Source organism: Mauremys reevesii, linkage group 1, assembly GCF_016161935.1.
Source record: "Mauremys reevesii isolate NIE-2019 linkage group 1, ASM1616193v1, whole genome shotgun sequence".
Lineage (NCBI taxonomy): Eukaryota > Metazoa > Chordata > Testudines > Geoemydidae > Mauremys > Mauremys reevesii.
In genome coordinates, this window is record NC_052623.1 from 332082897 (window position 1) to 333236329 (window position 1153433).

General features: G+C 43.7%; 12 protein-coding genes, 4 long non-coding RNA genes and 1 pseudogene across 43 annotated transcripts; 6 read left to right on the top strand and 11 right to left on the bottom strand.

Moving 5' to 3' along the window:
* The first annotated feature begins 53152 nt into the window (after nt 1-53152).
* SLC26A3 (solute carrier family 26 member 3) lies at nt 53153-72579 on the top strand. The gene is made up of 20 exons (XM_039496965.1): nt 53153-53283; nt 53797-53936; nt 54074-54184; nt 54416-54573; nt 55785-55949; nt 56566-56718; nt 58598-58680; nt 60753-60900; nt 61034-61147; nt 61251-61328; nt 62429-62524; nt 63619-63725; nt 64339-64408; nt 64498-64590; nt 66128-66223; nt 66927-67160; nt 68182-68236; nt 69756-69901; nt 70967-71029; nt 72242-72579. The coding sequence occupies exons 1-20, from the start codon at nt 53153-53155 to the stop codon at nt 72263-72265; spliced, it is 2265 nt and encodes a 754-aa protein (XP_039352899.1). The 3' UTR covers nt 72266-72579.
* Nucleotides 72580-88163: 15584 nt separating this feature from the next.
* On the bottom strand, nt 88164-100598 carry CBLL1 (Cbl proto-oncogene like 1). 13 transcript variants are annotated; one of them, XM_039516621.1, is made up of 8 exons: nt 99881-100060; nt 95410-95460; nt 95254-95285; nt 93978-94145; nt 93473-93573; nt 93099-93182; nt 91036-91109; nt 88164-89664 (listed from the first exon to the last, which is right to left on the bottom strand). In XM_039516621.1, the coding sequence occupies exons 4-8, from the start codon at nt 94015-94017 to the stop codon at nt 88623-88625; spliced, it is 1341 nt and encodes a 446-aa protein (XP_039372555.1). In that variant the 5' UTR covers nt 94018-94145; nt 95254-95285; nt 95410-95460; nt 99881-100060; the 3' UTR covers nt 88164-88622. The 13 variants fall into 13 exon arrangements, with proteins under 13 accessions (XP_039372555.1, XP_039372526.1, XP_039372564.1 ...); XM_039516592.1 differs by lacking the exon at nt 99881-100060 and adding an exon at nt 100450-100497 and having other exon boundaries at nt 95254-95460; XM_039516630.1 differs by lacking the exons at nt 95410-95460; nt 99881-100060 and adding an exon at nt 100450-100478.
* A 9101-nt stretch (nt 100599-109699) lies between these two features.
* On the bottom strand, nt 109700-146733 carry LOC120396106 (pendrin-like). The gene is made up of 19 exons (XM_039521032.1): nt 146568-146733; nt 144308-144447; nt 141751-141861; nt 141110-141294; nt 139766-139930; nt 135564-135716; nt 135380-135462; nt 134450-134597; nt 130903-131016; nt 130188-130265; nt 129862-129957; nt 127586-127692; nt 126333-126402; nt 125877-125969; nt 125665-125760; nt 117335-117565; nt 111447-111501; nt 110959-111003; nt 109700-109783 (listed from the first exon to the last, which is right to left on the bottom strand). The coding sequence occupies exons 1-18, from the start codon at nt 146720-146722 to the stop codon at nt 110999-111001; spliced, it is 2085 nt and encodes a 694-aa protein (XP_039376966.1). The 5' UTR covers nt 146723-146733; the 3' UTR covers nt 109700-109783; nt 110959-110998.
* Nucleotides 146734-152334: 5601 nt separating this feature from the next.
* Nucleotides 152335-202919, bottom strand: BCAP29 (B cell receptor associated protein 29). 2 transcript variants are annotated; one of them, XM_039516695.1, is made up of 8 exons: nt 202784-202919; nt 202002-202109; nt 188370-188470; nt 185504-185654; nt 177659-177794; nt 169415-169526; nt 159164-159264; nt 152335-153214 (listed from the first exon to the last, which is right to left on the bottom strand). In XM_039516695.1, exons 2-8 carry the CDS (start codon nt 202091-202093, stop codon nt 153176-153178), a joined length of 732 nt encoding a protein of 243 aa, XP_039372629.1. In that variant the 5' UTR covers nt 202094-202109; nt 202784-202919; the 3' UTR covers nt 152335-153175. The 2 variants fall into 2 exon arrangements, with proteins under 2 accessions (XP_039372629.1, XP_039372637.1); XM_039516703.1 differs by having other exon boundaries at nt 202732-202884.
* A 13617-nt stretch (nt 202920-216536) lies between these two features.
* Nucleotides 216537-227792, bottom strand: DUS4L (dihydrouridine synthase 4 like). 5 transcript variants are annotated; one of them, XM_039516742.1, is made up of 8 exons: nt 227708-227792; nt 226766-226935; nt 226507-226642; nt 226094-226215; nt 223589-223706; nt 222904-223026; nt 221470-221696; nt 216537-218323 (listed from the first exon to the last, which is right to left on the bottom strand). In XM_039516742.1, the coding sequence occupies exons 3-8, from the start codon at nt 226614-226616 to the stop codon at nt 218076-218078; spliced, it is 948 nt and encodes a 315-aa protein (XP_039372676.1). In that variant the 5' UTR covers nt 226617-226642; nt 226766-226935; nt 227708-227792; the 3' UTR covers nt 216537-218075. The 5 variants fall into 5 exon arrangements, with proteins under 5 accessions (XP_039372676.1, XP_039372684.1, XP_039372656.1 ...); XM_039516750.1 differs by lacking the exon at nt 227708-227792 and adding an exon at nt 227364-227644; XM_039516722.1 differs by lacking the exon at nt 227708-227792 and adding an exon at nt 227364-227644 and having other exon boundaries at nt 226766-227186.
* Nucleotides 227761-232862, top strand: LOC120392179. The gene is made up of 3 exons (XR_005591615.1): nt 227761-227940; nt 229298-229436; nt 232362-232862. It is a non-coding gene; the product is annotated as an uncharacterized LOC120392179 (long non-coding RNA).
* A 39777-nt stretch (nt 232863-272639) lies between these two features.
* Nucleotides 272640-310424, bottom strand: SLC26A4 (solute carrier family 26 member 4). The gene is made up of 21 exons (XM_039516683.1): nt 310383-310424; nt 309524-309686; nt 307238-307377; nt 304755-304865; nt 304114-304298; nt 302764-302928; nt 297499-297651; nt 297318-297400; nt 296379-296526; nt 292942-293055; nt 292227-292304; nt 291900-291995; nt 291073-291179; nt 289958-290027; nt 289503-289595; nt 289291-289386; nt 278643-278873; nt 277004-277058; nt 276522-276667; nt 275260-275343; nt 272640-273795 (listed from the first exon to the last, which is right to left on the bottom strand). The coding sequence occupies exons 2-21, from the start codon at nt 309676-309678 to the stop codon at nt 273772-273774; spliced, it is 2334 nt and encodes a 777-aa protein (XP_039372617.1). The 5' UTR covers nt 309679-309686; nt 310383-310424; the 3' UTR covers nt 272640-273771.
* Nucleotides 310425-316992: 6568 nt separating this feature from the next.
* On the bottom strand, nt 316993-367207 carry LOC120378723 (annotated as a pseudogene).
* A 5802-nt stretch (nt 367208-373009) lies between these two features.
* COG5 (component of oligomeric golgi complex 5) lies at nt 373010-697680 on the top strand. Of its 4 annotated transcripts, XM_039516800.1 has the most exons (23): nt 373048-373138; nt 373488-373601; nt 378631-378770; nt 380762-380819; nt 393507-393561; nt 393653-393722; nt 401984-402104; nt 501702-501832; nt 588133-588298; nt 589921-590033; nt 590131-590208; nt 616359-616440; nt 619094-619298; nt 623067-623228; nt 624920-625019; nt 650191-650301; nt 652723-652785; nt 653595-653698; nt 656503-656740; nt 671839-671915; nt 672459-672585; nt 673229-673308; nt 696915-697680. In XM_039516800.1, the coding sequence occupies exons 5-23, from the start codon at nt 393518-393520 to the stop codon at nt 697027-697029; spliced, it is 2187 nt and encodes a 728-aa protein (XP_039372734.1). In that variant the 5' UTR covers nt 373048-373138; nt 373488-373601; nt 378631-378770; nt 380762-380819; nt 393507-393517; the 3' UTR covers nt 697030-697680. The 4 variants fall into 4 exon arrangements, with proteins under 4 accessions (XP_039372705.1, XP_039372714.1, XP_039372724.1 ...); XM_039516771.1 differs by lacking the exon at nt 373488-373601 and having other exon boundaries at nt 373010-373138; XM_039516780.1 differs by lacking the exons at nt 373488-373601; nt 696915-697680 and adding an exon at nt 674034-674123 and having other exon boundaries at nt 373010-373138.
* On the bottom strand, nt 425628-430988 carry GPR22 (G protein-coupled receptor 22). The gene is made up of 3 exons (XM_039516857.1): nt 430973-430988; nt 428869-429949; nt 425628-426994 (listed from the first exon to the last, which is right to left on the bottom strand). Exon 3 carries the CDS (start codon nt 426968-426970, stop codon nt 425669-425671), a length of 1302 nt encoding a protein of 433 aa, XP_039372791.1. The 5' UTR covers nt 426971-426994; nt 428869-429949; nt 430973-430988; the 3' UTR covers nt 425628-425668.
* Nucleotides 697681-697898: 218 nt separating the features above from the next.
* HBP1 (HMG-box transcription factor 1) lies at nt 697899-731161 on the bottom strand. Of its 4 annotated transcripts, none has more exons than XM_039516823.1 (12): nt 731118-731142; nt 726246-726521; nt 724244-724436; nt 722727-722961; nt 721337-721469; nt 719598-719709; nt 719398-719507; nt 712382-712538; nt 710692-710836; nt 707255-707581; nt 700364-700505; nt 697899-699019 (listed from the first exon to the last, which is right to left on the bottom strand). In XM_039516823.1, exons 2-12 carry the CDS (start codon nt 726246-726248, stop codon nt 699002-699004), a joined length of 1575 nt encoding a protein of 524 aa, XP_039372757.1. In that variant the 5' UTR covers nt 726249-726521; nt 731118-731142; the 3' UTR covers nt 697899-699001. The 4 variants fall into 4 exon arrangements, with proteins under 4 accessions (XP_039372757.1, XP_039372768.1, XP_039372748.1 ...); XM_039516834.1 differs by lacking the exon at nt 731118-731142 and adding an exon at nt 730284-730302; XM_039516814.1 differs by lacking the exon at nt 726246-726521 and having other exon boundaries at nt 731118-731161.
* Nucleotides 730506-739683, top strand: LOC120392231. The gene is made up of 3 exons (XR_005591621.1): nt 730506-732148; nt 738982-739089; nt 739616-739683. It is a non-coding gene; the product is annotated as an uncharacterized LOC120392231 (long non-coding RNA).
* Nucleotides 739684-740471: 788 nt separating this feature from the next.
* Nucleotides 740472-914148, bottom strand: PRKAR2B (protein kinase cAMP-dependent type II regulatory subunit beta). Of its 3 annotated transcripts, XM_039516878.1 has the most exons (12): nt 913612-914148; nt 847140-847175; nt 781658-781710; nt 780247-780330; nt 754854-754960; nt 752067-752220; nt 748891-748992; nt 747945-748019; nt 746663-746728; nt 746333-746471; nt 742511-742650; nt 740472-740682 (listed from the first exon to the last, which is right to left on the bottom strand). In XM_039516878.1, exons 1-11 carry the CDS (start codon nt 913952-913954, stop codon nt 742517-742519), a joined length of 1293 nt encoding a protein of 430 aa, XP_039372812.1. In that variant the 5' UTR covers nt 913955-914148; the 3' UTR covers nt 740472-740682; nt 742511-742516. The 3 variants fall into 3 exon arrangements, with proteins under 3 accessions (XP_039372812.1, XP_039372803.1, XP_039372821.1); XM_039516869.1 differs by lacking the exon at nt 740472-740682 and having other exon boundaries at nt 740710-742650; XM_039516887.1 differs by lacking the exon at nt 740472-740682 and having other exon boundaries at nt 740710-742650; nt 913675-914147.
* Nucleotides 914149-953794: 39646 nt separating this feature from the next.
* PIK3CG (phosphatidylinositol-4,5-bisphosphate 3-kinase catalytic subunit gamma) lies at nt 953795-1010468 on the bottom strand. 3 transcript variants are annotated; one of them, XM_039516919.1, is made up of 12 exons: nt 1009850-1010468; nt 992106-992258; nt 989807-991816; nt 987436-987501; nt 987102-987327; nt 981560-981663; nt 970404-970550; nt 969469-969559; nt 967558-967688; nt 965841-965952; nt 963497-963654; nt 953795-955826 (listed from the first exon to the last, which is right to left on the bottom strand). In XM_039516919.1, the coding sequence occupies exons 3-12, from the start codon at nt 991802-991804 to the stop codon at nt 955545-955547; spliced, it is 3315 nt and encodes a 1104-aa protein (XP_039372853.1). In that variant the 5' UTR covers nt 991805-991816; nt 992106-992258; nt 1009850-1010468; the 3' UTR covers nt 953795-955544. The 3 variants fall into 3 exon arrangements, with proteins under 3 accessions (XP_039372853.1, XP_039372861.1, XP_039372872.1); XM_039516927.1 differs by lacking the exon at nt 992106-992258; XM_039516938.1 differs by lacking the exons at nt 992106-992258; nt 1009850-1010468 and adding an exon at nt 993021-993575.
* Nucleotides 1010469-1020559: 10091 nt separating this feature from the next.
* On the bottom strand, nt 1020560-1027587 carry LOC120392276. Its single transcript, XR_005591643.1, has 3 exons — nt 1027497-1027587; nt 1021744-1021835; nt 1020560-1020832 (listed from the first exon to the last, which is right to left on the bottom strand). It is a non-coding gene; the product is annotated as an uncharacterized LOC120392276 (long non-coding RNA).
* Nucleotides 1027588-1074671: 47084 nt separating this feature from the next.
* CCDC71L (coiled-coil domain containing 71 like) lies at nt 1074672-1075782 on the top strand. The gene has a single exon (XM_039516949.1). The coding sequence runs from the start codon at nt 1074951-1074953 to the stop codon at nt 1075641-1075643; it is 693 nt and encodes a 230-aa protein (XP_039372883.1). The 5' UTR covers nt 1074672-1074950; the 3' UTR covers nt 1075644-1075782.
* Nucleotides 1075783-1075818: 36 nt separating this feature from the next.
* LOC120392280 lies at nt 1075819-1085490 on the top strand. Its single transcript, XR_005591650.1, has 3 exons — nt 1075819-1076461; nt 1083544-1083707; nt 1085347-1085490. It is a non-coding gene; the product is annotated as an uncharacterized LOC120392280 (long non-coding RNA).
* Nucleotides 1085491-1153433: the final 67943 nt, after the last annotated feature.

The window sequence follows — 1153433 nt, forward strand, 5'->3', positions numbered from 1 at the left end:
CTCTAGGCTTGCCAAACCACATGAGAACAAACAGAACCAGAGCAGTTAACATTGCCTCAAAGTGTTAAAGGAAAAGTATACTGAAATCTTGATTAATTACAAATTCAAACAGTCATACAGAATAAAAAAAGGATGGAAAAGCAAAAAGTTGAAGTATCAGAGAAGGGATGGTTACACATTGCAAGTATGTCTTGCAGAATACTTACACTGTCCAATTTAAAAAAGACCCAGTAGCAAACCCTCTTTAGGTGGCACCTCATATAATATATGGAGATATAGCTATCTCATAGAACTGGAAGGGACCCTAAAAGGTCATTGAGTCCAGCCCCCTGCCTTCACTAGCAGGGCCAAGTACTGATTTTGTCCTAGACCCTTAAGTGGCCCCCTTGAGGGCTGAACTCACAAACCACTGAGCTAGCCCTCCCCTCCAGATAAATGTTGGGAGAGGTATATTTTGGGCTCCTGATTTGGGGTTTTTACTGATAAACACTGATAAAACACCCCTGTTTTTAAAAAAATGAAATATACACCTCTACTTTGATATAACACTGTCCTTGGGAGCCAAAAAATCTTACCGCATTATAGGTGAAACCATGTTCTATTGAACTTGCTTTGACCCACCAGAGTGCGCAGCCCCGCCACCCCAGAGCACTGCCTTACCGCATTATATCCAAATTAGTGTTATATCGGGTGGCATTATATCAAGGTAGTGGTGTATATGTTTATAAAAATGTTTATCCAGGTATTTCACCAGAAAAATACTAGAAATGTTTACTTGTATCTATGGATTTATGTACATGGAGCAGTAGTGCAAACTATGGGGATATGATTTCTGAAGCATACTAACATGTCGTGCATGAATTGGCCCATGTAGACACACAGGCACACATGAAAGGTTCCCTGGTGCACTTTAATATACCACCATTTGAAATAGTACTATATTAAAGCACACTAGGCAATGTTACAAAGAGATTACTCATTATAGTGTTGCCGGCCCAAAGGGCCCGAGGAGGAGCAACAGCGGGGTTCGTTGCCCGGTGTGCATCGCACTAATTAACACACCAGGGTGGAGAAGCAAACCAAGTTTATTTGAGCTCAAAAAAGGTGCAAGGAAGAAATTACAATCTCAAATCCTGCACACCCGCACGCAGGCGGGGTCCCAGCATTTATACCCCCCTTGTTTTTCCCCCTTTCTCCCTCCCCCTTGCAACAGTTACACTTAACACTATAATGTAGCTTGTTAGAACTGTTCTCATTCGCATGTTTATCTATGGCCTTCACAGCACAGACGCATGCAGACTTTCCTCCCCCTTCTCCCTCGTCTTACTGCCGCTTTTTGCTGTTTTGAGCTATACTGCAGCTGCAAGCTAAGAAAGCTGACAGTTACACATTTTGCTTGCTGTTTATTAGCATCTTAGGCTGGTTAAAGTTCACAGTATGGAAGAACTTTGGTTCACTTAGGCCTAGGGACACCAACAATAATGTATAGTACTTCATGAGTAATGTCTATAATATATAATACTCATTACAGCAACATACAGAGAGAAAGCCCTGAAAATCCCTGATTTTTGGAAATCTATGTAAAACTCAAAAATTGCTAGAATAAACCCATAAAAATTAAATACCCCCCTCAAAAAACAAAACAAAACAAAAAAACAGAATTCTGTATTCATGGAGGATATGTGTATCAATGGCTATTAGCCAGGATGGGCAGGGACAGTGTCCCTAGCCTCTGTTTGCCAGACGCTGGAAATGGGCAACAGAGGATGGATCGCTTGATGATTACCCGTTGTGTTCATTCCCTCTGGGGCACCTGCATTGGCCACCATTGGAAGACAGGATACTGGGCTAAATGGACCTTTGGTCTCTGGTATGACCCAGTGTGGCCGTTCTTATGTTCTTATTTAGGAAGGCCTGCAGGACAATAATTTCATTCTGCCCTGTTAGAACTAACTTTTGGAGAAAAGATGGGTATGATTTTGGGTTCATTTTAAGAGAAGATCTGAATATTGGAAAAGTTCCAGCTCATTTTGGTACATTACCAAACACATTTTCTCTGGCATCAAGGATATATTACAGGGGCGAGCAAGCTTTTTGGCCCAAGGCCCACATCTGGGTGGGGAAAGTGTATGCAGGGCCATGAATGTAGGGCTGGGGCAAGGGGTTGGGGTGCAGGAGGGAGTGTGGGGTGTGGGACAGGGTGTGGGGTACAGCAGGGCAGAGGTGAAAGTAAGCTGGTCCGGTACGGTACGGCGTACCGGCAAGAGCCAGTACGCCGTGCTAGACCGCACCGGCTTTCACAGCTGGGATTTAAAGGGCTCCGAGCTCCCTGCTGCAGCGGGGAGCCCGGAGCCCTTTAAATCCTGGCCCCAGCCCGGCCGCCAGAGCCGCAGCCAGGATTTAAAGGGCTCTGGGCTACCCTTGGGAGGCCGGGCTAGGGCCAGGATTTAAAGGGCTCCGGGCTCCCCGCGGCTAGGGCCAGGATTTAAAGGCTGCGGGCAGCCCAGAGCCCTTTGAATCCCGGCCACAGCTCAGGGCTCCCCTCAGCGGCAGGAGCTCCGGGCCCTTTAAATCCTTGCCCCAGCCCCGCAAAGCTCGGGATTCCCCCCGGCGGCTGGAGCCCTGGGCCCTTTAATTTGCCCCTGAGCCCCGGGGGGCTCCCAGCCACCTCTTCAGCTGGGAGCCCTTGGTTGATTTAAAGGCCCTGGGGCTCCCAGCCACAGCTGGTGCCCCAGGGCCTTTAAATCTTGAGAGGCCACACCTCTTCTGGATGAGGCCACGCCCCCTCAGGATTTCGGCAGTACTGGTAAGTCCTGTAAGTTACTTTCACCCCTGCAGCAGAGGGCTCAGGGCAGGGGGTTGGGGTGCAGGGTGCAGGAGGAGTTTGGGGTGCAGGCTCTGGCCCGGCACTGCTTACCTTGAGTGGCTCTGGGGTGGCAGAGGCATGCAGCAGGGCTAAGGCAGGCTTCCTGCCTGCCCTGGCCCCACACCACTCCCGGAAGTGGCTAGCATGTCCGGCAGTAGCTCCTAGGGGTGGGGTGGGGCAGGCAGCTCTGCCATGCACTGCCCTTGCCTGTGGGTACCACCCCCTAAACTCCCATTGTCCACGGTTCCCCATTCCTGGCCAGTGGGAGCTGTGGGGAGCAGTGCCTGTAGGCAAGGGCAGCGCACAGAGCCCTCTGCTTCCCCTCCCCCAGGGGCCACGTGGTGCTGGCCACTTCCGGGAGCAGCACGGGGCCAGGGCAGGCAGGGAGCCTGCTTTAGCCCCACTGCACCATGGAATTGGGAATCCCATGGGCCGGATTGAAAGCCCTAACAAGCTGGGGCCAGCCAGTGGGCTGTAGTTTGCCCTCCCCTGATATATTATTTAGTGCTTTGATACTTGAATCATGTGGCCACATCGTTTGAAAATGTAAATCACCCCATTACCTATGGAGGAAGAGTGGTAGAAGCAAGATTAGGTTGTTTCCAGATTCTACCTCACCTCTACTAAAATGTGTGAACTAAATTATTATGTTCACATTATGTCATGGACATCTAAATGTAACTCTGTATGAGGAATATGCAGTTGCCTAATATGTCACTTGCCCTAAAAAAGTGAGAATATTTTCTGTGAAGAACTTTAATTAAAATAATTGTTTTATTTTTAAGGAGCACTTAGGACTTCTTTCAATCATTCATTCTTTGCCAGTTCTCATTTCCTGCATACCACAAAGGCTCCTGTAAGGTGGCAGTGCTTTCAGCCTGGCCAGGGGGCGGGGCCCCAGGGTTAAGAGGCGGAGCAGGGGCGGGGTCATAGTTCCAGCACCAGTGGAATACCCACTTCTACACAGGTTCCAGCACTACTGTAGGGCCCCCAAATTGGCTGGGGCCTGTAGGCATGGGCCACATGGGCCTGTGTGTTAATCTGCCACTCTCTGGGTTGTACAATGGATTGTTACATGAGTCTGATCTGTGTAAACACCTGGCTTGGGAGGTGCCCCTCTCTTTCTGGTCACTCACTGTCCTGCTGTGAGGTGGAGCTGAAGCTTATGATCACAGTTCACTATATACACAAACACATACATTTATAACAAGAGCCTGGTTACATACCTCATAATGTTTAGTAACATTACAAGCTTTCATAGAAGACCTTACTCAACATATGTTTTATAGCACAATACCACCGTATACAATCAGCTGATTCAATTGCTTATTCTTTGAGGTTCAAACCCCCTGTTCTCCCCTTGGGATGCTGGTTGTCACAGCTGTATTATTTTTTCCACAAAACCCTCTCATTCCAAATTCTGGGAGCAACCACAGCCAAGAGAAATCCTTGGCAGGGAAGTTCCATGGCTGGTGTCTGCCCTGCAAAGAAGGGGGTGCCCTAGAGGCCGCAGTAGCTCCAGAGGTTCAGAGATGGCCACAGACACCTGTAGATCCCCTATAGAACCTGGGGATATACCAGACTGTGGAAAGGCCCTTCTGCATCTTCTGTGAGGAGGCAAAACTCACCATGCTGACGGAATGATGTAGGGGAATTTTCATGAAATTTCCTCCCCCAGAGCCTTCCATGCAGGTTTTTCCACATGAGAAGAGTAGTCCCACCCATTGTAACTGGTACTGTCTCTGCAAAGAGTGCAATGATGAAAGGATGCAGTGAATGTATTAGATACAAAATAATGAAACACAAAAACAAAAACAAACAAAAAAGCTAAATCTTTATATGTCCATTAACTGATGGATGTGATATTAGGCCAAAAGAGCTGAGAGCCCAAAGTTAATGCCCCATTCTTATTCTTTATTTAAATGTTACCCCAACATAGCTTCACTTGTGATGCCCATGCATTTCCTCAGAACAGTCATATACTGGTTCTCTTGGTCAAGTTTTCCCATGAATTTAAGAACTGTCATCCTTATCCTACCCTTTACATTTTCCCAGCAGAAATTAAGCAATATTTCCACATCCATTGACCTGGCAACTGCATATGATTTCAAAACGTAGTTAGTTATCTGGTTCGCTCTTGTTTTAATCACACAATCTGAACCTACTGATAGGGTTTACCAGCGTTTGGGTCTGGTAAAAATGTTCTCCAAAGAGTTTATAGCCATGAGTCATTGTCACCAGACCATAAAGATCCCATTCCCAACACAATTATTTCATGACTCTTGTGCAATAATTAGCCATTTTAATCTGAGTACTTTCAATTCTGTTGCTTCTAAATCTAACTTTAAGAGCTGATCTTTATTCAGCTTTTTCCGGCTGCTGTCCCTCCTTTCACCAATAAAATTAGAACTGGAGCTGGCTGGTATAATTTCACTCTTATACCACTTGCAGCTGCTTTTTTTAAAATGTAATTTTTAGTGCTCATGCAAGGTGTCAGACTAATGGTCCTGGAGAATGAAACCATCTGGATAATGACAGGACAGAGCAAGCAGAGCAGCAGCAGTGTGGACTTCCCATGCTACCCTACCAATGTGATTTAGATTTGGAGCTTAGGGAAGAATGATAATGCAGCTATAAATTTTAGCCAATAGAGGGCAACATGATTACACACAATAGTCCATAGCACATCTGACAAGGATGTTCTTGAGGAACACAAGCACACATCCAACTGTGCTGAAGGAATGCTATTGGTTACACAGTCTGCCACACTACAAAAACTGTTCAGATGTGTCTGATAATCACACCAGTAGGAAGCATCAGTGCAAAAGCTGAAATTCCATCCTTCTGCCACCCCATTGTGCTCAGGTAGTGAAGTATATATATGACATGGAATCAGCAATTCTAATTCTCTTCACTTTTGCTGATTTGAATCACATTCTTAACCCTGTATAAGCCATCAAAGTATTGTAAGCTATTGATTTGGACAAAGAGAGATATAGAATTTGCCACACTGCATCAGACCATTGCTTTATCTAGTCCAGTGGCAGTCAACTTTGTCCATATTGTAATGCCATGTTAAAAAAGAAAAAAGGTTCCAGGCCCTTCTCCCAGGTAGCCATGAAGAAAGTGAGAGTGGTCACAACTCCCTTGGACATGTTCTTGGCCCCCAGGTTGAGTACCTATGATGGAGTCCGGCATTCTGCTTCTGGCAGCGCTTAGTATCTGAAACTTTAGAGGGAGGCATCAGTTGTTCTGTGTCATAAAAGGGGAGCAGGGGACGCTTCTCTTCTGAAGCACAGGTTCAATTTATCATCTTGAATCTGTGAGGTGGAAGGGAGGAAGGCACTCTACCGCCAATGACTCAGTCCTTCCCACCTAGGAATATTCACCACTGCCAATCAGTTTGTAATAATAATAGTGGCTAGCTCTGCATGCCAGAATATCATTTACTGTATATAGTGTATCATTAATTAAAATAATAATTGTTTGCAGTGTTGTAGCCGTGTTGGTCCCAGGATATGAGAGGTAATATCTTTTATTGAACCCCATTTTGTATTATGTGTCGAACACATGTTGTCTAATGTTGCCTTAGTGCAGGTTATTGTACTGCATTCCAGACAGTTCCCCTATCTGGGAAAGTTGCTTGACACCTTGTCGAAGGACTGTCATGGAGAAGTCATCCAGACTGCAATCTAGGACCATTGACTGTCTCTCAACTGCTGACCTATGCTGGAAGAATGTTTTTTCTACACAGGGACTCACAGGTGAGGCAAGCGTGACAAAGTGGGAGGGAGCTGGAGAATCTCTGGAGAGCACATGGCAAAAGAGACAGAGACTCTACTTAAGAGTGGGGTGCTGCTCTGAGTGGGGAGCCAGCCATCACCAAACACATGAAGGCCTTGCAGGACAGAAGAGGCAGGATGGACTCTGCTCATCCTGAAACATTGGCAAGCCTTGGACTCACAGAAGAGGTGAGATCAGAGTAGGGGAGGATGCATCTCAGGACTTCTGTTGTTTTCAAAGATCTGTAACTTGAGTGCTTAAGCGTAAAGTCTCTGATTAAGACATTCCTTTGCTAAGCCTAACAAATTTATTTGGGCATAAGCTTTTGTGAGCTAAAACCCACTTCATCAGATTCTGATGAAGTGGGTATTAGCCCACAAAAGCTTATGTCCAAATAACTTTGTTAGTCTCTAAGGTGCCACAAGTACTCCTCATTGTTTTTGCTGATACAGACTAACATGGCTACCACTCTGAAAGCTTGTGTTCCTTGCTTTCCTGCCATGTTGTCCCTGAAAGGATTAAACTAGAAGCCCAGAGGGTCCACAGCGTAGGTGGGGCTCTGGGGAACCACATGTAAATAAGTGGACTGGCTTAAAGGTCTCAGACATTGATTTGGGGAGCCGCTGGGCAGCAGCACTCCACATCCAAAGGTATAAAGTAACGAGTCACTTCTGTGCTAGGCTCCAGCCAATCCGCAAGCCAGGAACTGGTCTGGCGACTCTTAGGGCAGGTACATAAACCCCACAGGTAGGAACAGCAGCTCAATCTGCTAAATGTCACTCAAGAACTTGGAACTCTCTCTTGCCTGACGGTGGCAACAGACTCCCTAAGCCTTAGTCTGCTCCAGCCCTGCTCTTGTCTTGCTCTAACTCCAGCTGTAGCCCTGTTCCTAGTTCTACTTCAGTCTTGCTCTTGCTCTCACTCTGTTCCTGTTCCTGGTCCTGCTCCAGCCTTGCTTTCACTCCAGCCTCACCCAAACCCCACTCTGGACACCTGATTACAGCTCTGACACCTGACTCCGACTACTAGGCCCAATGGCCATGGCTTCAACCACTAGGCCTGACCATCCCCATCACAGTTTCTGACACCAGGAAGGGCATCAGAAAAAAAGTCTGTGCCTAAGACTATGCCCTAGGGCAGAGGTGGGCAAACTACAGTCCAGGGGCCACATCTGGTCCTCCAGACATTTTTATCTGGCCCTCAAGCTCCCGCCAGGAAGCGGGGTCTGGGTCTTGCCCTACTCCGGTGCTCCAGCCGAGGAGCGGGGTCAGGGTCTTGCCCCACTCCACACAGCTCCCAGAAGCAGCAGCACATCCCCCTCTGGCTCCTATGCATAGGGGCAGCCAGGGGGCTCTGCACGCTGCCCCCTCCCCAAGTGTCAGCCCCACAGCTCCCATCGGCCAGGAACTGCAGCCAATGGGAGCATCAGGAGCGGCGCCTGCGCATAGGGCAGTGCGCAGAGCCGCCTGGCCGCACTTCCGTGTAGGAGCCGGAGGAGGGACATGACACTGTTTCTGGGAGCTGCTTGAGGTAAGCACTGTCTGGAACCTGCCCTCCTGCACCCCAACTCCCTGCCTCAGCCCTAATCTCCTACCACCCTCCAAGCCCCTCGGTCCCAGCCCAGAGTACCCTCTTGCACCCCCAACTCCTCATCTCCAGCCCCCCCAGAACCTGCACCCCCAGCCGGAGCCCTCACGGCCTCCTGCACCCCAACCCTCAATTTTGTGAGCATTCATGGCCCACTATACAATTTCCATACCCAGATGTGGCCCTCAGGCCAAAAAGTTTGTCCATCCGTGCCCTAGGGACTCAAAGCTAGAAAGAGTGATTAGACTTTACCCGGACCAGTGGGCTTAGAAGCACATGGGACCCAACAACTGAGTCCATTCACAGAGGACTGGTGACCACACAGTCAGGTTGTGACAAGGAAACTGAAGATCACATTGGCTGGAAAATGGGGAAACTTGATTTAAGCAATGCTGTGCATCCTCACCTCATCTCCTCTCTACCTGAATCAGAAGAGAAGAAAGCTGACCCAACATGGAACACATTTTTGTAGTTGTTATAATTTGAATAATTATATTAAATACACAGAGGGTTGGATTAAATACAACTGAAATTTTATTTTATTTACTCATGTTTCTCATAGTCCACTTAAAAATGCTTAATGTGCATATATGATATACCAGAGCTGGTCCAAAAAATGCCAAGTATTTTTGACAGTAAATTTTGAAAAAAAAATGTGTTTTAAATTTCCCATTAATGTTTTGTTTCTCAATTTTATACCTAAACCAAAATTGAAATATTTTTGGTTTTCAAAAAAACACTGATAGAAAAAGCTTTGGTTTTAGTACAAAATTTGTGTTGAAAACCAAAAAAATGTATTCAGAAGTTTTTATTTTCAGGTTGTTGTGGTGGTTTTTGTTTTTATTTTTTGTCAAAAATTCTGGAAAATCTCCACCAAAATGAAAATTTCCTACACAAATTTTCACTTTGGTCAAAAAAGCCAATTTTTGGTCCAAAAAATGTTTAGATGAAAAAATGTCAGCAAGCTCTCACCTATGCATTACTTGATCTGTGCTTCCAAAGCCTGGTTGTCAGTTCAGAGAAGGTGGCATCCTCTCTGCTCATGGAAAGGTAACACCGAGCTTCAGGTCATATGCTGTGATAATCGTCTTTCCACAACCTTAGCTAGAAATTCTGTGATGAAAAAAGAAGAGAGAAAGAACGTTTAGACCCAGAATCTGTCTCATTGTAAGTGCTGAGATAGACATGCTTTGCAGTCACAACTCCCAGTGTTAGACCATCCATTTTTTATGATGTTCAAAGTTCTCACTAGCAGATAATATTATCATCCAGCTTTGAGTTTTCTCAATGATAATGGTTATAATAAATAAAGTATGTTGTCTTTGTCTTAGGTCACCTTTTAATACTGTAATATTAACAATGTGGAGGCTCCAGCATGGCAGTGGGGAGCATAGGCCACTGGCTGCATGGAGCTGGGAGATCACCCTGCCCTCCCCTCCCCGGGACAAGGACTTGGTGAAGAGGATGCACCCGACCCTGACACAGCACAAGGGCTGGGTCGGCCCCAGACACACCATGGGGTGCACCAATGCCAGGTGCACCAATACAGTAAGCAAAAGGGACAGAGTCTCACACACATGTCCACTCCTGGCCCCCAGTCCAGGTGTGGGGCAAGCAGGCTCAGCCTAGCAGGATCCAAGTGTGGACGGGCTTAGTGTGGGGGATCCAGGTGTGGAGTGAGAGGGTTCTCTGTGGGGCAATCTGGGTGTGGGCAGCTCAGCGGGGCGGGGGCAGGTGCATGGGAGATCTGGATGCACAGAGGCTCATTGGGAGGTTCCAGGTGCGGGGGGGATAGTACTCTGCAGAGGGGTCCAGGTGAAGGTTGTTGGGGCTCAGCAGGGGAAGTCTGGGAGATGGGGCTCAGCAGGGGCAGTCTGGGTGCAGGGGGGGTTCTGGATGCAGGGGGTGAGACTTGATGGGGTGGGGTTTAGGTGCAGGGGGGTATGAGTTCCGGTTAGGGGGTCTGGGTCTGGGGTGGTCTGGGTGCATTGAGGTTGGGCATAGAGGGGAGCAGCTTCTCGTATAGTGACCCTTCCCTCCATGGCTGAGGAGCGATGAGTGCAGAAAGCAGCAGGGTGTGTGTGTGCACAGCAGAGGTGGTTTCTGGGGGGGTGTCCGACTCAGCCCTGGCTGCTCCTTGCAGGGAAAGAGCAGGTCTCGTCCTCCCCAGCTGAACCTAGTGCAGGGCAGAAGCCACTGGCCAGGACATCCCCAGCCCACTCCCCACTCCCCCGCCAGACAATTTACCTCTCCACTAGCTGTTCCGGGTGCCTGAAATAACATGCCCACGCTGCTGGAGAGGAGTGCATGACTGCTCTTGCAGCTTCCCTTTGCTTCTTGGTCATTTTCTGCAGGAAAGCAACGAAATCTGTGGGGGTGATGAATTTTGTATGCATGCAGTGGTGGTGAAGTCTGCGTCCATGCAATGGAATTTCCCCAGGAGCAATTATTATGGTACTGTGGAAAACAAGGTAATTAAGGTGAAGTTTCCTCTCAAAAACTAAGGCCTGGTCCACATTAAAAGTTAGTTTAACCAAATTGTGCATTTGTCTACATCAAAGTTTGTCTCCTGCGGACATAAGTGACCCATTATAGCAACACAATACACCAGCCCCCTGAGCGATCAAGAGCCAGGGTCACCCTACTGAGGTTGATGCAGTGCAAGTGTAGACACTGTATTATGTGTGTTGACCCTAACCGTCCTACAGCAGCTGTCCCACAACGTTCCCTTTGGGTGCATTTATTCCATCTCCAAACCTGAATTACAGGCATTTTAGAGCAGCAGCTTTCAACCTTTCCAGACTACTGTACCCTTTTCAGGAGCCTGATTTGTCCTGCATACCCCCAAGTTTCACCTCACTTAAAATGCCCATTTTGCTTCTGTCTTCACTAAAATGGTTAATAGTGACAAGATACTCAACACAATCAATATTAACAACAAGTGGGAAGGAACACAAGCCAAAATAAGGAAATAACAGATTAAAGAATATTTAGAAAAGCTAGATATATTCAAGTCACTAGGGCCTGATGAAATTCACCCTAGGGCACTTAAGGAATTAAATGAAGCAATCTCAGAACTGTTAGCAATTATCTCCAATAACTCATGGAGGACTGGTGAGGAACTAGAGAACTGGAGAATGGCAAACATAGTATCTGTCTTTAGAAAGAAGAACAAAGAGGACCCAGTGAATTATAGACCAATCAGCTTAACTTTGATACCTGGAAAGATAGTGGAACAAAGTAAACAATCAATTAAGCATCTGTAGGATAATAGGGTTATAAGGAATATGCAGCATGGATTTGTCAAGAACAAATCATGCCAAACCAGCCTAATTTTCTTCTTTGACAGGGTTACTGGCCTCATGGATAGGGAGGAAGCAGTAGATGTGATATATCTTGATTTTAATAAGGCTTTTGACACAGTTCCACATGACATTCTCATAAGCAAACAAAGGAAATCCAGCCTAGATGAAATGACTATAAGGTGGGTGCACAACTGGTGGACAGGCCATACTCAAAGAGTAGTTATCAATGTTTCACTTCAAACTGTGAGGGCGTATTTAGTGGGGGCCCACAGGAGTCACTCCTGTGTTTGGTACTAGTCAATATTTTCATTAATGAGTTGGAAAATGGAGTGAAGAATATGCATATAAAATCTGAAGATGACACTAAGCTTGGAGGGGTTGCTAACACTTTAGAGGACAGGATTCAAATTAAAAATGACCTTGACAAATTGGAAAACTGGTCTGAATTCAACAAGATAAAATTCAATATAGATAAGTGCAAAGTACTTCACTTAGGAAAGAAAAATCAAATGCACAACTACAAAATGGGAAATAAATTTCTTGTTGGTAGTACTGCTGAAAAGGATTGGGGGGTTCTAGTGGATCACAAACTGAAAATGATTCAATAGTGTGATACAATAAGCTAATATCTTCCTGGGGTATATTAGCAGGTGTTGTATTTAAGACACAGGAGGTAATTGTCTCATCCTACTCTGCATTGGTGAGGCCTCAGCTGGGCACCACAATTTAAAAGAGATGTGAACAAATTGGAGAGAGTCCAGAGGAGAGAACAAAATGATAAAAGATTTAGGAAACCTGACCTATGAGGAAAAGTTAAAAAAACTGGCCATGTTTAGTCTTGAGAAAAGAAGGGTGGACCTGATATTAGTCTTCAAATATGTTAAGTGATGTTATAAAGAGGATGGTGATCAATTATTCTCCATATCCACTGAAGTAATGGGCATCATAAAATGCCAAGTACAGTTCTACTGTCCTTGATTCACATAACCAGGTTAACAATGCTTTATTACTCCTGCCCCAATAACGAAGAGATTGGGGATCCCACAGCAGCCAAAGTAAACATTTGGGCAAGCAGTCCATCATGCTAGGCAGGGTGGGTGCGCCCATGCAAATGAGATCAGCCCCTGAAGTCCTTATCCACAGCTCACCACCAGATGTCAGGGAAGAGCTCATTCTGATTCTGCTTACACCTTAAACTGAGCCACAAATCTGCCAAACTAAACTACCAGTACCTGGGCCCTTTCAAATTAATAGAACATGTGAACCCCGTGGCCTTCAGGTTACAGGTGCCCAAGTCCTTGTAAATCCATTCCATTTTTCACATCTCACTTTTAAAGCCTACACCAAGACCCTATGCCCAAGCCTCTCCAACCTGCCACTCCCACCCATAACAGTCCACAGACCAGAGGAGCACTTGGTCCACCAATTCTGAGACTGTTAGCGAATTAGGGGAAGGCTCCAGTACCTAGTGGACTAGGAAGGCTACTGTCTAGACGAGTAGTCTTGGGAACTGGTAGAGCTCATCCACACCCTGGACCTATTATGAGAGTTCCATTAGAAATACCCTGAGAAGGTCCCTTGGAGGTGCCCTCGGGGGGGTGCGGGGGCAGTAGTACTGTTAGGAATAAGGGCTTGCAGCAGAGCTAGTCAGTCTCCGGGCAAACTAACAAGTGCACCTGGCCAGTAGTGGTCTATCTGACTGGCTACGCTACCTGACTGGTTGGAAGAGTCAGCAAACCCGCTCTTAAGCCCAGTAGCAGCAGCAGTTCAGGGGTTGTTCAAAGAATTTGCCTCTGGCTGTGATAGCCCCTGCTCCTGCCTTATTCCCAAGCCTGCTTCTGTCTTGGACCCAATACCACTTCTGCCTTCACCCCAGGCTTGCCCCTGCCTTGCCTTACTCCAGGTAACCCAGTTCTGACTTCCGGCTCCAATTCCTGACCTCTGACCATTGGCTCTGGCATCTGACTCTGGTTCTGACACTGGGCTCTGACTCCTGGTTCTGGTATTTAGCCTATGGCTCCAGTTCTGACCCTAAGCTCTGATTCTAGGCCTGCCACTGCATGGGGCTGCAACCCAGGGCCCTCAGCCCCACCATCTGGCACTGAAGCCAAAGCCTGAGCAATGTAACTTTGTGGGGGCTCCTGTGGCATGGGGCCACAGGCAATTGCTCCATTTGTTCTCTCTAACACCGGCCCTGGCTTTTGCATGCAGAAAATCAGTTATTGTGGCACAGGTGGGCCATGGAGTTTTTAATAGCATGTTGGGGTATCCTCAGAAAGAAAAGGTTGAGAACTCCTGGTGTAAATCATTACTGGTACCACTCCATGCCGGACAGCAAGGAGAACAATAGCTACACGTACTCTGACCTGTGAAAACCACAGGTCAGTGTATATGTAGCCATATCCTACATTATTGTAGGTTTTAGATATACGGACATAAATGTTTACTGGTTATTTCCATTTGTACTTGGCATTATAAAACACGGCTTGCCCTGTTACAGTGTCGATAAAAGTTTTCTAACCTTGTGTGTTTGTTTGCACTTTAATGTAGTTGCCTGTTTCTGTGCACACAATAAAGTTCTACTTCTGGAAAATGAGACCATCTTTTATTAGTTTGCACCAAGCACCACAAAATATATAGTGAGAGAGAGGCACGGAGCCACCCATATTTAATCTCAGTAAGTACACATGTGAGACCCTATTTCATATAAGCACGAGACAACGCTCCTTTGGCTGACTGTTAAGATGTTCTTTTAACGCCTCCATCAGCCACACAGCTCCACGGTTGGCTCTTCTAATAACCTTTGTGTCTTGCTATTCAAAGACAGCAAACTGTCAGTCCACCTGGCTCCCTGGGTGGGAAATTTTTCTCCTTTTCCTCACAGATATTCACAGTACACAAGCAGCTATAACCCGTGGAGTATTTTTCTTGAGGAGATCCAATCTAGAGAGTAAACACCACCAGTGTCCCTTCAATCTACCAAAAGCATATTCAACAATCATTCTGCACCTTCTGAGCTAGTAGTTGAATCTTTCCTTGATGATACCAGTGTATGGCTACCTGAGCTAGGGAAGTAAGGGGTAGTATGGATCCCCTAGGATCACTATTGGCATTTCAATATTGCCAGTGATAATCTGCTAGTTGGGGAAGAATGTCCCTGCTTTTTGAATAGTCTTCTGTTCTGGAAGGTGTGAGCACCAAGCACCTTCCCTGACAAGCCCACATTGATATCAGTGAAGCATCCTTGGTGATCCACTAGCACTTGCACAGCCATAGAAAAGTATCCCTTCCTGTTGATGCACTCAGCAACAAGAGGGACTGGTTCCAGAATAGGGATCTGAGTGCCACCTATTGCCTCAACTCAGCTTGGGAACCCCATTGCTGCCAAGCCATCCATGATGTCCTGTACATAAGAGAGAGTTGGAGTTCTATGTAGCAGGAGACACTTGGATGACAATGGCCCCTACTGTGGATTTTCCACCTCCAAAATATTTGCCCACTAACCAATAGCAATCCAGCACTGCACGCTCCCAGTTATAAATCCATCAAAGTCAATGGATTTACTCTGGATTTACAACTGTGTAATATTAACACTGAAGTCAGTAGATTTACTCCAGAATTAAACCTATTTAACTGGAGACAGATTTGAGGCTTCCTGGGAACAGTAATGCTTATTGTGCCAGAGCCTATACCTCTAATCAGGCAAGCCACAAAGCACCTCCCTGAAGAATTGTAATCACCCTTAATTCCCATTGACTTCAACAGGAGTTGAGGCCACTCAAACACTTGTAGGATCAAGCCTTAAGTAAGTACCTATAGCCTTATGGCACTCATAGGGGTATAAATCTAAGGTATTTATATTTATAATGAATACTAAGGGCATTAACACATGTACTAATAAGGCTATTTTTGTTTATCGAATATCCAGAATGATCTATAGCTAACACTTAATTAAGGTCAGGGTATCATCAAAGTGTCCTTGTGCATGTAATAAGACTGAAGGGACAAAGAAAGAGAAGGAAGAAACAGGGGTTAAAACAAATAAAAATAATGAGATTAGCATTACATAGTGAGAGGGTGACCAGACATCCTATTTTTAAAGGGACAGTCCCGTATCTTAGCCCTCCTGCAGGTGTTCTGACTTTTTCTTTAAAATGGGCAAATTGTCCTATATTTTCTGTCTCCACCCTACCCCTCCATCAGGACTGGTGGGTCCTGCTGCTGGCCGGATCCCTGTTCGGCCACCAGTGGTGTGGGGTCCAGTAGCTGATGATGGGGTGGGTGTGCAAGGCTGGTGGAGGGGCAGAGCTGCAGCACGCAGGGCCGGCTACTCTCCTTGCTGGTTCATAAGCGCAGCCTCTGCTGTGTGCTGGCTCTTGGCCAGCAGGACTCTGCCCCCTCCCATCCCATTTCTGGATGGTGCTGGCTGCCCGCTGCTGCGAGCTGCAGTAACTGGTGAGTCCGGGCAGATGCCAGGTGGTGGCTGGTTATGTGTCACCTCTGCAGCTCTCCCATTAGCCCTTTACATGCTTCCCATCTCGCTGTCCTCTCCCTGATTTGCCCCTTCACACACACACCCAGCCCCACTGCTCCTCTATATCCCACCTGGCAGGGCGCATCCCACTCTCAGTGCTGTGTGGAAAACCAGCCCCAGTTGGAGTGCTCAGTTCACCAACAGCCTGGCCAGCAGGCTCCTTCCTTCCCCCACTGCCTCTGACTGAGCCGGCACCCCAGGAAAGCCCAAGACCCTCCAGCTCAGGGAGCTGGCCAGGAGGAGCCGAGCCTGCATGTGCCAAAGCTCTCGCTGGCATGGGGAAGCCTCTCCGCCCCTCAGCTAAGCTCTGGAGTGGCAGGGAGGAAGTGATTTGCAGCCTGTTTGGGCCCTGACCCTGTAGGCTCCACAGCAGCCCTCTCTGCCCCACAAAACCCTAATCTGCCCCTGCATGGAGGGAGGAGAGAGTCAGGCAGGGAGGTCGGGTGGGTCACTCATCCCTTCTCTGTGAGCGAGGTGTAGGGGAGTATGTGTGTGTCACCTCTCCCCATGTGAACCTAAAGCCTTAAAGATAAGAAGGTAAATAAAAAGAATCCAACTATGCAGTATTTCTTTTTAACAGAGGCTTAGTCAACTTGATGTGAATTTGAACGTTTGTAGTGCATAGTTCTGATTGATTGCAGTTGAACTTGCTTGAATACGAGTAATTTTACCAAGCATCCTGTATTCAGCATAGGGAAATATGGTCACCCTACATAGTGAACAAATATGGTAAGTTCTGATACTTCAAGACAGTCTTAGGTAGGACAAGAGGGAAGAGTAGGAAGCACCGGAAGGGAAGTCTATGTGAGAAAGAGGGGTCTGAGCAGGGATGGAAGTGGGAGTGAGGATGCTTGGCACCCAGGAAAAGAGATGCACTTCCAGGTGTAAGGAGGAGAATGAAAAAGTCATGAAAGCGAAAGCAAGAAGAGGAGACAAAGGGGGCAACACAGCAGTCAAAGTGCAGGGACCAGGTGATGAGGGAGGAGATGTGGGCAGGAGCAGAGCTGTGAGGAGCCTTAAAAGTAAGGACAGAGAGTTTGAAATTTGTGTGGAACAGAGAGTTGAGGAGAGCAGAGTGATGTGTCCGAGGAGAAACAGGGGAAGCTTGTTTTAGGTGCTATGTTGAATGGGCTGAAGAAAGGGGAGTAAGGTTGCCCAAGCAGGAGGAGGTCATAGTAGATCAAGCAAGAGAAATCCATAGAATGAAGCAGGGTCTGGGTTTAGAAATGTCATAGAGAAAGAAATGGAAAAATTTGTGTGTGAGCAGGGAAGAGAGGGAAGAGAGGAATCAGAAAGAAATCTAAGGTTGTGAGCTAAGCTTATTCCTGGTTTTAAAATACAGACATAATTTAGCCAATGGATATCACCCCACATGCCATTCCCATCCAATGTACCTTTTTGGTTGTTTTTCTTTCTCCAGAACTTCAAGATGATCCTGACATCGATACCAGACATTCTGTTCCTACTGGCAATAAACAGGAAGGGCTGCAAAAGTAATGACTATTGCAGCTCTTCCAAGCTGGGCTATAGTGATACTTCCTTGGGTTTACTAGAGAACTAACGTTAATTATTCTCTCTCCTCAAGCAGGATCAATAAACATAAAACTCTAAAATGTGAACTTCACCTTCATTGTGTTACACGCCTACATAAACCCATGCAAAAGCTAATTATAGTTAACATATTAACACAGAGATGAGGTAGCGGCTGCATGGAAAGTTTTCCTCTGATTTTCAGTCACTCTTGATCTTAGTGAGTGAGCAGCATTAGTGAGTCACAAGTGTGGGAGTTACTAGGAGGGGTTGTCTAGCCCCTGGGAATTGGTGAGGCTATAGAGAAGGTAAAGCCACCTCACCTATATCCCTGGGCTGGAAGGATACTGAGATAATACACTGATGGTCTAATTCTCCTTTCACATCAATTTTAAACTGACTTCAGTGGGTGAACTTTTGATTTACACCAGTGCAAGTGAGAGGAGAATTAGAATCCAGCTGGAAGCCACATAGTCCACTACTTTGTAATACAGTATTGAGTGATCACAGAGATACACAATCTCCCTTAGATATACCCATGCAGCTTCTCTTGAAGGCAATGGGACACATGCGTGCATATCTACCGGCAGAGCTGGGCCCATCAGTTCCTACACATGGCAAAGCTGAAGTAGTAGGAGGATTCTGTACCTCAGAGATGGACCCAACCCCTAGCATAAAGAAAGGGCTCAAACCTAGAATTCAGGTTTGGATGCAGAATTCCTCCAAAGTGCCGGAATGTTCAGATCCAGCTGTTGGGTTTGTCCCCCTCCAACACAATATAATGTTATGGTGCATTGTGTCTTTCATTCTAACTGTGTTCCATAACACTGTACAGGAGGATATAAGACAGGATGGCATTAAGCCACCTTCATGCCACTTCTGATCATGGAAATGAACTGGAGTTCCGCCAAACGGAACAGTGCCGCAGCCCAGCCCTGCCCTTTTGGCATGGGAAATACATGGGTCTTGCACTGGCAGCTGGGATGGGGGCTATGTAGGGGCCAGTATTGCAGCTTTATGCCATCCCAGTTTTCCCTTTCAATAGAGAAGTTCCCAGATCTGCCACCTTTAGAACAGCTTTGCCCTGCTGGAGTGGGACAAAGCTGCCCTGAAGTGGGGAAGGGTCTGGGCCAGAGAGCCGATGAGGTGGAAAAGTACACAAAGGCTGTTCTAGGTATCAGAACCTGCAAAGCAGAAAGGAAAGGATAGAGAGAACGCCAGTGTTAGATTAGTGGAGGGAAGGGGCAGGCTTCTACTTTTTGACAAACATCGCAATGAATTTAAATGTAAGAAATCCACTCTGGGCTCCCCATTTGACTGGTGGTCCCTTCTCTCCTTGTCACTGCCTTAGGGAAATGACAGCAAGTGGACCTAGCACAGCAAGGAGAGGATTTGTTGGAAAGAGGATGGTCCTGGATCCTCTGGACCAGCTTCTACAAGAATTAAAAAGAGCCATAAAGACAAATGTGATGCTGAGTGATGGGGCAGTCCTGCTGTGCAAATTCTCCAGCCTACCTCTGAACACATTAATCCTTTGATGTAAATGGTCAGGATTTTCCAAACACAAGGCATCAACATCTATGAAAACTCATGGTGATCGGGGGAGGTCCCAGATGACTGGGAAAAGGCTAATGCCCATCTTTAAAAAAGGGAAGAAGGAGGATCCGGGGGACTACAGGCCAGTCAGCCTCACTTCAGTCCCTGGAAAAATCATGGAGCAGGTCCTCAAGGAATCAATTTTGAAGCACTTAGAGGAGAGGAAAGTGATCAGGAACAGTCAGCCTGGATTCACTAAGGGCAAGTCATGCCTGACTAACCTAATTGCCTTCTATGATGAGATAACTGGCTCTGTTGATGAAGGGAAAGCAGTGGACGTGTTATTCCTTGACCTTAGTAAAGCTTTTGATACTGTCTCCCACAGTATTCTTGCCGGCAAGTTAAAGAAGTATGGGCTGGATGAATGGACTATAAGGTGGATAGAAAGCTGGCTAGATCATTGGGCTCTACAGGTAGTGATCAATGGCTCCATGTCTAGTTGACAGCCGGTATCAAGTGGAGTGCCCCAAGGGTTGGTCCTGGGGCCAGTTTTGTTCAATATCTTCATTAATGATCTGGAGGATGGCGTGGATTGCACCCTCAGCAAGTTTGCAGAGGACATTAAACTGGGAGGAGTGGTAGATACACTGTAGGGTAGGGATAGGATACAGAGGGACCTAGACAAATTAGAGGATTGGACCAAAAGAAATCTGATGAGGTTCAACAAGGACAAGTGCAGAGTCCTGCACTTAGGATGGAAGAATCCAATGCATTGCTACAAATTAAGGACCAAGTGGGTAGGCAGCAGTTCTGCAGAAAAGGACCTAGGGGTTACAGTGGACTAGAAGCTGGATATGAGTCAACAGCGTGCCCTTGTTGCCAAGAAGGCTAATGGCATTTTGGGCTGTATAAGTAGGAGCATTGCCAGCAGATTGAGGGACGTGATCATTCCCCTCTATTTGACATTGGTGAGGCTTCATCTGGAGTACTGTGTCCACTTTTGGGCCCCACACTACAAGAAGGATGTGGAAAAATTGGAAAGAGTCCAGCAAAGGGCAACAAAAATTATTAGGGGGCTAGAGAACAATATTTATGACAAGAGGCTGAGGGAACTGAGATTATTTAGTCTACAGAAGAGAAGAATGAGAGGGGATTTGATAGCTGCTTTCAACTACCTGAAAGGGGTTTCCAAAGAGGATGGATCTAAACTGTTCTCAGTGGTAGCAGATGACAGAACAAGGAGTAATGGTCTCAAGTTGCAGTGGGGGAGATTTAGGTTGGCTATTAGGCAAAACTTTTTCATTAGGAGGGTGGTGAAGCACTAGAATGGGTTACCTAGGGAGGTGGTGGAATCTCCTTCCTTAGAGGTTTTTATGGTCAGGCTTGACAAAGCCCTGGCTGGGATGATTTAGTTGGGGATTGGTCCTGTTTTGAGCGGGGGGTTGGACTAGATGACCTCCTGAGGTCCCTTCCAACCTTGATATTCTATGATTCTATGAACATAAAATGCATAGTTGATGCCTGCAAAGGCTCTGGATCTGCTCACTCCAAAATGCTAAGGAAACCCAAACTTTTTATTTTCCAGTTTCAGTCCTTTTGAGAAACTCATTGCTTTGAACTGTAAGTCTAAGGGCCAAGTTCTGCCATCTTTACTCAGAGTGAATATTACCTTACTCTGCAATTAATTCCATGGGTTCAGGGACAATTTACAGAATAAAATACTATTCAGTGTGAGTAAGGGAGGCAGAATCAGGCCCTAAATGAGTGAATAGAATCAATGTATCTGTAAGTAAATTAGGAAACTGCACCCGTGGTGTAATGGAACATTTCGTTTATACAATAATCTGATGATACTTTTAGCTGATTTTTTGGCAATAGTCATTTATGTTATTGCACTTTGCCCATATTCAGACCTGATTCAGCAAGGAACTTAAACATGGACTTAAGTCCATCTCTATCCAGCAAAGCATGTAAGCACATACCTCAGTCCCATTGACTACACTGAATATGACTAATAATAATCGCTGCAGGTTTCAGTCCTTTAGGATCAGTTTCCAGTGCAGCCAAATCAGCTGAGCAAATCTGACTGCCCTCTTGCAGGGCTCACAACTCTAGAAATTAAGGGAGATTTTATCAAATGCACAACATTCTTTTTTGCCACTTTGCCTTATATGGATATTTTTGAGGATTACCAGGTGTGTTATCTGCTCATTTGACTCTCTTGTTTCATAATGGCAGCCAACAGAGATGTCCAAGAGGTGAATATAGCTGGACCGCTTGGTAATAGTGACCATAATATAATTATCTTTAAGATCCCCATGGCAGGAAAAACACCACAGTGGCCCAACACTATAGCATTTAATTTCAGAAAGGGGAATTACACAAAAATGAGGAGGTTAAGTAAACAGAAATTAAAAGGTACAGCACCAAAAGTAAAATTCCTCCAAGCTGTATTTAAATGTTTTAAAGACACCATAATAGAGGCTCAATTTAAATGTATACCGCAAATTAAAAAACATAGTAAGAGAACCATAGAAGTGCCATCGTGGCTAAACAACAAAATAAGAGAAGCAGTGAGACACAAAAAGGAATCCTTTAAAAGGTGGAAGTTAAATCCTAGTGAGGAAAACAGAAAGGAGCATAAACTCTGGCAAATGAAGTGCAAAAATATAATTAGGAAGGCCAAAAAAGAATTTGAAGAACAGCTAGCCAAAGACTCAAAAAGTAATAGCAAAAATTTTTTTATGTACATCAGAAGCAGAAAGTCTGCTAAACAACCAGTGGGGCCACTGGATGGTTGAAATGCTAAAGGAGCACTCAGGTACGATAAGGCCATTGTAGAGAAACTAAATGAATTCTTTGCATCAGTCTTCACGGCTGAGGGTGTGAGGGAGATTCCCAAACCTGAGCCATTCCTTTTAGGTGACAAATCTGAGGAACGGTCCCAGATTGAGGTGTCAGAGGAGGTTTTGGAACAAATTGATAGACTAAACAGTAATAAGTCACCAGGACCAGATGGTATTCACCAAAGAGTTCTGAGGGAACTCAAATGTAAATTGCAAAACTACTAACTGTAGTTTGTAACCTATCATTTAAATCAGCTTCTGTACCAAATGACTGGAGGATAGCTAATGTGATGCTAATGTGATGCCAATTTTTAAAAAGGGCTCCAGAGGTGAACCCCAGCTTGGGAAAGAGATGACTAAGTGGAGGATATGATAGAGGTCTATTAAAATCATGACTGGTGTGGAGAAAGTAAATGAGAAAGTGTTGTTTACTTCTCAGAACACAAGAACTAGGGGTCACCAAATGAAATTAATAGGCAGCAGGGTTAAAACAAACAAAAGGAAGTAGTTTTTCACACAACGCACAGTCAACTTGTGGAACTCCTTGCCAGAGGATGTTGTGAAGGCCAACATTATAACAAGGTTCAATAAAGAACTGGATAAATTCAGGGAGGATAGGTCCATCAATGGCTATTAGCCAGGATGGGCAGGGATGGTGTCACTAGCCTCTGTTTGCCAGAAGCTGGGAATGGGCAACAAGGAATGGATCACTTGATGATTACCTGTTCATTCCCTCTGGGGCACCTGGCATAGGGCACTGTTGGAAGACAGGATACTGGGCTAGATGGACTTTTGGTCTGACCCAATATGGCCGTTCTTATGTTCTTATGATTTAACTCTGGGTGCACTTTGCCATTGTCAAAGTTAGACTCAGGACTCACAGTTTGTCAGACCACTCTGTTTTATTAGCACAGCGCTCTGCTAATAACACCCAGATAATGTGAGCACCATGCAAGACACAAACTATCTTATTTATACAGATAAAAGGGTGAGAACTTAACAAGGTAACAAAGGAAGCAGAATCAGATAAGTTTACCTGGGCTAGGCATGCATATCTTATTTCCTTACTAACTATTACCCATCTTCTGTTAATGTTTCGCCATTAGCACCATTGTTTATGCCTAATGTTTCTTTTCCTGGCACCTGTATTTCAACATTTCTTATTTCTGCTTAAAGGTACATACAACATTTCTTTAATCCATTCTTATTTTTACAATATAATTCATTCTACTTTCACACCATATATTTGTAAATGACCATGCTGTAACTCTGCACCCATTTTCTATGATCAGAGCATGTTTATGCCTATACAATTTTAAAATATTTTTTCTCACTCCTACTGAGGGGAGAGGAGGGAGCTCTGCACCTCCAGAAGAGGCCCAGCCCCTAGCAGGATTGCGGCCATGCACTGGGCACTCTGCTACAACCAAAAATCTCATTCACTTTGCTGTCCTGAAAGAGAAGTTATGAAGGCTTATTTCAAAGCTCATGATAATCACTTTTGATTTGAACCTAATTTCTGCTGCTGAGCTGGGAATTCACAATACATAAGGGAAATCTGGCAAGTGGGCTTGGATATTCATGTATTAATACACATTGGAACTAATATTACAGCCCAGATAGATAAAGTTCTCTTGACTTTATCTTTGATTACCAGGGTTTCATTCATCTTTCCACAAGTCTCCTTACTACTAGAGACTCCTTTCTACCTGCTACCTAATTAATACTCCATTAAACTATATACCACAGTGGTTTTAATGTCAGACTACAGCACTGCAGTCATTAAATCTCTACAGTTTATGCTACTGAACAAAGTACAATTGATATTTTCAGAGTATCAGCTTGGGAGGTTATAACCTCAAAAAGTAAACATAGGAATAGCCATACAGGATCAGACCTGGCATCCATCTACTCCAGCAGCCAATCTCCAATAGTAGCCAGATGCTTTGGAGGAAAGTGCATAGTGGGCAGATGTGGGATATTCTGCCCCTTTGGAGATCTTATCCTAACGCCTAATAGTAAGAGATTGGCTTAAGCCCTGAAGCATGAGGTTTTATATCCCTCTCAAAACTCTTTCTGTAGCATTAACTATTATTACACACCAAAACACTTCATCAAAAGAACACCACTAAGGTTACAAAGTCAAGCACTTAAATGCTAAGAAATACCTGTTGAACTTTAATTCAACCTCTTCATGAATATAGCATTGTGATATGGTCTTGAATTATTTGACCACATACGATATTTTCCACAGGACCGTCGCCTCGTTCAGTGAACAGGACAGAAATGTAATTAAAGGCTGTGTCAGAATGCACACACACAAGGGAGGCCAGTTCTAAAGTAACCTGAATTTCTGGCATTTCCTAATTTTTGAGGGCTTGATTTTGCAACTTTTGCATCAGCTGGAACCTTTAGATCTACTTCATAGACCTCTGAGCTAACAGAGTAACTGATAGCAGTAGTCGGTTGTCATCCTCTGTGTGGAGCAGCATGAGAGGGGTGGGACACTTTGCCAGTGGGTTTCACAGATTTGTGCTGACAGCAGAGGAATGGGGAGACTCAAGAATCTTGGGTTCCATTCCAGGCTCTGGGGGGGAGTGTGCTCTACCGTGCATAGACTCTTCTGCCTGTTCCATCACCAAACTTGATCCCTTCTGCCACATCTGCTCCAACGTATCCCCAACCTAGTCCTATCTCTTCGCCCAGTCCCATTCACCTAGCCAGTCCCAGTCTCCACTCCTCAGGCTTTTCATCCCACTCCTAATCTCCTCGCCCAGCCAGTCCTCGTCTCCCACTCCTGATCTGTCTCCTCACCCTATCAGCCTCCAGTCATTACCCCCTTCCTCCAATTCTGGTCTTCCTACTACTGACTCCCAGTCTCAGTCTTCCTCCCTAGGCTCCTGATCTAATCTCAGTCTCCACCCATCACCTCCTCCCAGGCTCCTTGTCCCAATCTTCACCCTCACTGGTTCCTTGTCCCAGTCCCCTTGCCAGGTCAGTCCCTCCACCCTGGCTCCCAGCCATAATTGCTCTCTCCCCCTTCCCTCTCCCCCATGCTCCTTGTCCCAATCTATTTCTTCTTCCCCTTCCTTCGTTTGGCTCTTGCCCTGCTCCCCGCCCCCTGCCCTGCATTTGAGCCAGATGGTGGCATTGTCCACAGTGACTGAGAAAGGAGGTAAAGGGAGATCTTTGGGAGAAGATTAAGAGCTCCGTTGTAGCCATGTTGAGCTTGACCTGATGGCTAGACATCCACAAGGGGATATCAGAGACAAAGGCGCTGACTTTCCCTCTGCCCAGTGGCTGCTCGACCCCTCACACCGCTGGCCCCAACCCTGCCCTGCCTCTTCCTGCCACTGCGCCACCCTTGCCCCACCCCCATTCCACCCCTTCCCCAAAGTCCCCGCCCCTGCCCCACCTCTTCTCCGCCTCCTCCCCTGAGCACACCACGTCGTTCCTCCCCCTTCCTCCCAGAAAGTCCTAAGCACTGCCAAACAGCTGTTAGGTGGGGGGGGAGAAAGCGCTGGGAGGGAGGGGGAGGAGTGGGGACGTGGCGCACTTGGGGGAGAAGGAGGTGAGTAGGGGGGACCTTGGCTGCCGGTGGGTACAGAGCACCTGCTAATTTTTCCCCCGGGTGCTCCAGCCCCAGAGCACCCATGGAGTTGGCGCCTATGATCAGAGAGACAATCTGATATTTTAGTTTGGACAAAAGGAGACAGGTCTGGAGTCAAGAGGTAAATCTGTGAGTTGTCACCATAGAAGACATATTTTTCCCTAGCCTTGTTCTCAGGAATGTCTGAACTGTTTTAGCTGAAACTTTAAAATAAACATATATCAGCCTTAGGCAGATACCTGGCATGGAAAATTTCAGCACAAACAGTTAAGTTTGGCAAAGTTATAGGCAACTAAAAGCAGGGTCTTACAATGGGAAGTGCTGGGCAATCTTCATAACAGGCAATGCTGCCTATTACAATTCTGCAGGACTTAAATTCAGCCGGAGCCGTCTGGAGCAGAGCTCTGGTAAATATTTTCAAGTTGGCAGGGCTGAAGCCCAGAGCCCTGCACCTTCTGCAAGTCAGAAGCTTTGAGCTCCGGTGCCTCCTGCAACGCAGAAGCCTTGAGCCCCAGTGCCTCCAGGGCTGAAGCCCTGAGCTCCAGTGACCTCCTGTGAGGCTGAAGCCCCAAGCCCCAGCACCTCCCATGGTGCAGAAGCCCTGAGCCCTGGCACCGCCTGTGGGGCTGGAGCCCTGAACTTTGGGGCTCTGGGAAATAGTCTGTGAGATTTTAAGCCCAGCTACCCTGGATATTCTTATCCATATCCTTTGAACCTTACTAGTTCTTGACCTCAGCAACAGCCTGTGGCAATAAGTCCCACAGTTTCCCACAGTTTCATTATGCATTGGGAGAAAAAGTATCTCCTTGTATCAGCCTTGAATATGCCACCTTTCCATTTCGTTGAATGTCCCTTTGCTGTTGTATTATGAGACGGGCAGAATCCACACTCAGGGTATCTTCAACAAACACATATCATTAATTCATCTGCATTCATTATATATGTTCTATACCCATTACAGCGAGCAGACATATTGATCAGACATTAGCATTTCTTGCTTTGCCCACTACAACCATCACAGATAACTCTGCCAGGGGGTCAAGGTAAGTGCACGTCTAGAACCCTTGCTGGTGGCCCAATTTTACAAGAAGAGAGAATGGACACAAAAAGACACCTCTGTGGAAAAGTGGAGGGACATCTGCTTGGATGACAGCTCACACAATCAATCATCAGGTCATTCAGTTCATACAGCCAACGCAGAATGTCCTGATCAAAGCTATAAATCCCTGCTGACCTGTCTAACTAGTCAGTCATTGAGCAAATTAGTGCAGACTACCAGAGAACATACTGACAGTTCTGCAGGCCATCATCACCCAGTTGCAAGTGAGATGAAAACAGTGTCAGAGACAGACTTCAGCTATGGTTGTGACACAAGAGAAATAGTTACCTTTTCCCCAAAAATCTCCATTCTGTCTTTCACGATCATCTCACATTCTTTTAAAAAGCAGATCTGGAAGTAGGGAGGAGTTTTCTAGAGTGGTGTTTCTTAACCCCTGGAGTACGAGACCCAGAAGTCCATGAGCAGCTGCCAGTGGCAATCCTCAATGATATACTAGGAGAAAAAAAAAATACCGGGCCTACTCCCGCAATCCTTACTCAAGCAAAACTTGCACTGACTTCCGGGTAAGCAAGATTGGGCCCCAGGTCCAGAGCATTTCCAGAAAGAAAATAAATCATTAAACATTCATATCTGGTTTTCACAAAGCTTGTGTATGTCAAGGATATTTTATTTATGGAACAATGGAAAATATTGATTACTAACGGCCAAACTCTGCCTCCGGCAGGAATTGTACTTGACTGTCTTGGCACAACAAGGGAAAAGGTCCTTGCAGGAAAGGTTTCAAAACTTTTGTTTAGTAATAAGACTTAATCAGGGACAGACTTCCGATGTTACACAGACTACATCATTTTATGAATCTCTGGCTCAGCTTCAGTACTTAGGGGTAATTATGTTTACCTACTACAAAGGAATGTTGTAAGATTACATTAATTAATTATTGGAAAGTCCTTTGAGATCCTTGGATGGAAGGTGCTATAGAAGTACAAAGTGTTATTGTATTATTAATATATTATCACAGAGATACCTCTGGTAATGTTTAACTATGGAATGAAGCTATAGCAGGAATACTGACACTCCAGCATACTCCAAATATAACTAGAGGGACATTGATCCTCTAATCAAACTACTATCACTTAATAAGCTACGGTGGGTCTATAAACTATAATTAGAAAAGACAATATAAGTATAGATATTTACAGAAAGGTATAGCACATTGATAAATTGGACATTAGACTGAGGCCTGGTCTACACTAAAAAATGAGGTTGGCATAACTACATCACTTAGGGTGTAAAAAATCCACACCTCTGAGCAGGGTATTTAAGCCAACCAGTCCCCATCTAGACAGCGCTGAGCTGACAGAAGAATTCCATCACTGATCTAGCTACCATCTCTCAGGTAGGTGAACTACCTACACTGATGGGAGAACTCCTTCTGTTAGCATAGGCAGTGTCTACACTGAAGCGCTACAGTGGCGCAGCTGTGCCTCTGTAGCATTTTATGTGTCAACAAGCCCTTAAAGTTGATTGTACACGTGCTCAAGCACATTATTGTGCCATAACCCCTCTATTGCCCACATCTAACCCCCAGAATCATGTGTCTGAAGGCGAGTACGGGGTGATTAAACTAGCACACCTAGGATGTGTGAGTAAGTACCTGTCTCAGGCATGGCTCCCTACCCATGGCGATGTGCAGTGTGGATGGGAGTAAGGGCAAGGGCTCAAGTTTCAATAGTCCTCCATCCCCATTCCCAAAGTGCAATGAACCCTTTTCTGCCTGAGCCTTACCCAGTCTATAAAGGTGCCTGTTCCCCCATTCTCATCACTAGTAGCAAGTGGCACTAAGCACTTCAGAACAGTTTTCTGCTGCACTCCTTTGATCAGTACAGGTGAACACAGCTCGTGCTCCGAAAGCAGCCACCTGGCACGCTGACCACACCCGGGTGCTGATCAGTGTGTGGTTGGAGTACACTGCCCTCTACAGCTGTGCCTGAAGCAGCAGGATTAGTCCCCTGTACCAGGAAGACTGGAGCTGGTGGGTATTGAGCAGACTCCAACCCAGTGCCGGGAATGCATCAAGCACCTGAGGTTCCTGTACAGGAGGGCAAAACACTCAAACAGTCATTCTGGGAGGACTCATCATACATGCCCCTTCTGTGACAAGCTGGTCTGGGTGCTGTCAAGGGCTCCCAGTACAGAGCCTGAAGTGACTCACAACCCCCTCCTCACAACCCCACTGGCTTTATTGTCCAATGGGATGCTTATGAGGGCCAGGGCAAGGAGGCAGCAGGGGCCAGGAAGGATGCCCCAGAAGACCCTGACGGTGAAGGGCATGTAATTCTGCACCTCTGCCCGGAGGAATAGGTTGAGGACGCCCCCTGGAGGAGGACCATAACAGGAACCAGAATCCAAGGCTGGTAAGTTGCAATGGATTCCTACCATCCTCACCAATATCCCCTCTTTCTTTGTTGTTACATTCCTGGTTTTAAACCCTGTCCCCACTAGCTCCACCCCGAAATGGTCCCTGGGCAAAACACACCTATAAATCAATGATTTTATTGATTTCCCATGGACCACTGTTATGTATTTGGCAGAAGCTATAAAACAGATTATTAAGGGACAATCATTGTGCCCCTGTGTCTGTGCACTTCTTTGCCAGAACACAGGCAGAAAAGGTCTAAGGGCAGCACAGACTGGAGGAAGAGAAGGAGATGGTTTAGAAAGATCCTAGTTGTGAATGGGACAGGTATAGAAAATATAGTTGATTGTCTAAAGTTAGTAACAGCGATCTTTTGTTCCCTGGAAGATTACACAGTTGCAGTGTTTCTCATGTTAGCATTAGAAATGGTAGTAACATCATCAATCATCATCATCTTCACTACTGTAGTAACTAGGAGCCCTAGTCATGGACCAAGCACCCCATTGTGCTAGCTGCTGTACAACCATGGAACAAAGACCATTCCTTCTCCAAAGAGAGTACAGTCTAAGTACAAGTCAAGAGACAATAGATTAATACACTCAGGCCAATGGGGAAGTACAACAAAACAACAAGACAATATTGGTCAGCATGATAGTCTGTGGTCTCAGTGCACCATCAGCCTAGCCACTTTCAAGTTTTTTGTAGGCATCAAGGCAAAGGAGAGTTTTAAGTAGGGTGACCAGACAGCAAGTGTGAAAAATTGGGATGGAAGGTGCGGGGTAATAGGAGCCTATATAAGAAAAAGACCCTAAAATCAGGACTGTCCCTATAAAATCGGGACATCTGGTCACCCTAGTTTTAAGGAGGGATTTGAAGGAGGATAATAAGATAGTTTTGCAGATGTTTACAGGGAGCTACTCCCAGTTGTGAAGGGCAGCATGGGAGAAAGCATGAAGGTGCCCACTTGAAAATTTAACATAGCCTGGGAAAGGTCTTGAAGGTGAGGACAAGTAACTTATGTTTGATATGATAGAGAAGGGGGAGTAGAGCAGGGATACAAAAAGAGGGCTGGGATGGTCAGCACGATGGAGAAGGAAAAGGATCGTTGCAGCAGCACTCTGAATGGATATGAGCAGGGCAAGTTTGCTTTCAGCAAGGCCAGAGAGAGAAGAATATAGCAACAATCAAAATGAGAGATGATGAGAACCCGGACAAAGTTGTAGCTGTGTGGATGGACAGTAAAGGCCTTATCTTAGAGATGCTATGCAGAAAGACTCTGCAAGGCTTAGACGTAGCCTGGATGTGAGGACCTAGAGAGAGCTCTGAATCAAAGATATTGCCCAAATTACAGGCTGAGTGACAGGCAGGATGGTGGTACTGTCCACAGTGATTGAGAAAGGAGGACTGGGGAGAACTAGGGGAAAAGATTAAGAGCTCTGTTTTAGCCATGTTGAGCTTGACCTGATGGCTAGACACCCACAAGGAGATATCAGAGACACAATCTGATATTTTAGTTTGGACAGAAGGAGATAGATCTGGAATCAAGAGGTAAATCTGTGAGTTGTCAGCATAGGGGTGGTAGTTGAATTTTTGTTTGCTGATGAGATTACCTAGAGATAAAGTGTAGAAGCAAAATTGAAGAGGACCAAGGCTAGTCACCTCAGGAACCCACACAGAAAGTTGGAGGGGAAAGGAGCAGGAACCTCTGAAGGACAGGCAGAGGGAGCAATTAGAGGAGAATTAGGAGAGGACAGAGTCCTAAAAGTCAATGGAGGACAAGATTTCAAGAAGAGCTGAAGGAGGATGAGCATAGAATACTAGTTCTGAGGTCATTAGAGACTTTGGTGCAAGCAGTTCAGTGGAGTGCAAGGACAAGAAGCTGGATTGAAGCCAGTTTAGGATGGAACTGGAGGAGAGGTACTCCAAACAGTATGTTCAATGAGATTAGACATGAAATGGGGGGTGGAGGCGGGTGTATATGTGAAGGTCTGTGTTTCTGTGTGACAGAGAATATGTTCTGTCCCCTCATCCTGAATATGACAGAGTGGTTTGTCCATGTATAAAAATTTTATCTGAACTAGAGCTCCTCTAACTTTCCAGAGAAAGGCCTGTGTTTTTCATGTCAAAGATCTCAACTCCCAATCCAACTGCATCTCCTTGGTACAATACGTTTATAGGTGGCATATCTGAACTATGAATTCACCATGAATTCAGACCAGGCAAACATTATATCACTTACATAACACAGGTAAAACAAACAGTTATACTGTTATGTACCACAAGAGTCAAAAGTTCAGGTTTAAATATTAACATGGCAATTTTCAGCAGTAATGCACAGTCACTGCAAAGCAAAGTGCTCTCTAACTTCAAATAGCCTGCAGCACTTTAGGGCCATCTTAAAATGTCAGCTTTCTCATGCAACCATTATGAAGTTTTATTTTCTGTTTGTGAGCAAAGTATAGTTTTGGAAAGAAACAGGGTATTTAGGAATTGGCAAGCAGAAAATCTAACCTCAGATGGTCCCCACTAAGGAATGTACATTTGTTTGTGTGGTTTTGCATTATTGAATTGTTTTTATTAGTGGACTGTATCATACACACCCTATTTCTCCATTTGGATCTCCTCTCCTGTTTACAGAGGGAACACTCAGGTGCTTCTTCGTCCATTCCTAGTCTTTAAGGAGCCCTCCTCTGTGGCCAGGGGTCTGCTCAAAGATGGGGGAGAAGAGAGAGTTTGCATAGGCTGGGGGTGAAACAGATGATCTGGAGGCGGGACCAAAGGGGATATATATCATCCCTCTTCCAGCCCTGTGGGTCTGTAATAGCTTTGCCTCTGATCCCTCAGGGAGACTGAGAATGGGTGCCAGAGATGGGGGGACTGAAGGGCCATTTCCCCACCACCATTTTTTAAATGGGGAGGCCATGGCCTCCACTTTTCAGAACCTGAACTTGGCAGGGATGCAACAAGGGCAGGGGGAAACAAGAGCCTCAAGCTTCTCCCGCCTTTGCTTCTGAGCAGAGTTGGGTGGCATGAGGGCAGATCCCCCTCCTGCTGGCACCTGATGCTTGGGTTCACAATGCCACTCAAATATGGCCAGTTTTGGTTGCTTCACACACACACACACACACACCTTTTGCAGTTCTTCCAGCACCCATGAGACAGGGAGGCAGAAGAGCTGCCTGGCATTTTGGTTTCAATGGCTCTCTGCAGGCAGGAAGCTAAGGTGGTTGGAGGAATGCCAGAGGACAGAGCCAAAGTGTGAGTACAGGGCAGCCGCTTAGATTGCCCTGGCTTTCCATGGCTCCCACCCCTATAAACACCAACAGTTAGAACCCTTCCAGCTAAGTGGGGAAATTATGATACCCTGTATGCTGGCCTCCATTGGTTGTGGGGGAGGAACTCCACCCTATCCCTATCCCTCCACACCCATCCCCTCCAATAGCAAGAGAGTTCTGGGCCCCCAGTGTCCATTTCCATTGCATGCCCAGACCCAAGCTACAGGTAGCCTGCACAGGGTTGCTAAGTTGCTAAGCACAGAGCCCAAGCTGCAATGTAGCCTTGTATGTTTATATTTATTGTCTCATCTCACACCATCCTCATAAGGGTATCATTTCTACTTATTTCTACAAGTTCCTTCCCCATAATCCCCCAATACCTCTAACTGCTTTCTGCGTGTATCACCCATTCTTTTGTGTCTCTCAGCTCAGCTGCTTCTTCATGTTAGTGAACCAGTTTTACCTTTGCTTTCCTTTTAAATATGTCCTGGCATTCTTCTTTGCATCATCCCAACAATCTCCATCCATTCTTGGTGTCAAGTATCTCTCAGTACAGTGGGACGTCTCTTAAGCAACCATCCAAAGAACAAGCTAAAATCAGTTGCCTGAGAGAATTTCACCTTTCACAAAAAATGACAGGAAATTGTTCCAGAAACCTTGGGGTTACTTTAAAGAAATCACCTAAATCAGGGGAGTACCTGTTGAAAGTGATCCTTTGAGCAGGTCAATCCACAAAATGGCAGGACCCAGACCATCTGGAAGAGTAATCAGTTTCAAGGGAGGCTTTCTGTAATATTAGGTCCAACACATTTAAAAGCACATCTATTATTTATTTATTTATTATGCCTGTTCATTAGGAACCTGATCCTGAGATGTGCTGCAGTCAATGGGAGCTCCAGGGACTCAGCATCCCTCAGGATCAGGCCTTCAGGTGATTCTCTGTGTCTATGCCTCCATGGCAGAGAAAGCATGCTACACACCTCATCCAATGCCCATTGAAGTCAACAGAAAGACTCTTCTTGTCCTTAGTGGGCCCTGGATCAGTCCCTAGTAAATAAAGGGCTGAATTTGCTAGAAAAGTGGGATGATTTAACAGGATAAAGGACCACAGATGTGCTGCTCCTCCAGGCATATCACAGGACACTCAGTCAGGATTTCTACTGACAGTGACACGTGACTGTATCCAGCTGATGTTTTACAAGGGTGCTTGAAGCTGTGATTTTGCTTTGGGTCCATCCCTAGAAATAAACAACAACGCCCTTTCAGGGACTCTTGGAACATGTTACTTAGCACCAAAGTTTAGTCAATAGTTCAAAGTTAATTACCTTTTGGCCACAAAAGCAGTTAATATAAAGAACACGTAATTGGAAGGCATGAACTATCTGACAAAGCCACTGTAGCTTAGAAAGCTATAAATGCTTTTATAATCATGAATAAAAAAGAGAACGTGGAAACAATGACTCTTAACAATGCACAACTGTAATTGGCTAACACTTCTATAGGAGATTTCACTGACAAATCATACAAAGGACAGGAAATCCATTTATATCTCTGTCTCACATGTAGCATGCCATCCAGACTCTTTCACTTTATAATATTGTTTCAGAATTTCATGCTGTATCTTTAAACATCAAAAGTGAACAATTTTATAGTTACATACCATAGACATTGGTTTTCCATATCAAGCTTGATTTTGGACATGTGTTCTTCTAACTTCCTCCAAGCAAACACTTTCTGCAGCTACATTTTTCTTGTGTGGTCTCCTGACAGAAAATGAATGTTTATTCTATTTTCTAACCTTTATTTGGAACATAATATTATAAAAATGCCTCCATCCATAGACTTCACATTAGTTGAATTAGGTTTTTCCACAGTGAGGCCTAGAGCCTTTGGGATGTATTTTAAAAGCTAGATAATTCCATTTGGAGATATTATGTACAAATATTTGAGGAGCCCACAGGGTCACTTGCAGAGCATTTAAATTCCACAGGCTCCCTGATGGGACTGTCTCAGGCCTTAGCAATTCTAAAGGAGCAGATCAACCCACCAGGTCTAAGTTGCCGGTGGAGTTTAGATGTTCCACAGGAACAGAAAGAGCTTCTCATGATACAAGCCTTCTGGTCCTACAGAATCTATAAATTCCACATGATCACATAGTGGCTCTCTGGACACTGGGCACAAGGATATGAGATACTTCTGAGTACTTTCCAGTACCTGGCCTCCAGAAGCACAATCAGAATCTGAACTGTGCTGTCCTTGGCTCTTGACTACAGCTGCACGCTCTTATTCTCTTCATTTGGAGGTTGGAATGGCAGCATTGGAGTTTAACTGCCTTTCTCAGGGGATCATGGTGTATACACCAACTGCTCCCTAGTTCCACAGCCTCCTCTGCCCTGATGTTCCCTCACAATATCTGGGGATAACACATAAAGAGTGTGTATACAAGTATCATTGGTTACATGAGCAGGAAGCTTAGCTGTACTCCCCTTCTTTTGCCTCTCCAGTCCCCAGGCCTCTTTGGAGAGACCTCCCCTCAAGTCTTTTCCTAGCCTTGGTCTCTGGGCTTAAACTGCTCTTGCCTTTCAAGCCAGGTATACACAGCCCTCCCTGCTGCGGCAGTGCTTGACTCCAGGTAGGTTTCCTCAGCCCACCATCATGCTGGTTCTAACATAGGAAAGCCTACCCTGCAGGCCTCTCCTTACTCTAGGCTGCCCCTGACTGAGCTAAGTGCTTTTCTTTATAACCCTCAGCAGGTGGGGGCTCTGGGCTGGGGCAAGGGGTTGGGGTGCGGCGGGGAGTGCTCCGGCTTGGGGGGAGGGCTCTGGGGTGGAGCTGGGGATGAGGGGTTGGGGATGCAGCAGGGTGCTCTGGGCTGGGACTGAGGGGTTTGGAGGGTGGGATGAGGATCAGGGTAGCAGCAGGGAGTTGGGGTGCAGGAGGGGGTCAGGGGTGCAGGCTCCAGGCGGCACCTACCTCAAGTGGCTCCCAGAAGTAGCGGCATGTCCCCCCTCTGGCTCCTACATGGAGGCGCAGCAAGGCAGCTCTGCGTGCTGCCCTGTCCACAGGCGCTGCCCCTGTAGCTCCCATTGGTCATGGTTTCCGGCCAATGGGAACTTTGGGGGCAACGCTTGGGGCAGGGGCAGCATGCAGAACCCCATGGCTGCCCCCATGCATAGGAGCCGGAAGGGGGACATGTCTCTGCTTCTGGGAGCCGAACAGAGCGGGGCAAGCCCCCAACTCCATTCAGCGGAAGCTTGAGGGACGGATCAAACATCTGGAGGGCCAGATGCAGCCGCCAGGCCGTAGTTTGCCCACCTCTGCTCTAAGTCCCATTGTTGATTCAGTAGGAAGTATGTCAGCTATTGAGAAATAACAACATTTTCCACAGCAGCTGATTTTACTTGGGTGTCTTTCATCCCATACCTGATTAGATCTTATCTTGTTTTGCTAGTGATATCAGACACAATTACAATCTAAGGTGGTTTGGCCGAGAACATGGGAATTGAAATGTCAGATCTGATCAGTGGTACATCTGGTGCAGTATAAAATCCCTGGCAGTGGCCAGTACTTTAGAGAGGGTGCAACAAACCCCCAGATTGGACAATTTTGCAATAGCATCAGAGAAGTTTTTCCCTAACCTCAAGTGATTATCAACTGGCTTATGTCCTGCAGCATGAGGGTTTATCTCCTTATACATTTTTATTTTCACTAGTATAATTGCAGACATTTTTATCATTCATGTTTTTGTACCGAAAGGTGCTATTGGCTGCCAGCCTGTGACTCTTGAATCCAAAGACAATCACAGACCCATTAAAGCCAATGGCCATGCCAGCTGCCCTCTTTCAAGCTCAAAAGAAGGAGCAATCAAGCTCCATCATATAGTAAAAAACAGCTAGAGGATGTGGGGTGAGCATCCAAAGCACTAGCCTACAGGGCAGGGTAGAGCTAAGCTGTGTGGAGTAAGGGGTGTCCTGGTTGCAATGACAGGAATATCAGTAGCATGCTGTATGATTTGGAGGCAGAAAGACAAGAGGAGTTGTGAATGTGACCCAAAGGGGAAGCAGAGAGACAGAGCTTCTTGGGCACAGAGCTTGCTGGAGTAGCAGACTTGGGGATTTCTGAGCAACGAAGCTGCCTGCTGCTGTTTGTTTCTACTGTGTTCAGAGAGACAGGACATTGGGAACTTTCTTTGCAAGTAAACAAGAGTATGCTAAGACTATATATGACTTGTGTCATTAATTTGTTGTTGTAACAGAAACAATCCTAGCCCCAAATTCTGGCTAGCCCCAAATTCCGTAAGCCAAATGTCCAAAAATATAATTGTCTAATCTATTTTAGTATCCTCCTGAGTTCTCTGCCTGCATACCTTGTGGAACTGAATTTTATGTTTAAAAAAAACCTATTTCTTTTCATCAAATTTAAATTTGTTACTTTTTAATTTCATTGGATGTCACTTAGCTCTTTTATTACTGGAAAGGGTACATAGGGCCAATGAAATGAACTGCCTTGTACTATTCATTATGTCTCTCTCATATTCCCTTATTGATCTCCTAAACCAATTCTAATCATTTCTATCTGTCCTCCAATGGAAGCGTTTCCACATCTCTAGTCATTTTCATAGCTCTGAACTGGAACTTTTTTATTTCTGCTTTCTTTATTAGTTGGGAGTGATCAGAACTGATTACAACCCTAGTGAAGTTGTACTACCGATTTATATAACGGTATTATAAAATTTTCTATATTATTCTGAAAACAATCAGACAAAATGAATGGCTGAGTGACTCCATCAGTATACAGTAGAATTTTTCAGCATCATGAGATGTCTCTAATTCTGTGCATTTCTAATGACCAAGACTAGCATATTAACTTCCATTAATCACCAACTCAGCCCTTGGACTTTTCCGTTATCTTCCTCTATTCACATTTATGGTGAAAGACATTTTATCAGAAAGATAAAACAACACAATACAGGTTCTCACCTGTTTTTTTCTGATACTATCTTGAGAAACTGGTCTTAGACTGATATCTGACTGTTACAATGAAATTCAGGATTATGCAGAAATATTAACCACTGAAATGGTTCATGTCACAGGCAGAATATTCTGCATTATTTCTATTTCACCTTTAAGTGAGATAACAAATAAAAATAGATCAATCAATATAAACATTCAAGGAATTTCTTCCGGTAGTTACTGAAATGTAGAGAAACCCTAGTTAGTGTTTCTGGCTTTGAACAGTGCCAAATATAATATACATTGAAATGTACACTTCTGAGTACAAATTTACTGTTACCTTAGTATCTTAATAAAAAATCAAAGCAATATGATGATCTTTCTTTATAGTTTTATAAAAATGTATGTTTTTAAGTGAAAACGGAGCTTGTGAGAAGTGAGATTATCAGCCACGGAGAAATCCTGATAATCCACTGAAAAAATATATTGGTGGTTTCTGTGAAGTGGATTTCTGCCCAGTGGGACTGGGAGCTCATTTCACCACAGCTGCAAAAATGTTTAAGATGGGAAGGTTTAGCTGCTAGCAAACAATATAAATATTCTTGGAAGCAGAGATCAAAAGATGAAATACTCCATATCCCATTACAGTGTGGTGTGCACAAATCCCAGGAGAAGAGTTGGCTATTAGTAGAGATTAATCCAGGTCAAATATGCAAATCCATAGCTGATTTCAAACACTCCAAAGTTTGGGAATGGAGCGTGTTTAGATCCAGAGTTTGGTTTGAGCCATTATAAAGATAAGGGACATTTGCAATTGATTTGCCCTTTCATTAGCACTTAGTAAATAATCTGCTGATGATACACAAGAAAGCATAGAATCCACCTCCTTCTTAGATATGTTGGCTCTGCAGTGCTAAGGGGTAAAGGTAATACAGTAATACTTTGGCCATGTCTACACTATAAACTTTGCTCCATGAAGGTTACATCAAAATACAGCCTCTGAAATTCGTATTGCTCAGGCGCATACATACTAGGCTGCTTACGTTGGTGCTGCATGTACTTACCAGGAGTGTTTATGCTGATGCAAACTGTGTGGTGCACTGCAGGCAGGTATCCCAATGGGCCACGTGCCACCATCTGGTGCAATGCCTTTTGGGAAATTTCCCACAACATGTTGGGGGACAGAAATGACTCACCCAAGGGCCTATGGGAGTTAGGGGTCAAGTTCCCAGCATGCAACTTTCTCCATCCCATAATGTCATCCCTATCCTATAATTTTTATGCCATTTTTTAAAAAATCCCACAAATCTGCACAGGACTTTTTGGTGTCTGCCCTCTCTGAAAGAAGCATAAAGCCCACACAGCTCTTCACTATTCTCATGAATGATGCAAATGCAGGATGCACAACTCTCCAGTATATGCAGAGCTGCAGGAAGAACCACAACAGTGGGGGAACATAAGGATTTCTTGGAGGACCCTTTGTTAAGGTATGTAGCAAAAAACAATTCTAGCTTGTTGGTGGCTTTCATGAAGCAGCTGCAAATGGTGGAGCACTGCTTTTGTGCCTAAGATATAAGCACTGGTTGGTGGGATCGCGTAGTAATACAGGTTTGGGACAATGAGCCACGGCTGCAGAACTTTTGGGTGTGAAAGGCCACATTCCTGGGTCTGTGTACCAAGCCCACCCCAGAGCTCCGGCACAGGAACACCAGAATGAGAGCTGCATTGGCAGAGAAGAAGAAAGTGGTGATCGCACTTTGGAAAGTTGCAACACTGGATTGCTACCGGTCAGTGAGAAATCATTTTGGAGTTGGAAAATCCATATTGGGGGCAGTTATCATGCAAGTGTGTAGGGCCATTAATCATCTCCTGCTATGCAGGACTATGACGCTCAGCAATATGCGGGACATAGTGGATGGATTTGCACAATGGGGTTCCCAAACTGTGTGGGGCAATAGGCAGCACACAAATACCTATTTTGGCATCATCCCACACCAGGGTTGCTTCACTATTATTAGTGTGGGCTGCTCAGGGAAGGTGCATGATGCTTGCATCTTTAAGAACAGGATTGTTCAGAAAGCTGAAAGCAGGGACATTCATTCTTGACCAGTGGATTACCATTGGCGATGTTGAAATGCCAGTAGTGATTCTGGAGGATCCCGCCTATCCCTTGCCTCCTTGCTGTTTATGGCAGGGATCTGTGCCTTGGCCTACTCCAAAGAATCTGTGGAACGGATGGGTTGGGGGGCTTCATGCAGCTCTTTGTAAAAGTGGCAGGTCTGCAGCTCAGCCCAGATCTGTTGTTGGCCTCCCTGGCCTTGCAGTATCCCTGGGAAGTTCCTTCATTTTCACACAGCACTGGTGCTGATCCCTGTTGTACCCCTTTGCCTGAATCCCCTGTGCAATCTGTTTGTAGATGTTTAGTGTCTATGGCAGGTCCATAGCTGTGCTTGCTCCTCCCCCATAGGTTCAGGAGAGCCAATAGCTCCTGTCTATTCCAGGCAGGAGGTTGTCTAGTGAGTGGAGCCTGCATGGTCGGTTGGACAGCTGGTCACAAGAGTGAGCTTCCAGGTGTGCTCGCCTAGCTGGGCAATCAGGAAAAGGCATTTCAAAAACACATGTGGGGGGGTCCTTAACAGGGCCGCCTGGGGGGGGCAAGTGGGGCAATTTGCCCCGGGCCCTGCAGGGGCCCCCACAAGGTCCGTCAGTGCCGTCAAACACACCCGGATTGAGTGAAGGACCCACTGCTGAAGACACGGAGCTTTTTCCACTCCGGGTCTTTGGCAGCAATTCAGCGGCAGGGGCTCCTTCCGCTCCGGGTCTTCGGCGGCAGTTCGCCAGTGGATCCTTCACTCGCTCCGGGACCCACCGCTGAAGTGCCCCGAAGACCCGGAGCGGAGGACCCCCGCTGCCAAAGACTCCAGGCCCCCTGAATCCTCTGGGCGGCCCTGGTGGTTAAAGGGTAGGGGTGGCTTCTGGTCTCCATGACCCCTGAGCAATGTAGCTAAAAATGGGATCAGGGTCACTATTGCAGGGAATAAGCCATTGTGGGACAGCTGCTGGAGGACTATTAGTGTTGACATAGGTCATGCAGTGGCTACCCTGGCATTGCGCCAACCTCAGTAAGTCGACCAAGACTCTACACTGTTTGGGGAGGTGGTTTTATTGCATTGTTGTAACGGGGCACTGACCTCAACCAGAGACACATTTGAGTGTAGAAATATGCACACATAGGTAGACACCAAGCAACTTACATGGACCTACCTCTGTAGGGTAGACCAGGCCTTACTTTAGTCACCAAAGTGAATAGTTACCAGACTGAAAACTGATCTGCTGAGTAAGGAAGTGCCATTTTTACATAGTCACTTTTCAAAATAAAATTATACTTAAAGCTATACGCCTTGTCTAATATGAATCTTTTGCCCATAAATTGCACAGTTTGAGAGTCAGTGGCTTACACCTGAAACTGTTCTGAAGGGCAGTAGATTCAGTATGTGTAACCCAAACAAGGGATCAAAGGTCACTAGGCACGTTAGAGAAGAGTTTACAATCTGGTTTCTTTGAGAGCTTAGCTGGGTGAACCAATTCTACCAGACAGACAGTAACATTGTTCTGTGAAGTAAAAAAACAGCTGGTTTCATTTTGCACATTCTGCAAAATGAGCAGAAACTGATAGAAAGCCAAGAGCTGAGAAGAGTCCTAGTGAAATATTGGGAAATACGTTCATAGAATATAAAAGTTAGTTAAGGGCCATCTTTGATATAATTCACTTGGCTTAAGGAACAACATGAGCTAAAGTAGCTGTACATATGCAGTATTATACAGCCCCACTGTTTGTGGATAGTGCACCATAGGTAGGCCATGGGCACATGAAAGTGTGATTATTAGGAGCATGATGGCAAGTCTATACTCAGACAAGGTACACGTGAGTCTGTTATATATTTACTATATGGTATTTTTGTAGTGGCTTTAAAGATATTTGAATAAGCAAACATCATTGTACCTGATTGCATCAGAGTGCCTTTAAAGACCGGATCAATAAGGAGCTGCTAAGAGCGTGCTAAGCAAATAAACAGAATTTGCATCTGCTTTGGAGAAGTTGCTTCCCACACTCCCTTCTGCAGCACGACAGTCAGATGCTTTTCATCTGTCTATTGCTGACTATTTACGATTATTGCTTATTTTGTGGCATCCCCTTTATTTTCTAGACTACGCCAAATAAATGTTGCTTTTATTTAACATACATGAAATTAGACCTAGGGCCAGATTTTTAAAGGTATTTAGGCACCTAAAGCTACAGATCGACACCTAGTGTGATTTTCAAAAAACGCCCAGGAAACCCAACTCCCATTTATTTCAGTGGGAATTAGGCACCTAATGACTTTTGAAAATCCCATTTGGTGCCTATCTGTATCTTTAAGTGTCTAGATACCTTTACAAATCTGGCACATAGTGACTTAAATTGTTGGAAGCCTCAGAGAGAAAGGAAACTGAGGTGCAAACAGGGATTAGGTAATGGTGTGAGAATTCAGTCAAGGTGAAAAGGGCTTGTGATTCCCTTCCTCAGTAGTGCTGCAAGGAATCTGGCATGGCCCAAAGTGGATGGAGGAGAGCCAAATAACAGGAGCGTGCTAGGCTCAAGTTCCAGGTGCCTGTTACAAATAGCTAACAAGGATGCTAGTATAGATACCAAAGATCAGGTTCAAAAGAGAGTAAATTATGTCTTTTTCTGCCATCCTTGCCAGAAGGGTGATTCGCACTGAGGGAGTGCATGCAGTGGCACCACTATCACTGTCTCTGGAAGTTTCAGTCAGGTGGGAGCAGTATTTTGGGATAATACAGAAGCCCTGCCAATGAAAGAAGCTGCTAAGGAAAAATGCAAATCTGTGTGTAACCCACACACTTCCTGGGGGTGGTGTTCTGTGCCATCTAGTGGCACCGAGACCACTTAGAAAGAGATTATGAGTCTGCTCTACAGCCTTAGCTAACAGCCAGTTGGCTTTTAGCTCCTGCAGTAGAGGCTCATGCACTAAACTCCAAAAGTCCTAGGTTCAATCTTACCCAACAATGACTGTCAGGGTCTGTCAGTGTTACAAGTGGGGGCTCATCCGGGATTTCAACTGGGAAGTATCTGAAGCTTGGACACACTTCCTCAGCTAGGAGAAGTATGTAACCCACACACCTCCTGGGGGTCCCATCTAGTGGCACCAAGACCACTTGGAGAGAGAGAGATTGAGTCAGCTCTACAGCCTGAGCTAACAGCCAATTGGCTTTTGGCTCATGCAATAGAGGCTCATGCACTAAACACCAGAGGACCCAGGTTTGATCCCACCCACCAATGAGCAGGGTCTGTCGGTGCTACATGTGCATTCCGTAGTCACGTTGGCCACACGGCCTTCAGGGGCTATGATAATCTCTCTCGATCCCTCCCCCAAAGAGGGTGATTGCAGCAAGTTTCGCTGCCCATCTCTCACCCTATCTATCGGCAGGCCCTCAGTTGGTAACTACGCCTGCTGGAGCCAACACATCCTCATGTGGCTGAAGTCTTTTTTTTTTTTTTTTTTTGCTTTGGCTTTATTGTACATGTGAGATGTGCGAGAGATGATGGGTTTCTTTGTTCTTCCAGGAGAGTGATCAGAAGCCATGAGAAAAGTTAATAGAATTATCAACAAAATCACAATGTCAACAAAAATTATTGACTGAAAGCAGCCAACTCCAGGAACACAATGAAAATATTCCTGCTAACAACTGAAGACATTCATATTTTCTACACAATATGAGCAAGCTGCTGTTTCCAAGTATGTGTGTTGTGACAGGTCGGAGCCTTTGCTGGAGGTTGTGCAGCATCTCCCTCCAGCCCTGCTTATATCTAGAAGTGCATTATCTCTCCCCAGGGGCGGCTCTAGACCCCAGCGCGCCAAGCAGGCGCTTGGGGCGGCCGTTTCCCGGGGGGGCGGCATTTGGCTCCGGTTGAGCTCCCGCCGGCTTGCCTGCGGCAGGTCCACGGGCCGGGCAGCGGACCCGCCGCAGTCATGCCTGCGGCAGGTCCCGTGTTCCCGCGGCTCCGGTTGAGCTCCCGCAGGCATGACTGCGGCAGGTCCGCTGGTCCCGGGCTCCGGTGGACCTGCCGCAGGCATGCCGGCAGGAGCTCAACCGGAGCCGCGGGAAGAGGGGACCCGCCGCGGGACCGGGGAAGGGCGGCGCAGCGCTCCGCGCTGCTTGGGGCAGCCTACTCTCTAGAGCCGCCCCTGTCTCTCCCACACCCCACTCCATGCTAGACAAACCCATCATTAAAGGGATATCCTTGGAGAAGCTGTTGGAGGAGTTTCCCTGACAGTGTGACTTATAAGGAGCAGTGCTGCGAGGGAGCTAGAGGGATGCTGCAGCAGGCGCTGGGATACAGGGCCCAAGGGTGGATAGCTCTATCCTCTTGCAGATCCCACAGAGTCTGACTAGATTCTGGGCTATCTGTGGGTGTTGGGACCAAAGCCACTGGCTATTCCTCGGGGTGCAAACCCTGCCCCTTAGATGAACCAATCCAAGGAAAGCTCTGCCAGGGGAATGCTGTGAAGGTTTACACCCCAGAGCCCTCCCTTCCAACCATTTCTAGGGGTGAGGCAAATCCAGGCCTATTTTTTCTGTATTGGAGCTATTTATTCCTCCCAGGACTTCGCCTGTATTAAAATGACATGGAGAGGAAGTGTTATTACCATTGTACAAGGCACTGGTGATAGCACATCTGGAGTCGTCTGCGCAGTGCTAGTCTCCCATGTTTAAGAAAGATGAATTCAAACTGGAACATGTTCAGAGAGGGGCTATTGGGATGATCAGTGGAGTGGAGAACCTGCTTTACGAGGAGACTTAAGGAGCTTAGCTCGTTTAGCCTAACAAAACTAAGGCTGAGGGGAGATCTGACTGCTCTGTATGAATACATCAGTGGGATAAACACCAAGGGAGGGAGAGGAGTTATTTAAGTTAAGGGCCAATGTTGGTACAAGAATAAATGGATATAAACTGGCCATCAACAAGTTTAGGCTTGAAATTAGATGAAGGCTTCTAACCATCAGAGGAGTGATGTTCTGGAACAGCCTTCCAAGGGGAGCAGTGGGAGCAAAAAACAAACTTAATTCATGACTGAGCTTGGTAAGTTTATAGAGGGAAGGGGATGATGCAGTTGCCTACAATGGCATACGGCCCATCCGCAACTGCTTTTAGCAAATATCCCCGGCAGCCGGAAATGAGACGCTAGATGGGGAGGGCTCTGAGCTACTACAGAGAATTCTTTTCTAGGTGCCTGGCTGGTGAGTCTTGCCCACATGCTCAGGGTCTAACTGATCACCATATCTGGGGTTGGGGAGGAATTTTCCCTCAGGTCAGATTGTCAGAGACCTTGGGGGTTTCCGCCTTCCTCTGCAATGTGGGACACGAGTTGCTGGTTTGAACTAGAGTAAATAGTGGAGTCTCTGTAACTTGAAGTCTTTAAATCAAGGTTTGAGAACTTCAATAACTCAGCCAGAGGTTATCGGTCTATTGTAGGAGTGGGTGGGTAAAGTTCTGTGGCCCACAATGTGCAGGAGGTCAAACTAGATGATTGTGATGGACCCTTCAGCCTCAGAGTCTATGAGTTTTTATACAGCATTAGAGTGACCAGTTCCATACCAAAGCACAGAGCAAGCCAAGCCCCAATGTTTTGCCCTCCCTGATTCCCCATGGACCATCAAAACCAGACGTAGGGTACTTTATAACTTGGCTTCCACTCACTGCTATGATTCTCAGTTCATTGTGATCTCACATGCCGCTAGCCCCTGTTGTAGTGCAGATTGTGCATGTTGCTGTAGCTAGACTCATACAAATATGCTTAAAATGATGCCACGACTCAACAATTCTAGTACATTTTTTGAACGTTGTTACAGACCTTTTATTGCTGAGAAACTCACACTGTGAAGTTGGCAAGAAGCAAGCTTCAAATGAAAACGAAGAAACTTCACATTTTAAGAAAAATGTGGTCAATTTTTAAAAAGTCAATTAATTGAATTATTTTATTAAAAATTCTGCTGTTTGTACTCAGAATAACCAGGCATCATTTGTAATACTGGCAGTGAAGGATTGCAAAACTCTGCATTATGAAAGACAACGTGCTGCACGTTGCTTTGGTGGCACTAGTGGTATAATGTAAACATATACATTTTAATCATCAGCCCAAAATTGCTGCGTTTCTAAATTTTACAACCCTCAGCATGCCATAAAAATGACTTGAAATGCCAGGGTACAATAAAAAAATCTGAATTAAAAATTACCTGGCCTGGAATGGCTCTGAGTACTAGTTAGTTACTGGAAATTTCCACTTCCTCCTTATTGTGAACCAACAAAACTGCACGGGACATAGATTCTGCTTTGTCATGCTTTCTTTAGGCGGCGGAAAGAGCCCTTCTTTAACCCATCACCCAATTGTGCATGTACGCCGTCTTGCTTGAGACACTGGGCCAAATTTGGAGGTTATTGTATTGGAGCAGGGGACCGGGCCATGGCTCTTCCACCTCCCAGGTGGGTTGCCTGACTACAGAGTCACTTTCTCTCTCTGTTGCCCAATGACTTTTTAAGTAATTACACAGTGGAACAGCATCAACAGGAGAAATGGAAGGAGCCCGCCATCAGAATGTCCCACAGCTCAGTTGTTACTTCGCTCTTCTGCAAAATGTGAGACCCCTGTTCAAATTCTTTCTCCCTGCCAGCCAGAGGGGGGAATTGAACCTGGGGCTCCCACATCCCAGGTGAGTGCTCTAACCATTGGGCTAAAAGTTATAAGGTGGGCACTACCTTCTCTTCCAGCAGCCGTCTAACTAATTTTCACAAGAAACAGCTAAAGCGCCTAAGCCACCTAACTCCAGGAGAGGGGTTCCAAGGTATGGATCGCAAGTAGAGAGAGGCACCTCCCTGCAGCCTGGACTTAGGCACCTCTCATACCTCTCATCGGCATCTTCTATTGGCTAGCTTAGGCAGCTCCCCACCTAGACTGCTGGCTTTTTCTGGGCATGTCTACACTCATAGGCACCGACTCCGTGCGTGCTTTGGGGCTGGAGCACCCACGGGGAAAAATTAGTGGGTGCTCTGCACCCACCAGCAGCCAAGCTCCCACATTATGGACTTGAATGGCCCAATGGAAGGGGGGGACCTTTATGAATGTGCTTGTTGTGGGGGGTGGTATTGGGGCTCACTGATTGTGAGGAAGGGTGGGGTGCTTGGGGAGGGGTGTGGAATTTTAGTGTCATGCAATGTACTTATGAATGACGTGACCACTTATGAAATGGTAGGAGGTGGGTAATTCACAGTATGGATTGATGTAAGGAAGTGATTGAAGTATGAATTGCTATAGATAAATGTATTGAGGGATAGTGTTTGCCTATTAATTCCTAATTGCCCTTGATCGTGTGTTTACCATTATTATTTTGAATGTGCATTGTGTGATGTGAAGCAGTGATAGAAATAAACTTTCTTGATTAAATAACAAATGCCTGCTCACATGCTGAAACCCTGTCCTCAAGCTGTGTGCAGGCAGCCTGATTCTTGCCTCTTGCCATGCCTTTCCTCTAGCTCTGTTTTTGGTACTGGGCCTGCTTGTTGGCTCTGTTCAGAACTTCATCCAAAAGTTCATCAGGGAAAAACTTCCTCTTGGAATGATCCGTGAAGATGCAGCGACCCAGGTTCTGCGGCAGTGTGGGCCGGCTGTGGAAGTACAGCAGCCCACCAAGGTTGAGGGGCCCAGAACAGGACAAGAAACAGAGGGTTACTGTATCAATAGCTCAGTGCAGGAAATCCTTGTGGAATTTCAAGGACATAAAATGTTACGTTTACAAGCTGAACTTCAATAGGTAGTGAGAGGGATGCTTCAGACCACAGAAGCTCCCTGGACACAGCCTGATAAATCGTAGTGAAAGAATTGCAGGCACAGTGCTGAGGTACAAATGCAAAGCTGCTTTTTTGATTTTAGAAAATTGCAAAGCTACTTGGGTTGCAGGGGTGTGGGAGAGCAGGCTGCCATCAGTGGCTGTGCTACAAAAACTTTTTCTATCATTTCAGGCCTTTCACGTTTTGGAGGACATAACAGTTCTAATGGTGCCCAATTGGCAAAGGGAGATGTTATTCTAAGCTGCTGATGGGAAACATGTCGTGTATTTAACCAAAGTATTCAAACATACAGTGACTGAACAGCAAATCAAAGAGTGGAGTGGGCTGGTCAGCTTCCGAGGTGGCCCTGGAAAATATGCCCTTCCCTGAGATGTGACTACCTATCTGGTATTCTTCTTCCGGAAAAGTTTGCAGCTATCAGCACCCATGATTGGATCAGAATTCATGAGGAAATCAATAGGATGCTGCGTTAGCTTCCACATGTCTTACCCTGTTATGGCTGCATGCAAACGCGCAGAACTCCACAGCCTTCCTCTTTCCTATTCCCTCCACCGGCATATTTCTGGACAAAATTTCAAACTCCAGTCGAATATGGTACAAACGATTTTGTCACCTATGGGCTGCCTGGACTACCCTGAACTGAAATGGACTAGATTTGTAAATGGAACATATTTCCACCTCCCTCACCCCTACACAGTTCACTGTCTCCAGGTGGCTTCATAGACCATTGAAAGGTTACAGAGCAGCGTACTTACAGGCATGGCAATGTAAGGTTATTATTTTTAAGAAATAGGAATGGCCCTAGCAAAAATCTGTGCCTTTCCACTAAAACCTCACCTTAAAGGTTTACTATTTGCTTTTCCCAGTTACCATTTTGAACTCCACATGGTGGGAGGGAGAGGGAGGGTGGAACACCAAGCCACTGGCATACAATCTGCAATTAGCAGATACACGCTGCTAACCGGGGCCTCTCATAACTTTTGCATTGGTTCACAGAACAGAAATTCCTCTCATTACTGTACTAATAAACACGAATATGGTGACAGAAACTCAGGGCAGCTTCTGTGTCTGCTACAGGTTCTGCTAGGGGCTGTTCCTCAGGGGGTGCATCAAACAGCTCCTCTGAGTATGGACCCAGAATTTGCTGCTGCTGATGATCCTGTTCCAAAGCCTGCTCTGGGACCAGTTTCTGCAACACAGTGACCTCATAGTCCTCACTCGTTACTGACTGCTGGCTCCCATCAGTCCCAATACCGTACTTTGGGGCCAACAAGGCACCATCCCACCTGATCAGGTCATCATGCATCACAGTTGGCTCTGTGCTGGGTGCAGTGCTCAGTGCCCAGTCAAACTCCTCATAAAATGGGCCGGTGAGTTGCCCAAGGTGCGGTTCTGATTCCCGATTTTCTGGTACTCACTCTTGAGCCACTCAATCCACTCCTTGCACAGGTCACCAAGCTGATAAATTTGCACAGCTGCCAGCTTCTTCGCCATTTGCTGGAATTTGTGGTCATTACTAAAGTCCACAGTTTTGCTGGCCTCGCACCAGAGATTTACCAAAATCAGGCTGAGTTCCCATGAAGCAGCCCACTGTGCAAAAGGTTTGTTCTATTCAGTCTCCAAATCTGGCACCACTGCATCCTACAACACTCAGGGCTTGTCTACGCTACACATGCTACACTAGCAGAGCTATGGCACTGCAGCTGGGCCACCGTAGCACCATAGTGTAGACATTTGCTGCAGCAGTGGCAGGGGTTTTTACATCACTATAGTTAACCCACCCCTCAAGAGGTGGTAGCTAGGGTGACAAGAATTCAAGAATTCTGTTGTCCTAGCAGTGTCTACACCAGGACTTAGGTCAACTTAACTATGTTTCTCAGGGGGTGTGAATTTTTCACAAACCCAGAGCTACCTAAAACATATGTTTCAGAAGTAGACCAGGCCTCAGACGTTTCCTTGAAATCTCCCATCCAAGAACTGACCTGGCTTGTCTCTCTTTAGGAGATGTGGCAGGACAAGAGCACAAGATTGCAACAAGCGATTTCTCTGGGCTTTTATTCATGTGTATGTGTCTATATTAAACTCTGCAAACCACTAAAAACAATTCCCCAAATAGCATTACGCAATCTCACAGAGAACTTAAGGAAACCACTCTTATCATCCTGATTGAGTATAGGCTCAATGGTCAAGGCTACAGTGAAATCTTCATATTCTTGTAAAAGTTAATGGAGGTTAGTTATTAAAGCTCCCCATATGACTACATCTTCCACCAGTATATAGGGAAATTTTGAAATGAACAACAGCATTAGCTGCTTGCACTGACTCAGAGAAACTTTGGGGTTCCTTTCTGCCTTGAATTTCTTGGATACCTTCTCCCAAAGGGCTTCATAGAAAACACATCAGGTAGGATTCAGAACTACCAATGTGTGTGCATGATGCATAAATTAGTTCTAAGAGCATGACATATAAACAAAATGTTTTACATTATATAATTTCTTGAGAAAGATAAAAGCTTTCTTTACAGAATGTATTTGTTTGTGTTTTTTGTACTATATACATTTGTATTATATTTGTAATACCGTGAGGGGAAAAAATCAAACAGCTATGTATTTAACAGTTTCAAATAACAGCATGCATACAATAAGATGTGCTTTATCAAAGACTTCTTAGACATTTTAGGGGATTAGTACTGGGATAGAGGCTTGTATAGGTGACAGATGTTAGCCATATTGCTTAAAGCACTATTAGAAAGTGTTCAGACACCAGAGTGATGTGAGCAATACAAGAACCTATGTAGAATAGACTATTATCTCTAGGTTGTCAGTTCAAATCCAACCTTAACTAATAATGAGCGGAAGTTGTTATCATTTGATGGCTGTTCTGTGACTGGTGTAAATCTCAGTCTAGTTCCCAGTGGACAGGCTTCCACGTTACAAAAGCCACTACCAGAACTGGAACTAGATGGCAGTCTCAGTGGGAAGATTAAAAGGCAGAAACACTTTGGCAAGGTGGTTTAGGAAACTGATATTAGGCTAATTCTTGATGCTGCATCTTTTCTGTGGCTATGTAGAGGACATCAGTCTCCAGGACTATCCGGCATTACATTTTCTTTCAAATATTTAAAGTAATTAATGATAAAGAGGGTTGGAAAATGAAGCTTAAAATAATTAATTACTAAGCAAAATGCAAGTGATTCTGGGATTTTATCTTCTTGAACATACACAGGGATAAAATCAGAGGAAGCAGTAGAAGGACAGTACTGTGTGTGGTACTGGATAGATTCCTGATACAACATATAGGAGAAGGAAGCACAGATGTAGTAATGTAGAACTCAGTGTTATTCAGTGACATTCACCTTTAGGAGCAAGAAATCCCCTTCAGGATGGAAGAATTTTAAGGCACCGGAAGTGTAGCTGAAAACCTAAGGGACACTGTTCAAAATCTAATAAGAATGAGGCTAAACATATTTGGGTTTCTATGAGGGAGAGCCTCTTATCTTGAACAAGACAAACTTTAAGAAAACAAACTGTGCTCTTGTAAAGAGTCAACTGGAATAGTGAAGTGGAACTGAGCACAGGAGAATCCTGAAGAAACATACTCAATGTACTCTGAGCTCAGTAAATTAATTTAGCACTCTGGAAGATAAAAGAAGGGCAATAAAACCAACATGCTGACTAAGTAATTCATAAATGTTGCAGCATCAGGGGAAAATGTCTGAGAGATGTATAAGTACAGCCAATGTTTTAATATTTATTTTCTGTGAGTGTTTCAAAGAATTAATATGGTGCATCAGGTGTGACATACAAAGAACAGAACTATTGAAGAAGAAATTCCAACAGCATTAGACCTTGCAATATGAAGCTTAAAAGGTTCATATGCAGATTCTCATATATTAGGAAATATAACAACGCTAAAATCTCCGATGAGGAAAATTCTGATCTGGAAACATGTCTAGGACATGCAGATTAAGGATCAATGAAGAAAGAATAAAATAAAACACCACATCTATTTAAACACCATCAGCCGCAGGTCTGGGGCTCTGATCCAACTGCTCAGATACTACGGTGATGGGCAGAAGTATAAAACTAAAGATAGATAGGCACTGAAGTCAATGGAAACACTCCTGTTGACTTCAGTGGAATTTAGGACAGGATCTGGAAGAATAAACCAGGTATGGCTGGACCTAGGTTTTAACTATTTTTGTCTGGTGGAGTGTGCAATGCCTTAGTTTCAACTTTAGAGAACCTTTTAGGTCTGATTTTTTTTGTAGTAAAAAGTTTTTTCAACTGTTATATCATCTATGAAAATATTTTCTTAAGCCATTGCCAAAGGCGAAAAACAGCATATCAACAAGAGTGGTTTTAGGAGAATCGGTTGACATAATTTATTTGGACACTATATAGCCATTGCCAAAGTCTCCCTCAAGAGGCTATTAAGAAACTAAATAGTCATGGGGTAACATGTAGAGTTCTGTCATGGATGAGAAAGGGGCTAAACAAACTTTTCAAACTTTTTCATGGTGGGAACCAGCTTTTGATGCAGAGATTGTTTCATGACTAAGCACCTGTCCTCGCAGTCACAATCATGCAGACCACTTCTTCCCATTTGCAAATATATAACATACCTCTGACAATGTCAACAATTGCATACATGGAAGCAAAATGTTAGATATTTATTTAATGTACTGTAATGCAGCTTAGCAGTTGGAAACAAGCGGGAACTAGCACTAAGTGGCCAGCCACCTCTCCTCTGACCACCATGATCCACACAACACAGTTTGGAAAATTCTGTGTCCAGAGACAGAAAACAAAGTTGTAGGAATAAACAGTCTGTTTTTAAGATTGTGAACGATTATACAGCTGGTGCTCCAGGGTTCTGTTCTAGGACTGATGCTGTCTAATAGATTTACTAATGATTGGAACAGGGGATGAACAGTGAGGTGGAAACATTTTTCAGACAACACAAAATTATTTAGGCTAATCAGAATTAGGAAGACTTTGACGAATTTCAGAGGAGCCTACCCAAGCTTGGTGAATGGGCAGCCCAATGGCAGATTAAATTAATTGTTGAAAAGATTGAGGTAATGCCCACTAGGAAGAATGATAATAATCTACTCATTCACAATGCTGCATTCTAAATTCCCTGTAGCCACTGAGGAGAAAGACCAGGGATTATAGTGGACAGCTCAGTAAAAACTTCTGCTCAGTGCAGACAAATAAAATGTTAGTATGCATGAGGAGCAGGATAGAAAATAACACTGAGGGGATGACTGTGATGAAGACTTGTGCAAGTGCATGGGGCAGAAGCATGCAAGAAGCTGTAAAGGAACCATCTGCTTAAAAGTAAATAATCTAGGAAGTTATCCTTATTGGGTACAGCCATCCATTAGTCCTTATAGATCCAAGCCAAAAAGTTTGACTCCAGTTCCAAGCTTTCACAAAGTCCAAGGGCTTGGACACATCTTTACTCCTTAGGTTTCTAGGTCAGAGTCAGTGAGCTTCCAAACTTCCTGGCAGCCCATAGTGTTCCTCACGCTCAGTGTCACAACAGGAAATTGTATTAAAAACAATCAGTTTTCCTTGATTAAGGTAGATTTTATTGGTAAACACTTGACTAGGAGATAAGTTAACCCTGACCCAATCTCAACATTCTGACTGTCTCTTTTGGAAAAATAGTTTTCTTGCCTAGTGAAGTGCTCCCTAGCAATGTGAGGGGGAGGGAAGGAGGTCACTCTGACAAAACAAAATTTCTTTTTCTTAATCCTGTTTCTTTTGATCTTCAAAGGTAGTAATGCTCAGTTTGGAATCCACTCATCTGTGCACTTCATAATGCTCCTCCTGAGTTGTTTAAGAAGCATGTTCTGTTATTTATTTTCAGATTTTTAAGTGACTAGTGTCAAAGAGATATACATAAGAATCTTCCATCCTAACCCAGCACTTCAGGAAAATGGTTGAACCTGTAGGCAACCAGTATGTTGTGGCCAGACCGGTATACTCGGAGAACTCATTTGGCGAAGAACATAAGAAAGTGCACAGATACCATAAAACCTTTTTGGATCATCTGAGGGTATGTTTTAGGTAAGAAACATTTTTTCTAAATATTGATGTTAGAAATAGATCACCTGAGCTACCTCCTAACTCTCAAATATTCTGAACTACATCCTTAAAATCTTCCTTCCAGCTAGTCTCATAAAGACTTTCACCCAGCTTTTGCTGTTGGTTTCTTCAACGTCCACCTCTGCCATTCTGAAGAAAACAAACATTAACTCTCAACACTGAGGGACAAATCCATCCCTTAACTCCATTCAGTTCAGTTCATCACTGAGGTAACTCCATCTATTCAACTCAGATGACCCCTAATGTAACTCCTGTCAATGGAGTCCCACCACGGAGGAATGTGTCACCCTTTTGCCTAAAAATATTCCTGAAACAGTGGGGCTATGGCCCAGGGAGATTGTTCCACGTTGGATACCGCTGACAGGCTGAAATCTAAATTCTTATCCTTTAGTTTCAGATATCAAGATTAGGTTTCACTATTGACTGACTCAAAAATGTTAGCTGACTGAACTGTGGCTTGTCACATATTTTCAGATGTTCCCCACAAAAGGCCAAGAATATTGCCACTGGTTTGTTACCTATAACTTCCTGGTTGCCGGCATATCGCATCAAGGAATGGCTCCTGAGTGACTTTGTCTCTGGGATCAGCACAGGGCTGGTGGCTGTCCTGCAAGGTAATCTTTAGGAAATGCTTTTGCTTTGTTTTTGTTTTTTCTAAGATCAAAATACCATGTAAGTCCATGTGGAGAGATTCTGTAGACTTCCACCTCTAATATGTGCTTAACATTCCCTATGTTTTCTATCATTACAGGTCTAGCATTTGCTTTACTGGTGAATGTTCGCCCAGGGTACGGACTCTATGCAGCATTTTTCCCGGTCATTGGCTATTTTCTCTTTGGCACTTCCAGACATATCTCTGTTGGTAAGTTAAGTCATACTGAACATTATTTACTCTGCTCTCTTTCATAGCTTATGTTTTATTAACTCCATGCGGAAAATAAATAAAGAAATTAAAATCCTCAGACATAATTTGTTACACACTGTTCCATTTCAGAAAGCTTTGTAACTTTTTTCAAATGTGAAATAAAATTGTGGTTGATGGAAACTTATATTTTGTCCATCCAGCTTTACTGCATTATTTTGTGTCAATTAGGTCCGTTCCCTCTTCTGAGCATAATGGTGGGAGAAGTAGTTACGAAGTTAGTCGATGAGGAGAGTGTTGGAAACAGCACTTTAATAACTTCTATGGCACTAGATGAAGAGAAGATACAGGTGGCAGCAACTGTATCACTCCTGGCTGGAATTTTTCAGGTTGGTACCTCATAATGATATCTGTTTCTACCTATCTATCTATCCTTCCTCCGTGCTGCCAGCCCCAAGGGACTATAAATTAAACCATCACCACCATCATCCTCCCGACTGGGTGAATCTGTCCCATTGACCAGGAGCCATCTGGGTGAGCTATTTGGAAGCTTCTATGGATATTGATGTGCAGGCTATTGACAAGGGCATTAAGGATGGCCCTACCTTTCATATGCTGCTACATTTCTGTTAAAAACAATTATTGTGCCTGGGCCCGATCCCACAGGCTATCCACGCACAGATTCTCCCACTTATTGCAAAATAATTAACCAGATTTTTCCTAGAGGGGCGCTGATACATATCCATAGGTCTGAGAACCGAATGGAATGATGATATTGGTGAGGTAAACAGTCATATTGAAGGAAGCTCTATATTACAGTAATACAGTATATGGATGAAGTCAGAGAGGAAGACAAATATATTTAGTTCCATTTTGTTCTGGAAATAATACTATAGAACATATTCCTGTGTAGTGAATGCATATATATGTTTCCACATCATGAAAGATTTATAATGTGTAAAAAATATGGATACACTGAAAATCTTAACAGCAGAGACATTTAGGATATGTCTACAGAACAAAGAAAACCCACATGGCTGACCCATGCCCACTGACTTGGTGTGAGGTGGGCAGGTCCCAGAGCTGGGGCTGCAGCCTGAGCCCAGAATTCTACAAAGTGATGAAACAGTCCCGCAAGCCCAAATCCGCTGTCTCAGGCCAGCCGCAGGCTTTTCTTTGCTGTGTAGCTATACCCTTACTTTGGATCAAAAGTATAACTCAGAGGTTTAGGAATTCGGTAGCAATGACTGTTGTTACTTATGCTTCCAGTGTTGCCCACTGTCATGCAAATCTCACAATATTTGGGTGTTTCTTAAAGCCCCAGCTCTTGGAGTCATGAGATTAGGTGACAATCTCAGCTTTCATTTTAAAAAAAAAGTAAATTCCTAATCCTCTTGGTTGCAGAGAAAAGCTTCAAAACATGAAGCAAGTGAACCCTAAATGCTCAGAATCCAGAATGCAAAATTTAAAAAAAAATGTATTTTAAAAAAATCTCACGATTCATAAACCAATCTCAATCTTGATTTTTGAATGTTTGGGGTCAGCAATATTGTGCTTCTCTAACTACATCTAACAAATGATTGGTTGTTTTGTGTTACAGTTGCTTTTGGGAGCACTACAGGTTGGATTCGTAATTATTTATCTATCTCATTCATTAATCAGTGGTTTCACTACTGGTGCAGCTATTCAGGTTGTGGTGTCTCAGCTGAAATTCATATTCCAGCTACCAGTTACTGGATGTAAGGAACCATTTGCAATTTTCTGTGTAAGTATTCCTCCTTTACTAACAACATGATGTAACACTGACAGACCCTTGTCGTCACCAGACGGGATTGAACCTAGGACCTCTGGAGCTAAATGCATGAGCCAAAAGCTGCTTGGCCTTTAGCTAGGGCTGTAAAGCAATGTCATTAATCTCTCTCTAAGTGGTCTCAGTACCACTAGATGAGACAGAGCCCTACACCCAAGAGGTGTGTGGGTTACATAGATAAGTAGAGTACATCAGACTCTATCTCACCAAGTAGTTATACCAACCGAACCTTCAGAGTAAAAAAGAAAAGAAGCAATTTGCAAAAAGATGTATTATTCTCACAAAATAATGATATTTAGATATTGTACCATCTCACCCCTAGATATGAGACCCAGAAGTCAGGTTTAAGGGTCATTGTGGAGAAGTTAGCATTGCTGTTGTCTATCTGTGGATAAATATCATTCTTTACTCGCCAGGAGTCTCAGTCCAAACCATTCCACCAAAACTAAATTCTGACTAAAATAATAATTAAAGAATTATAAATATTTTCTTTTTTTTTTAAAGGTGATGCCCACTCCATCAAGCCAAGGCAGCCTATTTCAAAGCACTCTCTTTCTTTTTAATTCTGCAGACTCTGGGAAAGATTGGCGGGCAGATCACGAACACAAACATTGCAGATCTTGTCACAGCACTCATTATCTTGGTCATTGTGTTTGTGGTGAAAGAAATTAATGAGCGATACAAAACCAAACTACCAGTGCCCATCCCAATTGAACTCTTTGTGGTAAGGATTATTCCACTTCCTTATTTCAAGTGTATATTGACAATAGTGTCACCCAAAGCAGGGTTTTAAGCCTGTTTCTATGTACTATAGTCTTCTTCTCAACTACTGTCTCCTCTCTGTCTTTGACAAAAACCACTGTGGGTTTTATATATCCTGACAGAGCATTATGTGCTTTACATTTCTTTCACTGTTTTATAATTTAACATATCTTTAGAGAGAAAAGTATTATTTGTGAAATGCTTTATGCCTGATTTATCTGTAAAATCAGACACTCCCCTTAAAACCAGGCACTACAGCATTCTACTGGAGCTCTACCGCAGAGCAATATTTCTCAATGGTGGGTCGCGACTGGCAGGGGGTCACAAGGCTTGAAAATGTTATTACAATCTAAAGCAAAATCAATAAATCAGATTTCCAGAATAACTTTGGGGTGGCCAAAACTTTAGTGTTTTTGAGATCAAACTATTTATAACCCTTTGATCTATTACGTGCAGTACCTCAGCCTCTCTCATGTCCATGCAGTTCACCCTCTACCACTGTCTCACTCCCCCTCTCCTATATTCTTCAAGGTCCATTATTCTCTGTCAGCTTCTTAAAACACACACACAAATAAAGTATATAGCCTGTATCATGGCTACAGTGTTTACTCTTGCTTTCATAGTAAATGTAATGAGGTCACAAAACGTTGAATAAGGGGTCCCCAATCAGAAAGGGTTGAGACACACTGCTGTTGTACTGTAGACTATCGTAGTACTTTTTTTTAACTTAAGGAGACAGAAAACGTCCATTTTGTAGGGCTGTATTCCACCACTAATGAGAACGTTTGCTGGAATCTCAGGATGGGTTACGAACACAGACACACCTATAACACCTAACATTTACCTCTGAATCAGGGGCATAGCCCTGGGTGGGCCTGAGTGGACCATGGCCAGGGCCGGCTCCAGACCCCAGTGCGCCAAGCGCGCGCTTGGGGCGGCGTCCCGCGGGAGGGCGGCAGGCGGCTCCGGTGGACCTCCCACAGGCGTGCCTGTGGAGGGTCCGCTGGTCCCGCAGCTGCAGTGGACCTCCCGCAGATGTGCCTGCGGAGGGTCCGCTGGAGCATCTGCAGGCATGCCTGTGGGAGGTCCACGGGAGCCGCGGGACCAGCGGACCCTCCGCAGGCACGTTTGCGGGAACCGCGGGACCGGCGACCGCCAGAGCGCCCCCCCCCCCGCGGCGTGCCGCCGTGCTTGGGGCAGCGGAAATCCTAGAGCCGCACCTGACCATAGCCCACCCACTTAGCATCCAGACCCACCCCCAACCCTGGCTCTGGTCTGGCCCCAGCGCTAGCCCTTCCCAGACCTGGAGGATGCCACACACTGGGTGCCCCTGGCCCAACTGGAAGGGGAGGGACAGCAGTGGAGCACCAGATGAGGAAGGTGGGCAGAGTGGGGCACTGGGACAGAGATGGGTGCTGGGAGCTGTGTGCGCCGGAGAGCAGAGTCTCCTCCTGGAGTTGGGTGCACACAGAGGGTCCCAAGGAACCCCTGGCCAGAGTGTCTATAGCCCCCCCAAGGCCAGCTGGAGAGATAGAGGGGAGCCAGGCCCCCCCAATTCCTCCTGCTGCCCTAATCCCTCCTACCCCCTCCTCCACCCCCTGTCATTGCTCACCCACCCAAAGTCGAGGCCCACCCAAATGTCCCATGCTGGCTACGCCTCGGCTCTGAATAGCAGGAAAATGTCTAGTTTTGGAGGCCTACTCTACCACTAGTAAGGACATCAGAAAGCACATCAAAGAGGCAATGTTTGCTAGGAAGAAGCGAAAGGATGGTTTGAAATAGTGACTTTTTTGTGGTCTTATTTGCAAATTCTTAATGTAGGTAATTTTGCTACCTTACAGACAGTCATAGCAACAGGTATATCCTATGCCTGTAATTTCAAAGAGAAGTTTCAAGTTGATGTCATTGGACAACTAGAAAAAGGGTAAGCGTATAATTCTGAAACTTTCCAGTGAAGCACAATATGCTTTCTAAACAAGTTCTTAGAAACAGAATTCACCCATCTCTGCCTTCTAATTAAATATGCTGCATTAATAAAACTTACTTCTGCCAAGCAGTTAAGTAAACTTTTTGCATTCAACAACATCACAGCTTTCAACAGACTAATTTTCAGTAGATAAGAGCTATTCGGTAATGAAAAGCATTTTTTTCCCAAGAAACTGAGAATTCATTCATTCCTTGTTGTGTGAAATGACCAGTTGAATACTAGGAGAAGGGGTGTCAGAATTACCGGCCTAACTGCTTTTCTGCCCCATCCTGGTCTTTGAGCACACCCCGACTCAGGTCTCAGGCCATCAGCTATCTCAGAGTGGAATCGTGCAATTCTGGTACTCGGACCAGTCCTTGAGCTGCAGTCCCCTATGGATCAACCATGATTATCTCAATGGGCCTGATCTGTCTTCAGTGCCTGTGGTTCTGTTCCTTCCAGCCAGGGCCGGTGCTTCCATTAGGCGACCCTAGGCGGTCGCCTAGGGCGCCAGGATTCGGGGGGCAGCATTTTGTGCGCTCCCCACAGGGCGTGCGGAAGCTTCCGGTTCTGCTCCCGTCACGCCGCCGAAGAAGAACCTCCTGCCAACGTGCCGCGGAAAATAGCGGCCGGCAATTGAGCAGCTCAATGACTGCCACTGTCGCCTGCGGCATTTCGGCGGAGGGTCCTTCTTCGGCGACGCGACGGGACTGGAAGCAGAAGCTCCCGCGCGCCCCGTGGGGAGCCCACAAAATGCCGCCCCCGGAATTCTACCTAGGGCGCCAGAAACCCTGGCGCCGCTCCTGCTTCCAGCAGCAGTAACAGTGGTATCCAGTAGCCAAATAGTCTGCTTAAAGCAAGCCTGTCCCCCTCAATAGTTCCTGACAGTTGAGCTGCCTCAAAGAAAGCTTGTTACCTATTTATAACCCTTGGATTTATTAGTTTTCAGCCTGGCAAAACAGTCTAGAAGTAGCCCATTGTCTTGTAGTTATCTAATGTGTTTCTTGAGAGGTTGCCTAGCTGTAATTATTGTGTTGCTCTCCTGCTTGATTTTCCCACAGTCTCTTATTAAACTAGAACAATACATTCATGTAAAAAAGTCTTATAACTCAATAGATAATGACTTCACCCCACTGACCAGGTCACATACAGCAATCATTACATTATTACGACTCAGTTTGCTTAGATTACTATAACATCTCTAAATCCCCCATGATGAGTAGGGCATAAATACCTACATTTAGAAGTGTGTAACAAGAAAGAAACATAGCATGATAATACACTGCTGCAACACAAATGTTACTGACTGCCCAGACAGGGAAGTGCTCACAGTCACTGGTACTTCCATGGATGAAGCCAGCAGAGGAACAGCTACTTGTGCGCAACAGGTTCCGACCCTCAGATTTCAGACTGATCAATTTAAGGGCACTGAAAATCTAACTCACTGAAGAATGTCTTTTTATTGCCCTTGGACTGCAAAAGCTTCAGCCCAAAAAGCCAGGGAGCAGGAAATAAGGAAAAGAGCTAAACTTGGTGATTGACCTTCCTTAGCAAATATTTATTTAACTATCTAAAGAACCAGAACAAATCACAGCAGTTTTTTTCCTATAGAGCAAAATCCACTCCAGTGCAGAGCACCTGTGCAAGGCCTCAGCAACAAGTCAGCCCTTGACTTAGGAAGGGCCTTATGTGTATCTTACAAATAATAATGCTTATCGCAGGTGCTTGACACCTTACAGGATTTGACTTCCAGTAAAGAGAGCCTGATAATTGAATTGCAAACTGAGCTGATTGCAGAGTAGTAGGGAATGGACTCAATCTGAAAAGTCCCAATCCTGATCCAAACATCCCTGAAGTTCATTGGTGTTTAGAGCCAAGATTACGTTTTGGTCTCACCTCTACAGAAAAGTGTACAGTTAAAATAGCACAATAGATGGACTGTCACCAAGCTCACTGAATGCTTTGCTTGTCATACTGTTTTCTTAAGCACCCCATTAAGGCACAGTTCTCTCTTTTGGGTTCTCTTACAGATTTAAGCCTCCTGTTCAACTTGATATGAGGGTTTTCCAAAGCTGTGTGGGTGAGGCTTTTTCCATAGCGATTGTTGGATTTGCAATAGCTTTTTCAGTCGCTAAAGTATATTCCATCAAGTATGATTACCCCATAAATGGTAACCAGGTAAACAAGATACATTTAAATCGATATGACCATAATACATTGCAAATGAACATAGCTTTAGAAATGCTTTGGCTTATGAACTATTTTTTCAGAACTATTTCTTAAAAAAACCTCATGTTCATTATTCTATTAGGAATTAATTGCTTTTGGCCTGAGTAACATATTTTGTGGAGCATTCAGCGGATTTGCCGCAAGTACATCGCTGTCAAGATCAGGTGTGCAGGAAAGCACAGGCGGCAAAACACAGGTATTGCAAATACAAGATGTTGACAGAGCTGAATGCCACATGGCACTGGCTGCACAAAGTGCTCTAGGATACAGACTTATGGTGAAATCCTTTTCTTCAACAGGTTGCTGGTCTTCTCTCGGCTGTCATTGTCATGATTGTCATCCTGGCCATTGGATTTCTCCTGGAATCATTACAGAAGGTATTCTCTACTTTTGCATAGGATGTATCCCTACTCATCAAGGACCTGACACTGCTCCAGCTAGAGTCAGTAGGAGTTTTGCTATTGACTTCAGGGAGAGCAGGACAAGATTATGTCAGGGCCTGATTGTTTTCCCCAGCTCAATGCACAGAGGGGACTTTTCCAAGTGAGACTTTGTCCCTGCCTGCATGAATGGATGGGAAGGGTCAGCTGCTCCTTCCCTAAACCCCTCCCCTCTCATGTATGGGGAGGAAGTGATCTATAGTCAATAGAGTTTAATAGAAATGGTAACACTTCTAGACGTGTTTTGAGCCTTCTGATAATTACATAGGGAATTATGTCCATGATATAGAAATTTATTTGTGCAACTGACAAAAGAAGGTTACAACACAAGTTTTCACGCAGGGCTACCCCACAATCCCCTGGCAGTAGTGGCTCCTGTCCCACAGGGCTGGACCAGGCTCCCTGTTCCATATGTTGTGACATAGCACACAGGGTCAACATGGAGCCGTGACCCTGTATGCAATGTCATAACGCCATTCAGTCCACCTTGGCCCAGCCAGCTCTCTGTCATGACAGAGGAATGGCTGGGCCAAACCTGAATGGCACTGTAACCTTGTGTGCCAGGTCACAATACCCACAGTGGGGACCCAGGTCCAGTCCTGCGGGACAGGAGTTGCTACTGCTGGGTGAGTACAAGGTGGGCTCACTCTCTATCTTCCAGCCCACCCCCAGGGCCTCCCCTCTGCACCAGGCCAGAATGGAGAGTGCTGTTGTGTGTGGTCAGTGCCACCAATGACCCATCACTGCCCTGCTCACAAAGATTGGCACCTCCACTGGTGTGGCCCCACCCTCTTCTACACTGGCCAGTGCAGCAGGCCAGCCACAAATAGAAGCACATGCTCCACTATCTTAAAGGGATGTGCAGAAGGCATCTTCACCACACCTAATACAGTGCTCTAGCTTAATGGCACATCCTGGCCCATAGCATCAATGTAGCAGGAAGGACTCGTTATCCTCTGGCCCATGCTCTGGGTGTCTGTTACTAGAATCTTGTAATTATAACATTTGGCATTTGCTCTGTTTTGTGTTTTTAACAGTCAGTCCTTGCAGCTTTGGCTCTCGGCAATTTAAAGGGGATGCTTATGCAGTTCAGAGAAATAGGTGTTTTATGGAAAAAGGACAAATATGACTGTGTAAGTAGCAGCCAATTTACATTTAAGAATAAAATCCAATTGCACAGGCATTTATTTTGCAAATTCTCTTAAAGATTCAGTTTATTTTGAATAGCTTGCCCTGCTTTCCTGCACTGAACATATTTCTGACCTGCATTTTTATACAAGATTTTTTAAAAATGTTTTTTCACTCAGTCTCCTCTCTTTTAGCTCAGTTCTCTCTCTTTAATCTTCACATTCACCCATTTCATCAGTCTTCTTCATTAAAAAAAATCCCACCATTCAAAATCAATTATATAAAGAAGTGACAGAAAAATTGGTAAATATTTGGCCTGTTGGCTACACATTTACGGACCTATTTTCACTTCAATACATGTATGTAGCTCCTATTACTGCCAATGAGAGCTATGTAAATGAATCATTGCTTACAGTGTAGCTTGGCAATTACTGCTAATGATAAAGCCATAGAAATGACTGAAAGGCAGCATTGCCAGTAGACAAGGCACACCTCTAACAATCAGAAGATCTGGGTTTGGTGCCCAACAGTGCCACTCACTTTTTGTGTTACTTAACTACTGTGGGCCTCAGTGTTTTCCAGCTCGAAAATGAGGATGTGGATCTTTACCCCCAATGATGAAATACTTTGAGGCCTGTGATAAAAAAATGTGAAGTGTTGTTATAATTATTATTTAAATACTTCCAGTTTTCAATTAAATACATTCACAGTAGCTAAACTTTCCTGTCTCGACACGAGATTATATTCACAAATATTACCTTTCCCGATATCATGATTTACATTCTACCTTGTCCTTTTGCCAGATATTTTTGAGCGCATTCAACTAGTTTTGTATACAACATCATGCTTTTTAATACATCAGCACTTCTCATCTATTATACAGAATCCAGCTTCAAAAAGACATTCCAGCATTAACTAACTAAGTTATCCTTTCAGCACACCCATGAGATTGGTAAATCTCACTCTCTCAGTTCTGTTAACTAAGAAAGATTTTTACCCAAGAGTATAGGCACAGTCCAGATCAGACCCAGAGTTTCTGGGTTTATACTCTTGCTTCCTAGTGTAATTTAACATCTAAAATTGTGTCTATTTTTTACAGATGATATGGGTTGTGACGTTCCTATGTACTGTAATACTGGGGCTTGCTATTGGACTAGGAGTCTCAATAGGATTTGAACTCCTGACCATAGTGTTCCGCACACAGTTGTAAGTAAATGTTGACTATAACATAAACCCTATCAAGACTGCATGTTGAAAATAAACTCATTTAAGACATAGAGGACCAAATTTTCCAGGCCTCAGTGTGGCCTGCAACTTTGCACTCAAAATTAATCCTGGATACTAAATATTATGAGTCAAGGGGAAGCAATGAGAAAGTTGTGTTCTGCTCCCTGTTAATAAGAAAAGGCATGTGAATCACACTTTAATGGGACTATATAATTTAGATAATAGTAATTATACCTAGCTCTTATATAGCTAAGTATTATTCTAATTATTACTCATGTGCGTAACGCTTGCGAGTAAGAGTACGGGGTTCACAGTCTGGCCCATAATAAGCTACAGCACTTTGTCAATATAGATACTCTTCTCCCATTTGAATTTACTTTTCATAGTTAATTTTCTTTCTTAGAGTGAAAGGCTCTTAGATTGATTCCATGACTAATACAATTATCATAATGCTGAGATCATTTTACTTTATCAGCCACTAAGGCAGTACAGCTTTCCAACAGCAAGATAAGACTTTTAAGACAACAGCAATTGTTCATTCCATTATGTTCCAGCATGGTGTATAACTAACTTGATTTGTATTTGTTTGCAGTCCAAAGTTCACGCTTTTGGCTAATATTGGAAGAAGCAACATCTACAAAAACAGAAAGGATTATGTAGATGTAAGAGCCTGTATATTATTTACATCATCTGTTGCATGCATTTCTGTGCAATAGACACTTGTAAGTAATGCCCTCACTTTGTTGTGTAGATATATGAGCCAGAAGGAGTGAAGATTTTCAGCTGCCCGGCCCCGATCTTCTTTGCTAATATTGACTTCTTTCAGGACAAACTTATCACCGCTGTAAGTTTTTTCTTGGCAATCACTTTAAATTAATTACTTTGAGTTCAAATGAATGAATTACATAATTAATTAAAGATAAATAAAACTTAATAATAATAAACAATAATAATTAACTTGCATGTTCAGCATGTTTGTGATTTAATTAGCCTCGAACTGAGCCCAAAAAGAGTAGAAACACACAACTACAATTACCATTATTATTAATTACCTCTATAGACAAAAATGTTTAGGCTAGTTTCCATTCTAAACTCTGGTTGGCATCCTGGTCTTCAGCGTTCACTTCAATACTGACTGTGTGTGTCTGTGTCTGTGTCTGTGTGTGTGTGTGTGTGTAAGAAAATGGCAGCGTATCTTACAGTTGTGCTGAATTTCTACTGTAATTATATATTTTCTTAAAAGTCCCTCTGAAAAAAAAGACCACAAACACACAAGAGGATACTATTATTATTACTATTCAAATTGCAGTAGAACCAAAAAATTCTAGGCTCGCCCCAGGTACAGAGTAAGACACAGTTTTCCCCGCAAAGATCTTACAGTCTAAAAAGACAGGCAGAAGAAGGGGGCAAGTGACAGCACACGAGCTAAGTGATAAGGGATGATAGGCCACATCTTACTGATTGCCTGTTTGGTGGCTGGTGCGTTGTTTAAAAACAATAGACATCCCCCTTTCATCATTCAGCATTACTGTTTAGCCCTCCACAGCAACCCAGTTTCCTTCTCTCTCTCACTTGGCACTCCCAACAGTCAGCCTCTTCCCTCTACATTGATAGAAGTATTATATGAGAACAGGGTAATTTATTTATTATTATTAATGAGTAGTTCAGTCCTAAAATAAATAGTTGACAGACTGAGTGGACAATCTAGCCTTGCAGAGAGAATAATTCCCTGAACAAGCTCAGGGTCAGTGATGCCATTATCAATGACGTAATCCCAGTCCTGTGAGAATACTGGAGATACTGAAGCCCAAGGCCTGCTCACCCTGAACATGGAATCATAGAAACGTAGAGGTGGCTTTCATGGGCTAGAACCCACTTCATCAGATGCATGGAGTGAAAAATACAGTAGGCAGGTTTAAATATACAGCACATGAAAAGATGGAGTTGCCTTTCCAAATTGGGGGCCAGTGCTAACGAGGCCAATTCAATCAGGGGGGATGTGGCCCATTCCCAACACTAATCTCAGTTGCACCATGTTAATCCATTTTAAAAAATGGAACCACTGTGTCCAAAAGAATAACTTCAGATTTACCCCAGTGTAAGTGAGATGGGAATCTGGTTCAGAGATTCATATCATTTGCTTAAACACAACAAACTATCTTTATCAAGACAGTTCTGTACTTGATTTTAATTCACAATAGTGAATTCATCTAAGGTTTGTTTGGAGTTTTTTTGTTTTTTAACTTGGTCACTCTCTAATTTACTAGTACTAATCACTTTTTAGAATATCAAGTTCTCTCTCAGATCCAAGGGCACTGGGATTTGTTTTTTTGTTTGTATAAAAAGAAACCTGGAATGTTAATCAAGATGTTATTTTGCAGGTTGGTTTTAATCCATTGCGGGTGTTGCGCAAACGCAATAAAGCTCTGAGGAAAATCAGAAAGATGCTGAAGAAAGGAGAGCTGCAAATGACACCTGTAAGTGTTATATTATGTAGCTTATTATCTAGCAGAGATGAAAGGTATACATTAGGGGAAAGATTTTCAAAGGCACATGGGAGACTAAGGGCATCTTATTTTCATGGACTTTCAGTGGGAGCTGAGGCCCAAATCCTCAAAGGGTGAAATTAGGCACCTAAATAGCTTTGAGGATCTGGGTTTGGATACCTAACTGCCCATTGTGCCTTTGAAACTCTCTCCCATGTTAATATAATGTAAGGCTGACAGCCTTAATGTTAGGCAAAGTTCTCGTGTCTTCAGAACGAGCTTTGTTTGTCCTCAGACTGTAGAACCAGATCCCAAAGAGAAAAGGTTTTGACCTATAGTTAATGTTGGCTCACAGCTGGTACTTGGTTTTCTCTGAGGAAAAACCCTTCACACTTTCTATGGGCCAAAGCCCACTGGTCAGAGGAGTCTTACCCTTTGGTGGGCTATGAAGCATGTGCTAAATCCTTGATTAATTGGAACAAAATAGAAATTTCAAAATGGCTCCTAACTACAGGAAGGTAGAATTCCTTCCAGTGTGAAGCACAAGTAGTGAATGATGATGCATTCAATCAGTGCTTCAGCTCTCCAGTGCCTGAGTCTACTATTCAAGTGTACACATCAATGTGTACTCTTATCGCTGGACAACACCTGAGGCTGTAATGTTTACTGTGGCCATTTTTTCTCTTTAATACAGAAATCTTTTATTTGCACTGTTAATGGTCTGAATGATTCTGATGAAGAACTGGACAACAATCAAATAGAGGAGCTGGATCAGCCCACTAACACGGCAGACTTACCATTTCAAATTGACTGGAATGCAGAACTTCCTCCCAACATCGTCGTGCCCAGAATTGATGTCCATAGCCTCATTCTTGATTTCACAGCAGTATCATTTGTTGATGTTTCTGCCTTGAGAGTCCTCAAAGCGGTAAATTACCTTTCATGAAACAACTAGCCAGGGCTTACAAGTAGAAAAAATGTAAATGTATTATGTTTCTTAAAGGTACACCTGTATGTGCATAGGAGATCAGTAATAGATTGCATAAAGACTCAATGGTTGGAGCTAGTTGGAAATTTTCCATCAAAAAGATTTTTCCACTGAAAATTGGGTTTGCAACTATCTGAAATTTTTCACAAAAAGTGTCTGATTTCCATAGAAAATGTTGAGTTTTCATCAAAAACTCATCAATGTTCATTTTTTTGACAAAAAGTTTAAATTTTCCATGGAAAACTTTGATGAAAACTATTTTTTTCCATTTTCATCTAAATTTTCCAATCAGTTATATCAATGGCTATACACTCCTTTCTTGAACGGATAACAGTTCTGGAAGTTTTACAGTAATAAGGTATGAATCATGGTCTAAACATAGGGTGGGGAATCAGAACATCTAGGTTCTGTTCCTGTTTTTGCCATCAACTTCCACAGTTGCCTTGGACAAGTCACTTTGGCACCTATATAGTAGCCTTATTTTCATGTGAACTGAGCACCCACAGCTTCCATTAACTTGAGTAGGAATTGCAGTTCTGTTTGAAAATTCTGTCCTTTAACTCTTGAAATCTCAGTTTCTTCTTCTATAAAACAGGAGCAATGATGCTTTATCACACTGGGGCATTGTCTTTCAATCAAAGATTTTCATTTTCAGCTCTTCATATTATTTAATACTGATCCTTTTCTTAAAATATATTATAAATTTTTTTAATTTATCTTACAAAAGAAGGTTGGCTTCAAAGTCCGGCATCAATCTAAAGAACCTATTCTGCACTCATTAAAGTTAATGAAAATTTTGTCACTAACTCAAATGGCAGCCTAAATCCATTTATTTGTGCTCAAAATACAAATGCTATCTTACAACTGTACTGTACGCCTGCTGTAGACAATCACTGTCATTGCTGTTGAGTTCATGGCAAAAGAGTTAGTCTCTAAGCAATGCCTGCTTTCTGTTTAACAGACTTTAAAAGACTTCATCCGGGTTGATGTGGATGTGTATATTGTGGGAGCACAAGGTACGTTCTTCCATTTCTGTTAATCTTGGTTTTAAGCAACCAATTGCTCGTTGATGTGTATAGTTATGCCTCTTCTATCAACACACTGCTTTCCCCACACAATTAGAAGGGGCAAACCAAATTTTTATATTAAAAGAAACTTTAAAAGCATCTAATCAGACTCAAATTAGAACAGTCTTGCAGGAATCAGCAATACTGATTTTAATTGATTAAAACCAACAAGCCAAACTAAACAGACTTGAAATGAGATAAAGCTTTTACTGGCTAAAGTCAGCTTTTCATGCAACTGTGACCAAAGGTGGATAAGAGGAAATGGGACCCAGATGTGTAAAAATATCTGCACCCACCCTAAATACACGTGGGTCCATTTTTCCCCTCTCAGGGTTTGGTACTCTCATGGTTTCCTCCATCTTAGATCTCCCTATCTTTCCATTTCCCTCATCCCACCAGAGTGAGATTCAGTCCACTTGTGAATATTCAGACTTGGAGGAATAAAAAATATCACCTCTGTCTATGCTCTCTCTGCCTTCCCCCCTGAAAGCTAGTGTGCCCCCAGTCCTCGGACAGCAAAGGGAGCCTGCATAAACACGTGCTGTACGGGTAGCTGGGGAACTCAAACTAAGAGTGAAGCTTCAGGAACCCACACAGACTAACCATGTCCCAATATTGCAGGCCATAGGGGACACTGGCTATGCAGAATTACAGCCATACGGAGCCAGACTGTACATGGACACACTGTCCATGCTCCATCCGCAGTGTGCTGTGGAGACCTGCCATGAAGGTCTCATGCATGATGCAGAGGATACATAGAGCCCGTAGGTGGGGTTTCTCCAACCCCCTCTCCACCCACACACACACTGCTTGTAAACTTTTTGGCCCTTACAAATTAGCATAAGGCACCACAGGATGGGGCCTAAATAAGGAGACAAAACACCAAGGGGCAGTTCTCCTCTCCTGTGCACCTTGTATCATCACTTCTGTGCAAAGTGCACAAAAGATGGATGTGAAATGCTACCAGCTGAGAATGTACTGTCTGGTGCTCACTTAGCACAGCGAATGCCTAAGGGGCGAGGCAGTGGAGAATCAGGCCTTGCAGCAGCCAGGGGCAATTCTAGCTTTTTTGCCGCCCCAAGCATGGCAGCTTTCCTGCAGGAGGTCCGCGGTCCCATGGATTCGGTGGCACACCTGCGAGAGGTCCGCCGGTCCCAAAGCTTCGACGTACCCACCGCCAAATTGCCGCCGAAGCCGCAGGACAGGTGGACCTCCTGCAGGCATGCTGCTGAAGGCTGCCTGACTGCTGCCCTCACGGTGACCGGCAGGGCGCCCCCCGGAGCTTGCCGCCCCAGGCACGTGCTTGGAGTGCTGGTGCCTGGAGCCACCGCTGGTGGCAGCTAAACTAATCCACTTAGATAAAAAATGTTGTGTGCTCATTCAAAGGATATGCTGAGGATTCATTTTTGTCTTAACGACTGCAGGCCTGTCAGTCACTGGTTTGTGGTTTGATTCTGTTTCTCTGCAGATGGCTTCCTGGACAAGCTGGAAAGATGTGCATTTTTTGATGAGGAGATTAAGACCTCCATGTTTTTCCTCAGCATTCATGATGCTGTTTTACACATATTGGTAAAAAAGAACGGAGACTGCTCACCAAAGTTCAAACCCATGAAGGTAACCACTGTACTATGTGTTCATTCTTCTCTGGAGTAACACCTTAAATTGCTCACAGTCCAGTTGTTTACATAACCCAGCCCCTTGAGACTATCTTCTCCTACCAGGACACCCAACGGAGGATGCAGGAAGCCCAGGAAATTGCATGCAATGGAGTTCCCCTGAAACTATCACCTTGAGGGGACAGGGCTCAGAGGCCTGTAATAAAGGCAGGGGTGTGGCCTTTCACTCTGATGGAGCCATAGTAAAGGGAATTCCCAGGTCCTTGGAAAACCAGCATATCTGCAGTGTTCTGCCATCTCCCCACCCTGCTGGCAATTTGGCTCCTCCAGGGTTGCAGAGAACCCTAACTCCATGGTTGCCCTACCACAGCAATTGCAGGAGGGACTCGGGGAGGAGATGATGCTTGGATTTGGATTCTCAGGCCCTGTCTACACTCAAGAGTTGCATTGATTAAATCGGTTTAGAAACTGATGTAATTAAATTGGTGCAAGCCCCATATGAGGCCTCTTTTACATCAGTTTAAAAGTAGCTGATATAAATTTAGCTTCATTCAGTAAGGGTTCATTCAATCAGCTCAAATTAAATCCATATGAGGCACTCAAACCAACTGAAGGGTGTTCACACCAATGGTACCAATTTAAATAGCTTCTAAATTGAGTCAGTTAAATTGGTGCAACTTTTGTGTGTTTAGACAAGATCTCATTTCCACTTAGATTTCTGCATGGGATGCTGCAGGGCAAGTAAGGGATGAGGCCATAGAGAGCAGCGCCACCCCTCATCCCAATCCTACTCCCACAGGGCGGTAGAGCACAGCAAGCTCCAGCAGAGTAGGCTGGAAAGAGGGGCAGGAAGAGTGTCGCAGAGAATGCACTTCCATCACACCAACCCCTGCTCCAGCAGGACTCTGTCCCCTCCAGTGGCACAGACGGAGGGAACACTATGGCCAAGATTCTCAAGAGTTACATTTTCTGCGTCTTTAAAGCAATATTACCTTTGAAATTAGCTAAAAAGAGAGGGAAATAGAAAATACCCTCTAACCCTGAGTCCCTCTGTTCACTACAGGAGATGGGAAGCAGTGATTATATTATCAATACAAATGGTGAATTACGCAACCGGGCATACACGGTAAGGCCACCCCTCTCCCTTTCCCCCTGCATGTCGGCAGCAACAGAAGATCACCAGCACTTCCACTTTCTAAACACATTTAGGCTGAAGTCAAGCACTTGTGAAAGGTGCTGTGTCACCAGCTCCCGGGACTCAGAGAGAAGCAAAAGCACAGGCACTGGCCTCACAGTGTTGCACATTGTGTCCTGTACCCACCTCTAGGGGTCTGTGTGTTGCTCAGACTCCAAGCCCACTCACTCTTCAGGCTCACTGAGCTCCAAGGTGCCAGTTCTGGCTATGTGCTATGGTTTCAGCACTGCCATAGGGACTGAGATAGTCAATTTGCTTCCCATGAGTCACCAACAGAGGACAATAATGTCCAATCACAGATCACCTGGGTCAGACTCAAAAAGTGACCGCTCGGCCTAAAAGGCTCTATCCCCATGAGCTATCGAGTTTGTTTAACTTTGTCACTGATTGGTAGCTGGCACTTTAAGGCAAACCACAGCCATAGTGGGAGGTTTGTGACCCAGCCAGGACAAATTATCCATGGCCATCTGGGCTGGCAACAGGTGGATGCACTTCCACATTGGGAGATAGGGAGAGGTCAGCTGATGTGATAAGCACTGCTTATCAATGCTGAATCTGTCCCCCTCCCTCCTCACCACAACACTCCTCCCAAGGGTTCAGAGCCCTTGAATATTCCTACAACCTTAGGGCTGGAGCAGTTCCACTCTTGGAGCCTGTATAGGAAGGGGATGGAGCTCAAACCTGCTGCTACACCTTTGCTGACAGCTCCACACTCAGGCTCAGCTAAGGACAGATGATTTCAGGTTGCACCTGCCCTTAAAAATTTTCAGTGACTGAGCCTCAAACAAAGATGTCAGGAGTTGTGCTTAGTGAGCTCCTCCTCTTCTGCACAGTATTATTCTCACTTACCCAAATGCCAGATACAGCTGCTGGATTTGACGGCCAGGGGTCTGACTGTAATTGTGGTTGGAGGGACGGCATCAGGGAAGATAGTCGGTAAAGGAGTGAGAGGGAAATATTCCCAAAATAGTGGGCTGCAGAATTGCCACTAAGGGTAACATGATTGAGATTGGAAATGTTAAACCCTATCTTCCCATGCACGCTTTTAGATTGGAAAATCCTCCTGTATAGCTTAGGGAAAGGTAGATACATAAAAACATCTTTATCCAGAAGTGATATTTATTTCTTTGTTTCTTTCCACAGATTCCAACAGAAACAAAATTCTAATTCTCCCCAAATTACATCATCCAACAACCAGATTTTCAGCTACAGAAGATGAATGCAGACGTACAGCATACAAAGACAGTTGTAGATATGCCGATACATTGTATAGGGGACTTTATTACATGTGATTATGTTTCAAGTTTTGGAACAAGCTTGTTATACACTACATATATTTTTATATAGAGGCTAAAATTATGTAGTTTTTCTGATTTTATACTTTGTTGACTTTTCTTCCAAAGGAGAAACAGTGGTTTAAGCAATGTTAACACCATTTGTACATGTGTGTACATATATGTGTATATTATTCAAAGTTTATAGACAACCAGTATAGTAACAAGAGTATATACACTCTGTTCTTATTACTGTTTGAAATCTTGTAATGTATATAGTATAGTCTAATAGTTGACTGTCACATTGTATCTTCAACCTGTACATAATTTATTTAAAGTTCTTTTGGGGTCCTATGAGGTATCCTTCTAGACTGAATTATCTTTAAACTGACCAACCCAATATTTTATTCCACAAATGTGTGTAAAGCGATTCACATGGTTATTATGAAATATTTATATAGTGCAGCAAACGTACACAGCAATTTACAAACAGAGAAGATACCTGTAATTGGGTCAAACTGATATAAAATGCACAAAACAAAACACAGGATGAGAGAACATTTATAGTGAATGGTTAAATAATTATTTTAATAGCTCAGTGTGTACACTTATCTGTGTAGACACAAACAAGGTGGCACCCTGGTTTACTCTTGTTATCCTAAAGTTTACAGAGGATTGAAAATAGTAAACTGCTGCTGTACTTTGCTAGAGCTACATCCTAGGATTGTGAAAATCCCACTTTATTTGGCTCCACGAGATGCCAAAAATAGCTCCACCCAGCCAGGTGCTAGATAGTCGTCTTACCTATATATAGGCTTGGCAGAATTAGATTTCTATTTTTTTTTATAATTTCAACAGATAATACTGGTGTTTATTTTAAGCATCTTTTTAGATTTTTATCAAATAAAATTTTCCCAGTTGCACAAAGTTATGGGGTTCAGTCTTTTTTACCTATTTATATTTTTCAGAGTTGAGGGAAATTATGAGGAGACAATTATTTAATGACAGCAGACTTTGGCATTCAAAAAGTTAAACCTTTATAAAACTGTTGAAACACAAATTGTCAGCATCTCATGTCAAAATATACAAAGTAAATCTTGTTACATCAACTCTAAAAAGTTCGTAAGCAGAATTTTTCTTACTTTGCCTATCTGTACATTTCAGTCATCAATGGAAATATTTTTTCTGTGGTTTGGATCTATATGGTGAAATCTACATTTACCAACAAAAATCTAATCCTTCCAAGCCTAATGCTGTTATCTAAGTACAGTTCCATTGCATTACATTAGCTGACAGTGAAGCAAAGACTGAGACACACATATCTACTGATAACTACAAAAGCTAGAGCCCAAATACAGGCCAACAGGGAGCACTAGTTGGTTTCTTGATGATAGCTTTTCACTTCCCTGCTAACCTGACATTGTTCTGCACTGTAGCCGTAAGAACATAAGAACAGCCAGACTGGGTCAGATCAATTGTCCATCTAGCCTAGTATCCTGTCTTCTGACAGTGGCCAATCCCAGGTGCTTCAGAGGGAATGAACAGAACAGGCAATGATCAAGTGATCCATCCCCTCTTGTCCACACCCAGCTTCTGGCAGTCAGAGGCTAGAGACTCCTAGAGTATGGGGTTGCATCCCTGGTCATCTTGGCTAACATTGATGGACCTTTCCTCCATTAACTTATTAATTTTTTTGAGACCCATTATAGTTTTGGCCTTCACAACATCCCCTGGCAATGAGTTCCACAGGTTGATTACGCATCATGTGAAGAAGTACTTCCTTTTGGGCATAAGCTTTCATGGGTAAAAAACCACATGCATCTGAAGAAGTGAGGGTTTTTTATTCATGAAAGCTTATGCCCAAATAAATCTGTTAGTCTTTAAGGTGCCACCGGATTCCTTGTTTTTTTGTGGATACAGACTAACACAGCTACCCCGATATTTCCTTGTGTTTGTTTTAAACCTGCTGCCTGTTCATTTCATTGGGTGACCTCTGGTTCTTGTGTTATGTTAAGGGGTAACTAACACTTCCTTATTCACTTTCTCCACTCCGTTCATGATTGTATAGCTCTCTATCATATCCTCCCCCTTTTAGTCGTCTCTTTTCCAAGCTGAAAAATCTCAGTCTTTTTAATCTCTCTCCTCATACAGAAGCTGCTCCATACTCAATCATTTTTGTTCCTCTCCTTTATACATTTTCCAGTTCTAATTGGATGTATGCCAATGGATGTATCACTCTCCTGCCAAAAGCCATATTGGCCCCAGGACCCAGCTCAAAGAGCTGCTGCTGCAGAGCTGCTAGAAAGCCAAACTGCATTTCCCATGCCATGTGGACTTATATAGTCAGATTTTAAGGCCAGAAGGGGCAATTGGGAGCCTCTAGTCAGACCTCCTCTAACCCACACAGACCATAGAACTTCCTTGAATTAATTCTTGCTTCTGGTCCAATAGCTGTGACTGAACAGCAGCAGAGCCATAGAATCTTAATTTAAAGACTTCCAGTGATGGAAAAAATCCACCACCATCCTTGGTCAATTGTTCCAATAGCAGTTACTCTCTCTATTAAAAATGGGCATTTATTTTGAGTCTGAATTGGTCTAGCTTCAACTTCCAGCCAGTGGAAAAGCCCTCTATTGTCAGATATCTGTTCACCAGGTAGGTACAGTACTTATAGACAGTGATCAAGTCACTAGTTTGTCTAGTTTGGTAAAACCATTCTCACGCACACACTCACCAAACAAACCCTCAGCTATCTAAGTGATGAGGAGAGAAAAGCAGGAAAGACACAGGCTCTTGTGCTTGTGACAGGAGCAACAGCCAAAAAGAGCCAAGGAGTGGAATAGAAGAAAGAAATTATGCACCCATCCCCCCCAAGGAGCCAAGACCTTGTGGAGATGCAGGTTTGCATTGCGCTGCTCCAACTCCACCATTGGAAGGCAAATTCACTCATGGATGTCAAGCACGACTGACTCATTGCATGGTAAAACTTTTCAACAGGCACAAGGGAGGTGTGGGGAAGCAGACATTGCAAATCCTGACCAACTGACCCCAGCTTTCTTATGCATCCCCCTGACACAGACCACCACCAGGCATCTGAATTATCTGGAAGAATATGGAATGACTCATGCGTGAACAGACTTAGCATAAGTTTGGACAAGGACCAATCACAGCAGCACTGCAATTATTTGTAAAACTGCAATTACACTTTCATGGCCCTCCTCTTTCTTTCACAGATCTTAAATCTTAAAAAAAAAAAGTAAGTTTTTTATATTTAGCCTTAACAGGGTAAACAAAATTAGTATCATCCAGCTGTGTTTAGTGAACTGAATAAGGCTAGTATACATAGTTCCAATATTTTGCAACATACTGTTGAAATGGGGTTATGTCTGCATATTAACACCTATTTCAGGACTCATCCTGGGTTTTGTTCTAGCCACACCTACTATCTTCAGAGGGCCAGCCTAAATGAAATCCAAGGGAGGCATTTGCCATCTACCTAGGTTGTTCTCTTTATGATCTTTATTTGTACTATTGAAGGTACCACAACACACCAGCAAGTAGCAGTTAAACTATGTAACTGGACCCCCCACACACACACACACACAGTTACATTAATGTATTTCTTGCAAATCCTGTAGCAGCGAGCTCATTGCAGCTGCCCAGAATTCACTGCTAAAAAACTCTTCTCTTGCTTTAATTGTCTTAAGTATGGCATTTTTAAAATTCACTCCAGATTTCTTGCTGTTGGAGTCAACTCAGGGAACTATGAGCTAGGGGTGGGATGCACAAAGGGACCTAGGTGTTGCAACACTAAGCACCAAGGCGCCTAACTTTTAGGTGCCTAGACTAGGGGTCAGCAACCTTTCAGAAGCTCTGTGCTGAGTCTTTATTTATTCGCTCTAATTTAAGGTTTCACGTGCCGGTAATACATTTTAACATTTTTAGAAGGTCTCTTTGTAAAGTCTATACTATATAACTAAACTATTGTTGTATGTAAAGTAAATAAGGTTTTTAAAATGTTTAAGCAGCTTCATTTAAAATTAAATTAAAATGCGGAGCCCCCCGGATCGGTGGCCAGGATGCGGGCAGTGTGAGTGCCACTGAAAATCAGCTCACGTGCCGCCTTCAGCACACGTGCCATAGGTTGCCTACCCCTGGCCTAGACAATCAAAGGAACAGCACTACAATCCACAAAGCCTGAGTTAGGCAAGTAGGTTCCTATATAATGAATAGGGAGAGAGAGGTGCCATAGACAGCAAGCCACTAAGTGAGCATGCTAGGTGGGGAGCCACCTAAGCTAGCTAATGGGGGTATGTCGACAAGAGTCATGAGTGCAAAAGCCCCACCCCTCTCACAAAGACAGGCCTTTAAGTCTGGGCTGCAAGGAAGTGCCTATCTCTGCTCATGCTTCACAAGCCAGGAGAGAGGCATTGAGTCACCTGAAGTCACATGCAGTGCTTAGGTGGGAGATAGGTGTCTGGGCACCTGCAGTGAGGCAGCGCGGGGCATGCGCCGAGGCAAAAACTTAGGCACTGAGTGAGTTTAGGCACCCCCGGGGTTAGGTGGCAGCCAAGCAGGAGTTTTGTGGGTTGCAGTGGTATCTACGTCCTGGTTTTAGATGCTTAAGTACCTTCAGAGGTCTCACCCTAAAGCTCTCACTTTTGGCCTGAGCCCTGCTCTGCCTTGCCCCTTGTGTAAGCATTTACACAGTGGGTATAAAATACTGACAAGTCAAGGTGGCAGCATTATCCAAGCACAGTGCACAGATGTGACTGACAAGGTGTCAGATACTGAAGAAACAGGCACTTTGGACTTAGTTTTCCTTTCATTTACCTCAAAGTCACGAGTAACACTAATGAAGTACTTGGAGTTACACTAGTGTAGCTGACGAGAGAAGCAGGTCCTAATTCTTTCCTTTCAAAAAGGTCTGAACACCTAACGTTGGCTGGTTTTAGTCATGTAAAGAAGCTTTTTCAGAGCTTGAGCCCAGACAGAATCAGCTTTAGTGCTCATCTCACTATAACCAATAACTCTAACATGCCATGAATGAAACACAATTAGAAGAAGCAGAGCTTCACATCATGACCCTCCTGCCTCCACCCACCCAAGGAACCAAGCAGTGTTATTTCAACCCTTTTCCTTTCCGTCCACGTAGAACATGTTCACTGGAAATAAACAGAGCATAAAGCTCCCTCCTAAAACTGTTCACCATTGTCCAACTTGGCACAAGTCCATTTAAATCACACAGCCTTGTGTTTCAGTGTCATGTTTCCCTGCTTCTCCATTCTGACTCCTTATCACTTTACTCCCAGTTCTGGCATTGACAATCGAAACATCATGTACCTTTACCTTTTATAGGACTTCCCAGTTCCAGGCTTCTTGCTATTTCTCTATTCATCCTTTGATTACCCATTTCATTCTATTGTTTCCTTTGGTAGGTCTCCCACTTCTTGGCTGTGACCACACACAACATGTTTTATTGCCGTTTACATGGTTCTCTTAAGGAAACAGAGTTGTGGCTTATTTCTTCAAAGAGGGGCCTCCTGGAAACTAAAATATTGAGCTGCCTCTGAAGTCAGCATTGCTTGGACACAATGTAATGTTCTGCTCTTTTTTTCTTCATTTAATGATAAGCTACAAAGTAAACCTTGCATCCGAAGAAGTGGGTATTCACCCACGAAAGCTCATGCTGCAAAACGTCTGTTAGTCTTTAAGGTGCCACAGGATTCTTTGCTGCTTCAAGTAAACCTAGTGGCTTTTTACCTTCTTGGAGAGCTGTCAGATCTTTATAAAGGAAATTCCTTTTCAAAGCGTTTAAATGTCTGTGCATCACTCATGTCTGGTAGGCAGCCCTCTGGTTCATTTACAATTCCACTTTCAACCTTAATTGATTGTATCCTTTAACAGAAGACAGTCACATAAAGACCAATGCAATGTACAGCAGTGAAAGAGCAAAAACCGTTTTTCATTTTCAAGCCATAAATTGCTACACTTTTTTTGGTTTTGGGTGGAGGAGAGAGAGAGGGAGTCAGGCAGATTATCTATGTGCATCAAATACTGTGACAGACATCTCAAATCATGAGACCACTACAGGGCCGCCCAGAGGATTCCGGGGGCCCAGGGTCTTTGGCGGCGGGGGGCCCTTCCGTTCCGGGACCCGCCGCCGAAGTGCCCCGAAGACCCGCGGCGGGGACCCCCCCCCGCCGCCAAAGCCGGACCTGCCGCCGAATTCAGCCCGGTCTTCGGCGGAGGGGGGCCCCCGCCACGGGTCTGCGGGGCACTTCGGCGGTGGGTCCCGGAAGGGAAGGGCCCCCCCGCCGCCGAATTACCGCCGAAGACCGGGCTGAACTTCGGCGGCAGGTCCCACTCCGTCTTCGGTGGTAATTCGCCGGCGGGGGGTCCTCCCGCCCCGGAGCGGAAGGACCCCCCGCCGGCGAAGACCGGGAGCAGAAGAGGCTCCTGCGCCCGGCCCCGCAAGAGTTTTCCGGGCCCCCCGGAGGGAGTGAAGGACCCCCGCTCTGGGGGCCCCGAAAAACTCTGGTGGGAGCCCCTGTGGGGCTCGGGGCCTGGGGCAAATTGCCCCTCTTGCCCCCCCCCCCCCGGGCGGCCCTGGACCACTAAAAACACCATGGGTTCCCTCACAAACTGGAGACAGTTACTGTAGGTTTGTCTTTAGTATAGACTATGTACATAGTCCACGAACTGAGCATTTGAGCTCATTCCAGATTATGGGATGAGGCTATGTTGTGAAAACTGAAATGCTCAAAATAGCACATGCATGTGAATGGACACAGGGTGCTAAAATTAAATTAACCCAGGGGTTCTTAAACTGGGGGTCGGGACCCCTCAAGGGGTCATGAGGTTATTACTGGGGGTCGCGAGCTGTCAGCCTCCACCTCAAAGCCCACTTTGCCTCTAGCATTTATTATATAGTGTTAAATATATTTAAAAAGTGTTTTTAATTTATAAGGGGGGGTCACACTCAGAGGTTTGCTATGTGAAAGGGGTCACCAGTACAAAAGTTTGAGAACCACTGAATTAACTCCTCTGGAGCCTCAGGGAATGCAGGGGAGGGGGGTCTTCCTTGGTAGGGTTGGGAAGCAGGTAGGTGGTGTAAGATATTGCTCTTCTCATGTGATCCCTTGGCTCTATCACTGTTAATCTAAAGTGGCTAATTTTAAATGAAGCTACCTCCCCTGACATGAATCTCCCTATGGCACTGAAATTAAATGTAGACTATAATTTGACATTTGAGAAGTGAAAGGGATGGTAGCCCTAAGGGAAAAGATAACAGCTTGGCTCGTTGTGTTAAATAGCTGTCTGCAAGCCTCCAACTGCTGAATGAGCTTTAGGATAGGGAAGGCTGTGCCACCCCAAACAGCCTGGCCCTGCCCCCCATCTGATCCCCAACCACTTCCTTCCCCACCCCGACTGCTCCCCCTCAGAATCCCCAACCCATCCTGCTCCTTGTCCTCTCACCGCCCCCCCCAACCACCACCCCGGGACCCCACCCCCTTACTGCCCCGACCCCTATCCACCCCCCTGCCGAGTCCTGACAGACCCCCAGTATGCCCATGATCCAACCCCCCATTCCCCGTCCCCTGACCGCCCCCAGCAGCGCTGTCCAGGGCTGCTCCTGGGTTACCGCCACCTCTTCCCTCTCTCGGAGCCTCAGCGCGCCGCGTCCAGGAGCTGCCCTGGCCCCTGGACAGCACTGCAGTGGTGTGGTTCTGGTGGGACCAGAGCTCGCAGCCCCACCCTCTTACCATGCAGCTCTGACTCAGTGGGAGGAGCTCAGGTCCTGCTGCTGCAGTGCTGTCCAGGGCCACTCCTGATGCGGCGCACTCAGGTGCCAGGGGATGGGGAAAGATGGAGGCGGGGCCAGAGGCAGTAGGAAGGAAGCTAATGTACTAATATTTTAAAAGGGTGAACAGGACAACACAGTCAATTATATACCTGTCAGCATGACATTGATCACAGACAAAATAATGGAGCACCTGATACAGGACTCTATTAATAAAGAATAAAAGGAGTGTAACATAATTAATACTAATCAAGATAGGTTAATGGAAAATAAATCCTGTCAAACTAACTTGATTTCTTGTTTTAATGAGATTACAAGTGTATCTGATAACAGTAATAGTGTTGATGTAATATACTTACACTTCTATGCAACTGACACGGTAAGACATTTTGATTAAAAATAGAATGATACCAAATTAACATGGTACACAAAAACCGTTTTACTGACAGGTCTCAATGTAATTGTAAGTGGGGAATCATCATCAAGCAGGTGTGTTTTAGTGGGGTCCTCAGGGATTGGTTCTTGGCCCTACCCTATTTAACATGTTTATCAGTGATCTGGAAAAAAACATTTAATCATCACTGATAAAGTTTGCTAATGATTCAAAGGTTGCCGGAGTGGTAAACAATTAAGAGGATAGGTCACTGATACAGAGCAATATGGATCACTTGGTAAGCTTACAGTGCTGTGGACAAAAGAGCTAACACATTCCTTGAATGTATAAACCAGGAAATCTCAAGCAGAAGTAGGGATGTTATATTACCTTTGTGTCTTGCACTGGTGTGACCACTACTGAAGTCTGTGTCCAATCTAGTGTCATCATCTGAAGAAGGATGTTGATAAATTTGAAGTGGTTCAGATTAGAGCCACAAGAATGACTAAAGGACTAGAAAGCATGCCTTATAGTACAGACTCCAGGAACAAACATCTATCTAGCTTAAAGAGAAAGTTAAGGAGTGACTTGATCATAGTCTAGCTTTACCTACAAATGAGGAACAAAAATTTTATACTAGAAGGCCCAATAGTCTATCAGACAGAAGTCTAACAAGATCCAGTGGCTGGAAGTTGAAGCTAGACAAATTCAGACTGGAAATAAGGCACACATTTTTAACAGTGAGATTACCACCTAGAGTTTACCAAGAGTTGAGATGAATTCTCCATCACTGGCAATTTTTAAATCAAGACTGGATGTTTTTCTAAGAGACCTGCTCTAGTTCAAATAGGAAATAATTCAGGGAAGTTCTATGGCCTGTGTTATGCAGGTGGTCATACCAGATGGTCTCAATGATTCCTTCTGGCTTTAGAATCTATGAATATATAGCCTGTTCCCTATCCTCATCTTAAATCTAGATAGGAGTTTTCCTTTCCCACACAGAGCACACTTCACCACAAGTCTTATCGCTCCCCTCCCTACTCTTGTGGCCTCCAAAATGGGCTCTCTGATAACAGCATTTAAAGGCAGCGTGAGCAAGAAATGGGTAAGTGTATGCATACATGGAGTCACTAGAATTGGTTAAAGTGATTTTATTATTAGTTTGGTGAGTGCATTGCCTTGGGACTCGCCCAGCTCTAAGATGAAGGCTAGTTAATTCTATGATAGAGTGCAGATATAGATAGGTAGAAGCAGCCCCATCAAGAGGCTCCAAAACACATTTAGAAACGTTTAAATAAACTACTAAATCACACTTCCCCCACCTAAGTTATGGAGTTGTGGTTCTACTCTGAAGAGTGACTACGTAAAAATATAAACTTTTTACTCAAACCCTCCTACTGCCTCACTGCCTTTGTGTATTCAGTCATTGCTGCTGTCCTGATCAAAATAAAATGTGTGTTACCAATCATTCTCACTAGCACTGCAGGGTTAACATGGGTAAGAGAAAGTCAACTGCATTCCATTACAGTTCATATCAAATTGTTTTGTAAGCCCCCACAGCTGAAAATGTTGATGTTTATGCCTGAAGAGACCCAGCTTGACTTTCAAGTTCCAGGCTAAATTTGCAGGGCAAGCAGAAAGGGAGAAAACATCTTCCTATTTGTAAACTGAGCAGATTGGACTTGGGAGTCTGAGAGAGACAAACTTTAAACTACACGAGAGCTACGATAGTGATGGAGATTAGGAACCTAAAGAGAATGTTTACACTTTTCAGAACAGAACTGCACTTTAAATTGAAAATTTTAATTATGCAACCTGTTGCTGATGATGATTATTTTGAGTTATTACACTAGTGCCTAGAGGCCTCCAAGATCAGGCCTGCTTTGCAGTTGCCACTGTACACACACACACACACACACACTAACAGATCCTTGCCCAAAGAGTTTGCAATCTAAGGATCTGATTCAGAAAAGCATCCCTATTCAGGAAAACACTTAAGCACACATAACTAAGAATATCTGAATTTTCTGAATTTCAGCCTAAACAGACCAAGGAATTATTATCCCCATTTAACAGATAGAGAGCTGAGTCACGGAGAAATTAAGCGACTTGCCCAAGGTCACTCTAGAAGATCACAATGGTCCCTTCTGGCTTTGTAATCAATAGTATAACTAAAGGTCACACAATAAGTTAGTGGCAGAGCCAGGAATTGAGCCCAGATCTTTAGAGTCTCACTCCAGCCATTAACCACAAGACCACTCAACCCTTAAAGCCATCTTGACTGATCTTACATCCCAAAGAGTGACATGCAGTAATGTGGTGTGAAAGTGACATGCCAAAGAATATTTTTAGATTGTAGTCTTCTGGTGAAGGACTGCCTGATACTGAGATTGACAGAGTGAGACAGGTACCCAGAAGTCACCTACTACAGGGCAGGCCCAACAAGGAAAATAACAGCACACCACTGGCCATCATGTACAGCCTCCAGTTAAAACCTCTCCAGCACATCATCAACGATCTACAACCAATCCCTATAACAAATGCCATTGCCTACTCTGTCCCCATATCTACTCTAGCGACACCATCAGATGACCCAACCACATCAGCCACACCATCAGGGACTCATTCACCTGCACATTTACTAATGTGATATATGCCATCATGTACCAACAATGCCCCTCTGCCATGTACATTGGCCAAACCGGACAGTCTCTCTGCAAAAGAATAAATGGACAAGTCAGACATCAGGAATGGTAACATACAAAAGCCAGTAGGAGAACACTTCAATCTCCCTGGACAGTCTATAACAAACTTAAAAGTAGCCACCCTTCAACAACAAAATGGTCTGTTTTTGAAAAGAGAAACTGCAGAACTCAAATTCATTTGCAAATTTAACACCATTAATTTGGGCTTGAATAGGGACTGGGAGTGGCTGGCTCACTACAAAAGCAACTTTCCTTCTCTTGGTATTGACACCTCCTCCTCAATTATTGGGAGTGGACCACATCCAACCTGATTGAATTGGCCCTGTCAACACTGGTTCTCCACTTGTAAGGTAGCTCCCTTCTCTTCATGTGTCAGTATAATAATGCCTGCATCTGTAATTTTTACTCCATGAATCTGAAAAAGTGGGGTTTTTACCCTCGAAAGCTTATACCCAAATAAATTTGTTAGTCTTTAAGGTGCCACCTGACTCCTCGTTGTTTTTGCTGATACTGAGAGTATGAAAGTGCTTAGCAAAACTGGGCTCCAATCCATGTTGATGCTATTAGCATAAAACCAAACAAATAAAACTACATTCAAAATGGAATTAATACCCATGAGTTTTGGGGAGGTAGTAAGAGACAATTCACAATTTCCAAAGCTGTGTTTTTGGTGACTAACTTATTATTTTAAGAATAAAATTGGAGCACTAAGCCCCAAGATTTTCATTTATTGTTCCCAAATAATCAAAGCTAATGCATTATTTCAACACCAATTTTGCTATAAACAAAATAGCCTAAAAGCACAAAATGTATATAATTTACCTGCAAAATCAGTTGTCAGTGTAACATTACTAGACAGATGATTAATATCAACTGAGCAAGAATTGTTTTAACCCCTAGAATAACTAAATCTGCCAAAATGGAAACGCAATTCATATAACCCTTTAATTTCCTAATCTGACAGAGAGCAAATAAAAATGAACACAAGTCTTGCACAGTACAATGTACATTGCATTTTTCCTGACAATGTAATACATTTAGAAACTTGGAAGTTTAAATCATATTTCCCATGCATTAGATACTCATTTGAAATTATACTCTATTGCTCTTCTTCTGATGGGACATTGTACCTATTCTGCCACCAAGATGTGTCCAAACTGAAAAAGACAGGAAACAACTTACTTGAGAATTAGCACAAAACCAGACACAATCCATGAATTTAGAATTTACCCATGGATATAAGTAAATATAGAAAGTTGACTGGATACAAATGTTGCTGAATTTGCACTTTGGAAGGACCGGATGTATGCACCAGAGAACAGAAACACAGTTTCCCGTATTGCTACATTTGTAAATAATCAAGTAATGCAAAACAATCACTAGTACTTCCTCTTCAGCATTTGTCAGAATGAACTTGTCACCCCTAAAAGCAATATAATGAAAGATGCAGAAATACTGTGTATTGGATTGGTCTCTGCCATAGTTCAAAAAAAATTCCTGAGTCAGTTATAACAGTGGCAATCTTTTTGTTTTTTTTAAAGAAAACAAACTTTATAACATACATGCACAGAGTGAGCTTTAGAGCATACACCTCAACTAAGAGAGAAGAACTCACTCATACATTCAGCCTGATTCTGTGCTATTGCCACCAATTCTTCAGGCAAATAGAACACAATATTATAAAAAGGGGTTAAGATTTTCAAAGCTGACTAAAGGAAGTGGGTCTATATTCCTCAGACAGTTTTCAAAATATCATCCCAAGCCTTTTACCAATTAAAAGGATTTATCTGAGCCATTTAACAGTTTGGAAGTCTCAATCTAAATGATTGACACACTAGCACTTCTATTTGTCTATATGTAATTATAGAATCTCAGAATGGCTAATAAATGTATAATATAGTCAAAGAGTTTTGTTGAAAACATGAAAGCTATTTTTGAATGGCAGCAACATATTGTGAATGAATGGAGCACATACGATCTTATGGGCCATTTATTATTCAGAATCACTCTAAACCATTAATCACCTTGATAATGGTATCTTTACAAGGAAACAGTACTTATTTTATTCAAGCCAAGAATCTCAAGAATTCACAGGGTAAGAAGCACTTGTCACTATGACTTTGACTGTGAAGTGTACCATGTACACAAGTTTTTATTGACAACTGGCACTTCTGAGTTTAGTATTGGAAGCAACAGTTTTTCTGAAAAGTTCCTTTGAGTAACCCTGGGCTCCCACCACTGCAATTAAACTGCAAATCTGTTTCTTCTGGAAACATGTAAAAATGATGGTCTCAATTCTTCTCTGTTACATTGGTGTACTCATGATTTACAGGGGCGTAAATACATGAGCAGATTTTGGCCAAGCACTCATTTGAGGAACACACAAGGGGTGTTGTGTAAGAATGATTTCTGCTTACGTAAGGGCCATTTACTGAAAAATGCAACCTCCAGCATAAAGACCTAGATTCCATTTCCATTAGTCAATGGAAAGACTCCTTGATGTAACCCTAAGCTCTGAAATGCCAATTTTCTTGACTTTTAAAAGAAAGCATCATATTTTATTCAAGGTGATGTGCTTGTGAGCTGCCCTTAAATATTCACTAAAACAGCCTGACCACTGCAATAGCAAACAAGAGGATTTTACCAGTGATTTAAAGGAAAATCCGTCAGTATGGTACGAATCCATGGTCTTAAGGCTAAAGCGTTTGTGACCCAAATCTTCTATCTCCTTCAACGAGCATTGAAAAGGGCCCCAAAATAAATGCAATCTAGACCATTCCTAAAACTAGGCCCATAATGGAAATATCAGCAAATTTTTCATATCACAAAGAATGCAGATGGCTGCTGAACATTTCTGAAGCCACTAAATTACGAGTTTGCCACAATTTCAATAGACAGCACATTACCTATGTTTAGTCTGTCAAAGAGAAGCAAGTTCTGAGTAAAACTGGGCTCTCTACTGAATACAAACCTTTTTTAATAGTAACGTACTCATTAGATTTGTTATTCTTATGCATCTAGAATTATAAACGTCAGTCTATATATAATGAACCCTGCACTTAGAACCACCTAAGCCAATAAAAATATTAAATAGTTGTCTAGTATAGGCTGGTCTTTAATAAGAGGCCAAATAAAATTCTTTAAGAAACCTTAGAAAGACGAGTGCTCCCCTAAGACAGGGGAATTACCCTGTTGGATAGGTTCCTCTGTGTATATAATAAAATCTGCTTGAAGATATTAGCTTGTAAGTGACTTGATAATGAACAAAATATTCTGTAACACAAAAGGGGGTACCTTTAAATTACCTTACATATTTATTAACCACGAAACAAAACACCCCTTATTGAGTCATTCTTCCCTCTCTCCCCTCACACTCAAATGGTAAAGTTTCAACTAACCCTATATTATAATAACTTGCATCTTTCTTCCTAGGATGTCAAAGCATTTAACAATGGTGGGTATTGTTCCTATTTTGCAGATAGGGAAACTGAGGCAAAGAAGCCTGATTTTTTTGAAGTTAGTCACATTACAACTGCATAGGCAACTGGACAATTAGACACATAATAGCTATTTGTGCAAAATAAGTATTTGATTTTCACACCCATTTATGGAGTTTGCATGCACCTAAACTCAAAACTCAGGTCCTAAGTGATTTGCCCAACATCACCCAGCAAATCAATGGCAGATTCAGGAACAGAACACAAACCTAACAGAGTCCTCGCCCTGACTGTCAGACGCTCATTTTATATGCAAAATTATAAAGTTTGGAATGTTCTGCCATCAGATGCTCTGACAGGCGCAATGCTAACAACTCATATTAGGTGAGAGGCAAAAACAGAACTTACGGAAGTAAATAAAATAAGCCTTTGAGTAAATTCCAGTAAACAGATGGTTTCCTACATTGTTTTAGAGGCACAACGTGAGACTAGATACCTAGTCAAAAATAGATTGTTACCGCTAAACTCCCTTAATTTTTAAAAGTTTTTTTTTTTAAATGTTTATTTTTCAAACACTAATGTGGCTGCAATGTAAAAAGTAAGCACTCTGCTTGGACAATGAGAGCAGTGTAAACAGTTTCATTCTCTGGCTCTCCTGCACTAACACAACTAGTGTTAAATAGGATATTTATTTCTTACGCCTGTTTCCAAAGGATTAAAAATTAAAAAAAAGTTTTACAAAACCTAAATTTTGGGCCTAAAGGGACCTGACAGTGTGTCAAATCTATTTAAGACCATGGTTAAAACATATTATTAAATCCTGTAAACCATTAGCCACTTCATCAAATCTGGCAATAAAATTTGACATGATTTATACATATGTATTTTTAATCTGCATAAGAGATGTTAGATCCCTAACTCCAGGTTATCAAAGTGGAATACTTTCCTACTCTACATTACCCTTTATATAGAAAAAGAAAAAACCAAGTCCCAAAAAATCAGATTCCTTCATATCATGTGGTGAGTCAGTAAATGGCACCTTTTATGTGAAACTATCCATTGAGTAAATGCACAAGACATGAATTCAGCACCAGTAGGGAGTGTATGAGATCTCAAGTTAAACCAGAATTTTCCAAACAAGAAGGGAGCTAAGATTTTAAAATGTTAAGACAACACGGCTTCATGTCATCACCAAAACTGTGTCTTTCACGTACCATTCACTCTGTGCTCCCAAAGTTGCCTCAAAATTTAAAAATCTGTATGAAATGCAAGATTCTGCACTTCAGATTTACAGCTCCTTAAACTTGGATCATCAGACTTTACTACAAACAATGTTACTGCAAAAGGTAAACTTGAATGTCTCTTACACCGCACATTTTATTATGATGCCAGATGGGAAAGTATTAGTGTCAAAACATTAAATGTTTTTTCAGTAATTGTGTCTGTGCTCAAATTCACATAAAAACCCAGCATTTTTACAACCATATTTAAATTTAATTATTGTACACAGGTTAACAAAAAAGTATCACAAGTAAAACTAAACATTGGACTTAACAAAAACAATAGAGTGGTACAACGGGTGTTCAATTTTTCAGGAAATAATATTACAAATGACCATCTCTCAGAGAGTTTAACCTCACTAGGGACACAAAGTGTGTTAAAAATGTAGCTGTTATCTACTGAGCCACTTATCTTAGCACTACAGTATATCTGAAGTCAGAGTCCTAAGGTCAAGGTATATATATAAAAAAAAAGTCAAGAGTCAAGTCCCCAGAGTGTGTTAGTCACAACCATCGTATTTCTTTGAAAGGGGGGGGGGGAGGAGGAGGGAAAAAAAAAAAAAAAAGAGACCCCCAAAACAGATTCATTAAAAGGCTGCTGTATATAGTTTATCCTTCCCATAGCATACTCAGTTCAAATTACTGTTAATATCATTGGTAGTATGGTCTATATCTGGTTTGATCTGGGTGATGTGGTCCAGGAAGTGGGGCTTGAGAAGGTGGGCCTTGCATTCTTGGGGGTGGAGGAGGCCCTCTTGGAGCTGGCCACATCCCTGGACTCATTCCCCCAGGCTGTGTAAAAGGAGGGCTGAGAGTTCCTTGATCTTCACTGAACTGCGGCAAAGAGTTAGGATTATAGTGATGGGGAGGGGGTGCATTTACATTTACTGGTGGGCCACCATGTTGAGGAGGGGGAGGTCCTGGAGGAGGGTGATTCATATATGGTGGCATTTGGGCAATTATGTGTCCAGGGGGAGGGGTTATTGGTGGTGGAGCAGAGGTCATCGGTGGTGGTGGAGCTTGGCTATAAACCATATGAGGAGTACCTGCTCCCTGGGGAGGATGTTGCATTGGATGGCTTATTGGTGGTGGTGGTGGCGGGGGTGGTGCATAATGTTGCTGTGGAGGCATAATATGATGAGGATGGGATACCACTGGTTGACCCTGATATTCAGGATGATGATGAGCAGGTGCTGGGGCTGGCGGAGGTGGTTCTCGAGCACCTGAATTTGAATCATCCTGAATAGGGACAGTTATTAAATTGCTGTGTTTTCTTGTGGAAATACGAAACGTATCCTGACTGACCGAGCGTGGTGGTGGTGGAGCCATTGACATCTCTGCTGGGGGTGCACGAATGTCCTCGTGCGGTTGGTTGTAATGCTCGTGTTGCACATGCTGTAAAGGAGGTGGTGGCATCATGAGGTGCTGCTTTGGTGGAATATGGCTCATATGATGCTTATCAGGTGGCATTATGAAACGCTCAGGAATTTCAGCAGGAGGCGGGGCAATAGGAGGATGAACAGGTTCAAGTGGAGGACGGGTAACAGGTTTTCCAGCTCTCATATGACGATGGTTGATGTGAGCCTGTAAGTCTCTCTGAGACAAATATGTTCTCTTGCACCCTTGAACAATGCTACACATGAAGAGAGACCCTCGCACACATTGCTCAATTCGCTGCACAGGATCATTACAGCTAAATTAGAAAAAAAGATTGGTTTATTATCATCACCAACATCTCTGAATCTAGAAATATTTACACTAAACGATCATTCCACAATTCTACATATTAGAAATGGCATTTCTTAGTGCCAACGCAACATGAAAGGCTTGTATTTCCTTAATTCAAATTAAATTGCAATATTTCAAAATTAGACAGTCTCCTATAGAAGCACAGTTACAAAGTACATCAACATTTCCTGAGGAGAAGTTTAGAAATTACATCCCATAATCTGTATCATAATCGAAGATGTGTCAAACAGCACAAAAGAGAAGGGGTTCTTGAGGTTAGGGACACAATTAGGTTACACAATTAGTAAGTGGAGTCTTAATTACTAGTGAACTGTCATTTGCTTTATTGCAGGTAATAAGGGGAAGACTGAACACGTCAACTACTTATTTAAAATATCTTCTATTTACCATTTAAATTAGAGCTGTCACTTAATCAGTTAATTTACACGATTAACAAAAAAAATTGCAATTAATTGCAGTTTTAACTGCACTGTTAAACAATAGAATACCAATTGAAAGTTATCAAATATTTTTAAATATATTGATTTCAATTACAACAGTATACAAAATTGACGGTGCTCACTTTATATTATTTTTATTGCCATTTTTATAGTGCTAATATTTGTAAACAAAAGAAATGGTATTTTTCAATTCACCTCATACAAGTGCTGTAGTGCAATCTCTTTATTGTGTAAGTGCAACTTACAAATGTTGATTTTTTTTGTTACATAACTGCACTCAAAACCAAAACAATGTAAAACTTTAGCACCTACAAGAAGTAGGACTGAGTGGACTTGTAGTTTTACATTTTTTTTTTTAAATGCAGTTATTTTTTGTATATAATTCTACATTTGTAAGTTCAACTTTCATAATAAAGAGACTGCACTACAGTACTTGTATTAAGTGAATGAAAAATACCATTTCTTTTGTTTCTTTTTTACAGTGCTAATATTTGTAATAAAAAAAATATAAAATGAGCATTGTACACTTTGTATTCTGTGTTTTAATTGAGAACAGTATTTTGTGTTTTCTACATTTTCAAATATTTAAATAAATGGTATTCTATTTTTTTTTTAATTGTGAGATTAATCGTGATTTTTTTTTTTTAACTGCTTGACAGCCCTAATTTAAACATCAACAGTTAAATTGAATCTCTCAGTATCTGGATGAACTACAACCCCTCTAGTGCAGCAAAAGCATTCTTTGCTTCTTCCTATTGAGCTGTTTTTCCACCAACAAAAATTATGTACACTAAGACATATGTGAGAATAAGCAGTTTAAGTTATTCCAGTATATTCTCCCTTTTTAATAAACAAACAATCACTAGTGAACTTACCCTGGGCACATCTTGTCACCCTTCTTCTCATGTAATATAGCACAGTCATAGCAGAAAACATGCTTGCAAGGTATCTAGAGACATACAAACAATCACTTCATTAAACCATTATGTGTAAACCAGTATGTCATTTATAGAATGTATTTTTAAATAAGTTTTGATACATTCCTCCCTCATGAGCATGCTCTCTCATTCTGTATCTTCCTGAAAATAAAATTCTTACATTTAAGTTGTCTGTGAAATGCATGCTGGGAAATGGACAAGATACAGCTACATGTAACAAAATATGCAGTACCTTTGATGGGACGCTTTCAAAAATGGCTTGAAAAAGGTAAATTCCATTAAAAACAAAAATGCAAAACATACAGGCAAAACTTTAAATAAAAGAATGCACATGCACCACAAGCTCTTCCTATAGCAGCGAGGCAAGGCCCTTTATGGAAACTACAGCCGTATATTTCAGCTGTCCCTGTTACTGGGACTTAGTAACACCAGTACTTCATGCTTTAGCAACTGGCATTCTAGGCTTCCCCTCGCTAATCAGTCCTTTTAGCAGGACTCAGTGCACTGCTTCTGCCAATCTCCCATGTAACTGTGCACACATTAACTTGGATGGAGCTTGCACTTCTCCAAATCAAGTTGAAAATTTCCATCCTGGCAGTTGGAATAGTTCAAGTTCTGTGACAGGTCAGCGAAGGCACAACTGAACAGGACACAGTGGCTTTAACAGCTAGTGCCCAAGGTCCATGTCTCGCTAACTGGTACAATTCTCCAAATAGACTGGTACTCACCCATGTTTTAAAATAAAGAAGAGACTACACACCAGAGTTTGATTCACAAGGCAGCCTGTAAAGTTCTTAACTGGCAGATCTGAGCCTTGGCATTAAAACTGAGACTTCATCTGTACTACAACTATAAATGACTCAAGGAATCAAGTTACCACATTGTTCTTCCCAAGCTAGTAAAAACATGGTTCAAAGATGTAGCATAGGTGTGTTTTTAATTGTTCCCACAGTCAAATTAAAAACTGGACAATCCAATTACATTACAGAGACATAGTTAGGGCTAGTCTGCACAACTTTGAAATGGTCAAAGACCAAAGTGGTGTAACAATTCCTCCTGACTTGGTCATAACCATAGTATTGGCAAGACCTAATGAATCAAACTACATTCCTGAAATGCTTTTCAACACGCCACAGATGCTACAGGAAGCAGGTGAGTAAGAGGAAAGATTACAACTTAACGCAACACAAATGATTCACTGTCTATAAAATTTAAAAAATAAAATTTAAAAAAAATGCACCCATGAGCATCTTAATAATAAAGGTTGGTTGTCCTGTATTAAAACGATAAAGGTTAGTGACTCAAAATGCAATGCTACTTTTTAAAAAATTAAGCCACTATATTTTAAATTTTATACTTTGCATTCTGTTATTTCACTGTTTTAAAGGGGCATAGAAATTATTAATGTCTAGTATTTACTAAATCAGTTAAAGTCTTCAAGTAAGATACAATGCTTAGCTTAAAAAAAAGAAGTTGCTTTAAAGCTAAATGGGCCTATTCTGCTTCCCCTGAAGTCAATAGGTATTTTTAAATTGACTACAATGGCAGCAGGATCAAGCACCATGTCAGCCACTTTTCCAAAGCTATTCTATCCCTTAATTAAGCAAGGAGACATCAGCAGAAGATATCTGCAACAAGAACAGTTGGGAGTTCTTGTACAAATTGAGGCCTTGGTTTTATACTGAGATGCACTGGGATATACCCTTTTGCTCATGCAGAGCCCCCTTGAAGTCAATGAGCTCTGCATGGGACAGATATACATCGGTGTGCATCTCAATGCAGGATCAGGGCCTAACTTTATAATAATTCTACTTTGTGGGAAGCTGACACTCCTATTTAAAAAAAAAAAAAAGTTAAGTAGCTGTCATGCATGATGTTACACTTTCACCAGCTAACTACCCATATGCAAATGGGAGCACTGAGAACTTTTCCAAAAACAGGTATAGACTTCATGTTAGTTCACAGTAGGGTAGCTTTTCCATCAGTACAGCTCTACTCACCATACGCCCATACAATTTGATAGGCAATCCACACTTGTCACAGAAATGGACTGGGGTATCATCCTTTTCTCCGAGCAAGTTTATCTGTCAAAATAGCATTCATTAGGGCTCTCTATTTCATTAGGTTATTACCAATATGCTTGAAAGTTCGCAAATATTTAATAAGGAACAGAGAACTACATACAATCTGAGAAACACAGCACAGAATATATTTTCAGGAAGTCAAAAAGCAGTGGTAGTGCTTATTTTTTATTGGATTTCTCTAAAGATAAGTAGGATGCTCTGCGCTCTAAGAATAGTAAGAATTAGCTGACACCCTATGATATCAAATGTAATGTATAGTATCATCAGAACTATTGCATTCATGAGTGTACCTTAAAGTCCCAAAATATGTGTCCAGGGAATCTTCTTGGATTCCCAAACATGTCAGCTCCTTTGCACTCATACCGCTCCTCTTCATTATAATCAAATTCTTCTGGGGAGAAATGGGAGGGGAGAAAGAAAAAACAAAACACACTTCTAGTACATATCATAATTTTTCTAATTGACCCAAGTTGCTATTAAACACACATGTAATTCTACATTACAATCATCAAGAAATGCTACAGCATTTCCAATGTCTGCAGCCTGGCTTAAATCCATTCTGCAAGGAAACGTAACAGAAATAGTGCTATGCTCTGAAGACAGAGACCATTTATTTTTTTATATTGCAGCAGCACCTAGAGGCCTCTATCAGGTATTCTTCTAAGTTTGGACAGCATCTAACATGCTAGTTCTACAATACTGAATAACCCCCCTCTCTCCCCAGCACCACTGCAGTATAAATAATAATAAATAACCCTTTCCTTCTATGGCATTAAACTATTTAAATTAGTTTACCTTCATCACCAGCCTGTGCCTTTGAAGGCATCCTGTTCATAATTCTTGGAGCACGTGGTGCAGGTTTGGTTTTGTTGGGCTGTTTGGAGATGAGCTTTATAGGGATTCGTCTGCGAACATCAAGACCACCCAATGATCCAGAACTATTAGTGCCTTGCAAATCATTGTCTATACAAGAGAAAAATATGTTTACTGTCATTTTCCACTTATTTTATACATTAGTTTCTGAAAGGGTTAGATATTAGCAGAGACATTTTAAGGAAAACACTGATTTTATTAAAGCTAGTTTCAGACTTCATTTACTCTACCAGAATTTACTTGTTTGAAAAAAAAATCTTAATCTACTGCTCACATGGTGCCTTCAAACTGTCAGGTCATGCCAACAGTATTGGTCATAAATGCAATTATGCAGTAATATGACATTTATAATGAAGTCAATTTAGGAGTGAATCAGTCTCTCTCTCTCAAACTGTAACTTCTTTGTGGCAGAGACTGTCTTTTTATTGTGTGTTTGTACAGCATCTTGCACAGTAGAACCCTAATTCATGATTAGGGCTCCTTGGAATAACCACTGTACAACTAATGAACAACAAGGATCTTCCCTCAGGAATGGTTTGGTATATGCTGTTTGCAAGGGAAATCAAAAGAGAAACACATTCTGTTTATGATCTTGGGCAAGATAATAGAACAGCTGAGATGGGGCTCGATTAATAAAGAATTAAAGAAGGGTACTATTATTAACGCAAATCAACCACCATCTACAGAAAACAGACCTTATCAAACTAATTTGGTATCTTTTATTTATGAGATTACAAATTTGGTTAATAAAGGTAATGGCGTTGATGCAATATACTTAGACTTCTGTAAAGCGTTTCACTTGGTATCGCATGACATTTTGATTAAAATCTAGACCAATATAAAATTAACATGGTACATATTAAATGGATTAAAACGGATAGGCCTCAAAATGTAACTGTAAATGGGGAACTCGCCATTGAGCATGTGTGTTTCTAGTAGGGTCCCACAGAGACTGGCTCTTGGCCCTATGATATTTAACATTTTTATCAATGACCTGAAAGAAAATAAAATCATCACTGATAAAGTTTGCAGATGACACAAAAATTGGGGGAATGGTAAATAATAAAGAGGGTAGGTCACTGATTCAGAGCAATGTGGATCGCTTGGTAAGGTGGGCACAAGCAAGCAATATGTGTTTTAATACGGCTAAAGGTAAATGTATACACCTAGGAACAAAAAAAATGTAGGTCATACTTACAGAATGGGGAACTCTATCCTGGGAAGTAGTGACTGAAAAAGATTTGGAGGTTATAGTGGATAATCAGCTGAATGTGAACTCCCAATGTGGCCAAAAGAACTAATGTGATCCTGGGATGCATAAACAGGGGAAATCTTGAGTAGGAGGCTGTTTTACCTCACTGTACTTGGTGCTGGTTAAACTGCTCCTGGAATACTGTGTCCATTTCTGGTGCCCACAATTCAAGAAGGATGTTGATAAATTGGAGAGGGTTTCAGGGAAGAGGCATGAGAACGATTACAGGATTAGAACAAATGCCTTATAGTGACAGACACAAAGAGCTCATCTATTTAGTATAACAAAAAGAGGGTTAAGGGGTGACAATTACAGTATCTACATAGAAAAAAATATTTAATAAGGGGCTCTTCATTCTAGCAGGAATGGTATAATACGATCCAATAGGTAGAAGATGAAGCTAGACCAGTGGTCACCAACTGGTCAATCCTAGAAGATCTCTGGTGGTGCGGCGGGGCTGCTGCTAAGACAGGCTCCATGCCTGCCCCGGCCCCACGCCACTCCCAGAGGTGGCCAGTGTGGTTCTGGGGGGAAGGGTCACTCTCCACATGCTGCTCCTGCCTGCAAGCACCGCTCCTGCAGCTCCCATTAGCCGGGAACAGGGACCTGTAACTAATGGGTGCTGCAGGGGCAGTGCTTGCAGAGAGGGGCAGCGCATTGAGCCATGTGCCATCCCCCTCTCCCAGGGGCTGCAGGGGCACATTGGCCCCTCCCGGGAGCAGCGTGGGGCCGAGGCAGGCACGGAGCCTGTCTTAGCATAACTTGCTACCTGGTGAGAGGCTGCACCTCAACCCCCAGCCCTGAGCCACCACCCTGAACTCCTTCCTGCACCCCGAACCCAAGCCCTGAGCCCCCTCCCAGAGCCAGCACCCTTTACCCCCTCCTCCACCCCAACACTCTTCCCCAGCCCAGAGCCCCCTCCTGCACCCAAACTCACTCCCAGAGCCCACACGCCGCACTCCCTCCTACACCCCAACCTCCTGCCCCAGGCTCAGCCCAGAGCCCCAACCCACACTGCGAACTCCTCAGCCCCAGCTTAGAGCCTGCATCCCCTCCCAAACCCCTACCCCAGCCTGGTGACAGTGAGTGAGGGTGGGGGAGAGTGAGTGTGGCAGGGCCTTGGGGGAAGGGGCCAGCAGATCCTAGGTTGCCCTTAAATTCAAAAAGTGATGTTGGGCATAAAAAGGTTGGAGACCACCGAGCTAGACAAATCCAGACTGGAAATAAGGCATACATTTTTTGAGTGAGGGTAATTAACCATGGGAATAATTCACTACAGTCATGGTGTATTCTCCATCAGACAATTTCTAAATGAAGATGGGATGTTTTACTAAAAGATACGATCTGAGAATTATTTTGGGGAAGTTCTCTGGCCTGTGCTATAAAGGAGGTCAGACTTGAGGACCAGAGTGATCCTTTTTGGCCTTGGAATCTATAACATCTTATTTAACACATCACTGGAACAGCAGTGACCAAATACAGCAAACAGAGAACTACCAAGGCTTTACCAGCACATCTGATAACATATATATGTAAAATTAAAAATTAAAGGCTAATCCTCCTACACACATAGGAACGGCCATACTGGGTCAGACCAAAGGCCCATCTAGCCCAGTATCTTGTCTTCCGATAGTGGCCAATGCCAGGTTCCCCAGAGGGAATGAACAGAACACGTAATCATCCAGTTTTCCATCCCCTGTTGCCCATTCCCATCTTCTGGCAAACAGAGGCTAGGGACACCATCCCTACCCATCCTGGCTCATAGCCACTGATAGACCTATCCTCCATGAACTTATCTAGTTCTTTTTTGAACCCTGTTATACTCTTGGCCTTCACACACACACAGCTCTTAAGAGCTGTTTTAAACCTTAAATCTCTGGTTCAAGGGAGGCAAGAAACACCTTGACACATGCCAATTCCCAAAACAATGGGCAACGACAATGTGTAGGCAATAAACAGGGTCCTCATTACATGAAAATATTATGCATCTGTATTGCTGTAGCACCTACAAACCCTAGTGATGGATCTGAACCCCACTGTGCTAGGTGCTGTACAAACACAGAAAGACAGTCCCTGCCCCCCAGCAGTTTACAATCTAAGTAGAATACTTAAGTATAAGACAAGAGAAAAATATGGAGGAGTACAAAGTAGTAATGAGAGACACAGAGGCAGTTTGGACTAGTGCATCACATAGGCAATATAATCAAGCTTGTGGATGTTCCTCATATTAGGAAATCGTGAATCCTTTTATAATAAAGCATATGATGCTGCTCATATGCATTCCTGGGCACTGCAAAAAAGCTGATAGTCCCTGTCTGCAGAAAACTGATGTGTCTGCACACATGGAATATAGAGATTAGATATACATTTTAGGCCATCCAGTCCATCTCATTGCTAGTGCAGATACATACAAGAAAAAGTTACATTCTGGTATTTCAAGATCAAAACCTTCTGAGAAAAGTAACAAAGATGATTATGGGGCTTAATTTGGCATTGAGTAATTGAATGACGTATTATTTTTCGAGAGAAGAATAAAAGAATCAAGTATGTATCAGTATGGCTAAACAGGAGAAAAAGTAAGAACTGTTTAGAATGGTAGAGAATGTATTTATAATCAAGAGTAATAGGATGATACTGCAAGTTAAGTCCCCTCCATCTGAAAACCTAGCTAGTGTATGAAATACAGTATTCCAGATAAAAAGAGCATATGTACCTCCTCTCTTTACTTGCACGTGCTTTTACACAGGAAACTCTTCTGGGCAAAATAACTCTTCTGATTATTTACTGGGCAATTTACCCCAGGTGCACTAACTGTGCTAACTACACAGATAATATTGCAAAGAAAGAAAGAACTGTAGATCAAATATTAGAAAAACTTCCTAACAGGGAGATTACTGGGGCTGTAACCTTTTCCCAAACACTTGGAGGATTTAAAACTAGTCCGGATAAAACACTGAAAAAGTTATAGAAAGGAAAAAACCTATAGTGACTTCCAGGAAGTAGACCAGGGGTCGGCAACCTTTCAGCAGTGGTGTGCCGAGTCTTCATTTATTCACTCTAATTTAAGGTTTTGCGTGCCAGTAATACATTTTAACGTTTTTAGGTCTCTTTCTATACGTCTATAATATATAACTAAACTATTGTTGTATGTAAAGTAAATAAGGTTTTTAAAATGTTTAAGAAGCTTCATTTAAAATTAAATTAAAATGCAGAGCCCCCCGGACTGCTGGCCAGGACCCGGGCAGTGTGAGTGCCATTGAAAATCAGCTCACGTGCCACCTTTGCCATGCATGCCATAGGTTGCCTACCCCTGAAGTAGACCGACGGATCTAATATGTCTTTTCTAGCTGTTAAATTCTATGGGCCACGTTTGTCTGGTGTAATTCCACTGACTTCTGAAGTCAGTGGAGTCACACCACAAATTAACACATCTCTATGAATCTCTGAGTCTCTTGTCACAGTTCTGACCCAAATAAAAACTACCAGAGCCCACTCAAATTCATGTAAGAGGAATCTTATGCTTATGAGTTTTTATAAATTTCAATTTTCAGTTGTGTCCCAACACATTTTAATTAACTGTCAGTTAGCAAACAACTGTAGCTTCTTATTTAGTCACTTGTTTCTGTACATGATGAATAAGGCTGCGAATCTTTCAGGGAGATCACAGATTCCGTGACTTTCCAGGACTTCCGCACCAGCAGCGGCTGACCCGCACCAGCCTCTACTGCAGCAGCCCCAGGCAACTGATCCCAAGTGCTGCGCAAAAGCAGCAGTCCAGGAGGGGTGGCAGTGGAGCCATGGGCCATCCTGTGGCCTGTAGGGGCAGGGCCATAGGCCATCCCATAACAGCGGGCTGCCTGGCCCCCCACTTTTACTCAGGAGTGGCAGCGGGGCCCCAGGTCACCTGCCCTCCCTAGGAGCATCAGCAGGGCTTTGGGCTGCCACCCACCCCCAGATGCACCGCCCCTCCACTCCAGCAGGTTGGAGTCAATTAGCGGTATTTTTAGTAAAAGTTACTGACAGGTCACTTGCCATGACTTTTTGGTTATTGCCTGTGACCTGTCCATGACTTTTACTAAAAATACCCGTGATTAAATCTTAGCCTTAGTGATGAACTCTAGGCTACATTCAAAGTAATCTCCAAACCCAAGCTATATATACACAGCAGTTACAAAAGGTGTGCATCCAAGAAGGATTTGCAGCAACCAGGTAAAGAACAGTGTTCAATTCAGGTATTTCTATGCCAGAAACTTTGAGGACATCAACATAGAATGCTGCAAGCAGAATAAGAAAATAAAGTTTTAACCAATGCCACTATGATAAATATCAAATTTTAGAAAAATCTTGATATTTTACTACTCAGGCAAAACCTTGATTTTTAAATGCTCCTCTCAGGCCCACACATCCAGTAAAATGCATGGAATATACCGCCAAAGGAGCAGCATAGTACACTGCAAATTTGAACCTGCAACCTTTATATTAGTCTGCAATCCCTACTGACTTGCCTGCTTCTTAGACCAATAGATGAGAACCAGCTACAAGAAGTGCAGCGCATTATACAAACAGTACATACTCATAGCATAGCAGATACAGCCAGGTTTCCCATCCTCTGCTAACGACACACCAAGAGCCAGAGTCCCTTGCTAAGTTAGTACAAGGTGGACCGATCCTTCAGTCCCGAATGAAGGACCTCGGCCACTGCTCTGGCAGTGACGTCTGGGCGAGTTCTGCTGCGGGACCCCCCGCGGCCCCACCCCTACCCCAGCGCATGGCTACGCGGGCGGCGGAGGGGGCCGCACAAACCACACGGCACCTAGTCTCAGCCTACGGCTGCTCCCACGTCACTGCCCCCCCCGGGCGGACAGTCACAGCGTCCTTGGGATCGGCGCCTGCTCCGCGGCGGGGCCCGGTGAGACTAGGGCCCGCTGTCGGGGTGGGGGTTGGGGGGCGCGAGGGCTGCGAGGCCCGGCCAAGTCCCCTCCACCCCACACTGCGGGCCGGCGGCGCTGGGGTCCAGGACGTGCCCCGGGCCCCCTCCCCATGGGGGTCTCCCCGTGGCCGGCTCCCCCGGCCGCACCGCGCAGTGCCCCGGGGCGGGCCCGCCCGGGTATAAATGCGGCTCCCTCCCTCTCCCCTCCTCACCATTGTGGTCCATGATTCGGCGCGGGGCACTGTGGGAGCGGAAGCCACCGCGCCGGAAGGGCGGGGCCGGAAGCACCTGGACAACGGAAGCGGAAGTTGAGCTGTCAAGGGGGGAGGGGTCTGGTCATAGGAGAACCGCACTGAGCCGCGCGTGCCCGGGCAAAACGAATAGGTCCCGTGCAAGCTACAGCTCCCAGTGTGCACTGCGGCCGGCCCGGGGACTATAGTTACCAGCATGCTTTGCGGGCGCCACCGGCCCATGGTGGGACATTTACTCTTCATTGAAGGCCTGTCTTGGCCCGTGGCATGCCGGGAGTTGGAGTCCCACCGTGAATTGCTCTCCGCTGCAGGAGGCGCTCTAGTGGGGCCGCGCGCGGGGCGGGGCGGGGCGCGCTGCTGTGGGAGCCCGCGGCGCGTCCCAGAAGGGCCCCGCCCGGCCGGGTACGAGCCCTTCGGGCTCCCTCCAGTGGCTCTTTCGGGCTTTTGGCCGCAGCTGCGTGATCTAGACGCGGACTCTGGGCTCTGAGTGAGTGAGGAGAGTCTCCCCGTGTCGCGCGGCTCCGGCAGCTGGTGCATGATGGGAAACACCCCAGGTTGCAGGCCTGGCAATGAGTGAGCAACATGCCCCCAAGGCTCACAGGCAGCGCTTCCCCAGGCTCCAACTCTGCTGTCTGAACCAAGCCCGGCCGGAGGGGTCCTGTAGCCCTTCTCTGACCTTACGGGGGTTTGTCAGGATCTTTCTGGTGCGCACACACACAACGGTATTTCCTTGCAGGAGTCACCTAAGGGAATGTCACTGGCTACCTTAGGTATGTACAAAAAGAACAGGAGTACTTGTGGCACCTTAGACACTAACAAATTTATTTCAGCATGAGCTTTCGTGGGCTACAGCTCACTTCTTCGGATGCATAGAATGGAACACACAGACAGAAGATATTTATACATACAGAGAATATGAAAAGGTGGAAGTAGCCATGCCAACTGTAAGAGGCTAATCAATTGAGATGAGCTATCATCAGCAGAGAAAAAAAGGAGAACTTTACATGGACGGTTTGTTTACCTGCAGTTTCCGCAGGTTCGGCCGATCACAACTCCCACTGGCTGTGGTTCGCTGTTCCAGGCCAATGGGGTCTGCGGGAAGCGGCACAGATCGGCCGAACCTGCAGATGCTGCAGGTAAACAAACTGTCCCGGGCTGCCAGCGGATTTCCCTGACGGGCCGTGGGCCAAAGGTTGCTGATCCCTGCCCTAGAACCTCTTGTAATTTTTCTCTGACCCTAACTTATATTTGCAATGTCTGATTTTGAATTTCTATACAGTAGGATACAGTCATTTGTCCAGGCTTTAGCCTTATGGGTAGTAGGCAGGATGTGGAGTTTTCAAAAGGCCTCTGCAGACATAACAGGAGCAATGAGTTCTGGCAAGTGCAGGGGAGGACAAAGAAGGGAGCACTTATTTCTCTCTCAAGCGCCATGGGAACCATGGGCGGCAGATGAACTGCGGGCTCAGGGAGGCTAGCCCCTGGCCGGGTCCTTCTGCCTGAGACCCTGCCCCCCCTTCCTCTGCCAGAGCCCAGAGGATCCCCTCCCCCCACAGCTGCCCAAGCACTCCCAGCTCCGGGTGGGTGGCACAGCGCCCAGCACTGGGTGGACAGGCAGTGCAAGCACCGGCTTCAGCTGCCTGGAGTCCCACATTGAAGGCCAGCCCCCCACTAGCCCCAGCCATGGGGAAAGAGCCACAGGGCCTGGCAGGAAGCAGGAGGAGGTCTGGGGGTGGGTGGGGCCATGCTGTTTGGGGAGGCTCAGCGTTCCCTGGCCTTTGATACCCACTGCCGATGATGGGACTCTTGCCTGCAGCCAGGCCTTGGAGGAGTTTCAGTGTGTGGAGACATTTCCTGCACAAGATTGTTGAGAAATCACCTTAGGGTCTACGGATGGTGCTAAAGAGAGTGGCCACAACTGCAGAGCCACGAATCCAGAGCAGCTGTTCTGCCGCTTTTAGGAGGCTCATGGCTGATGCTGTTTCCAGTCATCTGCTCATGAGCGGCCTGTGTCTATCTAGGGGGCAACTAACAGTAGGGGAAACTGTTAGTTGAATTTACAGTACACTGACATGAGAAACTAAGGTCAAAATAGTAACAATTCCCACTAAATTCAATTCAGTGGGAGTCTTTCCAGTGACTGTTGCCCAATCCGATCGCCATTGAAGACCCTGCAATGAGGGAAGCTGGTATGAAAGTGATAACATTTCTGAGAACATTAAAAAGGTAAAATATGGGGGAAAATAAGAACCCTATTTCCACATTGTGCATTTATTTCTTCCAGGCAACATATGACAAGAAGTAACAAAAGAGCAATACAGAGAAAAATAAATGCAACACTAAGGGGTGTTTTTCAGTATGCACAATGTTTATTCCTTAGGTCACTGACAACATTCCTGTAAAATACAGCACCTTTTCTAGATGGTAAAAAGATTAATAAAATATCTCTCTCTTTCAAGGTAAACCTTTGACATACAGAGATCTAACAGTATTAATAGTCACAAAATGCTTAGAAAAATACCATTCCTGTATTATGCTTGAAAAACAAGTATATCCAGCGGTGCTTCTGAGGGGTTTATGCATGAGTGCAAAGTTCTGCAGGGTTTTAGCTATATTGTAAAGGACATTACTTTGGTATCCTTCATATAAAAATAAGTACATCTCCCTTGCATCCCACCCCACCCCCATTGAACAGAGAGATTTGAAATTTTCTTCATGATGTCTATTGTTGTTCTTAGAGCTTGGATGGGTGTATTAAATTAAGAATGTAATGGAAACCCATGAGAACAGTCTTGTCTGAACAACTGTAAATATACTCAAAAAGAACAGGAGTACTTGTGGCACCTTAGAGACTAACAAATTTATTTCAGCATGAGCTTTCATGAGCTACAGCTCACTTCTTTGGATGCATAGAATGGAACACACAGACAGGAGATATTTATACATACAGAGAACATGAAAAGGTGGAAGTATGCATACCAACAGGAAGAGTCTAATCAATTGAGATGAGCTATCATCAGCAGGAGAAAAAAAACTTTTGAAGTGATAATTAAGATGACCCATAGAAGGTGTGAGGAGAACTTAACATAGGGAAATAGATTCAATTAGTGTAATGACCCAACCATTCCCAGTCTCTGTTTAAGCCTGAGTTAATTGTATCTAATTTGCATATTAATTCGAGTTCAGCAGTCTCTCTTTAGAGTCTGTTTTTGAAGTTTTTTTGTTGCAAAATTGCCACCTTCAAGTCTGTCACTGAGTGGTTAGAGAGGTTGAAGTGTTCTCCCACTGGTTTTTGAATGTTATGATTCCTGATGTCAGATTTGTGTCCATTTATTCTTTTGCATAGAGACTGTCCAGTTTGGCCAATGTACATGACAGAGGGGCATTTGCAACAAAAAAAACTTCAAAAAACAGACTCCAAAGAGAGACTGCTGAACTCAAATTAATATGCAAATTAGATACAATTAACTCAGGCTTAAACAGAGACTGGGAATGGTTGGGTCATAACATAGGGAAATAGATTCAATTAGTGTAAAGTTCTCCTCACACCTTCTATGGGTCATCTTAATTATCACTTCAAAAGTTTTTTTTTCCTCCTGCTGATGATAGCTCATCTCAATTGATTAGACTCTTCCTGTTGGTATGCATACTTCCACCTTTTCATGTTCTCTGTATGTATAAATATCTCCTGTCTGTGTGTTCCATTCTATGCACCCAAAGAAGTGAGCTGTAGCTCACGAAAGCTCATGCTGAAATAAATTTGTTAGTCTCTAAGGTGCCACAAGTACTCCTGTTCTTTTTGCGGATACAGACTAACACGGCTGCTACTCTGAAACCTGTAAATATACTGTACCAGTAAACTCAAAACACATACAAACATGACTCAGATAATAAGTGTATATGCAGCCCATGAGTGTGAATAATTGTCCTATACCCCCATTCTGCATTAATTCATCCTGGATAAAAAAAAAATATTTAAAAGGAAAATGTATTTTTCAATATCCTTGTATTTTATTATTACTCTTCTTAAATGCTCAGGCAGCAAAAGTGAGAGACAGAGCCAAACCAAAATACCGGATCCAAAGCCATTTACATTTGAGGAAAGTTTGAATCAGGATTCAAACTTCAGAGTGACGGCCCATCTCTAGCAAGACAAAAATGTTCTGCCAGTACCACTCTATTATTTCGTGATATTCCTTACTACATGTTCCTCAGAAAAATAAAAGCCCAAATAGTTTCTAACAATTTAAGTTAATCAAAATATTCAGTATTTTGTAAGTGTTTACAGTTTCTTTTATATAAAGGTATATAAAATGGGCAACAGTTGATGAGAAGTAATGTTTCTGAGGGAAATTGGCCTGATCCTTCATTGCTGCACACACAGGACTTCCACTGACATCAGTGGCAGTTTATTTGAAACTCAATTCTGCCACCATTTTCAGATCAACATACATAAGAATAGCAGAGGCAAGCTCTGAGCAAGTTTGTGAATGTGGAGATCAGTCCTGCAAGGTGCAGAGCACTCTAGCCTGACCCAGTGAAGCACTAAGTACTTGAATAGTCCCTGTCATACCCATAAAGGGAAGGGTAACAACCCTCCTGTATACAATATTATAAAATCCCTCCCGGCCAGAGGCACCAAAATCCTTTTACCTGGAAAGGGTTAAGAAGCTCGTAACCTGGCTGACACCTGCCCCAAAGGACCAATAAGGAGACAAGATACTTTCAAATCTTGGAGAGGGAGTGGGGTTGTTTGTGCTCTTTGTTTGTGTGGTGTTCGCTTTTGGGACTTGTAGAAGGGCTTGGCCGAGGCTCGTCCCTCTGCGGCGCGGTGGGGGATTCCACCACCTCACGATAGTTCACTATGGGCCCCTGCCCTGGGTCAGGGCTGGCCAGTAAACAAACAGTCAGGAGCTCAGGCCCTTAGGCAGGGGCTGAGCCAATAGTTTAGTATGAGCCCAGGCCCTAGGTCAGGGCGGGGCAGCAAACACACAGTCAGGAGCTCAGGCTTCTGAGCATCTGGTGTGAGGGGGAGACGGCCACCTGTGAGGGGGGACGCAGGAGATGCGCTGCTGTGTCAGTGGGGATCCTGACCGCAACACACTGACATGGGTTCTGGCTGGGCTGCAGCCAGACCAGGGTCAAGTGCCCCCAGACTCCCCCTCATAGGGTACCTGGGTTAGGACAGTGTTCTCTGTTTCCAGCACCATCGGTTCCTCCGGGTAGTGGGCGAGGGGTAGGCTCAGCTGCTCCTCAGGGTAGGTGGCCGGGGGTAGGCTGGGCTGCTCCTCAGGGTAGGTGGCCGGGGGGAGGCTGGGCTGGCCTGGCCAGTCCTCGTGTTGGCCATAGCCTGCCGGTGTGTCCCAACCCACAGGCATTTGGCCTCTCCTGCAGCTGGCTTTCAAGTGAGCTCTGCAATTGCTCTTTTCTACTTCCTGTCCTGCGCCCTGCCCTGCCCTCTGGGGGGGCGGGTGCAGGACACGCTGGCTGTGCCCACGTTGGAGCTAGGGAGGCTCATCCCTCCGCGGGGCGGTGGAGGATCCCACCACCTTGCTACAGGACTAAGAGGGACCAGACATCAATCCATGTTCTCCAAATCTTTGTTGAACAAGTCTCTCATAATTCAAACTTGTAAGTAACAGCCAGGCAAGGCGTATTAAGTTATCTTTGTTTTCTCAACTTGTGAATTTTACCTTTGCTAGAGGGGAGGTATCCCTGTTTTGTTGTAATTTTGAAACTAAGGTTAGAGGGGGTTCCTCTGGGCTCTTTGAATCTGATTACCCTGTAAAGTTATTTTCCATCCTGATTTTACAGAGATGATTTTTCCATTTTCTTTGTAATAAAATCCTTCTTTGAAGAACCAGACTGATTTTTCCATTGTCCAAAGACCCAGGGGTTTGGGTCTTTGATCACTTTGTAACCAATTGGTTAGGATCTTATTTTCAAGGCTCCCCAGGAAAGGGGGTGTAAGGGCTTGGGGGGATATTTTGGGGGAAGAGGAACTCCAAGTGCTCCTTTCCCTGTTTCTTGTTAAATCACTTGGTGTTGGCAGCATACCAGGTTTTAACCTAAGCTGATAAAAATAAGTTTAGGGGTCTTTCATGCGGGTCCCCACATCTGTACCCTAGAGTTCAGAGTGGGGAAGGACCCCTGACAGACCCATTGATTCTACTCATGCTTAAATTTAAGTATGTGCTTGTGTTTTGCTGGATTGGATGAGAACGCTCAACACCTTGCAGGACTGAGCCCTTTGTGCTTTTGAAAGTAGTAGCCTATTAGACTGTCCTCGAAACCCCTTGTTTATCCATAGGCTAAGTACAGCATCACACTGTTATGCCAGTGTTTCAGCTCTGCCAGAAAAAGGACCATCTCTGGGTAAAGGCCCAATCCAGCTCTCGGTGAATTCACTGGGGGGTCTATCAGCTGACTTTAATGGAGGTTCAGCAAGGTTCTCAGAGATATAATCTGTGCTACATAGTGCTTGGCTTCCCAGTTGAGACTGCCAATTAATGCCAGTTGTGATGGTGGTAATTTTCTGTGTGCAGTGTGTGAGTGGTTGGTCCCAGTGGAAATTTTGTGTGATGATTTAATTACAAATTTTATTTCACTGTAATTTTAATATGTGAAGATATCAAAATGATCACAAAGTTTAGACCATCAATGTGATGTAATCTAGAAATTTATGTATTGTAAGGACTACGTATGGTTTTTATGTCATGTTTTTTCAACATTATATATTGGTAGATGCCACAAGGAATTTCAGTTTTAAAAACGAATTTATTTACAATTTAAGTTAATTTTTAATATAACAATTTGCGTAATTTTTCATCTAAACATATAATCATTACATGGGAACAATCATTTCTTACAGAGCCAATATAAAGCCTTAAAAACAGACGTTAAAAGTGTTTTCTTGTAATCCTAAATTTTGTGTAAATTATTGCACTAGGGGATTGTAAACTTTTAAAAGTCCACATTTTTTAGAAGAATAGAAGCAGTTTGTAGAGTATTACAAGAATGAAACAGTTTATGCAGATAATTCTTCATTAAACCATTGATACTGTTATATCACATTTCAAAAACCAAACTAGATATTAAGTCAGATCTTTACTCCAGGTTTATAGCAGCCTGTTCCACAAATTCCATTAACTTCAATGGGACTATTTGTAGAGTAAGGTACTGTTCAGTCTAGATATGTTTAATTTCAGTAATGATTATTAACCAGGAGTGCATGAGTTACTAACAATAGCACTAATGAACCAAGACTCTTAAGTAATAGTCCCTCTTATTGAGCCTTATCCATATATATGATTAACATCTTATAGCAATATAGTAAACAGTTTTGAGTGAATAAATTTTACCTGTACTCCATTTCTGTTACATAAGGGATTTTTTATATTGAGACTGTAATACTGCAACAAACGCAGGAATTATTTTGAAGGACTAATAGATAAAATTTAAAGACTTGTGTTGTTGAATGCAGCAGTGTTAACGTCTTGCAAAACTAATTACATGGGATTGCAGATCCTTTTGCGGGTCAGGGCCTAGGGCTGCTACTGCCTATTGCTTCCCTTTTGTGAGGAATTTATTATTTGTATTACAGTAGCACCTTGAGGCCTCCCATCAGGGTTGGAGCTCCATTGTGCTAGGCACAATACAAATACATAAGAGACAGTTCCAAGAAGAGCTTACAATCTCCTCAACCTCTGGGGCTGAGTTACCATGAAGAAGCTATTTTTTCCTATATGCATTGATATACCTGTGGGTTATATACACAGCCCGACAAACCCTAAAACTAGTTGCAATTTCTGTAATGGTTCTGATGATCTGCCTCCCATATCTTGCCAACACTGATTCTGTGAACAAATTTTTCTGATCAGACTTGACTGTTTCAAGGATTACATGTCAATAGACAAAATTTGGAGATTTATCGAGATCTGCAGAGTTCAGACAAAGAAATTAGTGTTTTCTTCAAGTGCAAAGACAAGTCCCAGTGCAGAAGACGCTTATATGGTATTGGTGCCTGAATATTGCCATGGAGTCCAAGATATCCATAATAGTTTTCCTTCATGAAGCAAGTCTGTGCATGGCCTAATGAAATAAGTTTTAAAAGATGGGGGATGGTGAGAGGGAAATGGGTGATTAGTTCAGTGTACACACCATATTAAAAAAACAAACAACTTTTGCACATATATTACTATACAACCAAGGAGTTCAGTGCTGGCTGACTGAGTCCAGGGCCGGCTTCAGGCACCAGCTAAGGAAGCAGGTGCTTGTGACGGCCAATAGAAAAGAGCAGCACTCTGTTTCGGATTGGGGCAGCACGTCTGGGTCTTCGGCGGCGGGTCCCTTAGTCTTTCTCCTCCTCTTTGAGCTGCCGGTGTAGTACCGCTGAAGAGGAAGAGAGAGAGTGAAGGATCCGTTGCCAAATTGCCACAGAAGACTGAAGTGGGCCGATTCAGCTGCCGCCGAAGTGCTGCCAATCGGCATTTCCCCCCCCCCCCCCCCCCCGCTTGAAGCGGCAAAAAAGCTGGAGCTGGCCCTGACTGAGTCTGCCAGGAAATAATTTTAAAAGAGGCTGTAACCTGAAGCCGTATCTCTGGTTGGCAGCTTCATCTCAGTAGTCAATCAGGGAGATGACCTACACCCAGTAAACACTGGTTGTCAAGTAGCAGGTTGAACCCTCACAAAACAGTCAATCTGGAGTCAGGCTGTTTCTTCTTCAGTCCCTGAGGTAACTTGAAAATGTTAGGGGTAAATTATGGCTTTTAGACCTGGCTGGTGCTTGGTGGATGGGGAGAGCAGTTTCAGGTGAAAGCATTAAGCCTTTGTAGGGTAGAAGCCAGCATAAAACCTTGTGGGTGCTGGAGGTGGAGAAGCGTGAATACATGTGGCACCTGTTTCACCTTAAAAAAGGATTCATTGTGAATTCCCTCACTAGCATTGACTGCTAGGTGAATAGGGAGGGCAGACTTTGGGCATCCCACAACCTATTCTTTGGGTGTGTCATGGTCAATATTTTCCCTGGATCAGCCAGTCAGCTGCCAGAGTCTGTAAAGCCCACAAGGCTATGGTGTTTTGTTTTTATTTATTTATTTTATTTTTTCTTGGTTGGCCCCATATATCAGCACCACTCATGCTGCTACAGTTAAGATAAATATGCATACATCATGGACACATGTTTTATTTAATTAAAAGGATAGCTCCATACCTCCTCCTGAACATCAAGTTCATCATCAAGCTTGCCTGTTTCTGAGAAATCTATTGGTTCCTTAGATTCCTGCATCAGTGAAATCTTAACAGAAAAGGTTAACAAGTATTGTGAACAAAATGAATGTTGCAACCGTACCAATAAAGTTATGTTGCCATGAAAAGCCTTGGTGTTACTGCCTCTGCTTATAAAAACCTGCTGCTTACTCATAATTCACAAAATTATTCCTTTAGCTGTTGGGGTAGAGACTTGTGCTTTTGATGCTGAAGGCCATGGTTATAATCCTGGTGATGACTCAGTGTCTGTGTATATGCAGCCATAGGTTAGTTAAAATGGTATGCAACCTTTTTTAAATACATAAATACTGCAGAGTAACTCCTCCAGAGTCTGATATGACAAGCAAACATGACCAAAAATTCATGGCCCCGTACTGCTGTATTTGTGAGGACAGTCACAAAATTTGAAGGCCCCTGGTGAGTGTATGGCCTTAATCAAGGCTGCATATTTAAGATGGGTGTAGGCAGAGCCAGTGCTCAGCATAAGCAGACTAAACAATTGCTTGGGGCCCTGAGCAGTTCAAAGGGGCCCCCCCCCTATTATTAGTGTGTTGTAGGGGGCCCAAAAATATTCCTGCTTAGGGCCCCCAATGCGCTGGCACTGGATGGAGGCAGAGTTAGAACTTTAGGGCCTCTTTGTAATGTGTGGAGTATTTGAATCAATCTGCTCAGTGTTCTAAAGTTCGTTAGGAATTGCAGGGAGCACTGGTTCACTACATGTTTGTGTTATTGAAGAGGCAATGTGGGGGATGGGGCATGGGCATGTGGGGTCAGATACCCCTCCTCCCCCAGATTTATTGCTTGGTTGGACTGAGCATGTTCACATGGACTGAGCATGCTCAGTAATGCTGCTGAAGCCAGTTGCCCTCACTCTGCACGCACATACCCATTGGTAGGCATGGGTATCTCTGGCTGTGCCTAGCACAATGGGACCTCAACCTGCACTACTGCAATATAAATGATACATAGTAATTAATGGTTTCAGAGTAGCAACCGTTCTTTTTACAGTAATTAATAATCCTCTAAACAGTTAGAAAAGATCTGCAGGCCATCAAATATACAACACAAGCTGTCTGGTTTATAAGCACCTTGTATGAAAATCTTTTGCTTTTTTTAAACAACTCTTCATGTAGTTCCTAAAGCTTTTTCCCTTTACCACAGCTAGTGTATGATGCAGAAAAATAAATGATATATGGGCCTCACCTTTTCAAAAATAGGATCCTGGATGTCTCTGTGCATCATTTCATGCTGTATGTAAAGAACAGCATCATGGACAGTCAGGAAGAACATGTCTTTTCTGATGTTATCATCAAAGAAGCCACATTGTTCCAGCTTTGTTATAATGTTGTCTGAACAAAAAACAAAGTTATAAAAGAGTGATAAATTTGAAAATAATTGAAGAAATAAGTGTCAAAATAGAGATTAACAATTACCAACAATAAAATGTATAGACCTATAATTCTATCATAGTGGGTTCTCTCTAAGTTAAATTCAATTCTCCCCAAGACTTATTTGTACCCTGCAGACACAGCCAGACACAGTTTAACTATTTATTTGTTTAAAAGAGCAGTTCTGTTCACTTTTAACTATATTTACTAAAAAAGTACTTCCACAGATACAATCCACAGATCCTTTATTACTTTTATTCTATCTTTCATGCGGTGCATTAGCGTTAATACATATATGTTTACCTTGATGTGATGTGATGTATACAGTCACATCAATTCTCTCGAACTCTTTAACTATCTGGAAAAAAAGGAGTAGTTTGCAAAAAAACATTTTCTTATACACACACATTTAAGAAACACTATTTGTATTAAAAAAGATGAATTACATTTTTCATTTTCCTGTGAGTATTTGCACCACAATCTCAAATCATGTGTTCTTTTATTCATAGGAATATAGGAATTGCCAGACCCAAAGTCCATCTACTCCAGTATGCTGTTTCTGTCAGTGGCCAGACTTTGATTATTAAAGGCAAAGCTGACAGTGCCATCTATGATTATGGTTGCATGACACTATGGACATGCTCTGGGAATGAACTGGGGTTGTGCAGTACAGAAGGTTGTCTGTGGAAGTGGTTCTCAACCAGAGGTCTGGGGCCCCCTAGGGGGCCGTGAGCAGGCTTCAGGGAGTCCACCAAGCAGGGTCGCATTAGAATTGCTGGGGCCCAGAGTGGAAAGCAGAAGCCCCACTGCATGGGTCTGAAGCCTGGAGCCCTGAGTCCTGTCATCTGGGGTTGAAGTTGAAACCTGAGCAATGCAGCTTTGTGGGGGGCCCCCCTTTGGTGTGGGCCCCAGGCAATTGCTCTGTTTGCTACCCCCTAATGCCGGTCCAGGCTTTTATATGCAGAAAAAGCAGTTGTGGCACACATGGAGTTTTTATAGCATATTAAGGGGGGCCTCAGAAAGAAAAAGGTGGAGAACCTATGGTCTGTGGGACCCCTGCCTCATTTGTTGAAGAAGTTGGAAGATGCATAGTGAATAAGGCAGAGGATTACAGGAACAGAAAAGAATATTTTGCAGGTAGTTACTAACTGTTTGTTCCTCATTTTCTGGATGTCCAACTTAATAGCCTGGAGTCTGAATTGCAGAAGTGCTGACCACCCAGGAACTGCAGTTGAAGTCAATGCTTTGAACATACCAAGTGCTATATAATGCTAAATTCTCTGAAAAATCAGGTCTTTTGTGTCACATATTGGGCACCCACAATTAGTGGATACTTTTCATTTTAATCTCTCTGTGCCTCAGCTCCCCATCTGTAAAATGGGGATAATACCTCTCACCTTGCAGGGGTGTTGTGAACATACATTGATTAATATTAGTGTAGTCAGATACTATAGTGCTGAGTGCTAAAGAAAAGTCCATGAGGAAGTTAATAGTTTTCTCTTCATGGCAGGGTCTGACTAGTGTGTGGTAAATAAGGCATGGGGCCACACATTGAGCAATGAGAATAAAACAAAATATTGAATAGCTTCTCTTTACGTGAGCGCTGGCCATCCTGTGCACTGACTGAAGCAGGGGTCCCATGGAAAAAATATTCGATCATGTAAATTAAAGATAGTAGCAATGCATAGGCACAAGGAGGCCAAATTAAGGTTGCACAGGCATCCTAATTCTGGCATTTTCTAATGCTTAAGTGCTTGCCTTTACAACCTTAATAACACCGTCTGACTACCAAAAGGAGGCCGCCAGACAGCTCTCCAATACCAAATTTTACAGGCTACTTCCCTCAGATCCCACTGAGGAATACACTGAGGCCTGGTCTACACTAGGCGTTTAAATCGGTTTTAGGAGCGTAAAACCGATTTAACGCCAAAACCGTCCACACTAGGAGGCACCTTATATCGATTTTAATGGCTCTTTAAACCGGTTTCTGTACTCCTCCCTAACGAGAGGAGTAACGCTAGTATCGGTATTAACATATCGGATTAGGGTTAGTGTGGACGCTGATCGACGGTATTGGCGTCCGGGAGCTATCCCACAGTGCACCAGTGACCGCTCTGGACCGCAATCTGAACTCGGATGCAGTGGTCAGGTAAACAGGAAAAGCCCCGCGAACTTTTGAATATTTCCTGTTTGCCCAGCGTGGAGCTCCGATCAGCACGGGTGGCGATGCAGTCCGAAATCAAAATAAAAAAAGAGCTCCCGCATGGACCATGCGGATGTGATCGCTGTAAGGGCAGGCAAATCCATTCTATCAGTGCTCCGTTACAGAAGATGAAATTCAGAATCCTTTTTTAAAAATCTCCAGACAGACGCCATAGCAGGGACTCAGCGCACTGCAGCGTGACAAGCGTAACGGAAAGCCAAAGAATCAAATGGATGCGCATGGACTGGAGGACTGAAGCTATCCCACAGTTCCTGCAGCCTCCGAAAATTATTTGCATTCTTGGCTGAGCTCCAAATGCTTCTAGGGTCAAACACAGTGTCCGCGGGTCAGGGCATAGCTTGGCAATCTACTCACCCACCCCCAGAAGCGAAAGGTAAAACAATCCTCTGACTCTTTTACATGTCACCCTATCTTTACTGAATGCTGCAGATAGACGCGATAGTGCAGCACTCAACACCAACATCCTTGCTCCCCCCCCGCCATGGGCGGCTGATGGTACAATACGATGGCAATCCATCCTCATCATCAGCATAAGCTGATCGTACAAAAAGATGGAAATCCATCCTCATCATCAGCCTCAGCTGATGGTACAAAAGGACTGGTAACCGTCCTCGTCATCAGCCTATTGGCCCTAATTTTTTCTGGTGGATGGATGGTGCAATATGGCTGGTAACCATCCTCATCATAGCAACAGGGGGCTGAGCTCCATCAGCCCCCACCCTTCATGTGTAAAGAAAAGATTCAGTTGCCCCTGGACTAGCAGTGGGATGCTGGGCTTCTCTCCTACACACTGCTTAATGTCCTGTCTGGACTATCATAGCAGCTGGAGGCTGCCTTCCACTCATTTCTCACTAACAAGTCAGTGTGTCTTATTCCTGCATTCTTTATTAATTCATCACACAAGTGGGGGGACAATGCTACGGTAGCCAAGAAAGGCTGGAATCAACAGATGGGGTTGTTACAGGAGCACCCCCTGTGAATAGCATACAGATAATAATTTCTGCAGGCTCTGACACAGAGCAGCTGTGCTCTCTGGTTCTATGATACGGTGGTTCTCTAGCACACTTGCCTATATTAGGCAGCACTGATTCTATTTTTAGATACCAAAAAGGAGGGATTGACTCAGGGAGTCATTCCCAATTTTGCTTGTGCGCCCCTGGCTGATCGGCCAGGGGCACTTATGACAGCAGCTAATGGTACAAGACGATGGAAGGTGCAATATGGCTAATAACCAATCTTGGCTTTTGCGCCCCTGGCTGATTGGCCAGGGGCACTAGCAGCAAATGGTACAAAAGGACTGGTAGCCATGATCATCCTCAGTTCCAATTTATGGAAGGGTTTGGATGGTGCAATATGGCTAGTAACCATCTCTGCTGTCATGCAAAAGCAAAAGCATGCTTCTGTGTAGCGCTGCTGAATCGCCTCTGTGAGCGGCATCTAGTACACATACGGTGAGAGTCACAAACTGCAAAACAAGCTCCATGATTGCCATGCTATGGCATCTGCCAGGGCAATCCAGGGGAAAAAGTCGCGAAATGCTTGTCTGCCGTTGCTTTCACAGACGAAGGAGTGACTGACGACATTTACCCAGAACCACCCGCGACAATGATTTTTGCCCCATCAGGCACTGGGATCTCAACCCGGAAGTTCCAAGGGGCGGGGGAGGCTGCGGGAACTATGGGATAGCTAGGGAATAGCTACCCACAGTGCAACACTCCAGAAATCGACGCTAGCCACGGACCATGGACGCACACCACCGATTTAATGTGTTTAGTGTGGCCGCGCGCACTCGATTTTATAAAATCTGTTTTACAAAACCGGTTTATGCAAATTCGGAATAGTCCCGTAGTGTAGACGTACCCTAAGAAACTGCACCATCTACTCAGGACACTCCCTACACTAACACCGGAACAAATCAACATACCCTTAGAACCCCGACCAGGGTTATTCTATCTACTACCCAAGATCCACAAACCCAGAAATCCTGGACGCCCCATCATCTCTGGCATTGGAACTCTCACTGAAGGACTGTCTGGATATGTGGACTCTCTACTCAGACCCTATGTTACCAGCACTCCCAGCTATCTCCGTGACACCACTGATTTCCTGAGGAAACTACAATGCATTGGTGACCTTCCAGAAAACACCATCCTAGCCACCATGGATGTAGAGGCTCTCTGCACAAACATCCCACACACTGATGGAATACAAGCTGTCAGGAACAGTATCCCTGATGATGCCACAGCACAACTGGTTGCTGAGCTCTGTGCCTTTATCCTCACACACAACTATTTCAAATTTAATGACAATATATATCTCCAGATCAGTGGCACCGCTATGGGCACCCGCATGGCCCCACAATATGCCAATATTTTTATGGCCGACCTGGAACAAAAATTCCACCATGATTTCAACAGCTTCCACCCCTCCATCAACCTCAGCCTGGACCTTCATCATCTGGACCCATGGGAAGGAGACTCTGGAAAAATTCCACCATGATTTCAACAGCTTCCACCCCTCCATCAACCTCAGCCTGGACCTATCTACACGGGAGGTCCACTTCCTAGACACCACGGTGCAAATAAGTGGTGGTCACATTAACACCACCCTATACCGAAAACCTACCGACCGCTATGCCTACCTTCATGCCTCCAGCTTCCATCCCGGGCACACCACAAGATCCATTGTCTACAGCCAAGCACTGAGGTACAACCATATCTGCTCTAACCCCGCAGACAGAGACCAACACCTAGAAAATCTCCACCAAGCATTCTCAAGACTACAGTACCCACACGAGGAAATAAGGAAACAGATCAACAGAGCCAGATGTGTACCCAGAAGCCTCCTACTGCAAGACAAACCCAAGAAAGAAACCAACAGGACTCCACTGGCCATCACATACAGTCCCCAGCTCAAACCCCTCCAACGCATCATCAGGGATCTACAACCCATCCTGGACAATGATCCCACACTTTCACAGGCCTTGGGTGGCAGGCCAGTCCTCGCCCACAGACAACCTGCCAACCTGAAACATATTCTCACCAGCAACTGCACACCGCACCATAGTAACTCTAGCTCAGGAACCAACCCATGCAACAAACCTCGATGCCAACTCTGCCCACATATCTACACCAGCAACACCATCACAGGACCTAACCAGATCAGCCACACCATCACCGGTTCATTCACCTGCACATCCACCAATGTAATATATGCCATCATATGCCAGCAATGCCCCTCTGCTATGTACATCGGCCAAACTGGACAGTCTCTAAGGAAAAGGATAAATGGACACAAATCAGACATTAGGAATGGCAATATACAAAAACCTGTAGGAGAACACTTCAACCTCCCTGGCCGCACAATAGCAGATTTTAAGGTGGCCATCCTACAGCAAAAAAACTTTAGGACCAGACTTCAAAGAGAAACTGCTGAGCTCCGGTTCATCTGCAAATTTAACACCATCAGCTCAGGACTAAACAAAGACTGTGAATGGCTTGCCAATTACAGAACCAGTTTCTCCTCCCTTGGTTTTCACACCTCAGCTGCTGGAACAGGGCCTCATCCTCCCTGATTGATCTAACCTCGTTATCTCTAGCTTGCTTCTTGCTTGCTTATATATACACCTGCCCCTGGAAATTTCCACTGCTTGCATCCGAAGAAGTGGGTATTCACCCACGAAAGCTCATGCTGCAAAACATCTGTTAGTCTATAAGGTGCCACAGGATTCTTTGTTGCTTCTACAGAACCAGACTAACACAGCTACCCCTCTGAACCTTAATAATGTTTTTATTATACTTTTTTTGTATCTAATTTATAAATAGACCAAAATCTACCTGTTGTTACAGAAATATGAAAGATGTGTCACAAACCAACATACACTGAGAAACTCAAAATTAATTTCAGCCAAACTGTCCCTAACTAACATACCAATGACTAATACTGCACAGGAAAAAAAAAGACTTACCATTCTCATTGTCCTCACGGCTACAACATCCAAGAATGATACACCTCCAAAGTCAAAAATTAAACTGTGGATAGGCACTCTGGGAACATTCACTTTGACTGGGAGTTCTGAATTCCAGTCCACTTGGATCTCTACTTCTTTGGTTGGAATTTTAAGATCTTCAGGATCATCGAGATCTTCATCAGACTTAAAAGCTTCATTGGTAGTCCCAGAATCACTGACGATGCCATTCTAATCAGAACAGATAATATAAGAAATATATCACTTAATCAGGGACAAAGATTTTGGAATTTTTCCATATTAGCTTATTTAAGCAATAATGGCGGAAGTATGTTTTTCCATATTAGCTTATTTAAGCAATAATGGCGGAAGCATCAGTACATATGACTGATCCTGCACTAAATGACTTAAATGGAAACTATTTTGAGCCAATAATTAGCACTTCTCCCTGCATACAGTGTATTTTCTTTCCTGTTTTTTTGTTCATTAAGGGTGGAGAGCCATATGGGAAAACCACTGTCCAGAAAACAACTAACAAGCTTCCACTTGAGAACCTCACCCTATAGAATCTTTAGGGTTGATGTTTTTATTTTTGAATTATATGTATTACATTTGTTGCAATAACAATCCAAGGGTCAAGAGTTGTTGTCACTTAACTGAACATTTCATCATATAAACTTGAAAGAAAACAAAAATCTAGCATCCTGCAGTATAATATCTGGCAAAAATTGACACTTATAAATAATTGGAGATATACCAGTCTCCTAGAGAGGGAAGGGACCTTGAAAGGTCATCAAGTCCAGCCCCCTGCCTTCACTAGCAGGACCAATTTTTGCCCCAGATCCCTAAGCAGCCCCCTCAAGGATTGAGCTCACAGCCCTAGGTTTAGCAGGCCAATGCTCAAACCACTGAGCTATCCCTCCACTCTAACTTTCAACTGTGGGGACTTCAATAGGACATGTACATTCCACACTTGGACACTTATATAAGCACTTAGTATAAATGGCCATTTTACAACTAGCACAATAAATGTTGCCCCATTTAAGCAGCTGTGTAATGCCCTGTTGGCAGGAAAACCTATGCAATTCTTCTGCATATAGGAGGCAAGATATAAGGAGCCTGTGTAAGGGATTTGAACTCTCTGTGCACCAGAATGCAGCTCTGAAGGGACTCCCAGTCTATAACTTCGTAAAACAGATGTAGGGATGAGGAGGAGTAAAGAAAAGACCAGGTAATCCACTGCGTCCAGATCCACTGGCCTTTCTCTCCCCTCCCCAACATACTGTGGGCACAGCTGCCAATGGTCACTCCAATCTCAACCCCAAGGCTATAGTAGCAGCCATGGAGGAGTTCTACTGCTGCCTGCATGCTGGAGGGGAAGGATTTCTTTTCCCCAGGCCCTGAAAATACTCTAGGGTAGAGTTCACTAGATGGGTCAAGTTCTGAAGATGAGGTTCAAACTGATACCTCATATTTGCGATTTGATTATCCTCTTCAGGTGCCCATGTTTGAACATATTGCCCTTCATCAGGAGAATTGTCCAGTTAGTTAAACATGTTATCAGCAGTTAATGGCTCCCCTCCCTAACGAGTACTGACCAGATGCATTTTGACTCTGAAGCAGCCACAATGTTCTATAAAGCTTCCATGTTGCAGTGGTTTATGATGGAGCATTGATCTTTACTGCACCTTGATACACCTCAAAGCATTTAGATGCAGCACCGGATGGTTACAGCTCTCTGTGGGCCAAGATGACTTCCTCTCCCTAGTGATCGTAGGTGTACGGCCACTTACCAGACTTGACACTGTGTGTACATTGCCCTTTCTGTGTAATCCTGGGTGTCTCACAGTCACATCCCAGTGCCAGGGACTTCCCTTCCCAGCATATCACCAAAAAGAGAGGTGTGAGTGATCAATACAGTCATATCACAGTGAATGATATGAGAGTGCACTGTGCTACACAACTGTGCACCTTGGGCTTCTCAGTGATCATCAGAGGCTGGTGAATGGATACATAGTCACAGGCCCTTTCCTACATCCACCTATATTTCACCCAAACATAGAGATTTCCAACTCTGTGGCATGTGGTGCCTGGTACACGGCTCAGATAGTTTCTCTGAATGTGGAAGTGTCTGGGCAACATCGGCTGGAAAAAGAATCTCCACTCTCCATTTCAGTACGTATCACAAAATAAACAATTACATCAAAACAAAGGGTCGAGCTTCCTGCCACTCGCATTATAATAAGAACATAAGCATGGCCATACTGGATCAGACCAATGGTCCATCCAGCCCAGTATCCTGTCTTCCAACAGTGGCCAATGCCAGGTGCTTCAGAGGGAATGAACAGAACAGGCAATCATCAAGCGATCCATCCCCTCTCGTCCACACCCAGCTTCTGACAAACAGAGGCTAGGGACACTTCAGAGCAAGGTTTTGCATCCCTGCCCATCTGGGCTAATAGCCATTGATGGACCTATCCTCCATGAACGTATCTAGTTCTTATTTTAATCCTGCTATAAGTCTTGGCCTTCACAAACATCCTCTGGCAAAGAGTTCCATGGGTTGACTGTGCGTTGTGAGAAGAAATACTTCTTTTTCTTTCTTTTAAACCTGCTGCCTATTAATTTCATTTGCTGACCGCTAGCTCTCGTGTTATAAGAAGGAGTAAATAACACTTCCTTATCTACTTTCTCCATACCAGTCATGATTTCTATCCTCTATCATATCCCCCCTTAGTTGTCTCTTTTTGAGGGTGAAAAGTCCCACTCTTAGTCATCTCTTCTCATATGTAAGTTGTTCCATACCCCTAATCAGTTTTGTTGCTCTTTTCCATACCTTTTCTAATTCCAATATACCATTTTTGAGATGGGGCAACCAGATCTACATGTAGTATTCAAGATGTGGGCATACCATGGATTTATATAGAGGCAATATGATATTTTCTGTTTTATCATCTATTCGTTTCCTATTGATTCCCACCATTCTGCAGAATTATTTTGTTTTGGACTGCTATTACGGCCAGAAGGAAGGGGGAGCTGCCTCCCTATGACTCACAGCCAGAGGGCTGCACCCCATGCTCCAAATCAGCAATACAGCAATGCCAGCCAAAGAAGGATGTCTGGACAAGAGAGGTGCCCACCCTTACCCCAAGGGTGCATCTTAGAAGTACAGTCTATGACATGGTGGAGAATGTGGGCATTCGCTTCCTAAATCTGACACAAGGGTAAATTGGGGAAGATTGAAAGCCCATGCATGTTAGCTTTTATGACTACCACTGCACATTGAGTCAATGTTTTCATAAAACTATCCACAATGACTCCAAGATCTGTTTCTTGAGTGGTAACAGCTAATTTAGACCCCATCGTTCGATATGTATAGTTGGGATTATGTTTTCCAATGTGCATTACTTTGCATTTATCAACATTGAATTTCATCTGCCATTTTTTTGCCCAGTCACCCAGTTTTGTGAGATCCCTTTGTAACTCTTTACAGTCCACTTTGGACTTAACTATCTTGAGTAGTTTTGTATCATCTGCAAATTTTATCACCTTACTGTTTACCCCTTTTTCCAGATCATTTATGAATTTGTTGAATAGGACTCGTCCCAGTATAGACCCCTGGGGGATACTACTTATCTCTTGCCATTCTGAAAACTGACCATTTATTCCTACCCTTTATTTCCTATCGTTTAACCAGTTATTGATCCATGAGAGGATCTTCCCTCTTATCCCATGACAGCTTACCTTGCTTAAGAGCCTTTCATAAGGGACCTTTTCAAAGGTTTTCTGAAAATCTAAGTACACTATATCCACTGGATACCCTTTGTCCACATGATTGTTGACCTCCTCAAAGAATTCTAATAGATTGGCGAGGCATGATTTCCCTTTACAAAAACCATGTTGACTCTTCCCCAACAAATTCTGTTCATTTGACAATTTTGTTCTTTACTATAGTTTCAACCAGTTTACCTTGTACTGAAGTCAGGCTAACCAGCCTGTAATTGCCAGGATCACCTCTGAAGCCCTTTTTAAAAATTAATGTCACATTAGCTATCCTCCAGTCATTTCGTACAGAAGCTGATTTAAATGATAGGTTACAAACTACAATTAGTAATTTTGCAATTTCACATTTGAGTTCCTTCAGCACTTTTGGGTGAATACCATCTGGTCCTGGTGACTTATTACTGTTTAATTTATCAATTTGTTCTAAAACCTCCTCTAATGACACCTCAATCTGGGACAGTTCCTCGGATTTGTCACCTAAAAAGAATGGCTCGGGTTTGGGAATCTCCCTCACATCCTCAGCTATTCTCCACAATGGCCTTCAGTGCTCCTTTTGCATCTCAATCATCCAGTGGCCCCACTGGTTGTTTAGCAGGCTTCTTGCTTCTGATGTACTTAAAAAAATTGCTGTTACTTTTTTAGTCTTTTTTTGACCTTCCTAATTATATTTTTATGCTACAGAGAGTCCATTAAGAAATATACCCATCTAGCCTTCTTGAACATCTAAGGCCTGGTCTACACTAGGACTTTAATTCAAATTTAGCAGCATTAATTCGAATTAACCGTGCACCCGTCCACACCAGGAAGCCATTTAATTCGACATAGAGGGCTCTTTAGTTCGAATTCTGTACTTCTCCCCGACGAGGGGAGTAGCGCTAAATTCGACATGGCTATGTCGAATTAGGCTATGTGTGGACGGAAATCGACCTTAGTAGCTCCGGGAGCTATCCCACAGTGCATCACTCTGTTGACACTCTGGACAGCAGTCTGAGCTTGGATGTTCTGACCAGCCACACAGGAAATGCCCAGGGAAAATTTGACACGCTCTGGCACCTTGTGGATGTTCTGCAGGACCGCAGGCAGGAGGACAGAACCCCCCTGCATTGTATCTGCAACCGCCCTCCCCCGCCACAAAGTCCCAACCCCCCCTCACCCAAAGTAACAAGAAGGAGGGGCGACAGGGGCCGTGAAAACTGTCACTGCACCCCTGCAGAGTGCACAAATACAAGAAGGCTCTCATTCCCTAAATGTTGAGAAGTCCTTCCCTTCCTGGGCTCACTGAAGCCCCAATCCCAGTTTCAGCCCCTAACTGTGTAGTTGATTATTAAAAGTAGTTTGCTGTTAATTACTATTTCCGTCAAGTTTTTCTACAGAAAACTGTCTGTGAAGGGGGGGGGAGGGGGTTGTTAATTGCATAGGACAGTCACCTTTACCAGGGTACAGACACAGGGGCAGGATCAACAGCAGGTCACACACACAGTGCAGTCAGTAGGCACCCTGGTCGGTCTGGGAGGTGTTTTCCATGTTCTGTGTGGGTGGGGAGTACGTGACTTTGTGGCATGGGAGGGTGGTTACAGAACTTATGCAGTGGTCCTTGTCCCGGACCACAGAGCCACGCAGCAGGGGAATCTGTAACCGTCCTCCCCTGCAACAAGGTCACGTAGTCCCCACACACAGAGTCCCGACAAGGAGGGATGGCAGGCTCCGTTGAAACAACCAGTCCGGCACTGCAGACCGCTCTAGGAGCAGGAGCCTGTCATTCCTCGAGTGTAGAAGCGGTGTTAACATCACTGCACACCCTACCCACCACAGTTTGCGTCCCTGTTTCAACCCTTTAACGCGAATTCATTAATAAAGAAAACGTTAATTAACAATGTTCCATTAACTTTATTTTTAAACGTGTGTTGGAAGGGGGGAAACGTGGTGAACGGGGTATGTAACTGCAGAAGAACGTCAACAGTAACTGAAGCAGGGGCAGGTTCAGCTTCTCTGTAAAGAAACTGAACAGTCAGAGGTCTCGCTGCTCGCTGAGGAACCTAGCTTTCAAAGCCTCCCGGATGCACAGCACTTCCCGCTGGGCTCTTCTAATTGCACGGCTGTCTGGCTGAGCGTAATCAGCAGCCAGGCGATTTGCCTCAACCTCCCATCCCGCCATAAAGGTCTCCCCCTTGCTCTCACAGAGATTGTGGAGCACACAGCAAGCTGCAATAACAATGGGGATATTGGTTTCGCTGAGATCCGAGCGAGTCAGTAAGCTTCTCCATCTCCCCTTGAGACGTCTGAAAGCACCTTGAATGATGACAGTTACCCAAGACCACCCTCGAAACATTTTTCCCCCCAGCATGCATTGTGGGGAAATCCCAGAATTCAAATGGGCAGCGGGGACTGTGGGAACTGTGGGATAGCTTCCCACAGTGCACCGCTTCCAATGTCGACGCTTGCCCCGTTAGTGTGGACTCACAAAGTCGAATTAGTGTCCTTAGTGTGGACACACAAATTCGACTTTGTAAGGTCGATTCCACAAATTTGAATTAAGTTAAATCGAACTAATCTGGTAGTGTAGACATACCCTAACACAGCCTAGTCTGCTGTCTTTTGGGTGAATGCTGCCACCTTCTGGGAACACAGCTAAACATGGTCTTTGCTACACCACAGAGATTACCACTAAGTGTAGTTGCCTCCAGTGGCCTGATGCATGGTTTTCACCCCTAGCTTCCCAAGTCCCATGTAGGGTCCATACTTCCTATAACAATGATCTGTCAAAACTATCTCTTCTTTATTTAAAAAATAAAATACATGGAAGCTTACATCACATCAATGTGAACCAAAACAAAGCCAGCTTGCCTCATATAGAGCTATTAGCCATGACAGTAACCCTTTAACAAAGAGCAGAAAAAAATTAAACTTTCATAGAATCATAGAATCATAGACTTTAAGGTCAGAAGGGACCATTATGATCATCTAGTCTGACCTCCTGCACAATGCAGGCCACAGAATCTCACCCACCCACTCCTGTATCAGATCTGTGTCTGAGCCATTGAAGACCTCAAATCATGGTTTAAAGACTTCAAGGTGCAGAGAACCTTCCAGCAAGTGACCCATGCCCCACACTGCAGAGGAAGGCGAAACCCCCCTGGGATTCTGCCAATCTGCCCTGGAGGAAAATTCCGTCCCGACCCCAAATATGGCGATCAGCTAACCCTGAGCACATGGGCAAGATTCACCAGCCAGACACCCAGGAAAGAATTCTCTGTAGTAACTCAGATCCCACCCCATTTAACATCCCATCGGGCATATTTACCGCTAGTAGTCAAAGACGAACTAATTGCCAAAAATTAGGCTATCCCATTATACCATCCCCTCCATAAACTTATCAAGCTTAGTCTTGAAGCCAGATATGTCTTTTGCCCCCGCTAATCCCCTTGGAAGGCTGTTCCAGAACTTCACTCCTCTGATGGTTAGAAACCTTTGTCTAATTTCAAGTCTAAAACTTCCTGATAGCCAGTTTATATCCATTTGTTCTTGTATCCACATTGGTACTGAGCTTAAATAATTCCTCTCCTTCCCTGGTATTTATTCTTCTGTTATATTTATAGAGAGCAATCAGATCTCCCCTCAGCCTTCTTTTGGTTAGGCTAAACAAGCCAATCTCTTTGAGTCTCCTTTCATATGACAGGTTTTCCATTCCTCGGATCATCCTAGTAGTCCTTCTCTGAACCTGTTCCAGTTTGAATTCATCCTTCTTAAACATGGGAGACCAGAACTGCACACAGTATTCCAGATGAGGTCTCACCAGTGCCTTGTAGAACAATACTAACACCTCCTTATCTCCACTGGAAATACCTCGCCTGATGCATCCCAAGACCGCATTGGCTTTTTTCAAAGCCATATATCACATTGGCGGCTCATAGTCATCCTGTGATCAACCAATACTCCGAGGTCCTTCAACTCCTCTGTTACTTCCAACTGATGCCTCCCCAGCTTATAACAATAGTTCTTGTTATTAATTCCTAAATGCATCACCTTGCACTTTTCACTATTAAATTTCATCCTATTACTATTACTCCAGTTTACAAGGTCATCCAGATCTTCCAGTCCTTCTCTGTATTGGCAATACCTCCCAGCTTTGTGTCATCCGCAAACTTTATTAGCACGTTCCCACTTTTTGTGCCAAGGTCAGTAATAAAAAGATTAAATAAGATTGGTCCCAAAACCGATCCCTGGGGAACTCCACTAGCAACCTCCCTCCAGCCTGACAATTTACCTTTCAGTATGACCCGTTGTCTCCCCTTTAACCAGTTCCTTATCCACCTTTCAATTTTCATACTGATCCCCATCTTTTCCAAATTAGCTAATAATTCCCCATGTGAAACTGTATCAAATGCCTTACTGAAATCGAGATAAATTAGATCCACTGCATTTCCTTTGTCTAAAAAATGTTACCTTCTCAAAGAAGGAGATCAGGTTGGTTTGGCACGATCTAACTTTTGTAAAACCATGTTGTATTTTGTCCCAATTACAATTGACCTCAATGTCCTTGTCTTTACCTTAGTTGCTTTTAATTTTCCCTTCTTGATCAGTTTCTGTATCATCCTCAGTGCTTTGAGCCTCTTGTTATGCACACGAATTGCATCAAATCCCACCTATAGAAACCAGGACCAAGTTATCAAAATGATTTTTGTTTTATGTAGGCAAACAGCTGTAGAAATTCCAAAGCCAATTAAATAGCAAACCTTCAAAATCATCACAGACTACTTACGGTGGATTTCAGGCTGCTTTTCAATCCATCTATATTAGCATAAAAAATAGGACTGGAAAATCTGAGAATCTTCACTCCTTCTGGTTCAACAACCTGTTGTCAAAATAATTTCAAGGTCAAGCATGGATATTACATTTACCTAATTAGCAGCAGCACCCAGATTTAGCCTAATAGAGCATCAGTTTGATTACTTGCCAAGAATCCAAGCTGGCACCTAATTTATATAAAAAGGAGCTGATTGCTAGCTACCTTCACTTTTAATATAAAGATTTAGTTCCCAGAAACTATTGCTCCCAGCATGCAATGTGGTCTGACCACTTGGCTCCAGATGGACATTTTTACATTGAGATCCATTATCTTCAGGAGCTGTGCTCCATAGAGCTGCAAGGTAGAACTCCATACCTCACCTTAGCTTGCAGGCTGCCATTAGGAAAATAACCAGTCAGAAACACTTACAGTTTTGTAGTCCTTGACATTCTTGTAGAGGTCTGTGCCAGGAACGTTCCCAAGGCCACCCCACGAGGGACTAACAGAAACAAAAAGAAAACATGGTGTAAAGTTAACATTCACTTGAGGAACGTATAACATGGGATGACTTGTTACACGTAACCTTGTACAGAATAGTGAGAATCAGCAAACGGAATAGCCCCAGCAGGAGGCTGCGCAGGGGATTCCCTTGGATATAGCAGGCCCTTGCTTGGATGTGATGCACTTTGGTGCATGGCGGCTCAAGCATACTGACTGCACCACTTTTAAGCACCTTCTGACAGCAAAGCTATGGACTGGCTTTGATGTCAGCTTTGCTTTCTGGATTCCAGGAGGAAGGAAAGTTGTTATCTTCTATATTCAGCAAGAGAGAGTTATGAGGTGGCTGAGCAGTGGAGCAACATCCTGTGAAGTCACCCATCACCTCCATTCAGTCTCACTTATTCTTCCACATGTTTGCTCTCATCCATGCTAGGCAGTGCGGGGAACACCAGAGCCATAGTCAACAGCTAAAATGTGAACCTTGGAATGGAATCTTAAAGCAGCAATAAAGTGTGGGTGGGGTGAAGGTGGAGGAATGGTCACACAGCACACATATAGGGTGACCAGATGTCCCGATTTTATAGGGATAGTCCCGATTTTTGGGTCTTTTTCTTACATAGGCTCCTATTACCCCCCACTCCCTGTCCCGATTTTTCACACATTTGCTGTCTGGTCACCCTACACACATATGACTGCACATGTCTTCTACTCTACAGGAACCTTATAATGACATCCACAATAAGTAGCTGCTGAGAATGTTACTTGCCAGAATGTTATCTGTCTCAACATGTGTCTTCCCCCTCCCCCCGGTGGTACTGTTCTATACTGAGTGAATAGTAATTGATAAAGTATGGCTACTCGTATATCTTCTTATACTTTATTTTGAATGCTTCCATCCCTTTTAAGATCTCTTATGGGTATCTAAATGACAGGTGGCCAGGTAAAAAATAGAGTAGATCAATCACAAAAATAATGCATGCATCCTTTACATCAATGTGACTACAACACAGTACATTCTGGCTTTGGAATCTATGAACACTCTTTCAGAAACAGAAGGGTAGATTTTCTTTCACTTCAAAATCATGGTCAGTATGACTGATTTTCAGACATAAATTCTCTCCTTTTCCCTAAATTCCCTTACTTATAGCACTGACTGGCTTTTCTGTTTCTGTGTTACTTACAACTGAACTCTCACCACAACTGTCAGTAATCCGAACACAAGGCCAGCAAGTAATCCCAAATCAAGACCAAGAATGATGGATGCCACAAATGTGAAAATCCAGATCATCTAGAGAGGAAAAAACGAACACAGTGTCTCTGAATTAAAAAAGAAAATAGCTTCTGCTCACAGCAGAAAATCACTACACCAAATCATAATAGCAACAAAAGAATTTAAGCTTTAAGATGGTCAAAATACCCAAACTATGTGCTGACTTCTATATTAAACTCTTCCTTTATTTCCAAGCCAGTTTTGCCCATCTTTGTTTTGTTTATTATTCATATTTGTTTTTCAGGCAATAAATTATCAAGCTATTCTAAGGTAATGAAGTCTAGCAGGGACTCAGTTATCCCTTGTACAGTTAAAGAGGATACAATTTTTCATTGTCTTTACTTCTCTCAAGCAGCAGCTACTTTTGTTATTTTCACTCCAGTAATTTGAAGCAATATATTTCCCCAAGAACCTAATTTATTGTAGGGTGACAGTCTGCCCTCAGATATGTAGTGGCAAAGGAGGGCTTCCACTTATTTCTGGGAGAAGGATCTGCAGGGCCGCCCAGAGGATTCTGGGGACCCGGGGTCTTCGGCAGCAGGGGGCCCTTCCGTTCCGGGACCCGCCGCCAAAGTGCCCCGAAGACCCGCGGTGGGGACCCCCCGCCGCCGAATTACCGCCAAAGCGGGACCCGCCGCCGAAGCGCAGCCCGGTCTTCGGCGGTAATTCGGCGGAGGAGCCCGCGCGGGTCTTCGGGCACGCCGGCGGCGGTCCCGAACGGAAAACTCCCGCGCCGCGAATTACCGCCAAAGACCGGGCTGCACTTCGGCGGCGGGTCCCGCTCCGTCTTCGGAGGTAATTCGCCAGCGGGGGGTCCTTCTGCCCCGGAGCGGAAGGACCCCCCGCCGGCGAAGACCGGGAACGGCAGAAGCTCCTGTGCCCGGCCCTGCAAGAGTTTGCCGGGCACCCCGGAGTGAGTGAGGGACCCCGCTCCAGGGGCCCCGAAAAACTCTGGTGGGGGCCCCCGTGGGGCTCGGGGCCTGGGGTAAATTGCCCCTCTTGCCCCCCCCTCTGGGCGGCCCTGCCTCTTCCCCCCCCCCCCCCCGGGCGTCCCTGAGGATCTGTACCACAAATGGGTAGTATTTCAAATAAACCGGGTGGGGAAGGTGGGGGGACACACATTTTGAAGTCTGTGCTGCCTACTTGGGCTAATTCCTGAACTCCTTACTCCTTACTGAGTCATAGCTCAGAAACTCCCATTGGGCCCAACCCTGTAAGGTGCTGAGCACCATCTGCTCCCACTGAAGTCAATGAGATTTTTACCCAAGAAAAGGACTGAGTAAAAATTGAGTAAGGAATTTGGGATTTGGCTACAGGCAGGGCACTGTTCATAGGCATTCATGAGAAAATATTTGCATATCAGGGATTATGTGGAGATGATACTTTCCATGCAATACTTGATTCCCACAAGCATGCTACACAAAAACTCCAATAAGAGATATGAGGGTGCCTTGGGATGAGATTAGATGGGTCTGAGGGCACAGTCTAGATGTAATTGTGTATACAATCCTTGACACAGCAAGGGCCCCTATGCACACATTCCAGCACAGATTATTACTGCTCCAAGTAAGAAAAAAACATTTATTTGGTGAGGACTGTGATGATATTGGTCCAGGCATGGTCCACACTAATGTTGTTGTTGCAGGCTATATGGGAACATTTGGGGATTGGTTATGCATTGGTTCAGAATTTGAATATAAGGGGCCAGATTCTCTTATTCTGCCAAACTGTGCTCAGCAAAAGACCAGAGGGGGGGGGTGGTAAAAGTGACTTCAGGCTGTCTTTACATTAATCTGCAGCTCAGCTGATTGAACTAGAAGGCAACTCTAAACTTTGCTGGTTGTTAACAGCAAGGGATGGCACCTGATCAACCCCCTTTCCTCTAGACACACCCCTTCTGATGGGAGACTAGGAATGAATGTGATATAGAAGCTGCCACAGGTGCCTCCTACACAGGGGGAGATTTTCACTGGCTGGATCTGCTGGCTTTAGGGGAGTTTTGTGTTGGCAGACTAACACAAAACTGCGTTAATGGACCAGATAATCTGTTTTAAAGTCTTTTGGTGTTAACAATACAAAATTCTGTTTCTGTTAACAAAGTGTGGAAGTTATGAGTAAATTGGGTGGGGTTAAAACACAAAAAGAGAACTAGAACCAAAACATTTAGGAAAAAAGTAAATGACTTACAGCATCCACCTTATTCTGCCTCCACAAACGAGGAACTTCAAACACCTCCATGAACATCCCTTTCAAGTTGGCAATGACAACAGCTGCCAATACAGACTGCCAAGAGAGATTGTGAAAACTGAGTTATGCAGAAGAGAGAACACTCTGTATGTTTTGGGCCAGTTTTCTGGTTATTAAGTAAATTAAAATTGTACACTATGAGGCAGATAGTCTTCTGGTATAAATCTGCACAGTTCCAAATGGAGCTGCTACTCCAATTTACATCAGCTGAGCATATGGCCAAAATGGTGAAGGGGTAAGAGTGCTAGACAGGAGAAGCATCGTACCTTCTGTACGGGCTCTAGCAGTTTCCCCAGAGCCACAATGGCAATCAGTACAATCCCTGCTGAGATTATGCTGGCAACCTGCAAAGACAATAGTAGTGTTGATATGAAACAAGTATTTTTAGACTCTCTGCTATGTTTTCAAACTTACTACGAATAATGCATATGTTGGTATATTTTATATTTCTTTGTAAACAAGGAGACCTGTTAAAATATTTAGTATGTTTAAGTATACACAGCCAAATCCAGAAACAATTCAACTGTACAAGGTGATAAAGTCTCATCAGTCCATGTAAATCATCAGAAATTAGTACCTTGGGAAAGGGTGACTTTGTGTAAGGGAAGAGGAGAAATCCACACCAGCTCCATATTCTACCTGCTACTTATCTTCTGAATAGCCCTACTATTAAATAAATAGTGTACAGTTGTTATTATGTAACGTATAACCCACACTAGGAAAGTCTTTGTGTCCCTCTAGTAGCTGGTCCACATAAGAAGTTTGTGAGTGTTACAGGCTCCATTTGCATTATGCTGGCCTTTAGCTTTAGCAGTGGTGTTTCATGCATTTACCACTACATGACCTAGGTTCAAATCCCACTGTCAGCCCAACCAGCATCATACATACAAACATATTGGAGTTAACCGTCTGTGAAGTCTTTGCCCTATGCAATATTAAACTGAAATATCTTTAAAATTAATAGTAAAATAAACCCATTACCTGGGTTTTCCCACCAGTGCTTTCCTGGACAGCAGTACGTGACAGAGTAGTGGTAGCAACAAAACAAGAGAAAGTTCCTGCAAACACATTGCTGATCCCATAGGCAATAAATTCCTAGAAAAAGATTAGATGATGATGTAAATGTAGATTTTTTAAGATGTCATTTACATGCATAGGTGCTGAAACTAGAGGTGCTGGGGAAGCAGCACCCCCCGGTTTGAAAAGGTTTCCATCTTATACAGTAACTCCTCACTTAACGTTGTAGTTATGTTCCTGAAAAATGTGACTTTAAGTGAAACTATGCTAAGCAGATCCAATTTCCCCATAAGATTTAATGTAAATGAGGAGGTTTGGTTCCAGGGAAATTTTTTCACCAGACAAAAGACTATATATATATATATATATATACACACACACACACACACACACAGAGAGTATAAATTTTAAACAAACAATTTAATACTGGTACACAGCAATGATGATTGTGAAGCTTGGTTGAGGTGGTGGAGTCAGAGGGTGGGATATTTCCCAGGGAATGCATTAGTGCTAAATGATGAACTAGCATTTGGCTGAGCCCTCAAGGGTTAACTGGTTGTTAATGTAGCCTCACTCTACAAGGCAGCAGGCATGGAGAAAGGGGAGAGAGCATAGCAGACCGAGACACACACCATGTGTCTGAGAGCGAGAGATGCACATTTCCCCTTTAAGTAGCTGACCCCAGTCTTAAGTATCGGCAATTGCTAGCCTGCTGGGCAGCTGCAGCACAGGGAACTTAGGGGAGCGAGGAGCTGACAGGGGGGCTGCCGGTCCACTCTGATTACAAGCCCCCACCAGCTAGCTCCAACGGGCTGCTCTTCCTGCAAGCAGTGGACAAAGCAGGTGGCTGCCAAACAACTTAGAAAGGAGCATTATACAACTTTAAATGAGCATATTCCCTAATTGATCAGCAAGGTAACAAGGAAACAATGTTAACCGGAAGTACTTTAAGTGAGGAGTTACTGTACAGGGTTTAGAGTTTGGTTCAATGGTTCTCAGCACCCCTACTATAAAAATTGTTCCAGCCCCCTGTTTGCACAGCAAAGATAACATTTCCTTATAGGAGCCTGTAAAGTGATAAGTACAGTAGGCTTACACAAAATACTGGATTCATTACAACAGCTGCTGTTAAGTATTTCAGAGGTGATCTGCACATAGTTTTTTTTACTGATTTAACTACATCATCTTAGAAACCAATATAGTTAAATTGGTGCAATCCCCTAGTGTGGACACAGTTGTACCAGAATAAAGATGCCTATGTTGGTAATGGTATAGCTTAATTCCATAAATTTACCAAAATAAGCTATCTAAATAAATATAAGCATTTTTATACCAGTATAACAGCATCATACATGGGGGGTTTCAATATATCAGTTTCTAAACCAATATAGTTACATTGGTACAAAAACTGTTTAGACGAGCCCTTAGTTTATGTAAAAGGTTTTACTACCAGGGTAGGATCTTGAAGCCAGATCCTTAAACAGAACAGACTTAGATGATCCACACAGATTTCAACACAACTTTGCTCTGGAAGAAGATGCTAGAGATAGATCAGTGACTGTTACTATCGTTAAGTTTGAAAATCTATGAGTCTACCAAATTCACAGTCCATTTTGGTCAATTTCACGGACATATGATTTAAAAAGTCATAAATTTCATGAGTTCAGCTATTTAAATATGAAATTTCAGTGTTGTAATTGTAGGGGTCATGACCCAAAAAGGAGTTGTGGAGGAGGTCATAAGGTTATTGTAGGGGGGGGGGGTTGTGGTACCACTACCCTTACTTCTGTGCTGCTGCTGGCAGTGGCACTGCTTTCAGAGCTGGGCAGTTGGAGGGCAGTGGCAGCTGGTCAGGAGCCCAGCTCTGACGGCAGAACTGCTGCCAGAACCAGCGCAGAAGTAAGGATGACATGGTATGGTATTGCCACCCTTACTTCTGTGCTGCTGACTGCAGAGTCGGGCCCTCAGTCAGCAGCTGCCACTCTCCAGCCGCCCAGCTCTGAAGGCAGCAGCACAGAAGTAAAGGGTGGTGTAGTATAGTATTGCCACCCTTACTTCTGCACTGCTGCTGGTGGGGCGCTGCCTTCAGAACTGGGCACCTGGCCAACAAACTGCCACTCTCCAGCCACCCAGCTCTGAAGGCACCGCAGAAGTAAGGTTGGCAATACTGCAACCCCTGTAAAATAACTTTGTGACCCCCCTACAACTCCCTTTTGGGTCAGGACCCCCAATTTGAGAAACACTCGTCTCCCCCATGAAATCTGTATAGTATGGGTAAAAGCACACAAAAGACCAAATTTCATGGGGGGAGACCAGATTTCACGGTCTATGATGTGTTTTTCATGGCCGTGAATTTGGTAGGGCCCTAATTATCACTGATGAAAGAAGGTAACTGATCCTCCCTCAAACCTTCTTTCATTGCCTGTTTTTATGCTGTTATTATTTTTCACTCATCTAGTTTAAGTAGACTAGTAATCAATCTTTCTTTCTAGGACTTTTTGTTGTTGAATGTTTGCTAGGCATAGTATTAGTACTAGAAGGAACATAATTTTGTTTGATTACCAATCATTCAGCTACTGTAATCACTACGTAATGTCTTCTGGAACAGGGCAGTGTAGGTAGAATGTTGAAAACAGTACATGCAGCTGTACTACCCACTTAGCCTTATTCAACTACAAGTGAAGACATGTTAGGCAACCTTAATTTAAAGTGTTTCCCAATGTTAACATTGTGTATTATAGTTTGATGATACACAATGGCCAACATAGAGGAGTTTAGAAATGGCTATAGTTAAAGCAATACAACCCCAACGCCTCAGTATGGATGCAGTGATAGTGGTATAAAGGTTCCGATACTGGCACAGCTTACACCCATACATTTACAGGAGTAAGCTGTACAGACATACACACATTAATATCAGTATAACTGTGTCTACACTAAGGGGATGTGCCAATTTAATAATATAGGCATAAAATCATACTCCCAATTGAAAGAGTTAAACTGATACAAAAACTAACTGTAGGTCAGGCCTAACTTAAGCTGACTGGAGTGGTCTTCCAGGTACTGGTTCACCAGCCCAGCATTGCCCCTCCCTACCACCAGCCACCTCAGAACACTCTCTATGGAGAGAAGTGGAAGCAGGCCACATTAAGTCAATTATTCCAGGTTTACATCACCACAGAATTCCCCTACATAATGGTTATCCTCATTGCCTCTTGAGAGCATCTTTCAGTGCCTTGATGTCACTGGAACAACACAGGAGATTAACTAGGACTGAGGCTCTGGTTCAGTATCCTGGGTAGCTCACACCAGTCTCATCTCTATGTATCACTGACTGTATCACAGGACCATATCTTATCTGCTTTTTCAAATAGTTTAATTAATTTCACATATGAGAGTTTCACTTGTGTCTGATAAATCTGTATAATTTCTTTTCCAGTTTGGACATATAAGCATCCTTCATGCCCAAATTACATTTAATTTGTTTTTAAATTAATTGGGTTTCATATACCTGATTTCCATCAATAGGATAGTCATGTTTCTTTGCATAGATTTTTGCCACAGACACAGCGATAGCATAAGCGACCACAGCAATGGAAAATGCGGCTGCTATCATTTCTGAAAACATACTGACAGCTGGAGGCTCAGGAGGCAAAAACCTAATATTTAAGAAAATATATTTACATTATCAATTTTAATCAAATTCTGTGTTTACTAGATTTGTCAAGAAGCTTCAAGGCAGCAGGACATACATACTACTGATAACGTGAACAATAATATTTCAAATTAACAAAAAGATGGGAACACTTGCAGACCATACAACAAGATTACCTTGTTCAATATGGCCCAAATCCTGGTCCTATTGACAGGGCCGGCCTTAGGGAAAATGGCACGCTGGACGAACTTGTATTTTGGCGCCATTTTCCCTTAGGCATGGGGGTTGGTCAGATGGCGGGGCAGCTCCCCATACAGTGACCTCTCCTCCGTGACTGGGGAGCTATGGGGGCAGGAAGCAGGGGGCAGAGGTCTCGTCCCTCCACAGCCTGGCCAGGACTAGCAACTGGAGTCCGGCACACAGTAAGAGGCCCCAACCGGAGCACCCCCAGCCCTGCCCCTCCCCAGATCCAGCCCCATCACTGGGTTTAAAGGGGCCTTGGGCTAGCTGGGGTATGTGGGGGGTACCTAGCTCTTATATAGCATTTTCATCCATAGATCTCAAAATGCTTTACAAAGGAAATATTATTATTCCCATTGTACAGCTAGGGGGATGCTTACCAAAGGCCATGGAGACAATTAGTGACAGAGCCAGGACTAGAATTCAGGAAATGTTTGGCTGTGAACCAGACTGTGTCTCTCTCTGATTCTCATGAGTATTCTTTTACTAGTCTCATTAATAGCCATTTAAAATATTAGCTGTGTCTCAGAAGATAAGTGCACTCACCCTCTAGGAATGGTTTTAACAATGCCTGCATTGTACTTTTTTTCCAGGTCAGCAGCATATGAGATCCCTGTGGCTACTATTATCTGGAATCAAATAAAACAATGGTTTTAATACTGGAACATTGCTCTGATATTCCTGCAATCAGCCCAGTCTGCTATGTTTCTTATTAGGGTACTTTGCTTACCACAATTACTTCTATAGGAATAGGAACAGGGATTTTGTGTTTGAATCGATCATTTATTTCTTTAACTACCATACAAATAAAAATGGTGAGTAGCCCAGCAATGAGATCTGCAATGTTGGTGGTACCAATTCTTTGAAATATTTCAATGAGGGTCTGAAAAAAAAAAAAAGAAAATTCAAAATACTTTGAAGCCACTTACATAGAATGATAAAATAGCCCATATAGAGAAGCAGACACAAAATCTCAGAGAAGGACAGGGACTACCTGTCCCATATGCTCATTTTTACTGGCCTGAGGAATTTGATTATGAATGTGAGTTTCTTTTGTGCACTATCAAACTCTCTGTGAATCAGTGGGTTGATCTCATGGTGAATTTAACTGAAGGAGCACAGCTATGAGAATGACTGATCTCTTATTTATCAGATGCTTTTTAACTTCTGTATAATTAATACTACATAACAAGGGTTAAATCCTGCCTGTGTTTTGTTGAAGCACAGGGCAAGAAAGAGGACATATGGAGCCTCTTCCTCCTTGCCCATATAGGAGGCAAGATCCTTCCGTGGTGCTCAAGAAGGAGCTAGCAGATGCATGGCTAAAACACTGGCTCACTCACCATATGCCCAAGGAGCATGGTATCTAGTGTGTGGATTAAATATTTGCTCAGCCTCCCTGTCTCCATTGTCCATAGCCAGAGAGTATGATTCTGCCATCATGGATCCTGCTCTGGGGAAAACAAAGGTCACCTCACTTCATGGTGCCCAAACTCTCCACTGGAAGTCAGCCCTGGCCAGGAGGATTCCTACAGCAAGTGTGTAATGGGCAGGATCTCTCTCCATCCATGCAGCACTAGGCAAAGGAGGATGTGACCTTATTGTTTTACTGCACACAGCAATTTGTGCAGCTGATTTTAAAAAAAATTTAAACTGCTGACAAAATGGTAAAAATAATATGCGTTCAATACTAAGTGTATGGAGGCTGATCCAGAGAGAGGACTACTAATTATTCTCACCCTTTTTACTAATTCCATCCCAACACCCATGTGAAGGAGGTGAGCACATATTATTACTATTCCTACTTTACACGTGGGGAAACACTGACACACCGATGTTAAAATACTTGCTCAAGACCACACAAGTCACTATCAGAGGTGGGATTAGAACTCATTCATCCCTGTGCTCTGCACACAGTGGCTCTGCTTGACCCACTTGTTACACTACAAGGACACTGAGTTTTAACCAAGAGCAGCAGCTCTTCATTTTTAGGCTCACCAGAGTTGAGAGCACCATCTAATTCCTTTTCAAAATATATCTTTCCTAGTTGCCCTTCCCTTTGCCTATCATAAAAGACACAGATGGAAAAACCTGAAAGATCGTCTGGTACATCTCCATGACAGTACAGCATTGCTCCCTGTAGTGCACGGGCAGCCAAAACTCACCTTCCAAGCCGCATACAACAATCTTCAGAAGTTCAAGAGCTGGGGCGCTCCTGCCAAGGCTCGGGGCTTCAGCTCTGCACGGAGGAGGAGCTTGGGGCTTCAGCCCCATGGCAGGCGCCTGCTTGGGCTCAGGGCTTCATCCCTGCTCCTGCTGAAGCCCTGAGCCACAGCAGGCATGTCCTGTGGTGCTGGAGCCCCGAGACCCCTCCTCCCTGTTGAGCAGAAGCCAGAGGTGATGTGGGAGGGGGGTCACGTGGCCCCGAGATTTTTGACAAGATTTGCTGGCCCCACTCAATCACATGGTGACGCCAGGCCCCCTCCCTGCACAGCCGCTACTGGAGCCAGCAGTCTGGGAACTGCAGCCATGGGAAGAGGCAGTGACAACCAGCTGGGAGCTGCAGGGAGAGCCATTGCTTTTGCTGCTGCCTCTCCCCACAGAGCTAACAGCTGGGAGTTGCAGGGAGGGGCTGCTGAGGGCTGGGGAGGGCATGCCTGGGGGGCATGACTCAAGCCGTTGGGGGGGATGAACCTTTAAATTGTGCCCCCCCAAGCAGGCACCAGTTGCCTTTGGCAGAAGCACCTAGCCCCACCACCCCACCACAGGGCAGAAGCCCCAAGCTTCCCTCTCCCCAGTCTGGTAGATGCAGAATGGAGGGATGGGGGGGGGATCTGCGAGCCACACTTTAACTGTAAAGGAGACGCATGCAGTTCACGAGCCACAGTTTGGCCACCCCTGCTATAGCGCATTACTTAGTGCTTTGTCCAATCTTATTTTCAGTGTCCCAAGATGCTAGAGCTTCCATTAGTTCCTAGGAAGATTATTCCACAGCTTAACACATCTCATTGTCAGGAAGATTTTCCAAATATTCTGCCGGATTTTCTCTTTTTCTCAATTTCACTATTACTCCTAATCCATATGCCAATTTATTCCAGTCCATACATTAATAGACTGGACATTCCATAAACATTGCAAAGAACTGAATACACTTCTGCCTGAACTGGCCTTCATTTCTACCAGTGTCAGGAGAGTAGTATTTTAAATAAAGTCTGATTCTTTTTGGCCAAAGCCTGTCCCCCTTTGGAGACTTGTTAGCATATAGGCAGTCTAAAGCCCTTTGAGCTCAGCCCTACTGCTGCTGAAGTTAATTAAAATACTCATTAGCTTCAGTGGGAAAAGCTGTAGGTTCTATAATATGGGACAATCCAGGAAATCAATATTACTACAATGCAGTCAAGATAATTCTTCATTTGATCATTTTCTCCAAGATCTACCCAACAGATCTGATAGGAAGATTTAATTTATAATTTCTCTAGCATTTCTGTACAGCTAAACGTTTAAGTCCCTAATCAATTATTTTAATTTTTCTGCTGCATCCTCCATAACTGGGTGATATGAGTGAATTAAACTGACCTCATAGGTTTATTCCCCACTTTGAACTTTAGCGTCCACAAGATGGGGACCTGCATGGACTCCTCTAAACTAAAATCCTAGTTTAGATCTGGTAAAGCTGCCACCAACTAGAGATTCCAGTGTCTAGTACACTCCCTGTTCCCCCAAAACTTTCCCTGGGAACACAGATCCAAACTCCTTGAATCACAACACAAAGGGAATTAAACCATTCCCCCACCTTCCTCCCCCTCCCCTAGTCGTTGGGAGAGATACCTTGATTCAAACTCCTTCAATCAAAACAAAGAGGGATTCACTTTTCCCCCCTCCCCTTCCCCTGAAAATCCAAACAAGGGAAGAAATCAATCAGTTTCTAAAAAGCAAAGGATTTTATTAAAAGAAAGAAAGAAAGTACACTAGCTCTGTAACACCAGGATGAAAAATATACAGGGTCTAGCTTATAAACCTGGAGAGGCTTTCCCCCCCTCCTTTCTCAGAATAATCAAAGTAACAGCAAACAGAAATAAAGATATTTCTCCAGCAAATTCACAATTGCAAATGTAGAAATTAATTATAAAACTAATCCGCCTTTCTAATACTCACTATACTGAATGGAAGAAAATACTTCAGGAAACTTGGATAGCCTGGAAATGCATCTGGCCTCTCTTAGGCCTGGTCTACACTAGGGTGGGGGGTCGAACTAAGGTACGCGACTTCAGCTACGCGAATAGCGTCGAACTACCTTAGTTCGAACCTCTTACCTGTCCAGACGCCGCGGGATCGAAGTCCGCGGCTCCTCCGTCAACTCCGCCACCGCCATTCGCGGTGGTGGAGTTCCAGAGTCGACGGGAGCGTGTTCGGAGTTCGAACTATCGCGTCTAGATTAGACGCGATAGTTCAAACTCCGAGAAGTCGAACGCTACGCGTCGACCCGGCAGGTAAGTGTAGACCTACCCCTAGATCCAAAGAGAGAACAAAGACCCAACAAAGAACACAGACAAAGACTTCCCTCCCATAGATTTGAAATTATCTTGTCCCTTGATTGGTCCTCTGGTCAGGTGTTCGTCAGGTTACTGAGCTTGTTAACCCTTTACAGGTAGAAGAAACCTTAACCCTTAACTATCTGTTTATGACACCGAGGAAAGGAAAAGGAGCCTTCCTCAAATGCAGAATTGGGGTCCATTCATGTTAATTAAACCCAAACACCTATTGATCTATTGACCTTAACGGGAGCAGGATCAAGTCCTTGAAAAAAACCCTGTATTCCCTCAATCTATTATGTATATCACCTCTTCAGGAAATAAAGGCAGAAGATGGAAGAGAGACCGCTATGGAGAAATTGTGGCATAAAACAAAAGCAAATCAGCAGGGCATACTTACATATATTATGGAAAGGATCCCATTATAATTTTTGGTTGAAACATTTAAGACTATTTTCAGTTGTGAAACAAAACCGTGAAAAGCAGCTGCAGTTGTGAATCCTCCAACCAGGGGATCTGCAAGGTACCTCACAATGAAACCGATCTGAAGGACTCCAAACACAAGCTGGAAAAATCACCAGGGAATAACAGTTTGCTAAACAGTTAAAAGGTGCAACAACGATGTTACAAAATGCTCAGGATTCAGTCCCATACAGTATGCTGGCTGAGAACAGGTCAAATGGCAACAGATTGGGCCAGATTGTGATATCCTTACTCACACTGACTAGCACCTTATACCATAAATAACCTGATTTACTTCAGTGGGACTATCTGTGGAGTAAAGTACTACTCAGTGTGAGTAGTGGTATCACACGTAACTTGGCCCTGTGTGAATCTGAAAAGTCTGAAACTACTTTATTAAGCAAAACTTGAAGGGCCTCATAGTGTAGCCACTGTGAGTGCTGCTGATTTCATTGGGAGTACTGTGTACAGAGCAGCTGCAGAATCTGCTCCCAAGTTCTTCAATAGAAAAGTGGACAAAAGAACAACTTTGGTATATCGCTACCTGTCATGGGACAGCAGGATTGATATGGTGCCTTGGACTCTTTCCTTTGCATGACAATTGTTGTGCATTTCTTCTCTATCCACGATGTCCATCTGTGCCCTGTGTAGCGCAAATTCTCACCCACTTTTACCTTATCTGGTGTCTACTTCTGCATTTTCTATGTTAGACATGCCTTGTTCTTTTTGTATTGACCAGGACTCATTGGACCATCTTCCCTCACACCAACCAGCATACTTTCCAGGGAGACAAAGGAAGAACTGCAGAGCTGTGTAGAGGGGTAGACCTGCCTTCCTGATGATCCAAGATCTATGCTGTTGGAACTTGGTTTCCCTACAGCTGTCTCAGGCTTTTGGCAGTCTCTCAGCGCTATGCTTCTGTCTCCTCCACTCCCAGCCGTGCTGTCACAAACCTTTTCCCATGAAGTGCTGGAACTAGGAGTTCTAGGGGTACTGCCACACACCATGGCTTGACGTGGTTTCCATCATATACAGGGTTTACAATTTGGTTCAATGGCTCTCAGAACCCTCACTATAAAAATTGTTCCAGCACTCCTGCCATGAAGGGGGAAATGTATTGAGTTCTCTGTCATTTGAAAGCTGTGTAAATTTCAGGGTGACTTTCCCCCCTCCTGTGTGTTTTACCATGGGAAGGGAGCCCTAATAAGCTATTTCAAGCTGCATTTTTTGCCAATTATTTAATAAAGTAAAAGCAACTGAATCTTTGAGGCAGTTCTATTACCTGTATAATTCCAACCAGAAATGTGAGGGTACTGGCAATCACTACTCTCTGTGCATCTCTGGATACAGTGTCTATCAGTGTTTTGTTAAGCCCTGTAGCATTACTGCTCATTATGTGGAACTTGTCATCAGGTGCCATGCTCAGCACAACAGATCCCACCATCAAACTGACCACAGGGAAAGGTCCTGTAAAGATGAACAGTATAAAGCATGACTTTACATACATCACAAAATCAAAGTGTTTGCAAGATAAAATAAGAAATTCTACATTAGCAAACTAGTTAAAATGTTTTTATGATGACAAAATGCCTGTTTATTAAATAAGCTAGAATGAACTTCTCTGTGCCTCCATGGTTTTCATTCTGCATGATGTCCAGCAGAACACAGGACTGATGAACTTCAGCACAAATATAAGCAGTAAAGCTGTGCATGGGAACAAGTAAAGTTAAGCATTATGCATAGCCCTCTGTACTGAGCCAAAATATGTTTTAAGCCGCACAAACCTGCCATCATTAAAGGTCAATACAGTGAATATTGTTAACAAAATGACTGCCTCACACTGAATGTTAATACTCATGCCAAACATAAACATTGTGAAAAAATGATAATTGACTGAAACTGAAATTAAACGTATGCAATTACCAACTGAGAGGTGCCTTGATGTTCCCAAGAAGAAATATGTCAGGAGGGGAAAAAATGCAGAGTAGAGACCATATCCAAGAGGAACTGCAACCAGTAAAGCAAATGCCAAACCTGTAATCATATATAATCATAATTTTAGTTACAAATCTCACAACAGACTAATCTCTGGTCAAGTAATGGGCCAAATTTTCAGGAAGGCAGCTTCCTTTCAGCCAGGCACAATTTGAAAATACATTTTGCATCTGTAATTCACTTGTGGGCACAAATCTGAGTGTTTGTGCCTCAGCATATTTGAGAGTGCCAACCAGGGAGTTACAGGTGTAAATATTAAGGGTTACACCAGCCATTTGTGTTTTCACAAAACACAGGCACAAATGTTAAGGGCTCTGCAAGGTTCAGGCAGGGGAACTTTGCTGTGAAAGCAACTGATCTACCTTTCCATGGGTAAGTTTGTGCCAAAAAAGTCTCAATTATGCCTGGAATTTTCAAACATGGATGCCCATTTATTCATCACCTCTGAAAATCAGGCCATTTTTACTTAGGTATCTAAATATGGCACCCAAATTTGAAAATTTTGCTCTTTACCAATAAAATAACCAATTAGTAACAAAGGCTATGATGGGGCCCTGCAGAGCAGAAAAGCAGCTTTGCAAGATGTTTTCCCCTGTATAGCCATGTTGCCTTCCTCAGCATATCTGTTTGGCCTATCAGCTACATTGATAAACTGTCAGGAGAGATAAGGGGATCTGGAGAAGTGTCATATCCCTTCCCACCCCTAGAACTGTGGAGCATCTCCAGTAAATTGTGCAGAAATTTAATGCTGTTTCAGGCAGCACTAACTGCCACTATGGAGTCTGTGGCTCCCCTCTCAGAGGTATCACAAAGGGCTACCAGGACTTCAGGATAAATAATAAACCGGTGGGAAGGCTGAAGAGCAGCACACATGAAGAGTCATGGGATCTATCCGGTTTGGGGACCAAGGCACTTGAGGCTCCCTGGCATCTGCTTAATTTTTTTGGATCAGTTTTTTTGTTCCACCTCCTGGCTACTATGAACCCAACCATCTTGGGCCAGGGTATGTAGTTCTAAACATATGCAGGGTATGTAGTTCTAAACAAGCCATAGAATTTTTGTATTAATTTATCTCTGTGCACATTTGTGCCAGAAGGAAGCATGTGAGTCAAAAAATGTATTTAAACAGTATATTTTAAAATAAATTGTATTGCTGGATTCTAACTTTAAGAAGTGTGTGTGTGTGTGTGTGTGTGTGTGTGTGTGTGTGTGTGTGTGTGTGTGTGTGTGTGTGTGTGTGTGTGTGTGTGAGAGAGAGAGAGAGAGAGAATGTTCTTGTGGTTAAAGCACTGCCACGGCTTGGCCTGGTTATCAGAAGATTTTCCCAGCTCTGCCATATGCTTCCTGTGTGACCTTAGGCAAGTCATCTCATTTATCTGTGTCTCAGTTCTAGCTGATTCTACTTCCTTTCTTCCAACCTTTGTCCAGCCTGATATCGTATTTAAATGGCAAGCTTTTGGGGGCAGGGAGTGCTTCTGACTATCTTTATATAATGTCTGCCACCATCAGACCCTAATCTTGTTTGGGGCCATTAGGTGCAGCTGTAAACACAGATACTCGACCCACTGAGTGGCAGAAGGGGGCAACAGAGCTGTGGAGGCAGCTGACTTTATCGTCTGCACAGGATGGGGAAGATTTGCTTGCAGATCTAGATAAAGGGACAATCTTGCCCAAAAGAATTACTATACTGGAACAGACCAGTAGCCCTTCTAGTCCTGTCTTTGAAAGTGGCCAGTATCAGAAGGTCCAGGGATGAGAATGGGATTCTTACTTACCTCCTGGAGTTCTTCACAACTGTCTAGTCATGATTAAGCTAACTAATGCTTAGTCATCTGTATGTATAGGTCACCACCTCTCTGTTTATGTACTTTCTCTATCATTAATAAAGGTATTAAACAAAGCTAGCTGAACATTGCAAACTATGTTCTGTGAATATCCATTCCAATTTTTAAAATTTGGCCAGGTTCATGTCGCTTTTGTTTTTGTTTACTACAAACATTTGAGCAATCAAACTTTACTGGCACTAATGTTAACAGAAAGTTGTATTCATGAGTTTACAATTGGATAGACAAATGTTTGGGGTGCTCAGTCAATTGGGGAACAGAAATAATACTAAGTGACTTATCTGACCAATCACAAATAACTGAGTAACACTATTCAATTTTTAAATTTTCACCTTATGTCCGTAGAGTTAAAAAAATTTTAAAAGATACTGGGCAAATATATTTGAATAACAACTTCAAGGAAATTGCAATCTGCTAGCCACTATTGCATAAATAGAAAAAGGAGGCTAAATTAAGGAAATAAATAATTTATTGTGAAATATTAATTCATATACAATATAAAATAGCATTAGTCCTCATGGATTTTAATCATGGTTAACACTGAAGCACTGATTAGAAAGTGTAAGACATAGTTATGGGAATATCAATATAGTTACATCCAGTTTCTCCTTAATAACAGATAAAATCTGCCTGGTCCTTACCTTGTAAAGTAGCTACAAGCCCCGTACTGACACCGGAGATGATATCACTAACTAGCCATTCCTTTACTCTGTACTTAGGTAGCCATTCCAGGATAGGGAGAAAGGACTTGATTATCTGAAAGGCCTTTTTTCTTGAACAGCTGCCAAAAAAAACCCCAACAACCTCCAGATAATTAAATTGTCAACCTATCCCTGTGAAATCATAATTGGAAAGTGGAAAAAAATCCTACCAAGAGATCTCAGTAGGTGAAATTTAGCCAAAAGAACATTGGTAATATTTTGTAGACATTGTCTGACTGTTGTTTACTATTTCCTGATTTTATAGTGCCAAATTCTGCTCTTAAGTTAAGAGTTACCCCAGGTTTGGTCCATAATGCTTGGTATTTATTACTGAAAATGGTGACAGTCACCAGCAAGTTTCACCCATCATAGCATTTTAAACATTTCATTTGCAAAACCAATCATTGGTATTTGGTGACACATAGTAACCAGAGTGGCCTTTCTCAACAGAGATTTTGTATTAATGGGTGAGTTACCACAGCATTTAGTTTTTTGTTCATGTTTCTAAAAATAAAAAATGATCTAATTTGAAAATAATTTTGAATTGGTCACTTTTCCAAACAAAATATTGGATTATTCTCAGAGGGTCGGAGTCTGTGACTCTTATTCACACTGGCTAGCACCTTCTGTGTGTAGTCCCATTGGTATCAAAATATTATCTGAGAAGTAAAATACTACTCACCACGAGTAAAGGTGTCCCTATAGTCCCCTGAATGTTAAAAGAATGGAGGATTATCAATATTTACATTATTTTAGGCTATTTTCTTATTACATAGTTAGTTACAGGCAGAGCAATATGTGTTTTTGGCAGTAATGTTGGTTTTGATAAAAAGTTTTTCTATAGGATCGAAAGTTGCTTCTTCAGTTGGGTCCAGTTTATTCTGATCCCTGATATGATTGTTTGTGTGTAGAACAACTAGTCTCGCAAGAAAAAGGATTCAATCTGCCTCAGACTATAAAATGAAATCAAATTGTAATTGCAACATATTCCGATCCCATGATATGATTTCAAGTATCGGAGAGGTAGCCGTGTTAGACTGGATCTGTAAAAGCAGCAAAGAGTCCTGTGGCACCTTATAGATTAACAAACGTATTGGAGCATGAGCTTTCGTGGGTGAATACCCACTTCGTCGGGACATGCATCCGACGAAGTGGGTATTCACCCAGGAAAGCTCATGCTCCAATACGTCTGCTAATCTATAAGGTGCCACAGGACTCTTTGCTGCTTTTACGTGATATGATTGTTTGTGTGTATAAACAATTAGTCTCGAAAGAAAAAGGATTCAGTCTGCCTCGGACTATAAAATGCAAGCAAATTGTAATTGCAACATTTTATATATACCGCCAAGATTACTTCCAGGAACAAAGAATAATGGTTGAGCAACTCTATACACTCAAAGGAACTCCAGAGGCTAGACGCGGCACGTGCTAAATGTATCTTCTAATAAGGAAAGTGTTGGGTCAAATTCGACTCCGTTCAATTTAGACTCTGCACCCATCCCCGGGGTATCTGAGCGCCTCCGCTGACTTCGACAGAGTCTCTCTGGATTTACACAGAGCGGAATCTGGCGGTTTAACAAGACGGAAACCACCTAAATGTTACTTGCGTGGTTTATGTCAAATAAAATCAGGATTTCAACTGGGCACAAAAACAAGGGAAGGAGAAGAAGGAATCACTATAGCAGCGACGGGGAGAGAGCCAAGCACCTGTGGAAACTCTCCCTGTTGTTCTGGTCAGAGCGGATCTCCCTGCCCGGCGACTGGCGAATGCCGAGCGAAGTGCGCAGCAGGGACAGGCTGGAGTCTGTTGTGCCCGGGCTGGCGCTTCCCACACGCCGGGAGCTCAGAGCTTCTCCGGGAGGCCGCTAGCGATGTCAGTCCCGCCGCCGCTCACTCCCGTCCCAGCGGCCCTGGATCTCTGCCCCCAGCCCGGGGGACGCGACCCGCGCAAGGCGCTGGGGCTACCCGGGGGGAGCAGCCGAGTCTTTCGCCTCCTTTCCCTCTGCTCCTCCGCGCCCAGACCGTCCCTGGGCTCCGCGCACCCCCGCGGCCCTTAGCGCTGCCCAGACACCGCCCGGGCCCCCAGGCCGGTGACCCCGCGCTCGCGGCCCCGGGCTCCCCAAGTCTCGGCGGGACTCGCTGCCCGGGCTGTGTCCCCTCCCCGCTCCCCGGCTCCCCCGGCCGGCGGCGCTGCTCTCACCTGCAGGCTCCCTGGACTCGCTCGCGCAGGGTCGGCGGCAGACGCGCTCTCTTCTCGTTCTCCTCCTGGAAGCCCGTCTCGCTGTATATGGGCCGGGACACCACATAGCGGCCGAGGTCCGGCCTGGGCCCGGCCTGCCGGCCGCCTGCTGCCATGGCCCTGCCTGCGCGGGGGAGAGAGAGCGGGGCACCATCAGCGCCGCCCGCAGCCACCCCGGGGACCCACCCACCTGCCGGGCTTCGCGGAGCCCGTCACCCACCCAGCCCGGCCCCAGAGCGCCCTCCCGAGCCCAGCCTGCGCCCAACGCGCCCCGCGCCCAGCGAGCCCAGCCTGCGCCCAACGCGGCCAGCGCCCGCCCGAGCCCAGCCTGCGCCCAACGCGCCCAGCGAGCCCAGCGCCCAGCGAGCCCAGCCTGCGCCCAACGCGCCCAGCGCCCGCCCGAGCCCAGCCTGCGCCCAACGCGCCCAGCGCCCGCCCGAGCCCAGCCTGCGCCCACCAAGCGGCCGCGCACTGCAAAGAGCTCGGCCTGCACCCAGTGACGAGCCCCCTGCATCGCTAGGGAGCCCTCCCTGCGAACCCAGCCTATGACCCGGGAGCCCAGCACCGAGCTCCCAGGCCGCCCCCAGGAGCGCACAGTGAGCCCAGCCAGCGAGTCACCCCGCTCCCCACAAGCCCCGCCGCCCGTAGAGCTCCTGCCCAGCCCAGCGCTGTCCGGGTCCTGAAATCACCGGCCGCAGGAACCGCAGAGCCCCGGGCCAGGATCCCCCAGTCTTGCAGCTGGAGCTCGGGCTCCCAGCTCACTGAGGCCGGTGTCCCTGGGCGGAGGGCAGCCGCTGCGGGCCGTACCTGCGCTGGCTCCTAAGCCCCCGCACTGGGCAGGGCAGGCGGCCCAGCCGCAGCATTTATAGGGCCAGCAGCCGGCGGACTCTGTATTCATGGGGAAACAGAGACACCCGGCTCCAGCCGGAGCGAGGAGCCGCCTGCCCTCCCCCTCCGCAAGCCCTGCCCCGGCCCCTGCTGCCTCCACTGGCGCCCTCCCACTCCAGGGCACTGGGGATGGAGGGGGCCTCAAGGACAAGCTGCTCACCGTGGGGAGCTCCCTGCCCCTGCTCTCCCGCCCGCACTGCCAGGAGCCCGCCCGGGACACCCCGCGGGCAGCGCAGGGGGAGGCTGAGGGCGTCGGGTTATTAGTGTTAAGGAATTAGCTGGGAAATGGGGTTATTCTCATTCCGGAAACCTAGACCTAGATGGAGAGAGCTGCCTGCCTGCTGCACCCGCTGTCTCCCCGTCCGCACAGCCAGGGGGTGGCAGCTACGCCAGGGCCTGCCTCCAGCAAGCAATTCCCTCCGCCGCTTGGACACGTCCCCACTGTGTCCTTGTTCGCCCCTCGCCTGCACTCACCAGCCCTCGGTGGGCGGTGTAGGGGCTCCTGACCTGCTCGTTAGAGACAGGGCCGCCCAGAGGATTCCGGGGGCCCGGGGTCTTCGGCGGCGGGGGGCCCTTCCATTCCGGGACCCGCCGCCAAAGTCCCCGAAGACCCGCGGCGGGGACCTCCCACCGCCGAATTACCGCCGAAGCGGGACCCGCGGCCGAAGCGCAGCCCGGTCTTCGGCGGTAATTTGGCGGAGGGGGGCCCCGCCGCGGGTCTGCGGGGCACTTCGGCGGCGGGTCCAGAACGGAAGGGCCCCCCGCCGCCGAATTACCGCCGAAGACCGGGCTGAACTTCGGCGGCGGGTCCCGCTCCGTCTTTGGCGGTAATTCGCCGGCAGGGGGTCCTTCCACCCCGGAGCGTTTGGACCCCCCGCCGGCGAAGACCGGGAGCAGAAGAAGCTCCTGCGCCTGGCCCCGCAAGAGTTTTCCGGGCCCCCCGGAAGGAGTGAAGGACCCCGCTCTGGGGGCCCCCTGTGGGGCTCAGGGCAAATTGCCCCTCTTGCCCCCCCCTCTGGGCGGCCCTGGTTAGAGAGTCGCACATGCTGCAGACACACAATGGGCTGAACACTGCCCCCATGGCCGCCAAAGGCGGGAACGGCTCGGTTGGCTCCTTGTCGCTCATCTTAAAAAACAGCCCCCAGTCTATGTCCCCAGCTGTGGAGCTCCCGCCAAGGCCAATGTTCAAGGCGTTGAGAATCTAACCGGTGCTGCCCACATACTGGCACCGTCAGGGAACTCGAGGTCAGCAAGCGGTGGGTGTATCACCCCGGGCCTGTTAGCACATACACTGGTGTCAGCAGCACCCACGATCTGCCACGGAAGCCACAGCCACAGGAAGGAGCAGTGATATATGTAATATATGTAAGCAGAGTCAGGATGAGCCCCACCCTGACATCTGGTGGTAAATTATGGGGAGTGCGGAAAGTGTTGCATTGGTATTTTGGTTATTTGCATGGGCACTCCCACCCCACTAAGCATACCGCAAAACAGCATGTGATGGTTATTTTCACAGCTGTGGGAGCCCCAATTTCGTTGTTATTGGGGCAGGAGGAATGAAATGTTGTCACCCTGATTGGGTAAATGGGGAACTACAAAATTGTCTTGTGATGGGGGGTTTCATTGTCAGCTGGATAGCGCTTGCTCGATGGGGCACATGGGTTCCAAAACCCATTGAAAAGAGAGAGACTGGGGACAGGTATCTGTACTTGGTGGTGCAGGCTCTTTGTGTGAGTCAGAAGCACCAGTTCCACCTATGCTTCTCTCCACTGTGGAATGTCAGAGTTAACTTTTGATTCCCTTAAGAATCTAGATGCAGGTTACTGAGCTGAATTCACTGGTACTGGGGCTCCCCTACTATGAGCTAAAATCACTGAAGAGCTGGACTTGCTGAGCTGAGAGCACTGTGCTGATGAGTGGGGGAGCCTGAAGCAATACTGGCAGAGCAGAGTGGAGCAGTTTGTGCAGCCACTGGGTGAGTGGAGCTGAGCAACTCGTGAGGACGGCTGGAGCGGATCACAAGACAGCTGGTGGACCAGAGCAGCTGGCAGAGTGGAGCAGCCCACAGAGTAAGCGGAGCTGAGCTGTTTGCGGGGACGACTAGTGGAAGCAGAACCCCACGAAGAGGCAGGGCAGTTGGCCCCAAACCACGTAAGGTGCCCCTTTCTACCTAGGCTGGGGAGGGGGACCTCTGCAAAGAGACTCTTGAACTCTGGGCTGCCTGACCCGGGACAGAGACTTTGAATTGTGGGACTTTTGGGACTGTGGGTGATTTAGGGGGGGTTGCTGGACTCAAGGGCCCAGAGAGAAGGACACGGCCCAAGTTGCTGGGGTGGGTCTTTGCTCACGGTTTGACCTATGAACTCCAGTTGAGGTATTTTCCAAATTTCATGCTTGTTGTTGTTTATCTTATGTAATTAAACCTTTTCTGCTACACCAAGAGTCTGTGCTTGTGAGAGGGGAAGTATTGCCTCCTTGAGGCGCCCAGGGGTGTGTGTAAGATTTTCCCAGGTCACTGGGTGGGGGCTCGAGCTGGTCTGCATTACGTTGTGGGGAAGGGACCCCTAGGTATTGAACCTGGCCCTTGCTGCTATTGTTTCAGCCTGGCAGAGGGGTTACATATAGTACCAGTGCCCAGCTCCTAGCGCTTGTGGAGACAGAGCCCTGCTGCTGGGGGAGGAGGTGCATGACATGAACGGTGGCTCTATAGCCTACGGGAGAGGGCTTATGCCAACCGAGGCTGGGCCTGTATAGTCATAGTATTTAAGGCCAGGATCATCTGATCTGATCTGACCTGCTGTATGTCACAGGCCACCAACACCACCCCGTAGCTAGTCCTGTGGTGGGGAGGGAGATAATGATGAGTTCATTTGCAGTCCACACAACACTTTAGAAAAGGTGGGGCTTGTGCTCCTCCCATGCTCCCATCCGCACTCCTATCCCTGCATGCCTTCGCCGTGGTGCTGAGAATTGCCAGCCATACCAGCAGCTCCCTCATCTGCAGTCTGAGGCCCCGATCCAGCAAAGATTTTAAGCACATGAGTAAGGCAGCCAGCTTCCAAAGCATGTATCACATATCACTACGGACAATAACCACACACAACAATCTGGGTAACAGTCAATGCGAAATAACTAAGGAGTCCTTTCCCTGGACACTTGAAGTAGAAGTACTTAACTTTTTAAGGGGACATGATCTGATGAATTTGATACAGCCTCCAGAATGGAATAGTGGACCATGAAATACAGAATTGCAGCTTAACATTATTTACTAAAAGGATATAGGGACACCACGTGTGGTCAAAGACTTTCTAAGTAGACTTAGAATCCACTCAGGATAAAAAATGAAGTAGAACGAAAATAGATTTAAAGGTTCACTTCAATAAGCTACCGTGGTCAAACGTTTTAGGTGCTAGAATGAGGGCAGTGCAGATAAAGTGATCACAAAGTGTATTGGACCCCACATGAAGTACTGTATTAAATGGCGGTTATAGTAATAACGCAGAGTCCGGTGGCACCTTTTTTACCCACGAAAGCTTATGCCCAAATAAATCTGTTCCTCATTAAGGTGCCACCAGACTTCTTGTTTTTGTGGATACAGACTAGCACAGCTACCCCTCTGGTAATAGTAATAGGCACAAAACAGATTTCCCTAGTTTATACCATCCTATATAAACTAAATGTTTGGCAATGTATGTTGTATAGTATACGATTTCATCCAAATATCAAAAGAACTCTCAGTTTTGTGGGTATCTGCATAACTGGGATTTCAGCAGAGGATAGTAACAAAGCCACGGATTTAGTTAAGGATGTCCTGTAACACTGGAAGGAGTTTGGAGAAGAATTGGCATGACTCACCTCAGCTAACATAAGTAAAGTTCCCCAACACTTTCATAAGCACCTGTTTTCAGTTCCTTATATTTTTGCCAAAATATTTAAAGATTTTAAATCTGGGTTTCTGCCTTAGGCTGGTTTTTAATTTCAGCTGTTTTTGTTCAGTTGTTTCTGAAAATGTGAGTAGGGAAAAACAGGTACTGTACACTGGCAATGGTAAATTCTGGCATTTTCAAACTGTTGGGTACTTGATTTTATACTTTTAAGGTTCTTTGAAATGTAGGTTTCTGTATGTTAATATTAAGGTTGTGTCCAGGGCATATTTACTGTATAGACAAGCTGATAACATAAACGCATTTAGTTGGAGCCATAAAAGTTTTAGGCTCTAATCCTAAAAGTTGAGCTGCATGGATTGACCTTTGTGGCTGCACAGAGCCCCAATTCCTTCCAGATCAGCTTGCAAGATTGGGGCCTTACTTTCTATCAGAAAACACTCAACAAACAAAGATATACCAAAGAAAGATGTATTACCAACTCTTCATTTTTTGCCTGAATTTCAAAAAGTGTTTTAAAATTTCTATATAGAAAAAAATTCCTCCTCCCCAGCATATGCCACTAACCTCCCTGCTAGGCTGAATAACTTTGCTGAGCACATACTTCTTTATATGGCATGTTGTGTTCAGATGGTCTGTTCTGAACTTTTGCATTAACATTAATTTTTTAACCCTCTGGTCTGTATTAATTTAAAAACACTTAGCATCAAACATACATATTTGTTGGACAAGGCAAGTGAAATAGTAATGTTATGAAAATGTTTTGTTCTTCATATGGATAATTATAAATTGATTTTAACGGAGACAGTTTATCAGATAAAAATGGACATTTTCCACAAACACATAAGCTTAAACAATCCCTTAAATATAAGCATCACATCAAACTTCTAAGTACAAAATTTGCATCACTAATGCAAAAATTACTCAGAATTTAGCTGTCAGATGCAAAAAACAGATAATGTAAAAACAATGTATATTTATTTTGAGGTATTGTATAATTACTCCTTAAAACATGAATTGCTTTTCATCAGTATAAGTAAATTATACATGAACATTCAACGAATTTTACACTTTGCAAAGCAAGAAAGCTCAGTGGCACACACACAAAGTAAACAATAGATTGACAAAAAATTTTGAAGTACTCCAAAAGAATAACCCAAAGGCACGCAAAATGGATAATTGTGAAACACACCCATCTGTGTGGCACAATGAGAAAAAACTAACTAGTGTAAGGTGGATTTAGAAATCTACCTTTTGTATTTTTACTGATTGTCAATCAAATCCTTCTACACAAGTAGAATGGAAAATGAAAAATATTTAGTCTTATTTAACCCATAAGTAATCAAATGTCATAGGACTCTTGATAGTCACTGGCAAAAAGGGGTTAAAGTCACCATGTTTTCATGGTTTGGTGTGATTTACAAAACCACTCAAATGTTACAAACAATTGGTGTTATTGTGCATGATCTTACACCATTTTTGAGAGCAAAAGGATAGAGATCATCTGAGTTGTTAGTGCAGATGGAAAATTTCCATTTATATGCTTACATTTTTCCTCACAAGAACTGAAATATAAATTTCAAGGCATATCCCATATATCACTTAGTAGTCTCATTGCAACACAGAATATATTTGGCAACCAAGAGCTATAAGTAGAATCTGAGTAGTGAACTGCAGTTCATTTGATTTTCTTAAGAAAAATCAAACCTTGTGCCATCTACTTCAGGAGGCTAAAGAGAAGAACAAGAGACTTCACACTGATGCAGTTATATCTAAGTAACCTTTCCTGAATTGCTTCTACTGGTCTTTCTTGTCCTCCTCTTCATCTAGGAGGTCCTGCAAAAAAAAAAAAAGAGACAGACAAGTCAGAAAGAAGGAAATGAACAAACTCTGCATTTGGCAAGATTAGAAATTGATGTCTCAGGATGAATATCCTAATCTTAAATCCTGAAAGGGCAAGAGATACTGGGCTCTCTCTGTAACCACACAAGTTCAGGATGCATCAGAAACACTATAGTTCCACTGCATGAGGAGAACCAAGAAGATGAAAAATGGCAGTTGGACTTCACATCCCAGAGCGAAGATCCATGGAGTTCTCTCCACAGGGACTTCAGGAAGGGTTGCGGGTGGCCGAGCTGGCTGGGAGATATTATAGCCAGTACACTGTGCAGATCTACTAGCTACACCCACATGCCCCCAAAGGGCCAGTAGGCTGCAGCTATTACTATAGTTCAGGGGTGGCCAAACTTACTGACTCTCCAAGCCAGATATGACAAATCTTCAGAAGTTTGAGAGCCGGGGTGTGCCTGATGGGGCTTAGGGATTCAACCCTGCTCCTGCCAAAGCCCTGAGCCCTGGGAGGCGCACCCCACGAGGCTGAAACCCCGAGAACCCCTCCCTGATGTGCAGAAGCAGCCCCGAGCCCCACTACCCTGTTGCAGGGCAGAAGTCTCGAGCATCCCCCTACCCCCAGTCTGGCAGGCGGAGGATGGGGGGCTCTGTGAGCTGCACTTTAACTGTAAAAGAGCCGCATGTGGCACACAAGCTGCAGTTTGGCCACCCCTCTATAGCTCATAAGCTGCAGTATGGACGCAGCTATGTAGGTGGTTGGGGTCTGGCTTCCTCAACACTCATGTTGATTTCCTATATAAAAGAAAGGGCTTGCCTTCACTACCGGGGAAATTGATGCTGCTGCAATCGATGCAGTGGGTGTCAGTTTAGCAGGTCTAGTGAAGACCTGCTAAATCGATGGTTGAGTGCTCTCTGGTCGACCCCTCCAAGAAGAGTAAAGTAAGTCGACTGGAGAACGTCTCCCATCAATTCGGCGCAGTGAAGACACTGGGGTAAGTCAGCCTAAGCTATGTCAACTCCAACTACATTATTTGCGTACATGGAGTAGTGTAACTTAGGTCGACTTACCCTGGTAGTAAAGACAAGCCCATAGGGATTTTAGCTTAAGTGCACCAATTGTCAAAAGTGACAAAAAACACCCAAACTACACACGGAGTTCCATATTCTCTGCATTTTGAGAAATAAAGTTTGTTCATTTTGCAAATCAAAAGTTTATAACATTTAACAACGGCAAAACAAAACCCCACAACAGATTGTAATCTCCTCCTGAACGCCATCTGTATTCTTTCTGGAGGCTACATCACTACCTATATTGAACATTCTACAATTAGAACGTGGCAGGCAATTTTGTTGATGTAGGAGTCAAAAGAATTGTGCTCTCCCCCATAGCACTGCTGGAGCCTAGTTCCAGTGGCATATACAAATTGCTTAAGACACACAGACATTGTAGAACCAATACAATTAACAGAAACAAAATGACGTTTTCCCAAGTAAACATACATGATGGACCAACAGGGCGCTAATGTGGGTGGTGACATTTTACAGAGTTACTTCTCTAACTGAAGCTGCACTTTAGGATAGTGGCAGAATTCTCTCAGCTTCTCAGAAATTAAGAGTTTGATTTTTTTAGGTCAAGGCTGAGTGTTGGCAGGGGTTAACGTGTGTTAGCAATGTCTATGAAATTGTATGTGACCATATCTTTCTCATTGAATATGTGTTAATGTAGAAATAATAAGGTATTACTTGTCCTGAGCCGGGAGGAAGAAAAGAGGCAAATATGCTCAAAGCTTGGTTGAAGGAGAAGTGAGGAGAGAGGGGGAAAAGCAATTTTGTACACAAAAAACTAAGTTAAAGTAACAATAAGGTTGTAAAGTCAAACACTCAAGAAGTTAGGAATTCAGAATTCCCGTGCAATCTTAATTTGGCTCCTTTGTGTGCACGCACATTATGACAAGGTGTTTACTTACATGATCACATATACTATTTGTTCCAAAGAGCCCCTGCGCCCCCTGTGCTCAGGATGGACAGTCAATGTGCACCTGTTCAGTATTTTGCTTTTATTCTCATTCAATGTGTTCTTTTAACAGTTGTGTTTGTGCGTGCAATTTCTTTTTAAAAAAAAGACAACCAAACCCAAATTCCATCATGTGGCATCATATTGACACCCACATGGTTCCAACCCTGATGATGAACCTTTTGATCCATCACACACATCTCTGTCACTTGAGCTAATAGAGTAACTCATAGAATAGGATGTCATCCTCAATGTGGATCGGCATGGGTGTGGGGGAATGAGACACACACTTAGCCAGGGGGGTTCACAGATATTGCTGATGGCAGAGGAAATGGTGAGACTCAGGAATCTTGGTTTCCATTCTTGTTTTTGGAAGAGACTATACTGTAAGGAGCATTAAGGCCTTTCTGCCTGTTCTCTCCTGCCTGCCTCCCCAAACTTGACTCCTTCAGCCTCATCCTCTTCAACATGTCACAATCCTGTCTCTTCCCCACCCCTGGGCTCCTTGTCCCAGTCTAACTCTCCACTTTTCAGTCTTCTCATCCCAGTTTCCTTGTTCAGTCTCCCCCCGTTATCTCCCCATCCAAATCCTAGGGCAGGTCTACACTACAGGGCTAAAATTGACCCAAGCTATGCAACTCCAGCTATGTGAATAATGTAGCCGGAGTCGACGTACCTTAGGTCGACTTATTGCAGTGTCTACACCGTGCGGGGTTGACAGGAGAAACTTTCCCGTCGACTTGCTTTATGCTTCTTGTTCCAGTGGAGTACTGGAGTCGATGGGAGAGCGATCGGTGGGCAATTTAGCGGGTCTTCACTAGACCTGCTAAACTAACCCCTGGTGGATCGATCGCTGTGCATCGATCCCCTGGTAAGTGGGGAGAAGCCCCCAGGTTCCTCTCCTCACTCACAGTCTTATTGCCCAACCAGTCACCCCAGCTCCCAGTCATTTTCTCTCCCCCCACCCTCAGTTCTGTCAGACACCTTGCACCACTCTACTCCTTTGTTGCTCTTGTCCTCTCTGTATTGAAGTCAGGTGGCTTCCTCTTCTCCCTGTGCAGCAGCAAAACTGTGTTTCTGGGCCTGCGTGCCACTGACGGCACAGGAGAAGCTAGCTCCCTGTATTCAGTTCTAGTGCCCAGCCTGAGGCAGCAGGGAGCTGCAATTACAGAGAAAATCCAGCTTCCACCCTAAAGCTGGGCTGGAATATATTCAGTCACTCGGGGGGGGGGGGGGGGTTTGCATATGCATAGTCTAGTCAGTACAGGTACTCTGAGGGGCTGCAGCATGCTCAGGGAAGACAGAATCTTCAGATGTTTTAGCTGTCAAGTGAATATTTTTTAAAAGGTTTGTAATTTAGTCAAATTTGCACCAATTTTGTTTTAACAGCACAGGTACATTCCTGACACAAAGGCTACCAGCTGCCGAATTTCCAGTTACTGCTCCAAAGCACAGGGGCACTAGAGCCTCTCAAAGAAAAGCTCACCAGAATTTTAATACCGTAAAACAATGTATTTTCCACAACTTTGTTCTTGGAAACAGCTGAATCATTTTGGCTGAAAAACTTGCAAAAAATTTTTATCCCGAGGCAGACACCTGGAATGGAAAATTTCATCCCATATAATTAAAGTTTGACAACTTTTAATCAACTGAAAACAGGGTCCTACATGGGAAGGGTCTGGCAATCTTAAAAGGCAGTGCTACCAGCCCCACTATGTTTTTATAGTATTTCAATGCCTCTGAACCCCTAAGCCCAATAAAAATCCATAAAATGATTTTTTAAAGTGTTATTCAGCTTTTGCCAGTTAGGCTGCCTGTTAACATCTTATAATAATAATAGGAGATATACCAATCTCCTAGAACTGGAAGGGACCTTGAAAAGTCATTGAGTCCAGCCCCCTGCCTTCACTAGCAGGACCAATTTTTGTCCCAGATCCCTAAGTGACCCCCTCAAGGATTGAACTCACAACCCTGGGTTTAGCAGGCCAATCCTCAAACCACTGAGCTATCCCTCCCCCCATCACTCAGTTTGAACACTGTGTTTACACTGACCTGTTTGTAGTCTCTTGCTTCCTGGTTCTTGAGCATTAACAATGCTGCAGCATTTCGATTGCAAACATCATAGAGGAATATTTAAAACCATAAAACAAAAAGCAACCCCAAACCCTCTGTCTCATTGTAATTTCCATTACCTTCTTGAAGCTCTCAGGCTCAATCCTTTAGTGAAGGACTTCACATAAATCCTCAACTCAACCCCCAAGCTACAGTACATCAGCTTAGAAATCTGATGATGCCACCTTTTCTTTTCTTATCTCAGAAAAATACTACCCAGCTTTGCCATAAGATTGCTGCAAGAAGGCAGAATTCTACTAGGTATTTTTATTACCTTAAGAACATAAGAACCCAGGTCAGACCAAAGATCCATCCAACCCAACATCCTGTCTACCGACAGTGGCCAATGCCAGGTGCCCCAGAGGGAGTGAACATAACAGGTACACGTCTACCATGATAGAACGCGATCCGATATAACACAAATTCGGATATAACGCGGTAAAGGAGCGGGGAGCCCCGGGCCCTTTAAAGCGCCACCTGAGCCCTGCTGCTTTACTGCGTTATATCCAAATTCATGTGGAGCCCCAGGCCCTTTAAATCCCCACCCAAGCCCTGCTGCCAGAGCTCCGGCGGTGATTTAAAGGGACCGGGGCTCCCCGAAGCAGCTGGAGCACCGGGCCCTTTAAATCACCGCTGGGCAAGGCCGGTGGAAGGATGTTTCGTGCCCTAGACAAAAACTTTCACCTTGCGCCCTCCCTCCCCCACGCCCCCGCCCTGAGGCGCCCCCCTTGCAGTAGCTCCCTAAGCTGATTGGCTTGGGAGGTGGGAGAAGTGAAGCAGCTGCTTCACCTGCTCCACCTCCTCCCCGAGCACACCATGGCCACTTTACTTCTCCCCCCTCCTAGGCTTGCAGCGCCAATCAGCTTAGGCACCGCAAGCCTGGAAGGTGGGAGAAGTGAAGCAGCCACAGCGTGCTCAGGGAGGAGGTGGGGCAGGGGTGAGCTGGGGCAGGGAGTTCCCCTGCGTGCCGCCCCCCCCACCCCGCCACTTGCTGCAGGCGCCCCTCCCCGCGCTCCCCTGCCCCAGCTCCTGCTGCTTAAATGCCTGTGGCAACCAGGGCAGCCGAAGATCCGGCCGCCCCGGTTGCTGCCGAAGAAAATGGCGCCCCCCAAATCCTAGTGCCCCAGGCAACCGCCTAGGTTGCTTAAATGGTTGCACCGGCTCTGCCGCTGGGGAAGCCAGTCCAGTCCGGACCGAACCCAATATAACGCGGTCTCACTTATAAGGTGGTGAGATTTTTGGCTCCCGAGGACTGCGTTATATCGGGGTAGAGGTGTAATGATCAAGTGATCTCTCTTCTGCCATCCTTCTCCAACCCCTGACAAACAGAGGCTAGGGACACCATTCCTTACCCATCCTGGCTAATAGCCATTAATGGAGTTAACCTCCATGAATTTATCTAGTTCTCTTTTAAACCCTGTTATAGTCCTAGTCTTCACAACCTCCCCAGGCAAGGAGTTCCACAAGTTGACTGTGCACTGTGTGAAGAAGATCTTCCTTTTATTTGTTTTAAACCTGCTGCCCATTAATTTCATTTGGTGGCCCCTAGTTCTTACATTATGGGAACAAGTAAATAACTTTTCCTTATTCACTTTCTCCACACCACTCATGATTTTATATACATCATATCCCCCCTTAGTCTCCTCTTTTCCAAGCTGAAAAGTCCTTCAGGGAGTAATTTCCATTGTAACATATACTGAAGGGTTTGATAAATTATCTTGCTCTTGGAAAAGAAATATCCAACATGTGTAATTTTGTTAGTACAATTTCAGAACATTCTGCTCATACAGTGAACCACAACCACCTACCTGCAGCAGTTCATGTTCTTTCATAAGGCGATCATATTCTCTTTTAAGGCCTTCAGATTGCTTTTTAACTGCAGTCACTTCATTTGTTGCTTTGGAAAGGGCTATAAGATATAGAAGTGAATTTATCAAAACACTTTAGTCACTGCATTTTGATATGAAGAAACATCTATGCAATGATACTACAGCTGTCCAAAGGGTAAATTTTCAATTCTATCTTTAACAGTACGTGCACCAGAAATATACGTTCCAATGTGCAGGTGAACCAATGTGATATATGCCATCATGTGGCAGCAATGTCCCTCTGCCATGTACATTGGCCAAACCGGACAGTCTCTATGTAAAAGAATAAATGGACACAAATCAGACGTCAAGGATTATAACATTCAAAAACCAGTTGGACAACACCTCAATCTCCCTGGTCACTTGATTACAGACCTAAAAGTCGCAATATTACAACAACAAAACTTCAAAAACAGACTCCAATGAGAGACTGCTGAATTGGAATGAATTTGCAAAATGGATACCATTAAATTAGGCTTGAATAAAGCCTGGGAGTGGATGGGTCATTACACAAAGTAAAACTATTTCCCCATGTTTATTTCCCCCACACACACACACACACTGTTCCTCACAACTTCTTGTCAACTGCTACAAATGGACTATTTTGATTATCACCACAAAAAGTTTCTCTCTCCTCTGCTGGTAATAGCTCACCTTAACTGATCACTCTCGTTAGAGTGTGTATGGTTCTCTGTGTATTTATATATATTATATATAATCTTCCTACTGTATTTTCCACTGCATGTATCCGATGAAGTGGGCTGTAGCCCACAAAAGCTTATGCTCAAATAAATTTGTTAGTCTCTAAGGTGCCACAAGTGCTCCTGTTCTTTTTGCGGATACAGACTAACACGGCTGCTACTCTGAAACCTGCCATAAAGGATAAAGGCACTTAGAATCTATGCATCTATAAGGCCAGAAGGGACCATAATGATCATCTAGTCTGACTTCCTGTCTAAACACAGGCCACAGAACTTCCCCCAAATAATTCCTAGAGCATATTTTTTAGAAAAACATCCAATCTTGATTTAAAAATGGCCAGCATATGCCACACGACCCTTGGTAAATTCTTCCAGTAGTTAATTACTCTTACCATTAAAAATATAAGCCTTATTTCCTGTCTGAATCTGTCCAGATGCAACTTCCAGCCACTGGATTATTTTATATCTTTCTCTGCTTGATTGAAGAAACCACGATTAAATATTTGTTCTCCACATATGTATTTGTAGAGTGTAATCAAGTTACACCTTAACCTTCTCTTTGTCAAGCTAAACAGATGCAGCTCCTTCACACTATCACTATAAGGCAGCTTTTCTAATCCGTTATCATTCTTGTGGCTCTTCTCTGAACCTACTCTAATTAATCAATATATTTCTTGAATTGTGGGCAGGAGAACTGGACACAGTATTCCAGCAAGGTTGCACCAGTGCCAAATTCAGACGTAAAATAACCTCTCTATTCCTACTGAAGATTCTCCTGTTTATACATCCCAAGATCACATTAGCTCTTTCGGCCACAGCATCACACTGGGAGTTCATGTTCACCTGATTATCCACTACAACCTTTTTCAGAATCACTGATTCCTAGGATAGATTTCCCCATCCTGCAAGTATGGTCTTCATTCTTTATTAACAGATGCATACATTTAAGCTGTATTAAAGCAGTTTGCTTGTGCCCAGTATACCAAGTGATCCAGATTGCTTTGTATCAGTGACTTGTCCTCTCCATTATTTAAAACTCCCTTGACTTTGGTATAATCTGCAAACTCTATCAGTGATGATTTTATGTTTTCTTCCAGGTCATTGATAAATATGTTAAACAGAAGAAAGAACTGACCTTTATGGAAGCAAATCTGCTCAATGATGAGTCCCTGTTTACTGGTCTCAAAATGTAACTATCATCCAGTTTTCAATCTATTTAATGTGTGCTAATTTTATATCATTTGAGTTTTTTAATCAAAATGTTATGCAGTACCAAGTCAAATCCCTTACAGAAGGGTAAGTATCAACACTATTACCTTTATCAACCAAACTTAATATCTGTTTTTGATGTGGTTACAAGTTAATTTGACAAGATCTATTTTCCATAAACCATGTTGATTTGCATTAATTACATTACCTTCCTTTAGCTCTTTGTTAATTGAGTCCTGTACCAGCTGCTCCATTATCTTGACCGGGATTGACAGGTCTATAATTACCTAGATCATCCTGTTCACCTTTTTAAAAAATTGGCAAACTAGCTGTCTTCCAGTCTTCTGGAACTTCCCCAGTGCTCCAAGACTTATTGAAAAATCAACATTAACAGTCCAGAGAGCTCCGCAGCAAGTTCTTTAAAAACTCTTGAATGCAAGTCACCTGGACCTGCTGATTTTAAAGTATCTGACTTTAGCAGCTTCTGTTTAACATCCTCCAGAGATATTAGTGAAATGGAAAGTGTGTTATCACCATATGAGACGGTATCATCTGTTTTACCCCAAATAAACAGAAATATTTACTGAAGACCTCTACATTTTCTGCATTATTTCTGATAATTCTGCCATTGCCATTTAGTAATGGACCAATACCATTGTCAGGATTGTTTTTGTTCCTAATTAATATATTTAAAAATTTCCTTACTGTCCTTATGAACTTATGAAAATATTTATGTTTGACTGGTGACCAATCATATGCTTTGAAAAGTGTAAATTTAAGAACATGTTCAGCACCTCCCACTCTCATTGAAGTCTTTGTACCCAACTCCCAGCCTTAAAAACTCAAACTGGGCAAGAGTAGGATGCTCTTGCCTGGGCCACAGAAGAGGAGTGGAATTGTTCTAAGAGGGCTTCTCCACCCTAATAACTGGAAAAGCTGCAATGTTCCTACCACATACTCCTCTCTGCAGAAGTGGCGGACCAGATCATCACAGCAATTCTTAGGCCTTTCCCCTGCTCAAACTATTAATCCTCTACTGGGGAAATGGTTTTGCTACCAGATAATTCATGCAATAATTAAAACTTATCAGTGTTGGTTGCAAGGTAATTTCTTTTTAAAATGGCTAATACTTTGCTCTTGCGCAGTTTGAAAGATTATGTGAAGGGCCACTTTCTTTAGAGAATCTCAAAGTGTATTTGCAAAACATTTTCCAGGCAAAGAAAATAAGGCACAAACAGGCTAAGTGATTTGTCCAAGATAACAGCAAGCCAGTTGTAAAGCTGGGAGTAATACTCAGATCTCCTGACTCTCAGTACTGTGCTCTAATCAGAAACACATCCTTCAGAAACGTTAATTCTTCATTAAAAACTAATTCACTTGGCTCCTCTGCTCACAGCATTTTCACTGTTTTTACATTGAGTGAGCAATTCCAAGCAATTGGATAAAATGTTTATCAAATTCAAATTAAGTTTGTCCCTTGCAGAGGGACTTCATAACATCTTAACATGCTGCTTAAGTAGATTGGCAGGCCCTGCAAAAGCCCTCCTCACCAGGGTTAATGATATCTCTTTGAAAAAATATAATCAGATATATTCAGCTATGACATGGACTGCATTGCATGGGATGCCTCTTAATAAAGTCAGTCTAGAGCTGATGTGGGCAAACTATGGCCCGCGGGGCCGTCCAGCCCGGCCCTTGAGCTCCTGGCCAGTGAGGTTAGCCCCAGGCCCCTCCTCTGTTGTCCCCCTCTTCCCCACAGTGACGCTGCCACGCGGGAAGCACTCTGGGCAGCGCGGCTGCGTGCTCCTACAGGGCCGTGTGGCAGCGTGTCTGGCTCTGGCCAGGTGGCGCGGCTGCCAGACATGCTGCTCTGAGCAGCATGGTAAGGGGGCAGGGAGGGGGGGGGAAATGGATAAGGAGCAAGGGGTCCCGGGGGACAGTCAGGGGACAGGGAGCAGGGGTGATTGGATGGGGCGGAGGTTCGGGGGCAGTCAGGGACGGGGTGGGGCTGGATAAGCGTGGGAGTCCTGGAGGGCCTGTCGGGGTAGGGGTGGATAGGAGGCGGGGCAGTCAGGCAGCAGGGGTGAGGGTTGGATGGGGAGGTTGGAAATGGGGCTGGGGGCCCAGGAGGGGTGGTCAGGAGACAAGGAGCAGGGGGGGTTGGATGGGTCAGGGGTTCTGAGGGGGGCAGTCAGGGGGTGGGAAGTGGGAGGAGTCGGATGGGGGTGGGGGCCAGACTGTTTAGGGAGGCACAGCCTACCCTACCCAGCCCTCCATGCAGTTTTGCAACCCCGATGTGGCCCTCGGGCCAAAAACTTTACCTGCCCCTGGTCTAGAGGTTAAAGCAAAAGGATGGGAGCATGCTAGGCTTGTCTTGTATATCTAGCTCTGCCAATAACTCAACATGCAACCTGACCTGGTCACTTAACCTTCTTGTATCTCAATTTCCCCATTTGTAGATGGAAAATGATGTTTACTCACTTTTGTAAAATGTTTTGAGATCCTGTGAAGGTTTTCATGTAAAGGGCATTTTCACACATCCCTTCAGCCTGGTTCTCCCACACCCAGAGATGACCCATGCCTGCCGACAGCGGGAGTGGGAAGGTACAGAGGGCAGCCAGCTTCGGCAGTATTACTGAGCATGCTTAGTACAAGCCAAACAGCACATCTGGGGGGGGACCCCGCAGCCCCCCCCCGCATCGTCTCTGCCCCAGTCTCTTTAAAACAAAAACCTACATAATGCCCAAACTGAACTCTCACTGGTAGTGATAAAATTTATCAAATGCTTTCATGTGTCCCTGTTTTTTGTTCAGACCTTTCAAATCTTGAACAATCTTGCATCAATTTATTTTAAATTAAAAAATGAATGAATGATTGTAATATTATAGGTCTTGAAATGGTGTGTGTATTTTAAAACTAGATTGGCCAAAACCATCCCTTACCTCTTCCCATAAAACCTAGAGAACTAGCAACACAATATTCTTGTTACACTTATTTTGTACACAAACCAAATCTGTTTAAAGGATCCATGATCCTGTTTCAGCAGCATCTTTTTCCTCCCCCTTCCCACCCCATTATCAGCCTCTGAGAACTATTTTGAATACTTTTTAGTTCTGCGTGTGTGTGTGTGTGCGCGTGCGCGTGTAAATATAATGTGTTCAGAAGCACCTGAGGGTATGTCTACTGTGAAAGTAGAGTATCAGAGGGGTAGCCGTGTTAGTCTGGTTCTGTAAAAGCAGCAAAGAATCCTGTGGCACCTTATAGACTAACAGACGTTTTGCAGCATGAGCTTTCGTGGGTGAATACCCACTTCCGACGATGCATCCGACGAAGTGGGTATTCACCCACGAAAGCTCATGCTGCAAAACGTCTGTTAGTCTATAAGGTGCCACAGGATTCTTTGCTGTGAAAGTAGAATTAATTAGATTGTAAAAGTAGAATGAATTAAAGAAATGCTGTATCTTCCTTTAAGCAGGAATGAGGAATGTTGAAATAAAGTTGTCAGGAAGAGAAACATTAAGGTATGGAACAATGGGTCCACTTAAGCTAATGTGTGACATTAGCAGGAGATCGGTAAGAGTTAATAAGGAAATAAGATGTGTGTGTCTAGCCCCAGGTATACTTATCAGTTCTGTTCCCTTTGTTATCTTGTTAAGTTCGTGCCCTTTTTATCTGTATAAATAAAGTAACTTAAGCCTTGCATGGCACTCACACATTATCTGGGTGTATTAGCAGAACGCTTTGCTAATAAAACAGAGTGGTCTGACAAATTGTGAGTCCTAAATCTAACTTTGACACTACACTGCAGCCAGGAGCTGATATTCCCAGTGTGGGCAGACAGACTTGTGCTAACTCACCTTGAGCTAGTGTGTTAAAAATGTCTGTGTGAAGATTGCAATACTGGAGGCAGCTTGGGCTAGCTGTCTGAACTTGGACCCAGGGGGTCAGGCTGGCTTGGACTCAGGCTGCCAGCCCAAGTCTCAGCCAGTGCCACAACGTCCCCACTGCTACTTTTAGCATACTAGCTTGAACTGAGTTAGCACGAGTCCCAGCTGCAGTGGAAACATACCCTAAATCTCATTTTCAAAAGCGACTTAAGCTTCGAAGCACCAAATGCACTTTTGAAAATTTTACTCATCATGAAGTTCAAAATTACCACCCCACAAACACACACTTTAAACATTTTGCAAAACATGAATGCCACATTAAACAAAAAAGACAGACATGTTACCCCTTTTGCTTATTGTGGCTGGAAGGTTGGCAGGGGAAAAAAAAGGGAGACATGTCAGTGGGGTTCTGTGTCCTCTTATTTTGGATTTCTTATTCTGTGTAGTGGAACAGCTTTGATATGGATGGAGTCTGGTATGGAAGAAGCGTCATTTAATGAAAATATACAGGAATGGAAGAGCAGAAGGGTTGTCATGCTCTCAGATACAGGCAGAACGTTTGGTGCAAATCATATGGAGTGGAGCATTATCATGAGATGTCCACATGCTACTGAGGAATTTGGCACGGATCTGTTCTGCTGCAATGCTTAATTAATACTTGTCAATCTGTATAACTTTTTGTTATGTGTAAATAAAGCTGTAACTTTTACTAGATGTTAGTGCAGTGCCTGCAGAAGGCAAGGTGAGTTGAGGACGAAAAGGAGCAGGTCAATTCTGCTGCACGTCCCTCAGAAAAGGTCCCATGGTCATGAACAAAAACTTCACATTTCAATAGTTCCCTAAAGTACAGGATCCATACGTGAGAAAGGATAGATAAGACAAATGCCTGGTTAATATATAGACAAGGTGGATGAGGTTAATATATAGTCATTTAAATGTATTTTTCTAATCCATTTTCTAATCCATCCACGAAAAGGATAGCTGAGAAAAGGAAAGTCCTGCAAATTAAACTCAGACCAGTTTATTTCACTGCGGGTTTTTAGACAATTTATGGCACTAGCAAAATAGTGTATTATGTTGTTTCAGTATGTAGGGCTATTATGTTTACTCTTGATTGAAATTTAGGAAACTAAAACACACCAAAGAAACTTCACATTTTCAGAAATAGCCTCGAGAAGTTCCCCTGCAAATTTGTATGTACAAGTTTTCCATAAGTAAACTTGTCTACATGCAAAAGGTAGTAAGTACAGTGCTAGCAGATAGGTTGAGAGCCTTTGAGAATTTAGATAAAATTTTCCTGTTATAAGCAATTTTAGTCTTGAAATGTACCTGTGTGCAAAAGGAGAAATATTTTCTTATTTCTGGATTCATTTTTTTGGCTTTATACAGAAAATCATACCAGAAGACAGTCAGTCACTCATGACCATCAGGTCTACATCACCACTAATAAATCCTGCCAGCACTCAGTCATTTTCAGATAGTAGTGAAACAGTCTTCATAATATGTATGTGCATCTATAAACTGCCATCTCAGAATTTTTCTCTAAGGACATGTAATTACATGTCCAGGTATGCTAAAAATGGACTTACGCTCTGAAAGTGCTAGCTAACCCACTGCTGGGTGCCTGTAAAGCCCTCAGTATGTGGGTCTGCAATAAAGAAAAATAAAAGCCCCCATTTCCTTCACTTCCATAGCATTGCTAAAAAAGAGGCCTAAATGGGGATGGAAAAACCAGAACAAAACATAACAAAAAAAACCTGTCTGAAATCTTTGTCACCTCCTCTACCACTTTTTCCTCAGATTTAGGTAAACCCCTTATCTACAATTCTGGCCTTGTTTTCTCTAGGAAAAATGGTGTGTTCTAAACTCACACACCAGTTTGTCGCTTTCATATGATTAAGAGACTGCTCCTCAGAGGGCCTCTGGCAGGGAAAAGGGTAAAGGAGACCCCCTCCTTTCAAAATAATGGATTTTTGCTGTATTAATGCATCAAGCCCAATTAAAAACAGTTGTTCTGCAGTTTTAATTTGTCTTCAGCTTTAGAACTGACAACTATGATTCATTAAATGTTTGGAGTTGTTATTCTTGCAGTTTAGTAGCAAAGGCACACTACTCTAGCCAGGCCACTGACCACTCTGTGATCTCATGAGTACTGCTACTTTATGGTGACAGCATTCTGTATATCGTCAAGGAAAAATATTTTTGGACTAGATTGTGTCTATTTGATCTTTACAAGGTCACAAGTGATGTTATCTAAAACATTAATTTCAGATGGGTGAGAGTGTTCATAAATGTCACACACCTTGAAAGATCAAAAGAGGACATCTTCAAACAGGTAAAATCTGCTTTTATCTCAGTGTCAATTAACCAAGAAAGCAGTTATGACAGCCTAAACCTTAAAAACGATAGCTGATAACATATGGTGTCATGCTACAAAGCACATCATCCCCCCCCTTTTTAAAAAAATAAAAAAAAGAGAAGAAATGCAAAATGTCTCTACAGTTTAAAAAAAAAAAAGAAGAAAAAAAAAAGAAAGAAAAGAAAAATACAAACAGTCAGAATTCCGGGAAGGGCTTACCTTGTATCTGTGGTTTAAAAACTACACTGTACCGAATAAACTTTTCATATACCATCCCTTTTTTGGTATGAAGAGGAAGATTGTACATAGGCTTGGAAGGATTAGATTTGTATCAGTAAATATAAAGTTAATGTCAATTTCACTGGTCACACACAAACTAATGAAAAATGTTTCCATTGATGCTAATCAAAATGTATAGATAAGCAGCATTTTTCTTACTTTGCCTAAGAAATTAAGGATATTTTCTTTGTATATTTTGACATCTGATGTTGACAATTTGTGTTTTAAAGTTATAAAACTTTAACTTTTTGAATCTTGTAGTGAGGCAGTGTGGTTCCTGCTGCCCTGGAGAGTGTCCTGCCCAACACCAGCATGGGCGGAGCCAGGGAGCTCTGAGCCTGCCCCCCAGAGGGTCAGGCATGGCACTGGAAGTATAAAGGCCCGACCCCAGAGCTCACTGAGACGGCAGCCGCTGGGGAGGCCAGACGCCTCCGGCCTAGCTTGCGATTGGGAAACCCCAGTGGCCTGCGGTAAACCCAAGGACTGGCCCAACCTGCCCCGTGCCAGCTACCCAGAGGAGTTGCAGGCCTGCTCCGCGCCAGCTACCTGGAGGAGTTGCCAGGCCTGCCCTGTGCCAGCTATCCCGAGGAACCCATGGTGCTGGACCCCCCTGAGGACACCACCCTGACCCAGGTACCTCAAGAGGGGGAGTCTGGAAGTAGCCCAGGGGCAGCCGACCCTAGTCTGGCTGCAGCACTGCCAGAACCCGTGTCAGTGTGTTGCGGCCAGGATCCCTACTGACTCAGCAGCGGGTCTTCTGCCGCTGCTAGGGCCCCAGACTGGGACACAGTGGAGTGGGAGGACTTGCGTCTCCCCTGCCACCCAACTCTCGTGTGGCAGTCTCTTCCTCTCCCAGGCCCTTTGGAGCCAAGGGCATGGGCTGACTGTTATATACTGTTGTTGCTCAGACCCAGCCTGAGGGCCTGAGCACTTCACTCACTATTGCCCCGTCTTGACCTAGGGCCTGGGCTTGCTGTGTTTAGTTCTGCCCTCACAAAGGCTGCAGAGGAAGACTCCCGCGGCCAAACTAATTCCCCACAAGACATCTTCCCAAATTTAGTGAGGTGGTGTGGTTCCTCACCGCCCCAGAGAGAGACGAGGCCCAGCTAACCTCTCTACAAATCTCAACTTCTGTCATTACTGTCTAACCCCTCCATAATTTCCTAAAAGTGAAAATTTAAATCCATAACAGAAAAATGCTTTAAAATTATCAATATTATCCACCAACATTTTAAAAAAGTAAAGATCGCAATTCTGCCAAGCCTAGTTATATATTACAAGACATGAAAGGTTATCTTGGTACCTGTAAATTGCATTCTTGTACAGTATAACACTTTGATATCAAGACCTATCCAGCTGAATTAAAACAGCTAAAGGTTATAATTCTAGTGCCTTAGTTACATTATAATTGTTTACAACATACAACTTTGCATAACATGTTTACTGTAAGAGAAAGTGACACTGACTGTACCTGAAATACTGGGCAAAAGCACCTGCTTACAAAGGTCTCAAACTCCATTTAAGTAAGTGGAGTTCACCTGACCTACACCAGGGATTATTTGATCAAGTGAGCTAAAATCTTTTATTTTTATTTTTTTTAAGGAAATAAAAATCAAAATTACTTGAATATATAAAAATGATGAATCTGATATTTTTGTTAGGAGATTTCTTAGACTATTGAATTTAAGGACCAAGCTTTGAGGCATAGAAAGCCAAGTCATTCTCATTAAAAAGAACAATTAAAAAAACAGGTTACCATTCGAAGTTTTCTTTAATTCCGCTTTCAGTTTTTCAGTTTCTTTCCTCAGTTTTTTATTGTCTTCTTCTAGGGCCTGTTCATTTTCACACTTCCCTTTTTCATTCAACGCCTAGCCAAAATTAATAATAATAATAATAAAAAAAATTGTGAGTAAAGTTAGTATTAGTTTAAATTACTGCTAGATATTAATACAAATGACCAAACAACATTGGCCCTCATCCTACAATGTGCTGGATGTCTTCAATTCCCACTGATGTCAAAAAGAAGCTATAAAAGATTAGCACCTCTGGAAAAAACAAAACAAAACAGATGCATCCATAAATATAGTCATAACATTTAAGGTTGAAAGGGACCATTAGGATTGTCTGTTATAACCTCCTGCATAACATAGGCCAAAGAAATTCACCCAATAATTTCGGCATCAAACCCACAATGTGTCTAAACTATAGCATCTCTTTGAAAATAAAAGATCCAGTCTTGATTTAAAGACTGCAGGTGATAGCTTACCAAGAGATGTGGTAGATTCTCTGCTCCAATGGTTAGCTACCTTCACTGTTAAATTGTGCCTTATTTCTACTCTGAATTTGTCCAGGGGTAGCTTCCAAACATTGGATCTCATTATTCCTTTTTCTGACAGATAAAATAATAATCTATTATCAGAAAATCGCTTCTCCTTGTAATACTTGTAGTTTGTGATCAAGTCATCACTTAATCTTTTATATTAATAAGATGTTTAGGTACTTAAATACATCTTATTTCCAGAAATGCTAAGCACCTGGAAGTCCCCACAAAAGCTGTAGTAGGCACTAAATAAAAGTTATGTACCTACTGTACTTGCTATTATGAATCTTTATATTTCAAGCAATTTTATAAAGAGAGTTGTGCCTTAATTATAAAATGATAAAATATCCAGGATTAGTCACTGTTTCTTGTGACTTTTCCCTCATTTCTCCTACAACTTCCTCTCCCATGCGTCTACTCCTCCCTCCCCAGTATTCTCCCTTCAAAGAAATTCAATCCTCCGCTCAACTGACCTCCCACATCAAGCACATGAACGTGAACTGTCCCATTTAAGGAGAGCAAGGGAAGAGGCAAGCTTTTAGGTGAAGAAAAGGAGCAACACATTTTCTTGTGCAGAGCAACAGAGGGTGGAGAAGATAGGATACTGGACATACAAATCATTCAAAGGTAAAGAGGTAGATACCAGAGTCAGCTACATGGGAAAAAGAGCTGAACTCATGAGATCAAATGAGATTGCTCAGAGTATTCAGGAGAAAGAGCAAAAGGTCCCTGGATTTTTATCAAGGGCATCATCCAAGACGGGTGAAAGAGGAACTACCAAATAAAATGCTGAAGGAGTAGTCAGTAATGTAAGAGATGGTGTGTTTGATTGTGGATTTATTACCTCTAACCTGGGTCCCTTATACTCCAACACACAATTTCAGAGCAAGTGTCCTTCAGTTCTATGGCAGAGTTCTGTAGGTTAATTTATTTTTTCATCATTTATTGCTGAGTCCTCTCTGAAGGCATAATTTATGGAAACCTGGGGTAAAGGGGAAGGTTACTCCCAATATGGTTGGGTGTTTAAGGTTTCTGTAGGGACAGTACCCAGCTGAGATAGATAAATACCGAGTACCCAGCTGAGTGAATAAAGCTCCATCCTTCTCTGGTTGACAGTGGGACCCTGGGAGGTCAGAGCTGGGCTGCAGAGGGAACACTGTGTCCCAGAGAAACTGTACTAGTGAGCTGGGGCATTGGCATACCTGTTTCTCCTCGGCTGTGAAGTGTGTCCATATGCAGAGAGTCTGACCAATACATACACATGCTTCCAGGGCTGGACAAAATAGTAGGCAACTATAGGCCCATACCTATAGACCCAGCTCCTGAAAGCATTTGGCTAGATAAGAATCTCAACTTTTAGTAAAAAAGGGGTTTTTTTTAGCCCTCATGGTTGTAGAGGTAACCCAAATCTGTAGACAAACACCAGCTCTGAGTGTAGAATTGCCCATTTTTTCCTCAATAGAGTGTTAATTCAACCCCCCACCACCACTAGCCCGCCAATCCCTGCTAGCTACCTCAGCAAAGGATTGTGTGTGTGACAGGCGGGGAAGACAGCAGCAGGCCTGGCCCACTGAAGCAGATACATTAGCAGCCAGGGTGTAAGTACTTGGGCCACCCTTTCTTTTCTGGGGCAAGACAGTGATCCCAAATGCTGCAGCTGCTATTTTCCAGAAGAGGGGGGGCCCTGATGCCATTCCTGCCAGGCTAAGAAAGGGACTCCATGATGCTCTGTGAGAGGAGTGGACTTTATTCCACCACCACTTCAAGTGGGGGGTGGGGCTTTCGTGCAAGGGCAGAACCATTGGGAACCTCCTGTCATTGTGTGCCTAGGGACCCAGACTATCTTAAACCAGTCCACTACACTTTGCATCCCAAGCGGGATGGAGCTCTGCCTGACACCTGCCACCCACCAGCATGGCCCTTGGCTGCCACAGTTCTCCCCTCAGGGGACACACCTCCAGAGATATGCAAGGAAGGTCCTGATGAGCCAGGAGAGCTACTCTGCTTTCTGACTGTTATTTGCAAGAGGGGAGAATGTGCTGCTTATGTAACACAGTCCTCTTCGTAGTGAAAGCAGCACAGAAAGAGGAAGAGGAAGCTGCAGCCACAACACAGCAGGACAGAAAATGCAAGATGTCAGGAATCTGGCTAGAGCAAAATGGCAGATTTCCCAGCCAAAACAGGGGATTCTATGGTAGTTTGGCAAAATGCCAAATTCCATGAACACAGAATCATGGATTACACAAAGACTTGCCTACAATCCACTCTACTGATCTTATTTCCTTACAAGACACCTACCCAAATTACCAATAAATTTTGTGTATCCTTTCTAGTACATATTGATCTTAAAGTTTGTTCACATATGTAAAAGTTATCAGAAACAGTTATGGTTCCTGGCTCCACAAGCTGTTACCGCCTACTTACACTGAAGGTATGCTTGAACACATCTCTAGATAACTCTATTTTGATAATGTGTTTTATTGACCAGAATCTCAGTTGTGAAACAAAACTGCCAAAATTTGTATTTTTGACTTCTTACTTAACTTTTTCCTACAGAGATCCAACTAGTTAGTGCCAGGCAAAATTCCTTATATTACACAACACTGATGAAATACATTAATTTTCCTTCCTTAACAATACCATGTATTGAACCAGCCAAAGGATTACTTCAAATGGCAAATTTTAAACCTTTTGTTTCTACTTTTCCTAAAGCAATATATTTTTTGAAAAGTTAAATTGTAAGTGCATAAACAAATTAGCTAATCCCCAGGTAACAGCCATAATGAAAGTAGCTAGCATGCCAATAGCTAACATAATACTAGATGTTTGTGTAAGTGATTATATGACATGGTGGATTAAAAAATTTAAGAAAAAAGAAAAATCAGTTTTAGTTTAAATTGGATTTTTATTTAAATTGAAAACAGGTCTCTTTTTAAAAAATAAACATAGTTAGATTATTAATTTCAAATTCAATTGTATGTGAAGGCCTAACGTCTTATAATGAATTAAAATCATTTAGATTAAATACTAAAAAATAAAATTAAGCAATTTGTATTTGCTGCCAAGCTTTAAAGAAAGTCAAACCACTGAACTGGTGGAAGTCACTAGCTAAGCAACTTGGAACCACAGTTTGCTGATGCGCTAAGTCAGCTTTTGGTAGCAGTGGCCTCTTCTGCGAGTGCAGAGAGACCATTTTCCTCATTTCAGTTTATTCAACTAGTTCAGTTCAATGACTAATTCATTCAGAGTTAGGAAACCAACTGGGAGCTGAAAAAGCATGAAACTTCTTTTCCCCTTCCAATCTATGAATGAAAACTAAGCGTGACAGGATGAGATGTACAAGTTCTAAAACTCTGAAAGACATGGTGAACAGAATTAATCAGTTCAATTTACTAACTACAGATATTAGTTTGAAAGGCCAACCATGTTTTGATACATAAAAAAATAGTGCATCCAGCATATTTAAGGTAGATTTAATAAAATAATTAAAGGCTGTTTTTGTGCATTTTAATCAATTTTGAACTTCCATCCAAATAGAGCTCAACACAAATCACAAATAAAAATTCATCTAGTAAAAAATAAACACATAAATCAAGAATCTGAATAAGTTAAGCTATATAATTGCTTAAATAAATAAGAACATAAGAAAGGCCGTACCGGGTCAGACCAAAGGTCCATCTAGCCCAGTATCTGTCTACCGACAGTGGCCAATGCCAGGTGCCCCTGAGAGGAGAGATCTAAGGCACAATGATCAGATCATCTCTCTCTCCTGCATCCCATCTCATCCCCTCTCTGACCAGAGGAGGGGGGGGACCATTCTTATCCATCCTGGCTAATGGCCATTTATGGACTTAGCCACCATGATTTATCCAGTCCCCTTTTTTAAACATTTATATCCCTAGCCCACACTCTCCTCAGGGTAAGGAGTTTAAGTTACACTGTGACTGTTTTTTTTTTTTTTTTTTTTTGCTGCTGCCTATTTATTTTTTCATTTGGTGACCCTTGTTAAAATATGTATGGTTAGCAAAAAGAAACATCAAATTTAGTGTAAAGGCTATCTTTAGTTGTACATCAACATGTTTTAATGGTTACCAACCAATGAGAATCAACTTTTTGTTAGGAAAATAACTAAAAAGTATGATTAAAACGAGCAAAGCACGATTAAAATTGATTATTTAAATAATTATTAATATCGGTGATTTAAATCCTTTGATTTAAATCAATTCATGCTATTACATGAGCCTCATTCAAGCAAAGTGTTGGGCAACCTTGGAAGTCGTTAAGGCCACTGCAGAGAAACTAAATTAATCCTTTGCATTGGTCTTCACAGCTGAGGAGGTGAGGGAGATTCCAAAACATGAGCTATTCTTTTTAGGTGACAAGCCTGAGGAACTGCCCCAGATTGAGGTATCATTAGAGGACATTTTGAAACAAACTGATAAACTAAACAGTAATAAGTCACCAGGACTGGATGGTATTTACCCAAGAGTTCTGAAGGAACTCAAATGTGAAATTGCAGAACTATTAACTGTGGATGTAACCTAATCACTCCAGACACGATCCCGGCAATTACAGGCCGGTAAGCTTGACTTCAGTACCAGGCAAACTGGTTGAAACTATAGTAAAGAACAAAATTGTCAGACATATAGATGAACAGAATTTGTTGGGGAAAAGTCTACCTGGTTTTTGTAAAGGGAAATCATGCCTCACCAATCTACTAGAATTCTTTGAGGGGGTCAACAAGCATGTGGACAAGGGGGATCCAGTGAATATAGTGTATTTAGATTTTTCAGAAAGCCTTTGACAAGGTCCCTCACCAAAGGCTCTTCAGCAAAGTAAGCTATCATGGGATAAGAGGGAAGGTCCTCTTATGGATTGGTAACTGGTTAAAAGATGGGAAACAAAGGGTAAGAATAAATGGTCAGTTTTCAGAATGGAGAGCAGTAAGCAGTGGAGTCCCCCAGGGGTTTGTACTGGAACTAGTCCTATTCAACATATTCATAAATGATCTGGAAAAAGGGGTAAACAGTGAGGTGATAAAATTTGGAGACGATACAAACTACTCAAGATAGTTAAGTCCAAAGCAGACTGCGAAGAGTGACAAAAGGATCTCACAATACTGGGTAACTGGGCAACAAATAGGCAAATGAAATTCAATGTTGATAACTGCAAAGTAATGCACATTGGAAAACATAATCCCAACTATACATATAAAATGATGGGGTCTAAAATTAGCTGTTACCACTCAAGAGAGATCTTGGAGTCATTGTGGATAGTTTTCTAAAAACGTCCACTCAATATGCAGCAGTAGTCAAAAAAGTTAAACACAATGTTGGGAATCATTAAGAAAGGAATAGATAATAAAATAGAAATATCATATTGCCTCTATATAAATCCATGATACGCCCACATCTTGAATATGGCATGGAGATGTTGTCACCTCATCTCAAAAAGATATATTGGAATTCGAAAAGGTTCAGAAAAGGGCATCAAAAATTATTGGGGGTATGGAATGGCTACCATATAAGGAGAGATTAAGAAGACTCGGACTTTTCAGCTTGGAAAAGAGATGACTAAGGGGGGATATGACAGAGGTCTATAAAATCATGACTAGTGTGGAGAAAGTAAATAAGGAAGTGTTATTTACTCCTTCTCATAACACAGGAACTAGGGGTCACCAAATGAAATTAATAGGCAGCAGATTTAAAACAAACAAAAGGAAATATTTTTTCACACAACGCAGTCAACCTATGGAACTCCTTACCAGAGGATATTGTGAAGGTCAAGACTAGAACAGGGTTTTAAAACGTACTAGATAAGTTCATGGAAGATAGTCCATCAACGGCTATTAGCCAGGATGGGCAGGGATGGCATCCCTAGTCTCTGTTTGCCAGAATCTGGAAATGGGCGACAGAGGATGAATCATTTGATGATTACCTGTTCTGTTCATTCCATCTGGGGCACCTGGCACTGGTCACTGCTGAAAGACAGGATACTGCGCTAGATGGATCTTTGGTCTGACCCAGTATAGCTGTTCTTATCAGTGAACAACAGCTTTCAAGAAGAGTGCTATATAAATGTGTGTTTCAAAAATCCTCTGCAGAAAGACATGCAAACTAGAGAGATCAATCACATCAGCCACTACTAAAAATACAACCACCTCTGGAGTGATATACACATTTGGTGTAACACCACAATGCATAGTAGTTTAAAAAAAAAATCAGTAAAAAAACCCATACAAATTCAGTCAAATTCAACTGCGGAAGAAATTTAAGTAGAGAGAATGTAATTGTATACACTGTAATTTGGCCAGATTAAGAGCAGAGGTTCTGCTACCAGTAAAAGGTCCAAATACTCCTTTCATGATCACAAGTGGTCAGGACCTCAGTTCTCTATTTTTGTGAAGCATGGCACTTCCATCAACATAATAGTCCCTCTACTTCTAGCTCAATACTGACAGGAAATAATGTCATCTACTGAATCACCTACACCATTTCCTATAGCCTTTCATTGTTCCTTGGAGGCCTTCCATGCATTTCAATTCTGTTGTACCTATGATATCCTATAGTATCACAGTAATTAGATTTTTTAAAAATTAAAATCATAGAGGATGACACTTATAGTTCCTGCATATCCCCCCTTGCACGTTGTTCTAGAACAGTGGTGCGCAAACTCTTACAGTTGTACCCCACCTTAACAGTAAGGGAATCCGTCCATGCCCCCTTCCATTACAGCACAGCTAAGGCTTCCTCAGCAGCAGAACTTGGGCTGAAGGCAGAGTTGGGGGCAGAACTGGAGATGGGGTAAGAGCTGGGGCTTGAGATGGAGCTGTCCTGGGGATGGAGAGGGAATGAGGGCAGAGATGGTCTAGGGGCGGAACTGCGCTTGATGGCAGAGTGGGGCTTAAAGCATGGTGATTCCTCCCTGGTATGTGTGGGGGCTGGCCCAGGCCCCACTGTGTGCCCCCACCCCCACCCCAAACATTCATCTGTGTCCTCCTTGAGGGGCATGCCCCACAATTTGGGGACCATTGTCTAGAAGCATGAGGAGGTAATCACAGTGGTAGGGTCAAACAGCTGCCATAAACTGAGTGGAAATCTTGAAACCTATGCAGCTCACCCACTCCTGCTGGTATCAAGGTTGGAAGAGCTGGTACTGCAAGGGAGTATGGAGCACTTTCCCTTCCCAGACATTTCACTAACAGCCAGAGAAGGGGCAAACATGCTCTGAACCCCTACACAAGCCTGTGGAGACTAAGGAGAGAGCACTTACCCAGACAACACATCACTGACCGAGATGGAAAGTTTTTGAGACAAAGAACCCTTGTTAACATTTTGGCATCATATCACGGAGCCACACAAATGATGGGCAGATAGTGGGCTGAACTATGCAGAAGAATGGTTTTCATGTTAGGTCAACCCACCCAAAAAGCAGCTCCACAACTGAGAGGAGCCCTAAGAGGCTATTTAACTGCAGTGTAAACTTTACGGCTCGGGCTGGAGTCTGGGCTTTAGGACTGTAACCCCTTGGGCTGAGCCCCATGAGCATGAGTCAGTTGGCATGAGCCAGCCATGAGTGTCTAATTGGGTATGTCCACACTGCAATGGGTCTTACAGCTCAGACAGTTTTTGCTGTAAGTATTTCCTTTTTAAAAGATAATTAAAAAGGCAATTAAGATACCTGTTGCAACTTTTCATTCTCCTCCATGTATTTTCTGGCAGCTTCATTAGTATTTGCTACTTGAATTTCCATGGCTACCTGAATTCCCATCTCTTTTGCCAACTGAGTAATAAGGGTGACAGTACGTCTCAGTACACTGAGGAAGAAACAGTGAGAATTTAAGCATTATTACTTCTTCTAATAGGATTCTTTGCTTTCTGTTAAGATTTATTTTAGATGTAAAGGTGAACAAAATACTTCTATAAATAAATTTAAGAGACTGTTTAGGATTTTAAATTAATAGGACACATGCATAAGCTTAATGTTGACAAATAGTTAAAATTAGAACTTGAAAAGTGAAAAACCTTTCAGGACCTGAATTCCAGTTCTGAGTGTCACTTGTTCCAAAGGATAACATTACACATATTTAAGAAGTGGGGCAGGGACCTCCATTGCTTACAGGCTTGTGCTGTTATTTAATGTCATAGGAGAAACACAAAACCATGAACTCAAGATTCAGGTGCTAAGATATTATGGTAATAAACAGGGTATAAAAACCTTTGTAGGAGGCAAGGGTAAAAGCACTTTTCAATTTCATTTTAAAATGTATTTGTAATTTTTGCATATTACTTCCTATGCATTCTATTGATGATTTTGGATCTAAAACATTTGTTTTCTATTAACACTAATAATAAAATACCAAAACACACATACACAAAAGTGTGACACAGTCTGAGAGTTTTTCATTTTATAGTGATTACTACCAAGATATCCAAATATGACAGCTCCCCATAATTCTGACCAGGAACACACACCAATTTCACCTCCCTACCAATGTTCAAGAGAACACTTGAGTCCAAGTGATGTAATTCAGGTTCTCAAAGATCTTCTTTATTCTGAACACACAAACTTCCACTTCATTTTGATGCATCTTTCCCTTCTTACATTACCAGAGCCTTTTGGCAATACGTTACTGGTTCAGTTAAAGCCCAAGGCAGCAGTGAGCAAAAATTATTTTTGTAAGATGGCTGCCTGGATTTACAAATCCAAGTAGCTGCTTCATCCTTGTTCTGGGAAGAAGCATTAACAGACCTGTTAACCTTTTAGGCCTGGTCTACACTACACAGTTAGGTCAACTGAAGGCAGCTTATGTCGATCTAATGAAGTTTGTGTCTACACTACCACATCCATTCTGCTGATGTAACTCGCCTACTACATTGAACTTAACTACTCCATCTCCGCAGGAGGCATAGTGCTTAAATCAATGTTGTTAGAGCGACGAAGAGGCAGCGTAGATAGTACCCTGCTTACGTCCACTTTATTGGCCTCCAGAGGTATCCCACAATACTCCACTGTGACTGCTCTGGTGAACGTTTTCAACTTTGTTGCTCAACAGCCAGATACACAGGAAACAGCACCTCTCCTGTTAAAGCACCAAGAACTTTTGAATTCCCATTTCCTGTCTGCTCAGCGTGGAGAGCTCACCAGCCAAGTGGATCATGGCGATTCAATGTCCCAAACGTGCGTCAACCTGGAGTACACAGGCGGTGATGAATCTTATTGGTCTGTGTGAAGAGGAGTCTGTACAAGTACAGCTCTGATCCAGCCGTAGAAATGTAGACACCTACGAAAAGATTGCACGTGGCATAGGGGACAAGGGCTACACTAGGGCCAGGCAGAAGTGCTGTATGAAAATTAAAGAGATTCAGCAAGTGTACCAGAAGAAAAGAGGCAAACAGTCATTCTGGTTTTGTAGCACAGACATGCCGCCTCTACAACAAGCTACATGCAATTCCCAGCAACAACCCCACAACCCCAAAGAGCAGTGTGGATACCCCTGAGGAGTCAGACTCCCGGGCCACCACAGGCTACACTGAGGAGGTCTTGGACTAGGATAAGGAAAAGGAGAATGGGAGACAAGTGAGCGGGGGATCCATTCTCCCGGAGAGCCAAGAGCTGTTTGAAACCCAAGAACAATCCAGCCAGTCACAGAACAGCATCGTGGCCAAGTGTGATGCCCGGGAAGGCATCTCTGGTGAGTATGCAACTCCAACTAATATTTTGGGGTCACATGTTCTTATACCCTATTGTAGCAGGGTGGACCCTGCAAGTGGCCTAACAGAGCTGAGCTGAGAAGTGTCTGCAGCTAAACTGAGGAGCAGGGCCTTCTCTGCCTCCAGAGAGAGGAAGCAGTGCTTGCCTGCAGTCTGCCCCAGGGTGTAATGACTGACAGTAGCCACTACTGGGTCACCAGCCTGCCGGTGAGTACCGCCCTGTTACACCTATGTATAATATTTTTTGGTTTTTGTTTTAAATGACGAGGTACAGTGGCTATCTGCTTCCCAGTGGCTGCACCAGCTAGGCAGAGGGAGCCCCAGGGAAAAAGCTGTTTATGTGCAGAGGGATGGCCTGGGAATCCTCCATAGAGATCTCCAGGAAAGTTTCATGGAGGTACTCTGCAATCTGTTGCAGGTTTCTGGGGAGGGCTGCCTTATTTCTTCCACCACAGTAGAACAGTTTCCCACACCACTCCAATATTAAATCTGCTGGCATCATTGCAGCATCTGTTCCCTTGCAACCTCTACTACCCTTAGTAGGGTGATATCAGCTAAAGGTCACCTAGGGAGACAGTGGCAGTTTTCATTTCAATTGCTCGGACTGCGAACAACAGAGAACGTGATTCCCCCATTATGCCTTTTTCTAGGAGGTGCTGGGAGGGGTCGCTGCTTTAGCTCTGTGGGAGGAGAGAGCAGCAAATGCAACGGCTCTCCCTGCAGTTCCCTGCTGTTTGCTGCTGCTTCACCCCACAGATGCAGCTCCCCATTTGCCAGCTCCGGCAGCTGCAATGCAGAGAGGGGGCCTGGTGGCACCACGTGACCAAGCGGGTCCAGCCTGCCCTGGCAAAAATCTGGAGGAGAGGGGGAGGAGCCTGACTCCATGTGCCCCTCTCCACGCATTGCCTCTGGCTTCTGCCAAATAGGGAAGGTATCTCGGTCTTTCATCCCCACAGTAGGTGTCTGTTGGGGCTCAGGGCTTCAGCCCCGAGGGGCATGTCTGCCGGGGCTCAGGGCTTCAGCAGGAGTGGGGAGAAAAGTACCCCTTTCTGTTTATGTACTCTTTGGCAAGGTGGTCCGGTACCAAGATAGATGGCATGCATATCCCTATTGCCCCACTGAGGCAAAACCATCCAATATGTCCTGCATATTGCCAAGGGACTCTACTCTTAGCAAAAAATGCAATTAATGGCCCTGCACATTTGGATCACAACAGTTCCCACCATGGATTTACCAATTCAAAATTGATTCCCCACTGACCGGTAGAAGTCTGGCATTGCAAGCTTCCATGCAGCGATCGCCACTTGTTTTTTCACTGTCAGAGTACATCTCATTTTAGTGTTGCTGTGCTGCAGGGCTATGGACAGCTCCGCACACAGCTCCTGTATGCGCAAGGCCACTTGCCAAAGTTCTGCAGCCACAGATCGTCATCCCATAACAAAGCGATCCCACCAGTCAGTGCTTGTTTCTTGGTCAGAAACGACGCTCCATTGTGTTCAGCTGCTGTACGACTGCCAGCAGCAATCAGGAATTGTTTCATTCTATGGCTTCCAGCATGGCTGCTTGAAGGACATTGCTATGTTCCATGCGGCAGCTCCTCTCCCAGCTCTGGAAATACTGGAGGATAAGGCGCGTGGTGTTTGTAGTGCTCACAACAGTCACAGCTGAATGGGATCCATGCTTCTCAGGAGATGGCGCACATGCAGCTATGCCAGTATTTTTAAAAAAGGCATGAAATATTATCAGTTTCAGTTGAGATGTGGGGAATGGTGATGCACCATGGGACCTTGAAGCCAGCGTCCCAGTCCCCCCATGAAAATGTTTTGGTCTCATGAGGCACTGAAAGCCCTTCCCAAAAACCCATGGTGAGTTGCACTGTGGGAAAGCTACCCATGGTACAGTAACTCCTCACTTAACGTAGTTGTGTTACTGAAAAATGCGACTTTAAGCAAAATTAAGCCAATCCAATTTCCCCATAAGAATTAATGTAAATGAAGGGGTTAGGTTCCAGGGAAATTTTTTTCACCAGACAAAAGAGTGTACACACACAGTCTTTTGTCTGGTGAAAAAAATTTCCCTGGAACCTAACTCCCTTAGGTCTGGTCTACACTGGGGGGGGGGGCGGTCGAACTAAGGTACGCAACTTCAGCTATGCGAATAGCGTAGCTGAAGTCAAACTACCTTAGTTCGAGTTACTTACCCGTCCTCACAGCGCGGGATTGACGTCCGCGGCTCCCCCGTCAACTCCGCCACCGCCGTTCGCGGTGGTGGAGTTCCGGAATCAACGGGAGCGCATTCGGAGTTCGATATATCGCGTTTAGATGAGACGTGATATATCGAACTCCGAGAATTCGATTGCTACCCGCCGATCCGGCGGGTAGTGAAGACGTACCCTTATTTACATTTTTTTTTTAAATATATATATTTTACACACACACACACACACACACACACACACACACAAATAAGTTTTAAACGAAATTTAATACTGGTACACAGTGATGATGATTGTGAAGCTTGGTTGAGGTGGAGGAGTCAGAGGGTGGGATATTTCCCTTACGGCTAAATGATGGACTAGCAATTGGCTGAGCCCTCAAGGGTTAACACTCTCACTCTACAAGGCAGCAGGAATGGAGGGAGATATGTGCATTTCCCTTTTAAGTACACTGCCTTGTTAATTAGATCAGCTTGCTGAGACCGCAGCTGCTGCAAGCTCCCTCTGTCCTGAGCCCTGGTGCGTCCCTCCTGCTCTATGGAAGATGGGGTAAGTGGGGTGCAGAAGCAGGGGGGAGGACACCCTGACATTAGCCCCCCTCTTCTTCCCTCCCCCCTAAACGGCAAGGAGTCATCTCAGGGAGCAGCTCCAAGGCAGAAGCTGCACATAGCAATGCGGGGAGAGACAGCTGTAACTGCTAGCCCACTGGGCAGCTACTGCACAGGGAACTTCAGGGAGCGGGGAGCTGATAGGGGGGCTGCTGGTCCACCCTGGTTCCAAGCCCCCACCAGCTAGCTGCAACAGGCTGCTCTTCCTGCAAGCAGTAGAGCAGGCGGCTGTCAAATGACATTAGAAGGGAGCATTACACAACTTTAAACGAGCATGTTCCCTAACTGATCAGCAACGTAACATTAACTGGGACAACTTTAAGTGAGGAGATACTGTAAACTGCTATCAGCATCAATGCAAGCGCTGCTAGCGAGGACACGCTCCACCTAGTATGGTGTGGATATGCACTTCCGACTTAATGACTGTGGCAGCTGGATGTCAACTTAAAGTTGGTAGCGTAGACATGCACTTAACATGCAGTAGAGTTCATCTTTTCCCACTCTCTCACACTCTTTGAGATGGACAGGTTTAGTTGAACGAGTCTGTTGTATCACAGGCTCACTTTTTTTACTATATATCATATTCACACTCAGGTGGCAGAGATAAGATTGTATTCTATCATGTTTACTACTGTGTATATAAAAATGAGCTAATAGGCCCCCAGATCATGAAACAGGCACCTACAGAGCTTTATGAGCTGAAATAAATTAATGTAAAAGACAAAGTTGGGCCCAAAAAGATGAAGTTGAGCCCCTTCTTGATAGTCTTAGTACAGAGGCCAAGGACTGAATCATGGACAATTAACCATCCTTTCATCCTTAAATGTGATCCCCTCCAGGGCAGGGTAGAAGCAAGACGGGGTAATGAGATTGTGCTATTGTGATTTGTGTTATTTCTGTTCTACAGGTTAAAATAAAAAGTGTTTTCAATTAAAAGAAAATGTTTCAGTCTATAGGGCTATCAATCTAGCAACAATTGTGGAAGCTTTCATAACCACCTTGGGGGAGGTTCTCTCTGAGGTACTGGTCTTTTTTTTTTTTACCAGGACCTTTTCAGGACCTGGAAGTTCTGCAAAGTTCATTGTGGCTGCTGTGGGGACGGGGGGGGAGGCAAGCTCTTCCTCAAGCCCCTGCTGCACAACTCTCATCTTCATGCATAGGTGAATATGGCTTCTCCTGGTGCGCTGGAGGACTGGCTTGACTAATGTCATCAGAATCTGAGACTTTCTGGACTGTGGGACTGGTGGATCCAACGGCGCTTGCCCAATGCATGGGGCTGTCCACCTCTTGTGTCCCCCAGATGCTTCAGGAGGTGAAGGCTGCTTTGCTCCCTGCCTCTCTTGCTTATCTCAAATGGGTGCTGTGAGAAGGTTCTCCGTGCCCATCACTAACCCAGGACTGTTCAGACCTCAAAAATTGGGCCTCTCCCTTACCTCCATGACCCACTTGAGTAGGTTGAAAGGTATCCAGGCAATCCACCTCTGAACAGTGCCTCGAGAACAGCTTATGCTCCACACCATCCACTTCCTCTCTATCATGTTTCACCCCGATACAAAGTGGTCAGAGCTTTTACCCCCTGCAGAGGGTGAGGTTCCTAGTGCAGCAGCTTTTATTCCACCTTGGTTCCATGGTCCACTGAGGACATAATCTGGGGGCTACTCAATGGAGCAGTGAGCACAGGCACTCTGCTGGCATAGTTCATGGAACCCAATATTTGTCCCCAGCAAGACCCTAGAGCATGTCTACTTCCGCAGCACTAGGTTGCAGCCTCTTTTCTGGCTCCTCCACAACCTTCTGCTGAGATTCTGGCTGCACCTTTCTTCACATCTTTTCCTTTATCTATGACCCGATGATGTAACAGGACCTTTTAGTCAACCTCCTACTGGCACTGGCTAAGAGACATACATCAGTCCAGGAAGAAGCAGCTTGACAAAGAGGTTCTCTGTAACTGTGATGCCTACTTTTGGTACCTATTTGTCTCAGGTATTTGGGCAGAGTTCCTCTTGGTGGCATATGCCAACTCCTTTGACTGCTTTATTGAGTAGTGGGCACTGACTAGGGTTCACTACTCAATGTCCCCATCTGTTGCCTTTGTTTTAAACCAAGGACACGCACTCCTGTTCTTTTCATTATTTGTCCCATGGAACTAGTTGATCCTTCATCCTATGGCCCCCTCCCTTGATTGAGTGGGTGGGTCTTTAATTCTAGGTAGGCTCTGCCCATCTTTCCTTAACATAAATGGACTGGCTACTATTGTTAACATAAACATTCACTTAGAAATTTACACTGATCTGTGTTATTAGTTACATAACCACTTAAACCTGCTGAAAAGGATATAGTGGTTAGCCATCTTTCAAAAAGTGCTCAATAGCCAAGCATATGCCTCGGAGGCTGGGAATATTGCTCTTAAGGATCCACGCTCTTGCTAAGCTTCAGTGAAACAGTCCAGTTAGACTTGAGAACCTAGGTTCTCGATACCAACATGCTGGCTACTAGGATTATTTTAATAGTGCTGTAACTTATTTACTGCAAATCTGCAGTTAAAAAAATACTCATAACTGACAAATTCCAAGAAGGAAATCAACAGAAATCAGAGATCAAAAAACTAGATTATCTAGTCCCATCTCACTGCAAGTCCAAGTTTGTTCCCTGAAAGTACATTTTCTATTATCCTATATTGTATAGATTTAAAGTCTCAAGATTGGGCTCCTACAACTTCCCCATGGAAACACCTGCTGCCAAATAACTTCCCGACTGAGATGTTTCTCCTAACAGTCACACCAAATTTTCCTTTTCTAGTTATATCTGTGTATATTACATTCAGCAATTCCTTTTCACCTTTAGCATTTATACTATCTTAGCCACGCTATCCATAGTTAGCTCTTTCAACCTTTTCTTATACATCTGTCCATCCAGCTTTCTGATCTTCTTGTTACTGCCTCTATGAGATACACTGTCCACGAATTGGAATAGCAAATTTTACACTTACAGCCAGAGAAACAGGGAGAATCCTGAGATGTAAAGGTTTCTTTGTGACCTAAAAAGTTTCATCTGAATATGATCATAGGCATTGGGGTTGATATTTGCAGCCTTTTCAGTCCCGTGTGCAGTTGAGTATTTCTTCACTTCTCTAATAGCATCTGAAAACAAAAACAAAAATTGTTTTGTCTTGTTTTTTAATGTGCGTGTGTGGCATAGTGTATTAAGCTACTATATAAGACTGAGAACACTAGAAATATATGCAGTTTCCTCAGTCAACAGAAGAGGCAAATCCCTGTAGTGGCAGTATCAACTTCAACGGCCCTTGAAATGTGCCTGACCCATCTGAAGGAATCATTCAGATTCCTTCAGGAGTGAAGGAGTGATTAGGTAGTTCAGTCACCATGCTATATCACTGTCCTCCATCTAAATACAATAGTGCCAGCTATGATGGTGTCTTTTGACATATGTACCTACCGATTAGGAACTGGATCAAGGCAAAAAAATCATTCTACAAACACTATCAGAGACCCATCAGATGGTAATGACTTTTGACACCTTCAACTCGGACCAGATTCCAGTTGCTTAGCTAGCAGTGAGACGACCAAAAATAGATCTCCCTCCCATTCCCTAAGGATTTCTCTTGCTAAGTAGGTGTTGCATATATGGTTCAAAGTAAGATTTGATCAGACAGAAGCAATGTTTATATTTCCTTTACACTGTAACTATGACAAAAGTATTTACTGGAATCCAATCAAACATAATGAAGTTTATTCACATTCACTAATGTATAAAAAAAATCCTTTCAGATTAGTTGTGCTATTGTAAATAGTGTCTAAATACAGTATGGGAGAAGTACATTTTGCCATCTTTCCCTACAAAAAACTTTTTCCTAAGTGGCCAACAGCCTTGGCTGCAATCAGCAGCATCTGAAACTAAGAGCTGCTCTATACTAGACAATTAGATCGACCGCTCAGGAGTGTGAAAAATACACACCACTGAGTGATTTAGTTAAGCTGACCTAAATCCCTTTGTAGCCAGGGCTAGGTTGAGGAGGACTTCTTCCATTGACCTACCTACTGCCTCTAGGGGAGGTAGATTACTGATACCGATGGGGGAACCCCTCCCATCATCAGAGGTAGTGTCTACAGTAAATCATTGCAGCTGTGCCGATGTGGCATTTCAAGTGTACATAAGCATTAAGCCAGCTTGGGCTAAATTAATATTGGAATAGGAGACCTCCCAGGAGCACATAGGCATTGTAGGGGATGATGTTCGCAATTCAGCAAGTCACATTCTTCCCTCCAATCCATTATTGAACCAGTTCCCCCAGCATCATGTTATGTGATGATTTGCCGCTAGATTTGCCATCTTTTGGAGACAAAACTTGAGGTCATCATAAAACCAACTTTTTGAAAGAGTAAGGTATTAATCCTAGTTTTCCAGATAGATTCCAAGCATCAAATTCTGGTTACCTAAAATATCACTTCAAGGTAAAGGTACCTTTCACTTCCTGTCCTAAACTCTGAAGTATCAATACTGTGTTATTAATCTGCTGCTGCTGCATTCCACCTTAGAGCAAAGCAACTGCATGTCACTACATACAAGGTTCCATTATAATAACCTTCTTTTTCTACATGCACATGTATGAAGTTCTGGAGTTAAACTTCATACCGAATGTATTCAAACTGAAAAGATCAAACAAATTTCCATCCTTTTATGCCATGGGAATGTTCAGGCCTTGCCTTAAGACAGCTGTATTATGGTTTCACAAGGATACTCCATATTTAATTTCAGCTCAAATCTGTCTTTCCTTAACAAAAAAGTTTGACCAAAATTCACTCACCATCTTTCCAGCTGGAGCTCAGGGAGGAAAATAAAAATCCACTTTTCTATTTTATTTTCTATTGTAGTGACATTCTCCATAATATCTAGCTAAGGTTTCTGGAAGTCTTCTAGAACGGGCACTTAAATATTTATATTTTAGATGTCTGTACTTGCATTACTACAAGTTAGTTTATTAAAAAGAACATTTTCCAGTCTAGTTTGCTTTTTGATATTTATGAAGTTTACTTCTTTCATTTCTTTCATTCACCATAGACAGTAAATCTAGTCAATTTCACTTTGTTTAAAGTTATTTAGAATTACATTACCGTACATTTTTCATCTCAAAGCACTTTACTAACTTATTGCCTCTCCTTCTCATGCAAAAGAATCACTTCCATCACCAAAGACAGTACACAGTATGTTCATCAGCACACAGAAACCACACACAGTAATTTGTGACAGAAGTAAAATGAATTTAGCCAGGCAGATGTTATCCAAGCTCAAATTTCACTAGACTCTGATGCTATTCTAAGATTCCAGTGTTCTTTTCCCCCTCAAAACCAGCTGTGGCCAGCACCTCAGTTTTATGCCTCGTCTGAGAAAAAACACCTCCAATAGAACACTGCCTTTTCTCCATCGTTCTGGGACATTATTTCAATGTCAACTCACAGAAAGAGTGCCACCTACTGAAGCATCTTCCTACCAGCACTTACGCATTCCTTGGAAATCTACCATCCAATTACTTACTTATCTTAATCATACTTGGCTTGTAATTTCTGATGGGGTGGCACCACGAAGTGGTCTGGCTGAAGTTTCATTTGTTCTCTTGCATCATCACAATACTGTATTATTGTGTATGTGTTACTAAGTCTGCACACAAAAGTTTAAATGCCTCCTCTCCAAAAAAGTGTTTGAACTGAAATGTAAAGAATATCAAAAATGTTTCTAGTCACGTTAAGTTTGTACTCTTCCTGTTTATCTATTGCCCCTGGACACCGTGTACCCTTTAAACAATCTTCAACACACAAGAAGAAAGATTTACTACTTACCAAGAAACAAAACGATCAGTAGAACGATTATTGTTAGGAATGCCTTATTCCAATAATTTGCTATTTTATTCCATAGTGGAATCCTAAAGATCTTCTGCCATCTGTAAAATAACACTGTGTTAATCCTCCAAAAATTGAGCATCAGAAGATAACCTTACACAAGAGTTTGTCAATACTTTTAATTCACAATAACCAATCATCAAGAGCTAGTAACAACTCTGTCAACTGCAATATAATTTGATAGTGTTAAGCTAACTACAGTTTTGCCTACAACCCAGTTTAACTTCTCTTAAACCAAAATAGAAAATGTTACAAACTGTGTTTATTCATATTGAAAAAAAATCCAACACAATACTAGCTATTTTCCATATACATTCTTTTGCCTATAAAAACTTAGCTTTACTACTTGTATGCTCTACACCCATTACAGAATAGAGAACTTCAGGGGAAAATGCATAATCCATAGGAGCCATTAAATTTTTAGCTACCTGCAAATAGTCTTTTCAGGTGAGTTAGGAAAAAGCAACTCTGTAAATCATAAGATCTTCACATTAAAATGAAGTAAACTGACAAAAAATAGTGGCTGTAACTCACTATACCAGAGTGATTGATTTCCAGAGGGCACATCTTTTAACAATGAAAAAAAAAAAGCTCCCAACCTCACTGAGCAATTCCCTACTACACTGGGCACCACATTCTTCCTTAAAAATGAAGAGATGTATCCTACTCTTGGGTTTACATTTTAGGGGAGGGAGTTAACATCTCTGTCAAGAGTAAAGATATACACACTATGGAAGCCATTCTCTGGAGAACAGAAACAAAACTCTCCCGCTCTCACCCCCCCCACAAAAAAAACAACCACCAAACAACAACAACAACAAACAGTGGTCTTGGATGATGAATGTCATTGCTTTGTTTTATTTAGTCATTCAGCATTAATGGATATTTCTGCAAAAAATTCAGATTTGCAAAACAAAAAGTACAACAGAAGAAGTCTGGAATGTTTAAATGAACTGCAAACCAGTAAGAGAGAAACTGGAAGACAGAAGACCTTATTTTCTGCTGGTGTAAACTGGCATAGCTCTGATTTCAAGGGAGCGATGTCTATTAACATAACTAGATTATTTGGCCCAAATCTACTAGTAGTTTATCATCTGGGGGGCGGGACGGCACACTCCAGCGGATCAAAGCAAGTTCAATATAACGCAGTTTCACCTATAACACGGTACGATTTTTTGGCTCCCGAGGACAACGTTATATCGGGGTAGAGGTGCATCATATAAATATAACAAATTTCCATTATATGCAGAAGATGCTCAGAAGTTGTGCTAATTTTAAAAAATTGATTTAAGGCAGATTTGTGGTTCCTAAAGGAAAATCATAGGATCATATGATTTGAGCAGGGGGTTGGACTAGATGACCTCCTGAGGTCCCTTCCAACCCTGATATTCTAGGATTTATTAGGCAGAAACTTCTTCTGTGCACAGGTCATTCCAGGCATTTGATTCCTCAAAAGCAGCTGGTACTAACCACTGGTGGGATAGGAATTGGACGAGATGGATCACTGATCTGATCCAATATGGCAATTCCTCTGTTATGGGTCCCTTGACAGTGTGGTTCCATCTGTCCAGATATTCGTATTTGGGTATTTTTAATACACTCACCAGACAGGAAGTTTTGCTTATTACACTGGTCTACAATTTTTGAGAAGTCATCTGCTTCAGAGATAAAATGAGCTATTTATTATGTATTTTGATGTGCTGAATTCAAATACGACAATTAAAACAACTGATTGGCTACTGTTTCTAAGATATTTAAGTTTTTACATTTTATGTCTATGTATATTGTGTAGATAGTAGAGTTTTAATCATAAATTGTAAACCTAGGTCTTTTCATGTGTTTATGGTTGCTTTACATGATAATATTTCACCTATCCTGTTTACGTAACACTTTAAAAATCAGCAAAAGGGTTATATAAATAAAATTTATTATGAAACAAAAGGCAAAAAACTATTATGTACATAGTTTAGTCCTATTCAGTGTCTACTCGGCGCTTCTTGGCTTGTCTCTTGTATTCATTAAATGGAGCATCTCTTGTCACTGTCCAGCAATAGTCTGCAAGCATTGATGGGCTCCATTTGCCCTAATAGCGTTTCTCCATTGTTGCAATGTCCTGGTGAAATCGCTAGCCGTGCTCGTCGCTCACTGCTCCGCAGTTCGGTGGAAAAAAATCTAGATGAGAGTGCAAAAAATGTATCTTTAGTGACATGTTGCAACCAAGGCTTTTGTATGCCTTGAGGAGGTTTTCCACCAACAACCTGTAGTTGTCTGCCTTGTTGTTTCCGAGAAAATTTATTGCCACTAACTGGAAGGCTTTCCATGCCGTCTTTTCCTTGTCGCGCAGTGCATGGTCAAATGCATCATCTCGAAGAAGTTCACGAATCTGAGGACCAACAAAGACACCTTCCTTTATCTTAGCTTCACTTAACCTTGGAAATTTTCCACGGAAGTACTTGAAAGCTGCTTGTGTTTTGTCAATGGCCTTGACAAAGTTCTTCATCAGACCCAGCTTGATGTGTAAGGGTGGTAACAATCTTCCTTGATTCAACAAGTGGTGAACGCTGAACACTTTTCCTCCCAGGCTCCAATGACTGTCGGAGTGGCCAATCTTTCTTGATGTAGTGGGAATCTCTTGCACGACTATCCCATTTGCAGAGAAAACAGCAGTACTTTGTGTATTCAGTCTGCAGACCAAGCAAGAGAGCAACAACCTTCAAATCGCCACAAAGCTGCCACTGATGTTGGTCATAGTTTATGCACCTCAAAAGTTGTTTCATGTTGTCATAGGTTTCCTTCATATGGACTGCATGACCAACTGGAATTGATGGCAAAACATTGCCATTATGCAGTAAAACAGCTTTAAGACTCGTCTTCGATGAATCAATGAACAGTCTCCACTCATCTGGATCGTGAATGATGTTGAGGGCTGCCATCACACCATCGATGTTGTTGCAGGCTACAAGATCACCTTCCATGAAGAAGAATGGGACAAGATCCTTTTGACGGTCACAGAACATGGAAACCCCAACATCACCTGCCAGGAAATTCCACTGCTGTAGTCTGGAGCCCAACAGCTCTGCCTTACTCTTGGGTAGTTCCAAATCCCTGACAAGGTCATTCAGTTCACCTTGTGTTATGAGGTGTGGTTCAGAGGAGGAGGATGGGAGAAAATGTGGGTCCTGTGACATTGATGGTTCAGGACCAGAAGTTTCATCCTCTTCCTCGTCTGACTCAAGTGAGAATGATTCTGGTGCATCAGGAACTGGTAGTCCTTCCCCGTGGGGTACTGGGCGTATAGCTGATGGAATGTTTGGATAATGCACAGTCCACTTTTTCTTCTTTGACACACCTTTCCCAACTGGAGGCACCATGCAGAAGTAACAATTGCTGGTATGATCTGTTGGCTCTCTCCAAATCATTGGCACTGCAAAAGGCATAGATTTCCTTTTCCTGTTCAACCACTGGCGAAGATTTGTTGCACAAGTGTTGCAGCATATGTGTGGGGTCCATCTCTTGTCCTGATCTCCAATTTTGCAGCCAAAATAAAGGTGATAGGCTTTCTTAACCATAGTGGTTATACTGCGCTTTTGTGATGCAAAAGTCACTTCACCACAAACATAGCAGAAGCTATCTGCACTGTTCACACAAGTACGAGGCATCTCTGCTCACTTTAGCTAAACAGAAATGTGTCCCTTTGCAAAATCAAACACTGACAAATAAAAGAGCACGACACTGTATGATTTCTAGAGCTGATATAGGGCAATTTGTTCAGCAGAGTGATGTAAGCTTCGTTATGATTGCATCATCCATGACTTCTAGGAATAACATGATGCAATTCATATCATGTATGACGCAATACCAGCTTCAGATTGCATCATTCATTGTTTTGCCTAAAAAGCAAGTACTGTCCAAACCCAGTCATAGATTTATTCATAGATCCAGTCAAAGATGTATTTTAGTCATTTCTGGTTTAAATTGAGATCCCTTCCCTTTATAACTCACTTATCCTCTGCCATTCCCAAGTCAAGGGTCGTATATACTGACCCAATAGCATATCTTGAAAACTAGAGCCAATCAACAATTTTAAGCATCATTTTCGTTCTCAGTGACCCAGAATTAGTAAAGTTTGACTACATTTATTTCAGAAGCATTTTGGCTGTAGAGCAGTGTTATCAGAATTTTAATATTTGTCCACTAACCCAAATAAGCACAGGCACACAGGAGCACTGCTTGAACAGACAAGTGAGGGCATATCTTCACTGAGCTCTCCCAGTGCTGTAAAAAAAACCACACCTCCACGAGGGGAGTAGCTATCAGCATTGGGAGCACGGCTCCCAGCACTGGTGCACTGTCTACACTGGCACTTTACAGTGCTCAGCTCTGAGCAAAAAAAAGTTGCAGCGCTGTAAAGTGCCAGCGTAGACAAGGCCTTGCTTTAACTGCTGTGACAGACTCAGCTCACAAGACCATCTAGAAGTGCTTCGCAGAGCACAACTTGAAAGCCATTGCCTTAAGGTATTATCACAAGTGCTAAATGTAGTCTTTGATGCAGCAAGATTACTGTGACAGTTTTCTTAACAAGATAATTAAACGTAATTTAAATAAAAAAAGGATTTTGTTCTTTCAAAATAACATTTTAAGAGACCTGAATGCTGTAAACCAACCTCAGAGCTAGCACAAAATAAATTGGATGCTAGAAGAGCCCAGTATATCCCATCATTCTTATGGCACAAATGAGCCAGAGTATATCAAGCATCATGTTTAACATTTGAATGAATACTGGGACCTAGTAGTATTGTGGGTTAATGAATTACTCATCAACTGCGAAGACAATTGAAATCCTAGTTACAGCATAAATGAAACTGGGTTTAATGTTTTCATTGTAATTCACAGTGAATATCTGCATGCATCATAAAACCAGATATTCTTATTCAACCTATAATGACACCCATACAGCAGCTCTCTTTCTACAGATTATCACTATAGTTTAGTTTAACTTTCAGAATATCTTTTGCAGTTATGCATAGCTTTCTTAAATTTATTTGGGCTGAAATTGTCCATTGGCTGCTATGTCTCAGACCTATTAGACTCTCGGGCAGGGGTGGAAGGAAAGAAGTCCAGGGCTGAGGGTACATTCAGGCCACCATTTTAATGCATATGCCATAGGTTGTTAGGACATCCCTTTGGGATGGAGGATGGGCCTCTCTCCCATCCCAGACATCCTTCACTGCCTGTAGAGACACTGCTGTAATACCAGTTTGGAGTGTGCAGTGCAACCCTCTGGCTGTAAGTCTTAAGGAGGAAGCTCTCCCTCCCCCTGCTTCTCGGCATAATAGCAGTACAAAATGAAAGAGGTAAACAAAATAATCCTGCAAGTCACAAGATAGTCTGGGCTCACCTGACTGTTTTTTCAAAAGGCAAAAAGTCTCTGCAAAGGGGGCTGGGTTCCTAATCTCCTGAGTGCCTGAGGGGCCCAGGCTGAGCCTCCTGCGCTTTAAAAATAAAATAAAAATAAAAGCAAAGGTGGCCTTTCCATCCCTCCAGAGGGTCCAGGCAACAAGTATTTTAGCTGCTCTCTCCTGTAACAGGCCTAAACCTGAGGAGACAACTGTAAAATGAACTCCTTTGAAAAATAGGGAGTGAAGAGGATTGGCTCTTGGAACAACTGTTTTTTCAGGGTGTTAAATGTCTTAACAGTTGTCCTTCTGGTGGACTCTCTTTGGACTACCACCTTTTATTAGGTCCAACAGAGGTGCCCCCGATAGTGGTAAAAGCCAGGGACAAATCACCCAGCTAGTTCAAGAAAGCATCTTACCTCTTTCTTTGTTTAGAGAATGGGACATGCTTACAATACCTGCACTATGATAATCAGTGACTCAGGTTGACTTCCTCCCTCATTATAACCCAAGTCACTAACTTCTTGACTGGCCAGATTGGCCATGAGCCCTCCCCCCCTCAGCCAGCAACTGAAAAATAGCTCATACTTGCTGCACATGATAGTCTCAGTTGTCGCTATATGTATTGTCCAAATATGCAATGGCATACTGCTGATGAGGTCTGAGAACCTTGTCCATTAAATGTTGCGGCTGCTCCATGCAAGCCAAAAAGCACTGTCAGGAAGTGGAAGACCCTGAAGTGTATCAAGAAGGCAGTTTTTTCTTGTGATTCAGCAGCGAAGAGGATCCGTCTTTTGTAAAAGGTACTGTAGTGAGGTATTTGGGAGCTCTAAAATGTTGCAATAGCTCATCCACTTGTGGCACAGGGTATATTATCTTGATACAGTGGTGTATTAGTCAATTCCATCTGGGTGCAGTGGAGAATACATTGCAGAAGACCTCATCAAGATGTAAAACCTAGGCTCTTTGTTTAGGAGACTGGCACGCATCTGTACTTGTGCAGGCTCTTGGTGAATGGGTGCTTAAAACCCCACTTTGGGTTCTGGTAGGTGAGAAGCATTAAACATCCCTTCCCTGGTTTTCCAAGGCTTCCACAGGTTCACATGGGAAATACTGTTTTTTTCCCTCCTGCCAGGCAGGCAGACTTTGTAGTCCACAAGGCCAACTGAAAAAACCACTTCAAAAGGCACTTGCCATCTGGCTAGCACTATGGATTCCATGCTAGGGAGTAGCAAAAGTACTCATTACCCAGACTGGAAGGTCAGTAGGCATGCACCCTGGTTATGTTTGTTCTTGCAAGCTCCCCTCTCCCTCCCGCAACACCCCCCACCGGTTTTCATAAGCAAAAACTCCCAGACTCAAGGGACTCCCTGACATGGAGAACATACTGGGCCATACTGGATATCATCTGGCCATGGTGATCCCAGCCCTCATATAGAAGGTCTAATATTCCTTGAGGCTGTCACCCGTATAAACAGATCAAAGGGAGAGAATGCAATGGAACCTTGCGGTACCTCCCTTATGACAAACAAGAAGGGAGGAAGAAATTGGTCCCAATGCTTGGGATCAGAGGATAGAAATTGTTTTTTAGCATCACTTTAAGGGTTTTGTTGAATCGCTCAACTAATCCATCTGTTTGTGGATGGTAGATATAACTCTTTGGAGACTTGATCTTCAATAGGGAGCATAACTTCTGCATTAACTGGGATTTAAAGTTGGTCCCTTGATTGGTCAGGTTTTTTTGTTTGTTTGTTTGTTTGTTTTTTGGGGGGGGGGGGAAATCCTTGCTCAAAGTTCCATGGCAACTGCTGTTGCCTTTGTGTAGTGTAGTGGGGGGGATGGCAAGGATCACAAGCAAGTGTTCATATCCCACCACACTTTTCTCTAGGAGGTCTACAATATCAGTCTTGATTTGCCTTAAGGGAGTTTTGATCAGGAGGAATGAGATCAAAGGGGCCTTTGGGATGCTCTTTGGGGTAGTTAATTGGTACTATGGACAAGAGGACCAGTATTCTCTAAGCTGATGGTGGTCACTGGGCCAGCAGGAATGAGTCAATACAGAGACTGGGAGAAAACCTTGTCCAAAGTGCCCAGCAGATAGGATGTCATGAGCTAGCTATAGGAGTGCCCGGTTATATAACGGAGGTACCAATAACTAGGTCTTTACCTCCTCAGTCTGTTTATCGTATTCAACTTGCTAGAGGCATACTTCACAGATTATGAAATGGCACCACTGCCTCGGACATCAAAATTTCATCATTTACTAAGGAATTTGATCGTAAGCCCTACTCAGTGTAGGATTCCCCTCCCCACCTCTGTTCACAGACTAAATCTGCATCATGAGTCAGGACTTCCAATTCTGGCATCAGTCATCCACTGGCTACTGCCTGTCTGCATCCTGGATGGGCGTGCAGTGGGCTTTAAACTCCTCTCATAGAGATCCTCTGGTTCTCTTAACTCAGCTAATCCTACCAGTCCAGGACCAACCCAGGTGTTGAGACTGGGTCAGTGGTTGCAGTCTCTGGTTTTCCTAGCTTGTGGATAATTTCCCGAAAGTACCGCCAATCCCAGCCAGTGGTGACAGGGCAGAACAGCATTGAGGATATAGCCACTGGGAGGATATCCGTATGCCGACCATAGTCTTCTGGAGTAAGCCGTCACATCATCATTTATGCACTGGAGGAAAATGGTTGAGGTAAAACAGACCCCAGGTGAGACTAAGGGAATCTGTACCAAGGTCTGGCCACATCCTGAGTCCAACAGATCTTGCACTCTTGTCCTCCTGATCCATTATTTTTGTGAGTCCTTACTTCTATGCTATTCTCTGCTGTCCATACCTCGGCATACTCTTACTCCATAAGGGGGCATTCTCTTGGGTTCCTAGCTGCCCACACAAGAAACAAGTTGGCGTGACCAAGGTCAACCCTGCCTTCCCCAGTGTGACTCATGAGGGGGTAGGACTGACCTAGGCAAGCAGGCTTTAAAAGCCAGAAGCAGTGACCAGGGGAGCGAAGCGGACAGGGGGCTGCAGACAGGGGAGTTTGAGAGGGAGTTTGACAGAGTGAGGCCTACGATGGTTAAGAAGACCTGCAACACCTGTGCCAGCACTGCCTCTGTCTCCTCCACCTGTGCCTGTAGCCAGACAGAGCGCCTGAGCATGGATGCTTCTACCCAGATTCTGGTGTGGTTTGCAGGGACTATGACTTGCAATTCCCACTTTGATACCCGGGCTAAGGGGACCATCCAATGTGAAAGGTGCCTGCTGGTGGAATCTCTCAGGCAGCAGGTGGGAGAGCTACAGGAGGCGGTGGCTAGGTTGAAAAGCATCCGAATCCACGAGACATTCCACAACAGTGTCCATGTGCATACAGCTGAGGTAGCTGTCCCACTATACAGGACTGCTGACACACTACTGGTGGAGAAGGAAATGGCTCAGGGTGGACACTGGCAGCTGGTTACTTCTGGCAGCAGGCAGTGCTCCACCCCTGCTCCAAACCCTCCCGCCATGGTAACAGGAAACCATTATGCTCTTCTTGATACAGGAGAGAAGGAATCACCCCCTAGAGCAGAGAAGAAGCCTCATACCCCTAAGGCTGGGAGGTCTGCTGCCACCACTGCGAATAGGAAACAATTCCCGAGAGGTATGCTGCCTGCCGGGGGTCCATATCCGAGACCTTACGGAGGCATTGTCGAGGATTATCCAGCCCTCTGACTACTACCCCATGCTACTCATCCATGTGGGCACAAATGATACTGCGAGGTGTGACATTGAGTGGATCAAGAGTGACTACAGGGCTCTGGAAGTACGGGTGAAGGAGTTTGGAGCACAGGGGGTATTCTCTTCCATCCTTCCTGTCAAATGTAGGGGCCCAGGCAGAGACAGGAGGTGGAAGTGAATGCCTGGCTGCGAAGATGATGTCGCCAGGAGGGCTTTGGCTTCTTCGACCATGGGATGCTATTACAGGAAGGACTGCTAGGCAGAGATGGCGTTCACCTTTCGAGGAGAGGAAAGACCCTATTTGGACACAAACTGGCTAACCTAGTGAGGAGGGCTTTAAACTAGGTTCTACAGGGACAGGTGAGCAAAGCCCACAGGTAAGTGGAGAACATGGAGACCTGGGAGATGGGTCAGAAATAGGAGGGAGCATGGGCTATAATGGCGGAGAGAAAGGAGGGTCAGGGAAAAACTGGGAGGCAAGATCAAATCAATATCTTAGATGCCTATATACAAATGCGAGAAGTATGGGTAATAAGCATGAAGAACTGAAAGTGCTAATAAATAAATACAACTATGACATTGTTGGCATCACCGAAACTTGGTGGGATAATACACGATTGGAATGTTGGTATGGATGGGTACAGCTTGCTCAGGAAGGACAGACAGGGGAAAAGGGAGGAGGTGTTGCCTTATACATTAAAAAATGTGCGCACTTGGACTGAGGTGGAGATGGACATAGGAGACGGAACTGTTGAGCGTCTCTGGGTTAGGCTAAAAGGAGTAAAAAACAAGGGTGATGTCATGCTAGGACTCTACTACAGGTCACCTAACCAGGTGGAAGAGGCTTTTTTTAAATCAACTAACAAAATCATCCAAAGCCCAAGATTTGGTGGTGATGGGGGACTTCAACTATCCAGATATATGTTGGGAAAACAACACAGCAGGGCACAGACTATCCAATAAGTTCTTGGACTGCATTGCAGACAACTTTTTATTTCAGAAGGTTGAAAAAGCTACCAAGGGGGAAGCTGTTCGAGATTTGATTTTAACAAAAGAGGGAGGAACTCATTGAGAATTTGAAAGTGGAAGACAGCTTGGGTGAAAGTGATCATGAAATCATAGAGTTCACAATTCTAAGGAAGGGTAGAAGGGAGTACAGCAAAATAGAGACAATGGATTTCAGGAAGGCGGATATTGGTAAGCTCAGAGAGCTGATAGGTAAGGTCCCATGGGAATCAAGACTGAGGGGAAAAACAACTGAGGAGAGTTGGCAGTTTTTCAAAGGGACACTATTAAGGGCCCAAAAGCAGGCTATTCCACTCGGTAGGAAAGATAGAAAATGTGGCAAAAGACCACCTTGGCTTAACCATGAGATCTTGCATAATCTAAAAAATAAAAAGGAGTCATATAAAAAATGGAAACTAGGACAAATTGCAAAGGATGAATATAGGCAAACAACACATGAATGCAGGGGCAAGATTAGAAAAGCAAAGGCACAAAATGAGCTCAAACTAGCTACAGGAATAAAGGGAAACAAGATGACTTTTTATCAATACATTAGAAGCAAGAGGAAGACCAAGGACAGACCAAGCCCACTGCTCAGTGAGGAGGGAGAAACAGTAACAGGAAACTTGGAAATGGCAGAGATGCTTAATGACTTCTTTGTTTCGGTCTTCACCAAGAACTCTGAAGGAATGCCTAACACAGTGAATGCTAATGGGAAGGAGGTAGGTTTAGAAGATAAAATAAAAAGAGAACATGTTAAAAATCTCTTAGAAAAGTTAGATGCCTGCAAGTCACCAGGCCCTGATGAAATGCATCCTAGGCTACTCAAGGAGCTAACAGAGGAGGTAGCTGAGCCTCTAGCTATTAACTTTGGAAAATCATGGGAGACAGGAGAGATTCCAGAAGACTGGAAAAGGGCAAATATAGTGCCCACCTACAAAAAGAGAAATAAAAACAACCCCAGGAAACTACAGACCAGTTAGTTTAACTTCCATGTCAGGGAAGATAATGGAGCAAGTAATTAAGGAAATCATCTGCAAATACTTGGAAGGTGGTACGGTGATAGCAAATAGCCAACATGGATTTGTAAAGAACAAATCATGTCAAACCAATCTGATAGCTTTCTTTGATAGGATAACAAGTCTTGTGGATAATGGAGAAGCAGTGAATGTGGTATATCTAGACTTCAGTAAGGCATTTGATATTGTCTCTATTGATAAGAATATCATGCAACTAGGCAAATACAATTTAGATGGGGCTACTATAAGGTGGGTGGGTGCATAACTGGCTGGATAACTTTACTCAGAGAGTAGTTATTAATGGTTCCCAATCCTGCTGGAAAGGTATAACAAGTGGAGTTCCACAGGGGTCTGTTTTGGGACCGGCTCTGTTCAATGTCTTCATCAACGATTTAAAATATTGCCATAGAAAGTACGCTTATTAAGTTTGCAGATGATACCAAACTGGGAGGGACTGCAACTGCTTTGGAGGATAGGGTCATAATTCAAAATGATCTGGACAAATTGGAGAAATGGTCTGAGGTAAACAGGATGAAGTTTAACAAAGACAAATGCAAAGTGCTCCACTTAGGAAGGAATAATCAATTTCACACATACAGAATGGGAAGAGACTGTCTAGGAAGGAGTACGGCAGAAAGGGATCTAGGGGTTATAGTGGACCACAAGGTAAATATGAGTCAACAGTGTGATGCTCTGGCAAAAACAGCAAACGTGATTCTGGGATGCATTAACAGGTGTGTTGTGAGCAAGACATGAGAAGTCATTCTTCCGCTCTACTCTGCGCTGGTTAGACCTCAACTGGAATATTGTGTCCAGTTCTGGGCACCGCATTTCAAGAAAGATGTGGAGAAATTGGAGAGGGTCCAGAGAAGAGCAACAAGAATGATTAAAGATCTAGAGAACATGACCTATGAAGGAAGGTTGAAAGAATTGGGTTTGTTTAGTTTGGCAAAGAGAAGACTGAGAGGGGACATGATAGCAGTTTTCAGGTATCTAAAAGGGTGTCATAAGGAGGAGGGAGAAAATTTGTTCATCTTAGCCTGTAAGGATAGAACAAGAAGCAATGGGCTTAAACTGCAGCAAGGGAGATTTAGGTTGAACATTAGGAAAAAGTTTCTAACCGCCAGGGTGGTTAAACACTGGAATAAATTGCCTAGGGAGGTTGTGGAATCTCCATCTCTGGAGATATTTAAGAGTAGGTTAGATAAATGTCTATCAGGAATGGTCTAGACAGTATTTGGTCCTGCCATGAGGGCAGGGGACTGGACTCAATGACCTCTCGAGGTCCCTTCCAGTCCTAGAGTCTATAAGTGCAAACTCCAGAAAGTGGTTGAGTTTTGACTCTACATAGTGTGTTGAATTCATTTTAAGAACAGGACAGGAAAAGTTATGCTCCTGCTCAGGTTACTATAAGAAGGCCATAGATTAATTAGTGGGAAAAGTTACCTTCTTCATTCTGACGATGTGAGCTGGTGTCTAAGGCCGCAGAAGAGAAAACACATTTCATAGATTATGTTATAATCTGAGGTAATAGTAAAATTTCTACAAAATGTTAAGGTTTAATCCTCTAGCAACATTTTTGGAGCTAATAGGACTCTCCCACACAGGGGAAAAAAATAAATTTACATGATCAAAGGTAAGCAGCAGTATGAGAGAAAGTTGTTTTAAGAAAATTAGGTAAGGAAGGCAGTACTTTGCATAAAGAGAGGGTAGCTGGTTTACTTCCCTTTCAGCTTCTCCCCCTTACTAAAGGTTGGGGAAATTAGTTTTAAAACACTTGTATATTGGCGTGTTTCTGGGACTAACAACGACTTCTTTGGTTCTCATATAAGCTTATAGGTGCCTCTCTTACTGCTCTGTTAAATTCCATACATCAAGCAGGAAAATTCTTTACTTTTGGAAGAATCTTCACAAATTGCACCTAGTCAACACTGAAAAGTGGGAGTGCTTTATATTTCTTTTCATTCCCAATGCCTGAAACAGAGAGTGAGAGAGGAGGGCACACTGGAATTATGACTATAAATAAATAATTAGCAGCAACTGGGGCAGGAAAAATGATTCTGGCCATGATTTTCAAAAATAGGTGCCTAAAGTTAAGCTCCTTGGTGTGAGTTTAGGCACCTAAATAAGTGGCCTGATGTTCAAGAGTGTTAAGCATAGGGTGACCAGACAGCAAATGTGAAAAATCAGGACAGGGGTGCGGGGGTAATAGGTATCTATAAAAGAAAATGAACCAAATATCAGGACTGTCCCTATAAAATAGGGACATCTGGTAACCCTAGTTAAGCACCAAGTAGCTCCTATTGAATTCAGTTCTCAACCAGCCCCAAATGTGGTAGCAAAAATATACCTGAATCACATTAGGTGTGTTAACAACAGCAATATGTAAAAGATGTCTTAAGACAAGGCCATTTAGTGTACAGTGTATCCCTACCTTAGTGGAGAAATAAATGGTACACAGAGCAGTAAAATCACTCCTATTTCAGCATACAGAAAGGTTGCAACTGCTGTCCACTGAAAAGTCATCTTCTCCCTGGATGGCCTGCAGGGGAGGACAGAGCAGTCACTGCAAGTTGGCTTTGAGGCACGCAGGATAAATCCCGCAGTGAGCAGAGCTCAGGCTGAGCCAAGCTTCTCCATTTCAAATTAAATCGGATATTTAAGGCCCAAACGCTCCCTTATACCCGGGAGGGGCCTCAAGTTGGGTGACTGGGTAAAGGGCGGGGATTTTAAGTAACTTAGTCGAGAGAGTGCACAAGCCTCCCCTCCCCCTCCCCGAATGAAGCGCTCGGGCGGCCTCGCGGCTGCACTAACAGCCTCCCCTCCCCCCGGGCCCTGTATTGCGGGCAGCCGCCCACCGCCGCGCTACGAGGGGGAATAACGCCCGGGCCCTCCTGGCGGCGCCTTCATCTCGGGCGTCGGCTGAGACTCTCCCCCGCCCTCCGTTCCCAAGACAACGCTACCGCACGGGGATCCCCCACCCCTTCCCCGGCGCGGAGGCCGAAGCCTCTGCCCAGCGCCAGGAAACGCCGCCGCTGAGCGGCCTGGGCAAGCTCCGGAGCGTGGAGCTCGGCTCAGCCGGGGGGAGCGGGGCCTGCCGGGATGTGCAGCCGAGGCAGGGCAGGGGGAGGCACAGAGCGAGGAGGCGTCAGGCTCGCACTGACCCACACGGAACAAAATCCTCCCTCCCGCCTCGGGGCAGCCGCGGAAACCTGCCTCCAGCCCCGGAGCTCGAGGCCGGCCGGGCCTGGCTGAGGCGGGGAAAAGGAGGCGGACCGACGAGCGACGCCTTGTGCTCCGCGCCCGCTGACTGATGCCTGAGGCAGGCAGCCGGGCTCGGTCACAGCCTCCCCGCCCAATGTGAGGCTGGGGCGGGACTGCGGCCGGCGGGCGGGCCGCCCCCGGGGCTGAGGGAGTCTGGGGCAGGGCTGCATAAGGGGAGGTGCCTCCTTCTCCCCAATGAGCGACCCTTGAGAGGGGCCGGGAGCACAACTGTGTTCATCCCAGCCCCCTTCCCCCCGCCGAGACTGGCCCTCTTTACCGTCTACCTTCCCAAGCCCCTGGGGGCTCTGCCCTCCTGCAGCTTCTGCCCCCTCCAGACCCCTGTTGTCGCCGGCCACTGACAGCAGCAGTCGCTGGGTCTGCAAAAGAGGCCACTGCTGCTGCTACATGCCCAAGACAGGATCCGGTCCCACCTTCACCTCTAGTGTTACCAACCCTCCAGGACTGGCCTGGAGTCTTCCAGACTCGATCTCAAGATCCTGGTGACTATTTAAAGCAATCCAGAAGATTTGAATAGGCTATTTGAAGAAAATGGCATTATATCATGGGGGGAGGGGATCTTCGGGAATAGCTTCCGTCAGAGTTGGCAACCCTGTTTAATTCTGGCTCTTCCAAAACTGGCTCCTCCAGAAGGACCCCACCCCATAGGAACTCCAGGGGAGGGGATGGGGGCAGAACAATAATGCTGAGCATGTTTAAAGCATGTTCACAGCACCGTAGACATAGGCATAGCTGGGGGCACTGCCTATTGTTAAGGTTGCCCAATGCTTGCCCTTACATGACCCTGTTTACAGTTGCTGATAACTGTGCTAATCTTTAACTGTTTGGGCTGAAATTTCTCATGCTCGGTCCTCACCCACAACCATTTCAGATTTGGGGACAACTTAAACCTTCAAGTCAGTGGCACTGCTAGGGTACCCACATGGCCCCGCAGTATGCCAACATTTTTATGACAGATTTAGAACAACGCTTCCTCAGCTCTTGTCTCCTAGCGCCCCTCCTCTACTTGCGCTACATTGATGACATCTTCATCATTTGGACCCACGGAAAGGAGGCCCTTGAGGAATTCCACCTGGATTTCAACAATTTCCACCCGACCATCAACCTCAGCCTGGACCAGTCCACACAAGAGATCCACTTCCTGGACACTACAGTGCAAGTAAGTGATGGTCACATAAACACCACCCTATACCAGAAACCTACTGACCGCTATACTTACCTACATGCCTCCATCTTCCATCCTGGCACATCACACGATCCATTGTCCACAGCCAAGCCCTAAGATACACCACCACTGGCCACCACGTACAGCCCCCCAGTTAAAACCTCTCCAGTGCATTATCAATGATCTACAACCTATCCTGCAAAATGATCCCTCACTCTCACAGACCTTGGGAGGCAGGCCAGTCCTCACTTACAGACAACCCCCAACCTGAAACAAATACTCACCAGCAACTATACACCACACCACAGAAATACCAACCCAGGAGCCAATCCCTGTAGCAAACTTCATTGCCTAGTCTGTCCCCATATCTACTCTAGCGACACCATCAGAGGATCCAACCACATCAGCCACACCATCAAGCGCTCATTCACTTGCACGTCTACTAATATTATATATGCCATCATGTGCCAGCAGTGCCCCTCTGCCATGTACATTGGCCAAACCGGACAGTCCCTATGTAAAAGAATAAATGGACACAAATCGGACATCAGGAATGGTAACATACAAAAGCCAGTAGGTGAACACTTCAACCTCCCTGGACATTCTATAACAGGTTTAAAAGTAACTGTTCTTGAACAAAAAAATTCAGAAACAGACTTCAAAGAGAAACAGCAGAACTGAAATTCATTTGCAAATTTAACACCATTAATTTGGGCTTGAATAATAGGGACTGGGAGTGGCTGGCTCATTACAAAAGCAGCTTTGCCTCTTGGAATTGACACCTCCTCATCTATTATTGGGAGTGGACTACATCCATCCTGATCGAATTGGCCCTGTCAACACTGGTTCTCCACTTGTGAGGTACTCCCTTCTCTTCATGTGTCATTATATAATGCCTGCATCTGTAACTTTCATTCCATGCATCTGAAGAAGTGTGTTTTTTTACCCACAAAAGCTTGTGCCCAAATAAATCTTAGTCTTTAAGGTGCCACCGTACTCCTTGTTGTTTTCATGCTGGGTGTCTGTCTCAGGCTCATTTTTTTTAACGTCACCCAAAATCATTCAACCGTTCCTAGAAATGAGACTAGGTAATGTACATTGGTTTGCTCTTGTTAAATTCTTGAGACATTTTATCTGAAATGCTCTGATGCCCCAGCAGGGACTTGAAGTTTGGCGGAGGAAAGGGGCGGCCTTTGTGTCAGGACCAGGCCTTTGGCAGGAGTCCTGTGGAGTATACAGCCTGGGATCATGTAATTAAAGACTACCAGAATACATATGCACAGGAGGGCTCAATTAAGGTTGCACAGATAACCTTAATTCTGGCATTCCCTAACTTTTGAGTGTTTGGCTTTCCACTCATAATAATGTCCTTTTAATGTAGTTTTTTGTGTGTAATTAAGCCTTATAAATAGTCTCACCATTTTACATACAAAGAAACAGAGACAGAAAAGTGCTTTGACACTGAGTCACAGACACAGCCAAGATTAGAACTAGGAATTTTTGCCTCCCACCCAGTCCTCTCCAAATAGCAGGACAGTAGCTTAAAGGGTACTAGAGGTATTTACTCACTGCCTGGCAACACAAGGAGCTTCCTGCAGTGAGGGTAGCAACATGGTATCTGTCACTGGCACCTGCTGGTCTTTAGATCTCAGATAAAATGAAGTCAGCCTAAAAACTACATTGAATTTGATTCTAAGATATTCAGTATGGTAGTCTTCTTTTATTTGCTCTCTCTGTGATACCTTGCCCACTGGTGATGCTATATAAATACACAATATTCAAATAAGGGAAAAGTATAATATAGCATTGATATTGGAATTCGGTTTTGTTTTCTTTTTTACTCTGATCAATTGATTTATTTGGAATAATATGACCCTGTATAAAACTTTATTTTTTAATTTATTTGTTATTCATGTAGTATTGCTGCACAGCGTTCATGGCAGGTTATATGTATATCCCTACTCTTAAGTGCCTGCCATCTAAGGTTCTGATCTTCTTAATATGCTAAGAAGATCAGAAACTTAGATGGCAGGCACTTAAGGTAGGGATATACATATAACCTGTCATGAATGCTGTGCAGCAATACTACATGAATGTGCAACATGCCTCAGGTGGCACATGAGCAGGATTCATCATGCAATACATTCTGTATGGGCAGAAGTCAACCCACACATACCATCTGGCAAGAACAGAGGACCATGTAACTAAACCTTCAACCACTGAAGTTAATGTAGGGTTGTCAGGCGTCCAGTTTTGGACCAGAACGTCTGGTTGAAAAGAGACCCTGGCGGCTCTCGTCAGCACCGCTGACTGGGCAGCTAGAAGTCCAGTCAGCAGCGCAGCGGGGCTAAGGCAGGCTCCCTGCCTTCCCTGGCTCCGTGTGGTTCTCAGGAAATGGCCGGCATGTCCGGCTCTTGGGCGCAGGGGTGGCAAGGGAGGCTCCGTGCTGTAAGGTGTTCATAGAATATCAGGGTTGGAAGGGACGTCAGGAGGTCATCTAGTCCAACCCCCTGCTCAAAGCAGGACCAATTCCCAACTAAATCATCCCAGACAGGGCTTTGGTGTATGGTTATGCCTTTGTTATGTATTATAATTAATGTTGCTGCAATTCAAAATGGAGTCTAAGAATTCAAGATGGTGCATGTGGTAGGAAGGGTTTCAGCTCCATCTTGGTACCCTTTCTTCATGGCATTTTCCTGCCAAAACTCTGTTTCCTGGCAGAACTTGAGTGACTGAGAGCTGGCTGGAACTATTTGGGAGCAGTGTCTGCCAGAATGTGCCTCAGGCAGGGCCAGCTTTATGAACTGTGGGGCCCGATTCGAATACCTGGCGGTGGTCGAGGGCTTCGACAGCACTTTGGCGGCGGGGGTTCCGCTCCAGGTCTTCCGTGGCACTGAAGGACCCCCTGCCACCAAAATGCCGCCGAAGACCCGGAGCGGACACAATAAGGCATTGTTAGCGATGACACGGTGCTGTCCACCATTGAGGCAACCACATCCAGTTTCTTTGCGCGGCATTGGAATAAGACCATCGGATCAAGAGCATCGGATCAAGACTTTGGCTACTAACACCTGCCAAGGACTTTGATACTTACCTGATTCCTGTATTCTACTAAAGGATCCAAGGAAGGCTTTGCCATTAGCCCAGATCTGTTGATCTCCTGCTTCGGCGGTAGAGAGCCAGATCCTTCAATGTTCCTGAGATTCTGAGACGGCCCATCAGTTGCTGGTGACCTCCATCTGCAGTAGAAGAGAGACAGTAATTGTTTTTTGGGCACTTAATAGTTTAACCAAGGGACGGTTTAAGAGTCTGGGCTTTATGCCCCTTGCTGGAATCAATTCTTAGGTATTTGTAGTGATCCCCTTAGTGAATCTTCTCCCTGTTGTAACTTTCCCTTAATAAATCTTCTTTTTGTTTAAGGTTATTTTGACGGGTTTGGTCACAGAAACCCCCTTGGGACTGTCACATGATCTGCTGAGACTACCTCTGAGCTCATTTCCTCTGCCAGCTTGGGACTTCAGAACCCTGTCTTGTTGAGCCAGATATGCTAATCTGTTGCAACACAGACCCAGGGTCTAACCTACACCCCCAAAGCTGCAGACTTAACTGAAAACAGCTTAGCAAGTGCTCCTGTCTCTAGCACCCAGTCACCCAGCTTCCAATGGGATCCAAACCCCAAATAAATCCGTTTTACTCTGTGTAAAGCTTATACAGGGTAAACTCATAAATTGTCCACCTTCTATAACACTGATAGAGAAATATGCACAGCTGTTTGCTCCCCCCGGTATTAATCACTTACTCTGGGTTCAATAATAAACAAAAGTGATTTTATTAAGTTTAAAAAGTAGGATTTAAGTGGTTCCACGTAATAACAGACAGAACTAAGTTACCAAGTAAAATAAAACCAAACATCTCTAAGCCTTATACATCAAGAAACTGATTACAGATGAAATCTCACCCCCAGAGATTTTCCAATAAGCTTCTTTCACAGACTGGACTCCTTCCTAGTCTGGGTCCAGCAATCACTTACACCCCCATAGTTACTGTCCTTTGTTCCAGTTTCTTTCAGGTGTCTCTTTGGGGATGGAGAGGCCATCTCTTAAGCCAGCTGAAGACAAAATGGAGAGGCATCCAGGGCCTTTTATATTCTCTCTCTTGTGAGCGGAAACCCCTTTGTTCTTCTGTGCAAAGTCACAGCAACAAGATGGAGTTTGTAGCCACCTGGACAAGTCACATGTCAATGAATGATTCAACTTTTTTGCAGGCCGACCCCATTGTTTACATGTTAGTTTGAATGTTCCCAGGAAAGCTCAGATGTGGATTCGTGTCTCCCAAAGTCTATTGTCAGTTAAATGTTTCTTGCTAGGGCACTTACTGAGAATAGTCCTTTCTCAAGAAGCTGACCCAAATGCTTCACTGAGGCTACTGAGAATCAAACACATTGAGATACAAGTACATAGCCAATATTCGTAACTTCAAATACAAAAATGATACACACATACAGACATCATAATCATAACCAGCAAACTACAACCTTTCCGTAGACACCCCACTTGACATCCTCTGTACAAGACCTGGTGCAACCATAGGACCCTGGTTGCAACAATGATCTATACCATCACAGTTCATGTCTATAATGTCACAGTTATATTCGCTCTGTCCTTTATTTCAATGCAACACGGGCGGGAGGCACTAACTAACTCTCCCAGTTGATAGATGTTGGTAGGAGTCGAACCTGTTATTTATATGCCACCTCCTTATTATTCTGTAATAGAGATTTTGGGGTAACAGCACGCTGCCCCTTCCCTGAGTGCCAGCTTTGCTGCTCCCATTAGCCTGAAACAATGGCGAATGGGAGCTGCAGGGGCAGCGCCTGCGGACAGGAGAAGCACAAAGAGCTGCCTGGCCACCCCTGCACCTAGGGGCCACAGGGACATGTCAGCCACCTCTGGGAGCCGCCTGAGAGAAGCGCTGCCTGGAGCACGCAACCCTCAGCCACTCCTGCACCCCAAACCTCTTATCCCCAGCCCCACCCCAGAGCCTGCATCCCCCAGCTGGAGCCCTCACCCCCTCCCACACCCTAACCCCCTGCTCCAGCCCTGTGCCCTATCACACAACCAAACTCCATCCCAGAGCTTGCAGCCCACCCCCGCCCACCCCTACTCTGAACCCCTTGGCCCCAACCTAAAGCCCTAAATCCCTCTTCCCTGGCCCCACCCCAGAGCCCTGCACCCCCAGCTGGGGCCCTCACCCCCTCCCTCACCGCAGCCCGGAGTCCCCTCCCACACCCAAACTCCCTCCCTGAGCCCGCACCTCTTCCTGCACTCCAAACCCTTTGGCACCAGCCCGGAGCCCCCTCTTGCACCCCAAACTCCTCATCCCTGGCCCCACACCCCCAGCTGGGGCCCTCACCCGCTTCCACACCCCAACCCTCTGACCCCGCCCAGTGAAAGTGAGCGAGGGTGAGGGAGAGTGAGTGACGGAGGTAGGGGGGATGGAATGAGCAGGGGCGGGGCCTTGGAGAAGGGGCAGGGTAAGGGCAGGGCCTTGGAGCAGGGGCAGAGGCAGGGCAAGGGTGTTCAGTTTTCTGCAATCAGAAAGTTGGCAACCCTAAGTTAATGGCAAAACTTCCATTGACTGTAGTAGTAGAGAACTGGGCCCAGCCAAGAACCCTTAAATTACTATTGGTATCAGCTAATGCCCCAATTGCATATGCTACTTTCTGTAGGTAAACCCTGAGCCTACACAGAGCCCATCTGATTTAAATTAGGCTCTGCGTGGGCACAGATGTCTAGGATTGGAAAACTCAAAGCCCCATACAGAAGATGCTTACCATTTTAGGTTCAGGCCCTAAGTTAGTAACACCCAACTGCATATGCAGGTAATGAATATTAAAATAATCGCAATATGGGGCAAGCATTCCATGTCTACCACAGGGGAGCTGGAACAGTTTTTATAATGGGGGTGCTGAGAGCCATTGAACCAAACTGTAAAACCCATATATAATGGAAACCACGTCAAGCCAGGGGGTGGGACAGCAAGTCCAGCACCTCTAGTTCCAGCACCTATGGCAGGGGTGGGCAAACTTTTTGGCCTGAGGGCCACATCTGGGTATGGAAATTGTATGGTGGGCCATGAATGCTCAAGAAATTGGGGATTGTGTATGGGGGGTGGGGGGGTGAGGGCTCCGGCTGGGGGTGCGGCAGAGGTGAAAGTAAGCTGGTTCGGGCCGGTACGTACACCGTGCCGGACCCAACCAGCTTCCCCAGGCTGGCAATTTAAAGGTGCCGGGGCTCTCTGCAGTGGCTGGAGCCAAGGGCCCTTTAAATCGCCTCCTGAGCCCCAGGGTAGCAGCAGCAGGGCTCTGGTGGTGATTCAAAGGGTTCGGGGCTTCAGCCACTGTGGGGAGCCTCGGCCCTTTAAATCACCACCGGAGCCCTGCCGCCGCTACCTGGGGCTCAGGCAGCAGGTCTCCCCGGGGCTCAGGCGTACCAGTTAGTCCTTTAACTTACTTTCACCCCTGGGGTGCAGGCTCTGGGGTGGGGCTAGAGATGAGGGGTTTGGGGTTCAGAAGGGTGCTCTGGGCTGGGCCCGAGGGCGGTAGGGGGATCAGGGCTTGGACAAGGGGTTGGGATGCAGGGGAGGGGGCTCTGGGCTGGGGCTGAGGGGTTCAGAGTGTGGGAGGGGGCTCTGTGCTTGGGCAGGGGTTGGGGTGCGGGTGGGTGAGAGCTCCGGCTGGGGGTGTGGGCTCTGGGATGTGGCTCGGAATGAGGGATTTGGGGTGCAGGAGGGTGTTCCAGGCTGGACCTGAGGCGTTCGGAGGGTGGGAGGGGGATCAGGGCTGGGGCATGGGGTTGGGGCAGAGGAGGAGGTCAGGGGTGCAGGCTCTGGGTCGTGCTTACGTCAAGCAGCTCCCAGAAGCAGCTCCCGGAAGGTTCCTAGACAGAGGTGAGGCCAGGTGCCTCGGCGTGGCCAAGTGGCTCTGCATGATGCCTTGTTCACAGGCGCCACCCCCACAGCTCCCAGAAGCAGCAGAATGTCCCCCCTATGGCTCCTACGCAGAGGCAAGTTGCCAGCCAGGCGGCTCTGCATGCTGCCCCATCTGCAGCCACCGTCCCTGCAGCTCCCACTGGCCACGGTTCCTGGTCAATGGGAGCTGCAGAGACAGTGCTTGGGGTGAGGGCAGCGTGTGGAGCCCCCAGCTGCCTCTATGTGTAGGAGACAGAGGCGGGACATGCTGCTGCTTCCAGGAGCCGTGCAGAGCGGGGAAAGCCCCCGGCCCCCTCCTCAGCGGGAGCTTGAGGGCTGGATTAAAAGGTTTAACGGGCCGGACACAGTCCGCAGGCCGTAGTTTACCCACCCCTGATTTATGGTCTACCATGGATTAAATAAACAGTCTCCTAATGTTAAAAGAAGCCTAATTAATTATGTTAAGTAATCAGAGCTAATAATCCTCCCTTCTTGACTCTCTGAACTCAACAGGCCTGCTCATGATGAGTACATAAAACAAAGAGTTACCGAACTCAGCAATTAAAGATAAGTAGTGGGCGGTTGAGTACAAATTTTGATTAATTAAACTTCCAAGAAGGGTATAAACAGTAACACTATAAAGAATCCTGATTCTATTGAACTCAGTTGTTTTACCATTTATTTCAATGGAAAACAAGATCCATCTGTGACACCCTAGTACCCTATATTCACCACTGTCATATAATTATATGTTTTGTACAAAGTATGCCTTGTGAGGTATCATTCTAAATGTCTTAAGCTACTAAACATTAATATCTCATTGGTTTGTATGTGCTATCGTCGTATGTGAAGTTATGAAGTTTTGCTATGCATGTGTGACATTCCCCTCTGGTGTTATCTGGACCAGTGATCTGCTAGGTCACTCCAATCCTTGACTCTGGGAGCCAGCTTTACCCTGCTTTTCTGTGAGAACCCCCATTCCTGGGCTGTTCACTCCTGAGCTCTCCGGTCCCAGACAAAACCCTAGGAATCTCTGTCTTGCAGTGGCCAGTTATGCCCGCTGAACGCTGCAAGCTTATATGGTTAATTTAATTAATGTATTAATTTAATTTAATAAATACATTGATATGTACCAGGCTTGTTATCCCAAGGGGAGTCTCTGACACACTTCAAACCAAATGCACTGCTTCAGGTAGAATAAACAAACAGATTTATTAACTATAAATGTAGATTTTAAGTGATTATAAGTCAAAACATAACAAGTCAGATTTGGTCAAATTAAATAAAAGCAAAACACATTCTAAGCTGGTCTTAACACTTTCAGTGCCCTTACAAACTTAGACGCTTCTCACCACAGGCTGGTTGCTCTTTAGCCAGGCTCTTTAGCCACCCTTTGATCAGTGCTTCAGTTGCTTGGTGTGGTGTCTGTAGATGTAGGTGGAAGAGAGAGGAAGAGCCTGGTAAACGGCTCTCCCTTTTATCATGTCCTTTCTTCCCTCTTGGCTTTGCCGCCCCCCCACCCATTCAGAGTCAGGTGAGCATTACCTCATTGCAGTTCCATACTGACCAAAGGAAGGGGAGTGACTCCCCTGAGTGTCTAACAGATTCTTTTGTTGCTGCCTAGGCCAGTGTCCTTTGTTCCTGTGAGGCTGGGTTTATCCAATACCTGCCCTGATGAGGTGTGAACTGCCTCTCTGCTCTTGAGAGTTTTTGCCTGGGGTTATTTTAAGCCATGAGGATACATTTTCAGCCTCATAACTACATACATGAAATTATAACCTATAACATCACTATAACAATTACTATCAATGCATCACGAGTCTTCCGAAGACACCCGACATGACAAACTTTGCATGGGATACCACACAATCATTTTACAAGGATGAACATGGGGGTGCTGGGTGTTCCCCCGAGGTACAGAGTGTCACAATGTGTTACCGAAATATGTTGTTAAGTTGGAAACACCTACAATGAGCCTTTCAGGTAAAACAATGAAGAAGTTAGACAGTGCTAATGGCCTTTCAGCAAAGGCAATGGACCATGGAAAAGGTTGTGCTCACCCACGAACGTTTCAGCCAACCTATGAGTAATGGGCTGCTATGACTCAGGAAGGCATGTAAGGGCATGTGACCAGACCACATGACACTGAACTCCATTTTGGAACCTGTATTTTTCCACAAATGGCTGGGAACTTAGCTTAGAATAAAAGGTTCCCACCATATGGAAAAAACTATATAAGGTGGAGAGTGACATAATGATTTGGCTTCACTCCCCACACAAGAGAACACCTGGAAACCCTGAGGAACAAAGACTGAACTGGGGGAAGTGCTGGTCCCAAGCTAATCCCAAGATATACAGCTAATTCAAATCCTAGCTAGCATATTAAGCTTAGTTTGCTTTTTATTTGCTAAGTAATCTGCTATGATCTGTTTGCTATCACTTCAAATCTATCTTTCTATAGTTAATAAACTTGTTTTATCTTAATCAGTGTGTTTTTGAGTGAAGGCTTGGGAAAAGCTCAGCTCAGTTAAGAAGGGCTGGTGTGTATTTTCCTCTCTATGTTGAGGGAGGGGCAAACTGGGTAATAAATTCATACTGGTCAGGTTTTTGATCAGGGCAGGATGGTACAGCTCTGGGATCCTAGGGTGGAGAGGTGGGGGTACTTTGGCTGTAGCCTCTCTATTGTTGGTTCATGCACTGGTTAGCCAGAGCCTGCATGTAACTGCAGCTGGGTGTGTCCCTGCCCATGTGAATGCTGGTGGGAGTGTAGGACCAGGAGCTGTGTACAGCTTGTCACAGCAGCACAGTGTGAGAGGGAACCTAGACTGGTGAGTCAGAGGGCTCAGTGGTACCCCAGTTCCAGGTTGCATCCCGAGGGGACTTGCCACACCATCCAAAAGGTTTTTTTTCAGTTAATCTAAATTCTGAGATTTTGCTCTTCATTATTTGTGGATCTTTCACTGATGTCACTTGATATGTATGGCAGACAGATCAGCTTTGGATCCATATAGCAGATCTCACCAGCAGACTGTTACCCTAAGTTTATTTTTAACATATGACAAATGTGTAGAGTGAGCAAAACAAATAAACAAAAACCCAAACACAACCATTCTGGAGCCCATGGGAGCACCTCTTAAATAGAACAGATCTCATTCTCTCAAGTATCGCAGGACTTCAGAATCAAGTGGACTTCAACAATTGACTTCTTGTTAAATCATCCTCAGACTTGTCTCTTTTGCTGACAATATAAATGTTGAATGCTATTGACAGAAAAACTCAAAATTGTAAATTGTCTTTATTTCAATAAATAAACCTAGATAATTGTATTGTAATGTCTCAGCTGTGGCACATACTTTATTAAAACTAAAGAATGACACTCTTTTCTGCTGCCATATTTAAAAAGTCTCACGTAACAAACATTTATTCCAAAATAAAACTCACGGCTGGGGGAACAAGAACACCACCCCAGAACAGTTTATGAAGTATTTAATAAAAAAGTTAATCAGGTCCAATCACTTACAAAATTATTACATATATGATTCAGACAATTAGAAAATATTTTCTATTTACTGGTAATTATATTGATACTTCCAGAGGTATGAGAGTCAACAAACTCCCAATTCATTATAATTTACTACTTACTGGCATGAATTTCTGTATAAACATACACCATATGAAACATGATTTTTGTTCAAAATCTTTATTATATTGGACTCAAATTTGTAGCAGGTGTAGAGTGTTACTACCTTGTTCTAATTTTCACTACCTTTTGCTTATGAAAAACACAGTGTGTAGTGACAATCATGGTTTGGGTGAACAAAAGACAAGGTTGTTAAAACCTGACTGAGAGAACCAGGTTTAAAAGTTTTCTAACTTTTTTTTTTTGGATGTAATTCAGAAGACTGCTTCTTACCTGCACTGATTTTATCCTATTTCTATGTGACAGGATGCTGGGCATGAACTGCTGAGCTAATCCTCTGTCACGCCAGCTCCAATTATGGGAGGTAGATTGGAGCTGGCTAGAGAAACCTGTGCCTAATTGGCAAAGGGGAAATAGTTGCTAGCCTGGGGCTGCATAAACAGTTCAGAGGACAGATGGAAAGGGGGAAGTCAGAGAGTGGCTTGGCTTGGCTGTAGAAACTGAGTCCTTAAGGCTGAAACCCCCAATCTGTGTGTGGTGTGATTGCACGCTGTAAATAAACTGCACCAGTGATTGCTAAGCCACAAGGTCTCTGAATGGTTTTTGGAGCAGAACAGAGGCAGGAGCAAAGGGGGCCCTGCTATGCCCAGTTACATTCTGTCATGTCATTATTATACACTGTACAGGAACATATTTGTTAGGGTGTTGTTGTAGCCTTGTTGGTCCCAGGATATTAGAGAAACAAAGTGGATGAAAAAATAATATATTGGATCAAATTCTGTGGGTGAAAGAGACAAGCTTTTGAGCTTACACAGAGCTCTTCTGGTCATCTGTCCAGCAAATGAAAATATTATCAATATATCTCAGGTATATCATTGATTTTGTAGTGCATTTGTCCAGAAATTCTTCCTTAAGATAGTCATGAAAAGGTTGATGTATTGGGGAGCCATCCCAGTACTCATGGCTGTTTCCATGGTTTGGATAAATTATTTGTTGTTGAATGTAAAATTGTTATGGGTGAGGATTAAATGGTTGAGTTTGGTGATGTGTTTGGGGTGGGTGAACGCTTTTCACAAAATAATCACTCCATAACTGACTTCTCTGTCCTCATCCTCAAAGGAAATCTGCACAACACTTTCAAAAGACAAGCTTGGGAACTTAAATTCATAACTGCTAGACACCAAAAATCATGTACAGTAACTCCTCGCTTAATGCTGTAGTTATGTTCCTGAAAAATGTGACTAAGCGAAACAACGTTAAGCGAATCCAATTTACCGATAAGAATTAATATGGTTGGGGGGAGGTTAGGTTCCAGGGAAATTTTTTTCACCAGACAAAAGACTATATATATAGTCTTATATATAGTCTATATATATAGTCTTTTGTCTGGTGGGAAAAAATATATATATATACACACACACACACACACATACAGTATAAGTTTTAAACAATTTAATACTGTACACAGCAATGATGATTGTGAAGCTTGGTTGAGGTGGTGAAGTCAGAGGGTGGGATATTTCCCAGGGAATGCCTTACTGCTAAATGATGAACTAGTACTCGGCTGAGCCCTCAAGGGTTAACACATTTTTGTTAATGTAGCCTCACACTCTACAAGGCAGCACAAATGGAGGGAGGGGAGACAGCATGGCAGACAGAGCCAGAGGGACACACCCTGCAGGAGGCTCCAGGAGCATCTCTAAGGCAGAGGACAGGAGCAGCATATGGCAGTGGCGGGAGGGACAACTGAATTGCCGGCAATTGATAGCCTGCTGGGCAGCTGCCGCACAGGAACTTAGGGGAGCAGGGAGCTGATAGGGAGGGCTGCTAGTCCACCCTGGTTCCAAGCCCCCACCAGCCAGCTCCAAAGGGCTGCTCTTTCTGCAAGCAGTGGATAAAGCAGGCAGCTGCCAAACAAAGTTATAAGGGAGCATTGTGCAACTTTAAACGAGAATGTTCTCTAATTGATAAGCAACATAACAATGAAACATGTTAACCGAGATGACTTTAAGTGAGCAGTTACTGTACTTAAGAAAGACACTGAATCTATGGCTCATTACAAAAGTCTGGAACCTACTAACACCTCTTTTATCCTATGATTGTAGAGGTGATACCTACCCAATTCACCTTCAGTGGTCTCTTGCAAGATGTGTTAACTCCTTAGCTGTTCCACCTTGTATTTAGCTGTAACACTCTGAGGAGCTGGTGTTGGTGAAGACGCTCCTAAGCCAATGGGAGAGTTTTGTAGTTAATCCATCTCCTTGAGAGGTGGTAGCTATGTCAATGGGAGAAGCTCTCCTGCTGACATAGTACAGTCTACACAGCAGGTTAGGTTGATAGAACTATGTTGCTCAGGGATGTGGATTGAGATAGGTCTGTAGAGGTGACCTGGACTGAGTGCCTTTCCCAGTCTTGAAGAAGAGCTCTGTGTAAACTCAGAATCTTACCTCTCACCAACAGAGGTTGGTCCAATAAAATATATCACCTCACCCACTTGATCTTAGGAACATATACTGTACATAGTGCATGTTGAAAAAATCTTTTTAAGTTTTGTGCCCCAAGTCTGCAAGGTACCTAAACACGTGTATAACTTCAAGCGCACAAGTGAAGTCCTATTTTGAAGTGAAGGGGACAAAACAAGCACATGCTTAATTTCAAGCACTGATTCAAGGTCTGATTTGAGACCTTAGTTACCAAAACAATTTCATTCTGGACTTATAGTATCACTTAACATTAAGCAGACAGAGCTTCCACTTGAAAATTAATGGAGTGGAAAACTAAAATTTAATATATTTTCTTCCACTTGGCTAGGAAAATCTGGAACTCTAAATTCAACGTCAGTTTAAGGGATTTCAGGCCTTCAGAGCAGCAAATGGGACACCTAAACCTAAAGAGGGGCAGTGGTGTGAAGCCTCTCTCTTCTGTGATTTAGGGGCCCACATAATTAAAACCAAACATAAATACTGAATTTTCACTTTAGATAAATACTAGCTGGGCTTCTCAGTTGAGCTTTTCTCAATTAAGGGAACAATTCAATATAATTCTGTTTAATACCATTTGAGCCTGTTCCTGTGGCCCTTCTACTCACATGAGTAAGGGTAGCAGCATTGGGAGTGATCTTTGAAAGCACTTTGGTACTGCATATATAATTTATTTTCTCATAAGACACTTTGCTTACAGCATCACATTCCTGTGTATGGCAATGCATTACCATACATATATAAAAGCTATTTTCAAGTCATGAATATTTCCTGAGTTGAAAATGTTAATATAAAAATATAATATGATCAGTTCAGAAATGTCCAGTAATGTTACACTGCATGAGATCTTTCAATGCACTGTGATTTTGACTAATAAATATAAGCATGGGGAAACCTACCACTATAACAAAGTACCTGCAACTCTAAAATATAAAATGCAATATTAACATGATTAAAATACTTTAAAACCTATTACACCCCATAGTGGTCATTGAGGTAGTCCAGAACCGCTGAGGTGCTTGATAAAACATTAAAAACCCTTTTTTCCTGTTTTGAAGTTATCCGTTCCATCATGTACATTAAATGATGATGAAAACACGTAAAAGGAGTCCCATGTTCAAGAGCAATGTCAACCCAGTCCTGGATGCACTTCAAAGGTGTCTCTTCATATCCTGCAAACATGGCTGGATTGGCTAAGAGCCCCCTAGCAACCATTACACCTTCAAATGGAAAATTTGAGAAGTGTTAATATACAATTTAACTTTTAACTTTTTTATGTTTACCTGAGCGTTTTATATAGCACCCATCACCACAGTATCTAATACTTGTGAATAGCTAACTAGAGAGCAGAAGAAGCTGGAAAGTCGATATGGAAACTCTGTTTAACAGTCCAAATCCAAGATTACCTGTGATATTTAGAGGTCCGGTCTACCCAGCTTAATGGCACTTCATGATAGAGGATTTGAAAGAAAACACAGCATACACAGAATGGGAACTTTTCTTCCCAGTTCCTTCAGTAATATTTTGTTTTTATTAGCTAAACATAGGATGATTCTGTTTTTTTGAGCAAAATTTACTACTGATTGACCCATAGCGAGGAAACAAATTCATCCCTTGTGTAACTCAAATGACTTAAAGAACACTTGCACTAGCTGGTGAAGCCTCGGCTGAAATAGTGCGTCCAGTTCTGGGCACCACACTTAGGAAAGCTGTGGACATTTAGTCTTGAGAAAAGCAGACTGATGGGGGAACCTGTTAAGACTGCAAATTTGTTATGGGCTGTTATAAAGAGGACAGGGATCAATTGTTTTCTGTATCCACAGAAGTAGTAGTAATGGGCTTAATCTGCAGTAATGGAGATTTAGGTAAAACTTTCTAACTGTAAGGGCAGTTAAGCACAGGAATAAGCTTCAAAGGGAGGTTGTAGAATCCTCATCATTGGAGGTTTATAAGAACAGGTGGGACAAACACCTATCAGGGATGGTCAATGTCAGGGGTAGGCAACTTATGGCAAGGGTGCAGCTGATTTTCAGTGGCACTCATGCTGCCCGGGTCCTGGCCACCAGTCTGGGGGGCTCTGCATTTTAATTTAAATTTAAATGATGCTTCTTAAACATTTTAAAAATCTTATTTACTTTACATACAACAATAGTTTAGTTATATATTATAGACTTATAGAGACCTTCTAAAACGTTAAAATGTATTACTGGCACGCAAAACCTTAAATTAGAGTGAATAAATGAAGACTCGGCACGGCACTTCTGAAAGGTTGCCGACCCCTGGTCTATGTTTACTTGGTCCTGGCTAGCGGCTGGACTTGATGACTTCTTGAGGTCCCTTCTAGCCCTACATTTCTATGACACAGACAGACTGACTGGGGAGCATAAGGAAACAATAAAGCTGAAACTGACTGTCCTGAATTTTGGCAAGTATCTGGCTGGACAGTACTCCTCCTTCCTCCCTTTACTTGCCACAGTCACAGATCCATCTCTCACCTGCAAGAGCCAAAATGGCTGCCACTGAGGCACCCCTTGTAGCAGTGGTGGGCAACCTGCAGCCTGCATGTGGCCTATCAGGGTAACCTTCTGGCGGGTCATGAGACCGTTTGTTTACATTGACTGGCTGCCTGCAGCTCCCAGTGGCCACGGTTCGCCGTTCCTGGCCAATGGGAGTTGCAGGAAGTGGTGCGGGCTGGCCGCCGCTTCGCACAGCTCCCATTGGCTGGGAACAGCAAACCAGAGCCACTGGGAGTTGCGGGCGGCTGTGCCTGCAGACAGTCAATGTAAACAAACGGTCTCATGACCCGCCAGAAGGTTACCCTGACAGGCTGCAGGTTGCCCACCACTGCCTTGTAGGAACAGAAGGAACTCTCGAATAATGTCATTAATCATTCATATTAAGATGATGAGTGTCTGAGGGTTCTCTGCATGTAGGAGTGGGATACAGTATTTAAATAAAGGGCTTTTGCAATTTGCCTTGGAGGTACTTATTCATAGTTATGCATAGTAGTACTCTAAAGCTTTGTAAGGATAAGGCCTTTTCCTGTAGCCATATTGTAAAGCCTTTGTCTGCAGCCATATTAGGAGAGCAGCAGCCATTAGCGAAGAAGCAGGAAGTCACATCCTCACATTCCATCTAAATTATATTAAAACGATGTAATATTGGGCTAAGGAGATCCTGTCCTAATAGCACCCACTATCACCAGATAAAGAAACAGATCTTAAGATGGTTAAAGAAAACTTAATTTGACAGCATTCTGTCTGGCAAGAAACCACTTATCAATAGTTGTGGTTGTGAAATCCTCATTTCTTTATTGTTTTGTCTTTATGGTCCCCACTTTTCTATTGTTTATCTATATGATCTCTGTCTGGTTCTTTGATTCTTTGTCTGTTGCATAATTAATTTTGCTAGGTGTAAATTAATTAAGGTGGTGGAGTATGATTGGTTAAATAATTGTTTTACAATGTTAGGATGGTTAGGAATATTTTAGTAAAATGATTAGTTAAGGTACAGCTAAGCAGGACTCAAGTTTTACTATATAAACTGTGGTCCAAAAGGAAGCTCTTTGGGAACCGACTCCAGACACAGCCCCAAGATCACAGCTGACAGACCTCAATATCTGCCAATGACACTGTGCAGAAACTGGAGTCCCCCAGATGACCTGATCTTGACTGGCCATCAAGAAAAGTTCATCTCTCTTATTAGGAGTGGTGAGCACTGTATGTGTAGCGTGTGCATTCTGTTTTGGTGATTGTTAATAAATAGAGGTTAAGTAGGCTATTACTGTGTAATGCTCTTTTTCTCGTAAAAGACCCTGTAAACCCACAAAAGATTAAGCCCTGAGTCCACAGGGAATGGATGTTTACGTGGAGCCCGGAGGAGTAAAGCCTGGAGCCCAGAGTCGTAAAGCCCAGAGCCCACAGAGGGGTAAAGTTAGGTGCCTTTTACCTAGAGCCCTAGAAACTGGGAAAGGGTGGAGGGCCTAAATTAACTGGGTTACGCCTGAGCCTTAGGAACAGGGTAAGGGTGGGTGCCCTAGAGTGTAAGGTTACACCTGAGCCCTAGGAACAGAATAAGGGTGGGTGCCTAAATTAAGAGGGTTACGTCTTGAGCCCACAGAAGGGTAAAGGTGGGTGCCCCTAATGTGTGAGAGTAACAGAGAATTTTGTGCTGGTAACAGCTTTTAAGTGTGTCTGCTCATAAATCCTTAAGCTGTCAGAACCAACCAACTTCATATCTCAGTTCTCTCCTTGAAGAGTGCAAAACACTCAAATATAAGTTCAACTTACAGACAAATGTGTATTTTAAGAAGTACGTTTCCCAGCAAGTTTATTGAAATAATACCCAAAGTATTCTGAGTTCTTACCATCTGTCCCCGTCATATGATGAATATTCTCGGCATCTTTTAAAGTTTTAACATCTCCATTAGCTACAACAGGTATAGACATATTTTGTTTAATTATTTTAATTGCATCATAGTGTACTGGCTGATGTCGTTCTTCTACATTTCTCCCATGAACTGTAATCCAGGAAACTCCAGTGGCTTCAGCTTTTCGGCAGAGATCTACAGTTCTCTTTAGGTCATCATGGATTCTAAAATTGCAAGGAATGTAATAATTATCCTCACCATCAAACAGTTATCTGAACTGCATGAAATCCCATCATAAGGCAGAACAAACAAGAATTGTACAAATGAAGAAAGAACATGATTGTTGGAAGATGAACAGATCTTTTATCATATAACACATTATTTTAATAAATTAATATCCCTTGATTTAGTATTATCCTGTTTAATCATGTCACTAAAATTGAAAGGGTGTCCAAACTTTATAACAATTGCCAGAAACCCATGAGGCTCTTAAAAATATATAATTTTGTGTAATTTTGTACCAATCATGAAATAACTCACATTTATATAGCACCTTTCTTTCTGAAAAATCTCAATCAACTTTAGATCTTTATTAACAGAAACTTTGCTGATATACAAAACCTACACAGGAATCACTGCCTCCACCACTGAAATGCAACATGGCAACATATCACAATATTTTAGAAGTCAGTGAAGTGAAGGATATCTTTTTCCAACTGAAACTGGAGTGAGAATTTAGGTAGGCAGAATGACAAGGAATTTGATAAGGAATGTAAACAAATCTTTAAGCAATCATGATTCGTCAGTATCTATTTTTAATGCCTCATCTAAAAGACAGCTTCTCCAGCTGGACAATGCCATTAATACCATACTAGATATAGTTCTAAACTGATAAGAGGAAGAATATCACTAACTTACCAACACCATTTCCTGTTCCCTCTATGTTCCTTTGAGAGCTCCCATCCAAGTGGTAACTTGACCCAAGTTTGCTTAGCTTGGTTCAAAGCACTAGGTGATATGGTAGTATAAACAATACAAAACTATTCAATTAGCTTGTGATCATTTTACCTTTCCTGAATTCTGAGTTTTTTAAAAAATGCATGCCTTTTAGGTTGTTTTGCATATCAGTGTGTTCTTGCAAACCAAAGTACACTTGACAACATGTAGCATCAGAGAAACACTGACTGCAATTTTGTAGGATTACATGTCCCCAAATGTATTTTGGATGAGAAAGAAAACAGATCCTGACCAGCTAGGGTTGTTACAGATCTCAGGGTTGACCTACCAAAAAGCTGAGTGCAAGTTTCCACAGACCATGCGTACGGCACTTTTTCTATAAAGGTAATATTAACCCAACACATTTTCTGTTTTGCTTGATTAAATAATAAACATGCTTCATTGTCTTGAGACATAGTAGTGGTCTAAACTTACCTTATCTTAATAGATACTGAAAATCTGGGGTTCTCTACTTGATTTCTTACGTGTCTCACCATATCTTGAACCAGCTCTGGTTTATTTATTAAACAAGCACCATAACCTTCCGCCATTGCCCATCTTTAAGTTAAAGAGAACAATGTTTGTATTGTATATTTGCAATAAAAGATCAGTTTCAACATAATGCACTATTTCAGTTTCCTTCTCAACACATTTGGTGAATTATTTTGTGGACAGGGAGGAAGGCAGAGATAGTACTGGCTATGGGTGAAAGATAGTCTTATGGTTAAGGCTCAGGTCTTGGAAGACGTAGCTTCAATTCCTGGTTCTGCCACAGGATTTCCTATGTGACTTTGGACAAGTTACTTAGTCTCTCCAATTTTGTTTCCACTCAGCTAAATTATAACATTTTTACCCATCCCCTTGCCCCCAAAAGGGCATCAGAAGGAAAAATAAATTAACATTTTTGAGGCACTCAGATACAATGTGATTTGGGCCAATAAACAGATAGATTCCTCTCAGGTTTCATCTTCTCGGGAAGACAAATCAGAATTTCTACATTTAAGGACTACCATTAATCTATCATTATTTCCTTTGGATTTAGAAAACTAGGAAGTGATTTTTTCATTTTCATACTGATTGAAACAATTAGGAACATTCTTCCAACTTCTTAAAGTTTTACCTCTGAGGACAGCCGCAATTTAGATCTATTCCATCTGCAAAAGGACAGACGATACGGGCAGCATCAGCTAAAACCTGTGCTTCATTAGCAGCAAACTGAACAATCAGTGGGCGATCACCTAGTCAAAGAAAGAGCTCTTTAGAATATACCATAACAAGAACAACGCATACTACATATGAAACTCACCCTTACTAATTCTTCAAGTAAGTCAACATAATCAGGTCTTTAACATAATCAGTATAACAACAGAAGATTTAAAAAAAATGGTAAACAAGAATTCTAAACTTATGAATGTTTTGTTATAGCTGGATAAAGTCCATCCCTTGTATATCTTCCTTTCCTGCATAACTGAAAATAAATTTCTAATAGCAATAGTATTTTCAATGTGTGTTGCCACAAGAAAATAATTTTTAGCAGAAACATTTATTTCTAAATTAGAATCCCACTCTTTTTACAGAATAAAAATAGTCTCCAATGACAGAAAGAGAGACAAGTTTGGTTTTTTTTTGTTTTTTTTAAAGATCTATGCAGACTTCATTTCTTATGTTGCCTTATATTTGGATGTTCTGACACACAAAATATAAGGAAACATTAGAAACTGTACAGAATAGGGTTCTTATAATGGTGACATTTTAATAACCAATTAAGAAGTAAAGAAATTCAGTTAAGTTTTAAATATATTTTTAAAGTAAGAAAATTGGAAGGTTATAGTTCATAAAACCAAAAATTTCAGCAAGTCTAGAAAAAATAAAGGTTCTAGCACCAACCTTAATTACACTCCTTTATCCATATCTGATTTTTTTAAACACATACCACAAGAGCACCACAAGACCAAAGAAAACTCTTAATATGGGATTATAAACTGCAAACCTAATCCTCTAATTCAGAGTTTCCAAAACTTGGGACGCCGCTTGTGTAGGGAAAGCCCTTGGCAGGCCGTGCCGGTTTGTAAGCCTGCCCCGTCTGCAGGTTCCGCTGATGGCAGGTCCCACTGGCCGCAGTTCGCTGCTCCAGGCCAATGGGAGCTGCTGGAAGTGGGACGGGCCGAGGCATGTACTGTCTCTCATTGGCTTAGGAGTGTCTTCACCAACACCAGCTCCTCAGAGTGTTACAGCTAAACACAAGTATCTGATTGTAAGCCCTGGTTGCCAGGGGTAGGCTGGGGTAGGCATGACCGCGTGGTGCTGCTGACTGGGAGAGCAGCCTGAGGCAGAAGCCTCCAGCTGCCATGATATTCCAGGCAGGACTGACTCTCCATTAGACAAAACTTAAAGAAGAGAATGACCTGGGGAGTCATTCCCATTTTTGTCCAGGAGCCCCCGACAGACCTCACCGAGGCTGGCCAGGAGCACCCATGACAGCAGCAGACGGTACAGTATGACTGGTAACCGTCACTGCCAACTTGCAAAACAGCAGACGGTACAGTAGGTCTGGTAACCGTCTTTGCTAACTTGCATAAGGCAAGGGGATGCTGCTGTGTAGCACTGAAGTACAGCATCTGTCAGCAGCATCCAGGAGACATACGGTGACATGGAAAAAAGGCTGAACAGGCTCCATGGTTGCTGTGCTATGGAGTCTGCCCGGGCAATCCAGGGAAAAGGGTGCAAAATGATTGTCTGCCATTGCTTTCACGGAGGGAGGCTTGACTGACAACATTTACCCATAACCACCCGTGACAAATTTTTGGCCCCATTAGGATCTCAACCCAGAATTCCAATGGGCGGGGGAGACTGCGGGAACTATGGGATAGCTACCCACAGTGCAACACTCCAGAAGTCGATGCTAGCCTCGGTACATGGACGCACACCGCCGAATTAATGTGCTTAGTGTGGCCGCGTGCACTTGACTTTATACAATCTGTTTCCAAAAACTGATTTCTGTAAAATCGGAATAATCCCATACTGTAGACATACCTATAGTCTCAGGTCTGATGCTCTTTATGTCTGCAAGGCTTAGTACCTCAGCAGCAGTGGTGCTAAAGGCTGGTCTACACTAGGCACTTACATCAGCATAGCTACTTCTTCAGGGGTGTCAAAAATCCATACCCTGAGAGATGTAGCTATTCTGATCTGTTGACAGAAGAATTCTTCTGTAGACCTGGCACTATCTAGCTACTGCCTCTCAAGGCGGGGGATTACCTACACTGATGGAAGAACCCCTCCTATCAGCGTAGGTAGTGTCTACACTGATGTGCTACAGTGGCGCAGTTGCAGTGCTGCATCTGTGAAGCTGTAGCATTTCAAGTATTGACAAGGCCTGTGGACCCTGTGGGGACATAATCAACCTTCAGTTAACAACCGGAAAACAGAAAGGCAACTAGATTAAAAGAATTTAAGGCCAGAAGGGACTGTCATGATCATCTAGTCTGATATCCTGCATATTGCAGGCCATAGTACCTCACCCCTCAAATCATGATTTCAAGACTTCAAGTTACAGAGAATCTACTATCTAAGATCAATTATTGCATAAAATCCCTGGAAAAACAAGAACATATAAAATAAATACCTTTGCTTGTTGTGAATTCACTGTCTCTAGCTTTCACAGATCTGACAAAATCTGCAGCAATTATCATTGGTGTATAACACAAATCACAGCTGTATTTCCTGACCAAAGTTCTGAAAGCCAACCTGTGAGTAGATGGACATTTGAATTGAAATAAACCAATCCAAAACATACATTGTTTTCCTACATAAATGATTTTAAAATAAAATTATGTAAGTGCTTTCAGTCATACAGCACCTAATACAGTGGGGTGTCTAGGTATTACCACAGGATAAAGTTTAAACAAATAAACATGCATTTTTGAAGCATGTTTTCCAAACTGTTAAAAAAAGTGACCAGATTTATTTTTATACTTAACATATATTTACATGGAGAAACCATTGAAAGTGTATAGTTAAACATGAGTTGTTACTTACTTTGAATATCGGACCATAGGGGCACATACTTTTACAAAGTGCCCGGAATGAAACAAATCTACTGGATCCTTTTGTTGACATTGTGTGGTTTCTATGGCGTCACTAATCATTTATGAGTTTCAATACTATTTAAAATCTGGAAAAAGAAAACAAAATTTTAAACAGAACTCTTACTACTTATTCCCAATTCTCATAGCATACAGCAATGGATAACTGTTCAAAGTTAACTAACAAAAAAGTTAATAGAATTTACACTAACTTCACAAGGAGGATGGGGAAAGGGGGGAGGGTGGTTCCACCGCCAAGGTCTGGGGCTATGTCCTGGTGAGAAGTTAGTGTCCTGCTGTCCTCAGTTTGTGGGAAGCAGTTTATGGATTATATTACATCTGTTTTAAATATATCCTTCGTATAGGTCTTATATTTAACATTCTGCAACAGAAAGCAATACACCTACAAATATATTTTTGTTAATTTGCGCAACGCATGACTAACACAGAAATGGGTACTTGACTCTCAGCTAACTGAATCTCCTAGAAATACAATAAAGAATATGCTCAGATACTTGGAAAAATTAGTTTACGCTATGGAGACTGAGAAAGTGAGAGATATACTATACCAGTGGTTCTCAAACTTTCGTACTGGTGACTCCTTTCACATAGCAAGCCTCTGAATGCGACCCCCTTTACAAATTAAAAACACATTTTTATATATTTAACATCATTATAAATGCCGGAGGAAACACAGGGTTTGGGGTGGTGGCTGACAGCTCGTGACTCCCCATGTAATAACTTCATCGTTCCCCCCTGAGGGGTCCTGACCTCCAGTTTGAGAACCCCTGTACTATACAGAGGATTTACCAATTTTAGCTCTAATTACTGTCGTGAAAAATCCAATGCCCATGAATACGACAGAAGAAGTACACAAGACATCCTCAGCGAGGGAAGGAACGACAGGGAATGGGGGAGAGACAGACAGACAAACGGGAAGAAGACAGTGGGGCGGGAAAAGGAAGAGCAATAAGAGGACGGGGTTGAATGGCGCAGGGAACGATGCTGAGCCAGCTATGCCAGGCCTGCTCTCCCCAGCACCCAATACTGCGCCCCACTCTCCTGCCCCCATCCCTCCCCGGGCCCCTCCCGGCCCAGCTCCCCTCCCCCCTTGTGCCCGCTCCCGCCCCTCGTAGCATCAATCGCCACTTCACCCGCGGCGGGAGATGCCAGGCCAGCGCGACCTTTCCCCTCTGACCCTTCACCCCCCCAGCACCGCCCCTGCCCACAGACACCGCGGGGCGCGGCATTCTGGCGCTGTCGCGCGCCGGTCGCTCTTGGATGACGTTCGGGTCTCCGCGAGCTGCCAGCATGGAGGAGGCCGCGGCGGGAAGCGGCGGTGGTAGCCCTGCCCTGGGACTGGCTCTCGGGGAGCTGCTGGGGGACGGTGAGGAGGGGCTGGCGCGGGTCCGGGGGGGGGGAGCAGGCGGTGCGGGGTAACGGTGAAGTCGGGGGCGGCGGGGACACGAGCGGGGGGCCGGGCAGCAGAGGGTCTGAGGTGAAGTGAGGGCACCGGGCAGTCGGGCTCTGCGCGGGGCACACAGGGCTTTGGGCAGCGGAGGGGCCCTGCAGGGGGCCGGCACCAGGCTAGTGGTGCGGGCTGTGTTGGGTTTGCCAGCCGGACTAGGGACCGGAGGCTGCGAGGCGGAAGAGCTGGAGGCTGCGGAGGAGTTTGCTGCGGTGGCAGGGGAACCGTGTCTCACCTGTCTGCTCGCGTGGCTGTCTTGCTGCTCCTGCAGGTCCCCATGCACCAAGCTCACTGTCTGTCCTGCTGGCTGGAAAGAGGGGGTAACTGCCCGTGCTGCGAGTTGTTCTAGTCCCTGTGCTTCAGGTTTATCGTGGCATCAAATGAAGTTAGTAGGAATTGTGTTGTTTTTAGTGGCCCTTCCACACACGAGATCCTGCTGTATATACTGTGGGGGGTGGAAGGTGGCTCCTTCTTACTGAACGTCCTGTTAGTCCCTGTATGCAAGGCTTGCTAGCTCAGGAATTTCAGGTTCCTAGTCTGTCCTCTGATTACATCTTCCTCTCTCTAAGAAGGGAGAACTCTGTATTTAAATTGTGCTGATGTTAGTGTCATCTTGTTATGTGGATCGATTGCATGTTGGAATTGCAGTCTCCTCTTTAAAAAGCAAAATCCCATTATAAAAGTTGTCTGTATGCCTCCTCTTCAATTTTTATCATAATGGCTAGAATAGAGCTAGGAGATGTAACAAATCATTGTAATCATTGTTAATGTTTAGAGTCTCTGGTTTAATTCTAACGTGGATCACAAATGAAATTATTTTGGTGGTTTTAATTTAATTCCATAGAAATTAATCCGTTTACAAGATTGCAATATGATTTGATGGTGTCAGTTGCAATTGTCAGTTTTCTGTTTGCGATTCTCAGTAATTTTACTCTGGGTAAAACTTCATCTCATTTAGCTTACAAAATTCTGAAGAGGAAATGGGAAGTATAGTTTTAGTGTAATGCATTCCTGAAAAGGTGGCTTTATCCAGTTTTGGATTTAGGCAACAGGACATGGGCAATAAAAATGATGTGATCAAGCATGTCTCCTTTAAATTTGCTCTTTTTGCTAATGGTTGCTCCTTAAATCAAAGTCCAGTTATATTCTAGAAACCAGACCACACCTGCTAATAACATGGGGTGTAGGTCTCGTATACCTGCAGTTCTTTACATCCTTAAATATGTCTGTAACTTTTGTGATGTGAAAAATAAACAGCTTAAAATATATTTTTCAGAATGTTACGCTGATTTTTTTAAGAGAAGACTTTGATGTAAAGACTTATACTTCTCAATCTGTTCATCAAGCTGTGAGCTGAACAGTTAGCAAAACTTGCTCAAGGAATCAGTCAACTGGATAAAGAGCTTCACTTACAAGTAAGTACTAGATATGTCATTTGTTTCAGGCAATCATGTACAAACATAGTTTAAAAGTTCAGTATTTCAGTCTTGCATGCTCCTAAAGTTTCCCCACATTCTCAGTAACTGGAGAAAGAGGAGACTAAGGGAGGATATGATAGAGGTATATCAAATCATGAGTGATGTGGAGAAAGTGGATAAGGAAAAGTTATTTACTTATTCCCATAATACAAGAACTAGGGGGTCACCAAATGAAATTAATAAGCAGCAGGTTTAAAACAAATAAAAGGAAGTTCTTCTTCACGCAGCGCACAGTCAACTGTGGAACTCCTTACCTGAGGAGGTTGTGAAGGCTAGGACTATAACAGTGTTTAAAAGAGAACTGGATAAATTCATGGTGGTTAAGTCCATAAATGGCTATTAACCAGGATGGGTAAGGAATGGTGTCCCTAGCCTCTGTTTGTCAGAGGATGGAGATGGATGGCAGGAGAGAGATCACTTGATCATTGCCTGTTAGGTTCACTCTCTCTGGGGCACCTGGCATTGGCCACTGGCAGTAGACAGATACTGGGCTAGATGGACCTTTGGTCTGACCTGGTACGGCCGTTCTTATGTTCTTTATGTAACTAGTGACTAAGGGTATGCCTACACAGCCCACAGCAGCGAGCCTCCCAGCCCAGGTCCACAGACTTGGGCTTGCACTAGCGCTCTAAAAATAGCTGTGTACGCAGCATTTCAAGTTGCCTCCGTAGTCTTCAGAGTCTGAGCTGTGATTTCAAAGCAGTGTCTACAGCTGTTTTTAGAGCGCTAGCATGAGCCTGAGTCTGTTAATCTGGGCTGGGGAGGCTCATTTCCACGGGTTACCTAGTCATACCTAGTGTGTGTCTTTCAAGAATGTTAACCACAGTGCTTGTTCGATGCACTTCCTCCTCTCTTCTGCTTTCTGACATTTTCACTGGGAACCAGTTTTTAAAAAGTTACCTGTTACAAACATAAGACAAATCTAAATTTACCTTATTGAGTGATCAAGTAACTGATACAGTGATTATTTGGTACTTTCAGATAGATTCTGAGCTTCTTGAAGTGGGGATCATGTGTAAAATAACTACACAGAGAGACTGTGTATTGTGTGGAAGTAGAGAAAGAACTGACAGGGATTTGTAGGGGATCTTAATGCATGACAGTCTTTGTTAGCAAGAGTTAGGCTAGCTGTAACCCTACTAACGCGAGATTTGTAGAAGCAAGGATTGTGTGAGGCGAGTGGAAAAGAACTGTGTGAGAAGTTGTTTCGACCCTGTGTAGATAAGAGACTCCAGTCTACATTTCGTATTAAGTGAGAAAAACAAGATGTCAGGATGACCTATGTATAAACAAAATGCAGCTGTTGCTTATTATCTGTAACAAAAGTATAAATGCTTGCTGTAATTGTTTACCTGTTGAGAGACCAGTCTAGGAAGGGGAGACAGTGTCCTAGTGCACTCTCTCCCTGCTGTAGCTGCTAAACAGAATAAAGTATCTGACTTTGCTCTACCCAAACAAAGAAGTGAGAACTAAGTTTTCTCCGACAATTGGATGATATGAAATCTTCAGTAATTGTTGCAGTTAGCAAACAATGTAATAAATAGAAAGCTAAAATTATAAATGTAGGAGGTGTAGTTCTTTGTTTGCATAACCAGTGCCATTCCCAACACTAGTGCATCTATATCTAAGGCCCTACTAAATTCATGGTCTGTTTTGGTCAAATTGCAGTCAGAGGATTTTTTAAATAGTCAATTTCATGGTTTCAGATGTTTACATCTGAAATTTCACAGTGTTGTAACCGTTGGGGTCCCTACCCAAAAAGAGGTTGTGGGGGGTCGCAGGATTTGCCACTCTTACTTCTGCGCTGCTGCTGGTGAGGGCGCTGCCTTCAGAGCTGGGTAGAACCCTTGGCTGGATGTCACCAGTCCTGCCCCTCCCCTACAATTGCCAGATATCAAGGGGAGGAGAGATCAGGTTACACAGTTTGTGATGCATTTTTCACGGCCATGAATTTGGTAGGGTCCTATGGATATCTGTCAGGTGTAGAATACACCTGTAAATCTGGGATTTTCCTCATAGGAATTGCATTTTCATACTATTAGTGTTTGTTAGCAGGAGTAATAGAACAGTAATACACTTTTCTCAGAGCTTCATGAAAGATCTCCCTCCTTGTGTGGAACGTCCTTTGACACCAGTAGAAGAACATTCATGTAAGGAGAGCAGAGTTTCAGATCTACTGTGCATATCTAAGAGGATGATTGTCCTAAATATAGAATTAACTGGAAATACTTTACAGGGGGTGGTGACACTGTGGGCTAGTTAGAAGCTTCTCTCTTCTAGAGACTTGTGTAAATGTTTTGTTCATGTCCCAACTATATAAGAAACCTGAATTTTTCTCAATTTATCCCTTGTAAATGTTTTTCCACATCTCATATTTTGACACAACTGGCATTCTGGGTTTAGAAAAATCCAGGATTTAGTTAAATATGTGAAGAAGGCAAGGGCTAAGGTTAATCACTGAATGGTGTGTAAATTTAAACATCATTGGCTGTAATCTGCCTGGTTAGACCAGGTGCTGAACATTAATTCAGAAAAAAATAATTGAATAAATAAAAAGTTTGTATTACTAAAATAAAATGTTTGTGTCCTTAAAGCATAAACTATATCACTTTGGTGCTGACTGTGAAGAGTCTCATCTGATTGAAAATTTATTATGGACACAAATGAGTTTACAAGGTAGAGGGGTTTGTCTGTAAAGCAAGTGGGAAAAGTAGAGAGGTCCCTTATCACTCAGGGATTCTTCCTACCCTAAGAATCACTTTTCTCTTCTAAGCCCACTCATGGATATATGCTTAAAGAAAATCTGAGTTTGTATTTTTGGAATTAGCCTTGCAAATTATGATTGGTGGTCTAATTTTTCAGGTAGTTGCAACACATGAGGACTTATTGGCACAAACAACTGGGATTGGATCTCTGGAAGGTATAAATTCATTTTGTGCTGGTTAATTTTTAGTATAATGGAGACACTGTTAATAGCTTCATAGTTAAGGTGACATCAGACTGCTGAGTAGTAACGTTACTACTGGACAGAGGTCTTAATTTATTAACTTACGGCAGTTTTCTTTAATGTCAGCAGATGGAGCTGTAAGGAGAGTATTTTGTTAATACTTTTTTTTTAACATAATTACACTATAGAAAGATTTGTTAATGGAAGGAATGTTCTAAGCAACTTAAATAATGCAATCAAGTTTCTGTAAGTATCTTCAAAACTCACACTGTTTTAAAAATTTCATACAGTAGCCACCAGTCTATCAACTAACACCATACAGCGACATGTTGCCATGAATACCAGCTTTGTGAATGGTGGAACATGTTTCTAATGTCATTTAACCTACAAATAAAGAACAAAGTAATTATTTTGTGGTCTTAGTTGCATCACTTCCTTTTTGTAGTAAGAGGCTGCAAAATTAAATACAGATTTTTGACTCCACTGATTGGAGTCTGGGATAATACCAGTTGCTGATCAAAAAGTCCTAATTTGGGAACTATCATGTCTGCATGAAAATCTGGTCATTATGTGGTTTTTCAAAATAGATATAAGGTTTCAGAATCTCACTTACTTTAAGATTACATTGTGGGTCCCATTAGCCCAGGGGTTCTCAAACTGGGGTCAGGATATTACATGGGGGTCACGAGCTGTCAGCCTCCACCCCAAACTCTGCTTTGCCTCCAGTATTTATAATGCTGTTAAATATATAAAAAGGTGTATTTAATTTGAAAGGGGGGGGTGTCCACATTCAGAGGTTTCCTATATAAAAGGGGTCAGCAACACAAAAGTTGGAGAGCCACTGCATTAGCCCTACAGTCTTGCTAATTTCTTCCTAACAGTCTTGCTTGGTGGCATCTGCAGATTTTATGAGCGTACTCTCCACTCCCGTATCCAAGACATGTAATGCAAATATTGAATGGTACAAGACCCTGGACTGATCCCTGCAGGACCCCACATAGATATGACCTCCCAGTTTGACAGCAAACCATTGATAGCTACTTTCTCAGTACAGGCTTTCAACCAGTTCAACAATTATAGACTTGGTTAAAGTTGATGAATGTGCTAACCAGATGCCAGGGGATTTGTGTCCCCCCCTTTTCCTCTTCTGGTTTTCTAATTTTCAGCAAAATCAAAAGGGCTCTGGCCTCTGATGCCGAGAACATTCCTTGAAATTTTGGAATTAAACTGATGTGTTCAAAAGTTACTATGTTACAGCCAGCCAGCCAAGCAGAAAAATGTCTCTGCCAAAAAAGAAGAAAAATGAGTTGTCAGACTTATGTATCAAAATTGCTAAACACTTCTCCTCAGCTCAGCAGTGTCAACCCTTACAATGCTAGTGTTTTCTAAATTGCCAGGCAAATGAATGCTTAGGAAGATGGTTTGTACTCCACATTCAAATGACTGAAGTAGGCAAGTGCTGATAGTCTGATTAATGGACTGATAAACATCCCCCAGTCACATTCCTCACCCAGTAGCAATTTGTGCCCAGTTGAACTTAAATGCCCTAAAACCACGCTTGGTTTTGAAGGCACTCTACACTTATTGGGAAGTCTTAACAATAGAACTTGCTTGGAGACTTCGCTCTATGATGGCAAAGTTCTTTAAACATTAATTCAGCCTTGAACCACCCCTATTCAGTATACATGGTAAGATACTCACATTTTGAAACTCATGGAAATAAAGTATGAAGAGGTTAAATTACTTGTTCGAGTCATACAGTGTGTCTGTTTCAAAACTGGCATCAGAGTTTGGGTTGCCCAACTCCAGTCTTGTGCTCTAACCCGTTGTTCATGCTGCCTTCTTTTGAATTCAATGCCTATCTTACAAACTATAACCAATAATTGCAATTGCATCCTTCTTTATAGTACTATATGCTGCTCTCTTTGACTGTGTTGCTGGAATTGTGTCCATAAAGATGGTTCTAATTTATTTCCCCCACCCCACCCCACCAGCTCATTCAGTGAGAAACTGTGCATTAGCTCTTTCATGTCAGTATTCCCAAAACTGCACATCCTCCTGCTCCCTGGGCACTGAATTGGTACCCACTTGGGTGTCTAACCTGAGGTCGTGTGGATGGGTGCCTTAGGTATAGATTCATAGGATGTAAATATTAAGACACCAAAATGGGGCCAGATACTTGGGTAATGGGAGTGGAGAGCAAATTCTGATTTAACATTTTTTAAGGGTACAAACCTTAAATTCCCAAAGTTAAGGTTTTACTTTTTTTTAACATTTCACCTCCTCCTCCTCCCACCCACCATGAAATAAAACTTTTATCAGTCAATCCACCTGAAATTTAAGTTTGCTCCTCCATCTACATAGAGACCTTTTTAAAAAAAAGATGGGGCTTTTTGGTCTTTGTCAGGGTTGGGATTATACAGCATATTTGAGGGATGCTAGTAAAGTACTTCAATTTTAAACAGTTAAAAAAATCTTTGTCAGTCTGGAAAGTGGCTTGGCCTAGGGACTTCACATTTGTTTAATTTTAATTTGCTTTAATGAGAACTGATGCTTGTGGTTATTCTTAATTATTCAATCTAGATTTCATTATAGTATTAAAATCTTTAACAATATAATTTCTCTCCATGAATTGCAGTAGCTGCTTTGGATCACATGAAGAAAGCCTAGCCTGAAAGATACCCTGGGGATATCCTAATAAGCTCTGGTATAGGTGAAAGGCACTGCATAGAGGCACTATAAACTAGTGGACTAAGCAGAGGGCTAAAAGCCAGAAGCTTCTAAATTCTGTTCTCAGCTCTTCTACCCTGTATAGCCTTAATAATTAAGCCTTGTGGTTTTTGTCCACTGATCTCGCAGAGCTGTGCAAAAATTAGTTATGCCTAATGGTCTCCCTGTAAAGTAGGGAAGTAACTCATTGTCCACAAAAGTTGAATGATTTGTCCAAGGCGTTACAGCAAGTCTTTATTAGAGTAGAATTTTGACTGTCATTCCCTATGCCAGGCCTGCACAACATGCGGCCCGCGGAGGCTCACTGTGCGGCCCGCGGGGGGATTCTAAACCCCGCACACACGGGAAAAACCACGCTCGCTCACCGTCACCGCAAAAGTCCCAGGGCTGGCACGCGGCGCTTCCTGGGGCAGCTCCCGGTGGTGCGCCTGCCTGCCGGCAGTGCGAGTGGCTGAGTCCTGCCCAATCAGAGCTGCAGGGGCGGGGCTTTCAGGCACGCCGCCGGCGGCCGCCTCCCCAGTGGGACATGGGCTTCTAGACATGGGCTTCCCGCGGCTGCGGGCAGCCCAGAGCCCTTTGAATCTCGGCTGCGGCTGAGATTTAAAGGGCTCACGGCTCCCGACCACAGCGGGGAGCCCAGAGCCCTTTGAATTCGGGGCTGGGATTTAAAAGGCTCAGGGCTCCCCGCGGCTGCAAGGTAATTATGAAAAATACAAATTTTTTCTTTCAACGGAACAGGTTTTTTTCATTTTTCCATGATTAATAAAAAAAAAATTAAATTGTTTGATTTAATTGAGAAATTCTTAATAAAGTATCAACCCCTCCCACCCCCAACCTTCCTTTTTGGCCCACAGCTGTTTTGGTGGGGCGGCGCTGAGGAAGGAGGGTTTGTTTCCGCAGGGCTGGGTGGCCCTGGGGCGGGGTGTTTCCGCGGGGCCGGGCAGTGCTGAGGGGGGGGTGTTTCCGCAGGGCCGGGGGGTTCCGGCCCTCAGCTGTTTTCTTTGGAGTAATGTGGCCCTCGCCGCTTTATGAGTTGTGCAGGCCTGACCTATACTCTAGTCTGGATCACATTACATCCCATAGAAATTCATTTAGGCAAGACTGTGAACCTCTCCATGTCTCTGTTTTTAATTTTTGTTTGTTTTTCCCTACGCTTTTCTTTGTAGCCTAGCTCTGCTACCTTCCAGAGCACATGGATGATAAAACCTAGGAAACAATGTGCAGCTTGACAAGGGGTATGGTTCGATGGGGTGGACTGGATTGAGCTAGTGGGGGGAGAGAAATTTTAGCCATGCAAAAACTGAGGGCTTGGCTACACTGGCGCTTTACAGTGCTGCAACTTTCTCGCTCAGGGGTGTGAAAAAACACCCCCCAAGCGCAGCAAGTTACAGCGCTGCAAAGCGCCAGTGTAAACACTGCCGCAGCGCTGGGAGCACGGCTCCCAGCGCTGTAAGCTAATCCCCATGGGGAGGTGGAGTACGTGCAGCGCTGGGAGAGCTCTCTCCCAGCGCTGGCACTGCGACCACACTCACACTTTAAAGTGCTGCCGCGGCAGCGCTTTGTGCAGCTCTAAGTGTAGCCATACCCTGAAAGGCTTAATGTGGCCACCTCACAGCTTCCAAGCAAATACACTAGCATAACACTGCGGTATTTTTTTTCCTATTGCCACAAAACAGTAAATTCCTGAATAAAAACATGTAAGGTGGAGTTAGGGTTGCAAATATCTTTTTAAAGAAGAAAACTTTAATAGACTAATGTTGTTTAAAAGGTGAGAGAGCCAGGAATTCAAAGGTAAAGTTGCACTAAAAACAAATAACTGTATCAAATACTAGAAGGTTTAGTAATAATAAAGTTACAATTCCACAAAACAGCCTTAACTCTGCCCTTCATCCAAAGTGATGACGTGGTCTGCACACCATTTATCTTCCACACTGACAATATTCACAGAGTAAAAAATACTTAATTTTGCTACTTAACATTAAAAATGGATGGATATCAAAGAAAATCAGCATGTGTGTACGGGGGAATCTAACCGTCTGAGATTATGGCAATATTCAAATATCCTCACAGTCTGCAGACTCTTTTAAATGCATAAGAGTGAAATATCTCCTTACTCATTCAAAAATCCAACCTTAACTATTCTCTCTCCTGTAGAACAGAAGTCTCTTAAAAACCATTTACCCTTTCTACATCCCATGCATTTCTGGTATGGGCCACAAACTAATCTGGCCCAGAGAGCATCCACCAATTCCTTAGCTCAATGTGACCAGAGGTCTTGACATCTCTGGTATTATACTCCATACATGGAAAACATATTTTTCCCAGCTCCTCCATCCCAATTTTCTACTATTGTAAGGAGACCACTTAAATAGTAGTAGTGGCATTGTGGGATCATTTTAATCGCTATTGCACTGTCCTGCTACCGTTCTTCCTGCAGAAGCCAGAAAGCCTAGCCGTTTTAACCAACTTTCCACTATACATTCCATAGTCATCTTCCTCATGTGAGTTGGGAATCACATGTCCTCTATTCTATATATTAAATGGGAAAAAACCTTTGTCAATGCAGAATTAATATTGTCCAGTGATCGCTTGTGCCCTTTCAGAAGTTTGAATTTTGCTGAACTCTGGAAACGAGGAAATTCAGAGTAAATGCCCACATAACTTTAAATCTATTTTCCCAGAACTGGCATTGGCCACTGGGAATGATCTGCATGCACTTCAGCTGCATTCACTGTGATAGGTGTAGGTGTAATAAATAGTGGAGGAATAATTTGGAGCAGTTTGGAGGAGCTGTGATTGTGATATGAGGAGATCTGAGTCCCTGCATGTGTATCAAAGGATAGGTGCATGTGTACCTTGAGGTTCCGGTCTGCACCATTTCAGTACAGAATTCTGTAGGCTGTGTCAGTGGCAGAGCACTGGAGTTTTCTGGCCATGGGTATTGGAAGTGGTGAGGTGGGATATGAGAGCAGTCTGTGACTTTAATGATGGATAGGGAAAGTATAGATTTAGGTGGCACCCTATGTGCAACCATGATGGGGTTGTAATTTTTTTTCCCAAGTGTGGTTTTCAGTGTCTGAGCATAAGGCAGGTGCAGGCAGCACCTGTCCATTACAGTGAAAAGGTAGAGCTGGAAGATGTGTTATGGGCATATTGGAGTATCACTCTAAGAGGGGAGAGTTAAGATTACATGAACATATACCTTAATTGTGTATTTTCTGGTTCAAAAGCGTGAGTTTTGCTGAACTCTGAAGGGGCACAGGCTATCACTGCTTAACTCTGCGTTAACAAATCTTTTGCAATTTAATTTCCTCCCTTTTTATTATTTTTTTTTTAACCAGAAAGAGAAATACTTGTTGGTAGCAATTAATGGTCCTTTAGGCAGTTATTGTTCTCACCTAGACTTATAGCTAATGTGCTACTGAGGCTAGGTAATAATCAGAAGACCTAGCTTTTATACAGTGCTTTTCATCAATAAATTTCAAGAACTTTATATTATCCCAATTTTACAGTTGGGAAAACTGAGGTACAGAGGGGTGATGTGACTTGCCCAGGGTCACCCAGCAGACTAGGACTATTCCTAGCTCTGCTACCAGTCAGTGGTCTTTCCACTAGGAGACAGAGTTTAAAAAATAAAAATATATGGAGATATACCTATATTTGCCCCGGGCTCCGCAGGGGCCCCCAAGAGAAAAGCGGAGGCTCCCGCCCCTGTCCTGGAGCCTCGGTGCATAGAGCGCCAAGTCTCCGTCCGAGCGCCTGAGCCCCACCCCGATCCGAGCCGCGTGGGGAGGGGGCGGGGCTGGGAGCTCTGGGCTGAGCGCTGCGCTCGGGGTGGAAGCTCACGGCCCGCCCCTCACCACGCGGCTCTGAGCGGGACGAAGCTCAGGCCTTGCCGGAGACGCGCTCGGGTAAGGGGCGGGGCGCCGGGGCCTGGGTGGGAAGCGGGAGCCGCGGGGCCGGGCCGTGGGCGGGGAAGAGCGAGACCCGCCGGGCGGGGTGGGAAGGGAAGCGAGACCCGCCAGGGCGGGCTGGGCCGGGCCGGGGAAAGGAAGCGAGACCCGCCGGGCGGGCCGGGGTGGGAAGGAAGCAAGACCCGCCGGGGCGGGGTGGGAAGCGGGACCGGCCGGGGTGGGGAAAAGAGGGACCCGCTGCCGCCGAAGCGCAGCCCGGTCTTCGGCGGTGGGGGGCCCCTTCTGTTCCAGGACCCGCCGCCTAAGTGCCCCGCCGCCAAGCCACCAAACAGCTGTTGGTGGCGCTTAGCACTTTCCAGGAGGGAGGGGGGAGGAGCGGGGAGCCGCGCGCTTAGGGGAGGAGGTGGAGAAGAGACAGGGCAGGGGCGGGACCTCATGGAAGGGGTGGATTGGGGGTGGGGCCAGGGGCAGCAAGGGGGCGTGTCAGTGATGCGGCCCTCGGGCCAATGCACTAGTCCTCATGCGGCCCTCGGGATCATTTGAGTTTGAGACCCCTGCATTAGCAGGACCTAGTACTGTCCCTGACAGGGTGTGTGTGTGTGTGTTTGTTTGTTTTCCCCAGCTCCCTAAATGGCCCCCTCAAGGACTGAACTCACAAGTCTGGGTTTAGCAGGCCAATGCTCAAACCACTGAGCAGTGTGATTCCTTAAGTTCTCCTTCCCCTTCCTTCCACCCTTCTACATTTTGTTACAGTAGAATGGGGTAATTGTTGTCCTTTGAAATGTTTTCATTGTGTAGTTGCTAACATGTCTGGTGAGACACCTCATCCATGGCTTGTCCTAAAATCTTGACAGTTTTATTACATGGTTGTTAAAGTAACTCTAACCATGTGAGAGAGAGACATACACCAGTCTTCCTTCCCCACCTCCTTCCCCACTATTCTTTGTAACATGTACCTCCACCACCACCATTCCCTGGCCCTTCTCCCCTTCCCATCCTGTTAAGCCATTAGATGGCACTGTAGAAGCCATTAACATGTAAGAAGCTGCTCCTTGCTGTCTCCTGTCCTATTCTCCTATATACACACATCGCAGACAGCAGATTAGCGGAAGGTCACATGTTACCTTGGTTATATAGCCTGAGATGCAAACTTGACACCATCAATTTGGGCTTGAATAGGGACTGGGAGTGGCTGGCTCACTACAAAAGCAATTTTCCCTCTCTTGGTATTGACACCTACTCATCAATTATTGGGCGTGGACTACATCCACCCTGACTTAATTGGCCTTCAACATTGGTTCGCCACTTGTAAGGAAACTCCCTTCTCTGCATGTGCCAATATATATTTATGCCTGTATCTGTAATTTTCACTCCATGCATCTGAAGAAGTGGGTTTTTTTACCCACGAAAGCTTTTGCCCAAATAAGGCTGTTAGTCTTTAAGGTGGTACTCCTTGTTTTTGTGGATACAGACTAACACGGCTACCCCTCTGATACTAAGAGAATGTATGGCTATCCGATCTGATGATGATGTCATGGCATTAGGTATGTTCTCAAAGTAGCTGTATAGTCTGATCCATGAGGAGCAAAATTGTGAACAGATGTCAACACAGGAATGTGCAGGCTCCCAGTAAAGAGCTGCCATGATGCTTGTTCCTTTTTTGGTCATTTTTTCACCTCTGCCTTCCTCAACGTGTTTACAACCTTTATTGGCAGTTACTCTCTGTTTTCTGAGTGTCAGCTTGCATAAAAAACTTTTTTCAGGAGTCTGTCATTGTCCATTCTGTTACATGTCTCAAAGCGATTGTTTCAGGTCATGTCAACTGCTCCATTCCTGTCAGTGGATGTTGCCATCTCCCTCCCCAGTGCTGGAGAGTGTCAAGCAAACCTGTTCCCTTCTCGTCACCCCAGTCTCAGCAGTGTGTTGTTGGTGTATGCTCTGAGTATGCCTGTTCCAAGTTCCCCATGTAGTGGGGCAGGACTTCCCCAGACCCTGGCTCACATGGGGTGCCAGGGATGAAGGATCATGCTCCTGTAGATGAGCAGTTGGTCTCCCAGAATTTGGCATCCTTGGTCAGGGAGCAGGGCTCAGACATGTGTAGGTGGCAGGGAACCTCAGCTCACATGGAGGGGGTAGGGAGAAGGGTCAGACTCCCCCAGGTAGAGAAGCCCCCACCAGAACCTGGCTCACATGAGGGGGGCATGGATATGTGGGGTCACACCCCTGTAGATGGACTGGGGCCCCCCAAATAGTGATGCACGGACACACATGGGAGGGGAATGTTGGACAGACACATGCCCTGGCCCTGTTCTCCATGTGATCCTTCCCCTCTCCCTGCAACCTCTCCTCCTATTCCTGTAGGGACTTTACACTTCTTAAGCACTATGGGGGTAGGAAAACCGCCCCCTATCATAGAGCGGCTGAAGTGGTTCCCCCCCCCCCACATCCGGTCAGGAGACGCACTGATTATGTGCCGACCAGGTGATCACCACTGGAACACGCTATGCATAAAGCACCAATTAGGAGAAAGGGCAAGAAGTTGGACTGAGTTTGTACATGCGCATGATATGATGATTTATGTAACCAATTATAATAAAAGGACGTGGAAAACCCCCGTTCGGGCGCTCCACTGGAACAGATTGACTGACTTGGCTTCATTATTGCTACATCTGGTGACCCCGACGTGATCCCCCCTGCTCACCGGCTGGAGTAGCCTTCGGTGCACCGAACCTCGCTGGAAAGCCCCGTTTCGTGAGTATGGGGGGGGAACTGTCAGCTCCGCAGAAAGTTCATGCGAAAGAGCTGCAGGCTATCATACGACAGGCTGGCGGGCCAGTCTCCCTGGGTCAGTTAGAACAGCTACTTGTTGAAATCGATCACCAATGTCCCTGGTACCCAGATCACGGGTCACTGTCGGTAGATGATTGGATAAAGATAGGGGCGACACTGCACGCGGAACCTCGAGCCGCGGTGCAGTGGCTCCTGCTTTGGCAGCGATGTAAGGAGGCTCTGGAGACAATCGGGGTTGGAGCGTCATCCAGGGCTATCCTTCTCGCCCCCGCGCCTTTGGCCCCTCCTCATTACCCTCGGATCTTGCCCCCTAAGCCACCTGAGGCGGTACCCGAATGCCATGATGCATGTCCGGGTGCAGATGGCTCTTCACGGCCGATTTCTCGGCTGTCCCCTTTTCAGGCAATGATACAGAGGGAAAAGGAGAAGGGAAAACTGAGCGGCGAGGAGATGGGGGAATTATTAGCTGCGTTCCCAGTGACACACCGTCCTGGCAACGCAGCGGGAGAGGCTGAGGTGGAGATCACAGCCTTCCCCTATTCCGTTCTCCGAGAGGCGAGACGGGCGGTTACTGAGTCGGGATTGAAATCCACCTTCACCCGAGGCATGTTAGAAGGGATTGCAAATGGATATAGCATGCTCCCCCAAGATTGGAAGGATCTTTGTAGGATGCTTTTAAGCCCCGCGCAGTATGTTATTTGGGATAGTGAATTTCAACAGGAAGCATTACAACAGGGGCGGGCATCGGGGGGGCCTATACTCCCGAGCAATTGTATGGAGCAGGACTGTTCGCCGCTATACGAGAGCAGGCTGCGAATATCCCTCTCGTAACGCTCCAAGTTGTGGGGCGTTGTGTTTTAAAAGCCCTGTTTAAAGTAGCGGTGACGGGAAAACCCTCCCGGTCCTTTACCGTCACCTGCCAGAGCCCTCAAGAGTCGTATGTGGAATTTATTAACAGACTACAGGAGGCTATTCAGAGGCAGGTAGATAATCCTGATGCCCAGTGGGAATTAATGAGGAAACTCGCTTATGAGAATGCTAATGCGGACTGCCGCAAGGCATTACAGTCCATTGTGACCAAACCGGAGTACACTCTGGCAGAAATGCTAAAAGCTTGCACAGATGTTGGCACTCAAGTGCATCAGATGAATTTGCTGGCAGCAGCCATGCAGAAGGGGTCCAAACCCCAGGGAAAGTGTTTTAATTGTGGGAAACCAGGCCATTTTAAGAGGGAGTGTCGGGCCCCGGGGGTGGGGGGGCAATACCGGGACGCAACAGCAGTCCAATAAACCAAGGTCTATTTGTCCCCGATGTAAGAAGGGGTACCACTGGGCAAACCAATGCCGTAGCAATCCCCCGCTCAATGCCCAACCTCCGGGAAACGGGGCAACGGGCGATCCCCCAGCCCCGGCCCAAAGGAGGGAGGAGGTACCGCCTATGATACCCCGGCGGCCACCCTAGGAAGTGCGGGAATCGATTTGTTGTTGCAGGAAGATAGGGAGCTCACTTTCCCCGGGGAGGTGGTGGCGATTCTTACCCAACTTTCTGGACCCCTGCCCCCGGGCGCAATGGGGCTAATCCTCCCTCGTTCCCATGCCGGAAAATATGGCATTCAGATAGTCCCCGGGGTAATAGATAGTGATTATATGGGAAGAATTTATGTCCAGATCTGGGCTCATATGCCAAAACAGCTGCACCAAGGGGATTCATGGGCCCAGATGGTGATCCTTCCCTTCTGTTTGCCCGCAGGGGGAACAAACGTGACCCGGGACGCTGGGGGTTTCGGGTCCACCTTAGCAAAGGCCCATCCTCAGGTGGCGGCGATCACTCAAGCAATAGGACGAGCAAAATTTAAGCGTACCTATTACTGTAACGGTATCCCCCTTGAGGGGCTGGTGGATACTGGAGCTGACGTTACAGTCGTCATCGCTCGGCAGTGGCCGTCCACCTGGGACAAATCCGAAGTGCCCGCCATTTGGGGAGTGGGCGGATTGCAGGCTGCTCAACAAAGCACCCGATGGATTGCTATAACTCCGCGAGAAGGGAGAAAGAAGATTCTCCTTAAACCCTATATCTTGGATATTGCTGTATCCCTATGGGGAAGAGACTTGTTAAGCAAATTTGGATCGCATCTTACCATTCATGACTGAGTTTACTGCCCTTCCCCTTGTGTGGCTGACCGGCACCCCTGTGTGGGTGGAACAGTTGCCACTGCCCCAGGAGAAGCTTTCTGCATTGTATCACTTATGTGAGGAGCAATACCAGGCGGGCCATGTGGAAAAATCCACTAGCCCCTGGAATTCGCCAGCTTTTGTTATTAAGAAAAAGTCTGGTAAATGGCGAATGCTCCATGATCTTAGAGCGATTAACACCTGCATTCAACCCATGGGACCCCTGCAGTGTGGAACCCCAAATCCCAATCTTATCCCATATGATTATCAGCTTATGATAATAGATCTTAAAGACTGTTTTTTTACAATCCCTCTTTGTCCCAAAGATAGGGAGCGGTTTGCCTTTACTTTACCGGTCCTAAATAATTCCCAACCCACCCAACGGTATCAATGGAAAGTTTTACCCCAGGGCATGCTTAATAGCCCTACCTTATGTCAATATTATGTGCAACAGGCTCTGTGTCCTTTCCGCCTAATTCACCCCGAGGCTATTGTTTACCATTATATGGATGATATCCTTGTTGCTGCCCCACGCATCCCTCTGGATTGGGAGGCCGATTTGCAAGCCGCGCTATCTAAATATGGTCTTTGTGTTGCACCAGAAAAGGTTCAGCGGGTGCCACCATTTTTATATTTGGGGCACAAAATGTTGCAAACCTATGCTACTCCGGTGTTGCCCGAATTGTGTATCCCAAACCCATGTACCTACGTGAAGTTGCAACAACTCCTTGGTACCATTAATTGGATCCGCCCATATTATAATATCCCCACCTCTCTGCTGTCCCCATTGTTTTCTTTGTTGTCCCTGGGCCGGCAGCCTAGCGATCTGATATCGCTGACGCAGCCTGCCGAGCAAGCGTTGCAAGAACTCAATCGACGCCTTGCTTCCGTGTGGGTAGATAGACAAGTTCTTGGCCAAGCGCCCCAGTATGCCATCATGCCGACCTTGAGCCAGCCCACTGCCACTATTTATCAAATGAATCAAGCCACCGGGAAGGTTCATATTTTGGAATGGATAACATTGGCTCACACCCCACCAAAAATGTTATCCCCCTATTGGGACCAAATTGCGAGTATCATTACCAAAGGGCGCTCCCGCTGTTTGGTCTTGTTTGGTCAAGACCCCGAAACCATCACGATACCACTCCCTCTAAAAGAGATGGAGCAGTATATTGCCTTAACGCCCTCACTGCAAATGGCCCTTGGGGGCTTCGTGGGGGTGCTTCAGTACCATGGGCCCAAGGACCCCCGGTTAACCGCCTCCCCTCATATTTCCCTTTCCCTTCGCCCTGTTCTGGCCTCCCAACCCCTTCAGGATGCCACGACGGTGTTTACAGACGGTGGGACAACCTATGGGGTATTAGCCTGGCAGGACATGGGAAAATGGAGAACAAAATATACTTTACCCCAAGTGTCCGCGCAGCGCGCCGAAGTAGCCACTGTGATCCTTGCGCTTCGAACCTTTCCGGATGTCCCCATTAATATTATTACGGACAGCCTTTATGTGCACGACCTTGTGCGACACCTGCCTGGGGCCTATGTCACTCCCGCTATTGATAGCGACCTCATGCAATTGACTCTTTGTAGTCGTTGTCAGTTGTTTTATATTGCCCATATACGCAGTCACCAGCCACTTCCTGGATTTTTAGTGGAGGGTAACCGGGTCGCCGACTCAGCGGCGAAACTCAGTCCCTCCCCTCTCCAGTTAACTCCCATCTTTTCGGATCCCATTGATAGTCATGCATTTTTTCATCAAAATGCTAAATCCTTAGCGAAGCATTTTATGATCCCTCTAATTCAGGCCCAACGTATTGTCCAAACCTGTAATCATTGTGCAAGTCTTCATCATTATCCCGAACTGGGTGTTAATCCCCGCGGCCTTCAATCCAACCAAATTTGGCAAATGGATGTCACGCTTTATCCCCCTTTTTTTCCTTGGAAATATTTACATGTCACCATTGATACCTACTCTCATTATATTTGGGCCACCCCCCAACGGGGCGAACAAGCCAAACATGTAATCAATCACGTTCTTGCTGCGGTGGCCGTTATGGGCCGCCCCCGACAGATAAAAACCGATAATGGCCCCGCCTACATTTCTCACAGGTTTGCGGATTTTTGCATGCAGTGGCAAATTAACCACGTCTTTGGTATTCCGTATAATTTCACTGGTCAAGCCATTGTGGAACAAACCAATCGGACACTTAAAGAGTACCTAAAAAAGCAAAACCAAAAAGAGGGGGATGATGGGCCATCCCTGGGTGCCAAGCAAAATCAATTAGCGATAGTATTGTTTACCCTAAATACTTTAAATATTTTTCAAAATTTTACAGCCACTGAACGACATTTTAAGACGGAAACCCCGCTCCCACGCCCCTGCCTACACCCCAAGCCGTCATGTATGCATATAAAATCATGAAACATGCGGACCAGGCACGGGTCGAAAAAACAGAAAAGGAGGGGATGTAGGGACTTTACACTTCTTAAGCACTATGGGGGTAGGAAAAACGCCCCCCTGATAGAGCGGCTGAAGTGGTTCCCCCCCCGCCACACATCCGGTCAGGAGACGCACTGATTATGCGCCGACCAGGTGATTACCACTGGAACACGCTATGCATAAAGCACCAATTAGGAGAAAGGGCAAGAAGTTGGACTGAGTTTGTACATGCGCATGATATGATGATTTATGTAACCAATTATAATAAAAGGACGTGGAAAACCCCCGTTCGGGCGCTCCACTGGAACAGATTGACTGACTTGGCTTCATTATTGCTACATATTCCCATCTACTCTTCCACCCCTTACTACCCTCCTTCCCAGCAAGCATTTGCTTTTGTCGTTTATTTTCTAACTACAACAACCAATTGTTTCAGTGCCTTCTGGATACAGTATTCTGCCATGCTCAGATTAAGTTTCTCCAAAATAAAAATGCCCCTTTGTTAGAGGCAGATTGGAGCATTATGCCTGTTATTTAACTTCTACCCTGGATTTGGATTTGAACTTTCAGTGCTTGAACTTGATGACTGTCATGTACCCTCAGAGCCTCCCATCTTCTATGATATAGAGGTAGTATTCCAAATAGTTAGCCTCCGTGCACATGCTCAGTGTAATCTATTAGGCATGTAAACCTTAGTGTGCCTAACTGAGAATATCAGCGTGGAAGGCTACTGAGTAACAAAATGGTGGGAAATGCCAATGATCTTGGAGAAGGTGGTTACTTTAGAATAACTCCATCCAGGTACTGACCTTTAGGGTGACCAGATGTCCTGATTTTATAGGGACAGTCTCAATTTTTGGGTCTTTTTCTTATATAGGCTCCTATTGCGCCCCACCTCGTCCCGATTTTTCACACTTGCTGTCTGGTCACCCTACTGACCTTGAAGGAAAACACTGGTGTACTCTAAATTGAGCAAGAGCTGAGATAGCAAAAACTTGTGATATGACCAAGAGGAAGCTGAGGAATGACCCCAAATGTGAGTGTAGAGAACCTAGGCAAACACTTGAACACAGCCTGACGAAGTCGTCGTCCCCCCCCCGTCCCCCCCCCCCGTTAACATCACGTACTCCTGAGCAGCTAGTCAAGATAAATGACACCACCAGGTCTAGGCTGTGGCTTTGGAGCGACAAGTGATGCTGATGAAGAACTAAAGAAGAAACTCTTTTTCAATACTATTTAGTTTGATTTCCTCCAAAGGGTTGGTGAGTGTCATGCGCTCTGTTGGGGTAACCATTGAGCATTTCAGACCCTGGTACAATGATCCGAGCCCTGGTTTGATCTCTATCTGTGAGCAAAAAAAGTCAGAATGTGCAACATTTCAGAAAAGCTGTTTTTGATGGGGTCTGCATCTTGGGGGTCCCAAATTTGAATTACTGACAATATCCTTTGCCCCCTTAAGGCACACCACATTTCAAGGCAATCCGATTAATCATATGGATTTTAGACCACTTAGAACAGTCGAGCTTTAAACAGAAAGCTGATCTTAACTATAGCAGAACTGTTGCTCTACTGTAATAAATGTTACAGGTCTTTGAACATCCCAGTCATCAAGTCAGTTTAGAACTTCTCAATTTATGAAGGGGAGAAGAGTTGACATGTTTATACAACGTATGAGGATTCATTTGTAAACAAAGACTAAAAAAGTGTGAAGATTTTAGTATTTGTGAACAGTAAGAGTATCCCTGTGAGATGGAGGGTGGCTGGCAGATTTAAGGTTGTGTGTTGAAATGTGTAATTGTATTTAACGTTTATAGAGTTAAGTAGTTTGAATTGGGAGTACTTGAATATTTCTCTACATCCTTTTCAGTTCACTCTGATAGTGGTTTGTTTTTTTTGTTTGGTTTTTTTTTGTACTACAATGTAAAGATAAATGTTAAGTAAAAACCTTAAGTTGACGGTTTCTGTCTGAACTTCTTCATTTTGCTTTGGTTTTAAAATAATAATTAATAATAAAAACTATTGGGCTAATAAGGTGCTACAGAGCTGTGGTTTTTGTGGAACTTGTGAGCTCAGTAGGAGAACTAGGAATTCATGAACATCCCTATCTCTGCCACCATATTGGAGGAACTGCGAGGGACCACAATCATCTTTCTTTGTCGATTCTGCAGAGTTTTGGTCCTGGTTTCTCCTTATCTTGCAATAGACTGAATTATACAAGTGCTGAAGAATGTTTGGCTTCTGCCAGTTTACACTGGTCTATGGTGGAAGTTTATACTGTACAATCTAGATTGGGGTGGGCAAAGTACGGCCCACAGGCTGGATCTGGCCTGCCAGTCATTTTAATCCAGCCCTCGAGCTCCTGGAGAACGGGGTCTGGGGTTTGCCCTGCTCCAGCACTCCAGCTGGAGAGCAGGGTTGGGGGCCACTCCATGCAGCTCCCGGAAGCAGCGGCATGGCCCCCCTCTGGCTCCTACACATAGGGACAGCTAGGGGGCTCTACTCTGCACACTTCACCTGCCCAAGCGCTGCCCTGGCAGCTCCCATTGGCCGGGAACTGTGGCCAATGGGAGCTGTAGGGGGGGGGGTGTCTGCGGACAGGGCAGTGCGCAGAGCCGCCTGGCTACGCCTCCATGTAGGAACTGAAGAAGGGACATGCCACTGCTTCCAGGAGCTGCTTGAGGTAAGTGTTGCCCAGAGCCTGCACCCCTGAGTCTCTCCCTGTGCCCCAACCCCTGCCGCAGCCCTGATCCCCCTCCTATCCTCCAAATCCCTCGATTCCAGCCCGGAGTACAGTCCTGCACCCCAAACCTCTTATCCCCAGCCCCACCCCAGAGTCCACATCCCTAGCTGGAGTCCCCACCGCAGCCCGGAGCCCTCTACCGCACCCTGAACTCATTTCTGGCCCCACCCCGGAGCCTGCAGCCCCAACTGGAGCCCTCACCCCCTCCTGCAGCCCAACCCCAATTTTATGAGCATTCATGGCCCGCCATACAATTTCTATTCCCATATGTGGCCCTCAGGACAAAAAGCTGACCCACCCCTGCTTTATATCCTGACACTAAAAATAGTTTGTTTTTAAAAAAAACCTGAGGATTAATGTTGTCCTGCTGCTAAATGATTCTATAATCTTTTGTTTTGAAGAGGGTATAAACTACACATCAGCAAACAAGAATTTTTTATTTGCCCTCTTAAAAGAAACAGCTAAAATGGCTATCTAACATGTTAGGAAAAATGTATCCCTATGGACTTTTTCTGATAATTTCTGTAGCCAACTTAAAAGGAGCTCATAGTGGTATTGTTGACTTACTCTTAACTAAAGCAGCCTGAACATGGGCATTTATGTTTCAGTTCTTTTGTTCTTGTTTGATTGGATTTTCAGTTCCTCTTACGCATTGGCTTCTCTGAATTAATGATTTTTGCAGGTTGGCTGTAGTCTTGCCAATGCCCAGTGAGTTCTGCCTTTGTACGTGTCTTGTCTCTTACAATTGCTCAAACATGCGTATTGGTTACATGGGAAATCTGTATGCTAAGTATGACAAGTTCAAAAACCCAGACTCCCACAGTTGTGTTATCTGAATAGCCGTGCTGGGCATCAAACTGTGTTCTTGGAGTGCAGCAGACTATAAATGCTGATTTTGTTCAGAACTGAAAATATGTTGAGTCACGGTGCCATGGATATGACTTCTTTCTTTGTCATTTGAAGCTGTTATTACTTTAAAGCATCAATAAACTTATTTTCCCCTTTATGGTTTCATGTCTAGAAGGATTTATAATTTGATTTTCAGCAAGGTTCAGCTGGAGATATCCTTATTCACATTGAACAGCACCATATTCTATATAGATTCTTGTACCGCACTTATCACCGTAGTATCAGAGCACCTTCCAGCAGTGTATTAAGCAATATGACTACACTTCTGTCACGTGTTGTTTGTGCTCTCATCCTCTCCCTAGGGGAAGAAATATATGCAGTGGACTGTCTTGTTCTGGAAGGTGTTTTTTTAAAAGGTTGCTATGTATTAGAGAAGGCAAGGTCAAAGAAATGCACCTTGCACTTAGAGCAGTAGGTGGTGAGGTTTGTGATCCTCTTTAGTTCCTAGAAGAGTTCATTCCATGGTCTCGGACCAGCCCCAGAGAAAGTTCTATCTCCTACACAGACAAACTTTGCCCTTATTGTAGAGTTCAGTTGTTCTAGAGGAGTGTACAGGTCTGTCGCATCTTACGCGCATTTAACATGTGCAATTTCAGCTTTACACGGTCAGCAAAAACAAAAAAAAAGAAAAAACAATTTTAATACTGTACCTGTAGTGCGGGCGATTCCGCCCGCCATTACACTCAATGTAATTTTGACTATACGCGATTTTCGCTTTACGCGCTGACTGCAGAACGTAACCCCAGCGTAAGATGTGACAGATCTGTAGTTGTTGATGACAGTCTTCATCCCAGAGATTTAAGGGGTCTTTTAGATACCGTGGCCCAAGCCAGGGAGCGCCTTGAAGATAAGGATGGAGACCTTGAACGTGACTATTTTCTATGGGAAGCCTGTGTAGAGAGTACAGGACAGGTCTGATGTGTTTGTGGTAGCCTCTGTTGCTGAGGAGATGCCCTGCAGTATTCTGTAGTAATTGGAGTTTTCTGAGTGCTGATGACTTCATGTCATATATATATGGCATTGCTGTAACCTAGCCAAGAATTGTGGAATGTGCAAATAACTGAGGCCAGGCCATTGTCTGCCGGGATGGGATGGAGTTTCCTCTAGCGAACCAAAGGTGAAAGAGCCTTACTTGCTGATATAGCTATTGAGAGCTTAGTATTAGCAAGAATCCAAAGGTATTCTTGAACCATGGACCGAATTGAGTAATTGTGGATGTGTTACTCCTGGGGGAATTCTGTGCCAAAAAAATTAAAAATTCTGCATGCAGTATTTGAACATCCTGCATATTTTGTGAAAATAACAATATAATCATGCCAGTTACAATTATTTTGATAATTTATTTCAAAATATCTGTCAGCAAGTATGTCTCTAACAATACAGACAAAAAAATCTGGTAATTTGTTTTTTTGACAAATAGATTCCTTATGAGGCATATTAAATTACACAAAGTTCTGTATTATTTAAATTACAATACAGAACTGTATTTCCTGCACCGCTCAGAAGCAGTGCACAGGCTTGGGGGAGTAAGAGGTACGGAAAAGGTGAGGGAGAGGGAAGTAGCCTAGGAGAGAACCTGGAGGGTGTTGGTTGTGGGTGGGAGTATAGTGAGGCAGCTTGGTTCCCAGCCACCCCAGAGAGGGACGAGCCCCTCCTGATGCCAAAGTGGGCGGAGCCAGTGGAGCTTGTGCCTGCCCTCCAGAGGTCAGGGCACAGGACAGGAAGTACAAAAGCCCAAACCCAGAGCTCACTAGAGCCCCGGCCGCCGGAGAAGCCAGATGCCTGTGGCCTAGCTCCCAGTGGGGAGACTCCTGCAGTCTGTGATCGACCTGAGGAATGGCCAGACCAGCCAAGGCCTGATGCCGACCAGACCCCGGAGATGCTGTTAAGCCTGCCTGTGGCAAGCTATCCGGAGGAGCTGCCAAGCCTACCGCTCGCCGAGTACCCTGAGGAGCCCATGGTGCTTGATTCCATGGAGGACACCATCCAAACGCAGGTACCTCTAGAGGGGGAGGTAGGAAGTAGCCCGGGGGCAGCCGACCTAGTCTGGTTGCAGCACACTCAGAGCCCAATGTCAGTGTGTTGCGGTCAGGATACCCATTGACACAGCAGCAGGTCTTCTGCCGCTGCTAGAGCCCCGGGCTGGGACACAGTGGAGTGGGTGGTCCTGCGTCCCCCCTGCCACCCAATGTGTGGGTGGCAGTCTCCCCCTCTCCCAGGCCCTTTGGAGCTAGGACCGGGGCCTCCTAAACATCTGTATTTGCTCAGCCCCTGCCTGAGCTCCTGACTGGTCGCTGCCCCACCCTGACCCAGGGCCTGTTACTGAACTGTTTGCTCAGCCCCTGCCTGAGGGCCTGAGCTACTGACTGTTGTTGCCCTATCCTGATCCAGGGCCGGGGCTTGCTAATATTAAACTGTTGGCTCAGCCCCTGCCTGAGGGGCTGACTGTTTGCTGCCCAGCCAGGCTAATTCACTGGACCTAAGTAGTGAGGTGGCCTGGTTCCCAGCTGCCCCGGAGGGGGACGAGCCCCAGCCAAACCCTTCTACAGGGAGGTTTTTATTGGGTGGGTGAGATTGTTAGGAAGTCTCCCCCTTTCAGACCCTGGCTGACCCCAAGCCTCTCCCATTTAGTCACGTACTTCTGCCCCTGTTCCGGCGCCCCTCATCCCCCTGGGTCTCTGCAGCCTCCCTCCCTCAACCCCAGGCTCATCGCTGTCACCCCACTAGCTCCTGAGCCCATGCTCCAGTCTGTCTCCCCACTAGCAATTCTGAACCCCAGTCTGTGACACCCCGCCCCAAAGCAGCCCTGTGTGCCCCACTCTGTCCTAACCTGGCTCCGTGAGCAGGTGCTGTGATGAACTTCTCCTGCTGTGGGAATTCTGCACCATTGGGCACAGAACTTTGTATTTTCCCTCATAAAAAACATTTTGCCTAAGTGCTGCAGTTCTGCCTTTTGCCCACCAGAGGCTGCTGTGGCATTAGAACAGCCAACTGTGATCATGCCGCTGTTCTGGTGCCACAGCAACCTCTGGTGGGCAAAAGGCTGAACTGCAGCACTTCTAGGTAAAATGTTTTTTATGCAGGAAAATACAAAATTATGCGAGACAGATGAATTATGCACGTCTGCAGATGCGCAGAATTCCCCCAGGGGTAATGTGTACCTTCAACTAAGGGAGACTACATTATACACCATGAGTAGTACCACTGATTTTCTTAGGACTTACTTGTGACTAAACAGCATCATGCACAGTAGCATTTATAGTTAAAATAGTGAGCATTGTTGTATAAAGTCAGAGTACTTATGAAAAAAACTGTCATTATTTATCCGTGTCCATCTAACTAACCACTAGGTCTCTGATTCTGCAAATGCTTGCTTGTGTGTTTTGTATTTAACTACAAGCATATACTCAAGAGTTTCCAGGATTGGGGCCTAAAACTATACATGCCTAACATTGAATATTCACTTAAAGCCATAATTTGCACACAGGCAGCCTGTGACTTGCTACAGAGAATAATATGCATCTTGTATCTAAGTAAGAGACTTCAAGGACAGCTGCAAGGAGGAAGCAGAGAGATAACAAAAGCTGCCAAGTCTCAATGAACTTGGTGAGTCCTCTTAGTTATTTTAGTGGCATTTAAGTTTCTGCTCATGAGAAGTGCAGCTTTAGTTTTTGATAGTTTTTTTTCTAAAGATGAAATTAAAGAGTTGTCTATTTTCTGATCTGAATTAGAGACCAAGTTTACACTGCAATGTAAGCCCTAGGTTAGTAGAACTCAAGTTAGTAAACTCTTTATTAACTTAGGGATTGAGCATCTACACTCACTTGCAACCCTTGGTTAGGAATTGTTGAACCCTGAGTCACAACCTTGGCTCCCATGTCTACACTGCATTATGCGGGCCTGCGTCCAAATGCACGTCACAGACTTCCTAACACCCTCCCAGAACGTGGCAGCTCTGGCCCTTTGTTGATGGTGCAGTGTGGGAAAATTTGACTATCCAAAGGACAAAGAAAGTTGGCACGTGGGATACTTTTGACAATTTTCCAGAGCACAAGTCCAATGGGGCTGTATCTACACTGCAAAGCAATAGAGCCTGAACCCTAGGTCCCAGCTTCAAACAGGCTTGAACCTTTCACTCCCATAAGGTTCAAGCCCTGGAGCATGATTTGTGTGTAGACAGGAGGAGTGTTAGGCTTGAGCCTGAGTTTGAACCCTGGGCTTATCTTGTAATGTCGACATACATTTTTCATGAGGCTTACCTCGATACAGTTGATTAATTACAAGAGAAATCCTCTGATAATGAGTCACATGTTGGGCAAAGACTTACTTAGAGTAGCTAATTTCATATTAACCTGTGACTACATGGAATACCTGCAGAGAGGGAAGGTTATTTAGCAATAATGTTGGCTTTTGAAAGACATTATTCCATTGGGCTTAGAGTAGATCATATTTTGAAATAAATGTGTATTGTTTCTTTAAAAAAAATTAGCCAAACCTGTGGCCTTTCTGAAAGTCTGTTTTAACCAGGTCTTAGGCAAGTAGTTAGCAGGATTAATTTGAATGAAATAATTAGTTAAAATGAATGTATTAATTTGCCTTTCAAAAGTTTTTTTTTAAATTTACAGTGGTTTATACCATCTGAGTATTAGCTCTATAATTTTTTTTAAGGCTCTCTGTATCACTCACTATCTTTCTATACTACTTTAAGTGATGTGCAAGACCTTGTCAAAGGACTTTCAGAAATCTAATAAATACATAAATAATAAATACATTCACGTAGGTGTCACTGTTCTCATATTTCATGTTGAAAATTACAATCTTTCCCTGATGCTTATGAAAGTCTATTAATAAGTTTTCTCTAAGTGGGGTACTTGAATAGTGTGCCCTGGTTAAGTAATGAGTCTCACTTGCTACCAGACAGAGGGTGGAATCCTGGCACCATTGAAGTCAATGACAAAACTCCCCTTGACTTCAGTAGAGCCAGGATTTCACTCCAAGTGCTTGCTACAGTGAGTAGTTTCTGTACACTACAGCATTTGCAGATCTGAGTCCTTAGATACTAAATATATCCATAGGCTTTTCTGACCATTTCTATGTTTTAGCATTTACAGAACATTGATTTAATGAGTTTTTTTTTTTTACTTAATTCAAAGTAACAACTGTACCACTGAATTTGTGACCAGATGTCTCCATTTATGAAGGTTTTCAGCTGGTCTTGATTTTAAAGATCATTACTCAGTGGGAAGAAAAAATAACATAATAATAAAAGCAAGTCCTAAATGTTAGGTGAAGATAGTTTTAAAAAAAATTCCTACTTTATGAGAGGAAAAACAGAAATCGTTTTTTGGTTTTTTTCTTTGAAGGGTTTTATTAAGGTGGTGGTATTCCACAGCACTTCAAGGCAGTGCAAAGACATATTAGGAGATGTATAGTCAGGGCCATAGCAACAAAGAACGTGGCCCCCTCCGAACATATGTCCAGGGCCCCATACAATGCAGAAACTGGAATGCGGTATTTATTTTATACAATATAAAAGGTTCATATTATGTATACATAGGCCTACAGTGTACATGTATTCCGTATTTACGCAAAGCGCTTCTTTCGAGCCTTGTTCTCCACAAATTGGTTAATCAATGCGTCATAGTCCAGAGATCTGGCAATCTTGTTTTCGATTGAGATAACTGCAAACGCAGAAAGCCTGTCATCTGTCATGGTTGAGCGCAGGATATTCTTGATCAGTTTCATTCTGCTGAAGCTCCTTTCAGCACCGGCAACAGTAACTGGTGTGGTCAGAAGAATTCTGATGCAAATTCAAAGATTCGGATATATCTCCTGAAGGCTGTTCTTGTATATGTACGTTAAAAAATTGTTTGCCATGACAAGTCCTCTCTCTTTCTCGATGACATAAATAAAACGATTCAATTCCTTTATGAGTTCGTTGGCATCAATGTCTCCCATTTTTCTTTCAAAATTTTTGCTGTGATTCTCCAGTTCATTTTCTCTGTGACACTGCTTCAGGCTGTTAGTGTTGTACAGAAATCCAAACAACTTATACCACTCCACGAGTTGGTCAAATCGCGACGAAACAGAAGATATGGCCTGATCAGTGAGAACAAGAAAGAACTGCAATTTGAATTTTTCTTCGGCAGAAAGACAACTCGAATCATCAGCACATTCGTAATCAAACATTCTCTTCTTACGTCGCACCCTGGTTTCTGGAAACACCTGCTCAATACCCATATGCTCTGCTATTTCACGTGCATTTGTGACCACAGAGTTATATCCTGTACTTCGATAGTCTTCCAAAAACTTCATTGTAGCACCGACTTCTGCCTGCAGTACGTCAATTGACACATCTGGTGACTGAATTAATTTGCTGGTTTTATTGACGTGAAATAGTATATCGTACCACGTGTACACAGTCAGAACAAAAGGCCACGTAGTAACATGGTCTAAAAGCGCACCGGCTTCTGTTGCTGTATTGCCATCTTTCTTTTCGAGCGCATATTCTTGCAAAGATGACAAAGCATTGCACAATTCTTCAAGGTGATAACGCAATGGCTTCACAGCATCAATTCTCAACTCCCAATGAGTGTCCGATATGCCAATATCTGTTAAAGGGTTATGTTCTTGAAGTATATCCCAACGTGAAGGTGACGAAGAAAAGATAACGTATATTCTGTTAATCAGACCGAAAAAGTCAACGGCATATTTCGATGACTTTGCCGCGTCTGAGATCACAAGATTCCAAGTGTGAGCTCCACATGGTACATACAAGGCACGGTCATTTATTTCTAGCATGCGGGCTTGAACTCCTTTATTCTTTCCTCTCATATTTGCGCCGTTATCATAAGCTTGGCCTCTCATGTCAGCAATGTCTATTCCTAAGTTGTTTGCCTTTTCAAGAAACGCTTCCAATAAGCCCTCGCCAGTTGTATCATGAACATTAAGAAAACCAACAAACGCTTCACGAATATTGACACCATCTTCACCTTTGCATTCAACAAAGCGTAACACCACAGACATCTGTTCTTCATGTGACACGTCGGGAGTACAGTCCAAAATAACTGAATAATATTTTGCTTTTTTAAGCTGCGCTATGTTGGCCTCTTGAATGTTACTGGCAACAAGTTGAATCAGCTCGTTTTGGATCTGTGGACTGAGGTACTGAACATGTGTCTCTGCCTTCTTAATCCTCTGTAAAAGTTCGCTGAGGACAGTATCATACTTTGCAAGCAATTCAAACAGTCCCAAAAAGTTGCCATTCGAAGGATCGCCGAGCTTTTCATTACTTCCTCGAAATGCCAAGTTTCTTTCAGACAAGAAAATAACGACATCAACCATGCGTTTGACAACATTTCTCCAGAAATCTCTTTCTTTCAGAAAAGTCTGCAATTCGAGTTGGTCAATAGATATACGGTTTGCTATGCCTGACCGAAGGTCAAACCATTTCACCATACAGTCTTGATGACCTTTGCCTGTTTCATGCTGCTGAAGTCTTTTTGACAGTGCAGATGTTCCACGACGTAGCGGTATGTCGCCAGTGCCAAATAATTTACAACAAAAACAAAAAATGGCATCTTTCTGAACTGAGTACATTAACCATGAACGTCTTATTTTCTCGCCATTTGCCATGGTTCGATAGAAATGAGTACTTGTGAACCTCCGTCTTTCCTCGTTAAATGGAAATTCGTAACTTTCATTCTGCTGTGGTGGGCCACGTGCAACAATGTCACACACTTGCCTGTCCGATATTATAGACGGCCAATCTCCTGGATCATCAGTCAGTGGTTCAGATTCAGATACTTCTTTCCCGGCAGCAGCTGGAATATCTGTCACAGTTTGTTTGGTAGAACAACTGGCTTCACCTTCGACCTCACTTGAAGCACTTCTGGATACCTCTGGATACGATTCGTCGCTGCTAGCGCTGTCCGTTTCATGTGCCTGTACCTGTACGTTGGATTGCAGCGCAAAATACGTTGACAACTTTGGAATTTTCTCAAGTTCCTTCTCGGCATCTTTTGCTGCCTTTCGTTTACTAGCTCCGCTCTTATACGTTCTCTTAGACATCACAAAGCACGCTTCTGCATTGGAAACGATAAAAAATTAAACTAAATTAATAATTTATCCGCCGACCGCCATTATGAACACAAATACACATTCTTTGAATGGGTCCAACTAAAATTCGAAACTGACCGACAGACAACTGATGTAGCCAATAGCATTATGATGTATCATAATGACTTCACGGTTTTGTCAGTAAAACCGACATGGATTGTGCAATAGCGTCAATAAATGTCACTTACCTAGTTATACCTTACATTTTTTTTGCCACTTTTAGGGGCCCCCTTCCTTGCGGGGCCCCCTCCGGTCGGAGGGTACGGAGGGCGTTCGCTACACCTCTGTGTATAGTTTTACTACGGAGATGTCAGTAGCAATTGCATATTTAAAGTTGTAATGAGATTTTCACTTAAAACAGGTCTAAAATCTTTCGCACTTGAATGACTAGATTTAGTCTCAAAATTTGGCACAATAAACCCTTTATAGGACGATATATATAGTGTCATTTTCTTTACCAGTTTGTGTGCACAGATAGATATCTAGAGAACCAACAAAATACTAAATTCCCTGTAATATGTACAGTATCTGCATGTAGAAATTGCCATATTGGATCAGACCAGTGGCCCATAGCAGACCAGAGGTGTTTTTTTTTTTTTTTTTTAAAAAGGCCAGAATGGACAGCTATTGAATAACCTGCCAATCCCATCAATTATTTTATTCCCTAATGCATAGGGATTTATCTCCCTCATTGTTTTAAAAATATACGTAACTGATGTTCTCATTATCCATAATAATGTCTAATCCTTTTTTGACTCTACTAAACTCTTGGGCTCTGTTATTTTATAATATTTATCTCTCTCTTATATAAATACTGAATTTCTCTGTTTGAGCCCATATGTATGTAATACTTACTCTCCTCAAGAGGGGGGAGAGGGTGACCTCACTTTATACACATTTGCTAGTTGGTCTGGATGAGCAAGTGGGGAGCACATGCTGAACCCTTTAAAAAGATATAGCAGGAGCTGCTCTCACCCGCACTTGGCCTGCTCTGGTTGGTTGGTTTTTATTACTTAGACTTCTGTCCTGAAAGGCCTTTGACAAGCGCTTGCACAAGAGGTTGCGAAATGGTCATTGGGTGAGAGGCAAAGGATTGTCATCAATCAAAAACTGGGTAAGAGACAGAAGGCTACTGATAGGATTCAATAGTTAATTTTCAAAATAGTGAAAGGTTAACAACAGGATACCCCTACGCTCTCAGCTAGGTCTGGAAGGGGGAGAGGGGCAGCGAGTAGTGCAGTAATAATTTAGATTATAGTTACTTAAACTAGTCAGGACCAGAGAGGACTGTGAGAAACTTCAGAGATCTAACCAAGCTAGGTGAATGGGCAGTGTGATGGCTGACGAAGTTCACTGTTGATGATAAATGCAAAGTAATGCACATTGGAGGGAAAAAATCATGTTCCTACGTGCTTCTCCAGTGCTGCTGCCTGGCACAGTGCCTTGAGGAGCTTCTTCTGATGTGGAGCACCATTGCATTGGCCATGGAACTGTAGCCTTACAGCCACAATCATTGTCTGCATGTCATACAGTAATACAAATCGTACACAGGCACAAGAGAGCAGAGTTACTTCTATAAGAAAAAACTAAGTGTTTTTTCACTTTTGTGCTTGTAGAATATTAATCATAATTCTCAGGTAACCTTTTTTTGTGGTCCATATGTTCCCCATCTTCGCAAAAACACAGGAAGTAGAACAAACTAATTTACAAACTCTTCAGCTCTTTTAGAGCTACAAAACCTTTGAATTCTCTCTTGACTGAAGTGCCAACCCCTGTCCCAGAGCAGGGGTCTGCTTTCTATGCAGCTGGTCAGATATGTGAATGTTTTGCAAAAGAGAGCATTCATTCTTTCCATACAGCCCCTCTGTGGCTTTTTCTAGGATTTTCCTTCCCACAGCACAACACGGGGTGTCTTATTACTGGTACTTAAGAAGTCCCTGAGCTAAGGGTACACCATGGACCAAAAACCAAGAGGCTATTACAGGTGTTATCATTTGATTCAGCAATGTTTTCCTGTTTAGAACAGGAAACCAATGCAAAAAAGATAATGGAGGATAAAAGGAAAATGAAGTGTTTTTAATCAGTTCATATTTAAGAATAATTTCTGTACAAGATGTGGAGTCCTGATCTTCTATTCCATGCTTATTTTATATCTCTGGGTCAGCATGGCTTTGTTCAGTCTTAACAATTTATCATCATGTTATTTGAACAAGTCTTATTACAAAGCTTTGAAAAGGAAAGCCTCCCTGCTTCTGGCTGGACAGGATTTACTACCATGGACTAGGGAAGTGCATGGGAAAAATCAATGTCCTAGTGCAGGGGTAGGCAACCTATGGCATGCATGCCAAAGGTGGCATACAAGCTGATTTTCAGTAGCACTCACACTGCCCGGGTCCTGGCCACCGGTCTAGGGGAATCTGCATTTTAATTTAATTTTAAATGAAGCTTCTGAAATATTTAAAAACCTTATTTACTTTACATACAACAATAGTTTAGTTCTATATTATAGACTTATAGAAAGAGACCTTCTAAAAATGTCAAAATGTATTACTGGCACACAAAACCTTAAATTAGAGTGAATAAATGAAGACTCAGCACACCACTTCTGAAAGGTTGCCGACCCCTGTCCTAGTGAATAAAGTTCCCAACTGTAGTTGTATAAGCAGTGTGGACAGCTACTCCTACAAAACCAGGCCCTGTGACAACTTCTAGCTGTGATTCAATGCAGAAGAAAATAAAAAGACATGTACACTAAATAAATTCTCTAAGAGGATCAATTGCTTTACTGGGAATAAACAGACAACTTTGTAATTAGAAATTTTTGAAGATATGCAGAGTCAGTAGAGCACAAAATACTTGTTACTGAGGGAATAAAAATATAAAATAAAAAGAATTTACCAAAGCAATAGTATTATCATCGGGTAAGAAAACCTTCCTGTGCATGAACAGGAAAGCTCAGTGATGTATAGGTTGTTTTGGTTTTTAAATTAAACTGCTTGATGTTAAATTTACTGCAGGGAAGTTGGGTCTCTGGGAGCCATAGCTAATGACATGCTGGAGTCTTGAACTATTGTGATTAGAAAATTAAATTGAAAAGGCACAGGCCTTTCCTTATCACTCTTGCAGATAAAATCATAGATAAAGAAACTCCTGAAAGACCTTCTGCTTTAGTTCACCTCTCTGACCCAAGTACTTTTTGTTTCAAGCCCTCATTATGTGATTAACATTCAAATTAACTCCAGAACAGGTCGCCATGTTGCTTCCATTTTGCAAAAATGTAATGCCCACACACTATGTCAAAAGTAATTAGGCTAAGCAACATTAATTATAGGGGAGGGTGGCACTGGACAGCTGAAATCAAATGCCATATTTCTAAATTCCTTTGCACTGATTGCAGGTTAGTTTTTTTCAGTTCTTAGGCAGCTGACTCCAGTGGTATTTGAAATAATACCAAATTACTTTGCAAAATCTAAATCTTTTTGGGATGGTGATGAATGTTTTGTTTGTCCATACACAAAGTACTACTTATCAGAATTCAAGTAACACATGAATAATTAAGACCTAAGTTGTTGTATTAGGTATATATAGCAACTTAATTTATCATTGAGCTTTCATACTTAGGTCTGGTCTACACTAAGACATTAGGTCGACTGCATCGCTCAGGGTTATGAAAAATCCACACCCCTGAATGTCGCGGTTAAACTGACCTGACCCCTGGTGTAGACCACATTAGGTCGATGGGAGAATTCACCCATTGACCCTAGCTTCTGCCTTTTGGGGAGTTGGATTATGTATACCTATGGGAGAACCCCTCCTGTTGGCGTAAGTAGTGTCTTCACTGAAGCACTACAGTGGCACAGCTGCAGTAGTATTTTAAGTGTAAACAAGCCTTTAGTTGGTATACTTAGCTCCCACTTCTGGCTCCGGCCTCCAGCCTCTGACTCTTGCTTCCATTTCCCTGCTCTGGATGCTTGCTCCGGCCACTAGGCAAGACTGCTCACAAATCCATCCCTAAAAGATTGTGATATCTGCTTTTCACAGGATTAAGCTTTTGGTTCTCATAGATGCTCTGATTGTTTGCTAAAATCCAGTGTATTCAATAGGGTTTTATTCCTAAATATGAAGACTTCAGAGAGCTGTATTATGTCAAATTTTAAGACATGATTTAATAGTCTGGGTTTTTTACTCTAAAAAGATTGAATCTTAATGGTTATATTGTTGGAATGCCTTAATGTCCAATTTGCAGAACATGTCACAAGTTAATATTTTATTACAGTGAATTTAAAAGAGCATTCAATGTATCGTGCACAGTATGTTTAGTTGTTGCCCTATGGCTGTAAATCGAATGAAGACTACTGTTGTGTGTATTCCCTCTTTTTGTGGGGAGAAGGGATTCTTACTTCCCTCCCGCCCCCTCTCCCCTCCTATTGTTCCTGCCTTATTGAAAAACTCTGTCTCTGCATCCTCTATGCTGCCTCCTGTCTGAAATAGTTTTTAAAAAAATAAACAGGTTGTCTTCAGAGGAGGGGTTGTAATTCTTCATGTCTGGTTCAGCGGCATCAGGCTTATAGCTTCCAAAAGTTAATCAACGTATTAGGTTTCTTAAAGACTTTAAGACAAAAGCAAACATACAAGCAAAACCTTTACAATTCAAAGTAGGTTTTCTCTGTCTACCAGCCAAATTCCAGTGTTCCACTGCCCAGGGGCACACAATCTGGTTACATGCTTTATATGTCAAAGGCAGACTCTCCGGCTTCGGAACAGCACCTAACCTTATTTAAAAAAAAAAATTCCATATATTTTGGGAACATAAATGGAACGACTTGTATATAGCAGGTTGTCAACAATACCAGACAAAGGCTTTCAAAACCTTTATTTGATCTAATTCATACCACAGAAAGCTATTGGCCTTTAGTCAGTGTTTTTAAACATATAACCCAAAATTGCAACATAAAAGTCTCAGAAAATCAATAAACCTCAAATTATCCAACTTTTGTTTCCCTTTTGTTTAAACTCCTTGTCTGAATTCGGTATTGCAAGCTTTACTGTAAACAAGAGTTGGCAAAAGCTGCTAAGTCTGCATGAATCTTTCTAAAGAAGTTGGACTTATCTCTGTGTGCTTGTCTTCATCCTTTTGTAAGATTACAGATAAGGTGTATACTTCTGTTTGAAAAATTTATAGAGTATAACATCATAGGATCAATTTGTATTCATTTTGCACTAAATTGTACAGTTGGTAACATTAAATATAAATGTTCATTCCTACATGATGGGTGCAAACGGTGGAACACTGAATGCTACTCCTTTTGATCACATCTTAACACAATTATCCATGCAAATTTCAGATTATGAAGAGATGCATTTATAATTTAGATGCTACTGTTTGTATTTGTTGAGGTACAATATACCTCTTTCTATAATGAGTTCACTTGTCTGTAATGAAAATGGTAACATCTTGTGAATAGCATTTGTTTAAAGACTGAAGCAGCAACAAACACACACATGATGACACAGCTAGCTTGCTACCTGGTGAGAGGCTGCACTTCAACCCCCAGCCCTGAGCCACCACTCTGAACTCCTTCCTGCACCCCGAACCCCAGCCCTGACCCCCTCCCAGAGCCAGCACCCTTTACCTGCTCCTCCAGCCCCACTGGACTTGTGCTCTGGTGTGCTGAGTCTTCATTTATTCACTCTAATGTAAGGTTTCGTCTGCCAGTAATACATTTTAACGTTTTTAGAAGGTCTCTTTCTATACGTCTATAATATATAACTAAACTATTGTATGTAAAGTAAATAAGGTTTTTAAAATGTTTAAGAATCTTCATTTAAAATTAAATTAAAATGCAGAGCCCCCCGGACTGGTGGCCAGGACCCGGGCCGTGTGAGTGCCACTGAAAATCAGCTCACATGCTGCCTTTGGCACACGTGCCATTGGTTGCCTTCCCCTGAAATAGACTGATTGATCTAATACATCTTTTCTATCTCTTAAACTCTATGGGCCACATTCATCTAGTGTAATTCCACTGACTTCAGAAGTCAATGGAGTCACAGCACAAATTAACACATCTCTATGCGTGCCTGAGTCTCTTGTCACAGTTCTGACCCAAATAAAAACTACCAGAGCCCACTCAAATTTATGAAAGAGGAATCTTATGCTTATAAGTTTTTATAAATTTCAATTTTCAGTTGTGTTCCAACAGATTAATTAATTGTCAGTTAGCAAACAGAATTGTAGCTTCTTATTTAGTCAGAAACCTACTTTGTTTCTGTACATGATGAATAAGGATGCGAATCTTTCACAGAGGTCACAGATTCCGTGACTTTCCAGGACCTCCACAACTTCCGCAGCTGCAGTGGCTGATCCGCACCCGTCTCTACTGCGGCAGCCCCAGGCAACTGATCCCGGGGGCTGCGCCAGAGCAGCAGTCCCGGAGGGGTGGCAGTGGAGCCACGGGCTATCCTGTGGCCTGTAGGGGCAGGGCCATAGGCCATCCCATAACAGCGGGCTGCCCGGCCCCCCACTTTTACTCAGGAGCGGCAGCGGGGCCCCAGGTCACCTGCCTTCCCTAGGAGCAGCAGCATCAGCAGGGCTCTGGGCTGCCACCCACCCCCAGATGCACCGCCCCTCCACTCCAGCAGGTTAGAGTCAATTAGCGGTATTTTTAAAAGTTACTGACAGGTCACTTGCCATGACTTTTTGGTTACTGCCCGTGACCTGTCCCTGACTTTTACTAAAAATACCCGTGATTAAATCTTAGCCTTAAAGATGAACTCTAGGCTACATCCAAAGTAATCCCCCAACCCAAGCTATATATACACAGCAGTTGCAAAAGGTGTGCATCCAAGGAGGATTTGCAGCAACCAGGTAAAGAACAGTGTTAAATTCAGGTATTTCTATGCCAGAAACTTTGAGGACATCAACATAGCATGCTGCAAGCAGAATAAGAAAATAAAGTTTTAACCAATGCCACTATGATAAATCTCAAATTTTAGAAGCTTGAGATTTTTACTACTTAGGCAAAACCTTGATTTTTAAATGCTCCTCTCAGGCCCACACATCTAGTAAAATGCATGGAATATGCCGCCAAAGGAGCAGCATAGTACACTGCATATTTGAACCTGCAACCTTTATATTAGTCTGCAATCCCTACTGACTTGCCTGCTTCTTAGACCAATGGATGAGAACCAGCTACAAGAAGTGCAGCGCGTTATACAAACAGTACATACTCATAGCATAGCAGATACAGCCAGGTGTTTCCCATCCTCTGCTAACGACACACCAAGAGCCAGAGTCCCTTGCTAAGTTAGTACAAGGTGGACCGATCCTTCAGCCCGGAATTAAGGACCTCGGCCACTGCTCTGGCAGTGACGTCTGGGTGAGTTCTGCTGCAGGACCCCCCGCGGCCCCGCCCCTACCCCAGCGCATGGCTACGCGGGCGGCGGAGGGGGCCGCACAATTTGGAGCCTGCACCCAGCACCCAAACTCCGTCCCACTCAGCCCTGGGCAAAGCTCCTTGGTCTGGCTCCCAGCCCCTCTCCAAGGGTTGCAGCTGTCTGGAGGTGCCTGCCTTCCACACCTTCCTCATTCACACCTCATTCATTCATTCATTCAATAGGGCAATTGATTACAAAGTGGAGAGAAGATCTTATTCTACTTCTAGCAAAAAGACATTTTTCTTTCACCTTAATTACACTACCTTAGGGGCCTGCTATAACATATTACTATGGTTCAATACAAAGTCATGTAAAAGTTATACAAAAATGCATAATGCAGAGATTTATCTACAACTCCATTGATTGACTGCTGTGTGCAGTAATATAGTGACCCCTGGGTCTTTGAATAAGGCTATATACTGCGGGGGTGCAGCAGCGAGTCGGGGCGGCGGGTGGGCAAGTGGCAGGTGGGCACAGAGGTGAGCAGTGAGCCAGCAGGGGGGTTAGGGGCGGGCAGGGGGGTTGCTGGCTGGGGAGGGAGAAAGGGGCAGGAGGCGCGTGGGGGGTGGGGGACTGACTAGGAGGGACGCAGCAAGTCAGTGGGGGACTAGGGGGTGAAGAGGAGTGTGATGGTGGGGCCGAGCGGGGAGGGGGTGGGTCCTATTTTACTGCTGTGATCTGGTCACCCTATGTGTGCCAGGTTTCAGAGTAGCAGCTGTGTTAGTCTGTATCTACAAAAAGAACAGGAGTACTTGTGGCACCTTAGAGACTAACAAATTTATTTCAGCATGAGCTTTCTTCGGATGCATAGAATGGAATACTTCTTTTTGCCTATGTGTGCCGTTTCTCCCCCCTCCCTCTCAAACCTTGCTCTTTGGCCCACAGCTGTTTTGATGGGGTGGTGCTGAGGAAGGAGGGTTGTTTCTGCGAGGCGAGCAGCGCTGGTGGGGGCAGTGTTTCCACGGGGCTGGGCAGTTCTGGGGGGAAGGAGGGGGCATAAAATAAACATTATTGAAGAAAATCAGTTGTACAACTATCAAAACAAATTATTTTCCTAATATGAAAGTGAAAATCTATAATTAATATTCTTTTAGAATGTGGTGACTTCTATCAATATGGGCAAGAGATCAAGAGATATTGGTAGAAAGTACCCAAGTGGGAGTAAGAAAAGAGCCATATACAATATTATGTAGTAATATATAATTTTGTTATTATGTATCTAGTCATGGAAAGTAAATAATACATGTAAGAAATGAAAGGTGTTTTTTTTTTAAGTTTTTTTTTTTTTTTTAAGTCTTCCCTGCTGGGGCCCCGTCAAAACTGTTCGAATTGGGCCCCGCACTTCCTAAAGCCGGCCCTGCGCACAAACCACACGGCACCTAGTCTCAGCCTACGGCTGCTCCCACGTCACTGCCCCCCCCGGGCGGACAGTCACAGCAGCCTTGGGATCGGCGCCTGCTCCGCGGCGGGGCCCGGTGAGACTAGGGCCCGCTGTCGGGGTGGGGGTTGGGGGGCGCGAGGGCTGCGAGGCCCGGCCAAGTCCCCTCCACCCCACACTGCGGGCCGGAGGCGCTGGGGTCCAGGCCGTGCCCCGGGCCCTCTCCCCATGGGGGTCTCCCCGTGGCCGGCTCCCCCGGCCGCACCGGGCAGTGCCCCGGGGCGGGCCCGCCCGGGTATAAATGCGGCTCCCTTCCTCTCCCCTCCTCACCATTGTGGTCCATGATTCGGTGCGGGGCACTGTGGGAGCGGAAGCCACCGCGCCGGAAGGGTGGGGCCGGAAGCACCTGGACAACGGAAGCGGAAGCTGAGCTGTCAAGGGGGGAGGGGTCTGGTCAGAGGAGAACCGCACTGAGCCGCGCGTGCCCGGGCAAAACTAATAGATCCCATGCAAGCTACAGCTCCCAGTGTGCACTGCGGCCGGCCCGGGGACTGTAGTTACCAAAATGCTTTCTTTGCTCTGCTGCTCCGGCCGCCCTGCAGGTGTTTTTTTTTGTTTGGGGCGGCAAAAAAGCCAGAGCCAGCCCTGCACGTTGCACTTAGACTTCCCATTTTGATCCCACCCAATCAGTATACCTGTGTTAGAATATTTTCCCTTGTATTGCATTGGCCTGGCTTTTTTTCCAAATTTCTCATTTTGTTATTTTTCTTCCCACATTTCTTGTTGCCAATCCCTGGCCCAGAGGTACCTTTGGCAGGTGGCCTGTCAGGGAAATCCGCTGGTGGGCTGGGATGGTTTGTTTACCTGCAGCGTCTGCAGGTTCAGCCAATCGCAGCTCCCACTGGCTGCGGTTTGCCGTTCCAGGCCAATGGGTCCTGCGGGAAGCAGCACAGATTGGCCGAACCTGCAGATGCTGCAGGTAAACAAACTGTCCCGGGCTGCCAGCGGATTTCCCTGACGGGCCGCAGGCCAAAGATTGCTGATCCCTGCTCTGGGACCTCTTGTAATTTTTGTTTGACCCTAACTTATATTTGCAATGTCTGATTTTGTATAGAAATTCAGTAGGGTACAGTCATTTGTACAGGCTTTGCCCTTATGGGTAGTAGGCAGGATGTGGAGCTTTCAAAAGGCCTCTGCAGACATAACAGGAGCAGTGAGTTCTTGCAAGTGCAGGGGAGGACAAAGAAGGGAGCACTTATTTCTCTTTCAAGCGCCATGGGAACCATGGGCGGAAGATGAACTGCGGGCTCAGGGAGGCTAGCCCCTGGCCCGGTCCTTCTGCCTGAGACCCTGCCCCCCCTTCCTCTGCCAGAGCCCCGAGGATCCCCTCCCCCTACAGCTGCCCAAGCACTCCCAGCTCCAGGCAGGTGGCACAGCACCCAGCACTGGGTGGACAGGCAGTGCAAGCACCGGCTTCAGCCGCCTGGAGTTCCACATTGAAGGCCAGCCCCTCACTAGCCCCAGCCACGGGGAAAGAGCCACAGGGCCTGGCAGGAAGCAGGAGGAGGTCTGGGGGTGGGTGGGGCCATGCTGTTTGGGGAGGCTCAGCCTCCCTTGGACTTTGAAACCCACTGCCCATGATGGGACTCTTGCCTGCAGCCAGGCCTTGGAGGAGTTTCAGTGTGTGGAGACATTTCCTGCACAAGATCATTGAGAAATCACCTTAGGGTCTACGGATGATGCTAAAGAGAGTGGCCACAACTGCAGAGCCACGAATCCACAGCAGCTGTTCTGCAGCTTTTAGGGGGCTCATGGCTGATGCTGTTTCCAGTCATCTGCTCATGAGCGGCCTGTGTTTTGATCTATCTAGGGGGCAACTAACAGTAGAACCTGTTAGCTTCTCATGTCGGTGTCAGGGCCGGCTCTATGTTTTTTGCCACTCAAGCAAAAAAATTTTTGGCTGCCCCCTGTCCCAGCCCTGGGCTCGTCACCGCACCCCCCTGCTGCCCCAGCCCTGGGCTCTTCCCCTCCCCCCCCTACAGCTGCACCCTTCTTCCGCTGCAGCCCTGGGTCACTGGTAACTCGCTCCCAGGGCAGGTCATTCAGCAGTAATTTTAGATGTGCACAGAACACAGACAGGATTGGCTCCCATATGGTTACAGAACTGCAGTAAAGTGGAACAATTTTCAGCTTATGTGATTGGAGGATATCTGGATGCATATAAGACTGTCCTCCATAAATGAGGAAAAGTTGAGGTGCCTTTATTATTCTTTTGTTCCACTCTTTCTTTCTATGGGGAATTTGCCAATGCAGTATCACTGTCTTCCTTTTAAACAAACAAAAAAGGCAATGGCTGTTGAAAATAGAAATTCCAGTCCTAATAACCACTGGGAAGCATTTCTTGCTCAATTTTATCCTACTTTTTCTACAGCAAGTTACAGTGGATCAGTATATTTGATTTGGGAGAAATGAAGTAACAGCTGCCCAAACAGAGCTTGAGCACTCCTGAATTTTGAGGTGTTCAAATCTGGAAGGCAGGTGCTGGGGGGGAGGGGGAGGGAGAGGGGTGCTGTGGCTCTGCGGGGGAGCATGGCAGCATGTATGCAGCAGCGTGTCTGGCGCTGCGCGGAGCCAGCAGGGTGGGGTTGGATGGGGCGGAGGTTTGGGGTGGGCAGTCAGGGGACAGGCAGCGGTTGGATAGGCACAGGAGTCCCAGGGGTTTGTCAGGGGACAGGTAGGGGATGGAGTCCTAGGAGGGAAGTTGGGAGGGGTCTCAGGAGGGGTAGTTGGGGATAAGGAGAAGGGAGGCTTAGATAGGGGGTGGGGTCCCGGGAAGGGGGCAATCAGGGGACAAGGACAAGCGGCACTTAGATAGGGAGTGGGGTCCTGGGGGGCAGTTAGGGGCAGGGGTCCCAGGAGGGGGTGATCAGGGGACAAGGAGCAGGGGGGGTTGGGGGGGTTGGGGTTTCTGTGGGGGGCAGTTGGAGGGAGTGGATGGGGCTACCCTCCCTCCCCGTGGAGTGTCCTGTTTTTTGAATGTTAAAATATGGTATCCCTACCCTTCACAGGGCAGCTCTCCATTCGCAGCATGAGGTCTCAACTATCTCACTCCCTCCCCCTTCCTTTCCTGTTGGTAGTGGCCAAGGGAATGCTAGGAAATGTAGTTCTTTCCCTGCTCCAGGGCTGACTCTATAGGCAGGGAGCTAACCAAGGAACTACAGCTTCCAGGGCCCCTTGTTGGTTCTTAGTTCCCATGCTGGATCCCTGCAGCCCCTGCAAATGAGCAGGTGCTTGCTTTGCTGGTTCCTACAGCCGCCCCATGTCAGTGTCTTGTAAATTCAACTAAGGTCAAAATAGTAACAATTCCCGCTAAATTCAATTCAGTGGGAGTCTTTCCAGTGACTGTTGCCCAATCCGATCGCCATTGAAGACCCTGCAATGAGGGAAGCTGGTATGAAAGTGATAACATTTCTGAGAACAATAAAAAGGTAAAATATGGGGGAAAATAAGAACCCTATTTTCACATTGTGCATTTATTTCTTCCAGACAACATATGACAAGAAGTAACAAAAGAGCAATACAGAGAAAAATAAATGCAACATTAAGGGGTGTTTTTCAGTATGCACAATGTTTATTCCTTAGGTCACTGACAACATTCCTGTAAAATACAGCACCTTTTCTAGATGGTAAAAAGATTAATAAAATATCGCTCTCTTTAAAGGTAAATCTTTGACATACAAAGATCTAACAGTATTAATAGTCACAAAATGCTTAGAAAAATGCCATTCCTGTATTATGCTTGAAAAACAAGTATATCCAGCGGTGCTTCTGAGGGGTTTATGCATGAGTGCAAAGTTCTGCAGGGTTTTAGCTATATTGTAAAATACATTACTTTGGTATCCTTCATATAAAAATAAGTACGTCTCCCTTGCATCCCACCCCACCCCCATTGAACAGAGGTATTTGAAATTTTCTTCATGATGTCTATTGTTGTTGTTCTTAGAACTTGGATGGGTGTATTAAATTAAGAATGTAATGGAAACCCATGAGAACATTCTTATCTGGACAACTGTAAATATACTGTACCAGTAAACTCAAAACACATACAAACAATCAGATAATAAGTGTATATTCAGCCCATGAGTGTGAATAATTGTCCTATACCCCCATTCTGCATTAATTCATCCTGGATTAAAAAAATCATATTTTAAAAGGAAAATGTATTTTTAAAGATCCTTGTATTTTATTATTACTCTTCTTAAATGCTCAGTCAGCAAAAGTGCAAGACAGAGCCAAACCAAAATACTGGATCTAAAGCCATTTACATTTGAGGAAAGTTTGGATCAGGATTCAAACTTCAGAGTGACGGCCCATCTCTAGCAAGACAAAAATGTTCTGCCAGTACCACTCTATTATTTCGTGATATTCCTTACTACATGTTCCTCAGAAAAATAAAAGCCCAAATAGCTTCTAACAATTTTCAAGTTAATCAAAATATTCAGTATTTTGTAAGTGTTTACAGTTTCTTTTATATAAAGGTATATAAAATGGACAATAGTTGATGAGTAATGTTTCTGAGGGAAATTGGCCTGATCCTTCATTGTTGCACACACAGGACTTCCACTGACATCAGTGGCAGTTTATTTGAAACTCAATTCTGCCACCATTTTCAGATCAACATACATAAGAATAGCAGAGGCAAGCTCTGAGCAAGTTTGTGAATGTGGAGATCAGTCCTGCAAGGTGCAGAGCACTCTAGCCTGACCCAATGAAGCACTAAGCACTTGAATAGTCCCATTGACTCTACTCATGCTGAAATTTCAATATGTGCTTTTGTTTTGTTGGATTGGATGAGAACGCTCAACACCTTGCAGGACTGAGCCCTTTGTGCTTTTGAAAGTAGTAGCCTATTAGATTGTCCTCGAAACCCCTTGTTTATCCATAGGCTAAGTACAGCATCACACTGTTATGCCAGTGTTTCAGCTCTGTCAGAAAAAGGACCATCTCTGGGTAAAGGCACAATCCAGTTTTCAGTGAGGTCACTGGGGGTCTATCAACTGACTTTAATGGAAGTTCGGCAAAGTTCTTAGAGATATAATCTGTGGTACGTAATGCTTGGCTTCCCAGCTGAGACTGCCAATTAATGCCAGTTGTGATGGTGGTAATTTTCTGTGTGCAGTGTGTGTGTGGTTGGTCCCATTGGAAATTTTGTGTGATGCTTTAATTACAAATTTTATTTCACTGTAATTTTAATATGTGAAGATATCAAAATGATCACAAAGTTTAGACCATAAATGTGATGTAATCTAGAAACCTATGTATTGTAAGGACTACGTATGGTTTTTATGGCATGTTTTTTCAACATTGTATATTGGTAGTTGCCACAAGGAATTTCAGTTTTAAAAACTAATTTATTTACAATTTAATTTAATTTTTAATGTAACAATTTGTGTAATTTTTCATCTAAACATATAATCATTACATGGGAACAATCATTTCTTACAGAGCCAATATAAAGCCTTAAAAACAGAAGTTAAAAATGTTTTCTTGTAATCCTAAATTTTGTGTAGATTATTGCACTAGGGGATTGTAGCATAACTTTTAAAAGTCCACATTTTTTAGAAGAATAGAAGCAGTTTGTAGAGTATTACAAGAATGAAACAGCTTATGCAGATAATTCTTCATTAAACCATTGATACTGTTATATCCCATTTCAAAAACCAAACTAGATATTAAGTCAGATCTTTACTCCAGGTTTATAGCAGCCTGTTCCACAAATTCCATTAACTTCAATGGGACTATTTGTAGAGTAAGGTACTGTTCAATCTAGATATGTTTAATTTCAGTAATGATTATTAACCAGGAGTGCATGAGTTACTAACAATAGCACTAATAAACCAAGACTCTTAAGTAATAGTCCCTCTTATTGAGCCTTATCCATATATATGGTTAACATTTTATAGCAATATAGTAAACAGTTTTGAGTGAATAGATTTTACCTGTACTCCATTTCTGTTATATAAGGGATTTTTTATATTGAGACTGTAATACTGCAACAAACCCAGGAATTATTTTGAAGAACTAATAGGTAAATTTTAAAGACGTGTGTTGTTGAATGCAGCAGTGTTAACGTCCTGCGAAACTAATTACATGGGATTGCAGATCCTTTTGCAGGTCAGAGCCTAGGGCTGCTACTGCCTATTGCTTCTCTTTTGTGAGGAATTTATTATTTGTATTACAGTAGCACCTTGAGGCCTCCCATCAGGGTTGGAGCTCCATTGTGCTAGGCACAATACAAATACATAAGAGACAGTTCCAAGAAGAGCTTACAATCTCCTCAACCCCTGGGGCTGAGTTACCATGAAGAAGCTATTTTTCCTATATGCATTGATATACGTGTGGGTTATATACACAGCCCGACAAACCCTAAAACTAGTTGCAATTTCTGTAATGGTTCTGATGATCTGCCTCCCATATCTTGCCAACACTGATTCTGTGAACACATTTTTCTGATCAGACTTGACTGTTTCAAGGATTACATGTCAATAGACAAAATTTGGAGATGTATAGAGATCTGCAGAGTTCAGACAAAGAAATTAGTGTTTTCTTCAAGTGCAAAGACAAGTCCCAGTGCAGAAGACGCTTATATAGTATTGGTGCCTGAATATTGCCATGGAGTCCAAGATATCCGTAATAGTTTTCCTTCATGAAGCAAGTCTGCGCATGGCCTAATGAAATAAGTTTTAAAAGATGGGGGATAGTGAGAGGGAAATGGGTGATTAGTTCAGTGTACACACCATATTAAAAAAACAAACAACTTTTGCACATATATTACTATACAACCAAGGAGTTCAGTGCTGGCTGACTGAGTCCAGGGCCGGCTCCAGGCACCAGCTAAGGAAGCAGATGCTTGGAGTGGCCAATAGAAAGGGGCAGCACGTCCGGGTCTTTGGCGGTGGGTCCCTCAGTCCCTCTCCTCCTCTTTGAGCTGCCGCTGAAGTACCACCGAAGAGGAAGAGAGGGAGTGAAAGACCTGCTGCAGAAGACTGAAGCGGGCCGATTCAGCTACTGCCGAAGTGCTGCCGATCAGCTTCCCTCCTTCCCCCACACTGCTTGGAGTGGCAAAAAAGCTGGAGCCGGCCCTGACTGAGTCTGCCAGGAAATAATTTTAAAAGAGGCTGTAACCTGAAGCCATCTCTCTGGTTGGCAGCTTCATCTCAGTAGCAGGGGCGGCTCTAGAGATCACGCTGCCCCAAGCAGCGCGGAGCGCTGCGCCGCCCTTCCCCGGTCCCGCGGCGGGTCCCGTCTTCCCGCGGCTCCGGTTGAGCTCCTGCCGGCATGCCAGCGGCAGGTCCACCGGAGCCCGGGACCAGCGGACCTGCCGCAGTCAGGCCGGCGGGAGCTCCACCGGAGCCGCGGGAAGACGGGACCCGCGCAGTCATGCCTGCGGCAGGTCCGCTTCGTCCGGGCTCGGTGGACCTGCCGCAGGCATGCCGGCAGGAGCTCCACCGGAGCCAAATGCCGCCCCCCCGGGAAACGGCCGCCCCAAGCGCCTGCTTGGCGCGCTGGGGTCTAGAGCCGCCCCTGCTCAGTAGTCAATCAGGGAGATGACCTACACCCAGTAAACACTGGTTGTCAAGTAGCAGGTTGAACCCTCACAAAACAGTCAATCTGGAGTCAGGCTGTTTCTTCTTCAGTCCCTGAGGTAACTTGAAAATGTTAGGGGTAAATTATGGCTTTTAGAACTGGCTGGAGCTTGGTGGATGGGGAGAGCAGTTTCAGGTGAAAGCATTAAGCCTTTGTAGGGTAGAAGCCGGCATAAAACCTTGTGGGTGCTGGAGGTGGAGAAGCGTGAATACATGTGGCACCTGCTTCACCTTCAAAAAGGATTCATTGTGAATTTCCTCACTAGCATTGACTGCTAGGTGAATAGGGAGGGCAGACTTTGGGCATCCCACAACCCATTCTTTGGGTGTGTCACAGTCAATATTTTCCCTGGATCAGCCAGTCAGCTGCCAGAATCTGTACAGCCCACAAGGCTATGGTGTTTTGTTTTGTTTTGTTTTGATTTATTTATTTTATTTTTTCTTGTTTGGCCCCATATATCAGCACCATTCATGCTGCTACAGTTAAGATAAATATGCATACATCATGGACACATGTTTTATTTAATTAAAAGGATAGCTCCATACCTCCTCCTGAACATCAAGTTCATCATCAAGCTTGCCTGTTTCTGAGAAATCTATTGGTTCCTTAGATTCCTGCATCAGTGAAATCTTAACAGAAAAGGTTAACAAGTATTGTGAACAAAATGAATGTTGCAACCGTACCAATAAAGTTATGTTGCCATGAAAAGCCTTGGTGTTACTGCCTCTGCTTATAAAAACCTGCTGCTTACTCGTAATTCACAAAATTATTCCTTTAGCTGTTGGGGTAGAGACTTGTGCTTTTGATGCTGAAGGCCATGGTTATAATCCTGGTGATGACTCAGTGTCTGTGTATATGCAGCCATAGGTTAGTTAAAATGGTATGCAACCTTTTTTAAATACATAAATACTGCAGAGTCTGATATGACAAGCAAAAATGACCAAACATTCATGGCCCCATATTGCTGTATTTGTGATAACAGTCACAAAAATTGAAGGCCCCTGGTGGAGTGTATGGCTGCATATTCAAGATGGGTGTAGGCAGAGCCAGTGCTCAGCATAAGCAGACTAAGCAATTGCTTGGGGCCCTGAGCAGTTCAAGGCCCCCCCCTCCATTAATTATTCATGTGTTGTAGGGGACCCAAAAATATTCTTGCTTAGGGCCCCCAATGGGCTAGCACTGGCACTGGATGGAGGCAGAGTTAGAACTTTAGGGCCTCCTTGTAATGTGTGGAGGATTTGAATCAATCTGTTCAGTGTTCTAAAGTTTCTCAGGAATTGCAGGGAGCACTGGTTCACTACATGTTTGTGTTGTTGCAGAGGCGATGTGGGGGGTGGGGCATGGGCATGTGGGGTCAGATACCCCTCTGCCCCCGGATTTGTTGCTTGGTTGGACTGAGCATGTTCACATGGACTGAGCATGCTCAGTAATGCTGCTGAAGCCAGTTGCCCTCACTCTGCGCACACCCACACCCACCGGTAGGCATGGGTATCTCTGGCTGTGCCTAGCACAATGGAACCTCAACTTGCACTACTGCAATATAAATGATACATAGTAATTAGTGGTTTCAGAGTAGCAACCGTTCTTTTTATAGTAATTAATAATCCTCTACAGTTAGAAAAGATCTGCAGGCCATCAAATATACAACACAAGCTGTCTGGTTTATAAGCACCTTGTATGAAAATCTTTTGCTTTTTTTAAACAACTCTTCATGTAGTTCCTAAAGCTTTTTCCCTTTACCACAAACTGTGAAAACTATTTACAGCTAGTGTATGATGCAGAAAAATAACTGATATATGGGCCTCACCTTTTCAAAAATAGGATCCTGGATGTCTCTGTGCATCCTTTCATGCTGTATGTAAAGAACAGCATCATGGACAGTCAGGAAGAACATGTCTTTTCTGATGTTATCGTCAAAGAAGCCACATTGTTCCAGCTTTGTCATAATGTTGTCTGAACAAAAAACAAAGTTATAAAAGAGTGATAAATTTGAAAATAATTAAAGAAATAAGGGTCAAAATAGAGATTAACAATTATCAACAATAAAATGTATAGACCTATAATTCTATCATAGTGGGTTCTCTCTAAGTTAAATTCAATTCTCCCCAAGACTTCTCTGTACCCTGCAGACACAGCCAGACACAGTTTAACTATTTGTTTAAAAGAGCAATTCAGTTCACTTTTAACTATATTTACTAAAAAAGTACTTCCACAGATACAATCCACAGATCCTTTATTACTTCTATTCTATCCTTCGTGCTGTGCATTAGCGATAATACATATGTTTACCTTGATGTGATGCGATGTATACAGTCACATCAATTCTCTCAAACTCTTTAACTATCTGGAAAAAAAGGGGTAGTTTGCAATAAACATTTTCTTATACACACACATTTAAGAAACACTATTTGTATTCACAAAGTTTAGTTACATTTTTCATTTTCCTTTGAGTAATTGCACCACAATCCCGAATCGTGTGTTCTTTTATTCATAGGAATATAGGAATCGCCAGACCCAAAGTCCATCTACTCCAGTATGCTGTTTCTGTCAGTGGCCAGACTTTGATTATTAAAGGGCAAAGCTGACAGTGCCATCTATGATTATGGTTGCATGACACTATGGACATGCTCTGGGAATGAACTGGGGTTGTGCAGTACAGAAGGTTGTCTGTGGAAGTGGTTCTCAACCAGAGGTCTGGGGCCCCCTAGGGGGCCATGAGCAGGTTTAGGGAGTCCACCAAGCAGGGTCACATTAGAATTGCTGGGGCCCAGAGTGGAAAGCAGAAGCCCCACTGCATGGGTCTGGAGCCCTGAGTCCTGTCATCTGGGGTTGAAGTTGAAACCTGAGCAATGTAGCTTTGTGGGGGGCCCCCCTTTGGTGTGGGCCCCAGGCAATTGCCCTGTTTGCTACCCCCTAATGCCAGCCCTGGCTTTTATATGCAGAAAAAACAGTTGTGGCACACATGGAGTTTTTATAGCATATTAAGGGGGGGCCTCAGAAAGAAAAAGGTGGAGAACCTATGGTCTGTGGGACCCCTGCCTCATTTGTTGAAGAAGTTGGAAGATGCATAGTGAGTAAGGCAGAGGATTACAGGAACAGAAAATATTTTGCAGGTAGTTACTAACTGTTTGTTCCTCATTTTCTGGATGTCCAACTTAATAACCTGGAATCTGAATTGCAGAAGTGCTGACCACTCAGGAACTGCAGTTGAAGTCAATGCTTTGAACATACCAAGTGCTATATAATGCTAAATTTTCTGAAAAATCAGGTCTTTTGTGTCACATATTGGGCACCCACAATTAGTGGATACTTTTCATTTTAATCTCTCTGTGCCTCAGCTCCCCATCTGTAAAATGGGGATAATACCCCTCACCTTGCAGGGGTGTTGTGAACATACATTGATTAATATTAATGTAGTCAGATACTATAGTGCTGCGTGCTAAAGAAAAGTCCATGAGGAAGTTAATAGTTTTCTCTTCATGGCAAGGTCTGACTAGCGTGCGGTAAATAAGGCATAGGGCCACACATTGAGCAATGAGAATAAAACAAAATATTGAATAGCTTCTCTTTAAATGAGCGCTGGCCATCCTGTGCACTGACTGAAGCAAGGGTCCCATGGAAAAATATGCGATCATGTAAATTAAAGATAGTAGCAATGCATAGGCACAGGGAGGCCAAATTAAGGTTGCACAGGCATCCTAATTCTGGCATTTTCTAATGCTTAAGTGCTTGTCTTTACAACCTTAATAATGTTTTTATTATAGTTTTTTTATCTAATTTATAAATAGACCAAAATCTACCTGTTACAGAAATATGAAAGATGTGTCACAAAGCAACATACACTGAGAAACTCAAAATTAATTTCAGCCAAACTGTCCCTAACTAACATACCAATGACTGATACTGCACAGAAAAAAAAAAGACTTACCATTCTCATTGTCCTCACGGCTACAACATCCAAGAATGATACACCTCCAAAGTCAAAAATTAAACTGTGGATAGGCACTCTGGGGACATTCACTTTGACTGGGAGTTCTGAATTCCAATCCACTTGGATCTCTACTTCTTTGGTTGGAATTTTAAGATCTTCAGGATCATCGAGATCTTCATCAGACTCAAAAGCTTCATTGGTAGTCCCAGAATCACTGATGATGCCATTCTAATCAGAACAGATAATATAAGAAATATATCACTTAATCAGGGACAAAGATTTTGGAATTTTTCCATATTAGCTTATTTAAGCAATAATGGCGGAAGCATTTTTTCCTCATTTCTTCACATATGACTGATCCTGCACTAAATGACTTAAATGGAAACAATATTGAGCCAATAATTAGCACTTCTCCCTGTATACAGTGTATTTTCTTTCCCGTTTTTGTGTTCATTAAGGGAGGAGAGCCATATGGGAAAACCACTGTCCAGAAAATAACTAACAAGCTTCCACTTGAGAACCTCACCCTATAGAATCTTTAGGGTTGATGTTTTTATTTTTGAATTATATGTATTACATTTGTTGCAATAGCAATCCAAGGATCAAGAGTTGTTGTCACTTAACTGAACATTTCATCATATAAACTTGAAGGAAAACAAAAATCTAGCATCCTGCAGTATAATATCTAGCAAAAAATGACACTTATTCCCAACCTTCAACTGTGGGGACTTCAATAGGATATCTACATTCCACATTTGGACACTCATGTAAGCACTTAGTATAAATGGCCATTTTACAACTAGCACGATAAATGTTGCCCCATTTAAGCAGCTGTGGAATGCCCTGTTGGCCGGAAAACCTATGCAATTCTTCTGCATATAGGAGGCAAGATATAAGGAGCCTGTGATTTGAACTCTCTTGCACCAGAATGCAGCTCTGAAGGGCCTGCCAGTCTATAACTTCGTAAAACAGATGTAGGGATGAGGAGGAGTAAAGAAAAGACCAGGTAATCCACTGCGTCCAGATCAACTGGCCTTTCTCTCCCCTCCCCAACATACTGTGGGCACAGCTGCCAATGGTCACTCCAACCTCAGCCCCAAGGCTATAGTAGCAGCCATGGAAGAGTTCTACTGCTGCCTGCATGCTAGAGGGGAAGGATTTCTTTTCCCCAGGCCCTGAAAATACTCTAGGTAGAGTTCACTAGATGGGTCAAGTTCTGAAGATGATGTTCAAACTGACGCCTCATATTTGCAATGTGATTATCCTCTTCAGGTGCCCATGTTCTTCTTCGAGTGATTGCTCATATGCATTCCAGTTAGGTGTGTGCGTGCCGTGTGCACGTTCGTCGGAAGATTTTTACCCTAGCAACACTCGGTGGGTCGGCTAGGCGCCCCCTGGAGTGGCGCCGCTATGGCGCCGGATATATACCCCTGCCGACCCATCCGCCCCTCAGTTCCTTCTTACCAACCGTGTCGGTCTTTGGAACAGTGGAGCGCGGCTTAGCTGACCTCCACTTCCCTAGCTACTCGTTGTTTCTCTCGTTAATTCTGTATATGTAGTTCAGATTTATATAGTTGTAGTTAACTTTATTCGTTTGTAGTATAGTTAGTGTATAGTTCACAGGGGTTCGGGGATTAACCCCTTCCCCGCACATGGTGCCGGGTACTATGCCCGGTTCACAGGGTTTCAAACCGTGCTCGGCCGGCCATAAGCTGATGCCGACAAGAGATCCTCTCTTAAGTGCCTCGAGGAATCTCACCTAACAGATAAGTGCCGCATTTGTAAGGCCGATAAGCCGAGAACTAAAGGGGAGCGGGACTTCGTCTCAAGCAGCTCTTAAGAGAGGCAGCTCGTACTCCTCTGCCCTCGGCATCGAGCGCTGGTCAGTCTTCAAGAAGCGCTCCCTTGGCACCGGATCGCCGGTACCGCCAAGGCCTCGCAGCACCGGTCGTCGCCAGCACCGACAGCCGCTCGGCACAGATCCCTCTCCTGGAGGATGAAGAGGCACAAGACTCCTTCTGCGTCCGAGCCGCCTGCTCCGCAGCCCGAGCAGCTCGGACGCAGAAGGACCGCCCAGCACCGATACCTGCCATGGCACCGACAATATCAGCACCCTCGCCTCCGGCCACGCAAGAGCTGTCGAGTCCGGTGCCTGAAAGCTCCCCGGTATGAGCCGTGGTTGAGCTCACTATTAAGCTGCGTCAGAGCCGTCTGCTCCGCAGCCCGAGCGCTATACTACGTCGGACTGCCCGGCTCCGATACCTGCCGCGGCACCGACAATATCGGCACCGTCGCCTCCGGCCATGCAAGAGCCATCGAGTCCGGTGCCTGAAAGCTCCCTGGTACGAGCCGCGGTCGAGCTCACCATTAAGCTGCGTCAGAGCCGTCTGCTCCGCAGCCCGAGCGCTATACTAAGTCGGACCGCCCGGCTCCGATACCTGCCGCGGCACCGACACTATCGGCACCATCGACTCCGGCCATGCAAGAGCCGTCGAGTCCGGTGCCTGAAAGCTCCCCGGTACGAGCCGCGGTCGAGCTCACCATTAAGCTGCGTCAGAGCTGCCTGCTCCGCAGCCCGAGTGCTATACTAAGTCGGACCGCCCGGCTCCGATACCTGCCGCGGCACCGACACTATCGGCACCGTCGACTCCGGCCACGCAAGAGCCGTCGAGTCTGGTGCATGAACGCTCCCCGGTGCGAACCGTGGTTGAGCTCACTATTCCCTCCATACCGGAGACATTTTCCATGGCGAGGGAGTTGATTGCAATGATAGCGCCTGCACTGCTTCAACCCCTGGCACCACCGGTGCGGGTTATATAGTCGATCGGCAAGCCTGTCTTGATCAGATCACCCTGCGTCGGCACCGCAGAGCGGCACCGTTCACGATCGCGGTCCCCCAGATGTTCTTGGTCCCATCGCCAATCCAGGTGCCGACGCCACTCGCAGTCCCGGCACCGTTCTCCACTTTGGTACCGGCCGTACTCGCGGCACCGATCACCGTCCCGTTCGCCGGCCCGGTACACTCGGCGCTGATCTAGCACCGCTCCGGGCACTAGACTCCCGTAGCCTCTCCCGACGTTGAGCCACGAGATCTCGGTCGACCTTCCGGCACCGCTCCGGTTGCAGGTCCCGTTCTTGCTCCCGGTACCGGTATGCCTCCTGGTACCGATCCCCGGTGCCGCGTCGAGCGTCATCAGCTAAGAGAGGGAGACTCTGCCAGGGCTTTTCAGCTCCTCCATAGCCATCCAAACATGCATCACTGTCGTCCCGCGTGGGCAGTTCATATGCGCAGGTCTGTGATTCGGATGTGCACACCAGAGTCTTCCAGGTGCCCCAGCCCCAGGACCCTGACCCCCATCAGTGGTCACCCTGTGCATCTTGGGCATGCCATCAGGCCAAAGGCGTACCTGTGATTCCATCTCACTCTGCTCTGTCAGAGCACTGGGTACCAGAGGCGACAGTTAGCCGTCCCCCTCCGACCGGTGCAGAGGAAGCCCCGGTTCAGCCACCGGACTCCCAGATCCCAAGGATCAGGAGGTCATCCAGGGCCGCGAGCCCACACAGGACCCACTTGTCCCCGGCCTTTCTTCTTTCTCCTCCCCAGATGAGGCGGTGGCAGGAGCGTACTCCTTGGGCCCTCCTCTAATCGACTTGGGGGCCCATCAGGACCTCCTGAGACGGGTGGCACTCAATATGAATCTCCAAGTGGCGGAAGTCTCGGAGATACAGGATCCGGTCGTAGATATTCTGTCGGCTGTCGCCCCCACTAGAGTGGCCCTACCGTTCATTCCGCGGTCAAGGCCAATCCGGATATCATCTGGCAGTCTCCAGCCACTATCCCGCCCGTGGGCAGGGCAGTCGAACGCATGTACATGGAATCCTCCAGGGGCTACAGATACCAATATGTACGTCTTCCCCCGCACTGCTCCCTTGCCGTCCAGTCCGTCAATGAAACGGAACACTATGGCCAGCAGGCACCAGCCCCTAAACCCAAGGAGGCTAGGCGAATGGTTTTACTGGGCCGTAAGATGTACTCAGCAGGTGCCCTGCAACTTCGCGTAGCAAACCAGCAAGCCCTGCTTAGCCGCTACTGTGGGCGGCGGTGGGCAAATTTACAGAGTCGGTTCCTCAGAACTCCCGTCAAGGGTTTGAGGCCCTCCTGGAAGAAAGGAAGAAGCTGGCGAGAGCTTTCCTCCAGGCCTCGTTGGATGCAGCTGACTCCGCTGCCACGACTCTGGCCTTGGGTGTTGCCACGAGGCGCATTTCATGGCTCCAGTTATCAAGCCTTCCCTCGCAGCTGCTGCACACTATACAGGACTTGCCCTTCAATGGCAAAGGCCTGTTCTCCGGAAAAAAAAAAAAAAACCTGGCCCTAGGCTGCACAGCCTAAAGGGCAGCAGGGTCACTCTGCGCTCTCTCTCGGCATGCACACGCCAGTGACTCAGCGCCAACCTTTCCGTCCCCAGCCTCACCGCTCTTACCCTGCGCCTAGACAAAGACAGGGCTTTGCCAGCGGGCGTGGCTTAGTCGGTCGTAGGCGTCAATCAGGACCCCAAGGAGCCAAAATCAGGGTCCTTCTAACCACCAATGGGGCAAAAGCCTATCCATCCTCGTCCCTCTTAGGGACCCCTCTCACGAGCGATTCCTCTTGCAAGAGGTGTGGACACTCCTCTCCATCGGAGCTATAGAGGGGGTACCTCAGGACGAAAGGGGCAAAGGGTTCTACTCCCACTAATTCCTAATCCCCTAGGCGAAGGGAGGTCTCAGACCTATCCTAGACTTGCGGGAACTCAACAAGTTTATGATATAGCTGAAGTTCCGCATGGTATCCATGGGGACCGTCATCCCATCCTTGGATCCCGGAGACTGGTATGCCACCCTCGATATGAAGGGCGCGTATTTTCACGTCGCCATTTATCCTCCACACAGAAGGTACCTCCGGTTTGTGGCCAACCATCATCATGTCTAGTTTACGGCCCTCCCGGTTGGCCTCTATACAGCCCAAGTGTATTCAGAGTGCATGGCGGTAGTCGCCGCCTCTCTCCGCCACCGTCGGATACACGTTCTCCGTATCTAGACGATTGGCTCATTTGAGGGATCACTGGAGCCCAAGTTACCAGTCATGTGGGCATCGACAAGGAGCTGTTCCTGCGTCTAGGCCTGATGATCAATATAGAAAAATCCACTCTGATTCCCACACAGGGAATAGAATTCATTGGGGCCATCCTGGATTCCAGTCTCGCCAGAGCCTGCTTACCTCAGCCTCAGTTTCAGGCGATGGTAACAATTATACAAGGTCTACGGACCTTCCCGACAACTTTGGCTCGCACTTGCCTAGGTTTCCTGAGTCACATGGCTGCCTGCACGTTTGTAACCAAACATGCCAGGCTTCGCCTCCGTCCACTTCAATCGTGGCTCACCTCGGTGTACCACCCGGGCAGAGATAGCATACTCATGGTCGTCTCGATCCCCCCGAGCATCCTAGGCTCCCTCGACTGGGAGTTGACGCCCTCCCTGGTGTGTCCAGGGATGTTGTTCCATCCACCTCACCCCTCGGGGTCCCTCATGATGGACACCCCATCTCTCGGCTGGGGTGCTCACCTGGGTCAGTTTTGCACTCATAGCCTTCGGTCGGCTCAAGAGCTGGCCTTGCGCATCAATGTCCAAGAACTGAGAGCAGTCTGCCTTGTGTACCAGGCGTTTCAGCAGCACCTGCAAGGCCGTTGTGTCTCGGTGTTCACGGACAACACAACGGCCATGTATTACACATACAAGTACGGAGGAGCACGGTCCTCCCCTCTTTGCAGAGAGCTATCCAGCTCCGGGACTCCTGCACAGACCGATCAATAGACCTGGTAGCGTCCTTTCTCCCAGGGGTCCAGAACATTCTGGCGGATTGCCTCAGCAGATCCTTCCTGTCTCACAAGTGGTCGATTCCTCTGGACGTTATCCATTCCGTTTTTTCCGGAAGTGGGGTTTTCCCCGCATAGTCCTCTTCGCTCTCGCGGGAACAGAAAGAGAGAGAAGTTCTCCTCATTCCAAGGCCTCTCTCCGGGCTCGATCTTGGATGCTTTTCTGATGCCGTGGATGAGCCATCTGCGGTACGCTTTTCCACCATTCCCGCTGGTTCACAGGGTCCTCTACAACTCTGCAGGGACAGAGCGCATCTGATCATGATCGCTCCAGCGTAACCCAGGCAGCGCTGGTACACCAGGTTGCTACACCTGTCGGTAGCCAACCCGATTCCCCTGCCTCTTTGCCCAGACCTCATAACGGAGGATCACAGCAAGCTTCACCAACCACACCTGCAATCCCTGCACCTCACAGCATGGCTGCTGCGTGGCTAAACTGATCCGAGTTACGTTGTTCTGCCTCGGTTCTGCAGGATTCTCCTGGGTGGTAGGAAACCTTCCACTCGGTTAATGTATCTGGCCAAGTGGAAGCGTTTCTCCTGCTGCTACAAAACCTGGGTCTTCAACCTGGTTCTAACCAGTTTTATGACTGCCCCATTCGAGCCACTGACAACATGCTCGCTGATATACCTGTCCTGGGAGACAGTTTTTCCTTGTAGCCTTTCTATCGGCCAGACGAGTCTCCAAGCTTCAGGCTCTCACGATGGACCCACGGTATACTGTGTTTCTCAAGGACAAGGGCAGTTGTGACCACGTCCGGCCTTCCTCCCTAAGGTGCTGTCGGCCTTTCATATCAACCAGGATATCTTCCTTCCGGTCTTCTTTCCGAAGCCACGCTCATCGCAAAGGGAGCAACAATTGCCCTCCCTAAATGTCCGTAGGGCGCTCACAATCTATGTTGAGCGGACAAAGCCCTTTCGTAACGCCCCCAAATCTTCGTCGTACTGGCATACCAGACGAAGGGCCTACCCTTTCCTCCTAGAGTATTTCATCTTGGATGCCATCGTGCATCCGCACCTCCTGTGATTTGGCCATGTTCCATCAAGCCACCTTACTGCACATTCCTCCAGGGCTCAGGCTTCTCTGCTGCCTTCCTGGCTCACATACCCTTCCTGGGGATATGTCGTGCAACTACCTGGTCCTCGGTCCACACCTTTGCCTCATTGGTCCAAGAGTCCAGAGATGATGCAGCCTTTGGCTCAGCAGTTTTGCATTCTGCAACATCTCACTCTGACCCCACCGCCTACGTAAGGCTTGTGAATCACCTAACTGTAATGCATATGAGCAATCACTCGAAGAAGAAAAGACGGTTACTCACCGTTGTAACTGTTGTTCTTCGAGATGTGTTGCTCATATCCATTCTAGACCCGCCTTCCTTCCCCACTGTCGGAGTAGCCGGCAAGAAGGAACTGAGGAGCAGATGGGTCGGCAGGGGTATATATTCGGCACTATAGCGGCACCACTCCAGGTGGTGCCCAGCCGACCCACCGAGTGTTGCTAGGGTAAAAATCTTCTGACGAACGTGCACGCGGCGCGCGCACACCTAACTGGAATGGATATGAGCAACACATCTCGAAGAACAACAGTTACAACAGTGAGTAACTGTCTTTTTGAACATATTGCCCTTTATCAGGAGAATTGTCCAGTTAGTTAAACATGTTATCAGCAGTTAATGGCTCCCCTCCCTAACGAGTACTGACCAGATGCCTTTTGACTCTGAAGCAGCCACAATGTTCTATAAAGCTTCCATGTTGCAGTGGTTTATGATGGAGCATTGATATTTATTGCACCTTGATACACCTCAAAGCATTTAGATGCAGCACTGGATGGTTACAGCTCTCTCTGGGCCAAGATGACTTCCTCTCCCTAGTGATCGTAGGTGTACGGCCACTTACCAGACTTGACACTGTGTGTACATTGCCCTTTCTGTGTAATCCTGGGAGTCTCACAGTCACATCCCAGTGCCAGGGACTTCCCTTCCCAGCATATCACCAAAAAGAGAGGTGTGAGTGATCAATACAGTCATATCACAGTGAATGATATGAGAGTGCACTGTGCTACACAACTGTGCACCTTGGGCTTCTCAGTGATCATCTGAGGCTGGTGAATGGATACATAGTCACAGGTCCTTTCCTATATCCACCTATATTTCACCCAAACATAGAGATTTCCAGTTCTGTGGCATGTGGTGCCTGGTACACGGCTCAGATAGTTTTTCTGAATGTGGAAGTGTCTGGGCAACATCGGCTGGAAAAAGAATCTTCACTCTCCATTTCAGTACGTATCACAAAATAAACAATTACATCAAAACAAAGGGTCGAGCTTCCTGCCACTCGCATTATAATAAGAACATAAGCATGGCCATACTGGATCATACCAATGGTCCATCCAGCCCAGTATCCTGTCTTCCAACAGTGGCCAATGCCAGGTGCTTCAGAGGGAATGCACAGAACAGGCAATCATCAAGCGATCCATCCCCTCTCGTCCACACCCAGCTTCTGACAAACAGAGGCTAGGGACACTTCAGAGCAAGGTTTTGCATCCCTGCCCATCTGGGCTAATAGCCATTGATGGATCTATCCTCCATGAACTTCTCTAGTTCTTTTTTTAACCCTGCTATAAGTCTTGGCCTTCACAAACATCCTCTGGCAAAGAGTTCCACGGGTTGACTTTGCGTTGTGTGAAGAAATACTTCTTTTTCTTTGTTTTAAACCTGCTGCCTATTAATTTCATTTGCTGACCGCTAGTTCTCGTGTTATAAGAAGGAGTAAATAACACTTCCTTATCTACTTTCTCCATACCAGTCATGATTTCTGTCCTCTATCATATCCCACCTTAGTTGTCTCTTTTCGAGGTTATGGCCAGAAGGGAGGGGGAGCTGCCTCCCTATGACTCAGAGCCAGAGGGCTGCACCCCATGCTCCAAATCAGCAATACAGCAATGCCTACAGCCAGAGAAGGATGTCTGGGACAAGAGAGGTGCCCACCCTTACCCCAAGGGTGCATCTTAGAAGTACAATCTATGACATGGTGGAGAATGTGGGCATTCGCTTCCTAAATCTGACACAAGGGTAAATTGGGGAAGATTGAAAGCCCATGTATGTTATCTATGTCACTGCATATTGAGTGAATGTTTTCAGAAAACTATCCAAAATGACTCCAAGATCTGTTTCTTGAGTGGGAACAGCTAATTTAGCCCCCATCGTTCGATATGTATAGTTGGGATTATGTTTTCCAATGTGCATTACTTTGCATTTATCAACATTGAATTTCATCTGCCATTTTGTTGCCCAGTCACCCAGTTTTGTGAGATCCCTTTGTAACTCTTTGCAGTCCACTTTGGACTTAACTACCTTGAGTAGTTTTGTATCATCTGCAAATTTTATCACCTCACTGTTTACCCCTTTTTCCAGATCATTTATGAATTTGTTGAAGAGGACTCATCCCAGTATAGACCCCTGGGGGATACTACAATTTATCTCTTTCCATTCTGAAAACTGACCATTTATTCCTACCCTTTGTTTCCTATCTTTTAACCAGTTATTGATTAATGAGAGGATCTTCCCTCTTATTCCATGACAGCTTATCTTGCTTACGAGCCTTTCATAAGGGACCTTTTCAAAGGTTTTCTGAAAATCTAAGTACACTATTATCTACTAGATACCCCTTGTCCACATGATTGTTGACCTCCTCAAAGAATTCTAGTAGATTGACGAGGCATGATTTCCCTTTACAAAAACCATGTTGACTCTTCCCCACAAATTCTGTTCATCTATGTATCTGACAATTTTGTTCTTTACTATAGTTTCAACCAGTTTACTTGGTACTGAAGTCTGGCTAACCGGCCTGTAATTGCCAGGATCACCTCTGATGCCCTTTTTAAAAATTCATGTCACATTAGCTATCCTCCAGTCATTTGGTACAGAAGCTGATTTAAATGATAGGTTACAAACTACAATTAGTAATTTTGCAATTTCACATTTGAGTTCCTTCAGAACTTTTGGGTGAATAACATCTGGTCCTGGTGACTTATTACTGTTTAGTTTTTCAATTTGTTCCAAAACCTCCTCTAATGACACCTCAATCTGGGACCGTTCCTCAGATTTGTCACCTAAAAAGAATGGCTCAGGTTTGGAAATCTCCCTCACATCTTCAGCCGTGAAGACTGATGCAAAGAATTCATTTAGTTTCTCCAAAATGGCCTTATCTTCCTTGAGTGCTCCTTTTGCATCTCAGTCATCCAGTGGCCTCACTGGTTGTTTAGCAGGCTTTCTGCTTCTGATGTACTTAAAAAAAATTGTGGTTACTTTTTGAGTCTTTTTTGACCTTCCTAATTATATTTTTATGCTACAGAGAGTCCATAAAGAAATATACCCATCTAGCCTTCTTGAACATCTAACACAGCCTAGTCTGCTGTCTTTTGGGTGAATGTTGCCACCTTCTGGGAACACAGCTAAACATGGTCTTTGCTACACCACATAGATTACCACTAAGTGTAGTTGCCTCCAGTGGCCTGATGCATGGTTTTCACCCCTAGCTTCCCAAGTCCCATGTAGAGTCCATACTTCCTATAACAAGGATCTGTCAAAACTATCTCTTCTTTATTTAAAAAATAAAATACATGGAGGCTTACATCACATCAGTGTGAACCAAAACGAAGCCAGCTTGCCTCATACAGAGCTATTAGCCATGACAGTAACCCTTTAACAAAGAGCAGAAAAAATTAAACTTTACCTTAGTTGCTTTTAATTTTCCCTTCTTGATCAGTTTCTGTATCATCCTCAGTGCTTTGAGCCTCTTGTTATGCACACGAATTGCATCAAATCCCACCTATAGAAACCAGGACCAAGTTATCAAAATGATTTTTGTTTTATCTAGGCAAACAGCTGTAGAAATTCCAAAGCCAATTAAATAGCAAACCTTCAAAACCATCACAGACTACTTACGGTGGATTTCAGGCTGCTTTTCAATCCATCTATATTAGCATAAAAAATAGGACTGGAAAATCTGAGAATCTTCACTCCTTCTGGTTCAACAACCTGTTGTCAAAAGAATTTCAAGGTCATGCATTGATATTACATTTACCAATTAGCAGCAGCACCCAAACTTAGCCTAATAGAGCATCAGTTTGATTACTTGCCAAGAATCCAAGTAGGCACCTAATTTATATAAAAAGGAGCTGATTGCTAGCTACCTTCACTTTTAATATAAAGGTTTAGCTCCCAGAAACTATTGCTCCCAGCATGCAATGTGGTCTGACCACTTGGTTCCAGATGGACATTTTTACACTGAGATCCATTATCTTCAGGAGCTGTGCTCCATAGAGCTGCAAGGTAGAACGCCGTACCTCCCTTGGGCTTGCAGGCTGCCATTAGGAAAATAACCAGTCAGAAACACTTACAGTTTTGTAGTTCTTGACTTTCTTGTAGAGGTCTGTGCCAGGAACGTTCCCAAGGCCACCCCATGAGGGACTAACAGAAACAAAAAGAAAACATGGTGTAAAGTTAACATTCACTTGAGGAACTTATAACATGGGATGACTTGTTACATGTAACCTTTTACAGAATAGTGAGAATCAGCAAACAGAATAGCCCCAGCAGGAGGCTGCGCAGGGGATTCCCTTGGATATAGCAGGCCCTTGCTTGGATGTGATGCACTTTGGTCTATGGTGGCTCAAGCATACTGACTGCACCACTTTTAAGCACTTCCTGACAGCAAAGTTATGGACTGGCTTTGATGTCAGTTTTGCTTTCTGGATTCCAGGCGGAAGGAAAGGTGTTATCTTCTATATTCAGCAAGAGAGAGTTATAAGGTGGCTGAGCAGTGGAGCAACATCCTGTGAAGTCACCCATCACCTCCATTCAATCTCACTTATTCTTCCACATGTTTGCTCTCATCCATGCTAGGCAGTGCGGGGAACACCAGAGCCATAGTCAACAGCTAAAATGTGAACCTTGGAATGGAATCTTAAAGCAGCAATAAGGGTGGGGGAAGAGAGAGGATTGGTCACACAGCACACATATGTCTGCACATGTCTTCTACTCTACAGGTACCTTAGAAAGACACCCAGAATAAGTAGCTGCTGAGAATGTTACTTGCCAAAATGTTATCTGTCTCAACATGTGTCTTCCCCCCTCCCCCCAATGGTACTGTTCTATGCTGAGTGAATAGTAATTGATAAAGTATGGCTACTCGTATATCTTCTTATACTTTATTTTGAACGCTTCCATCCCTTTTAAGATCTCTTATGGGTATCTAAATGACAGATGGCCAGGTAAAATATAGAGTAGATCAATCACAAAAATAATGCATGCATCCTTTACATCAATGTGACTACAACACAGTACCTTCTGGCTTTAGAATCTATGAACAGACTTTCAGAAACAGAAGGGTAGATTTTCTTTCACTTCAAATTCATGGTCAAATATGACTGATTTTCAGACATAATTTTTCTCCTTTTCTCTAAATTCCCTTACTTATAGCACTGACTGGTTTTTCTGTTTCTGTGTTACTTACAACTGAACTCTCACCACAACTGTCAGTAATCCGAACACAAGGCCAGCAAGTAATCCCAAATCAAGTCCCAGAATGATGGATGCCACACATGTGAAAATCCAGATCATCTAGAGAGGAAAGAACAAACATAGTGTCTCTGAATTAAAAAAGAAAATAGCTTCTGATCACAGCAGAAGATCACTACACCAAATAATAATAGCAACAAAAGAATCTAAGCTTCAACATGGTCAAAATACCCAACTATGTGCTGACTTCTATATTAAACCCTTCCTTTATTTCCAAGCCACTTTTGCCCATCTTTGTTTTGTTTATTATTCGTATTTTGTTTTTAGGCAATAAATTATCAAGCTATTCTAAGGTAACTAAGTCTAGCAGGGACTCAGTTATCCCTTGTACAGTTAAAGAGGATACAATTTTTCATTGTCTTTACGTCTCTCAAGCAGCAGCTACTTTTGTTATTTTCACTCCAGGAATTTGAAGCAATGTATTTCCCCAATAACCTTATTTATTGTAGGATGACAGTCTGCCCTCAGATATGTAGTGGCAAAGGAAGGCTTCCACTTATTTCTGGGAGAAGGATCTGTACCACAAATGGGTAGTATTTCAAATAAACCGGGTGGGGAAGGTGGGGGGACACACATTTTGAAGTCTGCGTTAATGGACCAGATAATCTGTCTTAAAGTCTTTTGGTGTTAACAATACAAAATTATGTTTCTGAAGTGTGGAAGTTATGAGTAAATTGGGTGAAACACAAAAACACAAAACACAAAAGAAACACAAAAAGAGAAATAGAACCAAAACATTTAGGAAAAAAGTAAATGACTTACAGCATCCGCCTTATTCTGCCTCCACAAACGAGGAACATCAAACACCTGCATGAACATCCCTTTCAAGTTGGCAATGACAACAGCTGCCAATACAGACTGCCAAGAGAGATTGTGAAAACTGGGTTATTCAGAAGAGAGAACACACTGTATGTTTTTGGGCCAGTTTTCTGGTTATTAAGTAAACTAAAATTGTACACTATGAGGCAGATAGTCTTCTGGTATAAATCTGCACAGTTCCAAATGGAGCTGCTACTCCAATTTACATCAGCTGAGCATATGGCCAAAATGGTGCAGGGGTAAGAGTGCTAGACAGGAGAAGCATCGTACCTTCTGTAAGGGCTCTAGCAGTTTCCCCAGAGCCACAATGGCAATCAGTACAATCCCTGCTGAGATTATGCTGGCAACCTGCAAAGACAATAGTAGTGTTGATATGAAACAAGTATTTTTAGACTCTCTGCTATGTTTTCAAACTCACTACGAATAATGCATATGTTGGTATATTTTATATTTCTTTGTAAACAAGGAGACCTGTTAAAATATTTAGTATGTTTAAGTATACACAGCCAAATCCAGAAACAATTCAACTGTACAAGGTGATAAAGTCTCATCAGTCCATGTAAATCACCACAAATTAGTACCTTGGGAAAGGGTGACTTTGTGTAAGAGAAGAGAAGAAATCCACACCAGCTCCATATTCTACCTGCTACTTACCCTCTGAATGGCCCTACTATTAAATAAATAGTGTACAGTTGTTATTATGTAACGTATAACTGACACTAAGAAAGTCTTTGTGTCCCTCTAGTGGCTGGTCCACATAAGAAGTTTGTGAGTGTTACAGGCTCCAGTCCCAGTATTCTGGGCTTTAGCTTTAGCAGTGGTGTTTCATGTGTTTAGCACTACATAACCTGGATTCAAATCCCACTGTCTGCCCAACCAGGGTCATACATACAAACATATTGGAGTTAACCCTCTGTGAAGTCTTTGCCCTATGCAATATTAAACTGAAATATCTTTAAAATTAATAGTAAAATAAACCCATTACCTGGGTTTTCCCACCAGTGCTTTCCTGGACAGCAGTACGTGATAGAGCGGTGGTAGCAACAAAACAAGAGAAAGCTCCTGCAAACACATTGCTGATCCCATAGGCAATAAATTCCTAGAAGAAGATTAGATGATGATGTAAATGTAGATTTTTTTTTAGATGTCATTTACACAAATAGATGCTGAAACTAGGGGTGCTGGGGCAGCAGCACCCCCTGGTTTGAAGTGGTTTCCATCATATACAGGGTTTAGAGTTTGCTTCAATGGCTCTCAGCACCCCCAATATACAAATTGTTCCAGCCCCCTGTTTGCACAGCAAAGATAACATTTCCTTATAGGAGCCTGTAAAGTGATAAGTACAGTAGGCTTACACAAAATACTGGATTCGTTACAACAGCTGCTGCTAAGTATTTTAGAGTTGATCTGCACACAGTTTTTTTACTGATTTAACTACATCATCTTAGAAACCAATATAGTTAAATTGGTGCAATCTCCTAGTGTGGACACAGTTGTACCAGTATAAAGATGCCTATGTTGGTATAGCTTAATTCCATAAATGTACCAAAATAAGATGAGCCGCCCAGCTCTGAAGGCAGCAGCACAGAAGTAAAGGGTGGCGTAGTATGGTATTGCCACCCTTACTTCTGCACTGCTGCTGGTGGGGCGCTGCCTTCAGAACTGGGCACCTGGCCAAGAGCTGCCAGTCTCCAGACACCCAGCTCTGAAGGCACCGCAGAAGTCAGGGCCGCCCAGAGGATTCCGGGGGCCCGGGGTCTTTGGTGGCGGGGGGCCCTTCCGTTCCAGGACCCGCAGCCGAAGTGTCCCGAAGACCCGCGGCGGGGAACCCCCCCGCCGCCGAAGCCGGACCTGCCGCCGAAGTTCAGCCCGGTCTTCGGCGGAGGGGGGCCCCCACCGCAGGTCTGCGGGGCACTTGGGCGGCGGGTCCCGGAAGGGAAGGGCCCCCCTGCCGCCGAACTACCGCCGAAGACCGGGCTGAACTTCGGCGGCGGGTCCCGCTCCGTCTTCGGCGGTAATTCGCGGGGTCCTTCCGCCCGGAGCGGAAGGACCCCGCCGCGGCCGGGAGCAGAAGAAGCTCCTGCGCCCGGCCCCGCAAGAGTTTTCCGGGCCCCCCGGAGGGAGTGAAGGACCCCGCTCCGGGGGCCCTGAAAAACTCTGGTGGGGGCCCCTGTGGGGCTCAGGGCCTGGGGCAAATTGCCCCTCTTGCCCCCCCCTCTGGGCGGCCCTGGCAGAAGTAAGGTTGGCAATACTGCAACCCCTGTAAAATAACTTTGTGACCCCCCCACAACTCCCTTTTGGGTCAGGACCCCCAATTTGAGAAACACTCGTCTCCTCCATGAAATCTGTATAGTATGGGTAAAAGCACACAAAAGACCAAATTTCACAGGGGAGACCAGATTTCACAGTCCATGATGTGTTTTTCATGGCCATGGATTTGGTAGGGCCCTAGTTATCACTGATGAAAGAAGGTAACTGATCCTCTCTCAAACCTTCTTTCATTGCCTGGTTTTATGCTGTTATTATTTTTCACTCATCTAGTTTAAGCAGACTAGTAATCAATCTTTCTTTCTAGGACTTTCTGTTGTTGAATGTTTGCCAGGCATAGTATTAGTACTAGAAGGAACATAATATTTTTGATTACCAATCATTCAGCTACTGTAATCACTATGTAATGTCTTCTGGAACAGGGCAGTGTAGGTAGAATGTTGAAAACAGTACATGCAGCTGTATTATCCACTTAGCCTTATTAAACTGCAAGTGAAGACATGTTAGGCAACCTTAATTTAAAGTGTTTCCCAATGTGAACATTGTGTATTATAGTTTGACGATACACAATGGCCAACATAGAGGAGTCTCCACTCATAATTCACATGCTTAGAGGGCCAATTTGGTTACATAATAAATAAAAATATTTCTAAAATCAGATATATTGTAATTAGGGCATTATTCATTAGTTGTAAAGGACAGAAAGACCAGTTAAACAACATGCTTGGCTCATTTTTTGTAGCGAATACAATTTTCCCACATATTCAAAGGATGCAATATATGTTCAGCATGGATAGAGGAGACAAAGGTAGCTCTAAGCCTTTTCTTCATCTCCCTTGATCCTAGGGATAGAGACAGTTTGAGCAACCGCAGGGTTTGTCTACAGTTTTTATAAAACTATAACTAACTTGGTTTAGAAATGGCTATAGTTAAAGCAATACAACCCCAATGCCATAGTATGGATGCAGTGATAGTGGTATAAAGGTTCCGACACTGGCACAGCTTACACCCATACATTTACAGGAGTAAGCTGTACAGACATACACACATTAATACCAGTATAACTGTGTCTACATTAAGGGGATGTGCCAATTTAATAATATAGGCATAAAATCATACTCCCAATTGAAAGAGTTAAATTGGTACAAAAACTAACTATAGATCAGGCCTAACTTATGCTGACTAGAGTGGTCTTCCAGGTATTGGTTCACCAGCCCAGCATTGCCCCTCCCTACCACCAGCCACCTCAGAACACTCTCTATGCAGAGAAGTGGAAGCAGGCCACATCAAGTCAGTTATTCCAGGATTATGGAAGTGGGGGAATGGTCCCGCTATTGTGAGGAACTTTCCTGGCTTCTGTACTACCCCGGTGAAGTGGGCTAGCAAAAGGATCTGAGTCCTCGCTCCCACTTCCTTTACCCAGAGGCCTCCCTGCCCTTGAGGGCTCCCCTTCCACTCTCCTGTCTGGCAGAGTCCTCGTAACCCCAACAAGGCTGGGCCCAGGATTCCTGGGGGGCTCGACTCCCAACCCTGCTGTGGTCACCCAGGACAGAGGCTAGGGTGTCCCCACTCCGGGGTGCTCTCTCTGCACTGGGCACCTCCCTGACCCACTGATCACATCATACAATTTAAACCCCCCTGGTCTCCTGACTTCCTGATTAGCCTGCCCACCCTGTCAATCAGGCTGATCTGGGGACTGTCAGTCTCAGGCTCCTGATTTCCCATTGACCCTTCCCCTTTTAGTGCTGGGATCTAGCCAACCAAAACATCCCCACTGACTGTTAGTAAGGGGGCAACGGTCCCCTTACATTTACATCACCACAGAATTCCCCTACGTAATGGTTATCCCCATTGCCTCTTAAGAGCATCTTTCAGTGCCTTGATGTCACTGGAACAACACAGGAGATTAACTAGGACTGAGGCTCTGGTTCAGTATCCTGGGTAGCTCACACCAGTCTCATCTCTATGTATCACTGACTGTATCACAGGACCATATCTTATCTGCTTTTTCAAATAGTTTAATTAATTTCACATATGAGAGTTTCACTTGTGTCTGATAAATCTGTATAATTTCTTTTCCAGTTTGAAGATATAAGGATCCTTCATGCCCAAATTACATTTAATTTGTTTTTAAATTAATTGGGTTTCATATACCTGATTTCCATCAATAGGATAGTCATGTTTCGTTGCATAGACTTTTGCCACAGACACAGCGATAGCATAAGCGACCACAGCAATGGAAAATGCGGCTGCTATCATTTCTGAAAACATACTGACAGCTGGAGGCTCAGGAGGCAAAAACCTAATATTTAAGAAAATATATTTACATTATCAATTTTAATCAAATTCTGTGTTTACTAGATTTGTCAAGAAGCTTCAAGGCAGCAGGACATACATACTACTGATAACGTGAACAATAATATTTCAAATTAACAAAAAGATGGGAACACTTGCAGACCATACAACAAGATTACCTTGTTCAATATGGCCCAAATCCTGGTCCTATTGACAGGGCCGGCCTTAGGGAAAATGGCACGCTGGACGAACTTGTATTTTGGCGCCATTTTCCCTTAGGCATGGGGGTTGGTCAGATGGCAGGGCAGCTCCCCATACAGTGACCTCTCCTCCGTGACTGGGGAGCTATGGGGGCAGGAAGCAGGGGGCAGAGGTGCAGGAAGTCTCGTCCCTCCACAGCCTGGCCGGGACTAGCAACTGGAGTCCGGCACACAGTAAGAGGCCCCAACTGGAGCACCCCCAGCCCTGCCCCTCCCCAGATCCAGCCCCATCACTGGGTTTAAAGGGGCCTTGGGCTAGCTGGGGTATGTGGGGGGGACCTAGCTCTTATACAGCATTTTCATCCATAGATCTCAAAATGCTTTACAAAGGAAATATTATTATTCCCATTGTACAGCTAGGGGGATGCTTACCAAAGGCCCTGGAGACAATTAGTGACAGAGCCAGGACTAGAATTCAGGAAATGTTTGGCTGTGAACCAGACTGTGTCTCTCTCTGATTCTCACAAGTATTCTTTTACTAGTCTCATTAATAGCCATTTAAAATATTAGCTGTGTCTCAGAAGATAAGTGCACTCACCCTCTAGGAATGGTTTTAACAATGCCTGCATTGTACTTTTTTTCCAGGTCAGCAGCATATGAGATCCCTGTGGCTACTATTGTCTGGAATCAAATAAAACAATGGTTTTAATACTGAAACATTGCTCTGATTTTCCTGCAATCAGCCCAGTCTGCTGTGTTTATTAGGGTACTTTGCTTACCACAATTACTTCTATAGGAATAGGAACAGGGATCTTGTGTTTGAATCGCTCATTTATTTCTTTAACTACCATACAAATAAAAATGGTGAGTAGCCCAGCAATGAGATCTGCAATGTTGGTGGTACCAATTCTTTGAAATATTTCAATGAGGGTCTAAAAAAAAAACATAAAAGAAAATTCAAAATACTTTGAAGCCACTTAAATAGCCCATATAGAGAAGCAGACACAAAATCTCAGAGAAGGTCAGGGACTACCTGTCCCATATGCTCATTTTTACTGGCCTGAGGAATTTGATTATGAATGTGAGTTTCGTTTGTGCACTATCAAGCTCTCACTGAATCAATGAGTTGATCTCATGGTGAATTTAACTGAAGGAGCACAGCTATGAGAATGACTGATCTCTTATTTATCAGATGCTTTTTAACTTCTGTATAATTAATACTACATAACAAGGGTTAAATCCACAGGACTCTTTGCTGCTTTTACAGAGCCAGACTAACATGGCTACCCCTCTGATCCTTGACTACAAGGATACTGAGTTTTAACCAAGAGCAGCAGCTCTTCATTTTTAGGCTCACCAGACAGGGGCGGCTCTAGGCACCAGCAAAACAAGCTGGTGCCTAGGGCGGCCAAATCTAGGGGGCGGCAGGCTGGGCCGGCGGACCTGCCGCAGTCATGCCTGCGGGAGGTCCACCGGAGCCCCGGGACGACCGGACCTACCGCAGGCATGACTGCGGAGGGGGCGCTCGTCCCGCGGCTCGGCTGGACCTCCCGCAGGCATGACTGCGGCAGCTCAAGCGGAGCCGCCGGACCCGCGAGCCGTCCGCAGCCGCGGGGGTCCAGCCGAGCCACGCGGGACCAGCGGTCCCTCTGCAGTCATGCCCGCGGGAGGTCCGCTCCTCCCGCGGCTCCGGGGCGCCTCCCGCGCATGACTGCTTGGGGTGGCCAAAATGCTAGAGCCGTCCCGTCACCAGAGTTGGGAGCACCATCTAATTCCTTTTCAAAATATATCTTTCCTAGTTGCCCTTCCCTTTGGCTATCATAAAAGACACAGATGGAAAAACCTGAGAGATCATCTGGTACATCTCCATGACAATACAGCATTGCTCCCTGTAGTGCAAGGGCAGCCAAACTTACTCACCCTCTAAGCCACATACAACAATCTTCAGAAGTTCAAGAGCTGGGGTGCTCCTGCCAAGGCTCGGGGCTTCAGCTTTGCATGGAGGAGGAGCTTGGGGCTTGAGCCCCATGGCAGGTGCCTGCCTGGGCTCAGGGCTTCATCCCTGCTCCTGCTGAAGCCCTGAGCCACAGCAGGCATGTCCTGTGGTGCTGGAGCCCCGAGACCCCTCCTCCCTGTTGGGCAGAAGCAGAGGTGATGTGGGAGGGGGGCACATGGGGTCACGTGGCCCCCAGATTTTTGACAGGATTTGCTGGCCCCACTCAATCACATGGTGACACCAAGCCCCCTCCCTGCACAGCAGCTACTGGAGCCAGCAGTCTGGGAACTGCAGCCATGGGAAGAGGCAGTGACAACCAGCTGGGAGCTGCAGGGAGAGCCATTGCTTTTGCTGCTGCCTCTCCCCACAGAGCTAACAGCTGGGAGTTGCAGGGAGGGGCCGCTGAGGGCTGGGGCAGGCATGCCTGGGGGGGGCATGACTCAAGCTGTTGCGGGGGGGGAATGAACCCTTAAATTGTGGCCCTCCCTCCCCCCAGAAGGCACCAGTTGCCTCTGGCAGAAGCACCTACCCCCATCACCCCACCACAGGGCAGAAGCCCCAAGCTTCCCTCCCCCCAGTTTGGTAGGCCTGGTCTACACTACGAGTTTATATCAAATTTAGCAGCGTTAAACCGCATTAACCCTGCACCTGCCCACACAACGAAGCCCTTTATATCAAAATAAAAGGCTCTTAATACCGGTATCTGTAATCCTCCCCGATGAGGGGAGTAGCACTGAAATCGGTATTGCCGTTTCGGATTAGGGTTAGTGTGGCCGCAATTCGACGGTATTGGTCTCCGGGCGCTATCCCACATGCACCATTGTGACCGCTCTGGACAGCAATCTGAACTCGGAGGCACTGGCCAGGTAGACAGGAAAAGCCCCGCGAACTTTTGAATTTCATTTCCTGTTTGCCCAGCGTGGAGTGCTGATCAACATGGGTGACCATGCAGTCCCAGAATCAAAAAAGAGCTCCAGCATGGACCGTACGGGAAATAGTGAATCTGATCTCTGTATGGGGAAATGAATCTGGTCTATTAGAACTCTGTTCCAAAAGACGAAATGCCAAAGCATTTGAAAAAATCTCCAAGGCTATGATAGACAGAGGCCACAGCAGGGACTCAACACAGTGCCCCGTGACAAGCGTAACGGAAAGCCAAAGAATCAAATGGATGCTCATGGAAGGGGGGGGGGGGACTGAGGACTCAAGCTATCCCACAGTTCCCGCAGTCTCCAAAAACCATTTGCATTCTTGGCTGACTTCCCAATGCCTGAAGAGTCAAAAACATTGTCGCGGGTGGTTCAGGGTTTATTTAATCAATCTTCCCCCCTCTCCCCCCATGAAAGAAAAGGGGAAAAAAATCATTTCTCACCTTTTTTCAATGTCACTGTATGTCTACTGGATGCTGCTGGAAGACGCGGTGCTGCAGCGCTGAACAGCAGCATCCGCTCCCTGATGGCAGATACTGCAATAGGCCTAATAGCTGTCATCATCATCCCGTGAGTGCTCCTGGCTGGCCTCGGTGAGGTCGGCCGGGGGCGCCTGGGCAAAAATGGGAATTACTCCCGGTCATTCCCTTCTTTAAGCTTTGTCTCCTGGAGATTCAGTCCTGCCTGGAATAACATAGCAGCTGGAGACTGCGCTCCTCTCCCCCCACCATTTAATGTCTAATGGAGATTCAGTCCTGCCTCGAATATCATAGCAGCTGAAGGCTGCCTCCCCCCTGTTTTATCTCAATAAAGTCAGTGTTTCTTATTCATGCATTCTTTATTACTTCATCACATAAATGGGGGGATAACTGCCACGGTAGCCCAGGAAGGGTGTGGGAGGAAGGAAGCAACGGGTGGGGTTGTTGCAGGGACACCCCCTAGAATGGCATGGAGCTCATCATTTCTGCGGGATGTCTGGGGCTGTGACCCGGAGCGGCTGTTTGCCTCTCTGGTTCTTTAGTAGGCTTGCCCGATATTCTAGGCAGGACTGACTCTACCTTTAGACAAAACTTAAAGAAATGAATGATCTGGAGTCGTTCCCATTTTTGTCCATGCGCCCCCAGTCGACCTCACTGAGGCCAGCCAGGAGCACCCATGACAGCAGCAGACGGTACAATAGGACTGGTAACCATCATTGCCAATTTCCAAAGCAGCAGATGGTACAATAGGACTGGTAACTGTCATCGCCAATTTCCAAAGCAGCAGATGGTACAATAGGACTGGTAACCATCTCTGCTAACTTGCAAAGGCAAGTGAATGCTGCTGTGTAGCACTGCAGTACCGCATCTGTCAGCAGCATCCAGTAGACATACGGTGACAGTGAAAAAAGGCTAAACGGGCTCCATGGTTGTCATGCCATGGCGTCTGCCAGGGCAATCCAGGGAAAAGGGCACAAAATGATTGTCTGCCATTGCTTTCACGGAGGAAGGACTGACTGATGACATTTACCCAGAATCACCCGTGACACTGTTTTTGCCCCATAATGCATTGGGATCTCAACCCAGAATTCCAATGGGCAGGGGAGACTGCGGGAACTATGGGATAGCTATGGGATAGCTACCCACAGTGCAACGCTCCGGAAATCGACGCTAGCTTCGGTACATGGATGCACACCGCCGAATTAATGTGCTTAGTGTGGCCATGTGCACTCGACTTTATACAATCTGTTTCCAAATACCAGTTTCTGTAAAATCGGAATAATCCCGTAGTGTAGACATACCCATAGATGCAAAATGGAGGGATGGGGGGATCTGCGAGCCACACTTTAACTGTAAAGGAGACGCATGCAGATCACGAGCCACAGTTTGGCCACCCCTGCTATAGCGCATTACTTAGTGCTTTGTCCAATCTTATTTTCAATGTCCCAAGATGCTAGAGCTTCCATTAGTTCCTAGGAAGATTATTCCACAGCCTAACACATCTCACTGTCAGGAAGATTTTCCAAATATTCTGCCTGATTTTCTCTTTTTCTCAATTTCACTATTACTCCTAATCCATATGCCTATTTATTCCACTCCATACATTAATAGACGACATTCCATAAACATTGCAAAGAACTGAATACACTTCTGCCTGAACTGGCCTTCATTTCCACCAGTGTCAGGAGAGTAGTATTTTAAATAAAGTCTGATTCTTTTTGGCCAAAGCCTGTCCCCCTTTGGAGACTTGTTAGCATATAGCCAGTCTAAAGCCCTTTGAGCTCAGCCCTGCTGCTGCTGAAGTCAATGAAAATACTCATTAGCTTCAGTGGGAAAAGCTGTAGGTTTTATAATATGGAACAATCCAGGAAATCAATATTACTACAATGCAGTCAAGATAATTCTTCATTTGACCATTTTCTCCAAGATCTACCCCACAGATCTGTTAGGAAGATTTAATTTATAATTTCTCTAGCATTTCTGTACAGCTATACATTGAAGTCCCTTAATCAATTATTTTAATTTTTCTGCTGCATCCTCCATAACTGGGTGATATCCTTGTAAAAATAATACAAGAATTGTGTACAATATCTCAAATGTGTTGTAGTAATTCCCTAACCTCATAGGACTGTACCCTTTATAGCACATGGCCACACAGACATCATAGTCATTAACAAGGACAGAACGCAGGACCTTTTCCTCCAGAAAGACAGGTCTCTTCCACTTAAATTAAAAAAGAGTCACATCGACCATCCTATATTTTGTCAGCCTCTATTGTATTAATCTGGCTCCATTATTGTATCCAAATTTTATCATCTCACTGACCTGTTCCTTCTCCCAGGACATTGAAAGTGAATTAAACTGACCTCATAATGGTCTTGTGACATCCTATGAACAGAGGAAAGGAAAAGGAGCCTTCCTCAAATGCAGAATTGGGGTCCATTCATGTCAATTAAACACAAACACCTATTGATCTATTGACCTTAACAGGAGCAGGATCAAGTCCTTGAAGAAAACCCTGTATTCCCTCAATCTATTATGTATATCACCTCTGCAGGAAATAAAGGCAGAAGATGGAAGAGAGACCGCTATGGAGAAATTGTGGCATAAAACAAAAGCAAATCAGCAGGGCATACTTACATATATTATGGAAAGGATCCCGTTATAATTTTTGGTTGAAACATTTAAGACTATTTTCAGTTGTGAAACAAAAACTTGAAAAGCAGCTGCAGTTGTGAATCCTCCAATCAGGGGATCTGCAAGGTACCTCACAATGAAACCGATCTGAAGGGCTCCAAACACAAGCTGGAAAAATCACCAGGGAATAACAGTTTGCTAAACAGTTAAAATGTGCAACAACGATGTTACAAAATGCTCAGGATTCAGTCCCATACAGCATGCTGGCTGAGAACAGGTCAAATGGCAACAGACTGGGCCAGATTGTGATATCCTTACTCACACTGACTAGCACCTTATACCATAAATAGTCCCACTGAAGTAAATCAGGTTATCTGTGGAATAAAGTACTACTCAGTGTGAGTAGTGGTATCATATATAACTTGGCCCTGTGTGAATCTGAAAAGTCTGAAACTATTTTATTAAGCAAAACTTGAAGGGCCTCATAGTGTAGCCACTGTGAGTGCTGCTGATTTCATTGGGAGTACTGTGTACAGAGCAGCTGCAGAATCTACTCCCGAGTTCTTCAATAGAAAAGTGGACAAAAGAACAACTTTGGTATATCGCTACCTGTCATGGGACAGCAGGATTGATATGGTGCCTTGGACTCTTTCCTTTGCATGACAGTTGTTGCGGATTTCTACCCTATCCACGATGTCCATCTGTGTCCTATGTAGCTCAAATTCTCACCCACTTTTACCTTATCTGGTGTCTACCTCTGCATTTTCTATGTTAGACATGCCTTGTTCTTTTTGTATTGACCAGGACTCATTGGACCATCTTCCCTCACACCAACCAGCATACCTTCCAGGGAGACAAAGGAAGAACTGCAGAGCTGTGTAGAGGGATAGGCCCGCCTTCCTGATGATCCAAGATCTATGCTGTTGGAACTTGGTTTCCCTACAGCTGTCTCAGGCTTTTGGCAGTCACTCAGCGCTATGCTTCTGTCTCCTCCACTCCCAGCCGTGCTGTCACAAACCTTTTCCCATGAAGTGCTGGAACTAGGAGTTCTAGGGGTACTGCCACCCACCCTGGTTTGAAGTGGTTTCCATCATATACAGGGTTTACAATTTGGTTCAATGGCTCTCAGAACCCTCACTATAAAAATTGTTCCAGCACTCCTGCCATGAAGGGGGAAATGTATTGAGTTCTCTGTCATTTGAAAGCTGTGTAAATTTCAGGGTGACTTTCCCCCATCCTGTGTGTTTTACCATGGGAAGGGAGCCCTAATAAGCTATTTCAAGCTGCATTTTTGCCAATTATTTAATAAAGTAAAAGCAACATCAACCTGAATCTTTGAGGCAGTTCTATTACCTGTATAATTCCAACCAGAAATGTGAGGGTACTGGCAATCACTACTCTCTGTGCATCTCTGGATACAGTGTCTATCAGCGTTTTGTTAAGCCCTGTAGCATTACTGCTCATTATGTGGAACTTGTCATCAGGTGCCATGCTCAGCACAACAGATCCCACCATCAAACTGACCACAGGGAAAGGTCCTGTAAAGATGAACAGTATAAAGCATGACTTTACATACATCACAAAATCAAAGTGTTTGCAAGATAAAATAAGAAATTCTACATTAGCAAACTAGTTAAAATGTTTTTATGATGACAAAATGCCTGTTTATTAAATAAGCTAGAATGAACTTCTCTGTGCCTCCATGGTTTTCATTCTGCATGATGTCCAGCAGAACACAGGACTGATGAACTTCAGCACAAATATAAGCAGTAAAGCTGTGCATGGGAACAAGTAAAGTTAAGCATTATGCATAGCCCTCTGTACTGAGCCAAAATATGTTTTAAGCCGCACAAACCTGCCATCATTAAAGCTCAATACAGTGAATATAGTTAACAAAATGACTGCCTCACACTGAATATTAATACTCATGCCAAACATAAACATTGTGAAAAAATGATAATTGACTGAAACTGAAATTAAACGTATGCAATTACCAACTGAGAGGTGCCTTGATGTTCCCAAGAAGAAATATGTCAGGAGGGGAAAAAATGCAGAGTAGAGACCATATCCAAGAGGAACTGCAACCAGTAAAGCAAATGCCAAACCTGTAATCATATATAATCATAGTTTTAGTTACAAATCTCACAACAGACTAATCTCTGGTCAAGTAATGGGCCAGATTTTCAGGAAGGCAGCTTCCTTTCAGCCAGGCACAATTTGAAAATACATTTTGCATCTGTAATTCACTTGTGGGCACAAATCTGAGTGTTTGTGCCTCAGCATATTTGAGAGTGCCAACCATGTAGTTACAGGTGTAAGTATTAAGTGTTACACCAGCCATTTGTGTTTTCACAAAACACAGGCACAAATGTTAAGGGCTCTGCAAGGTTCAGGCAGGGGAACTTTGCTGTGAAAGCAACTGATCTACCTTTCCATGGGTAAGTTTGTGCCAAAAAAGTCTCAATTATGGCTGGAATTTTCAAACATGGATGCCCATTTATTCATCACCTCTGAAAATCAGGTCATTTTTATTTAGGTATCTAAATATGGCATCCAAATTTGAAAATTTTGCTCCTTACCAATAAAATAACCAATTAGTAACAAAGGCTATGATGGGGCCCTGCAGAGCAGAAAAGCAGCTTTGCAAGATGTTTTCCCTTGTATAGCCATGTTGCCTTCCTCAGCATATCTGTTTGGCCTATCAGCTACATTGATAAACTGTCAGGAGAGATAAGGGGATCTGGAGAAGTGTCATATCCCTTCCCACCCCTAGAACTGTGGAGCATCTCCAGTAAATTGTGCAGAAATTTAATGCTGTTTCAGGCAGCACTAACTGCCACTATGGAGTCTGTGGCTCCCCTCTCAGAGGTATCACAAAGGGCTACCAGGACTTCAGGATAAATAATAAACCGGTGGGAAGGCTGAAGAGCAGCACACATGAAGAGTCATGGGATCTATCCGGTTTGGGGACCAAGGCACTTGAGGCTCCCTGGCATCTGCTTAATTTTTTTGGATCAGTTTTTTTGTTCCACCTCCTGGCTACTATGAACCCAACCATCTTGGGCCAGGGATTATATGCAGGGTATGTAGTTCTAAACAAGCCATAGAATTTTTGTATTAATTTATCTCTGTGCACATTTGTGCCAGAAGGAAGCATGTGAGTCCAAAAATGTATTTAAACAGTATATTTTAAAATAAATTGTATTGCTGGATTCTAACTTTAAGAAGTGTGTGTGTGTGAGAGAGAGAGAGAGAGAATGTTTTTGTGGTTAAAGCACTGCCACTGCTTGGCCTGGTTATCAGAAGATTTTCCCAGCTCTGCCATATGCTTCCTGTGTGACCTTAGGCAAGTCATCTCATATTTATCTGTGTCTCAGTTCTAGCTGATTCTACTTCCTTTCTTCCAACCTTTGTCCAGCCTGATATCGTATTTAAATGGCAAGCTTTTGGGGGCAGGGAGTGCTTCTGACTATCTTTATATAATGTCTGCCATGATCAGACCCTAATCTTGTTTGGGGCCATTAGGTGCAGCTGTAAACACAGATACTCGACCCACTGAGTGGCAGAAGGGGGCAACAGAGCTGTGGAGGCAGCTGACTTTATCGTCTGCACAGGATGGGGAAGATTTGCTTGCAGGTCTAGATGAAGGGACAATCTTGCCCAAAAGAATTACTATACCGGAACAGACCAGTAGCCCTTCTAGTCCTGTCTTTGAAAGTGGCCAGTATCAGAAGGTCCAGGGATGAGAATGGGACTCTTACTTACCTCCTTCTGGAGCTCTTCACAACTGTCTAGTCATGATTAAGCTAACTAATGCTTAGTCATCTGTATGTATAGGTCACCACCTCTCTGTTTATCTACTTTCTCTATCATTAATAAATGTATTAAACAAAGCTAGCTGAACATTGCAAATTATGTTCTGTGAATATCCATTCCAATTTTTAAATTTGGTCAGGTTCATGTCCCTTTTGTTTTTGTTTACTACAAACATTTGAGCAATCAAGCTTTACTGGCACTAATGTTAACAGAAAGTTGTATTCATGAGTTTACATTTGGATAGACAAGTGTTTGGGGTGCTCAGTCAATTGGGGAACAGAAATAATACTAAGTGACTTATCTGACCAATCACAAATAACTGAGTAACACAATTCAATTTTTAAATTTTCACGTTATGTCCATAGAGTTGAAAAAAATTAAAAAGTTACTGGTCAAATATATTTGAATAACAACTTCAAGGAAATTGCAATCTGCTAGCCACTATTGCATAAACAGAAAAAGGAGGCTAAATTAAGGAAATAAATAATTTATTGTGAAATATTAATTCATATACAGTATAAAATAGCATTAATCCTCATGGATTTTAATCATGGTTAACACTGAAGCACTGATTAGAAAGTGTAACACATAGTTATGGGAATGTCAATATAGTTACATCCAGTTTCTCCTTAATAACAGATAAAATCTGCCTGGTCCTTACCTTGTAAAGTAGCTACAAGCCCCGTACTGACACCGGAGATGATATCACTAATTAGCCATTCCTTTACTCTGTACTTAGGTAGCCATTCCAGGATAGGGAGAAAGGACTTGGTTATCTGAAAGGCCTTTTTTCTTGAACAGCTGCCAAAAAAAACCCAACAACCTCCAGATAATTAAATTGTCAACCTATCCTTGTGAAATCATAACTGGAAAGTGGAAAAAAATCCTACGAAGAGATCTCAGTAGGTGATATTTAGCCAAAAGAACATTGGTAATATTTTGTAGAAATTGTCTGAATGTTTCAGAGTAGCAGCCGTGTTAGTCTGTATCCGCAAAAAAAACAGGAGTACTTGTGGCACCTTAAAGACTAACAAATTTATTTAAGCATGAGCTTTAGCGCTAAGCTCACTTCTTTCTTGGAGAATGGAACACACACACACACAGAGAGGATAGATATACACACAGACAACAAAAAAGGTGGAAGTATGCATACCAACAGGCAGAGTCTAATCAATTGAGATGAGCTATCGGTTGCAGGAGGAAAAACTTTTTAGTGTGATAATTAAGATGGCCCATAGAAGGTGTGAGGAGAACTTAACATAGGGAAATAGATTCAATTGGTGTAATGACCCAACCATTCCCAGTCTTTGTTTAAACCACAGTTAATTGTATCTAGTTTGCATATTAATTCAAGTTCAGCAGTCTCTCTGATTTTATAGTGCCAAATTCTGCTCTCAAGTTAAGAGTTACCCCAGGTTTGGTCCATAATGCTTAGTATTTATTACTGAAAATGGTGACAGTCACCAGCAAGTTTCACCCATCATAGCATTTTAAATATTTCATTTGCAAAACCAATCGTTGGTATTTGGTGACACATAGTAACCAGAGTGGACTTTCTCAACAGAGATTTTGTATCAATGGGTGAGTTACCACAGCATTTATTTTTTTGTTCATGTTTCTAAAAATAAAAAATTATCTACTTTGAAAATAATTTTGAACTGGTCACTTTTCCAAACAAAATATTGGATTATTCTCAGAGGGTCGAAGTCTGTCACTCTTATTCACACTGGCTAGCACCTTACTCTGTGTGTAGTCCCATTGGTATCAAAGTATTATCTAAGGAGTAAAATGCTACTCACCTCGAGTAAAGGTGTCCCTATAGTCCCCTATAGTCGTTAAAAGAACGAAGGATTATCAATGTTTACATTATTTAGGCTATTTTCTTATTACATAGTTACAGGCAGTAATTTTGGTTTTGATAAAAAGTTTTTTTTATAGGATCGAAAGTTGCTTCTTCAGCTGGGTCCAGTTTATTCTGATCCCTGATATGATTGTTTGTGTGTAAAACAACTAGTCTCGAAAGAAAAAGGATTCAATCTGCCTCGGACTATAAAATTAAATCAAATCATAATTGCAACATTTTATATGTACCGCCAAGATTACTTCCAGGAACAAAGAATAATGGTTGAGCAACTCTATACATTCAAAGGAACTCCAGAGGCTAGACGCGGCACGTGCTAAATGTATCTTCTAATAAGGACAGTGTTGGGTCAAATTCGACTCCGTTCAATTTAGACTCTGCACCCATCCCCGGGGTATCTGAGCGCCTCCGCTGACTTCGACAGAGTCTCTCTGGATTTACACAGAGCGGAATCTGGCGGTTTAACAAGAGGGAAACCACCTAAATGTTACTTGCGTGGTTTATGTCAAATAAAATCAGGATTTCAACTGGGCACAAAAACAAGGGAAGGAGAAGAAGAAGGAATCACTATAGCAGCGACGGGGAGAGAGCCAAGCACCTGTGGAAACTCTCCCTGTTGTTCTGGTCAGAGCGGATCTCCCAGCCCGGCGACTGGCGAATGCCGAGCGAAGTGCGCAGCAGGGACAGGCTGGAGTCTGTTGTGCCCGGGCTGGCGCTTCCCACAAGCCGGGAGCTCAGAGCTTCTCCGGGAGGCCGCTAGCGATGTCAGTCCCGCCGCCGCTCACTCCCAGCGGCCCCGGATCTCTGCCCCCAGCCCGGGGGACGCGACCCGCGCAAGGCGCTGGGGCTACCCGGGATGAGCAGCCGAGCCTTTCGCCTCCTTTCCCTCTGCTCCTCCGCGCCCGGACCGTCCCTGGGCTCCGCGCACCCCCGCGGCCCTTAGCGCTGCCCAGACACCGCCCGGGCCCCCAGGCCGGTGACCCCGCGCTCGCGGCCCCGGGCTCCCCAAGTCTCGGCGGGACTCGCTGCCCGGGCTGTGTCCCCTCCCCGCTCCCCGGCTCCCCCGGCCGGCGGCCCTGCTCTCACCTGCAGGCTCCCTGGACTCGCTCGCGCAGGGTCGGCGGCAGACGCGCTCTCTTCTCGTTCTCCTCCTGGAAGGCCGTCTCGCTGTATATGGGCCGGGACACCACATAGCGGCCGAGGTCCGGCCTGGGCCCGGCCTGCCGGCCGCCTGCTGCCATGGCCCTGCCTGCGCGGGGGAGAGAGAGCGGGGCACCATCAGCGCCGCCCGCAGCCACCCCGGGGACCCACCCACCTGCCGGGCTTCGCGGAGCCCGTCACCCACCCAGCCCGGCCCCAGAGAGCCCGCCCGAGCCCAGCCTGCACCCAACGCGCCCAGCGCCCGCCCGAGCCCAGCCTGCGCCCAACGCGCCCAGCGCCCAGCGCGCCCAGCCTGCGCCCAACGCGCCCAGTGAGCCCAGCCTGCGCCCAACGCGCCCAGCGCCCGCCCGAGCCCAGCCTGCGCCCAACGCGCCCAGTGAGCCCAGCCTGCGCCCAACGCGCCCAGCGCCCGCCCGAGCCCAGCCTGCGCCCACCAAGCGGCCGCGCACTGCAAAGAGCTCGCCCTGCATCCAGTGACGAGCCCCCTGCATCGCTAGGGAGCCCTCCCTGCGAACCCAGCCTATGACCCGGGAGCCCAGCACGGAGCTCCCAGGCCGCCCCCAGGAGCGCACCGTGAGCCCAGCCAGCGAGTCACCCCGCTCCCCACAAGCCCCGCCGCCCGTAGAGCCCCTGCCCAGCCCAGCGCTGTCCGGGTCCTGAAATCACCGGCCGCAGGAACCGCAGAGCCCCGGGCCAGGATCCCCCCGTCTTGCCGCTGGAGCTCGGGCTCCCAGCTCACTGAGCCCGGTGTCCCTGGGCGGAGGGCAGCCGCTGCGGGCCGTACCTGCGCTGGCTCCTAAGCCCCCGCACTGGGCAGGGCAGGCGGCCCAGCCGCAGCATTTATAGGGCCAGCAGCCGGCGGACTCTGTATTTATGGGCAAACAGAGACACCCGGCTCCAGCCGGAGCGAGGAGCCGCCTGCCCTCCCCCTCCGCAAGCCCTGCCCCGGCCCCTGCTGCCTCCACTGGCGCCCTCCCACTCCAGGGCACTGGGGATGGAGGGGGCCTCAAGGACAAGCTGCTCACCGTGGGGAGCTCCCTGCCCCTGCTCTCCCGCCCGCACTGAGGGCGTCGGGTTATTAGTGTTAAGGAATTAGCTGGGAAATGGGGTTATTCTCATTCCGGAAACCTAGACCTAGATGGAGGGAGCTGCCTGTCTGCTGCACCCGCTGTCTCCCCGTCCGCACAGCCAGGGGGTGGCAGCTACTCCAGGGCCTGCCTCCAGTGAGCAATTCCCTCCGCCGCTTGGACACGTCCCCACTGTGTCCTTGTTCGCCCCTCGCCTGCACTCACCAGCCCTCGGTGGGCGGTGTAGGGGCTCCCGACCTGCTCGTTAGAGAGTCGCACATGCTGCAGATACACAGTGGGCTGAACACTGCCCCGTGGCTGCCAAAGGCGGGAACGGCTCGGTTGGCTCCCTGTCGCTCATCTTAAAAAACAGCCCCCAGTCTATGTCCCCAGCTGTGGAGCTCCCGCCAAGGCCAATGTTCAAGGCGTTGAGAATCTAACCGGTGCTGCCCATATACCGGCACCGTCAGGGAACTCGAGGTCAGCAAGCGGTGGGTGTATCGCCCCGGGCCTGTTAGCACATACACTGGTGTCAGCAGCACGCGCGATCTGCCACGGAAGCCACATCCGCAGGAAGGAGCAGTGACTATAAACATAGTACCAGTGCCCAGCTCCTAGCGCTTGTGGAGACAGAGCCCTGCTGCTGGGGGAGGAGGTGCATGACATGAACGGTGGCTCTATAGCCTACGCGAGAGGGCTTATGCCAGCCGAGGCTGGGCCTGTATAGTCATAGTATTTAAGGCCAGGATCATCTGATCTGATCTGACCTGACCTGCTGTATGTCACAGGCCACCAACACCACCCCGTAGCCTAGTCCTGTGGCGGGGAGGGAGATAATGATGAGTTCATTTGCAGTCCACACAACACTTTGGAAAAGGTGGGGCTTGTGCTCCTCCCATGCTCCCATCCGCACTCCTATCCCTGCACGCCTTCGCCGTGGTGCTGAGAATTGCCAGCCATACCAGCAGCTCCCTCATCTGCAGTCTGAGGCCCCGATCCAGCAAAGATTTTAAGCACATGAGTAAGGCAGCCAGCTTCCAAAGCGTGTATCACATATCACTACGGACAATAACCACACACAACAATCTGGGTAACAGTCAATGCGAAATAACTAAGGAGTCCTTTCCCTGGACACTTGAAGTAGAAGTACTTAACTTTTTAAGGGGACGTGATCTGATGAATTTGATACAGCCTCCAGAATGGAATAGTGGACCATGAAATACAGAATTGCAGCTTAACATTATTTACTAAAAGGATATAGGGACACCACGTGTGGTCAAAGACTTTCTAAGTAGACTTAGAATCCACTCAGGAGTAGAAGTAGAACGAAAATAGATTTAAAGGTTCACTTCAATAAGCTACCGTGGTCAAACGTTTTAGGTGCTAGAATGAGGGCAATGCAGATAAAGTGATCACATAAAGTGTATTGGACCCTAGATGAAGTACTGTATTAAATGGCGGTTATAGTAATAACGCGGAGTCCGGTGACACCTTTTTTACCCACGAAAGCTTATGCCCAAATAAATCTGTTCCTCATTAAGGTGCCACCAGACTCCTTGTTTTTGTGGATACAGACTAGCACAGCTACCCCTCTGGTAATAGTAATAGGCACAACACAGATTTCCTTAGTTTATACCATCCTACATAAACTAAATGTTTGGCAATGTATGTTGTATAGTATATGATCTCATCCAAATACCCACAAAACTGAGAGCTCTTTTGATATCTGCGTAACTGGGATTTCAGCAGAGGATAGTAACAAAGCCATGGATTTAGTTAAGGATGTCCTGTAACACTGGAAGAAGTTTAGAGAAGAATCGGCATGACTCACCTCAGCTAAAATTAATTAGGGCCAAAATCAGAGGGAGACTAATTCAGCCCTGGTTCACAGCCTAAGCAACCCCAGGGATTTCACGGAAGTGGGCATGCGGTATAAACTAGGAATTAATTTAGCCCTGATTGTCCATGGTGTTCAAACATCTTGAGGAGATGCTCTGAACTTTGCAGGATCGCACGTTGACGGGATAGTGAGATTGAGGACAGTAGATGTGAAAAATAAACCCCCACTTGTGTTGCAAATAAAAGTATTTGGGAAAAAATGAGTTGAGGAATGAAAAACACAAACAAAAAATGTCACCCTAATTCAGGGCTGCCCAGAGGATTCAGGGGGCCTGGGTCAAAGCAATTTCAGGGGCCCCTTCCATTAAAAAAATTGCAATACTATATTCTCGTGGGGGCCCCTGCAAGGCCCAGGGCAAATTGTCTCACTTGCCCCCCCTCTGGGCAGCCCTGCCCTAATTCAAAATGATTTCCCCCCCCCCCCAAGACTGAGGTAGGTGAATGTGGAGGAGGTGAATGATGAAACCTGGCACAAGAGAGAACCTTCATTCCTTACTCTGCTTCACAGAGCACCTTTTATCAAGTGTGGCACCGAACGCTGGCGACTGGGAGGGGGCTTTCGTTTGTCACTTGAAACCTACATCACTTCTCTTTCAAACCCTCTTTTCTATTTCTTTTCTTTAACTTTCCATTACTATTCCTTTGTGGAAGTAGTTAGAAGATTGTTAGGTTCTTGTTCGGTTTGTTAACGCCTAGTGACTAAGTTAGGGGTATGAAACAAAAGGGATACAAGTGGTAAAAGTGATAGGTGTGCACTGGAAAGGGATTCCTTTCATACGCATTTCTAATCATTCAGAGCTTAGTCCTGTCTATTAGATGCAGCTCGGCACTGGGAGTGGCACAGAGTGGCACTACCCCAGGGAAGTTTAGGAAGGGATTGTTAGAGCAAGATAGCCCCCCCCACTCCGCTCTAAGAATACTTTGCACTTTGTGATACACCTTCACAGTATTTTGAACATAGGGCCACACATTTCCTGGCTGCTGCTTGGGTCCGTGGTAGGAAAAGAAAAGAAAAAGAAAAAAGACTCCCCAGTTTTAGTGATCCTCATGCAGGAGCCATGCACAATGGCAGGCGATAGGGACTTACCGGCCCCTCCTAGCACCCACGGGTGCACGTCACCCCTAACAGGATGGGAAAGACTCAGGGTCATGTTTCCCTCCTGCACTGTTTAGCGGAGCCGAAGGCGGGGAAACTCATGGAGCTCCCCTAAAGGCCGGGACCCCTGCATGCCAGGGAATTTCTGGAGTTAGCTCTCCCTGTCACTCAACTTATTACCTGGTTTCTCCAGCTGTGGAGTTCCTGCCAAGCCTAACGTTTGACTTTGAGAATCTAGTAAGTGTATAAGCGCTTGGTGCTACTAACACACCAGGAGCATTAGGGGAGTGGAGAGGAGCAAGCTGATGGGCTTGGGGGTGTATATTCCTGGAACTCCCAGGCATACGGGGACACCAGCCTTTGGGGAGCGCAATGTTCCCCCCCTTTGTGTCCATTCAGTTCTGCTAGCCAGTGCCCGCAGGAGGGAGCAACATGACCCTGCGTCTTTTCTCTCCTTTTTGGGGTGATGGGCACCCGTGGGTGCTTGGAGGGGGTAGTAAGTCCCTATCACCTGCCATTGTGCAGGGCTCCAGCATGAGGGACACAAAAGCAGGGGAAGGTTTTTTCTTTTCCCATCACCCACCCATGCAGCCATCAGTAAATGTTTGGGCCTATGTTCAAAATGCTTTGATGGTGTAACACAGAGTGCTAAGTATTATTAGAGCGGAGTCTATCTTGCCCACTTTGGACTCAAATTTTCCCAAAGTGATTTCTGTTAACATGCACAGGGTTAAACTGATCACTAAATCTGGAAGCAATTTTGACTCAATCCATATTGGCATGGACTAGTTTAACTATAAAGTACCAAACAGAGATATCTGTGAGGAGCATCTGAGCTTCTCTCACATGATCAAGACCTTGTAAGAGCCAAATATTTGTCAATTTGGGTTCTTCCATTCTTTGTCTACATTGCTAAACTGGGACTTTTTTGAATAATATCACTACTACTATTTCTATTGATGGCCACAGTCCTGCGGGCTATAGGTATTGTGAGATAACCGGACAACAGAGTACTTTTTTCCAAAGTGCAAAAAACCCCAATGTGAAGCAGTTGCATGCACTATATTGTAAAATGTTTTTAAAAATAAGATTTAGAAATGCCAGTGTTCACTAAACCTGCTGTAATATTTGTAATGTGCTTTTAACCCTCTTTCCAAATAAGTGTGGCCATATTTTGAAAGCATGGAAAATTATTTTAACTTTATGTAGACAAATAATATGGAAAGTGTGGAACTCTTGAGTTCAAAGGTTAATAAGCATCAGATGTAATATGAAACCAAATATTTGTGAGCAATGCTTAATGAATGAAGAACAGCTAGACTGGGTCAGACCAATGGTCCAGCTACCCAGTATGGATGGGGTCTCTAACAGCAGCCAATGCCAGACGCTTCAACAGGAATGAACAGAACTGGGTAATTTCAAGTGATCCATCCCCTCTCCAGTCCCAGCCTCTGGCAGCTGGAGGTTCAAGGATACCTGGATCATGGGGTACACCCCTGAGCATTTTGGCCAAAAGCCATTGATGGCCCTATTCTCCATGAATTGACCTAATTCCTTTTTGAACCCAGTTGTCAAAATGACTTACCATGAAGGCTGGAATCTAACAGATCTGACTGTCATGCACTTTGATAAAGTACCATTAATGCAATATCTCTAAGACAGAAATAAGAGGTGCAGGCAAAATAGAGAGTCTGAAAATTAGAGGTTGCTTAAAATCTGCATTTACAAAAACACGTTCCCTATACTGATAAGCATGGCTACTGTCCTGTCCTCCTCCAGATCTTTTCAAGACTGGCTTCTACAACTACTCCAGTGTCAGCCAGTGTTTAATTGTTAGGCTGAGGGGCAAGTTTATGTAACTATAAAACTTTTAAAGAGAATGATTTACACCCAGTATGTTTCTGTATATAAAACAGGATATACAATGATCCCACTCTCCTCTTCACCTTAATTAAACGTGATATTCTAAGAATTCTAACATAAATGGTATTGCAGAGTTGCTCTGTACTGCTAATCTAAACTACAGTTCATTTCACAGCAAGAGTGATTTATTCCTTTCTATCACATGTAAGCACTTTGGGATCCTTCACAATGCTAGGTACTATTTCAGGTGGAGCAGATAGAGACATAAGTAGTTAAAATTCCCCAACACTTTCATAAGCACCTGTTTTCAGTTCCTTATATTTTTGCCAAAATTTTTAAAGATTTTAAATCTGGGTCTCTGCCTTAGGTTGGTTTTTAATTTCAGCTGTTTTTGTTCAGTTGTTTCTGAAAATGAGAGTAGGGAAAAACAGGTACTGTACACTGGCAATGGTAAATTCTGGCATTTTCAAACTGTTGGGTACTTGATTTTATACTTTTAAGGTTCTTTCAAATGTAGGTTCTGTATGTTAATATTAAGGTTGTGTCCTTAATATTTACTGTATAGACAAGCTGATAACATAAACGCATTTAGTTGGAGCCATAAAAGTTTTAGGCTCTAATCCTAAAAGTTGAGCTGCATGGATTGACCTTTGTGGCTGCACAGAGCCCCAATTCCTTCCAGATCAGCTTGCAAGATTGGGGCCTTACTTTCTAAAGCTTTATCAGAAAACACTCAACAAACAAAGATATACCAAACAAAGATGTATTACCAGCTCTTCATTTTTTGCCTGAATTTCAAAAAGTGTTTTAAATTTCTATATAGAAAAAAATTCCTCCTCCCCAGCATATGCCACTAACCTCCCTGCTAGGCTGAATAACTTTGCTGAGCACATACTTCCTTATATGGCATGTTGTGTTCAGATGGTCTGTTCTGAACTTTTGCATTAACATTAATTTTTTAACTCTCTGGTCTGTATTAATTTAAAAACACTTATCAGCATCAAACATACATATTTATTGGACAAGGCAAGTGAAATAGTAATGTTATGAAAATGTTTTGTTCTTCATATGGATAATTATAAACTGATTTTAAGGGAGACAGTTTATCAGATAAATTGGACATTTTCCACAAACACACAAACTCATAAGATTAAACAATCCCTTTAATATAACAATCATATCCAACTTCTAAGTACAAAATTTGAATCACTAATGCAAAAATTACTCAGAATTTAGCTGTCAGATGCAAAAAACAGATAATGCAAAAACAATGTATATTTATTTTGAGGTATTGTATAATTACTCCTTAAAACATGAATTGCTTTTCATCAGTTTAAGTAAATTATACATAAATTCTTCAAAGAATTTTACACTTTGCAAAGCAAGAAAGCTCAGTGGCACACACACAAAGTAAACAATAGATTTAAATCCTTGTACAAGTGAATCAGGGAATAATAAAACCCTGACCAATACTATTTTTTATGACAAAAAATTCTGAAGGACTCCAAAAGAATAACCCAAAAGCATGCAAAATAGATAATTGTGAAACACACCCATCTGTGTGGCACAATGAGAAAAAACAAACTAGTGTAAGGTGGATTTAGAAATCTACCTTTTATATTTTTACTTATTGTCAATCAAATCCTTCTACACAAGTAGAATGGAAAATGAAAAATATTTAGTCTTATTTAACCCATAAGTAATCAAATTTCATAGGATACCTGATAGTCACTGGCAAAAAGGGGTTAAAGTCACCATGTTTTCATGGTTTGGTGTGATTTACAAAACCACTCAAATGTTACAAGCAATTGGTGTTATTGTGCATGATCTTTTACCATTTTTGAGAGGAAAAGGATAGAGATCATCTGAGTTGTTAGTGCAGATGGAAAATTTCCATTTATATGCTTCCATCTACTTCAGGAGGCTAAAGAGAAGAACAAGAGACTTCACACTGATGCAGTTATATCAAAGTAACCTTTCCTGAATTGCTTCTACTGGTCTGTCTTGTCCTCCTCTTCATCTAGGAGGTCCTGCAAACAAAGAGGCAGACAAGTCAGAAAGAAGCAAATGAACAAACTTTGCATTTGGCAAGATTAGAAACCGATGTCTCAGGATGAATATCCTAATGTTAAATCCTGAAAAGGCAAGAGATACTGGGCTCTCTCTGTGACCACACAAGTTCAGAATGCACCAGAAACACTATGGTTCCACTGCATGAGGAGAACCAAGAAGATGAAAAATGGCACAATTGGACTTCACATCCCAGAGCTAAGATCCATGGAGTTCTCTGCACAGGGACTTCGGGAGGGGTTGCGGGTGGGCGAGCTGGCTGGGAGATATAGCCAGTACATTGTGCAGACCTACTAGCTACAACCACACGTCCTCAAAGGGCCAGTAGGCTGCAGCTATTACTATAGCTCAGGGGTGGCCAAACTTACTGACCCTCCGAGCCAGATATGACAAACCTTCAGAAGTTTGAGAGCCGGGGTGTGCCTGATGGGGCTTAGGGATTCAACCCTGCTCCTGCCAAAGCCCTGAGCCCTGGCAGGCGCACCCCATGAGGCTGAAACCCCGAGAACCCCTCTCTGCTGTGCAGAAGCAGCCCCAAGCCCCAATACCCTGCTGCAGGGCAGAAGTCCCGAGCTCCCTCTACCCCCAGTCTGGTAGGCGAAGGATGGGGGGGGGCTCTGCGAGCTGCACTTTAACTGTAAAAGAGCCACATGCGTCTCATGAGCTGCAGTTTGGCCATCCCTGCTATAGCAGTATGGATGCAGCTATGTAGGTGGTTGGGGTCTGGCTTCTGGGTTGAGGGGAAAAGTCTGTCTTCCTCAACACTCATGTTGATTTCCTATATATAAGAAAGGGCTTGTCTTCACTATTGGGGATATTGATGCTGCTGCAATCGATGCAGCGGGTGTCAATTTAGCAGGTCTAGTGAAGCCAGGGCCGGCGCCAGACCCCAGCGCGCCAAGCACGCGCTTGGGGCGGCATTTTGCCGGCAGGGCGGCAGGCGGCTCCGGCGGACCTTCCGCAGTCATGCCTGCGGGAGGTCGACCGGAGCCACGGGACCAGTGGACCTCCCACAGGCATGACTGTGGAGGGTCCGCTGCTCCCGCGGCTCCAGTGGACCTCCAGCAGGCATGACTGCGGATGCTCCACCGGAGCCGCAGGACCAGCGGACCTCCCGCAGGCACGTCTGCAAGAGGTCCCCCGGAGTCGCGGGACCGGGATGCTTGGGGCGGCCAAATTCCTAGAGCCGCCCCTGAGTGAAGCCCAGCTAAATCAATGGCTGAGTGCTCTCCAGTCGACCCCTCTGAGAAGAGTAAGGTAAGTCGTCTGGAGAGCATCTCCCATCAATGCAACATAGTGAAGACACTGGGGTAAGTCAACCTAAGCTACATCAACCCCAGCTACATTATTCGTGTACATGGAGTCAGAGGCGGCAGGTTTGTATAATTTTTGGTGGGGCCCAAAATGGTGGTGCCCCCCCGCTCCCGCCCTGTAAGCTGATATAAAATGAAGCTACAATGCGTCAGTGCCACAAGATTACAAGGGTCAATTAAAAGTGGAAAGTCAGAAGCAGCACTTGCCTACTTCAATATACAGTATTATATTTTGTTGTACCTGTTGTGATGAAGTGGGAATGTTCTTAATATTTTCTCTGAATACTGTGTGGGTGCTCAGTTTCCCCTGCAAGATACTACCTGAAGGTGTTGGGGACAAAGAAATCAGGTGGCCTCCTTGTCCGGAAGAGACACAGAGGCCAGAGGAGGGAGTGTCAGTTTGGAGCTGGCTGGGGAAATGGGGAGAGACTCAGAACTTGGTTCTGGGCTCCCACCCCGCAAGATGGACCTGACAGAGGGGTTCTGTTTTCTGTACCAACAAGCTCTGTATAAACTGTGTTCCCGTCATCTAATAAACCTTCTGTTTTACAGTCTGGCTGAGAGTCACATCTGACTGCGGAGTTGGGGTGCACGGACCTCTGGCTGCCCCAGGACCCCGCCTGGGCGGACTCACTGCGGAAAGTGCATGGTGTGGAAGGGCATGCTGAATGCTCTGAGGTCAGACCCAGGAAGGTGTAAGCTTCTTGCCCTGGAGACAGTCTGCTCAGAGAGGAGGCTCCCCCAGAGTCCTGACTGGCTTTGAAGGAGTGGTTCCAGAGCATCCCAGCATCCCCTTCCACCCCATGCACTTCCCAGAAGTCCGCACAGGCACTAACACTCCCTCCTCTGGCCTTTGTCAAGAATGCTAACAGCATTTTGGGCTGTATAAGTAGGGGCATTGCCAGAAGATCGAGGGACATGATCATTCTCGTCTATTCAACATTGGTGAGGCCTCATCTAGAGTACTTCGTGCAGTTTTGGGCCCCACATTGCAAGAAGGATGTGGAAAAATTGGAAAATCCAGTGGAGGGCAAAAAAAAGGATTAGGGGGCTGGAGCACATGACTTCTGAGGAGAGGCTGAGGGAACTGGGATGGTTTAGTCTGCAGAAGAGAAGAATGAGGGAGGATTTGATAGCTGCTTTCAACTACCTGATAGAGGGTTACAAAGAGGATGGATCTAGACTGTTCTCAGTGGTAGCAGAGGACAGAACAAGGAGTAATGGTCTCAAGTTGCAGTGGGGGAGGTTTAGGTTGGATATTAAGAAAAACTTTTTCACTAGGAGGGTGGTGAAACACTGGAATGGGTTACCTAGGGAGGTGGTGGAATCTCCTTCCTTAGAGGTTTTTAAGGCCCGGCTTGACAAAGCCCTGGCTGGGATGATTTAGTTGGGAATTGGTCCTGCTTTGAGCATGCGGTTGGACTAGATGACCTCCTGAGGCCCCTTCCAACCCTGATATTCTATGATACTCTAAACTGACCACCAAATTTAAGTTGCATGTTTTTCGTGTCAGGTAAGGACTCTGGGGCAGGGCTGGGGATAAGGAACTTGGGGTGCAGACAGGCTGCCCCAGGGCTAGGGCTAAAGAGGACTCCCCTCCACCCTCTCTGGCAGCAGCAAGCTCCAGGGGAGGGACCCCTCCTCTCCCCCGCAGTTCACTGCACATGCTCCTAGGGTCCCTCTCAGGTCCAGAAAGCCCACTCACCTCCCCTATGGTGGGTACCGAGGGGGGAGGTTATCATCACGTGTGGCCTCCCCTGCTGCCACCCCTCACCATACCCTCACTGGGGATGGGGCTGCCCCTTGCCCAGCATGGTGCAGGAGTGGGGACTGCAGGGTGGTAGCTGGGGAGGGGCAGAGTATCACAAAATTCACCCAAGCCCCAGCTGCACAGGTCTAGGAAGCTCCCCTCCCCAGTGGTGTAGCCAGGTTCTAACATCAGGGGGAGCGAACACGTAAAAAAAGATGCCAGCCAACATATCCAATTACTAATCAGGTAGTTCTATAACAGGCTATAACAGGCTGCCATGGACCCCATCGCCCCGAAGCACAAGGTAGGGGTAGGCACCACCATGTTGTGCAACAAATACTTGACAAAATTACTGGACTTAGTGATGGACAATGCGGGCAGGTGGGTATTATGTCATTCAATCATTCAACCCATAAAATTGCACACATTTTGCCTCAGTGAAATTAAATATCCAGAGAATTACTGGACCTGTGATGATGATGACTAGGGCTTGCTCACCTGAGGCACAGCCAGGCAGGTCTGCATCTGCAAGCAGACACCCTGCCTCAGGTGCAGCTCCCATGGGCCCTGATAGCCAATAGACTGGGAGCCTCCCGGCCAATGGAATGGGCTGGGCTGGGGGGCGGAAGGCAAAGGGGGAGATTGTAGGGAGCTTTGGAGGAGGGGAGGCAGTGGGGGAGGGGAGTGGGCTGGCACAAAGGGGAGGGCTCTCTGGAGAGGAGTGACAGGGACACAGGGGTCATTGGGAGTCTCTCGAGGGGGCAGAGGGTTGTGTGGGTCTCTGTGGGGCAGGGGGCTGTGATGGGCGGACCCAGCTGCAACCTGGGTCTGCTCTGCGGGGGGTGTTGCTATAGTCCCCTCAGGAAGCCCCCTCCCGTCCTGTGTATTTTATACCAGCCCCGGGGTGCCCATTGCTGCTCCTTTCCCTGCCCACGGCTCCATCTGTCTGTCCCCACAACCCCCCAGCTGTGTCCTGGTGTGTGTCTGTCCCACAACCCCCTGGCTGTGTCCTTGTGTCTGTCTGTCCCCACCACCCCCGGCTGTGTCTGTCTGTCCCACAACCCCCCCGGCTGTGTCCTTGTGTCTGTCTGTCCCACAACCCCCAGGCTGTGTCCGTGTGTCTGGCTGCCCCCACCACCCCCGGCTGTGTCTGTCTCTCCCACAACTCCCCCCCGGCTGTGTCCTTGTGTCTGTCTGTCCCACAACCCCCGGCTGTGTCTGTCTGTCTGTCCCCACCACCCCCTGGCTGTGTCCTTGTGTGTGTCTGTCCCACAACCCCCGGCTGTGTCCATGTGTCTGGCTGCCCCCACCACCCCCAGCTGTGTGTGTCCTGTCCCCCCCCCGGCTGTGTCTGTCTGTCCCACAACCCCCAGCTGTGTCTGTTTGTCCCCACCAACCCCCCCTCCCCGGCTGTGTGGCTGTATCTGGCTGCCCCCACAGCTCACCGGCTGAGTCTGTCTGACAGGCACAGACCCTGCTGCTTGCTCTGCCCAGGGCTCAGCCGCTGCCTGTGGCTCGCTCCCCCTCCCTGCTGTGGAGGCGCGGCCAGGCAGCTCCGGCACCGCCCCCGGCAGCTCCCATTGGCTGGGGTTCCCGGCCAATGGGCTGTGAGCCAAGTCGGGGCTGGGGCCTCTCCCGGGAGCTGCCGCTGCGGTGAGAGTGCCCGGCATTGCGACGCGGGGACCCCCAAAGCACAGGGCCTGGGGCCCAAACATTGGTGGAGCTGGGCCCAGCTTCAGGATTATTGGTGGATCCTGGGCCCCACGGGCCCATAGAACTCGCCGCCTATGCATGGAGTAGCGTAACTTAGGTCGACTTACCCTGGTAGTGAAGACAAGCTCATAGGGGTTTTAGCTTAAGTGCACCAATTGTCAAAAGTGACAAAAAACACCCAAACTACACATAGAGTTCCATATTCTCTTCATTTTGAGAAATAAAGTTTGTTCATTTTGCAAATCTAAGGTTTATAACAACATTTAACAAAGGCAAAACAAAACCCCACAACAGTCCGCAATCTCCTCCTGAAAGCCATCTGTATTCTTTCTGGAGGCTACATCACCACCCAAAATGAAGATTCTACACTTAGAATATGGCAGGCAATTTTGTTGATGTAGGAGTCAATAGAATTGTGCTCTCCCCCATAGCACTGCCGGAGCCTAGTTCCAGTGGCATATACAAATTGCTTAAGACACACAGTCACTGTAGAACCAATACAATTAACAGAAACAAAATGACGTTTTCCCAAGTAAACATACATGATGGACCAATAGGGTGCTAATGTGGGTGGTGACATTTTACAGAGTTACTTCTCTAACTTTTAACTGAAGCTGCACTTTAGGATAGTGGCAGAATTCTCTCAGCTTCTCAGAACTTAAGAGTTTGATTTTTTTAGGTCAAGGCTGAGTGTTGGCAGGGGTTCACGTGTGTTAGCAATGTCTATGAAATTGTATATGACCATATCTTTCTCTCATTGAGTATGTGTTAATGTAGAAATAATAAGGTATTACTCGTCCTGAGCTGGGAGGAAGAAAAGAGGCAAATATGCTCAATGCTTGGTTGAAGGTGAGGGGAGAGGGGAAAAGCAATCTTGTACACAAAACTATGTTAAAGTAACAATAAGGTTGCAAAGTTAAGCACTCAAGAAGTTAGGAATTCAGAATTCCTGTGCAACCTTAATTTGGCTCCCTTGTGTGCACGCACATTATGACAAGGTGTTTACTTACATGATCACATATACTATTTGTTCCAAAGAGCCCCTGCGCCTCAGCCAGTGTTCAGGATGGACAGTCAATGTGCAGCTATTCAGTATTTTGCTTTTATTCTCATTCAATATGTTCTTTTAACAGTTGTGTTTGTGCGTGCAATTTCTTTTTTAAAAAAGACAACCAAACCTAAATTCCATCATGTGGCATCATATTGACACCCACATGGTTCCAACCCTGCTGATGAACCTTTAGATCCATCACACACATCTCTGTCACTTGAGCTAATAGAGTAACTCATAGAAGTAATAGGATGTCATCCTCAATGTGGATTGGCATGGGTGTGGGGGAATGAGACACACAGTTAGCCAGGGGGGTTCACAGATATTGCTGATGGCAGAGGAATGGTGAGACTCAGGAATCTTGGTTTCCATTCTTGGTTTTGGAAGAGACTATACTGTAAGGAGCATTAAGACCTTTCTGCCTGCTCTCTCCTGCCCCCTTCCCCAAACTTGACTCCTTCAGCCTCATCCTCTTCAACGTGTCACAATCCTGTCTCTTCCCCACCCCTGGGCTGGGCTCCTTGTCCCAGTCCAACTCTCCACTTCTCAGGCTTCTCATCCCAGTCTCCTTGTTCAGTCTCCCCCCGTTATCTCCCCATCCAAATCCTAGGGCAGGTCTACACTTTACAGGGCTAAATTGACCCAAGTTATGCAACTCCAGCTATGTGAACCGTAGGTCGACTTATTGCAGTGTCTACACCGTGCGGGGTTGATGGGAGAAACTTTCCCATCAACTTGCTTTATGCTTCTTGTTCCAGTGGAGTACTGGAGTCGATGGGAGAGCGATCGGTGGGCAATTTAGCGGGTCTTCGCTGTGCATCGATCCCCTGGTAAGTGGAGACAAGCCCCCAGTCTCCTCTCCTCACTCACAGTCTTATTCAGGGGCGGCTCCAGGCATCAGCACGCCAAGTGCGTGCCTGGGGCGGCAAGCCACGGGGGGCACTCTGCCTGTTGCCACGAGGGCGGCAGGCAGGTTGCCTTCGGCGGCATGCCTGCGGAGGGTCCGCTGGTCCCGCGGCTTCGGCAGACCTCCTGCAGGCAAGCCGCCAAAGGCATCCTGCCTGCCGTGCTTGGGGCAGCAAAATACCTAGAGCCGCCCCATGTCTTATTGCCCAACCAGTCTCCCCAGCTCCCAGTCATTTTCTCTCTCCCCACCCTCAGTTCTGTCAGACACCTTGCACTACTCCTACTCTTTTCCCTCCCTCCCCCACTCCTTTTTGCTGCTCTTGTCCTCTCTGTATTTAACTCAGGTGGCTTCCTCTTCATGTTCCCTGTGCAGCAGTAAAACTGTGTTTCTGGGTCTGTGTGATGGCACAGGAGAAGCTAGCTACCCATATTCAGTTCTAGTGCCCAGCCTGAGGCAGCAGGGAGCTGCAATTACAGAGAAAATCCAGCTTCCACCCTAAAGCTCTGGGCTGGAATATGTTCAGTCACTCTTGGGGGGTTGCATATGCATAGTCTCGTCACTACCGGTGCTCTGAGGGGCTGCAGCATGCTCAGGGAAGACAGAATCTTAAGATGTTTTAGCTGTCACATGTGAATATTTTTTAAAGGTTTGCAATTTAGTCAAATTTGCACCAATTTTTCTCAACAGCACAGGTACATTCCTGACACAAAAGCCATCAGCTGACAAATTTCCAGTTACTGCTCCAAAGCACAGGGGCACTAGAGCCTCTCAAAGAAAAGCTCACCAGAATTTTGTTAATACTGTAAAACAATGTATTTTCCACAACTTTGTTCTTGGAAACAGCTGAACCATTTTGGCTGAAAAACTTTCAAAAAAAATATATCCTGAGGCAGACACCTGGAATAGAAAATTTCATCCCATACAATTAAAGTTTGACAACTTTTAATCAACTGAAAACAGGGTATTACATGGGAAGGGTCTGGCAATCTTAACAGGCAGTGCTACCAGCCCCAACTACGTTTTTATAGTGTTTCAATGGCTCTGAACCCCTAAGCCCAATAAAAATCCATGAAATGATTTTTAAAAGTGTTATTCAGCTTTTGCCAGTTAGATTTCCTGTTAACATATTGCACGTCACTCAGTTTGAACAGTGTGTTTAGATTGATGTGTTTGTAGTCTCTTGCTTCCTGGTTCTTGAGCATTAACAATGCTGCAGCATTTGGACTGCAAACATCAGAGGAATGTTTAAAACCATAAAACAAAAACCAACCTCAAACTCTCCCTTTCATTGTAATTTCCATTACCTTCTTGAAGCTCTCAGCCTCAGTCCTTGAGTGAAGGACTTCACATGAATCCTGAACTCAACCCCAAAGCTATAGCACATCAGCCTAGAAATCTGATGATGCCATCTTTCCTTTTCTTAGTTCAGAAAAATACTACCCAGCTTTGCCGCAAGATTCCTGCAAGAAGGCTGAATTCTACTAGGTATTTTTATTACCATAATAAGAACATAAGAAAGGTCCATCCAGCCCAGTATCCTGTCTGCTGACAGTGGCCAATGCCAGGTGCCCCAGAGGGAGTGAACCTAACAGGTAATGATAAAGTGATCTCTCTCCTGCCATCCATCTCCACCCTCTGACAAACGGAGACCAGGAACACCATTCCTTACCCTTAATCTGTTATAGTCCTAGCTTTAACAACCTCCTCTGGCAAGGAGTTTCACAGGTTGACTGTGCACTGTGTGAAGAAGAACTTCCTTTTATTTGTTTTAAATCTGCTGCCCATTAATTTCATTTGGTGGCCCCTAGTTCTTATATTATGGGAACAAGTAAATAACCTTTCCTTATTCACTTTCTCCACACCACTCATGATTTTATATACCTCTGTCCGATCCCACCTTAGTCTCCTCTTTTCCAAGCTGAAAAATCCTTCAGGGAGTAATTTCCATTGTAACATATACTGAAGGATTTGATAAATTCTCTAGCTCTTGGAAAATAAACATCCAACGTGTAATTTTGTCAGTACAATTTCAGAACATTCTGCTCATGCAGTGAACCACAACCACCTACCTGCAGCCGTTCATGTTCTTTCATAAGGTGATCATATTCTCTTTTAAGGCCTTCAGATTGCTTTTTAACTGCAGTCACTTCATTTGTTGCCTTGGAAAGGGTATAAGATATAGAAGTGAATTTATCAAAACACTTTAGTCACTGCATTTTGATATGAAGAAACCTCTATGCAATAATGCTATAGGTGTCCAAGAGTAAATTTTCAATTCTATCTTTAACAGCATGTGCCCCAGAAATATACGTCCCAATTCTGATCTTGCATTGGTCTATGTCTATTGACTTAAAAAACTTTAAGGGTCTGATTCTGATCTCACATTGGTGTAAATATGAAGTATTGTCATTGTATTTTAAACAATCACAGGTAAGTAGATATTTGCTACTTCAGTAGTTTGTGAGAGCTATTACTTGTAGAAAATGAAATTCAAAAGTATTACACTGGAAAGTTTCAGAAGAAGTTCATATTGTTTAATATATTGTATGAGTTTCTATTCCCTTTCCTTTATAGATTTGGTCAGAAAAGAAATACACTTATAAACAGCTGATGACCTTTTAAAGAATTGCACCATCTACTGAACTGTATGATTGTCTAATTCTTGATATGATCAGCTTTGTGTCTTACATTACATTTAGTTTTTGTGTCCAAACCTGGACAGTGTGAAATGATTTGAGCCAAAGATTTAATAATTTAGGGCAGCTATTTTGGAGATTTGTTGTTACATTCAACCAAGATGTGTCAGAATGTAGGAAAGGGCTGGGAGCTATATTCACTCTCCCTCATGTCATTCTACAACCAGAAGCCTATTTGTACCTAGCAGTCTCAAGAATATGAAGAGGTGACTTCCTGTTGTTAGACCACAGTTTTCCAACAAAGTATAGCGATTTTTTTTGTCCCCCCATTTTAGGAGCAGAATAATTGTTGCAATTGCCTTTGCCTATTAGGGCTGCCATTACTGCCCAAGACAATTTCCCAGTCACCTATTTGCTCTTTAGTTCACCTGTTTCATTCTGGAGAACTGTCACTGTAGTGCCAAATAGTGCTATAGGAGGGTTTAAGATCTGTTTGAATGTAATTTCTATTGGAGACAGTGTGTTTTGCACGCCTATCCAGTTTTCCATGTGCAGAAATGTCTTATTTAGTGGTACCCAGAAGTCAAATTGTTCAAATAATTTAAATGTTTGGTACTTGAAAAGATGTTCTATGTGTTGCAGTATCTTTTCTGTCCATTTGCTTTTTGGAGTAAAATCTAATTTGTCATATAATTCACTTACCTTTGATAAGAAAATATGTATTTTACATATAGTCAGATTTCACCAATCATTTTTCATTTGTAAAAAATGGCATTCTGAAGTGTCTCAAACTGATTTTTTTTAAATGTAGGCCAGTTTGATTTATATTTCTGTTCCCAGAATTAGGGACTGCATATCTACTGGAGGTTCAACTGTGCAGTAAGATTTGATTACTATATGATAGCCAAAGTTTAGACAAATGTGACATGTTTCAGGTGTTGGCAGTTTGAATTATTTTAAATACATACTGGATTTATGCTCATGAAAGTAACCAGCTTGATAATATACACCACCACTTGTCTACCTAGATGTTACATCAAGCATCTTAAATGCAAATATTTGCAAGCCTTACTTTTGCAAATAGTCTACCCTATTAATCTTAATTGGACTACTTAGCAAATAAGTCTTGCAGGACCAGGTGCTATATTCCCTAGCAACATATTCATTTTCATTTTAGTAATGTGTTAGACCTTTCCTAAGCAAAAATGTTATCAAGTAACTAAAGTGATGTGAAAGTCCTTTATGCTGTGGCAGATCGCTCCAAAACCAGGCTCCTTTTGACATAAGAACATAACTAAGGAATGAAATGGGATTTCAGAAGGGCAAAGCAGTTTTGTCCATGGAATTCAAAAACATTTTAATTAGGAATGAAACAATTTCCCCCCACTCCTTCTCTTTCTCTATGGGAGCTTCCAAGCTCCTTTTTAGTCCTGCTGTATATCACACAACAGCTGAGGCCCTTCAGTACAGGCATCAGCCTTATGGCTAAGAAGTGCTGAACAGGACTTTTTAAAGCTCATCAACAGGGCAAAAAATGCCATTGTTGGGTGATAAAGAGCACTCCATTTTCACTGTTCTACACCTACAAATTAGATTGGCTTAGCTACATTGCTCAGGGCTATGAAAAATTTTGTTCCCTGTGTGACATAGTTAGGTTCGCCTAACTTGCATATGCAAGTAGGCGATCAGAAGAATTCTTCCATTGACCTAGCTATCACCTCTCCAAGAGGTGGATCATCTATATCAAAAGAAAAAAACCCACTTCCATCAACATAGGAAGCATCTACACTACAGCTGCAGTGCCATAGCTGTCCCACTATAGTCACTGTAGTGTAGACATTGTCTTAGTGTGCTGCCTATATAGTACGTCCTAGTATAGGTAGCAAGAGACAAACTCCAAATTAGATCACCCACATTGCAATACGGGCTATTAACCATTAGCCTAAGAGGTTAACCCACAAAGCTATTTTTAAAAGCAAGTAACAAAATGTAAAAGGTGATTTTTTTAAAATTACCTTTGTTGCTTGCCTTCCCTCAACCCCCATCAGTGTCCTTAGACTATGAACTACTCAAGATAGTGACCATTCCTTCTTTAGTCTCCAGAACATGCCTAATTTATGATTGCATCTGCAATTTGCTAAGATGCTGTTCTCAGCAGACATGGAACAAAGCATAGGTGCTTAATGAAGAGAAGGAACAAGGGAACTAGTCTGAAACAGGGGCAATACTTATTATACTATTACTTTGACTGCTCCTCTGTTGAAACCATCATCCATACCTCATTTCTTCATGCCTCACTTCTGGAATTTCCTTTTCTATGCCTTCCGAAGACCTAGGTCTCCAGACTCCAGCATATGAAGATACTATTTACCTTCACATATACCCGAAGAAGGATGATTGCATCATCCACATTTTTTAGGCATTCCACTGGGTGTTCATTTGACAATTTAGTTCAAAATCAATCTTATTTTTTTAAATTTTCCATGGTCTTTCTTTTTTTAAAATGTTCGTAGCCTTACCTCATAGACCTGGGATGAAATGCTGACTGCATGGAAGTCAATGGCAAAACTCCAACTGACTTCAATGGAGCCACTCCCCCTCTCTGCTAGTCTTGCACTGGCCTCCTCTCATCCTTTAATACCATCTTGCCAGCATTAATGTAAGAACCTTCTGCTCCACAACTCCCATCATTTGGAACAGCCAGCCATTCTGCACATCTGACAAGTGGACTCTCCATTATATTTACAATCTTAGCTGAACTTTTCTTCCTTTCTTATATTACTTAATTTTCTCTTCTGCTACTGATATATCTGACACTCACACATGTGGGAATCAAATCAATAAGTGTTACTCTTTATAAAATAAGTTTTTAATATTTACATTGCAGATAAAAGTAAACATATGTTCTCTTTCCCCTTTTCACTTTCAAGTTCCTCTCTATGCTGTATAGAAAACTAAAAAGGAAACATGCTCCAGGATTTAATAGTTTTTCTTCATACTTAGGGATTTCACAATCTAATGCCATTGCACTATTTTTCATACAATATTTTGATAACTTGATCTAATAGTAGCTAGTAGGCTGTTTTACAAGAAGCTGAACACTGCTTTGGTTGTAACTAAAAACACCCATATCTCTAAACATGAACAAAATGTCTAAAGATATCTGTAGATCAACAAAGCAAACAACTCACTGCACTGTCTCAGTGTTTTGACCACAATGGACTCATGACAGGAATACCTCACTCAATCCTAGCTGAAGAAACCAAAGGCCAGGTTGTCCCTTCCACCTCTGTGGGGAAATGAGGACAACCCCGTTGATCCCTGCTGGGGACTACAGATTGAGAAGAATTGTGCTGCCTTTGCAGAGTTATTTCCTGACCACCTTTTCTGAACACCCTGTGAGCCACACATTACAGTCCAATCAACCCTATGGTAAATCCCCACCTACAGTAATAATGTCTGAATCATTAACTTAGCTGCACTGGACATCCTCATGCTCTACAATATGAATTTTATGACAATATCATCGAATAAATACATTTAACCAGAATAAAACAGAAAATGTGCACAATGTAGCTAAGATTACACTGTGATTTTGCATGTTAGGAATATGTTACCTTAATACAAGTTTTTCATTTAATTTCCAATTAATTTTTTTTAAAAGGGAAAAAGCCCAAAGAAAAATCCTTATAGCAACATAAAGGATAAAGGCACTTAGAATCTATGCATCTATAAGGCCAGAAGGGACCATAATGATCATCTAGTCTGACTTCCGGTCTAAACACAGGCCATAAAACTTCCCCAAAATAAATCCTAGAGCATATCTTTTAGAAAAAACATCCAATCTTGATTTTAAAATGACCAGCATATGCCACACAACCCTTGGTAAATTCTTCCAATAGTTAATTACTCTTACCATTAAAAATATAAGCCTTATTTCCTGTCTGAATCTGTCCAGGTGCAACTTCCAGCCACTGGATTATTTTATATCTTTCTCTGCTTGACTGAAGAACCCACGATTAAATATTTGTTCTCCACGTTTATATTTGTAGAGTGTAATCAAGTTGCGCCTTAATCTTATCTGTCAAGCTAAACAGATGGAGCTCCTTCACACTATCACTATAAGGCAGGTTTTCTAATCATTTATCGTTCTTGTGGCTCTTCTCTGAACCTACTCCAATTTATCAACATATTTCTTGAATTGTGGGCAGGAGAACTGGACACAGTATTCCAGCAAGGTTGCACCAGTGCCAAATTCAGAGGTAAAATAACCTCTCTATTCCTACTCAAGATTCTCCTGTTTATGCATCCCAAGATCACATTAGCTCTTTTGGCCACAGCATCACACTGGGAGTTCGTGTTCACCTGATTATCCACTACAACCTCAAATTTTTTTCAGAATCACTGATTCCTAGGATAGATTTCCCCATCCTGCAAGTATGGTCTTCGTTCTTTGTTAACAGATGCATACATTTAAGCTGTATTAAAACAGTTTGCTTGTGCCCAGTTTACCAAGTGATCCAGATTGCTTTGTATCAGTGACTTGCCCTCTCCATTATTTAAAACTCCCCTGATTTTTGTATCATCTGCAAACTCTATCAGTGATGATTTTATGTTTTCTTCCAGGACATTGATAAAAATGTTAAATAGAAGAAAGAACTGACCTTTATGGAAGCAAATCTGCTCAATAATGATTCCCTGTTTAGTAGTCTCAAAATGTAACTATGAGCCAGTTTTCAATCTATTTAATGTGTGCTAATATTATATTATTCTAGTTTTTTAATCAAAATGTTATGCAGTACCAAGTCAAATGCCTTACAGAAGCACACGTATATTACGTCAACACTATTACCTTTATCAACCAAACTTGTAACCTCATCAAAAACAGATATTAAGTTAGTTTGACAAGATCTATTTTCCATAAACCATGTTGATTTGCATTAATTACATTACCTTCCTTTAGTTCTTTATTAATTGAGTCCTGTACTAGCTGCTCCATTATCTTGACCGAGACTGATGTCAGGCTGACAGGTCTATAATTACCTAGGTCATCCTCAAAAAAAACAGGAGTACTTGTGGCACCTTAGAGACTAACAAATTTATTTCATCCTGTTCACCTTTTTAAAAAATTGGCAAACTAGCTGTCTTCCAGTCTTTCGGAACTTCCCCAGTGCTCCAAGACTTACTGAAAATCAACATTAACAGTCCAGAGAGCTCCGCAGCCAGTTCTTTAAAACTCTTGAATGCAAGTCACCTGGACCTGCTGATTTTAAAGTATCTGACTTTAGTAGCTTCTATTTAACATCCTCCAGAGATATTAGTGAAATAAAAAAGTGTGTTATCACCATATAATGAGACTGTATCATCTGTTTTACCCCAAATAAACAACAGAAATATTTACTGAAGACCTCTACATTTTCTGCATTATTTCTGATAATTCTACCATTGCCATTTAGTAATGGACTAACACCACTGTCAGGATTTTTTTTGTTCCTAATATATTTAAAAAATTCCTTATTGTCCTTATGAACTTATGAAAATACTTATGTTTGACCGGTGACCAACCACATGCTTTGAAAAGTGTAGATTTCAGAACATGTTCAGCACCTCCCACTCTCATTGAAGTCTTTGTACCCAACTCCCAGCCTTAAAAACTCAAACTGGGCAAGAGTAGGATGCTCTTGCCTGGGCCACAGAAGAGGAGTGGAATTGTTCTAAGAGGGCTTCTCCACCCTAATAACTGGAAAAGCTGCAATGTTCCTACCACATACTCCTCTCTGCAGAAGTGGCGGACCAGATCATCACAGCAATTCTTAGGCCTTTCCCCTGCTCAAACTATTAATCCTCTACTGGGGAAACGGTTTTGCTACCAGATAATTCATGCAGTAATTAAAAACTTATCAGTGTTGGTTGCAAGGTAATTTTTTTTTAAAATGGCTAATACTTTGCTCATACGTGGTTTGAAAGATTATGTGAAGGGCCACTTTCTTTAGAGAATCTCAAAGTGTATTTGCAAAACATTTTCCAGGCAAGGAAAATAAGGCACAAACAGGTTAAGTGATTTGTCCGAGATAACAGCAAGCCAGTTGTAGAGTTGGGAGTAATACTCAGATCTCCTGACTCTCAGTACTGTGCTCTAATCAGAAACACATCCTTCAGAAACATTAATTCTTCATTAAAAACTAATTCACTTGGCTCCTCTGCTCACAGCATTTTCACTGTTTTTACATTGAGTGAGCAATTCCAAGCAATTGGATAAAATGATTATCAAATTCAAATTAAGTTTGTCCCTTGCATAACATCTTAACATGGTGCTTAAGTAGATTTGCAGGCCCTACAAAAGCCCTCCTCACCAGGGTTAATGATATCACTTTGAAAAAATATAATCAGAAATACTCAGCTATGACGTACTTCATTGCATAGGATGCCTCTTAATAAAGTTAGTCTAGAGCAGAGGTGGGCAAACTACGGCCCGCGGGCCACATCCAGCCCGCGGGACTGTCCTGCCCGGCCCTTGAACTCCTGGTTGGGGAGATTAGCCCCTGGCCCCTCCCCTGCTGTGCCTCCTTCCCTGCAGCCAAATCGCAGCACAGGCAGCGCGGTACTGTGTCTGGTTCTGCCAGGCGGCGCGGCTGCCAGACATGCTGCTCTGAGAGGCACGGTAAGGGGGCGGGGAGTAGGGGGATTGGATAAGGAGCAAGGGGTTCCGGGGGACAGTCAGGGGACAGGGAGCGGTTGGATGGGGCGGAGGTTCTGGGGGTGGTAGTGGTCAGGGGTGGGGGGGAGGGGTTGGATAAGCGTGGGAGTCCCAGGATGCCTGTCAGGGGGCGGGCTGTGTGGATAGGGGTGGGGCAGTCAGGGAGCGGAGGGGGTTGGATATGGCGCGGGGGTCCCAGGAGGGGTGGTCAGGGGACAAGGAGCAGGGGGGGTTGGATGGTTTGGGAGTTCTGAGGGGGGCAGTCAGGGGGTGGGAAGTGGGAGGGGTCAGACAGGGGGCGAGGGCCAGACTGTTTAGGGAGGCACAGCCTTCCCTACCCGGTCCTCCATACAGTTTTGCAACCCCGATGTGGCCCTCGGGCCAAAAAGTTTGCCCACCCCTGGTCTAGAGATTAAAGCAAAAGGATGGGAGCATGGTAGGCTTGTCTTGTATATCTAGCTCTGCCAATAACTCAATGTGTGACCTGACCTGGTCACTTAACCTTCTTGTATCTCAATTTCCCCATTTGTAGATGGAAAATGATATTTACTCACTTTTGTAAAATGTTTTGAGACAGCACATCTGGGGGGGGACCCCGCAGGCCCCCCCCCCACATCGTCTCTGCCCCAGTCTCTTTAAAACAAAAACCTACATAATGCCCAAACTGAACTCTCACTGGTAGTGATAAAATTTATCAAATGCTTTCATGTGTCCCTGTTTTTTGTTCAGACCTTTCAAATCTTGAACAATCTTGCATCAATTTATTTTAAATTAAAAAATGAATGAATGATTGTAATATTATAGGTCTTGAAATGGTGTGTGTATTTTAAAACTAGATTGGCCAAAACCATCCCTTACCTCCCCCCATAAAACCTAGAGAACTAGCAACACAATGTTCTTGTTACACTTATTTTGTACACAAACCAAATCTGTTTAAAGAATCCAGGATCCTGTTTCAGCAGCATCTTTTTCCTCCCCCCCCCATCAGCCTCTAAGAACTATTTTGAATACTTTTTAGTTCTGTGTATGTGTGTGTGTGTGTGTAAATATAATGTGTTCAAAAGAACCTGAGGGTATGTCTACACTGCAGCTGGGAGGTGATATTCCCAGTGTGGGCAGACAGACTTGCGTTAGCTCACCTTGAGCTAGTGTGTTAAAAATGTCTGCGTGGAGATTGCAATAAAGGAGGCAGCTTGGGCTAGCTGTCTGAGCTTGGACCCAGGGGGTCAGGCTGGCTTGGACACAGGTTGCCAGCCCAAGTCTCAGCCAGTGCTGCAATGTCCCCAATGCTACTTTTAGCATACTAGCTTGAACTGAGTTAGCCCGAGTCCCAGCTGCAGTGGAGACATACCCTGAGGGTATGTCTACATTACCCGCCGGATCGGCGGGCAGCGATCGATCTATCGGGGATCGATTTATCGCGTGTAGTGTAGATGCAATAAATCAATTCCCGATCGCTCTCTCGTCGACTGCTGAACTCCAGCAGTGCGAGAGGCGGAAGCAAAGTCAACGGGGGAGCCACGACCGTCAATGCAGCACCGCGAGGACATGAAGTAAGCATAGGCGGCAGGTTTGTATAATTTTTGGTGGGGCCCAAAATGGTGGTGCCCCCCTGCTCCCGCCCTGTAAGCCGATATAAAATGAAGCTACAACGCGTCAGTGCCACAAGTTTACAAGGGTCAATTAAAAGTGGAAAGTCAGAAGCAGCACTTGCCTACTTCAATATACGGTATTATATTTTGTTGCACCTGTTGTGATGAAGTGGGAATGTTCTTAATATTTTCTCTGAATACTGTGTGGGTGCCTCAGTTTCCCCTGCAAGATGCCAACTGAAGGTGTTGGGGACAAAGAGATCAGGTGGCCTCCTTGTCCGGAAGAGACACAGAGGCCAGAGGAGGGAGTGTCAGTTTGGAGCTGGCTGGGGAAATGGGGAGAGACCCAGAACTTGGTTCTGGACTCCCACCCCCAAAGATGGACCTGACAGAGGGGTTCTGTTTTCTGTACCAACAAGCTCTGTTTAAACTGTGTTCCCGTCATCTAATAAACCTTCTGTTTTACTGTCTGGCTGAGAGTCACATCTGACTGCGGAGTTGGGGTGCAGGGACCTCTGGTTGCCCCAGGACCCGCCTGGGCAGACTCGCTGTGGAAAGTGCATGGTGTGGAAGGGCATGCTGAATGCTCCGAGGTCAGACCCAGGAAGGTGTAAGCTTCTTGCCCTGGAGACAGTCTGCTCAGAGAGAGGAGGCTCCCCCAGAGTCCTGACTGGCTTTGTATGGAGTTGTTCCAAAGCATCACAGCATCCCCTTCCACACCATGCACTTCCCAGAAGTCCGCACAGGCACTGACACTCCCTCCTCTGGCCTTTGTCTCTTTTCCAGGCATTAGGAGGCCACCCGATCTCTCTGTTCTCCAACACCTTCAGTTGGCACCTTGCAGGGGAAACTGATTTGGGAGAAATGAAGTAAAAGCTGCCCAAACCGAGCTTGAGCACTCCTGAATGTTGAGGTGTTCAGATCTGGAAGGCAGGTGCTGGGAGTGGGAGAGGGCTGTGGGCTCCATGGGGGAGCATGGCAGCAAATATCTGGAGCTGCACGGAGCCAGACACGCTGGTCTGAGTGGCACAGTAAGCGGTTTGGGGGTTGGAGAAGGGGTAGGGGATTCCGGGGGGCCGTCCAGGGACAAGGAGCTGGGGGGGTTGGATGGGGCAGAGGTTCGGAGGGGCAGTCAGGGGATAGGCAGCAATTGGATAGGCATGGGAGTCCAGGAAGTTTATCAGGGGACAGGTAGGGGGTGGGGTCCTGGGGGGAAGTGGGGTGGGGTCTCAGGAGAGGGCAGTTTGGGACAAGGAGAAGGGAGGCTTAGATAGGGGCTGGGGTCCCAAGGGGCAGTTAGGGGCAGGGGTCTTGGGAGAGGGTAATCGGGGGACAAGGACCAGTGGTGCTTAGATAGGGGGTGGGAGTCCTGGGGGGCAGTTGGGACAGGAGTCTGGGGAAGAGGCAATCAGCGGCCAGGGGCTGGGATTCAAAGGGCTCTGGGCTACTGGCAGCCACGGGGAGCCCTGAGCCCTTTAAATCCCAGCCGCCGCCGCGGCTGGGATTCAAAGGGCTCTGGGCTCCCCGCGGTTGCAGGCAGCCCAGAGCCCTCTGACTCCCGGCTGCGGCTGAGATTTAAAGGGCTCTGGGCTCCCCGTGGTTGCAGGCAGCCCAGAGCCCTCTGACTCCCAGCTGTGGCTGAGATTTAAAGGGCTCTGGGCTCCCCGCCGCAGCGGGCAGCGCAGAGCCCTCTGATTCCCAGCCGCGGCTGGGATTTAAAGGGCTCTGGGCTCCCCGCGGTTGCAGGCAGCCCAGAGCCCTCTGATTCCCAGCCGCGGCTGAGATTTAAAGGGCTCTGGGCTCCCCGCGGTTGCAGGCAGCCCAGAGCCCTCTGACTCCTGGCCGCGGCTGGGATTTAAAGGGCTCTGGGCTCCCCGTGGCTGCGGGCAGCGCAGAGCCCTCTGACTCCCGGCTGCGGCTGGGATTTAAAAGGCTCTGGGCTCCCCGTGGCTGCCGGCAGCCCAGAGCCCTCTGACTCCCGGCCGCGGCTGGGATTTAAAGGGCTCTGGGCTCCCCGCGGTTGCAGGCAGCCCAGAGCCCTCTGACTCCCGGCCGCGGCTGAGATTTAAAGGGCTCTGGGCTCCCCGCGGCTGCCGGCAGCGCAGAGCCCTCTGACTCCTGGCCGCGGCTGGGATTTAAAGGGCTCTGGGCTCCCCGCGGTTGCAGGCAGCCCAGAGCCCTCTGATTCCCAGCCGTGGCTGAGATTTAAAGGGCTCTGGGCTCCCCGCCGCAGCGGGCAGCCCAGAGCCCTCTGACTCCCGGCCGCGGCTGGGATTCAAAGGGCTCTGGGCTCCCCGGCTGCCGGCAGCGCAGAGCCCTCTGACTCCCGGCCGCGGCTGGGATTTAAAAGGCTCTGGGCTCCCCATGGTTGCAGGCAGCCCAGAGCCCTCTGACTCCCCTGCGCTCCAAGCAGGGGAGAAACCTAGCTCCAAATACTGGTGGAGCAGAGCCCCTGATTGTCAATATTCCTGGGGCTTTAGCCCAAAGAGCCCATATAAGTTGGCGCCCATGGAAGTAAGTAATTTTAATTCGATCTAAGATACGTCGACTTCAGCTATGCGATTCTCGTGTAGACCAGGCCTAAATCTCATTTTCAAAAGTGACTTAAACTTAAGCTTCGAAGCACCAAATGCATTTATGAAAATTTTATCCATCATCAAGTTCAAAATTACCCCCCCCACACACAAACTTTAAACATTTTGCAAAACATAAATGCCACATTAAACAACGAAAATGACAGACATATTACCCCTTTTGCTTATTGTGGCTGGAAGGTTGGCAGGAAAAAAAAGAGAGACATGTCAGTGGGGTTCTGTGTCCTCTTATTTTGGATTTCTTATTCTGTGTAGTGGAACAGCTTTGATATGGATGGAGTCTGGTATGGAAGAAGGGTCATATTTAATTAAAATATATAGGAATGGAAGAGCAGAAGAGTTGTCATGCTCTCAGATACAGGCAGAACATTTGGTGCAAATCATGGAGTGGAGCATTATCATGAGATGTCCACATACTACTGAGGAATTTGGCAGAGATCTGTTCTGCTGCAATGCTTGATTAATACTTGTCAATCTTGTTATGTGTAAATAAAGCTGTAGCTTTTACTAGATGTTAGTGCAGTGCCTGCAGAAGACAAGGTGAGTTGAGGAGGAAAAGGAGCAGGTCAATTCTGCTGTACTTCCCTCAGAAAAGGTCCCATGGTCATGAACAACAAATACTTCACATTTCAATAGTTCCCTAAAGTACAGGATCCATAAGTGAGAAAGGATAGATAAGACAAATGCCTGGTTAATATATAGACAAGGTGGATGAGGTTAATATATAGTCATTTAAATGTATTCAACTAGATAAGACTTTTCTAATCCATCCATGAAAAGGATAGCTGAGAAAAGGAAAGTCCTGCAAATTAAACTCAGACCAGTTTATTTCATTGTGGGTTTTTAGACAATTTATGGCACTAGCAAAATAGTGTATTATGTTGTTTCAGTATGTAGGACTATTATGTTTACTATTGATTGAAATTTAGGAAACTAAAACACACCAAAGAAACTTCACATTTTCAGAAATAGCCTCGAGAAGTTCCCCTGCAAATTTGTATGTACAAGTTTTCCATAAGTAAAGTTGTCTACATGCAAAAGGTAGTAAGTACAGTGCTAGCCGATAGGTTGAGAGCCCTTGAGAATTTAGATAAAAATTTTCCTATTATAAGCAATTATAGTCTTGAAATGTACCTGTGTGCAAAAGGAGAAATATTTTCTTATTTCTGGATTCATTTTTTTGGCTTTATACAGAAAATCATACCAGAAGATAGTCAGTCACTCATGATCATCAGGTCTATATCACCACTACTAAATCCTGCCAGCACTCAGTCATTTTCAGATAGTAGTGAAACAGTCTTCATAATATGTATGTGCATCTATAAACTGCCATCTCAGAATTTCTCTCTAAGGACATGTAATTACATGTCCAGGTATGCTAAAAATGGACTTACGCTCTGAAAGTGCTAGCTAACCCACTGCTGGGTGCCTGTAAAGCCCTCAGTATGTGGGTCTGCAATAAAGAAAAATAAAAGCCCCCTTTCCTTCACTTCCATAGTATTGCTAAAAAAAGAGGCCTAAATGGGGATGGGAAAACCAGAACAAAACATAAAAAAGGTAATAATTGGAGATATACCAATCTCCTAGAACTGGAAGGTCATTGAGTCCAGCCTGCTGCCTTCACTTCACTAGCAAGACCAATTTTTTTTGCCCCAGATCCCTAAGTGGCCCCCTCAAAGATTGAACTCACAACCCTGAGTTCAGCAGGCCAATGCTCAAACCACTGAGCTATCTATTCCCCCTATCTAAAATCTTTGTCACCTCCTCTCCCACTTTTTCTCAGATTTAGGTAAACCCCTTATCTAGAATTCTGGCCTTGTCTTCTCTAGGAAAAATGGTGTGTTCTAAACTCACACACCAGTTTGTAGTTTTCATATGATTAAGAGACTGCTTCTCAGAGGGCCTCCAAAAAACACGCCTTCAGTATTTGGATCCCAGTAGAAAATTCAAAAATATCTCACACTGAACCCAAACCATAAAAGTTCACCTTTCCAATAAAGTTAATGTGTTGATCGGGATGCAAAATTCTATTATTAAAATGTCAAACTGAAGGATTTTAGTTCTAAATGTAACTCCGACTGAAACTTTACGTACGGCAGCACTAGGGTGCCTTAATGTACTGCCACTGTTTAATGCAAATGAACCACTCACAGCATTCCAACATGTACAAAGTGTTTCATGAACAGCTTCATATTATAGCAAGAGATGTCTGGTGTAATATGCTGTGTACACAGTTTATTTGCCATTCAAAGAGCAAAAACAGTCTTCTAAGGCAGTTGAATATTCCAGCCAAACCATACCGAATTTTACCAAAATAAGGCTAGGAAAAACCATAAAGGGTTTTTCCATTAATTTTGTTTGTGGTTTAGGCCTGTCATGATTAAGTAAAAGGAAACTTCAAAGAGACATTACTTTGCAACTATGCAAATACAAAGGAAGAAATGGAAGGTTTTCCAAAGATTTTTCAGTCATATGATGAGCTCACCGAAGCGCAACACAGATAAGCAAGATCAAAGTTGAGATTATTAAAAATAACGCATTGAAAAACTTGTTTTAATGCACTGGTCTTACTTTTAAAAACCATGAAGTTTCACATTCCACGGCTTAGTTTTAAGGAAGTTATATTCTGAAATTTCACAAGACAAACCTCGATAACTTGATATAAACACTGAAAAAAATATAGCCTGGATCAAACATGTGGGGTGTGCCCACACTAGCTTTTACATTCATGTTAAGCACCTCAAGTTAAGTAGCAATTAACCAATTCAAGGTTAAGAAAAAAAATCTAGTGTAGAGACATAGCCTGGCAGGGTGACCTTTATTATTTGTATTATCGTAGTGCCTAGGAGTCTCCCCATGGTTATTAACCAAATGTTAACCTTGTGCATATGACAGTGTCAGAAACTGATGCCTCACAATACAACTTCTTAAACTGAATTTGTAGAGACTTATTTTTGGTGCACTTTAGCTGAAGGACATCCCTCAAAACCCCCGCAGGGACTGCAGCTGAGATGGCATGTGATAAACCTACTTTCACCCCAGCTTTCTATTACATTCCTGGCTAAAAAGCTTATTGTATATATTAAGGCTATCCCCTGCTAGTATAAATACACATATGCATTTACATTCTCCTTTCAATGAGCCTGTCACTTCAAAGGAAGCCTTTCTTCCCTTTCTGTAAGGAAACAGCAGGGGATGGAGAACCCACAATCAAACCTGCCTGGCAGGGTAAAGGAGACCCCCCTCCTTTCAAAATAATGGATTCTTGCTGTATTAATGCATCAAGCCCAACTAAAAACAGTTGTTCTGCAGTTTTAATTTGTCTTCAGGTTTAGAACTGACAACTATGATTCATTAAGCGTTTGGAGTTGCTATTCTTGCAGTTTAGTAGCAAAGGCACACTACTCTAGCCAGGGCACTGACCACTCTGTGATCTCATGAGTACTGCTACTTTATGGTGACAGCATTCTGTATATCGTCAAGGAAAAATATTTTTGGACTAGATTGTGTCTATTTGATCTTTACAAGGTCACAAGTGATGTTATCTAAAACATTAATTTCAGATGGGTGGGTGTTCACAAATGTCACACACCTTGAAAGATCCAAATAGGACATCTTCAAACAGGTAAAATCTGCTTTTATCTCAGTGTCAATTAACCAAGAAAGCAGTTCTGACAGCCTAAACCTTAAACACAGTAGCTGATAACATATGGTGTCATGCTACAAAGCACATCATTCCCCCCTTTTAAAAAAAAAAGAAAAGAAAAGAAATGCAAATGTCTCTACAGTTAAAAAAAAAAAAGAAAAGAAAAGAAAAATACACACACAGTCAGAATTCCAGTAAGGGCTTACCTTGTATCTGTGGTTTAAAAAGTACACTGTACCGAATAAACTTTTCTTATACCATCCCTTTTTTGGTATGAAGAGGAAGATTATACATAGGCTTGGAAGGATTAGATTTGTGTCAGTAAATATACGTTAATGTCAATTTCAGAGGACACGCGCAAACTAATGAAAAATGTTTCCATTGATGCTAATCAAAATGTATAGATAGGCAAAGTAAAAAAAATGCTGCTTAAGAAATTAAGGATATTTTCTTTGTATATTTTGACATCTGATGTTGACAATTTGTGTTTTAAAGTTATAAAACTTTAACTTTTTGAATCTTGTAGTGAGGCAGTGTGGTTCCTGCTGCCGTGGAGAGAGACAAGTCCCTCCCAACACCAGAGTGGATGGAGCCAGGGAGCTGTGAGCCCACCCCACAGAGGGTCAGGCGCGGCACTGGAAGTATAAAGGCCCGACCCCAGAGGTCACTGAGAGGGCAGCCACCGGGGAGGGAAACCCCAGCGGCCTGCGGTAAACCCAAGGACTGGCCCAACCTGCTCCGCGCCAGCTACCTGGAGGAGTTGCCGGCCTACTCCGCGCCAGCTACCTGGAGGAGTTGCCGGGCCTGCCCCGCGCCAGCTATCCCGAGGAACCCATGGTGCTGGACCACCCTGAGGACACCACCCTGACCCAGGTACCTCAAGAGGGGGAGTCTGGAAGTAGCCCGGGCTGCAGCACTGCCAGAACCCGTGTCAGTGTGTTGCGGCCAGGATCCCTACTGACTCAGCAGCGGGTCTTCTGCCACTGCTAGGGTCCCAGGCTGGGATGCAGTGGAGTGGGAGGGCCTGCGTTCCCCCTGCCACCCAACTCGCAGGTGGCAGTCTCCTCCTCTCCCTCCCCCTCGGCTTACTGTTATATACTGTTGGGCCTGAGGGCCTAAGCGCCTGACTCACCATCGCTCCTCCCTGACCAAGGGTCTCGGCGGCCTGCAGTAAACCCAATTTGGAGCCAAGGGCCTGGGCTGACTGTTATATACTGTGGTTGCTCAGCCCCTGCCCGAGGGCCTGAGCCCCTGACTCACCACTGCCCCGCCCTGACGTAGGGCCTGGGCTGACTGTGTTTAGTTCTGCCCTCAAGGCCGCAGAAGAAGACTCCCGCAGCCGAACTAATTCCCCACAAGACATCTTCCCGAGTTTAGTGAGGCAGTGTGGTTCCCCACTGCCCTGGAGAGAGATGAGCTCTGGCTAACCTCTCTACACGTGGTGAAGAACGTGGGCACGATCTCTCAACTCCTGTGAGAAGCAGTCCGGGGGGGAAGGGGGGAGACGTACCCCAGAAAGAGCCATGGATATGGACAAACTTATCAAGCTCCTGACCGAGAGCTAGGAGTGACAGCAGGCGGCCCAGTTCGAGCTCCAGCAGCAGGCAGCCCGGCTCCAGCAGCAGCAGCATGTGGCCCAGCTCCAGCAGCAGCAGCAGCTCATCCAGCAGCTGGGAGCACAGCAACAGCAGCTGATTCAGGACCTGGGGGTTCAGAACCAGGAACAGTGGTGGCAATGCCTGCAGCAGCTGCCGACAGCACTGCCGCACCCCACGGAGCCCCAGCCAGGAGACATTGCCGGGTCACCCCGCACCAGTGCGCCGGTGCAGCTGACCAAGATGGGACCCAATGACGACTCCGAGCCTTTCTGGTAACTTTTGAAAGAGTGGTGCCAGTTGCAGGGTGGGCCCCTGACCAATGGGCCACTGGCCTGACCCCGTACTTAGCCGGGACAGCCCAAACAGCGTACAAATGGCTCTCTACAGAGGATGCAAGGGACTATAGCCAGGTAAAGGCAGCGATCCTAGACGCCTTGGATGTCAGCCCGGAAACCTTTCGGCAGTGGTTCCAGAGCCAGACCTACCCCACAGACACCAAGAAATTGATGGAGAAGACCACCTGGTCTTATATCTTAGCCGGAAATTATTCCCCCATGAGAAGAACTAGGCGCTAATAGCGAAAGAAGAACTCGCAGTGAAATGGGCCTGTGACGCCCTGCGGTACTATATCCGCGGGGGCCCATTTACACTAGTCACGGACCATGCCCCACTCCAGTGGTTAACCAGAATGAAAAACAACAACACTAGATGCCTTCAGCCTAGCTCGCGACTGGGAAACCCCAGCGGCCTGCAGTAAACCCAATTTAGAGCCAAGGGCCTGGGCTTACTGTTATATACTGTTGTTGCTCAGCCCCTGCCTGAGCGCCTGACTCACCATTGCCCCACCCTGACGCAGGGCCTGGGCTGACTGTTATATACTGTGGTTGCTCAGCCCCTGCCCGAGGGCCTGAGCACCTGACTCACGACTGCCCCGCCCTGGCCCAGGGCCCAGGCTGACTGTGTTTAGTTCTACACTCACAAAGGCTGCAGAGGAAGACTCCCATGGCCAAACTAATTCCCCACAAGACATCTTCCCAAATTTAGTGAGGTGGTGTGGTTCCCCACTGCCCCGGAGAGAAATGAGCCTCAGCTAACCTCTTAACTTCTGCCATTACTGTCTAACCCCTCCATAATTTCCTACAAGTGAAAATTTAAATCCATAACAGAAAAATACTTTAAAATTATCAATATTATTCACCAAAATTTTAAAAAAGTAAAGATTGCAATTCTGCCAAGCCTATTTATATATTACAAGACATGAAAGGTTATCTTGGTACCTGTAAATTGCATTCTTATACAGTATAACACTTTGATATCAAGACCTACCCCACTGAATTAAAACAGCTCAAGGCTATAATTCTAGTCCCTTAGTTACATTATAATTGTTTACAACATACAACTTTGCATAACACGTTTACTGTAAGAGAAAGTGCCATTGACTGTACCTGAAATACTGAGCCAAAAGCACCTGCTTACAAAGGTCTCAAACTCCATTTAAGTAAGTGGAGTTCACCTGACCTACACCAGGGATTATTTGATCAAGTGATTTTAAATTTTTTTTTTTTAAAGGAAATAAAATCAAAATTACTTGAATATATAAATATGATGAATCTGATATTTTTGCTAGGACATTTCTTAGACTATTGAATTTAAGGACCAAGTATTGAGGCATAGAAAGCCAAGTCATTCTCATTAAAAAGAAAGCAATTAAAAAAAAGTTACCATTCAAAGTTTTCTTTAATTCTGCTTTCAGTTTTTCAGTTTCTTTCCTCTGTTTTTTATTGTCTTCTTCTAGGGCCTGTTCATTTTGACACTTCCCTTTTTCTTCAATGCCTAGCCAAAAAAAAAAAAATATTGTGAGTATAGGTAGTATTAGTTTAAATTACTGCTAGACATTAATACAAATGACCAAACAACATTGGCCCTCATCCTACAATGTGCTGGATGCCTTCAATTCCCACTGACGTCAAAAAGAAGCTATAAAAGATTAGCACCTCTGGAAAAAACAACCAAACAACCAAACAGATGCATCCATAAATAGTCATAACATTTAAGGTTGAAAGGAACTGTAGTGAGGCGGTGGGATACCCCACAGCCCCGCTGAGGGACGAACCTCCCCTGACACTAACGTGGGCGGAGCCACTGGGTCCTGCGCCCGCCCCTCAGAGGTCACGGTGCAGACCCGGAAGTATAAAAGCTCACCTGCAGAGCTCAGTTGAGAGCCAGCCGCCACAGAGACCAGACGTCTGTGGCCGAGCTCCCTCGGGGGAGACAGCAGAAGGCCGCGGCCGGCCTGAGGTCGCACCGCACCAGGCCGGCCGAGCCTACCCCTCACTCGTTACCCAGAGGAGGACTGGCCAAGCCTACACCGCTCCAGCTACCCCGAGGACTGGCCGAGCCTACCCCGCTCCAGCTACCCTGAGGACTGGCCGAGCCTACCCCTTGTTCATTACCCTGAGGAGGACTGGCCAAGACTACCCCGCTCCAGCTACCCCGAGGAGGAGCCGAGCCTGCCTCTTACCTGCTACCCCGAGGAGCAGCTGAGCCTACCATCCGCTACTTACCCAGAGGAACCGATGGTGTTTGAGACCGCCGGCGACTCTACGACTACTCAGGTACCCTACAAGGGGGAGTGTGGAAGTAGCCCGGGGGCAGCCGACCCCAGTCTGGCTGCAACACTACCAGAGCCTATGTCAGTGTGTTGCGGCCAGGATCCCCACTGACAGCGGCGAGTCTTTGCTGCTGCTAGGGCCCCGGGCTGGGACGCAGTGGAGTGGGAGGGCCTGCGTCCCCCCTGCCACCCACTCCTTGGGTGGCAGACTCCCCTTTCTCCCTGGCCTGGAGAGGCTAGGACCTCCTGCTATTGAACTATTGACTCAGCCCCTGCTTAAGGGCCTGGGTCTCTGACTATTTGCTTGCTGCCCCGCCCTGACCCGGGGCCTGGGCTGACATTGAACTAGTGACTCAGCAGCTGCTGAAAGGCCTGAGTCCCTGAACGCTTGCTTGCTGCCCCGCCCTGACCTAGGGCCTGGGCTGCTAACTGACTATTGACTCAGCTCCTGCTGAGAGGCGTGAGTCCCTGACTGTTTGCCTGCTGCCCCGCCCTGACCTAGGGCTGGGGCTGCTATTTTGCTTGTTGCCCCGCCCTGATCCAGGGCCTGGGCTGCTATTTGGACTCTTGACTCAGTCCCCGCTTAAAGGCCTGAGTTTCTGACTGTTTGCTGGCTGCCCCGCCCTGACCTAGGGCCTGGGCCGCCATTTGACTATTGACTCAGCCCCCGCTCCAAGGGCCTGAGCCCCTAACCGAGTGTGTGGTGTTCCCCATGACCGCAGAGCCATCGGCCGGTGAGCTAGAGCGAGGCGGTGGGATACCCCACAGCCCCGCTGAGGGACGAACCGCAGCCAAGCCGCACCACAGGCAGGGGCAGTTCCAGGCCCCAGCACGCCAAGCACGTGCTTGGGGCGGCATGCCACGGGGGGCGCTCTGCCGGTCGCTGGGAGGGCAGCAGGCGGCTCCGGTGGACCTCCCGCAGGCGTCCCTGCGGAGGGTCCGCTGGTCCCCCGGCTCCGGTGGACCTCCCGCAGGCGTCCCTGCAGAGGGTCCGCTGGTCCTGCGGCTTCGGTGGAACATCCGCAGGCACGCCTGCGGGAGGTCCACTGGAGCCGCGGGACCAGCAGACCCTCCGCAGGCACGTCTGCGGGAGGTCCACCGGAGCCGCGGGACCGGCGACCGGCAGAGCGCCTCCCGTGGCGTGCCGCCGTGCTTGGGGCGGCAAAATGGCTAGAGCCGCCCCTGACCACAGGAACCATTAGGATTGTCTATTATAACCTCCTTCATAACATAGGCCAAATAACTTCACCCAATAATTTCAGCATCAAACCCACAATGTGTCTAAACTATAGCATCTCTTTGAAAATAAAAGATCCAGTCTTGATTTAAAGACTGCAAGTGATCATCTACCACATCTCTTGGTAAGCTGCTCCAATCGTTAGCTACCTTCACTGTTAAATTGTGCCTTATTTCTACTCTGAATTTGTCCAGGGGTAGCTTCCAAACATTGGATCTCATTATTCCTTTTTCTGACAGATAAAATAGTAATCTATTATCAGAAATCGCTTCTCCTTGTAATACTTGTAGTTTGTGATCAAGTCATCTCTTAACCTTTTATATTAATAAGATGTTTAGGTACTTAAATACAACTTTATCTTATTTCCAGAAATGCTAAGCACCTGGAAGTCGCCACAAAAGCTGTAGTAGGCACTAAATAAAAGTTATGTACCTACTGTACTTGTTGTTATGAATCTTTATATTTCAAGCAATTTTATAACAGTTGTGCCTTAATTATAAAATGATAAAATATCCAGGATTAGTCACTGTTTCTTGTGACTCTTTTTCCTCATTTCTCCTACAACTTCCTTTCCCATGCGCCTACTCCTCCCTCCCCAGTATTCTCCCTTCAAATAAATTCAATCCTCTGCTCATCTGACCTCCCACATCAAGCACATGAATGTGAACCATCCCATTTAAGGAGAGCAAGGGAAGAGGCAAGCTAAAGAAGAAAAGGAGCAACATACTTTCTTGTGCAGAGCGACAGAGGGTGGAGGAGATAGGATACTGGACATACAAATCATTCAAAGGTAAAGAGGTAGATACAAGAGTCAGGTACATAGGAAAAAGGGCTGAACTCATGAGATCAAATGAGATTGCTCAGAGTATTCAGGAGAAAGAGCAAAGGCCCTTGATAAAAATCTTGGGACATCATCCAAGACGGGTGAAAGAGGAGCTACCAAATAAAATGTTGAAGGAGTAGTCAGTAATGTAAGAGATGGTGTGTTTGATTATGGATTTATTACCTCTAACCTGGGCCCCTTATACTCCAACACACAATTTCAGAGCAAGTGTCCTTCAGTTCTGTGGCAGTGTTCTGTAGGTTAATTTATTTTTTCATCATTTATTGCTGAGTCCTCTCTGAAGGCATAATTTATGGAAACCTGGGCTAAAGGGGAAGGTTACTCCCAATATGGTTGGGTGTTTAAGGTTTCTGTAGGGTCAGTACCCAGCTGAAATAGATAAATACCGAGTACCCAGTTTAGTGAATAAAGCTTCATCCTTCTCTGGTTGACAGTGGGATCCTGGGAGGTCAGAGCTGGGCTGTAGAGAGAGAGCACTGTGTCCCAGAGAAGCTGTACTAATGAGCTGGGGCACTGGCATAATTCTGTTTCTCCTCAGCTGTGAAGTGTGTCCATATGCAGAGAGTCTGACCAATACATACACATGCTTCCAGGGCTGGACAAAAGAATAGGCAACTATAGGCCCATACCTATGGACCCAGCTCCTGAAAGCATTTGGCTAGATAAGAATCTCAACTTTTAGTAAAAAAGGGGTTTTTTTAGCCCTCATGGTTGTAGAGGTAATCCAAATCTGTAGACAAACACCAGCTCTGAGTGTAGAATTGCCCATTTTTTCCTCAATAGAGTGTTAATTCAACCCCGCACCACCACCACCCCGCCAATCCCTGCAAGCTACCTCAGCAGAGGATTGTGTGTGTGACAGGATGGGAAGACAGCAGCGGGCCTGGCCCACTGAAGCAGATACATTAGCAGCCAGGGTGTAAATACTTGGGCCACCCTTTCTTTTCTGGGGCAAGAGAGTGATCCCAAATGCTGCAGCTGCTATTCTCCAGAAGAGGGGGGGCCCTGATGCCATTCCTGCCAGGCTAAGAAAGGGACTCCATGATGCTCTGTGAGAGAAGTGGACCTTATTCCACCACCACTTCAAGTGGGGGGTGGGGCTTTAGTGCAGGGGCAGAGCCATTGGGAACCTCCTGTCATTGTGTGCCCAGGGACCCAGACTATCTTAAACCAGTCCACTACACTTGGCATCCCAAGCGGGATGGAGCTCTGCCTGACACCTGCAACCCACCAGCATGGCCCTTAGCTGCCACAGTTCTTCCCTCAGGGGACACACCTCCAGAGATATGCAAGGAAGGTCCTGATGAGCCAGGAGAGCTACTCTGCTTTCTGACTCTGTTATTTGCAAGAGGGGAGAATGTGCTGCTTATGTAACACAGTCCCCTTTGTAGCGAAAGCAGCACAGGAAGAGGAAGCTGCAGCCACAACACAGCAGGACAGAAAATGCAAGATGTCAGGCATCTGGCTAGAGCAAAATGGCAGATTTCCCAGCCAAAACAGGATTCTATGGTAGTTTTGCAAAATGCCAAATTCCATGAACACAGAATCATGGACTACACAAAGACTTGCCTACAATCCACTCTACTGATCTTATTTCCTTACAAGACACCTACCCAAATTACCAATAAATTTTGTGTATGCTTTCTAGTACATACTGATCTTAAAGTTTGTTCACATATGTAAGAGTTATCAAAAACAGTTATGGTTCCTGGCTCCACAAGCTGTTACCACCTACTTACATTGAAGGTATGCTTGAACACATCTCTAGATAACGGATACAGACTAACACGGCTGCTACTCTGAAATCTATTTTGATAATGTGTTTTATTGACCAGAATCTCAGTTGTGAAACAAAACTGCCAAAATTTGTATTTTTGACTTCTTACTTAACTTTTTCCTACAGAGATCCAACTAGTTAGTGTCAGTCAAAATTCCTTATATTACACAACACTGATTAAATAAATTAATTTTCCTTCCTTAACAATACCATGTATTGAACCAGCCAAAGGATTACTTCAAATGGCAAATTTTAAACCTTTTGTTTCTACTTTTTCCTAAAACAATATATTTTTTTGAAAAGTTTAAATTGCATAAACAAATTAGCTAATCCCCAGGTAACAGCCATAATGAAAGTAGCTAGCATGCCAATAGCTAGCTAACATAATACTAGATGTTTGTGTAAGTGATTATATGACATGGTGGATTAAAAAATTTAAGAAAAAAGAAAAATCAGTTTTAGTTTATATTGAAAACAGGTCTCTTTTTAAAAAATACACATAGTTACAATTAAATTTGAAATTAATAATCTATGTGAAGGCCTAAACTTCTTATAATGAATTAAAATAATTTAGATTAAATACTAAAAAATAAAATTAAGCAATTTTTCTTTAAAATTGCTGCCAAGCTTTAAAGAAAGTCAAACCACTGAATTGGTGGAAGTCACTGGCTAAGCAACTTGGAACCACAGTTTGCTGATGCACTAAGTCAGCTTTTGGTAGCAGTGGCCTCTTCTGAAAGTGCAGAGAGACCATTTTCCTCATTTCAGTTTATTCAACTAGTTCAGTTCAATGACTAGTTCATTCAGAGTTAAGAAACCAACTGGGAGCTGAAAAAGCATGAAACTTCTTTTCCCCTTCCAATCTATGAATGAAAACTAAGCGTGACAGGATGAGATTTACAAGTTCTAAAACTCTGAAAGACATGGTGAACAGAATTAATCAGTTCAATTTATTAACTACAGATATTAGTTTGAAAGGCCAACCATGTTTTGATATATAAAAAAAATAGTGCATCCAGCATATTTAAGGTAGATTTAATAAAATAATTAAAGGCTGATTTTGTGCATTTTAATCAATTTTGAACTTCCATCCAAATAGAGAAAATTCGTCTAGTAAAAAATAAACGCATAAATCAAGAATCTGAATATAAGTTAAGCTATATAATTGCTTAAATAAATGTGTATTATTAGCAATAAGAAATATCAAATTTAGTGTAAAGGCTATCTTTAGTTGCACATCAACATGTTTTAATGGTTACCAATCAATGAGAATCAACTTTTTGTTAGGAAAATAGCTAAAATATTATTAAAATGAGCAAAACACGATTAAAATTGATTATTTAAATCATTATTAAAATCGGTGATTTAAATCCTTTGATTTAAAGCAGGTCATGCTATTACATGAGCCTCATTCAAGCAAAGAGTTGGGCAACCTTGGAAGTCGTTAAGGCCACTGCAGAGAAACTAAATTAATCCTTTGCATTGGTCTTCACAGCTGAGGAGGTGAGGGAGATTCCAAAACATGAGCCATTCTTTTTAGGTGACAAATCTGAGGAACTGCCCCAGATAGAGGTGTCATTAGAGGATGTTTTGGAACAAACTGATAAACTAAACAGTAATAAGTCACCAGGACTAGATGGTATTTACCCAAGAGTTTTGAAGGAACTCAAATGTGAAATTGCAGAACTACTAACTGTGGATGTAACCTAATCACTCCCAATGCGATCCTGGCAATTACAGGCCAGTAAGCCTGACTTCACTACCGGGCAAACTGGTTGAAACTATAGTAAAGCACAAAATTGTCAGACACATAGATGAACAGAATTTGTTGGGGAAAAGTCCACATGGTTTTTGTAAAGGGAAATCTTGCCTCACCAATCTACTAGAATTCTTTGAGGGGGTCAACAAGCATGTGAACAAGGGGGATCCAGTGGATATAGTGTATTTAGATTTTCAGAAAGTCTTTGACAAGGCTTTGACAAGGTCCCTCACCAAAGGCTCTTCAGCAAAGTAAGCTGTCATAGGATAAGAGGGAAGGTCCTATCATGGATTGGTAACTGGTTAAAAGATAGGAAACAAAGGGTAGGAATAAATGGTCAGTTTTCAGAATGGAGAGCAGTAAGCAGTGGAGTTCCCCAGGGGTCTGTACTGGAACCAGTCCTATTCAAATATTCATAAATGATCTGGAAAAAGGGGTAAACAGTGAGGTGATAAAATTTGGAGACGATACAAAACTACTCAAGATAGTTAAGTCCAAAGCAGACTGCGAAGAGTGACAAAAGGATCTCGCAATACTGGGTAACTGGGCAACAAATGGGCAAATGAAATTCAATGTTGAATAATGCAAAATAATGCACATTGGAAAACGTAATCCCAACTATACATATAAAATGATGGGGTCTAAATTAGCTGTTACCACTCAAGAGAGAGATCTTAGACTCATTGCGGATGGTTTTCTAAAAACATTCACTCAATATGCAGCTATATAAATATGTGTTTCAAAAATCCTGTGCAGAAAGACATGCAAACTAGAGAGATCAATCACATCAGCCACTACTAAAATACAACCACCTCTGGGGTGATATATACATTTGGTGTAACACCACAATGCATAGTAGTTTAAAAAAAAATATCAGTAAAAAACCCAAATTTAGTCAAATTCAACTGCGGAAGAAATTTAAGTAGAGAGAATATAATTATCTAAACTGGAATTTGGCCAGATTAAGAGTAGAGGTTCTGCTACCAGTAAAGGTCCAAATACTCCTTTCATGATCACAAGTGGTTAGGACCTCAGTTCTCTATTTTTGTGAAGCATGGCACTTCCATCAACAACTTAGAGGTTTTTAAGGTCCGGCTTGACAAAGCCCTGGCTGAGATGATTTAGTTGGGAATTGGTCCTGCTTTGAGCAAGGGGTTGGACTAGATGACCTCCTGAGGTCCCTTCTAACCCTGATATTCTATGATTCTATAATAGTCCCTCTACCACTAGCTCAATACTGACAGGACATAATGCCATCTACTGAATCTCCTACACCATTTCCTATAGCCTTTCATTGTTCCTTGGAGGTCTTCCATGCATTCCAATTCAGTTGAACCTATGATATCCTATAGTCAGGGGCGGCTCTACAAATTTGGCCGCCCCAAGCAATCATGCCCGGGAGGCGCCCCTGAGCCGCGGGAGCAGCGGACCTGCCGCGGGCATGACTGCGGAGGGTCCGCTGGTCGCGCGGCTCAGCTGGACCTCCCGCAGCTGCGGACGGTTCGCTGATCCGGCGGCTCCGGTTGAGCTGCCGCAGTCATGCCTGCGGGAGGTTCAGCCGAGCCACGGGACCAGCGAACCGTCCGCAGTCGTGCCTGCGGCAGGTCCGGTCGTCCTGAGGCTCCAGTGGACCTCCCGCAGGCATGACTGCGGCAGGTCCACCGGCCCAGCCTGCCGCCCCCCTGGGAAAGGGCCGCCCCAGGCGGGTGCTTGCCCCGCTGGGCTCTAGAGCCGCCCCTGCCTATAGTATCACAGTAATTAGATTTTTTTAAAATTAAGATCATAGGGGATGAAACTCATAGTTCCTGCATATCCCCCCTTGCATGTTGTTCTAGAACAGTGGTGCGCAAACTCTTACAGTTGTACGCCCCACTACCAGTAAGGGTATCCGTCCATGCCCCCTTCCATTACAGCACAGCTAAGGCTTCCTCAGCAGAACTTGGGCTGAAGGCGTAGTTGGGGGCAGAACTGGATATGGGGTAGGAGCTGAGGCTTGAGATGAGGCTGGCCTGGGGACGGAGAGGGAATGAGGGCAGAGATGATCTAGGGGCAGAACTGCGTCTGAAGGCAGAGTGAGGCTTAAAGCATGGTGATTCCTCCCTGGCACGTGTGTGTGCTGGCCTGGGCCCCACCGTGTTCCTCCCCCCCCCAAACATTCATCTGTGTCCTCCTGGAGGGGCATGCCCCACAATTTGGGGACCACTCTTCTAGAAGCATGAGGAGGTAATCATGGTGGTAGGGTCAAACAGCTGCCGTATACTGAGTGGAAATCTTGAAACCTATGCAGCCCAGCCCCTCCTGCTGGTATCAAGGTTGGAAGAGCTGGTACTGCAAGGGAGTCTGGAGCACTTTCCCTGCCCAGACATTTCACTAACAGCCAGAGGAGGGGCAAACATGCTCTGAACCCCTACACAAGCCTGTGGAGACTAAGGAAAGAGCACTTACCCAGGAAACACATCACTACACAACTGAGAGGAGTCCTAAGAGGCCATTTAACTGCAGTGTAAACTTTAGGGCTCGGGCTGGAGTCTGGGCTTTAGGACTGTAACCCCTTGGGCTGAGCCCCACGAGCATGAGTCAGTTGGCATGAGCCAGCCATGAGTGTCTAATTGCAGTGTAGACATACCCACTGGGTCTTACAGCTCAGACAGTTTTTGCTGTAATTATTTCCTTTTAAAAAGATATTTAAAAAGGCAATTAAGATACCTGTTGCAACTTTTCATTCTCCTCCATGTATTTTCTGGCAGCTTTGTTAGTATTTGCTACTTAAATTTCCATAGCTACCTGAATTCCCATCTCTTTTGCCAACTGAGTAATAAGGGTGAGTAGTACGTCTCAGTACACTGAGGAAGAAACAGTGAGAATTTAAGCATTATTACTTTTTCTAATAAGATTCTTAGCTTTCTGTTAAGATTTTATTTTAGATGTAAAGGTGAACAAAATACTTATATAAATAAATTTAAGAGTCTGTTTAGGATCTTAAATTAATAGGACACATGCATAAGCTTAATAGTTGACAAATAGTTAAAATTAGAACTTGAAAAGTGAAAACCCTTTCAGGACCTGAATTCCAGTTCTGAGTGTCACCTGTTCCAAAGGATAACATTACACATATTTAAGAAGTGGGAGAGGGACCTCCATTGCTTACAGGGTTGAAGGTGCTTGTGCTGTTATTTAATGTCATAGGAGAAACACAGAACCATGAACTCAAGATTCAGGTGCTAAGATATTATGGTAATAAACATGGTATAAGAACCTTTGTAGGAGGCAAGGGTAGAAGCACTTTTCAATTTAATTTTAAAATGTATTTGTAATTTTTGCATATTACTTCCTATGCATTCTATTGATGATTTTGGATCTAAAACATTTGTTTTGTACTAACACTAATAATAAAATATAAAAACACACATACACAAAAGTGTGACAAAGTCTGAGAGTTTTTCATTTTACAGTGATTACTACTCCCAAGATATCCAAATATGACAGCTCCCCATAATTCTGACCAGGAACACACATCAATTTCACCTCCCTACTAATGTTTCAAGAGAACACTTGAGTCCAAGTGGTATAATTCAGGTTCTCAGAGATCCTCTTTATTCTGAACACACACAAACTTCCACTTCATTTTGATGCATCTTTCTCTCCTTACATTACCAGAGCCTTTCGGCAATATATTACTGGGTCAGTTAAAGCCCAAGGCAGCAGTGAGCAAAAATTATTTTTGTAAGATGGCTGCCTGGATTCACAAATCTAAGTGATTGCCTCATCCTTGTTCCGGGGAGAAGCATTAACAGACCCGTTAACCTTTTAGGCCTGGTCTACACTACACAGTTAGGTCAACTGAAGGCAGCTTACGTCGATCTAATGAAGTTTATGTCTACACTACCACGTTCATTCTGCTGATGTAACTCGCCTGCTACATTGACTTAACTACTCCATTTCCGCAGGAGGCGTAGTGCTTAAATCAATGTTGTCAGATCGACGAAGAGGCAGCATAGACAGTGCCTTGCTTACGTCCACTTTATTGGCCTCCAGGAGGTATCCCACAATACTCCGCTGTGACTGCTCTGGTGAATGTTTTCAACTTTGTTGCTCAACAGCCAGGTACACAGGAAACAGCATCTCTCCTGTTAAAGCACCAAGAACTTTTGAATTCCCGTTTCCTGTCTGTTCAGCGTGGAGAGCTCACCAGCCAAGTGGATCATGGCGATTCAATGTCCCAAACGTGCTCCAACCTGGAGTACACAGGAGGTGATGAATCTTATTGGTCTGTGTGAAGAGGAGTCTGTACAAGCACAGCTCTGATCCAGCCGTAGAAATGTAGACACCTACGAAAAGATTGCATGTGACATAGGGGACAAGGGCTACACTAGGGCAATGCAGAAGTGCTGTATGAAAATTAAAGAGCTTCAGCAGGTGTACCAGAAGAAAAGAGGCAAACAGTCATTCTGGTTTTGCAGCACAGACATGCCGCTTCTACAACAAGCTACATGCAATTCCCAGCAACAACCCCACAACCCCAAAGAGCAGTGTAGATACCCCTGGGAAGTCGGACTCCCGGGCCACCACAGGCTACAGTGAGGAGGTCTTGGACTAGGATAAGGAAAAGGCGAATGGGAGGCAAGTGAGCAGGGGATCCATTCTCCCGGAGAGCAAAGAGCTGTTTGAAACCCAAGAACAATCCAGCCAGTCACAGAACAGCATCGTGGCCAAGTTTGATGCCCGGGAGGGCATCTCTGGTGAGTATGCAACTCCAACTAATATTTTGGGGTCACATGTACTTATACTCTATGTATAATTTTTTTTGTTTTAAATGATGAGGTACAGTGGCTATCTGCTTCCCAGTGGCTGCACCAGCTAGGAAGAGGGAGCCCCATGGAAAAAGCTGTTTATGTGCAGAGGGATGGCCTGGGAATCCTCCATAGAGATCTCCAGGAAAGTTTCATGGAGGTACTCTGCAATCTGTTGCAGAAGATTTCTGGGGAGGGCTGCCTTATTTCTTCCACCACAGTAGGACAGTTTCACACCACTCCAATATTAAATCTGCTGGCATCATTGCAGCATCTGTTCCCTTGCCGCCTTTACTACCCTCAGGAGGGTGATATCAGCTAAGGTCACCTAGGGAGATGGTGGCAGTTTTCATTTCAATTGCTCAGACTGCGAATAATAGAGAACGTGATTCCCCCATTATGCTTTTTTCTGGGAGGTGCTGGGAGGGGTCGCTTCGTGGGGGGAGAGAGCAGCAAATGCAACAGCTCTCCCTGCAGTTCCCTGCTGTTTGCTGCTGCTTCTGCCCACGGATGCAGCTCCCCATTTGCCAGCTCCAGCAGCTGCAATGCAGGGAGGGGGCCTGGTGGCACCAGGTGACCAAGGGGGTCCAGCCTGCCCTGGCAAAAATCTGGGGGGCACGTGACTCCATGTGTCCCTCTCCACACGTTGCCTCTGGTTTCTGCCGAATAGGGAAGGGTGTCTCGGGCTTTCATCCCCACAGTAGGTATCTGATGAGGCTCAGGGCTTCAGCCCCGAGGGGCATGCCTGCCGGGGCTCAGGGCTTCAGCAGGAGTGGGGAGAAAAGTACCCCTTTCTGTTTATGTACTCTTTGGCAAGGTGGTCTGGTACCAAGATAGATTGCCCCACTGAGGCAAAGCCATCCAATATGTCCTGCATGTTGCCAAGGTGTCATGGAGTCCCTGGGCGATGCTCTGGAACTGCCCTCTACAAAGCCTGTCAGGACTCTGGTGAAGTCTCCTCTCTGTGAGCAGACTGTCTTCAGGGTAAGAATCTCACATGGCTTCCACCTTCCTGGGTCTGACCTTTGGAGCATTCCTCTGCCCTTCTGTGCGCTTCCCACAGCATGTCCACCCGGCGGGGTCCTGGGGAAGCCAGAGGGTCCTGTTCCCCGACTTCACAGTCAGACGTGACTCTCAGCCAGCCAGTAAAACAGAGGTTTATTAGATGACGGGAACACAGTTTATACAGAGCTTGTAGGTACAGAGAACAGGACCCCTAAGCTGGGTCCATTTTCGGGGGCAGTGAGCCAGACAACCAAGTCTGCACCTCACTTCATGTTCCCAGCCAGCCCCAAACTGACTCACCCACCAGCCCCTCCTCCTCTGCTTTGTCCCTTTCCCGGGCCAGGAGATCACCTGATTCCTTTGTTCTCCAACACCTTTAGCTATCTCCTTGCAGCGGGGAAGGGCCCAGGCCATTAGTTGCCAGGAGACAGAGTGTCGGCCATTTATGCACACTGGCCCTTTGCTCTGCAACAATCTCATCCCCTTATCCCACCACCTAGAGACTTAAGAAATGCATAGGGGAAACTGAAGCACCCCTACAGTATTCAGAGGAAACTGTAAGAACAGTCCCACTTCGTCACATCTGTCCCCCATTCGAGACTGAACTGAGTGAGGTCACTTTAGCCGGTGACCTGGGGAAATTCGAACCCACCAACGTTCCCATGGATGCCCCATCATTTCTCCCATTCCTTGGCGAGAGTTACACCAGGCCCTTCCAGTTTTACACCCTTCCATAGGTCTGTTGTGCTTGATGGCACTTGCAGGCTGCACGTGGGAAGGTTTATGTGGCCCGTGCCCTTTTGCCACCCCAATACCCCTGGGGTTTAAACTGGAATTGGGTCTTTTCCCACCGCTCCAGTTTGGAGGGCTGCAATTCGGGTTCTCTTGGTTAAGAGCCCCCATCTTGACCTTGGCCACCCTCTGAACCGATGTCTCTGTCACCCGCAGCTCGGCATCAGCCCCTTTCATATGATGCCGCCACGTCGGAGGAGAGTGGTCAGTATACACAGTAAAGCGCCGCCCAAATAGATACAACTGCAGCTTTCTAAGGGCCTGCACCATGGCCAGGCATTTCTTCTCTGAGGCTGCATAGTTCTGCTCCCGGGGCAGCAGTTTCTTGCTCAGGTACCCGATGGGGTGTTTCCCACCCTTAGCATCGGCTTGCATCAGCACCGCACCCAGCCCTGCATCTGAGGTGTCGGTGAACATTGCAAAAGGCTTCGCAAAGTCTGGGTTTACCAGATTTACTGGCCCCTGGATTAGAGCCTCCTTAAGTATACAGAGAGCCCTCTGGCACTGCTCAGTCCAGACCACCTTGTCTGGCTTACCCTTCTCACATAGCTCAGGGATGGGGGCAGCTCAGGGGCTAACGTGGGGTACAAGCCTCCGGCAGCACCCCATCATCCTGATAAAGGCCTGGATTTGTTTCTTGGTCTGGGGAATGGACCAATCTCTGATCATTTCCACCTTGCACTTTTTGGCTTTTACCATCAGTCCTGCCTCCTTGAAGCAGCCCAGCACCCTCTTCACCTGGGACACATGTTCCTCCCAGGTCTGGCTAAAGACACACATGTCATCGATGTACGCCAGGGCCACATTCTCCATCCCCCTCAGCTTGTCTAGAATCTCCCCAGGCCTAAGCATGGGGTAGGCATCGGACACGGAGAGGGCTTTAAGCTTCCGATAGTCCCCACAGAACCAGATCATCCCGTCTTCCTTGGGGACCAGCCCCACGGGTGAGGCCCGTGGGCTGTTGAACGGCTGGATCACATCTAAAGCCAGCATGTCCTTGACCTCTCTCTCCAGGTTCTGGGCTGTTTTCCCAGTGACTCTGAACAGGGAACACCTGATGGGGAGATTGGCTTCCACCTCAGGGAAGTCAGTGCTTGTTTCTCGGTCAGAAATGACGCTCCATTGTGTTCAGCTGCTGTACGACTGCCAGCAGCAATCGGGAATTGTTTTGTTCTATGGCTTCCAGCATGGCTGCTTGAAGGACATTGCCATGTTCCATGCGGCGGCTCCTCTCCCAGCTCTGGAAATACTGCAGGATAAGGTGTGTGGTGTTTGTAATGCTCCCAACAGTAACAGCTGAGTGGGATCCATACTTCTCAGGAGATGGTGCACATGCAGCTATGCCAGTATTTTGAAAAAAGGCATGAAATATTATCAGTTGCAGTTGAGATGTGGGAGAGGGGGATGCACCATGGGTCATTGAAGCCAGAGTCCCAGTCCCCCCATGAAAATGTTTTGGTCCCATGAGGCACTGAAAGCCCTTCCCAAAACCCCATGGCGAGTTGCACTGTGGGATAGCTACCCATGGTATACTGCTATCAGCATCAATGCAAGCGCTGCTAGTGAGGACATGCTCCACCTAGTATGGTGTGGATATGCACTTCCGACTTAATGACTGTGGCAGCTGGATGTCAACTTAAAGTTGGTAGCATAGACATGCACCTACCATGCAGTAGAGTTCATCTTTTCCCACTCTCTCACACTCTTTGAGATGGACAGGTTTAGTTGAATGAGTCTGTTGTATCACAGGCTCACTTTTTTACTATATATCATATTCACACTCAGGTGGCAGAGATAAGATTGTATTCTATCATGTTTACTATTGTGTATATAAAAATGAGATAAGGGGCCCCCAGATCATGAAACAGGCACCTATAGAGCTTTATGAGCTGAAATAAATGAATGTAAAAGACAAAGTTGGGCCCAAAAAGATGAAGTTGAGCCCCTTCTTGATAGTCTTAGTACAGAGGCCAAGGACTGAATCATGGACAATTAACCATCCTTTCATCCTTAAATGTGGTCCCTCCAAGGCAGGGTAGAAGCAAGACGGGGTAATGAGATTGTGCTATTGTGACTTGTGTTATATCTGTTCTACAGGTTAAAATAAGTGTTTTCAATTAAAAGAAAATATTTCAGTCTATAGGGCTATCAATCTAGCAACAATTGTGGAAGCTTTCATAACCACTTTGCGGGAGGGTCTCTCATTCAAGTTCTCTCTGAGGTACTGGTCTTTTTACCAGGACCGTCTCAGGACCTGGAAGCTCTGCAAAGAAGTGCATTGTGGCCGCTGTGGAGATGCGGGGAGGCAAGCTGTTCCTCAAGCCCCTGCTGCACAATTCTCATCTTCAAGCATAGGTGAATATGGCTCCCCTGGTGCGCTGGAGGACCGGCTTGAATAATGTTTATCAGAATCTGAGACTTCCTGGACTGTGGGACTGGTGGATCCAACGGCGCTTGCCCAATGCATGGGGCTGTCCAACCCTTGTGTCCCCCAGATGCTTCAGGAGGTGAAGGCTGCTTTGCTCCCTGCCTCTCTTGCTTATCTCAAATGGGTGCTGTGAGAAGGTTCTCCATGCCCATCGCTAACCCAGGACTGTTCAGACCTCAAAAATTGGGCCTCTCCCTTACCCTCCAGGCCCCACTTGAGTAGGCTGACTGATATCCAGGCAATCCACCTCTGAACAGTGCCTAGAGAACAGCTTATGATCCACACCATCCACTTCCTATCATGTTTCACCCCGATACAAAGTGGTCAGACCTTTTACCCCTTGCAGAGGGTGAGGTTCCCAGTGCAGCAGCTTTTATTCCACCTTGGTTCCATGGTCCACTGAGGACATAATCTGGGGGCTACTCAATGGAGCAGTGAGTACAGGCACTCTGCTGGCACAGTTCATGGAACCCAATATTTGTCCCCAGCGAGACCCTAGAGCATGTCTACTTCCGCAGCACCAGGTTGCAGCCTCTTTTCTGGCTCCTCCACAACCTCCTGCTGAGATTCTGGCTGCACCTTTCTCCACATCTTTTCCTTTAACAACTCCCAGTCTACGACCTGGTGATGTAACAGGACCTTTTAGTCAACCTCCTACTGGCACTGGCCAAGAGACATACATCAGTCCAGGAAGATGCAGTTTGACAAAGAGGTTCTCTGTAACTGTGATGCCTACTTTTGGTACCTATTTGTCTCAGGTATTTGGGCAGAGTGCCTCTCGGTGGCATATGCCAACTCCTTTGACTGCTTTATTGAGTAATGGGCACTGACTAGGGTTCACTACTCAATGTCCCCATCTGTTGCCTTTGTTTTAAACCAAGGACATGCACTCTTGTTCTTTTCATTATTTGTCCCATGGAATTAGCTGATCCTTCATCCTATGGCCCCCTCCCTTGATTGAGTGGGTGGATCTTTAATTCTAGGTAGCTCTGCCCATCTTTCCTTATCATAAATGGACTGGCTACTATTGTTAACATAAACATTCACTTAGAAATTTACACTGATCTGTGTTATTAGTTGCATAACCACTTAAACTGGCTGAAAAGGATATAGTGGTTAGCCATCTTTCAAAAAGTGCTCAATAGCCAAGCATATGCCTCGGAGGCTGGGAATATTGCTCTTAAGGATCCACGCTCTTGCTAAGCTTCAGTGAAACAGTCCAGTTAGACTTGAGAACCTAGGTTCTCGATACCAACATGCTGGCTACTAGGATTATTTTAATGGTGCTGTAACTTATTTACTGCAAATCTGCAGTTAAAAAAATACTCATAACTGACAAATTCCAAGAAGGAAATCAACAGTTATAGAAATCAGAGATCAAAAAACTAGATTATCTAGTCCCATCTCACTGCAAGTCCAAGTTTGTTCCCTAAAATACATTTTCTATTATCCTATCTAGTATAGATTTAAAGTCTCAAGATTGGGCTCCTACAACTTCCCCATGGAAACACCTGCTGCCAAATAACTTCCCGACTGAGATGTTTCTCCTAACAGTCACACCAAATTTTCCTTTTCTGGTTATATCTGTGTATATTACATTCAGCAATTTCTTTTCACCTTTAGCATTTATACTATCTTAGCCAAGCTATCCATATTTAGCTCTTTCAACCTTTTCTTATAAATCTGTCCATCCAGCTTTCTGATCTTCTTGTTACTGCCTTGTACAGTATTTATTGTATGAGAGACACTGTCGATGAATTGGAATAGCAAATTTTACACTTACAGCCAGAGAAACAGGGAGAATCCTGAGATGTAAAGGTTTCTTTGTGACCTAAAGAGTTTCATCTGAATATGATCATAGGCATTGGGGTTGATATTTGCAGCCTTTTCAGTCCCGTGTGAAGTTGAGTATTTCTTCACTTCTCTAATAGCATCTGTAAACAAAAACAAAAATTGTTTTGTCTTGTTTTTTAATGAGTATGTGTGGCACAGTGTATTAGGCTACTGTATAAGACTGAGAACTTTAGAAATATATGCAGTCTCCTCAGTCCACAGAACAGGCAAATCCCTGTAGTGGCAGTACCAACTTCAATGGCCTTTGGAATGTGCCTGACCCACCTGAAGGAATCATTCTGGAGTGATTAGGTAGTTCAGTCACCATGCTATATCACTGTCCTCTGTCTAGATACAATATTGCCAGCAATGATGGTGTCTTTTGACATATGTACCTACCCATTAGGAACAAAATATCATTCCACAAACACTATCAGAGACCCATCAGATGGTAATGACTTTTGACACCTTCAACCCGGACCAGATTCCAGTTGCTTAGTTAGCAGTGAGAAGACCAAAAATAGATTTCCCCCCCATTCCCTAAGGATTTCTCTTGCTAAGCAGGTGTTGCATATATGGTTCAAATTAAGATTTGATCAGACAGAAGCAATGTTTATATTTCCTTTACACTGTAACTATGAAAAAAGTATTTACTGGAATCCAATCAAACATAATGAAGTTTATTCACATTCACTAACGTATAAAAAAAATCCTTTCAGATGAGTTGTACTATTGCAAATACAGTATGGGTGAAGTACGTTATTTTGCCATCTTTCCCTATAAAACCTTTTCCTAAGTGGCCAACAGCCTTGGCTGCAATCAGCAGCATCTGAAACTAAGAGCTGGTCTATACTAGAAAATTAGATCGACCCAGCTCCGTCACTCAGGGGTGTGAAAAATACACACCACTGAGTGATTTAGTTAAGCTGACCTAAATCCCCTTGTAGCCAGTGCTAGGTTGAGGAGGACTTCTTCCATTGACCTAGCTACTGCCTCTAGGGGAGGTGGATTACTGATACCGATGGGAGAACCCCTCCCATCATCAGAGGTAGTGTCTACAGTAAATCATTGCAGCTGTGCCAATGTGGCATTTCAAGTATACATAAGCATTAAGCCAGGTTGGTCTAAATTAATATTGGAATAGGAAACATCCTGGGAGCACACAGACATTGTAGGGGATGATGTTGGCAATTCAGCAAGTCACATTCTTCCCTCCAATCCATTATTGAACCAGTTCCCCCAGCATCATGTTATGTGATGATTTGCTGCTGGATTTGCCATCTTTTGGAGACAAAACTTGGGGTCCTCATAAAACCCACTTTTTGAAAGAGTAAGGTATTAATCCTAGTTTCCCAGATAGATTCCAAGCATCAAATTCTGGTTACCTAAAATATCACTTCAAGGTAAAGGTACCTTTCACTTCCTGTCCTAAACTCTGAAGTTATCAATACTGTGTTATTAATCTGCTGCTGCTGCTGCATTCCACCTTAGAGCAAAGCAACTGCATGTCACTACATATAATAACCTTCTTTTTCTACATGCACATAACTTGTATGAAGTTCTGGAGTTAAACTTCATACTGAATGTGTTAAAACTGAAAAGATAAAACAAATTTCCATCCTTTTATGCCATGGGAATGTTCAGGCCTTGCCTTAAGACAGCTGTATTATGGTTTCACAAGGATACCCCATATTTAATTTCAGCTCAAATCTGCCTTTCCTTAACAAAAAAGTTTGATCAAAATTCACTCACCATCTTTCCAGCTGGAGCTCAGGGAGGAAAATAAAAATCCACCACTTTTCTATTTTATTTTCTATTGTAGTGACATTCTCCATAATATCTAGCTAAGGTTTCTGGAGGTCTTCTAAAACAGGCACTTAAATATTATTCATATTTTAGATGTCTGTACTTGCATTACTACAAGTTAGTTTATTAAAAAGAACATTTTCCAATCTAGTTTGCTTTTAGATATTTATGAAGTTTACTTCTTGCATTTCTTTCATTCACCATAGACAGTAAATCTAGTCAATTTCACTTTAAAGTCCAAATGTAATGTAATTCCAAATGATTTAAAGTCATTTGGAATTACATTACATTTTTATCTCAAAGCATTTTACTAACTTATCGCCTCTCCTTCTCATGCAAAAGAATCACTTCCATCATCAAAGACAGTACACAGTATGTTCATCAGCACACAGAAACCATGCACAGTAATTTGTGACAGAAGTAAAATGAATTTAGCCAGGCAGATGTTACCCAAGCTCAGATTTCACTAGACTTTGATGCTATTCTATGGGTATGTCTACACTACGGGATTATTCCGAATTTACATAAACCGGTTTAACAAAACAGATTGTATAAAATCGAGTGTGCGCGGCCACACTAAACACATTAAATCGGTGGTGTGCGTCCACGGTCCGAGGCTAGCGTCGATTTCTGGAGCATTGCACTGTGGGTAGCTATTCCGTAGCTATCCCATAGTTCCCGCAGCCTCCCCCCCCCTTTGAATTTCCGGGTTGAGATCCCAGTGCCTGATGCGGCAAAAATCATTGTCGCGGGTGGTTCTGGGTAAATGTCGTCAGTCACTCCTTCCGCTGGGAAAGCAACGGCAGACAAGCATTTCATGCCTTTTTTTCCCTGGATTGCCCTGGAAGATGCCATAGCATGGCAATCATGGAGCCTGTTTCGCCTTTTGTGACTGTCACCGTATGTGTACTAGATGCCGCTCACAGAGGCGATTCAGCAGTGCTACACAGCTGCATGCTTTTGCTTTTGCATGATAGCAGAGATGGTTATCAGCCATATTGTACCATCTACCATACCATAAATTGGTAATAAGATGGGCATGGCTACCAGTCCTTTGCACTGTTCCATTTGCTGCTGTCATAAGTGCCCCTGGCTGCTCTTAGCCAGGGCGCAAAGCTAAAATTGGTAATGACTCCCTGAGTCAATCCCTCCTTTTTGGTATCTAAAAATAGAATCAGTCCTGCCTAGAATATGGGCAAGTGTACTAGAGAACCACTGTATCAGAGAACCAGAGAGCACAGCTGCTCTGTGTCAGATCCTGCATAGATTATGAGCTGTATGCTATTCACAGGGGGTGCTCCTGCAACAACCCCACCTGTTCATTCCATTCTTCCCCGGCCATCCTGGGCTACCATAGCATTGTCCCCCCACTTGTGTGATGAAGTAATAAAGAATGCAGGAATACTTGTTAGTGAGAAATGAGTGGAAGGCAGCCTCCAGTTGCTATGATAGTCCACATAGGACATTAAGGAGTGTGGAGGAGAGGAGCCCAGCATCCTGCTGCTAGTCCAGGGGCAATTGAATCTTTTCTTTACACATGAAGGGTGGGGGCTGATGAAGCTCAGCCCCTTGTTGCTATGATGATGATGGTTATCAGCCATATTGTACCATCTACCAGGAAAAATTAGGACCAGGCGCCCTTGATTGACCTAACAGATGCTGGTCATCATGGTTACCAGTCTTTTTGCACTGCCCCATGTGCCAATAGGCTGATGATGAGGACGGATTTCCATCTTTTTGTACCATCAGCCATCCATAGCGTGGGGGGAGCAAGGATGTTGGTGTTGAGTGCTGCACCATCGCGTCTATCTGCAGCATTCAGTAAAGATAGGGTGACATGTAAAAGAGTCAAGACAGGATTGTTTTCCCTTTCACTTCTGGGGTGGGTGGGGTGCGTAAATTGCCTAGCTATGCCCTGACCCACGCGGACACTGTTTTTGACCCTAGAAGCATTTGGAGCTCAGCCAAGAATGCAAATGCTTTTCAGAGACTGCAGGAACTGTGGGATAGCTTGAGTCCTCCAGTCCATGAGCGTCCATTTGATTCTTTGGCTTTCCGTTACGCTTGCCACGCAGCAGTGCGCTGAGTCCCTGCTATGGCATCTGTCTGGAGATATTTAAAAAATGATTTTGAATTTCGTCTTCTGTAACGGAGCGCTGATAGAACAGATTTGCCTGCCCTTACAGCGATCACGTCCGCATCGTCCATGCGGGAGCTCTTTCTTTATTTTGATTTTTAACTGCATCACCACCCGTGCTGATCAGAGCTCCACTCTGGGCAAACAGGAAATATTCAAAAGTTCGCGGGGCTTTTCCTGTCTACCTGGCCACTGCATCCGAGTTCAGATTGCTGTCCAGAGTGGTCAGTGGTGCACTGTGGGATACCGCCCGGAGGCCAATACCGTCGATCTGCGGCCACACTAACCCCAATCCGATATGTTAATACCGATATTAGCCCTACTCCTCTCGTTAGGGAGGAGTACAGAAACCGGTTTAAAGAGCCCTTTATACCGATATAAAGGGCCTCTTATGTGGACGGTTGTGGCGTTAAATCGGTTTTACGCGCCTAAAACCGGTTTAAACGCGTAGTGTAGACCAGGCCTATGGTTCCAGTGTTCTTTCCCCCTCAAAACCAGCTGTGGCCAGCACCTCAGTTTTATGCCTCGTCTGAGAAAAAACACCTCCAATAGAACACTGCCTTTTCCCCATCGTTCTGGGACATTATTTCAATGTCAACCCACAGAAAGAGTGCCACCTACTGAAGCATCTTCCTACCAGCACTTAAGCGTCCCTTGGAAATCTACCATCCAGTTACTTACTTACCTTAATCATACTTGGCTTGTAATTTCTGATGGGATGGCACCAAGAAGTGGTCTGGCTGAAGTTCCATTTGTTCTCTTGCATCATCACAATACTGTATTATTGTGTATATGTTACTAAGTCTGCACACAAAAGTTTAAATGCCCCCCCTCCAAAAAAGTGTTTGAACTGAAATCTAAAGAATATAAAAAATGTTTCTAGTCACGTTAAGTTTGTACTCTTCCTGTTTATCTATTGCCCATGGACTCCGTGTACCCTTTAAACAATTTTCAACACACAAGAAGAAAGATTTACTACTTACCAAGAAACAAAACGATCAGTAGAACGATTATTGTTAGGAATGCCTTATTTCAATAATTTGCTATTTTATTCCATAGTGGAATCCTAAAGATCTTCTGCCATCTGTAAAATAACATTGTGTTAATCCCCCAAAAATTGAACATTAGAAGATAACCACCTTACACAAGAGTTTGTCAATACTTTTAATTCATAATAACCAATCATCAAGAGCTAGTAACAACTCTGTCAACTGCAATATAATTTAATAGTGTTAAGCTAACTACAGTTTTGCCTACAACCCAATTTAACTTCTCTTAAACCAAAATAGAAAATGTGACAGACAAACTGTGTTTATTCATATTGAAAAAAAATCCATCACAATACTAGCTATTTTCCAACTGTACATTCTTTTGCCTATAAACTTAGCTTTACTACTTGTATGCTCTACACCCATTACAGAATAGAGAACTTCAGGGGAAAATGCATAATCCATAGTGTGCCATTTAATTTTTAGCTACCTGCAAATAGTCTTTTCAGGTGAGTTAGGAAAAAGCAACTCTATAAATTTTAAGATCTTCACATTAAAATGAAGTAAACTGACAAAAAAAAAATAGTGGCTGTAACTCACTATGCCAGAGTGATTCCTTTCCAGAGGGCACATCTTTTAACAATGAAAAAAAAAAGCTCCCCATCTCATTGAGCAATTTCCTATTACACTGAGCACCATGTTCTTCCTTAAAAATGAAGAGATGTATCCTACTCTTGGGTTTACATTTTAGGGGAGGGAGTTAACATCTCTGGTCAAGGGTAAAGATATAGACCAGGGGTCTGCAACCCTTCAGACGTCATGTGCCAAGTCTTCATTTATTCACTCTAATTTAAGGTTTCGCGTGCCAGTAATACATTTTAATGTTTTAGAAAGTCTCTTTTTATAAGTCTATAACAGGGTTTCTCAAACAGGGGTTGCTGCTTCTGTAGGGAAAGCCCCTGGTGGGCTAGGCCAGTGTGTTTACCTGCCCCGTCCGCAGGTCTGGCTGATCGCGGCTCTCACTAGCCGCGGATCGCTGCTCCGTGCCAATGGGAGCTGCTGGAAGCGGCACGGGCTGAGAGACGTACTGGCCACTGCTTCCAGCAACTCCCATTGGCCCGGAGCAGCGATCGGCCAGACCTGCGGACGGGGCAGGTAAACACACCGGCCTGGCCTGCCAGGGGCTTTTCCTACAGAAGCGGCGACCCCTGTTTGAGAAACCCTGGTCTATAATATATAACTAAACTATTGTTGTATGTCAAGTAAATAAGGTTTTTTAAATGTTTAAGAAGCTTCATTTAAAATTAAATTAAAATGCAGAGCCCCCCGGACTGGTGGCAAGGACCCAGGCAGTGTGAGTGCCACTGAAAATCAGCTCATGTGCTGCCTTCGGCATGCATGCCATAGGTTGCCTACCCCTGATATACACACTATGGAAGCCATTCCCTGGAAAATGGAATACGTGCCAAACATGGCATGCAAGCCGATTTCGAGTGGCACGCTGCTGCCTGCCACAGTCCCATCCCCAAGCCCCACTCAGCCGCCCCCACCCACCGCTCTCCCCTGCTGGGGCAAGAGGCAGAAGCTTGGTCCTGCGGCAGCCAAGCTTCCCCCCTGCCCTGCTTCTTCCCCCAGCCCGGTGCTTTCCTGCCCCCGCCTTCCCTGCGCCAATCAGCTGATGGCCTTTGCAAGGGAGAGGGGGAGGGGGAAGAGTGGTAGTGTGCTCGCTTCTCCATAGAGGAGACAGGGAAGAGGTAGAGACGGGGCCTTGGGGAAGGGGGTGGGACGGGGCATATCCCTTCCAGACCCCTGCCATGAGCCACTCAGGGCAGGGGGCTGGGAGCACCCCCACGAGCCAAGCACCCCAGCCCTCTGCCCTGACCCCTGAACCCCACCCCCACCCTTCTGCCCTGCACCCCCTCTGCCCTGACCCCTGAGCCCCACACACACACCCAGCCCTCTGCCCTGACCCTTGAACCCCCCCCCACACAGAGCCTTCTGCCCTGCACCCCCCACACCCTCCAGCCCTCTGCACTGACCCCTCAACCCCCCACACCCCCAGCCTTCTGCCCTGCACCCCCACCCCCCCCAGTCCTCTGCACTGACCCCTGAACCCCCCCACATCCCCAGCCTTCTGCCCTGATTTGAGCAGGGGGTTGGACTAGATGATCTCCTGAGGTCCCTTCCAACCCTGATATTCTATGATTCTATGATTTATTAGGAAGAAACTTCTTCTGTGCACAGGTCATTCCAGGCATTTGATTCCTCAAAAGCAGCTGGTACTGACCACTGGTGGGACAGGAATTGGACAAGATGGACCACTGATCTGATCCAATATGGAAGTTCCTCTGTTATGGGTCACTTGGCAGTGTGGTTCCATCCATCTAGATATTTGTATTTTGGTATTTTTAATGTACTCACCAGACAGGAAGTTTTTCTTATTATCAGAATTTTAATATCTGTCCATTAACCCAAATTAGCACAGGCACACAGGAGCGCTGCTTGAACAGAAAAGTGAGGGCATATCTTCACTAGCAATGTTAAAGCACTGAGCTCTCCCAGCGCTGTAAAAAACAAAACAAAAAACACCTCCACAAGGGAAGCAGCTCCCAGCACTGGGAGTGCGGCTCCCAGCACTAGTGCACTGTCTACACTGGAACTTTACAGTGCTGAAACTTGCAGCACTCAGCTCTGAGCAAAAAAGTTGCAGCGCTGTAAAGTACCAGTGTAGACAAGGTCTGATAGCTCGATGGTTTGAGCATTAGCTTGCAAAACCCAGGTTTGTGAGCTCAAACCTTGAGCAGGCCATTTGGGGATCTGAGGCAAAAATCTGTCTGGGGATAGGCTCTGCTTTGAGCAGGGCGTTGGACTAGATGACATCCTAAGGTCCCTTCCAACCCTGATATTCTATGAAAATACAACATCTATGAAACTTTTAAGAAGAATAGGACCACTTCTTGCTTTAACTGCTGTGACAGACTCAGCTCACAAGACCATTTGGAAGTGCTTCGCAGAGCACAATTTGAAAGCCATTGCCTTAAGGTATTGTCACAAGTGCTAAATGTAGTCTTTGATCCAGCAAGATTACTGTTTCAGAGTAGTAGCTGTGTTAGTCTGTATCTGCAAAAAGAATAGGAGTACTTGTGGCACCTTAGAGACTAACAAATTTAAGCTTATGCTACAATAAATTTGTTAAGTCTCTAAGGTGCCACAAGTACTCCTATTCTTTTTGCAAGATTACTGTGACAGTTTTGTTAACAAGATAATTAAACATGTAATTTAAATCAAAAAAGGATTTCGTTCTTTCAAAATAACGTTTAAGAGACCTGAATGCTGTAAATCAACCTCAGAGCTAGCACAAAATAAATTGGATGCTAGAAGAGCCCAATATATCCCATTATTATGGCATAAATGAGCCAGAGTATAGCATCAAGCATCATGTTTAACATTTGAATGAATACTGGGACCTAGTAGTATTGTGGGTTAATGAATTACTCATCAACTGTGAAGACAATTGAAATCCTAGTTACAGCATAAATGAAACTGGGTTTAATGTTTTCATTGTATTTCACAGTGAATATCTGCATACATCATAAAACCAGATATTCTTATTCAACCTGTAATGAAACCCATAGAGCAGCTTTCTTTCTACAGATTATCACTATAGTTTAGTTTAACTTTCAGAATATCTTTTGCAGTTATGCATAGCTTTCTTAAATTTATTTGGGCTGAAATTCTCCATAGGCTGCTATGTCTCAGACCTATTAGACTCTCGGGCAGGGGTGGGAGGAAAGAAGAAGTCCAGGGTTGGGGGTACAAATCACCCAGCTAGTTCAAGAAAGCATCTTACCTCTTTCTTTGTTTAGAGAATGGGACATGCTGACAATACCTGCACTATGATAATCAATGACTCAGGTTGGCTTCCTCCCTCATTATAACCCAAGTAACTAACTTCTTGATTGGCCAGATTGGCCGTGATCTCTCCCCCCTCAGCCAGCAACTGAAAAATAGCTCATACTTGCTGCACATGATCGTTTCAGTTGTTGCTATATGTATTGTCCAAATATGCAATGGCATACTGCTGATGAGGTCTGAGAACCTTGTCCATTAAATGTTGCGGCTGCTCCATGCAAGCCAAAAAGCACTGTCAGGAAGTGGAAGACCCTGGAAGGTATCAAGAAGGCTGTTTTTTCTTGTGATTCAGCAGCGCAGAGAATCTGCCTTTTGTAAAAGCTACTGTAGTGAGGTATTTGGGAGCTCCAAAATGTTGCAACAGCTCATCCACTTGTGGCATAGGGTATATTGTCTTGATATGGTGGTGTATTAGTCTACTCTCCACTGCACCCAGAAGGAATTCATTGCAGAAGGCCTCACTAAGATATAAAACCTAGGCTCTTTGTTTAGGAGACTGGCACCCATCTGTATTTGTGCAGGCTCTTGGTCAATGGGTGCTTGAAACCCCAGTTTGGGTTCTGGTAGGTGAGAAGCATTAAACATCCCTTCCCTGGTTTTCCAAGGCTTCCACAGGTTCACATGGGAAATACTGTTTTTTCCCCTCCTGCCAGGCAGGCAGACTTTGTAGTCCACAAGGCCAACTGAAAAACCACTTCAAAAGGCACTTGCCATCTGGCTAGCACTATGGATTCCATGCTAGGGAGTAGCAAAAGTACTCATTACCCAGACTGGAAGGTCAGGAGGCATGCACCCTGGTTATGTTTGTTCTTGCAAGCTCCCCTCTCCCCTCCGTGACAGGTTTTTACAAGCAAACACTCCCAGACTTGAGGCACTCCCTGACATGGAGAACATACTGGGCCATACTGGATATCATCTGGCCATGGTGATCCCAGCCCTCATATAGAAGGTTTAATATTCCTTGAGGCTGTCACCAGTATAAACAGATCAAAGGGAGAGAATGCAATGGAACCTTGCGGTACCTTCCTTATGACAAACAAGAGACGAGGAAGTAATTGGTCCTAATGCTTGGGATCAGAGGATAGAAATTGTTTTTTAGCATCACTTTAAGAGTTTTGTTGACTCTCTCAACTAATCCATCTCTTTGTGGACGGTAGACATAAGTCTTTGGAGACTTAATCTTCAATAGGGAGCATAACACCTGCATTAACTGGGATGTAAAGCTGGTTCCTTGATTGATCAGGTTTTTTTGGGGGGGGGATCCTTGCTCAAAGTTCCATGGCAACTGCTGTTGCCTTTGTGTAGTGTAGTGGGGGGATGGCCAGGATCACAAGCAAGTGTTCATATCCCACCACACTTTTCTCTAGGAGGTCTACAATATCAGTCTTGATTTGCCTTAAGGGAGTTTTGATCAGGAGGAATGAGATCAACGGGGCCTTTGGGATGCTCTTTGGGGTAGTTAATTGGTACTATGGACAAGAGGCCCAGTATTGTCTAAGCTGATGGTGGTCACTGGGCCAGCAGGAATGAGTCAATACAGAGACTGGGAGAAAACCTTGTCCAAAGTGCCCAGCAGACAGGATGTCATGAGCTAGCTATAGGAGTGCCCGGTTGTATAACATCCTCAGCGAGGGAAGGAAAAGACAGGGAATGGGGGAGAGACAGACAGACAAACGGGAAGAAGACAGTGGGGCAGGAAAAGGAAGAGCAATAAGAGGATGGGGTTGAATGGCGCAGGGAACGATGCTGAGCCAGCTATGCCAGGCCTGCTCTCCCCAGCACCCAATACTGCGCCCCACTCTCCTGCCCCCATCCCTCCCCGGGCCCCTCCCGGCCCAGCTCCCCTCCCCCCTTGTGCCCGCTCCCGCCCCTCGTAGCATCAATCGCCACTTCACCCGCGGCGGGAGATGCCAGGCCAGCGCGACCTTTCCCCTCTGACCCTTCACCCCCCCAGCACCGCCCCTGCCCACAGACACCGCGGGGCGCGGCATTCTGGCGCCGTCGCGCGCCGGTCGCTCTTGGATGACGTTCGGGTCTCCGCGAGCTGCCAGCATGGAGGAGGCCGCGGCGGGAAGCGGCGGTGGTAGCCCTGCCCTGGGACTGGCTCTCGGGGAGCTGCTGGGGGACGGTGAGGAGGGGCTGGCGCGGGTCCGGGGGGGAGCAGGCGGTGCGGGGTAACGGTGAAGTCGGGGGCGGCGGGGACACGAGCGGGGGGCCGGGCAGCAGAGGGTCTGAGGTGAAGTGAGGGCACCGGGCAGTCGGGCTCTGCGCGGGGCACACAGGGCTTTGGGCAGCGGAGGGGCCCTGCAGGGGGCCGGCACCAGGCTAGTGGTGCGGGCTGTGTTGGGTTTGCCAGCCGGACTAGGGACCGGAGGCTGCGAGGCGGAAGAGCTGGAGGCTGCGGAGGAGTTTGCTGCGGTGGCAGGGGAACCGTGTCTCACCTGTCTGCTCGCGTGGCTGTCTTGCTGCTCCTGCAGGTCCCCATGCACCAAGCTCACTGTCTGTCCTGCTGGCTGGAAAGAGGGGGTAACTGCCCGTGCTGCGAGTTGTTCTAGTCCCTGTGCTTCAGGTTTATCGTGGCATCAAATGAAGTTAGTAGGAATTGTGTTGTTTTTAGTGGCCCTTCCACACACGAGTTCCTGCTGTATATACTGTGGGGGGTGGAAGGTGGCTCCTTCTTACTGAATGTCCTGTTAGTCCCTGTATGCAAGGCTTGCTAGCTCAGGAATTCCAGGTTCCTAGTCTGTCCTCTGATTACATCTTCCTCTCTCTAAGAAGGGAGAACTCTGTATTTAAATTGTGCTGATGTTAGTGTCATCTTGTTATGTGGATCGATTGCATGTTGGAATTGCAGTCTCCTCTTTAAAAAGCAAAATCCCATTATGAGAGTTGTCTGTATGCCTCCTCTTCAATTTTTATCATAATGGCTAGAATACAGCTAGGAGATGTAATAAATCATTGTAATCATAGTTAATGTTTAGAGTCTCTGGTTTAGTTCTAATGTGGATCACAAATGAAATTCTTTTGGTGGTTTTAATTTAATTCCATAGAAATTAATCCGTTTACAAGATTGCAATATGATTTGATGGTGTCAGTTGCAATTGTCAGTTTTCTGTTTGCGATTCTCAGTAATTTTACTCTGGGTAAAACTTCATCTTATTTAGCTTACAAAATTCTGAAGAGGAAATGGAAAGTATAGTTTTAGTGTAATGCGTTCCTGAAAAGGTGGCTTTATCCAGTTTTGGATTTTGGATTCACTCAGGCCAGGCCAGGGCTTTATAAAGCCGCACACAAGCGACCAGGGAGCTTTGCGAACAGGGGCTGCTAACAGGGAGTTTCATAACCCCTTCCCTGTAGCCCCCCCTAAAATCCTAAAACCTATAAACCAAACTACATTCCAAAACTACTTTCTGTAAACCAGCCTTTCACTAACTAGGAGACAATGCAGGCAGAAGCCCAGCAGCAGAGTGGGGGCTATCCAGTTTATTGCACTGAGTGTAGCATGTATGATTACCTGCCCTGTGTGTGCAGTCGGTGCAAGGAGCTCCTGGCCCTCAGAGACCATGTACTGATTTTGGAGGCCAGGGTGGCAGAACTGGAGGAGCTGAGAGAGGCAGAGAGGTATGTTGATGAGGCCTTCCGGGACACTGTAGAATTGTCCTAAGACAGCACCTGTGCTGTTGAGGAGGAAGAAGGGCCCAGGGAAGTAGAGCAGTCAATGGGAGCAGAGGAAACCTTCCCGTAGTTGGGACCCTCCTTCCAGATGGTGCTGGGGTTGCCTCTCGCACTGAGGTTGCCTCTCCGGGAGGGAACTCCAGTTTCTAGGAAAAGGCAGGTGTTAGTAATGGGAGATTCGATTATTAGAAATGTAGATAGCTGGGTCTGTGATGACCGGGAGTGGTGACTTGCCTGCCTGGTGCGAAGGTTGCGGATCTCTCGAGGCATCTAGATAGACTTATGTGTAGTGCTGGGAGGCATGTAGGTACCAATGACATAGGGAAGGGTAGGAGAGATGTCCTGGAAGCCAAATTTAGGCTGCTAGGGAAGAGACTGAAATCCAGGACCTCTATGGTGGCATTTTCAGAAATGCTCCCAGTTCCGGGCCAGGTAGGCAGGCAGAGCTTCAGAGTCTCAATGCGTGGATGAGACGATGGTGTAGAGAGGAGGGGTTCACGTTCATTAGGAACTGGGGAAACTTCTGGGATGGGAGGAGCCTATACAGGAGAGATGGGCTCCACCTAAACCAAAGTGGAACCAGACTGCTGGCGCTAAACATTAAAAAGGTTGTAGAGCAGTTTTTAAACTAGGTGATGGGGGAAAGCCGACTGCTGCAGAGAAGCGTGTGGATTGGACACAGACTTCTCTTAGGGAGAGTCTGATGATAGAGAATCTCCAGGTTATAGTCAGGAGCAGAGGAATGAGAAATATAATGTAAGGGCCGGATCAGATGATGAACAGTCACATAAAAAGAATCTGGCACATCAGAAAAGGCAGGATAATAAACAGGGACAAGTTTTTAAAGTGCTTGTACACAAATGCCAGAAGTCTAAATAATAAGATGGGTGAACTAGAGTGCCTTGTGATAAAGGAGGATATTGATATAATAGGCATCACAGAAACCTGGTGGACTGAGAGCAATCAATGGGACACAATCATTCCGTACAAAATATATCGGAAGGACAGAACAGGCCGTGCAGGGGAGGAGTGGCACTATATGTTAAAGAAAGTGTGGATTCAAATGAAGTAAAAATCTTCACAGGTTCCATAGAGTCTCTATGGATAGAAATTTCATGCTCTAGCAAAAATATAACATTAGGGATCTATTATCGACCACCTGACCAGGACAGTAATAGTGATGATGAAATGCTAAGGGAAATTAGAGGCTATCAAAATTAAGAACCCAATAATAGTGGGGATTTCAATTATCCCCATATTGACTGGGAACATTTCACTTCAGGACGAAATGCAGAGATAAAATTTCTCGATACTTTAAATGACTGCTTCATGGAGCAGCTGGCGACTCTAGATTTAATCCTGAGTGGAGTGCAGGAGCTGGTCCAAGAGGAAACTATAGCAGGACCGCTTGGAAATAGTGACCATAATACAATAGCATTCAACATCCCTGTGGTGGGAAGAACATCCCAACTGCCCAACACTGTGGCCTTTAATTTCGGAACTATACAAAAATGAGGGGTTAGTTAGACAAAAGTTAAAAGGTACATTGACTAAAGTGAAATTTTAAAGACACCATAATAGAGGCCCAACTTCAATGTATACCCCAAATTAAGAAAAACTGTAAAAGAACTAAAAGAGCCACCGTGGCTTAACCACCATGTAAAAGAAGCAGTGAAAGATAAAAAGACTTCCTTTAAAAAGTGGAAGTCAAATCCTAGTGAGGCAAATAGAAAGGAGCACAAACGCTGCCAACTTAAGTGCAAGAGTGTAATAAGAAAAGCCAAAGAGGAGTTTGAAGAAAACTCCAAAGGTAATAACATAATGTTTTTAAGTACATCAGAAGCAGGAAGCCTGCTAAACAACCAGTGGGGCCCCTTGACGATGAAAATACAAAAGGAGCGCTTAAAGATGATAAAGTCAGAGAAACTAAATGGATTCTTTGCCTCAGTCTTCACGGCTGAGGATGTTAGGAGATTCCCAAACCTGAGCTGGCTTTTGTAGGTGACAAATCTGAGGAACTGTCACAGATTGAAGTGTCAGTAGAGGAGGTTCTGGAATTAATTGATAAACTCAACATTAACAAGTCAGACCAGATGGCATTCACCCAAGAGTTCTGAAAGAACTCAAATGTGAAGTTGGAACTATTAACTAAGGTTTGTAACCTGTCCTTTAAATCTACCCAATGACTGGAAGTTAGCTAATGTAACGCCAATATTTAAAAAGGGCTCTAGGGGTGATCCTGGCAATTACAGACCGGTAAGTCTAACGGCAAATTAGTTGAAACAATAGTAAAGAATAAAATTGTCAGACACATAGAAAAACATAAACTCTTGAGCAATAGTCAACATGGTTTCTGTAAAGGGAAATCGTGTCTTACTAATCTATTAGAGTTCTTTGAAGGGTCAACAAACATGTGGACAAGGGGATCCGTGGACATAGTGTACTTAGATTTCCAGAAAGCCTTTGACAAGGTCCTCACCAAAGGCTCTTACGTAAATTAAGCTGTCATGGGATAAAGGAAAGGTCCTTTCATGGATTGAGAACTGGTTAAAGGACAGGGAACAAAGGGTAGGAATTAATGGTAAATTCTCAGAATGGAGAGGGGTAACTAGTGGTGTTCCCAAGGGTCAGTCCTAGGACCAATCCTATTCAATTTATTCATAAATGATCTGGAGAAAGGGGTAAACAGTGAGGTGGCAAAGTTTGCAGATGATACTAAACTACTCAAGATAGTTAAGACCAAAGCAGATTGTGAAGAACTTCAACAAGATCTCACAAAACTAAGTGATTGGGCAACAAAATGGCAAATGAAATTTAATGTGGATAAATGTAAAGTAATGCACATTGGAAAAAATAACCCCAACTATACATACAACATGATGGGGCTAATTTAGCTACAACGAGTCAGGAAAAGATCTTGGAGTTATCGTGGATAGTTCTCTGAAGATGTCACGCAGTGTGCAGAGGCGGTCAAAAAGCAAACAGGATGTTAGGAATCATTAAAAGGGGATAGAGAATAAGACTGAGAATATATTATTGCCCTTATATAAATCCATGATCTCGAATACTGTGTACAGATGTGGTCTCCTCACCTCAAAAAGATATTCTAGCACTAGAAAAGGTTCAGAAAAGAGCAACTAAAATGATTAGGGGTTTAGAGAAGGTCCCATATGAGGAAAGATTAAAGAGGCTAGGACTCTTCAGTTTGGAAAAGAGAAGACTAAGGGGGGACATGATAGAGGTATATAAAATCATGAGTGATGTTGAGAAAGTGGATAAGGAAAAGTTATTTACTTATTCACATAATACAAGAACTAGGGGTCACCAAATGAAATTAATAGGCAGCAGGTTTAAAACAAATAAAAGGAAGTTCTTCTTCACGCAGCGCACAGTCAACTTGTGGAACTCCTTACCTGAGGAGGTTGTGAAGGCTAGGACTATAACAATGTTTAAAAGGGGACTGGATAAATTCATGGTGGCTAAGTCCATAAATGGCTATTAGCCAGGATGGGTAAGAATGGTGTCCCTAGCCTCTGTTCGTCAGAGGATGGAGATGGATGGCAGGAGAGAGATCATTTGATCATTGCCTGTTAGGTTCACTCCCTCAGGGGCACCTGGCATTGGCCACTGTCGGTAGACAGATACTGGGCTAGATGGACCTTTGGTCTGACCCGGTACGGCCTTTCTTATGTTCTTATGTTCTTATGTTCTTAGGCAACAGGACATGGGCAATAAAAATGATGTGATCAAGCATGTCTCCTTTAAATTTGCTCTTTTTGCTAATGGTTGCTCCTTAAATCAATGTCCAGTTATGTTCTAGAAACCAGACCACACCTGCTAATAACATGGGGTGTAGGTCTAGTATACCTGCAGTTCTTTACATCCTTAAATACGTATGTAACTTTTGTGGTATGAAAAATAAACGGCTTAAAATATATTTTTCAGAATGTTACGCTGATTTCTTAAGAGAAGACTTTGATGTAAAGACTTATACTTCTCAATCTATTCATCAAGCTGTGATAGCTGAACAGTTAGCAAAACTTGCTCAAGGAATCAGTCAACTGGATAAAGAGCTTCACTTACAAGTAAGTACCAGGTATGTCATTTGTTTCAGGCAATCATGTACAAACATAGTTTAAAAGTTCAGTATTTCAGTCTTGCATGCTCCTAAAGTTTCCCCACATTCTCAGTAACTAGTGACTAAGGGTATGCCTACACAGCCCACAGCAGCAAGCCTCCCAGCCCAGGTCCACAGACTTGGGCTTGCACTAGCGCTCTATAGATAACTGTATATGCAGCATTTCAAGTTGCCTCCCTAGTCTTCAGAGTCTGAGCTGCAATTTCAAAGCAGTGTCTACAGCTGTTTTTAGAGCGCTAGCACGAGCCTGAGTCTGTTAACCTGGGCTGGGAGGCTCATTTCCACGGGCTACCTAGTCATACCTAGTGTGTGTCTTTCAAGAATGTTAACCACAGTGCTTGTTGGATGCAGTTCCTCCTCTCTTCTGCTTTCTGACATTTTCACTGGGAACCAGTTTTTAAAAAGTTACCTGTTACAAACATAAGGCAAATCTAAATTTACATTATTGAGTGATCAAGTAACTGATACAGTGATTATTTGGTACTTTGAGATAGAGTCTGAGCTTCTTGAATTGGGGATTATGTGTAAAATAACTACACAGAGAGACTGTGTACTAATGGATGATACGAAATATTCAGTAATTGTTGCAGTTAGCAAACAATGTAATAAATAGAAAGCTAAAATTATAAATGTAAGGGGTGTAGTTCTTTGTTTGTTTGCATAACCAGTGCCATTCCCAACCCTAGTGCATCTATATCTAGGGCCCTACTAAATTCATGGTCTGTTTTGGTCAATTTTGCAGTTAGAGGATTTTTAAAATAGTCAATTTCATGGTTTCAGATGTTTCCATCTAAAATTTCACAGTGTTGTAACTGTTGGGGTCCCTACCCAAAAAGAGGTTGTGGGGGGGTTGCAGGATTTGCCACTCTTACTTCTGCGCTGCTGCTGGTGGGGGCGCTGCCTTCAGAGCTGGGTAGCACCCTTGGCTGGATGTCGCCAGTCCTGCCCCTCCCTTACAATTGTCAGATATTGAGGGGAGGAGAGATCAGGTTACACAGTTTGTGATGTATTTTTCACGGCCATGAATTTGGTAGGGCCCTATGGATATCTGTCAGGTGTAGAATACACCTGTAAATCTGGGATTTTCCTTATAGGAATCGCATTTTCATACTAATAGTGTTTGTTAGCAGAAGTGATAGAACAGGAATGCACTTTTCTCAGAGCTTCATGAAAGATCTCCCTCCTTGTGTGGAACATCCTTTGACACCAATAGAAGAACATTCATGTAAGGAGAGCAGAGTTTCAGATCTACTGTGCATATTTAAGAGGATGATTGTCCTAAATATAGAATTAACTGGAAATACTTTACAGGGGGTGGTGACACTGTGGGCTAGTTAGAAGCTTCTCTCTTCTAGAGACTTGTGTAAATGTTTTGTTCATGTCCCAACTATATAAGAAACTTGAATTTTTCGCAATTTGTCCCTTGTAAATGTTTTTCCACATCTCATATTTTGACAAAACTGGCATTCTGGGTTTAGAAAAATCCAGGATTTAGTTAAATATGTGAAGAAGGCAAGGGCTAAGGTTAATCACTGGATGGTGGGTAAATTTAAACATCATCGGCTGTAATCTGCCTGGCTAGACCAGGTGCTGAACATTAATTCAGAAAAAAATAATTGAATAAATAAAAAGTTTGTATTACTAAAATAAAATGTTTGTGTCCTTAAAGCATAAACTATATCAGTTTGGTGCTGACTGTGAAGAGTCTCATCTGATTTAAAATTTATTATGGATACAAATGAGTTTACAAGGTAGAGGGGTTTGTCTGTAAAGCAAGTGGGGAAAAATAGAGAGGTCCCTTATCACTCAGGGATTCTACCTACCCTAAGAATCACTTTTCTCTTCTAAACCCACTCATGGATATGTGCTTAAAGAAAATCTGAGTTTGTAGTTTTGGAATTAGCCTTGCAAATAATGATTGGTGGTCTAATTTTTCAGGTAGTTGCAAGACATGAGGACTTATTGGCACAAGCAACTGGAATTGGATCTCTGGAAGGTATAAATCCATTTTATGCTGGTTAGTTTTTAGCATAATGGAGACACTGTTAATAACTTCATAGTTAAGGTGACATCAGACTGTTGAGTAGTAACGTTACCGGACAGAGGTCTTACTTTATTAACTTATGGCAGTTTTCTTTAATGTCAGCAGATGGAGCTGTAAGAAGAGTATTTTGTTAATACTTTTTTTAACGTAATTACACTATAGAAAGATTTGTTAATGGAAGGAATGTTCTAAGCAACTTAAATAATGCAATCAAGTTTCTGTAAGTATCTTGAAAACTCACACTGTTTTAAAATTTCATACTGTAGCCTCCAGTCTATCAACTAACACACCATACAGTGACATGTTGCCGTGAATACCAGCTTTGTGAATGGTGGAACATGTTTCTAATGTCATTTAATCTACAAATAAAAAACAAAGTAGTTATTTTGTGGTCTTAGTTGCATCACTTCCTTTTTGTAGAAAGAGGCTGCAAAATTAAATACAGATTTTTTGACTCCACTGATTGGAGTCTGGTATAATACCAGTTGATAGTTCCCAAATTAGGACTTTTTGATCAGCGTGTCTGTGTGAAAAACCGGTCATTTTGTGGTTTTTCAAAATAGATATAAGGTTTCAGAGTCTCACTTACTTTAAGATTACATTTTGGGTCCCATTAGCCCAGGGGTTCTCAAACTGGGGTCAGGATATTACATGGGGGTCAGGAGCTGTCAGCCTCCACCCCAAACCCTGCTTTGCCTCCAGTATTTATAATGGTGTTAAATGTATAAAAAGGTGTATTTAATTTAGAAGGGGGGTCACATTCAGAGGTTTCCTATATAAAAGGGGTCAGCAACACAAAAGTTGGAGAACCACTGCATTAGCCCTTACAGTCTTGTTAATTTCTTCCTAACAGTCTTGCTTGGTGGCATCTGCATATTTTATGTGCGTACTCTCCACTCCCTTATCCAAGATATGTAATTCAAATATTGAAAGGTACAAGACCCTGGACTGATCCCTGCCGGACCTCACATAGATATGACCTCCCAGTTTGACAGCAAACCAATGATAGCTACTTTCTCAGTACAGGCTTTCAACCAGTTCAACAATTATAGACTTGGTTAAAGTTGGTGAATGTGCTAACCGGATGCCAGGGGATTTGGGTCCCCCCTTTTCCTCTTCTGGTTTTCTAATTTTCAGCTAAATCAAAAGGGCTCTGGCCTCTGATGCCGAGAACATTCCTTGAAATTTTGGATTTAAACTGATGTGGTGTGCAAAAGTTACTGTGTTACAGCCAGCCAGCCAAGCAGAGAAATGTCTCTGCCAAAAAAGAAGAAAAATGAGTTGTCAGACTTATGTATCAAAATTGCTAAACACTTCTCCTCAGCTCAGCAGTGTCAACCCTTAAAATGCTAGTGTTTTCTAAATTGCCAGGCAAACGAATGTTTAGGAAGATGGTTTGTACTCCACATTCAAATAACTGAAGTAGGCAAGTGCTGATAGTCTGATTAATGGACTGATAAACATCCCCCAGTCAAATTCCTCACCCAGTAGCAATTTGTGCCCAGTTGAACTTAAATGCCCTAAAACCACGCTTGGTTTTGAAGGCACTCTACACTTATTGGGAAGTCTTAACAATAGAACTTGCTTGGAGACTTCGCTCTATGATGGCAAAGTTCTTTAAACGTTAATTCAGCCTTGAACCACCCTATTCAGTATACATGGTAAGTCACCCACATTTTGAAACTCATGAAAATAAAGTACGAAGAGGTTAAATCACTTGTTTGAGTCATACAGTGTGTCTGTTTCAAAACTGGCATCAGAGTTTGGGTTGCCCAACTCCAGTCTTGTGCTCTAACCCGTTGTTCATGCTGCCTTCTTTTGAATTCAATGCCTATCTTACAAACTATAACCAATAATTGCAATTGCATCCTTCTTTATAGTACTATATGCTGCTCTCTTTAACTGTTTCACTGGAATTGTGTTAATAAAGATGGTTCTAATTTATTTCCCCCACCCCACCCCAGCAGCTCATTCAGTGAGAAACTGTGCATTAGCTCTTGCATGTCAGTATTCCCAAAACTGCACATCCTCCTGCTCCCTGGGCACTGAATTGGTACCCACTTGGGTGTCTAACCTGAGTGGTCGTGTGGAGGGGTGCCTTAGGTATAGATTCATAGGATGTCGATATTAAGACACCAAAATGGGGCCAGATACGTGGGTAATGGGAGTGGAGAGCAAATTCTGATTTAACATTTTTTAAAGGTAGAAACCTTAAATTCCCAAAGTTAAGGTTTTACTTTTTTTTTAAAAACATTTCACCACCTCCTCCTCCCCAATGAAATAAAACTTTTATCAGTCTATCCACCTGAAATGTAAGTTTGCTCCTCCATCTACATAGAGACCTTTTTAAAAAAAAAGATGGGGCTTTTTGGTCTTTGTCGGGGTTGGGATTATACAGCATATTTGAGGGATGCTAGTAAAGTACTTCAATTTTAAACAGTTAAAAAAATCTTTGTCAGTCTGGAAAGGCCTAGGGACTTCAAATTTGTTTAATTTTAATTGGCCTTAATGAGAACTGATTCTTGTGGTTATTCTTAATTATTCCATCTAGATTTCATTATAGAATTAAAATCTTTAACAATATAATTTCTCTCCATGAATTGCAGTAGCTGCTTTGGATCACATGAAGAAAGCCTAGCCTGAAAGATACCCTGGGGATATCCTAATAAGCTCTGGTATAGGTGAAAGGCACTGCATAGAGGCACTATAGACTAGTGGACTAAGCAGAGAGCTAAAAGCCAGAAGCTTCTAAATTCTATTCTCAGCTCTTCTACTCTGTATAACCTTAATAATTAAGCCTTGTGGTTTTTGTACACTGATCTCGCAGAGCTGTGCAAAAATTAGTTATGCCTAATGGTCTCCCTGTAAGGTAGGGAAGTAAATCATTGTCCACAAAAGTTGAATGATTTGTCCAAGGCATTACAGCAAGTCTTTATCAGAGTAGAATCTTGACTGTCATTCCCTATACTCTAGTCTGGATCACATTACATCCCATGGAAATTCATTTCGGCAAGACTGTGAACCTCTCCATGTCTCTGTTTTTAATTTTTGTTTGTTTTTCCCTACACTTTTCTTTGTATCCTAGCTCTGCTACTTTCCGGAGCACATGGATGATAAAACCTAGGAAACAATTTGCAGCTTGGCAAGTGGTATGGTTCGATGGAGTGGACTGGATTTGAGCTAGTGGGGGGAGAGAAATTTTTAGCCATGCAAAAACTGAAATGCTTAATGTGGCCACCTCACAGCTTCCAAGCAAATACACTAACATAACACTGAGGTCTTTTTTTCCCCTATGCCACAAAACAGTAAATTCCTGAATAAAAACATGTAAGGTGGAGTTAGGGTTGCAAATACCTTTTTTAAGAAGAAAACTTTAATAGACTAATGTTGTTTAAAAGGTGAGAGAGCCAGGAATTCAAAAGTAAAGTTACACTAAAAACAAATAACTCTATATTTCTAAACTTTCTAGTATTTGACAGAGTTACAGTTCCACAAAACAGCCTTAAGTCTGCCCTTCATCCAAAATGATGACATGGTCTGCACACCATTTATCTTCCACATTGACAATATTCACAGAGTAAAAAATACTTAATGTATAAGTTGCTACTTAACATGAAAAATGGATGGATATCAAAGAAAATCAGCATGTGTGTATGAGGGAATCTGACAGTCTGAGATTATGGCAATATTCAAATATCCTCACAGCCTGCAGACTCTTTTAAATGCATAAGAGTGAAATATCTCCTTACTCATTCAAAAAGCCAACCTTAACTATCCCCCTATTCTCTCTCCTGTAGAACAGAAATCTCTTAAAAATCATTTACCCTTTCTACATCCTGTGCATTTCTGGTATGGGCCACAAACTAATCTGGCCCAGAGAGCATCCACCAATTCCTTAGCCCAATGTGACCAGAGGTCTTGACATCTCTGGTATTATACTCCATACATGGAAAACATATTTTTCCCAGCTCCTCCATCCCAATTTTCTACTATTGTAAGGAGACCACTTAAATAGTAGTAGTGGTATTGTGGGATTGTTTTAATTGCTATTGCACTGCCCTGCTACCATTCTTCCTGCAGAAGCCAGAAAGCCTAGCCTTTTTAACCAACTTTCCATTATACATTCCATAGTCTTCTTCCTCATGTGAGTTGGAAATCACATGTCCTCTATTCTATATATTAAATGGGGAAAAAACCTTTGTTAATGCAGAGTTAAGATTGTCCAGTGATCGCTTGTGCCCTTTCAGAAGTTTGAATTTTGCTGAACTCTGGAAACCAGGAAATTGAGTAAATGCCCACATAACTTTAAATCTGTTTTCCCCAAACTGGCATTGGTCACTGGGAGTGATCTGCATGCACTTCAGCGGCATTCACTGTGATAGGTGTAGGTGTAGTAAATGGTGGAGGAATAAGTTGGAGCAGTTTGGGGGGAGCTGTGATTGTGATAAGAGGAGATCTGAGTCCCTGCATATGTATCAAAGGATAGGTGCATGTGTACCTTGAGGTTCCAGTCTGCATCATTTCAGTACAGAATTCTGTAGGCTGTGTCAGTGGCAGAGCACTAGGGTCTTTTGGACATGGGTATTGGAAGTTGTGAGGTGGGATATGAGAGCTAGGGAAAGTATAGATTTAGGTGGCACCCTATGTGCAACCATGATGGGGTTGTACATTTTTTTTTTTTCCCAAGTGTGGTTTTGAGTGTCTGAGCATAAGGCAGGTGCAGGCAGCACCTGTCCATTACAGTGAAAAGGTAGAGCTGGAAGATGTGTTATGGGCATATTGGGGTATCACTCTAAGAGGGGAGAGTTAAGATTACATGAATATTTACCTTTAATTGTGTATTTTCTGGTTCAAAAGCATGAGTTTTGCTGAACTCTGAAGGGGCACAGGCTATCACTGCTTAACTCTGCGTTAACAAATCTTTTGCGATTTAATTTCCTCACTTTTTATTTTTTTTAAGCAGAAAGAGAAATGCTTGTTGGTAGCAATTAATTGTCCTTTAGACAGTTATTGTTCTCACCTAGATTTATAGCTAATGTGCTACTGAGGCTAGGTAATAATCGGAAGACCTAGCTTTTATATAGTGCTTTTCATCAATAGATTTCAAGAACTTTACATCATTATCCCAATTTTACAGTCGGGAAAACTGAGGCACAGAGGGTGACATGACTTGCCCAGGGTCACCCAGCAGACTGGTGATGGAGCTAGGAATAGTCCTAGTTTGTGGTCTTTCCACTAGGAGACAGAGTTAAACAATAAAAAAAAATTATATGGAGATATACTTATTTCATAGAGCTGGAAGAGACCTTGAAAGGTTATCAAGTCCAGTCCCCTGCCTTCATTAGCAGGACCTAGTATTGTCCCTGACAGGTTTTTTTTGTTTTGTTTTTGCCCCAGACCCCTAAATGGCCCCCTCAAGGATTGAACTCACAAGTCTGGGTTTAGCAGGCCAATTCTCAAACCACTAAGCAGTGTGATTCCTTAAGTGCTCCATCCCCTTCCTTCCACCCTTCTACATTTTGTTACAGTAGAATGGGGTAATTGTTGTCCTTTGAAATGTTTTCATTGTGTAGTTGCTAACGTGTCCGGTGAGACAAATCTCATCCATGGTTTGTCCTAAAATCTTGACAGTTTTATTACATGGTTGTTAAAGTAACTCTAACCATGTGAGAGAGAGACATACACCAGTCTTCCTTCCCCACCTCCTTCCCCACTATTCTTTGCAACATGTAGCCCCACCGCCACCATTCCCTGGCCCCTCTCCCCTTCCCATCCTGTTAAGCCATTAGATGGCACTGTAGAAGCCATTAACATGTAAGAAGCTGCTCCTTGCTGTCTCCTGCCCTATTCTTCTATATACACACATCGCAGACAGCAGCTTAGTGGAAGGTCACATGTTACCTTGGTTATATAGCCTGAGATGCAAACTTGACACCATCAATTTGGGCTTGAATAGGGACTGGGAGTGATTGGCTCACTACAAAAGCAATTTTCCCTCTCTTGCTATTGACATCTACTCATCAATTATTGGGAGTGGACTACATCCACCCTGACTTAATTGGCCTTCAACATTGGTTCGCCACTTGTAAGGAAACTTCCTTCTCTGCATGTGCCAATGTATATTTATGCCTGTATCTGTAATTTTCACTCCATGCATCTGAAGAAGTGAGTTGTTTTACCCACAAAAGCTTTTGCCCAAATAAGTCTGTTAGTCTTTAAGGTGCCACCGGACTCCTCCTTGTTTTTGTGGATACAGACTAACATGGCTACCCCTCTGATACTAAGAGAATGTATGGCTATCTGATCTGATGATGATGTCATGGCATTAGGTATGTTCTCAATGTGGCTGTATAGTCCGATCCATGAGGAGCAAAATTGTGAACAGATGTCAACACAGGAATGTGCAGGCTCCCAGTAAAGAGCTGCCATGATGCTTGTTCCTTTTTTGGTCATTTTTTCACCTCTGCCTTCCTCAAAGTGTTTACAACCTTTATTGGCAGTTGCTCTCTGTTCAGATCTGTCTGTGGCTGTGTCTTTAAAGTTATCAATATTTATCTTGCATGAGGTGAGATTCTGCTTATGGGTATTTTTGAAATGTTTTTGTTGACCACACCTTCATTTTCTGAGTGTCAGCTTGCATAAAAAACTTTTTTCAGGAGTCTGCCATTGTCCATTCTGTTACATGTCTCAAAGCGATTGTTTCAGGTCATGTCAACTGCTCCATTCCTGTCAGTGGATGTTGCCATCTCCCTCCCCAGTGCTGGAGAGTGTCAAGCAAACCTGTTCCCTTCTCGTCACCCCAGTCTCAGCAGTGTGTTGTTGGTGTATGCTCTGAGTATGCCTGTTCCAAGTTCCCCACCTAGTGGGGCAGGGCTTTCCCAGACCTTGGCTCACATGGGGTGCCAGGGATGAAGGATCACGCTCCTGTAGATGAGCAGTTGGTCTCCCAGAATTTGGCATCCTTGGTCAGGGAGCAGGGCTCAGACATGTGTAGGTGGCAGGGAACCTCAGCTCACATGGAGGGGTAGGGAGAAGGGTCAGACTCCCCCAGGTAGAGAAGCCCTCTCCAGAACCTGGCTCACATGAGGGGGGCCTGGATATGTGGGGTCACACCCCTGTAGATGGACTGGGGCTCCCCAAATAGTGATGCACGGACACACATGGGAGGGGAATGTTGGACAGACACGTGCCCTGGCCCTGTTCTCCATGTGATCCTTCCCCTCTCCCTGCAACCTCTCTTCCTATTCCCATCTACTCTTCCACCCCTTACTACCCTCCTTCCCAGCAAGCATTTGCTTTTGTCGTTTATTTTCTAAAACTACAACAACCAATTGTTTCAGTGCCTTCTGGATACAGTATTCTGCCATGCTCAGATTAAGTTTCTCCAAAATAAAAATGCCCCTTTGTTAGAGGCAGATTGGAGCATTATGCCTGTTGTTTAACTTCTACCCTGGATTTGGATTTGAACTTTCAGTGCTTGAACTTGATGACTGTCATGTACCCTCAGAGCCTCCCATCTTCTATGATATAGAGGTAGTATTCCAAATAGTTAGCCTCCCTGCACATGCTCAGTGTAATCTATTAGGCATGTAAACCTTAGTGTGCCTAACTGAGAATATCAGCGTGGAAGGCTACTGAGTAACAAAATGGTGGGAAATGCCAATGATCTTGGAGAAGCTGGTTACTTTAGAATAACTCCATCCAGGTACTGACCTTTAGGGTGACCAGATGTCCCGATTTTATAGGGACAGTCCCAATTTTTGGGTCTTTTTCTTATATAGGCTCCTATTGCGCCCCACCTCGTCCCGATTTTTCACACTTGCTGTCTGGTCACCCTACTGACCTTGAAGGAAAACACTGGTGTACTCTAAATTGAGCAAGAGCTGAGATAGCAAAAACTTGTGATATGACCAAGAGGAAGCTGAGGAATGACCCCAAACGTGAGTGTAGAGAATCTAGGCAAACACTTGAACACCGCCTGACGAAATGCTTCTCCTCTCCCCCCCCCCTCCGCCCCGTTAACATCACGTACTCCTGAGCAGCTAGTCAAGATAAGTGACAACACCAGGTCTTGGCTGTGGCTTTGGAGCGACAAGTGATGCTGATGAAGAACTAAAGAAGAAACTCTTTTTCAATACTATTTAGTTTGATTTCCTCCAAAGGGTTGGTGAGTGCCAGGCGCTCTGTTGGGGTAACCATCGAGCATTTCAGACCCTGGTACGATGATCCGAGCCCTGGTTTGATCTCTATCTGTGAGCAAAAAAAGTCAGAATGTGCAACATTTCAGAAAAGCTGTTTTTGATGGAGTCTGCATCTTGGGGGTCCCAAATTTGAATTACTGACAGTATCCTTTGCCCCCTTAAGGCACACCACATTTCAAGGCAATCCGATTAACCATATGGATTTTAGACCACTTAGAACAGTCGAGCTTTAAACAGAAAGCTGATCTTAACTATAGCAGAACTGTTGCTCTACTGTAATAAATGTTACAGGTCTTTGAACATCCCAGTCATCAAGTCAGTTTAGAACTTCACAATTTATGAAGGAGAGAAGAGTTGACCTGTTTATACAACGTATGAGGATTCATTTGTAAACAAAGACTAAAAAAGTGTGAAGATTTAGTATTTGTGAACAGTAAGAGTATCCCTGTGAGATGGAGGGTGGCTGGCAGATTTAAGGTTGTTTGTTGAAATGTGTAATTGTATTTAACGTTTATAGAGTTAAGTAGTTTGAATTGGGAGTACTTGAATATTTCTCTACATCCTTTTCAGTTCACTCTGATAGTTTTTTTTTGTACTGCAATGTAAAGATAAATGTTAAGTACAAACCTTAAGTTGACAGTTTCTGTCTGAACTTCTTCATTTTGCTTTGACTTTAAAATAATAATAATTATTAATAATAAAAACTATTGGGCTAATAAGGTGCTACAGAGCTGTGGTTTTTGTGGAACTTGTGAGCTCAGTAGGAGAACTAGGAATTCATGAACATCCCCCATCTCTGCCACCATATTGGAGGAACTGCAAGGGACCAGCATCATCTTTCTTTGTCGATTCTGCAGAGTTTTGGTCCTGGTTTCTCCTTACCTTGCAATACACTGAATTATACAAGTGCTGAAGAATGCTTGGCTTCTGCCAGTTTACACTGGTCTCTGGTGGAAGTTTATACTGTACGATCTAGATTGGGGTGGGCAAAGTACGTCCCGCAGGCTGGATCTGGCCTGCCAGCCATTTTAATCCAGCCCTCGAGCTCCTGCTGGGGAACAGAGTCTGGGGTTTGCCCCGCTCCAGCACTCCAGCTGGAGAGCAGGGTCGGGGGCCACTCGATGCAGCTCCCGGAAGCAGTGGCATGGCTCCTCTCCAGCTCCTACTCATAGGGACAGCTAGGGGGCTCTGCTCTGCACACTTCCCCTGCCCCAGGTGCCGCCCTGGCAGCTCCCACTGGCTGGGAACTGTGGCCAATGGGAGCTGCAGGGGCGGTGCCTGCGATGGGGCACTGCCTGCAGATGGGGCAGTGCACAGAGCTGCCTGGCTACGCCTCCATTTAGGAACTGAAGAAGGGACAGCCGCTGCTTCCAGGAGCTGCTTGTAAGTGTTTCCCAGAGCCTGCACCCCTGAGTCTCCCCCTGTGCCCCAACTTCTGCTGCAGCCCTGATCCCCCTCCCACCCTCAAAGCCCCTTGATTCCAGCCTGGAGCACCGTCCTGCACAGGGCCGCTCAGAGGATTCAGGGGGCCTGTGCTCGGCGGTGGGGGGCCCCCGCTTCGGCAGTAATTTGGCGGCGGGGGGTCCTTCCACTCCGGGACCCACTGCTGAAGTGCCCCGAAGACCCGCGGCGGGGCGCCCCCTGCCGCCGAATTACTGCCGAAGCGGGACCCGCCGCCGAAGTGCTGGGTCTTCAGCGGTAATTTGGCGGCGGGGGTTCCTTCCACCCCGGAGTGGAAGGACCCCCCTGCCGCTGAAGACCTGGAGCGGAAGAAGCTCCAGGGGCATGGGCCCCACGAGAGTTTTCCGGTGCCCCCAGAGTGAGTGAAGGACCCTGCTCCAGGGGCCCCGAAAAACTCTCGTGGGGGCCCCTGCAGAGCCCGGGGCATGGGGCAAATTGCCCCACTTGCCCCCCCTGGGCGGCCCTGGTTCTGCACCCCAAACCTCTCATCCCCAGCCCCACCCCAGAGTCCACACCGCTAGCTGGAATCCCCACCCCAGCCCGGAGCCCTCTACCACACCCTGAATTCATTTCTGGCCCACCCAGGAGTCTGTACCCCCAACTGGAACCCTCACCCCCTGCTGCACCCCAACCCCAATTTTGTGAGCATTCACGGCCCGCTATACAATTTCTATTCCCATATGTGGCCCTCAGCCCAAAAAGTTTACTCACCCCTGCTTTATATCAGCCCTGACACTAAAAATATTTAACCCCCCCACCAAAAAAACCCCCCTGAGGATTAATGTTGTCCTGCTGCTAAATGATTCTATAATCTTTTGTTTTGAAGAGGGTATAAAATACACATCAGCAAACAAGAATTTTTTACTTGCCCTCTTAAAAGAAACAGCTAACATGATAGTCCACACAGGGATGTATTTTTCCTTTTTCTGGTAATTTCCGTAGCCAACTTAAAAGGAGCTCATAGTAGTATTGTTGACTTACTCTTAACTAAAGCAGCCTGAACATGGGCATTTATGTTTCAGTTCTTTGTTCTTGTTTTATTGGATTTTCAGTTCCTCTTATGCATTGGCTTCTCTGAATTAATGATTTTTGCAGGTTGTCTGTAGTTTTGCCAATGCCCAGTGAGTTCTGCCTTTGTACGTGTCTTGTCTCTTACAATTGCTCAAACATGCTTATTGGTTACATGGGAAATCTGTATGCTAAGCATGACAAGTTCAAAAACCCAGACTCCCACAGTTGTGTTCTAACTGTGTTATCTGAATAGCCGTGCTGGGCATCAAACTGTGTTCTTGGAGTGCAGCAGACTATAAAGGCTGATTTTGTTCAGAACTGGAAATATGTTGAGTCACGGTGCCGTGGATATAACTTCTTTCTTTGTTGTTTGAAGCTGTTGTTACTTTAAAGCATCAATAAACTTATTTTGCCCTTTATGGTTTCATGTCTTGAAGGATTTATAATTTGAAATTCAGTCAGGTTCAGATGGAAATAGCCTTACTCACATCGAATAGCACCGTGTTCTATATAGATTCTTGTACTGCACTTATCACCGTAGTATCAGAGCACCTTCCAGCAGTGTATTAAGCAATATGATTACACTTCTGAGGCCAGGTCATCACCTGTTGGGATGGGATGGAGTCTCCTCTAGCCAACCGAAGGTGAAAGAGCCTTACTTGCTGATGTAGCTATTGAGAGCTTAGTATTAGCAAGAATCCAAGGGTGTTCTTGAACCACAGACCGAAATGACTAATTGTGGATGTGTTACTCCTGGTATAAGGTTCTGGTAATTTGTTTTTTTGACAAATAGATTCCTTATGAGGCATATTTATACAGAACTTAGTGTAATTTATTTAAATTACAATACAGAACTATATTTCCTGCACCTGTCAGAAGCAGTGCACAGGCTTGGGGGAGTCAGGGGTAACGGAAAAGATGAGGGAGAGGGAAGGAGCCTAAGAGAGAACTTGGAGGGTGTTGGGCGTGGGTGGGAGGTTTTTCTTGGGGGGGTCTGTGAGATTGTTAGAGTGTTGGGAAGCCTCCCTCTTTCAGACCCTGGCTGACCCCAAGCCTCTCCCATTTAGTTGGGCACTTTTGCCCCTGTTCCAGCACCCCTCATACCCCTGGGTCTCTGTGGCCTCCCTCCCTCAACCCCAGGCTCATCGCTGTCTCCCCACTAGCAATTCTGAACCCCAGTCTGTGACACCTCCCCCCCCCCTCCCCCCCCCGAGCAGCCCTGTGTGCCCCACTCTGTTCTAACCTGGCTCTGCGGGCAGGTGCTGTGATGAACTTCTCCTGTGGGAATTCTGCACCACTGGGCACAGAACTTTGTATTTTCCCTCATAAAAAATATTTTGTCTAAGTATCAGAGGGGTAGCCATGACGTATGCATCCGACGAAGTGGATATTCACCCACGAAAGCTCATGCTCCAATATGTCTGTTAGTCTATAAGGTGCCACAGGACTCTTTGCTGATTTTGTCTAAGAAGTGCTGCAGTTCTGCCTTTTGCCCACCAGAGGTAGCTGTGGCACAAGAACAGCCGGCATGAACACAACTGGTGCCACAGTAACTTCTGGTGGGCAAAAGGCTGAACTGCAGCACTTAGGCAAAATATTTTTTTATGCAGGAAAATACAAAATTATGCGAGACAGATGAATTATGCGCATCTGTAGATGTGCAGAATTCCCCCAGGAGTAATGTGTACCTTCAACTAAAGGAGACTACATTATACTCCATGAGTAGTCCCACTGATTTTCTTAGGACTTACTCTTGACTAAAAAGCTTCAGGATCTGGTCCTAAATTGTGTATAGTAGATTAATACATTTAAATAACCTACTAGTTGACTTATGATCTGTACACTGTATTTCTAAATATACAATGTTTCACTTTATATAAAAAGATGTATTGGAAGTGGGAAAATTACAACTTTATGTCAGATGAGTTGTGCTCTGACTGTACGTAAAATGCCTTTCTTTTTACAGGTGTCCTTCAAATGATGCAGACTAGAATTAGTGCTCTACAAAGTACAGTTGACAGGTATGTCATTGATTATGCGATGAAAAGTATTTATCAATTTTGAACTTTTTCACTGTATTACATTTCTAAAAAGTATTTCCTTTCTTAATAGAATAAGAGCCAAAATTGTTGATCCATACAACAAAATAGTGTCTCGCACAGCACAGCTAGCAAAGCTTCAGGTAAATAACATTATAAATTTACCTTATTTTAACATTATTTTTCAAAATAATTATTTTGCTTCCAGATTTCTTAAACTGTTCGGGGGTAGGGGGGAGTTAAATCACTTACCATATGAAGAAAAACATCTTGGTAGAGACTTCAATTCCTCAATGAACTTAAATCCTTGTAATGCATTGGTGCAACTATTTATGGGTTAAAAGGGCAATGCTTCATTTTGCAAGGCAAAATTCAGTTTCCTTACTGTGAAAAGTAGAAGACCAAAGTTGGTAGTAATTAGATTAGTGTAGTGGGGAGGACGGGGGACGGATGGGGGAGAGTTAACTCTTCTAGAGTCTGCTGACCTGCAAATGAAACCAACTATGCTTTTTTAGAAACAATATTTCCCCTCACAGAGCCAATACCTCTTCCTTCTATGTTCTCTTAAACCCCATGTTGTTCATTTAATTGATTTAAAAAATTGTTTCCTTTAGCCTCATCCCTGTTTTCAGGAGTAATATAGAAAATATAACCTCTCCCATTCTCATCTTGCAGTTGCTGCCACTTTCTAATTCTGAAGCTCAGTGCTCAAGGAGTTGTACAGACAGTGAAAATAAGCAATCAGATTTGTTATGGAGATATATTATAGTTAATATTAGGGCCGTCAAGCGATTAAAAAATAATAGAAACCATTTATTTAAATATTTGTGGATGTTTTCTACATTTTCAAATATATTGATTTCATTTACAACACAATACAAATTGTACAGTGCTCACTTTATATTTATTTCTGATTACAAATATTTGCACTGTAAAAAACAAAAGAAATAGTATTTTTCAATTCACCCAATACAAGTGCCATAGTACAATCTCTTTATCATGAAAGTTGAACTTACAAATATAGAATTACATACAAAAAAACCCTGCATTCAAAAATAAAACAATATACAACTTTAGAGCCTACAAGTCCACTCAGTCCTATTTCTTGTTCAGCCAATCGATCAGACAAACAAGTTTGTTTATATTTTCAGGCGATAATGCTGCCCATGTCTAGTTCAAAATGTCACTTGAAAGTGAGAACAGGCGCTTGCATGACACTGTTGTAGCTGGCGTCGCAAGATATTTACATGCCAGATGCGCTAAAAGATTCATATATCCCTTCATGCTTCAACCACCATTCCAGAGGATAAGCGTTCATGCTGATGACAGGGAAAACAGTCCAAAGCAGTGCAGACCAACACATGTTCATTTTCATCATCTGAGTCAGATGCCACCAGCAGAAGATTGATTTTCTTTTTTTTTGGTGGTTTTGGTTCTGTAGTTTTCACATCGGAGTGTTGCTATTATAAGACTTCTGAAAGCATGCTCCACACTTTGTCCCTCTCAGATTTTGGAAGGCACTTCAGATTCTTAAACCTTGGGTTGAGTGCTGTAGCTATCTTTAGAAATCTCACATTGCTATCTTTTTTGCGTTTTGGCAAATCTGCAGCGAAAGTGTTCTTAAAATGAACACCACGTGTTGAGTCATCATCGGAGACTATCATCACATGAAATATATGGCAGTAAAATAGAGTCGGAGACATACAATTCTCCCCCAAGGAGTTCAGTCACAAACACATTATTTTTTAAACAAGCTTCATCATGGCCGAAGCATGAAGGGGCATACGAATGTTTTGCATATCTGGCACATAAATACCTTGCAATGCCAGCTACAAAAGTGTCATGCAAATGCCTGTTCTCACTTTCTGGTGACACTGTAAATAAGAAGTTGGCAGCATTATCTCCCATAAATGTAAACAAACTCTTTTGTCTTAGCGATTGGCTGAATGAGAAGTAGGACTGAGTGGACTAGTAGGCTTTAAAGTTTTGCATTGTTTTGTTTTTGAGTGCAGTTATGTAACAAAAAAAATTTACATTTGTAAGTTGCACTTTTGTGATAGAGATTGCACTACAGTACTTGTATGAAATGAATTGAAAAATACTATTTTTTATGTTTATCATTTTTACAGTACAAATATTTGTAATAAAAATAATATGAAGTGAGCACTGTACACTTTGTATTCTGTGTTGTATTTGAAAACAAAATATATTTGAAAATGTAGAAAAAAATCCAAAAATATTTAATAAATTTCAATTAGTATTCTATCATTTAACAATGCGAGTAAAGCTGCGATTAATCGCAATTAATTTTTTTGAGTTAACTGTCATTAATCGACAGCCCTACTTAATGTATATTGAAGGACAGCATATTAGGGTGGGTGGCTCATTTTAATGCTGAAGGTGTATCTGTTTAGATGGATGGTTCATATTAATTTGGGCTGAGGGTGGGTGCGGGTACAAGGGCAGAGTATAGATTGTTTGGTCTCCTGTACCTCTATTTCCATATGTTTGATATCAAACTTTGTCTTGATATTGTTCTGTTGAGGTTATTTCTCCCTTAATGCAATTGCAATTTAATGAAGAGTTTGGGGAATAATTTCTTTAATATAGGGATGGCCAAAGTGCAGCCAGTTGTACTAAATGTGGCCCACACCATTATTTTCATCTTTAATACATAAGTGAAACCTGCAGAGAATATAGATATTGGTGAAGAGAGAGGGACTGGAAGGAAACTCTTTTTAGTAGATGTTAAACACCTTAACAATGGGTTTTTATAGTAGTGAAATATTGTACAGTAGAACTTGGAGAGAGGTGCTGCCATGTGCAAATGCAGCTTATAGTTTGAAAACACAAAACCCTGAAAGGTAAATGAACTATTGTTAAATATTTGAGTTTCTGTTCATGCACATTTACAGTAGCTTCCGTGCGTGAACTAGGAATGTATCTGTAAAGCTAGAGATTTACTTTTCTTATGGATGCTGTTATCCCCTTTGCTTTTTCTTCCTGTCCATTTGTAGCTTTTTGTCATCTCTAATATTATTATGAACTGCACTTTTGAGTTTCAAATTGATAAGTGTCTGATTTTTAGCTATGCAAACAGCACTACAGTTGAGGTTTCAATCCTTTTGGAATTGCAGCAGAACGACTTTGCTAAATCACAGAATGTTTAAGGGCTTGTTTCTACTACTGTTACTCGTATTAAGTAGTACTTTATTTTGCAAGTAACCCCATTGATTTCTATGAGATTACTCGCAGAGTGAGGTATTACTCAGCATGCATAGGTCTGGATTCTGCTATCCTTAAGTGTTTTAAAGCAGTGGTTCTCAAACTATTGTACTGGTGACCCCTTTCACATAGCAAGCCTCTGAGTGCGACCCTCCCTTATAAATTAAAAACACTTGTTTATATATTTAACACCATTATAAATGCTGGAGGAAAAGCGGGGTTTGGGGTGGAGGCTGACAGCTCACGACCCCCTATGTAATAACCTCGTGACCCCCTGAGGGATCCTGACCCCCAGTTTGAGAACCCCTGTTGTAAAGTATAAAGACCTCCTTTATAAACACTCCCTTCATGACATCGTTGTCAAACTTCTAACCTCTCTGCTTTGTTGCTGTGGTATACTTTGCCTTGCTCTGCCCCCACAATACCAGGGGCTTTAGCAGAATCACAAAGCATGCTTCCTCCTTTACATCATAAAATCCTCTTCTGAGCATGGTCGTAGTCTTGCCTTTGCAGATCACAAGCTAAAGGGGGATTAACAGTTAAAATATGCGGGTGAGGTACATGTAGCTTAGAAAGAAAACTGCAGAGAAAATGACCTACCTAACCAAACATTTCCACAACTCCTTTGAACAAGCACACATTTATAAATTGCATATAGTATGAATTTTAAGTTTTATATAGAAAACAAGACAAAAAATAGAACCATTTCTGTACTTAGATATAAGTAATACAAAATATTCACAAATAGATATTCCTCCCCCCCAGTAAAGAACACACAAACTAAATATATTCTAAAGACAAGAAGGTGGTGGACACACTAAAACTGGGAACATGGCAGAACACTTTAAAAAAAAAAAGTCAGATATTCTGATTGCTCATAGGGCTGTATCTTGCACTGGAGGAAGGTCTTAGTGAAAAAATATGAAAGTATTTAGTATTTAAATACTAACTTGAGAGGTTAGAAAATAAGAGGTTCTTGGATTTTTTTTTTTTTTTTTTAATCCTTAACCACAGCAGCTAGTGCCTCTCTATTAGTATGTTGGTACAGGAGCAGTTCCAGGAAGAAAGAACCTTTTTTTGCTTTCAGTTGAACTAGTCAGTCCAAATATTTAGAGACCTCAATATCTTATATCAGGAGTAGGCAACCTATGGCACGGGTGCCGAAGGCGGCACACGAGCTGATTTTCAGTGGCACTCATGCTGCCTGGGTTCTGGCCACCAGTCTGGGGGGGCTCTGCATTTTAATTTAATTTTAATGAAGCTTCTTAAACATTATAAAAACCTTATTTACTTTACATACAACAATAGTTTAGTTATGTATTATAGACTTATAGAAAGAGACCTTCTAAAACGTTAAAATGTATTACTGGCACGCAAAACCTTAAGTTAGAGTGAATAAATGAAGACTCGGCACACCACTTTTGAAAGGTTGCCGACCCCTGTCTTATATATTATTTGAACATGGTCTATCGGATGTTCTTTACGTGTGAAGTACTTGTTCTGCCTTTAAATTTCAGCATATAAATATAATATAATCCATAGAAAAATAGAATATAGCAATTCATTTATTTGTACTAAAACCAATGAACTACATAGCTGTTAAATAAGATTTTTCTTCACAGAAATCCCCAAATATATAATCTAGTGGAGCTCCCAAATTAATCAATGTAAAAGGAATAAATACCTTTTTAAATATTAACTGTTATTAACTTGGGTAAAACAAAACACTGTCAAAGGAAAGGTATAGGATGAATCAGTGTAAAATTGCTTTTGTAAAATTATACATTGTAGCTGCTATGTCTACATATTTGTCATTCTTAAGAATTTTTTTCTCTGACCTAAAATTTGGCATAAATTATAATAGAGAGAATATTTTATCAAAATTAGGAGAACCATTATTGTAGGTGGTTTATTTTCAGCCTACTCCAAAACTTAACACTTTTTTACTTTTTTTTTGCTCTTATATCTAAATATAATTTTTTCCATTACTTATTTTTTCAGTCTGGTAATTCATTGTGGGGATCAATTGCTCTGTGTGTGTGTGTGAGACAAATAATGAATAATAAGGCTGCGAATCTGTCACGGATTCTGTGACTTCCCGTGACCTCTGCAGCAGCTGATCCTGGCTCAGAGATTGCCCAAGCCTTGCAGCTCCTGGCCAGCAGCAGCAGTTTGGATATGTGGAAGGGGGCACAGGGCTACGGACAGGGGGTTGGAGGTGTGTGTGCTTACCTGGGCTGGGCGGGCTCCCTGGCCTCCACTGGCATGGCCCTGCAGCTCCTAGGCGGCAGAGGAGCCAGTGGGGGGTCAGGGGGTTCTCTGTGCTGCCTGTGACCACAGGCCCCGCCCCCATAGCTCCCATTGGCTGTGGTTCCCAGCCAATGGGAACTGCGGCAGCCAGTGCTTGTGGCAGGAGCAGCAGGGCCCCTTCCCTGACCCCTCTGCTGCCTAAGAGCTTCAGGGATGTGGAGCCAGGTAGGAAGCCCCTGCCAGCCATGCCAACCCCCCCCTCTCCAGCACCAGCGGGGTCCCGGGCCACCTCCCCCAGCACCTGCAGTGCCCCTGGACCTTCCCCCCCCCCCTTGAGCACCCTCAGCCCCCAAGTTTTAGTCCTGGTGGGTATTTTTAGTAAAAGTCATGGACAGGTCACGGGCCTGTGAATTTTTGTTTACTGCCTGTGACCTGTCCATGACTTTTACTAAAAATACCCATGACTAAAACGTAGCTTTAATAAGCTAATAAAAATGAAATAGGCTTTTAGTACGCAATATAAGCAATCTTCTAAAGATTGTTGTTTTCTGTTCTTAGGGTTCACATCTGGCTGAATTTTTCTGTGGATGTTCCGTTTTAGTTAAATCAAAAAGCAAAATATTGGCACCATACTGTACTTTTGAAGCACATTATAGTCTACAAAGCTGCTATTTCATTTCTGTTGCTGAAATTTAGTTCATAGACTGTAAAAGATAGAAATATATGAGGATTAATATTTTTCTAATTAAAGAAGCAAATTAATTGAATAACAAACATTTAGTAAGTTACAGTAGTATGATCCCCACATGACTTCCATTATCATTAATGGGAGTCATGCGGGGAAGTCCTCTGGCAACACTGAAAAAAAAGTACTCTTCAAGAAGTGTATTGCCAAAAGCAATGAGGTTTACTGTGTTTTCAGTCGTCTGGGTTCAGTGGGGCATCCCTTTCATTTTTTTCATGTTGTGTCTAGGTGTTGAAGGGTACTAAACTGAAAATATCTTTGCTTTTGTCACTTTGTGCTAGAATCCAGAGGGGGAGTGACTAACAAGCAGTACTTACATGATGCATTCATTTGTGTGGGTGTGTGTATCTATGTATATGTACTTGCATGTTTGATTTCCAAAGAAATTAAATAAACTTCAATTTACGAAACATTATGTACTCTGCAATGTTGTCAGATAATTACTTAACTTATTAAATATTTAATACTTTTAACTTAATTTCATCTTGACTTCCTTAAATTAAATGACTCAAAAGATCCTCTCTTGGGCAAGAGATATATATTCCAGAACCACTCCACCTTCTGTCATCTTCACAAACCTCTTATGTGTCTCCATTATTCATAATTTTGTTATCATATTTGTTTCTGATGTCTACAAATTTGACAGTTTCCACTGCCACAACCTTGTAGTTTTTCATTGCATGGATTCCATTTCTGATGAAATCTACACCATTTCTTTGTCTTTTCTTGCATTGAATCTCTAAGTTCTATTTCTCAAGATTTCAGCAGGCCCAGAATGTTGTGTGTACGAATTGCCATTATTACACCAACCTAATCCTATGTGAACTGACCTGGATCCCCAAGATCTAGTTTGTAATTGCTCTCCTTTTGTTTTAAAACCTTCCATGTTGCTTTTTTACTCCTCTTATTTTTAGTACTACCTCCTATCTGTTGTTTCTTGCAATCTCGCCACTGCTGGTGCGAAAACCTTCCCCTCTCCATCTCATGCCATCTGGAAGAACCTTCCTGGATCTCTCCATTTCATTTAAAAACTTGTCTGAAAATAGATCTCTTGTGGCTTGGATGTACCTCTTAATGTCTTTCTCCTTCTGCTTTTTATTACCTAGAAGAGGAAAACCTGGCTCAAGATTTGTCTGAGAACAGTCAATTAAAAAGCCAGGAACCTATTATAAGTGCCTCAGAAGTCAACAGTATTGTGTCCTAGATCAATGTTAACAAAGGCAAAGCAAAAGCATATGCAATTGTGTTTCCTGAATAAGATATACTTGGATCTTACTTTGTGCCTTCCAGCCAATCTCAAAACACTTTACAAGATTATGAATTAAGTTGACTTAACAATTGGCTGAACAAAGGTTTTCATAGATTCTAAGGCCAGAAGGGAGAGTTATAATCATCTAATCTGACGTGCTATATAACACAAGCCATAGAATTTCCCCAAAATAATTCCTAGAGCATATCTTTTAGAAAAACATCCAAACTTGATTTTAAAATTCAGTGCTGGAGAATCCGCCATGATCCTTGGTAAATGGTTTCAGTTGTTAATTACTCTCCCCATTACAACTTTATGCCTTATTTCCGGTCTGAGTTTGAGAGTAACCATTCTAAAATTATTTCCCAAAATGGAGTGTTGTAGATATTTGGAGAGTACATGGTAATACGTATATTGACTGTTTTGGTCAGCCTTAAGATTTATCATCTCCTGAGATTAAAACAAAACAAAATCAATATTTGTTTTTTTTGTTTTGCTTCTGGTCAAACTTTGATCAGCTGAACAAAAGCCAGTATCCGCTTTTTACTGACATGGGTAAACTTTTCTGTGAAAGACATTATACAAAATAAAGCTAAATTGTCTTTATATATAAGATGTGATGTAACTTTTCAAGTGTTAATATTTCATTTTTGCATAGCAAATAAAATCAGAGGCTTTTGAACAGCATCATGTGCTGTAGCATTAATAGTTAAAATAGTGAGCACTGTTGTATAAAGTCATAGAGTACTTATGAAAAAATTGTCATTATTTATCCATGTCCATCTAACTAACCACTAGGTCTCTGATTCTGCAAATGCTTGCTTGTGTGTTTTGTATTTAACTACAAGCATATACTCAAGAGTTTCCAGGATTGGGGACTAAAACTATACATGTCTAACATTGAATATTCACTTAAAGCCATAATTTCCACACAGGCAGCCTGTGACTTGCTGCGGAGAATAATACGCATCTTGTATCTAAGTAAGAGACTTCAAGGACAACTGCAGGGAGGAAGCAGAGAGATAACAAAAGCTGCCCAGAGTCTCAATGAACTTGGTGAGTCCTCTTAGTTATTTTAGTGGCATTTAAGTTTCTGCTCATGAGAACTGCAGTTTTAATTTTTGATAATGTGGTTTTTTGTTCGTTTGTTTTTAAAAAGATGAAATTAAAGAATTGTCTATTTCCTGATCTGAATTAGAGACCAAGTTTACTCTGCAATGTAAGCCCTAGGTTAGTAGAACTCGAGTTAACAAACTCTGTGTTTATTAACTTAGGGATTGTGCATCTACACTTACTTGCAGCTCTAGGTTAGGAATTGTTCAACCCTGGGTCACAACCTTGGTGCCCACATCTACACTGCATTATGCAGGCCCGCGTCCAAATGTATGTCACAGACTTCTTAACACCCTCCCAGCACGTGCCAGCTCTAGCCCTTTGTTGATGGTGCAGTGTGGGAAAATTGACTATCCAAAGGACAAAGAAAGTTGACACGTGGGATACTTTTGACCATTTCCCAGAGCACAAGTCCAGTGGGGCTGTGTCTACACTGTAAAGCAATAGAGCTTGAACCCTAGGTCCCAGCTTGAAACAGGCTTGAACCTTTCACTCCCATAAGGTTCTACGACCTGGGTCCGAGCCCTGGAGCATGATTTGTGTGTCGACAGGAGGAGTGTTAGGCTTGAGCCTGAGTTTGAACCCTGGGCTTATCTTGTAATGTAGACATATATTTTTCATGAGGCTTACCTCGATACAGTTGACTAATTACAAGAGAAATCTTCTGATAATGAGTTACATGTTGGGCAAAGACTTACTTAGAGTAGCTAATTTTATATCAACCTGTGACTACATGGAATACCTGCAGAGAGGGAAGGTTATTTAGCAATAATGTTGGCTTTTAAGAGCCATTATTCCATTGGGTTTAGAGTATTTTGAATTAAATGTATTTTGTTTCTTTAAAAAAATTAGTCAAACCTGTGGCCTTTCTGAAAGTCATTTTAATCTCTCAGATCTCAGTAATAGCTGTTGTATACAAAATCTTAGCAGCTGTTGTTATTTCTTCTTTGATTTAATGGTATTCAAATTCCATCTTCTAAAAATAGAATGTGGGAAGACTGAACAATTAAACATTCAGAATTATCCTAAGGTTTGTTGTGCATATTTGTCATTGCTGATCTTTTCATACTCTGTAATAAAAAATTATTAGATAATAATTGTCTTTTTATAATTAACAGATGTTGTTATGCAAATGAAAGTCTATATTTATTTATTTGTTTGTTAGAACAATTGGATGAAAATGCTTAAGTATCAGCTATAATGTTCTAAGTTAGAATAGTGAAGAGTACAAACCCATTATCTTGCCAATGCATCTTGTGTTTTAACCAGGTCTTAAGCAAGTAGTGAGTGGGATTAATTTGAATGAAATAATTAGTTAAAATGAATGTGTTAATTTGGCTTTCAAAATTAAAAAAAAAATTTACAGTGGTTTATACCTTCTGAGTATTAGCTCTATACTTTTTTTAAGGCTCTCTGTATCACTCACTATCTTTCTATACTACTTTAAGTGATGTGCAAGACCTTGTCAAAGGACTTTCAGAAATCTAATAAATACATTCATGTAGGTGTCACTGTTCTCATATTTCATGTTGAAAAACTACAATCTTTCCCTAATGCTTATGAAAGTCTACTAATATGTTTTCTCAAAGTGTGGTACTTGAATTGTGTGCCCTGGTTAAGTAATGAGTCTCACTTGCTACCAGACAGTGTGTGGAATCCTGGCACCATTGAAGTCAATGACAAAACTCCCCTTGACTTCAGTAGAGCCAGGATTTCTCTCCAAGTGCTTGCTACAGTGAGTAGTTTCTGTGCACTATAGCATTTGCAGATCTGAGTCCTTAGATACTAAATATACCCATAGGCTTTTCTGACCATTTCTATGTTTTAGCATTTACAGAACATTGATTTAATGTTTTTTTTTACTTAATTCAAACTAACAACTGTACCGCTGAATTTGTGACCAGATGTCTCCTTTTATGAAGGTTTTCAGCTGGTCTTGATTTAAAGATCATTACTCAGTGGGAAGAAAAAATAACATAATAATAAAAGCAAGTCCTAAATGTTAGGTGGAGATCGTTTAAAAAAATTCCTACTTTATCAGAGGAAAACCAGAAATTTTTTTCTACTCTTTGAAGGGTTTTATTAAGGTGGTGGTATTCCACAGCACTTCAAGGCAGTGCAAAGACATATTAGGAGATGTATAGTTTTACTACGGAGATGTCAGTAGCAATTGCATATTTAAAGTTGTAATGAGATTTTCACTTAAAACAGGTCTAAAATCTTTCGCACTTGAATGACTAGATTTAGTCTCAAAATTTGGCACAATAAACCCTTTATAGACGATATATAGTGTGTCATTTTCTTTACCAGTTTGTGTGCACAGACTGAGTCTCTAGATATCTAAAAAATACTAAATTCCCTTGTAATATATATCTGCATGTAGAAATTGCCATATTGGATCAGACTAGTGGCCCACAGCAGATAAGAGAGGTGTTTAAAAAAAAAAAAAAAAAAAAAAGGCCAGAATGGACAGCTATTGAATAACCTGCCAATGAATGTGATGTTTATTTTTAATCCCATCAATTATTTTATTCCCTAATGCATAAGGATTTATCTCTCTTGTTGTTTTAAAAATATACGTAACTGATGTTCTCATTATCCATATTAATGTCTACTCCTTTTTTGACTCTACTAAACTCTTGGGCTCTGTTATTTTATAATATTTATCTCTCTCTTATATAAATACTGAATTTCTCTGTTTGATCCCATATGTATGTAATACTTACTCTCCTCAAGAGGGGGGAGAGGGTGACCTCACTTTATACACATTTGCTAGTTGGTCTGGATGAGCAAGTGGGGAGCACATGCTGAACCCTTTAAAAAGATATAGCAGGAGCTGCTCTCACCCGCACTTGGCCTGCTCTGGTTGGTTGATTTTATTATTTAGACTTCTGTTCTGAAAGGCCTTTGACAAGCACTTGCCCAAGAGGTTGCGATATGGTCATTGGGTGAGAGGCAAAGGATTGTCATCAGTCAAAAACTGGGTAAGAGACAGAAGGCTACTGATAGGAGTCAATGGTTAATTTTCAAAATAGTGAAAGGTTAACAACAGGATACCCCTACGTTCTCAGCTAGGTCTGGAAGGGAGGGCGGCGAGTAGTGGGGTAATAATTTAGATTATAGTTACTTAAATTAGTCAGGACCAGAGAGGACTGTGAGAAACTTCAGAGATCTAACCAAGCTAGGTGAATGGGCGATGTGATGGCTGACGAAGTTCAGAGTTAGTTCTATAAGAAAATTAACTGTTTTTTCACTTTTGTGCTTGTAGAATATTAATCATAATTCTCAGGTAACCGTTTTTTGTGATCCATATGTTCCCTATCTTCGCAAAAACACAGGAAGTAGAACATAAACTAATTTACAAACTCTTCAGTTCTTTTAGAGCTACAAAACCTTTGAATTCTCTCTTGACTGAGGTGCCAACCTCTGTCCCAGAGCAGGGGTCTGCTTTCTATGCAGCTGGTCAGATATGTGAATGTTTTGCAGAAGAGAGCATTCATTCTTTCCATACAGCCCCTCTGTGGCTTTTTCTAGGATTTTCCTTCCCACAGCACAACACGGGGTGTCTTAGTACTGGTACTTAAGAAGTCCCTGAGCTAAGGGTACACCATGGACCAAAAACCAAGAGGCTATTACAGGTGTTATCATTTGATTCAGCAATGTTTTCCTGTTTAGAACAGGAAACCAATGCAAAAAAGATAATGGAGGATAAAAGGAAAATGAAGTGTTTTTAATCGGTTCATATTTAAGAATAATTTCTGTACAAGATGTGGAGTCCTGATCTTCTATTCCATGCTTATTTTATATCTCTGGGTCAGCATGGCTTTGTTCAGTCTTAACAATTTATCATCATGGTATTTGAACAAGTCTTATTACAAAGCTTTGAAAAGGAAAGCCTCCCTGCTTCTAGCTGGACAGGATTTACTACCATGGACTAGGGAAGTGCATGGGAAAAATATCAATGTCCTAGTGCAGGGGTAGGCAACCTATGGCACGCATGCCAAAGGTGTCATACAAGCTGATTTTCAGTAGCACTCACACTGGCTGGGTCCTGGCCACCAGTCCGGGGGGCTCTGCATTTTAATTTAATTTTAAATGAAGCTTCTTAAACATTTAAAAAACCTTATTTACTTTACATACAACAATAGTTTAGTTCTATATTATAGACTTATAGAAAGAGACCTTCTAAAAATGTTAAAATGTATTACTGGCACGTGAAACCTTAAATTAGAGCGAATAAATGAAGACTCAGCACACCACTTCTGAAAGGTTGCCGACCCCTGTCCTAGTGAATTAAGTTCCCAATTGTAGTTGTATAAGCAGTGTGGACAGCTACTCCTACAAAACCAGGCCCTGTGACAACTTCTAGCTGTGATTCAATGCAGAAGAAAATAAAAAGACATGTACGCTAAATAAATTCTCTAAGAGGATCAATTGCTTTACTGGGAATAAACAGACAACTTTGAAATTAGAAATTTTTGAAGATATGCAAAGTCAGTAGAGCACAAAATACTTCTTGTTACTGAGGGAATAAAAATATAAAATAAAAAGAATTTACCAAAGCAATAGTATTATCATCGGGTAAGAAAACCTTCCTGTGCATGAACAGGAAAGCTCAGTGATGTATAGGTTGTTTTGGTTTTTAAATTAAACTGCTTGATGTTAAATTTACTGCAGGAAAGTTGAGTCTCTGGGAGCCATGGCTAATGACATGCTGGAGTCTTTGACTATTGTGATTAGAAAATTAAATTGAAAAGGCACAGGCCTTTCCTTATCACTCTTGCAGATAAAATCATAGATAAAGAAACTCCTGAAAGACCTTCTGCTTTAGTTCACCTCTCTGACCCAAGTACTTTTTGTTTCAAGCCCTCATTATGTGATTAACATTCAAATTAACTCCAGAACAGGTCGCCATGTTGCTTCCATTTTGCAAAAATTTAATACCCACAAACTATGTCAAAAGTAATTAGGCTAAGCAACATTAATTTGAGGGAAGAGTGGCACTGTACAGCTGAAATCAAATGCCATATTTCTAAATTCCTTTGACCTGCTTGCAGGTTAGTTTTTTTTTTCCCCCCAGTTCTCAGGCAGCTGACTCCACTGGTATTTGAAAGAATACCAAATTACTTTGCAAAATCTAAATCTTTTTGGGGATGGTGGTGAATAATGTTTTGTTTGTCCATACACAAAGTACTGCTCTTCAGTATTCAAGTAACACATGAATAATGAAGACCTAAATTGTTGTATTAGGTATATATAGCAACTTAATTTATCATTGAGCTTTCATACTTAGGCCTGGTCTACACGAAGACATTAGGTCGGTATAACTACATTACTCAGGGTTATGAAAAATCCATACCCCTGAATGACGCAGTTAAACTGACCTGACCCCTGGTGTAGACCACATTAGGTTGATGGGAGAATTCACCCATTGAGCCTAGCTTTTGCCTTTTGGGGAGGTGGATTATGTATGCCTATGGGAGAACCCCTCCTGTTGGCGTAAGTAGTGTCTTCACTGAAGCACTACAGTGGTACAGCTGCAGTAGTATTTTAAGTATAAACAAGCCTTCAGTTGGTATACTTAGCTCCCACTGCTGGCTCCGGCCTCCAGCCTCAGACTCTGACCCTTGCTTCCATTTCCCTGCTTTGGATGCTTGTTCCGGCCACTAGGCAAGACTGCCCACAACTCAATCCCTAAAAGATTGTGATATCTGTTTTTCCCAGGATTAAGGTTTTGGTTCTTATAGATGCTCTAAGATGCTTTGATTGTTTGCTAAAATCCAGTATATTCAATAGGGTTTTATTCCCAAATATGAAGACTTCATCAGAGAGCTGTATTATGTCAAATTTTAAGACATGATTTAATAGTCTGGTTTTTTTACTCTAAAAGGATTGAATCTTAATGGTTATGTTGTTGGAATGCCTTAATGTCCAATTTGCAGAACCTGTCACAAGTTAATATTTTATTACATTGGATTTAAAAGAGCATTCAATGTATTGTGCACAGTATTTTTAGTTGTTGCCCTATGGTTGTAAATCGAATGAAGACTACTGTTGTGTGTATTCCCTCTTTTTGTGGGGAGAAGGGATTCTTACTTCCCTCCCGCCCCCTCTCTCCTCCTATTGTTCCTGCCTTACTGAAAAACTCTGGCTCGGCATCCTCTATGCTGCCTCCTTCTCTAGCCCCAGATGCTGCTACTTCATTTTAATTTATTTGCATTACCATATAGTAACTAGCAGCCCTAGTCATGGACTAAGACCCCATTGTACTAGATGCTGTAATCATCGAACAAAATCTGGAGCTTCAGAAATCACACCGCTGATTCACGTGTGATGATAATGAAGACTTCAGGAAGGAAATGGTAGCAGAATGAACAGGCAAATACTATAAGAGAAGAGGGAGGCAATGGTATGTAAAGAGATGTCTTCAAGTTGTGGTGAGATGGGTGAGACCAATAGTGGAGAGCTTCACTGGTACTGCAGTCTCAGCTTATGTTGGGTTGCATTTAAACTTTGTTGTGTGCTATCTGTGATATCAGACGCTTGTATCTGCAGGACCTTCCATCCCTGTGGGAAAGTATGATCGCATATCCACTTGATTCCTGACGGCACCCTTTAGTGACTGTAGTAATAGCTTAGATGTACTTCAGCAGTGGTTCCGGTGATGTGTGGCCTTCAAAATGAAGGAGAAAACCTGGGCATTGTAGGCGACTGAAACAGAGGAGTTGTGAAAATGCAGTAGAAATGAGGAGCAGAGAAAGTGGTGGAAATAAGGGACATGGAGAAGAAATTCACAATATTAAATGAGAAAGTAATATTATGCAAATAGCTTAATTTCAAGGGAACAGTTTTTATGAGTTTCTTTTGGCTACTGATCACACATAGTGATTGTAACTGAATATATAGCTAAAGAAATTCAGAAGTAAAACTTCTGTCCTTATAATTATCAAATTCCCCTCGTGCTGTTTTTTTTTTTTTTTTTTTAAAGAATCCTTATCTGACAGACAAACATGATATAAAACCCTTGTTTCTGCTAATGAATGCCTAGTCTCTATGTGGAGGATTATTGTATCCCAGATGGCATATGAGAATGGCTCTTATTATAGTTTCATCCGGTGATTTTTCTAAAACAATGTTTGAGTTTAAGTGTTTCTATGCTTGGCAGCTGGACAATCATATTCACACTGGAGAGTGTCAAAGGATTTGAAAGAACCATTAATATAAATATTCCCCAAGGTGTAGATGCCCATGATTAACCAGATAGAAGACGAGTAGTACTTCAATTACTAGAATCTTCAAAGTGGCTTTGAGCCAGAGTGGTGGTTGTAGGATCTAACTAGGGATCTCTGTGAATGATTTTTGAGTCCATTGGCAAAATATTTTGCAACTAGATAGCCACAGTGATTTTATAAATCTTTATCATTATGGATATAAGATGAAGAGGTGGGTCTCAATTTTAGTCCAAGAATGGAAGATTTATCTTTTGTCAAGAGCTGAAGGCACTGTACAAGATCTAAAGTGTCAACATTTTAAATCCAGAGCTTTTTAAGTCAGTTGGGGTAAAACAGACCTACATGCGACAAAGCAGAGAGAAGGAATTAAGACTATAGCTCTGTGCAGGGAGAGAGGAGACAGGGAAGGGAAGAAAAGGAAAGGGATTATGCCCAGGTTGTAAATGGAGGTTAATAGTAAACCTTTAAAAATCTTTTTTAAAGAATCTTTTTTAATTTTGTAAGTTGCCAATAAACTGTAACAAACAAGATCAGTAGGGAAAAGTCTGAAACAATTCCTCAGAACTCTTAATTTTCAAATAACTAAACAGAAACCATTATCTCCTGAACGAGAGGAGTGGGTGGCTGTGTGTGCTGGGGAGGACAGGCAGTTAGATGACTGTACTTGGAATAATAGATGAAAATGTGGACACTGGCCTGGACAATATTGCGTTTTATAATTAGGGCCCTACCAAATTTCTGTCCGTGAAAAACAAGTCACAGACTGTGAAATCTGATCTTCCCTGTGAAATCTGGCTATTATAGGGGAGAGGAAGCCTAATGTGTGCTGGACACCAGCTGCTAGTCCTGGCTGCGCTGGGGAGGGACGGGACTTTCTTTTCCCCTGCAGTTGCCCCTCCCGGGCCGGGTCAGACCCATCTCCAGAAACTTCCCCTGGCTGCAGGAGGCTCCATGGCTGCTGGCTGGGAACCCAGCTCTGAAGGCAGTGCAGCAGTGAGCTCTCTTCCTGGAGCAAAAGTATGACCTGTAACTGTAAATTGGACAAGATTATTAATTCATTTGGCAAGTCTCCACTTATGATGTTGCACATTGGAGCCATGACACAGCATTACATGGAATTATGTGGATTATAGAAGACTTTGGAACTTGGAAGGGAGCTGAAGAGGAGGAAAATTCAAATGATGTTCTTTGAGATCCACAATATCTTCCAATACACAAGTGAGAGAAGGCAGAAAGTACTAGAGGTGAACTGTTGGTTGCATGATTGGTATGAAGCTGAAGGTTTGGTTCCATGGAACATTGGGTCAAATTCTAGTGAGAGAGGGGACTGTGCAAATGGGACAGCTTGCATCTCACAAGCAGGGGGCTATTCTTGATTGGAGACTGGCTGGAAAAGTCATGAGGGCACAAAGGAGGCAAATGCAATATAAACAAACTTAGTACATGGTGAACAAATTGAACTGATGTGACAAAAAATATGAAGAGAAGAAATTTTTCATTTGCTAATGTACCAATGCTAGGTGTCTGACTAACAGCTTTGAGGAACTGGAGAGTCTAATTGATTAGAAGAAATGTGATATTATTGACATTACTGAAATTTGATTTTCTAACACAAAAGGTATTTCACCCAACATGAGGAAACTCATATTTTGGACCTCATGAGAAAGATCACTGAATTGGAAGTTGGTGTTTGCCTAAAGTCCAATGATCAATATGGGCAAACAAAGTACAGTCCCAATCAATAATATATATACTTGGTGTTTAAAAAGGGCTAAATTATCAAAGCTGAGGAAAATTATGGAAAAAAAATTGGGAGATGTGAAGGGTTGGAGGCCTCAGGGTCCTATGATATCCAGTCCCAGAGAGGAGCAGAAGAGAAGTCTTCCTACCAGGGAAGCAACCAAAGAGGGAAGCTACAGGGGGCAGCCAATCAGAGCCCAGCATGCTCACATAAAAGGAGCTTCAGGGCCAGAGTCAGTCAGTTGTTGCCTGGAGCTGGAAGAGAGAGAACTGTGTTCCTGGCTGGCTGAAAAAGCAGCAGGACCATGGACAGCTCAGTGCTGGCAGGGCCTGGGCAAGCAAGAGAAAGCTCCTGGCTGGCTGCTGGGACTGACTAAGGACTGAGCACAGGGAAGGCTGCAGAAAGACAGTGGAGACATGGAGGAAGCCCTGGGGGGTATGGCCCCATCAGAGGGCCAGGACAAGTTAGATTGCATGCCCAGAAGGAGTTTGTTCTGTTTCACATACAGACAGTGTGTGAGACTTGGCCGGTCACTGAAAACCTGCCTGAGAAACCACTGACGGGTCTCCACAAACGGAGAGACTACAGGCACATGCACTCGACCAGGAGGTGCACACAAGAGGTGGGTGCCAGCTTATTACAGGAGGTAAAAATTAGACAGAAAAATGTGAGTGAAAATTGGGATTTTTATAAGAAGAGTTTATTAGCTGGACAAAAAGTCACAATTCCACAATCAAGAAAGAGGACAACTTTGGCTGTAATCCCATCCTGGTTTAGTGGTTAAGTGACGGCAACAAAAACAAGAGGAAATAGCAATTGTTCTAAATGAGAAGTTATGAACTGTAGAAAATTGATAAGGGAAGTTAAAGACATCAGGGAAAATCCATGGCTGGCAGTGCTAATGACAATAAGGAGTTTTTAAAAGTAATACTAGAACAAAAGAAATCCACGCAATGATATAGGTCCATTACTAGATAGAGATGGTAAAATTGATGATGATGCAGAGCAGACAGAAATATTCATTCATTATTTCTGTTCTATATTTGGAAAGAAGGAGGGTGATGTATTTGTGTTACATGAGGATGATGATGTGTTTTCCAGTCCATTCGTAACAAAGGAAGATATTTAACATCTGCTGAGAATAAACATTTTCAAAATGGCATTGCTGGACAGTTTGCATCCAAGAGTCGTAAAAGAGTTGGCAAGGAGATCTTTGGCCCACTGATATTAATTTTTTAATAAATCTTGAAATACTAGGGAAATTCCAGAAATTGGAAGAATGCTAATGTTGTGCCAATATTAAAAAAGGACAAGTGGAATGACATAGAGAACTATAGGCCAATTAGCCTGACATCAATCTCAGGCAAAATAATAGAAAAGCTGATACAGGATTCAATTGATAAACAATGAAAAGATAGGAATATAATTGCCAGTCAACATGACTTTATGGAAAATAGGTCTTGTCAAACAAACCTGATTTCATTCTTTTGAGATTACAAATTTGCCTGGTAAAGGTAATTGCATAATTATATAATGCACTTAGACTTTTGTAAGGCATTTGAGTTAGTATTGCACAACATTCTGATTAAAAATAGCACTATAAAATATCAATAAAGCACATGTAATTGCATTAAGAACTGGCTGGCTGACAGATCTCAAAAACTAGTTGTTAGTGGAGAATAATCATTGACTGGGGGTGTTTCTAGTGGGGTTTTATAGGGATTGGTAGAAGGCCTGACATTCAACAATTTCATCAATGATCTGGAGGTAAAGTATAAAATTGATGCTGATTAAAATTTTGTGAATGAAACAAAGATTGATGAATGGTAAATAATGATGAGGACAGGCAGTTATATAGAGCGACCAGGAGCTCTTGGTAAGCTGGGCCCATTCAAACAAAATGCAGTGTTATACATGTATGAACAAAGAATGCAGGCCATACCTACAGAAAATGTGACTGAATCCTGGATATCAGAGACTCTGAAAAGGATTTGAGGGTCATAGTGGACAAGCAATTGAACATAAACATTAGTTTAATGGTGTGGAAAAATGGGCGAACATGACCTTTGGATGTATCAATGGGAATAGTGAGTCAGAGTAAAGAGGTGATTTTTACCTCTGTATATGGCACTGGTGAGGCTGATGCTGGTTCTGGTGTCAACATTTTAGAAAGGAAGTTGAAAAATTGAAGTATGTGCATAAAATAGCCACAAATATTAGTTGAGTCCCAGAGAAAATGCCTTACAGTGAGAGACTTAAGCTAACTGATTGAGCTCTTTATCAGAAAGAAGATTGAGAGGTAACTTGATTACAGTGCATAAGTACCTTCACAGGGAGAAAATATCAGTGGTAAAAAGGCTCTCTAATATAGTGGAGGAAGACATAACAAGAACCATTGGGCTGGAAGCCAAAGCCAGACAAATTCTGTTAAAAATCTTTGATTTATTTTAATTGTAAAGGATGATTAGCCATTGGAAACAAGAGGAGTGATGGATTCTCTGTCTCCCGATGTCTTCAAATCAAGAACAGATGCCTTTCTGGAAGACATGCTTTACACAATCACAAATTATGCTTTAGTCAAACACAGGTTACTGGGTTCAATACAGGGGTAACTGGGTAAAATTTAATATCCTGTGATATACAAGAGGACAGACTAGATCAAATGGTCCCTTCAGACCTTAAACTATGAATCTATGAGAACCCATAAGGAACCTGATCAATTATGGACATAAATGGAAAATTGCCAAGCCATCCTAGTGATGGTCTCTTTCAAACAGACCCACGGTGCTGCTTCTCCAGTTTTATCTGGTTGAAAACATGCCTTCAACATAGGGGAAAAAAAAAGTCTTTTGGTGAATCCCAACACTTCAGCCAAAGAATGTGTGAATAACTTGTACACTAGAAAATTGTTTTGTGTTTAAACGTGATTGGGAATACTCAAACTGGCAGATATGATGCTTACTATGACTCTGGTCAGTCCAGCTAAGGGCAAGATTTGTTCAGCATCCTGTCAGCTGGCTGTGGTTAAACTCTGAGTGCATGATACTCCGCCCCCTCCTCTCATGCTGGAAAAGAGTGAGTTCTGAGGGGCATTTTTTCTCAGCTCCCAGTGCACTGGCTAGCATGCTGGACGGGCATGTGAAAAGTAGGGTGGGAAGTAACCTCTTACTGGTCAGGAGCAGTAAAAGACTTCTTGCTCCTGGAATCAAAGGGGAGCAGGTCCCTTTTCTTGCTGCCTTCTGAGGCAGCACAGCTACTTTTTGCCCCTTGCACATGGCAGTATCTAAAAGCACAGTCTAGCTTTTAGACTGTAATCTTTTGAAATACTGGTCAGTCTCTCTCTCTCTCTCTCTCTCTCTCTCTCTCTGTGTTTTTAAAGCACTTTATTACACCCATGTTGCTGTATCAAATAGTTGTGTTTTCTTTTCTTTTTTTGGTGTGTGTGTAAAATTCTGTCATACTTTTTCAAATACAAAAAAATGTTCGGTCCAACTCTTGTAATAGGGTCAACAGTTATCAGAACTCAATCCTCCTCCACTCAGATTCAGTGGCAAAATTCCCATTGACGTCACTGGGAGCAGATTCAGGTTCAAAGGATCTAGCTAAAGAGCTGAGAAAAAAGGACGAAAGACTAATCCTAAATATAATAAACCTAACCAGATACTTTCTTGGTTAGAGGCTGGAAGGGACCTGGTTGTCCCTTGAAGATCCTCTGTGCCTGAACTAAAGGATGGATAAATGTGATTCCATATGAGGTCTGAGTTAAGGAGCACGTGGAAGGAAATTTTTGTAGTTTCTCATGTCTGAAATAGTTTTTTAAAAAATAAACAGGTTATCTTCAGAGGAGGGGTTGTAATTCTTGTCTGGTTCAGCGGCATCAGGCTTATAGCTTCCAAAAGTTAATCAACGTATTAGGTTTCTTAAAGACTTTAAGACAAAAACAAACATACAAGCAAAACCTTTACAATTAAAAATAGGTTTTGTCTGTCTACCAGCCAAATTCCAGTGTTCCACTGCCCAGGGGCACACAATCTGGTTACATGCTTTATATGTCAAAGGCAGACTCTCCGGCTTCGGAACAGCACCTAACCTTATTAAAACAAGGAGCTTCCAAATGTTTTGGGAACATAAATGGAATGGCTTGCATATAGCAGGTTGTCTACAATACCAGACAAAGGCTTTAAAAACCTTTGTTTGTTCTCATTCATACCACAGAAAGCTATTGGCCTTTAGTCAGTGTTGTGAAACATGTAACACAAAATTGCAACATAACAAAGTCTCAGAAAATCAATAACCCCCCAAATGATCCAACTTTTGTTTCCCTTTTGTTTAAACTCCTTGTCTGAATTCTGTATTTCAAGCTTTACTTTAAACAAGAGTTGGCAAAAGCCGCTAAGTCTGCATGAATCTTTCTAAAGAAGTCTCTGACTTATATATCTGTGTGCTCGTCTTCATGCTTTTGTAAGACTACAGATAAGGTACATAATTCTGTTTGAAAAATAATGTATAGTAGTGTAAAATCATAAGGATCAAAATTTGTATTAATTTTGCACTAAACTGTACAGTTGGTAACATTAAATCTAAATGTTCATTCGAACATGATGGGTGCAAACGGTGGAACACTGAATGGTACTCCTTTTGATCACATCTTCTTAACACAATTATCCATGCAAATTTCAGATTATGAAGAGATGTATTTATAATTTAGATGACACTGTTTGTATTTGTTGAGGTACAATATACCTCTTTCTATAATGAGTTCACTTGCTTGTAGTGAAAATGGTAACATCTTGTGAATAGTGTTTGTTTAAAGACTGAAGCAGCAACAAACACACACATGATGACACATCTGGGTGTGTCTTATTGTTGTTATAGTTGCATTAAGTTTTCCATACACTTAATTTTTCATGAGTTCTTCTCTACCAGATAGTTTCTTTGGGGCTGGTATGTAGTGTATTGAGACTGTTTCTGTTAGACCACAGAGCATAAGAAAGCACTTTAAGAAAAAAAATGTATTAGGTCTTTTTACATTTTTCCTTTTCTAGTTGTTGATATTGTCATTCAGTAGATTCGGATGAGCAGCTGTTGGCAGAAGTGATGCCTTCTTTCCTGTTCAGGGTTGAAGCTCTTGCTTTTATATTTGTTTTCAGTTCTTGCATCACAAGGGCATGCATATTGTGTGACTAGTATTCTACTGAATTTCTTGCTTCTGATGTCTTTACTTCAGTTGATTTGTAGATGATAGTGTATTCATACTCACTGGTGATGGTGATAATTTCTCAAAAGGTAAAGCCTCCCTTTTCTTTTCCATTGTATCTCTCTCTTGGATGTTTGGAAAATCTTGAAACCAGGGTTGAAAGAAGAAGAATGGTATAACAGTGCAGTAATATAAAAGTGTAATGAAGAAGCAATACATTAAACATTATGTGAAGCAATAGATTTGTCATCAGATATTAAGCATTTTTCCCCTCACTACCAGTGCTTAGTTTATGATGCATAATGTACGGCGGGCTGTGGGAGAGCCTGGCACAATTAAAAGCAAAACTGGCCTAATATGGCTGTGGGAATAACAGTCTGACACAGCCAAAAAGACAAGTTTTATTGCAATGATGTTGTTCCAGCAATAACATTGAGGTGTTTATCAGATGCAGTATCAAGTTAAACCATTACAAGGCAGTGTAGGAAGTTAAAGATTATAGTGAGATAACGGAACAGCAAATGAGTATTTCCTAAATCTAGTTGATAAGAGAAACAAGGACATGCTGCCTGCCAATGTCACTATTAGGATAGATAGTGAACTCTTTGCATTTTAACCCAGTGTTAATTTGGGGGATAAAAAGGTTCTTAACCTGAAACTTGATAATACAGTTTATACCTCTTAACATTTTGTTGTTAAGATGCTATATATGGGATTTTTGTTTTTATTCGCAAGACATGCTCGCTTTGCCAGAGAGAATATCACTTAAGGATTCAATCCCTCTGAGGAGCTGAATGTTTATCATCAGGTGGATAATGAATGCTTTAAGTTTGATAAGATGAACAGAAGACAATATCAAGGACAGTAGCCCTGGTATAGAAGGTAGGAAGGATTTCTGAAGGCCTGAAAGTCCCTGCTTGCTGTTATTGCCTCTGTTCTTTTGAGAAGTGCATAGTGCATCTTTCCCCTGGGACAAGACTCAAACTGAAATAGTCTCATGTACATACTATGTATGCGTGTTATCATACATGTCATAGATTTAAAAAAGATGAACCATAAGGTCTTTAAAGAAAAAAGAATAGAGAGAATGGGAGTTGGAAACCAGAATTGTTCACAGAAAACAAATATTTACCTGAGAACACTCAACCATGCAACTGTTCTGCTGTCTGACAACTACATCGTTGTCTTAAAATTTTTCATCATGTTGTGATACACACATAACTTCAGCAAAAAAAGCTATTCCATCTGTCCAGGTAAATATGTATCTTGTATATTCTAAATCTTGAATAAGAAATGTTTTTGTAGTAATGTCTGACAGAGCACAGTGATTCTGTCTATTCAGATGGCAGATATACTCTCTACATGCTAAAAATGATGTGTACATATGCAAAATGCCTTCATGCAGGATTCCATTTTTACTTTAATATGTTGTTTTTAAGAAATCTAAAAGAAATTAGATCATTTAAAATTTAAATTTCTTGCTAAATTAATGTTGAACTCTTGTTTGTGTGTGTGTGTGCGTGCGTGCGCCTAAATATTCAGGGAGGGAAGACACCTTGGTAAATAAAGTTAAAGAGTTCAACCATGTAGTGACCTTTCATTAGACTGTATTTTAGTCATTTTGAAATCAAATTTATAACATGGTAATTTTCTCTGTCAATGTCTTAATAAGGGCTGGTTCTTAAAGGCTAAGCTAGTTCTCCCAGAGACTCCAATATTTCCTATCACTATTCAGACTTTTTCTCTCTTTCTCTTTTAACCCTACTTGCCTTAGGATAAGATGTGTGAATTTTAATTGAACTAATGACTTTTTGTGAGGGGAGTGTAAAATGTACTAGCCAATTTCATGCTGTACAATAATATTTATTTCATATTCCATTTGTCTCCTCCCACTTTTAGCTTTATTTTTTCATCCTGCCACCAATAGTTGCAGTAGCATCCAACTTCTTGTCCTCCCAGTGCCCTCTCTTTTTTCCTTCATATTCCTACTTAAAATGGACTTCTCTCCCTTCCTAGAGTCCCAATGATCTGTGAACAACCCTTCCTTATTTGAACTGTTGTCCTATAGTTTGTCTTGTCTTTATGAGATTTTAAGCTTTCTGTGGAGCGCACATGTTATGGTATGTTTTATAAAGAAGGATGTACACTTACAGTGCTGTAATATGCTTAATAATACTTTGCGGTTTTGTATAGTGCCTTTCTTGTGAGGATATCAAAGTGCATCATTGTCTATCATTATTCACATTTTTCAGATGAGGAAGCATAAACACAGGAAGTTTAAATGACTTGCTTGAAATCACACAACAAATTTGGCAATAGAGATGGGAGCAGAACACACATGGCTCTGATGCTAAGGCCAGGTCTACATTACAGACGTATATCATTATAAGTATGTTGTGTGGGGGTGTGAAAAGTCTACTCTCCTGAATGAGGGAGTTATACCAACCTAACCCTCTGTGTAGACAGCACTGTGTTGATGGGAGAGCTTATCCCATCGACATAGCTACCGCATCTTGTGGAGGGAGATTAACTACACTGATGAGAGACGCTCTTCTGTCAGTGTAGGTGCATCTTTGCTTAAGTGCTGCAGCAGCTTAGCTGCACTTAAGTGTAGACCTGCTTTGTCCCTCCCTTGATCTAACTACTGAACCATGCTCCTTTTCTTTATACCATAAAGTATTATACTGCAGCCCAGCATCTCCCACAGTTCTTGATGTCTGGGCTACACTGTTTACTCTTGCAGCACACACAGAAAGATTAGTGTTTTGGCTCCACCATGCTGGCACGTCCATCTACTCCTGCTTGTGGCCAGATGCTTTGCCTCCGCAGCAGTGTGTGGACAACAGTTTCTGTGCTCCCGCCTTTCATCTGCTAAGGGGTGTGTGGGGTGTGTAGTCTGTCTGTCTGTCTATCTAATTACATTACTAATTTTGGGGCAGTGGTGAGTTCCCTCTGTAGCACCCTCCCCCCCCACATAGGTCAGTTATTGGTTGTGGGTTGGAACCCACCCAGAGCCTCTGCTGCAGCACCTCCTTGCTGGCTCTTATGCATCTTTTTAGGTATGGCAGAGCAGCCTAAAAAGCACCAAATAAAATCCAAATGGTGCTCTAGCTGTGAGACTGCCTTGCCAGGCTCAGCAGGCAGCGAGTTCTGCCCAGTCTGCACTCTGCCTTCTGTTGCTAACTCTGTTGGATCCTGGGGCTGAGTCAGACAGGACTGTGGGATCTTTGACCCACCAGAGCAGCTGTGACTCCAACATGAGAAAAATGGACCAGGAGTCTCTGGGCAAAGCTGGGAGAGGCTCTAAAGACAAGGAGGACCACCATCAGATGGTTCCGGGGGCAAGTTCCAAGGGCCCCTTGGAAAACAGAGGGGAGACTTGCGTGGGGGAGAAGCTAGACACATAGTGGTGGACAATACTGCAAAATCTAAATGGTCCCTCCCACTACCACATCATGCCTTTGAGAGAGAGTACAAACCAGCCTTCAGACAAAGGTGCTCCTTTTGGCCTTCATCCTCAGAGAAACACTATCAAAAGGACAACAGGTTCTCCAGAGAAAAGCTGTGGAACCATAGCTCTGGAGGCAAGCCCCAAGCGGACCCTGCCGCTCCCAAAGCCCCTATTTGATAAAGACTTCATTGAACCCTGCCTGGAGCTGAAGCTAGGGGGCACAATTTCCCATTTCATGAGCCAGGGAGATAGTTAGTCAGGGATGATCCCTTGAGTTACGGACTCCACCTCATCCATTCTTCATCTGGTCTCCTATCTTGAATTACCCCATAAAGTGCAATCTATTCCAGAATGAGATATCTCATCTCCTGGATATGGCAGTAATAGAGAGTGTCCCCTCAGAAGAAAAATTATCAGTATTCTAGTCCATTTTTGTTGTACACTTCTGAATGACGGGAATCCAACCATTCTAGATCTCAGAAGGCTCAACAAGTGGATTAAGAAAATGAAGAAATCTCTACAGTGTCTTTATAACTTCAGTGGATCTGGTGGATACATATCTCCACGTAGTAATCAGACCCTGCCATTACAGATTCCTGAGGTTTGCTAGTGGCGCGGAGCATTGTCAGTACTGGGCACTCCAGTTTGACTTGTCCTCAGCCCAGTGGGTCTTTACAAAGGTGTTGGTGGTGGTAATCCTAGCCAGACTTAGGTTACAGGGAATCCACCTTTACCCCTCCTGGATGACATCTTTTAATTAGAAATCCATCCCCAGCAACAGCACACAGAGGTACATCCCTGATGTTGAATTTCCTGCAGGTGCATGGTTTTATTATCAATATCAAGGAAAGTTCCTTAATTCCATCCACCAAAATAACTCACTTAGGAGTGAACACAGATACCTTGATAGCAAGGATATATCCATTTTTAGAGAAGTTCCAGAAGATTCAAGACTTCCTCAAATTGTTTTGGAACTGCACACAAACTAAAACCACTAAGCTTTCAGCCACTAAACCCCACCTAGTATTATACATAGGGATCACTCCATGGGTACAGTCTCACATCAGGCTCCTTCAAGGCTTCATCTTAAAGATATGGGGCCACTGTCTGAAATTCATGAAGGATCAAGTGAAGGTTCAAGTACTGGTGGTCAACACCTTTAAAATGATGGTCAGCCTCTATGCCTTCCAGATTGTCACAACTGTCACCAGCCTGGAGGGCTGGAAAGCACACTGGGGGTCCAAAACAGGCATCTGATAACTGGCGGAAAGGACTGACAGCATAAACCACCTAGAACTAAGAGCAGCCAAACTGTTGCTACAAAGGTTCCAGCCCAGGCTAGAGGGGAATCATGTTCTGATTCAGTCAGACAATATGACCATGGTTGCATATGTGAACAACCAAGAGGAAAAAGTAGCCCAGCGCTATACAGCTAAGTGATGGAATTCATGCACTGGATAGTACATTCTCATGTATCCCTCAGGGAAGCTCCTACTGATCTTGCTCCGATTGATCAAGATGAACAACTGAGTGTTGCCTGCATCAGGAAGGCTTTTAAGTTAATCGTCCAGTTATTCGGCTTGCCCTCAACCAATCTATTCATGAACCACTTGAATGTGGAGAGACCACAGTACTTCAGCAGGGAGGTGGTCCCCGAATCCAAGGGGATAGATGCACTATCACACTGATGTCCTCAGGGCCTCCTCTGTGTGTTTACAATCTTCCTATCATTAGGGAAGGTAGTCCAGAAAATAAAACGAACAGGTGATGATAATATTGGTAACCCCATATTGGCCAAGGAGAGCCTGGGTTTTGGACCTAATTGAGCTGAAAAACAACCTCCAGTACCGCTCCCAAAGAGACAGGACATTCTCTTACATGGTCCTCTTCTTCATCTGGATCAGAACCATCTGCATTTAACAGCCTGGCTGTTGAAAGGGAAGTGATAGTGTTGTTGGGTCTGCCTCCAAAGTTATCAGAATGCATTCTAGAAGAGTATTGACCTTGAACGCATACTCCTCTATCTGGACCTAGTTCTGGGCTGGTGCCAGGAACATGAAGCAAATAGCCAGAATTCATTGATTTCTGCGATCTTGACATTTCTCCATGAAGGCTTGGACAGAGGTCCCCAACCTAGTACCATTGACCGTCAGGTGTCCACCCTTTGTAGCATGATGGTCACAGGATCCATGGGTTCTCTGGCAGAATACCCCTCTCCCTTCCCCCCCGCATAGCCTGATTCCTTAGGGCAGTCTGATTAGTCAAACCAGCAATCAGGCCTCTCTTTCCCAAGTGGGACTGCCATTTGTACCAAGAGCCCTGATGAACCACCTCTTTGAACCATTCACATCAGCGTCTTGCTTTCTGATGGCCGTCACATCTGCCAGCTGAGTTTTGGAGCTGTCAGTGCTTTCTTTGCAGGAGCTTTTCTGTGTGTTTCATTAGGACAAGGTGGTGCTCAGAACTCCAGAATTGTATATCCTGGAGATGAACTCTTTCCTCCATGTTTCCCCAGAGGTGGGTCTCCCTTTTTTCTGTCCCAGGCCACCGAGGAGAAGTGGCATGCTTTAGATGTTAAAAGGGCCTGAAAATTTTAATTCAAATGTACAGAGTCTACTTGGAGATCGGGTGCCCTGTTATCCTTCCTTTGGAAATGCCAAGGACCCCGAGCTTCCAAGTCATCCATTACTAGGTGAATTAAACTATGTATTGAAGGAGCATACAAGACATTGGGAATTCTGGTTCCTTAAGGGAACAGGGCATGCTCAATGTGATCCCTGGTGACTTCATGGGCAGAAAGAACTAGTGCATCCATAGTGGAAATGTGTAAGGGAACCACCTGGTCAAGCACTACAAGATAGATTTCCTGTCCTCTGCAGAGGCATCTTATTGCAGGCAGTTATTGCAGGCTGTGATTTGGGAAATGGTTTTTTGCCCTTTGAACACCTGTTCATTGTTCTCTACTTCCTAGAACTTCAAGAACTGTGGAAGATGCTGGGTTGTAGAAAGGAAATTTTTTTACTAATAATTTCTTTTATGCATCTTCCACGATTCTACCCACCCTAACTAGCTCAAGAGCCAAAAGGTCAGATGCTGAGAGGGATTTTTACCTTGTGACTTTTTTTTTTAAACCTTGTGACTTTGTTGTGGTCCATTAAACTTAGTTGGTCAGTTACCTCTTAAGTATTTGTTACTAATATTGTTATACAAGTTTTTACAATTTTGAAATAACTCATCTGGCCACAAGTGGAAGCAGAGGGGGCATGGCCAGTGGGTGGCACCAAAATGCTAATCTGCCTCCATTAGTTGCAAGAATGCCCAGAGCAGCCCAGACATCAAGAACTGTGGGAGATGCTGCTAGAAAAAGGGAAATTATTGGTAAGACATTTTCCGGTTCATTGACGCTGACTTTTTGATGAATGAGCTCTAAGGTATTTGAGCTTTAAAAAAAGAGAGTGCACTCTGAAAGTGTTAATAACCCTTTGTATGTTTGAAAGTGAAAACTTTTCTTACAACTGTTTTAATTCCACCATATGTCCGTGGGGTATTACAGGCTTATTTATATATTCAGATGATTGCAAGTTTTAAAAATACACATTACGTCTTTATTTAAAAATATCTTATTTGAGTGTAAAAAACCATGTTGTGATATTAACATTTTAATAGTGTCCCCTTCCCTCCCTTTCATATATTTGAGCGTACAAGATAGCTAGATGTAGCAGGAGTGGAAAGATGTAATATTCTGCAAAAAGAAGGAACATTGTGACTTTAAAATGATAGTTTTCTTCCAGAAGATTAAAAAGAGGCATTTAAAAATATTCGTACAACTTTCTGTGGCTCTATAGGTGTACATAAAATCTGAGCTATTGTATTTGGTTTTGGATAAAAAGTAGAATTTTACTTAGCATTCTAGGTGACAGGTAAGTAATGACTTTGGATGAAACTTGGCCTTTAAGTGGGTGCAGCCTAGTACAGTGAGTGGTAGTGTGCTGGCTTTTATACCAAAGCTGCTCGAATATTATTCAAACAAATGTGAAAAGTTTATGTAAAGAACCTCCCTAGAAAAAGTTCTATCTATTGTAAGTGGTTGATCTCTAAGAAGTAAGAGGATGGATTTCTAACTGTCTCCATGCTGGTTCTTGGACTGAGTGCATCAGGACTTTGCTCTCTCAATGCAAGTATGATAGGATACAAATTAGAGAGAAAATAGCCTTGGATTTCTTTAAAGCAAGATTTGTAGTGATTTTTATATTACTCTATACATTTGAATACATCCAGGTGAATGGTAGTTTTAGGTAAAAGAAAATACACAATATTGCAAGAGAGAAAATATTCTGCCTTTTATGCATGGAACTTGCATTAACACTAATTATTAGGAGTTATTCTTATGTTAATGGGAGCAATTCATACACATGTAGAGATGATTATACTACAATAAAAGTAAAATAGATTTTTCTTTTCCTTAATACATTTGAACTTAACTGCTGAAACATTATCAAATCAAGGGGATGCATGTGGGTGCTATTCCTTCCAAATTCCTGGCTTCAGAGCTTGGGATAGCAAATAGCCTTCAACTATACCATTCTGGTTAGTACGATACTTATCTGGCACCAAATGCAAAAGTTATGATGAAATCTATCAGTTTCTTGGTTCTTAAATGTGGATGTTAGTTGAAGACATGATTGAAGATGACGGAGAAAAGGGAGGGAAGAGAAATGGAACTGTACAAGTGCATAATGACAGTAAAAGTAGATCCAGGAATATTACCACAGTTGTAAGGCAGCTGTCTTAGATAGATGTGTGGCAAGGTGCCTGTGTGATCAGGACTGGATGCTAGAGATAGGATACTAGAAAAGTTAGGGAGGAGAAAAGTATGCTTTCCTGCTTAATTGAGACATTTGACTGTATATGTAGCAACTCCCCTGGAGATCCTCACATTTTGGAGGGCTAGCTAATAAATCACAACAATCTTTAGTGCTACCAGACTAACAAATTCTGTATAAACTGTTTTTGATTTATTTATTTATTGGGCAGCCTTGGAACACAGAGTTTTCCCCATTTCTCTGCATTTTACTTCCACTAATTCAGGGCCCTGGAGAAAAATCTTCTTTCCTTCAGTGGAAGAAGTGGGAGTGGGATTAATCAAAGATGTGTGGATTATTGTATGGAAACAAAGAAAAACAAATTTTGTATACATAAGAACTTTTTTGCATTAAAAATTATTCTTCCATTTCTGAACTAACTTGAACTTTAAAATATTGCTTCCACTGCCAAAATTTAATAGTTTTAGTCCTTGTTAATTGAGGGATGTGCTCCAGTTGTGCACACAGAGCCATTACAGGCTAGATGAATGGGTCATCTGAACGTGGAGTCAAAATCTCCAGATTTCACAAAGCTGCAGATTATTTCTGAAGAACAGAGCCCACAGATAAGAATTATAATATTATATCGTGCAAGTTGTTAAACTCACATGTTGTTGGAAAATGAAGTATTTCTGGAGTGGGAGACTTATTTAAAAATATTTTTATATTTACAGAGAATCAGGCATACAAATGTTTGTTTTTAAAAGTGTACACTGTTTTAAGGCTATTTATTTTTTTAGAAAATATGACTTACATTAATATCTTTTTGACAAATGTACACGATATTACTCTAACAAACTGCCATGCAACATGTATATTAAGTAATGAAGAAATTGAATATACAAGGCCTAATCTATATAACATATATCTATAGATATATATCTATATATATCTATATAGATATATAGATATAGAAAATTTACAGTCTAGCCAATATTTAAAAAGTTTCCCTTATTTGGCAGTATTTTCTACAGTTTGTTCATATATTTCCTCTTGGATGATTTGGTGAATACTTTACTGAAATCTAGTCAGTGACAACCTGAGGTACTAAACATTTCTGCCTTACTTCATTGTCTTCGAAAGTAATCTGTTTGTTCCTTTTAGGTTCTATCCATGAGTTATGTATTACAGCATTATTCGGCATGGGATCTGCTTCCACTATTGAAACGACTCGTTTTTTCATTTTACTTTTCAGGACCTTCTGAAATTTTTGCCTAGTGAATGCATAAAGTAGAGGGTGAAATATAGTTGTTCCGTATGCCATAACTAGAAAACATAATCTCAGCTTTACCAAAAGGTCACTTGGGCCCAGACATAAAATTGTAGTGTTTAAAACAGAAATGGGCGTCCAACAGAGAAGAAACGTTGAAATAATCAACAGAGACATTCTGAAGACTCTCTTTTGTCTTTCCCGTCGTTCACGATGTCGTTTTACAGCTCGTCGTAGGGCAATTATTACTGAAACTGAAGTCCTTACGCCAAAGACTACATTTCTCCCGCCACTGCTTTGTGACACATCAGTAGTCTCGTGTTGTGTGGTCAAAGAAATAGTCTTTTTCTTTCTGGCTTTTTTCTTTTGCCCTGTTGTAAATCTTGTGCCTATTCGAATATTAAGAGCCTGGAGTATTTTGGTGTATGTAATTAGCATTACTATAACAGTGAAGAAAAATATTGGAATTTGTACTAGGAGATGGTAGTACATTCCCAGTTCGGTGTGGTATTCATTTACACTGACACACAAAAGAGTTTTATTTTCCCAAGTACTTGCACTTTGAAGACTGAAAAAATTGACTTCAATGAAGGGAATCAGGAAGGAGAAAAGAGAGACAATCCATATTGAAGTCATTAACATCACAGCCCTTCCCAATGTCAGAATTCGATTTGCAGGTTTTACAGAGATATCATATCGGTCCAAAGTGATAGCAAAAACGTTGATTGCAGTCGCAACACTTGCAAAAGAAACGCAAGCCTCATGGAAGCAGCAAATTAGAGCACTGTTACTCTCCAGTGAAAGCAGAAGGATAACTATAGTTAGAGGAATACATCCCACACAAATTATTACATCAAGTACATGAAGGTTCATTGTAATAATGTTACTGACAGAATTGATTAAGTTGGATTTCATGCAGTAAAGTACCAACACGGTGAGGTTGCTGCCAAGTCCCAACACAATTTCTAACATCAGAAATCCAGTGAGAGAAACTTGAAAGCTTAATGGATATGACAGTGCTCGGTACATGTTGGTGTTGATGTCATCAATGGCATCTCGAACTGTAATGTTAGATTCAGACTGCATGTTGACTTCCAGAATGGGAGAGAAGCACATTCTTTTGTTGCAGTTGTTTTTGTCCTAAAAGGTGAGAGAAAATAGTTTTACATTTGATTCTGACACTTTTAAAATCATTTTAGATAAATACAGAAAAAACAGGTATTTCTTTCTATCAAAATCTAATCATTTATATATTTAGATCTGTGCATGATTTGGGCTCAGAAATCTGGGGATCTAGAACAACATCAACTTTTAAAACAAAACACGATTGTAAAAAAACTCCAAAAAACTTGTTAAAAGCCTTTGTTTACAGAGACAAGGCCTTGTTTATAATGTGGCTCTCACAAAGGACAGGTGTGGTAGAACAAGCTATACTAGTACATTGGATTTTATCATGTCTAGGGCCATTTTAAAAGAATGTCCATATTTTTTTTTAAACTTAATACATAAAGTAATGTTAAAAACATTTTTAGGAAAAACAAAGTCAGAAAAATGAAAGGGAGTTGCTTGTAAACCATTGAAATATCACTTAATAGATCTTCTCTTCCATAGGTTTGTTTACCTCCTTCAGGGTGCATGTATATTTTCATATTATGAGTCACTGAATATATAACTTCAACTGTAAAATTACATTTAAACTATTCATTTGTAATGAAGCAGATTTTCAAAGCATCACATTTCCATATGCTGATTTAAATATTTACTTCAGGAAATGTAAATACTTTTACTACTAGCCACATTGGTGAAATACTCTCCCTTTGATTTATGGACTTGTGTGTATCAGGAGTATTTAGTAACATATGTATATTTGTAATCTAATTAGATGACGGAATTAAGGAGACAGACACAACAGGATTGTTTGTATTACATTTGTTTTTTACATCATGAAATGAAAGTTTATCTCTGCTTTGAGGCAATAAGGCTCAGTGATGTAGCATTAATCACTGCGGTGTGATTTTTTTTTTTTAATCTTATGGCCACACATTCTGTGGCTTACAAATGCTAATAAATTGAAATTTAGTGTCTGCTTAAGAGGCCTGCCATTGTACCATTTATGTTCTTAACCAGTGTATAAAACTAGCCATAGCTTTATAACAAAATTAATAAATTAAATAAAAAAATAAGGAGGGAAAGATTTTTTTTTCTCTTGGTGTTGTGGTACTTGGAATTTTGAGCACTTTTAAAATTAAAATGAAAATATATTTGGTATAAGGATTAATTTAAATGGAGACCATTGTTATTCTCTAAATACAGTAAATGGAAGAAGGCATTAAGGAGAATAAAAATGAGTTGCTTTTTTAAAGCAAGTATGAATTATGCATACTCTATATGTAATATACAAATACATTTATCTACAATTCTGAGAAGCCACAATAGTGCAGTACTGTTAATTGCAAACTTTTTATAATGAAGATTCTTTGTATGCATCAAGAGCTACTTTACATGCCTTTTTAAAAACAAAAAATTTGAATGAGCCTCAGGTGTGCAATGAAACAAGAAATATTTCAAAAGCTTTGTTCAACTTTCACATTATGCAACCTCAGGAAAGTTTATAAATAGCTTCAGGACAGTACTATTTCCTCTGTGTATGTGGTCTTATTTAGCTATGGACATATTACGGAAACAATTCCAAATGCGTTACTTGATAAATTGAGTTCTCTTGAACTGGTAAAAGCCAGAAGAAGATTAGAGTCATTTTTGCTAAAACAAGCAATGGTCTTAACTGTAAGAATACGCTAACTGAAATCTTGTGAAAATGGAAAATTTTAAATGTGCCAGATTTTACTAACAAACAGATTAAGCATCAGGTCTTTGTCACATCAGATAGATTTGCAGTTAAATAAAAGCAGAAATGTCAAGATAGGAAGATAATTAACAAAATACATCTCAAGAACAGTGCTCTGTTCCCTTGTAAATGTCAAATAGAGGTTGGGTGCATGCAGCTTCTGACCTACCTGTTTTCTGTTGCCTCAAGGGCCTTTCAGCTCACTGTAGCAGCTTGTCATAAATTGATACATGGTGTCACTGACAGAATTTTGACATGCATTTCACCTGGCAGCTGAGTTGTAGCTGTGCTCTATTTCATCCCTTGATGAAACATTCTGGCTTCCTTTTTATTCTTTCTTTCTTTCTTTCTTTCTTTCGGTTCCAACCCTTCAGGAGGACGATTTTGTGATTGAACAAAAGGACTTAATTTCCTGAAATATTTCTAGAGACTAGTGCATATTGTTTGTTCTGTTTTCTAAAGCCACCAATAAAAACAAAACTTCTTTTCAGGGACATTAATTCTTTCCCCCTTTGCATCTCATGGCAACATATTTTTATTTTCCAGGATAAATGAAAATAAAAACAGAGACATCCGATTTCTGGCTTCAAAAATATATTTAGGCATCCTTTAGTTACAATTGCACGTTTGGTTTTATAATATGTCTCATTACTTTAGAGTGATGGCTTTGTCACATAAGTTGTTTTACATTGTAAAATCCAGTTCATGTGCTTTGATGGAAACCATGGACTGCTTAATTTGGTTTATTTTTATTAAAGGAGAATACATAGGTCATAAAATTCAGAGAAAAAAATATCCATTAGTCATTCTGACAAATAAGTGACTTAATATGTAGTGTAGAAAAAGCTTGATTAAAGCCTTGTTTAGCTTGCTGATGAAGTATGCACATTCTCCTTTTGGGAATTCATGTTTCATTGTTTCTTCTTGAATTAGTAGTTTCCATAAATCTGGTTTTAAATTATAAATCCCTTTTTAAGAAATGCTCACCATTTTGTTTTAGGAATAAACCATTATATTAATCTTCTTTTCATGAAAATATGAGCAGATGTGCTAATCTTCTATGTATATTGTTGAAGTGTTAAACACTTACGTAGAAATAGAACCTGTTCCATGGTTTTATTCTAATTCCTTTATTTCTTAAGACTATGTAAGTACATCCTGCAGCTTGTAGATCAGACAGCTAGAAAGATGCCCAGTCAATTGCATTCTTCATATTGTCAGTAGTAAAACTGAATTAGATGCTGCATGCCCTTGTGAGAAAAAGGGGGGGAAAAAAAGGTTAAAAATAGGGCTGCTTCTAATAATTTTTCAGTTAAGTTATTCAGGAATATATTTATATGGTATCATTTGATGTAATATGTGTAAATCAAAATGGATCTCTAAAATTGATTCCTATAGAAGATATATACAATCAGTGAGAATATTTTCACTATTTCCTAATAAAATCTTTCCCTCTTTTTCATCGTATTAAAATTAAATGTATTGGATGGATTACATATTTTGCAAATATTAAATGTGGAGTTAAAAGCCAAGAGTTGAAGCAAAAATTACTGGGCAAAAAGACAGTATCTACAAATGCAGCTAGAAAATATGATTTTTTACAGGTCTTATGAGCAACTAGTTTACACGTACTATGTGTCCTCTTGCCTTCATATGACTAATTTAACTGACCCTCAGTTGCTTCATGGGGAATACATTTGTTTAATTTGCACATGGTCTTGAATATCCTTGCTTTGAATATAATTTTACAAGTACATTTCTATTGGGTGAAGTATGTAGATTATTTAAATAGTTTTGCAACTACCTTTTGTGTTACCCTAAAAACAACATTTTTTCCCCATGAATAAGTCAGCGATTAGTCACGTAACTCAACCTTGAAAAAGCAGTAAGTATACCAGAAAATGCAGACTATCTATGATCCTTCAAGGAGTACTTGAATACATTCACAACATATGTAACTCAATATTTGGAAATGGTGTTGAGAAGAATCTTCTGACTGCATTAAGGATTTTTAGCAGTACTGTTATAGCTTAAGATGCACTGTTTTTATGTTGTATGAACAAAACAGTTCTAAATATTCCACAACGTATCCTTAAAAAATAACATTTTTCAACAATTGTACTTTTTTAATTAAAAATATTAGTATTGTCAAGCAAGAAATACAAGATGTCAGGTTCAACTTAAATTGAGACCTTTTATCTTTTTTTCCTTCAGATATGTTTGTTTGTTAAACACTGCTTTTGCTGAATATCATAATAAGGAACATATCTTACCTCCACTAGGGATTTGATCAGTTCTCGATGCAGATGAAGCAGTTCCAGTTTTGAGGGATTCATTTTGTTCACTTGTCAGCAGAGTACAGGGGAAAGAGGGTCATAAGCATCTCTTCAAAAAATGACCTTAATAAAAATTTCTGCCTGTGTTGTGCCATTGTTTCAGCATACTGCTAATGTATACAACGTGTAGTGCTGCTGTAGAGGCTGCTGCAGTCTCCCACTCGTCCTATTGTAGAATCAATAAGCATCTGAAAATACATAATGAAAGTAATTTAACATATTGAAGGCTTCTTGTCTCCAGAGACAACATTTAGATTCAGCCTTTCTAAAAAGGAACAGCAATACTTCTCAGAGGAAAGCTTACTATGGACAGCTTTTGCAGAATGACAGCCTACCTTGTCGCTTCTCTTCACTGCAGAGAGATGCAGTGCATTCACTAATTTTGATTGGTCAGTGATGTTTGGCTTAAACTGTGCTTCATATATATGGGAGTGATTTTTCCCCCCGGTTTTATATAAGGATTCTTTTGTGAAAAGGCTAAATTTACAAATGAATTGTGCATAATTCTGGAATATATTAGGCAAATATGTTTTATTTTTACCATTTCTCTTTACTTTTGTTGATTGTACGATGTGTACCACATGACAAAACACTGGTGGAAAATTAGATGAAATGTATACTACTTTAAAAGCCTCTAGCAATTTATGTTGGAGTATGTCCTGTTATATATCCTGTCTCTGAGGTTCTTTGTTCTAAGACAACCTCGATACAAAACTGCTGCATCTTTTTTGTGAACCATACTCAACCAGTATGCTTATATACAGGTCAGCATTTAGATCTTTGTATCTAAATAAATTGTATTCAGGATAAGTACACAGCACATAAATATAATGATAATCAGAATTAGAATCCTCATAGAATGTTCATATTGTTTATTATGAAGGGGTAAAAATCTAATTTAGTTCATAATCTAAAGAGTGATTTTTCCAGATCCCATTACCATGTTCAGTACATGCACAGTTATGCAGTTTGACAACATAAATTAAATTTAAGGAAATAGTAACCTGTTTAAAAATGTTTGACTAATATTTTTCTAAATGTACCATATGTTTTGTCAGTGTATATTTTGTTTCTTGCATTCCATACTCTTTCTACCTCTGTTCCTGAGCCCTTGACCTTTTGGGATTTTGTTTTATGTAGTCTTCACTTTTTAAATATTTAGATTTACAATTTATGTTGCTGGTCTATTCTGTTAGTATAGACAATGTTGCTAACATCCATACAATGAGGAGGGGAATAACCTAGTTTCTTGTCTTCATAAATTAGGACTAATGCTAAAATTAATTTAGAATGTGAATTAAAGCTATGCAACCCAAAATAATAATCAGTGGGTATTGTCTTGTGATAACAGAGATAATTTAGGAATTTTTTACCTAAAATGATGTATTGCTATTAATGTTCCACATCAAAATGTTTTTGAATTATTCTGAATGTCTATAGATGTAATTCTTGAAAAAGTTGAAAAATTATAAAATGTTAAAATATAGCTATCGCATATCAGCTTTATCTGTTTAGCAATTTTAATTGTATTTATTTTTGTAAAATTGCCGTACCATTGTTGTGTACATATATAAAAATACAATTGTGTAATTCAGATGTTTGCATTTAATTTTGTTTCAGATTAGCATCAGTGGTATTTATTTATTTTGATATAATGTATGCTGATGATGCAATTTTCTAATTTGCAAGTGGTCACATCTGTGGCACTTTAGGTAACTTGAACTCTTCCTCTTTTTCCTCTGGGCAAGATCATTCAGAAAATACTGAGGTGGACAAAGATTACAGTGGGACCCAGAGATTCTGCACAGCGTTTTCTGTGACTTTGCCCCAGCACCTTCTGATTTCCCTGGGCCTTGTTGACCATGAGAATCTGATCACAAGTTCCGTCAGCATTGTTCTTGAACAGTTGCATATGACGGAACAGATTCTTGGAGCAGGTGAATTACATACAAAATAAGTGCAAGAGATGTACTTGCTCCACTTACAGAAGAGTTCAGGGTGTGTCGGTGACCTGTTGTTGAGTTCAATAGATGAATTCCCATAGATATTCCAATTTCAACTCTCTTCCAAGAGAGGCTGGATAAAGATGTAAGATGTTGAGGGGATGGAGAGTTTTAGCTGTAGGAATAGAGGGGGGAAAAAAGATGGATTTTAGTTGTTATGGAGACAGAAACATCAGGATTTTGGGTGTGTGAGGCAAGGGAGGAGGAGGAGTCAAACATGATCTCCAGGTTATTGGCCTGAGTGACACAGGATGGTGGTGGTGGTGACAAAACATTGGCGTAGTGGAGAGAAGTTGGGAGGGAAGATAAGGGGTTCAGCTTTGATCACATTAAGCTTAAATTAGGATTGTTGATTAATCACAGTTAACTCACACAATTAACTCAAATTATTAATTATTTAATAAATTAATCGTGATTAATCGCAGTGTTATTTGCACTGTTAAACAATAAATACCCATTGAAATTTATTATTTTTGGATTTTTTTCTGCATTTTCAAATATATTGATTTCAAATACAACACAATGCAAAGTGTACACTGCTCACTTTATATTATTTTTATTACAAATATTTGCACTGTAAAAATGATAAACAAAAGAAATAGTATTTTTCAATTCACCTCATACTGGTACTGTAGTGCAAACTCTTTATCATGAAAGTGCAACTTACAAATGTCTATTTTTTGTTACATAACTGCACTCAAAAACAAAACAATGCAAAACTTTAGAATCACTCAGTCCTACTTCTTGTTCAGCCAATCACTAAGACAGACAAGTTTGTTTACATTTATGGGAGATAATGCTGCCAACTTCTTATTTAAAATGTTATCTGAAAGTGAGAACAGGTGTTCACATGGGACTTTTGTAGCAGGCATTGCAAAATATTTACATGCCAGGTATTCTAAACATTCATATGCCCTTTCATGCTTCGGCCACAATTCCAGAAGACATGCTTCCATGCTGATGGCGCTCGTTAAAAAAAATGTGTTAATTAAATTTGTGACTGAACTCCTTGGTGGAGAATTGTATGTCTCCTGCTCTTTTACACCTGTATTCTGCCATATATCTCGTGTTATAGTATTCTCTGATGATGACTCAGCACGTTATTCGTTTTAAGAACACTTTCACTGCGGATTTGACAAAATGCAAAGAAGGTACTAATATTAGATTTCTAAAAATAGCTACAGCACTCGACTCAAAGTTTAAGAATCTGAAGAGTCTTCCAAAATTTGAGAGGGACGAGGTCTGGAGCATGCTTTCAGAAGCCTTAAAAGAGCAACACTCTGATGTGGAAACTACAGTACCCAAACCAGCAAGAAGGAAAATCAATGTTCTGCTGGTGGCATCTGACTCAGAGGATGAAAATGAACATGCATTGGTTCTCAATGCTTTGGATTGTTACCAAGCAGAACCTGTTATCAGCATGGACACACGTCTTCTGGAATGATGGTTGAAGCATGAAGGGACATATGAATCTTTAGCACATCTGGCATGTAAATATCTTGTGATGCCAGCTACAACAGTGCCATGAAAACACCTGTTCTCACTTTCAGGTGACGTTTTGAACAAGACGCAGGCAGCATTATCAACTTCAAATGTAAACAAACTTGTTTGTCTGAGCGATTGGCTGAAGAAGAAATAGGACTGAGTGGACTTGTAGCCTCTAAAGTTTTACATTGTTTTATTTTTGAATGCAGTTATTTTTTGTACATAATTCTACATTTGTAAGTTCAACTTTCATGATAAAGAGATTGCACTACAGTACTTGAAAAAATACTATTTCTTTTGTTTTTTACAGTGCAAATATTTGTAATCAGAAATAAATATAAAGTAAGAGCTATACACTTTGTATTCTGTGTTGTAACTAAAATCAATATATTTTAAAATGTAGATAACATCAAAAACTATTTAAATAGTATTCTATTATTTAACAGTGCAATTAATGACGATTAATTTTTTTAATCATTTGACGCTCTAACTTAAATTTGCTATAGAGAGATCTGGGAGGCAGGGGCGGCTCTAGGCACCAGCAAAACAAGCTGGTGCCTAGGGCGGCAAAATCTAGGGGGCGTCCCCTGCTGCCGGGGGGAGCGGGAGGCTGCATTGGCGGACCTGCCGCTGTCATACCTGCGGGAGGTCCACCGGAGCTCCGGGACGATCGGACCTGCCGCAGGCATGACTGCGGAGGGGGCGCTCGTCCTGCGGCTCGGCTGGACCTCCCGCAGGCATGACTGCGGCAGGTCAACTGGAGCCGCGGGACCACGGCACTCGCCGCAGTCATGCCTGCGGCAGGTCCACTCGTCCCGGGCTCTGGTCGACCTGCCGCAGCGGGAGCTCAACCGGAGCCGCCGGACCTGCGGACCCTCCGCAGCCGCGGGAGGTCCAGCCGAGCGACCGGTGGTCCCTCTGCAGTCATGCCCGCGGGAGGTCCGCTGCTCCCGCGGCTCCGGGGCGCCTCCCGCGCATGACTGCTTGGGGCGGCCAAACAGGTAGAGCCGCCCCTGCTGGGAGGAGAAGTGGTATTGTATGGAGAGAGGTTAGGCCGGTGTGCGTGGATGGAGAGATTTACAAACTATTAATTTAGAAATTGTAGTTGAAATAGTGCGAGTGAATGACACCACTGTAGGAGGATAGGGAACCACGGAAGATTTTGTTATGGCCTAGCTTAGGCAGTTCCGCTTTCTCAGCCTCCGGTTATTGTAGGACACGGCATGCTAGTTTCAACCTGCCGTAACCGGCTGGAATTGCTGCGTGGCCAGCCCCTAGGCTGTTGGCCAAGGGGGCGGCCGCGGCGGGTGGAGAGTTCCTATTGCATTATGTATGAGCTGGTTTGCTGCTGTTTGTATAAATATGAGCATGCTTTGTGTTTGCTTTTGGACTCCGTACCAGGCCGAGCTCCAGGGCGCTGGGTTCCCCACCTCCGTGACAGCAACGCTTGGAGTCCCCGTTGCGGATGTGTCACTTTACCTTCATTAAAGCCAATAACTCACAGTGTGTGTGGACCTCGTTCTTACAGAGCACCCTGGGAGGGCCTACAGCTCCCCTGGAACCTAACACACCACCCCCGAAAAAGTGTAGAGCAGAAAAAGGAGGGGGCCAAAGAAAAAAGCTCCCTGTGGGGAATAAGAGCATCCCAATTTACTTTCTCTACTAGTCATTATTATAAATCAGGGGTCAGCAGCCTTTCATAAGTGGTGTGCAGAGTCTTCATTTATTCACTCTATACAGTAATACATTTTAATGTTTTTAGAAGGTCTCTTTCTATAAGTCTATAATATATAACTAAACTATTGTTATATGTAAAGTAAATAAGGTTTTTAAAATGTTTAAGAAGCTGCATTTAAAAATAAATTAAAATGCAGAGCCCCCCGATCAGTGGTCAGGACCTGGGCAGTGTGAGTGCCACTGAAAATCAGCTCGCGTGCCATAGGATGCCTACCCCTGTTATAGATGGAGTTGGCAGTGCTGGATATAGATAAGGTTGCCTAATGTTTTCCATTATAAGAACCTGTTTTCAGTTGCTTATAGCTTTGCCAGAAGATAAGTTGTGCTAAATTTCCTATTCTGGATGTCTACCATAGGCATAATGTTTTTTGGAAAATTTTTCAGCTAAAATGGCTCAGCCATTTGTAGGAATGAGATTAGAGAAAAATAAATTGATTTGTCATCTTAAAAAAAATCTTTAAACTGTTTCACGAAGTTCTAATACCTCCCTGCTGGGGAAAAAGGGCTTGACATTTTGGCATTGTGTGGGGAGGAGAGAGTGGCTGTGCTGGTGTCAGGGTGCTATTTTTGTTCTCTGCATGAAAATTCATCTAAATTGGGCAAAGTTATGAGAAGAAAAAATCTTTACATGTGGTCAGTAAATGATTGTCAATGTTGATAGCTAAGTTCTGTAAAGATGCCATTTGCACTGATCATGCTCCATCCTGGAGTGCAGAGACTTTTTTCCTGCAGTTGCTCCTCCTGGCTGCTGGAGACTGCTGTGATGCTGGCACTAGAATTGAGAACCCAAAGACTGTTTCTCCTGTTACAGTCCTCGCTCCCTCTTGTCCTGGGGCCCAGGTAGTATGGAGGAGGAGCTGGAGATAACCTGACTTGTATATGAAGGGAGGGAGAAGTGAGGAGGAGGTTGTATTGCAGAGGCTGGGGAGGAGTGAGGATGGGGTAGGGGGAGACATAAGTCAGTGGGAGGGAAGAGGTTGGATGGTATGTAGGAGAAGAGCTAGGAGAAGGGGCAGGAGTCAGGTATGTGGGGGTGCAATGTGCAAAGTGGAAGGAAGGCCAGGAGCTAGGATGGGCTGGAGAGGAATTAGAGGTCTGAGGAGAGAGATACAGGGGGCAAAGGAGCAAAACCTGGAATTGAACCCAAGAGTCTTGAGTCTCTACATTCGCCTGCTGTAAATAAATAGCTGTGAAAACCAGCAGCAAAATGTATGCCTCCTTCCCTCTTAGTTTGTTGGTTCATAGAGAGGATGACAGTCTACTGCTTCTACCAGTTACTCCATTATCTCAAGTGGTAGTGTGTCTGAACTGTGGATCTAGTGGTCCAAACTCTGCTGATGACCCAAGCTGGTTCCACAAGAGAGAATTTTTGGGTCTGGGTTTCTCTTTTTGTATTTATTTTTTTAAATTAGAAAATTACATTTAAAAAAATGCATTCAAAGATCATTAGTGTTGTAAAATCAAGCATTCATAATCCTAGGCTTGACGAGCTTGTCAATTGTCTGCCTATTTGACCACTGCAAAATATTGTCAGATAGTGCAAGAAGAATGCCCTGATGTAGGCGGCAGCCCACCTCTTTGATTGGATCATGGTGCCATTCTTTCAGGTTTTTTTAGAACATAATTTTACTTTTTTCTAAGTTAATATAACTCAATTAAGTAACTTGGCTTTTGTAATTAAGCATAAGTATCTGTCTAAGGCTAAGCCTATTGAAAACAATAAAGTCTTACTCTTTTTTGTTACTGTTGTTACTGTTCTGATAAATTAGTGCTTTAAAGTATCTGACCATTTTTGTTGATTTTGACAGTATTTGACTAGCCAGTTGATCTGGGGCAGTGGAACCAGGGAGCAGGCAGGGGGGGCTAGTGCCACCACAATGTATATATTATGGGGGCTGATCTATTTTCATCTCAACAATATATCCTCTGTATTTGGGGAGGGTGTGAGATAAGGCAGTCTTCCTTCTCTAGCTCTGCCCCCTCAGAGCTGGGGAAGTAGTGACTGAGCAGAGCTGTGTCATTTTGGTCACTGGAGGCAGAAGGAGGTTGTTTCCTCTCAAGGGCAGGAGCTGCTGCCAGTTGTGTAAAAGCAGCAACTCGGGGTGTAACTGTACTGGCCATTCCACTTTCTCAGCCTACTGTATGTCTCCAAGGTCAAGGGAACACCCTATCCAGAGCCCTGGGCACTGCCTGAGCTTCCTCTGCACCCTGGGCTTCTTGGTGCATACCCCAGGTCACAAACGGTAGCCCCTGCCCTCCCCCGCTTTCAAAGTGAGTTTCTATCACCTCATAATTAACCAATTATTATTGGACTGTCTCCTGTCTGTCAAATAGACACCTTCAGAAACTTCTCCATTTTATGAAAGTACTTACGTGCGTCTAATCACTTCCATTGTGTAAAACTGAGGGTTTTTTTACTACTCAGGACTTCCATATTCCACTCTGGAAGAGACTACCGTTCAGAAATGGGTAAATCCCTATACACATTAATGATGGTTTTTGCTATATAAATGCAAGTGATTATTGGGATGTATTTTTATGATTTTTACAGATTTCATAGAAAATGTTAAATTGACTGTGTCACAGGGTGTCTGGCCCTTTAAGAGGGAGTTGGGGCTAGTACTCCTGGACTGATCATCTGAGTGATTAAAAGAAAGGCACCTGGGTTTCATAAGGGTCTTGAGAGCCTCCTAGGAGAGGAAATATGGCCAGGGTCAGGAGCAGTGCGGGAGTGCTGCTGGAGCCAGCTCATGACCAGCTGGCTGAGCTGGGACTGAGCTTGTGAGAGACGAAGTCTGGTATGCCTTCAGAAAGGAGCAGCCTGAAACTTTAGAGATTACAGATGCAGAATAGGGAGCCAGGGTAACCATGTGACTCTAAAAGGGGATGGGTGAAGCAGCAAGAGAGTGAGAGATTTGGTGTTTAACTGGGGATAATTGAAGACAGGCCTCAGAAATAGGGTGACCAGACAGCAAGTGTGAAAAATCGGAATGGGGGTTGGGGGTAATAGGAGCCTATATAAGAAAAAGACCCAAAAATTGGGACTGTCCCTATAAAATCGGGACATCTGGTCACCCTACTTAGAAAGGAGAAGCTGTGCCTGGTGGGAGACTGGAGAGAGATACTGTGTTTTGAAACTGGAAAGCAGCCAGACCCAGGATATGTGCACCCAGCAAGAGGCAGGGTAGAGAAAGATTGTCTTTAAGTTGTTGTATGTTAATAAGCTCGTCCCAAAGAAGGGGTGCTATGGTATGACTCAGCCCTTGGTTCTGTATTGAGGAACTCTGGGGAGACGGGAAACTGTGGCAGGAGCTGCAGAAATGCCTGAGAATAGTAGTGGGTGCTGTGACATGGGCATGTGTGCTCACAAACTGTTTCTTTTAAAAACACAAAATGGCCATGAAATGTGGTATTTTATTTTTTCCATTGTTATTTTTTAACTTTGAGCACTTCGGCTGGTATTGAGAGCTTTCCATTCTCTCGTCAAGGACTCTACAGTACTGACTTGACAACTCTACTTTAATTACTGTGAATTCTAATTATTGTGAAAGCATTTGGAGCTCTGGATGGTTACATGTAACTGTTATAAATCTAGATAAAAATACAGCTGCAGTTGCTCAACCTCAGCTTCCAGGTGTGTGTGTGTGTGTGTGGATTGCTTCTTTCTAATACTGTATGAGGAAGACAGTATTCTGTAGCCTTTCAAGTTTAGCTGTACTGCTGAATGATAGGTTTCAGAGTAGTAGCCATGTTAGTCTGTATCAGCAAAAACAATGAGGCATCCTTGTGGAACCTTAGAGACTAACAAATAGTTAGCTTCTTCGAAATGGCTCATACTGAGAGGCAACTGTATGTTAAAGGAATTAAATTCCCCTTTACTAAAACTAATATATTTGATCTATATGTGGAAGGAGTGGGAAGAAAGGAGTTTTTGCCCTTATGGTTACTGTTTTAGAACTTGATGTGGATGGGCTGGAAATAGTCTCCACTAAAGACACATTGTATGTGAAATAGTGTTCCAGCTATCTTGTAAAAATGTTAACCTTTTGTTTGCTGTAGACACGTAATGTATAATACGTTTATTGTCGGAAACTGGTTTGGTTGGCAATGTGAAAAAAATGCCAGCAGCCTAACTGTATTAACATGGTTGTAGACTCCTTGAACATAATCCCTTTTCTTCCATAATCAAAGTATTACCATAATTAGAAATATATCGTGACTACTATAGGATACTGTAACAGGGTATTTCCTGATGGTCTTTAAGTGTATCTATATCTAAGAACTCGATGGGTTTAGGGACTAGCAATATTTTTCAGAATAAAATTTATATACTTAAGAAATGTGATAACAATAAGGCTGGGCTGATGTAAGCTCCTTAGTATAGTTAATGCAAATCTAGAGTCCAGTTTTAATGATCTTGAAAATTTAAAGTAAAGCAGCTGTTACACTATATTTGGTGGGAGGAATAAAAGTTGGTGTTATCATAGAAGTCAGATAAATGTTATATTTCAGGTCCAGAATAATCACATTTTTCATTTGTGTGGAATATAGAATAATTTACTCAGAGAAATATAGGTCTGGGAGGGACTTTGAGAGGTCATCTAGTCCAGCCCCCAGCACTGATGATACAGGACCAAGAATACCTGGACCATTCCTGACAGGTATTTGTCTAACCAGTTCTTAAAAACCTCTGATGATGGACATTCTACACTCTCCCTTGATAAGCTATTCCAGTACTTATTTTCTAACTGTAAGGATAGTTATTTTCTAATTTCTAATGTAAATCTCCTTTGGTGAAGATTAAGCCCATTATTATTTGTCCTACCTTCAGTCGACATGGAGCACAATTGATCCCCATTCTCTTTATAACAGCCCTTAACATATTTGAAGACTAATATCAGGTCCCCCCTCAGTCTTCTTTTCTCAAGACTAAACATGCCCAGTTTTTAACCTTTCCACAGAGGTCAGGTTTTCTAAAAATTTTTCCATTATTGTTGTCCTCTGGACTCTCTCCAATTAGCCTACATCTTTCCCTAAAGTGTGGCTCCCAGAACTTGCCAGAGAGCTCAAGCTGTGAGGCCTCCAGTGCCAAGTAGAATGGGACAATGTCTTACAAATGACACTCCTGTTATTACACCCCAGAATATTAGCCTTTTTTGCAGCTGCATCACACTGTTGACTCATACTCAGCTTGTGTTCCACCATAACCCCCAGATTCTTTTCAGCAATACTACTGCCTACCCAGTTAGTCTCTACAGTAACTCCTCACTTAAAGTCGTCCCACTTAACGTTGTTTCATTGTTACGTTCCTGATCAATTAGGGAACATGCTCATTTAAAGTTGTGCAATGCTCCACTCTTACGTTGTTTGGCTGCCTGCTTTCTCCACAGCTGGCAGCCTCCCTATGCCCGCCCCCCCCAGCGCCTCCCGCCTGCTGTCAGACCCTGTGAATCGGCGCCTTCCCTCTCCTCCCTACGCCTCCTGCCCACAGCAATCAGCTGGCTTGCAGCATTTTGGAGGCAGGAGGGAGGGGGGAAGAGCAAGGACTTGGTGCGCAGGCTCCCCTTCCCTCTCCTTCCTCCTGAATGCCGCAAGCCAGCTGATTGCCCCGGATGGGGGGGGGGGGAGGAGCGGGGACTCAGCACGCCTCCTCCCTCCCCCCCCACCTCCTGCCAGCAGCAATCAGCTGGCTTGCGGCGTTTTGGAGACAGGAGACAGGAGGGAGGAGCGAGGACTCAGGGCGCAGTCTCCCTGTCTCTCCCTGCCTCCAGAATGTGGGCAAGCCAGCTGATTACCCTGGGCAGGAGGGAGGACTCGGTGTGCCTCCCCCCTCCCTTCCCTGCCTCCCGAACATGGCAGTCAGCTGGCTTGCAGCGGTTAGAAGGGAGGGGAGGAAGGGGGAGGAGCCAGGATGCAGCGTGCAAAGTAAAGGGGGAGGAGGTGAGGGGGAAGAAGAGGCAAGTCAAGGCTGGGGGCTTGGGGGAAGGGGTGGAGTGGGCGGGCTGAGGGTTGAGCCTAGGGTGTCCAGACAGCAAGTATGAAAAATCGGGACGGGGGTGAGGGATAATAGGAGCCTATATAAGAAAAAGACCCAAAAATCAGGACTGTCCCTATAAAATCGGGACATCTGGTCACCCTAGTTGAGCCCCCTACCCGATGCTTGCAGGGTAGGGGAAGCTGCCCTGGAACCTAACCCCCCCCATTTACATTAATTCTTATGGGGAAATTGGATTAGCTTAACATCGTTTCTCTTAAAGTCACATTTTTCAGGAACATAATTACAACGTTAAATGAGGAGTTAATGTATTTGTATCTTTGTTTTCCTTCTTAAGTTTAGTTGTTGGTGCTTGTCATTATTGAATTACATCTTTTTGATTTCAGACAAATTCTCCAATTTGTCAAGGTCATTTTGAACACTAATCCTGTCCTCCAAAGTTCTTGCAACCCCTCCCAGCTTAGTGTCAGATGCAGATTTTATAAGCATACTCTCAACTCCTTTACCCAAGTCACGAATGAAAATATTGAATAATATCAGACCCAGTACCAACCACTGCGGGCCCCCACCAGATACGCCCTCTCAGTTTGACAGTGAACCATTGATAATTGTTTGAATATGGTCTTTCAACTAGTTCTACAGCTACCATATCCACTTTATAGTAACGTCATCTAATCACATTTCCCTAGTTTGCTCATAAGAATGCCATGTGGGACTGTCAAAAGCCTTACTAAAATCAGGATATATCATATCTACTACTCTCCCCTTCCATCCTCTTGGAGCTTATAAATTGATTGTTTAATAATTTGTTCCAGTATCTTTCCAGGTATTGACGTTAGGCTCACTGGTCTATAATTTCCCAAGCCCTCTTTTTCCCCCCCTTTTAAAAGAAAGGTATAGTTCTCTGACCCATTACTATTCTTCCTTTCTTTCCTTCACATTGGGAATACTGTACTCTAGATTCAGAAATTCTGTCCTTGCCTATCTGGAACATTAAGAGATGGTATGGATTTACTCTCTGAATTAAGTAATCTGTCTACTTATTTGGCCTCCACCATAATATCCGAGCACCCACAAAGGGTACGTCTACAGTCCGAAATTATTTCAAAATTATTCTATTCGAATTTTCAGAAGCGATTTTATACATTAAGTCTTGTGTGTCTCCACTAAAGCGCGTGAATTCGGCAGAGTGCGTCCACAGGCTAGCATCGAATGTTGGAGCGGTGCACTGTGGGTAGCTATCCCACAGTTCCTGCAGTCCCTGCTGCCCGTTGGAATTCTGGGTTAAGCTCCCAGTGCATGATGGAGCAAAAACATTCTCGCAGGTGTTTCTGGATGTGTGTCATCAGTTGCTCCTCCCTCTGTGAAAGCTACGGCAGACAATCGTTTTGCGCCTTTTTGGTGTGCAGACGCCATACTGCTTTCAGTACACAGTGCAGTACAGTGCACCGCTTCTCTCCTGGTACTGTGAATCCACCTCTCATTTCCTCTAATCTTTTCTATGTAATCTCTATAAGTATCTACTCTTTCTCTTCCTCATCTGCCGCTGCCAACTCTGCTTTCCCGCTCTTGCTGAGCTACCAAGCTTCTCCATGTTGTCTGTCCTGGGCTCCCGCCTCCATGAAAGCTACAGAAGACAACCATTTCCCACCTTTTTTCAGCTATTGTGAACCAAACAGCACCTATTCCGCTGCCACTCTGCTCTCCTACGTTTTGCACCCCCTTTCCAGGATTACCTGTGCAGGCGCTATAGTGCGGCAAGCATGGAGCCCGCTCAGATCTCCGCTGCAGTTTTGACCATTGTAAATACCTCGCGCATTATCCAGCAGTATGTGCAGTACATGCAAAACCTGGCGAGGCAGCGATGACAGCGTGATTACTATACTGACATGAGGACATGAACACAGACGTTCCTAGAAGCACGGCATGTGGCGACTGGGAGATTATGGTGGCATTGGGCCTGGTTCATGCCGTGGAATGCCGATTCTGGGCCCAGGAAACAAGCACAGACTGGTGGGACTGCATAGTATTGCAGGTCTGGGATGATTCCCAGTGGCTGCGAAACTTTCGTATGGGTAGGGCCACTTTCATGGAACTTTGTGACTTGCTGTCCCCTGCTCTGAAGTGCAAAGACACCAAAATGAGAGTAGCCCTCACAGTTGAGAAGTGAGTGGCCATAGCATTATGGAAGCTTGCAATGCCCAACAGCTACCGGTCAGTTGGGAATCAGTTTGGACTGGGCAGATCTGCTGTGGGGGCTGCTGTGCTGCAAGTAGCCAATGCAATCATTGACCAGCTGCTATCAAGGGCAGTGACTTTGGGAAATGTGCAGACCATTGTGGATGGCTTTAATGTGCTGGGGTGCCCTAACTGCAGCGGGGCAATAGATGGAACACATATCCCTATCTTGGCCCAGGAACACTGAGGCGGCCAGTACATAAACCTCAAGGAGTACTTTTCAATGGTGCTGCAAGCACTGGTGGATCACATCAACCGACATCAACGTGGGATGGCCGGGAAAGGTGCGTGACGCTTGCATCTTCAGGAACTCTGGTCTGTTTGAACAGCTGCAGGAAGGGACTTACTTCCCAGACCAGAAAATTACTGTTGGGGATGTTGAAATGTCTATAGTTATCCTCAGGGACCCAGCCTACCCCTTAATGCCGTGGCTCATGAAGCCATACGCAGGCACTCTGGACAGTAGTAAGGAGCAGTTCAACTATAGGCTGAGCAAGTGCAGTTGGTGGTAGAATGTGCTTTTGAATGTTTGAAAGTGCGCTGGCGCAGTTTACTGACTCGGTTAGATCTCAGCACAACCAATATTCCAATTGTAATTGCTGCTTGTTGTGTGCTCCACAATATCTGTGAGAGTAAGGGGGAGACTTTTATGGCGAGGTGGGAGGTTGAGGCAACTCGCCTAGCAGCCAATTTCGCACAGCCAGACAAAAGGGCGATTAGAAGAGCGCAGCAGGGCGCGCTGTACATCAGAGAAGCTTTGAAAGCCAGTTTCATGACTAGCTAGGCTACGGTGTGACAGTTGTGTTTGTTTCTCTTGAAGTTACCTGCCCCCTATATATATATATATATATATATATATACTATTTCCTTTCATATATATATATATATGTATGTATGAAAGGAAATAGTCACAATTGTTTAAAAAACATTCTTTATTATTTGTTGCACAACACATTGAGAGAAATCAGAAGGTAGACCAGGGGAGTGGGGGTATTGGGTTAGGGGGGTGGAGGAGGAGGGAAGGACAAGTCCAGAAACCAAATCAAAAGTTTGCATATGCCAGCTTTCTGCTGCTTGTGCAGTCCTCTGTTGTTGAGTGTGTGGGTTCCTGTAGCCTCTCCTCCCCCACCCCCCGCTGTGTTCTTGGGCGTCTGGTTGAGGAGGCTATGGAACTTGGGGAGGAGGGAGGGCGGTTACACGGGGCTGCAGTGGCAGTCTGTGGTCTTGCTGCCTTTCCCGCATTAGATCCACCATACAGCGGAGCAAGTCAGTTTGCTCCCCCATGAGCTTGACCATAGCATCCTGCCTGCTCTCATCGCACGTGTCCCTCCTCTCTTCGTGTTCATTTAACGCTTTACAGGACTCCGCAATTGTTTGCCTCCATGCATTCAGCTGGGCCCTATCAATGCGGGAGGACTGCATGAGCTCGGTGAACATGTCGTTTCTAGTTAGTTTTTTCCGCCTTCTAATCTGGATCAGTCTCTGAGATGGAGTAGATAGAGGCCGCGTTGAAACATTTGCACCTACGGGAGGAGAAAAAGGGAGGGTAGTATTTTAAAAGATACATTTTAGAGAACAAAGGGGTCACTCTTTCTCAGTGAAAGAGGCAATTCATAGTACACAGCACATGTTCTTTCTGTACAAGGTCACTTTGGTGTGAGTAAGCCATCACACATGGCTGGGCAACAGAATTCAGCTTGCAGCTAGCCATGGTAAGCCCTAGGGGCACGCGGGGTTCTGCTTCTTCCACATTCATTTCAATGCTTTCAAACTGCCGGGCCCCCTTTCTCATAGCAAGCAATGCCTGGTGGGTTTGCCATATAAAAGGAGGGCCTGCGGGTTCTCTGGGATGATCACTTCACACCTCATCTCTCACCCCTGCACCCACTGCATGGCTCCGATGAGGCTCTGAGCAGGGATGAGCCCTTTAAACTAAACGCGAACAGCCCAACGCGGCTGAGTTTCCCTCTGCCCCCCATTGTGTGGCTCCGATCAGGCTCTCACTCACCAGAAGTGCTTTCTCCAGGGTCATGGTCCAGGAGCCTGCCTTGGGAGTGGGGGGAGGCTATTGTCTCCAGCGTTAAGAATAGTTCCTGGCTAGGGGGGAAAATGGATTCCCCACTTGCCACCTGTGCACTGTCCTCCTCCTCCTCCTCCTCCTCCAATAACTCATCCTCCTCGCTTCGTGCAACTCCCCCCTTGCAGGTGTCCATGGACACTGGTGGGGTAGTGGTGGCGTCACCCCCACATAATTGCATGCAGCTCACGGTAGAAGCAGCATGTATGGGCTGTGACCCAGAGCATCCGTTTGCCTTCCTGGCTTTTTGGTACACTTGCCTGAGCTCCTTGATTTTTGTACGACACTGCTCTGTGTCCCTGGAGTAGCCTCTTTCCGTCATGGCCCTGGAGACTTCAGCGTATGTATTTGCGTTTTTTTTTTTTTTTGGAATGTAGTTCTTCCATAACAGATTCGTCTCCCCAATATGCAATGAGATCCAGTATCTCCCGTTCGGACCATGCTGGAGCTCGTCTGCGAATCCGGGACTGTGTGGTCTCTTGTGATGGTGGACTCTGCATGGTTGCCTGCGATGGTGGAGTGTGCTGATGGTCACCTGTGCTGATGGTGACCAAACAGGAAATGAAATTCAAAAGTTCCTGGGGCTTTTACTGCCTGCCTGGCTAGTGCATCAGAGTTGAGAGTGTTGTCCAGAGATGTCACAGGGGAGCATTCTGGGATAGCTCCCAGATGCCAATAACGTTGAATTGCATCCACAGTACCTGTAACCCGGAACTGCGATCTCGATTTTAGCATTATTCCACTTGCTGACGTGGAGTACAGAAATTGGATTAAAGAGCCCTTTTAATAGAAAAAAACGGTTTGGTCATGTGGACAGAATCAGTTTTATTTCGAATTAACTCAGCTAATTCTGAAATAACTGCGTACTGTAGACCAGGCCAAAGACTCACAAATTTATCTTCACAGGCCGGTACCCTATTAGGTTAGGAAGTGCTTGGCTAAGGTCACACAAGAAGTCGAGGCCAGATCTAGGAATTTAATTGCGGTCTCCTGGATCTGCCCCATGTCTTACAATAAGACCCATCTTTCCTTTTAAAAATGCAGGAAATGGATTTATTTTGTCATCTTTTATTTTTTTGAGCTCACTACATGTTTGTGCTTAAATTTCTCTTTCTTCAACCTTACATTAATAAAGGACATCTGCCAAGTTCAGTGTTTTAGTGTTAATAAATAATTCAGCCTGAGTGGAAAAGTAAGGTCATACCCTTCCACTTCATTTTTCCTTCTGACAAACTCAGTGGTGTATAGGCAATATGACGTGTGTGTGTGTGTATTTTATTTCCAGCTCACATACGGTGCCTGTTTAAATTACTGTAGGCCCTCAAAAATACTGTGCATAATTTAAAAATGTGTGAATTTAATTATCCAAATTTCAAAAATGATAGTAAAGCTCTGAAGCATTTTCTGGTGTATCAAAAGATAAAACCTGCCCATCTCTGAGTAAATAGCCTAGAAATTTATCAAACACAGGTTTTCTTGGCCCAAAGAGGGAACTGAATTTCCTGGAGCTTGCCCTTCTTCCAGATATACATATATAAAGGCCATTGGCTCCAACAGCCCAGTTGACATCAACTGGCAAGATAAAGTAAGGGGAGAGGTACTTTCTAAAATACCCAGGAACTAAGCCTTACAGGGCTTCATATGTCAAAATCCAACATTCTGAATGGCATAAACTGGATATAGAAATTTAGGTACAGTACATTGTGGTTGTACCTTATTGAAAAACTCTTATGACTCAGCATATCATAATCTATTGTTTAGTGTGCTGACTGGGTGGTAATTACTTTCTCTAAGAAACATATCTTCTGTATGTCAATCCCATGGTCTATTAACTACTGTATTCAAAGGCTCCTGTGCATAGGTCCATTTCCCCTTTTCTTCTGACCCATCTTATTAGTGATCTCATTTGTATCACTTTATATTTAGTTGCATGGGAGGAGGAAATGGGTGTGTACCATGAGCCAGGGATTGGAGTTGGTGAGATGGATTTTTTCCTGAGAGAGATGAGCAAAGGGGAGTGAAGTTGTGGGATCTGATAATTGAGACTACAGAAGTTAGTGAGCTAAACAGGTTTAATAAATTAAAATTGTGCAGTGAAATAGCTTAAATAAACTATTCAGGGTAGTCATGATATCATCTATAGATACAGACTTCCCGGTTATTTCTTCTAAATAAGGCTATTGTCAAAGAAGAAATTCAGCATTTATATTGTTAGATACTACCCTTGTATCTGAACACTGTCTTCTGAGAACATTCTTGTTTGCCAATAACTTGGTGTAAAGAAGATATAAAGAAAGAAAAACAGAGCTGAAACTAGGGTCCAATGTCCAATGTTCAGAACATACCTAGACAGTTATCTGAATTCTGTGAATGTTGGCTCTATAGCAGGAGGACCTGTTCACGGTTAAGGTAATTTGGTTATGGCATAACAACCCTCCAACACCCTACAGTGAACCTGCTTTGAGAAAGAAGGGAAATCTGTTCCTTTACATTTTTACTGTATTTGTTCTGCACAATGTAGACTTAGCACATCTTCCCCACCTATGCCATGATTCCCTAGGGATGGTGTAATTGTGTCTATAGCTTCAAAGTGGAAACATTCTTAAATAGTAAGAGGGACATTTTCCTGCCTCTTTCAAATCCGTCCCCTTCCTTCAAAATTAATATTCTGCTGTTCATAGTGTGAGAGTGGTGAACTTTGAGCTTCATGGCCCCACTAATGCCTGTGCCTAATCGGGTAAAGAATGTGAGCAAAGCCAAACAGCAAAAATTAAGATGTTTGTACATCAATGCGAAGAGCCTAGGTAACAAAATGGAGGAACTAGAGTTACTGGAGCAGGAAGTGAAACCAGATATTATAGAGATAACAGAAACATGGTGAAATAGTAGTTATGACTGGAGTACAGGTATTGAAGGGTATGTGCTGTTTAGAAAAGACAGAAATAAAGGCAAAGGTGGTGGAGTAACATTGTATATCAATGATGAGGTAGAATGTAAAGAAATAAGAAGTGATGGAATGGATAAGACAGAGTCTGGGCAAAAATCACATGGGGAAGAAAGCTACTAGAGCCTCCCCTGGGATAGTGCTTGGGGTGTGCTATAGACCCCTGGGATCTGATTTGGATAAAGAGACCTCTTTAATGTTTTTAATGAAGTAAATACTAATGGGAATTGTGTGATCATGGGAGACTTTAACTTTCCAGATATAGACTGGAGGACAAGTGCTAGTAATAATAATAGGGCTCAGATTTACCTGGATGCAATAGCTGGTGGATTCCTTCACCAAGTAGTTGCTGAACCAACAAGAGGGGATGTCATTTTAGATTTGGGTTTGGTGAGTACTGAAGACCTCATAGAAGAAATAGTTGTAGGGGACAACCTTGGTTCGAGCAATCATGAGCTAATTCAGTTCAAACTAAATGGAAGGATAAACAAAAATAGATCTGTGACTAGGGTTTTTGATTTCAAAAGGGCTAACTTAAAAAAATGAAGGAAATTAGTTAGGGAGGTGGATTGGACAGAAGAACTTGTGGAGGAGGCCTGGAATTACTTCAAGTCGAAGTTGCAGACACTGTCAGAAGCCTGCATCCCAAGAAAGGGGAAAAAATTCATAAGCAGGTGTTGTAGACCAAGCTTGATGAGCATCTCAGAGAGATGATTAAGAAAAAGCAGAAAGCCTACAAGGAGTGGAAGATGGGAGGGATCAGCAAGGAAAGCTACCTTATTGAGGTCAGAATATGTAGGGATAAAGTGAGAAAGGCCAAAAGCCATGTGGAGTTGGACCTTGCAAAGGGAATTAAAACCATTAGTAAAAGGTTCTATAGCCATATAAATAAGAAGAAAACAAAGAAAGAAGAAGTGGGACTGCTAAACAGTGAGGATGGAGTGGAGGTTAAGGATAATCTAGGCATGGCCCAATATCTAAACAAATACTTTGACTCAGTCTTTAATGAGGAGCTTAGGGATAATGGCAGGATGACAAATGGGAATGAGGATATGGAGGTAGATGTTACTACATCCGAGGTAGAAGCTGAACTCGAACAGCTTAATGGGACTAAATCAGGGGGCCCAGATAATCTTCATCCAAGAATATTAAAGGAACTGGCACATGAAATTGCAAGCTCATTAGAATTTTTAATGAATCTGTAAACTCGGGGGTTGTGCCATATGATTGGAGAATTGCTAACATAGTTCCTATTTTTAAGAAAGGAAAAAAAAGTGATCCGGGTAACTACAGGCCTGTCAGTTTGACATCTGTAGTATGCAAGGTCTTGGAAAAATTTTTGAAGGAGAAGCTAGGAATGAGTCTCCTTTGAGTAGCCATGTAATGCCAGGAGTGGTTGCACATGGCCACCACACGAAGAGAAAAGCCCTCTCAGAATCTTGAGCAAACTCTGTGGCTTTACAAAAATCACTTTGAGGCCCAGACCTGCTCCTGCTGAAGTCAAAGTGGACATATATACACTGCATCTGGGAGCAAGCCTGAGTCCTTAGATTCTTGTTAATAGGGCACATTCTAGCACTTTAAAAATAGCTGTTGTAGATGTTGTGGTTTGGGCTGGAGCTCAGGATCTGTAGTCAGGGAACAGGCTTGAGAGTGCGAGCCACAACCTCTGTACAGCTATTTTTAGAGCCCAGCTAGCACAAATCTGTGGACCTAGGCTGGGAGGCTCATTTCCAGATGCAGAGTAGCTGTACCCTGGGGTGTCTGCCAGTGATATCAGTGGGAGAGGAATTCGTCCCAAAGCTTCAATGGGCCAACAGCTTCAGAGACAAATGTGAGTTGTCATAGGGTCCTTAGAAAATTGCTCATCTGTTGTTTTGTAACTTTGTTTTTAGTTGCCAATTCCATATTCAGTGATATTGTTGTGGAGATTTTGGTTTATTTTTCTCTTCTCTGTGTTTATTTGTAACTTTATATATTGTCAAAAATAAATTGTAAAAGAAATTGCTGAGAACAGTCAGAGCTCAATAGTGATGTGAGACACTGAAGAAACAGAATTAATCACCACCACTTGAATGTTTAAAACTCTAAAAGTTGCCTTTTAGAAATGTATCCAGCTGATGTAAATTAATGTTAATCTCTGCTACAGAGTCTTGGCTAATGCACCAGTTGAATGAATAACTAAATAGAAAGAAATGCAGTTTTAATTCCAGTGAACATGCTGTTTTTATTGCTTGCTTGTAAAGTTGGCAGCAGTGTTTCTTTAGGGTAGTTTTATTGGTTATTGACTTAGTGAAATTATTAAAGCGGTTTGAAACAAGTGTGAATTTAGTTTTTAATTGTAATTTGAAAAGTGTGAATTTATTAGTTATGGTTTGGTCTGGTTTTGAATTTTACTGCCAGCAGAATAATGAAGGACATTGTCAAAATATAAACCAAATATTGAATATTCTCACGTAAGTGTATGGCTAACAGGCCTCATTGACAGGTAGTCATTCACTCATTAGAGATCAGAACCAGTCTGAAGCTGATCACAGGTCACAGATTCAGTTCCTAATGCTCACCCACCCATCGTGTGGCCAGGTATTCTGTTTCTACAGCGGGAGCAGACAGCTACAATTTCTCACTCTGGGCAGAAAAAATAATTTGTAACAAAAGCTTTCCTCCTCCTTTTTAACTGAATTTGTGACTACCAATGCAGCCTCTCATCCTGCCAGAATATAGTCTCTTTGGGCAACTTCAGTTTTGCTTGAAGAAGTGGACTGTTGCTTGTTAAGGAGGACAAAATGGTAACCAAACAGGTTAGGATGAAGAACAAAGCTCCCTGCTGTCACTGCAAGCTTGCTGACAAGGCGGGGGAAATGTTTAAAGTGCCCTGTAGCAAACCATGTTCCAGACTCTGCAGCAGAGCCACGGCTCCAGTCCACCATCAGTAAAGCATGTTGGCTCATCTTTGATGAAGCCTGTGGCTGTTGGACTCAACTGAAACCATTCCATTATCACTGCCACTGCCAAATATTGCTCCCCTGGTAAACACGTGCACTCCAGGTCTGTCTGGAGTGGCAAATGATTTGTGTTATGCTGTAGACTCAGAATTAGCAGCAACTTCTCTGAAGTATTGAAAATAAATCTTGTTGGCAATAGGAATGGAGAGTACTGTTCATCAGCTGGTATCACTCCATGCCCCTTTCAGAACTCTCATTAAAATGTCCCATTTGAGTTCTCTCTCCTTCATCGCCTCATCTTGAAGCATCTCAGCAGATATATTAGAAAAATATCACTCAGGATGGAAACACTGGTATTAATTTTGTCTGATATTTCCATGGCAGATTATCTGACTTCAATCATTTTCATCGATACTTTTCTCTAAATGCCCATCTGACATATGTTTTTCAGATTTTTTTCATAAGAACTGGCATTACCAGTATCAGGATTCTTTTGGTTTATACACAGCCTTTAGTGTGTTCACAAAAATGGTGTCTGATCATTACAAATTTCAGGGAGAAGGGAATTCACTTTTTCCCATATTTGGCTGACATTCTGGTAGAGATGTCCATTCACAGACGTAATTATTTTTACCACCTCAGTTGCGATATTCACATTAAGGGTGCATGGATTCATACAAATCTTAGAAAAAAGCTGTCTATTTTTATTTAAAATGTGAGTTATCTGTATATTCAAGTGTAAGCAAGATAAGGACAAACCATTCTATAGGAGAACAGGTTTGAGAACCGGCAACTGAATGTCCATTATGCTTCCGAATTACTCAGAAGTCATTTTGTTGCATCTGCAGTTGTTGGGAACTGGGTTGTCTTATTTGGGCATAGCTCATTGGGCAAAACTATGTATGCACCCTCTTTTTTTTTCCTGCTTCACATCTGACATTATTCCCAAAGTCTATGGGATTGTTGATGTATGTCCACAAAAGCTAAGTCTTCTTTATGTTGGTGACCTTTGCTGCAAGGCATTTATTTTTGTCAGGCACACTGAGATTCTGATGACTGATGCCGGTCTGCTCAAATGTGGGGCATGTTGGAGGGAGATGGTGGTACAGGGAGTTTGGTCTGCACAGTAAGAAAATTGTGTACAGCTCTGGTACAATCTAACTTGGTGTACTCTTGCCTTTTGTTAAGCTTTCAAAATAGTTCTAAAGTTGCCGACCTTAGCTACTGAAGGGGAGAGCTATAATGATTTGCTTCATTAGCAAGCAATATTGTTGTTCAGTTGTGAAGAGAATGAGAGTAACTCTTTCATGATCCACCTAAATGGAATCTCAGACATGAATGGTTCAATTCAAGAACCACTAAATCCAAGAGAGTGGGTTCTGAACCGTTTTTCCAGAATGACTCTTCCCAGTTTGCTCTCCTTGCAACATCAGAAAAATTAAAATTCATCTGTATGACTTGAAAGGTCCAGATCCGGGACTTTTGGCTATAGCTGCCCTGTCCCATTGCTGGAAAGATAACCTGCTTTATGCATTACCTGTGACACACCGAACTGACAATTCCCTAGAAAATCCAAAAAGACAGGTCCCTTCTGATCCTGTTAACTCCAAATTAGCCTCATCATCCTTAGGTAGAGCACAATAGTAAAACTAATCAGAGACCTCTCTCAGCATCTTAAAAAAAAGGCACTGGGCTTCATCCTTCTCCAAAATCCAGCATCACTGAAATTGTCCGCTTGGCTTTTGAAAGGCAGGCCTTCAAAAAGCTGACCAACCATGGAAAATGTTACTGCTACTTTTGTCTTCCAAAAATCCTTCTTCTAACTATGCTATTGTGTGGAGGCATATTTGGTATAGGGATAGGCAGCTGGAACTTTCAAAGTGTAAGCTATCAGAAATTTTGTAGTTCTTATCAGATCATATAGATGCTGGGTTCAAAATAGTATTCCACAAGTGCTTCTTTATTACCTGGGAACACTCGTCAACCTCACCTTTGGCTTCACATGTCTCCCAGCTGATTTAGTAAATGTAGTTTCCTGTATTCACCCTAGATGTGAGATCTTTTACGTGAAATTTGAATCTGGCTTTATAAATGAATTACTTGAGACTCCTCAAGGAGTTTCCGTCATTTTTCGGCCAATTAAAGTTGTTTTCCTTGTGGCACGTAAGTTTGTTCAAAAGATATCTGAAGTAGGACTTCTTTCCATAGGGGAAAGAGTATAGCATCTTATGTCAAGATAAATTAGTTCTGTGTACAACTCCAGGGTTCATATCCAATTCAATGTATGTTTTTTCACAAAACAGGGCAATATTCCTTCCTCCTTTTCTCCAAACTCTGCTCATCTGGAAGAAAATCTTGGCATTCATTTGCTATAAAGTGGGCAATCAGAATTTGTCTTCATGGAACCAAACCAACTACAAAAGTTTACTATAGCCTCATGGATCAAAGATCGTATAGTACAAACCTATAGGGGTAAAAAGAGTTCCTGTTCTGTTCAGTCAAATCTGCCACAAAATTCTGGTTAGAAAAAGTAAGGACATCTGCAGAGGAAATTATGTTAAGCAACCACTTGGAAGAACATATTCAAAACATCAGGTTGAGAAACTAGCATCCTCAGATGTTCCTTTTCAGAAGAAAGCCCTACAAACTGGATGGTAAATACAATTTTTTCTTAGTGTATATACTGCAGCATGTTTATTTACTCATGGATAAATTTGTTGATAGGCCCTTATGCTTGTATTATTTTGTTTTTACCTTTTTTGAGTTTTGTGCATTGCTCCTTACTTCACAATTGTGTAGATTTCCAGCCATGTATTCATCAGACAGAGAAAAATTTTATTCTCACCGGTTAATTTATTTTCTCAAATGATCTGAATGGCTATCTATCCATCTCTTCCCTGTTTTTAGAGAATGTTCTTCAAACTCAGTGAATTTCTTGGACCACTTTTGCCTCCCATCTCAGGCAAGTGCATGAAGTCCCTTCAGTGAATCATAGATTTTTAGGACCAGAATGGACTATTATGAGCATCTAGTCTGGCCAGTGAGGATTACTAGCCTTGCATATCATTACAGTAAAGAAATTAAGTGAAAAGAAAAGAACAATCTCTTTTCTCTCCTTTTGTAATATTTTAACAACACAGACATTTTAAAAGATTGCAGTTAATGTTAAAAACACTTTTTATCTGATGTAACTTGTAATTTTTTTATTGATGCTGCAAAGTTAATTAATTGTAATGGTGTATGTGTTTAGTGTGCAGAACAACTGTTTCAGAGAGGCTCAGCATGATACTGTAGATAGAGCATAGAATTGGGAGATCTGGAACCTCATCTTGGTTTAACCACAGACTTGGATCTCTGAGAAAGTCAGTTAATGCTCAATTTCCCTACTTGTAAAAATGGTGAGAGAGGTACCTCTCCTCTTAATAAAGTGCTTTGAGATCTAAAAGATGAACATCGCTATGTAAGTGCTAAGTATTATTGATTATTTAGAAATGCCAGAGCCTACTATTCCTGAGCAATTTTACAAAACACAGCATTTTGTATAATGGAGAAAAATTGATAGAGAAAAAGATTTTCCTTTCCCTTCATCCATCAGAGCGCTGCTTTAAAATTATGGAAAAAATACCCTGACAGTATCATTTGAATGACTTGCTTTTCTCGCTTTACCAGTTTAAAATGATATAGATGATCAAATTCTGTAAATATTTATGTATTCAAAGAGCTGGGAAAAAATGTATGTTGAAAAGCAGAATTTGTGTAGACTCATATATTGACATTTTTAATACATATTTTAAGTGGAATGTTTCTTTAGGTAATCTTAGGTATTCATTCTATAATAATATATAAAAGGTTCCAGGCTGCCCCTGCTATCTTTCTGATAGCCAGAAAGAGGTTTTGCTGCCAGGTAAGGCAAATTTTAAAGAAACAACCGTTAAAAAAACCACAAGCAGAGAAAACTCTTAACAAAGAGCAGGAAATTTCTCTTTGACCATAGGCTATGAGCATCTAATTTTATTCTTGGAAATAAGGAGTCTGGATTGTGGATTCTGTCCTTCATCTGTGGTTGCAAAGGAGTGTCTCTTCAGCTTTTGAATAGAGAAACTTCTTGACTTGAAATATTCTGTGCAGCTGCAGGTCACATTTTAAATCACCTGAAAAGATTCTCCCCCCCTCCCCCTCAATTTGTTTCCCTTGCAGATCCACAGCTTGAAGCCTTTTTTTTTTTTAAAAGGGGGGGGAGGGGAAAGCATGGGGGAGGGAGGGAAATGGCACATATGTGATGCTAGCCTCCCTGTTTACAATCTTTGTGCAACCTTTGATGCAAGGGGGTGAATTATTACAGAAAAGAACCCTTAATTATTAGTATCTAAACTAGTATATTTCACTTTAAGCTGATACCATTAACAAACTTGCTTCTTTATGTCATGCATGGAAGAACTTTTACCTATTCGTGTAATTTCCAAAAGTAAATAAACAAAAAGCCCTTATATTTAGTGTGCGTGGGGGGGGGGGGGGCTAACATACTGCTTTTTCTAGCAGAATGTCAGCTATTCTATTTGTATGTCTAGGCTGATATATTGATAAGGGTAACATTTATGAATGAGTCACCTGGATGATGAAACTTTTAACATCATTTTACATTTTGGTGTTTTTAATTACTCTGTTTTATAGCCACTGTATCATGCCTTGAGTAGACTAGATCAGTATTTGCTCTACAGTTTCACTTTGTAGTTTATATTCTATTCACAAGCTGAGCCTACCAGGCTACACTTTGAACTAACCAGGGCCTTTCCCCCCCAATATGGAGAAGTTTATTTTTATTCATTTAAAGAATACTTCTTACAGTACAGCTGCTGCTTGTGCAAATCCTCTTCCCTCATGTGATGGATGGGTTAAGTAATCTGGCAGCTTGTGTAGAGCTCTGCAGGGTGTGAAGGAAAGGAACTTCTATAGCTCTCTTCACCCAAGAATGGCTGACACGCTTTCTGTTTCTACCTATTCAAAACAGAAATTTTAAATTTTTGAAGAAATGGATACAAGAGAAGCACAACACAAAGATGACAGTTAGGAGGTGTCAAGTATCAGAGGGGTTGCCGTGTTAGTCTGGATCTGTAAAAAGCAACAGAGTCCTGTGGCACCTTAAAGACTAACAGATGTATTGGAGCATAAGCTTTTGAGGTGATGCAGAGAGGTGTCTCCAAGGGCTTGTGAACATGGGGAAATTGACCGGCATAACTGTTGCGGATTAATTTATTCAGCTATAGCTATTCTGGTCAAATTTCCTGTGTAGACAAACCATAAGAGGATTGAGAGCATCAAAGCAGCAGTGACCTCAGTCACAAAGGAATTGACCACTGAAGAACTAGTGGCAGCCTTAACATCTTCGCTTTCCATTCAGTTTTGAAGCTTTGAGTTGTGGAAGTTTCTTGCCAAGCCCATTCGCAGATTCATGGACCCAAGAGTGGCAAGTAAGATTGGACAGTGTACATCCAGAGAACAACAATTACAGGCAGATTATTATCTATTCTGCTGTTGACCCCAACATTTCAAAATAAAATAAAATTAAAAATTCTGGAAGCAGGGATGAAGAAATTGTTTTATGATATGGTTATGTAGTGGACTATCAAACTAGACATTTGGTAGCACTTCGGCACGTTTAGGTGAGGGCACCAAATAATAACACCTCAAATATTTTTACCCTTGGTATCACTTCCTGATGTATTCTTTCTGTATGCCTCAGTGCCCTCATCCCATTTTTGTTTTTATCTTCTTTTTCTCTGCATTTTTCTTTTTGCATTTTCTCTCCTTTTCCTTTTTGTCTCCACTCTTTTCTCCTATTTTTAAGGGATTTCAACTGAACACATCTGTTTACCTCATTTTTTTCAGATGACTGATGTGAGAGAGAGATGAATATTTATGTATTATGTGATCATAAGCATTCATTATGTTACTATGGAAAATACTGTAGTTGACGCACAGGACTGTGAGGCTTAAAGATATTTTACCTAATTTAAAAAAAAAGATTTTATTAAAATCTCAGTTTCTGATAGAGCACTCTTTCAGTAGCTTAATGATCGATCAATCGATCTAGTGTCCCTGTGAAAAAATAGGGACTTCTTCCTCTCTTGTTGATGTTTCTAAGGACCTTTTCAGGAAGGGAGGAAACTGGCTAATAGATTATGGGAGCGGGGGCTTACTGAAATTGATTATGCACAAAGTGCTGTCAAATGTACAGTTTAAACAAATTGAAAATATATTTTTCTTCACTGACTTTCCAGTTATCAAAGGTGTTACTGTAACTACAATAGGCGCAAGGCACAATTTTCAGACAGTAATGGGGTTATCAAATTCACTACATCTGTTACATTAGTGTTTATGAAGCACTTTGAGATACCAAGATGAAAGATGCTAGATCAGTGTGAAGTGTTAGAAAATGTCAGTGTTCTGAGGGACAGTATGTACTTAATGATGCACTTTAGGCATTGTAAATTTGATTGTATATAAATCATGGTAAATAAAATATTCAATGAAAGGGAAAACATGAGTGCTAAATTCCTTAGATCTCTTTTATTGAGGAGGCAGGATAGATCAAGGCACAATATGTTTCAGGCTTCACTTCACAGTTCTGCCAACACAAATCCAATCTGAGCTATGGCACAGCTGCTATTTCTGCCAGTCCTCCTCTCTCTCCTGATGGAGGTTGATCATCTTTCTTTGTTTTTCTGCATCCTCTCAAACTGAGGCTATTTAATGATTCACTTGCAGTTAATAAATTAGCAGTGTCCTGTTAAGGGTCATTCTTACAGTCCTCTACAATGATAAAGAATTTTTCTTTGATAAAGTGTCAGAATCAATAAATGAGGAAAATAAGTGGAAAACTGAAGGTGATGGATAGAAATACATAGAGAAAACTGGATGTTCTTACAACAATTGTGCTATTCTTCTATCTCTGTAACACAGTTACTCCTCCTCCGCCCCCCCACACAACAGATTTGTAATGAAATAATAGAATCTTGTGCAGGCTGTAACTCCCAGAAGTAAAACCCACAGTACTAGAGTTCCATCTGTATAGCCTATTTTCCTTCAGAGAGATTTCATTTAGTTTTTCCGTGGTTAAATTGATCTAAAATACTACCCTTGAAAATTTGTTACAATTATTCTATGAAGGGGAGTTGTTGTAATTTTGAGGTTTGTGTTTTATATTCTGGAGTTAATTACAATAATTACAATTTAATGTAATAATTATTAAAAATTACAATGTTATGTAAATATAACGCCCCCCCTTACCCCTCCCACCCTTATGCTACATCCCAGGACTGCCTTGGACTTAATAAGAGATAAGGCTATAAAGAGAAAGGTTAGCAGGCTCAGTATTCCTGATCAATGCTTCATAGGATCCCTTTTCTCTTTCTCGTCATTCTTTTCCTTTATTGGAATATCATTTGGTTGTTGCTAGAATTAAAGTTAAGAGGTCATTTTCATTCTAATCGCCTTTTTTCAATCCCTTATTACTTTCTGGAGAAAATATCTTTTGGATTGCGTAGTACATGCCCATTGTTTACAGAAATTTCAGATGTTTTTGTGGTATGACATCTCAAAATGAACAGTTTGTCATGTACCTAGTCCTTATTAAGCACTACAGACCTTTGTCTTGCTTGAGGAAATGAGGGTTCAAAATAAAGTTGGAAAGGTAAGAAAGTAGCACAACATGTTGGAGTTTTTTGCTTCCAAGCAGCATACTAAGATGTGTTGCTTCAGTATTTTGACATTACATTTATTTGAATATACCGGTATTCAAATATGTGCTTGGTATTGTTGAAACCAAGACTTGATGAAAGGCCCAACTCTGCAAAGACCTATGCATGTGAGTAACTTTATTTCTTGTGGTATCCCTACTAGAGTCAATGAGGCTACATCAGTGAGTAAAATTATGTGTACATGTTTGCAGGAGTGGCCCTCAGAATCTTATAAGAACTTAAAATTTCTTCATTCTGTAGCGAGTATGTTAATTGGTGTAAGCACTTCATCTGGGTGATCAGTTATTTTTTGTCACGGTCCAAATTTCTTTGTCAAGGAATAGTCAAAGCCCAGACTCCAGAGAAAATAATACAATAATAATAATAAGTAGTAGTAAATAAAATCATGGTCCATGGCGGTCTGGATTTGGTCTGTGGTCCATCTATTGAGTACCCCTGTGCTACATAATAACTCCCCTAAACTTCCATCTTTTTCACCTCTGCAGTAGCTTATATAATTTTAAAGCTACATCTCAAGAAGAGAACTGATTTAGAATTATAACCTAGGGTGAATAAATTATGTGAATCAATGGCTGGATGTTTGAAAAAGAATGACACTATATGTTATTAACTGAATAATCAGAATTTATGTTGGCTTAATAGCTCCTAAACAGCTCCACTGCATTTTGAATTCAATGTTCCGTAGTTCAGTTCCTTGCTGGAATGGATTCCTTCCAAAGAAGGATAATCTTTCATTTGATGCTTTTCTAACTTCATTACTTTTCTGAATTTTGCACTATCCATATCAAGCTTTTCAATTTCTGTGTATTTTTGCCAGAGTGTACTTATGCACCAGCCTGCCTTATTTTAAATGTAACATTTACACATTGATACATTTTTGAGTCGGTGGAACACAGAGTAGATACAGGTGCCATTGCTGTACAAAATGGTGAGAACTTGATGCCAACATGAGTTACAACATGATCTTTAGATTTTTTAGTTTCAGTGTGAAGTGATGCAGTATTAATAAATGAGATGCTTGTATATACATGATTCCTCTTATCTCTCTTTTTTGTATTCTTTGGTATATTTTGTAAACAGTTAAATATATATATTTTTTCCACTTCAAAAAACATAAAGGTAAGCTTATATGCACAGAGCTCCCTGGATCATTCATGTTGATTTTCAATAAGTCTTTGAACACTGGGGAAGTTCCAAAAGACGGGGGGGAGCTAATGTGCCAATATTTAAAAAGGTAAACAGGATGACCTGGGTGATTATAAACCTGTCAGTGAGACATCGATCCTAAGCAAAAATTAAAGTATGGCAATCAATGTTCCCGCTAATATTTTCCACCCACGTGCGGAACAAATTTTGTTATGTGCACCAATATTGAGGCACTTGTGCGGATGTGTGCCATGAGCAGAAACAAAAAAGCTAGATATGGTATGTATATATTTTTTAAAAGTTACCATAGGGATAATTACTCCAGCTAGGACAGGTTAGTCATTTGAGAACTCACTACTCAGAGAATTAAATTTAAGCATAAGAGAGAAATAAAAATTATGAAATGCAAAGACTAGTAAAAAAAAATACAATAGCAGTTGGAAAGAACAAAATTAGAGAATATATGTGCATTTCATGAAGTAATAATAATAATAATACAAGTATGTGTTGGGAGGTGAGTGTGAATGACTGTGTGTGTGTGTGACAAACTGTGTGTGTGTGTGTGTGTGTGTGTGTGTGAGAGAGAGAGAGACTGTGTGTGTATGACAGTGTGTGAGAGAAACAGACTCTGTGTGTGAGAGAGAGAGAGACACACACACGTGTCTCTTCCTGGCTGCCGCAGCCCCGGAGCTGTGGCTGGGGGAGAGAGGCGCGTATCTCTCATCCCTTAGCCCTGCATACTCCAAGCTCCCCAAATCCCTGTCACCTCACCCCACTGCCCACACCCTTCACATTCTCCATGCTTATTTGTGTGCATGCCTGCACGACTGGTGCGCAGTCCTTGATGGCCTTGTGTGTGGCTGCGCAAGCGCGCACCTTAGAGGCAACTAATCAATAAAGAATTAAGGCAAAGTAATCTAATGCCAGTCATCATGTGTTTATAGATCCTGTCAAGCTAACTTGTTGTTTTTTATGAGATTACAAGTTTGTTTGACAAAGTTATTGATGTAAAATACTTTGATCTCTTTAAGGGATTTGGCTTGGTATCACACAGCATTTTTATTAAGAAACTAGAATGATACAATTCAACATAGCACACACTGAATGGCTAACTGACCGATCTCAAAATGTTACTGTAAAGTGGATATCATCATGGAGTGCGTGTGTTTTCTAATGCAGTCCAGCAAGGATTGATTTTTGCCTCTATTCTAGTTAACATTTTTAATTAATGACCTGAAAAAAACCTTAAAATTGTTATTGATAAAGTTTGCAGATGACTCAAAAATTGCAGGAGTGATAAATAATGAAAAAGACAGGTTGCTGCTATAGAACAATCCGATTGCATAAGCTGGACAAAAGCAAACAGTATGTGATTGAATATGGTTAAATATAAAGTTTTATAATTAGGACCAAAGAACGTAGACCATACAGGATAGGGCACTCTATCTTGGGAAGCAGTGACTCTGAAAAAGACTTGGGGATCATGTGCATAATCAGCTGTACTTGAGCTCTCAGTGAGACACTGTGGCCAAAATAGCTAATGCAATCCTTGGATGTATAAACAAGGGAATCTTGGGTAGAATCAGGGAAGTTGTTACCCCTGTATTTGGCTGTGATGCAGCCACTATTGTATTCAGTTCTGGTGTCCCGAATTCATAGACTCATAGACTTTAAGGTCAGAAGGGACCATTATGATCATCTAGTCTGACCTCCTGCACAGTGCAGGCCACAGAATTCCACCCATCCACTTCTATAACAAACCCCTAGCCTATGTCTGAGTTATCGAAGTCCCCAAATTGCGGTTTGAAGACCTCAAGCTGCAGAGAATCCTCCAGAAAGTGACCCGTGACCCATGCTGCAGAGGAAGGCGAAAAACCTCCAGGGCCTCTGCCAATCTGCCCTGGAGGAAAATTCATTCCCGACCCCAAATATGGCGATCAGTTAAACTCTGAGCATATGGACAAGACTCACCAGCCATCCTTCATGAAGGATGTTGATACTTTGGGGCAGATTCAGAGAAGAGCCATGAGAATGATTAAAGGATAGAAAAACATGCCTTACAGCAAGACACTCCAGTAGCTCAATCTACTTAGTTTAATAAAGAGAAGGCTACGGGTGACTTGATCAGTCTAAACATACCTACCAGTCAAATAGAAATTTTATAATAGGGGGCTTGTCACTTTAGCTGATGAAGTTCTAACAAAATCCAATGGCTGAAAGTTGAAACTAGACAAATTCAGGCTTGTAACAAGGTGCACATTTTGAATAGTTATGGTAATTAATAGTTGGAACAACTGGCCAAACATGGTGATGGATTCTCTGTCACTGTAATTGTTAAAAAAAAATGTTCAATCTTAATTTAACAAACGTTTGCTCTAGTTCAAACAGGAATTAATTCATGGAAGTCCTATGGACTGTTCAATGCAGAAGGCAAATGGATACATGAATAAAACATTGTGAAAGGGAGTGGGCCAAACTGAAAATCACATTTCTGTTTGGAGCTGTCTAGAGAGGGAGAATCTATGATGTTTGAGCAGTCCTTAGGAAATGGTCAGGGAGATTAGCAAAGCTATAAAAATAAACAATTCAAAGGGGATTTCAACTGTCCCTATGTTGACTGGGTACATGTTACCTCAGGACAGGATGCAGAGATAAAGTTTCTTGACACCTTAAATGACTGCTTCTTGGAGCAGCTAATCCTGGAACCTATAAGAAGAGACTCAATTCTTGATTTAGTCCTAAGTGGAGCACAAGATATGGTCCAAGAGGTGAATATAGCTGAACTGCTTGGTAATAGTAACCATAACATCATTAAATGTAACATCCCTTTGGGGGGAAAACACCACAGCAGCCCACCATGGTAGCATTTAATTTCAGAAAGGGGAAGTACACAAAAATGAGGAAGTTTGTTAAACAGAAATTAAAAGGTACAGTGCCAAAAGTGAAATCCCAGTAAGCTGCATGGAAACTTTTAAAAGACACCATAATAGAGGCTCCACTTAAACATATACCCCAAATTAAAAAACATGGTAAGGGGACCAGAAAAGTGCCACTGTGGCTAACCAACAAAGCAAAAGGAGCAGTGAGAGGCAAAAAAGCATCCTTTAAAGAGTGGAAGTTAAATCCTATTAAGGAAAATAGAAAGAAGCATAAACACTGGCAAGTGAAGTGTAAAAATGTAATTAGGAAGGCCGAAAAAGAATTTGAAGAACAGCTAGCCAAAGACTCAAAAAGTAAAAGCAAAACATTTTTTTAAGTACATCAGAAGCAGTAAGCCTGCTAAATAACCAGTCAGGCCACTGGATGACTGAGAGGATAAAGAAGCACTCAAGGATGATAAGGCCATTGTGGAGAAACGAAATGAATTATTTGCACTGGTTTTCACGGCCGAGGATGTGAGGAATTCCCAGACCTGAGCCATTCCTTTTAGGTGACACATCTGAGGAACTATCTCAGATTGAGGTGTCATTAGAGGAGGTTTTGGAGCAAATTGATAAACTAAACAGTAATAAGTCACCAGGACCAGATGGTATTCACCCAAGAGTTCTGAAGGAACTCAGATGTAAAATTGCAGAACTAACAACTGTGGTATGTAACCTATCATTTAAATCAGCTTCTGTACCAAATGACTGGAGGATAGCCATCGTGACATGTATTTTTAAAAAAGGCTTGAGAGGTGATCCTGGCACTTATAGGCCAGTAAGCCTAACTTAAGTACCAGGAACAATGGTTGAAACTATAGTAAAGAACAGAATTATCAAATGCATAGATGAACTCGTTTTGTTGGGGAAGAGTCAACATGGTTTTTGTAAAGGGAAATCATGCCTCACCAATCTGTTAAAATTCTTTGAGGGTGTCAACAAGCATGTGGACAAGGGTAATTCAGTGGCTATATACTTAGATTTTCAGAAAGCCTTTGACAAGGTCCCTCACCAAAGGCTCTTAAGCAAAGAAAGCTGTCATGGGATAAGAGGGAGGATCCTCTCATAAATCAGTAACTGGTTAAAAGATAGGAAACAAAGTATAGGAATAAATGGTCAGTTTTCAGAATGGAGAGAAGTAAATAGTGGTGTCCCCCAGAAGTCTGTACTGGGCCCAATCCTATTCAACATATTCATAAATGATCTGGAAAAAGGGGTAAACAGTGAGGTGCAGAATGTGCAGATGATACAAAAGTACTCAAGATAGTTAAGTCCCAGGCTGACAGCAAAGAGCTGTAAACCAAAAGAAGGCGAGGGGAGATATGACTGCTCTTTATAAACATATCAGAGAGATAAATACCAGAGAGGGAGAGGAGTTATTTAAGTTGTGTCAATGTGGACACGAGAACAACTGGATATAAACTGGCCATCAACAAGTTTAGGCTTGAAATTAGATGAAGGTTTCTAACCATGAGAGAAGTGAAGTTCTGGAACAGCCTTCCAAGGGGAGTAGTGGGGGAAAAAAACTTAACTGGTTTCAAGACTGAGCATGATAAGTTTATGGAGGGGATGGTATGATGAGACAGGCTACATGCCATTGTAGGCAACCTGTAACTGCTAGCAGCAAATATCTCCAATGGCTGGTGATGGGACACTAGATGGGGAGGGCTCTGAGTTACTACAGAGAACTTTTCCCCAGGTATGTGGCTGCCCACATGCTCAAGGTCTAACTGATTGCCATATTTGGGGTTGGAAAGGAATTTTCCCCTGGGTCAGATTGGCAGACACCCTGTGGGTTTTTCACCTTCTGTTGCACGAGGGGGCATAGGTCACTTGCAAATTTAAACTAGTGTAAAATGGTGGAGTCTCTGTAACATGAAGTCTTTAAATCATGATTTGAGGACTTCAGTAACTCAACCAGAGATTTGGGGTGTATTACAAGAGTGGGTGGGTGAGGTTTTGTGACCTGCAATGTGCAGGAAGTCAGACTAGATGATGATGATAGTCCCTTTTGACATGAAAAGTCTACTAAGAGAACAGTAGCCCATCTTCAAAAATATGTTGCAGAACAGCATAGTACTTTATTCTTAAGCTTCTGTTTGCTTAGCAATGCATGATCCAGGTGTTTGGTTGGAAGTTTAAATAAATAGATATTTATCGTGGAGCACTGTGATTGCATACTCTGCTTGATTTTGTGCTCTAGATCCCCTGTAGACTGAATTTATAATAGTAAAAAACGTGCTTTTGCTGGTATAGTTTATACTGGTTCCTTGAACAAAATAAAGTACACCAGGAAAAGCACTTTCTTTTCTAATATACGCAAGGGCTTTTGCTTGTATTAAAAATGTAAAACGCAAACAAAAACAAAACCACCACACACACTTCTGCACATAAAATATTTTGGTTGCTTATTATTAGACTGGTAAGCAAATGGATTGTTAAAACTTATCAGGAATTTCACACTGCTATTAAGATTTTCTAGCCATATCTAGCATGTAGATCCATACTGAAAATTAATGAGCATTGCCTTCAAACTCATTTTATCCAAAATGGATTCTCCTCTTGCCTAATTGTAAGTGCTCAAATACTTTGGAGTAGAAGGCCATATAAGTACCTAGACAGAACTATTCCTCCAGCAGGCAGTTACTGCCATACTGGAAATTTATTGAGGGATTTGCTGCCCCTTCATCCTTGGTAATCTTTTTATTTTTCTAACCTCATATCCTCTACAGTAATTGCAAATAAGTTATGCTTTACCTGTAACCAGGAGGAAGGTTTAGTGGTTCCTTCTTTGCTGCCTTCCTTGGCAATGGTATTATGGAGTGATAATCTCTGCATTCTGCATGTGTTTGGAAAGACCCAGCCTCCTAGAATTTATGTAAGGTTAATGATCTGCATAATTTTACAGATCATGAGCAAGTACTCAGCAGAATGTGCCAAAATCTTTGGCAGATTTTTGCTGTGTTCTCTAGTCATACCACCTGTTTTAAAGTAAAAATGACACTAGCTAGAGATAGTAGCAGGCTACTCATGGTATAGGATGAGGCATCTCCACAGTGCTGTGAAAGAGAAGCATAGTTGTCAATCTATGAAAACATTTGCTAGTGAGAATTAGTCTAACAAACTTGGTACTAGGTCCCCAGGTCGTGGAAGCTGATGTGTACGTACTTATGAATTTTGGGATATTTTCTTCTTAGGAGGGTGTGAGGAAAAGAACAGGAAAATCCTATAATTCATGAGGATGCAACCCTCCACTGGTCCTAAAGCCCTTGCTTTGTTTGAAAAATGTTGTCCCTTATAAAAACATCAATCCATCTTTGTAGAATTCTTTCCTCCTCTCTTTGCCTGCGTGATTGCAGGCTTCCCAGTCAGTCACTGCTGCGGGCTTCCTCTCATCCTCATCACGACCCGGCTTCAGCGGGTGGAGCTGTGAGATGACTGCTGAAGAGGAGGCAATCAGCAGGTGAGGTGCTGTTGTTCTCAGAACTACTTACCTGCTGCCGTAGTGCACCCCATCCCCAGCTGGTACTCACAGGTACTACAGTCTCCATTTGCATTCTGGAGAACAGGTCCCTCACAATGTATGCCCCCTCCCTTCCTGTAAATCAGCTTGCAGCTCTGACCCAGCTGGGGAACTGGTAGCTGTTTTACTGGAAAGGAGGGAGGAGCAGTGCCGTAGCTGCACCATGGCTCAGTGTTTCCTAACTCTCATGATTTTTATGGGAAATCTTGTGGTGTTTGCAGTTTTTCTTAATGCCTCAGCAGCTGGAATCAAGAGGTTGCATGAGAATCTCAGCTTTCCTTAAAAAGAATGTACATTTGACTTTACATGTTTTTGTTGCAGAGGAAAGTTTGAAAACATAAAGTGAGTGCACCTGAAAGGTTCAGAAACCAGAAGGCAAATAAAAAGAGTGCATCATTTATTATTTTTTAAAATCGCAAGATTTTTAAGCCAGTGTCTTGATTTTTGGAGCTTGACTCATGATTTTTTGAATGCCTGGGCTTAGCAATACTGATGGCTGCCTGCTCTCTCCTCATCCAGCAAAATATAGTGGTTAGCTCAACCTTCTCTGTTCTCTAACTCCCCCTCAATCCTAAGTAAACAGCTTGCAACTCCACTGCTGGGCCAGACCTGCCAACTTTTCCTGTAGGGGTATCAGAGCAGCCTGAGCCATTACTTCATTACCTGCAGAGGAGAGGACTGTAGAGCAGGGGTAGGCAAACTTTTTGGCCCTGGGTCCATATCGGGTACAGAAATTGTATGGAGGGCTGGGTAGTGAAGGCTGGGGGAGGCTATGCCTCCCCAAACCGTGAGGTGTGGCTTGGCCCCTGCCCCCTATCCAGCCCCGCCCAGAATCTTCCACCCCCATCCAACTCCCCCTGCTCCCCACCCCGACTGCCCCCTGGGACTCCAGCGTCCTATCCAAACACCCCTCCTCTCTGCCCCCTGACCATCCCCCCCCCCGAGACGCCTGTCCCCTATCCAATCCTCCCTGCTCCCCACCCCCTTACCACCCCCCTGGAATTCCCCTGCCCCCATCCAACCCTCCCTGCTTTCCCCGCCTCACATTACCTGTGGGGTGGGGGGAAATGAGGGCTCAGTCCTTTTCCCTGTGCATTTCCACTGCTCGTTTGGCTGCTCTGTCTGGCAGTCGGGCAGGGCTTGCTCTGTCTGGGCTTGGCTGCTGGGAACAGGGGCCAAGCATGCTGGAGGTGAAGCGGGGCCCTGTCTTGCTCTGCCCTTGCTCCTGCAACCCCCTCTGCTCCTTTCCTTCCTCCCCCCCCAACTCTCCGTGCCCCTGACCGTGCTGCCCTGGAGCACCAGGTCTGGCGGTGCTATAGCTGTGCTGCCCGGCTGGAACTGCAGCCACGCTGCCCAGGAGCTGGGGGAACTGTGACAGGGAGGGAGGGGAGCAGAAGAGGAGAGGCCAGGAGCTAGCCTCCGCCCCGCTCACCGTGCTGCTGGGGAGTTGGGCTGGCTCCTCTGCAAGCCTGTCCTGACCCTGCTCCCTGTCAGGAGCTCGGGGGCCAGAGGGAAGGGTCCTACAGGCTGGATGTGGCCCACGGACCGTAGTTTGACCCCCTCTGTTATAGAGAATAAGGAGAAGGATATCTGCAAACAGTCCTGGGATAGCAATATCATAGGATGGTTGCTCAATACACAGATGTCTCCTAGCAGACAAGGAAGTAGTAGAATTACTCAAATATTCTGCCCCAGTGCCATGATTTCTGGCTATTTTTTTATTAATTTTGCTAAATGACTCTTAAAAGTGACTATAGTGCTTTCTTGGGGACTAAAACTGAAATCTTTACAGATTTATGATGAAGATAAAAGTGCTGTTAGCTGTTAAAATGGCCCACTCAGTTTAGGTACAATATTTGACCTTACTTCTAAATGACTAATACACCTCTACCCCGATATAATGCGGTCCTCGGGAGCCAAAAAATCTCGCCATGTTATAGGTGGGACCGCGTTACATCAGAGTAGAGAGATTCCCGCCCCAGCTCACCTCCGCTCCGCCTCCTCCCTGAGCGCGCTCCCGCTGCTCTGCTTCTTCCTCCCTTCCAGGCTTGTCGTGCCAATGAGCTGTTTGGCTTGGCAAGCCTGGGGATGGGGGGAGGAGCGGAGCGGTAGCAGTGCGCTCAGGGGAGGAGGCGGAGATGAGCTGGAGTGGGGAGCGGTTCCTCTGTGCTCCAATTACTTGCTGCGGCCCTACTTGGGCCCCCCTGCCCCAGCTCACCTCCGTTCCACCTCCTCCCACGAGTGTGCCGCAGCTCCGCTTCTCCCCCCTCTCTCCCAGGCTTGCCGTGCCAATCAGCTGTTTGGCCCGGGGAGGGCTGCAGCGCAGAGGAACCGCTTGCGGTAACACAAATTCGGATATAACAAGGTAAAGCAGCCCCGTCCCCAGAAGCGCTGCTTTACCGCGTTATATCCGAATTCGCGTTATATAGGCCCGCGTTATATCAGGGTAGAGGTGTATATTCTAAACATGTAAAAGAGAATCATACTACTAACTCCCATCACCTTTCCTCAAAATAGCCAATATTATTTAATAGTAAAAAGATTTGGTCATAATATGTTTTGCCATCTTGTTTAATTTTCCCATTCAAGATTAGCAGATACTGATTCCTTCTCCCTCTTTCTGTTGAACACACCCCTGCACTTCCATTTTCTCCTATGCAGCATAAACCCACGTGCTTCATTTTTCTCTACTACTTTGTGTACCAGCATGATCAGTGATGCAAGCAGGAAGTTTTTCAGGTTTTAGTTACCTGCTGCACAGCCAACTGCACAATCATATCAGAACAAAACATTTGTTAAATGGTGGCCTTTTTTCAATTCATTAGTGAAGGAACAGTAATTTTTTTTTCTTTTTTAAAGGGGAAATTGCTTCTCCTTCCCTTGCATAGTGTTAAGTGAGGGAGGTCGGGATAACAAAACACTGCACACAGGATAGGTGTGTGTGTGTGTGTGGTTTTTCTGTACCTCTTTCTTACACAGCCTGCTGTTCCTGCTGACGAGCAGCTTTAACAGGGCTCTGTTCTGTTTCCACTGGACTGGCTGCAGACATAATAGACAAGAAAGGTAGAAATGGGGTGTGGCAGGTTCTCCAGGCCTCCAGTCACAAGCCATTATGCTTCAGTAATGGATTTTGCCAGGTCCATTAGCACAGTGTATACCACATCTCTCTCCATAATGTCAAGGCCAGTTGTAAATCAGTTGAGCTCTACTTCTGTTTCAGCTGCACTCTTGTGTTTTGGTTAATACTATTTGTATCCATGCAGATTTTGTGTCCTTACAGATTCTGACTCAAGACTGTCTCCACTCAGATATGTTCTTTCAGTAGTATATGTATTCCATTATACGTAGTGTGATTTCCCCTCTGCCCCCCAGCCTTGTAACTAATCTGAATTTCCTGTATAGCTTGTTGCAGGGGTTGTGATACTCAATCTGATTTTTCTCCTACTCTATTTCTGAAACACCAGTTATGTTCAGAACTTCTCCAAGTGCCAGGCATTCCAGCAGAGCCCTTTCCCTGTTCCTAGCGGTATACAAACACTTGGATGTTGTATTTATAAGGGTTCTGCCTATTTTTATGTACCTCTCTTTACAGTGATTCCGCACCAGAAAGTGAGGAAGTGGAATTCCATAAAGTAAAGAACAAAATTATGTCTTATCTCCTGCTAGTGGATACAGAGTTTTATGTATATGTCTACTGCTCCTAGAGAGTTTGTGGCCTTGAATGACCTTCAGCACATCCCTGTTTTCCCTAGCTCCGGTTCAATACTTGACTCATTCCCAACCGTCACTCACCAGATCGGCAGAATAACGATAGTGGAGTATTCTTAATCAGTCTCTGCAGAGTAAAATTAATCTTCATTACTCAGAAGCACTTACAAACCACTTTTCTCACAATTCCTATTACACAGTCCTATTGTTGTTTATTATTTATTTATATGGCAGGGCTTAGAGTCTCCAGTCAGAATCAGGTCTCTGTTGTACAAGGCACTGTTACCAACATGTAGGGACACAAACTCCTTGTCAGAGTGGATTGATTAAGTTGCTTTGATTTAAATCAGCACACAGGAATCCTTGATTTAAATTGTTGTTTTGCATTGGTACTGTTCAGTTATTTTTCTTAAAGAAAGGTTGATTCTTAGTAGTTGATTGATTTACAACTAAATATAGCCTGAACACTAAATTGCCTTTGTTTTGCTAACCAAGAGGATACTCTCTATCTGTACACATTTATTTAAGCAACCATATAGCTTAACTTATATTTATTCAGATTTAGTTTTTACTTTTGTATTATGTTAGAGGAGGGTGAATGACTCATTTACTGAGATGATTCATTTTTTACCGGTGATTTGTGAAGCTCTATTTGGATGGAAAGTCAATTCAATTAAAAATATATATTTTTTAAATAATACAAGCTTATAAGGTGCTGGATACATAAGAAAAAAAGTTGATCAAAACATGTTTTGTATTTAAAACTAACTGATTTATTAAACAAGGGAAGTATTATCTGTAGTTAGTGAATTGAACTGATTGTTTCTGGTCACCATGTCGTTCAGGATTTTAGAACTAGTAGATTTTACCTTCTAGCACCAAGTTTTTATTCCTAAATTAGAAGAGGGAAACAAGCTTTCCTGTTTTTTCAACTCCTAATTTGTTTCTTAACTTTAGTCATTGAACTGAACTAAATTGAATAAACTGAAATGAAGAAAATATTTTCTCTGCACCTGCATAAGAGGCTCCTGCTGTCAAAATCTGGCTTACTACTTCCAGGTGCTTATCCAGTGACTTCTAGCAGTTCAGTGGTTTTAAAGCTTGGCAGCAAACATGTACTGCTTAATATTTTTGGTACTTAATTGAAATGATTTGAATAGCGTATTATAAGGTTAGATCTTATATGTTATCAATTTCACATTTCATTTTAAATTTTTTTTTTAAAAAAACAACCTATATTTAATTTAAATAACAAAAAAGAAATCCATTTTTAAAACTTGTTAAGAAAAGATTTTTTTATCCACTCTCCTCCTTGTCCCAGAGAATTTACAGTAGCGGTGTGTAAAATCAAATATTTCTCCCAGTTTTCCCTACAGCATAGACATGCAGCGTTTTAAAAAAAAAATGCTACTGATTAGTTATTTATTTATTAATCAAACATTCAATATGGAATTCTGATTTTGGTGTGAATTTTCTACTGACGGAAAGTCTGGGAACTCCTACAACTCTAAGATATTGGTACTTTGAGGTACTGGTAACTGAGATTAGTTCCCTCTCTAGTGTTATTGCTAGTTGCCAGGGTCTCATGTCTGTTTAGATGCTTTCAGTCAGTTCCTTTCAGGCTGTAGTTAGTGAAGGAGCTCCCTGATGGAGCTGCACACTGGCCTCGTGGCTTTAATTCAAGCTCTCTGAAGGCACTGCTATACCAGTCTCTTGTCAGGCTCCTCGTGCCTCAGCCAGTTCTAATAAGTCATTTTATTTACCGATACTATCTGTGTTATGTCTCCCAAAATCCAATCAGCCAATCATGGCTTTTTAATTACCTACAATGTCTTTAATTGGATTAGAATATCAACAAGAACAGTAAAGTAATAGCAAAATAATCATGTTAGACCAGTGAGCGGGTTCTTGTTATAAGCTGCAGTCAGCCCACTTCATTCCTAAATTCATTCTCCACCCACTGTTCCTGCAACTGCTGCCAACCGACAGTTCTTTTTAACTGTGCTCAGAATGTTCCAAACCTAAAAAGTGCAGTAGCTTTGCATCACCTTCAGAGAGACACATCACCCTGGTGCTTCAAGAGCCCAGAACTGAGCTGGGGTTTCATGTGTCTAAGGCTGGGTCAGTGCCTCCGTGCAGTACTGCATCAGTCCACCAGGCAGCTGGTGTACCGCTCTATATGTTGTCCCACTGATGCCTCAATAGATGCTGGACCACCTCCACTGCCTACTTGAGCATTGCCAGTAGATGTATGCTCTCCAAAATTGCCTGTTCATGCTGTTCCAGCAACACATGGCCTCGTTAACTTTCGTCTTGGTGCTCAAGATCCCCCTCACTCATAATCACAGCATCAGCCCAGTTCTGGGTGAGCATGGTCATGCAGGTCTTTCATATCATCAGGATGTGCCTCTCCCCCTGCCCTCTCCTGCAATGGATATGATGAAGGTAATGTTGTTGATTGGCCTATTCCTCAGAATAACTCCATTGCCTGGGAACTCAAGCAGCCCTTTGCTCTGTGAGCTGGGCAGTGGTGGCAGCTCATGAGCATGCAGCACAACTGAAAACCTCTGGAGGCATCCTGGAAAGGTGGTTCAAAAGGGCCAAGATCCTAGAAGAGAGATTATTACTTCTCTTTACTTCCTGGTGACACTTCAGGCATACAGTTGGATGACTTGACATGCTTCTCTGTCTCATGTACTACTAAATTAGAGATTCTTCTGTCATCTCTCCTGGTGGTGGTTCCAGCCATGCACCTACCATCTCCTCATCAATGCTTTTCATTTTTTAATTAATTTTTTTAAAACAATTGTGTGTTTGGGGGTTTTATTTTTTCTTCTCTTCTGCTTTCATCCCCTTCAAAGTTCTAGCCCACAAACAGCTTTTAGATTGGCTGCAGAGGCATCTTGCGCACAAATACACTTGTGAATAGTCATGTACACACAATACAGCGCTTTTACTTTCCACAAATACTCTTACAAATAAAACCTCCCTCATCAAATATTCACAGTTGGAAAAGAAGCAGGTAAAGGTGGTCAGAACAGTAGTGAAGTGAATCAGTGAGTTTTAGTTGCAAAAATATTCATACTTTTTGATGCATTTTTTTGGCTTTAGAAATTAATATTTCATTATTTCTACAAGCCGATCGAGCTACACCTTTACCCCAATATAACGCGACCTGTTATAATACGAATTAGGATATAACATGGTAAAGCAGCACTCCGGGGAGGGGGGTCGGGGCTGGGGGCTGCACGCTCCGGCGGATCAAAGCAAGTTCGATATAATGCGGTTTCACCTATAACGCGGTAAGATTTTTTGGCTCCTGAGGACAGCATTGTATCGGGATAGAGGTGTATTTTTAGCGACATAACAAAGTGTTGTGGCTTCTGCTTAGGTCAGGCTTTTATATTGCACAAAGTCATGCCTGTTTGCTGATTGTGCATGTAAGCCATAGAGTACTACTTTATCATTTCAATAGAAATAATGGCTTCAGAAAGCTTTACTAGATTGTGTGGTTATATATCTATCTTCTGAACAGGGATTTCCCTATTTGATAGCAAAAACATTTGATATATAAGAGTTGAAAATGTTATTGAGTCTTAAAATACTTAATATAAAATAAGATTCTCATTTCTGCTGTTACCTCTTGATTCCAATTTTCAGTAGTAATCCCCTGTGTACGGCAGCATGAACGAACTTGAAGACCGATATTTTACTCTGATGAATTTTCTGCTTTGGACAATTTTTTCTTGCTTTCTTGTACCAAAAGCCATGCTTTGTCAGTTAGGTAAATAGGAACTGCAATATTGGATCAGCACAATGATCTGCTTAGTTCAGTATCCTGTCTCTTACAGTGGCTAATATCAGATGTTTAAGAGAGAAGTTCAATAAACATCATAATGGAATAATTTACCTCTACAAGAAGATTTCTTTCTAATCCCCATAAACAAGTGGTGGACTGATGCTGTAAAAATATACTTTTTTTTTAAACCTAAAGGGCATTCTCGTTACCATTTAATTCTTTCTAGAATCCACAGGTTAGTTATGCAGCGTGTTTAAAAAACAACCCCCCCAAAACAAACTAACAAAAACTGTCATTTTTAACAGTTTGAGTTGCATCAAGTAGTTAGAAGAATTAATGTGAATGACTTTGAAACCCAAATTATCAACCCATATATGTTTTTAAAATGTTTAATTATATAACCATCATACTTCAGTATACAGAATATGTATTTCAGTTTGGAAGCAGGACATTTTTTGGTCCATTCAACCTTTTTTTTATCAATTGTATTTGACATAATTGGCTGCTAAAATACATATAACTGTATACATACAGTTATGTTTCAAATAACCATTTGATTAATTTTAGCCCGTTTATCAACAATTTATGCCTTTAATAATTGAAGAGCTTCCTTACATTTGATTATGAATATATTCTTTCAGTAAGGCTCTTTTTTATCACTCACTAGTGATAAAATTATACTTAGGGCAGGTCTACACTAAGGCGAAGTCGAACTAAGTGCATGCAAAGTTCAGCGTGAATAGCGTGTGCTGATGAAAGTACTTTACCCTAGTCACTCTCACCAGGCAGGCGCTGGCCGAATCGAGTCTGCGCTCCAGGTGACTCCGCTTACCGCCTTTTGCAGTGGTGGTACGTATCGGGCTCGGGCGCTTCGCTTTTGAGAGTTTGTCCAGATTCCAGATGATACGTTGAAGTTCAACTCCGAAACTCACCGGGCCGCCCTTAGATTATAAACTCTTTGAGGCAGAGACCATCTTTCTATTCTGTGTTTGTACAGCACCTAGCTCCATGGATTCTAGTCCATGACTGGGGCTCCTAGACATTTTGGTAATGGAAATAATAAATATGTACTCTCAGCTACAGAATACATTTTTTTAATAGTGAGCTCTTATTGCACTACCCAATAATAAAATTAAAATGTAAGTGAGTGATGATTCTTATCCTATAAAGTATTGGGCTTTGATACTGAACCATGCTAAACCTAATGAAAGGAGAAATTGTGTCTCTTAAAAAACTATAATTATTATATAGCACAATGATTAAGATAATTGTATGTTTGGGTGAAATGTTAATCTGTGGTCACTCATAAGTTAGGAAACGTTGAGTGATACATTGTGAGTGATATGGGATATAAATGGGTGTGAACGTGGTTTTTCCTTAGGAGAAAATCATGTCTCCCACATCCATGAGCATGAAAGGCCCTGAAACAATGGAATTGGTGTGCTTCTGCAGCACAGTGGTGGGTGGAATAGATCTTGGAGAGCTAGCGTAAGTGGTTTGTGGGTCCCTATACCATTCTGCAGTTCCCTGATCAGAGTCACAGAGAGATATTTTTGGGGATGAGGAAAAGCTCTGCAGATCTAATGGCTCCATTTCTCTCTCTTGCATGCGTACACACAAATAGTAATTTAAGTCTATGAGCTGTTAAAAGTGAATTTGCACTTTTTTGGGGGAGGGTGGAGGAGAGGGAAGAGAATTTACTCTCCTGCTTCCTTAGTCCCTGCAGATCTTCCCAGCCAGAGCCCAGTAATTTATGCTCAGCACTAGGGACAAGATTTTTGTCTTACAAATTTGTACCTATATTATTGCTTTTTAGCCACTGCAAAAAAATATTGGGGTGGGGTGGGGGAGAGAATGAGATGTGCTATCTTGTTTTTTTCAGCATTAACCACCTAAACTGGAAATGAACATTTGAAGCATTAATAATGTGACTCTTGTCAATGACTGCCCTTGACAAGTGTCTGGTGGTTATTATGATTTAGAATCTTGATCAACTTTATATCCCCCTTGGGATTTGAAAGGAGAAGCACTTGCAGCACTTACTTCAAATGTGAATAAGCAGATTCTGAACACTACTGTTACATCAGCTGTTGTTCATCATAGATTTCTTAGAAATCAATCCCAACGTTAATGTTGTATTCAGTTATGACCAGAAGAAACCAAGAGAACTTCAGCCACAGGTTGGTCTCAGAGGGTAAAAGACTTTCATGCCTTTACTTTAGAAGATAAAGTTTCACATATTTGTTTTTAAAATTTTCAAAATGTTTTAAATATCTCTAACAGAAACAATCGATAATGCCAGTTAGTTTAATCTACCGAAAAGTAGCTGAAGTACTGTAAATCTGACTGACTAAAGTGTATGCGCCATCTGTTAACTGAAAAGTTGGTGAAATCGAGTAATTCTGCAGCTAATTACAGGCAGCTATTGGTGATGTGCCACACAAGATGTGGGAGGAGATGAAGTGTGCTTTTTATTGAAGACATACATTTACAAAAAATCTTGAGGAGGCTAACAACTTGATTTACAGAACATAAATTTCTGCTTTAAATGTTTTGATGAAGGCATGAGAGTGAGTATGGGTTAAAAGGAAGTGTACAAGGAGGAGAGAGAGAGCCATGAGGAGAAGAGAATGGTAGAAGTAGGATGTAAGGCCTGGTCTACACTACGCGTTTAAACCGGTTTTAGGAGCATTAAACCAATTTAACGCCACACCCGTCCACACTAAGAGGCCCTTTATATCGATATAAAGGGCTCTTTAAATCAATTTCTGTACTCCTCCCTAACAAGAGGAGTAGCGCTAATATCGGAATTGCCATATTGGATTAGGGTTAGTGTGGCCGCAAATCGACGTTATTGGCCTCCGGGTGGTATCCCACAGTGCACCACTGACCGCTCTGGACAGCAATCTGAACTCGGATGCAGTGGCCAGGTAGACAGGAAAAACCCCGCAAACTTTTGAATATCATTTCCTGGTTGCCCTCCATGGAGCTCCGATCAGCACGGGTGGCGATGCAGTCTGAAATCAAAATCCAAAAAGAGCTCCAGCATGGACCGTATGGATGTGATCACTGTATGGGCAGGCAAATCTGTTCTATCAGCGCTCCATTACAGAAGACGAAATTCAAAAGCATTATTAAAAGATCTCCAGACAGACGCCATAGCAGGGACTCAGCGCACTGCTGTGTGACAAGCGTAACGGAAAGCCAAAGAATCAAATGGACGCTCATGGAGGGAGGGACTGAGGACTCAAACAATCCCACAGTTCCTGCAGTCTCCGAAAAGCATTTGCATTCTTGGATGAGCTCCAAATGCCTGTAGGGTCAAACATATTGTACGCGGTGGTTCAGGGCATAGCTCGTCAATTTACCCCCACTCCCCACCCCCAGAAGGAAAAGGGAAAAAATGGTCTCTTGACTCTTGTAAATGTCACCCTATGTGTACTGAATGCTGCTGGTAGATGCGATGCTGCGGCACTGAACTGTAGCATCCTTGCCCCCTCTCCTTGGTGGCTGATGGTGCAATATGACTGATATCCATCGTCATCATAAGCCTTGTAGCAGATGGTGTAGTGCAATAGGACTGGTACCCATCCTCATCATCAGCCGATGAGTGCTCCTGACTGGCCTCCTGGTCATTCCCACTAGACGGTACAGAACGGCTGTTAACCGTCTTCATCATAGCAACGGGGGCTGAGCTCCATCAGCCCCCGCCCTTCATGTGTAAAGAAAAGAATCTGTACTGCCTGGACTATCATAGCAGGATGCTGGGCTCCTGTCCCCCACACTGCTGAATGTCCTGCCTGGACTATCATAGCAACTGGAGGCTGCCTTCCCCTCATTTTATTTCACTAACAAGTCACTGTTTCTTATTCCTGCATTCTTTGTTACTTCAGCACACAAACTGGGGGACACTGCAACGGTAGCCCAGGAAGGCTGTGGGAGGAGGGAAGCAACAGATGGGGTTGTTGCAGGAGCACCCCCTGTGAATGGGCATGCAGCTCATCATTCCTGCAGGACGTGACACAGAGTGGCTGTGCTCTCTGGTTCTCTGATACACTGGATCTCTAGTACACTTGCCACATATTCTAGGCAGGATTGATTCTATTTTTAGATACCATAAAGGAGGGATTGACTCAGGGAGTCATTCCCATTTTTGTCTTTTGCGCCCCCGGCTGATCTCAGCCAGGGGCACCTATGACAGCAGCAGAAGGTATAGTGCAATAGGATTGGTACCCATCATCTCATTGCCAATTTAAAATGGCATGGTAGATGGTACAGAACGGCTGCTAACCATCTCTGCTGTCATGCAAAAGCAAATGAATGCTGCTGTGTAGAGCTGCTGAATCGCCTCTGTCCGCAGCCTCTAGTACACATATGGTGACAATGACAAAAGGCAAAACAGGCTCCATGGTTGCCAAGCTATGGCGTCTGCCAGGGCAATCCAGGAAAAAAGGCGCGAAATGATTGTCTGCCATTGCTTTCCCAGAGGAAGGAGTGACTGACGACATTTACCCAGAACCACCCGCGACAATGATTTTTGCCCCATCAGGCACTGGGATCTCAACCCGGAAATTCCAAGGGGCGGGGGAGGCTGCGGGAACTATGGGATAGCTACGGAATAGCTACCCACAGTGCAACGCTCCAGAAATCGACGCTAGCCTCGGACCGTGGACGCACACCACCGATTTAATGTGTTTAGTGTGGCCGCGATCACTCAATTTTATACAATCTGTTTTGCAAAACCGGTTTATGTAAATTCGGAATAATCCCGTAGTGTAGACGTACCCTAAGTCATAACTAGATGTATAGAGCAGAAAATGATGACTGTTTTGATACAAGGACAACATAATGGTATGATTCATTCTTTTTATTTAATTCTATCAGAAAGTTATACCCCATGAACTCTTTAGGTGATATTATCTAATTACCAGGGTATTTTAGCAATTGGTAAGCAGAAACCTCTGAAACTAAGAAATCTACAATAGAGACCTGATTATGAATTTACGTAACATGGTTTTACACCAATGTAACATTGACTTAATTGAAGTTACTCCTGATTTACACTCGGGTAAATTAGAGGTGAAGCAGGCTCTCTATATCTTCCAAAATATCCGTTTGTGTGTATATCCTTACATGAAAAAGAGATTTACAGGAATCCTGTAAAGATTTTTTTCTAAAAGAAATCGTTGAAATACAACTAGAAGTGAGCAGCCACTACTTTAAGGTTATTGCAGAACTGGGACCCAAGAATCTTCAAACACTTACCATCATGCTTAATTTTATTGATGAGTATTAGACATACTCTACCCTCAAAGTTATGCTGGCACAGCTATGTCAACTAGGAGTGTGAAAAAAATCCCCCCCTTTAGCCAATACAGCTGTCCTGGCGAAACCCCCACTATAAATATAACTATGCTGACAAAAGAGTGCTTCGGTCAGCATAGCCATCATTGTTCAGGGAAGTGGTATTACTGTGCCAGCAGAACTCCTCCTCCACAGCATATGCTGTGTCTACCCTTTAAGGAATGGGCTTTGTAGTATAGACGTTTCCCAAACCTTTGCAGGAACAGGGCCTTAGTCACTGACACTGTAAATTAAAGTATTTTAGATGAGCATCTCTCCTAGTTTGCCATGGGCCATGTACATTCATTGCACACACACATTTATCTGAATATGTCCCTGGTTCAGCGAGGCACATAAGCATGTGTGTGTTCATTATTAGAGAACCACATACTTCTGTGGAATTGACAAATACACACCCCTGTTCCATTGCACTCCAATTTATATAGGGCCAAATCCTGGTCCCATTGAAGTTAGTGGAAATTTTTGTCATTGACTTCAGTTGACTCAGATTGTTTTCATGTTCAAAGTGCTATACAAATATAGTATTATCCTTTCAGTGAAGTAGTTCAGTAAGCGTTATCCCTATTTTATGGATGAGAAACTAAGGAAGAGTGTCAAGTATCAGAGGGGTAGCCGTGTTAGTCTGGTTCTGTAGAAGCAGCAAAGAATCCTGTGGCACCTTATAGACTAACAGATGTTTTGCAGCATGAGCTTTCGTGGGTGGATTCTTTGCTGCTTCTAAGGAAGAGTGTTTAACTGGCTTGCACAAGTCAGCTGATAGTTGGTTTGACTATGACTGGAAAACTTGATTCCCTATCTTGTTCCTAAACCCCTAGACAACACGTTTCTGTAGCAATGCAGCAGTTCATTAGGCACCGAACAATTAAGTACCTGTTTGTTTTATTTTTGCTTAGTAATTAAATCTAATGACATTTAGAACCAAGAATAATTGCATTGATCTCCTTGCTGTCTCAAAGAGTGGACAGATTAAGGGAATTTATTAATGTTTCTGGAAGATCTTGGTATAGATCATAAGTTTTCCTTCATTTTCTTATAATTGTTTACATTAGTTTCAGCACAGTATAGAATTTATGGAAATTTATATTAATATTTGCCCCATATACAATGTTTGCTCAAAAATACCATTTGACTGAAATGATAGATTTAAAATGTTTAAAGCCATGCAAATAATGGTACTGTCAGGCCAATGTCAGGGCCTGTAATGGGGCGGTCTGACCTGGTTAGAGCTGTGGTGGGAGCTGGGTCACAGTTGGAGTTCACAAGGATCAATCCAGAATCAGAGTGAGGAACTACACCAAAGGTCAGTGTCAGTAGCCATGCCAAGGATTCCGCTGGAATTGGAGTCAGAGGTCAGTCCAAGGGTCAAGCAGGAATCAGTCACTGGAATTAGGACAAGGATTGGAAACAGGAGCAAGACCAGGCCAAAGAGGCAGGAACTTGGTCTTAGGGGTCTCTGGTCAGCAGCAGGTCTGGCAACTAGTTGCTCAGACAAGGGGTGGGACAGGAACAGGAAGCTTTATGCCAGGTCATGTCCAATGAGCTGTCTGCTGCTAGTCACCTGACCCAGTTGAGTCAATAGATGTAGCCTCTGGCAGTGGGGTGTTAGCATAGGTGCTGGAACAAGGAATGCTGGGGGTGCTACTGCACCCCCGGCTTGAAGTGGTTTCCGTCACATACAGGGTTTACAGTTTGGTTCAATGGCTTTAAGCAGCCCCACTATACAAATTGTTCCAGCACCCCTGAGTGTTAGCTGCAGTTCACTCATCTGACCTTGCGGTGTGGTGGCACAGAGGGTAAGGCTCTTGCTTGGCAACCCCATGCCTAGGTTCAAGACTGGTTACACCTGACAGGCCACCATGTAAGTATATATTACACCGTGCAATATTTCCTTATTTTTAGTAGTCAATCATACTAGGAGCTTTGGTAAATCAAAAACACTGTGGCAGATACCTTTGACTAGATGAGCCCTCATCTCTTTCCTGAAACAAGAAGTCATTCTTCAGCCAATGGTGCAGTCCAGTTAGATGGAAATCATAATTGCTATGATATGAGTTTGATATGATGGCAATATGTCATTAATACAGTAATTTCCTGCAGAAGTGAGTGCTTCCCCCTCCCCATTTTGTGCTACTTTCATACTGATATGAAGCATAGTTTCATGGAGGGGTTGTGTATTGTACATCTGCTAGAATTTAAGAAATATTCTGCAAGGAACTGTTGTTACATTCAGAGTGATGTGTATTTGCAATTTGAAGATTTATATAAAAAGCTTGGCAGTTCCTTTTGTTTCCCAGTCTTGGATGTTCTCCTGAAGTTCGAGTGGGAATGCAGTCGGCATAGGTTAGTAAGTAACACACTACTGAATTGGTTAAGGGAGGGAACTGTTGAAGTGGAAAATTATTCATAGATTCTAGGACTGGAAGGGACCTCGAGAGGTCATCGAGTCCAGTCCCCTGCCCTCATGGCAGGACCAAATACTGTCTAGACCATCCCTGATAGACATTTATCTAACCTACTCTTAAATATCTCCAGAGATGAAGATTCCACAACCTCTCTAGGCAATTTATTCCAGTGTTTAACCACCCTGACAGTTAGGAAGTTTTTCCTAATGTCCAACCTAAACCTCCCTTGCTGCAGTTTAAGCCCATTCTTCTTGCTCTATCCTTAGAGGCTAAGGTGAACAAGTTTTCTCCCTCCTCCTTATGATACCCTTTTAGATACCTGAAAACTGCTATCATGTCCCCTCTCAGTCTTCTCTTTTCCAAACTAAACAAACCCAATTCTTTCAGCCTTCCTTCATAGGTCATGTTCTCAAGACCTTTAATCATTCTTGTTGCTCCACATCTTTCTTGGAATGCGATGCCCAGAACTGGACACAATACTCCAGTTGAGGCCTAACCAGCGCAGAGTAGAGCGGAAGAATGACTTCTCATGTCTTGCTCACAACACACCTGTTAATGCATCCCAGACTCACGTTTGCTTTTTTTGCAACAGCATCACACTGTTGATTCATATTTAGCACTATAACCCCTAGATCCCTTTCTGCCGTACTCCTTCCTAGACAGTCTCTTCCCATTCTGTACGTGTGAAATTGATTGTTCCTTCCTAAGTGGACCTTATTGATATGTACTATATGATTCCTGCTAATTAACAAGTCCAGCCTAAACATACTGATGGGATTTTGTATCATTTTGCATTTCCCACTCTTTCTTTTCTCTGTCCCCAATTTCTCTTCTTTATTTTTATTTATTCTTCTGCCATTCCCATCTCTTCCTCCTCCTCTCATATATTCCCTTACCATTTTCCCCAGTGCCTGTTATCTCTCTCTTTTCTCTTTTGCTCATTCTTTCTTTCATCTCCCCTCTTTTCTATCTCCTTATTTCTCACACATATGCTGTACGTGACTTTGCATCCATGCTTCTGTTAAGTCTATTTACGTGTGTGTGTTTTAGGGTAGTTGGGACAACTAGGTTTACCTGGGGATCAGTGAAGTATATGACTTTTATATATCTGCAAAGAATTCCTGCAGGGATATTTGGAAGGCTCTAATTTTGGGTTCATTGATTTAGCTTCCAGGAGAGCACTAGTATCTCTAAAATAACTCCGGTATGAGTTTGAAAATCTGGCTATCTCCTGAGATTATTGCTGTCCCTTTTACTGTAAGTGAAGCCACAGTGGATTGATTGTGGAGGGAGTGTTTTTTAATCTTGAATCTTTAATGAATAATAATAATAATAATCTTTAATTAGAAGAATAAAATGTGGTGGAATGCTGGCACAAGAATGAACTGATATATTTGATTGTATTTGAAATAATATATAACATATATTAATATATAACATGATCATGTATAAGCTACAAAGGTGGGTAAAACGTTTCAGATACAGAAATATATTCATGCAAATGACAATATCTCATTTTGCCTTATGCTATAGATGTAAATGTTAGATGTATTGCATATCTGATTTTTTGCCTTTTATGTGTTGTAAACCTTTTCTTTAAATCTTGTGAGTTTACATGATGTAGACCGAAAATGTACTTAATTTTAAAAAAGATTTAATTCAGTCACTAGATGACATCAGCGTTGGAGATCTTCCCTCAGTAATTTGTCATCATGGAGAACTCAGAAAAATGTTGTCTTAGCTAGACCAAAATGGTTTTGGAGCTGTTGAGCATGCCTGGATAATCACGATTCTTAAAGACTTTCTTTCTCGCAAGACGCTGGAGTGAGTTTTAGTTTTCTAGGTCTTAAACCTGGTGTATTCTTTCAAAGGCAGTGGGGTAGCAAAAGAGAGGTGAACACTTTGTTACATGTAACATTAAATTTCTACTATTGTGATATTCTATCTCAAAGGTTCCCAAACTCTGCTCTACAAATGTCAGATCACACACTGTTGACTCCTCTTTGCTCACAGCGTTTTTCTACAGACATCCATTTTCAAAAAGGACAAAATGCTTAACACAAGAAAGTCAAAAATACATCTATACTTTATTTTTCCATCTCAGAAATTGATGTAGATGCCCCAGTGACGTTGCAAGACTATGAATGAGTGAGTAGGTGACGCATGCAATCCTGAATGAGAGGGGAGGTGGATACCCTCATATATTATCTTTATGAAAAAGTGCTGACCATCTCAGCCTATGCTGGACTATAGGAGTAGGAGAGCAACTAAACTCCCTTTGTTGGGAGCATCAGGAGAAGGCCTCTTCCTGCTCTGCCACCACAAATATCTAAACTCCCTCCCTTATATGCTAATGGTTACATTGGCTGTGTCAAATTGAACTATATTTATAGGGTTATGTGCTGTGTATCAGATAATCACAGGGATCTGAGGTTTGTTTGGGTTACACATGCCTTTTCAACTTTGAAATTATTGTGTGGATTGTGTTTCATGGGCATGAACTTCTCCATTAGGGTATTCAGGTGCTTCAGTTAAATTAATGGTATGGTGTGTTTCAAAAAGGTTGAAATTATGGGTGACTTTTCTTGATAACTGGGGTCAATTTAATATTAGTGAGCTAGAGTAACTGGGATTGGTGTCTGGGTCTCCAACTCCCCGGAGGCTGAGGGATAAATTAGGCATCAGACCACTGTTCGTGCCAAAGGAGGTTGGATTTGCAAGGAAACTGGCAGGGTTGCAGGCCTTGATTAGGCCATGACATTGCATGAGCCCATCAAGACTGTAGGTAGAAGCTGGTTTGCAAGGCCCAGAACAGTAAGGGTGATCTGAACTTTGAGCATCAAAGGCAGGGTAAGCACATTGGGGGCAGCTGTTTCCTCTGTTGTTGTTTATATTACCATTGTGTCTAGGAGACCTTGGCATGGACCAGGACCCCATTATGCTAAGTGCTGTACAAATACAGAACAAAAAGATGATCCCTGCCCCAAAAGGTTTACAATCTAAGACAAGACACAACAAATGGATACAGGCAGACTGAAACAATGCAGTGGTATAACAGCACCAGTCTCTCTTTCACTGCCTCTTTTGTTTCTGGGGTGAGAGATGGGGTTGTCTATAGGTGTTACTTTGATTTGCCTTTTAAGTTTTAGTAAAGTTGCTGCCACTTGGCCACATCTAATCTGTCTGCCCTTGTCATTTGCAAGATGTGGCTCAAACTATGAAAAGGTTTAAGAATTCCTACAGTTGCCTTTTCACATTTTTCTCATTCAGTTACAGCTGTTAACCATAATAAAGTTATTGCAATGTGAATGTATTGTTGTTATTTTGGCCCCTGTGGATAGCCAAAATTCAGGGCCTTACAGGGTTGTTTCCATTAGAGTAAGAAATCAGGGGTATGTGTCAGTTATATTCTTGGTGAAAAGTTATTTATTTAGGAAAAAATGTACACAAAGTTCTGTTTCTGTCTGTTTCCTTGCTCAGAATCCCCAAATCTGTCACTCCAGCAACATCTGTCCTATCTCTCTGCTGTCTCTCAGGGTCATGCTCGCAAGTCCTTCTCCAGGCTTTCTCTGTCCAAAACACATGCAGCCTGCAAACCAGTATCCTAACCAGTGTGTTGCAACCTGGGACCCTCAGTCCACATGGCTTAGCTCTGACCTGCCACGCAGCCTATTGCTTTGTGTGATAGACTCATAGCTCCCAGCTATTCTTCCTACATAACATACCTTGCTTCCTCCATCCATTGAGCCTGAAAGTGCTTTGTGCATCCACTGGCTTTGATGAAATCAGTGATTGTCTTTGTATACAAGGCTCACTTCCAGCAGCCATTAGATCCTTTCACCATAATAATATTAATAGTGTATGGCACATCAAAAAGTTCACATATTGTGCCTAGACTTGGTGGTAAAACAGAATTTTACAAAGCAGATTAACTGTTTGTTTTTGCTTGGAAAAGTGCAGGATCACCAGACTGCATAGCATACAGTGAGGGCATTGTACCCACACATATCAGTTCCTCAAATATATGAAATAGTAAGCTGTCAATGACTGAGCAACTGGGATATGTGCTAGGGATCTCTTTGCGGGGCTGGAATTCTTTTTCCCAGCAGTAATTCCGTATCTCGTACTCCAGCCTTAAGGAGTAACAAATTAATGTGTTTCACACATTAAATAATTTTAATGCCAGATTTTACAATAAAATAAATTTGTGCTAGTATGCAAACATCCCTGCCCCCCTCTTAGCACACAAACATTCTGTATGACCGTGTGTATGTGTTTTGCTAGTGCATTCATAAAGCTATATATATGTATATCCTGTTGTTTTTCAGAAGCATCTTTTAAGATGCTGGGATAAGTCAGTGCCAACAGGGTTACCTCAGAGAAGCGATTTAAATTTTTTGCTTTCAGAATGTATACAATTGTACCAAATGGTTTGGTTTTGTGTTTTAAGTCACTGGTGAGGATAATGTTAAAGGGTTTTATTTCCCATCCTGTGTGTTATGCAGTATTCTGATAGGGAAGGCTGAGGAAAAAAGAGATGTTTCCTAGCCGATCTGCCTCTGTTGGGGATAAAAACCCCAAAGCTCACTTAGCAAAAGAATATGAAGCTGGTTGGTACAGTGAATGAAAGTAATAAATGTTCAATGAGGTCACACATCTACGTGTATTAGAAAAAATTGGAAGGGGGCGGAGCTAAAGAAGTTAAAATCCCACTGTTTTAGCCTAAGTGAATGTGGGAGTTCTGAGGCATAACTTGCAATTAGACCTAAGTAATGTTTGTCTTGATGCTTTTAAGCTATTTTCTGAATCATGGCATTTTCACAGGAATGCCTCCAAAATATGGTGCTCGTTGTCAAGTCAGTGATGATAAAAATAGAAGTAAATTCATTTCCATCAGTTCCAGATCCTGCCTGGCATCTGATTTCCAGACTGAGAGAACAAAAAGAATTAACTCTTCCATCAAGATGCATAAAACTCTATTTTCATATGCTCTTAAAAATAGATAATCAATTTTCCTCACTCATCCCCCAATATTGTTCTTGTTCTTTTAATGCATGCATAAACTCAGAAACGCACCCTCCTGTGAGAAACGCACAACTTTCCACTGTGGGAGGGATTGGTCATAGATGATGATAACAGTACTAGGTAGGAAGTATTTATAACATAAAATAAATTCTCTGTTCAGTCCAATGATAGTCATTTTTTGGAAACAGAAAAAAACAAACCCAAGTGTATGGTAGGCATGACAACCCTTACCCCACACATATGAGTTTTCTAAAGCCATTTGTTTTACCATGCTGGAGAAAACCATTTCCTCCTTATCTAGATGCTCTTTAATATCAATGAGGACAAGTTTTAGGTCTTTCCCCTACACTGGGTGAAGCAGCCAGGTAAGATTAAAAAAATGTGTATGGCGGGGACCTGTTTAACAGTGTGGAATAAAGTGTATGTGGTTAATTACTGGTACAAATTACAGTTTATTTGAGGTTGAATTGTATATTTTCCAACTGTTTGGTTTTGTCACAAATGCCCCAGATCTTCTTTAAATCCTGCTACAGGTGGCAGAGACATAAGCAACTGACATACTTTTTCTCTCTCATTCACCACTAGAAATATCTGTGAGAAACTGTCCTGAGGCTGCCTCAGCTGTCATACCCTCTACTGAGGCTCTGTGACTAGAGCACATAGCACTAGGGGGAGCAGCCAACCCCATGCAGTGTGTAGCCCCAGTAATCCAGCCCTACAGCCATACTAAAAGTTGCTAAAATACTAAAAACTCAATTGTACTATGCATGCATGAAGTGCAATTTTCAAAGGATAATTTGGTCAAACAAAAAACAGTTTTCACTGGAGCACTTACACCTTTTTAGTTGCAGGAGGGTATTTTGATACCATATTTCAAGTATTTGTGCGCAGATGTTTTAGCAGCAGAACTGTTTTAAGCGGAGAGGAGCTGCAAGGATTTTATGGGGAAAGTCCTTCTTTAAATTTTTTTTTCATACTTAAAAATGACTGCACTGTCTTTGCTCACAGCTCCAAATGAAAACTCACCTTTTGGAAAGAGACTAAGCTTGGAAAATGTTAACCTGAATAATGAAAGTTTCAACAATTTTAACTGACTGACTACAGGATAACTAGACTCTAGCTTTAATACAGTACTTTAAATCATATTGTTGCTTTTTAATGTGTGGTTCTCTCTGGTGTTCCAAAAGCTTTAATGTGTTGTCCTTTGTTCACTTTCTACTCTGTATCCTGGTTCCCCATAATTTACAGATATGTAGTACTGTTGATGAACAAATATGCCATTAGTGAAGTCTCTACAGTACACTGGTGAAATGCTGTTTCTCGTAGGCATTGTGTTCTAAGGCTGAAATATCTAAAAAATATATTCTTCTGTTTAACTGCTCGAAAGAATATAATTCTTTCCTAATACATCAGTCTGTAAAAATGCACTGATGTTATTGCAATTCTTGATTAAACTACTGGCTACTATACAAGTCCATTATTCACAGGAGTTACTATCATTGTCCAGTGTGGTTCCCGGGATTTAAATTTATTGAAATTGTTATGTAGTAAACTAAATTATGCCAACATACTATGGTATCTGTCTTATTTGGAATAACTTACATAGCACCATAAATTTACATGGTACTTTCCAGAGATTGACATATTGTTTGCCCTGAAGAGCTTCAACTATATGACAGAACCGTAAATCAAGTACTGTTTGTAATCCTAACCATACAATAACTTCCTCTTTCAGCAGCCAGTCCTCTACTTAGCATTATTATTAGGAACATAAAGAGTTGCCCTACTGGAACAGACCCAAGGTCCATCTGATCCAATAGCTCATCTCCAACAGTGGCCAGCACCAGTTGCTTCAGTGGAAGGTGCGAGAAACCTCACCGTAGGCAGATGTAGGGTAGGGTAGATGTAGGGTAATCTGCTCCCCACATTTGATCTCCTCCTAATCCTTGTAGTTAAAGATTGGTTTGAGGCCTGAGGTTTATTACCCCTTCCCAAATCTGTAAGCATTAACTAATATAACTCTGAATAGTCTTTTTCATATAAATGTTCAGTTCTTCTTGGAATTTTGCTAAACTCTTGCCTCAGTGGCTTCCTGTGACATTGAGGTCTGCAGCTTCATTATGCATTTTGTGGAAGAGTATTTCCTTTCATCAGTTTTGAATTTGCAACCATTTAATTTCACTGAGTACCTCCTTGTTTTTGTGTTATGTGACAGGGAGAACAGAAGCTCCTGATCTGCCCTTTCTATACTATTGATTTATTTTACATATTTTTATCATGTTCTGTCTTACTTGTCTCCTTTCTAAGGTAAACAATCCCAGTCTTTTCAATCTCTTCATAAGAGAGTTTTTCCTCATATATTTGTTGTCCTTTTCTGGATGCCCTCTAATGCTGTAATTCTTTTTGAGATGGGATGACCAGTATTGTACACAGTATTCTAGATGATGCCACAATATTGATTTATATAATGGCATTTTAATATGCTCCATATTGTTTTCCATCCATTTCCATATGCATTCTAACATTGTTAGCTTTTTTAAACTACATCTGCACATTGAGCAGAACTCTTCATTCAACTGTCAACAATAATACTGAGATTCCTTTCCTGAGTTAATACAGTTAACTAAGAACCTCATAAGGTATATGAATAGTTCAATTTTTTCTCTCCAAAATGCATTACTTTGCATTTATCAACATTTAATATTTACTATTGTGCTGCCCAGTTGCATAGCTTGTTTGGGTCTCTCTGAAGTTCCTCATAGTCCTCGCCAGTCATGGCTAACCTAAATAACTTTGTACCACCTGCAGATTTTGCTACCTTGCTACTCACCCCCTCTTTCCAGATTGTCAATAAATGTATTAAACACTAGGCCTTGTATAGAGTCTTGAGGCACCCTGCTGTTAACCTTTTGCTATGATCAAAATTGACCATACAATCCTGTCCTTTGTTCTCTATCTCCTATCCAGTTTTTGATCCATTATAATACACTCACGACTACTTAGCTTTTTTTAGTAGCTTCTTGCCAGGGTCCTAGTCAAAGGCCTTGTAGAGCTCTAAAAAATTAAAAAAAAACTAATCAATTTTTCCTTTGTGGAAATTTTGCTGGTTAGTCTTAAAACATCTGAAATAGCAGGATATAATATTCTGGTTTTAGTTATTTCAAACAACTTGCCAGCTCCAGTTGTAAGGATTACTGATCTCTAAATTCTCTGGGTCACATAGGTACAGCGTTTGCTATCCTCCAATCCTCCGGTTCAGTAGCTGTTTTAATAAGCACTCACACATTTTTGTTAGCTTCTCAGCCACTTCATTCTTAAGCCCTGTCAGAACTCTTGGGGGATATCGTCTGGGCCTATGAGGTGACTTGCTGCTTTTTAAATGATCATTTTTTCTCCAACACTTCCTCTTCTGATATCTCAATCTCTCATAGAACTTCATCTTTATTACCAGAAAAGAGAAGGTCCCAGTACATGCCGATGGGGAGGATTTGTGTGTGTATGTGTATATATATAAATGTCTTTTCTTTTAACCCTTGCTGATCCAGCAGACCCATCAATTATTTCACAGACTACTCACCAGTGGCATACCTAAAGAATATGTTGTTTTTACATTTTTAGTTATTTGCTCTTCAAAATCAATTTTAGCCCTTCTAATTTCCCTCTTCCATATTGTGTGTTGTAATTTTATGCTCCTGCTTATTGGCTTTACTGGTGCTGCATATCCAAATTTTGAAGGATTTTTGTTTGACCTGAATAAGCTCTCAAGCCTTGTCATCTAATCATATTGGTTTACTTCTTGCTTTCCTGGTTCTGCTTTTGTTATTGCATCATTGCTATTAGTACATTTCTGTTTGCTACCTTCTAGTGACCGGTCAAGATCGATACAGTTGTAATATAAAGTACATCATCACTTATGTGCTTTGTATGAAGCACATACGGATTCTGTCTTTATACTCATAGATTTTCTATTTATCATTATTTACAACTCTCTGTGAGTGTTTTGTTTTAATCTTGCATTTTCCCCACCATATCTTCATCATATGAAGTTGTCAGAGTAGCATTAGAGGTCAGAAACTGAAATCACAAACATAGAAAGATTCCAAGTTTTGGAGTCACCTAAATAGTTACAAAAACAGCTATTTGGCTCAGGATATTGTTTTACTACATAACATGCTGTACTGATGTCAGGTTTATCTCACTCAGCTAAACTCCTGTTATATAACTATCTGGGAAATGTTGGTTTAAAGAAAGCACATAATTAAGCAGCATCCTTCTGGTAGATTAGAAAGCTGTTCAGATTTAGTAAACCAAGAAAATTTGGAATTCTAATGACTAAAATCTCTCTTCCTTTAAGAGACCTAAAGTCTCAACCCTTTCTGAGGTTGATATAGATTATGAATGTCACTAATCCCTAGTGCTCAGTGTATTTTTCTTTAGCATATAATATTTTTGTTCATGAAGGGATTCATCAGGCAGTCTGTATTTTAAGTCCCCAAAATGTTTCCAGCAGTGCACTCCAAGCTTAATAAGGTGTGATACTTACTGGGTGAGCAATGTCAACATATTATGGGACACGTAAGGTTTTTATTTGTGTTTTATAAACCATTATGTATATTGTTCATCAAACTTATAATTTTAAGACAGAATTTCAACTTTCCATAAATGATTACAAATACCTCTTTGACAAAAATATGTTCGTATATACTCAGTGTTAAAACATTACAGTAAGCCCAATAGTAGCATCAATAACAAAGAGTTCACTCATCCAATCTGTGCTTTTGTTTATTTTTTATTGGTATTACAATAGTCCGTAGAGGCCCAAAATGAGTTTGGGGCTGCATTTATATACATGAGTTTACAGTCTAAATGGACAAGACAGTTAAAGGATGAGAGAAAGGAAGTATTATTAACCTAATTTTACAGATAGAGAACTGAGGTATAGAGAGAGTAAATGACTTGAGCTAGGTCACAGAGGAAGTCTATGACAGAGCTGGGAACTGAACCCCATCACTTGAGTCCAGTACTTTCACTGGAAGACTAGCCTTTCTTTCTGTATATTGTTTGGGCAATAAACTTGTTAGGCCTGAATAAAGATGTAGCACAAAACCAGTTGTGCTAACTTGCCTGAAGTCAAGCATCTAGAGGTCTGGGTAAACCCAGTGAAAATAATACTGCAGCAGCTCACAAAGCCCAAAGCCCTGAAGAGGAGTAAGATAAGAAAGGGCTGGGACCCAGCTGTGTTTTGTGTTGAAAAAACTGTCTGAGGGATAAAATAAAATACAAGCATCTCACCTCAACTCCTCTGTGGTTGGTTTGTTTTTGTTTTTCCTCATTCCTAACCTAACATTTTTTGCTGGTTGACGCATTGTAATATATTAGAGATTTAATATTGCGCGATATATTAAAAAGTGTATATTTTCTAGTTAGACAAAGGGGGTGGAGGCTCTAGTGAATGATCTGATCTGTATGAAACTGTCTATATAAGTATAATAGCTGCTGTAAAAAGGTAATAGGGGCTCTTGGATGAAGCTGGTCTTCTTCTTTCTTGCACTATCAGTTTTAACTTCACTTTTTTTATCTTTTATCACCTTGCTGGTGTTGCCTGTCTCTCTCCTGTCTCTGTTGGTGTGTTGCTGTCCAAACTGAACCACTAATAGTTCTCATCTTCTCAAACTTCTGTGACTGTGAGTCTATGGATATTGATTGTAAATGGGGAGCAGACATGACTGACAGTGGGATACAGTGCCTGAAGCACGAGTTCAAGGTTTGTTAATCTCTGGTTTAAGTAACTGGAGGTAGCTTTTCAGACTCTTCAGGACAATTTATTTTTCCCTATCAGCTAAAATTGCCAGGCTGGGATATATATATATACCATTGTTACCTTTTAGAAAAAAATTGTTCTAAATGTGCGGTGTTTGTGGTTACTATCTGGCTTTGTCTATGCTAAGAAAGTTAAGTGTTTTTCTTCACCAGTTCACTTCCGCTCGTGCTAACACTGGGAGAGGCTTTATTGTAGAGAAGGGATAGGCATGTCCATAGCTATGTTGTCTGTTTAGATGGCAAAGGGGTAAAAAGGCACATTTCCTGCCTACGTTACAGTTTCCATTGTTTTTAGCACTGGCAGAAAAACACATATAGATGTTTCTAGTGTGGGGACACTGTCCCTTGAGGTTTTTTTTCTTTTTAAACTCTCAAGGTCATGTGACCTTCTCAACCAGTAAGAGTCCCAGCACTAATCTAAAAACAGTTCCAGCAGCTAATCTAGCCCCGAATCCTGCACACATTTTGACCTTTCTGCTTTGGAGTTCCATTGAAATGCATTGTCCCCATGCTTTCTGTTTTTGATGTTGCACATAACTTTATATTGACAAAGATACATAGTTTCATTGTAGAAGTTTTGAGGGAGGAAGCTGGAGATGTTGGCATTTGGGCAGGGGTTGGCTTTCACTTCTGGCACCTGGGGAGACATGGGAGCATTTTGAAATTGTGGGGTAAGCATGCTATCTGGATTTTTTCTAAATGAGCACCTCTGAAATAGGTACCCAAGCTGACATTCTACATTACCATCTATAGGTTTCAGAATTCACACTTGACTGAGATGACTGGGACAGGGTACACTTCTTAGAGCTGCTGTTTCGGCTGCTGTGGACTCAGGAAGACATTAGTGCATCTGTTTATGCTCAGTTTGAATTTTCAAAGTTTGAGGGCTAGAAACACAAGGTCGAGGTCTGCCTGGGGCAGTGACCTTTAGTATGCAGACTGGACAGAGCACACCTTGGCCACATGAAGAGTGGAGGCTGGGCTATGGGCCAGAGTCAGAGTGGGAGGACCAGGAATTGGGATGCACATCCACCCAGCAGCCCAGTGTAACTCTGAGGGAAAGCAATATCTTTATTACTTATCAACTGTCTCTCCAGGGAAGGGTCCGGGAAGTGCAGCCCCGGTGTAGTGTGGTGTCAACAACTGGGGCCAGAGCTTCTGCAGAGGGACACTTTCTCTCACAGGAGGCCCGGACTTCCTGCTTACATCTTGCAATCATATGTTAAAACCAGCAGATCCAGGCAGTTTGGTGGTCAGTCCCATGGTTGGTTCTCTGGGAAGGGCAGTAGACAATAGGGGGAAGCTTTCTCTCCTTTGGCCCCTTTTGCAGACTTTCCTGTGGGAAGCAAGGATCGGAGCCATATTTTAATTTTGTTTAACAAAAGCTTGGCTTCTGGAGCACTGTTCTGTGGTACAATGAAAGGAACCCACAGCAAATTCTGTGATGGTGGGGCATAAGGGGCCCTAGCTATACCCATGCCTCCTTTATCCCATTTTACCTGAAGTTGTGCATTAATTTGGTGTGTCAGCTTCAGAGAACAGATTCTGAACCTCTTTAGTTTCCTCACCCTTAAGAGTATCATTCGCCTTATTGAAATCAGTAGCAAAACGCCCACTGACTTCAATGGATGCAGGAGCAAGGCTACCCTATGGTTTGCCAGCATATTCACAGAAAAAACTGGTAGGCAGTAATCTGGGGGAAAGTGACATGCTGCACCCAGCAAAATCAGTGTTGTAAACCTCTATATTGTACAGTACTTCATTAGCAGCCTTTACGGGAGGAGTTCCTTTCTGCTGTCTTCCGTCCCTCCCTCTGTTCAGTTCCTAAAACACACCCACATACAAAAGTATTTGTCAGCCGGTCCTTGTGAAACTGAAACCTATTAGACATTCAGTGTTGATCGGATAGGTTTTCTCTCTGCCTTATCAAGTTTTATCATGTGGTACTATATGAGTCTTGTTTTAAGTTTGTTATGCTGGGTTGCATATACAGCTGTATTGTGTCACAGTGCAGGGGAATAATACTCCCCATCTGCATGGTTGTGATGTGACTCCTGATATGTTTTGTGTTCAGTTTTGCGCACATTATTGTCAGACAAATTCTTAGAGTTAAACGAGTTGATAAAAGTAACACAAAATATAGGGGGACTGGAGCGGCTGGTTTATTAGGGAAGATTAAAAGAGTTTTGCTAAGTGAGGCCATAAATCTAATTATTCTAGGGCATGAACATCAAGGAGGCAAATTAATTAGTTAGCATAGTACAGTGATTGTAACGAAGAGCAGTGGAGTTTAGCTTTTTTTAAAAAAAAAAAAAGAGAGATATCAGTTGGAATGAGGCAGAGTGTGGGGGCAATGTCCTGACCATGGTATCTGTTAGACTGTTGCGTATTCTTTCAGGGGAAGTGATGTAAGCACTATTTTGTACAGAAATCATCTATAAATGTACAGTTCAGAACAATCCTGTATTGGTAGAAAGAGGGTATAGATCACCCCTTCTAGATCTTTTCTGTCTCTAATTTATAGAGATATTCCACAAAATGAAAGGTTTGAGAAGCAGTGCACTAACAAACAAACTCTCCCAACATTTCTGTAAGGTAAGTAAAGATTATCCCCATTTTTCAGAAGAGGGAAATTGAGAAACCAAAAGGTTAAAAGATTTGCCCTAGATCAGACAGTGAATCAGTGGGAGAGTGGGAATTAAAATGGATTTTCTGCCCCCAATCCCAATCCACTAAACCATGCCGCTTCTCTAAAAACATTAACTGCTTTTACTGATAAAAAATGCTTTCCAGTTCTGTGAGTAGATGAGAAATATCTAGGGCTAAAAAGCATTTGATTTTAAAAATAAATAATAAATCATTAACTTGCCATTGAGTTCTGACCTCGTTTTAAAACCAAACTAAGATGCCTATAAAATAAAATGTACTTACGCACTTTAATCTGGATTCAGTATCACATTGTAGTTCTGCTTTGTGCGGTTGATTTTTAATATACATTTAATAACATAACTAAATTAGTGAAGATGCAGTTTATAAGTATTAAAGAAAGTGTTAGACATACAACAGATCATGGGTTCAAGTGATGAAAGTGTATAAAACATATAAAAATTAGGGCTGTCAAGCGATTGAAAAAATTAATCGTGATTAATCTCACTGTTAAACAATAATAGAATATTTATTTGATTACAAATATTTGTGCTGTAAAAAACAAATAATAATTTTCAGTTCCCCTATTGGAAGTACTGTACTGCAATCTCTTTATCATGAAAGTTAAATTTACAAATGCAGAATTATATATAATTCATCATTGTATATATAAAACAATGTAAAACTTTAAGACCTACAAGTTCACTCAGTGCTACTTCTTGTTCAGCCAGTCACTCAGACAATAAGTTTGTTTACATTTGCAGGAGATAATGCTGCCCACTCCTTGTTTACAATGTCACCTGAAAGTGAGAACAGACGTTCACATGGCAGTGTTGTAGCCGGTGTGGCAAGATATTTATGTGCCTGATGCGCTAAAGATTCATATGTCCCTTCATCTTCAGCCACCATTCCAGAGGACATGCGTCCATGCTGATGGCAAGTTCTGCTCGATAAAGATTCAAAGCACTGCAGACCAAAATACATTTCAATGGGTATTCTGTTGTTTAACAGTGCAATTAAAATGGCGATTAATCACGATTCATTTTTAAATTGTGATCAATTTTTTTTTGAGTTAATCGCGTGAGTTAACTGTGATTAATCAACAGCCCTAATAAAAATTTATGTAGTAAATCCTGTCTCCATTGAAATGAATGGCAAAACTCTCATTGACATTAACAGGACTAGGTTTTCACTCATGAAGTTTAGTTACTGTCAAAATAAAACCCAACTTTTTAAAACTAAGGTTTGCATAATGTGTATGGGAGTAAGAAGATTTTGTCCTTTTATATGAAATTATTCCATAATATATGCCATGCATAAGAAATAATTTAAGAATTTAAAATAACAACATAAATTAAAATAACAATAACAATTTAAGTAGTGTTGTAGCCGTATCGGTCCCAGGATATTTTACTGGACCAACTTCTGTTGTCTCTGCTTGTCTCTCACCAACAGAAGTTGGTCCTGTGACGGGCCACCCCTTCCCCCCCCGGGGTGCATCCTGGAACTGGGGTACCACTGTGCCCTCTGTCTTACCAATCTGGGTTCCCTCTCACACTGTGACATTGTGACAAGCTGCAAAGCCCTTCAAGATTGCCCTCAGACAAACATCCACAGGGAGGGTCCACATCCAGCTGTGTTCATGAATCCTCTGCTAGCCACTGCATGAAGCAACAAGAGAGAGGCTCCAGCCAAAATACTCCCCAGCCTCTGACTCCGGAGCTGTATCGTCCTATCTTGGTCAAAAGCCTGGCCAGTATATGAGTTGTTACCCAGTCTGCCACTTCTACAAAGGAAAGTTGACGTGCCTCAACTCTTGGTCTCGAGCTGAGATTTTCCCCCAAGCACTTCACTCAAACCATACTGTTTTAGGTAAAAATATAAAATAGATTTGTTAACTACAGAAAGATAGATTGTAAGTGATAGTAAACAGACCAAAGTAGATTACCTAGCAAATAAACTAAAACACAATCTAATCCTAATATACTAGATAGGATTTGAATTAAGCAGTGTCTCACCCTATTAGATAGTATAAACAGTCCACCAAGGTTTCATACACAGGCAGGTTTCCTTCTTTCCTGCTTGGGACCAGCACTTCGCCCAGTTCAGTCTTTGTTTCTCAGGTATTTCCAGGTGGGGAATGAGGCCCCTTGGTGGTGTCACTTCCCCCTTTTATAGCTTATTCCATATGGTGGGAACCCCTTTGTTCCAAACCAAGTTCCCAATCCAGTTTGTGGAAGAATACAGGTACCAAAATAGAGTTCGGTATCATGTGAACTGGTCACAAGCCCTTGCATGCTCTGATGAGTCATGGTAGCCATTATCCATAGGCTGACTGACAGATCATCAGGTGAAGATAAGCTTTCTCCATGGCCCATTGTCTTTGTTGATGTGCCATTCAACTTGAATAGGCCAATTATAGTGTGCTGGCAGACTTTATGTAAAGCTTTTATGGGTATTAACCAGGTACATGCACATTTGAAATACAAATACATAGTCAAAAATCATAACTCCAGATACAAAAATGATACATTCATACAAATAGGATAATCATATTCAGCAAACCATAACTTTTCCATTGACACTTTACATGACACATTTTGTATAAGATGCATCATAATTATGTCATAATCATGTCATAATTATATCACTATGGTGAATATGGGGTGCAGTGTATCACAGGTCCAATAAAAGATATTACGTCACCCACCATGTCTCTCTAATAACAGTTTTAATAAATTAGAAAGTTTTAAGTGTCAGTTACAATGAAAAACAATTATTTTCAGATTGGTAGGTTATGGTGTATTATACCACAATTATTCCTTGATTATTTATTTTAAAGAAAACCCACCTTAACTATTTTCTTTGCTTTTGCTCAGAACTTTATCATTTGACTTTGTGTGCGCACATAAGCTACCAAATACTAGGCTGCTTTCTGATCATTAGACAATATGCCAACGTATTCAGTTATTGTAGGATAAAATGACTTTAGTTTCATTGTATTATTTCTTCATTGCTTAGATAGTAGAAATACAAGTGTGATCCCTAGCCCTTATATTGGATTAGCTATCTACACTGTGTGCTTTATTTCCAGTGAACATACTTACAATTGCATCATGTTCATGAAAAGCAGACATGAGAACCAGACTATTGCCACAGAATTCACATTGAAAAAAGTGATCAACTTTCATATCTTTTTATGTTTCTCTAGAGTTCAGCTATATTAAGTTTAGAAATCTTCTCCTCTCCCACGCTGTATAAACATATTCAATTTGTACTCTCCTTACTCTTTCTGCATGTGGATTTGTAAGACTTCTTTTGTAAATAGCCACATCCCTGATCTACCAATTTTTTTTTTATTTGCTGGTGTATTGTAAATGCTATGTACTGTGCTGGCATGAGGAAACCTAATTTGAAGACTGATTTGTGAGGAAATGGCAGTATTGTTTATTTAGGACTTGAAAAATGTACTCTTCTAATTGTCTGTGGCAAGTAGGAAGTTTTCTTAGGCGTTTGCCAGAATCACTGCCATCAACATCTTCAGAATATGTATTTCTGTGGTGGGTGGGAAACTGAATATTTACAGATGAAACCCAATGGAGTGCTGCCTTTTTAAATCTGCAGGCAGGAGGGGCTCTGCTCCCTAATTCTTATTCACCATCTCCTCTGGACTGGCCAGTAATCTTTGCAGCAACACGCTCTATGAGCTAGGAGCAGTTTGAGCAACTGTTCTGTCAACTTGGCTGCAGGTGCTTAGCAGCCCCACCAGTGGTAGGCTGTCCCTTCTTGGAGATATGAGGGAGGGAAGAGAGAGCAGCTCTGGCTGCTGAACTATGCTTTCTTGCAGGGCTTTGGTACCATGTGAGAATCTGATGGAAGGAAAAGCAGGATAGGTGCTCCACTGATTACTACTTCCTGAGCCCAGGACAGCCCTTAGCATAGCATGGCTTCCTTCTCTGTTCCGAGACTGAGTACAGCGTGGGAGAGGAGAAGATACTGATAACCTACTCTTTTTCTTCATTCCCCTCAGCTTGAAAAGAAGGCTACAAATAAGTTGAGGGAGGCATATCATGTTTTGGAGGAAAGACAGCATGAATTTGGGAGGGAGATGGCAGTGAATCAGTTTGAGTATTGGAAAGTCACACACTATGAGTTTTGTCGGGGTGTACAGAGAAAGGGGAATACTTCAGACACTTTTAAAAATAATCTCTGTCTGGTATCTATGATATGTACTATACGTATTAGAAATGATCTGTTCGGGCATTATTCTGGGGACATGTGTGTAAATTAGATTTTTTTCCACCTAATTTAGATGTAAAATTGTTAAAGATGCTTTGCCGTATCATCTGTAGTATGCACCCATACCACAGAGCAACTGGCAGTGATCAGTTATCATCTGCTGAAGTACTGGTGAACAGGAAGAAACAATTTTCACACACCAAATGGAAAACTCATAATGGCCTAATCTGGAAGGAAAATGTAAAATTAGGACTTGATGATACAATGTTTGCTTTTGTTGTCTTCCTGGGATTCTTTTTTGAAAGTACTCAAAGGGAACTAGAACAGACGAATAAAAATGCCCTGTATCTGCTGAGAGGATCAAGGTCAGGCCTCTGGATAAGTTAGCTATAAGAGAATAGAAATATGGAAATACATTATTTGGGTGAGACATTTTTTCAAATGCGATTAGAAAGAAGGAAACCGTGGATATAGGGATGACTTTAGTAACACTCATAATTTTATTTTTCAACAGATAAACACTCTTGTAATATTGAAAAGAGATTTTACCATCCTTCCTCTTTGATTTAAAAATAGATTTTTCTGTCATCTTTGACATATAGGCTGCAAACTAAATCATGATTTCTGCACTTTAATTATAACACCCACATATTTGGAAATGTCTGGGTTTACAGGAAAGCTATGAAATGAGTGCAGTGAATTTACTGTAGTAATGCTCACTTCTTGAATAATTTTCCTTTGATTTTTCAGTTTGTTTAATACAATAAATTATTTGAATACATGCTACATCAAGTACCATATGAAAATGTCAGAAATACCTGTATGTTGTAAAAGTTTCATGATCATATATGTCAGAATTTTTAATTTTACCTAAATTCTGTTGCTTTTATAGATTATCTTTCACAAGGGATAGACCTCTCTGGAATAGAAGTAATTGAAAATGACCTGCTTTTTATTGCAAGAGCTCGACTTGAGGTTGAAAATCAGGCTAAACGCTTACTTGAGCAAGGAGTAGAGACTCAGGTAAAATACATTTTTTTTTTCAAAAGCAAAGATAAATATGGAACTTTGAAGCTAATTATTCAGTTTACTATAAGATAAACTGAGGGACCAAACCTGAAAAATCTTACTCATCCGAGCAATTGTTACTCACATAAGGACTCTCACAGAAGTTAATGAGACTAATTGCAATAATAAGTTTACTCACAAAAATAAGATTTTGCAGAATAAGGGCCTGAAAACTTGAGAAAAATTAAATGTGTATTTTATAGACCATAAAATAACAAACTTCTTTTTGTGGTAAGGGGATTGTTTGTTAATTGAAAATATTTTTTATGAACATAATGCTCTGTGCTTTATATTTAAGGTTACTGAGCATTACAAATGAATTTTTGAAAAATGTATTTCCTGAGAATTGCAAAGAATCTGCTGCCATTTAGCTGTGCTTTGGTGTAATGAACTGATTCAGAAGTTTTCCTATTAAAACTTTAAAGGACATCTTAAACTTTGAGATAAAAATCTACTTTAAGGAGCATCAGAATGAATGTGCATAATTATATTCATTTATACTAAATCTGATTACCTACAATTTAAAGGGCCTGAATAAATGTATTATTATATAACTATTTACAATACCGTCTATGCTTTTTTCTGCATTTTTCTATTTTCCTGTCTTAGTATTTTTAAAATAAATTTACATTTTTATAATTAAAATAACCCTTTATTTTAATTTAAAGTCCCTTCATTATCATAAGTGGAATGTTGGTCTAATATAGTTCTGTAGTTGGAATTCTATGGGAAACAAAGTCAGAATATTAGAAAAAGACATTTGTATGCTCTTTTTCACAAAATTTTCTAGTCATGTTAAAAAATTAGGAATGTGATTGTAAGTAAAAACATTAAAATAGCATGAATGTTCCCTACATTTTCAGTGACATTTAAGGGTTAAAGACTTGATTTAAGCTTAATCGCTTTGAAGATATAAAGTGGAGGAATTCTATTGAAAATTAATAGGAAAAAGTGAAAAAAAAAAACGAGACCATCAGTTATATGCAATACTCGCTTACCATATTTGTTTGTACTAGATAATGGAGTGCTAAAAAAAGACCAGCCTGTCTCATACTTATACTTACACTGAGATTTCTTGCCTGCTTAAGGCCAGTATATGGTAGGTTTTGAAGTTGACACAGCAGCAAAATGAGAGCATGGAATTAAGCAGCAGGCTGCATCTTTTTTAAACTTTAAAACAGGGATGAGTTCTATCTGCCCATTACCTCTGCCCTCCTATGCCAGGCATTTAATTGTTTCCAATGTGGGGGTTGTAGGGCTTCTTACCATATAACCTGTTAACCAGTGCCAGGGTTACAGGGCTCGTTACTATATAACCCATAATGCAGAGTGGCTCTCCTCAGTTTATCCTGCAGGACTCAGGTCTCTCTGAGTCTTAGCAGAACTGTGACTTTTATCAGTATGGCTTTCCTAGTGTGTATTACACTAGTGCAAAAAACCTATTGAAAACAATACCTAAGAGGAAGTAGGCAGTAATTTTTTATTGTAAATAGGGCTATCCAGCAAATTAAAAAAATTGCGCAATTAAACAATAATAGGATGCCATTTATTTAAATATTTTTGGATGTTTTCTACATTTTCAAATGTATTCATTTCAATTACAACACAGAATACAAAGTGTACAGTGCTCACTTTATTTTTTATTACAAATATTTGCACTGTAAAAAAGACAAAAGAAATAGCATTTTTCAATTTACCTAATACAAGTACTGAAGTGAAATCTCTTTGTCATGAAAGTTGAACACTTACAAATATAGAATTATGTACAAAAAATAACTGCATTCAAAAACAAAACCAGTAAAACTTTAAAACCTACAAGTCCACTCAGTCCTATTTCTTGTTCAGCCAATCACTCAGACAAATGAGTTTGTTGACATTTGCAGGAGATAGTGCTGCCCACTTCCTGTTTACAATGTCACCTGAAAGTGAGAACAGGTGTTTGTATGGCACTTTTGTAGCCGGCATTGCAAGGTATTTATGTGCCAGATATGCTAAACATTCATATGCCCCTTTGTGCTTCAGCCACCATTCCAGAGGACGTGCTTCCATGCTGATGACACTCATTAACAATAATGCATTAATTAAATTTGTGACTGAACTCCTTTGGGGAGAATAGTATGTCTCCTGCTCTGTTTTACCCGCATTCTGCCATATATTTCATGTTATAGCAGTCTCAGCTGATGACCCAGCATGTTGTTCATACCAATGTGAAATTTCTAAAAATAGCTACAGCACTCGACCCAAGATTTAAGAATCTGAAGTGCCTTCCAAAATCTGATTGGAACGGGGTGTGGAGCATGCTTTCCGAAAACTTAAAAGAGCAACACTTAAAAGAGCAGAAACTACAGAACCCAAACCACCAAAAAAGAAAATCAACCTTCTGCTGGTGTTATCTGACTCAGAGGATGAAAATGAACATGCGTAGTCCTTATGGCATTGGATCATTATCGAGCAGAACCCATCATTAGCATGTACGCATTGTCCTCTGGAATGGTGATTGACGTATGAAGGGACATATGAACCTTTAGCACATCTGGCATATAAATATCTTGCAACTCTGGCTACAACAGTGCCATGCCAATGCTTGTTCTCACTGTCAGCTGACATTGTAAACAAGAAGCGGGCAGCATTATCTCCTGCAAATGTAAACAAACTTGTTTACCTGAGTGATTGTCTGAACAAGAAGTAGGACTGAGTGGACTTGTAAGCTCTACAGTTTTACGTTGTTTTGTTTTCGAGTGCAGTTATGTAACAAAAAAAATCTACATTTGTAAGTTGCACTATAGTACTTGTATGAAGTGAATGATAAAATACTATTTCTTTTGTTTATCGTTTTTACAGTGCAAATATTTATAATAAATAATATAAAATGAGCACTGTACAGTTTGTATTCTGTATTGCAATTGAAATAAATATATTTGAAAATGTAGAAAAACGTCCAGAAATATTTAATAAATGTTAATTGGTATTCTATTATTTAAGAGTGCGATTAAAGTGTGATTAATTGCAATAAATTTTTTTGAATTTATTGTGTGAGTTATCTGTGATTAATTGACAGCCTTAGTTGTAAATATAGCAAAAAGATCTTTAAGATTAGTGTTTACTCCTTTCAGTTTGGGTTCTTTTCACATTGTCAGATTTGACCTTGTCTGACAATATTTTATTCATATTAAATACTAACACAGGGCTGACAAACCCCAGGAAAATTAATCTCACTTCATTTGAAGAATTGATAGTTTTATTAGACGTTTCAGACTGTATCAGGATAATCAAGAGATTATTAGAGTAGATGCCTGTTGTGCTTTAGTGAGTGACCGGTTTCCAATCAAACTGGGGATTGTTTGGAAGAACTTTATTAGTGCTTAATTGTATCAGAAGAAAAAGAAAGATGAAACTGTCATGATGAAATGTTGCTTGGTTTGCTTCACTGATTTCTTGATTAAGAGAATAATGTGCCTTAGAGACTGTGCTTCCTTCCATTGTCCTGAGAAATATAGAATTACAGAGATGAACAGCAGATACTATGTCTTTGTTTAGAACTTTTTATCGTTCTAGTTGTATGTATTTATGTGACAGATATACTTACTTTTCATACATTTCAAGGCTGGATGTTGACCATAAGAGAGTTGAGATTCTCCCTACTTCTTTCTTTTGTGTTTTGTGTAAGAGAAGCCATGAAATAGCTCAACTTCCTAGTTAATCCTTTCTGAGCAGGCATGCCTCTGTGCAGCTGAGGATAGTGCATTTGTAGTTTCTGATGTGATAACTTCGGAATAATTTGGATGTGTATATATACATTCTGTAGTTGTAGTTTTATGTCCTGTATTTCTCTTTAAATAGTAAACACTCTAGATTATGTTCCTACTACATTAAACAGATGTTTTTTGTCTTAGCAACCATCATGATTCATGTCTGTGTGAGTTGAGTTTATAGCCCTTTGTATTTTCAGTTAGTTGATTTTGAATGTTGTTCTGTTCTCAAGACCAGGTGGCAAGTATTGAATGTATCTTTAGCATACTATGCCAAAGTATCTAGTCATATTATGAAAACCTTTGCAAAAGTTATTTACAAGTGGTATTTCCTGAACAGTTTATTTCTGAGTATTCTTGCAACCACCTTGAGGGAGAAGGGAATTTAACTATAAGGTTTTAAAAAGCTAGCTAGATAATGTCTATAATGAGATCTGCTTCGTTACAATTGTATGTAATGTTGGGCTGGAAACTTAAAGAACATAAATCACAAGATGAATACAAGGAGACTTAATTACATGTCTGTTACTGTATTTTACATATGCTAAAGCTTATTCACATTGACTGAGGCAAAGAAGGCAAAATTATTAAGTAGATATGCAGATGTGTGTTTATTATTCAAAAGTTATACTATTGTACATCTGAAAGGTTTGAGATTATACAAATTAATATGCAAAGAACATTTTATATTTCTAATTTGTATTCTACATGCTATTTTGAAAAAAGGTTTGTGCCTCTGTTGATCTGGGTTGATACTGTGGACAGAATTGGAATTAATGATTGTGTGAGACAAAATTATTTTTCTGTTTCTCACAATATACTGTACATGGAAATGATTAAAAATTGCTTGTTAAATCATCCATCAATAACATGGTGATAAGGCATTCTGTTGAATGCAATCTGCATTGTAAACATCTCCTGTTGTATGTGTCCAACTAACAACTAAAGATCCATGGGAATTAGAACTGAATCTTGTATTCTCAGTTCATTATACAATTTGCATTTTGAAGTCAAGTCAGAAGACAGTTTGAAATTTACAAAACAAAAAGTATTTAATTTATTTTAAGGAAGTGATAAAAAAGGAAGATATAATTCCACTCTCCAAACATTTATAAAAATACACACAGGATTTGATCAGATGCTTTGATACAGGTTGATGAGCTATCATTTCTCAGGATCTTAATACAGACATATAGTATCTTGAGATTATTCTGAGAATAATTCTGAGTGGTGTTTGAAATAGAAATCTCTAGATTTTTTCCCCTCCTTTTGAAAGGAACGCAGTTGTGATTGGTAAGACCAGAACTTGACTATGTATGTTTTTATGTATATGCTTGCAAAGTCCATGCATCTCCTTTATAAGCCAAATACTCAATGCTCTTTTTTTTTAATATAAACAATCCAGGTTTTATAGATTCCAAGGCCAGAAGGGGTGACAGTGATCATCTAGTCTGACCTCCTGTGTAACATAGGCCATAGAACTTCCCCAAAATAATTCCTAGAACATATAATTTAGGAAAAAGATCCAATCTTGATTTCAAAATTGTCAGTGATGGAGAATTCTCCACAACCCTTGGTAAATTGTTCGTCTGGTTAGTTACTCTCACTGTTAAAAATGTACGCCTTATTTCCAGTCTGAATTTGTGTAGCTTTACGTTCCAGCCATTGTATCATGATTGAAGAGCCAATTATTAAATATTTGTTCCCCATGTAGGTACTTATAGACTGTAATCAAGTCACTCCTTAACCTTCTCTTTGTTAAACTAAGTAGATTGAGTCATTCCTATAAATCATGTTTTCTAATCTTTAATCGTTCTTGCAGCTCTTCTCTGAACCCTCTCGAGTTTATCAACATCCTTCTTCTGATGAGCCCTCTTACAGTAGTTCATCAGTATGCATCTGAAAATGGGGTAAGGGGGAGTAAAAAAATTATAACTACGAGAAACACATAGGTGTCACCTTTTTAAGCAAAAGAATTGTAGCTACCAAAAATTCACCACCTGTCTCCTAGAATTGTACTATTCTCCATGTAATGCTACCCTGACTTATGATGACTGTCAACCATGACATGAGGCACAGTGCTAACAAGGTGAAACTTCTCCTTCTAACATTTCAACAACTATCTGTCCAGTGAAGAAATTGCTGCTATTATCTTTAATCATTTAGATAATCCCTACTACCTGTGACAAGATATAGAGATCTCAACTGGCAGCAGGGCTTGACAAATTCATTCACTTCTTGCTAGGGTCGAGCGGGATGTTTTCCCAATCTTCTCTCTGTCTAACCTAATCTTATTTTGATGCTCACATCACCATTGTATCTGAGCACCTCCCAAGAGTAGGATTAATAGCAATGATACCTCTCTCTTCTGTGGCTAATGTGGGAGCATAAGCTATCAACTTCTTCAGAATTTAAGCTATTCCTCCGTGGCCATGAAGATGACCTTAGAGATGTGACTTGAATATAAAGTAATGTACTGTTAGTCGTCTTGAGTTTGCAGACAGATACCTCCACTGCCTCTGCCACTTCTTGTAGATCTTCCAATCAACAGCAGACTGAAATTTACCAGACTGATCAATTTCACTGCAGCTGTTCTATGGAAACCTGAGCAGTAGTGAACCTATCAAGAATAATATCAAATTCCTGCTATTGATACTATTTCTTGGGAAAGCGATGAGCCAAAGGACCCAAAAATAGTGGATGCGAAGAAGGATTGGGTAGTGGAAAACTTTAAACCTTCTCCTTTCCTTTTGTTGCAGTAGCCAGGGGACTAAGGGGAGCAGCAAAGATAAGCATCCAGAAAGCTCATGGAGAAAAGTAGATAACTGAGCATCCCCCCTCACAGCAGCCAGGAGGTTCTGAAGGGAAAAAAAAAAAGCTCATTCTTTTCTGTAGTTATGGGAGGGAAGATGGAGTTTTCAATTTATCTGAAATCTATGAAAAAGGAGGCTTATTTTAAAATTGGAACCCTAAAGCTGGGTCCATGGCAAGCACCATCTTCCTTCCCAGCAGGTGAAGGTCGCAGAGGAGCTAGGCTTCTACCATGGGGTTGCTCCAAGATCTGAGTCCGAATTCCCTCTGAGAGCTCATTCCACAGCCTGATCTCCTCAGGGGGATATTTTTTTCCAGGAGAAAAAAATACACCCTGGCAGTACCCTGCATGAGGGGGCCCTTGGCATAGCGAAGTAATTGCCCACAGTTGTCCTCTGAGTCCTCTCTGAAGGGTAAAAATGGAGCCACTCAATCCTTGCTAAGAGTCACAAAGACAAGCAAACCTCACAAACAGTGACATCAAAGACTACTGTCAGATCTTAAGAAATTGTCCTGCACACTTTGTCATCCTCTGACAGAGGGAGATCACAGTTAAATTTTATCAGTGCAGTTTCTATCCCATACTCAGGCCTTACTGACCTATATCAAAGGAATGTGAGGATTCAAGAGCCTCCCTTGCTGCCCTGTCAAAACCTTTTCAATGGCCTTTTCCCAGAAACGGATGTTTGGAAACAGGTTGAAAATTAGCAAAATTGCAAGCATCAAGGATTGGCTTCTTCAGCAGTGATCTCCCAACAGCTTTCTGGTGTTCTGATACCCTGTCATTCCTGAAGGGAAACATCAGCAATCTGTATCAATAATGGATATTGGTCCAACTTTCAGGTTGTGGCCTGACGCATCCCCAGCACATCCAAGGCCAGTGAGACACACTGAACGTTAGTGAGTAAAGCCTGGAATTGTCTGCATGAGATACTGTTCTTTTTACACGGCAGTATATTTCTCAATGGGGATCTGAATAATTTCAGTAACATGAAAATTCTTCATAGTGAAAAACTCTACTCTGTACCAGCTAGGATTAACCAAATTGTGAACTTTCTGGAATAGTTTGCTGTGCATAGTATTGTGGATGTTATAATGGAGGTGAAGAAACATTTTCTTTCCTGTAGAGACATAGCATAAGATTTCAAAAGTTTTAATGCTACCATTGGTCAGGCTCAGCCTGAGACTTTCACCACTGTCACTCTTGCTCTTTCTGCTCTCAGCTCATCTAAAGTCAACTATGTTGACCTGCGAGGATGTTGCCAATGGACAGGGCGCTGTCATAGACAAAAAGATAGACAAAAGATCATTATAAATGGCTACCAAGCCATTGATAGAGTGGTTGCTTGGTTAAACAATATTCTTTCTCACGACTGCCTGCAAACACATTGATTCCATTGACATACAAGGGCAGCCCACCAGAAACCATATAAATACACTTGAGTTTTGAATTGAAGGAGTCAGTGATTAGTCTGTGACAAAAGTATAACTTCCACCTGCTGAACTTTGAGTCCTGAAACAAATTTCAGATCCAGAGTGGGCCCAGTTCTGTGTGTCCCCTACCAACCTGATATAGTCTCATGATTGTCATGGCTGAAATTCTAAATTGATCCAGAAGAATAATCAATTATGTAGACATTGAAATTATTCATATTAGGGTTGCAGGATTGGGCCGTAAAATGGCACTAGAGCTTGACTGAGCAACTTTCTACCTGGGTGGTCCTCTGCGTCCTTCACAACTTCAGTTTGCAAAATAAACCATGCCAGGGCCATCTGATAATGACATTTAGCTCTTTCATAGTGCCTTTGATTTGAGGAACCTCCAGATGCTTTACAAGCAGTGAATAATCATATGAGTCAGAGGAGTAGTAGTAGTAGTAGTAGTATCATCTCTATATTGTTTGTTTGTTTGTTTGTTTTTGCCATTGGAAAACTGAGGTACCAAGAAGTCAGATGACTTGCCCAAGTCAAACAAAAAGCATGAGGTAGAGCTTTGAAGGGAACTCAGGATTTCTGACTCTTACTCCTGCACCTTAACCATAAGGTTATCTTTCCTGTCTTGTGTTGGGTAATATAAATATAGTTTTGTCCTTGACCATGACTTCCTGATTTGTTTTATGATCCCATTCAAGTATGTCTGTGTGTCCTTCTGGAAAAAACTTTTTGCAATTTTTCCTTTTTGGTCAGCTTATTAGTTTAGACTTTCTGTAGACAGAAGAGATGCTTCACGACCCTGCACACATTAGGTTCTTTGGGACTGTCAACAATATTAGTAAAACTCTTAAGAGTGGGAGGCAAACCTTCATTAGCAGAGGTCTTGGGACTCTGGAATTTCCTTTTATAGGAGTGAAGAATGACAGTACATCTTAAGGAAAAATTATTTTGTAGTTAAGACCGTAGACTGAGATGCAGACAAACTATTCTTGGGTTCTTGGTTCTGTTCTTGCTCTGAAACAGATCATGTGAGACCTTGGGGATATTATGTAAAGTGTCTATGCTTCAGTCCCTGCTCTATAAGAGGGAGATAATAGTATTTTCCTACCTCACATGGGTGCTGTGAAAATAAATCCATTGATATTTGTGAGGCATTCAGATACTGGTGATCATGTTAGAGAATCCAATAAATAAATGTAAAATAAATAACTACTTTCTGATCTAAATGAATGTAAATTACACCACTGTAGCTTTTCATAATAATGATTAAGAGAAGTTTTTTCTAAAAAAAACAAAACAAAAAACCACCCTCTGCCAACTACACCCAAACAAATTAAGGAAGAAAGGGAAGAAAACCCACAAAAAAGAGGAATTCTTTACTCTATTCCTCTTTTTACTTCTGGGGGGATATGGTGCCAAAAATTCAAAATTCTGCACCAAATTTTTTTTCAAAATTGTGCAAATAAAATTTGCAGAAAATGCAATATAATCACACAAGTTTCAATTGTTTTGGTAAGTTATTTAAACTACAATATAGAAAAAAACACAATAGCTATTCAGCATTTCCTAAACACGTGAAAATTAAGTTACAAATGCTTGGTAACTAATACCCTGCATTCCAGTTATAATCCTGGATTTTCATCTGACTACATTAAAGAACACCAAACAGCCCCCAACCCCCCCAAAAAAAATCAACAAAAAACCAAAGAATGTCATTTTAAATTGCTCAGACTTTCACACATGAGTCATACAATTTTGCTAATCATTGTTATGGTCGTGGCTGGGTACTTTGGGAAGTGCTTGGTTCTGATTGTCCTGACATTTTAGTGACTGGTAAATGTTTTATTTGCTCTCAAAGTATTTTATTGGCTAAGTAAAATAAATCCTGCACTGTAATCTAACCCCACTGTGCCACTTTGGCACAGGAAAAAAGTGAGAGAGAACATGAGATCTTCCTAGCTGATTCCCATGCTGTCATTTATAAGGCTTTACATCACTCTGGCAATGTAGGGGCCTTAAAACTTTTACAGGTTTTATGCTTCTGGGGGAATTGACTGAGAATGGGAACAATGGGAATATTAACAATGTTATACACAGGCAGTCTGCTACATTTCTGCCTCAGGGAATGAGATCAATTAACCATCAATAGCAACATTAACAAAGGCTATATCTACACTACCAGTTTTTATCTACAAAAGTGCTAGTGACACACAAGTTTGCATAATAAAAATTGGAATCTCATGTTCACACTTACTCCCTCTATCGGTAGATTGCGTCCACAGTGGGGGCACCGTCATTGACAACATGAGTATTGCAATGTGGGTACCTATCCCACAGCCTAGCTCCACACCTTCCGTCAGTAGGTGTTTGGGAAGGCGGAGCAGATCGCGGTACATCTTGGGACCTGGCTAAATGTCCCGTGATGCATTGCTTTGTGTCTCAACAGTCCACGGGCTTCCAGCTTTGTTTTGTGACATTTTTGTAATGGCCATTGTCTGCTGTGCATCCCGGTATCTTTGTGGGAAGGGATGGATCCTGCACTGTTCTCCTATGCTCTGTTAACTGTCATGAAGACATTGTGGATGGCAGCACAGTTAATCATCAAGTTCCTAACTGAAGAAGACTCCCAGTTGCCTGACATGCTGTGTGATATGGATAGGAGCAACGTTAGATTGCTTTTGGCATTCACAGAGCAGCTGCATAGGGTAGACCATCGCTTTTGGGCTCAGGAAACAAGCACTGAATGGTGGGATCGTATTGTCATGCAGGTGTGGGATGAAGAGCAGTGGCTACAGAACTTTCGGATATGGAAAGCCATCTTCCTGGAACTGCAGGCGGAGCTTGCCCCAGACCTTGTGGCTCAAGGACACCAGAATGAGAGCTGCCCAATTGGTACAAAAGCGTGTGTCAATCGCTGGTGGAAGCTGGCAATTCCAGACTGCTGCCAGTTGGTTGCGAATCAATTTGGAGTTGGGAAGTTGACCATTGGAGCTACGTTAATGCAAGTGTGCAGGGCAATTAATCACATCCTGCTATGAAGGACCATGACTCTGGGAAATGGGGGTAAAATAATGGACAGCTTTGCAGAAATGGGTTTCCCTAACTGAAGAGGCAATAGATGGCACATACATTCCAATTTTGGCACCAGAATGACCTTGTGACAGAGTATATCAATAGGGTGGGGTACTTCTCCATGGTGTTGCAGGCACTTGTGGATCACTGTGGGCATTTCACTGACATCATTGTGGGGTGTTTTGGGAAGGTGCATGACGGATGTATCTTCAGGAGCACTAGCCTGTATAGCAAGCTACAAGCGGGGACTTTCTTTCCAGACCAGATTACAGTGGGAGATGTTGAAATGCCTATAGTGATCCTGGGCGTAACGCTGACAGCTGTGGCTCATGAAACCTTACACGGGAAATGTGGATAGCTGTAATGAGTGGTTCAACAACAGGCTGAGTAGGTGCTGGATGACTGTGGAATGTGCCTTTGGCACATTAAAGGCATTCTGGTGTTGCCTTTATGTCAGGCTAGACCTTTAATGACGATAATATTCCCATGGTCATAGCTGCATGCTGTAAATTGCATAATCTCTGTGATGCTAAGGGTGAAAGGTTTGCTTAGGGGTGGACCGCTGAGGCAGACTACTTGACCACTGATTTTGAGCAGCCAGATACCAGGGCTGTCAGAGGATCCCAGAGGGGGCAATTTGAATCATAGAGGCTCTGAAGCAGCACTGCAGTACGTCTTGGAACATGTCGTCTTTGCTGCCTCTTCGGTGCTTTCTTATCTGGCAGAGATGCTTGGCAAGGGTGCGTGGGGTGTTCCTGAAGGCCACATCTGGTGAAGCACAGGGGGCTATGCACAGGAGCAGGATTGTTAAATTCACGCACAGCATTGTAACATTTCAGTTAAATATACCTTTTGCAACATTGAAATCACTTTCTCACTGACCCTAGCCAGGCACACATCTCCACAAACAGTCAAAGCATGGTGAGTGTTGGCGGGATAGAGCGGCTGCTCCACATGGGGAAAAGAGCACACGCTCTCTGCAAGGGTCATGGTGCAGCATTCTAGGGGAAAAATTCTAAAATTCTTCCACACTTTTCCAGAGGCGGGGAACATTCTAGCAGACATCTCACTGCTAATGGTAAGCAGGGAAACGAGAGTACATCTACTCCATTTGTGATTTCCGCCCTGCTCCCTATGCTGCTCGCCTATGTGCCACTTTGGTCCCTGCACAAATGATTGCTGAAGGGCGTGGGAAAGTTTCCTACAATGGGGGAAGGAACAAAGCTGCTTTGCCATGGAACCTTTGGCAGAGGATTACCGAGTACCTCCAGGAAACTTTCCTGGAGATATCTCTGGAGGATTCCCGTGAGATCTCGGCATGCATCAACACTCTGTTCTGCTGTACTGATTAGCTACACAGGGAAAGGTCCACCTCACAGAAACACAGCCAGCCTCCCACATTTCTATATCCTTAACCCACCTCTGCACTACACAAGCCACAGCCCCTTAACAGGCATCTCATCTCCTGCTTCTTGCTCCCCGGAGAGTGATTGCTGAGACTGGCTAGACACCTCTAGAGTGGAAAACAGTTCCTGGCTGCCTGCCTGCCTCCTTGCTGGGAGCTGCACATCCTCGTGTAACTCCACCTCTTCATCAATAACTTTGGGTAGGTCTATACTCACCGTCCGGGTCAACGCGGTGAGTTCGACTTCTCGGAGTTCGAACTATCGCGTCTAATCAAGACACGATAGTTTGAACTCTCCGGTCGACTCCGGAACTCCACCACCGGGAACGGCGGTGGCGGAGTCGACCTTGGAGCCGCGGAGTTCGACCCCGCCGCGTCTGGACGGGTAAGTCAGTCGAACTAGGGTACTTCGAGTTCAGCTACTTGCGTACCCTAGTTCGACCCCCCCCCTTAGTGTAGACCAGGCCTTTGTCTTCCCAGTTGGACCCTCTTTCCACTGCCTCCGTGCCCTCCGAAGTATCCACGGAGCTCTTGGCAGTGGAGGTGGGGCTGCCACTGAGGATAGCATCCAGCTCCTTATAGAATTGGCAGGTCTTAGGTGAAGCACTGGAGTGACGGTTTGCCTCCCTCACCTGATGATATGCCTGCCTCAGCTCCTTTATCTTCACTCTGGATAGCAGCGTGTCCTGTTCATAGCCCTTTTTACACAAGTCTTGAGAAATGTGCCTGTAGGTATAAAAATTCCTATGGCTCAGGTGCAGCTGGGAGTGCACAGCCTCCTCTCCCCATATACTGAGCAGATCCAACAGCTCTGCAGTCATCCAAGCGGGAGATCGTTTGCTGTGATAAGCCACCATAGTCACCTAGGAAGATGTGATGAGACCTCTCCACACCGAGCCAGCAGGGAATGGAATTTAAAAAATTCCCAAGGCATCTAAGGGGGATGGATGGATGGTTGTTTACGTGGCTGCAGGGCGCAATAGACTTCAAACTACTGACCAGAGCAGTCAGGATGGGCATTGTGGGACACCTCCTGGAGGCCAATTAAAGCAATGAAATCAAGCGTGGTGTCTACACTGGCACTTTGTCAAGAAAAATGTAGAGGAAAAAAACGTAAGTCTCTCGTTGGGGTGGATGTATTTAGTCACCAAAGACGGGCATTTTTCCTGACAAAAATTGCATTGCAGTGCGTATGAATGTACTTTTTGGTGACAAAACTTGGTAGTTTTTTTACACAAAAGCTGTTTTCTTTCATTTAAAAACAAACCATTTTCAGGAACATGATACTAACATTTAATTAAGTATTTTTTCGATTCTCAAGAAGTTACAGACATGTTACTAGGCAGGCAGGCTGCTACATTTCTGCCTCAGAGAATGAGATCAATTAACTAGAAGGCAGGCTGCTACATTTCGTCCTCTGGGACAGAGCCTTTCTCATGCATAATAAAAAACAAACAAACCCTAGTCCCCTCCATGCCCGGCAAGCCCCAGTAGCAAGCGAGAGGGACAGAGTCTTTCTTGCTTGTTGGCCAGCCCCACCCCTGACAGTAATCAGCATCTCCCCCTGCAGGCACGCATGCTCCTTGTCCCTCAGTGATTTGCCTGTCTGTGCCTGCTCTCTGCATGCTGGAACAGACGTGCTGCCTGGGCTGATGGGGGAGAAGCGTGTCTCTCCTTCCTTCCACCCCCTCCACCCCCCCCCCGCAGATTTCTTGTGCATTTTTCTGTGTGGGGGGCACAGAAATATGCGGACCATCTTTTGTAAGATGCTCTGATACCATGGTGATGAACACAGTATAAATACCTGAGTAGATAATTTATAGTACAAAAATGTCGTGTACTCTTGCTCCATTAGAAATATAGACCTGATCACCTATATGCATTAATCACATGATGAATGTATACTCTGGCTGAATCCATAGATTGTGCTTCGCCAGCCTGGATGTAAGGGCTAGAGAAGGGCTGCTTAAATGTTTCAGACTATGAACCACAACTTGGTAGGCAGAGGTTTTTTTGTTTTTGTTTTTTGTAGACCACACCCCTTCATTCCTGAACATATGGACCACCTCTCCTAATCACACATCATCCTTGTGACAACTACAGCATGTTCTTACTTGGAAAAGAAGTATTAAGTAAAACACATTTAAATACATTCTTGCCTTAATGCAGTTTATCAGCTGGAAACAGGAAGGTGAAGGGAAAAAATGCGGCATGCAACTGGCAAGCTCTCTGTAGGTCACCAGCAAGAGCTCTCTAAACCACTAGCATTCTATGGACCAGTTTAAGAACCACTGACCTATATGGTTATGTTGTTTACCTTGCTGTACTATGGAAAAGCTGATCAAATTATTCTGATACCATCCCTAACAGATCAGTGTCTAATGTAGCCTCATGGATCTCTACTAACAGGTATTCTGCAGCTTCTTTTGACAGCTTGTTCATTTTAATAAATAACCTGATATTTAAACTAGCCAGTGTTAGGCTCAATAGAATACTTATATCTTTTGGTCCTATTAGCGTAACCCAAGATAATGTTGCGTTGTTGACTTATTCCATTTGATTCATTACTGCCGAGACCTTTCTTTACAGTACCTCTGCCTAGCCAATATTCTTCTGCCCTGTATTTGTGTATTTGAGTCCTACCTACATTAACCATTTTATTTGGTTTTATTGCAACTAATTTTCTCTAGTTTATTTATATATTGTATTTTAATCTTTTGCTTAAACTAAAACATTCTTCTCAGTTTAGTATCATGTTCAGATTTGATTAACATGCTTTTAGTCACGTTCTCTTAAATTATTTCCATAATCTAACAGAGTAACTGCAAATATATGAATATTTAGGGTGACAATGTGTCCCTATGCTGAATATGCTGAATGGGACACCTGGTAAAATTACTTGTATTCAAGCAAGTTCAGTGGCGATCAATCAGAACTATGCAGTACAAATGTTCAAATTTAACATCAAGTTGACTGAGCCCCTGTTAAAAAGAAATACTGCGTCGTTGGAGCCTATTATTTACCTTCTTATCTTTAAATCTTTAGAGTTCACATGGGGAAAGGTGACACACACAGCCCTATCCCCCATATACACAGGGAGAGGTGACACACACACACACACACACACACTGCCTCGTTAGGGTGACCAGACAGCAAATGTGAGAAATTGGGATGGGGCTGGGGGGTAATAGGAGCCTATATAAGAGAAAGACCCAAAAATCGGGACTGTCCCTATAAGATCGGGACATCTGGTCACCCTAACTCCCGTACACCTCTGTCACACAGTGGGGTGACTGACCCAGTCCTCTCTGCCTGGTGCTCTCCACCCTCCATGCCTGGACCTGCCTCTCCTGGTACCTGGCGCTGCTTCTTCCCGAGGCAACACATATAGGGGGCACACAAGAACATGGCCAGTCTTTTGGCGCTGTGCGGAAAGGAAGGGACAGGAGCTGCTTCCAGCTGCAGAGGAGCGGGGGGAAGAATGACCTGGCCCATGTCTTTGCAGAACTCATCTCTTCTCCCTCCCCAGCCCCGCTCCCCTGTGGCTGGAAGCAGCTTGTCCCTTCCTGCCCGCACAGTGTTGAAAGGCAGCTAACACCTCCAGGCTTCTGCTGGCTATTGACATAACCCAGCCACCTCCAGTCTCCCAGCTACAGTGCAGGCAGGAAGGGGTTAAGCCCTAAGGATGCATTGTGCACCAGGGAGCCTGACTGCTGGGGCTTCAGCCAACCTGGACAGAGATGTGGCTCAGTAGGGGACTGATCAGCCCCATGCTCCCTGGGGGCTGGACCCAAGGGTGTGTGTGACAAGGGTGCTAAGGGCTGCTGTGGAGCATGCAGGGTTGGGGCGCTAACAGGCTGGACATCGCTTCCCTCCTGCCACTCCAGAGCTTATCTGAGGGGCGGAGAGGCTTCCCCATGCCAGCGGGGGCTTTGGCACATGCAGGCTTGGCTCCTCCTGGCCAGCACCCTGGATTGGAGGGTCTTGGACTTTTCTGGGGTGCCAGCCCAGCCAGAGGCAGTGGTAGAAAAAAAGCCTGCTGGACAGGTGAGCGGAGCACTCCAACCAGGGGCTGGTTCTTCATACAGTGCTGGGAGCAAGATGCCTCCCACTGAGGGGGGATATGGAGGAGCAGTGGAGCTGGGTGTGGGGGTAAAGGGGCAATGCAGGTAGAGGACAGCGAAAGTGGGAGCATGTAAGAGGCCGATGGGTGGGCAGCAGAGGTGACGTGTAACTGGCCGCTGCCTGGGGCCTGCCTGCACTCACCAGCCAGTGCCAGCTGGAAATGCGATGTGGGGGCAGAGCCCCACTGGCTGAGAGCTGGCATGCAGCGGGGGCTGTGATGCTGGACCAGCAGGCCAGCCCCGCACGCTGCAACTTTGCCCTGCCACCAGCCTTGCACACTCACCTCCATCGTCGGCCACTGGACCCCCCCTACTCACCGCTGGTGGGCAGGCAGCTAGCGAGCAGGGATCCAACCAGCAGCAGGACCCACTTCCTTTGTAATTTCTGTGGACTCTTTTATTTTTCATCTCTAGTCTCGTGCAGTGCGTTCCATATTCCACATATTCAGTCCTAGACAGAGGAGGAACCATGGGTTGCATGCTGGTCTTGCCTTCACATCACTATGTACCTATATAATTGATGCCATATTATATCATGTTTCTATTACTTACTCAATCCATTATTGTAAGGAGTGATGCATAGCAGAATGTCACTCGGTCTTGTTGCAATGATGCATTTATCTGCCCTAGTTAACATTGCAACAATTATAAAATTTCCACTTTATTTTGTATAAGAATACAATAGAATCCCCTTAATTAGAACCCAAAATTAAGACAACCTATTGTCCTGATGAAGAGTGTATGCCACTCTCATGAAAAATCTGAAAAGATTTGAATTATAATAAAATGCTGTGGAATATAAATTCAAGACTAAAAATGGCATTCGCTTTACGTATTTCTTTATTGGACTATAACTATTTAAAAGACTATAACTATTTAATAGAGTGGAGTTCAGAATTTTACATCTGTTTAACCCTCATTTAAATATTATTTAATCCGTTAAAACTGTCAGAACTTTTTCTAATATAGTACCCATTAAGCAGCAGTCATTATGTTTCACTGTTTGGCTAAATTGGTCCCCTGGAGGAGATCCTGACAAAGTAGCTATCTCAATTTTTGTGTCTGTAATAAGGTGGTACACAATGACACTTCATAGGAATGTAGGTCAAGTCTTTTAAGTCATTCTAATGTCAGGTGCTTGAACCTTGCATGAATGTGCAGTCATATCAGCAAGTGGCTCTTGTTAATTCCAACAGAGATATTAGGAGGATTGGAGTATAAATCTGGGCAGAGGAAAATTAGAACCCAGTAAGGAGAGGGCCTGCAGGGAACGTCCTAGGGACAGCCAAGCTCAGAGAGAAAGCTTAGGTTTGAGGTTTGTTATTTTGTTACTAGGTGCTACTCTGGAGTAGGGTATTTTGTGCATGTATGTGCACGCATGATGTATGCTGTTTGGAGCAGAGTGAGAAGTATATGTGCTTACAGTGTCCCTGTGCATGTGTGGAAAGGGTGTAAAGTGCTCTGATCCACCTGTTCCTTTGCACTCCAGTCTTGGGACTAGCCAGAGTCCTACTGTGAAGTGCAGTCTCTGCTCCCCATTAATGACCAACCTGTTAATGCCCCTTGGTCATTAACTAAAAAAGGGACGGCAAGGCGAGAGCAGGACTAGTTATATGTGGGGCATCCTTTGCCTTTTCCAGATGTGGTGCAGCTACAGCTCTGACATGCTCATGCTAGGGCCTTGTCTAGACTAGCTGATGAGGTGTGTTAGTAACAGCATGTTAATTAATACATTTTTAAACACTACTTAGCACCTAGTGTAGTCAAAGACACCGGTGTTTAAAAAGTGTGAGACAGAGTCAACACTAGGGTTGGCCAAAACCAATTCACACATTTTTAAACACCAAACATCTGTCTGCTCTAAATGCTACCTGGGGTTTAAAAACAGGCTAATTAACCTGTTTGCTAAATGCACCTAATTTTCCTGGTTTATACAGGTTGGGAGTCAGAACTATAGAAAGCAATGTGCTAGGTGTTATCAGCTGAAAACTGTTGTCTAACTCCTTTGACTCTGATTTGTTTTTCTAGAAAAAGTGGTTGAGTATAGGTTGGGATTAGCTAACCGGGAATAGTTAAGCCTCACCTTAACTCAAACTTTTTCCTAGTCAAGGAAAAGTGTGGGATAAAAGGTAGGTGTTTAGTACGTTATCCATCCTATTTTAATGAACAAGTTCTGGTTTGTAATACACATGTCATCAGCTGTCTGGCCCTTTAAGGGGAGTTGGGTCTAGCCTGACATGTAGGATTAGCTGATCTTGATTGGCTAGGGATCATGTGGCCATGTTCATTTACTAGACCCAGCTTGGAAAGGGATGCCCACAAACCACAAAAGGCCGTGAGAACTCAGGGCTTGGCTACACTTGAGAGTTGCAGTGCTGGTGGAGGTTTTCCAGCGCTGCAACTTAGTAACTGTCCACACCTGCAAGGCACATCCAGCGCTGCAACTCCCTGGCTGCAGCACTGGCTGAACACCTGGTCTGCTTGGGGAATAACGAGTGCAGCGCTGGTGATGCAGTGCTGCTCGTCAGGTGTGGCCACACACCAGCGCTGTTATTGGCCTCCAGGGTATTAGGAGATATCCCAGAATGCTTTTAACTAAATTACTCTCTTTGTTTTGTTATGCAGCCTCTCTTTGTTTTGTTGTGAACTCCGGGCTCCGGGAGCTGCTTATCTAAAAAACAAACACAGCTCCTGTTTGCTGTGATCAATCTGTAACTGACTGTGAACAATCAAATGAGATATCCCCCTGCCTGCCTCATTCACAGGGGTTGAGTGTTTGCTTGACGAGAGAAACGGGGAGGGGAGGGAGTGGGAGAAAGGGAATCCATGCTGCTTATCTGGTCTGCAGGCTGTTTGCAGTTAAGACTAAGGGGTTGGGAAAATTTTCTGATTTTGCAAGACAGGGAGCTAATACACAGTGTCGGCTCCAAAAATCCACTCTCTCTCTCTCTCCCTCCCCCCCGCTCCCTGTCACACTCCACTCCACCCCCCTCTTTTGAAAAGTACGTTGCTGCCACTTGAACGCTGGGATAGCTGCCCATAATGCACCACTCCCAGCAGCGCTGCAAATGTGGCCACACTGCAGCGCTGGTAGCTGTGAGTGTGGCCACACACCAGCGCTTTCCCTACACAGCTGTATGACCAGCGCTGTAACTCCCAGCGCTGCAACTCTCAAGTGTAGCCAAGCCCTCAGTTGGAGGAGGGCAGCTGGCTCCTGTAGTATGCCCTGCAGAAGGGTAACTTCTGGGCAGACAGCCTGGAGGAGGACTGAAGAGGGAGTCTGGCTCCTGTGACTGGCCCTTGAAGAAGGGAGACTCTCAGAGGAGGGAAAAGCCCTGAGAATCAGTACTTTGGAGAAGAGTGGGAAATAAATTAGATCTGAGCCCAGGAGGGGAAGAAGACCCTGTGTATATTGCATGGGGGACTATTGTCTAAGTTTGTTACCAGAGCCTTGTTGGTGGTGCGAAGAGAAACTACTGCCTGAGAAACTTTTCCTCAGGTAGATAGAGCCACCCTTGTCTATGATTTGCAACACAAAATGATGTTCACTTGAATTTCAGTGTAAAGAACACCTCGTCTTAAAAACAAGTTTGTAATGCTCATTATCCACTAAATTCAAAGGAAACCATTATTTTAACCTAAGTCTTCAAGCACTGGGTCCTTAACCCAATTAAAGGCTTGATGCAACTCATTAATGTCAAGGGAAAGACTCATTAATGTCAATGGAATTGACTTCATTAGGAACTGGATAGGGTCCCTTATGCCTTGTCTATACTTGTCACAAATTAATTCAATGTGTTTTAAATCAAAGCTTTTGTTATTTCAGTGCAAAATGTGTGTGGGGCCATCTCAGTTAGATAATGTGAGGGGAATATTGAATAGGATTAGAGAGACTATTTAGAGTCAGAGAAACATTTTACCTGTGTATTTGACACTGGTGCAAGCTCTTTTGGAATAGAGTGTCCAGTTCCGATGTCAGCGGGATGTTGAAAAATTAAAGGGAGTTCAATGAAGAGCCACAGAATGATTAAAGGGTTGGGAAACATGCCCTATCATGAAAGACTCAAGGAACTTGATCTACTTAGCTTATCAAAGAGAGGGCTAAAGGGTGATTTGATTGGACTATAAATACCTAAATGGGGAACAGGTATTTGATAATAGAGGGCTTTTCAGTTTAGCAGGTGAAGGTATAACAAGATTGAAAGGCTGGAATTTGAGGCTAGACAAATTCACACTAGAAATAAGGCACTAATATTAACAGTGAGGGTAATTAATCATTGGAACAACTTTCTAAGGGTTGTGGTGAATTTGTCATCACTGTGTATTTTTGGACCTGAATCAGGAATTAAATCATGCAAGTCCAATGGCCTGTGTTATGCAGAACGTCAGCTAGGTGATTGCAGTGGTCTCTGCTGACATTAAAATAGATGAACTAAGTGCCTTAAATCAATTTAGCATCTGCTGTTGTTTTACAGTCACAGTTTATGTAGACGAACCCAGAGTCAGCTGGCTGTACATCTTTACTACCTTTCCCATATCCTCATGCACTATTTTCTTTTTAGCAGAACAGTACTCATTTATATTGCATTATTCAATTTACTGTTCATCTTCAGTATTAGAGTTTTGGGTTGCACAACCTTTCGAACTGCCAAAATCAACCTCCTTCAACATCTGATACAAGGAACTACTAAAAGAGGTTTCTGTAAATCTAAGGTTATGTTTCTTTAACTTCAGAGCGTGTTCGCTGCCATGTAAAATAAATAATTTAAACACATTATTACTCATCCTGCACCCAAAGACAGTTTTCTAAATATGTATTACAGTTATATTCAGCATTTGAATGGTGAACTTAGCTGTGCTTGACCAACCTTACGAGATTTGTCCATTACTGTTGTGGTCTGAAAAGTGTTCAGTTTATCTTGAAGCATGATCTAATGGAACTGAATTGCTTATCAGGCTTGGGCAATTCAGAATCAGCAAGAAACATTAAGAATGCATTTATACCTTCTGAGCTATGGATTAAAATAAACCACAGATTTCTCTGCACTATGATCAGCTGATACTGATATAACCTAGAATATCCTTTTAGTTTCCATAGGAACTGATGATAGTGTTTGAGCCTTGGAATAGCTGGAAAAATTTCTAGTGTTCTGTTCATTAACTTCTGTATTACTCTATGTAACGACCCCTGTACTTAAGGACTGTAAATGTGCAAACCACAAGTGAGGTAGACTATCTTTTCAGATTACATATTTTGTTTTAGTAAGAACCGCCCTGCTAGAGGTCACTATGCATATTTCCTGTGGTGTCAGCACTGTATTTTTACAGTAACACACAAAGGTTTTCCCAGATCCAGAGAAAAAGCAAAAGCAAAACCAAAACACCACAGAAACTGGAAATTATTGCTATATGGAAATATTCTTTTAAATATTTATTAGCAAATATATTGTATACTAGTTAGACTCTTCCTAGGCACTGCTACATCTCACTCCCTTTCTCTGTGTAGATCAGTGTTTTCTTATTGGAACAAATTGTACAACACTAGAGAAATCATGACTTTCTAATTCAGATCATGTTGTATTTCAAATAGTTAATGTAACAAAAAAGACTTTATAGAAACGTGTACGATAACATGGTATTTCAGTGTTTATGACAAAAGATAATAAAGAAGCAAGACAATGAGAAAACAATGCTAAATATATTTTTACCTAGTAGACAAATGTCAAACAGCTCATAAAACAACAGTTTATATTACTAAATCCCACAAGCTATGGGGATAATTCAATACATTTAAAACTAAGTGTAGTGGGAGGGGTGGGTGTGATGAGAGAGAGAGAGAGATGAATGTACAACCATGGGAAAAAGGGTAGAGGTTTTGTGACTTATCTATATAAGATCTATGTGCGCATGATATAAAATCTATTAATTAATGGAAGGGAGTTCAAATGGCAATATCATCTGTATCTTTGTCTATATAAGCAGCAAAGAGTTTGTAACTGAGATATTTTGTCATGATAATTCAGTGACTGCAGTTTGGGTTTTGTGGGTGTTTAAACCCCTGTTCAAGAATAGGTTTAATTCAGCCTATCTCAACAAATGAGTGAAAGTTTTTGCCATCTTTTCTTTCTTCAAATTTTTCTCTGGGGAAGAAGACTGACAGATTTGTGACCTCAGTTGAGATTTGTGACACAACTTGTTTGTTGTTGCGCATATGATACAATACTAGGTGTCTCAGCAAATCATATGCTGCTGCTTGTTGATTTCCAGTAGTGATTTTGGTCATTAGTTGGGATGACTGATGGCCATGTGTTCCTTAGAGCAAATATTGGAGATGGCAGTTAGCAGGAGATTAGGGATTGAGGACAAAGCTTCTTGGATAAATAATAGCACGTCTTTTACAAGTCTTCACTAATTACTTTAGTATTGAAGGATGCACACAGCAATGCAAACATTTACTAGTGTTTTCTGTTGAAATTTTAATACACAGTAGCCATTGTTTTTTAATGTGTTCTTAAAATGTCTTTAACAACTAGGGGTATGGAGATACCAAAATTCACTGTACTTATTTGGACTATGGTATTATTGCAAAATGTGCTTACTAGACTTATAGTACAGTATACCAATCTAATTGAGGCCTGGTCTACACTACGAGTTTAGGTCGAATTTAGCAGCACTAAATCGAATTAACCCTGCAGCCGTCCACACAACGAAGCCATTTACTTCGACACAAAGGGCTCTTAAAATCAATTTCTGTACTCCTTCCCGACGAGGGGAGTAGCACTGAAATTGACATCGCCAGTTCGAGTTAGGGTTAATGTGGACGCAATTCGACTGGATTGGCCTCCGGGAGCTATCCCACAGTGCACCATTGTGACCGCTCTGGACAGCAATCTGAACTCAGATGCAGTGGCCAGGTAGACAGGAAAAGCTTTGGGAACTTTTGAATTTCATTTCCTGTTTGCCCAGCGTGGAGCATTGATCAGCACAGGTGACCATGCAGTCCCAGAATCAAAAAACAGCTCCAGCATGGACCTTATGGGAGATACTGAAGCTGATCTCTGTATGGGGAGATGAATCTGTTCTATCAGAAGTCCGTTCCAAAAGACGAAATGTCAAAGCATTTGAAAAAATCTCCAAGGCTATGATAGACAGAGGCCACAGCAGGGACTCAACACAGTGCTGCATGACAAGCGTAACGGAAAGCCAAAGAATCAAATGGACGCTCACGGAGGGAGGGAGGACTGAGGACTCTAGCTATTCCACAGTTCCCACAGTCTCCGAAAACCATTTGCATTCTTGGCTGAGCTCCCAATGCCTGAAAGGTCAAAAACATTGTCGCGGGTGGTTCAGGGTATATGTCATCAATCCCCCCCACCCCCCGTGAAAGAAAAGGGAAAAAAAATCATTTCTCGCCTTTTTTCAATGTCACTGAATGTCTACTGGATGCTGCTGGTAGACACGGTGCTGCAGTGCTAAACAGCAGCATTCCCTTGCCTTGCCTTGCAGATGCCAGACGGTACAGTAGGACTGGTATCCGTCATCGTCATCCCGTGAGTGCTCCTGGCTGGCCTTGGTGAGGTTGGACGGAGGCGCCTGGGCAAAAATGGGAATGACTCCCAGTCATTCCCTTCTTTAAGCTTTGTCTCCTGGAGATTCAGTCCTGCCTGGAATATCATAGCAGCTGGAGGCTGCCTCCCCCCCGTTTTATCTCAATAAAGTCAGTGTTGTTTCTTATTCATGCATTCTTTAATTCTTTATCCATGGGGCTCTTGGTGGTGGAGGTGGGGTTGCCACCAAGGATAGTGTTCAGCTCCTTTTAGAACTGGCAGGTCTTAGGTGCAGCACTGGAGCAACGATTTGTCTCCCTCGCCTCAGCTCCTTTAACTACGCTCTGCACTGCAGCGTGTCCCAATCACAGCCCTTTTCACACAAGCCTTGAGAAATCTGTCCGTAGGTATCAAAAGTCCTACAGCTCAGGCACAGCTGGGACTGCACAGTCTCCTCTTCCCATATACTGAGCAGCTCCAGCAGCTCCAGTGGTCCAAGCGGGAGAGCGTTTGCTGCGATAAGCTGCCATGGTCACCTAGGAAGATGCAATGAGACCTCTTCACCCCGAGCTAACAGAAAATGGAATTTCAAAAATTCCCAGGGCTTCTAAGTGGAAGGGGCGGATGGTTGTTTACCTGGCTGCAGGGCAGTGGAGTTCAAACTGCTGACCAGAGTGGTCAGGATGGGCATTGAGAGAGAATTCATGGAGGCCAATTAAAGCGATAAAGTCAAACATGGTGTCTATACTGGCACTTTGTCAACAAAAAATTGTGCAAAAAGTCTTGTCTCTCTCATTGGGGTGGTTTTATTTTGTTGCCAAATCAGGGTATTTTCCCACCAGAAGTCGCATCACAGTGTGTATGCATTCACTGTTTTATGACAAAAGCTGCTTTTTGTCAACAAAACTCTGTAGTGTAGACAAAGCCGTAGCCTCAGTTCTGGAATTCACTTTCCTTGTTGGTTCAGTGGACTCTGCCTCTGTTTGCCTTCAAGCCTTGGTGTGAAGCCCATTTTATTACTCAGACTTTTTCTTGAGAGTAATGATAGTAATGTTTATCTCTATTTTGAATTTGAGCTATTTTAAAATTAGTGGGAAATCTGTTAATTAATTTTGTATTTTTTTAAAATTTATCTACATGAATTTCATTTGTATTCATTACAGCAGTCAGTATATGAGAGAAATAGATCAGGGTGTAAAAACAAACAAATTCTTCAAGTATATCACTAACAAGAAGCGTGCAAAAGAATTGATGAGTCTGTTAGATCACCAGAGGTTAAAAGGATCAATTAAGGAAGATAAGGACATTGTTGTAAAGCTAAATTATTTTTACACCAATCTTCACTGCAGAGAATGTTAGAGAGATACTTACCCTGGACCTGCTTTTTTCTGGTAATAAATGAGGTACTCTCAGAGATTGAGGTGTCAGAAGAAGAGATCCTGGAACAAATTGATAATTGAAAAAGGAATGAGTCACCAGGTCCTGTTAGTATACATCTAGGAGTTTTGAAGGAGTGGGCAGCCCCACGTTCTGCTCCTCCTATGTCTTTCTGGTACGGAGTACCGGCTATAAATATCTTACTCATACGGCGTACTGTACCGCCCTATTTGCAACATTGCTTAGAGTAGTCATGACTAAGGCTATGTTTTAGTCACCGGTATTTTTAGTAAAAGTCATGGACAGGTCATGGGGCAGTGAATTTTTGGTTACTGCCATGACCTGTCCATGACTTTTACTATATACCCCGACTAAAACATGCGGGCGGGCAGCCCTGGGAGCACCGCAGGTGCTGGGTTGGTGCGGCCCAGGGGTGGGGGGCTTCCACAGGTGCAGGGCGGGGGTCACGGCCTGGGGGTGTGCCATGGGTGCTGGGGGGTGGGCGGCTTGGCACAGGTCCTATACTCAGCTCCTGGGAAGCAGCGACCTCCACCTCCTAGCTTTGCATGCTGCCTCCGCTCTGCCCCAAGCCCCAGTTCCGCAGCTCCCGTTGGCTGGGAACCAGGGGCAGTGCCTGCGGGCGTAGGCAGCATGTGGTGCTAGGAGCTGAGGGAGGGGAGTTCCTGTCACCCTTCCAGGAAGCCCCCCCCCCAGGTAAGCACTGCCCTGCACCTCAGCCCTGAGCGCCCTCACACCCAAACTCCTGCTGCTGGGGGTCAGGGAGGCCTGAGACTGCCCCAGCAGCAGCCAGTGCGAAGTCATGGAGGTCACGGAAAGTCACGGAATCCAAACATGGAGCCTTAGTCATGACCAGAGAGAATTGCAAAGAATTGCAAAGAACTTCGGAGACATCTAGGCAAGCTACATGAATGAGCAGCAAAACAGTAAATGAAATTCAATGTTGATAAATGGCAGGGGGAAAATTAAACTGCACATATACCTTACAGAATTCTAAATTAAATGTGTTAACTCAGAAAAGAGACCAGGATGTCATTGAGCAGAGGTCTTCAATGAGCTATCTACAGTGTACAGCTGTCAAAAAAGCAGACAAGATGTTAGGATACAAAAGGAATAGGATGGAGAATAACACAGAAAATATTATGTCACTATATAAATAACGATGTAGCCTTGTCTAGAATACTGTGTGGTCACTTATCTAAAAAAATATATGGCAGGTGTCCAGAAAAGGAGGCAAAAAAGATTAGGAGCACAGAAAAACTCTTATATGAAGAGAGACTGAAAAGATTGAAATGGAAATGATATACCTTAAAAATATGAATAAGCAGGGGACACAATCAAAAAAAAATTTGAAGATATACCTATCTCCTACAACTGGAAGGGACCTTGAAAGGTCATCAAGTCCAGCCCCCTGCCTTCACTAGGAGGACCAAGCACTGATTTTTGCCCCAGATCCCTAAGTGGCCCCCTCAGGGATTGAGCTCACAACCCTGCGTTTAGCAGGCCAATGCTCAAGCTACTGAGTTATTCCTCCTCTTCATATAAAATAATAGGATAGAGAACATAGAATGTGGGCTTCTTCTCTCCCTGTCACTTTAACACAATTACAAAGGGTCAATCAATGAAGCTGAAAGATGGAAAATTCAAAAACTAATAAAAGGAAATTCTTTTTCACACAAATGTAATTAGACTTGAAATTCTTTGCCCTAGGAAGTTATTGATGCTAATAATTTAGCTAGTTTCCAAAAGGGACGAGGCATTTATTTGGGTAACAAGAATATCCAGAGTTGTCATAATGATACCAAAATTTTTGGAAGGGATATTGAACCTATGCTTCAGAGTTTATCAATCTCTAACTATTAAAAATTAGGTTGAGACCTTCTATAGGTGGCAGATTACTCCCAAGTTCCTCCAGGTTTTTACTAGAGCTGTGTGGGAACCACATTTTTCCAGGAGTTTTGTAATTTCAAAATTTTCTTCCATTCTTGAACAGAACAAAACCAAAAAAATTAGTAATTTCTTGCAAACTGAAATTATGTAAACACATTTTGATTTGGGTTAATCAAACTGGTTTATTTCATTCTAGTTTTGACTTCATTTTATATTACATAATAAGAAATAAAAACAATTTAAACAAAATGTCCTTTTGAGGTAGAAAAATCACAACATTCCATTATCAAAATGCTTTTTTTCAATTTTTGTGTTGAAACAAATTTTCGTCAAAGGTGACATGTTTTCATGAAACATTTCCCTTTCGACGGATCAGTATTTTCTGACCAAAAAATGTTCAGTTGGAAAATTTCTGATCAGCTGTAGTGCTTACACCTTCTGTGAGGCCATTGTCAAAGATCGGATAGTGACTAGATGGACCTTAGGTGTGATCCAGAATGGCAATTCTTATGTGCTCAAAGACATTGGCTGGGCATATTTTTAAAAATAAAGTATTTTTATTATCTATAACATGCAAATAGTTATCAATGTATCACATAGAGTGGTCAAGGATAAAGAAAAACAGGTGTGGGGAGGAATACATGAACAGCATACTTTCATTTATTAGCTGTAAATTCCTTTTTAGAAAATTCACATATCTTATCTGAGTTAGAGTAGGTCTTGTCATCTTGGCTTACACAGCATTACAATACCATTTTCTCTCTCAGCTTTTAAAATTCTTTCTTTTTAAAAAAACCCTCAAAAGGTATCCTGGTTTCCTTGCTTGCTTGGTTAATTAAACCAAGTAACATCTTTGAACACCACGAATGGCATGTGCAAAGAGCTAGATTAATACTGGAGATTTTGGTTTATTTCTGAATTTTTGAACTTTTAAACAATGATGTTAATAACTTTTTGTGGATTAATATTTTTCTTTCAGTGGTCTTAGGAAAGGACTATAGGAAGTATTTTATTTTATTATATTGGACTGGTTTGATAAACATGTCAGCTTCTGTAAATAGAAAAGAAATATTGGTCTAGCTAGTTCAGACAATAGAGCTGGGACAGAAAGTTTTCAATACTGACATCATTTTCCACCTGACAAGCTTTTTACTGAAGTCTGATTTTGAACAATTAAATAAGTGATAGGTTCTGATGTTAACATCTAACTGGGGGCTCTTATTGCAGCACACCATCTGAAAGGGTGAATTATAAAGTATAAATTGTAGGAATTCATACTGTAATCATTTATATACAGTAGTGTTATAGAAATCATGAGAAATCTCTAACTATCTTGAAGAATCCTGCCTCCCACTGAAGTCACTGTCGGGATGTCATTTAAAAAAATCTTAATAGAACTTTATGTTCCGTAAAGTTTTTAACACTAATTCAGTCCAACTGTAGGAGAGTTTGTGTCCCACCTATCCTGGGTATTTGGTGTACACGCTGAATTGCTAAACGTTTCTTTTGTATCATTGTGAGTGAAGCTATTTATTTTTAAAGCAAATTGTAAAAATAATTAAGTGCAACCAGTGGTTATGTTTTGCTGACTTACTCAGTCATCATCTGTATAGTTATAAGTAGATAAATGCTGTAAAAATAAATAGATAAAAGAATATCAAATATAGCATTACTAATATTTATTAGGGCTGTTGAGCGATTAAAAAATTAATTGTGATTAATTGGGCGATTAAAAAAATTAATTGGGATGAATCACACTGTTAATAATAGAATACCGTTTATTTAAATATTTTTGGATGTATTCTACATTTTAAAATATATTGATTTCAATTACAACACAGAACACAAAGTGTACAGTGATCACTTTATATTTATTTTTTATTACAAATATTTGTGCTGTAAAAAACAAATGAAATAGTATTTTTCAGTTCACCTCATACAAGTACTGTAGTACAATCGGTTTATCATGAAAGCTGAACTTACAAATGTAGAATTATGTACAAAAAAACTGCATTCAAAAGTAAAACAATGTAAAACTTTAGACTGCCTTCATGTCCATTCAGTCCTACTTCTTGTTTAGCCAGTCACTCACACAAACAAGTTTGTTTACATTTGCAGGATATAATGCTGCCCTCAGGTTTACAATGTCACCTGAAAGTGAGAACAGATGTTCGCATGGCACGGTTGTAGCCGGCGTTGCAAGATATTTACATGCCAGATGTGCAAAAGATTCATATGTCCCTTCATCTTCAGCCACTATTCCAGAGGACATGCTTCCATGCTGATGATGGATTCTGCTTGATAACTATCCAAAGCAGTGCAGACTGAAATAAATTTCAGTTGGTATTCTATTGTTTAACAGTGTGATTAAAATGGCGATTAATCATGATTATTTTTTCATCATGATTAATTTTTTTAATCGTGTGAGTTAACTGTGATTAATCGACAGCCCTAATATTTAAAAAACTTAGAACTGAATAAAAGTTAATTGCAGATAATTGATTTGATCACAAACAATAGATTGATGGCACTGAGAGAACTTACATTATGCATCTGGTTAATTAGAAACAAAGAAATGCCAGAACAGTTTTTTCCATCTTGTGAAAATGTTCAAATATTGTTAGTTTGCTAAGAAGGTAGCTTAACAGTTTTTAACAATGAAAACTGTAATTTTTTAAACCAAGGTTTTCAAAAGCATAACAATTTATAATTTTTCATGCCACAGGTAGGAATGACCTTTACAGCAGAGTAAGATCCTATATCCATAAAAGACTGAACACATTGGAAATAACCAATAGGCTTCATTTTAGGCCACATTAATTTAGCTCTACAAATTTCCTGTGTCTTGTAGTAAAGAATTAGTATGGGTTGTTATCCTAGGCAGAAATATTTTTGACATTAGGATTCATTTAAAGATTTAAACTATACTTTTGACCATGCTTTAATTTCCCCATAATGTCAAAATTTAATTGGCACACTATGAGACTGCCAGTGAATAAAGACTTTTAGTTATGGTTTAAGTGAATAGTTGCAACTTGATTACATTAGTTGGGCTTGGAAATTCCATACTAGTACTCAGCATGTAGCCACTTCTCTATATTCATCTTCTTAAACAATGGCCCTAATAGGCTCAGGTACACAAAGGGAACTCTAAGGCCTCAAACTGAAACCCCCAAATGACTGCACCCTTATGAAGAAAGGGCCACAAAAGAGGTGCGTTAGCCCCGGGGTTCTCAACCCTTTTCTTTCTGAGCCTCCCGCACCTCATGATATAAAAACTCCATGGCCCACCTGTTCCACAACAACTGTTTTCTACATATGAAAGCCAGGACTGGCATTAAGGGGTAGCAAGCAGGGCAGTTGCCCAGGGCCCCATGCCACAGGCCTCGCTACGAAGCTAAAGCAGTGGCTTCCGCTTCAACCCCAGATGGTGGGCTCAGGGCCTCAGGCTTCAGCCCTGCACAGCAGGGCTTAGGCTTCCTGCCATGGACCCCAGCAAGTCTAACACTGGTTCTACTTGAGGGACCCCCTGAAACCTGCTTGCGACCCCCCCAAGGGGCCCTGGACCTCTGGTTGAGAATCACTGCTTTAGCCTCTACTTGACTATGAAGTCCCCTGTCTATTGCTGACTGTGTCCCATGGCTCGGTCATTCCCAGTCCTGAGCTTGAGTATGGTATAAGTTGTGGCACCAACCTGCATTGTTTGTGCAGAGGACTCTTGTCACAAGTAATACGGGTCATTAGGACAAATGTTCCTCTTTTTACATAAAATCCAATTGGAATGTGGCTAGTGTAGTGTCTTCTTCATGTAGGAACCTGGTGCCTGAAACTCCCAGATGTCAACAGAGATAGGACCATGACAGGACAGACATTCATCTTGTCACACTCTATCAACATGTTACTTATATAATCTTTCTGAGAAAAATACAACCTAAATTAAACTGTGCCTTCTGCCCACCAGGTGTCCCAAACAAGAATCTGTCTGGAGTAGTCCCAAGAATGTTCTACTACAAGTTCTCTAAAAGGGGCTAGCATAAAAATGGCTTTAAATGTCAGAACCTCAGAACAGCAAGTGCAAATGTTCCAGAGCTGTGAGCACAGTTGGGTGAATCTGCATGATACTCCAATGTGGGTCTTGTCTCGGAACTCCAGATTGCACCCAGCTCTCTAGAACTCTGTACCAGGAAATCCTTGCAAAGGTTGGGAAATCCTTTGTCCGAGTGTGAAATGAAACTAGCAAGCTTCCTAGATATGGTGGACAGGACCAGCCGAGGTCTAAGAAAATCTGGATAATGTTTTCCTTCAGTGCCAATCATTTAAGGGGAAGACTCGACTGAACTCTAAACAAAAACAGATTGGAAAATTTTGTTGTGTAGGGTTAGGGTCCTGTGGGTTACTGATCATTGTGCACATCTGAGTCATAAGAACATAAGTCCTACCAAATACAGGAATGTGGTTGCTGCTGGATCATTTCTGGCTTTCAAGTCTAAGACTTGAAACAAGACAAAGCATTGAAAATACTGTTGCCATTGTGCCTTAATGTAAAATAGATATTAGTTATTAGGTGCGTAAACATGAGTCTTGTATCAGATGTGTTTTCCTGGGAGATTTACCCTACTGCCTGTTGGTGAAGTACACCTCTTTACTGGTGTTTGAGCTAGAACAGGATCATTTTATTCCAGACATTTTCAATCCATATCATGACTACAAAGAGGAAGATAATAGCCTGAAATAATCCCCCCCGAGACCAAAGTTCAGGAACAGTGCTCAGTTTATTTTACCATTATCACAGTTTCAGGATTAACTGCACTTTTGACACCCCCTGCCCCACACTCCTGGTCCTCCTCAAAGGCACCACTTAAGTTTTCAGGCTGCCAGCCATCACCTCTCTCGGGCAGAGGTCTGCGTCTCTCTCCCTCCAGACAGGTGTTTAGGTTTGCAGTCCCACTGCGCCTCACTGTGATTTCCCCAGCAGATCTGACTGGGGTCCAGCACTCTGTTGTTATCCTTTCTCTAGGGGCTACAATGTATACCAGTTACCAACCAGCCTTCACAAAGCAAAATAAATTTATTCTTAGAGTAAAAGCTTTACAGAGAAAATATATAAAAAACAAGAAGTGTTCTTATACATGCTAGAAGCTTAGCAGAGGTTACCCATCAGTCTTAACGGATCTTAGTAAGCCAAAATCTTTCCAAGACAGAAGGTCCTGTCTGCTTGCTAAATCAAAAGAAGGTCCTGTGTCAATTTAAACTCAGCTTTTTAATGCCAAAAGTCCTTTCTTTGTCTGTTGGTCTCTATAAAACACAGGTTGACCCAGTATATGGACTCCTTCCTGGTGGGAGTGGTATCTCTCTGGAGGTGTTTACAACCTGAATGATTTGCCATAGTCATCCCCCACTGTTTTTAGTTCCTGGAGGAGCGGTGGTAACCTTCCCCACTGGAGTTGCATACCATCCCTGGCAAACAGTGACACACAAACTGAACACCGTATGGTTCCCAAAGATATTGCAAGCAGTTGCAATATCTGTAACAGCTGAATTTCAGAATATGCCAAATTTTTGACCCATTGCTGCTTTCAAGTGGACCTGTAGGACCAGGACCCGTTCAGTTGATCAATAGAGCCAGTAAATTCTAAGAGTTGCTCCTATACCATCAAGTCATCACAAAAGTATAGCTTTCTGGTCCCTGAGGTTGCTGCATCTAGGCAGGCACAAAGGGTATAGCTACACTGGACCTGGGAGTGTGCCTCCTGGCCTCGATAGACAAACAGGAGCTATGTTTGCTTGATCTGGTGTGCAAAAAATAGCAGAATGAATGTTGCGGTATGGGCTAGCTACTTGAGTATGTACCCAAGAGATTGGGCAGGGTTGTACTCAGGCAGCTAGCCCATGTCGCAGACTGCAGTTTTTAGCTCACTAGCTTAAGCAGAGCTAGCATGTCTCTCTACCCATGCTGGGAGGCATAGTCCCAGCAGCACTGTAGACATTATCCTAAAGATCTTAGTGGAGCAATGATTCAGCAGGCAAAGTTCAGATGATCAATAGGGTATTATAACTGCTGCAGGGTTATGTTATATGCTCTGACAGCAAACAAGATTAGTCAGCAGAGATTCATCACCACCTAGAGAAATGGTAGTAGGATAAGTAGACAAGGCAAGCAGAAGGCTCTTTTGTCTTCTCCTGACAAATTGGACCACAGATCTGCTTGTCACATTTTGGAATGATTCCAGAAGAAGCTGGGGTTCACCTCACTCCAACTTGCCAACAAATAAGAAATCATAAATACTGTGGGGCTTCAGTACCACTCATTCTAGAAAGATAAAATTATTTGAACACAATACAGAATAGGTCATCAACTTAGTCTCTTCAAAATAAAAGTGAAAGAAAATGTCCCTCAAAAATAAAAAATTACAAGTATGAGCAGGAAGGAGGAATAACGTTGACTTAATATTGCATTTTGCCAATAGGTTCCCTTGCCCATAAATACTGACCATGACCATGATGGAATTAAAGGAAGAGGACTGGAAAAAGCACAAGTTAATATAATTAGCAGGACTCCCATTAAGATACAAAAGGTGATGCAGCTTTAATCAGTATCACCCTCAGGGATGGGTAGAGAATCATATAAACTTGCAACCATGTTGGACATCATGTGACAGAGCTGCAGCCAGTTTTAAATTCTGTGACGTTGTTTACTGTAGACTAGAGTCCCAGTATGAGACCTACCATGAAATCCTGCTATGTCTGCTTTGATCTCGGAGCAGGCAGGCAACATTCATGTTAACTGATGGTATGTTATCACATGTACTGGAGTCCTTTGTGCTACCATTGTCCCAGGCGCGTTTAATGGAAGTAGTTGGTTTCCAGGCTTGGCCAGTGGGTAGAGGCCCTGTAGAAGGGGCACCTGATTGTGAATCAAAACTCCAGACATAGGGGCATCCAGGGCCAGCTCTAGGCACCAGCGTCCCAAGCTTGTGCTTGGGGTGGCACTTTTGAAGGGGCGGCACTTTGGCTTATTTTTTTTTGTTTGTTTGCTTTGGTGGCGGCACTCTGGCTTTTTTTTGCTTGGGGCGGCAAAAAACCTGGAGCCAGCCCTTGGGGCATCTCAGTAGAGTCAAGGGCATACAAAGTAAACTGAGAGTTTGGGTTATCTGGTGCATGCTGCCAGGAGGCTCAGGGATACTAGGAGAGCTAATGAGACTGCCAGCATTGTTGATTGATTTGAGCACACACAAGTCCCTCTGCTCACAGCAGTGGGGTATGCATGTGTTTGTGAGCAGTGTAAGAAGCCTGTGTCAGTCAGCGATCCACATCAGAGCTGTTTAAAGTGTCTGGGAGAGTCCCATATTCATGAAAAGTGCTGCATCTACAAGGGATTCAAGCCCCGGACCAAGAAAGAACGGAACATATGACTTTGAGTACTCCTCATGGAGTCAGTCCTTGAACCAGCCCACTCAGACTCAGTGCTGAGCACTTCAGCATCGGTCAGAAGTGCATGTCCAGCACCAACTACCTCCTGGCACTGATCCCCGTCACTGGTGCTCGCCCAAGAGGCACAGGAAGCATACAGGGAGTGGGTGCTCTCCAGTATCTCATAAGAATAAGGGGAAAGGCAGAGATGAGCCAAGACCCATGCTGGCTACTTCAACTTCACCGGAATGCAGCCAGGCATCAGCCTCACCTGACAGATCCAGCCCACCTCGTGACCTGCCTCCCTCTCTGAGGAGTGGTAGAGGCACCCGGTACCTCACGGTGCTGACCATGCCGTAGACTTTCCAAGCGTTGAAGGACATCTTCTCCCTGCCGGTGCTGCCTACTCCCAGGGAAGATAGGCCCTGGGACCCTCCACTCACAGTTGTGTCTAGGGGAAAACTTACTATGGGGTCCCTGCGGAGATCCCCATTCCTGCGGCACCTCACTCCAGTTCCATTCCGATCACCAGCTCCTTGCCAGCAACCTTTGGAGATGCATTTGCCGTCACCAGAGACCCGTCGCCGTTTGCTGAGTTCCAGCACTGACCACCAGAATCCTGGCACTGGTTCCCGGATCCTCAGCACTGGGCCCCAGAGGTGCGCTGTGAGTCCCCAGAACCTCGGCACCGTTTGCCCACACCCAGCCTGCGCCCCTGGTCACCAGAGCCTAGACACCAACCCCAAAGCTGGACGCATCGATCCCCAGAGCACTCCCAGCCCTATGGGCAGTGTTGCCAGGCATGTGACAGAGCTTGACGGGGTCAAGGTAGCGCTCCCCTGATGGCAGGCATGGGACCACCTGACGTAATGGGGACGCACATCCTATGGTGGCTCCGACCTGGTCACCAAGGGAAGACACTTCCTCCTTGGGCTCTGAGAGCAAGAAGATGGTGGTGCCCAGAAGCCAGACATTCCCTGTACAGCCAGTGGGGTTTCCCCAGGGCCCAGTGCCAGATGTGTGGCCACAAGGCCAGTGGGCTGTGCCTTGGCAATTCTGCAATCTGGGGGCATTTCCCCAGACTATAGGGACCCAGGTGCAGCGCTCAGTCTCAGGGGCATCGGCGAGGTGGTCGGTGATGGTATCCCGCCCACCCCCTGACTTGGATGAGGGGTCTGTCCAAGGGCACAGAAACCTCTACCTGACATGGAACCCCAGGCAGGGGACATGGAGCCTGCCCTCCCGCTTGCCGCCACCTCCTCATTGCCTGATGAGACAGTAGCAGGACCGTCACACACTGTGCCGCAGGACGATGTGAAGGCATACCAGGAGTTGCTTAAACTGGAGGCTGCTAACCTGGGCTTGGAGACAGAAGAAATGTCGGAGCCTGCAGACTCCTTATTTGATGTTTTGGCTGTGGCAGCTCCAGCAAAGGTCACTCTGCCGGTCCACTATGAGGTGGTGAAGCTTGTAAAAGCTTTGTGTCAGACCCCATCCTCCCTGCCTCCTATTTCTAAGCGGGCAGAGCACAAATACTATACCCCTGCAAAGGGTTTTGAATATTTATACACGCATCCCTTTCCCGGGTCTTTAGCTGTCTTGGCTGCCAATGGGCGAGACAGGCGGGGCAAACCAGCTCGACCCCCAAAAACGAGGATGCAAAGCAGCTCAACCTGTATGTCAGAAAAATTTATTCCATGGCCAACCTACAGTTACACATAGCAAATCACCAGGCTTTGCTCGGGAAGTATCATTTTCATGTATGGCAGTCAACAGCCAAGTTCGCTGACTCTCCCACAAGAGGCTAAGCAGGAGTTTAAGACCATACTGGATGAGGGTAAGGCGATTGCAAAAGCCTCCCTCCAGGCAGCATCAGACGCGGCCGACTCCGTAGCCAGGGTGATGGCATCAGTGGTGCCGATGAAGCGGGTGTCGTGGCTGCAATCGTCCAGCCTCTCCGCGAAGGTTCAACAGTCCATCCAGGACCTCCTGTTCGATGGATCAGCCCTGTTTGCGGAGAAAACGGACAGCAAGTTACATGGCCTGAAATACTTTAGGGCCGCTCTTCATCCTCTGGGCCTTTACACCCCGGCCCATGCAAGGAAAAGGTTTAAACCTCAGCGGACACAGCGGTTCACAGGCCAGGCCAGAGCAGAGCCCTACCACAGAAAGAGGCAGGGCTACAGGCAATGCCAGGGTTAACCGCCGGCAGAGGGGGCTCAGTCCGGCTCTAGCCATGCCACACCCAGAAATAGGCAGGTATTTTGAGGGGACACTCGAGGGCAACCTCCCAGTCTGCAACCAGGATCCAACCCAACCTTTTATTTTTGGACCCTTTACTGCCCTTCCTCCCTGCTTGGACTGCCATAACAACGGACCAAAGGGTCCTCAGTACGGTAGCAGTGGGGTATACCCTCCAGTTTCCGTCATCTCTCTTCTGCCCCCCCCCCTTCCCTATCCCTCTTCAGGGACCCTTCTCATGAGCAGTTTCTCATCCAGGAGGTGCAAGCCCTCCTGTGGGTGGGGGCCGTAGAAGACATTCCCATGGAGCTGAGGGAGAAGGGGTTTTAATATCATGTGCTGCAAAAAGCAGCAAGAGACACATTAAAGAGCCACTTGCAGCTTGTGGAGCCTCGGTCTGAGTATCATTGCTATAATAAACAAACTCAATCATCTGATTCTGCAGTTCAGTTTTTTATCCCCCAAGCTGGTAAGTATTGGGAATAGTTCACAACAATATCAGTAACCATCACAACATGGCTCACGCAGACTAATGTGGGTAGAAGGCAGTTCTCTAAAGGCAGTCTGATTCCCTACTCACATGTAGATGGGCTTAACAATATGCTCTCTCAGGGTGGAACAGAAGGGATTCAATGTGGTCTGTCATATAGCTTCAAATTTAAATTCTGGCTCTTCTAGCTGCTTGTTTCCCTGGATCCTGATTACCCACAAGGTCTTGTCAATCTGGTATGGATTTGCTGTGGAGGACAAGCCACTGAAGGAAGCCAGATGGCATGTGTAAGGGGTAGGGAGAGGCCTTGTAGAGAAAATTTCTGTATATTATCTCAGAAAAACAAAAGCAAAAAATGTTTAAACCCCCCTCCACCCCACCCCACCCCACCCCCATAAACATTCAATATTCATTTTTGAAGTGAGAAATCTTAAAACAGGGATATCATCCAAGAAATTGCTGTTCAGACAGCTAGAAAAATACTTTGTTTTATTAATCAGAGTAGGGAAGATTTTTATATTCTTTGTGATAGAGAATGGTCTCCAAGAAAAGACTCTCTTTCCAGTATAGATTCCTTACTGGAATTATTCAACTCTCCAAGTAGAACAATTAGTGTGCATTTAACAGTAATATCAACCTTTCCTAACATACATAAATTCTACTAGCTGGTATTTACAAAGGCTATTAACTTAAGGCATGACTCTGCAAAGCCATCCGCACTGGAAGAGCTGTGTACCCTCTGGGAAGTACCGTTGACTCACAGGGACTTTGTGTGAGTGTAAGGAGCTGCCTTGCACAGATTGCTATGCAAGATCGAGGACTTAGCACCAAAAAGAAATGACTGTCCCCATCTGTGGAGTGAAGTGTCATTTTAAAAGGTCTCAGATGGCACTCGTAGAAATCTTCAAAGGGAAACAGTCAAGTCTTTCTGTCTAGACATTTATACTTTCAACTTACCAACATAAGACGTCTTGTAAAAATAAACTTGATAAAATCTTAAATATCACACAACAGTGTCTCACTTCTCAAATTTAAACTTTGATTTGTACTTACAATAATTACTTCACATTTTATAACAACACAATGGGTATAATACTGCGTATAGATATAAGTAACTCATCTAATTTCTTCTGATTCCTGTTGCATGAGGCATTTCTATGAAGCACAAAGAAAAAGTAGTAATTTTCCTTCAAATGTCCTGCAGATCTGCTGCCTTCCTCCAATTTTCAGGTTAGCACGTGTTGTACCTTTTCTTTGTATCTGATGGTGGCAGTGTATTGGAACTGGTGCTGCAGAATATTGGTTGTTTTGGGAGTAGATATTTATTTGTTTAGCATATAATTGTTAAAAACCTGGATAACACACCAGGGATTTATGTGATTATGTAAAAAAAAAATAGTGATATATGCTGTAGTTTTATTTCTGGGCAATACTCAAGATTTCTGTAAACAGATCCACTGTGCAATTTGAGAAGTCTTGAATATCAGTTACTTCTGGCAACTTTCCATGGTTTAAATGTCATTTTAGTTTGTAGCCAAGAGGTGTTTCCAGCCAGAACATTAGAATTACTTCATTATGCAGTCAGAGCTACTAAATTATTAATGTATTGTTTACAGATACTTGGAGGATATATTTGTTTCCTTTCATCAGAAAAATATGTTATCCAATATTCTATTAGGCCGGTAGGGTCTAAAACAGGGGTGGGCAAGCTTTTTGGCCTGCGGGCCACATCTGGATACGGAAATTGTATGGCGGGCAATGAATGCTCACAAAATTGGGCTTGGGGTGCAGGAGGGAGTGAGGGCTCTGGCCGGGGATGCGGACTCTGGGTTGGGGCCAGAAATGAGGAGTTCAGGGTGCAAAAGGTGGCTCAGGGCTGGGGCAGGAGTTTGAGGTGCAGGGGGGTGTGAGGGCTCCAGCTGGAGGTGCAGGCTCTGAAGTGAGGCTGAGGATGAGGGGTTTGGGGTGTAGGAGGGTGCTCCAGGTTGGGACCGAGGGGTTCGGTGTGCGGGAGGGGGCTCCGGGCTGGGACAGGGGGTTGGAGTGCGGGTGTGAGGGTTTCAACTGGGGGTGCAGGCCCTGGGGTTGGGGATGAGGAGTTTGGGGCACAGGAGGGTGCTCCGGACTTGGATCGAAGGGTTCAGAGGGTGGGCGGGGATCAGGGCTGGGGAAGAGGTTTGCAAACTCCGGGCGGCACTTATCTCAAGCAGCTCCCGGAAGCAGCAGCATGACCCCCTCTCTGGCTCCTACGCAGAGACATGGCCAGGTGGCTCTGCGCGCTGCCCCGTCTGCAGGTGCTGCCCCCTCAGCTCCCATTGGCCGCAGTTCCCGGCACGTGCGTGGAGCAACCCCCGGCCCCACTCCCCATCTGGAGCGCGGGAACGGGGCAAGCCCCAGAGCCCGCTCCTCAGCAGGAGCTCAAGGGCTGGATTAAATCAGCTGGTGGGCTGGATATAGCCCATGGGCTGTAGTTTGTCCACCCTTTTCCAAAGACGATAGATAAACTTACACACAGCATATATTTTAATTCCTTCTTCCTCCCACAATCCCCATGGCCTCCATTATTGGGTAGAACTAGGAGAAAAGCTCAGATGTATTTATAAGCACTGATGTTTTCTTCTTTTTTTTTTTTTTTAAAGCTGCAGGTTATCCTCTAATTTTACAAGTAAACTTTTCAGGTGTCATACATGAATTAATTCCATGCGCCAGTTCCATTACAAATGAGTTTAATGGATGGATATTATAAACAACAATAGTGCCACTCTGAGAAATTTTATATGATGACTTGTTGCTGTATTTTTGATAAATCAGTAACCAACTTCTAGATCACTTAAATATTGTATTACTAAAATTTTATGTAGATGTAAGGAAAGCAGAGACCAAAATCTCTTAAACATTCCGATATCTGCCAGAGGGCCCCTATACAAGTTTTATGTTTTCTGCATGTTCTTGCCAGGAGTATTTGGGAAAAGTGCAATTTGTTCTGTGGAATTCTAAGTCTCATGGGAGGTGAGAGATCAATGGATTCAATAAAGATTTAGCTGAGTTTGGTCTGTCTGTGTATCTTGGGTACTTTAAATAGCCCACATTACCATAATGTCTGAGTCCCTCACTATTTTTATTGCATTTATCATCACAGCGCTTCTGTGAGGTAGGGAAATACTGTGATCTCCATTTTACAGATGGGGAACTGAGGCACAGCAAGAGTAAGTGACTTGCCCAAGGTCACATAGGAAATCTGTGTCGGAGCTGGGAATTGAATCTGGTTCCTGAGTCCCAGGCTCTAGCCACTGGAACACCCATCCTTTCCATAATGTATAAATAGACTTGAAAATATTGAAAAAGCTGCCATTCCCTAAACTTTTTGTTTACTGTATAGCTGTAATTTCTTGCCCAAGAATTACCCTGCTCTGACTGGTATAATGAATAACCTTGTCATTATCCTAGTGAATTACAACTTGCACTAGGGAAAAAAATAAATCCCAACATGTTTGAAATGTGTTTCCTCCTTTCCCTGGCTGCTCTGACTGTGCTGCTGGTGCAGTCTACTGCACAACTTAATTAGGCCTTTTTTTCTGCAAAGTTACATTTTTAGAATAGAAATAGAGAAGGCGAATGGAGTGGCTGCTGCAGGTAAGCACTATGGAAACCTGTCACGACAAGAGTGTTTCAAATGAAAGCGAATAATCACCTATTTAAAAAGTAAAACTACCTGCCAGATTCCAGCATCAACTATTGCAGTAGGGTCAGAGAAGGAGAAAGGAATAGGGAGATGCTAGGAAGGGGATATATTTATTATTCCTAAGTTTCTTTTTCAATGGAGAGGGGGGAAATTGTTTCTGCTTTTATGCTTTGTATCCCTCAATATATTTATTTCCTTGAAACTCAAAACTGCCTGCCTAATGTATTATAATGTTGCACTAGTGACATGATACTTGTGATTGATTGGGTACATCCATTATTAAGTCCTATTCTGGGGTGTTTTTAACTGTTAAAAATGCCAGTTTCGATAAAATTTCTCACCTTTGTTCACAAGTGATGAACTATTTGGAAATTGAAAACAAAATAATTGGTGACGTTATTTACAATTATATTGTTCTCGTTATCTATAGATTTCAGTGTGCTTTACATAGGTGGGGATCATTAGCCCCTTCAGAGATGGAGAAACTGAGGCATAGTGGCACAAGGTCACACAGGAAGTGATTGTTAGAATCTGTATTTGGACTCAGGTCTTTTGATGTCTAGTTGTGTGCTCTATTCAGTGCCCCATACTACCTCATATATTAATGAAAAATCTTTCAAATCTAATTAGTTATTATTTCTAAAGCACTTAGAACAGAGGTGAGCAAACTTTTGGCCTGAGGGTCACATCTGAGTATGGAAATTGTATGGCGAGCCATGAATGCTCATGAAATTGGGGTTGGGATGCAGGAGGCGGTGAAGGCTCTGGCTCGGGGTGTGGGCTCTGTGTTGGGGCCAGAAATGAGGAGTTCAGGGTGTGTGAGGGGGCTCCTGGCTAGTGCAGGGGGTTGGGGCACAGTGTGTGTGTGTGTGTGTAGCCTGGTCTACACTAGGCGTTTAAACCGGTTTTAGGAGCGTAAAACCAATTTAACGCCACAACCGTCCACACTAGGAGGTACCTTATATCGATTTTAATGGCTCTTTAAACCGGTTTCTGTACTCCTCCCTAACGAGAGGAGTAACGCTAGTATCGGTATTAACATATCGGATTAGGGTTAGTGTGGACGCTGATCGACGGCATTGGCCTCCGGGAGCTATCCCACAGTGCACCAGTGACCGCTCTGGACTGCAATCTGAACTCGGATGCAGTGGTCAGGTAGACAGGAAAAGCCCCGCGAACTTTTGAATATTTCCTGTTTGCCCAGCGTGGAGCTCCGATCAGCACGGGTGGCGATGCAGTCCGAAATCAAAATAAAAAAAGAGCTCCAGCATGGACGATGCGGACGTGATCGCTGTAAGGGCAGGCAAATCTGTTCTATCAGCACTCCGTTACAGAAGACGAAATTCAAAATCATTTTTTAAATATCTCCAGACAGACGCTATAGCAGGGACTCAGCGCACTGCTGCGTGGCAAGCGTAACGGAAAGCCAAAGAATCAAATGGACGCTCATGGACTGGAGGACTCAAGCTATCCCACAGTTCCTGCAGTCTCTGAAAAGCATTTGCATTCTTGGCTGAGCTCCAAATGCTTCTAGGGTCAAAAACAGTGTCCACGGTGGGTCAGGGCATAGCTAGGCAATTTATGCACCCCCCCACCCACCCCCAGAAGTGAAAGGGAAAACAATCCTGTCTTGACTCTTTTACATGTCACCCTATCTTTACTGAATGCTGCAGATAGACGCGATGGTGCAGCACTCAACACCAACATCCTTGCTCCCCCCCCGCCATGGGTGACTGATGGTACAATAAGACTGATACCCATTGTCATCATCAGCCTATTGGCACATGGGGCAGTGCAAAAGGCCTGGTAACCATGCGTACTAGCATCGGTCAGGTCGATCAAGGGCGCCTGGCCCTAATTTTTCCTGGTAGATGGTACAATATGGCTGATAACCATCATCATCATCATAGCAACAGGGGGCTGAGCTTCATCAGCCCCCACCCTTCATGTGTAAAGAAAAGATTCAATTGCCCCTGGACTAGCAGCAGGATGCTAGGCTCCTCTCCTCCACACTCCTTAATGTCCTATGTGGACTATCATAGCAACTGGAGGCTGCCTTCCACTCATTTCTCACTAACAAGTATTCCTGCATTCTTTATTACTTCATCACACAAGTGGGGGGACAATGCTATGGTAGCCCAGGAAGGCTGGGGAAGAATGGAATGAACAGGTGGGGTTGTTGCAGGAGCACCCCCTGTGAATAGCATACAGCTCATAATCTATGCAGGATCTGACACAGAGCAGCTGTGCTCTCTGGTTCTCTGATACAGTGGTTCTCTAGTACACTTGCCCATATTCTAGGCAGGACTGATTCTATTTTTAGATACCAAAAAGGAGGGATTGACTCAGGGAGTCATTCCCAATTTTGGCTTTTGCACCCTGGCTAAGAGCAGCCAGGGGCACTTATGACAGCAGCAAATGGAACAGTGCAAAGGACTGGTAGCCATGCCCATCTTATTACCAATTTATGGTATGGTAGATGGTACAATATGGCTGATAACCATCGCTGCTTTCATGCAAAAGCAAAAGCATGCAGCTGTGTGCCACTGCTGAATCGCTTCTGTGAGCGGCATCTAGTACACATACGGTGACAGTCACAAAAGGCGAAACAGGCTCCATGATTGCCATGCTATGGCATCTTCCAGGGCAATCCAGGGAAAAAAAGGCATGAAATGCTTGTCTGCCGTTGCTTTCCCAGCGGAAGGAGTGACTGACGACATTTACCCAGAACCACCCGCGACAATGATTTTTGCCGCATCAGGCACTGGGATCTCAACCCGGAAATTCAAAGGCGGGGGGGGGGGGGGAGGCTGCGGGAACTATGGGATAGCTATGGAATAGCTACCCACAGTGCAATGCTCCAGAAATCGACGCTAGCCTCGGACCGTGGACGCACACCACCGATTTAATGTGTTTAGTGTGGCCGCGCACACTCGATTTTATACAATCTGTTTTACAAAACCGGTTTATGTAAATTCGGAATAATCCCGTAGTGTAGACGTACCCTGTGTGTGAGAGAGAGAGAGAGCTGCAGCTGGGGGTGCAGGCTTTGGGGTGGAGCTGGGGATGAGGGGCTTGGGTTGCAGGAGAATGCTCCAGGCTAGGACCAAGGGATTCGGAGTGCGGGAGGGGGCTCTGGGCTGGGACAGGGATTTGGGGAGTGGGAGAAGGTCAGAGGTGCAGGCTCCGGGCAGTGCTTACCTCAAGCAGCTCCCGGAAGCAGAGGCATGTCACCCTCTCCGGCTCCTACGCGGAGGCGCAGCCAGGTGGCTCTATGAGCTGTCTTGTCCACAGGCGCCGCTCCTGCAGCTCCCATTGACCGCAGTTCCCAGGGGCAGCGCTTGGGATGGGGGCAGTGTGTGGAGCCCCAGCTGTGCCTATGCATAGTAGCTAGAGGGGGGGACATGCCATTGCTTTCGGGAGCTGCGCGGAGCCACAGTACATGCTCGTGGAGTGACCTTCTACCCCGTTCCCTGTCTGGAGCGCGGGACCCCAGTAGGAACTTGAGGTCCGGATTAAATCGGCTGGTGGGTCACAGTTTGCCCGCCTCTGACTTAGAACATGCAAAGGGCCATAGAAATGAGGTTAGGTATTATTACTACATAGCCTTCAATTACATTCATTTGCAATGCCTACTTTGTGTCTTTCCATAACTGTTTGGCAATATGCTTAGATATAGTAATACACCCCTGTGCAAGAGCTACTCCTGGGGGAATTATGTGCCAAAAAATTCTGCACATATTTTAAAATTCGGCATATTTTCTTTATCAAAATAACACAATATAATCACTCCAGTTTCAATTATTTTGGTAATTTATTTCAAAATACCTGCCAACAAGTATGTCAACAATACAGATAACAGCATAAAAGATTCCCCCGGAGTAGAGTTAAAGAAACTCCTATGACAACCCAGTTTCAGCTGGGGGATGTTGGAGGGGGCTGTGTGGGGTCCCCGGAGCCCACACACCTGTACTCCCATCACCCCAGAGTCCAGCTGCAGGGCACTCCCTGACCCAGACACCAACACCCCTCCCCCCCAGAGCCCAGGCACAGGGCACCCCTGGCCTAGACACCAGCACCTCCCTCCCCCCAGAGCCCATCCACTGGGCACCCCCAGCCCAGACACGAACACCCCCTTCCCTCTAGAGCCCAGCCACAGGCCACACCCCCAGCCCACACAGCAGCACCCCCAGGGCCTTTACTCCCCCCAGTTTCTTTACTGTCCTGCCAAGGGATGTGGGTATGGTGTGGCCCTGCCCTTCCTCACTCTTTGCCAGAATTTGGATAGAGAGCTCTTTAATGTTTTTAAGGAGGTAAATACTAATAGGAACTGTTTGATCATGGGGGATTTTAACTTCCCGGATATAGATTGGGAAACAAATGCTAGTAATAATAATAGGGCTCAGCTTTTCCTAGACGTGATAGCTGATGAATTCCTTCATCAAGTAGTTGCTGAACCGACGAGGGGGGATGCCATTTTAGATCTGATTTTGGTGAGTAACGAGGACCTTGTTGAGGAAATAGTTGTAGGGGACAACCTTGGCTCGAGTGATCATGAGCTAATTAGTTTCAAAATAAATGGGAGGATAATCAAAATTGCATCTAAGACTAAGGTTTACGATTTCAAAAGGGCTAACTTTACTAAATTAAGGCGACTAGTTAGGGAAGTGGATTGGACTAACATATTTAGGGATCTAAAGGCAGATGATGCCTGGGGTTACTTCAGGTTGAAGTTGCAGGAGTTGTCAGAGGCATGTATCCCGAGAAAGGGAAAACGGCTCGTAGGTAGCAGTTTTAGACCGAGTTGGATGAGCGAGCGTCTTAGAGGGGTGATTAAGAAAAAACAGAAAGCGTACAAGGAGTGGAAAATGGGAGGGATCAGCAAAGAAACCTACCTTATTGAGGTCAGAGGGTGTAGGGAAGCAGTGAGAAAGGCAAAGAGCCGGGTGGAGATGGACCTAGCGAAGGGGATTAAAACCAATAGCAAAAGGTTTTTTAGCCATATAAATAGGAAAAAAACCAAGAAGGAAGAAGTGGGACCGCTTAAAACTTTAAACGGAGTAGAGATTAGGGATAATCTTGAAATGGCACAATATCTGAACGAATATTTTGCCTCGGTCTTTAATGAGGCTAATGAAGGGCTAAGGAATAGTGATAGAGGGACTGATGGGAATGACGATATGGGGGTAGACATTACGGTATCTGAGGTAGAAGCCAAACTTGAACAGCTAAACGGAAGTAAATCAGGGGGCCCGGACAATCTTCATCCTAGAATATTAAGGGAATTGGCGAGTGAAATTGCAAGCCCGTTAGCGATGATTTTTAATAAATCTCTAAACTCGGGGGTTGTACCGTTTGACTGGAGATTAGCTAATATAGTTCCTATATTCAAGAAGGGGAAAAAAAGTGACCCGGGTAACTATAGGCCTGTTAGTTTAACATCTGTAGTATGCAAAGTCATGGAAAAAATTTTAAAGGAGAGAGTGGTTACGGACCTTGAGGCCGATGGCAACTGGGACAAATTACAGCATGGATTTACGAAAGGTAGATCTTGCCAAACCAACCTGATCTCCTTCTTTGAGAAAGTAACAGATTTTTTAGACAAGGGAAATGCGGTGGATCTAATATATCTTGATTTCAGTAAGGCGTTTGATACGGTACCGCATGAGGAATTACTGGTTAAATTGGAAAAGATGGGGATCGAAATGAAAATCCAGAGGTGGATAAGGAGCTGGTTAAAGGGAGACTGCAGAGGGTCGTATTGAAGGGGAACTGTCGGGTTGGCGGGGGGTTACCAGTGGAGTTCCTCAAGGTTTGGTTTTGGGTCCGATTTTATTCAATCTATTTATTGCTGACCTGGGAACCAAGAGTAGGAGTGGGCTGATAAAGTTTGCGGATGACACCAAGTTGGGAGGTATTGCAAATTCGGAAAAGGATCGGGATATCCTCCAGGGAGATTTGGATGACCTTGTAAACTGGAGTATTAGTAACAGGATGAAATTCAATAGTGAGAAGTGTAAGGTTATGCATTTAGGGATGACTAACAAGAACTTTAGTTATAAGCTGGGGACGCACCAGTTGGAAGTAACAGAGGAGGAGAAGGACCTAGGAGTCCTGGTTGATCGTAGGATGACTATGAGTAGGCAATGTGATGTGGCCGTTAAAAAAGCTAATGCGGTCTTGGGATGCATTAGGCGAGGTATTTCTAGTAGGGATAAGGAGGTGCTAGTCCCGTTATATAAGGCGTTGGTAAGACCTCATTTGGAGTATTGTGTGCAGTTTTGGTCTCCCATGTTTAAGAAGGATGAATTCAAACTGGAACGGGTACAAAGAAGGGCCACTAGAATGATCCGAGGAATGGAAAGCCTGTCGTATGAAAGGAGACTTGAGGAGCTCAGTTTGTTTTCTTTAACCAAAAGAAGGATAAGAGGAGATATGATTGCACTCTTTAAATATATCAGAGGATAAATACCAGGAAGGAGAAGAATTATTTCAGCTCAGTGCTAATGTGGACACGAGGACAAACGGATATAAATTGTCAGTCAGGAAATTTAGGCTTGAAATTAGACGAAGGTTTCTAACCATCAGAGGAGTGCAATTCTGGAACAGCCTACCAAAGGAAACAGTGGGGCGAAGGACCTCCATGACTTTAAGATTAAGCTAGATAAGTTTATGGAGGGGATGGTATGATAGGATAACTGGCTTAGTCAATAGGTCAATAAAGTGCCACACTGGTAATTAGTACAATGGGTCAATGATAGGATATTGTTAGCCTTTTTCCAGAGGGTCTGGCTGGAGAGTCTTGCCCGCATGCTCGGGGTTCAGCTGACCGCCATATTTGGGGTCGGGAAGGAATTTTCCTCCAGGGTAGATTGGCAGTGGCCCTGGAGGTTTTTCGCCTTCCTCCGAAGCATGGGGCAGGGGTCGCTTGCTTAAGGAGTGGGTGGATCGGCTTATGTGGCCTGCATCTTGCAGGAGGTCAGACTAGATGATCATAATGGTCCCTTCTGATCTTGAATTCTATGATTCTATGATTCTAATTGGGTCTCCCATAGGGTTGCCAACTTTCTAATGGCACAAAATCGAACACTCCTGCCCCGCCCTTTCCCAGGGCCCCACCCCTTCCCTGAGGCTCCGCCCCATCCACTCTATCCCCCTCCTCTGTCGCTCGCTCTCACTCACTTTCACTGGGCTGGGGCAGGAGGTTGGAGTGTTGGGGGGGTGAAGGGTGCGGGCTCCTGGAGGGAGTTTGCATGCGGGAGGGGACTCTGAGCTAAGGCAGGGAGTTGGGGTGCAGGAGGAATTTTGGGGTGTGGGGTCCCGGTGGCACTTACCGTGGCTCCTAGGAAGCGGCCACCAGGTCCCTGCAGCCCAACGCGTCGTGGCCCCTGGGAGAGCACCTGCCAAAATGCCGCAGCGGCATTTTGGCGGGGACACCTCTCGATGATGACGCTTGTCGCCGACAAGTAACGTCATCGAGAGGCGTCGCCTCCGAATGTCGGCAGCGACGCCTCTCGATGACGCCGTTTGCCGTCGACAAGTGATGTCATCGAGAGGTGTTGCCCCCGAATTTCGGCAGCGACGCCTCTCGCTGGCGCTGCTTGCTGTCGACAAGTGACGTCATCGAGAGGCGTCGCTCTCGGATTTTGGCGGGGACGCCTCTCGATGATGTCACTTGTCGACGGCAAGCGACATCATCGAGAAGTGTCGCCGCCGAAATTCGGCGGCATTTCGGCGGGTGCTCCACCGCCGCAGTGGTCCTTTGGCTGGCGCCCGCCAGCCAAAAAGATTGGCGACCACTGCCCTAGGTGCATGGGCGGCAAGGGAGGCTCTGTGCGCTGCCCCCGCAGCTCTCATTTGTTGCAGTTCCCAGCCAATGGGAGCTTTGCAGTTCCCAGCCAATGGGAGCTGCGGAGCCGGCCCTCAGGGCAGGGGCAGCGTGCAAAGCTTCCCTGGCTGCTCATGCGCCTTGGAGCCGCAAAGACCTGGCAGCCGCTTCCCGGATCCGTGCAGAGCTAGGGCAGGCAGGGAGCCTTATTTAGCCCCACTGCACTGCCGACTGCAGCTGCCAGGATCCCTGTTCAGCTGGGTGTTCCGGTTGAAAACTGGATGCCTGGCAACCCTAGTCTCCTGGACCCCTCTCCCATCCCCGGGAGAATGAGGATCAAGCAGATCATACAGCCTCCAGTCCAGCTAGGTGGGGCACTCCTCTCACTGAGCTGGGCTCTGCAGAGTCCAGCAACCCCTAGTGGGGGCCAGCAACTCTGCAGTGCCAATTCTGCAGGGGAACAGGGAATTCTGCGACATTCTGCATTGTGCAGTGGTGCAGAATTCCCCCAGGAGTCAGCATGGATAGATAGATAAATGCATGAAATAAATGCTTGGGTTTATTTCAGTGATTAACAATTCAAATAAACACAAGTGATGAATGATGGTATCTGTGGGCATACTGAAAACACACATTGAATTGAAATTCTACTTTTTTTGAGGTGCCTGGGCATTTACTTTTCCAGCGTAGGCCTGGACTACACTAAAAATGTAGGTCAACCCAGCTATGTCGCTTATGGGTGTGAAAAATCCAGTCCTGAGCAACATAGTTACGCTGATCTAACCCCCAGTGTAGAATTCTTCTTTTGATCTAGCTACCACTTCTCAGGAGGTGTGGATTGTCTTTGCTCATAGGAGAACCCCTCCTATTGGTGTAGGTAGTATCATACAGCAGTGCTACAACAGTGCGGGTGCAGGTGTACCACTGTAGTGTTTCAAGTGTAGACAAGCTCGTAGATAGGAACATAAGGTTGGCCATACTGGATCAGAACAATGTTCCATTGAGCCCAGTATCCTGTCTTCTGACAATGGCCAATGCCAGGTGCTTGCAAAAGAATAAACAGAACGAGCAATCAAGTGATCCATTCCCTATTGTCCACTCCCAGCTTCTGGCAAGCAGAGGCTAGAGACACACTGAGCATGGGGTTGCATCCCTGACCTTCTTGGCTGATAGCCATTGATGGACCTATCCTCCATGAACTTATCTAATTCCTTTTTTAATCCCTTTTTTGAAGCCTTCACAACATCCCCGGCAACAAGTTCCACAAGGTGATTGTGTGTTGTGTGAAGAAGTACTTCCTTCTGTTTGTTTTAAGCCTGCTGCCTATTAATTTAATTGGTGACCCTTAGTTCTTGTATTATGTGAAAGAGTAAATAATACTTCCTTATTCACTTTCTCCACACCAGTCATGATTTTATAGACCTCTATCATATCCCCTGTTGGTTGTCTCTTTTCCAATCTTAAAAAGTCTGTCTTTTTAATCTCTCCTCATACAGAAGCTATTCCATACCCGTAATCATTTTTGTTGTCCTTCTCTGTACCGTTTCCTTTTTTGCATGCAGTATTCAAAGTGTGGGTGTACCATGGATTTATATAGTAGCATTATGATATTTTCTGTCTTATTATCTATCCTTTCCGTAATGGTTCCTTACATTCTGTTAGCTTTTTTGAATGATGTTGCACATTGAGTGGATGTTTTCAGAATACTATCCACCATGATTCAAAGATCTCTTTCTTGAGTGGTAGCAGCTAATTTAGATCCCACCGTTATGTGTGTATAGCTGGGATTGTGTTTTCCAATGTGCATTACTTTGCACTTACCAACATTGAATTTTATCTGCCATCTTGTTGCCCAGTCACCCAGTTTTGTGAGATCCCTTTGTAACACTTCCTAATCTGCTTTGGACTGAACTATCTTGAGTTATTTTGTATCATCTGCTAATTTTGCCGCTTCACTGTTTCCCCGTTTTTCCAGATCATTTATGAATATGTTGACTAGAACTGGTCCCAGTACAGACCCCTGGGGACACCACTATTTATCTCTCTCCATTCTGAAAACTGACCGTTTATTCCTACCCTTCGTTTTCTATCTTTTAACCAGTTACTGATTTATGAGAGGACCTTCTCTCTTATCCCATGACTGTTTACTTTGCTTAAAAGCCTCTGGTGAGGGACCTTGTCAAAGGCTTTGTGAAAGTCCACTGGATCCCCCTTGTCCACGTTTGTTGACACCCCCCCCCTCAAAGAATGTTTATAGATTAGTGAGGCATGATTTCCCTTTACAAAAACTGTGGTGATGGTTCCTCTATCAAATTGTGGTACTCTAAGTGTCTGATCATTCTGTTCTTTATTATCGTTTCAGCCAGTTTGCCTGGTACTGAAGTTAGGTCTGTAATTGTGAGGATCGTCTCTGGAGCATTTTTTTAAAAATGATGTCATATTAGCTAGCCTCCAGTCATCTGGTACAGAAGCTGATTTAAACGATAGGTTACATACCACAAATAGTAGTTTTGCATATTTGAATTCCTTCAGACTTCTTGGGTGAATGGTATCCAGTCCTGGTGACTTATTAAGTCTTAATGATATCAAGCAGCCAAGCAGGTTTCTGTTAGAAATGCTGGGAAACAATTAATTGTGTTAACTGGGAAACAAAAATATCAGTGGAGGAATTAATCTAATTTTTAAACCTTTCCTCACTGAGGAAATCAACATGTCTAAAAATTGTAAAAGGACTTCTCAGGGTGCAGAAATCATTTCAAATGAATAAATTCATTCTTTTCACTGTTTAAGTTAATCAATGGCAGAATAGATACTTTCTTTCTTTTTAAATTAAACTGTTCTGGAGCTGAGATTTTTCACATTTCAGCTTAAACTCAATTTTATACTACTCAGTTATTAATCCCTGAAAATAATAGAAATGTTGATAGACTCACTATATTGTAGAAAGGATCCTGATCATACAGTCTCTGGTGGGACAGTTTGCATTTATTGAAATGTGCATGTTGAATTAAAACCAGATTATAGGATCATGCAGACTTTCATGTCTGCCTTCAGCTGTGCTGTAGAATGGTTTATCCTCCCCACCCTCTCGCCTTCCATAATGCATATGTCCTACATAGTGGTACAATAGGCAGGCTAATGTGTCCATCTGCAGTACTGTGGTTTCTGTACAGGTGAGACTCTTCACAGCTACCAGCTTGTGTATATGATTAATGAAAATGGATTGACAGATATGGTTTATGTGACTGATTTTTTTAAAATATATTTCCTGTAGGTGTTTGTGACTCATAAATGCAGAATTAGGCCCAAAATCTCAGACAGGATAATGGGGTATTTGCAAGTAGTTTACTGTACTTTACCATGCTATACAACAAATAGCCCTGCATTTTCCGGTGTTTATTTGTAAGGATTTATTATACTGAGGCCCAGGAAATCCCATAATTTCTGTTCCTATTTTTATAATAGTGTAAGAAAGTGGTTTATAAGTAGTTTCTATAAATGGATCTTCTTGAAAATATGGTATAATCTCTACAGGATTTTTATATAATTTTTTTGTGGTAAAATAGTAGGTGATAAATGAAAGGTCATAATTTTTATATTACTTTGCTTTTGTATGAATAATCTCTTCAGTCAATTGCCAAAATCTTTGTAATCTGTTTAGTGATGGTTTTATCTAGGAACCCTTTGAATGATATTTAAATATATTAATTCCTTGTCCCAGGCTTACCTTTTTGAAGGGTTAATCTTCATTGATCTGGCACATTGCCCAAAATATATTAAAACTAGAGCTTCCTTTAGAGAGATTGGTTTTAAGATTGGCTTAAAGCTAGATATTGCTATAGAGAGAATTAAAACTGAACTCTTTTGGATCTGAAAGTTAAAAATAAAAGGCCCAAGCCTGCAAGACTCTCACACGAGTCCCTCTATAGACATTACTTCTCACACACTGCTTATGAGTTAGATTTTCCACAATCAGACCCAATGTGAAGCAAAATACCAATTGAATCTGCAGAAGCATATTCTTACACTCTTATTAACAACGTGTAATAGATGCTTAGTGAAATGTAAGACATTACCTGTAACACTGAAGAAAGGCATTTTGAAATGTGAGTTAGTTTGGCTCCTTAGCAATTATTAAATGTCATACATTGTCATGCTAGATATATTCCTCACAGAACATCAGTCATGAAAACATAGGAATGTTTAGTAACACTGATCTTTCTTTTTCACAGAAAGAGGAGGTTTTAAATTAGAGGCTGCTGCTTTAGTCTGCTGCTGTGTTCTGTGTTGTCCATCTGTTTAAGCTATAAAATCCTTATGACAAGGGACATGTCTTCCTCTCTGCATTGGGCAACACAGAGCATGCTTCAAAACTGACTGAAGTCCAGAAATATGTGCTAACATGTAAAAGAACAAGGTACCTGCCTGTAAAGCTTAAGGATAATTCAGACAAATTTGATAATTAAGTCACCAGGCAAATACAGAAAGGCATGGGGTGCTACTGGTCAAGGGTTGAATGGAGAGAGGTTTTATAACAAAATGTGCTGTAAATTCAGATTTGAAAAAGGACAAAGATGATGCACGGCAATGTGGGAACTGGAGATTATTCTAAATGCAGGAACTGAAAATAGCTGTGAAGTTGAGAGAGAGGGAGATGGATAGACAGAGGTGCAATTAGAAAAGGTTACAGGGGGTGAAAATGGGTGAAGGATGGCATGGTGGAGTTGTGAAGTAAGGAAACGGAGCTTGAATTTATTGCGAATTAAGAAAGGAAAATAGTAAGGATGAGAAAGTCAGATAAGATTATAGTTAGATTAGATATAATGGTGCCAAGATTGGAATGGACACTGAGGACTTGTCCAAAATAAAAATGTTGCATTACTTTAACTAAATCAGTTTAGTAAGGTTTGGTCTACATTTAAAACCACACTCCCTACAGACACAGCTATGCCAACACCCCAGTGTAGATGCAGCTATGTTGGCAGAAGAGTGTTTCTGTCAGCAATAGCTAAAATGCAGGGGGGTGGTGTTCCTGCAGTAGTAGAAAAACTCCTTCTCTTACCATAGGCTGTGTCTACTAGGCGGTTAAGCTGGAATAACCTCAATAAACAACCAGTTTAAGCTAAATCAGGGGTTCTCAAACTTCATTGCGCAGCAACCCCCATCTGCCAACAAAAAATACTTCATGACCACAGGAGGGGGGACCAAAGCCTGAGCCTGCCCAAGCCCCACTGTCCGGGGGTGGGGGGCTAAAGCCTGAGCCCCACTGCTCCAGGTGGGGTGGGGTGGGGTGTCAAAGCTGAAGTTCAACGGCTTCACTCCTAGGCAGGGGGCCTGCAACCTCAGTCCTGCCTCCCAGGGCTGAAGCCCTCAGGCTTTGGCTTCAGCCCCGGGTCCCAGCTAGTCTAAGCCAGCCCCAGTGACACCATTCAAAGGGGGTTGCGATCCATTTTGGGGTCCCAACCCACAGTTTGAGAACTTCTGAGCTAAATAGAAATAGGGCAGTCTTCATCTAAAATGAGTATCCACACAAATAGATTGTAGGGCTGGAAGGGACCTTGAGAGGTCATCGAGTCTAGTCCCCTGCCCTCATGGCAAGACCAAATACTGTCTAGACCATTCCTGGTAGACATTTATCTAACTTACTCTTAAATATCTCCAGAGATGGAGATTCCGCAACCTCCCTAGGCAGTTTATTCCAGTGTTTAATCACCCTGACAGTGAGGAACTTTTTCCTGATGTCCAACCTAAACCTCTCTTGCTGCAGTTTAAGTCCATTGCTTCTTGTTCTATCCTTACAGGCTAAGATGAACAAGTTTTCTTCCTCCTCCTTATGACACCCTTTTAGATACCTGAAAACTGCTATCATGTCCCTTCTCAGTCTTTTCTTTTCCAAGCTAAACCCAATTCTTTCAGCCTTCCTTCATAGGTCATGTTCTCAAGACCTTTAATCATTCTTGTTGCTCTTCTCTGGACTCTCTCCAGTTTCTCCACATCTTTCTTGAAATGCGGTGCCCAGAACTGGACACAATATTCCAGTTGAGACCTAACCAGCGCAGAGTAGGTCGGAAGAATGACTTCTTGTGTCTTGCTCACAACACACCTGTTAATGCATCCCAGAATCATGTTTGCTTTTTTTGCAACAGCATCACACTGTTGACTCATATTTAGCTTGTGGTCCACTATCATCTCTAGATCCCTTTCTGCCATACTCCCTCCTAGACAGTCTCTTCCCATTCTGTACGTGTGAAATTGATTGTTCCTTCCTAAGTGGAGCACTTTTCATTTGTCTTTGTTAAACTTAATCCTGTTTACCTCAGACCATTTCTCCAATTTATCCAGATCATTTTGAATTATGACCCTATCCTCCAAAGCAGTTGCAATCCCTCCCAGTTTGGTATCATCTGCAAACTTAATAAGTGTACTTTCTATGCAAATATCTAAGTCGTTGATGAAGATATTGAACAGAACCGGTCCCAAAACAGACCCCATGCAGAACCCCATTTGTTATATCTTTCCAGCAGGATTGGGAACCATGAATAACTACTCTCGGAGTACAGTTATCCAGCCAGTTATGCACCCACCTTATAGTAGCCCCATCTAAGTTGTATTTGCCTAGTTTATTGATAAGAATATCATGTGAGACTGTATCAAATGCGTTACTGAAGTCTAGATATACCACGTCCACCGCTTCTCCCTTATCCACAAGACTCGTTGTCCTATCAAAGAAAGCTATCAGATTGGTTTGACATGATTTGTTCTTAGCAAATAGCCAGCACGGATTTGTAATCACCTTACCACCTTGCAAGTGTTTGTAGATGATTTCCTTAATTACTTGCTCCATTTTCTTCCCTGGCACAGAAGTTAAACTAACTGGTCTGTAGTTCCCTGGGTTGTTTTTATTTCCCTTTTTATAGATGGGCACTATATTTGCCCTTTTCCAATCTTCTGGACTCTCTCCTGTCTTCCATGATTTTCCAAAGATAATAGCTAGAGGCTCAGCTACCTCCTCTGTTAGCTCCTTGAGTATTCTTGGATGCATTTCATCAAGCCCTGGTGACTTGCAGGCATCTAACTTTTCTCAGTGATTTTTAACTTGTTCTTTTTTTGTTTTATCTTCCAAACCTACCCCCTTCCCATTAGCATTTGCTGTGTTAGGCATTCCTTCAGAGTTCTCGGTGAAGACCGAAACAAAGAAGTCATTGAGCATCTCTGCCATTTCCAAGTTTCCTGTTACTGTTTCTCCCTTCTCACTGAGCAGTGGGCCTACCCTGTTCTTGGTCTTCCTCTTACTTCTAATGTATTGATAAAAAATCTTCTTGTTTCCCTTTATTCCTGTAGCTAGTTTGAGCTCATTTTGTGCCTTTGCCTTTCTAATCTTGCCCCTGCATTCCTGTGTTGTTTGCCTATATTCATCCTTTGTAATCTGTCCTAGTTTCCATTTTTTATACGACTCCTTTTTATTTTTTAGATCATGCAAGATCTCATGGTTAAGCCAAGGTGGTCTTTTGCCACATTTTCTATCTTTCCTACCCAGCAGAATAGCTTGCTTTTGGGTCCTTAATAGTGTCCCTTTGAAAAACTGCCAACTCTCCTCAGTTGTTTTCCCCCTCAGGGTATGGCTACACTTGCAAGTTGCAGCGCTGGTGGAGGCTTTCCAGCGCTGCAATTAGTAAGTGTCCACACCTGCAGGGCACATCCAGCGCTGCAACTCCCTGGCTGCAGCGCTGGCCGTACACCTGGCTCAGCATGGGGAATAAGGATTGCAGCGCTGGTGATCCAGCGCTGGTCATCAAGTGTGGCCACACACCAGCGCTGTTATTGGCCTCCAGTGTATAAGGATGTATCCCAGAATGCTTTTAACTAAATTACTCCCTTTGTTTTGTTATGCAGCCTCTCTTTGTTTTGTTGTGAACTCCCATTGCTATCGGAGCTGCTCTACCGGAGCTGCTCATGCTGTGATCAATCTGTATCCTCCTCCCTGTGTGATTCACAGGGGTTGAGTGTTTGCTTTTTGCTTGACCAGCAGTGAGAAAGCGAGTCGGCAGCTGCTTATCTGGTCTGCAGGCTTTTGCAGTTAAAGAATAAGGGGTTGGGTTTTGTTGTCAACTCCGTGCACTGGGCTCCCTGCACCCGGAGCTGCTTCAAACACAGCTCCTGTTTGCTGTCATCAATCTGTAACTACTGTCAACAATGAAATGAGATAACCCCCTGCCTGTCTCATTCACAGGGGTTGAGTGTTTGCTTTGCTTGAGAGAAACGGGGGGAGGGGGCAGAGGGGGGAAAGGGAGTATGTTGGATGCAGGCTGTTTGCAGTTAACAGTAAGGGGGTGGGAAAATTTTCTGATTTTGCACAGTGTCGGTTCCAAAAATCCACTCTCTCTCTCCCTCTCCCCCCCTGGTCCCTGTCACACTTCCCCACACCCCCCTCTTTTGAAAAGCACGTTGCTGCCACTTGAATGCTGGGATAGCTGCCCATAATGCATCACTCCCAACAGCGCTGCAAATGCTGCAAATGTGGCCACACTGCAGCGCTGGTAGCTGTGAGTGTGGCCACACACCAGCGCTGGCCCTGCACAGCTGGACGACCAGCGCTGCAACTACCAGCGCTGCAGATTTGTAAGTGCAGCCATACCCTCAGTCTTAATTCCCATGGGACCTTACCTATCAGCTGTCTGAGCTTACCAAAATCTGCCTTCCTGAAATCCATTGTCTCTATTTTGCTGTACTCCCTTCTACCCTTCCTTAGAATTGTGAACTCTGTGATTTCATGATCACTTTCACCCAAGCTGCCTTCCACTTTCAAATTCTCAACAAGTTCCTCCCTCTTTGTTAAAATCAAATCTAGAACAGCTTGCCCCCAGTAGCTTTTTCAACCTTCTGAAATAAAAAGTTGTCTGCAATGCAGTCCAAGAACTTATTGGATAGTCTGTGCCTCGCTGTGTTATTTTCCCAACATATATCTGGATAGTTGAAGTCCCCCATCACCACCAAATCTTGGACTTTGGATGATTTTGTTAGTTGTTTAAAAAAAGTCTCATCTACCTCTTCCACCTGGATAGGTGGCCTGTAGTAGACTCCTAGCATGACATCACCCTTGTTTTTTACCCCTTTTAGCCTAACCCAGAGACACTCAACACTTCCGTCTCCAATGTCTATCTCCACCTCAGTCCAAGTGTGTACATTATTAATATATAAGGCAACACCTCCTCCGTTTTTCCCCGTCTATCCTTCCTGAGCAAGCTGTACCCATCCACACCAACATTCCAATCATGTGTATTATCCCACCAAGTTTCAGTGATGCCAACAATGTCATAGTTGTATTTTTTTATTAGCACTTCCAGTTCTTCCTGCTTATTACCCATACTTCTTGCATTTGTATATAGGCATCTAAGATGCTGATTTGACCTTGCCTCCCAGTTTTGCCTGATCCTCCTTTCTCTCTGCCATTATAGCCCACGCTCCCTCCTATTTCCGACCCATCTCCCAGGTCTCCATGTTCTCCACTTACCTGTGGCCTTTGCTCATGGTTTGCATCGATGTAATTAAGTCAGTTTCTAAGCAGATTTAGTTAAATCTGTGCTCAAACTATGAGTAGATGAACCATGGGTGTCAAATTCTTCTCTCAGTTGCACTTAATTCTCTGGTGTAACACAGGTGAAGCTAAGCAGAATTTGACCCTTTGTCTTCATCTGTATCTCTGTGTAATCTATCTCAATCATTTTAATTGGCACTCTTGTATCTCTGCCTCTCTTCAAAATTAAGACTAGAGTGACGTTGACTCCCTCCTGATAACATAATATGTTGCTGTTAAATGCCCTTTCCAGGCTCTTAATTCCATTTGTGTTTTGTACTGTTGACTGTTGATTGTTAACAGGTTCTGAAATAATGTAATTAGGTGAACCGAGAAATAGATATCAGGCATTGTTAGGCCACATCTGCATATGGCAGAGTCAAAAATCTGACAAAGCATGTATCTTATGCAGAGAAGCTAATGTAATTCCTCTTGCTTTTTTCTCAGGTTGAAAATCTGATTTCCTATCTTTTATTCCTCCTTACTCCCCTCCTATAATAAGTGCTTCATCTTGATATGTTGTACAATGACACACTGTAGGGCTACTCACATGTTTAGATAGAGGTGTTCTTGTGAGAAAACAGGGCTTTAATGCTTTTGGTTACCCTAACGTGGCATACAATATTATACAAGATATTGCATCAGAAAGGGACAGACCTCACGTCACCACCTTGCAGCTGTTAGTTAGCCGCAGACAAGACTTATGATAATGTTCCCTCTTTCTTAGGCTACGTCAGGCTCTCTCTTCATTGTGGATATTGGGCGATCCCCAAAACATGAATGGCATAGCACCCAGACTAGCAAGGGGTTCCGTCACCGCCTGCCTTGTAACCTTGGGTGCTTTATTGCTGTGCTGCTGTGGCTCAGAGCCCTGACACCAACAGCCAGCCCACAAGCATAAATGTTTCACTCTGGCTTCCACTAGCTTAGTACTCCTGGCAGGGTGATCCCAAGAGCCTTTCTAATCCTGAGCCTCCCCAAATCTTTCTACTCCAAGTTCTTAAGTACAGACACACTTGACTTTTCCCTTCTTGTTTGTCACCCCCAAAGGTGTGAGAACAGCACCCCAGTTATCAGCTCACTTTGACACCCACACTCTATGCAGATTGCACAACAGAGACCTGCTTGGGTAAAAATAAATAAAAGCTTTATTTAATTGAAAAACCATAGATTCAAAAGTGAAATAGTAAGAGAGAGCAAACACATACAAGTTACACAGAAAAGAAAGACACAACCTTAGGCTTTACAGTTTCAAATTAGATAAAATCCCTTTTCTAATACAAGTTACCTATTGCCTCTTAACAGTTTCCCAGTATACCCCTGCTCCTAGAGGGGATCCTGCATTTCATGGACAGCACCCACCAAGTGATTGTCCCTCGGTTTCTGGAAGATTTAACTTCAAGCCCCTTCCCTTTTAAAATATTTTTCAGGATTTTTTTTCTTCTTCAGTGACTATATATATTCAAAGTGGGAAAAACTCCCTCCTGTCTTAGTTTTCCAAGACTGGGGTTTTCTTTTCAGTTTCAGATTGTTTCAGTGTTTTCCCATTAATTTTAATGGTCCACTCATTCCTCTGAGTCCGAGCATTCGGATACTACGCATGGTCTGCTGCTTCCATTCGGAAGCCATAATTACCAGATCAGCAAAGAATCCTGTGGCACCTTATAGACTAACTGATGTTTTGCAGCATGAGCTTTCGTGGGTGAATGCCCGAAGTGGGCATTCACCCACGAAAGCTCATGCTGCAAAACGTCTGTTAGTCTATAAGGTGCCACAGGATTCTTTGCTGCTTTTACAGAACCAGACTAACACGGCTACCTCTCTGATACATAATTACCAAAGAGTTCCGACAGCACCATGGCAGTACCCTCCCTTGCCTCAGCTCAGTAGCCACTGGTATCTGGATCCATGAGCACCACTGCAGCAAAAGCAGAATCAACCAGATTGGCCATATTGGAGGTTGTGGCCCCAATATTCGCCTTCAGAACTGTATTGCTCAACCCGAGAGGAATCCCCTGTCTCACCACCCTGTCCTTCGTGGAGTACTCGTTCGGAACTGGGGTTGGATGATGTGCTGGTCAACTGGGGTCTGATGGTACTGACATAAGCACTGACTTCTAATGGTACCGGTGGGTGCTTGACCCCTCTCTGCCCTTGGCCTCACCCCGACTCCACCCCTGCCCCACCCCCATTCCAACCCCTTCCCCAAAGTCCTGCCCCGACTCTGCCCCCTCCCTGCCCCTATTTGACTCCTTCCCCAAATCCCTGCCCCAGCCCTGCCTCTTCTCCACCTCCTCCCCTGAGTGCACCACATTCCCCCTCCTCCCTCCCAGAGCTTGCTACAGCAGTTTAGCAGCAGTAAGCGCTGGGAGGGAGGAGTGGGGATGCAGCGCGCTCGGGGAGGAGGCAGAGGGGCGGGGCAGGGAGCTTGGCTGCCAGTGGGTGCAGAGCACCCACTAATTTTTCCCCGTGGGTGCTCCATCTGTGGAGCACCCATGGAGTCGGTGCCTATGGGTACTGACGGATCTAGAGAGGTTCCTCTTGTTATTCCTGGATGTGGCTGTGTTGTTGGCACCCTCCTCTCCCCAAGATGACTACCGTCAGTTTCAGGAGCTGCTCAGAAGAATATCTAATGCTCTTCAGATCCTGTTGGAGGAGGTGTAGGACAGTCAGCACCAACTACCGGACATCTTGCATGTATCATTACCGGCCAGAGTGACCCTACCAATCAACAACACTATTCTCCAGCTGGCACACACCGTATGGCATACCCCGGCCATGTGCACCCCAACCCCAAAGGCGGCGGAAAAGAGGTAGTATGACTGCCGCCCAAGGGGTATGAATTTCTGTTCTCCATCCTCTGCCTGATCCAGGCTGCTACGGAGAAGGCCAGGCAACAGCATCCATCTCTTCAGACAAAGAGGGCAGGAGGTTAGACCTTATGGGTAGAAAGGTCTTTTCCTTGACCAGCCGCCAGTTCCATTTCTCAAACTACCTACCACTGATGGCCAAATATGCCATTTTGAACTATGGGCAGATGGCAGATTTTGAAGATAAATTACCTCAACAGGATCATGCCTGCTTTCCAAGCTATTTTGCGGAGGCAAGTTGGTCTCCAGGACCATACTTCAGGCTGTAGTTGATTCTTGGACATGTCCTTCTGTACAATGGTGACTGGAATTGTCATGAGGAGGGAATCCTGTCTACATTCCTCAGGTTTCTCTAAAGCATAATCGAGGACCTCCCTTTTTATGAATCACATCTCTTCAACCAGAAGACAGATGATTCCTTACACTCACTGAAAGAGTAGAGCCACCCTGCAATCCCTAGGCATATATACACCAGTGCTGAAATGAAAATGTTACCGCCTGCTGCCTACAAAGTGCTATAGAACTCCCCAGTTCCTGTCACCAGCAAGCATACGAACTTCCACAGAAGCATCCACAGATCAGGGAGAGGGCTGGCTCAAACTCTTTCTCCCAGAATGGAGCACAATAACAAACGGACAAATGGGTCCTGGATGTCATTTGACATTGCTATACAATCAAGTTTATGATGCTACCTCCTCTACGCCACCCATTCCAAGCCTGTTTCAGGGATCATGCTCACAACAGTATTCTTACCCTAGAGGTGAATTCCCTCCTGCAGAGAGGAGCAGTGGAACCAGTCCCTGCAGCCTTTCAGGGCACAGGGTTCTATTCCAAATATTTCCTGTTGCCCAAGACCAATCTTGGATCTCCAACACCTCAACTGTTCCATTCGCAAACCAAAGTTCCACAGGTCTCCCTCGCTATAAAAAGGCATGTGGTTTACAGCTCTCGATATGCAGGATGCTTGCTTCCATGTCTACATCCGCTCGACCCACAGACAGTTCCTGAGGTTCATGGTGGGTCCGCAACACTTCCAATACAGTGTCCTCCTGTTCAGATTTACTATTACTTCACCAGTCTTGACAAAAGTCAAGGCATGCCACGCGTTTTTACCATCCATCCATTCTTGTCATGTTCTCATCATGTTGGACAACACCGCTATGGTTTACTACATAAATAAACAAGAAGGCACAGGATCCCCAGCACTGTTCATGGAAGCAGTGCGCCTCTGGAAATGGCGCTTTGCACACTGTATCTTCTTGGAGGCAGCCTATTTACCAGGGACCAAGAACAAGACTGTTGATGCTCTCAGAAGGAACTTTGCAACCAGTCATGAATGGGAACTGCATGACACGGTAATTGCAGACATTTTTGGTCAATGGGGAACTCTTTGCATCTCACACCAACACCAAGTGCATTCAGTACTGCTCAAGGGAAGGACTCACAGAGTGATGCCTTGGTTGTCGACTGGTTCAATCGGATCAACTATGCCTTCCATCCTCTGCCACTTTTGCCATGCGTCCTTCACAAACTCTGATGGAAGAGGGTGATGGTCATCCTGATTGCTCCATTCTGGCCTCACCAGTTCTGGCTTCTTCTGATTCTTCGCATGTTGAAACATCCTCCACTTCCGCTCCCAACATTTCTGGAACTGCTCACACATCACAATAGCAGTCTTAGACACCCCAATCCTCAGATCATAGACTCATAGAAGATTAGGGTTGGAAGAGACCTCCGGAGGTCATCTAGTCTGACCTCCTGCTCAAAGCAGGCCCAACCCCAACTAAACCATCCCAAGCTGGGCTTTGTCAAGCTGGGCCTTAAAAACCTCTAAGGATGAAGATTCCACCACTTCCCTAGGTAACCCATTCCAGTGCTTCACCACCCTCCTAGTGAAATAGTTTTTCCTAATATCCAACCTAGACCTCCCCCAGTGCAACTTGAGACCATTGCTCCTTGTTCTGTCATCTGTCACCACTGAGAACAGTCTAGATCCATCCTCTTTGGAACCCCCTTTCAGGTAGTTGAAAGCAGCTATCAAATCCCCCCTCATTCTTCTCTTCTGCAGACTAAACAATCCCAGTTCCCTCAGCCTCTCCTCATAAGTCATGTGCTCCAGCCTCCTAATCATTTTTGTTGCCCTCCGCTGGACTCTTTCCAGTTTTTCCACATCCGTCTTGTAGTGCGGGGCTCAACACTGGACCCAGTACTTCAGATGTGGCCTCACCAGTGCCGAATAGAGGGGAATAATCACTTCCCTTGATCTGCTGGCACTGCTCCTACTAATGCAGCCCAATATGCCGTTAGCTTTCTTGGCCACAAGGGAACACTGCTGACTCGTATCCAGCTTCTCATCCACTGTAATCCCCAGGTCCTTTTCTGCAGAACCAGTTGGTCCCCAGCCTGTAGCAATGTATGGGATTCTTGCATCTTAAGTGCAGGACTCTGCACTTGTCCTTGTTGAACCTCATCAGATTTCTTTTAGCCCAATCCTGCAATTTGTCTAGATGACTCTGGACCCTATCCCTACCCTCCAGTGTATCTACCTCTCCCCACCAGCTTAGTGTCATCTGCGAACTTGCTGAGGGTGCAATCCATCCCATCATCCAGATCATTAATGAAAATGTTGAACAAAACCCGCCCCAGGACAGACGCCTGGGGCACTCCACTTGATACCGGGTGCCATCCAGACATCGAGCCATTGATCACTACCTGTTGAGCCCAACGATCTAGCCAGCTTTCTATCCATCGTAAAGTCTATTCTTCCAATCCATACGTTTTTAACTTGCAGGCAATAATACGTATCAAAAGCTTTGCTAAAGACAAGATATATCAGGTCCACTGCTTTCCCCATATCCACAGAGCCAATTATCTTATCATAGAAGGCAGTCAGGTTGGTCAGGCATGACTTGCCGTTGGTGAATCCATGTTGACTATTCCTGATCACCTTCCTTTCCTCCAAGTGCTCCAAAATGGATTCCTTGAGGACCCGCTCCATGATTTTTCCAGGGACTGAGGTGAGGCTGACTGGTCTGTAGTTCCGTGGATTCTCCTTCTTCCCTTTTTTAAAGATGAACACTATATTTGCCTTTTTCCAGTTGTCCAGGACCTCCCCCGATCACCACGAGTTTTCAAAGATAATGGCCAGTGGCTCTGCAATCACATCAAACTTCCTCAGCATCCTTGCATACATTAGATCTGGCCCCAGGGATCTTGTGCATGTCCAGCTTTTCTAAGTAGTCCTTAACCTCCTCCCCATACTGTGCTGCCCAGTGCAGCAGCCAGGAACTGACCTTGTCTGTGAAGACTGAGGCAAAAAAAGCATTGAGCACTTCAGCTTTTTCCACATCATCTCTCACTAGGTTGCCTCCCCCATTCAGTAAGGGTCCCACACTTTCTCTGACCCCCTTCTTGTTGCTAATATACTTGTAGAAACCCATTCCTTGCTAGCTGCAACTTCAATTGTGCTTTGGCCATCTTGATTACACCCTTGCATGCTCGAGCAATATTCTTATACTCCTCCCTAGTCATCTGTCCAAGTTTCCACTTTTTGTAAATTTCCTTTTTGTGTTTAAGCTCACTGGAGACTTCTCTGTTAAGCCAAGCTGGTCGCCTGCCATATTTGCTATTCTTTCTGCACATCAGGATGCATATCGAGATGGCTTGTTCCTGCGCCCTCAATAAGTCTTTAAAATACAGCCAGCTCTCCTGGACTCCTTTCCCCCTCATATTAGCCTTCCAGGGTATCCTGCCCATCGGTTCCCTGAGGGAGTCAAAGTCCAGGGTCTGTATTCTGCTACTCTCCTTTCTTCCTTTTGTCAGGATCATGAATTTGACCATCTCATGGTCACTGCTGCCCAGGTTGCCACCCACTTCTACTTCCCCTACCAATTCTTCCCTGTTTGTGAGCAGCAGGTCAAGAGGAGCACAGCCCCTAGTTGGTTCCTCCAGCACTTGCACCAGGAAGTTGTCCCCAACACTCTCCAAAAACTTCCTGGATTTTGTATGCACTGCTGTATTGCTCTCCCAGCAGATATCAGGGTGATTGAAGTCCCTCATGAGAACCAGGGCCTGTGATCTGGAAACTCCTGTTAGTTGTCCGAAGAAAGCCTCGTCTACCTCATCCTCCTGGCCTAGTGGTCTATAGCAGATGCCCACCACGACATCACCCTTGTTGCTCTCACCTCTAAACTTAACCCAAAGACTCTCAACAGGCTTTTCTTCAGTTTCATATTGGAGTCTTGAGCAATCATATACCGCTTTCTTACATACAGTGCGACTTCTCCACCTTTTCTCCCCCACCTGTCCTTCCTGAACAGTTTATACCCATCCATGACTGTGCTCCAGTCATGTGAGCTACACCACCAAATCTCTGTTATTCCAATCACATCATAGTTCCTTGACAGTGCCAGGTCTTCCAATTCTTCCTGCTTGTTTCCCAGGCTTCTTATGTTCGTGTACGGGCACCTAAGATGTCTAGCCGATTGCCCTACTTTCTCAGTATGAATCAGGAGGCCTCCTTGTTGCACCCTCTTCCTTGTATTTCCTCCTGGTATCCGCTTCTCCGCTTACCTCTGGGCTTAGGTCACCATCCCCTGGCGAACCTAGTTTAAAGCCCTCTTCACTAGGTTAGCAAGCCTGCCTGTGAAGATGTTCTTCCCTCTCTTCTTAGTTGGATTCCATCTCCTCCTAGCAATCCTTCCTGGAACAACATCCCATGGTCGAAGAATCCAAACCCCTTCTCCGACACCATCTGTGTAACCACACATTTACCTCCACAATTCAATGGTCCCTACCTGGGCCTTTTCCTTCAACAGGGAGGATGGACAAGAATACGACTTGCGCCTCAACTCCTTTATCCTTCTTCCCAGAGCCACGTAGTCTGCAATGACCCGCTCAAGGTCTTTCTTGGCAGTATCATTGGTGCCCATGTGGAGAAGTAGGAAGAAGTAGCAGTCTGAGGGCTTGATCCATCTTGGCAGACATTCCATCACATCCTGAATTCTAGCTCCAGGCAAGCAGCACACTTCTGAGTTTCCTGGTCTGAACTGGCAGATGAATGACTCCGTCTCCCTTAGGGAGGGAGTCCCCGACCACCACCACTCATCTCCTCCTCTTGGCTGGTGGTCATGGAACCCCCATCTCTAGGACAATGCACCCCTTGCCTTTTGGTCGATGGGGTCTCCTTCTGATCCTTTCCCTCAGGTGATCCTTCCAAACCATTTTCCTCTTTCATCTTCTGGAGGTCACATGCAGCCAATTTTCTTCCCCATTCTGCACTGCCTTCTCAGATTCTTCAGCATGGTGTGCCTGCAGTACTCAGCGCAGACTTCTTTCCAGAAAATCTTCATTTTCTCTGATGCAACATAGGGTTGATACCTTCTCCTCCAATATGGAGACCAGTTTGCACTTTGTACAGATGAAGTCTCTTCTATCCTCTGGGAGAAAAGCAAACATGGCACATTCTGTGCAGGTCACAAGAGCTGATCGCTCACTATCCATAATGTCTTCCTTCCAAGAGGCTCTTCAGATGTTGTATGTACTGCTCACAGAAGCCTGAAAGGCCAAAAACCAACCCCCCCTCACCCCGCCACCCCCCAAAAAAATCCCTCTGTGGGAACTCCTCCCAGGTGAACTCCCTTGGTTCGCAACTGGCTGCTTTTTTATAAGGCTGCTAGCTCGAAGCAGTTGGCCCGACTCAAAGCCTTCCCTCCAATCAACCACTTAAGGCCCACCTGGAACAAAGCACTCCCAATTCACACTTTTCAAACAAACACATGGTCAAACAGCCCCTGCAACTAGCTCCAGTCAAACAAATGGTCACAGCAGACAGACACTCGGAGACTCACCCCACCAGCTCACAACACAGCCCCCCACTGTAGCCCCTCTCTGACGGTTCCCAGACAAACTCCCTCTGTTTGCCTGTTCTCTGTTCGTCGCTTCACCTGACAGCCTGGTTTTTGGATGGACATCTCTGCTAGCATGAGAATGTTCATTGGCAGTATGAGATGTCCTCTCCAGTAACAGGAAAGACTCCATGAGATGATCCAATCAAGTTAAATGGGCGTGTTTCACCTCCTGCACTCAACAGAACAGTCTTGCCCCGAGGATGTTGACATCCCGATGCACTTGAACTATTTCCTCTATCTGAAGGCCTTGGGACTTGCTCTCAACTCACACAGCGGCTATTAGTACTTTCCACCCTCAGGTGGAGGAACATTTGGTTTTTATCCACCCTTTGACTGCTTGATTCTGTAAGGGCCTTGTATGTCAATACCTACCTATTCAGCCTATTGCTTCTCAATAGGATCTGACCCTAGTCCTTACATCATTAATGAACTCTCCCTTTGAACCCCTGGCCTCCTGCTCCTTTTCTCGTCTTTCCGTAAAGGTTGCTTTCCTGGTGGCTATCAGCTCTGCAAGGAGGGTTGGCAAACTGGGAGCCGTGATGGTAAACAGAAAGTTTTGCTGTGCTTGCATCCCAAATTTCTACCAAAAGTGGTTTCCCGCTTCCACCTCAGCCAACCCACACATTTGCCAACCTTCTTTTCCAAACCACACACCTCAAATGGGGAACAGCGGCTTCACTCCCTTTGCTTGTACCTACAGTGGACGAAGCCCTTCTGGAAGTCTCCTAGACTATTCGTTGCCATAGCTGAGAGAATTAAAAGGCATGCCATCTCCACCCTGAGAATCTCAAAGTGGGTCTCAGGGTGCATTATGCTCTGCTATCAACTATCGGGACAGTCTGCACCAGATTGGATATGGGCTCATTCCATGATAGTGCAGGCATCAAGTACTGCCGTGCTCCACGACGTGCCCCGTGCGGACATATGTAAGGCAGCCACATGGAGTTCAATACACACCTTTTCTTCTCATTATGCTCCAGTGCATGATTCTGCAACAGACACCTTGTTTGGCACAGCAGTTCTCCATTCCATGGTTCCGTCATTTTCCTCACACACTACTTGGGTACTGCTTGTTAATCACCCTCAGTGGAATACAATAGGGACCGTCACTCTAAGAAGAAGGGGAGATTACTTACCTGTATCTGGAGGTTTTTTGAGATGTGTGGTCCCTAACTATATTCCAATCCCACCCTCCTTCTCCTCTGCTGCGGATCTGGTAGATGTGTGGTGGAGAAGGAACTGACAATGTGGTTGGTCCATCCCACCCTTTATTGCCTCAGGCGAAACCACGAGGCAATGCAAGGGCATATGCGCGAGCCGACGGACACTACTACTTAAAAAGCTGCGGCTCCGGGAGCATGGCGCATGCACATAACCCTCTGAGGAATACAGATAGGGACTACACATCTTGAAGAACTTTCAGTTAACAGGTAAGTAACCTCCCCTTCCAGAAATCAGTTCCTTTGCATACAGTAACCAGTGCAGCCAGTTAGGCACTTTCTCCCTTGCTGAAAAGATATTTATAAACATCTACAAGGGAAGGGAAAAACCCTCATCATTTTAATAGAAACGTAAAACAAATATTCAGGACATAATATTAAAGAGTTCCCTGTCAGAAACTGGAAATTGTTATGAGTTAGAAAAAAATCAAGTTGACAGTGCCCCTTTAAAGTGTTAAGTAGCTAAGCCCCAAACTTTTGTTTTTAATTCCTCTTTAGCCATTAATTTTAAAACTTCTCTTGCCTTCAAATGGCCCAGCCCTCGCTAATTGACTGACTGTGGGATTACAGTGAGCACCTAAATGATGACACATGGGCAGAAAGCAAGCAGGCATCAGTGCCAGACAGCCGCCACGTTCCCAGCCCTGTCCTCTGTTCTCCCACCTCTGTGTTTCAGTAATGGGACCTCAACCTACAACTGCAGGGACAGGACAACAGAAGGGCAGCGGTGGCACCTTTAAACTGCTGCCTTGCTTCTATCTTCCATCAGAAAATGAGAGCTACGTCTTTAAAAGAGAAACTTAATCTCAAAATGAAATGCTAAATTTGAATTTTTTTCATACGGGCTTTAAAAATTGGTAAAGTTGTGTGGGAGGTGAGAGCATCACTTGAGTAAGTTTGATTTGTGTCAAATTCCATCATTTCCCTATTTCATGTTAATATTTAGCAAACTGGTCTCTCCTGTGCATTCATACTCTCTGAGTTCAATTGTTAAGATACTTTTGTAATTCTTGAGCACTAGATGGCCTCTGTCTTTAAAGTTAGAAGATTCTTTTTTTTTTTAAATGGTTGTCATGTTTATAGCCTTAGACTTGGTAAACTCTGGAATATTGCTTGATGTTTCATATAATAATTCTTTACAACAATTCCTGTTGCCTTTCTGTTCCATTAGCTCTTCACCATCTGTTATGCTGATGACACTGTTACAGGGAGTAAGTGTTCTGGCAAACTTTTTAGTTGTGCTGAAAAGTCTTATCTCTTTGCTTTCTAGTGATTTGTTGTTAGTATATAATTTTCTCAACTATAATCTTTGGAGAGAGCTTCTATTGCAGTACTCCTGTTATGCTAAGGGGCAGAGGATTGGAAATACTGACCAGAAGTTGAGATAATGATGGGGCTTATTGCTATTTTCTTAATGTTTTTATAGTTGGAAATAAAAAAGAAATTACCTATACCAAAAATGGTGCAAATTTCAAATGCGTCCCACTAAAACTTAAAGGATTCTCCTACTGTAGATCTTATATACCAACTGTGTTTAAACTTCTAGTATTCATTCAAAAACTTGGGAAATTCAGAGACAAAACAGCTGGTTAAAAACACATTGAGATTGAAAGTGTGCTTTCATACAGTCTAGCTAACACCTCAAAGAGATGTTCCCTTCTGTACAAGAGCTTGACAACTTAACTTTGCCCCCCAACATTTGGAAAAACATATGCAAGGATCAAAATAAAAAATTGATAATTGGAAAAAGATCCCTTGAATAAGAAATGGGATTTTTATCGTCTCCTTGTAAACTGTCAATTTGATCTTTTGTAATATATTTTTTCAAATTTTAGGGGGCAAAGTTAAGGTTGAGTGGGTAGAGTGTTAGTGAGTGATGAAGGATTATACTTTAGTGGCAAATAAGATGGGCCCCATTAGCTGTTTATTTCCAGACATTCTGACACTTCAGGTTTTTTTATAAAGATGTGACATCTTTCTGAAAAGAGTGTAATATTGGCTTTGGGATGTAGCTGAACTTTATTGAAATGCAATTTCATCTTCAACTTCTGTTCTATCTGCAAATAAATAATGAGCTGACAATTTACTCTGACCCAGTACCCTAAAAATTTCAGCAATTTAATAAATAATGAATTTTGTTCTCTGAAATCATGTTGACTGTCACTAATTGAGGTGGCTGACATTGTCTACCTATGCCCTTGTTTGAACTCTTTAAATAGCTTTTATGATTTTGTCTAGAATCACTTTTCATAGTGGTAGTGCTCTGTAATTTACTAGTGTGTCCCAAGTGTAATGATACTGGGCTGACCAATTTCAAGTCTAGAGGGATTTGCTAAAAGCGTTTTTAATTTCTAACCTCATTTCTACAAATACATTAGAAGCAAGAGTTAGACCAAGGACAGGGTAGGCCAGTTACTCAGTTAGGGGGGAAAACAATAACAAAAAATGTGGAAATGGCAGAAGTGCTAAATAACATTTTTGTTTGTTTTTACCAAAAAGCTTAGTAGCGATTGGACATCTCACATAGTGAATGCCAGTAAAAATGAGGTAAGGTCCAGAAGCCAAAATAGGGAAAGAACAAGTTAAAAATTATTTGGACAAGTTAGATGTCTTCAAGTCACCAGGGCCTGATGAAATGCATCCTAGAATACTCAAAGAGCTGATTGAGGAGATGTCTGAGCCATTTGCAATTATCTATGAAAAGTCATGGAAGACGGGAGAGATTCCAGAGTACTGAAAAAGGGCAAATATAGTGCCAATCTAAAAATAGGGAGATAAGAACAATCTGGGGAATTACAGACCAGTCAGTTTAACTTCAGTACCTGGAAAGATAATGGAGCAAATAATTAAGCAATCAATTTGCAAACACCTAGAAGATAATAAGGTGATAAGTAACAGACAGCATGGATTTGTCAAGAACCAATCGTGTCAAACCAGCCTAATAGCTTTCTTTGACGGGGGAACAAGCCTTGTGGATGGGGGGGAAGCAATAGATGTGGTATATCTTGACTTTAGTAAGGCTTTTGATACTCTCTCGCATAACTTCCTCATAAAAAAACCTAGGCAAATACAACCTAGATGGTGCTACTATAAGGTGTGTGCATAACTGGTAGGAAAACCGTTCCCAGAGAGTAGTTGTCAGTGATTCACAGTCAAGCTGGAAGGGCATATCGAGTGGGGTTCTGCAGGGATAAGTTCTGGGTCTGGTTCTGTGCAATATCTTCATCAGTGATTTAGATAATGGCATAGAGATACACTTCTAAAGTTTGCGGACGGTAACAAGCTGGGAGAGGTTGAAAGTGCTTTGGAGGATAGGATTAAAATTCAAAATGATCTGAACAGACTGGAGAAATGGTCTGATGTAAATAGGATGAAATTCAATAAGAACAAATGCAAAGTACTCCACTTAGTAAGGAACAGTCAGTTGCACACATGCAAAATGGGAAATGACTACCTAGGAAGGAGTACTGCGTGAAAGGGTCTGGGGGTCATAGTGCATCACAAGCTAAATATGAGTCAAGAGTGTAACACTGTTGCAAAAGAAGCAAACATCATTCAGGGATGTAATAGCAGGAGTGTTTGTAAGCAAGATGCAAGAAGTAATTCTTCTACTCTACTCCACGGTGATATGGCCTCAACTGGAGTATTGTGTCCATTTCTGGGCGCCACATTTCTGGAGAGACATGGACAAATTGGAGAAAGTCAAAAGAACAGCAACAAAAAAGATTAAAGGTCTAGAAAACATGAACTATGAGGGAAGATTGAAAAAAATTGGTTTGTTTAGTCTGGAGAAGAGAAGAGAAGACTGAGAGGGGATGTGATGATAGATTTCAAGTACATAAAAGGTTGTTCCGAGGAGGAGGGAGAAAAATTATTCTCCTTCATCTCTGAGAACAAGATAAGAAGCAATGGGCTTAAATTGCAGCAAGGGCGGTTTAGGTTGGAAATTAGGAAAAACTTCCTGTCAGGGAAGTTAAACACTGGAATAAATTGCCTATGGAGGTTGTGGAATCTCCATCATTGGAGATTTTTAAGAGCAAACACCTGTCAAGGATGGTCTAGATAATATTTAGTCCTGCCATGAGTGCAGGGGACTAGACTATATGGCACCAGGGCTGGCACCTCTCGATATCTCTTCCAGTCCTATGATTCTATGATTCTTTCTGTATGCTTGCATTAACTTTGTCTTTACATCTTGTGCCCAAACACTCTAAAGAGATTTTAACTTTTTAATAACAGGTTTGGTTCTCTAAACACTTGAATTCTTCATCTGTTACCTCTGTGTATTAGAATTTAATTTAGAAAAAATGTTCCTTCTTTGTGTAGTCTTTAACCCTTTTGCATCATCAGTTATAATAATCTTTTATTGAGTAATGCAGTCTGCATCTAGAACATCCCAACTTCTATCCCAAAGGGGTTAGTATTTATGTTCCTTATTATCTGTCTTTATTATCTGTCTTTAGTCCCTGATTAGGATTTTTAACTAGCCTGATCATATTCATTGATAGTTGTCTAATTTGTATATATTTGTGCTTGTGTGTGTGTGTGTGTGTGTGTATGTGTATATATATGTATATATATATATATATATATATATATATATATATAAAATAAAGTTTGTAACTCACTTGGTTCATTACTGTGAAGTGGACTGGTGCATGATACATGTGTTTTCAGAAAATGAAGCCTTTTTATCTAGCAAAAGCACTTGCTTTATTTCCAAAGGGAATGGTTCTAACATCATCATTTTTACAGCAACCTTTCTTGCAAAACTGATCTGATTATAAACCTTAGAAGTAAGTTTCTTTCCTTTCAGCTAAAAAATGATGCATTTTTGTCAGCACACCCTAATGGAAATTGACTAGTATTTGTAAGATCTGTTATCTACATAAACATGTCTTGATCAGAGGCCAATTTACTGTAATCGTTTACTTGCTATTTTTTACTCTCTTCTATGTTCAAACTCTGCTCCTAAAGCTGGTCTGTAGATGTCTCATACTGTAGTCGAGGGGTTCTCTCAACAAATTTTTTGGTTGCTAGTAAGTCTGTTTCTGTTAAAAGTGAAATTTGAATGTTTAAGCAACAAAGAATCCTGTGGCACCTTATAGACTAACAGACGTTCTGCAGCATGAGCTTTCGTGGGTGAATACCCACTTCTTCAGATGCAAGAAGTCTTGCATCTGAAGAAGTGGGTATTCACCCACGAAAGCTCATGCTGCAGAACGTCTGTTAGTCTATAAGGTGCCACAGGATTCTTTGTTGCTTTTACAGATCCAGACTAACACGGCTATCCCTCTGATATTTGAATGTTTATCGCTTTTCACAGCAGCAGACTTGCTAGCTAGCTGGGAGACAGTGAAAAGTGATATTAACATAAAATATAACTTTTCACAACAGACTTACTCAGCCCTGGCATGCTGGAGGACAAATTAAGCCCTGGATAAGGAGGTGGGTAGGAAGGCAGCAGGGGCCAGGGATGATGGTGGAGGGTGAGCTGAAGGACCAGAGTCCTGCAGCCATGCGATGGTGGCCAGGGCCAATGTGGGATTGAGCCCGGGGCTGGCACCTGTCACCTCATGGCTGGGGCTGAAGCCCAAAGCCCCATGACCGGGGGACGGAGCCCACAGCTGCATGGCTGGATCTGCTCCCTCCCACCCCAGGGCTAAAGCCTCCTCCTCTGGCATTTGTGGCACCAGAGGCAGGCAGGTCCCAGTCCTTGCTGCTGACCCTGGGGGAGGGTCCACTGCTTTGCCCTCCTGTCATTGCCCAGGAGGCTGTGGCTGCATGAAGAGCCTCTGGTAGCCGCTTTCAGCCACGGTGGCTGCATTTGAGAAAGGCTGCTGTAGTTTGAGAAACGTGCATGCGTGCATGTTGCTAGTACCTCTTTCATCCTGCTGAGACTGTACTTCCCACAGATTTTTAACGCTAGTAACAGAAAGAAAGAAACCTCACTTTCCAAAGCTCCACTTTTATCAAATTTCTCTTTAAATATCATTTCCTTAATTCTCTGTCACAAGGCAGTTGCAAAGCGGAGTTGGGCAAAATTTTTAAGATGAAACTTTTTTTTGCTGAAAAATGCAGATTCAGGTTGATGAAAACATGTTGTGAATTTGTATTGAATTTGTTGAATTGTTTAGGTTGAAAAACCCACCAAACTTCTGAAAAAATGAAAACATTTCATTTTGATGTTTTTTTAAATTAAATTTTACTTTTTTTTTTATTCAAAATTACTTCATTTAGAAATTCACTTCAATTTTATAACTTTTTTAAAAAGCTCGAACATAATGAAACATTTAGTCTTGGGTTGAACAAAGCACTTTGAAAAAATTTCATTCCAGTTCTTTTTTTGGGGGGGGGGCGGGGAACAGTTAGTGAACCAAAAAATCAGTTATTCGCACGGCTTTAGATACAAGGTGCCTATTGCTTTAGTATTTGTGTGTTGAAATATTTCACCAATGTATACTGTATATCCTTACTAATCATGCTTAGACAGATGTCCAGCATTAAAATAATTAAAGACTAATCATATGCAGTGGTGGATGAGCCACTGGTCCCCCGGGGCCTGTGTCCAGGGGGTCCCCAGCCATCTTGTGCGCCCCTGGAAAAAATATACCACCGCCGGCGGAAGCCCAGAGCCCCAGTCACCAGGCGGGTGGGAGGGATGGGGGAAACCCACACACCCCAACCCCGCTCCACAGTAGCAGCACTGGGTGGGGGAAGCCCCTCCAGCAGCCCCCGACCTTGTCCCCGGCAGCAGCCATGAGATGAGGAACATCCCCCCCCCCACACACACACACAGCAGCCCCCATCCCCGGCAGCAGCTGCGGGACAGGGGAAGCCCTCCATCCCCAGCGGCCCTAGACCCCATCCCCGGCAGAAATCACAGGACGGGAGAAGCCCTCCCCAGCGGCCCTCATCGCTGTCAGAAGCAAAGGAATGGGGGAAGCCCCCCCTCCAACCCTGTCCCTGGCAGAAGCCGTGGCGTAGCAGGGCAAGCCCCCTCCAGTGCCCCCTACCTGTCCCCAGGGCAAGCCCCTGCGCTCAGACCGCTCTCCTGCCCTGACCCTGTTTCCCCCCAGAAGCGCGGGAGGTGGCAGGGGAAGCCCCAGCACCCAAATCCCCATAGCGGCTCTGGGACTGGAGGAGCTCTCTCCCTGCTGCAGCCCTGGGACAGTGGCGTGGGGACAGAGCTTCTCCGGTCTTGGGACTGCAGTGGGGGGTGGAGAAAGGAGAAAAAGGGGTTGCGGGGCTGCAGTGGCGGGCAGAGTGGAATGGGGAACACCCTGGGTGGAACGTGGGCGGATCCGAGGGAAGGGGCAGAAAGGGGTGGGGCCGCAGGCAGAAGGGGTAGGGAGGGGCCCACTACTTGCTCTGGGCCGGTGCCCCAGGAAACCTTAATCCTCCTCTGATCACATGCCTTGCTACCATTATTTAAACTATTCCCTAAAGTTACAAATTACTAGTCCTAGCTTTGCTGTGATGGCCCAGAATGCATCAGCTGTTTAAGAAACCCATAGAGCTAGTTTGAAAGAGCAGAGGTAAATTGTATCTCCCCCTGCTATATATCATGATTTTCTAAATTAGTTTAAAATAAATAAAAAGTAACTTTAAGAATCATGCCATATACAGGATGAAAGTTACAAACCCACTTGCCTGAACTCCTGTATTCCAGCTCCAGCAGGGGCTCCTTGCCTCTGTGATTTTGTTTTGTTTTGTTTTTTGTTTTTTTGTGTTGACTTTTTTCTTTAATGTTGTCACATTATTTTTAATGGCTATGTCATTTCAGCTATCCCAGCATGAATGGAAAAAAATATAGATAAAACTACTGAAGGAAATGAAAGTTCATAGAAAACCACAAATCTTGCCAGTCATTTAGAAGAAATATTTGATGTCTGAATATAACTCACATTAAAGAGAGGACGTTTTGCTGTCTGTCAGGATAATGCTCCCCTGCTATGTATCTTAATAATTAACAATGCTACTTTTAATCTACAGACCAAAAGGTCAATTTTGAATGTTTCACCACTCTGGAAGTTATTTGAGTTACTTTATAACTATATTTCTCTCACAATTTTTGGTCTCTTGCTCTTCACACTGACAAGGGCTAGGAAATCCAGTCCCTGGTTGGCTAACTGAAGTATTCATACTCCCCTGCAGGCTGATTAAAGGAAGTGGATTGGTGGGCTCCCAAAGGAGACTACTGCTGTCATTTTTAACTGCAAAAGCCACTTGCCATAGTGAGGACTATGAAAATGAGGAGTAAACGGTGGGTAGTGAAGGCTCTTACAGTTCTCTGTAGCACTTATCTCCATAGTATCTGAATTACTGAATAGGTAATTTAGATCCACAAGGCATTGTCCCTACTGGGAATAGAGTGGATTTTGCTTTTCACCTCTGACAAGTGCTGCAAGCACTTTTGGAATCCCCCCCCCACTTTTTGTTAGTATTCTTTGTCTTTTGTTATAGCTGTGGCTTTAGCAAAAAAGAAAAAAAGGATCTCCTTTAAAGGGTATGTCTACACTACGGGATTACTCCGATTTTACAGCATTCGATTTTTGGAAACAGATTGTATAAAGTCAAGTGCATGCGGCCACACTAAGCACGTTAATTCGGCGGTGTGCGTCCATAGTACCAAGGCTAGCGTCGACTTCCAGAGCGTTGCACTGGGGGTAGCTATCCCATAGTTCCTGCAGTCTCCCCCACCTACTGGAATTCTGGGTTGAGATCCCAATGCCTGATGGGGCAAAAAACATTGTCGCGGGTGGTTCTGGGTACATGTCGTCAGTCCCCCCTCTCCTTCCCTTCCTCTGTGAAAGCAACGGCAGACAACCATTTTGCGCCTTTTTTCCTGGGTTACCTGTGCAGGTGCCATACCACGGCAAGCAGTCATGAACATTGTAAACACCTCAAACATTATCGTGCAGTTTATACTGAACCAGAACCTGCAAAACCAGGCAAGGAGGAGGCGGCAGCACGGCAACGAGAGTGATGAGGACATGGACACAGAATTCTCTCAAACCGCAGGCCCTGGTGCTTTGGAGATCATGGTGTTAATGGGGCAGGTTCATGGAACGCCGATTCTGGGCCTGGGAAACAAGCACAGACTGGTGGGACTGCATAGTGTTGCAAGCTGTGGGACAATTCCCAGTGGCTGCGAATCTTTCATATGCATAGGGCCACATTCATGGAACTTTGTGACTTGCTTTCCCCTGTCCTGAAGCGCCAGAATACCAAGATGAGAGCAGCCCTCACAGATGAGAAGTGAGTGGCGATAGCCCTGTGGAAGCTTGCAACGCCCGAGAGCTACCGGTCAGTCGGGAATCAATCTGGAGTGGGGGCTGCTGTGATGCAAGTAGCAAAAGCAATCACTGAGCTGCTGCTACCAAAGGTAGTGACTCTGGGACATGTGCAGGTCATATTGGATGGCTTTGCTGCAATGGGATTACCTAACTGTGGTGGGGCAATAGATGGAACCCATATCCCTATCTTGGCACCGGAGCACCAGGGCAGCCAGTACATAAACCGCAAGGGGTACTTTTTAATGGTGCTGCAAGCACTGGTGGATCACAAGGGACGTTTCACCAACATCAACGTGGGATGGCCGGGAAGGGTTCATGATGCTCGCGTCTTCATGAACCAGTCTGTTTAAATGGCTGCAGCAAGGGATTTACTTCCCAGACCAGAAAATAACCATTGGGGATGTTGAAATGCCTATAGTTATCCTTGGTGACCCAGCCTACCCCTTAATGCTATGGGCTCATGAAGCCATACACAGGCAGCCTGGACAGTAGTGAGGAGCTGTTCAACTACAGGCTGAGCAAGTGCAGAATGGTGGTAGAATGTGCATCTGGACGTTTAAAGGGACGCTGGCGCACTTTACTGACTCGCTCAGACCTCAGCCAAACCAATATTCCCATTGTTATTGCTGCTTGCTGTGTGCTCCACAATCTCTGTGAGAGTAAGGGGGAGACATTTATGGTGTGGTGGGAGGTTGAGGCAAATCGCCTGCCTGCTGATTGCACGCAGCCAGACATCAGGGCGATTAGAAGAGCACACCAGGAAGCGATTCACATCAGAGAAGCTTTGAAAACCAGTTTCATGACTGGCCAGGCTACGGTGTGAGAGTTCTGTTTGTTTCTCCTTGATGAAAACCTGCCCCCTTGATTGACTCATTCCCTGGAAGCCACCAACCCTCCCCCCTTTGTTCACAGTTTGCTTTCTAAGGAAATAAAGTCACTATTGTTTAAAAACCATGTATTCTTTATTAATTGATTATAAAAAGGCTGCCCTGCCCAGAAACCTTCTGCAAAGGCTTTTGGAGTACCTCCAGGAGAGCTTCATGGAGATGTCCCTGGAGGATTTCTGCTCCATCCCCAGACACGTTAACAGACTTTTCCAGTAGCTGTACTGGCCGCGAATGCATCTCAAGTCCTCAGGGCAAATTAATCATTAAAAAACGTTTGCTTTTAAACCATGTTTTATATTTACAAAATTACACTAACCAGAGGTCCCTTCTATGGCTTCATGGTACGGGATACTGCCTTGGGAGGGTTAGGAGGCTACTTCAGTCAGTCTGAGAAAAAGATCCTGGCTGTTGGGGAGAATGGTGTGCTGTGTGCTCTCCGCAAGCTCGTCCTCCTCCTCCTCATCATCTTCCCTGTCTGCAAAATCCTCAGGCATGGCTGAGATTACCCTCTCCTCGGAATCCATGGACAGGGGTGGGGTAGTGGTTGCGGCGCCCCCTAGAATTGCATGCAGCTCAGCGTAGAAGCGGCATGTCTGCGGCTCTGCACCTGACCGTCCATTTGCTTCTTTGGTTTTCTGGTAGGCTTGTCTGAGCTCCTTAACTTTCACGCAGCACTGTATTGAGTCCCTAGTGTGTCCTCTGTCCCTCATGCCCCTGGAGATTTTTTCAAATGTTTTGGCATTTCGTCTTTTGGAACGTAGTTCTGTTAGTATGGAATCGTCTCCCTATACAGCGATCAGATCCAGTACCTCCCGTACGGTCCATGCTGGAGCTCTTTTTCGATTCTTGGACTGCATAGTTACCTGTGCTGATGAGCTCTGCATGGTCACCTGTGCTGATCAGCTCTCCAGGCTGGGCAAACAGGAAATGAAATTCAAAAGTTCCCGGAGCTTTTCCTGTCTACCTGGCCAGTGCATCCGAGTTCAGATTGCTGTCCAGAGTGGTCACAATGGTGCACTGTGGGATAGCTCCCGGAGGCCAATACAGTCGAATTGCATCCACATTAACCCTAACTCGAACTGGTGATGTTGATTTCAGTGCTACTCCCCTCGTCAGGAAGGAGTACAGAAATTGATTTTAAGAGCCCTTTATGTCGAAGTAAATGGCTTCGTTGTGTGGACGGGTGCAGAGTTAATTTGATTTAGTGCTGCTAAAATCGACCTAAACTCGTAGTGTAGACCAGGCCAAAGAAAATTTAGTTAGTTACACCCTTCAAACTTAACATTAGAATTATGATCTACTGTTAATCTTTACTAAGGACGGTAACATTAGGCATGAGTTTGGATGCTATTATAGTTATATACTAGTTTTGAAACCAAAATAACATATTGCTAACTGCAATAGCTTTGGGAGCTACCTCTGGACCCCCCAGTCACTAGACTGGTGGACTTGTAGGAGCAGTATTCTTGGACTTTGATGGAAAGGACACAAAAATACTCTTGTCAGAATAGAATTATTCTGAGGCGGCAGTGTTGTCTGAGAAGGTAGTGCCCTGGATGGTGGCAGAGACGGAGGCTGAGAATTACTAAATATTGTAACTAGAGGGCTGAGTGGAGATTCTCAACTGCAAAACGAAGGCTGGGCTGCCCCACTGTTACTAAAAATATATTAAAAATTTCTTTCCAAGTGGTTCTCATATTTAGAATCATAATAAAAAGTGTAAAGGAGGCTTGTATTAATTGTTAAGCTGATTGTGTAAAGCCATGTTGTGATGGAAATTACATATAGTATTTCATGCAAGCAAAATTGCCTTTATGAACCAGGTGCAAAAAAGCAATTGAAATACTTCTCATCATTGCAAGTTTTAATATCAAATAACGCCATTTGATTCAAAGTATATGTCCAAAGTATTGTAAGGTGTCATTCTGGAAACTGTCCTTCAAAAGGATTTACAGTATTCTGAAAGGTTGTATCTAAAATGTATTTAGTTTCAATCACAAGAAAACATCTTAGCTTTCTAAATTAATTTAGCTCTCCCAGTTTTTGTCTTCTATTCTAGGGCTCAGTTACTATTTTCTAATATTGGTTGTCTTAAATGCTGTGGAGTTTTGCTTTGTTTGAATTATGTGTAGCTATTCTTGTTCACTACAATGGCAAGTATTTTGTTATAGATGCATTGTGGAATAATTATTTGTTATTAATTATGGATCTTGTTTTAGTTGAACTTACTTAATAAGCCACGTAGGTTTTCCAGTTCTGTTTATGTGTATTGTATTATCTTTATTCCTTCTGGAGAAGGGGTGAATATTTTGCCACTTAGCTAGTAAGAGTTTGAAAGCATAAAATTTTATAATACAGTATGTCAGCTGTTTTACAACTGATTACAATGATAGCCCTCTTTCTCTGCATTCCTGCCACAGTCCTGTCTGAACAGGGTCATCTGTCTTCTTCAGAATAATAAAGACTTCAATCAAAGTCACTTGTGGAACTTAACTAAGCAAAGCAGAAAACCTTATGATGTGTGTGAATTAGTCGAGCTAAGTCTTCCTTCCCTTGGGTGAGAAGTTCCCAGAGTGTGATCCATGGAGCACTTCCTCAGAGAGCTGCCTAGTCACAGGGTGCTGGCTTTGCTCTTTCCATTTGCTGAATATGGTTTAAAAGACAGTTAAGAATTCACTACTTTCCTAATATTGCTTTCTTATGTAAGCAATTGCTGTAGTTGGCAGATGGATGTTATTTGATCATGAATGTATAGTAAAGGTGGCCAGCACCATCTTGGCTTAGAGGATAGGTGGAGGCCCATGACACAATCTCTGTTAAGATGTATTCCATACTGTGTGAAAAAGTTCATGAACCCCCCCTGGTCAAAGGTAACTGTGTAAACTTAAACTATGTTTCTTAACTGTGGCAAAATCCATCATACTTCAGTTAGTAAGCCAGAGAGGTGACTGTTTAGGTGAGTTTTTAATAAACATTACAGTTTGGCAGTCCTAATGTAGTCAGCTGCTGTGTTGGCAGTTAACAAAAGAAAATAAACTGTATTTCACACTAAGGTGTGAGAGAGGTAACAGGTATAGTAGAGTTTCTGTTGTAAATTCTAGCATTTTGTTTAGGGACCTTGCAATTGACACTGCAAACAAAATTTCACCATCAGACCTGCACAGGCTTATCTCTACAGGGAAAGGAGTGACAAAATGTGGTTCTGCTCTGAAAAATGACCATAAACACATCATCATGGGGTTTCATATTTATTTTCTCCTGGCGATTCTGTGTCATCTACTTCTCTCTTAACTGTTGGCTCTGCTGTGCCACAGGAGTGAAAAACAGTAAAAATTAATTTTAGTTACTAAAGTGAACAACTGCGACTGGTACACACACGGAGCAGATTTGCTTGGTAGGTAGGTAGCTGCTATTTATACATAGTCACCCACTGATTTTGGATGCCTCAATTTTTGGGTGCCCAACTTGAGACACCTTGCAGGGGCCTTGTTTTTAAAAACTTCTGAGTACCCATCCTCTGAAAATCAGGCTACTTCAGGGTATCTCAAGTTGGGCACCCAAAATCCCCAGTCACTTTTTAAAATCTGTCACCATAAAACCATTCTTTAAGTTTGGAGTTGGCTCACAGGTTTAACTGATGGCTTCTGGGATTTTTCTGTATTCATAACTCAGCTTAACTTTAGATCAGCATGTCTACCATATTTGATATGGTGAAGCACCAAAAAGGGAGGAGTAGTTTGGATAGAAAGGGGCGTTCTTAGGTCAACTCAGGGCTTTAATTTCTGTCGTCTAACATTATTTAAGACTGTTTCAAGTGGGAGTTTTGCAGCTCTGTAGATGTTAGAGGGGTTAGAGCTTTGTGTTTATGTAGGTCAATGAAGTGAGACTTGTAAACACCTGCTTTGCTGCTGCGGCATGCACATTAGGCTTTACCTTGCTACTGATGTACTACAAAATGCTGTAGCCTGTACTACTTGCATTTGTTACCTAACTTCTTGGCTATAGCAGCCATGATTTATTTTAAAGTTATAACATAGTTGTAAATATTTTTAGGATAATATCTTGCAGAATAGTTTATTGTTATCTGTTAGGACAAATGTCTCAGCAGAAATATAGATTAATAGTAGACCAATAGAATTATCTGTCTATTCACGTATGTTCAGATAATACAAAGAGTCCATTCTGTGTTTGGAAGTTAGAACAAGGCATTTGAAAGAACATAACCACCCTGTAACTCCAGCTGTATGGTTGTGCATGGCCATGTGTTTGATGTAGATCAGCAAACCACTTCTGTAGCCAAGTTTGTACTTTGGGAATATACCTTTGTGATAGTAAAGACATTGGCAAAAGTTGGGCTGCTTTTTTTTGCTTAAAGAGATCCACAAACACTTGGAAGCTATGCCTAATGGTTTCTCATTTTTTGCCCTCCTGTTTTTCCCCAAAGAAAAACTTGTTGGCAGTGGGAAGTCTGCAAGACTGTTTTCCAGCTTCCATTGAATAATGTATCTATGCTAAACACTGTAATTCTGAGATGTATATGCCAGTCTGCTAGTGTAATTGTTGTTTATTTTCCTTGCCCTCCAACATTTCTCTCTGTCTCTCTCCACAATACAATTGTTCCCAAGAGAGACTCTAGTTTTTGTACTTTTCATGCTTAAACCTAGAAACTAGCTATGCATAAAAAGTAAAATTCTCTTAGGATTAATGATGCACCAGCTGTGTGTTCTGAACCCTCGTGGGGAAAATAAAATATGGAGTGCTTTTTGAGGAGGAAAAAGAGTGCTGTGTGAAGCAAATGAATGAAAAAATGATTTTAGTATATTATTTTCGGGGCTTGAATATTTTACCTAACTCCCGCTACGCAGGATAAAACACCTGTGTGAAATACCTATGTGGCCATGACTCCCCAAGGCCACACCCCCTGCAGTTTAAAGGAATAAGACAGCTGTGTACTGTTTGTTGGACTTTTTACTTAATTGTAACATTGTCAATCAAGTTTTTATTTTATACCGTTTTTAAATGTAATATAGTGCAAATGGCTGGTTAAACACTTACTTATACTTTCATTCCATATAAAGAAGCTCTTTGCTCTAGGTGGTCTTTGATGTATTTAAAAAACTAGACTACTTCAGTAGTTCTGTCCTCTGCCTCCCAATAACTAATATATACCATACCCAGCAGCTAAAAAGTATTACAAATCTTTGCAGTTTCCTGCCAGAGCCTACCCAAATAGAGATAATTATCTTATTCCTTGAATAATATATTAAATGAATAGTATTTAAACCAGCTATAGAACAAGTTTAATATTACAAAAATTGTTGAATCACTAGTAAAATTAATCAAATAACCTATTCACCAAATACTATTCATTCTTACTTACTATCACTCCCTTCTTTTCCTTTCTATCTTTAGTCCATTTAGTCCTATTAAAGATCAGTGACTTTTCCTTAGTAACGTTCAGTGTGGCTATAGATGGGACTCACATCCCTATCCACACCAGCCCACACAGGCCAGCGGTACATTAACGAAGGAGGGCTTTTTTTGGTGCTGCAAGCTGTGGTGGACCATCTATTTCATTCTCATTCTCACTCTTTCCCTTTCCATTTATTGTATTCTCTACCCTCCGTTATATTTTCTCTTTGTTCTCCCCCTGCCTCCAATATCTGTCTATATGTATTTGCCATGCTTCATTTTTCTTATTTTTCCACCAATCTTTCATTTTCTCCTGCTCACTCACCCACCCCCTCAAACCCACCCACGTATAAGGCTTGGAAATTTTACCACACATCTAATTGTCAGAGGACTAATCCTACTAGCTACAAACCCATGAAGATATGGGGATCCCCTGTTCATGGTCAATGCTTCTCTCCCCCATTGCTGGGGCCTCAGCTCTAGGAGTAATTTGACATTAAAATCTCAGCTTTTGTTTTTCAAAATTATGGTTCCAGCCCTCCTGGTTGTGAAGAAATAGTCAGCCACATTTTCAAGGTTATCTTCTTTAGTGATGTCTGCCTGGGTCAGCAGGCACCTGAAACAATAGCTCTGAGAGGGATGAACTGCACCATTCATTTCATTGGAGTCTGAATTTTGAAACTCATTCCTCTGGATGTGTCTGTGTAGGGAGCTCCTCACTGCTACCACCCCATCATCCTTTGTTCAGTTGGGTGGTGGCTGAGTCTCCCTCCTCCTCCGGGACAGAAGATGACAGTGATCTTGGGAAGGGGAGATCCAGCCTGCCCAAAGAGGAGTGGTCGTGGTCTCCTAGATGACTGCTCTTATGTGGCCTTACCACTGCCATTCCAAGAAGGGACAGGGGTAGGGCCAAGTCGCATGGGGCCACATGGGGGTGTGTCCTGAGCCTCGGATGTCCTCAGTCCAGCCCTGGGCACTGGGAATATATAGAATGGAAGGGAACTATTTTTGGATCCACTTCCCACTAGTGGGTATCTGAAATATGCAACCCCACCCACCAATCTCCTATGAATGGAGGAAGGGAGAAGCAGCATTGTGTGTTTGTGTGTGTGTGTGGGGGGGAGGCTGTCTCCAGTACTCTACCCTTCCCAAAGACTCCACTTTTTTGTTCTCCGTCCTGAGCTGAATAGCTCCAGTACCTGCCTTGGCTGCAGGGGTTTTTATCAGTTTTATTCCTAACCAAAGAATTCTGAAGCACAGCAGTGACACTGAAAATACTATGGTTGGTTTTCACACTGTTGTATTTAGGGAAAGTTCTGAACATCAACAGAGGCACTGGAGCTGTCTGTCTGCAGACTTAGGAAGATAGCATGGCATTAGTTCACACTCAGTTCATATTTGTAAACTTATTGTCAAAATCGTAAGAGCTTAGAAACTTCATTTTTAAAAATGAAAGCTTAGCTTTTTTAATACATTGATGGTATTCACCTATGAAAGCTCCCTACTTGCCCTGGGTGAGTGGAGGAGTAGATTTTTTCAATCCCTGATAATGTTTAATCAACAGTTTGACAGTTAAAAGACAGAAGTGTAACAGATACTGTACATGAAAACTACAGTATTACTAACTGTCTCATAACTGGAGATAGTAGAGATACAGCGATACTCAATATTGTACAGTAATTTTCATATGCAAGAACTATTGGATCTGTAACTGGTAGCCTGCCATAATCATCACTGTTTTCATCTTCTCCTTTCTCCTCTTCTCCCTCTGATTCTGCCCTATGTATAACTCATTGAGTAGTGAGATAGTAACATCAAAGTAAATCAACCTTTTCCCCTTTTCCTCCTCTTTCCTGTTCCCCTGTAAGGAGACCAATCACCTGATGAGAAATGAAATGAGCCAGAAAACTCTAGAACGTTAACTTTAATATTGAAATAACATCTCATCATGGATAAATAAAACCATTATACAGTTAGAGATTACCATTTTCCCCTTATCTCCCTAGAATCCTACTCAAGTGGGAACAGCGCTTCAGGTTTTCCACAACCTTGGAACTTTGAAGGATACCATTTCTAATGTAGTGGATGGGTACTGTGCATCTCTAGAGGAGAACATCAACAATGCTTTGGATATCAAAGTTTTGACTCAGCCGTCCCAGACAGTTACAAGAGGTACAGTATTGGCATGCTATTTAATTTACAGCATAACAGTCTCTGGTCATTTGGCAGAATTGCATTGTGCTCAGTCATGTGGGAGAAAAATGCTTAGAATTCTTAGGAATTCATCATGAAAACCATTAAGGTTTCTTGGAATCTGATTCTACTTTACTTGCGTTCGTGAGAGGACCACAGAGAGACTGGTATATTACTTGTAAGCAGTGCAACAAATCAGACCAATGTATTCAAACACTTTTGTCAAATGGGAATATCTCAAAGTAGTGTTTCCAACTTGGGGGATCACTGCATCATTAACCTTAGTTCCCCTTATTTTTAAGCTATGGTACCATGGAGCATTGAAGAACACAAATGCAAAACAGATTTAGATGTCAGATTTTAATTTGAAGCCTCTACAACACAGTTTGGGATTAGAATTTTGTGTTGGAACCATAATAATGGCATATGGCTTCTCAAGAAAGATGAAGGCTGCTTAATGGTGTTTCCTTCAGTTAAAAAGAATGTCTTACTTTTGTAATTCTAATAGCCTTAGGCAAAAGCGTTCAGGTGAGTGCCTATATCCCTGACAGCAACCAGTTGTCCCACGTCACCCTACCAGTACATCTTACAACAGTGGAGAAGTACATTGTGTGGCAAAGTTCCTCCTCTCCTCTAGTAGGTCCTGCGCTTATTGGCGGATTTCCTCCCCTCAGTGGTCTTCCCCTTGGATGAAACCCACAGTCTGGATCACCTCCTCCTATGTCTGATTAGGAGTAGCGAGGCTTGGGGGGAACCCGGGCCCGCCCTCTACTCCGGGTTCCAGCCCAGGGCCCTGTGAATTGTAGCAGTCTCTATAGTGCTACTTGTAACCGCCGCTTGACTGCTACAGCTCCCTGGGCTACTTCCCCATAGCCTCCTTCCAACACCTTTCTTATCCTCACCATAGGATCCTCCTGGTGTCTGATACTGCTTGATTGTATGGTGTTTCCTCAATCCTCCAGTAGAACACCCTCTCAGTTCTTAGTTCCTTGTGTCTCTGGCTCCCAGCTCCTCATATGCCCTTCCTTCCTCTGGCTCCTCCTCCTTGACTGGAGTGAGCTCCCCTTTTTATACCAGGTGCCCTGATTAGCCTGCCCTGATTGGCTGCAGGTGCTCCAATCAATGTAGCTCTCTCCGGTGCCTTCTAGAAAGTTCTTAATTGGCCCCAGGTGCCTTAATTACCCTGGAGCAACTGCCACTTTGGTTCCCATGGTACTAGGGATTTGCTTAGCCTGGGGCTAACATACCTGTTCCTGAGTACTTTCCTGTAGCCATCCGGCCTTGCTCCATCACAATTGGCTTTGTGTTTCTGCTGAGAAGAGAAGCAGTGAAGTAGTTAATAATGCTGACATTTAAAATATTCTCACTAGGCTTCAGAGTTAATACTTGATTGAGATGATTGAGGCTGTTCACACCTCTCAAAGCTGTTGTTTCAAGCTGTCTGTGACTGCTCAACACTTCTGAAAATCAGGCCACTTCTTTAGGTGCCTATACATGGATTTTTATGTTTTAACCTCATTTAGGCACTCACAGCTGACAATGTTGGTCTAGATTTTTAAATTCTGAAATGGATTGATATGTTGCCTTCAAAATATTTTTAGGTGGCCCTGGCCGAGCTGTTATGCCAACACCAGGAAACGCTGCAGCCTTCCGAGCAGCCCTCTGGACAAACATGGAGAAACTTATGGATCAGATCTGTGCAGCCTGTGCACAGGTATTCAGTCCCTATATTTCCTCTTCTACATTAGTGCAATTTTTGCATATACCACATTAGAAAACCTAAATTATCTTTGAAACAAATTCTCTTACAGGTGCAGCACTTGCAAAAAGTACTGACAAAGAAGAGAGACCCTGTTTCACATGTCTGTTTCATTGAGGAAATAGTTAAGGTAAAGTTTTCATTTAGCTGAATAAGTTCTTACAAAGACAGCGAGTGGTTCTGTTAACAAAAATGTGATGAGAGGAGCCTTTCAGTTACAGTTTTAGAGTTCAGTAATGAGACAGTGGTGAAAGTCAGACTAGCATAGAAAAGTACATTTATGGACTGCTTGTGATCTGTGGGGTATATTTGTAGGACATAGACATCTTCTTGTAATAATTGTGTTTGTTTTCTTTAAAAGAACCGATAAGACACCATTGTCAGTTTTTATTAGTGATCATTATTGTCATTCCATAATATACTGTGTAGTTTGGGTAATTAATGTTGTGCATTAGTTTTCATAGGAAAATATGTCTTCATGTGGTATCTAGTGTTCTCAGCCATCTGTTTCTCTACTTTTTGGCAATTTCGTTTCTGAAAAAATAATCACGGCTGTTTTTTTTCCTTTCAAAGGCCCAGATCTGAATACCTATTCTTGTCCATTCGTTTGTATTGTTTTCTATTCTTATTTGGAATAATTTGATTAATGGTCTCCTTCAGGGCTAGGAACAGCAATATTGAAGCCATTTTGTCTGAGTTAGTAAATGAGAAACAACAAAAACAAAAGAAGTTTTAGGGTCTGTTTTTATGCAGACATCTCCTTTTCTGTGCATATGGCTGGATTATTAATTCACACAGATTTAATTTTTGAAATGGTTTTGGGAAACTATTCATATGTAAATTTTTCTCAGCAGTAAAATCAAATAATAAAGGTTGAACACAGTGAACTTACTTGTCTATTACTTAAGCCCACTCTGAAATACATGGAGTATAGCATTGTCCCATGGCCAGAAACTTTGAAATATCTCCTTGAGAGGAAATGACTGGAGTTTTTTTTCTTTTTCTTTTTCTTTTTCTTTTTTTTAAACCCAAAGAAGTGGATAAGCTTTAGGTAAATGTCTCTGCATACCAAAAACTTGCTCTTGCAAAAATTATCCATTGCCCCTTGGGCTTCACAAACTGTCTCTGCAATAGGCCAACCTCTTAAAAGAGGAAAATGACCCTTCAAACAAATGGAGCAATCCTGCACACTGGGAAGTTGTGGAGCAGTTTGGATGTGAGGAGAACTCATGTAAATGAGCTTTCCATCTTCCATATGTAGCAGCTCGCTCTCCTGGATCCATCCCCAGTGTCCCTCATTACTTTTGAGGAGTGGCTGTTGGATTGGGAGGGGACTTTCCCAGTCATCCGAGGAGGCTTAGGGAAAGGGGGTTGGGCAGGGAGCGAGAGAGAGAGACTGGGAAGTCTTCTTTATCTCACTGTTTAACTAAAGAATACCCAAGTGAAAGGAATTTTGTAGGCTTAAATTAGGGAAAGACTGGCTAGTAAATGAAATACTGTGTTCTAATCCATAAAGTGCTGAGCCTCTGTTCCGAGGTACTGAACACCCTTCCCTCCCATTAATTTCATAATGTGGGACTGAGCCTATGGTGCTAGAATGAATTTTATAGATAATATATATTTGTTTCTCCATGGTTATCTTCTTCTCAATTAGTGACCTCTTCAGTAAATTATGAGATCAGCATAGAGGAGTATAAAACAAAGCTGGACAGTTCTTATTCTGGGAATGAGATAGCTAATACAGTATCGGGTCTTCTTGCAACTCTTCATCCTGCATAGTATGGTGCTGCTTTACTTCTTCCTTTCTCAGGTTGATACCATACAGTACAGTGCTTTTCTTAGCCATTATCATGGTAACACCCAGTGTGAGGTCTACAGGAAAAAGTACTGTGCAGCATCATGTGGTGAGCGTAGGCAACAAAGCCACACAAATCAGTGTTGATGGTGTTCATCCAAAAGCAGTCAAGTACTAGTCACAGCTAAAATTTGGGAAGCCATGTAAATCCACTCAGTTTGAGCTGTACAGACAGCTGTCTGGGGGAGCAAGAACTACGATGTGCATTGCCAGTAAGAAATAATCGCAGCACTGACTCATGAAAACTGTATATCTCATACTAATCCAAGCCACCAACAGTTCACAGCTGGCATTACCATCTTCAAGTCCTCTGAAAAAGGCTGTAGAGAGGGGAGAGAAGGTTGGATGTTCTTTGTGTTCAGTTTCATTAGTAAACTGAGCTAAACAATTAAACAAGCTAAATGTAATAGCATTATACCCATTTTCTAAGGCAGCATGCCCACACCAGATGATATTAAGATGACATTCCACTCTGCATTCTGTGTACTAATTACAATTAGTGATGTCAACATCATTATTAGTCATCTTCTGTGGCAGCTGCACTACCACTTTGCCTGTCCACCTGCTTTCTTGTTCTAACCATGGCAATATAGGCGCCAGCCGAAGAAACATGAGAGAAGTGACCCCGGCCTTGATAAACACACGCCCTTTAATAGTAAATAAACTGGTTGCTTTTTGGTTCATTACCCTCCTCCATCTACATATGTAGACTTAAAAATGACAAATAATAATATTGAAACTAAGGGTGAACTGAGTTTGTTTACCTGCCAAGATATTCTTTCAGTGATTTAGATGTGTGTTGATGAACAGTATCAAGAGAAATTCAGAAACTTGATGGGTTAATCTCAGGCTTTTCAGGCAAAAGAATGAAAAACTTATTTTACATGTTATTGTTTTGATATGTATTAGTAATTTTTATTTTAAAACTGATGAGTTTAAACATTAAAATTACAAATACATTTTGAAATAATTTAATTTGTTGTGCTTGTTCTCTTAATGATTCTGTTCTTTATAATGATTTTGTATTTATTTAAAAAATAGATTTGATTCATCTTTAAAGAACTTGTAGGTGACTTCAACTGTTCTACCCTATTTCTTTCCGCTTTCAATAGCTAGTGACTAATCCTGCTGCTATGGAAGCCAATAGCTAAGCTAACATTGATTTCAGTATCTGGCTATCTTTTTATGAGAGCCCATTCCCTAATCGTATAGGTAAGACTCTGATTGAGTTCCTTGTGATACAGAGTTGAAACTGAACTCTGATCTTCCCATGCAGTAGATCCTCCACGCCCACACACATTTCAGTTAGTGGCATTACAAAGTGAAAAGCAGTTTTAACAGCATGACAAAACATTTTGTGTTTTTGGCAATTGTGATTGGCGGAGACACGTGAGATGGGGCTCCCTCCATTCAGACAGGAGGGGGCTAATGACAGAACACTCCATGAGCAGCTCTTCTTTCCTCCCTTTGGTCTGCTAGTGCCCAGATTTGTTAACATTCCAATAAGACTGCAAAAGCCATCATTCCCCCAGACTTTTGGGGAAGAGGGTGGGCGGAGGGCTGAAGCGGTTTATTATTTTATTTTATTTTATTTTATTTTATTGATTGGAGCACTGGACTGGGATTCAGGAGACTTGGGTTCTATTTCCAGCTCTCACTGGCATGCTGAGTGACCTTTGGCAGATCACTTCCCCTCTGTGTGCCATAGGTTCTCCATTTGTAATGTGGGGATAATGATACTGACCACCTTCATTAACCACTTCAAGATAAACTGATTAAAAGTGCCACATAAAAGCTATTCTTTTGCATGTTGTGGAACACTTGTTGGAGATTTTTGCCTTAGCAGTATCCATAGGATCAGCGGTGGCGCCCTCTGGAGTGCTGCACTCATGCATTGGTATATTAGGCGCCGCTGGCCCTACACCCTCTCAGTTCCTTCTTACCGCCCGTGATGGTTGGGTTCTCCTTTCCCCTTGCTTTGCAAGCGGATAGCATTTTTTCCTCTCACCTCTTCACTATTGTTCTTTGTATATACTTGTTACAGTAGTTAGTGAGTAAGTAGATGTTAAGTGTTAGTAGTTAGTAAAGTTAGAGTCCTGGCAGGGGACTTATCCCGGAACGGGACATGCCCCCGTTCCCAGGTTTTAAGCCCTGTTTTGCCTGTAACAGGCCTATGCGTTATCAGCATTATCTCTGAGCTACACCCTGCAATTCTCAGCTATCCCTCCCTTCCACCCCTCCTTCACCGTCCCTCTTCAAGGACCCTTCTCACGAGCAACTCCTTGTTCAGGAAGTTGACAGCCTTCTGAAGCTGGGGGCAGTGGAGGGAGGTCCCTCAGGAAATGAGGGGGAAAGGATTCTACTCCTGTTATTTCCTAATCCCGAAAGCAAAAGGGGTCCTAAGACCCATTCTGGAACTGCAGTGCCTCAACAAATATCTCAAGAAGTTGAAGTTCCACATGGTCTCCCTGGCTTCCTTCATTCCCGCCCTGGATCCAGTAAACTGGTACGCTGCTCTTGACTTGAAAGACACTTATTTTCATATTTCCATCTTTCAAGGACACAGAGGGTTCTTCAGTTTTTTGGTGGGCCAGTATCATTTCCAATTCACGGTGCTGTCCTTTGGTGTCGTGTTGGCCCCGTGGGTGTTCACAAAGTGCCAGTAGCCACTTATCTGAGGTGTCCAGGTCTATCCGTATCTCGACCACTGGCTCATCAAGGGCAGATCTCGGGATCGGGTGCCGAGGAGCCTCAATCTGTTGTGTTCTGTCACGACCTGGGCCTATTAATAAATGAAAAGAAATAAACCCTCATACCAGTGCAACAGATAGAGTTCATAGGGGCAGTCTTTGATACCACGTGGGCCAGAGCTTTCCTTCCGGAGGCCCGTTTCCAAGCCATGTTGGGCTTGATCTCGCATATAAGGGACCACCCGCTCACCACCGCCCGCACTTGCCTGAGGTTGTTAGGCCACATGGCAGCATGTACTCACATGGTCTGTCATGCCTGCTCCATCTCTGGCCACTGCAAGTGTGGCTGGCATCAGTCCACACAAGCAAGGCGGAGCCAGGTCGTCAGCCCTTTGCCAGGAAGCTCTCTGGCTCTGGGACTTTTGTGTGCGGCATGCCATTTATCTCATGGCTGTGCACCTCCCCAGATCAGGAACATGTTAGCAAATCATCTCAGCAGATCCTTCTCATCTCACCAAGAATGGCCATTCCATCTGGGTGTGGTCAATGTGATCTTCCACAAGTGAGGAACTCTCCGAGTGGACTTGTTCGCGTCTTGTCAGAACAGGAAATGCCATGTGTTCTGCTCAATTCGGGGGATCAAGAGAGGCTCCCTGTCAGACACCTTTTTACTCCTCCAGTCGGGGGCTCTGATGTACATATTCCCGCTGGTGCCATTAATCCACAGGGTTCTAATGAAGATCAAACAAGACAAGGCAAAGGTAATCCTGAAAGCTCTGGCTTGGCCTCGCCAACACTAGTTTGGCGTTCTGTTGGACCTCTCGGTGGTGACCACACTGCAGCTGACGCTCTGGCTGGATCTGCTGTCTCAGACCCATGGCAGTCTTCTGCACCCAAGCTTGGCAGTGAGTGCTGAACCCGACAGCTTGGCTGCTGCGTGGTTGAATGTACAAGAGCAGGAGTGCCCTGCCCGTGTCCAGCAGATCCTGTTGGGCAGCAGGAAGCCCTCCACCAGGGTTACCTACCTGGCCAAGTGGAAACGATTCACGTGCTGGGCCTTGGACCAGGATATTTGGCTCGAGCAGGCCTCGCTGCAGTTGATCCTGGACTACCTTCTGCATCTCAAGCTCCAGGGCTTTTCTCTTTCATCAATTAATGTAAGTTTGGCTGCTATTTCAGCCTTTCACCCTCCATTCTAGGACAGGTTGATCTTTGCTCATGACATGACAGTCCGGTTTTTGAAAGGTCTGGAATGACTCTATCCCCATATCTGGGATCCAGTCCCTCCTGGGACCTGAATCTTGTGCTGGCGCAGCTCATGGGCCCCCACTTCGAGCCCTTGGCTTCCTGTTCCCTTCTTCTACTCTCCTGGAAGATCTCATTCTTAGTGGTGATAACGTCTGCCCTCAGGGTCTCTGAAATTAGGGCACTAACCTCGGAGCCGCCATATACGGCATTTTTCAAAAACAAGGTCCAGCTGAGTCCGCACCCAGCTTTTCTGCCCAAGGTTGTTTCACAGTTTCATATGAACCAGGACATATTCTTGCCCATCTTCTTCCCAAAGCCTCATGAGTCAGAGGAGGAGCGTAGATTACACTCTCTGGACATCAGGAGAGCACTGGCCTTTTACATTGAAAGGACTAAGTCATTCCAGAAGTTGACACAGTTATTTGTCATGGTGTTAGACAGGATGAAAGATCTTTTGGTGTCTGCCCAGAGAATTTCATCATGGATTACTGCCTGCATCTGGTTTTGTTATAAGCAGGCAAAAGTACCTCCACTGGCGATTGCACTCATCCTACTCTAAGGTGCAAGCAAGCCTCAGCAGCAGCAGCCAACAAAAAATTGCCAATTCAAGATATCTGCTCTGCTATCCATATATCATTCATTCATTCATTTATGCCTCATTATGCCCCCTTGAGTGATGCTTGGCTGATGCTGGGAGTGTTGTGTTCAGTCGTGGGCCCGGCCAGCCTGACCCCACCTCCATGGATATTGCTTGTGAGTCAAATGAATGGATCAAAAAGAAAAAAAAAAAAAAAAAAAAAAAAAAAATACCTGTCTTTCTTCTTGTCTTTCTTCTTTTTTTCTGTTCTCATCCATTCAAAGCTGCGGTGCGCATAGGCGTGCGCCCGGAAGATTTTTTTTCCCCAGCAGCCCCAGCAGGCCCTGGGGCCTGGCCCCCGCCCCTGGACCACGGCCACCTATAAAGGGCCCCCGGGCTCCGCCCTCCACCCTCCTCAGTTCCTTCTTTTGTTCTTTCCCACATAGCAACTTAGCAGCAGTCTCTCAGTGTGTTGTCAGTGTCCTATATAGTTGTATAGTAGTTTTAGTTAGTTTAGTTATATTATATAGTTCTTATGGGTGTGTCTGTCCCCAAGTCTGTCTCGTCGCCCCGCCTCGGCCCCTCCCCCCCGTCCCCCGCCGGGGGTCCTCTGGGTTACTGCTTGGAGCCTGCACCCAAGAGTGACCAAAGACTTGTTGTTTCTGCTGCCCTGAAGGAAAGCCACCAAAAAGACCAAAGCAGGTGCTGCTCTCTCTGAGACAGGGTCTCAGACTCAAAGAAAAAAAGAAAGCTCAGCAAGGGCTGAGCTGAGGCTGAGGCCACCTGAGAACCGGACCACCGGCTGGTCGGTGCGGACCGGTGCGCACGCGGGGCGCCGGCGGGCGACAGGACTTAGCCCAGCCCCCCAGGCCCACCGCCGGCACTGCCCGCAGTGGTCGGAGAAGTCACCGGAGAAGTCGGCCCACACCGTCCCGCCCCCGCCGGCGGAGCCGAGAGAGCCGGGAGAGAGAAAGGAGAGAGGCGTCAGGGTGCCAGCCCGGCCCGCCGTCCGAGGCCCGCGTAGCGGGGCACAGGCTGGGGGCCCTCGCGCCGTGCCCGCTGCCGCCGCTGCCTGGACCGCGTCTCGAGACGAGGACTCGCGACGGCCTCCCCCCTTCGGAGCCGGAGGCTTTCGGACCGGAGGTGCTTGAGGTGGCCTCAGACTTGACCTCCCGGCGCCGGCCGGCGCCTCCCGGCCCCGCCTCCCCGCGCCCGCGCCTGGCCCCCGCTGGGCCGCGCCCTCCTGCCCCGGCCTGCTGCAGCACCACCACGACCAGAATAAGCTCTCGCGCTGCTGCAGCACGCCTCCTCCCAGCACCGCCGCTGCCTCCCCTCAGACAGCTCCCGGTCTCTACTCAGAGCCGCTCCTCACGTGACACTCGCCCAGGAGTCCAGAGACTCGAGACCAGGGTCAGCCAGAGAGCACAGCAGTGCCAGCGCAGCAGGCAGCAGTGGCAGCACCAGGCAGTGGCAGCAGCAATGGCCAGCGCCCTCACAGCAGCGTTTGGGGCCAGGCGGCCACCACCCGGTCGGGCGGGCCTCGTTCTCGTCCGGCGCGAGGGCGCGTCGCGGCGTCGCCGCTGCTTCCCGGGCAGCTCCTCACCCTCCCGCAGGCGGCGCGGTTCAGCAGCAGCCAGGGCAGCAGCAGGCACTTCAGCACCAGCTCACCACAGCAGCAGCCCGAGCCGCCAAGCCGCGCCGCCCCAGGCCGCGCACCCGCCGCACCGCACGCGGCGGGCCGCAGCCGCCGCGCCCACCGGCCGCGCGCATGCACTGGACCGCTGAGGGGACCGCCGGAGGGCACAAGGGCTGGTGCTGGGCTGCCGTCAGGAATTCCTCCGCCTTCAGGACACTGCGTCCCGGGCGGGTTCCTCTCGGCCGCCCTGGGCCTCAAGCGGCACTCTCTCGCAAGCCCTCCAGCAGCAATTGCGAGCTGGCGAGCGGCGAATCGAGGTGGTGGATCCTGACCTGAGGAGCCAGATCTGGCTCTCCATCCATAAAGAGACAATAGTGGACTAGGCTCATATGGCTACCAAAGCCAGCCTCACCACCCCCCCACACTGCTCAGCCCCTCTGCGCCCCACTGGCCCAAGCCTAGCTAAAGACCACCCCACTGCACCACCCCCCACCCACACTTGTACCAAGACCCCAGCCCCGGCCACACCCGGCCCCAAGCTCCCTGGTCAACACCAAGGGTTTCAAAGGTGAAGCGAGCCAAAAGCAGGAAAGGTGTACCAAGTGGCAGGCCTACAACTCCGCATAGCCAACCAACAGGCGATTGTAAGCCGATATGGTCATAACACGTGTTCAGCCATGTCGAAGTTTATGGAGCTCCTGCCCCAGGACTCGAGGTCAGAGTTTTCAACCCTAGTGGAGGAGGGAAAGCTGATCTCCCGAGTCTCTCTCCAGGCTGCCTTAGATGCGGCAGACTCAGCCTCGTGCACCCTGGCCACGGGCCTGGTCATGCGGCGGGGAGCCTGGCTCCAGGTCTCGGGCCTGCCCTATGAGGTCCAGCAGACTATTCAAGACCTCCCCTTCGAGGGGCAGATGTTATTTTCGGAAAAGACAGACAAACGTCTGCATAGCCTAAAGGACTCGCGGGCCACGCTTTACTCGCTGGGCTTGCATACCCCTGCGACCCAGCGCAGGCAGTTTAGGCCTCAGACGGCCCCACGCCTCTACCAACCTCAGACTCGCCAGGAGCTGGGGCGCAGGCGGGACAGAAATGGCAGGAGGCGTCACCAACGCCACCCCTCCGGCCAGGCGTCCGGTCAGTCGAGACCACCATCGGGGCCTAAACCCCTATTTGATGGTATGGTCGAAGGTGACCTACCTATCGAGACTCTGGATCCTTCTACCCCTACCTTTGGGTCACGTCTGTCCCCCTTCTACTGTGCCTGGTCCCGAATCACGTCAGACAGCTGGGTGCTCCGCACGGTAGAGAGGGGATATTCTATCCAGTTCTCCTCCCCCCCCCCCCACCAGCTCCCCTCCCCGTCTCTCTTCAGGGACCCATCTCACGAGCAACTTCTAACTCAAGAAGTGAAGTCCCTCACAGAGGCAGGGGCGGTGGAGGAAGTCCCTCAGGAGCTCAGGGGCAAAGGCTTCTACTCCCGGTATTTCCGAAGGTGAAAGGGGGTCTGAGACCCATCCTAGACTTGCGGCGGCTGAACAAGTTTGTGCGAAAGCTCAAGTTCCGCATGGTCTCCCTGTCCTCAATTATTCCCTGCCTGGATCCAGGAGATTGGTATGCCTCCCTCGACTTAAAGGACGCCTATTTCCACATTGCCGTAATTCCCCGATACCGTTGGTACCTCAGGTTTGTCGTGGCCGACGCCCATCTGCAGTTCACGGTGCTCCCATTCGGCCTGTCAGCTGCTCCAAGGGTCTTCACGAAGTGCATGGCAGTCGTGGCGGCCTTCCTGCGCAGGCGGGGCATCCAGGTATTCCCCTACCTGGACGATTGGCCTCTCCGAGAAGCAGGTGGAGACCCAGGTGTTGTTCATCAGGCAGACCTTCCTCGATCTCGGCCTCCTCTTGAACGAAGCCAAGTCCACCCTGTCTCCGACGCAACAAATAGAGTTCATAGGAGCAGTTCTGGACTCCACTCACGCCAGAGCGTACCTGCCGGAATCCAGGTTCCGTGCGATTTCCGAGCTCATCCTCGGACTGCACCGCGCCCCGGTTACCACGGCGCGAGTTTGCCTCCGGCTGTTGGGTCACATGGCAGCGTGCACCTATGTGGTAGACCATGCCAGACTCCGGCTTCGCCCGCTACAGTCCTGGTTAGCGACGGTTTATCGCCCAGCCAGGGACCCCTTGGACTCAGTGGTGTCCATTCCCCGCTCGGTGCTGAACTCGCTGCGGTGGTGTGAAAGTGTGCATGGGTGTCCCCTTTGCTGCCCCTCAGCCCTCCCTCTCCCTGGTAACGGATGCCTCGGATCGGGGTTGGGGAGCGCACCTGGGGCACCTCTGGACGCAGGGCTTGTGGTCGCCGGAGGACCTTGAGTTGCATATCAATGTCAGGGAGCTGAGAGCGCTTCGCCTGGCTTGTTTGACCTTCCGGTCCCACCTGGCCGGCAGATGTGTTTCATTCCTCTCAGACAACACGTCGGCAGTCTTTTATATCAACAAACAGGGGGGTGCACGCTCCTCTCCCCTGTGCAGGGAAGCCCTCGCGCTGTGGGATTTCTGTGTCCACAATGCTACCCACCTGACGGCGTTCTACCTTCTGGGGGAGCAGAATGGTTTGGCGGACACCCTCAGCCGCTCGTTCCGGGGTCACGAGTGGTCCCTCCGATGGGACGTGGTACGCTCAATTTTCCAGCTCTGGGGCTTTCCCTGGTTAGACCTGTTCACCTCGAGGGAAAACAGAAAGTGCCGACGGTTCTGCTCCCTCTTGGGCCGCAATCAGGGGTCTCTGTTGGACGCCTTCCGACAGCCTTGGGGGGTTGGTCTGCTCTACGCCTTTCCTCCGATCTCCCTGGTACGCAGGGTGATTCTGAAGATTCGCAGGGATCACGCACGGGTAATCCTGATAGCTCCGGCGTGGCCGCGCCAGCATTGGTACACATCACTCCTGCAGATGTCCGTTCAGGCGCCCCTGACGCTGCCCCTGCTCCCGGACCTGATCACGCAGGATCGGGCTCCCTCCGCCCCCCGAACTTCGAGTCCCTTCACCTCACAGCATGGATGCTCCATGGCTGAACCCGGTGGAGATGCAGTGCTCCCAGCAGGTCAGACAAGTGCTGCTCGGTAGTAGAAAACCGTCAACTAGGGCCACCTACCTGGCCAAATGGAAGCACGTCTCCATATGGTCGGGTCAGCGAGGTCACAATCTGCTGGGGGTCCCAATCCCCATTGTCCTGGACTCTTTGCTCCACCTCAGACAACTGGGTCTCTCCCTCTCCTCGATTTGTGTTCACTTGGCGGCCATCTCCCCTTTCCATCCGGGAGAAGGGGGTACCTCGGTGTTTGCGAACCCGCTGGTTGGGCATTTCCTCAAAGGTATGGACAGGCTATTCCCACATGTTCGTCAGCCGGCCCCTGCTTGGGACCTGAATCTGGTCCTCTCTGCCCTCTCGGGACCTCCCTTTGAGCCTCTGGCTTCGTGCTCCCTGTTGTACTTGTCGTATAAGACCGCCTTCCTGGTGGCGATCACCTCGGCCAGGAGGGTGTCGGGGCTCAGGGCGTTAACATCCGAGCCCCCGTACACTGTCTTCTATAAGGACAAGGTCCAACTTAGACCTCACCCGGCTTTCCTACCCAAGGTCGTCTCGCAGTTCCACATGGGTCAAGATATTTTTCTCCCGGTGTTTTATCCAAAACCACATTCTTCCAATGAGGAGCGGAGGTTACATTCCCTGGATGTCCGCAGGGCCTTGGCTTTTTACATCGAGTGTACCAAGCCGTTCAGACGCTCAACTCAGCTCTTCATCGCAGTGGCGGATAGGATGAAGGGGCTCCTGGTCTCCCCTCAGCGAATCTCTTCGTGGATCACGACCTGCATCTGGGAGTGTTACCATATAGCTAAGACCCCTGTCCCTCCGGTCACGGCCCACTCCACTAGGGCGCAGGCCTCCTCTGCGGCGTTCCTGGCTCAGATCCCGACTCAGGAGATTTGTAGAGCGGCCACGTGGTCCTCCATCCACACGTTCTCGTCACACTACGCCATCACGCATCAGGCTAGGGATGATGCAGCCTTCGGTCGTGCAGTACTCCAGTCAGCAGTGATCTCTGACCCCGCCACCTAAGGTTAGGCTCGTGAGTCACCTACTTTGAATGGACATGAACAACCACTCGAAGAAGAAAAAATGGTTACCCACCTTTTAGTAACTGTTGTTCTTCGAGATGTGTTGTTCATGTCCATTCCAATACCCACCCTCCTGCCCCTCTGTCGGAGTGCTGGCAAGAAGGAACTGAGGGGATGGAGGGTCGGTGGGCCCCTTTATAGGGCGCCGTAGTGGCGCCACTCCAGGGGGTTCCAGGGCTGACCCTACAGATGCTGCTAGGGGAAAATCTTCCGGCTGGCGTGCACACGGCGCGCGCACACCTACTTTGAATGGACATGAACAACACATCCCTAAGAACAACAGTTACTAAAAGGTGGGTAACCGTTTTTTCTTCGAGATATTTTGCTCATATTCATTCCATTACCCGCACTCCTACCCCTCTGTCAGAGTTGCTGGCAAGAAGGAAATGAGAGGGCGTAGGGCTGGTGGCACCTAATACACTGACGCATGAGTGCAGCACTCCAGAGGGTGCCACTGCCAACCCTGTGGATACCGCTAAGGCAAAAATCTCTGACAGCTGTGCATGTGGGCATGCACACACCTAGAATGGAATGGACATGAGCAACACATCTTGAAGAACAACAGTTATGAAAGGTAGGTAACAGTTTTTTTTCTCAAGATCAAGGTGAAAGCATTTTAGAAGTGTGTAGGAAACCTTACACTGCGCCCATGCTGGACTTGTTTTCTGGGGACAAGAAAATGTTAGTCTTTTGGGTGGCCACAGACTTTCTGAAGCATTAGATTTACTTTATTACAGTTTATACTTATCTTTCATAGGTATGAGAGGATTAATGTTTTTGAAGCACTTAAAAGACACAGGACATTATTTAAGAACTTAATATTTTTACTGCTTGGAAATAGATTTTCTTAGGAATCACCTAAGTGTTCTAATGGCGAGTTTCAAAACTATATGCTCTTAACCTTTATTTTCTTGTTCAGGAAGTTATATTTTAAAAACAGTTTTAATTACTTTCTCAGTTGCATAAAAACACCCTTTTTAATTTTGCACTGCTGCTGGAAATCTGGAAACCATTATACCTTCGGGTTAAAGTGATCAGACTCAGTGTAATGAAATTCCATGCCCTGCAGTAAAAGAAAGATTTCTTTAAAAAATCATGGTGATGTTTATTGAATAAATTTACCTGCAATATATAATGTAGACAACATCAGAAATTTAAATGCACTAATCTTTTTTTTTTTTAGTTTAATCCTGATTACCTCTAGAAGATATCAAGGGTTTATTCAGAACACGTTTTGCATTAGTCTGTTTCTGTACTGATGAATTGTACTACTGAAAATGATAGCTTTTGTTCATAGTCTAACATTTGGCAATTATGTTGCTATAGAAATAGTGCAAATGGATTTTCCTTAGTTCAGTCCCATGAGGTCTTGCTGTACAGAATTATTAAATCACTTGCGTTCTCTTTATTGGTGGAAAAAATATTTAGGCTGTCCTTTAAATATCCTCAGTTTTCCGAGTGATGGTCTCAAATCAGAGTTTCTATATGCCAGGCTTTTGACTACAAATGGAAAACGTTGTGTGCATCAGTATGCAAAGCCTTATTCCACGAGCCTGCAGAAAATAGCATATATTCTCTGTATTATTTTACATTTCAGAGAGACTTGACAATAAAGATGTTTTTCATATCCTAGTCAAAATATCAAAGTTTTCACAGGAAAAATAAGTTGTGGGGGGCTGGTTGTGAAGTGAGAACTTGCTTGGGAGTAGCATATCAGAGTGGGTATGGTATTTTAATGTTAGAATAGCAATGTTAAATACACACAAATCTGATAATTCACAGATGAGAGGTTATTGTACTCATTAAGTTCAGAACTTGCGTCATGAGTGGCTCTGCTATTCAGGATGTAATGAAGACAAACTCGTAAAAAATAAATCTTATGTTTTTGGTACCCTCTTGCATTTATATCTAATACTGAATATAGTGGTACTCTTTCATTCTCATTTCTTTAATCTGGATTTGATGTAAAATACTAGCTTGATATATTAAGTACAGAGCTCTAGAGATTGCATTTCAGTAATTATCAAAGTTAATTAGTAGTTTATATATGGTTGTTTTTTTAAATTAGGGAAGCTGTTCTGATTTTGTGTTCAAAGCTAACTTTAAAACAGTTTGTCATTCTGCAACCTTAATATTATGGTATGGTAGTGGGGGCTGCAGAACTTCAAACATCTTTGCTTCTATGACACTGGTGTTCAGCAATTTATTGACACTTCAAAAGCTGTCTACTGAAAAATGGGTTATACTTTTTGAGCTATGGAATCAAGCCAGTTTCATAAGAGCATGTGGGAATGCAGTTTTATCACTTGGATTTTACCAGCCTGCAGTACATACCATCTAAAATAATCTTGTAATCCTCTGAGTAGGCAGCATTAAGCTAAATGTGGAGTCTGCAGTTGATTTGAGCAACTACAATACTAATATGACTCCCAACTATAAAAGGAACAGACGTATTTCAGTCTATCTACAATACATTGTATTGTAATAATGAAGACTGTCAAAAGGAGAATTTTATATAATGCCCAGATATTGTATCTTTAAAATGTTCTTATTGTTTCTGTTGTCATACTAAAATATAAACTAATACTCCATCTTCTGAATCTGAATCCTTCCCATGCTGTCATGTCACTTAGGACAGTGGTTCTCAACCTTTCCAGACTACTGTACCCCTTTCAAGAGTCTGATTTGTCTTGTGCACCCCCAAGTTTCATCTCACTTAAAAATTTATAAAATCAGCCATAAAAATACATAAATGTCACAGCACACTATCACTGCAAAATTGCTTACTTTCTCACTTTTACCATATAATTATCAAATAAATCAATTGGAATATAAATATTATACTTACATTTCAGTTTATAGTATACATAGCAGTATAAACAAATCATTGTCTCTATGAAATTTGAGTTTGTAGTGACTTTGCTAGTGCTTTTTATGGAGCCTGTTGTAAAACTAGGCAAATATCTAGATGTCGATGTACCCCTGAAAGATGCTGTACGTGTACCCCTGGTTGAGAACCACTGACTTAGGACCTGAAGAATGCCCTGCCATCCCTCACTATCATGCTGTTTGCCAGAATGGCTATCTTGTATTTCTGTAGCACAGGGGTAGGCAACCTATGGCACACGTGCCGAAGGCGGCACACAAGCTGATTTTCAGTGGCACTCACGCTGCCCGGGTTCTGGCCACTGGTCCAGGGGGCTCTGCATTTTAATTTAATTTTAAATGAAGCTTCTTAAACATTTTAAAAACCTTATTTACTTTACATACAACAATAGTTTAGTTATATATTGTAGACTTATAAAAAGAGACCTTCTAAAAATGTTAAAATGTATTACTGGCACACAAAACCTTAAATTAGAGTGAATAAATGAAGACTCGGCACACCACTTCTGAAAGGTTGCTGAACCCTGCTGTAGCACAACATTTTTACAAGGATAGGTTGTTGGAGGACATATGGACTGCTTTACGTCTGGTCACTAATTTCTGACATGTCTGGCGTGGGTGACACTCTGAGGAGTTAAATTACCACTGTCTTAGCTCTCAGGGTCATTGAACTATACACACCTTCCCACTGCATCAAGGTACAGTCTCCAGGGAAGGACTCCATCATCTTGGTTTACAATAAAGAGATTTACTTCAGATAACCTTAATTTACTGTACTGCTTGCTCTAAGACCACGTCTGCACTACTACTTATGTCAGCAAAATTATGTAGCTCAAGGGTATTGTAATGGGGTGTACAAACCACACACTGGGCAACAAGGTGTTAAGGGATTATTTTGGGCTCAGCCAGCTCTGCCCTGCCACACCACACCTGAAGCAAATGCTCCATATGATGGAGGAATTAAAAGGCAGGGAATTAGCTCATTTGGGTGGCAGAGCTGGAGGTGAGCAGACTTGCAGCCCACAGCTCCAGCAGAGCAGAGGGAAGCCTAAGATTCTGACACAGCTACTCAAAGGGACCCTCCCTGAGGGAAGGGAGGACCCAACCCAGAGACAACCAGAGAGAGAAGTATCTTGTGGAATGTGGACGTACTTATTGTGGTTTCGGTTTCCACACCAGGGGAAAGCCTTGGACTAAGCTGACCCCGGGGGGCGGGGGGGTGGATGGACGAGAAGAAGAGGCCCAAGGAGGACAGTCTTAAACAGCCTTGGTTGCCAAACTACTGGTAGCCCAAAGGGCTCTGGGTCAGAGCCCGGTGGAATGGGAGGGCCCGGGCTCCCCTCCCCACAACCCCCTTGGCAGTCCTGAGTTGCAGCCGTGACCACTAGGCCATGCTCCCCAAGAGAAGACTTGTTACAGGTGTGGAAAAAACAAACACCCTAAGTGACATAAATTTCGCGAGCATAAGTGGTAGTGTGCACAACGCTATGTTGGCAGGAGACATAGCTACTGCTCCTCGTTGGGGGTGGTTTCATTATGTTGACGGGAGAGCTCTCTTTAATCAGCATAGAGTGGCTACATGAGAGATCTTATAGCAGTGCAGCTGCATCGCTACAGTTGTGCCGCTGTAACATCTCAAGTGTAGATATAGCCTAAGTATATCCTAGTAAATGTCCAGATTATGGCTCCTATGAGGCTCAGCCATGCTGGGGAGTAAGATGAATTACCACTGTCTGAGGGACAGTGCCAGGAGGCATTATTCTTCAATGATGTCGAATTCTTTGTTTGTCTGGGAAGAAAGAGGTAATGTGGAGGAAGATGTTCAGTAATATTGTCTAGACACAAGGGTAATACCAAGGCAGTAATCTTCAAGGCAACATGTGAAATCAAAGTATAAGAGGTGGAAAAAGCCTTTATGCTAATAGCTAATTATAACCCTGATTTGGTGACACAAGTAAGCACATGCTTAATTTAAAGTATGTGAGAAATTCTGTTGAAGTCCATGGGACAATGCACATGCTTAAAGTTAAGGATTTGCTTTTGTGGTGTGTGATTGTTTATATCCCAATCATAGACCAGGAACTTACTGTGCTAGGTGCTATACAAACACAGAACAAAAAGAAAGTCCCCACCCTGAAGAGGTTACACTCTTAAGTATAAGACGAAAAACAACAGTTTGATACCGACAGATGGGGGAGTACAGGTGAACAATGAGATAATAGTGCTTTGCTGACTCATGACCCATACCAGAAAGTTACAGTATACTTGAGGGGACAGAGACCTCCTTTTACGGTCATCTTCTGCCATCAGATGTGTAGATGTGAGTCCCATACTAGTTGCTCCAAAGTATTTGAGATCAGAATTTGTCCCTTACTATATATTATGTTTCTTGGCCTAAGCATAACCAATGTTGTTTCCACCATGCCCCAGCTTTTTCTGTGTAACATATGTGCTAATGTAAACTGTGTTATTGAGAAAAGGCCCAATCCTGCAACCCCTACTCATGCAGAGGCCCATTGGCTCCAGTGCAAGTATTCACATGAGTAAGGAATACTCATTCGAGGAAGGTTTGTGAGACTGAGTCTAATTTATAAATTGTGTAAGAGGGGTGAAAATGCAGTGGTAGGGAATGGGGTCAAACTGGAATCTAATTTCTGATCGTTTTCCTTGGACTTTACATGATGAAATAGAATGTAGACCTCCAAGAATAACATTTACAAAAATGCCTATGTCCTATTTTCAGAAGTAATTTAGTAGTTTGGGGCTATGTCTACACTACAGCTTATGTTGGCATAATTTATGTTGCTCAAGGACGTGAATAAACCATACCCCTGAGCGACATAAGTTACACTGACATAAGCGCCGGTGTGGACAGCACTAAGTTGGCAGGAGAGCTGGAGTAGTTTAGCCGACGGGAGAGCTCTCTCCCATTGGTTTAGAGTGGCTACGTTAGAGAGCTTACAGTGGCGGCAACTGCAGCCCTGTAAGTTCTCTAGTGTAGTGGTAGCCTAAGTGTCATTTAAAGGCACCTTTATAATTCATCAATCCTGACTGGCTGTGTACTGGGCCAATCCAAAGCAGTTGGAAGGCTCCTCTAATTTATGTTGCTTGCCAGTAACTCCAGTTGTCCCGCAATTAGGCATTATCAGGATGTAGAGAAGCGTTGGTTATGCCTTTTACACTGACTACTGGAGATACATAGGAGCCACTGAACTGATCCTGTACCACTGGAGGATCCTCCTATGCTGGGATGACCCTCCCCTGGCCAGCTATGCCTGCACTAGAGTTTCTTGGCACCAGTGGTGGTGTGTAAAGTAGCCACTGTATAGATGAAGGTTACAGTCAATGTTTTTATATTCATAATACAGTATCTTTTCAATATATAGAATTGGTTTGGCATACTCCAAAACATTTATGGAATTAATAACACATTCTTTTCAGAATAGAGTCTATAAACAAAAGTAATAAACACTGTGAAGCCAATCCTGATCTCCTAAAGGTTTATTTTGGTAGTATTTTTCTCATTCACTCTGGTGTTATATTAGAATCAGGCAGAGTGTATACCGTATAGTTCCTGGTAAACCTTCCACAATATTGCTTATGCAGGAATTACTTGTTTAATGAATGCATATACAGTTCTCTGACAATGTATAGCTATTCAGGTGTTAGGAATAAGGCTTTGAAAGTTTGATTCAGATATGTCCCATAATGAGAAATATATGAATATGTTGACCTGAATATTACTAGCCCTGAATTTTAGATGCCATTAAATACAGTTAAAGTTCTTTTTGTAAGAAGAAAAGAATAGATTGCATGAAAAGGGGAACTGCACTGTATTATATGCAGAAATGCAATGATTTACTTCTTGGAGACTATAATACTTAAGGAATTTGACAAATCATGCCGTGTTCATGTAAGCCAGTTGTACACCAGCCGATGGTAATATAATCAGACCTCTTAATTTACAGAGATTTATGTGTTCCCTGCATTTTTAAAACCTACTCATTGGGCAAAGAAAAGAAGTTGACAGAATGGTGACCTTCTTCCAGGGTTGCTGGTTAAGAGATAGGAAACTGATGGAAAATGATTGCCACGGAGCTGAAGATAATCGGATGCAGGCCATTACTCATCTTGTCAGCTGCTTCTACTACAGGGGATTGTATCACAAGATGTTAATCTGTCTGTGACTAGATTTCAAAGCAAGCATTAGGGTTTTTTTTCTGGTGTATGTAGTTTAACTTTCTCCACTCGTATAATTTTCAACACAGAAAGAAATGGAATGCTGGTTTCTAAATTTTAGTGTATAAATTAAAAATATTAACATCTGTTTTCTGGAATGGATTTTATGTTAGAAAACCTATAATGATACACTGTAGACAGTTCATTTCATTGTAGAAGTTGTGCTTTGTAATCTAATGAAGCTGATTCTGTATGTGTCTTGAGTAATGGTTTTTGATAGACCTTGGAGGGACAATCCAAGCCAAAACTATTTGCATATCTCCTCCTTCCACAGCTCTGTCTTCCATAGACAATGTGGTCAGAACCACCCTGCTCCCACGCACTATTATTTTCCTCTTATAAAAAGAACCTTAACTGTGTGCTTAGTGGTACGTAAAATTCAGGCCTGGCAATGTTCAGGTTGACATATGCTCTAGGAAGAAAGACGTGTTACCAGGAGTGTAATTTAACTATGCCACAACTTTATTAAGTAACACATCTGGGAAACTCTCTGGCAATAATTTATCCCATGCAGGGCACCCCTGCTTTGTAATCCATTCCACCTGGAGGAGGTGCTGTCCTTAGTCCCACTTCTCCACATCTTTAACCTGGTCCCATTGGTGGGACCCCACTGCCTTCCGCCCCCTGTACAAAGGTTGAGTGTTTGAGGAAAAGGGATTATCTCCTTTCCCTGTCAGAAGCCGCAACCCAATTCCTCACCTTTTTAGGAAATGCCTTTGCAGCACTGAGAAGGGAATGCCAAGGTTATAGTTATTAGTGCTCTGTCCCTTTAAGGATTGAAGATCTGTTGAGGAGGTCAAAAGGGACAGCGCTGGGGAGCAAGTGTGGTTGCAGCAGCAGGAGAGTTTGGCATGTGCTGCAGAGAGACTCAGACGCAATGAGGCTTGTTCAAGTTGTGTGTGTTTGGTTGTTCGGATACTACTTTCAGTAAAACTCCAGATTTAACCTAGTGCCTGACCTGGGAGTGGAACCTCTTCTCCTGTTTGCCAGGGACAAAATTCTAGTTTGTCAGGGAACCAGACCCTCTATTGAACAAGCACCTGCTCTGGGCACCTGCCAATTTGCAACAAAACAAATTTTACAACCTAACCTACCCTCTGGGGGCCTGGGCTGCTGAGAGGAAGGAAGAAAACCATACGACACCCAAGCCAAATCTAGCAGTGAGGGAAAAAGTCTCTCCCAGTCAAAAAAGGCTACTAGCATGATGACCGCAGCAAGGCCCCAAACCCCAATCCTACTCTTAATGCCAGTTACCAAGGGGTGGTGGAGGTGGGGGTGTTCTTCCCAACGGCAGGGTGATTGGGAGCCAATTGTACACTTTTGTTTTGCCAAGGAGCCCCTCTCATCAAACCCAATGCATGAGGAAGTTGACTGCCCACAAGTGGGGGGATGAAAAAAGGTGGGGGAGAGGCAATCCTTAAAGGGGCCCAGGGTTGCTGGCCTAGAAAAAGCCTTCCCACTTCTGAGTCATGCCCAATTTGTGGAGTTGGTTACTTTCTAAAAGATTAAAAAATGATAATCTATTTAAATAATACATATGAATTGTCTCCGTGATCCGTAACTATATCTTACTCTTTTAAAGAAAATAACTTTTGATTAAAAATACAGCATTCTGAATGAAATGCATTGACAAATTGTTTCTTAAACTTATTTTTAGAAAAATAGTCACATGTCCATTAACTCCTTACCTGAATAATTGCATTATGTAGTCTTTTTCTAAGATACTGAATTAATAATTTATTTTTTTTCCTTTGATTTCACTCATTTAAACAAGAAAAGCAGTAAGACACAAACAAGTAGGTAAGAAAACAATATTGTAAGAAAAGAAATTGTAGATTTTTGGTAAAAAAAAAAAAAATTAAATGGTTTCTGAGTGCTTGTGTCATTGAAGATCTTGTGGCACTTCTTTCACGAGTTGGAGTATTTGCGATGTCTTATCCAGATATCAGTTTTGGTAACTACTGTCTGCCCACTTCAGTACCCCCTGCAGTTTGAGTAGGATACACTGTTCTCTAGTTAGTGCCATAAACTGTTGTATAGTTCTTTATGTACTGTTAATCAGTTGCTATATTTCATTTTATTTCATTTCAGTGTTGGATGTAGTGATATGCTATATCTTGTATGGTAGAACCTCAGAGTTATGAACACCTCAGGAATGGAGGTTATTTGTAACTCTGAACAAAACATCATGGTTTTTTCCCCAAAAAAGTTAAAACAGCTTTGGAACTTTACTATGCAGAAGAAAAATGCTGCTTTTAGCCATCTTAATCTCAATGAAACAAGCACAAAAACCAGTTTCCTTACCTTGTCTCACACCTTTTTTTTTTTAAAACTTTCCCTTTATTTTTTTAGTAGTTTACATTTAACACGGCACTGTACTATACAGTATTTGCTTTTTTCGCGGGGTCTCTGCTGCCGGATTGCATACTTCCGGTTCCAAAGGAGGTGTGTTGTTGACCAGTCAGTTCGTAACTCTAAGGTTCTACCGTATTATGGAAGCCTGGTAGTGACTCCAGAGTTAAGTTTGTGTTCCAAAATGGTCATAAAGTGGACATAAATTTCTGGTTTTTTCCTAAATGTAGGTGTGAAATCAGTGTAAAATTTTGGACACAGTATTATGCCCTTTGGATTCTCTATGTAGATTTTTCCTCAGTTTTTCTTCCTATATTTTTAATAGGATACCATTGAATTTTGGTATCTTAGGCAAAAACCTTATTTGCTACATAGCCATGATTCATTCCATGAGCACCATACATCCCCTGCGTAAAGCAGGGGGACACAACAGGAAGAAATGGAAGCTGGTGGCTGCATGCCTGATTGGTATACTATTGTCTGTTGTGCAAATGACTACACCAAAAAAAAAAAAAAAAGTTATTTCAGCCTAGGATTTACCAAGCTGAATCCGACAATTGGATCTTGTGGGACTTCAGTCCTAGTCAAGGGAGGAGAGGGATAGCTCAGTGGTTTGAGCATTGGCCTGCTAAACCCAGGGTTGTGAGTTCAGTCCTTGAGGGGGCCATTTAGGGATCTGGGGTAAAAATCTGTCTGGGGATGGGTCCTGCTCTGAGCAGGGGGTTGGACTAGGTGACCTCCTGAGGTCCCTTCCAACCCTGATATTCTATGATTCTAATCCGTGGCCCCTCAGATGAGAGAGCCAACAAAAGATACTGAGCTTGATAAGTACATGGAGGGGATGGTATGATGAGATTGCCTACAACAGCATCTAGCTGATCTGTGACTGCTAGCAGAAAATATCTCCAATGACTGGTGATGGGACACTAGATGTGGAAGGCTCTGAGTTACTACAGACAATTCTTTCCCAAGTGTCTGGCTGGTGGGTCTTGCTCACTGATCGCCATATTTAGGGTCAGGAAGGAATTTTTCCCTGCATCAGATTGGCAGAGATTCTTGGAGGGTTTTGCCTTCCTCTACAGCATGGGGCATGCTTGCAGGTTTAAACTAGTGTAAATGATGGATTCTCTGTAACTTAAAGTCTTTAAATCATGATTTGAGGACTTCAGTAACTCACCCAGAGATTAAGAGTCTATTGAGGAGTGGGTGGGTGAGTGAGGGTCTGTGGACTGTAATACACATGAGGTCAGACTAGATGATGATGGTCCCTTCTGACTTTAAAGTTTATAAGTCTATGTGGTGGTCACTGTGGTAAAAAGAAGCCATTTTAAAGTATTTTTTACTCACTTAGACAAAGAATTGAATTAACAACTGTCATTGCCAATCTTTTTCCAATTTAGAATTGAGAATTTTAAAGCTAATTAATTTACTGTATAAGTGGTGGTGAAAGACCATTATTTTAAAGCAGTTTTCATATGGTAAATATAAAACTGTGAAACAAGGAAGTAAATAGTTTGACATTTATACTTTTGTACCAAATTAAAACACACCCAAGACATTTTTATACATTACAGTCTTCGAATTATTACTTAATATTAACGGTCACCTTTGCTTGCTAGAGAAAAGTAGACTAAACATTTTACAAAAATGCAAACATAAGTATCAGACAAGTTGCTTAATTTATATACATAAGGTCCTTCCTGGTGAGCAAAACAGACAAAACAAATGAAGTCTCCCAAACGTAGTCCTATCCATATCTAAGAATTGGAATGTCTGTTCAAGAATTTATTTTCTTAATGCTGAATTGTGAGCTGACTACAGACCCACACTGGGCGACATGGGTAAATAAGGCACATCCTTATTCCTCTCTGTGGGCTACCTGCATCACCAGTCTGTGCAGAGGGGAGGAAGCAACCATTATAGAGCTGCTACCCCCTCTCCCAAGTAGGTGGATTGGGAGTGGGTAGACCCTGGAATCCACCCCACTTACACAGGGCTAACACAGGTGAGCTGGCATGGAGGAGCAGGTAAGCTGTGTCACATATGTGACAGGAGCATCTCGCTGCCCTCTGGAGTGCAAAGGAAACAGGAACTGAATTTTGAATGTCTGAGTCTGATTCTGGAGAAGTGCAGCTATGCATACCTCTTATTCAAGGCTCATGGTAACTCCACTATGCAGCCTTTTGCTGTCTAACTCTATTATAAAAACACGTAAATGGGATTTTTAGAATTGTGTCCATTATACAGTTACTGTAGATTGTGTGCAAGGTAGAGCGTGTGATATCTTTATCTATTGTTGTATTATTTATTGTTACAACAGTTTATATACAATAAATAAATCAGCACCCCTTGTGTTTGCATGATGGAATTATGCAGTTGCATAATCGTTAATTTTTCAAAAAAAGTCACATAATTGTGTTCCCAACTCTAAGCTGCTTCTTCAGATGCTTTTCTATATACATTTCAGTCTTGGTGGAGTTCAGATTCTTTTGGCCTGCAGTATCTGTTGGATTCATGCATGTGCCCTAAGGGTATGCCTACACAAAAACTAGACATCCACGGCTGCCCTGTGCCTGCCAACTTGGCCTCATGAGGGTTGGCCTGCAGAGCTATTTCATTGCTGTAAAGACTTCTGGGCTTGGGCTGGAGCCTGGACTTTATGACCCCGCAAGGTAGGAGAGTCGCAGATCTCAAGCTCCAGCCCAAGCTCAGTAGTCTATACAGCAATGAAACAGCGCTGCATTCTGAGCCCCGCGAGCCTGAGTCAGCTGACACTGGCCAGCTCTGGGTTTTTCTTGACTGTGTAGACATACCTATAGTGTCCTCGTGCCTCCCACCAAAGTCATAAAGGATGGAGTCACCCATCCACCCTTCAGTTCCTTTTTACTGCCTGTGCCTACGAAGTGGAACTCAGAGCTTCTATCTACATGGAGCTATTCAGGAATAGCTGGCTTTAAATTCAGACCCTGCCTTAATCCAAATTAACTGTCAAGTGCAAACAAGCCCTTACAGACTGTCCAAGCTTCTCACTCACTGTATGATTCCCCTTTTTTATGTAAATAGTTGTGAATACCTGTAGATAGTTACTTATTTAGGGCACAACTACACTAGAGAGTTTACGGTGGCACAGCTGCACCAATGCAACTTTGCCACTGTGAGCTCTTTAATGTAGCCACTCTAAGCCAACAGGAGAGCGCTCTCCAGTCAACTTACCTACTCCAGCCCCCAGGAGTGACAGAAGCTCTGTTGGCAGGGGAAGCTCTCCCACTGACCTAGTGCTGTCCACAACGATGCTTATGTTGGTGTAACTTCCGTCACTCCAGGGTGTGATTTATATTTCTCCCCCCGCCCCGAGCGACATAATATGCCAAAATAAGATGTAATGTAGCCATACCCTTAGTCTTCACTCATCACTTCTTTCATGGTGTTTCCTTTTTTCCTTAAAAAATTTTTTTTCTCTGAGACTTTTCTGATACTGGGTCAAGCCTTTATGGGAGAATAAAGGACCCCAGGTTTTAAATGCTGTCTTCCTTGTGAGGTTGTATTGCCCCTTTATATGGGGCACACCAGGTATTTGGTAAAAGGCATGTTCCTGAGAGATGCATCATTTGCAAGAGAACACGCAAGTGAAAGAGGCTCACTTGAAGTTATCTTTGCTGGAGAGATCCTGGAATGGCCAGGACTGAAAATCCTGAATTGTCTTCCTCACAAAGTGCTCCTGGCTGTTCTTCCACTTGTAATTCTGAGGGTCACATCAGAAATCCTCCCCTGTGACTGATAAAACGCCTGGGATCAGTGGATGAAATGAGTGCTGCTCCCCTCAGTTCCAGGTCATCTTTGCCAGATTCTAGCTCTAAAATGTAGAAATCCTCTCATTCTAAAATAGACAAGGGTGGCCCAAGAAGGGTCCCTCTGGCACCCACTCAGGCACCAGGTACCATGTCCCAGTACCAGCTCATTCAGAGCTTCATGTGTCACCTGGTACTGACACTTTGGCACCAAAGCTCCAGGTATTGACCACTTCAGAACAGGTGCCTCCTTCCCCTCCTTCTTGTCTGCCTTTCTGGCAGTAGCTGGGTACACCACTGTCCCCTCCTGGCAAAAAATCCTGGTGGTGAGGGGTCTGTGGGTTTCACTGCAATCTCTTAGTTTGAATTATCATATGGGAACCCTTGGAAATTATACCAGAGTGATCATACTTCAGAAGCTTTAGAATGAACAGATTTCTGCTTCACAAGGAGAGAGGGGGAATAGGTCTCTCATTCCCATTAGGTTCTGGAGGTTCTGGACTATTTGCCCCCTCGGTCATCCCTGTCCCTAGAAGACCCATTACCAGCAAGAAGTGCATTGAGAGGAGACCTCCAAAACCCGGGGAAAAGGCTGCATTTATTTTTGTTTGCTCACACTAGTTAGCCCCTCCTTACTGATGACCATAACGTTTCTATTTTGCAGCTTTTTGTATATTGTGTACTAAAAAATAAATACAAAGTAGAAGTTTATTAAAACACTTGGGATGGTCAGGGAATCTTTTTCTGGCAAATGTACTATGATGTAATATATGCAGTTTTTTATGCCTATGACATATTTTGAACTTTTCTTCTCTTTTTTTCCCCCTGCCCAGGAAGGCCAGTCAGATATTTTGTACACATTTTGGACTGCAGTAACTCAGACTCTTTCCTCTCAATTTCAGATTGCAACAGACTGTAAGTGTTGTATTTAACATGTGTGATTTGTGATGTCTTCTAGAGCTAGTCTGAAAATATGTCAATTCAATAAACCTTTGCTTGTTATTTCCAGCTATCAGATCTGTAGCTGTGGTTTCTCCTGTTACTCTTCATACATATATTTTCTTAACTGAGGATAGATGTATTTATGATCATCACATTTTCCCCCAGACTTTTACTGTGCATTTAGGAAGATACGTACTTTGCTTTATTTAACATTCATCATCCGATATAAAAATATCCTTTTTTTGGAGGGAGGAAATTAGTGGAATAATGGATTATATTTCCAGAGGCCAAAAGTGAATAGGTCAGCCAAAACCATAAACATTAACCTAATTAAAAGAGCAATTATTTTATTATTGTGCTCTGGGGGTGCTGAGCAATCTTGAAAATCTGGCCACTTGCATTATGCACCTAAAGCAAAGCTGAGCTTTTTTTTGTAAATCTTGGTGACAGATTCTGAATACACATGCAAAATATGCTGTACAAATGTCATGCTAAATCAAGGAAGAAGCATAAACTTTAGACAGCACTGTTGCCAGTAAATAACAGTGCAGCATGCAACTGGCTGAATTGTCAAAGTTAAGTACTGGGGATGCAGTCACAAAAATACCCTTTACACTCATGTGAAGTTTGAAAATCCCCAATCTTGGTACTGTACATACGAATGAGGTGCAACATGCATATGCTTATCTCTGTGGGCTCAGTCGTTATGATGTCCCTTTAAAAAAATGGGCCTATGGTGTTCTATAGCTGTGTTATTAATTTGAGGAAGTAGCTGCTTGGTTTCTGTTCAGTAGTTGCTAAGTAACTAAGTGATTCCAGAAGGAAATTTATTCAACTATATTAAAAACTGTTTTGTTTTATAGATTGTCTTATATGTTACCTATAACACAGGTACCTAGGTTCATATGATCCAGCAAATGTAGGAGTCTCATGTGCTTAAACTTAAGCATGTGCATAAGTGTTTGCAGGGTAGGGCCTAAGACTGTAAAATGGTGACAACAAGAGGCACAATTTTTATTTCAACATTGAGGTAACTTTTCTATCCTGTCAGCAATTTAGAACACAGTTGTTAATCAAAACACCACTGTTTTGCTACTTATACTCATTAGAATTATTTTTAAATAAAAGTTTGGTGAGAGCAGGATGTTTATGCTGCAAATGCTGTTTTGTTTTTTTCAGTATATGAGAGTTTTCAGGCAATAGTGCATGCAGTATGTAGTCAATTTTGGTTTTTTTAAATATTTTTGTTTACAGAAAACTGCATATTTAATACTGAAAAGTGCAAAGAACTCCAAACGTCTGGAATATTTTTTTTATACTAAAGGTAGAAGCACTTTTCACCAAAGTGTTTTTAAAAGGAAGAATGGCTTTTAAAGCAGCATGTGAAATAAAATGGGAGAGCAAAAAACCAATTCATTTTTAGGAGAAACCAAGGCCAAAAAAATTTCTTGACTTGCCCCCAGGGATAGGAGATGTTTAGTAACTTGTATGTGTAGAGTAGGGGCTAGATCTTGTTCCCACTGACATAAATCATAAAACTCATGTTTGCATCAGGGGTAGCAAGACTGGGCCATTAGGCGTAGAGAAGAAAATAAATGTGTGACAAAGTATAAACAATAAAAGAATAACAGTCCACACCTGTTTTTGTGCTGTGGGGAAAAACTATTACAGACATCAGCTCGCCACAATGAAATATGTAATTACTATGGAAATAAAAAATATGGACCTTACAATGGTCAAAATGAAAAATTCATATGAGTAAAAAGAATGGTTCAGATGGTGAAGTGTAAAGGTGCAAATGGATGAACTGAAGCATATGTTCAGACCCTGAAGGCCACCATATTAAAGGGCCAATTTTCTACTCACCTAAAACATGATGGTGGAATCTCTAAAGTCAGGTGGTGTCAGAGCACAGATATTATCAACCTTTTTTAAACCATTCTAAATTTGTTTCACTTTCCACTTTTTGTGGCATGATTTCCAGGGCTGAAAATAACACTGCTTTCTCAGATCGTGTTATCATTCTTTATTTTTTTAAACGTGCAGTTGTTTTTTTGTCTTCTTTAAAAAAAGTAGCATGTGTAAAAGCAGAACACTTCAGATATTTAAATCTGAAGGGCTTCTCCCACCAGATTGTAACAATAACTTTAAGGTTTTTTAAAGATTGGGGCCTACTTCGAGTTATCTGTGTCCCTTAAGTATGTGCCTTGAAAATGAAACAAAAGTATAGATTTTTCCATTGCAAAACTATCGTTGAAAAATGCTTTAGATATATGAAACCAAGCACACTGTTGTGCTTGATAAATAGTAACAGTAATAAAATAATAATTTGGTCATGAAATGCCGTATAACATAGCTGGGATGGTTATTGTAGAAGACAAGATTTTTATGGGAAAGGTTCAGATTGTGGAGGGATGCATTACAGTGTTTCAGACTCTTATATTTGTCACCTGCATATACTGTGATAGTTTTTACAACAGTGATATTAATTGTAGATATAGTAATACTTCTGTTTTATTGTATAGAAATGTACTGATTTAAGTGCTAAGATCCATGTTATTTATTTTTATCAAAGAGGCTAGTTTGGAAGATCATAATGAATGCTGTTTATTGTTTTGTTTTACAGCTTCTGTGTTTCTGAAGCAAGCTTTTGAAGGAGAATACCCTAAATTACTGAGACTTTATAATGACTTGTGGAAGCGCCTACAACAATATAGTCAAAATATTCAAAGAAATTTTAATGCAAGTGGAAATACAGATCTCTTTGCTGAACTGCAACAGATGGAAGAAGATACACATGACATTTTCATGCAAAAGAAACAGGATTATGAGTATGTTTAGCACAAACTGCTGTATCCGACGAGATAACTATACAGTCCTAGAGCCATAGGCCTTGTCTGCATGGTGCAGCAAAAGACACTGGAGGTGTGTGATTTGTAAAGTGTTCTAACATGTTGTGCTCTAACTGTCCCATGTAGACCCTGCTGGAATGCTCTAAAAGGTGCCTGGTTTGTGCACATAAACTAGGTACCTTTCAGAGTGCGCCAGCAGAGTCTATTTGGGGCAGTTAGAGTGCAACACATTAGAGCATTTTACCAACCACACTCCTCTAATGCACTTTCCCGGCACCCATTCTGCAACAAGGGAGTTTTTTTAGACAAGAACTCAAGGTTTTTCAGCTTCACAAAGCAGGAAATTCCTTGCAGGAGAGCTAGAATTTTAAGGGCTTTTTCAGCAGTCTTTCTATCAGCTGAGGTGTGTGTTTTAAATAAAATGAAGACACATTAAGATTCATGTTTTTGATCTGTGTCAGTACTTTGTAGCTAGTTTTGTCTTTACATTTGTGTATAGCTGTAGACAGAGTAAATAGGAATTATTAAAAGTCACCATTTGCCTATCTGGTGCAAATGCAATTACTGTAGTGCAGGGGTTGGCAACCTGCGGCACGCGTGCCAAACATGGCACGCGAGCCGATTTTGAGTGGCACGCAGCCACCTGCAGCAGTCCTGGCCCCCAGCCCACCTTATCCCCCCTGCCCACTGCTCTCCCCTGCAGGGGCAGGAGGCAGAAGCTTGGTTCTGCGGCAACCAAGCTTCCTCCTCCCCCGCTTCTTCCCCCAGCGTGGTGCTTTCCTGCCCCACCCCCTCTCCTTCCCTGCACCAATCAGCTGATGGCCCTAGCGAGGGGGCGGAGGGAAGAGCAACAGTGTGCAGGCAGTTCCCTGGAGGAGACAGAGAGAGGTAGAGATGGAGACTTGGGGAAGGGGGTGGAACAGGGCATATCCCTTCCAGCCCCCTGCCGTGAGCGGCTCAGGGCAGGGGGATGGGAGCACCCCTATGAGCCGAGCACCCCAGCCCTTTGCTCTGACCCCCCCACACACTCAGTCTTCTGTCCTACACCCCCTACGCCCCCAGCCCTCTGCCCTGACCCCCACACAGACTCAGCATTCTGCCCTGCAGCCCTTATACCCCCCAGCCCTCTGCCCTGACCCTTGAACCCCCCCATAGCCTTCTGCCCTGCACCCCCCACACCCCCAGCCTTCTGCCCTGACCCCCGCCACACTCAGCTTTCTGCCCTGCAGCCCCCATGTCCCCCAGCCCTATGCCCTGACCCTTGAACCCCCTCACACACACAGCCTTCTGCCCTGCACTCCCCACACCCCTCATCCCTCTGCCCTGAACCCCCCCACCCCAACACACACCAAGCCTTCTGCCCTGCATCCCCACAGCCCCATCCCTGGGCCCTGAACCCCCCCCACACCCAGCCCTTTACCCTGCACCCCCACACACACCGAGCCCTTTGCCCTGACCCTTGAACCCCACACCCTCCAGCCCTCTGCCCTGACCCTTGACCCCACACCCAGCCCTCTGCAGTGCACCCCACACCCAGCCCTTTGCCCTGACCCTTGAACCCCCCACCCCTCCAGCCCTCTGCCCTGACCCTTGACCCCCACACACACCCAGCCCTCTGCTGTGCACCCCCCCACACACCGAGCCCTTTGCCCTGACCCTTGAACCCCCCCACTCCCCACCAGCCCTCTGCCCTGACCCTTGACCCCCCCACACACCCAGCCCTCTGCCCTGAACCCTGAAACCTCCCCACCCAGGTCTGGGGTCCCGGCCGCAGGCCCTGCTCAGCCCGCTGCCGGCCTAGGTGAACAGAACCCCAGGCTGGCAGCGAGCTGAGCAGGCTGGCAGCGTAAGATCAGCATTTTAATTTAATTTTAAATGACGCTTCTTAAACATTTTGAAAACCTTGTTTACTTTACATACAATAGTTTAGTTATATAATATAGACTTATAGAAAGAGACCTTATAAAAACATTAAAATGTATTACCGGCATGCAAAACCTTAAATTAGAGTGAATAAATGAAGACTTGGCACACCACTTCCGAAAGGTTGCCGACCCCTGCTGTAGTGTCTTCCTGTATTTTATGGTACCACAATCACTACAGAGTGGCAGATACTCAGTTCCTAATGATTCATACCATATCTGTTTTACATCCTAGAATGTACATGATTTACATGTTAAATATGGAGAAGATTAGGTTTGACAGTGGTGAATAAATCTGTTATGACTTATGAGCAATAGGATAAATATGTAGGATAAGATTTTTAAAAGTGCTGTGCATGGGCATAACTATACTCCGATTGATGTCAATAGGAGTTTTACCATTGACTTTAGTGAAAGCAAGTAAGGTCAGTGCTAAACCCTTTTGAAAATCCCACCCTACACATTTATCCTATCGTTCCTAAGTATAAAAGTCATAATTCCACTGGTAGAGTTGACATAGTAGCTACTATTGAATCATTCTCACAAACAGGAATTGTAATGATGGAAGTATATTAAATGTAGTTTTAAAATTTAATATTGAAGCCAGCACAGAAATGGTCCTTTCTCCCTGGTGTTTTATACAGGTATGTCAGAGGAGAATTTTTTAGCATATTCTGGGTGGGGCTCAGGCCATCTGTTATGAGATATGTGATGTCAAAAAAAGGCTCTGATCCCACTTTTGGAACACTTTCCTAATGTTGTATATCTCAAGAATAACTTAGGCCTTGGCTACACTGGAGAGTTGCAGCGCTGGTAGTGGCTTTACAGCGCTGCAACTTACTCCCCGTCCACACTGGCAAGGCACATACAGCGCTGTATCTCCCTGGCTACAGCGCTGGTTGTACTCCACATGGACGAGAGGAATAAAGAGAACAGCCCTGGTGCTGCAGCGCTGGGGTGCCAGTGTAAATAGTGATTAATCTTACTGCGCTGTAACTGACCTCCGGAATTTTCCCATAATGCTTTTAACTAAAGAACTCTCTTTGTTTTGTTATGATGCCTCTCTTTGTTTTGTTGTGAACTCAGGGCTCCCGGAGCTGCTTATCTAAAAAGCAAACACAGCAATTGTTTGCTCGAGCAGAGGCAGACAGGGAATGTCCTCAGCTAGTGTTTGTTTGAGGAGAGAAGTGGGGGGGGAGAGAGGGGAGGGGGAGAGAGTCGCTGCTTATCTGGTCTGAAGGCTATTTGCATTTAAGAGTGAATGAGAGAGGGGTGGGGGAAGTGGTCGGAATTTGCAAGGCAGCTGCTGACACAGTGTCGGCTCCGAAAATCCACTCTCTCTCTCCCCCATGCTCCCTGTCACACTCCACCCCACCCCCCTCTTTTGAAAAGCACGTTGCAGCCACTTGAACGCTGGGATAGCTGCCCATAATGCACCACTCCCAACACCGCTGCTAATGTGGCCACACTGCAGCGCTGGTAGCTGTCAGTGTGGCCACACTGCAGCCCTTTCCCTACACAGCTGTATGAAGACAGCTTTAACTACCAGCGCTGTACAGCTGCAAGTGTAGCCAAACCCACAGTTTAGGTACACCAAAGTTGTTTCATACAACAGGCCTCGGGGGGAGCTAGTGCACAGAGCTGTGTTGAACTATGTAGGGAGGCTAACTGAACAGTTATTTACTTCAGTGGAAAAAAATATCTCCTGGGCATTACATATAGCTCTGGCTCTTGGAGAGTTTATAAGCTCCAGAGGAGTCCCAGCCTCAACTTGCTACTGTATAATTCAACTTTAGAAAATGATAATGCTGTTTTATGCCCACAGTTCAGAAAAAGCCTTGAAAGACTCATTGCAACTTTATGAAGCTGCTTATTTGTCAAAGTCATTATCTCGACTCTTTGACCCCATCAACCTTGTATTTCCCCCTGGGGGTCGGAATCCTCCTTCCACTGATGAACTTGACAGCATCATTAAAACTATAGCAAGGTAAGTGGTTATAATATATTGCAACATGTAATCTGCACCATGTCTTTTTATTTTCTATTTTAAAATTTTGGAAATGAAACGTCATTAACAGTAAATGTTTGATTCCCCTTTAATTATAGAAGTTATTAGCACTGAAATTAAATCTGGGTTCATCTGTTGAATTTTGTCATGCAGGAGTAATTCTGAAATATTCATATGGGGTCTGCTCTCTGCAAGCATGCACATAAGTAATTTTACTCATATGATTGTGCTTAAAATACAGTAAAAAAGAGACATTTTAAATCTAGTGTAAATGTGTTACCACTAAATTATTCTGAATGTATCAAAGGGAAGATAATATTTGCTTGGCTATAAACTAAATCTCTGATTAAAACTGTCTGTTGCATAAAGAATGAAATAACAAGAGTAGTAGAGGAAGAGGAATATCCCAGTTAGAAAAAGTAAACCGAAGTGTTTAAATCGCAAATGGAACATTTTAATTAATCCCTGATTTCAGTGTTTTAATCTATTTAGCAAGGACTGGTCCAAAAACTAGCATGAATAGGTAGCATTCTATGTAATTTACTAGATGTGTTAATATTGTGAAAAATGTTGAACTCTTACAGCTCTTATTGACTTCAGTGGGAATTACAAGTGCTCATCTCATTTTAGGGTTTGGAACAGTCATACTCAGACTTCAGTGGTTCAGGAGCCAAATTAGCAATCAACATTACCCAAAAGAGCCACAGTAAACCACAGTGTTTTAATATAATGTGCTGCAAAGAGCCACTTGTGGCTCCCGAGCCTCTGACTCAGTATCACTGGTTTGGACTGTATGGCACATATTTATGGGCCCTGATGCCCCATCTTGCAGAGGAAGTAGGCGAACTTCACAAAGGGCAGGAAAACTGAGTTGTCTAACTAGTGAAGTATAGGGCCCTGTGAAGTTCTCTATGGGTGAGGCTTCCCAATTCTGTGAATCCTCACATCTCCCTCAATGCTTGGAGGATTACCTCTGGCAGCATGACCCATAGGGGGATAATGCTGCTTGGATAGCTATCTCTATCCTTCCGCACAAATTTCTGCAGAGCTCCTTGTAGATGGAGCCCTAGCAGATGGATGTCTGTGGGGTTCTGGGAGCGTGAGGGAAATAGTGCTGAGGAGTCAGCGCTCATCCTCCTGACAGGGATTCCCCAGGGAGTGATTTGGACCATAATTTCTTCTTGTTTTCTTCAGTTTGTTGCCTTCCATCTATTTTGGGGTCCCTTGTACTGCATATTGTGCTTACAATAAAGCCTATTAGTTGTGACAAACAAAGACCCCACCTTGGAATCTCTGCATAGTTTACTCCCTAGCCTCATCGGTGAATGGCTCTGTGCTTGCCTCTACCAAATTCTGCTTGCCAAGTAATGCATTGAAGTCAATACTTTGAACCCAAGGGGAATAGTATCATTTTAGCATACACGCTGCAGTACCAAGTTTACTCACTGTGAGTTCTTTCTTAGCATCAGAATAGGAAGTGATACACTCAGCTCATAAAATTCCTGAATAGACTTGTTAAACTGTAAATTGAACCATTGTGCCTCATAGAATTTTGGTTGTATATACTATTCTCCTCCAAGTTGACATGCCATGTTACTAGTTATTAATAGTTAATTTGTTACAATCTGGACTATTTCATTTTAATTAATATCTATCATCTTTGTTTCTAGCGAGCTAAATGTGGCTGCTGTGGACCCAAACCTCAGTTTAGCTGTTTCAAAAAACGTGGCAAAGACCATACAACTATATGGTGTAAAGTCGGAGCAGCTTGTGAGTCATTTTTCAATTTCTAAATAATGATGTTTTTAAAGATAGAATGTTTTCTTTTTGTCACAGATTTATTAAAATAACAGCACTGAAATCCTAGTACATAAAGCTATTGAATACACTTTCCATTGTATTGAATGCATTTTGGGTTAAATTCTGCTCTTGGTTACACCCACGCAGACCCATTGATTGCTGTGGGATTTGTGTGTATGTAAGTCAAAGCAGAACTTGCCCTGTTGACCATAAACTGAGATGTCAGGATTTTAGTTGTTTTGCAGTGGAATTAAAATAATTAAAATTTAGTGTAATCGTTACTAACACTTGATGATCTGTCTGTTATATAATACCTCTTATTTGTTGTATTAAAATCCTAGTATATGCAAATAAAGTTTTCAGTTTGGGACCCTTATTTGGATCAAAATTCGGGCATATTTTTCACAAATGTGCATTTAAATGGTGCTCAGTTTTGGGCTTGTTTACTGTCATGTCACACATTCCTGACCATTTGCCATGCACTTCTACCTAGTGTGAAATTGAACAGAACAGTAGAGCAGCAAGAAACCAACATTTGGAAGTATAGTGATTGGAATTGCAATAGTGATTGGAATTTTGCTTTTTTAAATATATGTACAATTTTCCCATGAGTTCTGATTTCAGTGTTTTCATACTTTTGTTGCAAACATCAGTTTAAATTGGGAAAAAAACCTTCCTGCAATAGGAAAACTTTTTATACACAATGTAAGTGGCTGTTTTGCTTACTTACATGTGTTAGTGAGGTATTTTTTTAAACAGCTGTAGTTTTGAAGGCAGGATCAGATTTCATTGAAATCCAAGTACTGCACTATAATGTTCATTCAGGGCTAGAAACTCGGTAGTGGATGCCTGCTGATACTGTTACACAGCAATTTACTATAAAATAGCTCTGCTGTTGGGGTTCTGTTTACCTTTCAGGCATGTACTGTACTTGAATGGGCTGTAAAAAGTTGAAAAGCATTGGTAAATATTTTGGTTGCCAAGTGACCATTTCTACTGAATGCTTTACACCAGGGTTTCCCAAAATGTGGGCTGGGCAACCTCAAGGAGAGTGAAGAGGCATGGTAGGGGAGAGGTCCATGGCAGGTCATGCAGAAAATCTAACATTTTGAAAATAATTAATACACTTAAATGATTTTTCAAATTGATAACATAAAGCCCTATAATGGGGCCTCCCTTTAAAGCCACTATGTTCTGATTTTATAACTCCAGCTAGACTGTCAGTGCATATGAGTGCAAGAAGTAAGTTGCTATAGCCTCTGCAAATAAAACAGCAAACTTCTTCCTTTGTATGTGTGCCTGGATTTACCCGTTACAATACAGCACAAGCCATATTAACAATATCACTTACTGATAAGTTGATGTTGGTCCTGCTTTGAGCAGGGGATTGGACTAGATGACCTCCTGAGTTCTCTTCCAACCCTAATATTCTATGATTCTATGTACAACACAAAATACCTATGCCCACGTCACTGATCTGGACACCAGACATGTCAGCTGCAAATGTGCACTGTGCCTCCCCTGACAATATTTCACGCTGCCCAGTCTTCGTTGGAGCTCATTTCTGGCTAAGTTATTCAGAAAATGGATCATTTTGTGCCTAGTAAAGCAGCATGTTGTTCCAAAGACAACTCAGAAAGGAAAAAAAAAAGCAAAAGTATGCTAGTGTATGACTTTGCATCAATTGGTTTGAAACCAGACTGTGTTCTGAAGTGCTAGGTGAGAGAGCCTGAAGCCTTCAACTTTGTTGCTATATTTTGCAACTGAGCATTCATCATGAGAAAATCAATCTGAGGAGTTTTGGGGGAACAAACTTGAAACTTTGAAAAATCAAGAGATCTGATTTAGTCAAACTGGCAGTGTGAGAGAATACTTATGTCTGTCGGGCCTATTTTCTAGTATTTCTACAAACCATGCAACACTGTAAATTGTATACTATACAACTACAGAAAAATTTTATTTTTGCCTACTCAATATTCATATTATCAAAACTTCTAGGACCTGAAGCAGCTACCAAATGGCAAATAGTGCCTCTGTCAGATAACACTGATTCACTTCATGCTAGAGTTATGGCTGAGAATGTCTGAAAGCAACAGATGCTAAGTAGTCACCCAAGAAAAGTGACTACTTAGCATTTCAACTTGATGAGTTATATGAGGTGCTGCACAGCTTCTAGTGTGTGTGAAGTGTGTTTCTGATGGTTCTATTGAAAATTTGCTCTTTTGCAAAGGTGCATTAGAACTAGAGCTGTGTGGAGGGTGGAAATTCTGTTTTATAAAGGATTTTGAGATTTTGAAATATGGTTTCATTCCAAATTGAAACAAACCCCCAAAATGTCAAAATTCTTCAAAAGAAAATTCAGGGGGAAAAATGTTTTGGATTGATCATAACATTTTGTTTCAATTTTGACTTGATTTTATGTTGTTATAGATATGAAAGAAAGTAGGTGGCCAGAACTGAATATCATATTCATGGTGAAGGTGTAATGTTTTTCTGTCCATTCTCTATACATTCTGATGTTTTGTTTGCTTTTTTAACACAACTGCTGCTCACTGAGCAGAGTTTTTTTTTAATTAAGCTGCTCTCTCACTAGCAAATGTGAAAAATCGGGATGGGGGTGGGTGGGAGGTGGTTAATAGGCACATATAAGACAAGGCCCTGAATATCCGGACTCTCTCTATAAAACTGGGACATCTGGTCACCCTGTCTCTCACTGATGCTTTGAGTTTGTACATTTAGTTTAGAAACCAGCAATGCATGTAGCTAATTCAGATTTTGATGCATTTGTTAATACTGCATTTCATCTGCCATTGTGTTGCCCATTCACTGTCTCTCTGAAGTTCCTAACTGTTCTTTTATTAGTAATAGTAGCAGTATCTAATTTTGATTAACCTAAAAAATTTTGTCTGCTATCACTCTTTTCCAGATCATTAATAAATATATGAAACAGTACCTAGCATGAATCTCGTATGGAACCTTTGAGCTCCCAGTGTTACCCTTTTGCCATGTTGAAAATTGACCCTTTTAGTCTTACTCTTAGTTTTCTGTTTCATAGCCAATTTTTAATCCATGACATCAGATGGCTACTTAATTTCCTTCATAGCCTCTTGTGAAGGACTTTGCAAAAGACTTTTTGAAAGACTAAATAAATTGTCAACTGGTTTGCCTTTATTAACTATTACATTGGCATGCTATTAGATTAGAGAGGCATGATTTTTTCTTTATAGAGGCCATGCTGGCTTCTCTTACTCTCTGTCATGGTGGTGTCCAACCTAAGGACCGCGGGCTGTACACCGCCCACCAGAGCATTTCATAAGGCCTGTGACCTTCTTCAACACAGTATACTAACGGCCAGTTCATTAGCATTTTGTTGTCATGTTTATATCATTTTAGTTTACACACGTATGTAAACAGACAATATTGTACATAAAAGCAACTTATCTAAATGCATATGAAACAAGCTGAATTTAAAATATAAATCAATTCAGGTGACTTTAAATCTTATTAAAATATGTAGAATCTGTTTGGCCCACACAATGTTGTGCTTAGATTTATGTGGCCCTCCTGTGTAATAAGGTGGGGGCACCAGTGCTCTATCGGGTCCTTCGTGAAGCAATTAAAGGAGTGAATGTCACTACATTCTTTACTCTTTGCATTGTTCTTTGTTGACATGGGTTTCCTTCACGAGCAATTCCTTGTGAGATATCTCACATGAATTAAGAGCAGAAGTACAGATTAATTAATTGACTCTGAATTAAGAGCAGAAGTACAGATTTCCAGAGTGATGATCCATCTTCACTTGCTAATACCTTTGATAATTCATGTTGGGCGGCACACTTAGTCAGCCTGGCTGACATTATTGGGTACTAAAATGATCTGAACTCTTCTCTCTAGAGCTGGAAATAGGAATTTCCTTTCTGTGCACAATAGAGTAGGAAAGTTAATCAGAAAAGCTGGTAGTTGTATTTCCTGAGTACAGAGAGGAAACTTTTAGTCATTTCCTGTTGTTTTAGACTTCAAGGAACTGAGGAGCTGGTTAGCAACCATCAGGGACTCATAAATCTGTATCACAGGGAATTTCAGAACCACCTGAAATGTTCAGAAAAACAACATCGCTTGCCTCACAACCTAAGTCGTGCAGAACGCAATGCCATCCACAGCCTCAGAAACCATCCTGACATTATAATCAAAGAGGCTGATAAAGGAGGTGCTGTTGTCATCATGAACAGGTCTGACTACCAAAAGGAGGCCGCCAGACAACTCTCCAATACCAAATTTTACAGGCTACTTCCCTCAGATCCCACTGAGGAATACACTAAGAAACTGCGCCATCTGCTCATATCTACTACCCAAGATCCACAAACCATCATCTCTGGCATTGGAACTCTCACTGAAGGACTGTCCAGACCCTATGTTACCAATGACACCACTGATTTCGAAACTACAATGCATTGGTGACCTTCCAGAAAACACCATCCTAGCCACCATGGATGTAGCTGATGGGAACAGTATCCTGATGATGCCACAGCACAACTGGTTGCTGAGCTCTGTGCCTTTATCCTCACACACAACTTTTTCAAATTTAATGACAATATATATCTCCATCAGTGGCACATTGATGACATCTTCATCATCCATCAACCTCAGCCTGGACCTACACAAGATCCATTGTCTACAGCCAAGCACTGAGGTACAAGAAAATCTCCACCAAGCATTCTCAAGACTACAGTACCCCAGAACCACCTATGGAATTACTTCTTGCCGACCCGCAGAGGGGAAAGAGGTGACTCACCAACCTCTTCATAAGATGCCATAGAGTTGGCAGCAATAACTGCACTTTTCTAAGACACAGTGACAGGCTCTCCAGCAACATGTCCCTACCATGACATTCCCTAGCCAGGAACTTAACTTTTGGCTCTCTCTGAAGGAAGAGGAAAACCCAGCTTTAGGAGCAGACGCCTTGAAAGTTCTCATCTGACTTTGTCCTTAAATCTCTGCCGGTAGGGTGACCAGACAGCAAATGTGAAAAATCTGGACAGAGGATGGGGGATAATAGGAGTCTATATAAGAAAGACCCCAAAATCGGGAATGTCCCTATAAAATCGGGACATCTGGTCACCCTATCTGAAAGTCAGGTTTCTCTTTGCTGGTTGTGAAAAAATGAAAGTGTCACAATCACCTGTTGATTGAAAGGGAAGCAAAAGTGTATTTCCCCGGTTCGACCTCCCAGGGCACAATTTTCACCAACAAGTTGGCTTATCTACTGCACTGAATTTTGAATGTATTTAAAATGTTGCAATTCCTTTATAATTAAAGTTCCTTTTTGGTAACATAATTATGTATTTTGGTCTGATTGCAGTTAGACATGTTTCTTGTGTTCATGGTTTGAACTAGAGGTCTTGGTCAGAGAGGGTCGTGAAACATTTGTCCCTGAAAAGGACAAAAGCTTTGTACATTTGGGAAACCCTGGTCTAAATTCATACCATTGTCAGTATACATGTTAGATAATGCAGAAAAGTAAATTCCAAGATCCAAAGATTTTTATAGAAATTAGACTGAAAAGACCTGTTGGGTTATCTTGTCTATCCCCTTCCCAGTGCAGGATTGTTGCCTAGAGTATTTATAGATTTTTTTTTTCATTCTTTCTTCATTTTGAGTGATGATTTCAGTTAGCTCACAGTGTGTGAGTGGTAATGTAAGTACTGTATGTTCTTTTACTTTGGTGCTATTTCTGCTCAGCTGTGCATGTGGGTGGATTAAAATACACTAACACACCCACCCATTGCACATAGATAAAATGTGTTGTACTGTGAGCATAAAAATTTAGTTGCTTAGAGAAGATGTGGTTCTCATGCTTTTTGAACCCAGGGACCTCTTTCAATTCCCCCCCCCCTCGCCCCAAGTCACAATCAACCTGTCAGACACTGGTATTAATTTAAATCAGAATCCCACTGCTACCCCTTCTATCTTGTTGTCAATGCTATGGAGGCTCTGGCTTGCTGCCTTCCCCCCCGCACAAGACTTAACTGTCAGGTACAAATTGGCCTGCTGTCTTTTGACCAATGAATAAACAAATAGAATAATATGCAGAGGCAGAGTTGTAAAAATCAACTCACCCACTTGATTTCCTTGGCAGGTGGAGAGAATTATGCTATCAACTTCTGCAGGATCTAATTTCTCTTATACATCTCACTTAAAGGATTGGCAAAATGTGTCTGTCTTGTCTATGGCAAGGCTGTGCAATAAAACTGTTCTGCACTGTTGCTCTGATGTTAGTGCATGTCTTTTAACTCTGTTAGTTAAGAATCTGTGAAGCAATAAAACCTTGTGACTGTTTCACTTGCTTCAGGACTTCACTTGCTATCATAGCCAATGCCCAAATGTGGGACACAATATGTGTCAAAGAAAGGCCCAGAATGCGGAGCACAAACAAATTATTCATGTGGGAAACCTAAAATGCTGCAGGATTCTATTCTTCAGTATAAAATTCTTTCTGTAACCTCAGTTCAGTAGTTCTTTATTTCTGGTATAAATGGTAAATGTGAGGGAGATGCCAAGTTTCTGTGGAACATATATAATATTGGAACTAAAAGCAACATTACTCAAAATGAGGGATATTTCAGAGGTATGCTCCCTACATGTAACTTTCCTTCTGTAGCCCATGTCAGATATAAGTGACTGAGCCACAGTTTTCAACCAACTTATCTAACACCATTGCATAGTTGAGACCTAAGAAAGAGCACAGGTTATACACTCTGGGGTGTTGGTGAGTACCTGGCAACTCAAAATCTTGTTGGATTGATAGCGTGGGTACCTTGAATAGTAAGTCTGTTCCATTGGTTTCCTTAATCCAATACATTTTTATGCCAATACGGTTGACGTAGCATTGGATGCTAGTGCATCCTAATGCCTCCTTTAATTTAATGTCCTATTTTTAGTGAGTTTAATATCCAGATGTACAGATATTCCTCAGCTATCTGTCTATCATTTAAGGTATTTATAGAGTGCCAATCACTGTAGTATCTCAACACCAAATACATTATTTAAAATTAACAAGAATATGTAATTCAAAGTGAATTTCACGATTACCATTCTTGAATGAAGTCTTCATTTACCCACAGAACAGGTATGGCTCAGTGTATTTTCAATATTGCTCCAGAGAGACCAGCTCTTGGAGTGAGTATATCATGTCTCAAAGTCATTCTGTCACTGATCTCCTTACTGAGGCTGCCAATAAGATTGCCAGTTTGAGAAATACACTGTGGTGGTTTTACTAAGTGGATTCCTGTCTATTAGGAACAAAACTGAGACAATCGTTTTATCTGACATAGGCTACAGACTTGGGCTATATTTGAACTTGATGGGCAGGTGAAAAGCTCTGTATTTCCCTTAGGTAATGCCCCGAACTACAAATGTGGTCTTTAATATTGTTGCCACTTATTAAGCCCTTGCTGCTAGTAACAGCGATTTGTTTTCAATTTCCCATTTTTAACAGGTATGCAGCATTAACACCTTGTTCTTAAATGTCTTTGACCTACTGGCCAGCATTCAGAACCAGTCGTAACAAATTATTTTCTTCCTTTAAGCTTGAGGAGACTATGGCCATTTTTATACATCTCCAGAAAATATCTTCCCATGTTTTAAATTTACTGCAAAAAAGCTGATCTTGTCTCAAAGTATGGTCAAAAAACCAGAAAGTAATTACTGAGCATCAATGTAGAAGCCACCTTCCTGCATATCCACCCATCCATTGTCAGAAACTTTTGTGATAATTAGCATCTTATTCTTCATCTCAGTCTTGAGTATTTTTTCAGTTTACCTTGAGTCAAATAGTTGGTAGTCACAAGGTGTGGCATATGCCTCTGGTTAATGTAGTTTAGAAAGTTCTCATTCTTTGGTAATTATGGCTTCATTGATCTTCCAGGGAGCATAATTAAATGCTCTATTGGTGAGAGCCAATAAAATGGCTTCTGTTATTCCTCTTTGTTTTAATTTTTTAAATGCAATCTAGAATTATCACTGCTTTTACTTATTATGTAAGTATCATTTCATAGAAGAGATTGAGGGAAAAAAATGCTAAAAAGCCAATGTGGAATGCAAAAATAACAATTACTTCAGCTTAAACTCTGAACCGAGAAAGCAACAACATCTTTAAATGGAATTTCACAGTGTCATTTATAAAGCAAAAAGTGTGTGACATGTTGAATCAAGGGAATGAAGAGGTAAATATGTGCAGTGGATTATTTTGTTCACAGCCCGGAATGCAAGAAGTATTCATACAGAATCTACAATGATGAAAGAACCGTGACTGACCAAGAGTTTGTAATGGAAGATTGTGGCTCAGCCACTAAGATTATTAAGGAGAGCAGAAATGTAAAAGGAAAGTGTGATTTTTAAAAAGAAAATGTTGAGAATAAAAAACACCCTGGTGCAAGTGATTGACTTTCAGACTATTCAGTTATGTAGCTTCTTAGAAAACAGGGTATTTGGAAAGAAGAGCTTTTTTGAACCCTTAACTGAATTCAGTCAGGATTTTGCTGCTTAGGAAGATATAGGGCAGAAAGTGTCTAGCTTAATAGAAGCAGCAAAGAGTCCTGTGGCACCTTATGGACTAACAGACATATTGGAGCATGAGCTTTCGTGGGTGAATACCCACTTCGTCGGATGCATGTCACGTGCATCTGACAAAGTGGGTATTCACCCACAAAAGCTCATGCTCCAATACGTCTGTTAGTCCATAAGGTGCCACAGGATTCTTTGCTGCTTTTACAGATCCAGACTAACACAGCTACCCCTCTGATAGCTTAATAGATATTCCCTGTTACTTACCCCTTTTCTGTCAAACAGTTTGAGGGGGGGAAAAAACTAACAAGACTAGTGAAACTGAAAAATGTTGTTGTAGGGGGACTACAATTCCGTTTTCTCCTTTAGGAAATGAAAAAAAGTCTAAGGCCTTGTCCACACTAGCAAGGGGTTAGCAGTATAGCTATGCCAGCAGGTACCTCTAGTGGAGATGCAGCTTGTATTGGCAAAAGAGTTCTTGCTCATTCAGCCCATCAGCTTCACAGCCTCTTCATTGGGGTTTTAGAGACACTGCAGCTGTGGATCTCAGAACACATCCTTGGCCTGTCACCAAACCTCTTATATGCATTGGGGCTGGTTGGGGGCCAGCCTAGAGCACCCTTTCATAGGTGGCAGAGGGTTCAGAGGCCTCCTTGTGCCAGATGATCAGTCCCCACCAGTCTCATTCAACCACAAGTCTAAAGAAAAGCAAAGGGTTTGGTAAGGCCCTCTCTACCCGGGGTTATTCACATCTTGATGCAGTTACAGAGGTTACTAGAACATCAACTTTGCATAAACATTGCATCTGTGTTTTTAAAAATGGTCTCTGATTTTGCACCTGGAATTTTACATTAACAAACATTTGTGGGCACAAATGTGTGAGTGCTAATGATGTAATGGACACATAACTATCCAATTGTTCCTTTTGTGCCCATTTCCAGTTGTGAAACTGTAGGTGGAGGTCCCTTTAAAATTTTGAACTATTGGATGTATTTCAGTTCACTTATTGTTTTATGATGTTTTTATCTTTTACGCATTTGTGTGTACTGTGCTGATTTCCTGACTTCCTAGAATACAGATGTGGCTTGAAATAGGCCTATAATAATTACCATTAAGTACCCATAGGGTAGTCTGTAAGATTTCAGTGTATGTGCATAGGTTGTTCTATTAATAGACACTGGCCATTTTTTTTATCTGGAATGTTTTTCTGTTGATTCAGGTGGGAGCAGATAAGTTTGATCCTGTATAAAAAGTGCTGTTGTTTCCTAGGTGTCATCAGAATGTGATGATACTTGCAAGGCTTATTCATTACTTCTTCATACTTCAGTTGAGTTGTGGAGCATTTATAGAATCCATGTTTGTGCTGATAACCAGTTTAAGCTATCAGTACTTATTCATAAGTTTAAGCAAAGGTACATTTAGGCAATGCAATAATAATATACGGTAATATCTTTCTGCACAAAAGGTGAAGATCCATGCTATCAGAAAAATTATTGGTTTTAGAATGGTCCTTTAGCTGGAGCAAATTTATGAGCCCATCAAAGACTTTATTTGTAATGGAAATATTGCTAGACCCTTAACATAATGACATAAGATAAATTTCTGGTTGTCACTTTTATTATGTGGTCTTATGAAAGTTTAAACTATGTCTTGTATTGTGTGGTATTGAATTGAATGGAATCGTGCTTTTTCAGTTTAAGGATGAATCATTATTCAGGACATCTTCCAACAATGAGATTTGTCTGACAGTTCCAGGCAAATGTATCAAGTCCTCTTGTCTCACTGTCGAATATTGTGAACTGTTGGAATGTAGAATGAAATTTAATGAGCTTGCAAACAGTCAAAAACAATAATAAAAGTGACATTTATGGGGAGGCTTCAACTGGTCAATGATTGTGCCACAAGCCAACGGTACCATGAGGCACTATTCTCCTCGCACGCCCGACTTTTGTCTGCGATATAATTTTTTTAGCGTCCATACTGTCTATTATAAATAATTGGAAGACATGACTGTGATTGAAAAACATGCATCTATGTGATTTCAAAAGTGCCTATGTGATAAGTGATTTCAGAGCCCAAGGTTTTGTGCTCCTAAGTAACTTAATTGCCTTTGAAAACTTTACTCACATCTTGTATGTTTTCATTTTAATTTGCAATGATTTAGAAAGAGAGATTAGGAGATAAATATTCATATATTTCCTTCATGTTTTCCTTTGCTACCTGGATCGTGATTCACATAACAAATGTGGAATAGTTTTTGAGGCTCTTAGCTAAAATACAGAAAATGTTTAACTAGGCATTAAACATCTTGGAGTACTATGTACTGTATTTTATCTTGCTGGTAGAGTGGACTAAACTTGTACTTTAAATCTAGCATGTAGTTTTGCTAACAGGTAGAAAAACAGCATGATTACACAGTGCTTGTAGCTTTTCATGTTAGGTGGCTTGATTGGTTTCATATCAAGTTAAACTCTATGATTCACACTGAATTTAAATAAGTACATTTGATTAAATGTATATCACTTTATTTCAGAGGCTTTGGGGTTTTCTTTATTTTGGAATAGCTCTCACCAGATATCAAGTTAGAGTTTAACAATGTAAAGCTTATTTGCTAATTCAGTTTAAAAATGGTAATTGAAGTACTATAAATTGAATTAATGCATGGACTGAATCACTAGTCATTTAAAAAGACGGATGGTAATTAAATAAATTGCTTATGCTTTTTATGTGTTGGTGGAATTCACCCCACTCTGGTGGTCCTGCTTAAAGGCTCTCTGTGTCTTGTAGCCCTCAGTGGGATGGATTGAGCAGCTATGTAGAGAGTCTCTGCACTTCCTCTGCCTTGTGGAGTTTGGTTCTAAATAGTCCAGTGTGTAGGAAACCAGTAGAGGCAGGCTGGAGGCAATTCACCTGTGGGAATAGTGTATCACAACAGGATTCTTCCTTCAGTGATTAATTTGGCAGGTATGAAGAATTCATTAGATGGCTTTAGTCAAAAGTATCAGGATCAACACAAATTGTCTCTGAAGTCCTCCATAGCTTTCTCTGTTTTTGTTCAATGGGGCAAACCTCAGACTGGCAAAACATCAAATGCAAGGGCCAAGATTTTCAATTGTGACTTGTGAATTTGAGTTCCTCAGTGTTTGGGTGCCTGTTTTTTTCAAGATATCTTAAAGGTGCTGACTTTCAGAGGGTGGGTGCCAAACATCTTATGAAAATCAGGGTCTCTTCAATTTGGGCACCCAGTGTCTCACCATTTGGGCACCCAAAACCACTAGATACTACTGAATATCTTGTCCAAGAAGTTTTGTTCCAGGGAGTTAGAGAGGAATGTTTTATTTTTCCATTAGAGGAAGGCTGCTATCTGCCTTCCTTTCATTTCCTCCAGTCCTACAGATGTTAAAGATAAATTGAGAAAAAGCTCAGGTTATTTTAAATGGTCCAGTGTGACTCTTGCCAGTGCGGTATTCAAATCCATTAGCCATGTACAAGAAATCAATTTTCTTCCATTAATTTCAGATCTCTCATCTCAAAAGGAGGGCCGGATTCCCTTTCAGTATCTTGAGGTTTCTGAGTGCTTGGCTATACTTGCAGCTGTTGAGTGCTTTGAGTTAAACCAGCATTCGGAGAGTGCAGTAGGGAAAGCACTGCAGTCTGTCTACGTTGCAGTCTGTCCACACTGACAGCTGCAAGCGCACTGGCGTGGCCACATTTGTGGCACTAGCAGTGGCATTGGGAGCAGTGCATTATGGGCAGCTATCCCAGTATTCAAATGGCTGCAACATGCTTTTCAAATGCGGAGGGTGGGGTGGAGTGTGACAGGAAGTGTTTTGTGTGTATGTGGGGGGAGAGAGAGTGGGTTTTTGGGGTGCTGAGAGTGTGTCAGCCTGCTGTTTTGTAAATTCAGACCCCTCTCCCCCCCGCCTCTCTCTCTCTCACACTGACAGCAAGCAACATTTCTAAGTAATGTTTGTTTTGTCTCAGAGCAGATAAGCATGCCGGCTGTCAGAAACAGAGCTTTGAAAGGACATATCCACATTCCTACAGCCAAGTTCAAAACAGTTACAAGAGTGGCCACTTGACTTAAAGGGATTATGGGACATTTCCAGAGGTCAGTCAGAGCACAGTAATGCAACACCTCATTCACACTGATGTTGGGGCGTCTCAGCCAAGACGCATCAGACGTTATTCCTTTTGCTGAGGTGGAGTACCAAGAGCGCTCTAGCCACGGAGTCAGAGCGCTCTACGTGCCTTGTCAGTGTGGATGGGGGAGTGAGTTAGAGCGCACTGGGCGGCTTTAGTGCGCTCTAACTTGTAAGTATAGCCAAGCCTAAGTCAGTAGAAAATAAATGTTTTCATTTTTTCTGAAAGGGTAAAAACATTTCTTCTGAAATCCAGACCTTCTACAAGAGAATCCTATGTGGTGAAGTAGAAACTTCTTATACTGTAGGTTTCAAAGTAGCAGCCGTGTTAGTCTGTATCCACAAAAAGAACAGGAGTAATTGTGGCACCTTAGAGACTAACAAATTTGCCCATGAAAGCTTATGCTGAAATAAATTTGTTAGTCTCTAAGGTGCCACAAGTACTCCTGTTCTTCTTATACTGTAGTTTTACATTGTTAGGAGAAACCTGAGATTTGTTCTGTTCTCCATATCTTAGAATATCGGTGGTTTCTGAAAGATTCAGGGTTATCTTTGTCATGGATATATTCGTATAGCAGCTATTGTTATTTATGGATTTGAGGTTGTTGGATCCCTTCTCACTCTTTTGTTATGAGCTCTTTTAAAAAAAAATTTTTAGATCTCTGAAACTTATTCTCACCTGTCTGGAACCTCATAAACCCTTGGCACTTGAATTTAACTTTTACCTTTTAAAACTCTGAGAGATTACCTACTCTTTTTGCTAATGGCTCTTTTTGTGGCCAGGACATCAGCTGGGAGACAGAATGAGTTGCAGATGCTTATGGCCAATTCTATTTATACTGTATTCAACAAAGTTAATATGATTTTAAAACCACACATAAAATTTTTGCTTTCAGTGGCAGCAGATTTTCTTATAAATAGGTAAACTGATGCCAATAAACTCTTTATTCTTGCTAGAGAAATTACACAGGGTGAAATTTCACAGATCAGATGATAAAAGGGCATCTTTTAAAATCACTAAACCTAATTGTAAATCCTCCCAATTATTTATAGTTTATGGGGAGAAATTGAAGGACCTAGCCCTAATGAATCAGAAGCTTTCTAAATGGATTATATGTTTTATAATAACTTGTTATGATCAAGCAGAAGTCCAAGTACCGGATGGATTAAGTTCATTCTATAAGAACATGACCATCAGGAATGTGTCTATTCTTGAAAAATATCAGAAGAACAATTGGAGTTCAAGTCATGCTTTCACAAAATATTATGCTGTTGATCCTAGAGCTAGATCAGATGCACTGCTTCAGTCTTAGTTTGATTAAGCTCTCTTCAGCACTCCTCCTAGATTATGATGCTACTAGTTAGTCCTTTAAAGAGGGGATTTGCAGAGGTAGTTTATGATGGAGAAAGAAAGCAAATGGAGTTCTGTAAAAATACCATCTGTGGAAGATACTTGCTTCAAGGTCTTAGCTCTTTAATATGAGACTGACTGTGCCTCCTTGCTCAGGTTTTTTGACCCTTGAGGTCAGTGGTAGCAAGACAGAATGCAAGCTAGCCCCTCTTCCCAACTCACTGTCAAACATGGTAGGGGCTATTATTCACTTGAAATTCAAGTTAAACAAAGTCCTAAACTCTTGAAAAGTTTTATCAGAAGGCTGACTTTTTCCTACAGAAAAAGACCAAATTAGTTAGCATTTAGTATAGTGCCAGACAGAGAACTCAAAATTCCACCCATGTAGTAAACTAAATTCTTTTTTCATTACTACCCGTTAAAAGCAGGAAATTAATTTTAAAAAATCCCATAGGACATATCACAACATAATGCAATTCTGTAAGTTCCTGCATTGCACTACAGAACCTACCAAAATGCAGATTCACATTTCATTCAATTTGCAGTATTTCATTCGTTATCAGTGACAGAAACCAAGGCTCAAATTAGGCAAAAGTTTCTTACTGCATTATTCAGGTACATCATTAAAATGTAAAAAGTTATTTATCAGTTATTCTGTCTTTTCTTGCACAGGTCTTTGGTCTGTCATCTGCTCCATGTATTTTCATGACATGCTTAGTGGTGATAATAATAGCCTACCTGCATAGCACGGTAGTGCATGTGTTTCTCTAGATAAATAAAGTGGCTGATTGAGGACATCATCCCAAAGGGTTTCAGAAAATCAGTCTGTGTGATCACAAGCATGTTGGAGTCATGATAAATGACCCAGAGTACCAATTTACCCGGCAACAAATGGAGTACGTAGAAGCCCCACTAGACACAGATCAACCCTCGAAGCCTTCCTGCCTCAGGATAGGATCCTAGAAATCCCCAGTGCATCAGCAAGGATAGACAAGAGACAGCAGCTGACAGTTCATACCAAGCAACAAATGTTGGGGCTTATGTCCCATGGATCTCAGTTGTCTTGTAGCATGTCTCCCTAAAGGCAGCCTCAGTGAACGGAGTACTGCTGGGTTTCAAATGTCATTCACTGTGGTAAAGATTTACCGGCTCAGTGCTTCAAACAACTGATAGTTTATAATCTACAAGGGCTCAGCAAATCCTTCTATTGAAATAAGTTGATTATTTGAAAAAACTAAAAAAAATGAATAATTTTAGAAAAATAGTGTTTTAAAGCATTTTTTGTTGATGTCTGTCTAGTTGTGCACAACAGTTGCTGAGCGCATGAGTTGCATGTTCCTACAGAAAGGTTATTTTTCCTATATCAGTTCCCTGAAGTCATCAAGAGCTGAGGAGCCATTGCCATGTGGTTTCAAAATGTCTAAAAGCCAAACTGCATCAGGTAGAGAGAATTTTCTCTATCTGTGTGGGTCCAATTTTAAAGTTACTTCAGAAGACTCAGCTCATCCTCCAGCAAGCACAGCTTGATGGGGCAAGTCTAATTACAACTGACTAAAAAAATGCATTTATCAGAAGGTTTGTTATTCTTCCCAGTTTAGGTGCATTTCCTGCCTTGTTGATGACGATTGAGCACTAAATGGCTGGTAAAAGTCTAAACCGTAACTTCAGAACACTGATTTACCACCTTTAACTCAAAACAAGTCTGTTTTGTTATTAATCTGTGAAAATGTTGGTCTCAGAGCAAAATTCTTAAAATCAGTCAGGTCTCTTGAAGTTGAAATATCAGTGAACCCAGATTACAGGAAAGAAAAGAACTGCCGACATATGAGGCACCAAGTTTACTTCTGCTAGTCTGAGGATAGTTTTTGGAGGCCAGACTATTTCTGAGGCATTAGGAGAAGGTACATTTTTTCTCTTTGAAAAGATGTGAGAAACCTCAGTTGAGATGGAGTCTTAATTCTGGAGAATTTGGATTGAACCGATTTTGTTGCAAGAAATGTGGTGGATAGGGACTCAAGACAGACTAGTTGTAATACTATATCACTACATACTTGCATGTGAATGAAAAGTTGCCTAAAATTAATATTTGTAGGATGTTAGTTAAATACTGGCTAATTTAGTCATACCATGTGTCATCGTGTAGGTCACCTCCCTCATGCCCCCTTGCGCCCTTCCTCAATCTCTCCTTCAGAAGACTTAAACTCCACTTAAACTCTTTGCATATTTAGCAACTTTGAACCCTTGGGCTAGGTTTATTAGTATCACAAAATATTCAAAATTAAAGTTCTCAAATCCCCATTTAGTCCCCTAGACTTCCTGCTGGGGGTCTTTCAGGCCTTCTCTGGTTAGAGCTGTTTCCCTGAAAACTCAAAGTTCCCTACTAGAGGCTACTTACTCCCATCAGCCATTGACTCTGCTTGTTCTTCTTCGAGTGCTTGCTCATGTCCATTCTATTGTAGGTGCCAGAAGTTTTCCCCTCAATGGTATCCTTAGGGGACCGGCTCTGGCACCCTCTGGAGTGGTGCGTGTATGCCACGGTATAAGGGTGCTACTGGCTTCCCCCCGCCCTCAGTTCCTTCTTACCGCCAGTGATGGTGCTGGAATGTCTTCTTGCTTCGGCAAGCTACTTCTCCTACTGCACCACAGTGGTGGTTTGATTGTATATAGTTGTTTTAAGTAGTTTAGGTAATAGTTCCCTTAGTGTTAGTAGAAAATAGTTAGTTAGATAGTCCCATATGGGACTTAGCCTTGGGATGGGGCATGCCCTGGTCCACAGGCTTCAAACCTTGTGACTGCTGCAAAAAGTCCATGCCAGTCAGCGACCCCCATAGAAGCTGTTTGAAATGCTTGGGGGAAGCCCACAAGAGCACAAGTGTCACATTTGTAAAAACTTCAGGCCATGTACCAAGAAGGAGCGGGATATTCGTTTCCAAGCGCTCCTTATGGAGTCAGCCCTTGCACCAGCCTCAGAGCTGAGGAGATTGGACTCTGCACCAAGCATCATGGCCTCGGTGCGGAGTGCGCCGCCAGCACCGACATCCAACCAATGCTGACGCTCATCTCCAGTACTGGCTTAGAAGCAGAGAAAGGGGCCGGTAGGGGATGTTCTCCTGGAACCCGTAAAGCGAAGGAGAGAGCCGGAGGAGAATAAAGACCCGCAAGGGGCAGCTCGTTGCCTCCGGTTGGTGGCCAGGACCCAGTGGTAGATGAGCTGTCGAGCTTGGCTCGAGACCTGCCCGCCACCCTGGTTAGTGGCAGAGACACTCAGCACCTGACACTCTACACCAGATACCTTTCAGGCCGCTAAGGACATATTGTCCCTTCTGGAGCCGCCCACCCCAGCCTCGGAGTTGCCCTGTTCGAGGGGCAAGCCTGCCATGGGCCCCTTCCAATGGTATCCATCAGTGTGGCACCACTCCCCGCTCCGGGGAGTGCCCCAACAGCACTCGCCCGAGCAGCGCCACTAACCCCCAGATGTGGGTTCACTTACCTGCCAGAGTTCCCAGCGTCGGTCCCCCTGACTCCAGGCAGCGCTCTTCGGGATCATGGCATTGAATGCCGGTGGTTGGGCGCAGACCTGCGGAGGCGCGCCGGTCCCCAAAGCCTTGGTACTGGGAGCATCCAAGCCGGTCTCCCAGTTCAAGGCACCATTCTGGAGGTTCCAAACGTCGGTCCCCGGAGCCCCGTCACTGGCTGTCAGAGCGCTGGTACGGATCACCATGAATGTGTCAGTGGTCTCCAAGACGTTGATCTTCTTGCTCCTGCTCCAGGTCTGTGGAGTGGCAACGCTCTCTAAGCGTAAAGCGTAGATCACCGGGATACCATCAAAGATCTGCTGAGTGCCACCGCATGTCACCGGACCCACGGCACCAAGAGCCATCACGGCAAGTGCATGAGGGAGTAGCAAAAATTACTAAGGCCCTGTGGCAGACACCCTCCTCCCTGCCCCTAATCACCAAATGGACAGAAGGAAAATACTTTGTTCCTGCTAAAGGATATGAGGATTTGTATACCCACCCTGCCCCAAGCTCGCTAGTGGTATCAGTGGCCAGTGAGCATGATAGGCAGGGTCATTTGATGCTGAAAAATAAGGAGGTGAAGAAGATCGATCTATTTGGTCGAAAAATTTATTCTATTTCAAGCCTCCAACTGAGGGTGGCCAACCATCAAGCCCTGCTCGGCTGCTATGACTTCAGTATATGGCAGTTGATGGCTAAGTTTGCAGCCTCGCTGCCAGAGGAGCCCAGGAAAGAATTCCTAGCTATCCTCGACAAGGGCATGGCGGTGGCCAGAGCAGCCCTCCGGGAAGCCTCGGCTGCTGTGGACTCTGTGGCCTGGACCATAGCTTCGGCCATTTCGATGAGGCATGCGTCTTGGCTCCAGTCGTCGGGGGTCTCGATGATGGTCCAACAATCCATCCAGGATCTCCCATTTGATGGCCTAGCCCTGTTTTCAGAACAAAGAGATGCTAAATTACATGGCCTGAAAGATTCGAGGGCCACCTTGTGCTCCCTGGGCCTCTACATGCCAGGCCCGGTGAGGAAGCAGTTTAAGCTGCAACAGCCCCATAGATTTGGGAGCCAGCCCTGTTCAGAGCCCTGTCCTCAGCACAGTGGCAAGGGGCTATACCCTCCATTTCATTTCTATACTCCCCTTCCACCCCCCCTTCCTCATCCCTCTTCAGACACCCTTCTCATAAGCATCTGCCATATTCAGGAGGTGCAAAGCCTCCTATGAGTGGGAGCGGTGGAGGAAGTCCCTGAGCACCAAAGGCGAAAAGGGTTTTACTTCCACTACTTTTTTTATCCCAAAGGCCAAAGGGGGCCTGCCCCCCATTCTAGACCTGCAGAATCTCAACAAATGTCTCAAGAAGTTGAAGTTCCAGATGGTCTCTCTGGCCTCCATCATTCTGTCCCCGGATCCTGGAGACTGGTACGCCGCATACTTCCACATTTCAATTTTCTCCGGCCACAGAAGGTTCCTGCGCTTCCTGGTCGGGTCAGTGCATTGCTTCCCTTTAGCTTAGCCTTGGCGCCAAGGGTGTTCACAAAGTGCATGTCAGTAGTAGCAGCCTATCTCAGATGTCAAGGTATTCAGATCTTCCCGTACCTCGACGATTGGCTCATAAAGGACTGATTGGAAGGACAGGTTCAGCACAGCATCGAGATGTTACAAGCCACCTGCGAAGCACTGGGCCTGTTGCTAAACGAATAGAAATCAACATTGGTTCCAGTTCAAAGGCTAGAATTTATCAGAGCAGTCCTAGACTTGACCCAGCCAGAACCTTTCTGCCGGAGGCCAGGTTCAGGGCAATGTCGGAGCTCATTGCAAGTGTCGCTGCCCACCCACTCACTACTGCCTGGGTTTGCTTCAGACTTCTAGGGCACATGGCTGCCTGCACATATGTCATTCAACATGCAGGGCTCAGGCTTTGCCCTCTTCAGTCATGGTTTACTCCCTGGCCAGACATCACCTGAACAAGATCCTTACGATTCCGCCATGGATACTTACTGCCCTGCAATGGTGGTCTGACCCGGCGATGGTACTGGAAGGTGTGCAGTTTGCAAGCCTGCAGCTCATGGTCTCACTAATATCAGATGCGTCTGACCTCGGGTAGGGGGCACATCTGGGCACACTGTGCACGCAGGGCCTATGGTCCAGGGAAGAGCTTGCGCTTCATACAAACATCAGGGAGCTGAGGGCCATTTTGCTGGCTTGCATAGTGTTTCTTCCCCACCTCTCTGGTCGGGTGGTGCAGGTGCTGATGGACAACATGGCTTCCATTTTCTATGTCAACAGATAGGGAGGAGCCAGGTCATCGGTCCTGTGCCAGGAGGCCCTCTGTCTGTGGGACTTCTGCATCCAGCATGCGATCCACCTGGAAGCCTCGCACCCTCCCGGTGTGAGGAACACGCCGGCAGATCACCTCAGCAGGTCCTTCTTCTCTCACTGCGAGTGGTCTCTTCACTTGGAGGTTGTCAGGACGCTGTTCCTGAGGGGGGGACTCCCTGAGTGGACCTGTTCACCACCAGACAGAACAGGAAGTGTCATGTGTTCTGCTCCCTGCAAGGCCTTGGCAGAGGCTTACTTTCCGATGTCTTTCTCCTGTCTTGGTCAGGGAACCTACTTTATGCCTTCCCACCTATTCCGCTAATCAACATGGTCCTCTTGAAGAATATGAGGAACAAGGCCTGGGTCATCATGATTGCCCCAGCTTGGCCACACCAGCATTGGTTCGGCATGCTCATGGACCTGGCCGTAGTGCCCCCACAGACACTTCCCATCCACCCGGATCTACTGTTTGCAGGACCATGGTCAGCAACTGCACCTGAACCTTGTGTCACTCCACCTCAAGGCTTGGATGCTGCATGGCTGAACCCAGAGGACTTGGCCTGCTCTTGTCAGGTGCAACAGGTTCTCCTGGAGAGCAGAAAGCCCTCGACAAGAGCCACTTACCTGGCAAAGTGGAAGCAGTTCTCCTCCTGGGTGGTGGTGCGGAATATCTCCCTGATCCAGTCATCGCTGCAGTGCATTCTAGATTACCTGCTTCACCTAAAGCATCAGGGCCTCGCCCTTTTCTCAATCAAGGTTCACCTGGCAGCCACATCGGCCTTCCGCCCTCAAGTCCAGGGTAGGTTGGCTTTTTCATGAGACATGACAGCTAGGTTCCTGAAAGGCCTTGAAAGACTGTTTCCACCAGTGCGGGACCTGGTTCCTCAATGGGACCTCAACCTGGTCCTTTCCAGGCTCACGGGCCCTCTATTTGAGCCTATGGCTTTGTGTTCCCTTTCCCACCTCTCATAAAGGTTGCATTCCTTGTAGCCATTACCTCAGCAAGATGAGTCTCTGAGATTAGAGCTCTTACTTCAGAGCCCCCATACACCGTGTTCTACAAGCTTTCCCACTGAAGGTAGTGTCGCACTTCCACGTCAACCTTCCTGTGTTACATCTGAAGCCTCACACAAATAACGAGGAGAGGTGCCTGCATACTCTGGATGTCAGGCAGGCATTGGCTTTCTACTTAGAGTACACCAAGTCCTTCTGCAGGTCGACTCAGCTCTTTGTTGCAGTAGCCGACAGGATGAAAGGTTGTCTTCCAGTGTCCTCTCAGAGAATTTCAGCTTGGATCACCTGCATCCGCACTTGCTACAAGTTAGCGTAGGCTGTGCCCCCTCCAATAGTGAGGGCTCATTTGACAAAGGCGCAAGCATTTTTGACAGCTTTCCTGGCACAGGTCCCTATGCAGGACATATGCAGAGCTGTGACATGGTCCTCAGTGCACACATTCACAAATCATTATGCTATCACTCAGCAGGCCAGAGATTATGTTGGTTTTGGCAGTGCTGTTTTGCAATCGACGTGTCCATGAACTCCTACCCACCTCCGGTGGTACTGCTTTGGGAGTCACCTACAATGAAATGGACATGAGCAAGAAGAAGAAAAGACAGTTATCTTTTTCGTAACTGGTGTTCTTCGAGATGTGTAGCTCGTGCATTCCATGACCCTCCCTCCTTCCCCATTGTCGGAGTGTCTGGCAAGAAGGAAGTGAGGGTGGGGGGAGCTGGCAGCACCCCTCATACCGTGGCATATGTGCGCCACTCCAGAGTGCACCAAAGCCGGTCCCCTATGGATACCACTGAGGGAAAAACTTCCGGCACTGGTGCATTGGGGAGCACACTCACCTACAATGGAATGGACATGAGCAACACATCTCAAAGAACATCAGTTACGAAAAAAGTAACTGTATTTTTCTCTCTGACCATCCCTAAGAATATAAGAACATAAGAAAGGCCGTACCGGGTCAGACCAAAGGTCCATCTAGCCCAGTATCTGTCTACCGACAGTGGCCAATGCCAGGTGCCCCTGAGGGAGTGAACCTAACAGGCAATGATCAAGTGATCTCTCTCCTGCCATCCATCTCCATCCTCTGACGAACAGAGGCTAGGGACACCATTCTTACCCATCCTAGCTAATAGCCATTTATGGACTTAGCCACCATGAATTTATCCAGTCCCCTTTTAAACATTGTTATAGTCCTAGCCTTCACAACCTCCTCAGGTAAGGAGTTCCACAAGTTGACTGTGCGCTGCGTGAAGAAGAACTTCCTTTTATTTGTTTTAAACCTGCTGCCTATTAATTTCATTTGGTGACCCCTAGTTCTTGTATTATGGGAATAAGTAAATAAATTTTCCTTATCCACTTTCTCAACATCACTCATGATTTTATATACCTCTATCATGTCCCCCCTTAGTCTTCTCTTTTCCAAGCTGAAGAGTCCTAGCCTCTTTAATCTTTCCTCATATGGGACCCTCTCTAAACCCCTAATCATTTTAGTTGCCCATTTCTGAACCTTTTCTAGTGCTAGAATATCTTTTTTGAGGTGAGGAGACCACATCTGTACACAGTATTCGAGATGTGGGCGTACCATGGATTTATATAAGGGCAATAATATATTCTCAGTCTTATTCTCTATCCCCTTTTTAATGATTCCTAACATCCTGTTTGCTTTTTTGACCGCCTCTGCACACTGCGTGGACATCTTCAGAGAACTATCCACAATGACGCCAAGATCTTTTTCCTGACTCGTTGTAGCTAAATTAGCCCCCATCATGTTGTATGTATAGTTGGGGTTATTTTTTCCAATGTGCATTACTTTGCATTTATCCACATTAAATTTCATTTGCCATTTTGTTGCCCAATCACTTAGTTTTGTGAGATCTTTTTGAAGTTCTTCACAATCTGCTTTGGTCTTAACTATCTTGAGTAGTTTAGTATCATCTGCAAACTTTGCCACCTCACTGTTTACCCCTTTCTCCAGATCATTTATGAATAAATTGAATAGGATTGGTCCTAGGACTGACCCTTGGGGAACACCACTAGTTACCCCTCTCCATTCTGAGAATTTACCATTAATTCCTACCCTTTGTTCCCTGTCCTTTAACCAGTTCTCGATCCATGAAAGGACCTTCCCTTTTATCCCATGACAGCTTAATTTACGTAAGAGCCTTTGGTGAGGGACCTTGTCAAAGGCTTTCTGGAAATCTAAGTACACTATGTCCACCGGATCCCCCTTGTCCACATGTTTGTTGACCCCTTCAAAGAACTCTAATAGATTAGTAAGACACGATTTCCCTTTACAGAAACGATGTTGACTATTGCTCAAGAGTTTCTCTCTCTCTGCAGCTTCCTGCTGCCTTTTGTAGGGGGAAACAGGTGAACCGTATTCAAGTGTGGCTATTTCCTAACTAGGGTTGGCTGGCCCCAGGCCTTAAAGAAGCAAGTCAACCTGTTACACCATGCATTTGCTATTTTGATGTTTATGTTGAGTGCTCAAATCCTTAGAAGAACTATGAGTTAAAGCAATATTCTTCCTTTAATGAAGATTTATTGTGTTATATCATTTTAAGAAGTGTTCTCTTGTTATGCTTGTGCTGCATGTTTTCAGAATGTTCTTTTAATTTTTACTCGTGTATATTTTTGACTGTCTATTTTCTGAGCAGCTATGAATAGGTTATTTGAATAGATTTCAGTAAAGGTCACTTACTGTTTGTTCTGGGGTTTTAATGCCTTCTTGCTGGAGGGTCTTAAGCATTGGGCTTATTTCTCTGGGACTTTAATTGAGTATAAACTTGTGTCTTGGAATATATGTAGGTGATAACAGAATCATAGCTCAGTGACGTTGTGTATTAATAGTATTCCTGCTGTAATTGCTTGACAATCTTTTTTTTTTTTTTTTTTTTAAGATTCACTCAATCAGTTTAAACCAGTGTAGTTCTTTTAACAGAATGTTGTGTTTCTGTACCTTACTGGGTGTATAAGAAAATTTCTAGTTATGTTTCCAAATTTGACTTTATTTTAAATAGTAAACATTCCCTGTGATATCCTTATGGGACCATAGTTAAATGGTCATATGTCTGATCCTTGTACTTTAGGATTTCAGCATCATTTGTATGACCAAGAAAACATCCTTCATGTACTTTAAATGTGAAGGGACAGTGTTCTCTATTTTGGAGTAAATTTTGATTTTGCTCTGTGGTGATTTATGCAAGGACTCCCTTTAATGTTAGGAATAGCCCATGACAACCTCTCTGTAGCAGAGTGCAGCTGGCCCTCCTGGCTCCTGTCTCGATTATGATCAGATAAAGTCACTCAGAGACCCTCGGATTCAGGAACCCCTGGTGCTTTTATTTACCAGTTTGTGCTCCCACCACCTTCACACCATACAGCATACAAAGTTCTGTGCCTGAACCTGGGAGGGAAGGGCTTTCTCCCTGCCTGCCTGCACTCCCTTGCTCTTCTCCGTCCCACCACCCTGGCTTCCTTCTTCCCAGCCTCTTATATAGCCCTGGGCTAATTGGGCTGGCAGCTGGCTCTCATTCCCCAATTAGGGCAGGTTCTTTCCAGCCAACTCCACTTTTTTCACTTAAATGGGGCTGACATAGCAGGAGGCTGATTCTGCAGTCTTTCTAATCAGCACCCTGTCTCACACTCCTATTCTTTTTGTTTTGTTTTGTTTGTTTTTTGTAATTTATCACATTTATATTTCTTTATTTGAACTACTAATGTGTATGTCATTCTAAAAGCATATTTTACAACAAAAACCTGCATTTGAAGGGAGAAGCTTGGCTAATGGTTAGAGTAGGGAATTGGGAGACGGGATACCAGCATTCTATTTGCTGTTTTGCCACTTACAGTGTGCCCTTTGACAAGTCACTCTAATTACTGTCTCAGATTATGGAGGTGGGCAAACTGCTGAGACCCTGTGTCTCCAAGTGGATTGGTTTGGCAGCACCTGTTGGAGGAACAGAGGAAGGAGATAGCCCTTGCTCCCTGCTTGTATGAGTCTTCTGGGACCCGGGGCTGAGTGAGTGTGTGTGTAATATGTATGCATGTATATCTCATGGGTTAAATGGAAGATATTGTCTTCTACAAATGACATACTACTTCTTCTGCTCTGAATAGTAAAGACAACACTCAACTTATCTAATTTTACTTTTTTAGTTCTCACTTTATTTCAAGAGAAAGGAGTTGACGTTCTGATAATACTATTTTTAAAATCACTTGCTTATTTATTTTCTTAATGCAGCTGTCCACCCAAGGTGATGCCAGCCAAGTGATTGGACCCCTTACAGAAGGACAGAGAAGGAATGTGGCTGTAGTGAATTCACTGTACAGGGTACACCAGTCAGTGCTGAAGGTAAGCTTTCAGCGATACTTAACTTCTTGCCATTCATTTTGATTACATTCTTTGCTTTTTCTTAGGCTTAGTCAGCCTTGCATTGATGAGAACTTATACAAATACGTTTTAAAGATTATTTGAACAGCAGCATAGAACAAAGTTTGTGATTTGTGCATAAATGAGGCTTGTGTTCAGGGCCGGCTCTAGGTATTTTGCTGCCCCAAGCAAAAAAAATTTTGGCTGCCCCCCACCCTGGCCCTGGGCTCTCACCCCCCCACCAATGCCCTCCCCCACCCGCACCCCTGCCACCCCAGCGCTGGGCTCTCCCCCCACTCCAACCCACCCGCACCCCTGCTGCCCCAGCCCTGGACTCCCCCCACCAGTGCTGACTCCGCCCACTCCTTCCTCGCTTCCAGCCAGTCCAGCACTGGGAGGGTCGGGGTAAGCGGCGGGTCTCCCGGGCCGCACCTCAGCCCAGGGTCCCACCAGCCAGGGCTCCCGCCTCCAGGACTGGCCAGGCAGGGAGCTGAGGAGCCCGGGCAGGATAGCCCCAGAGGGAGCGGAGCCCCGGAGAGTGGGATGTGGGCCCTGCATGGCAGGGCCCCGCCCTCTATGGCCCCGCTGCTGCCAGGGGCGGCTCCAGGCCCCAGCACGCCAAGCGCGTGCTTGAGGCGGCATGCTGCGGGGGGCGCTATGCCGGCCGCAGGAAGGACGGCAGGCGGCTCCGGTGAACCTCCCGCAGGCGTGCTGCGGAAGGTCCACCAAAGCCGCGGGTCCAGCGGACCCTCTGTAGGCACACCTGTGGGAGGTCCACCGGAGTTGCCTGCCGCCCTCCCGGCGGCCGGCATAGCACCCCCCCGGCATGCCACCGTGCTTGGGGCGGTGAAATGTCTAGAGCCGTCCCTGGCTGTTGCTGCTGCTTCTGGCCGCTCTGCAGCAGTCCCTGGGCAGCTCGGGCCACTTCGCTCAGCCCTGGCTGCGGTGCTGGGGGGTGGCCACCCTGCTGCACCTGCAGGCGACTCTGTGTGCCCCGCGGGGTGGCCCCCAGCCTGAGTGTCCCCCGCTCAGAGCCTGCCCAGCCCAGCCACAAGGTGTGGGCGCTGCTTCCCCGTGGCATGAATCGCAGTAGCCCCAGGGTGCCCCCTGCGCACAACGCGCTGCTGCTGCCAGGGCTAGCTCTAGGCTTTTGCCGCCCAAAGCAAAAAAAAAAAAAAAAAAAAGATGGCCAGAATGCCACCCATGAAAATGTGCCACCCCAAGCATGTGCTTGGTTTGCTGGTGCCTACATACAGAGAGCATGAAAAGGTGGGAGTTGTCTTACCAACTCTGAGAGGCCAATTAAGTATGAGAAAAAAACTTTTGAAGTGATAATCAAGATAGCCCAGTATAGACAGTTTGATAAGAAGTGTGAGAATACTTACAAGGGGAGATAGATTCAGTGTTTGTAATGGCTCAGTCATTCTTAACTGTGAATTTAATGGTCTATACACTATTTTAAATTAGATAAATATAACATGTTGATAACTGTAAGGAAATTGGTGGGGTGTTTCCAGGTTTGATCCTTGACATCTAGTCCAAATGCTACTGTAGCTGGGATTTGAGCAATTATTTCAGGTGTAGGATTTTAACTTACAAGGAATTCCTGCTATTATTTACAGCTGCACAGCTCTCCATAAACCCCACGCACATCAGTAGGAGAACAGACCATTTACCTTTTATCATGTTGTGTGTCTCTTACTTCAAGCTGCAAATCTTGGAAATTAGAGATTTCAAAATGAATATTTGGCATAAGGAAAAATTAAAGGTCTATCCAGATGTTGTTGAACTGATGGGAATTGGACTTTTGGCTTCAGTAGGAACTGAGTGCGGCTTCATTGCATATCAAGAAAGCAAAATGACGGATAATGAATTCAGGTGTATTCAAATGTCAGTGTTCTCCATACCATGTCAACCATAATTATTCTGGAGCATTGGCAAATATAGATGCTTCATTTTGGACCAAATTGGGTATTGTTTTTGTTTTTCATAGTTTAAAAATGTTGTGACTGGATAACTATGCAGTGACAAGCTGGCATTTGCATCTTCAGATTGCCCTTGAAAAGTAGATGCTGCATTTCAAAAATCCCTCCCTGGAATCAGAATGTTTTTGTTAAAATATTATTTTGTCACTATGATTTACCAGCTGAACTTTTTGGGCTGCAAAGTGCTGTTAAACACTGTAAGAAGGACAAAAGTATTTTTTGACAAAGTGGTTTCATATTGTGGAATTTTCTAACTTTTAAAATCTTGTCCATCTATAACACATTTGTTCGTTATTTATAAATATGGCCAACTTTTGTTTCAGTAATAGCTAAAAATGTTTTCAGTCCAAACAAAATTCTGGGGTCATTAATCATTCACTAAGCTTTGACTATTTTAATAGTTGTTTACATATTTTAGGTAGTTTCCAGCCAGAGTTCATTCCCGGCAGCTGCTGAACAAACTATAGCTACAGCCTTAAAGGTAATTGAATGTCAACATGCTATAAAGTTAGATTGAATGTTTGTTGTATTTGCCATACTTCCAATGGGCACTGTAACTTAACTTGTGAGTTTTGTCTTGTTCTGGCATTTTTTGTCAATATGGACCTTACTTTCTGGCCAAAATATGCATTAATTTCAAATTCTCTGTAATTTGTACTTCCTCTAACTATTTGTGGATGAGTAGGCTATTTTGATTTAAGAAGTATTTGTATTTGAGAGTTCTGATAGTCTGATGATGCTTGGAACCCATACATCTGCTTTGAGAATAAATGTAATTCCCTACAATCTTCACTCAACAAGCACTGGATCCTCCACTCCCTCTTTCCTCACCAGTTTGGTGCTTTTGTCTCTCGGGGTGATTAGTAACCTTGTACATCTGGGTTTCTGTGGTGATGGCTGTCTGGACCCATCCCTCTATATTCCCTGTCTTGAGTGATGATGACAAGTAGAGGACAGGAGGCATGCCTACAGTAGAGAGGATAATAGGCTTATGTGTGTGCTTAAAATATGTATCTTTATATACAGGGGATGTCAATGTGCACCGCCACTGTGAAATAAAGTAGTAATAGTAAAGTGGCCTTTATTTCTCTACCTTACTGAAATGGTTGAACAAATTAAATGTTGTAAGACTTCCATTTTCCTTTCCTTTAAATGTTTCCAGTATGGATTAAAAGGGCAGCTGTAACATAAAGGAGGCAAATGTCTGTATTAAATTTATCTTAAATTTTGGTGGTGTCAGTATATGTACTTTTTGTTCATTACTGATTTCGTCCTCTCACTTTATTTTAGACAATCTATGATCTCATGGGTAGTGCTGTGCAACCCCTACTGAACTCGGTAGGAGACTCAGTGGAGGCCATTATCATCACTATGCATCAGGAAGATTTTTCTGGGTAATCAGCCACTATCTTCATAATATGGCATTGTCTTGGTGAAGTATATTGTATATGCATAATATACTGTTAATACCACAGTGACCTTTGCAACGGGATCACTTGTCTGGAAGCTCATGATACTTGATTGTCTTTTTGCACCGAAGGCAGCAACATGGCTGGCCATTGAACTGAGTGGCCAAAATCATATCACACTTGCCTTTGTCCTTTTATTTTGGTTATCTTAAAGTAAAATTTGTCAAAAAATTTCAGTTTTTTTAAGTAAGAAGAGCTTTATTCAAAACCAATGTTTTTGTGAACAGTTTTGTTTTTCAGAAAAAACTTTGTGGCTTTTTTATCTAAAATTTTCGTAGACATTTTTATCTACATTATAAACTCTGAAATGGTTATTAAAATGTGTTTAGTGAAAATGGATTTTGGTAAATAAAATATTCTGATAACTGTTTTCAATAACCTTTTCTGTAAGGTTTTAGATTAAAATTCCCATTAAAAAATTAAGTGAAATTTTTTTTTTTAAATAATGATGGGGGTCAGTTTTGAGCCTTATAAAATGAAAACAGCTGCAAAATTTAAAAAAAATTTGCATTTTCATTTTTTGACCACTTGTATTACAAAATGTATAAGCAAAGTAAGCAGTCATGGAATAAGAGGGAAGGTCCTCTAATGGATCGTAACTGGTTAAAAGGCAGGAAGCAAAGGGTAGGACTAAATGGTCAGTTTTTACAATGGAGAGAGGTAAACAGCGGTGTCCCCCAGTCATCTGAACTGGGACCAGTGCTGTTCAACATAGTTATAAATTATCTGGAAAACGTAGTAAACAGCGAGGTGACAAAGTATGCAGATGATACAAAAGTATTCAAGATAGTTAAGTTCAAAGCAGACTGTGAAGAGTTACAAAGGGATCTCACAAAATTGGGTGATTGGGCAACAAATGACAGATGAAATTCAGTGCTGATAAATGCAAAGTAAAGCTTATAGGAAAACATAATCCCACCTATACATACAAAATGATGGGGTCTAAATTAGCTGTTACCACTCAAGAAAGATCTTGTAGTCATTGTGGATAGTTCTCTGAAAACATCTGCTCAATATGCAGTCAGTCAAAAAAACTAACAAAGTTTGGAACCAATAAGAATGGAATAGATAAGACAGTAAATATCATAAATCCATGGTACACCCACACCTTGAATACTGCATGGAGTTCTGATCGTCCTGTCTCAAAAAAGTTATATTAGAAATAGAAAAGTACAGAGAAGGGCAACAAAAATGATCAAGGGTGTGGAACAGCTTCTGTATGAGGAGAGAGAAAAAGACAGAGACTTTTCAGCTTGGAAAAGAGATGACAGAGGGGGGATATGATAGATGTCTGTAAAATGATGAATGGTGTGGAGAAATGAATACAAAGTATTATTTACTCCTTTACTCCATTCACATACCACAAGTCACGTAATGAAATAAATAGGCATTAGGTTTAAAACAAACAAAAGGAAGTACTTCTTTACACACTACACAGTCAACCTGTGGAACTCACTGCCAGGGGATGTTGTAAAGGCCAAAATTATAACTGGATTCAAAAAAGAATTAGATACATTTCTGGAGGATAGGTCCATCGATGGTTGGTTGCCAAGATGGTCAGAGTTGCAACCCCATGCTCTGGGTAACCTTAAGCCTTTGATTATCAGATGCTGGAATTGGGCGACAGAGAATAGATGATTTGAAGGTTTCCCTGTTCTGTTCATTCCCTTTGAACCATCTGGCACTGGCCAATGTCGGCACTGGGCTAGATGGGCCATTGGTCTGACCCAGTTTGACCATTCTTAGGAGGAGGTTGATTTTGAATAGACTCTCTTGGTTTGGAAAGCCCTTCATGAAGAGAGACGTAGCTATATTTGAGGCCTGCTATGAGAGCCTGGTCCTGGTGGGTATGTGCACTCTGACACCATTTATCTTTATCCACAGACACAAGTAATGGTGAGCCATAGTGGGTGTTATTTGGTTCCCCTGCACATCTTGCTACAGTTCATCCATTCTCCTTTCTTAAAAAAATAAATAAAATAAATCTGTTGAAAACAGTATCTTTTCAAAGATGTTTTTCCCTTTTGCTTTTCCACTTGGCTTTTACAATATTTTTACCTGCTGCAACCTTTCCTGCTGCTGACATTAGCACACACTCTCTGGTTTGATCTTTTGATTCAGACTGTGGACTAAATCTTGCAAGATGTTATGTGCCCTCAACTCCCATTGACGTCTGGGAGGGCTCTACAGCCTGGCTATAATTCAAAGAGAAAGAGAGCGATTACTGATTACCATGTCCTATATCTTGCAGGGCTCTGTTTCTTCACTGATTAGAAGAGAGTGCCTATAATCCTGGGTGTGGGACTTGAACAATCTAAGAGACTAATTCTGTGCAGAGATTGGGCTTGGGACAGACTGCACTAGTAACCTTGTGAGATGTAGCTTGATATTATGTGATCTATTAGAATATTATACAAACAGCTGGGACACTTAAATTTGGGAGCTGGATTTAGAGCTTTAAACTCCAGGCTGATGGAGGGCCTGCAAGCTGGATAGGAGGGGGTGGTTTCCTCTATCTTGTGATGGTAGCAATGGTAGATCAAGAGATCTTTTAGACTTCAGTCCCAAAGGGATTTACACACTCCTTTGTTCCAAGCAGAAATAGGATGCAGAAATTCATGCCACCAAAGGAAAATTACTACATGGGATAAGAAGAAAATTAAAAAGAAACGAATAACTTTTAGTTGTATTATAAAAATGGATTTAGCATCTTTTTTCATTTTTGGCAGATCATTATCCAGCTCAGGAAAACCAGATGTCCCTTGTTCTCTTTACATGAAGGAACTACAGGGCTTCATAGCAAGAGTCATGAGCGACTACTTCAGACACTTTGAGTGTTTCGACTTTGTCTTTGACAACACAGAAGCCATTGCTCAGAGAGCAATTGAACTTTTTATTCGCAATGCCAGTCTACTGAGACCCCTTGGTGAAGGTGGGAAAATGCGACTTGCTGCTGACTTTGCACAGGTAGACTTAACCAGGGCTGGCTTCCATTTTGTTTGTTTCCCTCTTTTAATGGAAACATGTAGATACTTGGTAAATATGCACTTTTGTTTTTCCTTTGCAGCTGCCTGTTGTCTATACAACTTAGTTGGGTCTGCAAGATTTCATCCTGTGAGAAACTGAATCTTGAGAAATTTATCCTCTAAATAATTAATGAGGTCCGTTCTCATCATAAGGCAAATTCAGTAAAGCCCTATACCTTCCTGTCAAATTATTGGTGAATTGAAATTCATCAGCATTTTGAAACCTTTTAATACAGAACAATAGTCTCAGTGCTAGATCCATCGTTTGCTACCACTCCCCCCACGCCACCTTCCTGTGAGATGGTTTTCCTTTCTTAATTGCTTTGTCGCACAGTGCCAGCACTGATTATGGTCATGAACTGACCTACTTTGCAGTGTAGTATACAAATAAACATAAACAGAGTGTGAAAGGCCTGCACCTTGCTGTGAATACTGAAAGAATTACAGTGTTGGTCTGAGGTTCTGCTGGTGACATAGTTCGTTTCTCTGTTTCATATTTTTTGCCTTAACTTATATTGGACTGGTGAACTAAGCACAATCAAGTAGATAATTCCAGTTTCCAGTGAACTACTTCCTATTTTCAGATGAAAGCATCTTAATAGTAATACAGTGCAGAGTGAACCTGTTAAGGAACGTAACACAAATATTGAGCACTTTGATTCTAGGTCAGTTTCAGGGTATTCGTCCTTATTTTCAAAGCTCTAAGGAGCAGCTTAAGATCCAAACATTTCAGAGACAGGCTCTGCCTCCAGCTGCATTCAACAGGGGCCTTGGCTGACATAGCTGAGGGTCAAATCCAAGAAGGCTGGTGACAGAGCGTTTCATATAGAGCCCTTAGTTGTGGAACTGGCTACCACTAGGGAACAGGTGGGACCCAGGTCTTGTGGCCTTCAAGGCTCATTGCTTCATCAAGCTAAACTGTGTAATGGCCCCAGCCACATGCCACTGAATAAACCACCTGGATTCACCGACTAGTTTGTAGCATCACAATCCTTCAGCAAGAAAGTTAATGTGAGATTTTCCATTGACTTCAGTGGGAGCAGGAAAAGGGCCAGAATGACCTAAAATGTGGGGCGAGGAGGACAATTGATTCCTTCTCCTGCATAAATATTGATGTACTTCTTAAATTCAGTATTTATATCTGATGTTACAGTATAGAGTGCCATATATATATGGCACTCTATACTGTAATATATTATTATTATTATTATTATTATGAAAATACCCCCTTCCTTTATCTTTCTAAATGCATCTTTTTTATCAATCAGGTTACAGTAAGAGTTGCCTCTTATCTAAAAGGCAGTGGTATGTTGTTACCTCAGTGTGAGGGGGTTTACACACTGTCTCTCACTGTGTTATCTGTACTTACTGAATGTGCACTGGAATGAGTTCTCTGATATCTATGCTTTTGTGCTGCAGGAGAAGATTTTAAACTAGACCTACAATTGCTTGGTTCTGAGTCCTTCCTCTTTCCCTGTCTAGCTGCCTTGTGTTCCCTTCCTCTCCTCTTTTCTCCCCCTTACCTCCTCTCCCTGTTTAAGTTGTACATGTAACCAGAAATAGCTGGATGCTGGTCATAGGCTGGGCCTCCCCTGCTGCTGCTCTTAGCTGCTTTTCAGCTTTTCTGGTGGCAGCACTTCCAACCCAGCTAGCGAGGAGGCCTGGCAGGGGAGATCTGATATACTGGGCCATAGAAAACTTTGTGTAAAAATAAAATGCTTGGTGCAATGATACTCTAGTATGGATCTCTCCCTTCTGTTAGCATTGCAAGCAGGGGGGAAGATCAGCCCTACCACCTATCAGCAGTCAGTTCAAGTCCTCCAGTATATATATCACCAGTGAACTGAGAACCTCTATACAATCCCCACAATGCCACATAAAATTGTTGCGTTATAAAATTGTGTATTATAGATGCTCTCTGGCACTTTGGCTAATTGTGTGACATGCTGGCAGATATACTCATGAGCACTTTCAACATGAAATGTTCTGTAACTTGTGTGCTTCTGAACATCATTTAACATAACACTCAAGATGCATCTTAATGCTTAAAAATATTTGCAATGCTGCAGGATTATTGTCCTATATTGTACCACTTACTGGAATTCCTATGATTTAAAAGTGTGACAGCATTCAAGGGTTGAATTTGCCTGCAATTCATGCTGACTTAGAACTTTTATAGAAGCCATCTGCACAAGATCCAAGAATGAGACTACTGTTAACTTAAGTACTGTTCATTTCTGGACCAACATATTTGGTTAAGGTGGAGTTTTTGAAAAAATAAAAATCATTCACTACCATGGATGCGCTGCTAAGCTTTCCTTTCACTTTTAGAACTAGTTAAATTGGAAGTGGTTTTTCTGGGGTCAGTCGAGCCCTCTTAGATGACATTTTCTTGACATTTATATTTCCAATGAGGTATCAGCTGGGCACTGGAGAACCTTTTGACCTGCTCATTACTAAGAGTTTTGTTACTTTGTAACAAAACCAAGGCCACTTGGGTTACAGTGACCTCCATGGATCTTAGACACACTGAGATTCAAAAATATGCTTTAGAATCATACATTGCCCTTTATATGGCATGCAACTGTAAATGATTGATAGAGACAATACAGCAGAGAACAAAATTTAAACATTATACATTCTGAATTTATTTCTAAGAAACAAGGATTCCTCAATATTTTGGCATAGAAATTGATAGTCTGCTGAGATAAAGTCCTAAACTCATAAGGAATAATGTAGACAATGAGAATAAAAATAACAACAGACACAAACTAGGCTAAAAATTGCAAGGGCCATCAGTCCTCATGCTACACAACATAAACTGATCACCAGATGGAGTCAGACAAAATTTTCCTTCCCTTTAGGGTATAATATAACAACAGTTAAGTGCTATGTATGTATACATGGTGAAGCATTTACAAGAGACCACACTTGTTAGACAGCCATCCCAAACATAGTGGTTACAATTGTTTTCCACCATTATTGTCGCAACCAATTTTTCTTGGTCCCTTTATGATTCATTGTAGTTATAGTTCTATAAATCTTCTATTTATTGTGCAGTTTTTGTTTGTTTTATTGTATTTCTAATTCTTGTCCAGTGCGCCAAGGGTTGCTACAGGGCATCATGAACTCTGCTGACATTCTCTATATTCTGTATCTTGTCCCATGGAACATTTTGATTTGGTTGAACCAGTATTTTCTGATGGAAAATGTTCTAATGGAAAAATTTCAACCAATGCTAGTTTTAAACCTTCTGAAGCATCTAGTGATATTACTCCATTTTGCTAAGATTTCTTTACAATTTTGTGAAAGTCTGCACATTTAGTAGCTCAAATGAAGCTGGATATTATTGATATTATGGAATTATATTCATTGTAGATAGGAGACAAGGAGCAGTATTTATTTTTAAGATCGCTTTGCAGCCCATAAAGAGGATTTGACTAGATTCGCAATGTTTAAGAGATTATTTTAAGGATTAAATCAGTGTGGAAGGAGACTCTGTTAATAAGATTAAAGACCAATTTTAAGTTGTGACCGGTTATTTGGTAATTTAAACTAGAGTTGCAGGAATTGCGTGTAGGTGAAAGTCCAAGGGGACTATTAGTTTGTGGGGTTGCTTGTTTAGTAAAGTTCATTCTTGCATCCAGTAAATCCTAATTTGGCACTGTGGTGGGATATATAGAAACCACATGCTGGGCCCAAAGGGCTTAAAAGGCAGTATTGAGTCCAGGTAGGCTTGCTCCTACAGGCCTGATGAGCATGCTCCAGCTGGAGGAGTGGGTTAAAAGGAGCTCAGAAGCCCAGGAAAGGGATGGTGGACAGGCTGCAGGAGAGAAGAATCCTTCTTCATGAAGTCAGACAGAAAGTGGACCCTGAGAGAGGACTGCATAGTGGGTAAGGCCCCTAGGCAGTGCCTTCTCTGGCCTCCTTCCACTTTGAGAACCAGCAGGTCTTGCAGGCCCTGCTCATTTGGACTTTGTGAAACTATTCACTGTTTGGACTATAGGGGCCAAGTCCCAAACTGAAGGAGCACATAAATGGGGAGTAGCAGGGTGGCAGATTTAGGTTGTCTATGGGGAGGAACCTGTTGGGTTTACTTCCTACAGTGTGTTGACCTGGGACCCAGTGGAGAGAGAGGGACCAGGTCCCCCTACCACACCCTACTAAAGGGCAAAGGCCTAGATGCAGTGGGGAAGCCCAAATGCTCCTGGCCTGGGACAGGAACCAGGCACCACTACCATCCCCTCTGACAGTGAAACAAGGGGTTGGAGGGCAGGTGCACTAATCACTAGGCCACCTGGCCCTCCAAGCACCCTATCACAGACACTAGAAATGATGGGGATGCACTGTGATCTTCATAGCCAATTATTCTAAAGGAGAATTGAATAATAGGAGGACAATATGGTCCCTCTCTTTAGTAAAATAATCAAATAAAAAGATGGTGTCTGTTGCATAAAAGAAATGATTATTGCAAGGTCAGTGCTAGTAAATACTAGTACAACCGAGATACTTTTTTTGTACTGGTTAGCCTGTGTGGGGTGGGAAATGGGTACACTGAAAGACACTTAACCTTTCTGTGCCCAATTTAGCTGTAAAATGGTTATTTATTAGTATATTTAGTTATATCACATGGCTGGTGAGGCTTAATTAACATTTTTAAAGAGAGTTAAGATCTTCAGATCAAAAGGGGCCGGATGAGTGCAAAGTATTTTTATTTATGCAAGAAATCCTTCCTTGCTAGTCTCTTATGATGGAAGCTAAGGAACCATTAAGCTTTAATCAGGGTTGCTGTGCAGAAAGGCAAAAACTAGTTGGACTAAAGTATACTTAATGTTTGACGCTCTCTTTTGCTAGAAGAAGGAAATTATTTTTAGTATGCAATATCTTGGAGGTGTTTCACAGCTGAAAAAATTACTTTAAAAACTTATTGTTTTAGAATTGTTACGTGGTGGAGAAATTCAATTCTACATTCCTTCATGGTCAGCTTTTTTCATATAATTTAGAGTTCTTCTTCAAGCGATGGTCCCTATCTGTATTTCAAACGTGGGTGCGCATCCATGCCATGCGCTGGAGCTGGAAGTTTTTCAGCAGCAGTGTCTTTTGACTTGCATGGTCACCTTACATCACTACATGCTCCCTGTGAGGTTATAAGAGGCTGTGCAGAGCAACGTGCCCTCAGTCTCCCTCTTACCACGTGGTTGGAATTAGAATCCTCTCTTTGCGCTTGTAGCCTCTACAAGAATGACTGTCCATTGTAGGTAGTTAGTTATTCCTGTAAATAAATTAGTTAGTGTATATAGTAGCCCCATATGAGGCCTCCCCTGATCCCTTTGGGGAATTATGCCCTGCATCCCAGGGTTCAAGAACTGCAATTTATGCCCTTGCTCATTGTCCATGAGCGATGAGCACATGTGTTGTCTCTACTGCCTGGGCAAGATGTACCTTGTCGCCCGCTGTGGTATCTGCAAGTCCTACTCATCAAGGACCTGTGATGCTTGACTTCTGCACCTCTGCAAATTCCTCATGGCAGAGGCACTCCGGCCTCATGTGGAGTCTCATCCCGAGTCATCAGTGCCAACAATTCACTGTCCCTCACCAGCGGTGAGTGCTCCACCCTTGGCTTCATGCCTGGATCCATCAGCACTGCCAAGATGTGAGAAGGCACACAAGGAGAGCTGGGAAAAATTGGTGGGTGCTCTGCAGCCACTGGCGGCAGCCAAGCTCCGCCCCCCCAGCTCACCTCTGCCTCCTCCCCTGAGCACGCCGTCCCCGCTTCTCCTCCCAGCGCTTGCCACCATGAAACAGCTGTTTTGCGGCGTAACAAGCTGTAGGAGGGAGGGCAGAGGAGCGGGAACGCGGCTTGCTCAGGGGAAGAGGCGGGTCCGGGGTGGGGATTTGGGGAAGGAGTCCAATAGGTTCAGGGAAGGGTGGAGTTGGGGCAGGGACTTTGGGGAATAGGTTGGAATGGGGGTGGGGCAGGGCTGGAGTTGGGCTGGGAGTGAGGGGGCACGAGCACCCTCCAGCGCCAGGAGAAGTTGGTGCCTGTGGCTGCAAGGGATCTCATGAACACTGCAGCAGGTCCCCGTTGCAGACTGCTGTGATGCACTGCGTTTCCTCCCCAAGCCGGGCTTGGGCAGGTGAGATGTCACATGACAACCTCACAGGGCCACCCCCTAAGGCAGAGGGCAAGGCGAAGCAGAAGCAAGACCTCCCGGCATCACCGGCTCCCACGATGACTGAGGGTCACCATAGCCCGCCAGTGCATGCTCCTCAGTCATGGCAGGATTCTCTGTGCTCCATTCCATGTATCTCTCCTTGGTTTGGCCGACAACCAGATATGCCTTGGACACTAGGCCAGATGGATCTGCTGGTCCCCACATCCCACCTTGAGCTGCTGTACCTGCCCTCACCGCTTCTCTCGGCCCCACAGCCTCCTACACTGGAGGATGAGCTGCTCCTCCTCAGTCACGACCCGCCACCACCGGTTGCACTACCACTTGCACTGATGACTCTGCCACTTCCAGAGTCTTCTTCAGACTTGGAAATTCTTCTCAGCAGAATAGGATCCTTCTCCCCAGTCTCCTGGCATAGTGCGGACTCCTGGGCATGCCCACCTTTTATGATTCCCTACGCTCCAGCCCTGTCTGGGTGGTACCCTTATCCTTGGGGCCCTAGTACTATCAGGACCCAGCCTCGTGGCACCACTGGCCTGCATGGGACCCTTATTGCCAGCCATACCCCAGCCCCTCCACTGGCCAGTCGGTGACCTAATATCAGCCCGCCCCAGCCCCTCCACCAGCACCGATCACCTTGGACCCAGAAGAGGATCTGAAGCTTGACCCGGCACCGCCTGTACCACTGGTCTTGACGACAGCCTCCTCCTCTCTGGACAAGGCCCCAGTCCCACCAACCGTCTCGCCATCTGACAACCATCTCCAGTACCAGGAGCTGCTACGGAGGGTGGCCCTCGACCAGGACTAACCCTGACCAGCTGCTGGATGTTCTCCAGCATTGGGGACCAAAGCAGATAGCTCTGCCCATTCACAATGCCATTCTGCAACCCACACGCACAGTATGGCACACGCTGGCATCCTGCACCCCTACACCCAAGAAGGCAGAATGCAGATACTTCATGCTGGCTAAGGGGGCTGACTTTCTGTTCTCCCACACATACACCCCGGCCTCACTGATCATGCACACAGTCATGGAATGGGCAACCAGCACTCCTCACTTCCACCCCTCACCCCACCCCTCAATAAGGTGGCAAAGTTATGCCAGGCTGGCAGAGTACTTGGAGAACATCCCGCAGGCAAGTGGCAGTGGTTCTAGGCCCTGCTGGACGAGGGCTGCCTGACGGCCAAGGTCAGCCTCCAGGCCGTGGTAGATACAACGAACACATTCTTCCTCTCCCTGGCCGTGGGGGTGGTGATGGAATGAGAAGTGTGGCTCCAGTTGTTTGGTTTTCTTAGGGAGGTCCAATCTACCTTCCAAGGCCTCCCCTTCAGTGAGGATAAGCTGTTCTCCACGAAAATGGCCAAAGCCCTACACTCCCTGAAAGATGCATGGGCAACCCTCTGGCCCCTTGGGATCTACATCCTCACCCCCGACACTGGAAACCTAAGATGCAGTTCTGGCCGCGCTCCTACTTGCCATACCAACCCACCTATACCAGGTACCAAGAGATGGCCTGCTAGTGCCCACAATCCCAGAACCCATGACCATTGGTCACCGCCACCTCCATTGCCATGCCTTGCCACCAGCAGAAGACCCAATTTTGATGTGATGGTTGAGAGCTGTGAACCCCCCCGCTCACTGACTGCAGCCCCCTGTGCCACCTTCAGGGGCCGTCTTGCCCTATTCAGCTGCCATTGGGGCAAGATCACCACAGATCGATAGGTATGGGAGCTCATATGACACAGCTACTCAACAGAATCACCTTCCCCTCTCACCAGGTCTCCCCCCCCAAACTCTCTTCGGGGACCCCCGCCCATGACACCCTCCTTCAACACGAGGCTGATACTCTCCTCAGGAAGGGTGCTATCGAACCCATGCCCGTCTCTTCATCAGCAGGGCCTTCTACTCCCCATACTTTCTCATACTGAAGGACAGAGGCCTCCACCCTATCCTCAATCTCTGCTTACTCAATACTTTCATCAGAAAGATCAAGATCCATATGACGACACTATCATCCATCATTCCCTCCCTCCCCCAGGGGGTGTGGTTGCAGTGGTTCACAGACCTCAACATGAAAGATGCATACTTCCATTTCGACATCCACCTGGCCCGCCGCAAATTCCTCCACTTCTGCATGGGTGACAACCACTATCAATTCAGGGTTCCCCACGATCTTCCCCAAGGTCTTTGCGGTCGTAGCAGCCCAACTCTGCCGGGGAAGGGCACTTTGTCTGCTGATGGCTCCGTCCCTCACCTAGGCGGCAATAGCAGTCATAGCCCTCCGTTCACTTCTTGCCTCACTGGTCATCTGTGTCAATGAGGAGAAATCTGTGCTCCTCCCGACACAGATAATCCACTTAAACAAAGCATGCCTGGACTTGGTCGAAGCGCGAGCCTTCTTCCCAGCAGATTTCTTTGCCACTCTCACGACCCTCATGAAGACCCTGTGCCATACCCCGCACATGCAGGATGTCTCTGTCTTCTTGGCCACATGGTGGCCTGCACCTATGTAACATCACATGCACACCTCCATATGCATTGCCTGCAACTGTGGCTCCTCTTGGTCTGCGAGCCCCACATTGCACACCTGGGCTCATCCTTAATCATTCCCAGCTGGCTCCATGCCTCACTTACCTGGTGGACCAATCCTACCAACCTGCTCCGAAGCATCCCGTTCGCTACCCCCATCCCCAGAGCCACCCTCACCACAGATGCCTCTCTGGCGGGGTGGGGCACACACTTGGTCAGCTTCACTGCACAGGGGAAGTGGACTTCCAGGCAGGCGCTTATGCACATCAACACACTGGAGCTGCACGTGGTCCACTGGGCCTCCCATGCATTCCTTCCTCTGCTGCGCGACCAACATGTCCATATCCTCTTGTGCAACACCACTGCCGTGGTGTACATAAACAGACAGGGTGGCACCAGATCCCGGAACTGGTGTCTCTGCCACATCGTGCCCTATGCGGTGTACCTCCCGAGGGTGCAGAACTCCATGGCAGACTCACTCAGCAGGTACCTGGTACCTCAATCACAATTGAGAACTCCACGACCCTATCCTCTGCTCCATCTGCCAGGCCCAGGGCACCCCCGCTCTGGGACCTCTTTGCTACCCATGCAAACCGCAAGTTCCCCCTCTACTGCTCCAGGGGTCAGGACTCCGAGGGCAATGCCCTCCTTCTTGTATGGCGGGACAGCCTTTGGTATGGTTTTCCCCCAGTTCCCCTCCTTCCCCCGGTCCTCCTCAAGATCTACTAAGACCGATCCAGGGTCATCCTGATAGCCCTACACTGGCCCCAACAGTTCTGGTTGCCCGATCTACTCAGACTGTCAGCTGCCAACTAATCAGCCTCCCCACCCAGCTGGACTGTCTCACCTAGGACAGCAGCAGGGTTCGCCGCCCCAACCCGGGCCTGCTCCAACTGATGGCCTGGTTTTTTGGATGGGGCTTGTGCATAGACAATGCCTACTCCTCGCCCATCTGCTGTATCCTTACACACAATAGGCAGGAGTCCACAAGAGCATGCTATGGCATGAAATGGAAGCAGTTCACCTGGGCGCAACTCTGCCACCTCCCCCTCCACGCTGTCTCCTTGCCCATCATCCTAGACCACCTCCTGGAGCTCAAGAACTTGGGCCTGACACTCAGCTTTATCCGCCTTCCGGTGCTCAGCGCCTTCCTCCCTCCCATGGATGGCCAGTCAGTGTTTACCCACCCTACCACAACCCAGTTTCTGAGGAACCTGACAAACTGCTTCCAGCCAGTCCTTACCCCTACCCCCAACCCCCAGACCTCAACCTTGTGCCGTCTTCCCTCACCCAGCCTCTATTCTATTTACTGAGCCACATGCCCACCTGTCCATGAAGGTCCTCTTTCTGGTGGCTATCACCTCTGCCTGGCGGGTCAGTGAATGATGGCTGACCCCCTGTATATAGTTTTCCATAAAGACAAGGTCTCCCTGCATCTTCACCCTAAGTTCCTCCCAAAGGTCATTTCCGAGTTTCATTTCAACCAGTTCACCCATCTCCCGGTCTTGCATCCTAAACCACACGCCACTCTTGCGGACAGGACGCTGCACTCCCTGGATGTCCAGAGAGCACCCTTCTACTTGGACAGGATTTGTGCCTCCTCATGCCTCTTTGTAACCATTGCAGAATGGTCAGAGAACAGGCCCTCTCCTTGCAGCACATATGCAGTTGCATCTCTAAGTGCATTACAGAATGCTATGCTTGTCCAATGCGACACTGTCCAGCAGAATCACAGAACACTCCACATGGGTGCACGCGACCACCTCTGCTTCCCTGGCAGACATTCCTGGCTCAAGATCTGCCATGTGGCAACATGGTGCTCCGTCCACACCTTCACAGTGCGCTACACCATCGACCACTAAGTAGCCACAGACACGACAGTAGTATGTGCCATCCTGCAGCAGGACTTATCCGTTGCATCTTCGCACCTATCTTAGAGCTGATCACTGCACCATACTCACCTGCATTTGGAATACATATAAAGGCCATCACTTGAGGAAGAAGAGAAAGTTACTTACCTGTAACTGGAGGTTCTTCGAGAGGTGTGGTCCCTATTTGTATTCCAATATCCACACACCTTCCGTTGTGCTGCGGACTCTCTATGCAGTGGTAAGAGGGAGACTTGAGGGCATATCGCTCCACATGGCCTCTTATAACCTTGCATGGAGCATGTGGTGATGTAAGGTGACCATGTGGGTCAACAGACACTGCTGCTGAAAAACTTCTGGCTCTGGTGCATGGTGGGCATGCACACCGTGTCTGGAATACAAATAGGGACCACACATCTCAAAGAACCTCCATTATAGGTAGGTAACCTCCTCTTCCTCTGCTTTGCCACTAATATTTGTTTCAACATTCTCTGCTGCTCAAGTGCTAGAGAAAAGCATTTTTAGGTAATGTTTGAAAACTTGGAATTGTTTAAGGCAGGAGGAAAAGTAGTTGCTGAAATATTTTCATGTTAATATTTTCCAGCTGAAAAAATAAACTTTTAGTAATGAGAGGTTTTGAAAACTCCACGGTAGTCACTAAACAATAACTTCACCATGGAAGATTGTTTAAAAATATTCATCAGTAGATGTATGCTATATGTGGGCGTTGTATTAACTTCATCTTTAGGTTGCTGAACATAATCCACTCAGACAAGACAATCATGTGACACAGTTTTTTACAATATAGCTAGCCAGTGACTAGTGCAACAAATAATAGACCAACTGTAGCCATGGGCTGCAACAGGGTCACAGGGAAGGGAAATATAAAACAGACTTTTTAAGGGTTAGATGTTCGCAGCATGCAGGAGTATCTGAGATCAGACATAAATTTATATAGAAATTGACCAGGAATCTGTAATTTTATTGAATTACATAAAACAAAATAAAACTTTAAAAGCACTGGGTTTTGGCCAACGTTAAAAGGGTTGGGAGGCAATGGTAGGTCTTGTACCATGACTGGCATCCCACATCCCTCTCAACAGACACATTTGAGTGTCCTGACTGTTCAGGGCCTAAACAGACTTGCAAGCTGTACCAGCTTCTGCTCCAGGAAATTCCTAGAGCTTGTGCTGGCAGATCTATGAGAGTGGACCCCATGGGCTTGGGATGTTTGTTTGGTGCTTAATGCATGGGAAAGCCTATCTTCTCCACCTCTCAGCTCTCATGAGGTTGCAAGACCAGCTTACATTCATTGATTTTAACCCCAAGCTAATTTAACCTGGGCATATGACCTCCCAAAATTGTGATCTGGGGAAAAAAATAAAAGAAGGAACCAAAAATGTGCCCCATCCTTATGTTTTTAAAGTTCATAGCACATTGCTGTGTAAGAGATCAGACCCTCCCAAAATACATGAAACCCTGCATGTGCATCATACAGCATAACTGCATCTCAGCACATTGGAAACAGTAACTTTAAATCATAATATATCTGTTATAGCTAAACAAGGTGTATCTATAAGCAGCTATAGGAAGGAAGGCTGGTGCAACTGCTGTTGGTAGGACAAACAGAAAGATGTTTCCTCCTACCAGCCAATCCCAGCACCTGAAAAAAGTATTGGGATTGTCCAAGGGCAGCTCTTCTGACAAGAGCCCTTCTTCAACGGCTGAAATGAGTGTTGCGCCATCCAGACTATTCACAGGCCCTGCTCCAGCACCAGTTGTCATGGCCGACAGCAGTCTTTATTTAAAATATAAAAACTGGACATACTGTGAATACAAGAATAAGCACACCCACCCCTCATTGCAGAAATATGCTCACACACCCCTCATTGAAGAATCTAATGCAGTCTAACAAATAAAAAAATCAAATTAAAAAGCACAGTCTTTTACTCCTCTGAATTTAACTGAATACATCAAGGTACAGTACAGACCCTGTAGCACTGGAGATCTAGAGAATCTGAGTTTGTTGTTTATGTGTATTTTTACCAAATTAGTTTCACTCTATTCCCACTTTGCATGACTCAATTCTAGAGTCTACTGTAGACTTCCAAGCTTACAAAGAAATATTTCTTTGGCAACTAGTGCTTCACGATGCAGCCATCTGCTGCCTTTTAAGTTTGTCTAGTTCTGGCAATAGTAATAATTAGAATGAATTATTATGAATAGTAGAATGAATAAAGGTTGACATTTAAGGGACAGAGTATTCTTAAGTAAAGTATGTTCTTTCAAATACTTTAAGACCAAAAAATATGAATTTAGGGACATTCCTAAAGCTTACGTAATATAGAGAATTGAAATTTGTTTTAATGAATTTAAGTGTTTGGCTTTTGCTGTAGGAAACAAAAGTGCAACTAAAATCTTTCCATATTATATCCACTTTGGGAGGGGAAATGTGTTAGGAAAAGGAGGAATATGATGTCACCTTTGTTTGGTTCCCTTCCTTGTCATAAGGAGCAGTTCGCTCCACATATCTTGATTTTCAAAGGTCCAAACAACAGTTAGGTGCCTAGGGTAGAATTATCTAAAGCACCTAAGGGTGCTCTCATTGAAAGCAGATGCTTCCTCCTACCACCAGCCAGTCCCAGGAGCTGGAAAGACATGCTGGGGAAATCTCACCCTTAACCCTGTTAACTTTCAGTGAGAGTTAGATGTCTAACTGTCATTTGGACCTTTGAAAATTCCCCTGTTATTACTACTTTAGTCTATCAAAACTGCCATGCTTCCTTTTATCATTTTCAGTATGGAGAAATGAACCTGTCTGAAAGTATGAGCACAGTTTACTGCTTTGTTCTCTCATGCTCACAGTAACCAAGAATCCCGCAAGTACAATTAAACGTTCTTTGTGAAATCTGTTTGTCAGCATGTGATCTGATAGTTCTGTTTCAGATATCATTACATGATTGGAAATAATAAGAATATTAAAGGCCTTGTTATAAATGTCTTGCCACCAGTGAAGCTAGTTCAGTAATGTTCTTTAAATAGTGTCTAGTTGTTTGCACTATCCTGCTCTGGCTACTCGGTTTTAGCTTTGCCCCTTTGAACCTTAATTTAATTGTATGTTACGTGGAAATAGAAAGAATCAGCCAATGAAAGTCAAATACAAGTGTGTGATATCTGAATAGTCTTTTAAGTTAGTGATTTAAAAATTTACATAGACAGAATTAAGTTGCCATCCCAGTATTGTTGAGCTCCACCGTCTCGAATGGCAAAAATGAAAATTCATCATGTTTGGATAAAAGCACTCTCTCTGCAACTTATTGGTATTGTGGGGTTCCATATTTGTATTTCAGTGACTCCATATAATGTTTTCTCAGTTTACTAATACACCTCTACCCTGATATAATGCGACCCGATATAACACGAATTCGGATATAACATGGTAAAGCTTGGGAGGGGGGGCGGATCAAAGCAAGTTCGATATAACGCGGCTTCACCTATGACGCGGTAAGATTTTTTGGCTCCCGAGGACAGTGTTATATCGGGGTAGAGGTGTAGAAACATTGTGTTTTCAACTTCTGTTTTATTAAACTCTAAAATCTGAAAGTTCATTTGTTCTTTTTGGCTTATACATCCTCACCATTCATCAAGATTCTGCAGCCGAAACTCAGTTCTCTGTACTCTGTGAACAATGCACACACCAGAACAGAGACTAGCTCACTCTCCAAAGGGAGTAAGAGTTTCACAGTGCTAAGTGTTTAAATAAATTACTTTTTTTGTTACTGAAGGCAGCAGAGATCACTCAGAGAAGATTGTTAAGAAGTTATCACTTTTACAGAGACATTCTTTTGACTATGACCACACTTTAATGTGTGTTAGTGACAATAGGTCCCAGCAGTCATCTTCTAATTCATGTAGGCTTGTGCTCAAGTCTTTTGTGGGGATGTGTGTTTTCAGTCATAAATCCCTTAACAAGCCCTTTCACCAGAGGGAGAATCAGCCACGTTTGTCAGGGAGCCCTGGACTTGTTTCCAATAATAAGGCCCCATCAATAGGATCACCAATGTCTGTCAGTTATCCCCTTTCTTTCCAATCTTAGCCCAGATTGTGGGGAGAACTTTACTCCACCAGTAAAGATGAAACATATTGAGATAAACAACGCACCAAACTCATTGAGAAAGTTCAATGTATCGCTCACATAATTGCTCTGTGAACCAGAAAGTCTGTAGCCAACATAACCGCTGCCTGCTGTATGATGGTTGTGGTGTTGCAAAGAAGAGAGCAAAAAAGCCCTGGCCCAGTCAATCTGCCGTGTGGAGAAAATTTCTTCCTGATGCCAAATATGGCAATTATTGATACACTGATGACCCATCCCACAACCTCTACTTATTGTTTATAGACAAACCAGTTAGATGCAGAGCTTTGCATTTGGGGACGTTTTAATTTAAGTAAAAGTCTTTTTATTCTACAGATGGAGTTAGCAGTGGCCCCGCTCTGCAGGCGAGTGTCTGATCTAGGAAAGTCTTATAGGCTGTTGAGGTCATTCAGGTAAGTTACAATCAGAGTATCTCTAGCAATTGGTAATGTGGCCAAATAATATTATTAAATTAATTTCCTACTTATTGTTGCTTGTGATTCTAATTAAAAACCTTCTGGCAACTTCACATGCAAATTAGCAACAAATTAGTGTTTTTCCTTTTAATTTTTATTCATACTGTAACTACAGTTTGGTGAATTTTGTCATGCTAATGTCAGCTAAATTGTACCTTCTTGCATTGTATTTAATGTTAGTTCTTATGATAATGAACTGTGTAGTCAGACCGAGGGTTTTCATAGAAATATAGAACTTGCATTGCAATGTTGGGAGATTGTTTAATTAAAATAATACACTTCTTGTACAAATGATCACCTGCCAAATTCTGCATTACAAAGCAATGATGCAAAGCAGCAAAAAACAAATGAGATGCACAGGCAGAAATAATTCTATCTCTAAAAGGCCTAGCACAGTATTGGCACGCTATAAATAATATTCTAAGATGTGTCTTTTTCCTTTCTTTCATGATTATATTGTGTAACTTGTGCTTTTTCCAGACCACTGCTGTTCCAGACTAGTGAGCATATTGCCAATAGTCCAGCTGTGGGAGATATTATTCCATTCAGCATTATTCTTCAGTTCTTATTTACAAGATCACCACCTGAATTAAAATCACCATTCCAGGTAACCAGGTCAAGCCATCTTCCTTTTTTAAATATTCCATTAATACATTAACTCTGCTATACATCAGTGCATCTGCTCTAATTAGCTTTTGGTTGAACCCACATTCAGGATACAGTTTATTGTTTCTGTTGATATTAGTTTGTGGCGAGGGTGCTCAGGTCACTGGTTTTATATTTTGGTTAGTCTGTAGAAGTCAAAAACAAAAAAATAATCATCCTGCAGATAAGCTATACTGAATTGGGCTCACAATTTTTTTTTATTCTCCCAGATAACTGTAGGTGTTTTCTTGGTGTTCATTTTAGAGCTAACAATTTATAACTTAAAATATGTCCATGAAAAGGGTTCTTGTTGTTTTCTTTTTTGTTGTTAAATGCTTCAAGTCTATCGTTCAGTGGAGATGGAGGAAAAACTCCCTGTAAGAATGCTAAGTGAATCTACGTCTTTGTATCATCTAAGATTTCTTAGATGAGAGACTGTTTATTTTTATTGCTGATTAGCAGTTGTGATAGTGATGAACCAGCTTCTCTTGACTTAAATTTAGTTTACCTTTGTGTCTGACAATTGTGCATATTTCTTTGACATTATAGCAAATATCTTTTATATACCAGTGTTTAATGGGTTTGTCAATATTTCTGTGTATCAGAGAGCAGAATGGTCCATTGCCCGTTATTCCCAATGGCTTGATGACCATCCATCTGAAAAGGACAGACTCGTTCTCATAAGGTAAAAACAATTATTCTCCTGTTTGAATGTATTACCTTGAAGCAGTATTTTAGCCAAAAAACCAGGATTGCTCTTGTGATGTGAGATGTGAGCTGTAGGGGATTTGTTCCAAAGAGTGTCACGTTCTGCCCGTCTTTAGAGGTGAGCTGCAAAGGGTTTCCCCCAAAACACTCCTTAGTTAAATTTTAAAAGAGGGGGAAATGCACACAAAGTGGTTTAGGAATGTAATAATTGCTATATTTTCACAAAATTACCTCCTTAATATCTCGAGAAATCTAGGTTCCAGCCTTCCTGCTTCCAATGCTAGAAGCGAGTGACATCACAGCCATAAACTTTTTTGTTTATAATAGTTGTGGTATCATTCATTCTGCCAGAGAAATCAGGAAGTCATCAGCTCAGGATCTATAGGAGGTAGTAACTGTCTCAGATTTTGTTAATATAGTGCACTAATGACATTTTCCCATAATAGTTATGGACTTTTTCCTGATTTAGAATCTTAGAAAAAAGTTTTGCAGTTTTTTTCAAAACCTGCAGTTGACCTTTAAGAAATGTATTAGAGAAATTCAACAATGGTGCATAGCTAAGGAGCTACATATTTGTGATTATTCTATAAACTTGCTTCTACTTATTGATCATCATTCGATCAATTATCCCACATGCTAACAAAATCTACAAGTCATAAGTCCTGTGTCCTCTCCCTGACTTGTTTTCACTTATTATTCTAGATTATATAATTGACTATATGGGGAAGCAGTGAAACTGATTCTGTACAGAATGCTGTCCAAAAAGTGCACAAAGAAAATAAACTGGAAAAACAGAGAAGAGTATTTTTCAGTCTCCGATCTTTTTTGGTTCCAATAATCTTAAAAGTTATGTGCAGCAATGGTAGTTGAAACACTTTCAGACAAAATGGTACCTTTCAAGTGATGGGTCCCTTGTAGCAGGTGTTTTCAGAGGTCTAGTAGTACTGGGAAATAACTCTTTCTTGACAAGACCATGCAAACAATTGACCGTGTGACTTCATAGTATCTGAGCCTTGGGTCCTTTTGGAATACTGGATTCATCATAAAATGCTACTCAGGGGCAAAGGTTAACATATGATTTGTTTACGTTGCATATGACATGCTTAAAAAGTCCTGACAGTGGCACTGCAGCCTGTGCTCTGGAGGATGGGAGGGGAAATGCTGCATTTCAAGGCCCTGCAGGACTTCAAATGCAGCTAGAATCCTTCCTGGGGCTTCAAGGGATGCACGATGGAGTGGCATGTCTGTTGAGCTGGCTCTTTGTGCTACACCACCTCCACTGATTCATGTGACGGGATAGCGGGGCTGTGGCCCTGCCTTTCCCTGCCCCCTTTTGGGAGTTTCTTACTGCTACTGGTGCTAGCCAGGACAATGCTCCCACCCCCGCACTAGGGTGCCTAGCCCCTGCAGGAGATCCTCTTTCAGGGCTGCTCACAATCTAGCCCAATGTGATTAGGAAGCAACACTGTGACTGTGTACTTATGTGCGTGTACATTCCAATCATCTGCTGAAATTATAATGGCTGGCATTTAAATTTCAGCCAGCAATATTTGTGTTGAAAAGAAATACTCATCTACCTATCCTTTTAAACAGAAATTAAAATATATAGTCAATAGAAGTCTGCTGTAAATATTGATACTTCATTAAGCTAATGATAGCATACAGAACAGATACAGGGTACTTAAGAGAATGGCTGGTTAATGTATTTTAGTACAGATTTATTTCATAAGCATCTGTGAGTTATTGTCATGTGGTGGCTCACATACAATTGGAATTAGAATTTGGAAGCTCATGTACAACTATTAAACTGTTCTCCTTTTCTTCTATGTTACACCTTATTATATTTGAACCTGTTGCATTTAGAATATGTAATTGCTGAGTGACTCTATCTGCATCGTTACTCTCAGTGTGCAGCGGCAGTCAGAAACGCTAACAGAATATTAGGAACCATTAGGAAAGGGATAGATAATAAGACAGAAAATATCATAATGCCACTATATAAATCCTTGGTACACCCAAACCTTGAATACTGCATGCAGTTCTGGTCGCCCTGTCTCAAAAAACACTTGTTAGAATTGGAAAGGGTACAGAGAAGGACAACAAATATGATTAAGGGCATGGAACAGCTTCTGTATGAAGAGAGATTAAAAAGATTGGGACTTTTCAGCTTGGAAAAGAGGCAACTAAGGGCTAGTCTACACTTACCGCGCGGGTCGACGCGGTGAGTTCGACTTTCCGGAGTTCGAACTATCGCGTCTGATCTAGACGCGATAGTTCGAACTCCGGAAGCGCTAGTTCGAACTCCGGTACTCCACCTCGGCAGCTGGAGTTAGCAGAGTCGACCTTGGAGCCGCGGAGTTCGGTTCCGCGGCGTCTGGACGGGTACGTAGTTCGAACTAGGGTAGTTCGAATTCAGCTACGCTATTCACGTAGCTGAATTTGCGTACCCTAGTTCGACCCCCATTCTTAGTGTAGACCAGGCCTAAGGGAGGGATATGATAGAGATCTATAAAGTCATGAATGGTGTGGAGAAAGTGAAAAAGGAAATGTTATTTACTCCTTCATATAACACAAGAACCAGGGGTAACCAAATGAAATTAATATGCAGCAGGTTTAAAGCAAGCAAACGGAAGTTCTGCTTCACACAACGCTTAGTCAACCTGTGGAACTTGTTACCAGGGAACTATAACAGGGTTCAAAAAAGAACTAGTAAGTTGTTGGAGGGTAGGTCTGTCAATAGCTATTGGCCAAGAAGGTCAGGGAAGCAACCCCATGCTCTGGGTGTCCCTAGCAGCCTCTGATTGCCAGAAGCTGGGCGTGGATCACAGGGAATGGATCACTTGACGATAGTCTGTTCTGTTCATTCCTTCTGGGGCACCTGGCACTGGCATTATCAGAAGACAGGATACTGGGCTAGATGGACCATTCGTCTGACCTTCTTATATGTTTGTGTTCAACACCTAAAATAAATATGCAAAATATGTCTGTTCACGTCTTAAATATAGGAGTCTTTTGAAGGTCACATATTGGCTGATATGAATGTAATAATGCAGTTTGGCTAAAAAAAATTAGGTTTTCTTATATCTAAAATCATGATATCTTGAGGGTAGGTTTTAGTTCTACAGCACTCCCGCCAGTGCTGAAGCATTATGGGGTGATGATCACTTAGGCTGAAATCTTGGACCCATTTACATCAATGACAAAATTCTTATTGACCTAATTGGGGCTGGGATTTTATGTATAGATGGTATTTTCAAAAGTGTCTAGGGCAGTGTTTCTCAAATTGGGATCTGTGGACCCCTGGGGGTCCATGAGGGTACTCCAGGGGGTCCACCAGCCACCGCTGATTAACTCCTCCCCCTCCCTCCCTTCACTCCTCCCCCTCCCTCACAGTGCCTCCTGCATGCCAGGGAACAGCTGTTCTGCGGTGTGCAGCAGGCACTGGGAGGGCAGGGGAGGAGTGGGGAGGGGGTGTGCTCGGGGGGGGAGCAGAAAAAGGTGGGGAAGAGGTGGGGCGGGGCCCTGGGAAGGAGTGGAGTGGGGGCAGGGCCTGGGGCTGAGCAGGGCGGGAGGTAGTGCTTCAGGTCTGCAAACATTTTTAAATCAAAATGGGGTCCCTCGGGTTACTAAAGTTTGAGAACCGCTGGACTAGGGAAATTAGGAGCACAAATGGCATTGAAAATCAACAGGACTTTGTGCTCATAAGTCCCTTTAGGCAACTTTGAAAATCCCACCCTTAAATGACAATGCAACTAAACACTATAAAAACAGAGCAAAATATAAACAACTCAGTGTATCATCATAAAAGCATTGGGGGAAGAGCAATCAAGACAAACACTACTCTGACAAAAAGCTGGTATTTTTTTAAATGGGGAAGATAGGTGCCCAGGACAAGCAAGCTACATACCAAAAGTACCAACCAAAAACATGATTCCCTGCTGATCCATAGAGTGATGGTGGGACCCTACAGGTGAGATGGTATTACTATACTGTCACCGGCCAGGGTAAGGCTTTTGGAGGAGGTACCTCTCCATTAAGGGCTTTCAAAGTCAACAGAACCCGCTTAAAATTAGTCTGCCCCTTTCTTTGCAACCAACAGAAAGAACACAAGGCAGCTGACCCTGGCTATGGAAGCCTGTGGCCAGGCTTGCTATTGCATTTTGTTTCAGCTGTAAGTATTGTAGAAGCCCTGCTAAGATCTGAACTATGTGATGACATTTAACCGTATATGAATAGTATTTCAGTAATTGTGCTCGCTGACTTTGTGCTGATAGTCATTTTTCCTTGTCTGCATTTACAGCTAAACCACCGTCAGGCCTGGTTCAGCTAACAGGATTGTTGAAACCATGTTAAGCCATAGTTAAATTTCATATCGTAGACTAGGCCTAAGAAGAATTAAAACAGTTGAATTTTGTAATCCCAAAGGCATGTATTACTGTTGCAGATTATCACTGGGTAATTGTTTTTAGAAGAATTTGTAGTCCTTTTTGCTTTGTAATGTAGACTGTATTGTATAATATTACTTGTGGGAAATTAATTCTGGTGCATCTTTACAAATGGTACATTTGCTGCCATTTCAATTTGTAATGACTGCAGCTGCTCTAAAGAGCTGCTTTTTAAATATTACTGTAGTAGGGTTATCAGGTTCCTCACAGCTTGTTATCAAATCCTTAGTTCCTTCTGTTCACTATGGAGTGACTAAATACTTTAAACCTTGCACAGTGTGCGTATGGCCAGCTGGTAGCTATTAATGAACTATTTTTGTATTCCTTCTTGTTTGTCTTCCTAGGGCCTGGGGTAATACCTGGGGACTGAGTTATTGGAATTAAAATTGTATTTTGTAAGCTAGTTGATCCACATACTTTTATTACAGTTTAAAAATCAAACCCCTCCCTTTTCAGCAAGGGTTTCTGTTACTTAATGTAGTATCAAGTCAGAACCAGCTCCTGTAGACTTTCCATTGACTTTAATGGAAGTTAAATTGAGCCTGTTGTAGACTCTGAACTGCTGCAGTCATGGGTCAAATTCTGATTCCACTTACACTGTGTAAACCTATTAACTCCACTGAAGCCAATGTAGTCAGACCAGGTGTAATTACACTGCTGTAATAGAGATCAAAAGCTGGCCCAGTATATTAAACCAAGAGTTCTGAAACATTTTCATAGTGTGGACTATATCTTAATAGAGAAATTGTCTCAAGGATGGCCCCCTTCCCATTAGCACTGGCAAAGATCAGTTTGTGAACCTCAGTATTAGATTATTCATGAAACTGAGTTACAAGCTTAATTTGGTCCACCCTGGTATTAAGTGCAAAAGTATGACCAGTCCACAAGGTCGTATTGTGTTACAGGCACTGGTTTTCCTCTTCAGGCACGTATTGTTTAAATTTCCAGCTAAGTCAGACAAACCTAGCACCAGCCAATCAGATTGCTGACTGACTGGCCCTGATTTGCCGATAAGTGTATGGTATAAAAAACAAAAGCAAAGCACCCAACCAACACAAGCTTGTTCATAAAAATACTTTGATATAAGTTAGTTTTTGGTTGGCAGAACTATAGCACAATTATTTCAGCTAATTACTTTGCAATCTTTAATAAAATAGAATCCTCTTCCTACTATTTTGTGTTTACATATAATAGCTTTTGTAATATTTTGATTAAATAGCACTGCTCTACAGCCAAAATGCTTCTGAAATAAATGTAGTCAAACTTTACTAATTCTGGGTCACTGAGAACGAAAATGATGCTTAAAATTGTTGATTGGCTCTAGTTTTCAAGTTATGCTATTGGGTCAGTATATACGACCCTTGACTTGGGAATAGCGGAGGATAAGTGAGTTATAAAGGGAAGGGATCTCAATTTAAACCAGAAATGACTAAAATACATCTTTGACTGGATCTATGAATAAATCTATGACTGGGTTTGGACAGTACTTGCTTTTTAGGCAAAACAATGAATGATGCAATCTGAAGCTGGTATTGCATCATACATGATATGAATTGCATCATGTTATTCCTAGAAGTCATGGATGATGCAATCATAACGAAGCTTACATCACTCTGCTGAACAAATTGCCCTATATCAGCTCTAGAAATCATACAGTGTCGTGCTCTCTTATTTGTGAGTGTTTGATTTTGCAAAGGGACACATTTCTGTTTAGCTAAAGTGAGCAGAGATGCCTCGTACTTGTGTGAACAGTGCAGATAGCTTCTGCTATGTTTGTGGTGAAGTGACTTTTGCATCACAAAAGCGCAGTATAACCACTATGGTTAAGAAAGCCTATCACCTTTATTTTGGCTGCAAAATTGGAGATCAGGACAAGAGGTGGGCCCCACACATATGCTGCAACACTTGTGCAACAAATCTTCACCAGTGGTTGAACAGGAAAAGGAAATCTATGCCTTTTGCAGTGCCAATGATTTGGAGAGAGCCAACAGATCATACCAGCAATTGTTACTTCTGCATGGTGCCTCCAGTTGGGAAAGGTGTGTCAAAGAAGAAAAAGTGGACTGTGCATTATCCAAACATTCCATCAGCTATACGTCCAGTACCCCACGGAGAAGGACTGCCGGTTCCTGATGCACCAGAATCATTCTCACTTGAGTCAGACGAGGAAGAGGAAGAGGATGAAACTTCTGGTCCTGAACCATCAATGTCACAGGACCCACATTTTCTCCCATCCTCCTCCTCTGAACCACACCTCATAACACAAGGTGAACTGAATGACCTTGTCAGGGATTTGGAACTACCCAAGAGTAAGGCAGAGCTGTTGGGCTCCAGACTACAGCAGTGGAATCTCCTGGCAGGTGATGTTAGGGTTTCCATGTTCCGTGACCGTCAAAAGGATCTTGTCCCATTCTTCTTCATGGAAGGTGATCTTGTAGCCTGCAACAACATTGATGGTGTGATGGCAGCCCTCAACATCGTTCACGATCCAGATGAGTGGAGACCGTTCATTGATTCATCGAAGACGAGTCTTAAAGCTGTTTTACTGCATAATGGCAATGTTTTGCCATCAATTCCAGTTGGTCATGCAGTCCATATGAAGGAAACCTATGACAACATGAAACAACTTTTGAGGTGCATAAACTATGACCAACATCAGTGGCAGCTTTGTGGCGATTTGAAGGTTGTTGCTCTCTTGCTTGGTCTGCAGACTGGATACACAAAGTACTGCTGTTTTCTCTGCGAATGGGATAGTCGTGCAAGAGATTCCCACTACATCAAGAAAGACTGGCCACTCCGACAGTCATTGGAGCCTGGGAGGAAAAGTGTCCAGCATCCACCACTTGTTGAATCAAGGAAGATTTTGTTACCACCATTACACATCAAGCTGAGTCTGATGAAGAACTTTGTCAAGGCCATTGACAAAACACAAGCAGCTTTCAGGTACCTCCGTGGAAAATTTCCAAGGTTAAGTGAAGCTAAGATAAAGGAAGGTGTCTTTGTTGGTCCTCCGATTCGTGAACTTCTTCAAGATGATGCATTTGACCATGCACTGCGTGGCAAGGAAAAGACGGCATGGAAAGCCTTCCAGTTAGTGGCAATAAATTTTCTTGGAAACAACAAGGCAGACAACTACAGGTTGTTGGTGGAAAACCACCTCAAGGCATACAAAAGCCTTGGTTGCAACATGTCACTAAAGATACATTTTTTGCACTCTCATCTAGATTTTTTTCCACCGAACTGCGGAGCAGTGAGCGACAAGCACGGCGAGCGATTTCACCAGGACATTGCAACAATGGAGAAACGCTATCAGGGCAAATGGAGCCCATCAATGCTTGCAGACTATTGCTGGACAGTGACAAGAGATGCTCCATTTAATGAATACAAGAGACAAGCCAAGAAGTGCCGAGTAGACACTGAATAGGACTAAACTATGTACATAATAGTTTTTTGCCTTTTGTTTCATAATAAATTTTATTTATATAACCCTTTTGCTTATTTTTAAAGTGTTACATAAACAGGACAGGTGAAATATGATCATGTAAAGCAACCATAAACACATGAAAAGACCTAGGTTTACAATTTATGATTAAAGCTCTCCTATCTACACAATATACATAGACATAAAATGTAAAAACTTAAATATCTTAGAAACAGTAGCCAATCAGTTGTTTTAATTGTCATATTTGAATTCAGCACATCAAAATACATAATAAATATCATATTTTATCTCTGAAGCAGGCGACTTCTCAAAAATTGTAGACCAGTGTAGTTAGAGCCATACTGGTGTATTTTTATGGCATAATAGTCTATTTTCCATAGGTATCTCCTCTTTGCCTTATAGTTTACGTAGCGCTCTCTCTTAAAATAATAACAGTAATACTTATTTGTAAAGCAATTCCTGTAATCTGATCCTGATCCTGTAATCTGATCTTTCATGCTGATCCGTGCGCCTTTATGGGGCCATGTACATTATTATTAGTATTATTTGTATTACTAGAGTATTTAGGAACCCCAGTCATTGACCATGAGTCCATTGTGCTAGGCACTGCACAAACACAGAACAAACGGTCTCTGCACCAGGGAGCTTATAGTCTGAGTAAGGGTTTGTCTAAGTGAATCAGATGGCAGGATTGAGGCCTTAGTATTCAAAGTATATAAACATTAACAAATTAATTAACAATCAATTTTATTGATATATACTGAGATTCCTTTAAGGGACAGTATCCAGATTATAGTTTTGTTAATTATTTTAATTTAGATATAAATCTTCATGTTTTGAAAGAATGTTTTATAAAAACCTATCTAGTCTTATATAATCAGCTTGTCCTGAATCCCAAGAAAGCTGATGTTTTTGAGCAAGCAAGTGAAGTAATTTAATAAGTGCTTTAAAATCCTCTTCTCTTCTTCTTTATGTGGGAGGGCATCTTAAACTTAGATTTTTTTTCTTACATCTGATAGCATTTTTCATGAAACATTAATATATGCAGAGCATCCCGCCAACCCTCTTTCTGTAGCCTTCTCTTAAAATCAGATCTGTAATGTGTATCACGTCTGATCTTTTGAAATGGAAAAAGAATTACTGAACAGATTTTATGTCCTTTATTAGATTTGAAGATGCTGAGTATAGGGCAATATTGGGTCTAATCCCTTAGAGACCAGGTTCTGTAGATTATATAAACAAGGTTTCTTCCTTTTTTCTGAAACATTTGGAATATACACATAAATGACATATTTCTATATGAATATGGTCCTGTTTCTGTTTCAGTGCTGCCTGCTACATGATATTCATTTAGCCCATAAAGCATCTCATTCTTTGACTGCTCTTTATTTACAAGTATCTTTACAATGTACTCTGTAGGAATAAATTAATCTACTATTCCTGGTACAGAATAGTCATGGTAAAATGATGCATCACTATTTAACTTTTTTATGCCACATTGTCTAAACTAGTTTTTGTAAGTTAGGACTGGTGTAAGTTATATAATGTGATGATGTAACCTGTCTCATAATACTGTAAATAAAACTAGAGATTTAGACAGGAAGGAAACCTCTCTTTCGGCAGCATAAGTTAAACATTTTGTAAGAAGTTACACAATTTTGTGCTCTTAGCAAGCTAAGAGTGAAATCTGACAGCGTTCTTCAATGACTGGGTTCACTGTGTTCCGTGCACCTTACCATCATTATCCATATTGCTGAGGGACCCATCCCTGTATGTCATTGTGCCAAGATGCTACAGTTATAATTACATAATTTCCTTCAAGGAGGAACGAAGCTACCACCCCAAGTTTAGTTCCTAAGTTAAAAATTGCTGCATCCCAAATGAGAAACAGTCCTGTTTTTTAAACTGTATGCGTCTTCAGCTAACCTACAATATGATGGGGGCTAATTTAGCTACAACTAATCAGGAAAAAGATATTGGCGTCATCATGGATAGTTCTCTGAAGACGTCCATGCAGTGTGCAGTGGCAGTCAACAAAGCAAACAGGATGTTAGGAATCATTAAAAAGGGGATAGAGACAAAGCAGAGACTATCTTATTGCCCTTATATAAATCCAGGGTACGCCCACATCTGGAATACTGCGTACAGATGTGTTCTCCTCATCTCAAAAAAGATATACTGGCATTCGAAAAGGTTCAGAGAAGGGCAACTAAAATGATTAGGGGTTTGGAACAGGTCCCATATGAGGAGAGATTAAAGAGGCTAGGATTTTTCAGCTTGGAAAAAAGGAGACTAAGGGGAGATATGATAGAGGTATATAAAATCATGAGTGATGTGGAGAAAGTGAATAAGGAAAAGTTATTTACTTGTTCCCATAATATAAGAACTAGGGGCCACCAAATGAAATTATTGGGCAGCAGGTTTAAAACAAATAAAAGGAAGTTCTTCTTCACACAGCGCACATTCAACCTGTGGAACTCCTTACCTGAGGAGGTTGTGAAGGCTAGGACTATAACAGGGTTTAAAAGAGAACTAGATAAATTCATGGAGGTTTATTCCATTAATGGCTATTAGCCAGGATGGGTAAGGAATGGTGTCCCTAGCCTCTGTTTGTCAGAGGATGGAGATGGATGGCAGGAGAGAGATCACTTGATCATTACCTGTTACGTTCACTCCCTCTGGGGCACCTGACATTGGCCACTGTCAGTAGACAGGATACTGGGCGGGATGGACCTTTGAGTTTAGGTTGATTTTATAGAAGTCGATCTTTAGAAAGCAATTTTATACAGTCGATTGTGTATGTCCCCACTAAGCGCATTAAATCAGCGGAGTGCGTCCTCAATACCGTGGCTAGCATCGACTCACGGAGCAGTGCACTGTGGGTAGCTATCCCACAGTTCCCGCAGTCTCTGCTGCCCATTGGAATTCTGGGTTAAGCTCCCAATGCCTGATGGGGCAAAAACATTGTCTCGGGTGGTTTTGGGTACATGTTGTCAGTCTCCCCTCCCTTCCCCACTCCCTCCCTCCGTGAAAGCAACGTCAGACAATCGTTTTGCACCTTTTTTCCTGGGTTACCCATGCAGACGCCATAGCACGGCAAGCATGGAGCCCGCTCAGCTCACTGCTGCTGTTGTGAGCATTGTAAACACTTCGCGCATTATCCTGCAGTGGCTGCGAAACTTTTGCATGCGTAAGGCCAATTTCCTGGAACTTTGTCAGTTGCATTCCCCAGCCCTGAAGCGCAGAAGTACCAAGATGAGAGCTGCCTTGACAGTTGAGAAGCAAGTGGCGATAACCCTGTGGAAGTTTGCAACGCCTGACTGCTACCGGTGATCGGGAATCAATTTGGAGTGGGCAAATCTACTGAGGGGGCTGCTGTGATCCAAGTAGCCAATGCAATCACTGACCTTCTGCTAGCAAGAGTAGTGACTCTGGGAAATGTGCAGGTCATAGCGGATGGCTTTGCTGCAATGGGGTTCCCTAACTGCGGTGGGGCAATAGATGGAACGCATATCCCTATCTTGGCATCGGACCACCTTGCCAACCAGTACATAAACCACAAAGGGTACTTCTTAATGGTGCTGCAAGCACTGGTAGATTACAAGGGACGTTTCACCGACATCAATGTAGGATGGCCGGGAAAGGTGCATGATGCTCGCATCTTTAGGCACTCCGGACTGTTCGAGCAGCTGCAAGAAGGGACTTACTTCCCAGACCAGAAAATTATCATTGGGGATGTTGAAATGACAATAGTTATCCTTGGGGACCCAGCCTACCCCTTGCTCCCATGGTTCATGAAGCCTTACACAGGCAGCCCGGACATTAGTAAGGAGCAGTTCAACTATAGGCTGAGCAAGTGCAGAATGGTGGTGGAATGTGCCTTTGGACATTTAAAAGCTTGCTGGCGCTGTTTGCTGACTAGGTTAGACCTCAGCGCAACCAATATTCCCATTGTTATTGCTGCTTGCTGTGTGCTCCATAATATCTGTGAGAGTAAGTGGGAGACATTTATGGCGGGGTGGGAGGTTGAGGCAAATCGTCTGGCAGCCAATTTTGAGCAGCCAGACACCAGGGCGATTAGAAGAGCACAGCTAGGCACGCTGTGCATCAGAGAGGCTTTGAAAACCAGGTTCATGACTGGCCAGGCTATAGTGTGGCAGTTGTGTGTGTTTCTCCTTGATGCAAACCTGCCCCCTTTGTTGATTTTAATTCCCTATAAGCCAATCACCCTCCCCGCTTCGATCACAGCTGGCAAAGAAAATAAAGTCACTATTGTTTTGAAACCATGCATTCTTTCTTTATTAATTAAAAAAAAGTGAGATAACTGACAAGGTAGCCTGGGTGGGGTAGGAAAGGACAAGGGCACAATGCTTATTGTAGCCACACTACAAATCAAAACTATTTGAATGACAGCCTTCTGTCGCTTGAGCCGTCCTCTGGAGTGCAGTGGCTGGGTGCCCAGAGCCTCTCCATCCCGCTTTCTAGGGCATCTGGGTAAGGAGGATATGGAACTTGGAGAGGAGGGCAGGCAGTTATACAGTGGATGCAGCAGCGGTCTGTGCTCTTGTTCGCCTTCCTGCAGCTCCATCAGATGCCTCATCATGTCCGTTTGCACCTCTATTAGCCTCAGCATCGCCTTCTGCCTTTTCTCATAGCACTCACTTAATGCTTTCCTGGCCTCTGCCACTGAATGCCTCCATGCATTAAGCTGTGCCCTATCAGTGCAGGAGGACTGCATGAGCTTGGAAAACATGTCATCATGAGTGCATTTTTTTTGCCTTCTAATCTGCGATAACCTCAGGGACAGAGATGATAGGGGGAGCGTAGAAACATTTGCACCTGCGGGGGGATAAAAAGGGAGAGTAAAATTTAAGATGATACATTTCTGAGAACTAAAGGGAGACTCCTTCACAGTGAATCAAGCAATTCACAGCAGACAGCACATGTGCTTTAGGTACAAGGTTGCATTTTGCCTTTTATCTTGAGTGCCTGCCGGTATGGAGACATATCACATAAGGCTGGGCAACAGAATTCGGTTTCCAGGCAGCCATGGTAAGCCAAAGGGTATGTGGGGTTGGCTTCTTCCACCTTCATAACATGTCAGAATGGTTTCAAACTGCAGCGCCCTCCTTTCCCATAGCAAACAATGCCAGTTGGGTTTGCCATTTAAAAGGAGGGGCTGCGGTTTTCTGGTGGATGGGCAGCACACACCTACCCCTACCCCTCCGCATGGCTATTCTCTGGGAATTATCCTTTACCCCTCCCCCCACTGCGTGGTTATTCTCAGGGATGATCCCTTTTAGTGAAGTGCAAACAGCCCAGCATGAGTGGGGTCCTTTTACTGTTCCCTTACAAAAATTCCCCTATTTCAACCAGGTGACTATGAATGATATCACTCTCCTGAGGCTAACACAGAAAGATATAGACTGAATGTTGTTTGAATGTGACCAAAACCCCGGATCATTCGCTGCCATGCTTTGTGCTGCAGTGATTCCAGACTACTTGCTACTGGCTTGACGTGGTAAAGTGTCCTACCATGGAGGACGAAATAAGGCAGCCCTCCCCAGAAACCTTCTGCAAAGGCTTTCAGAGTACCTCCAGGAGAGCTTCATGGAGATGTCCCGGGAGGATTCCCGCTCCATCCCCAGACATGTTAACAGACTTTTCCAGGAGCTGTACTGGCTGCGAATGCATCCCAATTCTTCAGGGCAAATCAGACATTAAACACAATTGCTTTTAAACCCTGTACTGTAGTTACAAATGTGCACTCACCAGAGATGCCTTCTCCGGCTTCAGGGTCGGGGATCCCACCTTGGGAATGTATTGAGTCCAGGGTGATGAAAAGGTCCTGGCTGCTGGGGAGAACAGATTCACCTCTATTTTACATGAATATTTTGTGTCTCCCTCCTCACCTCTGGGCCTTTGAACATCCCTGCTTCTCATGTAGCATGTGCATGCACTGCCCCAAACACGCGGCTCCTCAAGCATCAGAGGGGTAGCCGTGTTAGTCTGGGTCCCCAAAAACAACGAGGAGTCTGGAGGCACCTTAAAGACTAACAGATTTATTTGGGCTCCCCTCACTCCCACCAGAAGTCATTTTTAACACATGCTTAGTTATTTTAACAACTCTTTCCTCCTCCTCCCTCCCATTTCCCTGCGCTCTACCTCTACCCCTTCTCCCCATGGCATTTAAAATCTGAATGGGGACAACACTGGACTCTTCCCAATCAGCGCTGCAGCTATTGAAACTTGTGTGTGTGGAGGGGGTCAACAGGCCACATTGGAAGTGATGCTCAGAGATGCAGCCAGCACCAGCTTTCTAGCTGCCTCTTCACTGTTCTCAAACCGAATGCCAGCCATGTGTGGAAGCAGAAGTCCTGTGTGATCCTTCTTGTGCACTTGTTGCAGGCAGTGGGTGGCTGGTAATTCTGTGGAGCACCAGTGAGGAGAGTGGGAATGAGGGCTGAGGTTGCTTAGAATGTTCAGGAAGTTGAACAAATCCCAGCACTCATTGTTAGGTTGGATCAATGAGTGGAATAATTTGATCACTGGCTAACATGCCTTCAGCCTGCTTTCTGATTGGGAAGAGGGCTCGCTCTTCCTGTAGTAGCATATGAAAGTATAGACGTTCTAGGAGGAGAGTCTGAGTGACTGTTCAAAATGTGTTGGCATGTGGTGACTCATTAGTATATGGTTACAGAAATGGAACACGCAGCATGTCCTATAAAAGCATATGAGCACCTCAAGGAGTTCTACTGCGCTCATTCACCTGCAGTTCTCTGGTCATTTGAAAGCTCTTAATACAACCAAGTTATACGAGTCTCAGATACACTCTTAACACCCTTTTAACATAGCCTCAGTCTTGGGTGATGTGCTCCTGTGCATGACCAGGGAAGGAACTTTCCCAAACTCAGTCCATTGGTTCCAGTTGGGGAGTCTTGTGCCAGCCCTGCAGTGGGATGGAGGCACTGCCTGGTACTCCAGCCACCATTTCCTTCTTATCTGTGTTCTGTAGAGGAGCTACCCCAGGTAGCTGTGGTGACTGACTACCCCAGGCTCCATGGTTACTCAGTTCAGTGCCTCATTTGCTCTCCCACTATGTTCCACTCAGGCTGTCCTTTTACTGTGCGGTGCTTTCTTCTCCTCTATCTCCTCCCTCAAAAATGTGTAATCTACTGAGGACCATGGCACCAGCCACAGTAACTTCTATTGATAGAATCATATCAGGCATTGTAGAGGTGAAGTTCCCAGAAATGGGTCTATCCTGCTAATCCACAAATCTCTGGGGCAGTCCCACAAACAGTGCCAGGCTGGGTCAAGATGGAGAGTTTCATACACCAATGGAGAGTTTCAGAGGATGGTGTGTTGGGGTGTTTTAGTACATCCTGGCCAAAGAGCATGCAATGCTGCTTTTTAATGAGCGACTGGAGGAGGGCCAGGTCTCTCAGAGATAATGGCATTTCTCACAAAGTCGAACCGCTGTTTGTTCAGGATTTGATGCTGACAGTGCATATGGAATCCCGCTAGCCTCTCCAAGGTGCCTGTAAGAGAGTCGGGTTTCTGACTGGTATAGCAGTACAGGCAGTATGCAGTTTCAGTAGATCCTGAATGTTGTCTCAGCACAGAAACGTTTTTGTGTCCATAAGTGAGACACAGACTTCATGCAGGAGGCAGCAAGACTTATTCGTCAGAGGACATGGGGTTTGCTGCAACTGTTTGCACTCTGCAGTGGAAGCAGATGAACTTGTCAACCCTTCCCATGGTACTTAACCCGCCCTGCACTGGGGGTGCAGGTGGGCCAGCCCTGAGTTCTGGATCTTGGTCTTCTGCCATGAGACATTCAAGCCCACAATGCAAGCAGAGTCTTAGAAACCTTGAAGGGCAGAACTGAAATTCTGTAGCTTCTCCACAAGCAAGGCGCCATGGTTTTGTTGGTGACCACTTCTTGAACAATCTTTATTCCAGTGTGTGGAGTGGCAAGTCCTAACATTCAGTCAATAGCTTGACAGAATAGTGCAGGGATGAGAATGCATGGTCCAGGACTTCATCTGCTGAGGGGCAGAGAGATGTACCTGGTTTCGTGATAGGAATATTAGAAGGCTGCTTATGGCTGCCAGCCAGGTGCATGATACCTTTGTAGGCAAGACAAAGAATGTTGTGCTGTAGGCCGTCCTCTACTTCATCGACCAGGGAGTTGATGTAGATCTCAGTCACATTGTACCATGGCCCAGAAAAAGCGTTTCAACCATTTACTTTCATGGACATCTCCCTGCTTATGTGCTTCTTCCTTTTTTTCCCTAATGTATCAAAGTCCTCTTCAGAAAGCCATGGTTTCTTCAGTGACCATCCGAAGAAGATTGTTTCAGTGGTGGTGCGTGATACAGCATTATGTATACCACACTAGGTGATTTCCACAATGTCAAGAGGATACCAAGGTTGCGTATGTGATGTTCAACAGCCTGAGTGTATTTCATGGCTTCAACAGGAAAGATGCTGGTACTGTTGGTAGACCTCTGGCCTGCAAGGAGTTGGAAAATGCAGCAAGAACTGATCTGTGAGGTACTTTGACCATACACAAACCTAGCTTGTTAGCAAGTCCCCCTCTTGGAAACCTAGCTCCTTCTGTAAAAGGCTCAGTAACTGAGAATACATTACCCTGCTCTGGTCTTTGATGTGTAAATAAAATGAAGTGCTGGACTCTCTCTGCAGCCCAGCGATCACCTGGCAGGGCTTGAATCGCAAGCTCTTCAGGGGCTACAGTGCTGTGCTCAGATTCTCTTCCTTCCCTCCAGCAAGCTGTAAGTGCAGGACCCTAGGCTTCAGATCAGTCTCCTTCTCTCAATCGTGGAGAACTTTCTGCTTATTGCTGTCAGTAGGGCTCACCCCATGCCCAATTTTTGACCTTCGTTGAGGGAGCTTAGGTTCGTTGTTTAGCTTCTGTGTTTCTCTCAGGCGACTAAGGTGATATCTGCACCACAGCTGGGCGGTGTGATTCCCAGGGTGGGTAGACATACATGTCTCAAGCTAGCTCAACCAGAGCTGGAACCTGAAAATAGCAGTGCTGGCGCTGTGGCATGGGCGCTGGCTCAGGCTGGCTACTCGAGTATCTGCCCAGGGGGCATCTCATGCTGCCATGGCCACATGATTATTTTTAGGTGCTAGCTCAAGCAGAGCTTGTTACATGTAGGTATATCTATGCTGGGAATCACACCTCCCAGCTGCTGTGTAGACATACTCTAGGTGAGTTAATACCCTGCTCCTTGGTGCTGATTTCCCTTGGGTTTGGTTTTGTGCCTTTCTCTGCAGCACTCTCTCTCTCTCTCTCTCAGCATTGGTTTGTTATACTTCCTCTGGCCTGCCTGCCACAGTGCTCCTCTCTTAGCCTGGGCCAGTGGGTCTCCATTACTGCAGCACCATGAAGATGATTCAGAACCTCTTGTCCTAATCTCTGTGCCTGTTGTCTACTGCCTGCCTCTGAGAGATAACAGGCTCTCATCCCTGCTCCTTCCACCATGGACATATCTCCTGTGAAACTGCATATTCCTGCCTTCCCGGATGCTAGGATCAATCCACTGCCTAAGCACCCTTCTCCTGCTGTGCACCGAGACCCAGCTTCCAACTTGTTGGGGGAGCATCTGACTGTGGAGGTGGCTACTGCATTGTAGGGATGGGGATAATTTCCCTGGCAGGAAGCTCACATCTGAGCTCGTTTCCTATTTAGACTTTCTGAATTCCCTAGGCAAAGATTTTCAACAGTGAGTGCTGAAGTGGGGCTCCTAAACTCACGTTTAGACACCCACATAAGTGACCTAATGTATAAAAATGCCAAGTGTCCAGCAGCTCCCATTGACTTTAAGGACCTCTATTATTTGAAAATGTTGGCTTCAGCTCGGAGTTGTTGATCTCCTTCAGGGAGCATATGAGGTGTATAATTTTGAGAGCACATTTGACCTCAGGAAATGTTGCCTTCGCTCCCCAGGATACTTTATCTCATCTCGCACTTTCCAGACATCTTTGTTATCTCTTAAATCTCCCCTGTATTCTCAGCTTATGAATGTGAGGTATTGAAAACAGTGGTTCCCTTCTTCTGTATCAGCTGTCACTGGTGCAATTATTATGAAAGGAATATTTCTTTGAATTTGTTTTTGAGACTCCAGGGGTGGCCGTTAGAATTGCTGCTCTCACTGCATTTGTTACACAAGTCGTAGCTGTACTTAGCCTTCTTTTCCATTCAGGCCAGAGCTCTACAGAACAGAATGCAAGTTTTCCCAGGGAGGTGTTGAACATTACACAGCTGCTTTTGGGATCCATCCTTTCTGCTAGCTCAGAGGAAATCCATATGTAACATATATAGCACTGTATAAGTTTCCAAAGAAGTGTTCAAACATCGATGAGTTTGGCCTCTTGTCACCACTATAAATACGGAAATAGTTTTGTCCCTATTTGGCAGAGGGAGAGGCAAAAACACTAAGGGCTAGAGCCACAAAAGGGACCTAAGTGTTGCAATACCTAATGCCTAATCATTAAAGAACATTGGGCCAGAGAAAACAAATTGACACTGTAGCCAAGTGGTTAGCGCACCCAGCTGGGTTGTGGGAGATTCGGGTTCAAGCCCTATTAGTTATACAAAATGGAACAGCTTTAGCAGGAGCGATCCCACCCCAGAACACCAGGGATTAAAAAAAATTGGTATCTGTTGATTATGAAAATAGCTCCTTCAGTTTCTGTCCCCCCAGTTGTCTTGTTATGCTAAGAGGATTAAACTCCCTAATTTTTCAGCACCCAGTTACAAACATTTCTTCCAAGGAAAATCAGTCAGGAGAGGACAATGGTGATGTTATTGGCTCCCCTGGTGGCCTTAGCATCCTTGGTTCTCAGCTCTTATGAACATGGTGGTGACTCTATCTTGGTCTCCCCCTGTAACTCCCAAACTCCTTTCTCAGGAACTGGTGTTTCACTTTCAACCTTGCCTCAAGTTCATACTGTGTAAATAGCAGTGAGAGCATTAGTGTATTTTCCATCACATCACACCACACAAGACAATTTCAGTTACACCGTATTATTGTATTTGCTTATGTGCTCACGACTCATGTCAGTTCAGGCACCCTGGTATTGCAAGTCGCTATGTGTTATACATATAACTCATAGTGATTCATTCACATAACAATGCTTTTCATATATACATGGATTTTCACATTCCACATACATGCAAAATTCTGACTCAGGTCACATGTTCAGCTCTTAGTGGAGAGTATCTCTGCAGAGTTAGTCATCTACCTGGTTAGATTACATAAGAATGCCCATACTGGGTCACACCAATGGTTCATCTAGCCAAGTATCCTGTCTTCCGACAGTGGTCAATGCCAGGTGCCCCAGAAGGAATGAACAGAACAGGTAATCATCAAGTGATCCATCCCCAGTCACCCATTCACAGCTTCTGTTAAACAGAGGCTAGGGATACCATCCCGGCTAATAGTCATTGATGGACCTATCCTCCATGAACTTAACTAGTTCTTTTTTGAACCCTGTTATAGTCTTGGCCTTCACAACATCCTCTGGCAAGGAGTTCCACAGGGTGTCTGTGTTGTGTGAAGAAATACTTCCTTTTGTTTGTTTTAAACCTGCTGCCTATTAATTTCATTTGGTGACCCCTAAATCTTGTATTGTGAGGAGTAAATAACAATTCCTAATTTACTTTCTCCATACCAATAGAATTTAAAGCCAGAAGGGCTTTAATATGATTATCTAGTCTGACCTCCTGCATGACCAGGTTGTAGAATTTCACCAAGCAATTCTTGCATCCAGTCCTTGACTTCTGGTTAATCTAGAGCATCTCTTTTAGAAAGACATCCTCTTTTGATTGAAAGACTTCAAATGATGGAGAATCTACAACAGCCCTGGGTAATTTGTTCCAATTGTTAATTGCCTTCATCGCTTTATTTCTGCCCTGAATTTGTCACTTCAGCTTCCAACTATTGGATCTCATTATGCCTTTGCTCAGTTAAAGAGCCCTCTACTTTCAGAAATGTCAGTACTAGGGCTGTCAAGCGATTAAAAAAATTAATCATGTGATTAAAATAATTAATTGTGATTTATTGCATGATTAATCTCGCAGTTAAACAATAATAGACTACCATTTATTTAAATGTTTTTGGCTGTTTTCTAAATTTTCAAATATATTGATTTCAGTTACAACATAGAATACAAAGTGTACAGTGCTCACTTTGTTTTGATTACAAATATTTGCACCGTGAAAAACAAAAGAAATAGTATTTTTCAATTCACCTACTGTAGTGCAATCTCTTTATCATGAAAATTGAACTTACAAATGTAGAATTATGTACAACCCCCTCCCCCTCGCATTCAAAAATAAAACAATGTAATACTGTAGAGCCTACACGTCCACTCAGTCCTACTTCTTGTTCAGCCAATCACTCAGACAAACAAGTTTGTTTACATTTGCAGGAGATAATGCTGCCTGCTTCTTGTTTATAATGTCACCTGAAAGTGAGAACAGGTGTTTGCATGACACTGTTGTAGCTGGCGTCGCAAGATATTTACATGCCAGATGCGCTAACAAGTCATATGGCCCTTGATGCTTCAACCACCATTCCAGGGGACATGTGTCCATGCTGATGACGGGTTCTGCTCGATAATGATCCAAAGAAATGAGGCCCGACACATGTTCATTTTGTCATCTGAGTCAGATGCCACCAGCAGAAGGATGATTTTCTTTTTTGGTAGTTTGTGTTCTGTAGTTTCCGCATCAGAGTGTTGCTCTTTTAAGACTTCTGAAAGCACGCTCCACACTTTGTCCCTCGCAGATTTTGGAAGCCACTTCAGACACTTAAAATCTTGGGTTGAGTGCTGTAGCTATCTTTAGAAATTTCACATTGGTATCTTCTTTGCATTTTGTCAAAATTGCAGTGAAAGTGTTCTTAAAATGAACATGTGCTGGGTCATCATCTGAGACTGCTGTAACATGAAATATATGGTAGAATGTGGGTAAAACAGAGCAGGAGAGACAGTTCTCCCCCTAGGAGTTGTCACAAATTTAATTAAAGCATGTCCTCTGGAACGATGGCCGAAGCATGAAGAGGCATATGAATCTTTAGCACATCTGGCACATAAATATCTTGCGACCCCGGCTACAAGAGTTTTACATTGTTTTGGTTTTGAGTGCTGTTATGTAACAAAAAAACTTACCTTTGTAAGTTGCACTTTCATGATAAAGAGATTGCACTACAGTACTTAGTATTTTTCAATTCACCTCATACATTTAATCATTTTTACAATGCAAATATTTGTAATAAAAAATAATATAAAGTGAGCACTGTACACTTTGTGTTGTAATTGAAATCGATATATTTAAATTTAAATTGGTATTCTATTAACAGTGCGATTAATTGCAATTAATTTTTTTGAGTTAATTGCGTGAGTTATCTGTGATTAATCGACAGCCCAGGTCAGTACTTATAGGATGTGAAGCCTTCTACCTTCTCGGCATCACGATCAACTACACTAAAAGTGGGCTGTGAAACCATTATAGCCCATTTTACTCCTCAGCAGGATTTCCCTCTTGTTCAATGGGATTCCTCTGCCTTTGAGCCTTTAGGCAAGTTCCCTCTCAAATGGATCACCCTTAAAGATGCTATGCGTGTAGTGACTTCAGTTATGAGAGTTGCGGAATAAAGTTTCCCCGTCCTCCTCGGAGCTTCTCTCCCTCCTCCCTGACAAATAGTTGTTCCATCTTCTAGCCCAGGGATCAGCAACCTTTGGCATGTAGCCCATCAGGGAAATCCGCTGGCGGGTCGGGACAGTTTGTTTACCTGCAGCGTCCTCAGGTTCGGCCGATCGCAGCTCCTACTGGCCGCGTTCCAGGCCAATGGGGGCTGGGAGAAGTGGTGGCCAGCACATCCCTTGGCCTATGCCACTTCCCGCAGCCTGGAATGGCGAACCGCAGGCAGTGGCAGCTGCGATCGGCCGAACCTGCGGACGCTGCAGGTAAACAAACCGTCCCAGCCCACCACTGGATTTCCCTGACGGGACGAGTGCCAAAGGTTGCTGATCCCGGGTCTAGACTTTATTACAAGTGAACAAGGAATTCCATATCAGTGATCCTATTTTTCTCTCAATCTCTTGCCCTGTCCCAGCTATGTTTCAGAATAGAAAGCTGCATTCCGTGGGTAATAAATGCGTTCTAAATTTTTTTTGTTGTTCTAATTTTTGAGGGATGCTATAAAGAAAATAGAGCTGCTAAGCCTGTCCTCAACAGATGGATAAAGGAGGTTGTTGCCTAGTTTACAAACACGGCAGCCTTCCTCATCCCCTGAGGCAGTTGTATTTCTTGGGCAGCGAGGGCAAAGCCATTTGCTTGTGAAATAAGGCAGCCATGCACTCATTCATAAAGCTTGACCTGCTGACTGCTCAACCTGCCTTTGGGCAGAATTTTGCTAATAGCACTATCAGGTAAAGTGTTCATGCTGTAACCAACTGGCCTTGAGTTGATTCTTTCTAAATCGAAGAAAAGAAATGCATAACGAGGGAAAATTATTTACTAGTAACTGTTTGTCATCTCCTCTTCCCTAATCCACCCTCTGAGGATTATTTTTCTAAGCTTTTCTAACTTTTTGCTATGGTAAAGTCTAACGGAAAGGGAGGCTCAGACTGGAGCTTAGAGGGAAAGTCTCACTCTCAACTTTATTACTACCGGATAGTTGGCACTATTGTTCCATCTGTCTCTCTTGTGGGACAGAAAAAGAGGAGTCTAACAGTAAATTGAATTACTGGTAAATATTTAACTAAGTAGTGTTAATTTTTTTGTCTAACAGTAAAAATCAAAATCAATATTTTATTTAAAAATCTAGGGACTACCATTTAATATTAATAAAACACCTTTGATAAATCAAGCCCACAGGACCCAGTTCTGTCTTCAGATATGCTCTAGTTCAACCCCGCTGTTGGGTGAAAGCTATGGCTTGTGTTACACAGGTCAGCCTACATAATCATAATGGTCTCTTCTGGCCTGAATCTACATACTTAGCCTGGCAACATGCATGACAGTTGCATAAGAAAAATCCAGTAGAAATGCACACATACATGTGAAAATGTGTTATCAGTAAAAGCAGTATTTCCCAAAAGGTGGAGCAGATAGGAGCCACCTACAGCCCTCTCGATTTTTTTCCAGAGTCAGTCATTAAAAGTTAGCTGTTCTGGTTGAGAAGAACATATTCTCTTCATGCCTGCTTGAGTTTACAGAGAGCCTGAAGCAATCACTGGGAGGCAGAAATGGCCACTAATTATTTCACTGCTGAAAGGAGATTAAGTAGATCTTCATAAAACAGGTGTAGGAGGCTGGGATTGTGAAGATACAGGAATGAAAATGTCTACCACCACACAGGATTGGAGGGTTGGTTGTGACTGATTTTATTTTCCTGATTTTTGAGAAGTGAGGGGCTGAACTTCCAACAGTTTGGGAAGACACTGGTTTAGCGAGAGAGCAGGGCTGATTGTTCAGGGTTTATACAGTCAGGAACCTTTTTTGGTATTCCCGGTTCTAGCTTGCAGATCTACTCTGGGTCCCAATATCTAGCTGCACAAATAACTGTTTTCTAATAGACTTAACTAATTAATTAATCTAACTTCTTTACAATTAAAATGATCCTCTGATTTAATTTTTTTTATTTTTTAACTCAGAGGCGCACTGGAAGCTTATGTTCAGTCGGTAAGAACAAGAGAAGGAAAGGAGTTTGCACCAGTCTATCCCATAATGGTTCAACTGCTGAAGAAAGCAATGTCTACGCTTCAGTAGCAGCATCCAACCCCAATGCTACTCAAAGTCTATATTGTTAATTGGGCACTGACCGATGAATGCTTATAGGGTTAATATAAATAATTCTTTTCGAATATGCCATCCTTTTCAAAAGTGCTATTAGAAGAAGCCCTGTCTAATAAAGGTTCTAACATCTTCTTTTTGTACTCTGTATTCCTCAACTTTGTCTAAACAGTAGGAAATGTTTTATTGTAATAGAATAATATAATTTCACACAAAATTATTCTCAAACAATATATGCCTAATATTTTCTAATATCCTTTCTGAATTTAGAAGATTAAAAAAAAAACTTAGGACTTTCTCAAATGTTCTATATGCTTCAGTAAATGAATTCTAATAAATAATACCTGCACATTTAGCTATTTTCCTGTAAATATGGCACAAAAAAGAGCTTATTAGTGTTATGCAGAAAGGTAGCTTTTTTTATAATGTTAGAATGAAAGGGTCTAAACTTCAGTAGAGTTAGATCAGTTTGTCTAACGTTCCATGTAAAAAGCACTATTTATCACACAAAAAAATTTTAATTTACAAAATAAAGTAGCATTGATTCTTTGCAGCATCGTTAGTGCTTTGAAGTAATTTTGATTTTCTATCTTTTTGCTACAAATGTAATAAAGAGCATCTACTATCTTTTGATCTCGAATTCAGTATTTAAAATTCAATAAGCGGCGTCCTAATTAAAAAGCAACAAACATACTTACAAGATGTGTGCAGTAAAACTATTCTACATCTTTGGTTCTTTATGAAACAACACAAGCCTTTACACAGATTTGCAATACTTAAAATGTGTATTTCTGCAGGCCTGACTTAATGACTAGTCTTTAATTTATAAAAAAACCACCACCAAGAAGTTTTACAAATTTATTTGAAATAATATACAAGAATATAGTGTGCAAAAATCTTAGGGGCAACATCCTGTAGACATGTGTCATGAACAATTAATTTACAGTTGTGATTCTTAAAAAAGAAACATACTGCTTGTTTAGTAACATGAAAAGCCATGATTATAAAAGTTTACAGCAAAAGCAGCTGTAATTTTAATGTATCTGGCCTAATTTTAGACAGTTGGAGGAAAAAAGTAAAGTGCAAGTGTTGCACCTACGTAAGTGCAAAGTTTGCCCCCACCATAAAGATATCTTATGGCAAAATAAAATATAATCATAGAATATGTGGCAGAGGAGACAAAACACACAGTTAAAAGTACAATGGTGACAATTATAATTTGCAATATTTTCTTGAGATAATACAATGCTATTAATTCATTTCATCCTGGCCCAGGCCATTATTTCCATTGGAAATAATAGCTCACAGTATTGTCAGCTGGTGCAAAAACATCACACCGTGGATATAAATTTTATATGTGGCACCCCACTAGGCAACTCTCTGGCTACGGTACACTACGCTGTCCACTTACCAAACAATCTGGTAGCTTGTTGGCATGGGGCAGACTGGGAGTTCACAGGGTGGTACTAATGCTTTTTGCCATTTCAGGAAATCCCAGCTCCCAGAATCATCATTAATTACATGGCTTGTGCAATACATATTAATCAGCAATAGAAATCAATGTATAAACAGCTGTTACATATTTTAAAATTCCCCATTTTGTACATTTTTAAAAAATAAAACATTTATACACATCTCCTCTTCTTTTTCCTAATTTACTTAGCACCACAGGATATCCATTTTCAAGCCTATATTACCTGATAGACATATATGAAGTTTGGAAGAAAAATAAGGCAATTTGGTTTAACATGTTGATAGTTTTAGCTTACTGAATGCTCTATTGTAAAAAGCAAATTCTCACTCATGTGAAATCATTTTCTGACTTGATAATGCCAGTATTTTGTGGTCTCACAAATTCACAACGAATGGTAAGACCTTGATCTCCATAAATCTCTCCATCAAGTGTCAGCCATTTTGTAAATATAGTTAAGAACAGTAAAATTCTGATTTAATGTTGTTGTGAGCCCTGTAAAAACAGTAACAAAAGAGAAACCACGTTAGCAATTACAAATCAAAGAGAAATACAGATGCAGAGGTAATATGAGATGTGAAAAGGATTTATTTACAGAATGTACAGAAGTATTTGCATTTGCTGATCCAGGTGCATGCAAAAAATAACATGCTGATATGGGTAGTTGTAAAATGAGCTAACTCTAACTCTGTCCCTAGCCTAACAAGTGAAGCCAAATAGTTATTTGGAGAGTTTCTTGAATCAGCTCGTTTGCTCTCCAAACCTCAAGGAAGGTGTAACAATTGTACAAATCACTAGCTACAGCTGCTTTGTCACGGGGGTAGTTCATCCTAGGTATTTCTATGATGTCCATCATTATTGTATCTACACATGCAAAAAGCATTAGCAGGAAAAATCTCAATACATAGGGGTGTGTTCAAGTTCTCCCCCTTGCTGAGGGCAATCCAAGACTGACTGAAACGTTGCTCTCAGTTCCATGCACAATCCATTTGTTTCAATTCAAATGCACAGGTGAAGCTGAGTTTAATTTGGTCCTCATGACTAGCATATGTACACTAAGCTCTCTTACCAGCCCAGGGCTAGAATGGCACAGGCAATCTCCCATTGTGATTCCTACGACCACATTACTGGGAAAAATACAGTTACTAAATAGAAGTCTTTAGTTAAACCATAATGGATTACTGTAAGCTTTAATAGAATTACATGAAGTTTTGTTGCCTTATTACACAATTTCTAATTTTAATTCTGCCATTGTAGCTGCTAGAATGATAAATTGCACAGAAAGATACAAGCAGCCAGCCTGGTGATACCATCAGGGATTTGATGGTGCTTTGTGCAGCCCAGAGACTGAAGGCTCTATGTACAGTAGTAAGTGGAGAAGCACCCATGCTCTTGCAGCATTTCTGTCTAAGCCCTAAAGCAACACCTGCATATGCTCCTGAGAAAGCTGTCTCATTCACACTCTTCAAGTCAAAGTCCTTACAGACTTCATACTCTGAAAAAAAGTCTCACTTTTCAGACCAGTGGAATTCATATGGGTTTTTTTAAGGAGTAACATGAGAGTGAGTGGCTTCCACCCAGTACATAATCACATTGGCATCAGTTTTGAAACAGGCCAATTGCCCTGTCATCAGTCAGAACAGACTGTGACAGCAACTCTGCAACAGCAGGTTAAAGGCTATAGAGTAACAAAAGGAAAGTGTGGGCTAGTGCAACAAAGGAGAGCAGGAGGTCTACTATACTATATTACTATATACTGCAGAAAAAGAAAAACATGGCACTGTATGAACTTATTTGTAAACTATGTAATGCAGTCGAGCACTGTTTGACAAAACATACTGAATTTGTTCGTTTCCGTTTCCAACAGTCAGGATTTAAACGTTTTTGTTCTTCAGCCAAAGCCTTGGCTTCCAGCGTGTACATCCGTCTTTCTTCATTTTTCATTTTCTTCCACCTGTCACCAAGTATCACACTTATGGCTCTGCAAAATAAATGTTTACAGAATGGTCAAGGCAGGAATTTCTTATAAATCCCACAATATTTCTTGTCTCTTGTAAAAGGCTCTCATCAGAAAGAAAATGTTAGACATGAAAGCAAACAAGAACCATTTCCTCTTTGCAGTGTGAGCATATTTCTGACTGTCCTATGCCTCTTTGAATAGTCACAGGGAAGCCCTCCAGCTCTTGTTAAACAGAGGCTACAAGAGGCTACAAGGGCATATTTTGACATTTAGAAGTAAGTTTGAACATCACACACTGTAATCTAACAAAGTGGGAAAGTTAAGAGTCTGGTTGGTCACCATGCAGACTATCACCCGTTATCTACAACCACACAATATTTACAAAATTGTTCTCTTTCTCCTCATTTTATGGGATGATGATATGGCAGGGCTTGCTGAAAAGATGCTGCTGCATAATTAGGGTAGTGATTTTGCTATGACTGCAACCGAACAAAAGATTTTGTTTAATGAAAACGCACTAGAATGGGCTTCCCTGTGGCTGATGGGTTGACCTACTGGGTAGATGCATTCAGAGTTCCCACTATTAGCCTGTGTGGGGAGGAGAAGCTCAGACTGTTGGGCTCTTGAACAAGTACTAGGCTGGACAGCAGTAAGGGACCATTTGTTATGACTCGCCCCTTGATTATTTCCTAAAGCTTAATGTGAAAAAAAACTTCTCTACCTTACACCTAATAGGCCCTATGCCCATTGGACAACATCGCCCCTCATTGTGCCATATTGCTTAACTGTTTCCAAAATGATGGTGATTGATTAGCTGTTCATACAAAATATAATCCACAGCCCCACCATTTTAATAAATCCTCTTTAAATTACAGAGAAAGTTTTATTAGTAATTCATGAAAACATGGGATAGGTGATATTCCCCCTCAAATTACCAATGATACACACATTATCAGTAAAAAGGCTCACAGTAAACTGTGCAGTTTACCGGCTCCCTAATAAAATCAGGTAAAGCACAGCAACATCAAGCACTTCTGGGTAGTTTTACATATGTCTGTTCAGAGGTAGTTCGTTCTGCTCCACACCAACTAGGAGACAAACTAATTCTGAAAGGTTCTACCACAGCCAGAATCCTATGGGTTACGCAGCACCCAGGGAGCAAAATGGAAGCACAATTTAATCTCTACTTATCACTAAGCCTGTATTGTGAGATGCTTTGAAGACGCCTGAGACCAAAGGCTCATACGTTAGTCTGTCTTTGGTAAATCCACACAGGTAGGTCAATTTGTGTCTTTCAATGATAGGGTTCATATTTCTGAGTTATGTTATCATGGCTAGTTCTACAGGTACATGCACTAGTTTAGTTGGAAGGTTTCATAAATATCTGTTTCAAGATATGGTCCAATGGCCCGAAAAGCTGCCCCTCTCAGACAGGCACTATTTAGTACTGGTACATCAGCAAGTGCTGTGGAGTGAGGACGCAGTGACTCAGCTAAACGAAGAATTTGTTAAAGGGTGTCACCTCAAGCCACTGGGCTTCCAACTATAGATACTGAAGATCTACATATGCCCCACTGTATGGGAAGCATGCTACAGAAGCTCACTTTAATTAGGGCAAATGCAGATCGCTGACCCAGTCAGCAGACAGAGTTCAAGGAACTAAACCGCAGTTTAAAAAAAAGGTTATTTCTTGTTTCAGATACTGCCCTCTCCTGCTGCTGAAGCTGGAAAACTGATTTACAAATAGTGACCTTGTCATTAAATACAGGTCTAGCTATTAGCCGATGGGAAAGGGGGGTCAGACCTTCCATTTACAGTGCAAAGGCATGAAAATGTGCATGGGTGAGCAGTCTTGACACTACCCATGCTGTTTCTGCTCATTTTATTAAACTGGATGAAATTGCTGCTTACACGTATTTAACAACCCAGGCATGGCTACTGAATATTAATATTCAATAACATTATATGATTATTACTTGCTTATAGCTTTGGTCTAGGTATACTTGGTCCAGCCTTAGCATGGGGGTGGGAGACAGTTTAGCTGACCTCTGAGGGGACCTGCCACCTCTACATTTCTGATTCTAGTAATAATTGGAGATATACCAATCTCCTAGAACTGGAAGGGACCTTGAAAGGTCATCGAGTCCAGCCCCCTGCCTTCACTAGCAGGACCACTTTTTGCCCCAGATCCCTAAGTGGCTTCCTCAAGGATTGAGCTCACAACCCTGGGTTTAGCAGGCCAATGCTCAAACCACTGAGCTATCCCTCCCCCCTACTTTACCACGTTTCTCTAAACCAGGGGTCGGCAACCTACGGCACACGTGCCAAAGGTGGCACGCAAGCCAATTTTTGATGGCACGCGCTGCTCTGGGGTTCCGGCTGCTGCCCCATTGCCAGCCGGGGTCCCGGCCGCCGGCCCCCCTCAGTCCACTACCGGCCTGGGGTTCTGCTCACCGAGGCCGGCAGGAGGCTGAGTGGGGCCAGCGGCTGGGACCCCAACTGGCAAGGGGCCGGCAGCCGGAACCCCAGACCGGCAGCAGGCTGAGTGCTACTGGCACCCCAGACTGGCAGCGGACTGAGCAGGACCAGCGGCTGGACCCCAGACCAGCAGCGGGCTGAGCAGGATTGGTGGCTGGAACCCCAGACAACAATCCCAGGGAAGGATCACACTAAATTGATAAGATCGGCATTTTAATTGTATTTTAAATGAAGCTTGTTAAATATTTTTCAAACCTTATTTACTTTAACACAACAATGGTTTATTTATATAATATAGACAGAGAGAGAGAGAGAGAGAGGCCTTCTACAAATGTTAAGGCACGGGAAACCTTAAATTACAGTGAATTTTGCACACCACTTCTGAAAGGTTGATGACCCCTGCTCTAAACCAAAGGTTACTGGTATAATGACTATTGTTTTGTCGCTGGTAGTTATACAGCAAGGAGTTATAAACTTGTTAAACCTTCCTAAATAGTTTTTTTAAATGTGTACGGGGCAGGCCGGTGAAACACTCTCATGCCCAAAACACTTGCTATCTCCAAGAGACAAAGCTGCGCACACAGGTATTGAACCTATATGGTTTTGGAGCTTCAGCAATCTGGTGGAAATGTAAGAGCTTCGTGTGAAAGAGGAAATGGAGCATGGCTGCTCATCAACCAGTACTACTGAGATTGATGAAAAGTCTGGCTAGTGAGGTTCCATGACCTTGTGAGCCTCTTCTAAATTTCTTCTACGGACAGCAGTAACTCAGGCAAAAACCTGTCCAATTACATCCCTCACTAGACTGCCCCTCCCCCCAACCTGTGTTCCCTCACTCATGGCTTTAGGGTGCCGCAAAAAGCATCTGCTGTCCTTTTCAAGTGCTAGTAAGGCATCTGATTACGTAATCAAACAGCTATGGTTACTTCTGATGAATTAAGAAGAGGAAGTATCAGAGGGGTAGCCGTGTTGGTCTGGATCTGTAAAAAGCGACCAAGAGTCCTGTAGCACCTTATAGACGAACAGATGTTTTGGAGCATAAGCTTTCGTGGGTCTGACGAAGTGGGTATTCATCCACGAAAGCTTATGCTCCAAAACGTCTCTTAGTCTATAAGGTGCCACAGGACTCTCTGCTGCTTTTTAAGCAGAGGAAGGAATTATTACAGGTTCTAGCCCTTGTAAAGGCTGCACTAAACAAGCCATTAAATTTGCTTCCGCTACACATTTAAAGTTATCTGAGCCTAGGTATCTGTTTCCATCAATTATACTAAAGACATAGGGCTGTATTTCAGATATGTTCCACTTTCAAAACTTACATGTCACTCAAACATTATTTAAATATTTTTGCATACAGGATAAAGTCCACTTATGGATACATGGCAATGAACCCATGGTGGTTGTCAAGCTTACTGAGGTCTGAAACACTTAAAGCATCATCTTAAATCAGGTTTGGATTGGGAGCATTCTGCTCAAGCCTTAGACTGAAATGGATGTTGCCCTATATACTGGGGTTTTCACAGATCACTATTTTATTAGCCTGGGGCTAGAGGCACAAAGGGACTTAGATGTCTAAGTGCCCCTTCAGGTGCCTGAATTCCAGGATCAGGCCCCATAGGTATTCACAAACCCTCCTGCTCAGCTTCTGCCAAACCTCGTATGCACTAATCATACTTGGCGCACATGTTTTTGCAGTAAAAGCTGGCTGTTTCTGCCTCTGAGCACGTGCACTGCTGCCTTGGTCTAGGCAGCCAGACACCTACACCCAGTGTGATCCATGAACCAGGGACTGATAGATGTTCCTTGGCCTAATGCAACTGTGGGGCAGGAGGCAGAGGAGCTCCCTCATAACTTTTAGCCCAGTGGTTAGGCTACTGACCTGGGAAATCGTGGTTCAAATCCCCACCTCCTGAGGGAGAAGGGATTTGAACAGGTATCTGCCACTTGTCAGGTGAGTGACCTAACCCCTGGACTGTGGGATATTTGGATGCTGGTTTCCCTCGATTTCTCCTGTTGAAGGTGTTCCATTGTTAGATTAACTAATTAAAGTGTCATTGTGCCAGAGAGCGTGACAAACACATAAGAATGACTCTCTAGCCTGTTGGTTAGAGCAACCACCTAAGATGTGGGAGACCCAGCTTTTAGTCCTTCTGATCCTATGACTCTTTAATTACCCTGAGCCCTGGCCTACAAGTTATGAGAAAGCTCCTCCCTGCTTCCCCTGGGGCGGCTTGCAAAAAGAGCATAGGTGCCTAACTCCAATAAAGGCTTTGCAACTGCGAATCCCAAGCAGAGGGAGGCACCTCCCTCCAGCTTGGAGTCAGGCAGAAACACTCCTCTTCTATTGGCTACATTGGGCAGGGAGCCAACTAGTGCACTGGCTTTTGTGAATCCTATTTAAGGCAGCTAGCTTCCTCCAGTCATTCTATAGGAAACCTCAGCACCTAACTCAAGCTTTGTGAATCTCATTGATTTTCTAAGTGCCTAAAAAGTAGGTGTTGAGACACTGAGCATCCCAGTGCCTAAGCTCCTTGATGAATCTAACCTTTGATGGGTTGGAAACATTGTGTTCCCCTTCCCCACCCCCAAAAACGTAACCCAGTTGGGAATGCCAGTTCACTTATGCTAATTTAATATGTGTAAGCAAAACAAACAAAAATGGCATAGCTGTTATTGCAATGGAAGGTCAGAACCTGAGTTTACAAATGAATGATTATGCTGTAATTAAACATACACCATACACTGTAAAATTTTTTTAGTAATTTGATAAGTTGTATACATTTGAATAAATATGATTGCTTCTGCATATCCAAATTTGTGAATACTCCTCTAGTATGTCTAAAAGGCTGTTTTGCTGGTCACTAGTTTGTAGAATCGATAAACCCAAAGCTAGTGACCGATGCTGCACTATGTTATTTTAAAAGACAAAGCATATACGTGTTCCCATGCACTGCATTTCCCACCGAGGCCCTAAGTGTTTCATTCCAGAATGTCAGTTACTTGTTAATCTTCAGTTATTTTTCTCAGCCTAAATTTACATATGGAAATGTTAAAACTTCCTTGGAATTCACCCAACTGCAGCTCCAGCTTGCTCCATTTGAAATCAGTATTTTAAATGAAATTATATTATGTTTTTCTAATTGGCTGTTTTGATTTCTCAGTGATAGTTATAGTGAATCTGAAGACAGACACATTTGCAAAGATGCATCATTGAAGTGACTCTATACTCATTATGGAACTCTATGATATGGCAGAGCAGAGGGATTTAAGGGTTGGGTTATTTGTGCTATGAGGTTTAATTTCTTAACTCTGGGTTTTTGCTAGGTTTAGTACTGTAATTTATAAGAAATTATTCTATTCTCATATAAAGGCAAAAAATTTCTTTTCAGAACTTGTATATAAAACCACAAACATTTTAGAAATAATATGCACAAACATACCTATGTATGTATATAGATATAAAAACTTACAACTTACATATTATTTATAACTGATATATACAAACATTTATATATAATAGATATCTTTGTCTAGACATTTATTATATATAAACTCTGTGTGTGTGTGTGTGTATATATGTATATGTATATATATATATATATATATATATATAAATAAATAAAATTTACACACATATCAAAACATAGACCCATTTAACCCTTCTTGCCAGGGACAGCTACATATTACTCACCACTGGTGACTAAGTAACTGGATTTTTCAAGCTTTGTAGTGCAAACAACAGAATGGCATAGGAACAGTTAAAACATTATTGCTTGGATTACAACAATACTTAGAAACTCTAATCAAGGATCAGAGTCACACTGTTCTAGGTCATTTATAGACAGAGGTAAAAAGACAAACACTCCTTACCCCAAAGAGCTTACAATCTTATGTCAAGACACAATCAGAGATGGGAGGCAAGATATAAAAATCCCCTTTCCCTGCCGTAACACAGAAAGGACAACACAGTATTTTTTCCCCTGAATGAATCTTACCAAAATGTACAAAGTCTGTGTGCACTGCACACACACACACACACACTGCTCAAATGCTTCTGAGGGCAGGATAAAGTATACATAAAGCTACGATAGAAGTAGATATTAAACCAGTTTCTGCCCTGACACTGGTTGTCAAGTTCACTGAGGTCTGAAGCCTCCTCTTAAGTTTGGCCTTCTATGAGCAGCTTTCAGTTTGTTTCTTGGAACAATACATACACATTTTATTTCACTTGCAAAACTTATCAAACTTTGCTAGGTCAGTTATATGGTCAAAACTAAGAAGTTGAGTACCGTTACCTGTTATCTTTCCCTGGATACATCTGAGTATATTCAACTCTGTACTTTTTGGCAAAAAGCATGAAGGCATTCATTGGTCTTTTGCATTTGTTAGGAGAAGTGGCACTCATAGTACTTGCAGTCCCTGAGCTGTGGCTTTTGCCAGCTTTACTACACAAAGAACTGGAGGAAAGCTGTGATGATCCATCAGCCACACAGTTTTTACTGCATTCTGATCTCTCAAAGTCTTGACTACCCGATCCTCCACAAGACAAAGAAGCGCGACGCTGACGAGCCATGCTGCTTAATACATAAACTGCAGAAGAATCCATTGGTGTAAAATCATAACTAGAATGAAAAGATACATCACTTGATTAGGAAGTAAATCAATTAGAATGAAATTTACAGGTCCTGCTTTTAGAACCTATGATGATTCCTGAACAATCCCTAATTAATTGTTCCACTGTTCATTTTTAGAGTTCTTGTGCTTCACCCAAAACGTACATCATCCAACTGTGATGTACTTGGCACAGAGATTAGCCAACAACTTTGGTAGATGCACCACAATGTGGTGGTGGGATGCAATTGTCCAAGATCTGTTGTTTACTACTGACTACCCTCTTGTATGCCAGTTGTAGTTCTGGTCCCATTTCACCTCCTTTTGGAACAACTTCCTTTTATTTCTGCTTTGGACCTTAGTCCACCTTCTGCTTTTGTCTCTGTTACCGCTTAAGGCAGGTGATTGAACTCAAGGCCTGGTGTGTGATGATTGCTGGCAGTGACAACTCATTTGCAGACCTTGAGTGAATAGCACATGGGAGAGTACACCACTACTTCACCCACAAAGTGACTCAGAGCCCAAAGGCCAGAGAGGAAGAGTGGAGTCTAGAGGGCTGGCAGCTTCCTCCCTGACTTTAGTGTCTCCTTCTGCCAGAGGCTGTCAGCAGACTCAGGCAAAGATCACTGCATCAGTTCACCTTTTCAAGGTTTTCTTTACAACCATGATATCTAGAAACAACTGTTTTTAAATGACAGCTTAGATTCCTACATCACTAATGTACATGCCTTACTCAAACCCCAATGAAGAAGAATTAAGCTGAGGAGGCTAAACGTATCCCAGCAGAGATAGCTAAACGTATTTTGATCTATTCTACACAATGTACTGTGAGTGGCATCTAATTCTGGTTTCTCAAGTTGCAAGTGGACAGAGTTTGGTTTGTGGACAAAATCTGGGAGAGCATTTTTTTCCGTCAATTCGAGCCCTAAGCCCCATCAGTATTTATGTGAAGTTTTAGTATAGTATTTAAGATATATACATACTTTTGTATAATATATATTATGAAAGAGTCAGTAGTGACTTCATCATTAAGGTTGTGTTGAAAATTGCACTTAAAGAAGGACTAAAGTCTATATAAACGTGTTACTCATTTACATTTTTATTATACACAATATGCTTCAGTGTATTTAATATTATGAAAAACAGAGCATCTCCATAAACCTTCCAGAAAAAACCTGTAGTTCATTTATAATTTTTTATATTAACAGCAAATATAAAAAACACACTACTCACAGAGACTAACATTATAAACAATGTCTTCACAAACAACTGCTTTAGGCACACTTTTGTACTTATATAGCAACTTTCACTGAAAATTAACACAGATACAATACATGATTTAATTCAATTGATACAGTACATGATTTAATTCACAGATGATAATCTTCCACCCTCTAGTGGCAGAAGTGTGAGAATTCCACCATTAGAGATGAGGTGGGTGAGGTAATACCTTTTATTGGACCAAAAAAATTGTTTAGCATAAGTAGTTAACACATTTCAAGGGACCATTCAAGGTGAAGTGGCCCATTAACACCCCTCAGTCAAGAGCTCTGAGTAAGCTCAACTCTCTCACTAATAGAAGTTGGCCCAGTAAAAGGTATTACCTCAACCACCTTTCACTCTAATATCCTGGGACAAACATGGCTACAACACCACTGCATAATTCCACCACATTTCATGACACTCTTAACTGCTTATGTGACATTCAAGTGCTAAGGCCTTTAGCTGATCATAGCTGGGGAAAATATGAATGACTAAAACACAGTGTTCCTATGCCCTTAAAAAAAGAGGTACTATTCAATTATCACTCTAAAATACCAACTTGTACCACAAAACTGACTTAAAAATGTGCATAATCCATAAACCCCAATAGTTTTATTTTTAAAACTGAATTGGGCATTTCCATCACCTGCCTGTACTTCCTGATTGAGATACAGGCTGGAAGTGCTGTTCTGAACAGAAGATCAAAGTAGCATCAGACAGATACCCTGTGACTCGTTTGTCTACAGAGGGGATTTCTTCTCTCCCTTTAGTGCTCTGGGATGGGGAATAGTCATTGTCCAAAATCTGCTTGGACCAAAAAGCCTAGCTTGCCAGCTCAAAGAGGGACAGAGAAATGTGGAAAGGAGCTTTTTGTCTCCCAATGATCCTGCTCCTTCCCCACCTTCACGCTCCCAGGACAGCTGGGGCCTGGAGTGTTTTGTTTTTAACTTTCTCTGCCCTGCTGCCCACAGCTGTTGCCTCATGATCTCTTCACTGCTTTACTCCTTTTGCCCAAAGAACTAGACAGGGCCTGATAAGTGTCCAGATGGGGGACAGGCATTTTTTTATTTTTCCTTCATCCCCAACAACCCTGATACCCTTTCAGTAGTGGTTTTAGTCCAAAAAAATGGAACAGGAAACTTTAGTAGTACCAATAAAGAAACTGAAAGTTCAAAGTGATCACTGGACCATAAGGGAAAGGGAAGCTGCTGGGGTAATGGGGATAAAGATGGGGTTCAAATCAGCTAGGGAATTTAGGAAGAAAGAAGTATGGGAAAAATCAGTTTGATCAAAACTATTTTCTCTCTTCCTTCTCTGCAGAATCCTCAAAAATCTGATTAGACAACATTTAAAATGAAGGAACCACATTCCAGGAGCAATAAAGCCATGTCATATTGGTTGGTTCTCTGGTTACTGGTGAACTGCTCGGATGGCTAAAGACAGTGGGATGTATATGAAGCATATGCCAATAGCCAACTAATGCACCTTGTAATGGCAAATATTAGGTTATCCAGCCCACGCTACTCCCCCACCCAATGTATGACTGTTCCGTACAGTATATTTCCAAGTGCTTTATCTGGTCTAGTTTGAAATGTCCTAAGCAATGGGTCTACCATCACTTTCTTTGTGAGACTATTCCATCGACTAACAGATTTCACCATCAGAAAGGTTTTCTGACATTTTGCCTGAAGTCTTACTCTATTTATACCCTCTTGTACCATCATAAATAATTCCTCTCCCTCCTGGGAGCACATCTTTCACATACTGGTAGATTTACATGCCCACAAGGTTAATGCAACTTTTCTTCTGCATAAAAATGTCACAGAAAAGCAATGACGCCATTTTATCCATAAGTTACCTTTTAAATGTATCAAAAACACCTGAATCATCAAAGTTAATGGCATCGGGGTGTCCTGGAGGTAGACACATATCTCCAATATGCATTTCACAGCATGGAATGCCATGCTGAACCACAGTCAAGCTTGGATAGAAAGAAGACCAACCTGCAGGGGTAAAGAATTAAATTAGACAAGTAACCTAGTGAGCTCTAGCTCTGATGTCTTGGCAGAGATCAATCACTGCCAATCCCACCTGGCAGAGAGCAATAAAGAAAATACGGGTTTCACAAAAATGGATTTCAAATATTAGTCCAGATAAAGTTTTTATTTACATTTTTCCCCAAAAGCAAAAGCAAAAACTTCTGCTTGTGTAATTACTGATGTAGTATCAGAGGGGTAGCCGTGTTAGTCTGGATCTGTAAAAGCAGCAAAGATCCTGTGGCACCTTATAGACTAACAGACATACTGGAGCATGAGCTTTCGTGGGTGAATCCGACGAAGTGGGTATTCACCCATGAAAGCTCATGCTCCAGTACGTCTGTTAGTCTATAAGGTGCCACTGCTGCTGATGTAGTATAGTTCATTTTTACCTCATTTACAAGCTTTTTATCCAAGCAAAAAAAGAACAGAAAACCAAACCAAGTAACCATTTTACCAACTTTAAGGGAATGGCTACACTTGCAGATATAGAGCGCTGTGAGTTAAACCAGCCCACGGACAGCGCAGTAGGGAATGCGCTGCAGTGTGTTCACACTGTCAGATTCAAGCGCACTGGCGTGGCCACATTAGCAGCTCAAGCAATGCCACAGAGAGCAATGCATTATGGTAGCTATCCCAGCATGCAAGTGGCTGCAACATGCTTTTCAAATAGGGGGGTAGGGTGGAGTGTGACAGGGAGTGTGTTGTGTGTGTATGTGGGGGGAGAGAGAGTGGGTTTTTGGGGGGCTGAGAGCATGTCAGCATGCTGTCTTGCAAGTTCAGACAGCAGCAACCCCTCCCTCCCCTGCCTCTCACACTGACAGCAAGCAGCATTCCACATTAATGGTTGCTTTGTCCCGGAGCAGATAAGCATGCTGGCTGTCAGCAAAGGAGCTTTGAAAGGGCATATCCGCATTCCTGCAGCCAATTCCAAAACAATGACAAGAGTGGCCACGGGACTTAAGGGACGTTTCCGGAGGCCAATCATAGCGCAGTAAGGCAACACCTCATTCACACTGACGCCGGGGCGTTTCAGCCAAGGCGCAGCAAGCGTTATGCTTCTTGTGGAGGTGGATTACCAGGAGCACTCCAGCTGCAGAGTCCAGGTGCTCTAAGTGCCTTGTCAGTGTGGACGGGTCATGATTTAGGGCGTCTGGGGCTGCTTTGATGCGCTCTAACTTGCAAGTGTAGCCAAGCCCAAAGTGTCACATTTAGATATAGGAAGTGTAAGTAGCCTCCCTTATTTGCTCTCTCTCTCTCTTTTTGCCTTTTCTGTGCTCTCTTTCATATTTGCTAAACCCTTCAAGAAGAGACAACACATACAACATTTCTACCAACTTTATTGTTCAAATTCCAGTGTTTCTTTCAAGCAGATTTAGAGTAATGTGAATGGGGAATACTTCTGCTTTCAACTACTGCGGGAGATGGTTATGAGATTTACAGATATTGTCTTAGAAGAATTTATTACATAACTCCTGAGAGTTTTGTTGTACACATAAAATATTTTCCTACCTTTATTTTTAACATAAAATGGGTGATCCAATCTGCACTCTACGGTGAGCAAGCCATCTTCCACTGTACCAGGATCAAATGTCAACTTCAATACTGACTCACCAAATGAAATACTTTCTTCGTGAGATATCAACTTCAAACCATCAGAACCATAGTCCTAGAAACACACATATGCTTCATATTTTTCAGAAAAATTTAATACTGTGGATACTGCAAACATATCAGTTTTCTGGCACACTGAAAAATACCAGCATTCAAAGGGTTAGAAGAACCCCACAAATTAATGAGAGATTATGCAACATTCAGAACACATCTATAGGTACTCTTTTCAGTTGTTTTATGTTCAGGTGCTCAGACACTATAGTGGACAGATTCAATATGCATCTTTTACAAGAAATGGTTACCTACTGTGGTACTTCGAGATGTGATGCAGCCGTGTATTCCACTTAGGTGTGTGCGCGCACAGCGCACCAGAGCCAGAGAATTTTGCCTAGCAGTACCCATTGTCACAACCCAATGGCCCCCTCCCCTTAGGGAGTCCCCTAGGAAGGTAGATCAACATTGTATATTGCTAACGCTGTTGCAAGCATCACAAAGCATTTTGGGGAGGGTTAAAGGGTGTGAGTGGAGAGTGGAAGATTCCTTTGCAGGAGTACGAGAGGCCAAGAGAGGGGGGGAAGAAAGAAGAATGCAGAGAACAGGTTAACTCAACACTGCAGCTAGCAATCTCAGTCCAAAGATAAGAAGCTGACTCCAGCCCAAGGCCAGCTGCTACCTGCCAAGACAGAAGTGGGAGGGGTGGAGTCCAAACCCCATCTGCCACCTTCCCCAGCCGTGAGAAAGGAAAGTTGTTGAACAAATGCAGGGCCAGGAAAAGGAGCGAGACTGTGAAGGCCAGCCAGGAACAAACAGAACTGTCTCACGGCCCTGAAACCGGTGTGTTTTGGGGAAAGTTGAAGAGACCACAGAAAGCCGGTTTGGACTGGCACAAAGAGCACCAGGAGCAGAGTTCCCCAAATGAACCCCCCGCAAGGAGCCCAGGACTTAAAACCCTCCTGAAAGCTGAAGACACTCGGAGAGCACAGTGGATCCTTGGATGGCCTGGGCCCAGGGCAGCACTCACATCCACCTTCCCACCCCCCTCTTCTTCTGACGTTACACCCAGACGTGGCCACTCTGGGTCGTGCATGTGTGAGTATGAAAGTGGGTTAAGGCTTGGGGCATTAATGCTTTCTATCTTCCCCTGAGTGACGTGGGAGCATTCTCAGCACTCTTTGCTGTTATTTTATTATTTTATCAATAAAGCTTTAAAATTTAGACACTTGGTGTGCCTCATCATCTCCTCCCCAAAAAAGATCCTGTGGCCCAAGCCTGATCAACTGTGGCCTCAGGCAGATTGGTAACGAAAAATCTGTCACACCATATTGGGGGGGGGGCCACTTACACCTTGTGCTCATAGCTCCTCCCCTGGCTGCCTGAGATGGCGCCACCTCGACCCCCTTCAGTGCCTTCGCACTGAACACCAAGACCGTACTCCGATGCAGAGGGGACAAAGGGTGGGTTGTGGAATACACATCTGCATTACATCTGGGAGAACCATAGGTACAGTAAATAACAGTTTCTTCTTCTTTGAGTAGATGCAGCTGTGTATTCCACTTGGGTGAGTCAAAGCAGTACCCATCCCAGAAGGTGGGGTTCGGAGTCTACCTAAACAAGAATTGCAGGACTGCCCTACCAAAACTTGCATCTACTCTGGAAGATGTGATAATGGCATCACGGTTCATAAATGTGCATAGGGATGACCATGGAGCAGTCCTGGGAAAGTCCAATATTGAGATGTCACAAAGGAATGCTACTTGACATTGCCTGCACTCTCGCAGAATGAGCTCACACTCACTGAGGAGACATAGCTGAAGTTATTTCATATGCAGTCTTGATACAGGATGTTACCCATTTAGAGATAATCTGTGAAGGGACCACTTGACCTTTCATATAATCTGGAACAGCTACCGAACACTGCACTTCCTCCTCACTCAGCCATAAAGTAGCTACGCCATGAGATGCAGGGAGCTGAGTGGGGGATGCAAGGTGCGACCAGGTTGGTTTGGAGAGGAAGGAGTATAGGGGGTTGAACTGACAACATAAGAAGATCAGAGAACCAATACTGCCTTGGCCATGCTGGGGCAATGAGAATTAGCTTGCCCTAGTCCTCTTTCATCTTGAGGATGACCTGTGGGATGACTGGGATTGGAGGAAAAGCGTACAGGAGCTGACTGTCAGCTGAGCTGGAAAGCGTTGGACAGAGAGCCTGGACTGAGGCCTCCTGGAGAGCAGAACAGGTGACATTTCCTGTTGTCCCTCACAGCAAACAGGTCGACTGTCAGAATGCCCCACACTGCAAAGATGACGTGGAGGATACTTGTCTTCAGGGACTACTTGTGACTCAAGTAAAAATTCCTGCTGAGATGGTCTGCAAGATGATTCTGGACACTGGGCAAGTGGTTGGCTATCGGAGCGATACTCTCCTCAATGCAGAGCTGTCACAACCTGACTTCCTCTTGGCAGAGCATCCTGGAATATGCACCTTCTTGCCTGTTCATATAATACATCGTGGTATTGTCAGTAAGTATGTGATCCATGAGCCCCTGATACAGTCCAGAAAAGCGTGACATGCATTGTAGATGGGCCGAAGTTCCAGAATGCTGATATATGGTGAGGACTCCTGCTCCAACCACAGATCTTGAACCAACCCATCAGGGAGGCATCGGTGACAACAGACCTGGTTGGTAAGGGCCAGACGAAGGGAATGCCCCAACAAACATTCTCCAGAAGTGTCCACCACTGCAAGGAGTTCAGGAGTTAAGAATCGGATAGTCAGCTGTCCTGAGCCACATCTTAAGGGGGCAAAGATGCAACTTTGCAACCTGGGCCACCTGCATCTACGAAAATGTGTGGCCCAAGAGCCTCAGACACATCCAAACTCTCATGGAAGGCTGAGACTGCAGACTAAGGCAAAGGTAGTGAATCGCCTGAATGAAGTCATACAGCAAAAATACTCTCAAGGTGTTTAAGATGAGACCCAGATGGTTGAGCGAGTGCAGTGTAGTGCTGACATGAGAAAGGTCTTCCTCTCTGGATCTGTCCCTAATTAACCAGTCATTCAGATACGGGAAGATGTGGATTCCTTTCCTCCGGAGGGACAGTCACCATTTAGTCAAAACCTGAGGAGCAGAAGAGAGGCCAAGGGGAAATGGTGCTTTGTTGCAACGAATAAAAAGAATTTTCTGTGGCTTGGCAAAATCGTAACCACGAAGGTCCAGAGCAGCAAACCAGTCGTTTTGAGTCAGCACAGGGAGGATAATCGATGAAGTTCCAAATGGTCACGATGTATCAGACATATTTGTTGAGGCTGCAAAGGTTGAGACTGGGTCTTACCTCTCCCTTGGATTTGGGTACCAGAAAGTACTAGGAATAGAAACCCTGACTGTGGCATTCTGGAGGAAGCTCCTCCATCGTTCCCAAAGCCAGAAGAGAGTGAATCTGCTTGAGGAGCAGTATCTCATGAGAGGGGTCCCTCTATGGCAGGGGATGGAAAGGCACTGGATGGCGCAGCCTGATTTGATGGTGCTTAAGATCTACCTGTCAGTGGTGATTGAGCCCCAAGCATTTTGAAAGCAAGCTAGCTTGTCCCCAAAGGGAGGAGACGGGGAGAAGGGAGCGACAACTGGAAACTGCTCCAGACTAAAGAGTGAAAGTTGGCACTTGGGGGTCGGTGGGAAGGGGGGCAGGGTAAGGCATGTCAACTGGCCAAACCCCAGACCTGAATGCCTTCTTTCTCTGGGACCTATGCTCCTTTCTAGGGAAAGGAAAGGCTGCCCAAATGTGTACTACGGATGATACTTTTGCTGCTGCTGCCACCCATCGTACTGGTGCCTCTGCACTGCCGGGATATACACCCCAAAGGACGGTAGAGTAGTCCTAGAGTCCTTGAATGAGTGCAGAATATTTGCTGTCAAATGGGCAAATCCTCTATGGTCTGTTGCACATCAGGAGCAATGCCCGAATTTTGCAGCCAGGGTGTTCTTCTCATGGTCACTGCTGAGGCCATCACTCTGGCCAAAGTATCCACAATGTCCAGCACAGACTCCAATGAAGTCTTAGCCACCAAGCAGCCTTAGGTAATAAAAACCCAAAATTCTTCCCTTGAGGTTTTGGGCACTTGGTCTGTAAACTTAAGACACAGACATCCAGTTCACAAATCCTACTCGGACAGCAATATGCATCTGCAAAGAAAAGGAGGTTAAATCTTCCTACCCATCAGGTCCATCCATTTAATGTCCTCATCCTTGGAAGTGGACTTAAATCTGCCCTCCTGGGCTCTATTGTTCACTATGGTTACAACCAGGGAATTTGGTGCCCTATGCGAGTACAAAACCTGAAATCCCTGCACTGGAACAAAGCAGCGTTTCTCCATGCGCTTCATAGAAGGTACTGAAGCCAGCATGCTCCCAGAGCAGAAGTTCTCAAACTGGGCGGTGGACCCCCCCGGGGAGCATAGAATGTATTCTGGGGGGTGGGAGAAAGCTTTAGGGGAAAAAAAAAACAAAAACAAACAAAAAACACCTTACTGCGCACATTTTACCCACAGCAATGAATAACTAGCAAAGCTAATTCCTCCAGACATATCAGGTCCTCAGACGGTGCTGTGCATTTGACTCTAGATGGTACTGTGCATTTTGATGGATTTCTGTTAAGCTTGCATAGCATTATACAAAGTCACTGCTATCTGTACATTAACTAATTTGCTACGACACAGCGTGCACATTTAATTGTAAGCATGGACCACAATTGCGGTTTTGCTTTTGCTCTTACTACAATGGATCATTGGCTCATTCATGCAACAGAAAGAAAAAAAAACTCAAGTGAAAAACAAAGCAAAAACTGTTTCATGTGAAGCACCCGGGACGCCACATATATTGATATATGTACTTGTGGGGGTGAGGGGGCATAAACTACTACAGACACAAAGAAGGGCAGCACAATCAAATAAGTTTGAGAACCACTGCTCCACAGAACCCTAGCAGGCTCTAGGAGTACATCATTAATAGGGAGGGCAACTCTCCAAGGAGCAGATAGCAGCAGAATATTCAACAACTTATGGGTATTCTCCTGAAGGAACTCTTGCTTCAATATGCAGGGAAGCAGCCACATGCCGCAAAAGGTCCTGGTATGCCTTGAAATCCTCTGGTACTGAAGGAGAGGAAGAGCCAGGAACCGTGGAATTGTCCAGGGATGAAGATGAAGCCATTAACTGCCAGAGCTGGATCCTGATCCAGGACAGTCAGATCTGGATGAGACAACTCTGGAGGCTCTGGAAGGGAAGGTTCACTGGTGCCTGGTCCTGTGGCAGATCAATGGTGATCTCGCTTTAGAGTTAGATGAGGAGGTGGACCTCTGCAACCAAAGAGTGTCCCACAGATTCCAGGGAGGCCACTGGTATGGCCACTGGTGGCCAGTAGGTGCCAGGCCAGGGGCCCCATCCTGACCACAAGTCGCATACCAATCCTGGTAACCATAGCACTCCACCTCCAATGCTACTAAGGTAATGGAAAGAAGGAAGAAACCGACCCGGACACCAAGGAATCCCGGGCTTCCGGAGATAAAGGTGGAGCCAGCCCAGAGGGGGCGAGCAACAGGTCTGACTCATTTATAGCCCAGACTGAAGAGAGAACTGATGCTGATGGTGGAAATGTTACAACCGGCACCAAATATGCCTCCATTGTGTCCTGAGCTGGAAGCAATGGTTGACCACAAAGTTGGCAGATGTACCAAGGTGACTGATGGTGCCAAAGCGGAGGGTGGTGAGTGCAGCACCAACAGCAGGGGAGCTGAAGGAGTTCCCTGATGCCGAGCCTGGCACCAGCCCCACTTCCACTGATTGTAGAAGGGAAACACTGGGGTGCAGTGCTGATGGATCCAAGGTTCAGCTGCCTGCTTAGCTAATGGGGCTATAAACAATGCAAGCCCTGGCAAAGGCCTGGAGCAAAGGCAAGCTCAGAACAGAAAACCAGAGGAGCCACCTGATAGGCCACCAACGCCCTTGTCGGTACCAGACTCAACGGATGCCCTGGGGCCGGAGCCGTAGTCAATGGAAAGGGGTTCTCTGACCTCCCTGCACAGTACCTGGGAGTGGTTGATGGAACCTGCTTCAATCTGCACATTGGCATTCACACTGTGCTAGTCTGCGCTCCTTCTGGAGGACGCAGATGATCTTGAACGGCCTCGATTGGTCTTATGTGATCTTTTCCTTGGCGCACCTTAGGGGGAACAACTCCCCCGTCTGCTCCAGACAGCACTCTCAGAACCCAAAGGCAACCTCCGATCCAATGTAGGCCTCAGAGCTGAAGCAAGCCACATGGCCTGTTCAAGCCGGTGCTGCTTTAGACGAAGACCCCTCACCACCTGAATCCGTATTGTGAACAATTTGCAAACAAACACTCCTTGACATGGGCTTCGCCTAAGCACAGCAAGCACTGCGTGTGGGGATTGTTGACGGGAATTGCTTCCCCACACGACAGATAATGTTTAAACCCTGGTAAGGGCATCCCCAGGGAAATACTTCAACTAAAGCTAACTAACAAGAAATTTAACTAACACTATACTAAGGATACTAATTAACTATATACAAACTAGAAAAAGTCACTAAGAAATAGAGAGGTTGTGAACCACACGGAGAGCTGACTCCAGCCACAGATGATAAGAAGGAACTGAGGGGGGTCATGGCAGCACTGACTTATATAGCCAGGAGAGGGTTTATGAGCACCTGTCTTCTATGGGTACTGCTAGGCAAAATTATTCAGCTCCAGTGCACTGGGCACACAGACACCTAAGCAGGATACACAGCTGCATCTACCAAAAAAGAACCCTCCTGATGCAACAAGACGTGAATAATGTTGCACACAATATAAGCACTGTACTACAGTTACTGTAAAGGATTCAGTACATTAAAGAACTACCTTGTAAGTTCCAATTAAATCATCTTCATTTTCACAGCCTTCAGCTCTAACAAAATGTTCAATGGTCTGCCATTCTTTGTTGTGTCCTTTGTGAAAGCATAAACGTGTGCCTGACATTTGAAAAGAAAAGGTCAGTAAGTTTCTGTCAAAAGAAGCAGCTGTTATTTAAAAAAAGGATCCTACAATGAATGCTATTTTACCTTTTAAAAAACAGTGCCAAACAGTTGAGGGCCAAGAATGGCACCATCCTAGATCGTCGTCATCTGAAAGCGATGACATGCAGAAAATACCAGACTCTGATTCACTACTTGCCTATTCAGAAAACAAAAATAAATAAATGATTTAACAAACATCTTTAGGGCTAATTCTGAATATATTTATGCATGTGCTTAACTTTTACACATTGACTTCAAGCTGAGGATTGTAAAATGAGGGTTCCTTGGAAATAGGGATACAAAGGCTCAAGGGAAGGGGAACAAATCTGAACCGGTGCTCAATTTCATGCTTGACTATTTGAGGAACAGAGCCATCATCTTTCTGGCCAAAGTCTAGACGCCATTTTTTTCAGAACCCTTCAACTCCATTCCTCAGTCAGCTACAGGGGACACTTTTGCAAAACCCAATGAATCCCATCATTCCACACTGTAGCTAAATGTTGTCAGTCTCCGGGGCATCATACTCTTTCCACTAAAGCCAATGAGAGTTTTGCCACTGAGTTTAGTGGGAACAGGATCAGACCTAAAGACCAACAGACAAGAGTTAAAGCTAAAAAACACACATGGCAATCTCTGTTCTCTGTAGAACCGTGCAGCAACCTCTCAAGGCCATGCAGGCAGGCGGGGAGAGGCGCCCCTCCCTCGGCCCTGCCAGAGCTGCTGGGGAGAGGAGCCCCTCACTCAGCCCGGCCCAGCCCCAATGGAGAGAGGAACCCCGCCCCCTCCCAGCCCCGCTAGAGCTGCCGGGGAGAGGAGTCCTGCCATCGACCCAGGCCTGCCGGGGAGAGGAGCCCTTCCTCCAGCCCAGTTCTACCGGAGCTGCCACAGTCGGGGAGAGGCGCCTCTCACCCAGCCCCGAGCTGCTTTGGTGATAGAAGGCGGGGAGGGGGATGGTCGGAGGGGGTGAGAGGAAGTCCTCTCTCCCCACGGCAGCCCCGGGGCAGCCTGCACCCCAAACCCCTCATTCCCGGCCCCATCCCAAAGCCCGCACCCACCGCACCTCAACCCTCTGCCTTAGCCCTGAGCCCCCTCATACACCCAATCCCCTCATGCCACCCCAGAGCCTGTACCACCACCAAGAGCCCTCACCCCCTCTGCACCCCAACCCTCTGCCCCAGCCCTAAGCCCCTTCCCAAACTCCAAACCCATCAGCCCCACCCCTACCACATGAATTTTGTTATGTGCACTAATATGACCATACTGGTGCACATAACAAAATTAATTCTGCACATGGACGTAAAAAATTAGAGGGAATGCTAATGGCAATGTAGAGCATAATCTTGAGGCTGGTCTTTTGTTCATATCTTTAAAGGTCTGGGGCATCGCCTCTTTCACAATATCAACACGTGAAGGTTCAAAATACAATAATTAAATAACAAGAACTTGTTATTTCCTCCTCTGCATTTCCTAGTACACCTACTGTGTTTTAGATTGTAATCTCTTTGGGTAACAGACTTATCTTTGTGTCGTGTACAGCCACAATGCTAGTGCTAAAAAAATAATGATAATGGGGAATCTAGCTTACAATCAGGGCTTTGGAGCGCCACTGCTCCAGAGCTGCTCTGTGCTCCAGCTCTGGGCTCCGCTCCAAAGCCCTGCTTACAATAGGAAGGATTTTAGGAATGTATATATTTTTATTCTTGTACTTTCTTCTGTTTCTGAAAACTTTTGCCTGCCTGTCCTGATTCTTCACATACTTTAACAAGCATTTCAGGACAACTCACCCTTTCATGTCTGACTGGTGTTTCATCTAAGTGATGCTTAGAGAAGCTGGGATCACTCTTTGAGGATCCTGGCGGAGGACGTGCATAGGAATGTAAACTTTTGCTTGTTGCTATTATATGAACAGGAGATGATCTACAATGAAAAATTATTTTTATTACAATAAAACTTGATATTTTGGCATCACAAGATTATGCTAATATTACTCTAAATAGATTTTTTTACAATTATTTTTCATATATAAATTTCAATCCAAAAGACAATACTCTTTGTCTATAACCAAACTTTGTGCATAAACATCTTGCCTATGTTCATATTTTACACACAGACAGCCATATACACACACTTTCCCTTACACACAGTTGAATTTATCATTAAATCATAACATCCAAAATAGGCAGACATTTAGCACATTGTGTAGGAGCAATTTAATACCCATGTTTAGTGATTTAACTTGGGTTCTTAAGCTTCTATATATGCAGTCACTAGGCAATCTCTACTCCATAAGCCACTTCATTTACCATACCCCATGGAAGTCTTCACGCTTTCATCACACAATTATTTTCAGTTTTTCTCCTGTAAGTATGACTTTGGTCCATACCTTTCCTTAGCATCTCAGTCAATTTCTAATACAACCAGGTATGCATGGAAATAACAATGCAGAAATTTTTTTAAAAAATGACAAGATCATTCCTTACCCAAATGAGAAGTTAATCTAAAAATACAATATATTGTCACAGTTCTGCTGCTGCTTCATTCCCACACTCACATGTGGAAGGACCGGCACTGCCTAGACCAGAGAGCCACATGAAACAAGCCAACATCCCAGATTCCAACTAAACCTGCAGAGCAGCTTTCAATCTAAGCACCCTTTGCCACAAGTCTGGTTGGCTCTCATGCTATGCTTCCACTGCTTGTGACACAAGGTATGTCTACAGTGCAACTGGGAGGTATGATTGCAGCACCTGTAGACATACTCAAGCATGCTTTGATCTAGCTAGATCAATGCTAGTTTGGGTATGTCTACACATGCTGCAATCACACCTCCCGATTGCAATGCAGATATAACTATAGTCTCTCATACAGCGGCACAGCAGGATGAGTATATTCTGATTTCTTTGTGGTGAGACTGCCTAGCACTGTTCAACTTCATCCCACACAGACAATTATGAAGCTGCTGCAATAGGCACTAAAAGGATTCCCATGCTGTATTCTGGGAAAGGAATGTGGCTATCATGCAGAAATGGGAAGATCAAAAATAGGGTTAAAATAGGGAATGCTCAGAGCTTCAGTTGGGACACAGAGCCCTCTGAGGAATAAAGGAAATGTCTGTAACAACATAAACAATATTGCATATTTTAGAACTAAAAGAACCAAAATGAATGCCTGTACCTGTTATAAAAAGAACACTGCATGAGAGGACTCTGTGGACTAGTGGCTATGTTTGCCAGTTCTGTCAACCAGTTCACCCCATTCTCACAAGAATAAGCATTTTCTGAATTGTTATTCAAGGTATGCTGGTTCCATGAAGGCCTTGAATATTCTTGATGTGAAATATCTGTACCAAGCTGAAAGAGCGCAGTTGGGGTAGAATCAGTCTGAACAGCCTGTAGTTCAGGAAGATCATCTACAAACAAGTGCACAAGAAATCATGTTTATTTCCATGGCTGAATTTTACTTAACAATCATGGATAAAAGAATCTGTGGTGAACAAAAGAAGAAGGGACACAGTAACTTAAAAAAACTTCTAAATAGCAATTATCTGTGCTTCTCAAATCCCTTTATCTCATCTATATTACTTATATAGGGCTGTAGATGTGACACTATAGAATGGTTTTCTAAACTCCTATTTTTACTTTTAGGCAACAATTTTAATAAAAAATTAAACTGAACATATCCTTTCAAAGATCAAGTTATGAACACAAATAAATACATACAAAAGTGGTTCTGATAGCAGATGCAGTATTTTTTAGGTTTAATTAGACCAACAGTGTGTGGGGGGGGGGGGGGGAATAGCATCAGTCTGAGCCTGATGAATCAGTAAATTAAGTTACTCTGTGTCTTTAAACTACACCACCTAAAATGTTCAATGAATATCAAGCACTACAATCTAACTGCTTTAACAGGAAAGCCTCTACAAAACTATAAACATCCAGGGCTATTTCTGTCAAAGTTTCACAGCTAATCTGGAGAGAGATATCTCAGAAGCCATGAATGCAGCAGTTATTCATACATATGACCAGTAGCCTACACATTTTACATTTTAAACATTCTTGCAAAAGCAGACTCCCTCATTTGTTATTTAAGTTCTTACTGCCGTCAATATACACTCTACTCCTGTCATTTAATAACACTATTGTACTTCATGTACTGAACTACCGTGTAACTTCATATAACGTGAATATTTTATTAATTACACATTATTCAATTATTTATATATTGCTTTTCTTGAACATGATAGCAATGAAGCTAAATGTTCCTCTAGGCCAGAATCTGCATTTGGACTTGGACCTGGGAGACGAGATGTGAAGCTTTGTCTGTGTACTTCTACCCCAACAAAAATAACTTCACTGGAAGTTGTGAGCAGAAACTTACAGCCCTGAGTTAAGAAAGCAAGTTTCTGTCAACATCTGCTTGTACGTGAATGGGGCAGGAGCTGGGGATAGGCTAAACAGGGAAACCATTGTGCCTTAGGACTGTAAGATGGCATGATACATCAACTATAGTACCATGCATATTTCCTGCACTAATAAAAAACAGAAGTAAACCTAGAAAGAGGAAAATTCTGTCTGATTCTGTTGTTACTCCATGTGTGTAACTTGCATGGACTTCAACAGGAATTTCACACATGGAGCAACTACAGAACTGGGCCCTTTATGTAACTTTTAGAAAGCTATTAAATTCTTTACCAAGCTCCATGTGCTCATCACAGGATGCATATCCAGGAGAAGATGGCAGGTTCTCATTACATTTCAGTAACTCCAATGACTCAGTCATCCCTGAAGTTCTCTTGTCCACTACAAACAGGAGTTTCTGTACAGCATTAGGCATTTGATTCGTCTTCACTTCCCACACCATGTTAGGATGCTTCAAATTTTCTGACTTTGAAAAGACACAAAATTACACACACACACAAATTATGAAATATTAGGTATGTTATGTGGCTCCACATACAAATTGTTGCCTTATCACCAACCCCTCCCCTTATCCAAAATCTTATCTACTTTTATCTAACTTCTTATATTACCAAAACGCTTAGTTGTAGTAGAGAACAAAAAGACAATTTTAGTAAGTTTCATTATACATTTTAATTACATTGACAGTTTGCTTTCTTCATTTCCTAAAATCTTGGTGCTGTAACATTTAAAATAAAAGGAATACTACTAAATGTTAGTACCACACTGTGAGAGGAGTAGGTGGTTATTCTGCACAACTGCTGTTTCCTAAAGATTAGAAAACTTTCTTTTTTAGCTATAATAATTTGGTTTATTTACTGGTCTTTCAGGTAATGATGGACTAAAGCCATTGTAACGTGATTCATGACTACTTTAAAAAAGTATCACTGAAAAGGTAATCATGGGTGTTTTATAACAGGGCAGAATACTAAGAGATGGATAACTGACAAAATTCCAAGACACAAGACAACTAAATGTGCACCCCATATGCACTATATTATTTGAAGAATAATCTATTAAGAAGGGAGACTATCTTCCCTCTGCTCTATGTATATAGAAAACTGCCATCTGATAATGGTTAGGCAGGTTGTGGTAGAGATTACCACAACTCACTGGCTATAAACTGTGCACGCAGCAAGTCTGTGCTAAAATAGCCTATTTTTGTTACCGTACCCTCCTATGAACTTGTTTCATCCACCTCACACCCTGTCTTTTAGATTGTATACTCTTTGGGCTGACTGTTATTTACTATGTACAGTGCCTAGCACAATGGGGCCCTGACCTGGCAGAGGCCACTACATGCTACCACAATATAAATAATAAAAGCCGACAATATTAATAGGGAAGACTTTCAAAGGCATACAGGACAGTTAAGCCTAACTCTCCCATTTGTTCTCTGAAAATCAACCACAACCACACTACAAATAGACTTCCGCTACCACAATTAAATTATTTGACACTATTACACACTTGTCTTATTTTCATTTATTGCCAGCTTTGGCATGTCTACTAAGTCATTAATGTTTTCTTTAGTGGGGAAACACGATGGCAGAGGCACTTTTGGGGCCATGAGTATCCTTTACCATTTATTATTACTATTAATTATTTAATATTACTGTAGAACCTGCGTCCTTTCAAGCTGAGGAGAGCTAAACAGGACTTCTAATAGCCTCACATATACATTCAACAAGAAGGATGGCAAAATAATGCCCCATGGTATTCTGCATAAGAGGGACTTCAGAAGCAGAAGAACAATTGCCAATAACTACCCACGGGAAGCTTTCATTTAAGGCCTGATCCAGCTATCATTGAAGTCAGTGGGAGTCTTGTCATTTATTTCAATCAGAGTTGTATAATACTATTAAAAAGTTGCACAGCCACATGAGCAACACTATCCATCCTTACTAGAAACCACATCCTTGTCAGCAACACTTTGTGGTCAACAGCATCAATCTAGTTATGTCTAGTATTAAGCAATAATTTGTCTCAAGTCACCAAATCAATATTTTGCCATCATCTTGCTCTCCACTCCAAATTTGTTCAGCTATGCATTCAGATTTTCCAAGTCAGTTTTAATCTAATTACTCAACTCAGACTTGTGTAGCTGAAAGTAGAATTTGTTCTAACAGAGTTTTGAGTGTTCTCCAGGGGACTACACAGTGAAATGGAGAAAGTGACTTATGTACATAAACATCATTATCTAAGTGCTACATGCATCATGTCATTTTTATTTTACCATCCCTATTTCCTTCCTTCATTCTACATCCTTTCTGGCTTTTCTCCCCCCATCCTCCATCTGGGTCTGGCCCTTCATGGGGAGGTGGGGAAGAGATCATGACAAGGGATCACGACAAATCAGAGCACTATCCGTTCTTCCAGCTGTTCTCTCTTCTTTTCTGTCTATGCCCTTCTTTTCCTCCCTTCCACCTAGTTTTGCTGTCTCTTGTGTTCTCTCTGCTTCCTCCTTCTCTTCTTCCATGGATTTGTTTTTTTCTCCTTGATTTTTCTGTCCCTGCCAAAATGACTGAGTTAGTTGCTCCACAGGGAAGATATTTCTCTAAAACAAATGCTAAGTTCATAATAAAATTTACCTAATAAAATTCAAAGTCTATGACCAATATAACCTGTACAAGGTGCATGAGGAATACATTTTCCAGTCAGCAAATGAGTTAATGTTTCCAGCTCTCAATAATTTTACCCAGACAAAAATCTCTCTGTATGCAAAAGTCTAGAAACGCCTTCGACAAATAAGAAAGAAAAAAATGGGTCCGAGTTCATTTTGCAATATTTTATCCTGGTAGATTAAAGTCTGATTTGGGCATCATATGCTTTTTTCTCTCCCCTAGGATGTTACTGTCATGGAAAAAACAGTAATTAGCCTGAGAGTACAAATGGTTTTCTTTTTTATTCAGTTTCATGCTCAAAAACGTTTGTGATAAATATATTTGCTAGAAGTACAGAATTGTAGCACAACATCGTAATAACATTTTATTTCCTTTGGTCAAAAAAGACAAATGTGAATGACTGTATAAACACAACTTTTAAAAATTAGTTGAGTTGTTCATGTTTAAGAAATTGACAATAATTAATGAGTTTATTTATTGGGTTATATACCTTCTATTAAAATGGATAAGTATCTCTATTCAAAAAAATGGGGTTCAGTGAGACTTCTGGCAAAGGGTGAGCAACATCTACCAAAGCCACATTGAGCTGGGATGTTTGGGTGAAACTATATCCTGTGGTTTTCCTTTTGGCATTATTTTTCCTCAATCAACTGCCAAAGTCTCAAAAAATCCAGTAAGACAATATATTATGCTGTATACAGAGTATTTTAGAATTAGACATACTGAACTCCAATGGCTTTATCCAATTCTACAAGCTGTCTTTTATTCTCTGAGGAGAGTCAAAGAAGTGCTAGTCTACTCAAACCATTTAAATGCCACACATAGGATCCTCTTACCTGTTTGAATTGGATTACAGCATAATTATCTCCAAATGAAAGTTGCATGTACATGCTTATACATTTTATTTAACCCCCAAATTACTCCTGGATCATGCAGTTCATAGGCCAGATTTTAAGGGGCATTGGAAATCTTTAGGAAGTTGGACAGGAAAGGAGAGCATGTCTACCTACTGCAAGAAATTAAAAATGCTACAAGCTTCTGAGGACTGGGACATTGTTTTCATTTTGACTTTTGTACGGTGAAGACATATTAGATAAGTGACTAGGTGTGAATTAGTTTAATAAATTTTAAGGCCAGAAGGGACCATTAATTCATCTTGTCTGACCTCCTGTATATCACAGGCACTAAATTTCATCCTGTTATCCCTGCATTGAGCCTAATAACTTGTGTTTGATTAAGCATATTTTTAGACTTGAAAGTATTCAATTTTTATCAGTAAATGTTGATTTGACCATACACATTCAAACTGACTAGAAAATATTGCCAACTATAATAATCAATATTTACAGACAGGCAAAGTAAGAAAAATGCTGCTTGAGAACCTAAAGTTTTATTTAAGAATATTTACTTTGCATATGTTGACATCTGATGTTGATAACTCATGTTATAACAGTTATAAAACTTTTACTTTTGGAATCAATCCACCCTGGATAATAGCCCATCATGGCCTGGTTCAGTGGACATATGAAGGGAACAGTTAGAAATAAAAAAGCAATATATCACAAATGTAGAGAGGGAGACAGATAGCAAATTGCATATTTTAGAAGTTATGGAGTGTGTAATGTTGATAAGGAAACCTAAAGACAAAATTCCATGGCTGGCAAGACTAAGTACAAGAAAGAGTTTAAGTATACCAGGAACAAAGGAAATCCTAGCAATGGTATGAGCTCATTACTAAATTGAGATGGTAGAAGTGTTCATAATGATGCAAAAAAAAGGCTGAAGTGTAAAATAAATATTTCTGTTCTATATTTGGAAAGGAGGATGGTAGTAATTCATATCACATAAGGAAGATGAAGTACTTTTCAGCTGATTATAACTGAGGAGGATGTTCAATAACATCTAGTGTCCCGGTGGATTGATTTAAAATCAAAATGATTTAAATCACTGAATTTAATCATAATTTAAATCAGCAAGCAGAAAACCTTGAGTTAAATAATTGATTTTAATTTTGTTTTGCAATTGTACTTTTTAGTTATTTTCCTAAAGAAAGGTTAATTCTTCTTGGTTGGTAACCATTAAAACATGTTGATTTGCACCTAAATACACACTAAATTTCATGCTTTTTTTGCTAACCAGGAGAATAAACTATATCTAAATATATACACAGAGATTAATTTGAGCAGTTTACTTAATTTACTTTTATTCAGATTCTTAATTTTTTACATGTTAGAAAATAGTGAATGATGTATCCTAGCTGATTAATTTTTTGTGATTTGTGTCACGCTCTATCTGGATGGGAATTAAAACTCAATTAAATGCACAGAAACATTTTTAAATAGTTTTTTAAGTTAAATAAAACTACATTTGCTGTACTGGATACATAAAAGTTTATTTAAAAAATTATGAAAACATGTTTTACATATAAAACTAACTCATTAAACAAAAGCAATATCTGTAGTTAGTGAATTGAACTGATTGTTTCTGGTCACCATGTTCTTCAAGATTTTAGAACTGGTAGCTCATTCTCTCAGACCTTGTTTTTATTCACATATGGACGAGGAACAAGCTTTGAATTGGTTTCCTAACTTTGAATTAACTAGTCATTGACCAGTGGTTCTCAACCAGAGGTAAACTACCCCTGGGGGTATGCAGAGGTCTTCCAAGGATACATCAACTCATCTAGATATTTGACTAGTTTTACACTAGTGCAATTTATGTAGCCCGTTGAAGTCAGTACAAACTAAAATTTCATACAATGACTTGTTTATACTTCTCTATATACTATACACTCAAATCTAAGTACAATATTTATATTCTAATAAATTTTATAATTATATGGTAAAAATGAGAAATACGCATTTTTTCTGTAGTTTGCTGTGATACTTTTGTATGTTTATGCCTGATTATGTATGCAAATAGTTTTAAAGTGCAGTGAAACTTAGGGGTATGCAAGACAAATCTGATTCCTGAAAGGGGTACAGTAGTCTGGAAAGATTGAGAGACACTGACCTAAACTACTTGAATAAACTAAAACAAAAATAATTTCTCTGCACTTTCAGAAGAGACTACCGTCAAAAGCTAGTTTAACACTCTATACCTGTATTTAATTCAAATTAAAAAAAAATCAAAAATTGTTTTTCCCCAAGAAATCATTGATTATCATCCACCCAAAGTTGTCCTGTGCATTTATGGCTTTTCAGCCAGCTAATAAATGTTTAGGACCCCCCAATTTCCATTCACATTCTTCTGTCTAAATTTTGCTCATAATGCACCTCAGCCCAAACAGGTCGAGAAGCAGGCCATCTCTCCCAGGGCCGCTAGATGGCACCGCGGCCTCACACGTTCCCATTCTCCTGATTCTCTCTGAATTTTTGATTAGCTGATCTAGCCCCAGTTTCAATTAGATTAGATAAAGAGGGGGAGGGTCTGCTCTATAGAAACTACTGGTTGGGACTTTCCTCTGTTTGCCCCTAATACATGTAATTAGATCATGGTCACTAGGCAACCATCAACTTCCAGAAGAGGATTTGGGTTATTTTTATTTATACTGCAGCAGCACTTGCAGCCAGCCACTGTCCAAACACACAGCAGCAGACAGATCTGTCCTTGAGTCACAAGACAAAGAAGCCTGGATGTAGGCTACGAACCACAAGCCCAGTGGCCAGGTTGAGAGAAGCCGACGCCGGTAAGTCTGTCCCCGCCGTGGCGAGCGCAGGGAGTCGCGCAGTGACTGACCAAGGCCTGGCTGGAGGGCTTGTTAGCCACAGGCAGCAGGGAGGAAACGGCCTCCGCAGCTGCCAGGCCCCTCTCCCCCTCCCGTCATGTGATCAGCGCCTGGAAGCGGCCCTTGTTTATAAACTTTCCCCAGCACGGCGCATGCGCGCAAGGCCCATTCATTCACACTGCGTAACAACAAGCCTGGTGGGGGGTGGGGAGAGTGGGGTCGCCCCGCGCCCCCCCTCCGGCGGCTGCTGACCCGCACTAGGGTTCCCTGGGGGGCGCTTCTGGCGGATTTGATCCCCTCCGGTTCAGGCAGCGCCGCCCCCCCCCCGGTGCAGGGGCCACACAGCGCAGCACCGGCGCTGCTCCGCGCCTCCGGCGGGGGCTGGCGCAGGCAGCCGGACGCCGAACTTGCGCAGGACTTCGGTGGCGCCCCGCTCCGCTCCCCACGGGGTGGCCGCTGCGCTCGGAGGCCCCTGCACGGCAGAGCCGGCGGGCGGGGGTCGCTCAGGGTCCCGCCGGCCCCCGCGACAGACACATCGATTGGGAATTTGGGTCGCGCTGAGGCGACTCCCGGCCCTGGGCAGGAGCCCGCGAATCGGGACCCCGCGGCTGGGTGGGGGAAGGAGCCGGCGGCCCCTGAGGCGGGGAGCCGAGCCAAGAGCCTCCCCCACCAGCGGCCCCTGCTCTCCTGCCCCGGCCCAGCCGCCCTCGCCCGGCCCGGCCCCTCTCGCCTCAGCCCAAAACTTTTCAGCACTTACCAAACCCGTCGCCATTTCGAGATTCCCCGCAGATTCCCCCTCCTGTCGCTCCCCCCTCCATGAAACCCCGCCCCTCCTCGATGGGACTCGTCCTCAGTGGCTGGGGCAGACAGGACTCAAGGCACGGCCCCTTGCTATTGGCCTTCTGGCCTGCCCGTCAGGATTACACCCTATAGGGCGGGCGTGTTTTGACTTTCCTGCGCGGACGATTGCACAGAGCGGAACGTCAATCACACTAAAGAGCACTTTCCGATTGGTCAGTGGCGATGTCCCTGCATTCTGGGAAATGTAGTTTCTTTTTCCATCGTGGGCTATTAAACGGGCAGCAGCTGGACAACAAGCCCCAAAATGCGCCGCGAAGCGCTCAGCTGATAGTAAACAAGAGTCATAGGGACACGTGTATTATCTGCCCCTCTGGTTAACTTTACCCAGGAGACTTAGCGGGTGGCTCAAGCCTACGCAGAGAGAGACTAAGCAGAAGTTGCAGTGGCTCCTCTTCAGCCCAGTGGGCACCTAGGTCTAGTGCAGCCGGCCGCAGTGCTGCTCACTGCCTCCCAGGCTGGGGGGAGAGCAGGTTCATGGGAGGCAGGCACATGCTGCCTTGTCTTATGGTGCCAAATGGGATGGGAGGGCCCTCGTGGAAAAAGTTGAGCACTGAGGCTCTAAACCCTCTCTCGGCTATCAAAGAGAGGCGAGAACTAACTGCCACTGGAGTCGGAATCCACAAAGGGACTGTGGCATTGCAACGTGTTCTGTAACTTTTAGATGTATAAAACACAAAAGTCACAGGAACACCACTGCAATCCCCAAAGCCTGCATTAGGCATCTAGGTTCCTTGTGCAATATAGGAGGAAAGATAGATGCCTAGCATCTAAGACAGCCATTTTAAGCTAGCTACTGGGAGATGTACATGAGAGCATTGTGTTCTAAGTCCTAGCCCTCTCATAAAGACAGGTGCCTCTGTCCAGGCTACAGGAGGCACCTAGCTCTGCTTAATGAACCACAAATGGGAACCCAGTGCCTGAACTCAGGTAGGTTAGGCATCTAAGGTGTTTCTTGCAAAAGTGATCTAGGTGGCTGCCTTGCTATACACAAAATGGAAAAGAGATGGTGGCCATAGGCGGGAAGTTATATACATCTGCGGTGCTCAGGCTCCAGGAATATTCAGGGCCGGGTGCCCTGCTCCAGCAATATTTGGAGCTGGGTCTCTCCCCCGGCCCTGCCTGGATCGGGCCCCGGCCCCCGTGGGCCTTCCCCCCCTCCCGCGCCGTGCCACGTCCCTGCCTGACAGAAATCAGCACGAGCCTCTTCCCTGCCTGCTTCCACTGCCAGAGATCGGCTCCCGGCAGAACGGCTGTCTGCTGCCCCAGGGTCCTAGTACTGGCCCCCCACTAATGGGAAGGCAGGCTGCCCTTACCCTGCCCTAGCCCTGAGCCTCTCCAACGCCCCAAACCCTCATCCCCAGCCAGAGCCCTCATCCCCCCGCACCCTAATCCTCATCCCCAGACAGAGCCCTCATCCCCCTGTACCCTAATCCTCATCCCCAGCCAGAGCCCTCATCCCCTCGCACCCTAATCCTCATCCCCAGCCAGAGCCCTCATCCCCCTGCACCCTAATCCTCAGCCCCAGCCGGAGCCCTCATCCCCCTGCACCCTAATCCTCTGCCCCAGCCCTGAGCCCCCCCCCGCATCATGAATCCCTCATCCTCAGCCCCACAGCCCTCACCCCGTACTCCCTCCTATCCCTAAACTCCCTCCCAGAGCCTGCACCCCTCACCCCTTCCTATGCCCCCACCCCCAGCCCAGAGCCTGCACTCAAATTCTGTCCCAAAGCCTGCACCCCTCATCCCCTCCTGCACACCCACCCCATGTCCCAGCTCGGAGCCTGCACCCAGCACCCCTCCTGCACCCTAATCCCCAGCCCAGGATCTGCACCCCAGACCTCCCCCCCCGAGCCCCTCCCAGAGCCTTAGGCAGGTGGGGGCAGAGTTTGGGGGGGCAGAGTTGGGGGGCAGGTTCTGGGCACCACCAAAATTTCTACAAACTTGCCACCTATGATGGTGGCTGCTCCCAGGGCCGTCCCTAGCTAGTCTGGGGCCCTACACAGCGCCCCCTGTGGGGAGGATAGCTTGGGGGGAAGGGGGGAACTGCTCCCCAGCACTCAACGGTGGCACAGCTGGGGTTGGGGCCAGGCCCCTGCACTTCCTGCCATGGGTGAGTGCAGGCCCGACCCTGCTGCAGTCTTCAGGGGAGTGGGGGGCGGATCAGGGGTGGGAAGAGGGGCTGGGGTGGAGCGGGGGCCATGGGGAAGAGGGGGAGCAGGGGCTGGAGCAACATGCAGCTGCGTAGGGTACCAGAGAATTTGGTGCCCCAAAGTTCCTGGTGCCCTATGCAGCTGCATACTTTGTGTATGGTTAAGGGCAGCCCTGGATGCCCCCCACCAGAGAGTATTTGCCTAGGATGTGGTTCAATTTTCCCCCTCAGGCAGAGGGAGAGAAAGAATTTGAACAGAGGTCTTCCCACCTTTTTGAGAGTGCTCTAGCCACTGAGCTATTGGATATTCTATTGTGGGTCTCTCAATCTCTCCTCTTAAAGCTGTTCCACTTTGGATAACTAATGAAAGAGTGATTGGTGCATGGGTCTCCCACGGCCCAGATGGCTGCCCTAAGCACTGCACTGCAGAATCATTCTCTCACCCACTTATTAAGTATTTATCCACATTTTCAGAAGCTGCCTACCAGGTCAGGCCCTGCATGCAACTTAGATTTTGATCCACTTATCTTTCATTAGTTAGTGGATCACTCTCAGGCTTAGGCCAGATCTACAGTACAGACCCATATTGGTATAACTACGTTATGAAAAATGTGAAAAATCCACACCCTTGAGCAACATAGTTATGTCGACCTAACACACACACACCCTACCCCCCCGTGTAGACAGCACTATGTCAATGAGAGAGCTTCTCCTGTTGACATAATCCACCTCCCCAAGAGGCAGTAGCTAACGATGCCGACAGAAAAATCTTCCCTCAAGCAGTACAATGGCACAGCTGCTCCGCTGTTGCATTGTACATGAAGAGAAGCCCTTAGGTGGGAGGTAGGTATCCAGTTGCTTACAGGAAGGCAACACTGTGTGTGCCCACAAAGCAGAAATGTAGGTGCCTAGGGAACTTGTACCCTGAAAACTTAGGTGCCAAGTGAGTTTAGGCACCTACATGGTTGAGTGGCAGTTTTGTCCTACTGCAGTGGCAACAAACTTTGAGACTCGGACTCCTAAATCTGGGATTAAGGTGCTTAAATACCTTTGTGGTTTTGGGCCTATAAGTAGGCAGGCCACTCATGCACTTTTAACCAGACCTGCTTTTGTAATGTTTGTCCCCATCCAGTACTGAGACAAAACAGGGTGTGGTTTTGTCTGGTGGCAGAAGAGGGATGCCATAATGGAGAGTGCACCACTCTACTCCTGTAGCCATGATCTTGTGCATACTGTGCATGTGAGGTCATGCCAGCAGGGACGGGGCAGAGTGCTGTTCAAAATGGCACCCCCATTTTGACCTCAGATGCATTGTGTGTGCAAGATCATGCCCCAGTAGGGGCAGGCCCACGCTATTTCCGGAATGTTCGGTATCCTGGAAATGTACTAGTGGGCACCCTATCTATAAGCCCAGGAAATCAGCCATAAAAAGTGATAGGCCTAGTGGCAGGGCTTTAGATGAATCCCAATGAGCACACTGCAGGAATCTCAGTTCAAGATAGAACAGAACCATTGAATGCTAGGATTTGACTATCTTCTCCATAATCTGTATCATTGTAGAACTCAAGGTGATCAGCAGCACCTATGCACGCTTCCTTAATCTTACTGAATTTTAAAAAGCTTACCCTTTGCTTCTGTGGATTTAGTTACTTCAAATCATGTTTGCTGTCACCATCTTCTGTTCACAAAACTAATTCTCTGGTAAGGTTCAGCTTCTTTTGCACATTTTGTAATAGCCTGCACTGGGGATTGGGCTTTGTCCAGTCTTGGAGTGAACAGCTGCTCTTCCCCTTCTTTCGCAACAGGAGCTCTTTCACTACCAAGCTGATGTTGCACTGAGTCACAGCATAAGACTGGAAGTGATGATTTTGCTCTTGCTCGGTTTCTGACTTTAATAATACTTTGTACTTTCCTACCACCTTTCAACTTAAAATCTCAAAATGATTTACCAGCTTTAATTAATGTTCAAAAAACTCCTGTAAAGAAGGTATTATCCCCATTTCACAGCTGTGGAAACTGAGACATAAAGAGGTTAAGTGAATTGCCAAAGGTCAAACAGTGAGTCAGTGGCAGCACTAACACTAGACCACAACTCTCCTGACTCCCAGTCCAGTGCTTTAATTATCAGACAACAATTTGGTTGCATTTAAAGTGGCAGTGGTAATTGAGGCTCAAAATGTAGTCTGGGGGAAAACACAAAAAATCCCTTTCTAGGTTCCTATGCAGTGCCCATCGATATCAGAGGGCCTCACATATAGTACTGAGCTTATCCTCACTGTACACCCCTGTTTGACTAGGAAGCTTCCCCATTTACTGACAGGGAATTGAGGTATAGAGATTAAGTGAGTTGCCTATGGTCACCCAGGAAATCTGTGGCACAAGTGGGAACAGAACCCAGATTTCCTGAGGTCAAGTGATGTTTCCTATCTACCAGATCACCTTAAAAATTCTAATACTAACAGAAATGTTTTGACAATTTAAAAATAACCATCAGTATCTTAATAAGGATATGAAAACTTCAGTAACAAATAGCTCAGAGATTGTGAGGGGGTGGATTGAAATCAGAAAAAAAAAATTCCTCCTTTTCCATTCCCAACCCACTCTCATCTCACCTAACCAATCAGATACAGCGATTCGCCTTAGAGTTTGTTACAATTTGGTAACCTACTATCTGAAAGAAACTAATAAGGGAGTGCACACAAATAAATATAAAGAAAAAAACCCTATATTCACTATAAGACAGGAATCTTTCAGGCATAGCCTATGATGCATTATCTTAACATGTGCGAACAAAGTGCTGTGTGAGAAAATGAGCAAGAACTAGATAAAGTTTATTGCCGTTACAAGAAAACTGGTTCCACTTCTTAGTAATGGCCACTAGAAAAGAGTACTATTTTCTGGCTGTTAACAAATGAATGCATAATGTAGTGCAATTCACATGAACAACCTTTCACAGGGACTACAATATAATTTACTAAGCATCAAGGTACACGTTATCCCAGTTTTACTTACTGAGCATCAAGACACAGGACTGCAGGAAGCAGATGCCTGATTTTACTGTAATTGTAAAGCAACGAAATCTTGATATTTGTCATTTATGGGAAGTGATAGCTTGTCCATTAGTAAGATAAAGTGGATTATTTCAATCCAGATGGATTTATTTGAAGGTATTTCACTTTCAGGAACATGCAATATCTTCTGGGGGTGAGAATCGGTAATTATAAAAGTCTTTATACGAGTTCATCGGACTAATATGACAAAAACAATGGAGTACAAAAGCTGATGTCTTACAACAGGGATTGGCAACCTTTGGCATGCGGCCTGCCAGGATAAGCCCCCTGGCAGGCCGGGCCGGTTTGTTTACCTGCTGCGTCTGCAGGTTCGGCCAATTGCGGCTCCAACTGGCCACAGTTCACCACTCCAAGCCAATGGGGGCTGCGGGAAGTGGTAACCAGCACATCCCTCGGCCCGCGCCACTTCCCGCACCCCCCATTGGCCTGGAGTGGCGAACCGCAACCAGTGGGAGCCACGATTGGCCGAACCTGCGGACACGGCAGGTAAACAAGCCAGCCCGGCCCGCCAGGGGGCTTACTCTGGCGGGCCGCAGACCAAAGATTGCCAATCCCTGTCTTAGAATCCAATTAAAAATACCTGTGCTTAATTATATACCAAAATAATTAACCTTTCACACACATTTCCTCAGTTTGAAAAGCTGACATTATTAAAAAGAATACATGTATAATCAAAGTAAATGTTGAGACTCAACTCCAAAGATACTGAACAATGAAATATAATATTAAATGTCTAATATTACAATAGGCAAGCTCAGAGATCTTTTTTCCTCAATATTCTGAATATTAAGAGTTTAAATTTTTTCTTAAATATTTATACACTTTTGCATAGGAAAGATTTTAAAGAAGCATTACTTTAGAAAATATTTCCACTTTGTTGATAAATTAAATATTCTTACATGAATTTTTGAATTCCTGTAAGTGCTGAAAGAGTAGACACTATCAGTACACATTAATTGTGTGTTTTGGACTGTTCTAAAGGAACCATTTAAAAAAACAGAGACATTAAAGATGCCTTTCAGATTAAGATTCTTATTACCAGCACACATTATTACATTTCTATTTTCAATTGGAGCAAAGGGAGAAAATCCATTCAAAATAGCAGTTCTCATCACATTATCCCACATTGCAATTGACATGCTCATCAGCAAATGTATTTCTAATGCGTACCTCTCTTGCCTTGTAATGTCAACCAAAATTTTATGAAGAGCTGAGCAACTAAGTGCAAGCTGCTTAATACTTGGTCAATGGACCGCTTTAAGATATTTTATGTCAGCTGGCTAAGGAGTGAAATGATGATGGTTTTCACAAATCCTGGCTTGTCTCAATATATAATTTTGCACTGTGCCCTTTTGGAAGTAGCTGGTGATTCATGTTGCTAGAACAAACAAGAGCATTTCCTTAAAGAAACTGGTCCTTCATTTGTCAATTCCATCAGGTCCTTTTTTTTTGGACCGGGAAGTATTAGACAAAATCATCAGGTTGAAAACAGACCATCTGTTGAAAAAAGTCTAGATCTGCTGCCCTTTCAAAGACTTCTATAGTATTCCAAAGAGAAAACTCCTCCCCCTCTCCTGGAATTTGCCCTACACAGTTTTGTATCAATTTTAATATTCCCTTTATTATTAGAGTCTAGACACTCAGCCAGTTTTTTAAAATTTAGAATAACTTAAATGCAACTTATTTCTCAGTCATAAACTCTCTACAATACAGATGCTTCAGGCTTTTTTCCTTTGTAGGTATCCATTTACTGACTGCAGCCTTACATTGCACTAGTCATTTCCTCCTAATTTCCTAGCCCTACAAAGCATTTTTTAACAGTGAATTCAGTGTCTAAAGGCACTAGAGTGACCACCTGGAAGACTGAAGTTCACTGTGCCTAGAGGAGGTACAGCACAGGCTCTTGCCCTATTAGATATAAAATATAATTTAACTAATATATATCTATTTAACTGCAGTCTTACTTTTGAGAGGTCAAGGACAAAGTTTGCTAAAGTCTAATGCTGCTTCATGTTCACACAGCCAGGCTCAACAGGGCTTTCCCCTCCACAGTTTCAGATTCCTCCTTTGTAGTCTAACTTGTCCACGCACATTTCTGAACAATTGTCTGGTACACCATTTAGGGAAAGGGTCATATTCTGTTTCATTTCCCCCCATAGCTAAGTGGTGAAATTATGGTCCACTAGCAAGGGGATGTTAAATCTCTACCTTCTCTCTGACTTTTGTTCGTGCTCTGTATAGGTGCATGCTCTAAAGGGAAAGGCCACCTGGAAAGAATTTCTGTGTGAGGGACAGAAAGGATATGGAAAAAATATCAGGGAGTTTTCACTAAATTTTCATTCCCACAAGTAGATGAATTTAACAACCCCACCAAACAGAAACAGTTCATGCTTTTCTTCTCCGCTCTCCCACTCCGTTATTTGTCTAATTAGGTTGTAAGCTCTTTGGGAAGGGACCTGTTTCTTATGGGTCTGTAGCTCCCAGGTTACTTTGGGCATAGTACAAATAATAATAATGATCTTGATTGCCATCTATCTCCAGATCCATGTTGGCAGAAGCCCTTTAGATGCAGATTTCTCCATTCTGCATGTGCACCCTCTCCTCCACTCCTTCAGATGCTGCAGAGGGCTCTGTAAGGTCAGCACTAAGGTAGGGGGTGAAGAGTGGCAAGGAGGCAGTTGCGGGACACGTGTTCCTCCCTCTATCCCTGTGGAGACACTTCAGAAAAGACAATACATCCTAATGCTTAATCATCTTTTCCATGGAGCTCATCCCTATCCCCTTTTATAGCACTTTCTATCCAAAGATAAAAGTGCTTTCCCCAAAATCTTACAGGGATTCCGTGAAGATTCAAAGTTCTTTACAGACGTTAAGTTTAAAAGTGCTGGTTAAATTCTAAATTTATACAGCAATATGATCCATTGGCACAGACTCCTGCACAGGTCAAAACTAATGAATATGACCGCAAGACTTGGGCCTTGCATATCATACTCCACAAAATGTATAACACATTGACAGAGAGAATATGTGCATATTCCATGAGTCTAATCCTCAGATTTAAATCTTATTAAAATGAATATTTTAATTGATTTGACAACCTGAGCAATAAACTCATGATATGTGCTTTCTATATTCAAACTTATTTATTTTCTTTTTGTATATTGTAAATCTTTAGTAGAAGAGAGAATGAGTAAAAGGCCAGATGTTCCATCCAGTAGAGGGCAGTGGTTCACAAACAAACCGTATAAAAGATTACATTAATGAAACTTGAAATAACATTGCTTAGGTTACAAAGGTAAGCACTCAATAGTTAGGAAATGCCAGAATTAAGGTTGACTGTGCATAATGATTTATATTAAAACTACATCAAATGTTATTAATGTTTAGTGAGATGCACCCAACTGAGCTAAAACCCCATTCATTATTTTAAATTGAAAAATTCATCTGCCAACAAATAAAATCCCACAGATTTTTTTCCCATTTACAGAAGCATTACAACAACCTGTTGCAACACAGAGCCCGACCTTGGGCCTCATTAAACCCAACATTTTGTGTTTATCTTATAATTATCACACCTCTTGCATTTGAATTTAGCTGCAGTTTATAACTGGGTAAGGAGGGTTTTGGGGGGGTAGGAGAGAAAGGACCATTGGTTTTCAGTAAAATGGTTAAAAGTAGCCATCACCAGACCATGTCCTGGCATTTGATCTATACTGAGTGAGTGTCCAGAGTTGCTGTATACACATCCTGTTTATGTACAAGTTATTTTCTCTTTTATTTGTTCCCAGTACATGAAGAACTGAGCAAGAGGCTCAACGTTTGTAAAGTTCTTCGAAGGTTTAAAGCACTACAAAAGTGTTAAAAATTATGAATGTGTTAATAAGTGGCTATAAATAATTCACTTATAACTATTTATAAAAATGAACACTGTGTATATATATATATACATATAAAAGTGTTGTTTATTGTAAGGAAACTTTAAATATAACAAACAATATTGAAAATATTGTTACTAGCATTCATGGCCTTGATTGGAATTCATCATCGGAAAAGTAATCATTAGCATTTTTCTGAATAACATTAAGCTAGTGCAAAAAATAAGTAACTTTTATAGATTAAGCATATAGAATCACGTACAGATTTTGGTTACCTGATGTTTCCTTCTAGTATAACAAACTTCACTTTTTTCAATAAATCAAAAGTACAAAGGCATTCATATGTGCAACTATTCATATCAGGAGGCTGTGTAAAAAAATTGTTGACACTTGTAAATTCTGCTGAGACTGTTTTTGTTAACAATGTTCATTTATAATTTATATCATATTATACGATATAAATTACATGTTAGTAATAGAATTGTATAATCATAGTTTCATATTCAAGTATGATTGTATAAATTGTCAGAACAGATCACTATAGCTACAGGATATATAATTATACCAACTGACAAACACAAATACATTGCATTAGAAAAGTCATTGTCTAAGAAGAAAAGTAAGGTGTAACTTTTTATTTGTTTAAAACAGGGATCAAGCAACCTTGTTGAAACTCTTCTGGTTCTGTCTTGGTAGAACTACTGCAACTTGTCATTATGTGAACTACCTTTCCACATGGAGCAATAAACATGTCAGTATATAATGTGAGAATTGGACTGTGTCTGATACTTCCAGTTATAGACTTTTACTAGTGAGAAATGAACCCTTTTTTCTTATTTTAAGTAAGATAATACTTTCTCCTTCGTCACAGAGCAAAACTTTACCCCATCCTTTGACTGATGCAATGACAGTCTTTTATGATATCTTAGGGGCCTTTGGTCTCTGAAGACCAAAGCAGAATCTGTCAGCTTTAATGACATGCTCTCCAAACATATATAAAACAGCCTTTCATATTATTGATCTTTTAGATTCACATTCTTTCTCAGACTTGCTGGTAAGGATTTCGGGGACCAAAAATTTTAGTATGGCTTTCAACACTTTATATATTACAGACCAGATTCAACTACTAAAGTCAGACTCTACTAAGAGAAAGAGATACAGAGAACATTTGACTTGAAATGTACAGAGAAAAAAAAGTGATTTCTAAGGACAAAAATTTAACCCTAGTGTAGACATCAAATAAATATGGGAAAGACAAAATGCATAAATTTGTAAACAAGAAAGAAATTAGAAGGAAAATGATGTAGGTTATGCATGATTAGATAGAATGTGACAATTGTCTACATAAAATACTTTTGCCGTTTTTTAAAAAACATGCTTGCATCAAGATTAATTTGCCAGCTTTCTCAACAGAGGAATATACCACTTATATGTAACAAATAAAAATGCAGTTTATTGCAAAAATATAAAAATCCCCTAAATTGCATAAGATATTACAATATTTTCCAAGTGGGCTTGCTGAAATGTGACATATTAAGCAAAGAGGACTTTAATACCAAATCACAAATGTTAAAATAAGACTTGGGTAATGAACTTTACACAAAATGTATTGTTGTGCCTTATTGTTATGAGGAATTTTGAGTTATTTCTTTTTTATACAGCTATAGTAATTGCAACATAAAATTATGACAATTGTAATAGGCAGAAATGGATACCTACAGCATACCTTCTGTATTATCAATACTAATGAACACTCTGTGCATTAATACTTTAAACATATCACATTCAAGCTAACAGTCTTTCCAGAAAATCTTAACCATTTTATAGAACAGAAGCTGGTTGAACAAATTCATCAGCATAGTGTTTTCTTGAAATCTATTCTTTATGAAATGCTGTATACAAAGAACTGATTTTCAAAAGGTGCTGTGCATCTACAGCTACCCTTGACTTTAACTGGAACTGCTGGTGCTAAGCTCTTCTGAAAATCAGGACCAAAGTCTATTAAATCCCTATTTAGTTTACTGATACATCCATTGTAATATGTAAAAAAGCAAAAACAAAAAAACCCCAACAAACAAACAAAACCCAAACCCTAAAAGCACAGAAAATGCTTGGCATCTACAGGAAGATAGACGTTCTCAGTGGACTAACCACTACTGTGCTATTTTCTCGTAACAGATCTTGTTGTTCCATACTTTATTTCATGCACTGGGATCAGCAATGTCCATGTTTGTTCCAAACAGAGCAACTAGCTGCTCCTCATAGTTTGCAATGTTTCTTTTCATAATTTCCATACAAGGTCCCAAAAGCCTTTCAAATGCCTGTACATCCATAACTAAGATAAAAAGGGGTGGGGGAAGAGAGAGAGAGAGAGAATGTAATGTGACCATCAACTGCAGAAATGAATTTCAGAGTTTATGACATTCATTGTGTAGAATTTTAAATTATAATGGGAAAGGCATCAATGAGGCCCATACTATGTCAGTAAAGCTGGAGATAACTTTTCCCATATGATTCAGACCTAAATAATACCTTGACCCCAATCGTGCAAACATTTATGCCTGTGCTTAACTTTATTAGTAGGAATAGTTCTACTGATATCAGTGCATAAGTCTTTGCAGGATCTGGGCTTTAATAATAATTGGAGATATACCTATTTCCTAGAACTGGAAGGGCCCTTGAAAGGTCATTGAGTCCAGCCCCCTGGCCTTCACTAGCAGGACCAAGTACTGATTTTTGCCCTGGATCCCTAAGTGGTCCCTTTGAGGATTGAACTCACAACCCTGGGTTTAGCAGGCCAATGCTCAAACCACTGAGCTACCCGTCCCTTCATGCTTTGGATGACAATTTAAAAGTATAGTTATCCATATTGGTTCACTGGGCATGTTAATCAGGAGAACTAAAAATACTGTAGTCAATAATTTATTTTTTACTTCAAGAAACTTTACATTTTAAGAAGTCTAGAACTAACTTTGTATCTATTACGTTAGCACTGAAAAATTTAGTAAGTCAATAAAAAGTCCATATGCAGGAAAACTGATTTTTTTTCAGTCACACACATAATTTTTCCTACAAGTTTATATAGTACAAATTATAGCATGAACATGCATATATTTTCAACTTATGTCTTAATATGTTACCTATGGCAGTTCTTATGGGAAAATACACATTTAGATGAAAACATCAAAATGAACACACACACACACACACACACACACTTTTTTGCTATCCTGGAATTGCCAGTAATTTATACATACTTTCCATCAAAACAGCTTTCCTGTTGTCTCATTCTCTTTACTTCCTTTCTCTCTTCAAAAAGTTGCTGGAGCCATGCTCCTGCTAACACATACCTGAACGTTTTTACTTCAGATATAACTCTTTGCTAAAACTGAGAATCTCACCATTTACAGCTTGATATCATGCACAGATTTTAAGTGTTAATTTTTTAATTGTTATCTTTGTTATTCATAAAGCACCATAAATGTGCATAGAGCCTTACAGACAGATAAAAGAAAATGTCCATGCCCATATGAATTTACAATCTAAACTGTATCTATTGCATAATCATGACTCAATATATTAAATAGTAAAATTCACTTTGTGGCACTAAAATAAACATGGCTGCTTACTTACTATAGATATAGTTAGGCAACACACTCTGTACATTCCATTTGAATGATTCTAACGCCTGGCCTATACACAAAGCTGCACCAGTTTAACTAGAAGTGTGATTTTAAACATACTTAGTTAAACCAGTGCAATTGTGTGTGGACACTCATATCAGTTTTGAATTAAACTAAGCTGATTTAAGATAGTCTTACACCAATTTAAGGATGTCTGTGCTAGCGGTGTTGCATTGATTAAGCTAATTTGGTGTCTAAATCAGTTAATCGGTGCACAAACTGTGTGTAGACAAGGCCTAACAGTGTATGGATGTCACACCCAAACCCATCCAACACTACACAAGAAGAGTGTGCTATCAATTTTTTAAATATTTTTTAATGGTTCAGCTAGCAGAGTTTTGTCCGCAGTCTGGGTAGGATATAATGCAAATAAAAGGTTTGAAAACTATCCTCAAGATTAGGTAGTAACTCTTCAGGGTATCTATTTATCTAGGTATTTATACTGTGCCTATCACCATAGTATGATAGCCTACAACTTTGTGAAATATCTAAGGTTGCGTAAATAAGGTTTGTCAAGGAGAATTCAGTGGTTGTTGGGAACTTTGTTTTGAAAACATTTTCCAAGTTAAGATTCTGTGGAATACAAAACCAACTGGGTAACTCTGGGAAGGGCTACAGCACACTGTACTTTTCTAACAGACTATAGTTATAAGAGGTTCCAAAAGGAACCTTGGGGTTAGACTAGATGAGCCTGGCGGTCCTTTCTACCACTATGATTCTATAATGGCTTCCGTTGAACTTGGGGGTGGTATCTTGGTTTGCTTTTCTTATCTTCTGCTCAAAGTTATGAGTCTAATGGCACTGAACCTATTGAACAGTAATCATAGTGGTTTCTCAGGTATTATCTGTGAGCTCTAGCCAGCAATGAATTTGGTCTGTGCTTACTCATCTGATGCCATCTTAACTGGTTCTTGTCATCAAAAGAAAGAAGAAAACTTCCTCCCTGAACCAGCCTCCAGTGGAACAAGGTCGCTGCTTTCTCAAAGGTGCCAGTGACCCAACAACTTGCCCACACTGGACCATAACAGATCTTCTTTCTTATCACCACTTCATCTTCCTCTTCTTTGGTCTTCTTTTTTCTGCTTGTTTATCTTTGTTTGGCTGGGAAGACTTATTTTTAAAAAACGAGTAGCTTTGTGAATAAACAGAGAACATTTTGTTTGTTAGCCTGATGTCTGTCATTTAAGAATACAAACTTTGCCTTTGTATCTTACAATTTTCCTAATATTTAGATTAATAAAATGGAAGGGTTATATAATGATGTGACTGAGAAGTTAAACCTTAAACCATACAAAATAATCCTATATTTCAGCATTAAGGGGTGCATTAAGTAACATCTAAATAAACCATAAACCATGTCAACTCAGTTGGGATGAGTTAATAGTTTTGTTTTGAATGTAGGTTCAGGGTTTTTTTTTAAATAACAAAATTATTGAAGGAAAGTTAAGTTAAAGAAATAAGTTTTGCATTTAGTTCTGAATGCAGTGACATTCGTGGTCATTTATCACTTCTAGTACTGAGTTACACAGTCTTGGTCCACTCCTGTGTAAGAGAAGGGAAGACTAACCCTTGAGGAATTGTACAGATGATGGCTCTGGAGGTGGAGGAACAGCTGTCCATCATGAACTTGTGCAGCTAGTCCCAGGTGAAGGATTGAAACCATCTTTCCAGTTCACCACTGCGGTCTCTCAACGGAGAAGGAGTAGTATTTGTTTTAAATGCCACAAAGATCCAGAAGAAAACACATGTATTTGTACATCATGTCCACAGACAAGATGATGTTCTCTATTAACACAATCACTATTATCTCTGCTCTGTGGCTCAGCCTGAAACCTGACAGAGTGACATGGGCTGGTAAAGCCAGAGACTTTGCTAACGACTTGCTAACTTACTCAGAAATGGGAAGTTAGATTAAATAAGGTAGCATGGAAGGTTGGTTATATTAAGCAGTTGTTTCTTAGGTGTTGGTTGACCACTGGGCAAGGACAATTTTTTATTTGTCTGTTAAGTGTTATGCAGATTAAAAGTACTATGACCTGGTCTGCACTAGTTGGAAACCATTTTCAATTCCATCTAAAGAGGGAAGACATTGGAGGTCCATGGTTGACACAGTTGTCAATTACAAGTAATTTTTCTAGTGTACGTAAGAATATACTATAACAGGTACAGTACAGTCAAACAGTCCAATGGTTTTAAAGCAATGCTACTGGTGACTGAAATCTGATTTTATGGTATGAAGGAACATACAGTAGTACATTATAAATGCAGCCTTTGATAAGTAAAAAGATTCTTTTTTATTAGTCACAGCAAACAAAAATATCACTGAATCAGTACCTAAACACTTGACAGTGCCAAGAGCAAATGCTGAAGCTGCTCGAGGTTTGTTAGTTACAAGAGCAAGTTCTCCAAAATATTGTCCTCTAGAGTACCGGGCTATTTCAACCGCCCCATTCTCTTCTACATCCTGTTTATTCTGAAAAGTCAGATAAGATAAGCATAAGAGTTACTTGCTGAATGTACAGTTTTACTCAAAATGGAATTTAAACATGTCTAAAGAATAAAGAAAACTGCAGTGAGATAACTAGAGACATCTGCTGTTTAACATTTAGAATATATTAATGACTTCAAGATTTTGAAAAATTAAATTCATGTTAGGGTTTTTACCTTCCTTTTCATAGTAATTCTCACTTCTCCAGATTCTACAATGAAAAAACAATCAGCCATGTCTCCCTATTAAAAATAAAAAAGCAAGTAATGAAAACATGAATATTGCTTTTTTGTTTTGTAGTAACAGTAATACATTAAAATATATGTAGCCAGAGGCTAACAGCTAATCCTCTGGTACCTAATGCAAAATGCTTTAATACATTCTACTTAGAAATCCACACTCATGGCACAGAAGGATTAAAATGTCCATACAGAGATGAGACGAGCAACAAGCTCTCCTGAAAGAAAATGACACCGTTGGCTCCATGTAGACCTCAGTTCTAAGCCATGGACAAAACACAGTATGAAGCACCAAGAGAGGCAAAAGAAGATATTGGATAACTTGGAGGATACTTATCCCTATTCCCCAAAACAAACAAGCTGCTTCCCTATGGATCAGTGGGCAAGAGCAGAATTGGGTTGGTGGACAGAAATAATCGGCCTGAAATCCAATTGCCACCTTCTTCTGTTCTAGAGGATTTTGAACTCATAAAATCCCAAAAATTATTCCCGATCATGGATGCTCAGGTATCAATAAGCATAGGAGAGGTTAAAGCCAACATCTAAGTCCAAAGGCAACACAGAGTCTGAGTTGCCTGCAATCTACCCTGGTGGAATTATCTTCACATTGTTCTTTTTTCAGAACAGAAACAGACACTCAATGATAAGATCCACTTTCAGCGCCTACTAGCACAAGCCTTCCTCTTCTATAGTATTTGCATAGTTTACTTTGTTCTGTTCAGACCAACAAAACAGGTTTCTTAAAATACGGCAGATGAAATAAAGTAGCTGTTAAAGTGGAAAGAAAACCCCCAATCAGACGCTGGATAAATATTCCACAACAGACATTTATCATTTACAGCTTTGTAAAAGCTAACAAAACATTCCAAATCCCAGAAAGAATTAATTACATTTTGTCATCATAGAGACACACTACTAACCGCAGATATGCGCAGTATGGAAATATAAAAGGGTAAAAAAGCCACTGGAAAATTAATTGAAATAGCCTGCCAAGTATTTGTACAAAACTTTTTTTTTTTTTGCTTTAAATTGTTATTTGGAATTTACATCATCATAACAACATATTTCTTTGAACTACACCATTTTTTTCAGACCAGTTTATTCCCTTTATGTGTACTATACTGAGACTCACTTAGTTTAAAAGAATGGATTCATTATAGATAATACAGTAGTTTCACTTATAGACGCAAAAACTAAATCAACTAAGACACTACCATACCTGAGTAATGATTTGTTCTCCATCTTTGTATATTTTGGTGCCTATTACATCCACCACTTTCAAGCGTTCAGATAGCTTTATAAAAAGAATGAGAATATTTAAAATGTTTTGCTAAAAATATTAACCATATGTTTTGCTAATCCTTAATACCTGTTTTTATGGACCTATATACAGTATAATATGTCCCTAGCCATCTGTATTGACAATAAAGGGATAAAGAGACCTCTGTTTAACAATTTTCCAGGGAATGGTTTACCAACATACACCTCTACCCGATATAACACTGTCCTCGGGAGCCAAAAAATCTTACCCTGTTATAGGTGAAACTGCGTTATATCGAACTTGCTTTGATCCGCCAGAGTGCGCCGCCCCGCCCCGGTCCCCCCAGAGCACTGCTTTACCGCGTTATATCCGAATTCGTGTTATATCGAGGTAGAGGTGTACGTGTTAATTTTCTATTTTTGTATGGTAAATCTACATGCTCTAAGTCTTCCAAAATACGTACTGGAGAAAGTGCATGTGTGTGCAGAAAAATATATCTTTTAAATGAAAGTATTCACTTTTTTCAACATGCCCAAAGCACTAGTTCAGATTATTAATATCCAGCAAAAATTCAGTTTAAGAAATGGAAGGCTGGAAAGCACAAACATATTCTAATCTTTTGCAGTAGTATGGCCTCTATCCTACAAGTTGATTTGCACAGGCAGACTCCTGTTCCAGACAGATCCCGATTAGGGGACTGCTGTGTGGATCAAATTATAGGATCAAGCTTTATGAAGAAACTAAAATAGTCAATGGGGGGGATCAAATTGGAAATTTCAACACTTTTCCTCAGAAGTCCCTTCTCCAAAAATAAAGATGTGCAAAATTTTAATCTAGAGGAAGTTTTTATTCCAAGATAAAATCCCATGCCACAACTACTAAAATAATGCAATTGAAAGCTTACTTCTAAAGATTTAAGGAATGGCAATGATTGAATAAAATTTTCATACATTCTTCTCTTTTTGGCATTGTTTTTTACAATGATTCTCCGGAATGTTACCCTGTCCTGAAAACACAAAGAGAAGAAAAAAAGTATATTAAAGGAAAATGTTAGCACAGGATGGAAAATGCATAAAAGAAATAGGTAAAATTTATAATGATTATAATCAGCCACTAGAGAGCAATTTTATGTGTTTTTAAGTACTTCAGTGAGGCCTTCTATTAAAAGGCGCATAATAAATTTGATATTTTAAATTGTATCAGTTCAAATAACTGATTTTTCTGATAAGAGATCTTTGAAGTCAAATCTCTTGCCCATCTTTTTATACCTCTTTTAAAAATTCATCTTCCTTGGTGATGTTTGCAAGGGTTTTTTGCGCAGGCCCAAGAGCAACACCAAACATTGTGGTGCCCACTCCTTCTCACCTGCCTACTTCTGTGCACAGCTGCTGCCTATTGAGTTTCAGAGTCAGCTGTGCAGCAGCAGTTACTGGCCTTCTTGTCTGCCCAGGGAAGAGCATATACACAAACTGCCCCCAGACAAGATGCATGAGATAGGAAATACAACTGGACATCAACAAAACTGAAACTGACTCTACACAAACAGCTGATGAATCAACAAATGGGAAACTGAAAAGTGATTTCTCCTCCCCACCCCACAATCAGTTTCAGCTCTAGTAATCTTATATTGTTACTTGTAAAAATAGCAATTACAACACTTTCAGATGGAAATGTAATTTTTAAGATGATTTTAAGTGTCCCTTTAAGATCTTGTTTTACTTATAAATTCAGAAGGATGAATAATGTCTGTGTAATCCAACTAAATGTTAGGGCATCCCAAGACAGCCTTCTTAACTAATTACAGAGAATTAATTAGTCTTTCAGACCATAAAAACGTTCAATTTTTGACTCCTATTCAGATTTCTATGATTTTATATTTTTGAGGCAGATTGGCTGTTTACCTTCCTTTTTTGAACCAACATTCCACCTAATACAGGTTTAGGAACCAGACACATAGACCCAAACTCACAAAGATACTTAAGTACCTAAGCTCCAGATTGAGGTGCCGAAGTCCCAGTTCTGGATCTGCTGCAATCCACAAAATTATCTAGGTGCCTAAACTGGGTGTCTATTTTTCAGAGTAAAAGTTCCCTTGGTGCCTCTGTTTCTGCCTCTGGGCATCTATATCCAGATGCCTAACCCCACCTAACCCCGCCCCCCAAACCAGGGGAAGATACGTGTTCATCCACCTAAGTTGCATGTGGGTCCTGATCCAGTAGGCATGCTCACCAACTGGATCAGATCCCATTCAAAATCCAGCTACCAGAGGAGGAGGAGGTGGAGATGATGGTGTCCACCTTATAACTTTTAATTTAGTGGTTCAAGCACTCACCTGGGAGGTGGGAGACCCAGGGTTCAGTCCCTCTACTCCAAAAACTCTTTCATTATTTATCCACAATGGAACAGCTTCAGCAAGAGAGAGCCATGTCAAAATATCCCACAGCTCAGTGGTTAGAGCACTCTCCTGAGAGGTGAAAAACCTCTGCTCAATTTTTTTCTCCCCTCTGGCAGAGAGGGGAGAGTTGAACCTGGGTCTGCCCACATCTCAGCCCCAGTGAGTGTGCTAACCACTGGGCTACAAGTTAGGCACCACCCCCCATTTTGTGTGGAGCAAGGCAGGCACCTAACTCATTCCTGCAAGAGGCACCTAAGCTGCCTGACTCCAAGAGAGGGATTCCCGGTCCTGGATCACTAACCAAAGATAGGCATACCCCTGAAGTCTGGACTTAGGCGCCTACCTCTGAGAGAGAGGTGGGGCTTAGTACACACCCCTCTCATCGCATCTCCCTCTGGCTAGCCTAGGCTGTTTCTCACATAACGTGCTGGCTTTTATGGATCACATTCTAAGGGGACTATCCCTCCCCTTTCATTGTACAGGGAGCCTTGCACTGAAGTTCGCTTGTGGATCACAGTGTGGTTCCTGTAATTTTCTAGGCACCCAAAAATAAGGAACCATGATGCTCCACACTGCAACGCCCAAGTCCCTTCATGGATCCCACCCATGCTGCCTAACCTTTCAGGCTCAGTTGCAGACTATGTTTATTACCAACATATATTAGCTTTGTATGACAAGTTTGGAGTAAGTGACTCCAGGAAAACAAAATATATAATTTCAGATGATTAAAAAATTATCAGAAACGTTGCAGTTAAATCATTTCATCCCACAGTTCTCAGCACATTTATTTCAAGTAATGAGCTTCATGTTAGCTAAACCAAACACATGGGACCAGATCCTTGGCACCACTTCAGCAGCACAAAGGGGCCATAAAACTTCCCTATGTGGGCAAAGGGAATTCCCTGGGGTGAGACAATCCTTTAAGCAGAAAGATGGGTTACCCAACTGTATGCCATCCTCTCTTGTTCTCACACCACCCAGCTCAAGGGGATGTGGCTGGAATGCACTGTAATCCCACTAGTACAATGGCCCTGGGTGGCCATTACAATCCATTGCAATTTAGAGCATTATTCAGGCTGCTCCAAGTTATGTAGAAAGCTCAGCAGTCTAAGGGAACAAGGGGGCAGAAAGCCACCTATGCTCCCCTACACCAAGCACTGCTCTGAATTGGCACCTTGGAATCAGTTACCAGACCAACATATAAGCCTTGAAGTAGAACAGCTTTCTCAAAGTACCTATTGCGCAGATTCCAGATATAGTAAGCTTAACAAATAGCACCATGTGGATTTTTTATAGTGTAGCCAAATGCATTCATGTTTTTTGAGATCTAAAAAAATATTTACTATTTGGCAAAATAATTGCCATGTCTCTTACAGATGGAAACATGATAACTAAGCTCTGAAAGTTATTGAGGTATTTTCCAAAATTACTTTTGTTGTAGTACTTATATCAAATTCCCATTCAAGTTTGCTTGAAGCATATGTTCAGGGTCTGAGAAAAGACAGTATTTGTCTAGGATTTTTCTGCAAGTTTTAAAAGGCTTCTATTCTAATGATACATTTCCAATTATAAGACAATATTTCAATTTCAAATAGCTGTAGATACAGCTATACAATTTTAAATTATTTTATATAAAGACAAAAATGTTTTAATGAAAAATACATTCAAACATACATTTCACTTACCAAACCCCATACAGCACCAGGAGATGTAGCAATTATGGTAGCTGCTCTGGGTGTATTGTACATTAAGGCCAACTCACCAAAACTTCCACGGTTATCATAGGTACCAACACATCTCCCAACACCGTCACATTTTACATAAATGTCATATGTTCCTCTGTTAACAAAATACACAAATACGGTGAGTAAACATCCACCCTTTCCACTCCCCCATGTTCCTTACTGAGCAGTTAGCTGGTTTAGTTTACTACCTTGTTTGTTTAGTTTACAAGTTGATTATGCACCACGCATTACACTGATGGTGTAAATACACCACTGATGGTGTAAATATATTACACTGCTCCGGAAATATAAATTTTGTTCAGTTAAATGATACTGAGTAGCTTGCAGGATCATCTCACTTATTTGTGTTTGCCCTAGAAACGGGAGCTATTTTAAGGGGGACAGTTGCTACTTCTTTGTGAGGACATGGTAACTTTGCACTTGAAAAATAAAAAAAAATTCAGAATTGGAATTACAATTATAAATTACATATAAATAAAATCAAAATGGCAATTATTAAAAAATAAAGATGAACAAATTTTGAGCCTAAATTATTTAACAAGTTCTTTTTAACCATGAAACTGTGTAATGTACAAAGTCGTCACAAAGAAATGGTTTCTGAAAACTATGCTTCTGTCCTTAAATTAATTTAAAATGTAAAAGTTCTTTCACATGTAAAATGTTTTTTAAAACAGTAATTGGTATATTGCAATATACAGTTGCATTAGTGAGAATGGTGGCAAAACATACCGTGAGTCCTTATCTAAAAAGTAACAAATACAAAATAAAAATATTGTATACTCATCTAATATAAAGTTTTAACTTTAAACATCAAAGCAAACCTACAAAAGTATTTATCGATAGTTGTTGCTCTGAGAAAGAAGTAAAATATGACAGCCACCAACTCTGATGCTGGGTCATTAGGTTGTTCAGTGCCAAATATTTATAGCCTTCCTTTTTGGAAGTAGCTGGAATGGAATGCATATGTCTCTACAATTCCTTTCCCTTCATAGTCAAGGACTCTGTAGACAGATAGTCAGAGTCACCTAGACGTGAAAGCTATGTATCTGGAAGAACTCAATGGAGTCCCTGCCGCTTTCTGAAGAGGAAGTGGCTAAGCCATAAGCCCAGAAAAATGGGAGAAACTTGGATCCTCCCATGAAGAATCCCAACTCTGTGTCACAGTCTCCTCAGAGATATACAGAGTACATTGGGGATTCTCTCTAGAAGCCAGCATTAATAGCCCTGACTATATCATTGTATCCTACCTGAAACTGAAGACAGAAGGTAGAAAAAGTTTAGTGCAGAGGTTCTCAAACTGTGGTCCGCAGATAGTCCCCTCTAAGCTGCATGCCTGGGCGGCTGCACACAACAGAATGAAGGGCCACCCACCTAATTAGTGGAGCTGCGCAGGTATGGCCCTACTAATTAGGTGCCTTGACCCTGGAGAAGTCGCACATGTAAGGAGAGGTGGTGGCCTTGGGGGGGAATAAGGGGCAAGTGGGAGAGGACAGTGGGGTGAGAAGAGGGAGCGGGGGGAATTTGGGATGTGCAGGGCTGCGGCGGCCAGAGAAAGAGGTGACTTTCCCCAGCGCCAGGGCTATGGCTGCCTGGGAGAGACAGCCTCCTTCCCAGCCTCAGCTCTGTGGCTGCTGTGGTGGGTGAAAGACCCCCCTCCTTCCCAGCCTCAGCTCTGTGGCTGCTGTGGGCGGAGGAGAGATCCCACTCTTTCCCAGCCTCAGCTCTGTGGCTGCTGTGGTGGGGGAAAGACCCCACTCCTTCCTAGCCCCGGCTCAGGGGCTGCCGCAGCAGGGGAGAGAGGGAGAGACTCTCCCTCCTTCCCAGACCCAGTTCAGGGCTGCTGCAGTGGGGAGAGAGGAAGAGATCCCCCTTCTTCCCAGGCCCATCTCGGGTGCTGCTGCGGCGGGGGAGAGAGGGTACATCCATCGCATTAGAAAGGTGAGACTACTGATATTAAAATATGATTTGTGTGCTTTTATTTGTAGAACAAAAAAATGTTAATTCTTATTAATTTTTTTTTATATAACACTTCTATCCAAAGCGCTTTACCATAGTTAGCTAACGGTACAAACAACATTTGGAAAGATCATTAAATGGTCCACTGAAACCCACAGAAATTTTCAAGTGGTCCGCAAAAAAAAAAGTTTGAGAACCATTAGTTTAGTGCATTGACCTATATTGATGACTTGGTAAGAATTTAACCAAATGTCAACAGCAGCAGCAGCAACACAAAGAGTGCTCCCAAATCACTGTTTCAGCAATTATAGCTCTCATTTTACCTATTAATCTGACTATGAAGAATTAGACCCATATGGGAAGTGTAGTTAAAATTTGTGCAATTATTTGAAAATTTAAGTTTTCTTCTTATGACAAGAAACTTTACCAACAGCATTGAGAATGTAATAAGGTTTCAATCAAATATTGAATGCTAAATCTTTTCCAATTATTTGTTACATTAAATCAGTTAGTCTTTGTGACAGAACATTACATTAAAGGACCAGTGACATGTTCCCTTGCAAACATTTTATTACAGGTGAGAACAGGCTAGATTTTTTTCACTAACTGCTCTCTATTGTTCAACTACTCTTTAACTCTGATAAAATATCTTTGCATTTTCTTTCATACATGCACACACCTGTCTGATTCAGCTGCAAGTATATGCAAAAATATATTTTCATTGATACAACTGTGCATAATCCCTTGTTACAATAATATATCATCACTCACCTATCAATTACATAGAAGTTGTCACCATCATCACCTTGATCAATGACATGCTCCCCTCCTTCAACCAGCTTTTCAAACATAGCATCTAATACCTGAGACATCTGTTCCTATTTAAAAAAACAATAACAAAAAAACCCGTAAGATGAAAATTATGCTCTAATTTTATGGTATCACCCTCAAAAATACAAATTAACTGTTTAAATGTTCTATTTAGTCTTAAATATTGCACTGGACACAGCTCAGATGATGATAGCACACCTGAAATATATAAAAAATTCATGTTACAATAATCTGTCAATTTATCAGAAAAATAGTGAGATTTTTAGTCAGTATTTCAACTTTTAGTTCCAGCTCTTTACTTTTATTGTGTTCAGAGCACAAAGACACACCTGCAGTTTTAATGCTGCTGTTGTTCACTTTCCTAATGCAGTGCCCTGTAACAATCCTTTCCAAAACTGTCCCTTCACTTAATAATGCAAGATTACTTGATATCTGGTGTGATACCCAATATATTACTTGGCATCCCCTGCAGCCGCATAAAATACATTAACTGTTGCTTTGCTAACCAATGTGCGATGGCGTGCACGCACCCCGCACTGGATGGGGAAGTGTTAACTCCAAACTATGGGCTGAGGAAGCCGTGCCCCCACTTTTTACTGGGCATGCTCGAGGTGTAGCACTAGTATAAAGGGGAGTAGCCCCCCAGCTCAGTCTGGGCTGACCACTGGAGAGGAAGGACACATGCTGCAGACTCCAGCCCGGGAGCTGCCGAAGTCCCAGACTGTGGGAACTGGAGGTGCTGTTACCCAGGCAGACACCAAGTGGGATGCCATTTGGAAGTCAGAGCCCCTGGGAGCAGCACAACCCAAGGAAACCAGAGACCCCCAAGACGTCTAGAGTAAGTGACTGCAGGAGTCATGGTAGGAAGTAGCCCAGGGAGAGACTAGCCATTGTCTCTACAGCAGTCAGTACGTTTTGGGATGATCCCCACTGACTAAGTGGCGAGTCCACTTGCCACTACCAGGGCCCTGGGCTGGGACCCGGTAGAGCAGGGAGGGCTCAGCTACCCCTACCCAGGCTGCCACCCACCACTGGGATGCAGCCCAACCCCCACTAGGCCTCCCTGCCCTGCCGACCAGGGCAAGCCTATTGACTTTATACACTAGGCTTCACTGTCTTGAGACAGAAGACAACTTAAATGCTGGCGTGCACTCACGCTGCACTGGATGGGGACCCCCCGTCACACAATGGTAGATATATTTGTGGCAATATAGTATTTACTTGACTTCGATACGTAGCACCTGAACTAGTATGTTTCAATATTGAAATTCCCCATTTATTTATACAATAGCCATATCTTGTGTATTAGTATGTGAAGCTATACACATGTAAATATACATGAAGTTACATAATATTAGTCACATATAATTAGTTATCTATGAAGCACACTGAAGATAGATTATAACTTGCGAAGGGGAATACTAGGCACAGAGGTCCCTTGTGGGAGGACTCAGGTCCTACCACACCCCGCCCCAGGAAAAAGCAGTAGAGGTGAGTCCTCCAGGCTGCCTAGAACAGCTACAGGGAAGCAGCCAATCAGAGTCCAGCAGGCTCATATATAAAAAGGAGCTACTGGACACATTCAGTTGCTGGCTGGAGCCAGGGGAGCAGGAAGCTGTTTCTGGCTGGCTGCAGGAATTGACAGAGCAATTGCTGACAGGGACCAGGGGAGCAAGGAAGGTGCTCTTTGCTGCCTGAAGGGACTCAAGAAAGACTTAAGGGTGAAGATGAAAGTACTGGGGCTGTGGGGAAGTGGCCCCAGTAAAGGGAGGCAGCAGGCAGCTGCTACTTATAGGATCCCTTAGTTGGGACCCAGAGTAGTGGATGGGCCTGCCCCCGCCCCCACTAGGGAAGTGGCTTAAGCACTTAGAAGGGATGTAGCCCAGAGAAGGGGCTAAAGACCCAGAAGAAGGTCAGCATTTGTGGGAATTTTTGATACCCCCTGGAAAGGGAGTGAACTGAATTGTAAAGAGGGACTCAGCTGAAGAGCTGGGGTAACTGGTGAAGAGCCCCCCAGGGAGGAAGCCCTGTGGGCACTGCTCCATACCAGAAAAGGGACAAGATGAGAGAGAGCCCAGCGGGGGCTGAGAGACCGTTTGGGAAGCAAGCCCATGAGGGGCTATAACCAGGGTACTGGGATAGGCCCTGTTGCCGGTTGGACTTGTACCCCGGAAGGGGTTTGTTTTATTAGTATATAAATTGTGACTCGGCTGAAGGGCTGAATCACTGAAGATCCACCTGACGAGGAGTGTAGCCAACCGGAGGCACCGTGAGCAGTGCAAAGCTGAATAAAAAGCAGGTGTATCCACATATTCAATCGAGGACGTTCAAGAGAGGCAAGTGGACCCCACCATGTTAACTACATATACTGTAACTTCAGAAAATATGAATATTTAACTTTTTTAAAAGTATTGCACATGTCAAGACAAACACCTGTCAGGGATGGTCTAGATAATACTTAGTCCTGCCTTGAATGCAGAGGACTGGACTAGATGACCTCAAGAGCCCCCTTCCAGTCTTGTACTTCTATGAGTCTACGTCCAACATACACAGAAGCAACAGCTAAATTGAGTTTTCTTTTCCTTTTATTAATGTATATCATCTATAACACGTTCCCTTCTTCCTGTACGCATCTGTCAGGGGTTCCCAAATTATGGTATGTGTGTCACTGGTGGTGCATGACCCTGATGTTCCATCAATTCACTTCATCACAATTTTTTAAGAAGGGGACACACAATGTGAATTAATAAAGTTTGGGAACTGCTGATCTACAGGAAGGCTCTATGTGCAACCTTCCCTTTCTATAGACATCTACAGAAATACTTCTGTATTCTTCTCCCCTCTATTGATGGCCCCAAAGGTTCTATTTTTGGCCCTTCCTTCCCCCACCCCATCCCTAAGGCAAAAGCTGATCCACTCTCATGGCTTCAGTGGTGGTGATTTTTAAAATCTTGCCTCATGGGAACAAGAGACTATTCCTGCTAAAATGACCTTCTCCTCAACCTGTCCAGGCTTACATCACTGCTTCTGTCTGTTCGGACCTAACAGATACCCTGATTTTTTTCCTTAATTTAAATGACAACCTTAATTTCTCTTAACTCCTGCGCAACTGCTTCACCTCCCTTTTTCTACACCTGTGGCCTCTCAGCTGCAAGGGTCACATTCTAACCTCAGAGACTTGCATATAGCTTCCATGCATGTCAACCTGAGTTGTACATGAATATCTGAGGATATAGTTTTGCCCTTAGTGATCACATACAGTATACAAGTTAGAAAACGAGGTCTATACTGCTGACAAAATATTTCTTAGCTGTTTTAGTGTTTGGAGCCAACTTATGGGAATACATGTTTCCAAACCACTGTGAACCATTATGAAAAGGTAAATCATATGATGCCTAGATAATGTGGGGACAGAAGCAAACCTAAATGTGTGCAATGCTTCAATTGAATAGATAAACCCTGGACTTAACTAGTGCAGTCAGTGAGTAGGATGAGTAGGATTTCACACACTGGATACAACACCGTTTTAATGGAATAAGTAGGTTTATAAAGAAATGTAGCAGACTAATAAAGTGACAGTCTGAATTATGCTTTGGACACTACAACAACAAATATTTTACTTTACCACTGACATATGGAGTCAGAAGTATCAAGGGATACATTCAATTAAATCAACTCTCAAGTAGAAATATAGAAATGTACAGATGGAACTTGGGTTTCACAGTTTAAATACATTGAAGACCTCTAATTTCTAAATATCTTGCCAAGAATGTCTATGTAGACAATTTCCTTTAGATAGATGCTTTGGAACTTAACCTGTTTATTCTCTCCAAGATTCAGAAGATATTTTAAATTCAGCAACTCTATCATATTCTTCAGTTCATGCAACAGATCACACAAAGAGATTTCTGCAAACTGCACATGCACATTCAGTGTGGCATCCAGCTAGTTGCTGATGCAGTACTGATGTTTCTTCTCCCTGTCCAAGTTTCCTCCTCAATAGCTGACCCAGAGAATGAGCTCACACACATAGTATCATTGCTCTGACAACTGGTTCACACATTTGTTTTTAATTGCCTTTCACATGTGCCACCCCAATTCAACAAATGAAAGAGTGTCAACACTCTGAGCACTGGTTTTGCATAAAGCAAGGGTATTGGTACCCGCTGCGAGGTAGGTAATTATGCATGATAATTCCCATATTAAAGATAGGAACATGGAAACAGAGATTAAATGAATTGCCTGGAGGCACCATATTCTAGACAACTAGGCACAGGATGCAAATGAGAACTTAATTCCAATGCTGATTTGTGAAGTGGGGGTAATAATATTTCTCCCTCCTTCAAATGAGGTGTTGTAAAGATTAATTAATTCATGCTTGTGAGCACTCAGGACTACTGTGATGAGCACAACAGAAAAGCCCATATTCAGTGCAGCACTGGATAAGAACAAAAGAACAGCCATACTGGGACAGATCAATGGTCCATCTAGCCTAGTATCCAACCTTTGACAGCGGCCAATGCCAGGTGCTTCTGAGAGAATGAACAGAACAGGTAATCATCAAGTGATCCATCCCATCACCCATTCCAAGCTTCTGGCAATCAGAGGCTAGAGATACTTCAGAGCAAGGATTTGCATCCCTGACCATCCTTGCTAATAGCCATTGATGGATCTATCCTCCATGAACTTATCTAGTTTCTTTTTTAACCCTGTTAAAGTCTTGGCCTTCTACATCCTCTGGCAAAGAGTTCCACTGGTTGACTGTGCGTTGTGTGAAGAAATACTTCCTTTTGTTTGTTTTAAACCTGCTGCCTATTAATTTGATTTGGTGACCCCTAGTTCTTGTGGTCAAGGATTAAATAACACTTCCTTATTTACTTTCTCCACACCAGTCATGATTTTATAGACCTATATCATATCCACCCTTAGTCATCTCTTTTCCAAGTGCAAAGTCCAAGTCTTATTAATCTCTCCTCATACGGAAGCTGTTCCATACCCCAAATCATTTTTGTTGCCCTTTTCTGTACCTTTTCCAATTCCAATATATCTTTTCTTTGGGATGGGGAGACCAGATCTGCATGCAGTATTCAAGATGTGAGTGTACTATGTTATTTTCTGTCTTATTATCTATGCCTTTCCTAATGATTCCCAACATTGTTAGCTTTTTTGACTGCTGCTGCACATTGAGCAGATGTTTTCAGAGAACTATTCATGATGATTCCAAGATCTTTCTTGAGCAGTTGCAGCACACTTAGACCCCCACATTTTATATGTATAGTTGGGATTATGTTTTCCAGTGTGCATTACTTTGCATTTATCAACACTGAATGTCATCTGTCATTTTGCTGCCCAGTCACCCAGTTTTGAGAGATCCCTTTGTATAACTCTTTGCAGTCCGCTTTGGATTTAACTATTTTGACTAGTTTTGTATAATCTGCAAATTGTTCCATCTCACTGTTTACCCTTTTTTCCAGATCACTTATGAATGTTAAACAGTACTGATCACAATACAGACCCCTGGAGGGACACCACTATTTAACCGCTCTCCATTCTGAAAATTGACCCTGTGCGTCCTATCTTTTAACCAGTTACTGATCCATGAGAGGACCTTCCCTCTTATCCCAGGACAGCTTACTTTGCTTAAGAGCCTTTGGTGGGGGACCTCGTGGATGGTATGTAGTACATAAGGCATAGATGTCACACACTGAATGGTGATGATAAAAAAAAACAGAACTGCCTCATTCCCTGAGCGCTGTCCAGCCAGTGCACTAAAAACAGCATGGGCCTTGTGGGAACAATTGTATGTGACTGTGTAATTAGGACTGTCATAATGCATATATACAGACAACCCTTAATTCTGATGGCTCCTACTTTTAAGTGCTCTGTTACTAGTTTTTTTCTAATGTTTACATACATATAAAACACAATCAGATGCAGCTTTTTATTGCAATGTGTGCACATGTGCTATATGGAATGCTGTAGTTGGGGCATCCTGATAATCTATACTACAATACCAGCAGCATTACAAATATGATACATTTGATTTAAATTAGACACATTTCCTTAAGGAAAATGTTGTACTAAACATGCACATTATGCCATTTTAACAACTTTTTTAGTCACTTCATTATTTGTTATTAAAAAAAAACACAACAAAGCACAGATTCCTCACTGAAAACTATGTACATGCCAAATTTGAAGCTCTATTACAAAGTGGGTTGAGTAGGAAAAACTGCATTTGAAATAATTTAGAATTATTTAGTATATTTATATAGTATTTGTTTTCATACTTGGATAATTAATACAGCTCAGTGGAATTTCTTAGGCCATTCAAAAAATAATTACACTTTGGACTGAGAGTAAGTGTATTAATGTCAGTCAGAAAAGGAACATTTTTGAGAAAGTGACTGGCAGGGGCAGCTCTAGGAATTGCGCCGCCCCAAGCAGGGCAGCACGCCGCGGGGGGCGCTCTGGCGGTCACCGGTCCCGCGGCTCCGGTGGACCTGCTGCAGACGTGCCTGCGGGAGGTCCACCGGAGCCGCCTGCCGCCCTCCTGTGTCATGCCGCCCCAAGCGCGCGCTTGGCATGCTGGGGTCTGGAGCCGGCCCTGGTGACTGGAAACATGGGTTTCAATCATGACAGCACACTTTAGAATAATAAAAATACCCTTTTTTGATAGAGAAAGAATCATTGCCATCCTCTCACACTAAGGGATAGGGAAGAAATGAGGTTTTCCTAGCAACACATCCACAGTTGATAGTGGATTCATGCACAAAGACTCCTGGCTGACACAAAGGACTTGAATATTACCGTTCTTGTCCAAGATATTTTCTTTGTTTGAAATGTTGTGGCTAATGTACTTCACCCCAAAATCTTTGTTACAGCTGGCTTTGCAGGGGAAAGCAAAAAGACCGGTTAAATTGCAGTGAATTCACAAAGTAACTTTACTACCTATTCCAAAACAAAATGTATATGAGCATTAGCCTGGATACATAATGGGGAAAAAAAGCCTGATTATTGTCTCAGTTACACTGGTTTTACTTCACTACAACTTCAGTGGGTAGACTCTGATCTCACCCTGGGGTAAATCAAATCAGGGTCACAGACTTCAGATGGCAGCAAAGAGAGTAGCACAGTGAGTGCTACTCACTGTAGCTAGTGTCTACACTAGATTTTTTTTCTCTCAAAATTTCACACCATTGCTTCTATCAGTGGTACCAAGAGTGGGATCACAAGTGTACACCAGCTGCTGGTGGCCACACGTATTAGTATAATCTACACTTATTCTGAGCAGGGTTAGACAATACAGTGGTTAAAGTGCTGGTGGACAGTCCATTCTAGTGCTACCACTCCCGGAGCTGTACAGATACCAACCGTGGCAAATATTAAGAACAAAAATGTCTAGTGTAGACACAGTCTAACAATGCCTTCGAGCACTCTTCCTAATCTCATGACATACAAGATGTGTCTTTCTAATCACTCAAAATCTATCATTCCCTGTAATTATAACCTCATAGCACAGAACTAAGGAAACATTCAATATGTAGGTGGTTGTCATTATGACTGACAACTACTGAAAAAACATAAGGTTTATTTTTAATTCTCTATTCACACAATATGCAAATTGGCTGCATGCTGAAGTAAAATGGCTCTGACTCACTGGAAAAATAACCATTCTAACACAAATTGATTTTATACACTGGGGCAAAATTGTTTGTTTGATACAAATTAAATCATATTTGATCTCACACTGCAAGAAGAGAAGTTACCTGTTCCGTTTGGCATTGAAATATTCATGAGAACAATATCTTCAAACAGTTGTTTCAAAATGTTATGCTCTACTATACAAAATGAATAGTCTAAAACTTGGCAAAAATTATGCTGGGAGAAAGAATTTGCACAGTTGTCCAAATAAGGAGTGATCACAGAAGTCTTGATGGTGCAGTAAATACAGACTTTGAGACACAACTTTTCCAATGGCTGTTAGGCATTCCTCTTAATTTGTTAATTAGTAAATTTGGCAAGTATGCCCAGAGGGTGCACAGTTTATGCAACTTCTAAATATAAATATCCATGATACATTGGGGACCATGTGTTGTCATTTCAACTTTTTAGTGCCTTTAGGAAAAGAGAATAAAAGAATCACTTGATAGAGTCCCAAATAGCCACATTTTAGAAATTGTATTAAGACAACAATGTACAATTATAAGTACACTTAAGATTAGTCTACATTATTGTGATGACTGCCAAATTTAGTGCAGTGTTTGGATGGCATGAAGTAAATAAGGGATCAGCCACACATATACTAAATGTTGTTCTGTATTTGGTTTTTAACCACTGCCTCATTCACTAACCACTATCTATCCTTTAATGTGAATGAGGCAAGACTCCTGTGGAAAAATTAGTGTAGGATTATTAAATTACGACTGTATCTCTATGTATGTGAACAAGTGGCTGAATTAACACTGCGCAGGAAACTTAAATTCTGGCATCTCCCGCTTTTGAGTGCTTGACTTTGCAACCTTAAAACACTACATTTACATAGCTTGCGTTTTTTACTTTATATGTAAACATACATAAAATATGTCTGTGGCTCAAGCTGTCCCTGCACAATAAAACAGATACAAAATGAAACAGCAGCAACTCTCACCACAATGAACCACCACTAACTTAGAGGAGTCAGAACTTGAACAAGAAAGAAAAAAAAAACAAAAAATGCAGAGGTCTAAATTTAAAATAATACTGTATACAAGTAGGAAGTAATAATACTTCTCCCTACTTCAAAAAGAGGTACTGTGAAGAGGAATTCATTCACGTGTGCAAAGTACTGATGTACTACTGTGATGAGGACAACAGAAAAGCCATGAGGAAATTTTAAAAAAAACCAATATTCAGTCCAGCACCTGGATGAGGTGTAGTACACTAGGCATGAGTTACATACTGAATGCTGGGGATAAAAAAGTCTTGAACTGCCTCATTCACTGAACACTATCCATTCTGTGCACTGAAAGAGGCCTGGGCCCTGTACGAAAATGTTTTTTCCCAAAATTGCAGATCAACTTTTGTGATGCAACTTATACAGAAGTCAAACTAGCAATACAATGCTGTAGAGCTGTGCGATTCTCGCTTAGTAGAGCTTCTAAGCTCTTTATGCTCCCCAGAGCTCAGTTACATCCAGGAGTTTGGCTCTCACGGCAAGACAGGTTGCTACCCCCCAGCTCACAATTACCATTCATGTGTGTATGCTTATGTTCACACCTAACTGGTGTATCTGAAGGTCAATGATTCTTTTAAAATGAGTTTTACAACAAAATTGTATGTGTGTATAAGCTCAGTAACACTGTTATAGATAGTACAAACAAGAAATATACACAGGTAAACCCTATAGCATAGTAATTTTTCTATTATTAGTGACATCTCCCTAGAACAGTATATGATGCTTTTTTCAAGGTCAAGTAAAAAATTACCAGTTTTCACTCCTGGCCCTTCTAACTAGCTAATATTAGTATCACGTTTTAAGTACCATCCTGTATACACACACTGCATGAATAAAATAATGTTTTAGTTTCAATTTCCTTTGAAGTCAGGAAAATAAATATGGTATCTATCTCAAGGGGACTGTGAAGACATTTCTAATAGATAATAAACAGCCATTCAACATAACCAAACATGTACTGTATTTACTATATATTCTATATGGATTAAAAACCTAGTCAACAGGAGTCCTTGGATAGGGGCTCCTGCTTCAGATAGGAGAGTGCTTATGGAATGTGATTTGCCCTTTGGAAATGCTATTTAGTTCCTTTTTTTAAAAACACTAGAGAGCCCACTAATTTGCCACCATTTGGATACCTGTGTATCTTATTAATGTCACTTCATAGATTTGGTAACATGAGCCCTTCTGAAAGGGGAGAGAGAGAACAATGCTCTCCCCACTGCATGTCTATTCATCAAAACAGCTGGTCCCAAAGAAGCATCAGCATTTAAATTTGTAGATACAAACTCCCAATGCCTGATCCAGTGATGGTAGCACTTTTTCAACTCAAGCAGGATAGAAAGAATGGAAAGTCATGATCAGTATAAAGACAGAAAATAACTTCCATGAGTCCAAATTTACTTCCCTACTATTCATGTAAAACAAGATATCCTGGATTTAAATGCACTACCATATATGTACAGTTGCAATGGTGCTTGCACCAGCCAATCTGGAACAAGGAGCTGGGCTCCAACTTGACTATTAAGGTAGATGCCACAGGCACCAGAAGTCTTGGATGAGATGCTGGGGGTGTGAAAAAGACCACGATAAAAACCACGATAGGAAAGATGATCCAGTGATTAGGGTTCTTGCTTTGGACTCAGGAGATCTCAGTTCAATTCTGTTCCATCCCAAACTTCCTGTATGACCTTGAGCAAATCACGTGGTCTCCCTGTGCCCCAGCTCCCCAGCAAGAAAATGGGGATAACAGTAGTTCCCTACCTCACAGGGATGCTGTGAAGATAAATACATTAAAGATTGTGAGTTCCTCAGATACTATGGTGAGGGAGCCATATAAATACCAAACATTGATAATCAGTAATTCCTTTACTCCAAAAAGACTCAGTTCACACAGTTCTTTGATTCTGTTCTGTTCTTCCTTTCAACAACAATTTTACATAATCTGCTCACAAGTTAAAATGACATCCTGTCATTTACCTTTCACTCACTTTGGTCAATTTAAGATTTCAGCATCGAGTAGGATTCAGCATAACAGTGGGAGGGAAAAGAGGCACACAGAGCCAGGGTAGGGAGCAAAATGAGAAAGAGAAAATCATGGAGAGAGGTGAACAGAATGGCAGGAAGGTCTGGGGACAAAGGACAGTTTTTCTTCAGGAACTCACTAGACGATTAATGACTGCTTTTTGGAACAGCTAGTCCTGGAACCCAAAAAGGGAGAGGCAATTCTTGATTTAGTCCTAAGTGGTGCACAGGATCTGGGCCAAGAGGTGAATATAGCTGAGCAGCTTGGTAATAGTGAACATAATGTAATGAAATTAACATCCTTGTAGGGTGAGAAATACCTAAGAAATGCACCATAGTAGCATGCAGGAAGTATGGGTAATAAGCAGGAAGAACTGGAAGTGCTAATAAATAAATACAACTATGACATTGTTGGCATCACCGAAACTTGGTGGGATAATACACATGATTGGAATGTTGGTATGGATGGGTACAGCTTGCTCACGAAGGATAGGGGGAAAAGGGAGGAGGTGTTGCCTTCTATATCAAAAATGTACACACTTGGACTGAGGTGGAGATGGACATAGGAGATGGAAGTGTTGAGAGTCTCTGGGTTAGGCTAAAAGGGGTAAAAAAGAAGGGTGATGTCATTCCAGGAGTCTACTACAGGCCACCTAACCAGGTGGAAGAGGTGGATGAGGCTTTTTTTAAACAACTAAGAAAATCATCCAAAGCCCAAGATTTGGTGATGACGGGGGACTTTAACTATCCAGATATATGTTGGAAAAATAACACAGCGGGGCACAGACAATCCAATAAGTTCTTAGACTGCATTGCAGACAACTTTTTATTTCAGAAGGTTGAAAAAGCTACTAGTGGGGAAGGTGTTCTAGATTTGATTTTAACAAATAGGGAGAAACTCATTGAGAATTTGAAAGTAGAAGGCAGTTTGGGTGAAAGTGATCATGAAATCATAGTGTTCACAATTCTAAGGAAGGGTAGAAGAGAGTACAGCAAAATAGACACAATGGATTTCAGGAAGGTGGATTTTGGTAAACTCAGTGAGCTGATAGGTAAGGTCCCATGGGAATCAAAACTGAGGGGAAAAACAACTGAGGAGAGTTGGCAGTTTTTCAAAGGGACACTACTAAGGACCCAAAAGCAAGCTATTCCGCTGGGTAGGAAAGATAGAAAATGTGGCAAAAGACCACCTTGGCTTAACCACGAGATCTTGCATGATCTAAAAAATAAAAAGGAGTCATATAAAAATGGAAACTAGGACAAATTACAAAGGATGAATATAGGCAAACAACACAGGAATGCAGGGGCAAGATTAGAAAGGCAAAGGCACAAAATGAGCTCAAAATAGCTACAGGAATAAAGGGAAACAAGAAGACTTTTTATCAATACATTAGAAGCAAGAGGAAGACAAAGGACAGGGTAGGCCCACTGCTCAGTGAGGAGGGAGAAACAATAACAGGAAACTTGGAAATGGCAGAGATGCTCAATGACTTCTTTGTTTCGGTCTTCACCGAGTAGTCTGAAGGAATGCCTAACGTAGTGAATGCTAATGGGAAGGGGGTAGGTTTAGAAGATAAAATAAAAAAAGAACAAGTTAAAATCACTTAGAAAAGTTAGATGCCTGCAAGTCACCAGGGCTTGATGAAATGCATCCTAGAATACTCAAAGGAGCTAACAGAGGAGGTAGCTGAGCCTCTAGCTATTATCTTTGGAAAATCATGGGAGACGGGAGAGAGTCCAGAAGACTGGAAAAGGGCAAATATAGAGCCCACCTACAAAAAGGGAAATAAAAACAACCCAGGAAACTACAGACCACTTAGTTTAACTTCTGTGCCAGGGAAGATAATGGAGCAAGTAATTAAGAAAATCATCTGCAAACACTTGGAAGGTGGTAAGGTGATAGGGAATAGCCAGCATGGATTTGTAAAGAACAAATCATGTAAAACCAATCTGATGGCTTTCTTTGATAGGACAACGAGTCTTGTGGATAAGGGAGAAGCGGTGGATGTGGTATACCTAGGCTTTAGTAAGGCATTTGATACGGTCTCGCATGATATTCTTATCAATAAACTAGGCAAATACAACTTAGATGGGGCTACTATAAGGTGGGTGCATAACTGGCTGGATAACCATACTCAGAGAGTAGTTATTCATGGTTCCCAATCCTGCTGGAAAGGTATAACAAGTGGGATTCTGCAGGGGTCTGTTTTGGGACCGGCTCTGTTCAATATCTTCATCAACGACTTAGATATTGGCATAGAAAGTACGCTTATTACATTTGCAGATGATACCAAACTGGGAGGGATTGCAACTGCTATGGAGGATAGGGTCATAATTCAAAATGATCTGGACAAATTGGAGAAATGGTCTGAGGTAAACAGGATTAAGTTTAATAAAAACAAATGCAAAGTGCTCCACTTAGGAAGGAAAAATCAGTTTTACACATACAGAATGGGAAGAGACTGTCTAGGAAGAAGTACGGCAGAAAGGGATCTAGGGGTTATAGTGGACCACAAGCTAAATATGAGTCAACAGTGTGATGCTGTTGCAAAAAAAGCAAACGTGAGTCTGGGATGCATTAACAGGTGAGTTGTGAGCAAGACATGAGAAGTCATTCTTCTGCTCTACTCTGCGCTGGTTAGGCCTCAACTGGAGTATTGTGCCCGTTCTGGGCACCGCATTTCAATAAAGATGTAGAGAAATTGGAGAGGGATCAGAGAAGAGCAACAAGAATGATTAAAGATCTTGAGAACATGACCTATGAAGGAAGGCTGAAAGAATTGGGTTTGTTTAGTTTGGAAAAGAAAAGACTGAGAGGGGACATGATAGCAGTTTTCAGGTATCTAAAAGGGTGTCAGAAGGAGGAAGGAGAAAACTTGTTCACTTTAGCCTCTAAGGATAGAACAAGAAGCAATGGGCTTAAACTGCAGCAAGGGAGGTTTAGGTTGGACATTAGGAAAAAGTTCCTAACTGTCAGGGTGGTTAAACACTGGAATAAATTGCCTAGGGAGGTTGTGGAATCTCCATCTCTGGAGATATTTAAGAGTAGTTTAGATAAATGTCTGTCCAGGATGGTCTAGACAGTATTTGGTCCTGCCATGAGGGCAGGCGCCTGGACTCGATGACCTCTCGAGATCCCTTCCAGTCCTAGAATCTATGAATCTATTAATTTAACTTCAAAAAGTGGAACTACATAAAAATGAGGAAGCTACTTGAAGGTAACATAAAAGGAACACTCACAAGAGTGAAATGCCTAAAAGCTTCATGGAAACTTTAAAAACATTATAATAGAGGCTCAAACGAAATGTATACCCCAAATAATTTTTAAGAGGATCAAAAAAAAAAACCAGCCACCATTGGCTAAACAACAGAGTAAAAGAAACAATTAGAAGCAAAAAGACATCGCTTAAAAATTGCAACTCAAATACTACTGAGGAAAATAGAAAGGAGCATAAACTCTGGCAAGTCAAGTGTAAAAGTAGAGGTAGGCAGGCCAAAAAATAATTTGAAGGGCAACAAGCAAAACACACAAAAACTAGCAAATTGTTTTTAAATACATCAGTAGCAGGAAGCCTGCCAATCAATCAGTGGGGCCACTGTACGATCGACGCACTCAAAGAAGACAAGGTCATTGCAGAGATGCTAAATGAATTCTTTGTATCGGTCTTCACCGCAGAGGATGTGAGGGAGATCCCCATGCCTAAGCCATTCTTTTTAGGTTGAATATCTGAAGAACTGTCCCAGATTGAGGTATCAAATTGATAAATTAAACAGTAGTATGTCACCAGGAACAGACGGTATTCATCCAAAAGTTCTGAGGGAATTCAAATATGAAATTGCAGAACTAATAAATGTGGTATATAACCTATCACTTAAATCAGCTTCTGTACCAGATGACTGGAGGATAGCTAATGTGACGCCGATTTTTTTAAAAAGGCTCCTGAGGCCATCCTGGCAATTACAAGGCACATTGGTTGAAACTACAGTAAAGAAACGAATTATCAGACAAATAAATAAAACACAGTGTGTTGGGGAAAAGTCAACACAGTTTTTATAAGGGAAATCATGCCTCATCAATCTATAAGAATTCTTTGAGGGCGTCAACAAGCAAGTGGACACAGATGATCCAGTGGATATAGTAAAAGCAGCAAAGAATCCTGTGGCACCTTATAGACTAACAGACATATTGGAGCATGAGCATGCATCCGACGAAGTGGGTATTCACCCACGAAAGCTCATGCTCCAATATGTCTGTTAGTCTATAAGGTGCCACAGGACTCTTTGCTGCTTTTACAGATCCAGACTAACACGGCTACCCCTCTGATAGTGGATATAGTGTATACTGTACTTGAACTTTCAGAAAGCCTTTGACAAGATCCCACCCCAAAGGCTCAAGCAAAGTAAAGCAGTCATGGGATAAAAGAGACAGTCCTCTCATGCATCAGCAACTGGTTAAAAGATAGGAATCAAAAGATAGGAATAATCAGTTTTCACAAACATAAAGAAGTACTTCTTCACATAACACACAGTCAACCTGTGGAACTCATTGTCTTGGGATGTTATGAAGGCCAAAAGTGTAACTGGATCCAAAAAAGAATTAGATCAATTCTTGGAGGATAGGTCCAAGATGGTCAGGGATGCAATGCCATGCTCTGGGTGTCCCTAAACTCAGATTGCCAGAAGCTGAGACTGGACAACAAGGAATGATCACTCAATTAACTGTCCTGTTCTTTTCATTCCCTCTGAAGCATTTGGCACTGGGCAATATCAGAAGACAGGACAACGAATTAGATGGACCAATGGTTTGACCCAGTATGGCCATTTAATTAACTTGAGAGCCACAAACAGAGGAAGCTAACAGGAGAGTATCAGAGGCTAGACCACTCTCATCCTAGGTGGCTGACAGACTGCTTCCTTATGCCCCTATCTACAATGTGTAGGGGAAAAAAGCTGCGTGATCATGGGGGACTTCAGTGTAAATGACATGTGCTGGAGCTCTCATGGTGCCTGTACTAAAATGTCCTTGGAATTTCTAAACATTATAGCATTATATACAGTAGCTTAGGTACAAGTGATTATGGTTTGATATCAGAATCATGTTCAGATCAGTAATATACATACTTGCAGTTTTAACAGGGCCAATTTTACAAAGCTGAAAATAATTATGAGCCTAATCAGGGGAGGAAGAATTTAATCAGAAGAATGTGAATGATAATTGGAAATCATTTAGGATACCCCAAAAGCCACAGTTCCACAGTTGAGGAAGAAATCTGTGCTGGTTAAAATAAGGAACCTGGTATAGAGGAGAAATGAAGACAGCCAAAAAACCCAGATGATATAGTCTCATCACACGGTGATGATAATACTCTTTCCATTCCACTAATATCTCTGGAGGATGTTAAACAGAAGCTACTAACATCAGACATTTTTAAATCAGCAGGTCCAAATGAGTTTCATCCAAAAGTTTTAAAAGAGCTAGCTGAAGAGTTCAACGGACCATTAATGTTGTTTTTTCAATAAGTCTAGAAGCACTGGAGAAGTTCTAGGAGACTGGAAGAAAGCTAATGTTGTGTCAATTTTTAAAAAGGGTAAACACGATGAGCTGGGTAATCAGCCTGATATCTATCTATAGTTCTTGGCCCTATGTTTTAACATTTTTACCCATGATCTGGAAGAAAACGTAAAATCATCACTCAACGTTTGCAGATGACACAAAAATTGGGAGAGTGGTAAAACAATGAAGGGGACAGGTCACTGATTCAGAGTGATATGGATTCCTTAGTAAATTGTAGGCAATTGTACACATTTTAATATGGCTAAATGTAAATATCTAGGAACAAAGAATGTAGACCATATATACAGGATGGTGCACTCTATCTTGGGAAGCAGTTAATCTGAAAAAGATTTGGGGGTCATGATGGATAAGCAGCTGAACATGAACTTCCTGTGTGACGGTTGGCCAAAAGAGCTAATGTGATCCTGGGATGCATAAAGAGGGAAATCTCAAGCAGGAGCAGAGAATATTTTACCTCCGTATTTGGCACTGCTGTGACTACAGCTGGAATACTGCATCCAGATCTGGTGTCCACAATTCAAGAAAGATGCGGATAAACTGGTGAGGATTCAGAGAAAAAGCCATGAGAATGATTAACAGATTAACAGTGATTAACATGCCTTGTACTGATTGAGCTCCTTGAGACTAGCCATTTAGCTTAACAAAGAGATGGTTAAGGGGTGATCATGATTACAGTCTATATGCACTTATAAGGGGAACAAATATTTAATAAGGGGGCTCTTCAATCTAGCAGAGAAAGGTATAACATGAAAGCTGAAGCTAAACAAATTCAGACTGGAAATAAGGCATACATTTTTAACAGTGAGAGTAATTAACCATTGGCAGGGGCGGCTCTAGGAATTGCGCCGGCGCAAGCAGGGCAGCACGCCGCGGGGGGCGCTCTGGCAGTCGCCAGTCCTGCGGCTCCGGTGGACCTCCTGCAGACCTCCTCCACCGAAGCCGCGGGACCAGCGGACCCTCCGCAGGCATGCCTGCGAGAGGTCCACCGGAGACACCTGCCGCCCTCCCGCAGCACGCCGCCCCAAGCACGCGCTTGGCGCGCTGGGGTCTCGAGCTGGCCCTGACCATTGGAACAATTTACAAGGTTCATGGTGGATTCTCCCAGGGCCGCCCAGAGAATTCAGGAGGCCTGGGGCAAAGAAATTTTGGGGGCCCCTTCTATAAAAAAATTGCAATGCTATATTCACCTGGGGGCCCTTGTGGGGCCCATGGCAAATTGCCCCACTAGCTCCCCCCCACGGGCACTCCTGGAAAAATAAACCTTCCACATTTTGGCACAAACCCAGTTTTGAAAAAACTTCTTTACAAGGTATCACTGGTTCTCAGAATCAGCTAGTGCTAAAAGGCACTAAAGCTCATTAAAAGGGTTGGACAAATATTTTCCATCAAAACTTTTTCTGGATCGAAAACTAGGGGTTTTTAAAAAGCAGAAAAAAATCACGGACAATGTCTGCTTTCCTTCAAAATTTGTTGTGGTTTTTTTTATTTGAAAAGCTGAAATTAGTCTGCCAAAACCTGAACATGGTTTGAGGTTTCAGAAGTGTGTGGCCAAATATTTGCTGCTTGCTGTGTTTGATTGTTTAAAGAAACAATAAAAAAATTCTGCTTAAAAAAAAATCCAAAACTTTTGAACCACCTCAGCTTGTAACCAAACACCTGAGCCCATCCAGGCAGAGATTTTTCCAGGTTTCTGATACTCTGCTGGCTTCCTTGACTCATATCTATCTCCATAACTTTGGGTTCATTTAGGTTAGAACATAAGAACAGCCATACTGGGTCAAACCAAAGGCCATCCTGCCCAGTATCCTGTCTACCGACAATGGCCAATGCCAAGTGCCCCAGAGGGAGTAAACCTAACAGGTAATGATCAAGTGATCTCTCTCCTGCCATCCATCTCCATCCTCTGTCAAACAGAGGCTAGGGACACCATTCCTTACCCATCCTGGCTAATAGCCATTAATGGACTTAATCTCCATGTATTTATCTGTTTCCTAGAGACTGGCTCCCTCACAAGAGATGTGGTCCCTCACAAACTGGAGACAGTTACTGTGGGTTTGTCTTTAGTATAGCTTATGTACATACTCCACGAACTGAGCATTTGAGCTTGTTCCAGAATCTGGGATGAGCCTATGTTGTCAAAACTGAAATGCTCAAAATAGCACATGCATGTGAATGGACACAGGGTGCTAAAATTAAATTAATCCAGGGGTTCTCAAACTGGAGGTTAGGACCCCTCAGGGGGTCACGAGGTTATTACTGGGGGACGTGAGCTGTCAGCCTCCACCTCAAACCCCGCTTTGCCTCCAGCATTTATAATACTGTTAAATATATAAAAAAGTGTTTTCAATTTATAAGGGGGGGGGCGGGTCGCACTCAGAGGTTTGCTATGTGAAAGGGTCACCAGGACAAAAGTTTGAGAACCACTGAATTAACCCCTCTGAAGCCTCAGGGAATGCAGGGGAGAGGGGTCTCCCTTGGTAGGGTTGGGAAGGATATTGCTCTTCTCATGTGATCCCTCCCCCCAGTGGCTAATTTTAAATGAAGCTACTCTCCCCTGACATGAATCTCCCTATGGCACTGAAATTACATGTAGACTATAATTTGGCATTTGAGAAGTGAAAGGGATGGGAGCCCTAATGGAAAAGCTAACAGCTTGGCTCTTCTGCAAGCCTCAAACTGCTGAATGAGCTTTAGGGTAGGGAAGGCTGTGCCTCCCAAACAGCCTGGCTCTGCTCCCTATCCCACCCCCACTCACTTCCTGCCCCCCGACTGCCTGCCCCCCTCAGAATCCCTGACCCATCCTGGTCCTTGTCCCCTCACCGTCCCCCAGAAACCCCCACCACCACCACCCTGGGACCCCACCCCTGCTCCCTGTCTGCCCCAACCCCTATCCACCCCCCCCCCCGCGCTGAGTCCTGACAGACCCCCCGGAACACCCACAATCCAACCCCCCCCCCATTCCCTGCCCCCTGACTGCCCCACCAACCTCTGCCCCCTCCCTGTGCCCTGACTGTCCCCAGGACTCCCTGCCCCTTAGCCAACCCCCCCGGCCCCAGCCTCTTACCCCCGGCTTCCTCCTCACCCGGAGCCTCAGCGCCTCGCTGAACAGCTGCAGCATGTCTCCGGCGGGGCCTGAGCTCCGCCCTGCTCAGAGCCGCGTGGTGAGGGGGCGGTGCTGTGAGCTCCACGCCGAGCGGAGGGAGCTGAGCTCAGCCCGGAGCTCGCAGCCCCGCCCCCTCACCACACGGCTCTGAGCGGGGCGGGGCTCAGGGGCCCCGCCGGAGACACACTGTGGCGCTGTCTGAGGACGCCGCTTGACACGCTAAGGCTCCAGGAGAGGAGCGGAGGCAGGAGCCTCAGCTGTTCTCTTGGGGGCCCCTGCGGAGCCCAGGGCCCGGGGCAAATTGCCCCACTTGCCCCCCCCCTCCCCCGCCCCGGGTGGCCCTGGATTCTCCATCACTGACAATTTTTATATCAAGATTGGATGTTTTTCTGAAAGATATGATCTAGCAATTATTTTGGGGGAAGTTTTATGGCCTGTATTATACTGGAAATCAGACAGATGATTATACTTGTCCCTTCTGGCCTTAGAATCTGAATAATTGCTTTTAAATATTTCCTAAAAACAAAGGAAATTCACAGACAAAAATGTATTTAAAATAGATTAAGAGCTGAATAGATATTAATTAAATAAAAACATTATTAGCCACCAAAAACTCCCTTCTTCCCATCCACAATACCTCATCTATAATCACAAACCTTTCCTTGCATACTGTCATACAAATCTCAGAGTTACCATTTCATAGTCAGATCATCCTTCATTCACCACGTTGTTCACAATAAAACATCCATACATCTCGCCATCGAATCACAGTACAGGAAAAAATTCAGTTCAGGTATTGTTAAATGAAGTAACATTTCACTGGCGGTTTTGCAGAAAAAAAACAATAAAAATTGGTAAAAAAAAGTCTAGTTGAATAACATAGAAAGTATCACAAGGGTGGCACAGAACAGTTACAAAGTAGAGTTTAAGATACCTAAAAATTTCACATATCACAAAGCTCTTTGTCTGACCTATTTTATATAATATATGATATGAAGTTATTCAACATCAGTGTAGAAAGCTGGGAGGAGCACGCAGAATCCCATCCGATTTGGAGGGAATATCTGGCACTGGGTACAGCTGAACATGAAACAGCTTTGATCCAGAGGATGGATGCAAAGCGAGAAAGATGAAAGCAGTGTGCTGTAATCATGGACTCTAAATCAGACAACACATGGATCTGTGAAATCTGTGTTGCTCTTGAATTGGGCTAGTCAGCCACCGTGGGCAACAGGGGGGCCCCCACAGCTCCCTGCCCCCATTTTATACACACAAAACAATTAAGCGTAAACCCTATGCCCTTATAGCCCACTTGGGACTTTAAGGTTCACATGTCAAAGGCCTCTATTACCCATTTGTTTCTTATTACCCATGACAGAGCACTTTAATCCAGTCCAAGATTGTTAGCTCCCTCCCGTGACATCTGCTTATTAGCAAAACAAAAGACATTCCTTTTTCAATACCAATTGCAGCTGACTCATACGCCTAAATATGCTTGAATATTAATTAATATTCTCCTTAAGTAACCCTCTTAAGCACATAATTTACCTTTGTTCCCAGATAGCTGCAACTCTGCCTCTCAAATAACCACACATCTCCATCAAGCAGGCTTAATGATACTTCAAACATTTTTGAAGTCAACATGTGTAAGCAAGCCAAACTGGCTGGCTCCTCCCAGCACTTTCCAACACTGATTGCATAAACTAATACCTGTTTCCCCTCAGAACAATGGTAAAGTGTTATTAGAACAGCAGCAGTGATGTGCTACAAATATATATTTTAACAAGGGTCTTCACCAAAGTTGTCGCTGTAGTTGCATACCAACAGTACTTGCAGACAGAATGAGCTAATGTAACTATTCATTTGCTTTCTCATTTCATCAGAAATGCTCTTCCAGAACTTTATACAAGGAAGAGACACCAGCAGTTGGCAAAGAAACATATTAAACTACACTTTGCTGGCAGTTATACTTCGTTTCTGAAAAATGTTGGCATAATACAGTGATCACTCTGTGTAATTTAAAGTTAGGGGTGGAGTGACTGTGATGCTGGCAGATCAGGTGTCAGCTATTGCCAAGGCTGTAGGCATCATCTGAGCACTGACAAATGCATAGCTGGAATCCAGACTAGCTCACCTGTATGTTAATATTGTTCAAGATAGCTGCTGAATTTGTAAAGACATGTTTAGTTTTTAGATTTTACAAAATGCTTGCATTAATCTTACTTATGTCTGTATCCCATGATATAAGGAATAATGTACGTTTTACTTTATAACTGTCAAAAGGCCTGCTCTGAACCTGTGAACTCAGGCAGGAGGAGTGATTCCCTTACCCATCCAGGAGGACTATCAGAACTAAGCGGGCCATTGTGAGGCATCACGATACAAAGACTTTGGTAATTGTCCCTACACAAGCTATATGCAGAAGTGCAGGTCAAGAGGGAAATAAAGATGCTGACATGACTATTTTTCATCTCCTTGCTGTTTGGACTCTGGCAGGGCTGGAGCCAGGAAAAAAAGGCAGATCCCCAGGTCAAGCTGAGTTAGCCCTAAAAGACATTTAGAGCTGACAGACTATCATCTCTCTGACACCTTTTGGAACAATAGGCTGTAACTTATTTGTGTACATAGGTTGCCTGCTCTAACCTGTAAATAATTCATTTATTTTTCCTAGTTAATAAATCCTTAGTTAGTTTACTATAGGATTGGATACAAGTGTTGTCTTTGGGGTGAAATTTAAGGTACACATTGACCTGAGGTAAGTGACTGGTCTCTTGGGACTGGGAGCAATATTTTTAATATTTTGTGATCTTTGTTGTAAGTGACCATTTATCACTAAATCCAGCTTGCCCAAGTGACTTGTGTGCCCATGGGTAACTGTCTGTGACTCCATAGTCAGACTGTTATAGTACTCCAGGAATTCACATTTGTTACTGGGTTGCTGAAATATAATTACAGAACATACCACCAGTTTTGGGTGTCCAGACAGCATGACAATCTAGTGAGGGTGTAGGAATGTTTGTTTTTTGAATATTTGCAATTTAATATAATCCAATCCACTCCTAAAGTAAAATGTGCACATATAATGAGCTTAGTCATCCCTGACAGAGATAATATAATTATATCCAGGGAGGGATAAACTACATCAGCGGCATGAAAATCATCGTGACCTTCCTTGCATTTTGGTGGCAAAAGAATTTTAACAAGTAGCTCCTGGAAGACCTAGACAGCCCCCCACAGCACAGCACTGAATGTCAAGTCAAAGAGGCATATCTGGTATATTTTGACGTCAAACAGCCTAATAAATTTAATATAAAATAAGTCATACATGTAAATAAAGCTAACTGTGTAACAGAATACTTGCCCTTCAGACGTTCACCCAGTCTGTACAAACTGGCTGCAGATATCAAAGCATTATACCTCTATGCATGTAAAATTAAATGCCCAAAATCTTGGTTAACACAGAAGGAAGGTTGCCCACTGGTGCCTAGTGTCCTTCCAGAATGTGCAGATCAGCTAAACGTAAACCTCTGAACACCAGGAAAGGAAAAGTTAAAGTAATGCAAATTTAAACTTCAGAAAAAACAGGAAATAAAGTGTTAAGGTGTAGGCCATCTCCACAATGCAGCTTAAGCTCTGCCCTCTGGAGCTGGCGGTAGCCACTGGGAATGATTCAGTAAGGGGGCTGCCATAATAAGTAGACATGAGGAAGTTCTAAGATAATGTACTACTATTTGTATTGTGATCCACAGATTTGAATTTCAGTATTAATCTGTGTGTACTACAGCTGCCTTTACTGTTAGGTGTAGCTGTATTGAATGGTGAGGGGATCAGTTGGAGCAGTTCTCACTGTGATATGACAAGAGATACGTGCATACTTTGAAAGATCAACTATGCCTCATTTCAGTAAGCTGTATTTGCAGTATGTGCACAAGGGTGTCCTCTTGCCATGAGGATTGTCAGCAGTCTTGTGACAGTGGCCTCCAAGGCTTAGTGAGGGTGAGTGAAGGCAATGTCTCAAAGGAAATCCTCAGGGCAAAGGTGAAGAAGTGGTAACATTTAGCAAGTCTTGGTTGGTTTGTGTGGAATAGGCTCAGTATTTGAGAGTAGGCCAGGTGTAGTCAGCTATGCCAGACCTAAACCTCAGTTTTGCCTTAGCAAAGAGAAAGATTTACACTTTGCCCTACAGGGTTCACATGGTCTGTTCCTAAAGTGTTCTATAGTATCTGGAAGGGCAGAATGCTAGCATGTGCATTCGGAGTCAGCCAAGGCATCGTTCAGAAGGCAGAATTAAGGTTGTCATGTGGGGAAGGGAGTATACCTTAACTTTGTATTTTCTGTTTTTTTTAGAACTGATTACTAAGGGACAAAGTGATAAACAATTCAAGGTCGTTGTTGGCATTCATGGAGTAGCTGCAGATGGTGGAGTGATCCTTCTGGGCCCAAGAAACAAGCACTGACTGGTGGGATTGCATCGTAACACAGGCTTGGGACAATGAGCAGTGGCTGCAGAAATTTCAGACAGGAAAGGCACATTTCTGGATTTGTGTGCTGAGCTCACCCCAGCCCTCCAACATATGGACACCAGAATGAATGAGAGCTGCACTGATGGTTCAAAAGCCAGTGGCAGTTGCAGTGTTGAAGCTTAGTTGGAAATCATTTTGGAGTTGGAAAATCCAGTGAGGTCATTGTCATGCAAGCATGTAGGGTCATTAATCCTGCTACACAGAAGCGTGATTGTTAAGCACATGGCAGATATTGTGGACTGATCTGTAGCTATGGGGTTCCCAAACTGTGGTGGAGTGATAGACAGCATGCACATTCCTATTTTGGCCCCATCCCACCTTGCTACAGAATACCTCAACAGAAGGGGCTACTTTTCTATGGTTATACAAGCAGTGGTCGATCACCAGGGACACTTCATTGATACCAATGTGGGCTGGTCAGGGAAGGAGCATGATGCTCACATCTTTAAGGACATAGGAGTGTTCAGGAAGCTGCAAGCAGAGAACATTTTTTCCCTAACTTGTGGATTACCATTGGTGATGTTGAAGTGCCAATAGTGATCTTGGGGGACTCAGCCTACACCTTGCTCATGAAGCTGTACCCTGGCCACTTTGACAGAACCAAGGAAATATTCAACAACTGACTCAGCAGATGAGAATGATTGTTGAATGTGCTTATGCAAATTAAAAGGATGCTGGTGGTGTTTACTCATTAGATTAGAGCTCAGTGAGAAAAAATATCCCAATGGTTATAGCTGCCTGCTGTGTCCCATATAATATCTGTGAGGCAAAAGCAGAAAAGTTGCCACTGGGGTGGAGGTGGAGCAGCTGTCTGCTGAGTTTGAACAGCCAGACACAAGGGCCATTAGCATTCATTGCAGAGCTATGTGGCTGAGGGAGGCCTTAAAAGAGCACTTTAAAGGTCAGCCACAGTAATGTGCTGTGCTGGACAGTGATCTGTCTGGCCCTGAAATTTTGGGAGTTGTTTGGAATTGTGTAGTGCTTGTAAAAGCAGCAAAGAGTCCTGTGGCACCTTATAGACTAACAGACGTTTTGGAGCATGAGCTTTCGTGTGTGAATACCCACTTCATCGGAAACAGTTTTTAAATAAGCCTCTGAAAAGGCAAAACATTTTACAATCATGTTAATGTATTTCATTTTCACTAATACCAGGGTTATGTTACTTGGTACTAAAGGAAAGAACTGTGCTGTATACACCTCACAAATTTTCATAATACTTTTCTTTTTGTGAAATGTGCATCTATACAGCTTACAAAAAGCTCAAGACGAGCAGCAGCAAATCTATTATTACCTTACAAGATGTAAGTTTGTTTCAAGAATGTCTATACCAAACTCTAACTGAATTCAATCTTATTGACACTACTAAATATTGCTCACTGTAAAGAATCTCTTACCGGATCTAGGTTCTTAAAAAGAAGAATGTCCTTGCAAGCCTCTTGCAATCTGTTTCGTTGATCATCTGTTTTGGGGTAAATAATCTGAAAGATATAATAGAAATTTCTGGTTTAATTTTCTTTTCTCAGTGCAGAACCTTAAAAATGAAAAGAGCACATAGCTGAACTCTGAACTAACCCTGCTAACAAAGTTTATATAACAGTATGACACCCTTGGCAGCATTCTTGTCTCAAAACCATAAGGACTTGGGTACATATTCAATAAAGACATTACACCACAGCAGTGCTTAATTTGTAAGGAAAGAGGTGCCAAGGGTCAAGCAATTTTTTACATTAATAACTGATGCACCAAGCCCAGAGATGCCAGAACTATGAACGGCCAGGCCTATGGGTGCCAGGGCTCAGCCCTGGCAAACCCTGGCACAAATTAAGCACCGCACCACAGTATTAGGGAGAGCAGCATTAATCTGTTTGTGCTTATCCAGCCACTATACCACTAAAATCCAATTCATTTTTGCAAATCCTCGTGGGATACCTTGAGAGTCATGTGTCCCCTTGGAAATGTTTTTTATTTGCCATGAGTATTTCCCATATCATTTTCCAACACTTTTGTACATCAGATCTGGGTTAATTTACATCAGAATTTTCACAAAGTAAATAACAAACTGCATAGCATCCAAGTGGGGTACAGATGTACTAAATTAGAAAAGAAGACCAACCCATCCCAGTTTAGTAACGTGATTGGCAACCAAATTGTTTGTTTCATTCACAGTCTTAAGAAGGTGTAATGAAGCATCATAGCTGTAACACCATATGTAAGGTACCTTACATATGGTGTTACTTTTAAAATATTGCAATCAACTGAGTTGAGGCACAGCTTCAAAAATTGCCTCAAAATCATACTTGCACTACTTTATCCTCAAAGTTAATGTAATACCTTTGAAGGGGTGACTTACTGAGTTATTAAAAATATTAGTTTTGTTAATCCAAACAAATAACTATTGCATTTCTAAATTAGAAAATATCTATGCAATTTTATCTTTTTCTCCCTGGAAAGATATTAATACTGCACCAAAATTGTAAGGCTATTAAGTGACTACTTTAAGAGCACAGGGCCCTTTGGGCAAATATATCATTGAACAAGAAAGATCTCATCAAAAGTCTAGGTATCACAGAGCAGATCACTCAAAACATTTTTTAATATTTTAAAAATTGGGCCCTACACAGGGACGTAGTATAGGAATTAAAGGGATGACAGTTCTTTGGAACAAAGTCTCATACACTGTCAAAGAATACTGAAAAAGAATAGTTACATTGGTTCCATAACTACTATCATCAGTGACATCTTTGTTTTTATTTCTAATGTCTGAAAACTGAGAGGGGTAAGCATTTCACCCAATGAGTTACATACCCTTGACTCTGTGTCATCCTCTTCTTCATCAGGATTGTAAGCTTCTGCACATACTAAAACAAAACAAAAATGAAGAGTTTAAGCTGATTCTCAAAAGGCAACATTTCTATAAGCATTTACAGAAATAATAATAGGAAACACACCACGTGCAATACTGAATTGTAGTAACTGATAATTTCTCTCTATTCTTTTCCTGTTAAGGGCTACTATTTCATGAAGCATAGTATTGTTGTTAAATATTTATATTACACTAGTGTCCAGAGATCCAAACCAGGTGTGGAGCTCCACTGTGCTACGCATCCTACAAACTGCCTACAATGTCCATTTTATAAAACTTTACAGTTTCAATAATTTAACGAGCCCAATACAACTCTCTGTGGAATCAATGGAAAGCCTCCTGCTGATTTTACTACAGTTGGATTAGGTCCAAAGTAAATGAAAATATGCCCATAAAAAGGAAATTTTAAATCTGTTGAACAACTACAGTATTGTACCTCTAAATAAACAAAATATTCTTATAAACAGTATTATGGTAGCTGTAGTATTTCAGTGATGACAGTCAGGTTTTAGGGTAACCTATTTACTTAAAAATAACTCCAAGTAAACAGTAGTGATATGTTGTAAATCTAGCATGGCTGTATGCTCTGTCTCACACTCTGCAACTGGTTTCTGTCTGTCTGTGAGAGTTAGAGTGTCAAGAGGAAGCATAGTTCAGTACTGCATAGTGTCTTGCAGCATGTATAAACACAACGACAGTATAGCGCACTTCTCATTTCCCCCCCCACACCTCCAATTCTCTACGCTAACAGATTCTAACAAAAACATTTATTTAACTTGATATCTTTTATATTATTATCACAGTATCAACAGGTCTCAGTCAGTCTTTTCAGACTTTTTAACAGCCTTCTAGATCTATTGAGAAGAAAACTGAATTTAGGTTTATCTAGGTCTTAAATAATCTTTTTAATCTCTTCACACAACTGGAAGCTGGATCAATCCATTAAGGTATTTTTGTCCTTTTAGTGTATCTGTTCTCCCTTCACTCTTCCTTGATATATGTTCATTCTCACTCTGTCTCATTCTTTGGACATTAGCAGCTTCCTTCAAAAAATGGTTTCCATTTTCTATCATAACTGACTACTGATGATGTGACGTTTCTTTAATCACTGTAGTTTGTTCTGGACAATGCAGAATCTATGGTTTATTAATTGATAAAGGCCTTGTTCTTCTGTTATAATTTTGATCTGTCAATCTTTTTGCTAGGACTAGAGAGTTATCTGTCTTCCTTTGGTTAGGTTTTATATCTTGTAATTAAGTATGTATCAGGGCTGGCTCCAGACCCCAGTGCGCCAAGTGCGCGCTGGGGGCGGCATTTTGCCAAGAGGTCAGCAGGCGGCTCCGGCAGACTTCCCGCAGTCATGAATGCGGAGAGTCCGCTGGTCCCGCAGCTCCGGTGGACCTCCCGCAGAAATGCCTGCGGAGGGTCTGCTGGTCCCGCGGCTCCGGTGGAGTATCCGCAGGCATGCCTGCGGGAGGTCCACCAGAGCCACGGGACCAGCGGACCCTCCGCAGGCACGTCTGCAAGAGGTCCCCCGGAGCCGCGGGACTGGCGACTGCCAGAGCGCGCCCCACGGCGTGCCGCCCTGCTTGGGGCGGCGGAATTCCTAGAGCCGCCCCTGGTATGTATATGTTTATTTTATAACTGTTCAGCCAGTGGTTTTCAACATTGCAGAAGCATTGCTCTGTAGTTGAATAACACTAAATGTGCAATTTCTTTTCCATCAATTGCTTATTTGAGCTACTTCTTCACTCTATAGACTCCACAATATACTAATTCATTTGCTTGTGGGTATTTCAAGATGAGATATCATATGCTGAAATTCATAAATTTTATACTCTATTCTTGAGCTGTGGTCCATTGTGTTATTATAGTCCTTGAAATGTCATGATGTGCAAACATGGTTTTAACATTCCTGAACACAGCTGATGCTGTGGTATCATAAAGTGTCACTAACTGAAAAGTTGCTCCATTATGATCAGGAGATCATGTTTTCCCATACAAACAAATCAGCTCCGACTATGTCCTATGGGATTACAGGCTGCCCATGCAGTGTTAAAGGTTCTCTATGTTGTGCATTTCTGAGCTCCAGACAAGTTACACACTTCCTCACTATTACTCCAATACAACTATTCATCTGTGATCAGAACACACTTCTAGAGCTCTTTTTTGACCAAGTCATACCTAGGTATCTTTCATTCCATTCATGGCTGATAGCTTGCATTACTTTTCCTTTCTAGCTCATCCCACATTCCTGGTTATAAAGAACGTGAAGCTTTTATCATAGTCACATTCACTGCTACTGCTCACTCCAGATCATTTTATGTAATAGTCACCATTGTTAGCCATTCTATTCTATAAAGCAGCCCTAGTTTCATGTGATACAGTACAGTATGTATAATTATCATGCAAGTACTAAAAGGAAACATAATATAGACAGCCACCATTTTCCCCCACAGCTTAGTTTGACAAAGTAAAACTGTTTATTTAAATCTTCCAATTGTGTACCACTTAGCTCATTCACTGAGATGGACATTCGAACACAGAGAACCCTGAATAAATCAACAAGGTTAGGATTAAAGAAAAATTCCAAAGAAAAATATGAGTTACTAAAGTGCATTACATTACCAATACCACACATGCTGGGAATTGCAAACAAGTGAAATAAGTTGCCTTGTCAGGAGGAAGATTTGGGCTTTGTAAATTATGGTTCACCCATTCATTCAAGGTGAAATCCAGAAAGTATTTCACTGATCGCTATATACAGTATGTTCTATCTTATAAAACAAATAGAAATAAAATTACTTCACAAATGAATCCATTCCTAAATTAAAATAAATATATAGCTCACTTACACTCAGAACATAGAAAAGGTAATACTATTTATATAGTAGCTATCCATCCCCTTGCTATATTGAAAAATTAAGGGTTTCAGAGTAGCAGCCATGTTAGTCTAGATCTGTTTTTTTTTAAATTAACAGGACTTCAGTAACTAAATAATGAATGATATTATACGTAATTCATTACACTAAACATATGGGGAGAGAAAAGTCAACATGCTTTCACCATTGGTAAGCTCTCAATTTATGCATACTTTGCATACACAAGAAAATATTATTAGAAAGAGATCATGGTGTATCACGCTGATAGTGTTAAATAACTTTTCTATTCCACACTGTGAGTAGGGAATATACTTCCTTTTATAGTTTACATTTAATCTTTGCAATATTTATTATCAGTTTCTAACTTCCACTTGGTCAAGATTGGATTTTTTTTAATTTACACACCCACCCACACCATTCTCTTTACTTATGTGGTTAGTTGCAGCTCACAGTACTACAAATATAATTTATTTACTGATTCTAGACATTTTTTAACAATTAGTTACAATAAAATTAATTGCACAGGAAAGTATCTTAAAATCATATCCTCATTATAGAATAAACTGTAACAGTAACTATTAAAGCATATTTCACACTTCCAGAAGCTCATTAGTGTAATGGAAGAGCTATCACTTACTAAAGGAATCACTCAGTTTCTTGTATCAAGTGACTATCAAGAAAAAACTCTATAAAATAAAGGTTGAGTAGTGCTACATTACATATATTTAAGGCAGCAACATCATCATATAAAAGGTTCCAGCTGATTATTGGTGTATAACAGCACTTAGTGATCCAAGACTCCTCACACAAGATAGTGCGTATATAGACACCATGGGCAGTGGCTTTGGAATGCAGTTATGGTCAGAAAGAACAGCAACATCGATTTAGCAGGTCTGGTGAAGACACGATAAGTCGATGGCAGAGCACTTTCCTGTCGAATTCAGTACTCCACCTCTCCTAGAGGCAGACGCTAAGTTGACAGGACAGCGTCTCCCATCGACATAGCATAGTGTAGATACCGCTTTAAGTCAATGTAAGTTACATCACTCGGAAGGGGTGATTTTTTCATATACAACCCACAATGTGTAATAAGTTGAGAATCACTGATTTTTATACTATTATTCCTGGGGAAATTCTGCACCACTGCAAATGGGCAGAATTCATGTGCCACACAGAATTTTTTTTTCCAGCAGAAAATACATTCTGCCAGAAAGGTGCTGCAATTATGTTTTTCACCCACCAGGGGCCGTTGTGATGTCACAACAGAGCAGCTGCTTCCAGGTGGGAGCAGACCATCTGCGGCTAGGGAAGAGAAAGAGGCTGCCTTCCTCACAGTGCCCTGCCTGTGGGGCCAGGTCAGGAGGAATGGGATGGGGGGGGAGAAGATGGACAATGTGGGGCACATGGGGCTATTTAGAAAGTCTAGTGGGGGAACAGACTGGGGCAGGGACTGAATGGGAGTGGGGGTTCAGGAACATATGGGGATGGGGTGGAGAGTGCAGAGCTATGTGGGGGAAAAGAGGTGGCTGAGTGGGGGTGCAGGGACACATGGGGATGAGGCAGATGTGTCTGACTGAATGCAAGAGGCTAGGGATCAGCTAGAGTCTGCATGGGGGAGGCTCCCTAACAATCTCTCCCTGATCAAAAAAAAAACCCTGTTCCATACTTCTCCCACCCACATCCAACAGCCTCCAAGTTCACCCCCAGGTTCCTTCCCAGCAATGACTTCCCTCTCCCTCAGCTCCTCCATTACCTCTGACTTCCCTGAGTCTTTGCACTGCTTCTGGAGGGTGTGGTAAATAAGTTTCTGTATTGTAGTTTAAATGAATTATTACTCAAAACTCTGTATTAATATGCCCAGTAAAGAGTCTATTTGTCAAAAAACATGTCCTGAATCTTTTTTGTTGTCTGTATTGTTACATAGTTGCTGACACGTATTTTGAAATAAATTACTCAAATAATTGAAACTGGCCTGATTATATTGTGATATTTTAACATATAAAATATCCAGACTTTTAAAATATTGTGTTCAGAATTTTTAATTTTTTGGTGAAGAATTCCCCCAGGAGTAATACTATATACCACAAAATGGTTGAAATAATTGAAAGCTTTGGTGGCCCAATAAGATTGCCAGTGATGGACATAAACTGTATATACAACCAGGCCACCTTAAGATGGAGCACAGTGGTGCTTGATTTGCAAATAGGTCATGTTTCTTTGAGATTTGCCACAATGATGATTTAATGAACAATGTACATGTTCATAAACTATTTAGATAATTTCCACTATATTTAATGACCAAATTTTAACATATAAAATATCCAGACTTTTAAAATATTGTGTTCAGAATTTTTAATTTTTTGGTGCAGAATTCCCCCAGGAGTAATACTATATACCACAAAATGGTTGAAATAATTGAAAGCTTTGGTGGCCCAATAAGATTGCCAGTGATGGACATAAACTGTATATACAACCAGGCCACCTTAAGATGGAGCACAGTGGTGCTTGATTTGCAAATAGGTCATGTTTCTTTGAGATTTGCCACAATGATGATTTAATGAACAATGTACATGTTCATAAACTATTTAGATAATTTCCACTATATTTAATGACCAAATATATTATAATAAATAGAACAGAAAACTAATCTAACCACTTACTACAAAACTACTACAGCCAAAATCTTCAAACCTAAGTAAGAATTATCTGATTTTCAGAGATGCTAAGCACCCACAATTGACTCAACAGGGAATTAGCAATGGAAATATCCACAACTGACAAGGATGTCAGGAGCGGAGAGAGTGAGAAAATGGTAAATATTGTTACATTAATGAGGAAGTAGAAATTGACATTCACATTAATAACCAAAGCAACTATGTGGTTTTCTGCTGAACCTATCCTTACTTCCCCTTAATCCCACAAGTGCTTCCTATCAACTCTACTCATGTCATGTCTTTTTAACCTAGACTGTAAAATATATGGAGCGTAGCACATTGTTTTTTGTCGTTAAACCAGATGTACTTTGTGTGTGTGTGTACACATGATGTATCCACATAAAACAATAGGATTTAACGAGAGACTGAATATAGGGGATGTGATAGAACAGGCGTGGCCAAACCACAGCTTGTGAACCACATGCAACTCTTTTTTACAGTTAAAGTGCAGTCCACAGAGCCCCCTACACTTCCCCCTTTTCCGCCTACCAGACTGGGGGGGGGGGCTTCGGGAGTCTGACCTGTGGCAGGGTGGTGGGACTAAGGGCTTTAGCCCCATGGGTGGGTGGGGGGTTGTTGAGGCAGAAGCCATGCACCCCGGTAGCCTCCATCCCACAGGGCAGAAACCCCGTGCCACTGCGGGCACCGCCCTGCAGGGCAGTTTGTGCATGTCTTACGGTTCTTGAATATTTGACGATTATTATATGCACCTCAGACGGTCAGTAAGTTTGGTCACCCTCGTGACAGAAGATTAAAAGATGACACTGAGTTTACAAACTTGACAGTAAGGACAGTAAATTTAAGAGAAAGAAAAAGAGGTGGAGGACAAGTAGTTGAAGATAAAAACAAATTGGTTTTGGAGAGAACATGTGTGAGCTCATGGTAAGACAATCAAGAGATGTCAGAGGCAGTAAGATGCAAGACAGACTACCTGGAACTAAAGTAAATTTGGAAGTTATTTGCATAAAAGGGACAGCTAGAACTAAGAGAGCAGATGAAGTCACCAAGAACATGTAGAGGTAGAAGAAGAGATCAAGAAAGAACCTTACAGGGTTCTGACAAGCAGGGGGAGAGAACAGGCAGATGATGCACTAAAGATGCTAAATGAAGGAGCAGTCAGCAAGATAGGAGAAGTACCTAGAAAGCACAGGAGTCACAGAAGCCAAGAAAAGAAAGACAATAGCTAACAGTAGATCTAAATCAGCAAGCAGGTCAACAATTAGGATAGACAAGTGCCATTTTAACTTATTGAGAAGGATTTTTGAGACAAAAGGGAAGCAGTAGTTAGGAAGGCTAGAGGGACTGAAAGAAATTGAGTTTTTTGTTGTTTTTTTTAAAATCTGACAAGCACATGCTTGAAAGCTGAGGGAAATAGTCAGAGGACAGAAAGTGGCTAAAGGTATGGATGAAGGTAGCTGCCAAGGATGACAGGAGATGAAAAGTGATGGGTTCAAGGGAACAGAGATCAGATGCAGATGATGAAAGGAGGCCCTCAAAGTCAGAGACCAATGTAAAGAATGAGCAAGTTAGAAAATGGGAAGGAAGGAGATGATGACAGAACTTTCCAACTATTGTCAAGTTTTGTTTTTGTGGTAAGAGAGGGTTAAGGAGGCAGGGGCTGCGTAAGAAGTTTGAAAGATAACTGAAGGTGGTCTGAGCAAGGAAGCCTGCAATGAATATGGAGCTGTTCTATAATATTTATGTATAATGTACGTTGGCCTGGTTATGGGTATGGTGATTTCTGCATGAGTATTTTGTTTTAAGCATTTCTCATTAAAGGTCTATCAGACAGGAAGGAGAAGATAGGTCAAGATGATCACCTATCAGTTGCCACTTCAGAGTTGTTTGGGACAACCCCAAAACTACTGACTATAACAACTCTGGCTCAGTCTCTTACCAACCTGCTTAAATATTTTGACCTGGTAAAGACAAAAGTCCACCAACACTTGAATAAGCCTCATTCAAAACAAAGAAGATGGATTTACAAGCACACTCTCTTGGAGGTATGGGGAGAAGCAGACTGAAAAAGACCGTCAGACACAGGTATCCATGGGGAGTGTCTGAAGACGATAGGCCTCCCTAGGTTGCCACTATGGGAAGGGAGAACACTATGTAAGACAGACATGTTCAGGCGGTTTGTTGTTTTAAAATAATTTGTTCTTTAATGCTTTGTTCAGACTACTAAATAAAATACTCTGATTTAAGAAGGCTGTTGGTCACTATATCCCTGGTTTCAGGTTCCTGAAAGGAAGAAATGCAGGTGCTTCAAAATCCAGTCAGACCCTGAGGGAGGCAAGCAGTTGGTATTGTGACAAAGTCAGGCCGGATGGCTGCAAGAGAGTCCTGGAAGGCTGATATATTAGCCCTAGAATGTTAAAGGCCCTTTTTCCTACAAGCTGAGCAGGAGTTACCTCAGGTCAATTAAGGACAGCTGAATCCAATTAAGGGCTGCCTTAGGCCTTTAAAAAAACCCTTCTGTGGGAAGAGGAAGGGAGAGAAAGAGATAAAGACAAGCTGCTGCCAGGCTAGTGGCAACAGGGAAATAAACTACTCCAGGGTGAGAGGCTGTGCCCCTTCCCATAGGGGAGATAGCCCAAACTGAGTGCCTGCTAGGGGAAGGACTGACACCCCCAGGCAACCAAGAGGATGACACCTGGCCCCAGTGAGGGGGGGCAGTGAAAGATACCTGCCTGGGTTTTTGTTTGAGACTGTTTCCTTTTTTTTTTTTTTTGGTGGGAGATTATCCTTAGACCGACCCTCAGACCTACCCTGAAAATAAATCAAGGGAGCACAGAAGGGTAAAGGCAAACCCTGCCTGAGTGGGGCTGATTACCCCAGGCCCACCATTGCCTGAGGGGGAAGCACTAAGGCTGGTGAGAGAAAAGAGGTGCCTTGCCACAGTATATACAAGGTACAGTAGCCAGGTTCCAGTCTAAGAGCTTGGCTACACTTGAAAGTTGCAGCGCCGCTGGAGGCTTTCCAGCGCTGCAATTAGTAACTGTCCACACCTGCAAGGCACATCCAGCGCTGCAACTCCCTGGCTGCAGCGCTGGCTGTACACCTGGTCTGCTTGGGGTGTAGCGAGTGCAGCGCTGGTGATCCAGCGCTGCTCATCAAGTGTGGCCACACACCAGCGCTGTTATTGGCCTCCAGGGTATTAGCAGATATCCCAGAATGCTTTTAACTAAATTACTCTCTTTGTTTTGTTATGCAGCCTCTCTTTGTTTTGTTGTGAACTCGGAGCTCCGGTGCTCCGGGAGCTGCTTATCAAACACAGCTCCTGTTTGCTGTGATCAATCTGTACCTGACTGTGAACCATCACAAATGAGATAACCCCTGTGAATGAGGCAGGCAGGCAGGGAGTGAGTGTTTGCTTGACAGAAACAGCGGGGGCAGAGGGGAGAGAGGGAGTCTGTTGGATGCAGGCTGTTTGCAGTTAAGAGTTAAGGGTAAGGGATCGGGAACATTTCCTGATTTTTCAAGGCAGGAAGCTAACACACAGTGTTGGCTCCAAAAATCCACTCTCTCTCTCTCTCCTCCGCTCCCTGTCACACTACGCCCCACCCCACCCCCCTCTTTTGAAAAGCACGTTGCTGCCACTTGAATGCTGGGATAGCTGCCCATAATGCATCACTCCCAACAGCGCTGCAAATGTGGCCACACACCAGCGCTGGTACCTGTGAATGTGGCCATACACCAGCGCTGTTCCTACACAGCTGGATGACCAGCGCTGTAAACTCCCAGCGCTGCAACTCTCAAGTGTAGCCAAGCCCTAAGAGGAGAAATCTTGTGTGATTCCACATTGTGACAAGTAAGGAGCTAACACCTATGGGCCTGCACTCACAAAAAACAGAAAGGAGGCAAGGTGCAGCTAGCCATGTAACCATGACAAACCCATTAACAATAAAAGGAATAATATGTGTGCACTTCTTTGGAATAGAATGGAACCTCTTATTTGGGGAGGAAGAAGGGTGAAAAAGAATACATTTATAAGAAATCTTGCAATGGATGATTGTTTATATTTTATTATAGGTGGCTCTGGTAGCAAGGCCTCTAGTTAAATTTGCCTAATACTTTTCATTATAATATTAATTTGCTTTAATTTACTTAAAACTTGATTAAATTGTGGGCATTGTTTCAGACAGCAATTTGTTTGTTTTGTACCTTAAATTGTTTACAATTAGCTTTGCACTGGTATTTTTGGCCCTTCTATGTCTCATACTGCTCCACAAGCATTTCTCTGTCCAATTGAGCAACACCACTGACAGATTCCAGACAGTGTCATCCATGTTTTCCTCACGTGGCAGGATGGGAACCATTATTCAGAGCAGGGGTTCTGAGCCTGTTTTATATCAACACCATTCCTATATAGCTAGGACTAAGCAACATGCAAAAGGAGAGGGCGGTCACCATCCCTAAAAGAGCATCACAACACTGAAGTTCAGCAATCTTGAAATACAGCAGCAAGGATAGAGGAGTGTAAGTGAGTGGTAGACACCACTGATTTGGCAGACATGCTCTCTACACACATGCACCTCATACATAATTTTAAAGCTTATTATGTCTATTTTAACAATGAAGTATGATGTGGAACAAAGTATCAAATGGTACCATTACCCCAGAAAAAGTGATAAACAATGACACCATCAACACATTAAAATGACCACTTTGAAATATTTGCATTTGTTTCTAGTCCCTTAATGACTATATATTATTTCAAGACATAAAATTGGAGTTCTTTGTGGATTTCTTAAACCATCCCATCAACGACCTAAAGGGTAAAAAAAAAATCAATCTAAGAAGAAATTTGTACTAGTATCATTGAAATGTAATAGTGCTGATGACATTTCTAGTCAACACCATTATCATCATTTTGTTCATCATTATGATCTCTGTCACAAGAGCATGGGTTACCATAGTATTCATTGCCTTAGCATGTACACAGTTCTGTGCAGGGAAGATTATTCTGACTATAGACACAGTTGATTGTGCAGTGACCCCTACTGTTACATGCACAAATAAGGTCTTGAAGAAGTTCAGGTGCCATTGGGCCCTTGAAGAATACAGGAATTAGTTTACCATTCTCATTTTTCATTCATATTGCAATGGTGATTGAATATCTGGTTTATCTATGTGTGAAGATATCCAAATCTTTGTTTGCCAAGATGCTCTTCCGACATGCTCTTCAAACTGTCCTCACATGGTGGGAGTTCAGCCAGTGACATGTCCTTTTTAATGGCTAGATTGAGACGCAAGCAAATCAGATCCCTGTGGGTCTCCTTTTCTTTCTTGCCCTGGTCATACAGCATTGCTACCAACTTTCTTGCTGCAGAAATTGAGGCTTGTCCTTCATGCTTTCCCAATTTGGCAAGATCTCTGAAGCGGTTATCTAATGTGTTCCATTTTGGGGACGTAGTGAACAGCAAGGACCAAAACATCTAGGGCCTAGAGCTGCAGGTAGAAACCCTGATAGAGAATAGAAGGGGGGTGAGAGAGGGATGGAGAGCAATGCAGCAGTAACTGAGAGGGGGACGGGGGGGGGGGGGGGTTGGGGTGGGGGGGGGGGGCTGGGGGGGGGGAGGGGGACCAGGAGGAGGAGGAGGGCGGTGTGAAGCATGTGATGAAGGAAGTGGGAGGGGAAAGGGAGAGAGAGTGAGGGGGAAATTGAGCTGAACAGGTTTGAAGATTTGGGAACAGGAGACTGAGGCAAGGTGTACAGCAAGTGTGGGAGGCCAAAGAAAAGAGAAGAAAAGAGGCGAGGAAAAAAAAGGGGATGGGAAGTAAGATAGAAGAAGGAAGAGAGGATGAGGAGGAGGATGAAGGGAAGGGAAGGGAGGGGGATGGATGGAATGAGCAGGAAGGAGGGGGAGGGATAGGGGGAGGGGGAAGGGGGAAGGGACCGGCAAGAGCAGGGGCAAGGGCAGGATTGGCCCCAGGCATTTGGGGGGGTGGGACTTGGACTGGGGCCAGGGACAGAAGGGTGGAGAACAGAAGGGTGCTAAAATAAGGGGTGTGGAAAAAAGGAAATGAGGGATTGGAAGGTGGAAAAGGGGAAGGAAAGAGATGATCATAAGAAGGATCGATTCATTGATGGCTCATAGGCTTCTGGAGAGAGAGAGGATCAGGAGGTAGAGAGAGGAAGGGAAGGACTATGCCAGGTTGGGGGAGACCTCAAGGGGAATTGAGGCTCAGATCTTCAGTGGGAGGGGGGAGGTGAGGGGGGGGTGGCGAGGCTGGTGTGAGAGAGGGGGGTGAGGAGGTGGAGGCTTTGGGATGGATGGGCACTGGGAGGCTTTGGGGACAGAGGGGGGGGGGATGGGGGGGGGCTCCACCTTGGGGGGGAGGGGTAGGGAAGGGCTAGGGGAGGAGGGAGGGGGCTAGTAAACTTAGACTAGAGAGAGGAGAGGGGGAGGGGAAAGGAGGAGCTAGTGGGGAGAGTGGGGGGAGAGAGGGAGGAGAGAGTCAGGATGCTCTCAACACACAGGAACAGGAGGAGTAGCCAGAGACAGATAGATAACAGATAGAGGAAGAGGGGGGCGGTTACATACGAGTCAAGAGAGAGTCACAAGTCCTGATGAGAGATCAGGAGAAAAGTGAGGAAAAAACCGAGAAAAGTTAAAAAAGTGGAGAGAGAGGAGAGGTAACAAAAAGGAAGGGAAGGGAGTCTGGTCCGGAAAGGAATGGATATAGAAAACGAAGGAAGAAAAAGGAGGATGTCAGAAGTGGTAATGAAGAAGGACAGAAACATGTAGGAAGAGTACAAGTATGGAAGGGTATGTGGGAAGGAGTATGGAGGTAATGTGTATAAATATAATGAGGTAAAATATAATGATAAATAAATAATATGGCAATGGAGACAATGGTCTGTTGGGGTATGTAATGAGATGGGGATGCAATGGTCAGATTGGCATCATGGGGGTGTGGGGTCACAGATAGACCGATTAGATCAGCAGGAGCTTAGAGATGAGATAGATTGGCTTAGAGTTTTTAAGGATAAGGAGACTAATAGGAAGCTTTAACTTGATTAAAAATTAACTAGATATATACTAGGCTAGTAATAATAATAGGGCTAATATTAGGCAATAGGTTTTATGGCTAGTGAATATAATCATCAATAGCTTTTCCTTCATCGTGCAGATGCGATTTTGAAGATTTTTATTTTGTTTTTGAGGAGTTTGGATTTGAGATTTGATTGGAGGGACTTTTGTTGTGAGGACAATGTTGGCTCAATTGTTGATAGAAAAGGATTTGGCAATAAAGAGAGCTTTAAATCAAAGGGAAATCAAGGGAATAATAAATATTTAAAGGATGGGGGGTTTTAATTAAATCAAAACTAGGCAGGATAGATTGGGCTAACATATAGGGGGGGGGTTAGGGCAGATAGACTGGGAAGGGATAGAGGCTTGTTTGGGGATGTGGGGTTAGTTGAGGAGGAAGTTGCAGGAGGCAGAGCGAGACAGTTTTGCAGAGAGCTGGAGTTTTAGTGAGCAAGAGAAAAAGCAAGAAAAGAGCAAGAAGGGGGAAAAAAGAAAAAAAGCAGGGAGTGAGGGAAACAGAAAGAGGAAGGTGAAAGGAGGGAGTGAGGGAAAAGGGCAGAGGGAAGGGAAGGAGCAGAAGGTGAAAGAGCCAGCGTGGGATTAAAAAGAATAAGAAAGGGTTTTAAGCAAAAAAAATAGAAAAAAATAAAGAAAGAGCGAAGACTTTTTTAGGAAATAAAAATAGGGATGGAAATAAATGGATAAATATCTGAAGGGAATGGAATAGGAAGTGGAATACTTAAGATATAATGGGAATGAGGCTAATGAAGGAATATAGGGAATAAATGAGAAGGGGGAAGGGTAATGAAGAAAATATGGGGGTGAACGGTGATGGTATCTGAAGGTAGATATATCATTTGAATAAGAAATCGGAAAGGAATAATCTTAGATAATCTTAGGTAAAAATCTATAATGATTAATAATTATAATAGAAATCCTAATAAATTATAATTAGCGAAATATATATTTAAACTCCTAAATTATTAAATTATTAAATTATGGATTTCCTAAGTTAGGAAAAAAAAAAAGTAAGAAAATGGAAATTCTGGAAGTAAAGAATCTAATGGACCATAAGAAAAGTTGGAAAAAAATCTGAAGAGAGAGTGGGAATGGAATGCAAATCTCAAAATGGGGTGATTGATCTCAGAGATTGAGGATTGGTAGAGGTAGAAACCATGACAATCTTCTTTCTTAAAGGTAGATTTTAATTTTTCAACTTGATCTCTTTCTTGAAGAGAGTGGATTTCAGTTAGACAATTTGGGTAAGGCGATGAAATCCAGAGGGGAAAGAAGAATTACTAGGGGGAAAAAGATGAGATAAGAATTGAATGAAGAATTGGAGGTAAGGAGGGAGGAGAAGGAAGGAGAGGGAGAAGGGAGGTTGGATTTTGGAGGTGGAGAGGAGGAGGGTTACCTGGGGAAGGAGAAATAGGGGTTTTGGGGGTTTTTATTTTGATCAATTAGTTGCTGAGGGGGGAACCAAGAATAGGAGATGGGGATTTATTTTTTGCGGAGATTGGAAAGTTGGGGAGATGTCAATTGGAATAGGGATATGATTAGGAAGAAGAGTATTGGTAGAGAGGGAGAATTTACAAGAAGGATGAGTATTGATATTTATTTATGTATGTATAGTAACAGGATGAAATGAAGGGAAATGAAGTCTAAGAACTGAAGAGGTTGAGTTGGAGGGAGAAGAATGGAAGTGGTTAAGGAGAGGAGATGAAGTAAAGTAGGCAATGTGTTGATGGAGGAATGGGATAATGAGTAGCTGCTGTGTGAGTATTGTGTGTAGGTATGAGGTATCTAGTTGGGGAGTGGATTTTGCTAGTGGTTGAGGGTTATTAGGTAGGATGTATTGGGTGCAGGGGGTGTAGTTTTGTTTCAGAAGGGAATTTATGGAGATCAAGAATTAGAGAGGTAAGAAAGAATGATCCGAGGATGAAGGGCCTTAGTTTGAGGAGACTGAAAATGAGAGGAGAGGAGGAGATACTCTTGCAAAGTTTAAATAGGAGGGAGAAGAGAGGAGAAGGAGATATTCAGGAGATTTCAAAAAGAGGCTAAATAAAGGAGAGGAAATGATAGGGAAGGAAATGTCAGATTCAGAAGGAGAAATGAAGGATACACGAGATATAGGGAGAGGAAGGTAAACAATTAGACGAAGATAATGGAAAGTGTCAGTCAGAAATTCAGAATAGAGTAAACTACTAGAGGAGTGGGATGGTATGGAGTGCAAACAGGGATGAGAGGGGGTGGGAGTAAGTATATCATGGAAAGGGTGATTAAGGGATAAGCTTTTAGAGGTCATGGAGGGTCAGGCTGTCAATGATGTAACCTTTATGGAGGGGTGCATATTTGAGGTCAGGAAGAATGCTCAGCAGAGAGAGGTTTGGCCCTTCCTGAGGGGGTGGGGTTGGGGATCTTTGGGGGGGGGTCGGGATTGGCTGGAGTGGGTGGGTTGAAGGGGGGGCCTAGGGGCTCGGAGGTCAGGGCATCTGGATCATGCTGGATCCTTCTGATCTTGAATTCTATATTGGGTTGATTCTTGAGAGGATCTATATCAGGTGTCCTAATTTACTATGGTTCCTTTGACACCAAAAGCCATACTGGAGTTTCCTTGTGTCTGCTTCCTCCTGAGTACTGTAGAAGTCTTGGGCTTCTTCAACGCCTTTACTGTTTATGGACTTCACCATTGGAAAAGCCTCCAGCAAGGAGGAGTGTTTGTGTTGGGTGAATTCTTATACTCTCAAGTGCATCCATATATTCACAGAAGAATTTTACAAGTGACTTGTTGGATGCCATGTTCAGAAACTTTTTGCACTGAGGCAACAGGGCATCCACCAATCACCTGGTATTTCTTGCATCCAATCTTAAATCCTGTCCAGCGCTGTCTTATTACAGTTTTCACAGAGCTGCTGTTGTCATATCTATCAAATATTTTTATAATAGCATTAGCTTTGTTAAATCCTCTTAGGACCTGCCTCAGTATTCAGCAGCCAAATCCTCAAAGCTATGGAATTTGTCTTCAGCCATCATTTATATGACAGTCATGGCATCTCTGATGTACACTGTGGTTTCTTTGTTGCATGCTTCATGGATTCTTTCAGATTGAGATTCCAGCTGATGCCCTAGTTCAAATTTGTCTGTTCTTCTGATTGGTCCTATTGATTGACTAAGAACTGCTGCCATTGAAAGATCATTTCATCTTGCTAAGGACAGGGCTCTGCAGAAAACAATTTCTGGACTGATACAGTAACTCCCCACTTAAAGTCTTCCCGGTTAACGTTGTTTCATTGTTACATTGCTGATCAATTAGAGAACAGGCTCGTTTAAAGTTGCGCAATGCAATGCTCCCTTATAATGTCTTTGGCAGCTGCCTGCTTTGTCCACTGCTTGCAGGAAAAGCAGCCCGTTGGAGCTAGCTGCTGGGGGCCTGGAACCTATCAGCTCCCCGCTCCCCTAAGTTCCCTGTGCGGCAGCCACCCAGCAGGCTATCAATTGCCAGCAGTTCAGCTGTCCTTCCCCCCACTACCATGTGCTGCTCCTACCCTCTGCCTTGGAGCTGCTCCCCAGAGCCTCCTGCTTGCTGTGCGCAGGGGGGGGGGGTTGTAATGTCAGGGTCTCCCCCTCCCCCCTGCTCCCCATTACCCCATCTCCATGGGTGGGGAATGACACGACAGGGCTCAGGACGGAGGGAGCTTCCTGGGAGCAGCTGCTCTCTCAACTTGCTGATCTACTTAACAAGGCAATGCACTTAGAGTGGGGTCAGCCTAATTAAAGGGGCAACGCGCATCTCTCTCACACACACAGGATGTGTCTCTGTCTTTGTCCGCCATGCTTTCTCCCTTCCCTCCATTCCTGCTGCCTTTTAGTGTGAGGCTACATTAACAACAATGGTTTAACCCTTGAGGGCTCAGCCAAAAGCTATTTCATTATTTAGCAGTAAGGCGTTCCCTGGGAAATAATCCACCCTCTTCCACCCTCAGACTTCACCACCTCAACCAAGCTTCACAATCATCATCGCTGTGTATAGTATATATATAATGTCTTTTCTCTGGTGAAAGAAATTTCCCTGGAACCTAACCCCCCCACATTTACACTAATTCTTATGGGGAAATTGGATTCGCTTAACGTTTCGCTTAAAGTCTCATTTTTTAGGAACATAACTACAGCGTTAAGCAAGGAGTTACTGTAGTTGCTGTGATTTGTCCCTCCCTTGCCAAACTTAAATTTGGTCTTATTGGTTATGTCAGCAATCATTTTGATGCCAGATTTCTTGACTGGTTGAAGAAGCTGTGTCCCATTAGAATCAAGTGTTCCTCTCATCTCTCTCCATTTGTTCACCAACATCTGCTATTTTCAGTAGGCTCTCTTGTGCAACTCATGTTACATGCAGTCTAGTAGATATGTTAATAAGTACCTCTGCATGTGGTTCAGAGTCAGATGGGTTTGTCATATTGTTGATGATCTGGCTAGTAAGAGCTGTAACATACTCTTCATCCCTCTTCAGTGCAGAGGCAAGCACTTGTTTGTGGACTTCGTCTTCATTATTTCTTGTTAGCCCACCTCTTTCTCGCATAGCTTTTGCATATTTGTAATACGAAGCTGTGTACTGTCATCTCTAACTCTAATACTTACCTGTGCAAAAGTGTCACTGAATTAAAATCTACTGCTATTGGTGCACAGCCTTCAGTGTGAGACTGATCGGGTCAGCAAATTTCAGTTGAAAATATAGAAAAAACTATCGTCACTTGAAATGCTTTGACAATTAAGAATATGAAATGTGAAAACATTTCATGATAGTATTTTGCAAAACGTTGATATTTGCCATTTTCATCATATGCTAAGGACTTCATTATTTTTGAAAAAAATACACCTCTACCCCGTTATAACGCCACCCAATATAACACAAATTCAGACATAACGCGGTAAAGCAGCACTCTGGGGGGGGCGGGGCTGTGCGCTCTGGTGGATCAAATCAAGTTCGATATAACGCAGTTTCACCTATAACGCGGGAAGATTTTTTGGCTCCCGAGGACAGCGTTATATCGAGGTAGAGGTGTACTTGCCCATGTAAAACCAACAAAAATCTCTTAATATATTATCATTTGGTAGCTTTAACCATCTGGTACCTTTAACATTAAGGTGTAGAAATTAACTTAAACAGTAAAAACTATAGTCATAGTCATGTTGCAGTGTTTCTGGAAGTGTGCAAAAAATGCCTCTCTCATTTGGGGTACCACTGTTTCACCTTGCTTATAGGCTTATGGCATCACTTGACAGATCCACCTCACACCTCATCTAAACACACATGAAATAAGTGATATATTATTTGGGTATGTGCAGGGTACATTTAACTCCAAAAATATTGCCCTTTTTTGAGAATTGCCACACACCTAGTATAAGTGCAGTGGCAAAAAATGGAATAATGTGGTTCCATAGGATGTTGTGGAGATATAGAGAATCAGCCCTCACTAAAATAAGGGCATGGAAAGGGACTAAGAATTTTTCTCCATTTACACATTTGTTGTAAAAATCACTAGAATTTTAGAATATTGATTTTGGGCACCTACACTGAACAGACACATTGGAACACCTCCAAACAGTCTTCCATGTCAAAGATCTGCCGACCATACATTCTGTAAATAGGTGCCAACTAAAGAAGCAATTAGGACACGTAGTCAAAATTCATTCTGAGAAAAACATTTCCACCAGACATTTAGACAAGTTGATATTCAACATCTGCTTCCTCCACATTTCCAGAAAACCCATTTAGATTTTTTGCTGACAAAATTTGCTTTATTTTTAACTAAAGGAATTTGATAACAGTTGTGTTTTTTCTTAGTTAACTAATACATGTTACTTTACTCAGCCATAATCAAAAGATAAATTAACATTATGAGATAATGTTGGTAACATGTATGAAGGTAAAATAATGTAAGTAACTCTTATTATAAACTAAATGGAATTTTGATAAAACAATTGGCTAATCTACCACACCAGGCATTAATCCTCTAGAAGTACCCAATACAGCCAAACATATGACATGATCACCCATATCTGGAATGGCCTTTTAAGCCACCAACAAGCCAAGAGCTGGACCAGGAACAAATTGCAATCCTTCCAAGAGTATGGTCTATTTGCTAAATAGTCGTGGAAACACAACATTCAGGGCATCCACATACACATTTGATACCAGTTCTTCTCAGAATGCAAGAAAGGAGAGAAATCCTAGGATCCCTATAACAAAAATTATCCGCTTTTGTTTTGAGGGCCACCTACCCTAAAATATGCAAGAAACCGTTACTCAATATTAGAGACCTCACAAGCCACCACCCAGTGTCTAACCACCCTTTTCAAAGCAAGCTAATCAAGAAATGAGGAAAAGGAAGACTCAAACACCACCAGTTAAGCTGCCAGTACCCCGAATAAATTCCTCTCAGTAAGTCTTCAGCCCAGGGCACAGTACAGATAGAGTACTTCTTGTGCTGATGAATTACCTCCTTCTATCCATAAACAAAGAAAGTACAGCCATACTCAACCTGCTAGATCTCTCCACTGCATTTGATACGGTTGATCATTAAGTACTCCTGTCCTGCCTCCAAGAGGCTACAGGAGAAATGGCCTGAACTGGTGTTAGCTCTTCCTCTCAGAACAGAGCTTGAGGGATACTAAGAAAATTGTTCCTCCACTGCCAAATCTTATGGAGTCCCACAATGCTCAATTCCCCTCTCCCATATTTTCCAGCCTCTACATGAAGTTGTAAGGAGGAGGCTGGTGAAATACCAGCAATATGCAAGTGACAGACAGTTCTGAGGCTCTTTTTCACCGGTCATCAACAGCACCATCTCTCAGCTCTCTGTGTCTACTCAAAATCATCATCTGATTGAAGGGAAGCTGGCTAAAGATTAACTCAGGAAAGAGTGAAATGATGTCAGTAGGAAAAGGAGAGCACTTTGAAAAATGTCTTCTCCTACTGAGGGTGGTGGGAGAAAAACGAGTCCTCACTCAGAGTTTGAAGCAACAAGCTAGAGGCAGCTTTATTTCGAGCAATTGCAAATGCACAGGAGAGTACTCATGGGCAGGGGTTCCCCTCCCGAAGCAGGTCTCCATTAGATGAACAATGAAGGCAAGCATTTATACCTTTTGTCACATACAGTAATGATCAACAGCTGCATTTTGTTTATACATATTCCTTCCTGATATCTCATTTTTTTTCATTAATTTCTGCCACAGTCTACATTCCATTCTTATCTAACACAAGGTCAAAACAGTCTCTCTTACAGTCTGTTCCCACTTGCCTAGGCCTTCAAGTCTCGCGTTATTAGAGTCAGTGTCAGCCTGACTTTGTTAGCCTGACTCTTGCTCTATTCCTAGAGACTAAGATATCTATGTTCAAATTCCCTTTATCCAGTTCCACAGGGCATATAGCCTCAAGTTGTCAAGACAGTCTGCAGCCTTGTGGTCCTTTTGGACTTCTCAGTGCTACTGGGTGCCTAACAGATGAGGTGAAAATAGTACCCACTTCCATTTGAAACTGACCAAAGAGAGTACACCTCCTCCTGTTGAGCAAAGACCTGGTCATTGTGATCCATGCATGTGTCTTTAGGCTTAATTATTGCAGCTCCCAACTAGTAATGAAGCCATGTACCCTGGAAAAGATCAAACAGGTACAAAACATAGAAACCTTTCTGTTTAGCAACATAAGTCACCACAAATATACCACTTCAGTGCTCCACTCTCTGCACCAGATCCTCATTGAATACAAAGTCCAATTCATGGTCTCTATCTGATATTCAAGGCCTCCAGGGGATTGCCCATTGCTACTTGAGGGACTGCCTCTCCTTCCCATAAACATGACCTTCCAGGATGGCTACATTCCACCAGAACAATGAAACTATCAGCCAATAGGGGGAGGCAAATGAATGTGAGAGGCAGAACTTTCACAGGAGCTGGACCTGGGCCATGGAACTCACTCACACAAAAGATATGAATAAACAGACTCACCACTTTCAGAACACAAAACTCACTTATTCTCCTCAGCTATCCCTCAGTGAATTCTTTACATACATATGGTCTCACACACATGCATTTATTTAAAAATAAAACCACATATAAATGAATCCAATCATTTATCCTACTGACTGGAAAGGAAGAAAGAGATATAGTAATTTCTATTTTAGAATACTGTATTTGGGAGGCATTGTAATTACTGCTCCTAAAACTTTACTGCAATTGTAAAAAGTATATGAAAATTTGTAAGATGTTACAATAACCTAAAATAACAAATGCTGATGGAAAATAGGTCAAGCTGCTTTCAGTAGTGAATTTATAAATAGGTGCCAAACGGCCAGCTAGACTAAATAGCTCCAAACAAACAAAAACAAAAAAGGCCAAGTTGCTATGATTCCAGGACTATATTGAAATCATGCTTGGTAAAAAACACAAGAACCAGAAATTAATGAACCAAACTGGTGTGTTGGATATTAGGTCTAATTAGTGGACAAAATAATGAGGGAATGAGCTATTCCACTCATCATCCCCTTTATGGTCATTAAAGAAAACTTTTTTTTTTTTTTGGCGGGGGGGGAGAATACAGAGGCTACTGGAGCAAGCTTCATTATCATGGCTGCCACCCCCACTGTCTCTTGGGCCTTCATTTTCCTGATCCTGAGAGATGTCCTGACCAGACTGGGCAAGAGAGATGTACCTAGATTACATCATCACTGTTATCAGCTCTGGTTGAATCTCAACCACCATCTGAGATAAAACAAGACCAGACTTTAACAGGAGCAGTAACAACTCCAGCTCATCTCAACTAGTTTCTTCTTTTACCCAAAAGGACAGTTATTACAGTCTTTGATACCATCTAAGACAGTGCATCTGGAAGCCGGTCCACCGCTTATTCAGAGAAAGCCCCGGGGGTCCAGGCCGGTTTGTTTACCTCCCGCGTCTGCAGGTTCGGCTGATCGCGGCTCCCACTGGTCGTGGTTCACCGCTCCAGGCCAATGGGGGCTGCGGGAAGTGGCGCAGGCCAAGGGATGTGCTGGCCGCAATTCCCGCAGCCCCCATTGGCCTGGAGCGGCGAACCACGACCAGTGGGAGCCATGATCAGCCGAACCTGCGGACGCAGCAGGTAAACAAAACCGGCCCAGACCACAAGGGGTTTTCCCTGAACAAGCGGTGGACCGGCTTTGAGAAGCACTGATCTAAGAGACTGTCAAACAACATGGGTTTTTTTCCTTCTAAAACCTCTCTCCAGATAAAGGGAAACGGAACATGAGATGTTATTAAAATATGTAGTCTTTTTTAATTTAAATTGAATCTAGTGATTTTGTAGTAAACTAATTGGCTACAAATGAAAGCCTTACTTAATACTTTACATTTCAAATGCTTTAACTTTTTTTTTCTTTTCTATGTCTTTAATAAAAGGTTAAAAGGATTGTAATGGTGTTTGCTATGGTATTAAGCAGGCTGAGGTCTCTGTATACCAAACTCCGAACCTGAATTAACATTGTTTAATGTTGGATAGTGACTGGATTATGTTAACACCTTTGGTCCATATGTTCCATTTAAATTAATACAACAGAGAAACTCAGACATTATGGTGAAGGGGTTCCAATAAAAAGAGAGATTAGATAGATGACATTCATGTGATATCACATATATAACAGATAAAACCCTAAGGTCCTTTTTAATATTTAAATATACGCAGACAAATTGCTTAAAGTAGCTACAAGTAGCTTCTATTTCCTAGAGACTGACTGACTGAAACCATGCCTCCCAGCTGGTCATTCTCCAGGAAAACTGACCTAGAACTCTAACAATAGAACATCCTTCTTTGTAGAGTATTAGAATCCAGACCTAGAGTTTGGCCCTTTTGTCCTGAGGAAGGGAGTGCCCTCACGTGTTCTTCAGCAACAACTAAAGAAACACAACTGAGCCCTTGATGGAGTCACGTCCAGCCTTCTCAATCAGAGTTGGAGGTTCTCAAGGACAGGAACAAAGAGAAAATAAGAGGAATATTCAAGGCTCCAAGAGCTGCTTGGATGAACCCTAAGGGAAACTTCTCTCTCCATGTATATCTTGTAATTCAAATATTAGTGCTGAAGAACAGCTTGCTTTTAATTTGCCTTCAGTTCCAAATACAGTTCTGGAAATTTCAGGTTTAACAATTATATAATCATTCAATGTAAAAAAGTTACCAATACTGCAACACAGTGCTCCACAGTAACAAAAATGTTCCAGCTGAATGAGCCAGACTGTACTCAATGATTGATGTACTTGGTGCTAGATTTACATCTAAAAATTGTGCTAATCCTAAAGAATGTGGAGAGAAAAAAAAACATTGCTGGTGTTGAACACAGTAACAGGACTGGAATATTGTGAACAGAAATTAATCAGAATACAAATGCCGTACATAGTACAATTACTTGTAAAATAAATGGGTTTTTTTCCACTCTCTCAGAAGTGTAGTCTTCTTCAGGCAACTTGCCAAACTATAAAAGGAAACTATATTTCAGTTATAATAAAACTGCCTAAAATAAAAAGATAACTATATGTGAGAATAAAACGACCCCTTCATATATTCTGCACTTTCTTTCAGGAAAAGCTCAGGATAAAAGATTCACTATTATACCTTTGCCATGCAAAATGATTAATGTCTTAACAGTGATTCTGTATGTTACATAAGAAATGTAATACAGCAAAACTGCCAAAAAAGGAAGTTTTGCAAACTTCCAGATCATACAGCCAATTCCATCCAACAGTTTCAGCCAATTATGTGTTCAATAATAAACCACATATATTACTGAAGCAAAGCAAACTATTTCTATACATCTATTGGACACATTTAAAGTCATCCAAGTGCAATGCAAGAAAAGAATAAAGCAGTTTTTTACCATGCAGAGAGGCTATGAAAGCAGATAAACTTATTTGAAAGTGTTATAGCTCTTATTTGTTCTAAGTGCCTGAAGCTCCTCTAGGGAATTTCATTGTTTTCAAACCAAAAGTGAAAGTACAATCTGGAAGCATTTAAATGGCAAAAAAACTGACTGTCCTCTCTCTGTTTTTCTCTTCCACCCAATGACCACAAGATCTGTTAAGGTATGAAGGAACACGCCCAGGTTTATTATCGACGAACCAGGGTCCTAGCGCCCTGGATCAATGTCTACAGTTACACTAACTCATGTATGCCCGTGACAATGGATGCAACTCAGAGAGTGGCGGGACTTTCCATTACCCCTCCAGGCTGACCAAAGACAGTCCCTCTGAAATACCTCTTGATACACCGATACAAACAAGTTACATATTGCCCCTCTGACATAGTTAGTTACTGTCCCTTGACATGGGTTGTTACCACCCATTTACATTGTACATATTGGTTCAATCAAAACATCTCTATCCATTATACTGTCATCCTGACCTTATCTTTAAGAGAGGCCAATGTGTTCCTGTTATATTTGGGAGTGGGGTTTTTTACCATACTTGGTATTGGGGTATTCTGGTACCATCCTTCTGGAATTTGTTTGCATGAGTGTCCTGTGCCTAGCCTCTCTTAGGAATGTGTGTTTTTGTGCAATACGAGCCCTGTACTTGACAGGCTCTCTGAGCGTGTACGCAGACAGAGCCTGACTCCTGCTTACAGCCTGTCTCTTGCTGAGTTTGCTTTATATTAGCAAACTTTTGACCACTACTCTAGCTAAGGCCTCAGGCCAGGCCTCTGATACAAGGGCTTATATCTCAGGCTCTCTTCCTACTACAGTGAGTGACTGCATAATGTTCAGCAAATGTATGAGAAGATGTCCAAGTCCCTGCTCTGCATTTTCTCTGATCTTGAAGAAGGCTATGGGAGTGGAGAGGGATCTCAGGGTGTGAGTTCATACTCTAGAACGAGGTTGAAGGTCATGAGTGCAATAGCAATAGGTAATGCAGTCCGATATCCATCTTTGCTTAGAGAATGGGGATCCCTTAGATTTGTCTGCAATGGAGAGAAATAGTCTGGGAGATTTTCTGAAAGGTTTAGTCCCATCCAGATAGGAGGCTAATGTTCTCCTGACCTCAAGTGTGTGCACTGTTGCCTCCCTTTTGTCCCAGTGTGGTTTGGGTACAAAGGCTGGGAGGTGGATAAGCTGATTCATAAAGAAGTCTGAAGGTATTTTTGGTAGGAATTTTGGTTGTGGTCATAATGTAACCTTGTCTTTGAAAAAGATTGTAAAGGGGGGGTATATGCCATTAGAGCCCCTCTCTCTCTCTCACTCTCCAAGCAGATGTGATGGGCACTAGGAATGCATTTTTTATAGAGCGGTACAGAAGAGAGCAAGCGGCCATAAATTCAAAGGGAGGCCTTGTAAGGCAGTTGAGGACAAGGTTGAGGTCCCATGCTAACATAGGACATCTGATTTGTGGAAAGAGCTTACCCATACCCTAGAAAAACCTCTTTGTTGTAGCATGAACAAACACAGAATAACCGTCTATCTTTTATGAGGGAAGGCAGTGATAGCTGCAAGATGCATCTTTACGGAATTTAGAGATAATCCTGACTTTTTTAGCTCTAGGATGTAATCTAGCACTAGTGGTAATGGAGATGGTGTAGAGGTAACATGTTCTGAGTCACACCAGAGTTGGAATCTCTTCCACTTCTGAATGTACGTGTGAGGAGTAGTATCGGTGAGGAGTAACAGCACCTCCTTTACATCCTCAGAGCAGTTCATTTAGCTTTGGAATCATAGAGGTGCCATGCCTTGAGGCAGAGAACCTGCAGATTGGGGTGGTGGATCTGTCTGGCTTCCTGAGAGAGGAGGTGAGGTATGGGAAAGAGAGTGATTGGCACGCAAATCACCAATTGAATAAGATCTGGAAACCATGTCTGTCTTGCCATAGTGGAACTATAAGAATAACTTGGCCCTTTCTTTTCTTATCTTGAGCTGAACCTTGGATATTACAGGAATTGGTGGAAATGCATACAAGAGACTTCTATTCCATTGGAGAAGAAAGACATCTCCAAGAAAGTGATGACCCAGACCAGCCCTGGAGCAGAACTAGTAGCATTTCCAGTTTCTAGCTGTGGCGAATAAGCCTATATTTGGGACTCCCCAGTGTATAAATAGGTTGTAAACGATGGAAGGGTCTATTTCCCATTTGTGATCACGGGAAAAATTTCTGCTAAGAGTATCCGCTGTAATGTTCTGTATGCCCGGGAGGTAGGCTGCTGAGATGTTGATGTGGTGACGAATGCACCAATTCAAGAGTTCCTCTGCCTCAGAACAAAGGGAAAGTGATCTTGCTCCTCCCTGGCAATTTATGTAAAATATACAAGAGAAATTATCTGTCACAATCATTATATGCTTGCCTCTGATCAGTGGTAGGGAAGGTAAGCAGGCACTCCTGAGTTCTTTGAGCTCTAGTAAGTTGATATGAAGTGTGGATTCAAAAGGGGACCATTTGCCTTGAATGGTGTGGGTGTCCAGATGAGCTCCCGATACCAGTAGGTATGCACCTGTCATCCGTATTAATGATGGGAGTGGCTGAGTGAAGGAAGCCCCGGTGCAGATATTGTGAGGATCATTCCATCAGCCAAGTGAGTTTTTGACCATCAAAGGCATCAATAGAAGTTTATTTAAACTGTGTCTGCTTGGAACATATACCGTTCTGAGCCAGCCTTGAAGGCAATGCATGTGGAGTTTCACATGAGTTATTACAAAGGTACCTGCCACAATGTGCCCCAATAGTTGAAGACCGTTTCTGTCCAAAGTCTAAGGGCTGGCCTGAACTGTCGAGATTAAGTTGGTTAAGATGTTGAAACTGTGTGATGGGAGGAAAGGCTTTGGCTTCTACTGCATCTAGGGAGGCCACTATGAATTCCAGTAGACTTTTGGACATTTACTTGTAGCCCTGACTGTAGGAATACATCCATAGTCTTTTGTATGGGTCTCACAGCATCATTGAAAGAAAGCGCTTTAAGCAGGTAATCATCTGGATACGGGGGTATCATAATTCCTAGTTTGCAAAGGTGTGGTGCTACCACAGCAGGGACTTGCAAGAACATGCTGGGTGCAGATGATAGACCGGGGATCAGCAACCTTTGGCAAACAGCCCAACCGGGAAATCCGCTCAGGGCCGGCTTTAGGACGTGTGGGGTCCGATTCAAAAGAGCTGCCGCCAAAATGCCGCCGAAGACAGCAGCAGCGATTGAGCTGCCACCGAAGATAGCGGCAGCAATTTGGCGGCAGCTCAATCAGTTGCCGCTGTTTCCAGCGGCACTTCAGGGGAGGGTCCTTCCTCGACAGCAGTTGTCTTCCGGGGCCTTATCTTGCGGGGCCCCTCTTCAGGACACTGCGAGGCCCTCTTAGGCGCAGGGCCTGATTCACGGGAATCGGGGGAAATCGGCCTAAAGCCAGCCCTGAATCTGCTGGCAGGCTGGGACGGTTTGTTTACCAGCAGCATCTGCAAGTTCGGCTGATAGCAGCTCCCACTGGCCACGGTTTGCCGTTCCAGACCAATGGGGGCTGTGGGAAGTGGTGTGGGCTGAGGGATGTGCTGGCCGCCACTTCCTGGAGCCCCCATTGGCCTGGAACGGCAAACCGCGGCCAGTGGGAACTGCGATTGGTTGAAACTGAAGACACTGCAGGTAAACAAACCGTCCCGGCCCACTTGCAGATTTCCCTCATGGGCCGCGTACCAAAGGCTGCCGATCCCTGCAATAGACCAAATATGAGCACTTTGTATTGAAAATGTTCTTGACCCAGAGTGAATCTTAGAAACTGCCTGTGCAATGGGTAGATGGTGATATGAAAGTAAGCATCATTTAGATCAATTGAATAGGACTGGTCCTAGGACTGACCCTTGGGGAACACCACTAGTTACCCCTCTCCATTCAGAGAATTTACCATTAATTCCTATCCTTTGTTCCTTGTCTTTTAACCAGTTCTCAATCCATGAAAGGACCTTTCCTTTTATCCCATGACAGCTTAATTTACGTAACAGCCTTTGGTGAGGGACCTTGTCAAAGGCTTTCTGGAAATCTAAGTACACTATGTCCACTGGATCCCCCTTGTCCACATGTTTGTTGACCCCTTCAAAGAACTCTAATAGATTAGTAAGACACGATTTCCCTTTACAGAAACCATGTTGACTATTGCTCAACAGTTTATGTTTTTCTATGTGTCTGACAATTTTATTCTTAACTATTGTTTTGACTAATTTGTCCGGTACTGACGTTAGACTGTAATTGCCGGGATCACCTCTAGAACCCTTTTTAAATATTGGTGTTACATTAGCTAACTTCCAGTCATTGGGTACCAAAGCCAATTTAAAGGACAGGTTACAAACCTTAGTTAATAGTTTCGCAACTTTACATTTGAGTTCTTTCAGAACTCTTGGGTGAATGCCATCTGGTCCCGGTGACTTGTTAATGTTGAGTTTATCAATTAATTCCAAAACCTCCTCTAGTGACACTTCAATCTGTGACAGTTCCTCAGATTTGACACCTACAAAAGCCAGCTCAGGTTTGGGAATCTCCCTAACATCCTCAGCCGTGAAGACTGAAGCAAAGAATCCATTTAGTTTCTCCGCAATGACTTTATCGTCTTTAAGCATTCCTTTTGTATCTCGATCATCAAGGGGCCCCACTGGTTGTTTAGCAGACTTCCTGCTTCTGATGTACTTAAAAAACATTTTGTTATTACCTTTGGAGTTTTTGGCTAGCCGTTCTTCAAACTCCTCTTTGGCTTTTCTTATTACAATCTTGCACTTAATTTGGCAGTGTTTATGCTCCTTTCTATTTGCCTCACTAGGATTTGACTTTCACTTTTTAAAGGAAGTCTTTTTATCTCTCACTGCTTCTTTTACATGGTTGTTAAACCACGGTGGCTCTTTTTTAGTCCTTTTACTGTGTTTCTTAATTTGGGGTATACATTGAAGTTGGGCCTCTATTATGGTGTCTTTAAAAAGTGCCCATGCAGCTTGCAGGGATTTCACTTTAGTCACTGTACCTTTTAACTTCTGTTTAACTAAGCCCCTCATTTTTGCATAGTTCCCCCTTTTGAAATTAAATGCCACAGTGTTGGGCAGTTGAGGTGTTCTTCCCACCACAGGGATGTTGAATGCTATTGTATTATGGTCACTATTTCCAAGCGGTCCTGCTATAGTTACCTCTTGGACCAGCTCCTGCGCTCCACTCAGGATTAAATCTAGAGTTGTCTCTCCCCCTGTGGGTTCCCGTACCAGCTGCTCCATGAAGCAATCATTTAAAGTATCAAGAAATTTTATCTCTGCATTTCGTCCTGAAGTGAAATGTTCCCAGTCAATATGGGGATAATTGAAATCCCCCACTATTATTGGGTTCTTAATTTTGATAGCTTCTCTAATTTCCCTTAGCATTTCATCATCACTATTACTGTCCTGGTCAGGTGGTCGATAATAGATCCCTAATGTTATATTCTTATTAGAGCATGACATTTCTATCCATAGAGATTCTATGGAACATGTGGATTCGCTTAAGATTTTTACTTCATTTGATTCTACATTTTCTTTCACATATAGTGCCACTCCCCCGCCCTGCATGACCTGTTCTGTCCTTCCGATATATTTTGTACCCCAGAATGATTGTGTCCCATTGATTGCTCTCAGTCCACCAGGTTTCTGTGATGCCTATTATATCAATATCCTCCTTTATCACAAGGCACTCTAGTTCACCCATTTTATTATTTAGACTTCTAGCATTTGTGTACAAGCACTTTAAAAACTTGTCCCTGTTTATTTGTCTGCCCTTTTCTGATGTGTCAGATTCTTTTTTATGTGACTGTTTATCATATGATCTGGCCCTTACATTATCCTCTTCCATCCTCTGCTCCTGACTATAACCTGGAGATTCTCTATCATTAGACTCTCCCCTGAGAAGTCTGTGTCCGATCCACATGCTCCTCTGCAGCAGTCGGCTTTCCCCCATCTCCTAGTTTAAAAACTGCTCTACAACCTTTTTAATGTTTAGTGCCAGCAGTCTGGTTCCACTTTGGTTTAGGTGGAGCTCATCTCTCCTGTAGAGGCTCCCCCAATCCCCAAAGTTTCCCCAGTTCCTAATGAATGTAAACCCCTCCTCTCTACACCATCATCTCATCCACGCATTGAGACTCTGAAGCTCTGCCTGCCTACCTGGCCCTGCGCGTGGAACTGGGAGCATTTCTGAGGGTACGTCTACACTTACCTGCCGGTTCGACGCGGAGAGTTCGACTTTTTGGAGTTCGAACTATCGCGTCTGATCTAGACGCGATAGTTCGAACTCCGGAAGCGCCGCAGTCGACTCCGGTACTCCACCTCGGCAGAAGGAGTTGGCGGAGTCGACGGGGGAGCCGCGGAGTTCGACCCCGCCGCGTCTGGACGGGTGAGTAGGTCGAACTAGGGTACTTCGAATTCAGCTACACTATTCACGTAGCTGAATTTGCGTACCCTAATTCGAACCCCCTTCTTAGTGTAGACCAGGCCTGAGAATGCCACCATAGAGGTCCTGGATTTCAGTCTCTTTCCTAGCAGCCTAAATTTAGCTTCCAGAACATCTCTCCTACCCTTCCCTATATCATTGGTACCTACATGTACCACGACCAGCGGCTCCTCCCCAGCACTACACATAAGTCTGTCTAGATGCCTCGAGAGATCCGCAACTTTTGCACCAGGCAGGCAAGTCACCATACGGTTCTCCCGGTCATCACAAACCCAGCTATCTACATTTCTAATGATCGAATCTCCCATTACTAACACCTGCCTTTTCCTAGCAACTGGAGTTCCCTTCCCTGGAGAGGTAACCTCAGTGCGAGAGGCAACCCCAGCGCCATCTGGAAGGAGGGTCCCAACTATGGGAAGGTTTCCCTCTGCTCCCATTGACTGCTCTGCTTCCCTGGGCCTTTCTTCCTCCTCAACAGCGCAGGGGCTGTCTGACCGGAGGTGGGACAATTCTACAGTGTCCCGGAAAGCCTCATCAACATACCTCTCTGCCTCTCTTAGTTCCTCCAGTTCCGCCACCCTGGCCTCCAAAGTCCGTATGTGGTCTCTGAGGGCCAGGAGCTCCTTGCATCGACTGCACACATACGCCACCCGCCCATAGGGCAGGTAATCATACATGCTACACTCAGTGCAATAAACTGGATAGCCCCCACTCTGCAGCTGGGCTTCTGCCTGCATTGTCTCCTAGTTAATGAAAGGGTTGTTTAAAGCAAGAAGTTTTGAATGTAGTTTGGTTTATAGGTTTTAAGGGGAATAAAGGGGCACAGATAGAACCGACAAGGGACCCCCACTCCCTTCCCACTCCCTTGCGAAACTCCCTGTTAGCAGCCCCTGTTCACAAAGTTCCCTGGTCGCTTGTGCGCGGCTTTATAAAGCCCTGGCCTGTGTGAATGCCCTGCCCACTAATTAAGGCTCAGCCAATTACCAGAGGCTTCTAGCTTTCAGACCTTCCTTTGAAGCTCACAGCCTCCAACTGCCAGCCACAGCACACGGTCCTTCAAACAACCAAACAAACAGACTGACAAACACAAGCTCAGCACACAGCAAGTAACCCCCAAACACAAACACACACACACTACAGACAGTCACTTACCCCAAGGATGCTGTCTATGACTCCATGCTAAGACTGGTTTAGTGATCCAGGAGTTCATATTTGTTACTGGCTTGGTGAAATCTAATTATAGAACATACCACCAGTTTCAGGTATCTGCCTTGTTTTCTGACAGTCGGCTCTGAATTAGGTATTCATAGTTGTGAGTCCCTCCAGACAGCGTGACAATTGGTACCTAAGGAGCTTGCAGCCTTGTGGATACCCTACTCAGTGGACTTGTAGCCCACTTTTTTGAAACTTTTTGAGAGAAATCCCAAGATTTCCTCTTTGAAGTTACAAGAGAGTATTGAGCCAAGGATGCTGATGGAATTGGTCTCGTCAGGGACTGCTGAAGAGGGGGAGTCCTGGAGCGGGGGTCAAAGGCTGGTATGAGTGAACTTTCCATCATAAGGAGTCTTAATTTTAGTTCAGAATTCTTCCTAGCCCTTGATTTTAGTGTCAGGCAAAAAGTGCACTTCTAAGGCACTTGTGACTATCTGAGACAGCGAATGCAACAGGAATGTCTGTTGCTGACCTGGAATGACTTCTTGGCATGAGAGACACTGTTTAAATCCAGGGAAGCCGGGCATACCTTTTCCAGGGTTCAGTTCCTGAGTGGGAAGAGACAAAGAAGAACTAACTAAAGACAGGAAGTTGGCTATTCTAATAACGAAATAAAGAAAAAAAATTGAAAGTAAAGGAGGGGAGTGTTAACATTAATTAACAGTAATTCTATGAACTACACTATTAACTGAGAACAAAAGTAAGATATAGATAAGGAACTCTGAAATCGGACTGTGCTAAGGCCCCATCTCAGGCCCAAGGCGGTTGAGAAGGAAATGAGGGTGGTTTGCCTGCACAACACTAAATATCACTGAGACAAGAGCACAAGACGAGGAGAGCGTTCGTGGGAGCTGAACAGACACTGCTACTGAAAAATCTCCAATCTGATGTGTGGGGACGCAAATACATCTACAGTGGAGCACCCATAGGGATACTACTCAAAGAAGAATCTGCTACTTCAATCCAGCATTTGGACAAATAAACCTTCCCTTTCCAGTTTAAGAAAATTAATGCTACCTATTATGTCAACCAAAGCTATAGCAAATGTTCTGCCAATTGCTGTCTGTGATTGCAATTGAAATCTTAGCTCCTTTATCAGAACAGAGATGGCCAGGGTCACTAAATTTAAAAGTTATTTTATTTTTAAGTTATTCTTCTGGCTTTCATAATTTTAAAAAAGTACCTGCCAACCTAGCGAATGGACTTACCAGTTAATGGATCTTTACACTGAGCCCATCATTCCCCCCCCTCACAATATTTGCAATAGTTTTCATTGGTATAATCTAGTCCAATATAATATTTTAATTTCTTTCAGCACTACAATACGTACATACCACACATGCATAAATGCAGTGAGGTATTGCACTGAGTTCCTTGAATGAATTACAAAGGATTTCAGTAAGATTATACAAAGTACCCTAAAAAAACCTACAAAACTTCTTTACTTCCTTGGGGCTAAAAATTTGGTAAAAATAGTGTAACGAGTCCCATTGACTTAAAACAGGCACTGCAACAGGCCCTCAAAATTATTCTGCAGCCTCATGAAATTAATTCAATAGTTAATATTATACACCCCATAAAGATGAACCCAAGTATGTTAGCTATAGGATCATATAAGAATAACATTATACACACTACATTAAAGCACTGTACATACAGTATGGGTAGCCTGTGGGATCCAGAGAATGGCGGATACACCATATATAGAGCCTCTGCTCCTTCATAGTGGTGCATCTGTCCCCCGCAGTCCCCAGCCATTCCTTATATCTGTAAGAATATAATAAAAAGAAAATGCATAACATGGTGCTTAAAGATCCAAGAGAAGAGGGTGCACATGGTCCAGGATCTCTGCTCCATCACCTAGGCACTACCCAACCACTCTGGGTCTTCAATCCACCATAATACAGAACAAATTTCTAGAGTTTAATGCTACATGGTACAAAATGCTTCTCTTTAATGTAGGTCTTTAAATGGCAGAGGACCAGTGGTGAGTGGAGAACAGTTTGCTGTGTAGCCATATTGTTTGGCCTGTGGGTCAGTCTATTTTAGTGTTTATTTCCACATTTAGATATTGTGGTAAGCATACAATAGATTAACGTACACATGAATAAAATAGGATTACTTAAAGAAACAAATGGACAGACCATCAAAAAAAGATAAAATGAAGTTTTCTTTTTAATAATTCTGGGCATATGGGTGCACATGCACGCTCACATACATGCACACACTCACTTATTTAAACCTTCCAAAGACTCTAAAAGACGTCACAGCAATTTAAAATGAACTAACTCAGCCATTATCCCTAATGATTTTCCCAATGCCTATATCAGAGGGAATGGAGATTGGACAGTGATAATTTCTTCACTGTTTTCTGTGGGAGAGGCTATAACAACAAAGAAATCAAGGACTTAATCAACCTGAAAACTGAACTTTGGATGCGATCCCTCCAAATTAGGGTTGAGGCAAAATGGCAAGGCAATATATAAAGCAGCAGCTATTTGTGCTGTACCCAATCTATTTTATTCCAAGTACATTACAAAACGCAAAATAAAATGGGCAAAATTTTTCAGCCAAAACTTTTTTTAAGGTTAAAAACGCAGATTTGGAGACACTTAGCAAATTCTTATTCGTTTTACCTAATTGTTCTTTTCCGGGGGAAAAAGCAAAAAATAAACCCAAAAGAGTTTAAATGTTTCATTTCAACATTTTAAAAACAAAATGTTTAAGTGGTTTCAGAAAAAAAAAATCAAATGTTTAGAAAATCTTTAATCTTTTTTAAAAATAAAAAAACACTTAAAATCTAATAAAACATTTTGTTTCTGGTCAAAATGAAGTATTTTGTTCAACCCAAAATGAAACTGTTTTCAACTTTTCAGTTTGCCTAAAATGTTGAAAAATGTCATTTTCAGGTTGACCCAAAATGATATCTCCCTCCACCCTCCATTTTTTTTTTTAAATTGGCAGCAAACCAAAAACACAGTTCTTTATACAAGTCTACTGAGAATGCAGATCTTCAGTTAGCCTGGAGGTCCCAGATTTGTGTTGTTCCTTCCTGCTGAGTAACCTTTCTTTGTTCTGTTCAGGGAGCTAGCAGCAACATGCAATTCATGAATAGCCCTAATCACTGAAAGTGCTATGTGTTTGCTCTTTAGAGTCCATGAATGTAGTAGATTCCACTTTGCACTTACCACACTAACACAAAGGAGCAAAAGGGAGATGTTTTACAGAGTATATTCACTCAAAAATGGAAGGAAAGGAAATAGCGAGATTGGCTAGAAATGCATAGTATCTGAGGGGTAGCCGTGTTAGTCTGGATCTGTAAAAGCAGCAAAGAATCCTGTGGCACCTTATAGACTAACAGACGTTTTGGAGCATGAGCTTACGTGGGTGAATACCCACTTCGTCGGATGCAAGTGGGTATTCACCCACGTAAGCTCATGCTCCAAAACGTCTGTTAGTCTATAAGATGCCACAGGATTCTTTGCTGCTTTTAGAAATGCATAGTTCCTATTGTTTACTACCTATCTCACACATGCAAAGAGGGACCCATCAGTCTGAAGTGGTGGTAACTAGGCCATAAAAAGAAGTAATTCCATTCAGTGACACACACACACTAATGTTTTTATGATGATCCATGAGTAAGACTCCGGTGCATACTGCTTAATTAAAAGGGAGTCTAGTAAATTTAGAAAGTCATGATTTGCCCATTAATAGATATAGGACACAGGTGAAGTCACCAGTTCCTGTTGATCTAACATTGTAACAGTTGATGAAAAAAGAAGGGAAATCCTAACTGGTACCATGCAAGTAAATATGTTTCTTAAGTCACAGTTAGTCCATAAGGTAACATAAGTTCGTAAGCCAGTAATAACATACATTGATAAGTCAACATTTATGAAGAACCTAACCCACATTAAATCCTTCATACTGCCTGGTGCTCAATGACATGAAAAATGTGCACTGAACAGATGAACATCTAAAACTGCAAAAAGAACAGGAGTACTTGTGGCACATTAGAGACTAACAAATTTATTTCAGCATGAGCTTTCGTGGGCTACAGCCCACTTCTTCGGATGCACAGAATGGAACATATATTGAGGAGATATATATACACATACAGAGAGCATGAAAAGGTGGGAGTTGTCTTACCAACTCTGAGAGGCCAATTAAGTATGAGAAAAAAACTTTTGAAGTGATAATCAAGATAGCCCAGTACAGACAGTTTGATAAGAAGTGTGAGAATACTTACAAGGGGAGATAGATTCAATGTTTGTAATGGCTGCTGAGAGACTGCTGAACTCGAATTAATATGCAAATTAGATACAATTAACTTAGGTTTAAACAGAGACTGGGAATGGTTGGGACATTACACTAACTGAATCTATTTCCCTATGTTAAATTCTCCTCACACCTTCTATGGGTCATCTCAATTATCACTTCAAAAGTTTTTTTTCCTCCTGCTGATGATAGCTCATCTCAATTGATTAGACTCTTCCTGTTGATATGCATACTTCCACCTTTTCATGTTCTCTGTATGTATAAATATATCCTGTCTGTCTGTTCCATTCTATGCATCCGAAGAAGTGAGCTGTAGCTCACGAAAGCTTATGCTGTAATAAATTTGTTAGTCTCTAAGTTGCCACAAGTACTCCTGTTCTTTTTGTGGATACAGACTAACACGGCTGCTACTCTGAAACCTGTAATGGCTCAGCCATTCCCAGTCCCTATTTAAGCCTATGTTGATCGTATCTAGTTTGCAGATCAATTCCAGCTCAGCAGTTTCTCGTTGGAGTCTGTTTTTGAAGATTTTCTGTTGCAAAATTGCCACCCGCAGGTCTGTCATTGAATGACCAGACAGGTTAAAGTGTTCTCCTACTGTTTTTTGAGTGTTATGATTCCTGATGTCAGATTTGTTTCCATTAATTCTTTTGCGTAGAGACTGTCCAGTTTGGCCAATGTACATGGCAGAGGGGCATTGCTGGCACATTGGTAGATGTGCAGGTGAATGAGCCCCTGATGGTATGGCTGATGTGATTAGGTCACTTGAACAGACATGTGGACAGAGTTGGCATCGGGCTTTGTTGCAAGGATAGGTTCCTGGGTTAGTGTTTTTGTTCAGTGATGTGTGGTTGCTGGTGGGTATTTGCTTCAGGTTGGGGGGTTGTCTGTAAGCGAGGACAGGTCTGTCTCCCAAGATCTGTGAGAGTGAGGGATCATCTTTCAGGATAGGTTGTAGATCTTTGATGATGCGCTGGAGAGGTTTTAGTTGGGGGCTGAAGGTGGCAGCTAGTGGTGTTCTGTTATTTTCTTTGTTGGGCCTGTCTTGTAGGAGGTGACTTCTGGTACATCTAAAACTGCTCTCTTGCACAATGCATGTTTTTGAGCCCTCACCCTGAAAGATATGGGGCAACCTCAATTCCCACTGAAGTCAATGAGAGATGCTCAACACTTTTCAGGATTAGGCCTTAAGTGAGACTAATATAAATTTTAAACCAGGAATTATGGTAACTGGTTTTCAATTATAACAATGCCCAACCAATTTTCTTCTATTTAGTTATGGCCATATTCCTTAATGGGGGGGATTCTTCATATGCCAAGTTTCAAAATTCAGCCATTTTGATTTAATGGTCTGAGAAGTGCAGCAATTTAAAAAAAAATGGAAACACTGATTTTGCTTCAGCTCTTGGCAGAATTCAAAATGGTTGAAGGAATTTTACTCCAACTTTCAAAAATAATTCCATTCAGGACAGAGATGAAGTAGAGAAAATTTCTTCCCAAAAGTTATTTCCCACAAAGTTATGAGCATGTCAAAACTGGGGATTATCATTGGCACTCTTTTGCTGTCTTAGCTATGACCCAACAAATGCTACAATAAAATGAATAGATTATGAAACCCAATGGGCTCCCATTAATAAAGCGTTCAGTTGACATCATGCTTTTCAAGAAATAAAATCAATGCACTAATTGTAATTCCTAGCATTTTGTTGCATTGGACCACCAAATACAATAAAATCATCAAAATACTCATCCGTTCTACTATTGATAATAACCCAAATAAAACCATACAGTAAGCCAATTAACATTAGGGGGTCTTAAAAAAAATCTAATTGATTTGTTTGCTGCATTTCAAATCAAACCAAACTGAACATTTGGCAAAAATATAAACAAGTAGAAAAATAAAATCAAGAGAAAAGAATTTACATATTTGTACACCTCCCATAGGAGATGAGGTGAAGTAATGTCTTTGTGGACACAGAAATGGGGAATACACAAAGAAACTGAACAAAAAAATAAGCAGTTATTAACCTTTCCATAACTTGTTCTTTGAGATGTGTTGCTCTTGTACATTCCACGTTAGGTGTGCATGCACAGTCACTGGAGAGTTTTCCCTCAGTGGTATACGTTGGGCCAGCTCTAGTGCCCTCTGGTGTCGCATGCTCATGCGCCAGTATAAGGGGCCCAGACGGCCCCACACTATATCAGTTCCTTCTTGCTGGCTAACTCTAACAGAGGGGCAGAAGGGTGGGTCATGGAATGGACGTGAGCAACACATCTCGAAGAACAGTTACAGAAATGCTAGTAACTGCTTTTTCTTCTTCGAGTGCTTGCTCATGTCCATTCCATGTTGAGTGACTCCCAAAAATTACCTGAGGAGGTGGGCTCCGAGTTCATGGACATGCGGATTGCAACACTGCTCTACCAAATATGGCATCATCTCTAGTCTGCTGGGTGATGGTGTAGTGGGAAGAGAAGATATGTACCAACGACTGGTCACTGCTCTGCAAATGTCCTGGATCAGGACCTGGGCTGGAAACACCACACATGAAGCCTGAACTCTTGTTGAATGCGTGGTCAAGATGGCAGGTAGTGGGACGCCCATCTGCTCATAGCACATATGAATGCAGAAAGTGATCCAGGATGAAATTCTCTAGGCCAAAACCAATAGGCCTTTCATTCTGTCTGCTACTGCCACCAAGAGCTGCACAGATTTATGGAACAGCTTGGTCCTTTCTATGGAGAAGGCCAGGGCATGTCTAACATCCAGCATGTGGAGATGCCACTCCTCTGTATTCTTGTGTGGTTTGGGAAGAACACTGGCAGGAAAATAGCCTAAATACTGTGAAACCACCTTTGGGAGGAACATGGGGTGGGAGCGAAGTTACCTTGTTTCAGATGGAGTAAGTACTCCAGCATGGATTGGAGAGGTGACTGAGCAGGTAAGAGGCCTCAGCGCCGAGAAATGCTTCCACTTGGAGAGGTAAGTAGCTCTACTAGAAGGCTTCCTACTACTTAGCAAGACCTGTTGGACTTGTTCTGAACAAGCTAGCTCTGCCAGATTTAACCATGGCGCTTCCATGCGGTCAGATGGAGGTCCTGGGGTCTGGATGGAGCAATCAGTCGTGACCTTGCAAGATCATGTCTGGGAGGAGAGGGGAGGGAAGGGAGTGGCAATGGGGTCGCTCTCTACATGTCCAATAACATGCTGAACCAGTGCTGACGCAGCCATGCATAGGCTATAAGAATAAGCCTTTTTTTTGTCCTGCCTTACTTTCAGCAGGACCTTGTGCACAAGAGGAATGCAGGAAAATGTGTAGTACAGGTATTTTATCCATGGGAGTAGAAAGGCATCTGTGAGCAAGCCTGGGCTGCAACCGTGCAGCAAGCAAAACTGTTGACATTTCCTGTTCTGTCTGGTTGCAAACAGGTCTACCAGGGGGAAACTCCCGCTTCTGGAAGATGGACCTGGTTATGTTGGGGTGAAAGGACCACTCGTGGTGAGAAGAGGAAGTTCTGCTGAGGTGATCTGCCAGCGTGTTTTGGGCTCGCAGAAAGTGAGAAGCTTTGAGGTGGATGGAGTGCTCCACACAGAAATTCCACAAACGAATAGCCTCTTGACACAGGATGGACAAGCATGCTCATCCTTGCCTGTTGATGTAAAATAGAGCTGCCATGTTATCCATAAGTACTCGCACAACCTTGTCTACAATCTGGGGTAGAAACACCTAACATGCTAGGTGGACTGCTCTGAGCTCTCTGACATTTATAAGCAAGGAGAGCTCCTCTTAGGATCATAGGCCTTGAGTCCTGAGGAACTCCAGGTGAACTCCCCAACCTAGATCGGATGCATCCGAGATTAAGGATACTGATGGCAGGGGAGTAACAAAGGGAATGGCTAAGCCCACCGACCAGGGATCCCTCCACCAGTTGAGGAAGGCAAGGACTGGGCAAGAACTGTAAGCACTGAGTCCAAATGGTGACAGCTTGGTCAGTACACTGAGGCCAGCCAAGCTTGAAGGGGTCTGAAGCTTAAAGCAGTCTCACATACAGTACTATGTAAATGCATGTGGCCAGGTGACCTAAAAATTTGAGGCATAAATGAGCTGTTGTGACGGGGTGGGCCTTGACCTGCAACATCAGCAGCAACATTGTCTGGAAGCGAACCTCTAGGAGGAAGGCCCTGGCCCAGGTGGAATCAAGTATCACACCGATAAACTCTATCCTCTGAATGGGGATGAGAGTTGACTTCTGCTAATTTATCAGTAGGCCCAGGGCTCAGAAGGTAGCTTGGACTAGACCGATGCTGGCTCTCAACTGGGCCTCGGACTGGCCTTTGATCAGCTTTGTTTCTTAAACAAGTCGTGGCATGGTGGCAGAGCTGAGAAGCGGACCAGTTGTTGAGGTCTGAAGTGCTTCTCGAAGGTGCCAGGGCATAAAGGCCCAGGGATTTGAAAGTGGCCCTAGAATCCTTAAGGCCATGGAGTTTTGCCTCCATCTGTTCTGAGAAGAGGGAAGTTCCCTCAAACGGAAGGTTCTGAATGGACTGCTGAACCTCTGGTGGTAGGCTCAAGGATTGGAACCAAGAGCACCTCTGCATGACTACCGCATTGCCAGCATTCTGGCAGCCATGTCAGCTGCATCCAGGGCAGCCTGGAGGGAGGCCTTGGCTATAATCTTTCCTTCCTCCACCAGATCAGAGAATTCCTGGGACTCCTGGGGCAGTGAGTCCTTAAATTTAGACATGGAGTCCCAGATGTTATAATTGTACCTCCAAAGTAAGGCCTGGAGGTTGGAGATTCAGGGCTGTAATCCACCAGTAGAATAAATCTTTCTATCAAACAGGTCTAGCTTCTTTGAGTCCTTTGCCTTGTGGGAAACACCCTGCTGGGTCAGACCCTTGCCTGTCTCTTCAGTTGGCTGCTGCGACCACAAGCAACTCGGGATGGGGAGGGGAATATATGTATTCCTACCCTTTGGCAGGAATAACGTACTTTTTCTCTGCTCTTTTTGAAATGGGGGGCAGAGAGGGTGGGGTTCTGCCATAGGGATCTGACTGGACCCATAACAGCCTACTTGAGGGGTAGGGCCACCTTTGATGGGGCTGCCACAGCCTAGTTGTACATCAGGCTGTGGGAGGATTCTTTAAGCACCTCCACTTCCAGCCCTAGGTTAGAAGCTACCCTTTTCAATAACTCCTGGTGAGCTCTAAAGTTGTTCTGAGGTGCTGAGCCACTCAATCCTGACCCAATCTTCATCTGGGGAGGAGGAAGCCTGCATCATCAGGAGGCCTTCCTCCTCTTCTTCTGCACCAACCACCTCACATAGCCCCAAATCTTGAGTATTGGACAGTGCAGGAAAAGGGCCCTTCTCTCGAATGCCACTGAGTATGAACGGCTTGAAGGCAGTCCTAGTACCCCTGGATTCCAAAAAGACCATTGGACCTGCACAGGCCACTGCCCATTGGATCAAGCACCTATAAAGGGCATCCCCACCAGGTATTTTTTTTTTAATGTATTTTGAATTTTTGGTTTGTTTGTTTACTAAAGCATGAAAACAATATATTTAATGCTCAATATACAGTATCTTTCTAGACCAAAGGCAACAGACTATGTTAATACAGAGCTAGATTCTTACCGTTAACAAAAAAAATCAGGAAATGTAAAACATAAGGGTCCTACACTGTTAATGTATATGTGTACACACGTGCACACACATTTATTGTGCAAGTTAACATTGATAAACACATATCTGACAAAAACACAATAGTGAAAAGCTAAGCCACCTTATAATACATACCCTCTACTACACTACCCACACACACACACCTCACCACTACCACAACTACCATGCACCACAGAGCACAACACACATGTTCTCCCCAAATTATCCCTTCTGTACGCACTCCTTTACCAGACAATGTCCTTGTGATGACGTGAAGAATCTGTAGATACAACTTATTAATTCTGGTTGATGCTATGAAAATATTATAAAACAACTGAATCAGGGAATGCCTCCATGTAGTTTTCACCCCGGCTGACACGGGCTGCAGGCTCAGCACATACCTACCAGACCTGGAGCAATGAAGAGTCATTATAGCTAACGACTCTGCCCTGGATCAAACAATGTACAGGCTAAGGAGTCTGCTTAGAGCCTTGCAGGGCTCACACTGGCACTCTAAAAATAGCTGTGTAGACAGCACTTTCTAGTTGTAGCTTGGACTGGAGCTTGGGCTTTGCTGCAGTGTTGCTCTGCCCTGCAATGGAGGTATAGTTTTAACTGAATTTCCAAGATAATATGGGGATCTGAACAAACCACTAATATTTGGGATCAGGAAGGGTTTCCCCCAGGCAAAATTGGCAAGATGTCAAGAGTTTTATTTTGTTTTTTTGTGATCCTCACAGCATCTTGGAAGTGTGCTTTTAGGTTAATAAGGAGAAAGGACAGGAAATTAAAAGTTGTAAGTTTGTAATTTCAGCACGTGGCCTGTGTCCAGTGCAGATGAGAGGCTCAAAAGGGACAGCATCAGAGATTGGTTGAAGGAGGTCAAGCCTGAATATTGGTTATTTGGTATGCAGGCCCAAGTAAGCACCTTGTGCTGGGAGGGAAGAGGGATTTAACACCTCTGCCCCCTCCCATTTAAAAGCTTAACATTAATAAAGTTGCAGCCTTCTGCTCTAAAATCCATTTGCTGTGTCTTGATCAAAATCTGATAGCTCTTCTTAGATCTGTATCAAATAAGCATGTTTTTCCTCATGATAAAATTTTGTACTATTCACTGAATATATACTGTACCATATGGCAATTATTCATTTTGGCATGCTCATAGTAAACCTGGACAACAATACAAGATGTCAGAAGCATATGTAGTATTTCTTATTTTGCACAAAACAGTGATTTCACAGATGCAGAATAGGAAGTTACCACTTGTTTGTTAATGATACATATCAAGCCACAGTAAAAATCTACAGTGTCTATTGGTACAATATGAGTAAGGCATTATTTAGTTTTAGTTTCCCCTTTAGGACTTTTTGTTTTTGTTTTAATGAAGATGCTGTTTACTCTATGTGTGCGCACACATATGTATGTTTTACATACATATAAATATATTACACAAAGAGGGAAAGACAGTGATCAAAAAAATATGAAAACCTTTAAAACTAGTTTTCATATAGGTCATGAACTGTATTGGCTGTTGCTTGTAAACTGTAGTACAATGTATTTTAGCAGATAAGTCATCATTCAGATAGATAATGAGTGATGAACCATTAAGTCCATGAATACTGTAAAAAAAAAAATCACATCAAGCTATGTCAGTGCATTGTGGAAAATCTGCATACAGAAACACTTCAAGATTTAAAGCTATAATATGTCAGTTTCTATTTCCATAGGCACAGCTACAGGTAATGGAACCGTATCTTGACACTGTTTTCCACAGGCAGTGGTGATTTTAGCTGATATCTCACTCCTGATGATCACAGAATATGTCTACACTGTAATTAGAGGACTATGGTAGCAGGAGTTTATACAGTGTTTCCAGATTTCATACCAAAGGCTATATATGTACTGCTTTACACACAGAGAGTAAATCTGTTAGGTATTCTGGGATAGATTATTCCCCACTCTGTACATGAACACATAAGTAGAAGGAAGGACCTTGTGGTGGGCACGTAGGGTATGTGTAGCTACATACCACAGTGAAAGGCAGGCTGTGTCCACCCTCATTGAAATGTGAAGCTGCACACAACAGTGAAAGGCTCTGCCAGGGGGAGCCTTTCCCAGCTGCCTACCTCTGTCAGAGCCTTTCCCCACTGCCGGAGTCTTTCACCGTGGCAGGGAAGCAACACCACAATGCTAAAAAGAGCAGTGTAGCTGTGAGGCACTGCTTGGGATTGTAGAGTACTGTTTAGGGTGCATACCCTACAGTTCAGGTGTGTAGGGGTACGTCTACACTACGGGATTATTCCGAATTTACATAAACCGGTTGAACAAAACAGATTGTATAAAATCGAGTGTGCGCGGCCAAACTAAACACATTAAATCGGTGGTGTGCGTCCACGGTCCGAGGCTAGCGTCGATTTCTGGAGCATTGCACTGTGGGTAGCTATTCCGTAGCTATCCCATAGTTCCCGCAGCCTCCCCCCGCTTTGAATTTCCGGGTTGAGATCCCAGTGCCTGATGCGGCAAAAATCATTGTCGCGGGTGGTTCTGGGTAAATGTCGTCAGTCACTCCTTCCGCTGGGAAAGCAACGGCAGACAAGCATTTCATGCCTTTTTTTCCCTGGATTGCCCTGGAAGATGCCATAGCATGGCAATCATGGAGCCTGTTTCGCCTTTTGTGACTGTCACCGTATGTGTACTAGATGACACTCACAGAGGCGATTCAGCAGTGCTACACAGCTGCATGCTTTTGCTTTTGCATGATAGCAGAGATGGTTATCAGCCATATTGTACCATCTACCATACCATAAATTGGTAATAAGATGGGCATGGCTACCAGTCCTTTTGCACTGTTCCATTTGCTGCTGTCATAAGTGCCCCTGGCTGCTCTTAGCCAGGGGTGCAAAAGCCAAAATTGGGAATGACTCCCTGAGTCATCTTTTTGGTATCTAAAAATAGAATCAGTCCTGCCTAGAATATGGGCAAGTGTACTAGAGAACCACTGTATCAGAGAACCAGAAAGCACAGCTGCTCTGTGTCAGATCCTGCATAGATTATGAGCTGTATGCTATTCACAGGGGGTGCTCCTGCAACAACCCTACCTGTTCATTCCATTCTTCCCCAGCCTTCCTGGGCTACCATAGCATTGTCCCCCCACTTGTGTGATGAAGTAATAAAGAATGCAGGAATACTTGTTAATGAGAAATGAGTGGAAGGCAGCCTCCAGTTGCTATGATAGTCCACATAGGACATTAAGGAGTGTGGAGAAGAGGAGCCCAGCATCCTGCTGCTAGTCCAGGGGCAATTGAATCTTTTCTTTACACATGAAGGGTGGGGGCTGATGAAGCTCAGCCCCCTGTTGCTATGATGATGATGGTTATCAGCCATATTGTACCATCTACCAGGAAAAATTAGGGCCAGGCGCCCTTGATCGACCTGACCGATGCTAGTACGCATGGTTACCAGTCCTTTTGCACTGCCCCATGTGCCAATAGGCTGATGATGACGATGGGTATCAGTCTTCTTGTACCATCAGCCACCCATGGCGGGGGGGAGCAAGGATGTTGGTGTTGAGTGCTGCACCATCGTGTCTATCTGCAGCATTCAGTAAAGATAGGGTGACATGTAAAAGAGTCAAGACAGGATTGTTTTCCCTTTCACTTCTAATTGCCTAGCTATGCCCTGACCCACCGCGGACACTGTTTTTGACCCTAGAAGCATTTGGAGCTCAGCCAAGAATGCAAATGCTTTTCAGAGACTGCAGGAACTGTGGGATAGCTTGAGTCCTCCAGTCCATGAGCGTCCATTTGATTCTTTGGCTTTCACGCAGCAGTGCGCTGAGTCCCTGCTATGGCATCTGTCTGGAGATATTTAAAAATGATTTTGAATTTCGTCTTCTGTAACGGAGCGCTGATAGAACAGATTTGCCTGCCCTTACAGCGATCACGTCCATGCTGGAGCTCTTTCTTTATTTTGATTTTTAACTGCATCACCACCCGTGCTGATCGGAGCTCCACGCTGGGCAAACAGAAAATATTCAAAAGTTCGCGGGCTTTTCCTGTCTACCTGGCCACTGCATCCGAGTTCAGATTGCTGTCCAGAGCGGTCAGTGGTGCACTGTCACTAACCCCAATCCGATATGTTAATACTGATATTAGCCCTACTCCTCTCGTTAGGGAGGATAGGCTTAAAGAGCCCTTTATACCGATATAAAGGGCCTCTTAGTGTGGACGGTTGTGGCGTTAAATCGGTTTTAGGCTCCTAAAACCGGTTTAAACGTGTAGTGTAGACCAGGCCTAGGACGCTCTACTTGCCTAAGCAGTGCCTCAACATCTACACGGCTACCTGTGCTAGCTGGGCATGCAGTGTCTGTACTCTACACAGTGCAAGCAGAGGCAACGCATACTGGGGTCATGCAGTCACGTGCCACTGCCTCCCCCTGATTTCTGCGAGCGCCGAACTGCCCTTGCAGGGCTTTCTCTGCTCGGCCTGCTGGGGGAGTACAAGGGGGCTCTGTTCTCCTCATGCTGCACCTCCAGCCTGGCACATTTCCAGCTCGCTCAACCCCTCTCCCCAGCAGCCAGTCCCAAGCAGGAAGCAGAGGGGGTAGGATGGAGCTGCTTCTCCTGCCACATGAGGCTTGCTGCCTCTGCAGCACGGCATCTGCCTGGGAGAGTCTGGCTGGGGAAATGGTTGTGGCAATTGCAGTGCAGGTAACCCTGGTGTGGTGGGGTGAAGTGGGGAGAGTGCAGCAGCCCCGGGCCAGGGCCAGACAGGGAGTGGAGGTGGCGGGACAGATCCACTTCTTCTGCTGGGTGAGGGTGACCACTCCAGGTCGCTGCCTCTGTGTAGTGCGGCAGCTGCCTGCAAGAGCCTGGCTGAGGAGGCGGCAGCGGCAGCTCATGCAGCAGGTAACTCTGGCAGGGCAGGGAGAACATGGAGGCCCTGGGCCGGGCACAGGGCAGGGGGTCGCTGGGGAAAGCATCATGAGCAAGTTTCCCTCTGCTCAGACCAAGTAGGAGCATTGCCCACACTCCTGAGGTGTCCGCGAGGGAGCTCCAGAGAGAAACTTTTTTTCTGTGAGTCGTTCGTCTCCCCCGCCAGTGTTGGCCCAGGCTCAGGAGCCTGCTTCTGTGGCTCCAGCCCCGCAGGAGCCAGGATTGGCTGCCCTGGCCCAGGGAGGTGGAGCTGGAAGGTTCCTGCACCCAGAGGCAACACATGGGGTGGGACAGTCACGTGACCCCCCACACCTTTAAATTGCCCCTCTCTTGCCCCCCATTATCAGCAGATATGGGTCATCTCTGCCCTCGAACTGCAAGCCTTGGGCAGGCATAGAATTTGCCCCCTCTCCCCTGTCCCACACATGCCCTATTGTCCTGACTGGAACTGCCTCACCCACACCCCCACCCACCCCCACAAATATAGAAGTCAAACTATGCCTATGGCTGTAAACGTAAACCTACAAGACTGGGCCAGAATTACAGCCTCTGAAGCTCAAGACCTACTAAAAAAATACGCCAACTAAACAACTCAAAAGAAAGGGAGCTAGGAGTATGCAGAGTTATCGTTCTGACCCTTCCATCAACATGCCTTTCAGTGCTCTCTGGAACAATGCAATCTCATGCCACCCCTAACACAGGGCTGTACTGCTACTAGAACACAGTCTTTTGTGATTTGCTGCTTTATGAAGAAGCATTTTACACAAATAATATATTTATTACCATTAGTTTTTGCATGTGATAGTAAAATGATCTGGTCTAATACAAAAAAAAAAAAGTTTTAGCACCTGCAATTGTCAAGCACCTGTCCCAGATTTTCTAGTGTATTTGGTCCTGTACAGATGGTAAGTGCTTCTTCTAACACAGTTTTGAATAATTTAATTTTAAAAGCAGAACAAACATACACCACACATTTCTGATTTTAAAATTACCTCCCCAATGGGCTTTACAAGAGAGAGAAGAGCACTTTTGCCACCATTATCAACAATCAGCAGAAAGATCTGAAGCTTAAAAAGGGCTCTTTATTATGGATTCAAAGTAGTTGGTTTTTAATTCTTTTAGCAGGTGCCAGCTACACAGAGAGGTCAAATCATACCAAAGCTACACAGAGAGGTCAAAAAAACCTCACAACTCTACATAAGACTGGTGTAACAGAACCATTGCCTGCAGGAGTATGAACGGCTTTTTGGGCGATCGCATGATTCATCAGAAGAACAAGATAAAAAATTCCAGAAATACTGGCTCCACTCATTAAACCGCATTTCCTCTCAATCCTTAAATTTGACTATATCTACACTACAAACCTTGGTCAACACAAGTTACATTGGCATTCACCTGTATATCACTCAGGAGCATGCACACTTGGGCTGATTGCATTGGTATTGCACATCTCAGCAGGCGTACTTGTGTTGATGCAAAGGGCGATGCACCACATGCTGTCATCTGAAGCAATATCTTTGGGGAAATGTTTGCAGTGCATTGTGGGATACAAATGCCTTGCTCGGGGATCTTTGGGAGCTAGAAGTTAAGTTCCCAGCACGTAACTTTCTTCTTCCCATAATGCTGTCCATATCCCATAGTTTTCGCACCTTTTAAAAAAGGTCCCACAAACCCAAGTGGCATATTTCAATGTGCACCATCTCTGACAGAAGCACGGAGACCACACAGTTCTGCTCTATTTGCATGAAGATTGCAAATACAGTACATGTAATTCTCCTGTAGTTGCAGGCCTGCAAGAAATACTGCAACAATGGTGGACAGAAGGATTTCTTTGAGGACAGTTTGCTGGGTGACAAAGAAAAACAATTCAAGGTTGTCGGTGACATTCACGGAACAGCTGCAGATGGTGGAGGGCTGCTTCTGGGCCCAAAAGAGAAGCACTGACTGATGGGATTGTATCATAATGCAGGATGAGCAGTGGCTGTGGAACTTCCGGATATGTCAGACCACACTCTTGGATCTGTGTGCCAAGCTCTCCCCAGCTCACCTCCAGTGCATAGACACCAGAATAAGAACTGTTTTGACAGTGGAGAAACAAGTATCACTCTGGAAGCTCACAACACAGGATTGCTACAGCTCAGTGAGAAATCATTTCGGAGTTGGAAAATCCGCAGTGGGGGCCATTCTCATACAAGTGTGTAGGGCCATTAATCGTCTCCTGCTATGCAGCACTATGACTCAGCTACGTGCAGGTCATAGTAGATGGATTTGCAGCAATAAGGTTCCTAAACTGCAGTGGGGCAATGGCACACAAATCTCCATTTTGGCACCAGCCCACCTTGCCGCAGAGTACATCAACAGAAAGGGCTACTTCTTCCATGGTTATGCGAGCGCTAGTGGATCACAGGGAGTAGTTCACCAATATCAAGGTGGGTTGGTCAGGGAAGGTGCATAAATCTCACACCTTAAGAACATAGGACTGTCCAGAAAGCAGGGACATTCTTTCCAGAAAGGTGGATTCTCACTAGCAATGTTGAAATGCTAATAGTGATTCTGGGAGACCCAGGCTAACCCTTGTTCTCCTGACTCATGAAGCTGTTCACTGGCCACCTGGACAGCACCAAGGAAAAATTCAACTACCAGCTCAGCAGGTGCAGAATAACTGTTGAATGTGGTTTTGGTATATTGAAAGGATGCCGGTGATAGTTACTCACAAGACTGGATCTCAGTGAAAAAAAGATCCCAGTGGTTACAGCTGCCTGTAGTATTCTGCATAATATATGTAATACAAATGGGGGGGAAGCTGCCATCAGGGAGGAGGGTGGAGTGGCTGTCTGCTGACTTTGAACAGCCAGACACAAGGGCTACTACAAGAGCCTAATGTAGAGCTATGCGATTGAGGGAGGCTTTGAAAGAGCACTTTTAACCATCAGCCACAGTAGTGTTCTCAGATGGCGTGTTCTCTTGCCAAGTGTTGCTCAGAATTGTGTAGTATTTTCTGTACATTTATAAATATGACTGGGTATTTTCCTGAAGCTATGGACTCTGTGGCACTTGCTGTACATTTACAAGTACCGTTTGCTTTGACAACCACTCTGCTTTCTGCAATATTTATTATGAACTAATAAAGATAATTTGATTCTCCAAAAATGGAAATTTTATCAGTGGGAAACAGTGCAGAAAATCAATGTGCAGAAAAACCACAGGCAACGTTATACACATTTTTAACAAATTCACAGGGTGAAACTTCAAAATTGGAAAGGGAGTCCAATGTGCACATATGTAATCCTCTGTGTCTACACATACACCATCCGTGGTTTTCACTGCTCAGTGTACATGAAGCAGTACTTTTCCTTGTCCCCCAGCATGACCTGGTAGGAGTAAGGAGGTATGTGATGTCACATGGTATGTTGAGTCCCTAAGTCTATGGTGGGGGCTGTAGGAAATAGCGACCATGGAGTTCACCAAGGACTGCAAAGGGTGGAGAGTCTGGGATTTTTGAACCTGTAGGTCAACCAGAGTCTGCAGCATTTGGGTTTGCTACCTGAGAAGACCCATTATACCCTGGTGCATCTCTTGCTCCTTGTACTGCTTGGACGTCTGGGCTTTTTCCATGCTGTCAGTCATACTGGCCCTCCAGGCCCTCATTCATGGTTCGATACACCAGTGACTTGCAGGATCTTGCAGAACACGTCCTCCCTATTCCTCTTCTTTCTCCTCCTCCTCAGAGTCAGGTGTTCTGTGAGTGTGGAGGAGACTCCCTTCAAGGCCACCAGGGCAGAAGATGCTGGTAAAAACAGACAGATGTGCCATTGGATTTACAGTCACAATAGAAAGTGAAAGATAAGTTTCCAAAACACCCTCCACCTTATTCCCATAATAAGAAATGCTTATAGACATTTCAGTTTTGGAATGCCTCAGCACAGCACTGCTCCTCCAGCCCCAGCAATGGAGATTATGGCCCACTAGGGTGAGGAAGGCTGTTCTGTTGCATAAAGCTATAATATGTCAGTTTCTATTTCCATAGGCTCAGCTACAGGTAATGGAACTGTATCTTGACACTGTTTTCCACAGGCAGTGCTGATTTTAGCTGATGTCTCACTCCTGATGATCACAGAGTATGTCTACACTGCAATTAGAGGACTGTGGTAGCCCAAGCCACCTGCCTTGGGCTCATGGGGCTCGGGCTGTAGGGCCGTTTAATTGCAGTGTAGACATTCTGGCTTGGGCTGCAGGTTGAGCTCTGAGACCCTCCCAACTTGCAGAGTTCTAGAGGCTGGGCTCCAGCCTGAGTCCAGAAGTCTACATTGCATTTAAACAGCCCTGCAACCCAAACCCTGTCAGCTGGCCTGGGCCAGCTGCAGGTTTTTAGTTGAATGTAGACATACCTAAAGGCACAGAGAACACATTTGTTTCAGGGATCCTGAAACTGCCTGGTCCCATATGCCGCTAGCCTGTTTCCTGCAATGGTGCCAGCTGAAATCACTGCAGAGTGGCATGGGAAATTGTCTTGACAAAGAAATAGGGCAACCATCCCTAGAAACCTACAAGAGAGGATTGCAGTATCTAGATGACCGTTTCATTGAGATTTCTCAGGAAGATAAACGGGACATTTCACATAAAGAAAGTGCTCTGCGTGGCCATTCCCTACCTAACCCAACAGGGAATGAAAAGCAGATGCCAACTCTACCTCTTGCTGTTGCACCTTGACCTCTTCTCATATGAATAAAACAGTGAAAAGTCGATACTTTGTCTTGTTACCATGGGGATGAGCCAGGAGCCATCTTTAATTTTAAATATTGTAGGGAAAATGCACGCACATACTTACCCAAGTTTCCTTCCCCTCCATCAAATCATCTGTGCTTGCCTGATGGGACAGGCAAGACTGCGCAGGGTCTTGAACAAGTCCTGACTCAGAGCATGGCTGGAGCTCCCCACCACATTTCCTGCCCCCTTCCTCCTCCTCACTAGGCAGCAGCAGTCAAAAAAGCTAACAGAATGTTAGGAAAGAGATATGTAAGACAGAAAATATCATAACACCATTATATAAATTCATGGTACGCCCACACCTAGAATAATGCTTGCAGTTCTGGTTGCCCCATCTCAAAAAAAGATGCATTAGAATTGAAAAAAGTACAGAGAACTGATGACAGGTATGGAACAGCTTCCATATGAGGAGCGATTAAAAAGACTGGAACTGTTCAGCATAGAAAAGAGACGACTAAGGGGGGATATAATAGAGCTCTATAAAATCATGGTGTAGAGAAAGTGAATAAAGAAGTTTCAGAGTAGCAGCCGTGTTAGTCTGTATCCGCAAAAAGAACAGGAGTACTTGTGGCACCTTAGAGACTAACACATTTATTTCAGCATGAGCTTTCGTGAGCTACAGGTCACTTCTTCGGATGCATAGAATGGAACACACAGACAGGAGATATTTATACATACAGAGAACATGAAAAGGTGGAAGTATGCATAAATATGTATGTATAAATATCTCCTGTCTGTGTGTTCCATTCTATGCATCTGAAGAAGTGAGCTGTAGCTCACGAAAGCTCATGCTGAAATAAATTTGTTAGTCTCTAAGGTGCCACAAGTACTCCTGTTCTCTTTGAATAAAGAAGTATTATTTACCCCTTCATGTAACACAAAAATCAGGGATCACCTGATGAAATTAATAGGCAGCAGGTTTAAAACAAACAAAAGGAAGTACTTCTTTACACAACGCACCTGTGTTGAGTTAACCTGTGGAACTCATTGCCAGGGGAATGTTATGAAGGTCAACAGCATAACTGGGTTCAAAAAAAGAATTAAATAAGTTCATGGAGGATAGGTTCTATCAATGTCTATTAGCCATGATAGTCAGGGACGCAATCCCATGCTCTGACTGCCAGAAGCTGGGACTGGACAGGGGATGGATCACTCAATAATTGCTCTGTTATTCCCTCTGTGACAGGGTGTATACGCCCCACACAGACAAGGAAGGGGCCAGAGAGGCCCTGCAGCAGGGCTAGCCTCCCCTTCCCTCCAGCCCTGTCAATCATGCATGTTAGGGAGGCAGCCTTTAAAAAGGAGGAAGCTGAAGTCAGCAGGGGAAGAAGGAGCAGGATTGCTCTAAGCAGCAGACTGCAGGAGTGACTCCTGAAGCTGTGGAGGGAACTACTAGGCAGGAAACTTTCACCCCAATCCTGAGGGTACAGCAGGCTCCCAGGGTAAGACAGATTGGCTGGGTCACTGAGACAGGCTCAGCCTGAGTGATGTCTCCAAACCCACTACGATGGGGCTGGATCGTTGGCAGTACTATAGATTCGCCAATCCACCCCCACCCCCTTTGCTGGGATTGCAGGGAGGGAGTATCCTTGAATGGGTGGGGGTTTGTGACTTTCATTTTGATCCATCAGTTGGAGAGACCTAAGGAGGCCCACAAGGGCAGAACCACCCCCCTGCAAGTAGTGGGGAAGTGAGGTCCGGGTTGTGACCAGCCACTGTAGCTAACTGAGCATGGTCAGATTCACCCACTCCCTGAGGGAAGAACCACTAAGGACTCTGCTTGCATTCTCCATCACTTGTAATATTCGATCAGCCCTGCTGAGCAGTGAAGGGGTTAAAAAACAGGAGGCGGCCCAGAGCTGTAAAGTCCATCCTGAGAAATGGATCTAGAAATGGATCAGCAGCAGGCCACCCTACAGCAATAGCAACAGCAGCTGCAGCAACAACAGGAAATTAGGGGAATTAGCCATACACCAGCAGGAGCAACAACAGAATTCAGCGCAACAAATGGTGTCTGCACTCCAACCTCAAGAGATGACCCAAGGTAGAGGCAAACACCATTCAGGGCCCCCCTAACGCGACGCCTCCGGAACACTGGGCTGTGTTGTGGCACCCCACCTGTCGGGACCAGCCCAAACCACATACTGAGAACTTGACTCAGCATTGACTCAACATTGCCCTGGGACTATGAAAAGGTAAACAAGGCGATCCTTGACTACCTGGACATCACTAAGGAGACTCACTGGTGGCGGTTCCAGGAAGAAGCATACCCTCCAGGGACACACCCACAAACCGTAGCCCAGAAGTTAAGAGATCCCTTCTGGAAGTGGTTGAAGTGAGACTCCTAGACAGGGGTACAGGTGGCAGAGCTCGTACTCATAGAGCAGATCTTACAGGCAGGAGGATGGGCTTGAGTGTTAAGACTTTGCCCCGAGACCATGAAGGATGCTGGAGGCCTTATGGAAAACTACCAAGCTGCCTACAATCCCCCTGAGGCATCTGGAGTTCGGACTCAGAAAGATAGAGATTCGCTGAGAACCAGTGATGCAGCATATGAGGCCTGACAGGGTCTCAAAAGGACCCCCAATTGCCAAGAAGAAGCTAAGTCCCCCAAGCCAGAACAAAAAGAAAGGAGGGCAGGTTGGCAGAACCCTCTACCACACATAAAGGACCCCCTGTCTCCCACAATAATACCTCCTGCACAACCCCAGAGAAACCAGATAGGCCGGGTAATGGCAGGCTATGCCACCACCTGACATCTGCACCGTCAGTTGGGAAGTGCTTCTCCTGTGGACAGTGGGCCACTTCTGTAGCGACTGCCCCTATATGGAATGTGACTATGGGTGAGCGTGGCCCGCAGACTCTAGAGACCATAAGAAGAACTGCAAGTAGTCCTGGTGTGGGTAAGAAAGTAGTAAGGTTGGTGGGCTCAGGATATAACCAGACCTTGATCTGCCAGCAACTTGTAGACCCAGAGAAGGACACTGGAGGAATGGATCCTCCACCAGTGTGTCCGTGGCGGCATAAGGCACTACCCCTCACAACAAGTACAACTGATGGTGGGGGGACATTCAGTGACTGTATGGGTGGGCACAGCGTCCACACTGGCCTGACCAGTTATACTGGGCAGGGACTGGGAGTGCTTCAGTGAGGTTCTGGTGAAACAAGCCAACGCATAACTGCTGGACCAGAGTCACTCCACCATAGAACCTACGTGGGTGGAGGTGAGCGAACTCGACAATCCTGGACAGGGACCATAAAACCAAAGGACCCAACCCTCATCCCAACCAAGTCCGCAGCTCAAAGCTAAGACCTACAATGACCACACAGATACCCTAACCCAAGGCACCAGTTTTGTGCAGGAATAACAAGCAGATCCAACCCTCTCCCGCATGTATGACCAATTAGCCATGGTAAATGGGGAAAGTCATAGACCCCCCACAGAGAGAAACAATGGCCATGTTTCAAATTACAGGGACAACAGCTTTACTGCATGGAGCAAGCAAGACAGACTGTGGAAAGTAGGGCCCAACTGCTAGCTGATCAGGGCATCTAGGGCAGGAGAAAACTGTTGAACACCTCATGGTTTGCTTTTACTGGCCTGGGGTGTTCCGGGATGTTGCAGACTACTGTGCGTCTTGCTTGGAGTGCCAACTCTGAGGCTAAGGGGGTCAAATGGGCAACTCTTGTCCCACTGCCCTTAATAGAAACCCCCCTTTGAGAGGAGAATAGGGTTGGATCTAGTTGGCCCCTTGGAAAACAGATCATCAGGCCATCAATACATATTGGTAATAGTGGATTATGTAACATGTCACCCAGAAGACAGTCCCTTGTGCTCTATCAACGCAAGTGTGCTAGCAAGTAAGTTAATGAAACTCTTTGCCAGGGTAGGCCTGCCACAGGAAATCTTGACCAACCAGGGACCCAACTTTACATCCAACCTGATGCAGGACTCATGTAGTCTCCTTATGATAGACAAGTTAAAAACCATTGGTCTACCATACGCAGACGGACAGCTTGCTGGAACATTTTAATAAGACCCTTAAGGGGATGTTGAAGAAGTTTTCCTCCACTAATCCCAAACACTGGGATCAATTGTTGCCTCCACTACCGTTTGCTAATCAGGAGGTTCCCCAAGCATCCACAGGTTTCTCACCCTTCGAGCTGTTATATGGCCAACACTCCCAGGGCAGCCTCGACTTATTACAAGACTCCTGGAAAAGCCAGGGACCATGAGCAGAAAACCTAGTCCCATATGGCCTTCAGTTGTACAAACAGCTTAAAAGATTGGGGGCCTTTGCCCATGAACCTACAGGAGGCCCAACAAAGTTAGGCAGTGATGCACAACTGTGGAACCCGGTTACACGAGTTTCAAGCCAGGGGACTGAGTTCTTCTGCTGTTGCCAAGCACAGAGTCCAAGCTACTAGCCAAATAGCAGGAGCCTTTTGAGGTGTTGCAATGTGTAGGCCCAGTCAACTATTAGATACAAAATCCAGGAAAAAGAAAAAAAAGACACCCAGTCTACCATGTCAACCTACTAAAGGCCTGGTGTGACAGAGAAGCCTTCCTTATCACCCCCATCACCACTGACCCTGAACTAGCACCCAAGATTCTGACAACAGAGGCTGATAATGCTGTCAAATTGGGGGAAATGCTTGGGGCTGAACAAAAAGCCCAGATGGATTAGCTGGTACAAGTATTCCCTCAGGTATTCTCCGCCCTTCCTGGGTTTACCCACCTGACATATCAATGCATTGAGACCAACCATGGAGACATGGTGAGGGAGGACCATCGGCCCCCTCCCAAGATGATATGGGACATCATCAAGACTGAACTCCATGCAATGCTAGATTTGGGTGTAGTAGAGGAATCCCACAGTGAATGGCGGAGCCCCATAGTTCTCATCCTGAAGCCTAATGGCACAATGAGGTTTTCCATTGACTTCCAGAAGGTCACCATAATCTCCAAGTTTGATCCATACCCCATGCCACAGGTGCACAAGCAACTGGAACGACTCAGGGTAGCCAGATACCTGTGCACATACGATCTAACAGATCCAGCTGACTCCAGATTCCAGGGAAAAGACGGCCTTTGCCATGCCCTTCGAACTCTAACACTTTCTGACCATGACATTGAGACTTCATAGGGTGGCTGTAACCTTTCAGAGGCCAGTGGATCGAGTGCGACTTTCACACAGACTCTATGCCACAGCTTATCTAGACAATATACTATATAGCCCAGATTGGGACAGCCACATGAGGTACTAAAATCGATCAAAGCCAGCTTGACTGCCAACCCGGCTAAATGCAGATTCGGGAATAGCAAGACCATGTAACCGGGACAAAAGTACAAGCTTTGGCCAACTACCCAATACCCACAACCAAAAAACAAGTTATGCAATTCTGGGGGTTGGTCAGATACTACAGGTGATTCATGCCTAACTTTGGAGTAGTGGGCCAGCCTGGGTCCCCCACTTGCCATTGAGGAAGTGGCTGAACTGTTGGACTGCGGTACTTTCCCCTGGAAAGGGGGGAGCAGATGCTGTGGTCTTTGGAACGACATGGGTCCAAGAGCAGAAATGATGGCAGCAAGACATCACTAGAAGAAGGCGCACGGATTAGCAGAGCTAATCCTTGGGACAGCCAGAAGGAGGTGCTAGCATGGTGAGTTGCACCCTGACACAGAGACGTCAGTTATTTAATAAAACCACTGTGCAATTTAAGAAATATGTAGCTCAAGGCTTCATGCTTCCCATAAGGCATATGGAACTGACAATGTTTAGGAAGCAAACATCAAGCCACTGTACATTTCCTAAAATGCGAATGAACTAGCACATGGTGTTCAAAATGTATACAGGAATGACATTAAATAACTTAATATCCCATCCTCTACCCAGAACTACTCAAAACATCAGTATTTGCCAAGTCCAGACGCTTAAACTTCAAATTTAAATTCAAATTTGGTTTAAGGGACAACCCATTTGAGTTATACTGTTCAACAATAAAGAGAAAGTGCTCAGAAAGTGAAATGCCTCATTTATGGAATTTCCCCAAAGCATAAAAATCACAACAGGTGACATTGCAGACAAAATGGATCCACTTTGGCAAAACTGATGTTACAAACAGGCTTAAAAGATGTGATTCATTTATTCTGTAACTATAATAGAGATAATAGTTTCTCTATAATTAGTTATCAAGGAGCAAGTGTTAACTATATTTGTGAAAGAATAAGTTAGTAGAAAAATTGAGATTAAGACCATAGTAGTTACAGATGCTGACATAAATTAGAGAAGGCAAATCAGAAATATTTAACAAGAACTGATAATAGCCATCTGCTCCAAAATGTTTTTTAAAATACAGTCTACATATGAAAATGCTATACATACAAACTTTATTAACTGTTTTGTTTCATTAGCCTCAAATGGTAAAATACAAGCACTTGCATAAATGGATTTAAAGGTTATTATTAAAGGCTAGAACTGTAGCTTCTTTGAGCACCTCTGTATTCTGTGCTGCAATGCTATTGTGTTCTCTGGTATATTGCCAGTTAATGGTAAAAGTGACATTCAAAGGTGGATCTGGGGAGGAAAGTAGTATATGCTAATGATTGCTAGGTGTACAAGAGTGTGACTCAAGCACTGTGAGTCACCTTGTTTCCTCTTGCTTCTAGTAAGAGGGAGTCTTGTCTCTGGTAGGCAAGAGCTGAAGGTTAGCTCCCTAACACCATCAGCTTCAGCCACCCAAACATTCTCATCTGGGCTACGCCAGACCAGTCTTTGCCTTGCAGGGTAAAAAGGTACACCCCAGTCCAAGTCCCCTTGAAGCTTTCCCCCATGATTTCCAGCCCTTGACACTGGCTACTCACAGAAATCCCAGATCCTCTGCTGCCAAAGGAGCAGTGTACCCCAGTTTACCAGTTTTACCTTAAATCATGTTTGAGCACTTATAATAAAACAAAAGAAGGTTTCTCTAAGAAAGAATCGAGATTTCACTAGCAACGAGAGTGTGATGGGAAAAAAATGGTTACAATATAAAACACGAACTAGTGCCTACACTTATTAATAGCTATCTTTCCTTACTAATGAAGTAGGTTTTCCACCCCCACAAAGTTCAGTCTGTTGCAGCGCTGGGTGGCTTCCCAGAAACCAGGATCCAATCTTTCATGAAACAACCCCTCTCAACAAGAGTCTCCTCAGTGAATAGACCCAGAATGTCTCTCTCGACCCTGCGATATACTGAATCAGTCTTTTATCTTTATTCACAGACAGGGTGATCCCCTTGATGTCAGATCATTCCTTTTCCCTTCCAATTAATTTTGATGTTTACAGTTGGTCTTTCATGGTGACCGTAAGGGTATAATTTTCAATACAGTTACATTATTCCTTAACTAGTACCCGTACACATCTCACAATGCTTATGAGTATCATTAAGTTACAAGCTTTCAGTAGAGACCTCACATGCTACGCTTCATGGAAAAGTACCATGAAAATAATGTATTTGGTGTAGTGAGTTTGCCCAGGTTGAGACATAAGTTGCTTGTTAAGAAAACTGAAACCTTTGCCTGTTGGCACCAATGAGTCTCTGTCACAAAGAGATGGCCTGGATGTTAAATGTAATGGGAGCAAACTGATTGGTTGCTAATATGGAAAATTGAATAGTTAGACTGAGAGAACTGAGAATATATCAGAGAAAAATAATGTCATGTGTTCTATCCACTACGATTTAGCATTCATTAAAATCTTCTACAGCAGGGATCAGCAACCTCTGGCACATGGCTCACCAGGGTAAGCTGGGCCAGTTTGTTTACCTGCTGCGTCTACAGGTTTGGCCAATCGTGGCTCCCACTTGCTGCGGTTCAGCGCTCCAGGCCAATGGGGGCGACGGGAAGTGGCGGCCAGCACATCCCTCGCCCCGCACCACTTCCCCCCTGCCCCCTTTGGCATGGGACGGCAAACCGCGGCCAGTGGGAGCTGCGATCGGCCGAACCTGCGGACACGGCAGGTAAACAAACTGGCCTGGCCTGACAGGGGGCTTACCCTGGCAGGCCACATGCCAAAGGTTGCCGATCCCTGTTCTACAGTATGCACTAAGGAGATCTTGGTAAATTTGTTGGCTGTTATACTAATACTCTCATATTTGCAAACTAATGCTTATGGATAAATACCAACCATATTTATTATTAATTTGAAAATTTTGTCTTAAAGTCTTGTCTTGAAAGCTGTTAGCTCTAATCTTGCTTAATGGAATTTAACAACTTAGTTATGGAACTTGCCTTCTCTGCCTATACTGTATTTATTTTGTTGAAGTTTGATTGAAATTTATATTAACCAATTGTCAAATCAGTTTACCAAAACTGTTCAAATCCCTTACTAAAGTGTGAAATTGTCAAAGCTGATTAAAGAATTGATCTGTCAGGTTCTGTTTCAGGTGTCAAGACTAGAAAGGCGGCTACCTAAAATGCTAAATTATGTTCTTCTCTTATTTCAGACAGAGGTGGGCGGGATACCGATTCACCCAGAATTGTGAACAGTTGCTTCACAGACTGATCTCTATCTATCCAGTACACTGAATGAGACAGAGTCCTGTGGAAAAAATAATTTTGATCATCTAAGTAAAGACTGTCCTCGTGCATATGCACCAGGGACTAAAGCTAAGGTTGCAAGGCAACTGCAAGTATAGTTAACCATAACAGTTAAGTGCTTGACTTTGCAACCTGAGGCCTGATTTACAGTAGAAAATTAGGTTGGTAAAACTACATCATTCAAGGGTGTGAAAAATCCATATCCCTGAGCAACACAGTTAAACTGACCTACCCCCGGTGTAGACAGCACTAAGAATTGTCCCATTGACCTAGCTACCGCATCTTGGGGAGGTGGAGTACCTATGCCGATGGGAGAACCTCTCCTGTTGGTGTTGGTAGAGTCTTCACTGAAGCGCTAAAGAGGTGCAGCTGCACCACTGCAGCATTTTCAGCGTAGACAAGTCCTTAGTGTTGAATAGTTTTTTTGAATAAAATAATTGTGGGTGTTAATTGAATGGTTCTCTCTCTCTCTCTCTTTCTCTCTCAAAATAAAATTGTGAAGAATTGGGCATTTAAGCCAGATAGTGTCTAAAGGCATATAAGAGACATGGATGAACCCAGGCATCTTTGAGTTCTCATGTTAAAATACTAACGTACAGAAAATTCAGACCTTTAAGAATCCAATGATTCCCCTGAAAGAAGTAGATTGGCATCACAGGCCCATTAATAAGCTCCTCACTCTCCCCATCCCCAGACATCAGAATTTGATTTGCTTAATATACAACAGTTCTTCCTTCTACTTGCACTCTAGGCATGGTGTGTATAGATACTTTAGTATGTCAATATTAATTCATCATTTGTTCCAATACATTTTCATCTTCTGCCTTTAACGAAAACATATGACCATTTTATTTAAATTATCCTCTTTTCTTTCTCTATTTTGAAACTATCATAAGAAGTGAGTGCCCGCCTGCAAAAGTGGAGGACAACTAATTCCAACAGGCTGTCATCACAGAGAACATTGAAACTTTTTGTGAGTTCAAAGGTTTCTTCTCTTCCCCAATAACATATTCCATTGTTGGTTTCCAGTATCAGTTTTTGCCATTATTCACTTGTGTTTAACACTGCAACTACATTTAATACCACAGTTCCATGAAGGAATGAATTATATTAAATCTTCCTCGATTAATATCAGATTTTTCTAAGTAGACTAAATTCAGTAAGAATTCTTCTTTGCTTCTTAGGATATCTAGCATACTTATCATGGAAATAACTGAAGGAAAACTAGCAGCAATACATGTAAACATTACCACATCATTAAAATGCTGAGAACTACCTTAACAATATAACATTAATTCTATTATCATAATAAAAATTGAACTACTTTGATGTGTTTAGGTTTTTTATAACTGATTTTCAATTTAGTAAAATGAGAAAATAATCACTATCAACTCATTTTTGCAAATTTTAAACTAAAATGGTTTCTTTTTTTTTACCTTGCTAGCAAAAACAAACAAACAAAAACACTTTAAAAATGTATTTCACCATCATATGTAAATGACTAAGCAGGATACAGGCCAGTTAAGTAATTAGCAGATGAATAAAACAGGCACTTTCCAAAAGAGCTGCTTCTTTTCAATAAAGCATTGTGAAAGCATGATTTTCCTTTTCTAGTATTTCAACTTCAGTTAGTCACAGTCCAAGTGACACACTGAAGTGCCACATACATTTATATCATGTCCAGCTGTCCTATTTTCTTCTTTATAGAGCCTCAGAGACTGCCAGAGTGAGGTACCCTTACAAGTATATAACATCTTAAAGAACAAGCTTTCTGCTAGCACTGCAAATCACCTAACCTTGACAGCTCTATATTTCAGGTTCATTCTAAATAGAGTATATTCCAATTTTACAACTTCTGAATTAAAAATGTGTTACATAAGAGCGATAGATGACCTATTTATCTAGCTTTCCAAGTTGCTGAAGCATAAGAGCCTGAGGCATCTGCTGAGGTATGCACAAGATCTTACAAGGCCTGCAGAAGCCTTTCCAGTCCCAGGTTTCCTACCCAGATGAATCAAAACCTCCATAACAAGGAAAGATATTGCTCCTCAATGAGGGCTATTTCCATGCTAAATTTCACATTTCAAATCTCCTAAGAGAAGACAATCCCAGGGTCCAAAGATATTGAAGCTTCCAAGAGCAGACACAGAATTAACCTCAGCAGGCACAGAAGCATTGAGGGGATACAGAGCAAGAAAGGGACCAGACAGGACTACCCCTCTTCCCAGCAGCCTAGACCACAACTGTGCAGGGATGACTCCCCTCAGGGTCATTGGACTCATACTGCTCGTCCCACCTCACAAGTCACTTGGGTTTGGCAAAGAAAAATTCTGAGTAAGACCCAACTCCGGGCACCAATGAAATTGAAGGTGGCAGGAGCAAACATGCAACCACTCAGAGCTTTTGCAGTAGGGACAGACACACTGATGACACTATCAAATAGCTTTCTACAGTTTTCGCTCTGGATAGTCTCTCCCCTTGCTGATTGACTGACTACTCCAACTTCCTCTAGCTTCCTTCCTTAAAGCCTCATTTCACCTTCCTTGCCTGCTCCCCTTCTCCCTCTTCAATCCTGCCTTGTCCTTCTACCCTTTTCAGTATTCCCCACTCCCTCATCTTTGTCTTCTAATTCCCTCCTAACAAAACCCAAGTCCACTATTTTTTTTTAAAATGGTGGAAGTAGCATGATGTTTACTGCTATCAAACTGCTCACTCTACTTGTATGTTCCATCCTTTTCCCCCACCGTCTCTGTCTTGTCTATTTTTAGACTGTTAGCTCTTCAAGGCCAGGACTGTCCGTTACTCTGTTTATCCAGTGCACAGCACAAGAGGGTCCATTCTTGGTCAGTAACTAGGCACTATTGTAATAAAAAATACCAACCAAATGTTCCAGTTGTAGGGCCATTTTGTAAAAAGTCAAGAATTTGAGAGAATGGGAAACATGTATTTTTCACTCTCTGCCTGTTCAAAAAAAGCAGCTAAATCACTTTCCTCTTGAACCTTAAAATAATCCACTTTCTGGCAGAGACCAAGAATAGAAAATTCCAGCCCAAGAAGCGAAAATTTCAGAAAGTTATGATGAACAACCTAAAGCAGGCTTTAGAATGTAAATCATTGTGCAACATAACTAAGCCAGGTCATACTAGCATTCCACTATGTCACATTTATACACACACTGTGTGCATGTGCACATGCACAGAGATACATTATTTATCTCACTGAGTTTTAAGTATTAAAATTCAGGAACAATTACATCTTCCTGTTTCCCCTATATACCTGCCCTCCATGAACAAATGGAACACTGATAGCATATTAGTATATTCACAGTATGCTAATGGAACAGCTATTAAATAATAAATGCCTTATATTGTTATCAGCAGGTGCTTCAACAATTAATCTCTGGCTGTTTAATTTCTAGCTCTGCTAAGCAAAGGAACTAAAACTTATGCAGTCTACTAAAATAGTAAGGAATATCTCATAATTATGATAGAAACATCACAAACAACTTGTCCATTGTAGTGGTGAGTACCAGACTTTGAAAAGAAGTAGTAGAAGCCTGATGTAGATTTTTTTCTGTGGCACTTACTTAAAAGTCACTAACCCTGCAGAGTTCAGAACCTTAAGATTAGTTAGTCCTGGTAAAGTATGTCTCGAGGTGATTGGAATCCATATTTTAAAAAATAATTATTTTTTCCCACTTGGGCAGGCTAGCATTTCCTAAAAGTATGAATCAACTTAAAATTATTGAATTCTATGAAGTTGCAGTAGGTGGAATATTAACATATGGCTTTTCCATCTGCAAGAGCATCTTGAATATCACAATGTACGAAAAGGTGCCTCAACAAAAAAAATTGCATTTCAAGATTACTCCACTTATTTTAAAATGTCTTTGTAAACTGTATGGATGTCAGCAACAGCCCTCATACAATGTCTCCTTATATTTTACAAATACACCGTTTAAAAATATGCTATACCAATTCTATCACCAGTGAGCATTTAAGAATAAAAATAAGAAATATCACCCTTCATGACTTTTTTTGATTCAAAAATAACTACTCCATGATTATTATAATAAGGCTGGTCCTGCAAATTGTAGGTATATACCGTATGTTACTGTAAAACAACCACATAGGGGTGTAACAGGGATTCTTACTAGTGCTGCTGCTTTTTTTTTTTTTTTTTTTTTAAATGGGCCTAATTTTCTTGAAGCCTTGCAGTTCTTTTCTCAACTCCTTACCTAGTCAAAACTCCCAGGATTATATTAGAGACAGTTAATGCACACATCATTAACACAATAGACCATTCTGGGCCCTGTGAAGTCATTACAGTCTAATCCGTTCACAGGCTTCTATGCAAGTGCACTAAATGTCACATTTGTTTAAGAAGGAGAAAAAGCTGTTTTTGTCAGTTATCACTTTTCTAAATGACATAACTTCATTTTCTCTCTTTATAATGGACAAATGCACACTATGCATTAATGGCCCACAAGAGTTGGTTTGGTTTTTTAAAGTGTTGTTTTTCAGATATAGGCATGCAGAAAAAAAAGTGTCCCGAACCATTGTTTTCCTCCCAATGTTATAATATAAAAGTAATTGCTGATTTTTTCCCTCTACAATATTAACTCACTTTTTTCTATTGAATTGAACCCATCTATTAAAATACAAAGCTGTCATTCCTTTGCTAGTCAGCTTTCATTAATTAAAAAGTCAACTATTGATAAAAAAAGTTACAGTATACCCTTGCCAACTGTCACACACTACAGGTAGCACCAAAAATATCTTTCCTCACTTTTAGTGAATGCTCCTGTTTGCTAACAGTTCATTAGCTTGATAAAATATAGAATATTGGAATACATGAAATATTATCACGTATTTAAAACTACAAATGCAAACATAAAATAAGCTAGGTTTTGTGATGCATTATCCTTCTTTAATGTGTGTATCACTTACCACAGGCACCAGTCCTGCAAACATACATGCATGTGACTTTGCATTTATTTTATGCCGTTCCCACATTTCAGTTTTCAATATGGCAAAGACTTTTGGGCTGACCATAGCATAGCTGAAGTTGCCAGGGAAGAACCTAGAGGTTTTGGAAGCAGGATAGGGAGCATGTGTGTCAGTGTGCTTATCCCATACTCCCAAACTATCTGTTTCGGTTAAAATGATCAACAGTAAAATAGTTCTTAGCGGAAAGTGTCAGTGTTGTTTTCTTTAGGCTTCAAATTTAACTCACTGAGATAATGGAGCTAGTTCACCTTTTCAGTGTTGCCAGCTCACAATTTTATAGGTCTCATGATAACTGGAGATTTTCTTAATGCGTCAGCTTGTCAATTCACCTTTTTTTTTTTTTAAATGAAAGCTAAGTTTCTCACCTTCATGGCTGTGGAGAAACATTTGAAAACAGGAAACCCAAAGGCTCTGAACCCAGACAACAAATAAAAATAACCCAAAAGTAATTTTTTTTAATGTCATCATTTTGGGGGGGCCAACTCATGATTTCTAAATGCTCAGGCTTGACAATATTGCATCTCAAAGTTTGCAGGCCAACTCAGAGCAATGACACTGGTTTACAATCTTTTGATATTTTCTTTGCACCCATCACCACCAGAAACATTCTTTTTTTTCCCTTTCTTTCTTTCTTTTTTCTTAAAGTAAGCTTAGATTCTTGACCAATTCTGTAACAATGGGAGAATTCTATGGCAAATTCTGAGACCCTGGAATTGCAGGATGCCTGAAGTCTTAACAACAGTCATTGTACATACAGTATTTTTTTTCAGCAAACCAGATAACTAACTTAGAGAAACTTAAGTTAGTTATCTGTGAACACATATAATTAATATTACTTAACATAATAGCCATAATCATCATTATGTTTCAATAGTTATATAGGCCAATGAAAACATGCAATTTTATCAAACCTACCTGATGCCCGTCTAGTGAACCGGTTTATCACTGGAGCTAAAAGAAAAATAGAAAGACATAATTAGATTTTATTAATGGTTTAAAGACAGAACTTTAAAAAATAACACTGTATAAAAATAGTATTATTTTGTTTAAAAATTCTCTGTAGATTTTCAGAGAAACATGCTAGTTGTCCTCTAAATCTAAATAATATAATAGGAGATATACCAATCTCCTAGAACTGGAAGGGACCTTGAAAGGTCATTGAGTCCAGCCCCCTGCTTTCACTAGCAGGACCAAATTTTGCCCCAGATCCCTAACTGGCCCCCTCAAGGATTGAGCTCACAACCCTGGGTTTAGCAGGCCAATGCTCAAATCATTGAGCTATCCCTCCCCAATGAGGGGATTAGTGCTGAAATCGACCCTGCTGGGTCAAATTAGGGGTAGTGCGGCTGCAATTCTATGGTATTGACCTCCGGGAGCTATCCCAGAGTGCTCCATTGTGACCACTCTGGACAGCACTCTCAACTCAGATGCCTGGCCAGGTAGACAGGAAAAGCCCCACAAACTTTTGAATGAGCTCCAGTCACAAAAGGTGTTATGGTCAGTTATCACTTACATTTAAAGAAATTAAGATTTAAAAAAACATTTTCACTCTCTTTTTAAGCATTACTATATGCATGTATTTATTGCCATGTCTCATTATGAAATATTTTATATTTGCATCAGTTACTTAAATAACTAGGACTGCAAGAAGCCAACGTCTACAAATGATGCAAACTTGGATGCAAACATTTAATAGAGTGGATTTTATTTTATTTTATTTTTACAAAATGTACAGATCTAGATATCAGTTAACTTAAAGATACTCTTGCATAAAAAAGGACCAACCTGAAATGGCACTTGAGGAATCAAAAGTTATACAGGTCAGTAACTGTTCACATAAGACAAGAACAACGCCAAAAAACGCCAAAAAAAACCCCTCCATGTGTAGCTCCAAGGCACCAGTGACTCACAAACTACGTATAAATGTGCCCTGTACACACTGAGAAAACAGAGATTCCCAGCTTGTTTCTAACCCTGACAGGCCTAGTGTTACCAGCACACTCAAGGACTGCTAGAGCTAGAAACCAATGTTTTATATATTATACCATCAAAATGCATACTAGAATCTGATTTCAAATGATAGTAAATTATCTCTAACCCTAGCAGGTTAAGAGATGAATTGTTAAAATCTTAATAGAACTGAAAGAGAGACCAAGATGATAATCAGAATGACGTATTTTAAAGTGTGGGAGTCACCTACTTTTATAACAATAACAACATAAGAAGGAATATTTATAACTGTATAAAACCCTCTCAATCATTCTGCATAAACATTAAATGAAGAAAATATTGAATTTTTTTCTTCACTTATTTTCATTTGGGCTTATATAGCATTTCTTGAATGTAGACATATGCATATAGAACTAAGAACTGCTTAAGAAATAGGAAAGTCTGAATCCCATGAAGCTGCTAACAGCCTCTCAAACTTTGTTATGAGAGGGAACAAGAGCAGAGTTACACATTCTGGTTCAAATTCACAGATGGTAGTGGAAGATCCTACTAGCCAGAAGCATACCAGGAGATGCAAACATAAACATAGACTGCAGTGATGCAAAGGGACCAAAATTCCATTACAAGGAAAAGCAGCTTGTCAGGAACCAACCAGCACAGGTGGGGGTGTATACAATATCCATAGTCTCAGAGCCTTCTCTCAGTCATTCCCACTGGCAAATATTAAATCTAGCCCCACAACAGCAGAAACATTTGTGGGGGGCAGAGGCAGAGGATGAAATAATGACTGCTTTTTGCAGGGGTGAATCTCATCTTGGGTGTAATGGATTTGGCAGGCATCACTGGGCTCTTAAAATCTATTTCTGTACTCCTCCCTGATGAGGGGATTAGCGCTGAAATTGATCCTGCTGGGTCAAATTTGGGGTAGTGCGGATGCAATTCGACGGTATTGACCTTCGGGAGCTATCCCAGAGTACTCCATTGTGACCGCTCGGGACAGCACTCTCAACTCAGATGCTTGGCCAGGTAGACAGGAAAAGCCCCACAAACTTTTGAATGAGCTCCAGCATGGACCAAATGGGAGGTTCTGCATTTGATCGCTGTATGGGGAGACGAATCCGTGCTATCCAAACTCCATTCCAAAAGATGAAATGCCGGAATATTTGAAAAAATCTCCAAGGACGGAGGTTATATCAGGGACCTGCAGCAGTGCCACGTGAAACTTAAGGAGCTCAGGCAAGCCTACCAAAGAACCAGAGAGGCAAACGGCCACTCCGGGTTAGAGCCCCAGACATGCCGCTTCTATGATGAGCTGCATGCCAGTCTAGGAGGTGCCCCTACAACTACCCCACCCCTGTGTGTCCCTCCTAACCCACCCCTCCCGGGCTACGTTGGCAGTTATCCCCCAATTTGTGTGACGAATTAATAAAGAATGCATGAATTTGAAACAATAACTTTATTGCCTCCACAAGCAGAGATCAAAATGGGGAAGGGAGGACAGTTGGCTTACAGGAAAGTAGAGTGAACCAAGGGGGCGGGTTTTCATCAAGGAGAAACAAACAGAACTTTCACACCGTAGCCTGGTCAGTCATGAAACTGGTTTCAAAACTTCTCTGATGCACAGCGCGCCTTGCTGTGCTCTTCTTACTGCCCTGGTGTCTGGCTGCACATAATCAGCGGCCAGGCGATTTGCCTCAACCTCCCACCCCACCCCACCATAAACGTCTCCCCCCTACTCTCACAGATATTGTGGAGCACACAGCAAGCAGCAATAATGATGGGACTATTAGTGTTGCTGAGGTCTAACCGAGTCAGTAAACTGCGCCAGAGAGCTTTTAAATGTCCAAAGGCACATTCTACCACCCTTATGCATTTGCTCGGCCTATAGTTGAACTGCTCCTTACTACTGTCCAGGCTTCATGAGCCATGGGAGCAAGGGGTAGGCTGGGGTAGGTGTGACCAGGCGATGCTGCTGACTGGGAGAGCAGCCTAAGGCAGAAGCCTCCAGCTGGCATGATATTCCAGGCAGGACTGACTCTCCATTAGATGAAACTTAAAGAAGAGAATGACCTGGAGTCATTCCCATTTTAGTCCAGGCGCCCCTGACCGACCTCACCGAGGCCAGCCAGGAGTAACCATGTCTGCCCAGGCGCCCCCAACCAACCTAACTGAGGTTGGCCAGGAGCACCCATGGTACCACGATGACAGTTAGCAGTCGTATTGCACCATCTGCTATCTGCAAGGCAAGGCAAGGGGATGTTGCTGCATAGCACTGCAGTACTCCGTCTGCCAGCAGCTCCCAGGAGACATACAGTGACAGTGAGCTGAGCGGGCTCCATGCTATGCTCCATGCTATGTCATCTGCACGGGTAACCCAGGAAAAAAAGCAAGAAATGATTTTTTGCCGTTGCTTTCATGGAGGGAGGGGGGCCTGACAACATGTACTCAGAACGACCTCCGACAATGTTTTTGCCCCATCAGCCATTGACAGCTCAACCCAGAATTCCAATGGGCAGCGGACACTGCGGGAACTGTCGGATAGCTACCACAGTGCAACACTCCGGAAGTCAACGCTAGCCTCAGTACTGTGGACGCACATCGCCAACTTAATGTGCTTAGTGGGGACACACACAATCGACTGTATCAAATTGATTTCTAAAAAATCGACTTCTATTAAATCAACCTAATTTTGTAGCGTAGACCTACCCTTAGAGGCACCCAGGGTGGTGTGTAATTTTCCCAGGTTAATGGGTAGGGGCTCGAGCCAGTTCAGTGTTGTTTTATTAAAAAGGAACCCTTAGATATTGGATCCAGCATTTGTCGCTGCCAACTCCACCTGGCAGAAGCATTACCCTAAAGAAACTAAATGAATTCTTTGCTTCAGTCTTGACGGCTGAGGATGTTAGGGAGATTCCCAAACCCGAGCCATCCTTTGTAGATGACAAACCTGAGGAATTGTCACAGACTGAAGTGTCACTAGAGGAAGTTTTGGAATTAAATGATAAACTTAACAGTAACAAGTCACCGGGGCCAGATGGCATTCACCCAAGAGTTCTGAAAGAACTCAAATGTGAAACTGCGGAACTATTAACTATGGTTTGTAACCTGTCCTTTAAATCAGCTTCTGTACCCAATGACTGGAAGATAGCTAATGTAACACCAATATTTAAAAAGGACTCTAGAGGTGATCCTGGCAATTACAGACCGGTAAGTCTAACATCAGTACCGGGCAAATTAGTTGGAAGAATAGTAAAGAATAAAATTGTCAGACACATAGAAGAACATAAATTGTTGGGCAAAAGTAAACATGGTTTCTGTAAAGGGAAATCATGTCTTACTAATCTATTAGAGTTCTTTGAAGGGGTCAACAAATATGTGGACAAGGAGGATCCAGTGGACATAGTGTACTTAGATTTCAAGAAAGCCTTTCACAAGCTCCCTCATGCAAATCACCAATTGAAGAAGATATGGAAACCATGTCTGTCTTGCCATAGTGAAACTTTAAGAATAACCTGGCCCTTTCTTTTCTTATCTTGAGCTGAACCTTGGATATTAGAGGAATTGGTGGGAATGGATATGTCAGGGTTCCTTCCCCACTCTAAACTCTAGGGTACAGATGTGGGGACCCACATGAAAGACCCCCTAAGCTTAATTCTACCAGCTTAGGTTAAAAACTTCCCCAAGGCACAAATTCTTCCTTGCCCTTGGACAGTATGCTGCCACCACCAAGTGAGTTAGACAAAGATTCAGGAAAAGGACCACTTAGAGTTCCTGTTTCCCCAAAATATCCCCCCTTAGCCCCTTCACGCCCTTTCCTGGAGAGGCTTGAGAATAATATACCAACTAAATAGGTAACCAAGGTGAGCACAGACCAGACCCTTGGGTTTTTAGGACACTAAAAACCCAGTCAGATTCTTAAAAACATAACTTTCTTATAAAGGAAAACAGTAAAAAAAACCACCTCTGTAAAATCAGGATGGAAGGTAATTTTAGAGGATAGTAAGATTCAAAACACAGAGGAGTCCCCTCTAGGCAAAACTTTAAAGTTACAAAAAAACAGGAATAAACCTTCCTCTTAGCATAGGGAAAATTCACAGGCTAAAACAAAAGATAATCTAACACATTTCCTTCCTATTACTTATAATTTGTAATCTTAGATGCTTAGTTCAGATACGGCTTTAGGAGATGTATTTTCCCTGCCCTGGTTCCTCGCTAACCCGGAGAGAACAACAAAGAGAGAGAAAACAAAAACCTTCCCCCACAGATTTGAAAGTATCTTCTCCCCTCATTGGTCCTTTTGGTCAGGTGCCAACCAGGTTATTTGAGCTTCTTAACCCTTTACAGGTAAAGGAGGGATTTTATGCTACCCTTAGCTGTATGGCAAGTATCAGAGGGGTAGCCGTGTTAGTCTGGATCTGTACAAGCAGCAAAGAGTCCTGTGGCACCTTATAGACTAACAGATGTATTGGAGCATGAGCTTTCGTGGGTGAATACCCACTTCGTCGTATGTTTATGACAGCATACAAGAGACTTCTGTTCCAGTGGAGGAGAAAGACATCTCCAAGAAAATGGTGACCCAGACCAGCCCTGGAGCAGAATTAGTAGCATTTCTTGTTTCTAGCTGTGGCTTCGGGCGAATAAGTCTATATTTGGGACTCCCCAGTGTATAAATAGGTTGTAAACGATGGAGGGATCTATTTCCCATTTGTGATCACGGGAAAAATTTCTGCTAAGAGTATCCGCTGTAATGTTCTGTATGCCTGGGAGGTAGGCTGCTGAGATGTTGATGTGGTGACGAATGCACCAATTCAAGAGTTCCTCTGCCTCAGAACAAAGGGAAAGTGATCTTGCTCCTCCCTGGCAATTTATGTAAAATATACAAGAGAAATTGTCTGTCACAATCTTTATATGCTTGCCTCTGATCAGTGGTAGGAAAGGTAAGCAGGCATTCCTGAGTTCTTTGAGATCTAGTAAGTTGATATGCAGTGTGGATTCAAAAGGGGACCATTTTACCTTGGATGGTGTGGGTGTCCAGGTGAGCTCCCGATCCCAATAGGTATGCACCTGTCATCCGTATTAATGATGGGAGTGGTTGAGTGAAGGGAGCCCCAGTGCAGATATTGTGAGAATCTTTCCACCAGCCAAGCGAGTTTTTGACCATCAAGGGCATCAATAGAAGTTTATTTAAACTATGTCTGCTTGGAACATATACCGTTCTGAGCCAGCCTTGAAGGCAACGCATGTGGCATTTCACATGAGTTATTACAAAGGTGCCTCCCACAATGTGCCCCAATAGTTGAAGACCGTTTCTGTCCAAAGTCTAAGGGCTGGGCTGAACTGTCAAGATTAAGTTGGTTAAGATGCTGAAGCTGTGCGATAGGAGGAAAGGCTTTGGCTTCTACCGCATCTAGGTAAAGTGGATTTCTGGACGTTTAGTTGTAGCCCTGACTGTAGGAATACATCCATAGTTTTTGTATGGGACTCACAGCATCATTGAAAGAAAGCGCTTTGAGCAGGCAATCATCTAGATACGGGGGTATCATAATTCCTCGTTTGCAAAGGTGTGCTGCTACCACAGCAGGGACTTTCAAGAACACACTGGGTGCAGATGATAGACCAGGGATCAGCAACCTTTGGCACACGGCCCAACAGGAAAATCCGCTGGCGGGCCGGGATGATTTGTTTACCTGCAGCATCTGCAGGTTCAGCTGATGGCAGCTCCCACTGGCCGCGGTTTGCCATTCCAGGCCAATGGGGACTGTGGGAAGTGGCGTGGGCCGAGGGATGTCCCGGCCACCACTTCCTGCAGCCCCCATTGGCCTGGAATGGCGAACCGTGGCCAGTGGGAGCTGCGATCAGCCGAATCTGCAGACGCTGCAGGTAAACAAACCATTCCATCCCACCCGCAGATTTCCCTGACGGGCCGCGTGGCAAAGGTTGCCAATCCCTGCGATAGACCAAATATGAGCACTTTGTATTGAAAATGTTCTTGACCCAGACTGCATCTTAGAAACTGCCTGTGCAATGGGTGGATTGTGATATGAAACTACGTATCGTTTAGGTCAAGGGATGAAAACCAGTCTCCCTGGTTCAGAGATGTGATTATTGCTGCCCATCCTGAAATGTATCTTTCCGAATCTATTGAGTGACCTTAGGTCCAGAATGGATCTTCAACCACCATTCTTTTTTGGTATCAGAAAGTATTTGGAATAAAAGCCCTTCCCTCTGTGTTAAGTGGGAATTGATTCTATAGCACCTAGGTTCAGAAGATAGTTAGTTTGTTTTCTCACGTAAAAGGTGCTCGCAAGAAGGATCCCTGAAGGAGGTTAGTGAGGGAAGGTAAGTAGGCGGGAGGAAGGTAAAATGGATCAAATATTCCATGGAAATGATCTCCAGTACCCACTTGTCTGTGGTTATACACTCCCAGTTTTGACAAGAAATTGTAAGGTGGTCGCTGAAGGGGTGGAGATGTTTGGGTCATTGCAGCAAATAAAACTGAGGATGGTAACTCGAGGCCTTGACCAATACATCAAAATTGGTGTTTAGATGTAAATGGCTGTGATTCTGAAGATTGTGGGGCAGCTGGTCTTCACTTCTGTAGTAGTTGTCCTTTCTGTTGAGATTCATAATGGCTCTGGGATCTCTGTGCCATCCATGACTTACTATATCTTCTTTTTTGAGTAGGTGTGTAAATTCCCAGGGAATGCAACGTGGCTCTAGAATCTTTTAATGTGTGGAGAGATTTGTCCATTTTTTAAAAACCAACTTAGATCCTTCAAATGGAAGGTCTTCCACAGTGGATCATACATCCTTTTGAAAGCCAGAAAGGAGAAGTCATGAGGTTCTTTGCATGACAATTGCTGTTGAGATGGAGCGAGCAGCTGCTATCAGCAGCATCCAGAGAGGCCTGCAACAATGTTCTCACAAGGAGCTGACCCTCAGGAATGATCGACTGAAACTATTGTTTGATCAGTTAAGAGATGTTCAATGAAGGCATTTAACTTAAGGTAGTTGATATGATTGTATTTTGCCATAACGGCTTGATAATTAGTGATCCTAAATTGTAGGGTCACTGACGAATATTACTTTCCTTCAAATAAATTCAGTTGTTTCCAGTCCTTGTCATAGGGTGTCGATTTAGTGTGGTGCTGTCTGCCATGTTCATTTGCAGTGTCAACATCAAGGGAATTTGAAGATTGGTAAGAAAATAAAAAATCCACATCTTTAGAAGGAACATATTTTTTATCTGCTCTCTTACATGTGAGAGGTATTGTGGCTGGTGTCTGTTATATGGGTTTTGCTGGGTTGAACAAGGCCTCATTGACGGGGAGCGCAATATGAGCTGATGTTGAGATATGTAGGAGGTCCAGCAGCTTGTATTGTGTCTCCTTCATTTCTTCGGGGGAAAATCATGTCTTACTAATCTATTAGAGTATCAGAGGGGTAGCCGTGTTAGTCTGGTTCTGTAGAAGCAGCAAAGAATCCTGTGGCACCTTATAGACTAACAGATGTTTTGCAGCATGAGCTTTCGTGGGTGAATACCCACTTCTTCGGATGATTTCTTTGAAGGGGTCAACAAACATGTGGACAAGGGGGATCCAGTGGACATAGTGTACTTAGATTTCCAGAAAGCCTTTGACAAGGTCCCTCACCAAAGGCTCTTACATACATTTTGTTGTCATGGGATAAGAGGGAAGATCCTTTCATGGACTGAGAACTAGTTAAAACAAAGGGTAAGAATAAATGGTAAATTTTCAGAATGGAGAGGGGTAACTAGTGGTGTTCCCCAAGGGTGTGTCCTAGGACCAATCCTACTCAACTTATTCATAAATGATCTGGAGAAAGGGGTAAAAAGTGAGGTGGCAAAGTTTGCAGAGGATACTAAACTGCTCAAGGTAGTTAAGACCAAAGCAGATTGTGAAGAACTTCAAAAAGATCTCACAGAACTAAGTGATTGGGCAACAAAATGGCAAATTAAATTTAATGTGGATAAATGTAAAGTAATGCACATTGGAAAAAATAACCCCAACTATACATACAATATGATGGGGACTAATTTAGCAATAACTAATCAGGAAAGAGATCTTTGAGTCATCGTGGATAGTTTTCTGAAGACGTCCATACAGTGTGCAGCGGCAGTCAAAAAGGCAAACAGGATTTTAGGAATCATTCAAAAAGGGATAGAGAATAAGACAGAGAATATCTTATTGCCCTTATATAAATCCATGGTACGCCCATATCATGGATACTGCATACAGATGTGGTCTCCTCATCTCAAAAAAGATATACTGGCATTGGAAAAGGTTCAGAGAAGGGCAACTAAAATGATTAGGGGTTTGGAACGGGTCCCATATGAGGAGAAATTAAAGAGGCTAGGACTTTTCAGCCTGGAAAAGAGGAGACTAACGGGGAATCTGAGAGAGGTATATAAAATCATGAGCGGTGTGGAGAAAGTGAATAAGGAAAAGTTATTTACTTGTTCCCATAATATAAGAACTAGGGGCCGCCAAATCAAATCAATGGGCAGCAGGTTTAAAACAAATAAAAGGAACTTCTTCACACAGCGCACAGCCAACCTGTGGAACTCCTTGCCTGAGTTGATTGTGAAGTCTAGGACTATAACAGGGTTTAAAAGAGAACTAGATAAATTCATGGAGGTTAAGTCCATTAATAGGTATTAGCCAGGATGGGTAAGGAATGGTGTCCCTAGCCTCTGTCTGTCTGAGCATGGAGATGGATGGCAGGAGAGAGATCACGTGATTATTACCTGTTAGGTTCACTCCCTCTGGGGCACCTGGCCTTGGCCACTGTCGGTAGACAGGATACTGAGCTGGCTGGACCTTTGGTCTGACCCAATATGGCCATTCTTATGTTCTTATGTACCCAAATGCTAATGCAATTATAGGTGATATACTTCAGATCATTACTGATTAAAAATATAGTATCTATAAAAAGTATCTGTAAATGGAATCTGGTTCCTTTTGCCTCTAGAGTTATCAGTTCAAATCCATTTCAGTCACCAAAGTAACCATCATCTAATGACTGTTTGGGTAGCTGCAGTATGTGAAATCAATTTCATATCACAAAAACATTTGAAACCTAACTGACATCCTTCTGCTAAGAAGACATAAAATAGTGTCCCCTGACATTACTAAAAGAGTTTCACCAGGTCAGGGAGAGGAACTTTGCGGAGACAGTTGTACTACCAATATAATACCTGATCTGAAACCAAACTCAGTAAGGACACATCCTTGGTTCTATCAAACAGTTCTAATGATATTGCCCTAAGATATGCTCAAATTGACTGTACACCAAAAACCGCTTGAAAACGCTGCATATTTATTGATTTGCAATAGCAAAATAGTATATTGAGTTCTGCATAATTATAAAAAGGGGTCGAACATAGGTTTGTAAAATGGTTAATGAGTTTTCTCCAAAAGGAGCAACCTGGGAGGCAAATACATCCAGTTTGCTTTTAGTGCCACTTGATGTTCCCTGTTGATTAACAGATTGAATTCCTTACCACAACTGCACATTATATTTCAATTAGAGGAGGATTTCATTTAAGTGCATGATGTCATTTAAATACTAATGTGACTTTTCAGATTCTGCTTTACTCCAACGAAAATATGTTGTAAGTTTTCACAGAGGAACACCATCTGCAAAGGACAGGAAAGAGGCAGATTTTGCTGTCAGCACCATGTTTTTATTGAAGTCTCTCACTTTAAATTATGAAATAAATCAATTCCTATGCAGTATATGTGACAGTCTGGCTTACAGTGCACTGTGCTTTGAAGGACACCATTTTCTTGTTAAACAACATAATGGTTGTATGTTTCAAACCGTGGAAATAAATCTGCCTGTATACAAAGTTCACACTTGGAAAAACCCAGTTCAGACAACTGTGCACAGCTACAGAATTTTTTAAAATGTATTTTGGTGATAAAAATGAAAATAAGTACACAGATACATTTGGTACCATAGGAATGATGAAAATGAGGCTAAACTTAAATATGTATCTATCCGTCCATAACTGTGGGATCATGTACTGTAAAAACAACTGTAAATTATATAAAATAAGTAAAAACATTTCCACCACCCAATGAACCAACCAGGATTATCAATACCGTACCCTTCTTTATATTTTAACACTTACATACCCCTTTATGAACATCAACTAGTTATCACAACACCCCTGTGAGATAATCATTGTACTGAAGGGGAAACCAAGGGGAAAAAATTAAATGATTTTTTACAGAAAGTCAGTGTCAGAGATCATAAGAGGATGAAGGAATCCCTTGCTCCCAGTCCTATATATAGTTCACTAGTTCTTATACTATTGAGCTGCCCCTCATTGTGGTCCCCTCAATTTAATTGATCAAAAGGGACAAGTTTGCAGCAGACAACTGGCTGAGAGTGATGCTACTGCCATTAGTGGCAGCTGAGGTAGCCAGTTAATAACCACACAAACACATGAACTGGTCTGGAGTCCTCAAAAAAAGTTAATGAACTAGTGACTATTAATCTAATGAACTCAAAATGCCTCTCTTGGTGACTGCCCTGGGTGAGAACAGTGAATAACCCAAGATGTTTTGAAACAGTCAAGAGGCAAAACTTCCAATCTCAGCTAATCAGTTCCAAGAATATCTTCAAAAAACAAAGCGCTAGAAGAGGGGTCGGCAACATTTCAGAAGTGGTGTGCCGAGTCTTCATTTATTCACTCTAATTTAAGGTTTTGCGTGCCAGTAATACATTTTAACGTTTTTTAGAAGGTCTCTCTCTGTCTATATTATATAACTAAACTATTGTCATATGTAAAGTAAACAAGGGTTTAAAAAATGTTTAAGAAGCTTCATTTAAAATTAAATTAAAATGCTGATCTTACGCTGCTGGCCCGCTCAGTCCACTGCCGGCCTGGGATTCCGTTCACCTAGGCTGGCAGCAGACTGAGTGGGACCAGCAGCCGGGACCTCAGCTGGCAAGGGGCCAGCAGCCAGAACCTGGGGCCAGCAGTGGGCTGAGTGGGGCTGGCGGCCGGGACCCCAGACTGGCAGTGGGCTGAGCAGCTCAGACCACTGCCGCTCAGTCAGCTGAGGGTCTGGGGTCCCGGACCTGCCCACATAGAATGGGTACCTACCTTCTCCCCGGTTCTCTTCCTCTCTCTCTGCACTGAGCTGAGGGTGGGAGTGCACTGAGCACAGGGCTTGGGGTGAAGGAGCAGGCTGGGGTCGGGGTGTAGGGTCTGGCCGTAGCTAGAATGAAGGAGGGGGCTCAGGGTTGGGGCAGAAGGTTTGGGAGTGGAGTGCTTACCTGGGCAGCTCCCATTTGGTGTGAGGGGTGCAGGTGGGAATGTGGCGGGTGGGTGCAGGAGCTTCCGTTTGGTGCTCAGGTTCGGGGTGGGTATGTGGGGGGTGCAAGAGTCAGGGCATGGGGTGTATGAGGGCTGGGTATGTGTGGGGGTGCAGGAGTCAGGGCAAGGGGCTGGTGGCGTGTGCAGGAGTCAGGGCAGAGGGCTGGGGCATGTGAGGGGGTGCAGGAGTCAGGGCATGGGATGTGGGGGGGCTGGGTATGTGTGGGGGTGCTGGAGTCAGGGCTGGGGCCATGGGGGGTGCAGGGGTCAGGGCAGAGGCCTGGGTGTGTGAAGGGGTGCAGGGGTCAGGGCAGGGACTTGGTGTGTTGGGGGGGGTTAGGCCGGGAAACGAGTTGGGACTCCTGGGCTCCGGGAAGGGGCTGGTGTCTGATGCTCGGGGGAGGAGTGCTGGGAGCAAGGACTCTGGATTCCTAGCTTTCCAGCTGGGCTCTAGTCATTCGAGGGGGTGGAGGGCAGACAGAGACTAGGGCTCTGGACTCCTGGGTTCTGCCCTCAATGCCGGAGGGGAGCAGGGTCCAGTGACCTGGGGTGGGGAAAGAGGCATGACCCAGCTGTTGCCAGGGTCCAGCAGTCGGCGAGCCACAGCCCCCGGGCTTGGGTTCAGGCTGTGGGACACAGCCTGCCCCAGTACAGAGCTGAGATCATCCCAGCACCGGGACTCCAGCCCCTGGGCAGCCTGCCTGAGTCCAGGGAGCAGGGCCGGCCGTGCTCGGGGTGGGTGGGTGGGCACATGGCACAGCTGGGACCCAGGACCCTTCCCCACTTACAGGCCTCACAGACGCTGCAACTCCTGTGGGGCCGGGTCCCTCTTCCTGCCCCTGCCGGAGGGGCCGCTTAGACTCCGCGGACAGCAGGTAGCAGTATGGACACACTAACCCAGAAACACAACCTCCCGCCGGAAGTGACGAAGGTCAGGAAAGCATGTGCAAATGCCGGCGGGAGGGGCAGAGAAGAGCGGGCCGGGCCGAGCCGGGCCGGATTTTTAATGGCACGCTACTGCCTGCCGGGGTCCCAACCGCCGGCCCCGCTCAGCTCGCTGCCGGCCTGGGTTCACGTGCCATAGGTTGCCGACCCCTGCGCTAGAACACTTTAAATAAAAAACCTTTTGGGGGTGTTTTTTTGTTTTAAATGAAAACTAAAAGATTAGCATTTACATTTCTAGATCCCTCAAATCTGTCTCTGTTTGTGAAATGGGAATACTGTATACCTTCCTTTCATGGGTGTTGAGGGGCTTAATATTTATAAATTGGTGTGAGATCTATGGATGGAAGGCACTATTTATGTATACAACAACATCAGCTCAAATTCACATATTTTAGTGTAATACTCAAGCAGTGAAGTAATGGCAAAATTCCCATCAATTTCAATGGGGTCGGTGCATTTAATAGAGCCAGAGTTTAGGAACCTGCTTCTGATCTCATTACATGATTTTACACTGGTTTAAATCCACTGACTTAAAAATAGTTACTCAAGTTTTTTCACTACATCATGATAATTCACTCCATATTAACAAGAATGAAGCCAGACTTTTAGAAGGGGCTTAGTTGTGCTTAAGGCTCCACCTTTTATGTTTCCAAGCCCAGCTCACTTCTCAGAGCTCCACAAACCTTCAGAAAAGCTACTGAGTTATATTGATCACAATTCTTACATTATACGATTTAACACCAGCTTGTCTTCTAATTCTCATAAAAACAGATTAACAATTAGGATGAGCTAAACTAATCAGAAAAAAATCAAAATCAGAATTGGATGCTTCTCTGGAAAATACGTGTTAGGTAAACAGAAGTTCTTTGGCTCAATATGGAGGTAACTGGGTGAAATATGGCCTGTGTTATACAGGAGGTGAGATTAGATTATCCCTCCTGGCCTTAGAATCTACTAAACTATCTCAAGAAACCCACACATCTAGGACGATTATAGAATCTAGCTGCTATAGTAAAAATGCTGTTTAACACAAAAAAGCTACAAGACTCCAATACGGATCTTCATATGAAATAAAATTTTAAGAAGTCACTTCACTGTAAAGGGCTTTTCTTCCCTTTAGTTATCAGATTCTGGCTGTTGCATTCAATGACAGCCTGTATAAAAAGAACAACTCTGTGACAATCGTGGGAATAGTTAGGTCTAAAGGGAGCTGCTTTCTGTCTTCCCCGTGAGGAACTATGATGGCTCTGACAACAAACAGCAGAACATGGAGACAGGAAGGGAAATCAAGTGAATAAAAAAAAACAACCTTTAAAACAAAACCAAATGTCTTCCTTTTTAGTTATGGCATGGCTTTCTAAATGTATACACTTCATAAGTCCAGGAAACAAACTATAGCCGTGAGGAGTCCGGTGGCACCTTAAAGACTAACAGATTTATTTGGGCATAAGCTTTCGTGGGTAAAAAAAACCCCACTTCTTCAGATGCATGGAGTTAAAATTTCAGATACAGGCATAAATATACTGGCACATGAAGAGAAGGGAGTTACCTTACAAGCGGAGAACCAGTATTGACAAGGCCAATTCAGTCAGGGTGGATGTGGTCCACTCCCAATAACTGATGAGAAGGTGTCAATGCCAAGAGAGGGAAAACTTTTTTGAGCCAGCCAGCAGCAGTCCCAGTCCTATTCAAGCCTAATTAAATGTGTTAGTTTGCAAATGAATTGTAGCTCTGCAGTTTTCTCTTTGAAGTCTTTTTTTTTTTTTTTGTTTTGTTGAGGATGGCTACTTTTAAATCTGCTATTGAGTGTCCAGGAGACTGAGTGAGGGGTTATGGGTAGTGATGGGGGGGGTGAGACACAAAAAAAAAATGTCCGGTGGGCAAAGACTAACAGATTTATTTGGGCATAAGCTTTCATGGGTAAAAAACCCCACTTGCAGCATCACTTGCCCCATAATCTCAGCCGTACAGAACACAACACCATCCACAGCCTCAGAAACAACTCTGACATTATAATTAAACGGGCTGACAAAGGAGGGGCTGTAGTCATCATGAGTAGGTTGGATTATGAACAGGAGGCTGCCAGGCAACTCTGCAACACCACATTCTACAGGCCACTATCCTCCAATCCCACTGAGGAGTACCAAAAGAAACTACACCATCTGCTCAAGAAACTCCCTGCTATAGCATGGGAACAAACAACACTACACAACACCCCCCCCCCCCACCAGTATTATTCTATCTATATCCAAGATTTCATAAAAAATCAAATCATGGCATCATCATCTCATCATCTCATCTTAACTCTACAGATTATCTGGCTATTTGGACTCTCTCCTCCTCTCCCTACCCTACTCCTAACCATCTTGAGACTCTTCGACACCACACACCTTCCTTGATCTTCAAACTGATGATGAATGATGATCTGAAAACACCATCCTGGCCAAATTGGATGTGGAAGCTCTTTACACCAATATTCTACACAAGGATGAACTACAAGCTGTCGGAACAGTATCCCTGATGAGGCCACGGCACACCTGGTGGCTGAGCTTTGTGAATTTGTCCTCACCAACAACCATTTCAGATTTGGGGACAACTTATACCTTCAAGTCAGCAGCACTGCTATGGGTATCCGCATGGCCCCACAGTATGCCAACAATTTTATGGCTGACTTAGAACAGCGCTCAGCTCATCTCCTCCCCCCTCTCTCCCTCTACTTGCGATGACATTGATCTCATTCATCATATGGATGGACCCATGGGAAGGAGGTCCTTGAAGAATTTCCACCTTTCAATCATCACCACCACATCCACCATCAACATCAGCCTGGACAGTCCACACCAGAGATCCACTTCTGCACACCACAGCAGTCAATGCACACACAACAACACCCTACCCCCACCCCCTATACTAACCTGACATACCACATACTGCCTCAGCTTCCATCCACACCACATCACACATATCACACACTACAGCCTCTAGCTAAGATACAACTACCACAACCTCAGACAAGACAATCCAAGACACAGATCAAGACACCTACAAAGACAATAAAAAAAATACCCATACCCACTGAAACCAGTTGACAGAACCAGATGGGAGAAGAAGATGGGTGCCCAGAAGTCATCTGCTAACAGGGCAACAAACAAGGAAACAGAACACACAAGGCCATCACACACAGCCAGCCCCATCAAACATATCTACACACCATCCTCATCAACAACGACTCCTCTCCTATCCACAGACCTCTCTCAGAGCCTCACAGAGGCAGGACAGACAGCCCCCAACCCAGCTCCCACACAGACAGCAAACACCACCCACACACTACACCACACACTACACACCAACCAATCCACAACCACCCCCCCCCACCCTACTGTGTCAACCCATCTCCCTACATCATGTCCCATCACCACATCAGCCACACCATCATCACACCATCCACACATCATACACCACACACCCATCATTCACCATCAATGCATGCAATGTGACCAATGTGATATGTGCCATACCAGTCTCTACACTCATAAGAATATAGAATGGCATAACACATAAGAGGAATATAAAAATACATACATGACATGAGAAATGAAAACATACAACATAACACTTCAGTCTCCCTGGCATTCAATAACAGATTTAAAAGTAGCCATCCTTCAACAAAAAAACCTTCAAAAACAGACTTCAAAGAGAAACTGCAGAGCTACAATTCATTTGCAAACTTAACACCATTAATTTAGGCTTGAATAGGGACTGGGAGTGGCTGGCTCACTACAAAAGCAGTTTTCCCTCTCTGGGTATTGACACCTCCTCATCAATTATTGGGAGTGGACCACATCCACCCTGACTGAATTGGCCTTGTTAATACTGGTTCTCTGCTTGTAAGGTAACTCCCTTCTCTTCATGTGCCAGTATATTTATGCCTGTATCTGTAATTTTCACTCTATGCATCTGAAGAAGTGAGGTTTTTTACCCATGAAAGTTTATGCCCAAATAAATCTGTATTTAAGATGCCACCGGACTCCTTGTTGTTTTTGTGGATACAGACTAACACGGCTACCCCTCTGATACTTAGAACCTATAGCAGTATGTAGCAGGGTGGACCCCTGCTCCTGCCCTGAGGGGTTTAAAAGTGGCCTGGCAGGGCTAGAGAGCGGTGGCTCTAAAAGCTGGGCTGATTGGGAGGTGGCTGCAGCTGGGCCATGCCCCAATCAGGCACAGCTGGCCCCTATAAAAGGCCAGGGAAGCAAGAGGACAGACAGTCTCTCTCTGCCTTTAGAGGGAGAAAGGCCTGGCTGCTAGGGAGTATACCTGGGTACCTAAGGAGGAGCAGGGCTGGGGGAAGGCAAGAGGAGCTGGGGAGCTCTGGCCTGGAAACCCCCCAGGCTGCAGGCCTAGGGTAAGGCCAACTGGGTACTGGGGTTGCAAAGGGGCAGCCCACGGGTAGGCAGAGGCAGCAGGTCCAAACCCCTTTGCCTGTGATGAGTGGCTGATACTGCAGTCTGCCCCAGAGTGCGGGGCTAGACAATGACTGGCAGTAGCCAATACTGAGGCAAGGTGGGGCTAGAGGGTGGGGGTTCCCCAAGGAGGGGAAACCCAGAGAGAAAGGGGTTACTGCCAGGGGGCAGCACCCCAATAAAAGGGCACCAGGTCCAGGGAGGGACACGGGAGACCTGAGGACAGGTGGATCACCAGCCTGCAGAGGGCGCTCCGAACACTGGACTGAGCTAATTCCCGGAGTCACCAGCAGGAGGCGCCGCAGGGGTGAGTCTGACCAGTCTACACAGTAATATTACAAATATAAAATATATCCCTTAAATTTCATAAGTACACCTCACCAACTTTACCTCTCTATCATTCTGTTCCTGTTCTTTAAGATTACATTTTTGATTAAAATCATCAAACAGTCTCCAACTCCAGATTACAACCAAATGGCAGGACACTGAACAGGGAGCCACTCTCAAATATCAGGGCAGTTTCAAAGACAGCGCTGGAGGATGCTCAAAAGATGTGGACATTCAGATATCAGAAGCTGTGGTCATGTTTCAGGCCCTTCAGCAGCCTCTCGTGACAATGTGTGTGTCAAGCTGCCACCACTGCTGACTGACAGAGAACCACAGTTATTATATTGTATATGTGTATAAAAGAAGGGGGGGGCACGAGGATGGTGAAACTGCGTGGACAATGTGATGTCAAGCTTGCCACAAAGCTGCTGACCTACAGAACCACAGTTATATTATATTAACTTTATAAAAAAAAAAGTGGGGCAGGGGATGGAGTGTGAAAAACAAGATTGATATTATCAATTCTTGTCATCTTTGTCAGCTGTTCCACATTAAGTGGCAGGACAAGATCAAAAATGAAGATATTCTAAGTTGAACCCACTAAATATCTCCATTAGCACTGGTTCAGTTCTGGTGGCTTTCTTGGTATGGACATATTATTAAAATGGAATACGAAAGTATGTACACCAAGGAATGCTACAGCAGCCAGTCATGTGGTGGCTTTCTTGGTATGGACATATTATTAAAATGGAATACGAAAGTATGTACACCAAGGAATGCTGCTACACAGCCAGTGATCATGTGGGTGGCAAAAGGTTTGGTGGCATGATAAGATTGCCAGTGATGGACAGAAACTAAATATTCAGCCAGATCATCTTAAGGACTTACCCAGAGATTGATCCAGGTGGCACTTGATCTGCCAAGAGGATACATCCCTTTGGGATGGGATTTACCATGATGATGATGATGATGATTCTATTCTTGTTCTTTAAGCTTACATTTTTTATTAAAAACAATAAAAACAAAAAAACAAACAAAACAATTGCTTGGGCCCTGAGCAATCTTTACCCCGAATGGCAAAACACAGTCCTGCTGATGTGCACAGATATGTAATACTCTGCTATTGAAGACAAAAGTTTGGATAACAGTCCTCCTGTCAGGTTCTATGATAAGGAAACAATCCTTGAACTTCTCCACTAGAGTGGAAAGGGGCCATATCTCCCCCAAATGATATGATCTACCCATGAGAAAGTGGCACCAGATGGCTCCCTACAAAGAAAGACACTACTACAACAGGAAGCACTGCTGGGGCAGGCTCCCCAAGAAGACTTCATTGCTAAAGAGGTATTGAGCAGCAGCAGAGTTAATTCTGCTGGGGACAAAGAAGAGTATGTGCATGTGCATTCACATGCATGGATGTGGTACTGTATGAGATGCTGTAAAAAATATTTCAGAAAGTTCAGCAGGAAAAGGTTGGGGAGCCACCCCCTGAGGTAAGGACTATGCTGGAGCCCTGGTTTTGTGAGCCAGGGTGTGAGGGAGAAAAACGAAATCAAGATGGAATTGATTAGGATGTTTCAAGAGAAACAGTTACTGGTTGGGGAAAACTCTGCTATGTGGAATGTGCTGGGGTAATAACAAATTTTAAAAAACAGTGTCAACCTACAACTTTAAAACACTTACCACCACCACCACCACCACCACCACATGTTTATTAACATTCACATTGCTAAAGACATCATACCAACACATCAGCTGCTCCTTCAAGAAGCAGAGTAAGAAAAGGTGCACAGACACCTGCTACCTTGCTCAACAAGAGGGTAACTTGATAGGACCAGCGCTGTAGTGAACAGAAGGAAGCAAGGGGGAGTACATGCTGGGGAAATGCAATGATGGCCCCTTCTTCTCCACAGACTCTCTGCCTCTCATAAGCTGGACAGAGGAAAACAGGAGCTGATCGGCGCCTCACTCCCTCCCCTCATTAATTTAAACATTTTTCTGGGTATTCTGGACTCTCTCACTCCATTTCAGCTTTCCCACCCTCCCTCCCTGTGGCTGTGGTATAGAAGCTGTGTTTTTAGGATGCTGTAGGTATGGGTCATGAAGAATTTTTTTCCCATTTGGGACAAGCTGACAGATACTTGGTGGGTTCTTTCACTTTCCTCACACCGGTGCATGGAGGCACAGTTAGGTTAAATAGGAGTAGGACTATGAAATATTAGTAATTTGTATAAATGTTTAGTTCATTGCAACTTGCAGTCCAGTGCAGAGAAAAGGCCAAAAAAGCCAGCTCCCAGAAGTAAGAGACCTGCCATTTCACTGGTGGATCTTTGTGACTGTGGGAGAAGGAGAGACAGGAAGTCTTCACAGTCTCTTTGGTACCTTCTTTGGTATCCTTGCAGGGGGCAGGGTGAGAGGATCAAAATGATTGAGCTGAAACATAGGGGTAGGCTGAGGAGAGTCTACCCTGAGTTATGGATTATAGGACTCCTACCATAAAACCCCCATACTGGACACATTTAAAGGCCTGGTATGTGATAGTCGGGAGAGACAGGGCAGATATCCTACCTCCTCAGTATTATGTTAATAAAGTTGCAGCCTGCTGCTTAAATCTATCTGTGTCTGTCCTCATTCACCTGAATGTCCTAAATCAACAAACTCCCTACATTTTCACAAATATAAGCAACAAAATAAGGTAAACATGCAAAACCAAGAGTTGCTAATTTTTGTGCTCCTATAGCTCAATATGATTAAGATGAATTTATAAGCCATTAATTTGTAGTATAGACTACATTTCTTTTTGGCATTAAAAATCCTAACAATGAAATCCATTAGACTGAATAATAGGCTTCCAAGAGAAGCCTCATAACCACAATTACTTAAAAGGTCAAGCTCTAACTTCTCTGATTACTTGAAATGACTGCTACAGCAGTCAACCATTTTTCTAACACCAGCATCTCCCATTTACTGAGTGGTAGCAGAATTCTGTAACCTTGCAGGGTAGCTTTCCAGTCAAAGAGAAAATCAATGATGTCAAGTCTGGGTATTCTGTGTGTACCTTATTTTATTTACATATCTATACACACCAGACCCTGAAACAGGCAGTCAGAAATGGCATGCACGCAATCCCCTCTTACAGAAATCTCAGTCCACACACCAACACCTATTTCCCAGGAAGCTATTTTATTCCAAGAATGGCCTCTTAATATAGAGAACAAAGAAGATAGCAATCTCTCTGCTATCTGTCACAGCTTCTCTCAAAGAACTACTGCATAACACTGCATAAAAAAACTAGTCTGAAATTATTTCTTCAAAAACTAAAAGCTTGCTTTCAGACTATGATAAAGAATTTTTAAGACTGCGACAATGACACCTAGTGACTTTTGTCAAAAGTATACTCCTCGGGGAATTCTGCACCACTGCAAATGCAGAATTTTGCAGAATTCCCTGTTTCCCCTGCAGAATTGCTGGCCACCACTATTGGCTGCTGGATTCTGCAGAGCCCAGTTTGCAGTGAGCAGAGCGCTCAGCCTGATGGAGCTGGAGGCTGCATGCTCTTTGATCCTCATTCTCCTGAGAGGGGAGTGGGCCCAGGAGACCCAGCCAGCTCTGGCAAAGGGTAAGGAAGGGCAGGGCCACACCGCACCATGTTCCCCTGCAGGACAGTGAAGAAGTTGGGAGGAGTAAAGGCTTTGGGGGTGCTGGTGTCTGGCCTGGGGGATGCCCTGCGGATGGGCTCTGGAGGGAGGAGGGTGCTGGTGTCTAGGCCAGGGGGTGCCCCATGGCTGGGCTATGGGAGGGATGGGAGTGCAGATGTCTGGGCTCTGGGGGTCCCCACCACAGCCCCTCCCCCAACTAGAACTAGGTTGTTGTAGGGGGTTCTTTAACTCTCTACTCCTGAGGGAACCTTTTTTGCTGTTGTCTGTATTGTTGACATACTTGTTGACAGATATTTTGAAATAAATTACCCAAAAAATTGAAACTGGAGTGATTATGTTGTGTTATTTTGACAAAATATGCAGAATTTTAAAATATTGTGCATGGAATTTTTAATTTTTTGGAGCAGAATTCCTCCAGGAGTAAAAGTATTGAAATTTTCTCAATAAGAATTTTTTGAAAAATAATTTCAGAATGTGATCATTTATTAATACATCATCACACAACAGCAAGAAGAACAGAGCTGTTGATAAATAGTCTATTTCTGATAGAGCAAAAATATTTAAATTTCTTGGTTTAAGTCCCAGCTCCTATTGTGTCTATCTGTTTAACCCCATTATTATGGTATCAGGGGGACAGAAATGCTAGCATGACATCCCAGCAAACATTAAGCCAAGGGTGGGCAAACTATGGCCCGTGGGCTGGATCTGGCACCTCAGGGCTTTGGATCTGGCCTGTGGAATCACACCCCCCCCCCGTGGCGCCGGGGGCCCCACACCGATCTCAGAAGCAGCAGGCACCACTTCCCTGCGGCCCCCGGGTGGGGGGGCAGAGGGCTCCGTGCGTTGCCCTGGCCTCCAGGCACCGCCCCCCACAGCTCCCATATTGGCTGGGAATGGGGAACCACGGCCAATGGAAGCTTCACGGGAGGTACCTGGAGGCGTGGCAAGGGCAGCACACACGGAGCTCTCCGCCCCCGCCCCCCCCCAGGGGCCACAGCGCTTCCTGGAGTGGCGCAGCGCGGGGCTAGGGCAGGCATACAGAGAACCTGCCCTGGCCCTGGTGCGTGCCACTGCCACCCCGTAGCTGGTTTAGGTAAACAGCAGCACTGGGCCAGAGCCTGAACCCCTCCTGCACCCCGCCCCCAACCTCCCTGCCCTAAGCCCCCTGCCTGCACCTCGCACCTCTCCTGCACCCCAATCCCCTGCCCTGAGCCCCCTCCCGCAATCCGCACCCCTCCTGCACCCCTGCCCTGAGCCCCCTCCTGCACTCTGCACCCCTCTTGTACCCCAACACCCTTCCCTTAGCCCCCTCATACAGCCCACACACCCCTCTTCCCCAATCCCTTGCCCTGAGCCCCTTCCTGCACACTGCACCCCCTCCCACACCCCGCACCACAACCCCCTGCCCCAGCCCTGCATACAATTTCCCCACTCAGATGTGGCCCTCGGCCCAAAAAGTTTGACCACTCCTGCATTAAGCCATACAAAGATTCCAACGTATTAGTCCAGCTTTAAAATTTTTACATTAAAGTCAATTCTATATTGACTTTAAAATTCTTGTATTTTTAAAATACTATTACAAAGCAGCTCCATTGTAGTCTTCTTTTGACATATATTTGCAACTAATCATTATGCTGCAAATTGGCTAGTTATTTAACCTTGACTATAATGAAAAAAAATGGCGCATACACCTTGCATCCCTTATCTGTGAAAAACAGTTTCTGCTATTATTCAAAACTGTTGCTGTGCATAATGCTTTACATGCAAATAAAGAAACAAGAGCCCTGCCTGAAGGAGCTTTCAATTTGTATTAGACTGATAACCAAACATGCTGAAAGTGGCTGTCGGAACAACAGAACAATAGGAAGGGAATGCTGCTCTTGAGGAACATATTTGTTTCCACATAAGCAGATCTTATAATTTTTTCGTTTTTTAAAAACAAGAAACTTAAATTGTGTTTGATGGATTAATTTTCTGTGTCAGAATATAAAAGTAGGTTAAATAAAATGCTTGCTGTTATATTTAATTGTTCTTGTTATCTGAAGCATGCATTATGATGCACAGCACTGTCAGACATTTTTGCTTTATAAGTTCATCCTGGTATTACTGCTTATACCAATGTACTCAGTCCTTGTCTCATAAGAACCACTCAAAGTCATTTAGCCAAGGGGAAAAAAGTTATTCAAATCTCTGCTTCCAATTTTAAACTATATCTGAGGCTGCAACAGGTTAACCTGGGCAATGACTGTTCACAGACAGGCTGTGAAACCTGAATTGTAAGGAAACCCTAGTCTGGTGAACTTAGTGCCCCCTACACCCACCAGCCATTCCTGAGGTTGCCACGTGTGAGCTGTCAAGCATGCTCAATAAGTATACGAGAATTCACCATGTATTCAAGTATTATCACTAAGGCTATGATTTTGTCATGGATATTTTTAGTAAAAGTCAGGGACAGGTCACGGGCAATAAACAAAAAGTCACGGAAACCATGACCTGTTCCTGACTTTTACTAAAAACATTCCTGACAAAATGGGGAGGGAGGAGGATCCAGCACCCTGCCCCATCTCCCCTGCAGTGGCTGGGAGCTGCAGGGACCCCATTGCCCAGTGGCTGAGAGGGGTCTCCCGCCACCCTGCAGGGCTAGGGTTGAGGGGGTCCGTGCCTTACAGCTATTGTTTGTCTATCTGCAGACTCCAGGAAACAACATTGCTTAAACCCACACTTGGAAGGTCCTTCACAAACCTAATAGCTAGATATTTAGGCCAAGATTTTTAGAAAATGGGTGCCTAAAAAATGACCTAACTTACAGACATGTTGACCCCCCAGCCACTCTCATTCATTTCAGTGGAAGCTACTGAGAGCTCAGCATTTAAGAGTATACAGTCTAATTTTAGTCGCCTATTTTTAAAAAATACTTTAGGCCACAGTTGATAATCTCTGTACAGTAGCCACAAAGTTTAATTCATTAAAGAGAATACAAATGAGACCTAGTTGGGACACGTAAATGGAAGAGATGGTCCAAATGTGAGCCCCTTATTTATTACATCAGCACCTGCTGTTACACACATCCAGTGCCTAGGGGATTTTATTAGCATCTCATAGCTCAGTGGTTTGATCATTGGCCTGCTAAACTCAGGGGTGTGAGTTCAATCCTTGAGGGGGCCATTTAGGGCAAAAATTGGAGATTGGCCCTGCTTTGAGCAGGGGTTTAGATTAGATGACCTCCTGAGGTCCCTTCCAACCCTGATATTCTATTATCTCTTCTGTAAGGCTTGTGTTCGTATAACTACCAGTGTCAACGGCACTATGTTGACAGAGGGCTTCTCCCATCAACATAGCTACCACCTCTCAGGGAGGTGGAGTACCTATACTAACAGGGGAAGTTCTCACTTGGGTGTAGGTAGAGTCTTCACTAAGCACTACAGCAGTGCAGCTATGCTGCTGCAGCACTGTAAGGGCTTGGCTACACTTGCCAGTTACAGTGTAACAAAGGAACCCCGGGTGCACTAGCTCACTCCCTGTCCACATTGGCAAGGCACATAGAGCGCTCTGGCTCCGCGGCTACAGCGCTGCTGGTACTCCACCTTGGTGAGAGGAATAACGTTTGCTGCACCTTGGCTACAACGCCCGGGCATCAGTGTGAATGAGGTGTTGCATTACTGTGCTCTGATCGGCCTCCAGAAATGTCCCATAATCCCCTTAAGTCAAGTGGCCACTCTTGTCATTGTTTTGAACTCCTGTAGGAATGCAGAAATGCCCTTTCAAAGCTCCATTTCTGACATCTGGCATGCAAGCCATTACTGTGGAATGCTGTGTGTGAAAGAGAGAGGTGGTGGGGAGGGGGAGGTCTGCTGCTGTTGAACTTAGAAGACAGCATGCTGACATGCTCTCAGCCCCCTAAAAAACCCTCTCTCTCCCCCCCCCCACACTCCCTGTCACACTTCACCCCAGCCCTCCCGTTTTAAAAGCACATTGCAGTCACTTGCATGCTGGGATAGCTGCCGCTGCAAGTGCCACAAATGTGGCACACCAGTGCACTTAATACTGTCAGTGTGGACAGACTGCAGCGCTTTCCCTACTGCACCCTACGAAGGCTGGTTTAACTCAAAGCGCTCTACATCTGCAAGTGTAGCCATGCCCTAAGTGTAGACTAGCCCCAAGACAGGAGCAGTGACCAGAACTGCTTCCCCCTCACCTGCAATCTATGTTTAGTCAGAAGGCTGCAACCTTTTCTTTCAAATGCAGGCTTCCCTATTGTTATTCATGTCTTTGTCACCCTGTCATCAGAATGCTACAATGCATTCTACATAGCTATCACCTTAAAATCTTTCAAAAACTAAGCTAAATATAGAGAGCTGCTCTTCAGTTGTTAGGAGTATCTTGGGAAAAATATATTACATATAAATACCTAAATTAGATCAGAAAGAGTACATATATGCACAGGTGATTTTTAATTTGAATTAGCTACCTATTAGTTTTTGGGTGGAATTTAAGATTTTGGTCTTGGCTATGGTTTAAAGTGCTAAATGGCCTGGGATCTGCATAGCAAAGACTACCTCTTGTACACCTAATATTTACTCTCAATAGATCTGAAATAGTCACATTTGCAAACGTTAAGCACATGCACAAGGCCCAACAATTTTCTCAGATATCTGAGGAAGCCTGAGAATTCTGGGATGGCTGGGATCATTAGAGAGGATGGAGTCTTCTACAAACAAACAAACAAACATAATTGTTTGAAGGTTGTTTTGTTTAACTGGAAGGTGGGGTTGTTTGAGGCTATCTTACAGTATTTGTCTATCTAGGCTCTTGTATGGGCCCTAAACCTACAATATACAAGCACCTTGCCCACAAAATGAATTTATCCACGCAACATTCTTTGAGGTAGAGAAGTATTTTCTCCATTTTACGGATTGGAAACAGAGACAGAGATACTGACTTCCCCAGGGTGACTTAGGGTATGTCAAGGGGAAAGGGTCTCAGACCCTGGACTCCAGTCCGAGCCCAAGCATCTACAATGCAATTTTATAGCTCCGCAGCCCAAGCCCCATGAGCCTGAGTCAGCTGAGATTCTGTGACACAGGCTTTTTAGCACATCATAGACATACTCTTAGAGAGTTTGTGTGAAAACCAGGAACTGAGCCAGGTTCTTCTGAGTCCCACTCCAGCTCCTTAACCAGAAGTCCATACTTCTATTTAAGAATTTGTATGAGCTGTATTTACTAATACTATATGAAGCCCCTAGATCCTTAGGATAGGTGCTCTGATATTCACTGAAAACAAATAATCAATGCTAGGAAACTGTCCACTTTTGGAATGTTAACACTTTTACAGTAACTCCTCACTTAACATTGTAGTTATGTTCCTGAAAAATGCAACTTTAAGTGAAACAATGTTAAACTAATCCAATATTCCCATAAGATTTAATGTAAATGCGGGGGGTTAGGTTCCAAGGAAATTTGGGGGGGAGGCAGACAAAAGGCATTATACTGTGTACACTGTGGTTGGGAAGTGCCCCTGGCTTACCCCACACAGGCACAGCCCGCTGCAGGCAAGGAAGCTAGGAAGCACCTTTCAGCAGCAGCAGCTTCCCCAGAGAACAGGCTCAGATTTTGCCAGGAATGCTTCAGGCCTGCCTCTTCCTGTCCCCGCTCCACTCCAGGCCCACTTCTTCCCACCTCCACTCCACCTCCTCTCCGGAGCATGCCACATCCCTCCCCCGACTCCCCAAGGTCCTAAGCCACCAAACAGCTGTGGCTTTCTGGGAGAGAGGAAGGGAGGGGGAGAAGCGGAAACACAGGGCTTCCCTGCTCCTGCCCCTCCCTCCCATAAAGTCCTAAGTGCGAAGTGCTGGTAGGGAGGGGGAGGAGCAGGGAAGCCCCGCGTCTCCACTCCTCCCCCTCCCTCCCAGAAAATCCTAAGTGCCACTAAACAGCTGTTTGGTGGCGCTTAGGACTTTCTGGGAGGGAGGAGGAGGATCAGAGACATGGCGCTTTCCTGCTCCTTCCCCTCCCTCCCAAAAAGTCCTAAGCACCACCAAACAGATGTGGGGGAAGTGCTGGGAGGGAGGGAGAGGAGGCGGAGAAGTGGAACTTGTGAAATGCTCCCTTGTAAAAGTCATATTGCACAACTTTAAACAAGCATGTTCCCTAATTGAACAGGGACGTAACACTGACACAACGTTAAGTGGGACAACGTTAAATGAGGAGTTACTGTACATGCTTAGCTATAGGCATTGTTATTGCTCCTATCATAAGTTAGCATCTCATTTCATTGCTTTATTCTGCAAAAGCCACCTATGACAGCCTATACCCAGCATGAAGGCACAACTAAATTGGCTTAGAACGTCCCTTAAACTTAGACTGAACCTAAGAAAGACTATGTTGCTAGGTCAAAAGAAAAAAGGTACAGTACTTGGGTGCTGATAATAGGATTAAAATACATTAATTAAAGAAAAAGCATATAAAAGTGTAAGTTAATAAAGATACTGAATTATAAGTACAGAATTAACAAGTACACAATGAAAAATATTATAAAATACACTTATCTAAGGTGTAGAAAAATGACTATCATATTCTTCTTCACTCAGTTAAAAGGTCAGTCACAACTAGATGAGACCACAATAAATATGGGCTTATAGTGAGGAGTGAGAGTAAAATCCCTGAATCTGAGTTGTCACAGTAGGATGACCTTAAACAAGGCATGAAAGAAGAGAAAAGTATATTTTGGAGGCGGAGAAATTTTGTGGAATACTGGAAACTTATGTTCTTTCCCAAAAATTATATCAGTAGGTAAACTAAGGATACACTCTAATACTAGATCAATAATGATTCATTAGTGTCAGGGTATAAAGGTTAAGATATAATGGTTGACACTGTGTGTATATGTGTGTTTGCTACACAGAAAAATTCCTGCAGAGTAAAATAGCAACACCTTCCTCAGCCATGATGTAACTGGTTCTCCCTATTCTTTCTTTGGCTTGAAATGATCTCAGCCAATTACAGTAAATAGTTTTCCTGCTACAGAATTCTATCCGGATTTAGAATGCTTACATATGGAATGAACACCTTGTGCTCAGCTGCATAATTAGCTTCATTAACATGCCATCTGATGCCTTTTATAACAGCAGCTACATTCTGATTTGGCTAAATCTAAATAAAAGCTCAGAATGAACACGGAATTGAACAGTATGTGCACAATGAAACAACCTGAAACAGATCATCAATGACAGTTACAAATATTTAAACTTAAATTTACTTAATCTACAATGCATTTCTGTTCTACAAATGTCAATCTCTCTTACCTCTATCTCCCCACATCTTTTTCTCCCTTATAGTCCCTCCCATCCACATATTCCCTAGACACGCACAAAATAATATAAATTCTAAGTTAGCATCTTTATGCTTATTATGTACAATCTTCCACAATACTCCCAGATGTATATAACCTGGAATGAAGAGGAGAGGGTTGTTAAACTTCTTAAAAATATATTTATGATTATTCATGGAGGTAGGAGTAAACAGTCAGTCCTTTCATTTCTCTACTAGTTGACCTGGAAATAAAAAGGTCTGAGCTATCACTAAGGAAACTGATGGTTTACATTGGGTTTACATTATCCAATTCAGAAGAGTTGAATGTACTGTAGTAGAAAGGATGCCAGCTGCACTCTTCAGTTTCCTGCCAATTTTTATCTCTGAATGATCCTGCAGCCAACACAAATACAGAACCAGCTCCTCAGCTAGTATAAATAAGTCTATTTAAGACTGAGAATTTGAAGTCAACAGAGCCTCACCCATTTACACCAGCTGAGGATCTGATGGCAAGTTTATATTTAAAAAGAACAAAATGGTGCCAGAGAAACAATATATTACTATGACAGAGCTGCATATTAGAGAGGCATATCAACTCATAGGGTTATGTCTAACCTATGGGTAATAAATTATTTTTTGTAAAGGACGAAATTTCTTGGTCAAGGTATAATCAAGGTCTGGATTCCAGAGAAACAATTTTCACATGGCAAGTGCTCCTATTCAATGAACACATGCAAGGCTATATAATATACCCAGGGCCTATTGCTTACATTTTTAGTGCATTAAATGAAAAATCAAATCACTGTAAAATCTAAAAATAACCTTGAGAAAGTACATACATAAAATGTCAAATAGATGCAAATATTAGCATTAAAACACTTTCAGACAACTGTTTTAGGTTTTGAATGTGTTTCATCAAATAATATTATTGTAGGCAATGTGTATATAGAAAGATAAATGTTCAATACTTTAAAGCCTTTTGTGGTTTATTTAATATAAGTATCAGAATTTGAAATAAAATAACACTTAGTACACATGAATGCTTTATCTTTTATGATTCAAGTCTTTCCAATAACAAATACACACCCACCTACACATGTATTAAGCAAAAGATTCATGAATATTTACTGTGAAATACCTGTTAAAACTGTAGTATCACTACTGAAAATGTAATTTTATATGGCAATACAAATTTAAAATAAAATATGCATGAATAATGTATAATTATACTACTTGCGATCAGTGGGAAAAGTGATAGGTCCTCTGTTGGAAAAGGGCCTTAAAATTTGAAGTGAGTTCAGTCAAGGCAAAATGGAGGCAATTGCACAGATGATTATCAGTCAGAATGGAGCAATTATGCAGCTCAGTGTTGTTCATTTTTGAGAACGCTGTCTCACAGACATATGTCTAGCCAAACCTAGTCAAAATATTAAATGCCACCTTCCTCAAGTGTGCATATGTGGAGTGCAACACCAGAGTTGTCCAGAAAGTTTCATATGTAGTGTCAGTATGCCTCACCTTAAGCACTTCATCCGCTTGTAAATCAGTAACTTCCAGCTGTGGTTTTGCTTTTTCAACATCTGGAAAGGATGCTTTTACTTGATTACACTAAGTGCCAAAAATGGGTTCATTACGAACAGGAAGATGTCTTTAACACTTTCTAATTCTTGGAATCTCTGCTGGAAGTTTTGAAGAAGGCTGTCCAGAGATGATGCCATCTAATTTACATCTGCAATATCCCGGCAGCTTAGCAAAGTTGGGAAATGCAGCATCTCCTCAATTTCCAAATCACTTTTGAAGAAACTCCATTTGTTTTGAAATGAAGTGTCACTGCTGTACGATTTCGTCCCTGTAGCTTTACGCTGAAATCATGAAAGTGGCCTGTCAAATCAACAAAGAAGTTCAGGATGCTCATGCTTGTGTAACACCAACAGACCCCAGCCGTCGGCGGGTGGGACTGAACCTGGGATCTCTGGAGCTTAGTGCCTGAGCCTCTACCGCATGAGCTAAAAGCCAACTAAGGCTGTAGAGCAATCCAAGCATAACACTTGCATTGCGGCATCCCTCAAAAATGCGTGTAGCTCTTCTGCCTTTTTCCCAGGCATGTTATGTAGATATTCTTCTATATGAACTCAAATTTCCCACAGCCTTCTTAGCCTTGCCCTCTGCTCAGTTACTGGATGTCATTATGAACCAACAAGTCATTATAATCTGCAGATACTACTGAAAGAGAGGTTTTGAACTGTCTGTGTTGCAATGATGACTTGGGCCGAAAGAAGTTGACAAGGTTAATCACCGTTAACATTACATTAGCATACTCATCGTTCAGTTTTGCACAAAGTGTGGTTTGGCAGATTATAGAGCGATGGGAAATTAAAATGAGTTTCAGATCGTTCAGATGTTTCAAAAGCCCTTGGTGAGTATGGATCATGGCAGCAGTGCCATCGGTTGTAATTGACACAATCTGAGTCACATCAAAACCTTCATTAGACAAAACAGTTTGAACAGAATTAAACAAATTCTCACCTGTTGTGTGATTGTTATGCAGTATAAGTGACAACAAACCCAACACACATTTCTCTCCATTAAAAAAAAACCAGACATACAGTGCTACCTGCCCTGTGTCTCTGATATCACAGGATTCCTCCACTGCGATGGACATGCACGTGCTGCATGCATCCCTACACCTACAGACATTGCTCAGCTTGTACTAAATTTCCCAGCTTTGCACTCATGCAGCAGTGGTCACTAGAATAAATCAGTACTTGCATGTTTAAAACACACAGTCTCCATCCCTGTTTGGAATCTATCTTGGATCACATATGTCAGGGTTGGGGAGTAAGGAGAGGGAAACGGCATTGCTTCCACCCTCAACTGCAGCAAAGGCCAACCCACAACACTTAATATCCTCCATAACAATAATTACATTGGTTCAAAACTGGCAAAGTCCTGTCACTTATGATTGACACATGAGTTAGATAATGACATAGAGAGTACACTTAAAAAGTCTGTGGACAATGCCAAGCTGGGAGGGGTTGCAAGTGCTCTGGAGCACAGGATTAAAATTCAAAATGATCTGGACAAACTGGAGAAATGGTCTGAAGTAAACAGGATGAAATTCAATAAGGACAAATGCAAAGTACTTGCACACATACAAACTGGGAAATGACTGCCTACGAAGGAGTACTGCAGAAAGGGATCTGGCGGTCATAGTAGACCCCAAGATAAATATGAGTCAACAGTGTAACACTGTTGCAAAAAAAAAAAGCAAACACCATTCTGTGATGCATTACCAGGAGTGGTGTAAGCAAGACATTCCGCTTTACTCCACTCTGATAAGGCCTCAGCTGGAGTATTGTATCCAGTTCTGGGCACCACATTTCAGAAAAGATGTGGACATATTGGAGAAAGTCCAGAGAAGAGCAACAAAAAATATTAAAGGTTTAGAAAACATGACCTATGACAAAAAGACTGAAAAAACTGTGTTTGCTTAGTCTGGAGAAGAGAAGACTGAGATGAAAGACGGTAACAGCTTTCAAGTACATAAAAGCTTGTTACAAGAAGGAGGGTGAAAAATTGTTCTCCTTAACCTCTGAGGACAGGACAAGAAGCAATGGGCTTAAATGCTAGCAAAGGAGGTTTAGGTTGGACATTAGGAAAAACTTTCTGTCAGAGTAGTTAAGCACTGGAACAACATGCCTAGTCCTTCAGCTCACATGTAGATTGTGCCGATCACAATACGTCTTCCATGCTTCTCTTATCCTGGCCTTCCTTCTCTATGTGCAGCTATGCCTTTTCATGATAAAATTTTCCCATCTCTTTAGATGTTGGCCGAGTGGTTGTTTTGGTTCCCATGGGAACCAGTCAGCGACAGCTGTAGTCCATCAATTCATAGATTCATAGATTGTAGGGCTGGAAGGGACCTCAAGAGGTCATTGAGTCCAGTCCCCTGCCCTCATGGCAGGACCAAACACTGTCTAGACCATCCCGGATAGACCTTTATCTAACCTACTCTTAAATATCTCCAGAGATGGAGATTCCGCAACCTCCCTAGGCAGTTTATTCCGGCATTTAACCACCCTGACAGTTAGGAACTTTTTCCTAATGTCCAACCTAAACCTCCCTTGCTGCACTTTAAGCCCATTGCTTCTTGTTCTATCCTTAGAGGCTAAGGTGAACAAGTTTTCTCCCTCCCCATTATGACACCCTTTTAGATACCTGAAAACTGCTATCATGTCCCCTCTCAGTCTTCTCCTTTCCAAACTAAACAAACCCAATTCTTTCAGCCTTCCTTCATAGGTCATGTTCTCAAGACCTTTATTCATTCTTGTTGCTCTTCTCTGGACCCTCTCCAATTTCTCCACATCTTTCTTGAAATGCGGTGCCCAGAACTGGACACAATATTCCAGTTGAGGCCTAACCAGCGCAGAGTAGATCGGAAGAATGACTTCTTGTGTCTTGCTCACAACACACCTGTTAATGCATCCCAGAATCATGTTTGCTTTTTTTGCAACAGCATCACACTGTTGACTCATATTTAGCTTGTGGTCCACTATAACCCCTAGATCCCTTTCTGCCGTACTGCTTCCTAGACAGTCTCTTCCCATTCTGTACGTGTGAAATTGAGTGTTTCTTCCTAAGTGGAGCACTTTGCATTTGTCTTTGTTAAACTTCATCCTCAGACCATTTCTCCAATTTGTCCAGATCATTTTGAATTATGACCCTATCCTCCAAAGCAGTTGCAATCCCTCCCAGTTTGGTATCACCTGCAAACTTAATAAGCGTACTTTCTATGCCAATATCTAAGTCGTTGATGAAGATATTGAACACAGCCAGTCCCAAAACAGACCCCTGCAGAACCCCACTTGTTATACCTTTCCAGCAGGATTGGGAACCATGAATAACTACTCTCTGAGTACGGTTATCCAGCCAGTTATGCACTCACCTTATAGTAGCCCCATCTAAGTTGTATTTGCCTAGTTTATTGATAAGAATATCATACGAGACTCTATCAAATGTCTTACTAAAATCTAGGTATACCACATCCACCGCTTCTCCCTTATCCACAAGACTCGTTATCCTATCAAAGAAAGCTATGAGATTGGTTTGACATGATTTGTTCTTTACAAATCCATGCTGGCTATTCCCTATCACCTTACCACCTTCCAAGTGTTTGCAGATGATTTCCTTAATTACTTGCTCCATTATCTTCCCTGGCACAGAAGTTAAACTAACTGGTCTGTAGTTCCCTGGGTTGTTTTTATTTCCCTTTTTGTAGATGGGCACTATATTTGCCCTTTTCCAGTCTTCTGGACTCTCTCCTGTCTCCCATGATTTTCCAAAGATAATAGCTAGAGGCTCAGCTACCTCCTCTATTGTCTCCTTGAGTATTCTAGGATGCATTTCATCAGGCCCTGGTGACTTGCAGGCATCTAACTTTTCTAAGTGATTTTTAACTTGTTCTTTTTTTTAATTTTATCTTCCAAACCTACCCCCTTCCCATTAGCATTCACTGTGTTAGGCATTCCTTCAGAGTTCTCGGTGAAGACCGAAACAAAGAAGTCATTGAGCATCTCTGCCATTTCCAAGTTTCCTGTTACTGTTTCTCCCTCCTCACTGAGCAGTGGGCCTACCCTGTCCTTTGTCTTCCTCTTGCTTCTAATGTATTGATAAAAAGTCGTCTTGTTTCCCTTTATTCCTGTAGCTAGTTTGAGCTCATTTTGTGCCTTTGCCTTTCTAATCTTGCCCCTGCATTCCTGTGTTGTTTGCCTATATTCATCCTTTGCAATTTGTCCTAGTTTCCATTTTTTATATGACTCCTTTTTATTTTTTAGACCATGCAAGATCTCGTGGTTAAGCCAAGCTGGTCTTTTGCCACATTTTCTATCTTTCCTCCCCAGCGGAATAGCTTGCTTTTGGGCCCTTAATAGTGTCCCTTTGAAATACTGCCAATTGTCAGTGAGCCTAGCTATATGCCCGGCCCATCACATTTTACTGTACCTGCTTTCATCAAGGACATCCTGCACTCCACTCTGCTGTCTGATCACTTCAATGGGGACTCAGTCATATATTGAAATCCCCAGAATTCTTCTTTCCATCGCCTTCTCCATGACAGACAGTTGTTGCTCCGCTATCTTCATCTGCACCCATCTTCGTTGCTGCCATACAACACTGCTGGCAGTACTGTTGAGTTGAAGAGGTTGGTGCATGTTGCCTTGTTGAGTTTTCCTTGGAGGACATCCTTGATAGCGTTGAATGCTTGCCAATCAGATTTTTTTTCTTTGTGAAATTTCACCTTCCTTATTGCAGTGCATGTTAATTTCTTGGCCCAAATATATGTATTGTTCAACTTCTTCTATTTGTTCTCCCTTGACTATTATTTGGGCTTTTGGGAAGACATCAAACCAAATAAATTTCATTTTAGAGCAGTTAATTTTCAGTCCAACTTGGCTGTTTTTTGTGTCAAGTTCTTGCAGCATTTTCTGTAATTTAAAAAAAATAAATAATTGGAGATATACCTATCTCCTAGAACTGTAAGAGACCTTGAGAGGTCATTGAGTTCAGCCCCCTGCCTTCACTAGCAGGACCAAGTACTGATTTTTTCCCCAGACTCCCTAAGCAGCCCCCTCAAGGATTGAACTCACAATCCTGGGTTTAAGCAGGCCAATGCTCAAACCACTGAGCTATCCCTCCCCTTCTCTCTTTAAGATGTTAATTGCTGAAAACACTATCATTCACGAATCTGAGGCAGCTTAACTGCTCTTGGTTGACACTGATTCCACCCTTCCAGTTCATCCACCTCATTACCATTTTGAGGCAGGCTGTGAAGAGTTTTGGTGAAACCGTGTCTCCTTGTTTCACACCTTTTTTGACTTGGATGCGAAGGGGAGTGTCAAAGAGTTATATCCGTAGTGCAGTCAGAATTTACGGCCTTTAATAGTATGACAAGAGAGCATCCTTTAGAAGTTTGATGTAGTTTGTGTTGATGCCCTGCTCTGCAAGAGCTTTCAACACTGCACTGATCTCTACGCTGTCGAACACTTTTTCATAGTCAACGAAGGCAATGCATAAAGGGAATTTGTATTCCCTTGAGTGCTCCAATAGCTGGTTTATAGTGCTAGTCCAGACTCTGAGAGTTGGTTTGTTATTATTTTGGTGAATAGCTTGTAGACATGTGAGAGCAGGCATATTGGACGACAGTTCTTTAGATCTTCATAACTGCCCTTCTTGTACAGCAAAATGGAGGTGGATTCCTTCCAGCTGGATGGTATCTTCTGCATTTCCAATTAAGCGGTCTTGGCCTCCAGCTCTCATCATTTTGCTTGTCACTCTGTCTCTTCCTGGAGCTTTTCCTTCCTTCATTTGGTAAGCTGTGTGACCTGGGGTGCCTGGGGCAGCCCTCAATGGAAATGCCAAAGTCAGGGCAGGCTGCAAAAGGGAGAGCAGACACTCCCAAGACTGGGGGTAACACTGAAGTTATTCTCCTCAACCAGTCACAAACTGCACTTCTGATTCCCCACACTGGTTATCAAGAAGAAAATAAAGAAACCCCCTTTATTGAATTCCAGTTCTCTGGCTCCCAGTCAGCACCCAGGTCCAGTAGAGTGAGAAGTTATTTAAAAAACTCTGCTCACATATGCAAAATGTTCTTCTGATCCCAAAGGGTCAGCCATGTTACCAGGCCATAGGTTGCCCACTACTGGTCTAGGTTATGACTATACTGTTGATAAACTTCAGGTGGCTGCCTCCTGTGTTTGCAGAATATACAGTATTAAGAATCAGCTAAAGCTATTGCAGCACTGTTTTGCCAAACACTGTAGCTCAACTATGAAAAATAGGTTTTATTTGACTGCAATTCAAGTAACCATTCCTAACAGAAAAAAGACACGAACAGAAGAGAAGCAGGTAGCTTTTCTAGGTCCATCTTCTCACTTAAGCATTCACTATATTATGTGACCATAATTAATTGACAAGCAACACATTTCCTGAACATAGCCTAGACACACACAAACACACACACACAGCCTCTTTATAAGCAAAAACTGTCAATGGAATTCCTCATTTTGGAAACCACAGCAGGCTGCCAGGGATGCAGAATAGGAACATATGATTGCAAGGGACCTCCTGGGTCATCAAGTCCAGTCTCCTGCAGTTGCAGGTAACCCCATCATATAATCCCATTCATAAATTTATCAAACACCATCTTACAACTATTTCTAGATTGTTTGCCCCACTACTAGATTTCACAGGATGACTGGCCCCTTTAAGAGATCGGGGTCCTGCCCCATCTGTGACCCACTCAGTTATCTTTCCTGGGTAGGAAATATTATTGCAGCCACAAGACAAGTCAGTCAGTCATGTGGCTTAATCAGTCCAGGCCTTGTGATAAAGGAGAAGCCTCCAGAGAAGGCAGACAGCTCAAAGAAGAGAATGCCTGCCTGCCTGCCTAGACCATCTCCAGATGGAGGACTGTGGGCCCCTGAACTAAGGAGAAGGGGCACTCCGTAAAGAAGGTCTGGGGAAAACTGCCCCTAATCACAGCACTGGCCCCAATGAGAGAGGCTGTGGGACTCTTGAACCAAAGAGAAGAAGGGTTTGGGACTGAAGGGCCAAGGAATCTGTATTCTGCAAATATTTAATAAATAAGACCCATGAAGGGGGAATCTTACTTTAAATATTCTAGCGTGTGAGTAAATTATTGCAAGAATCCTGAGGCAATTGAGGGCAGGATGCCTGCAGATCTGTATTGTGCCACAAGGGGATGTGATCTGGGACAGTCCCCATCACACTATTGGAAAACTGTTCCAGAGCCTCGCTCCTTTGATGGTTAGAAAGCTTCTCCCAATTTCCAGACTGAACTTACTCACAGTTTATATCCATTTGTTCTTGTGCTAGCACTGTCCTTTAATTTAAATAGCTCAGGGGTAGGCAACCTATGGCATGCATGCCGAAGGTGGCACGCGTGCTGATTTTCAGTGGCACTCGCACTGCCCAGGTCCTGGCCACCAGTTCGGGGGGGCGCTGCATTTTAATTTAATTTTAAATGAAGTTTCTTAAACATTTTAAAAAACTTATTTACTTTACATACAACAATAGTTTAGTTATGTATTATAGACTTATATAAAGATCTTCTAAAAACATTAAAATGTATTACTGGCATGGGAAACCTTAAGTCAGAGTGAATAAATGAAGGCTCGGCACACGGCTTCTGAAAGGTTGCCGACCCCTGAAATAGCTCTTCTACCTCCTTGGTGTTTACCTCTCTTGGTGTGTTTATAGAGAGCAGTCCTATTCCTCCTCAGCCTATGTTTTACTAGGCTAAACAAACCAAACTCTTGTAGTCTCTTCTTGTAAGATAGGCTCTCCATTCGCCTGATCATCTAGTAGAACAACATTGATCATATTCTGCCAAGCAGCCTACTGAGAGCACCAAAGGTAAAGATTTCTTGTTAAGAATTCTCTTCAGCCTTCTTCCTTTTACACCTCATTTATAAAGACCAAAACCTGGCCCACCACACAACAGGAGTATTTAGAAAGAGAACTTCCTGTTGAAACCATGGATTAGCCAGTGTTCTAACCAGACAGTCAAGTTCATTTTGCTCCGTCAACTGCCAGATGTCTTTTCTAGCTAATTTTCATTTTAAATAATAAGTTATACTTAGGAAAAGGGAAAAAAAAACATGTGGCTCACCAGTAGTGGGATTTCTATCAAGCAGATTTAAAGACCCACTATTGAGCTGACTCCCTAAGCATGCTTAATTAGGGGAATCCATTTGAAAACATCTTTCATTGATAGTTTCTGTACATAAATAGCAGATTGGAGGGTGGTAGAAACAAACATTTTATTCCATACTTGAGCTAGACAGGGATTTTTATCTCCTGAATAGAATTAAACATCAATGGAAATCCTATTTGTTGCTGTAGGCAATACAAAAATCCCTCCATGGTAGAGAGATCAGCCTTTATATTAAGGGCACATTTATAAAGGGTTACATAAACAGATATTACAAGAATCTGACAGACATGACTTGTATGTGTTATGGGTGTTATAAACAAGCTATTGATCTGTTGGACACTACAATTGATTAACCATTTAATACACATCTATTATTTGTATTGTAGCAGCATATAGTGTGGCCTCATTCATGGATCAGGACTCCATTATGCTAGGCACTATGGACAACAGAACAGTAATTTATTAACCCTTTTCTATATATAAATTATTTTCAAGTGGGGCCTCATTATAAAGTGTGACCAACAGAGCATACTATTCAGTAAAGGCTCCTAACTATTATGGCAACATGGACAGAAATCAGTTTTCATTAATAACCATGTATTGTCTTTTCTATTCAAGGAGAAGTAATATAACCAGAAAATAAAATGGCAAATATAGCATGCAGAATCTCCAGTGTGCAGATAAGATAATTCTATATCTGTTCAATCAGAAACTAATGATGTGGTTGCCAACCATCTTGCTAGGGCTCTCCAAGGATCAAAAACTGGATAAGGGTGAGCTGGCTCAAACTTAATCCAAGTAAGGCTGATGGCCAAGATTTTGCCTAATTTGAGATCCCTGAAAGAAACATGATTTTCAGAGGTTGGGTGCTTGACACTTTCTGAAAACTGGGATGCTTTAAAATGTCTTAAGATAGACCCTCTAAAACCACTAGCGAGTAAATTTTTAAAACGTTGACCAAAGTAGATTTGGGGAAAAGATAACTGAAAGAAATGAAGCTAACATCAGCTCTACCAACTGAGGACATTTGCTCACTTTTTGCAATGCAGGTTCACAAATTTTTCACACGTTTCATAATTCTCACTGAATATTCAGTCTTCTGGATGTCTAGATAGAAGTAGTGCTTAATAGCATATCTTCCATCTACACTTGGCCAGGAGGATGGGTACAATAGGTAGAAATTTCTCAGAAAAGTCTAGCATCAACAGGAGCTTGACTAATTAGTTATTACAGAGATCTCATGGCAAGTATGATATTACAAACACACTGCAGCATCTATCTAGATAAGATACATATATGGTCCGATTACTGTAATATCTGAGCACCTCACAATCTTTAATGTAGAGAGACAAGGTGGGAGAGGTAATATCTTTTATTGGACCACTTTTGTTGGTAAGAGAGAGAAACTTTTGAGCTTCACAGAGATCTTCTTCAGTCCCAGACCTGAAAAAGAGCTTTGTGCAGCTTGAAAGCTTGTCTCTCTCACCAGTCGAAGCTGGTCCAATAAAAGATATTACCTCACCCATCTTGTCTCTCTAATATCCTGAGACCAACATGGCTACACCTATACTGCATACAATCTTTAATGTATTTATCTTCATACACCCCTTTGAGATCAGGAATAACAGTACTTTCCTTTTTAGAGAGGATGATCTGAAGTACAGATAGCTAGATTTACAAAGAGGATTTAGGTGTTGCAATGCTGAGTGTTGCAACACCCAACTCCTAAGCACCCTGCAGTCCAGTGAAATTCACAGCCCCCAGGTGCACAGCTCACAATGATCTGGGCCCTAGGCATCTGACTGATGGGCCAGAGGGAGATGCCCATCTCCACTTGGGATTATCAGCCACAAATCCTCTCCTGGAGTTCAGCGCCTAAATCAGATCAGCCCTTCCTTCTGAAAAAACAGAGAGAGAGACTCACTTTGAATGGGGGATATCTGTTTTCAAATCCCTGCTCTACCTGATTTAGAGCAGGGACTTGAAACCAGGTCTCCTACATCCCAAGTAAGTGCCTTCACCACTGGGGTTCTGGGACACATATACACTCCTGACCTATTTGCCCCAGCTGTCTTTTGTGCAGGCGATGCATGCTTGGAGCATGCCTACTGGATCAGGCCCTACAGGCAGAATAGGAGGGGGGAATTCCTACTTTGAGAATCCTGCCATGGTTTAGGCATGATCAAGGGCTCTGAGCAGCTCATTAGCTGTGGAGCAGTGTCAGGATTTAGGCAGCTTTGACCATACCCGCCAGCAAAAATTCTGGTGCCTAAATCCCCATGGGAACTTGTGGGGTTAGCTGGCAGCAGTTTTGTGAATGTCAGTTGTGCCTAAGTGTTGGACTCAGGCACCTAAAAAGACAGTGAGTTGCCTAAGTACCTTTGTGAATCTAGCCCAGAGAGATTAAGTGACTTGACCATGCTCTCACAGGAAGTCTGTGGCAGAGCAGGGCACTGAAAACAAGTCTCAGTCCCAGACTAGCACCCTAACTTCTGGAGAATCCTTCTCTCTAAGGGTGGCTATCAAGGAGAAAACAGATTCATAGATTCCAAGGCCAGAAAGGACCACGGTGATCATCTAGTCTGACCTCCTGCATATCACAGAACACAGAACTTCCCCAAAAATAATTCCTAGAGGATATCTTTTAGAAAAACATCCAATCTTGATTTAAAAATGGTCAGTGATAGAGAATCTACCATGACCCTTGATAAATTGTTCCAATGGTTAATTACTCATCATTAAGAATTTACATCTTATTTCCAGTCTAATTTGTCTAGCTTCAACTTCTAGACATTGGATCATGTTATACCATTCTTGGCTAGACTCAAGAGCCCATTATTTATTTTTTTATCAGTGTAATATTATATAATATAATCAAGTCCTCCCTTAGTTTTCTCTTTATTAAGCTAAATAGATTGAGCTGTTTGAGTCTGTCACTATAAGGCATGTTTTCCAATCTTTTAAATCATTCTCGTGGCTCTTCTCTGAACCTTCTCCAATTTATCAATATCCTTCTTGAATTGTAAGCACCAGAACTGTACACAGTATTTCAGCAGTGGTCACAACAGTGCCAAATATAGATGTAAAATAACCTCTACTCCTACTTGAGATTCCCTCTTTATGCATTTTAGATGTACTATAGCTAATTTTGCAGATGTGTGGGTGATTTGGAATTAATGTGTCTGCCTTTTCAATTTTCTTTTTAAAATACCACAAGACATCCAGGCCAAATCCTATTTATTTTATTTAAATAAGTAGTCCATTGGAAGACAGTGGAATTACTCATGCAAGGCAAGCAGGATTTGACCACTCGAGTGCGGAGGAGAGACCTCCAAATTGATGCAAAATGATATTAATAAAATTATCATAAGTCATTATAACTTGTTTGCACTTTTGCTGAATATTAAGATATAGTTACAAGAACATTATAGCCAGGATGTTTGGAAATAACAGCACATATGTTCAGCTAGTTATGTTTAAAAATATTAAAGCTAATCAAAGAAATTTCAGAAGTTTTCTGCTTCTGTCTTGCAAGGACAAGCAAACCTCAAGAAGGCAAACCCCATAAATATTCACATTTTAAGTAGAGGCCTAATTGTAAAAAGGAATGTAGCGTGTGTTATCAAAGCAATAAATCAAGGGAAAGTGGTTCTCTACCAACCTCCATCCTCTTGGAAGAAAACCTGCTCCTGTTTTAAAACTTTAAAGAAAGAGAAGTAGCTAGAGATTGTGATGGGTTCCCCTTGAGGTGCCACCTGGAACTGGGGTACCACGAAGCCCTCTGACTCATCAGCCTGGGCTCCCTCTCCCACTGTGCTGCTGTGACAAACTGTAGACCCGCTTCCGGTCCTACACTCCAACCAGCATTCACACAGGCAGGGACACACCCAGCTGCAATTACATGCAGGCTTCGACCAGCCACTGCATGAACCAACAATAGAGAGGCTACAGCCAAGATAAACCCCAGCTCCCCAGCCTAAGACCCCAGAACTATACCATCCTACCCTGGGGTCAAAATCCTGACCAGTATGAATTTATTACTTGGTTCACCCCTCCCTCAATGTGGTGAGGAATGTGCAACAAGCCTGTGTTAACCAAGCTGAGATTTTTCCCCAGACACTTCACTGAAAGGCACAGTGGTATAGATAAAGCAAAAAACAAGTTTATTAACTACAGAAGATAGATTTTAAGTGATTAAAAGTGAGAGTAAACAGATCAAAGCCGATTAACTAGCAAATAAATAAAATGACAAACTAAACCTAAAATACTAGCTAGATTGGATATGAATTAGCAATTTCTCACCCTGTCTGATGATACAAACAGTCCACCAGGTTTCCATACACAGGCTAGAAACCCTTTTAGCCCAGGACCAGCACTTCCCCCAATTCAGTCTTTGTTCCTCAGGTGTATCCAGGAGTGTCTTGGTGTGGGGAGTGAGACCCCTAGATGATGTCACACCCCACCTTATATAGCTTTAACATATGGCAGGAACCCTTTGTTCCAAACTCAGTTCCCAGACAATATTTGTATTGTATAATAACCTGTATTTGTGGAAAAATACAGGTATCAAAATGGAGTTCAGTGTCATATGATCTGGTCACACGCCTTTGCTAAGTCATTACTTACAGGCTCTCTGGAACTTCTCAGAAAGGCTCACCAGGTGGGGGATAAGCTTCTCCTCGGGCCTATTGTTTTCCCTAACAGGGCTTTGAAGCTGTACTCCAGCTCCAGCTCCAGTCAAAAACCTGCAGCTCCACTGTTCCAGAGCTGCTCCAGCTCCAGCTCCAGGCTCCATTCTAAAGCCCTGTTCCCTAACGGCCCATTATCATGAATAGGCCCTTCACAGCCAGCTGTCTAGACTGGGAAGCCTTTTGCCTGGCAGGTGTTACCTAGGTGTAACCACATTTGAAATAGATACATAGTCAATATTCATAACTTCAGATACAAAAATGATACATGCCCACAAATAGGATAACCATATTCAGCAAATCATAACTTTTCCATAGACACCTGACAAGACATATCTTGTACAAAATGCATCATAATTATATCATAACCATACAACTATGAAGATATGGGGTCACAGAGATGTTTTAAACTTTTGTTTATTTCTTAAATATTGAAATAGCAAACCCCTTTGTGAAATGCATACACCTCTACCTCGCTATAATGTGACCCGATATAACATAGGTTCGCATAAAGCGTGGTAGCAGCAGGGCTCCAGATATAGTGTGCTACCGCGGGGCTGCAGCAGCGGGGCTTGAGCAGTGCTTTAAAGGATCTGGGGCTCCGGCTGCTGTGGGGAGCCCCAGGCCCTTTAAATCACTGCTGGAGCCCTGCTGCCGCTACCCTGGGGCTGCAGCAGCGGGGCTCACCAGCGATTTAAAGGGCCTAGGGCTCCCCACAGTGGCTGGAGCCCGGAGCTCTTTAAATCACCACCGGAGCCCTGCCACTGCTACCCCGATATAACGGCATTTCACCTATAATGTGGTAGGGATTTTTGGCTTCCCACGACTGCGTTATATTGGGGTAGAGGTGTATTTACAAATATGTTAGTTAAATGCAATGCTCCCAATATGGGTCCTAATATCATTGTTATGCAAATGATAAAATGCTTTATGGATCAACATGGAATCTAATGACTTTGCTAAACTAGTGTGAGAAGCCATTTAAGTACAGACAATGTATACTAATAGGGAATTAATTAATTACTGGCAGTGCACAAGCAAACCCTCAACCAACTCCAGAAGACAAGAATCATTCCTCCAAAGTCAATAATTTTTAATTATTTAAACTAAAGACTTTGTAAGAGTTCTTTAATTAAAAAGACTACTCTGAGAACTAAAAACTTTTGTACAAAGAACAGGAGCACTGACTTTTTGAAAATAAAATTTCATTTCCTGTCAGACTCTAATATTAAAAATTGAGAGAATATTGCAGAAACTGCACTAAATAAAAAGAAACTTAAACTTAACGTTATCAGTTATCTGGATCTTTTCTGCCACAAGAAGAACAAAGCAGTTAAAGAAATGTTGCATATTATCAAACAGACTGCAATTCAGGAGCTTAATACATCACATAAGCCAACCCCAAAGGCATAAAGCCAATGAAAGGGTGACAGCAACTAACTTTGGATCTAAACAAGCCTGAAAAGGTGTGTTTTCCTATAATTTCATTAAAATAGGAAAGAGAAGGGTACAAAAACTCTGAAGTGAGCATCCCTCACACACAACTTCTGCTACCCTACTCAAAAACAGCACTTCACAAGCAAGCTGCCACAAGCAGATAAAAAAAACAGAGACAACTCAAGAAGAAATCAATCCAAGAAGAACTTCCCTAAGACTTCAATATGGATTAGTGAGAGGAAGTTAACTGAGATACTACCAAAGGATTAGATTTAAAACTCTTGTAATGATTTTGTTGGAATATTGAAATGTTCTTGTAATTTAAGACCAATGGTTTCTCCTGTTGATCACCATGTAGACCGTGAATTCCTAGAGAGGAGACGAGGGCTAAACACTGGTAAGGAGAGAAACAGTGGGATGTAACTATATTTAAGATTCCTAATCTTCATAACTGGCATGTATTAAGACAGCTCCCTAAATGGCTTCTTCTAAGTAACTTACTTAAATACCTTCTTTGATTTCATAGAATGTAATTAAGATTGGTTACTTAGCCCAACTATAAACTGTTCAGGTTATTATTAACAACTACACAGTCTTCATTTGCCCTTAAACAAATTATTTTTCCCATATATAAACAATTTTAAGTATCTAATAAGATATTAAAACTGAATTCACAATAATTTTGGAAAATAGCATACTTTGGTCTTTCCTTGTCAAGATGAAAGCACCCCCAGAGGTATTCACTCTCAGGGATGCAATCTCTGTTAAAAGCCCTCCATGGAGACATACAGAAGAGATTGTAACAGAAGCAACCAGTTTATTGTTTGTGTTCAGACATTTGTATTGTTTTGTCTAATGTTCTCTTTTCCTTTCTTTAACAATAAAATAGCCATGTTTAATAACTGTGATTATTTTACTTGGTCTTGATCATGGTGTCCCTCAGGTATGTAAAAGAACCCATCACCAAATAGTTGGAGCTACACCCTTGAGCTGGCACTAAGAAAAACACTGGCTATGGCTACACTACTGCTTAAGCCAATAAGTTATGTTGCTCAGGGGTGTGAATTAGCCACCCTCCTGCGCGACATAACTTATGCCGACATAAGTGCTGGTGTGGACAGTGCTATGTCGGCGGGAGAGCTTCCCCTGCTGACATAACTACCGCCACTCACAGGGGCTGGAGTAATTAAGCTGATGGGAGAGCTCTCTCCCGTCAACTTAGACAGCTACACTACAGAGCTTACAGCGGCACAGACTACTGTAAGCTCTCTAGTGTAGCCATAGCCTCAGTAACAGCTGGCCTACCATTTCTTGTTTTTTTAAACATCGTTAGTAATTTTTAAAATAAAATTACTTCACGTACCACAATTTAAAAACTACCCCTTTCCTTCCAACAAGAACATATTATGGCATAACGACACACTAAATTTTATTTTAAAATGCAAGCTATTACTCACCACATGAAAAACTTTATCAACTTAGAAAGAAGGTTACACAATAAAGACAATACTAACATCGAGACCAACCAGAATTCATGTGTTACCAATTGAACACATTAAGGGTGCATCTACACTGAATGCTTCTTTTGGCAGCGTGTGGTGTACATAACCCTATAGCTCCCCTAGCTTGGATATACATAGCAGTGTAGACCATGAGGCATGACTTAGGTGAGTAAAGACACACCTGAAAAGCGTGGGTATGTACTCAAGTACAAACCCACACAGCTCCCTAGTCGCCCAAGCAGTGCCTCCCCATCTACACTGCTATTTTTAGCAGTTTCATGTCCCACTGCCTCCCTACTGCTGGAGCCTTTTCTTGCCACAGGAACAGACTCCAGCAGCAGAGAAACCTCTCACAGGGGGGAGGCAGTGGGAAAAGGCTCCATCAGCTCTGCACTGTTTGAGCCCTTCCCTGCCACAGTGAAGACTTCAGCAGTGGAGAAAGGCTCTCCCAGCTCCTTGCTGCTGGAGCCCTCCCCCTCAGCAGGGAGAGGCTCTGGCAGCGGGAAAGGCTCTGGCGGGGTGAGGGGGAGGCAACAGGGAAAGGCTGAACCCTTTACTGCGCCCTCCCCCACCAGAGCCTTTCCTTGCTGTAGTCAAAGGCTCCAGCAGTGTGGAGCTGCTGAAGCCTCTCCCTGCTGCCTTCTCTCTGCCGGAGCCTTTCACTGACTACTGCAGAGTGGATGTGGTATGCTTCTCACTGTGGTGTGTAGCTCCACGTGCACTGCATGCTGCCACCAGTGGTGTGTAATGTACTGCAGACACAACTTAAACAGCCTTTCAACTCCAACATATAGTCATCTACAATTACACTCATCCAATTCCTCACACACACAACCTTAACTCCAACCTAAGCTCATTAAGATACACTGCCTAAAGAGAAATTTGTAGTGGTAAAGTCAATAATGTGTTAATTGTACATGAAAGAGCATGAGATTGAAGTTAAAGTGAACTGAAAAACTTCAGGTCACCTTTTACTATGCACTACTGAGAAGTCCAATGCTTTTAAAACAAGCTTCCTTCTCCCACACCACAAAAAAATAAAGGACATTCAATAGGTCTATAAACTATTTTGTCTTGGAACATCTAACACAAGTAAAACCATGTCACTTCCTAGCGAAAAGTAAATATAAAAGTACAGTTTCCGGAACAAGTGCGTATATGTCCTTGGCTTTGCTTTTAAATTTTTGAAATGAAACATGTGTTTCTATTGTGACCTATTGTATCTTTCTAAAATCAAAAAGAAATATTTTTATACAGCAGCAACCAGACTGATTTTAGTCTTCAAGTGTATTAGTTACACATGGAAATGCATTTTGTAAATGTTAAAGTTTTGTAAATGTTATAGCAACTATGTTTATACTCTGACTTTTAGAAAAGCCATGTTTTCATGTAAACTTTGACCTGACTATTTTAATTTAAACTCTTACAACAAAACAGTCACACAACAGAAACAGTCAAGTATCAGAGGGGTAGCCGTGTTAGTCTGGATCTGTAAAAAGGGACAAAGTCCTGTGGCACCTCATAGACTAACAGAAGTATTGGAGAATAAGCTTTCGTGGGTGAATACCCACTTTGTCAGATGGAAACAGTGTGAGTTCATTTCACATTACTTGAGATATACAAACTCCTAAAACAGAGCAATTCCCAGTAGCTACAGAGTGCTTTGTAGTTATCTAACACAATGTCAATATGAACTACCAGGTTTCAAGAAAACGGTTTGTCTGCCTTATCTATTTTGTTTCAGCTACAGTCTTCTTAGGTGTTACTGTAATAACGAAAAAAACATTTTCAGACAGAAGTGTGATTTTAAATTGACAGTCTCCCTTTAAGGATTCCCTTCAGATTCTGGAACAGAAAGGCCCTTCTACAATTAGCTATCAAATGGGAATTATAGAATTCCATACATCTTGCACCTGTATACCAGGAACAGAGGATCCAAGATTCTGATACAGTAGAACCTCAAATTTACAAACACCAGAGTTATGAACTGACCAGTCAACCACACATCTCATTTGGAACCAGAAGCACACAATCAGGCAGCAGCAGAGACAAAAGAAAAAAAATGCAAATACAGTTCAGTACTGTGTTAAATGTAAACTATTAAAAAAAATTAAGAGAAAGCAGCATTTTTCTTCTGTATAATACAGTTTCAAAGCTGTATTAAGTGAATGCTCAGTTGTAAACTTTTGAAAGAAGAAAAAACGGTTACCCACCTTTTAGTAAGTGTTGTTCTTCGAGATGTGTTGTTCATGTCCATTCCAAGCAGGTGTGTGCATGCCGCGTGCACGCCAGCCGGAAGATTTTCCCCTAGCAGCGTCCATAGGGTCGGCCCTGGCGCCCCCTGGAGTGGCACCACTACGGCCCCCTATAAATGGGCCCACCGATGCTCCACCCCCTCAGTTCCTTCTTGCCGGCACTCCGACAGAGGGGCAGGGGGGTGAGTATTGGAATGGACATGAACAACACATCTCGAAGACCAACAGTTAATAAAAGGTGGGTAACCATTTTTTCTTCTTCGAGTGGTTGTTCATGTCCACTCCAAGCAGGTGACTCACAAGCCTGAACCTAGGTGGCGGGGTCAGAGATCACTGCTGACTGGAGTACTGCACGACCAAAGGCTGCATCATCCCTAGCCTGGTGCATGATGGCGTAGTGTGATGAGAACATGTGGATGGAGGACCACGTGGCCGCTCTACAAATCTCCTGAGTCGGGATCTGAGCCAGGAACACCGCAGAGGAGGCCTGCGCCCTAGTGGAGTGGGCCATGACCGGAGGGACAGGGGTCTTAGCTATGCGGTAGCATTCCCGGATGCAGGTCGCGATCCATGAAGAGATTCACTGAGAGGAGACCGGGAGCCCTTTCATCCTATCCGCCACCGTGATGAAGAGCTGCGTCGAGTGTCTGAACGGCTTGGTACACTCGAAGTAAAAGGCTAAGGCCCTGCGGACATCCAGGGAATGTAACCTCCGCTCCTCACCAGAAGAGTGTGGTTTCAGATAAAACACCGGGAGAAAGATATCTTGTCCAATGTGGAACTGTGAGACGACCTTGGGGAGGAAGGCCGGGTGAGGTCTAAGTTGGACCTTGTCCTTATAAAAGACAGTGTACGGGGGCTCGGATGTTAACGCCCTGAGCTCCGACACCCTCCTGGCTGAGGTGATCGCCACCAGGAAGGCGGTCTTATACGACAAGTACAACAGGGAGCATGAAGCCAGGGGCTCAAATGGAGGTCCCGAGAGGGCGGAGAGGACCAGATTCAGATCCCAGGCAGGAGCTGGCTGACGAACATGCGGAAATAGCCTGTCCATACCCTTGAGGAAACGCCCTACCAGCGGGCTCGCAAACACTGAGGTACCCCCCTCTCCCGGATGGAAAGCCGAGATGGCCACCAAGTGAACGCGAATCGAGGAGAGGGAGAGGCTCAGTTGTCTGAGGGGCCACCGACGCCGAGGAGACTGAGGCCGACCTTGATCGAGGACCAAACGCCTGGCCTACCGACTGGTGGTAGGCCCAGGGGGTCCAAAACGGCCACTGTGAGGGCGGGTGCCATTGCTGCTGCCACTGTGGGTAATGCTGGTGGCTCAACCCAGAAACCGATTTCCTGCTCCACGACCAGCTGGAGTGGTAGGTCTAAAGTCTCTGAGTAAGAGGACCTGGGGGGAGCAGCACCCTGTGCCATTGGAGAGCGATGCTGAGGCAGCGGGGAGCCTCCTATCTGGTCCGGTGCTGCCCTAGTGGCGCGGGGCGGGGAAGGAGGTGACAGCATGGCCGGCTTGACCCTCGATTGTACTGGGGGACTGGTCGTGGTAGGCAACTCCCTACTACGGTGCGGGGAGGCCGGCGCCGGGAGCCCCATCAAGTCTGAGGCCACCTCGAATGCCTCCGGTGTCGAGGGGAGGCGCAAGTCTCCGCTGAGGTCCGGGGATCTAGGCCGGTCCGGACTCGACCGCCCTCTCTGCGGTGCGGGAGTCGACGGAGCAGCCGAGGGCTGTAGCCCAGCCTGTCCGCTTGCACCCGCGGACGGCGTCAGCCTCTGGGGGTCCTGGTGGGGTGACCGTTCCCTCACCGGCTTCCTCTTCTTAGCGGGCACCGGAGACGGTGAGCGGTGCCACACTGAGGCCGACTTCCTATGACCCGACTCCGTTTGGTGCCGGGTTTTAGATGACTTGGGCTGGGCCCTAAGTCCTGATGCTGGTGCCGGGGCGCTCCACACCGAGGAAGACGTGCTGGGCGCCGCCTCGGCCGGTTCCAGGTCCGAGGGTGGCCGCAGGGCAGCCTCCATTAGGAGGACTCTAAGTCTTTGAGCTCTGTCTTTGAGAGTTCTCGGGTGGAAGCCCCTGCAGATAGAGCACCGGTCCTTTTGGTGGCCCTCTCCGAGGCACCTCAAACAAGCAGAGTGCGGGTCACTCTTGGGCATGAATTTCCCCCAGTCCTTGCAGAGTTTAAACCCGGGGGACCCGGGCATGCCCCAACGGGTGACGAAACATGTGTGTGGGGGGCCCAACTACCAAGAACTATATACAAATGATGTAAGTAAACTAACTATATACATGGACTATACATGAGGATAGGACACTGCTAACTTGCTATGCGCAAGAGAAGTTCCAGATAGCCGTCACCGGCAGTAAGAAGGAACTGAGGGGGTGGAGGGTCGGCGGGCCCCTTTATACGGCGCCGTAGTGGCGCCACTCCAGGGGGCTCCAGGGCTGACCCTACAGACGCTGTTAGGGGAAAATCTTTCGGCTGGCGTGCACGCGGCGCGCACACACCTGCTTGGAATGGACATGAACAACCACTCGAAGAAGAACCGAAATGTTTTGTTCAGAGTTATGAACAACCTCCATTCCCAAGGTGTTCGTAACTCTAAGGTTCTCTACTGTACTCATAACCTCTTCTACTTCCTTTTTCCTGTATTTGCACGTCACAAATTAATGCTGCTTGAAGCAGCCGTGTGCTTTTCTGGATATTACTGCTATTTGCGGTGGTGGCATTTGCCGTTTATAGCACTGCATCTATTGATTTATGCCACAGTACACCGTTTGTATTAATGTTATCACAGCATTCCACTGAGCCAGTGTGATTTTTAAATTGTAATGTTTTTAAAAGGAATATCAATATGTGTCAATTTGTATGTGCTATGCAGTAGCTGTGTATTCTTAAGTTTTAGTCATGTTAGCTGTACACACACATTTTTGTAATGTCCAGAGATCATAAAATATGAAGATATTTCAGCCTAAATCCAAAAGGCATTTTGGGTGAACGATTAATAGCAAGGCACTAGATAACTAGATAACTAATTTCTTCCCTAATCAGGGATGATAATGTTTTTTTAACCAGTAAAGCATGTTTTAAGGAATAAAATCAATACTTAGATTGGGGTCTCAAACTCAAATGACCACAAGGGCCACATGAGGACTAGTACATTGGCCCGAGGGCCACATTACTGACACCTCCTCCCGCCGCCCTCAGCCCCACCCCCACTCCACCCCTTCCATGAGGCCCCGCCCCTGCCCTGCCTCTTCCCACCCCATCCCTGCCCCCATTACAATCCCTTCCCCGAAATCCCCACCCCACTCTGCCCCCTCCCTGCCCCCAGGGGGTGCAGGAGGGGTGTGGGATGTGGCGGGGGCTCAGGGCAGGGGGTCGGGGTGCAGGAGAGATTCAGGGGGCGAGCTCTGGCCCGGCGTGCATCAGGGGCAGGGTAGGCTCCCTGCCTGCCTGCGCGCCCACCCTGCCCTGCCCGAGAGCCGCTTCAGGAAGTGAACATGGGGAAGAGAAGGGCGCAGGGTCTGTGTGTTGCTGTTGCTTCAGGCACCGCCCCCAGCAGCTCCCATTGGCCGGGAACAGGGAACCGGGTCAATGGGAGATGCTGGGGGCGGTGCCTGAAGCAACAGCAATACACAAACCCTGTGCCCCTCCCTTCCTCACGTTCCGGCCGGCGCATTGGCAGGCAGGCAGGTAGGCAGGCAGGGAGGAAGCCTGCCCTTTCCCTGGTCCGCGTCAGGCCAGAGCCGCTCTACGTAAACACTGGGGGAGGGCGCGGGCCAATTTCTACATAAAAGTACATTCTTATTGGTTGTTATAACCTTAATACATATTCTTCACAACTCAAAGATAGATGTAGGTTTCATTTTTAGAAGGTACACACTATACATTTTTTAAGTGATTTATTTTGAAAACTAGTTTTACAACTATATCAGAAAATAAATGATTGTTTGGTATTTCATTTACCAAAGGTAATTGAAGCAGATATTTATGAAGTCATTGGGAGGTGAACTATCTCCAATTCAATAGGTTAATCATTAATATTTGGAGGATTTCCTTGCCATGCAGTTTCGGAGGAGAACATCACCAGACAGACATTTACATTGTTTTATTTAACTAAAACAATGACATTATGTATTCCGGATTTTTTTCTTCAACAGCAAATATATAATATTTAACAAAACAAGCATACGATTTTTTTAATTTAGTTAAACAGTCAAGTTTTTTAAAATCAGGTTTGTTGTTATTAAAATTGTTTTAAACAAAATAGTTAAATAGAATATATTTTTTAAAAACCAAAATTAAATCGACTATGTCAGCCAGGTCAACATGAGAAACTTAAAATATTGGTTTCTACAGCTAAATCAGTCGTCTTCACCTTCATTTTCCTGTTTGTTCATAATCTGGAAAAGAAAGACAAGCTTTCCTGCTTTTTCAGGTCTCAAACGATTTCTCAATTTGGAATGAACTAGTCCAAAGAAAGAAAATATTCTTTCTACACCGGCAGAAGAAGCTACTGCTGTTAAAAATGAGATTATCACTTCAACAGTCTTTGAATCAAAGGGTATGTCTAAACTACAAAATTAGGTCGATTTAATAGAAGTCGATTTTTTAGAAATCGATTTGATACAGTCAATTGTGTATGTCCCTACTAAGCGCATTAAGCCGGCAGTGTGCGTCCACAGTACCGAGGCTAGTGTCGACTTTTGGAGCGTTGCATTGCGGTAGCTATCCCACAGTTCCTGCAGTCTCCGCTGCTCGTTGGAATTCTGGATTGAGCTCCCAATGCCTGATGGGGCAAAAACATTGTCGCGGGTGGTTCTGGGTACATGTCGTCAGGCCCCCTCCTCCCTCCCTCCGTGAAAGTACTGGCAAAAAATAGATTCTCACCTTTTTTCCTGGGTTACCCGTGCAGATGACATACCATGGCAAGCATGGAGCCCGCTCAGCTCACTGTCACCATATGTCTCCTTGGTGCTGCTGGCAGACATGGTACTACAGTCCTACACAGCAGCATCCCCTTGCCTTGCCTTGCCTTGCCTTGCCTTGCCTTGCGGATGGCAGACAGTGCAATACGACTGCTAGCTGTCATCATTGGTGCTCCTGGCCGGCCTCAGTGAGGTCGGTCGGGGGTGCCTGGACAAAAATGGGAATGACTCCAGGTCATTCTCTTCTTTAAATTTCATCTAATGGAGATTCAGTCCTTCCTGGAATATCATGCCAGCTGGAGGCTTCTGCCTCAGGCTGCTCTCCCAGTTGGCAGCACCACATGGTTGCACCTACCCCAGCCTAGCCCTTGCTCCCATGGCTCATGAAGCCTGGACAGTAGTAAGGAGCAGTTCAACTATAGGCTGTGCAAGTGCATAACGGTGGTACAATGTGCCTTTGTTTAAAATGTTTAAAAGCTCACTGGCGCAGTTTACTGACTCAGTCAGACCTCAGCAAAACTAATATTCCTATCGTTATTACTGCTTGCTGTGTGCTCCACAACATCTGTGAGAGTAAGGGGGAAACATTTATGGCGGGGTGGGAGGCTGAGGCAAATCGCCTGGCCGCTGATTATGCGCAGCCAGATACCAGGGCAGTTAGAAGAGCACAGAAGGGCGCGCTGTGCATCAGAGAAGCTTTGAAAACCAGTTTCATGACTGGCCAGGCTACGGTGAGAAAGTTCTGTTTGTTTCTCCTTGATGGAAACTCGCCCTCTTGGTTCACTCTACTTCTCTGTAAGCCAACCGCCCTCCCCTCCCCTCTTTGATCTCCGATTCCAGAGGCAATAAAGTCATTGTTGTTTTAAATTCATGCATTCTTTATTAATTTGTCAAATAATTGGGGTGCAACTGCCAAGGTAGACCAGGAGGGGTGGAGGAGGGAAGCACAGGGGTGGGGTAGTTGTAGGGGTACCCCCTAGAATGGCATGCAGCTCATCATAGAAGCGGCATGTCTGGGGCTGTGACCCGGAGTGGCTGTTTGTCTCTCTGGTTCTTTGGTAGGCTTCACGTGGCACTGCTGTGGGTCCCTGTTATAACCTCTGTCCTTCATGCCCTTGGAGATTTTTTCAAATATTCCAGCATTTCATCTTTTGAAACGGAGTTTGGATAGCACGGATTCATCTCCCCATACAGCAATCAGATGCAGTACCTCCCGTTCGATCCATGATGGAGCTCTTTTGCGATTCTGGGACTCCATGGTCACCTGTGCTGATGAGCTCTGCAGGGTCACCTGTGCTGATCAGCTCACTACGCTAGCCAAACAGGAAACAAAATTCAAAAGTTTGCGGGGCTTTTCCTATCTACCTGGCCACTGCATCTGAGTTGATAGTACTGTCCAGAGCAGTCACAATGGAGCACTCTGGGATAGCTCCCAGAGGCCAATGCCGTTGAATTGCGTCCACACTACCCCAAATTCGACCCAGGAGGGTCAATTTCAGCTCTAATCCCCTTGTTGGGGACGAGTACAGAAATCGATTTCAAGAGCCCCTTTAAGTTGACAAAAATGGCTTCGTCGTGTGGACGGGTGCAGGGTTAAATTGATCTAATGCTGCTAAATTTGACCTAATCTCGTAGTGTAGACCAGGGCAAAGTGCTTAAGTGACTTCCACCACTTCACTGGTGTGACTTTCTTTAAAACATCAGCAGCAAACATATATTTCTTGAATGGTTCTTATTCCCAAATTGGGTCTCTTTTACGGCCTGCTGCCATTATAGGTTTTCCCTTCTAGTGAGAGAATGGTATGGTAGATCTCAAATCAATGAAGGCTACTCTCAGAAAGACCTCAAGACTTCTGGAATATGCTGCTCAAACAGTTTCACTTTTGTTTCTACTGCCTGTCCCTCCCTTCTCACATTTATCTCTAGATTTCTCCTCCTTGTCCAAATCTATTCCACCCCCAACAATTTTCTATTCATTTAACTTTTTGAAACTTTGCACTTTTAGAGAGAGGTAAATTTGCAGAGGGACAATAGGGTTGAGGTCTGTTATTTCTCACCTCTATATATTATTTATTTATTTTAAAACAATTTTTGCTGATAACAAGCATGTTATCTCTAGAGACACAAATACACAGTTTGAGAACTGCAAAACTAAGCATCTCTGATGGTATCTTCTAGACTGAGCACTGAGTCCCATTGGGTAGATAGAAAGATTAACCTAAATAATCTATACAGAAGCTCCTGGTCTCCCATTAGATTGGGTCCCTAATCCATGAATACTGGAACTCATTTACAAACTTTTCTTAAACATTACATGAATATATTGTCTTATACTATAGAATTAGAATTTATAATTCCTATTCCATGATGAGATATCTTTGTGCTATAATGTATCTTAATTAAAACTATCTTTAGATAGGTTTTTTCCTCAAAAAGCATTTTATTAAAAAGAAATCCGATTTAAATAAAAAAATCAGATTTTAAATTTAAAAATCCTATTTTTTTAAATCATTGGTTTTTATCCACCCTGGGTGCCTACTTATGGATTCTGCCCTCTCTGCTGATTGAAAGAAGCAGCTAGCACTTTCCATTTGGATAGCTCCAATTCCTCCCAGAATCAGCAATATTTGGACTCAATCTTGCTCATAAGAAATCATGAGACATTATTGATACAAACTGTGTTTTAGAAAAACTCACCAGCCCACTGGCATAGACAGAGAAAACTGGTGATTAGCAAACCAAAGTGAAACAAGTTACTCACTTTCTTAACTTCCTACATATATGTTTTCAGTTGCATCTCTTGTTTACAACAAAAACTACCTGACTTCAACATCAACTAAATACCCCACTCCAGGTACAGAAAAACTGGGCTAAAATACAGCAGACTAAAGCCACATTTGTCCATGCAAAAAGTTCAACAGGAGCATTAATTCTTCCTGCATTAATTTTAGACATGGTGGTGTATAATTTGAAAAAAAAGCATTGGCTCTGGTGCCTTTGAATTCTTTTTTACAAGGAATCAAAAATATTTTGAATGATCATTAATCCAACACTGGTGCTTAAAAAAAGCTTACTAGTCCTGAAAGCATTTGTACTCACTCAAGTTTCTCTAGCCTTGGCAAATGTTACCAAATATAATAATTCCTTTACCAAAGTTTCTATCAGGTTGCTGAATATCAACTACATGAAACTTAATCAGTTTCACAAAACTTAAAAGTTAGTGGGCAGTTTCACCAAAGCCTTATGTCAGCATAAATATGATAGAGGTCCCTGTGGACCAGGGGGTGCTAATGAAAAGCCATGCCACCAGCAGGTAGAACTCAAAGGCATCCATGCAGTGGCAAAGGTAGGTCAAGATAGTCGGGGTAAAATATAATGGTCAAGATCACAGCAATCAGAATGTGTACTATTCCAGTGGCTTCTTGAGGAAGCTCACACTACTGCACTTACACTGATAGGATTAATCCAGGGTAATTCAAAATACAAATATCGGATCTGAATGTTTTACCTTAAAAAAAATATCAAAAGCCCAAGTCAGAACAGAGCCATACAAGCACCTATCCTTCTCTCAGGCTGTGTACTCAAGCTCACAATTTTGGATGACTATATTGGGTTCCAGCCTGTATCCACGCTGACAGTGAGTATTCTGTACACCTTTTATTTATAGTCCATGCTGAGACTTGGTCAGGAATGTTTGGTTTCTTGAGCAGGGAACGTGTTATGTTTTTCTGTCTGGTGCGTATTAAAAGTTACACTACAGAGAGTCTATAAATATTAATAAAAAGGTATTTATCTACATCTGAGTTGTGGGGACGTAGCATGGTTTGATCCTGTTAGTAATGCTGTACCTCAAAAGGAAGGGATAAGTCATCAGCAAAAAAATTTGGACAATTGTAAACAGAAAAATAAACCATTAAGGAGCATGCTATTTTCTGAAAAACAAAAGAAAAAAATCTATTTTATGCAATAATTTTCTAGTCCATTCAATTAATGAAATCTTCATGATTACAGTAACTTACATGCTATTGCCTTTTTAAGCCAGCATTGCTAGCCAAATTAAGTGTAAGAACTCTAGACTCATCACTAACATTTACCTCAAAAAGCTCTCCATCTCCAATTCTAGTCCCGACCATTTACTGTAAATATTAATATCATTAAGTACAGCAATCTAAGATGCAAACACTCAAGTGAAAAGTACTTAATGTTATTAATGCATGTTTATGAACACTTCACTCCAATAATCAATAGGCTTTTTGCCCTACTGTTTTCCAAAATACAGTAAAACAAGTAAAGAGAGTCGGAATTTCTCTGCTTTTTCATTCTTGATCATTTTCTCCTTCTACCTGGAATCTCTAGACTCCTCTGTGGTGCAGTGATAATGGGGTGAGTTACATTTATTTCCCCCAGATTGGAGGCGAGTCTACTGTCACATACACACAGCCCAGGCAGAGCTCCCCCTGGCTTAGCACTCACCAGGCTGTTGCACTTGGAGCGTACCTCGCTGGGTCATGTTTGCTTTTTAAGCTTTCTTACTCTGAACAGAGTCACAGCACTAGCCCCTAGGGCACTCTCGGAGTTCAGATCCTCTATCTACCAGCCTCCCCCTACCTCCCTCCTGAGAGAAGAGACCCTGTGGTCTCACTACCTAGGCCCTGTGACTTGTGCGGGCTTCCTCAGATTCTGCAGTAGCTTATGCACAACTTTTCCCAGTGTTCCACCTTGTGGGTACTTTGGGTTCACTCTTCAGACACAAGTTTAACTCTTCAGACATAAGATAGCAAAAGCAAACACAGCAATAGACTACACAGGATTATAAAGCAAGTGACTCTTTACTTTGCAGCACATGAAACACACAGGTATAGACAAAATAATAAACACCTATATGCAAGTCCCTGCCTCAGTTTTCTCACTACTATAGATCATTCTTTGAGCTTAGGGAAGAGTCCTCTGAAAAGTCCAGGTTTCCCTTCCTGTAAATGACTTCTCCTCAGAATCATGCCATCTCTCTCTCCCTCTGCTCCAGCTTAGCTTGCTTCCCTTTCACCTTGGCCAGTCCTGCAGTTAAACAGGGCCCCCCTGCTATGAAAGCATGCCCCTTTCTTATGCCCAAAGCAATCTCTCTCTTGCTCTGAGAGTCCATCAAGTTTGCATGTTCCACTTCCAACAGAGGGTTTCTTTGTTCTGCTGCTAGGAAGTTTTTATCTCCACTCCCCATAGAAAAGTTGAAGGGACTAGCTTCTCCCAGTTTAAGCCAACCCACTATCCCAAAATGTTTCCACCTGAACAGGTAACCACTTGAGGTCTAAAGGCCAACCACTGTACCTGGTTTGATACATAATATAGCCCCTGACAGCAAATGGTGGATTCCCACATACTCTGCTGTTGAAAAAATACAGCAATGTCATGACATCAACCAGAATTCATAAGTTGTACATAGACAGATTCCCAAAATCATCATGGCTGCTGTACAATTCACTTTGCAGAAGGTGTTATGCAGTGAGCCCTGTATTTTATCCCTGCAGACTCCAGACATCTTTGTAATTTCAGTCTACATCCTATTTCATCATAGATTTCATGCTTTCCTGCACAATGTAGCATCATTTTAATTATTGAACGAATAGATGTTTTGGATGCCTGACTAATGAGACATTATTGATGGAGCCACAGAGCAATACAATGCTGTTACAATACAGTGCTCATCTGGGATCGTGGGGAAATGAGAAGCAGCATAGACACAAGCCCCTATCTGGGTTAATACGTATGTGCAGTACAGCTGTATGCTTTTAGGCTCACTACTTGCAGCAGTGCCTAAAATCTCAGGCTTCACAAGGATTTGACTGTGTGCAGGGAGCTGGCTTAAGGAGGATGCTCACTGAGAGGCTTCATAGAGTAGAGCGTGGCAGTGTTTTTATATGCCAGACCTGAGGTTTGCCTCTGAGGCTGAGCACTGCTGGCTGACAGCTTCTTCAGTCTATTGGGGTTTACAAAAACTAGGACAACACACTGCTTTCTGCAAAAACAACATGGACAGGTCCTGAAAACAGGGACTTGCCTAGTTTTCAAGGACAAATTGTTATCCTGTTTAGTTATAAAAACTGATACTGTGTTGTTCATTCATATAAATGCACAGTGGAGTGTAAACACAGGAACCAGCGAGTGCAGAATTTCTTTAGAAGGGTGGTACAAGAGCCAGTAATTAAATAAAAAGACTTGCTAAAACTTTCCTAACAAAGAAATATATTTTCTCTGTAATATATTTGGTATGTACTAGATACTTAGTGGTGTGGTGTAACATAAATGTAAATACTGGCACTCATTTGTTCATTGCCACGCATGAATAGCGCAGTCATCCCATGCTTATGCCACCAATATCTACTACATTACCATGTATTCCATAAGTGTAAGTATATACATACACACACATATATATACACATAGGCACACAAACACACATATATATACACACAGCAGATGGCCCTGATAGCACTGCCTATTAGTGAGGCTACCTGACACTTCCCATTGTAAGACCCTGTTTTCAGCTACTTATAACTTTGCTAACCTTCAACCTTTGGGGCTAAAATTTTCCATGCTAAGTATCTGCCTCAGGCTGAATTTCTTCTAGAAAATTTCAGCCAAGACAATTCATTTTTTCCTAAGGAATAATATGTTTTGACCATGTTAAAAAAAAAGCTCCACCACCCTCATGCTTTGCCACAGGGACTTGAAATTTGGCAAGGTGGTAGCCATTGTGTCTGGGGTGTGCCTTTTGCTATCCCTGTGAAAATCTACCCAAATTTGACCAAGTTACAAACCTTTGGGGAGAGAGGGAATCACAATTCACATCTGCTCAGAGACTTGCTAGAGATTCAGAGTTTAATTCCCCAAAGATTCCGCCAATGTTGAGCATGATCCAGCCTAGGAATGAGCAGGATGTCCTGTGCAATTGCAGTTCCCAGTTGCTCCAAGCCATGGCATGTCCAGGCACCAGAATTGAGAGTAGGGTTCTTTTCTTTCCTGTTCTCTCAGTATCTCCCAGGTCCATTGACACCAACTCCATGGGTGCTTGGGGGCTCAAGCACTCATGGAAAAAAAATAGGGGGTACTCAGCACCCACCAGCCAAAGCTGTTTGGCAGGGCCACCGATCAGCTGTTCATAGACTGGCAGGAGGCACTCAGGGGAGGGTGGAGAGCAGCGGGGGGCAGGCGGACAAGGGCCTCGGGGGAGGAGGCGGAGCGGGGGTGGGAAGAGACAGAGCAATGGCGGAGCCTCGGAAGATGGGCCAGAGTGGGGGTGGGAAGTGGCTGAGCAACAGCGGAGCCTCGGGGGAAGGGGCGGAGTGGGGGCACGGCCGCAGGGTGGAGCAGGAGTTGAGCACCGACCTGGAAAAATAAAAGTCAGCACCTGTGCCCATGACAACATCCAGCCAGGTGCCTTAAGGTTTGTACAGGCAGAGCTTAGCCCAGTGGAGTCCTACCCTGGCCTGAATGGAGCATGTAGATATTACTTCATTATTTAAGTTAAAAATATAAGTTTACACCAGTATTCTGTAACTACTTTGGGAACTGAAACTGTTTATTTAAAAATAATCCATTTCAACATACTAGGTGGCTCAGTAAATTGGTAATAGGCTACTGAGCTTTTCACCTCTAGGTCACCAGTTCAAATTTAGTTCATTGACAATGACTGAAAGACATTACTTTCTGAAGTTTGTTCAATGGCCTTCAGGAAATGAGCTTTAACAAGCACTAAATTCAATTAAACTATATACAGAAAAACATATTTCACCATTTGTATGTATTAGCATTTTCCTAGATTTACGGTTTACTCTAAAAAATTCAGAAATCTTTCTACATGGCCCTCAATTTGATAATTAAATATCATTATGATTATCTATATAAAGACTGTAGTTTTGTTTACACTACCCACTTGATTATACTGACTCATGCCTACTAATGTAACAACTAGGTTATATCTGCATAGCAGACCTGAAGTAATTTTTGCAACCAAACTGCTCTGTTTTGAAGTTTTAATAAACATGAAAATACCTCCTTAACCATTTATAGAAGCTAAACAAAAAGGTGACATAATTAAGTGCGTTATGATGTCAGTTTTACAAACAGTAATATCGTGAGGAAACAAAATATCACATTTAATTTTCAGGCATCCCATTTTCAAAACTGACCTGAAAACCAATAAAATGCATTTATTATTATAGTTCTCAGACTTTTCATGTGTGTAAATGTTCAGAAATAGTCAAAAGAGAAAACCTGAAACAGATTTTAATTTTACTGATTTAGAACTAGTTTATCACACTGTGTCATACAAGATGACTTGGCAATATTAATATATCTGGACATGTTCAAGATTTATACCAAGTTCTGTCTGAAACTCAGAATTCCACAGATAAAACAGTGCTATAGCATCTCTATGAACACAATGCATTTTTAAAAAGAATTTAGAATGGATAAAGTGACCAGAACAGAAAGGAGTGTCATTCATATGAAGTTGTAAGATACGGTAGAAATGTTTAACTTACAGTGTTTTATTTTGTTATTGTGCGGATGTAGAGGGTGGACATAGCTAAAACATAAATGTATTTTATAGTTCACATTTTCAGGAACAGTATTCATAGCAACATATGCAAATAAGAAATATGCAGATGCAAAGTCAGCCTTGAAAGAAAAATATCCAAACCGAAGCATTTTTCCTGTTAAAATACCTCAGTAAATATCCCAAAGGGCTACATAATATTGAGTGGTATATATATAACTCATGTCAATTGTGTTACTAAGAAAGCAACAACAGTGGCTCTAGAAATATCTGTAGAAAATCACATTAAGGTTGGGTTGAATATGAACTTTCGCTATAGCTGTAAGTAAATATTTAACAACAGCTGCTATAAATGATGCAACTCATTTTCCACCAAAATAAGGTTTATAATAGCATTGGCACTTCAGAACAATTTAAAGAAAATAAAAATGGTAACAATTTGTAAAAGCCAACAACATTTACTGAAGAATTTTAACTTTTCAACAGGCACATCATAACACATGATTTACCGGTACTATGAATTTCAGTCTCTAAATAATCTGGGCAACATATTAAAATAAAGGCTCAATTCTCCCTTAAATATGGACATAATTCTTTCTAATGTTACTGGGACTTACTCATATGCATTGATGGGAATTATATTTATATAGATATTTACTATAAAATCTAAAAATAATTTGCATAGCAGCCAGTGTGCTTAGCAAGCAATTCTTCACGTATACTAACGTTACGAGAATGCAGTTTAATGTTTTTATTATTTATTTTTTAAAGAAATCACATATACCTCAGATATCCATTCAAAATAAAGGTACCTATGGCACAAGCTGATCCACAGCTTGCAAGGTAAGGACCTTAAATTTCATTTAATTTCGGTAACTAAGAAGGCTGATCTAATGTACAGGGTAATCGACTTGGACTCAGGAAACCTGGATTCAGTTCCTGGATCAGCCAGAGACTTGTGTCTGACAGTGGGAAAATCTATCCTATTGCTCAGTTCACCATTTATAACAAGAGACAGTGCTTTCCAACCTCACAAGAGGTGCTGACAGGGAAAAATTAATTGACTGTGAGGTGTTCAAATACTACAGTGAATGAGAGTCACATAAGTATCTAGATAGAAACATTTATTCAAAACAAGAATTGGGGGACAATGGCAATTACGTGTTCTCAACAATGAAACAATGTTCAGTTTGAATTCCCAAATGAAAAAAGGAAACATTGTCAACTTAACATTTACTTGATTTTTTTTTAAAAGCAGAACTTTCAGGTGTTACACCTACTCTTGAGTCCCCTGCAATTTTTGTCATTTTGCGATCAAATGTTCTCAGTTGATTAAATATGTTTCTTCCCTCCTTCCTGTATAAAAGCCCCACACAAATAGGGGAAACAAACTAACTATACAAATAGTGATGCAAAAGGCAAAGGAAACAAACTGAAACAACATTTCCTAATCATTTCCAGTGTTAATAATCAAAGGTGCTACTTACAGAAGAGTAAAGTATTCAAAAATAATTGATTTTAAGTTTATGTTTAAGACCATAAAACAGTTATTAAACTACAAATCCCTCTATCCAGTTATCAATATGAGAATGTGTAGATACATGTGTGCTATTTTGAAGGTACAGACATCTATGCTAAAAGTAAAATTTTTACAAAAAAAGTTACATATAACCAGCCACTAACCATTTATTAGAACTGATTCATTAATCCCTGCCTAGTGGTTCCCAAAATATTTACATCCTGTGATCCTGAACCATTCATTGCTCCAGGCTTGGAATTCTGATACAGATTATAAACCTTAGTACAAAGCATGCTTTAAAAAGACTCCAAAATATCATATACGCTTTGTTTTACAAAATTATTTTTACACATAATTAGTTAGTTAAATAATTCCTGGTTAGTCTCTTTTTTAAGCAAAACTATTTACAATTACATTCTTCCCCTAAGACCACAAAACATTGAACATAAATAAAATGTTTTTATTGTTGATTATGGATATTCACTACAATTCTTAGAAAGCTTCTTAAAATATCCTACAAACATTTACATGTGTAACACATAATAAATTCAAGCGACAATGCTGTATTTATACCATAAATATAACATACAAGCAGCCCACTTACCATGGATTAAATTCACAGACTTTTTAACATAGTAAGAGCCAGGTTTGACAGTCATGTTCAATATGAAGAAATGAAGATATTTTAATTTTTCCCCATTATCATTCTGTCTCAGCTTGCAGATACACTAACGGTTTTAGGATTTTTGCTCACCTCATAGATGATGTAATGGTTTCAGCAGAGTTCAAAACTATTACATAAATCTACAGTACCCAATTAATCGCTACAAATTCTTATAAATTACAAACCCTATTTATGTTGGGGCAAAGATTACAAGGATGTTGAATATCTTAATGTGCAGCATAACTTTCCAATTTAGATGTAAATATTATTTAAGCTAATTTATTTCCCCCCCTCCTTAAATAGCTAATTTATTTTTTCCACCTTCTTAAATATCTGACTTTCAATGATAAAATGCATATAAAAACATTTCATTTATTTACAAAGCTAGCACAGCTCAGCTGGCAAACAGCAAGCTTTTGGATACGGTTATGCAAATACGCCTTGAACTTGACCTGGAAGAACCAATATTTCAATGAGCTAATGAGGTTCTTCATTTTCAAACTGTTCTCATAAAACTGTCAATGATATCAAAGACATGTTTATGTTGTTTCCCTGTCCCCCCTCCCCTCCTCAAATCACCACTACCAATCTACCCTTTAGTTAGCTAGTTCATAGTATGTAGTCTGAATGCTCTGCACCTTTTCAGGGACAGCTGCAGTTTGTGCCCTTGATAGATGCTTTGTCTCCTAATAAACCCTGTCAGCTACACAAAGAGAATTTTTAACTGTGGGCAGATAGGAATTAGCCTGTAGTGAAATGAAGTACTGCAACCATTCTTTGCTGTCCTCTCAGCTATGCTTACACCTTGGGCCTTCCTACTGTGCAGGTAGTTTGAACATAACTATTAAAAGGAAATAAAAATTTTAACCTCTGGTTGTCTACCTTATGGAACACCCAGGAGCACATCTAAGTAAAATGCTTAATTAACTTAAGTGCATTTGTACAGCAACATGTCCTTGAGCATTAAAGCACAGAAAGCACCAAAAGACTGACTTTCTATTCTATGATTCTATATCTTGCTGCCTATTCATAAAACAGAAATAGCAATATACTATTTGATTAACAATAAATTATAGATTTTGCCTTCCAATATCCCTACTACAAAAAAAGAGATCATTAGTCCCTCTTTAAATTACATGTCATCTCTTAGGCATAATGCAGGCCTATACACAATAAACAACATAAATATAAAATCTGGTGCAGTGCTACACTTACATACACCATGCAGCATATCTGGTGGCTGGGAGACACCCATGTTATTAAAGTTCAGTTTGACAAACAGAACGGAAGCTAACCTTCAGTTGTCTGTCATTTTGTTTAAATACAGAAGGGGTGGAACTTGCCAATAGCAGTAACTTGACAGGATGCTTCTTCCCATTCATTCTCCATCCTTCTGGCCAGCATACTCCCTACAACTTGCTTGCCCCGTTTCCTTTTTGAGCCAATCTTTTAAGAAAATGGATTTTTTTTCAGTCTTTAACATGGTACTACTCAACAGCAATAAATAATACAATTGTGACCATGTTCAGTATTTGCAGACCCAGAAAGTGCCAGAGATACATCGAGCCTGAAGCGGGAAGGGACAGATAGGGCATCTGCCACAACAACTTTATGTGCTTTGACAAAGAAAAGAAAAAACGTATCATGTCACGGTTCGTAAACTATGATTTCAAATGCAGTCCTGCTGCACCAGAGAGCTGGGATTCACTCACTGCACCTTCTCGCTCTCTCTCCACTCGCACATCATTACCCGTAGCACACAAGGCTGAAAGCACAGTAACAGTTGTGTCCTGAGCCCTTCCCCTTGCTCTGCCCATCACTCATCCTCACAGCAAGAAAGGGAGAAGCGCGCAAGGATGCTGGGCTTCATCCAGCCCTTTCAGGAGAAGGGGACCTGAATCTAGAAGTCACGGAGGCGAAGCAATACACAGTCCTGTGAAGCCAGAACTACTGGCACCCCCAGGCCGGGCAGTGGGGGCGTGCGGGGTCTCCCGGTCACTCCTCAAACACTACCGCCGCCAGCTGCCTTTCCCCGTGCAGCCCTTCCCTCCTCCCCGGGGTATCGAGAGGACTGAGCCCTTCCCCGTCTCACCTAGTCTCGGGGGGGCGCCCGGCCCTCCCCCGACCGCCGAGCTCCCAGGGACCCCGCCCTTACCGGCGAATTCCTCCTCCTCGTCCCCGCTCTCCGAGTCGGTCTGCATGGGCTCCTCGGCGAAGCTGACCCCCCGGGTGGGGGCCCTGCGGGGCGCCAGGCTGCCCCTCTCATGGCCCGGCGCGGGGGAGCCCCCCCCGGCGCCGCTCTCCGCCGCCTCCGCCTTGAGGCGCCCGAAGTACTGGAGGGCGAACTCCAGCAGGTCCCCGGGCTGGCTCCGCAGCACCTCCACGGTGAAGCCCTGCAGCAGCTCCGTCAGCCCCGCCGGGATGGAGATGCTCATGCCGGGGCCGGCCGGGGCGAGGCGGCGGGAACCGGGGCCGCAGCGCGCGGGGAACCGCAGCGGGTGCAGCGGGGAGCCGCAGGGGTCCGAGCCCGCCCTGGCCGCTGGGGGTGCCGGGAGCGGCTCTCTGGGCGCCCGGGAGGCGGCGGCTGCTCTCGGTTCCCCGCTCGGCTCGGCGGCGGCGGCAGCCCCGGCGGTGACTGTAGCATCCCCGCCCCCGCCTCCTCCCCCAGCGCCGGGGGGGCCTCGCACGCATGTGACCCGGGAAACCATGACAACCTCCCGCCAGGGACTGCGGGGCGCTGCGCCGGGCGGGGCGCGGGCTTCCCCCGGGCGCGGCGGCCAAGAGAGGGGAAGCGATCGGGCTGCGGGGACAGTGCGGCTCGGGGGTCTGCCTCGCCGCTGGCAGGGCAGGGGGCTCAGCCGGGGATGGTCGGAGGCGGGAGGTCAGGGTTTGCCCAGGCTGGGGAGGTACCTAATCCCCGAGGAGATTGGGACACAGGCCCTCAGCCTTCGCTCTCCCCCGGAGCTGGGCATGGCACACAATGATGCAGGGGTCTTACAGCCAGGGGGGAGCCCTCTTCTTTGGGGCTTCAGGGGGTAGGTCTGACCTTCCACTCAAAGCACCAAGGAAAGGGAGGGGTTGTGCAGCTGTACGTGGGGGAATAGTCCTGCTATTGTGGAGAACTTTCCTGGCTTCTGCACTACCCCGGTGAAGTGGGCTAGCGAAAGGATCTGAGTCCTCGCTCCCACTTCCTTTACCCAGAGGCCTCCCTGCCCTTAAGGACTCCCCTTCCACTCTCCTGTCTGGCAGAGTCCTCGTAACCCCAACAAGGCTGGGCCCAGGATTCCTGGGGGGCTCAACCCCCAACCCTGCTGTGGTCACCTAGGACAGGGGCTAGGGTGTCCCCACTCCGGGGTGCTCTCTCTGCACTGCGCACATCCCTGACCCACTGATCACATCATACAATTTAAAGCAAATACAAGTTATTTAATTAACACTTAATTTAAAAAAAGAATAAGGAAAAATGGGAAAGGTTACAGGAAAACACATCACCCTGCTCTGTGGCAGGGAACATCACAAACAGTGTCTCTGAAAGGTCAGGGCAGTTCACAGTCTGTTCCTTGTAGGTCCCAGGCCTCCTTCTCAGGTCCTGGCTGTACTGCAGGGACGCTGCGGGTTGGACACTTGCTCTGGCGGTGGCCACACACTCTCAGGCTCTGGGTGGCAGGACCCTTCTCTCCAGCATCAACCCCGCCCTGTCAGGGTTACAATCCCCCTCCCAGTCTGGCCTGCAGGGCCTCTTGGCTGAGGTATCTCCCTGCGCTGGGCCCACTGCCCGGGGTCCCCCTCACTCTCCCCAGCTGCTCACCGCACCCGGCTCCGGACTGCTCCAGCTCCAGCTCCACTCTGCCTCAGCACGGCTGCTGCTGCTGCTCTGACTTCAGCTCCCTGGACTGCTTCTCTGGCCTCTCTGGCTCCAGTTGCTACAGCTCTGCTCCCAGGGCAGGGCTGCTCTGCAGGCTGCTTCTGTGACTCTGCTCTGAGCTCTCATCTGCTTCCTGGGCTGCTTGTCTGGCCCCTCTGGCTCTGGTTGCTGCAGCTCTCCTCCCAGGGCACGGCTGCTCTCTCTGGGCTGTGCTCTGGCTTTTTGGGCTGCAGCTCCGCTCCCATCAGCTTAGCTTGGGGCCCTGCTCTCTCCTTAGCTCGGCCCCACTCCATCTGACTCAGACAATTCCAGCTCACACGGAGGACGGGACCCCCCTGGCCTCCTGACTCCTTGATTAGCCTGCCCGCCCTGTCAATCAGGCTGACCTGGAACACTGGCCTCTCCACATTGTTCCTGGAGACTGTCAGTCTCAGGGTCCTGATTTCCCATCGACCGCTCCCTTTTTAGTGCTGGGATCTAGCCAACCAAAACACCCCCACTGAATGTTAGTAAGGGGGCAACAGTCCCCTTACACAGCTACTGGGGCAGGTGGCCTTTCTGCCTTCCCTCTTACAGTAAAGCCATGGCTATGCTCCAGGCTATGCTCCATGCAAGTTAGGTCAGCATGCAGCCACTGAGTTTGTATATGGCCCTTGCACACTGGGCTCCTTGTGTGGGGGTGCTGCAAGTACTCACTGGGGTGCTTGTTGTAATAGTTTCAATTTAAATTGTGGTGCACCATGGATAGGTATCCCAGCCTGCTATGTGCCACCATCCAGCATAGTGCATTTTGGGAAATTTTTGCAATGTTTTGTGGATAGTAATGACTTGCCCGGGGATCTCTGGAAGATAGTTTCATGCTGAGAGCTTGACTCCTTTTTCCGTCTCATAATGCCATTTGTATCCCAAATTTTTATGCTGTTTGTTAAAAATTCCACAAACCAGTACAGCACTTTTTGGTTTCTGCCAGCTCTGAGAGAAGCATGAAAGCCAGCAGACCTCTACACTATTCTTGTGAATGGTGCAAATCCAAAACACACGATCTGCCTGCATTTGCAGACCATGGGGAAGTACTGAAACAACAGGGAACATGAGGATTTCTTTAAGGACAGCTTGCTGAGAGATACAGTGAAGAACAATTGAAGTTTATTGGTGGCATTCACAGACCACACACACACTGTGGAGTACCACCTTTGGGCCTGGGAAATGAGCACTGCCTGGTGAGATCATACCATAATGGAGGTATGGGAAAATGAGCAGCGGCTGTGAAAGGCCACAGTCCTGGATCTGTGTGCCCAGCTTATCTGAGTGCTCGAGTATTGGGACACCAGAGAGCTGTATTGACAGTGGAGGAGCAAGTGACCATCACACTCTTGAAGCTTGAAACAGGATTGCTACCAGTCAGTAGGAAATCATTTTGGGGTTGGAAAAAACACAATAGGGGCCATTATCATGCAAGTGTGTAGGGCCATTAATTATCTCCTGCTCTGCAGGACTGTGACTCTCAGCAATATGCAAGACCTAGCAGATGGATTTGCTACACTAAGGTTCTCAAACTGTGGCAAGGCCATGCATAGCCCTATTTTGGCATGCGTTCACCTTGCTACAGAGTACAGTAATAGAAAGGGCTACTTTTCCATGGTTATGCAAGCTTTGGTGGATCACAGAGGATGCTTCATAAGTATCACAATGGGCAGATCAGAGAAGGTGCATGACACTCACATCTCTAAGAACACAGGACTGTTATGAAAGCTGCAGTCAGGAACATTTCCTGAGCAGTAGACTACTACTGGTGATATTGAAATGCTAATAGTGATTCTAGAGAACACAGCCTTCCCCTGGCTCATGAAGCCATACACAGACCACCATGATAGCACCAATGAGAGATCCAACTATGAACTCAGCAGCTCATTGAATGTGCTTTCAGCAGACTGAAGGGACACTGGCAGTATTTACTCTAGTCGCTGGAGTGGATCGTGGTAAGAAAAATATTCCCATGGGCAGAGGTGCCTACTGTATCCTGCATAATATCTGTAAGGCAAAAGCTGCTGGTGGGATGGAGGGTAGAGGGTGAGCAGCTGTCTATTGACTTTGAATAGCCAGACACCAAAGACTATTACAAGAGCCCCATGAAAATGTATGCACTGGAGGGAGGCTTTGAAAGAACATTTTTAACAGTCAGCCACAGCAGAGTTCTGTGATGGAGTGTTTGCTGAGCCTGGAGGTTGGGGCACTGCTAAGGATGGTGTAGTGATTGCTGTACATTTATTAAGATGGCTGGGGGGTTTCCTGAAGATATTAATTAGCGGGTGCTTGGTGTACATTTACATGTAATGGTTGCAAACAGTTGTTGCAAACTGATAAAATGATTGATTCTTCAAAAATGTAACATTGAGTGGAAAATAACGATACAGAAGATCACTATGCAAAAAAACTCTACACATTTTAAGGGTATGTCTACACTGGAAACTTCAAAGGAACATTCCCGCAGCAGCGTTTTGAAGTGCGAGTCTGGTTGTGCGCAAGCACTGGGAGAGAGCTCTCCCAGCACTCCTGATAATCCACCTCCATGAGGGGATTAGCTCTGAGCTCTGGGACTGTGTCTGAGCCTGTCTACACTAGCGCTCTAAAGCGCTCAGACTTGCTGCGCTCAGGGTGTGTGTGTGTGATTTTTCACCCCCCCTGAGCCAGCAAGATAGAGCTCTATAAAATCTAAGTGTAGACAAACCCTTAATGTAATAGGGCGAAAAATAAAAATTAGAAAGTAAACATTTTATGTCCATTTGAGTAAACAAATGTAGTCTGTTATGGCTAACCATACACCAGTTGCTCTCACAGCTCAGGATATGTAAAGCTGGGTTCTCCTTGCTGTACCCCACTGTGGAGTGGTAGAGGTAGTGATGTGCTCTGTGATGCCACGTTGTACATTAGGAGGTGCAGGGAGCAATGACCATGGAGGACTGCAAAGGGAGAAGTCTGGGATTTTTGGACCTATAGGTCAACCAGATAGTCTGCAGCATTTGGGTTTGCTGCCTGAGAAAACCCATTATGTCCTGGTGCATTTCCTGCTCCTTGTACTGCTGGGACTTAGTCCCTGTCCTCTTTTTCATTTTCCATGCTGTTGATCTCCTTGAGCTATTTGTTCATGGTCTAATGCAGCAATGACTTGCTGAACATATCGTCTCTAGTTCCCTACTTTTCCCCCTCATCAGAGTCAGACATTCTGCAAGTATGGAAGTGGCATCCCTCAAGGCTATCACACCAGAAGCTGTTGATGAGAACAGACAGATGTGCCACTGGATTTACGGTCACAACAGAAAGGGAAAGTTACATTTCAAAACTTCCTCCTCTTTATTCCTATAAACACTTTTACTAAGCTATACTTATTGACACTTCAGCTTTGGAGCGCCTCTGCACAAGACCCCTGTCCAGTCCCAGCCACAGTGAGTACAGCCCACGGAGGAGAAGGCTTTTCAGTCCATCTTCCATAGAAACCAATAATAGGACAATGGCACTTAATAGTGGTGCTGCTTTCCACCAGCAGTGGAGATTTTAGCTGCTCTATCACTCCTGAGGGTCACAATGGCAGAGAACACAGCTGCTACTGGCATCACAAAGCTGCCCAGGCTCATACGCCACGTTTACTACACTGGTGCCAGCTGAACTCATTGCAGAGTGGCATGGGAAAGTGGCCTACCATGGAGGAAGAAATAAGGCAGCTTTCCCCAGAAACATTTGAGAAAGGCTTGTAGAGTATCTCCATGAAAGTTTCATCGAGATCTTAGGAGGATTTAAAGGACGTCCCCCATTCACATTAAAAAGTGCTCTGCATGGCCACCTCCACCTAACCCAATAGAGGAATAAAAAGCAGATCCCAGCACTACCCTTGTTTGTTGTATTTCTTCTCCTATCAGTAAAACAATGAAAATTTGATACCTTTCTCTTGTTAACTTGGGGATGGGATGGGTGTCATTGTCAAAGTTAAACGTTGTAAGGAAAATTGCATGCACACATTTACCTGAGGTCCTTCCCTTTACCAAGCTCATCCACGCTTGCCTAGAGGGACTGGCTAGACTGTAGCAGGATCTCAAACAGGTCCTGATCTGGAGCATGGCTGGAGTTTCCCATTGCATTTCCTCCCCTCTGCCTCCTGCATATTCATGATGGGGGTTGCTGTCTTGGGCTCCTCCAAGGTATTCACAATGGTCTGTGGCATGCTGGTGGGGCCTCTACCTCTATGGCATGCAGCTCATTGTAAAAGCAGCAAGTCTGCAGGGCAGCACACTATTGCTGGCCTCCCTGGCTTTATGGTATGCCTGACAAAGTTACTTCACTTTCATGTGGCACTGCTGTGGATCCCTGGCATACCCCTTTGACTACAGTCCCTGTGCAGTCTGCCCATAGATGTCCATGTTTCTACGGCTGGATCATAACTCTTTTCCCCCCAGACCCAGGAGATACAATACTTCCCGTCTACTCCAAGCAGAAGCATATCTAGTGCATGGAGCTGGTATGATCAGATGCACACAAGGGAGAGTTGCTAGGTGTTCTTGCCAAGGTGGGCAATCAGGAAAAGGCATTTCAAAAACAGGAATGGGGGGTTAAACAGGGCGAAGGAGGGGCAGAATGCCTTCTGGGCTCTGTGATCCCAGGCAGTGGAATTTACAATTGTGACTGGACCAGTCACTGTTACAGTGAATGAGGCATTGTGGGACAGCCGCTGGCTGCCTGTTAGGATCTCCACAGGTCATTCAGTGTCTACACATTGACCTCAGTAGGTAGATCATGGCACAATGCCATTTGGGGAGGTGGTTTTTCTACATTGCCAGAAACAAATTTGAGTGCGCAAATAAGTTGATGTGAGTTGCCTTGCATTGATGTAACTTTGTAGTGTAGATCAGGTCTTATTATTTGGGATATTTGGTTTAAAAGTAATCAATTCTCTTGAAAAGAATTGTTGCATTTCTAGACAGAGGTGCTTTTACTGTCAATGAGGTCCAAACATTAGGATACCAGAGGTCTGAAATTCTGCTTCTGTGCAGTTAAGATCCTGTGGCACCTTATAGACTAACAGATGTATTGGAGCATAAGCTTTCGTGGGTGAATACCCACTTCATCAGACGCATGTAATGGAAATTTCCAGAGGCAAGTATAAATATACAGGCCAGAATCAGTCTGGAGATAATGAGGTTAGTTCAATCAGGGAGGATGAGGCCCTCTTCTAGCAGTTGAGGTGTGAACACCAAGGGAGGAGAAACTGCTTTTGTAGTTGGCTAGCCATTCACAGTCTTTGTTTAATCCTGAGCTGATGGTGTCAAATTTGCAAATTAACTGAAGCTCGGCAGTTTCTCTTTGAAGTCTGGTCCTAAAGTTTTTTTGCTGTATGATGGCTACCTTAAAATCTGCTATTGTGTGGCCAGGAAGGTTTAAATGTTCTCCTACAGGTTTTTGTATATTACCATTCCTAATATCTGACTTGTGTCCATTTATCCTTTTATGTAGGGACTGTCCAGTTTGGCCAATGTATGAATGACTCAGTTCACACTTCTCAAAGCTATTTTGGCAGGCTGCATTCATTTCTGTGGCATTTTCTGATTTATCTGGGAACATCCCATTGAAATGAATGGGCCACTTCAAACCTCTGTGATAAGTCTATTCATCAGAGCACCTTGGACCTGATCCTTAATGGTATTTAGGAACTCAAGGCCCATAGAAATCAAATGGGAGTTAGGCATCTATATACCTTTGAGGGCTTGGGCCCTTTCCCATACATTAGCCACTGGAGTGGAGTAGGGAATATAGGTCTCCCCTTCCCCTTATTGCCTCCATTTGGTAGATGTTTTCCTCACAGGCCATCAGTTACCACCTTCCTTCCTCCACACAGTCCCTCCAGCCCTTCTGGGACCATGAGGAGGCTAGAGTGGGCAACTGAGTGGCAGTGAGGTATTTCCCAGGAAGACCCTTTGTTTTCTGCCTTCAAATAATGCCCCTCATCATTACCACCACTTCCTCAAAAAACAAGTAAAATTCACTGTCCAACAATTTCATTAATGTGGAGTTAAAGATGACCAGCAATATGAAATGTTTCAGAATATGAAATGTACCCATACTTAAACGTCTAAAACTGAGAAAATACAAAATTAAGGTAAAAAGCAACAGAGAGTCCTGTGGCACCTTTAGGACTAACAGATGTTTTGGAGCATAAGCTTTCATGGGTGAATACCCACTTCGTCAGACTATTCACCCATGAAAGCTTATGCTCCAATACATCTGTTAGTCTTAAAGGTGCCACAGGACTCTCTGTTGCTTTTTACAGATCCAGACTAACACGGCTACCCCTCTGAAAATTAAGGTAATATCTCCCATGCCACACAGCCTTAACTTTGCTCCCCTTGAACAATGCCCCAATCCGTCCCTGTCAGAGATCAGAGGATTGTATTCTTTTGATCATGTAGAGGACCATGGAGACAGTGCATGAAGAGTGGGGGGAAACTTTTAGGTCTTGTTTACTAAACTGTATGCCTATCCTAGGAAAGACATACAGTTTAGTAAACATGAGCTAGCTAAGCCTGACCTACACTTGACAACTTGGCTTTGGGCAAACAGCCCTCCCAAGGATTTGCCAAATGTTAACACGATTTTATCCTTGTCCTAAAGATTCCCTCTGGGACATCACCTTCAGTTACCATTGACTGAGCTGTGGGTACACTGTGATGTGAACCACCAGATGGCTAGAACTCCCCAGAGCTATAGTGTAGCACACAGGGCAGAGAAGGTGCATGGCACTGTGTGCATGCCAGTGCAGATGTGGGTTTCTGGTGGGCACTGAGTGTGTCTGACCAAGTGAGTGTTAGAACTTGGTGAAGCATTTCTATTCATTCCCCTTTCTTCCTGACATACTGCTACCTCCACATGCTGGCTTTCTACTAGGTGACAGCCATACTAGCAACCTCGCAATTCTACAAAGTATGAGGATTTAAGAGCAGAGGGGCCTTTGTGATCATCCACTCCATATCCAGCTCAGAATAACAAAAGGGATCCCTGTTCCCTCTAGCTGCAGCTCCACTTCCTCATATGGCAATGAGAGTTCTGGCAATTTACTGCAACTAATCCGGCTCACCAGGTCGACACCTAACACAATAAGAGTGTATGAAGAGAAGTGATAATATACCATTATGTTGGACATCACACAGAAACTGGCAGATTTTGCTAGGCACAGGTCAGGATTTGTTTGGTTTCCATGCCTATTGCCAACTCTATGGGGAGGAGAGTCAAGGCGGTTGGGCGTGGGGTTGGGGGATGGTGCGGGAAATGTTACCTTAATGCTGTATTTCCTATATTTCAGAGGGGTTTACATTCATTTTACCTTAACTCTGTATGTCCTGGTTGTCAGAGGTTTAAGTCTAGGTGCATTTCACATTCTGAAAGGGTACAAGGCACTGCTGGCCAACTTTGACATTCCTGAATGTTTTACATGCACTGCAAAATCTCTTTGCCTATATGGCAGATTTTAAATTTGCAATCTCTTAATGATGTAACAATTGTTTGTAAGCACCTCAAATCTGGAGTGAGCACAATAATCACTTAGTAACTTTTGACCTCCTGAAGCATCTTTAAAATACCACATTTGTTATTTTTTTTCTCTTGATGTACAAAGCAACTCTCACTGCCTTCCAAATGAATCAGCTAATAAACTCATTCACAGATCTAGTGGTAGTCACGAAGTCACATACTTCGAGCAAACAACAAAAGGAGCAACTGTACAGAGTCAGGTATCCTGTCATTCACCTAGTCTGCTAAAGTTTATGATAAGATATTTTCATTTTACCAAAGCCAATTAAAAGCCCTATAGAGCCCAAATTTATCTATCATTGGTTTGCACTTCTATCAACAATCTCGAAAACTTGTAGATATAGTTCATTGATCATATTTAAACTGTTTGTCCTCAGCTTCAAGGTTCTACATTGCTATGTCTCTATTTACATCTCTGCTCTTAATTCTTCCTATTTCCCATCTTGTGCCCTTTGCTCTGCCCACTTCTCTTGCCTTACCATTCTCTTTGTCTCCTTGCAGTCATGACAATGTCTTTTACAATGCCAGCATGATCCAACTCCTCTTGTAGGAGATAAAAGAATGCCGTGGTAGTTAAGTTTAGGAGGCTCTAGAAACCAGGTTGGGATTTTGGTTTTATATATTAGAAACAATATTCTCACTCAAATCTGTGTTCTTTGATAATAAACTTATTCTTATTTTCACTGAATATAAAATTGTTGGGTGTTAAATGGAGTGATAATCTGAGTTAGGGTGACCAGATGAGAGGAAGAACATATCGGGACACATGTGGGGGAGTGGGGGGGCAGGGGGTCACTGGCGGAGCAACAAACAAACAAAAAAAAACCCCAGTGCGAAATATCGGGACAAATTACGTCCCAATAAAACATCAGTCAGGACACGGGACAAACGCCTAAATATTGGGACAGTCCCGATTTTATCGGGACATCTGGTCACCGTAATCTGAGTTGAATTTTATAAACTGGTATGTACTATTCCTTTGGGAATAGCGGACCTAAGAGTTCTGTGAGCATTTAGTGGAGAGGGGTCGAGCATTCCAGAAGGATGCTCGGAGGACTCGGGAGTTGGTGTGTGCCCCTACTACTTACCTGTACAGAGACAGTGAGGCCTGCAGAGGCCTGGAAGTCAGTTCTTGTGTTGCCAGAGGTTGGTGGTTTCAGGGAGTTGATCCACAGCAGGCACAGATAAGAATTTCTCATGCTAAAGACAAGGTGAATCACAACCCTGGATACCCTGGGAAGCATCACAGCCAGTCCATACACCTGTGCAACAAGGACTGAATAACCAGGTTTGACACAAGGTTTGGGATGGAAGGAATCCACCTCAGAAAACAGAAGCAGTGAAGCCTTGTGAATGTAATAGCCCCTGCCATTCCAGCAGCTTTGGGTTGCCAGGGGAAAATGGTCAGTAGAGTTGTATAGTAGTAGATTTACTGACCACCAAGCCCACTTGTCTCCCAGTTCACCCCTGTCATCCACATTCAAAACTTCATTTTTGGGCTGTATGGTTCCTTAAAAACTTATCGGTATGCACAAGTTCCCCAAATCCTGCCCCTTCCTATACCAAGGAACCACACTGTGGCCAAGAAAGTGCAGGATGGGTTATATATAGGATTTGCCATTAAAAAGTCTTTTATATTTTAAATGAGATAAGGTAACTGTGTAGATGTCATATCCTTAGACTTTTGTAAGGCATTTGACTCAGTACTGCATGACATTCTGATTAAAAATTTAGCAGCATACAGTATTAATAAAGCTCAGGTTAAATGGATTAAAAACTGGCTAACTGATGGATCTCAAAATGTAGTTGTTATTGGGGAATCATCATTGAATAGGGGTGTTTCTAGTGGGGCTTCGCAGGGATAGGTAGCAGACCTGCCACTATTCAAAATTTTCATCAGTAGTTTAGAGGTCAATATGAAATCACTGCTGATAAAAATCTGTGGATGACAAAGATTAGTAGAGTGGGAAATAACAATGAAGCAGGGCAGTCATAAAGAGCAATGCAGATTGCTTGGTAAGCTGGGCCAAGTCAAACAAATGCATTTTAATATAGTCACATACAAGGTCATACATCTAGGAACAAGGAATGCAAGCCATACCTACAGAATGGGGCAATGTAGCCTGGAAAGCAATGATTCTGGAAAGGATTTAGTGGTCATAATGGACAAACAATGCAACATGCACTCCCAGATTGCTGCTGTGTGGCAAAAAGGGCTAATATAAATCTTGGGTGTATAAACAGGGCAGTGGTGAATGGGAGGAGGGAAGTGATTTTACCCCAGAATACAGCATTGATTAGACTGATACTGGAATACTGCATACTGTTCTGGTGTCCACATTTTAAAAAAAAGGACACCGAAAAGTTGGAGAGTCTGCAGAAGAGTCACAAAAAGTATTCAAGGACTTGAGAAAATGCCTTACAATGAGAGACTCAGAGCTCAATCTGTTTAGCTTATCAAAAGAAGACAGAGGTATTTTGTTTGTAGTCTCTAAGTACTTTCGGAAGCAGGAAACACCAGTATTAAAGGGCTTTTTATCAGAGAAGGGCATAATAGGAACTAATAGCCAGACAAATTCAAATTAGATATAAAGGCACACATTTTTAACAGTGAGGGTGATTAACCACTGGAACACATTTCCAAGGGAAATGGTGATTTCTCCATCTCTTGCTGTCTTCAAGTTAAGATTAGATGCATTTCTGGAAGATAAGGTTTCAACAACTCAAGTTATTGACCTCACTAAAGGGGTGGTCTGTGATATAAAGGAGGTCAGACAGCTAGATGATTGAATGAAAGCCTTAAAAATCTATTAATCTAGTTCTTGATTTTCAGAAAGTGCTGAGTACCTTCTCTCAGAAAAAAATCACATCATTTTTGTGTTTTAAGTTGGGCAACTAACGTTGCTAGTTATGCTGAAAATCTCATGTATTGTTTTTTAAAAGTCCATGATTTTCCAATAGTATGAGTGCTGCAATAACAGTTTGCCAGAGACTACAGGTCCACCTAGTCTGATGCTTCAGAAAGACAGCAAAATCCCCTTGTTATATGTCTGTGAGTTTGTGAAATATCAAGGAATATTTTGAGGAAAGTGCTGGTAAAAATGTGCTTAAAAAACAAAACCAGCACCACCACCAGACTTGTTTTCAAATACCTCAGGCACTATTTAAACCCAAGTTAGCTCTCTACATTAAATACGAATAGTTTTGCTTGAATAAGTTTTTGTTTTGCGTGGGAAGAGGAATGGAATCTCATGAGTAATGGAAAATTAAATCTCTCCCTGAAAATCTAGTGCTCTGATCCACTGAGCTTCTGGTCTGTTAGTATTACATAAAGCCCAAGGTTTAGCTTTGAGATCTTCAAAGGACCCCGTGTTGTCATCTGCTGTGTGGCAAATATGGGGAGCAAAGGAGGGGAAACAGCTGTTGGAGAGAAACATGCAATGCATGTTCTGAATTGCTCATTGGCTGCCAGCATTCCCTTCATACAACCATTGCACTACTGGTATTGCTCTTGATTTCTTGGGAACTAACTTGCCAGTGGGGGCTGAAGTGTTTGCCGTTCTAAGTGATATGCTCCCCTAGGGAAGACAGATTTTTTTCTGTGGAAATTTAGCTTAATATTTGTGCTTGGTTTCTTAGACCCTGATTCAGTAAATGACTGAAGTATCTGTCTAAATTCAACAGAACCCTTAGTCCCATTCTGAAGTGGTTTCCCAAACTGGGGCAGTGATGAAGTGTGACACTCATAAACCTGCAGAATTCTGTGCTGTGAAAATTGCCAACCTTATTAATGGAATGAACCATTTCACTGTTCTAAGTCTATAGGTTATTAAAGGATGCGTTTCTTCTACACTTGCATGGATCCTACTGGTTTAACACCAATTTATGTTGTGCTAGATTGTTCTGAGACTAACATGCTGGGCTATATCACACCTTTTGTGCATTAAGTATAAAACTTAGAAGAGAAGACATGTGGATGCCAAACAACAGAAATTCAGATGTTTGTCTTTGGTTATGTCTGCACTACAGCAGATATGGTGGCATAGCTACAGTGCTGCTGCTGTAGCACAGACACCTCCTACATCAGTGGAAGCAGTTTTTCTGTTGATGTAAATGTGACCCTAAGAACCCCGCAGTGCCAACTGGCAAAGTGTTCAGTTTGTAGCAGCAATTCCTGGCAGGCCTGATAAACTCACTACACCGAGCACTACACTGCTTTCATAGTATTTATCCATAAAGAATATCATGTGAGGTCTTAAATGAAAGCCAAGATCACACTGACCATTAATATCCCTGTGAAATGTATGTACAGACACTATCTAAAAGTTAAATATTAAAAATATGTTTCTAAAAGTCTGAATTAAGACCGTGTTGATAAATACGTTTCTGCCAGCAAAGGATGTATGTTCCCCTGTCTACCTCAGTTCACATGTAAGTTAAGAACTGTAAGTCAACATGTCATTTACATACAAAAGACAACATGAGGACATGAGGTCATCGTGGTATCAGCACACCACAGGATAAACCTGACAATGAGGAAAAAACAGTGAACTTTGGGAGATAAGGAGAAGGCAAAGGGACACCCCTTTATCCTGCACCTGAGGAAGTAATGGAGCAGTGCAATTATATTAATGAACATGTGATCTCAACCTGCCCTGGCTGGAAGCACTGTAAAGGACATTTAGGTGAGATAAGACTGCTTTTAGACTGATGGTTAGCCTGTTTAAGTTAAGTTTAGTCTGTAGAAAGAGAGTACTACTTTTGTTTTATGTATAACTTGTTCCTATTATCCTTACTATCTCTTAAGTATTAGCCTTTGATATATTTATAGTGAAAACTATCATAAGTTTATATCTCAGTGCAATGATGTTAAGTTGCGAGCTGATCCTCAGTTGAATCAAACAAGCTAGTGGGTGTTCTGCTCCTTTGGAGATAGCAGACCTGGTATTACTGTGGTTGTTCAGTGGATAAGGGAATGAACACTACATGGGCTGGCATAGCACACGGAGATTGTTGGGTGACTGACACACTGATAGTGTCAGGGAGCTGACAACAAGTTAAGCACTAGCAAGTCTCTTTCTTGCTGGAGGCAGCAGGTAGCAAGGTGATTTGCAGTCCTGAGTACCCAGAGAACCATCACAGTAGGTAATCAATCTATCGAAGAAGCAGTAGTGAGGTCGATGGAAGCATCCTTCTGTCTATCTTGCTACAGGGCGGATTAGGTTGACTACCTATGTTGCTAATTTTGTTGCTATGGGCTTGGCTACACTAGAGAGTTACAGCGCTGGTGGAGGCTTTCCAGCGCTGCAACTTAGTAACTGTCCACACCTGCAAGGCACATCCAGCGCTGCAACTCCCTGGCTGCAGCGCTGGCTGTACACCTGGTCTGCTTGAGGTGTAACGAGTGCAGCGCTGGTGATGCAGCGCTGCTCGTCAGGTGTGGCCACACACCAGCGCTGTTATTGGCCTCCAGGGTATTAGGAGATATCCCAGAATGCTTTTAACTAAATTACTCTCTTTGTTTTGTTATGCAGCCTCTCTTTGTTTTGTTGTGAACTCGGGGCTCCGGGAGCTGCTTGTCTAAAAAACAAACACAGCTCCTGTTTGCTGTGATCAATCTGTAACTGACTGTGAACAATCAAATGAGATAACCCCTGTGAATGAGGCAGGCAGGGGGATGAGTGTTTGCTTTTGACGAGAGAAACAGCGGGGGCGGGGCAGAGAAAGGGAGTCCGTTGGAGCAGCTGCTTATCTGGTCTGCAGGCTGTTTGCAGTAAGGGGTCGGGAAAATTTTCTGATTTTGCAAGGCAGGGAGCTGATACACAGTGTCGGCTCCAAAAATCCACTCTCTCTCTCCCCCGCTCCCTGTCACACTACACCCCACCCCCCTCTTTTGAAAAGCACGTTGCTGCCACTTGAACGCTGGGATAGCTGCCCATAATGCATCACTCCCAACAGCGCTGCAAATGCTGCAAATGTGGCCACACTGCAGCGCTGGTAGCTGTGAGTGTGGCCACATACCAGCGCTTTCCCTACACAGCTGTACGACCAGCGCTGTAACTCCCAGCGCTGCAACTCTCAAGTGTAGCCAAGCCCTATGTCTATCTAATTTTAGGCCTTTGTCTATGAGGGAAGCTGTGTCCCTGGAGCTCCAAAAGGCTAAGCCTGATAAAATGGTGCAATACAACTCAGCACAGCAGACTGTAAGGGACCAAACACAAATGGTTCAGAGTTAAACACTATAATGCCAAGTATGCAGAATTGTGGATTATTTGTAAATCTGTATTTGATTTTAAAAAAAGCCGTCTAAATTTAGTGACCCTTTTCGGATTCTGGAACAGAAAAACTCTTCTCCATATATAGCAATTATTATATGGTAAATATGAAATTATTATTTATTTTTATTATGGCAGCATCTGGAAACCCTGTTGTACTTGATAGTGTAGAAACACATCTAGAAAATATTGGTAATAAAATACCTCAAATCTTGAAATCAGTCAAGTCTCCCTGCTTAATATAAATAATGCATATGGAAAAGAAGTCTACTTTACCACTTTGATAAGAAACAGAAGATTTTAATTTTTTTATAAAGCATTTTCTTTCATGTCATCTGTAATGTTAGCATTATTTTCAAATTCTAAGTTTAGCCACTGTAATAGAATATAATCAGTGCCAGCCATGCTTTATATGTCAGCCCCATGAGTTTTTTATTATTGGTTTCAGGTGTATAAAGAAAGTGAATGAGGAAAAGCTATCTTCACAAAACACAAGAACCAGGGGTCACCCAATTAAATGAATAGGTAGCAGGTTTAAAATAAACATAAGGAAGTACTTTATACAATGCACAGTCAATCTGTGGAACTCATTGCCAGGGGATGCTGTGAAGGCCAAAACTATAATGGGGTTCAAAAAAAGAATTAGATACCTTCATGGAGGTCAGCTCCATCAACAGCTACTAGGCAAGATGGACAGGGACTCAACCCCATGCTGTGGGTGTCCCTAAGCCACTGAATGCTAGAAGCTGGGACTGGATGATAGAGGATGGATCACTCAATAAATTACCCTGTTCTTTTCATTCCTTCTGAAGCATCTGCCACTGTTGGAAGACAGGATATTTGGCTAGCTGGACCATTGGTCTGATCCAGTATGGCCATTTGTATGTTCTAAGATCTATTTTTATTCAGTTCTATGGGAAACACACACATACTTTGTTTAATTGCCCCAAATTTATTTCCGAATGCTTACTGCTTATTTCCAACAGAGTGCTTTTTCCAATTTCAGAGTACTTTGCAAGAACACTTTAATGCCTAATCCAGTAAGTAATCCTTATTCATGCCATAAGTAATCCATATTTTGAGGACAACAGCCACATATACAGAGCTGGGACTACAGCCTAGTCCCCCATCCACTTCCTGAGCTGAAGAAAATCTCCCATTACTGATAGTAACAGTAGGCCCCAGAGACGATGCGTAATTCTTGATGGAGGGGGGGCACAATTTAAAGGTGGGCGGGGGGGGGGCACGTGACCACACCATGCATCACATCTGGACTGAGAAGCAGCAGCAGAGCCAGGAGCACAGGGCAGTATCAAGTGAGTGCCTCAAGGAGCATCTCATAGCAGCTGGGCTCTGCAGGCAGGGGCTGGCTCCAGGGGGCATCGGCCGGCGCCGGGCTCCTTCAGGAGAGAAGAGCACATGCTGTGCTGCCTGCCCTGCCCGGGGAGTGCCTGCCTGTGCAGGGATGGCCTGGCTCAGGAGCAGGGCAGGGAGGGCTGCTGGGCAGCCAGCCAGTGCCACAGCTCCCACAATGCGGAGGGCCAGGAGCCTGAGTGGCTCCCACCAGCTTCCAATCCAGTGACTCCTGGCAGAAGGCTATGGTTTTCAAACTGTGGGGCGTGCCTCCCCTGTGTGGGGAGGCATGTGACCCACATGCCCCCCAACCTCAGTGTCACCTCTGGTAAGCCCCTTTTTCTCTCTCTGGACTAGTCATGAGAGAGCAACATCCCTCATACACACAGTGCCTGTACACTATGATACAAGTAGTTCCATTGACATCAGTGGGGTAGAATCTCTGCTGTGTCCAGATTCTGCTGAGGGTAGCAAGTTATGGGAGTTGCTGCGGAGGGGGATCATGGATGATTTTCTGTCACTGCCCTGAGTGCAGGTTAGAGTAGTTTGGTGACTCCTCAGACTTGCACCAGCTGAGTACGATTCCCTAGGAACCATCCACTAGTTGGGGCTGGTCAGAGCACATCAGGCTGCTCCAGACCTGCCCTCAACATGTCCCCTGAATGGAAGTCAAGTGGTTGCATGGAGGGATGCCTATGAGCTGGCTCTGCATCTGGTGAACAAGGGAGAAGATCATCTGCCCAATAGGACAACATGCATAATTAAGGATTGGGACTTAACTGATAAAATCACTTAAATATTTCATTCTGTAATATCATTGCCCTTTGGGTGAAATTCATCCTCGGCACTGAAATGACTTTCCCTCTCTGGACATGAATCTCATTTACACTAAGGGCTTGTCTACACACAAAATTGATGTACCGTTTCAACTAAAAACAGTAGAACCTCCCTCATGTGGATGCAGTTATATCAGTATAAAGATGCTTGAGGGATTGTCTACTTGGGAAAGCAATTGCAAATTAAACTAGGATGTGAATTTAAAGCACAATATTCTGCATTAACTCCCCTTGTGCCTTTGTGTGGTTTTGCTTAATGAACTTCCAAAGTGAATTTACCTAAATGGCACAAAAGCACTCTTAGTGAGGATAAGTGTCCACAGGGGGAATTATTCTGCAACTGCTATTCCCCCATGAAGACAATCCTGATATACCTATTTCCCTATGGGATTGGAAATAAACCATACCAGTATTAGGCACTTTTTATGAATATAACTGTGGCTTACACCACAATAACAATTTCTGTTAAAAAAGCCCACTGCATATATAAAAAAAAGATTATATTAATACAAAAGCTGTGTGCAGACCAGATCCAATGACCCTTTACATGCCAGAGTGGTGTACAGGGGCTTTAGTATAAATGAGAATCAGACCCTGTGTGAATGAGTATTTGATCTAATATTGCTGGTTTGTATTTAGACAGTTGGGGTCTTTGATTATTGCTGCATTTTAGAAATAGCAATCAATCAATCAATCAATCAATCACACGATTGTCAATACATCATATAAATGCAATTTACAGGTCTGATACAGTGCCCACTGTTGTAACTGGGAATCTTGATATCCATTTCAGTGGATGTTGGGTGAGGCTCTACAGGATTCATGTTGATTCCTCATATAAAAAGGTAATTTAATACAAAAAGAGCAGGGGCGGCTCTAGACATTTCGTCGCCCCAAGCAGGGCGGCATGCAGCAGGAGGCGCTCTGCTGGTCGCCGGTCCACCAAAGCCGCGTGGGACCAGCGGACCTTCCGCAGGCACACCTGCGGGAGGTCCACCGGAGCCGCCTGCCACCCTCCCTGCAACTGGCAGAACGCCCCCCGCAGCATACCGCCCCAAGCATGTGCTTGGCGTGCTGGGGTCTGGAGCCGCCCCTGAAAAAGAGGGCAATGTTTCAGAGGCTTTAAACTATAGGAAAATGTAGATAAAGAAAAGTAAACTATTTATACGGGAGTATAAATTATATAAATTAATTTCTATACAATTATCTCAGGAAGCTGGTCAAAGTTTAAGTTATGACACAGGCCAATATAAAAATGGGGCTGGAAGAGTTTTAATATCTCTGTTCATGACGTGCATGGAAATTTTAGGAAAAGACCTTCAAGCTTGGGTGGTGTTTTACACTGGCACATGCAGTGCTTCCTATTTATCAGTTTACATGATATAATGCTGAGTGAGTTTAAACTAATAAATACTAATGGAAATTAAACTGGTTCTGTGCAAATATACTAATTAATGAAACAGCATTTAAATAATGTCCCATTGTATAAACCATGCCACAGTTCTCTGTCATGTTATGAAGAGGATGCCTCAGATTTTTGCATGGGAACTGACCTAATCCAATTAAGAATATTTAATTTACTTTGTGTGTTTCAATCACCTGCATATACCAAATCAAATCTTAATGTCAATACCTGATAATATCATAGTTGGAATGGACCTCAGGAGGTCATCTAGTCCAACCCACTGCTCAAAGCAGGACCAATCTCCAGACAGATTTTTGCCCCAGATCCCTATAATGACCCCCTCAAGGACTGAACTCACAATACTGGGTTTAGCAGGCTGATGCTCAAACCACTGAGCTATCCCTCCCCCAGGTACTGTACTAAAAGGAGCATTGTTAAGCCTGAAAGGCTCTAAATATACAAGCCCTTACTCATGAACAATCCTTATTCCAATCAGTAATCCCATTGAAATCAGTGGGACTACTCAAATGAGAATGCAAATAGGTATTACAGTATCAGCCCAAATTCTCTGCTAAAGTGACAGTACCACTAACAAGATGATCTACTTTCTGATGAAAAAAGGGCAGCAGGAATCTAAAAATCAGTATTTTTAAATATATGACTGTCACGGACTCACCGGGCCAATGATCTGGAACTACTCCATACAAAGCCAGTCAGGACTCTGGGGGAGCATGCCTCCTCTCTCTGAGCATACAGTCTCCAGGGCAAGAAGCTTACACAGCTTTGATTTTCCTGGGTCTGACCTTGGATCATTCAGCATCCCCTTCCACACCATGCACTTCCTGCAGCAAGTCCGCCCAAGTGGGGCTCCTGGGGAAGCCAGAGGGTCCTGCACCCCAACTCCGCAGTCAGCAGTGACTCTCAGCCAGCCAGTAAAACAGGAGCTTTATTGTTCGACAGGAACACAGCATAGAACAGAACTTGTTAGCACAGAAATCAGTGACTTTCAGCCAGAAACCCTAGACACCCCCGTGGCTCCTCATCCTTCTCTTTGTCTCGCTTCCTGGGCAAAGAGTCACCTGGTTGCATCCCCCTCTGGGGTTCAGGTTATGAAGGGCACCAGTCATAGCATATGTGCAGGCAGCTGGAGCAGCCTCACCTGCCCTAGAGGTCTCAGCCACAGTCACACATGCCTATTCCCACCACCGAGGTATTGGTTCAGCACACAGGGAAACTGAGGCACGCACAGTATTCAGGTAAAACAGTAAAACTCACATAGGCTCAACAATAAGACTCACATACAACATAACAAGGGAAAATCCCCACTTTGTCACAGTGACCAAAACTGAAACCCTGTGGAAATCTGAGTTTTTCAATGCATATAACACACTCCTGCTGGGAGATTAGGCTGTAGTATTCAATTAATACTGGAGTTACTAGAATTCTTGCATATAGAAATAGACAAATTGCAAGAATCACATGGTGGTTTTGAAGCAAGGTTTGAATCCATGTCCGTTAGAATTAACAATGCCATGGGCTAATGTAGACAGGCTAAAAAGTTGTGTAGATAAAAGTCAGTGGGGCTGAAGGGTTTATTTTATTCCATTGCCTTAATAAAGAGTCTCTCTGGCATGGAGAGATGATTTATACTTGTAGAAAATCTGTAGCATGGTAGGAATCACACACACATGCATAATCACACACCTGGTTTACAAAGTCCACTTCTACATCAAAATGTTCCAGATTGCTTATATGAAGCCTAATTGCAACTAATACATTAAGAAGCCATAGTCCTGATTGTCTTGCTCTTGAGATAAGGCTAAGGGCCCAGTTCCTGCATGGCAGCCCAAGGAGAGCTCCTCTTAGCTCAGCTCACAAGTTGGTGTACCAAGGAGGTGTATCAAGGAGGCTTTAAGGTTGAACATTACCCACATCTCTCATAGTGTCTGCAGACTACTGAAACTGAAGGGGCAATTCTACCTATTATTTTAGCATCCTCAGCTGAGAAGGAGTTGCATTTCCCTACTCTCTGGGCCTTCCATGATTTTAATCCCTTTGCATTCTCTGATCCTGGGCCAATCTGCAGCTTGAGGTTCCTATAAAATGCAGCTCCAAAGGGCTATTCTAGAATGTAGGGGCACTCCAGAAGCAGGGACCAATCTCCACCTAAGCCTCCCACCTCACTTAGAATCATAGAATCATAGATTATTAGGGTTGGAAGGGACCTCAGGAGATTATCTAGTCCAACCCCCTACTCAAAGCAGGACCAATCCCCAAATGGCCCGGGAATTCGCCAGTGGCCAGATACACCAGCTTTAGAGTCACTTTGTGGCAAAGTGGCCTCAGCACAGGGGATGAGCCAGCCTATGGTCCTTTCAGATACTAAAAGGAAAATTGAAGGGTGCCAAGCTGTTCTTATTCTTCCACGTTTGAGCTTCATAACAGAGGCAGAAGATAAGAACTACTGTAACCCATGCCTGCTTGGTGTGGCACTCTGTCCCCCTCTAGTGGCACCTAGACCGTCTAGCACAGGCCTGTACAACTTGTAAAGCGTTAGGGCCATATTACTCCAAAGAAAACAGCTGAGAGCCAAAACCCCCTGGCCCCGGCGAAACACTCCCCCCAGCGCCACCCAGCCCCCCCGAAACACATTCCCTGCCCCAGCACCTCCCAGTCCCGTGGAAACAACCCCTCCCCCAGTGTCGCCTGCCCCACGGAAACAAACCCTCCTTCCCCAGTGCCACCCTGCCGAAACAGCTGTGGGCTGAAAAGTAAGGTTTTGGGGTGGAGGTGGGTGATACTTTATGAAGAATTTTTCAATTAAAGCAAACAATAATTTTAAATTATTTTAATTTTTTTATGAATAATGGAAAAATGAAAAACACCTGTTCCGTTGAAAGAAAATATTTGTACTTTTCATAATTACCTTGCAAATTTAATGAGAGATATTACATCTCTTTTTGGCAACAAGCTTGTATTCAGGGGTCATATTTGAAGTGGATATTTTCATAATGTCTTCCAAATGGTAATCAGTCAGAGAAAAACGTTGCTTGTTTTTATTCATGTTCATGATGGAAAATGTTTGTTCACATATGTAAGTGCTTCCAAAAATGCTGAACGTTTTCAGTGCAACTTCAATAAGATTCTTGTATTTTTCATCATCCAGACTTTTGCAGAAGTCCCGCAGGCTGATTTCTCTGTGCTTATTTCGGTAAACTGCTGAACATTGAAGTTCAATAACCTCCAACTGCAAGTCTAGTGGCACTTCCTCTGGATCCACAGAAAAGGGATCTTCAATCAGCTTCAACTGGACATCTTCTTCTTTAGACAAAGTAAGTCTTCTGTCAAATTCTTAAATCAAAAGATTGATGTGCTTTGCATATTTTTCTCCTAACTCGGCATGTTTGTGCTGAGGGATACGTTGTGCACAAGTGGGAAAGTGACACATTTCACCTTTTGACAACTGACTTCTGAAAAGTTTCAATTTCATTTTGAAAGCTTTCACTGCTGCCCACATTTGAAATATAAGTTGATTTTTTCCCTGAAGTTGAAATGTTGAGATCATTCAGGTGTGCTGTAATATCACAAAAGAAAAAGAGATTTTGATTCCAGGACTCATTTTCAAGCTCTGGGAATTTTATTGGCCCATTTTCTAGGAATTTTGCTACCTCCTCTTTCAAAGCAACGAAACGCTGGAGCACTCTTCCTCGACTCAGCCACTTCACTTCCATATGGTAGATTAAGTCGCTGCATTTAGCATCTACCCTTTCAAGAAAGGCTCAAAATGTCCTATGTTTTAGTCCTCTAGAATAGATGTAGTTTACAATGGAAACTACCACTGACATTACATGCTCAAATTTTAAGACTTTGCTACACAAAACCTGCTGATGTATAATGCAGTGATGTTTGGTTATTTGTCTTCTGATAAATTCTTCAAGAAGAGTAACTGCTCCAACATTTTTTCTGCACATAGCTGGAGCACCATCAGTACAAATGGCCACCAAGTTTGTGAAATCTAATCCTGACTTATCATTCATGCACTTTATCACTTCACTGGAGATTTCTTTTCCGGTTGTGTGACCCGTCATGGGGCACATGCCAACAAGTTCTTCAGTAATTTCAAAGTTTTTATCAATACCTCTAATAAAAATAAGAAGTTGGGTGGTGTCTTTTAAATCAGTGTTTTCATCCATAGCTAGAGAGTAAAAGCAGAATTCACTGACTCTCTGCTTTAACTGATCAGTTAGATTGGCAGAAATGTCAGCTATTCTTCTCTGTACAGTCATGCATGATAGACTGACATTCTCAAATAGTCCCCTCTTTTCTGGACATAACTCAGATACAGCCATCAACATACACTTTTTTAAAAACTCACTTTCTGTGAAGCATTTCCCAGCAGCAGCAATTTCCTTAGGAATTTGAAAGCTTACTTTAGTAACCGTATCGTTCTCAGTGCTCATTTTCTTGAAAATTTGCTGTTCTCCACTAAGGTTTTTTGCTTAACTGGCTGCTTTAATTATTTTTTCATTTGGGTTCAATTTGGTGAGATTGGGATGTTTAGTTTCAAAGTGCTGTTGAAAGTTGTATTCTTTCAGAACGGCTAACGTTTCACGACACATGAGGCACAGTATTTTGTCTTTGGAAACAATACATAAATATTTATTCATCCATTCAGTGTTGAAAACTCTGTGCTCTGATTCTATTTTTCTTTTCACTCATGGTATCCATTATGAAGCTCAAGATTTTGTTGAATAAATTCACACACAAGGGAAACACTCACAGTCACACACAAAGAGAAGAGATATCTCATGGCGCATGGCACACTAGCAAGGCACTGACGGTGTGTGGAAGCCTGTAGAGGGGGAAAGAAACGGTGCACATAGGGTGACCAGATCACAGCAGTAAAATAGGACCTACCCCCTCCCCGCTCGGCCCCCCCATCACACCCCTCTTCAGCCCCCAGGGGTCACTATATTACTGCACACAGCAATACCAAAAATTGAAATACTGAAAATGGATGCCCCCCTCCAGCCACTGACTTGCCACTCGCCTCCTCCTCCCCCCTCAGTATAAAGCCTTGCCGCCACTGCCTGCCCGCCCACTCAGCTCATCATCCCCCCATGAAATAAGGGGAGGAGAAAAGGGGGACAGTTTGAAGGGATTTTCTGGGGCTATGAACTAAGGAGAGGGGAAAGGGGGGCAGTGTGAAGGGATTGGATGTGACTGTCCAACACACAAACACAGGGGCTGCAGGGAGAGGGCAATGTGATAGGGGCCGGGGAGGGGGAAAGTCCCTGGACCAGGGAAGGGGGCAGCAGTCAGGGCAGGGCAGGTGCAACACACACACACACACACACACACACACACACACACCTCCCCCGTGGATTTCCTGGCTGCCCACAGACAGTTCAACCCCAACACCCCCGCCCCCCCGATCACTATGGAGGCCGCCTTGGGACCAACCAGCACAGTAGCCACCCTGCCCCGCCCTTAACCAAAAGGGAGGGCTTGGGGGGGGTCTCAGGTCAGTCCCCCCCAGCCCCCATTGAGCTGCGGCTTGAGCCCAGGCTGGGCACCACTGGCTCTGCCTCGTGCCCAGCGCTTCCCGCCTCAGCAGGCCCTGGAAATGACACACCCACTGTATGCCAGGCAGGGGGAGTGGGAGACGGAGACACGTGTGGTTCTGGCAGTCAGGGTGGTTGGCGCGCGGAGCGCGTGGGGCTGTGAGGTGGCCCCCCCCAGGCAGGGGGCAACCCAGTAGCCCGACCCCACCACTTGCCCACGGGCCACATAGTGAGCCCACGAGGGCCACATGCAGCCCGGGGGCTGCATGTTGTACAGACCTGGTCTAGAGTTTGATGAGTCTGCTACAGTAGAGGCTCATACACTAAGCTTTAGAGATCCCTGGTTTGATCCCACCCAGTGATGACAGGGGTCTGTCAGTGTTACATTAGCAGACTGCTACAGCCATAATTCTGTATCCATCAAAACAGGATGGTTGTCAATAAAAAAGTGGTTTTCAAAATCCTGATGGGTATCTTTGAAATCACTAGATGCAAACTTCCCTTGGATCCTTAGTGATATTTCTGGGTCTTCCTTTGAAAGGGGTTGACCCACTGAAAAACTTATTTCTTACCTCATTTGTAGCAAGATGCTGCCTAGCTGCATGTTGGAAAAAGAAACATAATCCAGATACAGTTGCTTATCTTAAAAGGATATTGATACCTTCTTCATGGGGAAGGTTACAAACAAACAATACAAAAAACAAGTCCAAATTATTTCAATACAACTGAATTCCCTATTTTGGAACAAGAACAAAACATTTTCCAAATGCAACCACAACACTTTTCTCATGAGAAGCTACGTGCAAGCTTCCTGGAAGCATGCATAGCCCTTTTTATCAATAGGGTATTCTGCCTTTTTGGGGGGATATCTGTGCATACATTTGTTGTATCTCTATGATTACACTGCAATGTCTCTCCCCTGATTTAATTTGTTTTCTCTACTGTCCTAGGCCATGATCCTTCAGTTAGGTCCATGCATGTGCCTGCTGGGTCAGGGTATTATTTCTAAAAGTAAATGTTTTTGTTTAAACTAGCTGTTTCTGGGATAAGGCAGCAGCCAATTAGATTTGAGGGAAGATTGGAGGACTCTGAAAAGAAAGAATGTGTGTGCTCGAGTGAACTTTAAAGACTTTGGCCAGATCCTCTGGTCATTCTTCTTGGTAAATGACCAACTTACCTCTAGGTCGGACCATTTAACTCAGTTTACAAGTACTTACACCAAGACAAGAAATTCATGATACATCTAATTTGTTCACAGTGAGGAAGCCCATCTCCTGAGAAAGATGATCTATACAAAGCATATTGTGTTGGTGCTCTATAACCTAGTCTTGCTCACCATAGGTCTCCTCAAATTTCTGGTATTGATTTACAAAGTGTTTGTGGGATAGGCCCACACAGCTATGATTGTCTGGTATGCTATGTCTAGAATAGCTCATATAAACTCTAAGAGTAGCTGGATGTACAGTTTTCTTAACAACAGGTTGAGGGCTATAGAACATTTTCCCTAAAGAGATCAGGAAGAGTTCTATCCTTGCCATATTTATACCATGCTTTTGGACTACATTGGTTCCTCAGTTTAGCTGAGCTTGTTTCTCTCTGGTCTAAAAGCAACCACAGCAAGTCCCAAGTGAACTTTCAATATATACCCAACATTATATCACATGGTAGTATTTTTTTATTTTTCTACAGGAATTATTATAAGTTTCCTAGATATCCTCCAGCTTACAACTGTGATATGTCAGCGTAGTTAAATATCGGATTGATGCAGATAGTGGGACGCTTGCCATAATGTGGTGGATTGTTTCTGGCTTGGTGCCATATGCCTAAACATTGCATCCACCTCCTCAGAAATGACACATTGCTTTCCTTCTCATTTGACAAGATCCAGCTAGCATGCCAATGAGGACTATTTTTAGTACTGACAAGACAATCTGTATAGCCAACAAGCTGGGAAAATGGCCACGATGATGAGGCTGGAAATTTATCCAGGGTGGTTTCCAGGACCCGAGGAAGTCTTGAGGTGGATTTTCTCAGATTCTGACTTTGCATCTTGTTGTTTCCCTCTGGGCACAGCATATCCTGCTCCCATGTATGTTCTTTACTTATTACAGATCTACAAGAGCTCAATATTGAATGTTTCTTATGACCAGGGCCCCATAGACTTTCTGATTCCTACTCAAGCCATTTTTCCTCACAGAATTTGTCATGTTGCCAGATTTCTATAGGATTCTATATTCTGGCCACAGAATCTGTCATTTTGCAGCAGCCAGATGTCTGACACTTTGTTCTGTCAGCTCCAGTGGAACTTGGCTACAACTTTCTCTTTCTGTGCTGCTTTCACCACAAGGAGGAGTGTGTGACTCAAGCAGCTGCCCCAACAGGGCCCTAGAAACAGAACAATGCTCCTGACTGATCAGGATCTTCCTTGCCTATTTCTAAAGGTGTGTCCCCTGATGGGAGAACATAGCAACCAGGGGCCGAGGCAATGAGTCATGAGCACTAGGCAGAGTTCAGTTCAATTGGACTGGTTTAAGGCAGCCTGGGGCCTTAGACACACCATTACCCAGCCCCCACCCCCTCGTAGCATCACTTGGAATTAGGGTTGCCAATTTTGGCTGGACACATTCCTGGAGGTTTCATCACATGACAAAACCCAGGGTTGTGAGTTCAATCCTTGAGGGGGCCATTCGGGGCAAAAATCTGTCTGGGGATTGGTCCTGCTTTGAGCAGGGGATTGGACAAGATGATCTCCTGAGGTCCCTTTCAACCCTGATAGTCTATGATTCTATGACATAATCTTTAATTAAAGATTAATCTTTAATTCCTGGAGACTCCAGGACAATCCTAGAGGTTTGGCAACCCTACTTGGAATAGCAGCAGCATAGGACTTTCTTTTGTCCTTCTCCACAGGAGTGACAGCAGGGGACACTCTCTACTCAGAAGCCGCAAGTACAGCAGCAACTAAGGGGCAGAGGTATCTCAATAATTACTTCAGCATCACAATTGTATCACCTGTGTGGGTGGGTGGGCCTGGCCTGCTGCCCTCTTCCCCCTTTGCTGAATACACAATCCTCTACTGGTAATGCCCACCAGAGCAGAGGGTCTTAGAGTTAACATCCCATTGAGATGAATAGAGCAATTTACACCTCTGGAGCAGGAATGTCTGATGACCAGATGGCTTAGTGGTCAGCTCACAGTCTTACAGTTTCTGCCAGTCTGTTCCAGTGGCCCCCCGCTGCAGCCTCAATCAACCCCCAGAGTTCAGCCACTACAAAGGAGTAAGGCAGGGGGACCCAGGCCTGCCTACCCACTCCAGCAGGCCCCAACCCAGGGCGCTAGGAGTTTTTCAAAGTGTTCAGCCCCGTTACTGGGCTACCCCCAAATTATTTTTCCCCAAGGTCACTTCCTACCAGACTGGAGGTCCTCAGTTTGTGGGGTAGGCACTAGCTTAGCAGACTCTCCTCAGTATCTTAGTGTTCTGTTCAGTTGGTAAATCTATTTTAGGACTTTCAGCTCCTAAAGAAGAGGGGAATCCTAAGACCCTGGTGATAGAGTAGCCTTCACAAAGCTGTTGCCACTCCTGGCACACTTCTCAGCATCAGCCTTGCTTCCCAATGCCACATTCAGCTCATTCCCCCGTCGCCTGACCTACCAGTGCCCTTTTAAACTGTTTTACCACTGGGAACATGCCTGGCACCTGTTGAGGGGCAGGGCCTCCCTAGCCCAATATTGCTCTACTCCCTTCCCTGGTTCAGGATGGGGTCTGTAGACCGCTTCACAGCTCTCATGAGCTATTACTTCAATCTGAGATCTGCAACGGTTACAGTCATGTTTTCAAAATCTCCACAACCAGGAGGGCTAGGAACTTATTTTTCTTTCTAATGGAAGCTGACAGTGTGATGTAATCACATAGCTCCAGGGCCCTGGGCACAGACATACTGTATTTCTGTTTAATCTGGCCATGGATACATGTGTACCACTCAGTTGTCTTCCTTACCTCCCCCAGAACCCCTGACACACTTCAAGGCTCAGGAAGGATGGCGTTCAGCCTGGCATCTGCAGCCCATCTGCTTGGCCCTTGGCTGTCACAATCCTCTTTCTTCAGGCCCAATCAGCCTTGCCTACCAGCCTGGGAAGCTTTACCCACTTGCCACATACTACTCTGAGCAGATAGGTGTTTTACCTGCCTGGACCCCAAACATCCAACCTTACTGGGAGTAACTTTGCCCCCTTACCCAGGGTCTCCATTAAAGATATTATTGCACCGCTAGAGAAGACTCAGCAATGTACTATACAAAATCAGCAAGTTAATGTAATTAACACAGTCAAGGAATTGAGGGTTCCCAGACTTGGAACTGAACGGGACCTGCCACAGATTCTGGGACCATTGTGCCACAGAGTACAAGGGGCCCCGTCTAGAATATTTCAACTCTAAGCAAATGCAAATATTTTATGTTATTATGATTTCTGAGTGTTTTCCTCCCAGGGAGCTGGAATGAACACTTTATAAACTACATGAAAAGAGATGCTGAGAGGCATATCATATACAGCAGGAAATAGTGATGTTTGTACAACTGATGAACTGTCATGAGATTTGTCAGAATGAGGGCTAACTTTGGGCAGAGAAAAAGTATTTCCTGAAGAGGCCTGGTTATCTCATTGAGACTTGCAGGGACATGGATGAGGGCTATGACAAACATAAAAACTGTTATGTTGCATTAGACCAGTGGTCCATCTAGTCCAGTATCCTGTCTCTCATAGTGGCCAGCATAAACATTTCAGAGGAAGACACATAGCCCCCACAATGGGAATTAATACAATAACATGCCCATGTGGAGAATTTCTTGCCAACCCCAGTGTGACTGAATGTACCCCCACGTACACACCCTACACACCATTGTAATAATCTGTAAAAATATGCCTTGTGAGGGATCATTTGAAAACTAATTACTCACTGGTCAATAATATCATGATAAAATGTATGTAGCACCATTATATATAAAGTTATGAATGCCCCTGAATGATGATGGTGGCACATGTTCAAATCCACATAGCCTCAATTAGGCAGAACTTGTCAAGCAGGTCTTAACAAAGGAGAGTTTGTTTACATCTAAGTTATAAACCGGGTCTTCAGACAGATAGAGGGAGAAAACAGGAGACAAGGAAAATCTGTATTTCATCAAACAAAGGTGAGAGGAAACAGCATGCAGCCCCTTTTAGCACCAGACTCCATGTCACCTCCTTTACTAAATAAAAATAATAATTGGAGACATACCTATCTCCTAGAACTGGAAGGGACCTTGAAAGGTCATTGAGTCCAGCCCCCTGCCTTCACTAGCAGGACCAAGTACTGATTTTTGCCCCAGATCCCTAAGTGGCCCCCTCATGGATTGAACTCACAACCCCCTGGGTTTAGCAGGCCAATGTTCAAACCACTGAGCTACTTTAACTGGGGGTGACCCTGAGGAAAATGCATTTTGAAGGGTGACTGAACTTTAAAAATGAGAGACAAAAACACCCCAAGTTCTCTCTCTCTACTCATCTCTCTCTTTTCCACCTAAGACGACAAAAGAAACAGACTATGGACTTCAGGAGCAGATCCTGACCTGAAAGTTGGTCAGCCCAGTTGCTGGAAACATGTGGTAAGAACTTTACCTAGAACCAAGTCTAGTTTATTAAATTTAGAAAGTGTTTTCACTTTATTTCTCTTGTAACCATTACTGGCTTTCATGCCTTATACTTGTACTCACTTAAAACATCTCTCTTTATAGGTAAAAACAGGAGAGGGCTGGACATTCCAGAACACACATTATCTGGGGAAAATCCGGGACCAGGAGTGTGTTGGAGTGACCCTGCAAGTAGTTACCAAGGCTGGTGGAAGCCAGAGTGTGACTGATGTGTGGCTGGCAGGCTGCAGCTATACACAGACAGGGTGTTACCTGCATGCTGTGTGTGAGCAGCCCAGATGGGAGCTACAGCAGCAAAGTATTGTGAGGCAATGTTGCAGGGCAGGTAGTGACAGCCTCTCACTGGTTCAGGTTACACCCCTGGAATGTCATACCCAGACACTCAGTATTTAGCCTAGATCCTGAAGCATGAAGTTGTATATTCCCTTATCATTTTTATCATAACTAATGTACCTGCATATATTTTTATTAGTAACAAATTTCTGATCATGTTTTGAATCTCTTTGCCTCATTATAATTTTGTGGCAGTGAATTTTTCAAGTTATTTATACAGAAAGTAACAATAATTTCTTTGCATTGTGGAGAGATGGTAACTTGTCTGTAGTCAAAGTTATGACCAGTGTGTTTTGAAACCTTATTTTTAGCCCCTCTTACAACTTTGTATTGGAAAATTAGTTCGACCTGAAAAAAGCCAGATTCCACTCTAAAAAAGACAAAGGAGAACGTTTGTGCAAAATTTGAAGAAAAATGTTCAAGTTGTTGGGAGCTACATTAGTACATCACCCTATTTTGAAATTTGGACCTTTAATCATTTCCCTCTCCCTTCAAGGGTCCTCTTCATCTACCCTGGTCATACCTAGTTATATTAGGTTTAGTTTTCTCTTAAGCTGCCGACAACAAAACTTTGTGGAAACATGCAGATAAGTATCTGCAGATGGGCATGTTTCCAGTATGTCCCTTCACACACTTGTGAAATAAAGTTGGCAAGAAGTTCACCAATACTGTTTACATGGCAGCTCTAGGAGCACCACCAGCACTTGAAAATTATGATGTTACTATAGAGGCTAAAAAGCATCGGTGGCCTTTTTGTACCTTTAATTCAAAGCAGAGTTTGGGGTGCAATTGTATTTACTAGATAGCACATTGTGCCACACACAGATCTCTTTTGTTACTTAAAATTGACCAGCAGTTCTCATGCTGTGTCCAGAGTGGCAGCCTTGTCTTTTGTATCCCCAGGAGATTGCTCTAGAGCTGCTACAGCTTTCTCTAAATTTCTCTGGATTAAATAGATGAATTGTGCTTGTCCTTCACAGTCCTGTGGAGGGCTCTGACACTTCAAATAACACTATTTGAAATGATAAGGTCTCCTTCCCGGGGTTAGGATGGCTTTACACAAAGAACCAGTTTTCCCTATCAAGTGTGTAATTCCTCACCACCAGCACCTCTCTGGATAAAATAGATAGTGCTCCTGGGGTGGCTTTAAGGTATTTCTTGCTATAAAACAAGAAAAAAAACCCATATATTACTATTTGTCTATTTATTTTTAGTATCAGTTAACACCCCTTTCCTCTAACACTTCAGCATGCATATTTCAGGCACATGTGATGGTAATAGCAACTGCCTTCATATTTTCAGTTTGTTCTCATCTCTGGGCAGCATTTTTCCTGCCAGTGTCAGCCTAGAAAAACTGCCTTCTCATCTGTAGCACAAGCCTTGTTTCCATAGGCCTGCAGCAAAGTTTTTAACATATTAGCTGGCTCTCTTTGTCCAATTCTGTAGCAGCTGGTGCTAAGAACCTCTTCCAGCAAATATCCTAAGCATGCGAGCAGCTTTACTCTCCTGATTATTACTGTTAGTATTTACATTGTGATAGCACCAAGAAACCCCAGTGAAGGTACCAGTTGACCAAGAATTCACAATCTAAAGTCAAAGGGACTGCTCATGTATGGATTTGCAAGATACATCCACTGGACAGTAAATTTAGTACACATGTAGGAAGCCAGGGTGGCTTCTCTCCGAACCTGAGAATAAAGAGCCACTCTCTCAGACTGAGGGGGCAGGGCCAGACCCGGGGCGGCTCTAGGTATTTTACCGCCCCAAGCATGGCAGGCAGGCTGCCCTTGGCAGCTTGCCTGCGGGAGGTCCCTGGTCCCGCGGATTCGGCAGCACGCCTGCAGGAGGTCTGCCGAAGCCGCGGGACCAGCAGACCCTCCGCAGGCATGCCGCCAAAGGCAACCTGCCTGCCTCCCTCGCGGCGACCGGCAGAGCGCCCCCCGTGGCTTGCCGCCCCAGGCATGCGCTTGGCGTGCTGGTGCCTGGAGCCGCCCCTGGCTAGACCAAGCTTACTCCAACCCCTGGAAGGGGAGGGGTGGAACAGGAAGTACAAAGGGCGGGGCCCTTAAGCCAGTCAGGGTAGCACCAGGGAGGGAGGCAGATGCAGACTGCTCCCTTCAGACCCTGCTGGTGGTCCAAGGGAGACTCTGGACCAGGAGAATCCTGACCTGGAGGAAGGACTGGGGCTACCAGGACTGCCCCCCGCCAAGTACCCGGAGGAACTGGAGGAGGTGGAGGGGGAGCTGGAGCTGCCAGCAGCTGAATACCCGGATGAGCTGGAAGGACCGGAGGGACTTGCTCAAGGGACCGGGTAGGAAATAGCCCAGGGACAGAACTGCACAGTGTGGTGAGTCTATTTGGTCAGTGTGTTGCGGAGGGACCCCTCTGACCCAGTGGCGGGACCCTTGCCCCACCACTGTCAGGGCTGGAATGCAGTGGAGTTGGGTGGGCCTGTGTTCCCCTACCCTGGTCTACCCGCCTTGGGTAGCAGAATCCTGATAGCGCTGTGGACTCACGCCGCTGCTGCCGCCGCTCCCTTGCCTGAGGGGCGCGCTGTGGACTCTCGCCGCCGCCACTCCCTTGCCTGAGGGGCGCGCTGTGGACTCTCGCCGCCGCTGCTCCCTTGCCTGAGGGGCGCGCTGTGGACTCCTGCCGGTGTCCCTCCCTCCACTAGCTCCCTAGTGACAGATGGCATGACGCAGGCTGGCCAGTGAAACAGTAGCTCCCCACTGCCCCCTAACAGCTCGGTGAGCCAACCGATGCAAGTCACAATATACCTTGTAAGGTTTACCATGAAAAATACCCTAAATTAGTGATTTATTTCTCTTTATAGTCTTATCAGCACAGCTCCTCAACCTCCTCTCCTATTTCTTATATTTCAGATGAAATTCTATTAAAATATAGCTTTTAACCAGGCGAAAACTCCTGCTTTTTCTTCTTCTAAGTACATCCACAATGTATTTTCAACTATGGGTCTATATAAGTAAATAATAATTATGGTTAGTGCTAAGATTTTATCATGGATATTTTTAGTAAAAATCACGGACAGGTCATGGGCAACAAAGAAAAATTCACGGAAGCCCGTGACCTGTCCCTGACTTTTACTAAAAATATCCATGACAACATGGGAAGGGACTGGACAGCTGTGGGAGTGGCAGGGAGCTCTGGGACCCCCACCATCCATAGGGACTCAGAGCTCCAGGGTCCCCCTGCCCCCTCCCCAGTGGCAGGGAGCTGTGGGAAGCCCCCTGCTGCCACTGCAGTGGGGAGCTGCAGGGGTCCCCCAACCCTGCAGCAGGGAGATGCTGGGGTCCCCTTGTCCCACAGCAGCATGCAGGAAGCTGCTGGGATCCCCCTGTTTTGCAGTGGTGGCGAGGAGATGCTGGGGTCCCCCTGGTGGCAGTAGGTGGGAAGCTGCTGGGGTCCCCCCGCCCTGTGGCGGTGGTAGGCAGGGAGCTGCCAGGGTTTTCCTGCCCCATGGCGGGGAGCAGCAGGGGATCCCCCTGCTCTGCAGTGGTGGCCAGGGAACTCCCAGGGGCCTAAATGTATGGTAAGTAGTGGCTGAATTTATATGTGGGGCCTTAAAAGAATGGCTTCCAATTTCCACTGTTATGTTCTGTACTAATGTAAATTCAGAACAACCAGAGAATCCAATAAATCTTAGAAGAAAATAAGTGACCTTAGACACTAAAGTGCATTCTTTTAAAAATCCCAGGGGGAACAAAAAGAACATCTGATGTTAAGAGGCAACCAAGCTTTGCAGCACCTGTATCAGACCCTGCAGAGGAGATAATCCGTGAATAATTAACATTTCCTTTTGTATAGTCCCTTATGAAATGGTCATAATATTTTTAGATGCTTAGTAGAATTGTACTACATTCGAAGCATACATTAATTAGAGAAAAGATCTTGCAAGGTTTCATAGTTACCTTTTTTTCTTTTCCTGCAGTTGAGTTCATGTTTACAGATAGCATTCTGCAGGCTCTTTTTCTGATGTATGAATTTAGTACTTTCTACTTTAAATGTGTCCAGTGTATACGTCACCAGCCAGAGTCAGGAGACATGGGTTCCATTTTCAGCTCTAAAACCATTGAGCTGCGAGACACTGGGAATGCCACTTTATCAAATTTATCAAACAAAGGGTGGCCCAATAGTTAAGTCACTGGCCTGGGTACTCAGGAGACCTGGGTTCAACTTCATGCTCTGCCATAGACTGCCTCTGTGAATGTCACTCAGCCCCTTGGGGCCTCAGTCACAATGCATGAGGATCATAGTACTTCCCTACGTCATAGGGGTGTTGAGAAGAGAAATACATTAAAGATTGTCAAGTACTCAGGTACTATAGTACTGGGGGTCATATCAATGCCTTAATACATTTGTATAATGCTTTGAGATCCATAGATGAAAAGTGCTGTATATGTGTTAAGTATTATGGCTTTGGTAATAATGTAGTGTTACTGGTAAGTACCGAGTCAGGGAGAATGTAAAAACTTCCTCTTTCTGGTTAAAACCTCAGAAGAGGAATGTGTGTGAAATCTGGTAAAATGACAATACATACATAGTGTTGCTTTGGAGTTTCCTGGCAATGGAGGGAATTTGCTATTTTCCAGTTTTGGTCTTCATCTGGTTGGTGAATCTTACCAATCTACAGCTTCCATAGTATTGGATGGAAATGCAATTATATGTATTAAGATGATGAATAAACAGAATGTTATAGTTATAATTAACACTTGCCACACTACTTTTGAGTTCTAACTTCTGCAGTCCAACAATGAGGTGTAAATGGAACAGAAGGTGGGATTTCTTTGAGCATGTTGGAATTGCTTCAAGCTATAGAAGACAAAGTGTATATTTTATCTTCATTCAGGGCTAAACAGAAAATTACATTTGCCAAATGGCTGAATGGGAGGGACTGAAAGCTAAAGATTGGCAGGCAACAGTAGAATCCAACCACATAAATACACAACTATTTAAAAATTAGATGGTTACTAGGCCAGCCAGGTAACCTCGTTGTCATGGTCCGTATGTATAGAGAAGATCTGGGTTCAATTCCTGGTCACTCACTGCCCAGGCTGGTAGAAGCTCCAAGTGCTCTGGAGGCAGGGCTCTCAGCTCATGAGAGGAGGGAGGACTACACATTACTGCACAGTGAGCCTGTAGCGGGGTGGTTACCTGCTCCAGCCCTGACAGGGTTAAGGCCAGCCCTGGGAGAGGGCTGGGGCTCTAAGGAAAAGCCCAGGCTGCTTAGGAAAGCAGGCACAGCTGGGGCCATGCCCCAAACAGAGCACAGCAGATCCTTATAAAAGGCTGCTAGCTTGGAGCTATAGTAGCTCTCTCTGGTCTTGGAGGGAGCAGGGCCTGGCTGTCAGAAGCAAAAGTACTGGGCATGAAGCAGGGCTGGGGAAAGGCCAGAGGAGCAAGGGAGCTCCAGCCTGGTCCTAGGCTCACCCCTGAGATACTGGGTGGTAGAGGAAGACAGCAGGTCTTCCCCTTGCCTGTGATTACTGGCTCTTATACTGCAGTCTGCCCCAGGGAGTGGTGGCTCATTGCTGACTGGCAGTAGCCATTGGCTGAGGCAAGGTGGGATTAGGGGTTTGGAGTCCCTGGGGAGGAGAGACCCTGAGAGTGAGGGGTTACTGCCAGGGGGCAGCACCCCAGATAACAGGGCAACGGAGTCCAGGGAGGGACAAAGGGGCCCAGCAGCTGTGGAACATTGGCCTGTAGAGGGTGCTCCAAGGCTGGAAAATGAGCTAATTCCCAGGACATCAGCAGGAGGTGCCACAGGGGTGAATCCCACACCATTGTAGAGCCCCACAGAGTATTCCCCTCCACCACCATGAACCATTAAGTCTAGATGAAGGGATGGTGGCCTTAAGGATGTGGAAAATAATTGTTTACAAATTCATACTCTACAGAAATTAACTACACTGTATAGGATGTTTGTTATATATTGATACTGTATATTATGCTTATTACAAATAATGGGCTAGCTCTAACAACCCTTAACTCATGCAGGTGGTTCCATTAAAGTCAATATCTTTTCCTTGGTGAAATCATAGGAATGGAAAGGACCTCTTGAGGTCCCTTCGTCTGGTCCCCTGCACTCATGACAGGACTAAGTATTATCTAGACCAGGGGTCGGCAACCTTTGGCATGTGGCCCATCAGGGTAATCCGAAGGCAGGCCATGAGACATTTTGTTTACCTTGATCATCCACAGGCATGGCCCTCTGCAGCTCCCAATGGCAGCAGTTTGCTGTTCCCAGCCAACGGGAGCTGCGGGAAGTGGGGGGCTGCAGGGACGTGATGTTCTAGGTGTCTGCAAACTGCTTAATTATTTGCTTCATTAGGTTTTCAGATACTGAAGTTAAGGTGACTGGTCTGTAATTCCCAGGGTTGTCCTTATTTCCCTTTTTATAGATTGGCACTATATTTGCCCTTTTCCAGTCTTCTGGAATTTCTCCGGTCTTCCATGACTTTTTGAAGATAATCGCTAATGGCTCATATCTCCTCAGTCAGCTCCTTGAGCATTCTAGGATGTATTTCATCAGGCCCCGCTGACTTTAAGACCTCTAACTTGTCTAAGTAACTTAACTTGTTCTTCTCCTATTTTAGCCTCTGATCCTATCTCATTTTCACTGGCATTCACTATGTTAGATGTCCAATGGCTACTAACCTTTTTGATGAAAACTGAAACAAAAGTCACTTAGCACTTCTGCCACTTCCACCTTTTCTATTTTTGTTTTTTCTCCATCTAAAACAGCCCAGGAGACGGCTGTGGCTGGAGGCAAGCAGCCCAGGCTGATTGGGGAAGCAGCCTCAGCTGTGGCCATGCCCCAATCAGGGCCCAGCTGGCCCTTATAAGAGGGTGGTGGGCTAGGAGCAGACAGTCTCTCTCTCCCTCCCCCCCTCGGGAGAGGGGGGCCTGGCTGCCTGGAACTTGAGAGAAGGTACCTGGAGTGGAGCAGGGCTAGGGGAAGGCCTAGTATAAGGCTGAAGAGGTACTGGGGTTGCAGGGGGCAGCCCAAGGGTAGGTGGAGGCAGCAGGTCCAAACTCCCCTTGCCTGTGATGAGTGGCTTATACACTGCAGTCTGCCTCAGTGAATGGGGGCTAGATGGGGACTGGGCAGTAGCCATATACTGAGGTGAGGTGGGGATTCCCCTTGGAGGGGAGACCCAGAAACTGTGGGGGTACTGCAAGGGGGCAGCCCCCAAGAGAAAGGAGCACCAGGGTCCAGGAGGGACACCAGCCTGCAGAGGGCGCTCCAAGGCTGTAGAGTGAATTCCCATACTGGACCAGGAGGAGGTGCCGCAGGGGTGAGTCACGCATTGTTACAGGGCGTATTCTGTCCTTGGTCTTACATTAGAAGCAAGAGGATTAGAATATATTTCATGATCACTTTCACCTAAGCTGCCTTCCACTTTCAAATTCTCAACCAGTTCTTCCCTATTTGTGAAAATCAAATCTAGAACAGCCTCTCCCCAGTAGCTTTCTCTACCTTCTGAAATAAAAAATTGTCTCCAACACATTCCAATAACTTGTTGGATAATCTGTGCCCTGCTGTATTTCTCCAACAGATGTCTGTGTAGTTGAAGTCCCCCATCACCATCAAGTCCCATGTTTTGGATGTGTGTGTGGTTTTTTTTATTTAAAAAAAAAAAAAGAGCCTCATCTACTGCTTCTTCCTGGTGAAGTGGTCTGTAGCAGACCCCTACCATGACATGTTTTTAACCCCTTTTATCCTTACCCAGAGACTTTCAACAAGTCTGTCTCCTAGTTCTATCTCAACCTCAGTCCAAGTGTACACATTTTTAATATATAAACAACACCTTCTCCCTTTCTTCCTTGCCTGTCCCTCCTGAGCAAACTGTACCCTTCTATACCAATATTCCAGTCATGTGTATAGTTGTGTTAACTAGCATTTCAAGTTCTTCCTGCTTATTCCCCATACTTCTCACATCAGTATACAGACATCTCAGATACTGATTTGATTTCCACCCCCTATGTTCTCTCTTGTCTCTCCCTTAATTCCTGCTATAATGGTCCCTCCTCCCCCATATAAGTCTGTGTATAACAAAGATCTGTGTTCCTGTATTATCATAGGCTTTGGCTAGCCTAAACAGATTTTTGTAAGGTTTCAGAATTCTTTTTACTAAATTCTAGCCTCAAATCCTGTTTTCATACTATATATTAATCGTAAGGTTTTTTTTGTCAGCTTGTAGCACATAATAAACTGCTGATACATGCTTTAAACTTAGTAGTAGATTGTAAACTTCTCTCCCAGGGATAGATTGCTGTTAGATCTTTATTTACATGAACAAGTGTGCTTATGAATGGCATTATCTGGCAAAATTGCAACCATTGTTTCAAATATTGCTGACTCCAGCGGTACTAATATTAACAGCAGAGAATTTAATTTAAAATCATAGTATAATTTAAATCAAGTTTGCTTTAAAGAACAGAACCAAGGTTTATAAAATCCCATTAGAAAATGGGGGTTTGCCCTCAGGGTGGATAATCACAAAACTGGAGTCTTCTTTTGTTTCATATCGACCAAGTCCCTAGAATTAGGAGGGTTGGGAGGGCTGTTTGAAGAGTTCTAGACTTAATAAAAATTTCCTCCAAGCTGGGCTTTGAATAGCATTTCTTCCAGAAGTTCCATACAAGTGTTTTGAATTATTGGAGAAACAGACTATTTTTGAAAAAGAAATCCTTTTATTTCATGATTTATCATCAGAGAATTCATTTCAGGACTACAGAGCACAAACCCAAGAATATCACATTAGACACAATACTAATCATTTTACACCTCAGCATGCTTTTAAAACCATTTTGCACAGGGTCATTATGTGACAGAATGGAAAATGATTTCATAACATGTAAGCATTTTGGACCTCCTCATCAAAATTTCCCCTACACATCAAAAATACCTTGTGAAGAGCAACCAATTAAGCACCTACATTTAAAAACTAAAAATTCTGTTTCATAATTGAGATACCAACTACAGTACATCTATTACAAATCCTTTAAGAGAACACTCAGTAGTTCTTGTTAAAATCTAAGCAACAGTGTGAAATGGATACAAACAATAACAAATTAGCAAATCCAGTTGATCATCTGGGTTTAATGAAAGAAGCAATTACATAGGCACAAGTGCAAATAGGCCATTCTGTAAGCTGTCTTCTCTCTTTGGTAAAATCAATTAATCAGCAGGGAGGGTATTAATAATTTAAGTCAGAAGCAAAATTCATGCTATAAACTGTTATGCTTTTTTTTATATTAATAGGATCAATTAATTATTTTCAGATATCGTATTAGACAAATAGTTAAATATACACCTAATATTTGCCCCCAGTATTTCCTTGTCTTTAGATTTAGTTTATACTTAAATTAAAAAAATTTTTAATTCCTTTCATAAATAGCTTGTCAATTATTTTTAAAATAACTTCAAAAATAAAACACTATACATAGCAAAATATACACAATTTCAAAGATTACATTTTAGTTCCTGATTGGTATAACTTGAAAATATGTCTCTGAAGAATAAATAACCTTTGGGCTTCTTAAACATTTGGCAACATGTCAATTGTTCTTAGAGAAGATTCTTTTGAGGAACAAGGAAATTACTTTTATAAAGCTTTTAATGTATAGGCAGAATTCTAGTAATTGCACAAGAAAACTATATAAGCATCAAGATTCAATATAATATATTAGATGTTCATTTAAAAAAGGAACTTAAATGAAAATTGAAACACTTAAACTTAAAATTATCAGAGCAAACCCAGGAACTTTAAGGTAAAGGAGATGTTCTGTGGGTTCTTCTGTGGAAGGGCCAATTAGGTCTTTGGTTTTATGGTTCAGGAAGCTATACCAATGGTAATGTAAGGTTCTTCCTAGTCCACAGTTTCTCAACCCCTGGGTCAGGACACAAAATTGGATCACCAGAATGTTTCAAAGGGTTTTGTGGCAGCTTCTGTGGCTCTAGTCCCACAGGGCTGGCTGGGCTCATCTCCCTCTTCCAAGATTTGCAACCTCTGGGGTCCTAGCACCACTCAGGTTTGGCCCAGCTGTCAACAGGACAGGAGTCCAAGTAGGCCAAATTTGAGTGAGTGATACTGCAACCTCATGAGCCAAATCACAACTCCACTCTCACAAATTTAATCCAGTCAGGGAGGCGGGGCCACACCTGAGTGGCGCTGGAACCTTGGAGATTGCAACGCTGAAAGCCAAGCCCAGCCAGGCCTACAGCACAGGATCTGCAGGAGCCACCACTGTGGGGTGAGTGCCGGGCAGGACCCCCTCCCCTATTTCCCCTCCCCTAAGAGACAGGATCCGACTGAAACCATCCCAGGGCCTCTATCCCCAGACTATTTACTGGGTCATGACAAGCCATAAACATTTACAAATGGGTCCTGAGCCACTTCTTTTTACCTTCAACTGTTTTTTCCACGAATGTAGTTAATTCATCTTTCAGAGGTGGTAGGTAGGTTAATGGAAAAATTCTTCCGTTGACCTAGCTGTGGTTACACTCGCAGTTAGCATGAAACTATTCACAACATTGAGCAACGTAGCTAGGTCAATCTAATTTTTAAACTTGGAGTCTCTTTCAGGCCTGGTCAAGGGGAGTTAAGGAAAGGATGAAGGAGAATGAGGGTGAAGAATGCTTGGTAATAAAGCCCTCCTGAAGAAGTATACATCCTGTAGAGGCACTTACAAATCAGAGTATTTAAAATAAATAAAAATCCTCCATCTCTTGAAGGGCCTGACAAGCATGCATAATTTAGGGGAAGTCACAGGGCACCCATGTTTCAGTTCCCAGGCTCCACTCCCTGCTTTCCCTTTGTCTTCATTGTAGCTTTAGAAAAATGGGAAAATTGTAGGCCACATCAGCAAAGCTACTAACAAATAAAAAACAGTATTTGCAATGTCAGCAACTCCAGAAAATCTTTTTCTGTAAGAAACAGATTGACATTCTTGAAGTTCAGGGCAAAGCAGTTTGCCATTTTTAGAAGTCCTATTTAACCTGTTAGCAAATTAAAAGGCAACTTTGATAGTTCAATTACTAGTAAGCTATAAGTAAACATCCAGACTTGTTAACTTTCTAGTTATGCATAGTTACTCACTTTACAGACACATTAGGCAGAATGCTTTTCTACTCCTTGTTTGATTCCAAGCACAAGATGTAGAAACCAGTTAAACTGCACAGTCCAGCCTTTATCTCTGCAAACTTCAATCTGATCTAGGAAATGCTTTTTAGCATCTTCCTCATTTTTACCTACAGTTAGCGCATCCCGGATATATTCAATATCTTCTTTGCTGGTTAATTGGGGCATTCCGGTCATTAGCATCATGGAAAACAGAATGATCAGCAGGTTTGTGTGATGTCGAAGAGCAAGATAAGCCTTCACACAAATGTCCTGCACGAGGGAAGAAAGTTGTGTTGTTAACTAACTGAGCAGACTGAAACAAAAGGTTTTAGGAAGCTCATTTAAGAACTTGCTTAAAATTGATTTACACAGTACTAATCAACCATGTTAAATTGCTAACGCTTAATTTCCCTACTATTCATATTAACAGAAACATTAAGCTAACTTCCCCATGGGTGGTGAGTTTTATGGGCCCATGGTGCCCAGGCACCAGGAATATTCCTGGTGCCCAGGTACTACAGGCCCAGGTCGAGCCTGCCTGAGGCCGGGTCTCTCCCTTGGCCCCGCCTTCTTCCCTGGGCATTCTCACCCTGTGCATCCCCCGGGCCATTTAAAACAGCCCAGGGCCCCCACTCACCACCGGCAGGGCAGTGGAGCTGAGTAGCTGCCAGCCCACTCACTCAACATGGCTGCCAGCCAGGGCCGGCTCCAGACCCCAGCGCGCCAAGCAGGCGCGTGGGGCGGCATTATCCTGGCAGGGCAGCATTTGGCTCCGGCGGACCTTCCGCAGTCATGCCTGCGGGAGGTCCACTGGAGCCCCGGGAAGAGCGGACCTGCTGCAGGCATGACTGCGGAGGGTCCCCTCTTCCCGCGGCTCCGCTTGAGCTCCCACAGCCATGACTGCGCCGGGTGCGCTCGTCCCAAGGCTCGGACGGAGCTCCCGCAGGCATGTCTGCGGATGCTCCACCGGAGCCGTGGGACCATGGGACGGTCCGCAGGCACTTCTGCCCCGGCCACGGACCGGGGAAGGGCGGCGCGAGCGGCGCGGCGCGCCGCCCTGCTTGGGGCGGCGGAATTTCTAGAGCCGCCCCTGCTGCCAGCCCCTCCCTGCAGTCCCTGGGCGGGGTGGGTCTGTGTCCCGCCCCAAGTGCCCCTGCAGCCAATGGGAAGCTGCGGGGGCACTGCTTGGGGGTAGCAGCACATGGAGACTCCCGCCTGCCCTGCCTAGGAGCCCCAGGTAAGTGCTGCACACCCCCCCACCCCTTCCCAGAGCCTGTACCCCCTTCCCTCACAACCCCTCCTGCCCCCAAATTCCCTCTCAGAGCCTGCACCACAGCCCTCCACACTCCCTTCCAGAGCCTGCACCCTTCCTGCACCCCCACCCCTTGCCCAAGCCCACAGCCTACATCTAAACTCCATCCCAGAGCCTGCACCCCTCCCAAAGCCCAACCTCTCACCCGTCCTGCACCCCAATCCCCTTCCCCAGCCCAGGGTCTGCACCCCAGACCACCTCTCCCAACCCAAACTCCCTCCCAGAGCCTTAGGCAAGTGGGGAGCGGAGTTTGGGCGGGGGCAGGTTCTGGGCACCACCAACATTTCTACAAACCTGCCACCCCTGAACTTCCCCATCCATTGCTCTGGATGCACTAGTAGCTATTGAGGCATGGGGCCGTGTTTTGTTGCAAAAACTAAAGGGCTTTTTGTAACAGCATTACATAAATTAATCAAACATAAGCTTTTTAGTGAAAAAGAGGATTTAAGTTTAATTTTCCTAATGTGTGGTGATTGCCAGTAACAATGAAAGAAACCTCATTAATTTACCATCTCTCTCTAAAATCAGTAGCATTTCCATTTATCATGGGAGAATCCAAACAAGCTCACTTTGTAATAAATTCAGCAGAACTTCTGGGGGAATATTTATTCTTTATATCTCTATACACTTTACAGAGATGATTACATGTTTAATGGAGAACACTGTTAAGGTTCATCTTGTTGATAGATAGCTATCATTTTCACCAGCTCTAGTTTTAAGTTACCCCATTTTTGCTGTGTGTGTGTGTGTGTGTGTGTACATACACACACCTCTACCCCGATATAACGTGACCCAGTATAACAGGAATTCAGATATAATGCGGTAAAGCAGCGCTCTAGGGGGGCAGGGCTGGGCACTCCAGTGGATCAAAGCAAGTTTGATATAACGCAGTTTCACCTATAACGCGGTAAGATTTTTTTTTTTTGGCTCCCGAGGACAGCGTTATATCGGAGTAGAGGTGTGTATATATGTATATAGTTGACTGCCATACTGAGCTCACTGGAGTAAGAATATATTTTCTACTATCACTATTGCTTTATCATTTACCTATATACCTTATCTAATTACATTGGTACATCATTTAAAAACTTTAGAAAGGCAAACAGTTCTTATAGGTTGGTTAAATATACAATGAATCAGAAGACTATTTAATAGAAAGTGACTAATTAGTAAACACTTTCATTTTATTTAAATCTGTATCACATTTACTTTTAGAAATAGTTTTCTCAAAACCAATTGAGTGAAGTAATGCAATGAAGCTCCATATTCAAGAAAACACTAATGCTAGAGTTAAGACAGAGTATATTTCAATAGCTTAGAGGTAAAATCCTTCCAAGTAATAGTTATTAAAAAAAATCAAAACAAAACCAAGCAATAGAAAAAAAAAAAAAGAAGTTAAATTTTATGGTAATGTCTGTGCTTCCAAGTGTATGAATTATCTTTAAGATTAGACTTTCCACAAATTTCAAAATAAGTCAGTTTAAGTTCCTTAAGCAATCCAAGTATTTCCAGGTAACTTTCTCCAAAATCCTATCAATATCTTATTTGAGTGTGTTCATTTTAAATCAGGGTTAGTGTTTTTTTTTTAAGAGACAGCAGGATACCTAAGAGACAGCATGATACCTCATCTTAACAAATAAACATTAACTATGGAGCCATGACCATTAAGGGGGAAATCCTGCTTTCATGCCCTGCATCCCTTGGAAAGAGTGATCCCAGCACAGCTGTAGGAGTGACAAGAGCCAAACAAGTTAGGAAGATGTTCCAGAAGAGGGTTTTTAAATAATTTCTCACCTCTCCATTTGCCTAAAATTTTCCAAATAAATTCTTCAGTCAAATCGAAGATCAGTTGGTTTAGTGCTGACAAAGTTAGGGGTAGATTATGTTGATCAGAGTTGAGTTTATAATAGAAAACTCATTTCATCTGTAACTTTATGGGGATTAGTGTCTTTCTGTGACACCAGAAAGGAGGAAATTCTACGTTTGTATATTAATTTCAAACAAGGAAATTTTGGCACAAAAACTAATGTATATTTATTTCTCCTTGAAGGAGATGTGAGCACTTTTTATAGTTGTATCAGCTGATGGAATCAAAGAAATTTGGTTTCCAGGGAGACTATTTTCCCCTGGATGTTATATCTCAATATTGTTGGTGCCAGGACAGAGGAACCATGGTGTCATAAAGAAACAGTTGCTTCATCAGGTCTCACATTTAGTCTAAGGACACTGAGATTTCTGAGAATCTGCAATGACTTACTAAAGCTAATTGTCTATGTATAATCTGAAGTGAGTTTTGAATTGGCACTCTCAAAGGATGCCGATATCTACTCTCTCAAGAGGCAGAGAGGTGAAAACCACATATGTATGCATCGAGGACATGAAGAAGATTGCCTCAAGTACATGGCTATAGACAGACCTGAGGGTATCCTTGCAGGCACAATAAAGCAAAATGATCTCTGAAGACAGAGACATAGTGCAAGAAAGAAAAAAATCCCCTTAAACACACAACGAAAGGGACAAATGAGAGTTCTTAGAGCCAAAAGCTATGCTAGATATTAGCTAGAACAGTGGTCCCAAACTGTGGGGTGCACAGAGGAACATTGGGGGGGGTGAGCGTGGCAAAGCCCTGGCCAGCCCCCATGGGAAGCGGGGAGGGAGTGCCACCTAGCTCAGCTCCGGCTTCCAGCCACAGCTCCGGACCTGCCCCCCAGCTGTGGCCCCACCCTCAGCCCCTGGTGCCTGGTCACTGCTCTGGCATCCTTACGCCTGTCCATGCCACACACGCATGGCCACATGCCTGGCCCTGGCTCCTGACTGTGGCTCCAGGGGGTGGAGGGGTGGACAGAGGTAAGAGAGTGCTACATGAAAAGTTTGGGGATCACTGTTCTAGAAGTTTTGGCATCTTTCTAACGTACACTGTCCAAAGTCACCTGTACAAACCCACTCTTCCCAACACACAATTTCTTTTACAAATTAGTACTTTTAAATGAAGATGAGTTGTATTTTTCCCCAATCACTTTTTCCTAACAATCATCTACATGATTTGATAGCCACAGGGTATCTCTTGAGGAAGTTGTTCAGGCAATGTTAGAAAAATAACACAGCATTATCAAGTCTGCAGGGCGAAGCAAAATACTAAGAGTGAAATATCTAAGCTAATAATAAAAACAAACACAAAAACAAAAACAAACACCCGGCAGACAGAAGGCTCAAGATGCTAAAAATACAGGGTAAAACCAGAACATTTTTAAGGCTTCTGCAAATTAAATGAGGACCAAACCTCTGATTCACAGAGAATTTTGTTTTAAGAAGTCCTCATATATGAAAAGGAGTTGCGAGATCCCAGCCAAAAAAGCTGGAAAAGAAAAATTCAGTACCACTGGTACACTCTTGGACATTAAGAACAAAGACAGAATTCTAAAGGCATTGAAGGCAGCCAGGAAATTCACCTACACGGGCACTAAAATATTCTTCTTCTCAGATTTGAGTTCTGCTCTTCTAAATTGAACTTTTGTGGTAAAGACACAGAAGCGTCAATATTGCTTTCAGCAAAACAGAGTTTCAAGACACAGTTAATATCCTTTCACATCTTAACTCCACTAAATAACTATCAGAAAATGCACAACTTAGGTTAAGCTCTGATAGAAATGACCAAGACAATATTGTACCATGAGTCTTTGCTCGCTTTATACGTTTGCCATGCCATTGGTAACTTTGGAAATGTAATAGCTAGCTGCATGTTATGTTGCATTATTCTTTATCAAAGATACTATTTTTTAACTAACAGCTTCTTTAAGATCTGCCAAATGACCTGTGGCTATGGTCTTCAACAACTGTCAGAGGGGCAAAATCAGACGTTTTAAAGAGGAATAAACACCAGAACAGTACACTACAGAAGATTTCTCTAAGAATAAAACTGCAATATGGCTGAACATCAAATTAATATAAGGTACTCTTAAAAATTAATGATGGCTCAATAATGAACCTTTTCCATTAATACCTAGTAAGCAAAGTCAACAGTCACAACAAATGAAACACTTACTATTACAAAAGGTCATGATCACTAGCATTATTGAAATTTAAAAGATATTGCACATTTTTAAAAAACCGTATAAGTAAAAATACAGATTTAGTATAGGAAAGTATCTTATTTGGTGTTCTCACCTTATTTTTAACTTTCTTTTTATTGTTTTGAAGACAACAAGCCATTTAAAACATTGACAGAACACAAATTTTGAGACAGTACTGTAATACTGCAGAACTGCAAATGCAGTTAATTTTTTTTTGTTATTATAGAAACCTCTCTCTAAATCCTCCCTCTTGTACATTTTGAAAAGATAAATAATTGACCAGTTTATACTATCAGAATTGTAGTTCAAGAAAATATGAACGGGTTAACTACTTTTTATCTGGTTATTGGCACTAATGGAAATTAGACTGCCCATCTTACATGCAACAATGTCCGTATGGTTTAGAGGACTGCAATTTAGATTTGGGGGGAAAACTGTGATTTAAGGCCCACACCAGAATTCAGGTTTGTCTTCATTAGAGATTTTTGCAGTAGTGTGGCTTCCTAGATCCCAGGGAAAGTCACTGTCCCATGTGCCAGTTTACACTGGTTCAGTGCATCAGCACTGGGGAATTGCAGTACAGTGTAGCTACAATGTCTTCTCACAGTTCTCTTGGGGTATATTTTCTTGCTGTCTATCTAATCGCTGCTTCCAGACTGAACATGACCTACCAATTCACACGGGCATTTGAACCCCACATTCATGCATGGTTTACACAGCGTCTGCAATAGCGCTTCTGCTCTGGTACACAGCTATGTTCGGTTCAAATCCTCCTTTGAAGGGGGGTTCAACTCTCCTATCTTCCAACAGCCAAGAAATGCCTAGCTTTATAAAGGGCTTTGCAATAGTTTGACTTTTAAACGTTCTATCACCTTACAAATATGGTGGATCTGCAGGTCACTTGGAATACTGCACTGCTAGAGCAATGAAATCCTTTCACACTAAGATGATGCTGGAACTGCTTTTGATTCAAAATAAAGGCTCAAAACTAACAGCGGGTTCTCACTTACTTTTAGAAGCACAGGTTGGAAAATGGCAGCTGCTTTGTGTTTAGAAATGGAAATTTTGTGCCAGAAAAGCTTATTTGAAGACGGAACAACACATATATGTTCAAATATAGAAGATTTTACCCTGAAAATGCTCATTTTAAACATCTCAGAGCAGCAGCCATTATCTTATCTTTCTTAAGCCTACTAAATAGGTTTCTTCTGCAGGTCCTATAGAACACTACAAAGTCATGTGCTTAGCCATTTTGGAAGCCCTCATTGTTAAAGCGATAGCACTCCAGAGGAGGAAACACTATCCTACACTTAGGACATATGAAAAAAATACTAAAAAAACCTACCATGGTTCAGGACAACTGGAAATTTCTATTCAGAAACAGAATTCCAGGACTGAAATAGGCATGCAGATCAGGAATGAGCTGCCCTGGCATAGCAGTTAAAAGTATGCACAGCACCTGCTCACACTATGGCTGACTCTAGCAAATTCCATTAGTCTTCTCTAATTTTATATATATTGAAACTTAATAATAAACATAAATAAGTCTAGTGAAAATGATTCTATTAACTGGCTCTAACAGAATACACCCCTGTATTCACACCCTAAACACTATTGTAATAATTTTTCCAAGACATGTCTTGTAAGGCATCATTTGAAATCTTGTAATGGTCAGTATCGTCCTGATAAAATGTGTGGCAACATTGTATGTAAAGTTATAAGATGGCCCTGTATGATGTTTTTAACATATGTTCCAAACCCCACAGCCCTGCCCAAACAGAAAGTTATTTTTCTGACTTTTATACCTCATTACTTGTACCCACTTAAAATCTCTTTGTAGTTCATAAACTTGTTTTACTGTATCATCTAATCCAATGTGTTTAAACTTAAGTGCCTGAATAATTATTTGAGATAATAAAAAGTCATATCATTCCGTTTAAAGAGTAATGGAGTTAAAATATTTTGTACTGTTCAGGAAAAGGCTGGGCAATACAGGACATACATTTCTGGGGGGAAATCTGGGACTGGGGATGTGTTGTGGTTACCTGGTAGTATAACCAAGGCTGGGGAGAGACACAGTGTAACCCAGAGCGGTTGGCAGGCTGCAGTTACACACAGACACTCAGGGTGTGGTTTGCATGCACAAAGGCAGTTTGTGAGTGGCCCAGGTGGGAGCTACTTCAGCAAGGCAGTATAAGGCATCCAAGGTTGCAGGGCAGGGATGATACAGTTGCTCATTAGTCTGGACTGTATCCTGGTATGTCATACTGGGTGATCCCATTCAAAACGTGAAAAAAGTAACAGGTCTTCCCATTCATTTCCATTGCAGGGTAATGCTGTGCCAAGCAGTGCCGTATGTGCCTTTTGAATTCTAGTTCCCATAATCATATAGGTAATTTGAGAATTTAGTTGGGCCTAAAATAGCCCAGAATTTGATTTTGGTTCAGGACATTCCATTAACAGGGAAGTCTTAAATTTTGAAGACTAAGGCACCAAATGCTAGTCTCAAAAAATAAAACATTGTTTAACTTATTTACATCAGAAGATTGACTCCTTACCTGAAATTTACTGAAATGCAGACTTGTCTTCTTTCCAGTAGTTCCCATGACAAAAAGAAAATCTGGTGTCAACACAAAAGGAACTCTTTCCTTATTAATTCCAAGGAAGCTTTTGTAATTCCCAAGAATATGACCAAAGTCAATATGAAAGAGATTACCTTTATAAGAAAGAGAATTCAAGATTAGGCTGATAAATAAGTAGCAGACAAATATTTCCATTGGCATCCATAATACTATGGAAGCAACCTTGTTATGATTTATCTTACTTTAGTTTACTATAATATAACTCTGGTTTACTAGAACAGACTATTTGTTCTCCTTTTTATACATCATCATAGCCTCGCAGCAAAATATTTATTGTTCAAATTTATTTTTTTGCATCCCTTAATAAGCAGGCAGAACTTCTATATCTTTATCTATTTCTCTTAGTGGCCTTGTTACTATTGGGACCTTATAACATATACATCACAAGTCACATGATTAAAAAAAGCTGTACCATGAAAACTTGTGTCTTAAATCCATATCACCATATACCCTTGTGGAAAAGCCCCCATAAAATACAATAGAGATGAAACAAATATGGTTCCACAGAAATTACTCCTTTAGGATTTAATACATAATGCAACCCTTTCTGTAGTTATTTTTTAACCATCATATAGATATCTCTAACAAAGATATTCTATAGTCACTAATTCCGCAGAATCTTTTCATAAAGGTATATAAATGCTTGAGTTCACTGGAAACCAAGCCATTTCACTAACAGCCTAATTCTGCTTTCTCTCATGGATTGGTAACTGGTTAAAAGATAGAAAAGAAAGGGTAGGAATAAATGGTCAGTTTTCAGAATGCAGAGAGATAAATAGTGATGTCCCCCAGGGATCTGTACTGGGCCCAGTCCTATTTAACATATTCATAAACAATCTGGAAAAAGGGGTAAACAGTGAGGTGGCAAAATTTGCAGATGATACAAAACTACTCAAGATAGTTAAGTCCCAGGAAAACTGCAAAGAGCTACAAAAGGATCTCACAAAACTGGGTGACTGGGCAACAAAATGGCAGATGAAATTTAATGTTGATAAATGCGAAGTAATGCACATTGGAAAACATAATCCTAACTATACATATACAATGATGAGGTCTAAATAAACTGTTAGCACTCAATAAAGAGATGAGTCATTGTGGATAGTTCTTTGAGATCACCCACTCAATGTGCAGCGCAGTCAAAAAAGTTAACAATGTTGGGAATCATCAAGAAAGGGATAGATAATAAGACAGAAAATATCATTTTGCCTCCATATAAATCCATGGTACACCCCCACCTTGAATACTATGTGCAGATGTGGTCGCCTAATCTCAAAAAAGATATATTGGAATTGAAAAAGGTTCAGAAAAGGGCAACAAAAATTATTAGGGGTATAGAACAGTTTCTGTATGAGGAGAGATTAATAAGACTGGGACTTTTCAGCTAAGGGGGGGATATGATAGAGGTCTATAAAATCACGAGTGGCATAGAGAAAGTAAATAAGGCAGTGTTATTTACTCCTTCTCATAATACAAGAACAAGGGGCCACCAAATGAAATTAATAGCTATCAGGTTTAAAACAAACACAAGAAAGTATTTTTTCATGCAACACACTGTCAGCCTCTGGAACTCCTTGCCAAAGGGTGTTGTGAAGGCCAATACTATAACGGTGTTCAAAAGGGAGCTAGATAGATTCATGGAAGATAGGTCCATCAATGGCTATTAGCCAGGATGTGCCGGAATGGTGTCCCTAGCCTCTGTTTGCCAGAAACTGGGATTGGGTGACAGGGCATGGATCGCTTGATGATAACCTGTCTGTTCATTCCCTTTGGGGCACCTGCCATTGACCAGTCAGAGGACAGGATACTTTGGTCTGACTCAGTATGGCCGTTCTTATGTTCTTGTGCTCAACCAGAGTTGCATCCATGTTTCTGATGGTAGAATCAGGGTGCTAAAGTTGTTGATTTTGTTTTACTTTTTTGGAATTTGGGTTTTACATACATTTAAAAAATTATACAGGAAAAACAGATGAAATAAATGTCCATAAAGCTATCCCAGTAGCACAGAATCTATGCACGTCAATAAAAATGTTACCAACCCTATTTGTGTTACATGATTAAAACATTTCCACCCTGACTTCCAGACAGTGCAGTCTTACATGTCTGTGAGTCAGTTTAAATACTAATGTTAATAAATAAAAGGTACAGGGATATGATGAATAATGAGTAAAATGTAAATATCAATTAAATATCTGTTAAAACACACATCTAATAAAACATACCCAGTCCCTATTTTAAGTATGTAATTCATAAAAAACCTCACCTGATTCTGTAATCATAATGTTGTCATTGTGTCTGTCTCCTATTCCAAGTACAAAGGTTGCCACACAGTAACCAGAACAAGAATAAACAAATCTTTCCACTGCTGCCTGAAACTAATTAATAGCAAGAATAAAAGTAAGAAAATTCTATTGCTTATATCAGTGTTTCTCAAACTATTTACCATTGTAGGCCACATATGTGGCCCACAATGTGTTATCTGGGCCGCAGGTCGAGAACCACAGTGCACCCCCTCAATCCTCCGCAGAGAGCCCTCCACAGATGGGCCCAGTAGTGGAGTTCTGGGCAGGGACTCTGGACGGTGCCATGTGGGGCTGGGTTGCAGCCCTGATCTTTGACCTGGCCGGGTAGCAGTCCTGGACCACAGACCCCTGTTGTATGGGGCCAGGCGGCAGCCCTGGACCGGACCTCTGTTGTGTAGGGCCGGGGGGGCAGCTCTGACCCTGGATCCCCACTGTGTGGGGCTGGCAACTCCGACCGTGGAGCCTGTAGGGCCGGCTGGCAGGCCTGGACTCCAGACCCCTGCTATGTGGGACCGGGTGGCAGCCCCAGAGCCCGTACCCCATGGGGCTGGCTGGCAGCCCCAGACCTCAGATCCTTGCTGGGCTGGGCAGCCTGGACCCTGACATGCCAGGCAGCTGGGAAACCATACTCCACCGCAGGGCCTGGCGACCTTTAGCACACAGCTGGGCTGCAGCTGTGTGCTAATTGGACCCCATGTGGCCTGCAGACCGCAGGTTGAGAACCACTGGCTTATATAGAACACTTCACCTTCAAATCTCAGTATAGGCATTAAGAGCAGGATCCTACACTGCACTCAGCACCTTGCAGGATCAGGCCCTTATTAATTACTTACCGTAACACATTTGTGAGCTACATTTATATTGTTATCCCACTTTTACAGAGGAAAAAATCATGCAGAGAGGTTAATGATTTGCCCAAAGCCACACAGCAAATCAGTGTGAAAGCTAGTGTTAGCTCCCAGTCCTGTGCTTAACCTTAAACCATGCTGCCTTTTACAGCCTTCCTAAGGGCTTGTCTACACTTACCTCTGGAGCGATCGATCCAGTGGGGGTCAATTTATCGTGTCTAGTGAAGACACGATGAGTCGACCGCCGAGCACTCTCCCGTCGACTCCGATACTCCACCGGAGTGAGAAGCGTAGGCGGAGTCGACGGGGGAGCATCAGCAGTCGACCTACCAAAGTGAAGTAGTAAGTAGTGAAGTAAGTAGCTCTACGTATGTCAACTTCAGCACGCTATTTTCGTAGCTGAAGTTGCGTAACTTAGACTGACTTGGCTCCTTCCCCCCAGTGTAGACCAGGCCTAACAGTGCTTGCTTTAATCAGCTCGCCATGCATCACTTCCAAATACCATCAACAAAAGGGATAAAAAAGCACCTTATTACTCAGGATTATGACTGTTCGCTTTCCTTTTGCCCTGTTACATGACACCCCATCATACACACCATAGTTCTTATTCTGCTACAACACACAGTAATATTTATTTTTAAAGGAAAAACAAACAAACTATGTTAATGAAACCTGTGAACCAATTTAAAACAACAACAAAACAGAATAATTTACAAAGAGGATGCAAGGTGTGTGTTACAGAACACTTTTGGGACTTTCAATGGGACTTGTGCACCTAAGTCACTTAGGTGCTTATGATAATCCAATTAAAAAGTGTCTAAGAATTCACCTTTTCTTCAATCACACATCTGTCTTTCAGCCACTGATTTAATATTTCATCCTTAAATGCACCTGTGTTGCCAACTGTACTTTGCTGAATTTTGGCAATTGTTGTAGCATCTTTCACAATTTCAATCATTCCTACAAAAGACAAGGAGGAAATAAGAATTTTATTTTCGAAAACACTTTAGTCATATATATATATAAAACCAGTGCTGTCTATTATTTCATAGAACCACCAAGTCACGGAGTGAAGGTCTTATATTCTGTTGAGATATTTACATTAGGAGGTTGCACTATCACAATTCAAAGTCACTATAGTACAAATATTGCAAATGTAATATCTCCATCCAATTACTGAAAAACCTGAAAGATGGTTCTTTTTTATATTTGATGTTAATGGAATTTAGATCTGAGTAGTCTCCATATTGCTGGAACGTCAATCTGTGTGTTGGCTCACAAACAGTAGCTTCATATATATGTTGAATAAGACTGGGGAGAAGAATGAGATTTGGGGAAATCCGCAAGTGAATGCTCTGGCAGACTACTTGCCTACCATGACCCTCTGATTTTGGTCCCAGGGAATGTAACCTCTAGGAGACCTTGAAGTGGTGCACCAAAGAGTCACATATTGAAGAACACTAGTTTAACCTGAGAAAACATTCAGTAATGAGCTGAGACTGTCCCTTCATTTGACCAACAATATCCTTTTTTGTGGTACTGAGGGGTGCACAATTTTTAGATCCATCACATGGAAAAGGGAATCTAGGAAGTACAAAAGAATATAATTTTCTTGAAATAAAAAATTGGGAGCCTATTAAGAACCCATAAAAGAAGAGAGAGTAATGGCAGATTTTTCCCCCCCGCAATTCTATTTTTATGTAATTGGATAGTTTTAAGATAAATTTATATGCAATAAAATTAAGTCTTATAGTTTCTGGAAAATAATACGTTTTCTAAAAAAATGGTCTAATGGAGAGGCCACAAAATTTGAAAACATTTTAACATTAACAGTTAATGTTAAAGTACATGTATCAAGTAATATTTTCACATATCATTCATGTTTAATTTCCTTTGATTTTCATTTTATATAATTTGAATAGTAATCTCTCTGATTTTAAAAACATAATATGTATTGAGAAAGAGAAATACCCTTTATATTGCAACATCCTGCATTTTAATAAGCATGAATTTGGGACTGCTGCATTGCTCAGAAATCACAAAGTTATGAATGCGTAATGCAGGTGACCTCAAAGCAATCTTGATTAAATCTCTCCACTGCAACATCACATATTCTCTATGCCACATATTTTTAGCTTTCAGAAAAATTACTTTAGAGATATTTTAGAGAATTCTTAATTTGAGCAGTACTGCCTATAAAGCAGTTTCTGTTGCAGGGGGGAGAGGAAAGTAAAAAAAAAAGTGTATTGTGAAGAATGTGGGAAATACCTATATTATTTTTTGTGAATATTAGGTGGACCTCTGCCTATTTGATTACTATCATGCTGTCATCTGCTATGTGGATGCAAAATGTTAACTCAGTCCTGGGAAGTTCTGCATGTCTCCAGGAAACCAGAGTTAATTACTTTAGTCCTTGTCTATACTTAAAAAGGAATGCCAGTATAGCTATACTGACAAACCTGGTGGTGGAGACGCAGCTTGTACCATCAAAAGACTTCGTTTGCCAGCAAAGCTTAAACCTGTTTCCCAAATGGAATAAGCGACACCAGCGCAAAAGGTATAACTTTTTGTCTACACTGGGATTTTTAGATGTGTCAGTTAGAGATGCAATGTCAAAAGTAAGGCTCACCCTAGAGCCATGACTTACAGAGACATACAATATGAACTTTATGTACAATTTTTGTGATTTGTTACCACCATGATGTTCTGCAATCCACTGATCTCATCCAGTGTACTGTACCTATTTTATTTCCTGTAGAAATGCAACCATACGGCAACAAACACAGGTCCAAGGATTCTGCTTCCCAAATAGATTCCATAATTCGAAGAATCTAGTCATAAAAACAATATACATTTTTACAGCACTCCATCTTCAAAAGCACTTTACAAAACAATTAATTAACCCTATCCATAATCTTGTGAGACAAGTCAGTAGCATTATCCCATTTTACAGATGGATAGACTGAGACAGAAAGAATAAATGATCCATCTGAGGCCACAGAGTCAGTCAGTGGCAGAACTGGAATTAGAATGTTATACTTCTTGGCTCTCAGTCCTGTCCTCACATCATGTCTCTCTCCCTGATAAAACATACATATTTATTGTATGCCCTATTTTAACAGACAAGAACTGATCACATTATGAAACACCAACTTCTATGTAAATCCTCAAAAAATGCTAATATTGGTAAACTGGTCAATTGGAACACCATCATCAGATCAACCAGCAAGGTCATACAGGAGAAGTGCAATCTGTCACTCTCTTTTACCTTTGTAAGTTTACAAAAAATATGTTTTTCCTTTAGTGGGAAATGGATCATAATGGCCAAAATGACAGATTAATTTTGTAGGATAGTGAAAGTGTGAAATTTATTAAAGAAACTCAGAGTCTCAATTCTACCATCTAGCCAAACACATGCAGGAGGACTAGGACAGGAGGAATGAGGTACAAAGGTGATATAAAGTACCAATAGGACATAAAAAAAGGAGGCCCTAGTCCTGGTTGGGTCCTCTGAGCAGTACCATAATATGTTTTAATAAATAATAAGTTCATGTTCCAAGTGTACCATAAATACAATTTACATACATTTTTGACAGGAAAAGTTTTTTTTCCCCCCAAACACTACTTTATTCACGTGGCTCTTATACATATCACATAGCAGTTTAGCAATCATACCTGTAAAATAAGCATATCCTGGCGAAGGTCATCTCCATGTTTGAAGATAATGCCTATGGTTTCATTTGATAGGGCTGTGGGGTCTGCACATTTAAATTCAAGCCAAAGTGGCTTTTTCTTGGATGCCATTACTTTGCATTTTTCAATCTGTAAAAGATGAATTCATTTCTAAGCTTTTTACTCCTGTTGGCACAGCAGAGTCAATGCAGCTAACATAGAATTAGCCACATCCTACTGCTTTTCATGCATTATCAACACATTGTTTACAAAATTCCAATCAGTTATGCCTGTGGAAACAAATTTAACGGTTGGGGGAGAAAGGTGTTATTCAGTTGCCACAGAAGGCCTAATTTAGCTTGCAGAACTTTTAATACTAGTGATGATGCATGAGCTGGAAAGAACCCAGCTTGACTCAGAGCACAGGCTAAATTTATAGAATTGGCCATTAAAAAACAAACAGCATCTTCTAAACTCTGAACCAAGAATATGAGATTCTGAAATCATAGGGAGACAATAAGTATGGAAACCCACAATAGCAGCTTTACTGTTACTTTGCAGAGTAGAAACATACATTTAATTACCCTCCCTCCCCACAAAAAGACTCCTATTGACTTCATTGTGAGTGAACTGGGTCCTATGTCTCTGGATTCTGTTTGATTCTATTTTAAACATCAGTGAAACATGGTATTTTAAAAAGCATGAACAGACTTTGAGCAAGAAAATTACATCTTTGAGGACATCTGAAGCTAGATCAATTGTAAGTACACATCTGTATCAAGTCTCTACAATATTAAGAATTATTAGTTGCTTTCTGCATTTTATTTTATTTCCAATTTATGGTAGAGAACACAGAAACATGTATTTGGACAGATCCTCAGCTGAGGTAAGTTAGTTTATAAGTCGTTGACATCAGTGGAGCTACATTGTGGATCTGGACCACAGTATTTACCGTATATAAAACAAAAACAAAAAATCTCCAAACAAACCACAACTCCCACCTCCAAAACCCACCCCTCAAAACATGTGTTGCTTACATTCTTACAGTCTGACAGCAGTAAGTAATTTAATGTAATTATGTATAAAATACGAAAATAAAAAAAAGAATGTTAATGCAATTTCAAGCTTGTGAAATCCAGCACTGAAACTCGGAAAACTTATTTACTGTTTTTCCAACAAAGTTAATTCAGACATATTGCATGTGTGGCATGCAACATATATTATTCCTGATTGCCTTCTTCAATGTAAACTTATATGCATATGTTAATGTTAGTATGTTTACACTGCACAAAGAAAACAGGAACTGCTACATACATGCAAGATATGGATGAATTAATGTTGCAAGAGAAGACAATTTTTTGGATTATCCTGATTTTTAAGTGCTTGAATTCCCAAGCATAGCACTGCAGTAACACTTTCCCACCACCTCAGTAATTTCCTTTTTAGAAAATAAAATTTAAAAAATCCAGTTAGTTATTTTTATGGATAAAACATAAGCCTGGGAATTGGAAGTTTGTTCCTAGTTCTGCAACAGACTTTCAGCAAGTCACCCTCCTCATGCTTTAGTTTTCTCTGTAGGCCTGGCTTGATGTAAGTAACTTGCCTCGTTTTTTAGTGGGCATGACTGGGAAGGTGAATGGAAGGTTAAGATGTAAATAGGGGCTTACCAAGCAGTATGCTAGAGTCAGGATGTCTGTGCTAGCTAAGATAAGCAGGAATACAGTAACTCCTTGCTTAATGTTGTAGTTATGTTCCTGAAAAATGCTACTTTAAAGCGCTATGATGTTAAGCAAATCCAATTTCCCCAGAAGAATTAATGTAAATTGAGGGGGTTAGGTTCCAGGGGAAAAAATTTTCCCCCAGACAAAAGACTCTCTCTCTCTCTCTATATATATACACACACACAGTAAGTTTTAAACAAACAATTAATAGTGTACACAGCAATTATGATTGTGAAGCTTGGCTGAGGTGGTGAAGTCAGAGGGTGGGATATTTCCCAGGGAATGCCTTACTGCTAAATGATGAACTAGCACTTGGCTGAGCCCTCGGCTGAGGGTTAACACATTGTTGTTAATGTAGTCTCACACTCTACAAGGCAGCAGGAATGGAGGGAGGAGACACAGCATGGCAAAGAGAGACAGAGATGTGTGAGAGACACACACTGTGTGTGTGTGAGTGTGAGTGTGTGTGTGAGTGAGAGAGAGAGAGACCTGCATTGCCCCTTTAAGTATGCTGACCCCACTCATTTTTAAGTAGATCAGCAAATTGAGACAGCAGTTGCTGCCAGCAAGTTCCCTCCATCCTGAGCCCTGTTGTGTCCCCCCCCCCCCCGGCTCTGTGGAGAGGTACAGGAGCGGGGGAGGTGAACACCCTGACATTAGCACTTCTCTTCCACCCCCCACCCCCCCCCGCACAGCAAGCAGGAGGCTCCGGGGAGAAGCTCCAAGGCAGAAGGCAGGAGCAGCATATGACAGTGGGGGGAGGGACAGCTCAACTGCTTGGCAATGGATAGCCTGCTGGGAGGCTGCGGCACAGGGAACTTAGGGGAGCTGATAGGGGGGCTGCCAGTCCGCCCTGGTTCCAAGCCCCCAGCAGCTAGCTCCAATGGGCTGCTCTTTCAGCAAATAGTGGACAAAGCAGGCAATTGCCAAACAACGTTATAAGGGAGTATTGTGCAACTTTAAATGAGCATGTTCTCTAATTGATCAGCAACGTAACAACGAAATAACATTAACCGGGATGATAATAAGTGAGGGGTTACTGTATAAGGTAAAGTTTTGCTGTGTAACTTTGGATGTGTGGTATGCCCCATAATATACACACCCCCTACACTTGTCGTCAACATAGCTTTTCTGTATGCCATAGAAAGGAACCTGAGTGACGAGACAGTAGTCAAACTGAGTTCTTGGGGAACTGAGTGGAAAAGGTCTCAGGAGAACACCAATATAGCAGTTCAGTGACTCGGATTCCATTTGTCTGGAGCTGGTAATGTATAGTTTATTACATATGTAGCTTTACTTGCAAGGATCACAACCCAGAAGTTTAGCAATGGCATTGGAAGGGTTTAAATTTCAGGTTTCCAGGGCACTGGAGGAGTGGGTTAGATCTAAAGGCGGTCCCTATTGACTCCCCTAAATAAATGATAGGGGAGACTGGAACCAGGTAGAAAAGGAACTCCAATAAATAGTGTTAGACAAGAAATGCAACAAAAAGAAACAAAAAACATGTTATTAAATTATTGTACAGAAGTCTCTCCTAAAGAGAAATTAAGTAACATACAGGGAATAGAGGGAGCTATTTTGGATTCCTATAGAAAGGAATGCTTGGCAGAGCAGGCAAAGGTATGCTAAATGCTACTGAAACCTTAAAGAATAAGACCAATGGGAGATCATGAAGAGAACAGTAATTGTAGCTAAAGAATGAATGCAAACAATCACAAAGATAAGCTCATATTCAAGGAGAGAAATAGGCTGAGAAATGTCCCTTTGGGAGATAAGTAAGTGATTTAAGGAAAAAGTGAGGGATTAAAGGGAATATTTATGCAGATGTTAAAAATATTAGAGTGCTGAAAGGATTAAGCAGGCTGGTATAATAAAGGTATTGGGCGTAATACTCAGTAAGGGAAGAGAAAATGCTTGGTTTGATAACAAAATCTGGTTACAGCAGTACAACTTGGTCCAGTCTTCCCTGGTGGAACCCTGGTAGTCAAACAAATTACACAAGAGGAGGTTAGGTGGTGACAACTACCACCACTATGCTTTTGTCCCCAGGAATCTTTATAGTCATTCTGAAGGAGAATAGCCATTGAATGGTCTGTAAATAATCAATTGTAAAGGACTCCTGTAGGCGAAGAGACACTCTGATTTGAATCATTGGACTATGGATAATTTAGTCAAAATCACTAAAAAGAAAAAAGGGGTTTTCATTTGAACTTAGCTGCCTACAAATGTACACATAGGGAATGTAGTCAGGGTACAGTTTGTAAAATATAATTAGAGCAGAACAAGTTGTGTTGATTAAAATACTTAAAAGAAATGCAAATATATTTGTGTAATTACATAAGGTTTTATGGACCTAAACAAACACTCCTGGTTTGTAAAACCCTACTTTGTACGTAAAAAATTAATTGGCTTTTAAAAGATTCCACTAAAAATCCATTTCAATCTTTCATTCAAAGTTGCAAAAGCAGACAGGCACTTTTGAGCAGCTGCCAAGGTTTGCTGGTAGTGTTTGCTAAATCCTTCCCCCTCAACCCCCCCGCTCAAGCCAAACACATGTGTAGCTTGTATCATTTGGCTTTGTTACCTCAACGTTTTTATGAAGTTCAACATTTTTTTAAATAAGGGCTAGAGGACATGGTTGCGGCTGTGGCAGGGATGACCAGAACCAAGGAAGTGAGAGACTCTGCATCCTGTTGTAATGAATCAGTAGCAGAAAGAGCTGCAGGGTGAGAATGAAAAATTAAAGAGACAGTACACCTCTGGTGCAACAGCAAAGGTGTGTATGGGAGGGCAGGAGGCATTGTTAGAGGAGTAGCAGTGTTTTGAACATTGAGCCTTAAGGTGGCTCTAGTAATCAGACAATCGCTTTCATAGGGGTACATGGAGACTTTTTATTCACAAAACAAACTTTGATGTGAAAATTAATATGGCTAACAAGATGTTATGGCAAATAATGGGTGAGAGAGGCACTATGGAAGATTCCCATGGTACATGATGTGTGTTTCGTAAGAGAGATGAAACAAATGTAAAGTCATGCTATTTAATTAAAACCATATAGAGGCTCCAAATAGGAGCCACAATAGGTTGTGTTTTCTTTTTCAGATGGCTGTGCACTTTGGAAGCAGAAATCAAACCAGCACCAAGAAAGATCAGTGAATGCAAGAAATTAATCTTAACCATTAACGCTTTTATCCAAAAGTTTTGTTTAATTGTAGTGTAAAATAAATGTCATTAAGAAGTAAAAACCTATATGGAAGTGTTTTATAAATGGAAAACTAAGCAATTATATAAAAGACTGAAACAGCCTAGATCTGAAACAAATCCAACTAATGGCTTAGGGTTAAATTAAGGCCATATTGCATAATAAATTTTAATTTATTAATGTGCCAAGTGTCACTGAATTTCACCAATCTGCAGTCACAGGGGTTTGGTCAAAAATGGTTTAAAACAATTGAAAGGACTTTATGGACAAAAACCGTAAACTTTTAAAATCATAGAATCATAGAACTTAAGATCAGAAGGGACCATTATGATCATCTAGTCTGACCTCCCGCAAGATGCAGGCCACAAAAGCTGACCCACCCACTCCTGAAATAATTCTCTCCCTTGACTCAGATGTTGAAGTCCCCAAATCCTGATTTAAAGACTTCAAGTAGCAGATAATCCTCCAGCAAGCGACCCCTGCCCCATGCTGCGGAGGAAGGCGAAAAACCTCCAGGGCCACTGCCAATCTACCCTGGAGGAAAATTCCTTCCCGACCCCAAATATGGCGATCAGCTGAACCCCAAGCATGCGGGCAAGACTCTCGAGCCAGACACTCAGGAAAAAGACTTTCAATATCCCAACATTGACCCTCGGTACTAATTACCAGTGGTGGCACGTTATTGACCTATTGACTAGATCACGTTATCCTATCAAACCATTCCCTCCATAAACTTATCAAGCTTAATCTTAAAGCCAGAGAGGTCCTTCGCCCCCACTGTTTCCCTCGGTAGGCTGTTCCAGAATTTCACTCCCCTGATGGTTAGAAACCTTCGTCTAATTTCAAGCCTAAACTTCCCGACTGCCAATTTATATCCATTTGTTCTCGTGTCCACATTAGTACTGAGCTGAAATAATTCCTCTCCCTCCCTGGTATTTATCCCTCTGATATATTTAAAGAGAGCAATCATATCTCCTCTCAACCTTCTCTTGGTTAAGGAAAACAAACCGAGCATAAGCCTACCAAGGTCAGGAAGCAACGAAACCTGGAGGGAGCCTGACATGGGAACTGAGCTTTTTGGGACTGGTATATCACTTTGAAACCAAGATGACATCATCAGTGACAAGCATTGCAGGTCCAGGGAGGCTGAGCACCCCCAGCCAGGCATAGCCACACCCATGCTCCATCCCGAGGCCCCCTCCTGCTTTCTGCCGCTTCCCCCATGGCCCCAGCCCAGGCAGGCTGCTCCTCTCCCCCAAAGTGAGTTGGGACTAGGGCGGGCCCGCCTGTGGCCTGGGACTCAGGGCAGCTGGGGCCAGTGCTGAGGCTGGGTGTGGTCGGGGGGTTGGCCTGAGGCTAGGGGGCGGTGGGGGACTTGGGGCTCCGGTGGAAAAGGGGCGGGTCTCGGGCACAAGAGTGGAGCCAGAGGCTAGCATCCCCAAATGTGTGGCTCATGCATCACCAATGGTTGACATAGAGAGGCTGTGGAAACATGAACAAGCATATGAACAGAAGCTAGCAGCAGAAGTACTGCAACCATTACATGAGCAACGGTTTCAGACAGAATTAGCATCTAGAGCAGGGGTAGGCAACCTATGGCACGAGTGCCGAAGGTGGCACGCAAGCTGATTTTCAGTGGCACTCATACTGCCCGCGTCCTGGCCACCAGTCCGGGGGGCTCTGCGTTTTAATTTAATTTTAAATGAAGCTTCTTAAGCATTTTAAAAACCTTATTTATTTTACATACAACAATAGTTTAGTTATATATTATAGACTTATAGAGACCTTCTAAAAACGTTAAAATGTATTACTGGCACGCAAAACCTTAAATTAGAGTGAATAAATGACGATTCGGCACAGCACTTCTGAAAGGTTGCAGACCCCTGATCTAGAGTACTGTATTTTGAAAATCAACAAAGCAAAAAAATTATTGATAAATAATTTTTTACTATTTATATGTATGATGTTGTAAAACATTTTTTATGTACAAGATAAAGTTAATTTCCGAACATGAAAGATAAAAGGCAAAAACAATGACATACTATATAAAGTAAAAGAGGCCTTAAGTGACAGAACAAAGAGGGTTGCCCTATTGTATCACCACAGAAATGTTAAAAATTTGGTACAAGGGATGTAATACTAATTGGTACAGGGTAAGAAATTTAACAAAGGTCCAATAACATGAAGTTAAATGTGAAAAGCACTACAACTCGTCTGGCGTGGAAGAAGTTTTATTTTCCTTCCTCAAATTCTGTTGCAAGACAATGCAAAGTCCAGAAAGCTCCAGACTTGTACTGCTGCTTGCACCAGGATGGCGTTTACATGCGCAGAATAAGAGTTGCCAGCATGTGAGTTCAATCTCGGGGAATAGTCTTCAAATTGTGCAGTACAGTTGAGATGCTGGGATGTTGGTAAAGTAAAAACTGCCTATGTTGTTGATGACAAGTATTTTTTGGTGGCTTAACAGGACCACATCTGGTACGGACCCAGGGAATGTTATTTTAATTGGCCTATGTTCTGTTTGACACCTAAATTTCTCGTGGTGATAAATGGAAAGATTTTTTACATTTTGTACCAGTTTTTCATAATGTCATTAAAATAAAAGTTAAAATTACTGAAGGATGCTTTAAAGGCAGAGCAATCTTATAATGTGGGATTAGATCCTTCTGGGTTCTACCTGTGGAGGTGAAGTTGTATCCCCTGCTTCGTACTTTGAGCCTAATATTAATGGTGGTTCAAATTATTACAACTACTGTGGTTTTGGCGATGTGTTGCTGCTCGGTAAACTTGAAAAAAAGAGCACAGAAAGGTGGAATAGGACACAAATGAAACAAATACTAACATAAAAAGCAAGAAAATTAAAGGAGTGGAAACGTAGGCCTGGCTTGCCATAACCTGCCTCATTTCTTAGTGGGCATGATTGGGAAGATGAATGGAAGGTTAAGTTGTAAATATGGGCTTACCAAGCAGTATGCTGGAATCAGGTTGTCTGTGCTAGCTAAAATAAGCTGAAACACTCTGATGCTAGGGAAATGGACAAGATAAACGTGGAATGTAAAGATCAGGTTCTATATGAACAGCACATGGACAGAGCATGCTTATGCAAGGCTGGGATTAATGTCATTCGGTGCACCTTAAATATTCAAAATCAACTGGGCTTTATAGCTATGTGTGAAACTGCCAGTCTTAAATCTTAATTACTTTAAAAATACTGAACCAACTGGCCTCAAACATTTGGGCTAAGACTAAATATTGAAAATTTCAGCCCAAAAAGGGTTTAAATATATGAGAAAATAGAAAAATGTGTTTGAATGGAAAGTGGAACTCACACTGGACTAAAGTAACCACTATAATAAACATTTCTTTGTTCACAGATTACTTTGAGTTTAGTGTCCAAGGAATAAAAGGAAGGGATAGTCTGTGAATAATTGTCTGTCTGCCTTTGATGTCACACCATTTGCACCTATAACTCTATTATTTCCCTTATCTAGGGAAGTGCTGGTAGAGTTGTGAGCTTCACAGTCTATAGGGAAAGTATCAAATGCTGTTGTGGCAGCAAAGTGTCTAAAAAAAAAAAAAAGTCATGTTGTGATCAAGCCAATTGTGACTTCTATCTACAGTATCTGAATAGCTCATCAACTGCTTAATTGATTCTATAGTCATACCACATCAACCTCTTAATTTGGTAGACACGTCTCTGTGATCATGTTGCAGTGACCAGCATTTTCATTAATGAAGTATGAACAGTGATGAGCTGCCAAAATCTTAACAACGGGTTCCCTATAAAAAGTTCTGATTTAATAACGGGTTCCCTATAAAAAGTTCTGATTTAAGGGATGTGTGCGCAGCATGTTTTTTTTTAACCAATAGGTTTACACACATATATTTTCCCAGGAGGTGATTAAGAACCGAAAAGCCTGACATGTCCAGGAAAAATAGATGTATTTTTTAACCCTACCTAAAGTTTTTTTAAAGATGGGGCTGAACTGAATGAGCTCCGTTTCACATGTGTGTGTGTGTGGTGGGACAGTCTCAATTTTTTTGTCTTTTTTTTTTTTAGGTATATATTTACCCCCTCCCCCCCGCCTGATTTTTCACACTTGCTGCTGGGTCACCACTACATGGCATGTGTGCCCTCCTGCCCCCCCTGCCCCTCCCCCAAGCAGTGTGCCTGAAGCAGGCTGGCAGGGCACCAGTGGAGGGGGGGCTGGCTGGGCTGGCTGCAGGGCAGGGCTGGGGCAGGGCAGGGCTGGAGGCAGGGGGCTGGCGGGTGGCTGCTGGGGGTGAGGGCGGCGGGCGGTGGCTGTGGGGTGGGGTGGGCAGGGGTGGGGGGGTGGCTGTGGGTGGGGGTGGGGGTGGCTGGCAGGGGGGGGCCGGGGCGGTGGGGGGGGGGGGGGGTCGGGGGGGGCCGGCGGGGGGCCGGGGGGGGGGGGGGGGGGGGGGGGGGGGGGGGGGGCTGGGGGGGGGGGGGGGGGGGCGGGCGGGGGGGGGAGGGGGGGGCGGGGGGGGGGGGGGGCCGGGGGGCGGGGGGGGGCGGGGGGGGGGGTGGCGGGGGGGGGGGGTGGGGGGGGGGGCGCGGGGGGGCGGGGGGGGGGGGTGCGGGGGCTGGGGGGGGGGGGGGGGGGGGGGGTCGGGGGGGGGGGGGGTGGGGGGAGGCAGGGAGCAGGGAGGCAGGGAGCAGCAGCAGGGGGAGCAGGAGCAGAGCAGCAGCCACGGCAGGCCAGGCACAGGCAGCAGGGCAGCAGGCAGGGAGCAGCAGAGAGAAGCAGCAGCCAGGGGAGGCAGGAGCTCACATGGCTCCAGGCAGAGGCAGGGGCAGCCCAAAGCCGCAGAGGGGGAAGGCTTCCCTTCCAGGGTAGTATGAATGAAGAGACTTTTACACCACTGGCATTTTACACAAAATAGATTATGAGTCTGAATTAGTTATGTTAGAAGGAAGGTCCATACCATGATTGCTTTTATTGCATTTGGATAAATGTAACACTTCTGTGTATACAAAGCCCATCAGTGCCTTTCTTCCTACACTGTGCAATAGAATATTTTCTGTATCACCACCACATAAATTCTATCCTAAAATTCTTTGCAGAATTAAATGATACTTACAAAAATAAGGTAGTAACTCAAGGCAGAGAGAAAGGAAAAGGCAATGAAAAGAACTTTTAAACTGAGATTTGAAATAAAACAGCAATTTGGTATATTGAAGAGATACAGAAAGGCTATTCTAAATGGCAGAGAAGACTTTTGTATCAACAATGGTTCAACGATGTGGTGCAATGACTGCACCATGGGCAGTCATACCTAGTGGTTGGAACAGAAATCAGGCCTAATGGTCAGAGCAGAGGGTAAAAATGAAAGATAACGTTAGGTATGAAGCTGAAGGTCAGAGCTAGAGACAAAGTCGGGTGCTAGGCCAGGGATCAGAGCTGAGGACAGTGTCAGGGATAAGGCAGAGCAGCAGGGGCCAAAGTAGAGCAGGACAGCAGGAAATGGGAGTAGATGGGGTCTGGGATGGGAGGACAGGAACAGGAAGGAATGCAGGGCTCAGGAGTCAGGTAATCCAGAGGTAGTCACAGCCAGCCAAGGATTCTGCTACTTGCTCGCACAACTTCCTGTTGTTACTTCCTGGTTTATGTTGTGCTCCTTAGCCAGTTGGGGGTCTGGATGTTTCCCCCCGTGTTTTGGGGCAGGGTGCTCTGCAAGCTAGACCTTCCTTGAACCTGTCCCTAGTTACTCAGGTGAGCTGCTGGGTGGAAGTCATGGTCTGAGTGCTGCCTGGGGACCCATGGACCCAGGTTTGAGGTCTGTGATCCGTCATACGTAAGGGGAGTAACTGGAGGACTAGACAGATACAAAGCAAGTGAAGTAGACTGGAATAAGTCTATAGACGTTTTTAGACACAAGAAAGCCAGTTTCTAACTAGATCCTGAAATTAATGGGGAGCCAGAATTGCTGTTTGAGAATTAGTGTTTTGTCATCATGTTTCTTCCTGAATATGAAGTAAGCAGCAGCCTTTTGCTTATACTTGCTTAAGGTGAGATCTAAGAATCAAAGACCATAGAAAAGATAGGGTTGTCAAAGTGAACTGAGGTAAAACCATAAATGAGGATATCTATGGCAGAAGTGAAGTCAAGACTTTTGGGTACATGATTTGAAGAGGCAGATATGTAAATCACACATATTTGCAGATAAGAGATTTTCAAACCATGAAGAATTTGTAAATAATAAAATATATTTACCACTAGTGCTCCTGCTCTCAGCCCAGGGTCATATGGAACTCTAAAGCTTTCCGGAAGTTTGCTGTTCTGCAGTTTTTCAAGCTTTTGTTTCAGCTGTGTGATAACTGTAATCGCAAAAAAATAAATCACCATTATTGGGTTCAAAAGTTAGAAGCAGAAAGTTACAGTTAATTAGACCTTTTAAGTCTCAGAATTTGGATGCCAGGCTCCTATTTTTAGCTACCTTTTTGAACTGCTTATGTCTAAGACCTTCTAGCAGGTTCTCCTGATTTGGAAATCCAAGGAGATTCTATAGGTAGGGATGCGCTATCTGGTTAAATGTCCTCGGGTGTCTAACTATAGAGAGCCAGTCACAGTGTTACCAACTTTCATTATGTTACCACTAGTCTTGTAGAATTTGGTGTTTTTCTTAAAGCTCCAACTCCTGGACTCAGGTGATTATATGAGAATCTCAGCTTAAAGCTCCAACTCCTGGACTCAGGTGATTATATGAGAATCTCAGCTTTCATTTAAAAAACATTTCTAGCCCTCATTATTAACAAAAAAACCCTGAAAACGTGACCCCTAAAGGTTCAAAACTAGAAGACAAATACAAGAACACAACTTTTTAAACAAATCCTCATGATTTTTGGATGCTTAGTGTGAATAATACTGAAGCCATGAAGACTCTAGCCAGAGACATAGCCTCCCTAGAGCATAGTTCCCCCAACCACACCTGGCCACAGATTTGGACCTACAGCTATAGTGATGTTGGGCAGTGCTTTAGCTCCCTTTCTGTGACCACAAGGCTTTCCAGCAGCAGCCAGGCAGTTACAGCTAGAGCTCCAATCCTCACAAGCCAGGGTGCAAGGAATAGTTACAACTAAGGGCTAGCAGCTCAGTCAGAGTATCCCCCAAACTGATGGCAGGCAGCAGCAGATCCCTCACCCAGTACAGGGCAATGGCCAGCACCAGGAGTGAGCAACCGACCACAGCCCTCCATCCAGTCCAGGGCAAGAAGCAACCAGGGGCAGAGCCTCAAGGAGCCACCAGTTACCTAGAGCCAGCCAGGGGCAAAGCAATTACTATATTCTTAAGTATCAGAGGGGTAGCCGTGTTTGTCACTTTTTACAGATCCAGACTAAGAGTCCTGTGGCACCTTATAGACTAACAGAAGCATTGGAGCATGAGCTTTCGTGGGTGAATACCCACTTCGTCAGATGCATGATAAGTGGGTATTCACCCACCTCATGCTCCAATACATGAGAAGTGGGTATTCACCCACGAAAGCTCATGCTCCAATACTTCTGTTAGTCTATAAGGTGCCACAGGACCCTTTGTCGCTTCTTACTATATTCTTAAAGAATGTTCCATACTGCAGCTCTGTCAGTTCTAAATTCTAGCAAACAGAACATCTGCTTATTATGTAAATAAGGCACTGAATATTCATATATGTAGGAGATTCATTCATAGCCCCTCCAGATTTCTGATCCTTCAGTTTAAACAGGAATGGTTAATACTAACATTGTTCCACCTTAGATAGTCAGTCACAATCCCTCTCTGCAATATGCTGGGAAGTACTCTTCTTGTATATTAAACAAATAAGACACCAATTTAAAAGAAAAAGAAAATAAGACAGGGATTTCTATATGCACAACTTCTAGCTATTCAAGTGCCCCCCATATTGATGGCACTATATAAATAATTATACCCTCAAAAAAAAAAATAGGAAAATTAGAAGGGAAACAAAGGACCACTGGAAAATGAAGACGCTAGACGCAGCATTTATGCACCTAGAATTTTTAAAATACTAACAAAGAAAAATCTCAAAATCTTTGCTATAAAGTTCAGTGAATTAAGAGTCACCCAGGAATTAAAAACAAACGAACAAATGACATCTATCTTTGAGGCTTTTAGGAAAGAAGGGCCTAGAAAATACCAGATGACTAATGTGATACCTATTCTGGGTAAAATATCTGAGTGCAAGATAAAGGAGTCAATATGTGAACATTATAATTAGACACCTTTCTTTAAAGACAAACTAGGGTTTATTAAAATAGGCCTTCTCAAATAAATCTAATAGCTTTCTACAATGTAATTATTGATTTACTACACAAAGGTGCTCAGGATATAGCATGTCAATTTCGATAAGCTATCTGATCTAAAACCACATAATTAAGAAACTGAATACCAATTACTTAAAGCGATCACAGTAAAGGTTTGGAACTAGTTGCTTTAAAAAAAGTATCTATAAATAATAAGATTTACCAGCTGATCTAGTTTAAGAACTCAAAACTGGAACCTAGAGAGAGGAAACAATTGCACAGATATCTATTTTGAAGATATTTAGGAAGCAATTATGCAGACCCAGGGATGAAAGCAGATAGTAAAACAAGTATAAGATTGAAGTGTGTTGCCCTTATAGAAAAAAAATTTCAATGTAAACATAGGGATTCTGACATTAAAAATGAGGGAAATATTACCCTATATAACCATGGTGATACTGCACCTGGAATACTGTGTACCTAAACAAAAGTACTGAGAAGGGTGAAAACAGAGATACAAGAATTACGGGATAAGATTGAAAGACTGATAAGACTAGAAAAGTGAAGACCAATGGGAGATGATGTGACCCAACACATTCAGACTGACAATATAAATAAAGGAAGTCAATGGAGATGGTAGGCAAAAGGCACAACAGACTGAAGTTAAAGGAAGAAAAAGTTTGGGAACAACGTAAGGAAACATTTCTTAACAAGTAAGCATAGCTAGGCAGTGACACATTTCCAAAGGCAACATATCCCATATTTTCAAAAACAAGTTAGATAAGTCATTAGTGGAACAGTCATGTGAGTAGGCCTGAAAAATGCAGAGCGGTCACACTTGGTCACCCAAGTACTCTTTTCAGGTCCTGTCATATATTACACTATTTTTGTAGAGAGTGAAAGAGAAGGAAAAAAAAATGACATAAGACAGACAACTTGCTGGACATAAAGCTGATTGCTGTGACTGAAATTTCAGAATCTCTCTCTCTCTATATATATATAGCTGCGGAAGCTTCAAGTTTCCTCTTAAAAAGTAGATATTCTGATCAAAGAAGTTTGGGGAAGCCTCCCTATGTGTTTTGTAAAATAATTAAAAGTAAATTTCTTCTAAAATATAGAAGTTTTTAACGGAGTTTGTCAGCATCACAACCAAATAAACACCATGTTGAACAGTGGGCATGACACAGGAGGGTTTGTCTAGGTTATTAAATACTATGGCCCCAATTTTACAGTCTTTAAAACAACAAAACTCCTCCTGAATTTAGGAATGCAGGATAAAAGTGAAAACATAGCAAGACCTGAAAAAATACCTGGGTCATCCAGGGTGAACACTGCATTTTTTCATGTCTACTCACATAACTGACTGGCTTATCTTGGAAACATCAATTTACACCATGGAATTAGTGGATGGTGAGTTGGACTGGGATTTCAAAGCTGATATTCACAATGGAAGGGAACTTGGAATTTACTTTTTAATTAACAACATCAGGATCTCTGGACTGAAGGAACACTTTCTAAGATTGATATGAGTTGCACTATTCACAATGGGTTTTCCAACTGCTGGAACCAGACATGTTACAAGCTCCTATTGGTGGTTGATACAGCATGGTAAATGCTGAAAAAGAACTGGTAAGATGTCACGGTGCAGGTATAGTAGTGAAAGGAATTCTCTCCTCTAGGAATGAAGAATCTGGAAAGTTGTCCAACAAGCAGGAGGCATAGTCAAAAATGAAGTAAACATTTCTTTCGTTCTGGGAAAGAATGCTCCAAGACTTTTGAAATGAAGCCTCGCACTTACTACAATCCAAAACTCTGTTTAAGGACTTGTAGCTTGGAGCATAAACTGGTTTATGAGATATATTGAGAAAGCGGCTTAATGAAAAATATGACTTCACATTATGTATGCAAAATATACCATAAATCTGAAGAAAGGTGTCATCTTTTATAAAATCAATGAACTGAATTAAAAATCCATTCACTTTTAATTGAGATAAAAAAGTAAGGTTTCACTCAAATTTGTCCACTGTGCCTATCTCAGGTGCTACGCATGTAATAAAACATATACACAACTTTAATACAAATTGTAATTAAAACAGGGCACCTAACCAGGCTCATACACACTGATCATTTCTCTCTCTCTCAAAAATAAATAAATACATTGTGACAGACCCAGGCCAGTGGGGTACAGGAGTCTGGTAGAGGGCAAATATACTGGTCACTGGATGAGTAGTTTTCTGTTCCCTGAGTGACCAGAGCAGGGGCTGCACTAGAGTAATCAGGAACCTGCTAGAACCAATTAAGGCAGACAGGCTGATTAGAACACCTGCAGCCAATCAAGGCAGGCTAATAAGGGCACCTGGGTTTAAAAAGGAGCTCACTCCAGTCAGGCGAGGAGGAGAGGAAGTGCGTGTGAGGAGTTGAGAGGAAGAGGCACCAGGAGTTGAGAGTGAGAGTGTGTACTGCTGGAGGACTAAGGAGTACAAGTGTTATCAGACACCAGGAGGAAGGTCCTGTGGTGAGGATAAAGAAGGTGTTTGGAGGAGGCCATGGGGAAGTAGCCCAGAGATTTGTAGCTGTCATGCAGCTGTTACAAGAGGCACTATAGACAGCTGCAATCCACAGGGCCCTGGGCTGGAACCTGGAGTAGAGGGCGTGCCTGGGTTGCTCCCAACTCCTGATCAGACACAGGAGGAGTTGATCCAGACTATGGGGAAGATCACTGAGGTGAGCAGATCTGCCAATAAGCGCAGGACCCACCAAGGTAGAGGAGGAACTTTGTCACAACATGAAAAGAGAAAGTGAGACCTCCAGTAATTTTCCCAACCCCAAGCAACATCTCCCAAGAGCCTACCAGTCAGCTCCTTAATCAATCCCTACAATTAACCTTCCACTTCTCTAGGAAAAGTCTGCATAAACATCTGCAGCATCACCTGCAGGTCACACCACATCCATGGCTCAGATGAAACAAGAAGGAAAATTAATTTCAGAGCCCAGGACCCTCATGGAGAACACACTGCTTCCCATTTATACCAGGAGAGGTGCATTAACTTGCACCTGCATCTGTGTTGCAGTAATACACAAAGGAGAGAGGAGTTAAGATTGTATAGTGTGGTGTCATCCTACCTCTTCATTTCATGGTAGCATGTCTTGTTTTTTCTTGTCACATTACATATGCCTTAGATTAGAAGAATATTAAGAGTACCTGAATTCTGCATTTCCTGGTTTTACAATGTTTGAGTTCTGGAAGGCACCCAGGAACACAGTGCAGCATTGAGTGTCTCCAACCTTAACTCCGCATGAATGCAGTTTTCCACAAGTGAATATATTATTGGCTTCTTTGACACCCACAACTTATGTGGCTATTTAGAAGGATTAATTGTAATGCTCAGTGGCCGAGGTAGTAATTTACTCTTATGGACACTACAGAGAAACAGTACTGTTTGCTGCCTTGGTTTTAATACACATGGAGTGAAAAGACACATTACATAACAAATGAAGCAATACTTATGAATACATACCTTGAGAGGTGACATCGTACTTTTCAGCAGAAACTGATTTTATATCCATTGTGAGTTTATGCAGCAACTTAATTATCTGAACCTGTTTCATGAAATCATGTAGCATGGCTTTTCCACAGCCCCTAAGATAGGCTTCTAGGATCACAGCAAACCTCTGCTGGTAGTGCATGGACTGAGCAATCTCACTTCTTAAAAACCAAAACAAAAAGTGACCAATTCTTTTGTTCTAAAGGCAGAGAAAAGGCTAAAATTAATATACATGACATTCTCCTGAGAAACTGTCAATTTTAACAATGCCTGTAACTTTAATGTTACTTAATTTTGAAGTACTTACTCTCAAACCTCGTTTTAGTAGAAATCTGGCTAGTGCGCTGTCATGATAGGGTTCAAATTTCACAGCCTAAACGATGCATATAAAAATCAAAGAAATACATATTTTATTTAAAATATTTATAATACCTTGTTGCATTTTCTTACATGTGCAATTTACAGATGACATCAACAGAATAGAGCTCTGTCAAAGTAAAAATGTTATGGAAAAGCATAGGTCTTTAGAGAAAAAAAAAGTTGGAAAAAACACTGATGTTTCTTTGTATGTGATTTGATCACTCCATTCTATGATTGGGTTTTTTTTGAGACATTATTATTGTGACAGATGATTAACAAACAAAAGCCACATGGAGAAGTAGCCATCCAGTCTAACTTCACACTCATGAATGTTGGTGCACTATAATGACAGTACTCAGAGATTCAGATGAGAGGGTGGTAAGAAAACAAAACATTCTAATATTGTTTTACATTAAATTATTGTGTATATTGTAATTTAATAAAAGTTTTAACCCAGAATTTTTCCCTTTGTTTTGAAAAGAAACTAAAATTACCTCAGTAGTGTATTCCTTCTTGAAATCATTGTAATGTTTATTGTCTTGAAACAAATTCTTTTAGAAAATGCACAAAGAATAATCTTAGCATCCTGCATTGTATGCACTTGTGTATCCGCCAGCCTGCATATTAACTGAGCCCCTAATTTGGGTGCAAAAATGTGTTTAAAAATAAACAGACAAGGACTTGTCCGTAACCTCTGCTGTCTTAAAGGAGAGTGTACAGAGTAGCAGTTATGTGAGAGGTCAGACTAGATAATCTTAGTGGTAACTTTTGGCCTTAAAATTTACAAACCTTGAATTGCATATGTCCTGTCTGGGGAGCCCAACCTCCAGATGGGGGAGTATATAGAGGCTTTGTCAGAAGCACTGCTCCTGCAAACTTGGAAGAGCCAACTTCACTTTCTTAGGAGTCAGCAACTACCTTTGAACCTGTGCAGCTTACAAGGTCCACAGGCTCCCTTGCCACAGAGGTGCCCAATCTTACTGCAGAATTTGCTCACAGGTTCCTTGAAATTTAGTTGTCTGCTGCTCTGGAGTTTATAACCTTTACAGAGAAAGCTGCCAGGCATGGAAAGGTGCAGAATAGGGCCAGAATAGCTGGATATGCATTTACACTAGAGAACTGCACTATTACAAATTTCATCTACAATCAATAATACCCTCAGTTCTGCAAGTTGCAATGGTGCAGTGTTCCCACCCCAAAGCAAACTATTGTGAAAGTGAAAGAAACTTCTCTTTTCAAACTCAGATCTCTGAAATGCTTTGTCGTGTAACTGATCTCAAGTTTTCAGCAACAACAGCTAGCAAGAGACCATATACTAAATATTTCAAGCAAATAGGATTGTAACTCACTTTCCATTAAAACCCTGATTTTGATCTTTCTAACTTTCTATGAATGAATAAATCCTAAGTATGGAGTCAGAACCATGGTTCCTTGCCATGCCTTTTATTTTGCTGTTTTATACTTTTTAAATTTTATGGAGTAGTACAAGTACATGGAAGTACAAGATTGATAGTATTGCCAGATAAGATGTATGCACAGCAGCATGAAAGATTCTTCACACAACTCTGCAAGCAGACCCTAAGCACAACCCAAAACGTTTGTGTCAGGCCTTGTCTAAACCAGCATTTTCTTTAAAATTTTCATTGTTTCATTACCAACAGTGGCAGCAATAGCAGGAGCACTGGTACGGACTGGCCACTGGTGTTTCAATCACTTAGTGAGAAGCTGAATACAGATTATGTTGAAGACGTAACTTTATTAAATCCTGTGCATTACTCTGGCCATGTGGCTGTGTTGCTTCCAGCCAAACTCTCCACATTCACTGGTGTCCTGTCAATAAAAGTCCCTCAGGGTAGGGTGACCAGATAGCAAGTGTGAAAAATCAGGACAGGGGGTGGAGGGTAATAGGCATCTATGTAAGAAAAAGCCCCAAATATCTGATCACCCTACCTCAGGGAAACATGGACTCGCTGACTGCAGTTCCGCTGATCATTATACAACTGGTGCTTTAACTATCATGTGATCCAGACCTGATCTGAGCAGGATTAGAAAACCCAGTGTGGGTGGGTTTCCATCATTAGAGCTACACTGGTAGTAGGGTGACTGTGGGGAAATTTGAAGAAGACTGTTAATATAGACACAACGTGTGAATGGTAACAAAGGTAAATGAATTAAGGATATTATTAATTCCTTTTACTAGCAGTGTTTTGATTAACATTGGAGACTTCAAACAGTAGGGCATTCATAACACTGGAACATTTCAATGATCATGCAAATATTCAAGGAAACGAATGTTCAGGAATGCAAATATACCTTACCTGCACTAGTTGCAAAAGGTAATGCAGAACATCGTCGTCTTCTAAGCTCTCCAGCTTTTGAACCGCCATTGCTCTTACGTTTTCATCCGAAAAGTTACAGTCCAAAAGTTGCATGGTTAGTCCAACATCCAAACTGCTATGATCCCAAGCTTCTCTTTTAGCCAACAACTGGTATGTTTTAGCCACTATTTCTTGCTGTCCCCACTTCACTGAGCTAAGCAGCTTAGGATATGCCTTGGGATGCTTTATGCTTTCGTATCTAAAATGCCACAATAATTCTTTGTCCTCAGGAGTAAGTGGATTAAGTGGGTCAGTGTCTATGATTGCTTCAAGTTGTTTTCGAAGCTGGTTGGGCATTTCAGCTCTTGTCCTATCCCCTTGGGGATCAGATGTTATCCTATGTTTGGGCAAAGCTATTGGGTGGCAATATTTATCCAAAACAATAGAGATAGCCATTGAGTTTTCTTTATCAGGATTGGTTGCTGATGTAAGTTTGTCAGCATTGATGCTTCCCTGCTCTTCCCCCTTACCTGAAATCTTCCACATATGAAGCACGTACTCCCCACTACGTAACAGGGAACGGTGATCAATCAACAAAATATTTACATAATAGAGTAGTTGAGTTTTACATTTAGAATCGGAGTTGGGGGAATCATGTGACTGAAGGTTAACCTTTGTGGATAATGCCTGTGCTTTGCCACAATATATCTGTAGATTCAGTAGTGCTCCTTTAGGCAAATCTTTAATTTTAATATCAAATTCAACCCAAGTATTCCATAGAACCTCCTCAGTAAAAGGCTTAGATATGGTCCTTCTCTGTGAAAGAAGTTGTTGCCCATGTTGAATATTAGCCTCAACAAACACAGTAAGTTCAGTATTTCTTGGTAGCACTGGGATATCAATGCCAACTATCTTGACCCTGAATTTTCTATTACAGTCCCACAAAGAGATAGTGAACACCCTCTCATGATCTTTTCCATCTATTGTCAGCTGTTCATGATATCCTGTAACACCGGTGCAGTCATCCACCAAGGGCCATTCTTCTTTCTGAACCTCATCCTCCTTGGGGTCAGGAGGGTCATCTAGTACTAGGTGGATCTCTTCCCCATTTTTCAGGCACTGTCTTATCCAGTGAAAATCTTTGATTGGTGTCTCTCCTGTGATATACTCATCTCTGCCACAAATCCTGAGAACAAAATCCAGTTCACTGTGATCCTCAGGAATATCCATCAAAGATTTCTTCTTTGCCATTTTTGTGAAAAAGCTCTGAAGGATCATGTCTGGTGTGTCATCAATTGATACTTTAATTTTCTGGCTAGTTGTTCCTCTGTGTATGATTATAAAAATATTGTTATTAGTAATCTTTTTAAGCACATATTCTGGGAGTGGCTTAGATGTAATCCATGGATGCATTGAATACAATTTTGGATCTCTGCAGGCTACTTCAATCATTCGTGGTGTGACTAACCTGCGACGAGTAAATTCTAGCTCATCATCATGCACATTACTAACATCAGTGACATCATAGCCAATCAAATCATTAAGTTGCGTCTGAAATTCCTGAACCGCCTGTTCTGGTTTTTGCTTCTGGATCACAGAGATTTTGCCTACCTTTTTCTGTAACACTTTCCAATACAGTATGCAGTCCAACGTCTGTATTACTTGATGTTTGTCATAAATTTCATACCACTGCCCTTTCTTCTGATATTGAAGAATAAATTGATCTGGGGTGAATTTATGGTAAAAGTCTGTGGTTTGGCTCATCTCTATTGCACGCATCCAAATCTGTGCTTTCATTTGCTCAACAGTACAGTTGCCAGCTATTTCGAGTAACATTGTTTCCTGCACTTGTTTATTGCTTGTAGGCAGAATGAACTCAATGGATATCAGTTCCATTGAAGATAAATTACTTGCTGGACTGTGTGGCTTCATTCTTCTTCTCCTTCGTTTGGCTTCCTCTCTCATTACAACAGGCTGTTCATAATTCCCCAACTCCATGCCAGAAGAAATCTAGCAAAACATACAAATGTTTGATCACTTTCTCATTTAATTTCTGTTTGTGTACTTCTACAGACACATTAGCTCTTTTTGTTAAGTTTAACTACAGGCTTTAATCATAACCTTTACATATACAATATACATTCCAAAAGTTTCTGAATATAAAACTATTTTTGTTCAGGATGGCTTATTTGAATCAATCTATTAATTTTAAAACCAAACATTAGGTACAGCAATAACTAATTAAAATTGTGCATTTATAGAACACTATCTACCCAAACACATTTTATGAATTGTGAACCTGATCGTGAGAGGGCCTCGGGGGCCTAAACTGCCAGACTTCAGTAGAAAGTGATCTCTAGAAGCTTGACAACGTTTTTTTGCTCCGACTGATTTTCCTCTTTTGAATTTGGCAAACATTGATTTTTTTCCCCCTCCTGTATTTTGGATGATGCTGAAATTAACACAAATGGATTTTAATAATTAAAAGACATTTTGCTGTTAGTGAGCCAGTATCACAGAATGATGTCATAGTAAGCGCCGGAGAAAAATATGTTAATAGTAGCAGAGGAAACAAATATTGTTTCTATGTGGACCCCACAGAAAGCGAAACTGTTGATTATTTTCCCCCCTCCATGATGAAACGTTAGGATATTTTTATTTTAAAAATCCCTTATATAATGTACATCTAAATTTTAGCCTAATATGATGAAAATGTTTGCAAGCCAATGACACTATAGTACATTTTATAGGAAGTGAAAATATCGAAAACAGACAAAATTAGAAAGAAATTTTAAGACAATCTTACTGATTTTAGGAAAGCAAAAATGTTATCGCTCACAATTAGTCTCTGTTCTACCATATCAAAGTAGAAGTTATTTACAGAGTATTCAGCTGAGGAAAGCAAAGTTGACTGGATGTACTTACATTTGTTCCCCTTCAATCTCTCCTTCATAATTTATGTTAGATTGCTTAATTATTTCAACCTTTTTTTAGAAAAAAAAATTTATACATAAAGCCCCCCTCTATTTGCTTACAAAAAGCCCCAGCAATCTCATCGTGTCCTTGTTAATATTAGAACAAAAGGTAAGAACATACAACAAAACTAATCTGAAACAACAGAACACACGGTGACTACAATTCGTTCTTAAAGTTTCGGAAAGCAAATAACTGTTGGCACCATATTTATAATTACCAAATCAAACTGAAACATTACCTGATTACAAAGCACAGGATGAGTCGCTGAATAAGACTCATTTGTTTAATTTTAAAGTATTTTTTTTTTAAAATGAGGATCATTCACAAGAAAGTTGTTTGTTTAAATTGTTCTGCTTTTCTTGCTCGCCTTCATATCCAGATGCAAAGGAAGTGCTGCACTTACCAGGAAGGAAGTTTTAACCAAGTTAATTATACATATGATTGCTCATTTTAAAAAAGTCAGAATGCTTTTCCTGTCAGAACAGAAAAAATATATTTACAGTACTGACAACCACAAAAACCTGAACTTAATTTTAAAACTCATGGGTGAAAGAGATGTGCTAAAAATTACCCACTTAGATAAAAACATTAATAAAAATTAAAACCATGACATATGCATAAAACTAGCTGACTAGAAGAAATGTTCTGTATAAAGATGAACTATATTTGAAAGAGCCAAATTATAGATGCTTAGTACAAAAAAGAAAGTAAAAAAGGACAAATTAAACAAGACACAAGGCTCTAATGCTGCCCATATGGTAGTCCTTAGGACCTTTGACTAGACTGACTACCAGGGATTTCCCTACCCCCACCCCCTGAATTTCCCCAACATCCCGACAGTGGTCAGCTAGTTACACAGTGTTGCCAATTTAGTCACTGGTTGGAAATTTGAATTGAAATTGAAACATTAACAGCATATACAGTATATGATAAAATACTTGTACCTGAAAAAGTATAATAGGTTTGAAAAGTATGAATGAAGACTAGCTTCTTCCCACAGCTGTTGTTTTCTTGACAATGTTGGCACATTCGTTTTGGCAATATTGGCCAACCTTATAATTTCAAATTATGATTTGTAAGCAAGGTCTGAATGAGATCTACCCTGACAGCCAGGGCAGGGGGAAGGCTTCAGGACCAGGCTGTATTTACATGAACTCAACTACTCTACCTAGGTATCCAGCCCACAGAGCTGTGTTGTCCAAGTGATCAATTTTGGCTGGTGTTGGGTTACAAATCACTTTAGTATTGAATGTGGGGATCATGAAATGTTGTTAACCTTATTGTATGAATAAAGGGCAGCAGAACTGTACTTAGCTTGCCCTGATTGAGGGGGTCACCCGCAGTGCTTAATTTTTGCCAGGGCTGAGCCCCGGCACCTCTAGGCTTGGCAGTTTAGGGCCCCGGTACCTCTAGACTTGCCACGTCAGTTATGAAAGTCAAAAACACCTCTTTCTTTACAGATCCCAGTGGAGGGGAGGGAGAGACAGGGGTTTTACTTGGTGGTGTGGGCTGTGCCTAAGACTCGCAGGCACTATTTGACCTGCCCCTCTCCCCTATTTAAAGATAGAGCTTATTAGGCTTCATAGAGAGTCTTTTGTTTTGTTAAGTGACCACTAGAGCTGAAATCACTGATAATCAGGTCTAAGTGCTTAGACCTGCTGCAGGACAGCATTTCTGTGGAAAAGACAGCCCAGCCTGCACTTGTTGTGAGGTTCTCCCACTGAGAGCTGAAATCACTGAGTGCTGGGTGGAACCTCAAGAGACCAACTCACAGAGGTCACAGTGGCAGGTGGAAGCCGAAGGTGACGTCACAGGGCCATCAGCGATGGAGTGGTGGAGTGAATGGTGGCACAACAAACAACAGCGGCCAGAGTGAGTGGCTAGAGGGAGTGACGAGCAGCTGGAGGAATGAGCAAGGTGCCTTCTCCCCTGCACCACCCTTCCACCCCCAAGGTGGGAGGTGAACTCATGCAAAAGCACCTCTGAACTCTTGATCTTCACTGACCAAAGACAACAACTAGGAGTGGGGTGCGGTACAAAGAGAAGGGAGGGGCACGTTAACAGAACATTTCTTTGTTGGACTACGTTTTAGTGATTTTGCTCCAAAATGCTAGATTTGTGACTGAGAAATTTATATAAATATACATTTCCTAGTAGGCCAAGATTTTTGAAATGCATTGTTTGCCAAGGTCATTATCTCATATTCTTGCTATCTCGAGGGATCGTTATCTTGGGGAGTTTCTGTACTAAAGATTTTTATTATAATTTTTACATAAGTACTAGGGCTGTTGATTAATCACAGTTAACTCACGTGATTAACTCAAAAAAATTAATCGTGATTAATCTCAGTTTTAATCATGCTGTTACACAATAGAATACCAATTAAAATTTATTAACTATTTTGGATGTTTTTCTACATTTTCATATATATTGTATTCTGTGTTGTAATTGCAATCAGAGTGTATATTATTTTATTACAAATATTTGCACTGTAAAAATGACAAAGAAATAGTATTTTTCAATTCACCTCATATAAGTACTGTAATGCACTCTCCTTATCGTGAAAGTGCAACATACCCGGTAACTGCACTCAAAAACAAAACAACGTAAAACTTTAGAGGCTACAAGTCCACTCAGTCCTACTTCTTGTTCAGCCAATCGCTAGGACAAACAAGTTTGTTTACATTTACAGGAGATAATGCTGGCCTCTTCTTATTTACAATGTCACCTGAAAGTGAGAACAGGCGTTCGCATGGCACTTTTGTAGCCGTGGTATAAAGATTGCACGACAAGTATTTACGTGCCAGATATGCTAAACATTTGTGCTTTGTCCACCATTCCAGAGGACATGCTTCCATAACTGATGACACTCATTAAAAAAATAATGTGTTAATTAAATTTGTGACTGAACTTCTTGGAGGATAATTGTATGTCCCCTGCAATCTTTTACCCGCATTCTGCCATATATTTCATGTTATAGCAGTCTCAGATGATGACTCAGCACATGTTGTTCATTTTAAGAACACTATCACTGCAGATTTCACAAAACACAAAGAAGGTACCAGTGTGAGATTTCTAAAGATAGCTACAGCACTCAACCAAGGTTTAAGAATCTGAAGTGCCTTCCAAAATCTTAGAGAAACAACATGTGGAGCATGCTTTCAGAAGTCTTAAAAGACCAACACTCCAATGGGGAAATTACAGAACCCAAACCACCAAAAAAGAAAATCAGTCTTCTGCTGGAGGTAACTGACTCAGATAATTAAAATGAACATGCATCAGTCCACACTGCTTTGGATTGTTATCGAGCAGAACCATGTCCTCTGGAATGGTGGTTGAAGCATGAAGAGACATATGAATCTTTAGTGCCTCTGGCACGTAAATATCTTGTGACACCGGCTACAACAATGCCATGAGAACGCCTGTTCTCACTTCCAGGTGACATTGTAAACAAGAAGTGGGCAGCATTATCTCTGCAAATGTAAACAAACTTGTTTGTCTGAGAGATGGGCTGAACAAGAAGTAGGACTGAGTGGACTTGAAGGCTCTAAAATTTTACATTGTTTTATTTTTGAATGCAGGTTTTTTTGTACATAATTCTAAATTTGTAAGTTCAACTTTCAGGGTAAAGAGATTGCACGACAGTACTTGTATTAAGTGAATTGAAAAATACTATTTCTTTTGTATTTTTACAGTGCAAATACTTGTAATCAAAAATAAATATAAAGCGAGCATAGTACACTTTGTATTCTGCATTGTAATTTAAATCAATATATTTGAAAATGTAGAAAACATCCAAAATATTTAAATAAATGGTATTCTATTATTAACAGTGTGATTAATCACAATTAATTTTTTTTAATCGCGTGACAGCCCTAATAAGAATGGCCGTCTTGGGTCAGACCAATGGTCCATCTAACTCAGTATCCTGTCTTCCGATAGTGGCCAGTGCTAAGTGCTTCAAAGGAAATTAACAGAACAGGGCAATTATCAAGTGATCCATCCCCTGTCATCCACTCCTGATTTCTGGCAAGCAGAGGCTCTCAGAGCATGGTGTTGCATCCCTGTCCATCCTAGCTAATAGCCATTGATGGACATTTCCTCCATGAACTTATCTACTTCTTTTTTGAACCCTAGTGTAGTTTCGGCCTTCACAACATCTGGCAAAAAGTTCCACAGGTTGACTGTGTGTTGTGTGAAGAAGTACTTCCTTTTGTTTTAAACCTGCTGCCTATTAATTTCATTGGGTGACTCCTAGTTCTTGTGTTATATGAAGGAGCTTATTCACTTTCTCCCACACCAGTCAAGATTTTATAGATCTCTATCATATCCCCTCTTAGTCCTCTTTTTTCCAAACTGAAACATCCCAGTCTTCTTAATCTCTCCTCATACGGAAACTGTTCCATACCCCTAATCATTTTAGTTGCCCTTCTCTGTACTTTTTCCAACTCCAATATATTTTTTTTGAGATTGGGTGACCAGAATTGCATGCAGTATTCAAGATGTGAGCATATCATGGATTTATATAATAAAAATGGAGGAGCTTGGTTTGCCAGAGTAATCAGCAAAGCCAATGCTGATAAACTATGTGAAAAGGCTGCAAAACACCAATCCTCTGGACTGCATTGACATGCAGGAAGCCAGCCATTGTCAAAGCCAATTTTAGAAGTACTTAATGAGGCTGTTAAAAATGTTGGCAACACAACACAGTTTATTCAAACAAACATGGCTATCACACATACTTTCTCTTTAATCAAAAGATAACATTGGCCTCAAGTTTGTAGTGTGTGGTAAGTGCGTTGTCATTTGTTAATCCTGAAGTTGGACACTGGTCTGACCAAGACCAGCAAATGCTCACTATCTTTCTGCAAAAAACTCAACTGACAGGTTAGAAGCATGCAGTGCAACTGTGAAAAACTCAGCAGTTGAAAAAATGAAGAACTCTCACTGCATTCAGAAAATATGCATATATGGCTCATGAATGAACTGATGCAAATGGGTGTCAAGTATTAAGTCACTGCATACATTATCTTGAGGTCAGTGGTAGGCCAACAGATGAATTGCTAGATGTTCAGGTTATAGAAGACACATCTGCTGCATCTCTGACAACCCACATCTTAGGAAAGTTAAAAGCTTGTAAATTGAACCCCAAAGAGATGGCTGCTTACACATTTGATGGAGCTGCAAACTTCTCTGGAAGACATAGTGAAGTACAAGCTTTGCTCAGAGAAAAGTGTAACTCTAAACTCTCCTATACACACTGCGGAGACCATCTACTCCAACTAGCACTAATACGAGCTGCAGAATCTTCAAAAGGCATTTAAAAAGCTATAAATGTAATGTCTTCATTATACTCTTATTTCAGCAAAAGTCCAAAAGGACTGAGTGCCATAGGGGAAGGGGAATGTAAGAAAACAAAAATTAAAAATCAAAATGAAGGGACAGGAGAAATTTTAATCTTTTTCAGCATAGGACTTTATTAGTAACATGCTGGCTATTTTGGAGAACAGCAGGTAGAACCCATTCTGGAAAAATGGTGGCTGTGAGGAGGAGAGAAAAGTATACAACAGACAAATATACAGGTGATCAAACTCCAGCAGTGTTTTCTTAGGGTATGTATACACTTAGAACACTACGGTGACACTGCTGTAGCGGTTTAGTGTAGACACTACCTATGTCAACAAGAGGGGTTCTCCCATTGGCATAAGTAATCCACCTCCCAAAGAAGCTGTAGCTAGGATGACAGAAGAATTCTTCTATTACCCTAGTGCTGTCTACACCAGGGGTTAGGTCGGTATAGCTATGTCTCTCACAGGTGTGAGACTTTTTTACACTCCTGAGAGATGTAACTATACCGATGTAAGTTCCTAGTGTAGACCAGCCCTTAGATATCCATGCCTATGCTAGGTCTAGAATATGGGGAGGGCGACTATAGCCGCATAGCTATGGTGCTATAGCTATGCTGGCATAACCTATAGTGGTGACAGAGTTTACAGCAACGAAAGGGCTTCTTCTGTTGCTGTAGGAACACCACCTCCCTGAGCAATGGTAGCTACATCGACAGAAGCATTCTTCCATTGACCTAGTTGTGTCTACACCAAGAGTTAGTTCAGCATAACTACAGCATTCAGGGATGTGGATTTTTTATACCCTTGAGGGCTGTAGCTATGTCAGTCTGAGGCTTATCTACCCTTAAATACAGCAGAACAGCTGCAGTGCTGTCATGCTTCAGTGTGGACACTACCTACACCAGTGGTGGCGAACCTGGGGGCCCGCAGGGAGGTGTGGGCTGCTGCTTCCCGCAGCTTCCATTGGCCGGGAACGGCAAACCACAGCCACTGGGAGCGGTGGGTGGCCGTGTCTGCGGATGGTCTATGTAAACACTGTCTCGTGGCCTGCCACTTACTGACGGGCCGCATGTGCCCTTGGGCCGCAGGCTGTCCACCGCTGATGAGGGAGTCTCACATTGGTGTAGGTAATCCACCTCCCCTGGAGGTGATAACTAGTTTGATGGAAGAATTCTTCCACTGACCTAGGACAGTCTACACCAGGGCTTATGTTGGTACAGCTACGTCGTTTTGGATGTTTCACACCCTTGGGAGACATGGCTATACCGAGGTAAAATGCTAGTGTAGACCAAGTCTCAGTTTTAAATGTAGATTAGACCTTAGTCACAACAGCACTTAAGATGCCATCTTCACTAAACAAGCTTCCTGGTTTCCAGAAAGATCAAGCCCCATCTACACAGGAGGCAAAACACTGAAACAGTCTTTGGGCTGGTCTACACTGCAAACTTACATTGGCATAGCTGCGTCTCTCAGGGATATGAAAATCCACAACCTTAAGAGACATAGCTAAGCTGACCTAACGCCTGATGTGACAGCACTAGGTCGATGGAACAATTGTGCCCTGGGGAGGAGAATTACCAGCGCCGATGGGAGAACCCCTCCTGGCAGTGTAGGTAGAGTCTATGCTGAAGCACACAGTGATGCAGCTGCGTTGCTGTAGCTGTGACGCTGTAGCAGTTTAAGGGTAGACATACCCCTAGGCTCTGAAATTAACACTTCACAGAGGTGAAAAAAATCTTCACAGTAAATAATTCACCTTATTCATAGCATCGCCATCATGGTTTAAGACCCAAAATAGCAACTCTGTTAAGGAACACAATGAGGCCACTGAAAAGCCTTCAGCTAGTAATGTGCAGAATTGTTGTAGCCATGTTGGTCCCAGGATATTAGAGAGACAAGGTGGGTGAGGTGATATCTTTTACCTTACCAAATTCTGTTGGTGAGAGAAAGAAGCTTTTGAATTACAGAGTTCTTTTTTATGTCTGGGAAACTTAAGCCATGTCTATGCTAGCACCTTATGTTGGCAAAACTTTTGTCACTCAGGGGTATGAAAAAAATCACCCTTCTCCAGGCAACATAATTTTTTTCAGCATAAGCACTCTGTGACATGTCATTCCATATTTTTTATGAAAATACTCTTATGATATGTATATGACATAGCTGAGATATACTTTATGCAAGATCGCTCATGTGCGATATCATTGGAAAGGTTATGATTTACTGAATGCAATTATCCAATTTGTATGCCTGTATCATTTCGGTATCTGAAGTTAGGAATATTGACTATGTATCTGCATTTCAACTATGCTACTTTGGGTGACGCCCACTGCTAACACTTCAGGTGCAACAATGGAAAAACGAGACAGGACAGATGGCCCGTCAGCAAGGACTATGGACTGAAAAGTTTGGCCTTCCTGTGGACTCTCCATACTGCCACTGACTCATGGACGCTGTGATACTACAGGGTCAGGTGGTCTTGTCACCTGATACTAAAACATTACTAGGACTTCTTGTAACTTTCCACTGTAAGGGAAGGGGGGGTCAAGTTTGGGAAACAAAGGATTCCTGCCTTACATAAATCCTATTTAAGGGTGGGGAGGAAGGCAAACAGGATTCCTCCTCTCCATGGCCTGGCTGCCCAAGAAGGAAAACTGAAGGCAAGAGGGGAGTCCAGACTGAGACAGGGGTCTAGTCTGAAAAGGAATATAACTGGAACTCTTAACCACAGCAGCTTTGCAAACTGCCTACAACAATATCTAGGGTGAGAAATACTATTTGTAACCAATTTTTTTTAGTGAAACTAGCTTAGTTTGCATGTTTGATTTAATTTCCTTAGTAATCTGCTTTGTTCTGTTTGTTACCCCTTTTACCACTTAAAATCTGCCTTTTCTAGTTAATAAAATTTGTCTTGTTTATTATTAAACCCAGTTTCTGTAATTTCTAACTGTGGGGGTAAGAAGTGTGCACACCTCTCTCCACATTGAAGGAAGGGGCAAATTTCCTAATACAGTCGAACCCATTTATCTCGACCTCGGTTAACTAGCCAATCCTATTTATTAAGTCGTTTTTTTACAAGTGGAACCGCCAAACTCTTCTTCTTATGGGTTTCTTTCTCATCCCTATCGATTCCCCCTACCTAATATCTCGCCCGAGCCCCCCGGCCCCCCCCCCCCCCCGACCACACGTCCCCCCAGCCCCCGCCCGGTCCCCTCCCCGCCCGCCCGCGGCCGCCCCGCCCGCCCCCCCCGCCCCCCCCCCCACACCCCCCCCCCCCCCCCCTCCCCCCCCCCCCCACCCCCCGCCGCCGGCCCCCCCCGCCGCCCCGCCCTTGGTCCTCGCGCCCCCGGCCCCGCCCCCGCCGCCCGCCCGCGCCCGCCCCGCGCCCCCCCGCGCCGCCCGCCCCCCCCCGCCCTGCGCGCCGCCCCGCGCCCGCCCCCCCCGCCGCCCCGCCCCCTGCCCGCCGCGCCCCCCGCCCGCCCCCCGCCCGCGCGCGCCCGCCCCCCGCCCCCGCCGCCGCGCCCGCCTGCCCCCCCCCCGCCCCCCGGCTGCCCCCGCCCCCGCCCCCCCCTCGCCGCCCGCCGCCCGTTGCCCGCGCCCCCCGCCCCCGCCCCGCCCGCCCCTGGGCCCCCCGCCGCGCGCGCCGCCGCCCGCCCCGCCCGCCGCGCCCGCCCGCCCCGCCGGCGCCCCGCGTCCTCGCCCGCGCCCCGCCCGCGCCGCCTGCCGCCGCCCCCGCCGTCCTGCGCGCCGCCCCCGCCGCCGCCCGCTGCCGCCCGCCCCCCCGCCCCCCCCCCCGCCCGCCCGCCCGCCCCCCGCCCCACCCCCCGCCCCCGCGCCCCCCGCCCCGGCCCCCCGCCCCCGCCGCCGCGCGCGCCCCCGCGCCGTCCCGCTTCCGCCCCCGCCCGTCCGGCCCGTCCCGCGCGCCCCGCCCCGCCGCCGTCCCGGCCGCCGGCCCCAGCTTCCGCTCCCCTGGCGCCGCCCCTCCGGAGGCCCCCCCCCACGGCCGAGGGAACTGTATATCTTTGGGTCTGCACTCCAAGGGAGGTGGACATCTGAGTGCTGGAGCAAATCCCTTAAACTGTGTCTTCCCAGAGCTGATCTGCAGCTGGGTGTGGCTCTGCCTGTGTCTGTGTTAGAGGAGGCTTTAAGAGCCTGGCTCAGCAAGACAGGTTAAAGGGGGCCCGTGCCGGCAAAACAGGTAGACTCAGTGGCATCTCAGCACATCAGGTGGCTTCTTAAGGGGTCCAACCTGTCACCTGCTCATGTACACAACACTATGTTGGAGTGAGACACTTTCTTACCGCTGCTCATTGAGCTGGTTTTATTATGTAGATGGGAGAGCTCTCTCCCATCAGCGTAACACAGCTACATGAGTGCTCTTACAGCGGTACAGCTGTGCCGCTGTAAGCTTGTAAGTGTAGACATGGCCCTACTCAGAGTGTCACAGCTACCTACAAAACAGGCCAGTTCACCTTGAATGGTCCCTTGAAATGTGTTTTAACTACTTATGCTAGACAATCTATTCCATCTTGTGTTTAGCTGTGACACTTTAAGTAAGTTTTCAAGACCTGAAGAAGAACTGTGTGTAAGCTCAAAAGCTTGTCTCTCTCACCATCAGAAGTTGGTCCAATAAAAGATGTCACCTCATTCAGCTAGAAATGGCTTTCAGCCATTCTTATCTATTGTAGGTAGAGCTGACAAGGATGCAAATAGTTAAGATGGCCTAACACTTTCCTTTATAAGATGCTGTTTTCAGTTGCTTTTAACTTTGCCAAACTTTAAAAGTTAGGGCTGAAATTTTCCATGCTGGGTGTCAGACTCAGACTAATTTATTTTTAAAGTTCAGCTGCTTCAGAGAATGAGTTTGGGGGGAAATATGCTGTTTTGCTAATTGTAGTCTTGGCTTGACATAAGTAACTTGTCTCATTTCTTAGTGGGCATAATTGGGAAGGTTAAGTTGTAAAAAGGGGCTTGACAAACAGGATGCAAGAGTCAGGATGTCTGTGCTAGTTAAGATAAGCATTAACAGCTTGATGATAGGGACTACAGACAAGATAAACCTGGAACGTAAAGATCAGGTTCCACGTGAAGAGCACACAGACAGAGCATGCTGTATAGGGACTGGTTCCTGCAAAGTAACCGAGCCAATCCAAAAATGTATGATTTAATAAGTGGCAAATGCAATGTAATTTATAAACATGTAGAAAGGAAGAGGTTGTCTGTGTAACTTTGGATGTGTGGTTTGCCCTATATCCAACCTGTACGCGTGAGTCTGATCAACTCAATGTAGCTTTGCTATAGGAACTTGAGTGATGAAATCAAGAGTCAAACTGAATGTTTTGGATCCCAGAGACCTGGATGAAGTGTTCTCCCAGAAATGGACAAGGTGTTCTGGTTAAGCTGAGTACAAAAGGTCTCGTTGGGAATCCCAATGCTAATGTTAAAAAAATTCCTAATCCTTTTGGTTGAGAAGTTCCAGCACCTCAAACCTTTGAAGCAAGGACCTGAAATTTGGCAAGTGGGGAAGAGGTTGCTCTGGGGTCATGGAAGTGTTTTTTTTCTAGCCCCATAAAAATTCACTCAAATTAGCCAAATAATAAGCCTTTGCAAATCACCATTTGTACATGAGGTTTGTGGGAGTTTGGTAGCTAAATTCTCAGAAGATTCTGTCAGAGCGGAGCAAGACTTTCCCTGCAATTGCTCCTTCTAGATGACAGGGCCACTGTGGTGCTGGGCACCAGAACTGAAAGCAGGGAAGCAGCCTGACTCATACGCAAAGGGAAGAAGAGCAGACAATGACAGGGACAGAAATACACTAGGTGAGGGGGAAACTGTGAAAGTGTGTACCCTTATGTCCATCCTTTTTACAAGACTATGATCAATTCTGTACAAAGTATGCCTTGTGAGGTATCATTTGAAAACTCAGAATTTGCTGAACATTATTGTCCTTGTAAAATATGTGTGACAACATTGTATGTAAAGTTATAAGACTCTACTGTATGACATTGCTGAGACATACTCCAAGTTTAGAAAAGCAGGCACTAACCAGTTCCTCAGAGACAAAAGGCAAACTGATGCCTCAGCCAGGTGTCAACAAAATCAAATGGACTATCACCTGGTTAAGTGGGCATTCTTTGGCAGAAAGAAGGGTGTGAGCGAGAAATTTACATCTTGGCAATGGAACAAGGTTCCTGAGCAAACAGACAGGCTGCCACCTGAACCCCAGCTGGAAATGATTCTCAAAGAGGAGGGAGAGATTAAAAATGAGGAACAGAGGCCCCAAATCACCTCTCTCCCCTCATCTCTACTCATGGCCTCAATAACACTTGAAAGACAAAAGAAGCATCATTGAACTGGGAGAGGCGTCCTGGATGAAAGAAATCCACCCAGACTGCTGTAAGCATGTGGTGACAGAAACCTTTTTGTTTAAATTCACTTATCTTGTTAAATTAGGTATTGTGTTCTATCATTTCTTTCTTTCTAACCAATTCTGACTTTTATGCTTCATTACTTGTAATCACTTAAAATCTTTCTTTCTGCAGTTAGTAAACTTGTTTTATTGAGGCCAGTGTGTGTTTGGATTGAAGTGTTTGGGGAACTCCATTTGAGAGAACAATGTTTGTGCATATCAATCTCTATTAATGAAATGACTGACTTTATCTGAGCTTGTATTGTTCAGGAGAGTATTGGGTAATACAAGACGCACATTACTGGGGGAAAGTCTGGGACTGGGAATTTGCTGATGTTGCTCTGCAGTATCATTCAAGGGTGGCTGGCTGGCTGGCTGACTAAAGCACTCTTTCAGTATAGCTAGGGGTAATTTACATGCTGGAGGCTGGGTGTGAGCAGACCAGGAGCGGTTGCTCTCACAGCAAAGCAGTGTAAAAAGCACCTGAGGTTGGAGAACTGAGCAGACGCAGCTGTCCAACAGTCCAGATTGTATCCTGGGGAACATCACAGAAACATGCCTGGGCAATCTTAGTTCTAGCTTTCCCTAACTTCCGTGTGCTTCACTTGAAGCCTTAACATTCTTTCACATAATTTTAATTCTTTGTAATATAGTTAGAAAAAAATCTGTCTCTACATAACATAGGGCTTGACTCCACTTACCAGGGGATCAACGTGTGGTGATCGATCCACTGGGGATTAGACCTGCTAAATAAACTGCCTATCATTCTCCCATCAACTCAGGTACTCCACGGGAACGAGAAGCGTAAGGTAAGTTGACAGGAGAGTTTCTCCTGTCAACCCAGCGTGTTGTAGACACTACAAAAGGTCGACCAAAGCTACGTAGCTGGAGTTGCATAACTTAGATCGACCGTAGTGTAGACCTGCCCATAGATGAAAATTTGTAAAATGAAAGAATGTGTCCTAATCACAAACTACTAGCTGTGAGTTTTTATGTCAATGGACCCATATATGTTTTACCTAAACATTCTTGGATCTAATGGAATCCCATTGCCCTGACATTATTAAATGTACTTGGATTCAGTAGGATCTCAATGGCTGTGCCTCCTTAGATCTGGCAAAAGCCAGCAAGAACCAGTCCTAACATTTTTATGGTTGGTTGGCATGTGTTTAAAGATCAATTCTTCCAAAACAAACACACTTAATTTCCTGATCAACTATTCCGATAAACATCAACCAGCTGATCAGACTGGTTGTCATCTTACATAATAGACAGTAAAACTATACACTGCCCAGCCATTAAAAAAATTCTTTGGACTCATCCATTTGCAAAGGACAGGGGTGGCAGTATTGTGTGATAATCTAATGGTCCTGCCATCCATTGCTTCAGACATAGTGCATGGTATTAGGACATCAATGCCCATTGTCTGGGCCTTAGAGTCCCTCTTTCTGAGCTCCATTTGGGCCTTGATCCCCATCTTCAGGTCCATTCCAGTTCAGATGCCCTACTCTATCTTTAGATTGTGAGCCCTTTGGATGGGGATTGTCTCTTTTCTATGTACAGCGAAGAGCTCAATGGAGCCCCAATCATGATTGGGTCCTTAGAGTTATACCATAGTATAATATTTAATAGTAATCCGGTTTGGATGTGGGGGCATGTGTATTGACCCATGTAAATAAGAAAATAAGAACAGCCATACTGGGTCAGACCAAAGGTACATCTAGCCCAGTGCCTGGTGCTTCAGAGGGAATGAACAGAACAGGTAATCCTCAAGTGATCCATCCCCTGTTGTCCGTTCCCAGCTTCTGACAAAAATCACAGAACCTTTGTTAGTGGCATCTAACACCACTGAAGAAGTTTCCTGTAAATCGAATCACTTGGGAAGCCTATTTTTATTCTCTCTTTCTTCCTTTTTTTTTTTTAAATACGCATTTCTATATCTACATTTTAATGACAAAGTTACAGAAAGCCAAAAATACAAAAACAGTTCTTTTAAGATCACATTTTCTGTTGTGTAAGAAGAGCATGTGGGTAACTAGGGATTAACAGCCAGGTTCAGGTAAAATAAGAACTAAGCGAAACCTTTTTTGGCATTTCAAAAGAAGTGGGTGAACTCTTGTTCTGTGTTGTATTTCATTTTTGCAAGTCTCTGCATTTCCTGGTTCTCTTTGGCACTAGAAATACCCAAACACTAAGAAAATGATGTTTCTTTTGATATTTTTGACCCTACTATGAAGTATTGAAAATATCATGAGGGGGCAGTTTTCAAAAGATTTCCATTGCAATTTTATAGTTGAGCCATTCAAACTTGTGAGTCTTATCTGAAGTGAAGCTTCTGAAGTTGGGCCATTTTTAAATTTAATTTATAAACTTTGATTAAACAAATAGAGATCTTTGCAGAAGAAAAAAGACAAATGGTCCAATATTGGGGCACCAACCATAGCTAGCAACTATTTGTAATTCTAGTGGCGGGGACTGGAAACATGGACTCCTCAGGCCCAAACAGTTATACCGGGGATAAATCTAGTTCTAGTCAATAGAAATATAGATATGCCTTGGGCAAGTTACTTAATCTCTTAGGGCTGCAGTTTACCCAATACAGGCATACTTCTAATCTAGTTCTTAATGATGTTGTGAGGTTTAATTCATAATTAGCATTTGTAAAGTGTTTTGAGCAGATCTGATGAAAGATTATATAGAAGGACAATGTGTTATTACTATTATGGCTTTTAATTGTATATTTTGTACCAAGAAATAGTCACAACGTCTATTGAACTTCGCTTTTTGAATAAGATCAAGTGCAACTATTAGAGCTTGTCCATGTGGTAATGTTTTACCAGTTATACTGATAAAGTCATACTGTCATAACCCACCATATGAAAAACGTTTATTTTGGTATAGGAGTGGCTTTTTTTCAGTTTAGTTTCCCAAACAACAAACTAAACTAACCTAAAAAAAAGGCACTCCATAGCAGAATAAGGATGTCTACATGGAGGGTTATACTGGTGTAACTATATTGGTTTAAATACACAACTTGGGTTGTTTTCAGTATAACCTTTCCCATGCAGACACAGAAATTTAATATCCAATACATTCTGTATCAGGGGATTGTATCCTTCCGTTGCAGGTATATTGATTTTTCCACATCTGTTACGATCCAATGCTGAACTATGCAAATAAGATATTGTAAAACACAAAACTGTGTGTACCCATATCCATTATGTCAAACCCATTAGAAAATTACTAACTCTCAGATGAACCAGGTGAATGCTGGTACCCACCAGAAAGTATGCTAGATAACTGGCACGTACACATTCATGCTTCTTATCAATAGGACTTTGAGTGAATCCAATTCTCTAACAGCTACCGTAGTTCCTCAGCATGTTTGTGCTCACTGGAGATTTAAAGATGTTTAGAGCTCTAGTCAAAGCGGAGGTCTGGTGGCAGATTCTGAAATGAGCTAAAACTTTTAGCAGCCTCCATAATTTCAAACAGATATCTTGAGTAAAATATAGTAAGGTTATAAATAATTATACATAACTTTAACAATAGAGTGATATTGCACAAAAGCAAACAAAAGTTTGAAAGTAAGGAAATTCACAATGAAGGTCCCTGCAGCATTCCTCTTACTACCTACTTCTTCCTATTGTGTATTTTATTTACAACACTCTGGTCTTTAGTCGCATGGCGATTTAGTCTCCACCAACACTCCCCTCTTATACCAGGTACAGGGAAATCACAAGGGCGTGTACAATAATTGGGAGATTTATGGCCTATATGTATAGGATGGACACAACAGACATTATTTGTTAGATGAGAAAATCCATTTATTAGTGTTTAATATTTATACTGCAGTAGATCAGATTAATATATTTTAAGGCAAGAAGGGACCATTATGATCAGCCAGTCTGACCTCCTGCATAACATAGGCCAAAGAACTTCACCCAATAATTTCTGCATCAAGCCCACAACTTCTGTAGGAGCTATAGCATATCAGGATTAGGGCCCTATTCTATTTGGCACCATACAATATGTAGGACGACTCAGCCCCTGATTTGAATAATTTAATCTACACTCCCAGTTATGCAAATAGATAGTCCCTTTGGGTAAAGTTACTTGCATGTGTAAGCATTTGCAGGATCAGGGCTTAAATAAGTTGAGAGTAATGAGACAGAGTTTAAATTGCTACAGGAAGAAAAAAAACTGCAAGAAAAAAATTGAAAATAAATTTAAACTTAAAACATTGATAATGACACATTAAATTAATGGTTAACCTTAACTGTACTGTAATTAACATATCAGTCTTGAATTTTCCTAGGTTTTAAACAGTGTAACCTATTTTGTCATTTATATTAAGAAATATTTACATATGCTTCCATATTAATTCTTCCAAAGTGTAGAAGGTCTGTATTTACTGCTACAGAGTTTAGAACACCACAGCAGTCAAACCACAATTCATAAATTCTACAATGGTCACTATGCAGATTTAGCAAAAATTCTTTAGAATCTAAAATCTACAGCAGTCACTCTGGAGTTTAAAAGCACATACACCTGCCAACTGTAAGAATGGCCAACCTGCGTGCAGGATACACTTCCAGGTCTTGTGAACTAACAATAAACCAATCTCATAGGATTGAACTACACCAGTGTTAGAAAATTAGTGGCCAAAAACCCCTGACCCCACCCAGTCTTTGTATACAATACATTGGTGTTACAACTGTTAGAGCTGTACCCACTGGTTAGTGTGTTTCTGTTTGGCTGTCTACATTAAGATTTTTTTTCAGGGTTACTTATATCAGTAGGAAAGTAAAGAAGGCTTCTGCAATGTCATCTGACCCCTATCCCTTAACTTCAGTGGGGCTCTGCACGGGCAAGTGGTCCACCTGCACAGAGCTCATTGCAAGATCAGGGCCTGAGAACGGGGAACTCCCAGAAGGTAAAAGTAGTAGGCCTAGGCGATAGCTTTCGCTGAGGAAAAGTGAATCAAACAAGCCTTCAAGCCCTTAAGCCAAGTTGTGTTGGAAGTGTGTGTTGGAGTTACACAACAGCTGCAAAACCCATTTTTTCTAAGGCCCACACCTGCCCCCCCGGGGTATCATTTGCACCCAAGGCCGCCCCCCTTCTCCAGGGCTGCTGCACCCCGAGTCCAGCTGTTACAACAACCCGCCTCCTACTCCCCCTCCCGCCGGCACCCAGCGCCCCCGGACCGCAGGGGGAGGTGCGTGTCCCAGCAGCTGCCTGGAGCCCGCAGAGGCAGGGAGGAAACAAACGAGCCTGTTCAGCCGGGGGCGAGCCCCGCTTCTCGCTACTCACCGGCTCCGCGCAGGTGTGTCCCCAGCCGGGAGGCGGGCAGGACCCGCGGGCGGAGAGGAGCCTGGCGCCGGCAGTCCCGGAGCTCCAGGCGCCGCCTGTCCCACTCCCGGCGCGCTGGGCAGCCGCTCAGTCCAGCTCGGCGCCGAGCCTCTGGGCGGGAGCGGCCCTGTGGTGCCCGGCCCGCACCTGGCAGCTACGGCGAGTGCCGCGCACGGGCCACGCCAGCCAGGGCCTGGAGCCGGGGCAGGGCACTGGCAGCCCGGGGCGGGCGCGGAACAGCTCTGCAGGGCAACGCCCGGCGGAAGGACAGCGCGGGGGAAAGCCCAGGGCATCCCCTGTGACCCGCGCAGGGGGCGGGCAGCCCGGGGGAGGGCACGCGGGGCCCGGGGTTGCTCTGTGAGGGGGGCAGCGCAGAGCACAGGAGAGCCCCTGAGGAATGGGGGGAGGGCGCGATGGAGTTTTAAATCCCCCTTTCTCAAGTGGTGTGGCAATGCTAGGTTTTGGTATGGCCCGGTCTGCTATGTTCCTACTTGCTGAAACAAATCCTGTGTGTGGCTTCGGAGTGAGGCGCAGTCTGTAGTGCAGGTTTTGTATACGTGCCCCTGCGCCAGTGCAATTCCTCCCACCCCCATGGAGGTGCTGCCTGCAGCCCTGGGACACGGGGCTTGCATCAGGGCTAGTTCACCTGCTGAGGTAAGGCACGCTGGTGCAAGCCACGGGTTTATGTTTTGTTTTTTTGCTGGTGCAGTGTGTGCATTAGGGGTTGGTACTGTTGTAAACAGTGGTACTGGTGCAAATCTCCCTAGACTACGCAAGACCTCAGTGGAGAAATAGTTACTCCCTTCTAGAACTAGCTGTTGCAAGATGTAACTGTTTGAGGTGTTGAGAAATTGCTTCCCTACACCCACTGTGACATTTGACCAGATTATATATGGGTAATTACTATTTTATTAGATTTAGATGCCTCTTTGATTTCTCTCAACATTATGCACTCAATAGCCCACTGCTGATCTTAAGGCCAACAATATAGTCCTACTGGTATATTTGTATTATGATTTGGTATTTAGATACTTACATTGATTATTTTTGGCCATGTGCCTATTTTTATTTCCAGTTTATCTGACACCAGGGCCGGCTCCAGACACCAGCCTACCAAGCACGTGGTTGGGGCGGCACCTTGGGATGGGGCGGCGCTCGGGGTTTTTTTTGTTTTTTTTGGTTCAGCCTGGCGGTGCTGGGGGTGGGTGGGCAGGGCTGCACGACACTCGGGGAGGCGGGCACTAGGGCGATGTGACACTTGGGGGGGCAGGGACTTGGGTGGCGCGGTGCGGTGCTCGGGAGGGGAGGGGGGCTTAGGCGGCGCGATGCTCGGGGGGGGCGGGGACTTGGGCGGCACAGTGCTCGCGAAGGGCAGGGGGCTTGGGCGGCGCGACGCTCGGGGGGGGCGGGGACTTGGGCAGTGCGACACGATGCTCGGGGGGCGGGGCAGCGCTCTTTTTTTTTTTTGCCTGGGGCGGCAAAAATGTTAGAGCCGGCTCTGTCTGACACCTTAGTAGTTTATCAAAATTTATCTTTGTGGCCTGAACCTGTCACTCCTCCAGTACAACTGTAACTTCCGTCCTATTTTTAAGGATACAGATATTTTTGTTTTGTAACCCTAGCAAATCTCTCTGTTTGACTCATGTGTGACTTAAGACTTTTTTCCAGTAACTTAAATTTAACTCCCAGGTCATCATTCCTGCACCTCTGTATGTCATAGATATCAGTACATAGTTCAAACACTGCGGGCTTGTCTACACACAAAAGTTGTACGGCTTTAATTATACCAGTATAGTTAAAGCAATACAACCTTCCTTTTGCGGGTGCAGCTGTAGCACTATAGATGTACGTGTACCAGTATAACTTATTCCCCTTCCCTTATGGGAATAAGTTATCTAGATATAATGCACCTTTGAAACAGTGTTACTGCATCTATCTTGAGGATTGTACTGGCCTAATTATTATGTAAAACTCATAGCCCTAATTGAAATAGTTTATGTACCGATGCCAACTCTGTCCACATATCTATTCAAGTGATATCATCATAGGACCTAATCACATCAGCCATACCATCAGGGGCTCATTCACCTGCACATCTACCAATGTGATATATGCCATCATGTGCCAGCAGTGCCCCTCTGCCATGTACCCTGGCCAAACCGGACAGTCTCTACACAAACAAGTCTGACATCAGGAATCATAACACTCAAAAACCAGTAGGAGAACACTTTAACCTGTCTGGTCATTCAATGACAGACCTGCGGGTGGCAATTTTGCAACAGAAAAGCTTCAAAAACAGACTCCAACGAGAAACTGCTGAGCTGGAATTGATATGCAAACTAGATACAATCAACTTAGGTTTAAATAGGGACTGGGAATGGCTGAGCCATTACAAACATTGAATCTATCTCCCCTTGTAAGTATTCTCACACTTCTTATCAAACTGTGTACTGGGCTATCTTGATTATCACTTCAAAACTTTTTTTCCCTTACTTAATTGGCCTCTCAGAGTTGGTAAGACAACTCCCACCTTTTCATGCTTTCTATATGTGTATATATATCTCCTCAATATATGTTCCATTCCATTCATCCGAAGAAGTGGGCTGTAGCCCACGAAAGCTTATGCTCAAATAAATTTGTAAGTCTCTAAGGTGCCACAAGTACTTCTGTTCTTTTTGCGGATACAGACTAACACGGCTGCTACTCTGAAACCTAATATAACTTTGTGCAGACCACGCCTGAGTCTTCCACAGCAGTCACCAGAAGTTTTTCTAGATGTCTTCTGAGATCCAACTACCTTTGCACCCAATAGCTAAGTCACTGAACAGTTCTCATGATTACCACATACTCAGGTTATCGATATTTTTAATGATCAAATCCAATATCACCACAGCCTGTCTGCATCTTCCTGCAACACCATTCCAGGAGTGACACCTTCAGTGCATGAGAAATGATCAGCTTCCTCTACTTGCACTGGAGGGCAAGTTCTACATAAGGGAGTTTGTCCTTCCATTCCAGCTTGGTTCCCTCCTATCATGAGAATGGTTTCTTCAACAGGAAGAATGAACAGCCAATTATAATGCATACTCACTCTACAATATTCTGTCTGTGTATATAATTTAACTTCCCTCTGTTCCTAAAGTTCAAGAGCTGTGGCTTCAAGGTGCTGTTGAACTCAAACTACAGGTAACGGTTATGAAATTCACTCCTCTGTAGTGGACCAGCATGAGACCTGTATACCACTTTACCTTACATTGAACATGAGTGGTACACAGGCCTTGTGATGGCCCTCTACAGAGAGCTAAATTTCACCTCAGGTGCATATTATGGCACTTGGCCCCAAGCTAGTAGTTGTACATTCTGCACTCTGCTGCAGTAAACTGAGTAACTCCCACTCTTATTAGTGAACTCTAAGGGCTGGTCTACACTACCGCGGTGAATCAATCTAACTTTCACAACTTCAGTTACGTGAATAACATAACTGAAGTCGACGTTGTTAGATCCACTTACCGTGGTGGCTACACTGCCCTGTGTCAACAGGAGAGTGTCTTTCTTTTGCAAGTTAATAAAAGGTGCAACCCAGTCCCCATGTCCCTTTGAAGCTTTCCCCTATGATATCCAGCCCTTCATGCTAGCTAGTCATGGAAATCCCAGATTGTCTGCTCCCAAGGAGCAATGTACATATAAAGTGAGTATGAGAAGCTTCCCTTCCAGGTTCAGCATTATGTGTGATCTGGATTGCTTGGTAAACGGCACAAGCAAACAATATGTCTTTTAATATGGGTAAATGTATATATCTAGGAACAAAGAATGTAGCCATACTTACAGGAAGAAAGAGTCTATCTTGGGAAGCAGTAACTCTGAAAAAGATTTGGGGGTCATGGTGGATGATTAGCTAAAAATGAGCTCCCCATGTGACACTTGACCAAAAGAACTAATGCAAACCTGGAGTAGAGAGGTTATTTTTGCTTTGTGTGGACACTGGTGCAATCACTGCTGGAATACAGTGTTCAGTTCTGGTGCCTGCAATTCAAGAAGGATGTTGATAAATTGAAGAGGGTTCAGGAAGAGACATCAGAATGATTAGAGGATTAGAAAACATACCTTATAGTGATGGACTCTAAAAGCTCAATCTATTTAGCTTAACAAAGAAAATTAAGGGGTGATTTGGTTAAACTCTATAAATAGCTACATAGAAAACAAATATTTAATAATGGGCTCTTCAGTCTACTAGAAAAGGGTACAACATGATCCAAAGGCTGGAATTTAACCAGTGGTTCCCAACCTGGGCCCAATCAGCACACAGCTGCAGACCATGTGACATCCTCAGGGCCATACGCGTAGTATTGGATGCGGCCCACATAACACACTGTGGGCTGCACTTAGAAAGATAAATTCAGACTGGAAATAAGGCATAAATTGTAATTAGAGCAATTTACTAAGGGTCACGGTGGATTTTTCCATCCATGTCAATTTTTAAATCTGGATCTGATGTTTTTCTAAAAGATATGGTCTAGGAATTATTTTGGAGAAGTTCCATGGCCTGTGTTACACAGGTGTTAGATTAGATCCGTGGTTCTCAACCTATTTACCATTGTGGGCTGCATATGCTCTGTGGGTGCTCCAGGGCTCAAGTACCCATGGGAAAAAAATAGTGGGTGCTCAGCACCCAGGTGTCAGAGCTTGAGTGTGGAATGTGATGAGTTCTGTGCTAACAACTTCTGCCCTTGGGGCAGGGAATTTGTTTTTTAAACAGAGGCAGGGTGATTAAGATAACAAAAGGCTTGTCATTAAATTAAGAATCCTTAGATGATCCTGAAAGCATTCCCAGGCATTCCAGTTAAAAGATAGGAAACAAAGGGTAGGAATAAATGGTCCATTTTCAGAATGGAGAGAAGTAAATAGTGGGGCTAGTACTGGGCTATTCAGCATATTCATAAATGATCTGCAAAAAGGGGTAAACTGAGGTGGCAAAGTTTGCAGATGATACAAAATTACTCAAGATAGTTATGTCCAAAACAGACTGCAAAGAGTTACAAAGGGATCTCACAAAACTGGGTGAGTTGGCAACAAAATGGCAGATGAAATTCAATTTTAAATGCAAAGTAGTGCACATGGCAAAATTTAATCCCAACTATACATACAAAATGATGGTGCCCAAATTAGCTGTTACCCATCAAGAAAGAGAGCTTGGAGTCATTTGCAGTATTCTGGAAGCACTATGTTTCCAGAGTACTGCAAATTCATAAGTATCCTTCTCACTGTACCTGTATCATCCTAAATTCATTCTCCATCTTCAGAAGACTTAAAAATTGTCTCTAGTCATCAATGGGACAGACACAGTTGAATAATGTAGCTGTCCTTAATGCGCATCAAAACAATACCAAAGAAGCCAGATGTAAATAAGATTGCTGATAGTTTCATCCAGAAAGCTACAGTGAGACATAATGTCTTTAAACTGGGACATTAGTGAAGACAGCTTGTAGGTGATTGCAATGATTTTAATATACTGTAATTTATGATAATGTAATTACATAGTTCATAACAATTGAATAATTATTAAAATAGTAAAGATACCCAGGACAGACACATTCAGTAACTAGAACAGGGGTCGGCAACCTTTCAGAAGCGGTGTGCCAAATCTTCATTTATTCACTCTAATTTAAGGTTTCGCATGCCAGTAATACCTTCTAAAAATGTTAAAATGTCTCTTTCTATAAGTCTATAATATATAACTAAACTATTGTTGTATGTAAAGTAAATAAGGTTTTTAAAATGTTTAAGAAGCTTCATTTGAAATTAAATAAAATGCAGAGACCCCCGGACTGGTGGCCAGGACCTGGGCAGTGTGAGTGCCACTGAAAATCAGCTCGCGTGCTGCCTTCGGCACTCGTGCCATAGGTTGCCTACCCCTGAACTAGAATATGAAAGAAGTGTATAAATATGCTGAAAATAGTCTCCCCCCAAAATTGGCAGAGTGTCCCCTTCAGACACACACACCTCTTCAAAAGCACCCACCGGCAAAAACAAAAGTCAGTGCCTGTGTGTGGCCCACAATGTGTATGGCCCTGAGGATGTCACATGAGCCTCAGCTGTGTGCTGATTGGGCTGCAAGTGGCCCATGGGCCACAGGTTGAGAATCACTGGATTAGATGGTCATGTTGTCCCTTCTGGCTTTGGGGTCTATGAACCCACCCCTGAGAAGGAGTGCTGGGAGCTTCTGATTAAAGGAGAGAGATGCTGAACTGGGGCTAGGGCTAAATAATTTGGACCCCAAGAGAGGAGCATTCTAATTACTGTTGGACTGAAGTGGTGAGTGATTGAGGAGCCCTGTGAGATGGAGAAAGGAGGCAGAGTTCTGCAGAGCCACTCCTAGTCACAAGAGAGTGCTTGAGTGGTGGCACCCAGTTACACCCTTGTTCAGAGTTAAAGTAGTTGTGCTGTGATGAAACATGCATGTTCCTTGCACTTTATATGAATGTATATAAAGGAGAATCTTGGGAACTACAGACCGGTCAGCCTCACCTCAGTCCCTGGAAAAATCGTGGGGCAGGTCCTCAAGGAATCCATTTAGAAGCACTTGGAGGAGAGGAAGGTGATCAGGAACAGTCAACATGGATTCACCAAGGGCAAGTCTATGATGACGTAACTGGCTCTGTGGATATGGGGAAAGCAGTGGATGTGATATATCTTGACTTTAGCAAAGTTTTTTATATGGTCTCCCACACTATTCTTGCCAGCAAGTTAAAAAAAATATGGATTGGATGAATGGACTATAAGGTGGATAGAAAGCTGGCTAGATCGTTGGGCTCAACTGGTAGTGATCAAAGGCTCGATGTTTAGTTGGCAGCCGGTATCAAGCGGAGTGCCCCAGGGGTCGGTCCTGGGGCTGGTTTTGTTCAACATCTTCATTAATGATCTGGATGATGGGATGAACTGCACCCTCAGCAAGTTTGTGGATGACACTAAGCTGCGGGGAGAGGTGGATATGCTGGAGGGTAAAGATAGGGTCCAGAGTGACCTAGACCAGTGGTTTTCAAACTGCCGGTCGCAACCCAGTACTGGGTCGCAGAATGTAAGGTGCTGGGTTGTGGTGGCTGCTCTGGTCAGCACTGCCAACCGGGCTGTTAAAAGTCCCATCAGCGGTGCTGCCTGGCTAAGGAAGGCTCATTCCTACCTGTTCTGACACCGCACTGTACCCTGGAAGCGGCCAGCAGGAGGTCCGGCTCCTAGGCGGGGGGGCCACGGAGCTCCGCATGCTGCCCCTGCCCCAAGCACTGGCTCTGCACTCCCATTGACTCCCATTGGCCGGTTCCTGGCCAATGGGAGCTGGGGGGGGGCAGTGCCTGCGGGCGAGAGCCAGGCAGAGCTGCTTGCACGCCTCCACCTAGGAGCTGGACCTGCTGGTGGCCACTTCCAGGATGCACCACAGTCCGTGGTGCCAGGACAGGCAGGAAGTTCCCTGTGCAGCAGCCGCCCAGCAGGCTATCAATTGCCGGCAGTTCAGCTGTCCCTCCCACCACTGCCGTATGCTGCTCCTGCCTTCTGTCTTGGAGCTGCTCCCAGGAGCCTCCTGCTTGCTGTGTGTGTGTGGGGGAGAGAAGCGGGGACTAATGTCAGGGCGTCCCCCTCCCCCCTGCTCCTGCCACCCACTTACCCCATCCATAGAGCAAGGAGGAGACGTGACAGGGCTCAGGACGGAGGGAGCTTGCTAGCTGCAGCTGCTGTCTCAACTTCCTGATCTACTTAAAGAGGCAGTATACTTAGAGTGGGGTCAGCGTACTTAAAGGGGAAATTCGTCTCTCTCTCTCTCACACACAGGGTGTGTGTCTCTGTCTGCAATGCTGTCTCCCCTCCATCCATTCATGCTGCCTTGTAGAGTGCGAGGCTATATTAACAACAATGTATTAACCTTTGAGGGCTCAGCCGAGTGTTAGTTCATCATTTAGCAATAAGGCATTCCCTGGGAAATATCCCACCCTCTAATTTCACCACCTCAACCAAGCTTCACAATCATTATTGCTGTGTACAGTATTAAATTGTTTGTTTAAAACTTATACTGTGTGTGTGTGTGTGTGTATATATATAAAAAATATAGTTTTTGTCTGGTGAAAAAAATTTCCCTGGAACCTAACTGCCCCCGCACCCCGAGATAACCCATTCCAGTGCTTCACTACCCTCCTAGTGAAAAAGTTTTTCCTAATATCCAACCTAAACCTTCCCCTCTGCAACTTGAGACCATTACTCCTTGTTCAGTCATCTGGTACCACTGAGAACAGTCTAGATCATAGGCAACCTATGGCACGGGTGCCGAAGGTGGCACACGAGCTGATTTTCAGTGGCACTCATACTGCCTGGGTCTTGGCCACCAGTCCGGGGGGCTCTGCATTTTAATTTAATTTTAAATGAAGTTTCTTAAACATTTTAAAAACCTTTTTTACTTTACATACAACAATAGTTTAGTTATAGATTATAGACTTTTAGAAAGAGACCTTCTAAAAAGGTTAAAATGTATCACCGGCACGCGAAACCTTAAATTAGAGTGAAAACATGAAGACTTGGCACAGCACTTCTGAAAGGTTGCCAACCCGTGGTCTAGATCCATCCTCTTTGGAACCCCCTTTCAGGTAGTCAATGGTGGCAGATGACAGAACAAGTTGCAGTGGGGGAGGTCTAGGTTGGATATTAGGAAAAACTATTTCACTAGGAGGGTGGTGAAGTTCTGGAATGCTTTACCTAGGGAGGTGGTGGAATCTCCATCCTTAGAGGTTTTTAAGGTCCAGCTTGACAAAGCCCTGGCTGTGATGATTTAATTGGTGTTGGTCCTGCTTTGAGCAAGGGGTTGGACTAGATGACCTCCTGAGGTCTCTTCCAACCTTAATCTTCTATGATTCTATGATTTAATATAAGCAGTGCATGATTGATCTATGTTGTCCCCATTATTCATTATTCCTTGATTTAAATGTTTGGGTTCTGGAAATGTGCTCAGTAAGTAAATTGTTGTCACTTAGCTACCTTAACTAGCTTTTGAATGTGACTTGGTTTTGGAATTAATGTTCAATATGAACAACTAGTACAGAATATGTGTTACAAATTCTGTGACTCTGGGTGGATAAAGAAATTATACTGTGATCTGAACTGAAGCAATCTTAGTTTAGTATTTGACTGTGAAGTAGTGGATAAAATGCTTGTGTTTTTTGTAATTCATGTTCTTAGAAAGCCATATCCTGGGCTCTGGCTGTTAAGTCTGTGTGGCTGTTGGTACGCACCCCAAATTGTAAAATACTTGGGGGGAATTCTTGATACATACTTGCTGAATGAGTTACCAAATATTTATTCTTGAGAGGAACTGAGCATCTGCAGGTCCCTGTGTAGGCCTTCTATTGAAAGCAATGACAAAACTCTCCAGGATACCATCAGGATTTTGCAATGAGCTTGCACATGTGAAACCCCCCTGTACCTGCATGGAGCCCAGTGGCTTGCATTAAATTGTGTGTTTCCTTTCTGTAAGGAAAAGCTTGCAGGATCAAGGCCTTAATACAGGGGTGGACAAACGTTTTGGCCTGAGGTCTGCATCAGGTTTCTGAAATTGTATGGAGAGCTGGTTATGAGAGGCTGGGCCTCCCCAAACAGCCAGGAGTGGCCCGGCCCTGCCCTCTATCCGACCCCCCCTGCTTCTCGTCCCATGATGACTCCCCCAGGACTCCTGCCCCATCCAATCCCTCCATTCCCTGACTGCCCACCCAGGACCCCTACCCCATCCAACCACCCTTTCTCCCTGTCCCCTGACCACCCCCAGAGCCACTGCCCTGACTGCCCCCCCGCCACACCATCCACCCCCCCCTCCTTCCTGACTGCCCCCCCAAGACCCCTACCCCCATTCAACCCCCCTATTCCCCACCCTCTGACCACCCCAACCCCTATCCACCTCTCCGCCCCCAACCACACCATCCCCCAAACTCCCCTGCCCTCTATCCACCATGCCCCCTTACCACACTGCCTGGAGCACTGGTGGCCGGCAGCACTACAGCCGCACCACCTGGCTGGAGCCAGCCACGCCACTGGCTGCGCAGCACAGAGCACCGGGTCAGGCCAGGCTCTGCAGCTGCGCTGCCCCAGGAGCTCGCAGTGAGCTGACGCTGCGGTGGAGGGGGAACAGCAGGGGCAGCAGGGCCGGCTCCAGCTTTTTTGCCACCCCAAGCGGCGAAGGGAAAAAAAAAAAAGATAAAGCCCCGATCAGCAGCACTTTGGCAGCAGCTGTACTGCGCCACTTCATTCTTCGGCAGCAATTCGGCGATTGGTCCTTCCCTCTGAGAGGGACCCGCTGCCGAATTGCTGCCGAAGACCCGGACGTGTTGCCCCTTTCCATTGGCCGCCCCAAGCACCTGCTTCCTGCGCTGGTGCCTGGAGCCGGCCCTGCGGGGCAGGAACTCAGGGGCCAGGCAGGAGGGTCCCGTGGGCCTGTTGTTTGCCCACCTCTTCCTTAATGTATATCAAAATGACCATGACCTTTCTAGATATGCCTTTTTAATTTACATTTAGAGACAAAATAACAGGCATAATCCATGCATTACTAAAATCCATAGATACTAAAATATAAGTGCTAGCTACAACAACTGTAATCCATGTCATTAATGCTATCTGTTTTCCTTTAAAATTCCAGTTGTCATTATTAAACATTTTATTTTTGCTTGTAATAAAGTAATTCACTCATTTGACCTTTTTACAAATTTCTATGACAATGTTACAGGTCATTAAATATTCATTTTTAATCAGTCTGAAGCAGAGTTGCTCAGGTCATGAAAGTAACTGAGGAACTATAAATTGGGTGAACAAGTATCATAATTCTGAAACACTGTACTGCACTGGAGCCAAGTGAAAGCATAACTCTTCCCAGAAGCAAGTTCCCCTTCTTGCAAAAGTGGGAGCAGAGCAAGGACCTTTCTGTGGTAAAAAATGAAAACACAATGAAGACCTCTCAGCTTTGTGCTAGCTGTCATGTGAGTTAATTTGCAATGGTGCCGCTAGTTATAACTGTGACAAGTCCAGCCTTGCACAATACATGCATTATGAAATAATTTAAGAATAGATAAAATAGCTATTAAACCCCCTTCATTCTTAATATTTTAAGGGCTAGATCTTGCAAATGGATCCTTCCAGGAGCATCACTGCATCCACAGGGAGCCAGGCTGAATCATTGGAACTTTATGTGGGGGCAGGGTACATGCAGGCAGATCTATTTGCAAGATCTTTCTAGCCCATAATGATTTTAAAGACTTTCATTTGTCAAAAATAATATAATGACAGTAGGAATAATTTACAGTATGAATGACACACTTTACGTTTCTTGTTGACTTGAGACAGAATTATATATGAATAGACTTTTAAAAATAGGTATCAATCAGCATAATGTGATTTGCAATTAAATACATGAAGAAATTGATTATTATAATTGCTGAAAAGGTAGAGAAAAGAATTTTCCTAAGGCATCACTGAAAGCCATAGTTGAAGTAGCTTTAGGCTACGTATAGGTCTAGGAAGAGTATACATAAAATATTCACAATTATACCACAATGAATTTCAGTTTCTAAACATAAAACATGCCTTTCTTTACTTCTTCATGTGAAAGATGTAGTAATAGAATACTGTAAGCGGATACGGTGTCTATAGGTTGCCGTGGCTCTGGACATTTTTTTTTTAAATTAGCACTATAACAGTTGATTGCCAAAAAATTATTTAAACCTTTTCCTATAATTTGTCCATCTATATTCCTTTTGTCAATCAGGATTGAGCATTAAAATGAAATCCATATTTCACCACAGGAGTTCTACCTAAGCAACAGTACCACAGCTTACTGCAGGAAGATGAAGAACCCAATTTGGTATTTAAATGAAGCCAGCTCAATCAAAAGTCTCATGCAAAGAAGCCTTCATTTTGCAAATGTGATCTGGAATGCAGAGAAAATGCATTTATTTGTTTTACATTTCAGCTGTGAAAATACTGCAAAAGACATGCTGTCATTATATTAAAGGTTTGAGGGGGCAGAAACGGAGGATTATATCTTTTCTGCCTTTTGCATTAGCAAAAATTAGTTGTATAGGCTTGGCAGATTTCAATTTTCATTTTTTATAATTTTCATGGATAATATAGATGTTTAAGCATTTCCCCCATTTTTATGGATTTAAATTTTAACTGCCGTGGGAAGTTATGGGGGGGGAGTCAGACAATAGTTATTTAATGACAGTAGATGTTGAGATTCAAAAAGTTTAAAGCTTTATTACCATTAGACCCACGTTGTCAATATCATGTCAAAATATACAAACTAAATTTCCTTAAATCAAACTCTGAGTTCTCAAGCAGCATTTTCCTTTTTTACCCTGTCTGTAAATTTTAAATATTGATGGAAATATTTTTGTTGGTTTGTGTGAACAGCAAAATCAGCATTTACTGATCAAAATCTAATCCTTGCAAGCCTAATTTTGTGTTCTTTTGCAAGAAAATGAGATGATAGCCCTATTAAACATACAATAACCTAACTTTATATACCAACCTATGTCAGAACATTATGTATGTTTTGTAGCATCATTGACTGCCAGGTTTCATTACAGCTCAGGAATAGTATCTAGTGTCTTCTATATTTTTTTAAACTTTCCACAGGGCCAGCATAGGGAAAATAAAATATACAGATTTTATGGTTCCTTCAAAAAATAGGACCAAAGCCTGCTTGCTTTGTAGTAATTCTTGCTTGCAACAGGTCTACTAATATGAGTAAAGAGAATAAGAATCAGTATGGGCCAAATTCTTACTTTCTTGATGGAATGGTAGATAGAAAAAAAGATTTAGAATGTGTAGTACTTCCCAATCAGATAATAATCACTTTATGGCAAATCCAAATTTGGGGCCTAAAACAAGTGACAGTATCCCTTTAAATTGCAGCTCTGCTCTGAAAATTGACTGTGTAACTGTCATTATTCAAACGTAGTTTAGTGTATATTTAAGGTTACCTGGTCACTTTGGTGCCAACTCTCCCCCCCCCCCAAAAAAAACAACAACAACAACAAAAAATCCCCCAAACTGTATTCCTGTTAGGACCTTAGAACCAAACAGCTATGGTAGAGCAAACTGGATTTTATTTTGGCTTATGCATCATGAACAGAATTGTTTACTATGTTCCAATGACAGAGACAATGTTGCCTTGTTACTTGTGTAACTCCACTGAAAATAATTGAGCTGCACTGGTGTACCTAAGAGCAGAATCTTGCCTGCAGAAACTAAGGCCCAGATCATCCTCCTATCCCCCAAGGTCCACAGAGGGGACCCTCCATGCTCCATTCACAGACCTACTGCACAGTAGTAGGTGTCACACTGTCTGAAGTGGCTCACAACTGTGAGTGCCTAACTCAGGAGGGCAGACTGTCAGAAATAGGGCAGAAACCCCAAACTGGTTGTATGTCCTATAATTAGATTTCACCAAGACAGTAACAAATGTGAACTCCTGGATCACTGTTACCAGCATAGGCGCCAACTCCGTGGATGCTCCAGGGCTGGAGCATCCATGGAGAAAAATTGGTGGGTGCAGCCAAACTCCCCGTTCTGCCCCAGCTTACCTCACCTTCATCTCCACCTCCTCCCCCTTCTGGTGCCGCATTCCCGCTTCTCCTCCCAGCACTTGCAGCCGTGAAACAGCTGTTACATGGCATAACAAGCTGTGGGAAGGAGGAGCGGGAATGCAGCATGCTTGGGGAGGCGGTGGGGAAGAGGCGGGGATTTGGGGAAGGGGTCCAATAGGGGCAGGGAGGGGGTGGAGTTGGGGTATGGACTTTGGGGAAGAGGTTGGAATGGGGGCGGCGCAGGAGTGGAGTATGTGTGGGGCAGGGGCAGGGGTGTGGGGGGGTCAAGCACCCACTGGCGCCAGAAGTTGGTGCCTATGGTTACCAGTCTTACCATGGTGACCGGTTTCAGAGTGGTAGCCGTGTTAGTCTGTATCAGCAAAAAGAATGAGGAATACATGTGGCACCTTAGAAACAGATTGACAGAGCCAGAAGAGTACCCAGAAGTCACCTACTACAGGACAGGCCCAACAAAGTAACAGAACGCCACTAGCCTTCACCTTCAGCCCCCAACTAAAACCTCTCCAGTGCATCATCAAGGATCTACAACCTATCCTGAAGGACCATCCCTCACTCTTACAGATCTTGGGAGACAGGCCAATCCTCGCTTACAGACAGACCCCCAACCTGAGCAAATACTCACCAGCAACCACACAACAAAAACACTAACCCAGGAACCTATCCTTGCAACAAAGCCCATTGCCAATTCTGTCCACATATCTATTCAGGGGACACCATCATAGCACCTAATCACATCAGCCATGCTATCAGAGGCTCATTCATCTGCACATCTACCAATGTGATATATGCCATCATGTGCCAGCAATGCCCCTCTGCCATGTGCATTGGCCAAACCGGACAGTCTCTACGCAAAAGAATAAATGGACACAAATCAGATGTCAAGAATTATAACATTCAAAAACCAGTTGGAGAACACTTCAACCTCCCTGATCACTCAATTACAGACCTCAAAGTCACAATTCTTCAACAAAAAAACTTCAAAAACAGACTCCAACGAGAAACTGCAGAATTGGAATTAATTTGCAAACTGGACACCATTAAATTAGGCTTGAATAAAGACTGGGAGTGGGTGGGTCATTACACAAAGTAAAAACTATTTCCCCATGCTAATTTTTTCCCCCTACTGTTCTGACAGATTTTCGTTACCAATCTGCCTGGGCCACAGGATCTTTTCAGGGAGGAGATGACAAAGCACACCAAGGATCTAAGTTTTAAAGCTTTATTAATAAAATAATAAAATACAGCAGAGAGTGCTGGGAACGCTCCCACGTCACTCAGGGGAAGGAAGAAAGCACTAGAGCCCCAAGCCCTGACCCATTTTCATAATCACACATGCACTACCCAAGGCTGGCCAGACCTGGGTGTAACATACTAAGAAGAAGGGGAGGGGTGGACAGGAGTTCTTGCCCTGGGGTCAGGTCATCCGGGGAATCCGCTGTAATCTCTGAATTGCTCCAGCTCTTGGGAGGGTTTTTAAGTCCTGGGTTCCTTTGGGGTGTCATTGTCCAGGGTCCTCTGTGCCTGGTGCTCTTTGTACCAGTCCCAACCAGCTTGCTGTGGCCTTCTCAGCTGTCCAAAACACACCAGCTCCGGATAATTTATTTTCCCTTGTGTTGGCCTTCACCGTCACCACCTCATTCACTCTGTTTTCACTGCTGTCTTTGCAGATCTGCTCCACTTAGTTCTCCTCTTCTCATGACTGGGCAGCTGTAAATCTCTCATCTGTAGATGTCTCATTGAGCCCATCACCTTGGGCCGGGCCAGTGTCTTATTGTCACACGGAGCTAGCTAAAGTGCTGAGATAACCCATTCTCTGCTTTTTTCTTTCTCCCCCCGCACTTTCTTGGCCTCTCGTACTCCTGCAAAGGAATCTTCCATTCTCCACTCACACACCTTTGACCCTCCCCAAAATGCTTTGCGATGCTTGCAACAGCGTTAGCCACATACAATGCTGATCTGCCTTCCCCGGGGACTTCCTGAGGGAGGGGACCGTTCGGGTGTGACACTGTTACTCACACCTTCTTGTCAACTGTTGGAAATGGGTCATCCTGATTATCACTACAAATGTTTTTTTTTTCCTCCTGCTGATAATATCCCACCTTAATTGATTACTCTCATTATAGTTAGTATGGCAACACCCATTTTTTCATGTTCTCTGTGTATATATATCTTCCTATCGTATTTTCCACTGCATGCATCTGATGAAGTGGGTTTTAGCCCATGAAAGCTTATGCTCAAATAAATTTCTTAATCTTACCATGGAGTCCCCTTAGACTCTCCAGTCTGTCTTGCACCCAGACAACTGAATTTTGTGATAAAAGGTCACTTAAACCTAAAATCACACCACATCAGGTTCCTCCCAGTCCCAAGATCAGTCACTTACCCAGATCTATTGGTACTCTGGATCTTACACCAAAGACAACGTTGGCAGCCAATTCTATAGTAAACTAACTATATGTTTATTAGCTAAGAAAAATTAATGAAAGTTATTGAGAGGTTAAATTGGGGTTGCCAACTTTCTAATTGCACAAAACCGAACACCCTTACCCCATCCTCTGCCTTGGCCCTTCTCTGAAGCCCCACATCCTGCTCACTCCACCCCCCTCCCTCTGTCACTTGCTCTCCCCCACCGTCACTCACTTTCAGTGGGCTGGGGCAGGGTTGGGGTGGGGGGTGAGGGCTCTGGCTGGGAGTGCAGGCCCCAGGGTTGGACCAGAAATGAGGGGTTCAGGTGGCAGAAGGGGGCTCTGGACTGTAGCCAGGGGTTGGGGTGTGGGCCCTGGGGTGGGTCCAGGGATGAGGGGTTTGCGTTGCAGGTGAGGTCTCCTGCCTGGAGTGTGGGGCTGTGGGGTTCAGAGCGTGGGAGGGGATTCTGGGCTGGGGAAGGGGCTTGGGATGTGTGTGGTGGGGGGTTCGAGAGCTCTGCCTGGAGGTGTGGACGCCGGGCTGGGGACCGGGATGAGGGGTTTGTGGGGGGGGGGCTCCGGAGTGGGGCAGGGGGTTGGTGCAGGATGGGATGTGGGCTCTGGGAGGGAATTAGGGTGCGGGAAGAGGTTCTGACCTGGGGCAGGGGGTTAGATCACAGGAAAGGGTTCAGGGGTGCGAGCTCCAGGCGGCGCTTACCTCAGGCAGCTCCTGGAAGCGACCGGCATGTCCGGCTCCTAGGTGCAGGGGCCAGGGGACTCTGTGCTCTGCCTGTACCTGCCAATGGGAACTGTGGAGCTGGCACTCGGGGCGGGGGCAGCACATGGAGTCCCCTGTGCCTATGAGCTGGATATGCTGGCCACTTCCAGGAGCCATGTGAAGCCAGGGCAGGAAGGGAGCCTGTCTTAGCCCTGCTACACTGCCGACTGGACTTTTAGCAGCCCAATCAGTGGTCCCTTGTCGACCAGGTCTTAGTTAAAGCAAGTAAAATATATGTATAGGTGAGTCACAGTCTATAATTCCAAATGGTAGCAGAGATGTAGTAATCTACCACAGGGGTTGGCAACCTCTGGCATGCGGCTCATCAGGATAAGCACCCTGGTGGGCCGGGCCAGTATGTTTACCTGCCCCATCGGCAGGTTCAGCCGATCGCGGCTCCCACTGGCTGCGGTTCACTGTCCCAGGCCAATGGGGGATGCAGAAAGCGGCACGGGCGAGGGATGTGCTGGCCGCGGCTTCCCGCCACCCCCATTGTCCTGGGACGGCGAACTGCGGCCAGTGGGAGCCGCGATCGGCTGAACCTGCCTATGCAGCAGGTAAACAAACTGGCCTGGCCCACCAGGGTGCTTACCCTGGTGAGCTGCGTGCCAGAGGTTTCCAACCCCGATCTACCTGTTTCCCAAAAGTCTCTCAGGGTTACCAGAAATAACTCTGGGGGTCTCTGTCTTCTCATTCAGTTATTTTGCCCTGTTAGAGTCCAGAGATGAAGGATCTTTCTTTGAATCCATATTTATGGTATCTCCACACAGAAAGCAAGCTGACAGTGCCTCTACCTGTGTGGGCTTTTCCTTTGACAATGAGTGAGGGATCTGCTTTGAGTTTCTGACCTCGGGTCATCACCACAATAGCCATTTGCTTTGGAATTAGCCTTTTCTGTTAAAGCTCTTAAGTCATAGAATCATAGAACTTAAGGTCAGAAGGGACCATTATGATCATCTAGTCTGACCTCCCGCAAGATGCAGGCCACAAAAGCTGACCCACCCACTCCTGAAATAATTCTCTCCCTTGACTCAGCTGTTGAAGTTCCCAAATCCTGATTTAAAGACTTCAAGTAGCAGATAATCCTCCAGCAAGCGACCCCTGCCCCATGCTGCGGAGGAAGGCGAAAAACCTCCAGGGCCACTGCCAATCTACCCTGGAGGAAAATTCCTTCCCGACCCCAAATATGGTGATCAGCTGAACCCCGAGCATGCGGGCAAGACTCTCCAGCCAGACACTCAGGAAAAAGACTTTCAATATCCCAACATTGACCCTCGGTACTAATTACCAGTGGTGGCACGTTATTGACCTATTGACTAAATCACGTTATCCTATCAAACCATTCTCTCCATAAACTTATCAAGCTTAATCTTAAAGCCAGAGAGGTCCTTCGCCCCCACTGTTTCCCTCGGTAGGCTGTTCCAGAATTTCACTCCCCTGATGGTTAGAAACCTTCGTCTAATTTCAAGCCTAAACTTCCCGACTGCCAATTTATATCCATTTGTTCTTGTGTCCACATTAGTACTGAGCTGAAATAATTCCTCTCCCTCCCTGGTATTTATCCCTCTGATATATTTAAAGAGAGCAATCATATCTCCTCTCAACCTTCTCTTGGTTAATGAAAACAAACCGAGCTCCTCAAGTCTCCTTTCATACGACAGGCTTTCCATTCCTTGGATCATTCTAGTGGCCCTTCTTTGTACCTGTTCCAGTTTGAATTCATCCTTCTTAAACATAGGAGACCAAAACTGCACACAGTACTCCAAATGAGGTCTCACCAATGCCTTGTATAACGGGACTAGTGCCTCCTTATCTCTACTAGAAATACCTCGCCTAATGCATCCCAAGACCGCATTAGCTTTTTTAACGGCCACATCACATTGCCAACTCATAGTCATCCTACGATCAACCAGGACTCCGAGGTCCTTCTCCTCTTCTGTTACTTCCAACTGGTGCGTCCCCAGCTTATAACTAAAATTCCTGTTAGTCATCCCTAAATGCATAACCTTACACTTCTCACTATTGAATTTCATCCTATTACTAATACTAATACTCCAGTCTACAAGGTCATCCAAGTCCTTCATTAGTGTTATACAAGAGTTCTTTGATAGGTTATTTAGTCACAGGGTATACACCATGTAAATGTTTACAGTTGCATTATAACAGGAACAGATAAATGAAAACAATACAAGTAACATTTGACAAGTTTTCATGAAGTTTAAACATCTGAATACACACACATACCTTTAACACTTTGATCTATACCAGAGGTTCTCAAACTTCATTGCACCATGACCCCCTTCTGAGAACAAAAATTACTACATAACCCCAGGAGGGGGGACCAAAGGCTGAGCCCTGCCGCCCTAGGTGGGAGGGCCAAAGCCGCTTCAGCCCCAGGCAGGGAGGCCTGTAACCTGAGCCCTGCTGCCCAGGGCTGAAGCCTGAGCCGCGTCACCCAGGGCTCAGGTTTTGGCTCTGGGCCCCAGCAAGTCTCAAGCCAGCGCTGGCAATTCCATTAAAACGTGGTCACGACCCACTTTGGGGTCCCAACCCACACTGTGAGAACCTCTGAGCTATACTAACACACAAGTGAATCGGCCTAGGGTTCTGACCTGAGCTGGCACCTGGTTTGCCAGTGTCACACTAGAGCTTGGCAGCATTCACAGCACATCCCCTCCAGGACCCTGCAGAGGCCTTTTCACAAGTCTCCCCTGGGGCAGCCACTGTGGACTCGCCACCAGCACATCATGGCCCCGCCTCTTCCTCTCTCTGCTCCACCCCTTCCCCAAGGCTCCCACTGCCTGCTGCTGCTGCCTGGTGAGTCTTCCTCCTCTCCTTCACTCTACACCCTCCCCCCCCAGAGGTCCCCACTGCCTGCTGTGTCCCTCCTCATCCCCCCGTAGTGGTAGGGGGGAGAGGGGGGACATAGCAAGCAGCAGGTGAGGAGGGACATGGCAGGTGAGGGGAGTCTTGCAGCAAGTGGGGGATGAGGTGGTGAGTGGGGGTGAGGTGGTGAGTGGCAGGTAGGGAGTGAGGAGTGACGCAGCAAGCCAGCTGCAGGCAAGGGGGGTGTCTTGCGGTGGGCAGGGGGATCTGGTGTGGGAGTGAGGAGGGATGCAGGGGGTGAGGAGGGACAAGGTGATCAGCGGTGTGAGGGGTGTGTGGTGGTGGTGGGGCCCTGGGGCAGAGCAGGGAGGGTCTGGGGTGGAGTGGGGGTGGAATGTGAGCAGGGCCATGGGCGAGAGGCAGGACAGGGAGCTCACCGCTCCCAGGGGAAGCTTCATCCACTGCGCATGGTTTCAAGCCTTCTATTTAGAAGAGTTTCCGCCCCCCTCCCACACACACACTTTCTTTTTCTCTTTCTCCTGGCCTGGTGGTTAATGGACATTTAGGATGGAGAAATTCTAGCCAAGCTGTCTTAATGTTTTCCCATTAGCCCCAATGGCCCATCATTTGGCTTTTCCTGGGTTGTGGAACACTAAATAGCTGGCGCTAATCTCATCTAGTTGGAGAGGCAGCCCCTCTCCGCCTGACTGGTTCACTTCCCTGCTGTGAGATGGAGCAGACTGCTGCAGCACAAATCATGAGTGCAGCTCTGCACGTACACAAATACATAAACTCAAGCATAGTCTATATACACATTTCATAATGACCATCAAGTTCAGAACATTTCAAGTTTTCATAATAGATCTTACTCAACATATTTTATACACAGTACAACCAGTTGATTTGATGGCTTATTCTTTGGGGGTGCAGACCCCCTGTTCTCCCCTTGGGTTGTCTGGACCCTGTTTGCCACAGAAGGCAAAGCTGTTGAAGTACGATTGGAGTCTTAGCAGGAGGCATAGCAGCAGCAACTCCTGATGGAGACAGAAGTAGTCTTGCCTATATCCACCTCTTTGTCTTCAAAGGACGATCTGTTTCTCCCTTTTTTCCCTCTGCCAGCCCTGCCTTCCCTCTGAGCAAAAAGGACAATACATAGATTTTGCATAAATCTTTCAAAATGTCTCAAACTCTTATACTATGGGAAGCTACACCAGGTTTTTCAGAAAGTTCTGCAGATGAACCTCCTGCAGCCTTTCCTCCTGTTTTTAGTTGTTTTAAAATGGCTTTAAACAGAATCCTCATGTTGTAGTCTAAAAGATGGTATTTACAGATATGGAGATGGGGAGTACAAGCAGTGTACTCCTGCTCAGCTCTGCATGGTACATGCACAATTGAAATATAAAACAGTGGATAAACTTGTGTAAAACTGAATTAATTTTAATGCATTAAGAACAGATTTTATCTGCATTTTTATTCTGCATGAGTTATATGTGTATAGCTGAGAGGTATTATTGCTCAGGATAGTAAATGGGTCTTTGAGGAAGTAAATCAAGAGAGGAACTCACTAATTTTTGTGACTATCATGAAAGGGCTCACTATTATGTAGTGATGCAATATTGCATCATCTTGCGGTGCTAGGACTCTAAAAGAGGAAGTGAATGGGAACAAAAACAAGAAATGTACAGAAAGTTCATATGCCCAAGCAGACCTTCAGAGAGAGAAAAAGCATTTTGTGACATTTTAAAATCTAAGATACAGATAGGAGAGGTCGCAGTAGCCTCTGGAATATTCCCACCAAAAATGCATCTGAGTTTAAACTGGCTATATAAAGATCACAGTGAAAAACTCTTTATTCAGCTTTCTATAACCATGTACACTAATACCCCTTGCTTTTAGCCTACTAGCTAGGTTTTTCTTATTCTTAGTCCTTGTAAGATGAACTGCTCTGTGTGTGTAAGTATGTGGGATGTTGGTATGTGTGTGTATCTGTATGAGTGCATGTGTATATTGGAGTAATACATGGGTTACCTTAGGTAAGAATTTTATTAGGGGATTTGTGATGCATTTTCCTATGCTGATGTTAAATGCTTCTATTTTAAACTACTGTGTTTATTTCTTTAGATTTAGGCAGTGTAAATCCCCACGCCCCCTTAAAAAAATCCTATACAAGAGTTCTAGGCATCCTCGTACCTGACTAATCTTGCAACATAACACCTGTTTGCTTTTTAATGCTACTATTAAAAAAGGAACAAATCATCTCAACTCAATTCAGCCCTTAAGTAAATCAGCCACAGAAAAACCTCTTTCCCAACTCCCATCATCTCTGGGAACATGCCTTTAGTCTTCTTCAAAAACCATGTGAAACAAATAGCTTTTGCAGCACATGCAGAAAACAACTAAACTTGCACTATTCTGGACCAATAGCAGGAGCAAGTTCTAGAATCCCGAGGCTGCTGGGAGCTGTCAGCAGAGCATTCTCTTTCATAATGAAGGGGATCCAGTGTAAGTGCCTCTGACCACAACTGTGGCAGTGTGTTACAGAGAGAGAGGCAGTGCTTCATTGACACAAATAGCTTTGGTGGAGAAAATGCCTATATTTACACTGGGAAGTACAGCTTCTCCTTTTTCTGACTATTGTCCCTACAGCCAGCATTTCAACTAGAAGCAGATATAATAGACCAGAATCTACTTCATGTATGTCCTTTTTATAGAAATGAAAACGTTAAAGCAAAATCCATAATATTCAGGTACCTACAAGACAGAAAACAGCAGCACTCGTACATAAGTTTCAGACAATATAACTTTGCATTATGAATATCTTTGTTAGCTATCACAAATAGCTTTGTCGTGTGGCCATCTATTCCAAGTGAATGGACCTTTGAGGAGACTCTGCAGGGGCTCAGGTTTGCCTGCACTGAACATCTTGCAGGATTAAGGCCTTAGACTATATGCTCTTTGGGCCAGTGAACATGTCATCTCATATGTCAAAGCACCACACACTCTTGTGGTGCTGACCTGGGTATATGGCTGCACACTTCATGGCCTCCAACATGAGTCCCAGATTCCTTCCTGCTACTTCTCACAGAATCCTCTCAAGAATCACTTCCTGACTCCCATTGTGCTACCCAAGGAGTAGAAGGTGTATGGGTGGGTGATGAATCACAACAGTGCCTACAGGAGAAGGAGTACGCATCCTTCAAGCAAGAGGCCATTTCAACACAGTCCTCTGCCACTGTGGAGAAGAGGCCAGTGGAGGGGATATTTCCTTAAGCTGACAAGCTGGTGGTTTGCTTATCACCATCCTTAATCTCTCAAGGAGAGAAGACTCTGGTTCTGGGCCTGCAGTTGAGTCACTCAGCACCATGTATGCTTTGAATATTGAAATATTGAATAGTGGGTACCGACAGGGTACAGTTCTGAGGCAACTAATACAGAAGTGGTAGGCACTAGGGCTCCAAGTACTGTGGCACTTGGTGCCAAGGTTCTGGGTGCTGAGACACTTGTTGCCGCGGGGTGTGTGTGTGTGTGTGTGTGTGTGTGTGTGGAGGGGTCCAAGATAAATGCGGCTTGCAGATCTAGTGGGTACTGGTTGTGCTCTTAGTGGTCAGTACTGGGGCACCAGCAGAGGCCTTTTCAGACTTTTGTCCTTTATAAGTTGCACCCACAATGCATCAGAAGTCTGACTCTTGTGTCTCTACTTGCTAGGTGCGAGATGTGGTGACCTGTGACTTGGCTCATCCCTGGGGAGGGGCTTCTTTCTTCTCGTGTCAGAAGATATCAATCCATGAATAGTGGTGGATAATTGGAGCCTTTGAGTAGATGTGACCCAGGAGCTGGGGTTGTTGGGGTGTTGGCTTACTGGGGCAGCAATGGAGAGAGACTCACCAGAACACTGTGGTTTGGCTGTGACCGTCCACTTGCTGTCTGAGAAGGCTTGCATTGACTTCTCAAGGAGGAACAGCTTCAGGTGGGCTTCTCTAGCTCTGAACATTCTTAGAGGAGTTTCATATAGAACATTGGTTCAGGATATGTCCCTCTCCTATGCAGAGCAGGCACCAGGAATACACATTATTAACAGGTATCAAAGCATCACAAGGGACAAGTCTTCATTCCCAAAGATTTAGGTTCAACATGTTGCTGTCACACCTGTACTGGAAGGGGAGGAGGTTGTGACGGGTTGGATCACAGAAACCCCCTGGGATCTGCCACCCAATGTGCCCAGACTACTGCTCCTGCTTTCCCTGCCAGCTCAGGACTCCAGCACCCTGTCTTGCTGAGCCAGACACACCCGTCTGCTCCAACAAAGACCATGGGTCTGAATTACTTGCCCCAGAGCTGCAGGTTTACCTGAAAGCAGCTAACAGAAGTGTTCCTGTCTTTAACACTCAGATGCCCGACTTCCAATGCAGTCTAAACCCAGATAAATCTGTTTCACCCTGTATAAAGCTTATGCAGGGTAAACTCATAAATTGTTCACCCTTTATAACACTGATAGAGAAATATGCACAGTTGTTTGCTCCCTCAGGTATTAATACATACTCTGAGTTAATTAATAAGTAAAAAGTGATTTTATTAAATACAGAAAATAGGATTTAAGTGGTTCCAAGTAGTAACAGACAGAACAAAGTAAGTCACCAAGCAAAATAAAATGTGAAAATCTATATCTAATCAAACTAAATACAGATAATATCCTCAACAGTTCCAGAATGTTCCCTTTTACAGACTAATCTCCTTTTAGCCTGGGTCCACCAATCACTCTCACCCCTTGCACACTGTCCTTTGTTCCAGTTTCTTTCAAGTATCCTTGGGGGTTGAGAGGCTCTTTCTTTAGCCAGCTGAAGACAAAATGGAGGGGTCTCCCAGGGGTTTAAATAGATTTTCCCTTGTGCGTGGAGACCCCCTCCTCACTCCTATGCAAAGTCCAGCTCCAAGATGGAGTTCTGGAGTCCTCTGGGCAAGTCACATGTCCATGCATGACTCACAGTTTCTTACCAGGTAGCAGCCTTGGGTCACATGCTACCTTGAATGTCCTCAGGTAGACTTCTTATGTGCATTGGAGCATTCCAAGATTCATTGTCCTTTAAGTGTCTCTTGATTAGGTACTTAATTTCAACATTCCTTTCTCCAGAAACTGATCAAATGCTCTACTAAAGTTATTTAGAAATCAAGCCAGTACACAGCCAATATTCATAACTTTGAATACAAAAATGATACATGCATACAAATAGGATTAATAGATTCAGTAGATCATAACCTTTGAGATATGTTACATGGCATATGTAGCATAAAACACATTCTAAACATATTTCCATAAAGCCTTATGGGAGGTACCGTCACAGAGTTCTAGCCTAACAAACTATCTAAGATACATATTAGCCAGTGGGCAATTAATCATACAAACTAATTAATAATCTTATCTAAAGGAACACTAGCACCGCGTGCAAAGGGTGGACATTTCAGGTGTTCAGTCTCATTACAGAAAGGAGAAACTGAGGTGCAGTTGGTTCCACTAAAGTGGGGCACAAGGACATCTAGGGCACAGGTGCAATCCTAATAGACATTGCTGGCCAGAAGGATCCAATCTTGCGCACAGGGCGTGCATGTGCACCAAGTGTGGAATTCATGTGGACAGAGCCAGATTAAAGAGTTTTGGGGTTCCCTTCCCACCTTCCTCAAACTAGGCAGAGCTTGTGACATAGTCTAAATGCGAGAACATCTTCATTTGATTCTTAGATCAGAGAAGACTTTTTTTAATATGAAATATATTAAATTTAGATATACATGGCAATTTGATTTTATTTTTTAAAAATCTAGTACCTTCTTTCCTTTTGCCCTGGGAAACATTTGCTAAGGAGGCTAATCACTTGGGTGTATTTATTAAATGTGACTTAGAAATGAACTTGTCTGAGCCTAGTTGGCTCCCATTTATAAGGGAAAGGGTCCCTCACTAAAGCAGAACTTGCTGGAGACCATACAGATCAGAAGAGAGCAAGTACATTAGCATTTGGATCTCTGAGCCTCCTGATACAGAGACGCTTTACTGCCTTTGGAAAAGCATGCAGGGCTAAGAGGAACTTTATCAGCTCCTAAGGGAAAGAGTCTCTGAGTCTCAGCTAGCTCTGTACACTAGTTTGATCTGAGTTGATACAATGAAGGGACTGATTCAGACACTCGTGGGATTGGACTTCAGCAGCTGAGCAAGCAGAAAAGCTGGTCCTTTTCCCCCAGGAAGAAGGGTGGACTTGGGTGCCATGGTGGCCAACTGCCACATCTCTGAAGAGAACACCATGGCTCCTGACACCAATTTCAGCAGGAGGCATAATGAACCAAACTTGAGCTGAACGCTGAAAAGGGACCCAGGACACTAGACCCCTACCAGAAGCCCCCTACTCTTATGTGGCTCTGATCACCATGGCCATCTGGGAGAGTGCTAAGAAGAGGCCCAGGTGCCTAGGGATCTTAACCTGCCTGTGCTGCTCCCTAGGGCTCCAGACCTGAGTGGTGCTGCAACCCTGTTCACCAGGTCATGGCACCATTCACTGAAGTTTGGCCTGGACACCTCTGGTCAGGGTCCAAAAATGTTTGCCACCTCTCAGGCAGAAAAAACAACCACTGTCCCCTCTACCAGTCTGTCCCTCCTCTTCCCCTCCCAGGCTTTCCACCACCACCAGGAGCCTGGAATCCCAGCCCATGAGCCCTCACACCCACCCACTCCCAAAAGCCTAGGGTGACCAGACAGCAAATGTGAAAAATCGGGACAGGGGGTGGAGGGTAATAGGAGCCTATATAAGAAAAAGACCAAAAATCAGGACTGTCCATATAAAATCAGGACATCTGGTCACCCTACAAAAGCCTCAGCCCAGGGAGTCCCCTCTTACATTCCTCTCCCAGGAGCCCCTGTCTCCCCCACCCTGGTCCCCACTCCTTACCCCACTGGCTGGTGAGCCTTGGGTGCATCCTGTTTTCTGGCACCGAGAGGAGCTGGAGTTGCCATGTCAGCTTGTTGAGGGCCTGACACATGAAGCAGGATCTGAGTGATGCACCACAGTGCTCCCAGTGGCCATATGACCTATGTGCCATAGTGGAAGCAGCAGCTGCCACTCCGCTGTGTGCACACAGCAATGGTTGCATTTTGCAGCGTGTCATTTTTTCCCATTTGTAATTTAAAAGTAGCTTGTAAAAGAGATGCCCATACACCCCGACCTGTGGCACATCACAACAGGCAATGCAGGAGAAAAAACAGCTAGGCTGGTTAAAAAACTGAGCAGGTGGTCATTATGTGAGTGGGGGCCCTGTGCAAGTGTATTCAGTGCACACCGGTTAATCCAGGCCTGCATGTGGACTGTCACTCGAAGAACTGGGCATTACACCGAAATGACTGGTGTACTCAGACAGAGTTTCACAAAAGGAGGAGTACAAAAAGTGAGAATCCTCTGCCCTGGTTAATGGGGAATAACAAGCTATATTCATCTGAAGTAGGCTGGCAATCTGATTTAAACGAAGTGCAAATATTAAAACACTGCAGCTTTTGGAGAAAAACAAGTTCTATCTTTGTACTACAGCCCTATGCTTTGAGAGAAGGGAGGGCTCTGTGGTTAAGGTGCTTGAATGGGACTTTATAGAGAGGGGTTTGATTTCTGGCTCTGCAACATGCTTCTTTGGTGACCTTGGGATGCTTAGATCCTAGCCCAATGCTCATTGAAGTGAGTGGACTCACATTGACTTCAATGGACTTTGGGGTTGTGACCTTAATCTCTCTGTGTCACAGTTCCATAAAAGGCAGTGTTATCTTGCCCATTTCTCCCACCCGTTGTCCCTCTTGGTAACTTAAGTTATAAATTCTTCACTATTTGCTCAGCATAATGGGGCCCTGATCTCGTTGAGGGCCTCCAGGCATTACTGTAAGGCAAATAATAAATAGCAGTGGCTCAACTCATGACGTTAAACTAGTTCACTCTTTCATAATGTAATTAATTGGATGTTATATAATTTTGTCTTCTGTGAGCACTCTTATTTTTCACTTTGCTTTTCCTTTACAAGGCTTTACTCTTCAGAGTGTAAACTATGTGGAACAGGAATTTAATTATTTGTTTGTTGTTAATATATCTAACCTACTGCCAAGTGGTATGTACATTTATGGCACCCTATAAATGATACGTCACTCACTGTATTTTGGATGTAAATGAGACCATTGTCTTATAGTGACACCTGCTGGGAAAGTGGAAAAATAATAATGGCTGCTTCTCTCAGTAGTAGTATTTTTCAATGAAAGGGGAAATAAAGTACTTTTCTCTGTGACCTTGTTTTATTTCTGGTACAGTGCAAAGAGTTCCTAAGGCTAATCTTACTAGCAAGGAAAGGTGGTCCAGTAGTTAGGGTGTTAGTCTAGAACTTGGGAGACTCCAGTTCAATTCCTTGCTGTGCTACAGAGTGTGTGATCTTGCGCAAGTCACTTAATCTCTCTTGCCATGGTTCCCTGCTGTAAAATGGAGATACTGATAGTCCCCTACTTAACAGAAGTGTTATGAGAATAAATACATTAAAGGTGGTGAAGTGCTCAGATACTGTGGGGGGCCATGTAAATACCTTAGATAGGTGTCTCTTCTCCATAAACTTAAAAACTTCCTCCTCTTCTTTCTTCATTAGTTCCACTTGGGTGGGAGGAAAGACAACTGTGTGGTTAAGGTACAGACATTGGAGGCAAGCAATCTGAGATCTCTGCCATGATTGTAAACAAATCATTTAGCCTGTATGTTCATTTCCTTACCCCTCTGTAAATGTGTGAGTGTGGAGTAATATTTACCCACCTCAGAAAGGTGGTGTAAAGTTTAATTCATTAATACTTGTAGTAAATGTTAAGATTTGTAGATGGAAGGTGATCTAGAAATACGTGTGTAACAGATGAATGACAAAGAAAGTACATTGTGATGTAGCAAAAGGCTTTATCAGCAGGAATTTGGGATAGCCACACCAAATGGGTGCTTTAATATCACATCAGACCATCATGTATTCTGTTCTTGCCACATAAGAACCTAGGGTGGATTCTGAACATGCATTAAAAATGAGGACGGGAAGGGCACAAAGAAAAGGGTAACCTTGCTGAGTGTGATACTGATACACTCGGAATGATTGCTGGATCAGTCTTTGATGCATGGACTAACTAACTTGCTGACCCATCCTAAACAAGGCCAATGGTGTAGGGGAGCTGACAGCATGAAGATCAGTAAGCATCCTCTAAGGCAGGTGGAAGGACAAGCTGGAGGAGCATGTGTCTGATGTTGGACTTGCTCCAGGTCTGCTGTCCTATAATTATAGAACACTATGCTCCTTACTGATAGGGTGACCAGACAGCAAATGTGAAAAATAGGGACAGGGGGTGGGAGGTAATAGGAGCCTATATAAGAAAAAGACCCAAAAATCGGGGCTGTCCCTATAAAATCGGGACATCTGGTCACCCTACTTACTGATATTAATTATCTTGCACTTTCTGCTGCTCTCCATTCTCCACGTTATATCGCCTCTACCTTGCTTTCTATGTACCCATCACCCCCATCATTGCCTGTGGATTTTTCTACTGTTGCATTGGTGTTTTGCACTTTTTCCTGGTTAAGTTGCATATTGCTTAGGTGCTGTAGAGTTTATTTGCTCTTGTTCATCTATTTATTTTCTTCTGCTCCCTCCTTCAAATGATCCAACCTGGTATGAGGGACTGCATCTGTGATGTCAGTTGTGATGAGAATTATGGGATACCTTCCCACACAAAGATATTCGCCTCACCCTAGCCTTATCCCTTTGGCTGAATGGACCTTTCTGTGTTCCTTACTAGAAGATCCCTTTTGAAAATGCCAGCTGTAGCCAGAGGAACTAAAACTCCCCCTTTAGCCACCGTCCATACTGCCAACTTTTCATGCGCAAGCTTTTGAAAATTCTGGCCCATATAAATAAAGTGAACCTACACAGGCTTCTATTGTTAGACAGGTTTGAACATCCATCACACAGGAGGAAGTCTTAATAACCATATGTGATATGAAAAATAGAAAAGTCCTGGACCCAGGTGGCTTGCCAATAGAATATTATGAAACACTTAAAGAAAAACAGACATGACCTGTCAAAAATGGGTTTAATTTGGAATTGATGGAGAAGAAATAGCAGTTTCTAATCAAACTAATATAATGTTTGTTCTAAAACTGGAAAGGATCTTACAGCATACAGGCCAATTTTCTTATTAAATTCAGATGTAAAGATTCCAATTAAGGTATTGGCAAAAAGTCTATATCACATATTACCAAATTATATCAACCAAGGCCTGATAAGATTTATCAGAGACAGTTATCTTAATACTCAATATAAGAGGGGTATAAGGAATATTACATTCAGCTCAAATAAAAAGAACCTTCTAGTACTCCTATTGTTACATGCAAAAGCTTTGATAGAGTTAACTGGAATTATTCTAAATTAACACTAGGAATAGGCCCCAATTCATGGAAAGGGTAGAAATATTATATGCCCATCTCCAAGCTGTTATTTATATGAAAGGATACAGCTCTGATACAGTCTCTCTCCAAAAAGGCACCATAGCAAGAGAACCATTTGTCCAACTTACTTCCAATGAATGTTTTTAAACAAGGTGTCACTATTGCTGGAGGACAACATAGATTGCTATCTACATGTTATTACCTGTCAGCTCTGTGTTCTTGGGGAACCAGGGCACAGTACCCAGCCTGTCTGACTCAGGAAAGACCTTCCTGCCACCCCCCCACCCCCAGCCTCTGCTTGAAGCAAATCTGCATCAGAAGAAAGACTTACAAAAAACAATGAAAAGGCAGTGGGAGACACACCTAAACCCCTGGGATAAGGATAACAGGATTAAGGAAACTCCCCTAGCCTCATTTGCATTGAAGATGGGACAAGGAGGCATCACCATTAGCATACAGAATGGAGAACAGAGATTCCAAGGCAAGAACCACACAGAACTCTGGGACCAGAAAAGCAGGGAAGCAGTGCATGATGGGGGATCTCTGCTCCAGATGTTAATGAACCCACACCTGCACACACCCAGCTCAGTAGTTATCAGATCAATTCTAGTAATAAATCCTTTATTGGTATCCAAAATAGTGATGCTCCCTCATTGCATTGTGAGCTCCCTCCAGCTCCCATTGTCTGGCCTGAACAAAACAGCTGTGGTATACTCCCCTGAGCCATCAGTTTACACATAAACAAATCTAGTGTTCTCCCTTGAACCATTGTTGTTTCTCTACAAAAACCCCTACCCATGCTCAGGTAAGTGTTCTGATGCCTGGATCCAAAATCTGCATCAGTTCCATTGAGACTTCATCTTCTCCTGACTGATCATGCTGGGGGCTGTGCCTGTCTCCAGCACTCCGGACCCTCAGCTACCACCACCACCTGGGAACCCCGATCGAGTCAAGCTTCACGGTGTGGTGAGAACTCGTCTCTCTCTCTCTAGGTGTAGCCTTATGACCCTGACTTGTGTGATCAGTTATAGTTTTCTAAACCTGACTTTTATAATCAAATTTAAGTTAGATTTAATATTATAACTGGTTTGTTTGTTTGGCTCCCCTATGGTTATTACCTGGCAATAAGTAACTTTCATGATTAAGCTGGTTGTTTCTCTCTCTCTCTCTCAGTCCTCCCCCTCCCCCCGCCCCCGTGGGTGTGTTTTTTGGTTTCCTCATTCGCTCTGCAGCAATGCTCCTTGTACCTAAGCGAAAAGATCCCTGCAGCGCCCAAAATCCTGTGGGATTTGCTCATCAAGTGGGTTACTACCAGAACAATTGTAATGTGAAAGTGGGGATAGGGACGTGCTGAACCTGGGACATATGAGGGTGGCAGCTTGGAAGTGCGGCTTGACCCAGCCTCTCAGGTGTACTTTATTCCAGTGCGGTGCCCATAGCATCTGAGGGTGACAGCTCGGAGGTGCTGTTCAACCCAGCCTGCTGAATCCAAGGACATATAAGAGGTCAACTTGGGAGTGCTGATTAACCTGGTCCTCGCAGACATGCTCTGTTAATGTGTGTGTGTGTGTGTGTTTTCATCTGAATCTGGGGCTGGAGGAACCCAGCCCGTGGGAACCTAGGTCCTGCAGGACAGCTCCACTGGGAGGGAACTTGCAGAAGGGAGGAGTAGAACTCCATATGAGAACACAAGTGACACAAGCAGTACATTGATAGAAGTACAGATCCCCCCCGCCCAGAAGAGTAACCCAAATAAAAGAGCATACCCCAAAGTAATGGGCAAAGCTGGTAACAATGTAGGGAAATTTTATTTGCTTCCAGCCTGTTTTTTTATTGTTTGTTTGTTTGTTTCTTTTAAAATTACTGGCCCTTCTGGAGCAAGTGTTTGAGAAAGTCTCTAGCTTTAAAGTGAACTACAATAAATGAGAAATGTTAGGAGTAAGTATCTCTCTAAAAAAATTGATAAGATGTGATTTAAAAACTTGGATTTTAATGAGCACTCAATAAAATACCTAGGGGTATGTGCAAAGGAATATGTAAACCTGGTGATAGAATCCCCTGGCACCAGAGTTATCCCATTCCCATGTGTCCCTCTGGGGATATACCTATGGGATAGATGTACCAGAACCCTTGATTCTACTTTGTTAGTGTGCCAGTAAGAATCATCAGTCAGAACTGGTGTCATTTTGTTGCATCACCACTGTGAAAACCAGTTTCCTGCCGCCGGGCTCCTCCCTATAGTAAAACCATTATTGTAGGGGTGGACCCCCTGGAATACAAAGACTATGCTAGACTGTGACTAGAACATAATCACAGTTGAATTTGATGACTCTTCTATTAGTCCCTCAGGGAGTTTCAGGCATTACAATAAGGCTTGCTGCCCTTGATATCTCTAAGCAGTTACTGTTACATACACAAAATATAGGTCACATTCTTAAAAAAGGTTACAATTTCAGTTGATGATTTTTGCAATTTGATTCAGACATGTACAGATCTATACTAATCTGTCACACAGGATATAGAAGAACCCCCTGCCCCCAGAAAACTCTGCCCTAAACCACAGGGTGAAGATTGCAGTGGAGCACTTCGTTCTTCTAGCACAGGCCTGCACAACTCATAAAGCGGCGAGGGCCACATTCCTCCAAAGAAAACAGCTGAGGGCCGAAACATCCTGGCCCCGCGGAAACACCCCCCCCCAGCACCGCCCGGCCCCGCGGAAACAAACCCTCCTTCCCCAGCGCCGCCCCACCAAAACAGCTGTGGGCCAAAAAGGAAGGTTGGGGGTGGGGAGGTGATACTTTATTTTAAATCAACCAGGGGCTCCCAGCTAAAGAGGTGGCTGGGAGCCCTCAGGGTCAAATTAAAGGACCCGGGGCTCCGGCGGCTGGGGGAACCCGGCAGGGCCGGCTCTAGGTTTTTTGCTGCCCCAAGCAAAAAAAAAAATTTGGCTGCCCCCCTTCCCAGCCCTGGGCTCCCTCCTGTACCCTCCTGCTGCCCCAGTCCTGGGCTCTCCCCCCACCCACACACACACCCTGCCGCCCCAGCGCTGGGCTTCCCCCTTTCCTCCCCACCAGTGCCCCCCCACCTCCTGCCGCCCCAGCCGTGGGTCACTGGTAACTCGCTCCCAGGGCGGGTCATTCAGCAGGAATTTTGGATGTGCACAAAACACAGACAGGATTGGTTCCCATATGATTACAGAGCTGCAGTAAAGTGGAACAATTTTCAGCTTGTGTGATTGGAGGATATCTGGATGCATATTATAAGACTGTCCTCCATAAATGAGGAAAAGTTGAGGTGCCTTTATTATTCTTTTGTTCCACTCTTTCTTTCTATGGGGAATTTGCCAATGCAATATCACTGTCTTCCTTTCAAACAAACAAAAAGGCAATTCCAGTCCTAATAAGCATTTCTTGCTCAATTTTATCCTACTTTTTCTACAGCAAGTTACATTGGATCAGTATATGTGATTTGGGAGAAATGAAGTAAAAGCTGCCCAAACTGAGCTTGAGCACTCCTGAATTTTGAGGTGTTCAAATCTGGAAGGCAGGTGCTGGGGGGGGAGGGGGTTGTGGGCTCCACGGAGGAGCATGGCAGCAACTGTCTGGAGCTGCACGGAGCCAGACACACTGGTCTGAGTGGCACGGTAAGCGGGCTGGGGGTTGGAGAATGGGTAGGGAGTTCCGGGGGGCAGTCAAGGGACAGGGAGCAGGGGGGGTTGGATGGGGCAGAGGTTCAGAGGGGCAGTCAGGGGACAGGCAGCAATTGGATAGGCATGGGAGTCCCAGAGGTTTATCAGGGGACAGGTAGGCGGTGGGGTCCTGGGGGGAAGCTGTGGGGTCTCAGGAGGAGGCAGTTGGGGACAAGGAGCAGCGGCATTTAGATAGGGGGTGGGGTCCCAAGGGGCAGTTAGGGGCAGGGGTCCCAGGAGAGGGGTATCAGGGGACAAGGACCAGCGGTGCTTAGAGAGGTGGTGGGTGTTCTGGTGGGCAGTTGGGGCACTTTCCGGGGAGGGGGCAATCAGCGGCCCTGGGCTGGAATTCAAAGGGCTCTGGGCTGCTGGCAGCCGCGGGGAGTCCTGAGCCCTTTAAATCCCAGCCGCGGCTGGGAATCTCTGTGGGCAGCCCAGAGCCCACTGATTCCCTACTGCGGCTGGGATTTAAAGGGCTCTGGGCTCCCCACAGCTGCGGGCAGCCCAGAGCCCTCCGATTCCCGTCCGCGGCTGAGATTTAAAGGGCTCCAGGCTCCCCGCGGCTGCCGGCAGCCCAAAGCCCTTTGATTCCCGGCTGCGGCTGAGATTTAAAGGGCTCTGGGCTCCCCGCAGCTGCGGGCAGCCCGGACCCCTCGGATTCCCGGCTGCGGCTGGGATTTAAAGGGTTCTGGGCTCCCTGCGGCTGTGGGCAGCCCAGAGCTCTCTGACTCCCGGCCGCGGCTGGGATTTAAAGGGCTCTGGGCTCCCTGCCGCTGCGGGCAGCCCAGAGCCCTTTGACTCCTGGCCACGGCTGAGATTTAAAGGGCTCCGGGCTCCCCGCAGCTGCCGGCAGCCCAAAGCCCTTTGATTCCCGGCCGTGGCTGAGATTTAAAGGGCTCTGGGCTCCCCGCGGCTGCCGGCAGCCCAAAGCCCTTTGATTCCCGGCCGCGGCTGAGATTTAAAGGGCTCTGGGCTCCCCGCGGCTGCCGGCAGCCCAAAGCCCTTTGATTCCCGGCCGCGGCTGAGATTTAAAGGGCTCTGGGCTCAGCCCAGACCCCTCTGATTCCCGGCTGCGGCTGGGATTTAAAGGGCTCTGGGATCCCTGCCGCTGTGGGCAGCCCAGAGCCCTTTGACTCCTGGCCATGGCTGAGATTTAAAGGGCTCCGGGCTCCCCGTGGCTGCCGGCAGCCCAAAGCCCTTTGATTCCCGGCCGCGGCTGGGATTTAAAGGGCTCTGGGCTGCCCGCAGAGTGCCGTGTGTGAGGGATTTAGAATCCCGCCGTGGGCCGCACAGTGAGGCTCCGTGGGCCGCATGCGGCCCAGGGGCCGTATGTTGTGCAGGCCTGTTCTAGCACAAAGGAACTATCTACAATAAGGATACAAGTTGTCTGTGCAGGAGACAGAGCTTTGACAGGGGACAGCCCAAGACTGTGGAATGAACTGCCGCAGGAACTAACGACTATCACAGATCTCTCCACCATCTGCTCCAAGAGCAAGATGCCTTTCTTTGACCTAGCATTCTCTAACAAATATAAAACAACATAAAAAGAACAGGAGTACTTGTGGCATCTTAGAGACTAACAAATTTATTTCAGCATAAGCTTTTGTGGGCTACAGCTCACTTCTTTGGATGCATAGAATGGAACACACAGACAGGAGATATTTATATATACAGAGAACATGAAAAGGTGGAAGTATGCATACCAACAGGAAGAGTCTAATCAATTGAGGTGAGCTATTGTCAGCAGAAGAAAAAAACCTTTGAAGTGATAATTGAGATGACCCATAGAAGGTGTGAGGAGAACTTAACATAGGGAAATAGATTCAATTAGTGTAATGACCCAACCATTCCCAGTCTCTGTTTAAACCTAAGTTAATTGTATCTAATTTGCATATTAATTCGAGTTCAGCAGTCTCTCTTTGGAGCCTGTTTTTGAAGTTTTTTTGTTGCAAAATTGCCACCTTCAAGTATGTCACTGAGTGGTTAGAGAGGTTGAAGTGTTCTCCCACTGGTTTTTGAATGTTATTTATTCCTGATGTCAGATTTGTGTCCATTTATTCTTTTGCGTAGAGACTGTCCGGTTTGGCCAATGTACATGGCAGAGGGGCATTGCTGGCACATGATGGCATATATCACATTGGTAGATGTGCAGGTGAATGAGCCCCTGATGGGATTATCACACATCCAGGTTTTCCTGGATATGACCTCTTTTTTGGTCCTCCAATCTCTGGCAGATTTTTTGAAATACAAACAGATGTCTGTGATTTTTCCCTGTTTGTCCTTTTTCCTTGCCCTCAGAGCTGGGAGCACGAAGAGCTGTAGCTGCTGGCCAGTACAGAAGTAAGGATGGCAAGTTATGGTATTGCCACCCTTACTTCTGTGCTGCTGCTGGCAGTGGCACTGCCTTCAGAGCTGGGTGGCTGGAGAGCAGTAGCTGCTGGCTGGGCACTCAGGTCTGAAGGCAGCACTGCCGCCAGCAGCAGCACAGAAGTAAGGGTGGCATGGGATGGTTAATTAGCTCTGTAGGGTTCTGTACTGATGCTGCAGAAGCTATGTCTGGTACCGAGAGAGAGAAAGAGAGAGAGAGAGAGACAGCCTGAAATATTTGAGAACCCCTGCTATATAGAATAGAATAGATCCTGGGACCCTGACAAATGGGTCAGAGCCAAGGATTGCATTTTGGGACACGTAAACTTTTTCTTTCCTTTCTTTAATTTAAGATGAAAAGGCCTTAGCTCGTGTAGATTATGTAAAATGTAAATCTAACAGTAATATTAGATGAACTGTTTGTTTTTGTTTTTAGTTTCCTTAAAACAGAGGTAGAGGAGGTTCTGGAACCCAACCCTCACTGTCACCTTGGTCAGTTATATTCTTGTTCTTGATCTCCATTGCTGTGGAATATGCCAGTAAGTGTTCTTTCTCTAGAAAGTACAGTCTGTAAGAACACAGCTGCAAGTTCTGAAGATGCAAATATCTATGAAATATTCCTTCAGTTATTCAGATAATTAGGGTAAAAAGCATGTTACCCTAAAAAGTGTTGGGTTCATGTGGTGCAGCTTTTATCAGTCTTTTGTGCTCTCATGTTGTGGATTTCCTATCACATATAGCCCTAGGGCAGAAAAAGCTGCTCAGTGGTTTGTGCATTGGCCTACTAAACCCAGGGTTATGAGTTCAATCCTTGAGGGGGCCATTTAGGGGTCTGGGGCAAAATCAGTACTTGGTCCTGCTAGTGAAGGCAGGGGACTGGACTCAATGATCTTCAAGGTCCCTTCCAGTTCTATGAGATAGGTATATCTCTATATGTTAATAAGCTAATAAATATTCCTGAATGACTATAGCCTACAATGACATTATACTAAAATATAAGACTAAGGTCAGATAGACTACTAATTATGACCCCAAAATCTATTAACAGAAAAAATGCTGAAGATTTAGGAAGGAAATCCCAGCAGATTTAGTCAAAATTTTCCACACATTTCATTCTCAGTGAGAACCACCATTTCTAAAGATAGTATAGAGCAGAAGTTGTTGGGAATGGTGCAAGAAACTATGATAATCTTATTCTGGAAAATGTAAATGACTGTCTTCAAGTGGGTCTTTGATTTATAGATAATCACTGACCTTGGCTATCATCTCTTAGAGAGGTGGATTAGCTATAATGATGGAAAATCCCCTTCCTTCGCTGTAGGAAGCATCTACACTATGATGCTATGGCAGCACAGCTGCAACATTGTAGCTGTGCTATGGTAGCTGCTGTAGTGTAGACATAGCCTTACTCAGGTTGGGTGGCACAGAAACCTTACAGCCTACTTCTCTCTCCGCTGATCTTCCCAATCCTTCCATTTCTCTAGCATCAGCTCTCTCGTTCTCTCTCTTCACCTTCACACATTCTAACTATTGTTAGCATGAGAGCCTTCTGCTGTGAAAATCCTGCCATCTAGAACAGCCTTCTTGTAAAATCTCTGCCTCAAAGACTCCACATCTATCTTCAAATTTCATCTGATTACACCTAGTATCTGAAAACTACTCAAATTCCTATTGTAGTAGACAAGGTTTACATAATTTTTTTCATCTTTTCTGCTTTCCCTGTTTCTCCCGTTGTTCCTTTCTGCTAATATCCATTACCTTTTAATTTTGTAACTGAATTATTTAACTCTGTAATCATACCAGGATATAATATGACATATATTATACAAAATAAATTTGTACTGTAATGTATTAGTCATTGAAAGGAAGTGCTGCATCTGGAAACACTGACTCACGGTGGCAGGAAGCAATAGGAGGACTTGTGGTGACTAAACTCACAGTCAGGGAGAGGAACAGTAGGAGGAAAATAGACAGAAAGGGAAGGGGAAATGGAAGAAAAAGAAACAGGCTTAGAGCTCTTAACTTGTAGAATAAATGTATATTCCTCTGTTGTAACATGTTCATTATGTGTTACAGTCCAGAAATTATAAATTAAGATTTTCAAAAATAGGACCTTAAAGTTAGCCACTGAAATATTTATTTAAACTCTTAATGTTCTAATTTTCAGAGATGCTGAGCACCTTGGGCTCTCATTGACTGAAAAGAGACTAGTGAGTGTTCAGTACTTCTGAAAATTGGGTCATACATTGCAAGTATTGAACACCCAGCAACTCCAATTGAAGTCAATGAATTTAGGAATATAACTTTAAAATCTTAGCCTCAAGAAGTAGATTTATGAGAGCAAAGGTCTGAGAAGAGGTTGATTGTAATTGATTTGATTATATCAGTGCAAACATTTGTGAGCGCACATTTCTGTTTAAGAGTGGATTATTTCAATTTAGCTTAAATTGATTAGGAATGTGTAAAACAGAACTAAAATAAGCCACATGTAACCAAAATGAGAGTCTCACACAGGCATTTATGCCAATTTAATTAAATCAATTCAGATTAAATGAGTGCAATTTAGGTGCTTGAAGGGAATCAGATTTGGATGGTGTTAAATTCCACACACTTGCTAGTTGATTATTTGGATACTACCATCTGTCTGGGTGAGGCTGAGCAAATAGAGAAAGACAATTCCAGAAAGATAATTGTATTTAATTACTGATGATAGAGCTACCCAGCCTGGAAACAATGAGCCAGTGCAGTTACATAAAAGATGAATTTGGTCTGAGTACATAAAAACGATCATACTGGGTCAGAACAATGGTCCATCTAGCCCAGTATCCTGTCTTCCGATGGTGGTCAATGCCAGATGCATCAGAGGGAATGAACAGGACAAGTGATCCATCCCATTGCCCATTTCCAGCTTCTGGCAAATAGAGGCTAGGGGCACCATCCCTGCCCATTCTGGCTAATAGTCATTTATGGACCTAACCTCCATGAATTTATCTAGATTTGTTTTTAACCCTGTTATAGTCTTGGCCTTCAACATCCTCTGGCAAAGAGTTCCACAGGTTGACTGTATGTTGTATGAAGACATTTTCAAAAAGTAATAGCAAAAATTTTTTTAAGTACATCAGAAGCAGGAAGCTGCTAAGCAACCAGTGGGGCCACTGGACAATCGAGATGCTAAAGGAGCACTCAAGGACAATAAGGCCATTGCGGAGAACTTAAATGAATTCCTTGCATCGTTCTCCTTGCATTGGAGATTCCCAAACCTGAGCCATTCTTTTCAGCTGACAAATCTGAGGAACTGTCCTAGATTAAGGAGTCATTATAGGCGGTTTTGGAACAAATTGATAAACTAAACAATAATAAGTCACCCGGACTGGATGGTATTCACCCAAGAGTTCTGAAGAAACTCAAATGTGAAATTGCAGAACTACTAACTGTAGTTTCAAAGAGTCATGTGGCACCTTATAGACTAACAGACATATTGGAGCATAAGCTTTCGTGGGTGAATACCCACTTCGTCAGATGCATGTAGTGGAAATTTGCAGAGGCAGGTATAAATATGCAGGCAAGAATCAGTCTAGAGATAACAAGGTTAGGTCAAAGAGGGATGAGGCCCTCTTCTAGCAGTTGAGGTGTGAACACCAAGAGAGGAGAAACTGCTTTTGTAGTCTGCTAGCCATTCACAGTCTTTGTTTAATCCTGAGCTGATGGTGTCAAATTTGCTTCAGTTCATCTGCAAATTTGACACCACCAGCTGAGGATTAAACAAAGACTGTGAATGGCTAGCTAACCACAAAAGCAGTTTCTCCTCCCTTGGTGTTCACACCTTAACTGCTAGAAGAGGGTGTCATCCTCCCTGATTGAACTAACCTTGTTATCTTTAGACTGATTCTTGCCTGCATGTTTCCTCTACATGCATCTGATGAATCATAGAATATCAGGGTTAGAAGGGACCTCAGGAGGTCTTTTAGTTCAACCCCCTGCTCAAAGCAGGGCTAATCCCCAGACAGATTTTTTCCCCTGATCCCTATGTGGCCCCCTCAAGGATTGAACTTGGGTTTTACAGGCTAATGCTCAAACCACTGAGCTATCCCTCCCCCCTTCACCCATGAAAGTTTATGCTCCAATATGTCTGTTAGTCTATAAGGTGCCACAGGACTCTGTTGCTTTTTACAGATCCAGACTAACACGGCTACCCCTCTGATACTTAACTGTTGTTTGTAACCTATCATTTAAATCAGCTTCTGTACCAAATGACTGGAGGATAACTAATGTGACACTAATTTTTTAAACGGTCTCCAGAGGTGATCCTGGCAATTACAGGCCGGCAAGCCTGATTTGAGTTCTGGGCAAACTGGTTGAAATTATAGTAAAGAACAAAATTGTCAGACATGTAGATAAACATCATTTGTTGAGGAAGAGTCAACATGGTTTTTGTAAAGGGAAATCATGCCTCACCAATCTATTAGAATTCTTTGAGAGGGTCAACAAGCATGGGACAAGCCTTTGACAAGGTCCTTCACTCTTAAGCAAAGTAAGCTGTCATGGGATGAGAGGGAAGGTTCTCTCAGTAACTGATTAAAAGATAGGGAAAAAAGGGTAGGAATAAATTGTCAGTTTTCAGAATGGTGGGAGGTAAATAGTGGTGTCCTCCAGCGGTCTGTACTGGGATCAGTCCTATTCGTTATATTTATAAATGATCTGGGAAAGGGGGTAAACAGGGGAGGTGGCAAAATTTGCAGATGATACAAAACTACTCAAGATAGTTAAGTCCAAAGCAGACTGTGAAGATCTACAAAAGGATTTCACAAAACTGGGTGACTGGGCAACAAAATGGCAGATGAAATTCAATGCTGATAAATGCAAAATAATGCACATTGGAAAACATTATTCCAATTATACATATAAAATGATGGGGTCTAAATTAACTGTTACCATTCAAGAAAGAGATTTTGGAGTCATTGTGGATAGTTCTCTGAAAACACCCACTCACTGTGCAATGGCAGTCAAAAAAGCTAACAGAATGGTGGGAATCATTAAGAAAGGGATAGATAATAAGCCAGAAAATATCATATTCCCTCTATATAAATCCATGGTATGCCCACATCTTGAATACTGCATGCAGATGAGTTACCCGATCTCAAAAAAGATATATTGCAATTGGAAAAGGTTTAGAAAAGGGCAACAAAAATAATTAGGGGTATGGAATGGCTTCCATATGAGGAGTGATTAATAGGACTAGGACTTTCCAGCTTGGAAAAGGGACGACTAAGGGGGATATGATAGAGGTCTATAAAATCATGATTAGTATGGAGAAAGTATATAAGGAAGTGTTATTTACTCCTCATAACACAAGGACTAGGGGTCACCAAATAAAATTAATAGGCAGCAGTCTTAAAACAAACCAAAGGAAGTATTTTTTCACACAGCACACAGTCATCCTGTGGAACTCCTTGCCAGAGGATGTTGTGAAGGCCAAGACTATAACAGGGTTCAAAAAAGAGCTAGATAAATTCATGTAGAATAGGTCCATCAATGGCTATTAGCCAGGATTGACAGGGATGGTGTCCCTAGCCTCTGTTTGGCAGAAGCTGGGGATGGGCGGCGAGATGGATCACTTGATGATTACCTGTTCTGTTCATTCCCTGTGGGGCACCTGGCATTGACCACTGTCGGAAGACAGGATACTTGGCTAGATGGACCATTGGTGTGACCCAGTATGTCCGTTCTTATGTTCATTAATTCAGAAAATGAATATAAATTATAAAAGTCACATGATGTGGACTTGAAACACATTTAATTTCATATACTGTGTGCAGTGTTTCAGTATATAAATGTAAGCTCATACACCAATGGATAGGAAATAGTGTCACAGTTCAGGGCAATTGCACAGGTATTTCCCCTTAGTGGTCCAACAAGGGCACCCACAGCCACTTTCAGGCTTTCAGCTCCCCAGCTATTGCCTTTCTTGGGTGGACACCTGGGTCTCACTCCCTTCTAACTGGCATATTTCCAGGCTGCACAGTTCGCTCTCTTCACTGTGTTATTCCCAGCAGTGATAGGCTGCCCAGCACACCTGCTTGCTTCCTCTTCAAAGGCTGATAACAGAGTGATTTCCAACTGTTATGTTACCAGACGGTTCTATTTTATTCTTAAAGTAAAAGTACTACAGAAAAAAAACATATTAAAGACAATAAAAGAACATATACACATGCTAATAAGGCCAGGTCTACGCTGTAAACTTACATCCGCATAACTACATCGCTCAGGGGTGTGAGAAATCCACACTCCTGAACAATGCAAGTTATACTGACCTAACCACCAGTGCAGCTGCGCCACTGCAGTGTTTTAAGTGTAGACCTGCCTAGGCTTACCAGGCGCAGCACCCCAACTCTAACATGGGCTCTGGCAGGAACAGTCCTTCGACACTTCACCCAAGAGATTTCCTTTGTGATCACAAGTTCATCACCGCTTCAAATCAGAACAAACACACTCAGATCATATTTAGTCCACCCTTTATACAGTTCAGGGGTCTTTGATCAGAAGTTTCCAAAAACAAGTAATTAGTATACAATGGGTCTCTCGCCTCAGGGCATAGTTTAAAAATATTGACTTCAGAGAAGAATTAGCATGCTCCTCACGCCCACATACTTCCTAGGAAATCCGCTTCACAGGTATTGTTCCAAAAAGCCCTTTGAAGTTCCTAATGCCTTCCAGAGATTACATTAATCTTGTCTACCTGCTAAAGAAGTTCCATACAACCTCACAGAAGTACATAAACCTTTGCATTTTTAATACGAAGATGTTTAATATAATTCCAAAGATGTTAAACTTAATTCAATAAAGTTTAACTTAATTCAATGAGGTTTGTCCAGGATGCACAGCTAAAAATTGTGCAGTACGAAGTCTGAGAAAGACCTAGGAAGAGTGTCAGTAGACAACTAACTCCCTCTCTCCCCCCCCCCCAATCCTGCACTGTGTAGCACTGTGGTGGACCGCTGCATTCATGTAGAGCCACAATGAAGTTGATACAGCTTCGTGGGGGTCACAAGTCTTTCCACATAGGTCACAATGCAGGCTCAAGACCAAATACAACTTCATACTTGAATAAAGAGGTCATGATTATGTACAGATTTTCATAAACAGACTAAATCAGGGAAGAGTGGAAACAATCTAATGCCTGATTATGCAGTAGAAAAGGGCCAATTCCTACAGTCCGTATTCAGATTTGACTCACTCAAATCTCCCATAGACTTCAATGGAACATTTGAGTGAGTAAGGACTGCAGGATCAGGCACATAAAGAGTGGCCCTGCAAAATTCAGGTAGTTAGACTGGTTGACCTAAATAAAAGGGTTTTTACAACATTCTCAACAACTTTTATTCTATACTATCATTAGAAGTGGTGGTTCCCGTAGAGAATGAAATGTATGGAAAATTTGGACTAAATCTGCTGGGATTTCCGTCCTAAATCTTCAGCATTTTGTTCTGTGTTTATGGAATTCAGGGTCACAATTAGTAGTCTATTTGGTCTTACTTTTGTATTTTAGTATCATTTGTCATTGCAGGCTCTAGTCATTCAGGAATATTTTTTAGCTTATTAAAATGAATAGCTTTTTGTGCCCTAGGACTACATGTTATAGAAAATCCCAAGATGAGAACACAGAAAACTCATAAAAGCTGCACCACATGAACACAACCCTTTTAGTTTAACATTGCTTTTTACCCTAATTATCTGAATAACGGAAGGAATATTTCATAGATATTTGCACCTTCAAAACTTGCATCTGTGTTCTTACAGCATGTACTGTCACTACATTGGCACATTCATCAGCAATGGAGATCAAGATCATAACAATGATGCTAAGTGTGATGGTTCTCGGGGTACCTAGGACTGTGAATCCCTTTGTTACCACCTGCTTCCAGTGGGGAGTCTTGCCTGTAGTGGCTGGGTGTTAGCTCCATAATGACACCAGCCTTTCAGCCACTCAAGCATTCTCCTCTGGGCTATGCCAGCTCTGTCTTTGCGTTGCCCGTTAACAATAGGTCCATCCCAGTCCTGGAGTCCCTTTGAAGCATTGCCCTGTGATACCCAATCATCCCCCTCACCCACTGACTACTCTCAGAAATCCCAGGTTCTCTGCCACCAAAGGAGCAGTGTAACCCAGTTTCACTTTGAACCACTGCTCCTGTATAACACAGTTTGTAATGAAACAAACGAAGGTTCCACTAGAAACAAGAGAGAGTGATGGAAATAAATAGTTACACTACAAAATGTGAACTGGGGCTTGCACTTATTAATAGTTACTTTTCTTATTTAATCAAGTAGGTATCCCCGCAAAGTGCAGTCTGTTGCAGAGCGGGCTGGCTTCCCAGGAACCAGCGCTGACAGATTCTTCCTAAAAGTGTGGGGAGGAGGGCACGAGACCCCACCCCCTCTGTGGCCCCACCCTTACCCCTCCTCTTTCCCCCTAGGTCCGGGCCCCTAGCCAAGACAGAAGCCGGAGCCTGGCTGTGGAGCCCAGGCCCATTCACCTGCTTGCAGTGTAGGGGTCCAGAGAGCAGCCTCTGTCCTGTGTCCCCATCCCCCAGACTTTCAAAAGTGGGCGGGCCAAGGCCCCTTGGCTCTCCATGTTCTGGTGCCCCGACCAGGAACCACGATCCAATCTTACAAGAAAAATACCCTCGCTCAACAAGATGTTGGAGTCATTGTGGATAGTTCTCTGAAAACATCCACCCCATAGGCACCAACTCCATGGCTGGAGCACACACAGAAAAAAATAGTGGGTGCTCAGCACCAACCAGCCACAGCTGTTCAGCGATGCCACTGATCAGCTAATCCAGGGCATTGCCGAACAGCTGATAGGCGGCTCTGCTGGCAAACAGCTGTTTGGTGGCTTGGAGAAGGGGTTGGGGGAAGGCAGAGAGCAGTGAGTGGCAGACATGCGGGGGCCTTGGGGAAGGGGTGAAGTGAGGGCGTGCAGGGCCGGTGCAAGAATGTTTCGCGCCCTAGGCAAAACTTCCACCTTGTGCCCCGCCCGTGCCCCCGCCCTGAGGCGCCCCCCCCCCCCGCGGCAGCTACCCCCTCCACTCTGAGGCGCCCCCCTTGTGGCAGCTCCCCACCCCCCACCCTCTGCCCTGAGGCACCCCCCCCAGCTCACCCCTGCTCCGCGCACGAGCACAAGCACCCCAAGCATGCCATGGCTGCTTCACTTCTCCCGCCTCCCAGGCTTGCGGCACCAATCAGCTTAGGCGCCGCAAGCCTGGGAGGTGGGAGAAGTGAAGCAGCCACGGCATGCTCGGGGAGGAGGCGGGGCGGGGGTGAACTGGAGCGGGGAGTTCCCCTGCGTGCCGTGCCCCCCCTTACTTGCTGCAGGCGGCTCTCCCCGCGTTCCCCTGCCCCAGCTCCCTCCGCCTAAATGCCGTCGGCGACCGGGGCAGCCGAAGATCTGGCCGCCGCAGTCGCTGCCAAAGAAAATGGCGCCCCCCAAATCCCAGCGCCCTAAGCGACCGCCTAGGTCACCTAAATGGTTGCACTGGCCCCTCCACACAAAGAGCCCTCTCACCGTGCACCCAGCACCCAACCCTCCACCCTGCTAAGCCACACCCTGCACCCAGACCCTCCCTCCAAGTTCCACCTGCCAGCATCTGGACCTCCGCTGAGGCCCTCCGCCCCACATCTGGACCACTCATCTCCCACTGAGCCCCCCGCATTCAAACCCTGACAAGCCCCACTCCCTGCACTTGAACCACCCCATTGAGCTCCCTGCACCTGCACCTGCACCCCCACCCCACTGAGCCTGAGTCCCCCAGCAAACAGACCCCTCGCTGATCCCCCCCACACCCAAATCCCCCTGCTGAGCCCCATCCTCCAGTATCCAGACCTCCCTGCTGAGCCCCAACCACCTTCACCTCAGCTTTGTAGAGTCCCATTTCCTCTGCACCTGGAACCCCCATAATGAGCCCCTGTGCATCCAGACCCTCCCCCTCAGACCCCACACTGAGCCACCTGCACACAGATTGCCCCACACAGAACCCTCTCACCCCACACCTGGATCTTCCCACACTAAGCCCCTCCACACTGGATCCTATTGGGCTGAGCAGGGGACCAGGGCTGGGTGTGCGTGCGAGGCTCTTTCCCTCTTGTTTGCTGTCTTGGTGTGCCTGGCATGAAGGAGCAGGGCCCTGGGGTGTTTCTGGGGCAGGCCCAGCCCATGCACTGTGTCAGGGTCAGGTACAGCAGGATCTGGGGGCAAGAAGGGGGCTGCAGGGTGATTTCCCACCTCTGTGCAGACAGTGGCCTGCGCTCCCCACTGCCATGCTAGAGCCTCCACATTTATTTATTGACAAATAAAATATGCAGAATTTTGCATAATTTTAAAATATTGTGTGCAGAAGTTTAAATTTTTTGGTGCAGAATTTCTTAGGACCATATATGCTGAAACAATCTTTTGTCTTTATTCATAGCCAGGGCAATCCCATGTGTGTTGTAATCGTCCTTTTTTTACCTCCAAGTGGTTGTGGTTGTTTGCTGTTGTCTTTGATAGCTTTCTATTGACTTAGGCCCAGATCCCTCAAAGATACTTAGGGTATATCTATACCAGCAGTTCTCAAACTGCGGGTCATGACCCCAGAGTGGGCCATGACCCCATGTTAGTGGGGTCACCATGGCTGGCTTAGACTTGCTGAGGCACAGGGTCAAAGCCCAAGCCCCACCGCACCGGGCTGAAACCAAAGCCTGAGGGCTTCAGCCCTGGGTGGCGAGGCTCAGGTTACAGGCCTGTTACCTAGGGGTGAAACTCTTGGGCTTTGGCTTTTGTCCCCTGACCTGGAGCAGCAGGGCTCGGGCAGGCTCAGGCTTCAATTCCCCTTCCTGGGGTCGTGTAGTAATTTTTGTTGTCAGAAGCGGATTGTAGTGCAATTAAGTTTGAGAACCCCTGATTACTGCTTCTGGAGTGAGTCTCCCAGTGCGGGCTAGCAGACTTGTGTTCGTGTGGCTCGTACTAGCGTGCTAAAAAGAGGTAATGTGCATGTTCCGGCTGGGGCTCAGACCCTGAAGCCCAGTAATTTTACAATGTATATTGTACAGACCACACAATTCAGAGATAAGACACACTGGGTGATCATATACTGGAAGGTCTGGGTCCAAATAGTTTTTGTTTTCAAATTAAATGGAGGATTATTATTTAGAAGGATTTGTAGTAGAAATGTATTTTAAAGAGGAATTTCAATGAAGAAAATGAACTAGGAGAAGTACAGCCTAAAATGCTGTATGACCGAGAGAAGACACAAAGCTCAGTATGAGAGAATATGAAGGGCTTGTCCACACATGAAAGTTACTGCAGAATAAGGTAGGGTATGAATTTAAAGCAGAATAGCTACTCCTGGATAACTCCATGTGTAGACACACTTATTCCAGAATACGAGTGCCTTTTTCTGGTTTAGTTTAATCCACTTCCAAAGCCCTAAGTCTATACCTACACTAAACTTTTTCTATGAGGTTTCCCACCATAACTACCAGTGGGACAATTCCAGTGATGAAGACAATGGGGGAACAGTACTATAGACTAGCTGTTGGTATCTTAACCACCATGTCATCTATCACTGTACAGACCTGGTCTAGATGAAACAGTGGTTAAAGTACTGGCATCTTGTCTGTACTAGAGCTCCCACCAATGGAACCATCCCAGTGCTAGAAATGGAAAATTTGAGGGGACAGTCTAGTGTAGACAAAGCCAAGATAAGTGGTTAAGCAGAAGGTTTAGATGGAGTGAAGGGAGAAAGAGGAGGAACAAGGAAAAATAAAACCAGACTTAGTAAAGAGAAAATTGTTTCACAGCCAGCATGAGATATTTTTAAGAGTAAAATGTACATCCAACACTTTGTCAAGAGATTTTTTTTCCCCTTACCAAGAATCCTACAGCGAAAAGAATGTTTTAGTAACTTATTCAAATGATTGAGAGCCAGGAATTCATGATTTCTAATTGCAGTTCCAATACAGACCATCACTGTAGTTTTAGAATCATAAAAGAAATTAAAAAGGCTTACAGAATTATATCACTGAACCCATCCTTTTTAGGTAAGCCATTTAAATCCAGTGCTTCACTTTACTCCTCTGTAAAACAGTAGTAATTACTTACCTAACTCAAGGGTGCTGTGAATGATAATTTAATTAAAGTTTGTAAGCAGTTGGAAGATGAAAAGGAAGAGCTATGTACTTGCTAACGGTTATTACTTTTATTATTACTGTTATCGTACTGAGCTATTGTAAACTACTGAAAGATACCTGGAGTAACATGTATTTCCTTGAGATGGCTTTTTTTTTTTTTGGAGAGGAGATTGGTATTTTGTATACTTCCACTAAATATGCAAAAATTAAGTCTGCATTATGTGCTTTTGTCTACTCTGGAAGCAAAGAAGTAGAAGTACTTAAATGTGGATTAACATAAAAGGAGCGTAACAATATGTTTTAACCTATACTTACACAAACTCACTCTACTGCTTTTGCTGAAAATTCCACAGTATTCCACCCCAGTAATTTTCTAGGTCGTTTGCCAGGTGCATTCCTATTTCAGGTTATATTTATATAAGCATGATATGGATAGAATTGACTTCTTTCCATTGGCAGTAAAAGGTAATTTCTTACCTATAACTCTTTGTGACAAAGTCAGGCCGGATGGCTGAAAGAGGGTCTTCATTTTGGGTTTTGGGAGGTGGGCGGGTGCAAGCTCACCCACGATAAAAGGACCCTCCCCCAGCCTATCAGGAGGATCCACTGAGCCTGGGACTCAAATAATTACGGGGGGTGGGGGCAACTGAAAAAATAACAAGGACGGGTGTGTGGGTCAAAGGGTCAAAAGTAGGGAACCTGAAGGGGACACTGAGCAGAGAACCCCGGACAGTGCCCACTGCTTTTCAAAGGTGTCAAGGGAGCCAGCGGATGCTGCCCAGAGGAACTCTGCCCGGATACGTGAGCGGAGAGAGGAACTGAAGTAATAGCCATGGACGCAAAGAACCCCCTCAGCCAACCTCCTCTTCCTGGTGTTATAGATGCCTCTTTGACCATCACGAAGAGGAAGTTGACGAAGAGGTCCTGCAACTTTGTGGGGCCACAGACAGGGTGTGCATATATAAAAAGGTGTGGGGAGAAGTGCAGCCAAAAATGTAAAAGGAGGACCAGGAGTTGCTGGAATAGGGGCTGCAGCCTGGTGCACTCAAGAGAGGCGTGCACCAGGGTCTCCCTCACGCCGCAAAAGGGACAGATATCGGAATGGAGGTGAACTGCGCCAGGTACATGTCCGTGCTCACGGCTCCATGAAGGAGCTGCCAACAGATATCCCCGGCGGGTCGTGGAGCCAAGGTGGAGTATAGGCTGGCCCACTGGGGTTCCTCACCCTTGACAGATGACATTAGGTCCTGCCATTTAGTGTCGGGGCAGGACACAAGGGTGAGGAAATGGAGAGTATGGAGCACAAGCGTGTACAGATGTGCCAGTGGCGCAGTTCTAAAGCAAACCTGCTACAGGTCATGCAGCCAGCTCGAGGTGTATGGGTGGGCAGCCAGGGAGGGTCACGGGACAGGGATCCAGGTCCTCCAGAGCTCGAGGGGGATGTACATGCCCCCCACCACCAGGCTCTTCCCCACTGCCTCCTGGGTGGCAGCCTCTGATGCCAGGAAAAAAACCACCTTCCCATACATCTTGGAGGCCACCACCATGGCTGTGAGTCCCACCACCCTCACCAACGCTCGCATTTGGTCTCTACGTGGGGCGAGGTGGGCACCGGGAGGCAACAGACACCCCATGCTTCCTGGTCAGGGTGGGAAAGGGTACCCGGCCATCAGGGATGGAACCGGAGGCGGTGGCCAGGATGGATGACAAGGTGGCTGGTGGAGGGGCTTCGGCCACCTGGGTGTACGCTCTGGGGGTTGAGAGAAGGATGCCAGTGGGTGCAGAGCACCCACCAATTTTTCCCAGTGGGTGCTCCAACCCCGGAGCACCCATGGAGTTAGCACCCAGGGGCGACTCCAGACCCCAGCACGCCAAGCGTGTGCTTGGGGTGGCATGCCGCGGGAGGCGCTCTGCCGGTCGCCGGGAGGGCGGCAGGCGGCTCCAGTGGATCTCCTGCAGGCGTGCCTGCGGAGGGTCCTGTGGTCCCGCAGCTCCGGTGGACTGCGGGACCAGTGGACCCTCCGCAGGCACGCCTGCGGGAGGTCCACCGGAGCCGCCTGCCGCCCTCCCGGCAACCGGCAGAGTGCACCCCGCAGCATGCTTGGGGTGGCAAAATGTCTAGAGCCGCCCCTGTCAGCACCTATGCCTCTACAATGTTGTGCAGAGTTCCTGCACGCTCCACCAGCAGCAAAAGTCCTCCTCTTCCTCCTCCTCATGGCAGCAGCAGGCTGCCAGCCAGCAGAAACAGCAGCAACCAACAGTCAGTCAGGCAGCCAGGAGGGACCCCACAGGTGGTAGCAAAGGCAGGGTCCCTCACTCCCCCTCTGGGGAGCAAGCCAGCAGGACCCTCAAGGAGCAGCAGCAACCAGGGAGACCACCAGTCAGCGAGGTAGCAGGTGGGGTCTGGCCCAGACAAAAACTGAGACAAGTGCTCTGGGCCTAGCAGCAGCTCCACACCAGCAAGGGGGTCTGGGAAGGCCGATATGTTAGCCTTAGAATGTTAAAGGCCCTTTTCCCAACAAGCTGAGAAGGGGTTACCTCAATTAGGGACACCTGATCCCAACTGAGGCCTTTAACACCCCTCCCCACCACCGAAGGGGACAGAGGGAAGGGGAAGAGAGACACAAGCTATTGCCAGGCTAGTAGCAGTAGAGAAATAAGTTTCTCCAGACGGAAAGCCTGTGTTCCTTCCGATGGGGGAGAAAGCCAAACCTGAGCGCCTGCTAGGGAAAGGACTGACACCCCAGTGCAACCAACAGGGCGACATCCTTTACCAGCAAGGAGTCAGCAAAAGGTACCCCACTGGGTTTTTTTGTTTATGAGACTGTTTCCTTTTTGTTTGGTGGAGGATCACCCTGTAGGCTGACCCTCAGGCCTACCCTGAAAGTATGACCAAGGGAATACAGAAAGGGGGAAGGCAAACCCTCCCCTGAGTGGGGCTGATTACCCCAGGCCTGCCATCACCAGAGAGGGAAGCGCTAAGTCAGGTGAGACGAAGGAGGTGCCTTGCCACATCTGCTTCTAGTAAAATATTATTTGACTATATTTTTACCTGTGGGTTAGACAGGTTAGAACTCCTCTAGCTTAAAGATTTTTTTTTAGCTTTTTGAGGAACAGGCAGATCAAACTGGTTGTTAGGTCAATTTGCCCTCCAGCACATTCCGTTTCAGATCTCTTGATGAGCGGGAAGCAAAAAATCCCCAAAGTTTTAGTGTAGTCAATGCCCAAAGATTATTTACGAGAGAATGGGACTATCAGAAAAAAGTAGGGCTGTCGATTAATCGCAGCTAACTCATGTGATTAACTCAAAAAATTAATTGTGATTAAAACCATTAATTGTGGTTAATTGCACTGTTAAACAATAGAATACCAATTGAAATTCATTAAATATTTTTGGATCTTTTTCTACATTTTCAAATATATTGATTTCAATTAGAAGACAGAATACAAAGTGTACAGTGCTCACTGTATATTCTTCTTCGAGTGATTGCTCCTATGCATTCCATGTAGGTGTGCGCGCCGCGCGTGCACGGCTCTCCGGAACATTTTTACCCTAGCAACTCCGGCGGGCCGGCTGGCGCCCCCTGGAGCGGCACCGCCATGGCGCCCCTTATATACCTCAGCCGGCCCGTCCGCTCCTCAGTTCCTTCTTCCCGCCCGTGACGGCCAGTTGGAACAGTGGAGTGCTCCTTTACCTCCACAACCCTAGTGTTTCTCCGTAGTTCTAGTGTATATAGTGTTAGTAGTTAGTTAAGTTCTTGTTATAGTTGTATATATATAGTGTATAGAGTTAGTAGTTAGGGAATTAGAGGGTTTACGCCTCTTCTTCCGCCCCGGTGCGGGCTTATGCCCGGAGCACCGGGTTTCAAGCCCTGCGCGGTTTGCCAGCGGCCCATGCCGGTCAGCGACCCGCACGACTCTTGTCTCCGCTGCCTCGGAGAGTCGCATCGGCCAGATAAGTGCCCTATTTGTGTAGCCTTTAAGCCTCGTACGAGGAAAGAGCGGGACTCTCGGCTGAAGCACTTGCTGATGGAGTCTGCGCTCCAACCCCCGGCGCCAGCTCCAGCGGCACCGAAAACTACCTCGACGAGCAGTGCACCGGCAGCACCGAGCCGCTCCGGTACCGAGTCGGCACCGAAAACCCGGCACCGCTCCCTCTCCCCGGGGAGAAAGCACAAGGTGCCGAAGACGGCCACTGCGAAACAGCAGCGGAAGCCGTTAGCCCAGCCGCCTCCGACGAAAACGGTGCAGGCTGAGGCAGTGCACGCAAAGTGCACCGGGCCGTTGACTCCGGCGCCGCAAGGCCCGTCGAGTCCGGCACCGCCCAGCTCCCCGGTGCCCACCGAGGAGGAGCTGAGGATCCCGTCGACGCCGGAGGCGTTCGCGACGGCGAGGGAGCTAATCGAGGCGACGGCTCCGTCCTATCAGCCGCCGGCACCAACGGTGCGGACACTTAAGTCCCTCGGCAAGCCAGCGATGATGCGCCCTTCATCCCCGGGCGACCGAGGCGACCGCGGCTCCAGGATCCGGACTCGATCCCGGTCCCTCTCGCGGAGACGGTCACCGCCGCACCGCTCCCCATCTCGCCGGAGATCAACATCGCGACGCCACTCAGCGTCCCGGCACCGCTCTCCATCGCGGGGCCGGTCGTACTCCCGGCGGCGCTCCAGGTCCCGGTCGAGAAGTCACCGGCACCGCAGCAGGTCCGCGTCCAGGCACCGCGGACATCGGGACTCGCGCAGCCGTTCAAGGCGCCGCAGATCACGATCAAGGTCCGGTTCCTGGCACCGCCGGTCGAGCTCCCGGCGCCGCCGGTCGAGCTCCCGGCGCCGTCGCTCCCCTTCCCGGCACCGGAGATCTAGCTCCCGGCGCCGTCGGTCTAACTCCCGGCACCATGCGGAGCGAAGGTCCCGCTCGCCACTGGCCTCCCGAGACGGCCGGCACCGACCTTCGGCACCGGAGGCTCGTCTCACGCCGGCGCTGGATGCCCGCCCAGGCACCGCCACGGCTCCACCCTGGCCTTCAAGGGAACCCTCCGTTGCCTCCCCTCAGGGCAGTGCGGTGGACTTCAGAGCCGGGTCGATTCCACCGGATCATGGACCCCAGTATTGGGGGCATTGGGTACCCTGGGCGCAATATGAGCAGGGGCCTCCCCTGCCACCCAGGCAGCCGGGCTCGGCACCATCGGTGCCGGTGGCCACCATCAGTAGACCCCCCCCGTCTCCACCGACGCAAGCCGACGCCCACGGCCCATCTTTAGGGCAGGACTCACTGCCACCAGATCGCCAGGCGGTGGAACAACAGGAAGAGGTGCTGCCGGGCCACTCCTCGTCCTCCTCTCCCGATGAGGCGGTGGCAGGGGCGTCGCCATCAGGGCCCCCGCCTATTGACCTCAGGGCACACCAGGACCTTCTCAGACGGGTGGCAAAAGCCATCAATTTGCCCATCGAGGAGGTCCAAGAGGTCGAGGACCCTATTACGGATGTTGTGGGAGATGAGGCCCCCGTCAGAGTGGCGCTCCCGTTTATCCGCACCATCCAAAAGAACAATGCCACTATCTGGCAGTCGCCTTCCTCCGTTGCGCGGCGTGGAAAGAAAATATTCCGTCCCGCCCCAGGGGTACGAATACCTGTATATACACCCCACCCCGGACTCGCTGGTGGTCCAGTCAGTCAATGACCGCGAGCGTCACGGACAACCTGCTGCTGCGCCGAAGTCCAAAGAGGCCCGGCGCATGGACTTATTAGGGCGTAAGATTTATTTGGCGGGAGGTCTCCAACTCCGCATCGCCAACCAGATGGCCCTATTGTCCAGATATGCGTTTAATATCTTGGGGTGCCTCGCTAAATTCAAGGAGCTGACCCCTCAGGACTCCCGCCCCGAATTCTCGGCGCTGCTGGAAGAGGGCAAGTTAACCTCCAGAACCCTGATTAAAGCGGCCGTGGACGCAGCGGACTCAGGGGCTAGAACGGTGGCATCCGGAGTGACGATGCGCCGCATTGCGTGGCTGCAGTCTTCCACCCTCCCACCTGAGGTCCAGTACACCCTCCAGGACCTCCCGTTTGACATGCAGGGACTGTTTTCTGAGAAAACGGATGCCAGAATTCAGACCCTAAAGGACGGGAGGGTTGCGATACGGACGCTGGGCATGCACACGCCGGCCACGCAGAGGCGTTCATTCCGTCAGCAGCCCTACCGACCCTTCAACCAGGCCAGGGCTCGGCCGTTTAACAATCGCCGAACGGCCCCCTTCCGCCGTAGACCGTCGGGGGGACGGCGCAACCAGGCTCAGAGCTCGTCCAAGGCCCCGCAGGCTCAGAAGCCGGCCTTTTGATGGGACGCCCGAGGACGGCCCACCACTCTCCCCCCAGGATCCATCCCTTTTGTTTTCCAGTCGCCTTTCCCGCTTCCTTCCGGCGTGGTCTGCTATAACATCGGACAGCTGGGTCCTCAGCACCGTCCAGCACGGCTACCGCCTACAGTTTATTTCGCCCCCTCCCTCCCACCCACCTTCCCCGTCCCTCTTCAGGGACCCCTCTCACGAGCAAGTCCTCGTACAGGAGGTCCAGTCTCTGTTGAGCGTGGGTGCCATCGAGGAGGTGCCTCCCTGCAGGCGGGGCAGGGGATTCTACTCCAGATATTTCCTCATCCCCAAGGCGAAAGGAGGTCTTCGTCCCATCTTAGACCTCCGGGAGCTGAACAAATACCTCTGCAAGCTCAAGTTTCGGATGGTAACCTTGGGGACCATTATCCCTTCCTTGGATCCGGGAGACTGGTTTGCCGCCCTCGACATGAAGGATGCTTACTTTCATGTGGCAATTTACCCCCCCCACAGACGCTTCCTGCGCTTCATGGTCAACGAGACCCACTACCAGTTTGCGGTGTTACCCTTCGGCCTCTCCACTGCCCCGAGGGTGTTCACCAAGTGCATGGCGGTCGTGGCCGCAGCTCTCCGTCGTCGCAGAATCCACGTATACCCATATCTCGACGACTGGCTGATTCGTGGTCGCTCTCAAGAGCTGGTGACAGCTCAGGTGTCAGAGATACTCCACCTGTTCCGGTCTCTCGGCCTCCTCGTCAACGCCGAGAAGTCCCAATTAGTTCCGGCACAGCGCTTGGAGTTCATAGGAGCGGTCCTCGACTCCAACCTCGCCAGAGCCTGCCTCCCTCGTTCTCGACACGAGACGATGGTCTCGCTCATCCGGGCCCTGCAGGCCTTCCCTTCCACGACGGTACGGTCCTGCCTCCGCCTGCTGGGGCACATGGCCGCGTGCACCTTTGTGACCGCGAGCGAGGCTGAGGCCGTCCGTTCCAGATGTGGCTGACGTCGGTGTACCGCCCCCACCGCGACCCTATAGATATGGTGGTCACGGTCTCGGACCCCACTCTCCAGACGCTCACCTGGTGGCTGCATCCGGAGGTGGTCTGCGCAGGGGTTCCGTTCCGCCCCCCTCGCCCGTCGGTCACCCTGACCACAGACGCTTCGGCGCTTGGATGGGGGGCTCACATGGGAGACCTGCACACTCAGGGTCTCTGGTCGGCCCAGGAGCTCTCCCTCCACATCAACGTACGGGAGTTGAGAGCGATCCGCTTGGCTTGTCTCGCCTTTCTTGCACACCTCCGGGACCGCTGCGTAGCGGTATACACGGACAACATGGCGGCCATGTTCTATCTGAACAAACAGGGCGGGGCCCGATCCTCCCCGCTGTGCAAGGAGGCAATGCTCCTATGGGACCTGTGCGTGACCCACTCGATTCGCCTCGAAGCGTTCTTTCTACCAGGAGTGCAGAACACGCTGGCCGACCGTCTGAGCAGGTCCTTCGCCTCCCACGAGTGGTCCCTTCGCCCCGATGTGGCTCACACCATCTTCCGGAGGTGGGGATTTCCCCAAATAGACCTGTTTGCCTCCAGGACCAACAGGAAGTGCCACAGGTTCTGTTCGTATCAGGGTCGGGCTCCGGACTCCATCTCTGATGCGTTCCTCATGCCCTGGACGGGTCCCCTCCTATACACGTTCCCTCCGTTCCCGCTCGTCCACCGAGTACTACTCAAGCTGCGGAGGGACAAGGCCCGCGTCATACTCGTCGCTCCGGCCTGGCCGAGGCAGCACTGGTATACCCTGCTCCTCGAGCTCTCGATTCGGGATCCCATTCCCCTACCGTTATGGCCGGACCTCATCTCTCAGGACCTCGGCAGGCTTTGTCACCCGAACCTGCAGTCGCTGCATCTTACAGTCTGGTTCCTGAGTGGTTGACCGACGCAGAGAGGGGTTGTTCGGCGGCGGTGCAGCAGGTTCTGCTTGAAAGCAGGAAACCCTCGACACGCTCTACCTACCTCGCGAAGTGGAAACGCTTTGCGCTTTGGTGCGATCAGCGAGGTCTTAACCCCTTCTCGACCCCTATCCAGACGGTCCTCGACTACCTCTGGTACCTGAAAGGCCAAGGTCTTGCGATCTCGTCCCTGAAGGTGCACCTGGCGGCACTGTCGGCCTTTCGGCCTGCGGTAGATGGTCACTCCGTTTTTTCCAACCCAATGGTTGCCCGCTTCCTCAAGGGGTTAGACCGTCTCTACCCTCAGGTGCGTCCGCCTGCTCCGACTTGGGATCTGAACCTGGTTCTCACCCAGCTGATGCGCCCACCCTTCGAGCCCCTGGCCACGTGCTCTCTGCTCCATCTCACCTGGAAGACGGCCTTCCTCGTGGCAATCACATCTGCCAGACGAGTCTTCGAACTCCGCGCCCTGACAGCAGGTCCCCCATATACCGTCTTCCACGGGGACAAAGTGCAGCTTCGGCCACATCCGGCCTTCCTCCCCAAGGTGGTGTCGGCCTTCCATCTTAATCAGGAGATCTTCCTCCCGGTTTTCTTTCCAAAGCCGCACGCCTCACCTCGTGAACAGCAGCTCCACACCCTGGACGTCCGTAGGGCCCTCGCCTTTTACATCGACCGGACAAAGTCCTTCCGGCGTTCCTCCCAGCTCTTTGTGGCAATTGCGGAGCGCATGAAAGGCGAGCCTGTTTCCTCTCAACGGATTTCATCCTGGGTGACATCCTGCATAAGGGCGTGCTACGAGCTTGCTCGCGTCCCCCCGTGCCGACTCACCGCACACTCGACGAGGGCGCACGCCTCGTCAGCCGCCTTCCTGGCCCATGTTCCCATCCAGGACATTTGTAGAGCAGCCACCTGGTCTTCAGTCCACACCTTCGCTTCCCATTATGCGTTGGTACAGCAGTCTCGAGACGACGCAGCCTTCGGCTCTGCGGTGCTACACTCCGCCACGTCTCATTCCGACCCCACCGCCTAGGTAAGGCTTGGGAATCACCTACATGGAATGCATAGGAGCAATCACTCGAAGAAGAAAAGACGGTTACTCACCTGTAGTAACTGGTGTTCTTCGAGATGTGTTGCTCCTATCCATTCGACCCGCCTCCTTCCCCACTGTCGGAATAGACGGCAAGAAGGAACTGAGGAGCGGACGGGCCGGCTGAGGTATATAAGGGCGCCATGGCGGCGCCGCTCCAGGGCGCCACTGGAGTTGCTAGGGTAAAATGTTCCGGAGAGCTGCACGCGGCGCACACCTACATGGAATGGATAGGAGCAACACATCTCGAAGAACACCAGTTACTACAGGTGAGTAACCGTCTTTTATTATTTTTGTTTACAAGTATTTGCACTGTAAAATGATAAAGAAAACATAATAGTATTTTTAAATTCATCTCATACAAGTACTGTAGTGCAATCTCTTTATCATGAAAGTGTAATTTACAAATGTCGATTTTTGTTGTTGTTACATAACTGCACTCAGAAACAAAACAATGTAAAACTTTAGAGCCTACAAGTCCACTCAGTCCTACTTCTTGTTCAGCCAATCGCTAAGACAAACAAGTTATTTAAATTTACAGAAGATACTGCTGCCTGCTTCTTATTTACAATGTCACCTGAAATTGAGAACAGGTGTTCGCATGGCACTTTTGTAGCTGGCGTTGCAAGGTATTTATGTGCCAGATATACTAAACAATCACATGCCCCTTCATGCTTCGGCCACCATTCCGGAGGACATGCTTCCATGCTGATGATGCTCGTTTAAAAAAAAATGCATTAATTAAATTTGTGACTGAACTCCTTGGGGGAGAATTGTATGTCTCCTGTTCTGTTTTACCTGCTTTCTAACATATATTTCATGTTATAGCAGTCTTGGATGATGACCCAGCACATGTTTGTTTTAAGAACACTTTCACAGCAGTTTTGACAAAATGCAAAGAAGGTACCAAAAATGTGAGATTTCTAAAAATAGCTACAGCACTTGGCCCAAGGTTTAAGAATCTGAAGTGCTGTCCAAAATCTGAGAGGGACGAGGTATGGAGCATGCTTTCAGAAGTCCTAAAAGAGCAACACTCAGATGCAGAAACTACAGAACTCGAACCACCAAAAAAACTCAACCTTCTGTTGTCAAGTATCAGAGGGGTAACCATGTTAGTCTGGATCTGTAAAAAGCAACAAAGAGTTCTGTGGCACCTTTTAGACTAATAGACATATTGGAGCATAAGCTTTCGTGGGTGAATACCCACTTTGTCTTCTGTTGGTGGCATCTGACTTAGATGATGAAAATGAACATGCGTTGTCGGTCCGTTCTGCTTCGGATTGTTATCAAGCAGAACCCATCATCAGCATGGATGTATGTTCTCTGGAATGGTGGTTGAAGTATGAAGGGACATATGAATCTTTAGCGCATCTGGCACGTAAATATCTTGTGACGCCGGCTACAAAAATGCACGAGAATACCTGTTCTCACTTTCAGGTGACATGGTAAACAAGAAGCCATCAGCATTATCTCCTGCAAATGTAAACAAATTTGTTTGTCTTAGCAATTGGCTGAACAAGAAGTAGGACTGAGAGACTTGTAGGTGCTAAAGTTTTACATTGTTTTATTTTTGAATGCAGTTATTTTTTGTACATAATTCTACATTTGTAAATTCAACTTTCATAGTAAAGAGATTACTCTACAGTACTTGTATAGGTGAATTGAAAAATACTATTTATTTTGTTTTTTACGTTGCAAATATTTGTAATAAAAATAAATATAAAGTGAGCACTGTACACTGTGTTCTGTGTTGTAATTCAAATCAATATATTTGAAAATGTAGAAAACATCCAAAAATATTTAAATAAATGGTGTTCTATTATTGTTTAACAGCGCAATTAATCATGATTAATTTTTTTAATTGTGTGACAGCCCTAGAAAAAAGTGATTAAAAATTTTATCTCCTTAATGAATGCTGGAAGGAGGCAGTGAGTAGGAATACACTCAAACAGTGGGCACAAAGTCTAATGTATTAAAATGCCATAGTTTATGTGTTATTGTAAGATTATATGCAACTGCTTTAGGAGGAAAGAGCATGATAATGTAATTCCTCCTGTTATCAGTTCTTTGAAGCTTCCCTGTGGGGAAGGGACTCATTGTCTGTCTGATTACATATTCATGCTGTCTTCAAAGGTTCTAATTGGATTCTCTAGAGACCAGCAGCCAAAGAAAGGACACTAGATAAATAACCTGGTGGTGAACTGACTTAGGCCTTTAGTTCAGCTCCAGCAAAGGGACAAGACCTCCTGTCCATGGAAGGCCCCAATCCTTAGGGAAGGGTTGGAAGAGCCTGGTGGAGATGGCAAAGGGGGTGGGGAGAGGGAAGCTTATTAGCATGCATGTGGGCAATTACACTATTATCAGTCTCTGAAGAGGAAACGAGTTGGCCTGTTTAGGCTGACCGTTGTTTACTGGGAATAACACAGTGACAATAGGGAAATACTCTGGTCAGGAGGGAGAGAGATAATGGGTCTCCGCCCAAGAAAGGCAATGGCTAGGAGACCAGAAGCCTGAGGATTGGTACCCTTGCTGAACCACTAAGGGAAAATAAGGTTCAATTGCTCTGATCTGTGACAGCACCCTCCTGATACTGGGCTGTTGTGGTGACTAGAGAAATCTCTGTTCTAATTTAAACAACCATGGGGCCTGTCAAATTTCAGGCAGGCTGCTCTATGGTCCCACCCCCAATATACCCATTGTGTCCACAGCCTTGGCCATATGCCAGGGCTTGCAAAGGGGTCCTTAGGAGGCTGATTTACAGCAGTCTCTGCAGTGAGCTGAGGGGACTCATGGCAGATTATGAGGTTTTGGGGGCCCCTTTACAGTGTTTCAGCCCTTTCATGCAATGTAAAAGGAACAGAGTGTAGGCAAGGATCTCATCTGATATCTTCAGAGAAGCAAATAAAGAGGTAGAACTGTCAAAGATATTCCAAACTTTACTTATCTGTAGGGAGACTTGTTCATTTTGGGATTAGCTTTTAAGGTAGTTTTCCAAGGTCAGTTTTAACAGTATAGTAACATCAATCAGGGGTGTGACATTATTATTATTATTATTTATTTTTACATTTATGTCAGCAAAAGCCCCAGTGTAGACACAGTTATAGCTGCAAAAATGTGCTTTCTGGAATAGCTTATTTTGTTTGGGGAACTAGTGTAAAATATGCTGCCAAAATTTTACTCTTTTACCAGTAAAAAGTTCACCTACACAAGGAGACTATAGCTAAACTGGCATACAAAGTCAAAATGTCTCCTTTCGAAGAATTTTTCCTTGTGTGTTTCAGTGAGTCATTTAAGCCTCATACTTTTAAAAAATAATTCCAAAATATAAGTGATCCCCACACAGATTAAGGATTCTGGAAGACATTGGACACAGAGGGGGACTCCTTTCTTTTATTCAAGTGACTCTTCAATTGATATCTAGTCTATTTTATTAGGACCAGTCTCTATATCATTTGAAAGTCACAGGCTGAGGAAGACATGGGATTTGTTGATATCTGAGAAATGGTATTGCAATGCTGGAAAGTATTATGAGTACCATACAGTGAGGAATGGTGCTGTGAACCAGGTTCAGATGGTGGCTCACAAAAAAAATCAACAAACTGGAGAAGATGATCTTTATATTTGGACTTCATAACCAATCTGCTATCCTAAGATACAAAATTAAGTATGTAAATAGTGTGAATACATCAATATCTTCAACACATCAGTGAACTGAATAATTGATTTACTGCATTACAATAACTTTTTCTTGGTAATCAAAAAGCCCAAAGGATCTAGGGATTTCAGTAGTTATTATTATATAAACACACGAGCATAATTTTAATCTAGTATGAATTTTGTCCACTTCTTCTTTGTTCTTTTCATCTGGGTTCCCCTTTTGAGTCTTCTGTTCTTTCTCTGGGGATCATTTCCCCCTGGAAGTTGCTACACAAATCCTTCTTTTTAAATATACACAAGAAAATTTATTTTGCTGCATCTTGAAAACCCTGTAAAGGGACTCTAAATGCAACCTGAAAAGTGAGGGAAGCATGAACATTTGACATACACGTTGGAAATTCTGAATGTGTTATTATTTTGGAGTGAGCTGAAGCCAGGTGGCATTGTGAGGCTTTCAGTGAAGGAAATATCTTGGGAGATGGGAGTTGCAAATGGGGGGTGCAATTACTTTTTAGGGCTTTGGCTAAGGAGTGGGGTGGGATGGAAGGGCTACTGTGATAACCAGGTAATTTTTTTTGTTGGTGCTAGATGATTATTTGGTGAGACCTCCCCCTCAGCCTCTATAACACAAAATGAGACTTGGAGGAATTGCTGTGAACCAGGAAAAGCCCCCCAGCTGCCCCTTTGCTCCCTCCACCTCAACTTCCAAGTGGAAATCCAGAAGACTGCATGGTGCAAACTGCAAATTACAAATCACAATACAAACTTGGGCCATTTTGACAGAATGCTGGGAAGCAACACCTATTGAAGTCCTGGGAAGTGGGTGCTAGGAACCAACAACTGAGCCAGCACTCTGGTCACTTAAGCACCTTTAATTCCCATAAAGTGAAAATGTTGGGGCCAAATTAATGGATTAGAATGGGCTGGGGGAGGGGGGACTAATGAGCAAACTGGCCCAGTAACACAGGAGGTATAAGAAGACACAGGAAGGAGGTGCAGGATTGAGGGGCAAACTATCAGAGCCAGGGCTGGCTCCAGACCCCAGCGCGCCAAGTGCGCGCTTGGGGCAGCATTTTGCCGGCAGGGCGGCAGGCGGCTCCGGCGGACCTTCCGCAGTCATGCCTGCGGGAGGTCCACCGGAGCCGCAGGACCAGTGGACCTCCCGCAGGCATGACTGTGGAGGGTCCACTGGTACCGCGGCTTCGGTGGACCTGCCGCAGGCATGTCTGCGGAGGGTTCGCTGGTCCCGCGGCTCAGGTGGACCTCCTGCAGGCATGCCTGCGGATGCTCCACCGGAGCTGCGGGACCAGCGGAAGCTCCGCAGGCATGTCTGCAAGAGGTCCCCCGGAGCCGCGGGACCGGCGACCGCCAGAGCGCGCCCCGTGGCGCACCGCCTTGCTTGGGGCGGCGGGATTCCTAGAGCCGCCCCTGATCAGAGCCAGAACCAGGAAGGATCTTTGGGTAGAGAGATCTCTTCCCCCTCCTCTCCTCTCTTCTGCACAGAACTGAGGAGAAAATGAAACTGTAAATAAATACAGTCTATGCAGCAGTAAGGTGGTGGGAAGAGCAAGTGTAAAGAAAACTGCACTGTGGTGTTTAACAACGGAAGGTCTCTGAGTCTGAGTGTGTAGATAGAGCAGAAGATGGTAGTGGGATGTCCCTGTCACGGAAGTGTTATAGTGCGAACATAGGAATGGCCATACTGGGTCAGACCAAAGGTCCATCTAGCCCAGTATCATGTCTTCCGACTGGCCAATGCCAGGTGTCCCAGAGGGAATGAATAGAACAGGTATCATCAAGTGATCCATCCCCTGTTGCCCATTCCCAGCTTCTGGCAAACAGAGGCTAGGGACACCATCCCTGCCCATCCTGGTTAATAGCCATTGATGGACCTATCCTCCATGAATTAATCTAGTTCTTTTTTGAACCCTGTTATAGTCTTGGCCTTCACAACATCATCTGGCAAGGAGTTCCACAGGTTGCGCATTGTGTGAAGAAATCATTCGTTTTTGTTTGTTTTAAACCTGCTGCCTATTAAGTGAGATGTGATTGCTGAAGTTACAAGCAACTATTATTTCCAATGATTATTTGCCATTAAAAATAACAAGAGCACAATGCCATCCTGCTGCACAATGTTAACAAGGTAAATGATGAAGTACTAAGAATAAAAAAATTAAAATTTTAAAAAATAAATAATTAAAAGGAGTTAAACTATATTTATAGGGGTTTACAAGCAAGGGAGTCCAATTTAGGAAATCAGAATAGCACATAAGACAAATATGTGAATTACGGTATGAGGCTTTATGCAGACATATAAACAGATAAGGGATTCTTTTAAACACTAAAAATGTATGAAAATTACATTTTCTTTTTTAGGAGTTAAGTGAGTAAAATATTTAACTGAATCCTGTCTCCTTTAGCAGTTCAAGCCATCATTTCAGATAGGGAAGAGCAGCTTTGGCTAGGCAGAGGGACACAGTGTGTATAAGGTTCCCACTAACATGTTCCTAGAATACTGGACATTCTGGCACTTCCCGAAACCGCATGGGCCTGCCCCTGCTTGTGTGACTCCGCCCCTGTCTGCATGACCCTGCCCCTGCCATCATGACAAAGTTATGCTGCAAAGGAGATACCATTTTCAAGAGTGAGCTGCTTTTGCCCCCATCGGTGTGATCTCACATGTATGGTGTGTGCAAGGTCACACTACACAGGGGACAGCATTTTCAAAAGCAAGTTGCCCCACCCTTACTGGCATGATCTCACATGCATGATGTGTACGAGGGCATACCACTCTGGGGACACCATTTTCAAGAGCCAGTTGCCCCGCCCCCACTGGCATGAGATCATATGTGGTGTGTGGAAAGTCATGCCGCTGAGGGACAACATTTTCAAAAGGGCGCTGCCCTGTCCTGACCAGCCTGAGCTGGCATGCAGCATGTGAAGTTGTGGTGGCGGGAGCAGAGCAGTGTACTCTTCAAAATGGTGTCCCCTGTCCAATACCAGACAGAACTGGATGTGGTTTTGTCCCAGTACAGGATAGGGGACAAACCAGAAAAAAAGCCGGCCCCTCCAGTACACAACTGGATGAGTGACCTCCCTGACTGTGCCTGTAGGACCACAGCCCTGTAAGGAGGTGTGGAAATTTCCTTTCTGCAGGAGCAGCAGGGACCCCTCTATCCCCCCACCCCACCCCACCCCTTTCCAAACAGCTGCTCACCTCTGATGTGGTAACATTTACCCCCTTCCCCACCCCTTCCATATCCCAGCTCCCACCCTCGCCTTCCCCTGCCTTCAGTGCACTCAGTTTGCCCCCTGCACAGATTTTGCCCACCCCTCCCCCCTCGGCTTTCACAGCCGGCACACTCTCCTCCTCCCCAAGTAAGGGCAGGGTGAGGGCAGCGGGCGTCTTCAGTGGCTATTACTGAGCACGCGCAGCCCTCCTGCGCACGCTCAGTAACAGGCAAGCTACCCCTTGTGTCTGAGGGGAGCGAATGGGGCGGGGCCCTCCAGCCGGGCGGTAGGATATTGATCGCTGCTCTCCGCCCTGGGAGGAGAGACGGCAAAGGAGCGCCTTCGGCTGGGGCTGGCTGCCGCGGCGGCAGGAGACAGGCGAGCGAGCGGTGTGGTGGGGCAGGCGCTGAGGACAGTCCTCACGCTGAGACCGTTGCGCCTGCAGTCGGAGGCAGGCGGCGCTGGAGCAAGGAGCCGGGATGATGAAACAGGAGGGAGCCGGCCGGGGAGCTGCTGCCGGGCTCGGCGCGGCGGCGTGGGGCGAGGAGGGCGAGGCGGAGAAAGTTGTCTACTCCCGGTCGCAGGTGTCCTTCGCCGGCACCAAGGCGCTGGGCGACGCCTTCAAGCTCTTCATGCCCCGCTCCACCGAGTTCATGAGCTCGGACTCGGAGCTGTGGAACTTCCTCTGCAGCCTCAAGCACCAGTTCTCCCCGGTCATCCTGCGCAGCAAGGACGTGTACGGCTACGCCTCCTGCCGGGCCGTGGTGCCCGACGGGCTCCCGGCGCCGGGACACCGGACCCGCCGCAGAGCGGCCAGGAGGCGCCCCCTGGCCGCCGGCGCCAAGCGCGGAGCGCCCGGCCGCGCAAAGACGGGGAGGAAACGCGCCCCAGCGCTCGCCGGTCCCCCCGGCAGGGAGGCGCAGCGGCCGCGGGAGGAGGAGCAGGTCGGCTCGGCCGAGGTGCCCTCGTGTGCTCCCTTTGGGGGCCGGTCCTTGGAGGAGATCTGGAAAGCGGCCACCCCCAGTCTCACCACCTTCCCCACCATCAAGGTGCGGGGCAGCGTCTGGAAGCCGCGGAGCCTGGAGGCGGCGCGGCGCCAGGCGCAGCGGATCCTCCGAGTGGACCTGGCACCCGTGGTGAGGATCCGCCGCTTCCCCGTAGCCAGATCGTGAGCTGCTGCCCCGCCTGGGAACGGGGACATCGGGGCGGGGGGGAGGCTCTTCCCCTGGAAGAAACGAACAGAGACGAGTGTCAGTCACCTGTTTACATTGCATTTGTCTGGATCGTGTCCTTCTACTGCACTTTATGGCTCAGACTGATGGGACCATTTCCTCCACAGAGCTAGGTTCCTGCCCACCCAAACCCGGATTGAGAACCTGCCTGGCCCCTGTCACCAGCTGCGACTACCACCCTCACCTGGACTGAGAGGCTGTTTCGCTATGTTCCCTAGTAGGGGCCATGGTTCTCTATCGTATTTATGCCCAATACTGAGAAGCTATTTGGCAGGCATCTCAAGTAGGGACTAAGGTCTACTTCCTTCCATTCTCTTCCCTGGGACTACCTCACTGGTCTGGAAGTCCACCCAAGAAGTTATTTTCCAAAGGAACTCGCTATCATGCTTGTATAATAAAGCACCATCTTGCTTCATTTTTTCCCTAACCCATTGGATTATGTATGGTTTTTTGTGATGTTGCACTAGTATGTGCTCAGGGTATCTTGAATCCCACGTGTTCCCAATTTCAACCGACTGAAGCTTTGACCAAGGATGCAAAAAAAATTATGGAGATTCAGAACTTAGGCTGTCTCAATGGTGCAAAAATATCCTTAGTGATCTATAAAAGGATGTACCGTGTACTATACTTTTTGTATCTAAAGTCATTTCTAAAGTTTTATAGCTGAATTAAGTACTTGTTTTTATGGAGCACCGGAAGCCGATTGAATCACTCTTATTTTATATACTCTCTACTTTAGTGACACTTATTTGGTCAATGTAAGTGAACTTAATAAAAGTGAAAGAGCAACTAATGCTGTTTCAGTACATTGAAACTAACTGCAAAGGGATGGATAGTTGTTGGATAGTTACATATACCTTTTGTGTAATTCAGTGGAACAAGCAAATAGCTTGATGTATTTACTGCTCTAGTAAACAAACCCAAAGTTACTTAAAATGAGGAATTATTTATTTCTCTTTTACATTAGATTTTAAATAACTATTATGATTACTAGAAGGCAGGCAATATACAGTCTCCTCATTAATGCTAGCAAGTGATTAGTTCAAGTGGCCAAATAGATAATCTAGAATTCTGATAAGTGCCTTTTTAAACAGAGGTAGCAATACTCTATTGTGGTAGCTAGTGCCTTCTTAGTTAAAATAGCACAGGTTGTCACCTCAATGTCTAGAGTCCAGTAATGGATGTTCATATTAACATGTCACTCCTTCAAGTATTGTTTTAAAAATCAGTTGCAGCTAAAATATGGTATGCAAGGACTCAATTAGAGAGTGTTACAGTTTATGGCTAAAGGCTCATTTTGACTGAGGCTTTGTGTTTTGGCTGTCTTGTCTTGTACGAATGCCCATTTTTAAGGCAAAGTACAAAGCCTTTGGTAGATATTTAAAACTGTTTAACATTTTACTCATCCTTCTATACATCTTTTTTTGGTGCTTTCACAATACTAAAAACTGGAATATTCCCAGTAGGGAAGGTAAAGTTGATAAAGATAGGGGGAGGGAAAAAGATCTTGGAAATTCCAGAAGAGGGACAAGTAACTTGCTTTAACTGGTCATTTATATCCCTATAGGCCCTGAGAAGTAGGACCTGCTTCTTGATTTCCCTGTTCAATTTATTGGTTCTTCAAATTCCTGTTCTAATTTCCTTTCTTCAGAAGGCTTGCTCCTTCTTAGCAGAAGTGCTAAGAAGCAAATGAGATTTGATTATAGTGACATTTGTCAAATTTTGTTATACAGTGCTAATTTTTAATTAAAAAGTAGTTCTCTCCCTTTCTTTGAATCTTAATATTTTGGGTTATTTATACCATTGTAGTTCATTTAAATCTACATTGCAATATCCATATCTTTCTAAAACCAAAAACTTCATCAATCTTGTAGGTGCTGTGCTTTTAAAATGATTTACATAAAATGTGATGAAAGGCTGATTGCTGTACTGTACTACCATTTCAGATTCCAAAACACTAGGAAATCATGAAAGATCAAGGTATATTTATACAAATCCTATCTGAAGCCTACATTTTTATTAGACATACCTTGGTGTAATTTATATGTTGACTTGAAAAACCTTATTGTATGATGAATTAGTACTAAGAATAAATACCCAAATGTACAGAGTATGAAGGGCCAAATTTGGCCTTGACTTATTTATGACATTGACTTCCCAAAGTTGGACCATGGACTGATATACCAATAAATAAGAAAATGGGTGAAATACTGGCCCTATTGAAATCAATGATAAACGTTCCAATTACTTCAATAGGATCAGAATTTTATCCATTACTATTTTGTGTGTTCAATGTAATTTCAGCCCATATTTGGACTCTGGAATGTTTTAACACAATAGACATAGGTGGAGTTTGAACTGTGACTTTGTGTTTGGCGTTTTAAAAACTATTTCTTAGAAATATGCATCACTGATCACTGTAGTTTATGGGGTTTTTTTGTGCGGAGTGTGTGTGTCAAATCAGCCTCTCGTTCAAATCCCAGCCTTGTTAATTCAGTTCCTCATTCTGATGAGGTAGCTAGTGGTTTGCAAATCACCATTCTTACTGAAGCATTTATAATACTACACCATGCATGAGAGAGAACACAATGTATAAATATAGTTGAGTACAGGGATACTGTGGTAGGGCTTGGGGTTTTTTTTAGAGAGGAGGAAAGGGGTGGAGATTACTGAGTGCTGCAGGTAGGAAGCAAGGGTATGGGAACATGAGTGCTTAAATTGACAATCTCAAAACTCTTGTCTTGTTTCTTCTTCTCCCAAAACTCTTGTTTCATTGAGGCTATGCCTCATTAGAGTAGGGCAAAGGACTCATTTCTATCTTCTTCATATCCATAGTGGAATATCAGCCTCTGGAGATGGCAGTGGCGGCTGTTCTAGCAGCCCGTTTTTGTTTTTACAGCTCTTTCATACATTCCTGACTTTTAGAGCCAATAGGGACGGCTCTGATCATTTACTTGTACCTCCTCCATAATAGTCCAGAAAATAGGGAACCCAGCTTCTTCTAGCTGTAGCTGCATCTCTCTTAAGAGAGCAGTTTGAATTTGTCAAGTTGCTCTAACTAGCCCTGGCTCAGTACTGCTATAGCTAACATAGGGGTCTGTGAAAGTAGATGAAGAGGGATGGTCTGTAACTTTCACTCCCATGCCTCTGAAGAAGTGAGGTGTTTTTACCCACAAAAGCTTATGCCCAAATCTGTTAGTCTTTAAGGTGCCACCGGACTCCTTGTTGTTTTTGAGGGATGATATAGAAATTGTTGGGGATAAATGAAGAGAATGTTAAATTGTTGGGGCTAGATCAGGTTTGGTTTGGTCCCCCCTGCCTACTGGCAGAGTTAAGGTTGTGTGGGGCTATTAGAGATGCTAGCTTTAACTTTGTATTTCCTGACTTCCAGAGATTTGTTTATCTATCTTCTGTGTTCTGGAAAGATAACCTTAACTCTGTGTTAAAGTTTGTCAGTGACTTTCCTTTGTTTTCTGAGGAAGGGATGGGGCCATGATTGAGAGGGGTCCTGGGTATGCTTTGCCACCATTCATCTACTGCATGTGCCCTCCATGAGGGTTAGAGATGGATGAATGAATGCTAATGGCCTGTGAAGAGTGCATCTGCCAATTTGAGATGGTGGCGGGGTGGGGCTAGAATTTCTACTCCAGGGGTTAATAGTAGGAAGGGGCTCTGTGGTGTGGGAGGTTACAGAGGTGTGAAGGGGCTCTTTCATCCTTCAGTTGAATGAGAACACACCATACTGATGAAATAGGCTGAAACACTAGTTCTGAGGGGCCTGAACTGCCCCATTCAGCTCAATGAAGATTACACCCAAGTCCATCTCCTCCAAATCTCAGAACTGGTCTAAACTAGAAATTAGGTTGTTTTAACTACATCAGTCAGGGGTGTGAGAACCACACCCATGAGCCGTGTGGTTAAACTGACCTAAGTCCCTGTACAGACATTAGTTGATGGAAGAATTCTTCCAAGGACCTAACTACTGCTGCTCGGGGAGGAGGATTACCAATGCCACTAGGAGAATGCCTCTTGTTGGCATAGCTAGTGACTACACTGAAGTGCTCCCAGGGGCACAAGTGTGCCCCTGTAGCATTTTAAGTGTAGACAAGCCCTCACCTCTTTGTAGGTCTGGCATGCTTGAATAATACCCTTTTCCAGCTCCCTACCCTGGTTTCAGCACTGTGTGCCTGCACCATGCACGCTTGTGCCCAGCCCAGACCCAGTCCACTGTGCCTACTGCTTCCTGCCAGGAGTTCATTGAGCCTCTCCTGGCACAGAAGTGCTTATCCTGGCTAGGACTCTTATGCCAACCTCTGGTGTCATTTTCAGTGTAGTAGCTAGTTCCTCCTCTATGAGCCCTGCCTACCACCATCATATTAGGTCTCATGTCCTGGACACAGTCCTGCCCCCAAAACTGTCCCTGGAGAGGGGTTGTGCATACAGCATTGGGATACACTTGTGGGGTACTGAATTTCACATATTCCCACTTCCAGAAGAAGTCCTATTGTAGCCCAAGACACCAACCAAGCAGAAGGTTGAGAACACCAGTGTGTGCAGTCCTCAAATCTCCTGCATAGAGGTTTGCATGCATGTTCTTGGTTTTAAGAGGCAGTGCTTGGTTCTTTTGAACTGTCATGTGATTCCATGACTCAGCATGTGTAGTTCACAAAGGAGTTACTGAGGAGGCAATAGCTTGTAGAGGATGCTGTGGTCAGCAGAGGTTCTAAAGCTACTCCTGAGGGCATTCTGTGCCCCAAAAATTAAAAATTCTGTGTGTAATATTTTAAAATTCTACAATATTCTGCCGGCTTGATTTATAAAAAAATATAGGCAGAGGCTTCAGCATGGCAGTGGGGAGTACAGGCCCCTGGTTGTACAAAGCTGGGAGGTCACCCTGCAGCTTCCCCACTCCCAGGACACAGACTCAGTGGTGAGCCTGCACCTGATCCTGACATAGCACAGGCCCAGGCCTACCCCAGAAACTCCCTGGGGTCCTTCCCCTCTGCTCCATGTGCACCAGGTGGGAGCAAGCAGGCTCAACCAGGCAGGATCTAAGTGTGGAGGGGCTCAGTATGGGGTGAGAAGATTCTGTGTGGGACAATTTGGGTGCAGGCAGCCTAGGTGTAGGGGGAGCTGGATGCACAGAGGCTTGTTGTGGGGGTTCCAGGTGCAGGGGCAATAGGACTCAGTAAGGGCTTCCAGATGAAAGTGGTTGGGGCTCAGCGGAGGGGTCTGGATCTTGGAGGAGTAGGGCTTGGTGAGGTTGGGGTCAGTGCAGCTAGTTTGGGGTCAGTGGTGTGGGGGCTCAGGGTGGTGTGGGAGTTGGGGCTCATCAGGGTGGGGGTTTGAATGCAGGGAGCTGGGGGGGGGGTGGTCTGAATGCAGGGGTTCTGGGGGCTCCAGATGCAGAAGTTCAGTGGGGTGGGGTTTGGGTATGGAGAGCTAGGGGGGTTCTGGGTGTGTGGGGTGTCTGGGTATGGGAGGTCCAGATGCATGGGGTTGGGTAGATGGGGAACCCCTCCCCCCTACAGTAACCCCTCCCCCTGCAGCTGAGGAGCAATGAAGGCAAGAAGCGGGGGGTGGGGGGGGCGGATGCTGAGCTTCCTGCAGCTGGGGGAGGTTTCTAGGGATGGGTCTGACACAGCTCCAGCCGCTCCTTGCAGGGGAAGAGGAAATTCCGTCTTCCCCTGCCTCCAGAGATCCCTGTTCAAGGTAGGAGCTACTGGCTGGAGTGTCCCCAGCCCTGCGGTGATTTATCTCTCTGCCGGCTGCTCTGGGTGCCTGAAACAATATACCTGCGCAGCTAGGGAGTGGTGTGTAACTGCTCTTGCAGCTTCCCTTTGCTTCCCTGTCAGTCATTTTTCAGTGGGGAAGCAAAGAAATCTGCAGGGGACATGAATTCTGTGCACGCACAGTGGCCCAGAATTCTCCCAGGAGTATAAAGCTTTTGTAATGCAGTAAGTTTTGGAATATTTCTAAACAGGTCCTTGTAGTGTTGAATAGCTGATCTTGAGGGCACTTCAGTGATACAAGTTTCCTGAGATCAGAGCCTTAATTCTCCCTTCTCCTGCCCCCAGGTCTACACCAAAAAAGTTTTAGAATCTGAAAATATTAAAAGCAGCTTTTGTGGGGGTGTGGGGAATATTTCCTCAATGCCTTGGGCCAAGTAACCCAAAATTTGCCCCACAAATTCTACTGCAGTCACTTTTGCAGAATACCAGTTTTTGAGACAAGCTTCCAATGCACATCGATTTGTAGAGCATTTTGAAAATTATAAGCAGCTTGTATCATGGAGGTTACATCTTGGGAGATCACTGACCAAATGACCCCGGATTTGCACCTGTTGTTGCACAGAAGTTTTCATGACAAGTCTCCCTATGCATGTGGAATTTAGAGTAATTTGAATAGTAAAATCAATTATTTACTGTGATGGTTGTACCTGAAGAAACCCTTGATTAAATGATCCCAAACTTGCTCCACTCTCTCTCTCTACCCTGATGGAGCATAGAAATTTTCAAAACAATCTATGTGCATTTGGCCTTTAGAGCATGAGTTGCTGGCTTTTAAACAAAAAGCTTGGTTCTTAGGCCCAAACTTCCAAAAGGGCCTCAAGAAAAATGCTGGCATAGAATAATCTCAGATATTTGCCACAGGTAGGATTTAAACTCATAGTGTTTGTGTTTTGCTTTGGTTCAATAGCATCAGCATGTTGCCATGAGCTAGCCAGTGACTCTGTCTCCACAAACTTGCACACCACAGAACAGTAGTCCCACAGTATATGTGCAAGTCACTGCAGCTTGCACCTAGGCTCAAACCAGTTTGTACAGCTAACTTTAACTCCTAATAACTTTTAAAATATTTCTTCCCTGATAGGGCAGCAGGTGCTAGATCAAATCCAATTGGGTAGTGTCATTTTGGGGTTGATCAGTGCTATAGTTTGAGCCTTAAGTGTGCATAAAAAAACAGAAGAACTGGGAAATTTTACTGATTGGTCCTTTCTAGGAGATCATATCTTAGGATCCTCTCAACCAATCAGTCCAGATTTGCACCATGAACTTTACCACAGGCCTTGCTGAGGCACACCAATTTACAGGACAAAGGGAGTATGAGGATTTTAGAGCTCATCTCATCCTTAACTCTGGCAGAGCTATTGCTCCATTATGCATAAACAACATAGATTCTTAAATCTGTCTGAATCTTAAAGGCTTATAAAAAATGTTTGTGATTTGTTTGGTTTTGGGCTTTTTTGCTGCTGTTTTCTTATACTGTAAGGAGATGTGAAACTGTTTTCAGAAGTTTTGATATCAAGAATTTCAAATTTTATCTACCCATTTTTTTGCTGGGGAACTTTCTGAACAATTGCAGAACCAGAAGCATTTAATGACATCACAGGAGTTTGAGGGGAATGGTTTACATATACTTGTTTAACATCTGACAGATATTCTTGAGGAAAAGGCTGTCTTTTTGTTAAAGATTCAAATATTTCCCTACACAGTCCCCTGGAGTTTGAGAAAGTTCCCACTCCAGTTTCTTGTATTCCAAAACATTCAAGCAAAATTATGGAGGATGAGACTTGATATTCTTAAGGTTAAAAGAAGAAACAAACACAGCAAAAAAAACCCTCCAACCCTTTATTTGAAAATAATAAACATCATCTTGCTTCTAACTCTGCAGCTCCAGAAATGCAGACTGTCTTCTCCTGCTGTTTTTGCAGTGGGTGGATCTGGGAGGGTGCTACTCAGTGATCTATAGCAAATGTCAGGTGCCTGGCTTGTACAACAACTTTTTAAGTTGCTGTATTTTAGTTTATTGGGTACAGTTGGCTTTCTCTCCTCCCCAGGAAGACTTTTACTGCATCTTCAGCCTTCTCTGAATCCATCTTCTACATGCTCCAGCAGTCCACTTTAAAGTCCACACCAAAGTCCACACCAAATGTTGCTGCTACAGCATGATGTGAGAAGATAAAGAGGTCATAGTTATATGTACACCCATTGCATATTGATAGTAAGTATTAAAAATGTGCATTGTCCTAATCTCAGGTTTGTAGGGTGAATGAAGGACTTAAGTTACTATACAAATGACTTTCCTGAATGAAAAGTCAAAACACTTTAGTGTTTCTCCTACAAGGATTTTTAGAAGCTAGTGCTTGAGTGGGAAGTAGGGGAGATTTCTTCCGCTATCCTCTTTACACAGCCCACACATTCATACACTTGAATTCCACAATGGGGATACTGCATTGTTAAAGTTTTTTTTCCAATTCAGTAATTCCAAAAATAATCACCCACTTTTTTCACTTCAGGATTGTTACAATCATTTATAATTGAGATCGTCTCCTGCTTTTGTAATACAAGAGATAACTAGTGAGTACTGAGCATATATTTCTGGAGGGATGGTGAGCTCTCAGAAATGAGTGTACTTAACAAACTCTAAATTCACTGTACAATAGAAAATTGTTTAGGTAACCTTGACAGAAAAGTAACATTTTCTCCCCTAAGAATCTCCATCTGTGCAGAATATTCACTCTTGAGACTTAGCTCTTAAGAATTAAATTGATAATGGAATTCCTCCAGTTCTTAAGGTTTTTTGATGCTTCAGAACAGAAGTAGTGGGCTAGAGCACAAGCCAAGCTCCTTAGGGCCATTATGTACCACATTCCTGTGTCTCCTTGCACACACAGTAGAAATGTTGCCTTACAAAACAGTTGTCAATTCTTGCGTGACTGTGGTTGGCAAAGGAAATCCCAACAAAAGACTATCTGCCAGCGATCTGGCTTTTCATTGGATCCCATCACCACCTTGTTGACTGGGTATCCTTTTGTGTGTGTAATCCTGCCTTCTAGTTGGGTTTGAAACTGTTGTCTGGGGTGCATTTTTTCTGACATTGGCTGCTGGCTATGCAGCTCCAGTGCCTATTTTTGGGCACATACATACAGTTTTGGTATTTGACATAATTTTACTTAAACTTCTTAATGTACTAATGCCATTCTTGCGGTAGAATCATAGACCATGTCTAGACTTAAAACTTTGGTCAATGCACGTTACACTGACATAGCTGCTGCAGTTAGTTTATCACTTGTGTGTGTGCATACTTGTTGCTTTGCGTACTCACCAGGAGTTCTTGTGTTAACACAAAGTGCAATGCACCATGGGTAGATATCTCAGTGTGCTGTATGGCACCTTCTGGTGCAATGCCTTTTGGAGAATTTTCACAATGTGATGTGTGGTTCACATGAGTTTTGCAGGGGGTCTGGGAGCAAGGTGTCAGGTTCCCATCCTGCAACTTTCTCCATCCTATAATGCCATCTCTATCCCATAATCTTCACACTTTTTTGAAAAATCCCACAAACCTGGGCACCACTTTTTGCTGTCCATCTCTGACAGAGGCATGGAGCTCGCACAACTCTGCACTTATTGTTGTGAATGTTGCATACATAGCACAAATGATCCTCCTGTATTTGCAGAGCCACAGGAAGTACTGAAATAATGGGGGACATGATTATTTCTTTGACGACAGATTGCTAGGGGTCATAGTGAAAAACAATTCAAGGTTGTTGATGGCCTTCACAGAGCTATTGCAGTTGGTGGAGTGCTGCTTCTGGCCCCAAGAAATGAGCACTGATTGGTGGGATTGCATCATCATGCAGGTTTTGGAATGGTGAGCAGTGCCCAGAACTCTCGGCTGCAGAAGGCCACGTTCCTGGATTTGTGTGCCAAGCTCACCCCAGCCCTCCAGTATGTGGACACCAGAATTACAGCTGCACTGACAGTTGAGAAGCAAGTGGCAACCACACTGTGGAAACTTGCAATGCCAGATTGTTACCGGTCAGTGGGAAATCATTTTGGAGTTGGAAAATGCACAATGGGCACTGTTTCATGAAAATGTGTAGGACTATTAATCAAATACTGCTATGCAGGACTATGCCGCTCAGTAATATGCAGGATATTGTGGATGGATTTGCAGCTATGGGGCTCCTAAACTACAGTGGGGCGATGGACAGTGTGCACATCCCTAGTTTAGCTTCAGCTCACCTTATCACAGAGTACATCAACAAAATGAGCTATTTTTCTACGGTTATATAAGCAGTGGTGGATCATGAGGGATGCTTCACTTATATCAATGTGAGTTGGTCAGGGAAAGTGCATGATGCTCACATCTTTAAGAACACAGGATTGTTCAGGAAGCTGCAAGCAGGGACATTTTTTCCCAAGCAGCAGATTACCACTGATGATGTTGAAATGCCAGTAGTGATCTTTGGGGACCCTGCCTTGCTCCCCTGGCTCATGAAGTCATACACTTGCCATCTTGACAGCTCCAAGGAAAGATTAAACTACTGGCTTAGCAGGTGCAGAATGACTGTTTAATGTACTTTTGGCAGGTTAAAGGGTTGCTAGTGGTATTTATTCACTAGATTAGATCTGAAAGAGAAAAATATCCCAATGATTATAAGTGCCTGTTGTGTCCTGCACAATATCTGTGAGGCAAAAGGGGAAAAATTGCTGTCAGGCAGAGGGCGGAAGTGGAGCGGCTGTTTGCTAAGTATGAACGTCCAGATACAAAGGCCATTAGAAGAGCTCAGTGCAGATGTATGCAGCTAGGGAGGCCTTGGAAGAGCACTTTAACAGTCAGCGACTGTAATGTGTTGTACTGGATGGCGCTCTGCCTGGCCCTGAAGTTTTGGGGGTTGTTAGGAATTGTGTAAAGCTTGGTGTACATTTGCGAATATCACACTGTCTTTTAATGAACCTCTGAATTATGCAGTGCTTACCTATGAATTCTCCAGTCCTGTTCTATTACACAATGTGCTTTGAGTAGTGGTGGGCTTTCTGCAGTATAAGTTATGAAGTAATAAAGATTATTTTTAAAAAAAATGTATACCAAAAAGTGCAAAACATTAATATGCAATTAAAAAACAGTACAGTGCAAACTTATAAAATCAATTAACAGAACTTTAAAAGTAGAACAGTACTGTCCATTTAAATCCATTGCTGCCAAACATACACCAGCCATGGCTTTCACAGGTTAGTGTATGTGAAGCTATGGTTTTCCTTACTGTCCCACAGTGTGGAGCGGTAGGGGTAAGGATGTGATCCATGATGCCATGCGGAATTTTGGGGGATGTAGGGTGCTGCTGAAATGGAGCTCTCTCCATGGACTGCAGAGGGAGGGAAGCCTGTGATTGTTGTAATTGTAGATCAGCAAGAATTAATCATTTGTGTTTGCTGCCTGAGATGGCCCCTTTATGTCCTGGTGCATCTTCCTCTCCTTTTCCTTCTGAGACTCCTAGGCATTTCTCTTTTCTGCTTTCTCTTTTTAAGTCTATCTGCTGTATTCACCCTCCAGGCCCTCCGTTCGTGGTTCAATGCACCACTGACTTGCAGCATCTTGGTGTGAACATGTCCTCCCTAGTCCGCTTCTTTCTCCTCCTCCTCAGGGCCAGGAATTCCATGAGTGTGGAGGGAGTGCTCCTTAAGGTCACAATGCCAGCAACTACAGATGAAATGGACAGTCACAATGGAAAGGGAAAGTTACGTTTCAGAACTCCCTTCCCTTATTTCCCACAAGACTTTTAAACAAGACATGCTTATTGACACTTCATGCTTATTGACAGCTTTGGAGCACCTCTGTGCAGCACTGGTCTCCAGCTGCAGCTTTGGTGTGTATGGCCTGGTGGGGCTTCCAGTGCTGGGGCACTGTTTACACTGGCGCTTTACAGTGCTGCAACTTGCTGCGCTTGGGGGGGTGTTTTTTCACACCTCGAGTGAGAAAGTTGCAGCACTGTTAATTGCCAGTGTAGACAAGCCCAAAGAGTATAGCTGCTGCTGGCATCACGAAGTCATCCAGGTCCATACGCCGCTTGCCTCTTTATTGCAACGGTGCCTGCTGAAGTCGTGGGAAAGAAAGAAGTCATGGAGGAAGTCATGGAGGAAGAAATAAGGCTGCTATCCCTGGAAACATTTGGGAGAGGATTGCAGGGTACTTCCATGAAAGTTTCATTGAGATATCTCAGGAGGATACAAGGGACATCCCTGTGTATATAAACAAACTGCTTATCCCCCCACCCACACCCCTACAGGGGAATGAAAAGCAGGTAACTCTGTCTCTGTTGGTTGTACCTCTACCTCTTCTCATACAAGTAAACCAATGAAAAGTAGGTACCTGTGTCCTGCTAACTTGGAGTTGGGCCAGGCTCCATCTTCACTTTTAAATATTGTAGGGGAGAATGGATACCCACACTTCCCCAAGGTTCTTTTCCCTGGATCAGGCTCATGCATGCCTAGCTGGTGGGACTGGCTAGACTGCGGTGGAGTCTCAAAAAGATCCTGGCTTGTAGCTTACCTGGACACTCTCCTCTTTTTTAAATAGCTTCCTCCTCCTTCTCACTGTTCATGGCAGGGGTCTCTCTGTTGTGCTCCTTGGAGGTATCCAGGATGGTGTGTGGGGCACTGATGGAGCCTCCACCAAATATGGCATGCAGCTCATTGTAAAAGTGGCAGGTCTGTGGCTCAGCACCAGATTGTCTGTTGGCTTCCCTGCCCTTGTGGTAAGTCTGCTGCAGTTTCTTTGCTTTCATGCGACACTGCTGCTGATCCCTGTCATGCCCCTTTGCCTACATTCCCTGTGCATTCTTTTTGTAGATGTCCGTGTTTCTCTGACTGGTCCATAGCTGGGCCTGCACAGCCCCTTCTCCCCACAGGCTCAGGAAATTCAATACTTCCTGTCTGCTCCAGGCAGGAGCTTGTCTAGCATGTAGCTTGCATGGTTGATTGGGCAGTTGCACACAACAAAGGAGAGCTCACCAACTGGGGCAATCAGGAAAGGGCATTTCAAAAATACACAGGGATTTAAAGGGTGGGATCTCTGTGGCCCACGGGCAGTGGAGTTCACAATTGTGACTAGAGTGATCATTGTCGGGACTGGAAAAATCTGGCTAGAAATCTGGCATGCCATGAGAAGGCAGCAAATCACCAGAGAGCATTCCATAGGTGGAGAGAGCTTGAGATGAGATTGGGGCGGCTCTGTTTTTTGCCGCCCCAAGCACGTGGATTCAGCGGCGTTTTTGTGGGTGATCTGCCGCTGCCGGTCCCGTGGCTTCGGTGTACCCGCCGCTGAATTGCCGCCAAAACCACTGGACCTCCCACAAGCAAGCCCTCACGGCGACCGGCAGGCTGCCCCAGGCACACACTTGCTGCGCTGGTGCCTGGAGCCACCCCTGGATGAGACTAAGGTTAAAGGCCACCATAGATGATCAGCATCAAGAGAAGATTGCATCAGAGTCTGTTTATTGGCAAAATGTTCTGAAAAGGCTCATTGCCATTGTAGGAATGCTTGCTATCCAAAATCTAGCACTGCGTGGCACTTCAGATCAGCTGTATGTGCCAAACAATGGAAACTTCCTTAAAATTGTGGAGCTGATGGTTGAGTTTGATGCTGTGCTCCAGGAGCATCTACGAAGAGTCACCACCCAAAAAATGTACAAACACCACTACCTTGCAAAAATAATTCAAAATGAGATCATACAGTTACTGGCAACAAAAGTCAAACAGAAGATTGTGACAGATTTGAAGTCAGCAAGATATTACTCTGTTATTCTGGACTGCACACCTGACATCAGCCATACAGAACAAATGACTTTAATGGTGCGTTTTGTAACAACAACAAAACCTAGTGAAAATGTCCCTGTAATGGTGACGGCCAGAGAGCATTTTCTAGAATTTATTGACATTGACGATACTACAGGAGCTGGTATGACAAATGTGCTTCTTAAAAAGCTGGAAGATACAGGAATTGTGATAGCTGACATGAGAGGTCAGGGCTACAATAATGGTGCCAACATGAGAGGAAAGAACAGAGGAATGCAGACACGGATCCGAGAGTTAAACCCTTGAGCTTTTTTTGACCCATGCAGTTCTCATTCATTGAACTTGATAGTCAGTGATGCAGCATCAGCAGCTTCTAGTGAGGCTGCTGAATTTTTTAATGTAATTCAAAGCATCTATGTATTTTTCTCTGCATCAACTCATTGATGGCAAATTTTGAAGCAACGTCTGGGAACATCCTCTCTGACATTGAAACCACTGAGTGCCACATGATGGGAAAGTCAAGTGGAGGTGATAAAGCCTATCAAACACCAAATTGGGAAGATAGATGATGCCATAGTTGCCATTATTCGGGATAATGCTATGACAGGAACTGTTCGTGGGAGAACAGTGGCAGAGGGAAATGGAATCACCAGAAACATACATAACTTCACATTTCTGTGTGGCTTAGTGTTGTGGCATGACATACTGTTTGAAATAAATGTTGTAAGCAAGAGACTCCAAGGTGTTGACCTTGATATATCTGGAGCAATGGAACAACTGGACAAAGCAAAGTCATATCAGTCAGATGAGGGATTTCAAAACGTTCTGAAGAGTGCACAGAAGTTGGCAGAAGAATTTCACACTGAAGCTATTTTCCCACCCATTCAAGAATACAGAAGTTACCGAAGAAGACGACATTTTGATTATGAGGCACGGGATAAGTATCGGGGTAGTCATGTTAGTCTGTATCCACAAAAACAACAAGGAGTCCAGTGGCACCTTAAAGACTAACAGATTTATTTGGGCATAAGCTTTTGTGGGTAAAAAAACCTCACTTCTTCAGATGCATGGGATAATCCCATAAGAGACCCCAAACAACAATTCAAAGTTGAATTATTTAACCAGGGGCTAGATTGTGCAATACAATCAGTTGAAGAAGGTTTCATGCAGCTCAAGGAACACAGCAGTATATTTGGGATGTTGTATGATGTTCCAAAACTCTTCACTGTACCTGAAGACCTACACTAGCAATGCAGGGCATTAGAGACAGTGTTGACACATGATGACATGCACGATATTGATGCGAGTGATTTAGCTGATGAACTGAAAGCCCTTTCAAGATACATTTCAGCAGGATCAACTCCAAAGGCTGTTCTGGAATATATGTGCACAACTAAGATGACCACCCTCTTTCCAAATGCTTTTGTTGCTTTGTGCATACTTCTAACACTTCCAGTAACAGTTGTCAGTGGAGAATGCAGCTTCTCCAAGCAGAAGTTAATAAAAACACATCTATGCTCCACAATGACACAGGAGAGGCTGGTCGGCCTTGCAACCATTTCAGTAGACCACGAGCTGGCCCAGACAGTATACCTTCAGGAAGCAGTTCAAATCTTTGCAACCAAGAAGACATGGAAAGCACCACTTTGATTATTCAAACAGATAAAAATGCCAGTGTTTACTATGCAGACAAGAAAAGTTACATTTGCTGTTCAGGTATTTGAAAGTTGTGTTTAAAATTTTTGAACAAGGTATTTTAAGGTGTTCTCCTTTTATTGGGGTAGGTAGCAGAGCAGTACCATGAGAGGAGTAGAACAGGAAGAAGGCAGAATTGAGACCTTTCAAAGTTTTGGCCAAACCGAGGGGAAATGGGGGCGTCATTTTAGCTCCCCGCCTCAGGTGCTAAAATGTTGTGGGCCGGCCCTGCCAACAATGCTTTGTTAGGTGTTTTGGTATCTAAAGGACTCCCACCTATCCACTACAGAGGATCACCAGAATTCTTCAGAAGAGGATCTTGCACTTCTCCAGTTCTTATAGAAATTGTTTAAGATGGCTGAAGCCACTCCAGGAATTGACAACAGAGAAGTAGCTGGGCCAGGAAACATTGTGTAATACAGTTTCTGTGTCCTTCTACCCTATTTTGAATCAGCTGGTGCAGAAATTGGGGTAAACTCCCTATTTAGCTGCTTCAGTCTTGGAAGGCAGTGGGGAAAAAGGATGACACCTGCTGTCTCTCTTACCCTACTCATGAGAGCTTGATGGTGGAGCAGTCATGGATAGAGGGAGGACTGTGACAGCTCATGTGGAGTATGTCTACACCACAATCGAGAGGCTAAACTTTGCATTAACATAAGTTGGTTACCTGCTTTGGAGGATTCTAAGTGAATTAAGAAAACTGTTTTTGATATCTGGTATTAGTTCCCAGCCTCCCGCTCTGTGTATTATAGCATAGAGGACCTATGTGGTATGTTTGATTTATACCCATTTAAATTAGTCATGATGTCAGCAATGATGCTGGATTCTTAACACATGTAATGCCCTCCCCCTAGGGTTTTCCTCAGATGAAGCAAATTAAGTGTAAAGTTTTAATGGTGAGAGTAATTAACCACTGGAAAAATTTACCAAGGGTTGTGGTGGATTCTCCATTACTGACCATTTTAAAATCAAGATTGGACATTTTTCTAAAAGATAGGCTCTAGGAATTATTTTGGGGAAGTTCTGTCTGTGGCCTGTGTTACACAAGAGGTCAGGCTAGATGATCAAGGTGAGGTTTTCTTTTCAGTTTCAAGTTGTTTTTATGTTTCCCCATTTACTCTAATGGCCCATCATTGTTTTTTCCTAGCTGGCAATGGCTGGATACTTGAACTTAGCTTTGTGTAAACAACCAGCATGAGAGGAGCGTCTCCATGCTGTGAAGTGTATTTGAAATTGTAATACATGTCATGAACATATTATTCTATATACATAAATATATAGATTCATAAGTACAGACAAATATACCTATCTCATAATGATGATCAAGTTCAGAACAACAGAAGCTTCCATAAAAGACCTTACTTGGTACTCGTTTTAGCATAATACCATTTTATACCACCAATTGATCCAGTTGCTTACTCTTGAAGTGGAAGGGATGGAAGGCAGCAGTGAGGGGAGGGTGCTGACTTTGGAAGGGAGAGGGGATAGAAATGGGGTGGGAAGTGGGAGTACAGAGACAAATAACTGGAGATAGATGAGAAGGTACATGGTTTGTTTCCCTAATAATGCCAAAGAGACATGTCTTCACTGAGACTCTCCTGTTGAAAGGCATGAGGTTGCGCCTTCGGCCCTCGTAATACAGATTCAGCTGCCAGGGTCAAGGGACTTTTTTACTCCTGGGGGTATTCTGTGCCAAACAATTAAAAATTCTGCAAACAATATTTTAAAATTCTACAGATTTTATTTGTCAAAATAACACTACATAATCATGCCAGTTTCAATTATTTTGCTAATTTATTTCAAAATACCTGTCAGCAAGTATGTCTGTAACAATACAGACACACACAAAAAATCTAAAGGTTTATTCATAAAAGGAAAAAGATATAGATGAGAGCTAGAATTGGTTAAATGGAATCAATTACATACAGTAATGGCAAAGTTCCTGATTCAGGCTTGTAGCAGTGATGGAATAAACAGCAGGTTCAAATCAAGTTTCTGGAGTACATCCACAGCTGGGATGGGTCATCAATCCTTTGTGTAGAGCTTCCGTTTGTAGCAAAGTCCCTCCAGAGGTATGAAGCAGGATTAAAGACCAGGTGGAGGAGAGGCATCAGCCTTTTATAGTCTTTTCCAGGTGTAAGAACACCTCTTTGTTCTTACTGTGGAAAATTACAGCAAAATGGAGTTTGGAGTCACATGGGCAAGTCCCTGCATACTTTTCTGAGTCACAAGGCGTATCTGCCTTCTCTCAATGGGTCAGGCTGACGGCCCTTAATGGGCCATCAAGCAGGCTAGGCAAAGCTGACACCAACTTGTCTGGGATGTCACCCAGAAGCATAGCATAAGTTTGAAATACAGACAGTATAAAGCCAATATTCATAGCTTCAACTACAAAAATGATACACACATATGGACAGCATAATCATAACCAGCAAGCCATAACCTTGTCTTACACACCTTATTTGACCCCCTTTATAAAAGATTTGGTGCCACTACAGGACCTTGGTTGCAACAATGATCTATACGGTCCTAGTTCACGTCAATAACGTCCCACCTGGTCCCAACTCCACTTACACACATTTAATCTAATCGGGGGGCAGGGCCAAACCTGAGTGGTGCTGCAAGCCCAGAGGATGCAAGCCCGGAGCGGAGAGCCAAGCCCAACCAGACCTATAGCACAGGAGCTACAGGAGCCGCGAGTGTGGGATGAGGGCCGGGCAGGACCCAACCCCCGCAAAGGACAGGATCCAACTGAAACCACCCCAGGGCTTCTATCCTCAGACTGTTTACTGGGTTATGATAGGACAAATAGTTACAAATGGTTCCTGAGCCCAAAAAGGTTGAGATCCACTGCTATAAAGAATATTGTGTAAGATATAAAATGAACACCTATGTCACATTAGTCATCAAAGGCATTGTATGTTAATTAAAAAGCTGTATGTGTATACTGAAAATATATTCAGAACTATGCAGCCAAGCAGGATCGATAAACAAGTCTTCCTCAGACAAAGGAATGTAGATTTACCTGCATGTCTGGGTATCTGTTGTGAATCAAGTATTGTGAAACCAACACAATGGACACTTCATTTGCATCAGAGGTAAACAGGAGGAACAAATTAATGTCATGATGTGAAATCAGCACAAGAAGACCCCCTAAAGTCTGAATCCCAGGGTTCATCCTGATTCTTAAGTCAAAGACAATAAAATGTGGGGAATGTTAGGAGAAGAAAAAGGGCATCTGCTTATCAATCATTAAGGAAACAGAGAGGTCAGCGGTCTTTGCTATCCATGAATGGTGGATCCCCAACTATGTGAGGCTGGTGACAAAGATAAGTGGCTTAAAATAAGAAAACTGCCTTAGACAAGGGTTGTAACCTGTCGAGTTAAGTTTTAGTGATTTGAAGGTGTGATTACGTTTTTGTTTCATTTGCAACCATTTTCTGTTCCTGCTATCTCTGCTTAGTATCACTTATATCTCTGTTCTTTATTAATAAACTTATTCTTGCTTTGTTATAAATTCATCTCAGTGCTGTTATATTATAGTGAGGTGTGAGTCCTCAGCTGAGCCAACAGGCTGGTGTGTATATTGTCTCTTTGGAGAGAGCAGGCTTGGTAATTTCTGTCAGTGTCCAGTGACAAGGGCTGGGTATTGCAGTGGAACACTCTTCCAAAGGGCTTGACGGCACCAAGAGTTACTTTAAGCCAAGGAAAGGACTGCTAGCATCCTTGTTGGGCTGACTAACAGTGGAGTGTCATGGAGGTGACGCACAATTTAGCAGCAGCAAATCTCTCTCTCACTGAGGCAGAGGGGTAATAAGGTGTCTCACAGTTCTGGACACCCCAAGAAAGTGTGTCATGATGGTATTGAATGTGCCCGTCCTCCTAGGACATGAGAGGGCTTGTGTGTGTGTGTGGGGGGGGATACAGGGTTTTCTCAGATCTGGCAATGGGAGGAGAGACTCTCTCTCTCTCATCAGCATGGTTTTATGCTCATTTCTCTAGAAGGTGAGATATGAGGTGATGTTCTGAAAGAGCTCCATGACCTGGGCTTCCTCAGAAGAGTTAGTACAGATAAGCTGGAAAGAACGGAGGGCTAAGGCTTGCGCTGCCTAGAAAGGGAGTGGCAATGATGGAGGCACATATGAGTTTAATATGGGTTGGATTTGTGTCCAATCCCTCTTATTTGGGGGTGGGGATAGAGCCCAGTCTAGAGGCCCAGAGACCTCTTGGAACAGGTTCAGAGGGAATGGGTGAAGGAGTAAGAGCAGGGGTTCTCAAACTGGGGGTCAGGACCCCTTGGGGGGTCACAAGGTTATTACATGGGGGTCGCAAGCTGTCAGCCTCCACCCCAAACCCCGCTTTGCATTCAGCATTTATAATGGTGTTAAATATATAAAAAGTGTTTTTAATGTATAAGGGGGGGGGTGTCGCACTCAGAGGCTTGCTTTGTGAAAGGGGTCACCAGTACAAAAGTCTGAGAACCCCTGAGTAAGAGGATGCTGGAGAGTGTTCAGCTTGTGATATGGTGAGAACTGGAATAAGATTACAGTATTAGGTAGGGGGAACATGTGGCAGCATATCACAGAGACTGGCATGCCACGGGTATGGGGTGCATTGGTGAGGGGATTCAACTGTGTAATGGCTGGGGGGATGCTTCTATTTCGGTTGGCTGTGATTATTTTTCTTTGTCTTTCTTTTTTTCATGGAGGGACTTATGTGTATTAAGGAGCTGGGTTTGTGCCCAAGCATTGGCAGGACTCCAAAAGCAGAAGCTTGCTTGAGTGGTGTAAAAGGTCTTTACTATAAAGGACAATTGGTTCCCTTGTCTGTATTTTCTTATACAGTATGAATATTTCTTGCAATTCACTCTTGCTCCTTCAGATAATCTAAAAAGTATTAATTAGTTGGAATTAAGTTGAAAACAACATTGAGTTGACAGATAAAATAGTCCAACAGAAAGATGCTTAGTATGACTCGATTGTACAGACGCTCTCTGTTACATGTTTCCAGAAAATTGGCAGGAGAAGGTTAAAAACCCTTGGGCAATTTCCCATTTCCAAAATTTTCCATGCATTACAGCCATTTTTACTCAATGTCTCAATTCCCAGCTTTCCTTTCATTATAAAATATCCGTATTCAATTTGATAAAATTCTTCAGTGTGGTGAGCTTTGGTGCAGAGAATAGATGCCTTCCCTATTTTTCCTTTTAAGCACAATAGGCATTTCGATGCTGATCAACTTCATTTTAGCCACTCATGTATTATCAATAAGTAGTGATCCTTTGTGTAATGACTATATGCTAATTAATTTTATCTGCATGTACAAATCTACTTCCTTGCTCAGCAGCTGACTCCACTAGTGCAATCTCATCCCACATACCACAGAACCAGATGTCTTAAGTGACTTCCCAGAGCTCCATGTAGCTCAAAAACTTGTCTCTTTCACCAACAGAAATTGGTCTAATAAAAGATACTCTCTCACCCACCATGTTTCTTTTAATGACTTTAATGCTCTGAATCAGCTTAGCAGCAAAAAACAAATGTTAACTACCTGCCCCTCACCTTCAAGCCTCCTGCAAAATAAGAAAATTACTGATTCCTTCCTATGTAACCTTTTTTTTTTTTCTTCAAACTGACTCTTTACTCTCTGATCAAATCCCATCCCAGATCATGTAAATGCACCTCATTCTCAGTTTTTGGTAGGGTTAATTTTTTTTAAAGAAGTTATTAAAAATGGACTTTTTTAAAAAATGAAGAATTTTGCAAAAAGCCGCTATTTTTGTGTGCACTATTTTGTTTTTACATTTACATTTAAAACTGTTCACATTTTTGTTTTCCAATAAATTCGTTATTTTGGAATACTAAATGTTTTGATAAGTTCGTTTTTTTTTAAAAACGGTGAAAATATTTTGAAAAGTCAGTCAGTTTTGAACCCTATGGAATGGAAACCACTTAGAAGTTTCTCATACTTCAGTTTTCAATTTTGAACCAGCTTCTGTCCTTATAAATTCAGTACTGATGTGTCACTAAAAACTGGAATTTCCCTGTTTTCAATGCTTGTCCCCAAACTAAAACCAGTGTTGTCCTGACTTTTGTAAACTCCAGTAGGCTACCTGTCTAAAAGAGTCATTAGCCAACTGTGCTGGTGAAATTGACAGCAGCTGGATGAGAACATAGTATGTCAGGGACAAGCCCAGGGACTATTGTGGTGGTGTAACATTGTTGTATGTCCTCTTCTGGAGATGTTTGTATGGGAAGCTAGACTTGGGGGAAAGCAGCATCCCGGTTTTATAAGCGCCTTGCTGTACCCTCCATAATATTTGTGAAGGGAAGGGGTGAATTCAGTGAGGCATGGACCCGAGGTTCAAGTCCTGAGGCTGAATATGCACACAGCAGAGAGCAGGGAGGCTAGAGAGGCCCCCAGCAGGGGCTTCAGGATTAGGAGGATTAGGGAAGAAGAATGAGGCTGAAAGCTGCCAGTAATGTTTGCTGCTTGCATGAGGAGCAGGAATTGCACCTGCTTACACTGTATATCTATTATCCATAAATATAATATGATTTGCAGCTTTTCTTTTTTCTACTATAATAATCTTCTATTTATCTTAAAAAGACTGTTTGTTTTTTCAAAAAAAGAAAAATGAAAAAAAAAAAAAAAAAACTCCTTGACAGACAGACAGAAGATGCCATGTCTGGATTGCTGTTTAATGAATCCTGCGGGTTGAGTGAAGATGCAGATGCAGGGGTGATCTTATCCTCTATCTCTCACTAAAAGAGTCTCCCAACATTTTTCACAGGACTTAATGAAGATGTTTCCCCTTCCTCTCCAGAAACATTTCCACCCAGAAAATAAAAAGCCGCCACCCGTACCCCCTCTCTGCTTGTCCTTCTGCTGCTAACAGACGCCTCACCCCAAACACTGATGAGGTCCTGCAACCCACCTGTGCTCCGCTGCATGGTTACCTGTAACCTGTAACTGATTAACTGATTGCACTCCACACCTGGCTGCAGCAACAGGGAGGAGATTTTAAATTTCCCCGGGGCATTTAAAGGCGGGTCACCTGAGGCAAGAGCAGTAGAGTGCAACTGATGTGCAGAGTGGCTGAACAGGATTGGGGGATAGCTCCTTATCTGGAGGCTAAGAGGGCTTTCAGTGAACACTCCCTCAAACCACACCTCCCTGCCTGGAGTTAGGCCTGGTCTACATTACAAACGTAGGTCGACGCAAGGCAGCTAATGTCAACCTTGGTGACTGTACTTAAATTTGTCTCCCACTGATGTAAGTGCCCTGTTACGCTGACTTGCTCGTTCTGATTTGATCAGTTGGCAAGAGCAAGCGGGACAAATGGCCACTTTTGTCAAAACAGTGGGGTGTGGAGAAACATGCGGGGGGAAGCAGTGATGCCTGCCCCACCCAGGGAGGGAGGGGCAGGGCTCCAGCAAGTGGCTTGGGCCAGCCCCGCACAGTGGGGGTCTCGTGGGAGGGCTCAGGGAAATATGGTCGCCCTAAATGCAGCACAAGCAGACAGCTATAACCATTGGGATATTTTTCTCACTGAGGTCCAATCTTCTGAGTTAACAATGCTAGTGTCCTTTCAAATGATCAAAGGCCCATTCAACTCTCATGCTGCACATAGGCACTGACTCAGTGGGTGCTCCAGCCCTGGAGCACTCACAGAAAAAAAGTAGTGGATGCTTAGCACCCACTTGCAGCCCCCACCCCCCACCCCAGCACCTCCCACCTGGCGGTGGATCAACTCCATCCCCTTCCTCCCAGCACCTTCTGCCCACCGCGATCAGCTGTTCTGCAGCATGAAGGAGGCGCTGTGGGGGGAGGAGGAGGAGCGGGGACAGGGCGTGCTTGGAGGAGGGGGTGGAACTGGGCGGGAAGAGGCGGGGTGGGGGTGGGAAGAGGTGGGGTTGGGGCTTGGGAGAAGGGGTGGGGTGGCAGTGAGGGTGGGGCTGGGGCAGAGCGGGGGTTGAGATCCTGCAGGGCCCGGAGGCAGATGGCGCCTGTGATGCTGCACTTGCTGAGCTGGTAGTTGAATCATTCCTTAGTGCTGTCGAGGAGGCTGGTGCACAGCTTCATGAGCCAGGGGAGCAAGGGATAGGCTGGTTCCTCCAGGATCACTATTGGCATTTCAACAGTGCCAATGGTAATCCACCAGTTGGGAAAGAAAGTCTCTGTTTGCAGCTTTCTGAAAAGTCCTATGTTCTTAAAGGTGTGTGTGTCATGCACCTTTCCTGACCAGCCCATCCTGATGTCTGTGAAGTGCGTCCCTGGTGATCCACCAGCACTTGCATAACCATAAAAAGTAGCGCTTTCTGTTCTCTGGCAAAGTGGTCTGGTGTCAAAATAGGGACATGCGTGCAGGGCCGGCTCCAGGCACCAGCTTATCAAGCAGGTGCTTGGGGCGGCAACTCCGGAGCCGGGCGACACTTTCAGCTATTCGGCGGCAATTCGGTGGAGAGTCCCTCACTCCCGCTCGGAGCGAAGGACCTCCCGCTGAATTGCCGCAGATCGCGATTGCAATTGCAATCGCGGGATTTTTTTTGTTTGTTTGGGTTTTTTTTGGCTGCTTAGGGCGGCAAAACTCCTGGAGCCGGCCCTGCATGCGTGCCATCTATCATCCCACTGCAATTCGGGAACTCCATTGCTACAAATACATCCACTATGTCCTGCACATTGCCAAGATTCACAGTCCTGGATAGCAGAAGGTGCTTAATGATTCTGCACACTTGCATAACAGCAGCTGCCTGTGGATTTCCTGACTCCAAATTGATTCCCGATTGACTGGTAGCACTCTGGCATTGCAGGTTTCCCCAGTGTGATCGCCATTTGCTTCTCCGCTGTCGGTGCAGCTCAACCATCTGTAGCTGCTTCATGAACACCACCAACAACCTTGACTTGGTTCTTGCTATGTCCCACAGCAATCTGTCCTCCAGGAAATCATCATGTTCCCCACTCATTCAGTTCTTTGTGCTGCTTTGCAAATACTGCAGGATCATGCGCCCTGTGCTTGCAACGCTCATGACAACAGTACAGAGCTGTGCAGGCTGCATGCTTCCGTCAGAGACGGTGGACACTGAGGAGGGTCATGCGGACTTTGTGGGACTTTGAAAAAAAAGCGTGAAAATTATGGGATACAGATAACATTATGGGATGAAGACAGTTGCAAACTGGGAAGTTGACCTACATCTACAGACACCACACCACGTGACTGAAGTGCTGATCAAAGGGGAGAGCCTGGCTGAAGAACAACCAGCCTGTGGTGAGAAGCGTCTAAGTTTGTAAGGGCACTGAAAGTGTTAAGATCAGCTTAGAATGTGTTTTGCTTTTATTTCATTTGACCAAATCTGACTTGTTATGCTTTGACTTATAATCACTTAAAATCTATCTTTATAGTTAATAAATCTGTTTGTTTATTCTACCTGAAGCAGTGCATTTGGTTTGAAGCGTGTCAAAAACTCCCCTTGGGATAATAAGCCAAGGTACATATCAATTTCTTTGTTAAATTGACGAATTCATATAAGCTTGCAGTGTCCCGTGGGCATAACTGGACATTGCAAGACAGAGGCTGTGCGTGAACAGCCCAGGAGTGGGGATTCTCATAGCAGAACAGGGTAAGTTTGGCTCCCGGAGTCAAGGATTGGAGTGACCTAGCACATCACTGGTCCAGATAACACCAGAGGGGAACGTCACAGATACCTATCCATGGTGCACTGCACTCTGCATCGACACAAGCACTCCTGGTGAGTATGTGCACCGCTGACACAAGGAGCCAAGTATGCACGTGCACAAGCGAGGTACTAGCTGCGGTGGCTGTATGCCAATCTAACTTGAGTAAACGTAAGTCTGTAGTATAGACATGGCCTTAGATTAATGTGGAGTCTGAAGGCCTGGTTCTTTGCATACATGTCCATATGTGCTTGGTGTATGTGTGTCCCTTGTGCTTGAGATTGGACCCTTTTGGCCCGCAATGTTTGTTGGATCTGCACATGTGCCCTGAAGTCTTCTCCAGGGGCAGAAAGAGTGGTGTAGGACCAACAGCCATTTGGGTGTAGTCTACACTTAATTTATACTGGCATTGGCCGTACAAGGCAGGGGTATGAAAAAAACCACACCCCTTAGCAACATAGGTATGTCCTCCTCCCTCTGTCAGCATAACCAACTTCAGTTGGGGAGGTGGTGTTTCTACACCAGCACAAAACCACCAGATGGTGTCCTCTGTGTCTACACTGGTGGACTATGCTGACATAGCTATGCGGGGAGAGGCTTGGTAGTGTGCGCATAGTCTTATGGCATGTCTACACTACATCATCACAGCTACAGTACTGTGGTGTAGATGCTGCCTACATTGATGGAAGGGGTTTTTCCACTGATGTAATTAATCCATCTCTCTGAGAGGTGGTAGATAATTTGGCAGAAAAATTTTCCATCTATTTAGCTGCACTCTACACTGCAGTTGGGTCGACCTAACCATGGTGCTCTCAGGGTGAAAATGTTTTCAAAGCCCTGAATGATGTAGTGTGACAGAGTGCTAGGCAAAAAAGGCTGAGTCAGCACTCTGTTCACAGCAGCGCTAATCAAGCAAGACAGAATGGAGCTGATTAAGCAGAGCTGTACCTAATTTGTGCATGGTGCAGGGCAGAAAGGCTAATTAAGCCATTAGGCAGAGCCCACAAATAGGTGTAGTAAGGAACTGGAAAGGGTGGAAGCAGAGAGAGAGAGATAGTGTGTGTGTGTGTGTGTGTGTGTGTGTGTGTGTGTGTGTGTGTGTGTGTGTGTGTGTGTGTGTGTGCATTTACTCGCTTGCTCTCCCCTGCTTCTTACAGGAGCTGTTTATATTATGAAGGTGGGAAACCATTTGTAAATAAACTGCACAAGGTGTTGGACCAGCACAAGGGTCCCTGAGTAGTTTGTTGACTGGGACAGAGGCAGAAGCCAGAATCAAATTTTTAAGTGTAGACCAGGCCTCATCTTCTTCTCTTGACCCATGGCTTTGAGATGCTATGCTCTCCCTTTAATAGAAACATTTTAGAATTGGTGTATATATTAGTATAGTCAGTTGCCCGTTGGCCCTTCCTTGTTGGTGTTTCAGTTAGTTTTGAGGAATTTTTTTAATACTTCCCCCCTGTATATATTCTCAGTTGGGACCTTCTCAGTACCAGGCCTTTAGTGTGTTGCAGCCAAAGCCTCCTGGATTCAAATATTGCCCCTCTTGAGCGGTAACAATCCCTGTAGTTGATAGACATGTGAGGAGTCTTTTGTTTGAGGGGAGTCCCACATTCCCAGTAAATGCATCGTGTGTAAGTCTTTTTCAAAGAAAACTTTAAATGCCAGAGAATGAGGTTTAAAATGTTTCTTCTTGACTGCTCCATGCAGGCTGTCTCAGATTGAGGTCTCTCTGACACTCCCTTCCCCCCCATACCTCAGCCTGTGAGCTTGGCTTCAGTTAGCTCCAAGGCTCCACTGAATAACCTTTAACTTCCAGGGATTCTGGCAAGACAATTCCCATTAAAAGTTCTGAATGATAGAAGCATCATTCTGTCTGTGCTTTTAGAAGCGGATCTCCTCTTAAGACTTCTGTAAAGAAGAAGTCAACATTCTCTCTTCATGCCTGGTCTAAGGAGACACACCCTGAGTGGGTACTTCCAGGGAATGTGGTACCGTTCACTGAGGGTACAGTCTCCATGGTTGGTACTGAGACTATAACTACTGTGGTGACTGTGGGTCCATGTGCATTGGCACCAGCTTCTACCTTTTCTTCAGCACCGATAACTAGGGGTGAAATTAACATTAAATGCTTACTCGTATGAGGGCCCAGCTCCGGGACCCCGGAAGGGGCCAGAGCCTCGGGCCGAAGGAGTGGGGGCCTCAGGCAGAAGGGGCGGGGCTGGGGGTCAGCCTCTCCCAGCCAGCATATCCGCACTGCCTGGCCCATGCCGCCCGGGGCTCCGGTGGCAATTTAAAAGGCCTGGGGCTCTGGCTGCTGCTGTGGTAGCAGTGGCAGCAACTGGGAGCCCCGGGCCCTTTTAAATCACAGCGGCAGCCCGGGTGGGCAAAAGAGGCAACGATGTTAAAGTGCTGGTGTGGCAGCACTTTAACGTCACTGCCCCTTTTGCACCCTGCGCCACCCCCCCATTGGAGGCCCTGCTGGTAGGGTCCCTCGGCAGGGCTGCCAACAGGGGAGGTGAGGGGCAAAAGGGGCAGTAATGTTAAAGCACTGCTGCAGCAAAGGACCCTGCTTAAAGCTCTGCCACGGCAGTGCGTTAACGTCGGCTGCGTACAGGCCGGTACCGGCTGCCATTTTTTACTGGTACACCGTACCGGGCCATACTGGCCCACTTTCACCCCTGCCAATAACAGTATTGTTACCAAACACATTGGTTCTGAGTGCTTTAACTCTAGGTACCCCTGTGGCTATACTTTAGTCCCATCCACTTTGGTACCAGTGCTCACATACATGGTACTGAAAGACCTCCAGGTTATGGAAGAACTAAAGCCCCTTTGCTGTCTGTAGGACTTGATGTTCGATGAGTTATGCCCACTGCTTCACCCTGAAGCTTTGTCTACATTGGAACTTCGCTGGCAAAACTTTTGTCTTTCAGGGGAGTGAAAAAACCACCCCCGAGAATGACAAAAGTTTTACTGACAAAAAGCTCTGGTGTGAACAGCGCTTTGTTGGCAGGAGCGCTTCCCTGCTGACAAAGCTGCTGCCGCTCGTTGGGGGTGGAAGTTTTTGTTGGCAGGAGAACAGCAGCTACACTGCACACCTTTTAGAGGCACAGCTGTAGCGGCACAGCTGTCGCTAAAAGGTGTGTCGTGTAGACACAGCCTGAGAGGTAGAATTTTCTTATTCTCCTGACTTGCGGAGAAGTATTGAGGGATCCCCGACCTATTTCCTGAGGGCCCCTTATTCTGAGTTCTATGGTTTAAAGCAGGGGTTCTCAAACTGGGAGTTGGGACCCCTCAGGGGGTCATGAGGTTCTTACATGGGGGGGTCACGAGCTCTCAGCCTCCAGTCCAAACCCTGCTTTGCCTCCAGCATTTATAATGGTGTTAAATATATAAAAAAGTGTTTTTAATTTATAAGGGGGGGTTGCACTCAGAAGCTTGCTATGTGAAAGGGGTCACCAGTACAAGTTTGAGAACCACTGGTTTAGAGAGAGAGTCCAGGGTTTCCTACAGATCTAGACAGCGTAAGAGCTATGATGGTAGCCAAATGCCATGGTACCCTTCCCTTTGGGCTCCTATTCCTTTTCCCTATAATGTTCCTGCATAGCCATATAAACTCATAGGGTCTCTCATACTCCACTTCATAGAGATTGCTGCTCAGAGGCAGCAGACAAGACAGTCTCAGGCATCTCTTTGTGGCAAGCAGCATCCAGAGGAAATCTCTAACTAGGAAGAACAACCCCATGATGAGGAAGTTCAGGCACCAGTGGGCATCTCCTCTTCATCTCCAGAAGAGGTGGTAATATCTTCATCATTGTCTCATCTGGATTCGTACAAAGAGTGGAATACATATGGACAACACATCTCAAGCTCCAATTGCTGTACAGGTAAATAACTTTTTGTACTTCACTGTCTTGCACATTGTATAGCATTTACTCCTGGGCAAAGAGTTACCAAAGCAGAATGATAGCTCTCCACCTTGCTCAGCTGGACGGAAAGCATCCAGCCTGTAGGATGGCTCCATAATATCAAGAGTACAGGAAAAGGAAGTAATTTCCTGACATTAGCAGTGCTGCCAACTTCAGTTGTTCAGAAGTCACGTCAGACACTTCACCTTTCAGGCACCAATAAATAACAAAATCATGCATGACTTAAAAACCATGAGATTTTTAAGAAAGAATAACTTTGGGGTTCTTTTATTTGCCTTCTGTTTTTTGTCTTTAGGCTTCATGTTTTCAGGTGTTTCTCTGCAACCAGGATGCTAGATGCATACATACTTCATATTTTAAAATGTGGAAAAGCAGCATCACTTGCTCCATAACCTCAGCTGTGCAGAACACAACGCCATCCACAGCCTCAGGAACAACCCTGACATCATAATCAAAAAGGCTGAAAAAGGAAGTGCTGTCGTCATCAGGAATATGTCAGAATATGAATGAGAGGCTGCTAGGCAGCTCTCTACCACCACATTCTACAAGCCTTTACCCTCTGATCCCCCTGAGGGTTACCAAAAGAAACTACATCATCTGCTCAAGAAACTCCCTGAAAAAGCACAAGAACAAATCTGCACAGACACATGCCTAGAACCCTGACCAGGGGCATTCTATCTGCTACCCAAGAACCATAAACCTGGAAATCCTGGAAGCCCCATCATCTCAGGCATTAGCACCCTGACAGCAGGATTGTCTGGCTATGTAGACTCTCTCCTCAGGCCCTACGCTACCAGCACTCCCAGCTATCTTCGAGACACCACTGACTTCCTGAGGAAACTACATTCCATTGGTGATCTTCCAGAAAACACCATCCTGGCCACTATGGATGTAGAAGCCCTCTACACCAACATTCCACACAAAGATGGACTACAAGCCATCAGGAATAGTATCCCCGATAATGTCATGGCAAACCTGGTGGCTGAACTTTGTGACTTTGTCCTCACCCACAACTATTTCACATTTGGGGACAACGTATACCTTCAAGTCAGCGGCACTGCTATGGGTACCCGCATGGCCCCACAGTATTCTAACATTTTTATGGCTGACTTAGAACAACGCTTCCACAGCTCTCATCCCCTAATGCCCTATTCTACTTGTGCTACATTGATGACATCTTCATCATCTGGATCCATGGGAAGGAGGCCCTTGAGGAATTCCACCATGATTTCAACAATTTCCATCCCACCATCAACCTCAGCCTGGACCAGTCCACATAAGAGATCCACTTCCTGGACATTATAATGCTAATAAGCGATGGCCACATAAACAGCACCCTATACCGGAAACCTACTGACCACTATACTTACCTACATGCCTCCAGCTTCCATCCGGGACACACCACACGATCCATTATCTACAGCCAAGCTCTAAGATACAACCGCATTTGCTCCAACCCCTCAGACAGAGACAAACACCTACAAGATCTCTAAGAATTCTTACAACTACAATACCCACCTGGTAAAGTGAAGAAACAGATTGACAGAGCCAGAAGAGTACCCAGAAGTCACCTACTACAGGACAGGCCCAACAAAGAAAGTAACAGAACGCCACTAGCTGTCACCTTCAACCCCCAACTAAAACCTCTCCAGCGCATCATCAAGGATCTACAACCTATCCTGAAGGAAGATCCCTCACTCTCACAGATCTTGGGAGACAGGCCAGTCCTCACTTACAGACAGCCCCCCAACCTGAAGCAAATACTCACCAGCAACCACATAACAAAAACACCTTGCAACAAAACCTGTTGCCAACTCTGTCCACATATCTATTCAGGTGACACCATCATAGGACCTAATCACATCAGCCACACTATCAGAGGTTCGTTCACCTGCACATCTACCTATGTGATATATGCCATCATGTGCCAGCAATGCCCCTCTGACATGTACATTGGCCAAACTGGACAGTCTCTACGCAAAAGAATAAATGGACACAAATCAGACGTCAAGAATTATAACATTCAAAAACCAGTTGGAGAACACTTCAACCTCCCTGGTCACTCAGTTACAGACCTCAAAATCGCAATACTCCAACAAAAAAACTTCAAAAACAGACTCCAACAAGAGACTGCTGAATTGGAATTAATTTGCAAACTGGACACCATAAAATTAGACTTGAATAAAGACAGGAAGTGGATGGGTCATTACACAAAGTAAAAACTATTTCCCCATGCTAATTTCCCCCCACCACCACCACTGTTACTCACACCTTCTTGTTAACTGTTGGAAATTGGCCATCCTGATTACCACTACAAACGTTTTTTTTCTCATGCTGATGATAGCCCACCTTAATTGATTACTCTCGTTACAGTTGGTATGGCAACACCCATTGTTTCATGTTCTCTGTGTATATATATCTTCCTACTGTATTTTCCACTCCATGTATCTGATGAAGTGGGTTTTAGCCCACAAACGCTTATGCTCAGATAAATTTGTTAGTCTCTAAGTTGCCACAAGTACTCATTCTTTTTTCTGATACAGACTAACACGGTTACCACTCTGAAAGCTGAAATTCCATGTATTCACTTCACTCCAAAAATGGTGGAACTCAGAAAAACACCAATACTGTAAGCCGCACAATACCGCTGTGAGAGTTTGTGCCATTGGGTCACAGAGGACCTGGCTTGGGTGGGAGCCAGAGGATGTGAGCAAGAGCAGCAGGCTGGAGACAGCTGTCTGGGCTCTGTCTGTGGAGAGTCTTGGCAGCAGGCATCCCAAGAGATCAGACTGAAAGCTGAGACTCAGGCTGGGAAGCAGCCTGTTGCTGGCCAGGGACCAGACATATCAGTAGCAGGAAGATAAAGGTAGCAGCTTGAGCAGTTCCACAGGGTGTGCTTACCCTGACACCCTGCAGTGGAGTGCTCTCCGAAGATCTGGGTTAGGAACTGTTGCTTTGATCTTTTGTTGTGATTGTTAAAGAAATTGTACCTAGAGCATTTGCATCTTTTATTTTTGGCAGCCCTGGTAAAGAAACCCTTTGTTACTCAGTATGGATCCCTTTGTGCGTCTGGTCCTTAGAGCCTAGCAGTGCACCTGACAAGTGCCTCCTGTAGGCTGCCTCTGGGAGAAAGGGGAAACTCCATGAAGGAAATTGATTTTGTTGCTCACTCCTGTCTTTCTGCATGACCTTAGCCAGAACACGTGTTTCTGTTTAGCTGAAGAATGGACTGAATCTCCTGCCCGAGGGTATGTCTACACTAGAAATGTAGCTGTGCCACTGTAGTGTAGACTTGCTACAGTAATGGAAGAGGTTCTTCTGTTGTTGTAAATCCACCCCTCTGAGGCTATGACTATATTTAAACTGCTACAGCAGCACAGCTGTGCCTCTGTAGCACTTCGCCACTTGCTAATTCAGTGATGGGATTCTGTCACTGAAGTTAATCTAGCTCCCCAAGAAGTAGTAGCTAGGTGTAGACCAGGCCTGAGCTAACACAGCCACACATTCATCATCTAGCCACGAAAGGAGTATTCGTTCCTCTTCCCCGTTAATTTTACCTTCTCTTTTGCTCGTTTTTTTCCCTCCTGTTACATTTAATGCAAATGAATGAACAGTTTGCACATGACGATTTCCTGAACATCTGCAAAACGTTCCCAAGTCCTATCTCTTACCCCAACCAAATTATATGTTTAAAAATAAATAAACCAACATGAGATTATTTTAAGCCTTTCATTTATGTCTATGGACATTGCTGCTGCTGCTGCGTTAGAAAAATAATATATTTTTGCTCTGAATAGGCTGCTGTGCATACCATTTAATTCAATCATTAATTAATTTGATCTCTTGTTAATTTGATCGGTACCTCAAGAACCAGATCATTTGTTTTAAAGAATAAAACAGCTTAATTTACAACAATTATTTTGTTTGCTTCAGGCACTTCTTGTTGAATAAAGTGATCTCTAGCTAGAAAGAGTTCTCACTTCACTGATAAGGAAGGTCAACATTCTGAATGAGAGGTAAAAAGAACCCAAGGAAAATCCATGACAATAAAAGGCATTTGCCACTAAAGGTTGTGTTACTCAGGCATTGTTACTGACATTATAAGCATCCGGTGGCCATATGGATAACAAGATCAACCATTTAATCAAAATGATTGAAACAGACATGTTCAAACAAAGAGGAAGAAAGCCCTGTATTAGGAAAAATCACAAAGCAGCAGTCCCCAAACTGTGATTTGGGGTCACTCCATCAGCAGATGGCTTTGGGTCCAACCGGCCACACTTTGTCTGCAAGATGATGCCCTCTGCCCCCAAATGTGTCCAGACTGCTCCACAAACACCACACCAGGAGGCTGCCATTTTCATCCCCAAAATGGCGGCCTTCACATAGCATGACCTTGCATGTACAGTCCATGTGAGTTCATGTGGCATGGAGGCTGCTGTTTTGTAAAATGGCGGCCTCCTAGTGCAGCATTTGTTGAGCAGGTCTGGACATGTTGGCTGTGTTGAGGTGGCTCTGTGGACGTCATTTTGCCATTTGCACCATCTGGCTGTGCAAGCCACCAGCTGAGAGACTTGAATCTAAAAGATCCTTATCGCTAGGCAGCAGCCTTATCAACAGAGCATCCTGTCTGCTTGAGCTGGTAGGAGCCTGTGCTAATAGGTGCTGACTCCATGGGGCTGGAGCACCTATGGAAAAAAATTGGTGGGTGCTCAACACCCACTGGCAGCTCCCTGCCCCGCCCTGCCCCCCCGCTCCAGTTTACCTCCACCTCCTCAGCAAGTGCGCTGCCACATCCTGCTTCTCCCCCCCTCCCTCCCAGTGCTTGTGCCATGAAACAGCTGATTTGTGGGGCAGCGAGGGCGGGGGGCTGGGGGGAACACAGTGCGCTGGGGGAAGAGGTGGGGCCAGGGTGGGGATTTGGGGAAGGGATCCAATGGGGCAGGGAGGGGGTGGAGTTAGGGCAGGGACTTTGGGGATGGGGTTGGAATGGGGGGTGTGGCCAGGGGCAGGGGCGGAGAAAGGGGCGGGTGGGCATGGGCACCCACTGGCGCCGGAGAAAGTTGGTACCTATGCCTGTGCTAGCCTTTTCTGAGATGGGAATCTGCTGTGGCTTGTAAGTGTCCTTAAGGCAGGGCCCAAAGCTTCTTTAGCACTCGATAAAGAATCATTGTAAGTCACTGTCTCTGTGCTGCTCTAGTATAACCACACAGGACCTTCCTAAGTGCTGGCCTCATTTGCTTAACAGTGAATTCCTCTTCCTGATTTGTGGTCAGAGGCACTATGGACTCATTTTTATGCAGAGCATCTGCTTCAACCTCCAGCAGTGAGTCTAGTGATGCAGTTATGAATGAAAAACGAGAGTGCAAGAAATGTGCTTGCAAATATGACAAGGCTTTTGTGTCCATCCAGTCTTAGTATTGATCTACTGTTGATGTCACATCAGAGATTAGATGTGCAATTTCTATCATGCCACCAGACTTGAGAATCTGTGTCGCAACATGCAAATCCATGTTTCACTTTAGAGATCTTTAAATAGTGTACTTAAGTGTAAATTCCATGGATTTCTTGGTCCTTACATTGCTTTGTTGCTGTCTGGGGTCAAAGGAAACAGCAAGTCTCAAAATGAGGTCATGCAGGCAAAACTTTTGGGAACCACTGTTGAGGAGGTTTTCCCACTCTATTTCCACATGCAGACCTATGGCTTGTTTACACCTGAAATGCTGTAGTAGACACTGTAGACACTACCTGACCTGACAGAAGGGATTCTCCCATCATCATAGGTATCCACCTCCCTGAGAGGTGGTAGCTAGGTCAACAGAAGACTTCTTCCATCAATTTAGCACTGTGTACACTGGCAGTTAGGTCGGCTAAACTATGCTGCTCATGGATGTGAATTTTTCATATCCCTGAGCGACGTAGCTGGGTTGATGTAACTTTTTAATGTAGACCAGGACCCATTTGTGTGGGATGGAAAACTGTTCAGGCCTCGTCTACACATAAAACTTAAGTCTACATAACTATGGCACTCAGGAGTGTGAAAAATTGATGTCCCTGAGCACTGTAGCTACATCAACCTAACCCCCGGTGTAGCTGCTGCTAGATTGACAGATGAATGCTTCCTTCAACATAGGTACCATTGCTTGAGGAGGTGTTGTTCCTACAGAGATGGAAAAACCCATTCTGTTGCTGTAGGCTGCATCTATACTCGGAGGTTACGCTGGCAGAGCTACAGTGCCATAGCTGAGCATACTTAGTCTTGAGAAAAGACTGAGGGGGACTTGATGAATCTGCAAATATGTTGAGAGCTGTTATTAAGAGGATGGTGATCAATTGTTCTCCAGGTCCACTGAAGGTACAATAAGAAGTAATGGGCTTAATCTGCAGCAAGGGAGATTTAGGTTTGATATTAGGAAAAACTTTCTAACTTTAAGGATAGTTAAGTACTGGAACAGGTTACCAAGGGAAGTTGTGGAATCCTTGTCATTGGAGGTTTTTAAGAGCAGGTTACATGAACAGCTGTCAGGGATGGTCTAGATATACTTGGTCCTGCTTCAGCAGAGGGGGCCAGACTAGATGGCCTCTCAAGGTCCCTTCCATTTCTACATCGTTGTCATTCTATGAGAAGCTATTGTATACCTCCCATTTCCTATAGTTACTTCCCTCAGCCCCTCCTGGTATCCTATCATTAAATAATCTCTCCTTGGGCTTCTTTCCCTTCACCTTCAAGTCTGCTGTTGCTTTTTCTGTCTTTCAGAAGACTTCACTCAATCCTACCTCCTTCTCTGCCTGTTACTAAATCTCCCTCCTCCCTTCAGGTCAAAGCTTCTTAAGCAAGCAGTCTACTCCCAGTGCCTTGACTTCCTTTCCTTCCTCTTCTCTGGCTTGCTATGCTATTGAAATAGCCCTCAAAAAGAGGTCCCCAAGCCTAGTGAGGGGTGTGTTTTGATGGCTTCTACAATGGGAGAAGGCAAAAAGGACTGGAGGGGGTGGGTCCTATGAGATTTCCACCCCCCACAGGATGGGGACTTCCAGAGTAGGCTTAAGGTCTTGTGGGATTTGGCACTTGATTTGGAGCCATAAGATCTCACGGGATCTGGCACGAGATTTGGAGCTGTTATAAGAGCCATGTGCTTGGATCCAGGCGTGTGTGCAAGGGGGGGCAAGCAGGGGCTAGGGTTGCTAGGCATCTGGTTTTCGACTGGAATGCCCGCTCAAAAAGGGACCTTGGCGGCTCCGGTCAGCACCACTGACTGGACCACTAAAAGTCTGGTTAGCGGCGCAGCTGGGGGCCCAGGGCTAAGGCAGGTTCTCTGCCTGCCTTATCTCCATGGACCAGGGAGTCCAGCACATGGAGACTCCCAAAGTCACAAGCAGCACATGGAGTTGGTGCTGCTTGTGACCAGGGAGTCTCCATGTGCTGTCCCCGCCCCTAGTGCCAGCTCTGCAGCTGCCATTGGCAGAGCCTTCCTGGCTGCCCCGCACTGCCAGCTGGCACCCTCGCCCCCCTCCCACGCCCCAACCCCCTGCCTGAGCCCGGGGAAAGTGAATGAGGGTGGGGGAGAATGAGCGATGGAGGGAGGGGGATGGAGCAAGTGGGGGTGGGGCCTCAGAGAAGGGGTGGGGCAGGGACGGGCCTCTGGGAAGCGGTGGAGCAGAGGGTAGGGCAGAGGTGTTCGGTTTTGTGCCATTATAAAGTTGGCAATCCTAGCAGGGGCACAGGCCCCCCCAATCAGTTGGGGCACAGAATTCCTCCAGGGGCGGGGAGTGTGAGTGCCTCTGACCCCAGGCATGGAGAGGAGATGACAGCTCCACCAGCCCTGGGGCCATGGCGGGGACAACCAGTTTCTCCAGAACCAGGGGGAGCCAGTTCCTCCAGCAATGGGGAGCACAGAAAGTGTCCCTCCAAAAGTGGCCAAATTTTTATTCCTGTGCACACCCCTGCTTGGATCCATCTCCTGTTTGCTGGTTTCCAGCAGTCAACCCACCCTCCCTCCTCTGTCCTTCTGGATAGGGTTACAACAGGGCAGCCTCCCTGGGCTCTGCCTCCTACTGCTTCTGCAAGTGGGCTAGGAGCTGCGTGAGCCAGTAGGACGGGGCCCAGCTGGCTTCACCGTGGAGTGATTTACTTTCGTGGTGCCCCATGCCAGGTCCTGGGGCAGCGTAAGGGCTGCCTCCCCTCCCAAGTGGGCCCTGCGGGAGTGGGGGCAGTAGGGAGGTTGGGGTTAGGAATTCTTAGGATGGGCAGGGCTGAGCCCCATGGCTTGGTGGGGAATCCTGGATGCCTCAAGCAGTGGGCCAGGTCCATGAGGGGCTGCTCGCTGTCCTGCGGGACTTGAGTTGGTGGAAGCAGCAGCTGTTGGATGCACCCTTGCTGGCTTGACCAGGGAGTAAATCCAGTCTGCCACCAGTCTGTGGGGTGGGATACACCAGGTGACTCTGCCTTTCTATGCTAATCTAGTTGGTTCTTACCCTAGGCCCATCACAGGGCCATGTGCTGGCTCGTTTGATTGCCCGGACGTGGGACTGGGTATGACACTCCCTGGCTTGGCTCTTGCTCCAGGTACAAAGCCCCCTTTCTGTCTGAGCATTCCCCATACTTATGGTCTCCCCTTAATCTGTGAGACACCAGCCATACTTGCAGCCTAAACATATGCACAACATAGAAGAAACTGGCACTCTTGGAAGTGCATATGGAAACCTCCAATCACTGGTGGCAATAGCTAGTATTTTTGGTGTTGGTGCTGCTTGTGACTTTGTCCCTCTGGGATGTGGTCAGCACGACTGAGAAAATCAAACACTATCAGGGGCGGCTCTAGGAATTGGGCCGCCCCAAGCAGGGGGGCATGCCGCGGGAGGCGCTCTGGCAGTCGCCGGTCCCGCGGCTCGGGTGGACCTCCCGCAGACTTGCCTGCGGAGGGTCTGCTGGTCCCGCGGCTTCGGGGGAGCATCCGCAGGCACGCCTGCGGGAGGTCCACCCAAGCCGCGGGACCAGAGGACCCTCCACAGGCATGCCTGCGGGAGGTCCACCGCAGCCGCCTGCCGCCCTCCCGGCGGCATGCTGCCCCAAGCACGCGCTTGGCGCACTGGGGTCTAGAGCCGGCCCTGAACACTATTAAGGAGTGTCCATTTCCACTCTTAATATAGACTCAAGGTGCTTTTCTACAGCAGTGTAATGGGTTAAAGCACTGGTTCTCAACCTGGGGTACCCATACGCCTGCGAGTACACAGAGATCTTCCAGGAGGTACATCAACTCATCTGGATATTTGCCTAGTTTTACAACAGGCTACATAAAAAGCATTAGCAAAGTCAGTACAAATTACAATTTCATACAGACAATGACTTGTTGATACTGCTCTATATACTATACACTGAAATGTAAGTTATTTATATTCCAATGGATTTATTTTATAATTATATGGTAAAAATGAGAAAGTAAGCTATTTTTCAGTAATTGTGTGCTGTGACACTTCTGTATTTTTATGTCTGATTTTGTAAGCAAGTAGTTTTTAAGTGAGGTGAAACTTGGAGTACACAAGACAAATAAGACTCCTGAAAGGGTATGGTAAAGTCTGGAAAAGTTGAGAGCCGCTAGGTTAAAGCCCTGCTTTAGACTGATGCACTTTAGTTAGGGGATTGCACAGTTATGTAGTTACATTAGGGCAAACTCGTCTGTTCATAACTTTCCACTGAGTTCTGCTGACCTTTGCTGTCAGTGCCCATAAATCCCACAGTCCAAACAACACTTACAGACTACAGAGTAGAGGTTATAAAAGCTGCTTCTCCTCACACCACCCCAAACAAACAAACAAACAAACAAACAGAAAAAGTAGTGGGCCTGTCCCCTTTTTATCTCTGCTCCTCCCCCAGGAGTGCAGGAGTTTTTGTCCATGAGAATGCAGCTTTTTCAAGTCTAATGTACAAGCCAAGGGAGGACAATTATCTGTGTTTGAAAGGCAAATTAAGACTCCCACACCTTGCTGAGCCCCACCCCTCCCAATAGAAACCGAGATGATGGGGGTGATCATCTGGTGAAAGATGCTAAAAAACCCTGTGAGCTGAGCCTTGAGCAAACACTGCATGAGCTGCTGGGGGACTTGTATGTGAGGCTGTGCAGAACTGATCTGGTTGTTCGCTTAAACTGGAGGCTGTAATGTCTCCACAAAGACATTCTCACACTTTCCCCCTCCATTGAGCCCTCACTTATAGAGCTAAAGCAACTCTGCTTGTCGAGGAAGAAGCCACCTCTATAGAGGTGGATTTACCATGAAACAAGCAGTGCAGTGGCATGGGGCCCCCATTGACAGGGGGGCTCCCAAAATGCAGGATAAATCTCATCTGACAACCTGCCCCCGTGTCTCAGCCAGCGGCACAGCAGGGCTCAGGCAGGCAGGCTCCCTGCATTCTGTGGCCAGTGGCCCCACGTCACTCACAGAAGTGGCTGGTTGCTGGCATGTCTCTGCATGCCCCTGGCTGGTGGGAGGTGGCTCTGTGCACTGCCCGTGCCCCAGGCAGCACACAGAGACCCAAGGGGCGTGCAGAGACGTGCCAGCAGCTGCACAGCAGGGCTAAGGTGACACCCTGCCGACATTGCCTCCCTCCCTCCACACCGCTCCTGGAAGTGGCCGGCATGTCCCTGCAGCCCCTGGGGGGGGGGTGTTTCCATGTGTTGCCCCCGCCCCGAGCGCCGACTCCTAAGGTAAGGTAATAATTGGAGATATACCAATCTCCTAGAGCTGGAAGGGACCTCGAAAGGTCATCGAGTCCAGCCCCCTGCCTTCACTAGCAGGACCAATTTTTGCCCCAGATAGGCCAATGCTCAAACCACTGAGCTATCCCTCCCACCTCTCAGCTCCCATTGCTGGGAACTGCAACCCAATGGGAGCTGTGGTGGTGGCGCCTGCGAGCAGCAGCACGCAGAGACCCACTGGCCCCCTCTTGCCTAGGAGCTGCTGCCAGAGGGGTGTGCCAGTCACTTTGGGAGCTGTGCCGCCCAAGGTAAATGCCGCCTCCGACTGCTCCCGCACCCCAACCCCCTGCCCCAGCCCAGACTCCGCACCCAAACTTCCTCCCAGAGCCCACACCCCTCACCCCCTTCCACACTCCAACCCCCTGCCCCAGCCCAGAGCCCGCACCCTGCACCCAAACTTCCTCCCAGAGCCCGCACCCCCACCCCCTTCCACGCTCCAACCCCCTGCCCCAACCCAGAGTCTGCACCCTGCACTCAAACCTCCTTCCAGAGCCTGCATTCTTCACCCGCCCACACCCCTTGCCCCAGCCCAGATCCTGCAACCTGCACCCAATCTTCCTCCCAGAGCCCACACCCCTCACCCCTTCCACACTCCAACCCTCTGCCGCAGCCCAGAGCCTGCACCCTGCATCCCCTCCTGCACCCCGCACCCCCACTCCCACTCAGAGCCTGACCCCCCGCACCCCCACCCACACCCCAAACCCTGCCCCAGCCCAGAGCCTGCACCCCTCACCCCCTTCCGCACCCCTCACCCAAACTCTCTCTCAGCGCCTGACCCCCGCACCCGTTCCCACACCCCAGCCCCCGCCTCAATCAAGATACCTCACTTTATTTTCATTTACTTCCTCTTACTTATAATATAGGAGGAGGATGAAGAAAAAAAAGAATGAAAAATGTGGGAGGAGATGAGAGAGAATGTTCTTTTTCTTGGCTGGGTCCTGAGGGGTGGGGGTGGGGTGTGTGTGAAAATGAAGCTGCGCACAGGGCTCCATTAACTCTAAATCCACCACTGCACCTCTACACTAGAATCTCTACCATGCTGGGATATGGATAAACATGGTAGCCCCTGATGTACTTCTGTCCTTCAGTGCTCATGAGATTGAGTCATGTCCCCAGAGCATGACGCAGCCTTCAGCTTTGCAGGGCTGCAGTCTGGTCTGTTAAATGGGATAATCCAAAGGCAGCTCCCCTTCGCCCCATATCCTAACTGGAGCCTTAAAGCAAAGCATTAATGTGGGAGGGAGCATGACAATGCCTGGATTATTAAACTGTGTCTTGATTGGCTTTCAGTGTGTCCGTCTCTGTCCTTGCATACCAGTCCTGCTCAAGCACATCAGTCAGTGCCAATGCAGGACTCTTTTGGTCAGACAGGTGTTTCGTGGACCCACAGACTGTGGACCCACAGACTGTCCAGTATGAGTGTATCAGTCACTTGCTGGATGAACTGAACACTCATTACCAGATTCCTGAATGGTGGAAATGGCTCAGCATTGGAATTTCTTCCATATCTCTCTTTGTGTGCCCTCAAGTGGGTATGGGAGTGCAGATGAGGGGCTGAGATGAGCAGAACCACTCCTAGGAAAAAGTCCCTGCTTGTGAAATGTGCATGGTAGGCACTGAAGAGAGGCTTGTCTGTCCCTATGTCCTCCCTGACAGGAACTGGAATGCACTTACATCATTCCAGCAAGAGTGGAGTTAAGGGCAGGACACCAGGGCTTATTCTATCTATGTCTATTCTGTGTCTCACCCACTGAGGTGTGGAAGAAGGGAGATTTCCCTTCCAGGCAAGGGACGCAGCGGCCCTTCACAGGCAGGAGAAGGAGTGACTCCACCTGAATGGAAACTTTAATGTGATAAGGCTCTCAGAGCACTCTCTGCTGTCCTGAGATGTTTAATAATGAAGACAACCAAACAGAAATGTGCATACAATATTAATTTCAGTGTCAAGCATGTGCCCAGGCTCTCTCGATTGCAGGTCAACAGATTCAGAGCATGAGCACCGGTGGCCAAGGAAGTCCCAGAACAGATGCTGGCATCCCTATGGAATATTGGTTTCTAGAAGCAATATCCATGGTCCAGGGAGCACTTGCACCATGCACCTTTTTAGATTACACAATAGCATTTGAGGAGTTTCAGGGGGCTGAGGGTCTATCCAGGCCTGACCTATACCAGAACTCCAGATTTGGTGGTTCATGGTCTTGCTATAGCTAACCTGTGATCTGGGGTGGCCTTTTACTGCAGGTCTGTGGGTTATCCAGGCTCCTATCAGGGATTCGTGATCTGCAGGACTTGGGAGGGTTGGGCCCAGGCTGCAGGGATGTGGAGCCATGCTAGCAAACCAGTGACCTTGCACAGGGCCGCCCAGAGAATTCAGGGGGCCTGGGGCAAAGAAATTTTGGGGGCCCCTTCTATAAAAAAATTGCAATACTATATTCTCCTGGGGGCCCTTGCGGGGCCCAGGGCAAATTGCCCCCTTGCTCCCCTGCACAGACGCCCCTGGGAAAAATAAACCTTCCGCATCTCAGCACAAACCCAGTTTTGAGAAAACTTCTTTACAAGGTATCACTGGTTCTCAGCATCAGCTAGTGCTAAAAGGCACTAAAGCTCATTAAAAGGGTTGGACAAATATTTTCCATCAAAACTTTTTCTGGATCGAAAACTAGGGGTTTTTTAAAAGCAGAAAAAAAATCACGGACAATGTCTGCTTTCCTTCAAAATTTGTTATGGTTTTTTTAATTGAAAAGCTGAAATTAGTCTGCCAAAACCTGAAAGTGGTTTGAGGTTTCAGAAGTGTGTGGCCAAATATTTGCCTCTTGCTGTGTTTGATTGTTTAAAGAAACAATAAAAAAATTCTGCTTAAAAAAAAATCCAAAACTTTTGAACCACCTCAGCTTGTAACCAAATGCCTGAGCCCATCCAGGAAGAGATTTTTTCCAGGTTTCTGATACTCTGCTGGCTTCCTTGGCTCATATCAGTCTCCATAACTTTGACAAACAGAGGCTAGGGACACCATTCCTTACCCATCCTGGCTAATAGCCATTAATGGACTTAATCTCCATGCATTTATCTCTTTCCTAGAGACTGGCTCCATGGGGTCCCTCACAAACTGAAGATGGTTACTGTGGGTTTGTCTTTAGTATAGCTTATGTACATAGTCCACGAACTGAGAATTTGAGCTTGTTCCAGAATCTGGGATGAGCCTATGTTGTCAAAACTGAAATGCTCAAAATAGCACATGCATGTGAATGGACACAGGGTGCTAAAATTAAATTAACCCAGGGGTTCTCAAACTGGAAGTCAGGATCCCTCAGGGGGTCACAAGGTTATTACTGGGGGTTGTGAGCTGTCAGCCTCCACCTCAAACCTCGCTTTGCCTCCAGCATTTATAATAGTGTTAAATATATAAAAAAGTGTTTTCAATTTATAAGGGGTGGGGGCGGGTCGCACTCAGAGGTTTGCTATGTGAAAGGGTCACCAGGACAAAAGTTTGAGAACCACTGAATTAACCCCTCTGAAGCCTCAGGGAATGCAGAGGAGGGGGGTCTCCCTTGGTAGGGTTGGGAAGTATATTGCTCTTCTCATGTGATTCCTCCCCCCAGTAGCTAATTTTAAAGGAAGTTACCCTCCCCTGACATGAATCTCCCTATGGCACTGAAATTAAATCTAGACTATAATTTGGCATTTGAGAAGTGAAAGGGATGGGAGCCCTAATGGAAAAGCTAACAGCTTGGCTCTTCTGCAAGCCTCAAACTGCTGAATGAGCTTTAGGGTAGGGAAGGCTGTGCCTCCCAAACAGCCTGGCCCTGCCCCCTAGCCAACCCTCACCCATTTCCTGCCCCCCGACTGATTGCCCCCCCTCAGAATCCCTGACCCATCCTGCTCCCTGTCCCCTATCTGCCCCCCCCGCTGAGTCCTGACAGACCCCCCCAGAATGCCCACAATCCAACCCCCCTGTTCCCTGTCCCGTAACCGCCCCCCCCAACCTCTGCCCCCTCCCTGTCCCCGGGACTCCCTACCCCTTAGCCAACCCCCCCGGCCCCAGCCTCTTACCCCCGGCTCCCTCCTCACCCAGAGCCTCAGCGCGTCGCTGAACAGCTGCAGCGTGTCTCCAGCGCGGCCTGAGCTCCGTTCCGCTCCGAGCCGCATGGTAAGGGGGCGGGGCTGGGAGCTCCACGCCGAGCGGAGGGAGCTGAGCTCAGCCTGGAGCTCGAAGCCCTGCCCCCTCACCACGCGGCTCGGAGCGGGGCGGGGCTCAGGGGCCCCGCCGGAGCCAGGCTGCAGCGGTGTCCAGGAATGCTGTTTGATGCGCTGAGGCTCCGGGAGAGGGGCAGGGGTGGAGGCGGGGGTAAGGGGCCGGGGAGGGAGCCTCAGCTGTTCTCTTGGGGGCCCCTGTGGAGCCTGGGGCCCGGGGCAAATTGCCCCACTTGCCCCCCCCCCCCTCTGGGCAGCCCTGACCTTGCAAGTCCTTAGGCCATTAATTGAGGTTCTTCCTGGATTTAACATTCAGGGATGAGGCTGTACTCTTCAAACCATCTGTGACAGGGTAGGCATACCCTGCTCTGGGCAAAAAAGGGTTAACTCCACACTATGGGCTAACTCCCTCAGACATTCCCGCCCCTCAGACAGTCCCACCCATCCCTACGTGGTGGCCCACTTTCCTGCATGCAGCCCTGACCCCAGGGCAGTTGCATAGACTCTGGCCACTAGGCTGCGCATCTCTGACCCCAAGGGCAGTTGCATAGACTCTGGCCACCAAGCCATGCAACCCCAATACCCCAAGGGCAGTTGTATGGACTCTAGTTGTTAAGCCATGCAGCCCTAAACATAAGGGCAGCTGTGTTGACTCTGTCCATTAGGCCGTGCAGCCCTGTACCCGAGGGCCGCTATATTGACTCCGGCACCTGAGCTGTGCTGCTTTCAGCCTAAGGACAGTCTGGTAAACTGTAATCCCAATGGTATCACAACCCTGACCCGCCCCCAAAGGAGGATGGGGTATGCAAACCTCATAACAGCATCCTTGCTGTTGGTTTTCTTTGAGGTCTTGTGGGTCAGTGAGTTGTTCCTTTCAACCAAGGGAGACTCTTTGGGGCAGGCACTCGACCCACAGTATGTGCAGCAAGAAGGTGACTCTCTATGGCTCAAGGTTTGCAGATCAAAAACTGATCAGGCGAGGGGAATGGCGAGGCTGTTGCTCTGCACCGCTCTGGTAAGGGGAACCTGTGTCCTGTATGGCACTGTGGGCATATGTGACTCAGTGGTCACTCAGTGAGGATCCCCTGTTCCTGCATGAGGGATTGTTCCTTTCTAACAAAATTCCAGTTGTGGGAGAGCTTCGGAAGGGGCTGTCATTTCTGGTCTTGCCCCCAAAAGAGTATGTCTCCCACTTGTTCTGTATAGACGCCACAACAGTGGCTATCCAGTTGGGTCTGGATAGGTCAGAGGTCCAGGCTATAGGGTGGGGGTCTATCGTATAGAATGTATTGGAGGAATGCCTATTGCTGGGAGTATGGGTTTGTGGGCATGGCATTGTGCACGAGGCTTACAGGACTTACGGGAGAGCGAGTAATTCAGCAAGAGGCTCATAGCTGGGCCTCAGGCTGTGTGTGATTTTGTCTTGACACAGCAGATGGGGCATGCATTGGGGCCAGCTTATGCCTCATCTTGCCAGGATCTCTTGAGTCTGAGCTAGATGTTCCAGTTCACCAAAGAGTCTTATGTGAGGTCTCAGATAAAAGCCAGTGTCACACTGTTCATCAATATCACTGTGAAATGTATGTACAGATACTAGGTAAGGAGTTATGTCTAAGAACATAAGAAAATATGTTCTTAAAGTTAGTGTTGGGGGGGGTTGGTCACCAGGAAAGGGGAAAAACAGATTTTCTGTCAGACAAGACATGTTCATTCACAGTGGGCTTCCTATCACCAGTGTGAATGGAATGCAGCGTACAGAACTTCAGAAAGAGAAAACCAGCAGGGGAGAGAACCTTACCTCGAGGTGCATTTCAAAGGTCTGTTCAACTATATTTGGGGGGCAGACAAGATGCCCGGACACCCTTCACTGAGGCAGTAAAAGGACAGTGATTTTGCTTCATCAAAAAGAGCTCTCAACAAGACTTGACTGAAAATGCTAGAGAGAGCTTTGAGTGAGGTAAGCGTCTCTAAACAAGAGAATAACTTGTTAGTGAAGTTGAGTCTCTATAGAACATATTATGATTTTGTTTTATGTGTAACCATTTGTTTCCAATATTCTTACTCATTGTTACTTGATTCTCTGATCCTTGGTGATAAACTTATTCTTGTTTTCATTATAAATATATCCAAGTGCAGTGGTGTTAACTACAGTGATGCTCCTGAGCTGAATTGTACAACCTGGTGTGTACTGTTGCTTTGGGAACAGCTGGCCTGTAATTCTGTGGATGTTCAGTGGATAAGAGGCTGGACTCTGCAGGGCAAGCTCCAAGGACTGCCCGTACAGAGAAAATGAGGTGTGCAGGGACCTGGAAAGTCCTGCTTGTGCAGTCAGACTGGTGGCTTCAGGGAGCTGACATGAGTGCTTCATGCTAAGGGCAGGTGGTGGTGAGGTGCCTCCCAACCCTGAGTACCCCTGCAGAGCATCACATACAGTTATGCTGAATAGAATGAAGAGGGCAGTGGATGGAATAGTATGAGAAGGATGGGCTGAGTTCCATCCTGCATTGTGAATAGATATTTGCTCTTTGACAGATTATCAACACAGCTACTGCTTGGCAAAAATCCATCGTAATCAATTTTATCGACCCCGTGGAATAGTACTGGGAGCTATGGAATGATGGTCAAGCTGATCAACGTAATAAGGACATATGATGTCCAACATACGATGGAAATAGATACGCAGTAGGATCGGATACAGGACTGGTGAATTGTTTGATATTGTGACTGGAGTTAGACGATGGTGTGTATTATTACCAATCCTCTCTGCATTAGCAATAGACTGGTGATGAAGTGAGCAACAAAAGGCCTCATGGATGGTGTAAAATGGGATAGTGAAGAAGAGTTACATAACCTGACTTTGTCAATGACATTGCTTTACTAAATAAGTTAGGAAGAATGAATCTAAATGTATACTTGAGCATGAAGATAAAATTTACTCTGCAACAAACCTACCTCTTTACCCTTTGCAATAATTGTAAAGGGGGAAAACACTGCAGTGATTAGTTCTACTAGCTTACATTGAATAGGTACCAAGATAAGAAAATATATTAAAAAAGTTTAAATGGTCAAAATACTTCTTCAAAATACCATTTACCATTCTAGGCCCTGATTCGGCAAAGCACTTAATCATATACTTACCTCTAAGCACGAGTAGTTCCAGTGACTTCCCAGCACTTGCTTAAATGTTTTGCTGAATCAGGTCCTTAGTTCTTGATTCTGTAACAGGCTCCATGCAGGCAGACCACTGAGGCTGTATGGAGCCATTTGCAGGACTGAGGTTTTAATAGCTCCCATAGCTTTGAATCTCCCAGCCTCTCTTGATGAGTACTGCTATTTTACCACTACTTCTCTTTAGAAAGTCAAATCTGTTGATGCTTCTTGACAATGAATGCACGAAAGAGAGTGCAGAGAGAAAAGTGCTTAAGGCAGCCTCATGTGTAAGATACATTTTTCTTGTCAATAATAAAAGGTATGTAGAAAATACAAATAATAACACCATAAAAATGCAAATATTGCCTATACTGAACAATTGAATTACCAACAACAACAATTCTATTAATCCACAGAATTTCTCTTAGATTTTTGTGGAAGTCTCCAGTCACTTTTGGGTATGTAAATTTGGGACAGTGTTTTCTTTGTTTACAACCTGATGGCCTGATCTTGCCTCCATTGAAATCAATGGGAGTTTTGTCATCAACTTCAATGGAAGTAGAATGAAGATCTATATTGGAGAGGAGCAAAATGATGGGTTCCTGTTTCCTTAGTAGATACTACTGTATTATGATTATAATACGAATTTTAAAAGCAAGAAGACAAAGGCCATGGATACACTTGCAGCTGTACAGCACTGGGAGTTAAAGCTGTCTTCGTACAGCTGTGTAGGGAAAGCGCTGCAGTGTGGCCACACTGACAGCTACCAGCGCTGCAGTGTGGCCACATTTGCAGCATTTGCAGTGCTGCTGGGAGTGGTGCATTATGGGCAGCTATCCCAGCATTCAAGTGGCTGCAACGTGCTTTTCAAAAGAGGGGGTGGGGTGGAGTGTGACAGGGAGCATGGGGGAGACAGAGAGAGTGGATTTTTGGAGCCAACACTGTTTGTCAGCTCCCTGCCTTGCAAGTTCTAAGGACTGGAAGATACACAGAACCAACCTTCAATCATTTAAAAACTTTCGACCCCTTCCCCCACCCCTCTCTTATTCACTAAATGCAAATAGCCTTCAGACCACATAAGCAGCTGTTTCAAAACGGACCCCCCCCTCCCCCCGCTTTTCTCCTCAAGCAAATTATCTCTCTCCTCAAGCAAACACTAGCAAACACTAGCTGTGCACATTCCAAAGGAATTCCCCTGCCTGCCTCTGCTCCAGCAAACAGGAGTTGTGTTTGTTTTTTTAGATAAGCAGCTCAGGGAGCCCGGAGTTCACAACAAAACAAAGAGAGGCATCACAACAAAACAAAGAGAGTTATCTTTACTTAAAAGCTTTATGGGAAGGTTCTGGAGGTCAGTTACAGCGTAGTAAGATTAATCACTGTTTACACTTGCTCCCCAGCGCTGCATCACCAGCGCTGCACTCATTATACCTGAGGCAGATCAGGTGTACGGCCAGCGCTGCAGCCAGGGAGATGCAGCGCTGGATGTGCCTTGCAGGTGTGAACAGTTACTAAGTTGCAGTGCTGTAAACCCACCACCAGCGCTGCAACTCTCCAGTGTAGCCAAGCCCAAAGTTCCTGTCCAGTCTAAATAAAACATCCCTCATGGGATTTTCTGTAGCATCAGAGAATTTTGTTGAGGATGATCACAGTATTGCCATCTTCAAGGATTCAAAAATCACAAGTTGCTCCCCTCCCCGCAACAAATCTTGAGGTTGGCTTAAAAATTATGAGATTTTTTAAATATTAAATTTGGGGGTGTCTTTTAATTTGCCCTCTGTCTTTTGATTCTTTAGGGTTCACATTCTCATCAGTCTTAAGATTTATTTATTTACTTTTACTTGCTTTAAAAAATAAGAATCTTACACAATCACACGACTCCATGAGCTGGGACTTTAACAAAATCACCAAATATTATGAGACTCATGATTTTATAATGAGTTAGAAACACTTGGATCTGTTCATGTAGGCCCTGATCATGCCAAATGATGTGTGCCTTCTGCAAGGATCTGGACATCAAGGGTTTCCATTGATGTCAATGGGAGATGGGGGCATTTAGGATCTTATTAAACTATAGACACTGGTATTTACTTGAGATATAAGCACAAACTTTTGTGGGCCTCACTATTTCCCTCTCCACATCTTGATGTTTGTTTGTCAATATGTGATCATTTGTCCTTTTGAGAATATGAGCTGCAGTAAATAATCAAAATGAAGAAAAACATCTTCTGGAATTAAATGTGGATTCTGCTATCAAGAGTTACTTTATTTTCTAGGAAGGGATCAAACTATGTGACTTGCTTGCCAGGGTCTTATCTTATCCATTTCCAATAAATCTAAAAATACCGCATATTAGAGTTTTTAATTTTAATATCTGTTGCCAGGAATTCTCAGACTTTATGCATCTACTTTGTTGTTCTTGGCACAAGGGCACTTCCATTCTGTTGCCATTGTTATTTGGGCAGTCTGAAACAAGAGGTTGAGCGTTTCCAAATCTATCTCTGTGTTAATGTAACCCAGCAATGCTGTTGGCACACTGGGATATAGCCATACTCGAATTACAGGGAAAATATTTTGGCGGGGCCCCTGCTGCTTTAGGGGCTACCTCACTTCTTTCTTATGATCCCCTTAAGTCCCACTACTGTTTAAATTAAAGCAAGCCACTTGCCATTCATGAGCCCCCTACTTCCCCCCCATAATTTGAACACCAAATTATATCTGAATTTAATGGGGCATGATCAGGGGAGGCTCCAGGCCCCAGCACGCCAAGCACGTGCCTAGGGTGGCAAGCCACAAGGGGCACTCTGCCGGTTGCTGCGAGGGTGGCAGGCAGGTCCTGTGGCTTCGGCAGACCTCCCGCAGGCATGCTGCCGAATCCGTGGGACCAGGGACTTCCCGCAGGCAAGCCGCCGAAGGCAGCCTGCCTGCCGTGCTTGGAGCGGCAAAATACCTAGTGCCGCCCCTGGGCATGATCAAACTGAAATCTAATCCGTTTTTTTTTTTAATGAGCTAATTTTTTTTTTAGGTCCTACACTTGTCCCTGAGACTCCTTACCAATTTGTGTGGTTTTACAGTTTTGTCTTCTAATTTTAACACTGTTTCTCCACCTCATTGCTGTGGGAAAGACCTACACAAACAAAAGACAAAAATTACTAACTTCCTACACAGGAGAAGTCAAATGCACAAAGCCAGAATCTGAAAAATTACATTTTTTTCTGTAATCTCTTTCATTACAACATTTACTTGTAACCATAGCAAGTAAAACTTCAGTTGGCAAATGGATGATGATTTTTAAGTAGCTGGTAGCTGGTTATGGAGGTTTTAGAATAATTGTAAACCAGCTTCCAAAGTATTTTCACTCCTGGGCAATGCCACCATGTGTATGCATTTCCCCAATGCTCTGCATTCTCTACAGCAGAAAGTATCTGTTTGGACTATCCTGTGTTACATATATAAAATGGGCTTTACAAAAGCATTTGTAATATGTGCTAAAGTGTGAAGTATAGATTGCAGTTTTGTGGGTTTTTGGCAAATGAAAAACTTCAATAATTGTTTAGATAACATATTTAGAATGTTTTGACAAAAAAAATGGGAGTGAGGATTGCCAAAAGAATTGGGAAAAAATTAGTTTATTGTGAGTACTTCATAATAAAAACAACACCAGATTTTCAATTTTTCCCAAAATTCTCACTTTTTGTTCTGATGAGAAGATATTTTAACTGAATTTGAGAGAATCTTTTATGTCCACAAAATGGACTTTAAGAGACAAGGAGACACCTTGTCAGCTGAGATAAAGTTGATTATTGGTGTCTCAAATATAAGACAAGACAAGGAAAGATTCTAAATAAAAGCTCAGAAAGAGGATTTTCCCCCCAATATATAGAATAGAGATTTATTTTAAATTTTCAGATCTAAGCCCTAGCACCTATACTGCATAATTGTTCATCTCCCTACAAGTTAAGAAAACAGAAGAATTCTCCTCCCAACAAAACCAAACAAATTATAAAGATAAATCACTCTTTTCTGGAATGTCAAGTTTCCAAAGAAGGGATGCTGTGCTGCAGGATTGGGATCAGAGGTGGGTGGGGGAGGTATGACTGACTCATCACCATAGTAGTGAGTGCCAAATAGGGTAGTTAAGTGTCTTACAGATTTGTCATTAATGCATTCTGCTCATCACCATTCTTTGTTTGGTAGCTTTCCTACTCTTTTCTTTTCTTTTTCTGTGGTTATTCCTTGTCTTTCATTATTGCCGGAAGACTTTTCCAAAAATGTATGCCTGAGAACAGACGTTGGCTCAGTCTTATCTCTTCCAAGTAGGTCATTCCACAGGCAAGGGCCTGAAACAAAGAACTCCTTATCTCTCTGGCTTTCAAGAATTTAGCCTTGGATGCTCACAGTTATACTGCACCAGAGGACAACAAGCACTCAAACATGAGGATGGACAAGGCATGAGAACTAGATAGAAGAGTGCAGCTGTCATCTCTGATGTAACCGGGGCATAGCTCAGTTCGTTCTAGTGTTGAGTAAATGGGCTCAGGCGGGAATAGTACTATTACTCATTTATTTAGGTAATATGTTAAAAGAAGCCATTTTCACAGCCATGAGCCATTAATAGAAATGTAGGGCTGGAAAGGACCTTAAAAGGTCACCTAGTCCACCCCCCACCATGCTGAAACGAGATCATGTATACCTAGACCAGGGATTGGCAACCTTTGGCACGCAGCTCGCCAGGGAAAGCTGCTGGCAGGCTGGGCCGGTTTTTTACCTGCAGTGTCCACAGGTTCGGCCAATCGCAGCTCCCACTGGCCGCAGTTTGGCAGGGGCTGCGGGAAGCGGTGGCCATTACATCCCTTGGCCCACGCCACTTCCTGCAGCCTGCATTGGCCAGGAGCGGCAAACTGTGGCCAGTGGGAGCTGCGATTGGCCAAACCTGCAGACGCTTCAGGTAAACAAACTGGCCCGGGCCGCACGCCAAAGGTTGCTGATCTTTGGTGTTTGTCTAACCACAACCTCCCTTGGTAATCTGTTCCAGTACTTTACTATCCTTATAGTTAGAAAGTTTTTCCTAATATCAAACCTAAATCTCCCTTGCTGCAGATTAAGCCCATTGCTTCTTGTCCTACCTCTGTGGACATGAAGAATTGATAACAGTCCTTTTTATAACAGACCTTAACATATTTGAAGACTGTTCTTAGGTTCCCACTCAGTCGTCTTTTCTCAAGACTAAACTTGCCCAGTTTTTTTAATCTTTCCTCATAGGTCAGGTCTATTGTATAATTTTTGTTGCTCACCTCTAGATTCTCTCCAATTTTACCATATATTTTTTAAAGTCTAGTGCCCCTAACTGGACACTACTCCAGCTGAGGCCTCACCAGGGCCAAGCTCCACAGGATAATTACCACTTTTGTCTTACACATAACAATCTTGTTAACGCACCCCAGAACATTAGCCTTTTTCTCAACTGCATCATACTGTCGGCTCATATGCAATGTATGCTCCACCATACCCCCCAGATTCTTTTCTGTAGTACTACTGCCTAGCCAGTTATTCCCAATTTTGTATATGTGCATTTGATTTTTCCTTCCCAAGTGTAGCACTTTGCACTTGTCTTTACTGAATTTCATCTTGCTGATTTCAAACCAATTTCTCCAATTTACTGAGTTCATTTTGAATTCTAATCCTGTCCTCCAAAGGGCTAACAACTCCTCCCATCTTGGTGTAATCCGCAGACTTTATAAGCATACTCTCATCTCCATTATCCAAGCCATTAATGAAAATATTGAATAGTAACAGACGCAGGACACACTCCTGAGGGACCCAACAAGATACATACTTTCACTTTGACCATCAGTGCTTAGATCAGAGGTGGGCAAACTATGGCCCGAGGGCCACATCCGGCCCATGGGATCCTCCTGCCGGCCCCTGAGCTCCTGGCCCAGGAGGCAAGCCCCCAGCCCCTCCCCCGCTGTTCCCCCTCTCCCACAGCCTCAGCTCACTGCGCTTGGTGCTCTGGACGGTGCGGCTGTAGCGCCACCAGCCACTGGTGCTCCAGGCAGCACATTAAGGGGGCAGGGAGCAGTGGGGGTTTGATAGAAAGCAGGGGAGTTCGGGGTGGTGGTCAGGGGGCGGGGGTGTGGATAGGGGTTGGGGTGGTCAGAGAGCAGGGAACAGGGGGGTTGAATGGGGGCAGGGGTCCCAGAGGAGCAGTCAGGAAGGAGAAGGGGGGTTGGATGGGGCAGCGGGAGGCAGTCAGGGGCAGGGATTCCAGGGGCGGTCAGGGAGAAGGGGTGGTTGGATGGGGCAGGGGTTCTGGGGGGGCCATCAGGAATGAGAGGAGGGGTTGGATGGGGCAGCGGGGGGCAGTCAGGGGTGAGGGGACCAGGAGCGGTAAGGGGACAGGGAGGGGTGGATGGGGCAGGAGTCCTGGTGGAGGGCCGTCAGGGGGCGAGAAGCAGGGGGTGGGTCAGATGGGGGCGGGAGCCTGGCCACACTTGGCTCGTTGGGGAAGCATAGCCTTCCCTAACTGGCCCTCCATAAAATTTTGGAAACCTGATGTGGCCCTCAGGCCAAAAAGTTTGCCTGCCTCTGACTTAGAACCATTAGTAACTACTCTGAGTGTTTTTTTTTTTCAGCCATGCCCTTCTCAAGTCCTCTGGGACCTCAACCATCTTCCATGAGTTCTTGAAAATATTTGCTAATAGTTCTGAGATGGCATCAACTAGTTCCTTAAGTATCTTAGGGTGAATTTCATCAGGCCCTGCTGACTTTAATACATCTAAATATGTGTTAATCTGTTTTTTCCCTAGTCTGTCTTGTGTTCCTTCCTCTGTGTTGTTAATATTAATTGTGTTAAGCATCTGGTCACAATTAACCTTTTTAGTGAAGACTGAAGCAAAATAGGCATTAAACACTTCAGCTTTCTCGGTGTATCCTATTATTAGCCCTTCTTCCCTGCTAAGTAGCAGACCTACACTTTCCTTTGTCTTTCTTTTGCTCCTAATGTATATAGACCCTATTCTTGTTGCCTTGCACATCCCTTGCTAGGTGTAACTCATTTTATGCCTTAGGGCATGTCTACACATACAGCGCAGAAGACACTGTACGCTGATGGAGAGAGGTCTCCTTTTGGCATAATAAAACCACCTCCATGAACAGCTGAAGCTATGTCGACATGAGAACCTCTATCATGTCACCTCTGTTTTTCCCCCCTCTTATCTTCACCCTGTGACTTTCAACTGGTTTGCCTCTGATCTCCTTCTAGAGCTCAGAACAAATGACCGTGTTCTTGGCTGTAGTGGTCTGGCTGCCTCCTGGGGGCCTCCCTGTAGCCTAGGGTTACACTACAGCCAGCCTGCCTTAGTTTTCCTTCTTGGATTGTTCAAGAAACTCAAAAAATGCTTCTGTCCATTCCCAGCCCTTCTTGGGTTGTGCTTTATTACATTAACAAACTCTGAAAATAAAGTTTTCAAGTCCATCCAAAAGTTCACACAAACAAAGATTTCTCTTCCTCCTCCCAGGCCTTCCTGCCTGGGGTTTTTCCTGCTTTGGCAGGCCACGCCCAGGCCTTATCTGGCTGGAGTCTAAGTCCAAACTCCCAGGACTCTGCTGGAGCCCATTCGCTGCTAGCAGCCTCTAATCCCTGAACATTCCCCGCCCCTTCATTGCAGCCTCCTGCTGCTCTTTGTAGGACAATCAGCCTGATCAATCTGAGGTGCAGCTGTTCTGAATCAGTATTGGCTCATCCCAGCCTCCAAGGGGTGAGCTACTCTGTAACATCGACATACAATGCAACATCTCCTCCCTTTTTCCCTTGCCTGCCCTTCTGAACAAGCTACACTCCTCTGTATCAATATTCCATTCATGAAATTTATCCCACCAAGTCTCTGTGATGCCCATTAAATCGCAATTTAGCTTGTGTACTGACTTCCAGTTCTTCCTGTTTGTTCCTCATAGTTCTTGCATTTGTGCATAAACTGTCACAGTTCAGGGCAACTGCACCTGTATTTCCCTCTGTGGTCCAGTGAAGGCACCCACTTCCAGTTCCCAACCATCATTCACGTCTCTCTCCCCCATGACTGGCGTTTTTCAAGGATCACAGTTCCCTGCCTACAGTGTGTTATTCCCTGCAAGCCAGACTGCCTAAACAGGAGAGCGCCTGCACTTTGCTCTCTCTTCAGAGGCTATGAACAGCATGATTCCCCAGAGTTAATTTAACCACACAGCTCTTTCTCAGCTCATGTTCATCTCTGCCTAGTAGTACTGTCTCCAGTCATAACAACTTGGGCTGTTATCTCAACAGACCTCACAAACTGAACAGGGGCAGGCCTGGTCAGTACTTAGAACAGGTGCAACTGTGGTGCATCCTTCAACATTCCCTCCCAGTGTTGGTCAGATAGGACACTGGAGGGTTATTTGAAGGAGGCAACCCAACCGGGATGCAAAAATTTCTACTGTTTCATTTCTAAATAGTCACAAACCAAACCAAAAGAAGTTATTCAACATTACAGCTTCTGTCAACCAAAAAGTATTTCAGAAATTGTTACTCTCCCATTACCCTAGATGGTCATCCAGAAAGTCAGACAAGTCTGGTCATAACCCAGACGTGGGCTCATCCATTTGAGTTAGCTAATCTCCTATAACTAGAATTGGCCTCTGAGTCCTGCTTCCCAGTTTAATGGATCTCATCTCAGGGTTAGGCACAATTCTCTACCTGGATCAGAAATCTGTCAGGCTGACAGCTTTGCTCTGGATTGTTGGAAACACTAAATTAAGAAAGTTCTGCTGAGTTCCAAAAGATCCTTCTGGAAATCAAGAAGTCTATGACTAGACAAATCTCCATTGTTTTTAAGAATGTAAGAACAGCCATACTGGGTCAGACCAAAGGGCCATCTAGCCCAGTATCTGATCTTCTGACAGTGGCCAGCAGCCAGGTGCCCCAGAGGGAATGAACAGAACAGGTAATCATCAAGTGATCCATCCCCTTGCCCATTCCCAGCATCTGGCAACAGAGGCTAGGGACACCATCGCTATCCATCCTGTCTAATAGCCATTGATGGACCTATCCTCTATGAATTTGTGGTTTTTCTATTCAGGACATTCATGGCTGTGAGCCACTGTTAGCAATTGTGAACTTTACTCCCTGTCACACCAGTCTGTCTGCTTCACCAGCAAACGTTGAGACTTTGCCAGTCTTAACTTTGCCCAATTCCCGAATTCCCCAGAGACATCTCTCTGCAGTGTCCAGTCCCTTTCACTGTGACACTGACAGAACTAGTCAGTCTGCTGCCTCCAAAGAGACAGTGTATAAACCAACCTGTTAAGCTAGCTGAAGACTCACACCTCACTTTAATACAAAGCAGTGAGATGTTTTTCTAATAACACAAGAATTCATTTATTAACAAAACAGAGATTTAAATGATACTAAGAGAAAAAAGACAGTATGGTTACAAATAAAATGGTTACATGCTTTCTAGGGACTAAAACTTAATTTTAGCAAGTCTTTGCCTAAGCAGTTTCCTTACTCACAAGTAGTTACCAACATCTCTAGCCCTTCAGACTAGGGGATCCAACTTTCATAGGCTCATTGGTTGTTGTTCCCTATGTCCCATAAGCGATTGATAACACAAATATCTTTTTGTTCCCCTTATATTACCCAAAGTCCGTTGTCTCTGCTTTAAGAGCCAGGAAGGCATCCTGGGGTGCATACTTTGTCCCGCAGGGAGCTCGCTAAGATTCTCCCTGTTTGTTAGCTTGATTGCTTTGTTTACCTTATATGTAAATGTAGTTTCATTGTCCTCTGCCTGCAGTGAAGCCAGTCAGACAGGCAAATCCACATGCCTTTGTCTAGGCTGTGTCAGGCTTGGTGTACACACTGCCTCCTAAACACATTGTAAGACCATATTTCCAACACATGTGGATAACAGCTTATACACAACCCATACATACATACATCCCACAATGATTTTTGGGACTGGTATGTAATCAATGTACATACGATACCTTACATGACACTTTTTAGATATCTATTATGACAACAGTGTGTTGGGCATTGTGTGTCAGGCATGATGTGAGTTAAAATATGGTGGGCCTGCTGCCAGCTGGCATGGAGGGGCTCCCACAGTCTCAGTCTCAATCCAGAATCCTGTGCAAAGTTATTGTGGATTTCCATTTTAATCAGACCATTAATTGGTCTGTGTTTTTCCACTGAGCCTCATTTATATCTAGGCAGATGCTCCATACTTTAGATGCCCAAAGAGCCTTAAGTAATTATCAATATAGGACAAGGATAAAATCTTCAAAAGCACCTAAGTGATTTAAGAGCCTAAATCCCATTTTCCAAAGTGACTTAGACCAGGTCAAGAAACTTTTGCTGATGTAATGATGTCGGTTGGGGTGTGACTCTTAACTACATTTTTATAACAGCAAAGACCCCCAATACACAGTTATACCAGCAAAAGAGCCCTTTTGTCAGTTTAGCAGATTTTTTTCTGGCAACTGGTATAAGCTATGCCAGCAAAATAACTCTTTTGCTGGTATAAGGTGCGTCTCTGCTAGGGGTTTTGCTGTTATAGCAATATCTGTATAGCTGTACCAGCAAACCCTTTCTAGGGCAGACAAGCCCTTTGCCGTTTAAGAGCCAAGCACAACTCAGCTCAGTCTAAGATCGCTTCCACAACATGCCTTCACTCTGCCTTCATCATTGAAATATGCAAAGGTACAACTTAGAGCTCTACTCTTTTTGCAGCGTTACTCCCTTGACTTGACCTGTAGATCAGATGACCAATTTGAAGACACAGTCTTGCAGTCACTTTTAACTAATACTTATCAGACCCACCTTCTTGAGCATCATTACTTGCTTGCTCATCTCCCAGGAGTGGGGATCCATATGGGGAAATCTTAAAGGAATAAAAATAAGTTATTTACCATAGTAACCATGGTTTTTCAAGATGGTTGCCCATATGTATAGATACACATTCCCTCACTTCTTTCATCTCTTGTAAAGGAATTCCTCTATTATAGTTGAAATAACTGAAGAGAGGTGAGGTCATGCCCTCGGTAATACCTTCAAAACTCAGATACTTCTATACACAGGATGTTGGAGTCATGCTTATCTCAAGAATGTGGATCCATTCTTCTCTCCAAGTCAGTTGTGAGCCATTGCCCTCATGAGATGCTAGCAGGCACTGTGCTTCTGAAGGTGACATCTCTTAGAACATTGTGGGCACGTTTGTAAACAAATATTTAATAATAATGAAACATGAAACCCAGGTGCTGCACACTCATGTTTCTTAAAGCCCCCTGGCACTTTTGATAAGAGTAAGCATTCCAATGGGTGCTCTGGCCAAATTCCAGTTTGGGTTAATACATTCTGCCTGCTTAATTTCCCCTTATCATTTTCAGCTAGATATAGTATTCACTTTCTTTCCTAAACTATTATTTAGTGTTGTTGTTTCCTGTTTAATAGTTGTCACTTATCATCCTAGAAGTGGTGCATGTATCTGTTTGCTGTAACTTGTAAAGGGCTTTAGTACCCTTCAGCATGCAAGGTAGAACAGGTAAGAAAACTATCAGAAAGAAAATAATCTCTGTTTTATATATAATTATTCCAAGGAGTTTTATGCAAAAAATATTTTGAATGGACAAATGATGTAATTTATAATTTGGTGTTTTTTAAAATGAATCCCCAAATGATTATGGGGTCTTTATACTTTGACAAGATAAGGGTATCAATTTATTAATTTGCTTATAGAACTATTATTTATCTTACTTTTTGATTTGTTATTGTACTGAACTGCTTTAAATTATAAATTCATTTTATGAAAGAGTTCTATAAATTCAACAGGGAGGAACATCATTATTCTAGCCTATGTAGTTTAATACAGAAGAGTAACCTTTCTAAAGGTTTTAAAGCCATCCTATAGATATGTATAGTATAGATATAATTATCTCAGAAATTCAATAGATAACTTACATAAGGAAAACTAAAAATAAAATAGGTGAAAGGAAATAAAGAAGTTACCAGAAACAGTAGAGAAACCAGCACATTAAACATGACTAAAAATAGAAAAACCAGAATATAATTTAATACCAGGAAAGGAAAAACTCATAATGGAAATGAACATTCAAACAATGGGTCGACTGGAGTTTTCAGAACTATTGACGTATTAGCAGAATGAGGCACCCCATGGAGTTTCCGGAAGACACTGACTCACAGTCCTGCTCAAATCCTGCTCACTGTACTTGGGAAAGACTAGACAGCTGTACTGGGACAGTGCCACGAGGACTACTGCTGATGGCACACTACATACGGCCTATTAATTCTGTTTGATATTACAAGCTTTCTGGATATCAAACTACCAAACTCCATTTTGTGTTCTGAGCACCACTTTCATTACAAGACTGTTCTTATAATTACTTTGGCTCTGTGTTAAGTGCCTAGAAAATTCTCAGGAACAACATTGTGGGCCAGAAAGACTGAGTTAGGTGCCTAGGCTAATGAATAGGGAGAGACAGTTGCCTCAGAATGGGATCCACAAAGGTGCGAGCTAGTTGGCTCCCATCTAAATTAGCCAATGAGAGATGCTGACAAGAGGGATGTGTTTTAAGCCACACCCTCTTTTTGAGTCTAGGCTGCAAAGAGTCACCTATTTCTCCTAGCAGTCCACAGATGGGAACTTTTTCTCCTGGAGTAAGGTGTTGTGGTAAGCACAGGCGCCAACTTTTCCTGGCGCCATTGGGGTACTCGTGCCCCCCGCCTCTGGCCCCGCCCCGACTCCACCTTTTCCCTGCCCCTGCCCCGCCCCCATTCCAACCCCTTCCCCAAAGTCCCTGCCCAAACTCTACCCCCACCCTGCCCCTATTGGACCCCCTCCCCAAATCCCTGCCCCGTCCCTGCCTCTTCCCCGAGCGCGCCACATTCCCCCCTCCCTCCCAGCGCTTGCCATGCAAATCAGCTCTTTTGCGACGCAAGCGCTGGGAGCCAGGGGGAAAAAGCAGGCACATGGTACGCCCAAGGGAGGAGGCAGAGGCAGAGCGGAGGCAGAGGTCAGCTGGGACAGGGGGGCGGAGCGGGACGGGGAGCTGACGGTGGGTGCTAAGCACCCACCAATTTTTCCCCATGGGTGCTCCAGCCCCAGAGCACTCACGGAGTCAGCACCTATGGTGGTAAGGACCCAAGGACTAAAACTCTGGTCTGTAGAGCCAGGGGTAGCTAATATTCCCACAGTGCCACTAGGAGGGTATACAGCAGTACACCGAGGGAGCACAGTGGAGAGTAGGCACTGGAGGAAGTACTGCCCAGAGACCCAGTGTGACTGTACTCTGAATCCCTCTGATTGGCCAAGTGCCCCTCCTTAACCCCAGGGATTGCCCCATGAAGTTGTCTGACAATCACACTGACCTTGGTCTGCTGCAATGCCAGACTTTGCCTCACCTCGGGATTGCCGATCCCTGGCTCTAGCCTGACTTGGACCCTGACTTCTGCCTCCTGATTCTAGCTCAGTGCTGCCTCTGATCTCCAGCCTCTGACTCCAGGCTGACTGCTCGATTCTAACCTGGTACAGCCTCTGGTCTTTGACCCCAGCCTGACTCTGACCTTGACTCTTGTTTATGGGACCTGGCCTTGTGATTCCTCCACTTCCTGCCTGGTGACTCCCCTCCCTGGTGGGCAGACCTCAGGCCAGCTGTGACTGCTAGGCCAGACTGCCTACATCCCTTACAGTAGTTTCTTCTGAGAATGAGTTAGGTGCCTGCCTCATTCCACAAAGAAACAGCTGAAGGAGGAGGAGCCATTCACCTAATAACTTTTAGCCTCATGGTTAGAACATTTGCCTGAGATGTGGGAACCCCAGGTTCAATTCCCCCTTTTCTGCCAAAGGGAGAGGAAGGATCTGAACAGGGGTCTGTGACCTCTCCGGTGTGTGCTCTAACCACTGAACCACAGGATATTCTGATGTAGGGCTCTTTCAGTCTCTCCTATTGAAGCTGTTCCACTATAGATAAATAATTAGAGAGTCACTGGAGTACAGGGACTAGCCCCTGGGTCTCCCAGATAGGTGTCCTAAGCATCAGGATACAGTTAGTCTCTTTCTCTCTGGCTCAATCACTCTTTCATTATTCAATCCAAAGTGGAACAGCTTCAACAGGCGAGATTGAGGGTACAGCATCTCTAAATATCCCATAGTTCAGTGGTTTGAGCCTTTTCATGAGCAGTAGGCGACCTCTCTTCAAATCCTTTCTCCCCCTTTGGCAGAGAAGGGGGAATTGAAGCTGACTCTCCCATGCCCCAGGGGAATGCTTTAACTATGGATTTAAAAGCTATACCCTGGCACAAGACCAATCGACATGGTGTACACTGATCCACCAAGGCTGCCAGACATCTGAAGCCAGAAGGATAACCATAGCACAAGAGAAGCGTGCACTCCGTAAAGCCAGACCTGCAAATGCTGTAACAGTGGTGCCCACACATGTCTGCCCGACATGTGGCAGAACATTCCGTGCCCGTATTGGCCTTACCAGCCATTTGCGGACGCACCGTGGACAGCTCACAACCTGTTAGATGTCAAGGTCTTCGTCGAACACGATGGACGAACATCATCAAAAGCTATAAGACCACTGCCTGGCTGCTGCCTCTTCCAGCCAGATTTTGAATAGGACCTGATCCGGTAGGTGGCCTCTGAGCATGCCTACCAGATTGGGCCCCACACATGAGTTAGGAAGATGAACACCTATCTTCACCTGGTTCATGGATTGCGCTGGGGCTTAGGTGGGAGATGGGCATCAGATGCCTTGAGTGAGGCAGCATTGTGCATGCTCAGAGGCAGAGACATAGGTGCTGAGGGAACTTTCACCCTGAAAATGTAGGGGCCTACTGGGTTTGGTGGGAGCTTTGTGGATCACAGTGGAGCCTAAAACTGGGACTTAGGTGCCTTAGTACCTTTGTTAACATGGGCCTAAGTGCCTGATCCAAAGGTCCTTGGAATCAATGGGAGTTTTTCTATCGACTTCATTGGTCTTTGGTTCAGGCCCTAGGTTGTCTAACAGAAGGGATAAAATTGTTAGAACCAAGTAACACCGGCACCTGAAGGTAGGAAGGTTCTAACCAACCCAGTTAAACCCGTAACTTGGAGCTGTAAATAAATGACAAGCAAAAGAAAGGAGCCAGACATCCACAGTGAAAAGACAAACCAAACCACTTCCCACCCACCCCTAAGTCACTCTTGGTGTCTATATCTTTCAGTCATATGGAAAATTACAGACTTTGTCCATAAATTTTCCAGGTGTCCTTCTAAGAATTTCTTTTACCCAAATAATTTTAGCTTGTTAATTGGGCAAACTTGAAATATCTTATTTATTGTTAAAAAGGGACTTAGTACACTCTGGGCACCTTGTTTTGAGAATTAGACTTCTGTTGATGTTGCTGAACTAAGTGATATTAGGCCTTTACCCAGAGTCCCCGGACAACATAATTGTCCATAGCCCCTAAATACTTTACAGCCCCCTTACTTTAGGTAACAGGATCCATTGGTCTCATTTTTTTACAATAGCACATGACCACTGGTGCCAAAATTCCTTATTATTCTCATGTTTTAATAGGTTCTTTCCTATCAGTTAGTAACTTCTAATAGAAGAAGTGCTTCTCTGCTGGTTGGATTCTCTACTTTCTAGATCTTAAAACTCACTTTTCTTTAAGTGCTGAGTGTTAGGTACTGAAGATAGTATCAGAGGGGTAGCTGTGTTAGTCTGGTTCTGTAGAAGCAGCAAAGAATCCTGTGGCACCTTATAGACTAACAGATGTTTTGCAGCATGAGCTTTCGTGGGTGAATACCCACTTCTTCGGATGCAAGCAGTGGAAATTTCCAGGGGCAGGTGTGTATATATAAGCAAGCAAGAAGCAGGCTAGAGATAACGAGGTTAGATCAATCAGGGAGGATGGGGCCCTGTTCCAGCAGCTGAGGTGTGAAAACCAAGGGAGGAGAAACTGGTTCTGTAATTGGCAAGCCATTCACAGTCTTTGTTTAGTCCTAAACTGATGGTGTTAAATTTGCAAATGAATTGGAGCTCAGCAGTTTCTCTCTGGAGTCTGGTCCTAAAGTTTTTTTGCTGGAGGATGGCCACCTTAAAATCTGCTATTGTGTGGCCAGGGAGGTTGAAGTGTTCTCTTACAGGTTTTTGTATATTGTGGTCACATTAACACCACCCTATACCGAAAACCTACCGACCGCTATGCCTACCTTCATGCCTCCAGCTTCCATCCCGGGCACACCACAAGATCCATTGTCTACAGCCAAGCACTGAGGTACAACCGTATCTGCTCTAACCCCGCAGACAGAGACCAACACTTAGAAAATCTCCACCGAGCATTCTCAAGACTACAGTACCCACATGAGGAAATAAGGAAACAGATCAACAGAGCCAGATGTGTACCCAGAAGCCTCCTACTGCAAGACAAGCCCAAGAAAGAAACCAACAGGACTCCACTGGCCATCACATACAGTCCCCAGCTCAAACCCCTCCACCGCATCATCAGGGATCTACAACCCATCCTGGACAATGATCCCACACTTTCACAGGCCTTGGGTGGCAGGCCAGTCCTCGCTCACAGACAACCTGCCAACCTGAAGCATATTCTCACCAGCAACTGCATACCGCACCATAGTAACTCTAGCTCAGGAACCAACCCATGCAACAAACCTCGATGCCAACTCTGCCCACATATCTACACCAGCAACACCATCACAGGACCTAACCAGATCAGCCACACCATCACCGGTTCATTCACCTGCACGTCCACCAATGTAATATATGCCATCATATGCCAGCAATGCCCTCTGCTATGTACATCGCCAAACTGGACAGTCTCTAAGGAAAAGGATAAATGGACACAAATCAGACATTAGGAATGGCAATATACAAAAACCTGTAGGAGAACACTTCAACCTCCCTGGCCACACAATAGCAGATTTTAAGGTGGCCATCCTCCAGCAAAAAAACTTTAGGACCAGACTCCAGAGAGAAACTGCTGAGCTCCAATTCATTTGCAAATTTAACACCATCAGTTTAGGACTAAACAAAGACTGTGAATGGCTTGCCAATTACAGAACCAGTTTCTCCTCCCTTGGTTTTCACCTCAGCTGCTGGAACAGGGCCCCATCCTCCCTGATTGATCTAACCTCGTTATCTCTAGCCTGCTTCTTGCTTGCTTATATATACACACCTGCCCCTGGAAATTTCCACTGCTTGCATCCGAAGAAGTGGGTATTCACCCACGAAAGCTCATGCTGCAAAACATCTGTTAGTCTATAAGGTGCCACAGGATTCTTTGCTGCTTGTACTGAAGATAGAAATTCTGGCCCATGAGTGTGGAATAAAGCTGCATACCATAATTAAGGTACAACAGATCTCAGTTCCTCTGAATAAGGAAAACAAGTAAAGAATGAGAAGTAGCTATTTGGCTTTATGTTGAACTACTTAAAGATCTGAGGGTAAAAACAACTATAGTGAAAAAGAAAGTAGGAGGATGCAACCAAACTGGATTAGAGAGCTTGTTTTGAAGAGAAAAGATAAGAGAAGGAAAAACAACCAAAAGTATTCATAACCCCGTAGCTAGAAGGGAATAGGGAAGGTTTTACAAATATGCGTGGGGGAGGGGGAGGGAGAGGTGTGAAGTGGAGAAATACAAGAGGAAAAAGTGGACATGTTAAAAATGAGGTGGAGTGAAATTAATGACTTGATTGCTTTTTAAAAAAATGGAATTACAGAAGTAGTGGTTGAAGGGAATGTAGCAGGTGTAATGTGTTTGAATTTAGTAAAGCATGTCATACATTGTCCCATGAAATGCCACTCATTTAATTGAAATGTGCTGGACATGAACATTTTTGCATGGTCTGAAAATTGGCTGAAGGACCACAAATAACAATAGTACTTAGGTTTTATATAGTGCCTTATAAGTTCCAAGTACTGTAGAGACATTAACCAATTGATTCTCTCAATATCTCTGCAAGGTAGATGTGTAAGTATTACTATTTCCATTTTACAGATAGAGAAACTGAGTTAGAAAAGTTAAGTGACTTTCCCAAGGTCTCACAACATGACAGTGGCAGAGCCCATGTTATTCCTCAGGATCTCTGACTCCCAACACTGTGCCCTTTGTCCAGACCATCTTATAATATCCTACCCTGCTTATTTCAGTCCCTCTTCTCTTGGGAGCCTTCCAGCTTGGGCAAGAATCCAGAGGGAGGACTAGGGTGAAATGCTCAGTGGAGGCACACGTTTGTTCTTTGGAAAAGAAGCAGCATACACTCTGGGCGAGGGGAAGCTGCAAATGGAAGCATGCACCCTTCCTGGCTCCAACACTTCCCTCTACCACTTCCTTTCCCATTGCTGTGTCCGCCTAGTCTCCCTGCTGTCTGGCCTTCTCTTTGACTTCTGGCCTTCCTGGTTCCTTCTACCCATCCAACTCCACTCCATCTGGTCCCTTTCTTTTGTCTGGTTCTCCTTTCTAATCTTTTGCTGTCTCCGCCTTCCTCGTTCTGTCTGTGTTGTTTGGATTGAGGTCTATGAAGAGCTTTTTAGGACCTTGTTTGTGGGAAGATGATTGTGTAGCTTTCAAGACTGTAGGCATTTAAGTGACTAGACGCTGCATTTGACACAATGGTTTTGTCTTTTTCAAAGCTTGCTGAAACAAAACAAAAGGAAAGAGAACAGCAAAAGATTTGGGATTCTTGTCAATGTATTTAATACCTTTCAGACAGTTTGAATTTACCGTTCTCTGTGCAGGTCTGTTCCATAAGCAGAGATAAACGTGAAATGCAAGGTTAAAGACAAGACTAACACTTTGAAGCTGCATTCTAAGTGTAAATTCTAGGGGCATCTAAAATTAGAAATCCGTTTAGATTCTTAGCTGATAGTAAAACAATAATACATGGCATTCACTGTGCTTTTCATCTATAGACCTGGAAGTCCTTCACAAGAGTAGGTACCATTAGCCCCATTATATAATAGGGAACCTCAGACAACGATAAGTTAGGTGATTTGCCCAAGTTGGCACAAGCAGTCAGTGGCATAGCTTGGATTAGAGCCAAAGTTCCCTTGCTCCCAGGGATCAAACTGGCCTGATTTTCCACACACTTATACCGATTTTATACATTCATAGATTGTGAGGTCAGAAAGGACCATGATGATCATCTAGTCTGCGCCCCTATACCATAAAACTTCTCAATTCCTAGAGCACATTAGTGTATCTCCATGGACTTCATTGGAGTTATTTCTGATTTATACCACTGACAAGAGAATCAGGCCCATTGTTAGACTGACTGAAAGTAAAAGTTATCATTGGCCTATTCTCTATCCCTTCAGAAAATCTCTCCAGTATTGCTAGAAGAAACATCTCTTTTGCCGTTCCCGCCATCAGGAACAGCCTTCCTGTATTCATATGTCTTGCTGTTTCTCTGTAGTGGGATGTACAGGGCCTTTGAGGGGCGCTCTTGTGGACCAGTGGCTCCCCACCTCTGGTTCACAAACCAAAAGGACCACACTCACATGGATATAAGTCAGGTCACCATGTGATTCAGCAAGATACAGCTGCTTCCCTCCAGCTCTCTAATTGTAGGGTAAAGAAAGGCAGCTATGTTCTTACTAAAACCCAGAGCCGGCTCTAGGTTTTTTGCTGCCCCAAGCAAAAAATTTGCCGCCCAAGCTCCGAGAGCACAACTGCCCAAGCAAAAAAAAAAAAGAACAGATGGATGGAATGCCGCCCCTGGAATTGTGCCGCCCCAAGCATGTGCTTGCTTTGCTCGTGCCTAAAGCCAGTCCTGCTAAAACCTAATCAGGAAAGCAATTGGGAGAGAAGCCAGCAAGAAAGAAGCAACTAGAGCATAACTGGTGTGGGGTGACGGGGGTGGTGGTTCCTAAGCCCTAGATGGGTATGAGTTTTGCTTACGTTCATTTCAAATGGTTATTTTGAGTTCAATATAAACTTGGTTGTCACCTGGACAAAGTGACTTGGAGATATGAGTCTTTAGTTTTGTTGCTTTATCTGAAGTTAGCTACAGACAAATTGACTAACAGAATGTGGGAAGGGGACTTCCTGTTATTTTGGTCTTTTGCCATGTGCTTTTGGCCTCTTATATTCTCCATCGACTTTTGAATGTTATCTGAAACTACTGTGATAGACCCAGGCCAGTTGGGAACAGCAGAGTAGGAGAAGGGAGAAATACTGGCCACTGGATAAGCAGTTTTCTGTTCCCTGAGTGACCAGAGCAGGGGCTGCTCCAGGCTAATGAGAACACCTGACTCCAATTAACCTGCTGAGAGTCAGTTGAGACTGTTAAGCACCTGACTCTAATTAAGGCCCCTCTGATGCTATAAAAGGGCTCACCCCAGTCAAGCCAGAGGGAACTAGAGAAGGGGAAGTGTGTGAGAGGAACTGGGAGCAAGAGGCGTGCAAGAAGCTGAGCATGAGTAGGCGTACTGCTGGAGGACTAAGAGGTACAAGTATTATCAGACATCAAGAGGACGGTCCGGTGGCGAGGACAAAGAAGGTGTTTGGAGGAGGCCATGGGAAGTAGCCTAGGGAGTTGTAGCTGTTGTGCAACTGTACCAGGAGGCACTCTAGACAGCTGCAGTCCATAGGGCCCTGGGCTGAAACCCGGAGTAGAGGACAGGCATGGGTTCCCCACAAATCTCCCAACTCCTGATCAAACACAGGAGGAAATGACCTGGACTGTGGCTTATACCAGAGGAGAAGTTCTCTGGGCTGTTTCCCGGCTCACAGGATGAATCTGTGAGGTGATCAAATCTGCCAATAAGTGACAATAACTCTCGGGGAAGTATTTTGGGGAACAGTGTGTATGAAAATCACTGACCAAAATAAGGCTGCATTATATTAGAGAATTTAGTTTACTGTTGCGTGTAATGGGGGAATAAGGAAGTCTAAAGTTGTGGTATTTAGGATTAATTAAAAGAAGTCTGACCCTTAATGTGATCTGTGTCAAAGCTTCCATAAATGTTGTTTATTCTCTCTGAGCTGTGATTCAGACCATTTGTTTAAAATGTCTATATTATAAATTATTTATCCCCTGCTTCCCTAGCAGTGATTTCTTCTTAGGAAGACATTCTGCCTTTGAGTGAACAGATAAATCTGTTTGGCATAACAATAATAAATTGCCCTCCTTCCATCCTTCCTTTCCCGCTCTGTCTCGTAAGCAGTACTTGCATGAAGATATTCTAATGCTGTTCCCTTTGTTAGCAAGAAATACTTACTGGTTATTCCCAGTACGTAGAAATGGGAGATATTATTTAATGTACAGTACGTTACAAAATTTCTGGCTTGACTCACTGGCAGACAATAACCTGGTTATTGGAACCATTGGTTTTTAGTAACTTTTCATAGCTGTTTAAAGATTCTTAATAATATTGACACATTTCATTTCACTGGGAAAAGGAAGACATTGGCTTCAGTCCTGCAAGGTGCTGAGCACCCTCAACTCTGACTGAAGACAGGATTGGGGCCACTGTCTTCACATACAATTAAAAAACCCTCTGTTAGCGCTAGGCCCGGGTGAAGAGTTGAGGTGAAAATCGCGGTGGTCCAGTCTGCCGTACTGGAAGCATGTGGTTTTATAGACATTACTGTGCCCGTTTACACTTCAATCTCTGGGCTTATATCTCTGCTTCCCCATTTCATCCCCCAAAATATAAAAGGCCAGCCAAGCTCTCTGCTTTTCCCAGCCTTGTTTCTGGAGCACAGGTGCAAGTCCAGGCTTGAGTCTGAGATCTACCTAAGAATCCAGACCTCTGTAGTTTTGCTCACCCCTGTTATCCCCATGCACTCCTGGCTGCTGTGCTCGTTTTCCTGGCACTAATTCTCTAACAGGCTTGATGCTCTATAATCTCATTTATTGCTTTCAGCAGCAGCAAATAAACCTGCCAAAAGCAAACCAGTAGGTCAGAAATTATCTGGGAAGAGGCACTGCTGTGTACCTGTAGGGGAATGTTGCCATGGCATATAGCAGTGAGGCAGGGAGAAGCAGATGTTAAACTCAACATCGGTTGAGTCCTTGGCCTCCTTAGTCCAGAGCTGGAACAAAAGCACTGACTTTGTCAGGGATCCAGGTGTTTTATTACATGACTGAAGCATCTGCATCAAATCAGTTGTGCTAAACAGAGGGTTTGGAATCTGTGCCAAGTTCTCAGCTGCAGCCAAGCAGTGCATGGTGTAGCTGAGGAGAGCAATGGTGTTTCTGTGCATCCATGATCCAGGGGCTGGCACCGTCAGTGCAGTTCCAAGTTTAACTTACCCTGCTGACAGTGTTCACAGAGGCCATTCCAGTGTCCAGGGATGCCATGCCCAGGCAAACCCCTGCACCAGTGGCCAGAAGAAGGGGTGTAGGAACCATTAACATGTCTCTTTGGCACCTGTGAATTCCCCTATGTTGGGAGAATGACCCAGTGACCAAGTCAGCCATCTCATGCTGTAAGATCAGTAATGGATCCAGCGCACAGGACAGGGTCTAGCAGAGGTGAAAGTAAGCCAGTACGGGCTGGTACGGAGGACCAGTAAGAAAAGGAGACTGGCTGAGGGAGGGAGAAGCCTGCCCCCTGCATAAGAATAGTTTAAACGTAGCTGTTCCCTGAGTGGTTCAGCCCTCGGGGTTAGGAGCCGTTTCTGGCATCCTTGTTAATTTCACTCACAGTAGCAGGGGGGAGGGTGTGTTTGACCATGGCAGGGGCAGTCCTTGTCTGCCCCCGGGATGAGGGGATCTTGTCTCCAATACTAATATACACAACAAATACAAGCATTTGGCTGCACAGCTTAAATCCAGAGCTAATAAAAGCAGGTGGAAAGGGAAAACTCACTGTCACATTGGTTTCTCATCTCCTCCCTCCCCCTCCTCCAGCCAGGCTGCAGACAGGGCTCTGCATTCCTTCCCCACCTCCCCCTCCCCAGCAGAGGTTCTCCTCTAGGCTCTAGCTTGCAGTAGGGACACTGGCTGAGATGCCTGCTGCTGCTGCCTGCATAAGAACAGTTTAAACTCAGCTGTTCCCTGCTCAGTTCAGCCCCCAGGGTTAGAAGCCATTTCTGGCATCCTTGTTAATTTCACCTCTTCTGATAGAGGCCACGCCTCTTCCGGTTGAGCCCCCTCCCCCTCCGCAGGACTCTGGAGTACCGGCAAGTCCTTTAAGTTACTTTCACCCCTGGGGTCTAGACTCCTTCTCTCTAAAGCTTTTTCGTTTTGAGCATGAAGCACCAATTATAGCCACCTAAAAGTAGGTATATCATAGAATCATAGCACTGGAAGGGACCTCAAGAGGTCATCTAGTCCAGTCCCCTGCACTCATGGCAGAACTAAATATTATTTAGACCAGGAGTGGCCAACCTGAGCCGTATATTAACTTCTGAAGAGCTGCATATGGCTCTCCAGAGCCATATGCAGCTCTTCAGAAGTTAATATACGGCTCCTTGTATAGGCACTGACTCCAGGGCTGGAGCTACAGGTGCCAACTTTCCAATGTGCTCACTGCTCAACCCCTGGTTCTGCCACAGGCCCTGCCACCCATTCCACCCCTTCCCACCCCCTCCCCTGAGTTTGCTGTGCCCTCGCTCTTCCCCCCCTCCCCCGAGCCTGCTGCATGCCATGACACAGCTGATCAGGAGGTGTGGGAGGGAGAGGGAAGTGCTGAGTGGCAGGGTTGCCGGTGGGTGGAAGGCACGGGAGGCGGGAACTGATGGACAGGCTACTGATGTATTACTGTGGCTCTTTGGCAATATACATTGGTAAATTCTGGCTCCTTCTCAGGCTCAGGTTGGGCACCTCTGATTTAGGCTATTGCCTCAAAATACTGCAAATAAACCTGTGTTCCTTGTTACTGGGAGCTCCTTAAAAGAAGGCACTGAGCCTCAACAACAAGGAACATAATTACAAGCTGCTTTAATTAAACTCCTATAGTAATCTCCCAGCATGCACTGCTTAGTGTAAAACTTCGAGGAGGCTATGGGGACAATGTGTTCTATGTCTGGTGCAGTATTGTCAACCCCAAGTATTCAAAAATTGAGTTATCCCCCCGCCCCCCAAATCTTTACATTGGCTTACAAAACCATGAGTTTGCAAAATTTATTCTTTTTTTTTTCTTTTTATTTTCCTTCTGGGTTTTCAGCTATTAGACTGCACTCAGATCATATTTTCTACCTTTTTTCTCTGCAACCACGTGGGCTAGAAATTTATTCTTTTTGAAAAATCAAAGCTGAGATTCCCATGTAATCACTTGTCTCCAAGAACTGGAGCTTTATGTAAAACACTAAGTATCATGAGATTCTTGATAAAGCTGACAACGCTATGGGCCTTCCAGAGTCCTGCTCAGGAATCTGGACATATCTTCTACAAACTCTATGGCTGTTCCACCCTAAGAATATGAAGAAGAAACCCAGAATTTGTGATTAAACAATAATGGTTAATAAAATTCTGATTTGTTTTGTAAGGTCCTCATTTCTCACCCAGAACAGTTAACATTTTTCTAAGGCCTGTAGTTAGTTAAGAAAGCACAGCAGGCCCAAGGTGCAGAATATTCCCTGTGGCTGAATGATCAGAAGTCACTTACCTCAGCTGACTGTTAATCTATAGGCAATGCCCTCTACTGATTCCATTGAAGTACTTGTTGCTGTTGCATGTTGAAAAAGACTACAAAGGGAGGAATATGGATTTTTATTAATTGGTGAGGTGGTTCCAATTGGTATGTTCAGGGCATTTCCAGAGAATTAATACTGTACGGTAACTCCCACAGTATGAGTGGCTATCTCCGTATTCCATTTATTGTATTCTTGCACTACTGTATCTGATTTGATATACTGGCTTATCAGGTCTTGATTTTATGTATTTAATTGAAGCTAAAATTTAACTTTGTGTAAGTTGCAAAAGTCTCTAGAAGTGAGTGGATATGAGATTATGGTCAGAAAACAAGGCTAGGATTCCTTTGTAGAGTGGCTGGGGGATGAATGGGAAGACAGTATCTAGATGTGGTGGGGAAACAAAACACAACAGCCTGAGCTATTTTGGGCTTGATTCCCCCTGGTGCCGATGTTCTATTCAGGGGCAATGCACATGGGGCACTATCATAGAGCTGGTCACAGCTCCTGGATTCGCAGTTGCTCAGCCCCAGTGCAAGTTTGAAGGCAGCTTTAATGTACATCACTTTCATAAGGCCCCCGGGAAGCTAACCCTACTGGAGTATTGATGGAGCAAGGCTCTGCTACATTCATGACCTCTTCCCTTCCATGTTCCACCCTGACACATCCCATCCCCAGGGCTGGATTTCCAATTAGGCATGTGCCTAGGGGCACTGGCATTCTAGGGGCGCCTAAAAGTTAAAAGTGGGTTAAAAGTTTCATTTTTTACAGAAATCACGAAGGGCAGCTGAAGGCAGAGGAGGGCGCTGAAGATGCTGCGCCTAGGGGCGTTTAAGGTATAAATCCATCCCTGCCCATCCCATCCCCTTGAGCAAGGATCGAGGGTTTGTTTCTGGTGTGGAAGACATCAGAGCTGCCTCTGCCAGCTTTATGCTGGCAGAGACTCGCCCTACATATGGGGAATTCTCCAGTGGCAATATCCAGCTGCTTAAGTGGAACAAAGTGAACTTGGTGTACCAGAGAATCTGGAATGCTTCCCATTTTAAATGTAGATGTAGGGAATTCCACTCAGAACTCTGTCTTGTAGAACCAAGTTGTTTTTTTTAATAGAACAAACTTTTCAACCACCTTTTTCCAGCTGCGAGATCTTGACTCAGTCTGTATCAGTCCATTTAATTTGAGTCACTATAATTGTGCAGCAAAAATAATCTCTCCCCCTCTCGCCCATGCAAGACAGCAATCCTCTGAGAACAACCAGTGCCAGACACTGAACTCAATGGGGTTGAATGGGTAAGGGCAGAAATTGGCCCACCCTGTTTAGAATCGTACAGAACCCACAAGTTAACCTCTTAACAAGCTGAGTGAATGCAGAAAAGTCTCAGTCCACCAATCCGGTCTGTTGAAATTCATCTGAAAATTAGATTTCTAATGAAAATAAAGATACAATTATAGTAGCTCAAATGAGATGGATTGATACAGACTGAGTCAAGATCTCTGAGTTGGAAAAAGGTGGTTTGAAGGATATTCACAAGCCCTCCCCCACCTCTCTTCTCCCTTCACTTCTTTCTCCTTATTTCTTGATACACATGAGCATTTTAATATGGTACTCTCATACAGGTGTGAAATAGGTTTAAATGATGTGTTCTAACACATCTTCATTAACTGCCTATGACCAGAGAAAATCATATATTAAGACTCCTTACAAGGAAGAAGAGACAAACACCAGAGCCTGTACATACCCTTAGCAAGTATTTTGTTTTTGAAAGTAGCCATGTAAACAGGCACGCTGGAACTTGGGGAACTTCTTGGTGTGGTAATTATTAGTGCCCTGTGACTGTCTGATAAACACCTTCTTAACATAGTAGTGCAATACAAATAATTTGTTAGTTAAAAATAACTCTGCCCTCTGTTGGAGATGGACTATTTATTGGCTTATGGTACTCAGAGGCATTATGTCATTAATATGTTTGGGAAAGAAGTTTGGTGAATCAATAAAGTCCATCCAAAGGAACTAGAGGACTCAGGGGACTAGAAATAGGATACTCATCTCCTTTTGTTTGAATGCAGTCCAGATGGGTGGCCTGTTTGAAATGAGCTTGTAACTTGAGTCCAGTTCTTACTGCGTAGATCACAAAAGCCACTGCCATAGTTGGTACTAAATGTCAAACACTTTAGCAATTTCAACAGAGAGGCCAAAGACTGAATAAGTATGGAGATTAAACTGTTCTTTTGCCACAAGAGCTACCATATTAGGTTACAGCTGAGGCACATTAGCTTGTCAGCATAAGGAAGTCCCTATTTCTGTGCTGTGCCTGTTCTTTTTGTATAGCGAGAAGACTTCATTCTCCAGGGATGTTAATCCATCACTTTTCACGGGCCACTTAGGAAGTTAAATAGGCCAACAGCACCTTTCACAAGCGTTATAATTTTAAAGAGGGAAAACAAGTATGTTACTATGCATTATGGATGCATACTGGTTTGACTCCATAGTTAAGGTTAAGTTTAATTTTGCACTTAAAGCAGGGATTCAACCTCTTTGTTATGTTATGAACACACACTCTCCTCCCCAAATTCTCAGCACTTATTTGCTGAGAGGTTAAAAGTAAACCCATTAATTATTGTATGAGTTAAAGATGAATTAAAAACTGGGTCATTTAAGAAATTTAGCACCTGTCAGTCTTTTCTTTGTCCAGATTTAATAACAGAATGAAACACTCTTCAAACTTTCCCTAGAGTTAAAATTCATTAAAATCTAATCTATTTCAAGAAATTAAATTGTAATTAAGTTAAATTATGGATTGTTGATTCTAAATGTTGTTATATAGACTACAAATAGGGTCAAGTCAACAGCTCAGAACTTTTAAGTGGGGCCATTGTGACATCAGAAGTAATCTAACCAATTACCACCCTTCTTGTATAGCTAATTTGCATGCAACAACTCTATTGGTTTTAATGACTCAATGGAATGAGGATGACTGGACATATGCCATGAGTTCTCACTGATACACTTTTTAGCCCAACTATCCTGCAACTTAAATGTGCTATGTCTGCATGCTGAACTGGGTGTCAGTACGTGAAAGGCTAACCAAAGTACTGCTGACTTCATTCCACTGCACACAGAGACAACATTGCTGGTGGAACTGAAGGAGGTGTGCAGGGGGAAACCCTTAAACAGCAGACACTTTGCAACGGGGCTCCTCCTACCCCTCTCCATGTAGCATCTGTCTCATTAACACACCCCTCTAACCCAGTAAGTCAGTTGCAAATTAAGGTCCAGATTCATTACTTTGCATGGCTCTCACAATGGAAAGCAACTGTGAACCTAGCTTAACTGGCCAGCACACTCTAGCTGCTTTGTGCTGCGCCAGTGTATCAGTGAATCTGCCCTTTTAAAGTTAATTTTTTAAATGATTGAATATTGATACTGTTTATGAAGTCACTTCACTGCCCATGCCTCAGTTTCCTCATTAGTAAAATAGAGATACTGGCCCACACTTTCACAGGCCTTGGGTGGCAGGCCAGTCCTCGCCCACAGACAACCTGCCAACCTGAAGCATATTCTCACCAGTAACTGCACACTGCATCATAGTAACTCTAGCTCAGGAACCAATCCATGCAACAAACCTCGATGCCATCTCTGCCCACATATCTACACCAGCGACACCATCACAGGACCTAACCAGATCAGCCACACCATCACCGGCTCATTCACCTGCACGTCCACCAATGTAATATACGCCATCATATGCCAGCAATCCAAACTGGACAGTCTCTACGGAAAAGGATAAATGGACATAAATCAGATATTAGGAATGGCAATATACAAAAACCTGTAGGAGAACACTTCAACCTCCCTGGCCACACAATAGCAGATCTTAAGGTGGCCATCCTGCAGCAAAAAAACTTCAGGACCAGACTTCAGAGAGAAACTGCTGAGCTTCAGTTCATCTGCAAATTTGACACCATCAGCTCAGGATTAAACAAAGACTGTGAACTACAAAACCAGTTTCTTCTCTCTTGGTTTTCATACCTCAGCTGCTAGAAGAGGGCCTCATCCTCCCTGATTGAACTATCTCTAGCCTGCTTCTTGCTTGCTTATATATACCTGCCCCTGGAAATTTCAACTACATGCATCCGGCGAAGTGGGTATTCACCCACGAAAGCTCATGCTCCCAAACGTCTGTTAGTCTATAAGGTGCCACAAGACTCTCTGCTTTGGCCACCTTTTGTTAAACATAGAATCATAGAATATCAGGGTCGGAAGGGACCGCAGGAGGTCATCTAGTCCAACCCCCCACTCAAAGCAGGACCAATTCCCAACTAAATCATCCCAGCCAGGGCTTTGTCAAGCCTGATCTTAAACCTCTAAGGAAGGAGATTCCACCACCTCCCTAGGTAACCCATTCCAGTGCTTCACCATCCTCCTAGTGAAAGTTTTTCCTAATATCCAAGCTAAACCTCTCCCACTGCAACTTGAGACCATTACTCCATGTTCTGTCATCTGGTACCACTGAGAACAGTCTAGATCCATCCTCTTTGGAACCCCCTCTCGGGTAGTTGAAAGCAGCTATCAAATCCCCCTTCATTCTTCTTTTCTGCAGACTAAACAATCCCAGTTCCCTCAGCCTCTCCTCATAAGTCATGTGTTCCAGCTCCCTAATCATTTTTGTTGCCCTCCACTGGACTCTCTCCAATTTTTCCACATCCTTCTTGTAGTATGGGGCCCAAAACTGGACACAATACTCCAGATGAGGCCTCACCAATGTCGAATAGAGGAGAATGATCATGTCCCTCGATCTGCTGGCAATGCCCCCACTTATACAGCTCAAAATGCCATTAGCCTTGGCAACAAGGTCACACTGTCAACTCATATCCAGCTTCTTGTCCACTGTAACCCCTTGGTCCTTTTCTGCAGAACTGCTGCCTAGCCATTTGGTCTCTAGTCTGTAGCAGTGCATGGGATTCTTCCGTCCTAAGTGCAGGACTCTGCACTTGTTCTTGTTGAACCTCATCAGGTTTCTTTTGGCCCAATCCACTAATTTGTCTAGGTCCCTCTGTATCCTATCTCTACTCTCCAGTGTGTCTACCACTCCTCCTAGTTTAGTGTCATTTGCAAACTTGCTGAGAGTGCAATCCACGCCATCCGCCAGCTCATTAATGAAGATATTGAACAAAACCGGCCCCAGGACCGACCCTTGGGGCACTCTGCTTGATACCAGCTGCCAACTAGACATGGAGCCATTGATCACTTTTCATCAGACGATGAAAAGTGATAGATAAAAGCTAAGTAGTATTTCTATATTTTCAAATCATTAGAAATATCACGTAGTAGCATTCTCTTTGGGCTTCTCATTTAGTGTTCATGGGTGAATTTTTTTATCACTTAAAAATATGAAATTCCAAGACAAACTGTTAAAAAAGAATTGAGGCTAAGCGTACATATCAATAATTGAAGGGTAAGAGGCGTGACAGGATTATTGCTAAACCAAGCATTACAAACCCAGAAAATTCATAGTAAAGGCTACATATAAAATAAATAGATTTAAAGTATGGAAATGCAGTTAAGGCACCCAAACAACCTTAACTCTGCCTGTGCACATCACAAGAAATCATTGGAGAGACTCAAAGAGTTTGACGGAGACTGGGACTATAACCAGTTTCCCACATTATAAGGAGCTTGTGTACCCGATAGTGTTTGAGCAGCATGACAGAGAGAAGGGCAAATCCTCCTAGAGAAGAGCCCTAGGGGAGTGTTCGTATGTGCATACATACTTATTAGTTACATGTGAACTTGTGATAGTGACAAGTACAAAATCTTTGGACTTGGGGGACCCCCAGCTTTCCCCTGAAAGGCTTGGCTTTAAAAGCGTTATTGACAATATTCACACACGTTGTAAGAGTTCTAACCCTTATATGTAGCCATATAGATAGATAATTTTAACATGTTTTCCTTTAGAGATTGAGTCATTCTCCTTCCATCAGAGATTTAACTCTGTATAACGTGTATCTCAAAGTCCTGACCTGTACCACAGCAGAGAGGTAATCTGAGGTACAGAAAGGGGGAAAAGAAATACTATACGTGATGTTAGCACACTGCCTTCCCCAAACCCGTTACACAATAGCTTAAAAATAGCTGT

Excerpts from the sequence above, each read along its gene's own strand:
- SLC26A3 (XM_039496965.1), top strand. The coding sequence starts at position 53,153 with ATGGTTGAACCTGTAGGCAACCAGTATGTTGTGGCCAGACCGGTATAC. Across the intron at positions 54,185-54,415 it reads TTCCAGACATATCTCTGTTG|GTCCGTTCCCTCTTCTGAGC; the intron begins GTAAGTTAAGTC and ends TGTGTCAATTAG. Across the intron at positions 71,030-72,241 it reads TACGCAACCGGGCATACACG|ATTCCAACAGAAACAAAATT; the intron begins GTAAGGCCACCC and ends TTCTTTCCACAG.
- CBLL1 (XM_039516527.1), bottom strand. The coding sequence starts at position 94,176 with ATGACAGTAAACATATTTTTCTCTTGTATAGACAATGATTTGCAAGGC. Across the intron at positions 93,183-93,472 it reads ACATATTTTGGGACTTTAAG|ATAAACTTGCTCGGAGAAAA; the intron begins GTACACTCATGA and ends CTATTTTGACAG. Across the intron at positions 89,665-91,035 it reads GGTGACAAGATGTGCCCAGG|CTGTAATGATCCTGTGCAGC; the intron begins GTAAGTTCACTA and ends TTTCTAATTTAG.
- LOC120396106 (XM_039521032.1), bottom strand. The coding sequence starts at position 146,722 with ATGGCAGCAGGCGGCCGGCAGGCCGGGCCCAGGCCGGACCTCGGCCGC. Across the intron at positions 134,598-135,379 it reads GTTAAAACCATTCCTAGAGG|GTTTTTGCCTCCTGAGCCTC; the intron begins GTGAGTGCACTT and ends CTTAAATATTAG. Across the intron at positions 126,403-127,585 it reads GTTGTGGTGAGAGTTCAGTT|TCCCTCGTGGGGTGGCCTTG; the intron begins GTAAGTAACACA and ends TGTTTCTGTTAG.
- BCAP29 (XM_039516695.1), bottom strand. The coding sequence starts at position 202,093 with ATGACTTTTCAGTGGACAGCAGTTGCAACCTTTCTGTATGCTGAAATA. Across the intron at positions 188,471-202,001 it reads CCATTTATTTCTCCACTAAG|ATGGCAGAAGATCTTTAGGA; the intron begins GTAGGGATACAC and ends GTTATTTTACAG. Across the intron at positions 153,215-159,163 it reads AAGAACATGAACTGCTGCAG|GACCTCCTAGATGAAGAGGA; the intron begins GTAGGTGGTTGT and ends TTTTTTTTGCAG.
- DUS4L (XM_039516742.1), bottom strand. The coding sequence starts at position 226,616 with ATGATTAGTGACGCCATAGAAACCACACAATGTCAACAAAAGGATCCA. Across the intron at positions 226,216-226,506 it reads CCTATGGTCCGATATTCAAA|GTTGGCTTTCAGAACTTTGG; the intron begins GTAAGTAACAAC and ends ATCTACTCACAG. Across the intron at positions 221,697-222,903 it reads TCAGTATCTATTAAGATAAG|AATCCATGATGACCTAAAGA; the intron begins GTAAGTTTAGAC and ends TTGCAATTTTAG.
- SLC26A4 (XM_039516683.1), bottom strand. The coding sequence starts at position 309,678 with ATGGCAGCAGGCGGCCGGCAGGCCGGGCCCAGGCCGGACCTCGGCCGC. Across the intron at positions 304,866-307,237 it reads GCTTGTAGCTACTTTACAAG|GTTTGGCATTTGCTTTACTG; the intron begins GTAAGGACCAGG and ends ATATGATTACAG. Across the intron at positions 302,929-304,113 it reads TTCTGGTTGGAATTATACAG|CTTGTGTTTGGAGCCCTTCA; the intron begins GTAATAGAACTG and ends TGATTTTTCCAG.
- COG5 (XM_039516771.1), top strand. The coding sequence starts at position 373,033 with ATGACGTTCGGGTCTCCGCGAGCTGCCAGCATGGAGGAGGCCGCGGCG. Across the intron at positions 501,833-588,132 it reads AGCAAGGAGTAGAGACTCAG|AATCCTACTCAAGTGGGAAC; the intron begins GTAAAATACATT and ends TTATCTCCCTAG. Across the intron at positions 590,209-616,358 it reads TCATTGAGGAAATAGTTAAG|GAAGGCCAGTCAGATATTTT; the intron begins GTAAAGTTTTCA and ends CCCCCTGCCCAG.
- GPR22 (XM_039516857.1), bottom strand. The coding sequence starts at position 426,970 with ATGTGCTTCTCTCCCATTCTGGAAGTCAACATGCAGTCTGAATCTAAC.
- HBP1 (XM_039516814.1), bottom strand. Across the intron at positions 722,962-724,243 it reads TGATGAGCACATGGAGCTTG|ATGATCTTCCTGAACTACAG; the intron begins GTAAAGAATTTA and ends ACTTGTTTGTAG. Across the intron at positions 710,837-712,381 it reads ATTTTATGTTAAAAATAAAG|GTTGGTCTTCTTTCTATCCA; the intron begins GTAGGAAAATAT and ends TTACCCCTGCAG.
- PRKAR2B (XM_039516878.1), bottom strand. The coding sequence starts at position 913,954 with ATGAGCATCTCCATCCCGGCGGGGCTGACGGAGCTGCTGCAGGGCTTC. Across the intron at positions 847,176-913,611 it reads GGGCGCCCCCCCGAGACTAG|CTCCAGTGATAAACCGGTTC; the intron begins GTGAGACGGGGA and ends TTTTTCTTTTAG. Across the intron at positions 746,472-746,662 it reads GAATTACTATGAAAAGGAAG|AATAAACAGGATGTAGAAGA; the intron begins GTAAAAACCCTA and ends CTGACTTTTCAG.
- PIK3CG (XM_039516927.1), bottom strand. The coding sequence starts at position 991,804 with ATGGAGTTGGGGAATTATGAACAGCCTGTTGTAATGAGAGAGGAAGCC. Across the intron at positions 987,502-989,806 it reads ACCTTTTGCAACTAGTGCAG|GCTGTGAAATTTGAACCCTA; the intron begins GTAAGGTATATT and ends TGCATCGTTTAG. Across the intron at positions 981,664-987,101 it reads GTACGATGTCACCTCTCAAG|TTATCACACAGCTGAAACAA; the intron begins GTATGTATTCAT and ends TTGCGATTACAG.
- CCDC71L (XM_039516949.1), top strand. The coding sequence starts at position 1,074,951 with ATGATGAAACAGGAGGGAGCCGGCCGGGGAGCTGCTGCCGGGCTCGGC.